At 47.7% G+C, this 1,153,433-nt stretch overlaps 2 protein-coding genes and 1 long non-coding RNA gene across 6 annotated transcripts; 1 reads left to right on the forward strand and 2 right to left on the reverse strand.

Moving 5' to 3' along the window:
• Positions 1-114,716: 114,716 nt before the first annotated feature.
• ANKRD28 (ankyrin repeat domain 28) lies at positions 114,717-898,062 on the reverse strand. 4 transcript variants are annotated; one of them, XM_085630427.1, is made up of 28 exons: positions 897,907-898,062; positions 716,518-716,601; positions 570,125-570,203; positions 511,169-511,239; positions 470,688-470,888; positions 432,117-432,204; positions 427,985-428,127; positions 393,207-393,419; positions 364,599-364,677; positions 360,046-360,160; positions 355,276-355,358; positions 353,827-353,890; positions 334,993-335,061; positions 312,732-312,872; positions 288,859-288,970; positions 271,748-271,774; positions 269,904-269,978; positions 232,106-232,307; positions 224,659-224,746; positions 208,286-208,403; positions 207,134-207,350; positions 205,075-205,162; positions 204,898-204,981; positions 187,174-187,319; positions 172,237-172,319; positions 159,088-159,170; positions 146,283-146,374; positions 114,717-117,754 (listed from the first exon to the last, which is right to left on the reverse strand). In XM_085630427.1, the coding sequence occupies exons 1-28, from the start codon at positions 897,931-897,933 to the stop codon at positions 117,468-117,470; spliced, it is 3,159 nt and encodes a 1,052-aa protein (XP_085486553.1). In that variant the 5' UTR covers positions 897,934-898,062; the 3' UTR covers positions 114,717-117,467. The 4 variants fall into 4 exon arrangements, with proteins under 4 accessions (XP_085486553.1, XP_085486552.1, XP_085486554.1 ...); XM_085630426.1 differs by having other exon boundaries at positions 271,742-271,774; XM_085630428.1 differs by lacking the exon at positions 897,907-898,062 and adding an exon at positions 742,165-742,394 and having other exon boundaries at positions 271,742-271,774.
• Positions 898,063-987,245: 89,183 nt separating this feature from the next.
• On the forward strand, positions 987,246-1,130,951 carry GALNT15 (polypeptide N-acetylgalactosaminyltransferase 15). The gene is made up of 7 exons (XM_085630980.1): positions 987,246-987,574; positions 991,935-992,101; positions 1,041,774-1,041,978; positions 1,059,657-1,059,824; positions 1,069,100-1,069,217; positions 1,118,490-1,118,684; positions 1,128,475-1,130,951. Exons 1-7 carry the CDS (start codon positions 987,246-987,248, stop codon positions 1,128,598-1,128,600), a joined length of 1,308 nt encoding a protein of 435 aa, XP_085487106.1. The 3' UTR covers positions 1,128,601-1,130,951.
• Positions 1,088,336-1,097,120, reverse strand: LOC146788841 (uncharacterized). The gene is made up of 3 exons (XR_014969994.1): positions 1,097,091-1,097,120; positions 1,089,785-1,090,000; positions 1,088,336-1,088,620 (listed from the first exon to the last, which is right to left on the reverse strand). It is a non-coding gene; the product is annotated as an uncharacterized LOC146788841 (long non-coding RNA).
• Positions 1,130,952-1,153,433: the final 22,482 nt, after the last annotated feature.

Below are 1,153,433 nucleotides of genomic sequence, written 5' to 3' on the forward strand. Positions count from 1 at the left end.
AGCAGACTGGACTACAGCAATGCCCTGTACACCGGAATCAACAGAACTCTTTTACACAAGCTCCAAACCATCCAGAACGCCGCAGCGAGACTCGTACTCGGGACACCGTGCCACGAACACATGACCTAACACCTACGAGACCTCCACTGTCTCCCCGTCGACAAGAGGGTCACCTTCAAACTTCTCACCCACACCAACAAATCCCTCAACAAAATCGGACCCAAATACCTCAACGAGAGAGTCTCCTTGCACATACCCAGGAGGAACCTCCGCTCCGCCGACCTTGCCCTGGCAGAAGTCCCCCGGGTAGGAAGGAGGAATCTGACTGCATGGTTACCCCCACTTTTTTCCTGGTGTTTTGACTTAGTCTGACTGGGATCCTGCTAATCAGGACCCCAGTCTATCTGCTTTCTCCCTAAATTGGTTGTTCATGTACTTTAGGTACACTCCAGATTGGATTCTGGGGTACCCTTATCAGTCTCTAGTATATGGTATACTATGTACTTAGGGCATAGGTACCACAGAGGCTTCTCAAGGGCTGCAGCATGTATTATGCCACCCCTGGGAGACCATTCAAAATGACACAACAGGTCTGCTACAGCAGCCTGTGTAAGGTGGTGCATGCACCCCTTACTTAGATATAGGTTCACTATATCTACTCCATATCACTGCACATATAAACCTATCAGTCACCCCTATGGCAGGCCTTATCAATCCTGAAGGCAGGGTGCTGGGTTTTATGCGAGAGGGTGCACCTGCATGAGCAGAGCCCCTCTGCAGCCTTTGGAACCTATATTCTGGGGTTGTTTGTGATGCAGCCAACCATATATACTTAAGTGCATTATAAACTCGCGGTAAATGCTAATTTTAAAACAGCTGCATGGAAACATGTCGTGTTTGGTGTCAAACCCCTTGGAAACATACCTCCACATCAGTAACTGGTGTGGGAGTATGATCTCACCCTTCTAGAGGGAGAGACATGACAGCACCGGTATACACAGTACCAGCTTACCAGACCCTGGCATCACAAAATGGATGCTGCCAGCCACAGACACGAGTCTGCCCTCCTGCTGCTGGACGAAACTCCGGCAGTGAAGGCCTGGACAATGGGTTTCCTGTCACAGGTAGGTGTCACCACCTCTCAGACAGGCTTTAGTGTATTGGGGCTGGGTGTGTGCACTCCAAGAGTGCTTTGATGTCTGCACTGGGGGCACATTTGGTGTCCCTGTGCATAGTCCAGCTCAAACCGGTTGCAGGAGCCATTTGCTCCTGCGCGAAACTGGACAAAGGACATGGGTGTAGCCACCCCTCTGTCCTGACCCTCCCATAGGTGGGTCCCCAGAGTTTGTCCCACCCCTTCCTTGGGTATAAAGTAGGAACCCCTGACTACAGGACTTTAGATTTACCTGGACGAAACTCTGCTACAGAAACCAAATACTTCAACTATCTACACTACGCTGGATGACTGAAGAATCTCCCTTGGAGTAAAGGAGTCACTCTCCTGCAAGGCAGGCACCTGAAACGCATCTGACCAGTTTGCATATACGCAGCTCCTGAAGGACTCCGAAGATTTATGCAACACAGGAGGTGGGTTCCCGTGGTCTCTGAGGTTGATCCGTGCTCTCAGCAATTCTGAGACCCTGGGCACCATGTACATTTGCAGCAGCATATGCTTTTTGGCAATCCCTGAGGCTGTGCTTTGGGCTACTTGTAGTCCAAACCCCGAGCAGTATTTCCACTGAAGATTTCCGGCCTACACTCCACGAGTGTTCCGTGGGCTGGTATTTTGTGATTCAGCTCGAGGTCCCTTCGCGATCCCTGGTCTATCGACCTGTGGGTCCCTGAGAAGGGAACTTTGACTTTAAGTGGGTTTTCCTGGTTACTCCAGACGTGCGCTGACCCTCCATCGCTTGGGAAGTACCCAGGACCTTGCTGGTCCTCACCGAAGCATCTTTTCTCCCCCGTGGGTTGCAGTTGCCAAGGCTTGTTGGTGTTCAATCCGGACACTGACCCCCCAGCACTGGACATCCTTCGTGGGACAGCTCACCTGCGGACTTTGGTCATCGTCGACGACTCCTGGTCCCCGTGGCTGCAGAGTCAAGCTTCACCTCTTCTCACCTCATCGGTGGGCATTCGTCTATTGTGCCCCTGGTTACTGTGAAGTGACCCAGACTCTGTCCCCTCTGCTTTCAGGTTTGACTCAGCTCAGTTCTGATCCAGGCTTGGATCACACCGGACACTTCTCATCTTCCCAGCAGCAGCACTTCTTCGCATCACGCCATTGAAATCAACGAGCATTTCCGACACCACTTGACCCCTATGCACCCAGCTCTCCTGGGATAGGTAACAAGGGTACCTTGGTACTCTCAAGGGTGCTGGCCTTAGAACCTTCTATGTCTCAAAGGATTTGCTTGAAGTCCTCTCCTAAGTGTCCTTAAACTTTAAAATTCCAACCGCGACTTTCCCATAGAGTTGTACGGAGCTCGCGGCTGTGTTCTCACACTGCACCCATCCTCCGTGGGTCCCCTGTGTCACTACCTTGGATGTTTCTTGGGGTCTCAGCGATTCTACGTGCTCTAGGCACTGTGTCTAGTCAAGTCATGGATGTTATACCCCTTTCTTAGTATATGGTTTGGTCTCCCCCTGGAGCCCACTGTGTATTGTGCTATTTACTGTCGTTCTAGTGCTTTAATATTGTATATCTTGTTCTCTAATCTCATAAAGAGGATAGTAGAGAGTGTTTAGTAATAAATACATATATTTTATATATAGCTTGTGTGGTTCTCCTTTCATTTGGTCATTCAGGAGGTTATAATCTGGTAAACCAAGCTGCCTTACAATCCTTCGAGACTTAGCCTGAAGGCTGCTCTCCATAGCTACCACTAGGTTAGCTTTCAATAAAGGTTGTCTTTAACCTAATCATCAATAAGTGTCGTTTGGACTGGTGCAAGGTGCCCACTATAACTAGTGAACAGCATATACCAGGCCAACTTCTCACACCCCGCATCCGCAGAAACAGAACTAGCGGGAGAGCTTTCTCCTACATCGCAGCCAAGACCTGGAACGAGCTTCCTGTGACCATCAGACGCTCCCCGAGCCTGCACACGTTCAGGAAGGACCTCAAGACCTGGTTCTTCAACTGATCCGGAGCTGCTCCCCACCCCCGCGCCTTGAGACCTTCACGGGTGAGTAGCACGCTCTACAAACCCCTGATTGATTGATTGATTGACTCATGGTCCTCTCCGCAGAGGCTTACTCCTTCACACTGAGGGTGCACGCAAGGCAGACCGCCTCTTGGACAAAGCCCCACTGCAGGGCGACCTGCCATAGATGTAAGGCCCACCAACACAGGGTGCAAGAACACATGGATGGGGGTTGTGTGTCTGACAGGATCTGAATGGTGCTATGGAAGGTGAAAAGGCCTTTGGGAGAAGACTGACTGCCCACAACTCAAGCAGACTCGTGTGCACCCATTGCTCTGACCTGTCCAAAGGACCCACACCATCATCTCATCCAGAGCGCTCCGGTCATCTCATCCAGAGCGCTCCGGTCATCTCATCCAGAGCGCTCCGGTCATCTCATCCAGAGCGCTCCGGTCATCTCATCCAGAGCGTTCCTGTCATCGCATCCAGAGCGTTCCTGTCACCTCATCCAGAGCGCTCTGGTCACCTCATCCAGAGCGCTCTGGTCACCTCATCCAGAGCGCTCCGGTCATCTCATCCAGAGCGCTCCGGTCATCTCATCCAGAGCGCTCCGGTCATCTCATCCAGAGCGTTCCTGTCATCGCATCCAGAGCGTTCCTGTCACCTCATCCAGAGCGCTCTGGTCACCTCATCCAGAGCGCTCCGGTCACCTCATCCAGAGCGCTCCGGTCACCTCATCCAGAGCGTTCCTGTCATCGCATCCAGAGCGTTCCTGTCACCTCATCCAGAGCGCTCCGGTCATCTCATCAAGAGCGCTCCGGTCATCTCATCCAGAGCGCTCCGGTCATCTCATCCAGTGCGTTCCGGTCATCTCATCCAGAGCGCTCCGGTCATCTCATCCAGAGCGCTCCGGTCATCTCATCCAGAGCGTTCCTGTCATCGCATCCAGAGTGTTCCTGTCACCTCATCCAGAGCGCTCCGGTCACCTCATCCAGAGCGCTCCGGTCACCTCATCCAGAGCGCTCCGGTCACCTCATCCAGAGCGCTCCGGTCATCTCATCCAGAGCGCTCCGGTCATCTCATCCAGAGCGCTCCGGTCATATCATCCAGAGCGTTCCTGTCATCGCATCCAGAGCGTTCCTGTTGTCGCAGTCCAACGTCCTCAGGGTCGCACGATGCTGTAAGGGGTCCACCTCCCGATAGCCCCTTGGTCTGATGTATATATCACAGACACAGAAGGGTGATCAGGCGAGGGAAGGAAAGGAAGGGAACTGCGGGGAGGGAGATCTGAAAGAGAAAGCACAAGCGTTTTGGTTAGGACAACCCCAAAACCCCCACTATTCCAGGTGATCCCTATTTTCCCCTGATGTACCTGTAAATTAAAGAGGGCACTCTTGCCTGGCGGACCCGAAGAGCCGAGGATCAGACTGTTCAGAACCACAAATCTGGAACCTCGGGTATCACAGGGGGAGGGGATGGACGTATGCCAGAAGTCTCCTCTCCGCCCCTGTTTATAAGATAAAGAAACAATTGAGGTGCAGCTAAGCGTCAGACCATAATGCTGCCTGTTGCTATTCCCACCGTTTCTGCACGCACTCAGAGCGCTAGTCCCATATTCCTGGGAGGCGCTAGCCAAAGACAAAATCCCTTCAGCTTTCTCGGGGAGGCACTTCCTCCGAAAATCCAGCGGGCGTGCCTTGCACGTTTCCCTTGGAAAGGTTCTCGCTGTTGCTTGAGCAATAAGCGACTCGGATCCTGCGAGTCACTACGTACAACAGAACATGATGTCGTACTTTGATATTCGGAACCGCGTAGGGGACAGGGCCCTACCTCTGTCTATCTTGGTATTAGCGAACCGCAAATGGTAAATGCGGCACGTACGAGTGTTTTATGTGCCGTTCTAGCTATGAATGCACTGTGTACACGTTATTCTGCTCAACTACGCGGGTTCCATTTTGGAAGCAGTGGCCATCTTGTCATTGCCCTCACATAGGCTATGATGGAGTTAATACGGGCCTCACAGTACATGGGTTTTCCCTCTGACTTCTCTGTGACCTGGGCAGCTGGCTCTGCTGCCCCGGGTCAAACCGGTCTCACGAGCTCCCCTTCCTCCGTCCACCTGTGATTCGTATCAGGGCTTGACCCGTCATAAAACCCTTTCATTCTACACAATCCCCCGGCTAATCTCTTCCACACCTGCTTGTTCTTGCTTTATGACTTGTTTCCCAAAACAGGAGATGCTCATGTTTATTGGGGGGTCTATTTACTTCAAACATGGGATCTGAACCTTCCTGTGTAAATCATTATGGGCTGGCCGAACTGGAATGTGGGATGGTCATCATGACTCTGCTTTTTCGTTTGTAATGTATGCCTTTATATGACCATATCGTAAACCAAGGAATGTGTGCCTGGAGCATGATATTTTGTACTTAAGGAGAAGTCCGTTCCTATGATTTTCAGCAGTCTCCTGAGAACATACACGCTGTTGTACTTCTAGGATACCTGTCATTGGTCTGCAGCCAATAAACGATTCTTTGACTTCACCCAGAAGACTCTGTGTTTCTGTAGGTCCGGAACAGGGTGAAACCCAGAAGTCATAGGGTGTGTGCCCCTGCACCGCTGGGACTAAAATACCCAGTACTTCAGTTTGGCGCCCAACTCGGGCCGATTTCAGCGGTACCAGTCCAAGCCAGAGGTTCGTGAGGAGCTTCGTGTGGAAATTCCGGAGGAAGGCCGCCACTTCATCGACCCCTGCATGTCGACGTGGTCCGAAAGTCTTTTCTGCGAGGTTCTCCGCGTCCCGACGGCTACGAAGGACTGCTGCCCTGATTAATCGACCTGTTTTGGACCCTTGACGAGTTTGAGAGAGCGAAACAATCGAGAGAGTCTTCTGGTGACGTCATCGATCAGCAATATTCAGTTAAGTATAAGTGGAGCGTCTCCCATTTGTTTTGGTATCCCTCGGGATCGTTTGGTTTGATTTGGTAATTGGTGATTTGGTGTTTGCAAACCCCAAAGCCAGAGGACTCGTGTATTCACGAGAATATCGTAATCGATAATCCTCTGACGTTTGGATCTAGACTAGTGAGCGAAGATGCCTGGTTCTGGACTATTTGGTAGATTATTCTGTTTGGGTTGTGGAAAAGATTTCCAGCTAGAGGAATCATGTCCGGTTCCTCCGGTTGGAACTCCAACTTATGAGCTCTATGTGAAACATGGCGTAGGCCCCATTGCATATAACGAAGTGTGGATCCACTACACCAGGAAAGACGGTGTTTTAAAATGGCCCCAAAATGGTAGTTTTGATACCGATATTTTAGATAATCTGGAAATTAAATTGTTTAAGAAGAAAGCCCGGCCGGCGATGTTTGACTCTTTCCGCTTATGGCGAAAGGAAGCCAAACAGAAGGAAATTAAGCTAGCGAAAAAGAATAAGAGAGAGAGAGGTATGTCAGTAATGCAAGCAGCTGTACAATTTAAAGACAATGAAGAGGAGCAAATGAATGAGCAATTGCACAGGCAGCGTAAGTTAGGGATTGACAAATGTTACCCAGCTTTGCCACATTCTAAGCAGGATGAGTCAGAAGAAAAGGAGAAAGATCCCCTGATGTCACATTTGTTGAGTTCGCCACCCCCGTATGCTCAAACTGCCACGGCGCCTCCCCAGCTTGTAAATATGCCACCTCCAGTGCATATACTGCAAGCCTTGCCGCAACCGCCAGTTGCTTTGCAACCAGTTCCTATTCCTGTAGCGCAGTCCTCTCAAGCGCCTCCGGTAGTGCTTCCAACTGCCCCCGCACTTCCTGCGACTTTGCTTAATCCAGTAACTGCCTCCCCTAACACTCTTCCTTCTACCACTCCAGTACCTGTCTCTACATCCTCTTTTCTTCCCTCTGTTTTTCCCCCTGTTCTCGCCTCAGCTTCTCCTTCAGCGCGACAGCGTTTAGCTAATGTGGTTACTACATTAATGTCGCCTCTCTTTGGGTCATCTGGTGCAACTCCTGGTGTACAGCGTAAGCAGTTGCGCAGCCAATTGCCTAACCCCGATGAGAAAAAGGTAATAGATCACATGGCGCGTAGATGGATCGTTTTTCCTTCACTGTATGATGTGGAATCGGTTGTTAACACTTTCCATCAATGGGATGCCCCGAAACAGAGATATGTATTTGAGAAAATGTGCGAAATTCTCTGTGAAGAATTGGAGGATAGTGGTAGAAATCCGAACCCGCAGGAATTGTGTAGAGTGAGGTTCGATTTTGGAACTGGTATAATTGTGGACCGCGAAGTAGATAAAGCAGTTGCGGTTGTATTGTCCTTAAGGAATGACGATTGCCAACAGTCATTGTTTGAACAAGAGGTCCTTGTGGGGAAAAAGGCAAAAGCGCGACAATACCCTATGAGAGAAGTTCCCCCGGTATGGAAGGAAGCAGTTGCAGCTGTCGGCAATAACCCCGCTGTGCCAGCGCATTTCCAACGTGTTTGGGTGCATGTTCCATGGAAGCGCTCTGAGGTGTTAGCACTTAAGCAGACATTGCCTGATCCCCGTAAAAACCCAGCAGGTTATTATAAAGAGTTGTCACAGACGGCAGGGTCATGCATTATGAATCTGGCCGACATAGACATGTTGTTTGGTAATGTTGTTCCACAGCCTCTATGGGGATCAATTCGTAATGTAGATCACAATGCAGAACTAGGGGATACATGGGCTAACATTGTCGCTGCTGATGCTAGACAAACGGGTGGTGCGAAACCAGAACCTTTAGTAGCTGAATTGCCTGGTAGAATCATCACGTATATGAAGACACTAATGCCTGCGATGCGCGTAAATTGGGACAAGTTATCTGCATGTAAGCAGAAGAAAGATGAGACAGTGTCAGACTTCTTTACTAGGTTTGAGGAAACGTTTATTGACCACAGTGGACAAGATATGAGTACTGAGGGTGGCCAACGGTTGTTTGTGGATAAGTTTGTGCAGAATTTACTTCCTGACCTGTGTAAAAAGTTGAAAGATTCAGAGAGTTCTTGGGCCGTTTCCTCTTCAGCGCAAATACTGGCTACTGCACAGTATTATGAAAACAGAGATAAAGACGAGAAAGATAGAACGGAGAAGAAAACGAAGGAACTAAAGACAAAGGTCCTTTTACAGCAGGCCTATCCGCCACGTGGAGGTGGTAATAATTATAGACAACCCCAAGGTGTCTATCACCAACCCCAACAATTTCAGAACAATCAGCAAATGAATGGGTATTATCACCCACGTGTCCCTGTAGGTCCCAACCAATGTTCATACTGCAAAGAGGAAGGTCATTTTAAATATAGTTGCCCTAAATTAATGCAACGGAACGGTAATACGTATGGCGCCAGAGGTAGAGGTGGTCAGCAAGCTCCTAGAGGCAGAGGGCGTGGAAGTGTTCCCCAAAACGCGCGTCCTCTTCCGCCCCAAAGCGCCATTAATAGTTTTGATCAGCAAGCTAACGCGACTGGTAATACGGCACAGTATTACAATAATGATTATTATGTGGAGGATGGCGATGCAGAAAATAATGGTTACTAGGACAGCCATAGACAGAGAGAGGGAGTTGTTTCAGTGCCAGTGGATCAGAGTGGACCGTATGTTGAGGTGACTACAGCAAATGTAACGGAGCCTTTTCTGCTAGACACTGGTGCTGCAAAGAGTTCAATCATGCATTCAAAACTCCCTGGCGCACCTTTGTCTGGCGATATAAATGTTTCAGTAGGTTTTTCTGGCGCCCCAGTTAGGAACCCGATTTCCAGTCCCATGTCACTTTCTGTTGGACCTTGCGAGCTGAAAGCGCCCCTGATCCTGACAACTGGTTGTGGTGAGAATTTGCTGGGATTAGATTTGTTGAAAAGATTGCACGCTACACTGTATTGTTCTCCTTCAGGAGTACAACTTACATTAGGCAAGAAAGTGGTTTCCCCAATGTATTTGTCTAAAAACACGATGCCACCTGAATTGTCATCCCTTCCGGATGCCCTTTGGGCTACTGGTCCCAATGATGTGGGCCTCTTGGAGATACCACCATATGTGGTGACTCTAAAGGCTAATGTCAGACTGCCACGTATTCCCCAGTACAAGATCTCTAATGAAGGGCAGAGAGCATTGTTAGACATTGTCAGCGACTTGATTAATAAGGGTGTGATTGAGGAGACAAGAGGCAACGTTTGCAATAGTCCGATTTTACCTGTCTTAAAACGAACGGACCCTTCACAGCCACCTGTTTACAGATTTGTGATTGATCTTAGAGAGGTTAATAAGATTGTTGTGCCTCAGTTTCCGGTTGTCCCCGATATAACTGCCTTGTTAACGATGATTCCAGCCTCTGCTGCATGGTTTTCAGTGATCGATTTAAAGAATGCTTTCTTTAGTATCCCAATTGCAGAAGAGAGCAGAGACATTTTTGGTTTTAGTCTGGGAGGCCGAAGCTTCCGCTTCAAACGCGCTCCCCAAGGCTACTGCGAGAGTCCATCCATATACAGTCAAGCTTTGAAAGCGCAGCTTGATGCACTTGTTTTACCTAGTGGCGCTATCCTGATCCAGTACGTGGACGATTTACTGATCGCCGCGGATACTGAGAAGATCTGTAAAGAAGCCACATTGTCACTGTTGCGCCATTTATCCGCATTCCATCACAAAGTGTCTCTCTCTAAGCTGCAATATTGTCGACAAGAAGTGACCTACTTAGGTCATCTCTTATCGAAGGAGGGAAGGAGACTGACCCCAGAAAGAATTCAAGCCATTGCACAGTTGAGTGTGCCAAAGACACAGAGAGAAGTGCGTGCTTTCTTGGGCATTACCTCATACTGTAGGCATTGGATCCCAAGTTTTTCTTTGTTGGCAAAACCTTTATTAGCATTAACATGCAAAGATACACCGAATCCTATCCCATGGTCTGAAGAGTGCCAGAAAAGTTTTGTGGAATTACGCAATGCGTTGTGTTCAGCTCCTGTGTTGGGCACTCCTGACTATAGCAAGCCTTTTACATTGTATGTTCACGAGAAAGATGGATGTGCGTTGTCAGTGTTAACACAGCCTTTTGGCGACAGACCGCGCCCATGCGCATATTTTTCATCCACCTTGGACCCTGTAGCGAGGGCATTGCCAAGCTGTCTGAGAGCGACAGCTGCTGCAGCGATGTCTATCCGACAATCTGCTGGTCTGGTAATGGACAACACATTGATTGTCATGGTTCCACACGCTGTAGACACATTATTAAATAGAACCAAGACACAACACTTGACTAGTGCGCGATTATCAGGGTATGAACTCACACTGTTAGCGAATCACATACACATAAAAAGATGCAATACGCTGAATCCAGCCACATTATTGCCGATTCCAGCAGACTCAGATGAGATTGAGCAACATGACTGTCTGTTCAGAACAGAAGAAGAGACGAAAGGGAGAGTAGATCTCAAAGATACTCCCCTGACTGAGTGTGATGGCACTTTATGGGTAGATGGGTCATGTTTCAAGCTCCCTAATGGTGACACGACTGCTGCATATGCTATCACGACTTTACACACGGTCGTGGAAACTGCACGAGTGCCACATAATTCGGCCCAAGCAGCGGAATTAATCGCCCTCACGAGAGCATGTGTGTTGTCTGAAGGAATGAGAGTGAACATATACACAGATAGCCAGTACGCCTTTGGCGTGGCTCATAATTTTGGGCGACTGTGGAAAGAGCGTGGGTTCCTGACGTCGCATGGAGCTAAAATTCAGAATGGCAAGTTGGTGAATGATCTCCTTGAGTCACTGACCCTACCTTTGCAAGTTGCGATCATGAAATGCAGTGCGCACAGGAAAGTCACAGATGATGTTGGACGTGGGAATGCGTTTGCTGATGAGACCGCGAGAGAAACCGCACAGAATGTGAAGACTAGAATGTATGTTGCAGGCCCCGCAAGATGGGTTAATGATGTGGGAATATGCGAGAACACAATAGAGAGTGTGAAGTCGCTTCAGGCTGAAGCTACGGAAGACGAGTTAAGCAAGTGGAGAGAGAGTATGGGTAAGTTGGATGAGAATGGTTGTTGGATTGACCTGACAGAACATAGGCGATGGTTGTTGCCTGATGCATATGTGCTTCCAGTGGTTACTATGGCGCATGGAATGGCACATATCAGTACGAAAGGTATCTGTAAGTTGTTGGCTCCAGTATGGCAGAATGTTGGGATTCCCAAGTGTGCAGAGAATGTGGTCAAGAATTGTATAGTATGCTTGAAGTACAACCCTGGTAGGGGAACCCCAACTCCAGCCGGTCACTTTGCACCCCCATCATGTCCATTCGAAGTTTTGCAGCTGGACTTTATTCACATGGACAGGTGCAACAACCTAAAATATGTATTGGTGGTTGTTTGTGCTTTTTCCAAATGGGTAGAGGCTTATCCTCTGAAAGATAACACTGCCCTATCCACAGCCAAAGCCCTTGTGAAGGAATTTTTCCCCAGGTTTGGAATGCCGAGAATGGTATGGTGTGATAATGGAAGTGAGTTCGTGGGTAAAGTGATGAAGAATGTATGTGAAGGTTTAGGCATAAGGCAGAAATTCCACGCTGCAAATCACCCCCAATCAGCTGGACTAGTTGAACGCTACAATGGAGCCTTAAAGCTCAAGTTAGCCAAAATTCAGGCGAGCACTGGTCTTAAATGGCCTGACGCTCTGCCTTTAGCACTCTTGTCCACCAGAATGACGATACACTCACGAGTGGGACTTAGTCCTTATGAAGTAGTCTTTGGCCGCCCGGCCAACGTATGGGGTGTACCAAGGCCTACGAAGTTCAGCGAAATAGAGCATCCAGTACTGCTCGATTACCTGTATGATTTGACTGTTAAACTGCGTGTTTTGCACCAACAGGTACATGATACTCTTCCCCAAGCCTCTGAACCTCCTGGACACCCCATCAACCCTGGCTCGTGGGTCCTGGTCCGGAATTTCCAGCGCAAGGGCAACGACGAGCCTCGCTGGATCGGCCCTCATCTTGTTCTTCTTTCGACAAGATAAGCAGTGCGAGTGAAAGGGAAGAAACACTGGATTCATGGTACTCACTGCAAGGTAGTTCCCTTGCCTCTGCCATATGACCAGTGGGTCAAGGAGGGTATCGCCGACTCAGAGACAGACATTGTACCTCGCTTTGTACCATTCAGTGACGCACGCTTAAGAGACACAGCTTCAGTCCAAGAGAGTGACAATATTCTGCAGGAAGCTGTGCCGCCATCAAATCGACTGGACACCACTGAGCCTGAACTTTTGTTTCAAGACCAAACAGCACCTGGCCGTCTCCGCTATAATTTGACACCTAGGCCCATAGACAAATAAAGATTTCCTCATTATTTCCCTTTTGACATTTTTTGCTCTCCCATCTGAAGGACTTTCTTGATTTTTGTTTTTCGAACCACCATCCGGGTTCTGCCGCAGGGTCGCGGTGCCAAGACTTTGGGGTACAGGCCGAAGACGCTAGGTCAACGGTTCTGGTTGGTCTAGGGCGTTTCCCTGGACTGACAGGCGTACTCCTTAGCAGAAGAAACTCATCCACCGCGAGCGGCCCGAGTAGAGGATGGAGTTTTGTAAGATGGAGAGACCGATTGAGGAAATGAACTTTCAAACAAGGATGTGTAGAATTGTAAAAAGTAAATGTTTTGTCTTTTTGTGCTTTTTTACACTGTGTAGTATCATGATGTTTATTGTAGGATGTGTGCTTTTCTCTGCTCAAAAACCCATTGCACCCACTCAACAGCCTATATCTCTTTCTACTACCTCCTCTCACTCTTTTCACCCTTTGCCTGAGCACGAACAGACCAGACGATCAGAGTTCGTAAATAACTCGTTTATCCAACTCTTGCACCAGCACCAACTGGTAATGAATACGACCAATTGCTGGGTCTGTGGGTTAATGCCACATACCATTAACAAGGGTATTCCCTACCTGGTGCTACCGTACAGTTACAATGGATCGTCATGGGCATTCCAAACCATGTTTCTCTACGCTCTAGATACATACTCCCCTCGCCCACCGCGTTCCATCAGACCCATCACCAATAATAAGGCTTTGATGAAAGGAGTTGCCGATATGAGTAGAGATATTGATGCATACTCATCCATTCCTAAAGAAGAGCTGAGACCTTATGTAGGATGGAACGCGACGGGGTATAGTATTAGTCTGGGTGAAAGACAGCGAAAAATCTCATCTCCAATCTGGGTCGTACCCCACATGGGTCGGTTCTGCTTACAGGGTAATGGTCAGAATCCAAGGGCTCAACTGGGAAGGAGTGACTGTACTGAAACGTACACTTTCCCGTCACAGTTTTCCCCTGCGTTTTTGGCTGCTAAGGGCACATATTTCATCTGTAATGATCGAGCATATACATGGTTGCCCCCTGATTTCTCGGGCACATGTTATATTGCGAACTTGCTACCGCCGACATTTACTGCCGCCTCTGACTATCACAAGACCAGAGTTGTGAGAGGTGTGATTAGTAAGGAGGACACTGCCGGTCAGGAAGCAGGAGACTTCTTCTTGGGTTTCCTGCCGTTTTGGGGACCTATGGTCAATAGTAGGAACCTGAGACAGCTGACTCGTGTGGTTGAATCCACCGTCAATGTAACGGCTGGTGCCCTTAGTAATTTGACAGCTGAGCTCCAAGCGGATCGCCTTATGACTTTGCAGAACCGCATGGTTCTAGACGTTATTCTTGCAGACCGCGGTGGGGTATGCAAGGTCATCCAATCCAGTTGCTGCATTTTCATACCAGATAATGCTCCAACAGTGTATCAAGCCATCTCCAAACTCCATAAAATATCTGAAGCCATACACGTGGATAAGGGAGATTGGTCACTGATGGGATGGTTCTGGGAAATGATATCTGCCTGGGGTTGGAAAGTTCTGATGGTCATTGGAATGATCTTAGCCATTCTTTTCCTGTTCTGTCTATGCATACAGTGTGCTCCTACGATATGTGGCCTCTGTGCTACCTTATGTGTAAGGAAACCTGTATCGAGGGACGAGCTAAGTAATAGGATGATGCTACAGCAACATCTCCATGACTTCGTGGACATTGACCTAGACTCGGATTAAGATGAGTATAGTGATTGCCTATGTAAGGGCAAAAGGAGGGTCTGTCGTACTTTGATATTCGGAACCGCGTAGGGGACAGGGCCCTACCTCTGTCTATCTTGGTATTAGCGAACCGCAAATGGTAAATGCGGCACGTACGAGTGTTTTATGTGCCGTTCTAGCTATGAATGCACTGTGTACACGTTATTCTGCTCAACTACGCGGGTTCCATTTTGGAAGCAGTGGCCATCTTGTCATTGCCCTCACATAGGCTATGATGGAGTTAATACGGGCCTCACAGTACATGGGTTTTCCCTCTGACTTCTCTGTGACCTGGGCAGCTGGCTCTGCTGCCCCGGGTCAAACCGGTCTCACGAGCTCCCCTTCCTCCGTCCACCTGTGATTCGTATCAGGGCTTGACCCGTCATAAAACCCTTTCATTCTACACAATCCCCCGGCTAATCTCTTCCACACCTGCTTGTTCTTGCTTTATGACTTGTTTCCCAAAACAGGAGATGCTCATGTTTATTGGGGGGTCTATTTACTTCAAACATGGGATCTGAACCTTCCTGTGTAAATCATTATGGGCTGGCCGAACTGGAATGTGGGATGGTCATCATGACTCTGCTTTTTCGTTTGTAATGTATGCCTTTATATGACCATATCGTAAACCAAGGAATGTGTGCCTGGAGCATGATATTTTGTACTTAAGGAGAAGTCCGTTCCTATGATTTTCAGCAGTCTCCTGAGAACATACACGCTGTTGTACTTCTAGGATACCTGTCATTGGTCTGCAGCCAATAAACGATTCTTTGACTTCACCCAGAAGACTCTGTGTTTCTGTAGGTCCGGAACAGGGTGAAACCCAGAAGTCATAGGGTGTGTGCCCCTGCACCGCTGGGACTAAAATACCCAGTACTTCAATGACCATGATCAAAGTTTACACCGCCACAGCGGTTCCGCAATGCCAAGGCAGGCGTCCAACGGAACCGTAGCGGTAAAGTCTCAACTTGCACTCGCAAGGACCGGAAACAATACTGTTCGTTAATAGGTAACACAATCAGCGCAAAAGCAAAGTGGTGCCGAGCACCCCTACCAGCACGCCAATCGTCCTCTCTCGAACACGTCCTCTCTGGAACTGGAACCAAAATAACCGGCACCCGCTCGATGCCGGAAGTTCCCTTTTCTGCTTCTTCGCTACGTGCGTGATGACGTTGGAGCGTCATCACGCAATGCGCACCGGGATTTGTAGTTCTTTCTCTCCCGTGTGCCTCGGACTGTCAGTGCTCTCCTGTGAGCTACAACAGTACATCCCTCCCCCGAAGAGCACTGACACAAACAAGGCTTTTTGGGATGTTTTTTGTGGAACAGGGCGACAAGCCTAGGTGCGTGGATCTGGGATGCAGGTTCCCAAGAGTTTTCTTCCTCACCGTATCCCTCCCAAGCCAGAAGATACCATAGCCTGTTGCGGTATATCTTGGAGTCAAGCACCTTTCGCACTTCATACTCTGCTTCGCCCTGCACTACCTCTGGGGCTGGTTTACGAGTGGGCCCCACAAGAGCAGGTTTCACCAGGGAGACATGGAATGCAGGATGTATGCGTAGCGTAGAGGGTAAAGATAGCTTCACCACCACCGGGTTCACCAGTTTAAGCACTCGATAGGGACCTATGAACTTGGGATTGAAAATGCTGAAACGTTTGAAACGTATGTACTTTGTGGACAGCCACACATAGTCCCCCACCTTATACCTAGGCCCTGACCTCCTGTGCTTGTCTGCGAATGACTTGTAGCTGTGTTTTGCGGCCCTTAGATTGCTCTTTGCTATTCGGAGATTTGTCTGTATGCGGTCTATCCTACTCTGCGCCTCAGGTACCTTTGCAACGTGTGCTGGGTTCAGGAAGGGGGAAAACCAAGGATGAAAGCCATAAGAGCAAAAATAAGGCGTAAGTTTGGTGGACGTGTGCGTAGCGCTGTTATATGCTACCTCCGCTAACCATAGGAAATCCACCCACTCGTTATCCGAAGCGTTGGAGTAACACCTCAGGTACTGCTTGAGGGTTTGGTTAACCCGCTCTGTTTGTCCATCCGTCTGCGGGTGGAAGCTGGTGGATACGTTGGATTCGATTCCCAAGGCTGAACACCAGGCCTTCCAGAAATGGGCCGTGAACTGCCCGCCTCTATCTGAGACAATCTTCCTTGGCAATCCGTGTAAGCGAACCACGTTCTCCAGGAGCAAGTGTGCCAACTGACCTGACGTGGGCAGCGTCTTACAAGCGACGAAGTGCGCCATTTTAGTTAAGTAATCCACCACCACCATGATCACGGTGTATCCTTTATCTCGAGGCATGCCCACTATAAAGTCTACTGAGATGTTCTCCCAAGGGAGGTCAGGCGTGGGGAGTGGTTGCAGTAAGCCAGCTTGTTTGGTATGGGTTGCCTTCATTTGATTGCATACTCCACATTCCTGGACCCATGTGGACACGTCTTTCCTTACCGACGGCCACCAGAACTGTCGTAGGATCCTGTCAAGGGTTTTGTCCCGGCCATTGTGTCCCGCGCAGGGCAGGTGATGGCACCATTTGAACGCTTGCAGCCTTAATCATCTGATGGGAAGGAGCAATTGCTTTCCTCGTAGCGGGAGTCCCTGTACCCGTTTCCACTCTGGATTGGCGTGCAGCCAGGTCTTCCATTTAGTTGTTCTACAGTTCAATGCTACACTCCGTAAGAACGGATCCGTGCACGTAGCCCCTATTACATGATCGGGGCTAATGATGGGCCCTGTTGTACCCGCTACGGTGCTGTCCTGGGATGCTTGTCGGGTTAACGCGTCTGCCTTCCTGTTATCCTTTCCGGGTCTGTAAGTGACAACAAAATTGTACCCTGCAAAAAAGAGGGTCCATCTCAGTTGACGGGGGGTGAGATGTCTGGCAGCCGTCATAAACTGTAAATTCCTGTGGTCGGTGTAAACTGTAACCACATGTCTGGCCCCCATCAAGTGATGCCTCCATTCACTGAAGGCGTTTTTGATGGCTAGCAACTCCTTTTCAGCAATGTTGTAGTTGCATTCAGCGGGGTTCAATTTGCGGGACATGTAAGCCACCGGATGTAATCGTCCTGTTTCGCAATGTCTTTGTGACAAGACGGCTCCCACCGCTGTATCGGACGCGTCTGCCTCCACTATGAATGGGTATTCTGGATGAGCATGAGCCAACACAGGGGCTGTCGCGACGGCTTCCTTTAGCTCTTCAAACCCCTTTTGAGCCTTGGCAGTCCACTGAAACGTCGCCTGTTTACGCAGGAGCAAGGTAAGAGGGGTTGCCAAGTCCGAGAAGTGATCAATAAACCGGCGATAAAAGTTAGCAAACCCCAGGAAACATTGCACATCCCTAAGGTTCCGGGGGATTGGCCATTCTCTTACCGCCAGCACCTTCCTTTCCGACATTTCCTGGCCCCAGGGGGTGAGGTTTACACCTAGGAACTCCACCGTTGTTACCCCAAATTCGCACTTGCTGATTTTGCAGAATAGGTGATGTCGTCTCAGGGCCTGGAGAATGGTCTTGACGTGTTGTGTATGATCTTGCGTATTCGTAGAGTAAATCAATATATCGTCTATGTAACAGATGACGAAATGGTCCAGGTATTCCCGTAGAACATCGTTCAAGAAGAACTGAAAGGCCGCGGGGGCGTTGCACAGCCCAAACGGCATCACTAAGTATTCATAGAGACCGAAGCGTGTTTTAAATGCGGTCTTCCACTCGTCTCCCCTCATACGGACCAGATGATAAGCCCCTTTTAGGTCAAGGCGCGTGTATATCACCGCCTCCTTTACCTGCTCCAGCAGAACATTGATTAAGGGAAGGGGGTACCGATTCTTCACTGTTACGGCGTTTAATGCCCGGTAGTCCACGCACGCGCGCAGTTCGCCGTTTGCCTTAGGGATAAAGAAAAGAGGTGACGCCGCGGGAGATTTTGACACGCGAATAAAGCCCAAGCTCAAGTATTTTTCCAGGTACTCCTTGAGATGTTTATGTTCGGGCTCCGTCAGGGCATAGACCCTTCCAGCGGGAATCACTGCTCCGGGAAGTAAATCGATTTGACAATCGTATGATCGATGCGGCGGTAAGACCTCGGCCTTGTCTTCATTAAAGACGTCCTCGTATTCCTTGTATGCCTGTGGCAAGGTAACAGCATGTTCCACTGCAGTGGCCACTTGATAACCGATAGCCAAGGAGGTGGCTGGATTCGAAGACGAGACGTAGCAATTGGATAAGCAATAGGCTGAGGAATATAACAAGGTCTTCTCCTGCCAGTTGATGATCGGGTTGTGAAGACATAGCCACGGCAATCCTAGAATTAATCCGTAATGGGGTGCGGGTATGACGTTGAAGGAAAGAAGTTCCTGATGCGCAGTCCCCTGTCTCATCGCTAAAGGTCCCGTATGGTATCTTACTGGACCGGAATCCAACATCTTCCCGTCCACTGCGAAAACCATCTCAGGCGTGTTTTTCTCCTGCAAAGTGATTCCAAGCCTTCCTACCTGGGCTTGGTCCATAAAACACCCCGTGGCCCCTGAATCCACCAGTGCCTTAACCGGGATCCACTCGTCGTCCACCAGGAGGTGCACTTGGACGAAGAGATGGTGTTTGTTGTGTGATTGTTCGTCGTCCAAAGAAGGGATATGCATGACGCTCAAAGGACTCCCTTCTTCTACCTTTAAGCCAAGTCGTTTCCCGCAGGGAAGCCTTGTGATCGGGTGACAGCGGCCTTTTGTTCTGGTCGGGAGACCTTAGGCCTTAGTCCACACTCCCGTATGAAGTGTCCTTTTCGCCCACAGTACAGGCACAGCCCTCTCTTCCTCCGGTAGTCTCTTTCTTCCGCTGAGAGTGGGGATCGCACCGCGCCTATTTCCATGGGCTCTGTTTTGTTCGGCATCGCAGAGTTTGTTGATCTGGAGTATTCTGCAATCTGCACGGGTTTCTCCCTCCTTCTGTTTTCCCCTTTTCTTTCGCTCATGCGATGATCCAATCTTAGGACTAAATTAATGAGGGCTTCACAGGAGGTGGGTTGTGGGTCGATCTGCGCCAACACATCCTTCATGTTCTCACTCAAACCCTGGTGAAAGATGACTGCATGTTTCTCTTCCGGCCACTCAGTTTCTGTGATCAGTCTCCGAAAGTCGTTGAGATAGGAGATGACATCCCTATTGCCCTGTCGCAACTCCAGGAGATCTCTATCGGCCGAGAGCGTGGCCGCTCGTCGATTAAAGGTTTTCTCGAATTCAAACAAGAAGGCATTCCAGTCATATAAAAGCTGGTCGTCTCTTCTCACCAAGGGAACAGCCCATTGTGCAGCGTCTCCGGACAAATAAGACAACAAGAAGGCGACTTTCGAATGGTTAGTGTTGAAGGTTCTGGCCTTGCAAGTGAAATGCAGCATCACCTGAGTGAGAAAGACCGGTAATTTCCCGCTGTCCCCACTATACCTTTCGGGGGTGGCTAGTGGAACAGGCGTGGGGATTTCAACTACCACAGGGGCGGCTGGAGATGAGCGGGGGGGGCCCACGTCAAAAGGATTACGCTCCAAGTGGTTAACCTGCGCCTGTAGTGTGGCAGTTTCTGTTCTCGAGGCGACTACCTCGGCCTGTACTAGGGCCAAAGAAGCCAACACGTCCTCTAAGGTGGCCATCCCACCGTGCGACTGGGAGGACTACTATTCGTGGGCCGGTTATTTTGTCGCAGTCCAACGTCCTCAGGGTCGCACGATGCTGTAAGGGGTCCACCTCCCGATAGCCCCTTGGTCTGATGTATATATCACAGACACAGAAGGGTGATCAGGCGAGGGAAGGAAAGGAAGGGAACTGCGGGGAGGGAGATCTGAAAGAGAAAGCACAAGCGTTTTGGTTAGGACAACCCCAAAACCCCCACTATTCCAGGTGATCCCTATTTTCCCCTGATGTACCTGTAAATTAAAGAGGGCACTCTTGCCTGGCGGACCCGAAGAGCCGAGGATCAGACTGTTCAGAACCACAAATCTGGAACCTCGGGTATCACAGGGGGAGGGGATGGACGTATGCCAGAAGTCTCCTCTCCGCCCCTGTTTATAAGATAAAGAAACAATTGAGGTGCAGCTAAGCGTCAGACCATAATGCTGCCTGTTGCTATTCCCAGCGTTTCTGCACGCACTCAGAGCGCTAGTCCCATATTCTTGGGAGGCGCTAGCCAAAGACAAAATCCCTTCAGCTTTCTCGGGGAGGCACTTCCTCCGAAAATCCAGCGGGCGTGCCTTGCACGTTTCCCCTGGAAAGGTTCTCGCTGTTGCTTGAGCAATAAGCGACTCGGATCCTGCGAGTCACTACGTACAACAGAACATGACCATGATCAAAGTTTACACCGCCACAGCGGTTCCGCAATGCCAAGGCAGGCGTCCAACGGAACCGTTGCGGTAAAGTCTCAACTTGAACTCGCAAGGACCGGAAACAATACTGTTCGTTAATAGGTAACACAATCAGCGCAAAAGCAAAGTGGTGCCGAGCACCCCTACCAGCACGCCAATCGTCCTCTCTCGAACACGTCCTCTCTGGAACTGGAACCAAAATAACCGGCACCCGCTCGATGCCGGAAGTTCCCTTTTCTGCTTCTTCGCTACGTGCGTGATGACGTTGGAGCGTCATCACGCAATGCGCACCGGGATTTGTAGGTCATCTCATCCAGAGCGCTCCGGTCATCTCATCCAGAGCGCTCCGGTCATCTCATCCAGAGCGCTCCGGTCATCTCATCCAGAGCGCTCCGGTCATCGCATCCAGAGCGTTCCTGTCCCCTCATCCAGAGCGCTCTGGTCACCTCATCCAGAGCGCTCCGGTCACCTCATCCAGAGCGCTCCGGTCACCTCATCCAGAGCGCTCCGGTCACCTCATCCAGAGCGCTCCGGTCACCTCATCCAGAGCGCTCCGGTCATCTCATCCAGAGCGTCCCGGTCATCTCATCCAGAGCGCTCCGGTCATCTCATCCAGAGCGCTCCGGTCATCTCATCCAGAGCGTTCCTGTCATCGCATCCAGAGGGTTCCTGTCATCTCATCCAGAGCGCTCTGGTCACCTCATCCAGAGCGCTCTGGTCACCTCATCCAGAGCGCTCCGGTCACCTCATCCAGAGCGCTCCGGTCATCTCATCCAGAGCGCTCCGGTCATCTCATCCCGAGCGCTCCGGTCACCTCATCCCGAGCGCTCCGGTCACCTCATCCAGAGCGCTCCGTTCACCTCATCCAGAGCGCTCCGGTCACCTCATCCAGAGCGCTCCGGTCATCTCATCCAGAGCGCTCCGGTCATCTCATCCAGAGCGCTCCGGTCATCTCATCCAGAGCGTTCCTGTCATCGCATCCAGAGCGCTCCGGTCACCTCATCCAGAGCGCTCCGGTCACCTCATCCAGAGCGCTCCGGTCACCTCATCCAGAGCGCTCCGGTCACCTCATCCAGAGCGCTCCGGTCACCTCATCCAGAGCGCTCCGGTCACCTCATCCAGAGCGCTCCGGTCATCTCATCCAGAGCGCTCCGGTCATCTCATCCAGAGCGCTCCGGTCATCTCATCCAGAGCGCTCCGGTCACCTCATCCCGAGCGCTCCGTTCACCTCATCCAGAGCGCTCCGTTCACCTCATCCAGAGCGCTCCGGTCACCTCATCCAGAGCGTTCCTGTCATCGCATCCCGAGCGCTCCGGTCACCTCATCCCGAGCGCTCCGTTCACCTCATCCAGAGCGCTCTGGTCACCTCATCCAGAGTGTTCCTGTCATCTCATCCAGAGCGTTCCTGTCACCTCATCCAGAGCGCTCTGGTCACCTCATCCAGAGCGCTCTGGTCACCTCATCCAGAGCGCTCTGGTCACCTCATCCAGAGCGCTCTGGTCACCTCATCCAGAGCGCTCTGGTCACCTCATCCAGAGCGCTCTGGTCACCTCATCCAGAGCGCTCTGGTCACCTCATCCAGAGCGCTCCGGTCATCTCATCCAGAGCGCTCCGGTCCATTGAAAAGGCATCCATAACAATGGAGCCCGGTGACCTTGGAGGAGCTAAAGGATGACTCTTCGCCCCCCCCCCCCCCTCGCCCCCCCCACCCCCCCGTGAGACTGCAGGGACACATCCACCACGGGGGGCCCAGGAGGACAAAGTGTAATATGTGCGTCCGAAAGACTGCTTGATGCTGCAGCGCGGTCACCTTAAACCAGACAAAATGCCGCTGCCCGCGTCCCAAGCAGTGGGACATCAGCAGGGCAGCACTCTAGTGGCCGTCCGTCGGAGCCTTCCCCCTTGCTGCCTCGCGCGCGAGGCTACGCCCACTAGGGTTATGACCCCCAATAGTGTGGAGCTGGAGGCGGGCCGTTGGGGGCGGGGGGCGCGGCTTGCCCCTCTACTTAGGAGGCCCTCTCGCCCAGTTCCTCCTCTGTTCCCTGCGCGCCACTCCAGCCTGGACACGCGTAATGCGAGTCCATTGTCTGGCGTCGGGTCTTCCGCTGTCGGGTTTTCCGCTGTCGGGTCTTCTGCTGTCGGGTCCTGGCGTCGACATTTTCCGGTGAGTGCAGGGGTGTTGTTGCCCCCTCCCACGTAGTCTTTTCCCGGCGGTGTGGGCTATGCGGGGGACAGTCGGGCGCCGTTGCAGTTGTCCCGGGACCCATATGTTGTGGGGGTCGGTTTTGTTGGCGGCAAGATAGCTGGGTGAGCTGAGCGCTCGATGCAGCATTGTGACCTGCACATTTAGAGTTTGAATCCAGGTAGGGTCACATCAGCCTTTTCAGTGAGTGGTTAATCAGCGGGGTTCAGGCGCGGCAGCAATGGCCAAGTGAAACTTGGTGGGGCGCGAGAGCAGGGCAGCTGTCGGCGCTTGTGGCTTCTGCTTGCTAGCGCCGTGCGGAGGGTTGATGTGCCTGCTGCAAAGCGCGTGTGTCTTGTGGTGCAGTTTGGCTTCGTGGGTCATCCCCGTTTAAACACCGCCTCCGGTTGGGTCGGTCCACGTGGGTCGATCGGATATTAGGGGGAGCCCCTTTAGAGCGCGAGCGATAGTGGCGGGCCTACTACCCCCCCCCCCTGGTATTGCACGCCCGCGCTTCGGGAGGTTTGCACCGCGCTGTATGGGTTTACTTACAATTCGATGTCGGGCGGTGTTCGCGTACAAAGGGTTGGGATGTCTGTTGACTTGGTTGTTTGTGAGGAGTATTCTGCCTGCTGCGAGGCGCGGGTGCCGATATTGATGCGATTTGGCCTCGTGGATCGCCCCTGTTGGGACAAGGTGGCGTCGCTGCGCTGATCCCCGGGCGGCAAAGAAGCACGTGGTTCAGCCCAGCAGGTGGGATGTTGACGAGGCAGAGTTCTATTTTTGGCAGTTATGCCAGTGTTCGATGCTGATCTTCTTGGGAGGAATGCACTTCATTTCTTCCAAATGCGTATCTGAATGTGCGTCATTACAGATTCACTCAAATAATAGATATCTTGTGCCGTCAAAATCCAGAACGTTCCTGCCGGGCTGACTCAATTAGTATGAGCAGCAGGCCCTCCAATAGCGTCCTCCTGCCCTCCTAGCAGCCCCGAGAAAATGGGTCTGAGGTTAAAAAAATGTAAGCATGCTCAATCCTGCAAGTCTACGGGACTGGGGATCACCACAACCTACCCACTGCAGCACACCACACGACCCCATACCCCACGCATGAAATCCATCTGTGGGCTCTCCAACAAGGACACTGGGCTTCTGTCACGGAGCGGTTTGGGGCCGTCTGCGAGGGGATTCGCTATGCACTTGTATCTACTATAATTTGGTCATAAAACATACACATATTCTTACCTGTGATACATTTTGTATGTTAATATATTCTGCTTGAGGGTAGTTTTCTCTCGCAGGCACCTGGCTTTGCAGATATTTGCATCTACAAAATATAACACTTAATAGGTTATGCAGCCACACCAGCAGGGACCTTGACAATTACACTTGGTTTAACTAAATGTCCCTTTAGTAGGAGTACATTACACTAAAGATATATAATGTATGCTTTGGTCTGCTCATTTGCACAGCATCTCAGTGCAACAACGTCTCCTGGAGCTTTAGATTGCACCAATCCCTATATCGCGATATTGCGGCCATGTTGCGAGGTTGCTGCGTGGCCGGGCCCGGGCGATGGTCTCAACCCCTCCTGCGAGGGTCATATGGCGCCCTGCGCGCAGGAATATGTCCGGGTCCTGGGCTAGGGCAGATGGTTATATGTGGGGATGATTGACAGAATGGTGATTGCAGCCGACCATGAGCTAAGTAGTCAGCTATTCTGGGCACGTCAAATAATCTCCCGATGTTGAACTGTATGGGGTTTCCCGGGGTTGCAGCCAATTGTTCACTGTGACCATCGCGGCACTAACTGTCATGAAGATATACGGGGCACGCATGACACAGCTCAGCGCGGGAGTATGTGTTAACAGTCAACCCCAGACATACGTCATGTTAGTTATGTGTGTGTACTACAGCTCCTGAAGTACGGTGATTATGCGACCGAACACAGCTGCCGACTTTCAAACTCGGCAACTAAGTTTGGATCCCAGCGTCTGGCACCACCCTGTTATTCTAGACATAATCTCTTATTCCTCGCGCCGAGTTACACAAAAGCTCAAAACGAAACTGACCCTATGTACAGTAATCCGGTGCTTATGCAAAGCGGTGTAAAAGACTTGATCGGAAGTATTTTATGACAATCATTTTATTAAGCATGCTACGTGTGAATGCATTTGCTTTGGGTTATTGGTGACTAGTTGACACAGATTAGAGGTATGCTTTTTATATACCGATGTGCTGACCCCGTGATAAAGGCAATAGGCCCACTTTTTTACATTGCACTGTTCTGACCCTATGACAAAGTCAGTAGGGCTACCATGAATAGAATGATATCCTTCATACTGTTACAGCTTAGTCAGACGGACGTGCATATCCATCCTCACGCTGTTCATAGCTGAAGGGTAGGGTGCCCAGAGGTGGAGAGGTGTGGCGCAGTGGTCAGAGCGGCTGACTCCAGAGCGCAGGGCTCACGGTTCGATCCCCGCGGGCAGATCATGTCAACACCCTGTGACCCTGGGCATAGCTCCCTTAATCTCCCCAACGGCCCACATTTCGCGATCTATAGATACCAGATACAGATACACAGGGTGTTTTGTGTGTGCGTGGGGTTGGGTCCGGGGCTGGGCCACACCATGTGCCCACGCCCTGCACGGCCCGGTGTCCAGCCGGGGTGTTGGGTGTAGGGCCAGTCCTCCATACTTCAGTACATCAGGGAGTGAGCGCGGGGCTCTCCAAGAGCGGGTGAATGATGTCACAGTCCTTGATTCTACACCTCCAGCACTCCGTGCAGGGAGTGTCTCGGCTGCAACCAGTTTCTTGAGTGCCAGGGAGGAAGCACCTTCTAATATCCCGGTTTCAGGCATGTAATATCCTGGGGCCAAGCTCGCGCCACATAATACTGCGAAATTAAAAGTATCTTCGGTCCTCGAATATCTCCGGCTGTCTGATTTCACACAAGCGCAATCACTTTGCGCTCAAAGCCCCCCCCCCCCCCCCTTTGAACCTATTCATTCTGCAGTCCCGAGGGGAGGAGGAGAGGGGGGCTGAAGGGTATGAGCTATGTCTATAGAGAACACTCGTAATGAGCCACTTTGAAATATCGCGACGAGTTTCCGTCTCTTTATGCAGGTTATGTTGTTGTAATTATACATTGTATATCTGTTGACAGCTATGTAGAGCGCCCTGACATGGGCAATGACGAAGGACACGCGTTTCAAATAATTGAATGAAGGTGTTTATTTCCGGAGTTTTTATCTTGTGTCCCGAAACAAGGGCCTTGAGTGGAGGTCTCCTTCGCCCACCACAGGCTGCTTCTGTGCGTGGGGAGCAGCTCGGCCCGGTTGCAAAAAACAAAAAAAAACAAAAACAAAAAAAAACAAAAACAAAAAAAAACAAAAAAAAAAAAAAGTTCGATCGCTCCAAGCGTTTGGTTCTCTACTTGGGTCATTGTCTGATAGCTACATGTTTTCATCGCCTTCTTTACTTGACTATGGTCACGGATAAGTGTCTCTCAAATCGGTGAATTATCAGTTGTTGCGCGGAAATTATGGAAATGTCACGTATAGCAATCCATTACCTTCGCAGCTATATTTTATGTTGGATCCCACCCCCTGCCATTCACAGTTGAATGACTGACTATGACGGGCACAGTTAACAGCAGTTTACACAATCTCGTGCGGTAAGAAGCGATTATACGAATGTTCAGCAGCAATGGCAGACCATTATTGGCCTTTTTTTAGTATGCAGATACTTCCACCAGGCGCATCCCTTTCCTCTCGCTGGTTTCTGATGGTGCTGTCACTCTTGCACAGGAAAGTTTGTGGCAGGGGGCACAAAGGAGCAAATGAATATGCTGCCGAATCCTGCAATTTCACTCAGCATGATTTGCCTATCTGGAATATGCGCTGCGAGTCTGTACTCATTACGGTTTATGGTAAGCGTTTGGAGAAACACATGGCATAGTTTTGCTAGTTTAGCTTTTGGCCAATGGTAGTTTTCGTCAGCCAGATTCGGAATAGCTGGTATTGCAGCACACTAGAGGCGGTTGTGTGCATGTCCGAGTTGAGGGATGGCATGCTTTGCTGATTAATTGATTAAATGCATAAAGTCGCATGTTCTAGCCCATACAGAGCAGGAGTTACCAATCGCAAGGACATGGGTTCACACGCACTCGAGAGCCCCCCCCCCCCCTTTTTTGCATTTATTCCCTGGTATCTTTGTCCCAAAGTGCTGCATTTATTAGGGTCATCCGGCACTAAGGGGGAGTCTCGTTGCATTAGTTCCTTGCCGGTGGGTACGAAGGGACGAGGTTGTGTCCCAAGTGGTGCAACAGGATAAGGGAAGGTGTATATATAAAGATATATGTTCCCTGGCAGCAGGTGTACAAATAGGTCAAGGTTCAGCCTAAAACCCAGTCTCAACCATGATGCAATGGTCAGCTTGTGGAAAGGTGTAACTCAGAAATGGAGCGCCAATGTTATTATTGTAAGTTCAACGCTTGAGTCAAGAGATGCTGCTGTCTCATCTTTGCCCGGCTATGAGAAAACAGCCGGGGTTAGGTTTCTCTCAAATTAGTCATAGTGACAGCTTAGTGTATATAGATATTCAGCAGCCTGTGCTGTTTGGAGGCAAGTTGTAGGCCTGGGTTTGTGTGTCATACATAACATCTTGAAGGTATTTGTGAGTTCCACGCTTAAGTCAAGAGATGCGGCTGCCTTTCATCTTTAGCCTTGCTATTCGGAAACAGCTGGTGTGATATTTTCTGCAATTCAGTCATAGGGGCAGCTTAGTCTATACAGGAAAGCCAGCAGCATGAGCTTTTTGAGACAGGCGGAAGGCCTGGGTTTGTCTATCATACTTACCATCTGGAGGTTATTCTCCCTGTTTCACAGGGAGGCCAGCGAAAGCTCAGAGTGACATGGTCTACCGAGACTTAGCCTGCCTTGCCGCTTCGGCGACCTTGTGAGGTTTGGTTTATGTATTGTATGAAGGTGACAGAGGCTGTCACTGCTGTTTGATAGGCACCAGGGCCGGATGACGTTTAAGTGTTTGTGTGCTGGAAACTAAGGAGCGGGTCCATTTAGTAAGTACAAGTAGCACGGGGGCGTTCCCAGCTCCAAAAGGAAAGTTGAGACAACCAAGTTAAGTTGCAGTGCAAGGCCGCATTTGGTGGGGCATTTCCAGGCGTAAAGCATTAAGCCAGACAGCCCTGGGAATTAGGCAGGCGTACGATTAGCTACGATTTTGTTCAAACTGGGGGAGAGCATATCGACCACAAATAATTGTGGAACCAGAAAAGCTTTACGAAGCAATGCTGTGATTTCCGGTAGAATGCGGTATGGATGGGCTTCAGGGATAAGGCCATGACCTTTCTGGAAGGGGCATTCTTCTTCGACCTGTGGCGAACTGGGACAGGAAGTAAGGAGGGCTGGATAACTCTTTATTCCACCTGCGTTGGCACATCTTGCCAGGAGTGATTGTCAAAAGTTTTTGCCTTCAGCCAACCTAGGTTAACACCCATCTACTCCAAGCTAATTGGGCATGGTGGTATTCGGCCGCATTTTCACAGCCCAGTACTTGGCCCCGGGGGTTGTCAGTGTCGGGAATTACGAAATTTCACTGAACTGGAGGTGGGCTTGGTGTTACACGAGCAGAAGTTTGGGAGTGCAAGCCTCCACCTAGGGGGTGGCTGGCTGATTCTGATGAACTACTTCAAACGGTTCACAGCACTGCACGTGGGAGAGTGTCAATGACCTGTGCATACTTCAACCAGACACCCGTGTATGGCATGCCCTCAGCTACATAGTAATAATTGAGAGAGCAGAGAGCGACCATGAGCATGACCAGAGACGTGCTGCTCTCCACAGGCATTTGACAGGTTAATGGGCAAGGCTAGCGGAAAAGCCAGATGTAATGTCATCATTTAAGGCAGACGTGCCCCAGGTATTGGCAAGATAGAGACACTGTCAACTATGAAGATATGAACGAAATCAGAACTGGGGCTCACAACAAATCATTTGATAAAATAAGACGTTTCATTTTCAAGCCACTATGGCGGCACCACAAATTACCTATAGCACAGCAACACCGGTATAACAAGGACTGTAGGCACACCTATTGACCCTCCAGCAGCAATAAAGTCCGAAGCTAGCTTCTATTTATCAAGCGAGGCAATTGATACGGTGCCCAGTGGAGAGCAAGAAAGGATTGGGATGGACAGCGGGACTAGTAAAAGACTCTATCGTCCAAGTTAATGTAACTTAATTTGCAAGTAGAAAGGCTAAAACGAGGAGATGTTGCTAAGATATGGGTCAGTTTGCAGTAAACAATAGGATAATACCATGTGAGAGGAAGCAAATTTATATACCCGTGATGTCAGCTTGTGTTTATATACGTAGGTAAAGTGGCTGACTCACACGCTACCTTCACCCTGCTGGTTGGGATGTAGCTGTTGGGAACACAATTACAAGCCGGGAAGGCACTTAATTTGGCCAATGGAAGAATCTCAATAGGATTGCAGGTCTATAGGGCCGAATTCACCCATGCCTTGTTACCAATGCCGTATCTCCCAGCCTGAGAAACAGATTTAGGTGTTGCTCTTCCCGCTCATGCCTTTCTTGGAGCCAGGGAGTTGGGAATCATTCACATATTTGGGTCCCCGAGCTGAGAGATGTATTCTTCGGCAGCTCAGTCAGTCATATTGGCTTTATCGGGAGTCATGACAAACGGCGTCCGATTAGCAGTGGCGTTATCAATGTTTTGCCCAGCCAAGAACTCATGCAATCCCCGCAGTAACAGCAGCAACTCAGGAACCATGACGCTATCCATACATCACCTTTGTAGATAGAGTGGAAATTAAACCTTCATGCCAGGATATGAAGGGAAGCGATGGATTGAGGAATTCAGCTATGGTTCAGTTCTGGCTCCATATGCAGGTGCTAGATCTTCAGAAATACGTTAGGATGATCTGCTGTGGCTTCGCTTAGAAGGTTAGGAAAACCAGGCACGTCTAAGCTTACGGCAGTGGGGCCAAAAGACATCCTTTGTTCGTCTGCCCTGGGCTTCTGAGTAATGTTGCAAATTAATGCAGTCTGTTACGGGTTACAGAACAGGTCCCCTAATTTAGCCCATTATAAGCTGGCTCGTAGGGGCAGGGCACAGATAACAGCAAAGGGAGGAAGGGGGACTCTGGCAGCGACGGTAGCCTCCCCAGAGCTGTGGCGGAGTTACAGGGTGATCTGGATGCAGACGGGTACAGTAAGGGTACCTCTGCGACAGGCGGTACAGTAAGGGTACCCCTGTCCGGCACAGTAAGGGTGCCCGAGCCAAGGTCCAGGAGCCGAAGGGGGTTCTGGGAAGACCGCGACGGCGCCCCGTTAGTCCTTCGGGCGGTTGGGGGGCCTGACCAACCGGGGGTGTGCCACAACACGCTCCGCCCCTGTCGGAAGGGGCGGGAGTAGGAGACAGATCACGTGACCCAGTGGATGATCTGTAAATAATTATGTGCCACACTGCCGGGCATCGACCCACCGTGTGTGCTGGCTCACCAGGCGGGCGGAGCAGCAAGGGGCTGCCTGCCCTGGATCGCCCGTAAGATAACCCAATTTTATTATCATACTGTGTTGTATGAAATAAACCTGCAGCAGTTCTTCACCCACAAATAAAGTGTCAGTGTAATCTTTGGGTGACGTCTGTGTATGCGTGTTGACTGAAGCGGATGACGGTGTGGTCACTATGCCGCTGCCCGCGTCCCAAGCAGTGGGACATCAGCAGGGCAGCACTCTAGTGGCCGCCCGTCGGAGCCTTCCCCCCCTTGCTGCCTCGCGCGCGAGGCTACGCCCACTAGGGTTATGACCCCCCCCCCCAATAGTGTGGAGTTGGGGCGGGGGGGGCGCGGCTTGCCCCTCTACTTAGGAGGCCCTCTCGCCCAGTTCCTCCTCTGTTCCCTGCGCGCCGCTCCAGCCTGGACACGCGTTATCCCACCCTTTCCACTTACCCCACGTGTCAGGCACTGCGCGTTATTGGAATGTTTTAATGTTTTCTTTTTGCGTTGCAGGCGGAGTTACAGGGCGATCTGGATGCAGACGGGTACAGTAAGGGTACCTCTGCGACAGGCGGTACAGTAAGGGTACCCCTGTCCGGCACAGTAAGGGTGCCCGAGCCAAGGTCCAGGAGCCGAAGGGGGTTCTGGGAAGACCGCGACGGCGCCCCGTTAGTCCTTCGGGCGGTTGGGGGGCCTGACCAACCGGGGGTGTGCCACAACACGCTCCGCCCCTGTCGGAAGGGGCGGGAGTAGGAGACAGATCACGTGACCCAGTGGATGATCTGTAAATAATTATGTGCCACACTGCCGGGCATCGACCCACCGTGTGTGCTGGCTCACCAGGCGGGCGGAGCAGCAAGGGGCTGCCTGCCCTGGATCGCCCGTAAGATAACCCAATTTTATTATCATACTGTGTTGTATGAAATAAACCTGCAGCAGTTCTTCACCCACAAATAAAGTGTCAGTGTAATCTTTGGGTGACGTCTGTGTATGCGTGTTGACTGAAGCGGATGACGGTGTGGTCACTACAGGAACTAGAAAACTCTGACCCCCAAGCAATGTGCGATGAACATGCAAACTAGGTTGTGTTGTTACAAATTTACTTATAAATATTTACTTTCTTGTACAGACACAACGGCTAATTCTAAAATAGTTTGTAAAGGACTTTTTTAAATTTCAACACATCAAATAATGTTTAATAAAGAGGGACCAGGACAACTAAACCTTAATACAACATCACCCTACAACCTCAGAACCAATGCATCAAAAAGTCTCTTGTTTGTATTACATTGTGTGTATGTGTTTACGTTGAGGCGTGGCTTGCGTACCCGGAAGGTGTTACGGACTGGAACATGTGGGACGGCTCATCGTCAGGACCACTGGGAGGAGGGGGGGGGTTTGCGCTCCCTTTGATTGCACAGGTAAGTTACGGGCATTTTAAAGAGGCTGTCCGTCTGGTGGCATGTTTACACATAGAGCAGGGGTCGCTGCTCGGCTGTGGAGAGGATGTGTTGTAGCTCAGCCGATGGTCTCTGTATGTAGGTAACGCTTTTGTGTCGGATGGGCAGCTTACAACCTCCTCATTTTAAGCGCTTTGCGTTGGAGGGTTTGAGCTTTTCTTTTGGTCCGGATCATGGCAGCATTTCCTGCAGGTTTAATTTGCTGCTGGAGAGACTCAAGGACAATTGTTACCAGAGGCCACTTGAGAAATATTCGTTTGAAGAGTTTCGCCTGCATCTGTGGGTCGTTTCCAGGTCGCTCGTTCTCTCATCTGTACTGCTGCTCAGCCACACACTCAGGGCTCAATCCTGCTGTTTCCAATTGTATTGTGTTTCATGCCTGATGTGCAGTTGTACACTGGCGATGCTCGGATGTCGTCAGAGGGGTTGACAGGGACTATGCGAGGCCAGGCTTGACTCTGCTATGGATTCATTCTTCTGTGTGACAGCTCGGACAGGCTCTCCTTCCTCCAGCGAGGCTTACAGTGTTCTTTGGATGCAGACAATGGTGGTTCATAGAGAAGAATGGAAAAGGCTGAGCGCTAATTAGCGCGCGCCGCCATTATGGCGGTCGGACCGGCCCCCGGGGAAAGGAGGAGGTGGGAGCACTCCCACCTCCCCATTATGCGTCCAATAGGGGCGTCTCAGAGGGGCGTGAACCAGTTCACGCGGGCATCCAGCATGGTGGTCCGGCCGGTTTAGACCAGCCTGGCCCGTGCACCCCACCCCCCCCATTTAAAAGGGGGTGTGGGGAGCAGAACAGTCTCTTCTTCTGCTCTCCCCACGGGCTCAGCACCCGGGCCACCAGCGGCCCGTAATGATATTGTTGGCCACCACATACACCACCTCTTTTGATGCAGTTGGCGATATGCTAGGCGCTCTCATTGAAAATCACATGCACTGTTCCTTATGTAAGCTATGCTAAGCGCTCAGAATTGAACGTCCGATTTCAATATTCCTCAAGTAAAGGCAACTGGTGCTATAATAGGTGCGCTTAGTTGTAATATGATTTTCAAAGTGCCTCACGTAATGCAAATGGCACTATGCTAAGCGGTCAGAAGTGAACTACTGATTGCAATTTTCCTCAAGTACATGCAACTGGTGCCATGCTAGGTGCTCTTAATTGTAATATGATTTTCTATCTTCCTTCCCTCAATGCAAATGGCGCGATGCTAGGCGCTTCCGTTGAAAGTCACAGGCAATGTTCCTTATGTAATGGAACTGAGGTTGTGCAAGGCGGTCAGAATTGAAAGTCCGATGCCAATTTAAAGTTGTAAAAACCCTGCTTCAGGTCAGCCAGCAAGGAGTGTATATACGGTATATTATCCGGTATTCTTGTAGTTCCATAAGTAAAGCCTTGCGAATGCGAACATAGCCCTGCTTGTTAAAGCATGAAGACGGCTTGGTTAGCTCGCCCGGATAACGAAATGATAGAAGCATGACTGCTTACTATGGGCATTACATAAAGGCGTTTCAAACCAGGGTGACGTCACGTCAATATTCTACAAGTCTTTTTGATGTCAGTCTCGAGAGGCACCTGCCTCTGTGTGGTCATTTACATGCATTATGGGTACTTATGTCACTACATCCCAGACCTCACGGTTACACCTTCGAGAGTCTCATAAGCAAGCTGGTGCGGTTAGAAATATGAATATGAATTAGGAGTCTGTTCTCAAATAACATCTATGCACCCATCTCAGGTACACGTATGCATTGGAAGCTAGTATGTCACCCTATAGCTCTGCACCTGTGTGCTGGTTCACGTACGCAAGACAGGCCTGCAATTTGTCACACATTACCTTTGCACCCTTTGTACGCATATACTTAGGATGAGTTCTGTATGGCATCAAGAAAAATCTCGGCACCCTGGTGCCTGAACGCGGAAGCATTGGGATGGCTATGTCACACGGTACCTGTGCACCCTTTGTGCTGGTGCAATCAAGATTTACATGCCTGGGGTTTCGTCACCCCCTTTTTGGGCTCGTACACTTACACTATTAATGTATTGTGTCACACCGCAACTCAGCGCCCTAGTGCCCGAACACTTATGCAACGGATGTCCATGCTTGTATCACGGTACCTATGCTTGGGCACTTTCCGGCATTAGATGCACAGGTCGTATCATACAATACCTACGCACCCTGTGTTTTCTACACTTTTCACAATAGATACTATGGGGTAGCCAATGGGCCCGGCATGGAAGCCGCATCTTTTACCCAAAGGCGAGGAGCACTAAGCATCTGTGTTTTTTAGGTATGGTAGATCCATGAGGGTGACATCTGTGAGGTACCCCACACCGCAATAACGGCAAGCTGTCAGGGCCACTTATACTACGTGGTGATGGGTCATGCCTCACCATCTTCCAGTTCAAGAGTCATGAGTTTTGCCATCCGCGACGCCGGGTTGGTTTCGGCTGATTCGCTGTAGCCCATCGGTTCTGTTCATATGAATTGCAATTCTATCCTGTGACTCAGGGAGAAGTTTGCATCGGTGCGCTGGTACATAGTGTCATGCACAGTAGTGTAAGTTTTAGCCTGGCAGTAGGGCAATACACGGACGGATGTGCTATTTTCATGTTTATCAGCAATGTATTGGTGGGGTTTCTTTTGATTGCATACAGTTTCACGAGGTCATGTGGCGCAAGTTGGGAACAGGAATAGAGTTAGCCCATTGGTTCTGTTTCACGTGAATGGCAAGCTTCTTTACCCTGTGACTCAGGGAGAAGTTTGCTTCAGTGCACTGGTACATAGTATCATGCACAGTAGTGTACGTTTGTAGCCTGTCAGTAGGGCGGTACACTGACGGATGCGCTAATTTTATGTTGGCTTGCAGTTTCCCAAGGCCATGGTGCGTAATGTGGGAACGAGAGTATAGTTACATGGGCGTGCACCTAGGGGGCAACGACCCGGCTCGCCTGGGGCGAAGGGTTGTAGTTGAGTCTCGGGGCAGGCGAGTTACAGGGCATGACCTTCCTAGTGGGGTGAGAACAGATAGTCGGGCAACTATGCTGTCCTGTGGCGGTAAGGTCATGATTGGTAAGCATAGTCTTCGGTCCTTAGCGGTCAGAACCATGTAACTCCAGGGGCAGTGACAGCCGGTAGGTAGGCTGTCGGGGTGCGGGGACCGGGGGAGTCATTCTTTCCAGTGGGCCTGTGGCCACCCCCGCACGCGCATCAGGGCACAAGTATGCAGAATTTCTGCAGCCCCCATTATGGAGTTTAAGGCACAGGGCGCAGGGGGGGCCCGGGGGAAAGTATCCGTCCGATAAGCTGTACCCCCTGCGCAAGCCAACTCCGGCGAAGTAATTTCGCGTAGTTTGCTGGGATCTGGAGGCTGCCAGTCATTGACCGTGCCGTAGGCTCTAGAGGGGACACGCAGAAAGTGAATATATGCATTGTTAGATTTACGGTAGGAGTGTCGTGTGTATTAGAAGTTAAGGATAGCCATGTGACATCATCTGTCTAACAATGTATTTGGCCTTTCTGCGTAATTGTACATAATTTTAATAAATAATGTTTTTTATTTTTGCAATAAATACGGCCGGGGGGGTTACTCTCCCCTAATCCAAAGAAATCCAAAAATTGGTGTGGTCTCAATACTTGCCTTGTAGGAGGGAGGGAGACCTAATCGGGACAAGGGCTGTGGGTACCAAAGGTAAAGAGGGGACTTGGGGGAGTACCAGGCCATACAGGTTTTATACATGTTTCCTAAAGTGTCCCAACTATGTGTGGAATCCTTGAGACACTCTGGTTTCCTCTCTTAAGCAAGCTTGGCAAACAGATCTGTCAACATGAATAATTCCACCTCTATAGCTAACAGGGATTTTCCCTCTTGATGTACTTTCCCACAAACAAGTTCATATAATGATTGTGGGATTAGCATAATGGAATTATATTGTACATATGTTTCATGAACTTTAAATGTAAGTAAATTAGCATATATGGTGAAACGAACAAGTTACTTACCTTCGGTAAGGTCTTATCTGGTAAAGACAGGACATAGCTGCAGATTCCTTATCTTTGAGTTCCCCTCAGGTGCCAGACTGGATCGTAAACATTTTCAGCAGTACCTCTGCGTACCGGTAGAGGGCTTTATGCAACTCCGTAGCAACGTCATCTACTGGATGTGACGTCGACGGAGTCCATATAAACCCCCCACCCCTCCCCAACACGCTTATGTCAGTTTCTCCCGTGGCTCTTTTCCCGCACCAAAAACGCAGACACACCTAAAGAAACTGCCCATGGAAACAGTGTGCCGAAAAGAGACATCTTTGTGCCAAAGAATACTAAGCCCTAATGAAAGGCATCACAATACAGAGAAAAGGATCTTTAGGTAAAAAGAAGCCAGTTTGCAGAATGAGGCAGGTAAGAGGGACAGTAAGGAATTTGCAGCTAGATCCTTTCTCTACCAGATAAGACATTACCAAAGGTAAGTTACTTGTTTATCTGATGAAGACATGTAGTCACGGATCCCTTACCTTTGAATTAGATGCCAGAGCAATACCATCCCCGGAGGAGGGTCTGCGAACTGGTCCTACTAATAGTCCCCGAATAAAAATAGACATTCTAGAATACGATGAAAGAGACTGGACAGTGGTGAGGAAGAGCATATACTGCACCATAAGAGCTGTGGTTAAACCACACATACCTGATGCCAGAAAGACATCGAAACCCATGGGAATAGCGTTACCAATGGCAGTGGAACAACAATGTCCTGGAAGACAACAGGCAATATACACAAATACTACGAAGCTCCATGATAGGATCTGAACCCGTGGTCGGCTGGTGTTTGGGGATCCAGGGTCAACCGTGACACCTCTGGGATCACCTAACCCTCAGAGGACGAAAAGAAAAACACTTGCATGTGGAACAACCATTTTAAGGTCACACCGCAATGAAAGTGCATTCAAATAAGCATATATGTAAGCCCTTGGAAGAAAGGGATCACAACAAAAGGCCTGTAAATGTAAATATATATATATTCACTGAAAAAAACCATAGATTTCAGGCCTGATATAGTTAGGAATTAGCATTTAAAAAAACCTTAGAAATTCACTGAAAAAACAATAGGTTTTAGGGGTGTTACAGCTAGCTGGACATTTCACTCTAACAAAACCATTGAAATTCCTCCAACTACATCTTGCGCGCCCCCAATCCACTGCTGATGATGTCACATATTACATCATTCATGACATGGTCAGTGACATCACTGATGACATCTCAAATGACATCACTGATGACATCATCCAGTGAATGTGGTTTGTTTTGTTATTTAAATATGTATTATATATATATATATAGCAATTTGCATTGAAGAATGAGCGGATATATAAAAATAAATATCTGGATGGAGGATTTAGTAGCAGTGTGATTGACTGTTTACTTGACTAATTTATAGTGTCTCACTAAATATATTGGAAAGTGACTAAACTGTGTGAATATCTGTATCACTTTGTCAGTTGTTGTGTAAACTGCTGCACTAGTTGGTTACTAGCTACGTGAAAGTCTATATTATTTATTGATTAGTTAACTGAGTATTTGTATGGGAGAGTGAATGTGTGTGTGTGGTTCGGTGGGGGGGGGGGGGGGTGTGACTGCCCAAAGATGTGTGAATAGTTGATTCAGTAGGTATATGAAGTTAAAACTACATGTTAGAACAGTTATTTGGGTGAGTGAATATCTTTATGGGTGTGGCGATGAGCAAATATATGTCTCAATGGTACATGTCCAACAAACTAGAAAAATAAAAGCCAGTGTATGTGTCAGTTGTTGTATATAAATAAGTGTACATAAGACTCAGTGATTGTATGAGTGACTGTATGGATAACTGTATACTTGTAATAGTGTTTTTATAACACACTAAGGGGCAGATTTACAAGCCCCTTGCGCCTCTTTTACGCCATCGTTGCATCACTTTTGTGACGTAGTGGCGGCGCAAAGCCAGCGCCATGGTGCGGGGTACTTACAACGTGACGCATCTGGGAGATGCGTCACGTTGTAAAGCCCTGCGCCACATGTAGGCGTTCCGGCGCAGGGGGGGTGGCGTTCCGGCGCAGGTACGCCTCCTAAAAGTGGCTGAGTGAAATCTACAAGATTTCACTCAGCCACTTTTAAGGCCATGCTGCGTCAAAACCCTGCGCCTGCTTGAAGCAGCCGTAAGGATTGACGCAGCATTTTAAAGATAGGGCACCCCCGAGCCTTGCTGGAGCTGCGTCGCGCTTGCGACGCAACTCCAGCAATGAGTCGCCTTTTAGGGCAGCAGATGCGTCACACATCTGTCCATTTTTGCCCCCTGGTGCGCCGAATTGTAAATGCGGCACATGCATGGTGGTGGAGCCGTGACACACAATAACTGGCGCATCCCTGCTGATATGCAGGGATGCGCCAGTTATTGTAAATCTGCCCCTTGGTATGAGTTATTATCTACATGAATAGATGAAGTGGTGTTTTTATAAGTGTATAGCTAAGTAAAAGTAAGTATGATCCATTGTTTGCATAAGTGAGTAGGCTGACTTCATAAGTGATTAGGATGTGTGCTGGTGTGTAATGTAGGTGTATAAGTATATTTGATAGTGTTCTATTGATCATTGACAGCATGTATGAGTGAATCTATAGGTAAGTGATTACATGTGTGTATAGATCTAGGAATCACTGAGTGGGTGTTTAGAAACTTGTATTGGTGTGTCAATGGTTTTAAATCTGGCACTCTGTATTTTAGAGTGAGTGATGAAAGCTTATACTAGTGTATGATGAGGTGTGGATGATGTCATCAGTGATGTCACTGACCATGTCATGAATGATGTAATATGTGACATCAGCAGTGGATTGCGGGCGCGCGAGATGTAGTTAGTACACTTAACTATATCGGAGGAATTTCAATGGTTTTGTTCGTGCGAAATGTGCAGCTAGCGATAACACCCCTAAAACCTATTGTTTTTTCAGTGAATTTCTAAGGTTATTTAAATGCTAATTCCTAACTATATCAGGCCTGAAACCTATGGTTTCTTCAGTGAATTTCAAAGGTTTTTTAAATGCCAATTCCTAACTATATCAGGCCTGAAACATGTTTTTTTCAGTAAATTTCAAAGGTTTTGTAAATGACAATTTTTTATGTATTAATTGTTATACTGATTATTTTGATACTGATTTACTACATTTTGTAAACTGTTTATTTTTAGATATTTTTTTTTTTTAATTACATTATACATTACAATACAAAATATACTTTCTCAGAATGAATTACTTTAGTTTAAATACTTTGCAAATAGACAATAGACTTTTAAGTACAGTAGTTACAGTTATTGCAATGGGCAACACAATTTCAAACAATGCAACATTGAGCTCAATGTGAATTTCTAGTCAAATGCAATTAGTTACTTTATGGATTACTTTTCTAACCAGAGGACTGGTTCCTAGATTCAGTCCATGGACATCTCCTGTAAATAGTTGAGTAAAAGCCTTTTGGTTACAGTAGTGATTTTTAAGGAATATTATTGTATTTTAAAAGTTGACACTTAGAATAATTTTCACATACAATCACCAATGTTATCCTATGGCAGAAAATTCACTTAGCAGGTAAGTAGTGTTATCGTTACTTTTTCTTACTCAGTGGTGGATCCTGGATCCAGCACTGGCCAATCTCCTGTAAACAGTTGAAAGAATGTGTTTAAGTCATACAGACGAGTTTTTAGGATTAGTTTTAGTTTGTGAAACTAGACACTTAGAAACTTTTCTGGTGAAAACCACACAATGGATTCCTATGGAAGGAAATACAAGTTACTGGTAAGTACGCTTAGAATTACTTTTCAGGGTCAGTGCTGGTCTAAAAGATGCAGCACTGGGTTCTCTCCTGATAACTGGTGAGTAAATTGGAATTCGTAGTTCGGCTGATTTTAGAGGAATATTTGTACGTTTCAAAAATGGACACTTAGAAACTTTTCTGGTGAAAACCACACAATGGATTCCTATGGAAGGAAATACAAGTTACTAGTAAGTACGCTTACAATTACTTTTCAGGGTCAGTGCTGGGCTAAAAGATGCAGCCCTGGGTTCTCTCCTGATAACAGGTGAGTAAATCGGAATTCGTAGTTCAACTGATTTTGGAGCAATATTTGTAAATTTAAAAAATGGACACTTAGAAACTTTTCTGGTGAAAACCACACAATGGATTCCTATGGAAGGAAATACAAGTTACTGGTAAGTACGCTTAGAATTACTTTTCAGGGTCAGTGCTAACGGATGCAGCCCTGGGTTCTCTACTGATAACAGGTGAGTAAATCAGAATTCGTAGTTCAGCTGATTTTAGAGGAATATTTGTACAATGGTGAAGACAGGGGGCGGGACCTGAGGTGACGTGTGCAAACACGCCCTGTGGCGCATTTTAAGTTGCGGAATTAATTCCTCTTCAAGCCAGAGGTCTCCTGGGGGCCAACTAGCCCACCAGGTACCTCCAGTATGTGCCAGGGAGCTGCGTTGCAGAGAGGTGTTCAGAGGCCACGCCCCTTTTTACAACGCAGCTCCGTGGCGCTTACTGGAAGTAGCTGGGGGCGCGTTTGCAGAGTGGTGTAAGGAGGGGGCGTGGCCTCTGAACACCTCTCTGCAACGCAGCTCCCTGGCACATACTGGAGGTACCTGGTGGGCTATACACACACACAAATATCGGCCATAGACCGAAGCAGTCACCACAAAGATGTCTCCAAAATATATTATTGCAGAGTTGAGAAACCAGCAACATGGTATTAATATAAGAAGATGGAGAGAGTAAAGGACATCACACGCCGCAGCAAAAAGGAATGACTGCCGGAGCATTTACACCAATGCTAACTGACTGAGTAGCCCACAATCGGGTCGCTGACATCAGAAGCCTGAAAGAATACAGCAGGTGTAAAAAAAAGAAAAAGAAAAAAAACCTCATTAGCACAGAAAAACCAAGGCCATAACTTGGACCTCCATGAAGGTCAAGGTGAAATAAAGGCCAACACACGGAAGGTCTAGATCAGACATTCAGCAACAACATCCAATAGGAAGTTATATCAGACAGAGCAGGAGCTGGCTGAAGAATCTGTCGAGATGTAAAATAAACAACAACAACTCATGAAAGTGGAAGAACTAAGACAACAGCAACAAGTGCTCGTTATAGGAAAATAAATTCCCACAGGAAACGGAGGATATGAAATGTACAGGAAGGTAGACGGCTACGCACACCTACAACTACCATTAATACATGTATATGGGGAAGGGGGTATTCCTTGAGAAAAAAGGAACCCCAAAAACAGTGCAAAAGCAGAATAACCAACCCCGGAGGGCCAGAAACATGACGAGACCCTGTAAAACAGAGTAAAAGGAACCGGCCAGGGAGACTGCGTCCAAGGGAAACAATCAATTCCAATTGCGAACTAATTCCAAGAAAAACTGGACTACAATGGGCAATAACATGCGCCAGCAGCAAAGAATCCACCGTAAGATGGAAGACAGCCAGCAGTATAAAAGGCGTCTTCATAGCGGCGCCAGAATAATTAGCGAGGCACCCTGACGCCATGGGTGGGGCATGAGCTCTTGTATAAGAGGTGCCAGGGCCATCGAAGAAAGAAGACTTTGTAAATGAGTTGCCAGGGTCATCGAAGGTAGAAGACCTTGTATAAGAGTTGCCAGGGCCATCGACGGTAGGAGACCCTGTATTGTAGGTGCCAGGGCCACCGAAGGCAGAACACCCTGTATAAGAGTTGCCATGGCCATCAAAGGTAGGAGACCCTGTATAAGAGGTGCCAGGGCCATCGACGGTAGGAGACCCTGTATAAGAGGTGCCAGGGCCATCGAAGGTAGAAGACCTTGTATAAGAGGTGCTAGGGCCACCGAAGGTAGAAGACCTTGTATAAGAGGTGCCAGGGCCATCGACGGTAGGAGACCCTGTATTGTAGGTGCCAGGGCCACCGAAGGCAGAACACCCTGTATAAGAGTTGCCATGGCCATCAAAGGTAGGAGACCCTGTATAAGAGGTGCCAGGGCCATCGACGGTAGGAGACCCTGTATAAGAGGTGCCAGGGCCATCGAAGGTAGAAGACCTTGTATAAGAGGTGCTAGGGCCACCGAAGGTAGAAGACCTTGTATAAGAGGTGCTAGGGCCACCAAAGGTAGGAGACCTTGTATAAGAGGTGCCAGGGCCATCGAAGGTAGAAGACCTTGTATAAGAGGTGCCAGGGCCATCGAAGGTAGAAGACCTTGTATAAGAGGTGCCAGGGCCATCGAAGGTAGAAGACCTTGTATAAGAGGTGCCAGGGCCATCGAAGGTAGAAGACCTTGTATTAGAGGTGCTAGGGCCATCGAAGGTAGAAGACCTTGTATTAGAGGTGCCAGGGCCATCGAAGGTAGAAGACCTTTTATAAGAGTTGCCAGGGCCATCGAAGGTAGAAGACCTTTTATAAGAGTTGCCAGGGCCATCGAAGGTAGAAGACCCTGTATAAGAGTTGCCAGGGCCACCAAAGGTAGGAGACCCTGTATAAAAGGTGCTAGAGCCACCAAAGGTAGGAGACCTTGTATAAGAGGTGCCAGTGCCATCAAAGGTAGAAGACCCTGTGTAAGAGGTGCCAGGGCCATCAAAGGTAGAAGTCCTTGTACAAGAGGTGCCAGTGCCATCGAAGGTAGAAGACCCTGTATAAGAGATGCAAGTGCCATCGAAGGTACGAGACCTTGTTTAAGAGGTGCCATGGCCATTGAAGGTAGAAGACCCTGTTTAAGAGATGCCAGGGACATAAAAGGTAGGAGACCCTGAATAAGAGGTGCCAGGGCCATCAAAGGTAGAAGTCCTTCTATAAAAGGTGCCAGTGCCATCGAAGGTAGAAGACCTTGTATAAGAGGTGCCAGGGCCAAAGAAGGTAGGAGACCTTGTTTAAGAGGCGCCAGGGCCATCGGAGGTAGGAGACCTTGTTTAAGAGGTGCCAGGGCCATCAAAGGTAGAAGACCTTGTATAAGAGTTGCCAGGGCCATTGAAGGTAGGAGACCTTGTGTAAGAGTTGCCAGGGCCACCGAAGGTAGAAGACCTTGTTTAAGAGGTGCCAGGGCCACCGAAGCTAAGAGACCTTGTTTAAGAGGTGCCAGGGCCATTGAAGGTAGGAGACCTTGTTTAAGAGGTGCCAGGGCCATCGAAGGTAGGAGACCTTGTTTAAGAGGTGCCGGGCCATCGAAGGTAGGAGACCCTGTATAAGAGGTGCCAGTGCCATCAAAGGTAGAAGACCCTGCGTAAAAGGTGCCGGGGCCATCAAAGGTAGACGTCCTTGTACAAGAGGTGCAGTGCCATCGAAGGTAGAAGACTCTATATAAGAGGTGCCAGGGCCATCAAAGGTAGAAGACCCGGTAAAGGAGTTGCCAGGGCCATCGAAGGTGGAAGACCATGTATAAGAGGTGCCAGGACCACCGAAGGTAGAAGACCTTATATAAGAGGTTGAGCCGAAGCTCGGGACGAGATTGCCTCGCGAACGCCTATATTGCAAAAGGGTTTTGAAATACAGGATCACTGCAAAGATGACAGTGCCTGTTTGACGCGGTGTCGAGCTGGTATGAGAAACCATGGCTGACAGCGGCCACAGATAGTTCGCCACAAGTGTGCTGATAAGGTGGATGAAGTCCTGGTGCCCTGAAGAAATTGCCATAAGAGTAAGGCAATGAAACATGTCGGCTTAATGGCATTGTGTCTGTCAAGATACAGCACATTTTATTTTTGAACTGACCCATGAGCTAAGAATAAAATTATGGTGGCCATGGCTCTTTATCAATTTTAACTTGGGACTATTGTGTGTGACGTTCACATATGTTCAGCTTTGTTGATTAATTTTTCTGGTACATTTGTCCAGTTTTTTTTTGCCCAAGGTAGTAACCTATGATGAGAAACGTGGCAGTACTGGTGATAATCTAACTAGTGTCAGCTCGCTATGGTGTTGCGCACGTGAGGTTCTACCTTGTTTTGCACACATTTTTCACTGACACTCACGGTGTGGGTTGTTTACCTCTGTGACTATACGTTTTTTTTTCACAAATTGATTTTTGAACACGGTGACAGCTACATTTGGATAAGGTTCTTGCAGATTTTATATCAGTACAGACTCTTGTGAACAGGGACCCCTCTTACAAATCTATATGGTGGGGAGTGGGTTAGAAGAAGTTAAGCTTATACTTCTCAATCCTCTTTCACATAGTGTTGAAAGTATCTCTGTACCAAGTAGATTGGGTCTTTTTGTTTGAATACTTATATAAGAGGTGCCAGGGCCAACAAAGGTAGAAGACCTTGTATAAGAGTTGCCAGAGCCATCAAAGGTAGACATACTTGTATAAGAGGTGCCAGGGCCATCAAAGTAAGAAGACCCTGTATTTGAGGAGCCAGTGCCATCAAAGGTAAGGGGCCCTGTATAAGTGGTGCCAGGGCCATCACAGGTAGAAGACCTTGAATAAGAGTTGCCAGGGCCATCAAAGGAAGGAGACTTTGTTTAAGAGGTGCCAGTGCCATCAAAGGTAGAAGACCTTGTATGAGAGGTGCCAGGGCCATCAAAGGTATAAGACCTTGTATAAGAGTTGCCAGAGCCATCGAAGGTAGAAGACCTTTTATAAGAGTTGCTAGGGCTATCAAAGGTAGGAGACCTTGTATATGAGGTGCCAGGGCCATCGACGGTAGAAGACCCTGTATAAGAGGTGCCAGGGCCATCGAAGGTTGGAGACCCTGTTTAAGAGGTGCCAGGGCCATCGACGGTAGGAGACCCTGTATAAGAGGTGCCAGGGCCATCGACGGTGGGAGACCCTGTATAAGAGGTGCCAGAGCCATCGAAGGTAGAAGACCTTGTATATAAATTGCCAGGGCCATCGAAGGTAAAAGACCTTGTATAAGAGGTGCCAGGGCGATCGAAGATGGAGACCTTGTATGAGAGGTGCCAATGCCATCAAAGCTAGGAGACCCTGTATAAGTGATGCCAGAGCCATCAAAGGTAGAAGACCCTGTATAAGAGTTGCCAGGACCATCAAAGGTAGAAGACCCTGTATACGAGGTGCAGGGCAATCAAAGTTAGAAGACCTTGTATGATAGGTGCCAGGGCCATCAAAGGTAGAAGAACCTGTATAAGAGGTGCCAGGGCCATCAAAGGTAGGAGACCCTGTATAAGAGGTGCCAGTGCCATCAAAGGTAGGAGACCCTGTATAAGAGGTGCCAGGGCCATCGAAGGTAGAAGACCTTGTATATAAGTTGCCAGGGCCACCGAAGGTAGAAGACCCTGTATAAGAGTTGCCAGGGCCATTGAAGGTAGAAGACACCGTAGAAGAGTTGCCAGGGCCATCGAAGGTAGAAGACCTTGTATAAGAGGTGCCAGGGCCATTGAAGGTAGAAGACCTTATATAAGAGGTGCCAGGGCCATCGAAGGTAGGAGACCCGGTACTATAGTTGCCAGGGCCGTCAAAGGTAGAAGACCCTGTATATGAGTTCCCAGGGCCATCAAAGGTAGAAGACCCGGTATAAGAGTTGCCCGGGCCATCAAAGGTGGAAGACCCTGTATAAGAGGTGCCAGGACCACCGAAGGTAGAAGACCTTATATAAGAGGTTGAGACGAAGCTCGGGACGCGATTGCCTCGCGAACGCCTATATTGCAAAAGGGTTTTGAAATACAGGATCACTGAAAAGATGACAGTGCCTGTTTGACGTGGTGTCGAGCTGGTATGAGAAACCTTGGCTGACAGCGGCCACAGATAGTTCGCCACAAGTGTGCTGATAAGGTGGATGAAGTCGTGGTGCCCTGAAGAAATTGCCATAAGAGTAAGGCAATGAAACATGTCGGCTTAATGGCATTGTGTCTGTCAAGATACAGCACTTTTTATTTTTGAACTGACCCATGAGCTAAGAATAAAATTATGGTGGCCATGGCTCTTTATCAATTTTAACTTGGGACTATTGTGTGTGACATTCACATATGTTCACCTTTGTTGATTAATTTTTCTGATACATTTGTCCAGTTTTTTTTGCCCAAGGTAGTAACCTATGATGAGAAACGTGGCAGTACTGGTGATAATCTAACTAGTGTCAGCCCGCTGTGGTGTTGCGCACGTGAGGTTCTACCTTGTTTTGCACACATTTTTCACTGACACTCACGGTGTGGGTTGTTTACCTCTGTGACTATACGTTTTTTTTTTTCACAAATTGATTTTTGAACACGGTGACAGCTACATTTGGATAAGGTTCTTGCAGATTTTATATCAGTACAGACTCTTGTGAATCAGGGACATCTCTTACAAATCTATATGGTGGGGAGTGGGTTAGAAGAAGTTAAGCTTATACTTCTCAATCCTCTTTCACATAGTGTTGAAAGAATCTCTGTACCAAGTAGATTGGTTCTTTTTGTTTGAATACTTATATAAGAGGTGCCAGGGCCAACAAAGGTAGAAGACCTTGTATAAGAGGTGCCAGGGCAATCGAAGGTAGAAGACCTTGAATAAGAGGTGCCAGGGCCATCAAAGGTAGTAGATCCTGTATAAGATTTGCCAGAGCCATCAAAGGAAGAAGACCTTGTATAAAAGGTGCCAGGGCCATCAAAGGTAGGAGACCCTGTATAAGAGGTGCCAGGGCCATCAAAGTTAGGAGACCCTGTATAAGAGGTGCCAGGGCCATCAAAGGTAGAAGACCTTCTATAAAAGGTGCCGGGGCCATCAAAGGTAGAAGACCTTGCCCTTAAGCAATAAGTAGCACCCATCCCTTGCAGGGCAGAGGCGGTGTAAGCACAAAGAGACAGCAGTTCAAGAGACCAGTCTCTTGGGCATGATCCTCACCAATTAAGAATGTAGGCAAGAAGCCACAAACTAGGAAGACCAGCAGGGTACAATAATGAAGGAAGATTCCTTTCTATAGAGAACACAAGAAGGAATCTGACTCTGGGTACCACAGATGCCCGAGAGACCAGTGGCAAGAGCCTACCCTGGTGAGGTAGAACGAAAGTAGCTTGCTAAAGAATGGAAAGACGCACCAATAAAGGCATGTCCTAGTTGAGAACGGTTGGCTAGACCAGTAATCGACGATATACCGCAGGTCACGGGCTTTACCACTGGTCCCACTGTTCATTTGGGAAAAGAAGAGCCTCTCAGGAGTAGAGAACACCAAAACCGAAGTTAAGTGACGCTCCATGGTTTGAGACAAGGGAAACAAGAGGCACCGTAAGGTTCAAATTGGAGAGTCATGTACGAGGTCTCACAGGAAGTTATAGTTATAAACTTCCTATAAGGAACACTAAAAGTAAGTAATTATTCCTAGTAATGCCTGCTAAGCATACCGAAGATGTTCTACCATGAGTAGGGAAAAAGTACCATACAGGTACCTATCTCTTGAGCATGAAGCCCATCTGCAGAGAAAAAGAAAAAAAATCAGGTGTAAACCTCATGCGATACACAAAGAAAATATCTCCCTGACAGCAAGAGCTAAAAGTTCTCTGCAACAGGCCTTAAAGAATAAGAGCACCTGCACAAGGCAGAAACACCGGGCTGGATGCCACCAGCAGGTGGGATGGTGCCTATGAACCAAAAAGGAAAAAACCCTAAAAAGGATTGCTTTAGGAGGGAGGTTTAAGCATGTATATAATAGGAAGAAGCTATACACCCAGACTATGATATGGCCTGAACTAGACGATACAGGAATAGACACATTCAAGAATCTGTTCCACCGCGACTGTCCCTACAACGCCAACATACCGGATCTGCAGACGTGCGAAACAGGCAGGTGCCATCGAAGGGCATATCCTTCAAAGTGGTTTTGACAACTACGGAAAATCCAGAGTTGCGCAGCCAGGTATGATGGCGAAGTGCCACCGAATGAGCCATGGCTCGACCCACCGAGTCTGTGGTATTTATAACACATCTCATTGTAACATTAGCAGCCTCATGCCCATCCTGAAGTGTCAGGGAGAGTTCTCTCCAGGTCTCCTCCAGAAGTGAAGGCAGCAGACGTGCCACAGAACCCCACAATGCATGGGAAAATCGGCCTAGAAAGGATGCAGTATTTATTGACCGCACTGCTGAGCTGGCTGAGGAGAATCAGTTTCTCCCACAAGTTTCCAACTTTCTGGACTCCCTGTCTGGTGAGACATTAGGGAAGACATGGTCAGAGGAGGTGGTAGCGACCTGCATCACAAAACCTCTTGGAGTTGGGTGCCGGAAGAGACCGGTCGGGTCCCAGGGGGCAGGCCGGTGTCTATGGACAATGGACCGGTGTAGGAAGCTGTCTCTATATAGTGCACCAAAATGAGGCACACTGTGGAGAGAGTCCCAACAAGCCCCAAAGGCATTACAGAGGCACAAATGACACCCCAAATGCTCTCTTTTGTGGTAGTGTGGGCGAGCAGTTAGGCATATCAGAAGGCAGTGCTATGCATTTATTACACACACAATGTCCGTAAATAAGTCACTCAAAGAAATCCAAAACCAATTTATAAAAACACTTTAATATAAATTTGGATAAGACGATCATCAGAATCTGGTAAGTACTTTGAGTAATGAATTTTCACAGTTTTCAGAAATGGTCTGCCTTTTCTGGACTGACAATGTTATCCTAAGGGGGAAAAACATGTATTGCATTCGGGCACTTCGCAGCGACTTATGGGACTGTTCTTCAGGACTAAAGGGGAGTATGGGACACGGTTCAAGGCCACACCATCAGGTCACCTCGGGAGGCTCTGGGGCATCTGGGTGCAGAGGTGTGTCACGGCATTGGGTGTCCCATTCACTTAAAAGAAGAACGGTCCGGTTAGAAAGAGGCAACAAGCAGGGACTGAGGCACTAGTCCGCCGGACCCACAGGGGGCTCGACCCTTGAAATCCTTGGGCGTACAAGGACACTCTTGGGCCTCTTCTCAGGCTGTGGGGCTCGGGCAGTGGTGTCTTTTGGTGTTGGATTCTGATGCAGGAGTCTCTCAAGGTTGGAAAGAGAAAGAGGCTACAGGCAGCCACCGGAAGTCCAGCCTGGGCAAACCCAAGCATGGGCTTGGATCTTGTGTGTCTGGGGACCCCATTGGAGCGTGAGTGCATAGGTTCTTTGAGGCGTCGGTCACAGATTCACTCTTCGTCTTGGTTTCTTCTCCAGAGGGGAAAACAGGACAGCTGGGTCACTTAAGATGTGGGTTTACACCGTTCCTCAGCATGCAGGTTGGTCTTCCTTGGCGTTGGTGTCCGGTGTGGGCACAACAAGCCTTGGCTGCTGGAAGGAGTCCAGTACCCCAGGGATTGGTAATGTGCAGCTCCCGTCGATCCTGGCATCCCCACACTAGGAGGGAAGACAGATCTGACCTGTTGGAGCTCTGCTACCTCTTCCTGGGTGGCTGCTGCGTCTGTTGTCTCCATAGGTAGCAGGTCAGTGTACCGGGTCTTGCTTCTTTGGTGTCTGCAGCTGTAGGAGAGTAGCTCCTCTACTCCAAGGGAGTTCCTTTGGCAATTTGCAAAGTACTGGCCGCCCCCCGGATTTTTTGAGGTCTGCACAGCGGCAGGATGAATCAATTGCTGCACGAGGGTCGGTGGAGCAGACAGGGCGGCAAGGTTGGTGCCAAGTCAGTCGTGCTCCTCGGTTCTCAGGTCAGAGGACTTTTTCCTCCACTCCTTTTGTGTCCAATGAAATCTGAAGATCTGGTATACAGAGGTCCCCTAAATACTCAATTTAGGAGCGTTAAGAGGCATGGGTGGTAGTAGCCAATGGGCTACGTACCCCAGAGTTCACTATGCCCCCTTAATGACCACTTCCTCTGGGAAGTGGGCATAACCCTGGCCCAGAAACCCTAACTTTGCCATCATCAAGATGCCTACCTCTGAAAAGTCGTGCCTACTTTAGGTAGCTCACCTTAGGGGTGGTACTAGCCTGGGGGTGGCAACCTGCATGTCCAGGTGCCAAACGGCTCTGGACAAAGGGAGTTGGCTTCCTCTCCTGTGAGGGCAGCCAGACTCTCATATTCAAGGAAGTGGCTTCTTTGAATCTGCCCTGCCTTGGAATATTAATCAGCAGGTCATCCTGTGGGAGGGGGTGTGAGCACCTTCCACCCAAGCAGACTTTGTTTCTAGCCTTGACCCTCACCCTTGGGGGTCAGAAACTGGTCTCTGCCGGCGTGAACCGGTCAGCTAGCACACTAAAGAGCTAGTAGGTTTCAGGGGGTACCTCCAAGGTACCCTCTGTGTGCATGTATTATTAAATCCATAACTGGCATCAGTGTGGGTTCATTAATATGAGGTGTTTGATACCAAACATCCCTATTTTCAGTGAAGCCATCCTGTAGTGGGGAACTCGTTACCAGTGTCCAGCAATGCTTTTAAAACGGCTTCCCTAATCACTCGCAATATCTAGTTATAGAGCTAGACAAGCCGGGGGCATATCTGCTCATGCAGATATGTCCTCGCATAAAATATAATGCACCCAGCCTTCGGGCTGAAAGGCCTTCTGTAGAGGCGACTTGCATATACTAGATGCAGTGACTTTGGTATGACACACCGGAGTGTATCATGTTGTGTTTTTACTCATTGTTTGCACCATGTCACACAGCCTGCAATGGCAGTCTGTATAGAATTTGTATGTAGGTCCCTTAGGGTGGCACAAGGTATTCTGCAGCCCTTAGAGACCCTCTTTAGTGCCCAGTTACCTCGGAGTACCATTTTCTAGGGGCTTACAGGGGTGCTAAAGTCCTTTGCCAATTGTAGCACAATTAGACAACACCTTGTTTTAGGGAAGGCACACTAGTACTGAGGTCTGGTTAGCAGGCTTCAGTGCACTGTCAGAGTCGAAAATCAGTATCCAGTATCTAAAAAGGGGGGGGGCAAAAGATGGGGGACAACTATAACGAAAGCTCATTTCCCTACAACAGGTCCACAGGAGCCCTGTAGTGAGCTTATCCAAAGACCCTAAGAAAAGATCATACGGTGCGTCACTGTAGGGAAGCACAGGCTCTAACCCAGTTTGGCGTTGATGAAGCACTTTAACCAAGGGGTCAGTGGTCACCTTCACAGAGGGGAGCTGCAAGTCTAGGACTGCAGCTGCCCCCTTCAGCGCCTCAGCGAGGGAGGAGCTCACCTCTGTAGCAAGTTTGGGGGGGGAGGGGAGAAGGTCCAATGTTGGCAAGGACTCAAGGCCACTAGCCTCACCCAGTTCTGTCAGTCAACTACCCCCTAGAAGAGGCTGGACAGTCTTGTCCATGGGGCACTCTTTCACCACCGCCTGTCCTTCCATAGGAAAAAAAGCAAGGGAGTGTTTAGAACAGGGGATGGGGGTGGCGTCTCAGCCAGACGGTACTACTAGCATCGTAGAACAAGTTACTTACCTTCGGTAACGATGTATCTGTAAGAAACATTAGTTAGTTAGATTCCTCACCTTAGAATATCCCCAGGCGTCAGACTGGATCCGGAAGATTTTTCGTCAGCAATACCCCTTGCGCGTCGCTAGGCGTCGTCTGCGGCTCCGTGTCCGTCGTCGGCGTCGTCGTGCGCCGGAATGACGGAGGAGTACTTAGACGCCGCCCTCGCGCGCTGACGTCAGTTCTTGTACATAGCTTTCCGCGCCAGGAACGCAAAGACCGACACTGGTGCCAAAAATAAAATCTAGGGGCCTGAAAAGGATAACCTTAACCCTAGATGTCAGTTCGCAGAACGGGGAGGATGGGTGGGTCGGTGAGGAATCTAACTAATGTTTCTTACAGATACATCGTTACCGAAGGTAAGTAACTTGTTCATCTGAAAGAAACACGTTAGTTAGATTCCTCACCTTAGAATAGATACCCAAGCAATACCATCCCCGGTGGTGGGTCTGCGAACCAAGATCACACCAGAAAGTCCTGGAGGACAGAACGGCCAAAGAAGCCATCCCTCCGGACTTGGCTGTCAAGGCAATAATGCCTGGCAAACGTGTGTAGCTAAGCCCACGTCGCCGCCTGACAGATGTCCTGCAAAGGGACACCCCGTCCCAAAGCAGTAGTAGCCGCTGTGGCCCGAGTAGAATGGGCGCGCAGCCCAGCAGGAGGGTCCTTTTTTTGCCAAGGAGTAACAGATTTTGATGCACAAAACGACCCACCGAGAGATGGTCCGTTTGTGCACAGCTTTCCCCTTCTTAGCACCCACGTATCCAACGAAAAGTTGGTCGTCCACCCGGAACTGCTTTGTGCGGTCCAAATAAAAGGAGAGCGCACGTTTTGGGTCCAGACGGTGGAGCCTCTCTTCCTCTTTGGAAGGATGCGGAGGCGGAAAGAAGGTGGGCAAGGTGACAGACTGCCCAAGATGAAATGGAGTCACCACTTTCGGAAGAAAGGAGGGACGAGGCCGAAGGACAACCTTGTCCGGATGAACAGAGAGAAAAGGAGGCTTTGAAGATAAAGCCTGGAGCTCACTCACCCGTCTAGCCGAGGTGATGGCTACCAGAAAAGCAGTCTTAAGCGTCAGCAGACGAAGAGGACAATTATGAAGAGGCTCAAAGGGAGCACACATTAGAAATGTGAGAACAAGATTCAAGTCCCACTGAGGCATTACAAAAGGGACAGGAGGGAACGTCTGAGTAATGCCTTTTAGAAAGCGTGTAACTACAGGGGACTTGAAAAGAGAAGGCTGATCAGGAAGCCGCAAGAAGGCAGAGATGGCAGCAAGATAACCTTTCAGGGTGCCCAGGGCAGAGCCCTGCCGGGCCAAAGAAAGAAGAAAGAGGAGAACCTCAGAAAGAGGGGCGGAAAGGGGATCCACAGCCTTTGCTGTGCACCATGCCACAAATTTGTTCCACCGGCAGGCGTATACCGTCTTTGTGGAGGGACGCCTGGCTGCCAGAATGATATCACAGACTTCAGGAGGCAAGTCAAATGGCATCAACTGCCGCCGCTCAATCTCCACGCATGGAGGTGGAGGCTGGACAGGTTCGGGTGGAGGACCGTCCCCTGCTGCTGCGACAGAAGATCCTCCCGAAGGGGCAGACGTATCGGAGGATCGGTCAACATACTGAGTAGCTCGGGATACCAGTACCTTCGTGCCCAATCCGGAGCCACCAAGATGACTTGGGCCCGGTCGCGCCTGATCTTCTTCAGCACTCTGGGCAGAAGTGGTATAGGCGGAAAGGCGTACAACAGACCGCAACTCCACTCGTGACGAAAAGCGTCGCCGAGCGAGTGCCGCCTTGGAAATTCCAACGCGCAGAACTGCTGACATTGCGCGTTCTCTTCGGTGGCGAATAGATCTAACCAAGGCTCTCCCCACTGCTGAAAGAGACCTTGCACCACTTCGGAGTTCAGACGCCATTCGTGATCCATCATGCACCGGCGGCTGAGTTAGTCTGCTCTGGCGTTCAGAGAGCCCGCCAGATGTTGAACCACCAGGGTGACGCCCTGGTGTTCCAGCCATGTCCAGAGGCGCAGAGCCTCCTGACAAAGGGTCCACGACCCCACCCCGCCCTGTTTGTTGCAATACCACATGGCGGTGTTGTCCGTGAACACCTGCACGACACTTCCCCTGACAGAGGGAAGGAAGGCTTTCAGTGCAAGTCGGATCGCTCTCAACTCCAACAGGTTGATGTGGAGACGAGACTCCGCCGGAGACCAGAGGCCTCTGATCTCCGCCTCTCCCATATGGCCACCCCATCCCAGGAGGGACGCATCCGTCACTACGACATGCTCCGGTTGGGGAAGGGAGAGGCTCTTGCCCTTGACCCAATCGCGGTCCGTGAGCCACCACTGCAACTGCTGTGCAGTGCCCTCAGAGATCAAGACATGGTCGGACAGGTTGCCGTGATGCTGGGCCCACTGAAACTTCAGGTCCCACTGCAGAGCCCACATGCGCCGCCTGGCGTGATGCACTAGTAGGATGCAGGAGGCCATCAGCCCCAGAAGCCGCAACACTAGCCTGACCGAAACCCAGGATAGAGGCCGAAAGATGGGAATCAGGGCCTGTATATCCCGGACCCGCTGTTCCGGTGGATGGATCCGGAACTGCGCCGAATCGAGAACCGCTCCGATGAAGAGGAGCTTCTGAGAGGGACTCAGGTGTGACTTCGGCACGTTGATGGAAAATCCCAGCAAATGCAGGAGATCCGCCGTAGTCTGGAGGTGGGAGACGACTGTCTGGGGCGAGCCCGCCTTCAACAACCAGTCGTCGAGATAGGGGAAGACTGGAACCCCTGATCTGCGCAGATGAGCTGCGACCACCGCCATCACTTTCGTGAACACCCGAGGGGCACTGGTGAGGCCGAAGGGGAGCACGGTAAACTGAAAGTGCTCTGGGCCCACCGTGAACCGCAGGTAACGCCGGTGGGCCGGCAGGACGGGGATGTGGAAATATGCGTCCTGCAAGTCCAACGCTACCATCCAGTCTCCGGGGTCTAGGGCAGCTAGAACCTGAGCCAAAGTCAACATCTTGAACCTTTCCTTCTGGAGGAAGGCATTGACGTTCCGGAGGTCCAAGATAGGGCGTAGGCCCCCTTTGCCCTTCTTGGGAACCAGAAAGTAGTGGGAATAACAACCACGACCTACTTCTGGGCTCGGAACGCGCTCGACAGCCCCCTTGGCCAAGAGGGCCGAAACTTCCTCGTGGAGAAGATTCAAATGATCCCCCGAGATACGGTGGTGCTGCGGTGGCATGGCTGGAGGGGTCGTCTCGAAGGGGAGGGAGTAGCCCCTTCGGACGATTTGCAGCACCCACCTGTCCGATGTGATGGACCGCCAGTGGAGCAGGTGATGGCGAACTCTGCCGCCCACTGGCGTGGAATGGGCCTGAAAGCTCGGACTAGGAAGGCTTTGAGGCGGATGCTGCCGGGGTGGATGTGGGCTGACCTTGTTGTCCTCCAGAACCGCCTCGGCGGAAACCACGTCCGCGCGCAGGTTGGTTCTGCGGCTGGTGGCTAGGCGCACGTGAGGAGGCACCCCTTCCTTGGCCAAGAAAGGGGCGAAAAGCGGAAGTTTGCGACCGCGGGGCCGAGAGGCCCAAGGACTTGGCCGTAGCCCGGGAGTCCTTAAAGCGATTCAGCGCACTGTCCGCTTTCTCGCCAAAAAGGCGAGTGCCATCAAAGGGCATGTCCATGAGAGTGCTCTGGACATCGCCCGAAAAGGACGTGGACCGCAGCCAGGCGTGACGTCTAAGCGCCACTGTGGTAGAAATGGCCCTACCCAGCGAGTCCGTGGTGTCAAGCCCACACCGTATAGCATGTCGCGCGGCATCCCTCCCATCGGCCAGAGCCTGGGTAAGTCGTGTCCGGACCTCCTCCGGACACAGGGGCAGCGCGTCCTCCACCGCATCCCACAGAGAGTGGGAATAACGGTCCAAGAGACAAGCGGTGTTCAAAGACCGCAGGCCCAAACTAAGGGAGGAGAACAGCTTCTTGCCGAACTGTTCCAGTCTCTTGGAATCCCGGTCCGGCGGGGCGGTCGGAAAAGAGGATTGGGAGGTAGAGGCCTGGATAACCAGGCTCTCAGGGGTAGGGTGTTGGGACAGAAAACTGGGGTCGCCCGGAGCAGGGCGGTGGCGCCTGGCGACGTTCCTGTCCACAGGAGGAACTGTGGAGGGCTTGGACCAGGTGCCCTGCAGAACGTCAATGAGGGCCTCATTGAATTGCAGCAGAGGCTCAGTGGAGCTTGCTGCAGACTGAAGCACCTCAGTAAGGACGTTAGTCCTCACAGCCACGGCAGGCAGCTCGAGCCCAAGGGCTGCGGCCGCCTTGCGCAGCACCACAGAGAAAGCAGCGCCCTCCTCCGAAGCCACAGTCGGAGGAGAGACAAATCCAGTGTCTGGAGAGGTATCCAGGCCACTGGCCTCCCCAGTTCATCTGCCCAGTCCTGGGACAGTTGAGCCTGAGCGGCCATAGGATCCTCGGATCCCTCCCAGTTGTCCCCATCATCCGATTCCTGGTATACAGGAGAAAGTAACGGAGCCGGGTGGTAGACATAGTGTGTCTCTAGCGGCGCCGATCGCGGCGTCCATCGACGCCGTACCGGCGCCGGGCCCGGAGAGGGACTGAACTGGGGCTCGACGTCGAGCGGAGTCGACGTCGGGGGTGGTACCGGTGTCGACGCCGGCGGAGGAGGCGTGACTAGGTCGACCGGCGTCGGCGGGGACTCGAGAACGGATCCCACGGGCGCTTGCGGCATCGAGGCCGGAGCCGTCAACGGCGCCGGGGCCGGAGCCACCGGCAGGCAAGGCAGCCCAGTCGGGTCCGCGGGGCCCGAAGGCGCACCAGCGGGCGCCGACGGCGGAGCCAGGTTCCTCATGGGCGAGAGGAAGGCACTGACTTCCGCCGGCGTCGCGTTAGTCCCAGGGACCGGAGGGTATGGGGACGGGCGCGGCGCCTGCGGCTCCGCCGGAGCCGCGGGGGTGGAACCACCCTGACCCTCGGCCGAGTCGCGCGACCGGCGAGGGGAGTCCGAAGAGCGATGTCGCCTCTTGGACTTCTTGGAATGCTTCGACTTACCCGAAGACTTGGATCCCGACGACCGATGGTGACGTCGGCTGCGGCTCCGCGACCGATCCTTGGACCTCCTCCTGGACCGGGATCGAGAGGCGCGCGGAGCCGAGTGGCGAATCTCGAGAAGCTTACGGGACCGCTCCCGTCTAGCCTTCGAGGTCAGGGCCTTACAGTCCGAGCACGACTCCGCGTCGTGGTCGAGGCCCAAGCAGTACAGGCACCGGCGGTGATGGTCCGTAACCGACATCAGGCGGCTACAGTCAGCACAGGCTTTAAAACCAGGCATCCTACCGGCACCGGAGTCGAGACAGGATCAAAAAGGATCAAAAACGTTAGTCAAAAATTGACTAAAGGGGTAGCTCTCCCGGATCTGCGCTTACTGGCGCGGAAAAAAGAACTGACGTCAGCGCGCGAGGGCGGCGTCTAAGTACTCCGACGACGTCATTCCGGCGCACGACGCCGACGACGGACGCGGAGCCGCAGACGACGCCTAGCGACGCGCAAGGGGTATTGCTGACGAAAAATCTTCCGGATCCAGTCTGACGCCTGGGGATATTCTAAGGTGAGGAATCTAACTAACGTGTGTCTTTCAGATCCAGACGCCACCTGGCATCAGAACAAGTGATCAGGACAGTGTCCAGCGGCGCCGTCGTTGTCGGTTGACCAAACTCCAGCGTCGCAGATGGGAACCCCGAAGGGCTGTGCACCTGAGCAGATACTGATCTACGGATTCCAAAGATGGCATGGAGGAAATGATAGTACTCCCGCATCTGGCATAGAGTCGCCTGGCTCCAGGGAGGCGCGGGGTAGACTCTTGCACGACTCCTCAGCCAGAGGCTGGGAGGGGTGTCGGAAACGCAGGCCCATGCGGCGAATGTCGCGCCTTTGACTGCTTGCATTCTGACGGCAATAAACACCTGTGGGAATGGCTCCTGGATCAGTCTCACGATTGCTCAAGGGTCCTGGAGTGAGACAGAATTTAACGCCGTGGGGCGTCCGCGCGGCACTGCCAGGATCTTCATGCACCGTTTCCGCAACACCTTTGGGCGATGACAGGAGCCGATATACAAAAAGTATGAGGGTCTGTGGCCAACAGCTGCTGTCTCCAGGAGTTGCAAGGTTTGAACCCTGAGACCATGAGAAACGAGCATTTGCAATGCAATAGGTCTCGCATTTACGAGAGTTTGAGCTATTGGCACTGTAAATGACAACGCCTTTAATTTATGTGTTGTTTTTAAACAGATACATTTAAGGCATTGTCTTTTACAATGCCAATAGCTTAAACTCTCGCAAATGCAAGACCTACTGCAATACAAATGCGTTCTGCGCCCGTTCTATAAATATTTTTTTGAAAAGGGTTAGGAGAGAGCGTGTCCTATCTGTAACAGCAGACAGGACAAAGCTATTTGAGAAAATAGTTCTTGAGGCTGTAATTAAAGCCTACAGAGTAACAACACACGTAACAGTGGGTGTCGCCCTGGGAGGTTACAAAATGAGACAAGGTGGTACTAAGGAGGGACTACTAAGCCTATTGACAATTAAACAGGCACAGTTTACAGAGGATAACATAAGCCAATGAAAATGTGGGCAGAGCTTCAAGTCCCTACCTGAATTCAGCATGTCTCGCATAGCAGTGCATGCGCTGCCTAGGCTCGGCCTAAAAAGGGCACACTGTTTCTTCGACAAAATATGGAGACAGGCCAAACACGGCCTGAGGAACTGTTCTGCATCCACGTTGGAAGTGCAGAACAGAAGGAAACTGACGTCAGCACGTCGGGGGGCTGGGGGGGTTCTTAAATGAACTCAGACGATGTCACATCCAGTGGACTACGTAGTTGCACATGACACCCTCTACCGACGCGCAGAGGTACTGCTGAAACATTTCTGGATCCATCTGGCACCTAGGGGGAATTCAAAGGTCAGAAATCTGCAGCTAGATGTGTCTATCAAATAATATAAATGAATTCTTTAGATTTAGATTGTACAAAAATGCTTTGGACAAAACAGTATGTAAGTTATGCTACAGATTTTGGTTGTTTTATAGCCCATTTGGATTTTCCTACAACAATATACATGATTCAATAGACAACACGCACTAACGGCGGACCTCAAAGGCCGCACCTCTTACTATGTTCCCGTTGGGTATAATTGGTGATATGATTGCAGTTGGTGTGCACAGAATGCTCCTGTGTCCGCCGTTAAGGGACACAAACTGCCAGGCAGACAAACCAGAATTTAGAAAAAATGGAGCAGGGCACTATCATATTGTTCCGTTTTAAATCACTCCAAGTGGTCAATTTTCTTCAATGGAAATGTTTTTTATTGTGATAATCCAAAATAGAGACTTTATTTTCCTCCGATGGTGCTGTGAGGAAGGAGTATGGACTCCTGTCGTTATTAGAACTAATCACCGTCTACCATAAAAGATTTGAATCTGTACAGCCCTGATGAAGTTGGTGCTGCACAAGGAATGTTCCACCGAAACGTATGTTGACGTTTTTTAAATGTACGCGTTTAAGAAGGATTCTGAAACCCGACTGATGCCTTCAGTTCGAAGATGAGTGTGAGACAACAGCCACCTTTTTTTTTTTTAATACAATGGACTTTCTGATATAATGATTTTGTGGTTGTAGGTTAATAGGGTTGTGTTGAGATTTTATTATCTTGGTACATTTTGATTTTACATTATTTCATGTGATTAAAAAAAAAATCTTTTCTGAACAATAATTTTAGAATGAGGTTTTGTGACTATATAAGAACGTAAGCATCTAGATGTACATTTGTATCAGCAGAGATGTTTTTTGTTATCGTATATTGCTTGAGAGTACGAGTTTTTCCATTTCTTTTGTCTGGCCTGAGAGTGAGGACTCTCCATTGAAGAGTCCTGCTACGGCATCTGGTATGTGATACCGCAGGTTGGCCCACTAAACTCTCCATTGATGGCGGGGTGAACAAGAGCAAGATCTGTAGGTGATGGCGCCATGCAATCTGAATATAAACTACCTGGCCAGAGAATGGAGATTCCTAAGCAGTCAATGAGGACCTCCTAGAAGTGCTTCCTTGAATGGCAGCAGTGTTCCCGAGCCACCAAAGACAGCTGCAGGATTTATGTCCACATGTTGGAATTCACCTCTGCAGTCAATGAAAGCAATTCCAGTGAGAATGCTCCTTTTTTATATACAGACAAAATGGTTCTCCTTCTTTAGAGAAGATTTGTTATAGGGATAAGAAATGTCCCCCCTCTGGAGATGTGTCAATGCCAACAGTGTTTTGTAGTTTAAGATAGAGGCCACCATTTGAAGATAAAGAGGGAAGACGCCTGCAAATCACCATTCGTGGTGCAGTCACTGCCCCTCTCAGGCATGTGTAAAGCTTCAGAGACTGAGCCAAATAACTCCTCCAGTGGACTGAACCTCTGTTCTCCAAGGAGAGGCTCTTTCAGGGGCTGGTCCTTGAGGGTGGCTCAGACTATCTCAGCACTGGAATAACTTCTGCAGACTTTGATGACAGAAGCAGTGTGCATGGCTGCTTCGAAGGTAATGCCGGCGAGTGCACCAAGGCCAGTACCGAAAGCAGGAGGGCAGACTTCCTCAAAGCCACGCACAGGCTGGAGCCTGTGATGTGCAAATTCTAGTGACGTCGGGGTAGGAGTCGTCAGAATCACCAAGCCTACAGCAACAGCATCCCCCCCCCCCTTAGGTAGTGGCCGAGAGGCCTCTGGGGGTTATCTTAGACGTGTACAACACAGCCTGCTCATTGGCCACAACTTGGGAAGTGCCAGTGAACGGAGTCTTTTTCCTGTTTTTCAGGATTGTGGCTGATAACGAGGAAGAGACCAGCATCAGGGAACGGCACTGCTAAGTCTCCACAGATTCAGGGGATTGTAGTTGAGTATTCCTTAGATGATCGCTTTCTCTCACAAGGACAGGGACCACTTTGGAATATCTTTACATGCCTGGCCAGGAATAATTTGGATTCCAATAGCCTCATTACCTTCCGAAGTATGAATGAGTAACAGATGCAGCGCCAGGGATCATGATCGGAACCCAAACACCACATCCTGATACCCTGTACATCAGAACGACACTCCTTGCCTGGTTTCAACCAGGAACCTTAGCATGTGATAATTAACCTATTGGCTGTCAAATGTGCAGAGACATTTTTTTAGTAAGACCCGAGCTTTGGATCCGTGTCGATGAGCCATTGAAAATCAGGAACCAACTCCAGCGCAACAGAGCCATGCTTTCAGATGTCATCCCAACTGGGTAGATGGATCCAGAGTTGTAATTGCATGCTTCACTTGTGGCGCTGGAGAGCTAGTTTTGGGGAATACGTTTTGCAGATCCAACTTGGCACCCTTAAGACATTCATATGGTAAGTATTCTACAGGAAGAAGCATCCAGCAGAATAGCTTGTTGGACAGCCTGTACTTGAGCTGCAGTTGACTCAGAAGAGGAGACATTGATAGCTATGGTGGTGTTTTTTTGATTGAAGTGTCCCAGATTGGGTTCTGAGGAGGAGTCTTATTGGACCCTGCACCTTTCTGTGCTTTGGGTCATTTCTCATGGGAACAGCCACAATTATTGGGACGGTTCTTATCGCTCCCCAGAACCTTTTCCAATCTTTTCTTTTCTCTCACTAGGAGGACCACTGACTGGCCTACATTGTTACTGGGTCCTCAGTGTCTTGCCACTCAAAGGCTTAAGATGCCTATCTTGTTATGACCTAGAATTTTGCTCACCAAATTACTAACAAAACACCGTATAACACTGGTGGCTCTAGATCCAATGCCTGTAGAGAGAGAAAATAAAGCAAGACGACAGACTCCGGCATCTTTTAAGATCACAAGAAATGTCTCCTGTGAAAGTCTTGTGAAGCCGCAGTCACCATATTGATGTGTCAGTAGAAAGGTGCAGAAATGAATAATAAATAAAAAAAATAAAAATCCAGACCCCGTCTTGAACCTGGGATAGGTTCATATAAGGAATCAGTCGGAATGAGTATCTGTTACAATTCTATATTCTGTTCCTCAGTTTATTATTCACAAATGTGGCCTATTGGTATCCCACTCTGTTTGATGGAAGAAAATCATCAGAGCCAAGTGGACGGCTCTTGAGGTCCAAAATCTTTACAGGGTATGTTTGCCCTGGAGTATCCACTTCCCATGGACCGTCAGGTGGGCTCAAAGGGTTTTCTACAACAGTGTGCCTACCATCATGCTATCTCTCTGGACTCACAGGTAACTGATTGCAGGTTGAAACAAACAACCTTGTCAAACAAGAACCCTTTATTCGGACACCACAGAGCCTCCAGACAGTCCTGTAACAGTTTTTAGTGGAGTATAGTATTTTGGGATTACTCCAGGTAATCTGGCAAAGGTATGGGATCAACTGACCAGGGGATAGTGGCGACTTCTCGTAATTATCCACGTTCGCATATTTTCAGCCTTGCTCTGGAGATCTTGCAGCACATTGTGGTGGGATGAGGCCTTAGGCAAGGATTCGGAGTGATGCATGGCTTAAAATCATTGGTGACTTGGGTACAGCGCCACTAGTTTAACACACTTGAAGAATGCCCAGGAGCTGACTTCAGGGGAAATGACATGGCCCTGAATAGGTAGTAACTGTTTCCTACTTTGACCTGAAGGATTCTATTTCTGTGTGTCTTAACTACCAGAAGACCAAGTTACGCACTGGGTAGGTACTTTGGCAACTCTTCCAATGCCCTTGAAACAGCTGGCACATTTGGGGAAAGTCATCCTAATAACCGAGCTCGCTTGATCCACTGGTTTGCTATTGTGAAAGTTCCTCACCTTTGGTAGGTACCTTTCTGGCGATATTCCACCTCACCGCTTTCATCGCCTCCAGACATCAGACTAAATCCAGAAAGCTGAAATAGCTTTCCTGTGTAAAAAGTTGACCCCAGGACCCAACCCGGATATGACATCACAGAACCCTATAAGATGCCACCCAGTGTACATGGATGCCAGTCCCCCTTTTTTTTGTCAACGCAGATACAACACTGATAACGATAATATTGGCAGAACTTGCAGTGTATCTAGAGATAACATGCCACCTTTTTAAGGGGTGACCACTCCTCCAATGGATGCAGATGGGATTGATGAAAAATCTGCACAGAGATAGTATTCACCACCAAAGGCAAGTAATGAACAAGTTACTTATCTTCGGTAATGATCTTACTGGAGGTTCCTTAACAGCAGATTCCTCACACATTGTGAGGTCCAGACTGGATCTGGAGATTGTTCTCAGCAATTCGATTGCGCACTCGTAGGTGGCATCACGCGGCTCCTCTTCAACTCTGTCCAGCCTCAAAAATGACTGTGGAGACATATAGCTGCCAGGTGGAGCAAAGAAACTCAGAAGGAGGACAGACTGTAGGATGTGAAATCTCGTCCCACTTGGTAGAAATGCCTCTAGTTCTGAGCACCAGTTTGTCTGGGAAGGCGGTGGGATACTGTTGCTGGATAGACAGGGCTTGACACTCATGCAGCAAGCTGACAATATCACTATGAAGGAAACTATCTTCAGGGTTAGGAGACCAAGAACAGCACAAATAAGATGCATCTCATGAATGTTAGAATCAAATTAAGGGTCCATAAACATAAACCTTAGGTGGAAACGTGGGCTAGCCCTTTAAAAAAACACATGACAACAGGCGATTTGAATAGCTATGGTGGATCAGGTAGCCATAAAAAGGACAAAAGGGTGGACAAATAACGTTTAACAGTTCTTGCTGTGCTAGAGATAGAATGAACAAACAAAAAAAAACACATTGGAAAGCTGGGCCTGCAAAGGCTGGATGTTCCAGGAGGTACACCAACCACCAATTTTTCGCAGTGTGCGGTATAAATGGTTTTGGGAGATGGCAGTCTAGGCCCAAAATGACACATACAACCTCGGGGAGGAGATCAAAAGCGATCAACTATCGTCCCTCTGCCTAGATGCATGGAGGTGTAGGTTGCACAGGACCGAATTCAGGACTTTTTCCCATTGTTGCAACAGAATATCCTCCCGAACAAGCAGCCACTTCGGAAGACAGATGCTCTTGGCGAGAAGTTTTAGTTACAACATTCACATCACACCACACGGAGCTTCACTGGCTCCCCATTCACAAACAAGCAAAATTCAGGCTTCTCACCCACACTTTCAAAGCACTACATAACACTGGCCCAGCACACCTCAACAATCGCATCTGCTTTCATAGTTCCCTTCGCTCATCCAGACTCCTACTTGCACAAATCCCACAGATATGGAAAACGAGATCCGGTGGTTAAGCCTTCTCCTAGATCACTCCTAAAGTGTGGAACAACCTGCCGACTTCTCACTTCTTGAATCCGCAAGACGCTGAAGACCTGTCTTTTTGTGTAGTTCCACTCCCTAAACTCACAGCTGCTCAGTGCTAGGACATCCTTCCGGGTGATAGTGCACTCTGCATAACATTCTAATGACCCAGTCCGGGGCCATTAAGATGACTTGATCCCAGTCCTTCCTGATCTTCTTAACCTTAGTCAGGACAGGTACACGCAGAAAGATGTATAGCAGCCCTGAGCTTCAGTCCACTTGGAAGACATCTCCGAGAGAGACCCACCTTGGGAACTCTAAAGCGCAAAAACTTGGACACTGAATGTTCTTGGCGGTGGTACTAAGATTGAGCCATGGTTCTTCCCATTGCTGGAAGATGTCCTGCGTCACCAATGAATATAATCACCATTCATAATCCACTAGGCAACACCGACTAAGTTCGACCACCCTGGCTTTTTAAGATCCTGCCACATGGTGTACAACCAGGAAATGCCCCGACGACAAGCTGCAACACCTCCAAGTACCGGGCCCACAACTCCATGCTATTTGTTGCAGTACCACATGACATTTGTGTTGTCCCTGAGAACCTGCACCCGTTCCTCCCTTGATACACAGGAGGAATGCTTTTACGGTCAACCAAATAACCCTCAACTCCAACAGATTAATGCGAAGCGGGGTCTCCACCAGAGACCAGAATCCGCTGATCACCACTCCCTGAGAGGTCTGAAACTGGTCCGATTGCAGCCTAGCAACCACCACTGCAAATGTGTTGCTGTTTCCTCAGGCACCTAAATGGAATCAGATAGGTTCCATTGGTGCTGAGCCACTAAGACTTCAGATCCCACTGCTAAACCCACAAGTGCCACCCGGCATGGTTGCTAGCAGGATGCTGGAGGCCAAGAAGTCTCTGAGCCACTCTCAAACAGGCCAAAGGCTGACACATGGGAATTACAGTCCCAAATGGCCAAAATCATTGAGGTGGAGGGAAGGTTTGAAACTGCACCATATCCAGAATGGCTTTGACTAAGGGAAGCCTCTGCGAAGGAGTCAGGCGTGACTTGGGCATATTGATCGAAAACCCAAAAGATGTCAGGAAGTGTGCAGTCATCTGGAGGCGGTCCACGACAGACGAAGGGAGCCAGTCATCATGGCATGAGAAGACTGGTATTCCCACCCTCTGAAGATGTGCAGCAGCCCCTACCACCACTTTCATACACACCTGAGCACCAATAAGGCTGAAGAAGAGCACAGAGAACTGAAAAACCTCAAGGCCCACTTGGAAGCGCAGGTACCTGCTTTGTGACTGCAGGACGGGGATGTGGAGATGAGGGTCCTGCAAGTCCAACCCCAGCATCCAGTCACCTGGATCCAGGGCAGACAGAACTCGGGCCGGAGCAAGTATCTTGAACCTGTCCTTTGAGGAAGAACAGGAGTAACATCCAGTCCCTATTTCTGATGCTGGCACCCAATCAATAGCTTCCTTGTATAAAAGAGCCGGTTATAAGATAGACAAGTGGGCCTCCAGGAGTCGATGTGGTGTAGGTGGCATATGAAGTGGGGTAAATAGGAAACATAAGGAGTAACCATCCAGGACAATTTAAAGTACCCATCTGCCAGATGTGATTCTTTACTACCCATGGAGGTAACTTATCCTGCCTCCATAGGTTGACAGTGTGCTGCTGAGGACAAGCTAAAGGGTTTGAGGGTGACAGCAAGGGTACATGGGAGATGGGATACTGCATTGCCCTTGTAAGCTTGGACGTTGGTGGCTAGATCCCCGACTTATCTCAAAAAGAATGGGCGGTCTCAAGATTTAAAATAGTAGCCACTACTCATACACAGTTCAGCAGTGCATATCTGTACTCCAATGTCTTGAATTGGTGTAAAGACTGTGGATCCAGCGACCAAAAGACTCAATCCTGTCTAAATAATAGAATATATTGAATTCATCGGATTATTGTGTGCACAGTGATATTGTAAACTATTCAATCAATTCTGCCTGACGATGACAGCAATCCAAGCAGTTTGAAGTGTGTTTAGTTCAAAAATTTTAGTTTCTTATTTAATAAAACAACATCCATAGCCAATGTGTTTGTCCTCCGATGAATAAAGATTGGGACATCTATTGTTGCGAAGGTGGGTCTTGGCATTGCCTCTGCTGAATGCCCTTTCCGAAGTCTCGAAAAGGGCAGTACGGTTGGGGATACTGCCTCACCGGCACTGAAAGGCGAAGGAAGCGTGCGGTGGCTCTGCGTTTTTTTTTTTTTAAGTGCTCAGGAGTGGAGTCCGCTTTATCTCTGAAGAGACAGCATGGCAAGTGGCATGTCAAATAATAACATACCGTGTATTTGTAAAGCGCACATTCACCCGTAGGCATCTTGGCGCTCAATAACAGATGTTCATTGTTACCCAACTCAATGGTACTCATTTTATTAACCTCAGAGGGATGAAAGGCTGAGTGGACCCGCCGGGATTTGAACCTGTGACCATGAGGTCGAACATAGGCCCACCGGACCTGGCTTTTACATGTGGACATCCCTGCAGAAGCTGTGGATCTCATCCAAGGGTTGCAGTGAAACACCACACTGGTACCAACTGCCCTAACCAAAAAACAAAGAAATCAATCTGTGCTCAGACCGAATACTCACTGCACTGCCCAAGCAATCTGTGCTCAGACCAGAGGACGTACTTCGCAGAATTTTGTTTGCCTTTTATAATTTGCTTTCTAAGAGGCAACTAGAGATGACTGATCAGACGATAAAATTCTCTTTGCAAAGGCCTCCATGCACTTGGATTCCCTATCTGGGGGCGTAGTAGGGAAAGAGTTAGGTTTCAACCTGCGCTTGGAAGCTTGCACCGCAGGGCTCTCTAGAGTAGGGTGCTGAAGGAGGAAATATGGGTCCGCCGGTGCAGGTCTGAGCTGTCCATCAATCTGCCTAGTGACAAGTGGGCAACATTGAGGTTTGGCACAAATGCCTAGTTGGGTGTCTGTTAGGGCCTCGTGGCTGTGAAGAAGTCTGGCCAGGCTTCAGGACTTCTGTGAAGAGGATTGTTGTCACCAGTACTATTAGCAGTTAAAGGTCAAGTGTTTCCACAGCTCTCCTAATGACCATAGCAAAACATGTGGATTTCTCTGCAGAAGGGCGTGGTGGAGAGTTCAGGCTAGTGTCAGACTACTGGCATCTTTATGATCCAAAAGGAAAAGTTACTTACCTTCACTAACGCTATATCTGGTAGAGACACAGTCTAGCCGCAGATTCCTTAACTTTGAATTTCTGGATCCGGAGATTTTTCAACAGTACCTCTGCGCGCTGGGGGGCAGCATCGTACGGCTCCGTAGTGAAGTTGTCTTCGGAGTGGACGTCAGTGGAGCCATACAAGTCCCCTCCGGCGCACGGATGTCCGTTTTCTACGCTGAAACTTTTCCACGCCAGAACGCGGACCCACTACAATAACTGGTTGTGAAAAGATCAAATAATCTTTGAAAGAACAATAAAAATAAACAAATGGTATGAAATTACCAGACATGGACTTTGGAAAAAATACCCAATAAAATAAATTTTAACAGATGGCCACAAGAACTGCGTGCCCTAAAGAATAACGCATATGAGGGGAGAGACCCTACCCTCTGTGAACTAATCATTAAAGTAATGAATGGTACAGTAGTAGTTAAACAGAAACTACAACAGCAACACGAACTGTTTGCTAAGTCACATCAGTACAAGATCTGTTGACATCACCAGTGTCAAAGTGAAATGGTACCAAGAAGAAATAAATTAAAACTGCTCACTGGTGTATAAACCAGGGTGTAAAAGAAGTACACACCTACTTTACCAACCCCACCCATTCAAAACAAAGGTGGTGAACGGAAATTTAAACAAAAGCTAAATGGCCTGGTCCTTGTGTTTGTTTAGACCAAACAGATTGAGATAGTGATCTCTGGCATATATAGCCAGCAATGAAAGGGTATAACCCCTATTTCAAAAATCCTTTGCAGAGCGGGGAGGAAGAGTGGGGCATTAGGCAATCTGCGGCTAGACTGTGTCTCTACCAGTTATAGCGTTACTGAAGGTAAGTAACTTTTACATCTGATAGAGACATCTAGCCGCAGATTCCTTAACTTCAAATTAAATACTATAGCTATACCCCACTGGAGGAGGGTCTGCGAACTAATCCCACAAAGGTTCTCAAGGAGAAGTCGCCGGTCGACTAATGACTGACCAAGTATATGTGGGAGTAGCAAAACGAGCCGGCTCTCAATAGAAACTATGACCTCTGTCATAAAGCATTACAAATAAAAGCAACCTTACGGGACCTAGAAAATCGGTCCTTGAAGGAAAGAGTTAAAAACCTTTCAGAGTCTCCCGTTAGAAGACGGGCATGAACCCTTAACCCTCAAAAAAAGGGAAAGACGACTGGATGTCCAAATGGATCAAATGCATGACAGAAGTCATATCATCAGTATTGCTGCTGAAGATAAAGAATCCTAAGCAGAGCTGCCTCCCGAAATCCTAATAGGACCCATGTCCCCAAGGGAAAGATGAATAATGCCCGTGTCATGATTAATTTGGTGTGGATACAAGTAGGATCCACAATCCTTCGATGCGACAAAAGATGTATATATAGACAAAAAAACTAAAAAATAAAAAATTAATATATATATGTATATATATATATATAAGTTCTTTGAATAAAAATAACGTGCCACAATCCTGTACCCACACTAAATTGCAGGAGTATGCAATCATGTGCGTCCACAGCACACAGGCCTCCAACATATACAGAAACATATCACCCGATACGCCTCACAGAATTCTACTGGCCAATGAATACTGTCAAGATGCAGGGACATGTACAGCTTGCCCACTTTCAGTATCAAAGTCCGAGAGACTGACCAGAACTTTGAGCCCCAATAAGCTCAAAATACCAGTGCAAGCAAGAAAGAAACGTATTTTTTGGGGGGGGATAATATAATAAATAAATATGTGAAACACATAAAAGATGTAGAAAAAATGGGGGGTGGGGCGCACATAAAAGTGCAGTTCAAGATATAAGTGCAGGCCTGCTAAATACAGGCACATACGACACCTGTGATACAGGACAATATAATAAGCACAGCAGCACGTATTAAAATGTATACCATCTCTGGAATGAGAGATTTGGTAAAAAAAAATATGATTCTGCTCCCAGCAACAAGTGGAAGGTACTACGACGCCGCCGCCGCCGCCGCCACCACCACCACCACCACCACCACCACCACAACACTGTAGGGGATGGTCATAAGAAAGTTGCTGTCTGTCAATTGGTATAACTGAAACAAGAAAAGGCAGTCATGAATCCCTACTAAGTGAGAAATTCTTAAAGAAAGACGTACATCCTCTTCAGAAGATAAGGAAAGTAAATCAGACAGTACTGCATATATCAAGAGCATCCAAAAAAAAAAAAAAGAATAGTTTGCAAAGCTGTATGGATGAATGCACCAAACTTGTGATAACTTTGGGCCAAGTTGGACCAATCGCAAACCTTCGGCTGCCAATATACTGCGTCACAACGTGGAGCATGAATAGGTATCACCTATATTTGAGGATGATAATCCAGTCTATAGCAGGCCCTGTTCCTTACCCTAAAGGAAGAACTCGCAAGAGAAAAGCATCGAAAGAATGCAAATGCACACTCTGAAGAAGAGCAACGATCCAACTCGCTCAACCGCTTCAAAGTTCTGATGCACTCAAAATACATACGCAAGACACTAAGAAGCAAAAGACTTATCGCCCGGAGTCCACTGGTTTGGAAAAAACCATAGGTGCATTAAAGAACAGAACCCTATGACAGGTTATCACAAGAAGAAAATATGGCTGTTAGCTCACTACAATAGTCCTTAGAAGAACATAACACCAAGTCAGAGTAGGACACGGCTGCAGAACTGAGAGATTCTATAGTAGAGAAATACATTACCAATACTCCACAGAGAGTAAGTCACATACCCATAAAAGGGGTATAATCTCGTGAGACTAGCTCTTCAGGAGCTTGAGGCTAGCTCTTTTTTATTTTTTTTAACACAAACTTTATTGATTTTGTAGATGTACATTGTCTCTTGCCACCACTGCGACGTAAGGCATACATTGATACTCTGAGATTATAATACCACAGTTCTACAGAGAGTATTTGCTGATAAGTGGAATAACAGCAGGGTCTGATTATGCAGTTACAAAATTCAGTACATAAAGCAGCGAGTTTACGGATATATGCAGTAATAAACAAATTCAAGATTCCCACCCTCCAGGCTCACCACTGTGTCTGTGAAGGAACCAGCTCTGGGGGGTTTGCGGTGGGCAAGCAAAGTTATCCTGATTTGTGTGTTATCGTTTGGCCGAATGCATGTGCTGGGCTGATGAGCATGGCCCATGATGCTAGTTATGCCAGTTGCTAGTAGCCAACATTATGTCCCATTCCATCGAGATCTGAATTTTACATAGGCCTCTGTACACCTCCCTACTTATAACTGCACTTTCCGCCCTCCCAATCTAATTACTTCCTCATGCCAGCTATGTGCCGCTGGAGGGAAAGCCAATTTCCATCTCATAGTGATGGAATGCTTTGCGAGAAGTAAGGCCAAGTCAGTGAATCTGTGCTGCACTTTCTGCTTCTTAGTTCGCCTGCGTATTCTTACTAAGCAGCTTTCTATTGTGTCCCCATTGGAGATCCCCATTACAGTACCTATTATATTCGTGACACAGGGCCAAAAGACGGAGATGAGTGGGCATGCCCACAGCATATGTATAAAATTGGCATCACGTGCATGACATCACGGACAGTGTTCTTGTGCCTCTAGGTACGTTTTATTCAGCCGGTGGGGCGTGAGGTAGGCCCTTTTAGGAGCAGCTTCCTGACGCTCAAGCACCAGCAGTCACCACTGTTGCGTTTTAACTAAAATGGAGATGAATCACCTTGCAAGCCTTTTTGTTTGATTTGTATTTCCTGATACCTGTGGCTATATGTCTCAACAATGATCAACTTAATCTACCGTTCTTTTCTACAGGTAGCACCAGACCTTGACAGGTATTTTAGAAATAAGTTTTTGTTCACATGATTCATTGTGACTAGGAGACCAATATCTTAGATAGTCCCCTCTTATCATTGTAGATAGTTTGATAGGTCCTGACGAATCGCGAGCGCACGAGCTCAGTGCGAGAAACATGTTGACCACCAATCTCATGCACTCTAATTAGAGACATTACACTCTACCGAGTGCTACATACACCTTTTTAATCAGGGAAGGAGACCTTTAGAATAAATTGATTTTCCATACTGGTACTTTCGACCCTGTTTTAACTCACTTTTTGTATCTACAATAATCAGGCCCACACACCCGCACTTCACCATACGGCTGTTGGATTAAAAGAACTCCGATAAAGTGCCCCTTTTAGGGAGCCCGTTAGGCATTGCACCGCCGGCCCGACGAGGAGCAGCCCAGATGATGAAGCATGACACCTGAAAGGGTGTGTGAGGGCATTAATATCCAACAAAAGGATTACCCACTTTACACATAATGTACATGTAGTCCTTACAGGCTCTCTTATCGATTCAACTCCACTCCTCTCTTTTCTCTGAGGAACTACTGGTAACCTTTCTCTTGAGAGTCTCATTGTCGGGGCACTTTACCAGTCTGGACCTCCCACTCACTTTTTGTGAGCGGAAAACGCCCCTCTGATCCCTCTGATTTGATACCTAGGCCCTATGCATCACCATGTATTGTATAACTTTGAATTAGGCGTTAGAGGATACCTTCTTGGGATATTCTAGGAGCCAGTCCCATTCTTTTTCCGACATGTCTTCGCCTAGGTCTATTCCATTTTTAGGTCTCGCCTGACCCAGCGCATGCGCTGGTCTAGCGAGACTTATTGAGAGGGCTCCAAAAAGTGCTACCAGGCCAGCCTAGAGCTACAGTGCATGTGCGCGGGCGACGCGCTTTACCGCGATTACTTTCACTTTTGCGGTCGCACGGCCGCTTTGATGTTTGATCGTGATCGTGATCACTTTCGCGGCCGCTTTGCATAGCCAATAGGTCTCGCTTTTGGGACCTTATAAGTATTTAGTTATGCAACTGTTGCATGGCTAAACACTTATAAGATCCCAAAGGCGAGACCTATTGGCTATGCCAATGCTTGTTCTGTGTTGTAAGTGGAATTGCTGCATGTGAACGTATGCTCCTATACAACCATCTGATCAGGTGACAACCCTTTCCCATCAAGTTTACAGTGTGAACAAGGTCATGTGTTGGAGGCTCAGTATTATCTGGCGCCCAGTGTTTCGTTATGAATTTAGTTATGTTGGCATGTAACATTGATGAGGGAGCTGGAGACTCCTTGGTCATGGGCGACGTCCACGTGATTTAGCAGCATACATCTGTAAATAACGTCCTTACCGTGTTCACTCCTTTGTTCCCATTTTTTGTATGCTCCGCTTACTTACTAACCATGCTGGAGTCGGAATCCCTAGCAGTGGGGTGTTGGAGGCTCCTATGGTCTGTGTATTGGAGTGTTCTTCGCTGATAAGTTATCGCTATTTTTAAGAGTAGGGGGGGCTGTTGATGGGATCTTACTTTGGGGCAGTAGTAAGGTATGTAGAGCGCCTTTGGTGATGGTTTGAGGTTTGTAACCCAGCTCGTGTAGGTTGAGTCCAGCAAGCCAATACGCAAGCCATTGTAATTGGCTTGTAAAGCAGTATGCACAGAAATCTGGTGCACCCAGGCCTCCTTTGTCCATACCTAGTTGCAGCTTTGGTAAGCCTACCCTTCGGTGGCCCTTCCCCCAGATCGGGTCCGATAGGAGTGTGTTCAGGGCTGTAACAAAAGGTGGCGAGAACGATTATGGGGAGGCTGGTGATAATACAGAGTAGACGTGGGAGCATGACCATTTTGGAAATAGCTACTCGGCTCACCACTGAAATGGGTAGTGATGTCCAAAAGGCTATTTGTGTAGGTAACGCGGTGAAGATTACCATCCAGAGGACTTGTGGAGTCCTGTATATTTGAATGCCTAGGTATCGGATGGTGTTTGGTGCTACCTGGAACATAGAGTGTCCTAAACGTATAGACTCCAGGTGCATTTCCGTCTGGAATGGAAAAGCGTAGGACTTGGCCTCATTTATGGCGAGTCCTGAGATTTGTTCGAATTGCTGGACTATGCAGGGTATAGGCTCTGAGCTGTCTTGTAAGTTGCTAATATAAACAATTGTATTGTCCGCATATAATGTATATGCGTGGTGTTATCAATGGGGATTGCCTTATTCCCGTGCCTGCTGCCAGTTTTATCGCTAGTGGCTCCAGCGCCAACACGTATAGAAATGGGGATAATGGGCAGCCCTGTCACGTGCCTCTGCACACAGGGTAGGGTTGAGATGTGTGCCCCAGTGAGGTCCCTAGCTTTCGGCTCTTTGTAGAGAAATTTAACCCATCGCAAATATTCAGGAGGGATGCCAAACTTGCTGAGCATCCTCAGCATGTAGTCCCAGCTGAGGGTGTCAAAAGCTTGATGCAGGTCTAGGGATATGCAGCTGGCTCCCACTTGGGCCCTGGGGGTTGCATCAAGCACATGATATAGGCGCCTGATGTTTAAGGAAGTACTGCGGCCAGGCATGATGCCGCATTGGTCTGTGTGGATGAGTTGTGGCAAGAAGGGGAGTAGGCGGTGAGCTAATATCTTACTCAAGATCTTGTATTCAGTGTTTAACTGTGATAGCGGGCAATAGCCTGAGATATCTGTGGGGTCTCTGCCTGGCTTTGGGAGGGAGGTAACAAGCACTTGCATTGTGGTACGGGGGAGGCCTCCGGTTTCCAGAGCGGATTTGTACAGTCGCTCTAGCTGGGGGATTCCTTTATCAGAGAAAGCGCCATAAAATTCAGCCAGGAGGCCGTCCAGCCCCAGCGTTTTGCTACAGGGGAGGTCCCGTATTGCTTCTTTTATCTTATTTTTTGAGATGGGGTCTGCTAGTTCTCTTTGGTCGGCCTGAAACAACTGGAGGGAGTTGAGGTTACCAAGAAAGCTTTCCAATGCTTCCTCACCCACCGCTATAGAGGCCTCATACAGTGTCTTATTGTATTCGCAGAATGCAGTTTATTTCCTTCTGTGTGTTTACCATTATGCCGTTGGGTGTGGTGACTTCGAGAATGGGAGTAGGGAGTGGAGCTTCGCGCAAGGAGGGTACCAGATTTATCAGCTTGTGCGTGCCATAATTGTGTGCAGGCTTGGTAATCTATAGTACAAAGGCATTCCAGTAGGTCTGCCTGTGATATAGATAGTTCTTGTAACTGTCACTTTTGCGGGGTCGCTCATGGTGTCCTGTTCTAGTTTATTCAACTTGTCCTCTACCACGTGTAAATCTTTGTGAACCGCTTGACGAGCCCCCACACTTGCGATAATAGCCGTTCCTCTCACGACTGTCTTGAATGCCTCCCATTCAATCAATCAAGAGGATAAAGTGTTGGTGTTATCAGTAAAATTGTTGGTGATGGTTCTAGCCATGGTGCTGCAGAACACTGCATCCTCCAGCAGCTGTGGTTGCAACTTCCAAGTTGGGACCAGTGTAGGGATCCTCTCCCATGACAGTGTTACTTCTAATGGATTGTGGCCTGGGAATGTCTTACCCAGGTATTCGGCCTGCACAACTTGGAGCACAAGGGAGAGGGAACAGAACACTCTCTAGTCTGGTATGGAGCATATGGGGCGGAGAATAGAATGAATACTCTCAGCTGTTTGCATTTTTAATACGCCAGGCATCCACCAGTGACCGCCTTCCACCCAGCCCCAGTGGGCATCCACCTGTTTAATGGGGGTCGCTCCCTGAAGCAGGGGATGTAAAGGGTCTAGGCTAATGTCCACAACTGCATTGTAGTCCCCACCTATTTTCCAGGGATAGTTTACCCATTCCATTAACAGCGTTTTTAGAGTCTCTAAGAATTTATTTTGGTCATAGTTTGGGATGTATATGCGGCTTATAACTACATGCGTGCCATCTAGGGTACCATGTAACAGGACATATCTCCCATTTGCATCTATTCTCTGGTCTAAGGTGACACATGGGGTCCCGTTTCGAATCCAAACTGCAGCCCCCCGTGCAAAAGCAGAGCATGGGTTAAACACTTGACCTCTCAATTTTCTATGTAATTTAATTGCCTCCAAATTAGTGAGGTGTGTCTCTTGGAGTAAGACAATCTGTGCTTTTCTTCGATTCAATTAGGCATATACTCTGTCATTTGTGCACTGAGCCCATACCCCTGACGTTCCATGTGATAATGTTGTATTTGCTTAATGTAGCCATGGGTGAGTGCATAATGTTTGATGACCTTCCACTACACAGGAGTGGGGGCGGTGAGGGGCAGTTGCTGGGGGTGAGCCAGGTAAACAGATTTACCCTTTCCAACCCCAATACAGGGTCTACCTGAAAAACTGTGGAGGACCAAACCATTAACCGAAACTGTAAACATTCCAACTATTGCTAGTTTGCATTCGCTAAGGGTGTATGGTTACTATGCCTTGCTGCTCTCGTATAAACTTGAATGGCATTCGTACAGGGCAGCAGATTGGACCTCGGCTGTGTACTACTAGTATATTCTTGCGAGGTGGGGAATACGTTAAAGTCTATTGCTCATATACTTCGGGACAGCAGAGACCAGGAGCGGTGCCTCTCCGGGGTGTTATCCAAAATAATCATTCACTATTTGCGGGTTGAAAGTAGGGAATAAAGCAAGACTGTTTTCAGACTGAGTGCATATTCGTGTCTTCAGAGGAGTCTGCTAAGGAGGTGGGGGGGGGAAGGATCTTGGTCCTTGAGTGTTGCCGCTGTGAGAAGCGCTGATTGTCAACTTTCCAACACTTGTCTGGACAGAGACTTGCGGCTGCAGTGTGGCGGCTCATCCTTTGTCGACGCACCCTCCCAGTCTGTCTTGGTTGCGAATCACGATGTGTACTTTGCGTTGACCTTTCTAATGCAGTAGCTGGAAATGTAATTTCTACCCATTCAGCCACCTCCTCAGGTTTTAAAAAAAAGTATGACTTCTGTTCATGTATGATCTTGAGGCAGGCTGGGTAAGATAGCGTGTATTTGAGATTTAGGGCACTGAGATTCTTTTTTACTGCTAGGTAGGAGGTCCTCTGGCGTTAGACGGATTGTGAAGTCCGGATATAGGGAGATCTGCTGATTTTCATACATTATACGGGACTTTCCTCTGGCATTATCGAGCAATGTGTCGCGGTATTTATAATTTAGTATCTTAACAATCATTGGGTGTGGTGGTGCTCCAGTCACTGGCAGTCTTTTGGGGATCCTGTGCACTCTTTCAACACAGAAAAGGTCTGACAGACCCTCTGGGGCCACCGTGTCTCGCAGCCATTGTTGGACACATTGTGTCATGTTGAATCCCTTAGCGTTCCAGTATGCCCACGATACGGACGTTATTCCTATGTGACCAACCCTCGGCATCCTCAACTCTACCCTGTAGGATGGACACCTGCTGTTGTAACTGCTATTTGGGCCATATGCTGTGGGTGCATTTCTGATAGTTGCAGTGTGTTGTTCTTCACAGTGTTCGCCAACTTGCTATGGTCTGCCCTCAGTAACATGAATCCAGTCGTTCGCGCCCCAATTTGCTGTTCAATTGGTTTCCTGGACTCACGGACCTCCTTCAGTATGAGGTCCAATTTATCCGGGACTGCTTCCATCTGGGTAGGTGGAATACACTCAGATACATGTCACGATTGGGTCTGCTGGCTTCACCTTGGTGCGTCTCATTTTAGTCTGTGCACTCGACCCATCGCTAGTTGCAGGGCGAATGCGCAACAGGGCAGCAGTAACAGTCCCTCTCGTAGGGCAGTTCTAGCCGCCATGGGTTGCACGTGGCACTGGGAGCAGGAGACAGCGCAGCTGATACATACTCAGCAACCCCCTCCGGTTCACTCCTCCGCACTCATACCAGCCGGCCCTGTCCAGTACGCAGTTGTTGGGGGGCGGGGGGGGGGGGGGGGGGAGGAGAGGACCCCAGTCCAGTGACATCCACGACAGAGCTCGTGGCAGGTAACTCGCAGCGGCCACCTTCTGGATCTCAGCACTCACAATCCCAGAATACAGCACTGCCCTGCCAGTTTTGAGGTCTTATTGTGGTCTGCCTCAATACGGCTGCAGCACTCTTACTGCATGCCTGCTGCACAGTGCGTCCTAGTCCTCTTTTGCAGTCTAGTCCCAAAGCACAGCTACGGTCCGTCCACCATGTTCAGGAGTTAGCCACGCCCCCTACCTAGAGACAAGCTCTTAATCAGAGAAAATTAAAAATAAAATTAAACCAGCTGCAAACACCATCCAGAAATTAAAGACTCAAACCCGAAGACTAATACTCTCATTAGAGGTCAAAAGCACCGCTTTACACTTCAACAGCACCAACTCAAAGAAGGCCATGAACATAGGGACCACAGCCGTGGACACCATAGAATAAATTAACAAGACCAGATGAGGTCCAATCACAAATTGCCAGCCATGAGGCACTGATTGTGGAATCAGCATGGCTATCAAATAAATTGATTCCGTCAAATGGTAAGTCCTTTAGACTCTCCCGAACTTTCTCGGGGAAAGTGGAATCAGACAACCAAGTGTGCCTCATCAGAGCCACTGATCTAGCTCTACCAACGGAATCCGTTGTGTTCATCACAGACCTGATAGGGAATTTAGCCATTTCACGATCAATCTGTATCAGCTGAAAAAGTACAGCCCTAACTCCCTTAGGAAGAGAATGATGTAGTCGGTCGACAGATTCCCATATGGCAAAAGAAGCCCTTCCAAAAACACAGGATGTGTTTAAATATCTGAGGGCCCAACTAGTGGACACAAACATATTTCGGCCACACATCTCCAACCACCGAGACTCCCTGCTCCCTGGAAGCAATCAAGGAGCTTCCAAATTCAATGAAACTTAAGCTGTCTGCACAACAAGCCCTGTAACCTTAGGATGTTGACAAAGACAAACAAGATCTGGAGCAGGTCGATGACGGTGTGCAATGGCAGGCTCAACTGACTTATGATGTTGGCCTTGCCCAAGTCCCCAAAAGAATGTCGTATTGTGACTCTCCAAAAGGAAGTAAAGGCTCAATCCCAGTGTTTCCTTGATGGAGCAGACCTGTAAGGGGGTCAGATGACAGAGACACCACAGTAAACTGCAACTTTAAAATTTTAGCAGCCTTTTTAATGACTCCAGCAAAAGCTGAACTAGCCTGTCGCTATTCTAGGTGATGAAAGTAAATCATAGGGAGGGGATGGTTGTAGACTAACGTCCCCACCATGGGGCTGGCCAAGAGCACCCATACGCTCAACTCCAACAGTATCTGCAGACTCTTCCTGTAACACTGGGGAAATGGCAACCAAAGTAGCCTCATCCTCAATTTGTAGAGGAGATGGTGCAGAAGCCTCACTGGCAATAAACTGCATCTCCAGGGCCGACCGACATCAACACAACATCGTATCAATGTCCACCACTAAAGATGCCTCTGGCGCCGCATCAACATCCATCACTAAAGGTGTCTTTGGTGTCGCACAGCGTCAAGATGGTGATAAATCCCTCTCTGAGGCCGCCACGACATAACAGGAAGCCACACCAGGTTGTTTCCTGATGTCGTGGCGACTCAAGCTACTAAGCCAGAGTCCTCAATCTGTGCTGAGGGCGAACCCACTGGCAAACTCCCAATCAGAGTCCCTTCAACCTCTTTGGGGCCCGAAGGCACACCAGGGAGAGGTGTTGACCCAAAAAAAAGACTTGTAACGCTCTGAAATATACTTCCATTTGGGCCACAGTCGTCCCTTCACCAGGATATGGTGGTAAGCTGGGGGTCGAATCCTGCGCAACTGCCTCCGGTAAGGACCGGGAGGTACTGGCACCGGCATCACAACCTCACGAGGCCAAAGGCCTCCGTTACTTTGATCCCTTCCGATAGAATTTACCTGATTTTGATGAGCGACGTCATGGGAACAGCTCCTAGACATGCCCCGAGCAGGAGCCTCAGAACGGGAAGGAGATCCGTTTGGAAGCCAAGCGCCGGACAGCTGAGCCAACAACTTCATCTGACGTTCCCGTAACGACTTGGGCTTTAGCCTTTTACAGGTGTCGCACTCCTCAGAGTCATGGTGCTCTCCCAAGCACCACATACAAATGGCATGTGGATCCGTCACCATCTGCCACGTACAGGTCCCGCACGATTTTAAGCCCGAAGGCATCGCCACACTGTTCCAGACGCAAAAGCATTGACTCGGCCACAAAACAAAAAGGGCTCGAGGAACCGCTTCACCTGGATCCGCGTTACAGACCGTAAAGGAAGAAAACTGACAGAGCGCCAGAGGGGACTTATATGGCTCCAAGGACCTCATATCCGAACACGACACAACTGAAGCGTACTGCGTACAACGACACCCCCCGTCACGCAGAGGTAACTGTTGAAAAATCTCTGGATCCAGACTGGCGCCTGGGGGAAATTCAAAGTTAAGGGATCTGCGGCTAGATGTCTATCAGATACAGATTTTCTTCCTCAAAGTTGGCAATTGTCATACCATTATCACCATCATGGGGTTCTGGATCTGAAAAATGTGTTGGATGGGGAAATGTCCCATTTTAGTCTGAATGGGGCTGCATGGCAGTGTTTGCAGTTGAAGTGAGAGTGACTTCTGTTGAGGTGGATTCGCTTCAAAGGCAGGGCAAATTGTGACCACCAGGGGAAAAACACCCATTTTTTTTTTTTTTTTAATATAGACTGCAAATGCCACGTCTATCATATGTAGATTATGTAGCAGATTGTACATTTATGTGGCATATGCAGTTTAATACTTAATGGGTACGGCAACATATGCACGCTGTTATCTGCCTTTTTTTCAATTCTGCTCATTACTCGTTCCCCTCGTTCTCCACCTCCCTGCTCCCGTTGCCGCTGCCCCCGCAGTCCCTCCCCCCTGTCCACACCCATTTTCCCACCTCCCAGCTGAGCACCCCTCCCCTCCCCTACAAAATGGGGACGGCTGAGCGGTTGCGCTTGCGCAGCGGATGCACGCAGCAGGCGCACCTAAGGCAAGCCCGTCTGCAACCCGACCGCGGCCAGCGCCAGGAACCCTGGATCTCTGCACCTCCAACGCTACAGCCCAACAGTATTCCACAAACTCAACCCATGCCGCAACAACAACTATAAGCTAGCCTCGCCAGCCGACACCAACGGACCCTTCAGCAGTCACTGCTGCCGACAAACCTACAGCACCGCCAGGAACACTGACCCAGCACAACCCGACCACAAGAATACAACCGACTCTAAGACTCTGCCATGCATCCTCCTCAATGTCCGATCTCTCCACAAACACGCCACCGAAATCTGGGACCTCCTCGAAAGCACCACCCCGGACGTAGTGTTCTTCACCGAAACCTGGACCAACACCACCTCGGGACCGGACATCGCCATTCCCCAAGATCTCCAGAACGTACCACTACACACGCCAGAAAGGGGGAATCGTCAACGTCCACAAATCCACCCTCTGCCTGAACACACTCCCCAAAAAGCCCACAAACATGATGGAACATCTGCACTTCAAGATACAGACCAATCCTACCCCCAACCCTCATCGACCAACCCCGCGGACCGTTCACCAACTCCATTACGGACATCTCCCCGCATGCCATCACATCCACCAACTACACCGTGCTGGGAGACCTCAACTTCCTCATCAACAACCGCCTTGTCATCAACACCACATCCCTCCTGGACAACCTTCACAACATTGGACTCCGCCAAATCGAGACCGAACCCACGCACTGAGCAGGACACACCCTAGACTCCCACTTCACGACAGGAAACTCCATCACCTTCAGCCACACCACCGAACTCCCATGGACTGACCACTTCACCTTCAGAACACCCACCACCCAAAGACACCGGCACCTGCTTCCACGGAGAAACTGGACCAGAATCACAGACGACCAGCTCACCTCCTCACTCGGCAACTCCACCCCAACCATCATGGAAAACGATGACCCCAACACAGCAGACCGAACCCTGCACAGATGGATCTCCGACAGCGCCAATACCATAGCCTCCCCCTCAAGAAAATTAACAACGCCACACCAAGAAAGCCAGATGGTTCACCACCAAGCTTCGAGAATCCAGACACACCTGTCGCCACCTCGAAAAAGCCTGGAGGAGCACTAAATCCACTGATTCTCACAACAACTTCAGAGCCGCTACCAACACCCACCACCAACTAATCAGAAAAACGAGAAAAAAAGCGATATAAGAAACTCCATGTACGCACACAACAGCAAAGAACTGTTCAACATCATCAAGGAGTTCGTCCAATCCACCAGCGAGTCGACTGACATCCCTCTCTCACAAGACCTCTGCCACATATTCAGAAACTTCTTTCACCACAAAATCAAGAGCATATACGACAACTTTGATGAAGCCAACCAACACACGGAACCCCCACCAATCACCCCTGAAACCAACGATGGACAGCCTTCACCACCAAAGACACACTGAAGACTAAGTCAATCCACTCCGGGGCCCCCACGGACTCCTGCCCCCACCACATCAACAGAGCCGCCGACACCATCGCACCCATGCTCCGCCAACACCATCAACCGCTCCCTGGCGACCTCCTCGTTCCCAGAGGACTGGAAACACGCCGATGTCAAACCCCTCCTAAAGAAACCCTCGGCGGACAACACCGACATCAAAAACTACAGACCCATCTCCCTGCTTCCGTTCCCAGCGAAAGTGATCAAGAAAGCCATCAACAGCCAACTTGCCACATTCATCGAAGAGCACAACATCCTCGACGCCTCCCTATCCGGCTTCAGGAAAAACCACAGCATGGAAACCAAACCTCCTCGCCACAACAGATAAGATCCGCACCCTACTGGACAAAGGAGAAACAGTAACCCTTATCCTCCTCGACCTCTCAGCAGCGTTCAACAGTCTCCCACCGCACTCTAATACGCAGACTTCACAACGCAGGGATCCAGGACAAGGCCCTCGGCTGGATCAGCTCCTTCCTCTCCGGCAGACCGCAGCGGGTCAGAACCCCCCCCCCCCTTTCCTCTTGGACCCTACATCAACCACCTGCGGAGTCCCTCATGATCCTCGCTCAGCCCGACGCTCTTCAACGTCTACATGGTGCCGCTCGCCCCCATCGTCAAAACCTACAGACTCAACATTGTGCCTTACGCAGACGACATCCAACTCATCATCTCCTTAGCCAACGAACCAGACACCGCCAGACAACTTTCGAGAAGGCATGGAAGCAGTCGCCAAATGGATGAAGAACAGCTGCCTTCAACTAAACACCAACAAGACGGAAGTACTCATCATACGCCTAAACCCCAACGCCTGGAACAACACCTGGTGGCCCCCCGCCCTCGGAAACCCGCCCACCCCCATGGACCACGCACGCAACCTGGGAATCATCCTGGACTCAGAGCTCAAAATGGACCACCAGATCTACTCAGTCTCGTCCTCCTGCTTCCACACCCTCCGCCTCCTACGCAAGACCTTTAAATGGATCCCCCTTGAACACAGAAAGGCAGTCACTCACGCCCTGGTCACCAGCAGGCTGGACTATGGAAACGCACTCTACGCCGGAACAAAAACAAACCTCACCCCCAAGCTACAGAACATCCAGAACGCCGCCGCAAGACTGGTCCTCAACCTGTCAAAACACTGCCACATCTCCCAGCACCTGCACACACTGCACTGGCTCCCCATCGAAGCAAGAGTCACCTTCAAGATGCTCACCCACGCACACAAGGCCCTCCACGACACCAGACCAGCATACGTGAAAAGCTGACTCAAATTCCAAGCACCCCAAAGTACCCTACGATCAGCCCAGCTCTCCTACGCCGTGGTCCCTCGCACCAGCAAACCAGATCGGGAGGCAGCTCCTTCTCCTTCCTCGCAGCCAAGGCCTGGAACACCCTTCCGCTCCACCTCCGACAGACAGCATCACTTCCAATCTTCGTAAGAAACCTCAAAAACTGGCTCTTCGACATACCCCCTCCCTGATGAACTGGAGCCTGCAACACCCCCCAACCCTCAGCACCCTTATGGGTGAGTAGTCGCGCTTAATAAACGCCTGATTGATTGATTGCAGTGGAACGGCCTGCACACAGATTTGCTAGTTCTTTCAGTTGCTTATTTCTGCATTTGGTTGATTGACAAATTACCTTTGGTAACGCCTTATCAGTAGAAACAGGACCTACCCGCAGATTCCTTATATTAGAATCCTCCCCAGGCACCAGCCTGGATCCGGAAATGTTTTCCAGCAATACCTCGGGGAGTCAGGAGAGGGCATTGAGCAACTCCGCAGCAACATCTCCCTAATAGGACATCAACGGAGTCCATATAAGCCCTCCCCTGACGTGCTAACATTTTAATTTTGTGACCATTTCTGCACCAACAACATGGAGTCCCTTAGAGAAATAGTCTCAGGAAACAGTGTGTCACAATTCTTGTATAAACAAGTTCAGATTGAAAGAATTGCAGTAGAAAGAAAGGATGTGATCTAGGAAACCACAGGGCCCTCAGTTCGCAAAGTGGGGACGATGGGTGGGTCGATAAGGACTGCAGCTAGATCCTGTATCTACCAGATAAGGCGTTACCGAAGGTAAGTAACTTGTCCATCTGATGGAGACATCTAGCTGCATATTCCTTATCTTAGAATCAGATACCCAAGCAATACCAACCCTGGATGGGCTGCAAACTGACCTCACCATAAGAACAAGTTACTTACCTGTGCTAGGTGGCGCGCGACCAAGATGGCCGCACACCAGTGAGGCTCCCGCCCAACCGGGCGAGATATTATCCTACACGCCCATCCTGTGTAAATGCCACAGCTCCTTCCTGACCTGTGGGGGACCGGAACCATTGCCGACACCGGCGGTCCCTCTGCGAGGCGCGGAGCGAGGACCCGGACGCTCGTGTGGCCGGAAGATTCCAGCGGCTGCAGGCCCCTTGGCTCTCTGGAGGGGGGCAGCGGCTGCGCGAGCCCGGTGCTTCGGAGGCCCTGCGGGAGGTGACTGAGGTGCGGCCTGGGGAGCGGCGGCTTCGTTGCGGCCCGCGGGGGCCCTGAGGGACGAGAGCCTGGATTTGGCGCTCCATTCACGACGGCAGGCATCGCCCCGGACACGGGAGCCAAGTGACCCGGGAGCCTGCGACCGCGGTTAGTGAGAGGCGGAGTGGCCCTGCGAGCATTGCACAGGAGACGTGCGGTAGACTCCCCCGGACACGGGACTGCTGAGGTGAGCCGGGTGGGGTCGCCCCCTACTAACGGTGTGCCCCTGTCCCTGAGACTGGACCTGTTGTCTGCTGCCGCCATTTTGTAGGCCGCTCGCTGCGGCTGCAGCAAGGCGCGTTTGTGCGCCCACCGCGCAGCGGGGGATCGGGCCCGGGAGCTCCTGAGACCCCCGACGTCACAATCCTCACCGGAGCGGCGGAGGTGAATATTCCCCTACGGTGGTACAGCGCTGGAGCCATTTTTAATGTGATATAGGGGGGGCCCTGAGGCGGTACCAGATGGGCTGAGGGGACCCCGCGGAGGAATGAGGCGCTGTCCCATAGACATAGCTGCACCATATGGGAGCTGCGAGGCGCTGACATTGCTGGAGCGGGTGCAGAGTGGGACTGTGTGAGGGGGCTGCGCCGATCTGGCCTGTGAGACCCTGGTGATTGTGCACTGCATTGGGAGGGACTGCCCTGAGGGAGGACTTATCATGGGTCGCACGGATGCAAAGCAAGCGAAGCTGCCCTTCGAGGCGCGCAAACCGCCTAACTCCACATCGACTGAACGGGCGCACTCCGAACATAAGGATGCGCAGGAGGAAGACTGGAAGACGCTCCTGCTGGGCATGAAACAAAGCCTAGCAACCATAGTGGAGAATATAGACACCATGAATACGCGCATTGATTCCGTGGTTCACAAACTGGACCATCATGAACAGAGAATCAAGGAGGCCGAAACTAGAGTGTCAGACTTAGAGGATGGGGCCACAGCGAGCAAGGAACAACTTGCGCAGATGGAACGGCTGCTTGAAATAATCGCGGATAAGAACGAAGATTTAGAAACCCGCTCTCGGAGGAACAATGTTTGTATCCTGGGTTTGGCAGAGACGACAAACACGTGCAACATGGAGGTCTTCATTGAGAAGCTGGTTGTGGAGCTGTTTGGGCGTGAACACTTCTCGGCCCACCTCATGGTGGAGAGAGCACATAGATCCCTGGCGGCTCGACCGCCCCCGGGGGCGCCGCCTCACCCGGTAATAGCACGGTTCCTAAACTACCGGGATAGAGATGCGGTGCTCCGGCTTGCCCGGGAAAAAAAGCAGGTACATTATGAAAATACTATCTTGTCATTCTTCCCGGACTTCACCCAAACGGTACAAGATGCACGTCGCAAATTCGCAGCCGTGAAGAAGAAGCTACATGCGCAATCGATCCCATATGCCATGATGTACCCAGCGAGGCTGAAAATCACGCACCGGGGAAAGCAAACATTTTTTCATAATCCTCAACAGGTGGAGGACTTTCTTAAGAAGAGACGCGGCAGCATGGCTTCTGGTCCGGGAACGGGGGCAGGCTCCGGATCCCAGTCTCCGCTATCGGCCCCGGACTAGGCTGAACAATTGCGATGACATGGGAGGGCATGCATGGTGTCCGGGTCCCGCGGCACAGCTGGACTTTGGTGATGTATAATGGTTTATATGGCAATTTTACTGATCTCGCCCGGACCCTTACCTCCTTCCTGCGATAGCTCTTCGTGGTAGTGGCGGAGTAGCGGGTAGGTGAAATAGTGGAGGAGAGGGGGTTACGGTGCGAGTAACTAGTGACTTCCCATAAGGGCGTTCCCCTAAACACCTCCCTTAAGGAGGGACTGTTCTAGTTGAAATGAAGTTTCTTCAGGGAGGGAGGATACACGTACCCGGCGGGTTGGGGATGCCGGAGTGGGAGGGGTCCTTTGGTCCACGGTAATGTTACCCACCCAGTCGGTCAGTAGAAGGACCACAATACCTAGATACATTTACACTAGACATGGGTACGACAGAGGGCACACGAGACCATAACACTATAAAGGTATTATCGTGGAATATACGGGGTCTGAATAACCCTAGGAAGAAGAGGCAAGTTCTCAACTATTTGGACAGGCATCACATTGCAATGGCACTGCTACAAGAAACGCACTTACGGGCAGACACTACTACTCAGTTTGCAGCGAAATGGGCCTCCTACCGGTATTTTGCTTCCTATTCTGGATACTCTAGGGGTGTGGCCATACTCATCAAGCGTGGGGTGGGGTTCATACCTGGTGGATCGGAAGTGGACGACAGTGGGAGGTATTGCTTGGTGTGGGGAAGGATTCACTCATATGATGTCACATTTGCAAATTACTATGGCCCCAACTCAGACGATCCACAATACTTGCTTGCACTGTGGGGTAAAATTCAGATGATAGGCTCCACATATGTTATCCGGGGGGGGGGGGGTTTAACAAGGTGCTACAGCCACTGATGGATATATCCCGAGCCACCCCAACGCACTTCACGAATACGCAGCGGGTATTCAAAGATATTGTAGATAATAACTTCCTTTTGGATGCTTGGAGGTATAGGCACCCGACACAACGGGAAGGCACCGATTGCTCTGCGGTACATGCATCCTGGGCGCGGATAGACTACCTAATTATATTGGTTGGGATGGCGCATTGGCTGGCGAATGCGACCCACCTCGCTCGTACATATTCAGCACGTCCTCCACCGTATCCCACAGAGTGGGAGTAACGGTCCAAGAGACAAGCAGTGTTAATCGACCGCAGCCCTAAACTAAACTGGTAGGCTCCAGCCCGAGGGCTTCAGCCGCCTTACGCAACGCCACAGAAAAGGTAGCACCTTTCTCCGAAGCCACAGTCGGAGGAGAGATGAAGCCAGTGTCAGGGGAGGTGTCAAGGCCACTGGCATTCCCCAGCTCATCTGCCCAGTCCTGTGATACCTGGCCCTGGCGGGCCAGAGGGTCATCAGATCCATCCCAGTTGCCACCGTCATCCGATTCCTGATAAACAGGGGGAATGATCGGAGCCGGGCGAAAGATGAAATGGTCACCCATCGGCTGAACTGGGGAACGGCGTCGTACGGAGACGGGGGCGGAACCGGTGTCTATGCCGGAGGAGGCGCCGTGAGGTTGACCGGCATCGACTGAGATCCAGGCCTGGATCCCACGGGGACCTACGGCGTCGGGATCGAAGTCGACGAAGGCCCCGGGGCCGGAGCCGCCGGCTCGCTAGGCCTCCCAGTCAAGCCTGCGGGGCCCGAAGGCGCACCGGCAGGCGTCGACGGCGGAGCCAGGCCCCTCATGGCCGAGAGCAAGGCACTGATCTCCGCCGGAGTCGCGTCAGTCTCAGGGACCGGCAGGTATGGGGACGGACGCGGAGCAGAGTGTCAGAGCTCGAGAAGCTTGCGGGAACGCTCCCGCCTAGCCTTCGAGGTCAAAGCCCGGCAGTAGAGGCACGACTCCGCGTCGTGGTCGGCCCCAAGGCAGTATAGGCACCGGCGATGGTGGTCCGTTACCGATATCAGTCGGTGACAGGAATCACAGGCTTTAAAACCAGGCATCCTACCAGCACCAGTTCGAGTCGACGAGTAGACAAAAGAGTCCAAAAGATTTTAGTCAAAAAGTGACTAAAGGGGTAAGCTCTTCCCGGATCAGCGCCATCTGGCGCAGAAAAAAGAAGAACTGACATCAGCGTGCGAGGGCGGCGTCTAAGTACTCAGACGACGTCATTCTGGCGCACGACGCCGACGATGGTCGCGGAGCCGCAGACGACGCCTAGTGACGCACAAGGGGTATTGCTGACGAAAAATCTTTCCGGATCCAGCCTGACGCCTGGGGATATTCTAAGGTGAGGAATCCAACGTGTTTCTTTCAGATATCCCCAAATAGTAGAGGCTGGTCCAAAAGATAGAAGGGACCAGACTATCCAAAAGATAATAGATTAAGCAAGAGGGTCACCAAAGGACTGATCTTCGGGTAGGACTACAGGAGCCTGCAGGGAGGAGAAAACTACAATACTGTGAAAAACACTATCGAGCCAGGAAGAGAGACAGTCCCAAAAAGGGATGCAACTTACGATCGGGAAATGCAAACGAACCAAGGACAATAGTTCATAGAGTCCAGGCTCAAAACCGATGGAAGGAGCATACATGGCGTGCTCAGCCGCAGCGAACACAACCAACGAATAAAGAGCACCACCAATCATAAGGGAATCCATCCTGAGAAACAGATTTAGAAAAAAGGGACATCCATCCATAAAATGAGGACGAGAAAAAGAACAATGAATGCTTAAGACCATCGCTAGAAAATCAAGAACTGTAAAAAGAAGCCACTTTCATACTAAGAACATAGAGAGATATACAAGTTATTCTCTGAAATACAGTAACGGAGACGCACATTGGAGAGAAGGAACGAAACAGACAAGCGCAACCAGGAAGGCTGAACCAGGTCACCAAGAAGGGTGTAGGTAAAATGCAGAAACGTACACTGTAGATGACCAGACGACCATATGTGCAAAACACACATTTACCTGAAGTAAAAGACAAACTAGATGCATTCAAGAGATAGGTATATACATATATATAAACCTAGAAATTTCCGTAGAGACAGGTCATACAGGATACAGCAATAGTATATCTGATCCTCTGAAGGTAACTCATGTCCTTCGCCAGAGGACGTGGAGCGAGGGACACTCCAAAAACAGAGGTACCCAAGGAAGGACAGAGATAATACAGCCTTCCGTCGTAAAAGAAGGGTTTACAACAGTAACAGGCAGAAACAAAGACCAAGCTGGGAAATTACAACACAATGCCACAGAGCAGTAAGTAGAATGCATCGCCCACCAGAGACGTTTTAATGCATGGGCAAAGTGGGCTCTGGCCCAGGGCCCCAGCCTTTCAGGGGGCCCCCTGACAGTCAGCTCCATTCTCCAGAGTTTTGCCCTAATGACCTTGAATATTTCCTAAACAGTTTGTATTAAATTCTGTTTTCCTTTCATTTATTTCTTATGTACCTGATGTGTGAGAGTCTAGTACAGCCATTTTGCAGAGAAATGTTGTGTTTAGGTTTCATGCAATATACATAAAAAACGTTTATTTTAGATCAAAACAAGGCCTAACATATAAGAAATGGGAGGGCGTCACAGAGATTATTTGCAGTAATATTGGTGAGCTGCTGCTGTGTTACAATATTGAAAACACACATAACTATCCCTGAATATTAGATGTAAACACATACAGGGCCTTATTTATGAGTAGTGATGCATCGCTGTGTGAAAACAGGGATGCGTCACTTCTTAGTGCGCCCTCGTTGCGACATGATGGATGTGTCATATTTACTGTATGACGCATCATGTCGCAAGGAGTTACAGATATGTCAGTATTTCTGATGAATCTGTATGCGCAAAAGTGATGCATTGCTGGGGTGTGTTTGAAAATAGACGCAACTCCAGCAATGTGTCCTTTCACATGGGGTAAGCCCCATGTGAAAGGGCCTGCATCAGTCTTATGCCTGCTGTGTGGCAGGTGTAAGATATTGACGCAATGGCGTCCTTGAAGTGGCGCACTTGAGTTCTCATAGATTTCAATGCGCCACTTCTACGAGGCATTTTGCGGGGCAACACCCACCCTGCATACATTATGCCTGGCGCAGGTATAATGTGGTGCAGGGGTTTACAAAGTGAAGCATCTGCCTAGATGCGTCACTTTGTAAATAGGGCGTAACATTGCACATATTTTATGCTGCCGGTGCTTCACAAAAAGTGACGCACCAGCGGTATAAAAGTGAAGCAAAGCCTCATAAATAAGGCGCTTAGAATTTGGACGAGTGTTCCTTTGCACTGTCAGGGACCTAATGAAATTAAATTGTGTATTTAATAAAGCGCGCAGCTACTCAGACTAGAGAGTCCTGGCGCATGACAGTGGGAGGAAAACATGCGTAAAAGACCCATCAGTTATCAAAAAGTCAGGTTTTTAAGTTCTTTCATGAAAGAGAGTAGGTCTGTGGTTAGTCTCAGAGACTCAGGGAGGCTATTCCACAATTTTGGGCCTAGAAAGCCGTGGGATCTGCCTCCAATGCGGGCACTGCATATTTTAGGCATGATGGCCAGGTTGGCATTGGAAGAATTTAGGGGTCTAGCTGTTGTGTAACGATTAACGCGCTTATTTCTGTTGCTGGCTCCTAAGCCATGGAAAGCTTTAAAGAAGATGGTCATCGCTTTGAAGCCGATCCGTTCTTTTATGCGGAGAGACTTAAGAATAGGGGTCATACTAGATCCGGGTTTAGGTCTCAGGATGGCTCTGGCCACTGCGTATTGTACCACTTGTAGGTGCTGGATAAGGGATTTGGGAAGACAGAGGTACAAGCTGTTGACATAGTCAAGCTTTGATGTCACCAGAGTCTGCACCACGATCTTTCTGCTCTCAAGCGGTAACAGTGGCAGGAGGTTTTTTTAGCATCCAGAGTATGCCAAAGCAAGTGCCATTTAGATTTTGAATTTGAAAGCACATGGAGAGTGTCTTGTCTATGACAATTCCTACGTTTTTGACTTTCTCCTTTTCAGCGGGCGGGGGCGGCAGATCTTTTGGCCACCAAGCGCTCCAGTCAGGCGTTTATGGATTACCAAAGAAAACAACTTCAGTTTTGTCAGGATTGCACTTCAGCTGATTGATCTTAAGCCAGTTAAAAACATTTGTGAGGCAAGACCTAATCATTGCCCCGTCAAAGTCGGTTCCTTTATCACACGTAAAAATCAGCTGAGTGTCATCAGCATAGGAAACAATTTTGGCGCCCTCGTCCTCTACCAGAAATGCAAGGGGCATAGATATATATTAAAAGGGTACTGAGAATGGAGCCCTGAGGGACACCTACATTCATGGCCGGAACTGGGGATGAGAAAGGGGGGAGCCAGATGTCCTGAGATCTATTTGCCAAGAAAGATGATATCCATTGTAAAGGCGGTCCCCCCCCAGACCGATGTTAGCAAGTCTCTCCGGAAGCCTCTCATGTGGGACCATATCGAAGGCCGCCGACGTATCGAGTAGTATCAGAACAGTCTTGCCTCCCTGGTCCAGCTTACCCTTGAGAAATTCAGTCACTTCCAGCAGAGCGGACTCCATACTGTAGTTAGCCCTAAAACCGGATTGGGACTCATGAAGGAGCTTCCCATCTTCAATGTGTTTTTGGAGGGCTTTGTTTACATGCTTCTCTAGTACTCTGGAGAGGGTCGGAAGAAGGGAGATTGGCCTGTAGTTGGCAGGGTCCGTCGGTTTGGCGTTAGCCTTTTTTATCAGTTGAAGAATCTTAGCATTCTTCCATAATTTCTGCATGTTGCCTGAGGAGAGAGAAGCATTAAAGAGCTGGTTTACTGTGGGGTTTATGGTGGGAGCTAATAGGTTCAAGATATTCCCTGGACATGGGTCAGTAGGAGAGCCAGACTTAATGCTTTGGAGAGGGGTCAGTGACTCTTCAAGCTGAAACTCAGGGAAAGCTAGTAAAGATGTAGGATCCAAGAGGTGAAATTTGCTATTAGAACTAATGTAGAAGGTCAGTTCTTCCTCTGAGATGTCAGTGAAGGCTTGTTGGATCATGGAGATCTTTTTGTGGAAGAATTCAACTATTTACTTAGACCATTCTTCAGTGCATGGCCCTTCCTTTGTGCCGGCTCTCAGGGCAGTAAAGGATTTAACTATGCTAAAGATTTCCTTACTCTTATTTTGGGCATTTTCTATCTTGGTTTGAAAGAGTTTTTCTTGGCTGCCTTCACGAGAATGTAATGAGCTTTTAAGGTGTCTTTATACACCTTCCTGTCCTCAGGTAGATAGGATTTACACCATTTCCGTTCAATTGTTCCACAATTTCTGTTGCGAGATCTAAGGGAATCGTTAAACCATGGAGCTGGTGGGGCTGACCTCTTTGAGGAGCAGCAAACATCCAGTACCACTGCATCAATGTTGGTTCGGAGCCATGAATCTATTGAGAGGGCGTCCGAGTCGGGGCAGCCAGACAGCTCTGGTGAGGAACGACCGAGGGCGTCTGCTAACATCGGGATGGATATTTTATGGAACTTCCTGTAATTAGAGACCCTCTGCCCTGTGTTAGCTCAAGGGGCTGTGGCAGAGTTGGGAATGACAAATTTTAATAGGAGGTGGTCAGACCAGGTAATGGGAAGAGGTAGGCTTACTGTTATGTAAAAGTTGTGAACGATTTGGTCTAGGGTATGGCCCTTCTCATGGGTGGCCAAAGAAACAGATGGAAACATGTTGCAGGCCTGCAGCGCCTCCAACAAGGAAATTGTTTGAGGGTCTTTTCCATTGTCCATATGTATATTGAAATATCCCAGAATGAGGCAGTTGTTGTATTTTAAGGCTAGGGAGGTGGTGGCTATATTAAGCGTAGTAATAACATTTCCAATAGCACTGGGAGGTCTGTAAATCAGAAATCCAGCTATGCAATGATGGGGGGATAAGGTACATCAGAAGCCTAAAGCAGTCTAGTTTTTTATTGTAAATTATGGCAACACCTCCCTCCTTCCCATTCGATCGGTCCCTCCTAAGAATGATATAACCCGTATGGGATAGCCGAGGTGATAGTAGGGTTGGAGGCTTCAGACAGCCAGGTCTCAGTGAGAAATAAAAGATCAGACTGTTAGTCTAAAAGTAGGCCATAAATGTATGGTTCATGCTTTTGTATTGAGCGACAATTTAAAAGGGTGGCCTTTAAGTCCTCTGTTTTCTTATTGTTTTTACACTTATTGTTGCGTGGGAGGAAATTGGGTGCGAGTTTACTGGGCTGGAGGAGAGTCCAGTTGCACTTATTGCATCGAAAGTCTACCTCCAACCTCGGATCAGAGGCTGTACAGTGACATAATGGTAGCCGCCTAAGGCTAAGCAGTTTTTCCATATTGCAATATAGTGGAAGAAACTCACCGGAGGGGAACTGGACAGCATGGCCGGCGCCGAACGCCTCCGGGCGCAGACAGGCTTACCTTCGGCGCCAGCGGCGCGCCCGCTGTGCACATCCACTTAGCGCGTCCGTTTGCATCGGGAATATATAGGCTAATGCCTATGATGCAAACTAGATCGCCAACGCAGCTGAGGAAGCGGAAACTACGTAGGCATAAGTGAGGAGCCCGATAGTAGCCCCAGCCCTCCGCACAATTGGCGTATCAGCCGCGGCGGACCAGGACTGGAGGAAAAGCGAGATGCGAATCGAAGCAGCTAAGGAGGTGTAGGCAAGCAGAATCAAGTAAAGTGCAAGTGCGCATAGGTAGGAGAAATTATTAAAAAGCACAGAGTAATTCAGCCAGGCATATACAATTTAAAAAGTAATAAAAACCTAGTAGCAGGGCAGGAAACACTAAATCCTACAGCTATCAGCTGCGCCCATCCGTTTGCATCGGGAATATATAGGCTGATGCCTATGATACAAACTGGATCGCTAGCACAGCTGAGGAAGTGGAAACTGCGTGGGCGGAAGTGAGTAGCCCGATAGTAGCCCCAGCCCTCCACACAATCGGCGTATCAGCAGCAGCGGACCAGGACTGGAGGAAAACCGAAATGCGAATCGAAGCAGCTAAGGAGGTGTTGGCAAGCAGAATCAAGTAAAGTGCAAGGGCGCATAGGTAGGAGAAATTGTTAAAAAGCACAGAGTAATTCAGCCACACATATACAATTCAAAAAGTAATAAAAATGTAGTAGCAGGGCAGGAAACCCTGAATCCTACACCTGTAAGCTGTACATGTCCATTTACATCGGGAATATATAGGCTAATGCCTATGATGCAAACTGGATCGCTAGCGCAGCTGAGGAAGTGGAAACTGCGTGGGAAACAGGGGCTCAAATTAGATCCTAAATTCAAAGGTGTCCTGAACAGGGGCCCCCAAAATATGTTTGGCCCAGGGCCCCCCAAATCCTTAAGATGTCCCTGTCGCCCACCACAAGAAATGGAGGGCAACCGCCCAAAAATCAACACAAACTGAGGAAGGATGCCAGCAGGCAGTAGCAGGAGAAGGAAAGAAAATAGCATGTGGAAAGTTCACTATGAAAGAAAAGAATAAGATCTCCATGGTAAACGGAGGGCCAGTGGAAACTAACTGCAACAGATAGCAGATTATGACTATCACACATTGCCCAACTTATGGAAGCAAGGGGGAAACGGGTAAGAAACCTGGCCAATGCATCATCGAAACTTAAGGAAAGATAGGTTAGAAAGGGAGACCCAGCCTCATTTGAAAGGACGCCAGACAAGGATCCAAACAATCAAGGGGACTGGTGACCCAGGTGAAGAGAACTGAAAGAACAGCAGACACAAAGGCTACCCCATGGGTGTGATGGCAGCAGTAAAAAAAAACCACAGGAGGCAACAGCAGGGACCGTCTCTCATATGGCAGGGAAAGAGAAAAGAAGAAATGTAGTCCCTATAAGGGATACTAAGTGTATAAACAGCTTATAAAACTAATAAGGTATACAAAATAAGGTCCCCAAAATCAGAGAACAAGGCTACAGTGCATCCGCACAATGTAACAGAAAACCCGCTACAGAATAAGCATTTGGGTAGGAAAAAATCATGCAGAAGAAACCGTAAGAACAGACTCCCAAGAGACAGCAAAGCAAGATGGTGTTCCAGATGGCTGGAAATGAAACTGGTCACTGACAGCATAAATGAGAAGAAAGCTTCCTGCAAAAAGCAGGAACACCAGGGTGTAAACTGCACTATGAAGGCGGACAAGAGTCAAAACAAGGGAAAATAAACTGTTCCAGACAACCTTAGCACGAATAGTCAAGACTCCGCACCACCATGACTATTTTTAATTTGGCATCGACTTCCTGGCCTCTCTCTCCAGAGAGACAATAGGGAGAAAATCAATATTTTGGGTGGCCAAAACAGTCTCAAGCAAAAAGATCCTAGTAGAGGGATGTCTAAGGAGACAGGAGCGATCCCCTGGGGCTGGCCGATGCTTCTGAGAAAGAGCAATCTACAGGGGGCCCCGTTTCAGGTTTAGCCCAAGCACCCATTAGGATATCGAAGACCGTCCCTATAAGAAAGCACAGGATCAACGTTAGATTGGTCAGGATGTAGAATGGCAAGTAAAGGGTCTATGAACAATTCCACAGAAGGAAGTTTTAAATCCAGTACGACAAACTTGATTGAGCATGTCTGCAAGAGCAGAACTCGCGTCAGTAGCCAAACCAGGAGGAGACAGGAGGCTGGAGAAGATTCCAAGCAACCGGTGTTCTACGAAGTCAAATAACCAGTTAGAATGCATAGGGGGGAGACATCTCATAAATGGGAGGGGGACACACCACACAGTCTGTAGTACTTACAAAACAATGGTCCTCAGAAATAAAAACCAGAGGAAGGGAGCCTGAGACGGTCGGCTCCACACCCGAAGCCGGTCGAAGTTGGAAGGAACATTGATCGGCCTCGACAGCACCACTATAGGGGCAGGCAGACCAGAGTCAGACATCGGGGTAGACAGCCCAGAAGCAAGAGCCGAAGGTGGGAGCCTCGACAGGCTGTGCAATGGCTTTGCTAAGGTGTCAGAAACAGTAGGTCGACATAATGTTGGGGGAGAACTCACCGGCGGAGACACAGGAACGACCTGACGCATATCTGTGGGGCCTGAAGGCGATCCAGAGGGAGGTGCCAATCCAATAATAGAATTAAAATGAAGAGTTTGAGAATATTGCCTCATCTTGGTCAAAGGCGCCCCGGCTTCAGGATAGGTGAGGAGACGTGTGGCAGGCTCATGCCCTGACACTTCAACAGAAGAGTGGAGACCAGCGGTTGGCGACGAAGGTGTGCAGTGCCACAACTTTGACCACCGGCACCGAGACTTACCTATGGACGTCAAAGGAGAATGATGCCCGCAGAAACAGCTCCTAGCACAGTCAGCCCGTCGAGGGCATAGGGGAGTGAGAACAATGATAAGTCTGATGACCAACATCCGCGCCGCAAGGAGCTTTGTGCGACGTTCCCTGTGTGCTTTTGGTCAGAGTTAGCGACAGGAGTCACACTCTGAGTCATGGTGCTCACCCATGCACCATATGCAAATCAAGTGAGGGTCCATTGCAGACATTCGTTGTCCACAGGACTCACAAGGCTTGAACCCTGAGGACATTGAAGGGAGAAAAAAGGAGACAGCTCAGTCGACGAAAAGAGGTCAAGCAGGCCAATAAACAGCCAGAGAAACTGCAGTGTGGATCAGTTTTGTTAGCGTGGAAAAGAAGAAACTGATGTCAGCGCGTTGGGGGGAGGGCTTAAATGGACTCCGTTGTTGTCACATTTGGGAGACAACATCGCTGCAGAGTCACTCATCACCCTATACTGAGACACATAGGTACTGCTGGATAAGATTTCTGGATCCAGTCTGCTGCTTAGGGAGGATACCAAGATAAGGAATCTGCAGCAAGATGTCTATCAGATAAACTGGTACTAATGGGGTGAAATGTTTCCACTGACAGTATTACCATGGTTGCAAATCATGAAATAATGAAGTTATACTATTAAAAAAACACATTATGCAGCATAGTCTGCCTTTATAGGGATTCGTTAGTTTGTAAGGTGCAGGACGGAGGGATGAGCGACTGCGAGAGTTGTCAGTTCTCTCTTTGACTGTCACCCACGGCGTCTCTGACAGGCCTTCTGATTTACCGTCCCCCTGGGCCCATGGGAAATTTTCTTAATTCCTTCTTGGAATCAGCTGCGCTTCTTGCCTCTTCTACTGGCAATTTTATCGCCTTGGGTGATTTTAACATCCACTTTGATGATCCTTACAACTCCTTGGGAGTAGATCTACAAAGTGATCTTCAAGCCTTGGGGATCAACTTGGCTAATTCCGGTGCTACACACAGGAAGGGCCACTTGTTGGATCCGATATTTTCGAACTCTGCCTGCCTTAAAGCTTTTCCAGCGCTGGCCTTGCCTTGGACTGACCATTTTATGGTGCCTGCCCAGTGGCAGTTTGATGTTCCAGTTACATCGGCTCCCAGGGTATACACGGTGGAAAGAGCCTGGTCGAGACTCTCAGTGGATACCTGGGCGGCCCATCTGGAGGCGTCCCGGCCTCCCCTTGGATCCAATCCGTTAGTCGCCGATGAGAGGCTAAACATCTGGCTGACCAACTCGCTTGATGCTCTCCTCCCCAAGAAGAAACAACTTTCTATGGGTAAGAGAGTGGGATCAGCGCCCTGGTACACATCAGAGTTGAGAACTTTGAGAAGGGGCTGCAAGAGATTGGAACGGTCTTGGAGGAAAGATTGGAGCGAAGCAACCCCGAGAGAATACCGGGCGGCTCTTAGCACTTACAAATCTGCTATTCGGGTAGCTAAATCTGTATTCTTTGAGGAGAGAATAGGCTCGGCGGCCAACTCCTCAAAAGAGTCGTTTAGGGTCAAAGAACTTTTAAAAGCTCCCGAACCTCAAGTCTTCCACGCTGACCCTCTTGGGAAATGCTCCGAACTTGCCTCCTTCTTTAAAACTAAAATAGATAACATCCTGTCATCACTCCCTCGGTTAGACGAGGAGATTTCCTCTGATGGTAAGTTGGAGTCTCTGCCCAGGGTGCGGACAGCGGAGTTGGCCTCTTTCGGATCTGTCACTGTGGAAGAAGTTCTCACAGTCTTGACGACCATGAAAAGTGGCTCGCCCAAAGACCCTGCACCAATGAAATATCTCTATCATCGGTGGTCCAGTGACGGATTTGATAAATTTATCCTTTGCCCAAGGAGTGGTGCCCCCGAGTTGGAAGGGAGCGGTTGTCAAGGCTCTCTTGAAGAAGCCTAACTTGGACCCCGCTGACCTTGCCAGCTTTAGGCCTATCTCTCTGCTCCCCGGCTTTAGCAAGGTAGCGGAGAAGTTGGTGAATCGGCGCCTCTCGGGCTTCCTGGAGTCCAATTCCCTTCTGGGTGACTCTCAAACGGGTTTTCGCCCCAGTCAGGGGACCGATACTGCCCTGTTGGCAGTCGTGGAGAATGCCAGGAGCATTCTGGACACAGGGGGATCAGTGGCAGTGATCCTCCTTGACCTCAGTGCGGCATTTGACACTGTGGACCATCAAGTGCTTCTCCAACGACTGTCGGGGGTGGGGGTCTCTGGGCTGGCCCTGAAGTGGTTTTCTTCCTTTTTGGCTGGCCGAACGTTTGAGGTGTGGGAAGGCCATATGAAATCTTCATCGGTTCCTCTCCAGTGTGGTGTGCCACAGGGCTCATCGCTGAGCCCTACCTTATTTAACATTTATATGGCCCCCCTGGAGAATGAGGTACTGCCCCTGGGTATCAAGATTATCAGCTATGCTGATGATACTCAGCTGGTGGTAGGCCTCCCCCAGTCATCTTACCATCCCGATCAGCTGCATACCTGCTTGGATAAGATCTTCACGTGGATGTGTAGCTCAGCACTCAAGCTTAACGGCTCCAAAACGGAATTGATGATATTGGGGAATTCCCCTCCTACCTTGTCTCCGAGTAGCTGGCCTAGTTGCCTGGGAGCGGCTCCCACCCCCAAACAGGAGATCAAGAGTTTGGGGGTGTGGTTGGAGCAGGACCTTACCTTTAAGACTCACGCTAAAAAGACCGCAGGCGTGTGTTTTGGTCTGCTCCGTTCAGCCCGGAAGATTTTACCTCTTCTCCCAGTGGTCTCTAGGAGGTTACTTATTCAGGGGCTTATCATCTCCCGGCTGGACTTTAGTAATGCGCTGTTTCTGGGGGCCCCAGAGTCCACCTTAAATAAATTACAGCAAGTGCAGAATGCGGCCGCCAGGCTCCTGATGGATCTCCCCAGGCGTCAGTCTGCTCGTCCTGCGCTGAAGGCGCTGCACTGGCTTCCCGTTAAGGAGAGGGTGAAATTTAAGGCACTCTGCATGGCCTATAAAATCTTGCAGGGGAAAGGCCCTCCTATCCTACGGGATATGGTGCAACCTTATAAGGCCTCTCGTTCCCTTCGTTCAGACCATCAACATCTGCTGCAGATCATGAGAGTAAGGAAGGTAAGAACTGGGGGCAGAAGATTCTCCATCAATGTGGCCATTCTGTGGAACTCCCTTCCACTGTACTTACGCTTGGAATCAAATTTCTTACGCTTCCGCAAGTTGTTAAAAACTCACCTGTTTCCTGCCTAATTCCGGTGCCTCATGTCATGGCGTCTTTCTGGATGAGCGCGGGGATGCCCAAGGGTAACCAGGCGCGTTATAAAACTCATTAATAATAATAATAATTTTCATGCTACATAATTCAGTCAACCCTATTGCATAATTTGGTGCTCCTCTGCCGCATAATTACATTGACTCTAGTGATGGCACTGAGTTTCACAAGGAGCATGCCTGGGCTTAAAGTTGTAGTAGACCCTATGTGGTTCTTGAGATCAAAGGGAGATTTGTAGCTTCAGGGAAATTACTTTTTACTGGCAGTGACCCAGCAGCTCCCCCAACAATAAAGTTTTGTATAAGCCATGACAAACGTATGAGGTGGTATTGGGTATGTGGCAAGTTGAAGTAATACTCTGTGGTTTTTAGTGTATTTGTAGAATCTGCAGATTCACTGAAAGAGAAGTGTTTTTTTTTGTTCATTTACTGTTGCACGCAGCTCACAGACCCACCGACTGATTTTGAATAATACTTCTGCCTTCTCCTTAGGACAGTTTTTAGAAGGAAGGTTTTAGCCAGTCAACAGAGATAGCGTCTCGGTGAATCACTGCTGCCTATGCCCTAACGCAGGTTATGGAGGACCACTATAAGGCAGGAACAGAGACAGACATATGATCCTGAGGCAGCATCTGAGAGAAGGAAATGGAGCAGAATCTGGAAGTGATTTTTCAGTTGGCGGAGTTTCATCTGATGACTTGTCTTCCAGCGATTCTGAGGGGGAATGATTATGGCAGTATTGCAGTCCCTTTGCAAGCATACTCTGTGCAGCAAAGCGACGATAGCAGGGCAGACCAACCCAGAGAGTGAGCATGTGCGGTGGCAAGCACAGAGTGCTCTCTTAGCAGTCCTCCAATTTAGGTCAGCCACAAATTCCACCGTTCACTGGCGACGCTGGATGTAAAGTTGCTACAGCTGATTTTTTGCCAGTTGACTACGTCCATCTCTTTTTGGATGTTGACTTCCTTAAGGAAATTGTGCATTAAACATTTTTGTACCAACCACTTTCAGAGGGAGCACAGAGACACTCTAGGGCCTCATTCTAGGGAACACCAGTGGATTTCCACTTCACTTGAGGAGCTGAAGATATTTTTGGGCCTTACGCTGAAAATGGGGTTAGTGCACAAACCAAGCTTGCAGTCCTACTGGTCTACTCGCACGGTTTGGGTAACACCCATCTGTGCACCATACATGAGCAGAAATAGTTTATCACTATTGCTGCGCATGCTGCATTTCATTGACAATTTTATGGTATTGCCCCGGGATCATCCAGACAATGACAGGTTCGAAATTCAGCCTGTTGTGGAACATTTGTCTGCCAGGTTTCCAGAGATTTATACTCCAGGAAAGAATGCATCCATTGATGAGATATTTTCATAAACTAGACACCAGTGGGACTCCAGGGTGGTGTGTCGTTGCATGGATTCCACAAGGTTTTCTTACCCAGAAGCCCTTACGATCCTCACACAGACTAAAAATAAACAATTTCTCCATATTTCTGCGACTCAAAGTACCTGAATCTGCAAATTTCCTGACCCCAAGAGTTCCAACGTCTCCTGATGAAAATGGTACTTCACCGGAGTAGGTAGGCCTAGCGCCCATAAAAGGGTGGCGTTCAAGATGCAATGTGGCAACATCAACAAAAGGGGTAGCTGTCGTTTTTGGGCCTGGGCTCAGTTGCCAACCAGGGAAACATATCAAACCCAGACATTTGTGAAAACTAAACACCCAGGGGAGTACAAGGTGGTGTGCCCCTCGTGGATCCCACAACGTTTTCACACCCAAGTCCTGCAAACTTCATAATTTGCCTAAAATGACAAGGATTTCTGCAACATTCTTGTAGAATCTACAAAATTCCTACCATCTAGCGCCCCCCCTCACTTGTCCCGATACAAATTCTGTCCCACATGTGTGCCTATGACAGGAACAGATCAAACCAAGGTCACTGGGAGTCCTTGTAAACGGACACACATTGACCTTGTTTTAATCTGTTTCTGTTGTAGGCACTAGGTCCAGCCACACAACTGAGGTACCATTTTTATCGTGAGTCTTGGGGGAATGAGGGGAGGTAGGAAATGTGTTGCTCCCTGCAAATTCCAGAAGTTTCCATCACTGAAATGTACGGAAAGGAAAATGCTGCTTATCCAGTACACATCTGTTCTTGGCATGTAGAGCTGTAGAGTCACATACTATGCATGAACCGCCATCTGGTGTTGGGCCCGGATGTTGGCACTTTGTTTTTGTTCGAAGTCGTCTTTCCAGTCACGAGGTAGGGGACTCCTCCTTTCGGCGACAGTGCGCATGGGCATCAACTCCATTGTTAGATTGTTTTCCCGCAGAGGGAGAATGGAGTAAGAGTAGAATAGAGATGTCCAAGTAAGATAGTACTGAAACAGATACAGGTAACCGGGGAGGTGGGTGGGCGCATGTAACTCTACAGCTCTACATGCCAAGAACAGATGCATACTGTGTAAGTAGCATTTTCCGTTCGAGGCATGTGAGCTGCAGATCATATGCTATGCATAGACTATACAGCAGTGATCTCCCAAATCGGTGGCTAACCTGTAGCTGTTGCAGTGATTTGAAATAGTGTATGTAAAACTGCCTGGCCTACATTAGCTTGTTGTCAGGCTAACACATCTACACAATAGTGTTTTGTGAATGTGTGTGGTGTAGACCATGTTGCAGGTTTACAGATGTCATCTATGGGAATATTTCCTAAGAAAGCCACAGAAGCCCCCAGTTCGCGAGTGGAATGCGCTCTAGGGGGACTTGGTAAAGTTCTCTTTGCTTTTGCACAACATATCTGAATACATTTGACTATCCACCGTGCAATACCCGATTTAGAAATGGGATTGCCTTTGTGTGGTGGAGCAAAAGCAACAAAAAGTTGTTTAAATGTTAAAAGAGCATTGATGTATTACATAGAAAGAACAAAATCTTTTCGTAAAACTAAAGTGTGTAGAGCACGTTCTGCCACAGAATCAGGTTGAGGAAAGAACACCGGCAACTCAACAGAATGGTTGACGTGGAAGGCAGAAACTACTTTAGGTAAGAATTTAGAATTAGTATGAAGAACCACTTTGGTTTGGTGTACTTAGTTCTTCTATGGTTAGTGCCTGAAGCTCACTCCCTCTCCTGAGTGATGTGATAGCAATGAGGAAAGCTACTTTCTAAGTGAGAAACTGTAGTTCACATTTATGTAAAAGCTCGAAGGGTGGACCCATTAGCCTGTTAAAGACAATATCAAGATTCCACACTGGGGAAGGTGGACGTCTTGAAGGAGTAACTCTGGAGTCCTTCCATGAAAGCTTTAATAGCGGGCACTCTGAAAAGGGACAGGTGTTGTCTATTTTAAAGATAAGCAGCTATTGCAGCGAGATGTAAGCGTATAGACGTGTACACTAAATGTGAACATTGTAAATGTAGCTGATAACAAATGATATTTTGAATAGAAGCATCAAGTGGATTGACATGGTTATTAAAAATAATTACAAACTGCTTCTATTTTGCTGCATAATAAGCTCTTGTAGTAGGTCTTCTAGCCTCTTTAATAATTTTCATACAGTCTGGTGAAAAATGTAGATAACCAAACTATGACTTCAGGTGCCAAATCACTAGATTGAGAGGTTTGGGATCTGGATGTCCTATCTCTCCATGGCTCTGTGTGAGGCGACTGGATGCAAGATGTAGCTTTTGATGAGGAACTACTGATAGTTCTAAAAGGGTAGTGAGCCAAGGTTGGCGAACACAAGTGGCATTTACTAGGATTAGTGTGAGGGACGTTTGCCGGAGCTTCAGAACCACTAGTGGAATGAGTGGGAAAGGCAGAAAAGCGTAATCAAATATCCCTGCCCAGTTCATCCACAGAGCATTGCCTTTGGATAACGTTGTGGACACCTGGAGGTGAAGTTTGGCCATTTTGGTGTGTGTCGAACAGATCTGTCTGGAAAGCCCCACATCTGAAAGAAGGGGAGGAGAACTGACGGGTGAAGTTCCCATTTGTAAATTTGTTGTCTCTGTCAGCTGAGATCTGCGATCTGATTGTTCAGGCCTGGGAGGTGTTCAGCTAGGAGATAAATCTTGTGATGAATGGCCCATCTCCAAATGTTTTGAGCAAGGTGAGACAGTTGGAGAGTGTGTGTTCCTCCCTGTTTCTGTATGCAATACATTGCTGTCACGTTGTCTGTGCGTATCAGGAAAGCTATGCCTACAAGGTGACTTTGGAAGGCTTTGAGCGCTAAGAAGACTGCTAACAGCTTCAGATGATTTATGTGGAGAAGCTTTTTCTTTTGACTCTACATTCCTTGAATTGTGCGAGTTAGGAGATAAGCTCCCCAACCAGTGAGCGATGCGTCTGCTGTTAGCAGAGTCTGTGGAATCAGGTCGATGAAAGACCGCCCCATTGTAAGGTTGTGTGGATTCCACCACTGCAGAGAACGAGGAGTGCGGCCATCCACCAACACCAGATCTGTCAATAGACCGCAAGACTGATTCCACTAATGTGCTAAACATTCTTGAAGGGGACGCATTTGCAGTCTTGCATAAGGAACTATCATGATGCAAGATGCCATCATTCCTAGTATTTGCATGAATATCCGAGCTGGTAATGAGTGAGTGGGTTGAAATTTGGAAATGAGAGCCTGAATATTGTGAATTCTGGTTGGATTGAGATAGGCCAGAGCTTTTTGTGTATCCAGAGTGGCCCCTAGATATGCTTGTGTATTGGAGGGCTGAAGATGGGATTTTGACAGATTGGCCTGTAAATCTGAGGTTGTGCAATAAGCGTATTGTTGTTGGAGTGTGCTGTAGGCACTTTGAGAGAGTGCTGGCTTTGATAAGCCTGTCGTCTAAATATGGGAAGACGTGGACATGTTGTCTTCGCAGATGCGCAGCGACTACTGCCAGGCATTTGGTAAATACTCTGGGAGCAGTAGTTACTCCGAATGACAGTACTTTGAATTGATAATTTTGCCCCGCTATTACAAACCTGAGGTATTGGAGATGAGCAGGATGTATTGGAATATGGAAGTTTTGCATCCTTTAAGTCTAGAGTGGACATAAAGTCGCCTTGTTGTAAAAGAGGAAGTACCCGTTGGAGAGTGACCATATGGAAGTGATCTGATGGAATGTAAAGGTTCAATTAGAACCGTCCTTTTTGGGAATTAGAAAATAAAGAGAATACCCCTGTCGCTTGATATTGTACTGGGACGGGTTCTATAGCTCCTTTTTCCAGAAGAGATTGTACCTCTTGTTTGAGTAGGTATAAATGTTCGGGAGATAGTTTGTGTGTCCGTGGTGGAATGTTTGGAGGGTTTCTTGTAAGCTCCAGGCAGTAACCACGTTGGATAATTTGTAAAACCCATTTGTCTGATGTGATTGAATTCCAGACTGGGAGAAATTGAGAGACGTCCCCCGACAGGTGTGGGATGATCGGGGGGGGGGGGGGGGGAAGGAAGGGGAAACAAGTCACTGCTTATTTGTGGGTGGAGAAGTAGGGAGTGTATTACCTTTCCCTCTTCCTTTGCCATTGTTTCCACGAAATCCACCTTGAAAATAACCTCTGGTAGAGGGTGATTGACTATTGCCTCTATATGAGGTAGAGGACCCATCAGTAGGGATGGACTTTGAGCCTCCCCTGTAAAAAGATAGGCAAAATGAGCCACGGTTGGATGGTGTTTGTGACGCTCCCATAGATTTGGCTACTTCACTGTCCTTCATTTTTTCTAATGATGTGTCCACTGTAGGACCAAATAAATGGTCTTTATCAAAAGGTGAATTTAAAATGGATGTTTGAACCTCTGGTTTAAAACCTGATACCTTATGCCATGCGTGGCGTCTGAGAAGAATGCTGGTGTTAATAGCACGTGAAGCAGTGTCTGCTGCATCTAGAGCACACCTGATTGATGTATTAAAAATAAGTTTCCCTTCCTGAATGAGGTCATGAGCCTTGGATTTATGTTCATCAGGCAGATGTTGCATCAGTTGTTCTAGCTCATCATAATGATCTGTCATATCTTGCCAAGAGTGCTTGTGTGATAGCTATGTGATAATGATTGGCTGCTTGTGCTGCTACTCTTGCCTGAGGCATCTATTAATTTAGATTCCTTATCAGGAGGCGGAGCGTCTCCCGTTGATTGAGAATTTGCTTGTTTCCAAGCGTTTTACACCACCAATGAATCTAGTGAACGCTGACCTCTAATAAAAATTGTGTCTGTAGGAGCCGCCTTGTATTTTTTTTCCACTCTAGGTGTGAGTATCCTAGCTCATACTGGATCTTTGAACACCTCATCTGCATGCTTTAAAATACCTTTGAGCATAGGTAGTGTATGTGTAGTTTTTAGTGATGCACCTAGTGTCTCAAAAAGGAAATCTTCCTCAAGTGGCTCCTTATGGAGTCGCACCCCATGATACTGTGCAGCTCTATTAAGCAATTTTATAAACCTCACATCATCTGGAGGAGAATGTCTAGATGGTTATAGATCTGGATCGTTGTCGTTATTGAACAAGTTACTTACCTTTGGTAACAATATATCTGTAAGAAACATAGGCTAGTTATAGATTCCTTACCTTAGAATTACCCTCCGGCGTCAAACTGGATCTAGAATGTTTTTGGTCAGCAGTACCCCTGCGCGTCGAAAGGTGGCGTCGGTCGGCTCCGTGTTAGTGTCGTGGTCGCCGGGATGACGTCGCGGTAGCTACATAGACACTGGCCTTGAGCGCTGACGACCCGTTTTGTACACGACTTTCCTTGCCAGAAGCGCAGAGCCATGCAAGACACTGACCACTGGTGTACAAAACTAGGGCCCTGAAAAGAAGTCATTAACCCTAGAAGTCGGTTTGCAGAACGGGGAGGACGGGTGGGACGGTAAGGAATCTATAACTAACATATGTTTCTTACAGATATATTGTTACCGAAGGTAAGTAACTTGTTCATCTGAAAGAAACAGTTATAGATTGCTTACCTTAGAATAGATACCCCAGCAATACCAACCCCGGAGGTGGGTGCGCCAACTAAGTTCACACCAGTAAGTCCTGGAGAACAGAACGGCCAAAGAAGTCGTCTCTCCGGACTTGGTGGTCCTGCAGTAGTGTCTTGTGAACATGTGCAGTGATGCCCACGTAGCTGCCTGACAGATGTCATTAAGGGGGACTACACGTCCCAAAGAAGTGGTAGCTACCGTTGCCCTGGTGAAATGGGCGCACAACCCCACTGGAGACTCCTTTGCCAAGGAATAACCAGCTTTGATGCACAAAACGACCCATCTGGAGATGGTCCGTTTGTGCACAGCTTGACCTTTTTTGGCGCCCACGTAGCCAACAAAGAGCTGGTCACACATCGGAATTGTTTTGTTTGATCCAAGTAAAAGGAAAGAGCAAGTTTTGGATCCAGACGGCGGAGCCTCTTCTTTGGAAGGATGCGGAGGCAGAAAGAAGGTAGGCAAAGGGACGGTTTGTCCAATATGGAAAGGGGTAACCACTTTGGAAAGGTAGGACGGACGAGTTCGAAGGACAACCTTGTCCAGATGAACAGTCCAAGAAGGAGGCTTAGAAGAAAGTGATTGGACCTCACGCACCCTGCGCGCAGAGGTGATGGCCACCAGAAAAGCAGTTTTCAAGGTCAGAAGCCTGAGAGGACAGTTATGTAGCGGCTCAAAGGGAGCGCACATTAGATATGTAAGAAGCAAGTTCAAGTGCCACTGCAGCATTACGAAGGGAACGGGAGGAAAAAGATGAGTAATGCCCTCGAGGAAGCGATTTACAAACTGGGGACTTGAAAAGAGAAGGCTGATTAGTTAGCCTAAAGAAGGCTGAAATGGCCGAGAGGTAGCCCTTAAGAGTGCCCAGAGCAGAGCCCTGCTGGGCCAAAGAAAGGAGGAACAAGAGAACCTCAGAAAGAGGGGCAGAAAGGGGATCCACAGCCTTTGCTGTGCACCATGCCACAAATTTGTTCCATCTGCAGGCGTAGACTGTCTTAGTGGAGGGACGCCTGGCTGCCAAGATATCACCACAGACTTGGGTAGGCAGGTCAAACGACGTCAACTGCCGCCACGCAATCTCCACGCAAGAAGGTGGAGGCTGGACAGGCTCGGTGTGGAGGACCATACCCTGCTGCTGCAACAGAAGATCCTCCTGAAGAGGCAGTCTGATCGGAGGATTGATGGCCATGTGTAGCAGCTCGGGAAACCAGACTTCGTGCCCAATCCACAAGAATGACTTGGGCTCGGTCGCGCTTGATCTTCAGCACTCTGAGCAGAAGTGGTATATGCGGAAAGGCATATAGAAGACCGCAACTCCACTAGCAATGAAAAGCGTCGCCTAGCAAGTGCCGCCTTGGAAAGTCCAACGTGCAGAATTGCGGATATTGCTCGTTCTCTTCGGTGGTGAATAGATCTAACCAAGGCTCTCCCCACTGTCGCAAGAGACCTTGCACCAGCTCAGAGTGAAGATGCCATTTGTGATTCATCATGCACCTGCGGCTGAGTTCGCCAGCTCTGGCGTTCAGGGAACCTGCCAGGTGTTGAACCCCCAGGGATATGCCCTGATGTTCCGCAAATGTCTAGAGGTGGAGGGCCTCCTGACAAAGTCCACGACCCCACCCCGCTTTGTTTATTGCAGTACCACATGGCGGTGGTGTTGTCTGTAAACACCTGCACTACTCTTTCCCGGGCAGAGGGAAGGAATGCTTTCAGTGCAAGATGAATCGCACGTAGCTCCAGAAGGTTGTTGTGGAGCCCCAACTCTGCCGGAGACCAGAGGCCTCTAATCTCCACCTCCCCCATGTGGCCACCCCATCCCAGAAGTGATGCATCGTTCACCACTGTGAACTCTGGTTGGGGCAGGGAGAGGGATCTGCTGTTGACCCAATCATGGTTCGTTAGCCACCACTGCAATTGGTGTGCAGTGTCCTACGAGATCTGGACGCAATAAGACAGGTTCCCCTAATGATGCGCCCAATGGAACTTCAGGTCCAGCTGCAAAGCCCGCATATGCCATCTGGCATGGTCCACCGGCAGGATGCAGGAGGCCATCAGACCCAGTAGCCTGAAGGGCAGCCTGAGAGGCTGAAAGATCGGAATCATAGTCTGGACACTCTGTACGGGAGGATAGACCCGAAACTGCATCGTGTCCAGAACCACTCCGATGAAAAGGAGCTTCTGAGAGGGAGTCAGATGTGACTTTGGCACGTTGATGGAGAAGCCCAGCGAATGCAGGAGATCGACTGTAGTCTAGAGGTGGGAAACGACAGCCTGGGGCGAGCCTGCCTTCAACAGCCAGTCGTCAAGATAGGGGAAGACTGGAACCCCTGATCTGTGTAAATGAGCTGCGACCACAGCCATCACTTTCGTGAAGCCCCGAGTGGCGCTGATAAGGCCAAAGGGGAGCACGGTAAACTGAAAATGCTCATGGCCTACCGGGAACTGCAGGTAACGCCAGCAGGACGGGGATGTGGAAATAAGCGTCCTGCAAGTCCAACGCTACCATCCAGTCTCCTGGGTCGAAGGCAGACAAGACCTGAGCAAGTGTCGACATTTTGAACTTCTCCTTCCGGAGGCCTTTGTCCTTTTTGGGCACCAGAAAGTATTGGGAATAGCAACCACGACCTACTTCTGGGGCAGGAACTCGCTTGATGGCTCCCTTGGCCAAAGGAGCTGCAACTTCCTGTTGGGGAAGGGCCAGATGATCCTTCGACATGCGATGGCACTGAGATGGCATGAATGGAGGGGGTAGTCTCGAAGGGGAGGGAGTAGCCCCATCGGACTATTTGCAAAACCCACCTGTCTGGCGTGATAGTGCACCAGTGGGGGAGGTGATGGCGAATCCTGACGTCCACTGGCATTTGGTGGCCCTGAAAGGTCGGACTAGGAGGGTTTGGAGGCTGTTCCAGCGGGCGGGACAGTCCACCATAGCCCCCTCTGCGTCCCAGAACCAAGACGGTGGTTCCCACGTCTCCAACTGCTCAGGGGCTAAACAGATTGCGCTGGCTTGTGGCTCTGGGCGGGACGTGGCAGGACACCCCGTCCGAAGGGTGCGAAAGGCAGAGTGCGCAGGGCGGGAGTTGGAGAGGCCCAATGACCTGGCTGTAGCCCAAGAGTACTTAAAGAGCTCCAGAGCATTGTCTGCCTTGTCGCTGAATAGACGACGGCCATCAAAGAGCATGTCCATAAGAGTGGATTGGACATCCCCTGAAAAACCAGTCGTCCTCAACCAGGCGTAGCGACAAAGGGCTACAGACGTTGAAATCGTCCTGCCTAGTGAGTCGGCGGTATCCAGCCCACAGTGGATGGTAAACTTGGTTGCGTCTCTCCCTTTAGCAACTGCACGGGAGAGCACGGCCCGGCCCCCTCCAGGCACTCGGACAGCACTTGCGCCACCGTATCCCATATGGAGTGGGTGTAATGGGCCAACAGACATGCAGCGTTTACTGACCACAGTCCAAGATGGAGGAAGAAAACATCTTCCCAAGATCTTCCAGCTTTTTGGATTCCCTATCAGGTGGTGGGTTAGGGAATGTGCCTTTGGATGTGGAGGCTTGCACCACCAAGCTCTCTGGGGTAGGGTGTTGGGAGAGGAAAGTGGGGTCGCCCGGAGCCCAGCAGTGGCATCGGGCAACCATCCTATCCACAGGAGCCTCTGTGTTGAGACTGGACCAGGTGCCCAAAAGGATGTTGGTGAGGGCTTAATTAAACGGTAGCAGGGGCTCAGAGGAGCTCGCTGCCGGTTGAACCTCCTCTGTCAGGAGGTTAGTCCCGACTGCCACCGTAGGTAGCTCGAGGTTGAGAGCCTCAGCCGCCCTACGCGAGACGCTCCCTCCTCCGTAGCCACCGTAGGAGGAGACAACATGCCAAGGTCTGGTGATGTATCCAGACCACTGGCTTCCCCCAGTCCCTCTCTCCAGTCGAGTTCATGCCCAACTGGTCAGTTAGAGTCTCCAGACCCCTCCCATTCCTCCTCACCCTCCTCTGGCTGCCAATCTGGTCTCAAAGAGCCAGGGTAGAACAGGGGCACAAAAGTACCTGTTGGCGCCAGATCGGTGTCTACCTCGAGGTGGAGGCCGGGGACATAACCGGCGTCGGGTGCGGACGTAGTGCAGGTGGATTTGGTGCCAGGGGCGGTGTACTGAGGCAGACTGGCGCCGATCTGGATCCAGGCCTGGATCCAAGGGGACCCTGCGGGGACAGAGCCACCGGTGTCGAAGGCCCAGGGCCCCTAGCAGAGTCCGTGGGGCCCGAAGGCGCGCTGACTGAGTCGGGCTGCCCAAAGATGGCATGCATTGCTTCGTAAAATTGGCGAAGCTGGGCAGGGGTCGCGGGAAGGGAGGGAAACCTGGAGTCGACCCTTCGGGCTCTGCACGCGGAGCCATGAGAGGGGCACCACCCACATCCCTCATAGCCTCGGCCGCAGACTGGAAGAAGTTGAAGAGAGACGATGCTTCTTCTACTTCTTCTTGTGCTTAGACTTACCTGACCCCAAGTGCGAAGACTTGGAAGAAGGATGATGATGATGACTCCGCGACCGGTCCCTGGCTGCCTGGCCTCGAGAAGCTTTCGGGTCCGCCCCCGCAAAGACTTTGGATTCATGGTAGTCGGAGCACGACTTGGGGTCATGGCCGCGCTCCAAGCAAAACAGGCACACACGGTGCGGATCAGTCACCGCATCAGTCAGCTTTAGGAACCACAAGCCTTGAAGCCGGGCATCCCTGACATGCACCAGGAGTCGAAGACTCAAAAACTGTCGACAAAAGTCAGCAAAAAGTGACTGAAGGTACAGCTCTCTCTGGATCTGTGCTGGCTGGCACGGAAAAAGAAAGAACTGACGTCAGCACACGAGGGCAGCGTCTATGTAGCTACCGCGACATCATCCCGGCGACCACAACGCCAACGATGAGCGCAGACCGATGCCACCTTTCGACTCGCAGGGTACTGCTGACGAAAAACTTTCCGGATCCAATCTGACGCCTGGGGGTAATTCTAAGGTAAGGAATCTATAACTAACTTTCTTTCAGATAGGATCCGTGTTATAATCTACCCAGGGGTCTGGAGCATAATCTTGTGGTACATCCCCATGTGCGTCATCTAGATCCCCATCCCCATCATCTTGCTGAATTGGCGATTGTGGCTGAGGGGAATTTGTGGGTGTTACAAGAAGGTTAGGGTCAATAGGTGGAGGAGGTAAGGAAGGTGGAACAGGTGAAGTAGAAGTATTAGGCCCATATTCTCTCTCTTTAGAGTGATATGATAAGATTTGTCAAATTCTGGTTTTCTTTTCCCTGGCAGCTTTGCATAAAGGTGTCCTGTTTTTCGGTTAATAACCAATTACTTTTGTTTGGGGGTTGTCAGCAGGCGGAACGTCCAAACCAATCTCATTGGGTGGAGGAGGAACATTCTTTTACTTTGGGGCCATAATTTTTGGAGCAGACGATTTTGGTGCAGAGGATTTCGGCTCCGATGATTTCAGATCCGGGGTGCGTTTCGGTGGCGAAGATTTGGAGGCATCAGATAGCTTATCTTTAGGGGTCGGGCCCCGAAGAAGGTAGACTCAGCCTGAGACGGAAGGCTTTACTAATTGTTTTGGTTCCGAGCCAGAAGGCGGGGCATTGGAAACTCTCGGTGCCGACCTTGGCCCGAAGGCAGAGGAAGGACTGGAGCCTTTTTAAAGGGTACTTTATTGGGCAGAGGAGTATCTTTACTCACAGTACGCTGACCGGGTGTGAGGTCTTCTTCGATGTCGGAGTCTTCCTCGGACACGTAAATTTGTCCTTCCTCTGCCTGGGCTCCATGTGCTTCGAGGATCTCTTCGTTGACATCTTCTCTGTACAGGTCTGGAGCAGAGTCCTTGTAGCCTTTATGTTGATACATCTCGTGACGTCAAGCCAGACGGTCACGGAGCGTCTTTTTCGATAAGAAGGATCGGCAGGCTTCGCAGTGGTCTTCGTTGTGTTCAGGCGATAAACACAAATTGCGCATGTCGTGAAGATCGGTGCTTGGAGTGGCATCTGGGGCAGAATTGGAATGGAGTCCGTTCCATCTACTGCAAATTCGGTCGACACGGCTAGGCCCAAGGGCCTCTCACGAGGTTTTCCGATCGAAGTTGTGAAATAGATACAATACGCTAAGGCAGGAAAACTATTTAACAATGGAGTCGATGCCCATGCGCACTATCACTGAAAGGAGTCGCCACCTACCTTGTGACTGGAAAGACTTCTTCGAACAAAAACAAAATGCAAATATCCAGGCCCAACACCAGATGGCTATCTATGCATAGCATATGATCTACAGCTCATATGCCTCGAACATGTGATTTTTCTAGACAAAGTTTGGGGTTTACAAGAGATTATGGGTAAGAACAGCGAGACCCATGCAAGCCACCCCACCCTGGATTCCCCCAGGTGTCTAGTTTACATTTTTTTTCATGTTTGCTAGGTTCCCCATGCTGAGCTGGAGTGCAAAATTCACAGCTACCCACTTTGTAAAAAGTAAAAAAAAAAAGGTCAGTTTGGAGTGAAAAATGTGACATTCACGTTGTGTTTTGGGCTATTATCTGCCGTGGGCACTAAGCCTACTCACACAAGTGAGGTACCATTTTTATCAGGAGACTTGGGGGAATGCAGGTGGAAGGAAGTTTGTGGGTCAACACAGATTCCAGAACCTTCCATCACAGAAATGTGAGGAAAATATGTTTTTTTTAAAGTCAAAGTTTGAGGTTTGCAAGGGATTATGGGTAAAAAATACCTGGTGGAAGCCACGCAAGCCATCCCACCCGGGATAACCCCTAGGTGCTGGCTGAGTTAGGGTCCAAAATATACAGCAACCCACATTGGCAAAAAAGGGGTCAGTTTTGAGTGGAAAGATGTGATGCATTTTATGTTGTGTTTTGGACCATAGCCTGTTGAAGGCACAAGACCTACCCACACAAATGAGGTACAATTTTTATCGGAAGACTTGTGGGAACAGATTAGTAGACCACTAGTTATTACCAATTGGATTTCACTGCATTTTTCCCTTTGAAACTTAAGCCAGTGTATAAGAAAGACATTTTTAAAAAGACCCTCTAAATCATACGCTAGTATGAGTACCCACAAATTCAGAGATGTACAAATAACCACCGCTCCTAAAATCCATATCTTGTGCCAATGTAAGAAATACATAGGTTTCATTGATACCCATTTTTCACTACATATTTTACTATATAAATTGGTTTATACTCCGTACTCCACGAAAAACCACTGTAGGGTGCAGCTCAGCTGTTGGCTCTGGGTACCTTGGAGAACCTACAACCCTATGTATCCCACAACCAGAAGGGTCTAGCCGACATAATGGTATATTGCTTTTGTAAAACAGCCACTATGACAAAGTTAGAGATGAGAATGTCACTAATTGACGTTTTTTCATACCCATTTTCAATATTTTATTTCAACAGTTATTTTCCTTGGGAAAACCTTGAAGGATCTACACATACGACCACTTGCTGAATTCAGAATTTTTTATACTAATCAGAAAGCTATAGCTTTCTTGAATCACCGATGCGTTGGGTTTCATACTGGTTTCCACCACAAACGAAGTAGGTTGAGAGCACAAAAAATAGAGAAAAGGGGGTACCTCTTTGAAAAATGCCAAAACTGTGGCACAAAAGTAGAGTTTTTCATTCAGCTCTGCATGTTTCTGGTAAGGTGGTGACTTTAGCAGAGCAATCCGTTAACTGATGCCATTTTAGGAAAATAAACAGTTATTAAGAAAAAAAATTCCTACGTTTCTAAAAAATAAACTCGAACATTTGCTATATTTTGCATATCTTCTTGGTATCCTCCAAGGGAATCCACAAACCCTGGGCACATTTAGAATCCCCAGGATATTGGGGAAAAAAGGACACACATTTGGTGTGGATACCTTATGCAGAAAAAGGTTGTGGAACCCCAAGAGCGAACTGCACCAAATAGCCAAAAAAGGGGCCAGCATCTAAGAGGTTAAGAACCAGTAGCAGAAGAATTATAAGTCTGACCGTGGATTTTATGCATTACTCATGACAACACTTATAATGCGATTTCTCCAAAAAGGAAACCATTCAACTTTGCAAGCATTCTTGGATTATAGTCTGCAAGTAAGCATGATCTGGATAAAAAAAACTAATCAGCATTGTCACAATACCTTGACTTTTCTCATGTGATGTTCAAAGTTGACCCTTGGGACCGAACACGGTGGCAGCAAATGAAATCTTAATATGTTGCTAACAAATGAGATGTTCTTAGTTCCAAGTGGATATCAGAGGATGGTTTAAAATCAGACAAAAAATTGCTATGGTGCCAGATCCAACCACTAGACTGAATATAGGCATGCAAATCGGGTAAGAGATTCACAATACAAAATGAACAATTCAGGCCATTGACTGCAGAATAAGCCTCTTTTAAACTGAAAATGTACGTGGAGACGGAGTGGATAAGAAGGCCTATCTCTGTTCCAGGTAATCTAAAATGTGTAAAGAAATGACAGCACGGTTCCCCTTCTGGGATCCTGTCAATGTCCGATGTGGACATAGTGGAATCTGCATCTGTCTGCTCCCTCTTGGTGACAGTTTCATAACTCTGCAACTTCTTGGTCAACCGTTCAAAATTCACTCAACTTCTCATGTTTCAGCTTTTGACAGGAATTCAAATCTACCAACGGATGTGAAAAAACACCCTTCATAGCCCAAGTTGGAGATAATTTAAAACCTTCCTTAGCCTTTTCCATCTATTCAACCTTTATCATTCCTCTTATGTTTGCCCATTTCTTTTATTGGCATCTAACGAAATGTGACTTTAGCTTTATATAAGGACAAGTAAAAAACAACTCCCAAATTACTGCTGTAGTGAAGCAAAAACAAGACATCACAACCACCACCACAAAAGTACTGTACATGAGGCAAGTGGATTGTTCATTAAATACAACTCACATCTCGGTTTTATTTATACTCCATAAAATATACAGGAATCTCCATGTCTGAAAGAGTGCAGAGAATGCAGTAGGTAAGCAGTCGCTATCCTATGTACATGCGTATATCAAGTCTTCAAAAAACTCACAAAAAATATCAAATAGATCAAAATACTGTCCGTTTTCACACTTTGTGTTCAGAAAACCAGCTGCTTAGTTACAGTTCTCTTAGTTTTCCAGTATCACAATACAATAAGGACTGGTGGTAATCGGGGTTGATTGGTTGCACTTCATTTGCACCTTACCTTTACACGCTGGAGCACCGGGCATGGGATAAGCAATTTCACTGGTAAAAGTAACAGGTTTAAACACGAACCAAACAAAGCTGAAAATCGTATTAACTAGACAAACGTAAGCTTCTGCTTGAGAACCAAGAAAATCATGTATCAGCAGGAATATATTTTGTAGTCATTTGGCCATTTATAAGAATTCTACGGTCAAGGCAGCGAATTCACCAGTAGTAAAGTCTTCTAAGTTTCTAAAGGCAAAGCATTTATTTTTTTACCCTTCCTTCCTACACCCAACTATCACATCCCAACCATAAGCTCGCACTCTTTTCACAGCAGGGACTTTATAAAAAAAAAATGATTCTTCAAAATTAATCAAAACCACACTAGAGGTACATAGTACATCCGGATCATAAAACACCAAGAGCTGTTGAGCCAGAGTGGTATGGAAGGGAAGCAGAGTGGTCCAATTGGATATTTGAGAGAGGAATGGGACTGCTTTTGTAAGTCAACAATATATACACAGAAAAGGGAAGGTGGGAATGTTGCTTCAAAAGTCCGCACCACGAGAACATAGCATGCATCTAAGAAAGCATGCTACACCTGCCATTGTCTAAAGCCTTTAGAATTCTTGGGGGAACTTAACTTGCACCCAAAACCGAACATGCAAGTATTGGCCAGACTTGCTTAAATTGTGGAAGCATCACACTATACAGACTGGCCAGGTGAAATGTAGAGTCCCTACAAAGCCCATCTAGACTGTTGAACATGACAAAGCCACCCACGGAGGCATAATAATTGAGATCGGGGTACAAAAGTAGCGTACACGCTAATGCGTGAACAATATTGCATTCGTTTTACGGTGGAACCCATTCATGTACCTTTTGAGCCAAACAATCATCACACAAGCCGAGGGCCCTTGATGGCCACCACTTTTGCATCCCCTTAACTGCTGCTCAGATACAGCTCTGCAAAGCTGGCCATGGCCGCTTGTATGCCATTACAGTGTATTATGCCATTACAGACTTGACCCCAGAGAATGTGGGCACAACACTGCAGGCAACTGATTCTTTTACTTTTGGGAGTGATCCTGTTCCAAAGGCAACCTAGCAGGAGTGGAAAGAGGGAAAGGAGAAAGTGGAAATGCCCCAACATTACCACAAATGTACTAGACCAGACAATCTTTACACAATGCGAGTACTCGATAGGTCCCCAATTGGGAGAAGTATACCAGTTCAATGTGGAGGGTTTCACCAAAGGTAAGCTAGTGCAAGGACCTAATGCAACGCTCTTCCCAGGTGAAAGGTCACACCATACTCTGGTGAAGAAAAACAAGAAATACAGCATTTCAAGAAGGAGCAATCCCTGCCTTTCAACTCTCCAGTCTGTGTTCTGCTGAATCCTACACACTTCTGCACTAAACTCAGAGTAGCTGTTAATATTCTTTATTGATTAGCAGATCTTGCAGCTAGACTGGTTTGTCCTGTTCCACAAAAACTCAACTGTATTACTGCTGGGCACCTCTGAATGAGTTAACATGGGCTCTTGTTCTTCCAGCCGGCACACCACCTGTCATTCTTAAAATAAACAATTCAACATAAAAACCAAATGTTAAAAGCTAAAACTAAGCAACCCCAAATGGTCCAAGTCCTTAAAAAAATACCCTGTACACAAATCTTAAACTGCAACTCGGCAGCTGGCTTAAATGTAAAGTTTTAGCATTATAAAATTATGTGAAGTTCATTTTGTCTCTTCCGCCCACCTGACACTTCTCCAAAACAGATCTTATTCATCCACTTTCTTATATTTGAATTGTCTTTGAAACTATAAGGAATAACTGAACACAACACCATGTCCTGCCACTGCGGTCAAGACCATAGAGGTTTGGCTGTTTCTCCACTTCCAGTTTTGACATGAAAAGTACTGAATCTCAATTTACAAAAAAACCTTAAATTATTTGGTCCTTTGGCAATTTGCTGCACACACAATGCCTATTGTACCACACTTGTTTATTGCCTTTAAATCATTTTGTCATCTAGAAAGATTTGTACAGCTGGTGTTGCTCTATTTACAGTAGTGTTATTGTAGACCAGCCTGGGGCACATGGCCGCACGTCGCTGCTCCGGGCACCACATTGTAGAAACAACAAAATAAAATTCTATGGACATTCATTGCTTTAGTTCTTGGTCGCCGACCTGGAAACTGTTGAGCTCCTATTCACAGATGCAACTTGCCCAAAGAATACAAATGGCGAAAAGCCCCAAGTCTTCAGGGGCCTCCACTGCAGCTTAGTTCCTCTTCGTCAAAGGCATGAGTGCTTAAAAATCGTATAAAACCATAGCGGTCATCCCTGTGGCCAAGAAATCAAGTGCATTTCTAGCACTTGAGCCTAATGAATGTGGGCGGTTCGCGTCCTTCCCACATGCCCGGGCTCCTCAGCATGACTGCTCTAAGTGACAACCTCAGTACGTCTCCGAATCCGAATCGTTTAACTCATCATCCTCTGGGTAGGGGTAGCCATCTTCCCGGCTGATGCTGTTGAAATTACAGTAGGAGCTGTGTTCGTTTCGCACAAGTGGCAGTGAGTCGAAGGTGACCGTCTTAGAGGTGTTTGTATAGTGGTTGATGGCACTCAGAGTCAGAGAGGGAAGCACACCGCTGGAGGAGACAGGCATCATGGTGGCCAGGATCAGAGCTAGACAGTCAGCCACATCCTTATTGGGGGCACAAGCCAATGCTGGAGTGTAACCTGAAATATGAAAGGAAAACTGTTAGCAGACCACATTGCAGTCTCAATTGGAGATCTGGCTCTAAAAATGCAATGTTCTGTTGACCATTTTCAAATTACTATTAAACCTTTATGGCCTTTTGTCAGCAACAATGGAGCAGACCAAGGATTGTGGCATAAATACCCCTCCAATGTTTCCTCTTGCCCTACTTCACGCCATAAAAGATGCCTCTCCATAACAGCATAGATAAGACCTGGAGAACAAGTTACTTCCGGTAGGGCCTTTTCTGTTATAGACTAACTGCAGATGCCTCACCTTGTTAACATCCCAAGGCATCAGACAGGATCTGGAAATTTCTGTAGCAATTACTTTGTGTGCCGGATCCGTCCCACCATGGATATTGCATTGGGGCCCCTATATAGGGACCACCGCCACACGCTGATGGCAGCATCTTTCTGAACTCTGTCAAGGTCAGCAGACGTGGAACCCCCAGAAATCAATAGGTGACAGTGTGCAGATGTGATCAACTGATAGAACCGTATCAATGGACAACATGAGTCCATTCAACAGAAAACAGCGAGGTCAGTGAGATAGAGTCTCTACCAGAAAAGGCATTACCAAAGGTAAGTAACTTGTTCTTCTGATAGAGACTAACCACAGATTCCTCGCCTGTGAATATATACCACAGCAATACCGCCACGGTGGTGGGTCTGTGGAATGGCGTAGACCAGAAAATCCTTCAGGAGAGATCGGACGAAGTGTCTATCCCACCAGACCTCATTATCCAGACAGTAAAGCTTCGTGAACATACAGAGCTACACCCACGTAGCAGCCTTCACTCTGGTGTTATGAGTTCACAAGCCGCCTGCGCGCTGCTTCTTTGCTAGCCCGTAGCAGATCTTGATGCATGGTATAATCCATATAGAATTTGAAGAATGGTCTGGAGCACAGATGGGAAGTAACAAATAAGTAAACGTGCAAACGTAAGCGCAGAAAGTTATAAAGATGGACCACGAGGACCAGTCTATTATGTACCTTAGGATGGGACTTGGTCTGGTGGTTTTCACACAGATTATACTAGAATCTCCTTAAGTGAAAGATTTCATATTAACAGTGTGCAATATACTGGTTTCAGTCCTTATGGGACTACAGCCAGCAGTATCAATTAACAGCCAAATAATGATTAAATGAGTTTCCAGATAAAACGGAATGGAAAATGAGACAGCCGACCTGTTTCATCGATAAGAATTTTTCAAGACAATCCTATTTGAAGAGAATGCAAGATGGATGTTAGAGATTGGTAAGCGAAATATGTAGCCAACTGAAGTGGCGGAAGTCTTTCTAGAGTAAAGAAATTAATAGTAATGGCCCCCAATGGATTGCCAAGGTAGTTTGGTCCGGTATTGTTGACTACATCCAGTTTACAGATGCTTTGTTTATTCCCACCACCACAGACCACAAACACAACCTTTCTCTAATAACACAGGACCAAACTACCTCCTCTGTCCATAGTCATGATAAATGGCACTTTGATCATCATGTTGTTGTGCATTGGTTCTGAGTGTCCGGGTGGATTCATTTTCAAAACCCAACAAAAATATTGGATTAGAGTATGGCATCTATAAGGTGAAGGGTGGAGTCTGCCTCGACACAGGAGATGGCACTGGGCTTAGCGGTGGTCTTTAAGCCAGTAGAGTTGGCACCGAAAGCAGAGTCCGAGCAGAATATGAGGCCAGTTCTTGAGAAGAGATCGGCATTGGGTCGAGGTTTAGTAGAGCAGTTGGTGCCAGGGAAGGATCTGCTGGGAGAAAACAGACTGTATTCCACCTCACATCTCTGGTGCCTGAAGGTGCTTCATGGGAACTCAGCAAGGCACCAAAAATGTTACCCATGGCCAGGCAAAGCTCATGGAACTGTTGTGGCATCACTGCCCGTTGGACACTGGGCAGGAATGGGACCGGGCATTGAGAATGACTTTGTTGCCTGGAGAACCCCGAATGATAGGAGTAGCACAACAAAGGGAACCTGTGCTTGGATCAGGTAATTTATTCGATTTTCTCAATTTACCCGAGCCCTTTAACTTAGATGATGGCAGGTCCCATGAACAGCGAGAGCAAGACTGCGGTCATGATTAACTGAGACCACTGCTTCTACTTACTGAGTTTGGGGATGACAAGTTAGCCTCTTGGTCCCAAATGGAATTCCTATTTATCTTGGCACAGCCGCTTGGAGTTAAGAGCCATGTTTTGTACCGAGGCACCAGAGACAGTCGCTGTCAGTAACAGACATTTGTTGATTACAGGCACGACACAGTTTGAACCGTGTTGTTTTAGGGGGGATGTCATGATGCAAACTGTAAACATTTGGAAGGAAAAGATCTGTGAGGTATGGTAGGATGTGGAAGCTCCAGATCCACATCAGCAGGTACGGAAAGAAAGGAACTGACGTCAGGGTGCAAAGGTGGAGCATATATAGTGGCACTGATGCCATAGCCAGGAGGGGAAGGGAATCACTACGAAAGTTTCTGGATCCGGTCTGAAACCTGTGGCTACTCACACTGCGAGGAATCTGCAGTTAGAAGTGTCTTTCAGAATAAGTGAATGTGGGGTTTTTATAGCGCCCCAAGTAAAACTATTTAACTACAAAATGCATATTCCCAGGAACTTATTGATGTCTGTGTGTGGTACCTGATCCTACAGGGATATTAATAAATTAATGTTCAAGAGAAAACCTCTCACCCACGAAATGGTGGCATGCTTCATCACTGTTGTTTTCTTTCACCCGGGTAGGAAGATGCCACCAGGGCGGGCTAAACCTAGTCCGAGAGCTCTTACATATTCAAATTTCTGGACAAATCTGGGAGTTCAGCCAATTGTAAAAATGGTTATAGGTATACCCTAAATACCTTTATTCAGTGGTGATCCATACCATGATTAAAAACCTATAATCTGGATACCAGGTGGAAATCCAATGGTTCTGGCATCCTCATTGTATCAACATGTTTCAGCCGATTTCATAATGCCTGATCAGTCACTCTGCCTTCTTCAAGGCACCTAGACCTTCTTGCCAACCTTTATCCAATTCTAAAGGAAACAAGCATTGGCATAGCCAATAGGTCTCGCCTTTGGGACCTTATAAGTATTTAGTTATGCAGCACAATATCCTTGGTGCAACAACATCAACTGTTGCATGGCTAAACACTTATAAGGTCCCAAAGGCGAGACCTATTGGCTATGCCAATGCTTGTTGTTAATTTGTACTTTGCATGTAAGTGCAATAGGGAAATTGAACGGAAGTTGGCAAAATTGTTGAGATCGATCATTGGTATTTTTCAATAGCGGGGTGACTATAGCAGCTTTCCAGTAAGGGTGTGCTATTAATGAGGAAAGTTGGGAGATACATAAAGTAGTCAAAAAAAGGAGTAAAGGTGTTGATGACTTTCTTCATTTGATGTACTGAACAGACATGCAACGAAGAAGCAGAAGTTAAGGATCCTGAGATGCTGGCCATCTGATCAATCGTCACTCGTGCAAATAAGGTCCAGGATCGAAAGTTAGATTCTCTGTCCGTTTGCCAGGAGTATTTGCAAAAAGTTGTTAGCCAAGCTAGTGATTTTTTTGTAAAAGAAATCCGACAATTACATAGTTCTTGAGAAGTTATAATATGATGAACCCCAGAACATGGACAGACCATATTTTTAAAATAAATTGTGAACACTTTTTGGTAGGATTTTTTTAGCTCGAAATGCACTCATAAAAATAGCCGGCTTTCATCCTTTAAAGCAGTGTGTAGCAGTGGTATAGTTCATCTTTATTCCGCCCGACCTTTTGGATTGTAATTTTGTTCTCAATTTTCTTTTAATTGTTTTACGAATCTGTTTGGACGATTTAAGTTCTGCTGTGTACCAGAGAGCCGTTGGTTAACTTTGCAGTGGAATGGTCTGTTTTAGGGTTTCAATATAGACTTAGACTCTCTGAACTAATATGCCCATGCCAAGAACCTTCTCTTAGGCTACTCAGAGCAAAGGCTTTTCAGTACCTGTGTGGATTGAATCACTCTGTACAGCAAGCAGGGCGCAAAGGGTGTGTGGACCACAATGTACGCAATCTCTCCATCTCTGCGTGCACGTTTTTACAAGACTTGCTCCAGGGATCTTCGGAATCTGTCCATTGTCAGGCACTCAGAGTGGACATACTGACACAACATGCAAGGTTTATACACCCACTTGAAAGTCCAATGTGTAGACAAACGCTGACAGGGAGGGAAAGAGACATGGAGGGGGAACGGGTGGTGCCACAAGGAACGAAAAAGAGTGTCAGGCAAGCGACAGAGGCTTATTATGGAGAGAAGGAGACGGTTGATTGAATGCGGAGATTAGGAGGGAAACTGAGGGCAGGATACGGAAAGAGGGAGGAACGTATGCAGAGGTATAGAAACAAAAAGCCAGAGAACAGATGCTGTATAAGAGAGGAAGGACAGGGACAGAGACGGAGAGATACATAGTAGGAGAAACAGGAGATAAGGGTCGGCAGAAAAAGACAAGAGACGCAGGGTGGTAAAGTGTTGTGGATTAAACAAACAAGAGAGTGGGGCGTGCGTGCATGTGCGCGCAGCCTGCTCTTTTTAGAAGCATATACTCGTGCTTGTGGCGCGCTCCCGCAAGGTGGATGCCGCCACAAGCACGAGTATGTGCTTCTAAAAAGAGCTGAACGACGGCTAAAGGTCGTAGTCGTAGGCGAGATCTAAAAGCACCACACAAAAAGATCCCACACTATATTAGAAAAATAGAGCCTAATTCAATAAATAAAACAAGACGAAAACAACAAAATTCCAATTAGCAGAACTGGAGATATTGAATTTCAAAGTTTATAGTGAAGAATATCACAAAGAAGCACTATTGGGGATAACTAGTCGTACCGGACCTGGACAGTGTAACTAGTTCAGGCCAACCGCGCTGTGTAGCGTGTGCCAGCTACAGGGACTCAGTTAGGCCCACTGAACGAAGTAACTTAAATCCTGGTTGCGAAGTATTGTGTGGATCCACATCAACAATGTGTCGAGCAGTAGAGGCAATGCATCTGTTCCACTGGCAAGCACCTTAGGCCCACTTCCAAGGGTCCAGGACTAGGGTGGCACCACTTGGCAGGGTAGACTCACAGATAGAGTCCAGGTGCAGGGGTTGGAAACCTATGTCCCTGATGCTTCAGATTAGGAGGCCAGCCAGCTAACCCTTGGGAGTCCCTATGGGTTCTGGGGTCAAGTGATTCAGGTCCAGTCCTTCTCATTCAGGCAAGATGGCAGCAAAGCAGGAGCTCAGCAAAACCGTCTAGAAGAGTGGCAGCCCTTCAGCAGCACAGCAGTTCTTCCTGGTAGGGTATCCACAATTCCAGAAGTGTACTGAAGTGGTGGTGTCTGAGGTCCAGTACTTATACCTAGTTGTACCTTTGAAGTTGAAGAGACTTCAGACATGCCTTTGAAGGACACAGGTCCTCCCACTTTCCTGCCCTGGCTCCAGACTCACTGCAGGGGGTATGCAGCCCTTTGTGTGGGGACAGGGCACAGCCTATTCAGGTGTAAGTAAGGCTGGGTCCAGCTCCTTACCCCCACCTTGCCAGGATGGCCTATCAAGTCACACCTAAGCTCTCATTGTGTGTGTGTGTGGCTGTCTAAGGGGACTATACAAAGCCCAGCTATTACCCATCTCAGACATGTGGTCATAGACAGGCAGCTGGCACCAAATGGCTAAAGTAAGAAAATGCCAACTTTCTAAAAGTGGCATTTTTAGAATTGTAATTTAAAATCTGACTTAAACATAAGTTAGGATTTTAAATTAGGAATCCAGAGACACCAAACTTGAATCCGTTATAGCTCCCATTTGGAAATGAGTCTTATAAAGTGTAATATGGTAATACCAATGTCATTCTATGGGCGAAATAGGCTGGCAGTAGTGAAAAACGACTTTTTTCACTAGCAGGACATGTAAAACTTTAGTGAATGTCCTGCCTTTTAAATACAGTGCACCCTACCCTCTGGGTTGTCCAGGGCCTACCTTAAGGGTGACTTACATTTATTTATAAATAGGATTGATTTAGGCCTGGCAAAAAGTTTCTTTTGCCAGGTCGAAATGGAAATGGCATTGTAAACTGCACACACATGCTCTGCAATGGCAGGGCTGGGGCATGGTTAGAGGGCTACTTAAGTGTGTGGCACAAGCAGTGCTGCAAGCCACATAGTCTCATTTAATTTACATGCCCCAGGCACCTGTAGTGCATTTTACTAGGGACTTATAAGTAAATTAAATATGCCAAATGGGTATGAGCGAGTATTATGTTTATAGGAGAGAGCACATGCAGTTTAGTACTGGTTAGTATTGGTTAAGTACTCCGAATCCTATGGCCAAAAAACAAGATCAGAAAAGGTGGAGGAGGAAGGCAAAAAGTTTGGGGGTGACCCTGCAGAAAGGGCCATTTTCCAGCACTACAGCATTCCGCACTGGCTCTAGGATTCTTTAAATTTGTCTGGCTAGCGCAAGTACATAGAATTGCTGAATTCAAGTCATAAGAATGCACCAAGGCCATGATTACTGAAATATGGTACACAATGTTGGGCAGACTTTTCCTTGAGTTAATTTGTCAGAATCAGGTGCGGACTACTCTAGAAATAGGAAACTCCAGGGAGACGTCTGTATCCAACATAAATGCCTAAAATTATAGACCACTTTTAGGAGAGCTACAGTTGGCCTATGATCTCAGACCAGCTCAGGGTTTTATTTTATTGATGGCATTTCTAGTTTTGAGGAGCTCCCTTTTAGCTAGATTACATTTTGAGAACGTGGAGGCAGTCCGTGAATGCACAGTTGTTAGGACTTCAGAATGTGTCTGGTGGAAAGGTAGAGGAAGGTACCCGAATGGTAAAAATAACTTGTGTATTGTATGCCTAAAAATAAATTTGAACTCCTGTGTTATGAAGGAGTAAGGCTAGAAGCAGCATATAGATACTGAACAGCAAAGTGAAGAGCCCAGATCCCTGAGCGACACAACAGTTGGTGGGTGTAGCTTCAGACATCGAGGAAGAAGAGTGGTCTGAGAAATAGGTGGTCAGAAATAAGATTATCTACTTGAGGCCAGAACTTTGAGGCATATGTCTTTTAATCTAAGAACAAGTAATTAATGTATGAAAATCTGCCACAATGAAAAGCTGTTGGAGAAAAGCCAAGCAGTAAATCCAACAAGCATTGGCAAAACCAATAGGTCTTGCTTTTCCTTTCAGTTAAAAAACCAGCGACTGGCTTTGCCAGTGCGTATCATCTTCAGCAGCAGTCAGTACATGGAGCTGCTGGGCATGCAGAAAGCTGGATGGCTGCCTGAAGGCTTGCAAGATTGACACTACTGTGACGCCATCTTGAATTGAGAGCATTAAACAGATGCCCGGTACCAGGATTGATGGAGTCTCTGGGTGCAGTTAAAAGCAGCAGCAGCCAGGCGGAGGGATTAAAAGGAGCCATCACATGTGCTGAAAAAGAGGACTAGCAGGATAGAGTAAACCCCTGGACACATTGATAGATTTAGATTTGTGCCGGATGTCTCGTAAGAGCCAAACTTGGGGCAGCCATCTACTCATTTAAAAAAAAAAAAATACATGCGACCATCTTGTGCTCGGGCATCTGACAAATCAAACATTAAAAAGAAAAAAATATTCTTTAAAAATCTAGAAATGTATTATGTGCTGGCATGAGGTAAACAACTGAATGTTATAATTGGATTGTCCACTTTTCCATTGCAGTGCGTGAGAGTATTTTACATCTTCAAAAATACAGTCAATAGATAAGGCGAGAGAATACTACTTCTCTGGGGTGGAGCCAAAGTTGTCTTTTGTGTATGTTAAAGTATTTGTAACAATATGTCTACGAGACATAGGGTTGTTGCCCCTGGTTGGTTTTTTTTCCCGGCCTGGCCTGTATTTTTATGTTCAGGTTGGTAAATATATTGAGATCACCACTGAAAGCCATTTTTTCACTCCAGAAACTTGAGGCTAAAACAGCACACACTTAAAGAAAGTTGTAACAACATATTTGAGAACTTTCTACATCGTTTCACCATTATTATTAGTGCAAACTGAACGGTAATTGTCATGTTACTAAATAATCCTGACCTTTTACACAAGTTCTTCTTTACCTACCAGTTCTTGGCTTTTCCAGAATACCAAAACGTAAACCAATGGCTGGTATTTTTTTTTCTATGAAAAGCGGCAACCCTAACCAGACAGATAAAACTGACTAACAAGACGATCAAAACTGTATTGAGCAAAAAGCCAAGCAGCACACTGAAATCTGCATATTCAGTGAAATTCATCCAGCACGAAAATAGTGGGAGAATGGACAAAAATCCAAGTAGCACATTTTTAAAAAGTTGCGCATTGAGGGAAAATCCTTACAGCACGTGGAAAAGGATGTCCATCTAGACTAGAGAAAAGCCAAGCAGCAGGTCCCCACAGTGGCGCCATTTCCAAGGACGCAGGGGGCCTTTCCCTTCTCGCAGACATTCCCGCGTGCTCCGTCTCCTGTTGCACTTTAATGAGTCTCATTTTTAGATCCGCCTGAGTCGCCTTGCTCTGAAATCGTATTGACCCTGCTGCTACATTTTTCAAACTTCAATATGCCGGGATTAGACGAAACCACTTAGTGGAGGCACTGAAAGGCGGGAGGAGGTGGGATGGGAGTGGCTGTCTCCTCACAGATTTACTGACAGGAGACGGCCGCAGGAGGCAGGCAGATACCTCTGACCTTGTGAGGGTTGGTCCAACAACCTTTTCTGTGGCGGGCCTCTACACATTCAGGTCTTTTTAAGATGGCAGGCTTGGGGAGGGAAGCGTGGAAAACTAAATTAGCTCCAGAAAGTTGATTATTACCCCACCCAGCTCCTTAGCGATTAAGGCATTCTTCTGTTGCCATGGTGTCGAAGGAAACACCGGGCATCGTTTAATGGAGGTTTCATCTAAATTTGGAAATAGAACCGTGGCATTAAAAAGGTTCAGATGCCTGGCCTCAGTGAGGGGCAGACCAGACAATGAAGTACAATATAGCATGAGACCGAAGTCGAGCGATTTAGGAAAGATGTCCTCATACTGGGCACACTTTTGAAAGAATTAGAGTCCCACTCTGTACTTGTTAGAAGCACTCGATTGGAAGACCAGCAGCAGTGCCTGTGCGAATCTAAGACCGAGCAGGCAGAGCAACAAGCGCTCGTCATGACGTTTTAGTTTTCCTTTTTCTGCCGTCCCACTTGGACGGCCTTGCCTGCTAAAAGGTTTCTTATCTTTATGGGGCCATGTGTTTGGCCCCATAAAGATAAGAAACCTTTTACTTCAGAAGGAAAGCAGGCGAGGCCGTCCAAGTGGGACGGCTCAAAAAGCCGAGAGAAAACGTCACAACAAGCTCTTTTCCAATGGCTGGCCACCGGTTTGCATAAACGGTGACGCCAGCCAATGGAAGAGAGGGGCAGGACTTCAAGCCCCTTACAGAAAATACCTATAAACATTAGATCTCTCCAGCGAGACTGCGCATGTGCGCAGCTTACGCTAGCGAGACCTAAAAATGAACAAAAGGAGGCACAAGGCTCTCCTACCAGAGTATTTTTGCAGAACCAGTAGGATGTCAAAATAGAGGTACTCATTACTTATAAAGTAGCATTATTTTTGGATAAACATGATCAACCAACTCAGGAGTCCCTGAGGTGAGAACGACTTGCCAATTCATTCTGTGTTCACAGCAAAGCATGCACTCTGTGTGTAGAAGTGAAATCTCACTTCAAGGTAACAGCACTCTGCATGCCATTAAGGCCATTTATTGTTCACATATACATCAGCATAACAACACAATAATGTGCTGTGATATATGGCTTAAGATGTGTCCATTTCAATCTAGCTCACCTAATTTAGGTTTCTAAGCTGGCCCGATCAGCTCAGAGGGAGGAGACTCTTCCAATGGACAGAACTACCCTTCTAACCATCTTCCTTTGTATCCCCCTTTTTAACCTCTCTCCAAGTCTCTCCTTTTTATTAACTACCGATATTGCTTTCACAGGTTACCGGTTTAATGCCTACTTACTTCTGAGCTAACAAATTCCACTGACTCAGATTGACTTCATCTTCTGGGTGAATGCCACAGACAGATATTAGTGGAATAGGTCCAAAGCAAAAACATTGCTGCTCCACTCTTATCTTCTACTTACACAAGCAGAGCAACAGTTCCGCCTGCGCTCCTAATCGCTTATGGGTAGACTTTATAAAGTGACTTCCTGGTGCTCATCAATACCTCGAGAGGTTGGCTATTTTTACACCACGATTGACTCATACCACAGCCACTTAGGGGAGCATCTTCCCTTGTGCTGACAAACAAATCTTGGAACTTAACCCCAAAAAGAACAATAGTCAAAGACAAAGCCTTGTGACACAGAAACTCAAGTGGCTCTGCTTTGCATAAACTGCCCGTGAAGCCATCCCTTATGCTTCTTACTGCGTACCGCTTCAAGCTTACAGTGCTGCAACAAATTTTAAGTGCACTCGATGGAAATTTACAAACAACAAAAACTCACCGCAACCAATACCATCCTCATCCGTGCAGAGTAAGACTCAGTCCCACCTAATCGCCCAACTGGAGTATATTGAGCCCTCGACAAGCGGTATTACATAATGACAAATTCTACAATTGAATACTTCTGGCTCATTCCAGAGTAATCCAGATTACATATGCATATGGGGGTGGGTGGGTGGGTGGGTGTGTGTGTGGGGGGGGGGGGGGCTAGAGATGCCAACAAGATGGCCGCACCTTAAAGATGCTCTGGCAGCTGATCAAAATAATGGCAGATTAAACATCAGCCAGAATGCCTTTAAAATGATGGCAGTGAAAAGCGTGTGGCCAAAAAGATTTGGGCGTGCCTGCAGGGCCAAGTGTAGCTGCAACACAGGATTGGAAGCCACAGGTGGATTGGAGGAAGTGAGGGCTGTGACCTGCAAGTAATCCAGAGACCTCACAGAGAACGGCTGGGTGCCCGCTAGTGCATGCAGTCATGCACAAGTGTTACAAATGTGAGGCTTGGGGCAGGCATGGCTGGTAACCTACCAATCTGCTTGCTGAAATGGTTGCGGTGATGTACTGCGCTGATATAAACGCCCCTGCAGGCAGCAGCTGATAGAACAAGTGGTAGTGCAGGAAAACAGGCGTCTGATCAGCCACCACAGACAGCATTGTAGAGTGTCTCTACCATACAGCGTATAAGAATTCACCTGAGGTCCGGGTGCGACCCGTGGGGATAAATAAACCACAGGGTGGGTGCTCGTGGCCACACCCAGATACACCAGTAATGAGCTTGTGTGTGTCCTGCTTCAGCGTAGCGACACTAGGCCTAGCAGTGTGTTTGTGCAGGGGCAAACACCACACTTGCGACCCAGGCGTGCTGCTGCCTCTATCCTGCCTGTGCAGAGAGCATGACTGCATGTGCTGCTGCGCATTGTGTTGCATCGCTCAGAAGTGTGGCCGACTGAGCCCAGGCCTAGCTGCGGACTGTGAGGGAGGATTTTGAAGGGGCAAGAGAGCTCCTTGCACATTTTGAAATAGTATTGGGACTATTTGTTAACTAGAGAAAATCCTGCCTGTTCCCTACTGCAGCTGGTAGAGATAGACCGGCTGCAGTGGGCGAAGTGATATGGTAACCTAGAGGCCTCCCATTCGTAGGGGTAAAAATTTACCACGATCAGACAGACCTTCTGGAGGGGAATATCAGGAGAGCCTTCCGTTATGTGAGGATGAATATGGAATTCTGGGCAGCCCTCGTCCTCTCTGTGATTGGCAGTAGTCCTATTGAAAATGGTTTCCTTGCCAAGGTTATTGTACTTCTTTGTAGAACTCCCGGTGTGGATTCCGGATGGAATATTTCACACCCTGCAATCATTGACCATGACCTTTATTTGGGGATCCGGCAGGCATAGAGCTGCAGGGGCTCACGCAGGGGGTGGCTGGGAGGATCCGCGGAACAGAACACTTGGACCCTTTTGTGCCAAGCCTGCATCTGTTATCCCGCATCGTGTTGCGATTGCCCACTCTGGGTGGGGGATGGCTCCAAATTTAGAGCACTTCGCAAGTGATGGGTCAGAAGTCTACAGAAGCTGAAGATTAGGCGCCCATATGCCCCAAAAATCCCGTTGGAATTTCTTTTGGAACTTCCCCATGAGGGAGACTGGAGCGGGTTGAGGGAAAGGATGGAGGCCAGACTAACAACTCTCGGAGTGCTTTATGAGGATGACTTCCTGCTACCATTCGAATACTTCCGAGAGCATTATAATTTACCTCAGCCACACTTTTTGTAAACATAGAGCCCTTGCCGCAGCCATTCACAAACACTGGGGGGGCAGGACTTACTGAACTTTCACTCTCGGGAGGGTGTTAATATCTAGTGGTTTCCTCTGGGACATATAAGGCAGTCACTTGTTTATACTGCTGGTTTCAGGGCAAGGCATTACCCGCACTTAATTTACGATTACGATGGGAGGAAAACCTGGGGGTTCCTATTGAAGAAAAAGTCTGGGATGAATTAGTGGAACGTTCCCCCTAAAGTGTCTAGAAATGCCCGGTTTCAATAGATAAACGTTTATATACTCCACAGGTCATATCTCACACCCGGACGGATAGATACTTTCTGACTGAAACTGCTAAATGACCCTTTTGTGAGGAGCTAGGGGCCAAATTCCTCCATATGTTTCAGAGTTGCCCAGAGCTGGGAAGCTTTGGGGGGGGATCAGTGCGGATACCTTGGCCGAGTTGACAGATGGACGTTCATTACACAAGGGGCATGGTTTGCTACATTGATTCCCACACACTTCCAAGACCAAAGTGACCAGCAGATTCCAGGACCTGGCACTCATATTAGCCAAGAGAGAGATTGCCAGGCATTGGAAATCACGGAAGGGGCCCTCAGTTGAGGGTTGGAAAAGAGTTCATACGTTGCGCAGATTGTGAAGGGGCTATATGACTGAGAAGAACCCAGAAGGGATCGAGGATTGCTGCCAGGGCATGGGAGGCATTGGTAACAGAACTGAAACACCCAGATTCCACCTCCCTTGAGGCACAAGATACCCCCTGAAATTGTATGTAACATCTATCTGCTATGAAGAATTTCGCTCTGATGACGTCAGATTGTCTTAGCATGAGACGGAGGGGAGTCTAAAAGTCTAGACAACATAAATCAGCATAGGTCGCTATCCCACACCAATACTATGTGATATTTCCTACGTTGACAATAAACGACTGACTCGGCCACGGCATGCCTAGAGTGAGGGGACGGGGGAGTAGTTTGTTTATCATAGTTTGATCTGCAACTTCTACCACGGAGAACTCTCACCTAGATATGGTTGGAAAGATGCATGCATTTGTGAATACATTTCTGAAATACTTATTCTCACCAAACCTGATCGAGGGAGAGATAGCCCGGATCATAAAATGACTAGTATAATATAGGTTTTATTGTACAATTGTGCATTGTTGTATGCGAGACCTGGTCTTATTTTGTAAGCAATAAAAATCAATTTAAATGTACCACGCCCTTCTCACCCCATATTCAGGCCTACGCATGATGGCTGGAAGTAAGGGGCGAGACTGTCAGGGGCCCCAGGGGTCGCAAGAGACACCCAATTCAGAGGGCAGGACCTAAGAAGAGGGGTGCAACGCCCAGAAGACCTCAGGCAAAGGCAGACAGCCAACGGGCGCAGCGCAAGCAGGTGAAAGACAACTGCCATGATGAAAGACCAGCAACAGAACCAGGCTCTACTGCGGCCCACTCCCTACGCCCACTCGTGTGTCACAGCACCTCCACCTTTCAGTGAGATGGACCCGGTCACGGCGGCACAGAGGTGGTGCTTCTGGATAGGATGGCTGCAACACTACTTCTGCACAACCCAGGAGGCTTACGGGGCGTGAAGATATCGCTCTTACTTCACTTCGGTGGGACAGAACTGTATGACTTATTTGAGAACTTGCCCAACACAGAGGTTTGGGGGTGGGGGGATGGAGACACTACTGCAGTAGCGACACTTCACCAGCATTTTGACCTGCAGCTCAACCCATACTACAAGAGGTTCAAATTGAGGCAGGCTCGACAGACGGAAGAGCAGCCAGTGGATGAGATCTACACACTTAAATTAGCGAGCACCTGCGTCAACATCAATCAGCCTGAAGAGATGTGCTCACACCACATGAGGCTCAGGGCCACTCAGAGGGCTGGCAGACTGTGGGTCGACACTACTCCAGCAGAAGTGCCTGTTCTATGAAAACTCCATTGAGCTCTTTGGGTACGTGTTATCAGGGGGGAAGCCTGAGCGTAGACTCAAAGCAGGTGTAAGCGATTCGAAAAATGCAGCGATCCCGTGGAACGCCACAGAGGTGGGAAGCTTCCTTAAAATGGCGACCTACTGTGGCCGGTTCATCCCGAACCTGGCCAACTTGTCCGCACCACTGACATCCTCTGGGAGTGGGACACACGCTGACATGGAGTTCCGCTGCTGAGTAAAGAAAGCGCTACTGGCTGATGCATACTTCAACCGTCCACATCGGACAGAGCTTGTGGTCGGTGCGAACCCGGTAGGACTAGGGGCAGCCCTAGTGCAGCTATATATGCGCACAAGTTATGTTATGTTATTTATTTGTTAAAGCGCAAACAGCTGCCCCAGCAACGGAGCGTCCCGGCGCTGACCTAACCAGTACCTGAGGGGAGGGGGGACCAACAGAGGAATTAGATGACAGAGAAGAGATGGGTTTTGAGTTCCTTTCGGAAAGCGATCAGATTGGTTTGGGTACGGATGTGCAGAGGTAGGGAGTTCCATAGCTTAGCCCCTAAGACTTTGAAGGAACGTCCACCCTGTCTGCAGAGCTTAGTTCGGGGGACCATCACGAGGTGTTGTCCCAGTGAGCGCAAGTTGCGCTGGGACGTGTATGGTACCAGAAGCGGGCGCAGGAGTTCAGGACAATCAGAGTTGAGAATTTTAAATGCCATGGTCAGGGTTTTAAAGTGGATCCGAGATTCAATTCGCAGCCAGTGCAAATTACGGATGGTGGCTCTGGCAGAGCACCTACGTGGGAGACCAACCACTGCTCTGGCGGCCGAGTTCTGGATACGTTGCAGTCTTGCTAGTTCAGCTTTGTTTGCCCCCAAGAGTAAGACATTGGCATAATCCAGCCGGGCAAGAATCATAGATTGTATGATGAGTTGGCGGGTTTTGGAGTCAAAGAATCCAAGTATGGGGTTGAGGCTCCTCATGAGACCCACACACGTAGCTGCCACTTTCTTCGTGTGGGACTGAAAGCTAAGTGAGGGGTCGAGCCAGACACCTAGGTTTTTGACGACATCTTTTGGCACGGGGGTGGGGCCAAGCACAGAGGGCCACCAATGATGGTTCCAAAGGGTAGGGTTTTTTCCCAGGAGGAGGACCTCCGTTTTCCCGGCATTTAGCTGCAAGCAGTTGAGTGTCATCCACCTAGCGACTGCTGCGAGGCCATCTCTGAATTTAGTTGCCGAAGGTGATGGACCTTCTGAGAGTGTGATGACCAGCTGTGTGTCGTCAGCGTACGACACCAGCGTAAGGTCCCACTCTTTTGCCACCACTGCGAGAGGCTGAACGTATAGATTAAATAGGGATGGGCTAAGCGCCGACCCCTGGGGGACCCCTTGCCCGATGGAGTGGGGTTGAGAGATGTAGGGTGGGGCTGAAACTTGAAAGGACCTGTCTTTTAAGAAGGACTGGAACCATTCAAGGGCTAATTCGCCAATCCCAATGGCCTCAAGTCGTTTCAGCAAGATGTTGTGTGAGACCGTGTCAAAGGCCGCGCTGAGATCCAACAGGATCAGCGCGGCACTTTGACCGGCGTCTAGGATACCTCGAAGGTGCTCCGTAGTGGTCAGCAGAGCCGACTCAGTGCTGTGACCTGGCCTGAAGCCGTTTTGGGAAGGGTCCAGGACATGGTTTTGCTGCATGTGATGGGATAGTATTTTGTTGACATGAGCTTCAGCCAGTTTTGACGTCCAGGGGAGCAGTGAAATAGGCCGGAAATTTTCTGGTTTATTGGGGTCCAATGTGGGTTTTTTGATGATGGGTGAAACCCAGGCAGATTTCCAACAGGTGGGGACCACCGCTGAGGAAAAGGAGAGATTGAGTAGTTTGGCAAGCGGGGGGAGGAAGAAGTCAAGTGATTCCAAGAATTTGGACGGTCGCATGGGGTCTGCTGGGGAACCAGACTTGACCTGTCTACATAGTTTAGAAAGGTCGTCGAGGGATATGTCGGGTATTCTTAGCAGTTTTGAAGTCTCTGCCGTCGGATGGGGGGTGTTAGTGGGCGTAGCATCGTCTTGTGGAAAGGACGCGTAGATCTTCCTCACCTTTTCAGTAAAAAAGGTGGCAAGGTCCTCGCATTGTTTCAGGGAGGTGATGCAAGAGCCTGGATTGGGGATTTTCTGGAGATTTTGGACTAAGTTGAAGATGGTTTTGGTGGGATTGGAGCTGCGTTCGATTTCCTTTGCGTAGAAGGAGGCTCGAGTAGTGCGAATCGCCTTGTGGTAGGTGCGAAGTTTAGATAGGTAAAGGGTTTTGTTAGAGTCTAAGTAGTCTTTCCTCCACTCGCGTTCGGCTTTTTTGCACTTTTTCCGTAATGTTTTGAGTGAGTCATTGTACCATGGGTTAGAGGGGGAACTGCGGGTTTTAGTCCATTTGGGCGGAATTAAGGCGTCAAGCCCTGTGACTATCCATTCGTGGAAGGCGGCGTATACTGTATTAATATCCCTATTCTCATCGGGGAGGTGGAATTCTCCTAGGTGGTTGATGAGGTCTCCGGAGACGAGTTTGTGCCATGGTCGTTTGTGGCTGGAGTTGGCCGCAACTTTGGGGGGCGTTTTTTTTGCCATAATGGTTAATTTAACAAGAAAGTGATCAGTCCAGCCCATAGGTTCAGGGGGATCAGCCGTGACTTCCGATAAATTAGAGAAAACGGGATCCAGTATGTGTCCAGCAATGTGGGTGGGGGAATGAACCAAGGAGCTTAACTGCAAGGCCGTGATGTCGGCTAGCAGGTTTTTGATAATGGGGTCAGTGGTGGAGTCGAAGTGGAGATTGAGATCACCCAAGATGGTGAAGTTGGGGGAAGAGACTGCCAAGGTGTGAGCAAGTTCCAAGAGTTCCTCAATGAATCTGGCGGAGGGGCCAGGAGGCCGATAGATGTAAAGGCCAGAGAGAGTGAATTGCGGGCAAGTGGCAATCTTGAAGCGTGCGCATTCGCAGCCCCAGATTTCTTCTTTGATGAAGGAGCAGTTGTATGTGGTTCGGTATACAACGGCTATTCCACCGCCCCTAGAGTCTCTGTTAACCAGTTTCACGGAGAAACCGTTAGGCAGCGTGAGATTTAAAATGCTGGTTTGGTCGTTATGGAGCCAGGTTTCACATATGAACAGAATATCTGGGTTTTCGTCCGTAATGAGAGTGTTGACTTCTGCATGGTGCTTTACGAGAGATCTGACATTCAATTGCAGAACCCGGAGGGAAGGCAGCTTAGGTATTGCTGCTGTACCACTTACCAGGCTGGGCAGGGGCGTAGCAAAATTGCAGGACTCACAATGAAGTGCAGTTTGTCCGAGGCGACCTTCGAGCTTGTTGCATCTAGTTTTGTCCTTTAATGAAAGGAGATGGTCTCTGTCATAGCTGAAACCAAGTGGGGGATTTTGTGCAGGGGGACTGGCGAGAGGCGATGTCTTGGCGATGACGGGCGCAGACGGGCTTGCCTTAGGCGCGCCTTCGGCGCGCAAACGGCGCTCCCGCTGCGCTCGTCCGCTGCGCTTTCTGTACGTGCACATTTATCCCTGAAAAGAGTGGGTGTGGCCTCACCGGGGGCGTGGTCAGCGCGCACGCCTGCCCAGATGGCGGCCGCTTTGTTTGTAGAATTGCGTGGGAGTAACAGCGCGACTACAGCTATATCGCCAGCTGTGCGCTCAAGGTCAGGTGACTGGTAGGATGCCAGCCGTGTTTAAAAACACAGTACGTGACACCACACCACACAAATAATCGGTCGTTTTTAAAAGCTTCTAGAGTAGTACCGCCAGCCCCGGCTTCCGCCTCAGGACTGGGAGGAAGTGCCAACATTAGATTAAATGGCCAAGTCTCTGACCCTATGGAAATAAAATGTAGCACAAGATAGGGATGCCCCAGTCTCCAATAATTTTCGCACTGGAATTGAATAGTACGCTTTGAGACTCTGATATAGGTATGCTCTCTTTTTCTACTTTAAAGAGCATAGGTGCCCTCTTACATTAATATGTTTGGCCTAGGGAAGTAAGGTGTTAATAGGGGGTGCTGGGAGGGATTTGATTAAAAATGGGAGTGAATAACCAGATTCCAATATGTGAAATACTCAATCATCTTAAACGACCTTGAACAACTGAGCCCACATGTACCCAGACCACAGAACCTAGTACAGCAAGTATTCAGTGGTCTAGTGTTGTTGGAGTGGAGGAAGCAGAGTGGAAGCAGATGGAGATTTAACTCCCTCTCTCAACCTGAACCTCTTGCTCATTATGTTTGTTGCTCAGAAGGCTGGCCATGCTGCTTCCACTTGTTAAATTGGGGACTATAGCCTTAATACTGCAGCGGGCCATATCTTTTTGAATCTTTGAAGCAAGCTTCCTCTAGCCACTTCAAAAGAAATATGAAATATTTTAGATCTTGGATGTCCTAGGAAAATCTATTCAATGTCTCACCGCCATGCCACGCTATGACTACCCAGTAGCCTAACATGCAGGCTGACCTAAACAAGATGGTCCAACAAGCACACATCTCTTACACAGCTTCTATGCCATCTTGAAGTAGCCCATTCATAAAACACTGTTTCCTGGAAGATTAAGCACTGAAAGAATTCAAGATTAGGCACTCCAGCTGCTTCATACATATCCTGAAACAGCTCATAGGACTACTTAGTATACAGCTGTCTGCTGCAAGTATCAAAGATGGTCTCTTATGCTTTTTGCACCTTTTCCTTTAGCTCTCTACTTAGCGTAAAAAAGTTCAACAGTGGTATCAGATGAAGGAAGCAGGGAGAGAAGCTGCATCGCTGCTCTCAAACATTTCATCTTGAATGCAGCCAAACAAAGCATAAATGCCAAAGCCCCAGTTGGTGCAGTGGTAGCAAACGTCTAGAATGTAGGTTTCTGGAAATAAGCCAGTTCTATTGGGCTGAAAACCACTAGGACTGTTATGTGAATCAGGCTCATGACTGCCTTCTATGTGGATGATTGAGGTGGCATGGAGGTAAAAAAAAAAAAAAAAAAGATGGACTGGATTGCAGCCCAGAGTAATTATCTGTGGCGGAGATTAATTCAAGCAATCCACCCATTGCTTTTAATACTTCCTTAGTGTGACGCCCAAAGATTTTTCAGTGCTCACTGTGCATCAGAACTCGAGCTACACCCTGACAAGGCCCAAATAGAATGATACCAGTGTGCGTTTCTTGTTTTTCTGTTCAGAGGGTGTCTGACCTTATAGTTGGGGCTGGACTTTTCCTACTGGAGCAGGGTCAAGGCTGATATGCATATAGCAGGTTCCTGTATGTGGTAGTGCGGACAAAAAAACATATGCGCTGGATTGTGGCCCAGAGTAATTACAAGTGGATAATATAAACTCAAGTAAGCCACCCATAAGGTTTATATTTTTATGAGCATGAGAGTGGCAGTGAAGTGTTATCTCAATATTGTCACATTTATGGGTGTAAACAGGAAGATGGCAATCTTGATGGTAACCGATGCAGCTTCCACCATCTTTGTGTTTCGCACAGGAACAGTGAACGATTCACGCGTCTTTCTTCCATTCCATTTCACAGTATGGGTAATTAAGAGCATGGCCTCCCAGTCTTTAGAACGTTAGGGTAACACTTGGCTGCATCAATAGTGACTAACGTCATGGCATCAAATAGATCTATTATAGGGTTCAGTCACTGATATACAACTAGTAAATTCTGCACAGGCCCTCACGCAATAGTATCACGGCGCTATTGAGTTAGAAAAATAATTGCCAAATTCCAGACTAAAACACTGAGGAGAACCCTTAAAAAGAGGGTGAAAGGTAGATCCTAGCTTCTGTGGTGTGTGGAAAAATGGAACTAACATTGTGGGTGCCAGGCTGCTCCTTCATGGTGTGATTGGCATACACAGTGACGCCATTTGCTCTCTGACTGGAGTTTTTCAGGTTTAATCGAGCGCAGTTTGCTTTAAGGAAAGGGTAGATGAGATGGGCAGAACAAAACAGAGTGCAAACTGAATTTGTCCAGATAACTCTTTTCACCACCTCTAACTGATGATCTCAATATAGCACAAATTCCTTGGCATATTAATTCCACAAGTGACTGCAAGCATCCAGGTCTCGATGCTCCACAATTAGAGAATCTGCTGTGTTTCAACGCTTCAAGATCCTAAAATGCTGACACCTCAATTGTTCAGGTGTCTTTGAGGTACCACTTGCAATTTATATTCTAAGCTGAAATTTTGGTGATTGAAATCTATGAGAGGACAGACTCTTCATTTGCAATTGTAATTGCATATCTATAACGCTTACTATCCCTGACGAGGCGTTGAAGTGCTTTTTCGGTGAGTAGCAAGCTACTCCAAAACTCAGAGGATTAGTAGTGAATTAGTATAGGAAGATATAAATTAATTTGAGCAGTGGACAAGTGAATTTGTTATTTGGATTGAAAAATGATAGTGGAGTGATAAAGGAGGGAACGATTTGCATTTATATAGTGCTTGCTACCCCTGATGAGATGTCAAACTGCTTTTTGGCAGGTAGCACGCTAACCGGAACTCAAATAGGATTAGTGGGGAATGAGTATAGGGAAATATGAAATTAATTTGAATGGTGGACACGTTAGTTGGATTGAAAAGGATAGTGGAGGGATAGAAGTGGGAAGGGAAAAGGGTCTAGAAAGTTTTTTTGAGGCACTCATAGCAGTAGGAGGTGGCCTGGGATCAGTAAAGGGGAGGGGGGAGCGTCGGAGGGGGGGGGGGGGAGCGTCGGAGGGGGGGGGGGGGGAGCGTCAGAGGGGGGGGGGGGGAGCGTCAGAGGGGGGGGGGAGCGTCAGAGGGGGGGGGGAGCGTCAGAGGGGGGGGGGGGGAGCGGAGCGTCAGAGGGGGGGGGAGCGGAGCGTCAGAGGGGGGGGGAGCGGAGCGTCAGAGGGGGGGGGAGCGGAGCGTCAGAGGGGGGGGAGCGGAGCGTCAGAGGGGGGGGAGCGGAGCGTCAGAGGGGGGGGGAGCGGAGCGTCAGAGGGGGGGGGGAGCGGAGCGTCAGAGGGGGGGGGGAGCGGAGCGTCAGAGGGGGGGGGGAGCGGAGCGTCAGAGGGGGGGGGGAGCGGAGCGTCAGAGGGGGGGGGGAGCGGAGCGTCAGAGGGGGGGGGAGCGGAGCGTCAGAGGGGGGGGGGAGCGGTGCGTCAGAGGGGGGGGGGAGCGGAGCGTCAGAGGGGGGGGGGGAGCGGAGCGTCAGAGGGGGGGGGGGAGCGGAGCGTCAGAGGGGGGGGGGGAGCGGAGCGTCAGAGGGGGGGGGGGAGCGGAGCGTCAGAGGGGGGGGGGAGCGGAGCGTCAGAGGGGGGGGGGGGGAGCGGAGCGTCAGAGGGGGGGGGGGGGGAGCGGAGCGTCAGAGGGGGGGGAGCGGAGCGTCAGAGGGGGGGGGGAGCGGAGCGTCAGAGGGGGGGGGGAGCGGAGCGTCAGAGGGGGGGGGGAGCGGAGCGTCAGAGGGGGGGGGAGCGGAGCGTCAGAGGGGGGGGGAGCGGAGCGTCAGAGGGGGGGGGGAGCGGAGCGTCAGAGGGGGGGGGAGCGGAGCGTCAGAGGGGGGGGAGCGGAGCGTCAGAGGGGGGGGGAGCGGAGCGTCAGAGGGGGGGGGAGCGGAGCGTCAGAGGGGGGGGAGCGGAGCGTCAGAGGGGGGGGGAGCGGAGCGTCAGAGGGGGGGGGAGCGGAGCGTCAGAGGGGGGGGGAGCGGAGCGTCAGAGGGGGGGGGAGCGGAGCGTCAGAGGGGGGGGGGAGCGGAGCGTCAGAGGGGGGGGGGAGCGGAGCGTCAGAGGGGGGGGGAGCGGAGCGTCAGAGGGGGGGGGAGCGGAGCGTCAGAGGGGGGGGGGAGCGGAGCGTCAGAGGGGGGGGGGAGCGGAGCGTCAGAGGGGGGGGGGAGCGGAGCGTCAGAGGGGGGGGGGAGCGGAGCGTCAGAGGGGGGGGGGAGCGGAGCGTCAGAGATGGGGGGGGGAGCGGAGCGTCAGAGATGGGGGGGGAGCGGAGCGTCAGAGATGGGGGGGGGAGCGGAGCGTCAGAGATGGGGGGGGAGCGGAGCGTCGGGAGCGGAGCGTCAGAGGGGGGGGAGCGGAGCGTCAGAGGGGGGGGGGAGCGGAGCGTCAGAGGGGGGGGGAGCGGAGCGTCAGAGGGGGGGGGAGCGGAGCGTCAGAGGGGGGGGAGCGGAGCGTCAGAGGGGGGGGGGGAGCGGAGCGTCAGAGGGGGGGGGGGAGCGGAGCGTCAGAGGGGGGGGGGGAGCGGAGCGTCAGAGGGGGGGGGGGAGCGGAGCGTCAGGGGGGGGGGGAGCGGAGCGTCAGGGGGGGGGGAGCGGAGCGTCAGGGGGGGGGGAGCGGAGCGTCAGAGGGGGGGGGGGGAGCGGAGCGTCAGGGGGGGGGGAGCGGAGCGTCAGAGGGGGGGGGGGGAGCGGAGCGTCAGAGGGGGGGGGGGGGAGCGGAGCGTCAGAGGGGGGGGGGAGCGGAGCGTCAGAGGGGGGGGGAGCGGAGCGTCAGAGGGGGGGGGAGCGGAGCGTCAGAGGGGGGGGGGGGGTGGGGAGCGTCGGGGGGGGGGGGGGGAGCGTCGGAGGGGGGGGGGGGGGAGCGTCAGAGGGGGGGGGGGGGGAGCGTCAGAGGGGGGGGGGGAGCGGAGCGTCAGGGGGGGGGGGGGGGGAGCGGAGCGTCAGAGGGGGGGGGGAGCGGAGCGTCAGAGGGGGGGGGAGCGGAGCGTCAGAGGGGGGGGGAGCGGAGCGTCAGAGGGGGGGGGAGCGGAGCGTCAGAGGGGGGGGGGAGCGGAGCGTCAGAGGGGGGGGGGAGCGGAGCGTCAGAGGGGGGGGGAGCGGAGCGTCAGAGGGGGGGAGCGGAGCGTCAGAGGGGGGGGGGAGCGGAGCGTCAGAGGGGGGGAGCGGAGCGTCAGAGGGGGGGGGGAGCGGAGCGTCAGAGGGGGGGGGGAGCGGAGCGTCAGAGGGGGGGGGGAGCGGAGCGTCAGAGGGGGGGGGGAGCGGAGCGTCAGAGGGGGGGGGGAGCGGAGCGTCAGAGGGGGGGGGGAGCGGAGCGTCAGAGGGGGGGGGGGAGCGGAGCGTCAGAGGGGGGGGGGGAGCGGAGCGTCAGAGGGGGGGGGAGCGGAGCGTCAGAGGGGGGGAGCGGAGCGTCAGAGGGGGGGGGAGGGGAGCGTCAGAGGGGGGGGGAGGGGAGCGTCAGAGGGGGGGGAGGGGAGCGTCAGAGGGGGGGAGGGGAGCGTCAGAGGGGGGGGAGGGGAGCGTGAGGGGGGGGAGCGTGAGAGGGGGGGGAGCGTCAGAGGGGGGGGGAGCGTCAGAGGGGGGGGGAGCGTCAGAGGGGGGGGGAGCGTCAGAGGGGGGGGGAGCGTCAGAGGGGGGGGGGAGCGTCAGAGGGGGGGGGAGCGTCAGAGGGGGGGGGAGCGTCAGAGGGGGGGGGGGGAGCGTCAGAGGGGGGGGGGGAGCGTCAGAGGGGGGGGGGAGCGTCAGAGGGGGGGGGGGAGCGTCAGAGGGGGGGGGGAGCGTCAGAGGGGGGGGGGGAGCGCGTCAGAGGGGGGGGGGGAGCGTCAGAGGGGGGGGGGAGCGTCAGAGGGGGGGGAGCGTCAGAGGGGGGGGGAGCGTCAGAGGGGGGGGGAGCGTCAGAGGGGGGGGGAGCGTCAGAGGGGGGGGGAGCGTCAGAGGGGGGGGGAGCGTCAGAGGGGGGGGGAGCGTCAGAGGGGGGGGGAGCGTCAGAGGGGGGGGGAGCGTCAGAGGGGGGGGGGAGCGTCAGGGGGGGGGGGGAGCGTCAGGGGGGGGGAGCGTCAGAGGGGGGGGGAGCGTCAGAGGGGGGGGGAGCGTCAGAGGGGGGGGGGAGCGTCAGAGGGGGGGGGAGCGTCAGAGGGGGGGGGAGCGTCAGAGGGGGGGGAGCGTCAGAGGGGGGGGAGCGTCAGAGGGGGGGGAGCGTCAGAGGGGGGGGAGCGTCGAGGGGGGGGAGCGTCGAGGGGGGGGAGCGTCGAGGGGGGGAGCGTCAGAGGGGGGGGAGCGTCAGAGGGGGGGAGCGTCAGAGGGGGGGGAGCGTCAGAGGGGGGGGGAGCGTCAGAGGGGGGGGGAGCGTCAGAGGGGGGGGGGAGCGTCAGAGGGGGGGGGAGCGTCAGAGGGGGGGGGAGCGTCAGAGGGGGGGGAGCGTCAGAGGGGGGGGAGCGTCAGAGGGGGGGGAGCGTCGAGGGGGGGGAGCGTCGAGGGGGGGGAGCGTCGAGGGGGGGAGCGTCAGAGGGGGGGGAGCGTCAGAGGGGGGAGCGTCAGAGGGGGGGGGAGCGTCAGAGGGGGGGGGAGCGTCAGAGGGGGGGGAGCGTCAGGGGGGGGAGCGTCAGAGGGGGGGAGCGTCAGAGGGGGGGGGGAGCGTCAGAGGGGGGGGGGAGCGTCAGAGGGGGGGGGGAGCGTCAGAGGGGGGGGAGCGTCAGAGGGGGGGGGGAGCGTCAGGGGGGGGGGAGCGTCAGGGGGGGGGGCGGAGCGTCGGGGGGGAGCGGAGCGTCGGGGGGGAGCGGAGCGTCAGAGGGGGGGGAGCGGAGCGTCAGAGGGGGGGGAGCGGAGCGTCAGAGGGGGGAGCGGAGCGTCAGAGGGGGGGAGCGGAGCGTCAGAGGGGGGGAGCGGAGCGTCAGAGGGGGGGAGCGGAGCGTCAGAGGGGGGGGAGCGGAGCGTCAGAGGGGGGGGGGAGCGGAGCGTCAGAGGGGGGGGGGAGCGGAGCGTCAGAGGGGGGGGGAGGGGAGCGTCAGAGGGGGGGAGCGTCAGAGGGGGGGGGAGCGTCAGAGGGGGGGGAGCGTCAGAGGGGGGGAGCGTCAGAGGGGGGGAGCGTCAGAGGGGGGGAGCGTCAGAGGGGGGGAGCGTCAGAGGGGGGGGAGCGTCAGAGGGGGGGGAGCGTCAGAGGGGGGGGAGCGTCAGAGGGGGGGGAGCGTCAGAGGGGGGGGGAGCGTCAGAGGGGGGGGGAGCGTCAGAGGGGGGGGAGCGTCAGAGGGGGGGGGGAGCGTCAGAGGGGGGGGGGGAGCGTCAGAGGGGGGGGGGAGCGTCAAAGGGGGGGGGAGCGTCAGAGGGGGGAGGGAGCGTCAGAGGGGGGAGGGAGCGGAGCGTCAGAGGGGGGAGGGAGCGGAGCGTCAGAGGGGGGAGGGAGCGGAGCGTCAGAGGGGGGAGGGAGCGAGCGTCAGAGGGGGGGGGAGCGAGCGTCAGAGGGGGGGGAGCGAGCGTCAGAGGGGGGGGAGCGAGCGTCAGAGGGGGGGGAGCGAGCGTCAGAGGGGGGGGAGCGAGCGTCAGAGGGGGGAGCGAGCGTCAGAGGGGGGGGAGCGAGCGTCAGAGGGGGGGAGCGAGCGTCAGAGGGGGGGGAGCGTCAGAGGGGGGGGAGCGTCAGAGGGGGGGGAGCGTCAGAGGGGGGGGGGAGCGTCAGAGGGGGGGGAGCGTCAGAGGGGGGGGGAGCGTCAGAGGGGGGGGGAGCGTCAGAGGGGGGGGAGCGTCAGAGGGGGGGGAGCGTCAGAGGGGGGGGGAGCGTCAGAGGGGGGGGAAGAGTCAGGGGGGGAAGAGTCAGGGGGGGAAGAGTCAGGGGGGGAAGAGTCAGGGGGGGAAGAGTCAGGGGGGGAAGAGTCAGGGGGGGAAGAGTCAGGGGGGGGAAGAGTCAGGGGGGAAGAGTCAGGGGGGAAGAGTCAGGGGGGGAAGAGTCAGGGGGGAAGAGTCAGGGGGGAAGGGGGGGAAGAGTCGGGGGGGGAAGGGTCAGGGGGGGAAGGGTCAGGGGGGAAGGGTCAGGGGGGGAAGGGTCAGGGGGGAAGAGTCAGGGGGGGGAAGAGTCAGGGGGGGGAAGAGTCAGGGGGGGAAGAGTCAGGGGGGGAAGAGTCAGGGGGGGGAAGAGTCAGGGGGGGAAGAGTCAGGGGGGGAAGAGTCAGGGGGGGAAGAGTCAGGGGGGGAAGAGTCAGGGGGGGAAGAGTCAGGGGGGGAAGAGTCAGGGGGGAAGAGTCAGGGGGGAAGAGTCAGGGGGGAAGAGTCAGGGGGGAAGAGTCAGGGGGGAAGAGTCAGGGGGGAAGAGTCAGGGGGGAAGAGTCAGGGGGGAAGAGTCAGGGGGGAAGAGTCAGGGGGGAAGAGTCAGGGGGGAAGAGTCAGGGGGGAAGAGTCAGGGGGGAAGAGTCAGGGGGGAAGAGTCAGGGGGGAAGAGTCAGGGGGGAAGAGTCAGGGGGGAAGAGTCAGGGGGGAAGAGTCAGGGGGGAAGAGTCAGGGGGGAAGAGTCAGGGGGGAAGAGTCAGGGGGGAAGAGTCAGGGGGGGAAGAGTCAGGGGGGGAAGAGTCAGGGGGGAAGAGTCAGGGGGGGAAGAGTCAGGGGGGGAAGAGTCAGGGGGGAAGAGTCAGGGGGGAAGAGTCAGGGGGGAAGAGTCAGGGGGGAAGAGTCAGGGGGGAAGAGTCAGGGGGGAAGAGTCAGGGGGGAAGAGTCAGGGGGGAAGAGTCAGGGGGGAAGAGTCAGGGGGGAAGAGTCAGGGGGGAAGAGTCAGGGGGGAAGAGTCAGGGGGGAAGAGTCAGGGGGGAAGAGTCAGGGGGGAAGAGTCAGGGGGGAGGGGGAAGAGTCAGAGGGGGAAGAGTCAGAGGGGGAAGAGTCAGAGGGGGAAGAGTCAGAGGGGGAAGAGTCAGAGGGGGAAGAGTCAGAGGGGGAAGAGTCAGAGGGGAGGGTTTTAGAAAGGCTTGTTTGGGATATCTGAATAGTAAAAGAGGTATGAGATGATGCAAGGTGGTAGAGGAGAGTCTATAAAGGGTTATTTTGTGGCTTATAGTAGCAGAATGGGGTTTGGGATGAGTCAGAGTGGAGATAGAGGACATAATGAGAGAGGGATAGGGTGAGAAATATGGTAGTGCATTGGAAATGCTAAATTAGAAGTAAAGTAATACATATAAAGATACACAAGTACATGGAAGGTATATATGTATAAGGAAGGTCATATATGTAGATCTGAGTTGTATTTAATAAACTCAGACTTTCAAGTGTTGCTGTATTTTAAGTTAATTTGTTTTTAAAATGTTTTCTTTTTTAGTAATTCAATAGTGAAACAATTGTAGATATTTATGGTCCGAATTTACTTATTTATGCAGTCACCTATATACATATTCAATATGGAATAATATAACCTTTAGAATGTTACACTATCATTCTTAACAATAACCTGTAAATAGCAAGACCAAATCACACACAGTGGGATCTTGGCACCACAAAGAGGCTAACTTTTAGCAGAATCACAGACAATATGGACTCAGGCATTCTGCATGTTTAGTTACTTCAGAAGCGCTATCCACTACACCCCCATCCTTTAGTTTGATTTTACACGTAGCTTTATTTATATGTAGTCACATGCAGCTTTTCAGAGAACAATTACATAAGAAAAGCCTAGGAGTTGACAAAAGCTGAGCACCACCAGGTTCTGCTCATATACCTGCTAGAGGCAGCTGTTGGTGACTACATTTGTACTTTGCTCTCACACTATTTCATGCATCCATACAGGCATTGTTGGACCCAGTTATGGAGTGTGCCCTCACCATCCATGCATTAAAGTGAATACATCCATTTACTGCTCTTACTGCAAAGTTGTTCTTTTCCATTTCTAGGAATAACCTCTTTTCACATTTTTGACAAACCATGTTTTGACCACCTATTCTAAAGTCCCACTTCCAATGCAACATCCTTCTAGGTTCTCACTTCTTCCCTGGAATATATTAGATCCCTATTTTTTTGAAATGTCTTGCATCACCACTCCTTCTCAACTTCTACACTGTAGGTATGGCTTCACCAATGCTTATGTGGTAACAAACCCCATTTTCAACCTCCCCAATGCATTAACATATTGCCTGAGTTTGTGACACTAGCTTGCGACAGTCACAAATCTTTGCAGTCACAGGACAAAGACATCTAGACCCCTTACAATGGCCTCCAACATCCTCTCCCCAGCCCAGTATCACAACATGTGTTGCTCATTCAGAAAGCTTTTAGACTGCCATCTTAAAGGCTTTCAAAAACAGACAGGTGCCACCTTACAGCAGATAGTGCTTTGAGAAAAAGTTCACCTGGTGCCGACCTGTTGCCCTGCTCCCATGGAGGCTGATACTCTGATGTGAAATTTACGGTTTATGGAACCTGTATTCCCAACTCAAAGAGCTCCCATCCTGCCTCAGTCAGAAAGCTTAAACTGTAGTTGCTGGATAGAAAAACAGGAAGCAAAAACAATGTGAATTCAGATCCTACCATTTTCATCTACAGCGAGAACGCTTGCTCCTTTTCCCAAGAGTTCTTGAACAACAACAGTTAATCCATTGCGAGCAGCAACATGCAGCGGTCTACAAGGAAAAAGAAAACAATGTAACCACCGAAAAAGACCTTAGTAGAGAGCTCATGTACCAAATTATTGGTGTGTGGGTCAGTGGGTAGTGAAGTCAAAACACAGGAATTGAGAGTTGGAGGTCTGATCCTGTTAATGGGGCACCATGATTATGGATGAAAACTCAGGGAGAACTATTTGTGCAGCTTGAAGAGTCCAGAAAAGCACCAAATACATCTCTTTAATCCTTTTTACTGCAGAACATGGCTCGACGTGACAGTCACACAAGTGCAACCTTTTTGTCCCGCTACTCCAGAACGTTTGGGAAGCTACTTCATAAACACTAGTATCTTTCCTTACACATGTTAAGCAAGCAGAGTAGTTGAATCCTCACCAAAAGCAGTACTTAACTTGGACCTTGGTAACCCTCACAGCTTTTGCTACTTTAATATTTTAATTATTTCCAAAATGTTCCAAATGTTTTCTTATTCAAGAAACCCCTATTTTGGAAAGCACAGAAATCTATTTTGTGCAAGTATCTGTGCATTGAAGTGTAATAAGAGGTAGGTACTGATGTCATAAAACGTGCCATACAGTTTTTGCCTTTAAGTAGTAAGAAAATACATATTATGGCCTAGATTAAGATTAGCTAACCAGACACTGCTGTAAAAATCGACTGTAACTTCCTATAAATGCATGTGAGAAAGATTAAGGCCTTTGTGGTTAGCAATTGCAACACAGACTGTCCAAATTAGAACTGGTGGGGTAAGGACGAGCGGTGTGATAAAATCAGTGTCCTAGTAAAGCAGTAGTGTAAATTAGTCCAGATATCCTACTGTGATTTGTGGAGGGGAGAAATGAAATGTAGATGGTCATGGACCCCTCCCCCCCCATAAAAAATAGTCATAACTGGACTTGTTGCAAACCTTTTAACAATAAAAAGGAAAATGTTACTTACCCTGTAAGCATCTGTTCTTGGCATGTAGTGCCATAGATTCACATGCTTGGTATACTCCAGCTGTCTAGTGTTGGGTGAGGCTGTGTGCAAGTTGTTTTTCTTCTAAGAAGTCTTGTGAGTCACGAGGAAGAGTGACTCCTCCCTTTGGTGATAATGTGCATGGGCATAGACCCCATTGTTAGATTGCTTTTTTCCCACATGGCAGGTGATGGAGTGTGAAACCAAGTGATAAGTAAGAGGTGTTTGTGCATAAGAGAAAAAAGGGATATATTAGGAGATGCTGCAACGGCCACAGGTGTCCGGGGAGCAGGGTGGACGCATGCAACGGCCACAGGTGTCCGAGGAGGAGGGTGGACGCATGTGAATCTAAAGCACTACATTCCACAAACAGATGCTTACAGGATAAGTAACATTTTCCGTTCGAGGCATGTGTGGCTGTAGATACACATGCTTTGCATAGACTTTAAAGCAGTCCTCCCCAAAAGCGGTGGCTAGTCTGTGGGTGTTTTAATTATTTAGAAAAGTGTACGTAGCACTGCCTGGCCAACATTAGCTTGTTGGCATGCTTTAACATCCACACAGCAGTGTTTAGTGAAAGTGTGTGTTGTAGATCAGGTCGCTGCTTTACATAGGTCAACTATTGGGATGTTCCCCAGGAAGGCATAGAGGCTCCTTTCTTCCAAGCAGAGTGTGCTCTAAGAGGAGCAGGCAAAGTCCTTTTAACTTTAGCATAAGATATCTGAATACATTTAAATATCCATCTGGCAATGCCTGATTTGTATATAGCCTTTACTTTAAGGGGTTGGGAGAAAACAAAAAGGTGTTGAGTTTTCTAAATGTTTTTGCCCTATCAATGTAGTTAGTACATGAGGCCTCTTTTGACATCTAAAGTAAGGACAGTCTACTCCAAACAGAGTATGGTGGTGGGAAAATGACAGGTAGGTCAATTGATTGATTGAGATGGAAGTGGCACTACGTTTGGCAGGAATTTGGAGTTGGTCCGGAGGATAACTCAGGACCCAGATCGCTATGTGGACGGACCTGGGATCCGGGTGCCTGATTTTTCCATGGTCCTGCATGAGAAGGTTCGTCCTGCTGGGGAGCCTTTGGTGAGGGACAAGAGAATGGTCGAGCAAAGTTGTGAACCAGGGCTGTCGAGCCCATGTGGAAGCTACCAGGATGAGTGAGAGCCATTGGCAGCCTCCGAACCACACATGCAAGAGGAGGGAGCAGAGGAAAAGCATAGGCAAACATCCCTGAACAACTCATACATAGTGCTTTGCCGCTGGCCTGTGGGTGTGGAAACATGGAGGCGCCGTTTGGGCATTTGGCGCTGTCCACAGTTGCGAAGAGGTCTATTTGAGGGAACCCTATTTGAAAAAGTAAGAGAGGAAGACTTGGAGGTGGACTTCGAGTTCCCACTTGTGGACTTGTTGCCACATCCTGCTGAGGAGGTCGGCAAAATTGTTGTTCATCCCCGGAAGGTACTCAGCTAACAGGTGAATGTTGTGACGGAGAGCCCAATGCCAAACCATTTCAGATAGCTGAGACAGTGGTGGAGAACGTGCTCCCCACCTATTTCAGAAGGTATACATGGCTGTCATTGTCCATCCGGACAAGGACAACCTTGCCTGTTAGGGGAGGCAGGAAGGCTTTCAATGCTATGTGAACAGCTGGAATCTCTGAGTAGTTGATGTGGATACCCAGGTATTTGGTCTCCCACAGGCAATGCACAATCAGATCCTGTAAGTGTGCACCCCACCATGAGAGTGATGCGCCTGTTGTAACAACTGTTTGCGGAACAGGGTCAAGGAAATGCCGCCCCTGCAAGAGACTGTTGGTGTTCCATCACTGCAGAGAGTGACGAGTGCGGCAGCCTATCAACAATAGATCGTCCGAATAACCCTCTGTCTGAAACCCCTGTCAAACTAAACATTCCAGCAAAGGATGCATGTGAAGCCTTGCATGAGGTACTATGGCTATGCAGGAAGCCATCATGCCTAAAAGATGCATGACTGTCCTTACTGAGCTGTTGATTTGGTTGGAACAAGGGAATCCGTGCTTTAAAGGACTATATCCTTGCAGAATTAGAATAGGCTAAGTCTACTGATGTGGGGAAATTAGGACCAAGGTAAGGCTGGATCTGTACGGGTTGGAGTTGGTATTTGGTTCGCGTTGATGGTGAACCCTAAGCAATAAAGCAGATCTATCGTGATTTGTGTGTGGTTTAGGCACAGTTAACGGGTGGCAGCTTTGAAGAGCCAATTTTCCCGATAAGGGAACAAGACATGGACGTCCTGTCTGAGTAGGTAAGCGGTTACCACTGCAAGGCACTTGATGAATACCCGAGGTACAGTAGTGACCATAAAGGGGAGGATTTTGAACAAGAAGTGCCTTCCGCCTACCACAAACAGATATCTGCGATGTGCTGGGTGTATTGGAATGTGGAAACAGGTGTCCTTTAGATCTAGCACAGCCATAGAGTTGCCAAGCTTGAGAAGCGGGAGACTGTTACCATGTAGAAGTGTTCTGAAAGGATGCATTAGTTTAGGGGCCAGAGGGACCTGTCCTTTTTTGCATATGAGGAAGTATAGCGAATACACTCCTGTACCCCTGCTGATGGATGGTGACTGGGTCTGTAGCCCCTTTGAGGAGGAGGGCTTTGAACTCATCTTTGAGTAGTGTCTGATGTTCCGCTGATGGTCTGTGTACTAGGTGGATGGTGGGAGGCGTGGAAGTGAGCGCCAGACAATACCTATGTTGGATAATATCCAATTCCCACTGGTCTGAGGGGACAGTATTCCATGTGGGTAAGTACTTTTTCGGGCATCCCCCGACAAGTGTTATGTGGTCGGGGAGGGTATAAGAGGAAAGTCAGGGTTTGGTGGCAGGCATAGCACCTTTTGGAGAACTACCCTAGCCTCTGGAGTGGTTGCCCCTGTCGGACCCTTTGAGAGGAATGTTGGCCCTGGGTGTGCTGATATGAGGTGGAATTATCGGAGGAGGTGGTCTCTGAACTTCCACGGTAGGAGGGGCGGCGAAAGGAGCTACGGGGAAATGGTATTTGCAGTGCCCCCATTGCTTTTGCCATCTGTGTGTCCTTAACTTTTTCTAAAGTTTGGCCCACTATGGGCCAAAAGAACAAGTTACTTACCTTCGGTAACGACGCTCAAAGGCTCGGTCTCCGGAGCCTACTTTTGAGATGGCTCCACGCCTCCGTCTCTTTCCGGGAGCCAGAGCATCTCCCGTCCAGATCCAGAAGTTCTTAGAAGCCTTGTACCTCATTTTTGGGCAGCCCGGCTCCGCCGGCGTGCCTTCGGGTCCCGCAAGTCGTCGGTGGCCTAGGGACTTAAACGTCAGCGTCTACGGCAGGTCCCTGTGGATCCAGATCGATGCCGGTCGATCTTACTCGACCATCCCAGATGTCGATCCAGATGATGCTCCCGGTGTCGACTGTGCCCCTGGTCAGCATCCTCATCCCCGAAGTGGACACAGAGCCATACTATCTGGAATACGGCCTCACAGGTGCTGCCTCTTGCTGAAGCAGTTGTAGACAGGAGAGAGACAACCCAATTCACCATACGATGTGGACTGGATACCACAAACTCACTGGGACGAACGATTACCACGTCTGTAGCTGTTAGATGCTACATGTGGTTGAGGACTTCTGGCTTCTCTGGGATGTCCAGTCTTCCTTGAAGGACATGCCCTTTGATGGCACTCACCTTTTTGTCGACAAGGCAGACTCAGCGCTACATGGATACTTGAGCTGCCAGATTCTTGGGCCTCGCGGCTACCTCACGTCCTCCTCAGTCTGCCTTAAGTGGCTACTGAAGGAGCGCCCAGCCACTTACTGTCCAGCCCAGCCACAGTCATGCAAGCTGTCCAGCTTCTGCGTGGCCGCGGACGTGGGACCCAGAGTCCTTGTGGGTCAGGGAGCCAGCGGGCGGGCCAGTTCACCCTCCCCTCCCCCAACTCGCCTCCAAACCTTTCTCGTCCAACGTTCAAGGCCCATCAACAACTAGTTGGAGGCATATCCACCATCACCTCCTCCACTGGCAATCACGTCGGACAGGTGGGTTGTCTAAATAGTCTGAAGGGGCTACTCCCTCCCCATTGAGACTACCCATCCCTCCATGCCACCTTCTTATGATCGCATGAAGGAGGCTCAATTAGCACTTCTCTGCCAGAAAATATCGGCTCTTGGCCAAGGGAGCTATAGAGAAGGTTCCTGTGCCAGAAGTAGGTTGTGGTGGTTTTTCCCACTACTTTTTGGTACCAAAGAAGGACAAAGGCCTGCGTCCTATCTTAGACCTCCAGGCCCTCAACTTCTTTCTACGGAAGAAGAAGTACAAAATGCTCACTGTAGCTCACGTCTGTCTCCACTCGACCCAGGAGACTGGCTGTTGGCGTTGGACTTGCAGGATGCTTATTTTCATATCCCCATCCTGTCGGCCCACAGATGTTACCTTCGGTTCACCGTGGGCCACGAGCACTTTCAGTTCACAGTGCTCCCCCCCCCTTAGGCCTTACCAGTGCCCCTTGGGTAGTCACAAAGGTGATGGCGGTGGTTGCAGTTCATCTGTGCAGATCAGGGGTTCTAGTCTTCCACCTCCAGACTACGGCGGATTCCTGCATTCGCTGGGGTTCACTATCAACATGCCAAAGTCACACCTGACTCCCTCTCAGACACTGCCATTCATCGGGCGGTTCTGGACAGAGCAGTTTCAGGCATATCCTCCCGAACAGCGAGTCCAAGATATTCAGGCTATGATACCGATGTTTGAGCCTCTATCCCTGATTTCGGTTAGAATGACTCAGGCTGCTGGTCCTCATGGCCTCCAGCATCCTGCTGGTGGATCATGCCAGATGGTATATACGTGCTCTGCAGTGGGATCTGAAGTTCCAGTAGGCGCAGCATCAGGGGAATCTCTCAGACTACGTCCGGGTCTCGGAGGAAACGGAGCACCAAATGCAGTATTGGCTAACAACCCAAGATTTGGTCAAAGGCAGACCCCTCTCCCATTCCCAACCTCCAACAGTGGTGACGGATGTGTCACTGCTGGGATGAGGCGGCCACCTGGGCGAGGCAGAGATCAGAGGAGACTGCTCTCTGGCAGCGTCTGGCCTCCATTTCAACCTTTAGGAGCTCTGGGCAATCAGATTGGCACTGAAAGCATTCCTTCCCTCTTCTAGGGAAGAGTTGGGCAGGTGTTCACCAACAACACCATCGCCATGTGGTACTGCAACAAACCGATCAGGGTGGGGTTGTGGACCCTTTGTCAAGAGGCTATCTGGCTCTGGACATGGCTGGAACATCAGGACAGGTTCAACTCCTGGCAGGCTCCCTGAACGCCAGGGCGGACGAACTTGGCTGTCGGTGTCTTGTTCATCACAAATTGTTTCTCCATCTGGTGGTGGTGCAAGGTCTCTTTCAGCGGTGGGGAGAACCTTGGTTAGATCTGTTTGCCTCCAAAGAGAACGTGCAATGCCAGCAGTTTTGCGGGTTGGAGTTTCCAAGGTGGCACTCGGCGACGCTTTTCGTCGCAGGTGGAGCTTTGGCCTTCTGTACACCTTTCAGCTTATACCATTTCTGCTCAGAGTGCTCAAGAAGATCAAGCGTGACTGGGCTCAAGTCATTCTTGTAGCTCCAGACTGGGCACGAAGAGTCTGGTACCCCGACATTCTGAACATGGTCATCAATCCTGGCCATCGATCCTCTGATCAGACTGCCCCTTCGGGAGGATCTTCTGTCGCAGCAGGAGGACAGGGTTCTTCACCCAAACCTGTCCAGTCTCCACGTCTTTGCGTGGAGAGTGAGCGGCAGCAGTTGAAAGCTTACGACCTTCCGCCCGAAGTCTGTGATGTTATCTTGGCAGCCAGGCATCCCTTCACCAAAACGGTACACACCTGTAGAGGGAACAAATTTGTGGCATGGTGCACAGCAAAGGCTGTCGATCCCTTTTCAGAGTTTCTCTTGTATATACTTTCATTGGCCCAACAGGGATCTGCCTTGGGCACTCTTAAAGGACATATTGCAGCCATCTCTGCTTTTCTTTGGCTACCAGATCAGTCTTCTTTATTCAAATCTATCTTTAACAGATACTTTAAGGGCCTTACTCATCTGTTCCCACCGTCCACTTTGTAATACCCCACTGGGACTTAAATCTGGTTCTCACCTTTCTTATGTGTGCTCCCTTTGAGCCTCTTCATACCTCCCCTCAGGTTTGCTGACTCTCAAAACTGCCTTTCTTGTTGCCATCACCTCTGCTCGCAGGGCGAGCGAGCTGCAGACTATCTCCTAAGCCCCTTTTCTGTCTATCTGGATAAAGGGGTGCTTCGGACAAACCTTCCTTCCTAAGGTTGTTATGCCTTTTCATGTGGGACAATCTATCACTCTGCCCACCTTTTATCCTCCCCTGCATCCCTCCAAGGAGGAGGGACTCCACTGTCTGGACCCAAAACATGCATTGTCTTTATCTTGATAGGACAAGAGACTTCTGGGTGGATGATCAACTCCTCATTGGCTATGTAGGTGCCAAGAAAGTTGGGCTGTTCAGAAACGGACCATCTCCCGATGGGTTGTACTTTGCCTCAAAATATGCTATGCTTTGACAAAGAAGGACCCTCGGTGGGGTGTGTGTTCACTCCACCAGAGCAACGGTGATCACCATGGCATTAGCATGTGGAGTTACAGTCATTGACATCTGTCAGGCAGAAAAGTGGGCATATTTGCACACGTTTACCAGACACTACTGCCTGGATAGCCAATTCTGGAGGGATGGGTACTTTGCCTGTTCGGTCCTGCAGGACTTTCTGGTTTTATCTTGGTTCACAGATTCTCCTATGGGGATGGTATTGCTGGAGTATCTATTCTAAGGTAAGGAATCTATAACTAAGTCTCTTACAAATGAACAAGTTACTTACCTTCCATAACAATGTATCTGGTAGAGACATGTTAGTTGCGACGCACCAGTGATCAGTTTCTTTCATGGCTCTGTGCATATGTCAAGGAAAGTTGTGTTAAGAGCCAACGGCCTGCATAGGCGGCATCTATGTAGGTCCCGCGACGTCATCCTAGCGCCCACAACGCAGACGACGGATGTAGACTCGACCAACGCCACCTAACGACGCACAGGGGTACTATTGCTGAAGAAAAAAATCTTCTGATCCAGACTGACGCCTGGTGGAAATTCTAAGGTAAGGAATCTACAACTAAGTCTATCAAATAGATGGTTGCCATCAAAAGGCATGCTCAGCTGACTTTTCTGGGCCTCTGGCTTAAAGCCAAAGATGAAGATCCATGCATGCCTTCAGAGGAGAATTCTGTTTTTCACGCCTCTAGCAGCAGTGCCAACTGAATCTAGGGGGGCAACAAATGGATGCGTTTGAAATGGGCTTGTCCTCGGATACAAGTTGCGGCCCAGTTTTCTGTGCTCCTCAGGACAGCATTGGGGACGATCCTCCATTCAGTCCCAGTGGGCATGATCATACCTTTCCAGGAGGCTCATAAAATTTGCAATGCGCCAGTGGCTGGCTGATTGCACTGCCACCCTTTTCCCCGCCGTATCAATATGTTTACTCTATCTGGCAGCAGGGTATCTCTGCTGGCCTGGGAGTTAGCTAGTTTATGGGCTGGGGTGATGGTCAGTGAGTCTGGTGGAAGCAGACTACAAATATAATCGCGTCAGATGGGGAGACCATAGATTTTTGGGCCACCTTGGGTGTTATAACCCTAGCTCTGACAGTCTTTAAAAATATCTGGGGTGACAAAGCATGCCCTTGAGCATTGGGATATATTGCCTGGAGCAGTTAGTGGAGGAAAGTGTTTAAATAAGGAAGTCCTCCTCTAAGGGCTCCTTGTGAAGTTCAACCTGATGAAAGGGGGTGGCCCTTCCAATGAGTTCTTGATATGATGTAGACTCACTGGGAGGGGAGAGGAGGGCGGACAGGGTAAAGATTAAGGTCTTTCTCCCTTAGTGGTTCTATGTCATAGAAGTCCCATGAGTCATATCCTGTGGAGGAATATCAAATGTGTCCTCCCTGCCACCATGCCCACCCATGTCAATGTGAAGATCCCTGGGGTGCGATCTCAAGTGGATCCCCTAGAGAATGAGGGGGGCAGGGCATAGGCATGGAAATAGGTGATGGTGGTGCAAGAGGTAAGAGGCAGGTGACCTTATTTGCCTTATGGCATATTTTCACAGGAACTGGAGTGTCCAAGGTTTCCTGAAATGAGAACTGTCTTTTGGATGCTGGAGCGGCAGAGCCCAAATGGTGAGGATGTATTACTTGATGTTTTTGCCTGGAATCAAGCTGTTATTGGAATTTATGAAGAATGGGCTGGACTCTTGTGCTAGAGTCAGACTTGAGCATCAACCTCGAAGTCTTCCGATATTAAAGAGTCTTTTGTTCAGGTGCCGATGGTCCGCTCGATGCGGAGACAGAGGAACTCAACAGCACAGGACAGCTTGACACCAAGTGTAGAAGTGGTGCTGAGGTGCTCGGAGCCTGTGCTCGGTGCCGAAGCACTTGCCATGGAAAGATTCTTCGGTGTTGAATCAGAGCTGGGCAGGGCGTCTGAAGCAAATGTTTGGTGCTGACCATGGCTGGAAGGTAGTGGCGTCCTAAGGCCTCTGTCTGATGTCCAGGAGGGACTGGAAGTAGGTGGGAGGCCATCTATCTCCAGTTCGAACCCCAAGTTTGAACCATGGCTGCCTTCAATTGAGAAGGCCTCTTCAGCTGCAGCAGATGGCTGTGGGTGTTCCCCTTCGACACTGCTGGGACCGAAAATGTTTGGTGTTTCTTCCATGCTCCTCCGCAACATCTTGAGCCGATGTGCGCAACGACCGTTAAGAGTTAACTTGGAGCGGAAGGAGTGTCGGGCGTCGCAGTCAGCCTCACTGTGGTCCAGTGACCGGCACAAATTACAGTCCTGATGCAAGTCTATCTGAGGATATTTTGCATGACAGTGAGGACAACAACAAAAAGGCGTTTGATACATTACCGTTGAGACATCCGAGAGACGCGATGGAGGCAGATGTAGGCCCCTATGGGAGAGTCCCACGAAGAGCCACGATCGATAAAGACCTGGCTCGATCGAAATATTCAAACACTGATACACAAGGGAAATAGAGGAACGTGATCAAAGATAATACCGACAGAGGGAAGATACAGTAGGAACTAAAAACTGCACCACTATAGAGTTAAACCAGAGTAGAGGAGCACACGTACGGACCAGATATTGGAAAGAAAACAATCTAACAATGGAGTCGATGCCCATGTGTATTAACAAAGGGAGGAGTCACTACCTTGTGAATCGAAAGACTTCTTAGAAGAAAAACAACTTCCACACATCCGGACCCAACACTAGATGGGAGGAGGTTGCACAGCATATGTATCTAAAGTCCCACATGCCTCGAACATTCTTTTCTGAAATGTTGTAAAAACTCTTTCATCAGGCGCTGGGATATTTTAATCTGAGGATCATAGGCTGAAGACTTCTACACGTTTCCTCCTTTTGATCAGATGTTGGTAGTGTACATGAAAGCACAACAGCACATTCAGACTGACGTAAGCCTTCCTAAATCTATTCAGAGAGCAACATAATTAAGATAAACACAGTAAATGCCTCTATCACCATCAGTCTGGGTACAGGCACCACTTGTCATTAAGAGGATGCACTTCAATTACCTAGAGTGGGCATTCATCATGCAGAGAGAAAACAAGGTGGAATGAGGGAAGACCAGAACATAGATGACAAAAAAGGGTGGTGGGCTGTAGCTAGCGAAAGAGGGTAACACAAAGAGGGGAACTGAAAAATGGAAGGGAAACCATTTGGAGAGGAAGAAGCAAAAGGATAATCACCAGACAAAGAAAATAAAAATACAAAGAAATAGAAAAAAAGACAAATGTAAGGGAAATAAAAACACCTGCAAATCACAGCACAAATGGCAAAAAAATACCCAGCATTTTAATGATAAAAGGATGAAAGAAAGAAGGGTTTCATAAGAAAGAGGAGAGAGAAGAAATCTAGAGCGGACGTGGGAGCAACAAAGCTACAGGAAATCTATTTTAAACACAGAGCCGGGAATGCTTAAGTTACGGACACGTTAGTTTAGTGGCAGAAGTGCATCTGCTAAGATGCAGGCTCTTAGGGCCACAGCCATGTATTTTTTTTTAATCTGTATCATTTATAGACCACTCACTGCAAACAGAATCACCTTAGCCTTCAGCATAGTCGTAACCAGGTCGTTCCCATGCTGCAGAAACCTGGCCGACACATTTTGACATGTCTGGTGCCTGCATGTTAAAAAAGACCGTCCTCACATTGGAGGCAAGAACAATGTGTAATCAAGTTTGGCAGAAAGGTTCTGTGTGTTGCTGTAGGAGGCTGGCTTAGTATATGGTGCACACTTAAGTGAAGCACCTTACACTAATCTAGACAACCATTATGGTGATTTTAGTGGCTTAGACAACCATAGAAAGCTCTGTAAGGGGTAGCTGTGGAGAGCAGCCATTAGGCTTAGTATAGGAGTGTTAAGCAGCTTGTTTTAGCTGAACTAATCATATAGTGTAAGTTAAATGAAAAAGAACCACACAGTGTAGTTATAAAAATACTTCTATTTATTATACTCATGAACAAATTGGTATATCTCTATATCCTGAGATATCAACACAATACACCCAATATTTCAACTGTAAAGCAGGTAAGTAAGCACAAATACACAGTGGTCTCTAGGGGGAGACCAAACTAAATACTAAAGAAGTGGAATACAATATTTGACCGAAGTCAGGACTTGGACTAGAAGACTCAGAAGAGCTGGGGCCCCTGGTGTACCTATGCCCAGTGTACCTTAGTACCATATACTAGGGAGTTACCTGGGTACACCAGTAGCCAATTGGAAAGGTACCAAAGTTCTTACCACTGTCAAATTTAGGGAGGAAGCACAGTGACTGGGGTCCTGATTAGCAGAATCCCAGTCAGACAAGTCAGAAAACAGAAAAAACACAAGCAAAAAGTGGGGGTAACCATGAAAGCAGATGCTACTTTCCTATAGTTGCATTAAAGATTATGCTCCATTGCAGAGCACAAACTTTGTGCCCGTGGGGTGGAATGTTTTGTGGGAGAAGTAGGAGTGTTACTGAGACAGGTGCTAAGCTTGAATAAGTGTGGGCTGCAGTGGTGTGTTTTTGAAGGCCTAGAGCTCAAGCCTCAGTTCTTCCTTGCTTCTCACTGGTCTCTGCCCCAGAAATAGTGATGTTCTTTACTATGTAAGTGGGAGTATTGAGGTGCATTGGCCCATGTGTAATGCATACTGTTTTTAGAGGTAGAAACGTTCGATGGGCAGTTTGTTTTGGGTCCACACAATTGGATGACAAGTCTGCCTGTAACATGTTATGTTAAAAGAATTTGTAAAGCGCACGTACACCAAACGGTTTCATGGCGCTAGAGTCGAGGGGGAGGCTGCAACAGAGGGGACATTGAACATGGAGCACAGTGATGAGGCACTAGTTAACTCTTGGAAGGTCTGTGAGGACAGTGATGCCCTAGTTCAATTGGGATATTACCAGCAATTAGAGAACTACATATGCGCTGCGCCACTTTGAAAAAGACAGCTGAGCAACACAACTGTAATGGCAATTTTAGGAAAATATACGCACTCAATACCACATACTTATCAAAAACCAGGATCAAAAATCTTTGAACACTTCTGCAATACATGTGTAGGAAAACTGAATGAACTGGTCTTTTAAACATGTGCAGTACTTACGTTTGCAATGCCGTATTTGTTGCATTGATGAGGTTTCGATCTGTTATTCGTTCCAGTATTAACAAGGCACTAGTTTCATGACCCTGCAGGAAACAACATTTGTTTTGTAAGGACATCTCTTGTGCACACAGAATATACTGAAAGCTAAAAACAAAACAAGTTAATGATATAGCACAGTGTACCAAAAACTACAATGCAATTCTTGTACACACGGGCTTGAATGCACACAAGATTTAGGAAACCACTATCAACAGTATCACAGTCCTCACAGCTAAAGTGTGGTACACATCAGAGATGAACGTCACACCACTTCCTGATATACAGTGGAGTTCCTACTCCTAGTATGGGGGAGGATCCACGATCCTGGACTCGCCAAATGACTTCAGCTGCTGTTAAAAATGTCGAGGAGCGTCGTCAGTGAAAAAATAAATACACTAACATATTTGTGATAAATCTCTAGCACTGATCTTGTGTAGATCCAAACACAGCAGGTGAAGGCCCAGAAAAACCTACTAACTCTTGCACAGCATACAACTTTAAGCTAAAGGAAGCAGTTATCCTCCTCTGCAGACAGGTAATTGAGCACTCATATCCTGGGAACAACTTCGGCATGTTAAAAATAAGGGGTTTCTTTCATATTTGAGTCACAACGGACTAGAAAATTACTGAAGATGTGTAAAAGAGCACTACCACCAGCTACATGTTTGGAAACCGTTGGCTAAGAAATCAAAATCCTACAATGACTTTGGTCTACCAATAACTTGTTTTCCTACAGTGTTGTGTGCCACACTTCTGCTGTTTCAAATAACAAAGTTTTAGTAAACTGTAAGCCAACAGCGGATCCGAACATCCTTAGCAATTAAAGGCTAATTTCCCTGCGTCTTTTTCCAGTGAAAATCCAAGAAAAGCATGTAAACTCTATTCTATTTGATGCTGATGACACCCTGCTCTACGTCACGGATCCAGAAGTGAATCTGTCCCCGGTAATCCGAGAGGTCCCTCGTTTTGGAGGCCTTTCCGGTTTATCGATTAATTGGGATAAGTCTCTCATTTTCCCTCTGACACCTACAACGCTGCAATTCATGTTAGATTACCCGCTGCAGTGGACTACGGAGCCCGTGTGGTATCTTGGCATCCAGATACACTCTGATGCGGATGTAATCTTGAAGGCCAACTACAGGACAACGATAGGGAAGCTCACAGATGACATCGATCGCTGGATAAGACTCCCCTTTTCTTTGACCGGCCGTGTCGCGCTGATGAAAATGGCTGTTCTCCCGCGCCTACTTTTCCTCTTTGTTAATATACCCATAGTCCTTCCGCAGCAAATGTTTCGTGACCTCCGATCATTAATGACAAAACTAGCATGGGCGGGTGGGACCCAGAGTGTGGCGCTGGACACACTAATGCTCCCGTATTCCTCTGGGGGATTAAATGCCCCCGAACCTGGAACTGCATTATAGAGCTGCTCGGGCCTCACATGCGTATAGCTGGGTACATGGGCCACGGGAGCTACCCCATCTTCAAGTGGAGAGGGTTGCAGCTGCCCCGCAATCACTGCCACGTTTTCTCACACAGGTCCCTTTGCGTAGATGTTGCATTCTTGACTCAATCAACTCAGTCGCCCATGCGTAGAATATAATGTAATGTAATGAGATTTCTAGAGCGCATGGCTGCCCTGGAGCGTCCCAGCGCTAAAAAATGCACCAGAGAGATCATCCGATTGCGGAGCAGAAGGTTATGGGAACAGCCATGTCTTTAGTAACTTTCGGAAAGGCAGCAGATTGTGTTGGGCCCGAAGGTCAAGCGGGAGAGTGTTCCACAGCATGGACGCGTGATAGGAAAAGCACCGGCCTCCGGAGCGAGCTTTCTTTATCCTGGGAATTTGGGTTAGATGGGCGTTCGAAGATCGGAGAGTTCTAGACGTGGTATGCGGGACAACAAGGTCCTTAAGGATTGACGGGGCCTATTCCCTGAAGGATTTTGTGGGTTAGGCACCAGGCCTTGAAATGCACCCTTTGCTCAGCGGGCAGCCAATGTAATGCTCTAATCGCTGGTTTAGCAGAGCAGCGGATCTTAGTGTTGGTAAGAATCCGAGCAGCAGCATTTTGCACCACCTGTAGCCTGGCTGTAACTTTCTTAGGTGCGCCGAGATATAGAGCATTACCGTAGTCCAGTCTGGACAAGAAGAGACCCTGTAAGAGAAGTTTTCTTGACTGAAAAGGGAGCAGGGGAAGGATCTTGCGGGTGGTACGTAGGAGACCCAGGCAGGTTCCAGCAGTTTTTCTTGCCTGGGTGTTTAGGGTAAGATTGTGATCGAGCCAAATCCCCAAGCTTTTGATTTCGGCTTTGGGGGTTGGGGGCGGGCCCATGCATGGGGGCCACAGAGACTCCGGGCGGAAATGGGACTGGTTGCCCATCACCATTATCTCCGATTTGTCGCCGTTGAGTTTTAGGTGGGATGAGTTCATCCAGCTGACTATGTCCCCCAGGCAGGAATAGAGATCGATGGTGGGATTATCCTGCCGGCTGAGGGAGACAACCAGCTGGGTGTCATCCGCGTAGGTCAGGAGTTTGATACCATAGGGGATGACAATCCCTTCCAGTGGCGACATATACACGTTGAAGAGCGTCGGGCTCAATGAGGAGCCCTGAGGCACTCCGCAGCGTATAGGCGTCTCCCTGGAGATGAAGTCGCCCTCCGCCACCTGGAAAGAGCGGTTGTGAAGATAAAAGTTTAGCCACGACAGGGCCGGCCCCGAGATACCAAGGTCACTGAGCCGCTGAGCCAAGATACTGTGGTTGACGGTGTCGAATGCCGCGCTGAGGTCCAGAAGGATCACTGCCACTGATCCTCCTGCGTCAATGATCTTCCTAGCCTCCTCGACAACCGCCACCATCGCTGTTTCCGTACCTTGGCCCGGGCGGAATCCTGTCTGTGATGCTGTTTCCGTACCTTGGCCCGGGCGGAATCCTGTCTGTGACGGTTTTAGCAATTCGTTGATTTCCAGGTAGTTTGATAGTTGGCTGTTGATAAACTTTTCAGCTATCTTGCTAACGCATGGGAGAAGGGAAATTGGCCTGAAGTTGGCAAGATTACTGGGGTCAAGATTGGGTTTTTTGATTAAGGCTTTGACTACCGCCTTCTTCCAGCTTGGCGGAACTAATCTGCTTTCTATAGAGGAATTTATCAGATTCACCATTGGTGCGAGAATGGTAGGAGCAACTTGTTTAAGGTGTCTGACTGGTGCTGGATCATGCGGGGACCCGCTTTTGAGGGATTGAAGGATGGACTTTAGGGTTTCCTCACAGATGGGAAAGAACATATCAAGTTCTGTGTTCGGGTTCTGGGTCTGCCATGAGTGGGTAAGTGGGGGGTCATCAGGAAGAAGGGGGGGGGAGATGTTGGAGGATGTTTTGTATTTTTTGATCAAAAAACGTGGCTAACTCATTGCAGTGGCTGTCCGAGAAATTAAATGAGCAGGATGGTTCTGGGGTTTTAAAAACTTTTTTCATAATTTGGAACGTTTCTCTGGACGAACAGGATGCCTTACTAATTTTATCATAAAAGAAGGCTGTTTGAGCCTTTTTGAGGGCTTTTTTGTAGTTAAGAATAGCCCGTTTATATTCACTTTTGCTGTTGGGATCGAAGTCTTTCCTCCATACTCTTTCCGCTCTCTTGCAGTTTTTCTTTAGGAGGCGGACCTCGTGTGAAAACCACGGGGAGGTGGCTTTTTCCTGGGTTTTAGATAAGGTTTTTTGGGCAGAACGGTATCAAGGGAGTTTTCAATCCAGGACGTGAACTGCGCGTCCGCAGAATGAGGGTTACTTTCAAGCTGTGGCCTGGTATGCTCTAGTGCATGTTTCCATTTATCAAGGTCAAGTTTCGGCCAGGAGCGAGAGAGTCTGCCCGAGCTTGGTTGGGAGGAAAGGAGGTCTGAATCCACCAGCTGAAAGGGATAAGCCGGTGGTCGGTCCAGGGCACTGGTATAGGTGTTCCCACCCTGAGGTCGGAAAAATTGCAAAATATTGGATCAAGCAAGTGCCCAAGATTATGCGTGGGAAGATTGTTTTATAAGTGAAGTTGGTGGGCTGCTAGGTCTAGGATCAGATCAGATGCAGTGTCATCATTGCTATTATCAAAATGAACGTTGAGATCTCCTAGAATTAGGAAGTTGGGCCGGGTGCCAGCCAGGGCCACGGAGCATTCCAAGAGTGAGTTATGGAACTGTCCCATGGCTCCTGGTGGACGGTAGATGAGAACTCCTGAAAGGGAGTTATAGGGGGAGATTTGGATAGTGAAGTGTGTGTTTTCACAATCCGTCATTGGGCTGTCGAGAAATCTACAAGAGAAGGATTCTTTAAAGATGACGGCTATTCCTCCTCCCCTACCCTTCGGACAGTTCAGATGTTGTATAAGGAAGCCTTGGGGCAGTGCCTGCACGATGTCGTCGTCTGAGTCTGGGGCAAGCCATGTTTCTGTGAGAAACCGGATTTCTAGATGGTGCTCCTCAATGAGTAGATGTATTTCGTGGGCGTGTTTGGGCAGTGACCTACAGTTAATCAGAGCCATATTTATGATCGTCTGAGGGTTATGCTCGTTTATAGAGGGGGTGAGTTTGAATGGACAGTGGGGACAATTAGTACAATGGGATTCGGCTCTAAGTGATTGGGAGCATAGGTGTAAGAGAGGCTGATTGAGATGGTGTAGGGATTCTCTGGAGTATGTAAGCCTCGACTGCTCGCTAGTGCCTGGCTTCTGGCTCGGTCTGGCGCGGACGGGCGCAGACAGGCTTACCTCTGGCGCACGTCCAGCGCGACAACGCGCCAGCTGCGCTCGTCCGCTGCGCTGCCGAAAAAAGCACATGATTTATAATTGCGGATGAGAAGGATAGGGGGGCGTGGCCTCAATGAACGCCGGAATGGCGGCAGCGCTGAACTCCGCTGCACAGCCTGACCAGATGAGCCTAATGCCCAGAATCAAAGTGCCAGGAGGGGGGATTGTGGAGGATAATAACACCAGAAATACGTGACTCTCAAAGTTTTAAAAGTTCCAAAACACACACACTCCCGGCTTCCGCCTCAGGAGACTCACATGCATCAACCGGCGCTTGTATTCAGCGCCTTATGTATGCTCGGCGGAGGGCGTGGCCTAGAGAGGGGCGTGGCCTCAAGAAGGGGGCGTGGCCTCAATGAACGCCGGAATGGCGGCAGCGCTGAACTCCGCTGCACAGCCTGACCAGGTGAGCCTAATGCCCAGAATCAAAGTGCCAGGAGGGGGGATTGTGGAGGATAATAACACCAGAAATACGTGAATCTCAAAGTTTTAAAAGTTCCAAAACACACACACTCCCGGCTTCTGCCTCAGGAGACTCACATGCACTCCTTGATATGTACGATGGCGCACAGCTTAATTCCCCCTGGTTGCAGGTCGAGTGGTGCCAATGGTTTATGCCCAGTTCGGACAGGGGGACTCGACTCTCTTTACAAGCTACATATACAGACTATGGGGGATCTCTTTTGGGGTGGGCGGGTGTGCACATGGGAGGAGGTGGCGGGCACTACTGACGAACACTCTGCACTGACTAAATTTCATTTTTTTAGAACTAGTCATGCCTTGCAGGCGGTCCTGGGTGAGGAGCTTCAGGAATCCTTAGACATTCCCCCTTTGACTCTACATTTATGGGCCCAGAGCCTGTGCAAATTGATCTCCAAATTGTACACCCCGGCTCTCGCCACGAAGGTACCCCGCCTGACAAGTCTCGTCAGGCATGGCAATCTGACATTGACACCCCCATCACGGACTATGTCTGGCTCTACTGTTGCACTGTAACTCGACCGATTTCTATAAACGGCCAGCACCGGCTTGCCCATTTTAAGTTCCTGAATAGAGTTCATCATTCTCCCTTGCGCCTGTTCCGGTTTGGATTACGGGATACTGACGACTGAGCGCTGTGGTGCCCCCCAAGCAGGTTTTTTCCATTTGGCTTGGCTCTGCCCCCCAGTAGCACAATATTGGGCTACGATCTTTCATAAACTTAGCGACATTGTAGGATCTCCTTTGTCCCTGGATCCATTGATGGCTCTGTTAGGATATACCAAACCTCTTAAGAAGGCTATGCGTAAACTGGTTGCCTTTGGCCTCCTCTTGGCTAAGCGTAGACTGGCGATGAGATGGATGAGAGGACCATTGCCCACCCTGGCAGAATGGGAGCGGGATATGTTATATTGTCATACTCAGAGGTGTACAATGAGATGAGGCCTCCGAGTCACCGCCCGAAGAGTTTCTGGGGTCTATTTGCTCAATACTGTACACTTCAAATGTCTAACCCTGACGCTTCTGATGATTAATGTTAGGGGTTGTTTTCAGTCCATGCATGCAATGTTGTGATATTGCTGTAGACCCTGATCCCCCCTTAGGCTGTTAACTTACAGTTAAGGTTCTATGCAGTAGACAGGCACCCTGCAAAACACTTTGTGAAATATTGCCTTCTCACCCCCGAGTTGCTTCCTCCCTTGAGAGGCTTCTCCTTGCCTGCCCTTTCATTGCCCCCCCCCCCCCCCAATGCCCTCTGTATCAGTATTGTTTATTTGATCCAATGATTGTGATACCAGTGATTTGCATTCTGTTTTTTTGTGTTGTCCATTCCTTTCCGATATGTATTGATTTTTGTTTTTATCTCTTTGTTATGTATTTGAAAACTCAAAATAAATGAAATAAAAAAACAAAACAAAAAACTATTCTATTTGACCATCTAGAGAACAAGCTGTTGAATTCCAGCCCAGTCTGGCTTTTACCCAATGCATGGTGTGGGCGTCCCACTGGTCTCACTTCTGAATAACTGGAGGTTGAAAAGAGGAATTTTGTAGCCCTGGTATTTTTAGATTTGTTGGTCGCATCCAACGCTGTCTCCCATGAGTTACTAATGCAAGCTAGAGGAAATTGGCATTTGGCTAATAGACCCCAGGCTATTCCTCTAGCCCTGTACCTGTTAGAATTTCAGTGTATGAAACGGGGGGGTTGGTGGTTGCCTCAGGGATCCACACTTAGCCCTACTCTTTTTGACCCGCTACTCTGCCAATAAAGGATAGCCTTTAGGAATTATGCTGATACCCAGCTGATAATATCTATTGACTTCAAGATGCCGGCACCATTTCAAGCTAAGTATGCGTAGGGACATGCAATTGTTGACTCTGAAATCTCTCAAATTTAATGAGGATAATACAGGGGTATTGTGTTGCTGCTAGAAAGGTCAGGAATCTTGGTGTCTTTTTTGACAATGATCTTTTGTTGACACCTCATGTTAATAGGCTGGCTTCAACTTGCTCTCCATTGCACAGAGGACTCCAAACGCTACTACCATTGCTCTCAATGCCTTGATTGTTCAAGCTGTAAAACTCAGCTGGTTAGATTAAGGCGCCTCTATTGTTGAGAGCTTGAAACTCCCCGGTTCAACGAATGGCACACATTCAGAATGCTGCAGCTTTTATGGCGTTGTCACTCCCTTGAAATTTATTGGTCTTTTTGGTATTAAAGTACCTACATTGCTACTGGTAGCCAAGAGGATTGTTGTCAGGGCTCTTTGGATGGCTCACAGAGCCCTACATGGGAGGGGCCTTATATTTCTTGCAGAAAAAGTGTATTGGGCACCCTCTGGGGTGGCAGTTGCATTCAGGAGAGGCAAGCCTTCTAACACAACATAAAGTCAGACTCTTCCGAATGGGGGTGGCGGAGCAGGGCTTTTTCAAAACTGGCCTTGGGTCTATGGGTTACTTTACCCATCTCCTTGCGGAAGACAGATCTAGGTTATTTTAGAAAGCTGCTCAAAACGCGGTTGCGGACACTGTAATAGAGGCGGGCAGGGGGGCTGTACCGCAGGTTTAGCACCAGAATGCCGGCTTAGTTATTTGTGTGCTTTGCAAATGAAAATAATAATTATAATCATAATAACAAGCAACAAGTGTGACTATTGGTAAAATTAATTACACCCCATTTTACAACCTCGAAAGTGTGAAAGGCTGAGCTGTTCTTGCTTAGATGTAAAAAATGAGTTCCCTGAAAGTGAGAAGTGGAAGGATAAATGTCAGCCAAACACAATGATGGCAAAGAGGACGAGAGTGTGAGAGAGAGCGAGCGAGACAAACACAAGAGGATGGCAAGCCATTGAATAAGCAACAAGCAAATGAGTGACAATAAAGACCACACTAACAGTAAGCAATGGGTGGGCTCTAATCCACACAGCTTCTGCAGTCTTAGGCAAGACCTAAAAAAGGGTCAGGCCAGCAGGAGGCTGTGCGGTTTGCAGAGACAATGGCATAAGTGCATTTGAAGACTAGAGTCTTTACGCTTCAGCTCAAGTGTCCTCAAGACTTAAAGCATCAAGTTCCAAGGCGGAGACAACTGTAAAGTGACTCCCAATGAAAAGAATACACCTTGCCCTAACACTCATGAGAAAGGCGCGCGCTACCAAGATTAAAATGCCTCAAAATACAAATAAGAACAGCACTGGGAAAGATGATTAAAAAGGAAAATACAAATCAGTAAGATAGCCAGGAGGCTACTGACCTTGCCAGAAAAACTAATGGTACAGATTAATTCTTTGTAGGGCCAACTCAGCCCCTACAATGGCATAGAAGTCTGAGGCTGGACTGTAGGGAAGAGACCTCATCTGTAAACAGATTAGAAATGTGACTTAACTTCCGCCAATATATCCCTCTGATAATCATCAGAGAATGAAGTCTGGTTCAGTGAACAAACGTTGAGCGTTGTCATGAGAAATGAGGTGCACTGTGGATGGTAGGCCTGAGCACAGCAAAACTGTAAAGACAGACATACACTGCCTAAAATCATTAGGAATTGATTAAATATATTTGCAATCTTCCACAGCACTACATCGGATTAGGCGGCTAAACACTCTTATCAACTGGAGATTTTAGATGTTGCGTTTATTCAGCTTCATAATGTAATGTGAATTAATAAAAAGAAAAACGTTACACCTATCCTTCAAGCACCAAGAGTCACTGCAAGCTCATTTGCAATTATTGCTCTTGCAAGCAAATTACGCTGTAAGAAGCTGTTGGCATTAATATAAGGAATTTAGAAGCTACAGTGCCAAACACAATTTGAAAACCAATATCTGGATTCATGCAAATTTCTGCATCACATCACATCACACACACATCACACACACCGATCTGTTTCTCTTAATTGGGGAAAAATCAGACATTGGACGTCTTCTACGCACTACAGTCGGCTACAAAGTGTACTCCTATTTTGAGTAAGAGTGTCTACTGCCATCTGGAGCGTGGGTATGTGGCGACAATGGTGATACTAGTCAAGGGCACAGAGTAAGAGTGCCTACTGCCATCTGGAGCTTGGGTATGTGGCGACTGCGGTGATACCAGTCAAGGGCACAGAGTAATAGTGCCTATTGCCATCTGGAACGTGGGTATGTGGCGATTACGGTGATACTAGTCAGGGGCATAGGTTATTTTTTTTTTTTATCAATAACAGGGTGTGGGACTCTTCTGGCGCTCCCCAATAAAGGATCTGCACAGTCCTATGAACAGGGAGCTATTCCTTCATTATGTCTGGCAAATGAAACAATGGTGTTTGGGAATATATCTATGAACTTGTATAAACACGCTGTTGTAGAAATTGCTCTATTTACGTTTGAGCATCTATGTCACTTGTCACAGTATTTTATTCAGACAGTGGATGCTGACTGGCCAGCCTTTTTGTTTAGCAATACAAATCTTGGAAATCTATTGTGCAGTTCTGTCCTTTTTACAGTGGGGTTCATGAATCAACAGGTGAACCCCATTGATGAGGTGGCAAGATCTCCATTCCATTTCCTCTGTTCGAAGAACAGATTTTTCCTTCATGTCTAAGACAAAGAACTCCAGAGTTGTGGCTCTCTCCCTTGGCCACAGGAGCAGGCTACGCCTCCATTTTGAAGTTAATTTTTTGCAGGCTAGTGGGGTCCCCTTTAACGGGTGTCAAGCCACTATGAAATCTCAAACACTACCAGTAGGTTCCTTACTAGTTGTACATTATTCTTCTAAGCACCTTTTAGGAGGCAGAGTGCTGTCCCCAACAAGCCAATGGTGCAATTTGTGCACTTAACTAGTCAATGGATGGTAATCACCAAAGACAGGGGAACCAAGAGGCCCCAAGACTTTGTGGGTAAGGATCTTATTGCTTGGGTGGGGAGGTTTTGGGGTTAGCTATTTTTGGATAAAGATGTTTATTCTTGGGCACACATTGAATAGCAAGTGGGTACCTCAATCAATTAAACAATACAGAAAACTCTAAAAAGAATACCGAGGGCCCATGGACCCGGAGCGGCGGTGTGACGAATGCCGGACCTCCAGCAACTTCCGACGCCACTCCCGCACATGGCTCGACAATCCCGGCAGTCCCGGGAGTCATGGGCAGTCTCCAGGCAGTAGAGGCAAACATCGTGGGGGTCCGCCACCGACATATTCCGGCGACAGGCCCCACAGAACTTAAAGCCGGGCATCCCTACGTGCACCAGGAGAAAAGAGAGGAGACAAAAAGTCTCAAAATAGTAGTCAAAAAGTGACTAAGGCACGTGCTCAATCCGGATCTGCGCTTGCTGGCGCAGAAAAAGAAAACTGACGTCAGCGCGCATGGGTGACGCCCAAGTACTCTCCGTGGCGTCATCTCGGCGCCCGTGACGGACGCGGAACCGCATGACGCCACCTGACGCGCAGGGGTACTGCTAAGCAAAACTTTCCGGATCCAGTCTGACGCCTGGGGATATTCTAAGGTAAGGAATCTATCACGAACGTGTCTTTCAGATCCCCTTTATTCTAGTGGTCATCATTGGAAACTGTTGAAAGGCTTGATGATCTGGGCCCTTCCATGATCCAATGGTAATGTGTCATCACGCGAAGGGTTGCCAAAAGGTTCCGGCACAGTGGTATCAGGGTACAGCCTCGGTCATAGCAGAGACAGTTCGGAGTTGGAGAGCACTACCGGTTGTGCTTCAATGCCCGGATTGGTGTCAAGAGGTCTGGCATGAGTTGGTGCGCCAAGATCAATGTCAGCACTGAAGCCAGTGAGGGTCCCGAAATGAGTCCAAAGGTTTCTGCTGATACTACAGAGGGCAGACCCACCGGCTGAGTGCCAGTTGGAGGACCCTACAGTTGCTTAGGGCCTGCAGGTATGCCAGAGGCAGCAGGCAGCGTACCGAACAGACAGCCTGGCTTCACAGACCTTGTGGATTTGATATGGCACCGCAAAAGAACCAAGTAAGTCTGGCTGCCCCAGTACAAGAGTCTGAATCGGGAGTTCAGGAGTAAGAGAGGGGCACTTTTACTCCCTCACACCTTTCCAGGAATTCTATTCTAGTGGGAAGGTGCAGAATCCCACTTGGACTCCTTGTGCTTCTTTTTTAACTTACTTCAACGAAGATCAGCCACGGAAACCATTTCAACGGCAGGAATGGGACAGTCCCTTCCAACGGTCATGGCACAGAGCCTTTAGGTGTTTGGTTTGGTGACATACAACTTTGCGTCACATCTCCATATGGCCGTTGGATTCATCAATGCACAGTTGCTACACTCCTTGGAGTCATGGGTCGACCCAAGGAACCAAAGACATCTAGTGGAGATCGTCACAGACATTTGCTTGTGATAGTCACAAGGCTTGATCCCTGTGGTTTTTGGGTGATATGTTTCCTTGCACACTGGTATTGTCTACATTTTGGAAAAGCAGTCTGGTGAAGAAATGAGGGGTTGCTCCGGATTCGCATCTCATAGTTCAGAAAGATGGGAACTAATAGAGTGCTTAGGTTGCACTTCCATGTACCTCTGCACATCACTTACTGAGCGGAATGATGTAGGCACAGAACCACACAACGCCATATACTGTGGCAGGAGTACCGCTTGAAGTTTGAGATTCAAAATGATGCCTGGGTAATATTCAAAAGGTGAGAAATCTGTAGCTGGAAGTATCCATCAGAAACTGATTACATAATGGGTAGAATTTAAATGGTGTATTCATACCTTCCTCTGAAATTAGTCATTCGTTATATGATCTGACATCAAGCTCTTCCTTCGGTTCGACTTCAAAGCAGTTTAATGTCTCTTGATTAATTTCAGAGTCCTTCTCCAACAAAGCTCCGACCCACCAGAGCTGAATCACAAACTTTCTGTGCTCAGAGGAGAGGTCAGAAACCTGGCCAAACCAGATGACGGAAAAAAACAATCTTATGGAAGTGTGTGTGTGTGTGTGTGTGTTCTGGGGCACTGTGTCTTTCAGGGGAGTTGTCACCAGTTACCTTGAAATCAAAAGACATTCTTCTAAGAAATACAAGTTAAAGTGTCCAAAGCCCAACACTAGATATAAATCATTCATAAAGCTACATGTGCTGCAAAAACAACTTTATTTGGCTTTGGCCAGAAGTGTCCATATCCAGGACATCTGTTGGACTGTAATATGTGCTTCAGATCACTCCTGTGCCAGGCATTACTTTGTCTCAGAGGGACGGGTGTTCTGATCAGTGTGGGGTCAAGGCTTCTTGACTGAATTATCTCCTCCGATCCAGCGGTGAGTAATCGGATGAATAAATTACTTACCTCCCATAACAATCTTTCTTGTGGAGACTACCTGCAAATTCGGGGAATGGTCTGACCCCTTTAATATGATTCCAGGTTTCTTTTTGCACTGTATTCCTGACAGTTTTGTCAGTTATGTGTTTCATTCTAAGGAAGTGGAATAAAATAACAGGAAACATCATAGCTCCATTGTGTCGCACCTGGGGACGGTACCAGAACAGAGTCAGAGGACTGGCGCCACCTACCCCAGCAGGAGAGCTGTATCAACTTTCCAGCTCCAGTCTGGTGGTTGGAGTTGAGTCAAGAGGTAAGGAATCTGCAGGAAGACAGAGTAGCTGCCTGTGATCGGTACCAAAGGTAAGTAACTCATTCTTCTCTAGGTTCTACCAGTTGTGGTACATTTATTTTGTTTGGAAAAAAAGTTTATTATTGGGATTCAGTTGTTATGTTCATTGTTATCAGCTTAAGGCAATGCCATTCACAATTTCTTTACATTAACTAATTAAAATATAATAATATTTTTAAACAAAGATGCACATGAAATAATGCCAAATGTATACATACCTTGCTGCATGCCAAATGCAATGCAGTATTTTTACTATTATCTTGTAATGTCAGATCAGCCTTTGCACTGCTCACCAGAACCTCTGTAAAGCAGATAAATTGCAATTAATGTGTGCGCAAGATATGCGGCCTGACCTGTATCCTCCTGCATCTATGCGTGTGGCTCACCTCTTCTTAGATGAGGCTTATGGGTATTCATGACAACTCAGTGGAAAGTAAAATAAGCATGAAACAGTGAAAGAAAAATCAAAAACACCAAAATGTAATGCACACACGTCATGCGAAAAAAAGGATTACAATTTAAACAAAACAAATTTTAAAAAACCAGGCAATATAACATGGGACAGGTAAAAAGGATTACCAGTAAAGCTCTTTAAGAGAGCTGCAATTATTTTGAACATCAAAGAAACCAAAGGACATTCAAGGAAACTGCATCTCATCAACCACATCCAAAGCAAGCAAAGCCTGGAACAGGCCAGAGTAGGATCATTCGCGAAGGCTTTGGAAGTATACAGGAAATCACTGGTTCTCTGGTGGATGGGATTTGCAAGCATGGCTGCTGCCCTAGCATCGAGAGAGGGACTTTGAATGCTTTACAGTTTAGCCAAACAAGCATCACAAGCTCAGCTGCTTGTCCTCCTAGGTTTACCCTCCCACCCCAAGGCGACACCCTGCTCTCTTGGACTGGTAATGTGAAAGCAGAATTGTGTATTAGGAAAGCAGCCGTTTGTGTAGGAAAGATTCAATTATGGAAGCCTGATAAATGGTACACATCTTGGAATCGTTTCAGGATAAAGGGTGCCAAATAGGGTCAAGGCAGGATGGAGGAATCTTGCAAATCATACTGAAAATCTCGATACCAGTGGCCCTTTTGGCTCAAATCGTAATCGGAGGTCTAAGAGGAGTACAGGATTGTGTTGCAAAAGGAGCACTGCCCTTTCCACTTCTATCATGTATGTAACGTAGGAGGACATGGACTAAATGCTACTCTAGTTCTTCAGCATTGGATCTTTTACTAATTCACATGCTTGAATCCTTCCCCGTCGTCAGGCTGGAAATCCCTGGTACATTAAAATAGCAGTATACAGTGTACAATATACATAACAAGCAGTATAGGCCTGAAACAACATAGGAGGATTATTAACACGTTCACCTCATTTGAAAGAACCCAAACTCCAGCCATGCACACACGTTAAGTCCATCTTAGTCCATTGAGCCCGTATGATCGCCCCTTTTGAATGTTCTAACTCTGCCAAGGGAACATCACATTAAAACAGTTTGCTATCCCTTAGACCGTTTTAATCCACTCTACGCGTTATTTTGCACCCACTCCACCTTACACATTTCACTGACTCACACATACCTACCTCATTAGACTAAAAACTAAAAAGAGCTCTGATAAAGGGCACCATGCAATAAGCACTAGGATCCCGGGGATTCTCCAGCCGAGCCCCTTTCCTTTTCTTCTCCTACAGGAACAGTACCTTCTTGATATTTGTTTTAGGAGCTTGGGTTCTGGGCCTTCAGTATCTTCCTTTCCCCTCCTTTTGCCTATATCTGAAAATAATGAAGACACCTGCTACAGTTCCAGTTGATACCTTGTCTGGAAAAGAAATGCAGAGCCCCGGATTCAACTCTGGCGGGTGTCACCGGTCAATCTAGACCTGATTCAGTGATTGAGTCAGTGGCTCAGAGAAGGACCAAGACCTCAATAATGTCATCTTCTCTCGTCCACAAGACGAGCATAGCAAACATATTGATAATCTAGGTCTGAGAATTTCAGCTATGGCAGTAACTTCAATTAAGACAGCCAATGCTCTGGCAATTCTAGGTCGTTACGATCGCCATATGTGGCATGACATAGCTCCATTACTGGATCTTATCCCCGGAGGATAAGACGGAAACGGTGGGAGCCATCCTAAAGAAAGAACTAACATCTGCTTTTATTATTAATGCAGTGATCGATGCTTCCAATACAGGTTGTCGCCAATTGGCAGGCGGGACTGTACTAAGGAAGCAATGCTGGTTAAAATTCACAGTTTTCCGTCCTATTGTCCAATGTAAATTCTTATACATGCCTGTTGATGGTCCAACCTTTTGGTAAACATGTTGATAAAGCTCTGCAAGGCCTTAAAACCAACAATGATAGAGCAAAGGCGTTAGGGCTGTTGCAGTAGCGCACATTTGGGACATCTACTTTTCATGGCTCACGGAGATCACAATATGTCAGAGCAGGATTCAACCAGTATGGAGGTCAAGGACACCCCTATTATCCTCAAATTTAGTGTAGGGAGCTGGTTCTGTATATGGTACACCACTAGGTGGTTAGACTGTGTACAGAGTCTAGAAATTCCCCAAAAGTGTACGGGGCTCAATGTAAACCCAACCAGGGGGAGGCTGCTTCACATGGGCCTGGTTGCCTGCCGGGCTCTGCTTCTGACTCGTCAATGTTGGGGGCTCAGATGTGAGGGTCTCTGTGGCAGGCTATGCACCCGGTTCCCTTGCCGGCCGCCTGTTTGCTGGGCTGCGGGCTTGAGCTTGTGCTCTCCACCTCATATTTTCTTTTCTGGGTGTGGGAGTGCGGTGACTCCCTCCCGTGGTCTGGAGATGTGTCCTGTTGCTAGGGTGCTGCTTTGGCAACTGCTTTTCTGTTGCTTTTTGCTCCTGCTTCCCCCATGGGTCTTGGGCTCTTCTCTGTGGCTGGTGTGCGGCCTTGGCTGGGAGCTGGTGCGTGTCCGTTACGATATTCTCTGCCTCTTTGGTGTTTGGTTTCTTGATGGGTGTTCATGCATCTCCTGGCGCCTCTGTTGTGCCCTCTGCCATGTTGGGCTATGTGTCTTCACAGTGCAGCTTTGGCCTGCTGCCACCCTTCTTCGTATGTTGGGTGTTCTGTTTCGGTGTGCTGTCACGGTTTTCTCTGGCCTGGTGCGTCTTTTCTGGCTCGCGGTGCGGAGGGATGTTGGTGGCTGGCTTTAGGCGCTCCCAGGGTGCAGGGCTCATGTGGTGGATGCTGGCAGTGTCTCGTGGCGGCCCTTCTGCGATTCTGCGCTTACGCTGTTCTTGGCTTGCGGTGGGTGTCTCCATGGGCAGCTGCGTTCCTGCCGGGGTCCCTGTTCGGTGCATAAGTGTCTGTTTGGGCTGTTGCACGTCACTGTGGTGGATTCTCAGTTGTGGGGGTTTCTCCCCCTTTGGTATGGCAGTGGTCTGTCTCTTCATCTTACCCCATGCACTGGTTGGTGGGGTGCTGTTGCCGCTTTCCAGCCTAATTATTCCTTCATGGACCTGCCTGTTGGCTGCTCCTCATTCTTTCCTGGGGCTTTTTGACTTTGGATCAGGTAGTTCGCCTGTGGGTAGTGGCCGATCAGTCTTTTTCCTGGCCTCTGGTTTTACGCCCAGTATGACTCGTGTGGGGTGTTGACTGCTTCCTTCTTGGGGCATGGGTGTCGAATGTCCATGTACGGTTGTCTTGACATGTTGTATTCCTGGATATTGTATCTTCAGTTCTTGATGGGGTTCTGCGACATCCTCCACTGCTGTCCTGGCCCGTCGCTTTCTGTTTGTGAGCTGTTGGACTACTCTGGCAGGCCGTCTTCGGTTGCCTATGCGGGTGCTGGGCTGTTCGGTGGTCTACGAGGTCCCAGTCTTCTTCAGCTGTCCTCTGCATTGGCAGTTGGGGTTGTGCTGTTGTCAACTTCCCTTGGGTTCTTTTTCTTTTGGCTCCTCTTTTTGGCTGGCCCTTGTTTTCTCCTGCGGGTTGTTTGCCTTAGGATCCTGTGGTTCGCCTGGTGGATGATGGTCTGCTACAGTCTGTCTCTCCGGTCTTCTCTGGTGCCTGGGCTGTCTCGTTCCTTGGTGCTGGGTTTTTTGGGCTTTGGCCTGGCGTGTGGTGTCCGGTAGTTGGCTGTCCTGGTATGTGCGGGCAGCTGCTTTCCCCATTGTGGTTTCTCAGGGCTGCAGTCCTGGATTAGCCTGTCCAGTGGGGCCCCTGCGACTGGCCTGGCGTCCCTTTCTGCCTCAACGTTTTCCATTGGCGTTTCTGCTCCTGCACCTTTGTCCTAGTCTTCAGTGGTTGTGTGCGTTTGCTGTGGTGTCGTGCTTTGCCGGTTCCTGGTCCAGCCGTACAACCTGTGTCCCGGTCTCCGGGTTGGTGCCCGAGTGTTGGCTTCTCTGCTGGCTGTTCTTTTGTGGTGGGTTCCTTCTGCCTTTTTGGCCAGCTGCTGGTCCACGGGGGCGTCTTCTACCCTGCACTATTCCTTATGCTGCCTGTGCTGGGGTTTCTGCCATGTCCTGGTGTGGTGTGCGCCATTGTTTGCGGTTCCGCTTTTTGTTTCTCTGCCTCTGGTGCTCGTTTCCTCTGGGAGGGGGCTTTTCTAGCTTTCTAGGGCCTGGTTCCAGGTCCGAGTTTTTCGGTTCTTTGTATTGTCCTTCTGATGCTGTGCTCGCTGGGATTTGCGGCCTCTCCGGTTCCCCAGGTTGCAGTTCCCCAGGTTGCACCTTTGGCCTCTGTGGTTCCTGTCTTGGCGTCCTGCTGGTGCTGTTTAGGTTGCAGTCTGCTCGCCGGTTGGCTGTTTTTTTCTTTTCTGTCTGCTGGTGTCTGTGGAGCAGTCTGTTCTTTGGTGGAGTCTAGGCTTTGTGCTGTCAGGGCCTCCTTTTGTTTGTGCTGTCAGGGCCTCCTTTTGCTTACTTTGGCTTCTTGCTGGCACTCGGTTGGAATGCCTTTTGGGATTGCATGTTTTCCCTTTGGCTCTCCCTCTCTGGAGGTTTCGTGTCCAACAGTTGAGGTTTGTGGAGTTCTGCGGTGCTAGCTTCCATCTTGTCCTTGGTTTTGCCTGCGGTTTGAGCTTGTGTTGCCTTTGCTGTGGTATAGTCCTGGCCGCTTTTTGGCTTTGTTACATCTCAATGAGCGAGTCATCAGGGTGAGAGGGATGAGGTGGTAATGCTGCGATTACTTATTATTAGTGGTAGCGTGGGTGAGCCGCCTTAGGCCTAACAGACTTTTATTGCACAACATTGATCACTAATGGACACAAGACTCAAAGAGGGAATCCACACCAAATTTATAAAAATAAGAGTTATTTTATGACCAAGATCTTCGCACTAAGGTAAGTATGTTTTTTAACTAAAAATACTTTTCACTTTAAAAAGTCGATACTGCAATTTCTGAACAGTTCAATGTTATTCTATGGAGGAAAATAATAATGCGGTTTAACAGGAAAGAACACTTACAAGTCCAGTCTTCGGGCCCAAAGGTCAGCAAGGGACAAGGGTCAGGTGAGTACCAAAACCTCACGACTAGAGGCACGGGGTGGCCGGGTGCAGAGGTCAAAATCAGAGTTCGGCCCAATGCTTTTCAATGGAGGCTGGGGTTGCTCGGAGCCACACTGCTTGTAGGTAAGTAAATCGGATGCAGTGGCCAAGATTTGGGGGTTAGGACAAGCACGGGAGGGGGCACAAAGCAGCACCAAACATACACCACCAGCAGCACTGGGGCAGTCAGGTGTAATTTCAGCTTTGGGTGCCCAAAGCGTTTCAAAGGAAACTCCTCTTTTGGGAAACAGGCTGCAAATCAGAGGATACAGGCAGAAAACCAGCGACAGCACATGCAAGTTGGGATATTGGGGGTCACAGGGGAACTGCTGGTCAAGGTCCTCAAAGCTCAGGGGCTGCAAGTGCAGGGGTGGCTTTAGACGTCGAATTTCTTCTTACTGGGTTGGTTGCGGTAGAGGGGACTGTTCAGGTACACACTGCAGGCTCCGTAATGAAGGTCAGAAGAGGTCGGCCCACACTGGATTCAGAGTCCAGATCGATGGGGTGACTTCACTGGTCAGGAGGCCCACTCGGACTCAGGCCATGGGTGTCAGGTGCAGAGTGGGCAGGCGATGCGAATCTGCCTGGTAATAGGTTTCTTCTGGACAGGGCTGCTGTCCTCTGAAGGCCTTTTCAAAGGCACCAGTCCTCCCAGGGATTTCAGAGGTTGGTGGCTGCAAGTAAGGTCACGGGGCCGTTGAAGCTGAAGCAGGCCAGTAGGGCTAGGGCAAAAGCAGTAGTCTTCTTTAATCTTGTCTGCAGGGATGTCTTCTTTCTTCTTAGGTAGTCGCAGATCTGTGGAGCAAGGTACAGGGGTGACCCTAAAAACGTAATTTAGGGGCGTTGCAGGTACTGGCAGGTAGTAGCCAATGGGCAACTTAAATTTTAGGGCGAGTACACCCCTTGTATGCCCCCTTCATTTGGGAAGGGGGCATCACCTAACCTGACTGGCTAAATCCCTTCCATGCAACAGAGGATTTTCGAAGGAAGGGGTAATTTCAGGAAAAACACCGTAGGGCGGGCCCTGGCTGAGAGGGGACACACCTCCGACTACTAATTTTCCCGCCGACCTTGCTGACAAAAGTGGGACTTGGTCAAGGGGCCAGGCACCCCCACTAGCTGGAGACGCCCTTGCTAGCATAACAAAGGGCAGGAAGCCTTTGAGGCTCACTACCCATGACTGCTGTTCATGCTAGGGGGTTGGTGTGAAGCAACTCCACCCAGAGCAGGCTTGGTTTCTGACCCCATGAGTGCACAAGGATGCCACCTCAGGCAGTCAGAAATATGTCTGGAAGTGGCAGGTTGGTGCAGACCAGTCAGCCACACACTACTGGTTTGGTTGTTTTTTTATGGGGCATGTCTAAGATGCCCTCTCAGTGCATTTTACAATAAATCCAGCACTGGCATCAGTGTAGGTTTATTGTGCTGAGAAGTTTGATAAACCTTTTAGCATTCAGTAAAGCCATCATGAAGCTGTGGAGTTCCCAACCCATGTACTCAATATGGCTTCTCTGCACTTATAATGTCTGAAAAGAAATAAGTTACTTACCTGTAACTATGGTTCTCCAGTAAATTAAGTAAACTCTGGCTGTTCCCTCCTGTGAGAGCATTCTTGCTCTCTGTGGAAACATTCTGAGAGTATTTCTTAGCACATTTAGCCTGGGGTTCTTTATCAGAGTGCAAGGAATCCCTTTCTCTTTTTAGAGAAATTATCGAGGAGGTAGACTGCTCACTCTCCGAGTGACACATGATCAGACCTGGTCTACAACTTCTGAAGCCAAATGAGAAGCCGTCCTTCACAGTCTCGGAGAGTCCTACTTGAAAAGGTGCGACAAATTCAAGCATGTGAATCTATGAAAGTTCCAATACTGGAGTAATGGACTCTGACACCGTAGGGGCATATTGATCATGCAGATATGCTCTCACCTGTGGTATAGTGCACCTTGCTTTAAGGTCTGTAAGGCCTGCATAGGGCTGACTCACCTATGCCACAGGCAGTGTTTTGTGGGCATGACACATTTGGGTGTTAGCCATGTTGACTTTTCAGTTTTAGCTGCACCAAAACCCAGTCTGTCATGGCAGTGTGTATGTGTTTAGTGAGGGGTCTCTGAGGGTGGCATAACACATGCTGCAGCCCTTAGAGACTCTCTGGTCACAAGGCCCTTGGTACCACTGGTACCTTTACAAGGGACTTTTATTCGGGCCAGAGGTGTGCCAATTATGGAAACAAATGTACAGTTTTGGGAAAGAACACAGGCACTGGGAACCTGATTAGCAGGAACCCTGTGCCCATTCAGTTAACGTTGCATCAGAGTCGGGCGGAAAGTATGGGGGTGGGAGGGTAGAGGAGGGGATACTGCAGCAGAAATACACTTTCCTACAGACAGTCTGGATACTGGATACAATCAAGGATATTACTTTATTCTAAGCCAAATGCAAACTTATGGGAGGTCAGCAGGAAGGAAGGGAGGTTCCTCACAAGTATGAACCAATAATAATCGGAAGAACCTGCCTCCCAGCTCGTTCCCCCTTTTCTGTCTGGTCCTCAGAGGGGGAGGGGAGGGGGGTGTCCCTTTTTTGCTCCCGAACATAGCAACAGAAAAATCGGTGTTGATTGTCCAGGCCATACACTGGAATTCATCCAGAGATGCCCAGTTTGTCCACCAAGGAATGAACATCATCTTCAGGAGATGCAAATGGAACTTCTAATGCTTCTTTCCAAGGGAGCCATAGAAATTGGCTCTAAGTCGCAATGGAATTAAGGCTTCTATTCCAGGATCTTCCTAATAAAAAAAACAGGTCAAGGGAGGTAGATACTGGACCTCACAGAGCTGAAAAACTTTCTAAAGAAATAGTCATTTTGGATACTTACTCTGCAAGAAGTCCTCCTGATGATGCAGGAAGGGGATTTTTTGACCTCTGGATGCTTACTTCCAAATACCATTTCACCACAAACACAAGAGGAACCTTTGATTCTCAGAAGTAGGCCAGCACTATCATTTCAAGGCACTCTTTTGTGCTCAAATCGGCGCTGAGACTATTCACCAAATGTCTCGCTCCAGTTGCCGCTTTCCTCAGGAGAGAAGGTCACCAGGTTTTCCTATACCTGGACGAACGGTTAGTCAAAGCCCCATCCAGAGAAAAAGCAAACGCTTCCACAAATGCTTGCAATCAATCTCTTCCGGAGACTAGGCCTCACTTTGAACAGGGTGAAAACTTGGTTGGTGTCCCAAACAAAGGTCCAATTTCTGCGAGCAATACTAGAAACTAAGATGGGAACAGCCTTTCTATCGGTAAGCAGAAAGAATAAAAAAGTTAGTGTCAAAAACTATTGCTAGAAAGCAATTAAAGTGAAGCAATACAAGTCCCTAATAGTTACAATGGCATCATGTCTCATTCCATTTGAAGGCCTCCTATAAGACCTGTTCAGCAAGAGCTATATTTTTAATGGAAACCTTGACATAAGCTTGTAAATGTATGTGTCTTGTAAAGCGCACTGCTGCCCTGAGGCGTCGTGGCACTGTAGACCGCTGGGGAACCCGTCCTGGCTATCCCTGTGAGATGGTCCCTCCAGGGTATCTCCAAGGTGAAACCAGGCATCCCCGGCGAATGTGGGGGGCCGTTGTGGAGATGAGGCAAGCTAATGGCCAGAGTTGCCGAGTGTGATCCCTGGTTAGAATAGGCACCGAAGCGAGAATTATCGAGTCCGCTGGCCCTGGTCCACGACCCTGCCGCGTCGGGAATTGAACCCTGGTCCCGGGCCGTCCTCTGCTTCCGGGTCTGCTGCCTCTAACCAGTGAGCCACACCACTCCACTGAAATAAGCTTGTATATGATAAAGAACTCCACAAAACCGCAGATCTCTTTTAGCTATCAATAGCAGAAAGGTGTTTTACTAACCACGAATGAGTCGATGGACGGATGGGGAGCCAACCTGCAAGAGGCCTTGGGTCTGATGCAGAGAATAAGCTCTACATCAATGTGTTGAGCTTCATGCCTTAAGACTGGGTTTACAAGGGTTCCTCCACAGATTGGCAGGTAAGCTGGTCCTAGTCAGAACAAACAATACATCCATGTTCTACACGGGAAACATCCTTTTTAACAAAGGCTTTTAATGAAAAGCCTTTACAACATAAGTGGCACCACAACGGCATCATTACCATGCCTGTCTTTATGCTAAATCTCTCACTCAATGCATGTCAGTACAGGGGCGGTTTTAGGGCTAAGGGTTTGGGCGGGAAGGGTTGCGAACTGTTGTCAAATTTGAGGCTTAGGGCTGGGCTTCATGGAAGACTGCACTACTCCTGGCAATGACATCCACTAGGAGCGAGAGAGAGATTCAGGCATTCCCCATAAACTACTTTTTCCGGATCACCAAGGACAAAGTGATTCTCAGAACCAATCCTAAATTAATTCCTAAGGTGCCTACTGACTTCCATCTGAATGAGCCAGTTATTCTTAAATCCTTCTTTCTTAATCCATCTTCACCAACAGAAAGAACATTACATTCTCTACACTTGCGTAGAGGTCTAATCTTATATAGACAAAACAAAGGACATTTACAAATCAGACCAGCTATTTGTATCATTTGCACAACGAAAAGTCCATGTTCTGAACAAACAAGAGATAGTGCTTTGGCTCTCAGCCTGTATTGCTTTCTCTTATGACCAAGCCAATCTTCTTCTCCAGGAAAGAGTGAGGGCGCTTCCCACCAGGTGCAAGGATTCAACTGAAGCACTCTGCTGAGGTGCGTAGGAAAGTGCCCCTTTTTGCCAAAAGGCGGATGTACTTTGAGTGCGCCCTGGGTTCCTGCTAACCAGGTACCCAGGGCCTATGTTCTTTCCCTAAACTGTACTGTTGCAAAAGCCGGTTGGCAAAACTCTGGCCACATGTAAGCCCTTTGTAAAAGGTACCATAGGTACCAAGGGCACTGTGACCACAGAAGGCCTCTAAGCGCTGCAGCACTTACTGTGCCACCCATAGAGGCCCTGTAATCTCCCTCAATCTCACCCACACTCTCCCTCCACCACCCACACTCTCCCTCCACCACCCACACTCTCCCTCCACCACTCACACTCTCTCTCTCTCTCTCACACTCTCTCTCTCTCTCACACTCTCTCTCTCTCTCTCTCACACTCTCTCTCTCACTCTCTCACACTCTCTCACTCTCTCCTCTCCTCTCTCTCACACTCTTCTCTCACTCTCTCTCACACTCTCTCTCACACTCTCTCTCACACTCTCTCTCACCTCTCTCTCACCTCTCTCACACACTCTCTCACACACACTCTCTCTCACACACTCTCTCTCACACACTCTCTCACACACTCTCTCACACACTCTCTCTCACACACTCTCTCTCACACACTCTCTCTCACACACTCTCTCTCACACACTCTCTCTCACACACTCTCTCTCACACACTCTCTCTCACACACTCTCTCTCACACACTCTCTCTCACACACACTCTCTCACACACACTCTCTCACACTCTCTCTCACACTCTCTCACACACTCTCTCACACACTCTCTCACACACACTCTCTCTCACACTCTCTCTCACACTCTCTCTCACACTCTCTCTCACACTCTCTCTCACACTCTCTCTCACACTCTCTCTCACACTCTCTCTCACACTCTCTCTCACACTCTCTCTCACACTCTCTCTCACACTCTCTCTCACACTCTCTCTCACACTCTCTCTCACACTCTCTCTCACACTCTCTCTCACACTCTCTCTCACACTCTCTCTCACACTCTCTCTCACACTCTCTCTCACACTCTCTCTCACACTCTCTCTCACACTCTCTCTCACACTCTCTCTCACACTCTCTCTCACACTCTCTCTCACACTCTCTCTCACACTCTCTCTCACACTCTCTCTCACACTCTCTCTCACACTCTCTCTCACACTCTCTCTCACACTCTCTCTCACACTCTCTCTCACACTCTCTCTCACACTCTCTCTCACACTCTCTCTCACACTCTCTCTCACACTCTCTCTCACACTCTCTCTCACACTCTCTCTCACACTCTCTCTCACACTCTCTCTCACACTCTCTCTCACACTCTCTCTCACACTCTCTCTCACACTCTCTCTCACACTCTCTCTCACACTCTCTCTCACACTCTCTCTCACACTCTCTCTCACGGCTGCGGGTCTTGGTACAGAAAAAAGAGAAGAGTCAACATTGCACACATCCCTGTGTGCCATGACTACAATCCACTGCCCTGGCATAAAGCCACCCCTCTAGCTGGGTGCACTATACTAGTGGTGAGGGTACAGGTGCATGAGCCCTGCACCCAGAGAGTGTCCAAGCCAATTCTTACACACGTAAGTGCAGTAATGCCATAAAGAGTATATGATGCTGGGAGTTTGTCATTACAAACTCCACAGCACCATAATAGCTTAACTGAAAACTGGGAAGTTTGGCTTCAAACGTCTCAGCACATGAAACCCACACGGATGCCTGTATGGGATTTAATGAAAAATGCACTCAGAGGTGCCCACTGAAAACCGACTGAACTCTAATGTCCTGGCTGAGTGGGTGCTCGTCAGCTGACACCACCGGACACGTTTCTGGATCCCTGGGTCGAGAGCCTGCTATTCTCGGGGTCCTGAAACAAAGCCCATCCTAGGATGATGTGCCAAGCCTCCTCCCCGAGGATGGGCAGAGTCCATGAAGGGAAAGCTTCAAAGGCTTGCTGCATTTGCTAGCTACCCCAGCCATTTGTAGCTCCCAGCAACTGGCCCGACAGATTCTGCCCCCTACTTAGGGCGGGAGAATCAGCGGAAAAACCAAGTTAGAAGAGGTGTGCCCGCTTTTGCCAACCCCGCCCCTCAGGTGGGGGAGGCGATGTGAAGCACAACTCAGTCACCGCCATCTTGCAGATGGGGGGACCCAGCCAACCAGAGTCCGGCGTATGCCCCATTCCCACCGCAGGGTGACATAATAGGGGGTGTACCCAACCAAAAGAAGGGACCCCTCGGTCCGGACCTGTACCTAAATGCAATACCCCTAAATTTAGTATTTAGGAGCAACCCTGAATCTTGCATCCTCAGACAAGTAGAAACAAGAAGGACTGAAGAGCTGTGAGGAAGGAGGACCCCAACTGATTTGGCTCCAGTCCTACCGGCCTGTCCTGCCCTCGACCGACTACAGCAAAATCCCGGTGTGTCCTGCAGCCCCCAAGAACCCAGAGGACCTGCCCTGCCTTCTCAAACCAGACTGTCTCTCGTGAGCACCGGATTTGCTCACCAACAAACTCTGGCAAAATCCGCGAGCCTGCACCACTGTGCACCCAATGCCTATGGCCTGAGTTTGAGTGGCCCAACACAACGAGGCGTTCTCTCCGACGAACCTGACCTGGGATCTGGTGATCCCTGATCTGCCTCAAGTCTCCAATTGACACCTGCGGCCCTTTTCTGGACGATCCCCCTGACCGCGACCGGAGCTGGTAGGAAAAGCCTGACACCAACAGACAACCCTGCACCCGACGTCCCACAGACTTTGGTGGCCCAACCGATGGTGTCCCGGCATCCCAAGACCTCCCATCTTACCTCTACAACTAGTGGTCGCCTCCAGAAAATCTTTGTCACGAGCCTGCAGTATTTGTTGCAACCAGAGAATCCCCATTGAAATAAATAGGACACCTGATGCCAAACCAGCACCCTGCACGTGGCCGCCTCGGTGCTGCTGTGGGTGCACCTTGTGCACTAAACCAGACCGCCCTTTGCCCCGAGCCTAACACCAGGAGCTTTGCTCCCACATCCTTGTGGCCAGCTCGTGAGCAGCCACCAACCGGAGGCCCCCTATCACCCATTGGATAACACTGGGCCTCCGCAATCTGCACCCGTTCGCCCTAGTGACGCGGAGGGTGCTTTGAGAGTGCATCCATTACCCTGGGGAAACCCTTGGTCAATCCTCAGAAAATCAACTCCTAAACCCAAGTACTTACCGTTAAGTCAATAACATTGTTTCCTCCTATAAGACTTTATTGAACTGCTTTCTTGTGAAAACTGTTCTAAGTGTGGAGTTGGTTTGTATGAAACTCTAAGAAACTGGAAATGCATAAAAACTGATTTACTTACCTTTCTTCTAAGAAATGTCCCAGTGTGATATCTAGGCATATCACAAAGAGTAGAGAAAGTAATTTAAAAAGTAACGTACAAAGTAATCTGAAAGTAACTGAAAAGCAATTGAAACTGCTTTACAACCAAATGACTTCCCTGTAACCAATCCAATTGCATTCAACTGCATACAAACTGTATGTTACTGCATTATTGTTGCAAAGTACAATTACACTTACCTGTACCAGTCCTGGCTTTGTAGGAAATAAAAGACAACTAAATAATATTTGTATACAGACAAACTGGTCTGAGTTCAGTCCGAGTGTGTGACATCATTCGTTGCCAGAGTGTGTACAATAAATGCTTAACACTACCCTCTGATAAAGCCTTACTGCTCGACCACACTACCACAAATAGAGAGCAAGGTATTAACTACTTTTACCTCTGCCTACCTTTGGGGTCCCACTGGAGTCTGTGCACGCTTTACCTTACTTTGGTATAGTATATAGAGAGGCAGCTTCCTACAAGGTGCCTTTGAAAGACATCTGCTGTGCAGCCACCTGGAGCTGGAAATATATGTTCACGAAGCATTAATGCCTAGAGGTGAATGCAGAAGTTGACAACAGCGCGCAAGCAGTCCTGAGGAAACCGTTTCATTTAAGGTGAGCCTGCTTTGTTGTATTTCATAATGTGTACAGCTTGCTATTCTGATTCTAACATGTGAATATATAAAAGTTCCAATGTTGGAGTAGAAATACTTACCGGTAACTCCAGTTCTCCAACATTGATTTTTTTAAATATATTCACTGGCAACCCTCTCTCCTCCCCGGGCAGAAGCTCGTTTTTTATTCTCACAATTGCGCTTTGAAATCTGAGCTATAGTGGCCTCTGGGGGGGATGGCAGGGGGTGCTCATGCTTCCAACTCATTGGCTGAATTTTGGGTTCTTTCAAATGAGGTGGATGTGTTACTAAACATACTATGTTGTTTTAGGACTATGACCATCTTACATTATATATGGTTTGTTATATATATATATTACACTGTATACTGTTATCTATTTTAATGTACCAGGAATTCACAGCCTGATGGCGGGAATGATTCAAGCATTTGAATACATAAAAGATACCAAGGTTGGAGAACTGGAGTTACAGGTAAGTAACTCATTTTCTATATCACATGCTTAGTGTAAACACTCCACTATGTACATCACATATTTAGTGAAGTCAGACAACCATACAGCCTTTCACACACTGTCCTGTGACAGGGTCTAGCCTACTAGTCAATACTCTTCATAGCCAGATTTTAAAAGTGGAGTTTGCGCTCTCCAGTGCAAGGGTAATAAGTGGCGCTTAGAGCATGTGGAGGGAGGAGTGGGATGAGGTGGAAGCGAATGCGTTTGAAGCACTTTGGATACAGGGGTTAGGGGAAGGTAAGAGGAACACACAGATTCTTCCTGAAAAACAAATTAATGAACAAGATGTATGTGTCATAATCTCCAAATCGTTATTCTTCACACTAGAAATTATGTCTTTTTAAAATAAAATAAAAAAAACTCTTTACCAACAGCATTGGTTTGCCCGTTTTCTGCAGCCATCATCAATGGTGTTCTCCCTGTAGCATCCGTAGCATTCACTTGTGCATTGTGGCTCAGCAGTAGCTGTAAACACTCCACATGATCCGTGAAAGCAGAGGCATGCAGGGGTGTCCTGGGGCAGGAGAGAACAGTTATTCAGGAAGACAGCCTACAGGTGTCACTGCAAAGGTCTACTGTGGCACAGAGCTGGAAAAAGACAGGTTGTAAGATCCTTTCTTGTATCCTTCGGTAAATTAGAGGTTACTGAATACTAGTGCCCTTAAAATGGAATACTCCAGAGTCTCTTTAGAAACTTGACTCTCAAGGTAAGAGCAGCCAAGGTTACTTCAGAAGGTGGAGGGGTTAAGAGACTCAGAATGCAATGTGATATCATACAACACTCCATAACTTCAATGTTTTGTCAAAGCATTACCTTATACAAAGCAAAATACTTCAATAGGTAGTAAGAAAAATACTTAAAATTGCCATAAAGAAAACCAGAAGGCCCTCTCACCTACAGAGCCCAAGTCACAAACCTATACATCTTCAAAGCTTCCCCGGTATAGGTTTCCAATCAACACTGAGCCCCAAGGCGAATGTTATCTACAGAATGATTCAGGTCAACTTCGGTTTCATCGAAGCATTGCATACAAGCATACTGGTTCTCCGGTTTTACTTTGAAGCAGACGCACGAGGTGCTCTAAATAAAAGGTGCCACTGCTAAAAACAGTCCAAGTCTTTGGATTAAACATTTGCTCTACTGCAAAAACCCACCACCCAAACATCAAGATCCAGATGTCTACCAACAGGAAACGTTTGGGATATCTTCATTGGTGTACGGTGACGAGTGTACCCGCAACTGTTAAAAACAATTAGCATTTTTCCTCCTCTCCCACTGGAGGATGCCATGTGGGATAAAGTATAGATTTGCTGCAGTAGAACCTAAACTATTTTATGTGTACATTAAACTTCTCCTTGAATTCAGTAGGTAAGGGAGGGCTAAGATTAATTTCCTGCGAAGATACACAAATTTACCATCGCGTAATCAGCTCAAAAGTTAGATTTACACAGGTTGCAGTCTTCTTAAGCAAGACTGCATGCTGCAATGGAGACCAGAGGTCCTTCAGTCAACTGAATGGGGCCATTACATTCTTCCATATTTAACGTGTTTATTGGTCTCTTGAAAACATGCTGATAATAAATTTCCTCTCAGATGCAAGATTAACACAAATTAAAATTAACCCAAGATATCCGACACTCCACTCGCAATTTACACCACTTTCACAGTACGAGACATGCTTGTTCCTATATAAAGCATTCCACATCATAAACATGGGAGATGCAACATTCGTAATACAAGTGGACACCTATGTTCTGCCACTGACAGAAGAAATGAGTTACTTACCTTTACATGCTTGATTCATTCCCCCTCGTAAGGTAAGGAATTCTCAGGAACTTTAAACAGCAGTAAGCCTGGTTAAGATGGCCACTGGCCTCAAACAGAGTTTGTTTATTTGTCCATACACCTCATTGGAAACTCCACAAACTTCAGCCCATTCAGGGAAGAGTATTGCAAAGTTCTCCTACTCCCCCCTAGAAGCCACCATAGCTCAGAATTCATAGCACAAAAGAAACATACCTATATATTTTAACACATTTCTATCTATGTCTATCTATCTATATCTATGGCACTCCCTGTATATCTCTATATTAAGGGTGCGAGTTTGTTACTTTAGGGTACAAGTTTATTGTTACTAGAGAACGATAAGTGGAGAATTTCAGCTTTTTTTGAGTTTAAAATGTTACGTTGTCACTGAAATTTTCAGCCAACTATAACATTACTTTAACCTTTGTTTTTTGTAGTGAATTTTTACGTTTTTTTATGTAAGGTAAGATATAAATACAGTTCTCATCTAGAATATCACTGACCTTTGATTTTTTAAAGTGAATTTTTCCGTAAAAAAAAAAAAAAAAAAGTAATATTTTATTACCATATGTAAAGCCAACTTCATGCTGCGCACAGTTGGCTTCAGGGCAGTCCAACCCCATTTGGGCAGCCAGCACCCCTCCTCTCAAAGCACAAAGCCTTTGGCTGCGCCTGGCATGGAATTGGCCACAGGGCCAGGCCTGTGGCCAGAGCCTGCATCCGACTCCTCGCAAGCATCCAAACCTACGTTAGTAGCCAACCCCACCCACTGCCTTCTCGCATGCGCAACATGCAGTTAGGCTCGTACAGCCTGGAAGCACCCAGGAAGAATTACTAAATTTGTCAAAGATTAATATCATCAAAATAGAAAACATGGGCCTATTGACCTTATCAAGGGTGTGAGAATATATATATATATATATATATATATTCACTGAAAAAACCATAGGTTTCACACATGTTATAGTTAGCTGGACATTTTACTGATAAAAAAACCAATGAAATTCCCCCGTTATAGTTAGTGCAGGCAACTATAACTCACGCGACCGCAATCCTCTGCTGATGACATATGTGTCTTTATGAAAAAAAAATATTTGCAATATATGTATATCTAAAATTTAATGGAAGGAGACATGGGCAAATAAGTGTCTAAATACAGTATTAGCATCAGCAGAAGATTGCGGTCGCGTGAGTTATAGTTGCCTGCACTAACTATAACGGGGGAATTTCATTGGTTTTTTATCAGTAAAATGTCCAGCCAACTATAACATGTGTGAAACCTATGGTTTTTTCAGTGAATTTGCAAGGTTTTTTAAATGCTAATTCCTAACTATAACGTGTGTGAAACCTATGGTTTTTTCAGTGAATTTGTACGGTTTTTTAAATGCCAAGTTACTTTACGCCATTCGTGGCGTGCGCGCCCACTTAACGCAGTTCGTTCCGTGCGCGCACGGTGCGCTTCGCGCACCGTGCGCGCACAGTGAGCACGCGGTGCGCTTCGCGCACCGCGCGCCCACTTTACGCAGTTAGTGCCGTGCACGCAGGGTGGGAACGCGGTGCGCTACGCGCACCGCGTGCCCACGTTACGCTCGATGGGCCATGTACGCACGATGCGCTTCGCGCACCGTGCGCACATGGAGGACATATTATGCGCTTCGTTGTGAAAGTTAATGTTTGATTTTTTATAGTGCAATGCATATTTAAATATATCATGCACAAATGGTGCCCTTCGGGCACCATTTGAACACGGGGTGTAGAGAAGGTGGATATTTTGTTATTTATTTATTTTACCGTACGCGTACGGTAAGCGTAATCGGCGATTTTTCGAAAAAAATTAAAATTGAATGTTTGCCCTTGGGGTATCTTTGAGGACACCTTCATCAAGGCTAAGATGTTGGGAGCAGTCTGAACAGCCCCTTTATATGTTTTTTGCCTTTGCTTTTCTTCCACCCCCTCAGAGTGCGAGATAGAAAATGGCGGACGCCGCTTCCTGGTTTCGACCGATTCGAATGTTTACTAAGATGTAACAGCCAATCAGAATCGCGCTCGCGCACGGCACCGTACGGTAAGCTTACCGTAAGCGCACGGTAAGCGCACCGTAAGCTGCCACAGATATATATATGGATTTAAAGGCTATTTTCTCAGGATCTACTTAACAGATTTACACAAAACCTACAAAAGGCACTTCCTTGACCTGTAGACTACCTCTCTGCCAAATTTCAAGTAACTCTGTTCAGCCGTTCGGTCTGTAGCTGTGTCTAAAGGTCCTATGGAAAAATGCATGGGAAAAACACGTTTTGGGACCCCCCTTTTATCTCAGCCCCCGCTTGACGAATCCCCCCGAGACTTTCAGGGTAGGAGCGGAGCATAGCGCCCCATTAGTTTTGAAAATTTTGTGAGGATTCGTCGACCGGCGCCAAAGTTATTCCAAATAGAATGTTGCGGATTTCCTATGGAAACGTGGTCCTAACTATAACTATCTACTGGCGACCGCCAGTAGATAATAGATGTATATATATATATACACATATATATATATATATATATATGTATATATATCTATATATCTATCTATCTATATATATATTCACTGAAAAAACCATAGGTTTCACACATGTTATAGTTAGCTGGACATTTTACTGATAAAAAAACCAATGAAATTCCCCCGTTATAGTTACTGTAGGCAACTATAACTCACGCGACCGCAATCCTCTGCTGATGCTAATACTGTATTTAGACACTTATTTGCCCATATCTTCTTCCATTAAATTTTAGCTATACATATATTACAAATATTTTTTTTTCATAAAGACACATGTCATCAGCAGAGGATTACGGTCGCGTGAGTTATAGTTGCCTACAGTAACTATAACGGGGGAATTTCATTGGTTTTTTATCAGTAAAATGTCCAGCTAACTATAACATGTGTGAAACCTATGGTTTTTTCAGTGAATTAGCAAGGTTTTTTAAATGCTATTTCCTAACTATAACGTGTGTGAAACCTATGGTTTTTTCAGTGAATTTGTACGGTTTTTTAAATGCTAAGTTACTTTACGCCATTTGTGGCGTGCGCGCCCACTTAACGCAGTTCGTTCCGTGCACGGTTTTTATCAACTTTAATAAGCCCTGTACATTTGGTGGCCTTCGGCCACCAAAAGCACAGGGGGTGAGGTCAATGTGGATAGTGTTTTTTTTATTTCGATTTTATAATTTCATGTTGCCAAAATTACGTTTTTTTTCTCTATTAATAAGCCCTGCACATTTGGTGGCCTGCGGCCACCAAAAGCACAGGGGGTGGGGTAAGTGTGGATAGTGTTTTTTTTATTTTTATTTTTTTACCGTAAGCGTACGGTAAGCGTACGGTAAGCGTACGGTAAGCGTACGGTAAGCGTACCCCGCGAAATTGCCGAAAAAAAAATAAAACCGTTTTTGCTCTTGGGGGATGTTTGGGGACTCCCTCAACATGACTATGTGGGAGGGAGTTGTCAAAACAGCCCCGTAACATGTTTTTGGCCATCATGTTTGATAAACAACACTCAGTGCGAGAGACAAAATGGCGGACGCCGCTTCCTGGTTTCGGCCGATTCGAATGTTTACTAAGATCTAAGAGCCAATCAGAATCGCGCTCGCGCACGCCACCGTAAGCTTACGGTAAGCGTACGGTAAGCGTACGGTAAGCGTACCGTAAGCGGGCTCAGATATATATATTGATTTAAAGGCTATTTTCTCAGAATCTACTGAACAGATTTACACCAAACCTACAAAAGGCACTTCCTTGACCTAGGGACTACCTCTCTGCCAAATTTCTAGTAATTCTGTTCAGCCGTTCGGGCTGTAGCTCGTTCTAAAGGTCCTATGGAAAAATGCATGGGAAAAACGCGTTTTGGGACCCCCCTTTTATCTCAGCCCCCGCTTGACGAATCCCCCCGAGACTTTCAGGGTAGGAGCGGAGCGTAGCGCCCCACCTATTTTGAGAAATTCGCGAGGATTCGTCGACCGGCGCCAAAGTTATCCAAAATAGAATGTTGAGGTTTTCCTATGGAAACGTGGTCCTAACTATAACTACCTACTGGCGACCGCCAGTCGGATATGGATATATATATATATATATATATATATATATATATATATATATATATATATATATATATATATATATATATATATATATATATATATATATATATATATATATATATATATATATATATATATATATATATATATATATATATATATATATATATATATATATATATATATATATATATATATATATATATATATATATATATATATATATATATATAAGATCTATCATCCTTCCTCTAAAATCACCAATAATTTTATCAATTGTGTATTTCATTAATTCACACAACTTCACGTTGAACAGTGATGCTTATTACTTTTTTTTTATAGAAAAATGAACGTGTATGAGTCTTAACATTGTTTTTATGATTGCAATTTATGGGCTGAATAATGGTAAGACTCAGGCATTTATATTTTTAAAAAGCCAACATGTCGGAGTCTCAACATTTTTCAGCATACAACATGCAGTCCTAAAAACAACAAGAGGGCCTTGCACTTCAGTTGAAAAGCATAGAGTTCCAGCTTGGAATGCTTTAAAAACACATGGAACGTTCTCCTGGGGACCTGGATTTAATAACTCGGGAGACTTTTTTTTAAAAATGTTGTTGGTGGCTGCTGCACTCCTTTACCCAACAACATTCAAAACAAGCATTGGCATAGCCAATAGGTCTCGCTTTTGGGACCTTATAAGTATTTAATTATGCAGCACAATATCTTTGGAGCAACAACATCAACCTTTGCATGGCTAAACACTTATAAGGTCCCAAAGGCGAGACCTATTGGCTAGTACAACCACTAGTAGCAGATACTGCTGGTACCACCATTACTTACAGCAGTACTAGGAGTGAAAGTAACTACACTGGAGTTATAATTTTAGTGAACACCTCTCCGTCCCACATGTTCAAGCAAGTGGCGCTAAGAAATGCTACTGCAACTCCGACACCACAAGAAGAAAAAAACCACAGCAGAACAGACACACCCACGTTTTAATTACAAGCTAAAATGAACAGAGAGTGAGCATGAATAACATACTTTGAACATATGTCATGTTGCTGGTGGCTGCTACACGTGAGATGAGCCAAGTCTTAATCATGATTGATTCAGCAGCGTGAGGACACCCGTAAGGAGAGCAGGGTTAAGAATGGCAGTTACTCACTGTTTGACCTGGCCCTTTTGGCAGGTTCACCCCTAAACGTTTTGCATTTATCCTGCCCTTTTTCCCTATGCAGTGTTAGAAGTTTTAGGCCTATAGGTACTTTAGCACTGTGTACCAGTGTAAAGTGCGTGCTCTCTGTGTTACATTTAGTGAGACTGGCCTGCCCTCCTATAGGAATGCATGGGGGATGTGTGTGTCCATGGTAGTTCCTGATGTGAGAGGAGTGCAGGGGCGAGTTTGGTATGTGCGAACTCGAGATAATAAATGCTGCACAATGGTGTGCGCAGATTTATTGTGACTGGTGGAGAAGTGCCACTTCTAGAAGTTGGCATGTCCGTGTGCTGTGTGATGTGAATTGCCTGTCTGGCTTATGATTGACAGGAGCTGAGATGGCTGGGGAATTCCAGGAGCCAGGATGAGTCTGCCCGGTGGTGAATGGAGAGATATGCATGTAGATGGGAGGGAGGAGTTGCACCTGGAACCTGAATGGGGCTGGGCCTTCCCTTCACAATGCTGGCTCCACCTCATGTGGTGCGTCTGATGTCCCTGGCCTGTCCTGTGAATAGAGAGGGGAGCTGAGCAAAACAAAGTGCTTCTGAACCAGTTGTATCTGGTTCTTCCATTGCCTACACTTTGAGACGAAGGAAAATGTAGTATAAAAGAAGGGGCTGTGACCCCATGAAAATGTTCTTGTTTTTGACTTTAAACTACCAGGGGCGTGCTGCTGCTGAGGCCCAGGGGAAGGCTTGCGCTTGCCTCCCTGGGCCCTGCCCAGCCCCTGGATGCCCGGAGGACTTTCCTTTGCTGGGAGCTGTTTTGCTCCATCTTGGATGCCCAGGACTTCTTGATTTCCCTTTACTTTGCAGAGGCTTTATGCTGTCCTAGCGCCCTGGGAGCGCTTTATTTCCCTTGCAGCGCTGGGCTGCGATTGCCTTCAGGGGAATCCAGACGTAAGGATTTCCCCGTTTGTTCTAAATGTCATTGCGGGTGCCCACCCAGCTTATTTGTACTTAATTACGGGTACCCACTACGCTTATTTATACTTAATTACGGGTGCCCACCCCGCTTATGGCCACTTATCATTTATTTTATAGCGGGTGCCCACCGCGCATTATTTGCTGTCCAAAGAAAAATCATCGCCGCGGCCCGAGCCGCTTTTGAAACGCTGCCGGGCCGCTGCAAATGTGTTGGGAGGAGAGAGGGCTTCATGTGAACTATACGTAAGATACCAGTGCTGAAGAACTGGAGTTACAGGTGAGTACATCATTTTGTCTCCTGTACGGGATCTTTGATACATTTGCATGCTTGAATCAGAATAGTTAGTAGCACATAACATTGTAATCAACTTGGTACACACTCTCCTTTGCAGCCTGCCCCTCTGCAAAGTCGGAAGTTGCCTTCACGTCTAGGCTGTAGTTCTTCATGAAAAAGTTTGTTCTCTGCCAGGTAGCTGCATAACAGATTTCCTGAAAAGACACCAGCATAGAGTGCAGACGTCACCATGCTCCAGGTGTAGAGAGTCCTCATTCTACCCTGGAGTGAACGCTTCACCTTGTGGCAGAAGAGGATGCAGGCTGACAGCCAACATACTATTCCCTGTTTCTACACAAACTGTTTGCCAGACAAACGAAGGACTGTTGTCTTGTTCATTTAAAATCCAATGCACCTGCAAGGAAATTATTTTGGGGGGATTTGAAGAAGAAAAAAGGGGAGAATGGCACAATGGAAATAAGTAGAGACCTTAGGCATACATTTAGTGTAAAATTACTTTGTCCCTTGTAAAAAAGAGAATATGTTCCTTCACAGTAAATGCTGCCTGAAAGTCTCCTACTCTCCTTGCTCGTGTCAGGGCCAGGAGACTTTTTTTCAGCAAATAATCCTCAGAACGGGTTTGTGGACTGGTCCAAAGGGAGGCAGCATAAACGGAATCAACAATGTTGAGCTCCTAGACCAGCACAGAGGGCTGTACAAGAGGAAATGCTTTGAAAAGTCCCTTCATAATCTGCTTCATGACCCTTCGTGAGAATAGAGTGGATGAGGTGTCTTTTACTCAACATTTCTGCCACTTGGACTTGTACTGATGAGGTCTTCAAGGTTGTGGCACGCTAGCCTGCACCAGGATTCACCCGTGTTCCGCTAGTCAATGCAAATAAGGAGTAGTTTCTTTTCTGTAACTCCAGTTCTGTAGTAGGGGTATCTCTGTTATAGTCATAATCTAGTGAATAGTTCCGCCCATGTGCGTGGACCCCGGAGCAATAAAAAATAATCTCTAAAAGGTGACAAATCATGCAGACCTGCATACACCTTTAAGAGAGAATTTAATTTAAAGACAGATAATGCAGCCTATACCCACAGGGGCTACACTGTCCAGTACTTCAACTAGAATTCCACCAACATCCACAAACAGCCCTGCCTGTCTAGTTTTTCTCCACAAAGGAAAAAACCCTGCCTCTACCAGCAAAAGCCTCTGGAATGATAGAGATGAAGGAGAGGACAGACAAGCCCCATAGGCTGCCATTATGTGGCTTGGAACAGGATACTGTGCCTTTAAGAAAACTTCCCAGTTTTCCAGAACTTTCCCCAGTATCCCAGAATGCCCAGCAGATCCCATTTACTTTCAGTTCTTTTTGAAGGCGTAGCACGCCAGACCTGTAGCATTCTACATATGAATAAGTATCTCTCCACCGGGGAGGAGGGCGGGCGCTTATGACTATAACAGAGATACCCCTACTACAGAACTGGAGTTACAGAAAAGAAACTACTCCTTCTGTAGTAGGGGATCTCTGTGTATAGTCATAATCTAGTGAATAGAATGGCAAGCCCATCCCCACAAAACAAAAGCGGTGGAGAACACACAAGACACTACCACTACTGTGCGAACAAATTTCGCAGCGAAGCCTGCCCAACCTGAGCATCTGCCCTGGCATCCGTGTCCAGACAGTAATGCGCAGCAAAAGTATGGACCGACTTCCAAGTGGCCGCCTTACAGATTTCCGCAATCGGAACATTACGCAGCAAAGCCGTCGTGGCAGCTTTGCCCCTGGTGGAATGAGCCTTAGGTTTACCCCCTAAGGTCTTATTAGCCTTTTGATAACACAATTGTATGCAGGACACAATCCACCGAGAAATGGACTGCTTAGAGGTCGCAAGACCCGTCCTGACTGAACCATAGTTAACAAACAATTGGTCAGACCTACGAATATCCTTGGTCTTATCCAGATAAAATTTCAACACCCTCCAAACATCCAGGGAATGGAGAGACCTTTCCGCTGGCGAAGAGGGATTCTGAAAGAACGTAGGTAAAGTTATGGTCTGGTTGACATGAAAATCAGAGATAACCTTAGGAAGAAATTTAGGGTGAGTACGCATCACAACCTTAGCAGCATGAAATACAGTATAAGGTTCTTGACAACATAATGCCTGAAGTTCACTCACCCTGCGGGCCGATGTAATGGCCACTAGGAACGCCGCCTTCCAGGATAGGTGCTGCAATGAAGCTTTGTGAATGGGTTCAAAAGGCTCCTTCATCAGTCTGGACAGCACCACATTCAAGTCCCAGGAAGGCGAGGGAAGTCTGACGGGAGGAAACACTTTCTTCAAGCCTTCCAAAAAATCCTTGACCACAGGGATCTGAAAGAAGGAAGTCTGTGAAGGGCATTTCCTGTAAGCAGTCAAAGCAGCCAGATGAACCTTAATGGAATGGAAATTAAGGCCAGACTGCGCCAGATGTAAAAGGTATGGAAGGATGACATCTTCCTTACATGTCGTCGGATCAAAGTTCTTGGACTTACACCAGATACAGAACCTCTTCCACTTGTAAGCATAGGATGTTCTAGTGGAAGGTCGCTTAGACTCCTTCAGAATGTCCATACAATCGTCTGGTAGATTCAGATGGCCATATTGCACTATTTCAGGAGCCATGCCGCCAAACTCAAAGACGAGAGGTTGGGGTGCACCATCCGCCCCCGGATGGTGCACGGCAACCGCATGTGAGGAAGGAGAGACCGGTGAAGAAGGTCCGTGAACCACCACTGCCTGGGCCACTCCGGGGCGATCAGGATCATCCGCGCCCTGGACTGGGACAACTTGATGAGCACCGCCGGAATCAGGGGAATGGGTGGAAAAGCGTACAGAAAGCTGTTCGACCAATCGATCCATAGCGCATTCCCCAGCGTCCCCCGCTAGTAGTACCTGGATGCGAAGTCTCGGCATTTGCTGTTTTCGGCGGTGGCGAACAGATCTACGTCTGGAGTCCCCCACCTTGCGAAGACTTCTCCTAGTACTTTGTCGTTTATGACCCATTCGTGGTTTTCCTGAATCAGCCTGCTCAAGGCGTCCGCCTGAGCATTCTGCACTCCTGGCAGATGCGTGGCCGTAATCGTCAGTCCTCTGGCCAGCAGCCAGCGCCAGATCGCCTGCGCCTCCTGCGACAGAGTGCGCGATCTCGACCCCCCCTGCTTGTTGAGCTAATACATCGTGGTTGTATTGTCCGTCTGTATCAGCAGCGAGTTGGTCTGGAAGGACGGAAGGAAGGCCTTCAGTGCCAGGAAGACAGATCTGAGTTCCAGGAAATTGATGTGGTACGTCGATTCCAAAGCAGACCACTTCCCCTGAATCTGCAAGTCCCCGGAATGCGCTCCCCAGCCCTGGAGAGACGCATCCGTCACGACACTCGTCGTGGGAATGTCCTTGTGGAAGGGAACCCCCTTGAGGAGGTTTTCCGCCGAACACCACCACTTCAGAGACTGAAGAGCATGCAGCGACAGGCGTATCTTGTCGTCCCAAGAGCCTGTCCTCTGATCCCACTGATCCTCCAAACACTCCTGCAGTGGTCTCATGTGTAGCCGAGCGTGAGGCGTGAGGAAGATACAGGAGGCCATCGATCCCAGTAGAGACGACACCTTCCGCACTGTTGTCGATGGAGCAGTCCTGAGGTCCTGAGCCTTCCGAAGGAGTGATAACCGTCTCTCCTCCGAAGGAGACACGCTTGCTGACCGCGTATCGATGGAGGCCCCCAGGTACTGTATGCACTGGACCGGAGTCGTGACCGACTTGGACATGTTGACGTGTAACCCCAGCTTGTGCAAGAGCTCGCACGTCCATCGGAAGTGTTCTTGCGCTTCCGCGAAGGATGATGCCTTGATCAGCCAATCGTCCAGATACGGGTAGACAAACACCTTGTTCCTCCGCAGGTGTGCCGCCACCACCGCCATGCACTTCGAAAAAGTCCTGGGCGCAGATTTTAGCCCGAATGGCAGTACTGTGTATTGATAGTGATTGGCGCCGACTTTGAATCGCAGGAACTTCCTGTGCTTCCTCGCTATGGGCACATGGAAGTACGCATCCTGTAGATCTATGGCACAGAGCCAGTCTCCCCGTTGCAGCTGAGGGTAAATCTGGTGCAACGAAAGCATGCGGAACTTCTCTCTGCGAATCCATTTGTTTGCCTGCCTCAAATCCAGAATGGGCCTGAACTCGTTCTTGTCCTTCTTGCGAACGAGGAAGAACCGAGAGTACAGACCTCTTCCCCTTTGAGACAGAGGTACCTCTTCTACCGCCTTTTTTCTCAACAAGATGTCTGCCTCCGCCTGGAGCTCTCTCAGCTGGAATCGAGAGCTGACCGGCGGGATCGCTGGAGGCGGGCTGATAAACCGAAGACTGTATCCATTGCAAACAATATTCAGCACCCACTTGTCCTGAGTAATTTTTCTCCACTCTGCCGGAAAAAATTGAATGCTTCCCCCCACTGGAGTGGGTAACGGTTGAGGGGGAAGTAACCGCTCAGGGCCGAGACCCGACTGGGCCCTTGGGTGTGGTAGTAGCCTGCTGGCCTCCTCTACCCCTCTGGCGTTTCTGGAAGGGCTTGCGGAACTGCTGCTGTTGTGGCTGCTGCTGTCCCGAGCCCTGCCCTCGCCCTCTGCCCGACGACCCGAACCTCCTTTGGAACGGGCGCTTCTTTTTCTCGGCCTTCTCCAACCCGACGGCCGTCAGGGTTTCCGCCTCAGCCTTCATGCGGGCCATCTCATCGTCCGCATGCTTCCCGAACAGGGTTTCCCCCGAGAAGGGCAGGTTGGCCACTCTTTGCTGCGCCTCTGGCTTGAGGGACGTCAGGCGCAACCACGAATGGCGCCGCTGGTGGACGCCGTGACAGTAGGCGTGGGCGGCCAATAAAGCTACGTCCGCCGCTGCGCTGATCGTTTGATTCGACACCAGCATGCCTTCGCGCACCGTCTCCAAGAAGTCCTCCTTCTTGTCCCGTGGCAGGAGGTCTGCATATTGCTGCAGGGACTCCCACAGGGCCCGGTCGTAACGGCCCAACAAAGCCCCTGCACTCGCCGCCTTCATGGTGGTGGCGGCGGTGCCACACACCTTCCTGCCCGCAGAATCCAGCCAGCGGCTTTCTTTGTCGGGTGGAACCGTGGAGGCCGGGGCGGTCGCATGTTGTTTTCTTGCCGCCGTCACGATCACCGAATCCGGCTTCGGGTCCACTCTCAGAAATGACGGATCCGACTCCGGGGCCCTGTACTTTTTCATGAGCCTGAAAGGCGCGGCCTTCGTCGTCGCGGGAGTAAGGAACAGCTCCAAGGCGGGTTCCACCAATCCTGGTACCAAAGGCAGCAGGGGGCGAGACAGGTGTTTTTTATGAAGCGTCTCGAATATCACGGACGTCGTGGGTGTTGGAACCGTCACCGTGATACCCAACTTTGCAGCCCCTCGCAACAGCACCTCTTGGAAAGACACCAAGTCGTCCACCGGAGACACCCTCGTCCCCGGGGAGTCCGACAGCGTCGGTGAAAGGTCTCTGTCCGAGGAGCGCGTGCGCAACCTGGACCTATACCTCCTACGGCGTCGTCTTGAGTCCGACGAAGACCGTCCACGGCTCCGTGATCTTCTCTTCCTGTGAGAGCGGGAGCGCGACCTCTTCGGCTTCGGCCTGTCCGCCGGTCTCGCTGGTCCAGGCGACCGTGGGCGTCGTGGTTTCGGGGTCCCCTGCGGCGGAGTCGGGTACCGTGGAAGGGAAACCGACCGCGGAGGAACCGGCGGCAGCCCCACAGGGGTGCGTGGCAGCGACAGAGGCTGGGGCGGCGGAGGCAGCGCCCGCGGACGAGGTGGCGGAGGTGGTGGAGGCGGCGTCGGCGGGAGAGGAGGAGGCGACGGAGGCATCCGAGGCGGCGTATACACCACCGAGTACACCGATCCCGGTGACTCTCTCTTCCTCGACGGCGACCTTCGCCTCGACGGCGACCTTCGCCTCGACGGCGACCTTCGCCTCGACGGCGACCTTCGCCTCGACGGCGACCTCAAGCGTCTCGACGGCGACCTCAAGCGTCTCGACGGCGACCTCAAGCGTCTCGACGGCGACCTCAAGCGTCTCGACGGCGACCTCAAGCGTCTCGACGGCGACCTCAAGCGTCTCGACGGCGACCTCAAGCGTCTCGACGGCGACCTCAAGCGTCTCGACGTCGATCTCCTTCTCCTCTTCATCGACGGCGAGCTGCGATCCCTCGACGGTGAAAGCCGACGCCGGGTCCCATCTCGACGACGACCGCTGGACGGGGCCGACGACGGCGTCGTCGCCGACGACGCTGATGTAGTCGACGGCGGCCTATTCAAGTCCCTCGACGGCGATAGTCGACGCCGCTTCTCCCCAGAGCCCTGGGGGGACGGCGAACAGACGGTGGTCATCCTCCTCGACGTCGACGCCGTCGACGGGGAGTGGGAGCGCTTACTGGTCTTCCTGCCCCTGGGGAGCCCCCCAGAGGCCTCAGTATGGGCCAATCAGCCCCTCCAGACCCACCTGGTGCCTTCAGTCTTCGTTCCTCCAGAACTTGAAGCCTGATCTTCATTCTGTCCCTCAGGGTCCTGGCAGAGAACGAGTGGCAGATGGTACAGCTTTCAGGCACGTGGGACTGGGGAAGGCAACCTATGCACACCTCGTGTGGATCAGTTTTAGCCTTCTTTCGACCACATTCCGGGCACTTGTCGAACAAGCCAGGCATGTTGACAGTACCAGCTACTAAACACAAGAAAAAGTGACAAAAATTGCCAAAATCTCAATTAAACCCTTGAAAAGGGGAGAGCTCAATGCTCCAGGGTCCTGCTAGCAGGAGCCGGAAAAAAGAACTGAAAGTAAAAGGGACCTGCTGGGCATTCTGGGATACTGGGGAAAGTTCTGGAAAACTGGGAAGTTTTCTTAAAGGCACAGTATCCTGTTCCAAGCCACATAATGGCAGCCTATGGGGCTTGTCTGTCCTCTCCATCTCTATCATTCCAGAGGCTTTTGCTGGTAGAGGCAGGGTTTTTTCCTTTGTGGAGAAAAACTAGACAGGCAGGGCTGTTTGTGGATGTTGGTGGAATTCTAGTTGAAGTACTGGACAGTGTAGCCCCTGTGGGTATAGGCTGCATTATCTGTCTTTAAATTAAATTCTCTCTTAAAGGTGTATGCAGGTCTGCATGATTTGTCACCTTTTAGAGATTATTTTTTATTGCTCCGGGGTCCACGCACATGGGCGGGACTATTCACTAGATTATGACTATACACAGAGATCCCCTACTACAGAACCGAATTTTAAGTGGTCAAGGACCAGGCTGCCAGGTTTAGAGACACAAGGGTGAGATGGAGTGTCTCGGTTGTGGCTTAAGAGGAACCTAGATCCAATTTTTATTGGCATTGCTGGAAGTGCAGATTGTCTCAGATGCTTGCTGTACCAGTACTGACATGGCCACACCAGGACAATGAGAAGCAGAGTATAGCAACCCACCTTTGACGTCCTTAGTACTATGGGGACCAGGGCAATTGGAAGAAAGGTGCATGCAAAGCCATTGGACCATTTGATCGAAAAGGTATTGCCTTTGTTTCCTGGTTGCTCAAACCTGCTGGCATAATGTCATTTCTTGTTGTTCACGGTGGCGAACAAGTCCACAGTGGGCAGGCGTGCTTGTGGAAGATGTTGTCCACTTGAAACTGACACGTGGTAGACCAATAGTACTACACTGAGTGTTTCCGTCTGATCGTTTTGGAGTACTGGATGGAGTTCCACAGCGATGTTGTCCTGTTAGGAGAGGGCTCAGCCCCATAGTAGCTGTGGTTCTCCCTATAGAGGGCAAGAGCTGGTTTCTCCCTAGTTAGTAAAGTAAAACATAGACGTTGTGCTATCCACCTTGATAAAAACTACTTGCTAATCGCTACTCTGTCTGATGAAGGATGGAATGAGTTGCCTGCATCGATATTTGTGGAAAGCCTCCACAAAAGCAAAACCTGTTAAAACATTCATATGTTGTCCCATGAGCCACAAATCTGCTTCCATTGATTATCCAGATGCCCTTTTCTATATATAGGCTTTTGTTTCTTAACATAATTAGAGGAGGAGAGGTCCCTGCATGCTGAAACTTTCGCCTAGCAGCTGACTGACACCTCCATGAGGCGTGTCCAGTTCGAGACCATGATGGAGTCCTACACTCTTACCCATTAGGTAAAGGATTTAGATCATTCAGAAGGGGGTTTCTTGGCAGATCATACATTCACACCGTAGACACATAGGTTAGGGTTAGCATCGTTGGAGTACGCTAGATTGGTATAATAGTTTATATATATGCATTTATAAGCTGTCTCAACAAGATGGTGGAACACTTCGTTTTATTCACTATGGTGACACTTATAACATTTGTCTACTTCGGTCTATTAATCATCGCAGCTCATATTTATTAGCAGTAATTACTACAGTTCAATAAATATTAAAAACGCCCCTTTGTGTATTCTTTGCATTTTCTCTGAGCAAAAGAAGGCATGAGTGACTGAGCGAAAAGTGCATAGTCCACCACCACGGTTCCTGAGGGAAGAGCATTATGTTCAGTGGTTGCCATAACTGTGGGCTCCCTGTCCAGGTTAGGGGGGCTAACAGTGGCACTGTGGGCTAGCTGGTCCAAGGGACAACATATCCTGCAAGGGTGCATGGAATCAGTCTGGCACCATCCAAAGTTTGTCACCCGCAAACATTCTGTTCCTACTGATTAGTGGAAATTACACTACAAATATATGAAAGACCCAATGATGTAGAAATAATCGATACACGGACTGATGCAGGGAGTGGTGAGATGCGCTGATGTTCAACATCTTGTGCTCAAATGTTAAACTTAATACAAAAAAAAAACCCACCTAAACAAAAAGAGGCATTATTGATTTCATTTTTCAGAGCTGTAAACCATTCATTAGTCAGCAACTGACTGCAATTTAAGTGAACTTTACAACCCAAGGTGAGACTTGGGGATAATAGGACATTGTATTGAAATACCTAAATAAGTACATTTCTTGAATGCGGCTTAACATAAGGGAACCTTTCACACTGCATTTACCGATGATGGAAAAGTTGGAGTTGCCACAATGCTGACAGGACTGGGTGGCACAGCAGTCCACACATAGTGATGACTTTATCACTATACGGTGGAATAGGAATGTCTGAAGTTAAATGAATGGCTGCAAAACTTTAAAGCCTGTTCCTTCAAACGGGTAGACTGCAAACATCAAGCAATTCCCTTGAAAATAGCAGCACTAAAGAAGCCTGACTAATGTCAACAAAAAGAAAACAGGAATTTGGGGAGGGGGCGCTTTCTTTAGAGACATCTCTCCAGTTGTATCTGCAGTGTAGGCAATGCCTTAATAGATCAGGAGGGAGATCAGGAGGGAGACCAGAATGAGAAAGTAAATAGTGTCTCCCCAGTACCAGTGATTCTTAAGCAGAGAGAATGCATTGATGTGGTGTGTAAGCATCACACCCATTTATGGGATAACTATATAAGACTCGTCTAGCATAGCGATGAGGATTGGTACTGAAGAGGCAGGATCGATTTTACAAACTCACCGTGTGTTTATGGTGGGCACGGGAACAACACAAAGTCCCTGACCTTAAACTATCGCTGCAGAATTCAAATGTTCGCTCATTACTTCAGCTTTGTACCACAAACGTGTATTCTACACTTACAAGTAGAAAGAAAACCCCAATGATTCCTTGGGAAACTTTCTTTGCATACGCCAAGACTCACCTTCCTTTTGTGTCCACCGAGTTGACGATGTTGGTGCCCAGCGTGTCTATCAACATTTCAGCAGCTCCTTCATTGTCATTTATCCTATTAAAAATGTTGTTAAAGACCAACAAATGTTAGCTTTCATAAATCTCTAGTGGGCGATTAGCTGGAGAATAAGTATCTTAATTCACTTACACGGCACAATGAAGAGGGCTGAAATGATTGCCATCAAGCTTCTGGAAAACCTCTTGTTCCAGGAGCATCTCAACGCAGGTGTCGTGACCTACAGACCATACAAAAATGAAAAATACTGACAACAACAGTAGTTCTATGGCCTATGTAAGACTCTTCCACAGATTCACAGGATGTAGTGAAGCATGCACTGGTGCAAGACAAGCCTGATACAGGGGAAGAACTCACCATACTCTCTGCATCCAAGCAAAATCCAACACTTCAGAAAGCCCAGTTGCAAAGGTAGGGAAGTGAAAGATGAGGAGGGCTAAAGCAAAGGCCCACATTACACTAAGTGTACAATTTTGAAAAAATCATGGTTTAAGTGAGGGCTACTACAGAAAGGACCTTGCACATTACATGGGTTAAAAGTGAGGACGAAGAATTCAATAGCCGAGGGAAGGCTAAGAGACAAACATGGTACACGAGTGTCGGAGAACGCAAAGTACCACCAGAGAGACAGTCTTTTGAATACGGCCTCTAAAAACCATGGTTTAGTAGGGTGCACAAACCTACTCCATTCTAGATACCCATCGAAAAAAGAGATGGTACCCCTCTAGGATTTTCTAGGGGCTCTTGCCCCCGTTCGTGGCATGCTTGGGCTCAATCTACATGAGGTAGCTAGTGATATTGCTGGGAATCTGGTGTAAAAACTAAAATTACTTGGCGAGGAATCTGCAAAGTACTTTATTCAAGGGCCTCCGTGGTAATAAAATAAAAAATGCTACTAAGTTAACCTTGGGGATGCAAGGAGTTAATTAGTACTGCTAGAAAGTTATAGCTGTACATTTTCCCAAAGGTTAGTCTCCTTTCATTTGGATCAGAAGATATCCCTATCAGTTTTATGAATCCAGTTGTGGTTCGTATTACGTGAAGTTGAAAAGGCGTATGCACACACTCATGCATAAATACTTTCCTTGCTAGGTAGCCAGGTCATATTTCCATGATTAAGAAGGCCTTATTCAACAGACTTGGAAATAGCTTGAAAAATGATAAGGTGTTTGTGAACTCATTCGTTTCAATTCCTAACCCACTTACAGGGCTGTAGGGCAGTCAGGAGAACTGAAATCGGGAAGTGAAACACACAAAAAAAGCTCAAAAATTACAAATGAAAATAAACAGGTTCAATATGGGTCAGAACCACTAACGTTTTTATTTTGGAGTCAATCGTATCTGGTAAAGGATGTACTGGCGTTTCTAGGAAGACCTGCAGTGTCTGCTTTGCTCTACACCATGCAGGAAGAGGTTACTCCGCCTTTTGGTCACATGTGGGGAACACAGGCATCAAGCTACTCATTGCTTACATGCAGCCAAGGCTGTATGTAGGGTACTGCAGTGAACTGTCTTTTTCACTGCGACAATAGCTAAAGATCTTTGTGTTGAGGATTTTATTCTATCCTTTTATGGGACTGGCATGTAGCTGTTTTTTAAGTAGCAGGCACTGTCTGTGAATCACTGCATAAATAACCTTCAACATCTATCACGGGAAGCATTCTTCTTAGTTGCCAATATAATGGGAGAAGGGTTAGTGAGATGCAGACTGTTTTCAGGACGCCTATTGAATAATCTGAAGTTGCTGAACACTCTCCCGTCTTTGCTTCGAAAGATTATAACATAAACCACACAGTGTTTATTTTCTTGTCTTTCCCTAATCCATTCTCTCAAGAAGAGATCAAATTTGCATGTGAAAGCAGACTTTTGATAATTCTCCATCAATTCCAAGCTTGTTTGGAAAGCAAAGTAACTTGTAGTTATAGAAGGACATTTCAAGTAAGATGTAATGGTCATTAGGCTTTAGTTGGTAAAGGAGAGGAGTATGTACCATCTCTTCTAGGCAAGTCAGAACATGCGTTTTTCTAAACACACGAGGATGCTTCCCTACATGTGGACATGCTCGGTTTTTAACCCTTCTGTTATATGTACATTGGATGATACATGAGCATTATCTGCACTTTCCCAGGTAAATGAATTCTACAAACAGAGCTATCACCTATTCAGGTGCACAGTGGTCCATTACACTTACCATTATAACAGGCCCAATGGAGTGCTGTATAACCAAGATTGTCCATTACTGCAGGAACGCTATCGGTCGAAGATGTCTGCAGAAGTGCTCCAAGCACACCTATATGTCCGCAGGCAGCTGCCAGGTGCATGGGCGTTCGCCCCCTACAGTCCCGCAGTAGGGTCTTGGCACCATGCTGAAGCAAGGCTTCCACACACTCCTCGTGTCCGGTCACAGCCTGTGAAAGAATCAATTTATTTAGGATGTGCATGGAGCTGCTTTCTACTTGGGGATTAGAGAACAGCTTGAGGCGTGGCTGCAAGAAATCTCTGGACCATACTCAAGTGAAGTCCTCCATCTCTGGGAAAATAAGGAACATCTCTACAGGTATTCAAAGATCACTGGACCCTTCGGGTGTGTGCCCATTCATCGCTGAGACTACAGAAGAAGTCAACTGATGTCCGCAGATCCCTGTACCCTCCCTAGTTACCTGGGTGATTGGAGACATGCTCTAGTGGTGCCTTAGGATCAAGGGACTTTGGCTCAGTGACCTTCTTTGGGAGACTAGGAAGAGCTCAAGGGATATCCATTAACACCCTGACCTAGCACTAGTGAGCCACTCCATCTCTGGGAGACTAAGGAAGGACGCAAGGAATGTCCAGATGTCTGGACTTATCCCAGGGCAACCATTCACCTCTGGGAGGATACGGAAAGGCTCCAAGGATGCCCATAGATCTCCAGATTACCTCCCGATGAGACTAGAGAATTACTTGTGAGATGTCTACAAACACACTGTGGAAACCAATATAGCAGATTGTTTTTTTAAACCATGTTCCTTGGAAAACACTGCCTCTAACAGTTAAAATATACACTCCGGAATAAAGTAGTTTCTATGGCATTCAACAAACCTCCTTTAACGTCTGATGTTTTGTTCATTAACATATATTATACACTTAATTCATAGTTTTCTTTCTGGTAGTGACTAATAACTAAGTGGCTAGTGACGCTGGAGTCACGGGATGCCAGAATGGAGGGCAACATTCAGCATATAGCGAGGGTTAAAATCCTTGATTGTGAACTGTGTCATAACTAGATTACGAAGGATTCTTAACCAATCAAATAATCAGACATTCAGAAGATGGTTAAGTGAAATCGAGAAACCATCCTGCTTACCCCTCTGTGCAATGCCGTCCTTCCCCATTTGTCTTTGGCATCGACGTTGGCGCCCTTGTTAAGCAGCGAGTACACGCAGTCTGTGTGTCCATTCAGAACGGACAGCATCAGTGGAGTCCTGTGAAGCACAAGACCCAGAGAAGTACATCAGGATTTTATAGAGGATCACAGGCTCACTGCAAAAGTGACTGACAGACCAGGACCAATACAGATCTCCAAATTAGAAGACTCATAAGAACAGCTCTGAAATTAAATAGCTGGTGGTAGCTACACCACTGCAGGCCTTTAAATGTAGGTAAAATTACATAGGTTTACATGACTCACAGTCACACTAAAAGATTAGAAACAAGATTGTTTAAAATTACGTGAAAGGTTTGTATTAGAAACATGATAAAAACCTGAAAGTTAAGAACACATTCTAGGTACATTGACTCAATACATATTACAGCAGGAATTGTAAGTAGGAAGTACTTGCAAAGCATTTTCACAAAGAGGAACATAGGCCAATCACAACTCTTGTTGCATTTATGGACTGGTTTGTTAGAAGACATGTCCTTTTAATGTGTGAAGAATAACAACAGGGCAGAGCTCGCTTTAAAAATATCCCCTATAATTATTTCACAAACATGGACTATTATTAAAGGGAACTTTTTACAATATTAAAAGGCTGAGCTGCCTCAGCACTGAAAGGAAGGGGGCAAAATAATCTTAAACTGGGAAGAAACCACCTAGTACCAAGTCACCTTTGCTCGACAATGGCACACATTAGAAATAGATCAAAACTACAGGACATCGTCCTCAACCTGAAAGGTGAATCCACGCACCCCAAACCACATTTATTCCTCCTCGTCTTCACGCACTCCACTCAACCATTGCCATATTTCTCTTCTCTGGAGTCTGGACGACAATCTAAAACTGCCTGAATAAACCAGCAAGGAAGCTGCAGATGCTTACAGTAAAATCTTACCATCTTGATGCTTCTTTCTAGCGTTTTAATGTTTCTGAAATTCAGTACATACCTTGGCTTAAAAGCACTCTAGTCAATGGGCTAAGCCTTTAAACCAAAAAATAGAACACACCTACCACCAGAAAAAACTATTAGGAAGAAAGACCAGCAGGTCCAGCCTCTCCTCTAGCTCTATTAAAGACCGGGTGATCAACAACGAAGCGTTTCTTCAGAGTAAGAAGGCAGAGGGACACCAGGCCAGACCTTGAAGAGCAGGGTGACAAGGAGGAGACTGAAAACCAGAGGATCACAAGGGAGAGCAAACAAACTCCACCACTTATGTAGGAAGCTGGCTCTGGATTTGGGATAGCCTAGGGGGTCATACCGTGCACAGAGTCCAGGAGTTCCCAAAAATTGTACAGAGCTCAATGTAAAACCCTAAGTGCTCTATTTATGGTAGAGTGGGGGAGCAGCCTTAGGCCTAACACAGAGGAATGTAAGACATTTATTGCACAACATTGATCAATAAGTGAAATAGAACTCAAAAAGGGAATCCACACCAATTTTATCAAAATAAGCTTGGTTTGTATTTTATTTGAAGACCAAGATCTTCGCAATAACGCAAGTACGTTTTTAACTAAAAATACTTTTCACTTTAAAAAGTCGACACTTTCTGAACAGTTCAATGTTCTCCTATGGAGGAAAACTATAATGCGGTTTAACAGGTAAGAACAACACTTACAATTCCAGTCTTTTGGCCCAAAGGTCAACAAGGGGCAAGGGTCAGGTGATTACCGAAACTGCACCACGGGCGGCCGGTGCAATGGTCAAATTTGGAGTTCTGCCCAATGCATTTCAACGCTACACTGCTTGCAGGTCAGTAAATTGTTTGAAGGGGCCAAGCTTTGGGGGTTAGAACAAGCATGGTGGGCAACAAAGCAGCACGAAACATACACCAGCAGCAGCACAGGGGCAGCCAATGTGATGCACATTTGATGTTGGGAGCCAAACTCATTTCAATGGAGATTCTTCTTTTGAGAAACAGGCTTCAGGTGTTGAACCAGGGGGCGCAGCCAGAAAACCTCTGACAGCAGAGTTAAGTTGGGGGGCACTAGTGGTCAGGCTCCTCAAAGCCCAGGGGCTGCAGGTGCAGGAGTGCCTTAAGACTGATTTCTTCTTACCGGGCTGGTCGCAGTGAGGGAGACCCTTCAGGTTTGCACTGCAGGCGCAGTCGGTAAGGTCAGGAGAGGTCTGCCAATGCAGGATTCGGGGTCCGGGTCGCCAGGGCGACTTCACTGGGCAGGAGGGCCACTCGCATTCAGGACCTGGTTGTCTGGTGCAGAGTGGGCGGGAGACGCAGATACGTCTGGATCCTCGGGAGATTGGAGTCTTTCGAGGGCAGCAGTCCTCCCAGGGTTTTTAGAGGTCGCTGGCTGAAAGGCAGGTCGCAGGGTCGTCAAAGCTGGAGACAGGCTGGAAGGGCTGGGACCAAGGCAGTCGTTTTATTCAGTCTTCTCTGCCGGGATGTCATCTTTCTTAGTTTGTCTCGCAGATCTGATTTCCACGTCTGTGGGCGCCACCTAAATACTAGATTGAGGGGCGTTTTAGGGGCTCAGCAGGTAGGGCCAATGGGCACCTTACCTGGGGTGACTACACCCTCAATTATGCCACCCTCTTGAGGGAGGGGGCATAGACCTAGCCTTGACTGGAAGAGTCTCCCCATCTTCAAGATGGCGGAGACTGAAAGATGGACTTCAACTTGCCTCCCCCACCATAAGGGGTGGAGTTGGCAGAGGTGGGCACATCTCCTAAGTTTTTCCCACGCAAAGTGGTGTTGTAAACTATGGGCTGCTATCTGCAGCTAGATGCAGAGGCTGGGGTCGCATTGCAAAGGCGGCAGGTCTTTGAAGCTTCTCCTTTGAGCACTGGCTCATCCTGGGGGAGGTGGTGAGACATCTCTGCCCAGGATGTGCATGGTTTCTGGCCCAGAGAGCGGAACCTCTCTACCCAGGGGTCCAGAAACTGGTCTTTGTGTGGCAGACTGCTAAAAGCCAGTCAGAGACCACACCAGGGTTGGTAGGTTTTCAGTGGGCACCTCCCTTCTGAGCATATTATTTAATAAATCTCACACTGGCAGAGTGTGGATTTATTCCAAGGAGTCATTTATTACCAAACACTCTTGGTTTCAGTAAGCAATCGGGATGTTGGGGAACTAGAGATGTCGAGTTTTCAGCCCATGTACTCTTCATGGCTTCCCTGGCACTTACAATATTTAAGAATCGACTTAAGTATTGTAGGGGCATATCAACTCTTTCAGATATGTCCTCTCCTGGGGTATAGTGTACCCTGCCTTAGGACTGGAAGGCCTGCTAGAGGGGTGATTTACCTATACCTACAGGCAGTGCTGGCTAGCATGACTCCCAGACAAGGTGCCATGTCAACTGTCGTTTTTCACCTCACAGGGGAATGCCAGCTGCAAGGCCAGTTGCATGGTCCTAGTGGGGGGGGGGGGGGGGGGTCCCCAGGGGACCCTCTTCAGCTCCCAGACCATAGGTCCATAGGGTACCACTTACTAGGTACTTACAGGGGGTAGAACTACCAATTGCAGATAGATTTTAGGGAAGAAGCACTGGCACAGGGGACCTGGTTGGCTGGGACCCTGTGCACTACGATTGAAACCACATCAAAACCAGGCAAAAAGTGGGGACTTATCAGTTGATCCAACAGAGGTGGTGATTTCGGCATAAAAGAGCAACATGCCCAGTGGCTGTACAGGAGGAGCGCTGCCAAGGAGACTGAAGATAGAAACAGCAAGGGGCAGAGTAACACCACAAGATGAAGGGCACTCAGTCGTAGAGTTGGATGTGAGGCATGGGTGAGAGAAGTCAACCATCAACACCCATCGAGAAAAGAAAAAAAACTGGAGGGAAAATGAAAGGTCGTATGCTAAATGACCTATAAATGCTGAGTTGTCTGAATTGGGCAGGTTACTAACTTCAATAATGCTCTTACTGGTGAATACTCTATTTAACTGCAGGTTCCTCACCTTAAGAATATCCCCTCCATGCACCAGACTGGATTCAGAGAAGTTTGTTGCAGTGCTTCTGCACGCAGCTAAGTTGGACTGTGCAGCTCTGCGTTGGCTCTATTCTGCCACAGAAGTAACAGCGGAGACACATTCAAGGGCCTGCCCTGAATGCTGGAAAGTTTTTGATCTCTTACATTTTGCAATCCTCAGACAGGGAACATAAACAATTGCAGGTTACAGTGTCCCGTGTACTAACTTGGGACCGCTTTGGATGTTAAAAGAGCTCACGTCACAAAACAGAAAATGGCAGTGTGGAATCTGTAGTTAGATAAGAGCATCCACCAGAATGAATATGCTACTTACCAGTATGCATCTGTTCTTGGCATGTAGGGCTGCTGACATTCATATCTGTGCATAGATCGCCGCCTAGTGTTGGGTCCGGATGTTTGCACGTTGTTGTCCTGGAAGAGTCTTCGAAGTATCCTGGGATAGGTGACTCCTCCCCTGGACTACAGTGCGCATGGGCATCCTCTCCATCCTCAGATTGTTTTTCGCCATTGTGGCAGTGATGGAGTAGATTTAGAAAGTGATGACCATGCTTACAGTAATTCTGAGAGCTGCAGCTGCTACAGGCGCCGGGGAGGAGGGAGGGCGATATGAATGTCAGCAGCCCTACATGCCAAGAACAGATGCATACTGGTAAGTAGCATATTCAGTTCGAGGCATGTGGGCTGCTGAATTCATATCTGTGCATAGAATATATAGCAGTGCCCTCTTATTAGCGGCGGCTACCAGTGCCAGCTGCAGCGGTCTGAAAAAGAGTTTTGAGAACAGCCTGTCCTACAGCTGCCTGCTGTTTTGATTGCACATCTACACAATAGTGTTTGGTAAATGTATGTGTAGTGGACCAGGTGGCTGCTCTACATATGTCATGCAAAGGAATGTTTCCTAGGAAAGCCATTGAGGCCCCTAACTTACGTGTTGAGTGGGCTCGTGGGGGAATCGTTAAAGTACGTTTAGCCTTTTGATAGCAAATTTGGATACATTTAACGATCCATCTGGCTATTCCTGCTTTGGAGATAGCGTTACCTTTGTGGTGTGGGGCAAAGGCAACGAAAAGTTGTTGTGTTTTCCTAAAGGGTTTGGTCCTGTCGATATAATACATGAGGGCCCTTTTGACATCTAGTGTGTGGAGTGCCCTTTCTGCGACAGTTTGTGGGTTTTGGAAGAAAACGGGCAGTTCAATGGTTTGATTCATGTGGAACTGCGATACCACCTTTGGCATGAATTTGGGGTTGGTACGTAGTACGACCCTGTTGGCGTGAACCTGTATAAATGGCTCTTGAACGGTTAGTGCCTGGAGTTCACTAACTCTCCTCAAAGAAGTGATCGATACTAGGAAAGCTACTTTCCAGGTAAGGAATTGAATCTCGCATGAGTGTAGAGGTTCAAAGGGTGGACCCATCAGGTGTGTGAGGACCAAGTTGAGGTTCCACATCGGAGCCGGTGGGTGGCTTGGTGGAATGACTCGTTTGAGTCCTTCCAAGAATGCTTTGATGGCAGGCACTCTGAATAGAGAGAGGTGCTGCCTGGTCTGCAGATAGGCTGATATTGCGGTCAAATGGACACGTATAGAGGTGTACGCCAGATTGCATCGGTATAGGTGTAATAGGTAATAAATAATGTTTTGGATGGATGCGTCTAGCGGGTTAATGTCATTATTATTGCAATAAATGAGGAACCTCTTCCATTTGGCTGCATAGCAAGCTCTGGTAGTGGGTCGCCTGGCCTCCTTAATGATGTCCATACAGTCAGGTGGCAGGTTGAGGTAGCCAAACTCTAGGACTTCAGGAGCCAGATTGCCAGGTTCAGCTGTTGCGGATCTGGGTGCTGAATCTCTCCATGGTTCTGCGTCAAATGCTCGGGTTTGATCCGCAGCCTTTGATGCGGCACCACGGAAAGTTCGAGAAAGGTGGTGTACCACGGCTGGCGTGCCCACGTTGGAGCAACCAGGACGAGCGTCAGTGAGTGTTGACGCAGTTTGCGTGCCACCAGCGGTATCAGTGGTGCTGGGGGAAAAGCGTACGCAAATCTGCCGGACCAGTTCATCCATATCGCATTGCCCTGCGACTGCGGATGTGGGAACCTGGCGGCAAAGCTTTGGCATTTTGCGTTTTCGCTTGTCGCGAATAGGTCTATCTCTGGATGACCCCACTGCTGGAAGTACGGTTGGAGTACTGATGGGTGTAACTCCCACTCGTGCATCTGGTGGCTGTGTCTGCTGAGCAGATCCGCCATCTGGTTGTCTTTGCCGGGGAGGTGTTCTGCCATGAGGAACATGTGCCTCTGAATGGCCCACTTCCACATGCTCTGAGCCAGATGAGACAACTGTGGAGAGTGTGTTCCTCCCTGCTTCTGTATGTAGTACATGGCAGTCATGTTGTCCGTCCGGATCAACACGACTTTGTTGCACAAGTGTACTTTGAATGCTTTCATAGCGAGGAAGATTGCCATCAGCTCTAGAAGGTTGATGTGCATCTTCTTTTGTTGTTGTGTCCATAGTCCCTGCACTGTGTAATGGAGTACATGAGCTCCCCATCCCTGGAGAGACGCGTCCGCCGTCAGTATTATCTGTGGGACAGGCTCTTGGAACGGTCGGCCCTTGCAAAGGTTTTGTGGATTCCACCAATGCAGAGAGTTGTATGCCCGACCGCTCACCAACACTAGGTCTTTCAACTGTCCTTGAGCCTGATTCCACTGACGTGCTAAGCACTCCTGAAGCGGGCGCATATGTAGTCTCGCGTGTGGGACTATGAAGATGCAGGAGGCCATCATGCCTATCAACTGCATGAACACTCGCGCGGGCAGGGAGTGTTGTGGTTTGAACTTGGAAATCAGCATTTGCATGCTGTTGATTCTCACTAAATTTGGCTGAGCTGTGGCTGCCAGAGTGTCTATAGTCGCACCTAGGTACTGCTGTACGTGTGCGGGCTGGAGATGGGATTTTGGGTAATTTAGTAAGAACCCCAGACTGTGAAGGAGGTGAATGGTGCGGGACATGTGGCTGGCACATTGCTGGGCTGACTTCGCTTGAACGAGCCAGTCGTCCAGGTAAGGGTAGAAGTGTATGTGCTGCCTCCGTAGATGTGCCGCCACAGTAGCTAGGCACTTTGTAAACACCCTTGGTGCCGTTGTCACGCCGAAGGGAAGGACTCTGAATTGGTAGTGCTGTCCTTGAACAGTGAACCTGAGGTATTTTTTGTGTGATGGGTGAATGGGTATGTGGAAATACGCATCCTTGAGGTCCAGTGTGGCTAGAAAGTCTCCCTGCTTGAGCAGCGGGAGGACTTGCTGGAGAGTGAGCATGTGAAAATGCTCGGAAAGAATGTATCTGTTTAGGGGTCTCAGGTCTAATATAGGTCTGAGTGACCCGTCCTTCTTCGGTATTAAAAAAGTACAGGGAGTACTCCCCCGTACCTTGCTCGTGGACGGGTACGACCTCTATTGCGCCTTTTAGAAGCATGCTTTGCACCTCCTGCTGTAAGAGCGTTAAGTGCTCTGAGGACATAGGACGGTTTTTTGGAGGTATTGTGGGTGGAGTGGAGGTTAGTTCTAGACAGTAACCGTATTTGACAATATCTTTGACCCACCTGCCCGTGGTGATGGAGTTCCACATGGACAGGAACCTTTGTAGCCTTCCCCCGACAGGTGTTATGTGGTCGGGAGGAAGGGAGAGGGCGTCACTGCTTGTTCTTGGGGGAGGACCTGGTGTTGCCGTAGCCGCGTCCTCTGCCCTTTGTACTGGAGCCACGATATCCACCCCGGGTGTTTTTATCGTAGGTGGTTTGTGTATTGCTCTTGTTGTATGTTTGCTGTTACCCCTGTCCTCTACCTGCTCCTCTATTTCCGGGGCGACGAAAGGAGCCGCTCCGAAAGGACTGAGTCTGGAGAGCCCCCATGGACTTTGCAGTGTCCGCGTCCTTCTTTATTTTCTCTAGGGTGGTGTCAACCTCCGGGCCGAATAAATAGTCGGGGTTGACAGGCTGGTTGAGTATGTTGTTTTGCACCTCAGGTTTGAATCCGGAGATTCGTAACCAGGCATGTCGTCGCAGCATGACGCTAGTGTTTATGGCCCTGGCAGCTGTGTCTGCGGCATCCAGCGCGCACTTGATGGATGCGTTTGTGAGGAGCTGTCCCTCCCTGATGAGGATCTCTGCACCTTCTCTGAATTGGTCAGGGAGATGTTGGATTAGCTGCTCTAATGTGTCGTAGTGCGCTCTATCGTAGCGAGCGAGGAGTGCTTGAGTATTGGCAATGCGCCATATGTTGGCTGCCTGGGCGGCAACCCGTTTGCCAGAGGTCTCTAACACCTTGGACTCTTTGTCCGGGAGAGGAGCGTCACCTGTTTGTGAGTGTGCCCTCTTGCGAGCATTCGCAACGACAATGGAATCCAGAGGTAATTGGCCTCTGATGTAAGTAGGGTCCCCAGGCGCTGATCTGTATTTTTTGTCGATCCTGGGGTTTATCACTCTTGCCCTGGTGGGTTCTTTGAAGATGTCCTTTGCTGGTTTGAGGACACCCTTCAACATGGGTAGAGTTTTTATATTTCTTTCTGAGGATGCAAAAGTATCCATAAGAAAGTCGTCCTCGACGGTGTCCGAGTGAAGTTGCACCCCATGATTGGTCGCAGCACGTTCAATTAAAGCGTTGAACGCTGCCGTGTCCTCTGTGGGAGATGTTTTTGCTCCATAGAGTTGCGGGTCTTGCGCATCCATAGGTGCACTTGGGTCCACAGGGTCATCCCAAGTTTGATCAGGGTCCTGTTGGCCGTCAGGGTCCATGTCTCCGGGGTAGGGGACTTGGTCACCCATGTAGTCCCCCAACGCATCCGTGTCGGAGTGTGTGGGAGAGAATGATTGTGGATCCTGGTAGGGTGAGTGGAAAGGTTCGTAAAGAACTGGTTCTGAAGCCACAGGCAGCTTTCTTTTGAGCGGAATCCTGAAGGAGTCCAAAGCCGGCTCCGAAGTTATTCTCCGTTTGTGGATAATCATCCTGCCGGTGTCGGCGTCGATTATATGCGATGGAGACGTCTCCGCAGAGTGTTCGGCAGGCGTGATCGTGGTATGGGTCACCCGTGTCCTGATTTGGAACATTTTCGGGGCCGTGGATGGTGGCAGGCCAAAAGTGATGTTGGCTGGTGTCGAAGAGGCTGCTGGAGCTTTAATTGGCTCGGAGCCCGACGTGTCCTGGGGGACCATTTTCTTTTTGGTGCTTTGCGCAGCAATGGGTCGCGTCTGGAGCGCCCTAGAGTCTTTCGCACCGACCGGTTCTGTTGAGGCGGTCGTGGATTTTTTCGGCGCCGGAGGGTCATCGAGTCGAGGGGCGGGAGTGGCCGTCGACTTCTTCGATGATTGTGGCTTAGATGTCGCCGTGGAAGCGGTGTGAGACGCAGCAGGCTGTTTGACCGTCGGAGTCGATTGCGTCGGTGCCGGGAGCCGAGCAGGTCTGGTGGAACCGAAGGCCTTCTTCCTTATGTAGACTCCGACGTCGGCCGCTTCGAGTTCGGCACCGAAGTCTCGTTTGGTGCGCTCGGTGCCGATGTGTTTTGCTGGCGTCGAAGGTGTGGAGGGCCTCGATCCGACCAGCGCCACTTTCGGTTTCGGTTTCAAGTGAACCAATACAGCTTTCGGTTTCGGTTTTAAAGAAGGGAAAACAGCCATTTTGGGCATTAATGGCTGCCGCTGAATGTCCGAGGCCGGGCCCGAGGGCGGGGCCGAAGAACTGCGGGATAGGTCTTGGGTAAGGCCCGAAGGCGATCCCTCGACCGGAGCCATAGACTGTTGCACTGGGCTTTCTTCAGTCTGAACTGGTAGGCCTTGCTCGTCACCGGAGCTACTCTCTTCGGCCCCTAAGGCCTCATTGTAGTCTCCTACCTCGGTGTCGTCTTCATCTTTGTGAAAGAGTGTTTCGTCGACGTCTTCCGATCCGGAGTCATGTTCGGAAACGGGACTGGAGGGTAGGTTCTCCACTTCTTCGACATCTTCGGTCTCGGCGTTGAAGATGTCGGCCGGGGCCGGTGCCGCTTGCTGCGCCTCGAGTCTCGCCGCTCGTCGATTCCGTAGAGTCTTCTTGGATCGAAATCTGGCACAGGCCATGCATGTAGATTCGTCGTGATCCGGTGAAAGGCATTTGTTGCACACCGGATGGACATCGACGTGGGGGTATTTCGCATTGCATACCGGACACCTCTTGAATGGCGTCCTCGATTCCATCGCTGATGTCGAATCGACGGTCGGGTAAGATGCGAAAGTTTGTTCTAGAAGTTAGTAAACTAACAAAGCTACTATCGATACCGATCGATAACAGTACCGACGCGAGCTAAAGGCCTTTTGGCCTGAAAACAGGTTTTCCTAACTTGAGTCAAGATAACACATCCGAACCCAATGGCGGAAAAAAACAATCTGAGGATGGAGAGGATGCCCATGCGCACTGTAGTCCAGGGGAGGAGTCACCTATCCCAGGATACTTCGAAGACTCTTCCAGGACAACAACGTGCAAACGTCCGGACCCAACACTAGGCGGCGATCTATGCACAGATATGAATTCAGCAGCCCACATGCCTCGAACAGATAGTTACAAAAGGTAAGTAAATTGATCTTCTGAAGGAAACTTCTTATCACAGATTTCTCAGCTTCGAATAGCTATCAAAGCAGTACCACCCCAATATTGAAGGTCTGCTGAGTGGGCTGACGCCAAAATGTCTTGCAGAACTGAGTGGGCAAAGTGGTCTTCCCACTGAATCTGGCTGTCAAGGCAGTGGTGGTTCGAGAACATATTCACTGACAACCAAGCTGATGCTTGGCAGATGTCAAGGAAAGGCACTCTGTGCAGGAACACAGTGGTAGCTGCCTTAGCACTTGTGAAATGGGTTCTCTGACACTCCAGAGGCAGCTTCTCGGCCAGTCGTAGTGGATCTTAATGCAGAGGATTATTCACTTCGAAAAGGTCCTCTTCTACACCACCTTCTGCTTCTTTCCTTCAGGGAACCCCACAAAGAGGTAATTGTCTATTCTAACGTCCTTGATATGATCTATGTAAAATTTTAAATCATTTGAGTCCAACCAATCGAGTGTCTACTTGTTCGAGGGGTGGTGGATAAACAACTCTGGTAGAGTGAGGGATTGCCCGATGTGGAAGGGAGTCACAACTTTGGTAAGAAGGCAGCACACATCCACAGCACCCATTTGTCTAGGAAAAAACATGGTGTAAGATGCGTGCACAGAATGCCTCCAGTTCACTCAAGTGAAAAACCGACATTAACAATGAGGAAAACAATCTTCAAGTTCAGAAGACACAGTAAACATCTAAGCATAGGCTCAAAGGGTGTACACATGAATGTTAAAACAGAGTTGAGGTCCCATTGTGGCATAACAAACCGATTGGGAGGGAACATGCGTCAAGCCTTTAATCTCATCACAATAGGTTATTTAAATAAAAATGATTGTTCCACAAATATGAAAGAAACAGCAGATAAATAACCTTCAACAGTGCCCCTTGCATGGCCTTCCTGGGATAAAGCCAAAACAAAAGAACGTTCAATGGCTTTGCCTGTAAACGGTTGGTGTTTGGGACGCGACACCAAGTTACAAATGTGCCCCAGCGTCCAGCATCAATGGATTTCATGGAGGGGCATCTGGCAGGGAGGATGACATCAGGCAGCAAATAGAACACAGACAATTGCCACCTCTCAACCTCCATGTATGGAAGTGTAAATTGCGTAGATTTGGGTGAAGGACCTAAAGCGGAGATAGGATATTCTCTCGAATTGTTAGCCTCAATGGAGGGATGTCAGACACCCACAACCTGAAGTTCCTGGTACAACACGTAACTAGCCCAATCTGGGGCCACCAGGATGACTTGGCAGGAGAGGTAGTGGCTGAAAAGTAGACGGGTGACCCTTGTTCCATTCCAGCTGGAACGCGGCACTTGGCCCATGCAGAAACTCCAAAGCACAGAATTGTTTACAGAGCCCATCTGGATGGTGGGGAAACTATCTAGCCAGAGTTCACCACCAATGGTGAAAGGTGCCCTGCGTCACCCCGGGATGCAGATACCACTCGTGGTCTGCCAGACTGCGCTTGCTCAGTTCATCAGCTCTCTCATTCGGGGACCGTGCCAGGTGGCTGGCATCCAGAAAGATGCCCTGGGGATCCAACTATTTCCAGCAATGAAAAGTCTCCTGATACAGGACCCAGCAATCCACATAGTTCGGCCTGTTGCAGTACCACATGGTGGTGGTGCTGTCTGTGAGAACATGTACCAGCTTCCTCTTGATGGATGGCAGGAAGGCCGTCGGAGCCAGACAAAAGGTCCACAGCTCCAGTTATAGGATGTGGGGACCAGAGTCCTCTTAATCTCCACCTTCCACAGGTGATCTCCCAATCTGGCAGTGATGTGTCCATCACCACTGTCTGCTTCGGGTGGGGAAAAATGTTGTGCCACAGAACAAACTGTTTGGTCAGCCACCACTGCAGATCTAAATAGCGTTGGCAAGGCCCTCTTCATCCTGGGCCCACTAGTATTTCAGGTTCTTCTGAGGGGCTTGCATGTGCCACCTTGAATAGTTGACAAGGAGGATGGACATGGCTAGGAGGCCGAGGAGGTCAGAGCCAGCCTCACCCGGATTAAGCCTGAAACAGCCTGAATGTCCAGGACTCGTTGCGGAGGAGGAAAGCCCTGAACTCCACTGTGTCCAAGATTACCCCAATGAATGAAAGCCTATGCAAGGGAATCAGGTGGAACTTTGGCAAATTTATGGTGGAATTGAATGATATCAAAGATCCACCATCACCCTGAAGTGGTACATGACTGACAGCAGGGCCAGACTGGCTGTACCACAAGGCTGGAACGGTGGTGGCCGGTTTTACCGGGGGCCGGTTTTGCAGCAATGCTGCAATATCTGTTTCCAGTAACAAAAGCAGTAAGGAAACATTTCCAGCCTTGCGGGGCCTGGCAGTGCTTCCCCAGGGGTCGGTCCGAGAAAATTGCCAGTTGCTTTTGGTTCCCAATCTGGCCCTGACTGACTGACAAGCTGCCTTCAGGAGCCAGTCATTAAGGTACAGGGATACATGGCCCCCTGACCTCCAAAGATGGGTAGAGATCACTGCCATCACTTTCGTGAACATGCAATGGACAAAGATGAGGCAGAAGTGAAGCACAGTAACCTGAAAATGCTTGTGGCCAACCTTAAACTGCAGGTAACTCCTCAGACTGCTGGACGGGGATGCGAAAATATGCGTCCCTCAAGTCCAAGGCCATTATCCAGTTTCCCAAGATCAGAGCGGATAGGATCAGGGCCAATATGAGCATTTTTAATTTGTTCCTCCACAGGAACACGTTTGGAGGTCCAAGATCGGATTGAGGCCAGCAATCATCGAGGCGAGGGGGTATCAACCCTCGTCTTTTTCAGAGTCTGATAACCTCTCTATGGCACATTTATAGAGCAACAGGCATACAAAGGATTGGCAAATGGTCTGCTGAAATTCATTATGGTGTGAGGAATATTTGGTGGGAAAGAGAAAAGGTAGAACGTAGCCCTATGAACACTTTGCCAGACCCTTCAATTGGATGTAATGGATTGCCAACCCAGGAAGGTGGTAGTCATGCGCCACTAAATACAAGCTCAAGCAGTTTGCTGGCTGTTGTAGCAGGGGAAGGAGAGTTTGAGGACTGACAAACCTGCAGAGTCCTCATCCCAAAAATGACAGCTGCATTATCAGCTGGGAAGGCTATGTCTGCTTACATGCTAGTGCCCTGGAAAAGCTTGTCAATTTCCTAAACTGGTGTGGAAATTGTTTGGCATGGGGTCAACAGTCTCAAGAATGTGCCGTCTTTAAAGAATTTCAAAGAGGAACCCACCTACTCTCCATAAAGGAGAGACCCATCAAATGGCATATTCATTAGCAAAGCCTGTCCATCGCTGGAGAAACTAGTGGATATCCTCCAGGTAGGTCTATGGAGGACAACACTGGTAGCACCCAGTCAGCCAACGCAGTCCATGGCATCCAAACTTGTGGGGATAACATACTCTGCTTTCTCATCCCAGTTTTGTATTGTCTGAGCCAAAGAGGCCTAAAGGTCCTTCAGGACTGCTTGCAAGATGTTACTGGCCATTTACAAAAAAGCATGCGTGTAGAGGCCCGACAAAAGACCTTGTTTATGAAGCGCAGTGCCATGCCAGCAGAGGAAAGAATGTGTTTACCAACAGCATCAATACTTTCGGATTCTATAGCTGGAGGATTGGTTGGAAAATATTCAAGTTCCACCTTACTTGGCAATGCTATACAATAAAACTCTTTGGAGTAGGGTGCTTGGTGAGAAAGTCTGGAGTGGACAGGAGGCTCACTTAAAACTTCAACATTTCCTCTTTGAAGGTCACGATCTGTCGAAGACCACCCGTGAAACTCTTGTACATAGGGTCTGATTGAGGAATTTATTCCGTAACAGATGACCTCGATGGAGAGTGAACTACATTTGGACACCATCTCTATGGTGTCTGAGTGGTGGAATAGGGTTGTGTCCTAGCTCCGCTGTCTTATGGTATTTGAACTTGGACTTACAACATGACTCAGAGCAGGAAGTGGAGCAGTTGAGATCGAGGAATAGGACCTCGGACTAGGACCTCGACTAGGAGCAGGATCTCCTCTTTGGCGACATACAACTTTGCCTGCCGGCATCCACTCGCCTTTGGGTGCATTACAAAACACTTGTCACAGGACTTCGGGTCATGCTGAAAGCCCAGGTAGCAAAGGCTCACCTCGTAGAGGGGTCCGAGACCGACACCCCCTTCCAGCATTTGTGGCATGGCTTTGATAAGACTCCAACAGAACATTGCTCTTTAGGACACTATGAAAAGTGTTAGGAGGAGTCTGAAGACAAAGTAGGAAGTGAAACTCCAGATCCACGACAAAGGTGCAGAAAGAATGGAACGGATATCATTGCATGGGGTATGGAAATCCTACAAAATACTCCAGATTCAGTATGGCACCTGGGGATATTAGCTGAAGAGTCTGGGGTTAGTTGTGTCCATCAGAAATACTTTAAGGTCTGGTTATTTAGACTAACAAACAGCAGGTGTTTTACTTTGCTATAGAGTACCTGGGTCTGAGAAGAGATTGAATCATCTGACAAAGGGCAGAGTTAAGGATGAACACAATGTAGGTCTGAAGGGTTGGTAATGAACAGACAGCTCTCCAGAGGTAAAAAAGGTAGCTTATTTTCAAAGTGTAGACGGTGTTGAAGAGTTTGCTTCAGCAATAGTTACTGAAGGGGGATCAGTTTGCTGGCTTTCATAAGAACATGTTTTACATTATTTAGGGACTGCATTAGATTTTCTTCATTGGCTCATTAACGTATCTGGAGTAAATGTGTTCGGCAGAATGTGAGCCTGGAAGCTGCTTTGTATAGGTTTAAGGGCGGCAGGGATTGTAGAGCACTCACTATTTTTTGTACCAAAATTAACCAGACCATATATTGATACTTTTATATTTGCGAGGAAAGGGTGGGAGGTAAGCAGAGGACTGTGCAAAGGAGCCAATGTCACTGGTGTGAGAAATTGGGCAGAGTGACATGATTCCACAAAGAGTCCATCAGAAGGCACTTCAATCATGACCATTTTATGCATTCATGGTTCTTGATGCTTAAAGAAATAACAATTTGTACAGAACAGACAATGCGTCAAAGAAAGTCTGAGCTTTTAGAACAGATTTAGAACACCAATACCTCAGGAAAGTTGTAGTGAATGTTGGACAAACTTTGGCAAGGGGCTGGGGAGGGTGTAGGGGAGGGCTAGGTGGAGGGTTAGGGTGAGGGGGTGTCTCAGGCGGAGGGCAAGACTTGGGCAGGTAGTGGAGACAAGACTGGTAGAGTCTTTGTTTATGACAGTAATACATAAGGTTTTCAAAGTTCTTGTGAAGCATGAGAAACTCATTTTTAAAGTGCTGCATTAAGAAACACTTTGAGGCACAAATACTTTATATCTTTAAAAACACAAAATTGTACCTTTAACTATATGTGCTAATCATAGAAGCATTAGAAGTAGATGTAAACGGCAATGGCAAACATATGCTATATGCACGACTAGGATCATCGGTCACTAACCGTATTTTTACTTTATAACTTTACATGGGTATATATTGCATGTTGAAACAAGTATTTAGAGTGAGAAGTATAGCAGAAATGTACACACAGCTGTCGCCTCACACACATAGGGAGCAGGAAGCTTAGGGGCACAGGTAATGCTCAGTAAAGGAGACTTTGTGGAGTAAACGGTGCTTCATAATTTTACTGCTGGGTTTACAAACAGTAGACACACAACAAGCAGTATTTTGATTCACTTACTGTCCATTTCCATCCTGAATGTCCACAGCTGTCTGAATGTCTGTATTTCCTATCAATAGCCGTAGGCACTCGGAGTGGCCATTTGTGGCTGATATAAAAAAAACAGAAGGCAGGGGTTTAGTGCGAGTAAGCGCTTGCTTTTTATGAAACAAAAAAAATATTTTCCGTCTGTAACGGTATTTCTGCTGGATGTTCAGTCTAATCGCAGATTCCTCGCCTTGTGAAAAGCCCCAACTGCCGGACTGGATCTGGATTTTTTTTTTTTATAGCAATTCCTTCGCGCACCCGTAAGTGGTGCTGTGAGGCTCTGCCTCGATCAGTCAGACCCTGGAAGTGATGCCTGAGCCACGTGTAACTGTCACCAGTGCACTGCTGTCAGTTTCTTTCTGAACGCTGTTCACACCGTCGGATGTGGAGCCATTGGTTGATCAGGCTTTACAGTGTGCAGATATCTAAATTGTGACCTTTTAAAGATGGAGACAAGAGTCCACTCTACAGAACAGGGAGGTGGGCAGGCCAGTTAGGAATCTGAGATTAGATTGAGTTTCCACCGGAAAGAGCATTACCAAAGGCAAGTAATTTCTTCTGTTGGATACTTCTAAAAATCAGATTCCTCAACTTGTGAAAAGATACCAAAGCAGTACCTTCCAGGGTGGTGTGTCCATGCAATAGCTCAGGTCATTTGGTCCTGCAAGGCCAAATGGGTAAAATATCCTTCCTGACATACGTGGCTATCAAGGCATGAGTGCTTGCTTTGTGAATGTGGAAACTGCCGCCCAGGTTGCAGCCGGACAGATGTCTAGGATTGGCACTGCATGTGCCAAAGCAGTGGAAGCTGCCTTCGCCCTGGTGGAATGGGCTCTCAAGCCATCCAAGAGCTGCTTCTTAGCCACCGCGTGGCAGAATGTGATGGAGAAGGACTATGCACTTTGAAATAGGTATTTTCTGCACTACCTTACCCGTCCTTGCTCATGCAAACCACACAAAGAGCTGAACATCCAACTCGTTGACACGGATTTAAAAGCTCAAAGTTCTTTTGGGATCCAAATGATGGACTTTCTTCCTCTTTTGTGGGATGAAATGGTCAAAGAATGCTAAAAGCGTGATTCCTTGTCAGACATGGAAAGGTGCCACAACCGTGGGCTTGAATGCCGCTTTAGTCTGTAGTACCAACGGAAAAAGGCAGCATATGCTTGCTGGACAGATAGCACTTGCAACTCACTCATGCGACAAGCTGATGCAATTGCAATGAGAAAGACTATTTCAGAGTTACATGACAGAGGGGAGCTGTACACAGGTTTAAATTAGGTGCACAAAGTATGAGGAATCAAATCAAGTTGCCAATCTGGTATCACAATAGGTTTGAGGGGGGAAGCGTGGAGTAACCTTCTCAGAAAACACATCACAGGCTATTTAAACGATGGTTGGTCTGGCAAACAAAAACCCCGACAAGGCTAATAAATAACCTTATACAGTGCTTATAGCAAGGCCTTGCTGGGACAAGGATGCCACAAAAAGCAATACATCCAACAATTTAGCCTGTAGTGGTTCTAACAACCAAAAGGTACACCAAGCAACAAACGTCACCCAATATCCAGTGTAAATAGGTTTTCTAGCTGCTAAGATGACATCCACTACCTCGGGATGGAGGTGTAAAGAAGTGAACTGTTGCCCCTCAGTCTTCACACATGGATGGGTAAGCTGTGCAGACTCTGCTGCAAGACACTGCCCTGTTGCTCTGACAGAAAATGCTCTTGAAGCCAGATCCGTGGACAGATGCTCACGGACAGATGTCCGGTGCACTACACTCTCCTGGTCCAACCCGAAACCATTAAGATGACTTGGGGCTCAATAGTTCATGATCTTAAGAACTTAGCGCAGGAGAGGCCGCAGCAGGAAGGCACACTGGAGTCCGAGACCCACTCTAGACAGAAAGTGTCTTCGAGGAAGTGTCACTTTGGGGACTCCAACAAGCAAAACTTTGGCCACTATGTTCTCCCATGGTGGTGAAAAGCTTGATCCAGGGTTCTTACCTTTGCTGGAAGATTCCCAGTGCCACCTTTGAGTGTAATTGCCATTCGTGATCCGCTAGTCAACGCCAGCTGAGTTTATCCACCCTGGTGTTCAAAGATTCTGCAAGGTGGTTGGTTACCAAGGTGATGCCCTGGCGGATCACTCAGTTCCAGATGTACAGAGCCCACTGGCAATGGACACAGGACACAGGACCATTTCACAAACCAGGGCTTGACTAGGTTTAAAGATCTGCAAAGGTTAGCTCCCCTACTTCATAAGTCAACACAAAAGTAAACCCTTCGGTCTGGAAACATTACTATCCTTGATGAAGGGACAACACCCAGGAGAATACCTTTCTAAGGACTGCTTCCCTCACCCACCAATGTTGGCATGCTTCATCATTGGGGAACCTCTTCGCATCGTGATGCCTAGTCAGGCTATGGGCTAGAACCCCCTCTCTGAGTGGGAGGAGCTCAGGGATGCTTTGTGTACTAAGGGAGGTATACTAAATTACCAAAAGTAGAGCTTGGGGTGGTGAGGGCAGCAGAGCAAATGGGGGAAAAAGTTATTCAAACTAAATACAGGGTTCACTACAAAATGATCCAACTGGTGCAGCAGCGTTCTTCAGGACCTATGGGTGCTGCTGCTCAAGTGTGCTCAAAAAAATCCACAAATCATCATAATGATATATACAAAAACATCCAGTGATGCTATGGAGCTTCTGGGGATGAAGGATTCACTGGCAGTAAGTCACCAGTTGGGTCATTAGCTGAAACACGTCGACTTCTGTGACACACAAGTGGGTTTAATTAGTCCCGCAGTGCCATGCTGTCTTTAATCCTAACACAGGATCGCCCTATTAAAGATTTTGTAGTGAATCATGTGGTTTTAATCACTTTTTCCTTCTTTGCTCTGCTGCCCTCAGCAACCAGAGCTCTACTACTAGGTGTTTAGGATGTACTTCCCTTAGAACAAGAACATCCTTGAGCTCCTCCCTCTCAGTAAGGGGTTGTAGCCCGTATTGCGACAAGGCCCCAGGATACGAGGAGGTTCCCCCAAGATGAAGCATGCCACCATTTGTGGGTAACGGAAACAGTCCTACGAAAGGAATTCTCCTGGGTGGTGGTCCCTTCATCAGCAAGGCTAGTAATGTTTTCAGACCCAAGGGTATAATTGTTTTGTGACTGGACACAGTACTCCATGTTGCCCTGGTTGTGGCAGTAGCTCATGGAGGTGGAGAAGTCTGTGAGAACCTGAGCTAGTCCCCATGATGAAGAGGATGGCCAACTGACTGATGTTGAGGCAGGTCTCGCCCAGAGACCAGACCCCTCTGATCTCCACCTCCCCCAGATTGCCTGCCCAACAAAGCAACGATGCACCCGCCACTCAGTTGTGTGGGTTAGTGAGAGGGTTCTGCCATAAATCCAGATGCAGATCTTTTGCAGTCTTTCGAAACCTGAACGGAATTAAATAGAACCAGTTTGCCTTGGTGCGGAGCCCACTGAGTTTTCAGATCCCTTTCATATGCTATCTGGCATGCTCCACAACTAGGATGCAAGAAGGCCAAGGAGCCTCAGAGCCACTCTCACGAGACAAAGGAGAGAGGCTGGAGCATGGCGATCATTGACCAAATGTCCTAGACTTGTTGAGCCACTGGAAAGGCTCGAAAGAGTTCGATATGCAGAACATTTCTGATGAACAGGAGCCTCTAGGAAGGTGCGACTTCAACACGTTTACTGAGAACCCCAAAGATTTGAGGAGATTCGCTGTCATCTGGAGATGGTCTATGACAGATTGTGACAAGCCTGCCTTCAGCAGCCAGTAGTCTAGGTATGGGAAGACTGGTATTCCCAACCTCCAAAGATTGACGGCAGCCACCACCATCAATTATGTGAACAACTGAGGGGTACTGGTGAGGCCAAAAGGGAGCACTGAAAATGCTCATGCCCCACTTTGAACCGCAGGCAACACCTATGGGTCTGCAACATTGGGATGTGGAAATCGGCATCGTGCAAATCCAATGCAACTGTTCAGTCACCTGGATCCAGGGCAGATAGAACTTGGACCAGCATGGGCTTCTTGAGAAAGAAGTTGAGACGGCGAAGGTCGAAGAGGCCGTCGTCCTCCTTCACCAGGAAATAACTGGAGTAACATACAGTCTCCATTTCTGGTACCAGAACCATCATCTCAATGTCTCCTTTGGCTAAAAGAGCCTGGGCTTCCTTCTGTAGGATTTAAAAGTGGGTGTTTGACAGCCACTCCGGAGTAGGTATATGCGGCGGTAAATAAAAAAATGGTAGTTCATATCCTTGTTGAAAGATTAAGCATCCAAATGTCGGATGAGATGCTCTGCCACCTGTGGAGGTCCTGCCTTACCCTGCCTCCAACGGATTGGCCATGAGGTACTGAGAGCAAGTTGATGTGGTTTGGAGGTGGGATACTAAGCAGTAAGTTTCCCCTGAGGGCCTGGGCGTTATCCCCTACAGTGTATCTTGGTGTGGTTGTTGCACCAAACCCCTACTGAAGCCTCAAAAGGGGAAAAACAACTAGGGATACTGCTGCTGGGTGAAGAAAGGCTGTAGGAGGGAACTGTGACTCTGCTCTCTTTGAAGCTTTCCAGGGCAGGGTCTGCCTGGTCACAAAATAGTCAAATGGCATATCCATCAGGGATGCCCGCAATTTACTAGAAACGCCTCTGGATCTCATCTACAGGTGGGCACAAAACAAGCACCACACTAGTACCGGCTGCCTTGCCCAAGCAGGCGTTTGTTTTGTTGCTGCATCTTGGCCATTCTATATAATCTGCCCAAGATTATTTCAGGACTGTGCACAGGATCTTACCAATCATGTTCCACAATGCATGCAAATAGCATCCCAGGAGGCAAATAACATTCATGGAGTGGAGTGTGAGACTGGCAGAAGAGAACATCCGCTTTCCGAATGCCTCCATTCTTTTGGATTCTCTATCAGGAAATGAAGTACGGAATGGATTTGAGTTGATTCTGCTTATTGACACCTGCAACACTAGGCTTTCAGGCACAGGATGTTGAAGGAGAAAATGTGGTTCTCCTGGAGCACATAGGTGTTGTCTATCAAACCTAACTAGCAGGCAAAGGCTAAACCTTTTCCAGGTGCCTATTAGTGTATCCGCAAGGGGGAGGAGTGGTTCTGTTGAAGTCTGTCTAGGTTACAGGAATGCAGTCAGAATATCTGCCTGGACTTTGACAGATGGAAGCTGGATGTATAAAAGTCCTGCAGCCCCCGTATCACCACAGCAAATGAAGCACATTCTTCTGTGGAGGGGCTTGGGTGAGGAATTAAATGCATTGTCTGGGGATGTGTCCAAACCACTGGCATCTCTATCATGTTGCTCCATAACTGGAACAAAGGGAACATTTAGAGTTCTGGGTAAGGGCATTGTCCCATCTGAATTAGAACGAGGCTGAACCGGTTGCACCAGAGAGTGCGGGGGGAACAACTTCCACAGAGTTGTATCAGATTTACTTCCACGTCCAAAAGAATTATCTGTTTTTCCTCTGGTCGCCAACGTGCAGGGGGCTGGCGAAACCTTGGGCACTAGGATTGATGTTGGGGTGGGCTCAGGCCAACAAAGCCAGGGTTGACTCCACATCTCAGTCAAGAGGCACAGACACTGAAAAAGGATCCACCAACGGTAATCTGAGTGGAGGACTTGTAGGATTCTTGGGGACCAGGGGGATGCCAGAGGGAGCTTAAAGGGCGTACAAAGGTGTGTACCATTGCCTCCTTGAAGGCCTCGACCTCTGACTGCGTCGCTGATATGACCTGGGAATTCATGTTAGTTTGGGATAGAGTGACGTATTGGTTCTGTGACCGAGATCAAGAGGCTTCCTGACATCCACATAACTTCTCCTGATGAGCAGGCGGAGGATGGAGTCACACTTGGACCTAGTGTGTTTTTTCGTTGACTTTGATTTATCTTACAACTGAATGTGAAGAGGACCTTTCCAGACAATGAACTGGCCAACGAAAATCAGGTTTACACCCTTGACTTCAACTGAGATCAGCCGTTATGTGCCTACTGACAATGTTTGCCAATGTAGAGTTCATCATTGCTGTCCAGAATCGCCTTCAGAGTCATCCTGACGCAGTCCTAGCAAGACTTGGAGTTATGTGATGAGCCCAAGCACGAGAGAAAACCTGGTGGGGGTCTCAAAGACATCTGTTTGTGACAGTCACTTTAGGGCATAAGTCCTGTAGCTTTTGGAGGCGACATACTTGCACACCGTGGGAGAATTTGGACGAAAAATCCCCTCAAACAGAAAAGTTGGATCCGTATCCGAAGACATGGAAAGAAAGGAACCTCAGCACACATGTGCCTCTGGTGTCACTTCAGAGTAGGTACAGACCCGCATGAAGCCACCTACATGTATGCAAGGGAAATGAAGAAAAATCCGGATCCAGTCTAGCGCGCCCAGGGGTACTCACAAGGTGAGGAATCTGTGGTTACAAGTATCCATCAGAAACAGTTTGATAGAAGCCTTATGTGTGATGGAGATTATACACAGCAGCATGTGCAAAGAGAAGAAAGGCGAGATTCATTCTTTGAAGGAGGTTGTGTATACTGCAGGGAGCCAGGGGAACATGCCTTTCTTTGGACAAAGGTGTGTCAGAGCCATTCACAGGATGTGGAGTGCTGGAAAGGGTGGGGTTGTGACACATGCCTGAAGCAGAAAGTGAGTGACTGATGTAGCCCATCATGGACCTAACTTCTTAGCAGAGTTATGAAGTGTGAGCAGGCTGAGGAGCTGTGACACAGGGATCAGCAGGTGGACTTATGAACAGGAAAAGAGCATGAAATAGGATTACAAGTCCTCTGCAGGCACCATAAGATGCCCTACGCATCATTAAATGTTAGAAATAACCGTGGCATACTGATTGTGAAAACTTGCAGGTCAGGTAAAGCTTCTTCAGCAAATATTTTTAAATATGTTGTTTATCAAGATCCTGTTCCCAAGGACTGGTTGTGGGATAGAAGTGCTAATGAGAGTAATGTCGCAGACACATTTAGATCAGCAGCAGGTTTTTTAATTGTAAAATGAATCTCTAAGGTATGCATGCAATCTCAAAGAGTGCGTAATTACAGAAGCTGCCAGTAAGATAAATGTCAGTAACAGTCTGCAATATTACAAACAGTAGCTTGCTACTATCTCAAATGTCACTAAAGAACAGCTCAGCACCCCCCTTACAAATTTCTCACACTCGCTCTAAATCCAACCCAAAACCTGGACCCCATGACATACTGTACATTCACATCCTAAGGTTATACTGGACACACCTGATAAGTGTCAACAGGCCAGTCCGAGGGTTAAAAAGGACGATTTTAAAAGAATTTAGACTAGGTCTCTTTCAGAGTAATGACATTTTACTACACAATGTATGTGCAGCAGCATACCTGCAGCATGAATGGGTGTTCTCTTTACCACGTAGTCTTTCACTAGGAGGGAGGCTCCTTGATTAATGAGGACATCCACACATTCAACGTGCCCCTTGAAAGCAGCAAGGTCCAGAGGTGTTCTTCCAGTGCTGTTCCTTACATCCAGGTCTAGCAACGACTGCACCAGAACTTCCAGCGCCTGGTGGTGACCGTGATAGGCCTACAGAAAACAAAGTTAGGTTAGAACAGGTCAATATACGGTTCACTGCTAAGTGCTTAACTACAGTCTCTTTGATATCAACAGGGCTCAATCAAGACAAAAATATTTTAAATGTAAGTAATGGAAAACATTATTAAACCGGAGAGTGCAAGCAATGTTGACAGCCATGGAACCTCAGCACTGTACCACTGCTTGCTTTCTTGCTCGGTGTAAATCATTTTTCACCATTCTAAGAGTCCAAATACTTGGCATGCTCGGTTTAGTGTACTTCAGAATACTATCTCACACCTGTTGTAATATGATCATAGGATTTTTAAGATGAGGTGTTCTACACCAGATGGAATAAAGGGGCAACATGGATATGAAGACAGCATGGTTTTCAGATCTAGAGGGAAGTGTTTCATGTGTAAATATAGGCTGACAAAAAGGGCAGGGACATTCCCTCTTATTATGATTGGTCATACAATTCACTACATATACATTTACTAGGGATACTGTGTATTAAGTGCTATTCCCGATAAACTCAGGCTACCATGACATAGAAAGGATCACTCACATTAACACCAGGCAGGACATTAAGAAATTCAAATAATCCCCTATCATCAGATGTGGTAGTATGGAATAAAGTCGACTTTTAAAATGTTGACATCAAAGTTGAGTTGAAACTGTAAAGGTAATGTCGTGTCCTTCATTATTACCCATGCCATTTAAAAAAATGCTGAACTTTAAAAGTCATTTTTTGGTCTGTGTGGCTGCAAAAGACCTACTGTGGGCATACCCAGAGCTTATATGGGCTTATAACCCACTGACTGCCTACCGCTCATTGGCTTTACCCCTCTTATGTGATTGCTTCTTGTTTGATAGCTTTCCTTGTCCCAGCTTATCCATCTTGTGTGTCATGGAGTACAGCCTCTGGACCATCTCTGCTTCTTCTCTTTGCAAAATCCCCTATGCTCTGTGTTGCTTCCTCCGTCGCATGTATATGTGTATACATAGTTCTTCCGATGATGGGAATCTAGCCAAAATGCAGCCGGCACTGTCCATGGTCAAAGGCACGCTTAGATTCAGCAAGTGATGGGAGAAAAGGCCGAGTTATGGATGTTTAATGCATTGTGATAGAGGTGAGTTTACAACTCTTAATTGGTGCAACGATAGGGCAGTCCTGATGGATACAGGTATGTTGATTCATATCCTGGGGCTTAAATGGAACACGCCTTTGTCTTGTTTTTTCTTTACTGTACTTCTTAGTCTGCGGCTGCATGTGTGCCGAGAACCACCAGAGATGGGGTGCTGGTGGTGACGGCTTTGTAAACTATGCAGCTTGTTTTGAAAATGCTGCAGGCTGGCAAGGGAAGCCAATGGAGTGCCATTGAGATTGAGGTGATATGGTCAAATTTCATCAGGCACTAGATGAGACGTGCTACCCGGTGTACGATGCCTCTACGAGGTGCTGGGTGGAGCCTGGGGAGTAGGGCATTAACATCATTCAAGAGTACAAGTTGCTCTCCGGAAGAAACAGTTTCACTTTGTTTAGAAGAGTGAGTTGGTACCATCAGTCTGTTTTTTTGGCAATGTGTTCCCTGAGGGAGAGGTAGGTGTACAGGGTGAATCCTTAGTGATTTGGCATTCGTCAAGAGTTAAGGTTCGAAGCGGTCATGGTTCAGGTCATTGAGCCAGATTTGTATTGTATCTTGTTATTCCTGGCAAATATTAGGAATTCTGTCATGATTGGGTTGAGCAAGTCGGAGCTAGATATCAAGGTCTGGATGATGTGCAGTGTCTGAGGCTTTGGATGTCTGAAGCAGAGGAGAATTTTAAAAGAAATTTGAAACCACTTGTGGGTTGAATTTGTGGTTAGTTCTCATCAATATCTTATCTTTATGCATCTGAAAGTATACTTTCTGTACAGTAAGTGGCTTGTACTTAACACAACCTATGTAGTGATATGATTGCTGCCAAAAAGGCTAAGGTGTTTTGGTGTGGCCGTATGCATTGGTTCAAAAAGAGGTTTAATAATTGCATTAGAGCAGTGCTTGGATTCTACACTATGCTGATGGTGGAATTAATTATAGTGGACACAATTTTCTTTGTTTCTTCCAGGAGCCTCTTAATAACTTGTGGTGTAGTGCTAACAGTTTGGTTTTTACATGTTCCTTGGAATACGTCACTACTGCCAACAAACATAGCCCGAGAGATGCTCACAATATAACAAATGCATTAAGTATTGAATGCCATTTGTCTCACTAATCATGCCATCTTCAGAATCATGAATTTGTCCAATGCAGGAGGAAGAAAGTTACTTGCCTTGAGTAACGATCTTTCAGGTGCATCTACCTGCAGCCTCCTCACCTTTCGAATATCCTAGGCCTAATATTGAATCCGTAAAAAAGCTTCCGGTTTTGAACTGACACCTTGGATATTCAAAAGGTGAGGAATCTACAGATAAATCATAACAGCCACTTTGCTGCATAGCATTTGCAAATATCTAGATTTCCGGCCTCTAACTACTGCTAAATATCTTTTAGGGAGGTTCAGGTGTTTTAATTTAATGTTCACAGGAGCCATGCGGCTACGGATGGTGGTACTGGTGCCAAATTACATTTCTTTCTTTGCATTGTGCATGTAAATAGCAAGGTTGTTGTTTCACAGTGAGAAGTTCTGCACTTGTTGGTTACCAGGGGTCTCGAGGTCAGTAGACAATGGGCTACTGACCTTGGGGTGACTACACCCTTGGTGTGCTCACCCCACGTGGGGGAGAAGGCACAATCCCCAACTCTGATTGGAGTGTCTGCCTTCGGCAAGATGGCGGGCACTGAAGAGTGGGCTTCACCTTCTGAGCTGTTCTAGTTTTTCCGGCTGGTCTTTCCACCGAAAAGGAGGGAAGACAGGAAGGGAGCCTGCTACTCAGAGCAGGAGAGGCTGGGTGTTGCATTACAAAGGCGACAAGGCCTTTGGAGCTCCCCTGCCACCGATGGCTCTTCCTGACCTGGGGAGGTGTGAACACCGCTCCCCCGGAAAGTCTTTGTTTCTGCGATCAGGGACCAAAGGCTCCCACCCCAGGGGCTCAGTAACTTGTCTTGTGGTGGCAGGCTGGTGTTTACCAGTCAGGGAACCCACCAGAGGCTGGTCGTTTTTCAGGGGGCATCTCTAAGATGCCCTCTGAATGCATTTTATAATAAATCCCACACTGGCATCAATGTGGGTTTATTATGTTGAAATGTTTGCTACCAAACTTCTGCAATTTCAGTAAAGCCATTATGGTGCTGTGGAGTTCGCAATGACAAACTCCCAGACCATATACTCTTTATGGCTTTACTGCACTTACAATGTTTAGGAATGGACTTCGACACTGTAGGGGTACAGTGCTCATGCAACTTTACCCTTACCAGTGGTATAGTGCACCCAGCTAGAGGGGTGTCTTACTTATACCATAGGCAGTGGGTTACAGGGATGTTACACAGGAATGTGTGCCATGTCGACTTCCCTTTTCTGCGCAACAAAACTCACGACCTGCAATGGCAATGTGTGTGTGTTAAGGTATAGGGCATCTAAGGGTGGCACAATATATGCTGCAGCCCTTAGAGGCCTTCCCTGGTCACAGTATCCTTGGTAACTATGGTACTTTTTACAAGGGACTTGCATGTGGCCAGAGAGATGCCACTTGGGGGTACAAAGTTACAGTTTTGGGAAAGAACACATGCCCTGGGAACCTGATTGGCAGGGACCCAGGGAACATCAGGTCAAAGTGAATCAGAATTCTGGGAAAAAGTGTGTGTATGTGTGTGTGGGGGGGGGGGGGGGGTACGGCAACAGAAACCAAACTTCCTACAAACGGCGACAGACGGAGGACATTCAAACACCTCAGGTCAAGAGAGGGGGGGGGGGGGGGGGGGGGGGAAGAGAAGGTGTGTGACATGGAAGAACATCGCCCACAATTATGCGAGAAGGATATTTAGAGATATGGACAAGGTGGAGGAAAATTGAGGAAGCGAGTGCTTCCCTTGGCGACATAACATTAGCAGAAATGTTTTTGTTTTTCCATTGTTTTAAAGTAATTCAGTGAATAATCTAATTTACAATCTGGTAGTCAAGCTAATGGCTCTCTACAAGAGCCTTCCATAAAAAATCAATTGCTCACTACTAATCGATCAATCTAGGAATAAATGATATCACCTCCCATGTAATTTCCTCAAAATAGATCTACAATTACTTAAGAATTTTCCATAATTTGTGTTCAGTAACAATCACAACTTTATGTTTAAATGCTTCTGTTAAGAAAATTATGGAAGAAATGAGCAGAGTTGTACATTAGAGATTGCTCAAATAGGGCATCAAACTCCGTGGATTACCAAACCTTGCCTCTTCTGCTGGAGGAGGCAGTATGAATCAAAGATTTGTATTTTGCAATCTTTTTCTCTTTCCAACAGCTTTGACAACGAGGTCACGTTTTCTTGCACTAGCTGCGTCCACAATCGCAGTCCATGCCCCAACACTGCACTTTGGCTGCTCATTGATATCAAGCACCATTATATCTTCAACAGGAAAAGGGTGTGTGAGGGAGGGTGGAAGGTTCGGTACACTTCATACGCTCCAGTGAGAATGATCACTTCATTCTCGATTCTACTGTGGTTTTCTGAATATCTTGTAATGAATAGAATTTATTCTTCTTTAGTAAAGGCTGCCTCTGCAAAGTCATGTTCATCGAAAATGGTCCTTGAAGTGTCTCCAGGACATGGAGACTGAAGGTAAGTATCCTGCCCCGATTCGTCCAGCTGTCCGTTCCAGTGCCCCTGCACAGTCTTAGAGAGGGAGATGTGCTGGAGAAAGAAAGGTTTCTTACCTGTAGTCCTAGTTCTCATTCATGGGAAACTCCGTTGAAATAAGCACAGATTAGTACCCACCCCCACAGGACCATGGAGCACTTGTAAATATTTCTACTTGTGTGTTTCATTTTTCCCTTAATTCATGTAGGTCAAATCTTTTAACGTGACAAATATTTTAGCAGCCAATAAAATAGGTTATATTCCATCTATTAACTTTTAAAAAGGCAAAAGTAGAAAGAGAACTGGAAAACATGCACCTTTTCCTAAAAACACCTCATTCACGAACCTTTTAAAGAAATAGAGCTGAAGAGGTCTGTACACTGCTAACCTTGTGTGCCGATATATTAGCTAAAAGGAAAGTGGCTTTCCAGGAAAGGTGTTGTAAGGAAGCTTTATGGATTAGTTTGCATGGTGTGCCCGGAAGACATGACAGTACGATGTCCCACTACCTGGGAGCAGATGGTCTACGTACCGGGGAAAAACTTTAATTCCCTCTAGTTTTAAACACCACAGAGATTTTGAATAAGACAAAATGGCTTTGAAGGACATTTTCTACTGGCAGTAAAGCTGCCAAATGAATTTTAATAGGAGTGAAGTGTACAATGTTTTCCCCAACAACTGGCATATAAACTGATTGTGTGGAAGGATGCCACTCTACCAAGATGACATCAATGACCTCTGGGGAAGGCAGAAGGAGATCAAATGTCGCCCCCCTCAATCTCCAAAGATGGTGCATGCAGAACAATTCGCTACTGCTGTGAAAGAAGATTCTCCCAAAGCAACATGATCGGAGGACTCCTGACAAAATCCGATGCCACTAGGATGACTTGGGCCTGGTAGTACCTGGTCATCTTCAGCACTTGACAGAAGAGACAGTGGCAGGAAGGCATACAGGAGGACTAAGCTCCACTCTGGACAGAAGGCATCTTCGAAAAAGCGGCTATGAAAACTCCAATGCACACAAAGTGCGGACATTGCACATTTTCAGCGGTGACGAAAAGATCAAGCAAGGGTTCTCCTTATTGCAGCAATAAGACCTGGGCCACCTTCAAGTGCACCTGCCATTTGTGATCTGCTAAGCAGCAGCCAAATTTGTCCACCCTGGTGTTAAAATGATCCCACCAGGTGGTTTACCTCCAGAGAAATTCCTTGGAAATCCAGCCCCCTTGCAGCAGTGCAAAGCCTCCTGACACAGGGCCAAAACCCTGCCCTGCTTGTTGCATTAGCCCGTAGAGGTAGTGTTCCACAATGCACCTGCACCAGCCTTCCTCTAATGGGCATGAAGAGCTTCAAAGCCACACAAATCATGTTTAACTCCAACAAATTGATGTGGAGGCGGGTTTTCTTCAGAAACCCGAGTCCTCTGATCTTCACCTCTCCCAGATGACTTCCCTAACGCAGCAGTAATGCATCCGTGACCTATATCGGCTCTGGGTTGGATAAGAAGATGGGTCTGCTACGGACTCAATTGGGTGTTATAAGCCACTGCTGCAGAACTTTTGCAGGCTCCTTCAAAAATCTAGATACAATCCGACAGGTTACCCTGATGTTGTGCCCAATGGGATTTGAGGTCACACTGCAGAGCCCACATCATACAACCTGGTATGTTTGGCATCCGAACCATCCGCCACCTGGTATGGCCAACTGGTATGAATGAGCCTCAGAGCCATCCGCTCGGAGATCCAGGACTGAAACATTGGAACCATAGGCTGAATGTCCTGGACTCTTAGTCCGGGGGAAAGGCACAAAGCCATACCAGATCAAGAACAACCCTAATGAACTAGTACATCTGTGAAGGAGTCCAGTATGACTTTGGCACGCTGAATTTGAACCCCACAATGTTAGGATCACCGTCCTGTGCCTTTAACAGCCAGTCGAAGTACGGGAAGGCTGGCATCCCGATCTCCGAATGTGTGCTGTGACCACTTCTGTGAACACCCAAGGGACACGGTGAGTCCAAAAGGAGCACTGTAAACTGAAAATGATCCGGTCCATCGTAAACCGCAAGTAGTGCCTGTGAGCCTGCAGGGCGGGGATATGGAAATAACGACATGCAGGTCCAACGCCACCATCCATTCTGCGTAGTCTACAAGAGACAGGACCTGGCCTACTGTGAGCATTTTTAAGGAAAACGATACTTAACAGTATGCATCTGTTCTTGGCATGTAGAGCTGCAGAGATTCACACTCTGTGCATAGATCGCCATCTGGTGTTGGGCTCGGATGCTTGCACCTTGTTGTTGTCTTGGAAGAAGTCTTTTGTAGTCACGAGATAGGCGACTCCTCCCTAGGACGATAGTGCGCATGGGCATCGACTCCATCCTCAGATTGTTTTTCGCCATGAATTGAAATGATGAAGTTTGTAAGAAACAGAAAGATGTCCATGAGAATGTATCCAAGTAAGATGACACTAGAACAGATACAGGTTCCGGGGAGGTGGGTGGGCGTGTGCATCTCTGCAGCTCTATATGCCAAGAACATGCATACTGGTAAGTAGCATTTTCCGTTCGAGGCATATAAGCTGCAGAATTCACACTCTGTGCATAGACTGTACGGCAGTGTCTCCCCTAGCGGTGGTCGCCTGTATCGGTGGTCGCCTGTATAGGTTGCAGTGGTTTGAAAAAGTGTCTTAAGAACAGCTTGGCCTACAGAAGCTTGTTGCTTTGCCTGCACATCTACACAATAGTGTTTTGTGAAGGTGTGTGTTGTAGGCCATGATGCTGCCTTACAAATGACTTCTAGGGGAATGTTCCCTAAGAAGGCCATGGAAGCCCCTAGTTTGCATGTTGAATGCGCTCTAGGGGGAATTATTAACATAAGTTTTGCTTTCTGATAGCATATTTCAATACATTTTACTATCCACCTGGCAATTCCGGCTTTGGAAATAGGATTGCCTTTATGAAGTGGAGAGAAAGCTACAAACAGTTGCTTTGTTTTCAAAGGTTTTAGTACCGTCTATGTAGTAAAGTTCTTTTGACGTCGAGCATGTGAAGAGCTCTTTCCGCTACGTAATCAGGATTTTCGAAAAATACTGGTAACTACTGATTGATTAAGGTGGAAAGCAGAGATTACTTTGGGAAGGAATTTAGGATTTGTCCTAAGAACCACCTTGTTACGATTTATTTGTAAGAATGGTTCTTGTATGGTTAAAGCCTGGATCTCACTTACTCTTCTGAGAGAGGTGATTGCGACAAGGAAAGCTACTTTCCATGTAAGGAATTGTAATTCGCTTTTGTGTAAAGGCTCAAGTAGGGGACCCATGAGTCTAGTAAGAACAATGTTTAGGTTCCACACTGGAGAGGGTGGCAGTCTGGGTGGAATTATCCTTTTAAGGCCTTCCATAAAGGCTTGGATAGCGGGTACTCTAAACAATGAAAAATGTTGTCTGTTATGTAGGTAGGCGGCCACGGCAGCCAGATGTAATCTTATTGAATAGTATGCCAGATTGCATCTTTGTAGATGTAGCAAATAGCAGATAATGTTCTGAATTAAAGCATCTAATGGGTCAATTTTATTATTGCAGCAAATGACGAATCTTTCATTTAGCTGCATAGCAAGCTCTAGTAGTGGGGCGTCTGGCTTTCTTAATAATGTTCATACAATCCGGTGGGAGGTTAAGGTAACCTAACTAAGATTTCAGAAGCCAGATCACTAGATTCAGTTGTGCTGGATCTGGGGTGCCTTATCTCTCCAAGGTTCTGCGTTAGCAGCTTTGGGGAGAGACGTAATTTTTGGTGTGGAACTACTGAGAGTTCGAGTAGTGTTGTGAACCATGGTTGCCATGCCCATGTTGGAGCAACTAGGATCATTTTGAGAGACTGTTTGAGCTTGCGTACTACTAGCGGAATGAGCAGGAGTGGCGGAAAAGCATACGCAAATCTGCCTGACCAGTTCATCCATATCTCATTGCCCTAGGACAACGGGTTTGGGAACCTGGCGCGAAGGTTGAGCATTTTACGTTTGCATGTGTGGCGAACAGATCTAGGTCTTGGTTGGCTCCACATGTGGAAGAAGGGTTAAAGAACATGCAGATGAAGTTCCCATTCGTGTATTTGTTGAGTCTCACGACTTAAAAGATCTGCCATCTGATTGTTCACCCCTGGAAGATGTTCTGGCAGAAGATACATGTTTTGTGGAATGGCCCATCTCCATATACTTTGCGCTAGGTGAGACAGAGGAATGTTTTCCTCCTTGTTTCTGTATGTAATACATTGCTGTCATATTGTCAGTGCGGACTATGACAGCTTTGTTGAGATGTGTTTGAAACGATTTTAACGCTAGAAAGATTGCCAGTAATTCTAGGTAATTGATGTGGAACAGTTTGTTGAGTGGTCCACCTGCCCTGAATTGTGTGGTATATGAGATGGGCTCCCCAGCCGGTGAGTGATGAGTCTGCGGTTAGCACTATCTGTGGAACCGGCTCTAGGAACAGCCGCCCTCTGGAAAGGTTTTTTGTGTTCCACCACTGCAGAGAGCGATGTGTGCAGCTGTCCACCAACACCAGATCTGTAAGTTGACCATGAGCCTGGTTCCACTGACGTGCTAAGAATTCCTGTAAAGGGCACATCTGAATTCTTGCGTGAGGTACAATGAAAATGCAAGAGGCCATCATTCCTATGAGCTGCATAAACACTTGTGCTGGGAGAGGGTGTTGGGGCTGAAACTTGGAGATGAGGGTTTGCATGCTGGCTATCCTTGCTGGACTGGGGTATGCTAGAGCTTTGGAAGTGTCTATTGTGGCTCCTAGATACTGATGTATGTAGGAGGGTTGAAGGTGTGACTTGGTGTAGTTTACTGTGAACCCCAAGTTGTGTAGCAGCTGAATGGTTTGATAAGTGTGGTGAACACACTGGTTGTATGAGTTGGCTTTTATCAGCCAGTCGTCGAGGTATGAAAATACATGGATTTGTTGTCTTCGCAAGTGTGCTGCTACTACTGCAAGGCACTTTGTGAACACTCTGGGTGCTATGGTCACCCCAAATGGAAAGACTGAACTGATAGTGTTGGCCGTCCACTGTGAACCTTCGGTATTTCCTGTGAGCAGGGTGTATGAGGATATGGAAGTAGGCGTCCTTGAGATCTAGTGTGGCAAGGAAGTCGCCTTGTTGAAGCAGTGGAAGAACCTGTTGGAAGAGTGATCATGCGAAAATGATCTGCCTGTATGTAGAGATTGAGAGGTCTGAGGTCCAATATTGGCCTTAGGGTACCGTCTTTTTGGGGGATTAGGAAATATAGAGAGTAAACTCCTGTTCCTTGATGTTGTATGGGGACTGGTTCTGTTGCATGCTTTTGAAGCAGCAAAAAAACTTCCTGTTTGAGGAGTGTCAGACATTCCGTGGACATTGGACATTGTTTGGGTGGTATGTTGGGTGGAGCTTTTGTAAGTTCCAGGCAGTAACCATACTGGATAATTTGTCTTACCCACTTGTCTGTAGTGATGGATTTCCAGACAGGTAGGAACTGTGAGAGTCTCCCTCCGACCAGAGTGGAATGGTCTGGAGGGAGTGGAGGGAAGTCACTGATAATTAGAGGGAGAGGCGTGAGCGTTGTGGTTACCTCGGCCTCTCCTTTGTTATTCCCTCTGTAGCCACCTCTAAAATAACCCCTGGATGTTTGTGTGGGGTTTTTGTAGGAGGAAGAAGCAGTGCCTGTACTGATGTTTTTGGATGCGCCTCTATAGAAGGAGCATCAAAAGGAACCTCGTGTGGATGGAGACTGTAATGCTCCCATGGATTTAGCAGTCTTCGTGTCCTTTTTCATTTTTTCTAAAGATGTATCCACAGCTGGGCCAAAAAGTTGTTTGTGATTGAGGATAGTTGTTTGTACCTCCTGTTTGAAGCCAGAAAATGCACAACCAGGCCTGTCTCCTTAGTAACACACTAGTGTTAATGGACCCAGATGCTGTGTCTGATGCATCAAGGGCACACTTGATTGATGCATTAGTTATTAGTTTGCCCTCTTGAATCAAATCATTGGCCTTGGTCTTATATTGATCAGGGAAATGCTGCAATAGGGTTTCCAGCTGGTCGTAATGAGCCCTATCATACCTGGCAAGAGATGCCTGCACATTGGCTATCCTCCAGTGATTAGCTGCTTGGGCACCAACTCGTTTGCCCGAAGCATCTAATAATTTGGACTCTTTGTCCAGAGGTGGAGAATCATCGGAGGTTTGAGAGTTGGCACGTTTTCTAGCGTTGGTCACCACTAGAGAATCTAAAGGTAATTGACGCTTGATTATTTTTTTTTAACACTATTTTATTAGTTTATTGAACATTCCCCGATCATATTAAGCGTTATAATAAACCAGGGGTTTTGGTTACATGCCCCAGTCAATCGCTAGTCGCCCAATATCAGTTAGATTAGTGAAGGTATATTCGTGGCAACAAAGGATGATTCAAACCAAGTTACTAACAGGCTTATTAGAAAAGAAACATAGTCCTGAGCATTTATGCTAACTCGAGGAGACCCTGCACCCTCCACATGCCACCCATCTCTGGTGACCGGGCAGAGCCCTGGAAAAGTCCAATACAAATAACGGGGATCAGCCTAATAGAATCATAAATCCCCCACCCTACCAACCCCCCCCCCCCCATGCATGTCAGGTAAGTACAGGCTTTGCAGGATCTAGGGGTGATAATCACGAGGGGAGCCATCAGTCGGAACAGTGGGACATGCAAAAGAAGAACAAATGTTACTTACCTGTAAACTGTGGTTCTCCAGTATTGGTGTCTTTCATAGATTCACATGCTTGAATATTCCCCGTCGTCGAAGTGGGAGTCCCACGGTATATATAAAAAGCAATAAGTATCATGTATATATACATATACACATACATAACCACATAAGAGTATATACATACCCAAATAAACTTATATATATATAGTTCAAATAACATATCAAGTTAAAATACCATAGGATAGCATTGAGACATAGGAAAGCATTGAGAAAAAGAATCACTTTGCTAACATATCACTGTCATTTTATAGTCCAAACTCCAGCCAATCAGGCGCTAGCACCCTCTAGAACCTTCTCCTCAGAGGCTCAGACCCTCAGATTTTCGAGCACGAGAGTGACCATAGAGCCGAAAGAGGAGAAGAGAGCCTCTGAGGGGAGGAGGGTGGGTCGCATGTGAATCTATGAAAGACACCAATACTGGAGAACCACAGTTTACAGGTAAGTAACATTTGTTCTTCTCCAGTATTTGGGGTGTCTTTCATAGATTCACATGCTTGAATAGAATAGTAAGCAGTAAACAGTATTCGGCTGACCAAGCCGTATTGATATTGCATGTAATACAATGACAATGTATTTAAAACGCAATCAATAATACCCCAGGAGGAGGGAAGTAGCAGAGGCTCACCTTATTTAAACAGATTTCGTAGAACTGCCTGTCCCACAGCCGTGTCTGCTTCGTTAATGGATTCCAGACAGTAGTGCTTCGTAAACGTGTGCCTGCTGGACCACGTAGCTGCCCGGCATATCTGATGGATGGGCACACCAGCGAACAGGGCAGTGGAAGATGACATAGCCCTCGTTGAATGGGCTCTCACTCCCGAAGACAGAGGCTTACCAGCCTTTTGATGGCAAAAAGAGATTGCTGATGAAACCCAACGGGCAATCGTAGGTTTGGTGACCGATTGTCCTTTGCAAGTACGCCCGTAGGCCACAAACAACTGGTCAGATTTGCGAAAGGATTGAGTTCTGCTAATGTAGAATTTAAGACATCTCTTCAAGTCCAGAGAGTGTAAGCTTTGCTCCGCCGGGGTTTGTGGATGCGGGAAAAAAGTCTTTAAAAGCACCGGTTCGTTAAGATGGAAATCGGATGGTACTTTAGGTATAAAAACCGGATTAGTGCGGAGGATGACACAGTCCGATCTGAATTGAAGGAACGGAGGCTTTATTGTAAAAGCGTGAATGTCACTGACTCTGCGGGAAGAGGTCAGAGCAAGGAGGAGAGCCACTTTCCAAGTTAAAAATTTGACATCCGCTGAGTGGATAGGTTCGAAGGGCGCCTTCATAAGCTGAGCCAGCACGATGTTCAGGCGCCACGTGGGTGGAGGACGCCGAATGGGCGGGAACATGCGGAAGAGACCCTTGAAAAATTGTTGTATGACTCTGGATGAATAGAGAGAGGACGAGCCATCTTGTCGGAAGCGAGATATTGCCGCTAGAAAGACCTTCAAGGTAGAGTGCGATAATCCAGACTGCGCTAGTTGTAGGAAGAACGGCAGAATGTGTTCTGGAGGAGCGTGCACAGGATGAATGTGGGCGGAAGCACACCAAAGACAAAATCGCTTCCATTTAAGCTTATACGTTTTCACTGTGGATGGAGCTCTTGCCTTAGCTAACACCTCCCTGCAGGCTGGAGGAATGTTCAAATGAGCAAATTCAAGGTGCTCAGGTTCCAAGCCGACAAGCTGAGAGAGCTGGGATTCGGATGGCATATCCGACCATCGTTCATTGTCAGCAGATCCGGCTTCAGGTGAAGAAGGATGGGCTCGCGTTGGGATAGGAGAAGCAACTCCGAAAACCATGCTTGCCGAGGCCACCGTGGAGCTATTAGAAGTACATGGCACGGTTGTTGTCTCATCTTCCGCAGCACTCGCGGAATCAAAGGAATCGGCGGAAAAGCATACGCAAATATCCCGTACCAATTGATCGAAAGGGCATTTCCGCACGACCCTTGGTGGGGAAACCAGCTTGCGTAGGACTGGCATTTTGCATTCTGCGGGGTTGCGAAGAGGTCGATTGTCGGGTGACCCCAAAGGTTGAAGACAAATTCCAAAGTCGGTTGATGTAACTCCCACTCGTGGGTTGATGATGCTGACCGACTGAGTGCATCCGCCAGAGTATTGGAAATGCCGGGCAGATGAATTGCTTGTAACGTCATCTGATGGAGTATGGTCCAACTCCAAATCCTCTGCGCCAGACGGGAGAGCAGTGGAGATCTTGTCCCGCCCTGTTTGTTCAGGTAGTGCATGCACGTGGTGTTGTCCGTCTGAATGAGGACTGACTTCCCTTGGAACTGCAGGCGGAAGGATTTCAACGCCAAGAAAATGGCCATCAGTTCCAGTCTGTTGATGTGCCAGCAACGCTGAGCCGCTGACCATTGGCCCTTGACGGATAGATCTTGAAAATGTGCGCCCCAACCCTCCATGGATGCGTCCGTGGTAAGGACGAGTTCTGGGGTTGTCGACAGAAAAGATGTTCCTGCTGCGATGTTGGCTGGATGGGTCCACCAATGCAGCGCTTGAGCCATGCGGGGTGACACCACGATCTGATCGTTGAAGGAACCGGAAACCTGGCGCCACTGCTTGTCTAACTCCTCTTGGATGATGCGACTCTTTAGTCTGCAGAGAGGGATCAAAGCGATGCATGAGGACGCCATTCCCAGAAAGGATTTCAATATGCGGACTGAAACGGACTGCTTTGCTGCGATGGAGCTCGCAAGCTGTTGAATCCGTTCTTGACGCTCTGCTGAAGCGAAAGCCATGGCTGTGCTCGTATTGATACAAGCGCCGAGAAAGGTCTTGCACGTAGTCGGCGTGAGTTGAGATTTTTGTACATTGATCGACAACCCCAGGGACTGGAAGAGATCGAGACAGCGCTGGGTATCGAGGGCCGCGTGGTGGGAGGATTGAGCTTTGATGAGGCAATCGTCCAGGTAGGGGTATATCTGAATACCCTCTTGTCGTAAGTGAGCCACCACCGGGGCCAGGAATTTTGTAAAGACCCGCGGGGCTGAGCAGAGTCCGAAGGGTAGGACTTTGAATTGGTAATCCTTGTGGCCCACTCGAAATCGTAGATATTTCCTGTGGCGTGGTAGAATGGGCACATGGAAATATGCGTCCTGCAGATCGATCGTTGTCATGTAATCCTCCTGAGAAAAGAATTGGAGGATGTCCTTCAATGTGAGCATCCGAAAGGACTGAGTCTTGAGAAATTTGTTGAGCAATCTGAGATCGAGGATGGGACGCCATTCCCCTGATTTCTTTAGTATGAGGAAAAAACGGGAATAGAATCCCAACCCTCTTTGATATTTCGGAACCACTTCGATGGCACCCTTGTTTAACATTATTTGGATCTGTTTGAAAAGTTCTTTGAGATGGGCGGGTGGTGGCCCGGATGGAGGTGTGCGTGGAGGAACCTTCACAAACTCTAGGGCGTGGCCCCTTGAAATAATATCCAGTACCCAGCGGTCCGAAGTGATTGAGGACCAGGTTGAAAAGAACTGGGAGATTTTTCCTCCAACAAGAACTAGAGGATAACTGGGAAAAGGAAGTTTTTTCCGTACACAGTCACTGCTTCTTGGTTGAATTCCCTCTGTAATTCGACTTTCCTCTATATGACTTGCTAGTTTGCTGTCTGTAGGACTGCTGCGGTTGTGAAAAGTACCGTTGTTGCCCTTGGTTGTACGAGCGGTATTGGTACGAGGAGCCACGAAAGGATGATGAGGAGGTGCCGCGGCCGCGCGCACCTCGAAAGGGCTGCTTCCTAAACTGTAGAGTGCCGAGGGAACGAGCCGTATCCGTGTCCTTTTTTATGGTTTGCAAGGCATCTTCCACATGCTGGCCGAATAATGACTCCCCGTCATATGGCATGTCCAAAATCTTAGCTTGGACCTCTTGCCGAAAAGAGGTTGATCGAAGCCAGCCCTGTCTTCTTAGGACGGCTGCTCCCGCCAATTGGCGGAAACCGGTGGATGCGATGTCAACAGAGCAGTCAATGATCTCGGATGACGCCCTCTCACCCTCTTGCAGGATCTTCTGAGCTTCCGCTCTAGAATCCTCCGGTATAAGCTTGACCAATGCAGCCATGTCCGACCACATCTGTCTATCATAACGGCCGAGGATTGCCAAAGAATTCGCAGCCCGGACCGTTGTTGACGCCATGGTTGAAAACTTCTTGCCTATGGCATCCAGGCGACGGCCGTCACGATCCGGAGGCGCCGACATTGGAGATGATGGATTCTTGGAGCGGCGCTGTGCCGCTTGTGTGATCACTGAGTCCGGCTTAGGTTGAGACACCAAGCAGGCTGGGGAAGAATCCGGAGCTTTATATTTTTTCTCCAGGCGTGGGAGCACCGCCGGAATAGAATTAGGTGTCTTCATTAACTTTATGCCTTCATTCCATATGAAGTCTATGATTGGCACAGCTCGTACTTGCTTCTGAGGCTGGGACTTCAAGTCGTACAAGAAACAGTCCTCTTCCCTAACCACCATGGGAAGGTGAAAGCGTTGCGCTGCTCTCTCCATCAGCTGATGGAACCCTGTTATGTCGACAGGTGGCGAGTTGACTGGTGACCTTGGCGGTGATGCGGGCGAATTGATTTGGTAATCATCCCAGTCCGCCATAGAGTCGTCCTCTGGGAGCTCACCCTCTTCCGTATCCAGATTGTCCATATTATCATCCTCTGCATTGGAAGGCTGTGGAGGGCGTGGGTATCGTTGGCAATATAGGATGAGGTGGAACCTCAGATGGCGCTTCACGTGGAGAATTTTGAGAGGATGCTGGAAAGCGACGATTATAATCTTCCAACATATATTGGAGGTTGGAAATAAGCCGCACAGGAAGCTGCACCATAGGAACCGGAGCAGAGGAATTTTGCTCTTCTTCCTGTTCATAGTATTCATCCTCCTCAGACTCTTGGCACTTTATATGTAGCTCAGAAGGACTATGAGCATCCCGAAAAAGAGACTGATCGCCCTCATCCGAATCGTCCTCATCCCCTTAGAGAAATAGTTGACGAGGTGGCCGTGGTCCAGGTGGTAACATAACTGGGTCTAGCATGGCCTTACGACGTAGCATTAAGGAGCTGTCCACAGACCCCGGTGCTGGCGTTGACATTGGCACCAATGGCATTGTCGCAAAATTTGACCCCACCGTCGTCGAGGCGACCGTCGACGAAGTAATCGTCGACGGAGCTGTCGTCGACGAGGAGGCTGCCGTCGACGGGGTGGCTGCCGTCGACGGGGTGGCTGCCGTCGACGGGACTGTCGTCGACGGTGTGGCTGTCGTCGACGAGGATGTCGTCGACGGGGCTGTCGTCGACTATGAAGATTTCCTCTTCTTCTTTTTATCCATCGTCGACGGAGTTGTAGACGTCGACGGAAGCGCCAGCTTCCCAGTCGTCGACGAAGAAGTGAGTGGTATCGTCGACGAGATAGTTCTAAGAGACACACATACTACCGTCGACGGAGAAGACGTCGACGAAGTCAGTGTCGTCGACGAAGGATATCTGCTCGATACCGTCGTCACCGTCGTCGACGAGGCTGATGAAGTAGCCGATCTCGTCGACGGAGGGGCCGTCGACGGGCCCGTCGACGGTTTTGACAGTTTCTGACTGGAAACATGTACTGACGGAGTCAAAGACGCCTGAGAGCTACGTCTCGGGGGCGCAGACGTGGTAACAGACTTTGCCTGTAGACACTTCCTCAAGGTGAATTCTCTTCTTTTTCAGAAAAGGAGATGGCAAGTCCTGGACACTTCCACGCTTTGAGGAGACTCCTGTTTTGACAGAGGCTACACTTTCCACCTCAGAAAGTGGGTTGTCTGTATCCTTTAGTTTTTGAAGCCATATTAAAAGGTGACCTTCTCTATCTTTCAAAGTTTTGTGAGAGAAAGTTCTGCAGATCTTACAGTTAGCCACCTTATGATCAGGATACAGACAATAAATACATTTCTCATGGGGATCCTCAGAGAAAAGTCTTGACTTTCCGCAAGATGAACAAGGACGGAAAAGAGATTTCTTACTTGCAGACATGATGAGAGACAAAAAACCTCAAACCAGATGAAGAACTGAGCAGAGCTCAGGGAGACTCCCTTCACACGACGTGCGGTAGAAAATCTGAGGGTCTGAGCCTCTGAGGAGAAGGTTCTAGAGGGTGCTAGCGCCTGATTGGCTGGAGTTTGGACTATAAAATGACAGTGATATGTTAGCAAAGTGATTCTTTTTCTCAATGCTTTCCTATGTCTCAATGCTATCCTATGGTATTTTAACTTGATATGTTATTTGAACTATATATATATATAAGTTTATTTGGGTATGTATATACTCTTATGTGGTTATGTATGTGTATATGTATATATACATGATACTTATTGCTTTTTATATATACCGTGGGACTCCCACTTCGACGACAGGGAATATTCAAGCATGTGAATCTATGAAAGACACCCCAAATACTGGAGAAAACAGGCATACACATGGCAGGCGCCAATACCCACCCCATGGTACCAGAAAGGGCAGGAATCCGGATCCTCCCAGGTTAATCTACTTCTGCCACCTGACTGTTCTGAGGCAGATCATCTTCCGCATCTTCAGGGGTGTTAAGCGCCGCTACCAGTAGTTCCCAAGCTCTCGCCCCCTCTAGCGCCTTATCACTCCCCATGCGATTTGCAATCTGCAATCTAGTCACCCCCTCACATTTAGCCCATTTCAGTAGGTCTGCCTTCCACTTAACGACACTAGGAGCCCTTTGATCCTTCCAATGTGTGGTGATGGTCCTCTTGGCCAGTAAGAATCCCAGATCCAAAAACTTACTGGTGACTTTGTTTTTGGAGGTATGAGGGAACCAGTGTAGGATGCAATGGGCCATAGAGGGGTCTAAATCTGTCTGTTATGTCTGTCAATACAGCTGTCACTTCCTGCCAATAGTTATCTAGGTTTCGGGCACTCCCATAGCATATGTTTAAAATCTGCGCTGTCGTACATCTTGGGCAAGTCGCTGGGTGGGCCGGAAAATAGGCATTCAGCTTCTGCAGGGTAAGGTATGCTCTATGGAGGATATAGAAGTGTATTAACTGGAACCTCGCATTCCTTGTGCTCTTCCAGGCTCGCTCTACTAGTTCAGCCCATGCTTTGTCGGGGATGGCAGTCCCTATATCTGTTTCCCACTTAAGTTTTAGAGCCAAAAAGGGGTGTAAGGATTCTAGTGTCATGCGTCTATTACGGCAAGTCACTTCGAGTGTGCCCGCTGCCATCACCACGTAATGGTAGCCCATAGAAGTAGGCGGTTCCGTCAAACCCGTTCCCCAATGTTTCCTAATGGCCGCCGTGAGGGCAATGTATTGCAAGAAGTTGCCACCAGGCAAGCCATAACGGGCTCGTAGTTCATCAAACGTTAGAAAAGTACCCCCTCATAAAGGTCCCCCATAGTAGTGATCCCTCGCTGTGCACACTCCAGCTTTCGCCAGGCACCCCCGTGCGGCAAGGCTCTACACATCTGCAAAGGTATCTCTGGCGCATAGGGGCATTTAATCAAGGCTCTCTGCAGGTACCTGTTCCAGCATTTCCTCGCTGTAGCAAACTCCAGGGTGAGATGCTGAGGGCCAATTAGGAGGCGCAGCACTATACGGGACAGGACCATCAGGGGCCCAAAGACCACATCCGGCTCCTCTCCCCCTCTAGCGGCTTGTGCGACCCATTGTGTGAGTCATTGGAATTGGGCCGCTAGATAGTAAGTTTCACAGTCCGGGACCGCCAAACCCCCCTAGGTGTATTAAGGGCTATCCTGTGCCTTCCTGCGCCCCAGAGGAAAGCGGTAATCATTGTATGGAGTTGTTGGAAGTAGGGAGCCAGGATCCATCTGTTCTCCCAGACCACTTCCTCTGTGCGCTCCGGACCTACCCTATTTCCTTGCACCGGAAAGAGGCATGATTTGGACCAATTCACCCTTAACCCTGCTACTCTACTGAGATCATGAAGCAGCTTCTTGGCTCCCAGTTAGGCCTCCCCAGAATCAGCAAGGAAGAGGAGGAGATAGTCTTCATAAAGTGCTATATGGTGCACCTGACCATGAGCGCAAAGTCCCTGGTATGCTCGTCTCAGTCTGGCACGCGCCGCCAGGGGCTCCACAGCCAGCGCCAACAGTGGGGAAAGAGGACACCACTGCCACATGCCCCTTCCCACCGGACACGCGTCTGAAATCACACCTACCATCCTCACTCTAGCTGTAGAGTCAGCATATAAAAGAGCTGTCCATTTCACAGACTCAGTGCCCAGACCCATGATGCCCATGACATGGAACAGGAACGCCCATTCCAAGCTATTGAAAGCTTTCTCCATGTCCACTGCGAATATCGCAGCAGTGTTGGTGTTATAGGAGTCTGCTTCTAAAATATGCAGCAGTCTTCGGACGTTCAGGGCTGTGTTTCTATGAGGGATGAAACCGTATTGGTCCACATGGATAAGGGTAGCCATGAGGGGGAGCAGTCGAGAGGCCAGGATCTTTCTTAGTATTTTATAATCGAGGTTGAGCATAGACAATGGGCGGTATGCAGATTTGTCCCATGCCTGTTTGCCTGGTTTCAGAAGGGGAATTATGATTGCCTCTAGTGGAGGCTGGCAATTTACCAAGTGCTTTGGCATCATTGGTAGTTGACCGTTGATGTAGGTGGCATCATTGGGAGTGGGTTTATATTTGTCAATTCTGGGATTAAGAATTCTAGCCCTTACAGGGTCTTTGAAAATGGCTGGGGCGTGTTTAATGACGCCTTTTAACATTGGTAAGGTTTGTACAGTCTTTTGTGACTGTGCAAAGGTGTCTATCAGGAAGTCCTCCTCTGTGGTATCCAAATGCATTTGAACACCATGGTACTGGGCAGCTCTGTCTATAAGCGGACTGAAACCAATATTGTTATCTGGGGTAGATGGCTTTGTTGGGTATGCATCTGGATCAGGAGCATCTAGAGGACCTACTGGGTCATCATAATCATCATAATCATCCCAATCGTCCTGTGGTACGTCTGTGTCGTCATCAGGGTCAGTGAAAGGGTCATTGTTCCCTCCCCCACCCCCTAAATCATCCTCATCTTGTGGTGGTTGTGTGTATGGTGGAATTATGGGATAATTTGGATGAGAGAAAGGCTTAGCAGGAAGAACAGGAGAAGAGGGTCATAAAGGTGAAGTGGCACAGTCTCCTTTATTTACAGGCACCTCAGGGATGTGTGGGGTGTCCAATTGCCTCTTCTTGTGTGAAACATTGACCACATGTCCTGTATTGGGGTGCACTTGGAGAGTTTTTTGTTTCGGATCGATGGGATCTGGTCGAAAAAGTTCTTCCTCTTCGGCAGTCGCTTTCGGCGCTGATTTTTTCGGGTCCAAGCGGGGTTTAGATTTCTGCTCTGGAGCCTTCAAAGGGGTTATTGGATCCTTCGGCTTAGATGTCGAAATCTTTTTCTGTTCCGAATGTTTTGGTTTCGGATCCGAGGCCTTTTCCTTCGGTTCCAAGGTGTTCGGTGCCGATGGCTTTTTTGCAAGAGTAGGATGAGCTCCCGGCTTCGGTGTCTGTGGGGCACTGATATGTGGCTTGCTCGGTCCCGAGCTGCCGGAAGGCTTCTCCTTTGTCTTCAGAGCCGGGCCAGGGGGCGGGGCTTTTGAAGCTTTCTTTCGGTCGCGACTGGGGCCAGCAGGCCAAGTCTTGACCGGAGCCGCCTTTTTTTCCAGGTGGGGCTGGGGTAGGGGCAGTTGTACTCACTTGTTGACCTGGAGGGATGTGGTCGTCTGAGTCAAAGTCGTCTGCCTCGGAAACGATTTCCAGATCATCCGAATTCTCCTCCAGGACATCGGGCCTTTGTTTAAGATGTCTTCCGGCACCGGAGCTGGTCGTTGCACCATAACGTGTCCTCGGGCCCGGCGATCACGGATAGTCTTTTTGGATCGAAAACAGGCGCAGGCCTGGCAATTACTCTCCTCGTGCACGGGCGAGAGACAGAGGTTACAGGCCTTGTGTTGGTCGTAGTGTGGGAATTTAGCTCCACACTGGGGCATTTTTTTTTAAATGGAGTCCTTTCCATTAGCCGTAGGCCAGAATGGCGTCGATAGGCCCAGCGGCCTACGGCGACGACTGGAATCGGGTATTTGAGGAGCGCGTCAAAGGGCACGCGAACGAAAACAATACCGTTGAGTTTGTTTGCGCGAAAAGATTTGGAGAATACGGTACCGAACCGGAGCGCAGAAGTTACATCCGAACCAGATGGCGGAAAAAAACAATTTGAGGATGGAGTCGATACCCATGCGCACTATCGTCCAAAGGAGGAGTCACCTATCTCGGGACTACAAAAGCCTTCTTCCAAGACAACAAGGTGCAAGCATACAAGCCCAACACCAGATGGCGATCTATGCACAGAGTATGAATTCTGCAGCTCATATGCCTCGAACATAATCTTTTTAGAGGAAGGCTTCGAGAGGGCTAAAATCCAAAATAGGATGAAAGCCTCAGTCAGCACACGGAAATAGCAGGAGTAACACCCAGCTCGTACTTCAGAAGCTGAAACTATAGCTATGGCCTATTTGGCCAAAAGGGCCTTAACTTCCCTGCTGCAAATCAGACAGTTGGTCATCTGTTAGAAGCACAGATGGCGGTGAAAGATGCAGTGGAGTAGAAAGAAAGGGGTAGGTGTAGCCCGATGGACAAATTTGGAGGACCAAAGTGAAGTGAAGTGAACGCTTACCACCCCGGTCTCCAAAAGGGTGCATCAAAACTGCATCCAAAGGGTATGAGTGTAGTGGCCTAGAAGGCAGCTGGTGTTCACAGACTTCAGGACAAGGCTAGTAGAGGTAAACAAATCTATTCTCCAAACGTCTTCATTCTTTTAGATTCACAATCAGGCGGAGTGGAAGGGAAAGCGTTGGGATTTACTTTGCTAGTGAACGCCTGCATCACCCAGCTCTCTGGCATCTGAGGTTGTGTTAAGAAATGCTGGATTGCCAAGTGGAGGACAGCAACAACAAATGATACGCGCATCAACAGGCTGACCTGAACATGGTTTCAACTGTATGACCTAAAGGGTATTCTTGTGTGCCTCATTAAATTGTAACCAGGGATCTGTAGGGGCCTGACCATGTTAAAGTACCTTAGTTAACACTTTAGACTTCAAATCCATAGTAGGTAGCAGTAGAACTTCTGCCGCCCATATCATAAATGTGAAGGAGGCGCTTTGCTCAGTGGCAGGACCAGAAGAGAATCTGGGATAAATATCCAGTCCAATGGTATCTTGAAATTCTTCATACCAGTTTTCCTCATCATAATGGGGAACATAGTTGCCCACTTCAACGTAATAGCCATTGTCGTAGTCAGTACCAGTATATAATTGGGGCCCTATACCGCGGGAAAGGCAAAGTATCAGATTCTGAAAGATTATCTCTTGGATGCATGCTGATGGGAGCCGGGCTCAATCTTGGTCGAGGGGATTCTGCTTGGAGTCAAATTCACTTTATTCAGGCACAAATGTGACCATAAAATCACACATAATATAAAAATCGATCGCTTTTAGGAAATATATCATATATATAATCTATATATATAAATAAATATATCTATATATTGGAGTTAAAATACAATTTAGATAAAAATAGCAATGAACAATACTCCGCAAATACATGAACTGGTTATGTAACAAATTACACACCGTTATCTTGCATAACGGGGGGATATAAAGGTGCAGAGCCATAGTGCGAAGATCACAAAATGAGTTCATTCAAGTGCATATGGCTTCCATCATTAAATAAGACTGTACTGTTAAAACATTAGTGATTTTCTTCTACTGACTGAACGTTTAAAAAACAGAACAAATGTTAACGCGGTAACATGGGGGGGGGGGGGGGGCTTGGGGTCTGGTTGTTGCGCATACATAAGGGGAGATTCTATTCCCAAGCTTTCGGATAATTGGAACGAAGAACTGTTTTGTAAGGTTGATAAATTTGCAAAAGAAAATAAAATGCAAAAGGCTTTGTGGGGAGCATTGAGTCGTCATATGCATAAAACAAGACTTTTGAGGGTTCAGATTGGCCAAGGGGAACACCAAGGAGCCACCTCACAAATCCCAATCTGAACCTAGTGAGCAGTAGCCTGTCCCAGGAGCCATCAATCCACTCTAGGTAAGGCTCCAGAGAGGGGAGAGAACGGTCTTTGACAGAGTGTTTATTGTATTCATGTCCTCCCTCAGATATCTCGACCTTTCCTGAAATATGGATTTAATCCACAATATATCAGTTTTTCGCATGTTGGGTTGGTGACAAGGGATGGGCTACCCAGCTTCATTCGTCCAGTTTTTATGTAATCAAACCAGGGGATTTTCATGCCTCTCACATGCAAGACAGTCATTATTGATCTCGATTTAAAGAAACGTGGATTAGCCAAAATAGAACACCACAAAAACAAGGGCGCCAAGTTCATGGCATCCTCTGCATACTCCATCCAAAGCGCCTGATGTGCAATAAAGTTAGAGCATGCAGGTGGGACACCAGGAGACGCCCAAACACCCTATTTTGCGCCTTAAAGTGGTCTACCCAAGCTCCCGGACACGTGGTGGTGACAACAGAGTCTGGGTTAGCACATATAGACCAAATCTTGTTTGCATCCATCCAGAAAGCCAGTATCAGTTTATCCCAAGATTCATTTTGCAGTTCCTTGTTCCGTAGTGCTGCCTTGCACTCTGTTCTACATCTTTGTATTTTAATGGATCCCTGGGTAACTCCTTTAGGGCCTCATGGAGCGATGTTGATGCCTTCCTACAGGGCTGATTAAACCATTTGGTTTCTAGTCACTAGGGTCTACTGGGCTTCAACAGCATTCTATTAACCACCAAATTCAGCTGGACAAATAAGCACGCCCTCTCACTGTAGGCCGAGGGAATAAGGCAGTTGGTCATCAGGGGCAAATGATTCAAACACAATTATCCAAAAGGGTGTTCATATCAGCATTTATCCACGCCACGCGCAGGCCCTGGGACTTAGTTAATGACTGATGCCATGTTCTGGACTCCCCACCCTCCTAGATAAGCAAATATCTAAACTTACGGGATTATTGTCACTATGTACTGGGAACAATTTAAGCCCCTGCAACACTAGCCAACAATTCTCAAGTAACACAAATGTAATTTATAAGAGAAGAATATTTGCCCCTCTCAAAGGTGGATTTGTGTAAGTAATTAGGGTTGCAGGCTTCATTCAAATTAACCAGATCAAATATCAAAATCAGATGGAGGGTGCTAGGCCTCTCCGGTCTCGTTGTAGGGAGTAGTGCCCTAGTCCAATGTTAGCACCCAAGTTGTGGTAGTCTTCCAGCTGTGTCCGCACCAATTTAGCATTAAAGTCCACACCTAAAGCACAAGTTACTACTTGTGTAACAATATATCTGTAAGAGACATTAGTTAGTGATAGATTCCTTACCTTAGAATATCCCCAGGCGTCAGACTGGATCTGGAAAGTTTTGCTAGCAGTACCCCTACGCATCAGTAGGTGGTGTCCCGCGGCTTCGCGTCAGTCGCTGGCGTCGTAAGCGCAGAGATGACGTCACAGACTACTTAGGTGCCACCATTGCGCGCGGACGTCAGTTCTGTACACGACTTTCCGCGCCAGGAACGCAGAGCCATGCAAGAAACTGATCACTGGTGCCATGAAACTAGGGCCCTGAAAGGGGATGACCTTAACCCAAGAAATCAGTTCACAGAACGGGGAGGATGGGTGGGGCGGTTAGGAATCTATCACTAACTAATGTGTCTTGCAGATATATTGTTACACAAGTAGTAACTTGCGCATCTGAAAGAGACATGTTAGTGATAGATTCCTTACCTTAGAATAGATACCCCAGCAATACTAACCCCGGGGGTGGGCCTGCGAACAGATTACACCAGAAAGTCACGGAGAACAGTACGGTCAAAGAAGCAGTCTCTCCGGACTTGACTGTCAAGGCAGTAATGGTTAGTAAACGTGAGCAGCGAGGCCCACGTGGCTGCCTGACAAATGTCCTGCAAGGGAACGCCACGTCCCATGGCAGTAGTGGCTGCAGTTGCCCTGGAAGAATGGGCACGCAGCCCCACAGGAGGTTCCTTCTTAACCAAGAAGTAACATACTTTGATGCACAGACTGACCCACCGAGAGATGGTGTGTTTGTGCACAGCCCGACCCTTTTAGGCGCCCACGTACCCAACAAAGAGCTGGTCATCCACCCGGAACTGCTGTGTACGCTTCAGATCGAATGCGAGCACACGTTTTGGGTCCAGACGGTGGAGGCTCTCCTTCCTTGAAGGACGCGGCGGCGGAAATAAGGTAGGCAACGTGATGGTCTGCCCGATGTGGAAGGGCGTGACAACCTTTGGCAAAAATGAAGGACGGGTCCTTAACACCACCTTGTCCGGATGAACAGAAAGGAAAGGCGGTTTGGAAGAAAGAGCCTGGAGCTCACTCACTCTTCTGGCAGAGGTGATAGCGACCAGGAAAGCAGTCTTAAGAGTAAGAAGACTCAAAGGACAGGTATGAAGGGGCTCGAAAGGAGCGCACATCAGATAGGTCAAATTAAAGATTCAAGTCCCATTGAGGCATGATGAACGGCACACGAGGAAACATGTGCGTAATGCCTTTCAGGAAACAGTTAACAACCAGGGACTTCAAGAGAGAAGGCTGACCTGGAAGCCTCAAAGGCGGAGATGGCCGAAAGATCACCTTTGATAGTGCCCAGAGAAGAGCCCTGCTGGGCATTTTTTTCACGCTTTTCGTTCCGCTTTTAATTAATCTTTTCACGACTGGTTCCCAGTGCACGTCATTTTCTTTGCTTTTCCTTCCTGCTATAAACTTCTTGAACCCTCTGTTCCAAACGGTTCTTACCACTCTTTTTGCTCACGTAATGACATCTAGTTGCTCTCACAGGTCCCACTGCAGAGTCCGCATATGCCATCTGGCACGTTGCACTAGCAGGAGGCCATCAGGCCCAGGAGCCAGAGGGTCATCCGGACTGAAACCCGGGACAGAGGCTGAAAGATCGGAATCATAGCCTGAATATCCCGGACTTGCTGCTCGAGAGGATAAACCCAAAACAGCGTTGAATCCAGAACCGCTCCGATGAAGGGTAGCTTCTGAGAGGGACTCAGGTGCGACTTCGGCACGTTGATTGAGAACCCCAGCAAATGCAGGAGATCGGCCGTAGTCTGAAGGTGGTTGACGACTGCCTGGGGCGAGCCCGCCTTCAACCACCAGTCGTCAAGGTAAGGGAAGCCTGATACCCCCGACCTGTGCATATGAGCTGCGACCCCCGCCATCACCTTCGTGAACAACCGAGGGGCGCTGGTAAGGCCGAAGGGGAGCACGGCAAACTGAAAATGCTACTGGCCTACCGTGAACCGTAGAAAACGCCGGTGGGCCGGCAGGACGGGGATGTGAAAATATGCGTCCTGCAAGTCCAACGCTACCATCCAGACTCCAGGGTCGAAGGAAGCCAGAACATGAGCCAGAGTCAGCATTTTGAACTTTTCCTTCCGGAGGAAGCGATTGACGTTCTGGAGGTCCAAGATGGGGCGCAGCCCCCTTTGTCCTTCTTGGGGACCAGAAAGTAGTGGGAACAACAACCACTCCCTACTTCCGGCCCACGAATGCACTAAATGGCCCCCTTGGCCAAGAGGGCCGTGACATCCTGCTGGAGAAGTACCAAGTGAGCCCCCAACATGCGGTGGCACAGAGGTGGCATGGCTGGAGGGAAGGCCTGAAAGGGAGGAGAGTAACCTCTGAGGATGATCTGCAACACCCACTTGTCCAATGTGATATCGCACCAGTGGGGGAGGTGGTGGCGGATCCTGCCACCCACCGGCGTGGGGTGCTCCCCAAAGCTTGGATTTGGAAGGTTTGGAGGTAGAAGCAGCGGGGGCTGAGGTGGACTGACCCCCACGCTGATTCCCAGACCCGTCCCTGCAGAAGCCGCATCCGTGCTGAGGCTGGTTCTGCACAGGCTTGCTTAAGGAACGGGCCTGGGCGCCTCTGCAGTGGCCATGAAAGGAACGAAACCCAGAAGTGGCCGGGCTTTTTGCAGAAAGACTCAAGTACTTGGCCAAGGCCTGCGAGTCCTTAAAACGCTCCATTGCAGTGCCATCAAAGGGCATGTCCATGAGCGAGCTCTGGACATCGGGCGAGAATCCAGTAGATCGCAACCAGGCGTGGCGACGCAGCGCCACAGTCGTAGATATCGTCCTTCCCAACGAGTCAGCGGTGTCCAAACCACACCGAATGGCAAACTTAGCCGCATCCTTACCCTCAGCAACCGCCTGGGAAAGCACAACATGGACCTCCTCAGGACACTGAGGCAACACCTGAGCAACCGTATCCCACACCGCGTGGGAATAGCAGCCCAATAAGCAGGCGGTGTTCACCAACAGAAGCCCCAAGCTGGCCGAAGAGAACAACCGCTTACCGAACTGTTCCAGCTTCTTAGAGTACTTATCCGGTGGAGTCATGTGAAAGGCACTCTGCGACGTCAAGGCTTGCATGACCAGACTCTCAGGCCTGGGATGAGTGGTCAGAAACGTGGGGTCACCAGGAGCCGGGCGGTGACGCCTGGCAACATTCTTATCCACAGGGGTCCCTGTGGCCGGCCTCGACCAAGTGCCCAACAAGACATCGGTGGGGGCGTCGTTGAAGGGAAGCAGGGGCTCCGATGAAGTAGACGCCGTCTGGAGCACCTCAGTGAGGAGATTAGTTTTGAGGGCCACCGTAGGAAGATAGAGGTTGAGGACCTCAGCAGCGCGACGGAGCACCATTGTGTAGGAAGCGCCATCCTCCACCATAGTAAGCGGGGGAGAGGCAAACCCCGGGTCAGACGAGACATCGAGGTCGCCGGCGTCCTCCAAGTTGTCCACCCAGTCCTGTTCGGAGTCACACTGCCAGGCAAGAGGGTCCTCGGACCCCTCCCAGTCATCCTCCACCTCCATTGCAGGAGGAACAGACCGTGGCGGCAGAGCCGAAGAAGAAACATACGGCGTCGGAAACGGCACCATGAATGGCGCCAGTCGGGGCCAAGCCGGCGCCGCCTCCCAATGCGGATCCCAAGCAGGAACTAAATGGTCCTGGAACCGGAGCAAGGGCGGAACAAACGGCACCCACTGCGGCACCAGAGGCGGAGCCGAGGGAGGCGCTGGGGCCAGAGCCGGCAGCGCTGGACCTCGTGGCACTGGGGCCGGAGCCAACGGCGCAGGATCCTGTGGCACCGAAGACGGCCCAACAGGATCTGGACACGGGACCGCAGGGCCCAAAGGCGCGCCGGCAGGAGCCCGAGGCCTAAAAAGGCGGCCCATGGTGGCAAGAAACTCTTACACCTGTTCGGGAGTCGCCGACGGACCCGGGTAAGGCGGGTAGGCTGCGGGACTCCCAGGCTCCATAGGAGCCGCAGGGGCAGAACCCCTGTCCCCCTCGTCTGCATCTGAGGACCGGCAGGGGGACGTCAGAGAGCGAACATGCTTCTTCGACTTTATGACTTCGCTTACCAGAATCCGAGGGCGAAGACTTGGAGCCCGAGGAGCGACGACTGCGGCCCCGCGAGCGATCCCGGGAACGGTCCCTGGATCTGGAACATCGCTGGGACGAGTGCCGGACCTCCAGCAGCTTCCTGCGCCGCTCCCTCAATGCCTTCGGGCCATGGCCCGAAAGTCCCGGCAGGACCGGGAGTCGTGGTCAGTCTGCAGGCAGTAGAGGCAAACATCGTGGGGGTCCGCCACCGACATTGTGACGGCAGGTCTCACAAGATTTCAATCCAGGCATCCCTATGTGCAACAGGAGAAAAGGGAAGACAAAAATCTCAAAAGTGTAGTCAAAAAGTGACTAAGGTACGTGGTCTAACCGGATCTGCGCTTGCTGGCGTGGAAGAAGAAAGAACCGAAGTCAGCGCGCATGGGTGGCGCCCAAGTAGTCTCCCGTGACGTCATCTCAGCACCAGCGACGGACACGGAGCCGCAGGACGCCACCTACTGACGCGCAGGGGTACTGCTAGTAAAACTTGCCGGATCCAGTCTGACGCCTGGGGATATTCTAAGGTAAGGAATCTATCACCAACGTGTCTCTTCAGATATATTGTAGTACTGTGAGAAAGTGCCCTCTTTCTTGCATGGTATGCCCCCACTTTTTGCTTTATTGCTGATGTGCTTTGACTGAGTGTGCCCTGGGCTCCTGCCAATCAGGTACCCTGGGCTCCTGCCAATCAGGTACCCAAGGCCTGTGTTCCTTCCCTAAAACTGCATTTAAACCTAAACACAATTGGCATCTCTGGCCACATGTCAGCCCCTGGTAAATGGTACCATAGGTACCCAGGGCACTGTGACCAGAGAAGGCCCCCAAGGACTGCAGCACTTAGTGCCACCCTCAGAAGCCCTGTACCCTGACACACACACACTGCCTTTGCAGGCTGAGTGTCTGGGTGCAGAACAAAACAAAGCCGAGATGGCACACATCCCTGTATGCCATTCCCACAAACCACTGCCCTGGAATACCTCAGTCACCCCTCTAGCTGGGTGCCCTATGCCAGTGGTGAGGGTACAGGTGCATGAGCCCTGTACCCCTACAGTGCCCAGGTCCATTCCTTGGCCCTGTAAGTGCAGTGCTGCCATTAAGAGTATATGGTGCTGGGCGGTTGTCATCACGAACTCCACAGAACCATAATGGCTGCACTGAAGGAGTTTGGTCTCAAACTTCTCAGCACATTAAACCCACACTGATGCCAGTGTGGGATTTAATGTAAAATGCACCACAGATGGCATCTTAGAGATGCCCCCTGAAAAACGACCAACTACCAGTGACCTGACTGAGTGGCTGCGCAGGCTGCCACCACCAGACATGTTTCTGGACCCCTGGGTCAAGAGCTTGCTGCTCTTGAGGGCCTGAAACAAAGCACATCCTGGGACGAGGTGCCAAGCCTCCTCCCCCACGATGGGCAGGGTTCACGAAGGAGAAGCTTCAAAGGCATGCCGCCTTTGTGAGCCTCTCCAGGCCACTTGCTGTACTCAGCAACTGGTTCCCACTGGTTCTGCCCCCCCTTTGGGCAGGAAAAACAAAGTGAGGAAGAGAAGTGTGCCCACCTCTGCCAACTCCACCCCTAAGGTGGGGGAGGCGAGGTGAAGCACAACCTCGAGTCCCCGCCATCTTGAGGATGGGGGGACCCAGCCAACCAGGAACAGGCTCTTGCCCCCCTCCCACAGGAGAGTGGCAGAATAGGGGGTGTACCCACCCCAAGGAAGGGACCCATTGGTCCCTGCCCTTTACCTATCTGTAACGCCCCTAAATTTAGTATTTAGGGGCACCCTGAACCTTCCTTCCTCAGATACAGATTCCGAAACTACAAGAAGAAAGAAGACCAGCCATGCAGTTGCTAACAAGAGGACGACACCAACTGACTTGGCCCCAGCCCTACCGGACGGTCAACCCTCGAACCTGCTCCTGCTAAACCCTGGCGTCTCCAGTGGTCAGCAACCTCAAAAACCCCAGAGGACCAGACTGCCTTGCTCAACTAAAGACTGGGACTCTCACGAGCAGTGGCTCTGCTCAAACATCTGCAACCCTAGGCCCTGGCCTGAAACGGCGGATCCTACCCACTCTGCACCAGCCGAGCCCGGCCTAAGCTAAAGTGGACAAAGACCACGAGGCCGTCCCCCCCCCCCCCCCTCCCCCCGGCGACTGTGACCAAGAATCCAGCACCCAAGGACTCACCTCGACACTCCTGACGACGCCTGTAGCCTCAACACCAGGGACCCCTCCAACCGCAACCAGCAGAGGGTAAGATTTCCCGACGCCTAAAGACACCCCTGCACCCAGCGCCCCACGGCCCCTTGTGCCCAACTCCTGGGTGTCTACCCAACCTACAGCTTCCCAACTTAACTCTCGAAGTGGTGGTCGCACCTGAAGAATCATCATCCCCGAGTTTGCAGCCTTTGTCTCGCAGCTTTCCCATTGAAACCCTTTGGGCGCCTGACAGCCCAGAAGCCCACTGCAGCCAGCTGCCCCAGTGCCGCTGAGGGTGCACCAACTACCCTGTTAGACTTCCCCACTTGCCCAGAGTAAGTGACCAGGAGCTCCTCTCCCACAGCCGTGTGGCCTGCCTGCTAGCAGCCACCAACCAAAGGCCCCCTGCCCGCCATAGGCTAACATTGGGCCTACACTCACTGAACCCAGCCGCCCCTGTGTCGCTGAGGGTGTGCCAGTACCATCCTGAACCTGGGAGACCCCTCGAGTCTTGCCCCAGAACCTTAACTCTGCCAGCAGAGTACTTACCTGAAAGCTGATAACTTACATTTTCTCCACAGAGTAACATTGACTGGTTTTCACTTGGAAATTCTTCTAAGTGTCGAGTTTTGAAACTTTGAAATATTCACTAAAAATCGTCCGATTAACGAAAACGAAATTACTCGCCTGTTCTCAGGAGAGATCCCATTGCTGGACGTAGGTGCCCAACACGGACCAGAAAAAGCTATTACAACTGTGATTTTCCTATAACCTGATTTTCCTCCGTAGGATAACATTGCCTGGTTTTTACCAGAAATTCTTCCAAGTGTCGATTTTTGCAACATACAAATATTCCTTAAAAATCGCCTGTTGAACACAAACTATTTCTTTCAACTGTTTACAGGAAATGCACCAGGGCTGAATCCAGGATCCAGCCCTGAGTAAGAAAAACGTTCGTAAAGTAATTCTATTGCAGTTTACTTAAAAATCCCATTGAGCTCAATGTTCTAGATATACAAAGTATTGTGTTGCCTATTGCAACCCCTGTACCTTATTGCATTCAAAGTCTATTTTGTTCATTGAAAGTATTCAACAACAGCATCTTATTTTGATAAAGTATTTTATGCAAACCTGTGGTTCTAAAATAAAACAGTATATTTTTGTATGCAAAACAATTGGCCTAGAGTTCTGTTCTTGAGTGTGTGAGACCATTTGCTGACTGAGTAAGAACATCAAATGCTTTACACTGTCCTCTGATTCTGCCTTACTGCTCGACCAAGCTACCACTTTAGAGAGTAAGGTTCTATATAACTTTAACCTCTGGAGACTCTATACACACTGTACCTCACTTTGGTGCAGTATATATAGAGCCAGTTTCTTACATGTACCCTTTGTGCAAATAAGCAAGTTTAACTTCCAAGTCTATAAAGAAATCATTTACCTTGTCGAACTCAAGGAACCCATTACAGAAATTTATAAAAACATTATTTATATCATTATGCCACATAAAAAGGAGTGTGCCTCAACAAATTGTTACGGGTGCTCTGTAGGGGCACGACCATGTTAAAGTACCTCAGTTACCACTTTAGACGTCAACTCCATAGTGGGTAGCTGAAGGTCTAGAACATATGCTGCCCTTCTTATAACTGTGAAGGAGGCGCTTTCCTCCGTGGCAGGACCAGAAGGAGAAGGAGATCCAAGTCTAGTGTCTGGAGAAGTATCCAGACCAATGGCATCTTGAAATTCTTCATACCAGTTTTCCTCATCATACTGGGGAACACAGTCACCCACTTCATTTTAATAGCCATTGTCTAAGTCAGGGTACATTTGGGCCCTACCACTCGGGAAGGGTAAAGTATTTGACTCTGAAAGATTATCTATTGGCTGCATGCCGGTGGGAGATCGACTCCATCTCAGTGGAGGTGGATTCTGCTTGGAGTCATATAGCACTATGGGCTGAACATCCCACTTCAGCATCAAGATCTGCGTCTCTACAAAGGGAATCTGTGTAGTGTCGGTTCTGAACCAGACATGAGATCAAGGAGCGCAAGGTGCAGAGAAAGGGAGTGCCAGCAGACGTCTGACTGGAGGCCTTGTGGATCCTTGGAGCCCTTAGGCACGCAAGCTGCTGAAAATGGACAGCATGGCCTCTCAGAAGGCTTCTATTTGCTGTGATGTCACAGATGGAGTTTGCAACACAGAGTCCAGGACAAGACTTGGACGGAGCTCTGAAGTGAGACAGGGAGGCGCATTGATGCCTTCTCTGGAGTCCGAATGTGATGGGAAGGAGACGATTCCTGCTTCCACTTATGTTTTCTTTTTGAGACTTACCCAAAGACTTCGACCAAGACTAGGATCTGCATCGGGAGAGGAACTATTCTTTTGACTACGACCAGTTGCATTGTGAAGTGTTCTAGTATTTGGTGATGTAAATTTTGTCCTCATGGTCCCGTATGGCCTTCGGGTTCATCTGGGAACAGTGGTCGCAGGTTATGGAGTCATAGTCCGACCACAGACAACATGAGCATACGCCATAAGCATACTTTGAGAGAGTCTGTTAGACATCTGCTTGCAACAGGGCCCTACACGGTTTGATCCTTTTTCCCTTAGGGTGGTGAACGTTTCCCTTGCACAGTGGTAGATCTTGATAAAATCAGTGGCCTGAAAGAGCAAGCAAAAGCTCTGGATTGGTCTCTGAATGTGTGGAAACATAAGAACAGCCATCAATGCGAATGGGTGGTGGTTATATGTGGCTCAGCTTATCACTTCCACCACAGAATGATACCCACACACAGCCACATGACACCACCCATCAGCGCGCAGGAGAACAGCTTCATCCATCTTAATGGAAGAACTTTGTACTCGTAGTGATTGCTGCTGACCACTAATCTCGGGAACTTGCAGTGCTTCTTGGCTTTTGGTATTTGGAAGTATGAAGATTGAAGATCTATGGAATATAGCCAATCCCCTTGATGGATGTGCAGGTAGACTTGATGAAATACTAGCATCCTGAACGTTTCCTTCATATCCATTTGTTTGCCAGTTTTAGATCCAGACTTGGTCTGAATTAGTTCAACGGGCCTTTCTTTTTTACCAACACAATAAATTCCCATTCCTTTCAGAGAAAGAGGTACAACCTCCAAAGCTTGATTTTGCAGGAGAAAATAAACCTTTTGTTGACGTCTCTCCAGATGTGTGGCTACTTCTTTGATGGTATAGCTGACGGAGGATGGGTGAAGCGGAGACAGTAGCCTTTCTGAACAATATTCAGTATCCATGTGTCTTTTGTGACGGAACTCCACTCTTCGAGGTAGTTGAAAATGCATCCATTCCACGCCCACCTCTTCCCCAGAGTGCGTACCGGAAGAGGGTGAACTAGAGAATCATTGTTTTCTCCCTGAAGGAAGTTTAAATGCTGCAGCCAACTGGTGACCACCTCTACCTTTTGGTTGGAGCCTTTGTTAGCGGAAAAGGCCTATGATGCTGTGGTTGGTGACCTTGAGGACACCAGGGTCGGAACCCACTGTGGGTAGTATCGCCTTTCATAAGGTCTGTAAGGTGGTTCCTTATGCTCTTTCTTTCCTCATGACCAACAGCTTTTAAACCTAAATTTTGGCTTTCATACGGGCCATTTCATCATCAGCATGACTTCCATATAAAGTTATGCTAGAGGAAAGCAAATTTAGGATCCGTTGTTGAGATTCTGGCTTGACGGCCATTGGTCAAGAATATCTTTTTAAAGCCAAAAAACGACAGCATCTCTGAACAGAAAACAGAGACAAGTCTGCAGCCACACTGATAGCTTGACTGAACAGCATCATGATATCATTCAAAATTTCAACAAAGTCTCCTCTACGATCTCATAAAAGATAAACAAATTCCTGAAGGGAGTCCGATATGATCAGTCTTCTCTGCCCAGAAGAGCAGTAGCACTTGCCGACTTTATGATGGTAGCCACTGTAGCTCGCATTTTCCATTCCGCAGAATCCAGTTTTCTGCTTTCCTTGACTGGTAGAAAGTAGACCAGGGAGCTGTGGCATGAAACCCTGTTCTGTTAAAAGTACTTCTAAAGTGCACATACACCAACCGGTTTCTTGGAGCTTGTGCTTTTGCTGCCAAGACCACTACAGATTCGGGAAGAGGATCCGAACGAAGAAAAAGAGGATCTGGATTAGGAGGCCTGTACACCTTTTTGTAGCCTCGATGGCACAGCCTTAGCTGCAATAGGTGTGTGGAAGAATTCCACTGCCACCTCCAACAGGCCTGGAAATAAATGGAGGTGGTGGCCTTGTGGATGAATGATGGTGATAGGTCTCAAAATCACAAATGTGGTAGCCTGTAAGTGCTGGCAGAGGGATATTAAGTTTGTTAGCTCCCGGATGAGCACCTCCTGAAAAGTAGTTTTGCTATCGTCAGCTGGGGAGTTAGTCAAGTGAGGCGAAAACCTTTTTGTGTCAGTGGATGTTGATAAATGCAGATGAGTGGGAACATGTTCTAGACCAATGTCTACGCCTAGATGGATCTCCGGAAGAGGAGATTTATCTTGAGCAACAAGAGTGATGTCTTGATCTTGCTGTTCATCTGTGAGGCGATATGGGTCTAGGCAAAGATTTATATCTCCCTGGTGCCATAGGTGATGGAGGGTTCGACCCCAAACGTTCTACCAGAGGAGGAGGGCGAGTAGCAGAAGGAAGAGGTGGAGAAGTCGCTAGAGAAACTAGGGATTGTGGAGGTGAAGACTGCAAAGCAGGAGCAGGAGAATCTGGTGTGACCAACCGGAATGATGACATAGATAGCAAATATTCTCTGTATTGAGTTCAATGTAGCAGGCAACCTTCTCAACCTCATCTTTCTTACCCAATTGGCAGATTTGCATATTGAAAAAGAAGAACCAGTGTGTCTCAACGTCTATGGGTGCTTCGACGTCATGGCGTGCCTCAACGTTGAACGTTTTTCAAGTCACACCGTTGAGTGTCTTCTCTTGCATGTTGGCCCAGTCCTCGATGCCAAATATTTTGACACAACCGTGACTCAATGATGAAGCCCTCGCTGTTGAATGGGAGTATTATTGTTTTTCAGGGTGATGTCTCTTTTTGGATCTCCCTTTCATGGAGTCCTCAGTGAAGGGGTAAAGCACTAGTAGTGAGCTGGCCCTTTTCTCACTCGTTCAATGATCCTGCGCCTTCAGATAGCGCCCCCATGCTGTTTTGTGCAGCAGAATCTTCTCCCAGTCACCAAAGCCAGAAAAATAGAACAGAGATAACTGCTACTGGCTAAGCATGATGGGATAATGGACGGCTGTGGGCCCTTGAAGATGCATTGTCAGTTTTCCACATTAAAATAACTGTAGCCTGTATGGCCACATTGTCCCGATTCCTTCAACGTCATTTTCTTTATAAAAGTTTTTTTTGGGGGAAACATTACTAATTTTCTAGTAACTTTTCTATGTACAGCCTATTTTACAGGCTGCAAAAATATTAACAGATTTGGCCTTCCGGAAGAACAGTGAAAATGGACCACAAAAGAGGATATATTTTAAAGAAATGCTTGGTGATCCGCATGTAGGTGGCACGATCGAGTGCATATCATCAACGGAGATCCCCTGAAAGAGAATGGTTATCTCCTTAGTGCATGGCAAGCTTTGCCTCACCTCAATTTTGAACATATTTTGTTATTCGTCCCACATGTTGACAGCATTATGTGCTATTCTCAGTTCTTTTTTAAAACAGTTGTTTGAAAGGAGAATGCAATGCTGCATTTTTCTTTGTAGTACTTCTTTTTCAATTGTAACATTGTCAATCTACACATTGTTTATAAAGGCATGCTTATTTTCCAAAATATTTGTTCCTAACTAAATGAATATCTATCTTTTTGCAAACAACTCATCTAAGTCCTTAAAACATATCACCAGGACAAGGTTCACATCTTTCATAAGCTTTATGGCTTGGTCCTAGCATCCCTATCCTGAAGTTTAATTTTGTTTTCATCTTTTCTATAGGACTAGGAGTCAGGCTGAGTGAAGGGAGGGATGATTTTGTTAATCCTTTACACGTACAGGTGTCACAAAGCAGAATCAAGAGCCTTTGTTGTTATGGAACATCGAAACAGTAGCAATTTCACAACTAGATAATGGTAAGCACATTACAGGGCTACCACAGGCGCATATCATGGAAGCCAAAATAATGCAACAGTACTGCCAAACAAAACCAGCAGATGCAGCCACAAGCTTCTAGCAGCACAGCCAGAAGCACACAGTGGTTCAACCAAGCAAACCGCAGTACAAGAATATACCACTACTTACAGCTAAGTGCAATGGGCTGAGGGGCGTTCTGGTGTCCGCTTCATTCAGCATGTCTGTCCCGGATGTCTCCATGAGCTGACAAACAGTCAAAACACAAAAAAGGTCATTGTTCCTTACAAGCTCAGTTAACCGATTTCTAACAGGGTGTAATCAGTGAGCCAAACGATGGTTTGCATTTCAAGGATTTACTGATTTCTTTGAAACAGGAGGGTCTATTCCCAAAGTCTAGTTCTTCAGAACACTTATACTGAATACATTTACAACAGGAATTATTCCAACATGTTTTAGCCTGATATTTATAACTAACCAGCTATCTTGGATCAGTGTAATCCCAGTTGACTGTTGATTAGGTCATGCAGTACCATGAAAGATTATTATTTCTGAGAGAAACAATTTTGATTATTATTATTAGTACAAACCAAATCACTCTGAATAGAGGGTCATCGCATTAATATTAAATCATCTTTGCTCAAACCGTAGGCATCTGGGTCACCACCCAGCTTCACATGTTTTTGAAGTTAAACTATTAGACATATTTGCAAACTGGTGGCAAGCTTTATGGGGTGGCCAGAATTTGCATAGTCGCGCTACGCAAAGCTCCGCGAAACGGTAAAAATTCTCAGCGAGCACGCAGAGTTCCGCGAACACGTGGAATTGCTTGTTCCGCCCGTTCACGATGCTTTTTTCCTGTTCGCTGACGCTGCTACAAGCTTTGCCATTTGACCAAGGGGCACCGTTTAAAAAACATCACTTTGAGACAGCAAATAAGGCAATCCCTAAACTGGCCACTGTTGTGAGTCTCAATGAGGATGCTAAGTGGCCTTAGTAGAAAAGTCTCTGAATACACCAGTTTTAGGATCTGCCCTTGATATTTCTAATTCCTTGATCAGTTATTAAACCAACACTAATTCTCAGCTATTTAGATTCACAGATTGGAACGTCACAGCACCATTATTGGACTCTGAGCCTGCCACGTGCGAAATGCACAGTCTTTGGTCTATGCAATGGGATTAGCAGGCCTACTAGGAACAGTCCTAGGAGCACTATAATTGGGCATGTCAGTGGACCTACTGTGAGGGGCTACAGAGAGCGAACCCTAGCCGCACCACTCTCTGGAGCCATCTTGTTTCCCTAGGACATCTGCAAGACAAAGATGGATGTGCACCTGTATGTTTAAGGTTTGAGAAGTACAACACCTGGACAGAGTTGCCAATGCCTATGTTACAGTTCCCATCCCACACAGGACTCTGGCAGATTTCAAGACGGGTAGTAGGAGACGGGTAGCACATAGGAGTTTGTGAGCTGGAAACTTAACATGGATGCAGACATGCTTGCCTCATCAAGAACTTAGCAAATAAAAACAAAGTGATTACCTCAAGCACAAAGTGAATGGCGGATCAACATGGGTTAAGGAGATTTTAAATAAGGTGCTAAAGGAAGATATACGCAAGGTTAAAACTGCTGGGTTTCAGCTGAACACGCCAAGGTGATGGAAATGCAAGCTGCGATCAGCATGTGCACTGATTTTTCTGAAGGATAAAAGCATTGTACCATGGAAGACAAAACACTTCTACTGCTTATATAGTGATCACAGTGAAGGGTGAACGGCTGTCGCAGAAAGCATTGTGATGTTTGTGTCCATGTAATGATATGGATAGTAAGTGATCAGAAAAGCCACTGACAAAAGGAGCAGCACAAAGATAAAACCTTATGCTCATTTGTTTGCATTGATAAGGCAAATCCAAATATTTCCGAGATCAAAACTGCATCTAAACTAATTAAACAGTAGCAGTACACAAGTACAGATATTTTTAACAAGCAGAAGTAAATGTACACACACTTACAACGTCCAGAGGAGTTTCCCTTGCAATCTGAAAGACAAAACCAAAGGATGAATGAACAAATAAATGTGTTTCCACGTCCACTGTCCTATATTATACACTTCTGCAGATACACACGGAGAATAAAGTCTAGGGAACAAGCAGCTCCGGCTGCTGCTCTGTTTCTCGTTAGCGTCAGGGCAGCTGGCATTAGCTTGTCATTCAAAGTGTTAACTCCAAACACTTACCACAGTCAGCTAGTAGGCCACGCAGTTACACAAGTAGAGACGTGGCTATGCCTCAGCATTCTATTTTGTCTTTTTAAATGGTTTGGGGAACTAATGGAAGAGAACTCAGTCAAAGCAATAGCTCAACATAACCCCCCTGTGCTTTTATTTGAAGCCAGAGGACTAGCAACAAACTAGGTGCTAGTGACCACAAATTAGGGAGAAGTCTGTGCGTGCACTTTCATTACAAAACAATGGGGTGTGCACATTCTTTTGGTATGTTAGGTATTTAACTTTACATGCGACATGACCACGGGACACTCGGCTACACGTGGGTGTTGCGGCAGCTAACCTTCGCATCATGAGGGAATGCGATATCAAGATGAACAAAACCCCACACTAACTCTTTAACCACCACCCTCTAGACATCCACTTAAGAAAGATGTCGCCAATATTAAAATCCAGGCCTCTTTCTTCAGCTGCGATCGTGCTATATGATTGAAGCAGCATCAGGAGCACATCGTGCTCTTTGAATCAATGGAAGAGGAGGTTTGTGAAAGGTAACAGCACACCGCTTTGAATGGGCTACACAACGGATATACTACATGGGTGTTTACTTTTTACCGTTTCATACAATCATTGGTTGTGGGAGAGGAGTTAATATTCTAAACTTGGCTGCTGCAGACTTTGTACGGGGTCAATATACTGCAACAACGCTGCGCTTGGATTTTTTTTTTTTTTTTAAATATGTTTATTAAATTTGTCCGTCAGCACATCAAAACCAACATATAAAAAAACTCATCCCTCAATGTACATGCCAGAAGAAATCCGTACTACCCACGCTTCCTCCCTAAGGCCCCAACCCTCCACCCTCTCTACCCCCACACCCCCCTGCCAGTGTGCCCGCGTCAACCCCTCCTTCACTTCTGCTGGGAGGGACCCGGGGTCCGAAAAATCCGAGCCCAAGGCAATCAAAAGAGCACGTCCACTGTTCTCAAGAGACCGGAGAACCCCCCCCCCCCCCCCCCCCCCCGCCGCCCATCGAGACCCCAGCCGCCAACCACGACTATTCGGCAGTTTCCAATACATTGTGCAAACGCTGAGTCCTCCACAGGTGTACCTAAGTGGCCCTATTCAGTGCGGTCTCCCCAGGCGTCTCAGAGGGCCCCACCCCGGGTTCCACACTCCTATCCCTGTCCACAGGATCCCTATCCTCCTCATTCAACTCCTCCAAGGATAACGCTGCGCTTTGATAACAGCATTCTTTCTACTTATTCAAACCACCAAAGTCCCCGCAGAAAGCTTCAGAGTTGTCCAATCACAAAGGGCCAACTAGGGGAGGATGCAAGAAAAAGGATATCCCAGCACAATGCACTCACAAAAAGCAAGGCATCAAGGGTTTCAAAGGTTATGACCATAGCAGGTTCACAGCGGACACAGGTTGTAAACACTGTAGATGAAGAAAAATGGCTTCGCTGTCACGTTCGATTCACAGTTTGTGGGTGAATATACAATCATACGCTTTGCATATTCCAGTTATGTAAAACAAACATGTGAGTGAGTAGTTTACAACATTTGAAAATCATTCTTCTAGGCACAGAGGTCAAACACATGTTTTTCTCAATGTACCCAAAAATTGTGTCTCAGAAATATTCTATACCCTGACAACAGTCAGGGGTAATATTCTATAACCTTACAACAGTCAGGGGTAATCAAACCCTTGTAACTTATGAGATCAGAGGCTTTTGTGCCAAGTCTATCATCCAGGAGGCAGCAAGTCTCTGCATGCAATCAGGAGCGTCACAGCCTCCGTGCGTGCGGATCACTGTGCTAGGCCCAACTAGTACAAAAGGAAGATGTATTCCATTTATAATTTATTCACCAGCAAGATGGCTTCGTAAGGTAAATGCGTTCGGATGACAACCGCAACTCCCAAATACAAATACCTACAATATCAACTTCACTTTCTATCCTTCTGTTGTCAGTCTGCACCATGGTTGAATCCATTACAACAGAACACCCAGAGACTTGCAACTAGAAAGCCCATCACACTATGCACCTTTCCTCGTTGATGCAGCTCAAACTATTATTGCTTCATTCTATTGCTCAGCTTCTTCCTGTCAGTGGAAACTCTTCGTCCACTGTACCAAGAGGTTGTGCCTCTTCAATCCAGTTCATGCAGCACTTCTGTGACCAGTTTACTGGTCCATCCATCACCATTCATTACCCTTTATCTTTATGTGCCTGTATGTCTGGAACCGGGTTTAAAAGTTTAGACAATGAATCCACAAGTTTGAAGGAGGTCCTCATGCTTTTTATACTATATTATTCCGAGGACATTCTTCTGTACCTTGTGTGAGCACTGGACACAGTGAATTTGAAAAGTCACCCCTTACCTACTAACCTCAGAGGGCAGAATTCTGCATCCACACCTTAAAATATCAAGCAATTTACTTGTTACAAGCTCCACATTCTCTTTAACAGCAGATGCCCCCACACCTAGGCACACAGGTGTGTACGAGATCTTGTAAAAAGGATCTCTGTTAATAGATTACCATCATCGATTATCTGGTTCTGTTGAACCTTCGGAGATAGATGGAGCCCAATAGCTTACCACCAATTTACCCCAATAGTAATGTCGAGGATGATCTACAATCCTTGCCCGTACAGACCACTCTAGTCTACTACGTCTCCATTAGCACCTTACGCTGGACGGAGTTACGTTCCTCTTTGCCGTACCTTCTTAATTTTAAACTGAAATGTAGCAAGCTTTACTACTAAAATGGCCTCTTTGGACTGCCAAATGCTTAATTACGAGACTATCTGTTTACAAGAAACATGCACAACTACTACTCTGCATTTTGATGGATTTCAATCCTTTTGAACTTCTGTTCTAGGCTCTGAAGGACCACCCTTCAAAGGGGCTACCAATGTGGGTCTCTATGATCTGCGCAATGACCTCAAACGAGAAAGGGTCTAGTAATCTCATAGTCCCTAAGAAAGCTGTGTTTATATGCATGTGATATATCACAAATCTAATATACCGTGTAAAGAATCCAGTGGTTCCCCTATGAATTGACAGGGGCTTGCTATGCAATCCTAAAGTGCGCTATTTGGGGGTAGTGTGGTCGAGCAGTCTTAGGCTTAAAACAGAGGAGAGCAAGACATTTGCAAATACACACAATGATTAATTAAGGGCACAACCCAAGGAGACAACCCACACCAAATTATAAAAATAGAAAGTATCTTTATATGTTTATACATCAGAAAAAAATCTTTCAGGTAAGTACTTTTTTAAATATAAATTCTTTTCACTGCAAAAAAGTGGGGACAGTGCAATTTTGTGATTGCTGCAATGTTATCCTGTGGAACAAATTCTCCAAACAGGTATAGTACAGCGACTTACAAGACCAATCTGCAGAAGTTAAGGTGATTGGTGGGCAAGGTCCAAGGCAGCACCAGCAGTACAAGGGCGGTCTGGTGCAGAGTGCAAAACGGCGTCGGGAGCCCAATCGGTTTCTATGGAGAGCAGTCACTGCGAAAAGAGGCTGCAGGCTCTGGCTGGAAGGCAAGTCGGCTTGAACCAAGTCTTGATATGCTTGGGGACATAGGGACACCTGGGGTTCTCTTCTCCACGGTCTGGGGGCGACTGATGCAGAGGTGACTTAAGGCATTGGGTTTTGTTAATGGGAGCAGTTGTGGTCAAGGGGGCCTGCGTAGAGGCTGCAGGCGACGTCTACAAGTCCATGAGGGGTGAAACCTCAATGGACTCGAGCTCTGATGGGCTAGGGACCTTGTTGATACAGATTACCCACTCCAACTCTGGCCGGAGGAGACTGGTACAGACGTGGCTTCAGTTGTCAGGTTTTGGAGGTTCCGGAGGCCTTAGTCTTTTCTTCTGGAGAGGATGCAAAGAACAGTTCCACTGTTCTTCTGGTGGTCTTGGTCTTTATTGAAGGCAGGCAGTCCTCCCAGGTTTAGGAGGTACACAGCTGCAGGAAGAGTAACCTTTGGCACAGGTTCGACAGAGGGTGGCAGACAGGACAGCAGGGCTAGGGCCAAGCCAGATACACTCTTCGGTCTTCTGCTTTTGAGGCTCTTCTTGTCCTTCGTAGGTCGCCAGGATCTCCTTATCTGGTGCCAGGGGCTCCCCTAAATACTCAATTTAAGGGTGTGTTGGGTAGAAGCCAATGGGCTACTGACCATTGGGTCACTACACTCAATATAGGACCACTGAACAAAAAAGATCAGGTTAACCAGTCATTCTGCAATGACATTGCTCTACACCTCAGGGGCAAAATAGACTATTTTTTACTCATTTGGTCACTATGGTAACTCTTTGCCAGTCACCGGTCAAGATAATGTAAACTATTTCCAAAAATGATTTGTCTACTAAAAGCTTTGAGTGTTTTTCCTGTTTTCTCTGTATCAATATAATACCTTATATTAACAACCAAGTCAGACTCTCCAGACGACCCATGTTTGCTATCAATCATAAAGCTAGTCCCGGACATTATTGCTACCCATCTCTCAGACATATTTAACATTATGTTTAGAACTGGTATTTTTCCTTCTCAATGGAAGCGAGCCTCCATCCTGCATCTCTTGAAAAAAGCTAACTTGGATCCCGGGACCCGGCCAACTATCGACCTATTTCCCAGCTCCCTTTCCCAACAAAAATTGTAGAGAAAGTTATGAACATCTAAATAAATCAGTTCAAGGATTCCAACTGTTTGTCCCTACTCAATTCGAACTCCGATCCAAACAGTACAGAGACTGCTCTGATTAAGGCCACCGACGAGCTCAAATCCATCTTAGACAATGGGGGATCAGCAGCACTTATCCTGCTGGACTTATCCGCGGCGTCAGACACGGTGGATCATTTCACCCTGATACAGTCTGGAAGCAAAAGATATATAAAAAAATTAATCTTGCCTTGAAATTACTTTCATCCTTCCTGTAACAGGGAAAACACAATGAATGTTGACACCTCATCAAGCTCATTTCGCTTGCCCTAGGGGGTTCCACAGGGATCCGCGCTTAGCCCGACTCTTTCAATATATACGTCACAGACCTTGCCCCCCTGGTTGAATCCTTTGTGTTTTCCCTCACCACTTAAGCGGACGACATGCAAATCATGTTATCAGCCTCCCATGACGTCAACAATACTGGTGCTCGCATACATGACTGCATGGAAAGCATCAATGGTTGGATGAACAAGCATGATCTTAAGCTTAATGCGGGAAAGACTGAGGTGATCTTACTCGGTAATAACCCTAACTTTTGGTCTGCCCGTGTTGGCCTGGGGAGATGGGTCCCCTTCCTGTACCCACCAGGATAGCCAAGAGTATTGGCGTCATGATTGATAACCACTTACTCTTGGGAAACCAAATTAACAGTGGTCTTCTCCTCATAGAACACCTTGGGAATACTTTTTAAAAATTCTAATATTTCTGGCAATATCAGTCAGGAAGTCTATTATTTCCACACTTCTATTATCCAAAATTGACTATTGTAACGCCCTCTATATCAGCCTGCAAGCTCAATATTTGAATAAGTTGCAGATTCTTCAGAATTTGGTGGCCAGACTCCTCCTTGACTTGCCTAGGCACCATTCGGTTTCCGCTGCTCTTAAGGAGCTCATTGGCTAAGAGTCAAAAACAGAATCAAATTTAAGGCCCTATGCCTGACGTACAAGGCCCTCCATGATTCAGGACCCTCGTTTCTCAAGGAAGCCTTATCATGGTACACTCCTTCAAGAAATCTAAAAACAGCAGGCTTTCTCAGAGTAAATACCATTAGATTAAAAAAATCTAAATGGGGTGGCAACAGCTTTGTGGTTAGAGCTGCTACAGCCTGGAATCGCCTTCCACTCAACCTTAGATCAGCTCCCTCCCCACCTCAATTTAGGAAGCTTCTAAACACTTGGCTTTTCAATCAATAGCTCATTCACACCCCTCCTGTTGCTTACTGCTTCAGCGCCAAGACACCCATGGGTATTCGTTGTGCTTTACAAATATTTAACATAAAATAACTTGCTGTGGGAAGTGGGCGTAACCCTGTCCCAGAATTCCTAAGTATGCCATCACAAAGATGGCTACTTCTGAAAAATTGTGTCCACCTCTCTATAGCCCACCTTAGGGGTGGTACTAGCCTGGAGGTGGCAAGCCTACCGGACTAGCTTATTTTCTTGCCTGTCCAGGTGCTAAGGGGGCTCTGGACAGGGGCAGTGGCTTCCTTTCCTGTGAGGGCGGCCAGATTTGCACTCCAAAGGCAGCAGCTCTTTGACGCTTAACGGCCAAGGGAGAATAATCAGCAGGTCATCCTGTGGGAGGGGGTGTTATACCCTCTTCCCGGACAGGCTATTGTTCTGGGTCTCCTGAGAGCAAAGGCGCTCACCCTAGGAGTAAACCACACAAAACAGGAGGTAGGGTGGAAGAACGGCCTCAATCAAATAGCAATTGCTGAATGTTTAAAGAAAGCACACGTGTTTTTTGAAAACTGCCCTCACCCACAACAAGTTGTGGCATGCTTCATCATCGGGCTGCTACTAACGCCTCTGCGCAAACCAACGCTAGAGGCGGAGCAATAGGGAGGGGTAGACAGTACAACAATGATACAGACACAAAAAAAGGCTGGGTCCTTTAGTGCAGAAAAGATGAGTCTTAAAACTGAACCAGGGATATCTCTATAATAATTTTATTCCTGGATTCCCCTGTCAGATTAAAATGGTATATATATATGTTAAGAGACTATATACCAAATGGATGGTGGTGGAGTGAGTTAAGTGCTCACCACCCCTCCATTCTGCACAGCAGTCGACATGTTTCTGCCGGTTCAAACTTAAATCTCCGGCATTCCTCAGGACAAGTTAGATCCCCATGCCCTTTTGCCAAACCCCTGTTATTACCCACTGTTGTGGGTTATACTCCACCTGTCAGTCTGGAGTTCCTCTTATAACTTACTCTTTCAATGATTAGAAACTGAAAGAAAAAATGCGAAAATGACTTCCACATAAAGCAAAAAACAAAATCTTAATCACGTGTGCTCTCAAACAAACAGAAATTGCCGCCCACCCATTTGGTGTAGCCAAAATTATAGTCTATGTGGTGCTCAATCCACCATCATAGTTCAACGGGCAAACAGTGGCCCTCCCAGTGGTATATTCAAAGCACACTCTTTTTTTGTGTTTAATACCCATTCAAATAAAATTCCATATATTTTTGTGCATCACACACAAGGAGTAACGTGCCGAAACACATGCGAAAGACACATTTCAACATCCCCACATGTATTCCGAGGGTATTCAGGTGTTACTACCCTCATCTTAGTAAAAAGGTCTTCAATACATTAGTATGGGATCATGCGATATCCAGATTCACTCATTGCTTACCAGAGTTTATTAAGCAATTTGCTTAAAAAGGCACTGGAGTAGAGAGCGACCCTCTGTAGTCACACACTGCGGGAGGGAAAACACAGTGTATTCAATTCCTAGGTTCGTAATTCATACCGGCTGACATACACCTTCACATAATGTTTCACTCGTGTTTAAACAATCCGTCAGTATCGTGTATATGCCAAACCTCATATCTTGTTCGTTATTAAAAATATACAACGCTACCCTATTTCACGTCCCCTTAGGACCCTGATGACTCTTATGTGTCCGGATAAACGTATATATCCCCCCCACATATAGTAAAGGAGCAGGACTTTGCTCTCCATAATGAGGCTTCTCTGTTATTACCGCATACTCGAGTGCCAAAGTTGTATCCTCGAGTGACTATGGCATGGATGTAATGCGCCCCCCTCAATTTCTGGCCAAATCCCCCCTTACTTCATCAAGAGTGGTGCGCTGCCTCCGGATTCCGTCTCTCCTGGTGCCGAGTAGATATTCTGGATACCGTGCCCTCCGTATTTACACTTCCGCTACCATGTCACGTGATGCGTGCGAGTGACTATGCACGTAATGCGTGACCTAGCGGTAAGGCACGTAATCACCTATTGGACTATACCGCTAACCTGCCTGGTACAACCCAATATAGCGGAAAAAGTCTTTGTATACATCAACCTGCTATCACGGAGTATTCGCAAAAGAGAAGAAAGCCTCGCCTTCGGGAATAAGCTCATAAATCGTCCAACCTAGCAATGCACGTATCACCTTAGAGATTAGAATGCTATCCTTCCTGGTGCAACCAAGTGTAATTAGAAGGTGCCTTTGTGTACATATACCTATTGTCACGGGATATTAACATAGACAGCAGCCTCACCTCCAGGAGTGAGCTCATTAATCAAGTTGTTTATTCCAGGGACAATCTTGCAAAGGCTCATATTCTCACAATATTTGATAGAATATTTTTAATAATATTGGTGCTTCTATTGAGACAAAGGCCCATCACCTACTATTCCAATTCATTATCACCGGCATGTTCTATACTAAACAATACCCAACAGGTTCACCAGATGCATTTTACCCCCAATACTGGGTTATTTTCTCCCTAGGGCAGACCACGGTATATCATCATTAAGTCCCGTTTCATGACTCTTAGTACGATATACCCACTTCTGCTCCCGTAGGAAGAGGAATTGTGAGGGATCCCTTACCGAAGGTCTGATAGTGGGTTTATCCAATACAGTCCAAGATATGTCCTTTGTTGTGTGCCCCTTCTCCGCATTATGCAGAGTGAGACGTGTGTTGGTCCTGGAGCACCTGATGTTGCTCCTATGCTCCATGATTCTCACCTTGACCTTTCTACAGGTCATCCCAATGTAAATGAGATTACACGGGCACCTGATCATGTAAATAACGTTGGATGAGTTACAGTTTGTATGTACTCCCTGTTGCCAAGGGTATTTTAAGCCCACATCCACCTCTTTAGTATTTCTGGTCAGGGGGCAGACATCACAAGACCCACATTGTGTATGCCCCGTGACCGGTGGTAGAAACCCACCTTCCCGGGGAGCCCCCCGGACACTGTTTTGTGGGCGAGAATGTACTAATTGATCCTTAAGATTTTGGCCCCTCCTAAAGGCAAAAAGGGGTTTCTCAAGTTTGAGGCCACTGGAGTTTAATATACCCCAGTGTTTCAGGACGATACGTTGGATAGCCGTGGAAGAGGTATTAAAAGTCGTCACACAAACTATCTTATCACTAGTTGGTTTTTCTACTTTAGTTAGCAGTGCCTCTCTAGGGCAGTTCCATGCTCGTTTACGAGCTCGACTGATAATCTGTTTTGGATATCCTCTCTCATCCAATTTACCTGCTAGGCGTGCTGCCTCTGTCTTAAATTCATTTGGTTCAGAACAGTTCCTGCGAAGTCGCAGGAACTGACCTACCGGAAGGTTTTCCCGTAGGGCTCTGGGATGAAAACTCCCAAAATGCAAAAGTCCGTTCTTATCCGTGATCTTATGCAATGGTTAAATGCACAAAGCCAGTTTTTACATTTCACCAAGACTATCACCAAGGAGAGTCTTTCTTTTTTGGATCTGGTCATTTCCCCTTTGGAGGGCAAATTGTCTACGAAAGTCCATCATAAGATCACGGATCAAGGATCCCAAAATGCAAAAGTCCGTTCTTATCCGTGATCTTATGATGGACATTCGTAGACAATTTGCCCTCCAAAGGGGAAATGACCAGATCCAAAAAAGGAAGACTCTCCTTGGTGATAGTCTTGGTGAAATGTAAAAAATGGTTTTGTGCATTTAACCATTGCATAAGATCACGGATAAGAACAGACTTTTGCATTTTGGGAGTTTTCATCCCAGAGCCCTACGGGAAAACCTTCCGGTAGGTCAGTTCCTGCGACTTCGCAGGAACTGTTCTGAACCAAATGAATTTAAGACAGAGGCAGCACGCCTAGCAGGTAAATTGGATGAGAGAGGATATCCAAAACAGATTATCAGTCGAGCTCGTAAACGAGCATGGAACTGCCCTAGAGAGGCACTGCTAACTAAAGTAGAAAAACCAACTAGTGATAAGATAGTTTGTGTGACGACTTTTAATACCTCTTCCACGGCTATCAAACGTATCGTCCTGAAACACTGGGGTATATTAAACTCCAGTGGCCTCAAACTTGAGAAACCCCTTTTTGCCTTTAGGAGGGGCCAAAATCTTAAGGATCAATTAGTACATTCTCGCCCACAAAACAGTGTCCGGGGGGCTCCCCGGGAAGGTGGGTTTCTACCACCGGTCACGGGTCATACACAATGTGGCTCTTGTGATGTCTGCCCCCTGACCAGAAATACTAAAGAGGTGGATGTGGGCTTAAAATACCCTTGGCAACAGCGAGTACATACCAACTGTAACTCATCCAACGTTATTTACATGATCAGGTGCCCGTGTAATCTCATTTACATTGGGATGACCTGTAGAAAGGTCAAGGTGAGAATCATGGAGCACAGGAGCAACATCAGGTGCTCCAGGACCAACACACGTCTCACTCTGCATTATGCGGAGAAGGGGCATACAACACAGGACATATCTTGGACTGTATTGGATAAACCCACTATCAGACTAAGGGATCCCTCACAATTCCTCTTCTTACGGGAGCAGAAGTGGGTATATCGTACTAAGAGTCATGAAACGGGACTTAATGATGATATACCGTGGTCTGCCCTAGGGAGAAAATAACCCTGTATTGGGGGTAAAATGCATCTGGTGAACCGGTTGGGTATTGTTTAGTATAGAACATGCCGGTGATAATGAATTGGAATAGTAGGTGATGGGCCTTTGTCTCAATAGAAGCACCAATATTATTAAAAATATTCTATCAAATATTGTGTGAGAATGAGCCTTTGCAAGATTGTCCCTGGAATAAACAACTTGATTAATGAGCTCACTCCTGGAGGTGAGGCTGCTGTCTATGTTAATATCCCGTGACAATAGGTATATGTACACAAAGGCACCTACTAATTACACTTGGTTGCACCAGGAAGGATAGCGTTCTAATCTCTAAGGTGATACGTGCATTGCTAGGTTGGACGATTTATGAGCTTATTCCCGAAGGCGAGGCTTTCTTCTCTTTTGCGAATACTCCGTGATAACAGGTCGATGTATACAAAGACTTTTTCCGCTATATTGGGTTGTACCAGGCAGGTTAGCGGTATAGTCCAATAGGTGATTACGTGCCTTGCCGCTAGGTCACGCATTACGTGCATCGTCACTCGCACGCATCACGTGACATGGTAGCGGAAGTGTAAATACGGAGGGCACGGTATCCAGAATATCTACTCGGCACCAGGAGAGACGGAATCCGGAGGCAGCGCACCACTCTTGATGAAGTAAGGGGGGGATTTGGCCAGAAATTGAGGGGGGCGCATTACATCCATGCCATAGTCACTCGAGGATACAACTTTGGCACTCGAGTATGCAGTAATAACAGAGAAGCCTCATTATGGAGAGCAAAGTCCTGCTCCTTTACTATATGTGGGGGGGATATATACGTTTATCCGGACACATAAGAGTCATCAGGGTCCTAAGGGGACGTGAAATAGGGTAGCGTTGTATATTTTTAATAATGAACAAGATATGAGGTTTGGCATATACACGATACTGACGGATTGTTTAAACACGAGTGAAAATTATGTGAAGGTGTATGTCAGCCGGTATGAATTACGAACCTAGGAATTGAATACACTGTGTTTTCCCTCCCGCAGTGTGTGACTACAGAGGGTCGCTCTCTACTCCAGTGCCTTTTTAAGCAAATTGCTTAATAAACTCTGGTAAGCAATGAGTGAATCTGGATATCGCATGATCCCATACTAATGTATTGAAGACCTTTTTACTAAGATGAGGGTAGTAACACCTGAATACCCTCGGAATACATGTGGGGATGTTGAAATGTGTCTTTCGCATGTGTTTCGGCACGTTACTCCTTGTGTGTGATGCACAAAAATATATGGAATTTTATTTGAATGGGTATTAAACACAAAAAAAGAGTGTGCTTTGAATATACCACTGGGAGGGCCACTGTTTGCCCGTTGAACTATGATGGTGGATTGAGCACCACATAGACTATAATTTTGGCTACACCAAATGGGTGGGCGGCAATTTGTTTGTTTGAGAGCACACGTGATTAAGATTTTGTTTTTTGCTTTATGTGGAAGTCATTTTCGCATTTTTTCTTTCAGTTTCTAATCTTTGAAAGAGTAAGTTATAAGAGGAACTCCAGACTGACAGGTGGAGTATAACCCACAACAGTGGGTAATAACAGGGGTTTGGCAAAAGGGCATGGGGATCTAACTTGTCCTGAGGAATGCCGGAGATTTAAATTTGAACCGGAAGAAACATGTCGACTGCTATGCAGAATGGAGGGGTGGTGAGCACTTAACTAACTCACTCCACCACCATCCATTTGGTATATAGTCTCTTCACATATATATATATATATACCATTTTAATCTGACAGGGGAATCCAGGAATAAAATTATTATAGAGATATCCCTGGTTCAGTTTTAAGAGTCATCTTTTCTGCACTAAAGGATCCAGCCTTTTTTTGTTTGTCTGTATCATTGTTGTACTGTCTACCCCTCCCTATTGCTCCGCCTCTAGCGTTGGTTTGCGCAGAGGCGTTAGTAGCAGCCCGATGATGAAGCATGCCACAACTTGTTGTGGGTGAGGGCAGCTTTAAAAAAACATGTGTGCTTTCTTTAAACATTCAGCAATTGCTATTTGATTGAGGCCGTTCTTCCACCCTACCTCCTGTTTTGTGTGGTTTACTTAATTCTTGAGGAGGATGAGGTAGGGTTTGTACCTTCTCCCCCTTTTCTTTATTGTGAGTAATAAAATAGCTTACCCTAGGAGGTCAGAACAGCATCTTGGGTGGCAGGCTGGCAGAAACCAGTCAGTAAGTACACCAGAGGCTGGTAGGTTTCCAGGGAGCACCTCTAAGGTGCCCTCTGGGTGCATGTATTTGTAAATGCAACACTGGCATCCGTTTAGGTTTACCAATACGAGAAGTTTTATTCCAAACATACCCATTTTTTTAGTGAAGCCATCATGTAGCTTGGAAACTTTTCACCAGTGTCCAGCACATGTTTTAAAATGGCTTCCCTGGTCACTTGCACTGACAGTAATGGGACTGACCAGCACAGGGGAATATCTGCTCATGCAGGTATGCCCTCACATTTAACATTCAGCACCCTCCCTTAGGGCTATCAGGTATGCTGTAGGAGTGACTTACAATTATTACATGCAGTGTTCGGGGACATGGCACAGGGATGTGTGATGTGTCATTTTTTCTGTACCAAGACACGAGGCTTGCAATAACAGCCCTGCATGGTCTTGGTGAGGGGTCCCTTAGGGTGGCACAAGTCATGCTGCAGCCCTGAGGGACCCCCTTTAGTATATCAGGCCCTAGCTACCAGTGGTATCATTTAATAGGGACTTACAGAGGGTTCTCAAGGTTTTGCCAATCGGGGGGAAACAATTGTACAGTTTTTTGGAAAGTACACTGGTTAGCAGGAACCCAGTGCACTTCAGTCAAAGTTGCATCAAATATGAGACAAAAAGTAGGAGGGAGCTGCAACAAAACCCCAGTTTCCTACAGTCCCATTGTCACATCTTTGAATGCTATGCACTATACCGAGGGAAATATACGTCTAAACTGTTCTTATTATTCCTTATGTGCACTTGCAAGAAAGCTGCTGCATAAGGCAGTGAAAATTATTTTCTCATATTCAAGAAGAAGTTTACTTAGAGCATGGAGGACACAGATTAGGTAAGTGGCTTTATAACATGAGCATGGGAGGCGTGGACAGAAGTGTGCAGCACAGCTTACATATGACCCTATGGAATCTGGTGGTAGGCAGAGGGAAAGCAAATAGTAGGATACACGAAGATCTGGAAGGGGCTATACTGGAGGAGACATGGCTTTTCCACTAGATCACATTGGGCAGGAACACCTGTTGTACTGAGAGGCTGTGTGTTTATGCATCTAAACATTGTAAGGATGTTCTTATGTAATACGAGCTATTTGTGAGGGTCTATCATATAAGCACCCTTACTCGGATGGATTTCCAATAGATGCACAAAGAAACGTGGGCCTATGTGCACTGCATCTTACATGAGCCCTAAAGGTCATCTGTCTTTTCTCTAGGTTCCAGAAATTTGGTGTGTTGCTGTGCTTAATCCAATTGTTTTTAAAGGGTAATCACAGTAACCCATGCAAATCACAGTGACCCATGGATGCAACACAACTGCTTTAAACCCAACACAGACAAATGGAAGTACTTATCTTTGGTAACACCACCTCTATGAGGAATGGCTCTTGGTGGCCTCCCGAACTAGGACCCTCATCCATTCAGACAGACTACGCTCGAAACCTCGGCATCATCCTGGACAGCAGGCCCACCATAAAAGCCACATCAACGCAGTTCCCTCTGCCTGCTTCTTCACTCTTCGCTAGCTCTGTAAGATCTTCAAATGGCTCCCCGTCAGCACCAGACAAACAGTCATTCAAGCTCTAGTCACCAGCCACGTGGACTAAGGCAATGTACTCTACGTAGATAAAAAAACTCTTTCCTTGAAATTACTTTCATCCTTCCTGTCTAACAGGGAAAACACAATCAACGTCGACACCTTCTCATCAAGCTCATTTCGCTTGCCCTGGGGGGTTTCACAGGGATCCGCGCTTAGCCCGACTCTTTTCAATATAAACTTCACCGACCTTGCCCCCCCTGGTCAAATTATGTCATCAGCCTCCTTAGTGATCTTACTCGGTAATAACCCTAACTTTTGGTCTGTCCCGTGTTGGCCTGGGAAGATGGGCCCCCTTCCTGTACCCACCAGGATAGCCAAGAGTATTGGCATCATGATTGATAACCACTTACTCTTGGGAAATCAAATTAACACAGTGGTCTCCTCCTCATAGAACAACTTGGGAGTACTTTAAAAAAATCCTAATATTTCTGGCAATGTCAGTCAGGAAGTCTGTTATTTCCACACTTCTATTATCCAAAATTGACCATTGTAACTGCCTCTACATCAGCCTGCAAGCTCAATATTTGAATAAGTTGCAGATACTTCAGAATTTGGTGGCCAGACTCCTCCTTGACATGCCTAGGCACCATTCGGTTTCCGCTGCTCTTAAGGATCTCCATTGGCCGAGAGTCAAAAACAGAATAACATTTAAAGGCCCTCTGCCTGACGTACAAGGCCCTTCAGGACCCTCGTTTCTCAAGGAAGCCTTATCGTACACTCCTTCGAGAAATCTAAGATCAGCAGGCTCTTTCAGAGTAAATACCATTAGATTAAAAAAATCTAAATGGAGTGGCAACAGTTTTGTGGTTAGAGCTGCTACAGCCTGGAATCTCCTTCCACTCAACCTTAGATCAGCGCCTCCTAAAGAGACTGCAGACCATACAGAACTCAGCTGCCAGACTCATCCTTGAGCTCCCTAAACAGAGCCACATCACTTCACAACTCAAGAAGCTCCACTGGCTACCCATTCAGAAGAGATGTCTGCTCAAGAGGCTGACCCATACGTACACAGCCCTTCAACAATCAAGGACCAGCATACATCAACCAGTGCATGAACTTTCACCAACCCTCCAGACACCTGCACTCGCCTCCCTCGCGCAACCCCTGCATCCAACAAAGCAACAGTGGAGGACGTTCCTTCGCCTACCATTTCCCATCTCTTGAACATACTACAGCAGTACTCCCTCTAAGGTTGTGGGTCTTAAAGAGGCACAGACGTTTTAAGGCATAGGCATAGTGCGCTCTGGCCCAGGGCCCCAGTCTTTCAGGAGGCCCTTGATAGAATTAGCTCTGTTCTGCAAAGTATTGCCCTGATAACCTTGAATGACACTTCAACAGATTGTTTTTTAATGCCTTTTGCCTTTAATTTATTTCTAATGTGGGTAATGTGTGAGTGTCTATTAGACATTTGCGGACAAATGTGTTTATATTTCATGCAACATCCATAAAACAGATTTGTAGATACAAACAGGATCTCACATATGAGAAATGGGAGGGTGAGAGATTATTTGCAGTAATATTAGTGAGCTGTTGCTGTGTTACAATTTTTAACACATGTCTATCCATAAATATTAGATGTAAACACATTAAGAATTTGGACCAGTGTGCCTGTGCACAGTTAGTGACCTGGCAAAAGAAGGCATGAAAGAGTTGGATCATAAATTCAAAGCTGCTCCTAACAGGGGCCCCAAAAATATGTTTGGCCCAAGGACCTAAAAATCCTTAAGATGTCCCTGCAAAGAGGTCAAACCAGGAATAAGGGAAACGGCCTTACATTCTCACATCTCAATCCAAGCAATAATGCTTCACAGATGTGTAAAGGGAAGTCCATGTCGTTCTGCAACACTTCTCTACTATGGGCACTGCCCTGGTCAAGGGAGAGGTCTTCTCTCTTGTGGAATAAGCCTAGGTTCCTCCTGGTGGTTCCTTTTTAACAAGGGCATAAGCAATGTAAGTGTAGGTGACAATCCATCGTGATGAAGTCCTTTTCTTGACTTCCTTGCTGTCTACATATCCAAGGACGAGCCGATCATCCGATCTTAATTCCTTCATCTGATCGATGTAGAAGCGGACTGCCATAAAAAGGTGTGGCAAAGGGAAAACTGTGGGAAGTGTGAATGACTGGCTCATATGCAATGGGGTAAACCCCTTAGACAGGATACCCGATTTAGTTCTTATTCAGTTTGTGTGGGTAGAAAAAGGTTAGGGTGGAAGACACAGTGCTTGCAACTCACTGCCACATCATGTTGAAGTGATGGGCCATCAAAAAAACAGTCTGAACTAAATGGTCACAACTAGAACGGTCTAAGGGGTCTAACTGAGTTCTCCTCAGTACAAAATTGAGATCCCGTTGGGGCACGTGAAAAGTATACAGTGGAAACATATAGTTTAGCTACAAGTACAAGTCGGCGTCGTAAAGCTGTTCTCCTTACCAGTTCAAGACACAGGCGGTGTCCATAGGCAGCAGAATAATGGACAGCGTTGTAACCTTGCTTGTCCCGTATCCCTGGGTTGGCATCATTTCGCAGCAAATATTCCAGGCACCTAGAACAGGCAACAATGAACATACTTTGAAACAAAATATTACCCAACATTCCTCTCTCTGAGATTATGATCTATATTTAAATAAAAGTTACTGGGGTATTAAAGTTAGGTTCAGATTTCACACACAAAACCATTGACAATCAGCAGTTATAGTTACCTCAAGTAACTAGGACTCGTGCCATCAGGTAACTAACTTGCACCCCTACCATGCACAGTTCTCATCAATCGTTTAACTGCAAATGTTGAGTGATTTTATCTATGATGTCATAAGTGATGCAATATGTGGGGTAATAAGCAGTGCATGGAGAGGGCAGGTGTTATAGTTACCCTAGGGCTTGCGTTATAGATACTTGAGATAGCTATAACTGCTGAATTTCTAAGGTTTTGTGTGTGTGTCAAATATGAATCTAAATTATAAAGACCCTGTAACCTTGGTTTCTTTCAGTGAATTTCTCAAGTTTTTTTAAATTCTATTTCCCAACAATAACGCCCCCAGTAACCTTTGGTTTTAAGTGAATTTTACAGTTTGATTTTAATATAAATTGTACTACAATTTCACCCATAAGTTCAATGTCCTAATATACATTTTCACAAGTTTATAAATACATTTTATTCACATATTCATTCTTATTTTAAAACTAAAAATGTTAAAATGAAGGCACGTGGGGGCGTGGTGGATGGGTGTGGGATGGATGGGTGTGTGTGTGTGTGTATGGGTGTGTGAGTATATATCTGAGTGGGTTTGTAAGTGGGTGGGTAAGTGTGAGTAGATGTGTGTGGGTGTGTGAGTGGGTGGGTGTGTGAGTGGGTGGGTGTGAGTGTGTGGGTGTGTAGGTAGGTGAGTGTGTATAGGTAGGTGAGTGTGTGTAGGTAGGTGTGTGTGTAGGTAGGTAGGTGTGTGTGTAGGTAGGTGTGTGTGTGGAGGTAGGTGTGTGTAGGTAGGTGTGAGAGTAAGTGTGCGAGTGTAAGTGTGTGGATCTGTGAGCGGATGTATGTTTTTTTTTTTTTTAAATTAGGGTCTGGATCTGCAAATCTACCTGAATCCGTGAGGATCCTCGCACTCAAAAAAAACGTTTTTGGACAATTTCTTGCCCATGAGTGGTCCCTCACAGACCCCTCAATCAGTCCCATGGGTTCAGAGTACCTCTAACACATCAGAGCCCAATTGGTTTCAATTGATGCAATATCTACATTCCAATTAATTGGTGAATTCCAGAAAAAAAAAAAAAACGTGACCGGTATTTCCATGAATTTATTAAATTATATAATATCTATCATATGGGGAATTGCAAGAAACTAATCAATGATAACAAAAATACAAAAATAGTGGTAATCTAAAACAGACATCACAGAGTGACAGTGAATATTCGTATGAATAGTGGACGAATAATCATTACATGACTTTTCTTTAGGAAGTACTTAACTAGTTTGTATTATTATAGATGAGAAACTGCTTCCAATGTAGCGTACTAAAATATCTGATGGGCACTATTCATACGAATGTTAACTGTCCGTATGATGTCAATCAAATGCTTCTTTTATGGAATTCATCAATAAATTGGCGTGTGGTCATTGCATTAATTAAAATCCATTGGACTCAAGTGATGACCTTATTTATAAACAAGATTACAAAGCATTCATCATGGGAATTGTACTTTAGGTGTCAATTGTGTATTATATCCTGAACTACATCTCCTAACATGCAGCCTCAGGAGCATGAGTGGGAGAGTATAAATAGTAATGGAAAACAAACTTATCAGTCGTGAAAAAGACCGAAAGGCTGAAACGAGATGGCGCCATGTTTTCCCCTAACACAAAAAACTCTGAGACAGCGTTCAGCATACTTCTGGTTTTAATCTACATCAGAGGGTTGGTTACCTGAACACCAGCACCGACAAGTGAGCGTGCCAGAGCAGTGTTTGACCAGTATTGATTACACTTGGCAGCAACCCGGGCATCGGATTGCAATCTACCTCTTACCAAGGCTTCACCGCCTTAATGTCAGAATTAAAGGATGCTGTTGTAGCAAGTCTCCTCAGGTAAGAGTGCTGTGTTTACTATTATTTATTAGCTGAAACATGTATGGGGCTCCACCATGGTCACATTTATATTTAGGCTGTGGGGTTTTAGGTTTAAACCTATAATAACTGATAAAATCCGACAGAAAGAGAAATAGCCCTCACCAGTGAAAACATATAAACACTGAAAAAACACCTGTACAACCACAAACTAAATGCCATTCAAAGAAAGGAAAAAGAGTGAAAGAGTCTTTTTTCTTCCTGAAGGGGCCAATACAATGTAACTTTGTTATACAAGCTAGCAGTAAGAAAGACTGGGCTAACATTCTGCTTGAGTTTTGTTGTTTAGGGATTCCCCTAAAATATTGGTTCTTCTTCCTTTTGCTTTTTTCAGTTCTGTGGTCTTTGGTCTAACGATGCAAGGTTTAGAAGCATGTTTTAGGTCTTGTTTAATTATTTTATAAACTTTAGAGAATCAGGAAATATCAAAATCATATTTGATATTTTGACTGCATTTGATTCTTTCACTGATAGGTAAAATGGCTTGTTTCATAAGAATCTTTCCTAAAATGTGTCATCACATTTACCAACAGAGAATGGGTAAAAACCCTTAATATATCAGCCCACAGTTTTTAGTCGGTCAGTATTGCTAGTAGGTGAATTGCCAACACCTCAGGCTTTAAACAGTCAATGCAAGGTATAGTGACAAGTATATGTATAAAGAGTGCTATCCCCAAGCATCTGGGATAGCAGTGAAAACATGACAACAGACTTTTGGAAAACATGGAACACAGTGTCACTTGGAATGCTCTGCAAAAAAGTTTCTTTCCAAGTTCAACAAAGATTGGAGTGATATTGTTTGTTTTTGCAGTGATTTAGCTACGTATATGAAAATGTGTGATGACCTGTCAAAATTGATACCCGAGCTGAAGTGATTCCCTGTAGGAGATCCTTGCTACTTGTTAGATGGTATGCTGAAAGCATCTTTACAAACTTCAGAGTTAATTAGGGATGCTATCAACTTTTTAGTCCATTCTGGTACACTGTTTTCTTATTCACAGGAACTAAAACGCAAATATTTATAATTTCGTGCTTTGTGTGGCATCAAAAAAAGAGTCATCCCAACTGTGTCCCTTAGCTGATGGTTCTCAGTCCAAGGGGCTATGAATGCTATATTATCCATGTGGCAACCATTTATCAGAATTTTTGCTGAGTGATGATGATGGAAATCTGTGTCAGTGGCTAAAGTTAACACATTTTGTACTGGCTGTTTTGCGTTGCCTGTTTCAAGTGCCAATGATGAGAGGACCTTTTCGCAGAAGTATATATGGGAAGGAAAGAGCGAGCACACCTGACCAAAGTCTCACTGAAGAAGTATTGTATCGTGTACTACAATAACTTCAGTTTGCAAAAATCTATTTGGACCTCATATACACTATAGGTACACTGTCTATATACCATGTTCTATCAGTGCAGAAAGCAAGCAATAATAAAAGCAAAACGTTCCATAAACACCGGAAAAACACTTTGTTCTTAGTGGCGCGAAAATGTGTAACCACTGATAACTGTTTTTTAAGGTATTGAAATCACTTGAAAACACTGAAAAAAAACCTCACCAGAATTTACCAAACATAGAAACTGAAAACAGGAAAGCCTATTTATATTGAACTGCCTTAGGCCGAATGCATTATAAAAAGTGTTTAGATGTCACAGAGTCCCATGAGCTGTATTTTGCAACCTGGTTTGGTTACATAAGGGGGGAGGGACTGATTTGACTCATTGTGACAGTGATTTAAGAGCAATAATGGAAGCAAAAGCTGCAAAGCATAAATGAGAGGCTGCAGCTATGTTTTCTAAGACAACACAATCGACGAAGTGGCACTGTAAGGGATAATACTGACAGGAACATTACGGCTAAAGATTTGAAACAATTGTTCACATACAACTTGGGGACCATCTACATATCTGTTTGGGGGTCACAACCAGATGGATGAGTTACTTACCTTCGGTAACGATGTATCTGGTAGAGACACAGTCTAGCCGCAGATTCCTTAACTTAGAATATCCCCAGGCATCAGACTGGATCCGGAAAACATTCTGCAGCAGCACCTCTGCGTGCCGGGGTGCGGCGCCGCACGGCTCTACCCTGACGTTTTCCACGGACGTGACATCAGCGGAGCCATATATGCCCCTTCAGGCGCGCTGTCAGTTTTCGTCTGAGAAACTTTTCCGCGTCCCAACGCGGAGCCACCACCAAAAACTGAGAATATGGGAACAGTGTGCGAAAAAGATGAAAAAGTAAGAAAATCAAATGGTGAAAAACAGCACCATAAAGGACAGTGCCAGGCTCTGTATATTGAAAAGCGCAGGCTAAACCTCCCGTGGAAGCAGAATAGGATGTGAAAAAACATTATTGCAGACAACAGTCTGCAACCACAATATATAACCATGAAGGACAAGTCCAGAACACATGACCAAAGACAATCCACCACAAGACGGCACCAGAAAGGGACGTCATAGCCCCAGTAAGAGACCTATAGACTGAGGCAGAGCCAATAGGCTTCAAACCAATGGACTGCAGAGGAGGTAAGAGACCCCAAGGCGATTGAGAAAGGGAGAGCGGGGGTTGGGGAAACATGAGTAGATCCCACACTGGACGACCCAGAGCATAGGGATGTAAAAGGACACATGAGCATGTCGCCCAATCACGAGAATGGGCTGGAGTAGAGCAAGTAAAACAGAATGAAGCATTCCGTCTAGGAGTAAAGTGAAAGATGTCTGTCGCGATCCTGAGCCAGAGAGGGGATCTGGATTGGTCTGCCCCCTCCTGGCTTTGTAACGCGTGCAAGTTTAATCCCAGAGAGAGTAGAACGCCACCGAAAATAGTGCAGACATCAAAGACGTACAAATCCCATAACGCCCTGGGACAGCGTCCCGCGCATCTCAGCAGGAGCCGCCTGCCAGTTGGGACGCCTATAAAGCCCCACCCTTTCCTAAACACAGGGTTTGACAAACTTCCTGTTTATCCTAGAGGACGCAGTGCGAGCGGATGGTATTCCCCGCTGGAGGACAAGCGCTGATTACTTCTAACGTTGCCGAGCCCGTGTTTTTCCCCACATCTCGATCTGAGCTGCGCCTGGACCCGTCGCAGGCATTGTGGTATTGCCTCCTCCCGCACTCCTGAACAAATTCGAACTAACAGTCTCCCGGACGCTGAGGGGACTGCTTGTGTGTTTTTTCCTTTGGGTTACGCTCTCGCTGTGACTGGAACAGCGATTGCGGCTTCTTTGAGTGTACAGGCGGAAACTGTTCAGTGTGTTGCACCTGCCCTTCTCTACTGATCTGTCAAGAATTCCTGTCATACAAGGGAAACACGCCCTTATGTAAACAGGAGAGCTGTTACATAACTCAAGGAAAACACGCCCTTATGTAAACAGGAGAGCTGTTACATAACTCAAGGGAAACACGCCCTTATGTAAACAGGAGAGCTGTTACATAACTCAAGGGAAACACGCCCTTATGTAAACAGGAGAGCTGTTACATAACTCAAGGAAACACGCCCTTATGTAAACAGGAGAGCTGTTACATAACTCAAGGAAAACACGCCCTATAAAGGGAGGAACCGGGAGGTACAACGCTGTCGGATATTGTGTTCACACCGACGTACCTGCTTCGTGAAGAGCAGTGTTCCGGAGTGGTGCTCCAGTAAGGCAAGAACGGAGGTAGGTCGAGTCGTTACTCCCTGGGCCGTGTCTTGCCCCATCGTCACCTGTGAAGGACCCGGAAGCTCTACCGGTCAACCATTGAGCTTCGCTTTTTGACTCGGCTGAGTCCAAGCGCAGTGGCGCTTTTGCTGGTTGGAGTCGTAACTCCCAGCCCGACCAGAGACACAGGGACTGCCAGCTGTAACGCACACCAGGAGGTGTTTGCCGCGTTACAGACTCGGAAGTCCACAGGATCGATCGAGCGGCTGCTCTCGGTTCAGTCTTCTTGCTCGTGATTGGGGTATCGGTGACGCATCACCAGGAGGTGACTCCGCGTCCCGGTGCAGTCTGAGGAAGAGGTTGAGCGGCTGCTCCCTTCAGGTAGAGACCCCGGCTGGGTGTTTCCCTGACTCCTCGATTCTCCCCAACACTCTTCGTGCCCCTCACAGCCTACCGATTGGCATTGTCGGCCATTTCATTTCTGCCCTCTGTTGGCATACGCTGGGACCGGCGTATATGCAGAGGACGGTTAGGACCATCCGTGCTGTGGGCTGGTAACGTACTTAGCCTGGAGGATTCCAGTGACTATAACTTGTTTATTCTTTGTATTATATTTGCCTTCATTAAAACAACTAACCCTTCACTAGTGGTTGCGTCCTCATTGTCGTGTCTGTTAAACGATCCTGAGACGTTCAGGGCGTTACAAAATATCCGACCGTAATAACACTAACTGTCTCCCGGTCGATAACAGACATGGCAACACTTGATGATGTGCTGGCTGCTTTAGCGGCCATGCAAGTTGAAGTGGCTGCCTCTAGGCAAGAAACAGCCGATGTAAAAGCCAGACTGGATGCTATCCAATTGGACCCGCTCACGCCCAGCACCTCCCTCACGAATCAGACCCCTGCGGTAGTAGTGGAAATGCCGGTAGCCATCCCCTTGGCGACACCAGAGAGGTACAGTGGGGATCCTAACACAGTGCAGGTATTCCTCGCACAAGTGGCGCTACATTTATCGTGCAAACCAAAGGCGTTCCCCACGAGTCAGGCTCGTGTGGCTTTCCTTATATCCTATTTGGCTGGAAACGCGGCACAATGGGCCGTACCTCTGGTGAGCAGGGACGACCCCCTCTTATGTGATTGGGGTGCTTTTCGCGAGGAATTCCTGAAGGTATTCGACAGAAGGGCTGACTCGTACACGGCGGACCGTGAAATGCTTGAGTTGAGACAGGGATCCAACGACCTGGTGCAGTATCTCAACGCGTTCCGAAGGCTGGTTGCGGAAACCAAGTGGCCTGTTGCTAAACAGACGGCGCTCTTCCATCAAGGGCTGTGCGATGAGCTCAAGGACGCCGTGGCTCATATTGACCCTCAACCCAAGACATGTGAGGGCTTTATCAACCTGGTATTACGGCTGGAACATAGGCTAAGTGAAAGAAAGGGGGATCATGGGAGAAAAGGAAAATCCCTTCCATCCTATGTGACGGTGGGAAGTCCTGAAACTTCCACCGCATCCAAGGGAGAACCCATGGACATCGGCGCAATACGAGCGAGCCTCACAGCCACGGAGAAAGAGTCACGCCGTAAACAAGGATTGTGCCTATATTGTGGCAAAAAAGGCCACTACGTACGTGAATGCCCTGCCAAACCGAAGACGTCACGTTATCGGGCCAACCGGTCGGTAACAGCCGTGGTGGACATACCGGCGGAAAACTAGAGGACTCCAAGACCAGAGAAGGGGCATCTCGGAGTCACTCATCCATCCCTTCACTTTCCAACTCGGTCACTAAGGGACAACGACACCTGTTTATCACGGTGCACGTGGGAGTGCATGACCAGTGGATACCCGTTGTGGCCATGGTGGATTCAGGGGCCACTGGCATGTTTATGGACCACAACGAGGCATGCAGGCTAGGGCTAGTGCTTCTTCCCAAAGCTGTACCCGAAGACGTCTATGCTGTAGACGGAAGGCGATTGGTGACGGGGCCCATCGGGCAGCACACGGGGGTCCTTCCGATGAGATATGGGTGGAACCATTTGGAACAAATCGATTTTAACATCATCCGAGCGCCCCAATATGGCGTCATATTGGGATTGCCGTGGCTACAGAAACACAACCCCTTTGTGGATTGGCCAACACATCGCATCGAAATGACGTCACCGTATTGCATCCTGCATTGTGGAATAAGAACGGAATCCCTTGACGCAGATGAGAGCGGGAGTCAGACGGTGGCTACAGCGGCAGAAAAAGATGTGGTTCTCCCCCAGGCTTATCACAGTTTTGAGGATGTATTTGATGAGGTGAAGGCGGAAGTGCTACCACCACATAGACCGTTTGACTGCCAGATCGACCTGGTGCCAGGGGCCAGCGTTCCCAGCGGCAGGCTGTATGCCCTGACTGAGCCTGAAAACGTGCATCTCCGGGGGTACCTGGATAAACTCCTCAAGCTAGGATTCATCCGCCCGTCCAAGTCTCCGGCCGCCTCGCCACTCTTCTTCATCCCGAAGGCTAATGGGGAGCTGAGAGCCTGTGTGGACTTTAGGGCATTGAATGCGATAACCATAAAAAATCGGTACCCCTTGCCTCTCAGTGTACTTCTGGAGCAGGTCAAGAAAGCTCGTATCTACACCAAGTTGGATTTGAAAGGGGCATACCATCTGGTGCGCATGAGGGACGGAGACGAGTGGAAGACCGCCTTTAAGACCAGGTTCGGCCTTTTTGAGTACCTCGTCATGCCGTTCGGTCTGTGCAACGCCCCGGCAGCCTTTCAGTACTTTTTGAATGAGGTATTCAGAGAGGAGTTGGATATCTACGTGGTCGTATATATCGACGACATCCTCATCTATTCGTCCAGTGTGGAGGAGCACGTACACCACGTCAAAGCTGTGCTCCAAAAGCTGAGGGAAAACATGCTGTTTTGTAAACTCAGCAAGTGTGACTTCGTCACATCCGTGGAATTCCTCGGAGTGATGCTGAGTCCAGAGGGACAGGAGATGGCAGAACGAAAGATCAAGGCGGTGAAAGAATGGCCGGTGCCCCAAAGCGTGAAGGACGTCCAAAGTTTCATTGGCTTCGCCAACTTTTACAGGCGGTTCATAGATGGATTTTCAGGAGTGGTGGCCCCAATCACACAGCTACTGAGGAAGTCCAAGGAGTTTGTCTGGTCCCCTGAAGCGAACAAAGCCTTTGAGGCCCTGAAAAGCGCCTTTGGGAAGGCGCCGGTGTTGGCTCACCCCGATCCGGATCTCCCCTACGTGGTGGAAGCGGACGCGTCGGATGTGGCGCTGGGGGCTATCTTGTCCCAACGCAACCACGACACAGGGGTGCTTCATCCCGTTGCGTACATGTCCCGCAAACTCAACGACGCCGAACGCAACTACCATATTGCGGAGAAGGAGCTTCTCGCAATCAAGGACGCCTTCACCGAATGGAGGCATTGGTTGATGGGGGCAAGACATGTGGTATCGGTGTACACGGACCATCGGAACCTACAGTTCATGACGGCCACTAGACACCTTTCTCCCAGGCAGCTGCGGTGGATGATCTTCTTTGCGGGGTTCAACTTCCGCATCACATATCGGCCGGGGACGGAAAACCGAAAGGCGGACGCCCTGTCCCGTCAATCTGCAGTTAAGGAACCATTGCCTGCGACCGAGCGTTCCATCATTTCCCCGAGGATGGTATTGGGGGTTATCCAACCGGATACTTTCCTGAGGGGAATAAAGAGAGGGATCAGGTCATTCGCATGGCGGAGGTGGCTCCTCAGTCACAGAGAATGGCAGCTGAAGGACGGGATACCCCTGAAGGGCAGGTGCCTATTGATACCCACGCCTAGGCTAAGGAAACAAGCATTCATCTGGTGCCATGACTCTCCATGCGCAGGTCATTTGGGCTTTGAAAAAACGGTGGCTAGCATGGGACGGCATTTCTGGTGGCCAACCATGAGAGTGGATGTCAGGAGGTGGGGACAGGAGTGTCCTACGTGTGCTACCATGAAGGCCGACCATGGCCGAACCCAAGGGCTCTTACATCCACTTCCAACCCCGGATAGACCATGGGATAGCATATCACTGGACTTCGTGGTGGGCCTACCGGTAGACCAGGGGATGACGGCAATACTGGTGGTGGTGGATTACTTGACGAAAATGGGGCACTTCATCCCCTGCAAGAGAGTCCCTACGGCCGGGGAATTGGCGTCACTACTCCTAAAGAATGTGGTACGACTGCATGGATTACCTGGGGTGATCGTGTCGGACCGGGGGTCGCAGTTTACTGCGCAATTCTGGAAGACTTGGTGCACTGCGCTGCATGTTAAGACCGCCCTGTCCACCAGCTACCACCCTCAAACGGACGGCCAAACCGAGCGCCTGAACCAAACGCTCAAACAGTATCTGCGATGTTTTGTGGACCAGGGCAGGGAAGAATGGGTCGACTTGCTATGGGTTGCAGAGATAGCCTATAACAATGCCACTCACAGCTCCACACAGTCATCTCCGTTCTATAGCAACTATGGCCAACATCCCAGGTTCTTGCCATTTCTACATCCGTTCAGAGAGGACAGGATTCCCGCCACAGCGGACAGGGTGGCACACATAAAAGACACATTGATGCGCTCAAGGGCTGTCCTAATAGAGGCCAAGAGAAGATACAAGGCTGCGGCAGATAGGAAGAGAAGGCCCGGGCCACTGTACCGCACTGGAGACTACGTCTGGATATCCACAAGAAACATGAGGTTTCGAAAGAACAGTGTGTTCCATCCCAAGTACATGGGCCCCTATCGAATTACCAAGTGTATGGGTCCCGTGAACGTGAAGGTGTGCTTGCCCCAGTCATTGCGGATACACCCTGTCTTTCATGTATCATTGCTCAAACCAGCACCCTCCAAGCCGTCTGGGACACCTCGGCCGGTATGCGTGGAGTCGGAGGTGGAGTATGAAGTGTCGGGCATACGGGCGTCCAAATGGCGCAGGGGGAAGCTGTGGTACCTGGTTGCGTGGAAAGGATATGGCCCGGAGGAGCATTCATGGGAACCGGCTGAAGGGGTTCATGCTCCGCGCTTGGTCTCCTTGTTCCATCGGCGTTTTCCTGCCAGCGCTGGACCCGTGGGGAGCCGCTGAGAGGGAGGATGTACTGTCAAGAATTCCTGTCATACAAGGGAAACACGCCCTTATGTAAACAGGAGAGCTGTTACATAACTCAAGGAAAACACGCCCTTATGTAAACAGGAGAGCTGTTACATAACTCAAGGGAAACACGCCCTTATGTAAACAGGAGAGCTGTTACATAACTCAAGGGAAACACGCCCTTATGTAAACAGGAGAGCTGTTACATAACTCAAGGAAACACGCCCTTATGTAAACAGGAGAGCTGTTACATAACTCAAGGAAAACACGCCCTATAAAGGGAGGAACCGGGAGGTACAACGCTGTCGGATATTGTGTTCACACCGACGTACCTGCTTCGTGAAGAGCAGTGTTCCGGAGTGGTGCTCCAGTAAGGCAAGAACGGAGGTAGGTCGAGTCGTTACTCCCTGGGCCGTGTCTTGCCCCATCGTCACCTGTGAAGGACCCGGAAGCTCTACCGGTCAACCATTGAGCTTCGCTTTTTGACTCGGCTGAGTCCAAGCGCAGTGGCGCTTTTGCTGGTTGGAGTCGTAACTCCCAGCTCGACCAGAGACACAGGGACTGCCAGCTATAACGCACACCAGGAGGTGTTTGCCGCGTTACAGACTCGGAAGTCCACAGGATCGATCGAGCGGCTGCTCTCGGTTCAGTCTTCTTGCTTGTGATTGGGGTATCGGTGACGCATCACCAGGAGGTGACTCCGCGTTCCGGTGCAGTCTGAGGAAGAGGTTGAGCGGCTGCTCCCTTCAGGTAGAGACCCCGGCTGGGTGTTTCCCTGACTCCTCGATTCTCCCCAACACTCTTCGTGCCCCTCACAGCCTACCGATTGGCATTGTCGGCCATTTCATTTCTGCCCTCTGTTGGCATACGCTGGGACCGGCGTATATGCAGAGGACGGTTAGGACCATCCGTGCTGTGGGCTGGTAACGTACTTAGCCTGGAGGATTCCAGTGACTATAACTTGTTTATTCTTTGTATTATATTTGCCTTCATTAAAACAACTAACCCTTCACTAGTGGTTGCGTCCTCATTGTCGTGTCTGTTAAACGATCCTGAGACGTTCAGGGCGTTACATGATCACTGCAGGAGGGCGCTGTGCTTTAAAAACCACCCCTTCGGCCAGGGAATACAGCAGCACAAGGTCCTTTTCTGATATGCTGTGGGCACCTAGAGTGATGTTCTTGGTCCTGGATTCTAATCACTTCAGTCATTTCGGTTTAATGAAGTGAGTGAGGGATCCCTGGGGTGTTTAGAAAGGGAGTGTGTAGTATGACTGAATGTATAGCCATGCCTCTACCTTACGAGTGATTACTTGTTATTTCTTCCTACTGCAGTTGTCCAAGAAGGATTGTGACAAAACGCTGGGCGGCTCTTTCTACCAAGCGCAGTCCAGAAGCTATACCTAAACCGCAGTGTTAATTGTTTTCTCCATTTCCGTTTTTCCCCGGGGTGCTCCCTTGCGCAGTGGTGATGGTTTTCCTCTGTGTGGGGTTGTTCCTAGGGGAGGAAGAGGACTCTCTCCATGCCATCGTCCCTGCTGGCCGATCTTTGAGGTTAGTGGCTTTCTTGGTTTTATGTCACTAACGGCATGACAGATTGTCAAGCCCAAGTACTTACCCAGTCTGGACACCAATGTGGTTTTGGCTTCATTGCTGGAGAGCATCGCGGCTCTGTAGCAGGAGGAACATACCGCACGTTTGGAGAATCAGGAGTTGAAAAAAGAAATGGGTACCGTGCAGAGGGAGGTCGCAGGTATTACTAGAAAATGCGCAGGGAAGGGGTCATACATCAAAGAATGGACACTTCCCCCTCCGGTCTCTACCACCACACCAGTCCCAGGGGGAGGTACACAAGGCCCTGGGTTCTTTGCGGTGCTAGCAGCAACCTCACCTCCTGAAGGGATCACTCCTACCGTCCACGTCATACAGACAGTCCTTATAGACTTCGGGTAGTGCGGTGGAACAGCAATACCCGGATTCGTCACATCCCTCTGCTAGGAGACCAGCTTGTGTACCAGAGGAGACGTCCGAGCGCGTGGGCTGCTTGAGGCACTGCTCCTTGCAATATCCGGAGGTCAAGGAAACAGTGCGGTCCGCCCACCGGATAATAGGGTCATGAATTGTCAGCCAGGGCATGCCCAGAATAAGGCGGAAGTTTGGTGCGTCTATTAGGTCGAACACAGGACCACAAACGATAATCTATTGTACCACTACCATGCCTTGTACATTCCCCAACCGGCACAACAACTACAAGTGTTGGCTTGAGTTCAAGACTCCGCGCTAGGAGGACACCTAGGGGAACACAAAACCATAGCTGGCATTTAGAGATCCTTTTGGTGGCCCTCACTGCAAAACGACACTAACTACTTAAAAAACGGTGCAGTTTGTGCTCAAAGCAAGGCCAGCCATTTCAAACCTGTGGGGTTGTTACCCCCGATACCCATACCTCCGCTCCCTTGGCATACCGTGTCAATGGACTTCATTGTTGAAATGCCACCTTGTGAAGGGTACACCACCATCCTAGTGGTAGTGGATCACTTGACAAAAATGGGACATTTTATCCCCCTAAAACGGCTGCCTACTTCTGCCGAACTGGCAGTTGTCTTCCTTCAGCATGTGGTTAAGGCTCACGGTCTACCCAGAGTGCTCATAACAGACCGGGGCTCCCAATTCACCTCTCGATTTTGTAGGACTTTATGTGATACCATGGGAATGGAGGCCTGGTTGTCCACCAGCTACCACCCCCAGTCGGACGGAAACAAGCAACGACTCAACCAAGCACTTGAACAATACCTGCGTTGTTTTACCCTCCAAAACACCATGGACTGGTACCCATTGATCTGGACGGCAGAGTTTACCTACAATAATGCTGAACATTCCACACTGGGGTGTTCTCCCTTTTTCTGTCTGTATCGGTTCCATCCGAACATGCTCCCTTTCGAATGGCCAGTGGTCTCAAGGCATCCCACCGTACAGGAACACCACACCCATCTCAGATCGCTGCTCATTAAAGCAAAAAATCAGTTAGCGGCCTCACAGACTGCACACAAACATCACGCCGATAAAAAGAGAACCCTTGAACCTGCTTATCAGGTGGGGGATAAGGTGTGGCTGGCAACAAAAAATCTACATCTAAAAGGGGTGGGTAAACTGGCTCCTAAGTACGCAGGTCCCTATGGCATCAAGCAAATCATTAATCCTGTGGCCGTGAGGCTGTCTTTGCCCCAGTCCTGGAACATTCACCCCGTGTTCCACGTGTCCCTGCTCCGACCTTGTCCACTCAGTACGAGGTTACCTTCTACGCTATTGCCAGTAGTAGTAGATGGGCAGGAGGAATACGAGGTTTGGGAACTGTTGGATTCTAGGCTCGTGAGGGGACGAGTGCAGTATCTAGTAGATTGGAAGGGGTATGGAGTGGAGGATAGGACCTGGGAACCGATCCACAACCTGCACTGCCCGAGGTTGTTAGAATGGTTCCATAACAAGCATCCAGGCAACCCAGGGCGACCGCCGAGACGAAGGTCCTCGAGAGAGGGTTCTGTCGCGATCCTGAGCCAGAGAGGGGATCTGGATTGGTCTGCCCCCTCCTGGCTTTGTAACGTGTGCAGGTTGAATCCCAGAACACCACAGAAAATAGCGCAGACATCAAAGAACTACAAATCCCAGAATGCACTGGGACAGCGTCACGCGCATCACAGCAGGAGCTGCCTGCCCGTTGAATGCCTATAAAGGCCCACCCTTTCCAAAACACGGGGCTTGACAAACTTCCTGTTTATCCTAGAGGACGCAGCGCAAGCGGATGGTATTCCCCGCTAGAGGACAAGTGCCGATTACTTATAACATTGCGTAGCCCGTGTTTTTTCCCCACATCTCGATCTGAGCTGCGCGCCTGGACCCGTCGCATGCATTGTGGTATTGCCTGGAGGGAGACATTTCAGGTCATCGTGATTTCTTCAGGGCGTGATCACCCTTTCAGGTATTTAGGAATTATAGTGAGGGTGCAGCGTGGATTACGCTCCTCCTGTAATCCTGAACAAATTCGAACTAACAGTCTCCCGGACGCTGAGGGGAGTGCTTGCTTGTTTTTTCCTTGTGGTTACGCATTGGCTGTGACTGGAACAGCGATTGCGGCTTCTTTGAGTTAACAGGCGGAAACTGTTCCGTGTATTGCACCTGCGTTTCTCTACTGGATCACTGTAGGAGGGCACTATGCTTTACAATCCACCCCATCGGCCAGGGACTACAGCAGCGCTGGGTTCTTTTCACATATGCTGTGGGCACCTGGAGTGATGTTCTTGGTCCTGGATTCTACTCACTTCAGAGTCATTTCGGTTTAATCAAGTGAGTGAAGGATCCCTGGGGTGTTTAGTAAGGGAGTGTGTAGTATGACTGAATGTATAGCCATGCCTCTACCTTACGAGTGATTACTTGTTATTTCTTCCTACTGCAGTTGTCCAAGAAGGATTGTGACAAAACGCTGGGCGGCTCTTTCTACCAAGCGCAGTCCAGAAGCTATACCTAAACCACAGTGTTTATTGTTTTCTCCATTTCCCTTTTTCCCCGGGGTGCTCCCTTGCGCAGTGGTGATGGTTTTCCCATAGACCCAAAGAGAGAACAAAACGGAATGACAGTCAGCGCATACCGGTCGAGTATGCACAACAGTGGAAAAAAGCACTGTTGAACCTGCACCAGCCAAGATACATGTGGCAGCAGTGGCAGGATGCCGACCCATGGCCAGAAAGTACCGGCATTACCAGAAACACAAGATACTCCAGAATGCAGTAGCTTCTTCGCAAAGACATGTGAGAGGGTGGACGGCAACAAGCAGAAGCACCCAGAACAGGACCAGAGTAAGAATGTAGTCATGTGGAAGACAGGAATAAGCATACAGTGTGGATGCCAAAACCACATTAAGTATAGGGAAATCCCCCTGTAGGGTAACGCGAGCAGCCCAGATGTAAGGGATGCATCACCAGGTAGGCAAACGGTAAAAGGGGTATCTGGCAATCCGGACACACACACAAGAGCTCGTACCATGAGCAGACCAGGGCGAAGACCACGGACACCGCAGGAAGCAACGTTGCCTGCGCAACCCCGCTGTGAGAAGAGCATAGAGCAGATATATATCAAGAAAGATACATCTAGAACTGATGTGTTTTATAATACAAGAATAAGGTACGCCAGAAGCACCAACAGTCATGTTGAAGTAGAATCGGATAGGACAAAGTCCAGATCCGTAAGCGACATTAGCCACCAGCCCAGGAGGAACACGGTCCCAAGCTAGACAGATGAGGAGATGGAGCCAGACATGATAATGGAAACCGTAAAGATCAACCTAATGGTCTAGGGACCCAAGAAGCGAGTATCCTGAAGAGAACACTTCCCCTGAGAGTGCTACAGCAGGAACCCAATGCAGAAGTGTGGAAAACACCTGTGCGGAAAGCAGCAGGGAAAGAGGAAAAAAGTTCCTGTTGGGAAAAGTGCCCAGAAATCGAGGGCACAAGGCAATGTACAGCATAGACGTACATTTTGAAGATGCCACCGCCTAAAGACAAGTCCAGACAGGGAGGAAGTGCCCCAAAAATCATTACCCATCCCGAAGAGGGGAGGGTAGAACCAGCACTGCAGAAGTGGAAAAAAAAACTCAAACACCCTATGATCGTGAAACAACCAGGGTGCATTACCGGTATGCACAACCACTAAGGAAGCATGTCGCACAACGGCTGTGCCCTGGCACTATAGCATGGCAGGGCGTCAGCCGTGGAAGAACTGTGCCTGAGCGGAACAGAATAAGGGGCCCCTAGGGACAGTGGCCGGCGAAAAGAAGCCCAGCGATGCTGAAGAACGTCCCTGTGAAAGGCAGGCGAGGCAGAAGCCTACCGGTAGGGAACCTAAACCGATGCTTCGAAGTACTACTGACAACCGTAGACCCCAATTGTAATTAAAAGTGCAATAGAGCGACTTAAACCTGTGGGTCGCATACAGCAAAAAGAGAAGAGAGTGATCCACAGAAGAACCTCCGTTAGGAATACTCCACAGGAGCATACCAAGCTTTCCATGTAGGAAGGCAGCTACACAATAGTCAGCAAATACCCAACATAGGTTAAGTCTTAACCCCGGCAAGGGGGCTTCCTCTGGAGCCAAGCTCACAGACAGAGGGCTGAAAAGAAGGCAGAACCAGCTGACCAGCTGTACTGACCAAAGGCAAACATGGCGGATCATCCGCCAAGATCGTCTGGGTATTACGTCATGAACCCAGGGTCCAAAACAAAAGTAGGCAACTCTGCCTATCAAGAAAAAGCAGGTAAAAACAACAAAAGAGTGATTGACACATAACTAGAAAAACTAGCCAATAAAACAGAGTTGGAAAATAAAATTATTTTATAAAAGAACCCTCACTCACCAACCTGGTTGGGGACATACTTCATCATAGGGTTCCCACCAGAGAGGCCGAGTGCCTCCCTGGTGTGCTTCAATGCATGAGTTACAGCGGAGCATGTTTTTGTTTGGGGGAGGGATTGTGAAAAAAGTGGTGCAAGTATTAAAAGGTGGCTGGTTTTAACCCAAAAATGATTTATTCCAGGCAAACCAACAACCGTTTAAAAACAAGTGGAACGGACCGTGACTGGCTGGTTAGGATAACCAGAGTTGTCCGATTTTAAAATAAGTGGAAAGATATGGTCAACATGTTTCAGCTTGTGTTGCGAATTTGCTAAGCATTCTTCAGGACCAGGTGAGATTCCACGGCGGTATGCCCACGCTAAGGCGCACCCTAACCTGTGGAACCTTGCTAGTGGTAAAACTTACGGTTCTACAAATGTGGCCTCCGGGATTTCCTAAGCCACTGAACTCTGCACGAAAAACAAACAGGACACACACAAAATTATAAATGTGAGGTCGATGGTCAACTGTTGTACACACATTCATTTGGTGCAGAATACATTTGATAATCCCTTGCTGGCCTCTCTGGTGGGAACCCTATGATAAAGCATGTCACCAACCAGGTTGGTGAGTGAGGGTTCTTTTATAAAATAATTTTGTTTTCCCACTGTTTTATTGGCTAGTTTTTCTAGTTATGTATCAATCACTCTTTTGTTGTTTCTACTAGTATTTCCAGGGGGAATAAGATTGATCCTCTCCCTCTCTGTTTCTTGATATCAAGAAAAAGCAACATAAAGTCACACAGCGTGTAACAAAGACAGGCCGCAAGGTCAAGAAAGCCAGGCCGCAAGGGCCAGCAAATCACGGGAGACCAGACATGAGGCGGGAGACCATTGAATCAGCGTGACAGTCAAAAAGGTCCACACCATTGAATGGCCGATCACAAACAGCGTCCTGAACGTTGTCTGGAAAACGACTATCGCGCAGCCATACATGGCGGCGCCATGCAACTAACCGGGCCATTGCTCTACCAACAGAGTCGGCAGCGTCCAGGGCCGATCGAATGGAAAATTGTGCCATCCATCGGCCATCTAGAATAAGACGATGCAAGTCAGCTCGGGGCGCTTCTGGGAGAGATGGAAGAAGGAGCTCAACCAAGTACCAAAGGGCAGAGGAAGCATGTGCGAACACGCCAGCCGTGTTTAAGGCACTGATGCCCACACTGGCGGAGGCAAAAATATGGCGTCCACATGTTTCCAGCCACCGAGACTCCTTAGTGGGAGGGAGCAATGGCAGAGCGAAAGAAGGCTGCAAGGCGAAAGCCGCCTGGACAACCAGACATTGAGCTCTAGGGTGAAGGGACAAGCAGACTGGATCGTCTGGGGCGGGGCGATGTCAGCGAGCAATGGCTCGATCAACAGGGTCACCAGAGGAGGGCCATGCCAAGGTACCAAGCATGATATCAAACAAAGACCCCACCAAGGGGCAACAAAGGCTCCACGTCCACAGACTCCATGTGGAGGAGATCCAGTAAAGGATCGGTGGGTAGGGCAACCCCAGGGGGCTGCAAGCTCTGTCGCCATTCTGGGAGGCGACAACAAACCGTCGGTAGGGGACAGATGAAGGTTAACTCGCCCACTAGAGAATAAAGGTGGAGCATCCTGGGGTTGACCCAAAGGCCAAGGAACACTAGGCACCTGCACCAAGGGGCTCTGAAACGACCCTGGTCACAGTGAGCCCGGAGGGAGCTCATCCTCCTGTAACATAGGAGCCGCCGGCACTGGCGTCGACCGACGCCGAGACGACGTGGACTCTACGTCGGGAACCTCGAGAGGGGAGTCGATCCGAGCACGGATGGACGGCGACTCGACCTCCACCTGCGGGGAGGAAGGAGATCAATAGGGCATCAAACTCTGCACCGCAGCAGATGTCAGCGCAGGAAGCCGCACCGGGCTATGCATTGACTGGATGGGCGGGCTGACGGACGACTGGGATGCCCCTCCGGGCAGTGACCAGTCTATGTCGTATCTAATCCGGAACTGGAGTTGACGCACGCAGCCAGCGCCGAGGATGAATCTGCTGGCGAGGATCGGACATGTGTGCCCTTCTCCTCTGTGGGACCCAAAGGCGCACCAGAGAGAGAGGTGACCCAAGAAAGCTTGGAGAGCCTTTGAATAGGCCTCCATTTGGGCCCTTGTCGCTCCGACACCAGGGAAGACTGGGTATGAGGGAGACGACTCCTGGGCACCTGTGCTCGGCAAAGACCGAGAGCAGCTGGCCCCAGCATCACATTCACGGGAGGACGACCTCCGTGACTTTCGTTTGGGTTTACCTGTCTCCGAAAGACGTCCGCAGGAACGACCCAGTGAGCGGGCCCAATCCAGAGAGGGAGAACAGCAGCATGAAGGTGCAGGACTGGACATCCGGGCGGCCAGCAGTTTCATACGACGCTCCCTCAGGGACTTTGGTTTCATCTGCACCGCCAGGCAGCACATACATATCGCGTGCAGATCCGTGACAGACATTTGCCGCTTGCAGGTATCACACGCCTTAAAGCCCAAAGGCATCGCACACTGTTCCGAGACGCCGAAGATGTCGAAAACGCCTGAAAAACAGGCAATGGAACCGCTGGTTTTCCAGGATCCGCGTTGGGACGCGGAAAAGAAGAAAATTGATGTCAGAGCACCAGGAGGGGAATATATGGCTCCGCTGACGCCACGTCGGTGGACAATGTCAGGGCGGAGCCGTGCACTGCCGCCCCCCCCGGCGCGCAGAGGTGCTTATGCGGAAGGTTTTCCGGATCCAGTCTGACGCCTGGGGATTTTCCAAGTTAAGGAATCTGCGGCTAGATGTCTATTAGATTAACCTTAAGACAGCCCTAAGAGGACAGTTACTAAAGACATCTGTATGAGGGCTGAAACCTGGGAGCCTCTAGAAATGTACAGAGGTTTAAAAGCTGGAGTGGATGAGGTTGTACAGTGCATAGAGCTACTCATCTGCTATAAAGCAGGGTGGAATTGGTGGACTGAAAATAAAGGAGTTTGAAGAAAGAGCAAAAACCATACTCAGAGTGAATGTGTGGGCCAGAGGTGCAGATGGTTTCTAGTCATGGCCGCAGTTTACCCAACAGCTCAGACCAAGAAGAGCTAGCCTGAAAGGGTGGCACAGAGAGGAGAGCAAAAGTAGAGCTGAAGTTTTGCACAGGGAGGCAATCTCGACACCGAAGTCCAGATAAAAAGGCATTTGCAGGTGCCACTAGTTCTGGGTCCTTCCAATCACCAGGAGTCCGCTGGAAAGGAGCAATCTGCATTTCCCTCAATGAATGAGCTGCAGAGGGAAGTAAAAGCCAACTCAATGCCTTCCTGTTTTCTTCCTCATTCAAGCACCCCACATACTGATGGAGGGTAACAAAAGAAGTTACAGGAAGAACAGCAAATACATAAGTGTGAACGGTGGCAGGGCAATGGAAAAATGCTGACACACAGTTGTGCTTTCAAGGATCAGCTCAAAAATATTACCTTTCCCGAAAGGCCGTTTCATATCGGAGAAGAAACATGGGAATTATGATTTTCAGGTTCTCTTAGCATTCACGATTTCCAAGGTAAAATCAGTGGCTTTAGGTAGATCAGGAGCACATACAGAGTTAAATTTGGCATCTTTTAAATCCAAAGGCTGATCCAAAATATATATTTGAATGCAGACCAGCAAATCTTAGATATAAACATGTCCATCCAAGAGGACCAGTGCAGCTTAATCAAGATAAGATTTATGTGATCAGCCTTTCTGGATTCACTTAAAAGCATGGTTCCACATGTAGGATGACTTACTGGTGTGTGGTATAAACTGAAATTCCTTCAAGAATAGCATTTACCCTGCTGAGGTGGGTCAAGTACAGAGCGTACACTAATAACCTGAAATTATCTTAGTATCATGAACTTTTTTTTCTCCAAGCAGATGTTTGTAGAGAGCCAGGTTAGTAACTCGGTCAAAATATGAACTCCAGGGATCTGACACAAGAAACGAGAGAAGATCTGAAACCTGCAAGTGAGATTTGCAACAAGTGATGGATTGTTTCCTGGAGACAGGACCAGTAATTTGGATTTTTTGAAGATGAAATAAGAAAGAGCACAGGGAAATCAATTTTTTCAAGATCGGCTAGATAGGATTTGACAGAACTGCTGACTACTGAAGAAGCAATGTGGAGTTGTCTGCAGACTGATGGATAGAGTTGCAGCAAGCAACCAAGTGATCAATGTGCACGTTTAACAAAGATGGGGCACCTTTGTGGACACAAGTCTGTTTTTTTTTGTGATATTTTACCTGTCATTTGTCAATAGTTTAGTAAAGAACACAAACCGTATAAAATAAAGAACAACAATTCCATTCTATTGTAACAACTCTTAACATGGACTAATTATTTCTTTTAACTTCATTAAACTTGAAAAGACAACCGTTAGAAAATATTTTCATTTAGCCTGCAGTGAATATTATGTTTAGTTTGATTTGTCAAAACCTATGAAAAGTTAACTTGATAAATAAAAGTGACAAAGTAAACAGCATGTCAAAATTCCTTCTCACTGTTCAGTGACATTACTACCGAGCATAATTTCCACTGAAAGTGATCACCATATAACTTAGGGTGGATAGTTCCAACTTCTATTAAATTGTAATTACTTAAATATGCTACATCATCGACTGACTAAACCAGAAATACTGCATGCAATCGAGGAAATAGGAAACCATGTTTAATTTGACACAGTCCAATAAGGATCGAAGATGAGAACATATTGTATCATAGATGCCAATCACTCTTCAATGTCAAATCAGTCATCCAGAAGTGGAAGGAGTAGTTGTATCCAAAATCTTTTAGAGACTATTGTTAAATGACAACGTTGCAGATTTGACTCATGTCGAATTTAGATAGTCTGCATAAAATCAAATGGCTAAAATATATCGAGGCTAACCTACAGGCAATCGAGTTACATAATTTATACGAGGACCTGGAGTCTTGTCTGACAACTTGTAAAAAATCATTGAAATTGCATTTATTCGAGTATTTTAATAGAAAGAGGTATGACCTCAACTGTAACTTGACCACAGTAAGGCATTATCTTTTAGCTCCAAGCATAAGTAATATTTTAACTACATATCCATCATTTGTAACGAATCTCCAGCATAGATACAGATTAGTGAGATTCCGATTAAAATACATCCCGCTTATACTAGGTTATCCTTCCAAAACGTATTTCATTGATGCACTCTCTTCATGCCCTTGTGGCAACCTTTCTCCTCAGGACGATTTGCATATTGTTTTTTTCTGCAAGCTGTACATCAACGAAAGGAATAAATACATCCTTCCGCTTATAGGTAAATTAAAGTTTAGACAATGCCGCCCAGCACTTTATTATCAGCAATTACCGGACCACATGGTATGTTTTTTGTCTTGCCTGGTTCTTATCTGCTGTAAAGGCAAGAAGGCGAATTTCTTAGTCTGAATTTTATAACTAAGATAAGGATCAATTTGATTCATTCCTGTTCTCCTATTGATGAATTATTTTTATTGATAATGTTTTTACATGTCTTAAATTATATTAACTCAGTTTTAATATTTTTTTTATTCTGTAATGTTTTTAATATTTGGAATGTATATTTTGTAGAATACTTTTTACGCCGGTATTTTATAGGCAACAAAGTTACTAAGAATAACTCTTGTTGCCATACACAGCCTGTAAGACCTATGCTATGCGATAGGATCACAGCTACATACCTAGAGTATCTACATGAAGTGGAGCTTACCAGGACATTAAACTGTGCTTCCCTCAACCCCATTATTTCCAAGATGAAGTTAACATCTCAAGTTTTACTGACTTTGTGGAGGACATAATATTTAGTTGGTTCCATCCTAACTAGAGACAAGATCGCAGGAACCGCAGAAGCCAACACAGTACTACAAGTTTAAATAACAGTTAGAGAATTGCTTCAAGTGGTACTGAACTCTGCTGGCCTAGCACCCTCCTCCAAGGGGGTGTTTCAATCTCATCAAGGTTCACCTTCTAGCTTGGAAACCATGCTTCCTCCACATAAGTTGCTGTTGGTAATTCTTTGATCAGGCAGCCCTTCCTATAAGAGGATCAACTACACTCATGTTCATAATTATATTTTGCAAGGCTTCCAGTCCCAATCGAATGAGTCTTACTGTTGAGCATGGGGCCACTCATTAACCAGTGGGTAAATTCCAGACCCATATATTTGTAGGGATTGACTATACACAGGTGTGTAAGGAGAGAATCTTGGTCTTTTCTAAGATAACCTTTATATTCTTAACTTTTGAGTAGCATCCTTTCAAAATGTTCAAATCTCAGTACAGGGACCTTTCCTATACGTGTGCCATGGCAACAAGGCCAAGTTACCCTCTCCCAGAGAATGCCACCCAGTTGACCCCTGGTGCACACATCTGATATATTTTTATGCACATGCACAGCTTACATTTTCCTTAGATCTCAATGTCCAGCCTCAAATGAAAGCAGCGCACTCACTTGCCATCGGTGTCAGATGCAGCAGCGTAGTGCAAAGGAGAGCAGCCCCGCTCATCGATGTCATTGACACTTGCTCCAGACCCCACAAGAGCGAACAGGCACTGGTAGTTACAATTCACAGCAGCGTAGTGCAGTGGAGATCTTTGCAGGCAATTTAGTAAGAGCAGGAAAAAACATAATGTATGTTAGAGCACAGATACAAACTAAAGTGCAAGCAAGAATGTGTGACGAACAATTCATGAGCAGAATTACTTTTGTATGTGAAATCTCCCTCCAAAAGGATTTAGTTCTTTTTTAGTTGATTCTCTTTAAATAAGCTATATGCTCCCCAAAGTGTTGGAGGTTGTCACCAGATGCACCACTCAGATCCCTGGTTAAAGATACTTCTCAAAATATGCATAAATTAAATGTACATGTTAGTGTGTTGAAATAGTTAAAAACTTACAGGAACTTATCAATGATTCCAATATCTAAGTAAAATTAGTAAAAATCTCACTGAGCAATTTTCAATTGTTGATAGCTACATTAGACAATCCTTTGAATATGAACTGGATCAATGATGAAAATATCCTATGACTCAAAACTATCTGCTGCAGAATGTTCACACCTACTGTGACCATTTTGTGTATCTAACTTGAAAATCCTGGCACATCTGTTTTGTGTGTGTGTTAAATACTAAAAATCTCAAAGACACCACCAACTTACTGAACTGTTTTAAAACAATTACTTATCCTCAGAATATCAAGTAATTTTGCACACCCTAAAGCACAAGCACCACACACTTCAAATCCTCTTCAGGATTTTATAGACTGTTAAATGGTTTTATTCTGAATAGTCAAACCCATAAAGTACACCAACATTTTCTTTTAACATTGCTACATTATGTTAAAGCTACTTTAAGTGCACAATTACCCGGGGTGTCTTGGTGCTAGTTACTGTGGAAGCCAATTAATGCATTTTTTACAATTACAAAATACACCAAAGGGCTCAGCAGTGGCTCCAGTGTATGTAAATTTGTTTACATCAAATTTAAGATTGATGATATTTACAGTCATTTAAATTGGACTGAGATTTAATTTTGTACCATCGAATCACTGATATTCTGATTACGTGGCGATATTTAGAACTGGAACTTCCTGATCTCCTACATAAACTACGATTCAAATATTCCAAAACAAAATTCACAGCTAGAGTCAGCTAATAATAAGCACCTTTTCTGGATGTCTTCTTGGATGTTCTGTCAAGTATCCATGACACATGAACAGAGGAATCGAGACTACACTATTTGCCAGACTTAATGATAGAAGGAAAATGTTACTAATCCAGTAAGCATCCGCTCTTGGCATGTAGAGCTGTAGATTCACATACTTTGCATACTCCTGTCATCTAGTGTTGGGTCTGGATGTTTGCAAGTTGTTTTTGCTCGTGCTTTCCAGTCACAAGGTAGGTGACTCCTCCTTTCGGTGATAGTGCACATGGGCATCGACTCCATTGTCCAATTGTTTTCCCGCAGAGGATGAGAAATTGAGTTAGGAAGTGTAGAACAGAGGTGTTCATACTTATGAATGTAAATGAAAAACTACAACCAGTACAGGAGACCGGGGAGGTGGCGCATCTGAATATACAGCTCTACATGCCAAAGAACAGATGCTTACTGGGTAACATTTTCCGTTCGAGGCATGAGAGCTGTAGATCACATGCTTTGCATAGACTATATTGCAGTAATCTCCCAAAGCGGGGCTAACCTGTAGTGGCTGTAGTGGTTTGAAATAGTGTTTTAAGTACTGCTTGGCCTACATTTGCCTGTTTTCTTGAGAACACATCTACACAGTAGTATTTGGTGAATGTGTGCGGTGTAGACCATGTTGCTGCCTTACAAATGTCAGCTATGGGGATATTTCCCAAGAAGGCAATAGTAGCCCCTATTTTGCGAGTGGAATGCACCCTAGGGGGTACTAACAAGGTTCTTTTTGTTTTAGTATAACATGTTTGGATACATTTTACAATCCATCAAGCAATACTTGATTTAGACCTAGGATTGCCCTTGTGAGGTGGAGAGAACTCTTTTGTTCTATGTAGTAAAGTATAGCTTGCCAAAGATCAAGTGTATGTAGAGCTCGTTATGCTACAGAATCAGGTTGAGGAAAGAAAGAACTTTTCGGCATTGTCAGAGAACTCTCCAACCCCGACGCCGAAAACAACGCCATCACACCCTCACAAGACCTCTGCGACTCCCTCGCAGCCTTCTTCCACCACAAAATCACCGACATCTACAACAGCTTCACCACAACAAATGCGAACCCACTACCAGAACCCACCCCCCACAGCACCACCATCCACGCCGATCACCACCGAGGAAACCACCCGCACGATGAACTCCATCCACTCAGGATCACCCGCCGACCCATGCCCCCACCACATCTTCAACAAAGCCGACCACATCATCGCCCCCCATCTCCGAGACGTCATCAACACATCCTTCACCACCGCCACCTTCCCCGAGAGCTGGAAACACGCCGAACTCAACGCCCTCCTCAAGAAGCCGACAGCAGACCCCACAGACCTCAAGAACTTCCGACCCATCTCTCTCCTCCCGTTCCCAGCAAAGGTTATTGAGAAAACCGTCATCACTCAACTGACTACCTTCCTCGAAACCAACGAATCACTCTACCCCTCGCAGTTCGGTTTCAGGGCCAACCACAGCACCGAGACCGCCCTCATCGCAGCCACGGACGACATCAGATTCCTGACCGACAAGGGAGAGACCGTGGCCCTCATACTCCTTGACCTCTCCGCAGCCTTCGACACGGTATGCCACCGCACCCTGATACAGCGCCTCAACAACGCCGGCATCCGAGGCAAGGCCTTGGACTGGATCATCTCGTTCCTGCCGGAAGAACTCAGAGTCCGCCTCCCCCCCTTCAGATCAACAGCGACCAAGGTCATCAGCGGCATCCCACAAGGATCCTCCCTCAGCCCTACCATCTTCAACATCTACATGACGCCCCTGGCAAACATCGCACGCAAACACGGACTCAACCTCATCTCCTACGCAGACGACACTCAACTCATCCTCTCCCTCACCAACGACCCTTCCTCTGCTAGAACCAGACTACACGAAGGAATGAAGGAAGTAGCGGACTGGATGACGGACAGCCGGCTTCAACTCAACACCGACAAGACGGTAGTCCTCATCCTAGGCCCTACTCCCACCGCATGGGACGACTCCTGGTGGCCCCGCACTCCCCAACCCACCGACCACGCCCGCAACCTGGGCTTCATCCTGGACTCCTCCCTCTCCATGACCAGACAAGTCGACGCAGTCACAACGGCATGCTTCAACACCCTTCGCATGCTCCGCAAGATCTTCCACTGGATCCCCACCGACACAAGGAAGACCGTCACCCACGCCCTCGTCACCAGCCGCCTGGACTACGGCAACACCCTCTACGCCGGCACCACGATCAAACTACAGAAGAAACTCCAACGTATCCAGAACGCCGCCGCACGCCTCATCCTGGACGTCCCGAGCCACCACCACATCTCCGGACACCTGGAAAAGCTTCACTGGCTCCCAGTCAGCAAGAGGATCACGTTCAGACTCCACACCCACGCACACAAAGCCCTTCACAACCAAGGACCCAAACTCATCAACCACCGCGTCTCCTTCTACATACCCACCCGCACCCTGCGATCGACCGGACAAGCCCTGGCAGCAGTTCCCCCGCATCCGCAAAGCCACCGCCGGAGGCAAATCTTTTTCCTACCTCGCAGCGAAGACCTGGAACTCTCTCCCCAGCCATCTCTGCTTAACACAGGACCACCTCTCCTTCAAAAGGCAGCTCAAGACCTGGCTGTACGAGCAATAACCCACTCCACTCCCCCCCCCCCCCCCCCCCCCCCCAGCGCCCTGAGACCCTTACGGGTGAGTAGCGCGCTTTATAAATGCCAATGATTGATTGATTGGTTGATATGAAAATCAGAAACTACTTGAAGGAGACATTTCAGATTAGTACGAAGAACCACTATCCCTGTGAAGCTGAAAGAAAGGCTCTTGTATAGTCAATGCCTGAAGCTCATCAACTCTCCTTACTGAAGTTATCGCTATGAGGGAAGCGGTTTTTCACAACAGGAATTGCAGAACAAGTTACTTACCTTCGGTAACGATGTATCTGTAAGAAACATTAGTTAGTTAGATTCCTCACCTTAGAATATCCCCAGGCGTCAGACTGGATCCGGAAGATTTTTCGTCAGCAATACCCCTTGCGCGTCGCTAGACGTCGTCTGCGGCTCCGCGTCCGTCGTCGGCGTCGTGCGCCGGAATGACGTCGGAGTACTTAGACGCCGCCCTCGCGCGCTGACGTCAGTTCTTGTACATAGCCTTCCGCGCCAGGAACGCAGAGCCATGCAAAGACCGACACTGGTGCCAAAAATAAAATCTAGGGGCCTGAAAAGGATAACCTTAACCCTAGATGTCGGTTCGCAGCACGGGGAGGATGGGTGGGTCGGTGAGGAATCTAACTAACTAATGTTTCTTACAGATACATCGTTACCGAAGGTAAGTAACTTGTTCATCTGAAAGAAACACGTTAGTTAGATTCCTCACCTTAGAATAGATACCAAAGCAATACCAACCCCGGTGGTGGGTCTGCGAACCAAGATCACACCAGAAAGTCCTGGAGGACAGAATGGCCAAAGAAGCCATCCCTCCGGACTTGGCTGTCAAGGCAATAATGCCTGGCAAACGTGTGTAGCAAAGCCCACGTCGCCGCCTGACAGATGTCCTGCAAAGGGACTCCCCGTCCCAAAGCAGTAGTAGCCGCTGTGGCCCGAGTAGAATGGGCGCGCAGCCCAACAGGAGGGTCTTTTTTTGCCAAAGAGTAACAAATTTTGATGCACAAAACGACCCACCGAGAGATGGTCCGTTTGTGCACAGCTTTCCCCTTCTTAGCACCCACGTATCCAACGAAAAGTTGGTCGTCCACCCGGAACTGCTTTGTGCGGTCCAAATAAAAGGAGAGCGCACGTTTTGGGTCCAGACGGTGGAGCCTCTCTTCCTCTTTGGAAGGATGCGGAGGCGGAAAGAAGGTGGGCAAGGTGACAGACTGCCCAAGATGAAGGGGGGTCACCACTTTCGGAAGAAAGGAGGGACGAGGCCGAAGGACAACCTTGTCCGGATGAACAGAGAGAAAAGGAGGCTTTGAGGATAAAGCCTGGAGCTCACTCACCCGTCTAGCCGAGGTGATGGCTACCAGAAAAGCAGTCTTAAGAGTCAGAAGACGAAGAGGACAATTGTGAAGAGGCTCGAAGGGAGCGCACATCAGGAATGTCAAGACCAGATTCAAGTCCCACTGAGGCATTACAAAAGGGACAGGAGGGAACGTGTGAGTAATGCCTTTTAGAAAGCGTGTAACCACAGGGGACTTGAAAAGAGAAGGCTGATCAGGAAGCCGCAAGAAGGCAGAGATGGCAGTAAGATAACCTTTCAGGGTGCCCAGGGCAGAGCCCTGCCGGGCCAAAGAAAGAAGAAAGAGGAGAACCTCAGAAAGAGGGGCGGAAAGGGGATCCACAGCCTTTGCTGTGCACCATGCCACAAATTTGTTCCACCGGCAGGCGTATACCGTCTTTGTGGAGGGACGCCTGGCTGCCAGAATGATATCACAGACTTCAGGAGGCAAGTCAAATGGCATCAACTGCCGCCGCTCAATCTCCACGCATGGAGGTGGAGGCTGGACAGGTTCGGGTGGAGGACCGTCCCCTGCTGCTGCGACAGAAGATCCTCCCGAAGGGGCAGACGTATCGGGGGATCGGTCAACATACTGAGTAGCTCCGGATACCAGTATCTTCGTGCCCAATCCGGAGCCACCAAGATGACTTGGGCCCGGTCGTGCCTGATCTTCTTCAGCACTCTGGGCAGAAGTGGTATAGGCGGAAAGGCGTACAACAGACCGCAACTCCACTCGTGACGAAAAGCGTCGCCGAGCGAGTGCCGCCTTGGAAATTCCAACGCGCAGAACTGCTGACATTGCGCGTTCTCTTCGGTGGCGAATAGATCTAACCAAGGCTCTCCCCACTGCTGAAAGAGACCTTGCGCCACTTCGGAGTTCAGACGCCATTCGTGATCCATCATGCACCGGCGGCTGAGTTCGTCTGCTCTGGCGTTCAGAGAGCCCGCCAGATGTTGAACCACTAGGGTGACGCCCTGGTGTTCCAGCCATGTCCAGAGGCGCAGAGCCTCCTGACAAAGGGTCCACGACCCCACCCCGCCCTGTTTGTTGCAATACCACATGGCGGTGGTGTTGTCCGTGAACACCTGCACGACACTGCCCCTGACAGAGGGAAGGAAGGCTTTCAGTGCAAGTCGGATCGCTCTCAACTCCAACAGGTTGATGTGGAGACGAGACTCCGCCGGAGACCAGAGGCCTCTGATCTCCGCCTCTCCCATATGGCCACCCCATCCCAGGAGGGACGCATCCGTCACTACGACATGCTCCGGTTGGGGAAGGGAGAGGCTCCTGCCCATGACCCAATCGCGGTCCGTGAGCCACCACCGCAACTGCTGTGCAGTGCCCTCCGAGATCAAGACATGGTCGGACAGGTTGCCGTGATGCTGGGCCCACTGAAACTTCAGGTCCCATTGCAGAGCCCGCATGCGCCGCCTGGCGTGATGCACTAGTAGGATGCAGGAGGCCATCAGCCCCAGAAGCCGCAACACTAGCCTGACCGAAACCCAGGATAGAGGCCGAAAGATAGGAATCCGGGCCTGAATTTCCTGGACCCGCTGTTCCGGTGGATAGACCCGGAACTGCGCCGAATCGAGAACCGCTCCGATGAAGAGGAGCTTCTGAGAGGGACTCAGGTGTGACTTCGGCACGTTGATGGAAAACCCCAGCAAATGCAGGAGATCCGCCGTAGTCTGGAGGTGGGAGACGACTGTCTGGGGCGAGCCCGCCTTCAACAACCAGTCGTCGAGATAGGGGAAGACTGGAACCCCTGATCTGCGCAGATGAGCTGCGACCACCGCCATCACTTTCGTGAACACCCGAGGGGCACTGGTGAGGCCGAAGGGGAGCACGGTAAACTGAAAGTGCTCTTGGCCCACCGTGAACCGCAGGTAACGCCGGCGGGCCGGCAGGACGGGGATGTGGAAATATGCGTCCTGCAAGTCCAACGCTACCATCCACTCTCCCGGGTCTAGGGCAGCTAGAACCTGAGCCAAAGTCAACATCTTGAACCGTTCCTTCCGGAGGAAGGCATTGACGTTCCGAAGGTCCAAGATAGGGCGTAGGCCCCCTTTGCCCTTCTTGGGAACCAGAAAGTAGTGGGAATAACAACCACGACCTACTTCTGGACTCGGAACGCGCTCGACGGCCCCCTTGGCCAAGAGGGCGGAAACTTCCTCGTGGAGAAGATGCAAATGATCCCCCGAGATACGGTGGTGCTGCGGTGGCATGGCTGGAGGGGTCGTCTCGAAGGGGAGGGAGTAGCCCCTTCGGACGATTTGCAGCACCCACCTGTCCGATGTGATGGACCGCCAGTGGAGCAGGTGATGGCGAACTCTGCCGCCCACTGGCGTGGAATGGGCCTGAAAGCTCGGACTAGGAAGGCTTTGAGGCGGATGCTGCCGGGGTGGATGTGGGCTGACCTCGTCGTCCTCCAGATCCGCCTCGGCGGAAACCACGTCCGCGCGCAGGTTGGTTCTGCGGCTGGTGGCTAGGCGCACGTGAGGAGGCACCCCTTCCTTGGCCACGAAAGGGGCGAAAAGCGGAAGATTGCGACCGCGGAGCCGAGAGGCCCAAGGACTTGGTCGTAGCCCGGGAGTCCTTAAAGCGGTTCAGCGCACTGTCCGCCTTCTCGCCAAACAGGCGAGTGCCATCAAACGGCATGTCCATGAGAGTGCTCTGGACATCGCCGGAAAACGACGTGGACCGCAGCCAGGCGTGACGTCGAAGCGCCACTGAGGTGGAAATGGCCCTACCCAGCGAGTCCGTGGTGTCAAGCCCACAACGTATAGCATGTCGCGCGGCATCCCTCCCATCGGCCAGAGCCTGGGTAAGTCGTGTCTGGACCTCCTCCGGACACAGGGGCAGCGCGTCCTCCACCGCATCCCACAGAGAGTGGGATTAACGGTCCAAGAGACAAGCGGTGTTCAAAGACCGCAGGCCCAAACTAAGGGAAGAGAACAGTTTCTTGCCAAACTGCTCCAGTCTCTTGGAATCCCGGTCCGGCGGGGCGGTCGGGAAAGAGGATTGGGAGGTGGAGGCCTGGATAACCAGGCTCTCAGGGGTAGGGTGTTGCGACAGAAAACTGGGGTCGCCCGGAGCAGGGCGGTGGCGCCTGGCAACGTTCCTGTCCACAGGAGGAACTGTGGAGGGCTTGGACCAGGTGCCCTGTAGAACGTCAGTGAGGGCCTCTTTGAATGGCAGCAGAGGCTCAGTGGAGCTTGCCGCAGACTGAAGCACCTCAGTGAGGACGTTCGTCCTCACAGCCACGGCAGGTAGCTCGAGCCCAAGGGCTGCGGCCGCCTTGCGCAGCACCACGGAGAAAGCAGCACCCTCCTCCAAAGCCACAGTCGGAGGAGAGATGAATCCAGTGTCTGGCGAGGTATCCAGACCACTGGCCTCCCCCAGTTCATCTGCCCAGTCCTGGGACAGTTGGGCCTGAGCGGCCATAGGATCCTCGGATCCCTCCCAGTAGTCCCCATCATCCGACTCCTGGTGTAGAGGAGAAAGTAACGGAGCCGGGCGGTAGACAAAATGTGTCTCTAGCGCCGTCGATCTCGGCGTCCATCGACGCCGGACCGGCGCCGGGCCCGGACCGGGACTAAACTGGGGCCCGGCGTCGAGCGGAGTCGGCGGTGGAACCGGAGTCGACGCCGGTGGAGGAGTGACAAGGTCGACCGGCGTCGACGGGGACTCGAGAACGGGTCCCTCGGGCGCTTGCGGCGTCGAGGCCGGAGCAGTCAACGGCGCCGGGGCCGGAGCCGCCGGCTGGCAAGGCAGCCCAGTCGGGTCCGCGGGGCCCGAAGGCGCACCAGCGGGCGCCGACGGCGGAGCCAGGTTCCTCATGGCCGAGAGGAAGGCACTGACTTCCGCCGGCGTCGCGTTAGTCCCAGGGACCGGAGGGTATGGGGACGGACGCGGCGCCTGCGGCTCCGCCGGAGCCGCGGGGGTGGAACCACCCTGACCCTCGACCGAGTCGCGCGACCGGTGAGGGGAGTCCGAAGAGCGATGTCGCCTCTTGGACTTCTTGGAATGCTTCGACTTACCCGAAGACTTGGATCCCGACGACCGATGGGGACGTCGGCTGCGGCTCCGCGACCGATCCTTGGACCTCCTCCTGGACCGGGATCGAGAGGCGCGCGGAGCCGAGTGGCGAATCTCGAGAAGCTTACGGGACCGCTCCAGTCTAGCCTTCGAGGTCAGGGCCTTACAGTCCGAACAAGACTCCGCGTCGTGATCGAGGCCCAAGCAGTAAAGTCACCGGCGGTGATGGTCCGTAACCGACATCAGTCGGCTACAGTCCGTACAGGCTTTAAACCCAGGCATCCTACCGGCACCGGTGTCTAGACTCGATCAAAAAGGATCAAAAAAGTTAGTCAAAAATTGACTAAAGGGGTAGCTCTCCCGGATCTGCGCTTACTGGCGCGGAAAAAAGAAGAACTGACGTCAGCGCGCGAGGGCGGCGTCTAAGTACTCCGACGACGTCATTCCGGCGCACAACGCCGACGACGGACGCGGAGCCGCAGAAGACGCCTAGCGACGCGCAAGGGGTATTGCGGACGAAAAATCTTCCGGATCCAGTCTGACGCCTGGGGATATTCTAAGGTGAGGAATCTAACTAACGTGTTTCTTTCAGATACTGACATTTGAGCATTGGTTCAAAAGGTGGACCCATTAGCCTTGTAAGAACTATGTTTAAGTTCCACTCTGGAGCAAGGGGAATTCTTGGTGGTATTACCCTTTTTAACCCTTCCATGAAGGCTTTAATCACTGGTACTATGAATACTGATAAGTGATGTCTGTTTTGCAAATATGCAGCTACTGCTTCTAGATGTATAGGCCAAGCCACATTGCTGTAAATGCAATAGATAACAAATAATGTTCTATACAGAAGCATCAAGTGGATTGATATGTTGTATCAAACAAACCATTTCCATTTAGCAGCATAACATGCTCTAGTAGTATGCTTTCTAGCCTCTAAGAACATTCATACAGCCTGGTGGTAACTGTAAATAACCAAACTCTGACTTCAGGAGCCAAATCCCTAAATTGAGTTCTTTGGGATTTGGACGTCGGATTTCTCCATGGCTCTGAGTGAGTAGAGAGGGTTTGTGATGTAACCTTTGATGTGGAACCACAGCGAGTTCTAACAGGGTAGTGTACCAAGGTTGGCGAGCCCAATTGGGCGCTATTAATATTCGTGTTAAGGACATTTGTCTGAGCTTCCAAACCAGTAACTGAATAAGTGGGAGAGGAGCAAAAGCGTACGCAAATATCCCTGACCATTTCATCCATATTTGCCTTTGGAAGCTTGGTGTGGGAACCTGGATGTGAAGTTTGGACATTTTACGTTGTGTACTGTAGCAAACAGATCTATTTGTGGAAATCCCAATTTTTGGGAGTAAGGAAAAATATCAATAGTAGCTAGCAGTTATTAGCACATTGTTGGTCCATAGATTCAGCTCTGCAGACGTCCTGGATGGGTACTCCATCAAATAGAGCAGTTGGGGCTGAGAGTGCCCTTGTAGAATGGGCACGCACAGGCACCCGGATAAGTTTTCCTGCAGATTGATGGCAGTACTGAATAGCACTTGAGATCCGACATGCAATACTCTGCTTGGATAGGAGATAGCCTTTTCCAGGGGCACTATAGGCCACAAAGCGCTGAGGTGATTTCCGGAAGGCTTTATTTCTTTGATGATAGAATTTAAGACAACGTTGTGTATCCAGTGAATGGAGAGCTATTTCTGCTGGCGTTGTAAGTTGCGGGAAGAAGGTTTTGAGAATAAGAGGCACTTTCAAGTAAAAGTCCAAAGGAACTTTGGAAATGAATATAGGGCTAATACACAGGACCACTCAGTCATCCCTGAATTGAAGAAATGGTTCCCGGATAGAAAGAGCCTGAATTTCACTGACTCTTCTAGCAGAAGTCCACGCTAGAAGCAGGTCCACTTTCCACGAAACCAACTTGAGATCAGCTTTATGGATAGGCTTCAAAGAGCGCTTCATCAGTTGCGACAAGACTACGTTAAGATGCCAGAGCGGAAGAAGAGGTCTGACTGGTGGGAAAACCCTAAAAAGCCCTTTCATAAATTGTTTAATGATCCTTGCTGACCATAAAGAGGGCCCTGAAGAGGTCCTCCTAAAATTAGATATTGCAGCTAGATGGACAATGCATGCGTGAGCCAATTCAGATTTTGACAAAGAAGGCTGTAAGGAAAAATTTCATGCAGTGAAGCAGAGAAAGGATGTACGTTTGATTACTGACATCACAGGCAAAATCACTTCCACTTCATTCTATATGTTTTGTTAGTGCTCTGTGCCCAGGCACTGGAGAGAATCTCAAAAATTATAGGAGAAGGAGCACCAAATGATTAACTAGTCCATCATAGAATTTTTTTTTAATAAATCACAATGGCCTCAATGGCTACAAGTAAATCATGACTTCTAATAGTTGAGTAGCAGCAAATTACCCCAAAGAAGAGTATCAAATTGTTGTGTATATTCTTTGTATTCTTTCTTTTAATTTTTTTTCATATTTGTAACCCATAAAGACACAGCCAAAACTTTGTCTCACAACATAACATGGGGACTTCTTCAGGGCAAGAGCTTTATCACGCAGTGTGTTGGTTGCTAAGTAATAATACACAAAGTATTCAAAGTATTATCGGAATTATAATTATGTGTCTGCTGTCAGGAGCAGAGACATCCTACATATATATACACACCCTATATATTTCACAAGGGTTTATCACAATGATTGTGTTCAAGTTCCTTAGGGTCACATTATTCCCGGCATCTTTCAAAAGAAAACTTTTTCTTTGCCGACTGTCATAGACGATGAATTCTTCGTTGACTGTAGAGTTTTTCATCTGCGGTTTATCCCCAGGGGGTACAAAGGAAGGCTTTTCAAAATCATGCCTGCCCTGAGGTGTTGTAGGTGGCTCAGAACTTGCCTTTTTTGTCTTACTGTGCCCAGAGTAATGTCCTTTTCTCTCGTTTTCACTTCTGTGAGGAGAATTAGATAGAATATGCCAGTAAGATTCATGAATGGTCTTTTTGGAGGCTTTATTAGGGTGTACAATGGATGAGGGAGATCTTTTCCGCCTGCAAGATCTTCTAGATGATGAAGACGCCTCATCACTGTCATTTGAAAGTAGTTCCTTCCTGGCTTTCAACTTTGAAAGCCAAATAAGAAGGCCCCCTCACTGTTTCTTAATGTCTTGGTAGAAAAGGTAAGACATACCTTGCAATCTTTCGCCTTATGGTTGGGATATAGGCAATAGATGCAGTTGATGTGAGGGTCATCAGTATGAAGTATTTTCTTGGAGAAGGTGGTACAGGCTCTGAAGAGGATATTCTTGTCAGATCTGATAAAGTCAGGAGAAAGGAACTGTATACTGAAGAAGTTGGTATATTTGGTACTAAATTGGTTAAAGAATAAAGTAATGGTTTATGTAGTAGAACTGTAGGAGAAAAACGTACCAGTGCTCAGTGGAGACTCCTCAGCACGATGTGCAGTAAAAAATCTGAAGGTCTGAAGTTCTCTCAGGAGTTTTCTAGAGGGTAGGGTGTTCTGATTGGCTGAAGCCTATGTTTGGCCTATTTTACAAAACAGTTGAGATGTTACAAAACTAAAATGGGCGTAGACCCGGTTTCTAATTTGTTAACTTTGCATTGCTATTTAGATATACCGGGGACTCCATATCGATGACGGGGAATTATCCAAGCATGTGAATCTACGAAAGTTCAATCCTGGAGTAAAGAAACTGTATGCAAAAAGTTCCAATATAACTCTAAATCTAAAACTAATTTGGAACGAGATACTAAACCATGCTACAACTGCAGCCACTGCAGTGCCATTGTACATGGACAAGTAGTACATCAATAATCAGGGAAAAGGGTCACAATATGAGAAACCCACAACTGATACTTTTAATTGTTGCCAATTATTAGCAAGTCCTTGTAGTAAAATATACTTGGTGAAAACTAGGAGGAAGATCAACATTTGCTTTAACAACAGAGTAATAAACAAGAAGACATTTTCCCTCGTAAGACTTTAAAAGACATAGGGCACAATGTCAGTCAACTTAAGTTTCACATTTTGGAACATTTCTTTAAGATCCATTTACAATAACAGAAAACATGCATTTCAAAGGGAAATGTGGTATTTGGCATCATATCTATTTTATTGGTATGTCCCTTATTCCCCTTTTGTTGTATTGAGTTATTCCATACCTATTCTCTTTTGGAATGTATCTTTTGAAATAAAACGCCTGGGAGATTGAGTTGGATGATGACCTATGTAACTGTGGCTGAAGTTTCCTCATGTGATAATAAAAGCTTTGTCTACCTTTACTATCTTTCAGCTAGATCATTGCCTTTGGATTACATTTCACATTTGGCGACGACTGGGTATTCTTACTGCTGTGCCGTTTCACTAAGGATCTTCAACACTGTCTATTTCAAGGATAAGGAACTGTTAAGTGAAAATTTGCTCTTTCACATTTATTTGATGCTGATCTACCTTTTAGAAAGGAAGTAGTTCAATCTTTCTTCGGTATGACAGAATATTATGCTAGATACATGCCAAATGTTGCTAAACATTTGTGTTGCATCAGAGAGCTACTCAAAAAAGGAACTCAGCTTGTATGGATGGAATCCTGTAGGAATGAGTAATGATATTAAATCTGCTTTGTCGTCAGCACAATCACTCAAAGGTCGCCAGCCTGTGTCATTACAGATGCTTGTGACAAGGGTTTGAGATGTGTCCTTAAGAAAATGCAACATGGAAAGGAAGCCACAATGGCTTTGGTCTCCCGAGCTCTCAGAGGAGCAGAAACTAGCATTCCACTATTGAGAAAAGGCTCTAGCTGTATTTTGGGGGGAGCGTTTTGTAGTGCAATCTGATCATAAACCATTGCAAGAGACTTTTGGAAAGAAAGCTTTGGACTCTCTCTTCATATTTGTAAATGGATTGTGGGTTTGGAAGCTTTCAATTTGAAGAGGAATATATTCCAGGAATAAATCAGCAGACTGTTTATCAAGATTAACAAGTGAAGTTCAGGAGGCAGGAGAAAATGATGGTTCTTGGTGGATTGAGGATGTTAATGTTTGTGTTGCAACCGGTGGTCGTGTGCTAGAAAACATGGCTGAAAGGATTAAATAATGATGAGAAGTAAGGATTAAACAATGATGAGAAGTTGAAGGCTCATAGAAAGTATGGTTTCAGGGAATAGTTTGTGTTCTCATGATGAAAGTATGATGGGTTACATCAAAGCTTCACAGGCATTGCCAGTCGACAATGATATTGTATTGAGGTTGCAAATTGCTACCTCTCAATAGCATTATTGAGCAGGGCTCGAAAAATCCGAAAAATTGTACTAGTCCTGCAGGTCTAGTACCTTCAAAAATCTTCTCGACCTAACTTCACCCTACTTGACCTCAGTCTCTGAAAGCGGAGCAAATGTGACAAGTTAACAAGATTTAAAGGCATCTTTATTACTCATTAGCTTGGTGAGCAATAAAAATGCCTTTAAATCTTGTTAACTTGTCACATTTGCTCCGTTTTTAAAGACAGAGGATAAAAGTTAGTTTGTTTTCCTACTCGCCAGAAAGGGAGAGTAGGACCTAAAAATAGCTCGTCCTCATTAATTCTACCTCGCATATGCGAGCGGGCGAGTGGATTTGTCGAGCCCTGTGGAGCATTGTGTATGCTTGGCTCATGAAGGACACCAAGGCAGGAGTAAAACAAAGGAAAGATGGAGCACAACTTATTGGTGGCCTGAGATGGATCTGATGCAAATTGTCTGATAAGGGTCTAAAACTTATGGTAAAAAGAGAGATTCCAAAAGAAGTGTGGGAAGATGTTTCCTTGGATATTATAGGATCGAGTAGCTGCGGCTCCACTTCCAAGTATGGGTTGTTCCTAATGTACACACTTTTACGATGGCAAGACGTCATGGTGAAATCTGAAATTAGTGAGAGAAGTGATTGCGTGTGAAGTAACCCCAAAAGCATTTTGACTGGCAATGGGGTGCAATTTACATCCAAGGCAATGCTAGCGTTTTCGGATTCTACAGCAATTTTACAAAACAAAAATGTGCATTGTACCACCCAGAAACAAATGGCATGGTTGAAAGTTTTAACAGGACCTTGAAGGAAGCGATTTAAATACCTAAACAGAGGAGTGAGTTGGACGGAGATTGGAAAACACAGAGTGGAAGAATATAGATACATGCCTCACTATCGCTGCAATTAGTCGATTTGCACAATTCAGGAAAGTGTTCACCATACCAAGTTGTGTCCACCTTAAGTGAGAGTGTATGGTAAAGAACTGTCTGAGTTGACTGAACAGATGGAGGGAAGGATGAGAGAACTTTGCATTCAAGAGCAAAGGAAGATGAGATTTAATAAACACCACGTCAGTCAAACATCTTTAGGTCAAGGTGGGAGATGTGGTAAAAATAAAATTACCCAGAAAAGTAGGAAATGCTTTCCACATTTCAGTAAACCATTAAATGTTATCAAGGTTTTCTGAGGAGCTATTAAGCTGGAGGATGGCTGCACCTGGAATCTTAACTGTGTTGTAAAACTATCTTAAAGTGCATTTATGTTGTTTTGTCCTAGTTGTTAGGTTTGGGGGCTACTGGGCATCGTATATCTATTTTATATTGTATTCGTATATGTCCCTTATTCCCCCTTTGGTTTATGTTGGATATTTCATAAGGATTCCCTTTTAGAATGTATATTTTGAAATCAGAGGTCTGGGAGTCTGTTAAGAGATGGAGTTGAATGATAACCTATGTAACAGTGGTTGGAGTTTCTTCATGTGATAATAAAAGCTTTGTCTAGATTAACCATCTTTTGTCTGTATCATTACCTTTGGATTACACTAGCAGCTTTCCTACCCATGCGATACTCCTCCTGGTGTTGGACACAACATTTCTTTCTTATTTCCTAAGTGTACACTTAAATAAGTGCTCAAACTGAGACCATGGACGGACAACCGTACCTATCATTTGTATCATCTTGATTATCTAGGTTTGATTATGTTCTTGTGACCACCAGTTCATTTTGTTTTTGTAACAGTTTACAGATGCTAACATTGTTTAATGTGTAGTAAGCTCTGCACCACGTTTAAGTAATCATGTTTTCTTCAAACGCACAGATTTACCCTGAAGAGTTGAAGATTCCACTCAATCTAAGTTCCATACTTTTAAAACGAGAGTCATGCAATACGGTATTAGATTCTACATGGTTGCTATAAACAACTTTAGCTCCAGTGAGACAGTTTTCTAAAACCTTTCTTATTTTGATGGTCCCGCAACGTTCAGCAAGTTTAAGCACAGACAGATTCATCTTAATACCACATGCCTGTGTATTCATGAAAAGGTTTTCTTTCAATTATTGTTGGATTCCAAAACTATCATGCTTAAAGTAATATATATTAGTGATGTATATATTGACTACTTGTTTTGAAACCTATCCATTCCACTATATGTGAATTGTTAGTTTCCTTCTTCTTCTAATTGCCTCACGATGGGAAATATTGCAAAATCTATTGGAATTGCAATCTAGAGTGTTTTGTTATCGAGATTCATTTCAACCATATAAACAAATGAACTAAAAAGTACCCAGAAACTATTTGACCATGCTGTGAAGTTCTACATTTAAATAATAACTTCTGGTTGAAGCTTCCCCAAACAGGAACCCTAGATATGTGCCTGGTGAGAACGTCTCATAAAATGGGTAGCGAAATATTGACACTTTGATCGTCACCGTTGAAAAAAGATACCAGACTGCACACTATGAATTGATTCAATGCAATATTTTGATTTATCAAAAGTGTGCTTTGCTTCGAGGTAAATACATTTGAAGATTTTATTTAAGGTACAGTCACACCAACCTGAGATCCAAAATGGTAAACCTTACTTGTGAGGAAATGGGGTATATTAAATGGTGTGGTTGTGGGACCTCACCGTGTAATACACTACCAATCCCCTTAGCTCCAATCAGGTTCCATTTGTTATACCTTAGCTCAACCATGAGTAGCTGTGTCTCTGAGCAGGCAGGCATACACAAAGGAACAATAGTAAAGCATTTAAACAGCACCAAAAACAATAGAAGAATGAAACAAGACAAGAAATTCCACACAAATGTATAAAATAGATTTGATTTATATGAATTTTCAGTCACCTAAATGAAAAGGATCCACCAGAGGGTTCCGCAGATAGGAATTTTACAAGGTACAGTAGATCACAACTTTTCACTTAACTGCAAACAAGCATGTTTCCAAGTTGTAATGAGGATACTTACACTGACCAACTCTGGCAGGAAGAACCAGAAAGGTCGACCAAACACAGTTACCTCCTTAACAAAAGCTTTCTTCAGTCCAGTTCCAGTGTCAGTAGCTCCTTGCCATAGACTTCTACGAAGTAGTCCTGTGCAAGGGATACAGAATGCTGAAGATGCTCTAAGATGCTGAAAATGTTGTGCAGTCGACAGGGGTCTTCATGGTGCTACTGCTTGGTCCACTGTCGAGGTGATTTCAGCCACAGGGGTCGATTTACCACAAAGTCTTCTCCAGGTCAGCAGAAGCCCACTTGCCCCTGGGGTACGTGTTGGGGATAAAGTAAATTCAGCAGTTTCATTCTTTTGGAAATAACTCTCCCTGTGGGTGACCAATCCACGCTCCGACAACTCCACCGGGTCCAGCTGACTCAGGTGCAACATTTGAGCGTTGGGCCTAGTCTCTTGGGCTGAATGGCTGTGAGGAGCAGTGATCCAGGCTACCAATTCATCCCAGCAGGCTCCTCCAGCTTTTGTGGCTCTATGCTGTGTGCATGAAGTCTGCCACCTGACTCTTAGAGTCAGTGTTTTAAGCTGGGCTCAGGGGACCTCTTCTCCACAAGCAGAACACAGCAGGGACAGTCCTTCACTTTGCTAGTCCAAGGAGCAGCAGGTGCAGTCCAACTTCAGTGCAGCCTCTTCCTCGCTGGTTTGAGGATCCTTCGGTCCTCTTTTTCCAGTTGAGCAAGATACGAGTTCTGAGTGGCAGAATTGCCCCTTTTATCAACAGAAAGTGCCCTTAGGGAGGTCCCAGTCACCAGCCAATGGGCTACCAGGATCCTTCCCGCCTGATGACAACTCAGTAGCTGAAATGAATTCAATCATTCCATCAATCACTGTTTTGTTGTCTTCAGTGTGGCAATTTAGTGGGATGGGTACACACACAGATGTGGGTCCTGTGCACATAGTGCCACTGGAGCCAAGCTATACCAGACTGATGAGCCCTAGTAGGGGCGAAACATGTCTTGGGTTGCTTGTGTTTTGGTTCATGGGGAACCCAACCTGGCAGCTCGGGAAGACCGTTCCTATTGGAGTAGGGTCGGGAATGAATTACATGTGTGAGTCAAACTAAGGTGACATGGTGTACAAAATAAGATGGACTGCGATGCAGCCCAGAGTAATTGCCAGTGGCTGAGATTAATTAAAGCATTCCATCCATCATTTTTTGTATACTTCAGTGTGCACAGATTGTGAAACAGCACTAACCTTGAAAAAAAGGATGTGGTGAAGTGCTTGTTTGGGGGCAAAAATATGCACAAATCACTGATGGAAACATTTCCTAGAAAAGCTGGAGTGGTCCCGTCCTTACAGGTGGAATGGGTGTTCGGTTGTTAGCAAGGGACTTTCCTCTAGGCTATAGCAAACTTTAATTGTTTGCACTATCTATATTGTAATGGTTGATTTTGACAGCAGGAGACCTTCATTCACTGGTGCATGAGCAACATAAAATGGGTCACTTTTTGTTATTTGTTTTGTTACTCTTAGGTAGTACATAATTGCACTCCATACATCTAGTATATGTAGTACTATTCTGCCTGTGTTTTAGGGTGTTGGAAGAAAACAGGAAGCACTTAGATTGTGATCAAGGCTGAGAGTTGAGGTCGATCTTATTCACTAAGATCAAATGTAGGTTTCAAGCGCTCTCCGAGTACCATTCAGGTTACCCATTGGTGAGGTAGCCAACTTTAGTGGTGAGATTCTCTTCAACCCACTCTACAAACCTTTTTATTACTGGTGTGGTGAAAAGATTCCTTCCCAATGTATATCTATTACATGCAACTATAACAGAGTTAATTGCATGGAAACATAAGAGTTTAGCTTCCAACAAACTTATGAAGTATCTGATAAAGGCAGTGTCCCCTATTAAATTATGCAGCAGTTCTTTACAGCACCAGTGTATGAATGAGATTCATTTAGCTGTTTAAAACATGTGGTATGTGGTCTTGCCTCCTTTAATACCTCCATGCACGTGGCTGGAAGGCCAAGGTAGTCAAACCAAGTCCTACGGAGCCAGGCTGCTATACTGAGGCTAGCTAGTTCTTGATAGCACAACTCCCACTGACTTTGTACTACTAACCGGGCTTGAAGCACTGGTTATCATTTTACTGCCCGTTGTCTCTTCCACGTCTGAGTACCATGTTTGTTTGGCTCAGTGGGGCTCTTCGAATCAAACTCATGTTTGCCCCCTTGCACACCCGAAATAGTTTTGGTGGTTGTGTTTTGTAGGGAAGTAGAAACAAGCTTCATTGAGGTAGATGGTCGGTATGCAGCACATTAAACAGCAGTGGGTCAACTTACTGTTGGGTGGTATAACTTGAATGTTTGTGTCCTGATGAACTTATTCAGGAATCAAAAGACTAGGATAGGTGTCAAAGTCAGATTCTGTTAGGGAATCAGGAAGTAATAAGTACACATTGTGATTTTTGCTCATTTCTAGGAGGTTCTACTGTTGCAACGGGTTTAGTTCTCCTTTGCAAGCTGGCCCTTTTGGCTTGATCCTTGGAGATATTTTTTCAAGTTCTAATAAATATAGGATTTATAATGTTCAGAAGCCACTTGTTGGAGGTGATTTTTCTTCACTCTAGAGGAAGCCTCCTACTCTGCCCCAACTTGCTGAGAAGGGAATCCCTTTGAGTCTCCTTTGCCTGGGAAACCAGATCCTCTTGTGCACTGGCTCATTCCTCTCTATTTAGCTTCAGAAGTGTATCTTTTTTGCACAGGGTGTTGCCCTTGTGGGGTTGTTCCTCAAGCACTTGCTGCCTAAATGGTCTGGGCTTGCGGTTGCATCTGCTGGAAGCCAGGGGTTTTCATTGGCCTCCTGGTAAGCGATTTTTTTCTTCCGGATGATCCTCTGCTGCCAACACCTTACAGGAGGTGTTCTTTTTCATTTGCTGCAAGTTGTTCATCCACCACAGCTCCACATAGGCTCAAAGGAATGCTGGATGATGCCTAGGCTTAATAGGTGAGACTCAACCAGTTATATTGCTAGTACACATCTACTTGCTGGTTGTGTCCGTGGCAACCAGCAAGGACTTGAGGCATGTATTTGGGATGGCTTTGTAGTTATGTATTACTTCTTTTGCCCTTTTTTTGCACCGCTCTGCACATGTTTTCTCTCGCCTCCCATTGCTGGTGTCCACATACACAGATTTAGAAATATGCGGCTAAGTGGCCGTAGACCTTGCAATCATTCAGCTTACTGCTTCTGGGCTTGGTCTCCTCATCCTGTGGTGGTTCTGTCAATAGTGGAGTATTCGAGCTCCTGGCTGTTGACCATGATTAAGTCAGCTGGCACATTACCCTTCTTGTGCACCCGAGCCTGCCTTGAAGGCTTGCATTTCTTTTCTATCTTTAGGGAAATGCCTTCGAAAAAGCAGATACTTTAAAAGCCTCTTAGCCCTGATCTAAAATGCTAGCTAGCATGTGCAGAACAGTTTTTTTCTTCTATGATGAGATGGCACAAGTGTCTGTTACAGAAAGTTTCTTCCTGTTCTCTTCAAGGTGAACACCACGTTTCTGCTGACCTTTTGACAAAGTGGTGTTGTAGGGTTATCTAAGGACGATTGCCTTGATGGCTAGAAGCCATGTTCCGCTCTCAGAAAAGCCAACCTCTAGATTCAGTTTTATGTCCTCCTTCCTATGCGAGCTCTCCCTACAGAATGGGTTGGCCATACTCCTCATCAAACTCATTCTGTTCTTCTTTGTTACACTCTAGTGTTACTGGTGGGGGGTCGTTGTTTGGGAGTTGTCTACATCTATGGCTATATTTACCATAGGTCTACTTTCTCCTGATTTCTCAACAGTCAACCTTCAGCCGTCAACTTTGCTTCCGAAGCAAATGGCGGGAAAAATAATGCGAAGATGGTGACCATGTGCTGGGGCATTGTGGCTTTAAATTAAATGTCCTCGGAGACTAGCACTGTCGCCCTCTGGGCAGAAAAGAAAAAGAAAAAAAAACACAATAGGGACTGTTATAGACCCAAACCACTAGATGGTGGAATATTGTAGAGCATGTGAACCCGGAAAAGATTCACATTGTGAAATCCTTTGGCAGCACACAGAGCTTGGCCCACACCTCCAGGATTCTGAATAAGCAAGTGCACCCATAACGCTGGTTACTGAAACCTCAATATGGCACAAGAAAGATGTAAGGAGTCACACATCAGTGGTGAGAAAACTTCCAAGATTTAGCACTTGGATAGGGAATTACGTTTATTTCAGCTAAAAACAAGCTGGGAACAGATGCTTTGGTAAAATAATGAACAGGGATAAATATTAGGAACACAAATTGTGGGAAGAGGAATCAAAGCGTGAGTGGTACAGTTTCAATTAAAGGAAAGGGAAGGAAAAACAAGAGTATATGAGATATAAGAGGATGCGGGGGAAGCTCACTTAATGAACAAAAACAAAAGGGGGACAAGGATAAGGTAGGGGTCTGTTCCCCTTAGAAGAAACGAAATAGTATCAAATTAAGCTCATTAATCAGATGTCAGTGTAAAAATCAGCACAATAACAGGATGACTAATATTTACTCCAGGATTGATATCCCAAGACTAATTTCAAAGTAATGAATGGGTTCAGCATACACAAACAGAGCTTGGCTGGGGAAGATGCTGGGCTAGATACTTTCGACTTGATGGTAAATGAGGGAAACAGAGACACAATTCAAAGCATAAATCATATCTGACCTTCCAAACTTGTCTTTCTTGTTAAAGTCGGCCCCCGAGTTCAATAAAAGATTTAGGCAATCCAAATTGCTAAATAGATAAAAAAAAAACAAAAAAAAGAAGCTGTTGATCTCATTCCACCATTGTCACAATATGAAAATGCTTGCATTTCGGAACAAACAAGCTACTTACCTACGGTTATCACTTATCTGGTAGAGACGGTTTAGCTGCAGAGTCCTCAACTTAGAATATTCCCCAGTACTTCTTCACTCCGGTAGTACGCGATTGGCTCCACGTCAGTGCTGAAAAGTGACATGCACAGTGCCTATAAAGGCACCACCCCAATACACTGACAATAGTTGCTTAACGTGACATTTCCTCGCCAGAAAGCTGATGGATGAGTGTGCAAACACTAGGGCACTACAAGGGCCACCCTTAATGGACACATCAGTTTGCAGAAGAGGGGAGGTTGGAGGGGTTAGTAAGGAATCTACAACAGATACAGTCTACCAAATAATGGGTTATCTAAGATAAGCAACTTGCTCATCTGCTGGGGACTTTTACTCACAATTTCCTTCCCTTATAACAGACACTTAAGCAATACCTCCCTGGAGGTGGGCCTGTGAACCGATTCAAACCAGGAAGTCCTGGAGGACTAAATGGGCAAAGTGCGGTCAAGACGGATCCGAAAGTCCAGTAAATATTGTTTGATAAACGTGTGCAGAGATTTCCACTTCGCAGCTTGACACATATCCAGGACAGGAAGTCCACAGGTTAACGCAGTGGTAGCAGCCTTGGTTCTGGTGGAAAGAGCCTGGAAGCTAGTGCATAGCAGATTTTAATGCAGAGTAAAATCCATCTGGAGATGGCATGTTTCTGTCCTGCTTTTCCTTTCTTTACCCCAAAGAACTCTACCAAGAGTTGCTCGTCCATTGGACTCTCTTATTGGGTCTAGACGTTGGTGTCTCCTTTTCTTTGGAAAGGTGAGGCAGAGCAAAGAAAGTCTGCAGAGTGATGGTCTGTCTGATATGGAAGGGTGTCACCACTTTTGCTGGGAAAGCGGCACGTATTCTGAAAAACAGTTAATCTGGAAAAAAGTTAGTATATGGAGGGTTCACAGAGAGGGCCTCCAGTTCGCTAATCCTCCTGACTGATGTAATAGGCACTAGAAAAGCCGTTTTGATGGTCAAGAGATGCAGAGGGCAGCTATACACAGGCTTGAATGCAGAGCACATTAAGAAGTTCAGAACCAAGTTGAGGTCCATTAGGGAATGATAAAGGGTCTTGGTGGAAACATATGTTGGAGGTCTTTTAAAAAAAAACGAGTCACAAGTGACTTGAACTGGGAGGGCGGATCTGGAAACACACAAAAAAACAGATATGTCCTAACCTATCAGTTGCTACCGTTAAATCGCCATGCATGAAGGCAGTGTGTGTACAGGTTCAGGTGCAGGACCCTGCCCTGCTGCTGTGACAGGAGATCCTCCTGAAAGGGCTGTCTGATCGAAGGATCAATGCACATGCTCAGAAGTTCAGGATACTAAACTCTCCATGCCCAATACGGAGCAACAAAAATGACTTGGGCCCGTCATTCTTGAGAACTCAGGGCATGAGTGGTACTGGCAGGAAGGCATACAGGAGGACTGCACTCCACTCAAGGCGAAAAGCCTTCTTGGGCGCCAGAAAGTAGTGGGAATAGCAGCCACAACCTATTTCTGATGCTGGCACCCTCTCGATGGCTCCTTTGCCATAAGAGACTGCACTTCCTGACAGATCAGGGTGAGGTGGTCTTCCGTCAGCTGGTATGAGAATGATGGCATTCTTAGACCAGCCACCATTGGTCTGTGGTGTTTCTGTAAATGGGAGGGTGCAACCCCCACGGACTAATTTGGAGCACATATTTGTCCGATGTTATGGACTGCCAGCGGAGCAGGTGGTCCCGGATACTGCTGCCCACTGGTTGCCCATGATTGGAAGAGGGCAAACTAAAGATGTTTGGAAACTGTGGCTGTCAGGGGCTGGAGTCTGGGTAGACCTCTGGCCGGCCTTGGGTCCCGTAGGGCTTGTGGGAGCAGTGGCCACAAAAGGACTGGGGAGCCCGTTGGCCTTAGTGGCTGGGTGGGAACGAACACTGCCAGAAGCCCCTATGGTAGCCACAGAAGGGGCGAAAGGCAGAATGGGGTTGGTGAGTGGCCATGGAGAGGCCCAACGACCAGGCAGTGTCCCTGCTGCCCTTAAAGAGCCCAGGCGATAAATCTGCCTAATGGCCGAAGAGTAGGGTACTATTGAAGGGCAAGTTCATAAGGGATGTCTGGACATCCACCCAAAAAACAGTAGTTCTCAACCAGGCGTGGCGTCCGAGTGACACCGATGACGCAATCACTCTGCCTAGAGTCTCTGTCCTATCCAGTCCACAGCGAATGGTTAACTTAGCTGCATCCCTGTCATTCGCAATAGCCTGGGTTAGGATGGCTCGGGCTTCCTCAGAGACCATAACTAGCACTTGCGCAACCAAATCCCAAACAGTGTGGGTATATCGGCCCAAGAGGTATGTGGTGTTCACCGACCGCAGCTCAAGGTCCACAAAAATCCTCTATCCAAAGGTATCCTGCCTCTTATATTCCCTATATGGTGGTGTGGTAGGAAAAGTGGCACGGTTGACTTAGGAGATGGATGCCTGGATGGCCAGGATCTCTGGGGTGGGGTGCTGGTTGAGAAAGTTGGATCCCCAGGAGTGGGGCATGGTGGCAGGCAATTGTCCTGTGCACAGGAGTCCCTGTGCACAGTTTGGCCCATGCCCCGAGCGGGACATCTGTGAGGGCTTCTTTCTAAGGGAGGAGAGGTTCTGTGGGGGTAATGACCTGCAGAAGTAACACTATAAAGGGGGTCTGTCTCAACTGCCACTGAGGGCAGTGCAAGGTACAGGATCTCAGCCACTTTCCTCACCACAATGATTAAGGAAGCCATTCCACCGTAGCCACAGTATCTGGGGAGGAATCCAAACCACTGCCATCTGTCAGTTTCTAAGACCAGTTGCCTTCAAGATATTCCCAGGGGTTGGGATAGCCATAATGATCTTCAGATTCTCCACAATTGTACTCCTCACAGGACCTGTTGAAACGAGAGAACCCTGGAGTGGAAGGTTGAGTTCTGGCCGGCAGCTGAGTGGATGTTGGGGATGCCGACCTGTCTTCAGAATGAAGTTGGGAATGATTGGGTCGGCGGAGCTGGGAACGACGTCACTTGAATGGATTCTGTGGAAGGTAGCGTTCGCCACCAGAGCCGACCCAGAACCAGATCCAGATCCAAGGGGCCCGGCTGGAGCAGAGGGCAGACCTGCCGGCAAAAATCCAGCAAGGGCACCTGCCGAACCTATGGACCCAAAGACACACCAGAGGGGTCGGCCTACCTAAATATACGTTGAAAGGCCTCATATAAATCCTTTTGTTTGGTGAGGGCAGCTTCAGTCCAGGGAAATTGTGGAGACCCAAGCTCAGCAGCTAATGCATGAGGGTCTAGATTTGTGGCATCTTTCCTGCGCTTTGTTCACATACTTGAACCAGTGCAGCGAGGCTGGAGAGCGTTTCACCTTCTTAGATTTTTTGTGGGACATATGACTAGCTCGATGACTAACACCAGGTACAGCTACGCAAGAGGGCCCAGGACCTTCTGCCCGACTGGGATCTGGAGCATCCCAGAGTCGACTCGTGTCTGGCAACCAGGAGATATAAGGACCACTCTCAAAGCACCTTGGGGTTTCTTGGAGCAACAGTCTTCACAGGTCTTGGAGTTGTTACCTGGCTCCAGGCAGCAAACGCAAACCAGGAGGAGGTCCGTTAGACATCCATCTGTCAGGAACCACAGGGGTTAAAACCCTCGGGTTTTTTTTTTTGTTTTTTTTAAGGGTCCATCCGTAGCATACTGGGAGACAGTTTCAAAAAAGGTCAGCAAAACGTGAAAAAGAAAATGCTCATAAAATGGACTGAGGTAGCGCTCTCTGGTTCTGCTTTGATAGCATAGAAAGAAAATAACTGATTTCAGCAACTGGGGTGGCACCTACATAGGCACTGCACAAGTCACATCCAGCATGGACAATGCAAGCAGATTGATGTCACCTACCAGCATGCCGAGGTACTGCTCAAGGTTTTACGGATCCAGTCTGATGCCTGGGGAATATTCGAAGGTAAGGAATCTGTGGCTAGAAGTCTATCAGATACAAGTGTTACATTCATCAGAATTAAACAAATTCTCAATTAGGACTGATTAGCTGATTGTCAAGCACGTAAAAAGAACCAATCACGGTATTACAATTTGTTTTTTAACAAACAGGTCGACTTGTGTTTGAAGGCTTAGGTCTCCAAGCAGGAGCTCGGTGGCTACTGTAGCTCTCCAACTACCTCTGAGTAGCTCACCTGTGTGCAGCCCAGCTTACTAACTTGGAAAGCTTTTACGCGATTGAAATAATATACATATAACACAAATGAGATTATACAACACTAATAATATTAGTAGCTCTCAATGCGTTTTATTTAGCATAAGTAGCTCTCAGTACAGAAAAGGTTGGAGACCCCTGGTAGGATATTATGACAACACTCAAGACATTACTTTTTGATTTTAATTTAAGAGATGGGTCCAAATCTAAGCATTATAATATAAACTTATGTCTTTTATATCAGAAGCGATTCAGTGGAAGTTGCTGCGGTGTTCTCAGTGGCAATCTGCATTGTTGGGTAGCGTAACGAATAATAGCAAAAGATTAAAATAACTTCATCTAAATGTAATGCACAGCATAGCAGGGGTGTGCAGCTTCTGCCTTCCGCTCTACCACTATCTCTTCACTCCGTTTAGACTGTTTCTGTAGAGGGACACCGTGGAGCATGCTTTGATGGTACTAGTTCGTATTAAGGCATAACTTGCACACCACTCGGGGACACAATAATAATGCATATGTAATATTTAATCTTTAAGATAAACCAATTTGAGAAACACTGTATACAGTATTGTGGCAGTACATTACAACATTGGTGGTGAGGATATAGGGGTGGAGGTAGGCAGATCTTTAACAGAAAGGTGTTGAAGAGGATTAGCAGTGACACTGCATTGCAAATTGTTACAAAATACTGAATTAAATAAAAGCTTAAGTAGGGTCTTGTGGACACACAGATTCAGCCCAAAGAGGCCAATCTAGTCGACAGGTACCCTAAAAACGTAGAGGCAGGTGGCCTGTCAAACGTGTTACCAGTAAATTAATGTCAACAGCACTCTAAATACATTGGTGGGACATCTGCCACTTTTTGGTTATGTCTGGCTCTGTCCAACTCTATGCAAAGCCCTTAGACTTGGGATGGGAATAAAGATGCTTGTGGATAGAAAGCTGGTTAAGATTTACATACTGCAGTGTGCTTATTGAGACATAACAGTAGCAGCCCTGGGGTGGCGTGGGAGAGTAATGTGCCATGCACACACAAAGAAAAACGTTAGACGGTTGGAGACTGCCCGGTGCTTTGTGAATAGCCAACTGATGTAGTGTGGTTGAAAAATGTTAACAGTGAGTGGTTGTGAAAGTCGATGACCGCGTTAAATAAGCCTTAGTATTGTGGGGGGTGTCTAATAGTAAGAGGGGGGCAGCATAGACATACAAAGAAGCACAGCTGGGGGTACAGGATATGGATAAATGAGTCAAAAAATGCAGAAAAGCCACTAGAAAATAGATGACTTTAAAAATGTTCACAATAGTTTTTCTTTCTTTTTTTTTTTAAAGAAAATGGAGTTGAATGAATAGAAGGCATTGAAGTAATCAGGAAAGTGAAGCCTTAGATGCTGCAGCCATGTTGGAAGGAAAACAAACTGACAGTACGCCTAAAGGGGGTCTCAGCCGGTCCAGTCATGCTATGGAGGTGTAAGTGCTTTCTTTTATGACGGAGAATACTACAGGGAATACATTAACCAAATTTGTTCCTTCTAATGGGGAGGAGGAAAGGTGGGATGCTGAGGATTCCAATAGAGATTCCTATGGCAGAGAACTAGAATTACAGGTAAGAAACTTTTCCTTCTTCAGGAGATCTCCATTGATAATCATAAGCACTGAATAGAATAGCAAACCCACACCCCAATAACCCCTTTGGAAGGTAAGAAAGACGAATCAATGAAAAATTAAGCAACCATTTCTCCATAAGGCTTGTGCTACTTGGGCATCTGTCCTTTAATCAAAATTGAGACAATGTCTTGTAAATGTGTGAACAGACCTCCAGGGGGCACTTTTGCAGATTTCAAGTTGGGAATATTTTTAATTTACGCAGTTGCAGCAGCTTTGCTTCTCATAGATCGGGCTTACGCTTGCGAGGTAAAGTTTTATTCGCTTTCTGACAGCATAACATTAAACAAGAAAGTGTTCCTCTGGACAGAGATTGCTTGGACGCTAACCCTACACATAAAGGGTCATAATTTACAAACTATTGTGTGGATTTACGCATTTCTTTAGTCTTATAAAGACTACATTTTAGAACTCTAACATAAGTGTGAAGAGATCTCTCTGCCAGAGAAGTATGGTTTTGAAAAAGCTTTGGTAAGATAATGGCTTAATTTACATGAAATTCTGGAACTATATTAAGTAGGAATTTCGAATGAGTCCTTACGACTACCCTGTTGCCATGAAACAGTTTATGGTTCTTGTGAACATAAGGGCTGTATCTCTCTAACTGTGTAAGCCGATATTACAACTACATGAAAAGCAGCTTCAGAGGAAAGATATTGTAAGGAAACTTGGGCATTGGTTAGAATGGTGAACCCATGAACGTAATCGTTAAATAGTCAATTCCTGGAGAAGGTCTACATACTGGAGAGGAGGAAACATTTTAATGCCCTGTAGGAATTTCGTATCCAGTGGGATCTTGCAAAAGGTGCTTGTGATGGACATTTTTTTATAGGCAGTAATAGGTACCAGGTGAACTTTTATAGGAGAGGACTGTAAACTAGATTAGGCCATATGAAGCAAATATGGGAGTAAAGATTACTTCCCGGCAAGTCTTCGGACCAACATTTTATCCAGAACACCACATTCATAAATATCTTCCATTTGAAGTGGGACACTCTTGTTGATAACCATTTAGTTTCTCTTGGAACTTCCATATAATCCTACGGAAGGCTCAAGTGTTCATATTTAGTTCGTTCAGTGGTGGGGCTGACAAACTCAAGGGTGGTAGGCTGTGGTATATCATCTAGCCTCTGAACTTGTCCAGTCGGCAAGGCAGCCTTTTATTGCGGTAGTTCTTATAGGCGAAGAAGGTCCATGAAGCCCCACTTACTTGGTCACTTCGGTGTTCGTAAACTCATTCTAGCTCTTGAGGAGTAAGACAGTTTGAAGGTTATTGCTGGAATTATGGGTAATTGGGGAGGGGGGGTGAGGGGGGGGGGGGAAATGGAGCATAGATCAATTGAAAGAACAGTCATTCAATAGAGCATTCCTCTATCTCCCTCATTGGTATAAACTCAAGTCACATTTTTTGTTCTCTGTGATGGCAAAGAGATCCAATAGCGAGAAACCTGAATCACTAAAGATGTTGTTAAGGACAGTATGGCTGAAGACTAACTTGTGGTTGACACGAATGGATTTGTTTAAAGGGTCCGCTTCATTGTTCTGGATACCTGGGAAAAGGGCTGCAGCCATCCTAAAGTGTCTGGTTCTTAACCAACTCCAGGCGGATTGTGCTTCTAGTGACAAGGCTCTGGACCTCACCCCTCTTCTTGCTAAGAGAGTACACTGTTGCATTGTCATTCTTAACAATGAGGGAGTAGGTCCTCTGAGTAGGAAGGAAGGTTTTCAGGGCAAAGTGTACAGCTCCCAGTTCCAGCAGACTGATGTGGCATGTAATTTACTTCGAGGACCAAATTCTCATAGTTTGAAGGTGACCACAACCTGAGAGACAGGCATCAGTCAATATTGTCTGGGACGGAACCTCTTGATGAAGTCATTCTGCTTAGGAGGGTAGGCTGCATTGGGAGAAAGAATGAGGCTGTTGTCCCATTTGTCTAAGGAATGACACCACTGAGCTTCCAGACATTCCAGGAACTATCATGCAGAGGCTGGAGCTTGGACAAAACATTAGCAGGACACCATGGAGGTCAGTAGTGACAAAACGGGCCTCGCTGTCGTACGGGCTCCATGCAGCAGATTTCAAATGGATAGACAACAGTTATTCCACCGAAGGATACACTTTTGCTTTTAAGATATTCAGGTATTTTAAATGCTTTCTCTCTACTGCAGTGGGTTACAAACGAGGGGAAGTAGAAACTCATTGTTTTGTCCCCGCAGGAGGTTTACCTTCTGAAGCCAATTGGTGACCTCCTCTACCTTTAGGTTTGCGCTTCTGTTGGTAGAAAGGTCTGTGTCGCTGCTGTTGACCTTGAGCCCTCTGTGGTTAGTATCGCTGATCATAAATTCTGAATGAGTGTTTTGTCTGTTTTTCTCATTTTCCAGAGCTACAACCTTTAAGGTTTCCGTTTCAGCTTGCATTGAGGTCATTTTATCATCTGTATGACTTCCAAATAAAGTGCCAGTGAAAGGCAAATTTAAGATTTGCTGCTGAGCTTCTGGGCCAGTTAATCTTAACCAAGAAGATCTCCTTAAAGCCAGACCATGATAGTATCCACGAGCAGCTAAAACAGAGGGGTCTGCAGCTGCACTGACTCGCAACCATCATGCCCTCAGTAGATAGTCGACAAATTGTCGAAGGGAGTCTTGTCGAAGGGAGTCCTATAACAATCATATCTGCCCAGAAAAAACGTAGAACTTCTTTCTTTATGGGGGTAGAGACCAGCCATACATTTTCAGCCCTACTGAATCAAGTTTTCTGCTTTCCTGATCTGATGGAACAATAGATGAACAAGCAGTGGCCTAAAACATTCACTGTGAACACCACTACAGAGTAAGTAGGAGAATCCAAACGAGGGAACAGACTATCCTGATGAGGTGGCCTGTACCATTTTGTAGTCGGGGTGGTGCATCTTTAGCAGATTCTGGAGTGAGGAATAATTCCTTAACCAATTCTAATAGCTCAGAGAGTAATGTAGCTGTAATGAGTAGCTGTCTTGTGATGTACGTTGGTTGAAGAAAAAAAATCAACTTCACTGACAAATCACTGACATAGCTACTGTTGGAGCAGGATTCAGACATTGCTTGTTAGCTCCTCGGGTAAGCACCTTCTTAAATATGTTGATCCTCTCAGCCAGGGAGATTTTTGCTGTCAGACTCTATAGAGGAAGGCGATAAATATCTTCTTAATTAAGAAGGTTATGACCAAGAAGAGAAAGAATGTGTTATAGAAGGACATCCTAGTCCGGAAGAGGTGGAATGTTTTGAACAGCGAGAGTGGGGTCTTGATCTCAATCTTGACCAGATCTGGATCCAGGAAAAGGAGTCATGGATCTCCTGGTGCCATATTTGGTCTTGTGTGGTCAAGACCTCAAATGCACTAATGGAGGTGGCGAGGAGGAGCAGGACGCAGTGGAGTTGCTGGAGAAACTGGGTGATGTAAAGGGAGAAGAACAATTGTTACTTACCTGTAAACAGGTGGTTCTCCAGTATTGGTGTCTTTCATAGATTCACATGCTTGAATATTCCCCGTCGTCGGAGTGGGAGTCCCACGGTAAATAAAATAGCAATATATATATATATATATATAATAAAATATATACATAAGTAATCATATAATTAGCGCATGTAGGTGTAAAACACACATAGTGTACCTATAAGAGAAAACTCCATAGGAATACAATGGAGAGAGACAAAAGACCTTTGTAGTCTATCTCGGTCATTATGTAAGTCCGAACTCCAGCCAATCAGGCGTCAGCCCCTCTCTAGAACCTTCTCCTCAGAGCTTCTCACCTCAGATTTTCGTAGCACAAGAGTGACTGTAAAGTGCATGAGGAGAAGAGAGCCTCTGAAGGGAGGATCGCATGTGAATCTATGAAAGACACCAATACTGGAGAACCACCTGTTTACAGGTAAGTAACAATTGTTCTTCTCCAGTATTAGGGTGTCTTTCATAGATTCACATGCTTGAATATAGAATAGCTAGCAGTAACAATCACCATTGTTTCCATGCCAAAATAGATTCAACATATATAGATTATCAATCTTCTTATGCATAAAAACAGTATTGAACAACTGTAACATTGTAAATGCATAAAATACATATATGGAAACAATATGGAGGCGGGAGGAAGAGGCTCACCTTACTTAAAAAGACTGCGCAGCACTGCCTGTCCCACTGCAGCATCCTCCTCGCTTAAAGTTGCCAAGCAGTAGTGCTTAGTAAACGTGTGTCTGGTCGACCACGTAGCTGCTCTGCAGATGTGTTGCAAAGATACTCCAGCAAATAAGGCAGTAGATGATGATACTGCCCTAGTGGAGTGTGCCCTCACTGGAGACTGCAGAGGCTTATTTGCCCTTTGGTGACAAAAGACAATAGCTGCCGAGATCCAGCGTGCAATCGTTGGTTTAGTAACCTGACGTCCTTTATGACAGCGTCCATATGCTATAAAAAGTTGATCGGATTTCCTGAAAGAAGCTGTCTTACTGATGTAGAACTTAAGACACCGCTTGACGTCCAAAGAATGTAATCTTTGTTCTGCAGGTGTCTGAGGATTGGCAAAAAAGGTCTTTAATATTACTGGCTCATTAATGTGAAAGTCAGTAGGCACCTTGGGTAGAAATGATGGATTGGTGCGTAACACTGCAGCATCTGGTTTGAACTGCAGGAACGGAGGTTTGATGGTAAAAGCATGGATGTCACTGACACGACGAGAAGACGTTAGTGCCAGAAGTAGAGCTACTTTCCAAGTGAGATATTTTAGGTCTGCCTTGTGAATGGGCTCAAACAGAGGTCTCATCAATTGTGCCAACACAACGTTGAGGTGCCACAACGGAGGAGGACGCCGAACTGGCGGAAATTTCCGGAATAGGCCCTTAAAGAATTAGCGGATTATTCTTGAGGAACAAAGGGAACTTGATCCATCTTGCCGGAAACGGGAAATGGCTGCTAGAAAAACCCTTAGGGTTGCATGCGACAGTCCAGAACTGGCTAGGTGCAAGAAGAATGGTAGCAATTGCTCTGCCGTGGAATGTATCGGATGAACTCCGTTAGCAGCACACCAATGGCAGAATCGTTTCCATTTAAACTTGTACGTCCTGATTGTAGAAGGTGCTCTTGCCTGGGCCAAAATATCCCTACAATCCTGGGGGATGTCTAGGTGGGCGAACTCATGGTGTTCAGGTTCCATGCTGATAAGCTCAGTGAGGAGGGATTTGGATGACAAATTCTCCCTTCGCTCATTGTAAGCAGATCCGTCCGATGTTGCAGGAGGATTGGCTGGCATTGGGACAGGAGGAGCAGTTCTGAGAACCACGCTTGCCGTGGCCAGCGCGGGGCTATTAGGATCAGGTGGCAAGGTTGTCTCCTCATCTTCCAAAGAACCCGAGGTATGAGGGGTATTGGAGGAAAGGCGTACGCAAATAGATTGCACCAGTTTATCAAAAGGGCATTCCCTTGTGATTGCTTGTGGGGATGCCAGCTTGCGTAATTTCGGCATTTCCGGTTCTCCGGCGTGGCAAAGAGATCGAGTTGCGGACGGCCCCATAGTTGGAATATCCTCTCTAGAGTGGGTTGGTGTAACTCCCACTCGTGGGTCGACGAGGAGGACCTGCTCAGGGAATCCGCTAGGACATTGGATACTCCTGGCAGGTGGACTGCCGTAAGCAAGATCTGATGACTGAGAGACCAGTCCCAAATTCTTTGAGCTAGCCTGGAGAGACTTGGGGATTTTGTTCCGCCCTGTTTGTTGACATAGTGCATACAGGTTGTGTTGTCTGTCTGTATTAGCACTGACTCTCCTTGGAGCAAAGGCAGAAACGATTTTAGAGCCAGAAAAATCGCCATGAGCTCCAACTTGTTGATGTGCCAAGATCTTTGATGTGTGGACCATCTTCCCTTCACAGAGAGATCCTCCAAATGAGCGCCCCATCCTTCCAATGAGGCATCTGTTGTGAGTGTTCTGTCCGGTGGCAGCGACAGAAAGGACATGCCTTCCGTCAAGTTGGCTGGAATTGCCCACCATGCGAGTGCTGACTTTATCTGATCTGTGACACATATCATGTCGTGGAAAGATCCCGTTACCTGACGCCACTGAGCATCCAGAGCTTCCTGGATAGGACGTGTCCTCAGCCGGCAATGAGGGATCAAGGCAATGGATGATGACGCCATCCCCAGAAATGATTTTAATAGTCTCACAGAAACTGACTCTCTTGATCTGATCAGAGCCACCAGTCGCAGCATCTTTTTGAAACGCTCCTGGGAGAGGAATGCCTTCGCTGACAGTCTCCAGAGTTGCGCCCAGGAAATCTCTTTGTTGGTACGGATGAAGTTGGGATTTTTCCACATTTACGGACAGGCCTAAAGAGCGAAACACGTTCTGGCACAGAAGAGTGTGTTGTCGCAGGTGAGTGCTTGACTGAGATTTCAGGAGAAAATCGTCCAGGTATGGAAATATTTGCACTCCCTGGAGGCGCAAATACGCTATTACTGGAGCCAGTACCTTCGTGAACACTCGAGGGGCTGAGCGCAGGCCAAAAGAACCGGGAATAAAAACCTTTTCCCTTCTGAGACACTGGTACCAGTTCTATAGTTCCTTTTTGCCTTAAAAGTCGGACTTGATGCAACAGTTCTTTCATGTGAGCTGGTGGCGGTCCGGAGGGTGGAGTGGGAGGAGGGAATTTGGTGTATTCTAAGGCGTGTCCCTTCTTCACAATGTCCAAAACCCAACGGTCCTTTGAGATGGAGGACCATTGGGAAAAGAACAGAGAGATTCGACCTCCAACCTTGTCTGTCCGGTAAGAGTCACTGTCTCTTTGATGCGGATCCTCTGTATGAGGATTTTCCTCTATATGACTTGGAGGTTTGCTGCCGTGATGTTTGCTGTTGCTGTCCATAAGAGTAACGGTTGGACCCTTGATTGTAAGGTTTGTATTGTTTATTGTCTCTTCGAAAACTTGAGGAGGTGCCGCGTCCGCGTGCACCACGAAAATTACTCCGCTGAAATTGAAGGTTTCCTAGTGATCTAGCTGTTTCAGTGTCTTTCTTTATGGACTGTAGAGCTTCATCGACGTGGCTCCCAAATAAAGACTCGCCGTCATATGCCATGTTTAGGATCATAGACTGAACCTCCTGACGAAAGGATGTAGATTTTAACCATCCTTGCCTACGCAGAACAGCCGCTCCGGCAAGCCGACGGAAACCCATGCAGGCGATGTCTACTGCACAATCGATTATTTCCGCCAATGCCGCTTCTCCCTCTTGGAGCAACTTCATTGCCTCCACTTTAGATGGCTCTGGTAACTCCTGAACCACATCCGAGATATCAGCCCAAACTTGTCTGTCATATCGTCCCAGGATGGCCAAGGCATTAGCTGCTCTAACCACCGTAGAGGCCATAGAAGAGAATTTACGCCCTATGGCATCCATCCGACGTCCGTCACGATCCGGAGGCGAGGTGATAGAAGATGCCGGATTTTTCGCCTTACGTTGCGCTGCCTGCGTAACGACCGACTCAGGTTTAGCCTGACCCGTGAGGCATGCTGGGGTTCCTATTGGTGCCTTATATTTCTTTTCTAATCGAGGCACCTGAGCTGGCAAGGTATTCGGTGTCTGCATTAATTTCTTGCCTTCTTCCCAAATAAACTCAACTATGGGAATAGCATGAGTCTGTTTGTAGGGTTGATTCTTGAAATCATAAAGGAAGCAATCTTCCTCCCTGCGCTCCGTTGTTAACTTAAAACGGTGTGATGCCCTTTCCATCAGTTGGTGAAAATTGGCTATGTCCACTGGAGGTGAATCCCCTGTTACTATCTGTGAGGGGGATGGTGTTTGTGCCTGGTAATTGTCCCACTCCGCCATATCATCATCATTGTCATCTACATCCCCATCATCATCTGGTATTTCACCCTCTTCTGGGTCCTGAGGGCCTTCCTCTACAGGCTCATAATGAGGCAACAACCTTTCCGGAACCTGTCGTGGAGGTACAGGCGGCATCTGAGGAGCAGGATTTACAATAGGTACCGGTGGAATAATTGCTGGAATCACCGGGGTTGACGGAACCTCTGAACGTTGAGGGGATAGAGGGAACCGTTGGTTGTAGTCGTCCAACATGCGTTGGAGATTAGTAATGAGCGACAGAGGAAGAGTCGCCGTTTTATGCTTCGGAGGGGCCTGGTGTATATATACCGGATCCTCATCCTCACTACTGACATCCTGGCACTTAATAACCAAGTCGGATGGACTTTGTGCCGTTCCGAAAGACTCCGGTAACCCCTCGGATTCCTGATCCGAATCTGTAGCGAATAATGGTGAGGGAGGCTGTGCAACTCCCAAAGGAATATTATGTTCCTGGCTCTCCGAGCCCACAGTAGGAGGTAATGGTGTCCAAGAAACTCCTTCCCTTCTTGTTTTCTGGGTAGCCGCCACACCGCGTATTCGTACCCTTACGAATGTCTGTGGGGATGTACTCGTCGACGGAGCCGTCGTCTAAGGAATGATGGTCGACGGAATTATCGTCGACGACGTCTGTGGCAACAAAATTGCCGTCGTCGGATTCGCCGTCGACGGGGCCATCGTCGACGGAGCCGCCGTCGACGGAGCCGCTGCCGACGGAGCCGTCGTCGAGGTCTTCGTAGACAAGGCTTTCGTCGACGGAACCACCGTCGACAGTGTCGTCGTCGGGATCTTCTTTTTCTTCGCCGACGGAATGGGCGTCGACGAGCTCGACGACGTCTTCGTCGACGACACAGTCTTCGTCGACGGAACCTTTACCTTCTTCGTCGACGTCGAAGTAATGGGCACAACAGAAGTCACCGCCCTTGAAGAACTGATGGTAATCGTCGACGAGGATAACGTCGACATAACGCTCGTCGACGACGAAGCAGCTGACGTCGTCGTCGGGGTCACCGTCGAGGTAGAAACAGCAGATCTCGTCGTCGGGAGCATCGTCGACGAGGCTGACAAGTTTTTCCCCGAGGAATGGGAAGTAGACGCCTCAGCAGCCTGAGAACAGTGTCCCTTAGGCGACAAAGCAGTAGGTGAAACCACAAAGGTGGCAGTTGTCAGAGGCAAAGCCAGCTTCTTTTTCTTCAGGAAAGGAGATGGTAACTCCTGCACACTACTGCGCTTAGAGGCTGGTTGAGAACGACCAGAAAAGAGACTTTCCACATCAGAGAGAGGGTTATCCTTGTCCTTCAGTCTCTGTAGCCATAATAGCAGGCGGCCTTCTCTGTCCTTTAGAGTTTTTGTAGAAAAAGTTCTACAAAACTTACATTTTGCTACCTCATGGTCAGGATATAAACAGTAAATACACTTACTGTGTGGGTCCTCAGAGAACAAACGCAGTTTTCCACATGAAGAACATGGTCTAAACAAAGATTTCTTACTAGAAGACATCCTCACTGACAAAAACTGAGCAGAGCTCAGGGAGACTCCCTGTCACACGACGTGCGGTAGAAAATCTAAGGTGAGAAGCTCTGAGGAGAAGGTTCTAGAGAGGGGCTGACGCCTGATTGGCTGGAGTTCGGACTTACATAATGACAGAGATAGACTACAAAGGTCTTTTGTCTCTCTCCATTGTATTCCTATGGAGTTTTCTCTTATAGGTACACTATGTGTGTTTTACACCTACATGCGCTAATTATATGATTACTTATGTATATATTTTATTATATATATATATATATATATATATATATATATTGCTATTTTATTTACCGTGGAACTCCCACTCCGACGACGGGGAATATTCAAGCATGTGAATCTATGAAAGACACCCTAATACTGGAGAAGAGGTAGTAAATGAAGAAGAGTTAGAGCAAGCGAAGATGGATGATGGCAGCTGCGGAGCAGGTTGACAAAAAAAGGCTGAGCTGCAGGAGCTGGAGAGTCTAGTGGGTCTACCAAGAATGTTGGTCTAGATGGCAAATACAACCTAGTATACTCCGTCTGATCTAGTGGGTCACCTCGCCTTCATCTTACTTAACCAGTTACAGATTGTTGGACTGAAAAGAAAGAGCCTCAACGGGTTCTCTCTGCATAGAGTGCCTTCTTTTCTTTGACGTCAACCCAGTCCTCGATGGCTAACAAGCTGGCATTGTACCTTGCCATCTTGTGAACCTCCTTGACATTGATGGGGGAACGTTGTTTTCTTCTAAAGTGGGGTCTCTTTTTGGATCTCCCTCTAGGGGAGTCCATCAGAGTTGGGGTACACCACTGGTAGAGGATGGATCCTCTCCTCGCTTGTGCAACATCCCTGCTCCTTCTATAAGCATCTCAGGCTGTCTTCGCAGCTCCTTTATTCCACGCAGGTGAATCTATTCCTGGAGTGTTAGGATGTGACCGGAAAAGGTATTGAGGTGCTTGCACCTTTCTGGGATGTCACGGTCAGAAGGCTAATGTACCCATAAATTTTAGGAATCCGATTTCTATTTTTATCTCACACATGCAGGATACTTTGCAAATAAAGATGACATTTGGTTAAGAAAAGAAATATATTTTTGGTCACAAAATGGCAGAAAAATATTCTAATGGTTGAGTGAAGCTGTTTTGAACACTATCTTCAGAGACACCCAAACTCAGTGCTTCAAGATCCTCTTAGCAGGAGCCAGAAAAAATGTGGTCAACAGGACACGGTGAGACACCGGAGTGCCAGTTTTTATTCCAACATAGCTGCAAACTATATGGCCACTCTGTCCTTAGTCCTTCAACTCCACTCCCTTTTAATGAAAGGTGTGTGAAAAAGGTTTTGTATATTAATCTATTTTCTAGTGACTTGTCTGTATTTTTGTTTTTTTTATGCAAATGGAAGGAATATGCCAATATAGCCTATTTTATAGGCTGTGAATTATTGCATGTCACCAGAGAAGACCTGGCCTTCGACGGAAAGGCACAAATGGAACACAGACAGATGTATTCAAAGAAACTTTAAGGCATCCTGCACGTGAGCATAACTATTCAGTGCTTATGATCATCAATAGAGCTCTCCTGATGGAGAAGTGAAGGTGCTCTTAATGGTGGACCTTTTGGAGGAGAAATAGGAAGAGTTGTATTTTGATTGGGTGAACTAGACTGGTGATGTGTGAGCAGGCATGGATGTGGTTTTGGGGGTTGGCCAACTTTGCAAAGTCGAGGGAAGTTAGGAGGGCTTGCCTATACATTTCAAGGAGTTATCGCAAAACTGGGTCTTGAGGGAACAAGAGCTGGGTGCATATCAAGGGTGTGGAGCAAAGGTGGGAAAGAAACGGCATGAATCAATGTTTGAGAAACAGTCTGAGCAATTTGGTATGAGAGAGGATCGGTCTATGATCATCTGGATTATGGCACGGTCAGAGAGTAAGTTAATGATAGGAGAGAATGTGAATGAGGCTCAGCGGTTTGTCGTAGGTGGGGATGGAGGGAGTGTTTGCAAGAGAGTGTTGAACATATAACTTAGCTAGGTGATCATGTCTGCGTATCTACATACTTCGATTAAGACACCCAAGACAATGAGGTGGAAGGCGCCAAGTTCATCGTTATATCTAGGTCATTAAAGGAGGTTATAGTGGCTCCAAAAGATAATACATTAGAACACTGTGTAGTCTGAATGGTGAGATGAAGCACATTCTAAAGTACTCTACGGCACAAGGTGGCGCAAATCCCAAGAATGCGGCAGAGGTAAGGCGTGTTGGGGAGGAGCCAGACTGCTCCATCATGGCAACTACTTCAAGTGTACATGAATGTGGCATTGTCAGTGTGCAGGGCACCAAGTATATCTGTCTGTGGAATCAAGCTACGTTTCTTCGTTGCAGTGCAGTTTAGAGATTGAGGAGGCAAAGGTGGATGCAATTAGGTAAGTGAGAACTCACAGTGGATTGGAATGAAGGTTACCTTATTGCAGCAGACCTGGCGGTCCTTAAAAATAATATTTACCTGAATAGGTGGAGTTGTGTGATGTTATATAATCAATCAAGCTTGAAGTCTAGGTGGAGTTATCAGATGGCTGACGGGGTTTTTGGAAGAGACTGTCAAGGAGAATGGCTAGTATGAGGGGAGTGAGGTTGACATGAATATGATTTTGGAAGCTGGGATCCCAGATGCTGCGAGTGGCCATGATGCCAGTAACTCTGGAAAGGGAGAGGTAAATGAAGAGGAGGAGAGTTGTAGTAGGAGGGGGTCTAATAAATTAGTAAAAAGAAACAGTGAGCACTTCATCCCTTCAGGTGGTAAAAGATAACAAAACATTTTTACCGTGAATATGGGTATATTAGCACACCTATATAACTTTGTGGGGGGAGTACATCACGATTATAGCATTGGGCAAGGTAATTAGTACAAACAAGTTAAGGATAAGTGTTAATAAAACAGCATAGCACAAACAAATGCATTGGAAAAAAGAAAAATGGAATTCCAAGTAGTGGGTGCAATACTTCCTCCAAAATGTAATGCCAACCGGATATAGCAAGTGTGTCTACCAGATGTTTGAAAGACCTTTATTTAGTATTGACACACAAACCCCACCATATATTGTCCAATATAAGATGACGACCATCATCGCTCCAGGTCCTGAAAATAAACTGCTGTACCTTCTGGTGGGCCTGGGCATCAGACAGTGATCATTCTACATTAACCAACATCACGCATCAACGTAAATCCATTTACATGAATATATACCCCAGGAAGCTATGTATGCTCTATTAATCATTGACAACATACCTCATCCCTCTGTGCCAACACTCACATTTCAACTGCAATGACAGAGCATGAAAAGGTACAAGTGTACACATACCCTCCAGCTGCAGCAGAGTGTAGACAGGTCCTGCCAAAATCATCAGGGGTGTCGATGTCAAAGCCTGTATGAAGCACAAAAACAAACACGCATGGAATAAACTCCTCTGAAGTACTGTCCGACAGCCATGCTGTGGCGCATACTTATCTACTACTTATGCCGCAAGATGAAATCAAATCAGAATTTTTAATGTGTAAGAGTTGCTTTAGAAAACTCGCATTCTTCTCAGACAAACAAAAGACAAAGCTACAAACATGAAAGGAGAAAAAATACAAACATTAATAGGGCCTGTCCTGATGATGGAAACTTGAAGAGCACTTCTAGGTTTTTGTTCCCACAGTACAATCATTTTTCATCCTGTGAAAAATGTACTTTTTCTTGCAGGCCGTGTCAGGGCCAGCAAACACTTAGGTTTTTTAAATTTGTTTTTTTTATTCATCCAATGGTGTGATTCTCAAATTGAGTCTGAACTCGATGGGTGAAGAATTCCACCTGGTAATACAAAGCGATCACTATGCTGCACTTTAAAGGTGTTGAGAGATCAGTAGCTTACCAACAGTTAGGGAAAAGGGGCAGACGAAGCCAGAGAGGTAATGAAAGAGTGCCTACAATGGCACACAAGTCATTTTTATTTTCTTTCTTTTTGTGAAGAGTGTGCAGGCTAATGGACATGGCCCCTCAGCGAGGAAAATGGAAAGACAGTCTTCAAGCATCTCTCCCCGAGGTTCAATCAATGTCATGTGTATTTGTGAAGTGCACTATCACCTGCGGGAGTATCCTCTAAACCAAACTCAGGGCAAGGCAGGCCTCACCGAGATACCATTTCACATGAAAGCCTCTTGCACTGACGGATTCTGCATTCTAAGCTGATGAGTAAGGAATCTCAATCGGAGTTGTTTTAAATGTGATTTGTTATTGCCCATGAAAGGGTTTATAATGTTCGAAGCAATGTCTTTGACTGAGCAAAGAGAAACGACCTAGTACATTAGAATGAGAGCATACACGATAGTTATTTTGATGGAAGAGATGCTCAAGTAAATCCAATGCAGCATCAGGCTATCATAATGGTATCACCACGTTTCAAATGTACTGCTCTCAGACAAGTTAACAGCAAGAACACCTAACAGCATGAACACCTCCACGGCTGCCTTCTGCTCTCAGACAGGTTAACAGCAAGAACACCTCCACTGCTGCATTCTGCTCTCCTGTAGCACCCCGCTCTGTAACTCCTCAAGCAGGATCGCCTGAGGCATGTACAAATCTTCTGGTCACTAAAGCCGCTCCAACTGGTGCCAAACATTCACGCCATTTTTATCTTGTGCAGTAATGCATACAACTCAATTGTTAGTACAAGACCATTGAACATGTTCTATAAAGTGGCATTGCAATCTCTTATTTCAAAAGCAATGAATTACCTGTCCAGGAAGTGATGAAAAACTGAGAACCTACCTGATGACAGTAGCTTTCGACAGCAGTCTGAAAAACCACTCAGTGCAGCCAAGTGCAGCGGGAACATTCCGTGGATGCCGCGCCTTGAAGAGAGCACAAGATGATCATGAGTACAGCCGGAGAGGGCAACAAAACCACAAGTTCGAGCTGGACTTCCCTTGTACCAGTAGCACAAGAGCAATAGAGCATATGCTACTGTACTGTGAGAACGCCAGTACGCGAGTCCTGTAGCACTGACTGCTGAATTACACAAGCAATTGCACACTGCCAGCTTGAGTATAGGAGCCAGAGCAGAGTGGGCAGGTGCAGAGCAGAGTGGGCAGGAGCAGAGCAGAGTGGGCAGGAGTGGTGTGGATGGGAGTGGTGTGGACTGGGGCAGAGTAGAGCTGCGCAGAGTAGAGCCGCGCAGAGTACAGTGACCTGGTGTAGTGTTGCAGAGTATACTGGCGTAGAGTGTAGCGGCATAGAATTCAGTGGTATACAATGCACTGTCGTAGATTAGAGTGCTTCATAGAGTGCAGTGGTGCAGAGTAAAGTTGCAGAGTGCAGTAGCCATGCGCTGCTAGATTACGTTTATCTCTGGGAAGATCATTCATAAATTGTTGAATGGAGTCCCAAAGAGACCCGTCATAGCGTCCTAGGAGAGCAGTGGCTCTAACAGCTCTCATGGAAACTGCAGAGGTTCTGCAGATCTTTCTGCCCACTGAATCCAGTTTCTTGCTGTTTTTAGCAGGAGGTACTAGAGAAGATGGAGCTGTGGCGTGAGGTTTGAGTTGCTGAAACAATGACCAAGTCTGGAAATGGATCTGTTGGAAGAAAGGCCAGATCTTGATCTGATAATCTTTATTTCTTTTGCACACGTAATACAGCAGCCGGACCAGGAAAAGTTTAATCGCTGGTTCTAAAAGGCCTGAAACCAAAGGGAGTAGTGGTCTAGCCGAGGACCGTGTAATGAAGGGCCTAAAAAATTACAAAAATGGATAATACAGTAGTCGGTAAATTATTCAATTTGTTAGCTCCCCTGAGAAGTACTTCCTGGAAAGTGTTAATGTCACCTATTACATATATATTAGTGATATTCTTGGGGGAGGGAAGTCTGTTAATGTAGGCGAATACAATTCTGAAGATGTATAACGAGATTGGGAGGATCTAGAGGTAGAGTATCTTCGTGGCCTTGAATAAGAGCGTCTGCAAGACCTTGAATGATGTTGACAGTAGGATCTTGAACTAGACCTATAGGTGGGAGGTCTGATGTGATGAGAACGAGATCTAGAGTTCCTTGGTGTATGCGTCACTGGCTCAGTAGGCTGTGGTGACGAGGAAACTAGTGAAATTGGCAATGGTTAGAATCGCTGGTGGAGGAGGAGCAGGAGGTGAAGGGTGAGCGTGGTGTGGAGGTGACAAATTCCATTGGAACTCGACGCCTAGGGGACATCTAGAGTGCAGGGATAATTGTTTCTTTCTCAGATTAGTCGAACAATATAAGCTACCTAAAAATGATTTCTTTAAATTTTTGCAAATTCGCGATTTTACTGTCAAACATTGTAGATACACGCCTATGATACCCAACGATTTAATAGAGGCCTTGATTAAACGAGCTAAGATTGGGGTACTGTATGATATACTGTTGGAGACTCAACGGGACGATATCGAGATGCATGAGGCAAAGTGGCGCGATTTGGGAATACTGGTTCTTATGTGCAACAAACAATAGATATGGCCACTAAAGTCATGTTGACCGCAAATTTACATACCCAACATTATAAAACTTTGTTTAATTTATATTATACCCCTGTGAAAATGATGAAGTGGGGTAGGCTCCATGATGGGAAATGTTTTAGGTGTTCGGCGGAGAACGCTGATATTGTACATATATTTTTCGATTGTATAGTCTTAAAACAGCTCATAAGGAGTATCTCGGAATTCTTATCACAAATTACAGGGGTTAATGTGTGTATCTCTAGAGATATAATGTTAGTAGGTGTGGGTGAGGGTTTAGAACCCACTCAGAGTTGTTATCCTTTTCGTTATCTTTTATTTGTGGCTTCTGCCGTTGCCCGACTGTGTGTCGCTTCCATGTGGCTCCAATCAGAGGCGCCATCATATGAAATGTGATGTGCGAAGTTTTACAATGTATTTAATTTGGAATTCAACTTGTATCGTATAAAATCGCTGAGGAAGAAACAATTAGGGATGAAAATTTGGCAGCCTATGCTCCAACATATGGAGATGTCGATTTGAAATTCATTGGTTTTTTGCTCATTTGTGTTCCCCTTTTTTTTTTGTTTGCTGTTTTATACTATCTACGTTTTGGTGCTAACTACTTGCAATTGTGTGATATTCCTACATTATTGATTAAGAGGATTGATGTATTAATCTTATATGCTATGTACTGAATAATAAAATATCAAAAACAAAAAGGAACTCAAGGCGGTGCTGACAAATCCGAAATGGTCCTTGGAGAGGTGGGCCTAGATGGTGAATAGGTACTAGAGTACTGTGAATCAGACTTTGAAGTTCGCACTCTTCACTTCAATCTGGAGTGGGACCAGAATGGAGTTTTGTGGGGATGCGACAATTGGAGCTCTGTGCGCTCAGATGGGTTTGGGATTCGACATGAATCATGCGTCGAACACAAGCACCAGAGACAGCCCTGTCGCAGACATCTATTTGTGAGAGTCCCTTCAAGGTTTAAACCCCGTAGGTTTTAGGGGGTGACATTTGCGCACTGGAATATTTAAGAAGAAAATTTCATTTTACAAAAGATAAGGAGGGGAGCTCCGGAATTACATCTGAAGGCATGGAAAGAAAGGAACTGGCGTCCACATGCCGAACTTGTGCTTAAATGCAGATCTGGTCTTCACTTCCGGAGCAAAGCTGAGTCACTGCAAAGACAAAGGGCACCCCATACTAGCGCGCAGGAGCACTGCTTTTAAACTTTCAGATCCAGTCATGTCTGTTGATGTTCCCAAGGTGAGGAATCTGCAGTTAGAATTATCCACCAGAACTTCCAGATCTAGTCTGGCACCCGGGGATATTCAAAAGGTGAGGAACCTGCAGGTAGCTGTAGCTACCAGAATTTTACAATTCTAATAATGGAACGTTTGTGTAGTTAATCCAGTTCTAGGTGTAGATTCTACCACAGTTTTGTGTTAACTGTGGTTAAAGACTTAAGAGCAAACTGCTCTCCTTGCCTCCCTGAACAAAATGTCAGTATTCATGTTCCTCTAATTTCCAATGCTAGAATTGTATGCACATTTTAACATATCAAGATTCCTATGTTTCTTTCAGTTCGGTTTTCTCAAGTTCTGTATTTGTTTGCTAGTTATCGATTACACTTTATCCTGCACAATAATATCAGCATCAATGTTATCACTGAAAGGTATTAAAACAGCATTTAGCACATACTTTGCTCTATTACCATTAAAATGGGGGGAAAGCAAGCGCTGTCTTTGCATTCCACAATAAAATATTTCTATTGTCACACCAGTCCCAGCAGCATGTAGAGTGCCATTTCTTCTGTCTCTGATCTGTCCTTATCCTATCACGTTTTCCATGTGAACTCGCGGTGTCACAGATCCTTTAGCCGATTTGTTTTCCAATGGATAATGCCGGGCTATTCTTCTATTGGAGGACATTTCCAAAAGACCCCATCACTGGTATCAGTTTATCTGTTTTCTAGTTGGAAGACTGATCACTACTCCATCTTTAAAATTCGAGAAACTAGAGGCAAGTTTTTCCAGGTGTCCAGAATCGCTTGCGCTCCCTACAGTGATATAACTGGTCTGGTAGAGTTGCTGCTACCATCCAAGTTTCTTCCATAATTTAGGATGCATCACTGCAATCCCTTGCATTCTAAACAAAGCCAACCCGTTTCAAGGTGCCATTTCCATAGTAAACTGCATGGTATCCATCACATCCTCTACAACTACTTCTTCTGCATCTTATCTTGCTGTGCATCATATTGTCCAGCTACAAAAAAAGATCATCCCACTGGAGGTAATTGAAAATGTACCCCTAATAGGATGATATTTTTTAAACAAGATTTAAGAAACACTATTCACATGAGACTATTTCTGAACACCATATTCTGACCTACAAACATCTTCTCAGCTCACCTAGCAAACTGAAAACAGTTTTTGTCTCAGAGCTTCAGTAATTGGCCATATATTCCTCTGTACTTTTGTACTTCTGGCAGCCCTCACTTTTGCACCACCTTCCCAAAAATACTTCCACTAGTTGCTGGGATTCCCTTTTATAATGAAATTACTGCTTTTTCACATCCATCTGTAGTGCCTCTTCAGCATGGAGCAGAGGCTGCACATGCTGCAACAGCGGTCTTTATTTTATAACCATTACAACTTGCATTATCGTGATTCTCCCGCCCCAACTAGGCCACCTTAAGACTTTCATTCACCTTTGCAAAGTGGGCTCTAAAATGCGAACTGAATGCCTGCCTAACGGTTCTTAGTTTGATGCACGTTTGGTATCCCCTAATCCACTTGATCCCCGACCTGTAGGTCTTATTGATCCACTTACAAAACTCAAGGTTTTAATGTTAGGTTTTAACGCTGCGTCTTCCTAAAGTGCCAAGCAGCAGCTGTGCGCGAGCACGCTACCACTAAATGAGTGCTGATAAATACGGCACTGCACCCCTGGCCCTTCGTTAACTTCTCTCCAAGGACAGTATGCACCACAAAGGGAGCACGAAGGGGGCACATTCACCACATTGCTCACTTGAGTAGCACACTAGAATAAAGATATGCTTACTTTGCGGTGTCGGCTCCACTTGTGATGAGTGTGTTAATGAGCAGCTCGTGGCCATATCGAGCTGCTATGTGCAGAGCCGTGTTCCTGTTCTTATCTTCACAGTCTATTTCAGCTCCTGTAATGGACGACAGTAATCAAGTGGCAGTGCAAGCGAGGAAAGTAGGAATAACCTACAGGAGGTCACACAGTCAAAAGTAGGCCTCATGCACAATAATCAGACTAACATGGAGCAATGGATTCATTCACTACTATTGCAAATAAATACCAGTCACTCCACAGTCACTTTCCGGCTGCCGATTTAACTTTCTCTTCCCCATAACAAAAGGGGGGGGGGGGTCCTCCTCAGCAAGGCGATACGTAGGGAGCACTTAGAGAAATGATTAGAGAAACAAAGGTGGTCATGCTACCCCTTCAATGTGCAACAGAGCAGGGCACTGCTTTTACCCCCCTCCACCACAGACCAGCTCTTTACATCTCTACCAACAAATGGTAACACCCTTTGCAATAACAAACATTAAAACACATGTGTAAGTCTGCAGATTGATACAAGGATTTACTCCAGTGTGCACATTTTTCACCGACTCAAGTGTTGCACACATTAGAGAAGGAATGGAGAGTGGATTGCGAAGGTGGTGTTAGGAGGCCATTTGAAACGGATTGTAAAGTTCAATATAATGAGATAACTGTAGCTCCTTCTACATCCACAGACAGCTTTTTATCCAACCTACGTTGAACATTTGAACACAGAGGATGGATTGTGGGATGGAAGTGTAAGGAGGACAACTATCAAAATCGCACCGGGGGAATGCAATGGGCCAGGAGGATGACCAGAGGGTACTGCTAAAAATATTCCTCACCATGATCTGCACATGCAGACCAACTGAAAGACATGATGTTTATCACACAAGTGTGTGTGTCGACTAACAGAAGTTTTGCAGATAACAGTGCGGAACACAAAATTATAATTTAACTTGTGCTGTTTGGCCCCAGGTGCCACCTGCAGAACTTCTTTGGGAGGAGTAAGACGTTTGTAGATCCACAGGACTACAATGCAAGGAAGATCGAGAAACCTGACTAACCAATATAATGGAAAGTTTTTTTAATACCTGAAGAGGGGTTTGAGGACGAAAATTGGAAGTGTTTCTGAATGACAAGATTGTGAGCACATTCGAAGGGGCCTGAACAAGCAAGGGCCACTAAAGGTGTTTTAAGGTATTTAAATATACAGGGCAGTGGGAGACTAAGTTGTCATTTAGTGCGTTTCAACCATGTCCGATTAGCAATAAAAATATGATTTAATCATAAATGGTTAAAACAATGATAGGTTTGTGTCTAGGGAACATTTTTTCAATATTTGTCTAGGTACTCCTTTTCTACATTGCGTCGTTTATACTTTCTCAGTTCTTTTGCAGTTTTCTCCAAAACCTGGATAGAGTCCAACAGATTCCCTTAGTGCTGGGCCCTCAGACTTCAGATCTCCCACCACCGGGCATGGATGCTGTGCAGTGTGCAGGAGGCCAGTAGACCAAGAAGCCTCAGAGCCATCCTCACTGAGACTCAGGTGGACATATTGGGATCATAGACCAATGTCATGGACTCCTGGTTTCAGAGTGAAGGCGCAAAAGTGCATCGTATCCATGATGGCTTCGATAAAAGGATGAGACTTCGGCAAGGTGGATTGTAAGCGCAAATAATGTATGGAGGTTCCCCATTGTCTGGAGGGAGACCACGACTGACTGTGGTGACCCCACTTTCAATAGCCAGTCGTAGAGGCACAGGAAGACTAGTACATCCCCACCTCCAAAGGTATGCTGCAACCCCTGCCATCATCTTCGTGAACACAAGAGAAGCACTGGTGAGGCTAAAATTTAGCAAAGCAAACTGAAAATACTTGTATCTCACCTTGAACCACAGGTAGCACCCGAGAGCCTGCAGGATGGGGTATGGAAACCGGTGTCCTGCAGGTCCTACAGTCTGTTGTAGTCCATCTCCAAATGATGGCAAACTCCCATACATCACTGGGCATCACAATCAACGTGCCGAAGTAACAGATGACTCCTTTGCAGATGCTACCTTTTATACGAGTCATTCTGGATATGGATCAGTCGGGTAGTACCTCCAGAATGACAAGTCCAGGACATTCGGGCTATGACGGAATGGTGCCTTCCTGTAATCCTAGTTCTCTCTCAGGGTAATCTCCAATGAAATCTTGAGCACTAAATAGTCCCACCCATGTGCAGGGACCCGGTAGCAGTTTTCTTCAGAAAGGCAAGGAAACAGTGAAAAAGTATACATTTTGCTGCCTTAAAACAGGCTATATTGCCAATCTTAATGCATTACTTTAAAAACTAGAAGGAAAAAGCGGTACAATCCTTAAAAGCCAAATTAGTAAAATGAAAAGAGACCTTACAAAAACGTCCTCCTCAAACGCTCTAATTCTTTTTAAAGTAAGAGATAGCATATTATAAAGCCATGTAGCTGTATAGAGTGCAGCACTGGAAACAACGCAGGTGGCAGTTTACTCAGTTCTTTTTGACGAGTGAATTAGCAGTATAGAATTATTTTTTACTTTTCTCTCTTCATTCGGGGAGAAGAGAGGGTTGCTTATGATTTCAATGGAAAATCCCCTCAGACAACTAGGATTACAGGTAAGAAACCATGCTTTCTTTCTCAGGAGATCACCAAGCAATGAAAAGACTAGCAAGTTCATCCCCAAGAAATCCACAAGGAAGGACATAAAAAAAAAAAAAGAAAAAAGAATAGTACAATCAAGCAAATAAGTTCCTCAGAGCGGCTTTCCCAACTTGAGCATCAGCCTTAGCATCCAAATCAACACACTGTCATGTCAATGTGTGAACCGACAAGTCGCAGCTTTGCAAATCTCAGCGAGCAGAATGTTTGAGTGAAACAGCAGTAGCTGAATTGCTCCTGGTAGAATGGGCTTTAGGTCTACCAATTAAGGTTTCTGTAGCTTTCTGATAACAAAGGGTTATGTAGGAGACAATACTTCTAGACAGGGACTGTTTAGAAGTGAGTGGCAAATCAAGTCCATAAAGGACCAAAGTTTACTTTAAGTTGTTTTGACATTCTAAAAGACTTTGTTCTATCAAGACAGAACTTCAAAACTCTCCTAACACAGAGAGCATGGAGAGATCTCAGCAGAAGGAGGATTCTGAAGTGATGACTACCAAGAAGGATGCTTTGCATGAAAAGTGCTGGAGAGAAGCCTTATAAATGGGTTTAAAGAATTTCAAAGATCCAATGAATTGTCCACTCTAAGAGTGGGTCTGCAATGTTTTGGTCAAGTCTCAATGAGAAATCAGTGTCCGGAATAATAGAGACTTGTGTGTGAATGTTTTCTTCACATCATATGATAAAGTCTCCCAAAAGTATAAATTTGAAGGCTTTGGCCGCAAGACCGGACATCAGCATATAATAAAACCAAAGGGGGATGATGGACGGAGTGTTGAACATTGTAAGCACTCACCCCCAGTCAACTGATCTGGGTTTAATTCATCATCATTCTTTAGCTCACTCCGCCACCCCATTAATGTATGACATTGTTCTGCATTCTGTCCATCAACTGTTGTTTTTGCATTTGTCACCACGAGTGGGACGGGTATGCTCAGGATGTGGGTCCCGTGCTCTCCATGCCACTGGAATCAAGATATCCTGGCTGAAGAGGGGTGTTACGCAGAAACTGGTCCCAGGATGCTTGTTTCCGGTACAGGGAAGACCTGGCCTGGCAGTTTGGTCTGGACTGTTCCCATGAGGCACATGGTTAAGACTAATTTGCATAGGGCTAGGTTCAAACTGGAATGACATGGTGAGCAAACAAACGATGGATTTAGGCCCAGATCTCTGTACTGGGGTGAATGTATGGCATTGTTCTGCACTCTGTCCATCAACTGTTGTTTTTGCATCAGCATATAATAGGCACCAACCTTCACGCAGATGTCTTACCGATACCGTTTCAGCTTCCCAGCAAGGTGTGCAGCTAGGAACTGAGAAAGCATCCATGACAGCGGCAATAACAGTGCATAAAATGTAGCATGCATCGGGATCGTATTCTATACAGCGTTGACTCATGAGGGGTGAAAGGGGGGAAAAAGTATACTGCCAGAAGACACTGTATCCACCACAAAATCTCTACTGAATGCAAGTACATTTCCCTTCTGATGGATGCATCTTCCTGTATATTCCTAACCTAAAGAATGAGTCCCAAAATCACACACTCTGAAGTGAGATTGAGTAGTGCCCATTAACCAAGGAAGCCATGTGTCACTGCACTGTCAAAGTTCCTGTCAATCCATGCTTTGGCTGTGAGGCAGTAATGTATAGCAAACATATGCAGAGGTGACATGTGCACCCCCCCCATGCTGGATAGCATCAAAAGAGTCAGTGACCTCAAAATGCAAAATCGGTCCCACCCATTGGGCTGAGATGTCCCAACTATTACTTAGTTTACTGTTAAACAGTATAAGAAAAGAAAGATGCAAGGAAGAGGCAACATCAGCATTACATTATGAATAGCACTATTCCCTTGTGGTTACCATTTTGAATGATGGTTTGCGATCTGCTGAACCTGCCATGGATCGCGGTCATGTGCAATGGCGTCTTTCCATCTTTGCTCTGAAATAAAAAATAAAAATGAGAATTCGATTAATCGCATATGGCCCTAAAATAAGTGTCAGACTCCACCGCTTCCTAGTTCAGGAGAGAATTTATGGGTTTAAAACAGGTTTCGCTGAGAGAAATATCTTTTCAGCACTGAGAAGTTAAAGTTATATTTCGACGCTTTTAATGCCCCAAATGCAAATGTTTTTCTGAAACTGAAACAAATGCTCCCAAATGTAACAACTTCAATTTGTAAAAATATATTTTTGAAGAGTGTCTAAAAAAGAAGATTAAGGGGCCTCTTAAGTTAGTGTTTTGTTTCACTAGTAAATTTTATTTAAACTTCGCTCAATTCTTGTTGAGAACGCTTTTCGGTTGACTTGGCGACTGAGGTGTAGCAAGCACCACCACCCTCATGGATATTTAAATAACACTTTAGTAGCAATCTATCCTGTAAACTCCGATGGGATGACATTGGCTTTTCCAAAGGGATGGAAACAAAAGACCAACACAGTCTTTACATGAGGAAGGTCAGGAAAGAGCTGTGATGGTGACAGACTCCGGGCTTACAGAGCATGCAAGCCGCTCAGTCACTTTCTCGAGTTCCAAGTGTGACGAAGCTCCCCAAGAATGATCAGTAGCTATCCCAGACCTTAGACCGGTTACACTCTGCCCATTCCAAGATGACTGACTCCATGTATTCTGCGAATAATGCAGGGAAATGTCAGTGGCCAGCCAGCGAACATCAGTGCTGTGAACAGACCATAGCAAACACAAGGAGATGGCCGGAGCGGTGAAACTTTTTCAGACACTCACCCCTAGTCACAGATCTGGGTTGAATCCATCATTATTCTTTAGCTCACTTTGGCACCTCAGTTCAGACCCAGCTATATGCAAATCAGCCTTGAACCTGTGCCTCATGGGAATATTCCAGCCCGAACTGCCAAGCCAGGTCTTCCCTTTTCCGGAAACAAACATCCGGGGACAAGTTTCTGCATAACCCTTCATCACCCTGGCTAGCTTGAATCTAGTGGCAAAGTGGGCAAGGCACCCACGTCTGGTCATACCCTGCCAACTTAGTGCGAACGCGGCAAACACAAGGAGATGTTGGACCGAAAGCTGAAACTTTTCAAACGCTCACCCCCAGTCACAGATCTGGGTTGAATCCATCATCATTATTAAGCTCACTTCACCACCCCAGCTATATGCAAATCAGTTTTGACCCTGTGCCTCATGGGAACAGTCCAGCCCGAACTGCCAAGCCAGGTATTCCCTGAACCGGAAACAAGCATTCTGGGACTGGTCCTAGGATGCTTGTTACCAGTCCAGGGAGGACCTGGCCTGGCAGTTCGTGCTGGACTGTTCCCATAGGGCACAGGGTCAAGACTGATTTGAATATGGCTTGGTTCAAACTCGAATGGCATGGTGAGCAAACAAACGATGGATTTAGGCCCAGATCTCTGTACTGGGGTGAATGTATGACATTGTTCTGCATTCTGTCCATCAATTGTTCTCTGTGAGCAGACCATGACCTGCTATTGCCAGAGCTGGACTGAGTTCAGTCCCTAGTGATACTCCGCCATGTTATCTTCAGCAATGAACAAATTAATACATGCAGGCGGATAAAAGGGCCTTGACTGGGTGGTATTTAAGAGGCAAAAGATAATCTTAGATACTAGAAGCATTAGCTGCATGCAATGAACAGCTCTTCATGGCATCACTAGCAGATCAAAATAATGGGTGTAGCACATCTGCAAGACCTGTACGTTCACTGAGAGCGAGTGAAAGTCAGAAGGAACAGTACAGATGCAGAGAAACACTTTCCTTGAACTCACGGTCAAGAAAAGCATGGAGCCAGTGCCAACTATATATGAAGCCTAAAGGCCGAACTCCTCAAATGCCTATTGATGTGATGTAGACCCCTAAAGGAAATCAAACTAAAACCCAGAACCCTTTGCGACAAGTACAATTCATAAACAGCAGACTTGTTAGTCAAATACTATACTGGAGTAATCACCAATAACAGAGTGACTCCTGGCCAACACTCCTCGTGCAGTGCTCTATTCCTGCCTGCTGCCAATCAATCCATTCCGATTTGTAGAGCACAGCTGCATCACCCGTGGGGGTCTCGAAGCACTGGGAGAACATGCTGCCTCTTCTCCAGTTGAACAGCCAGGTCTTGAGGTCCTTCCTGAACTGCTGGAGCGATGGTGAGGCTCTGAGGTGTGGGGAGGTTGTTCCAGGTCTTAGCTGGCAGGTGGGAGAAAGAGCAGCCTCCACTGTTCATCCGGTGGATGCGTCGGGTGGCTGCTAGGGAGAAGGATTCGGAACCAGGGCCGGACTGGGAACCCGGGGGTTAGGGGCGCCGCCGAGCTCTTTGCCAGGGCCGGTTTTTGGCCGATTTTGTTACAGTGCCAATTATGCAGCTATACTGCAAAAACGGCTCTAACAAAAACGGCCCCAAGGGGCCCAAAAACGGCCCCCACCCGTGCGGCCCACCGGGGGATTGCCTGGTGCCCGCTACGGCCAGTCCAGCCCTGTTCGGAACAGATTTCTTGGTAGGTTGGTGGAAATTCATTAGATTGTTCAGGTATGCTTATAGTTCAGGTATGCTGATCGTTCGTTGAGTAGTGCCTTGTAAGTGAGGGTGAGCAGCTTGAACGGTCATCTCTTCGCATCTGGTATCCAGTGTAGTTTCCCAAGGTGAGGGATAACATGATAGGAGTCCGTCTGGGGAGGACGAGGATTAATCTGGCTGTTGTGTCCTAGATAGTATGGAGTTTCGTCATGAGTTGGGCGGTTATTCCAACGTAAAGGGAGTTGCTGTAGTTTAGTCTGCTGGTGACGAGGGCTTGAATGACTGTTCGTCTGGTGTTGGGTTGGAGCCATGGGAAGACCTTCCTGAGAATTTAGAGGGTGAGGAAGCAATTGGAGGAGATGGCGCTGACCTGCTTCTTCATGGATAGCTGGCTTTTGAGGATGATGCTGAGGTTGCGTGCGTGTTCAATGGGTTTGGGGGTTTGGCCCAGCTCAGATGGCCTCCATTCGGTGTTGCAGAAATTGTCCTTGCCTATCCTGAAGAGGAGTACTACTTCTGTCTTGTCGATGTTGAGTTTGAGACAGTTGCTGTTAATCCAGGCAGCCACGTCTTTTATGCATTTCTTTATTTGATTTTATATATTATCGTTAATTAGGACAAAAAAAAAAAAATAGAGCAATGCATCATCATGATTGATACAGTCATTGGCTAACATCACATACCTCGCGCTATCCATGTACATTCCAAGGTGTAAATAGAAATATGTTCAGATCAGCTCTCTTATAATACAAGTCGCACAAGGGACCCCCAATGGGTATCACATCGTAAACTCTAGTCACTCAAGTCCGGTTCGGAGTGCTCGGGTGGTGGGGCACATATGTTTCCCCGAAAGGTGTTCCAGTTTCCCCATACACTTGTCCATTTTCGGGGGCATCCCCTATTAATAAAAACTGCCTTTTCCGCCACCATGGCGCTATCAAGGTCTCGGCACCATTGCTGATGGGTGGGGACCGTCGGTGCTCCCCAGTGTTGTGCGATTTTTCGCTTGGCTAACGCGATGGTCAGTGTCACCCATTCCTGCGCTGTGTGGCCGAGATCCGTTGGCTCCCACACATTAAGTATACATCCCCGTGGCTCAGGAGGGACATCAACCCCGCAGACCTGGGTCACCGTGGCCAACATCGCCCTCCAATATTGTTGAATGCTGGGACAGTCCCAGATGGGGTGGTAGAATGTACCTATAGACCCACAATCCCTAAGGCAAAGTGGCGTGTCTGCCTTCCCTATTTTGTGAAGTGTCGATCTTGTGAAGTATGTTCTGTGCAGTATTTTTAGCTGCACAAGCTTCAGTCTGGAGGGGGTCGCAACCTCTCGTGGGGACGCAAGCGCCTCCTGCCAATCTTGCTCGTCCATCTCACCTATCTCCGCCTGCCATCTCTCCCTAAGGGTTTGTGTAGGGTCTTTCTGGTTATTAACCAGTTTCCAATATGTTAATGAGATCGCTTTTTTGGTTAGAGAATCAGTTAGCAAATGGTCCTCCACTTTTATGCATCTTTGGAACTTGTCCTTGATTGTCGTTTGTCAGTGAGAGGATGAGTTGGTGTCATCAGCCTAGGAGATGATGTTGAGTCCGTGGCTCCTGACAAGGATTGTTAGGGGTGTAATGTATAAGTTGAAGAGGGTTGGCTGAGTGATGAGCCTTGAGGTACACTGCTGGTGATTTTCTTCAGGAGAGAGTAGGGCAGGAGGATGACCTTCTGCGTTCTTACTGTGAGGTAGGATGCGATCCACTCGAGGGCTGCTCCTTGGATTCCGATGTGGCGAGTGTTTTAACAGTGTATGGTGGGATACGGTGTTGTAAGCTGATGAAAGGTCGAGGACGATTAGTGCTGCTGTTTCTCTGTGGTCTAACAGCATTCTGATGCAGTACGTGGCTGTTACTAGGGTTGCCTCTGTGCTGTGGTTAGCTCTGAAGTATGATTGGGAGGGGTCCAGAAGGTTATGTCCTCTAAATGTCCAGTGAGCTGGATGTTGATGCGTTTTTCGACCTATACTGGGAAAGGGAGCAGGGAGATAGGTCGATAGTTCTTAGATTCCCTGGCCCTCGGACGGCTTATTCAGCAGCAGCTTCATGTCAGCATGTTTCCATTTCTGGGGGAAGTAGGCTGTGGTGATGAGGACTTGGGCAAGTTCTTTGCTGATGGGTTGACTGCCGAAGGTGAAAGTGTGGTGTGGGCAGAGGTCTACTGGGGCTCGGGAGTGGATGGATCTAATGATCGACACAGTTTCCTTCTCAGAGAGGATGTTCCATGAGGTGAGCAGGTGTGGGTGTACGTTGGTCGGCGTGATGTGGCTGATGCTCTCCTTGGTGGGGGATAGGGGTTTGAAGTCTTTCTTGGTAGATGGTGTTGATTTTGTTGTGAAAAGTCTGCAAGGGTGTTGCAGAGAGCTTGCGAGGGTGTGATTATGTTTTTGGTTGCGGAGGGGTCGGTGAACTTCTAGACTGTGTTGAAAGGTTCCTTGCTGTTGTCGGAGTTGTCCTTGATGTGGGTGGCTAGGGCAGTCTTCTTGGTGTTCCTCAGGAGGTGGTGGTATCGGTTGAGGATGGGGGTGCTGGGTGGCTGCAAGATGACAAAGTGGACGCAGTGGTGGTAGGGCAGGCCAGATGAACTCCTCGTGGGGTGTACTTTACTGTTGCTGGCTGAGAAGATAGGGTCGAGCGTGAGCCCTGCGTTGTACGTAGGGTCAGCGACCAGCTGTTTGAGTCAGAGGTTGTCCTTACTTTCTAGGAGGTTAGGCATGTTAGCTTTTTCGGTGTTCTCAAGGTAGAAGTTGAGGTCTCTAGGAAGATGTACAGATTAGAATCGATGACAAAAGGGGCAATTAAGTCGGGGATGGCGTTGCAGAAGGCAGTGCGGGGTCTTGGTGGTCTGTAAGCGAGGGTGCCTCGGACGTTGGTTTTGCTGTTGGTTCAGAGTTGGAAATTGAAGTGCTCTATGAAGGGGATCGAGTCATCTATGGTGGTAGAGCATTTGAGGTTCTCTTTGTAGATCATGGAGATGCCAACGCCGTTTCTGTTGGATCAGTCCCAGTGTGTGATCTTGTTTTTGTCATGACTCGCTGTAGTAATGTCTGGTGCAGACTCAGGGTCAGCCAGGTCTCTGTGATGAAGGCGTCCGGGTCGTGAAGGTGTCCCAGATTTCCAGGAGTTTTCTGAGTGAGTGCGCGTCGATTAGCAGGCAGATATCGTTCCGGAGGTGTTGTATTTGTCCTTGTTGGTCAGTGTGTGTGTGAGACGTGGACCAGCTGATGGGCGTGGCCTGGGTGGTATCCTCGGTGAAGCAGTCCTGGTAGGGGCATGGGCACTTTTGTCCTGGTGTCTGGGGGAACCGAAATTCGTCTGAGGGAAAGATGTGGCAGGTCGTGGGGGTTGGTGCACGCGCCACGAGCCCTCTGTGTGTGTGTCCACTATGTGGTCGCGCTGCGGTCCCCATGCCATAGGGATTAGGGGCAAGGGCAGTGGGCTTCCACGGGGGGGGGGGGGGGAGGGGCCTGGCACGACGGAGAGAGGAGCATATGGAGGAAGTGGGGGGAGGGAGTACAGACTCTAGGAGTGAGATGGAGGGGGCCACGGAGTTTCTGCGGGGCAAGCAGGATAGGAGGCCCAGAGGGAGGGCAGGGGAGATGGAGAGGGCAGGCGTTACGGGCCAAGGCTGCCCAGGCCGGGGGAGCGATACAGGGCAGCTAGCTGCTGAGCAAAAGCCAGTGGGGTAGAAGCAGAGTGAGGGTGCAGGAGAGGCAACTTATCTGGAAGCTATGGGGAAAGAGGGGTGGCCCAGCCTGTTTGGGGCGTGGACAGGCCCGCCTTTGGCCCTGGTGCAGCCCACACGTGTCCCGCGTTGTGGTAGTTGGCGTCAGATGAATAAGTTAGTTACCTTAAGTAACGATGTATCTGGTGGAGGCATATGTTAGTTTTAGATTCTTCACCGCCCCACCCATCCTCCCCACTCGCTGAACTGATATCTAGGGACAGGGACTCCCTTACAAGGCACTAGTTTTGCAGCACCAGTGGACAGTGTTGCTCATGGCTCTGCACTTCCGGCGTGGAAAGTCGTGTCAGAACAGACATTTGTGGGTAGGGGCGGTGTCTAAGTATGCAAGCAATGCCATCCCTGTGACCACGACGACCGACGCAAAGTCGACCGACGCTACCTACTGACGCGCAGGGGTGTTGCTAAAAAAATCTTCAGATCTAGACTGACACCTGGGGGAAATTCTAAGGTAAGGAATCTGCAACTATCAGATGTAGGGCTTTAGCCCATTCCCTTTGAAATAAAATGGTGCATGTGAACATCAGCAGAGTGTATGGTATTATCTGTGCCCTTTTCTATGTTTGACACAATGAGGCATTAGGCACACACACCAGCACTGCTCAAATGGTGTTGGCGAAGACCAGTGGAATGTGTGGTACCATCTGCAAAAGGCAGGTAACACACCCTGGTAAGAGGCCCCCAAGCCCACTGAACTCTCTCACCAGCATCTTCCAGTTTTTAGAACTAGTCCCAGATTAACAGTTCTTAACAATATATTAGAACCCCATAGTCTCAAAGTAGCACTAAAGAGGTCTGTCAAAATCTACATGAATTGCTAAGAGATTGCTCAATTCTTGAATCCTTGGTTAAGATTTTAGAAATACTAACACATGCAAAACATGAACAAAATGATGCATCACAGGTTTACTGTTTAAATGAAATGTCACAGCATAAATCGTGCATTTGTTTCTCTTTTCAGAAAAACGATGTTTTAACTTTTAAGTCATCCCAATTTTAAATCGATTAGGATTATTTATTTGAAAGAAAAAGGTTAATGTCCTTCTGGAACGATATTGTTATTGTATCTACATTATATACACACACCTATACACATCTTTAGACATATAGATAATATATTCTTTTCTTTAGAAAAAGAAGATACAGAACTGTGTTTGTTTTTTCCGACAAACTTTGGTTTGTCATGAATAGGCGGCTCCATTTTGTGAGACCTCAAACAAAAACAAGAGATAAGATGAATGCCATTGAAGTTCATGTAAGGTGCACCACTGCATTTCAGATCTGGATACTTTCATTTCCACCAACATTTGCAACATTGCATTTAATCGTAGAGTTGCAGCACACAACATTCCTCACTCACTCCAGAACCACCTGGCCAACTGTCAGGTAGGTTTCCTGCATCAAGGCTGACCACATCGCAGGGCTGCTAAAGTGAAGGATCCGGGTCACCTGGTTCTCAGTGCCAAGTCTGCAGGACAAGAAGTCCAGTCATAGGATCTCCAAAGAAAAGAAACTGGTTGACACGAGCACCAGTTTTTCAGTCCTAGTAATTTGGTTTCCAATGCGAAGAAACACAATTACTGTGTTCCCTACCTCCACTGTGAGCACCTGTTTTAGTCCCAGGACTCCTGCCCACTTGGCTTCCAATGCAAAGAACCCTGATTCTAGTGTCCCCTCCCTCCACCCCAAAAGCCACTTGCCTAGCCCCAGAAGTCAAGTCACTGGGTTTACAATAAAAAAGAATCCAGATTTCTGTTTCAGTCCCCTCTCCCCCTCGAGCACCAGTTTAACAGTCCAAGGACTCGAGTCACCAGGTTCACACTAACAGGAAACCGGTGCCATGCCATTCTCCACATACTGGGGGCTGAGTGTTACTGTACAATAATTGGAATATCTGTCACCACCAGTAAGCTTGATGTATACAGTGCAGCTCACCGATTGTGATGAGGGTTGACTCTCAGAAAGGATGAGCAGTCAAGGCTTTACGTTGAAGGGTGCTGTTACTTTAGGGACTCCTACAGCGGCAACAGTTGAGTAACACTGGATTCAATGTGGGTTCTTTTTTAAACACGAAACACTCTTAGCTCTGCAGCCACTTCCCTAACTGAGAGCTTTCATGGTACCTCCAACTCCTGCTTGTTAGGCGAGTGTCATGCCAGATTGCTGTGAGCACAGTGAGGTTAACAGATCTGAGCTCCAATAAGAAGAGCTTGCCTGTCCCCGAGTGCAATCGCTAACCTTAGTAACACAATGTGAACGTTTGCAAGTGTTTATCAGGGTTCGTCATTTAGCCATCTTTTTGCAGCAGAAACCTGGATAAAAGCTATTGTGCTCCCTGAAATACACTAAGCAGTTCTCCTAGCTCATGTGATACAACATCTCAAACATTGATGAACTGGTGGGCATCTTTTTTGACCAATGTACCCTAAGGCCTTTGGAGTATGAGGGAATCCTGAGGGCTGAACGTCTACCGCTTCATGTTCACAGAATCACATTTACCCGCTTTCGGGGTCATTGATGGACCGCTCATCAATAATGGAGTCTGAGTTTGGGACAGACTTTGCCTGTCTTGTCATCCCTTTTATCCCCCTAAGTGTATTGCACAAGTGGATTTCTATACTTGAGTAGAGACCCCACCAAAGGTCTTACTCAAAAGATACCCTCATCTATACATTCAGCTGGTCACTCATTAGATCTTTATGTCCAATGATTTTATATCCTATTTTCAAATTCCCGGGTTACATAATAATGGCATTTTGTTTTCATTGAATTACACTAACTTTGGAATGCACATTTCTAGCAGGACTGTTGCAACTTTTTTTTCTTCAAAGAAGTCTTGAGTGAGGAGATCTCAAAGACTCTAGGGCCAATGACTAACCTCTTTTCAGCTCAAAACACTTTCTGGTATCCCACTTCAGGTCCATTTGAGCAAGTCACTTTCGTTTATAGCTTGCTTGTGCGCTTATCCATGAGAAGGAATAAGTTGTGTATTGTGCTCAGCGTCTGCCGCTTGATGTACCAGCTGACTGTCGAAATCCAAATGAGTTTGCAAGATGCTGAAGTGCACCTGGTGCCAAAATTGTTCTATAGTGTTAAAAGTCACGTTCAGAAGCCTAGAAAGATCAGTAGTTAAGACTTGCTCAGGCACAGTTCTACTCGTTAGGCCTAACAATTGATGGCTTGCATGCCCACTCAAGACACCTTCAAAATAGTCCTTAGGTTGCCTATCCCCAGAGTGCCCAAAATATGCTTTTCGTTTGTGAATCCTTGGACACTTTCTTCAAGGAGAAATTCCATTCTATCTACGAAGCTTTGTATCATTGTTCCTTCAAGCCCGCCGGGTCAGACTGCTGATGTTCAGAGCACTTCTTTGGGCTTGTAGAACTTGCTAACATGATATAGTCCTCCATATTGTGCAATTAATTCAGACAATCATCTGTTCTCTGGACAACCCTTGCCCTTCTGGGATTCTCCAACTGGTGGACAGCTATCTGGAACGTGAGGAGTTCTCCATTTACTTTAGCTTTAGTTCTCTACGACTGATAAAGTCAGTGTGACCCCCATCGTCCCTTTCAAATCCACCCTCGTAAGTACAGACCTATTTCTTTTCTTCCATTTACTGACAAAATAGGAGAGAGGGTAATCTTTACTCAGGTGTCTGCTTTTCTCTCAGATAATGTTGTACTGGGCCCGGATGAAGCCAGATTTAAACCATTTCACTGCACAGAGGGTGCCCTGGCATCTGTTCAGAATGAGCTCAATGTGATCTAGGATCAGAGTGGGATGGCAGTGCTGGCTGACTCTCCTCTACCTCTCTGCGGCCCTTGAGACTGTGTCCTATTCACTTCTATAGACAGGCCGGCTGAGATCAGAAGAAAGACACTGAGCTGGGTTTTCCACTTCCCATCAGACCTGAGCCAGGTGGTCATTATGCTTCCTTTTTGATCCACTCCTAAAATGCTGTCCTGTTCTCAGAGCAATTCTTTAAGACCCACATTGTTAAGAGCCTTATGTTGTTCCACTGGCCAAGTGAATAAAATCTTTCAAGTCCAACTGGAATGTGTTGCGGTGACAATACCCAAGTCCTATTCAAACAAAATAGGAACAAGCAGTTGCCACACAGCTATTTCGGAACCGATTTTTGGCCCTTGCTTACTGAATGAGTTCTACAGGTCTGAAACTAAAATAGACAAAGCTGAGGTGGTGGTAGGTGGGGGTATCCACTTGGTCGCCAGATGCCCTAGACTCTTGCCCTATCCCTGCGATAAATCTGGGAGTTTATTCCTATGACACACAGTCATCTTAACATGTAGGTAATTGCTCTCCCTGCTTTCTTCGACTAAACATCCTGAAGAAAAAACTCCTGGTTTCTTGCTTAAGCACACCCATGGCCTTCTTCAGAATGCTATCTGTTCTTATCTTGGTTACTCCAAAGCACTCAATCAGTGCTCCCCTCCCTTCCAACATGAATTCTCTTCAGGTGGACAGCCAGCCTCCAATTCGGACCTCCTTGCAGGGCCCTCCATCTCCCTTCCTTAACTGGTTCAAGTCATTATGCCCCCTATACTCTGCCGTAGCCAGTCTTTTAGCATTACCCAAAAACAGGACGGCACGGCGGTTACAACTTCACAGGAACTAAACTTCTCTCTACCTGTGGCTCCTCGTTTTATACTCAAGGGTTCCACTTGTTAATCTTAAAGCTTTAATTACTCTGGGATTGAGCTTTTGGGATACCCTCGGGGTCATAAACTAAAGCTCCCTATATTTTATTGTTATTTGTATACACAACGGATGCATTTATTTTTCTTCCGATGTTTTTCGTTTCAGTCTCTAGAGGCCAGTGCTGAGCCAGCTAAAAGCTTTGTTTCACTTATTTTGTTGTCCCCCGTTTTATGCTTTCCCTGTATTTTTAGGTCTCATCTACACAATGCATGCGGTCAGAGCAGGCAAAGTCATATCACTTTATTGTGTTAGAAGGGGCAGGACAATAAACAACAGGGTGGGCATAGGCTGTGTCGACTCAACATCCTGTGATTCTGGGCTTTCTGCAACTTTTAGTCATTCTGAACAGTAGAGGTGCTGCTAGACAACATGGCTAAAAGACATTCAGAAGGCCATAGCTCAAGCATTGCCGAGATCTATTGGCTGTGCTAATGCTTGTTTTATTCAAGGGTTCCCTTTTTAGGTCTCGTTTACCAGACAGCACAAACTATCTGGTTGTGAAATACCTTTTGTAGGCTTACAGCCCTCCTAATTCTTTACCACTAGTTGGCTTTATTTTCATTCATTTGCTTGCCTCCTATACAATGGCTGGTCTTAACTCTTATTGTGTTTGTTTCTACCCTGGAAGGAGGAACATTAGCCGACGCGTATCCTTCAACAGTTCATTTCTTCTCCCTTTAAGGTCAAGAACTCCATGAGAGTGCACGTTTTCCAGCTTTCTACCACGTGTGCTTCTGCCCCTGCATTCAGCATTCTCTCTTCCTCATATGCTGCTCTCTCTCTCTAGTATGCATCCACCCCCCAAACTCCCTAACCCTGCAGACCGTGCTGCCTGTAGTGAGCCATCTGGACTATTCCAGGGTAGCTCACTGTCCCGGAAGTACAGGTCCTACATCCTCTGGCCAGAGGCTATATAACAAAGGAGTGGTAGAGCACTCGGGGTCTTCGTCCATACTGTCATACTGTGTGGTTTATTGCCATCAGTGTGTGATTGTGGTGCGACACAGGCCGCGGGTGTAACCCGGTCACCCCCACACAATGGCGACAAGGATTAACCATGTGTGCTCTTGGCACAGTCTGCACGAAGCAGACAGCGGTGCTCTGTTGACCATCTCTGCGTCCGAGTGCTGCTGATGATGCGGCTTCCCCTTCACTCACGGTGCAGTAGTCTCGTGGTGCCATCTGCGTTGTACCCCTGGCGCAGCGTGGCAAGCAGCTGACCGTCCACGCTGCAGAGGTATCGCTCCTGGTGTACCGGCTACTGGCACTGACAACACCGTGCTGCCGTGAAGTCCTGCCCATTGAAGCTCAACCACGCCTCGGTCACCCACCATCACCACCGGCACCGCGCTCAGTGACCCAGATGAGGAGGGCGAGGGCCTGAAATACACGCTGGCCAAGTAATTTGGACCACTCCATAATAGTGAAGCAGCTGCCCGGCTGGGGCAGTGTGTAGGACTCCCAGGTAAAAAACAAAAGGGAACAAAAGAGCTGTGAATTACTCTGCATACCTGAAAAGGGGTACAGAAGAAAAGAACCGTGAATCACACTCTGCATACCTGAAAAGGGGTACAAAAGAAAAGAACTGTGAATCACACTGCGTACCTGAAAAGGGGTACAAAAGAAAAGAGCAGTGAATCACACTCTGCGTACCTGAAAAGGGGTACAAAAGAAAAGAACCGTGAATCACTCTGCATACCTGAAGTGGGCAATGAATATTGAACAACCCTGGCGTGGCTGAAAGTTACAGGAAGCCCAGATTCACAGGATGTTGAGCCGATGCAGTCTCTTTGCCCCATGTTGAGTTTACTGTGCTGCCCCTCCCAACACAAACAAGCATTTACAATGCAATAGGTCTCGCAATTACATTGTGTTGAGCTATTGGCATTGTAAATGTTATTTTTTTTCCACTTCATGAAGCATTAATCAAATGGTGTAATGCAAAATGGCAATAGCTCACTTTGTTGTAATTGTGAAATCTATTGCATTTGTACTGTAGTACATTCTCTCTCGAAACTCCATATTCTTTTTTAACACATCAGCCAATATACCTATAGCCGGGGTATCAGTTACACTTGGAGGCAGAATTGCAATGTCTTATTAGGTGTAGCCTTGAAAAATTAGGAAATACAGGTGGAATCAGTAATTCTGTACCTAATTCCACAAGCCATTTCTCATTTTACTGGGACAATTTCACTTGAATCAGCGTAAAAATCTGGTCAATTGCACAGGATCTGCGGTGATCCCACCGAGCTTGTTATTTCAATGGGGCAGGTAACTAATGAAGTAAGAGGGCACTGGCAATAAAGAGTCACTGCATCATTTTTGGTAGTACATTTTTCTAAATTTGAAACAAGAGGGGGGCGGAGTTAATGTATTCACCTTTTCACTACTCAAAAAGGTCCACTCCCATGGCAGTGCCAATCTCTGAATAAAGCCCAGTTGGCCGGACTACTTTCTTTGGAATCTCTTTTTTGCACACTGGTAAAAACCTGAACCGCTGTAGTTTACACGGAAAATATAGTTAAAACACACAAGGAAACCTAAACAAAATGATGAAAGAGAAATTGAAATAAAAATGGCATTGACCCAGCAGCAAGACGTGCACAGGTGAGCATGCAAATGCCATTACCCACAGTGTAGAGAACCAATGGTTGAGGTTAACTAACTCATTACCCCATTTAATATGCAATGTACGGAGGTAAAATGTGACCCAAAGCCCATGTATATACATTTTAATTTTCTTTTTTCAAGCGAGGCTGGCAACTGACAAAGCTGTGTCTAAGCCAGTCCTAACAAGGTGCATCAGCACCGTCAACGTATAAACGTCCTAGATCAGCATAGAGAAACCAGATCTCTTGAAGTCACCCTGGCATATGTAGATCTCTGGGGCAAAAGCAGCAACTGGGCGGCACAAAAGTACCGGGGGGAGGGGGCATAAAATCACAACAAATGATGCAGTCTCCAAAGGCTGTCCGCCCAACCTGGAAATCACAGCTGAAAACAGGTCATCAGAGGAGCCCTGACGAAACACGCAGACCAGCACATGCAAGTATGCCACTTTGGAGCACAGGTAACTGATCTCATCAGCTTCAGCCCTTCAATCTTTGAGGTCAGGAGATTTGAGTATCGTGAAGGTAGGTAAGATAAACATTATATAACAAACAAGTTACGACTATAAATATTAAAGGTAGCCGGAGCGAAGCTGAGACATGAGGTAAGGCCACTGGAATAATAACACAAGAGCCAATCAGAAGAGTCTCAAAATCAATGTGAAATACAAGGGCCAGCACGTGCTGCATATCAGCATACAGAGAGGAAACGGAACTCTCAAAGTTCTAGATGAGACAATTCCGATGATCCTAAATGCAGCATCACAGCCTATTAAAGTTAACAGCTTTTCTTTTTGTGGGGCTGTGTACCAACATTTATAATCAAGTAACTATCGTTCTGGTGAAAAACATATGCAAGCTTGTTCTCGAACTAAGAGTGCAGAGGACACAGTGAAGGTCACTAAACATCTATCAAAGGTAGTAATCCAGGCACACGGCAGACAAAGCTCGTTCCGCGCCTTCGCAGCCCTACCAGGGTTCTTGCACACTTTCTCCCAGTTCTAGGATGAACTCCTCATTGTTTGCAGCAGTAGCGTGGACGGCTCAACTACCCCCTTGCGTGCTGCTCCGATTAGTGACCATCACAGTTAACACCTTCTATTCATACAGAAAGAGCAATCCAGCCCTAAAGGTCAGACACGGAGTAAAGCTGGACAATAGACAATGCCACCAGACCGCGAGGGGACGAGACACCGTCCTCTGCAAGGTTCCACGGGAGCCCAATGATTACTGATAATGATTACTGATTACTCGGAAGGTTTAAAAAACCAGACAACATCCAATACAATAGGCGAGGATTTCCTGATCCCAGGACACAGATTTTTACCCCAGCCCCTCCGTTCTCTGAACGCTAGCTTCTAGTGGCCATGCCTCATGGTAGGCTGACTGGAGACATTCATTCCCAATTCACTGAGAAACACCAGGTCAAGGCTCACGGAGAACAGAGGGCTTTGGAAGGACAGCACTACCTTACCCAGAGCAGTTGCTTCACGAGAGCAGTGCCTTACTCTGCACAGTGCCCCAAGGCCGTCAAGAAAGGGGCGGATTGGAGCCAAGTCCGCACCATGTACTCAGCGAGACAAACCAAAAACAAAGCAAGTAGTATGAGCAAGCCCTCAACTGCACAGCAGACAGGCAACGGCAAACTTCCAGGCGGAGGAGGGCAGACCCTGGACTCCGCAGCCCTGCCGCACTTCACAGACCCCCCCCCCCCCGTGCTCCCCACACGCACCATACAAAGCATCCAGAACCCCTTCCAGCTTGCAGCCTTAGTCTGGCGCACACACCGCAAAGAAATATGCCAGGAAACAAATATAAGCTTCAGCAAACCGCTACAACCCTTTTCACCGAACTGAACTATGGAAGAACAGCCAATGAATTAGATGAACAAACAAACCCAAAACTGATCAGAATGACCCTTTATCTTTCTGGCACTAGGGTCTACCTGTATGGAAGAGTCGGTGCAACTCAAACAGTAGGAAAAATAAATACATAAAAGAGCCAGTATTGGGGGAAAGAAGGGCAGCGAAGATCAGAGACCTTTAGAAAAAGTATAGATGATAACGTAACTGATGACTGACTAATGATGGCAACGACTGCTATATACCTGCACCAACTTGTATTGGCTCTCAATCCAACCAGGGGAACGCTACACAACCCAAATAGCTGAGGTGACACCTAACAGATTACACCAATAACCTCCTTTTCCAGACCCATGATGGTTACCCTCATTCACACTTTATTTTCACCCATATCAGGGCAGTGGCAGCTGTTCACACGGTCTGCCAGAGCACAACAAGTGCTGCACATCAACACCCACCGCAGCCCAACGACCACTACTTCCTAAGCAAATGATGGCTGCTGTCTCACTAATGCCAACAACAGCATAAGTCTATGGCTTCCATTTAGCACATCATACTGCACCAATCGCACCGTGGATAACGAGTTTCCTGCACCTGGATTCAAACTATGTTGATATCAGCCCAACAACTGATGCCCCAAACCCCTCAGTTCTGTATGCTGCTAGTGGCCACTTCCTTCTAACGGCTGTTGCATTTAACTGTCATTATCAATCTAACAATTATATCAAACCATCCACCTAATTCCCAACAACTTACATCTCATCTGCACACCCGTCCTACAGACCCCGTGTGTTGTCACGCCTCAAGCTTTATGAATGCTTCCCAAAACAAGTGCCCTAACCACTCCCAGGACCTATGCCTAATCTAGGTACTACAACTATAGTGCAGATTGCCCTACCAACCCCACTACTGCCCCCCTAAAAACCTTGTTGTGTGCTCCTTCCCATCTTTCATGGCATCATGCGCTCCTTTTGCCCTTGCCTCTACTTCATTTTTCATGTTTGTTACCAATTTATTTATACTACTCTCAAGACTGCTGCAATCTGGTTATACCTTCACCCTCCTTTCCCACACCTGTACCTATTAGAACACTCTGCCCCTGGCCCACATCGTTTTAGTAAATCGCTGATGTTGTACCATACTTTCCTCATAGACCCTCTTCCCTATTTTGGCATCCTTTCCACGTGGTTACCGATACTTGTTCCCCCAAATCGTTACTTCTCCCTCACCCATTATTATTAACACCTCCCAGCCTATTACTACCTCCTTCGCCTCACTGTGCACTCCCCAGCTTATGTCATCAGTTTTTCCCTCCTACTGTTGCCACCTGACAATCAGGCCATTGGTTCAGTCCTACCCGGCTCTGCCCCTTATGTCTCCTCGTCCGGATGAAGTGTTGTCTCTACTCACTTTGCCTGATGCCCACGTTTGCTTCTTCCTTGCACCTCCACCCCAGTTAGCTTGCGTCTTCTCTGCCCCTCCTCAACATCTTGTCGTTATACCCTCATTCCCTGTTGCAGCCCCTCCCAACCTTCCTGTCATCGCTTTATGACCATGGCCACTTACCTTCCCCGCAGGCTGAGCTCCGACTTTCTGGTTCCACGGTCTGCTTCTCAGCCCAGAGTCCTGGTGAGTCGCTGCCCCTTTATGGCTGGGCCACCGTGGCCCGGAACAAACGACGGGATTTCGACTCAACATTCGGGCCGCGGGGGGTGTGCTCTGGACTGGGGCGGCGGCGCACTCATGGTAGAACAGGCAGCGCGCATGTACTGAGGGGACGTACGGAGGCGATCATGCATGCGCCGAGATGAGCTTGCCCCTCTGGCTGAATGTTTTGTTCACTACGTAAGTGAAGAGAATAGCGTTAACCTCAGCAGCCGTGTTGAAGTCAGGCACGACGTCATTGCTTTACTTTCCAAAAATGTTGTGATACAAAAAGGTACAGCCCATTCTTAACTCTCCTCTCACCCAAAGACAGAACAGAAACAAACCAGTAACATTTGTCCTGAGCTCAACATACTTGTTGAGTCACATAAGTGCACACTTGTCGTTTATATAATTGTAAATTAACAGTGCTTCTTTGTTAACCGCCCTGTCTTCTTTTGGGATCACCCATCCGGACTGGATCCTTTGCTTCACGGCTTGTTTATATAACACGCCTCCTTTAGATAAGAAATTGCTTCACGACAGCCATGAAGCAAACAATCCAGTCCGATGGGCCATCCCAAAAGGAGAAAGGGCGGTAACAAAGAAGCCTCATTTTCAATCGGAGGCCACCGTTTACCATAAACGATGACACCATCCAATGAAATTGAGGGGCGGGACTTCAAGCCCCCTTCTGAAATCTCCTCTCACAATATGTCTCGCAGAGCGAGCACCGCATGCACGCTGAAACGCTAGGCAAGACCGAAAAAGTGCTATGACGTGCACTCAAGACTCAGTGCATGTATCTTCAAGACCCATGGACCCTGAGGGAGTGGGGAGCCCATGCAGTTTGCTGACAAGGCAATGGAAGACTATGCCAACACAGTCCACACAAGGGCTGCGACCAGAGCAAATTACTCAACAGCATGCACTGGAAGGTGTGTTGCAACCTTTCAGTGAGCTAGTTGGCCCTGCTAGGGCTGCACCTCGATGCAAAACAGGGGTGGGGAGGGCTGGACAACTATTTAATTTCCACCTGAGAACTGATGGAGCAGTCAAACACTGCCTGTTGCTGCACTACACAGGGAAAGAAATCTAGAAGTTAACTGAGCACCTCCCCAACACTGGCGCAGCGAGCCACTAAGAAGCAGTGGTGAGGGCCCTCAACACGCATAGTGACGCGCAAATAAATCCAGATTTCGAATGATTTAAACTTCACCGAGCTCGCCAGAGAGCGGGTGAGATCATACATGCTTTTTATGCATCACTCCATGAATTAGCCAGTACGTGCACGGCGGATGACCTGCTGAAAGAGATAAGACACATCGATGTCTAATCCGGAGACAACTGAACACTAGCTTAGAGGATATCCTCATAATGTCTAGATCTCATGACCTGTGCGCGGCCAGGGCCACTGAAATGAACATTGCAATAACTCAGACACCAGAAAAGGCCGCCAACGTGAAGCTAGAACACGCTGATGCAGTGTACAAACGAGGGAAGACAAACGGACCCAGAGTGCCAGCTCCCCCGCTGACCAGAACAAACTGCAAATACTGTGGCCGTGATGAACACCCACAAGAGGCCTGTCCAGCCCAAGGATGCACCTGTTTAAACTGCAGTAAGATCAACCACCATGCAACGGTGTGTCAAGGTGGTCAAAAGGGAAGAAGTACCCACGAGAGAAGGATCCCAACAAGAGCTGCGTGGCAGCTGTCTCCAACTGACCCAGAGCATCAAGGAGCTACCAGGGCAACCGCAGCAGAGCAGGCACTGGCTAGAACACTCGCAGTTGGAGAACAAAGAGGAAGTCCTACTCATCTCATTTACAGGGGATCTGAAAAGACATTGGAGGCTATAGCCCATATGTCTAGTAGATATTGCTGAATCAGAGGTCAAGGCCCTCATCGGCACAGGGGCGTCAGTAAAAGTGATTGACATACAGAAATATGGATGCCGCAGGCCAAAGCCTACATTATACACGTCCCACACCAAAATATTCACATATGGAGGTCAGTCCCCGCTGCCCCTCGAAGGATGCATGACTGTATGCATAAGATCCAATGATCAAGAGATTCTGGCAACATTTAAAGTGGTTGACAGAGAAGCAGACACCTTACTAGGAAGATACACCGCAGAGGATTTAGGGCTAGTGTCATCCGCCCGAAATGTCAGCCTACCAAGTCGACAAACTCTTAAGCCAACTTCCCAAACTATTGAGTGGCCTGGGATGCCAGGGAGGCCCGCCCGTCAAACTACACATCGATAGGTCAGTCAAGCCTATAGCACTCTGCCATCGCCATGTCTCGTTCCACCTGAAGCCATTGGTTGAGCAAGAACTGGACCAGCTCGAAAGCATAGGCGTAATCGAAAAAGTAGCTGGACCAAACACCCTGTGTCCCCCATGGTTTTAGCTAAAAGCCAAAACAGCATGGCAAAGTGAGTGTGCATTGAAATGCGCCTCCCAAATAAGGCCATAAAAAGGGAGCAGCACATCAAGCACACAATGGAAGATATTAGCGCCGATCTAAACGGAGCCAGGTGGTTCTCAAAATGTTATCTCAACGCAGGTTACCACCAACTGCAACCATCTGAGTAAAGCCAGTACATAAGGTTTTCCAACACACCTTGGTTTACCCAGATACAAAACATTGAATTTCGGCATCTCCTCAGCAGCGGAAGTGTTCCAGGATGCCATAAGAGACACCATCAGAGCTGCAAGGCATCATGAATGTGAGCTATGACATTCTAATTTATTCTGCAACCACAAAGGAACATCACAGGCACCTGTGAGCCACTCTGAAGTGCCTGGGAGAATGCCATATCAACCTTCAGAAAGAAAAAAGCTCCCCTTCCAAACTTCAACAGAGTTCTTTGGATAAGTCTTCACTCAGAGAGGAGTGCAGGCCAACCCCAGGAATTCACAAGCCATCAAAAAGGCTCCAGCACCGACCAATGCCTCAGTAGTGCATAGCTTCCTAGGCATGATCACATATTGTGGATAATTTATACCCAACTCAGTGACCATCGCTGAAGCCTTGAGGAACCTAACAATGGTAGACACCTCTTGGGTGTGGGGCCTGGGCAAGGAAGAAGCCTTCCAGAAGGTAAAGGCAGCCCTCCTAAGCAAAACAACAATGGCGAACTTTGAGCAGAAGAAGAGAACTGAGCTGCTCGTCAATGCAAGTCCAGTAGGACTGGGAGCTATACTCACCCAGGAGGTAGTAACGGGAGATGGGTGCTGCTAGCATTTGCCAGCAAAGCATTCATGCCAACTGAAGCAAGGTATGCCCAAATTGAAAGAGAAACCCTAGCTATCAAATGGGCATGCAGCCATTTTCACCTATACCTCTGTGGGAGACCATTCAGGATAGTCACAGACTACCAGTTACTAGTCCCACTGTTCAGAGGCAGAGAACCTCATCCATCGCATTGAATGCTGGGCCCTCCAGTTACAGCATCACTGCTTTGAAGAGGTTCATCGACAATGGTCCAAAAACTTGGCAGACTTCCTTTCACGTCTCCCACCCCAAGCTGCAGGAGACACAGAAGAGGCAAGGCCGACAGAGGAGTAAATCCATATGGTGTCCAAAGGGGCTTGCACGAGAGCCTTGAGTCTAGGTGAAATCGAGGAAACTACTGCTGGTGATGCAGCGCTAACAAAGGTGAAAGAAGCTCTACAGCTAAGCTTGTGGCATAACTTCCTATGCGATGCCAATAGTTGGCATAGCCTGGATAAAGACTCACCCAAATGTGGAGGGTTCGGGATGAACTCAGTGCCACCCAATAGGGCCTCATATTGCCAGACTGAAAGTTGGTGATCCCTGAAAGTCTACATGACCAAATAGCAACATTAGCCCTTTGGGGGCATCAGGGAACATCAAAGATAACGCCGCGGATGCACAAGAAAGTGTAGTTCCCAAATCTAGAGGCTGTGGTGGATGACTTCAACAACGCCTCCAATGCCACCTTACTAGCTGCCCTGAAGCTCCAGCACCAATTATCACTAAAGAACCCTGCACCACCCCATGGTCCAAGGTGAGCATGGACTTCGGGAGCTTCCCAGATGGTTGAATAACCTTGGTCCTCATGGACAGCTATTTCAAATGCCCAGTAGTCAAAGTGATTGAATCCACCACGTTCCCTAAGGTAACGCCAGTGCTGGAGAAAGTTTTCCTTGTGGCGGCCCTACCAGAAGAAATTAAAACAGAAAATGGGACACGGTTTCAAGGACCAGAGTTGAAAGATCTACTTGAATGCCTGGGAATCAGACATTGTTGTATCATGCCCCAATGGCTGTAAGCAAATGGGGAGGTTGAACGTCTCATGCGGACCCTGAACAAGTCTCCCAGGATTGCCACAGTTGAAGGGATCAACCCAAAGTCAGCCTTCAAAGGCTCTTAAATGAATATAGAGGAAGGCCACGGACTCCCTTGGTCTGTAATACTAAATGGGCCAAGAAGAGACATGATCGCTACCCAGGCATGGCATACACAGACTAATGAAGGAGCAAGCCTGAAGAGGAGAGCGACCCTATGGCAAGTAACGCTCAGCAACAATGTGCTCATCAGGGACCAAAGACAAGGATGGAAGTTCAGAACTCCTTTTGAACCTTGAGTGTGGACAATGCTCAGCGTGGATGGCACCACAACAGCCCGAAAGAGTGGAGAGACTTGTCAGTAGGAACATTTTGTAGTTCCAGAATGTGAAGAAGCCGGCTCAGCTAGAGTCAGAAGAAGAAACCACCGAGGTTGATGCCCCGCCTAAGGATGAGAGTCCTCATGACCAAACCTTCAGCGAAGTACCCCAAAGATAACCAGCGCTGGAGAGAGAAATGGTATCGACGCTTAGTGACCAGAACACAGAAGAGAGGCCAGAACGTCCCATCATCCATGGTATGGTCTCAGGCCAAACCCCCGGCCGAACCAAAGGTTCAAGGACTTTGTGAGCCAGGTCCAAGAATAGTGTTTCTATGCTAAGTTGGAAAGGGATGTAGTGAGCCATCCGGACTCTTCTGTGGTAGCTCACTGCCACAATTGTACAGTTTCTACATCCTCTGGCCACAGCTATATAATAAAGGGTTTGTAGAACGCTTGGGTCTTTGCCCATATGATCATACTGTGTGGTTCATTGCCATCAGTGCACGACTGTGGTGACACATGGGCCGCAAGTCTAACCAGGACACCTCCACACATTGTCCTCTCCCACTTGTGCTTCTCCCCATTCCCGCTACATGTTGCTTGCATTCCTGTCCTGCTTATTTCTTCTCTCCCCACCGGGATTTACTTTTATTCTTATCCCCCCCACCCCTGTCTTCTATTCTTGCTGCTTTTCCTATCTCTGATTTCTTCCTCAGACACTTATGGTCCTTTTTTTCTAATATTTAATGTCTTTTTGGAATGCAAAGGAGCAAATTGGTGCATGACCTCTAAGCTTTCTCCACATTTTTAAACAAGCTTGTGAACGACATTGTGTGAATTCAAGCTATACAAATCATTGCCAAAGACTTTAAATGATACACAAAAGCAGAAATGTTTATTCCTCACTTTAGATCATGATGTTAGGCAAGCGATACAATCACTCAGCCTAGGGATGTTAACACTCAATGCCTACAAAAGTCTTTGGTCTAATTCTACATTTAAGACAGGTTTGGGCGAACTGTGCCATGGATGGGTCTAAGATTCAAGACCTGCATTTTATGCCTGTCCTGCAGTCTCAGCAGTAACATAACAAACATAACGTGCATTTGTAAAGCCCAAGTTCATCCAAAAGGGTATCCTGGTGCTGAATATCAAATGTTTGTTACCAAACTCAATGGAAATCATTGCTCAGTACACCACTGCTATTTACTTCCTTTATATTTTAATTTTAGGTTACCAAGAACCGATGAATAGACGATTTCAATATGGTCTTCCTCAAATGAATATGCAAGTTATGTTTTTTCTTGAAACGGTTTTAAATATTTTATCTATGTGTAGTAATGGACTTAAGTCATGGATGGGTTTATACTGTTTTATATTGCTGATCCTAGCTGTGGTCTTAATAAATAATCTTTCAATTAAAGAGCTTTTGAGCTAGTAAAATGTATTTTTAGGTCTCGCCTACACAGCACACATGCGCTGCATATGAGATAGTTAGCCGTCGTGCAGCTCTTTTTCAAAGCACATACTCGTGCTTGTGGCGGCATACACCTTGCGGGAGTGCGCAGCGGCGCGCCACAAGCACGAGTATGTGCTTTGAAAATTAGCAGACTGCTCTCCCCAGCGCACGCTTCTCTCCCGGCCACTCACTTTTTACTTGCGCTTCTTGTTTAACTTTAAGAAACAATGTTGACAAGGAACTCATTTTATAAACCATTATCAATAGAACAAGCAGAGTTTACTCTCAATTGGTTAAGTCAAAATAACCTAGAATATTTTGAATCACGGCAACAATTGATTACCAAATCTAATAATTCTAATATAATATACAGTTGAAGCCCAGAAAGAAGATCTTTTTTTACTTCAGCCAAAGTAAATAAGATTAATTTCTTATTCATCAGATACAACATTTACATTTATTATTATACTACAGGCACATATAGTGAAAGGGGGTGAAAAAGTGAGTCCCAGTGAAGTGATCTTAGCCTAAAAGGTGAATATCAGAGAGGAGCTTCCAGTAATATGATTAATCTTTCTCGCCCTCTCTTTGTAATGTCGACGACGTTTCGACCCACTCTGGTTATGGGGTCTCTTCAGGATAACGTATCTAGGGACTATAGTTTGTGTATATGGCTTTAAATGTTGTGCCCACAGCTGGGAACAGGAACCTCTAGGAACCTCACCCTACAAACATCGAGCCGCCCGTGTTGCACTCTCTCCTCTGCCTCTTGTTCCATCTCGCTATCTCGTGTCCTTCAAGTCTTTGGTAGAAAGTATTAAAATGCGTGCGTGCTGTCCGAATGTGCTGAAGTGAGTTGGCGATAAATGCACTCTTCTTGCTCACTAAGATAAGTAGAGCAGAGTGAAGGATTTAAGTTTTGTTTTCAAATTCTACTGTCATGTTTACCTTTTTCGGAAGTCTTTAGTTTTTAACATAAGAATGCTGCTGTTACAAAGTATGTTACACTTGGTGGTAGGATTACAGACAAGACATGCTAACAAAACATCTGTCAGTATGATTTGTTCAGCCTGCAAGTTCTCGCTCGAGTTTAACTAGTTCAGATTTTACACACAAAAAATTCTCACCAAAAGTAGTGCTTCCAAAACTGTACATTTTGCGGATTGGTTTTGGTGCATATCACATGTGCTCCTGTTCAGGCACGCACTTCGTTATTCGTGCTTTGTTTTCTTGTACACCAATCTTCAGACCGGGTTGTAAGCCAGTCTGGCTGCACTAAGGTGTGTATCTGTCGTATACAGAAACCGCTTACGTTGATAGTTCGCGTTATTTTTACAGTTCACACCGGTGTGACTGCACTATGTTTTGAGGGCATCCCATTTTCTCATTTTATATGGTCACTCATTTCATATTCATGGCATCAGGATGGGCAGGAATTTGGCACCTACTGCGCCAGAGGTAAAAAAACAAGCATTGGCAAAACCAAGAGGTCTCGCCTTTGGGACCTTATAAGTGTTTAGCCATGCAACAGTTGATGTTGTTGCACCAAGGATATTGTGCTGGATAACTAAACACTTATAAGGTACCAAAGGCGAGACCTATTGGCTATGCCAATGCTTGTTTTTTTAATTTACTGCTCCATCTTGCATAAGTAAATTAAACACAATGGTGCCAGCACCATTTCATGGGCACGCACACGAATACTGTTGCATGTTCGCACCTGTGTCAACAACACGTGTGCGCGTGCCTACAAAATGATGCAGCCTGAGACTCCATCATGGCACCTTTGTTTTCCTTTTGGCCAGAGCCGCACAGCATCGGCAGACAGAACTGGCTATGGCAGTAGCTCCAAAAGGCGAGATCTACTGGCATTGTCCCAAGTCTTCCCTGTCCCATAAACTCATGCTTTTATATTATGGACTGTTTCTCCTATTCCACTTTAGCTAACAGTGATTTTTGTCTCCTGATATTTATTATTCTGTTATAATTATCCAAGATATTTTTATACCGAGTAATTAAGTGGATATTAACATCACCATGTCGAGGCTCCATATATGTGGAGAAATTGTAAAATATGGTTCTTGTAACTCCATCCATTACTGCAGGATATAGCTCTCTTTTAAATCGGGCTCCAGAGACAGGAGGCCTTTGAACAATCGTACTAGATAAATAATAAAAACAAAGCTGGTACACTGCAGAGGCACGCAGAACATGCCATCTGGATGTACAAGCTGACAGTGTAGGCTCTTCAGTTCAGCCTGTGTCTTACATGCAGTATTTAATTTGTACAAGAATAAGTGCTGGGGCACAAAGATTTCCTCTCACGCCATGGGCTTGTTAAAGATGAAGGCTAACTAGTCCTGTATCTACCTCACCCCTTTCATCCACAACATTACACTCCCTGTACCTTTATTTCAATACTGCAGGCTACTTTTAATCGCTGCTTTCTTCCTCTGTCCCTGTTCTACCCATTTCTTCACCCTTCAGTCCCTCTTGTTCTGTGGCAAAGTCCGATGATGGAAATGAGGCCTGTTGGAAAGTGGATTATCGGTAGGGGCAAATGTAGGTCTGCCACTGGCAATAAGGCCACCAACACATGATAGGACTCAGCATAGGTCTTAGAAAATTATTCCCATGCTCAACCATTGGTAGCTTGGCTGCGAGCAGGCAGGCTTAACTTCAAAGACAGGGATGTAAAGCATTTAAAAACACCAATTTAGTAAATAATTAAGACAACACAAAATTTAAAAAATCCACTAGAGGGAACCTCTGTTTATGGATTTTACGGGGGAATAAACTCAAGGCTCTTGAGAGGCCAAATCCAAGTCTGAAATCGGCTATCTGCCAATAAGCTGCTCTGCGTGTGCTGTACAAGAGCCTCTGAAGGCCCACTTCCGCCCACTTACTGTGTACCTATCCTTATGCAAGCTACTTGCTATGTCAAAGCTTCATGCACAGGGCTGCAATGTATTACTAATCTGGTCTATCCCAGTATTGTGCTGAATGCTGGCTAGTACAAGATCCTGCAGGCATATTACTTGATGTAGCCCAAAAGTCCGAGTGTGAAACAGGCAGGCTTCTGTGCCCTGTATCTTACTGAACACATCACAAACACGAGCTGCAGCCCTAACTTAGCAACAAGCACAGAATGGAATGCAGGTGCAGGCAGTTTGCTAACCTAGGGTAAGGTCTTCAACACTACTCTAGGCAAGTTCTAGGATTAAGCTTCAGCACCCAGAGGAAGACTCAGTCTCATACCCTACCCTTTTTGTCCTCCCAGCAGCTCCTCTACTTCCTGTCCTTCCACACCCAAAGTTACACACCAGGCACTCTGCAGCTGAAGAGGTAACAAGAGGTCAAAGACGTGAAGGAAGTCAGTCTCCAGCTTTCCATTAGTTGTCTTAGGCTTGCCCTAGTGTAACGCGACAGTGTACCATGGGTTCAAACCCTCGGCCGTTGTGTAAAATGTCATCCCACTTCTGATACTTTCTCGCTACCAAACCTCTAGCACGGTTGCCTACAGCCAGCTAGCCACATTGCACCACTGCATGACAACGCGAGATACTACTAGCACATATAAGACCACTCCATCAAATAGTTTAATCCTAAATTTGCTGTGTCTTGTCCACTCCTTTCCTCTCACCCAGTCCCAGTTTCCAAGCTGCGGGACCACCGGGCAAGCTGCGGGACCACCGGGCAAGCTGCGGGACCACCGGGCAAGCTGCGGGACCACCGGGCAAGCTGCGGGACCACCGGGCAAGCTGCGGGACCACCGGGCAAGCTGCGGGACCACCGGGCAAGCTGCGGGACCACCGGGCAAGCTGCGGGACCACCGGGCAAGCTGCGGGACCACCGGGCAAGCTGCGGGACCACCGGGCAAGCTGCGGGACCACCGGGCAAGCTGCGGGACCACCGGGCAAGCTGCGGGACCACCGGGCAAGCTGCGGGACCACCGGGCAAGCTGCGGGACCACCGGGCAAGCTGCGGGACCACCGGGCAAGCTGCGGGACCACCGGGCAAGCTGCGGGACCACCGGGCAAGCTGCGGGACCACCGGGCAAGCTGCGGGACCACCGGGCAAGCTGCGGGACCACCGGGCAAGCTGCGGGACCACCGGGCAAGCTGCGGGACCACCGGGCAAGCTGCGGGACCACCGGGCAAGCTGCGGGACCACCGGGCAAGCTGCAGGACCACCGGGCAAGCTGCAGGACCACCGGGCAAGCTGCAGGACCACCGGGCAAGCTGCAGGACCACCGGGCAAGCTGCAGGACCACCGGGCAAGCTGGGCACTCCAAGTTACTTGTCCAGCTCAGGCTTGGGGGTTTTAAGGGCCCAACCTTGTCCTCTGTTATCAGATGCCCCAGCGGGGACACGTGCAGCTCCAACTTTAAACCGAAGGAGCAGGCCCAACCCTGTCCTCTGTTATCAGATGCCCCAGCGGGGACACGTGCGGCTCCAACTTTAAACCGAAGGAGCAGGAAAGCTTTTCCAAAAGGTTATCTTACAATGCTCGCAGTTCACCCACAAACCCCAGGAAGGTTTACTCAGGCAACGTCATACTCTTCAGCATATTACACAATAGCTAAACTGGCCAGTCACTCTTCAGAGGGCCGATCAAGGGAACACATGCAGTACAATGGCGCACAAACAGCACAACATGAACAGCGTAAAGCAGCAGCAGGATGAACAACGATAACTTGTTACACCAGCAAGAAGGCAGCTGAGGTCCACTGCATCAGCCAATGATAATGGCAGCAACAGATCTACATCGACAAAATAGAAACCCAGTCCTTAGGAGGCACCTACAGTCCAATCAATCTTCAATACACAATTGAAAAAAGCCACAGTATGCACAGGGTGGGGACTTGAAGTTCTCAAAGTGCCCAAAATCAAAGGGCCAACACGTGGTTTCGCCAACACTAAACTGTTAACACTATGTTAGAAAAGGCCAAGAAATAAAAGCACACAAAGTAAGGTGCTCAAAAGACACGCAAGGCTCTCTGCACAGAGGGGACACTGAGCCACAGGTAAGGTAGGGTGTGCTACGGGCAAGGCAGGGTGTGCAACAGGCAAGGCCCTTTTACCAGGAAGGCTCTTCATGTTCAGGAATGGAGGGCTCGCTGTACACAGATTTAACTTTTTCACATCAACATAAATAGAGGAAGAAACTAAAAGAGCATTGTTTGAGCTTTAACAAACCCAACATGGTTGGCCAGACATGGCCTGGGGCTTCTTACCTTGATATTCACATCGGCTCCATTGCAAACCAGAAGCTCAAGACACAGTGCACCATGAGTTGAGGCTGCAGCAAAGTGCAGAGGAGTGAAGCCCTTCTCGTTGACCTGATTGACATTAGCACCAGAGTCTATGAGTTCATTCACCACAACATCCTGTCCGTTGTAGCAGGCAACATGCAGGGGGGTGTTTCCATAGGCGTTTGGTTCATTCATCTGTCCATACAAAAATTAAAAATAAAAATTGGTAAACCTATTACAGTGAGGTCTTGTAAAGGTTAGTCAGAGCACAGTAGCATTGTGAAAGAGAAGCTGTTTGACAATGAAGTGAAGAAATCATGAAGGGTGGGTCAGATGCAACACAAATGTTCAATTATCTAAAAAATTCCACCAAAAATACCTCAAGAGTCTGCATACACTGACATACTGCAGACAGACTAACAATATAATTATTTTTGGACTGCCAGAGAGCAGACATACTGAATGGGGCACACCTGTAAGCTGCCTCAGTATGGAGGTGTAGGATGTCATAAGTGTTTCCTGACCTCACCGATGGGGCGTTTGAGTCCTGGAGGCTCTGGCAAAATGGGGACCAACACAGAATAAGTACATTGGTGTTTTGGTCCAACTCTCTTTCCGGTGCCAAACTGGGAGGAACTGTTGCTTGGAGCTGAAATGGCACTCCGCAACAGAGGTTTTCATCACAACATCCAGAAACAAGACAGGCCTCTCAGGACAGGCGGAGGACTGGCAATCATATTCAAGGACCCTATTAAAGTAGCAATTATTGAACAACATTGTACTGACATGATGGAGATATTAATTTTCAGAGCAGACATACATCCACAATTATGCTGGAATGGTGCCTTGGTCTATCGACCTCCGGGGCCCTTATCCAACTTTTCATGTCGTCTACTGGAAATGATTTCTCCTCATGTGATTTCTACCAATAATTTCCTACTACTTGGAGACTTTAACGTTCAGGGAGAAAACCTTGACAACAAGGACACTTTCTCCTTGTTAACCGACTTAGCTTCTCTAAATTTAAGGAAAATAAACACTGATTCGACACATCAGGCTGGGCATATGCTTGACATTATTTTAACCAATTCCCCGAACATCCTCTATAATACAACGACCCCTCTCGAGTGGTCAGATCATCATTTGGTGGATTTCTCGGTTCACGGTAATCAAGAATTGGGAGGTTTTAAAACCAGACCCACCAGAGAATTTAGGCAGTGGCACAAAATCACACCTCAGTCCTTACAGGATTCCTTCATCCCCCCCCTGCTATGAAGAATCTGATGGTATAGAGGAACAATTAGCATCCTTGAATACCAACCTTATGGCAGCCATTGATCATTTAGCTCCTTCCAAATCACAATTAAACCCCCTCAAACGTGCGCAGGCCCCGTGGTACTCACCAGTTCTGAAAACAGAAAAATGTCGATGCAGAAAGCTAGAACGTACCTGGCGCCTCTCACATAATTAAGCTGATAAAGATCAATTCAGGAAAACTTTGGCAGCCTATCATAAAAATCTGAAGCTCGCTCGAAAACTATATAATCGCCACCCAGATTGATAATGCCAAAAATTCCTCCCTCACGCTTTACCAAATATTAAACACATTTACTAACCCCAAAGCATGCAATACCGATACTGCCCCCTCACAAGTTCTCTGATAATATTGCAAATTATCTAGTTCAGAAAATTGAAAAAATATATATAAAAAAAAAACACCTCAACTACTGCTCCCTGCTCTAGTCCGCTCATAAAACTAACTCCCGTTAAGGCGACCTTACAAACCCTAGACACCTTCCCTGCCTGTACCAATTTAGAAGTAGCCGATCTTTTAAAGAGCACTAAATCAGGCTCGCCTTTAGACCCTATACCGGCAAAAAACGCAGCCACTTTGTCTACTACTCTAGCTAGTCCTATTTGTTCTATCCTTAATAGATCCTTGGATGAAGGTGTCCTCACAGCTGAGTGGAAGGCAGCCCAGGTTGTTCCTATAAGGAAAAACCTGAGGCTGTCACGAGAGGACATCAACTACCGACCCATTTCTTTGCTTTCCCTTAACAGTAAACGTCTCGAAAAACATATTAACAAACATCTATCCGAGGTTATTGAATCCACCCACTGTCTAGATCAATCACAGTCTGGATTTCGCCCGAAACACAGCACTGAAGCAACATTAGTGGAAGTTACAGACAACATCCTGTAGTGAGTTCTCTCTGAATACGTACAGGCATTGTTAAGTTAGCATAACCACGTTAGATGTTAGAAAGCCATCTTTTTGCTTTTGCACACGGCACTGCGTTTACATGTTATTTCTTAAAACAGACTGTTGACTCGAGACTTGCTTCACACAAGCGCGATCTGTTGTTACTATCCCAAGCTCTGCGCAGCGACCTTGGTCTGTACATGGTGTGACAAACAGTCTGGGGTATTACACAATGCATGTTTTTCACTCTAGGTTGATCGGCCCACTATTTAGCCATAACACACGCGCAGCTGCAAATGCCTGAAAATTAGTGCTTTTAGTATCACAGACATCATGTTTATTATTCAGACCGAAGACGAGCCTTCCTGCGAGAAGTCTCCTGATGCTCCTGTGATGTGATTTCACTAAGCTGATCTTTGAGGTATGGGGTCCCCTATTCAAGCCTAAGAGACCTTCTATTAGCATAATAATAATATTAGCTTCTTAGTAAAGGGAAGGTGGTAGTATCCACTGTCATTATAATATGATCACCCCTTTTATATTCTATGGTATTGTAACTATGTTGCTGGTTTTGATATTAATCATTTGTCTGCTTGTATTAGCCAAAGTACTGCATCTTAGGACACGTGGTCTATAAAAATAAACCCCTTTTATTTACAACGTGTCTCTGTTGATTATTGTTGTGGACTGATGTGAGAATAATATACGAACAGGTATTTCCGATTCCCACCATTCCTGAGTATGTACTGAGTCGCTTGTTCTGGGTTGTCTACACATTGGGACCGCCGAGCTAAATCTCGGATAACGAATGGGACACTTATGCTAGCCGGATACTGGGTTCTGGGTTCTGAGGTGAGTTTCTGGTACACCACAATTCACTGAGGTCCTGGGGTTCTTCGCATAGTTCTGTGTATCAGCAGAATCCCTGCAACATGGCGCACCTAACGTTTGGTCTATGAGTTGAAACGCCTTAGTAGTGCTTACATTTAGTCCACAGCACCCTCATTCTTGTTTCCGGATAACAAGTCTGACGGATTTCAAACCTACCTAGTTCTATTGATATAGGTTCCTTCAAGCTTGATTATTAAAAAGGTTATTGAACCCTTGTGCTACTGAATACTTGAAGTGTAGCTTGTCCTTATGGCAATTAATATTGCGGCGCATAGCCGTGCGGCCCTGAAACGTCACTTGACGCAGTATGGGGTGCCGGACGCGGGCATGGACGTCATCTTTGTGGTGGGAGCCGATGCGGCTCACCCCTTTGAGTTGTTCTACTCTTGGGTGACGATTCCGGCAGTCAGTGGTGATAATACATTTCATTCTTACACTGCCACTGCCGTGCCTGCCGCCTATGCGCCTTATAGGACACAGGAGATACCAATATCTGCTTGGCAACATCAGATTTGGTTTAATGGCGCCCTCCCCCATGTGGTTATACCGCCGAGAATGGGCCCTTTATCAATTGCGGGGGCCACTTGGCCGGTACTAGCCGGATTTACGCCTCATCCCCGTTACCTCACGGTGACGGTGGATGAATTGCGTGTACTACACACTGCCCTTATAACAGTATATAGGGCGTTAGTGCAGTATGTGTCGCGCACTGTACAGGCGGGGGCGCCTGTTAGTGCGGGACAACCTAGTGATCGTCACGCGGTGGTCATTAGTCCTGTTATGGTCAATTCTGTTGTGGGCAAGCGCCCCCTCACAAGGGATGATTATCCTTTTTGGCTTGCTGAAAAATTTGACCAAATAGAGGCGGTTTATCCGCATACAACTCCTGTGGAAAAACACAGGATCCTCACCATTAGTTTGCCTAAAGACTTAGTTCCCCATATAGATGACTGTGTATCCTGGGGTAAGATTTTTGCTGCGACGTACGCGCAGTGCTTCGGCACTCCGTCTATGTTACAGCTGCCCTCCATCATTAAACAGGTTCAAGAGGACCATGGAGCGGAGTCTGCGATAGAATTGGGGATGCGGCTCCTCGGAGATTTTGGCCTGGTGGCTACCATGATAATGGGAAACCTTAAGGGTGATGCGTTGCACTTTCAGGTTCGTAATGAACTGAAGAAGGTTGCTGAAGAGGACAAGCCGCAGGAATTTGCTAAAATAATCGCAGAAGCATATCGTGATTTGGGTCGTAGCTCTTTAGGAGTTAAGCCTGTGATCAAGAATCCCGATTCTAAGCAGCAGGGTAAGGCAGGAACTTCTGGTAAGGATGAACGTCCCTTTTTTCCAAAACAAAAGTGGCCGTTTAAACAACAGGGCAAGCAGCAGCAGAAACAGGGCTCTCGGCATGCCTCTCCCGTACAGTCAAGTAGTGAACGCACTTATGATCTGCGAGATCGTGCTACTATTAAGTCTCCTGATAGATTTCAGGTTTCTGAACCGCGTTCTCCTCGTTCTTCACAGGAAACATCGGCTACACAGTCTGGTGGCGGAGGCGGTGGCAAAGGTCGGGGTGCTCCACAACAGCGTGACCAACCCCGACAGACTGAGGGTAAAGGCAAGCAGGACGAGTTTGCTCGACAAAGACCCCCGTTTCAGAAGAAGAAAGTGGCGGCTCTGACGGCAACATATGCCTCAGATAGTGCGGACACAGCTTCAGAACCGGACATGGGCGCTGACGCTACTAGACAGCGCAGCGGAAATTACCATAGTCCGTCAAGCTCTGCGTCCATTTCTGGCGGCGACAGCAACTGATGTATTGGTTACTGTTGAAACAGCTGACACCAGAGTGGCTCCCCCTGATAGACTTTATGAAATAGTCTTATTAATAGAGGGTGACATACAACGTACTATAAAAGGGATTTTTTGGGATAATCTGACCACCACCTATGATATCCTCCTAGCGGAGGCAGATTGGCCCCCGGCCTTCATTTTGGAAGCTCCTAGAGGGGAGGAGAAAATCCTCCCGTCCTTTGCGCACACGGTGCCTAAGGACCAAGCTGAAATGTACGCTGGTGAGTGGGCGCTGGCGCTTGCGCCAGCGGTATATCGTACTCAGGTGGGTTGGGACCGGTTGTCCCCCTGCCATGAGATTCCATTGCGGTCTATGCCCCAGCCTCAGCCCCAATATCCCATGCGTCGTGAGGCTAGACCTCACGTCGCGGCGATCCTTGAACAATTGGAATATCAGGGTGTAATTGAAACATGTGTGTCCCCTATGAATAACCCTTTATTCACTGTGACGAAGCCTGACGGCTCGTACCGTTTAGTTTTGGATTACCGGCACCTAAACTCCCATTGCCGGACCTGCGCGGTACAAAATACACATAGCTCGGCTCTAGTCGACAGTCTCGTGCGTAAACGATTTAAAACGACACTTGACATTTCCAATGGCTTTTTTAGCCATAACCTGTCCACACTGAGTAGCCAGTGGACAGCGTTTACTTCGGGCGGTAAACAAAAACAGTTTACGAGATTAGCCATGGGCTACAAAAATAGCCCTGGCGTCTTTTCCGCTCGCGTGGTTTCCCTCTTAGAAAGAATAGACCCCGAGGCATACTCCTATGTTGACGATATCTACCTCACGGATGACGAGCTGTTGCCGCATCTGTCTCGAGTCGACAATATTGTAGTGAGTTTTGCTGACTATGGCTACAAATTCAATTTTGCGAAGTCTCACATCGCGGAATATACAGTGTTGTTTTTGGGCTACGAGCTCAATAATGAAGGAAAGGGGTTAGCTCCCCACTTTCTGGAGAAGTGCGCATGCTTGAGTGCGCCAACGACACTAAAGAAATTACAATCTCTACTGGGCTTTCTGAATTTCGGCCGTACGTACATTCCTGATTATGCCCAGCGTATCAAGCCGCTTTACGCCTTGGTACAACCCACATTTTCGAAGTCTAGCTGGCAGCTGGAACATTCTAAAATTTTACAGTCTTTACAGGCTGACCTTCTTGCTTCACAATATTTGCTGACACGTGATAACCGCACCAACCTGGTAATAAGAATAGTGCCAGGCGCCGTGGGTTTCACGTATTTGACGTTTAATGAGGGCGATACAGTCCCCATTGCGTACAAATCCCACTTGTACACCTCTGCTGAATTACGTTTTTCCGCGGTCGAAAAAGTTCTGACTGCTGTACAGATGGCGATCCTTAAAGAACGCGCACTGTCACATGGGAAACAGATTCTGGTTGTAACACCCTATCCCGCCTTAGAAGCGGTGACAAAGGCAAGTGTACCAAATTCTAAAGCTTTGCATCCTCGGTGGATACAATGGGCCACAACACTGACGTCGCCAGACGTCACCTACATCTTTGATGCCTCATTACAGACTCAAGAGTTCTTGCAGTATGAATTCGTTCATCCGGCTCCTCTGTCTTTGCGCCCGCTCGAAGAATACCATTGTGTCATATACACTGACGGGTCTGCGCAGCCCGCAATTGGATCAAAGCACGCCTACTCAGCGGCTTGCGCAATTGTCGTAGGTACTTTCGTAAATGGTGAATTCCAATCTGATGCAGTGCATACGCAGTCATTGGGCGATTGTACCGCGCAATTGGCGGAGCTTCGGGCTCTAGTGCTTGCACTGGAGTTTGCCGATCCCCGAGTCACTACTCTAATTGTGAGTGATTCTTTCTACTGTGTCCAGTCCTATAATGACAATTTACACTTCTGGTCTCAGAATGATTATCGAGACACAAAAGGTGGCACAATTAAGCATAAAACGCTTTGGGTTCGAGTGGCAGACTTTAAAGAACGTCTCCCACTCGTGAATGTAATTCACACTCTTGGTCACCAACGACTTGGTGTCCATGCTGTCGGCAACGGCTTGGCTGACGAGGCAGCAAAAACAGCAGTGGCTACATACTTAGTGGCAGCAGTAACCAGATCAAAGAGTAAGATTGATGATGACATCTTGGCAGCTATTGCTGCTACAGAAAAGGGAGGCGATTACCCGAAGGGTTTTCCTTCTCGTTACATTTACCATTTAAGTCCTGACAATGTCCCATTAGTGAGGATTAACGACGTTGGTGACAGAATTATTCCCAACGCGGACTGCAGACCCGCACTGATTCTGGCTGCTCATGAGGGGTTGGCGTCAGCCCACGCCGGAGTGTCAGCCACTATATCTCTGCTACAACAACGTTACTGGTGGTTCGGTTTATATAAACAAGCGCGCGCTTATGTTCTCGATTGTGACATTTGCCAACAGATTAAACCTTCTACTGTTGCGCGCCCATCACAAACACAGTTGTACATATCCAATAAACCATTTGGTTGTGTTTATTTGGATCACTGCGGTCCTTTTTCTTCTGATACTGCGTACAAGTACATCTTGGTTGCAGTGGATTCGTGCACACGTTTTCTGTGGGTATGGCCACAAAGGAGTGCTGACTCGCGGACTGTCATCAGAGATTTGCGTGTCTTTGTGGGAACTTTTGCGTGTGGTACCTTCCATTCTGATCAGGGCCCTGCGTTTGCCTCTAAGGCTTACAAGGAGGCTATGAGAAATTTGGGGGTCCTAGTCAAATTTTCGTCCCCCTACCGACCTGAGGGTAATAGTGTGGTGGAGCGAATGAACCGTGACTTAAAGCAATCATTGACAGCCCGTGTTTTAGGCACAGGCCGGAACTGGCTAGCCCATTTGTATAACGTTCAACGTGCACTTAATAATCTCCCTAGAAGGTCTCTGGGTGGGCGGACCCCGTACATGATGCTCTTCGGACCTTGATGGTCTAGACATGGCGGCGTCGACCGCACCCTTTGACGTAGATGATCACTGTGCTGTTTTACAGACTCTGCAAGAAGCCAGAGACACTCTATCGAAGGAACACATGCCCTCCACATCTGAAGCTGAAGTTCAGATTCCGGTAGTCGGCTGGCTACCCCGAGTTGGTGATCTGGTCCGTGAGAAGGTGGAGAACAAGAAGGAGTTCGGCCCCTCTTATCGTGCACCAGTTCCAGTGCTTGGAGTGCAGGGTACAAGAACAGTCATTTTACCTCCACTTCCTGGTCGCAAAGAAAACAGGTACATCTCTATTGACAATGTCAAACTTCAGCGAGTGGCAGATACTTCTTAGTGTGACTCCAGCAGTTTCATGCCAGACGATGCAAAGAAATTCAATGTTGACTCTTGCTTCTAACACCTTGCCTGATGTTGCCATCGAGATGCAATCGGTTACTGATCCCTTGTTGATACCATCGGCTGGTGGTTTGCCCGAAGAGACTGAGTATGCTTATCCTACACGTGGTCCCTCACCTGTTTTACAATCTACGGCGCTTGGACAGTCCCGTTTCTCCTTTGACACTAACTCATTGCCCTCAAGCCCCCCATCGAACATTGCAGTTTTTTTCAGCTGGTTTAAGAGACATTTTTTGATTGCCCCTTGGACATACATTTGGCTGTTGCTTTTCAGTGTTTTTTTGTTTATGTCCATTGGATTTGTAATAGTTTTTTTCCGTCTTGTGGATGGCCACTATCTGAGTGAGAGATCGACAATTAGACTTATCAATGGAACTTTGGCCCCCCACTCCTCGTCCCACATCATGAAGAGGGACCAGACTTTTGTGAATATTACTGCCTGGCCCGTCTTGGATGGAATCGCATGGGATGCTGTTAAATTCCAAATTCATGGGCCTACAGAGGTCATTAATGTACCTAATGTATTTCGTGTTTCTATGGGTGATGTGGTTAGGCAGAACATACGTTCTGATGATTGGGATGTACACGCCATTGAATCACTGTTTTCTGATTTGAAATATTATGCCGCTTTTGATGCTGAAGATTTATACGAAAATGCGGCTAATTATGCGGAACAGTATTGTTTTCAACATTATGGCAATCATTTCCTGCATAAAGCAAATACGTTTAGAAATTTTGTAAATTTTACCCAATGGGAACACTGTCCTACTCCCGAATTCGGAAGTTCACAAACACTGGTTAACAAGTATTCATATTTTACCGATTTCAGTGTTTCCAACCCGGCAGCGTTTTATTTTAAGGTGCTGCCTGAGTCTGCCGCAAAGGTTAGACTGACACACACGAAGCTACTTTATTCTAAGTCCTTTATGGACGAGTTGTCAATCAAAGGTTATGATGTATGGAAGGCTACTATTGATCTAAAGTCGGTTTGGGGTTCCAAGCCGTGGCAGGTACAGGGTACAGAGGCTTTACATCGTGCCTGTCTTATACCAAATCATATTTTATTTTTAAATTCATCCATCTTCCAAACCACCTGTTTCGGATTGGCTACTTCTAAACAATTAAAGTCACCTTCTGTGCCAGATCTGGGCGCTTATCCCAATTGGGATAACCACACAGATCTGTCCCGCGCTGCTTTGCAATCCTTAGTTTCAAATACATCTTTCAATATTTCGAAAGTTAATAGTGAGGGTTGGTTAATTTGGCAAAGCAGTTCAGATATCTGTCAACGACGTTTTCTGGGACTGAAACCGGGGTATACTCAAGAACGTGTAGACCCTCGGTTTGAGTCGTCACATACTGTCACTACATACTCTGTGGGCAAGTTATGTCAATCTTGGCTGCGACATTCCACTTTGGCGTCTGTCAAGGATCACTTATCACAATTACATGACAGAATAGATTTGAATGATTTTGTTAAGGGTCCTGTGGGCGGCAGAACCAAAAGGTGGGCGTATGCTATTTACAACGAAGTCTGGAAGTTGTCACAGATTGAGGCGGCTTCCAGATTGAGAGCTATTGACCAAGCAAACATGGAGAAGGTTTTAGCCGTTATAGATAATAGCATTAGCACTCTCTCTTCTAGGATTTATACATTAGATAATATTGTTTCGTCAGTTGTTGATATTGTGCATGATGATATGTCTGTGTTATATCATGGTCAAAACCAGTTGCGTTCTGTTATGCAGTTTGCGTGGACATTGCAGACGTTAAAGGCAGGGAGGGTCCCTTGGGACTATTTGAACACTACATCGTTATTCCTTCCCTTTAACCTTACTGACAAGCAGCGCTTTATGTCCATGAAGGATGCTACATATTCATTGTTACATATTGAAAAATTAGAGCCATTGCCCTTCTCAGTAGCGGAGATCAATTCGGCTACGTGGCTAGCACACGGATTGATAACTCTCCCTTTTGCGCTTTTTAAGTTTACGTCTTGTATGAAACATTATGCTTTAGGTAGATATGAACCGCTAGGCACCGCTTTCATACACGAGGTTTGGTCCCTCCCCTTTACGTATAGATGTACTAGGGACGGAACTGAGGTTTATTTGAAAGGCGAGGAATGCACCACGTCACCAGACCATTCCTTGGTTTGTAGGCACATTCAATTACACGGCGCGTGCAATGTACAAGCCCCGAATTTGGCCTGCGTTCTGCGAGGTATCCCAGTGCCTGTGATTACCCCTTCTTTCACGCTGCTTGCTAACGGTAGTTATTTAATTTTGAATAATGAAGCTTGCTGTGGGATGTTAGTGGGAATCCCATACATAGTAACTGTCTCGCAGAAAGTTGTCTGCTGCAATAATGTTCTCTTTCCACCCCCGCATGGGCGGCTGGATGTTTCTATCTGGCCTTCGATTCCAACCTTGAAAGCAGAGTTCAACAAGTTGAGCAGAATAAGAGCCTTATTGTCCCAAAAAGAGGTGTCTTTGACTTCCTCTCGTGAAACATTCGACCTTCACGTTGCTAATACGCGCACAGAGGTACAGGCGCTTCTGAATACTGACCTCCCCCTACATTTCGGCTCTTTGATCCAAACTATTTTCAATGCCTCGTCCACGACCGGCCTGGCTCATTTTTTTAAACTTGTGGGCTCGGGTCTCGTGACCTCTTTCCAAACTATTTTTGGTGTGGTTCCGGGCTTTTTTCATTCCCTTTTCTCGAGCATCTTTGGAGGTGTTCCGCTACTTCTGGCGCTAGTGGCAGGTGTGCTGCTTTTCCTTTTCATACTACGAAATGGCTGCTCCATCTGTGCCACTCGTGCACCTGTCCCGCCTGCAGCTTCTTCGGGATAGGATGCTTGACTTTTATGGAACTCTGCCATTGGCGACATTAAGCCTGGCGTATGGATTGTCCTTCCGGTATTGCTACTTCACCTGCGTACAGCCTGTGCTACACTGCCTGGATTGCCCCTTTGAATGGCCTTTGGATTTGTGCTTGACCAGCCTGGTGTCTCCGGTGCCGGATTTCGATCGACTAATGAGGCCCTTAGTGTCTCACGAGTTGACCTGTTCTGGTGTCCGGATAATGGCTTGTGGAGCAGCACATGGGATCCTGGGTAATTGGGACATCTCTACAGCTGCCTACAACTTCTTGGCTATGAGCTATTTGGAGGAACATTCCGGGTGCCCTCTGATCGTGCTGGAAGCTCCGCTGATTGAAGAACACGTGTGTTCCTTCTCGTTGATGGATTGGATGGCTGAGACTTTCGCTGGCCCTGCAAATGATTTTTTGTTGGAAGCGGTTGCCACATATGCTGCCTATACATTCATGGATTGACTGAACTATCGTCCTTGGCGCCTGTCGCTCCTGGACAGCACCCTGCCGCGGCATATACACTTTTTTACTTTCTCCCTGATGGTTGTTTTGAGTTTTTTTTTTAATTGATTATATTTTTTTTTCCGGACTCCACAGTTTCCCCTGTTGCTTTTCAATTTTTTTCGTTTCAGACTTTAACTCATTCTGAACCTTTGAATTGGTTACGCCTTGTTCTGCTCTGACGAAACTGAACTCTGCGTTCTCTCTTTTCTTGCCTACTAAATAGTGCTTCGATCAAGGGGGCGTGTAGTGAGTTCTCTCTGAATACGTACAGGCATTGTTAAGTTAGCATAACCACGTTAGATGTTAGAAAGCCATCTTTTTGCTTTTGCACACGGCACTGCGTTTACATGTTATTTCTTAAAACAGACTGTTGACTCGAGACTTGCTTCACACAAGCGCGATCTGTTGTTACTATCCCAAGCTCTGCGCAGCGACCTTGGTCTGTACATGGTGTGACAAACAGTCTGGGGTATTACACAATGCATGTTTTTCACTCTAGGTTGATCGGCCCACTATTTAGCCATAACACACGCGCAGCTGCAAATGCCTGAAAATTAGTGCTTTTAGTATCACAGACATCATGTTTATTATTCAGACCGAAGACGAGCCTTCCTGCGAGAAGTCTCCTGATGCTCCTGTGATGTGATTTCACTAAGCTGATCTTTGAGGTATGGGGTCCCCTATTCAAGCCTAAGAGACCTTCTATTAGCATAATAATAATATTAGCTTCTTAGTAAAGGGAAGGTGGTAGTATCCACTGTCATTATAATATGATCACCCCTTTTATATTCTATGGTATTGTAACTATGTTGCTGGTTTTGATATTAATCATTTGTCTGCTTGTATTAGCCAAAGTACTGCATCTTAGGACACGTGGTCTATAAAAATAAACCCCTTTTATTTACAACGTGTCTCTGTTGATTATTGTTGTGGACTGATGTGAGAATAATATACGAACAGGTATTTCCGATTCCCACCATTCCTGAGTATGTACTGAGTCGCTTGTTCTGGGTTGTCTACACATTGGGACCGCCGAGCTAAATCTCGGATAACGAATGGGACACTTATGCTAGCCGGATACTGGGTTCTGGGTTCTGAGGTGAGTTTCTGGTACACCACAATTCACTGAGGTCCTGGGGTTCTTCGCATAGTTCTGTGTATCAGCAGAATCCCTGCAACAATCCGGATGGCAGCTGACAATGGTCAGGCAGTGATGCTGGTCCTGCTTGACCCGTCTGCTGCCTTCGACACCATATCCCACCAGGTTCTTACCACTCGCCTCAAGGAGATAGGTGTTAGGGGCAAAACACTGAGTTGGTTAATTGACTTCCTAACTAATAGGACGCAAACTATTAATCTTGGCCCCTACCGTTCTCAAACTACCTGCATCAACAAGGGGGTTCCACAGGGCTCCTGTTTAAGCCCCACATTATTGAACATCTACGTGACCCCTTTGGCAGGACTCCTCAGAAGGCTCGGATTTACCCCTATATCCTATGCTGATGACACGCAACTTCTGCTGTCATTTGACAAATCGAATCCACTCATCCAAGATATCTTTTCTGAAGGAATGAAGGGTATCGCGCAATGGATGAGGGAGAACTTCCTACAGTTGAACACTGATAAATCAGAAATAAGGCTGTTTGGAGAGGCAAAACTTGGATGGTCCCCTTGCTGGTTGCCAGAGGAATTAGGCTCTGCCCCGTCCCCTAAAGATATAGTAAAGGATTTAGGAGGACGTATTGATCAGGGTCTAACTCTAGAAGAACATGTAAACATCACCGCCAGAACCTGTTTTCACACTCTCGGCATCTTGCAAAGGGTCTGTCCCTTCCTTCCCCTAACCACCCGTAAAACCCTTGTTCAAGCACTGATTATCAGTAGATTAGATTACTGTAATGCCCTTTTGATTGCAGCCAAAGAAAAATCTCTAAATAAATTACAGGTTGTTCAGAACACTGCAGCCCGTTTAGTAAACAATGCTCCTCCAAAGACCCCTTCAGCCCCTCTTCTCCTCGAACTTCATTGGCTCCCCATAAAAAAGAGAGTCAGGTTTAAAATCTGTTGTATGGTCTTTAAATCCCTACAAAACCTGGGTCCTGGCTATCTGGCTCATAAATTAGTCAGATATACTCCTACTAGATTGTTGAGATACAGTCAACTAGCATACCTGTGTACCCCTCGAATCAAATTGGCGCGGATGGGAGGGAAGGCTTTCTCTCACCTTGCACCTCGATACTGGAATCTCCTCCTCTTAAAACTACGGCAATGCACCAACTTATTAGTTTTTAGGAAACTGTTGAAAACAGAGCTTTTCTAAATCTCATTCTCTTGATGGTCAGCAGGTTGTCCCAGCACAGAGATACCCTGTATGGGGTGATTCAGGCGCTATATAAAACCCATAAATAAATAAACATGGCTCTGGAAGAGTATGGATCACATCTAACGCAACATGCACTATACCCAGGGTCTGTACGTTAAAAGGTCACAAGTGGATTGTAGCACCTATTGTGCAAACACTAACGTGATGGTGCAAAGCAAATATTTGAAAACTGCAATTTGATATGGTAAAATACGCTTTTTAATACTGGTAAATCACCCCTAAGGTAGAACAAGGGTGCACATTGTTCAAGGTGCATGGTATTTAAGAAATTGGACATGTGTACCTACGTTTTACATGTCCAGGGAGTGAAAAATCTCCAAAGTTGTTTTTTTAACTCTGGAAAGGCTCGCTCTCCGATAGCAAAGCACTGGGTAACATTATAAAATCTTGTAATGTAGAACCTGGGTTTGAAAGTAGCTAGAACCAAGATTCAAGGACTCAAATTAATAGGAATTATTAATCCACTCTAATGGTAAAACCGGATTTTAAACTATTTAGAAAACACCACTTTTGGAAAGTCCACATTTTCCTACCTAAATAGTGCCCATTCCCAAGATCATGCCCAACTGTCACCTGGCAGACTGCTGGGAGGTCTGACCTGTTAAAAAAAAAAAAAAAAAAGAACAAAAAAAGGGTCTTGGCTTGGAGAAGATGAGAACTCTCCTGAAAGGATGAACTGGGGTGTTGAGGCCACCAACTGTACAAGCTTTAAAGGGCAGCCCCTGTCACAGGTAGATGTAAACTCACACCTAGGCCTGCCCCCGACATTGCCCAAGTAGCCCAGTGGACAAGGGGAACCCGTTCCAGAACTGGCTTTGCACAGTTCCTCATATAGGACATACCTCAGGGGTGTGCCCATAGCTATGACCAAGGGAAGAAAGAAATATTTGTCATGCTGGTTTTTGTCAGAGCTGTGCACTGTGAGATTGTTTAGGGCCTCACTCATGAAATGTCAAAGTAGATAGGGTTACCTCTGGGACCTTTTTCCTCATCAGTTACCGAGTCACCCCCACCCACAAGTAGGCATAAAAGTGGCACCATTGGCTACCTTCCTCAGAACACTGCTCAACCTGAAGAAAATCGAAGGTCTGCACCTGCTGGACTAAAGAACTGGAACCCAGATGAAGGACTGAGCCTGCTGATTTACCCATAGAGACAACCCCCAAGGGTGGGACCTACTCCCATATAAATACTACAAGGTGTGCTGACTAACCTCCTGTTAAGCGTCAGGAACGCAAGCTGCAAGAAGCCTGCAACAAAGAACCCAGCTGACCAGTTCCAACTGGATTTATCCTTGACCCTACTGGTGGCTTCTGGGACATTAGGTCCTAACTCACCAACAGGTGCCCAAAAGGTCCTGGACCCTTGGCTGGCGTTAAGAGTGTACTCTCTCCCCCTCAAGATTGTAAAAGTAGACACCTTGGTTCGTTTATGAAAAAGTTCAGAAAAAGTTTGAGGATACCACGGAACCACCATTAAACTGCAGCTGCCGTCGGCGCACTGTCGTTCGGATTTAACTTGCTGGTTTTCATGCTGAAAGCAGCTCGACTTCCAGAAAAGTTTGTAAGTCCTCAACATGGGAGATTTTGTTAGGACCAACACTGAGCAGCTCAATCCGCCATCAAGCCTTATGTCAGATTCAGCTGCCCTGCCGATAAGAAAAATCCTCCAGAAATAAGATTAAGTCAGCAGGTAAACTTTTCACTGGGCCAAACCTGGTTCCCATATAGACCTGCGCAGCATCGCAGCTGGCCTTAACTTTTAACTTTGACCCAGCCTACTGTGACCAGATAACCACAGTTGATGCTAGAAAACGCTAAAAATGCTAACCGTTCTCTCCGGTTCCCCTAATCCAATTGGTCCCTTTGGTGTCTATTTGCTCAGTAAAAGTTAGATTATTTTTATGAACTGGAGTGGGATTTTTATTGTATTTACAAGTAATTAATGGTGTTGGTAATAAATGGTTTGCACTGGGTTTCCTTTGAATTAAACCTCACTGCTCTGTGTCACATCTATCCACGACTGAGATAAGGTTTAAATTAAAGTAACCTAACTGTACCCGATACAGAACAGTGAAATCATTACTTGGTGAGGTCTAACAAACACCCCTTCTCAAAGGTACATAGTAAAATGCAACTGCCGAATGAGAAGATAGTCAAACCGAGCCCAAACCAAAAAGGTCAAAACAAGATCCAGATCTCATTAGGGCATCACAAACGACACAGGTGGAAACATGCGAGTCCCTTTAAAATCTGGATGACAATCTGGTATTCAAAGAGGAAAGGCTAATCTGGAATGCAGATACATTTCACCATGCGCCCAAAGTACAACCCTGCAGGGCGCACAACAGAGAAATGAAGGACCTCGGCTAGATGAGCTTTCAGCAGATTAAAGTTCTGATCTTTACACCATGTGATGAACCAAGTCATTCTCCGGAATAAACAGATGTCATAGCAGGGCGATGAGCTGGCAGTATTACGCCAACCACCTCAGGCAGCAGTTGGAAGGAGCTCAAGTATACCCGTTCAGTCTCCAGGCATGGAGGTAGAACTCTGGGAGTTGGGGGTGCAGCATCTATGTTGCCGACTGCAGGTGGTAAATGAAGCAGGGGGTACGGCAAGGGCTGGAGGAGTTTGTATTCCAAACCCTCCTTTGCCAGTCTGGGGCAATCAGGATATCTTGGTCCAGGTCCTAGCGTAGCTTCCTCAAGAACCAAGTAATCAATGGAAGAAAACAAAAGTAGAAAATTCCACCTCAACCAAAATGCATCCTGAAGGCTCCCCGCAACAGATACTAGCCGGCACAGAACTGTTGGCAGTGTACGTTTTCATGAGCGGCAAAGAGCTTTACCTGAAGAGCACGCCTCAAGGCAAAGATTTTTTTGGGAGCACCTCTGGTTGGAGGCGTCACTTGTGGTCAGCAAGATAATGTTAACTCAGACTGGGCTGTTCAGAGAACCTGCAAGATGGATGGCAATCAACCAGAATTTACGAATGTGTTGCCAAGGTATAGAGTCTCTGTGCTTCCCAGCAGAGAACGTGAGACCCCAATTCCACCCTGCATGCGGACCTACCACATCACAGTCATATTGTCCGTTAAGTTCTGGGCAGACTAGCTGCAAGGGAGGGGAGAACGTCTTGTAAAGCCATGCTGATTGGCTGCTGTTCAAGCAGGCTGTGACGAACAAGCTTCCGTGGAGATCAAAGGCCACTGATCTCAGATGTGCATTTCACCCTAGGATGGATGCATCTGTCATTGCTGAGGTCACTCCTGATGGAGGAATTAAGAAAAAAATCCCATAAACAAGGTGTTACCAGTGTCCCAAAAGATCAGGAGGCTCTCTGACAAAGTCCTCTGTGCTAGAACCATTGTAGACAAAAGGCACCACTTGAGAGCCCTCATATGCCAGCATATGTACATGACTAGCAGGATGCAGGAAATCAGCAGACCTGAAAGGCAATGAACCATCGGGTCTGAAACAAGAGATCTCTCCCAAAAAATCCAAATCACACCCGAATTGTAATGGATCCTCTGGGAAGGGAAGGTTCTCAAGGATGGTAGCCCAGTACTGCCCCTCTAAACAGGAGGTGTTGAGAGGGCATTAGGTGATCCTGGATTATGCTAATAGAAAACCACAGGTCTAACAGGGATGCTGGTGCCCGTAAATAGCTAGACACTAGAGCTGTAGCAAACTTGCCTAGAGCAGCCAATAGCCAAGTTACAGGACCATTGACATCCCTCACCTTCACAGATGTGCTGCAAACTCTACCATAACCTTGGTGAAGATTCCAGGTACCAATGTTGGCCCAAACAGGAATGCTGAACTGGTAGTGTGTGAAAACGGAAAATGTTACTTACCCAGTAAGCATCTGTTCTTGGCATGTAGAGCTGTAGATTTTGCTGGAAGAAGTCCCTTCCAGTCACGAGGTAGGCGACTCCTCCTTTCGGTGATAGTGTGCATGGCATCAACTCCATTGTTAGATTGTTTTCCCGCAGAGGGTGAGAAATGGAGTTAGAAAGTGTAAAATAGAGATGGCCATGCGTATGAATGTAAAATAAGCACTACAACCACTACAGGAAACCGGGGAGGTGGGTGGGCACATGTGAATCTACAGCTTTACATGCCAAGGACAGATGCTTACTGGGTAAGTAACATTTTCCGTGCAAGGCATGTGAGCTGTAGATCACATGCTTTGCAAAGACAATGTAGCAGTAATCTCCCAAAGCGATGGCTAACCTGTAGTGGCTGTAGTAGTTTGAAATAGTGTTTTAAGTACTGCTTGGCCTACATTTGCCTGTTGTCTTGAGGACACATCTATACAATAGTGTTTGGTGAATGTGAGCGGTGTAGGCCATGTTGTTGCCTTACAAATGTCAGCTATGGAGATATTTCCCAGGAAGGCCATAGTTGCCCCTATTTTGCGAGTAGAATGCGGCCTAGGAGGTACTAACAAGGTTCTATTTGCTTTAGTAGAACATGTCTGGATACATTTTACATTCCATCTAGCAATACCCGATTTAGAAATAGGATTGCCCTTGTGAGGTGGAGAAAAAGCAACAAATAGTGGTTTTGTTTTTCCTGAACTCTTTGGTTCTTTTTATGTAGTAAAGTATAGATCAAGTGTATGTAGAGCTCATTCCGATACAGAATCAGGTTGAGGAAAGAAAAGAGGTAGCTTAACTGATTGAATGATATGAAAAGCAGAAACTACTTAAGGGACAAATTTAGGATTAGTACGAAGAACCACTCTATCCTTGTGAAGCTGAAAGAAAGGCCTTTGTATAGTTAATGCCTTAAACTCACCAACTCTCCTTAGTGAAGTTATCGCTATGAGAAAACCGATTTTCCATATCAAGAATTGCAACTGACATTTATGCATGGGCTTAAAGGGTGGCACCATTAGCCTTGTAAGAACTATGTTTAATTCCACTCTGAAGCAGGGGGAATTCTTGGTGGTATTACTCTTTTTACTCCTTCCATGAATGCTTTAATTGCTGGTACTCTGAATAGGGATAAGTGTCTGTTTTGCAAATATGCAGGTACTGCTGCTAGATGTAAGCGAATGGATGCATAGGCTAATCCATATTGCTGTAAATGCAACAGATGACAAATTATGTTTTGTACAGAAGTATCAAGTGGATTGATACAGTTGTTGTTAGAATAAACAAACCGTTTCCATTTAGCAGCATAACATGCTTAGTGGTAGGCTTTTATAGACTCTATTCATACATATTGGTGGTAATTGAAAATAACCAAACTATGACTTCAGGAGCCAAATCGCTAGGTTGAGTTAATTGGCATTTGGACGTCTGATTTCTCTATAACTCTGAGTGAGTAGAGAGGGTGTCCGATGCAACCTTTAACGTGGAACCATAGAGAGTTCTAACAGGGTAGTGTGCCAAGGTTGGCAAGCCCAAGTGGGGGCTATCGATATCGGTGTTAGGGACATTTGTCTGAGCTTCCAACCAGCAACGGAAGTAGTGGGAGAGGCGGAAAAGCATAAGCAAATATCCCCGACCAATCCCTCCATAGAGCATTGCCTTTGGAAGCTGGGTGTGGGAACCCCGATGCGAAGTTTGGGCATTTTGCGTTGTGTACAGTAGCAAACAGATCTATTTGTGGAAATCCCCATTTTTGGAAGTAAGGAAGAAGAACTTGGGGATGAAGTTCCCACTTGTGGATTTGCTGCCTGTGTCTGCTGAGCAGTTCTCCAACTTGATTGTCTACTCCTGGAAGGTGTTCTGCTAGGCGATAGATTTTGTGGTGAATCATCCAATTCCAAATGCTTTGCGCAAGACACGACAGCTGGAGTGTGTTTCTCCCTGTTTTTGTAGATAATACATTGCTGTCATGTTGTCTATGCGGATTAGGACACTCTTGCCTAGAAGTTGGGTGAGAAACTGAGTGCTAGAAACCCTGCTAGCAATTATAGGTATTTGATGTGGAGACGTTTGTGACTGTGTAACCACAACCCTTGTACCGTGTGATATTAAAGGGGAGCACCCCAACCAGTTAGAGATGCGTCCACTGTCAAAATGATATGTGGAAATGGGTCTATGAAGGGCCTCCCCTTTCCTAAGTTTTGAGGGTCCCACGACTGCAAAGAGCGATGGGTGCGGCTGTCTACCAACACTAGATCGGTTAATAGACCCTTTGATTGATTCCATTCGCAGGCGAGGAATTGGTGACCTGTTTGCTGTTCTGGAGCTCTCTGATCCCTCGAGGAGCTGTGGGGATATCGGGACTTTTAGCGCTTCCTTATCTGAAAGGCTGTCACCCGACGCTGGGACTGCGAGGCCCAGGGTGCTCTCGGACATCGCACCTGGCGCCTCTTCCCGGCCCCTCCCCTCATTAACTCTCTTTGAAAGCGCCTCACGGCCCCCGCTTCGCGGGAGCCGTTCGCAGGCGAGGAATTGGTGACCTGTTTGCTGTTCTGGAGCTCTCTGATCCCTCGAGGAGCTGTGGGGATATCGGGACTTTTAGCGCTTCCTTATCTGAAAGGCTGTCACCCGACGCTGGGACTGCGAGGCCCAGGGTGCTCTCGGACATCGCACCTGGCGCCTCTTCCCGGCCCCTCCCCTCATTAACTCTCTTTGAAAGCGCCTCACGGCCCCCGCTTCGCGGGAGCCGTTCGCAGGCGAGGAATTGGTGACCTGTTTGCTGTTCTGGAGCTCTCTGATCCCTCGAGGAGCTGTGGGGATATCGGGACTTTTAGCGCTTCCTTATCTGAAAGGCTGTCACCCGACGCTGGGACTGCGAGGCCCAGGGTGCTCTCGGACATCGCACCTGGCGCCTCTTCCCGGCCCCTCCCCTCATTAACTCTCTTTGAAAGCGCCTCACGGCCCCCGCTTCGCGGGAGCCGTTCGCAGGCGAGGAATTGGTGACCTGTTTGCTGTTCTGGAGCTCTCTGATCCCTCGAGGAGCTGTGGGGATATCGGGACTTTTAGCGCTTCCTTATCTGAAAGGCTGTCACCCGACGCTGGGACTGCGAGGCCCAGGGTGCTCTCGGACATCGCACCTGGCGCCTCTTCCCGGCCCCTCCTTCTCCTCCTACTAAAGCCACGCCCTCCATCGCGTGAGCGGGTCCGTGCGGGTCGCAGTCCGGGGCGAAGACCGGGCAAAGAGCGGGCCGTTTGAGGCCGTTCGAGTACGGACGAGGGAGGGCGTGGGGCACCTCAGTCTGTCTGCAATCTACTACATACCAGGTGCTGACGGTGACATCATGACCACGAGAGAAACCAGGAGCAAGAGTGCTATGGCGACGGGACGGCCGACAGGTACATTGGATACGTACTTTGCTAAAGCTGGGTCCCTTCTCGTGGATGAGATTTCCATTCTTGAAAGACGTATCTCCCAAGAAATAGACTGGGTGAGGAGATCCTCCCTGGGACCCATCGCACATGTTGCCACCCCCGCCAAGCCACCAAGTCTCATAACACTTCCGGCAGGGGGTGAAGCGGGGCTGCCTGCTCCTCTAGACCTATCTGTTACCAACTGCTCCATTACCTCCTCCATTGACTGTGAAAATTCTGAGCACGCAGAGCTTAGCATCCTACCTCTCCCAAACTGTAAGGGCCCCTTAACACACACCACTGCTGAGTTAGCTGTCATTGAGCAGTCTATAAGCAATACCAAGGTTCAGACCCAGCCCACACAGCGGGAGAAGGAGGGAGCAATCCCGAAAACGGATAAAAGGGCCCACAAAACTAGGGGGGGTATTTCTAAAGCTACTAAACCTAACCCTAGAGTCAGGGGAACTAAACAGGACTTAGCTAGCAAAGGGCCTGTCTTATCCCGCAAACACGAAGCCATCCACCAACACACCCCGGAAAAAAATCCTCCTAGCAAACAAAACGCTGCCGGGATGTATGATAGCATGTTCTCTGATTTACGCACTCTACTGAGGGAACTGCTCAATCCCCTAGAAGACCGTTTGGCCAATATTGAAATCTGCCTAATAGATTTGCGTAAGGGACTACTAGGTTTAGCATCAGACCAAAGAGCAGGTATGCATGCAGTAGGCGGGCACTCCAGAGGGGTTCCCAATGTACCTAACTTACCTTCAGATTCCATCATCGTGTCCCCCCTACCTCCGACAGCCACCTTATTGGAAAATGTGCAGCCGGCTCCTTTGCCAAAACCCGCCTCTGCACTACCCGTCACAGGATCTTCCAGTAGGCTGAACTTATCTGGTACGGCCTCTGGTATTAATCAGGGAAAATCATCAAATGACGTAAGGAACCCCACAGATAGGCAAGACATTTTACAAGATCGGCGCAAAGTGGTTAATTTGCCTCCCGAGGCTGCTGCCTATTCTGTTGTCTTGAAGGGAGTACCCCCGCTTGAGGGAACCGCGGAGGAACCATACGATGCTTTACATAACAAGGTTACTAGTTGGCTTAATACTCACAGGCCACTACCACCCAATATTAGGGGAGAAATTCTCATGGTCAGAAGAGTCCCTTGGATCGGCCACACCGATAAGAAATGTGTTGGTGACTGTATAATTGTAAATTTTAGGAACCCCAAAATTGTGTCCTATATTTGCAATTGGACCGGGAACAAAGGGTCTACATCTATTGAAGTGGTCCACCTGTCATATTTTTATCCCAATACTTTTAAGCCAATTTTGATCATTGACAATGGTTGGACCAGGGTTGGACCGTCCACGGATGGCTGCAGAGTCAGGCCCACCCGTAATGCTTCATGCACAAACTTTGGTAACCTTTTTCATCCCAATAGATACAGCTGTCTTGAACAGACGGATTGACTCTCTAAGGGTCAGGGGCATGGCGCATGTGAAATAGATATCGCCATTCAAGAATATGGCGCCCCCCAACGGGTGAATTTGACATCTATTAACCCCCACGGTGAAGAAACTGAATTATCTAAAACTAAAATTGTCTTGGGTGGTACTAACAATAAGTTAAAATTGCCAGTTCCAACGCATCATAGACCAGACCCGAAGGAACCATTTACTGTGGAAACATTCCTGCCCAGTCTCACGACTGTATTTTTGGATGCTGCTCCGCTTAAAAGTGCTGGAAGTGTCCCTGACCCGCTTGACATCGCCTTAAAGGTTCTCTCCTGGAATGTCGCTGGCATTGCAAATAAACTTGACACGAGCGACTGGGAGTCCCTGATAGCTAACAGCGACATTTGCCTCTTTCAAGAGACATGGGCAAGGGAGCCACTATCTAGAGTGGGGTATGCTGTGTTCGAAATCAACGCGACTTGGTCAGGAAGAGGGAGGCCCTCCGGAGGGTTGGCGATCTGGGTGGCTAGTCACATTGGGTGTAATGCGGAGTGTTTACCGACGCGTTCGCAGGACATCCAGTGCGTTCTACTCAGGTGGCCTAACGCTTCGAGTCTAGCAATAATCAATGTATACTCCCGTCCCACCAAGCTGGCCATGGAATCTCCCACACTTGACGATCTTACCAGCTTCCTGGCCACCCTCCCTAATGACTCTAAGATAGTCTTGGGAGGTGACTTGAATTGCCACTTTGAGCCCTTAGAAGGCCTTAAGGAAGGAGCCCTCGTTGCGGAAGACGACCTCTGGGGCGTACCGCGTTGTCAATCGCCATATGTCAAAATCTGGTCGCCCCTAGTAGTACAAATTCTGTCTCTAACGCTAAATTTTTCACTAAGGGCATGCAATGGCCGCAGTACCTCTGATACACCCTCTGCATGTACTTTTAACAGGGTGAACCAAGAATCCAGGTTAGATTACATCTTTGTAGATATTAGTCTCTGGCCTATGGTTCAGGATTTTAGAATAATACCAAGAACGGACAGTGATCATAACGCACTTGTAATGTTTATGGCGCACCCTAAAGGTGCTGACCGATCACTTGCCGCTAAGCCCAGCAAAGACCCCGGGAATTTGACAATTAGCTCCAATAGACGCAGGATCAAATGGGGGAAATTGGCAAGCTCCGAAGAGTCCCTAAGCAAGATTTTTCGGCTAGCACTCCCGAAGCTAATAGAAACGGACAATCTAATTTCACAGCCAAGAAACTTGGAATTCAATAAGAAATTAGCCCACATACATGAGGAACTGGTGGCCCTTTTAGGTGAGGTCTTTTACCCAGTGTTACCCCCAAGGAAAAATACAACTCGAACTCCAACCTGGTATAATGCATCTTGTAAAAAGGCTAAGTCCGAACTCCTGAAGGGCGTCAAAAAAGGATCGGATAAGAGCAAACTTGCTGAGCTAAGACGAATCTACAAGAAAACAATGGCAGCGGCACGAGCCGAATGGGATTGGAATAAATGGCAGGATTTAACATCAGCACTGGAAGCGAAAGATCTGAGGAAATTTTGGTCCCTGGTAAATACTGGTATGCCAGACCCCAAAGCTGCAATTGAGCCAAATATCGCAGCATCTGTATGGGAGGCCCATTTTGGCCAACTATACCAGGAACCACCGCAAACTGATGGTGGGAGGGACATGGTCTCTACTGTTGCTCCTGCCTTAGTATCAGCCCTAGAATTTACTCTTTCCGAGGTGGTCAATGTCATTCTAGCCCTTTTGAGGGGGAAGGCCCCTGGTCTTGACAGGTTGCCTGGCGATCTTTTTCGCTCATACGCAGACATATGGGGTCCTTATCTCCTTACACTCTTTAATGCTATTTTGGGTGGGATGGAGATTCCTTGTACTTGGCTGGGGGCTGAGATAGTGCCCATCTTCAAAAAGGGTTCGCCTCTGCTCCCAGCCAACTACAGGCCAATAAGCCTCATAGATGTCCCCCAGAAAATTTACTCGCGCCTACTCCTAAACCACCTTATGGAGTGGATGGAGGAAAATAAAATTCTCAGCCCTCTACAAGCTGGCTTCCGGAAAAACACGTCCACCATGGATCAGATCTTCCGCCTCGTACTCCTATATTGGAAAACTGTGACCATTGAGAGGGGAAGACTGTATATGGTGTTCGTGGACCTGAGGTCAGCTTTTGACTTGGTCCCCAGGAAGAAACTATGGGAGACACTAACGGGGCTGGGAGTTCCACCCCATCTTTTAAATGCCATTATCAGGCTCCATGAAAACAACTTTGCACAGGTTAGGTATGGAAGGACGGGTGCGCTGACATCTAAATTCCCAGTTCGTAGAGGGGTCAGACAGGGTTGTGTCCTTGCCCCGACCCTGTTCTGCCTCTACGTTAACAATGTAATTGCATATCTTGACAAGGTCCATGATAATGACGCCCCGTCTTTGGCCGGCAGGAGGGTACCGGCCATTATGTTCGCGGACGATACCCTCCTGCTGTCCAAATCCCCGATGGGGATACAACGGATTTTAGATGGCTTTGGCCTTTTCTGTAGCCAACATGGCCTGGAAATAAACACAGGGAAGACCAAATTTATGATATTCAACCCCTCAGCCAAAACTAGACCAAACCCATCCCTGAGTTCAGTTACACTGGAGAGAGTAAAAACCTTCCAGTACCTAGGGGTAACGCTGCATGAGAACCTATCATGGGAACCTCACGTAGCAATCAGTCGTATGAAACTTGCACAACTGTCCGGGGGTATTCTGAAGGTAGCAAATTCCTCCACCTACAAACCAATTAGCCCGGCAGTTGTAATGTACAAGTCACAAGCTAAAGCAGCCGCATCCTATGGTGGAGAACTCTGGGGTTACAAGGCGGGTTCAGGAATTATTAAAGCAGAAAACAATTTTTTAAGGTGTCTCCTGGCCCTCCCCCGAGGCACACCCCTTCTTCCCCTAAGAATGGATATGGGTTTACCCTCTATAAAAGAGGACCTGGAACTTATGCCATTAAGGTTCTGGCATAGGCTCTGGTCCACTGTTGAGCTTCTACACTATAGGCAAGAGCTTGTACATGTTATGAATCTGAACTCCTGCGACAAAATTACCTGGCTAGCCTCGATAAAGAAAGAACTCTATAGGCTGGGACTCCCCGAACTATGGGATTCGCCAGAGCAAGGTTGCCTTGGGGTCTCCCGCAAACGCCTTGTGGGTATATATAGGGAACAACGTTATGCCTCCCTGGTCTCGGCATCTAACAAAGGGTCCTTGACTGACCGATTTTTGACTTTCAAGGACCATTATCAGTTTGAGGGATTTATGGACATTATTTTTCCCATCCTATCTAGAAAATTGTTTATACAATGGAGGCTAGGGACTCTCCCTATTAAAACTTTTACCCACAACTGGACAATAAAGAATGACAAAATGTGTCCAGGGTGTTGCAACCATGATGAGGAAGAAACCCACATTTTGTTCTTTTGCCCAGCTTACAATAGACCAAGAAGATACTGGCTAGTCCCACTATGCAGAAATCTGGGCATTAGGAGTCATCAGCAGGTGTACAGAATACTGAAAACGAACACTGATCCGCATATAGTGTTTGCAGTTGCAAAATTTTTAACGGCTATGTGGCACATAAGGTCTAACATAAATAAGAACTGTGTTGTTTAATGAATTCCATTGTCTAGATGTCCGTAACACTTGTACATTGATTTTACTGCTTTTATCATGCTTGTATTTTTAGTGATGCTTTAAATGTATTGTGTGATTTTATCTTTTATGGCCTAATCGGCCGAAATAAAGAAATTTTGGATTGGATTGGATTCCATTGATGTGCTAAACATTCTTGCAGAGGACACATGTGAAGCCTTGCATGAGGTACGCCCGCAATGCAGGATGCCATCATTCCCAGCAGCTGCATGAAGACTCTGGCTGGGAATGATGGATTGGGTTCAAACTGTAGTATTGGGGCGTGATTATTGCAAATCCTGGCTACATTGGGAGTAGCTACAGCTGTGAGTGTATTGAGGGAAGCTCCTAGATCAGACTACACCTGTGCTGGATACAGGTGAGATTTGTGTACATTTATTGTGAAAGACCACCGGTGAAGCAGATGTACTGTTTTCTGAGTGTGTAGCATGCATGTTTGGTAAGTGCTTGCTTTGATAAGCCAGTTGTCCAGGTAAGGAAAGGCATTTATACCTGGTCTTCTGAGATGAGCGGCTGCTGCTGCGAGACATTTGGTGAACACTCTGGGGACTGTGGTGACACCAAATGGAACTACCTTGAACTGGAAATGTTTGCCTGCTATTACAAATTTGAGCTATTTGCGATGAGTGGGGTGAATTTGAATATGAAAGTAGGCGTCCTTTAGATCTAGCCTAGACAAAGTCACCCTGCTGCAACAGGGGAAATACTTGTTGAAGAGTGACCATGTGAAAATGCTGACAGTATGTATTTGTTTAACTCTCTGAGATCTAGAATAAGTCTCAAAGATCCGTCTTTTTTTAGGGATGAGGAAGTAGAGGGAATAAACCCCTGACCCATGATATAGGAGTGGGACTTGTTCTATACCCCCTTTGAGTAATAGCTGGTGCACTTCTTGTTGAATCAAGTGCTGGTGGTCTAGCGACATTTTGTGTGGTCAAGGAGGAATGTTTGAAGGATTGTTGGTAAGCTCCAGGCAATAGCCATGTTGGATAATTCCAAGCACCCATTTGTCGGTTGTTATTGATTTGCAAATGGGGAAAAAGTTTTGAAGTCTTCCGGTGACCGCTAAGGAATAGTCGGCAGAAAGTGTTGGGAAGTCGCTGTTTGCTTGAGGAAGGGGAAGTGCGAGGTGTGGTGTTTTTACCTCTGCCCCTGGAACTATTACCCCTGTAACCCACTCTGAAAAACCCTTTTGTAAAGGAGGTTTGGGAATTTCCTTTAAATGAGGAAGTGTTCTGGTCCGTGCCTGTAGACTTGGACACTCCTCTATAAAAAGAGCACAATAAGGAAAATCTATTTGAGTGAGATTGGAGCGCTCCCATCAATTTTGCCACATCAATTTCTTTTTTCATTTTTTCTAATGTTAAATCGACTTTAGGGCCAAAAAGGTGATATTTGTGAAAAGGTAGATTCAGTATAGTTTGTTGGACCTCCCACTTGAATCCTGAAATATGTAGCCAAGCAGGACGCCTAACTAAGATGCTGGTATTCACTTCTCTAGCAGCGGTGTCAGCTGCATCCAGAGCGCATCTGATAGAAGCATTAGAAATTAATTTCCCTTCTTGGACTAAGTCCTGGGCTTTTGCCCTATGTTCATCTGGGAGAAACTGCAGTAAATGTTCCATTTCGTCCCAATGGGCTCTATCATAACTTGCCAGCAGGCCCTGCGTATTAGCCATGCGCCATTGATTAGCTGCTTGTGCCACTACACGCTTGCCTGAAGCATCAATCAGCTTTAACTCTTTATCGGGGGAGGGGCATCCCCAGATGCTTGAGAATTCACTCTCTTTCTGGCAATTATCACCACTAAGGAGTCAAGTGTTAACTGACCCTTAGTAAAAATGGGATCTGTGGGCGAAGATTTATATGTTTTGTCTACTCTCAGAGTAAGAATCCTAGCACGGATGGGGTCTTTTAAAAATATAGCCCGTGTGCCTTAACATACCCATGAGCATAGGGAGTGTTTGATTAGATTTATGTGAGCCTAATGTGTCAGAGAAAATCTTCTACAGCCTCCTTATGCAACTCCACCCTATGGTATTGTGCTGGCCTGGCAATAAGATGTTGGTATGAAAGGTTGTCATCAGTTGGAGATGGCCTGGCAGGATAAAGATCTGGGTCTGTATCCTGTGGAGGATCAGTGGTGTGATCTGTTCAAGGATCTGGAAGTTGTGCCTCATCTTAGTCAGTGTCACCCGTGTCAAGTTGAGGTGGAAGAGACTGATTTGGTGTAATGTTTAATGGATCCTGCTGTGGTGAAGAGGGAAGAGGCGGGGATGGAAAAGTGTGAAAGGGGCTAGTGTCTACACTTTTCTTTTTTAAAAGAATTTTATGTGGCTCCTCATCTTCGGGAAGCTTGTGCTTAGATGGTGGTTTAGAATGAATGTGTCCTGTGTATCTGGATGAATATTTATTTTTCGGATCCAATTTAATATCAATGTCTTTATTAGGATCCGTTGAAATTGTAGGCAAGTCTTTGGTTTTCGGCACCGAAGTTTTCGGAGTCAAGCCGGGAAGTCCTTTTGATGACTAAGGTTTTGACTCCGTGTTTCTTGAGTTTCAGCGTCGAGGGTTTCGGATCTGAATATTTTGGTTCAGATCCAATTTCGGAGGTCAAAGGTTTTGGCACGGAGGCAGGCTTTGGGTGACTTAGTCCCGAGCCGGGAGGCTTTTTGGAGGGTTTCGGTGTCGAGCCCGAAGGCGGACCGTGAGAAAGCTGATTGATCTGCAATTCCAAATAAGAGTCGTACATCGCCGAATCCAATTCCTCTTCTGCTGCACCATTTTGTTTATAGTCGTCACTGAACAGATCCAATCAATCAATCAGTGAAACTTGTAGAGCGCGCTACATACCCGTAGGGTCTCAAGGCGCTGGGGGGGGGGTGCCGCTACTGCTCGAACAGCCAGGTCTTCAGCTTCTTCCTGAAGGAGAGGTGGTCTTGGGTCAGGCGCAGGTCGGTCGGGAGGGAGTTCCAGGTCTTGGCGGCCAGGTAGGAGAAGGACCTTCCTCCTGTAGTCGCTCTTCGGATGTGGGGGACGGCGGCGAGGGCGTGGTTGGCTGATCGGAGGTGGCGTTTGGGAGCGTGTGACATCCAACCACTGACGCTGCATCTCTCGACGTCAAGCCCGACGATCACAGAGTTTTCTTTGATCTAAAGGAACAGCATGCCTCGCAGTCTTGCTCTTTGTGCAGGGGATAAGCACAAATTACACACCTGATGAGTGTGTGCTGATATTTCACGAGGCACAGAGTACAGAATTTAAATGGGGTCCGTTCCCTCGTCAAGGAGGAAGTGGATGGGCCGGAAGGCCGCCTGCAGATTTTCAGACCGAGATATCGAGGTCTTGAGTTTAAATTTGAATTGCGTTAAGAGAAGCGCGTTCAAGAACAATACCGTCTAGGTAGAGAGAAGTACGCATCGAGGGGGAACCCGAGGATCAATTCCGAAGCAGAGCGCAACACAACCCGTCCGAACCCTACGGAGGCAAAAAAGGATCAATGGAGTCAATGCCCATGCGCACTATCACCGAAAGGAGTCACCTACCTTGTGACTGGAAAGGCTTCTACGAACAAAAACAACTTGCAACCATCCGGACACAACACTAGATGGCAGGAGTATGAAAAGCATGTGATCTACAGCCCACATGCCTCGTACTACCATAAATGCCGGTACTTACAGTGCGACTGAAGGATTTGTCTACGAAAGTAAGGTTCTCCAAATGTAGGGACACATGCAGTCTTTTGCTTCTAGCACAAAAACACCCGAGCCAGAGACAGCATCTTGAACCTTTCCTAGCATAGGTAAAAGTTAAAGAGGTCCAGGATCAGACACAGACCCCATATTTCTTTGAGACCAGGAACAGCGAGCAATAAGACCCATGGCCCAGTTCCTGCTCTGGGACCAACTCCACCGCTACTTTCTGCAGCAGATCCACCACCACCTGCCGCAGTATCTTTATATGATCCTCCAACTGAAAGGACAGAGGGGATGGATGTGGGGAGGAGCCCGTTGGAAGAGTATAGCATTTCCCCTATCTATTATTTGCAAGATTCATTGGTCTGAAGTTATGGCCTTCCAGGCATTGCATTAGTCCTATCAAGACAAGACTATTGCAATGAACTATACCAAAGTCTGCTGAAAGGTTCTTTAAACAGACTTCAAACTCTACAAAATGCGGCAGCCCGCATGCATTTGAATGTCTCCAGATTCCATTCTGCATCCTCAGCCATTCCCAGGCTTCACTGGCTGCCTGTGTAGCAGCGTATAGCCTTTAAAGCTTCATGCATTGCCTACAAGGCTCTTCATGGACAAGGCCCTGTCTATCTGAAGGAGAGATTAATATGGCACAAGCCTGGTAGGACTCTCCGTTCCAGCTTCGCCAGTAATCTGGTTGTTACTGCCTTTAAACGTTCCTCCTCAGGAGGCAGGAGCTTTGTTGCCTGCACAGCCATGAACTATATTCAACTGCCTTGGGGAACTCAAAGCCACTAGTTCCCTCTCCGGTTTTAGAAAGTCCTTATAAACCTGCCTATTTCAACAATCAGTGTCTTCTGGGTCTCATTGATCCTGTAATTTTTTAGAACCAATACGCCTCTGGGCATTCGTCCCGCTTAACAAGTTACTTCATTATTTCAAGATGCTTTCTATTAAACCTGTTGCATGTATTTCTTGGAAGGGAAGCTAAAGCAGCTTTCCAGAGGGTGCTGAGGAGGAGCGGGAGGGGAGGGGAGGGGAGGGGAGGGAGGCTGCTGCGCTTGCAAGCCTTTTCCCTTGCCTCTGTCCAGAGTAAATATGGCTGCTGGACCGGCTTGAATGGCTGACACTAGGAAAACGAGAATTGTTTATAAAAGCCACAACGTTTTCGGTACTGTCACAAAGTTTTCGGTACTGTCACTAGCCCCTGGGCAAGGATTGAAAACCCAAAGATCAGGCTGTTGATCTCGCTGCCTTGAGCCTTTCCATGGCCAAACAGGTCTGTCCCATCAAAAGGCATGTCTGTTAGCGTCACATTAGCAGAACACATGGTATATCTTACCCATGCATGCCTTCTCATGGCTACCGATGATGCCATGGTTCTGGCGACCCAGACTGCTGTATCCAGACCTTCCCTTATGATTTGCCTAGAAGGATCTTGTCAGTCTTTCACTACATCTGCAAAACAATTCTTGAGGTGTTCCTGAAGATTCAGCACCTAGCCATGCCCGACAACGAGTGTGCATATGTAGCAGCGAAGAGAAGAGGAATTGTCAACCGAAGGACGTAACTACATGCTGGGAATACATCCTTACATACTGCTTACAGTTTTTGGGATTCTAGGTCTGGAGAATCTGTAGGGAAAGGACCCACGCTTTGTTGCATACTCGAGGCCTGCTCTGCAAACCTTTCTGATGTTGTGTGGACAGAGAGAAAGGGTAATGAAGTTTCTGATGCCACCTACGCAGGTTGAGGACCTCCATCAGTTGTATTTGTTTTATTTATTTTATTTTCAATGTTTTATATAGCGCTGGCTAGACCTGTAGGTATCGGAGTGCTTTACATGAGGATCAGCAAGTTAAAGATTACATAATTACTTGAGTTACAGATTACAAGTATAGACATCAGAGAAAGATAGTGGGAAGGAAACATAACAGGGAGGCGAGGAAAAACAACGTCAGATGTCCAGCTGGGTAGGTGACGGCCGAGGGTGTGAACCAGGGTCAAACTCCTCGATAGCTGCATAGGACAGTGCCACCGGGCATCGGCCAAGGTTGTTCGGACTCCACGGTGAAAACAGGCAGTCGAAAAAACATGCTATCCCACGATAACAGAAGTTATTTTCGCGTTACGTAGCAAAGACAAAACGTCTCACGTGGAATGGAAGGAAGAGGGGGAAAGGTAAACAGGGGAAAAAGGAATGCTAGATAGCGTCAGGCAGACGTGAGGGGGAAGGGACTTCAGGAGAAACAGGCAGTGATAGAGACAAGACCGTTAAGCACTTTTAAGAACAATGTCCAATGTCCGGCTGGGTAGGTGACCACCGAGGGGGTGAACCCTAGCCAGACTCCTCTATAGCTGCATAGGACAGCTCCACCGGGCATCGGCCAATGGTACTTGGGTTCAGCGGTAATTACAAACCGATTCGGTTTTTCGCCCATGGTATAACAAGGATAACAGATTTGCATGGTTAAGTTAGTTAAGTATTAAGTTCGTTATCAGTATACCGGACTTCATTTACACAGCCAGTAAGGTTGGATACAATACTTCTGCTGCCTTCCTTAAGGTGACATCAAAAGAGGCCACGTCTGAGGTGGGTGGGCCCGAGACGGACTCCATTTCAGTCATGGGCAGCAAGTGAGCTGCTCACTGCGGTCATCGCCAGCGTCTGGAAGACGGCCGGAACCAGAACTGAAGAGGTCGTCAAGGGTTTGCCAGAAGTGCTGGTTGTGAAGAGAGGTCAGGCAGGCGCTCCTTACTGTATCCGGCCACTTTGACCATCATGGATGCCTCCCTTCTGGGCCTCACTAGGGCTGTTTGGGTTTTTGAAAGCTGTGTCTGTGGGTTCACTGCTGGGGTGTCAGAGACGTTGAAAGGACCGCGGGCCACTGAGCGCGAAAGGCTCCGGTAAGCACCGGAGGCATTTTCCATGAGGGAAATGTGGGATTGAATGATGCAAACGGAGGATCCACAGGCAGAGCCCCAAACGGACCCAGGAGCCCGAAGGCACAGCACAGGGAACCGCGGCTCAGTGAACAGTACCAGGATGGCGTAGAGGAGCTGAGCCAGGTCCGTCACAAGCAACGGACATCCAGATCCACTGGCATCAGCGCTGCATATGGTAGAGGCTCGTCGCACTCGGACATCTGCTCTGGAGTCTATGTCTAGGCAAGAATGCCAAATGAAAGTATTACGGGCCGCCGAGTGGCCGCTTTATTTATGTCAGTGACGGAAATGTGGTGTCTTAATAGTACCACAGGAGCAGCTTTACCAGTCATGAAGTGTTTGCGAGCAGCGCTCTATGATCCTGTCAGGAGGAGATGTAAACAAGAACTGCCCATCTATCACCCAAAGGGATGATGGGATGCTGAGGCCATGCTGTGCCTCCAGGAGAAGCGCACGTGTCCAGCCTCACTTACCCTTCCTGTAAAAATGGTTCCCAGAACTGTTTTTCAGGTCACTACTATTGTTCTAATTACTTTATTTCTATTTTAAACATAGCTGCGTTTTAAAACAAATACCTGAAAATGGGCCAATACAATATGTTCTGAAACATTTCTATTGCTCAGAAAACATGGACTTTTTTAAAAATAAAACAGTTTATTATTTGTAAATACATATGCTGTGTAAATAGTACTCTGGGATATGATGGGTGGGCCAAATCAGTGCTTAGGACTGGTAGTGAAGATCCACTGGAAGAGAATTCATGGCTATACGATCGCTGCAGCCTCCAGGAACAAGGAACTAAGACCTCAGTCAAGTATTGGGCAAAAGACCGGAAGACAAGCCAGGGACTGCCTTACCACTTCCCCTTCAGTGTGCATTTGATAGTTCGCACACTGCACGTCACCATCATACAGTGCATTCGGCAAGCTTTTACATGGAGTAGTTTTGTTTTTCAGTCTGTTAAGCCCAGTGTGCCAGAGCCCTTGCCAGGAGGCCACTGCAGCTCTCACCACCCACTGCCCCTGGCAGCACAGTAAACAGTGCCTGAGTGCAAGGGTGACAATTCAGACCATTCGAGGTCCCCAAAACTATAAAAATGTCTTGACAGGTTTTAGTTGTTTATATTGTACACTCAATTAATAAATACCTGCTGTTCTGCTCATCTCTAAATAAAACAAACAGTGCCACCATGTGGCAGCTGAGGTAAGTGCTGGTGTTGAGAATTAAGTGCCAAGCAACGGAAACCACCGGCTCAAATTAAGCTCTGGTTACCACGGCTGAGGTAGATAGGCCCAGCCTTCTGCCATGTCCGAGCAGACAAGTGAAGCATGAAAAAGGACCTCATGTAAAGCAAGCATGTTAACCAACACCATTGCTCATCAGTGGTTCCTTGCACTTCTAACACCCCACTACACCGCAGAAGGCTGAAAGCATCAGAGGAACAAAGTCCACAAGAGGTTCACGGCGTTACACTCTACAGCACCCCATTATAAACACTTTTTCTAAAGCCACATGTATTTCAACGCCAACACAAAGCAGTGCAGTTCCCAGTTTGACGTTCACTTACATCAACGCCTAGGTCTAACAGGTACTTGACGACGCTGATCATTCCACTCGAGGCTGCGGCATGCAGAGGCGTGTAGGACTTCTTGTCTTTGCAGCTCACTTCAGCAGAGTGGGAGATGAGCAGCTTCACAACATCAATATGACCTGAACACGGACACAAGCAAAGCACAAACCAGGACCAGTTAGTTGACACTGCATGACTTGGCATGAACGTTAAAGTCCATCCTCTCTTCAGACCTTACTGAGGGGCCCTCCTTTAGGCCTGCCACACCATCTCTCCTCCACACCACTTTCTTGGCCTTTGCGGGCACTTTTTTTTTGGGGGGCGTTTCTCTCTCAACGATTCTGACTACCGGTTCACTTACCCTTCTTTCGTCACACTGGACCTTGCCCTGTCATTCACTCACTCACCATATTTCCCACATCATTTTTATTTTTTCATCCTGAAAAGACCTCATAACTTGCAATCCACCAACTTAAACGCACAATGACAATCTTCTTCACACTTTCTACTCGTTCTCTGGCAAACAACTTCATGCCATTCTAAACAAAAAAAACTGTTCTGTGTTAATCTTCTCCTGCCATAAGCAACAGCAATCCTTGGTCAGTGCCACATCCAAGTCAACTCTTGTCCGTTACATTTCCCAGTTTGTCACAATCTGGGAATTCTCAGTACTGGAGGTCAGGCAAACTGGCCACTCAGAGCGTACTGGGAGTGCTTGTATTTTCACATCTCGTCAGTACGAAGCTGGCTCTTTATACAATATATCAAAATGAAGTATGGAGTCCAGGGGGTTCCCCTATAAGTGGACTTTCAATGGCGATCCCAACGTGCTCCGTTAGGGGGTAGTGTGGTCGAGCAGCCTTAGGCTTATCACAGAAGAGTGCAAGACGTCTGAAAATACACAATGGCCAATAAATGAGAACTCAAGAAGGAGATGCACACCAATTTATAAAACTAACAAGTATCCTTATATATGTATATAATTCAGGTAAGTTTTAGATAGGAATTCTTTTCAGTTCAAAAAGTTGCCAGTGCAATTTTTAGAAGCTGCAATGTTATCCCATGGGAGGAAAAAGTCAATGCCGCATTCAGGTACAGTGCATCGACTTACAGGACCAATCTCCAAGAGTGAAGCTGAGTGGTGGACAAATAAGGCAGCGCTAGCAGAACACCACCAGCGGGACTAGGGCGGTCTGATGCAGAGATGCAAAACAGCATCGGGTGCCCAATGTTACTCTAGGGGTATCAGTCTTCCCGTAAAGAGGTTGTAGACCGTGAGGTCAGTCAGGCTGAACCAACAAGGGGGGTCAGGTCTCAAAGCTCGGAGATGTAGCAACACCTTTGGTCCTCTTCTCCACGGCCCAAGGGCAACGGGTGCAGAGGTGTCTTTAGGCGTCTGGTTTTCTAACCTAGAGCAGTTGCAGTAGAGGGGGCCTGCGTGTAGAGGCTGAAGGGGATGTCAGAGTTCACTGGGGGCGAAACCACAGTGGACTGTCTCTAGAGGACCACGTTGACACAGTTGGCCCACTTCAACTTGGGCTTGGAACGACAGGTTGTGTCTTCACGCATCTGGTTTCTGCGGTCAAAGTCCTCACAAGAGGCTTTGGATGCCTGAAGATTGTAGGAAAGGAGATCTGCTACTTTGAGAAATCTTGGCTCCTGGGCTAAGTGCTGGTAGGTCTCCCAGGCATTGGGGTCTCAGCAGCTGCAGGACAAGAAGTAGACTTTTGGTGCAATTGTCGAAGTCAGCAGACAGGCTGGCAGGGTTGGCGCCACGTCAGTTGCTGGTTCTTCAGTTCTTGCAGGATGCAACTCTTCATGTCATGTCCGTCTTGGTCTTTCGGGTCTGCAGGATCTGATTTTCTGGTGCCAGGGGCTGGCCTACATACTGAATTTAGGGGTGTTAAGGGAGTGTAAGCCAATGAGCTACTTACCCTTGGGGTCACTACGACCCCTATATGAACACTTCCTGTGGGAAGTGGGCATAATTCTGTCGAGGAATTCTTAAGATTGCCATTATAAAGATAGCCACCTCAGAAAAGTTGTGTCCACTTCAGTTAGTCCACCTTAGGGGTGGTATAAGCCTGGCGGGCGGCACGTCTACCTGACTAGCAAAATGTCCTGCTTGTCCAGGTCCCAAAGGCCTCTGGACAAAGGTGGTCAGCTTCCTCTTCCATGAGGGGAGCAAGATTTGCATGTCAAATGCTGCAGCTCTTTGAAGCTTGCCGACCCAGGAGTGCTAATCAGTAGGTCATCTTGAGGGAGGGGGTGAAAAACACCCTCCTCCTGTGCAGCCTTTGTTTCGGACCTCATGAGCGCATAGGTCCTAACCCTGGGAAGGCAGAAATCTATCTCGGTTAGCAGGCTGGCAGAGACCAGTCAGCCAACATACCAGAGGTTAATAGGTTTTCAGGGGGCACCTCTAAGGTGCCCTCTGTGTCCACGTATTCACAAATCCACCACTGGAATCAGGGTGGGTTTGTGAATACAAGATGTTTGATACCAAACATTCCTATTTTCAGTAAAACCATAATGTAGCTGGTGGAACTCACTTTCACTAGTGTCCAGCACATGGGTTAAAATGGCTTCCCTGATCAGTTATACTGGCAGCAATGGAACTGACCAGCACAGGGGCATATCGGCTCATGCAGGTATGTCCTCATGTAATACAAGGCCTTGGGGCTGTGAGGCCTGCTGTAGGGGTGAGTTACACATATGAAATGCAGTGCTAGGGGACATGGGACACAGGGATGTGTGTCATGTTGTGTTTTCACTTTTGTCTGCACCAAAACACGCAGCCTGCGATGGCAGTCCTACACGAGTTTGGTGAGGGGTCCCCTAAGGTGGCACAATTCGTGCTGCAGCCCTTGGGGACCCTCTTTAGTGCCTCAGGTCCTAGGTACCCGGGGTCCTATTTATTAGGGACTTACAAAGGGTGCTAAAGGTATTACCAATTGGAGGATACAATTGTACAGTTTTAGGGAAAGAACACTGGCACTAGAGATCTGATTTAAAGGAACCCAGTACACGTCAACATTCTGTATCTGGGCCTGTCACAGAAGCTGATGAGGAAGTTGCAAGTCGTGCAAAACGACGCTGCCAGACTGGTCTTTTCTCTCTCTAGAAGTGCACATGCATCCACTCTCCTTCGCAAACTGCATTGGCTTCCTGTGAAGCTTAGGGTCCATTTCAAAGGCCTCTGTATGGCTCATAAAGCACTATTTGGTAATGCCCCGGAATATATTAAACAGCGATTAAGGAAGTATGTTCCCGGTAGGTCACTGCGTTCTGGCTCTGTCCCAAATCTGGCTCAACCTAGATTCAATTTAAAAACCAAAGGAGGTAGGGCTTTCTCAGTGCTCATTCCTCAACTCTGGAATGACCTTCCGCCGAGCCTGAAGGAAGAATTCAACCTTCTTTCCTTCAGAAAAAAATTGAAGACATTTTTGTTTGGCACGGTAACATCTTCGGCCTAATTGGGTACTGGCGGATGGTTGGGAGGGGCATGATGTTTGGGGGGCGCCTGTTTAGCGCTTAGAGACCAGTGGTGATAAGCGCTCTATAAGAGCCATATAACATAACATAACATAACGTCAGTCAAAGTTGCCAAATACCAGGCAAAAAGTGTGTGTCTGTGGAGGAGTGGTACTGCCACAGAAAAAAAACAGTTTACTACATCTTCAAACAGAACATACAATTATCACACACTTTTCCTCCTTCTTTCATTGCCCAATCAGATCTTGGTGAGAGACCAACAGGGGCTCTGCCTCGAACACAATTTTAAATATGCTTATCGGTAACTTAAAGTACTAACAATTCAATTAAGAAATGTCGCAATATACATGAACTCACTGACAGCGCCATTTAAGAAAATGTTATTTGATTATCTTGGGGCTTAAGACTGGCAAAATAAGGGACTGGAATTGGATAATTGGTGACAGGCCTTGCCTTAGAGCTTGTTGAGACTAAATTTCAAGGAGCATACACTCAAAAGACTGATTGAGAAATGTCTCAAGTCCTGACATTTGGAACGTGGTTTGCCAAAGAGTTAAGCAGCAGGACAGCCAAACTCTGTTCTACGTACATATCAGCATTTTGCTCTGGAGGTAGGATCTGGAAAAGTACATACCCATGTAAGCAGCCCAGTGTAATGCTCGCCGGTCCTTCTTGTCAAAAGCATTGATATTGGAGCCTCGTGACAACAGCAAATTGATCATCTAGAAAAGAAACAAGAGATGAATATAAACCAATCCACCAGCTTATGGTCCATTTTATGTTTAAATATGCGTTTTATTGTTGCATAGTTAAATTAAAACAAGAGTGTACATTTCGAGAGGACTGCGCTCTAATTTGCGTTATAAGAATACAACTTTAAAATCCCAATGAGAGTCAAAAAGAAAGCATAAACAAACACCCTCCCACCCAACCCCCCCAAACGCCTACCACCACCCAAACCCAGTACCATCAACTAAGTGAACTGTGATGTCAGGTAAGTTGTATGATTCATTTTGTGTTTGTTGCAACTCAAGGTGCGTCAGGTTCAGCTAAGCGAAGTTGCCACAGGCAACGAGGAAGAGTCAAAGAAGTGGCCTATCGCCCTGCAGGGTGACACCCGCCAGACCCGAAAAGAGGCTCCCGGGCCCAGGGTAAAATCTGGGATATGAGCGATTAGAATCAAGCGGGAGGGTAAAGAGGTCAGTTTCCCCTTGCGGATACACCCGTCCCAAACTCACAGCAGAAAGCCTGTTATGGGAGAGAGATATGAAGTTGGGGCTCAATATATTCGGGGCAGAAACCGAACTTTTGCTAGCGACGTTCTGACCAGAGCCCTGTCCATGAACAGCCACCTCTTTTTGGATTCGGGTCTAGACCATTCAACTAAGTAACGGAGCTGGGCTGCCTGGTAGTATCTGGTGAAACAGGGAACCCCCCCCCCCCCCCCACCCCCCTCCCCAATCCTCCTTGCTCGTTCTTGGCCTTTTGCCCGCCCAAACAAAGTGACTCGGTGCCGCCTGGCGGCCGGCAGTGACAGCATTAATGCCTGGAAAAAGAAAAGTACCCTAGGCAAAATGGTCATTTTCGTAGCTGCAATGCGGCACAGAAGAGAAAGCGGGTAATGGAGCCATCTATCTAGCTCAGTACGGACACAAGTCAATAATGTTCCATAGTTTAGAATGTCCGTCTTTTCAATTGTCCTACAAAGCTGAACTCCTAGATAAGGGACAGAGTCTGTAGCCCAGCAAATTGGGTGTGTTCGCCTTAGCTCCTCTAGCTCCAGAGGGCGAACTGTGGGATTGAGAGCCTGGGACTTGGAGATTCATGTGCAATCCAGACACCGCCCCGAACCCTCCAACTCAGCCAGAAAGGGAGGCAAGCTCCTGACCGGGTCATTCAGCATTACCCCGACATCATCTGCATACAGACTGATGTGGTGTTCCTCCCCCCCAGGGGGGGTCCCCTTAATGAGTCTATGGTCGCGGACCAGATGTGCCAAGGGCACCATGTATAGGGCGAATAGTAGGTGGGGGGGGGGGGGGGGGGGGGGAAGAGAGCGGGCAGCACAGTCTTGTGCCTAATCGGGAAGTTCTTTGAGACTACCCCATTGACCCTCACTCCCCAAACCCGAAGTGCTCCATTGTCGCTCTGAGAAAAGGCCAATGGACCCAATCGAAAGCCTTTTTGGCATCTACTGAGAACATATTGGAACCTTGCCTTCAGTGTACCTTATCTATGATGTGTAATAGTCTCTTAGAGTTGTCTGCACAGAACCTCAGCAGGACGAATCCCGCTTGGTCGGGGTGGATAAGTCCCTGCATCAAGGGGTTTAGGCAAACCGCCAGAATGCCAGTAAAAGATTTAGAGTCTGCGTTAAACAGTGATATAGGGCGGTAATTAGCACAGGATTTTAGATCTTTCCCCAGACTTGGGGATAACTTTGATGGTTGCTTCTAGCATGGAGGTTGGGAGTGTGCCCGAATCTGCAATCAAATTGAAGAGTCGGTGAGAATTGGGGCTAGTTCTGGGCAGAAAGCACCTGAAGAATCCGACGGAAAAGCCATCCGGGTCAGGAGACTTCAGTGGTACCTGCCTAGAAATGGCAGAGGTAACCTCGTCCAGCCAGATGGGTTCGTCTAGGGAAGACGCCTGGACGTCATTCAGTTTGGTCACGGGGGAGTTACGAAGGTAGTCTGCTATGTCTTCAGGGGAGGAGAGTTGTCTTAAGAGTATAGTGTAGCGTAAAATTCCCTAAACTGGTCCACTATAGAGGTGTCGCTCGTCAATTCTATCCCACTCTCCGTCTGAAGAGAGCAGCCTGTGTTCGCTTGACGTTGGGCTCTTAGCTTTGCAGCCAAGAGTCTACCACTCTTATTGCTGTTAAGGTAATACAAGTGCTTAAGACTTAAAAGTGCGAATTCCACCCTGTCTAGGTCCAGTCCGGCTAGTTGTTTTCGGGCAGCCTCTACCTGGCGCCACACCCTGGGGGCTCCAGTACGATGATGAATTCCCCCTAGCTCCCTAACCCTCTCCTAAAGTAGACCTCTTTTGAGTTTCCTCTGCCTGTTCTCAGCAGCAGTGAGGGATAAGCTCACCCCGGACTACTGCCTTCTACGCATCCCAGACTATCGGGCGAGATCCCTCCTCGTTGTCGTTAGCTGCCAGGTAATCAGTGATTACTTTATAAATTTTTGATTGTGTTTCTGGTTTCCGCAATAAGGTCTCCTTTAGCCGCCATTGCCCCTGTGCCTGTTGTAGGGGAGAATGTATTTCTAAAACTAGGGCTGACTGGTCCGAGAGGTTTCTTGGCTCTATCTCGATTGAGCAGAGGAGCTGGTGTAGGTCCTTGGAGCACCGAAAGTAATCTAGTCGGGTGTTAGACTTATGGGCGTGAGAATAAAATGTGAAGTCCCTGGTGTTTGGCCCTCCACAAGTCCACCAGCCCGGCCTCTTTCAGCCATGCAATGCCCTCTCCCGATAGGGACCTGGACCCTCCCTCTCTGTGGACAGAGCAATCTAGGTTTTTATCCAGGGCTATGTTAAAGTTGCCCCCTATCAGAACGAGATGGTCCTGCAATGTGAGTATCTCATCTTGGGCTTCCTGAATAAAGTGCTCCTGACCCTCATTTGGCACATACAGGGTGCCCAGTGTTATTGTTTGCGTACCCAGCCGTATTTGGTGAACCAGGAGACGACCCTTCAGTACTGCTAATTTAGGGCAGACAGTGCCTCTGAATGCGCGTGAAAATAAGATAGCCAGCCCTCCCGCCTGCCCCCATTGAGAATATCTGCTGTGGGAAGGATCTGAATTGCAGTTGCTGGGAGTCTCCGTCCAAGAGAGGAGTCCCCTGGAGGAGGCAAATATCTGTTCAACCCTTTAACGTTCAGCGAGATAATCTTTAGAGTGTCACCCTTATTAATAGTGAATGCGTAGGGGCTTGCTGTGTTGGGAGTGGCTTGTCCCGTCGTCCCCCCTTCCAAGGTGGCTCGCAGAGTAGAGTTCTGAAGCATTTGAGGTGATATCTTAACTACCCCTGCTTGCGTTACACATTGGTACTTAATAAGGAATATGCTACTTACCAGTGTGCATCTGTTCTTGGCATGTAGAGCTGCAGATCTATACACTGTGCATAGATCGCCATCTGGTGTTGGGCCCGGATGTTTGCAGTTTGTTTTTCCTCTTGGAAAGTCTTTGGAAGTCACGAGGTCGGTGACTCCTCCTTTGGTTCGTATTGCGCATGGGCTTCGGCTCCATCCTCAGATTGTTTTTTCGCCAGCAGGGAAAGATGGAGCGTAGTAATAACAGTAAAGAAACCCATGTGTTGTTGTATCTAAATAAGATAGACTGGAACGGATACAGGTAGCCGGGGTGGCGGGTGGGCGTGTATAGATCTGCAGCTCTACATGCCAAGAACAGATGCACACTGGTAAGTAGCATATTCCGTTCGAGGCATATGAGCTGCAGATTATACACTGTGCATAGACTATATAGCAGTACCCAAGCCTAGCGGCGACCACCGGCATCCGTTGCAGTTGTTTGGAACAGTGTTTTTAGTACAGCCTGGCCCACACTAGCTTGTTGCTTGGTTTGCACATCTACACAGTAATGTTTTGTGAAAGTGTGCGGTGTTGACCATGTCGCTGCTTTGCAGATGTCATCTAGTGGTATGTTTCCTAGAAAAGCCATAGAAGCCCCTATCTTCCTTGTAGAGTGGGCTTTAGGGGGAACAGATAGCGTTCGTTTTGCTTTGTGGTAGCAAATCTGTATGCATTTTACAAATCCACCTAGCTATCCCTGATTTAGAAATAGGGTTGCCTTTATGTGGTGGAGAGAAAGAGACAAATAGCTGCTTGGTTTTTCTGAAAGGTTGTGTTCTTTGGATGTAGTAAAGTAAGGCCCTTTTAACATCCAGTGTGTGTAAAGCCCTTTCCGCAACGGTTTGAGGTTGTGAGAAAAAGACTGGTAATTCTACCGACTGGTATAGATGGAAGGGAGAAATGACTTTGGGTAGAAATTTTGGGTTGGTGCGGAGTACAACCTTGTTCTGATGCATAAAAGGTTCCTGTATAGTGAGTGCTTGTATTTCACTAACCCTTCTAAGGGAAGTGATGGCCACTAGAAATGCTGTTTTCCATGTGAGAAATTGCAGCTCACATTTATGTAATGGTTCGAAAGAGGGTCCCATTAGCCTTGTGAGAACTATATTCAAGTTCCAGACAGCTGAGGGTGGTACTCTGGGTGGAATTACTCTTTTGAGGCCTTCCATAAAGGCCTTGATGGCAGGCACCCTGAAAAGTGATAGGTGCTGCCTGTTCTGTAAGTAAGCAGCAATTGCTGCGAGGTGTAACCGAATGGATGTATATGCTAGGTTACACCTTTATAGATGGAGCAAGTAACATATGATGTGCTGTATGGACACATTTAGAGGGTTGATTGTGTTGTTGTGGCAGTAAACAACAAATCTTTTCCACTTTGCAGCATAGCATGCCCTAGTAGTAGGGCATCTAGCTTCCCTGATAATATTCATGCAATCAGGGGGAAGGTTAAGGTATCCGAATTCTAGGACCTCAGGAGCCAGATCGCAAGGTTGAGCTGAGCTGGGTCCGGGTGCCTGATCTCTCCATGGTTCTGGGTTAGGAGGCATGGTGAGAGGTGCAGCTTTTGGTGTGGTACTACCGAGAGTTCCAGCAGTGTGGTGTACCACGGTTGTCTGGCCCATGTTGGAGCTACTAGGATCAGTGTTAGGGAATGCTGTTGTAGCTTTCGCACCACTAATGAAATTAGTGGGAGAGGTGGAAAAGCGTATGCAAATTTGTTTGACCAGTTCATCCATATCGCATTGCCTTTGGACAATGGGTGTGGATATCTGGCGGCGAAGCTTGGGCATTTTTTGTTTTCGTGGGTGGCGAATAGGTCTATGTGTGGATGCCCCCACTTCTGAAAGAACGGGTGAAGAACCTGTGGGTGAAGTTCCCATTCGTGAATCTGTTGCGTTTGTCTGCTGAGCAGATCTGCCACGGTGTTTTGGACTCCTGGGACGTGTTGGGCCAGGAGAAAAAATTTCTGTGGAATTGCCCATCTCCATATGCTCTGTGCTAATTGAGAGAGCTGTGGAGAGTGTGTGCCCCCCTGTTTTTGAATGTAGTACATGGCAGTCATGTTGTCTGTGCGAATGAGGACTGCCTTGCCTGAAATCTGCATCTGGAAGGATTTTAGGGCTAGGAAGATTGTCAGTAACTCCAGATGGTTGATGTGGAGTAACTTCTGTTGCGGCGTCCATGTGCCCTGTACTGTGAGATGTAACAGATGAGCTCCCCAGCCAGAGAGCGATGCATCTGTTAGGATTATTTGTGGAAACCGGGTCCAGGAACGGTCGACCTCTGGAAAGGTTTGTAGTGTTCCACCACTGCAGAGAGCGATGGGTGCGACCGTCTACCAACACCAGATCTGTCAGTTGTCCCTGGGCCTGGTTCCACTGGCGCGCTAAACACTCTTGGAGTGGACGCATCTGGAGTCTTGCATGGGGCACTATGAAAATTCAAGAGGCCATCATCCCTATCAGTTGCATAAACACCCTTGCTGGGAGAGTGTTGAAATATGAATTTTTGACGCAGAGCCTGTATATTTGCAATTCTGGCAGGATTGGGATAAGCTATGGCTTTTGAGGTGTCTATGGTGGCACCGAGGTATTGTTTTGTGTGTGATGGTACCAGGTGGGACTTTTGGTGGTTCACCGTGAAACCTAGCTGGTGAAGTAGTTGGATTGTATCGGCGGTGTGTTGCACACATTGTTCGTAGGACGTGGCTTTTATTAGCCGGTCGTCCAAATACGGGAAGACGTGAATGTGCTGTATTCTGAGGTGTGCCGCCACTACTGCTGTGCACTTGGTGAATACCCTTGGTGCTGTTACCCCGAACGGGAGCACCTTGAACTGGTAGTGTTGCCCGTCCACTACAAATCTGAGGTACTCTGTGAGCATGGTGTATTGGGATGTGAAAGTATGCGTCTCAAGTCCAGAGTGATGAGAAAGTCGTTCTGGGAGAGGAGTGGAAGAACCTGTTGAAGGGTTACCATGTGAAAGTGGTCTGAATGTATGTAAGTATTTAGAGGTCTGAGATCTAGGATAGGTCGTAGAGTCTCGTCTCTCTTTGGAATTAGAAAGTACAGGGAGTGGACCCCTACATTTTGTTGATTGATGGGGACCTGCTCTATGGCTTGTTTTTGCAGGAGGGAGATTACCTCCCGTTTTAGTAAAGTGGCATGTTCTTGAGACATTGGGCGTTGCCTGGGTGGAATGTTTGGGGGGGGTAGATGTTAATTCTAGGCAATACCCTGAATGAATAATTTGGGTCACCCATCTGTCTGAGGTGATTGTGTCCCAGACGTGAAGGAAATGTTGTATTCTGCCCCCGACCGGAGTGGAATGGTCTGGAGGGAGCGAGGGAAAGTCATTGGGTAGGCGGCGTGGCAGAGCGGGCGGTATTTGTCTTGCCTCTGCCTTTATTATTATTGCCTCTGTATCCGCCTCTTTGATAACCCTTTGTGAAGGTAGATTGAGGAGGGGATTTGTAGGACGTGGATGCACTATCCGAGGAGTAGCCTCTGCCCATGCCCCGAAAGGAAGAGCGGCGAAAGGAGAGCCTGGGAGTGTGTGACTGTAGGGCTCCCATGGATTTCGCCGTATCAGTATCTTTCTTCATCTTCGAGGGCTTCATCAACTTTTGGGCCAAATAAATGTTGTTGGTCGAATGGGTGATTCAATATGGAGGCTTGTACCTCAGGTTTAAAACCTAAAACTCTTAGCCAGGCGTGGCGACTGAGAAGGACACTGGTGTTTATGGCCCTGGAGGCTTTATCTGCTGCATCTAGGGCACAGCATATAGAGGTATTAGTTATAGTTTTTCCCTCTTGGATCAATTCATTAGCCCTATTTCTGTATTTTTCAGGGAGATGGTGCATGATGGTCTCTAACTCATCATAATGCACCCTGTCGTATCTGGCCAATAGCGCTTGCGCGTTGGCGATACGCCATATATTGGCGGCTTGTGACGCAGTGCGCTTCCCTGACGCGTCTAGGAGCTTGGACTCTGTCAGGTGGTGGTGCTTTGTTTGACGCCTGAGAATTTGAACGCTTCCTAGCTGTAGATATCACTAAGGAATCCAGTGGTGCAGGGCCTTTAATATATGAAGGATCTGTGGGGACGGCTTTGTTTTTTTTCTCTATACGGGGGTTTAGGACCCTAGCCCTGACTGGGTCTTTAAAAACCTCCGGTGCATGTTTGATTACTCCTTTTCACATAGGTAGAATGGCAGTAGACCTATGTGCATTATCGAAGGTAGCTAGGAGAAAATCTTCCTCCACGGGGTCAGTATGTAACTCCACCCCGTGATAATGTGTCGCCCTCTGTAGTAGGTGGTCTGGTGGGGATGGCCTGGATGGGTAAAGGTCATCCTGTGGGACATCTGGGATGTCCGGATTGTTATAGTCATTCCATGGGTCTGGAGATCCAGTAGGGGTGGGGTCTTGTGGCACATCTGCTGGATCATAGTAAGGGTCCCCTAGATCATCTTGGTCTGGAGACAGGGTTGGGGAGCGATGTGGCAGGGGTGAGGGTGGAGGAGGTGGGGAAGGTACTCTGAAAGGGGAGGTAGCAGTGTCCTTCCTCTTTGGAGGTGGAGGTGGAGGTGGAGCTGGTTTGTCCAAGTGTCTCTTTTTTGAAGACAGTGACAAATGTCCAGTTTTTGGATCCTTGGTAAGTGTCTTTTGCAGAGGATCCGGTGTGAAAAGTTCTTGCGACACTGGTTGTTCGGTCGGCGCCGAGGTTTTCTGGGCCGATGGCTTTTTAGGCTTGTCTAAGCCATGCTTCTTCGGGACCTCCGATTTTTTGTTCGGTGCCGAAAGAGGCTTCGGCACGGGAGTGTCGGTGCCGAGGGCCTTATGATGTTTGGTCGGCACCGAGAGGGCAGGTTTCGACACCGAGGGCTTTGGTGCTGGGCTCGGTGTGGAGGTGGAGGCCGATTTTTTATTCGGTGCCGAAAGGTGTCTTTCGGTACCGCTGGTAGGCTGGCTCGAGTCCGAGCTGCCGGAAGGCTCAACAGGCTTCTTTACCGGGCCCGAAGGTGGGGTATGAGAAGCAGTATCCTTGGTCTTGCCTAGGCTCGAAGGCGAAGGCGTGACCGAAGCCTTTTTGGGTATCGGCGTGGGTGTGGGAGGGGGTATAGTACTCACGACCCTCTGCGCTGGGGTGATGTCCTCCACATCTGAGTCGTCGGCCTCGGAAGCACTGACGAGGTAGTCGTCCTCTTCTTGGATGTTCTGCTGTCCCGGATCATCGACGTCGTCCCCGAAGATGTCGACTGGAGCTGAGATCGAGGAGTGCGCCATGTTGCGTCTGGCCCTTCGATCTCGAATAGTCTTTTTAGATCTAAAAGACTTGCAGGCGGGACAGTCTCGGGCCTCGTGTTCAGGGGAGAGGCAGAGGTTGCACACCTCATGAAGATCGGTGTGGGGGAATTTGGACCCACATCGAGAGCACTTCTTGAAGGGAGTTCTTTCCATCAGCCGAGACCGGAGCCGGAATAGGCCCGAAGCCCGCCGTCGACAACCGGAATCGAAGAAGTGCCGAAGAGAAGGTGATTAAGATGATTTTTGCGTCGATCGCTGAACTGGAAAAGTTCGGAACCGGAGCGCGAAGTATTACATCCGAGCCCGAGGGCGGAAAAAAACAATCTGAGGATGGAGCTGAAGCCCATGCGCAATACGAACCAAAGGAGGAGTCACCGACCTCGTGACTTCCAAAGACTTTCCAAGAGGAAAAACAAACTGCAAACATCCGGGCCCAACACCAGATGGCGATCTATGCACAGTGTATAATCTGCAGCTCATATGCCTCGAACACAAACATTCAAAACAAAAACACCAAATAACAAAACGTATGGCAGTCTTGAACAATGTCTCTATGGGGGCCAGGGCCGCACGAAGGGTCCATGCCCTCCAATGAGAACATTTCCTGATGGGGTTCATCGTGGTCTGAGGACATCATTAAAACCCTATGACAATTGTGCCATGGCCTCAGAACCTGGTTTCACGGCCTTCTTGCCTCTCTGCCTCCGTCGCTCCAACCGGCCCAGCCCGCCCCGCCCCGGCCCCTGCCTCTTCCGCTCTCTCTACCTGGGCCTCTGGTTTCTCAGTCTGAAGCAGGTCTCATGCTGCACTAAGGGAGTGTACCTTTCAGGTCTTCCCCTCCCACTCAAAGATCAGGCGAAAGGGGTGGCCCCAAGCATACGAGTTGTCGTGGTTTCTTAGAAAAGAGGTCACAGTATGAAACACTCGCCTCTTCAGGAGTGTTATTGCTGGCAAGCCTTGGAACTGTTGCAACGAATGTCCTCTAAAAAGAGTTTGGTTGGATTTTCATATGGTTTGTAGTATACGCTCTTTCAAGGGGAAGCTGTGTACACAGGCAAGTATGTACAGGGGTGGCATGTTTGGGGCTCTTGGGGGGCCCCACCCGGTGAACTATCTAGACGGATATATGATCCAGGCAGGTCACCTAGGATCTGGGTGTAAAGGGCCTAGACAAATTCCTGCTTCCGCCGAGGAGGGTGCATTCCGTATACTGATAATATTTCGCTTCAACCTGTTTTCTAGGTCCTCAGCATGAGCTTGGAGGTGGATTTGTCTGCCCGAGAGGCGTATTTCTTGACGTAGTTGCTCTAGTTCCTCTCCCCTGGTCATGTTTGTTTCTAACGTGTTAACTCTGTCCCCCATGTCTGAGATTTCTCGTCTGACTCCTTGCAAGTCACAGTTTGAGTACTCTTTAATCTGTTGCAGGTCCTCTTTGAGCGGTGAAAATAGGGACTCCACGTAGGAGTGAGCAATGGGGCCCTCACCGTCATTTCCACCCTCTGGGGTAAAGAACCCGCTGGGGAGTCCGAGTGGTCCTGCGGTGGGAGCTTAACCAACATGTCTTTCAGGGTGCGGTCTTTTTTAACCTGGAATGCCGCTATCCTCTTTTCGACGGTTGTAGGCAGTGGGATAGCACAAGGGGTGGGAGAGAATATTCGATATTTTCAGCTGCACCAGGCGGTCCAGCATCCAGGTTAAATGGGGCAGTTGAGGGGGCAGGTTGCGCAAGTAAGTTGAGTGCTGTTGGGTGGCGGGGTCAATACAATCACTTCCTGCCACCCCAGACGCTGCCGGGTTCACTCAGCCTGCCTCCCGTAGAGACCAGGGTGTTGATGGGCCTGCGCCCACACAGAGGGCCCAGGCTTCTTCTTCATCCGTGTGGGGGGGGGGGGGGGGGAGGGCACCCCTCCAGGCCTTTATTGCTGCTTCGCTGTATCGCTCCTCCTGCCCGATCCAGATGGGCCTCCCAGGCCTGCCGCGCTTCTTGGATGGCAGACTAGGGTGGAGCCGGCCTCGCAGGGATCCAAGTTCATACCTCCGCCCGCTTCGACTCCGATCTGCCGCCCCAAGCTGTACATGGCCCACTACCGGCTGCGTGGGCCCCAACGTCCTGGCGAGGCTCGGGTAGCCTCCTCTTCCACGCCTCTCGAAGCTTCAGAGACCGCGCCTATGGGCACTGTGGCCCACAGACTCCGGGCGCGGGGTCTGCCGCAGCGCAGCGGCTAGAGGATCGGCCCTCTCGTCTGGTTCTCGGGCTGCCACAGGTCTCGACGGCAGGGAGGCAGATTCTTTGCACCCCAGGTTCGATGTAGGCCCACTGCAAAGCCTCTGGGCACCGCTGTAGTAAGCTTATGATCTGGCACAGAGCGGAGGGGTGGGAGAGCACATTCGCTCACTCGCCATCTTGGCCACGCCCCTTATGGTCCATTTTAAAAACTAAATATGATAGATGAATTCATGGACGTCTCTGGGCGCCTCAAAGAGAAACACCAGAAATTAAAGTTTATTGATAGACAATAGATTGAAGCAGAACACAAGCTGCAATTCGTTTTTTAGTGCATTCAGTTCACCCTTCACAGCTAAAGGATCTACCCCAAGACCAAAGATGTAAATAAACGAGAATGAGAGCAATTAACGACAAGACTAGGGCAATTACAAAGAGCTTAGAAATCTTCCACGCAATCTCCAAAGGATGCCCAGAATATAGTCATAAGAGCCAGGAGGGCACGTGGGAAAGGAAGCAGAACATACTACCATATACAACTCACAGGTGCCTAGTAGGTAGACCCACTAGCAAAAAGGTTATTGCCAATAGTTGAGATGCAACAAAAGCGCAACAAATTGCAAAACTGAAGATGCAAAAGTGAGGTATTAGATGAGAGGTGGATGCCCTATAACAGCTCCTTAGAACAAGGCCACGACTCCAAGTGAGACACTGCATTCATGATACAGATGCTAATGGGATGCTCAATGTTATGGAGAAGCTGTGACCTAAAAGATGCCGAGCAACGAATCCCCCCTACTCTGGCAGCAGCTCAAATGCCCAAGGTCATGCAGAACTGCTCAAAGGAGATGTGAAAAGATGTCCTGGAGGCAGCTTTTCACATTAGCATTTCAAGAACACGTCTGATGGCCACAGTGGATGTTGTTTCTCTTTGTAGTAAAGTCTCACAGGCATTGACTCTGCTGCCATACTGAAGCAGATGCCCCAGTGGTGGCAGCATATACTTGCACCTCAACCATAGGCCACAATTCTGAACTAAAGGACTTCTTCCTTCAGAGGTACGATTGATGGTGCATTTTTTCCAAATTGCATGCGTGAATAGAAAAACGGAAATAAGTCAGTGACTGGTAATCTTCACTCACCATCACTGTATCTTCATAATTTCATAGAACTGAACGTCTGTCTATGTGCAGATCACAGAACACTTCATTTATTTTTTAAATATGAGTAATGAATATGCTACTTACCAGTATGCATCTGTTCTTGGCATGTAGGGCTGCTGACATTCATATCTGTGCATAGATCGCCGCCTAGTGTTGGGTCCGGATGTTTGCACGTTGTTGTCCTGGAAGAGTCTTCGAAGTATCCTGGGATAGGTGACTCCTCCCCTGGACTACAGTGCGCATGGGAATCCTCTCCATCCTCAGATTGTTTTTCGCCATTGTGGCAGTGATGGAGTAGATACAGAAAGTGATGACCATGCTTTACAGTAATTCTGAGAGCTGCAGCTGCTACAGGCGCCGGGGAGGAGGGAGGGCGATATGAATGTCAGCAGCCCTACATGCCAAGAACAGATGCATACTGGTAAGTAGCATATTCAGTTCGAGGCATGTGGGCTGCTGAATTCATATCTGTGCATAGAATACATAGCAGTGCCCTCTATTAGCGGCGGCTACCAGTGCCAGCTGCAGCGGTCTGAAAAAGAGTTTTGAGAACAGCCTGTCCTACAGCTGCCTGCTGTTTTGATTGCACATCTACACAATAGTGTTTGGTAAATGTATGTGTAGTGGACCAGGTGGCTGCTCTACATATATCATGCAGGGGAATGTTTCCTAGGAAAGCCATGGAGGCCCCTAACTTACGTGTTGAGTGGGCTCGTGGGGGAATCGTTAATGTGCGTTTAGCCTTTTGATAGCAAATTTGAATACATTTAACGATCCATCTGGCTATACCTGCTTTGGAGATAGCGTTACCTTTGTGGTGTGGGGCAAAGGCAACGAAAAGTTGTTTTGTCTTCCTAAAGACTTTAGTCCTGTCGATATAGTACATGAGGGCCCTCTTTACATCTAGTGTATGGAGTGCTCTTTCTGCGACAGTTTGTGGGTTTTGGAAGAAAACAGGCTGTTCAATAGTTTGATTCATGTGGAACTGCGACACTACCTTGGGCATGAATTTGGGGTTGGTACGTAGTACGACCCTGTTGGCGTGAACCTGTATAAATGGCTCTTGAACGGTTAGTGCCTGGAGTTCACTAACTCTTCTTAAAGAAGTGATCGCTACTAGGAAAGCTACTTTCCAGGTAAGGAATTGAAGCTCGCATGAGTGTAGAGGTTCAAAGGGTGGACCCATCAGGCGTGTGAGGACCAAGTTGAGGTTCCACATTGGAGCCGGTGGGTGGCTTGGAGGAATGACTCGTTTGAGTCCTTCCAAGAATGCTTTGATGGCAGGCACTCTGAATAGAGAGAGGTGCTGCCTGGTCTGCAGATAGGCTGATATGGCGGTCAAATGGACACGTATAGAGGTGTACGCCAGATTGCATCGGTATAGGTGTAAGAGGTAACAAATTATGTTTTGTATGGATGCGTCTAGCGGGTTAATGTCATTATTATTGCAATAAATGACGAACCTCTTCCATTTGGCTGCATAGCAAGCTCTGGTAGTGGGTCTCCTGGCCTCCTTAATGATGTCCATACAGTCAGGTGGCAGGTTTAGGTAGCCAAACTCTAGGACCTCAGGAGCCAGATTGCCAGGTTCAGCTGCTGCGGGTCTGGGTGCTGAATCTCTCCATGGTTCTGCGTTAAATGCGCGGGTTTGATCCGCAGCCTTTGATGCGGCACCACGGAAAGTTCGAGAAAGGTGGTGTACCACGGCTGGCGTGCCCACGTTGGAGCAACCAGGACGAGTGTCAGTGAGTGTTGTCTGAGTTTGCGTGCCACCAGCGGTATCAGTGGTGCTGGGGGAAAAGCGTACGCAAATCTGCCGGACCAGTTCATCCATATCACATTGCCCTGCGACTGCGGATGTGGGAACCTGGCGGCAAAGCTTTGGCATTTTGCGTTTTCGCTTGTGGCGAATAGGTCTATCTCTGGATGACCCCATTGCTGGAAGTACGGTTGGAGTACTGATGGGTGTAACTCCCACTCGTGCATCTGGTGGCTGTGTCTGCTGAGCAGATCCGCCATCTGGTTGTCCTTGCCGGGGAGGTGTTCTGCCATGAGGAACATGTTCCTCTGAATGGCCCACTTCCACATGCTCTGAGCCAGATGAGACAACTGTGGAGAGTGTGTTCCTCCTTGCTTCTGTATGTAGTACATGGCGGTCATGTTGTCCGTCCGGATCAACACGACTTTGTTGCACAAGTGTACTTTGAATGCCTTCATTGCCAGGAAGATTGCCATCAGTTCCAGAAGGTTGATGTGCATCTTCTTCTGTTGTGTTGTCCATAGTCCCTGCACTGTGTAGTGGAGTACATGAGCTCTCCATCCCTGGAGAGACGCGTCCGCTGTCAGTATTATCTGTGGAACAGGCTCTTGGAACGGTCGGCCCTTGCAAAGGTTTTGTGGATTCCACCAATGCAGAGAGTTGTATGCCCGACCGCTCACCAACACTAGGTCTTTCAGCTGTCCTTGAGCTTGATTCCACTGACGTGCTAAGCACTCCTGAAGCGGGCGCATATGTAATCTCGCGTGCGGGACTATGAAAATGCAGGAGGCCATCATGCCTATCAACTGCATGAACACTCGCGCAGGAAGGGAGTGTTGGGGTTTGAATTTGGAAATCAGCATTTGCATGCTGTTGATCCTCACTAAATTTGGCTGAGCTGTGGCCGCCAGAGTGTCTATAGTCGCACCTAGGTACTGCTGTACGTGTGCGGGCTGGAGATGGGATTTTGGGTAATTTAGTGAGAATCCCAGACTGTGAAGGAGGTGAATGGTGCGGGACATGTGGCTGGCACATTGCTGGGCTGACTTTGCTTGAACGAGCCAGTCGTCCAGGTAAGGGTAGACGTGTATGTGCTGCCTCCGTAGATGTGCCCCCACAGTAGCTAGGCACTTTGTGAAGACCCTGGGTGCTGTTGTCACGCCGAAGGGAAGGACTTTGAATTGGTAGTGCTGCCCCTGAACAGTGAACCGGAGGTATTTTTTGTGTGAGGGGTGAATGGGTATGTGGAAATACGCATCTTTGAGGTCCAGTGTGGCCAGGAAGTCTCCCTGCTTGAGCAGCGGGAGGACTTGCTGTAAAGTGAGCATGTGAAAATGCTCGGAAAGAATGTACCGGTTCAGGGGTCTCAGGTCTAATATAGGTCTGAGTGACCCGTCCTTTTTTGGTATTAAAAAGTACAGGGAGTACACCCCCGTACCTTGCTCGTGGACGGGTACGACCTCTATTGCGCCTTTTAGTAGCATACTTTGCACCTCCTGCTGTAAGAGCGTTAAGTGCTCTGAGGACATAGGACGGTTTTTTGGAGGTATTGTGGGTGGGGTGGAGGTTAATTCTAGGCAGTAACCGTATTTGACAATATTTTTGACCCACCTGTCCGTGGTGATGGAGTTCCACGTGGACAGGAACCTTTGTAGCCTTCCCCCGACAGGCGTTGTGGTCGGGAGGAAGGGAGAGGGCGTCACTGCTTGTTCTTGGGGGAGGACCTGGTGTTGCCGTAGCCGCGTCCTCTGCCCTTTGTGCTGGAGCCCCGATAACCACCCCGGGTGTTTTAATCGTAGGTGGTTTGTGTGTTGCCCTTGTTGTATGTTTGCTGTGACCCCTGTCCTCTACCTGCTCCTCTATTTCCGGGGCGACGAAAGGAGCCACTCCGAAAGGACTGCGTTTGTAGAGCCCCCATGGACTTTGCAGTGTCTGTGTCCTTTTTTATTTTCTCTAGGGTGGTGTCAACCTCCGGCCCGAATAAGTAGTCGGGGTTGACAGGTTGGTTGAGGATGTTATTTTGTACCTCAGGTTTGAATCCGGAGATTCGCAACCAGGAGTGTCGTCGCAACATGACGCTAGTGTTTATGGCTCTGGCAGCTGTATCCGCGGCATCCAGTGCACACTTAATGGATGCATTTGTGAGGAGTTGTCCCTCCCTGATGAGGAACTCTGCACCTTCTTTGAATTGGTCAGGGAGATGTTGGAGTAGTTCTAATGTGTCGTAGTGTGCTCGATCGTAGCGAGCGAGGAGCGCCTGAGTATTGGCAATGCGCCATATGTTAGCTGCCTGGGCGGCAACTCGTTTGCCGGCGGTCTCTAGCACCTTGGACTCTTTGTCCGGGGGAGGAGCATCACCTGTTTGCGAGTGTGCCCTCTTGCGAGCATTCGCCACTACAATGGAATCCAGAGGTAACTGGCCTCTAATGTAGGTAGGGTCCCCAGGCGCCGATCTGTATTTTTTGTCGATCCTGGGGTTTATTACTCTTGCCCTGGTGGGCTCCTTGAAGATGACCTTTGCTGGTTTGAGGACACCCTTCAACATGGGTAGAGTTTTTATATTCCTTTCTGAGGATGCGAAAGTATCCATGAGAAAGTCGTCCTCTACGGTGTCAGAGTGGAGTTGCACCCCATGATTGGCCGCAGCACGTTCAATTAGGGCGTTGAACGCGGCAGTGTCCTCTGTGGGAGATGTTTTTGCTCCATAGAGTTGCGGGTCCTGTGCATCCATAGGTGCACCTGAGTCTACAGGGTCATCCCAAGCTTGATCAGGGTCCTGTTGGCCTTCAGGGTCCATCTCCCCGGGGTAGGGGACGTGGTCACCCATGTAGTCCTCCAAAACATCTGTGTCTGAGTGTGTCGGAGAGAAGGACTGTGGATCCTGGTAGGGGGAATGGAGAGGTTCGTAAAGAACTGGTTCCAAAGCCACTGGCAGCTTTCTCTTAAGTGGGATCCGGAAGGAGTCCAAAGCTGGCTCAGAAGTTATTTTCCTTTTGTGGAGCATCATCTTGCCGGTGTCGGCGTCGATGAGATGTGATGGAGACGTCTCCGCAGGAGAGCGTTCGGCAGGCGTGATCGTGGTGTGGGTGACCCGTGTCCTGATCTGGAACAGTTTCGGGGCCGTGGATGGCGGCAGGCCAAAAGTAATGTTGGCCGGTGCCGAAGAGGCTGTTGGAGCTTTAATCGGCTCGGAGCCCGACGTGTCCTGGAGGACTGTTTTGTGTTTGGTGCGTTGCGCAGCAACGGGCCGCACCTGGAGCGCCATCGATTCCTTGGCGCCGACCAGTTCCGTAGAGGCGGGCGTGGACTTCTTCGGCGCCGGTGAGTCATCGAGTCGAGGGGCGGTATTGGCCGTCGACGTCTTCGATGAGTGAGCCTTTGGTGGTGCTGTCGAAGCGGTGTGAGACGCAGCAGGCAGTTTGACCTTTGGGGTCGGAGCCGATGGTGTCGGTGCCGGGAGCCGAGTAGGTTTGTTGGCACCGAAGGTCTTTTTCCTTATATCGACGCCGACGTCGGCCGCTGCAAGCTCGGCACCGAAGTCTCTTTTGGTGCGCTCGGTGCTGACTGGTTTTGCTGGCGTCGAAGGTGTGGTGGGCCTCGATCCGACCAGCGTCACTTTCGGTTTCGGTTTCAGTTGAACCAATACAGCTTTCGGTTTCGGTTTCGAAGAAGGGAAACCAGCCGTTTTGGGTATTAATGGCTGCCGCTGAATGTCCGAGGCCGGGTCAGAGGGCGGGGCCGAAGAACTGCGGGATAGGTCTTGGGTAAGGCCCGAAGGCGATCCCTCGACCGGAGCCATAGACTGGCGCACTGGGATATCCTCAGTCTGTACGGGTAGGCCTTGCTCGTCACCGGAGCTACTCCCTTCGGCCCCTAAGGCCTCATTGTAGTCTCCTACCTCGGTGTCGTCTTCATCTCTGCGAAAGAGTCTTTCTTCGACGTCTTCCGATCCGGAGTCGTGTTCGGAAGCGGGGCTGGAGGGTAGGTTCTCCACGTCTTCGACATCTTCGGTTTCAGCGCTGAAGATGTCGGCCGGGGCCGGTGCCGCTTGCTGCGCTTCGAGCCTCGCCGCTCGTCGATTCCGGAGAGTCTTCTTGGATCGGAATCGGGCACAGGCCATACATGTCGATTCGTCGTGATCCGGTGAAAGGCATTTGTTGCACACCGGATGGACGTCGATGTGGGGATATTTCGCATTACATACAGGACACCGCTTGAATGGTGTCCTCGATTCCATCGTCGATGTTACGGGTCGATGGTCGGGTAAGAAGCGAAAAAGTTGGTTCTGGAAGTTAGTAAACTAACAAGATACTATCGATACCGATCGGGAACAGTACCGACGCGAACTAAAGGCCTTTTGGCCTGTAAAAAGTTTTTCCTAACTGGAGTCAAGATAAGCACATCCGAACCCAATTGCGGAAAAAAACAATCTGAGGATGGAGAGGATGCCCATGCGCACTGTAGTCCAGGGGAGGAGTCACCTATCCCAGGATACTTCGAAGACTCTTCCAGGACAACAACGTGCAAACATCCGGACCCAACACTAGGCGGCGATCTATGCACAGATATGAATTCAGCAGCCCACATGCCTCGAACTGTGTTTTCTTTTCTGAAACTTAATTACAGATCAGTGAAAAACGTACATAACCCTTACAAGCTTGCTTGTAAAGTGTATGTTCACACCCCTGAGGAGGCTTGTGGTGCTACTGACAGACCACAAATGTTTAATTCAGTGGAACTCATTTTATCAACCTCAGAACGATGAAATGTCGAACAGAAAAGCCAGGATTTGAAACTGCGATCATGAGGTAAAACAGATCACTGGATTTGATGTATTAGAACCAGCATGTGCGCCATCTATCCTATTCTCCAGGTCTACATTTAAAATATGGGAAAAAGCACATGGGCAGGTAAGTTAGAGTACAGAAATATGGCTTTACCACTTTAAGGCACCCAGGCGGCCCCAAACAATACAACGGGCCATGGTGAATGGTAGCTGTAATAGGATTTCAAGCTGAGGAGCTATAGTGGTTCATTTAGCCCCAAGCTTCACGCTCAGATCATCAAAGAAATCTGATTAGAGGACAACATGGAGGCCAAACCTGCAACAGAATCGGAGGAGAGCTGCGGAGCTCCTAATTCACACATCTCATGGCTGAAATGATCTAAAGTGTGGTACCCATCAGAAGAGCAAATCAATGAGTATGCAGGAGTAGGATTTACTGAGAACCCTGCAGAGCCAAGAGAGCCTGAAAGTAACACAAAGAGGGCTCCATACTCCTTGGAGCAGTGATCACCATAAACCGCTGATTTCAGCAACAGTAGAGGTCAGCACGTTGTAAGATGGCCGGTGTGGCTGCCTGGGCTGTGGCTTGTGACTATCGTGTTTCATGGGGTCCTGAAGGTGTCTCCCCACACTGGGGAAGGCATGCCTTGTGTGCTTCCCTGGTTCCAAGGCTCTCTGCTTGGTTTTTGGTTGGCATCCTTCTTTGCAACTGCAACCTGGGAAGCAAGGCTCAACTGCAAGAGTGGAAGAGTAGTCTGGTAATGGGTCTACTTAAAAAGCTTAGGACTGTAGGACATGTCTCCTCCCCCCCCCCCCCCCCCCCAATAAAGAGCCTTGGCTCACAATCTCTGTGCAAACACAACTGAAAAGATATGTTCCCCCGAGCACAACCTTCACTGTTCCTCCCAAACCCCCAATGAAGGAAGACCTGTTCACCTCTTGGTGAAAAGGGTCTGCTGCACTGCACCCAGAAGTAGAGACTGGATCAACCCTCCCATCCAGCAGTGGGCTTGGGACTTCCACATCCAGAAGTAGAGACTGGCTCACCCCTCCCGTCCAGCAGTGGGCTTGGGACTTCCACATCCAGAAGTAAAGATTGGCTCACCCCTCCCATCCAGCAGTAGGCTTGGGACTTCCACATCCAGAAGTAGAGACTGGCTCACCCCTCCCGTCCAGCAGTGGGCTTGGGACTTCCACATCCAGAAGTAGAGATTGGCTCAACCCTCCCATCCAGCAGTAGGCGTGGAACTTCCACGTCCAGATGGGAGAGCTTGGCCTAAGTCAAAAGTGCTATGGAGTCTTAAAGCAAGGAGAACTTCTGGACCTTGAAGAGCCCAAGGCTTCTGGGTGCCTCACACACATTCAATAGACAGTCACAGGGTAACAGAGATCATGTGTTTCAGATGCTTCATAAAACCACTGGCATGGCATGCAGGGCCTAGAGCTGGAGCATTGATGCATGAGCTACAGGAGCTCATGGAATAAGAAATGTGTGGGAAAGATCCACAAAGACTCACGAGCACTGCAGCAAAAGTCCACATTCAAATGTTGCTGAGTATAAGAGAAGCAGGCTTCAATCCACACAGTGGAATAAAGGAGCAGGCCAAGGTGTGCATAAGGCCAGTAAAAGTGGACGGATATGTGGAAATCGTTTTTATCTGCAGTTTACGATACCACCAGTAGGTAGCAGGATACGTGCAATGTATAAAAGGGGAAGGAGCCTCACTATACAACAATAAGCGTAATTGAGGCCTTGTTAGGCAATGCTGGGTAACTGCTATTCTTGTGGAGTCTGTCAATGAGTTTTTTAATGTCCATTGCTCAATCTGATGTAATCAATTTCTTTCTGGGTCTCAGCCAACCCAGTTTTAAAAACTAAGTAGGAGTTCACCTCTTCTTTTACTTCCTTCACTAAAACTACCCGTTTCTTGTCTGAACCTGGGCACTTGGTCCAAGGTTCGATAATGCTGTGTTCTTCCCAGGATCTGTGGAGGTGACATAAGAGCACTACATCTCGGTGGAGGATGCATTAACAGCTCCTTCATGGACCTAAGCGTGGTTCCAAAGAATGTCAGTGGATTAAAAAGGCTTGCTTAATTGGATCTATGGTGCACATCTTGAAGCTTCTCACCACCAAGGGGTCCTAACAGAATTTCCTTTGATAGCCTATTTAGATGCTACTTTTTGCATCATGCTGAGGGATAGACCCTACAGAACTACGTGCATTTTACGCTCATGGAGGTGACATGCTCTCATCACTGTTCTCGCTTTGTCCGTTCAGAGTCCAGTCTCTACATCTACATGAAACGTCACTAGCTAATGACTTTTCCCATAAAAAGCTTAATCTCTTATCCTTTTAGGCATGCTACTGATCTCCTTGGGGCGAGGGCGTGGAGAGGGGGTGTTACGATTTGCAGCCCCACTGTGCCTCTGCTGGGTCCTGGGTGCTCAAACCTAAAGAGCAGGCTACCTTTCTGCTTGTGGCACATACATCCAGTGTGAGAATACGACATGGGTCTAGTTAATGTGCCACTTGGGAGCTCAAGTCAAGTGCTTAAGTCTTCAGACTTTCTCCACTAGCAGATGTGTGTGCCTGCTTCCGTTTCTCAAACTGCAGTTTAGATATTAACTCCCCAGAACTGAGGACCCTGCTCTCACCAGCTCAATGTGAACAAATCCATCCTCCCAATCCATGTGCCACATTAAGGAAGACCATGTCCCTGTGTGCGGGGGGCTTTTGCCCAGCATTCGGCACAGCTCCTCAGGTCCCACTTGTCAGAAGTCTATCTCTCAGTGATTGCAGCCAACTTGTCTCAAAGCTTTCATCCCCCTAAAGCTTTGCCATCACTGGTTTTCCCTCTACAACTTACAATTTCAGCAGCAGGGCCACAGTGTATACACTGTGAACTCTGCTCGGTTTGCTCTGCGCGGAAGGGTAACTTCCTGTGATGGACTCAGAATCAGGAATGGCTGCAAACATATGCAGCCCGTCTTACTGGACCCTGGTGTGTCCATAAGGTCCCAAGTTCAGGCAACCCTGTCCTTGGCTCCAGCATTTCTAAAGGCTCTATTACACCGCCTCTGCGTAGTTTTGCTCCTCCACAGCCTACATTACTTATTATAACTTTGGGCTGCCACTGATATTTGTAAAGAAAAAAACTGCGGATGGACAGTCATTAAACGCACTGCCACCAATGCGTTATCACAATGGCAGGGAATGTACCCGGAGTAATGACCAGTGCTTCCAGTTAGCGCAAGGATTTGTACTGTGCACTTTTTTTATGGATTATATAAATGTGTTCTGACATGCGCTCCATTACATTAGTAAACACTGAATATATTTGTCTACATGGGGTTTCTTATATAGACACCCATTTAGATCTCATTCCTTTGTCAGTTAAATAAAGAACCAGCAATGCAGAGCCCTGGAGGGCCAGTACTTTCTTTAACTGACAAAGCAATGATGGATTATGAGCACCGAAGAGGCAGCGCGCCACAAAGCACAGCCGACGGTTTGGTGGCCGCAGGCACCTGCTGGAGACGGGGAAATATTCACAGAGTTAGAGTTTTTATATAGTGCTAGCTAGACCCGAAGAAGTTTACAAGAGGTATATGAGGTGATTCAGAAGCGTCAAAGTTGAATACAGCACCACTGGATATATATATATATATATATATATATATATATATATATATATATATATATATATATATATATATATATATATATATATATATATTTATCTACTGGCGGTCGCCAGTAGATAGTTATAGTTAGGACCGTGTTTCCATAGGAAATCTGAAAATTCTATTTTGAATAACTTTGGCACCGGTTGACGAATCCTCGCAAAATTTTCAAAACTAATGGGGCGCTCCGCGCAGCTCCTACCCTGAAAGTCTCGGGGCGATTCGTCAAGCGGGGGTCGAGAAAAAAGGGGGGTCCCAAAACACGTTTTCCCCCATGCATTTTCCCATAGGACCTTTAGTCGAAGGTACAGCCCGAACGGCTGAACAGAATTACTTGAAATTTGGCAGAGAGGTAGTCCTCAGGTCAAGGAAGTGCCTTTTGCATATATGGAGTCAATCTGTTCAGTAGTTCCTGAGAAAATTGCATTTAAAAGCACATACATATCTATAGCCGCGCACTGTGCGCGGACCGTGCGTGCACCCTAACGTGCGCGAGCGTAATTCTGATTGGTGGATTCATGACAGTCAACATTCGAATCGGTCGAAATCAGGAAGCGTCGGCCGCCATTTTGTTTGTTGTGGGTGCGAGAGTGAAAAAGGTGGCGAACGTGAGAAAGGGGCAGGGTAGAGAGTTCCTGACCCCCTAGCCTTTGTCAGGGGGTCCCTAAAGCCCCCGAAGGGTAATAAAACATTGTATTTTTTTTAAAATAAAATCGCAGGGTGCGCGCACCGTGCGCGCACGATGAAAAACCATAAAATAAATAAAATTAGCATTTAAAAAACCGTACAAATTCACTTAAAAAACCATAGGTTTCACACACGTTATAGTTAGGAATTAGCATTTAAAAAACCTTGCAAATTCACTTAAAAAACCATAGGTTTCACACGTTATAGGTAGGTGGACATTTCACTCGTAAAAAACCAATGAAATTCCACCGTTATAGTTAGTTCAGATAACTATAACTCGCGCGACCGCCACTCTATCACAAGGATGATGTCATGAGTGATGCTACTGACCATGTCATGAGTGATGAAATATGTGACGTCATAAGCACTGGATTGCGGGTGCGCGAGTTATAGTTATCTGAACTAACAATAACGGTGGAATTTCATTGGTTTTTTACGAGTGAAATGTCCACCTAACTAGAACATGTGTGAAACCGATGGTTTTTTAAGTGAATATATATATATATATATATATATATATATATATATATATATATATATATATATATATATATATATATATATATATATATATATATATACATACACACACACACACATACACACACACACACACACACACACACACACACACACATATATCTGCGTGCTGCAGACTACTGGTCACACAATACACTATCAGCTTTTCACAATGACGCTCACGAAGAGCAAGATGGACACTATGTAATAATAAACCAGTAAGCATGGCACGTTTGAACTGCTAACCAGCTGCCTGTGACCAAAGACGTGATTAGTCTGAAACACGATAGGTTTCAAATTATCATAATTATCCTGATTGTCTATTAATGCGTAATAAAAAGATACTTTGAAGGGGGAGTGTGAACATCAGGTTAGAAATGTACTCCTGACAAAAAAAAGAGTAAACTTCTTCAAGGTGAAGAAAAAGGAGCGGTGTAGAGGAAGTGATTTTGCAAATCGCTCAGATTTTTGCATGGATTCAAAACTGAATTTCACAATGGTTTGTTAGGAGTACGGTTTCCAGGCTTGCTTCTGTAAAAGCTGGTGGCTATCCAAAGTCAAAGCAAGGACATGTACATGCAGGTGCACTTCCGTGACTTATTTTGTTAAGAATCAGAAAATGGATTTTCCTGTTGACTAACATGGTTTCACACAGATTCTCTATTATTCATCTTTTTCTAACATTGGCAGCATAAAACGGGTTTTACAATAGGACTCAGAAATTTCATTTGAAGCTGCATAGTCGTACTTTGGCAAACTGTTTTGCCCTCAACTACTGGTGCTTTGTCAACAAAGCCCTCACACACAAATGATACTGTAGTCAACAAAACCAGAGGTGCTTTCTCAAATTTTAGAAGTTTCAGAGGTACATCTATTGGTCGCGGCAGAATTGTATGTTTTAGGTGCGGTTCAAATTCCCATGTTTCAAGTTTTAAAAATTGTCCAGCTGCAGTACAAGAGTGCTGGAAATGTAAGAAAATTGGTCACTTTGGCAATGTTTGTAGAGGAGGTAAACGCCATCCTATCAGACTTGTTCAAGATTCTGATGTTGACACTGAGGTTATTGAAAACAAATTTGAAGAATTAATGTTAGCAGTAGATTGCATTGACATTAATAATGTACATTCCAAGAACACAATTTCAGATCCTTTGGTCCAGATTTTCATTGATAGTATCAACATTCCACTATTTATAGATTCTGGCGCAAGAATTACTATCATTTCTATTGACAAATATAAACAAAGCTGGTCTCACAAAGTGTTATTGCCCCCTGATGTTGTCACTACTGCTTTTGAAGGCAGCAGGATTGACTTAGCAGGATACTTCTGTGGCAACATCACCTTTGAAACTAAAACCATTCATGGTAAGATTTATGTAGCATACAAAAGGTATTCATGTTCTAGGGTGGTGGCATCAAGCAGAATTTGGGATGATCATTAAACCTGGTCATAAACATCCTGTTTCTCTTACCAATTCAGTTTGACCATTCAACTTGGAAAGAGAAATTTAAAAATGTTTTTTCTGACAAAATTGGCTTGATTAAAAATTTCAAGCATAGACTAGGCAATGTTCCTCACAGTGTTAGAGGTGAACTGTCTGCAATGTTAAACAACATGCTAAAGGATGGCATTATAGAGAAGGTAGATGCCACTCTATGGCTTTCTCCGATCGTTTTGGCCAAGAAGAAAAATGGCGAACTTAGTCTATGCATTGACTTGCGCACTATTAACAACGCATTTTGGGTAGAAAACTATCCTTTACCCCGCATTGAGGCTCTAATCACTGCTGTCGGCCAATCCAGATGGTTTTCCAAACTAGATTTATGAGCTGCGTACCATCAGGTGGAACTGGATGTATCCTCTAGGCACCTCACCGCTTTCGTTACACCTGATGGTACCTTCCAGTTTCGTAGGATGCCATTTGGCTTGGCGTCAGCTGCTTCTGTGTTTCAGAAAGTCATGAGTAACCTATACAAAGATATTTCCAATGTAGTTGTGTTTCAAGATGACATTTTGGTGCACACTATTTCAAAAGAAGAACACAACATGGTACTTGAAAAAGTACTTACCGTATTGCAAAACAATCATGTTACTGTCAGAGAAGATAAATGCATCTTTCTAGTAAATGAGATTGAATACTTAGGACACGTTCTTTCCAAGGATGGTGTTAAACCTAAACCCAGCATTGTGGATGGCATTGTCAATGCACCTCATCCTATTGACAAAGATCAACTTCGATCGTTCATTGGGCTTTGTGAATTTTATTCCAAGTTCATAAAGAACTTTGCAAGTCTCACTGAATGTTTCAGAAGTCTTTTAAAGAAAAACTCTGATTTCATATGGACTGCTACTTGTCAAGACCATTTTCAGCGCATCAAAGAGCATCCTTTCTGCACCTGCTCTTCAAGCATACGTGGAAGGGCGAGACATTTGTTACTGTGGATGCCAGTTCTTATGGCATGGGTGCTGTTTTATCGCAAATGTCTGGCAACAATGAGCTTACGATTGGCTTCGCATCCAGACGCATGAAAGATGTTGAACTGAGATATTCAGTTATTGAAAAAGAATTGCTTGCTTGTGTATGGGGAATTGAGAAGTTTAAACCATACTTGTGGGGGAGAAAATTCAGTTTGAGAACCGATCACAAACCTTTAGTGGATATTCTTTCTGGCAACAAAATCAAAAAAGCAACTGCTAGGTTAGCCAAGTTATCCACCAAGCTTTTAGAATTCAATTTTATTGTACAATACATAGCTGGAGGAAAAAATATTAAAGCTGATTTTTTATCCAGACATCCTGTGTAGGTGGACAGGTCTAATGCTTCGGAAGAGGACGTTGAAGAATGCATTATTGCTAACATTGACGACACCGTAATCTGTTCTGACATGGTAGAGTGGCATAAAGCATTAGAAAGTGATTACTTAAACAAGTTATGGAATTTGTAGTGAAAGGTTGGCCTAAGGAAAGATCTGTTGAACCGGAGTTACAACCATTTTGTAAGGTTGCAAATGAGTTATCTCTTGAGGGTAACCTTTTAGTCAGAGAAGGTAAATTGATTCCTCCATTTTATTTTCGACAAAGAATCCTAGAAACGGCGCATTCAGGTCATTTGGGTATGACTGCTACCAAGCGTAGAGTTCGTAATGATTTTTGGTGGCCGTCAGTTGATCGAGATGTGGAAGCACTTGTTAATTGCACACAGTGTTCATACAGCGACAAACATTTGGTCACAAATTCTCCATCTCCCAAACCTTCAATTTCTCCCAACAGAGTGTGGCAAAAGGGTGCAGTAGACTTTCTTGGACCGTTTCATGTACTACCCAATTGTATGAAATATTTCATAGTTTTAATCGATCACTTATCCAGGTGGGTAGAAGTCAGAGGTGTTTCTGAACCAAATACCAATTCTGTCATTCGTTTTCTTCAAGATGTATTCAGCATTTCCAAGGAGAACACACTTCATGTACCTCAATTAAAGCTGTTTTTAAAGCCAGACCAGTGGATGATGGGGTCAATTTCCATGCCTGGGTTAGCGTCCAGGTCATCCGTGCAATGCCACTGCAAAGAAGAGGGTGGGGAGAATAGCAGGAAGGAATCACAGCCTATACGTTTAGTAAGAAGGCAAGAATACTGGCCCATACATCTGGCAAAAAAGACTACCTAACAAAGCCAGCCTAAATATAAAAAAGCACGCAACTGCTCCTGTTCCACCGAAGCTCATTTGATTGCTTTTCAGGTGGTATACATAGGAACATTCTTAAGCCATACATGAAGTCTTATGTAGAGGTGTCCTGTCCTAAACAAGAAGTAATCAACCCTTTAATGACGTGTGAATAACTGCAGACTTCTTCACCCAATCAACTGTTCAGACATTGTCAAACCTGTTAAAAAGGGGTCAATAAAATAGCATCCTTGTCTGGATGTATCCGTCATCTGTTGTCTACTGGACAATCCAAAATACCTTCCCACAGTAAATGTGAGCAAAACAATCAGCCACTGAGGCATTTCAGGTACGGTGCTCCAACATTCACCATACCATGGTCCTCTGGGAGCCCCAATGTCTGCCCATTCGCTTTCTTGTGGCCCAGTGATCGGAGACATGGATGATCATGCCCTTTTCGTTTCGGCACCTCCCTCTGTCATCACGATTAGGTCCAAGAATGGTAAGGCAGCCATCAACCACCACCCCCTCCCCTCCCCTGGGTCCTCATACGCCTGCGGTGCTATAGTGCAAGACGAGTCTGAAATGATGGCTGGTTTCCAGGACCCCTCTCAACATTCTCGAAATCATGAGCTCGTCCTCAAAGTTGAGGCTTGACATTAAAGGCCCTGAACACACGGAGGGCACCCACCTGACATCAATGCTTGCTAGATGCCAGAGGCTTACTTCCAAAGCACTTTCTTGATGCGGAGCATCAGGAGGACGCAGTGCGGAACCTCTGTGGAACCTTCTGAAACTATCAGAAATAAGCACAGAACCTCGATAGGTGATGGGCGATTTTCTGAGCTGGCCCTCAAACCTGCATGGCATTCAGAGGCACTCTGAAGGGATTCCAAGAACTAAAACAGCAGGGGACATTTGTTTTCTCACAGCCCTCTGTGTCAGGACAGAAGAAAAATGTTACTTGCACAGGCCCGTCTTTTAATTGAGTGTCTGGGACATTGCAAGTCATTGTTTCCAAGTCTTATTTCTGCTTCATGCTTGAAAAGAATGATTTATGTTCGACAGCACGCTGAAGACCGCAATGTACTGGGACAATACTCCAACCTCAGTTTATTTCCCTCCATAGGGTTCAGAAAAAAACCAGGTGAGAAAGATCTGCAATAAATACAGACTAAGTCCCTACCAATTCTCACTCTGCCACCTGCCTATCACAAGCAGGTTTTTATTTCACAAATTAACAAATAGAGGGGAAAATGGAGATAAAGAAATATGTTACTTGCCCAGTAAGCATGCATTCGTAGCGTACAGTGCAGTATATTCATATGCTTAGCAATCCTGCCATCTAGTGTTGGGCTCGGACAATTACAAGTTGTTTTTCTTCGAAGAAGTCTTTGAGCCACGAGGTATTATGATCCCTCTCCAGTGTGTATGGTGCATATTCAAGATGTACTGCCCATACAGTTATAGTGAATGAGAGGCTTTTTACAAATTAAAGACCCTGGTCTATTCTCTCTTGATTGTGGTCATTACCCATGGAAGCCGAATGGATCCACGCTTCTATCTCCCTCTAGATGATATTGGAGTAAAACTGCTTGCCCCACAGAAGCATTACTTTTGTGGGTCGATTCCGAGCAGTGCTACTGAGTAAACGTATAAGGGTCTTTTCATGTTGCTGCTCTGGAACTTTTATCCAGTGGAACACCGGCAAACAGGGTTGCTGAAGTTGAAACTACCCTTGTAGAGTGCACACTTGGTTCAGCTGAGAGGGGTTTCCCAGCTTTGTATTGACAGAATTGAATCGTGGCAGCTACCAATCTGGCAATGGCAGCTTTGGTGACTGCAGACCCTTATTGGTGGAGAGGTGTGGCTCACTGGTTAGAGGCGGCAGACCCGTAAGCAGAGAATCGGCCAGGGACCAGGGTTCAATTCCCGACGCGGCAGGGTCGTGGACCAGGGTCAAAACGGACTCGATAATTATCGCCTCGGTACCTACTCTAACCAGGAACACACTCGGCAACTCTGGGCATTAAGCTTGCCTCATCTCTACAACGGCCCCCCACAGACGCCGGGGATGCCTGGTTTCACCTTGGAGATACCCAGAAAGGGACCATCTCACAGAGATAGCCAGGACGGGTTCCCCAGCGGTCTACAGCGCCGGGACGCCCCGTTGCTGGGGCAGCTGTGCGCTTTACAAGTCTACAACATTTACATAAGAGTGAACAGCTGATCAGACTGTCCGAATTGCATAGTTCTTTCGAGATAGAATTTGAGACACCTCTTGATGTCCAAGGAGTGAAGAGACTGCTCAGCTGGCGATTTCAGAAGTGGAAAAAAGGTACACAAAAGGATAGGTTCATTTAGATGAAACTGTGATGGCACCTTGGGGATAAACTTAGAACGTAGCATAACAGGTTAATCAGTCAAATGGAGGAAAGGCTACTGAATAGCGAAGGCCTGAAGTTCACTAACTCTTCTGGCTGACGTGCCGGCCCATAAGAGAGTAACTTTCCAAGTCAAGAACTTGAGATCCGCCCTGTGAATGGGTTCAAAGGGCGAATTCATGAGTTGAGAGAATCACATTGAGGTGCTGTTCTGATGGAGGAGCCTTAACTGGAGGGAAGGTTCTAAATAAACCCTTCATGAATTTTTGATTATTCTGGAAGAACAGACAGAAAGCAAATTAGAGTTCCGCCTGAATCTAGCTATTGCTGCGAGATGAACCTTAATTTGATGAATGCACCAAGCCTCACCGAGCAAGATATAATCGGTATGAAAGAACTTGTTCTGGTGGCTTTTTCAAGGGATGGATATTGGAAGCTTCGCACCACAAGCAGAAACTCTTCAGCTTCAGTTTGTATGCCTTGCTCGTGGAGTTGGCTCTTGCTTTGGCCAGAATGTTTCAACAGTCTTGAGATATATTTACAATGCAGAACTCATGGTATTCAGGAGCCACGCATGCAATTGAAGAGATGCTGGCTCGAGATTGAGAATTTGGCCTTTGTTGTTTGTGAGAAGGTTGCGCTTCTTGGCAAGCCCTTGATCGCTTGGCCTTCAGAGAGGTTCGCTGAACCAGTGTTGTCTGAGCCACTGGGGAGCTATGAGGATGAGGCGATATCCCTCCAGCTTCAACTTGGTAAGATTCCTAAGAATGAGAGGGAAAGGGGGGACTGTAGGCATAAATCCCTGACCATTTCATTGAAAGGGCTTTTCCGCATAACCCTGGGAGTGGGTACTGACTGGAGTAAAGTCTGCATTTTGCGTTCCTGTTGGTTGCAAAAAGGTTGAGTGATGACTTGACTCAACATGCAAAATTCACATCAAGCACTTGTTGATCCAGTTCCCACTCGTGGCAACTGTCTGGTCTTGCGGAGCATGTCTTCTGATGTGTTGTTGATTCCTGGAACATGTATTGCTTTCAGGGTTATTTGTGTGCCTCTAACCATTTCCAGAGGGCTTGAGCCTCTTGAGAAAGATCTTGTGCCACCCTGTTTGTTGATATAGAACATGCTGGTCGTGTTGTCTGTCTGAACCACCACAGACGCTCCTGCAATACGTGGGAGGAAGGCTTGGCGAGTGAGGAAAATCACCTTCACTTCCAAGAGGTTGCTGTGGAGTGATTTCTGGGATTGAGACTACCTTCCTTGAATCCTGAGGTCTTGTAAATGGCCTCCCAAGCCCTCTAGAGGATACCCCTGGAAGAGAACTAGGATTACAGGTAAGTAACTAATCCTTCTCTTCCAGGGGATCCTCATCAATAGTCATAAGCACTACAATAGAATAGCAAGCGCCATCCCTTCCACCTGCGGGGAAAAGGAACTATCAATCAAGCTCAGATAACCAAACTTGAACACAGATACCTTATGATCTGAACAGATCTCTCAAGTAGGCTTGGCCTACTTGGGTATCTGCCCTGGAATTGAGACAGTAATGCCTCGTGAACGTGTGCACCGATTTCCAGGTTGCTGCCTTGCAAATCTCCGCCACAGGCACATCATGCAAGAAAGCTACTGTAGCCGCTTTCCCCCTAGTGGAATGTGCTTTAGGAGACAATAGGGGTTTGTTTGCCGACTGGTAGGCCAATCTAATACAGGCCACTATCCATCTTGAAATGGACCGTTTGGAAGCTGGAAAGCCCGTCCTCATGGCACCATAATTTAAAAACAATTGGTCCGATTTTCTTATGGCCTTCGTTCCCTCCAAATAGAACTTGAGCATCCTCTTAAGGTCTAAGGAGTGGAGAGACCTTTCCGCAGGAGTAGCCGGATTGGGAAAGAAGGAAGGGAGAGAAATCGTTTGGTTGACATGAAAATCAGACACAACCTTTGGCAAAAAGGAAGGATGAGTTCTTAACACCACCCTGTTATGGTGAAACACAGTATATGGTTCCTTGGCAGATAGCGCTTGGTTCTCGCTTACTCTGTGTGCTGATGTTATTGCCACTAAAAAAGCGGTCTTCCATGTCAAGTGCTGCAGCGTGGCCTTATGAATGGGCTCAAAAGGAGGACCCGTCAATCTTGAAAGGACTAGATTCAACTCCCAAGGAGGAGGAGGAGGTCGAACATGGGGATACACCTTCTTCAAACCCTGTAGGAAAATCCTTAACCACCAGCAGTTGAAAAAAGGAAGGTTGGTTGGGAGACCTTCTGTAGGCCATGATGGCAGCCAAGTGCACCCTAATCGAGGAGTACTTCAAACCTGCCTTGGCTAAGTAAAGGAGGTAAGGAAGAATTACCTCTTCCTGCCCCGGATTTAAATGATTACCTGCACACAAGTAGAATCTCTTCCACTTAAAGGCGTATGACACCCTCGTGGACAGTCTCTTTGCCTCTTTCAGGATGTGCATGCAGTCCTCGGGTAGATTCAAGTGTCCATATTGCAGGACCTCAGGAGCCATGCTGCAAAGTTCAACGAGGTAAGGTTGGGATGGAGAATCTTCCCGTCCATCTTGGTCAGAAGGTCTGATCTGTAAGGCAGCCTCTTGTGGGGGGGGGGGGGGGGGGGGGGGGGGGGGTGTAACAAAATCTGCAATAGGTCTGGATACCACCACTGGCGAGGCCAGTCTGGATCTATCAAGATCATTGTCATGTCGGATGAGTTTGGACACCACCTTCGAGATGAGAGGCAGGGGAGAAGAGGTGTAAGCAAATGCTCCGGACCAGTCCATCAAAAGTGTATTCCCCCTAGTCCCTGGACGCGAAGGCATGGCATTTTTTGTTTTGGTCTGCAAACAGATCTATTGAAGGTCGACCCCACTGCTGAAAAATGTCCGCCACCACCTCGTTGTTTAGCACCCAGTCTGGCTGATCTTCGAAGTGTCGACTGAGTGCGTCTGCTCGCACGTTTTGCTCCCCTGGAAGGTGCACTGCTGTGATGGAGAGATCTCGGGCTAGAAGCCAGTGACAAATTGCTTGAGCTTCCAGGGAGAGTGGGCGAGAGCGTGTACCACCCTGTTTGTTGAGGTAATACATGGTGGTCGTGTTGTCTGTTTGAACCAGAATCGAGCTGGATTTGATCGAAGGCTGAAAAGCTTTTAGAGCAAGGTGGACTGCTCACAGCGCTAACATGTTTATATGGTAGGACTACTCCTTGTTGGACCATTGGCCCTGCATCTGTAGGCAATCCATGTGAGCCCCCCATCCTTGCAGGGATGCATCCGTGATCAGGGACTGTGTCGGAACTGGATGATGGAAGGGAACTGCCACCAAGAGGTTCTTCAGCGGAGTCCACCAAAGGATGGAAGACTTTGCCTCTCGAGAGAGCACAATCCGGTCTTCCCAGCGACCTGATGCTTGATCCCACTTGTTCTCCAGATCCTGCTGCAAAGGTCTCATCCTCAGCCTGGCGTTGGGAATGAGAAAGACGCAAGAAGCCATCGACCCTACTAGAGATGCTACTTGCCGGACCGTTGGCTGAGCTGCATGGAGGAGAACATCACATTTCTGCTTCATCGAAAAAAGTCTCTCCTCCGAAGGAAACGCTCTTCCTATGTTTGAATTTAGAGTGGAGCCCAAATAATGGATCGTCTGAGTAGGCTGGTGAACTGACTTTTCCATGTTCACATGGAGGCCCAATCGTCGGAGCAGACTCAAACAAACTTGAAAATCCTTCTTTACCGCTCGAGGGGATGGCCCTTTCAACAGCCAATCGTCTGAATATGGGTAAACCGACCCTTTTGATGTAGGGCTGCCGCCACCACTGCCATGCACTTGGTAAAGACTTGTGGGGCAGATTTCAGTTCGAAGGGCAAGACTGAACTGGTAATGCTTGCTGCCGATCACGAATCGTAGGTACTTATGATGGCGTGGAACGACTGGTATGTGGAAGTACGCATCTTGGAGATCCATCGAACACATCCAATCTCCTTTTTTTAGATGTGGACATATTTGATGAAGCGGCAACATGCGAAACTTCTCCTTCAAGATGACTTTGTTCAGTGATCGAAGGTCCAGGATAGGCTTGAATTTGTGCTCTTGATCTTTCTTCGGCACAAGGAAGTACCTGGAATATACTCCCTTCCCCTCGTTGAGCAGGAGGTACCTCTTCTATGGCCTTTTTTCGCAGAAGGGTTGCCACTTCCTGACAAAGCAACTTTAGCTGGTGAGGACGAGATCTTTTTGGAGGAATGTCCTTTGGAAGCACACGAAAACGTAGTGCGTATCCATTGCGCAGTATACTGAGCACCCACCGATCTTTAGTTATGTTGCACCACTCTGAGGATTTGAAACACTTCCTCCCAATGGAGTGGAAAACGGTGCTAGAGGAAGCTCATGTTCATTGCTTCCCTGCTGATCTGCCGTTGTTGGAAGATTCTTGCTGATGACCTCCTCTACCCCGGTTTGATTTTCGGCCTTGGAACTGCGACTTGCCTTGGTTCTTATTTTGCGACCACTGAGGAGTTTGAACCCTCTGTTGGTACTCTTGCGATGGTGGGGCCCGTATCGTCGCTTGAATTCTTTTTTCTTTTCCAATCCCACAGCCTTGAGAGTGTCTAACTCGGATTTCATCATTGCCATCTCATCAGTGTGGGAGCCAAATAGAGAGGAGCCAGAGAAGGGCAAATTAAGGATCCGTTGTTGTGCATCAGGTTTAAGTGCCGTTAACCTCAACCAAGCAGATCTTCTAGCACAAACCCATGCGCATAGGAAGGTGCAGACAGCGTAGCACCATCCGCTGCTGTGCTAATGATTTGATTGGCTACGAGGGATCCTTCCGTGATCACTTCTTCAAAGTCCCTTTGGTCCGCCTTCGGAAGCTTTTCCTTGAAACGGCCCAAGGAGTCCCATAAAGCCCTGTCATAGCGGCCTAATAAAGCTGCTGCGCTAGACACTTTCAGAGACTATGCTGCCGATCCGCAAACCTTCTGCCCCCAGGAATCTTGGGATCTACTTCCTTAGCCGGTGGGACTGACGAAGATGCCGTTGCTGCATGCGTTTTTGTTGCCGCCGTAACGATCACAGAGTCCGCAGGTGGCTCAGATTTCAAGAAATAAGGGTCTGACTCTGCCAGCTTGTATTTCTTTTGTATTCTAGCCGGCTTAGCTTTAATTGAAGATGAAGAAAAATGTCCATCACAGGTTCCAAAAGACCAGGAACCAGAGGGAGCAAAGGTCGAGACGCTGATCTCTGAAGGAGTGTCTCAAAAATAACCGTTGTAGCGACTTGGAGTCGACATCTCGATGTTTAACGTCTGTGCTCCCTTTTGAAGAACATCATGGTAAGTATTGATGTCGCTGATCGGAGATACCCTCGATTGAGGGCTATCCAACAGAGTGGGAGAGTAGTCTCTCTTAGATGAACGAGTAGATGAGTAAGACCATGTAGGGGATCTTCTCCTCTTATGCCGAGAACCAGAAGGTTTGCGCTCCCGTGACCTGCCTGCGCGGTCCCTACGTCTGGTCGATGGACTTATCCACTTCTTGCACCAATCTTTGCAGAGGCGACCTGTGGAGCAGACTGGTGTACTCCTCTTGCCTTGCAGCTCCTGTCGGGTTTTTACTCCAGTGATGGACCGGGAGAAGCCATCTCAGAGACAAATGAACAGAAGGGGAAGCACCCCTGCGCTGAGAAGGAGACCTTCATCGCGACCTATCCGAATGTTGCTCTGGAGATGCAGAGGATGAATGCTCTGGTGAATGACGTCTCAAGGAGTGATTGGATGAGTGCCGTGAAGCTGATTCCGTCACCAACACTACAGAACCCTCTCTAGATCTCACTGAAGCAGGTCTCTACGTCGAGTGTATGACCTGCTCAGACAGAGCCTCCCTCTATGGCGTATGAGATGTCCTTCTCGACGTCGATCTTCGGCCAGCTGCTAGATCGGGCCTAGACGTCGATTGAATCAACGACGTAGATTTTCTATTCTTCGACGCCAAACGCCTTGCTGACGACGCCAAAGTACCTCGATGCCTCTCGCCGTCGAGCAGACGGAGGGCTTCCACTCTTTGTCGCCGAGATGACGGCAGAGGGCTGTTGCACCGACCCCGATCGTCGCCTGGTTGACGACGGTGGAGGGCTTTTGTGCCTCGACGCTGATCGTTGCCGGGTTGACGACAGTGGAGGACTCCTGCTCCTCGACACCGATCGTCACCAGGTTGACTACGGCGGGGGATCACGATTTCTCGACGCCGAATTGACGACGGTGAATGAAGTAACACACCTGAATGCTGGTGTTCTTTCAACGGCGAGCCCGCTGTCGAAGGTCTTCTCATGGAAGTATGTCCTACCAGTGGATGTTTTTTCAGCGCCGAGCCCGACGCTGAAGAAGAGCAGAGTGGAATCTTGCTTCTGGAAGAGGATCTGGCTCTCTTAGAGCCCTTTCTCACCGGTGACCTGACTCTGGAAGATGTTCCATCCTTTTCTGCCAGTCCATAGAGACGGATTCTTTCTCTGTCTTTCAATGTTCTTTTTGATAAAGACTGGCAATGAGGGCAAGTCTTGGGGACATGATCCTTAGGAAGACAAAGTATACAGACTGCATGAGAGTCTGTACTGGCCTCCTTTCTTCCACAAGAAGGGCAGGGGTCGAAAAGAGATGGAATTTCTGAGTGGAAAAAATGCCAAATTCTGTCAAAAAAAGACAGCACCTTACTTGTAAAGCTGTTAGAAGTCGAAGTAAGAAGAGATTTTTCCAAAAACTGGAGATTATTTCTGACAAAAAAGTCAGAAAAGGTAGAGCTGTGTAACCAAGGTCCTGTCAGAAGGAGCCGGAAAGAACAACTGACCTAACTGTCACCCCTGAGGCATGGTGGGAAGCTAGGGGTCATGGCTGCCTTAAAGGCACGGTGCCGGTTTATTTCTATGTTGCTGAGGGTTAGCTTTTCTATGCTATGATTCTACAATGCAGCCTGTGAGCTGTCAATGCTTTCAGTCCTATCTGAGGGATTGTGCTAAGTGCTAAGCATTAAAACAATTTTCAAACATACTTTGCTGTTTGTTTTACCCTGTTTCTAGGGTATTATTTATAACATACAAGGGAGTCCTTACAGCATTACTCAGCTCTTAGTGTATGGAAGGCGATATATATATATATATATATATATTTTTTTTTTTTCCCACAAATAGGATTGTGTTTCCGGGGTCCCACGCATGGGTGGGAATATTCTAGTTCTTATGACTATTGATGAGGATCCTCTGGAAGAGAACTGTCTTTATCGCCAACAGCGCTTCGACAACTTGTTTCCCAAATAGGGACTCACCATTGTTGGCCATATTGAGGGTACAGGCAGTCTTTATGTGGATCATCCACATGAAGTCTTTTACCCGCAGGATGAGCAGGATCTGAAGAGACCCGTTTTTGAAGAGTCCGATATGGTAAATATATACCAAATAGAGATAAATCTGAGCAGAGCTAATGGAGACTCCCTTCCCTTGACGTGCTGTAGAAAATCTGTGGATTTCAGTCTGTTTGGAGTGTTCTAGAAGGTGCTGTCGCCTGACTGGCTATATGTCAAGTTTGGTTCATTTTTAAAAAGGACCTAGATAGGCTGCAAAGGTGACTTCTGTTGCAATTACAGCCTAAGGAACATGTCTTACTGCTTACTATTGTACCGTCAGACTCCCACTTTGACGGGCAATAATTCAAGCATGCGAATCTATGAAAGATACCCCAATACTGGATAATATAAAATAATGTGTGAACATTATAATGGTTTACAAAAATAGTTTATGGAAAAAACAGATGTGGGCATAGCTCTGGGATTGAGGGATCTTAAACACTAAGGAAAGGGCACACATGGCACTGCGCTTCATTTCATGGCTGTGGAGTGGTTAAAGGGACTACGAGAATGTAGACTTCAATTTTCATTGTCTAACAGGGAGAAATTAAAAAGGCTTGGGCAGCAAAACTGCTCTAAGTATTTGTGAACTAGGTTTTCTCTATTGTATTGTGTGACTTGTATTTGCATTTGCTGCACTGAGATCCCACACACAGGCAAGTACTTTGGGTGTTATGAATATAGAAACATTTCCCATGGCGGAGTGCAATTTATGACATAAAAGGTAGTCAGTGGGCTATGTTTGTATTACTTTACCCCTCTCGATAAGAAGATGCAGTCTGGGTTCTAATGGCGCTTTGATTAGTGTTGCTGTGTTAAACAGGAGGAACGTGTTTTTCTTGTATTTTATAAACCTAATGGAATAAAAGAAGAATATGGCAAAGTGTTTTGGTGATTATGCTCTATTTGAGTTTCAGAAACCACATTCATTTCATAATACCGTTGTATATGGGGGACTAGGTCTCGTCTATTTCAAGAAAATCTCACTGCCTTATTTTCCCTGTACATAACTTCACATGAGCTGCAGCTCGTTGAGACGTGTTTTAAGTTAGGCTGAAATCAAAGTTATTTACATCTTTAATTAAACCAAATCCCCAGGGGCAGCACTTCTGAAGAGATTCTCTTCAAAGGAATTCACAATCTCCCAAGTAAATTGAAATTACTTGTTGCCCTGGTAACAGTTATATCAAGCGATTCCAGAATACCCACCTGGAAATCAGGCAACAGCACCCTCTAGAACACTCCAGACAGAGGCTGAAACCCTCACATTTTCAAGCACAAGTGGGACTAAAACATCCCAAGCTATGAGGGGAGGCTCTATGGGGAGGAGGGTGGGTTGTATGTGAATCTATGAAAGATACCAATACTGGAAAACTGCAGCTGTAATACAAGAGTGGAAGCTGTACCTCCACGAGGCCACTGAATGCACAGTGATGTAGCTACCAGCTACTCATCCGGGAAGCACAGAGTGTTGAGGAGCACAAGGGTGGGAAGAAGGTAATCAGTGAATGCTGTAATGCAAGAATAAAAGCCGTACCTCCACATGGCCACTGAAAGCAGCGTGATGCAGCGCAGTCCGGCCTGCACGGTCGGATACACTGATGTTGCTCAGCAGTGGTAGCAGGGCTTCTGCGCACTTCACAGCTTTGTTGGCAGCAGCAATGTGCAGGGGTGTCTGCCAATTCTTGTCGCGGGCATTGACGTCGGCTGAGTGCTTTAACAGTACCTGGACGGCTTCCTGAAAGACACAAGCACTGACTGTTACGGCATGAAGTGTAATAAGATCAGTTCAGTATTTCTAAAGCTCCTAAGGGTATGTATTTCTTCAAAGTAGTCAGATGACAACCAGCTCTGCATCTGAAGCTTTGCCAACAGTGGGAACATTAGTTTGACTCAGAGGTACAATGCAATGTGTGCCGGGTGGCTGTTCTCATTACTTGCTAAAGTGTGTGTCAGTCTCCGATTTGTTCTGGTTGTTACTTCTAGATATAATAGCAGAAATGTCATCAACATACTTTTTTAATTAAAAAAAACTTTAATGAAGGAATGGTCGAAGCACAGAGGCTTTTAAAGGGGAATGAACATTACATGACAGTGCAGTGCAGGAATGCTGCTTCAATGTCTCTAAAGACTGGCAGCCCAGTGAGTACCTTAGCACCAAGTGAGGACTTTTAAGCGTGGTAGCTAAATTAATGCAGTACAATGCAAAGGTCTTTCTCAGGTCCATACTAGGCTTCAAGAAGCAACAGGCTTTGAAGACCTACAAAGTACTGCTCAACTACATATTATGATAGTGATGTTTGGGCATTCTTCCAATTACCCATTCCAGTGGCATGTTTTTACCCTGTTAGAAAGATTATTAGGTGGAAATGGAAAGTAGGAAGCATTCACTTACGAGAGTGCACTTCGTTTGGAAGTTCCACATATATTTACCATGCAAGAAGGCGCAGAAGTACCTCATGCACTCCATTACCTATAGGTTAGCAGTAGAAACTGCTGGGACTCTACACATTACAGAGAGGGTGCCCTTACTATGGCTTGAGAACTCAGGACTATGTTTTGCAACTATTTATAACAAGAAATCAAGTGGCAGATTAATAGATCGTTCAGTCGGTACCAGAAAACTATAGAACATCACTGGCAAGTTCTTGAACCAAACAGTAAAGTGCAGGAACAGAAGGTTATCAGCTCTGTACCTGGGTGTCTTACCTTGGTCCGTGCCGGATTCCTGACATGTGAGGAAAAGGTTGCTGTAACCACATACAAGTGCTGATACAAGACAAACCAGAGATGTCCACGTTTGGGACATAACTGCAGCTAGTCTTCTACATAGCTCCAAAAACCCAACATGGAGGAGTTGGGGACTCTGTTGTCGCCAGAGCACCAACACCATTAAGTGCACCAGCCAGTCTCCTTGCATAACACTCATTGATACAATACTGGTGGCAGCTGCATGCAATGACTCAAATCGACCCACATTCCTTTTAGACACTATGAGGCAATCTGTAACTCAGACTAGAATAGACAGCGTTTGTAGACTGTGGAGTGTGTTCAGAGCTTACACAAGGCCATGCTTTTCCATGGGCAATTCAGTTTTCATATGTAGAGTAAATCCTCCACAGTTCACCTTGTAAATGCCGCATTATGGTGTGTGAGTTCAGACTGGCGACATTAATCTATTAAATTGTCCCATGATGAATTTTCACCTGAGAATGAAAAAACTACCACCTACATCTTAGGGAACTATGTTTATCTACAGCTATGAAGCTCCACTCAGGGCTTTGAGGAATAATGGGCTACACAACTAAACATCACAACATAAGGGATTCTATGTGGCTGCAAGCTTTACCAGCAGTCTCTAGATTATGCTGTAAAGGTGAAGTGAGTGCCAGGAGTAAGACCCGTCCTAACTCAATCTATATTTAAGAGAAAAGTAACATCCACCTCGAAGAGGGTCCATTTACACCAGCTGTATCATATTGGTATAAGAGGTATATACGGTGAAAAAACTAATGTACCACCAAAGATCACATATGTGGAAGAGACATTCACAGAGAAGGAAGGCACTCTACATCACCGAAGGTTCTGTATGTGAAAGGGTCCTTTGTGGTGAACAAAGTCTTAATGCATAACCAACTTATGGTAGCTCCATGTTGAAACATGTCCCTGTGCACAAATCACATCTGTCCAAATCACTTTTGTAGTCAAAGCGATTGCGCACTATCCTGAATTATATAATGTAAGGAAGTCTTAGTGTACTATATTTAATCATATACATGGAAGGGACCTTTGCTGGAAAGAAAGCCATTGTACACCATAGGAGAGGTGAAGGGAAGAAAGCCATATAGTTGAAAACCCATTATCATATCTGGATCAGGGAACTCTGTGCTTCAGAAAATCCTAGTACACCACCTAGGTGCCTTCATATCTCTGAAAGGGATCTCCGGGGTAAAAAAGCTTTAGTACACCACAAAGAATCACAAACTTTAACAGGATTACTCTTGCACTCAACACAACTACCCACCACAAAGATAAGCCATATAAAGGCATCAGGCATGTGTCACTTTGGCAAACATTCAAGCTGGTCTTAGCTGCACGCAGGTTTATACTGAAGCATTTAGAATTACGATGTTAAAAAGACACTGGCAACCATATGCTCGGGCCTTCCTTTAAAACCTATACATGACTCAAATTCCTTTCTCAAATAACTTACTATAAAATCACAAACTCTAACCACACACAACTAAAAGAGCCACGGGGGAAGCTAGGTGGCACACGACCAAGATGGCCGCACTGTAGAGAGGCTCTGGCTGCTCGGGAGTAATATCCGAACATTTATCCTGCTTACACATTTAAAAAAATCGGAGAGCTGAACGCAGCGAAAGGAGAGGCTACATGCTCAGCCTCACAATTGCATTATTTTCTGAGATGAAGGGTGCCTAGCGTTGCTGGAATATCGACTGACAAACTACGGCTCGGGCAGGGCTACACATCGCTGGTACTGGAGTCGGCGGTACAAAAGGGGGTGGTGATGGACGGAGCATCAGAGCCAATCAAACACTCACACCCAGTCAACAGATCAGACCGGAAGACGGCTGAAATGCCAGAAACCGGTCCTAGGAAGCTTGTTTCCGGTCCAGGGAAGGCATGGCTTGGCAGTTCGGGCTGGACTGTTCCCATGAGGCACAGGGTCAGACTGATTTGCATATGGCCATGTCTGAACTGGGGTGGCAGAGTGGGCTAAAGAATGGTGATGGATCAAACCCAGATCTGTTGACTGGGTGTGAGTGTTTGATTGGTTCTGATGCTCCGTCCATCACCACCCCCTTTTGTAATAGTACTGGAGTCGGCGGCGCACACTATGCGACACCCGCAGCACACACGTGGAAACAAGGCCGCACTATCTGATATTCGGGAGTTGCGGCACATGGGAATACCCGCCAGTAGCAGCTATTTAGACACCGTCCGCAAGACTATTTACTTACGTTGTTGGAGGAGGAGGTAGGTGTGAGAAAGTGGGTTTCTGTTGCAGTAAACCTCCCCCCCCCCCTTTTTTTTTTGTTGCCAGACTACTGATGCTCTTTGACTATGTGCTCTGGGGACCTGCCAATCAGGACCCCAGAGCCTGTGTTCTTTCCCCTAAACAAAACCCAATTGGCATCTCTGGCCACATGTCAGCCCCTGGTAAATGGTACCCAGGGCACTGTGACCAGAGAAGGCCCCTAAGGACTGCAGCACTTATTGTGCCACCCTTAGAGGCCCTGTACCCTGACACACGCACACTGCCTTTGCAGGCTGGGTGTCTAGGTGCAGAACCAAACAAAGAGTCGACATGGCACACATCCCTGTGTGCCATGCCCACAAACCACTGCCCTGGCATACATCAGTCACCCCTCTAGCTGGGTGCCCTACGCCAGTGGTGAGGGTACAGGTGCATGAGCCCTGTACCCCTACAGTACCCAGGTCCATTCCTGGGCCCTGTAAGTGCAGTGCTGCCATTAAGAGTACATGGTGCTGGGAGGTTGTCATTACGAACTCCACAGCACCATAATGGCTACACTGAAGACTGGGAAGTTTGGTATCACACTTCTCAGCACATTAAACCCACACTGATGCCAGTGTGGGACTTAATGTAAAATGCACCACAGAGGGCATCTTAGAGATGCCTCCTGAAAAACGACCAACCACCAGTGACCTGACTGAGTGGCTGCGCAGGCTGCCACCACCAGACATGTTTCTGAACCCCTGGGTCGAGAGCCTGCTGCTCTCTGGGGCCTGAAACAATGCACATCCTGGGACGAGGTGCCAAGCCTCCTCCCGCAGGATGGGCAGGGTTCACGAAGGAGAAGCTTCAAAGGCATGCTGCCTTTGTGAGCCTCTACAGACAATTTGCTGCTTTAAGCAATTGGTCCCCACTGGTTCTACCCCCCATTTTGGGCGGCAGAACCAGTGGGAAAAACAAGTGAGGAAGAGAGGTGTGCCCACCTCTGTCAACTCCACCCCCAAGGTGGGAGAGGCGAGGTGAAGCACAACCTCGAGTTCCCGCCATTTTGAGGATGGGGGGACCCAGCCAACCAGGGACGGGCTCCTGCCCCCCTCCCACTGGACAGTAGCAGAATAGGGGGTGTAACCACCCCAGGGAAGGGGCCCATTGGTCCCTGCCCTTTACCTACCTGTAACGCCCCTAAATTTAGTATTTAGGGGCACCCTGAACCTTCCTTCCGCAGATTCCGAAACTACAAAGAACAAGAAGAAAGAAGACCTGCTGTGCAGCTGCTCACAAGAGGATGACACCAACTGACTTGGTCCCAGCCCTACAGGCCTGTCGACCCTCGAACCTGCTCCTGCTAAACCCCGGCGTCTCCAGTGGTCAGCAACCTCAAAAACCCCGGAGGACCTGACTGCCTTGCTCACCTAAAGACTGGGACTCTAGCGAGCAGTGCTTCTGCTCAAACAGCAACAACCCCTGGTGCCAGCCAAGAACCGAGAATCCAGCACACACTGCACCCGGCGAGCCCGGCCTGTGCCTGAGTGAACCAAAGACCACGAGGACGTCCCCCCGGTGACTATGACCAAGAATCCAGCACCCAAGGACCCTCCTCGATGCTCCTGATGACGGCTGCAGCCTCAATACTAGGGACCTCCCCAACCGCGACCAGCAGAGGGTAAGATTTCCCGACGCCAAAAGAGACCCCTGCACCCGGCACCCTGCGGCCCCCTGTGCCCAATTCCTGGGTGCCTACCTAACCTACAGCTTCCCAACTTACCTCTCGAAGTGGTGGTCGCACCTGAAGAATCTCCGTCCCCGAGCCTGCAGCCTTTGTTCGTCTGGCAGCTTGCCCATTGAAATCCATTGGGCGCCCGAAGGCCCAAAAGCACCCTTCACCCAGCCGCCCGAGTGCCCCTGGAAGTGCAGCATCTGTTCTAATCTACTGCTCCACTTGCCCTGTATAAGTGACCAGGAGCCCAGCTCCCACAGCCGCGTGGCCGGCCTGCTAGCAGCCACCAACCAAAGGCCCTCTACTCGCCATAGACTTACATTGGGCCTACTGTCTCTGCACCCGGCTGCCCCTGTGCCGCTGAGGGTGTAACGATTGTACCAACCTGAACCTGGGAGCCCCCCCCCCCCACCCCCCCCCCCTGGAAAAGAGGAGAGTGAGCTCCATAACCTTACTGACATTTGGAATTCGATCTCCAGCTCCAGAGAGCCGTGCTGCAAGCAGCCGGCTGAGGAGGGAGAGAGGGCCATATAAAGGCGCATATACGAAGGTGATCTTTGCAGTGACATTTTACTACAAATTTGGGCACATCCTGCCCTGCGAAGAACACAAGAGTACTGAAAGAGTAAAACAGCACTGTGGCGGCCGACTCGGGCAATAGTCGTCGTGGTCAATTGCAAGCACCGCTGGTTGAAGCCTATAATTTATTGGGTGACGACTTGGAGACACTGTGCTGGAGTCCTGAGTTCCACTGTAATTATTTCTGCCGAGTCCTGTGTTCGGTTTGTTACACAGGGGGATTGAAGCAGGGTGCCTTACGCCCCTCGTAGGAAGGAACGCACTTAAGGCCCATAACTTACACTGTGCTGTGCAGACAAGAGCAGTCATTGCCTCTCTCATGGGGAAGACAGACAGTAAACAGTTGAAGCTACCTTTCGAAGTTAAGAAGGTAACTCACTCGCATCAAGGTGAATGTGAACATGCGAGTATGGAATGTACACAAGAGACGACGCACGCTGCAGACGAAGTTAAGGATTGCTATGCAGCACAGTCTCACTTCCATAGAAAACAAAATGGACTCAATGAACTTGTATGCATTCTACAGTACACAAATTAGACAAACATGAAGAGTACATTAAGGATACAGAATGGCGAATTTCTGACGCTGAAGATGCTATGTCAAAAATGCAGAAACACATGGCACTGATGGACAAAGTTCTCAAGGTCATCGCCGCGATGAATGAAGATTTAGAAGCGTGCAGCAGACGAAACATACGCTTCATTGGAATACCGGAGAGCACGAATACTGGAAGAAATCATTGAGTGTCTATTGTGCGAAACCAAAGGAGCGGACTCCTCTTTGCAGTTGGTGGTAGAAAGAGCACACTGCTCATTGGGCCCTAGATCACCTCCGGGAGCCCACCTCACCCGATCATCGCATGGTTGCTTAATTATCGAGATCGGTACATGGCTCTGAGAATTGCTCGAGAGAAGAGACCTCTCATGTTTGAAGGCAACGAGTTTACAATCTACCCCGACTTCACAGCTACTGTACAAGAAGCGAGGCGAAAAGTTATCCCAGCTAAGCGCAAACTACGACAGGCGCAAATAGACTATGCGTTACTGTACCCAGAGCGCCTTCGAGCCACACATCAAGTTAAACAGTACTTTTTCATCAACACGCACCAAGTGGAGGACCTCCTGAAACGCATCAAACAAGATTCACCTCGTAATACAACAGGCCATCCTTCAAGATCACCATCCCTAACATTAGAGTAAGTAAAAACTTGTTGGTCTTTTATGAGTTCCGGTGATCAGCACCCCCTCCTCCTTTTCGAATGCTTCAGGCGCAAGAGGCTGAACTGTTGTGGGGAGCTACTGGAGCTGGACTGACAGGATGAGATCGTGAAGGGACACAACAAGCAGATAAGTGCACAGCTGGGACCGTTTTAACAAATTTGTACCAGGCACCCCCTCCACCTCCCCATTCTAGACACTCCATCTAATGGAGGGTAAGGGAGGAATCGTGAAAGCCCCCTGGCGTGCCCCCCCTGAGGGTGTTTCCCATACTTTGGGCTACAATGACTCGTTTTTTCCAGTTTGGGAGGGGGTGGGAATAGAGATACCGGCATGATTGGGATGCGGTTGTGGGAGGGGGTGGGGGTGGGGCGGGAAATTCTGTTTAGAACTCAGATCATGGTTCGGGTGTGGCCAAAAGGTCCTATAATAAAGTGATCCTAAGGAGAGCACTTATGGTTATAGTTGAAGATTAATTATTTTAAGGAGCAACAAAATTAATTATGTACATAGGGACATAAGTCAGTTCATGTGAACCATTCATTTCCACAACAATAGAATTCAGGTGCTCACACAACAAGTGAAAGAGGCGTGACGTGCAGAGTGATGGTGAAGTTTAAAATAACGACATCGCGTTGACAACAATAGTGTAAAACTCCTCAAGCAACTTTATAGAATAGGAAGAGTTTGGTTGTAAAGGGTCAACGGCGTTTCGATCTCAACTGTTCGAGATCATCATCAGGACATATAACGGGTGAGCAAGCTGAATTGATGCAATTATTTGTAGCGCAAGGAAGAGCAATTGAGGGCTTCAGAAAACAGCTGAGGGTAGACAAGTTCACCCAGATTAATTCGCTGAAGGTACGAGCGTGAGAATATCACGTGTGTGTAAACTTGAAAGGCATGGTCAGCTGTATAAATTGCGCTTAATGATTTGCTGCCAATAAGTTTAGTTAAAGTCACCCCCAGTTCATATTTGGAAAGTCTTAGGAGAGGAGTTCAGCGCGTCGTGCGATGCCGTTATTTTAAACTTCACCCTAAGCTACAGTTATTAACATGGAATGTCAGGGGACTGGGAGATCCACGCAAACGTAGACGGATACTTGCGTAGCTGGACCGGCATGTATAAATTGCAATGCTTCAAGAGACCAGTCTAGATCCTCGGAGCCCTCCATCTTCCGCTTGCAAATGGGCAGAGTTTAGTGTACTCTCCTCTTAGTCCAGAGGGACAGTGATATTGATCAAGAAAAATACCCCATACACTTCAATTGGCATGTCTCACGACCATTTAGGGAGGTACTGTATCATGTGGGGCAGATTGGGTTCTGACTCACACTGGTGAGTTGTTACGGCCCTAATATAGAAGACTCAAACTTCTATGCTGCACTATGGGCAAAAATTCTTGAGATGGGATCTACACATCTAATTTGGGGAGGGGATTTTAATACAGCTCTAAACCTAGTCGCTTGACAGGTCCAATCCACTCCCGCAACATTACACCAATACAATTGCAAGGTATACTTTCTGATAACGGCCTTAGCAACGCATGGAGACATGGGCACCCAGGGATGAAGGAAGGCACACACTACTCAGAAATGCATTTGACATGGGCTAGGTTAGATTGGGTGGTATCAAGGGGCATGGACCCAAGGATTGATACAGTGGAGCACCTAGCAAGAACGTACTCGGACCACTCACCGGTCCAACTGACGCTATCCTTACCAGCAATCAACTCGATCCATAGACACTGGAGGCTCTTGTCGCTCACACTGCTAGACACAATGCTCCACACTGAGCTAGGACAGGAAATCAGATTTCTTTCAGCAAAACATAGGTTCAGTTACATGTACTGCAACAGTATGGGAGACCTTTAAGGTTACAATCCGTGGATTTTGCATTGCTAAGAGCTCTGGTGTCCTCCGGGACATACGCCAGACCCTGTAGAAACTAGTGCGGAATTGAAACGTTTAGACAAAGACATCAATGCCAGTACAAATGGAGCACCTTAAAAAGAACTCTGGGACAAACTCGTGGAATACAAAGATTGCAGAAAGAGAGGTCCACTTCAGGGGTAAATATTTCATGGCACGTAAATATGGGTAAGGCACTGGCGGAGGAGATTCGCAAGCCCTGCTTCCCTAGCTATGTGTTGCAAGTCTCAGACACTGAAGGTACGAGACAGAGATAGTGCAAACCTACTCAAAGCATTTACTACACATTATACCACACTTTATAGTGCTAGCCAACAGCAACCGCTTGATCTAACTAGCTATTTGGATGATGTGGCACTATGTTGGCTATGGAATTCACAAAGAGTTTTTAGCTGTTCCCCTTGAGGAGGATGAAATTCGGGCCGCAATAATGCAGATGAAGCCTGGTAAAGCTCCGGGCTTGGATGGCCTCCGGATAGATTTTTATAAAGCATATCGATCAGCTCACACCGGTCTGTTGATGGAAAAACTAGTATTACCGGAGCAAGCACGGTTTATCCCAGGAAGAGCAACAACTCATAATGTATGCACCTTGTTTTCCATTTTGCAGAATGAAGACCGCGAATTGGCACTGGTGGCAGTTTTTTTTTTTTTTTTTTAGACGCCGCCACAAACGCCTTTGACCCGTTAAGAGTGGTACTATTGGTTAGTGACTGCCAGAGGGGTTTATGACCTGTATAAGGCTTTTGTATAATTCCCCAGTAGCCACAGTCCTAATTAACGGGCTGACTGTCACCTTTTTCTATTACGAGGGGCACAAGACCGGACTGTCCGCTCTCCCCCTTACTTTACTTTTTGCGTAGGCAATTGAGCCCCTTGTGGCCAGATTGCGGCATCACCAGGAAAAAGCACTACGTTGCCACATGCGACATCCTCAACTCTGGTTTATGCGGATGATATTCCCATGTACCTCAGAGACCCGCAACACAACTTAAATCCCATTCTGGGAGAACTCATGATCTTTGGGATACTCTCGGGGATTCATTTTAACTGGGGGAAGTCGCAACTATTCCATCTCACAGCGGATGCGACACTGTTTTCCTCTTGATTTTCCTACAGAACGGTGTGAATCCGAAGTAAAATACTTGTGGATAAGGGTTACGTCGGATTGCGCGGAGTTGATGCGTCTCAATTATGGAAGCGCCTTGGAGATTATCACAGGATATGTTACACGGTGGATCTCATTGCCCCCATCTTTAGCAGGGAGAACTTCTCATAAAAATTGTGATTGTCCCCATGTTATTATATTTAAGACTATACCATACTACCCTGGCAGACATTGTTATGCTGCCCTGCGCAGAGAATGGATTAGATTGACCTGGGGTGAAAAAAAATCTAGATTAAGCTGAGAAACAATGACTAGGCCCTACTCTCAGGGAGGCTTTTATGTTCCTAAATCAGAACTGTAATATTTATGTGCCCGGGCTCACTATGTACACTGTTGGTTTCAGCCACCTCAATATATGCCACAGCAGGCAGTGGAACATTGGCTCGCAGACCCAATGCCTTTGACGGGAGTAATATACAGCACTCTCAAACCTTGTGATAAAGATCCGACAACGGTCACGTGTACTGTGAATGCGTGGCGATGCATAGCTAAATTGTTGCAAGCTCCAATGATATACTCACCTTTGCTCCCCTTAGTTTATCAACCACATATACAAGTGATCCAAGAAATATCCTTAAACAAAACGTCAAGCAAAAGACAGATATAAAATGTTGGGGAGACCTATACCTAGATGGGACAGATGAACAGAGGGAATTGTATTGTACACAAACGGAGCAGTTATCTGCCAGCAGCAGATTACGCATTATTCATTGTAAATTTCTCCATTGTACCTACTACACGCCAGTAAATTGTAAAAGTATAAACTGAGAGATGATGACCAATGCGACAGGTGTGAAATGGAGGGTGCGGATTTTCTACACCTTGCCTGGAATTGCAGCAGAATTAATTAATACTGGGAACAAGTGTTACAGCAATGGCACAAATGACTTCATTGACAAAAGCAACATCCCCGGCAACAGCACTATTAGGGTACACTAACCATATTGATGCAGAATATAGAAAATGTATGTCGCTTGGATTCCTACTTGCTAACCACAGCGTGGCATGCAGATGGGTACGAGCCCGGGCCCCTAAATTTAAGGAACGGATCAGGAATTTCCTATTCTGGCAGGAACAAACGCTCACTTATGCCGAACTGCTCCAGCTTGCCTCACGTCCAAGGGACATATGGGAACCGCCTAAAACATTCTTAATGAACCATCCAGAAGAGGTTGCTGATAATGGGTCAGGATAACAGCTACTACCCAGGGAAGGACTTTACCAGTTATCCTCTCCTCTCTAGAGCTACACAAGTAAATAAGGGACTACCAGTAGACAGCGCACGTCAGGGTTGGGTTCACTCCTGGGACACACAAGGCTTAAATTATAGATCCTTTTGAGGTCGAATAATGATAAGCATCTTTTTTTTTTACATATGTAAATGCCAGAATTGAAATATGTGTATGACTTACGGTATATTATAAATGAATGGGTGGAAGACCTACGAAATATTGGACGTCATTTATATTGAATGCATACATGTAATTGATATTTAAAGATCTGCCTCTGTACCACTGGATCCTTACTATGCTTCAAGTTATGCTTAAGGTAAGTTAAAAGTGCTTTACAATATGACTGGATCACTTCTTTGAACCTCCTCTACCACCATAATTCTCCACTCCTCTACCACATATACTCCTCAAACCCACATCCTACCCACTACACACAAGGAACAGTGTAGCCTCCATCTACAGGTTTGCCTTGACAACTCTGAAGCACCCCGAACCTCACAGCCAACACCAAAACTCTTCCTTTGTAGACTACTAAATAAACCCATTCCCAGGCAAGAAAATTAGTAGCACATACTCTCCTGCGTAGAAGCGACTTAGGGGCTCAGCAGGGGTATATGGCACTATGTAAATGCTAAAATACAAGTGTCAGGCAGACATCACTCAAATTAGTAGGTCTGATATGGATTGTAACCCTCAAATAAAGTACAGGCAGGGGCTATTGCGTCAATGAGTAGAAACATCCTCTGGTCTACTTGGCATGAAAAAGGGGATGTAAAGGGGGTCACTTAATTGAGTAATACTTTTATGTAGTGATAATAGGCATATAGCCTTTTGTAGAGGAAGAGCTACTACCTTTCCTGTTGGCAAAGGGATGATATAAGGACTGTGTTTTCTTTGGCTCAATTGTTCGTCTTGTGTATTAAATCTGTGTGTTTCATCTTGGAAGAAAATGGGACTAATATTCTAACAGTGGAGATTGTTAAAGATCAAATATTGTGTTTTGTGGATGACAGTGTAGTCACTGCTTGGACTAGTAATGCCCAACAAAGATTATTTAATGTATCTGAGAAGTATACCACAGAAAGATTCTAAACAGCATGGGGACATATAAATTAAGGAAAGTAGGACTCAGGAAACTATTAACTAAACAATGCATTGGGGCTATCACACCTAACTTGGATATTAACGCTGCTTTTGCAGAGTCTTAGACATGTTTCTAGGAGGAAAATTTAAACCCTGTGAAAGATCATTTAGAAAATGTTTTGCTAATGTCAACCTTTCAAATTGAGTTGAAGAAGCCTTAGTGATAGACAGTGGATTAACCGTTAGTGAAGAGAATCATTCGGATAAACCAAATGTAATAAAGCCCTTGATTTAGATAGGTTCACACCTGTGTTTCTGCCTGGACATTCTGACCTATGGCGGGAGGGGGCTGCCTCACTATATCAAACATTCCATGCGTTGGATATACTAACCTTCGAATATTGGCCACGAGATTTTGGTCTTCGGGACACAGAGTAACTTACTTCAACCAGAGATGAATCTAGCAGGCAGTAGGGAACATTCACCAATACAAATGTTTGTAAGAAAGGCAGGTGGGCCACAGGGCTGTATTTCATTTCAATATTTGTTACTAATTACCACTATATACAACCAGGCCTTGCCTTATGACCTTCCGGGAACTAACCCTTGGAGAGACCATTACCGATGAGCAGTGGCATGAGATTTGGAGGGATATCTCTAGATTCAACTACTCTATGGGCATGAGGGATGCGCAATACAAAGTGCTTTTTAATGGTACCTTTACCCTACCAAACTTAAAAAGATCTACCTGTCCACATCTGATTTGTGTTGGAGGGGCTGCGGGCTACTCTAGACTATATACACATTTGGTGGAATTGTCCTGTTATTCGGCCCTTCTGGTCTGAAATATTGGCTCAGATGAAGAACATTCTAGGATACCCAATACCGATCACTCCTGGTTTTGCCCTACTGCAGCTACAGGATGGGACCCTCAAATATTAGACCTCTGGAGATCGCTCAATCTTGTAGTTATGCCTTGAAGAGGCCAAAATAGTTTGGACTACATCCTGGAAGAGGACTGACGCTCCCTTGATGTCCCAGTGGCATGCACAGCTTTGGCAAGCCATGAGCATGTAAAGGATAGCAGATGTACTTTCAGGAAACTACAAAAATTTCTAATATACTTGGGGCCCCTTTGTGTGGTTTCTCTCAACTGGCCTTCCACTATTTACATGCCCCACCCATACTAGAGCTCTCTGCCTTTTCCAGTTGTAAAGCCAGGAGAGGACATCGACCACCTTCTGGAGACTCAGTCCTCTACTCCAATGACCTTCCCACTATTAGAGGCCAATGTTCCTCCCACTCCATCCGATGCTCCAGCACACACACTCATGTTAGTTCATTCTGGGTTATTGGGGGTGGGGATTAAGTTGAATAATGAGTCCAATAAACTCAAATGCAGAATTTGACAGTGTTGGTTCACCTATGCTGCTTTTTTGTTAGTAAGAGACTAGTATCTTGATGAAACAGTTATACTAGCATTCTCCGTGATTATTAAGGTCTCCGCCAATTGAACTGCTGCCATTGTACTGGTACATGCCTTGTTAAAACACAAAGAAAGTTTGGGGGGAAAAACACTTTACTTTAAAAAAATCCCTGTAATTTCACTCCTCTGAAAAAGCTTTCAATAGGTCTAAATGGTACCAGTTGGACGTTTCCTTGCATACATTTGCCAATTACTTTCTGAAGTTTATATATATATATATATATATATATATATATATATATATATATATATATATATATATATATATATATATATATATATATATATATATATATATATATATATATATATATATATATATATATATATATATATATATATATATAAAAATAGATTGATAGAAAGTGCAGTCCACTATATATGTCAAATGTCTGTTTGTAAAACTAGATTGAGAATCATGTGTAAAGGCTATCTGGCAGATGCTTTGGAAGGGAAGAAAGTAGTTACATGTAACTGTAGTTCTCCAATATTGGAAGCTTTCATAGATTCACATACCTGAATCCTTCCCAGTTGCCATGATGGGAGTCCCCGGTACCTTTTACATAGTAGTACCATGATAAGTATAGACTAGAAAAAGCCTAGGCCTCTTAGTTTAGTTACCCATCAGTCATTATTAAAAAAATAAAATAAAAAGGAGACCAAGTTATGTACTAACCAATCGGCATGAATCACCCTCTAGAATACTCCTGTGGAAGAGGTGTGGCGCAGCGGCCAGGGTGACTGACTCCGGAACCCAGGGGCTCACGGTTCGATCTCCGACGCCAGATCAGCCCAGCACCATGTGACTCTGGGCAATGGCTCGCTTAAGCTTCCTGATGGCACCCTGCGCCTTGACACCTTTGGCTAATTGTTTGTGCTTCACAAATACTGGACATTTAAATTTTACATGAGTAGCCCAGAACCTCAGATTTTCGAGCACTAGTGTTAGCATAAGTATACTGAGATAGGAGGTGAGCTTCTCCAGGGGAGGAGGGTGGGTCATGAGAATCTATGAAAGCTTCTAATACTGGAGAACTACAGGTAAGTAACTAATTTCTTACTCCAGCATTGGAACTTTCATCGACTCATATGCTTGAATCAGGATAGCTAGCATTTTACTAGCCAATTTACAATAACATTGAATTTTAATAAGTATATACCAATTTATCATTACAACATGCAATCGATAGCAAGTGTATTTATAGCAATAACAGGAATACTACTTAGGCAATATATTCCTCTAAGCATTAAAATAGAAAACCATATTGAACTATGTAAATGTGCATACAGCAATAGTTGTAGGAGGGTAGACCGGGGTGGCACAGCTTAATGAAAAAGATGTCGGAGCACTTCTTTGCCCACCGCCGTATTGTTGAGAATGGCTGAATCCAAGTAGTAGTGTCGAGTAAATATGTGTCTATTCTTCCACATTGCTGCACAGCAAATCTCAGGAAGCGGCACTCCCGCAAATAAAGCTGCAGAAGAAGATACAGCTCTAGTGGAATGAGCTCGGACTTTTGAAGACAAAGGTCTGCCTGCCTTCTGATGGCAATATTGAATGGCATTCGAAATCCACCTAGAAATACTTTGCTTGGAGAGTGGGAAACCTTTACTTGTAGCACTGTATGCGACAAACAGCAGAGAAGTCTTGCGAAAAGCTTGTATCTTTTGCAGGTAATACTTGAGGCAATGCTTGCGAATTAGGAGTCCTCTCTGCTGCTGTCAAAGAATTTGGGAAGAAAGTTTTAAGTACCACAGGCTCATTAGGATGGACGTCAGAAGGGAGCTTGGGTATGAAGTTTGGATTCATGCGGAGAAGGACTCAGTCAGTTCTGAATTGCAGAAATGCTTCCTGTATAACTAAAGCCTGAATTTCAGGGACTCTTCTGGATGAGGTTAAAGCAAGGAGTAAAGCCAGCTTCCATGACAGGAACTTGATCTCCACTTCGTGAAATGGTTCAAAGGGAGGCCTCATTAATTGCGAGAGAACAGTGTTCAACTACCACGACGGAGGTGGAGGCTTTATAGGGGGAAAAGTACAATAAAGTCTTTTGAGGAACTCTGATTATTCTAGAAGACCATAACGGGGGAGAAGAAAGATCTTCTAAAACGGGAAATGGCTGCCAAGTGAACCTTTATCGAACTATACGCTAAACCGGACTGCGCCAGATTTAAAAGATATGGTAAGACTTCCTCCGGAGAGGAGGAAATCGGATGCATCTCTGCTTGATGACACCAGATCCAGAAACGTTTCCACTTGAGGTGGTAAGACTTGTGTGTACCGTCAGCCAGGGCTCTGGCTAATATCTCTCTACTCACTTGGTATCTTCAAATGCTGGAACGTATCGAAATCAGGAGCCATGCCGATAAGTGGAGGTGCCTGAGATCCTGTGTAGGATTTGTCCTTGGTTCATTGTCAGAAGATTGGGAAAGACTGGAAGCTGGATGTGTGGAACCTGGGATAGGAGAAGTAATTATGTGCACCAGTGTTGACATGGCCAGGCTGGAGCAATGAGAATCTGGTTTGTACCTTCATCTTCCCGAGGACTCTTGGGAGGAGAGGAATGGGAGGAAAAGCTTAAGCAAAGATGACGGACAATGAAATTGAAAAAGCATTCCCCCTGCCCCAGTTGGGGATGCCAGCTTGCATTATACCAGCATTTGCGGTTCTGGAGAGTTGTGAATAGATCAAAGTCTGGTCTGCCCCAGCAAAGGAAGATCTTGTGTAGGGTCTGTTGGTGTAGTTCCCACTCATGGCATGATGTGAGCCTGCAGAGCGTGTTCGCAACAGTATTGTTTTCCAGGAACATGTCCGCTCGGAGGCAGGTTTTGTGTTATAGCCCATTCCCAGATCTTCTGTGCTTTCCTGGAAAGAGGGGGAGATCTTGTGCCGCCCTGCATGTTGATGCAGTGCATTGTCATGTTATTGTCCGTACAGACAAGCACTGTTGAATGTTGTATTCTGGGAAGAAAAGCTTGGAGGGCCAGATGTACTGCTTTAATTTCCAGTAAATTTATGTGGGATTGACTGCGAGTTCGAAGTCACTTGCCACTTACTTGGAGCTCTTGGAGGTAAGCTTCCCATCCTTCCAGGGACGCATCCGTAGTAATCACTAAAGGTGCTGTTATTTGTTGTAGGGATAGCCCGACTGACAAAGGATTTCTGTCTGTCCACCACTTTAAGGCTTTTATCTAGCGGGGAGTAACCTTTATGTCGAAGGAGCCAGCGGACTGTTCCCACTGCCTGTCCAACTCCACCTGAATGAGTGGCATTTTGAGGCAACAGAATGGGAAGAGCAGTATGCACGATGACATCATTCCAAAGAGTGATTTGTAAAGTCAGACCTTAAGAGACTTTTCTCTTCTAATGGAATTTTTTTAGCATGACAAGCCGTTGTTGTCGTTCTTCCACAGGATATGCCTTTAAGCATACTGTGTCTAACTTGGCTCCTTGAAAGACAATTGTTTGCGATGGGTTCCGTTTGGATTTTTGTAAGTTGAGATTAAGAACCAGTCACCGAAGAGAGCTGTGGAGGCATTTGTGGATGCTCGCGCTGCGGTCTTGAAAGGCGCCTTGATGCCCAAATTACTTACCTTGGGTAACGATATATCTGTAAGAAACATTAGTTAGTTATAGATTCCTTACCTTAGAATTACCCCCAGGCATCAGAGTGGATCCGGAAAGTTTGTCAGCAGTACCTCTGCATGTCGGAAAGTGGCGTCGGTCGTCTCCGCATCAGTCGTCGTGGTCACCGGGATGACGTCACGGCAGCTACTTAGACGCAGACGTCATGCGCTGTCAGTTCTGTACAAGACTTTCCGCGTCACAGAAGCAGAGCCATGCAAGACACTGACCACTGGTGCACAAAACTAGGGCCCTTAAAGGATGTCCTTAAGCCTAGAAATCAGTTCGCAGAACAAGGATGGGTGGGGCGGTAAGGAATCTATAACTAACTAATGTTTCTTACAGATATATTGTTACCGAAGGTAAGTAACTTGTGCATCTGAAAGAAACACGCGAGTTATAAATTCCTTACCTTAGAATAGATACCCCAGCAATACCAACCCCGGTGGTGGGTTTGCGAACCAAGATCACACCAGAAAGTCCTAGAGAACAGAACGGCCAAATAAGCAATCTCTCCAGACGTGGCTGTTCAGGCAGTATAGTTTGGTGAAGGTGTGCAGCGATGCCCATGAGGCTGCCTGACAGATGTCATTCAGAGGAACTCCTCTTCCCAAGGCAGTAGTGGCTGCCGTCGCCCTGGTGGAGTGAGCGCGTAGCCAGACTGGAATCTCCTTTTTAGCCAGAGAGTAACAAGCCTTAATACACAACACTGCCCATTGAGAAATGGTGCATTTGTGTACGGCCCGACCCTTCTTTGCGCCCTCGTAGCCAACAAAAAGTTGATCATTCACCCAGAACTGTTTTGGCCGATCCAGACAGAAGGAGAGCGTACGTTTTGGGTCCAGACGGTGGATCCTCTCTTCCTCCTTCGAAGGATGCGGAGCAGGAAAGAAGGTGGGCAAAGTAATGGTCTGCCCGATGTGAAAGGCAGTGACCACCTTAGGAAGGAAGGATGGACGGGTCAGGAGAACCACCTTGTCCAGATGAACAAACAGGAAAGGATGTTTTGAAGAAAGAGCCTGGAGCTCACTCACCTTTCTAGCAGAAGAGATGGCTACAAGGAAAGCAGTCTTAAGAGTCAAGAGACGTAAGGGATGAAGCGGCTCAAAGGAAGCGCACATTAAATAAGTTAGAACAAGATTCAAGTCCAACTGAGGCATAACAAAGGGGATTGGAGGAAAAAGTTGTGTTAAACATTTTAAGAAACGGTTAACTACCGGGGACTTGAAAAGAGAAGGCTGATCTAGCAGCCGAAGGAAGGCAGAGATGGCTGAAAGATAGCCCTTGACAGTGCCCAGAGCAGATTCCTGCTAGGCCAAAGAGAGAAGGAACAAGAGAACTTCAGAAAGAGGGGCAGAAAGGGGATCCACAGCCTTTGCTGTGCACCATGCCACAAATTTGTTCCACCTGCAGGCGTATACAGTCTTAGTGGAGGGACACCTGGCTGCCAAGATTACGTTACAGACGTCAACTGCCGCCGCCCAATCTCCACGCAAGGAGGTTGAGACTGGACAGGTTCGGGTGGAGGACCGTCCGCTGCTGCTGTGACAGCAGATCCTCCTAAAGAAGCAGTCTGATCGGAGGATTGATGGTCATGTTGAGCAGCTCGGGATACCAGACTCTTTGTGCCCAATCCAGAATTGAATTGAATTGAATGTGGATTTGTAAAGCGCGATTGCTGCCCCAGGGGCGTCCAAGCGCTAGGTGTACAGATGTGATCGTTGAGGAGGTGGTCAGGATCAGGGAGACTGTGTGAACAATAAGGTCTTCAGTTGTTTACGAAATGATAGCAGGTCAGGGTCGGAGCGAAGTTGTAGAGGGAGAGAATTCCATAGCTTGGAGGCATTTAGGGAGAACATCCTTCCTCCGGTTCTGGCTCTTTTAACTTTGGGCATTGAGGCCAAGAAGGCCTCCGTAGATCGGAGGTTCCTGCTAGGGTGGTAGTGGGTAACTAGACTGTCGCTAATTGCTGGGCTCTTGTTCCAGAAGACTTAGTGGGAGATACATAATGCCTTAAATGCAACTCTCTGTTTCACCGGGAGCCAATGTAGTTTTTTAATCCGAGCCTGATTTACTGTCTGCGTGGGGTCTGAAGCAGGATTCTAGCTGCACAGTTCTGTACCAGTTGAAGCTTCCGCAAGGTAGATTCGGGGGAACCCAGGTAAAGTGCGTTATTGAAGTCTAACCGGGATTGAATTAGACCCTGTATTGCTATTTGTTTCGCTTCCATCGGCAGGAGGGGCAGGACTTTCCTCACTGTTCTAAGTAAGCCAAAGTACGTGGCAGACAGCTTGGTGGCTTGGGTGGTGAACGAGAGATTTTTGTCTAACCAGACTCCCAAGCTTTTTACACTTTCCTTCGGGGTTGGTGGAGGACCTAGACAGGACGGCCAGAGGGAGATGAAAGGCACTGGTGAAGGTGGGCCCAAGAGCATAAGCTCCGTTTTGTCTCCGTTGAGCTTTAAGGAGGAGGCTGTCATCCATTCCTTAACATTCTGTAGGCATTTCATAAGGCCTGTTGTTATGTGCCTGTTACCCTCCTGCGCCAGAGACACCACTAGCTGCGTATGATATGATCTTGATACCGAACGGTTGGACGACCCCAGCCAGTGGTTTCATATATATGTTGAACAACGCAGGGCTCAGAGAGGACCCTTGTGGCACCCCGCAGCTCAGTGGTTTGCTGGTTGACACTGTCACCATCAAAGATTTGGAATGTTCTGTTGCTCAAGAAGGAATTGAGCCACTTAAGTGCATTTCCTGTTATTCCGATCTTCGATAAACGGTTCAGCAGAGTGGAATAGCTGACCGCGTCGAAGGCCGCACTTAGGTCGAGGAGGATCACTGCCACTGAACCACCTTGATCCAGTATCCTCCGTGACTCTTCGGTGACCGCTAACAGTGCGGTTTCGGTTCCGTGCCTAGGTCTAAACCCTGTCTGAGAAACATCCAGTAACGAGTGGTTTTCAAGAAATTTTATTAACTGGATGTTTATGTGTTTCTCAAGAATTTTGCTTGCCCAGGGGAGCAGTGAGATTGGGCGGTAGTTGGCGTGGTCTTCCGGGTCTAAATTGGGCTTTTTAAGCAAAGCCCGTACCATGGCTCTCTTCCATCCTGTGGGCACAGTACATGATGAAATGGAGGAGTTTAACAGCTCCAGTACCACGGGTAGGGTAACCTGACTAGCCTGCATCATAACATCTGGTGGTGCTGGGTCGAGTGGGGAGCCAGATTTGATTTGCCGGGCCAGAAGGTTAAGGGTATCCAGATCTAAGGGGAGAAAATGTTCTAGGGTAGGTTGGTCTGGGAGAGTTCTGTGTTTCAGTGGTGCCTGGACAGTTGTTATTGGGGTTACATCTACTGTTGGAAAGGAGGAGTAGATCTTGGTAACCTTTTTATGGAAGAAGTCCGCTAGCTCATTACATTGTGCTTGTGTTTTAGCTAAGGATGGAGCTGAGTTATTCACTTTTGTCAGGCTTTTTACCAAGTGAAAAATTTCCTTTGGTTTGGATTCCATAATTTTAGCCGAAAAATAAGCGGTTTGCGCCGTCCTAATCTCGTCTTTATAAGCCTTGATTGCCTCCTTGTATTGGGACTTTTTCTCAGGTAGAAAGTCTAGGCGCCATGCTCTCTCATGTTTCCTACATAAACGTTTTTTTGCTCTTAAGATATCTGAAAACCAAGGGGCTGATTTGTGCAGTCTTTTCGATTTGGATTTCTGAAAGGGTAAGGTGGCGTCCAAAGATTTTGCGATCCAACCCTCATATTCCTGGTTTGCTATGTTGGGGTCTGTAGAGTGGGGTAGGCAAGTGGATTCTAAGTTACTTATCCAAACCTTGGTGGGTAATTTCGCCCAGTTCCTTGTGAATTTGGGTTGGGGGGTGGACCGGGGGGCTTTATCGGTAAACCAGGTGAAAGGTATTAAGGAGTGATCAGTCCAGGGAAGGGCAATGGGTTGACTGACCAGCAGCTCCGTGCAATTGCTAAAAATCGGGTCTAGTAGATGGCCCTTTTCATGAGTGGGGGCTGAGACATGCTGAATTAATTGCAATGCTGCTAGGTCATCTGTTAGTTCCAAAGCAGTGTGGTCTGTGGGGCTATTAAAGTGAAAATTAAGATCTCCCAGAAGAGTATGGTTGGCTGTTGACATGATGCGTTCGGCTATAATGTTCGGGAGAAGTCTATGGAACCTTTTTGCCGGCTCTGGGGGACGATATATCAGGGTGCCTGAGAAAGAAATATTTGAGGAGCAGTCGATAGTGAATGCTAGACTTTCACACTCTGGGATTGCTTCAGAGGTAGTACGACAACGATACTGACCCTTTAGTATGATAGCCAGGCCTCCTCCTCTCCCTTCCGACCGGTCTAGCCTGTGGATTTGATAGCCAGGGGGTAAAGCTGTGACTAGGTACGGCTCAGAGTGGGAGGTGAGCCATGTCTCCGTCAGGAAGATGGCATCCGGTTTCCGTTCTTCTAACAGCAGGGCAATTTCCGTGCTGTGTTTCGGAAGGGACCTACAGTTCAACAGGTACATACAATATTTCTGGATTGTGTCTGCCGGGATTTTGGTGTTGAGGGGATGTTTACAGGCCGGGCAGCGGGGAGGAAGTTTATCTGGTGGGAATCTGTGGGTGCAGCGTGCCACAGCTGCGGTTCCAATGCTGTGGATGTTCGCTGGACTATAGGTCCTTAGCTGGGTGGTATGGAGACCAGGGTTTATGGCCCCGGGTCCCGTATGGCCGCGGACGGGCGCAGACGGGCTTGCCTCTGGCGCGCCTTCGGCGCGCCAGCGGCGCGCCCGCTGCGCGCGTCCGCTGAGTCACAAGAGTCCAGAGTCACAAGAATGACCTGGGCCCAGTCATGCCTGATCTTCTTTAGCACTCTGGGCAGAAGTGGTATAGGCGGAAAGGCGTACAACAGACCGCAACTCCACTCACTACACAAAGCGTCGTCTAGCGAGTGCCGCCTTGGAAATTCCAATGCGGAGAATTGCTGACATTGCGCGTGCTCTTCGATGGCGAGCAGATCTAACCAAGGCTCTCCCCACTGACGAAAGAGACCTTGCACCATCTCAGAGTGAAGACGGCATTCGTGATCCATCCTTCACCTGCGGCTGAGTTTGCCCGCCCTGGCGTTCAGTGAACTTGCCAGGTGTTGAACCACCAGGGATACGCCCCTCATGTTCCAGCCATGTCCAGAGGCGGAGGGCCTCCAGAGACATGGTCTACAACACCACCCGCCTTGTTTGTTGCAGTACCACATGGCAGTGGTGTTGTCCGTAAACACCTGCAAAACTCTTCCCCGGAAAGAGGGAAGGAATGCTTTAAACGCAAGAAGAATCGCCTGGAGCTCCAGAAGGTTGATGTGAAGCACGGACTCCGCTGGAGACCAGAGGCCTCTGATCTCTGCCTCTCCCATGTGGCTGCCCCATCCCAGAAGGGATGCGTCCGTCACCACAGTCGGGTATGGTGGGGGAAAGGAGAGGGATCTGCCACTGACCCAATTCTGGTTTGTGAGCCAACACGGCAGTTGTCGTGCAGTGCCCTTCGAGATCTGGACGCAATCGGAAAGAAAGATTCACCTGATGCTGCAGCCACTGGAACTTCAGGTCTCACTGCAGAGCCCACATAAGCCACCTGGCATGATCTACCAGCAGGATGCAGGAGGCCATGAGCCCAGCAGCCTCAGTGTCATTCTGACCGAAACCCTGGATTGAGGCTGAAAGATCGGCATCATAGCCCGAATATCCCGGACACGCTGTTCGGGAGGATAGACCCGAAACTGCGTAGTGTCCAGAACCTCTCCGATGAAGAGGAGCTTCTGAGAGGGAATCTGGTGCAACTTCGGCACACTGATGGAGAACTTCAGCGAATGCAGGAAGTCGGCCATAGTCTGGAGGTGGGGGACGACTGCCTAGGGCGAACCCGCCTTCAACAGCCAGTCGTCGAGATAGGGGGAAGACTGAAACCCTATATCTGCTCGGATGAGCTGCGACCACCGCCATCACTTTCGTGAACACCCGAGGGGCGCTGGTAAGGCCAAAGGGGAGCACGGCAAAACAAAGTGCTCGTGGCCTACCGTGAACCGTAGGTAACACCGGTGGGTCGGCAGGATGGGAATGTGAAAATAGGCATCCTGCAAGTCCAACGCTATCATCCAGTCTTCTGGGTCTAGTGCAGACAAGACCTGAGCAAGCGTCAACATCTTCAACTTCTCCTTCCGGAGGAAGCGATTGACGTCCCTTAGGTCCAAGATAGGACGCAGGCCCTTGTCCTTCTTGGGGACCAGAAAGTAGTGGAAGTAACAACCACGACCTACTTCTGGGACAGGAATGTGCTCGATGGCTCCCTTGTCCAAGAGCCATGAATTCCTGTTGGAGAAGGGCCAGGTGATCCTCCGACATGCGGTGGTATCTCGGTGGCATGGCTGGAGGGGTAGTCTCGAAGGGGAGGGAGTACCCCTTCGGACCATTTGCAAAACCCACCTGTCCGACGTGATGGTGCGCCAGTGGGGGAGGTGATGGCGAATACGGATACCCACTGGCGTTTGATGGGCCTGAAAGGTCTGACTAGGAGGGTCTGGAGGCTGCTGCAGTGGGGGATTGGTGGACTGGCCCGCCGGCCCCCTGAACCACAGTGTTGGTTCCCACGTCCCCTGCGCAAAGGTCAGATAGCTTGTGCGCCGGATGAGTGGAGAGGCCCAAGGGCTCGGTTGTAACCTGTGAGTCCTTGAAGTGCTCTAGGGCGTTATCTGCTTTGTTGCCAAAAAGGCGACGGCCATCAAGGGCATGTTCATCAAGGTGTTCTGGACATCCCCCGAAAAGCCAGTGGACCTCATCCAGGCGTAGCGACGAAGCACTACAGACTTTGAAATGGTCCTGCCCAGAGAGTTGGCGGTGTCCAGCCCACAACTTATCGTAAACTTTGCTGCATTCCTCCCGGTGGCAACAGCCTGGGAGAGCACTGCCCGGGCCTCCTGCTGACACTGAGGCAGCACTTGCACCACCGTATCCCACAATGAGTGGGAATAACGGCCCAAGCCACATGCGGTGTTTACGGACCGCAGTCCTAAGCTGGCGGAAGAGAATTTTTTTTTTTTGCTAAGGTGGTCCAGCTTTTTGGATTCCCTTTCCGGTGGAGCGGTAGGGAAGGCTCTCTTGGAAGTGGAAGCTTGGACTATGTGATAGCGCGAATGATGGCCTACCGGGTTACGGCGTCCAACCCAACATGGCCGCCGCGATGTCCCAGCCCGGAAATGAAGGCGGCGGTCCATATGTCGTGTTTCGCTGGGAGGACGTGCCGTTTGAAACAGAATGGTGGTGGGCGAGTCGGTGTTCGGGACTGCAAGGAAGGAGCAGAGGAGAGGACGAAACGCCAGGTGATGAGGAGAAGGAGGAGCGGGGAGTGAACAACAGCGATCAGGAGGACGGCGTTGGGACCGAAGACCCAGAGAAGACACCAGACTACCACGGCCGCTGTAAGAGAGAAGGTGAAGATTGGGACAGCTCAAGGAGCGCTGCCTACCAGACCGAAGCTTCCGCAGGAGACGTGGAGGCTGGGTCTTCCCTCACCACGGCCCCGGAGGGTCGTGGAGCCAGGCAAGTGACTGGTGACTGGTGCATGTACTTTTTCAGTTAAAGGGCTGTGGGCACGATTAAAAGGCCACTAAAAAGTGCACACACATGTCCCTCACACTAATCACTTTCATGGAGTAGAACACTGGTGGCGGAGCACTTTTCAGTACCCTATGACTTAGCATCACGGCAGTACCCTGAGCCTGTTATTTCTTTTCTCTCTGGGTCATCACACGCCTGACACTCCGTTGGAGGAAGACCAGGAACAAGGAGAGCCCAACGAAAAGAAAAGACCCTCACTATATAAGAAGAATGGTGGTAGGTCCAGGTTGGGATCCCACGGGGACAGTGGTGTCAGAACAGGGATAGCTGCCTGAATAAGGACAGAACCCCCATCATGGAGGCAATTATCATCCAGATGGCAGAAGGTCAACGACCTCTGCAGCTTGTCTTTGAGGAGCAGACTAAACAGGCACAGAAAGAAAGGGAAGCCATGCAGACTGCCCTAAGAGACCAAGCGGCCATCCTAACTGCAAATCAGAAGGTGCAAGACACCGCGATTTTGCACCTTACAGACGCTATATCAAGCGCCCGAGTTCATCCCAACGTACCGGGTTCGGTCCTCCAGAAATTCCAACCGGGGGATGACCCGGACTACTACTTTGTGAATTTCGAAAGTGTGGCGACCACAGCCACCTGGCCACCACAGAGGTGGGGACAGTATATAGCCCCACTACTGTCAGGGGAATTACAGGCTGCCTATCAAGCCGCTAACCCGGCAGGAGACAATAGCTATGCGGACATAAAGAGGGCTATCCTGGAACGCCTGGGTTATGACCAGGAGTATTACCATGCTCGTTTTCGGAAGGAGAAATGGACTGTGGGGGACAATCCCAGAGCACTGTACTATCTGATACGGGACTTAGGAAACCGATGGTTGCAACCTGCTTCCTCATCCATTGACTAGCTCACCGAAAAGGTTTACCTAGAACAGTATTTGGAGGCACTAAGCTTTAACACAAGGACATGGGTTAAATAGCACCCTAATCTGACGGTTACAACGGCAGTGGACCTCGCCTGTGCCTACCATCGGTCCCCCGAGTTCAAAGCCCCTTCCCACAGAGCCCCAATGGGTCCTCCAAAAACCCTAGGCAAACCACTCAAACCCCACAGAATACAAAGATCCAATCTTCCCACGGCCCCCACTCAAACCGCTTCCCCTGCTCCCTCCCCACAAGGTCTTCAGTGTTTCCGCTGTGCGGAGTGGGGACATATAGCCCGCCACTGTCATTCCAGTCTTCCCCCGCAAGAACCCATGGAGGTAGGTTACACCCGTGGGCGAGTGTTGGTAACAGGAATACCCCTAGAAAGGTACAAAAAGAGAACATATGTAAATGGGAAACCAGTTGTAGCGTTTCTAGACACAGGGCGTCATCATACGGCTGTTGATATGGCTCTCATACGCGACTCCCAGATCAGAGAGGAAATGCATCCAGGTAACATGTGTTCACGGGGAGATGAAGTTGTATCCCCTGGCAGAGGGGTTGTTTGACATTGATGGGGAGTCACTATTGAGGCGAGTGGGGGTGGTTCCATCCCTGAGTCCGTATTGTTGGGGACCGAACTTCCTAAGTTCCCCCAATATTTGCAGACACATCCCATCTCCCCAGTCCGTAGCCTGGCTAGATATTGCCCCTTTCCATGGCGAGGAAATAGAGGAAATACCCAAACCACCTAAAACACGCCGAGAGAAAAGGAAAGAGCGGGCTATGTATCAGCAGACTGAGCCCGCCTTATCTACTCGTGTCTTTGCTTCCTCAGAGATGCAGCAAACACCAGGTCGGAGTTTCCGAGCAGCCCAAAGAGGCAATGCCACCCTACAACACGCCTGGGAGCAAGCACAGGATGACCAACCAGAAAAGGTAGGCCCCTTCTTTTGTATTAAGAACGGTCTTCTTATAGGGTAACCCAAGAAGGGGGCAACCGGAAGGACAGCTGTTGGTTCCCCAAGCCTTTAGGGAACATGTCCTGTGTCTAGCACATAGCCAAACAGGGGGTGGGCATTACGGCAAAGAGCTCACCCTAAAATACCTCCTAAACAGGTTCTACTGGCCAGGAGTGTACCAAGAAACAGCCAGGTTTTGTGCCTCCTGCTCCAGTTGTGAATTAGTGGCACCCCTACCCATCATAGATGTACCGTTTAAAAGAGTGGGGATGGACATAGTGGGACCTCTTATTCCTTCTGCCCGAGGGCACCAGTACATACTAGTTCTCGTAGACTATGCCACACAGTATCCAGAAGCTATAACCCTATCCTCTACAACAACCACAGCAGTGGCACACGCAATGATCGCCTTCTTCTTCCATGCTGGGTTCCCTCATGAGTGAACAGATCAGGGCACCCCGTTTATGTCAAAACTAATGAGGCAGATATGTGACCTACTCAAGGTCAAACAAATACGCACCTCGTACTACCAACCCCAAACGGACGGGTTAGTTGAACGGTATAACCGTACAATAAAGAACATCCTAAGACAGAGCATAGACAAATCAGGTAGAGACTGGGATCGACAACTACCCCATGTCATGTTTGCAATCAGAACGCACGAACAGTCATCTACAGGTCTTTCATCTTTCGAGTTACTATTCGGAAGGAAGCCCCATACGCTCCTAGATATGGTGGTAGAGCAATGGACAGAGGAGGAAGACGAAGGAAAAACCCTACTACAATATGTTGCTTCCCTGAGAAACACCCTATCTTCTTTGTGGGAGGAAGTGCATGCCAATATGGAGAATTCACAACAGAAACAGAAAAACATATACGACCGTCACACCAAATTGAGGGAATTCACCGTAGGGGATCAAGTACTTACATTTCTACAAAGTACTGAGAAAAAACTCCTAGCAACCTGGCAAGGTCCCTATACGGTCCTGAGTAAGGTAACGCCAGTGACTTATAGAATAGACATCCCCCATAAACGAGACACCGGGCAGATATATCATATAAACCTGCTTAAAGCCTGGGAGGGACCCATACCTACAGCCCCGGGGGTGGGGACTTCCATACATTCCATCACAGCAACAAAACCTATAGAAGTATCCTTAACACCACAAACCCACAAAGAGATGAACATCCAGTTAGGTCCCCAAGTAACTGAAGAACAGAGGAGACAAATGCTGTCCCTCTGTGAATCCTATTCTTCTGTCAAATCAAGAACACCAGTAAGGACTACACTAGTAGAGCATGATATCATCACAAAAACGGCTCAACCTATCAAACTCTAAACACACCGTATCCCAGAGGCCAGAAGACAGGCAGTAGACCGGGAAGTACGAGCCATGTTAGAAGCAGACATAATCGAACCATCCCAAAGTGCCTGGTCATCGCCGGTTGTCCTGGTGCCAAGACCAGATGGAAGCTTAAGGTTTTTGTATAGACTTCCGCCAGGTAAAAGCTGTGTCAAAATGTTATGCCTATCCTATGCCAAGGGTGGACGAATCGATTGAGCGTTTAGGAGAAGCTAGAGTCATGTCCACAACTGATTTAACAAAAGGCTATTGGCAAATCCAGTTATCCCAGGCAGTCAAAGAAAAAAAGGCCTTTTCAAAGCCATCAGGTCTTTATCAAAAATTCAAATTCAATGAAACTTTATTCGGATCGTTGAGAATCCATAAAAGTACAAAAAGACAATTATAAAATCGTACAATAAAATAAAATACTATTTGCACATGAGAAATAATCCATCTAAACTTTAAGACATAATAGACCGGGCACGAACCGCAGTTTTTAAAAAAAGAGCTCACACGAAAAACAAGTTCATCATCGTCCAAGGCCAAAATCATTGAAAATGCAAGTTCCAGGCTAATAGGTTTTGTTTTTTTAAAATACGGAGTTAAAAACCATTTAATATACTTCATATAAAATTTACAGAAGAATAAAAAATGTAGAGTTGTTTGCCTGCTCTGGGAATCACAAGGGCATGGCTCAACACATTGGTCATTAAAATTCCATAGAGGGAAGCTAAGTGCATGCTTAATGGTGCCTGCCCTAAGGCGAAATATAAGGCCTCGCTCCCAATGACTCAACGGCAGGGTTAAATATCTGGGTGTGGGATGTATTATAAAATTGCAAGCTAAATAACCAGAAACACTAGATTTCAAGGACTCCCTTACTACCCTTTCGACATCAAATAACTTATAAAGTACTTTTTTAAATTCACATTTAGTGGGGTGCTTAGTGGTAGAGGGTTTAAGAAAAATGTCTTCAGAGTTCACGCTGTGAAAAATGCTATGCACTCCTGATAGCCAGGGAATGGTCATACCCCTGTCGCAGCGGAGGCAATCCTCAATGATGTCCCTAGTCAGTTTGGCGGCGGGGTTTTTCCAGATCGACAGCCAAAAAAGGGCTGGACGAGCACGGATAAAATCCCCTATAAAATGCAAACCCAATTCCCTATGGCATATAAAATGTGGGGAAGTAATGGGAACACAGAGAAGTTTCCTACAAAATCTATGTTCCTCAATAATTATGTCTGAGCAACTGGCAGTACCCCAAACCTCAGCGCCATAAGTGGCAACCGGGACGCATTGAGTTTTGTATATTTTTAGGATAGCAGGCAATGCCCCGGTCAGTTTTGGACGGGGGAGGCTCAAAATTGAGTTAATGGACTTTGAGAACTTACTCCTGGCGTGGGCAATATGCCCACTCCAGGAGTTGTTCGCAGCAAAGACCACTCCCAAATACGGGAAACTGCCAGGTCTTTATCAATTTAAAGTCCTGCCCTTGGGTCTCCACGGGGCTCCCGCCACATTCCAGCGGTTAATGGATGTCCTGCTAACTAAACACCAGAAGCTCGCAGTTGCATATTTAGACGACATAGTTGTGTACACTCCTAACTGGGACACCCACATGACCCATCTAGAAGCAGTCTTAAAAACCTTACAGCAAGCAGGCCTTATGATCAATCCAAAAAAGACTACCTTTGGAACCCATCACATTGAGTATCTGGGATATGATATTCAGGGAGGGGTCATTAAGCCACAAGTCAGCCAAATAGACGCCATCTCTAAAATACCCCAACCCACCTGCAGGAAGGACATTCGTTCCTTCCTAGGGTTGGCTGGCTACTACAGACGATTCATTCCTCGCTTCTCCAACATTGCCAGCCCCCTCACAGATCTGCTCACAAAAACACACAGGAAATTACCTCCACTGGTTTGCCCCTCAGGAAGAGAGCTTCCAACTGTTAAAAAGAGCCTTGTGCACTGCCCCCGTCCTAACCTGTCCAGACTAAGACCTTTGTCCTCCAGACCGATGCCTCAGGTAAAGGCCTTGGAGCGGTCCTGTCTCAGCCCGATGAGTCGGGGAACCTGCGGCCCATACTATATCTCAGTAGAAAACTCTACCCCAGGGAAACTAAATATGCCACAATCGAGAAAGAATGCCTAGCCCTCAAATGGGCAATGGAAGCCCTTCAATACTTCTTTCTGGGACGATCCTTCCTCCTGCTGACTGATCATGCTCCTATCACGTGGCTCTCCTTACGCAAGGACTCCAACCCCAAGGTCTTACGATGGTTTCTTGCTTTACAGCCCTTTGCCTTCAAGACCATCCATGTTCCAGGGAAGCTGCAAACGAATGTAACTACCGCTCCCGATTTCCTGCTTCCGAATGGCCCACTCATCCATTCCAAAGGGGAAGGCAGTGTGATAGCGCGAATGTTGCCTACTGGGTTATGGCGACCAATCCAACATGGCCACCGCGCTGTCCCAACCCAGAAATAAAGAAAGCGATCCAGATGACGCGGTACGCAGGGAGGACGTGCCGTTTGAAACAGAATGGTGACGGGCGAGTCGGCGTTCGAGACTGCAAGGAAGGAGCAGAGGAGAGGACGAAACGCCAGGCGATATGGAGAAGGAGGAGCGGGGAGTGAACGACAGATCAGGAGGACGGCGTCGGGACCGAAGACCCGGAGAAGACACCAGACTACCCCGGGCGCTGTAAGAGAGAAGGTGAAGACTGGGACAGCTCAAGGAACACTGCCTATCGGACCGAAGCTTCCGCAGGAGACGAGGAGGCTGGGTCTTCCCTCACCTCGGTCCCGGAGGGTCGTGGAGCCAGGCAAGTGACTGTGGCATGTACTTTTTCGGTTAAAGGGCTGTGGTCACGATTAAAAGGCTACTGAGAAGTGCACGCACATGTCCCTCACACTAATCACTTTCACAGAGTAGAACACTGGTGGCGGAGCACTTTTCCCTACCCTTATTACTTAGTATTACGGCAGTAGCCTGACCCTATCTGTTATTTCTTTTCTCTCTAGGTTATCGCACGCCTGACACTCCGTGGGAGGAAGACCAGGAACAAGGAGAGCCCAGCGAAAAGAAAAGACCCACACTAATCATCAACTGCATTTCCCCCGCCAGAGACTTGATTCATTTACTTAGGAGATTGTGCTGTTAACAAACCTTCCCCACAATAAAAGAGAGGAGAAAGAGAACAATCCCTGTGCTTGTTTTGTATAAGGGTGGGAGGTCCAGGTTGGGATCCCACAGGGACAGACTAGCAAGCTCTCCGTGGTGGGTAGTTGGGAGAGGGTCGTGGGGTCACCCGGAGCCGGGCGGTGGCGTCTGGCATTCATCCTGTCCACGGGAGCCCCAAAGTTTGGCCTGGACCACGTGCCCAAAAGGGAGTCTGTGAGGACCTCATTAAACGGCAGCAGGGGCTCCGAAAAGCATACAGCCGGTTGAAGCACCTCAGTCAGGAGGTTAGTCCTGACCGCCACCGTAGGAATCTCGAGGTTGAGAGCCTCGGCTGCCCTACGCAACACCACTGTGTATGACGCTCCCTCCTCCATAGCCACGGTAGGAGGAGACAACATGCCAAGGTCAGGGGAGGTATCCAAACCACTGGCATCCCCCAGTTCCTCTCTCTAGTCCTGTTCACTGTCCAACTGGTCAGTTAAAGGGTCACCTGACCCCTCCCAGTCCTCATCATCCTCTTCTGGATGCCATTGTGGTTGAAAAGGGACACCAGGAGTGAACAGGGGCACAAAAACAGACGTCAGACGCCGGTCTGGCTCCATGTCCACGTCGGGATGGAGGCTGGGGTCGACACCGGACGGGGGTCAGACCGGCGTCAAGCACAGTAGTAGTGCTGTTGGAAGCGGCGCCGGTGGAGGCGTAACTAGGTCAACCGGAGCTGCCGGCAGCAAAAACCTACTCCCCCCCCCCCGCAAAGCCTTCAGTGCCATCGACCGGCAGTCGGAGCACGATTGGGGTCGCGCTCCAAGCAAAAAACACATGCGACATCATGCGATGACAGGAACCGCAGGCCTCGTGCACTCGAAAAAAGAAGTCGACAAAAGTAGAGAAAAAGTTTGTCAAAAAATGACTGCAGTACCGCTCTTCCCGGATCTGCACTGGCTGGTGCAAAAAAAAGAAAGAATTGACGTCAGCGCGCCAGGGCGGCTTCTAAGTAGCTGCAGCGACATCATCCTGGCGACCACGACGCAGACGACGGATGCGGAGCCGACAGACACCACCTTTCGAAGCGCGGAGGTACTGCTGATGTAAAAACTTTCCAGATCCAGTCTGACGCCTGGGGGTAATTCTAAGGTAAGGAATCTATAACTGAGGTGTTTCTTTCAGATTAGTCAGTCGTCCAGATATGTAAAGACTTAATGTTGGCGTTGTCTACGAAATGCTGCAACCAGTGCAATGCCCTTTGTAAAACTTCTGGGTGAGGACTGGGTAGTGGCGTCCTGCAACCATAAACCTCAGATACTTCCTGTGCTTTGTGTGAATGGGCATGTGGAAATAGGCGTCTTGGAGGTCTCAGGCGGTCATGAAGTCACACTGGTTTAGGAGCTTTAGTACTTTCTGCAATGTGACCATCTGAAACAATTGTTTTTTCAAGTAGATGTTGAGGTTTGAGGTCTAAAATTGGTCGCCGCTGCCTTAACTTCTTTCTGATCGAAAAGAAAGGGAGTAGAAACCTTTGCCCCTGTGGGAGACTGGGAACTTTTTGATCACTTCTTTGTGAAGCATGACTTTGACCTCTTGTTGAAGAGCCTTTAGATGCCTCTGGAGGGAGTGTTGTGGTGGGGTTATAGGTAGTTTTTGGAGAAACTCCAGGGTGTGTCCCAATTGTTCCAGGCACAGAACCCACCGATTAGTAGTAATGGTTTAGCAGTGGTGGAGGTAGTTGGAAATGTTGCCTCCAAGGAAGGGGGGGGGGGGGGGGGGGGGTGGTCCTGAGAAAGATGAGGAGACGGAGGAGTTGGAGCCGAAGCCTGTAAAATATAATTCGCGACGGCTGGTATCCCTTGCCAGCACGTGGTGTTTTTCCTCTATTTGATCTTACATAAGATGCCTGAGGGGGTTGTCTTTGCTGGAACGGAGGACGGTAAAACTGAGTATTTGAGGAATAGGAATGGTAACAGTATTGTTGATACCTCCCCCCTCTATAGGAAGGCTGTCCTCTTCCTCAGGATCCGCCAAAAAGGAGATTTGCGGAACTGCAGCGTCCCCAAAGACTTGGCAGTATCGGTGTCCACCTTGATAGTTTGGAGGACTCCTCTACATGATTTCCAAAAACGCCTCTCCGTCATACAGCAGGTCCAAGATCTTATTTTTTGCGTCAAGACGGAATGAAGTGGCTTTGAGCCATCCTCGTCTTGTAAGAACTGCCATCCCTGCCAACTGCCTGAAACCTGTGATGGCGACATCTATTGCCGAAAATATAATTTCACTGGATGCTCTCTTACCCCCATGCAAGATCTTTTTTGCCTCCTCCTTGGCATCTTCATGCAACTGATTAATGTAGGGGGCATTGTCTGACCACATCTGATCATAGTGCCCTAAGATGGCCAGAGAATTTGCCACCCTCACTGTAAGTGCTGATATGGCAGAGAAATGCTTGCCGATAGAATCTAGGTGTCTGCTGTCCTTAGCAAGAGGAGCGGAAAAAGGTGCCGCAGGAATTTGAGCGGCGCTGAGCAGCTTGCATGACGACAGCATCAGTTTTAGGGTGCCCCGTGAGACACACTGGCACACCCTCTGGAGTTTTGCATTTTTTTCATGGCGTGGAAGTACCACCAGTATAAAGGCTGGGGTATTCATAATCTCAATACCTCCTACCCAGATGTATTCAAATATGGGTATAGCCCTGACTAACTTATGGAACAGTTCCTTAAAATCATATGAGAAATAGACTGTTTTGAAGGCATTGGAAAATATATTAGCAAATATTTTCGCTGCACGCTCTAACAGATTATGGAATCCTCCTATGCCCTCTGGAGGAGAATCTACTGGAGGCGGTGTTGGTGATGCAGGTAAAGACATCATATAACTGTCCCCTTCGGAAACCGTATCATGAAGTTCTTCTTCCTCCCTCTTCATTCGAAGAGATCACTTCCTGGCGTGGGACAGACTGTAAAGTATTTAGAACTACATTGGATCGTTGGATTAGTTGGTTGTACTGGTGATTCCAGTGGTGGAGGTGCAGTCTTGGCACCAGGCACTGAAGGTGGGTAGCCCCTGAGGTAATCTAACAAATTGAAGATCTGAGAGTAACGCAGATGGCATTGCCAGCATCTCTTGTTGATACAGCTGATGGCACGGCTCAGGTTGGGCAAACTTGGCTTGACCATAGTATTGTTGATCATCCACTTCGCCATCATCCTGCTGACACTTCTCGCGCAAGTCAGACGGACAATAATCATCCCCAAAAAGACCTTCTTCCAGGAGATGAGTGGGTGAAAGAGGTGTAATTTTACAGGGGGAAGTATGTTCTAGGGTAATCTCTTGTCTTCCCAGGAGTGTAGCAGTATTAGTCATCGGCGAAAAGCTGTGTTCTCCATCGACGGCAATGCCATTTGACAGCAGCTTCATCTTCAAAGACTACAAGGAGGGCTTCGCCGACAATGAGGGGTCCACTGGCTTTGAAGACAAGACAGTGAAATGGTCAATGAAATAGGAGCCTAAGTCGACAACAATAGAGATGTCGACGGTGAGAGTGCAGTAGAGAAAGTAGTAGACATCGACATCCCTGAAGTATAGCCTTTCGCCGTCGACTTAGCTGATCAACCTTTCATGAGTCTTGGACGTTTTTTCTTTTTTGAGAGATATTTTTTGCGCTCTGTAGAAGAGTTGTGAGAGGACTTCTCTGTGCATTTATCTGAGTGTGATGATTCCCTCTCCCTTTTGAGGGAAATCTTTTTGAAGAAGTAGACTGCTCACTTTCAGAGTTCAACACAGGATCAGACCTGGTTTTCATTTTTTTGGAGCCAAATGAGAAGCCGCCCTTCACAGTCAGAGTCTCTAATTTGAAGTAGTGAAACATATTTTGCAGTCTGACGCCTTATTGGATGGTAGAAGTAATAAATGTACTCTTTGTGATGGTCTTCTACATATAATCTCTTCAAGCAAGTGGCACACTCTGAAGAGAGCCTTTTTTGCCTCGTCTGACATAGCACCGTCAAACTTGGTGGCAAATGAACAGGTATAAAGACTGGAATATATACCTGTCTAAAAGTATATATCAAATGGAATTACTTTCCCGAAGAATGAAGTCCAGAAAACTTCTGTCAGAAGTTGTAGATGTGAAAAGCTGAGCAGAGCTCCGAGGAGACTCCAAAGTACAACGTGCGGTAGAAAATCTGAGATACTGGGCCTCTCTCAAGAGTGTTCTAGAGGGCGATTCATGCTGATTGGTTAAGACATAACTTTAGTCTCTTTTTAATAATGACTGGCAGGTTACTAAACTAAGAGGCCTAGGCCTTTTCTAGTCTATACTCATCATGACCGGGAAGGATTCAAGCCTGTGAATCTATGAAAGTTCCAATACTGGAGTAAGTGGGCAATAATTAACGATCCTTAATTTGGCATTGCAATATGTATACAAGCAGGGTTGTTTCTCGTTAAAAGATCCTTGTTGCTCTGCTCTTACCCAAGTGGTTTTGCCTCAGTCCATGGGCTTAGTGTTTTCTTGATCAAAAATGGAGTTAAGCTATAATGGAATTATGTGGCTGTCACTTTAATTACTGAAACTGTGAATTTTGGCAGAACAAATTTAAATAGAATTTTAATGACAATATTGTATTCTCTAAAAATTCTGAGCTGAATGTAAAAAAGTATGGTGATAATATAGCTTGATGGTAGTCGCAGCACACTAAAACTGCACAGGCGTGAAGACTAATTTTTGTGGTAAAAATAGATATTAATAAAGGAGTGCTTTAGGCTCAAGTATATACATGCAGCATTAGCTTGATAAACAGCACAATTACAGCTGAAGTCAGTGAAAATATCTTTATTTCAATAACGTAGCAGCACAAACATAGCACTCAATACTACTTTCTGAGAACATGTGGCAGTCACAGCAAACTAAATGGGCTCATGAACAGAATGCTGGAAAATAAATTAATCCAATACAAATACGCGGCAACACAGCAATCATATTGGAAAGGATAATCTGGTCTGTACATCCATTTAAGGGAGTACCGTGTGATTTGGGGGCTGGAATGGGTTTTACTTGGCTAAGGGATGGACTATTATACCAGACCGTACAACCTAAAGCCCCAGTGCTGAAAATCCTTGTACAATTCTCCTTACTCTCACTAAATGGTACCAAGTACCATGGGAGACATATTGGAAAAGAATACAAAATGTACTGGGGCTTCTGATGTTACAATGCTTTCTTGGACACGAATAAAACTTACTACGGTTTGACTTTAAGAATGGGCTGCTAGGTCCCCACACCGGTCGCTGTTATGCCATTACTGACTTTGCAAGCCTACATAAGTGGGACTGAAATTGTGCTGGGATCAATCCCACTGTCCCAACATGATGTCAACCGTACTACCCCTTCCTGCAGGATAAGCTGACAAACGCTATTCATAGACCTTAACAATAATTCTGGTTGGTGAGACCAAAATCTACACACACAATCAGTCATCAATACAAAAGATAGCATTGATGTTTACACAATTTATCTACCAAAAAAAGAAATTCATTCTGAGCACAGGTTAAAAATTCTTTGTAAAAAATGGCCCCACCACAAGCGTCAAATGAAACAGCTGCTGTCCAATAGTCTGCATTACGACTGGGCACACATGCCTTATCCAGAGAGCCATAAATAGTGAACTGATTAAGACAGATTAGACCGGTTACCAGTAACACCTAATTTGCAATTCTATTCCCAACTGCTGCTGTTTGGGTAGGTTTACACTTCAAACTATTCCTAAATGGTCTTTCATGCCCCTTTCACCATGCTCAGGAGTACTTTCCCCTCATCTTTGTTGATCCTTTTTCAATGAAAATTTCAATCTCATCCGGAGAGGAAGCAGATGGGTGCAGGGGTACAGAAGCAAAATGTAAGTATCTCAAAAGTTCAAGGTAAGATTTAACAGCACAGAACGATCAAAGATCTTCTTCCTTCAATATTTAAACAGTCAGTCTCAGCTGAACGAGCCACCTTAAGTCTCATTACACCACATTAACTTATCTCTGATCGCTAGAGAGATTCATATCAGTTATATTGAACTTCTTAAAATCCCAAATGGATGCACATCGCCTGCTTATGAGCATTCACTCAAAGTTCATGCCATGGAGAGATAGCCTCTGGCTCCTCAATGGTCTTAGCGAGCATGAAGTGACATTTTGGGCACGGCTTGGGCCCCAGGCACCAGAAACAGATGTCAATGAGGTCTGAGAGAGACATCTTGTTCTGACAAGAGTGATCAGTTTAAACTTTAAAATCTTCAGATAAGACATCTCTAAAACACTACAACTAGCAATAATGTGAAAAAAATGTTCCAAGGACAGCAAATCCAGATGAACGTCGAAGGGTGACGAAAACAAGGAACGGATGTCAGTGCACGAGGGTGGCACCTTATACCACTTCATTATCTCAGATCCAAGCTAGATCCCGGAATGTTGGTATCACTTAGATGCAGGAGAGCTATTTCATGCTTCTTGATTATGTCTGGCACCTGGAGAAGGAATCTGCAGGCAGAAGCATCCACCAGGCATTGCTACATCAAGGCAATCGCTCAGCAATACACTAAACCTCCTACCACAGCTTCAGCCTCTATTATCAATAAGAAGACACCCAGTTCTATTCGTATAGCTGTCAAAGTGCTGCTGTGTGGAAGTGCCAGCGCCATGATCCGGTGCTTACCTTCCAAGGCTGTGATACAGATTGGGGCCGTTCATCTCGGACCAAACTCTTGAATTCTGAGTTTTTTGGTACACATTGCACCCCCATTATTTTACTCTGACAAATTTCAGTGCAAGACAATTGTCGACATTTTCCAAGGAAAATAAGTAAGAAAACTCGGATTCATGTGGTATTTGATGCAGTGAACACATAGCTAATTCTTATTCTCCAAAATAAATCTCTGAAAAGCAGATTTGTACAGCACCCAGTAAATGCAGAACACACCCCACATCTGTATTTATACGGTGAGGGAAATACATCAATTTTCACTGGCCCATCCAATTCTTTCCCAGTTCCTGCCTTCTCACTGGGACTTGTGCTGCCACTTTCTTTGAATTTTCCATGGCAGAGCTAATGTTACAGATTATGGGATGCCACGATAAACACTGGGTGGTACCTTTCACCCTAGCAGAAGAGAGCATTGTGATACAGTAAGAGTCTCATTCAGGAGTTCTGAAAAACAGGACCAGTTTGGATCCAAGGCCTCTTCCCTGGAAGTGAGCGCAAACTGGAGAGAAAGTGAGGGGGATTTGTGGAAACCTTTCTGGCTCATAATAAACATGAGCCCTTCCGAATCTATGTCAAGTGTATGTCCTAGTCCAAGTACTGGAAGCAGGGGAAGTTTCCTTTCAACACATTGCTTCTTTTTTACCCTGAAAGGTCGTACCCAACTAATGAAAATCATAACTCTGTGAGGGAATGCTAGAAGCATAGGACGGTGCCTCCTTAGATAAGCTGGTCAGGTTCTCTAGGGTCGAAAAGAAGGTGAACACTGCACCTCGCAGACACATGCACCGCAAGATGCATTTTGCAATTGAAACTTTTTTCTGTCCGCAAAGACTGTTTTTGCGAATCATATGCTATGTGAGTACAAAATCCTTTAGAATTGTAGGTCCTATGTATACTATACATATCTATATGCACATAATGTATATTCAGCTTGTACCTTGGTGATGCCTGAAAAACCAACCCATTCCCATTAAGAGTTTGATAAGATTAAGACATCTGCTCCTATGACAAAGTAATCTCATTGCACATAGTCTACGCTAATAGGTCTCACAAATACTTTCAGTGGGCTTGTTCTCTTCTGTCTGGACTCAAAGGAGAACTGTTTGGGTGTCCAACGATGGCTGGTCAGTGCTAGGCCAAAGTCATGAATGAGTCGCTTATGCCTGGTCCACCGCTCTGGAAGAGCAGACCCATTCAGATCATTACCATAGCACATCGGACCCGTGGGCTCGGCCATCTCACTGAAGAAACTTGGCCTCAATGGATAAGCAGGACTAGGCTATGTGTATTTGCACACTCACCCGCAAAGGTATCTTAGCGCTTAGCAGGTGTGTGCACCTAGGCCTGCCAATGGTAGATTAGTTAAAAGCAAGGGACTCCGCTTCTTGCAACATGCAAAGGGAGAGGAATAGGCACTGATGTGGAGTGGAAGACTGTTCTGGTTGCACGGGCACGTCCAGTTTGCGGTTGATAATTATTCAGAGGTTACTGGCGTTGGGTCCTGGTCCAAGCTCAGTCACCCGCCCTTTGGAGTCCCATGATGAGGTGCTCTTGCCAAGGATCACTACTTCCATCGTGTGGGTTTTGAGGTTGAGACAGTTGGCTTTCATCCAGTTAGTGTCTTCAGTAATGCAGGCGGTGAACTTGTTTCTTGTGTTGGAGATTTTGTCTGAATGGGACTTGTGATGGACCTCACTAATACGTTCATAAACCTCACTCCCGAAACACCGCTTTACAGTAATCAACAGTGTACTCGTTTTCACTTAATGTGCACAAAGATCCGATGCTACAGAGCTCGGCTTGCACAAAGTAGCCAGAAGGGCATGCGGACCCTGAAGTGGAACACTGAGGCAGTGTCATGAGTCTACCTTTCTCCATTACTGCCAGTGCTCTCCAGCAAACTGATAGATTGTGCACCTTCCAAGGTGTCTTTGATGCCCGATGCACAGCCTCATCCTATTGGCATTGTGAGAGGCGTTAAGATGGAAGCGTGCTATCCAAGGAATTATTTTCCCAGGTAGCCTCTAATTTGGGGGAATATATTCTTAATCTTCCAAGAAGGATGGGTCAACCTTTTCTGACTCAAGCCACTCCCTAGTAACCTCATGTAATGGACTGACAGGTACATCAATCAGCCGCAAAGGGACTATGGACGTCACAAAGTAGAAGACCTGTCTTACCTCGCTGCAGGAGGCCACGGCTCTGTGCAACGGCGTCAACCATTTGTTGTCTTTGGCGTTAACTCTAGCTCCTGCAAAACAAACAAAAAAACAGACTGTGATACAGGCAGATACGAGACTAGGGATGCTCCTGTACTATACGACTGATTGAAACCAAGCTGGTGTTACTCACAGAGGTGTTAACTAGGGTTTCTGCATATTTAAAGAGGTGTCAGGCTGCGGACAGCAGAAGCTGCCGAACAACTGCATGAACTCTGAGGAGGAGGTGCAATAAATGTTAGCGCTGGGCTGCACCCATGGGAAAGCTGACATTTCAATTTCCTTCAGGTTATTACTTCTCATTGGAAGGAACATGTGTACACAGAGAAGAAGGGCCATGGCCTGCAAGAGATTGTATTTGGAAACCAAGGGCAGATCAAACACAAATACAAGTTTTAAAAAACTTAACATATCCCACATTCTGCACCCCACCATCAAATGTGCATATTCAATATACAGCCATGCTGTGATACCGGCCAAAAAAGCGAAGGGATATCCCTGTAAAGACTTTTATACATAAACCACTCAAGATTACCAGCAAAGATAATCACAAGTACTGATGTGTCACGTGACTCCTGTAATTACCGGAGAAGGGGCCGGTGTAGGTGTGAAACCTGTGGGCTAGGAGGAATGAAAATATCAAAGGGGTGGTAAAATAATTTCATAAGTGAATAAAGGTGAACTTTAAAATCCACATTGAGCGATACGGATACTAAACGGCAGCTGTGTGGAGAAATGTGTAGGCGGTAAACCGCCTGGCATTCGTGTGGGAATATACAGAGGTTTAGTTTAAGCATTACATTTCTGCAAGATCCGTAGTGAAATACACTACTTTATAACAATGAATACAAACAAAAAGTAAAATTCAACTGTCAAAGAGTTCCAATCTTGAATCAGGAGAGAGCAATAACGGGGAAGAAAGAATGCATGCGACTGCTTCACCCACACAGATGCCAATAACCAACCCACAACATACCCATCCAGGTACCCTAATCCTGTCCCCCGCACATTACCCGCACTCACATTGGAGTGACTTTCTCCGCCATCATACGAGTTCAATTCCTCCCACAATTGGACTCCCCTCGAATACCTAGAGCTGGCAAGATGAGCAGACTTCGAAGTTGTGCTCTTGGCTTCAGATACAGTATGGCCAATCTGGCCCACTCCTCCCAGTACCCCCTGCTAGACATGCGGCATCCCAGAAAGGTCCATGTCGGTCACCACAGAAGATCCAAGCAGGGGTTGCAGATAGAGCTATCCTGATTGGCGGACTCTCTATTTTTCCATTCCAAAGCGAACCCCCGCCTCCTCTTTGCTCCGGAAGCATGGCCCTGCGCACTGAAGTTGGAGTAAAAGTCCCCAGTGAACGTTTTCTGCCACTGCTCTGGAACGGATTGCATTGAAGTAGCATGACCTGGCCTCAAAATCTGCCTTTCTGATGCATGGTCCTAGTCTTTGCATCATACCACCAAAAATGAAAGAAAGTAATGAAAAGGGATCTATGAAAAAACGAAAGGGAGGACTAAAGGACTGGCCCATCACTTGGCCCGAATGACACATTTTTGAGCAGATGTGCGCATGTGGTCAGGAAAAATGTGCAGTCAATCTAGGACAAGATAGCTAATCACTAGATTGGTCTGATCCATTCCCACATGTCATGGGTGAAAGTAGAATGATCACTCAAAGTCAATGGGTGAGGAGGTCCCTCTCCGTATTTATACACGCATGTACTTTATGATTTATGTTAGTTACAAAAGCCTGTAGACCGCTAAAGCTGCAAGGTGAGATTTAAAAATCACTTTATTATTCACACAGTTAAATTAATACTGCACAGTTACACAAATTTACAAAATCTCAGTTGTCAAAACACAATGCAAGGCTTCCCTAAAAATGTAACAAGGGCTGTCACGGTGTAAAATCTTTTGCCCCAAAATTCGTCAAAGGGGTAAAACTACATCAAACGTCTTGCTGCTACAGTACTCTGGTAAACTCCATGTAACATAATATCCGTAGAATTTAACACTGTGGGTAAACCCACACGTAAAAGGATATTGTCTTTACCATAGGAATTTACAAGAAATGTGTCAGGCCTACTGACCTGGTCATCACTTTATCGTAAAAAGATCAGACGTGCAATCGGACATAGCTTGTCCGGATGAAGCAATCGGGCCTCTAGATTTTAGGTGTGACCATAGCAGAGGAAGCCTGAAAAACATATAGCAATGCAAAGAAGAAAGCACCTGGCAAGACATTTATCAAAAAAGAAACCAGGCCAACCATAATACTTAAGCAAAATTACCAATAAAACATGCATGCAATAAATCCTGATTTCGCAAAAGAAAAAGGGAATTTTGGGCATGTAAGAGGCTGCAGTGCGATCAAACTGTAGGAAGGGAAGGACATGGCACAGAAGTTAGTTTCCATTTAACCTGGAGTCCTTAAGCTCACTCGTTACGAGCAGAAGTGATCACAACAAGGAAGACTTATGAGAGTCAGAAGACCCAAAGGACAGATGTGCATTAGCTCACAGAAGGTACACAAAGGGAATGTGATAACCAAATGAAGGTCCCACAGCGGCATCACAAAAGGCTAGTATGGACGCATATGAACCAGACTTTTAAAAAAATGCATCACAACAAGTGATTTATTAAGGAAGGCTTGTCTGGTAAACACAAAAAATAAGGGCTAGCAGTGCCCACAGCCAACCCTTGCTAGGCTAATGGCAGCACGAAAAGCAAAGCACCCAATAACTTTGCATGTGATGGATCCGTATGACAGAATGTACACAAAAGGCGGGAGCACATCCCTGGATCGCTGATGAGCCGGTATCTGTGCAGTAGTTCTTATCTGAGGGATGTCAGCCCAAGCTGAGCAACTATGGTAGACTTAGTGAGGCACAATCCGGATACCTCGGATTCAAAGGAGGTAAACCCACCGAAGAGGACCGCCTCCGGAAACCCATGCCTCTAACTGTGGCTGAGTTATGGCATGTCCGTTTTTAGGTCTCGCCTGACCCAGTGCATGTGCTGGTCTAGGAAGACTTATTGAGAGGGCTCCAAAAAGTGCTACCAGGCCAGCCTAGAGCTACAGTGCATGTGCGCGGGCGCCGCGCATTTCCGCGATTACTTTCACTTTCGCTGCCGCACGGCCGCTTGGCATAGCCAATAGGTCTCGCTTTTGGGACCTTATAACTATTTTGTTATGCAACTGTTGCATGACTAAACACTTATAGGGTCCCAAAGGCGAGACCTATTGGCTATGCCAATGCTGGTTATAGATCTGCCGCATTGCTGCAGCCCTCTTAGCAGAGAAGGTGATTCATCCCTGAGCAATCCTCGCCTGCATGCACCGTGACCTTATGAACTTGGCTTGACCCTCTTCCTCTGCATGTCTGCTTCTATCCATTTTTACAGCCACAACCAATTCCCCTACCGAAATGCGATGATACATTTCTTTTCTTTGCTCACATCATCCACTTGCTAAAACGGAGAAAGTGGCAATTTTAAATTTGGCATCTTTAAAGGGAAAGGGTGTGATTTCTGTCCCCCATACCTGCATATGGCTTCAACTCTTGTGCCTCAGGAAAATTTAAGATTAATTAAGCAATCCTTTTATAGAATATGCCAAACTCTTTAGGGGAAAAAAAACTGGGCACCAGGTATAACAGAACTATGCACCAGGATACTCTCGTGGGGGATAATGCACTTTACAAATACAGATAACATACCCAATCCTGTGCAAACAGTTTGTGGATGAATGTCACACTGTTATGATGACATCCATTACTTCGAAAGCAGTCAACTGAAGCTGCTGAAGTTCCACGCAGAGGTGGAGATTGTGCAGGCGTACATGCAGGACCCTGCCCTGATGCTGCAGCAGGAGATCCTCCTGAAGCAGCAACTTGATTGGAGGACAGATATTTATGCCCCCTCATATCAAATCCACTAGGATGGGTTTGGCCCAGTTGATCCTGATCTTCAGAACTCTGGGCAGGAGAGGCAGTGACAGAAAGGCATATAGGAGTCGTGCGCTCCACTGTAAGTGGAATGAATGTCTAAGAGTGAGGCATTTTGGGAACTCCAGTGTACCAAAGTGTTGACATTGCATGCATGTTCTTAGGGGTAGCAAACAAATGAGACAGGGTCAGTGCTTAATTTGCAAAATATTAAGTGCCAGGGCTCTGACCAGAAGGCCACTGCAGCTTGCACCACCCATCGCCCTGGTCATCGCTGCCAAAACAACTACTAACCATCTCTCTGGCACGTAAATGCGCCAGTTCAGATTATTCCAGGACCCAAAAGCTAAAGGAACGGTTGGGGAGGCAGGTATTAGCATTATTTTAATGTATATTGTATCTCTAAACAACCGTTGTTCTGATCATCTTTAAATTAGATGAGCAGCGCCACCATGTGGTAGACTGTTCTCGGTATGGAGTGGAAAATTAGGTGCCGACCACCGTAAACCAATTAAGTGCCGGTGCTGAACACCAGAAAGCACCGGCTCAAATTAAGCAGTAGAGGGGTTGGCCCAACGGCTAGGGCACTCGACCTCGGACCTGGGGAACTGGGTTCGAGTCTCTGTAATGACGCTGAACATCCTGCGATTCTGGGCAAATAACTTAGTCTCCCTGTGCCTAACAAAAAAAAAAAAATAATGAATGTGTGTCCTCATGTAACGTAACTGGTGCCATGTAAAGCGCTCCGATACCCGATTGGATTCGGGTCAAGTTTGCGCTATATAAAACTCTGCACAAAAAAAAAAAAAGCACTGGACAGGGTTCTCCTTATTGCTGGAAGAATCTTTGTGCCACCTCCACGTGAAGCTGCCATTCATGATCCACTAGGAATTGGTAGGCGAGTTAGTCTGCCCTGGCATTGAAAGATCCCGCCAGGTGGTTTACAACAAGGGAGACGTCTTGCTGACTCTGCCAGATCCAGAGGTGCAGGGCCTCCTGGCACAGTCCCCAAAACCACACTCCACCTTGCTTCTTGCAGTACCACAGGGCAGTGATGTTGTCCATGAAGTTCTGAACCAGACTCCCTTTGATGGAAGGTAAGGTGGCCTTCACAAACAGGTAAATAGCCCTCAATACCAACAGACTGGTCGCTGGTGGAGACCAGCATCCACATCGGAGTCCTCTTATCTTCAGTTCTCTGATGACCTCCGAAACCCAACAAGGATGCATTGGTCACCACCATCAGCTCTGGGTGGGGTACGGAGACGGGTATGCAGTCTGTCGAATTGCGGATAAGCAGCCACAAATGCAGGTCTTGTGCAGTCTCCTCTGAAACCTGGATGGAATCTGACAAGTTCCATTGATGTAGAGCCCACTGAGACTTCAGATCCCACTACAGAAGGCCAAGAAGTCAGAGTCCCAGGACCAAGGCTGAACCACTGGGATCAAACTCAATGTTCTGGACTAACTGAACTGGAAGGAAGGCTTCAAAACTGCACTGTATCCAGGATGGCTCTGATGAACAGAAGCCTCCGCAAAGGAGTCCGGTGTGGCTTCAACACATTGATTGAGAATTCCAAAGATGTTAGAAGGCTCATCATCGTCTGGAGATAGTGTACAAATGATTGTGGTGATCACGCCTTCAACAGCCAGTCGTTAACGAAGGGGGAAGACTGGTATCCCCCAACGTCTGAAGATGTATTGCAATCACCACAACCACTTTTTTCAACATCCAACGGCCACTGGTAAGTCCGAAGGGGAGAGCTGAAAATTGAAAATTCACCTGGCACACCTTGAACCACAGGTTACACCGGTGGGACAGCAGCATGGAAATGTTTAAATAGGCATCCTATAGGTCCAACGCTACTAACCAGTCTCCTGGATCCAGGGCAGACAGAAGTAGGGCCAACCTGAGCATACTGAATTTGTCCTTTTACAGGAAGAAATTGAAAGACGAACATCTAAAATATGAGGAAGCCCTTTGGTACCAGGAAATAATAATAGTAAAAACCAGTCTCTATTTCCTATGTCTGAACCCTCTCTGCTGCTCCTTTGAGCCTGGCCCTCAGAAGTCATGTCTGATGTGGGTGGGATATGGTGCGGGTCGGATAAGGATAGCCCCGTTGAATGATTTGGAGTACTCACTGGTTGGATGTTATGCTCTGCCACCCCTGGAGGTAATAACTGGCCCTGCTTCCTCTAGAGTGGCCATCAGCTTTAGAGGGCAAACTAAAGGGGCTTGGAAGTGAAGGATGAGGGGGGCAGGGGTACTGGGAAGTAGGTTGCCCCTGCTGGCCTGTCCACTCTCAGCCTAATCATCAACTGGAGCCTCAGAAAGGCAGAGGAAATCAGATCTGTTGCTGGAGTGCTGTGCATAGATGTCTTTACTCTGAACCCCGTCCGAAAACTCTAAAGAGTGAAATCACTGGAGATACTACCGCCCAGCATAGAAAGGCCCAGGTAGTGCGCTGTGGCTCTGCTTTCCTCGAAGTACTCCAATGCAGATACTAAAAATGAACGACAGCAGTGGTTATCTCAACAGAATAATCAGTACCTCTGTTATAGTTTGCACAAAAGTCGGTTATAACATGTCTTGGTGTGCTCTATGTCAACACTGTGCCGTCTCCAGTGCTACTCAGTGCAGTGAGGAAGAATTCCCTCAATGCACTTTACATTAAACCAAAACGAAGACAGAGCACAAACCAATAGTAAGGACTGATCACAAAAAGTCCGTAGTTTTTTTTTTAACAGACAAAAGTGTAGTATACACAAAAACAAATTGGCAAGAGCATTAGAATGCTTGATAATATTTCGCAATGTTGACACGTAGTTGTCGTAAGCTAACAGCCGACACGTGTTTCGACGCAGATCGACTTTCTCAAGGGTGTTGATGGAGTAAAGTACAACAATTTATGTTGATAGACGGTGGCAACAAGAAATAGCATTCAGTATATCTGCGTTGCATTAATACTAGAAATGAATTGTATAACTGTAATGCAGGAACCAAGCCATAACCGCGTGCTCGAAAGCTGGAATGTGTGATCCAGAGTGTTCCCAAAGAAATTTAAAGAGAATTAGACCAGAATAAGTTCAAAAGCCAGAAGTTCACCCGCAATTAGTCAGCATTTCATGATTCGAGTGAAAAAAAAAAGACGAACACAACAAAGTATTGATGCAACACAGATATACTGAATGCTATTTCTTGTTTCCACCACCATCCAACATAAATTGAAGCAAGTACCGTGAGGCCTGAGTCATCTTTCCATCGTTTGATGACTTAGGCGAAAATTTACTGTTAGAATGGGAGGACTTTTAAGTTCTTTCTATGGCATGATGTCAATTTTGATTAAACATGCAGAGAGCAGAAGAGAGCAGCTTTTATTAGAGAGCGTTACATTGGAAGATGAGATCAGCCAACTAAATTTGAAGGAAGCAGCAGACAAGAATTATAAAATCTTGGAAGAAGTGATAGCTAAACACCAAGTGTATTTAAAAGATAAAAAGTCTCGTAAGCTCAAAAGAGAAGACAATGATTACAGGTCAGGGCGTGTACTCACCTTTGCACGCAAATTTGACAACATACAGCTTAACACCAATAAGATCACTCCCAATCTAGGTGACCAGGCAAGTGGGGTATCCAACAGTGAGTCAGATATCTCAAGTATCAGAAGTGACACTAACGATGGGCCAAGTACAAGCTCTGATATGGGCAAAATGAGGGAAGACCTAACCTCCAACTCTTTTTTTAAGGGAGGTAGAAAGAGGGGGTATAACAGATCAGGTAGAAACAGGAAAAGACGGTTATCAGAAAAGGTCCAAGACCATGAGCAAGTGAGCAGCACACATGTGGGGCACAATAATAATGTTGATATGAACTTGCCGTGTAATGGATATACTGATGAAATTACTATTGTGAATTTATCGGAGTATTTACTGAATACTGATTAAATAAAATTGCTTTCCAAGGGCCTCAGTTTCTGTCCAGCCTCCAAACCAGATAAAATGCATATTGATGTCTTCAAATTTGTGCGTAATCTAAAGCTAAAGAAATTTTTTGCCATGAATCCTAGAGTGAGAATGGACTATACCACTACACATCCTACATCTGGTGATAGAACCATTCAAGAAATACTCAAAATTCAAACTCTTATCTATTAATGAAGAGGAACATGACATACTAACCATACCACAGATTTTGACCTCAATACCCCTACTGACCTAAGCACAGATAGTGGTTTCAAGCCCAAATCTATTTTCAACCAACATTGGGCAATGTTAATTTGATGGAAACCTTTTTAGGTCTCGCTGAGTCAGCGCGCATGCACTGCTCGGAGAGACATTTAGTAGGTGAATTTTCAAAGTGCTGCTGGCTGGCGACAAGCTTGCGTTCACGTGCGCAGCCGGCAGCTTTCAGCGCCCGAGGCCCCATCTGGAGCATTCACTTTTTACGCTGGTAAATGCTTTACTGCAGCACTCTTAGCGGCCGCTTCTTCAAAAGTACTTATAAAGCTCTCCCCAAATAATACATTTTCAGTCGACATACAACACGATGTCAGTTCTTTTCCCTCGCAGGAAAATAATATGGACACTATTTGTAACATAACACCGAATGCTTCCGGAGGGATCATCAAACGTAGAGCATGATCAAGGTGTGTTTCCGAGTAAGCATGTACAGACAGGCAAGTAGCAACGTAACAAAGCAAACGTTGTATTTATCGCATGGTAGATATGTTTGAAAATGAGTTGCACGGTTATTTTACTAACACCATCTCCTGACCTACAGGGCTATGCCTGTTGTCAGGGGCAATTTGGGATGGGGTCAAACATTAACACTGGTCCCTTCAATGCAAAAAAATTTAATGTTCTCTATGAACGCAGCTCATTGTTTTTGCTGGTCCCGCTCTACTACTACAAACCATACCTCCATGAATCTATGCACAGATTACGCACCACGCCACTTTTCCTTTATTTGTTTATTTTTTTCAGGTCCTTGATGTGATCTAAAGTTGAAGTTGACTATTTATTCCGTTTTTAAGTCCCCAAACCCTACACAGGGAGGTGACAGTGGTTATATTCATGAACTTGCACTGTGTTAAAAAAGTATCTCTTTAACGTTACAGACCTAATAAACAGATGCTAAATAAAAGTTCCACGTGTTACATACAGCTCATGTGGGTTTTTTTTAAGCTCGTGTACCAACATGCGTTTCGTCGAAAATTACTGTTTCAAGGCTGTATCGCACTTAGCTTAGCAATTCACAGTATAGAAAATGGTGAAAGGATGGACACCCTTCTCTCTTGAAATAGTTTCCATTTTCGTACTAAATAATCAGATGTTCCATGTACGTTATCTTAAAATGCATGATGTTCCACTGTAATATATGTACCTTAATGAGGACATGTTAGCACAACTATGTACCTACTAGCATTAGGACTGTAAAACAACAATTACATTGGAATTCTGTGGCAGGGTGTGTGATTGTTTTAGGAGTCTTAATGAGCTAGTATCTTGCTTCCCAATGTTAAATCCTACATACATTTAAATCCGATTGTTGAACTTGGTATGTTTCATAGTATCGTATATATTTCTTCTATAGGTCCGTATGTCGACGTGTAATTAAATCATTTTGTAAATCATTTGCAAAATGTATTCAAATCCACATTTGTCGGGCATGTTACTTTATTTCCGTGTTGTTGCAGATACAGTGACAAACCTTTTAAGCACATGCTCACATTCTCGTGGAACTACACTGAAGCCAAATCTTTTGTCGGAAATGAGTATGCCCTCTCAATTCATAAATTCAGCTCACCGGTTCAGCAGTTGAAAACAAGAGCTGGATGCAACAGGATTTGCATGTGTGCTTCCTGGGCAGTCTCCTCCCCCACCACATTGATGTTTTGTGAATGGCGAGGAATTTGCACACAGGCTCAGGTTGCAGCGCTTCTTGGTCAGAGCAGGGAGCAAAGGGTTAGATGAGTCCAGCCACTGCCTGTCATTTCCTGAGCATGCCGGCTATAGCCCCGCCTCCGTAATAAAGTTAACGATTTGATGAAAAGCTGCGCAAATCCTATTTTATCCTCCGTTCTCCAAAACTGAATGAAGCAAGACATTAAGAAGGAAGCTTCTCCGTGTTTTAGATTCTTAAATAGGCAATGGCTCGCCTCTAGACCAAGATTTGGTATTTTCGATGCTGCTGCTTTTATCCGCCTTCTGCCAGTCTAGGACCTTTAGTTTTGTTGTGGACAACACGTGAACGTTTAATCATTTGCCCTCACCGGGCTTGAACACGAAATACTAGCATCATTTGCTCAAGAAAAATAAAACTATAAAAAAGCTGCTGTTTTAGGCTTTGTTTTCTTTACCTATGCTGCGCTGTTTAAACAGATAATCTACAGAGTGTTGTAAAAGCGCATGGGGCTTTGTTTGTATTAATGGATTAATTAATCAGAGGAGGGTCAATTCGTGTTCATCAGTGGTGTAGTGTGTTTATAGCAAGTGCTATTAAAGATGTAAACACTAAGTACAGGTTCAGCGTTTATACAAACAGACAAGACTTTCTCATCTGCAGGTCCCAAAACCAAGCCCAGACAAAGCCCTGGAGACCACCCATGTCTCTGTACATTGGATCCGAGTAGATCGGCGTAGTGCTCTGAAAGAAGGGTGGGGTTTGTAATCAAATAAGACTGCATTGCGAGAGCCCCATTTTTTAGGTCGAGCCTAGAGCAGCGTATGCGCTGCTTGCTCGACTTTTAGTAAGGGGGAAAAAAAGTGCTACCATATGCTACTATAGCCGGCCTAGTGCATGTGTGCGGGCTTTGCGTGCCTCTCTCCGCGCTGGTCTTTCACGGGTTATTAGCACCACTCGGCTGCACGTTTCGCAGCCGCCATCTGCCTTTCTGATCTCTTCAAAGCGCTTCTCACCTATTTTGCCTGCGTTTGAAATCTAAAAGATTAAGTCTTACACCTATTCAAGCATTCAAACATGCCTTACAGTTGTTTTGCAATTGGAAATCCTTCCTGATATCCTGGCATTAGACCGTATTGCTTCGAAATATCACTAGTGCAGATGAACAAGTTACTTACCTTCGGTAACGATGTATCTGTAATAAACATTAGTTAGTTAGATTCCTCACCTTAGAACATCCCCAGGCGTCATTCTGGATCCGGAAAGATTTTTCGTCAGCAATACCCCTTGCGCGTCGCTAGGCATCGTCTGCAGCTCCACGTCAGTCGTCGGCGTTGTGCGCCGGAATGACGGAGTACTTAGACGCCGCCCTCGCGCGCTGACGTCAGTACTTGTACATAGCTTTCCGCGCCAGGAACGCAGAGCCATGCAAGAGACCGACACTGGTGCCAAAAAAGTCTAGGGCCCTGAAAAGGATAACCTTAACCCTAGATGTTACCGAAGGTAAGTAACTTGTTCATCTGAAAGAAACACGTTAGTTAGATTCCTCACCTTAGAATAGATACCCCAGCAATACCAACCCCGGTGGTGGGTCTGCGAACCAAGATCACACCAGAGAGTCCTGGAGAACAGAACGGCCAAAGAAGCCGTCTCTCCAGACTTGGCAGTCCAGGCAATAATGCTTGGCAAACGTGTGCAGCGAGGCCCACGTTGCTGCCTGACAAATGTCCTGCAAGGGGACTCCCCGACCCAGGGCAGTCGTCGCCGCCGTGGCCCGAGTGGAATGGGCCCTCAGCCCAATAGGAGGTTCCTTTTTAGCTAAGGAGTAGCAAGCTTTGATGCACAAAACGACCCACTGAGAGATGGTCCGCTTGTGCACCGCCCGCCCCTTCTTAGCGCCCACGTAGCCAACCAAGGGTTGGTCATCCACCCGGAACTGTTTTGTGCGGTCCAGATAGGAGAGCGCACGTTTTAGGTCCAGACGGTGGAGCCTCTCTTCCTCTTTCGAGGGATGCTGAGGCGGAAAGAAGGTGGGCAGCGTAACAGACTGCCCGATGTGAAAGGCAGTCACAACCTTAGGAAGGAAGGAAGGGCGAGTGCGGAGCACAACCTTGTCCGGATGGATAGAAAGGAAAGGAGGCTTAGAAGAGAGAGCCTGGAGCTCACTCACCCTTCTGGCAGAGGTGATGTATACCAGGAAAGCAGTCTTAAGCGTCAACAGACGAAGAGGACAATTAAGTGGCTCAAAGGGAGCGCACATCAGATATGTCAAAACAAGATTCAAATCCCACTGAGGCATTACAAAAGGGACAGGAGGAAACATGTGAGTAATGCCCTTAGGGAATCGAGAAACAACAGGGGATTTGAAGAGAGAAGGCTGATCAGGAAGCCGAAGGAAGGCAGAGATAGCAGAAAGATAACCTTTAAGAGTGCCCAGAGCAGAGCTTTGCTGGGCCAAAGAAAGAAGGGAGAGAACAACCTCAGAGAGAGGGGTGGAAAGGGGATCCACAGCCTTTGCTGTGCACCATGCCACAAATTTGTTCCACCTACAGGCGTATACCGTTTTAGTGGAGGGACGCCTGACTGCCAGAATCATATCGCAGACTTCAGGAGGCAAGTCACATGGCATCAACTGTCGCCGCTCAATCTCCACGCATGGAGGTGGAGACTGGACAGGTTCGGGTGGAGGACCGTCCCCTGCTGCTGCGACAGAAGGTCCTCCTGAAGAGGCAGTCGTATCGGGGGATCGATTGACAGACTGAGTAGCTCGGGATACCAGTACCTTCGTGCCCAATCCGGAGCCACCAAGATGACTTGGGCCCGGTCGCGCCTGATCTTCTTCAGCACTCTGGGCAGAAGTAGTATAGGCAGAAAGGCGTACAAAAGACCGCAACTCCACTCGCGACGAAAAGCGGCCCGAGCGAGTGCCGCCTTGGAAACTCTAACGCGCAGAACTGCTTACATTGCGCGTTCTCTTCGGTGGCGAATAGATCTAACCAAGGCTCTCCCCACTGCTGAAAGTGGCCTTGCGTCACGTCAGAGTTAAGACGCCATTTGTGATCCATCATGCGCCGGCGGCTGAGTTAGTCTGCTCTGGCGTTCAGAGAGCCCGCCAGATGTTGAACCACCAAGGTGATGCCCTGATATTCCAGCCATGTCCAGACGCGCAGAGCCTCCTGACAAAGGGTCCACGACCCCGCCCTGTTTGTTGCAATACCACATGGCGGCGGTGTTGTCCATTAACACCTGCACCACACTTCCCCGGACAACGGGAAGGAATGATTTCAGTGCAAGTCGGATCGCCCTCAGCTCCAAAAGGTTGATATGGGACCGAGACTCCGCCGGAGACCAGAGTCCTCTGATCTCCCCCTCACCCACATGGCCCCCCCCCCCATCCCAGGAGGGACGCATCCGTCACCACTACGTCTCCGGGTGGGGTAGGGAGAGGGATCTGCCGCTGACCCAATCGCGGTTCGTGAGCCGCCACTGCAACTGTTTTGCAGTGCCCTCCGAGATCAAGACATGGTCGGACAGGTTGCCCCGATGCTGGGCCCACTGAAACTTCAGGTCCCACTGCAGAGCCTGCATTCGCCACCTGGCGTGATGCACTAACAGGATGCAGGAGGCCATCAGAACCCAGAAGCCGCAGCACCAACCTGACCGAAACCCAGGATAGAGGCTGAAAGATGGGAATCCGAGCCTGAATATCCCGGACCCACTGCTCCGGAGGATAAGCCCGGAACTGCGCCGGGTCCAGAACCGCACCGATGAAAAGGAGCTTCTGGGAGGGACTCAGATGCGACTTCGGCACGTTGATGGAGAACCCCAGCAAATGCAGGAGGTCGGCCGTAGTCTGGAGGTGGGAGACGACTTGCTGGGGCGAGCTCACCTTCAACAGCCAGTCGTCGAGATAGGGGAAGACTGGAACCCCTGATCTGCGCAGATGAGCTGCGACCACCGCCATCACTTTCGCGAACACCCGAGGGGCACTGGTGAGGCCGAAGGGGAGCACCGTGAACTGAAAATGCTCCTGACCCACCGTGAACCACAGGTAATGTCGGTGGGGCAGCAGGACGGGAAAGTGAAAATAAGCGTCCTGCAAGTCCAACGTGCAACCATCCAGTCTCCTGGATCCAGGGCAGCCAGAACCTGAGCTAGGGTAAGCATCTTGAACCTCTCCTTCTGGAGGAAGGCGTTTACGCTCCTGAGGTCCAAGATAGGGCATAGGCCCCCTTTGCCCTTCTTAGGAACCAGAAAGTAGTGGGAATAGCAACCACGACCTACTTCTGGACCAGGAACGCGCTCGAAGGCCCCCTTGGCCAAGAGGGCTGCAACTTCCTCCCGTAGAAGATTCAAGTGACCCCCCGACATGCGGTGGCATGGCTGGAGGGGCCGCCTCGAAGGGGAGGGAGTAGCCCCTTCGGACGATTTGCAGCACCCACCTGTCCGACGTGATGGAACGCCAGTTGGCGAACTCTGCCTCCCACTGGCGTGGAATGGGCCTGAAAGCACAGACTAGGAGGGCTTTGAGGCGGGTGCTGCCGGGGTTGATGTGGACTGACCAGCAGGTTGACCCCCGGTACCGTCTCGGCAGAATCCACGTCCGCGTGCAGATTGGTTCTGCGGCCGGTGGCTAGGCGGACGTGAGGGGGCGCCCCTTCCTTGGCCACGAAAGGCAGAAGTTTGCGGTCGCAGCCCCGAGAGGCCCAAGGACTTGGCCGTAGCCCGGGAGTCCTTGAAGCGCACCAGTGCACTATCCGCCTTTTCGACAAAAAGGCAAGTGCCATCAAAGGGCAGATCCATGAGGGTGCTCTGGACATCCCCTGAGAAAGACGTGGACCGCAGCCAGGCGTGGCGGCGGAGCGCCACCGTGGATGACATCGCCCTACCCAGCGAGTCCGTAGTGTCTTGTCCACATCGAATAGCAGGTCATGCTGCATCCCACCCGTCGGCAAGAGCCTGGGCAAGCCGCGCCCGGGCCTCCTCCGGACACTGGGGCAGCACGTCCTCCACCGTATCCCACAGAGAGTGAGAATAACGGTCCAAGAGGCAAGCGGTGTTCAGGGAATAGAACAGCTTCTTACTGAACTGTTCCAGCCTCTTGGATTCCCAATCCGGGGGAGCGGACGGGAAGGAGGATTGGGAAGTAGAGGCCTGGATAACCAGGCTCTTGGGCGTGGGGTGTTGGGACAGAAAACTGGGGCCGCCCGGAGCAGGGCGGTGGCGCCGTGCCATGTTCCGATCCACAGGAGGTACTGTGGAGGGCTTGGACCAGGTGCCCTTCAGAACGTCCACTAGTGCCTCATTGAAATGCAGCAGAGGCTCCGAGGAGCTTGCTGACGGTTGAAGCACTTCAGTGAGGAGGTTAGTCCTCACAGCCACAGCAGGCAGCTCCAGCCCAAGGGCTTCGGCCGCCTTGCACAGCACCACGGAAAATGCAGCACCGGACGGCGCCGCACCGGAACCGGGCCCTGACCGGTGCTGAACCGGGGAACGGCGTCGTCCGGAGACGGCGCCGGGGGTGGAACCGGTGTCGGCACCGGCGGAGGAGGCGTCGTGAGGTCGACCGGCACCAACTGAGATCCAGGCCTGGATCCCACGGGGACCTACGGCGTCGGGACCGAAGTCGACGACAGCGCCGGGGCCGGAGCCGCCGACTCGCTAGGTCACCCTGTCGAGCCCGCGGGGCCCGAAGGAGCGCCGGTAGGCGTCGACGGCGGAGCCAGGCCCCTCATGGCCGAGAGGAAGGCACTGATCTCCGCCGGAGTCGCGTCACTCCCAGGGACCGGTGGGTATGGGGACGGACGCGGCTCCTGCGGGTCCGGCAGAACCGCAGGGGTGGTGCCACCTGTACCCTCGACCGAGTCACGCGACCAGCGAGGGGAGTCCGAAGAGCGGTGTCGTCTCTTGGACTTACCATGCTTCGACTTACACGAAGACTTGGAACCCGACGAGCGGTGATGGAGGCTGCGGCTCCGCGACCGGCCCTTCGACCTCCTCCTGGACCGGGACCGTGAACGGCACGGAGCAGAGTGTCTGAGCTCGAGAAGCTTGCGGGACCGCCCCCGCCTAGCCTTCGAGGTCAAGGCCTGGCAGTCGAGGCACAACTCCGCATCGTGGTCGGCCCCAGGCAGTAAAGGCACCGGCGGTGGTGGTCCGTCATAGACATCAGTCGGTGACAGGAGTCACAGGCTTTAAACCCAGGCATCCTACCGGCACCTGTTCGAGTCGAGTAGACAAAAGAGTCCAAAACGTTTTAGTCAAAAAGTGACTAAGGGGTAAGCTCTTCCCGGATCGGCGCTTACTGGCGCGGAAAAAAAGAAAAGAACTGACGTCAGCACGCGAGGGCGGCGTCTAAGCACTCCCACGTCGTCATTCCGGCGCATGACGCAGACGACGGACGCGGAGCTGCAGACGACGCCTAGTGACGCGCAAGGGGTATTGCTGATGAAAAATCTTTCCGGATCCAGCCTGACGCCTGGGGATATTCTAAGGTGAGGAATCTAACTAACCTGTTTCTTTCTGATAGTTAACATGTAAAGTGGGAGTCTAAGTGAGTATTTAATTTCCTGTCTCCACTCTGGAAAGGGATGGGGGGGGGGGGGAATTACGGTGAATACGAATTCTAATATGCTATCAATTTTCTGGCACCCTTACAGCGCGCGATATTACTTTCACGGCCTCAGCTCTACAGGTCAGAGCCGTAAAAAGGAAATTCCAGTGCACCGCTTAAGGTTCATGAGTTCATAAGAATAACACGCTGACGCCCAAATCTACAGTTTGCTCTTCTTCAGGTGAAGAGAAAAGCTTTTTCCCCTCGATACACACTTGGTCTGCAGGTAAAGAACAACAAATTAAGAGATCTGCCTTGGGCATTCAATTTCGACGCCTGGTCAGCGGTACCAAACGCCACAGAAATACAAATACAAGTCCAGCTAAAAGAACAAGTGAGCGTTTTCCTGGTATTTGCATGTGTGAAAAAACATAGAAGTACTCGCCGCCTACACACGTTATCGAGTAACAAACATGCTCCCAGGCGAGTTTCGCATTACTAAGAGATTGAGCCATGAATTAGAGTTTCACCTTCAATTAAAATAAGAGGCTAGAGGTCCCTGGTGTGCCCTTGCTAAGCGCCCGCAGTCCATGTTGCTAGACATTTACAGCCTGGATTACAAACACCTGGAGCTGTAAACACTGCTTCCTCTGACTGCTCCGATTATCCAGTGCAACCGTTCAAAGAGTCTCAACAAGCATTAGCAAAGCATTTTCTGGTCCAGTTTTTGGCTTGTTTAGCACTTGTGCCCTGGGTGGTAGTATGTTTTCGGGGAGGGACCGGGACTCCACAGGGCCAGAGGGGTGGTGAGCTTGCTGGTATCCTGCCATCTGTTAGTGCAAGAGTGTCTTCTCTCTCACTCCTGGTTCTGTCCCCCTCCCCTCCAGCCCCCCTGCCCCCGTGGATCTCTCCTTCCAAGCGTGTGCCTCGGTCTTGTCTATCCAGTGTCAGCTAAGGGTGCTCTACTGCCTGCCCTTTAACTATTAAGTATAAGCAAAGCTTGCACTACGCTTGCGTTTTTAATGTTAAGTGTAAGCAAACTTACTGCATCGCCTCATCAGAGTACCCCACGCCGACCATAACTGCAGACACTGTCTTGGGGGCAATGTACTCTATTCGACTCACTCCATTGTTATCTGCAAAAACCTCCTTCCGCGCCGCCTGGATCCCCCGCCTAACCCTTGTAATTAAACCCTTTGCTGCCCCTCTCTAAGCCACCGAAACGAGGGCCCCATGCCCCTCCACCGCTCCCACTCACACCCCCTTTCCCCCCCCCCCCGGCCAATTTCTCTTTGTGAGTACTCTGACATTAATAATCCGCCCAGGATCACAAGATGTTGGGCCACGCTGAGATCAACAAGCTTTTTAGGTCTCGCCTGAGCCAGAGCTGTAGCGCTGCTCTCGCGAGAGCTTTTGTAAAAGGGGGATCTGGAAGTGCAAACCAGTGCTTTCAGGCCGCCAACTACAGTGCATGTGCGCCGGGCGCGCGCACCATTTGGCAGCCTGCGTGATCATTTCGCGGCCGCTTTGATGTTCTCAATGAGCCGCGCGGCCACTGAGAACATCAAAGCGGCCGCAAAATGATTACTTTCACTTTGTGTGCGTTCTTTCGTTGTTCTGCTGTGGCTGCCTGATAAGCACTTGTTAATATAGTTTTTTTTCTGTTTGTATGCGCTGTACTTTCGGGCAGTGTTGGCAAACACTTCCAGCGCCGCACACCAGGCGTCAAGGCTCCTCTGGTGCGCGTTTCACAAGAGAGACGTTTCTTTTCAATGAGAGGCACCTCACCTTCCATTTCAGCAGAGGGCTTGTTTTGAAGACTCTGCCTTTTCTCGGTGACTACCCGCCTCCGGCAGTGATATGGGGCTGTCCGGCAAGATAAGGCGCTTGAGACAGCTTGCCGTGCACGGGAACAGATGGTAAATGCCACGTTGCTGGACACCGGATTGTTTTTACTACTGCGGTTCAAGTCCGAAGACTATCTGCCCTCGGGTCAGCATTTGCGCATCAGCCAGAACTGGCTTTATAATTTGGAAGAGACTGTAGCACTGAGCTGTTAACACATTTAATTGATTTTATTCCTTTTACAGTACCCTCCAGCAGAACCCCATTAGCTCTAGTGCACTAAAAACACAGTTTGCCGACAGTTACAAAACTGTCCAGCTTGCCTCCGGTTGCAAAATTATATTTGTATATTCAGCGCGGCTTAAAAAAAAAAAAAATCGGAAGGCAGTGAATGCTTGGTTTGCATGAATAATGCGTTTTTCACATCAGAAATCCCACATTGTTTCAAAGCTTACGCCCATCCCTACCGTCCCCGCATGTTTAAAAAGTAGACTCTATTATGTTTTTCAATACATTGTCACCACATCCTGCTGAAATGTGTGTCATTTCCCCCACCACCCCCCTCCCCCACGCACGCTTTGTCCTACTTCATCAAAAAGCCTTAACTGACGAAATGTAGTGAGGAGAGTCAATTGATGGAGGCCGGAAACCCTTTCTACTTTACTAAATGGGAAGGTTAATCAGTCCGGCCTGTATACTTATGCACGCTAGCTTCATTAATATTAGACAACCAGGCCTTGCTAATGCACTCCCTGGTTTCTCGCTGGAACGGCCGTTAAACATGACAAAGATGCTCATCACTACGACCTCTTTCTTATCTGCTAAGGTGCCTCTTCTTAAAACCCCAAAAGAAAGAACATTAGCGTCAGGACGCTGAACATGGATCCGTCGTGAAAACACCAGATGCTGCTCTTATCTGATGTAAATGTAAATGTAAAATCCACTTTTATAGCGCAACTATCACTCCAAGGAGTATCTTGGCGCTTACCCAACTCAGATGTACGAGACAGGGGGAGAAAGTAGACCTCATTTGCACAGAACACCACTTCTCAAACCATAGCTATGCAGGCTGACTCCGTCATAGCGTATACCCAGGTTTTTAATGCTTTCCTGTATTGGGTTTCATCCGACATGGAACGCAAGGGGAGAGGGAGCTTGTTCCAAGCCTTGGCGCCCAACACGAAGAGGGATTTGCCCCCTTTGGTCGTCAGCCTAAATTTAGGAATCACTAGCAGATTCTGGGCCATAGATCTTAAGCAGCGTACCGGGAAGTAGCGTTTAAAGCCTTGGGTTAGATATTTAGGGCCACGATGATGGAAGGCCCTAAAGGTAATCAAGAGAACCTTAAAGAGAATTCTTTTTGCAATTGACAACCAGTGTAAAATATCTATTGCTGCAGAGGCTGAGGATCTGCGGGGCCAGCCCAAAACCAAGCGGGCTGCTGCATTTTGGACCAATTGCAGTCTGTGAAGGACTGCTCTGTTGGTACCCGCGTATAGGCTGTTGCAGTAGTCCAGCCTAGAGGTAATTAGGGCTACTGCAACAGTCTTCCTAGCTGACAACGGCAAGAGATCGAAAAACTTTCTCAAAGTCTTGGATAGGTGGAAACAGGTGCCAGCTACCGCAACAGCTTGTTGTTTGAAGGACAGCTGATTGTCAAATTTAATGCCTAGGTTCCTGACGGATGTGATGGTATTGGGAGGAGTTGCCTCACCGTCAGGCCAGCAATCTTTTGGAGAGAATAGATTTGTCTTCCCAACCGGCAGAATTTCCGTCTTATCGGCATTACATTTAAGATGATTGTCTGTCATCCATTTAAATGTTGCTGCTAGGCACTCTTTGAGATTTTCTTCGGCATCAGCTTGTTCCTCATCCAATACCAAAATAAGCTGAGTATCGTCAGCGTATGAGATGGTACTGATCTGGAAAGAAGCAATCAGTTTTATCAGGGGAGCCAAGTACAAATTAAAGAGTATAGGACTTAAGCTTGACCCCTGAGGAACTCCAGAACTAAGAGTCTTTGCTTCAGATTGATACTGGCCCAATACCGTAATTTGGTGTCTGTCGCTAAGAAAATTTCTCAGCCAAGACAGGGCTATCCCATCTACCCCTGCGGCAGCGAGACGGTCCACTAAGATGTGATGTGAGACCGTGTCGAAGGCTGCCGACAGGTCAAGTAGAATTAAGACCGCCTTCTTTCCCTGGTCAATGGCCATGCGGAGAGTCTCATTTGTGAACAATAAGGCAGACTCGGTAGAATGTTGTGACCGAAAACCTGACTGATTGGGATGTAAGATATCATTAGTTTCTAAAAAGTTTGTAAGTTGGATGTTCACAAATTTTTCCGTCAGTTTGGACATCACCGGGAGCAGGGAGATTGGACGAAGGTTGGAAAGGATGGTAGGGTCGGTGAGAGTCTTTTTCTGAAGTGGTTTGACCGCTGCAAGTTTCCAATCACAAGGGACATCTGCTGTCGCCATAGATGTGTTTATGATACTGTTTACGATGGGATTAATGGTTTCTGCCAATGTTTGTAACACAGAAGGAGGGCAGGGATCAAAGGGGGATCCAGATTTGCTCGCAGCAATGGCATTGAAGGAGTCCTCAAGGGAGACCGTCCTTCCCATTGTAAATATCCGCTCGCAATCCGAAGATTACAATTTTGCATTTGGGGGGGCAAATCAGCTCTTCACCCTTTTAAGATCGATACAATCATTTGAGTTGGGGGGACATTAATACCTGTTTTCAGAGAGAAGGGTACATTGTAGTGTACGTTATACACATGTAGTACTTGTACCTGTCACCACTCTCCATGAATGATGGTCGAAGATGGAGTTAGTGGCTATTTGTTTTGTCACCATGTCACTACATAGCACACTAGTTTTCTTTGCGCTGGCGTTTTCTATTGTGAAACAAGTTGTTCTCAAATATAAAGCGCTAGATTACTGTTTGCCACAAAAGCACGGTGTAAAAATACCATATCTAAAGTAGGATATATTGTTATGTAGTGTACGTTATACACATGTAGTACTTGTACCTGTCACCACTCTCCATGAATGATGGTCGAAGATGGAGTTAGTGGCTATTTGTTTTGTCACCATGTCACTACATAGCACACTAGTTTTCTTTGCGCTGGCGTTTTCTATTGTGAAACAAGTTGTTCTCAAATATAAAGCGCTAGATTACTGTTTGCCACAAAAGCACGGTGTAAAAATACCATATCTAAAGTAGGATATATTGTTATGTGTGCTCAGCGCGGTTAATCATTAGACTGGAATTAGCTTTAATGGGAGCAACCACAGCTGCTCTCTGGGATGATTTCGGTATCTTATGCATGCTGCTGGTCCACCTCTTGGGCTATTGGCCTTTGTTGAATGGACAAACCTAATGGGACAATATCTGTCAATATGGTTATCCTGGCGCATGGCCAGTGACGAATAATGCAAACCTGATGAGGCAGTATGATACTTGCATTTTCAAAATGATGTACATCGAAGCCATCGCTGTTGCATATTTACCAGTGGGGCGACACACAATGCCGAGCATGGATTTTCAGTTTGGGTTTTAAAGTCACGCCCTTCATTACATCGACCACGCCCCTCTGAGAGCCCCCACAAGTTTCTTCATTCCACTTTTTGCCCTTCCTCCAGTATAGTGACTTCCTGCTTAACAGGGAGAACAAGTTCACTCAGGCCATCATACCTGCCAACTTGCTAATCGGTTTCGCCAAAATAAAATCTATTGGGTTTGGCAATTTTTTTATTTTTACATATTGCATCGCAGTTGGGTTTCTGTGAAACATGGCTTAATGTAAAAAAAAAAAAACATAAGCTATGTTGCACAGCAGCTCTAGTGCTGTGTAATATGTAAAACAATTGACAGAGCCAATAGATTTTGTAAAAGCGTAGCCTGCTGGCTTTGCCAGTGCTTGTTGTAGGTGGTTGGAAGGGGGCAAGAGTGTCTTGAGCAGCCTGGTCAGGACGCAGCTGCAGCTCATTTAAAATAAGCATTTGCTTTGCAACAGGTCTCCCATCACTGAAAGTTTGAGTTCTTGGTGTTGCATTATTATTTGCAACGCCAATAGCTCAAACCTTCATTAATGTGAGACCTATTGCATTGCAAATGCTTGTTTTATTTTATTTTGCAGAGGTGGGTTTCGGTGTGTCTGTTAGCCCCCATGCATGAAATTAAAGAGTACAGGGAATAGTGAGTGAGTTCAAAGCAGATCACAGGGAAGGATTTTTTTTTAGGAAAGGGGGCGCAGAAGGGAATTTGGGCTACCAAAATTGTTTGCTTACGATGAGCCGTGTCTGTCCCAGCGCATGTTGTCACCTCCTGCAAATGGCGATTCATTACAAGGAATTAGAAAGGGACTGCCCTTTGATGGGAGAGCGGATCCCCCCTGCCTCCAGCAGTCCACTGAGAGCCCCCCTCACTCTTCCCTTAAAAACACAGCTACACCGTGAATGGCAAAATAAGTGTGACCTCAGCGGCGAATCCTTGCTTCAGCCAATTAAGCAATTACCAGTTTTGCAATAAGTTAAAAGGGTCTAAGAATTGCGCCTTGAAGAGGACCTCAAGTGGCGCTCTATAAATCTGAGTAATAAGTGACCACAAGCTCTTGCGGTGCTTTTCCAAGAAAGAGTAACAATTTCTAAATGTTTTGTCAGAATCACTTTACACTTTTAAAATTAAGTGTTATGCCCAAGTTCACGATTTCTTGTCAGTATTTGTGTACTCTTGTTAAGGGTTTTTGTGTGAAAGACTGAACTAAGGCTCGGTGAGTTACAAAATTCGTCTCTGCAGTATACACAATTAAAACGTAGGAAATACGTATGGGCTTCCAGAGAAAACAAACTATAAAGAAAGCGTGTCAAAACAATGGCTTTACATCTCTAGCGCTTGGGGCTGAACTAATCGCCTCTATGCTCTATAAGCAAACCTAATCGGTCGGTCCTTGTGTTTCTCAGGCTTGGTGTGGACAGTGACCCCCTCCCATCTTTAAGTGCGTCGCCAACCGACTGAGCACATACAATGCACTCCATTCTCATCTGGGCATACTATGGAAACCTCCCCATGCCTACAAAAAATATATACCGTGCAGGGGACCTAAGTAGCTCATGTGAACACCCCTTTCATATGTCGTCGTCCCCCCCTCCCCCCACACACACACCTTATCTCTAATTCTGACGTCCCGTGTAGTTGCATTAAACTCTCGCAGCGCTCTGGGCTCCATGCAGCGAGAAGCCGCCAGCGCATTTAGCCCATTTGGTAGCTTCGTTTCACTTTGAAAACAAGCATTGGCATAGCCAATAGGTCTCGCATTTGGGACTTTATAAGTGCTTAGCCATGCAACAGTTGATGTTGTTGCACCAAGGATATTGTGCTGCACAACTACACACTTATAAGGTCCCAAAGATGAGACCTATTGGCTATGCCAATGCTTGAGATTAGTAACCATGGATCTATATGCATGGGAGGACTGTTAATCCCAAGAGTCACATTATAAATGATAATATTACGAGTGGCGAAAGACATACTATGCGAGGCCTTTACCAACTGACAGACGTGACCCATAAAGAGGCTGATAAAGGGGGCAACCTAGTCCTTATGACCACCTAGGACTATCTTGGTGAAATTGGCAGACAACTGTCTGATAATTATGCATACGTAGCACTTACGGCGAACCCGCTGAAATTGATTACTTTTTTAGTGGAGTGCAATTTGAATAGATGGTGAGATCTTGATCTCATCAATGAGCAAGAGTTCAAATATCTATTTACCCCGAAACCAGTAGCGTCATGCATGTACACCCTACCGAAGATTCTCAAAGCAGGAGGATTTCCCCCTGGTAGACTGATAATTTCGGGTATTGGCTCCCCAACAGAGTACATCGACTAATTCTTACAACCATTTGTCAGGAACTTGCCATTGTTTATTTTGGACACAAAAGATCTACTCAACCAACTAGATGACTTCACTTGGACGAAGGACTGCTGCTTTGTGACACTGGACATTAGTTCTCTCTATACCTCTATTCATATTAGTATGGGCATGGAAGCAGTTAAAAACTTTCTGGCCAAAAGGGACGCTTCCCTGTGGGAGCATACAACAATACTATTGGATATGATGACCTTGGTCCTTGAGAATAATGTCTTTACACAATGGCACCTGGTACCGACAACATCGAGGGGTTGCCATGGACTCAAAAATTTCTCTCTTTTGCCAACCTGTTCGTAGGCTGGATGAAGAAATTTTACATATGGGCCAAATGTACAGAAGCACTTATGAATCAAGTGATTTATTGGGGTCGTTACATAGACGATGTGCTATTAATTTGGACAGGGGATATTGTCGCGCTGCAGGAGTTCTGTGCGTTTCTCAATGCCAATACACAACATTCAATTTACGTATCACCCACATAAGGATGAAATCAGCTTCCTTGACCTGAAACCATATATCAAAGATGGGTCCATCCCGTCTACACTATATAGGAAACCAACTGCATATCCAAGATCGCAGATAAACTCCATACCATTTGGAGAATTTACAAGGTTAAGGCGTAACTGTAGTGAAGATACTATTTATGATAAAGAACTACAGGCATCATTGACTAGATCCAAAACGAGGGGCTATAATGAGAAAATACTGGCCGAAGCAAAGAAAAAAAGCACTTGGTCTGAATCGAGGTCATGTACTGACTTATAAATCAAAGGCGAAAAATAATAGTAGGTATAAAGAGAAAGTCTCTGTGGTCACCACTTTTAATTCAAGTAGTAACATCTTTTACAAGATTCTACTCAAACATTGGCATGTCTTGCGTTTGGATTCGGACATTAACAAGCTTATCAATGAGAAGTCTAATGTCATCTATAAGCGAGGTCACACTCTATTTTCAGTCAGAGTTTTTATAATCCGAGGCACCATGGAAGGGGTCCAGCTTGGTTGGGGACACCTCCAGTTGGCTTTTACAAATGTGGTTTTTGTTCCATTTGTCCTCATGCACTTGATAAGATTAAAACTTTCAGGTACAATACACAGACAGAACACAAAATCAAGTGTTTCATGAACTGCAACACTAAATTTACGGTATATTGTATTGTCTACGTATGTAAAGAAGCTTACGTGGGAAGCACAATTAGACCTGTAAAGGAAAGGATACAGGAGCACTTACGAGCTATAAAAAATGCTAACTTGAATTATCCATTGGCAGTACACTTTAACGCTACACACGGTCCAGCAGAAACGTACGAGATCAAATTTCATGGACTTAAGAGTATTAGACAATCCAAGAGGGGGAGATAAGGTTCAACAACTGCGCAAATTAGAGGCCTCTTGGATATGCAAATTGAGAACTGTTGACCAGGTATTGAACACTGCTAGGGAAATGTACGTTTTCCTTAGGGACTGATTTCAATGTCCTAGTCAATTTAATGTCTTTTGGATGTACCGCTTAACATATGTTCTGATGAGTAGAACTTATCTGTCAATTTAATTGTGCTTATGACCTTCTCTGAATTCTGATACGAGTGATCAAATGGGAATGTTTTCCTTTGTAACACATATGGTCTAGTAACCGCTATTTAATCATCATAGTGGGCTGGATGATATTATGTGATTGGAATGTATAATGTACAGCTGGACTGAAGAGAAAACTATTAGGATATCATGTTGTAACTTTCTGCATCACTTTTCTTTTCTGATCTTTGCCCTTAAGACTGGTTACGATACATGTATGCATCATCTGCTTTTTTTCACATCTTTGCCTTTAAGATGGGCTATGATGTTTGGCTGTGATTTATTGTCTAACTTGGGGCCAAATTTTATTATATTTCAGAATTTTACTATCTTGATGGCATGATTGGATCGAAGTATACCAGGGACAGACGTGTGATATACCGTGATATCTAAATGATGCATTTTGTTCAGAACTTTTCTAGCCACCAATTACACTGTTTTCTCCCTAAAAGGATTTCTCACATGGGTGTGGGTAGTTGGCCTTATTCTCTGCATCTTTAATGCCTCCCGCTTGAAACGCGCTTTCTTCTGATTTTATGAAGGGTTGCACTACTATTTGAGATCTCAAGACATTATTGGGTATGACTTACCCCTTTGTTGCAGTTGCTAACCAACCTGTGGTGTTTTATACCATCGGGGACAATATATCCCATTGGCTTATTATTATTATATTAACTGCACAATTATCTTGTTTCCCCGTATTGTCGTTAGAGCGTACTCGTGATCAGGTGGAAACAATTATGGTACTTTTATACTGACTATATGCACAATTTGCGAATAGTAAGGGAGCTACTATTTCCCTTATTTTCAGATTAGCGTATTATTCGCCAAGAAACTACAATTATGGTGGTAGTTGTCTTTTTTCACTTGCTACTAATTACGTATTACACGGCGACACCGTACTGACGTTTTAATCAAGTTCATGCTTGTTTATAAATCTGGCGCGTTTATGGGAGTGTGTTGAGACGTACTACCTTACTATGGGAGACGGACCTTACACGCATGCAGGTAAGCGGAGAGAGAGAACACCATTAATCCTAATGTCTGTATACACGGGCGGACTTGGAGAGAGACTGCTCGTATATTTGATGTGTACGGAGGGCTGTGTTCTAATGACTACTTAGTTTCTTGTCCCGCTAGATGTCGGGATGGGTCGGAGAATAAATAGTGGAACGCTGAACGGGGGTTGGATATTCCATTTACCACAACAGAGATCCCACTACGTTAACCACGTCCAGTAAGACTTCTCCTTTTTAGGTCTCGGCTGGCGTGGGCTGCGCACATGTGCAGTCTCGCTGGCGAGATTTTATGTTTATGAGGAGCTTTCTGTAAAGGGCTTTAAGCTCCGCCCCTCTTTCCCATTGGCCGGCATCACAGTTTATGCTAAACGGTGGCCGGCCATTGGAAAAGAGCCCTTTGTGACGTTCACTTTAGGCTTTTTGAGCCGTCCCACTTGGACAGACTCGTCTGCCTTCAGTGCGTCGTGAAATGTTTCTTATCTTTATGGGGCCATGTGTTTCAAACACATGGCCCCATAAAGACAAGAAAGTTTTCACAAGGACGAAAGTGAAAGCGGACCGTGCTTGTTGCTGAAGACTGCCGTAAAGCGGGTGGCATCCGGCTTGTTTCTAGAGCTGCTAATCAGATGACAAAACTACTATATGTGCCCATATGAATCACAAATCTGCTTGGCGAATGTTTCTGGCATGTCTAATTAAATCAAATTATTTCTGCGCGCTGACATGTCGTACCACTTCACCTGTGCCATCTGAGGGCGCGACACCCCCCGCGTTGGCCTCTTTCATCCCCCTCTGCCGTCTGTCGGTAGTGACCAAGCCATGTTCGCTGCTGTAACAGAAGCAAGGAAGTATTATGAAAGAGCACAGGAAGTGAGGGAAGACAGCGTTCTGGGCAGGCCTGGCAAGAAGTCTGTGTGAACTTGAGCAAACAAGCATAGCTCGCTCACAGAGGCCAAACGGAGCAGGACACGTTCCCAGCGATGCCACGGATGAGGTTGCCTGCATCCGCCGCTGCCAGGGGCCACGCTCCAGGACTTCGTGCACCTGATTGAAAGCAGATAACCAACAGGCCGATTTTTCCGCTTGTGTCGGATCTTACGTTTTTATAATGACCGTGTTTAGGGTTAGCATAATTAGGAAATAATAAGCGCGGTGGTGCACGTTGTCAGCTTAACTTCTAGAACTGACAGGAACTGAGCCATTAATGAGCGAGTTATTGGTAGACGTGCGCAAACAGCGTAGCAAGTAAGCCATGGTGGCTCTGGTGCAGGCACGCGCTTCGATGCTGTTGAGCTAGTAACATTTTGCAATTGTTAGGGTTCAATTATCCCATTAGTATTCTGGGCCCCGGTGCCACTGCACCTGCTGTACAGACAGTAGCCACGCCCCTAGTTGGGAGTTTGACGGGACTGGTTGCTCGTTTCTCTTTTTACCACTGCATTTGGCAAGTACCAGTTTAGAGCAGATATGCGCCAATGAGCGAGGGTGAAACTTCAGCTTCGATCTGTTAATGGCTCTCGGAAGGAATGCGCCTTTATTTTGCATTCAAAGTGCCATCGGACAAGCCATTTCGTTGATTCCATCTCGTTACTCGACTCAACACTGGGGACCTATGTTTGACACCCTAAGTCCACATTTCAAACCACCCCCCCTTCAAATGGCGGATGAAAAACACAAAGCTAGGTTGTTCCTAGGGGCGCTGTGGCCTGAGTTTAAAGTCTCCAAGGATATCAAACACATTTATCCCACTGGCATAGGGAACCCCCACCGAAGGGGCCTAGGGTAGGCCTGGCCCCCAATGTGTTATTTATGGGCCTCTTCTGTCTGCAGACAAAATACTTATAAATTACACTGTTAAAGAATAGCGTGAACGAGGGCGGTGGGCTGGGGTGCACAGGGAAGGAAACAGAGGAAGAGAAAAACATTATAAATGGGGAAAACCGGGAGAAGAGACAGGATAAACGAGCATTTTCAAAGCAATAGCTCTACCATTTGCGAATGTTTCAGCTATTGGCATTGTAAATGACCATGCCTTTTATTTATGTTTTGAAAACTTCTTTAGTTTCCAGATACGGGACACTGAATTCATTCGATTATTTACATATTACTTTCTACAATCGTAAGTAGCTTGTAAGCTTGTGGTGTTAAATGTTGGATATAATTTTTGTGTAGGAGAGTGGAATCTGACTAATGGTTGCCCCCAACTTTTTGCCTGGTATTTAAGTGGTTTTTGACTAGTCTGGCTGGGATCCTGCTATCCAGGACCCCAGCCTATCTGCTTTCTCCCTAAAACTGTTGTGAGTACTCTAGGTACAAACATAATTGGATGCTGGGCATGCCCATCCAGTCCCTTGTAGATGGTACCCTAGGTACCCAGGGCATGGGTCCCCCAGTAGGCCTACCAGGTCTGCAGCACTTATTGTGCCACCCTGGGACAGCCACCCAAACTGACACCACCAGGCCACTACTGTAGCCTGGGTAAGGTGGTGCTAACACCCCTTACAGGGACGTAGGTACCCTATGTCCCATACCATACAACACATATACTCTCATAGGTCACCCCTATGGCAGGCCCTGGTAATCCTACAGGGCTGGGTGCTGAGGTATGTGTGAGGGGGGGACCCCTACATGAGTAGGACCTCTCTGCAACCTTCGTAAAATCGTTACTGGGTTGTTTGTAGTGTAGCCATACCATATACTCTTAACCGCATTATAAGTTATTGCGTCATCGCTGTAACTTGGGACTGGCTACACAGAACCATATCGTGTTTGGTGTCAAACATGAAGGAATCATACCCCCAGTCCAGCCATGGGCATGGGGGCACGATTCCCCCTTGCTAGGAGGGTGATATGGGAAAAGCGGTAGAATTTGGAAACCAATTTAAAAGTGCACATGTACCACAAAATGGCTACTGTTCGCCACCTACACGACTCTGGCTGGCTGTTGCTGGGGAAAACCCCAGCCTCGCCATCTGGACAATAGGGCTCCTGTGGCAGGGAGGTGCCAGCACCTCCCCAGACAGGATATGTGGATTGGAACAGGGTGGGTGCACCAAAAGTCCATTCAGAGTTGCACGTAGGCAGCTGCAGAGCCCCAATTCTGCATACACCGCCTGGAACCGGTTCAGGGGCATCCTGCCCCTCGCCCAGGCGGGAAACACACAAAGGGGAGTGGGTGTAGCCACCCTTTCCCGCCTCTACTCTGATTGGTAGGCTCTATTTTGGACCATCCCCTAATCTTGGGGATATATGGGAATAACTTTGCCCTAGAGCCTTAGATTCGTACAGGACTTCACAGAACTGACCTTCGACGAGCTGCTGCCCAGCTGACTGAAGAAATCTCCCTTGGGATAAAGGAGTTATCCCCCTGCTTGGCAGGCACCTAAAAGACTACAAGATACCCGGTTGGAACTTCGTTGCTCTCACGACCTTCGACGCCTTCCAGCAACCTCGAGGTGGGTCTCCAGTGCATCCCAGCGTCCTGTGAGTGTGCCCAGCAAGTCTGAGCACCCTGGACCACGTGGGTGTCGAGATCCCCGCATACCCCGAGACACCGGCCACCTCTTGTCCAGCACACGACCCCGACCAGTGGGGAAGTTGTGCTTTGGCCCATTCTTGAGCCAACCTTCAAGCAGCATTTGTGCCGACTCTCAGCTCCCTGGCCCGCTCCGGTGGCCCGTGGGAGCACTTTTACGCACTCCATTTTGCTGCCTTCCGCGGTCCCTTGTCTCTCGACTTGTGGGCCCTGACGGAGGACAATCTTCCTTTCTAAGAGTTCCCCTGGTTGCTCCAGGCCTGCTCTACGCTCCCTGCAAAGGAGAGCACCCTCAGACCTCGTGGGTCTGCACCAGCAGCTGCTTTGTTCATCTTGCGTGGGTTGCGGTTGCCAATGCTTAGTGGATCCAATCGGGACACTAACACCGCAGCGACCCTCAGCCGACGTGGGACAGTCGCCCTCCAGAAGCTGGCCTTCCTTGAAGCCTCCCGGAGCCCGTGACTGCAGAGCCCAGCTGTACCTTCCACACCTGAAGCACCCGACATCCACGAGCTCCTTCCTGTGAGCTCCCTGGTCACTGTGCTGTGACCCAGACTCTGTCCCCTCTGCTTTCAGGTTCATCTTTGTCTTTTCTTCAACTTTAATCTTCACGACTTCAGCGACACTTCCAGCTAGCAGCAGTTTGGACTCCTTTTCCATAGAAAATCAGCCCGCGACCCGACACCAGAATCGACCTATGCACCCGGCTTCCCTGGGGCAGGTAACAGTGGTACTTCGGTACTCCCGTGGTGGTGGGCTCTCCAAAGCCTTAAGTCTCAAGCCTTAACTTTGTACTGTTGTTAGAAGTGTCCTTAAACCTTAATTATTCAACCGCGACATTCTCCATAGGCTAACATTGCGATCCCGACAGCAGCTTCTCGCACTGCACACGCCTCCCGTGGGTCCCCTTCCTCTTAACTGTGGGTGGATTCTTAAGGGGCCAGCGATCCTGAATGCCCTAGGCATTGCCTGTAGAATTGTCGTGGTTCTTATACCACTATTTTAGTATATGGTTTGGTCCCCCCCTGGGGCCCATTGCTTTCTGTGCTATTTATTGTGTTTAGAAATGCTTGTTTGAATTGTAACTTTGCCACTAGCCACATAAAGTGACTGTGGGATTCTGTCTAGAATAAATACATATATTTTATATATATACCTGTGTGGGCTACTCTTTCATTTGGTTATTCAAGAGGTTATTATGGTAAAACAATAAGCTTAACACTCCTTCAAGACTTAGCCTGAAGGCTGCTCTCCACAGCTACCACTAGGATAGCTTTCTTTAAAGGTTGTCTTAAACCTACCATCGATAAGAGTCGAATTGGACTGGTGCAAGGTGTCCCTATAACTAGGAACAGCATATGCCAGGCCAACTTCTCACATTTTGCGTTCTATTATATTTACCTCTTGGTGACATTCGGGTGATACTTTGGCTCACTATATCATGACTCACATATGTCTTTATCACCTTCCACCTCAAACGTTTTATCGTTTCACTGTGGGCGGTTTCACTGCACTCCTATTAGCTGTATTATTCCATGATAGGAGGTTTGGATATTTCCCTAATACTTATACACTCCTTCTCAGCAACGCGGGTCCCCTCATGACAAGTGTACTGATTGGGATTTCCCATTTTTTATGTTCACTCAAGAGCATGCCTCGGTACAATTTCACCAGCTTCACTTGTATCACACAATTACTAATTATTATTGCGTTTTGTACATGCTACTAGAATGCTTATATTTATTTTCCAGCCCTGAGGAAGTCGTGGGTACTCCCGGGCGACGAAACACGTGTTGGCTGGACCAACGAATGAAAGAATAAAAGAGAAGATATTCACATATGTGTTACTTGCAATCATTGTATTGTTTACCATATTTTCACATTGTGACTGACTCAACTTAGTGTGCTCGGGTGCTGAATTATTCATGAATGTGACCTGCTGGGATCACTATTGAGAAGGGTGGATGACCCCTCTCCCTTTGAGCACCTATAAGATATTTTCACTGGAATATATACGGATAAGGGTGGGCGCCTTTATTCACCAGGGTCTTTCATCCGCTTCATCCTTTCATAAGACACAGACAGTGTAGAGGAAGGATGCATCTAGTGTAAAGTGTGTGGAGGTCTCCTTAGATCCAGTGCACCAGAGCGAGCCAGACGGATGTCAAATATGCAGAGCATGGCTTCTCTGCTGAGACGTTACCAAAGGACAAGAAAACTCTAGGTGGATTGGGGCAAGTTGAGGGATCAGTTCCTTGATAGGAGACAGAGAGACACCCTGGTGACTGTATGACTTCGAGATGATAAATCAATCAGGTTTCTTAAAAAGCGTGACTACTCGCCCATAAGGGTCTCAAGTGCTGTGACGGGAAGGAATCCTGCTTTAACTCTCTTCTCTTTTGCCTGGACTTTTCTGAAGACTTTGAAGGGGATGGGAACCTGTCGTGAGATGGCCTTAAGAGCGGTATTGTGCCCTCAACTTAGCCCAACAGAGAAATTTAAGCAACGTTTGCCAGTGATCAGCAACAAAATGTGGCTTCAGAGTCCCGGATCGTCTTGGGATTCGTTCTGGGGAAGTGTTTGAAAGCTTTAGAGTCGTGCAACGAGGGCGAGAAATCGGAGGCATCCCCTGTGGAGAGCTGCATTACATTTGATTTTATTTCACTACCCTGCAAGGCACATCTTCGATAAAGGCCCAGTCACTGGCAATGGCTCTTTAATGCAATCTACGTTTCGTTTTAAAAGCACCACTCTCCACACCTTTCCTGCGATCCTAATATGCTTTGGCCTCAGTCTACTTCTTTAACGTTGGTATCCAGTGCGTGTAGCCCCATTCCTCATGTACGTCAGATAACACTATGCTAGCAGATTGTTACAGCAGGTGGTGCAATAGGACACATCACCCTTATATCACAAAAATATTGGTGAAAGACATGACCAGATAACAATTCTCTGACTCTCCCAACAAGCTCACCTCAGTCCATCTAAAATAACAGACTATAAACTGTTTCTGAATTGACAAGGTGAGATGTGCCCAAAAAAACAAAAGAAAATCAACAACCACCCTCTCGAAGAGTTATCTGGTACAAGCACCACTAGCAAAGGACTTCGCATTACACACCTCCTGGGAATCAGCACAACACATGGCAAAGAGTAAATTCACTGATTATTTTGTTTGACAAGTAATTCCTTTTGCAACGTTCAAATCAATAGGACTGAAGTAGGCTCTGTCAGATAGTTGGACACATACTCCATCCAGAAGCACAATATGCATCTTGGAATACACTAGCGTGCACTTGACAATACTCAGGGCTAATCTTTATTTGCTACAGCTAGGATAATTTAGTGTCATCCCCATTAATCTGCCTTTTCACACATAGTGGAACTCCAACAACTTGGTGGCCTATTTTGTGATTCCAGCCACAGACCCCACAGTAGTTTATCCACTCACAATGTACACAAAGGGTTTTTAATTGGTATCAGGGAGGAGAACAAGTTGCTTCCCTCACAAAGAAAGATGTGAGTGGTTCCAAAACACACAAGCGGGCCAGCAGTCTCGGACGAAGGGTAATGCCACTTTGCAGCATGTATAATGTGCGGAAGCAAATCCCAGGAACTCTATTTGGAAAAGAACTAACCCACCACCGCTTATATAAAGTGTTAACACAATGCTTTATATCTCAATCGTTGAGGATTCAACACTTGCTGTTTTAGAGACCCCAAAGTACTACCGCATTCTCTGTCCAGGTAAACATAAGCACCCTTCTTTAAAAGATCAGTCCCACTGACAATATTTTCAATTAATTTTGACAGATCTGTAATAACCAGTGGCAAGATGCGACTCATCTTTGGTCAGGACTTTCTCCCGATACTCAATTTATGGCTTCGCAACATACACATCCTTTATAATGGTCATACCTTTCTCACTCAAAATGCCCTAAACCATATACAAGACAGCATCTGTAGTTGTCAGAATTCTGAAAACAATCCTCTAAATTCACAACTGTTTAAAGCTTTAAAGAAATAGTTACTGAACTGTGCAACATGGACAATGGTGATGCTAGCTTGAAAGGTATTCTACAGAACAGTAACACTTTCAGAGGGGCAAGCGTGGCGAGAGGCGGGCACGAATGTTTATTTCACTCTACTTCAGGATACCCTGAGATCCAGTTTTCTTGTTTATCCTAGGAGGGAGATGCGAGTCTATACATATATTTTATGGATATTGCACAAGTAAATACACAGTAGCATTGCTTATTACACTTGTAGGTGATGACAATCAGCAGAAGCCAAATTGAAGACTAGAATAGTTCCAGGATCCTTCTTTAGGCATGCTTACTCAAGAAAGAAGCTATCACTGCAGTTTCTCGAAAGGCATTTTTCATAGGTTTAAAATCTCTCACCACCTTTATTGTGTGCAAAACGTCCATAAGCATGTCAAATACATAAGCATGCACACCAGGGTCGGTACCCCTAATCACAGTCAACCCCCGGGCTCTCCACCAGAATGGCCATAACATGCTGCCAACAATAAGGCCCGAGAAGCATCTTGAATTCTCCGATGTCTCCAATCCATGTTGTCTACGCTCTTCCCTGAAATCTACTTCGGGCGGATGTATGACGTTACAACGCATACATTTACATCGCGGTACATTACATCGCGGTTTTGACAACGCAAGTCGTTACAACGACTTGCGTTGGAGGGCGCTGGACTTAGGATTAGTATAATTTACTATTCCAACTCCAGTCTACGTACAGTAGGGAAGGTGTTGGATAGTAAATTATACTATTCCTTGCCCTAGAGCGCCATCTAGCGCAAGTCGTCGTAACGACTTGCGTTGTAAAAACCGCGATGTAATGGCATCGCGATGTAATCCCCGCGTTGTAAACGATGTTTCCCACTTCGGGCTCATTATGCTGCGCCACACGCAGGACATGGTCTGTCGACACAAAGCATGCATAGTTCCTGATCCGCAATATGTCCAAGATAACATCACCAGTGTAGAAATTATCCTCCTCAGTATCCTAAATTTGTCAGAGACATTGATAAGCCAAACCTAGGAGCCATTAGTAATTTGGCAGCACGATCCCGTGACCTCCTCTTCAGACTAGGAATCCACACACCTGCTGTCCCCTTGGCTCAAGCTTTACATGCTCTTGAATTTAGAATGTCCTGCACACCTCAGAGAAATGGCTACTTCTGTCAATTCCTGGCCACTGTCGCAAAGCAGGGCTTTTCTTGGCATTTGCCATTGGCACAATGACCTGCACTAAAAATCCTTATTTACCCTATATATTATTTACTGCTTTGACAGAGGCTCTTCTTAAGGTGGATTTTTTGAAGGTGGATTTACTCCTCTCTGCTTTACAATTTGAAACTTCATTCTGAGCAAGTCATAGTGGGCAGTCCAGATTTCGACCTCTGTAGCAGATTCCTGCCTTTAGCGAGACTGTGGTTGCACAAAAAGATGGGATCTTGATTCATGGCGGTGTGAAATCTTTACATGTAGGTTCTGCTGAAAATACATGCAAGGCTCCTAGACAGCTGCCAAGGATTCACTGGCACGTTGGTCCACAGTGAGAAATATAAGAATGAGAGTGAGAGTGACCCCTTGTCACAACCAAGGGAAATAGGGTACTTGTAGCAAGTATAGAGAGGGATTCCCAGGCGAAAAACTTGAAGACACTATGATAATAATGGCGCATATGAATAACAGCCCATATGTTAGAACATGTACAAAATCAGATTCAGCAGAAAACCATATTAAAATGATTGAAATTTTTTTTTAATTTTATAAAAAACACAATAAAAATACTTTAGTTATAAAGTATACAGAAACACATCAAAGTACACAGTTACAGCCCACAAATTGCAATCCTATGTATTTGGGAGAATTTCATGCCAAACCCTACCAATGAAATTATACAGTGACCTCAATGGAAGATGATTTTATCTAGGTCCTATTGTGGTCTAATATACTTGAACAGAGAGACAAAAACAGACAGTTCATTTTGTCATTATTCTAACACACCTGTTTTTAAAATCTCAAAAAGCTATTCTTTGGAACAATTGGATCATAATGTATCTCAAGGAAAAGCTGTTAATATGGATTGTGTAAATTGATAGAGTCGACGCGTTTCAATGGTTTTAGCAATGATCCATCTTTATCAAGACAATAATAACGTCCCTCTTGTTACAGGCACTGGTTGGTTGCCGTAGTTGCTCACTCCTGTTGACAATAGATCAGGATAGACAGATCAGTTCACAGATTTTGGCTGCATACATCATCTGTTACATGACTTGCTATTCATATATTGCATCTGAATAAACCAGTCTTTTATTTTTATCAGATCTCATGCTTACATCTATATAGCTTTTGTTTTCAAGAACCATATCGTTTCCATTTATATTTCACCATCTTCCTGTTATGTTCTATCAGATGGGCTTCAAATTTTTTTTAACTCAATGGACAGGACCACAACCCTTTATTTTAAATGGCCCCCAAGGCTAAGGGATTACCTTATGTATTCACGTTCTGTTTCCACATGTGTAATAGGGTCGATCGATCTTTGCCATTTAAAAAGGTGAAATCTAGAAAGATGTAAGGGCGAAAAAATGTGTCCGGTTAACCCTCCTTCTCGTGTGGTGTTATATGGCGATTGGGAGAAAGGACTAAGAGGATCACAGTTCTTACCTCTATCTACACATGCAGTAGTCTAATAAAGATAAAAAGCACTTCATCAAATTTGTGCTTGCATCTGTGGTTAAACCTGGACGTAGGAGAAAAAAAAAAATTTCAGGCTTAAATTTTATAATTTAGGGGGAGTATCATTTGTATTTATCATTAAAATCTTCTAGTTTGCTCAAACTATTTCATGGTATTATTCATCACCATATGTTATTTTCTATGCCAGATTGTATAAGGCTATGGAGCATGCTTATTATACTCATTACCCCTCCTCTTTTCTTCTGTATATTCGTGTACACATTTGTTATATAATTATATATTATTATTTGGCACAGATTCACGAGAGGGGTTTAAGGCCTCCCCTATTTATAAAAAAAGTCCACTGGTCTCAGGTTATCTATACACGCTGATGCAGTAAAATTGGGAAATGCGTTATTCTCCCAAACATGGCCCATTCTTGGTTGCTGATAAAATCACAAACCGCCTGTCAAACACAAAGGGATACAAATTGTTTTAGGATTTTGCCCTTTGTTTTTTTTTATTTTGCTGATAGAGAGAAAGAAAATGTATTCTGTGAATCTAACGGGGTCTCTAAATTGGAGTTATTACCTATAGTAACATACCGTATAGTTGTCTTTAGCAAGGGGCTTCCCACTTCCTCACGTATTTGGTATAAATACTGCAAAGCGCCTCTCCGGATTAGCCCTGGTCTTGGAGGTTGAAGTAGAGTCAATGGTGCATCGTGGGCTAAATGCACTGATACTCCCCCTAAATTATAAAATTTAAGCCTGAAAAAAAAAAAATTCTCCTACGTCCAGGTTTAACCACGGATGCAAGCACAAATTTGATGAAGTGCTTTTTATTTTTATTAGACTACTGCATGTGTAGATAGAGGTAAGAACTGTGATCCTCTTAGTCCTTTCTCCCAATCGCCATATAACACCACACGAGAAGGAGGGTTAACCGGACACATTTTTTCGCCCTTACATCTTTCTAGATTTCACCTTTTTAAATGGCAAAGATCGATCGACCCCATTACACATGTGGAAACAGAACGTGATGACATAAGGTAATCCCTTAGCCTTGGGGGCCATTTAAAATAAAGGGTTGTGGTCCTGTCCATTGAGTTAAAAAAAATTTGAAGCCCATCTGATAGAACATAACAGGAAGATGGTGAAATATAAATGGAAACGATATGGTTCTTGAAAACAAAAGCTATATAGATGCAAGCATGAGATCTGATAAAAATAAAAAAGACTGGTTTATTCAGATGCAATATATGAATAGCAAGTCATGTAACAGATGATGTATGCAGCCAAAATCTGTGAACTGATCTGTCTATCCTGATCTATTGTCAACAGGAGTGAGCAACTACGGCAACCAACCAGTGCCTGTAACAAGAGGGACGTTATTATTGTCTTGATAAAGATGGATCATTGCTAAAACCATCGAAACGCGTCGACGCTATCAATTTACACAATCCGTCTTAACAGCTTTTCCTTGAGATACATTATGATCTAATTGTTCCAAAGAATAGATTTTTGAGATTTTAAAAACAGGTGTGTTAGAATAATGACAAAATGAACTGTCTGTTTTTGTCTCTCTGTTCAAGTATATTAGACCACAATAGGACCTAGATAAAATCATCTACTATTGAGGTCACTGTATAATTTCATTGGTAGGGTTTGGCATGAAATTCTCCCAAATACATAGGATTGCAATTTGTGGGCTGTAACTGTGTACTTTGATGTGTTTCTGTATACTTTATAACTAATGTATTTTTATTGTGTTTTTTATAAAATTAAAAACTTTTTAAAATCATTTTAATATGGTTTTCTGCTGAATCTGATTTTGTACATGTTCTAACATATGGGCTGTTATTCATATGCGCCATTATTATCATAGTGTCTTTTCAAGTTTTTCGCCTGGGAATCCCACAGTGAGAAAGACATACAAGTAATGCACAATGAAGCTTTGACAGCATTATGGCGGTTCCAGGTATCTATTCATCCAGCAGCTTCTGCACCCCGATAGATTAAAGCTTCAAATACACTATAACCCCAGGAAGCTCAAAGAGTGCACTAATAATCATCGCTACGAGTCGGGCTTTAAATGATAAATAAATGCCTTGAACTAGGGAGTACACTTCGCTATTAATCACAAGCACTAACCAAATGCAGGCACCCCCACTCCCACAACCCCAACCACTGAATTTGAAAGGAAAAGCGATAATGGATAGTAGCAGGCTATCACTCACAGTACGCGACACGGTGGCTGACTGGAAAAGGGACCACAAACTTGGTAAATATGGAAATAATGTAGCAAACCATACTGTCATATATGTGGAAGAGGTGTGGCGGAACGGCCAGGGTGCCTGACTCCGGACCACGGTTCGATCCCCGGAGCCAGCGGCAGGTAAGCCCCGCACCAATGGCTCGCTTAATCTTCCAGACGGCCCCCAGCGCCGGGACACCTTTCCGGAGGTAGCTGTGTGCGTTACAAATGCTGGTATTATTTTATCATTTATTATTATTCTTATTATTATCAAGAGGGAAGGGTGAGAGCGCAATATAGACCACCACCTACTAGGAGGCAAAGGAGGAACTTGGGCTGCTTGAGTGTCCCATAGCTTTTAAAGAAACAACTTTCAGGGCAGTTCCAGCAAAGACCAATGAGAAAACTGGCATCAGGCAAACCATGAACTACAGATGCAGGCAAATCAAGCACTCCCCATTCAAACGAGGAAGGGGATGAGCGTCGCTCTAGTGAACACCAACAGCACTGGACAATCCATCCTCTCATGGTGAAGACATGGGGTCAATTCAGTGCTAATATGAACGTCGAACAAGCCGACATGGGATAAAAACTGCTGATGATGCAGTATGAGAGAAGCGGGAGGGAAAGGAGGCGGCCTTATCAGCTGTATTGTCACACGCAAGGCAGCACACTTACCACTTGCTGCACAAGCACTTCAGATTCTGCTGATCAAGCGTGATAACATACAAAAAGCATCTCTGAGAACCCCATGACACACAGGGTATGTGTGAGGAGCTATCAAACCCAATGATCATCTGTGGGCACACCAAAATAACATAGGGAGTGAGGGCAACCTTTAACTGTATTACATATGAGTACAGCCCCTATACCCACAGGGTGGGTGGGTATCCCCTGTAACACAAAGGATATCCGAGTATCTCCATAACACCCAGGGGGTTTGCGAGCCCCTCTAATACACAAAGATCTCAGAGCGCTCTACAGCGCAGTCTTTGAGCAGGTCGATTATACATGGGGGTTGTGAGCAGAACATACGGGGTGGGAATATAGGGTGTACTTTATTCTGTTTTTGTTAGTAAGGGGTGAGAGACAGCAGTCTGTGCAAGCTTGCACATGCGCACTCCACATTAAATATCCATTCCTGTACTAAACAGCAGCAGGCCTGTGCTGCTGAAGAACAAGACTGCAGCCTGGGCCTGAGGGGCTACTTAAGTATGTGCAGAGTAAAACAAGCAGCAAGTGAAAGAAGCGATCTGCAGCCGACAGTCCCAGGAGGAGCGCATGTGACCTACAAAATTTGCATCGCCGCACACGAGAGGGAAGCGGTCTGGATAAGTCAGAGAAGCGGATCCCCTTTAGGACTGACTTTACAACGCAGTTGGCGTCAAACCTTGTGTGGAACTGAAAAAGAACCTGAAGAAGCATGAGTGACAGAGGGGCTTTGACTGCACACACGCTGACTTCCTACAAGTTGACTGTGCAGTAGCTGTGGGCATTTGATGAAAAGATGGTACCTCGCGGAAAGACTTCTGCTCAATACAGCAGGACTTCATTGGTTACGGTGAGAAGTCAATAACTACGGCTATAAGACTGGTCTGTGTATTTAGAAACGTTACGACAAAGGTAGCAGGTCTGACATTCATTTTGAAAAACAAACGTTAAAGTTGATGGGCATTCAAGGGTGGATTGTTGTTACATTGTGCTAAAGCCTGTCAACATGTATTTTGTGACATGAACTCAGATTACCCTGGTAGGCAACAGTTTTGGTGTTAATGTCTCCCTCCAACACCCCCTTGGGTAGAGGATCTACATTAAGATACTCATTCTCAGCCCTATTAGGAGGGGGTCTATATGGTTTTTTTAAGTCCAACTTTATTAATCTTTGTAATTTTTATGGCTTTACACTCAATGGTTCCCTTGTGGGGAATCTTATGTTCAAGCCAAGGATATGGCAGAAAAGAGCTTATAGATTCAATGGGAAAGGTTACGTCAGAGCCGTAGCTCAGATACGTTTATATGGTACGCTATGGCAAAGGCAGGATTCTCGACTTATTGGGAAAAACATATGTTGTAATACGCCTTATAGGCTGGCATGGTATTATTCTGCGTTAAAGCCTGGACAATGGTATTTTGTTACATTGAATCTCACAGAAAACGATCGTAGGCAAGAGTTGTGGTTTCTTCTTCTGACAAAGTGTTCTTGACTGCTGTCCTAGAAGGGGATATTTTTTGCCATTTGTGATCTTGTACATATTTAGATTTTTTTTTTACTGCATGCTGGATGGTTGCCTTGTGCAAAACTTATGCTTAGAGGCTGTATATAGTTTGGCTAACTAATCTTGTACATGTTTGTAATTTCATTGTTATGTGCCCGATAGTTGTTCACCTGTGTTAGAAACGGTAGGCCTGGGTTGGTTATGTGGACAAGACAATAAAGAAGGCTATACACTTGATTGTTTAACTGAGAAAAATGATGGCAGGTGTCATAGGTCTAATCGGTCTACTGAGAAAAGTTACAGGAAAGGCAGTGGGACGGACATGCTTATTGTGAAAAAGCATGTGTTACAGCCAACAGACTTTTAAGCATATATTGCTGTTACACGGTGTCAAGAAAGCCTGTAGACCGGTATTTTACTGCAATTAAATCTCTCAGACTCTTAGAATATAAGGGTGTTGGTAACCCCATTTGACAAACCCTTGTGGCAGAAGATTTGTGCTGTGATCATCCTTGCTAGACCCTTTTAGAAAAACCTGACACATACAGTGGTCTGCCAGAGTCTTGTAATGAAAAAAACCATAACACACAATACAACATATACATACCCAGAGGGTCAGCCCTCTTCTGCCACTGGGCTGGTCATTCATTAGGAGTCTGCCCACGAAGGCATGCAGCGTGGGGCAGCCAACTTCAGTCACTGTGTACTGCGAGTGATGACATTTTGCCTAATCCCGTGTGCATCCCCCTGAAATGGAGTATGTGTCAGGGCCCAGTCAGTCCTTTAGTTTTCCATTTTCGCATTTTACAGGACCTCTCATTTCTGGAGTCTCATGCAGCTTCCTAAACAATGCTACCGTGCCGGCTGTTATCTGCTCACGTCTTCAGAAATGTACTGCATTTCAAGAGGTCACTGCTCCTAAACTGGGCTGACAGCGTGGAATATTTTTCCTTAGCGTATTACTGTTTTACCAATCAAAGGTGGCCACCACATGGAAAAATATTATGTCAGCCATCTGAAATAGGAATGATTAGAACACTATGAATAATACCATTCCAAGATGGCCACCCAGTACAATGTTTACTGAAGGCATGGTTTTATGAATATTATCCAACAGTTCCACTGATCAAAGATGCCCAAATGTTGCTTATAAATGCGTCAGCCAGGTTGGAAAAGAAGGTACAGTAGAATTGCAAAACGGCTCTCAGCTGCTATGCCTACATTTTTTTAAGGTGAACAAAGCAAACGTTTCAGGCACTCACCCCCAGTCACAGATCTGGGTTGAATCCATCATCGTTCTTTATCTCACTTCATCACCCCAGTTCAGACCCAGCCATAAGCATGTCAGTCTTGACCCTGTGCCTCATGGGAACAGTTCAGCCAGGCAAAATAAGCAAGGGATTCAACCCAGATCTGTGACTGGGGGCGAGTGTCTGAAAAGCTTCAGCGCTCCGTCCATCACCTTGTGTTTACATTTTTTATTGCCAGGGTATGCCCACAATGTTGGGGCGTTGCCATGATTTTGGTTTTCTACTTTTATTTTTGTCATTTATCTTGCACACGCTTGCTGAATTTGTGTACGTGTTTACTCTGGACACATAAGCAAGTGAATGCAAGAATCTGACAGTGGGAGGATGAATGGATGCACAAGTGCAAAGATGAGTGACAGAGTGCATATAGAAGGACTTCAGTACCTGAACTCCTCCGTGGCCACAAGGCACACTCAGTTACAAGACAAACCTACTGGAACAGCCAATGCTTTTTCAAAAATGTGAAGAAAACCCGAGTTCAATGTTGATCTTGCAGCAGGAGCATCTGGAATGGTGAAAATAGGTGTTCCCTAAGACACCATATCAAATGCTCACTTGGTCCCACCCGACTACTTGTCACTTCACTTTGCGAATGCTAGCAGGCGTGAGGAGTAAGCACCTTCTTGTTACCCAAGGTCCCACATCAGAGGGTTTCACGTGTGGATGCTTTCCAAGTACCAGAAGAAGGTGCAGCTGGATTCCCCAGGGTCTGGATAAACTGCACAGTATAACAGACACTATCTGAAAGGGCTTTTAGGATTTCGAAATAGCCACAGAAGTGCCCTGAAAGTATAGCAGATCTGTTGTGTAACCGTTGTTCACTCCCCAGGGCCAGGAAATGATGCAAGCTGGCAAAGACCTCTACAGACACACACTCTGGACCCAAGGATTGGCTGCCTGCCTGCGCCCACCCAAGGACACATTGAGACACTTCCGGTTCAGACGTTTTCTAACCAGATCCTGTGTTTACATGAGACACACAGATCAGACCAAAGATTAAACTTCACCTCAGGGTCAGGAAGATGTCTCACTCAGGGCAGTTGATCGGCTGCCATCCAAATAAAGTTATTTTAATATGGCATGGGAAGAAGCGACTAACCATATTAGAAGGATTGTCTCCTGAACCAAATCGTGACCAAAAATCTCAAATGTGTTGTGATTCTCTTGGCAAGTTTATCAGTGCCTGTATTTCACGCAACATGCAAGTGTGCATGACTGGTGCGCCCCTGCGGCACGGTTTACAGAAGCATGCCGCGGATGCTGGTGCAGCCCCTTCAATAATACTGATAACACTGGAACAGATCTAGAGCCAGCGCAAGGGTGAGAGGGTGTTCCCTCCTTTGCATGGTGGTGTAGCCCAATACAAACGAGGTAATCATTTATCTGAGACTCAACTCTGGTAAAACTGCGGTCATTGTTTGGGAACCAACCTACCTTCTGGTCACTGTCATGGTTGCAGGAGAAGTTAAGCTCCCTGCCGTTCCAGTAAATAAAGCCAACAATCTAGTAGTCATTATGGGCAATAAACTTACTTTTAGAGAACAGGCGAATGCGGTGTTCTCACTTGCCTTCTACATACGGAGGATGATGAAGAAAGTCCTCCATTTTATTGCATAAGAGGCTAAGAACATTGCAGTCACAGCTTCGATTTTATCAAAGATGGACTACTGCAATGGCTTGTACCTTAGCAAGCAGAACCAACACCTGAATAAATTCAGACTCCTTCGGAACGCCGCAGCCCGATTGCTCACCAGAATCCCCAATGCTCTCTGCATTGCTTACAATGCACTGCATGGAGGTGGGCCACACTACTATAGGGATAGTTTAAAAATCATAAGAGCCATCCATATGTCTGCGCTCCTCCAGAGCCAAAAATCTTACTATTCCCAGGATCAAAAGGACTAACTGGGGAGGCAGAAGCTTAGCACTTACCCCTGCCAGACTGTGGAATGACCTGCCCCCCCCCCCAATATCAGAGCCATGCCTAGCTTTTTAGCTTTCAGTGAAGCACTCAAAACAGGGCTTATTGTTTAAATGAGTTGCTGAATCCTACCCTACTTTTCTTGAGCTAGCGCCAAGACACCTCCGGGTATTAGTGCGCTCAAAAAGTTCCATTAACGTAACTTAGCACTTACATTTGTGGCATATTACAGAAGTGGGCGCAGAGGCAAACAGGTCCTTAGTGGTTGCACGGACAGTATGCCACAAAAACTAGGTACAGTACCAGAGTGCCTCCTGAGGGCAGCCCTCTGGAATTAACACGAGGGGGGGGAACCCGTAGAGACCCCAGAGATCCCCTTGCAGGTGGGCGCAGTCAGTCACTGCACCCGCCGGCAGGGGGATTTCTGTCCCCACTTTAAAGTGTATGTGGCTGCTGCCTGCACTGTGAAATGGAGCAGCTTGTAAGCAGCCATTCAATCCATAACTGAATGCGCTGCCCTGAGGGCATCACACTCCTACTGGGATTCACAATCAGTCTGCCTAAACCACACCTTCTGAAAGGTGTGCGGTGACGCAAACAGGGGCAGTGCAACGTATGTTTATTCCAGGACCAGGAGTCTGCTTATTTTACAAAACCTGGGTGCAGGAGGGAAATTCCTGATTCACACGCCAACGCGTATGGCCTAAACAAAAAACATCAAACAAACAAAAGGCGATGGAAGGAAAGCTTGCAATAAGTCTAGCCACTGGAAATTACTCAGGAAAGCATTCTCACTCATTATTTGCTGGATCAAGACTGATTTGCACAAGGCTGGGTCCAAATTGAGACGGCATGGTGGGTGAAAAACAATGGACTGGGATGCGGCCCACGTAATTACCAGTGACTGAGATTAATTTGTATACTAAACACAAATCGACACGTTCTAAGCCATGTGGGTTCAATTAATCCTGGCAAGGGTTCTGACAGGCTAACCTCATGGAATCAGAACACCACTGGACAATCACGAGTTCCCTAAACATGATAACATACGAAGGTTCCTTGAGACTGACCTAGCATACCACTTTGGAGGCGCTGAAGAAGGCCTCCCATCCATTAGGGATACAGAGTACCACTATGGAGGGTCTGCCCCAGGGCTACCATGCATTCGCAAAGGGTTTGACGTGGGGCTACCATTCATTAGGGATACAGAGTACCACTGTGGAGTGTCTGACGTGGGGCTACCATCCATTAGTGATGGAGTAGTTTCTTACCTGTAACTCCAGTTCTGTAGTAGGGGTATCTCTGTTATAGTCATAATCTATGAATAGTCCCGCCCATGTGCGGGGACCCCGGAGCAATCAAAATATCTCTTAAGCTGTCCTGCATTTGCAAACCTGCAAAGACACTTAAGAGACAGACAAAAATAATACAGCCTAATAACACGGCTGCACTGGCCAGCACTTCCTCTGAAGTGAACACAAAAGCCAAAATAAAGTTTAAATGTCATTTTTATTCACATCTGACATGTTCCTTTATTGTATCACACTCCCTTCACCAAAATCCCTTTAAACAATAGAGAGGAAGGGGTGGACAGACAAGCCCTATAGGCTGTCATTATGTGTCTGCTAAAGGGATACCGTGCCTTTAAGAAACTCTCCAGAGACCCCCGGTATCCCAGGATGCACAGCCCAAGCAAGTTACTTTCAGTTCTTTTTGAAGGTGTATAATAACAGGCCTGATACAGTCAGAATTACTCCACCGGGGAGGAGGGAGGGTCGCTTATGACTATAACAGAGATACCCCTACTACAGAACTGGAGTTACAGGTAAGAAACTACTCCTTCTGTAGTAGGGGATCTCTGTGTATAGTCATAATCTATGAATAGAATGGCAAGCCCATCCCAACCAAACAGCGGTGGAGTAAGCACCAAACACCAACAATCACTGTGCAAACAAATTCCTCAGCGAAGCCTGTCCAACCTGCGCATCTGCCCTAGCATCAGAGTCCAGGCAGTAATGCTTTGTAAACGTATGGACCGACTTCCAGGTGGCAGCCTTACAAATGTCAGCAATTGGAACATTCCTAAGCAAAGCTGTAGTAGCTGCTTTGCCCCTAGTCGAATGCGCTGTAGGCTTACCCCCTAACGTCTTATTAGCTTTCTGATAACAAAGCTGAATACAGGACACAATCCATCTAGAGATGGACTGTTTTGAGGTAGCTAGACCTGTTCTTACTGAACCATAATTTACAAACAGTTGATCCGACCTGGGGATGTCTTTTGTCTTATCTAGATAGAATTTCAACACCCTACGCACATCTAGGGAATGCAGAGACCTCTCCGCCGGAGAGGAGGGATGCTGAAAAAATGTAGGCAAAGTTATCATTTGATTTACATGGAAATCAGATATCACCTTAGGCAAAAACTTAGGATGAGTACGCATCACTACTTTAGACGCATGGAATACAGTATACGGCTCTTGACAACACAGAGCCTGAATCTCACTTACCCTCCTGGCCGATGTAATGGCCACAAGGAAGGCAGCCTTCCAGGACAAATGCTGCAAAGAAGCCTTATGAATAGGCTCAAAAGGCTCCCTCATCAATCTGGACAACACCACGTTCAATTCCCATGGTGGAGAAGGTCGTCTAACAGGGGGAAACACCTTACGCAAACCCTCCAAAAAATCTTTAATCCCAGGGATTTGAAAAAATGAGGTTTGGGAAGGGCCCTTTCTATACGCAGTCAAAGCTGCGAGATGAACTTTAATAGACTGAAAATTAAGCCCAGATTGAGCTAACTGCAGCAGATAAGGCAAAATAACCTCTTCTTTACAGGATGTAGGGTCAATGTCCTTTGCCTGGCACCATAAGCAGAATCTCTTCCACTTATAGGCGTAAGAAGTCCTCGTAGACGGTCTCTTCGCCTCTTTCAAGATATCCATACAGTCCTGAGGCAGGTTCAAGTGTCCATACTGTACTAGCTCAGGAGCCATGCTGCCAAACTCAAGGACGAGAGATTGGGGTGGACCATCTGTCCCCCGAACTTCGTGAGAAGGTCCGGCCGACACGGCAGGCGCCGGTGTGGCAGCACAGACCGGTGAAGAAGGTCGGTGAACCACCATTGCCTCGGCCACTCCGGAGCAATCGGGATCATCCTGGCTCTGGATTGCGACAGCTTGATCAGCACCGCCGGAATCAGGGGAATGGGTGGAAAGGCGTAGAGAAAGCTGTTGGACCAGCTGATCCATAGGGCATTCCCCAGTGTCCCTGGTTGGTAGTACCTGGACGCGAAGTCGCGGCATTTGCTGTTTTCTGCCGTGGCGAACAGATCGATATCCGGAGTGCCCCACTCTGCGAAGAAGTCTCTTAGCACATCGTCGTTTAGCACCCACTCGTGATTTTCTTGAACGAGCCTGCTGAGTGCATCGGCTTGGGCATTCTGCACTCCCGGCAGATGGGTTGCCGTGATCGTCAGGTTCCTGGCCACCAGCCAATTCCAGATCGTCTGTGCCTCCCGAGACAGTGTGCGTGACCGGGAGCCCCCCTGCTTGTTGAGGTAGTACATGGTAGTAGTATTGTCAGTCTGAACAAGCAGGGAGGTCGACGTGAAGGAGGGATGGAACGCCTTCAGGGCCAAGTGTACTGCTCTGAGTTCCAAAAAGTTGATGTGGTAAGTCATCTCCGTCTGCGACCATATCCCCTGAATCTGAAGAGGGCCCGAATGCGCTCCCCAGCCCTGGAGAGACGCATCGGTCACTATGGTCTGGACCGGAATATCCTTGTGGAAAGGAGTCCCCTTGCAAACATTCTCTGAGGAGCACCACCATTTCAGAGATTGGAGAGCGTGTTGGGACAGATGAATCTTGTCCTCCCAACGCCTCCGCCTCTGGTCCCATCGATCCTCCAGACATTCCTGCAGCGGCCTCATATGCAGACGTGCATTTGGGGTGAGAAAGATGCATGAAGCCATCGACCCCAGCAAGGAAGACACCGTCCTCACTGTAGGAGAGGGGGCTGAGAGGAGGTGCAGGGCCTTCCCACGGATCGATAAGCGTCTCTCCTCCGAAGGACACACGCTTGCGTTCAAGGTATTGACTGAGGCCCCCAAGTACTGGAGACACTGCACAGGGATCGGCACTGACTTCGACAAGTTGATGTGCAGTCCCAGGCAATGCAGCAAGGCAGCTGTCCTGTTGAAGTGACACTGGGCTTCCCGGTACGTGGAGGCTTTGATCAGCCAGTCGTCCAGGTATGGATACACAAACACCTTGCTCTTCCGCAAGTGTGCCGCCACCACTGCCATGCACTTGGAGAACGTCCGTGGGGCAGACTTCAGACCAAACGGGAGTACTGTATACTGGTAATGGTTGTTTCCTATCAGAAACCTCAGGAACTTGCGATGCTTTAGTGCGATCGGCACATGGAAGTAAGCGTCCTGCAGATCTATGGCGCACAGCCAGTCTCCTCGATGCAACTGAGGGTAAATCTGATGCAGGGACAACATACAGAACTTCTCTCTGCGGATCCACTTGTTTGCTTGACGCAGATCCAGAATAGGCCTGAACTCGTTTTTGTCCTTTTTTCTGACGAGAAAGAACCTGGAGTAAAGACCTTTTCCTTTTTGCCTCAAAGGAACAGCTTCTATGGCCTTCTTTTCCAACAGAACGTCCGCCTCCCGCTGGAGCTCCCGCACCATGTAGGGAGAGCGCACTGGTGGAATCTGTGGAGGCGGGCTGGTGAAACGAAGACTGTATCCATTGCAAACAATATTCAGCACCCACTTGTCCTGAGTTATTGTCCTCCACTCTGCCAGGTAGTGTTGAATACTTCCCCCCACCGGAGCGGGTAACGGATGAGGGGGAAGTAACTTTTCAGGGCTTCGACCCGGCCGGGCCTTTGTTCCCCGACGAGGACTGATGCTGTCCTCTGCCCCTCTGGCGCTTCTGACAGGAACTGTTGTTGTTGTTGCTGGGGCTGTAGTTGGTGACCTGACTGACGCCCTTGACCCCTTTGCTTGGAATAGCGCCTGCCAGAGGAGTGGAAGGACCTCCTCTGCTCCCTGGGCCTCTCCAGCCCCACTGCCTTCAGGGTTTCCGCCTCGGCCTTCATGCGGGCCATCTAGTCATCCGCATGAGACCCGAACAGCGTCGTGCCGGAGAACGGCAAATTGGCGATCTTCTGCTGCGCTTCAGGCTTGAGCGGTGTCAGCCGCAGCCAGGAATGCCTCCTCATGTGTATGCCGTGGCAGTACCCATGGGCCGCCAGCAACGATATATCCCCCGCCGCACTGATGATCTGGTTAGAGACCATCATGCCCTCGTTCAGCACCTCCTGAAAGTCCTCCCTCTTCTCTCTAGGCAGGGAGGCAGCGAACTGTTGCAGGGAGTCCCAAAGAGACCTGTCATAGCGACCCAACAGAGCGGAGGCGCTAGCGGCCTTCATCGTAGTGGCAGACGTGGAGCACATCCTCCTCCAAGGAGTTCATCTTGCGACTCTCCTTATCCGGAGGAGCCGTGGACGAAGGTGTCGTAGAGTGTTGTTTACGAGCCGCCGACACAATGACAGAGTCCGGGGGAGGATCCACCCTGAGGAACGCCGGGTCCGAGTCCGGGGCCCTGTACTTTTTCAGCAGTCTCGAGGGCGCCGGTTTCACCACGGCCGGCGTCAAGAACACCTCCATTGCAGGTTCCTCCAACCCCGGAACCAATGGGAGGAGGGGGCGCGACAGATGAGCCTTATGCAAAGTCTCAAAGATCACAGAGGTGGTGGGAATAGGGGTTGTTACTGATATTCCCAACTTCGCCGCCCCCCTCATCAGCACCTCCTGGAAAGTGGCAATGTCATCCACTGGCGAGACGCGGGTAGGAGGCGTCTCCGACAGTGAGGGAGAAAACCGTCCAGCCCCAGAAGAGTCCGTGCCCCTCGAGCCTCTGGAACGGGACCGATATCTCCGTCGTCCATGTCCAGAGCGAGTGGACGATCTGCGCCTACTCCGTGATCACCTGCGAGGACGAGAGCGAGATCTCTGCCTGTGGGGAGCCCTCGGGGGCAGAGGCAGTGGCTGCGGTGGAGATGCAGGCCGCTGAGGCGCGGGCAGAGGGAGCGGAGGAGGGGGAGGAGGAGGAGGAGGAAGAACCGGCGCCGGTAGAGAAGCCGGCGGAAGAGCAGGCGCAGGAGGCAGCGGCGGCTGCTGAGGGCACAGCGGGGACAGATGTTCCAAAGCCCCATCACTCCTTGCAGGAGAGCCCGCACCAGCACTGTCCGGGCTCTCGGCCACCCTTCTCTTCTTGGCGGGCCTGTCCCGTGTTGAAGCAAACGACGGGGAACGTCCTAGTCTCCCCGATCCCCGACTGGAGATCGTAATCACTGAGGACGTGTTCCCCGATGTCCTTGACGTTTAACTGTACGTCGACCTCGTCCGGCGTCTCTTTGCCGGTCGAGCGCCCTCTCGACGTCGAACCATGCCTCCTCGACGTCGAACCATGCCTCCTCGACGTCGAACCATGCCTCCTCGACGTCGAACCATGCCTCCTCGACGTCGAACCATGCCTCCTCGACGTCGAACCATGCCTCCTCGACGTCGAACCATGCCTCCTCGACGTCGACTGCCGGTGCTTCGACGGCGACCTGTGGCGCCTCGACGTCGACTTCCTGTGCCTCGACGGCGACCTGTGCCTCGACGGCGATCTTCTCCGCCTGGACGGCGGGCGCCGGGGTCTCGGCGTCGACTCAGTCAGCGTCGAGCCATGGGTCGAAGGCGAAGGTGGCGAGTGAAGTCTGCCATGGGGCTCGGTACAACGTCGATGGGGTGTCGACGTCGACCGCGACACCTGCGACGGCGACCCGGTCCCGGGTCTCGCCGGCCCCTCTCTCGACGTCGAACGCCGAGGCTGCCGCGACCCAGAGCCCTGGATCGACGGTGAACATACCGGTGCCTTCTCTCTCGCCGTCGTCGCCTTCGATGCTGAACGCGACCTACCAGCCGGTAGGCGCCGTTTCTGCTCCCTGCTCTGCCCGGAGGTCCCTCCAGAGGCTGAAGCATGGGCGGAGGAGGGGGAATGAGACCCTCCATGCCCCGAAGTCCCACCGGTCCTCTGCTGCTCCTGTCCCTGAAGGCGAATCTTCTCCCTGTCCCTCAGGGTCCTTTTTGAAAAGGTTTTACAGATGGCACATGTAGCTGGGACATGTGAGGACGACAAGCAGAGGATACAAACATCATGTGGGTCCGTCTTTGCCTTTTTCCTCCCACACTCAGGGCATTTATCGAACAAAGCCATGCTAAGAGTGGGCCAAAACTGCTCCAGATTGCAGGCAGTAGTAGACAAAGGCTCTAGACGTCGAATGAAAACACTATTTATCCAAAAAATCCAATTTTAATCAAATAAACCACCCAAAAGGGTAGAGCTCCAGCTCCAGGGTCCTGCTAGCAGGAGCCGGAAAAAAGAACTGAAAGTAACTTGCTTGGGCTGTGCATCCTGGGATACCGGGGGTCTCTGGAGAGTTTCTTAAAGGCACGGTATCCCTTTAGCAGACACATAATGACAGCCTATAGGGCTTGTCTGTCCACCCCTTCCTCTCTATTGTTTAAAGGGATTTTGGTGAAGGGAGTGTGATACAATAAAGGAACATGTCAGATGTGAATAAAAATGACATTTAAACTTTATTTTGGCTTTTGTGTTCACTTCAGAGGAAGTGCTGGCCAGTGCAGCCGTGTTATTAGGCTGTATTATTTTTGTCTGTCTCTTAAGTGTCTTTGCAGGTTTGCAAATGCAGGACAGCTTAAGAGATATTTTGATTGCTCCGGGGTCCCCGCACATGGGCGGGACTATTCATAGATTAGGACTATACACAGAGATCCCCTACTACAGAAACATAGTACCACTGTGGAGGGTCTGACGTGGAGCTACCATCCATTAGTGATGAATAGTACCACTGTGGAGGGTCTGACGTGGGGCTACCATCCATTAGTGATGCATAGTATCACTGTGGAGGGTCTGACGTGGGGCTACCATCCATTAGTGATGCATAGTACCACTGTGGAGGGTCTGAAGTAGAGCAACCCTCCATTAGTGATACATAGTACCACAGTGGAGGGTCTGGCGTGGAGCTACCATCCATTAGTGATGCATACTACCACTGTGGAGGGTCTGAAGTAGAGCAACCCTCCATTAGGGATACATAGTACCACTGTGGAGGGTCTGGCGTGGACCTACCATCCATTAGTGATGCATAGTACTACCACTGTGGAGGGTCTGACGTGGGGCTACCATCCATTAGGGATACAGAGTACCACTGTGGAGGGTCTGCCCCAGGGCTACCATGCATCCGCAAAGGGTTTGACGTGTGGCTACCATCCATTAGGGATACAGAGTCCCACTGTGGAGGGTCTGAATTGGGGCTACCACATCCATTAGTGATACAGCATACCACTGAGGGGAGACAGAGTGGCGTCCATCCCTTAGGGATGTATTGTACCACTGTTGGGAGGGTGGAGGCTGCAGAGGGGGTAAAACCCAATAAAGAATCAGGAATGGCAAAGACGCCTTCCATCTCAGCACAGCAAGCAGCTGCTCATCCTAGGCTCCGCACACTCTGAAACTGCTGCAGATTTCCATCAGTCTTCCAACGATCGCTTGCCACAATGAAAAGCAGATGAAGCTTTGCCAAATACACGTCAATGTCCAGTTCTACTTAAACGTGCGGCCTGACTAGTGTGAAGAATAGAATCCCCAGTATGGGAGCGCTCGAGCCCTCACAGGCGTTCACCAAGGCCCCATTCAAGTGACTTGCAGATACCTTTACAAGCACTGGGAGGACACCGCTCTGTGCACAACCACACTCTTATTCCCCTGTGCTTCCATCCTCTGGACGACTTGCAGATACCTTTACAAGCACTGGGAGGACACCGCTCTGTGCACAAACCAACAGGACAACCACACTTATTCCCCTGTGCTTCCATCCTCTGGACGACTTGCAGATACCTTTACAAGCACTGGGAGGACACCGCTCTGTGCACAAACCAACAGGACAACCACACTTATTCCCCTGTGCTTCCATCCTCTGGACGGCTTGCAGAACCTTTACAAGCACTGGGAGGACATAGCTCTGTGCACAAACCAACAGGACAACCACACTCTTATTCCCCTGTGCTTCCATCCTCTGGACGGCTTGCAGATACCTTTACAAGCACTGGGAGGACACCGCTCTGTGCACAAACCAACAGGACAACCACACTTATTCCCCTGTGCTTCCATCCTCTGGACGGCTTGCAGAACCTTTACAAGCACTGGGAGGACACCGCTCTATGCACAAACCAACAGGACAACCACACTCTTATTCCCCCGTGCTTCCATCCTCTGGACGGGTTGCAGATACCTTTACAAGCACTGGGAGGACACCGCTCTGTGCACAAACCAACAGGACAACCACACTTATTCCCCTGTGCTTCCATCCTCTGGACGACTTGCAGATACCTTTACAAGCACTGGGAGGACACCGCTCTATGCACAAACCAACAGGACAACCACACTTATTCCCCTGTGCTTCCATCCTCTGGACGACTTGCAGATACCTTTACAAGCACTGGGAGGACACCGCTCTATGCACAAACCAACAAGGACAGCCACACTTATTCCCCCGTGCTTCCATCCTCTGGACGGCTTGCAGATACCGTTACAAGCACTGGGAGGACACCGCTCTGTGCACAAACCAACAAGGACAGCCACACTTATTCCCCTGTGCTTCCATCCTCTGGACGGCTTGCAGATACCGTTACAAGCACTGGGAGGACACCGCTCTGTGCACAAACCAACAAGCACAACCACACTCTTATTCCCCTGTGCTTCCATCCTCTGGACGGCTTGCAGATACCTTTACAAGCACTGGGAGGACACCGCTCTGTGCACAACCACGCTCTTATTCCCCTGTGCTTACATCCTCTGGACGGCTTGCAGATACCTTTACAAGTACTGGGAGGTCACCGCTCTGTGCACAAACCAACAAGGACAACCACACTCTTATTCCCCCGTGCTTCCATCCTCTGGACGGCTTGCAGATACCTTTACAAGTACTGGGAGGTCACCGCTCTGTGCACAAACCAACAGGACAACCACACTTATTCCCCTGTGCTTCCATCCTCTGGACGGCTTGCAGATACCTTTACAAGCACTGGGAGGACACCGCTCTGTGCACAAACCAACAAGGACAACCACACTCTTATTCCCCCGTGCTTCCATCCTCTGGACGACTTGCAGATACCTTTACAAGCACTGGAAGGACACCGCTCTGTGCACAACCACGCTCTTATTCCCCTGTGCTTCCATCCTCTGGACGGCTTGCAGATACCTTTACAAGCACTGGGAGGACACCGCTCTGTGCACAAACCAACAAGGACAACCACACTCTTATTCCCCCGTGCTTCCATCCTCTGGACGACTTGCAGATACCTTTACAAGCACTGGGAGGACACCGCTCTGTGCACAACCACGCTCTTATTCCCCTGTGCTTCCATCCTCTGGATGGCTTGCAGATACCGTTACAAGCACTGGGAGGACACCGCTCTGTGCACAAACCAACAGGACAACCACACTTATTCCCCTGTGCTTCCATCCTCTGGACGGCTTGCAGAACCTTTACAAGCACTGGGAGGACACCGCTCTGTGCACAACCACGCTCTTATTCCCCTGTGCTTCCATCCTCTGGACGGCTTGCAGATACCTTTACAAGCACTGGGAGGACACCGCTCTGTGCACAAACCAACAAGGACAACCACACTCTTATTCCCCCGTGCTTCCATCCTCTGGACGACTTGCAGATACCTTTACAAGCACTGGGAGGACACCGCTCTGTGCACAACCACGCTCTTATTCCCCTGTGCTTCCATCCTCTGGACGACTTGCAGATACCTTTACAAGCACTGGGAGGACACCGCTCTGTGCACAAACCAACAGGACAACCACACTCATTCCCCTGTGCTTCCATCCTCTGGACGACTTGCAGATACCTTTACAAGCACTGGGAGGACACCGCTCTGTGCACAACCACGCTCTTATTCCCCTGTGCTTCCATCCTCTGGACGGCTTGCAGATACCGTTACAAGCACTGGGAGGACACCGCTCTGTACACAAACCAACAGGACAACCACACTTCTTCCCCTGTGCTTCCATCCTCTGGACGACTTGCAGATACCTTTACAAGCACTGGGAGGACACCGCTCTATGCACAAACCAACAAGGACAGCCACACTTATTCCCCCGTGCTTCCATCCTCTGGACGGCTTGCAGATACCGTTACAAGCACTGGGAGGACACCGCTCTGTGCACAAACCAACAAGGACAGCCACACTTATTCCCCTGTGCTTCCATCCTCTGGACGGCTTGCAGATACCGTTACAAGCACTGGGAGGACACCGCTCTGTGCACAAACCAACAAGCACAACCACACTCTTATTCCCCTGTGCTTCCATCCTCTGGACGGCTTGCAGATACCTTTACAAGCACTGGGAGGACACCGCTCTGTGCACAACCACGCTCTTATTCCCCTGTGCTTACATCCTCTGGACGGCTTGCAGATACCTTTACAAGTACTGGGAGGTCACCGCTCTGTGCACAAACCAACAAGGACAACCACACTCTTATTCCCCCGTGCTTCCATCCTCTGGACGGCTTGCAGATACCTTTACAAGTACTGGGAGGTCACCGCTCTGTGCACAAACCAACAGGACAACCACACTTATTCCCCTGTGCTTCCATCCTCTGGACGGCTTGCAGATACCTTTACAAGCACTGGGAGGACACCGCTCTGTGCACAAACCAACAAGGACAACCACACTCTTATTCCCCCGTGCTTCCATCCTCTGGACGACTTGCAGATACCTTTACAAGCACTGGAAGGACACCGCTCTGTGCACAACCACGCTCTTATTCCCCTGTGCTTCCATCCTCTGGACGGCTTGCAGATACCTTTACAAGCACTGGGAGGACACCGCTCTGTGCACAAACCAACAAGGACAACCACACTCTTATTCCCCCGTGCTTCCATCCTCTGGACGACTTGCAGATACCTTTACAAGCACTGGGAGGACACCGCTCTGTGCACAACCACGCTCTTATTCCCCTGTGCTTCCATCCTCTGGATGGCTTGCAGATACCGTTACAAGCACTGGGAGGACACCGCTCTGTGCACAAACCAACAGGACAACCACACTTATTCCCCTGTGCTTCCATCCTCTGGACGGCTTGCAGAACCTTTACAAGCACTGGGAGGACACCGCTCTGTGCACAACCACGCTCTTATTCCCCTGTGCTTCCATCCTCTGGACGGCTTGCAGATACCTTTACAAGCACTGGGAGGACACCGCTCTGTGCACAAACCAACAAGGACAACCACACTCTTATTCCCCCGTGCTTCCATCCTCTGGACGACTTGCAGATACCTTTACAAGCACTGGGAGGACACCGCTCTGTGCACAACCACGCTCTTATTCCCCTGTGCTTCCATCCTCTGGACGACTTGCAGATACCTTTACAAGCACTGGGAGGACACCGCTCTGTGCACAAACCAACAGGACAACCACACTCATTCCCCTGTGCTTCCATCCTCTGGACGACTTGCAGATACCTTTACAAGCACTGGGAGGACACCGCTCTGTGCACAACCACGCTCTTATTCCCCTGTGCTTCCATCCTCTGGACGGCTTGCAGATACCGTTACAAGCACTGGGAGGACACCGCTCTGTACACAAACCAACAGGACAACCACACTTATTCCCCTGTGCTTCCATCCTCTGGACGGCTTGCAGAACCTTTACAAGCACTGGGAGGACACCGCTCTGTGCACAAACCAACAGGACAACCACACTCTTATTCCCCTGTGCTTCCATCCTCTGGACGGCTTGCAGATACCTTTACAAGCACTGGGAGGACACCGCTCTGTGCACAAACCAAAAGGACAACCACACTCTTATTCCCCTGTGCTTCCATCCTCTGGACGGCATGCAGATACCTTTACAAGCACTGGGAGGACACCGCTCTATGCACAAACCAACAAGGACAACCGCACTTATTCCCCTGTGCTTCTATCCTCTGGACGACTTGCAGATACCTTTACAAGCACTGGGAGGACACCGCTCTATGCACAAACCAACAAGGACAACCACACTCTTATTCCCCCGTGCTTCCATCCTCTGGACGGCTTGCAGATACCTTTACAAGCACTGGGAGGACACCGCTCTGTGCACAAACCAACAGGACAACCACACTTATTCCCCTGTGCTTCCATCCTCTGGACGGCTTGCAGATACCTTTACAAGCACTGGGAGGACACCGCTCTATGCACAAACCACGCTCTTATTCCCCTGTGCTTCCATCTTCTGGACGACTTGCAGATACCTTTACAAGCACTGGGAGGACACCGCTCTGTGCACAAACCAACAAGGACAACCACACTCTTATTCCCCCGTGCTTCCATCCTCTGGACGACTTGCAGATACCTTTACAAGTACTGGGAGGTCACCGCTCTATGTACAAACCAACAAGGACAACCACACTCTTATTCCCCTGTGCTTCCATCCTCTGGACGGCTTGCAGATACCTTTACAAGTACTGGGAGGACACCGCTCTATGTACAAACCAACAAGGACAACCACACTCTTATTCCCCTGTGCTTCCATCCTCTGGACGGCTTGCAGATACCTTTACAAGTACTGGGAGGTCACCGCTCTATGTACAAACCAACAAGGACAACCACACTCTTATTCCCCTGTGCTTCCATCCTCTGGACGGTTCTCAAACTAGGCCTGCAACAAACTTGTGATTAGTCGTTTTTGCCTCTTCAAATTGTAAATTTAGAGTTATCCGATGATGCACATCTCTAGACATTAAAACAGAAGTTCCTTCCAAGTGCTGGCTTGTGAGCTGCGCAGACACCCAGGACTGCTTGGAGTCCACCCTGCGGAGTCGCTCGGAATGCTGTCCTTTGTGGTCGTTCGCGATGGCTGAATAATATGGCACAGACGTGATCATGAAGTCCTGCTCACCGCCTCCCGAAGACCTAGGAGGCCTTGCTAGCGCCATCCTTGACCTTTCGCTGGTACATTTTTAACCATCACAATATAGAGAATCATTTCTGAGACAGGTGAGGCAGCAAACAATATTTTAACAAATAAAGTTGAAACCTACCAGACAAAATGAGGAGTTCAATGATTTCGGCGTCCCCCAGGTGGGCAGCCGCATGCAAGGGGGTCCTCTTTTCATTATCCTGGGGAGAAAACATGGAGAAGTCAAATACCTGGTGCAGGAACCCGCGCCACAAAACTTCCTTTCAATAAACAGCAATTATGAACCCATACATAAAATGAACATGCGAGGCGCATAATGAATGCAACAGCGAGGGAAGGAGCACACAGCACTTCCGCCAATCGGCGATGAGAACAACTAAAGAAATAACAGCAACGGATCACTGAACACAGCACTGACTCCAGCCAATCCACCGCAAGGCCAAGTAAAGCGATATATTCGATGTCAGGGGCACAGGCTTCGGATTATGCTCCTCTTTCTTTACTAATAAAAACACAGCAGCCAATCACATTCAACAGAAAAAACAAACTACACATCCCATGAGCCATTGCTCATTCATCTGTACGGCTCCACCAATCAGGACCCACAAGCCCCTATAATACCTGGACAGCAGGCAGTCCATCCTCTTTCTTTGCTGCTGCACAGCACCAGATCAGTGAGAGCTGCTTTATAGATGCAATGAAGTCCCTGTTTCTGCCTTTGCGCATTATGCGCCAGTTGCTTAGGTCTTTGGTGCGTGTTGCTTTGCTCTGTTCTTGCTTTGCCTTATAAGTTTACTTCGAGAGCGCGGTCTCTTCGTGCCTCCTCCAGGGCGTGAGGCGTAGTCCTCCCCCTATGGAGAGCACGTGCATGCACGTGACAGCGTGGTCCTATCACCTCGGGGGCACGTCTCCGGCCCCCGACTGATTTGCATTCCTCTTACCCCTACGCCCGACGGGGGGCACTGGCACGTGGCTCCCTCCACAGGCAGCAAGAGAAGCTCTGCTCGAATCAACCCACTTTCTCTGCGCTGGATAAGGCCCGGTTTACAGCTGCCTTTTTGCCAGGGCGCGTCAAGGGTCGTGCCCCAGGCCGAAGTTTCCACCAGGCCTCTGACCGAGGTTGCACCTACAAAGGAAGAGGAACCGGTTCATTCTCTGGCTCGGGTACCTTCTACCCCTCCGGAGCTCATGGGGGCCGTGGGCGGTTCAAATGGAGGTAACAACCCTCGGAACCCTCCTATTCAGGTATCAATCATACCATGCTCAGCAGGCATTTTTGCCACAATTAGGAAGTGATCACACACGATGCATGGGTTTTGAAGACAGTGGAGGGATACAAACTGGAATTCTATGGGACTCCCCAACAAGTACCGTTTCCCCTCTCTCTTTCCCCAGACAAAGTAGTTTCATAGACTCCGAACTCCAAGAACTGGTCAGAAAAGAAGCGGTGGTTCCCGCTCTCCAGCATCCCAGGGCTTTGTCAGCACTATTTTTCTCATACGGAAGGGCGGAGGCTGGGCCTAGCTCTAAACCTCACACAATTCAATGCTTGGGTGGCCTATCAACACTTCAAATTGGAGGGAAATAAAGAAATGCATTGCAGATGCAGATTTACTGAAGCCATTTGACCCACAGAACCAGTCGATTGTTCTAACCCATGTCAGTACATACGGTTTGGGTGCAGTCTTTATGGAGGCCCACGATGGTTGGCGGGGTAGTGGCAGTCGCATCATGTACACTGAGGGCAGCCAAGAGCACGTGTTCCATCATAGGGAAGGAGTTGGTGGGGCATACACCATTTTAGTGCCAATGTTTGCGGCGCTTTGTACAGCTCACCAGCCGTCAGAGGGTTTGTTTTCAGCATCAGGTGCATGTGAACAGACACCCCGAACTGCCAAGTGGATATTCAGGCTTCAAGACTGCTCTTAACATCAATGATGAGCCGGACGCAAAGAATGTGAACGTGGATGGTCTGTCGCGGCTTCCTTCGGACGCAGAGCATCCACTGGAGGAAAAATGACATGTTTTTGCACTTTGAACCTCTAAGAACCTCCCCCTCTCACCCTCACAGGGGCAGAGAGGCAGGGCACACCCACCCTGCTCCCTTATATGTTGTTCTATTTTGTGTTTAGGACACAGGAACAGAGTTCTTGTGCCCTAAAATGGCCCCTCCTATTGCAACCAGCCAATCAAAGCGCTGGGTCCCAACGGACCGGTACCAGTCCCGCGGGTCCATCCAATCAGAAGGCGTCGCTTGCCATTGTTACACCCCCCCCCCCCCCCCCCCTAGTACAGTGCTGTTAGATATCTATACCTTTTTGAGCTTGATTGTCTCATCCGGCTCAATGGATTTTCACCAAATCACAAAAAGCCTCCTTTCTGGGGAAAGATCTGGCTCTGTTATTGATCCTTTGATCACATGTCTTACTGCTTATTGATAAAGCAGAGAGCAAAAATGCCCTTCAAGAAGCTAGACCGCATGGCACCCCTTAGCACAAAGGTGATAAGCTGAAAATAATAGCCATAAAAGAGGTTTGTTGGCGGCTTTAAAGGTTTCATTACCAATGAACTCCTCAAGTTTAAACTCCAGACGATGGGATACACGAAACCAGCTTTGAGCGCTCTTGGGATGGTCCGGAGAGAATGGGAACTAAAGATGGCACAGAGGCCTTTACTTGCAGAAAAACGAACATTTCTAGAAAGCCGCAGGCGCATTTATTCCCTAGCAGAGCGGGAATGGTGTTCTAGGCTCTGGCATGAGTTAGGAGTAGAAAATGGAGTCCATGATCTAATGCAGGCTTCTCCAACTACATTGAAAAGTGTGCATTCGAGACAAAACGTGTGCATTCGAGACAAAACGTGTGCATTTTCAGAACTCAAACGGAGGCTTGGACAAAAATGGCTGAATTTCCAAAAACAATTTAAAGTTGATATTCGAGTGATAAATCATGTACTGTTGGGGAGACTTTGTAATATTTCGGTCTTGGTGCCAGGGGCTCTGCAGCAGTGGCTTCTGTGCATTACACACACGGTGGCACACCACACTGAGGGAGCACGGTTTACATTCCATGTGGCAACCGCGCCAGTTGCCCTGAGAAGATGACTACTGGTAATCTTGCCAAGGGTGGCGCCTCAAATCTTCCCAAGAGACGAGGAAGAGCTTCCCTGAAACCGCTAAATACATCTTTCATTGACGGTTAGATGACCTCACGAGGTGGGCTATAGAATGAAGAACGTATAGAGCTCCCTGAGAACCTTGACGAGGGGTGTAGGAGAGATGGATATTAGGGAGGGGTGATTTTTATGCACTATTTGGCTAATGCAATCAAACTGACAAACACTGTAAGCAGAAAGTTAAACTCGAGGTGGAAGAGGGTTCTGTAATGATGTAAAGCTTTCAAACCTTGGTATGCAGACATGCCAAGTAGACATGCCATACCATGTACTGTTGGTGCCAGGGGCGCTGCGTCTATGGCCTCTGTGCATTGCACACATGGAGGCACTCCACACAGATGGAAGAGGGTTCTGTAATGATTTTGTACATAAGTCAATCCCGGCACTCTAAAGTCATATATTGTTCTTGTTGGTTAATAGCCAAAAAGAGAGAAGGACACAGTAATAATGAAAGTAACTGACTACGGAACAGAATAGGTCCTCACAAAAGTATATATCAGAAAGCAATTTAATACATAAGTTTCACAAAAAGGAAAAACACATTCATGAGTAAAAAATCAGAACTCCCTAGTTATTGAATGACAGGGAGACTTCAATTTTCTGAATCTTGATAAAGAAGGATGACAGCCGACACGTGTTTCGTCACGTATAGTGACTTCCTCAGGGCTGTAAGAAGAATGTCAAGATCTTAGTTTGTACAAAGTAACAACAGTGTGTCGATTTGCACATTAGCAATCTGGTTCAGTCCGTTATTATCAGTTCCATTTTGAAAAATAGACAAGGTATGAGGATTTTTTGAGTGAAGGGAATGGGAGAGAAGAGAAAGAGGGAAGAAAACGTGAATTAGTTAGGGATATAAACGATAAGAGAACGAAAAAAAGGGGTAGTGATGTGACCAGTAAGGTAATTGGATTGGAAAATGGATTGTCCCCACCACCACATCCGGTGTGAAGAGAGTAGAGTGTTGTGTCCCAAGGTAGAATATAAGCACTAACCTTTGGAAAGAGTCTTTGAACGCTTTAAATGTCAGACATATAATTATGCTACTGTTAGCACGCAGTAATACGTGTGGATAATTTCAAGCGAAGACTCCGATGTACGAGGTGGTTCTGTAGGAGTGTATGATAGAGAGCAGAGATTAGAAAATAGACAATGAACAGACACACCACACTGAGGGAGCACGGTTTACATTCCATGTGGCAACCGCGCCAGTTGCCCTGAGAAGATGACTACTGGTAATCTTGCCAAGGGTGGCGCCTCAAATCTTCCCAAGAGACGAGGAAGAGCTTCCCTGAAACCGCTAAATACATCTTTCATTGACGGTTAGATGACCTCACGAGGTGGGCTATAGAATGAAGAACGTATAGAGCTCCCTGAGAACCTTGACGAGGGGTGTAGGAGAGATGGATATTAGGGAGGGGTGATTTTTATGCACTATTTGGCTAATGCAATCAAACTGACAAACACTAAGCAGAAAGTTAAACTCGAGGTGGAAGAGGGTTCTGTAATGATGTAAAGCTTTCAAACCTTGGTATGCAGACATGCCAAGTAGACATGCCATACCATGTACTGTTGGTGCCAGGGGCGCTGCGTCTATGGCCTCTGTGCATTGCACACACGGAGGCACTCCACACAGATGGAAGAGGGTTCTGTAATGATGTAAATCTTTCAAACCTTGGTATGCAGACATGCCAAGTAGACATGCCATACCATGTACTGTTGGTGCCAGGGGCACTGCGTCTATGGCCTCTGTGCATTGCACACAGATGGAAGAGGGTTCTGTAATGATGCAAAGCTTTCAAACCTTGGTATGCAGACATGCCAAGTAGACCTGCCATACCATGTACTGTTGGTGCCAGGGGCGCTGCTTCTATGGCCTCTGTGCATTGCACACACGGAGGCACTCCACACAGATGGAAGAGGGTTCTGTAATGATGCAAAGCTTTCAAACCTTGGTATGCAGACATGGCATACCATGTACTGTTGGTGCCAGGGGCACTGCGTCTTTGGCCTCTGTGCATTGCACACACGGAGGCATTCCACACAGATGGAAGAGGGTTCTGTAATGATGCAAAGCTTTCAAACCTTGGTATGCAGACATGCCAAGTAGACATGGCATACCATGTACTGTTGGTGCCAGGGGCACTGCGTCTATGGCCTCTGTGCATTACACACACAGAGGCACTCCACACAGATGGAAGAGGGTTCTGTAATGATGCAAAGCTTTCAAACCTTGGTATGCAGACATGCCAAGTAGACATGGCATACCATGTACTGTTGGTGCCAGGGGCACTGCGTCTATGGCCTCTGTGCATTACACACACGGAGGCACTCCACACAGATGAAAGAGGGTTCTGTAATGATGTAAAGCTTTCAAACCTTGGTATGCAGACATGCCAAGTAGACATGACATACCATCTACTGTTGGTGCCAGGGGCACTGCGTCTATGGCCTCTGTGCATTACACACACAGAGGCACTCCACACAGATGGAAGAGGGTTCTGTAATGATGCAAAGCTTTCAAACCTTGGTATGCAGACATGCCAAGTAGACATGGCATACCATGTACTGTTGGTGCTAGGGGCACTGCGTCTATGGCCTCTGTGCATTAAACACATGGAGGCACTCCACACAGATGGAAGAGGGTTCTGTAATGATGCAAAGCTTTCAAACCTTGGTATGCAGACATGCCATACCATGTACTGTTGGTGCCAGGGGCACTGCGTCTATGGCCTCTGTGCATTACACACACGGAGGCACTCCACACAGATGGAAGAGGGTTCTGTAATGATGTAAAGCTTTCAAACCTTGGTATGCAGATATGTCAATCATTCCCTTTAGTCGTGGCAAAAAAGGTTGACAATGGCCTGCTCGGCAGAGGCAGTATTTCAAAATGATTTCTGAAGGATCTAGACATCTCTGGGGACCTCCGGCCGCAGCTTGCCGGGTAGAAGGTACAGACCTCCATGAAGAACCTTCACTCCAAGCCTTCATTGGAAAGACCTTGTTCTCACCCTGCCCGGTGATGGACATCATTTGAGAAAACGTAATCCAGACATTGGACGGGACAGAAGATTCTGGCAAACTAAAACCTCGATTTCAAGAACTAGATAAAACACTTAAGTTCAGAGAACCAAATGGGCGCACACACTGACCACAACGGCTACCCTGGCGACCAAACCTGCTGGGCACGCATCTCTTGAAAAATAATAAAAATGACAAGGGGGGGGTGGGTGGGGGCTTGTACCGGACTACCAGTCTGTCTGATGGCCTGGATGGAGTAGGCACTCTACGTTCTATTGCTGGCCCAACCTTCACATGTGTGCTGTTACTAGAGGACGGGGGATGCGCATGCCCAGTGGGACACTGCCTGCGCCGGTGTACCTCATTGCTGGCCCAACCTTCACATGTGTGCTGGTACCAGGAGGTGGGTGCGTATGCCCAGTGGCACCCTGTCTGCACCGGTGTACCTCATTGCTGGCCCATCCTTCACATGTGTGCTGGTACCGGAGGACAGGGGGGTGCCTATGCCCAGAGGGACCCTGCCTGCGCCGGTGTACCTCATTGCTGGCCCATCCTTCACGTGTGCTGGTACCGGAGGACAGGGGGGTGCCTATGCCCAGTGGGACCCTGCCTGCGCCGGTGTACCTCATTGCTGGCCCCAACCTTCACATGTCTGCTGGTACCGGTGGACAGGGGGGTGCCTATGCCCAGTGGGACCCTGCCTGCGCCGGTGTACCTCATTGCTGGCCCAACCTTCACATGTGAGCTGTTACTAGAGGACGGGGGATGCGCATGCCCAGTGGGACCCTGTCTGCGCTGGTGTACCTCATTGCTGGCCCATCCTTCACATGTGTGCTGGTACCGGAGGACAGGGGGGTGCCTATGCCCAGTGGGACCCTGTCTGCGCCGGTGTACCTCATTGCTGGCCCCAACCTTCACATGTCTGCTGGTACCGGAGGACAGGGGGGTGGCTATGCCCAGTGGGACCCTGTCTGCGCCGGTGTACCTCATTGCTGGCCCAACCTTCACATGTCTGCTGGTACCGGAGGACAGGGGGGTGCCTATGCCCAGTGGGACACTGCCTGCGCCGGTGTACCTCATTGCTGGCCCAACCTTCACATGTGTGCTGGTACCGGAGGACAGAGGGGGTGCCTATGCCCAGTGGGACCGTGCCTGCGCCGGTGTACCTCATTGCTGGCCCAACCTTCACATGTGTGCTGGTACCGGAGGACAGGGGGGTGCCTATGCCCAGTGGGACCCTGCCTGCGCCGGTGTACCTCATTACTGGCCCAACCTTCACATGTGAGCTGTTACTAGAGGACGGGGGATGCGCATGCCCAGTGGGACCCTGTCTGCGCTGGTGTACCTCATTGCTGGCCCAACCTTCACATGTGTGCCGGTACCGGAGGACAGGGGGGGCCCTATGCCCAGTGGGACCCTGTCTGCGCCGGTGTACCTCATTGCTGGCCCAACCTTCACATGTGTGCTGGTACCGGAGGACAGGGGGGTGCCTATGCCCAGTGGGACTCTGCCTGCGCCGGAGTACCTAATTGCTGGACCAGCCTTCACATGTGTGCTGGTACCGGAGGACGGGGGGGGGGGGGGGGGGAGATGCGTATGCCCAGTGGGACCCTGTCTGCGCCTGTGTACCTCATTGCTGGCCCAACCTTCACATGTGTGCTGGTACCGAAGGACAGGGGATGCGCATGCTCAGTGGGACCCTGCCTGTGTACCACGCAGCCATCAGCCTGTGCCCTTCGTCGGGTTATCGAATGGGGAGGGGAAACCAGCACGCCTTGCCAACTACAGGGTGCTGCTCTGGTCAGCCTCGTGCAGGCGGCTTGACACTCTGCTGTAGTGTCTGAAACCGTCCATCGCACCTACACCACGGGGCTCCTCGCATCAGAGACTGCGCCTGAGAATTTTGTCCTCGTCCCGGGTCTTGATTCGCTCCCCTGCCTCTGGCCGCTCACTACTGTAACATGAACGACAACAAACGAGGGCTTAACTACAGGCAGGATGCTCGGCGAGTCTGACGCGGTGGAATGCAAGCAGAAACGCAGGGCGCAGGCCACAGGCAGGCAGTCCTTCTCGCTCGCTCTGTGTACATACATGTACATGCCCCCACTGCCGTCGGACAATTCACTGAGGCAGTGAGGGGTCTTTAAAGGGACACTGCCATCTACTGAATGTAGTTCTGGTGCCTCATTACATCTGTTGCGGGAGCAGACGTGTGATTAACCTACTCCGTGAACAATATGTTACGTGTGTTCAGTAGAATGAAAGTGCAGCAGCATCCTCGGTGAAAAACCGGAAATAAATACTCCAGAGGCAGCAGAGATGGTTAGAAGCGGCCACTGAACGCCGGCGCCGCAGCAGCGGCTGATGAATGAACACGAGTGACACCAGCAATGGCTGATGAACGAACCGCATGGCTGATGAATGAACGCCGTGGCCGCTAGGTGGCAGCGAGTGCACACGAGAGACCGCAGCAACGGCTGATGAATGAACGCCGTGGCCGCTAGGTGGCAGCGAGTGCACACGAGTGACAGCAGCAACGGCGATGAATGAACGCCGTGGCCGCTAGGTGGCAGCGAGTGCACACGAGTGACCGCAGCAATGGCTGATGCATGAACGCCGTGGCCGCTAGGTGGCAGCGAGTGCACACGAGTGACCGCAGCAATGGCGGAAGAATGAACGACAGGGGCGATGGAAATCCATCGCACGAGAAGTGACTGAGCGCCGAGCATGCGTGGCAGAAGGCAGTGTGCGCTGGGGCAGGACTGGTGGAAGGTCGCAGGGCAGCGTGCGCTCTGTGCCAAGCGCTACCCCGGGTGAACCCTTTAACTTAAGGAGTTAGTGGCACCGATGGCCTTTCCTGAGGGACCATCAAAGCACCGCCTAAAAGAAAGCAGGTGACCCCTGGCTTCGCCCCTCATAAACCTGTATCCTTGCCAGAGGCGCAACTAGAGCCAAATTTCGGGGGGGCTGAGCAAAAATTTCGGGGGGGGGGGCTGAGCAAAAATTTCGGGGGGGGCTGAACTTTAAGCAATAGGCAGAGTGGAGCTGCAGGGGCTCTTAGAAGGGCTGAAACAACAGCAGGGCCTCATTAACATGCAAATGGTCTTTTAAAGACCTGTGAAGTGCTCGGGTGCGGCTTCTTTTTTGCCCGGGAAGGTGTCTCATCCCGGGCTGCCACACACGACGGGGGGGGCTGAAGCCCCGTGAGTCCAATGGGTGTTGCGCGCCTGATCCTTGCTAACACTGCACACATTCTGGGTGCTCCCGGAGTACTTTGGTTTTGCGATCGAAGGGCCCCGATCGTTTCACATCTAAACAAACGTCAAACAGCACCCTACAAAGTAATGTCTTCACAACGCAGGTCAGCACCCCACAACGTAATGCCTTCACAGTGCAGATCAACATCACAAAATAAAATGGACGGAGTGTTGAAACTTTTCAAACACTTCCCCCTAGTCACCGATCTGGGATTTATCCATCGTTCGTTTACTCCCTTTGCCACCCCAGTTCAGACACAGCTATATGAATGCCAGTCTTGACCCTGTGCCTCATGGGAACAGTCCAGTCCGAACTGCCAAGCCAGGTTCTCCCTTGACCCGAAACAAGCATCCGGGGACAGGTTTCGGGTATTACCCCTCATGGAGCCAGGCTAGCTTGAATCCAGTGGCACAGCGAGCAAGAGACCCACGTCTGGCATACCCTTGGCCACTTAGGGCCAACACAGCAAACAACAAGATGATGGACTGAGTGCTGAAGCCTTTCAACCACTCACCCACAGTCACAGATCTGGGTTTAAACAATTGTTGTTTTTGTCATTATGCCACCCAGGTTTGGACCCAGCCATATGCAAATCAGTCTTGACCCTGTGCCTCATGGGAACAGTCCAGCACGAACTGCCAGGGCAGGTCCTCCCTGGACCGGAATCAAGCATCCTGAGACCACCCCGTATCAGCCAGGTTGGCTTGAATCCAATGGCGAAGTGAGCAAGGGACCCACATCTGGGCATACCCTTGGCCACTTAGGGCACACATAGTAACATCACAAAATAAAACATGCTTGTTTCCAGTCCAGGGAGGACCTGGCCTGGCAGTTCGAGCTGTACTGTTCACATGGGGAGCAGGGTCAAGATCAATTTGCATATGGCGATGTCTGAACTGGAATTTCTGTACCGGGAGTCAATGTTGGACATTGTTTCAGCAATCCGCCTTTCAACTGTTCAATCAATCAATCAATCCAGACTTTATTTCGGTATTATTTCACACCATAAAAGTACACATTAACAACACATTAGATATTAACATTAATCATACTTCAAAACATTCATAGTACGTGAGGCAAATAACAGATTAAGAGTAAAGTGCAAATAATGTCAGATTTGGTAGGTGTTAAAAAGATCTTCCAGAGGATAGACTGATCATAAGCTACACAGTGCAACGTCATTGATCCAGACAATTTCTCATTTTGACAGTTAATTTTAAAAATTCTATTACATGTAAAACACTATCACTATACAGGAGCTGAAGATACACAAGGGCTGGTCTAATTTGATTAAAATTAAGTTTTTTTTAAAAGGGCAACAAGATAACGTCTACGCGGGTATTCATAAAATTTAGATAAAAATATAAAATGCAGCATATCCTGTGGAGACATTCCGTCGCAGCCACAGGGAGCAGCAGTCTTATTAAAAATATCTTGTTTTGGTCTGATTAAAAGGTGATGAAAGGTATTGAGCCTAAACCTTGTCAGTAAAAATTTTTCATGCGAAGTAAAACTGCCCGATAAATACGGTTCCATTGTATCGCAGGTTTTAAGGATCACGTATTTTCTGATACTGGGTTTCATAAGCTCCACCCCTTCTCTTTGGGCCACCCTATCCATTAAGAAAGCTTGCTTAATTGCTGCCACGTCCCCCTTTACAATCACGCCTGGGTTTTCAAACAGATTCAGACGGCCAAGCATGAAAAAGCAAGATTTCAAATATTTTAACCAGGGGACGCACATCGAGTTATCCTGGGATACAAGGTCTTTCACAATTAAATGGGTAAGCGGTATATCTTTGTTTAACCACAAATTTACCCAACAGATCAGTGGCCTTAGGGCAAATATATCACAAATATTTTATCCCCAATTCTTCATGAACTGCCATGTTCGGTGTACTACTGGGAACACAGAGTAGACGTTTAAGAAAATTATTTTCTGCGACCTGTAAGTGTTCTCCATTTACGTAGCCCCATAGTTCGCTACCGTAAACAGCGGTAGCTACTGATTTAGCATTATAAAGTTTAGTCATTGCATTAGTTGGCTTCTTCCCCAGTTTTGTCGCAAAATTAAAAATAGAGGCATTTGCCCTCAACAATTCCCCCTTTTTTTTTGGCCAGGTGAGGGCCCCAACTAAGCTTGGAGTCAAATAAGACACCAAGATATGAGAATGATTGTGTAGTGGGGATTAAGGCGTCATCTAGTTTAAAAAAAAATTCTTTTTTGGTTGACGGCCAACATGCATAATGAATGATTTGGCATTATTGACCATTAAATCTCTATCAGACATAAAAATATTAAAAGCGTTTAGGAGAGCCTGGAGCCCCTTCTCTGTTCTAGAGATTAAAACCGCGTCATCTGCGTATAAAATAACTGGAATACTCCGCCTGCCAACTCTAGGGCAGTCTGCCTGAACCTCCTGTAAAACAACATCTAGATCATGAATATAAAAATTAAAAAGAAATGGGGCGAGAATACAGCCCTGCCGTACTTCCTTCTTAATGTCAAAGTTCCCAGTAGTATCCCCATTTGCAGAGTACCGAACGTTTGCACTGGTATTATTGTGCAGATCCACCAGGAAATCAACAATCCCCCTGTCCACCCCCTTCTCCCTCATGGTCTGCCACAGCCTTCCCCTGTTTACACAGTCGAAGGCTGATGACAGATCCACGAAGGCAAGGTGGACGGTCCCCTTCTGAACAACCGTATATTTACTCAAAACCAGAAAGAGATTGAGGCACTGAGTTATGGTAGAGCGACCACTGCAGAATCCATACTGAGAGATTGACATAATATCATTGTCATTCGCCCAACATGACAACCTCTGCAGCAGGATTCTCCCCATGATCTTGACCATAGAATCGATCAGTGAAATTGGTCGGTAGCAAAGAGGGCTGCCCTTATCTCCTTTCTTGAACACAGGAACAATCGTTGATAACCCCCATGCCAAAGGACAACCCAATTTGGCAGCTGCATTAGAAACTGCAACCAAGATGGGACCCCAGAAACTCTGGTCAGACTTATACAGGTCTGGGGGGATCCCATCAGGTCCTGGAGCTTTCCTAGCTGTCAATCCCTCTATGGCCTCCATAACCTCTCTACTATTGAACTTGATAATATCTCCCCTAACACACAATTTTAGATTAGTTTTTACAGGGAGAGCGGAGTAATATAGTTGTTTAAAATGGTGTTCACACTCCTCTTTGGTTATGCAACAAACCAAACCATCACCAGGATCTTCTACCAAAAAGGGTTTTTTAACTAGCGCCCAGAATCTAGAGCTACTTTTTAGGGTGGCAGGGTCAAGTATCTCACTCCAAGCCTCCTCTCTTAAAGTCTCCTTATGAGATGCAATAACAGATTTATATTCTCTCCTACATAGTTTTACATCCTCCTGGATTCTCAGTTTAACTGCCAGGGCTCTCCTGAGATTGCAAGCAGCTTTGGAGCAGTCATGATTAAACCATCTTGGGCCACCTTTCTCCGTATTATTTGCGGGGACCAGCAACAGCTTAGACACCTTCTCCGTCAGGTTATGATATGCAATAAGCACCTGCCTTGGGTCTCCCCCCTCATATGTACAGGTCTTTATATCTTCAGTGCATTGGTCTATAATATTGTTATATAGTTGATCTTGTGTGACCATTGACCATTTAAGTCGCCTCCTCCAATCAGTTGTACCCAGCCTGCCTGAACTACAGTTCTGTTTTTCCATATTAATCCAGGGGCCCTTTAGGCGAATTGTCAAGGGGTTATGATCACTAAATTCACTACGAACTATTTTGAATGAATCCAAGAAAGTCTGCATTGGTACTGACAAAAGCATATTGTCGATAAAAGTGCCCCTTTCTTGCCCTTTGAAAGTAGGGATATCAAAACATTTTAAAGGATCCCTAAGTGACATTGCTAAAACAAGATCTACATTGTTCAATAAGTTATTACAAAGTTCCCCGTCTGCCGTATGTTCCAGATGTAAACCACCCAGGCGCTCACACTGCAGATCTGTTAGACATTTCCTCAAAGGATCACCACACGGGTGTACATTAAAGTCACCCATGATCATAAGATTATGAGTAAAATCCTTCATAGAAGTAGTAATAAACACATGCAACGCAGTAATTGGTCTAGACGTTAAGCCAACATTAGGGGCATTTTAGAAATTCACCAGGCCAGCCGAACAGTTTCCACTAGTTAAAACTAGCCTCGTCATTCCAAAATGATGTGTTCCAATTCTACGAATGTTACAGGGCAATGTAACAGACAAAAGTCACCAGTCCTCCCCTTGATCTACCTCTAAATGATGGTGAAGCTGGCACATAAAACGCCTTATATCCTTTTATGAACAGGTCGCACTCTACCGACCAGGTCTCTTGTAGACAAATTACCTTGAATTGTTTAATATAATTAACCCAGTTAGCATCCGCCATCTTAGCAGCCAGTCCCGCGATGTTCCACGAGACAACATTACTGGTCATTACTTTCCCCTGTAAGTTTACAGCAGGTGCTAAGTCGCCTATTACTTCAGTACCCTGTCCCGTTGGTGCTTTATGTCAATCGCACATCTCGAGACCGGATAGCACTTCATACCTATTCTGTATATTAACATTAGACCCATGGTGATAGTGGCCAACAGAATTAATCCCGTTCTGAGCCTTGACAACATTACCAAGCCCACATGATTTTACAGTGTTAAATACAAATTGAGTATTCGTCATTGGGGTCTGAAATTCAACCGGAGGGCTGATTAACATTTGCGGAGGTGATTTTATACACAAATGCGTATAAAAATACCCCAGTGGACGAACACATATGCTATTCTCGTTGTATATGAGTGTGGATGCTCTTAGAAGTACAGTTGCCACATGTTGGGGATGTTTAAAGTTCACAACAACACAATCCCCATTACCTTGCTTTTTAGACGGGCCAACCCAGTCCACCCTCCTCATTGCCATTATCTGATCACGGTATGGAATTGGGAAGCCACAGTTTTTATTGAGCCATGCGACTGTCTTATTTTTAAGTGAATCATGTGATTCGCCGTACGGTAAGGCAGGATGGGAGCCGCAATGTGGAACATTAGTTAAGACTACCACGTACGGTGCACAGTCAGGTGGCAAGTTGAGATAGCGATTGGTCCTGGGAGTTCTATAGTCTAATCTAGACCTCAGGGCTATGCTAGGGGCTATATTATGTTGCGCCAACGGGGTAGGTACTACTAACGTATCTGGGGTAATTAGTGTCTTGTTCACTGAAGTGGCTCCTTCAACAGTGTTGGCAATATTACAGGTATTCTGATAGCCTCTACCACTCGTCACGTCTCAGCCCTTCTGCCGTAACCTTGTCCTTGGCCCTTTCGCTCGTGGCCGCTGCCAAGTGTGTAGATACAAGACCACCAAGCCTAGCCACCTCCGTCGTCAGGGTGTCTATCTTGGTGGTCAGAGGTCTAATCATCTCCTCTAACCTCTCCTCTAGCTTTGCCTCTAGGTTTTTGATAAGAATGGCAAACTGATCAATGTTCATAATCGGACCACTATCAGTATTTCCAGCAAAAACGACAGGGTTTAGGGTTGGACCAGTACAAGTTAGCTGCTCCGGCTCACATCTTTTTTTATTATGTTTTGCCCCCCGTTTAGGCAGCGCTTTCCTGCAGTTTCGCACTGGTCTAAAAACTATTGGCATTTCCTCTATCACCTCATCTGCCATATTATGTTGATCTGAGTGAACCTCAACATTCACTACCATTGGCATCGTTACGTTTTCAGTAACTGTGTTATTCGTTGAAGCCTCACACTCCGTATCCACCGCTGGAGAGGGCAACTCCACCAGAGCCGGTGCTGGGCTCTCCCTCCCTAGCGAAGCACGCCGGTCACTATTAATCTGGCTTACTCTCTTCACCAGATAGTTATCAATAGTTCCCTGACCGGTAGCATATATTTCATTATTGGAACGCGGCATACTAGACAGATATGGATAGCAGTAAATTAAGAGGAAAGACTGACTATAATCAGACTCACAAAATATATGCACCACAAAAATCTAATATCAGCGGACTACAACAGATAATCCACTCTCAATTGATTTAAGCCCGCAATACGTCACTCAATGTCTCGCAAAGGTTACTTGCCGCATCGAATTGTTCCTCAAGGCTTAGGGGGGTGGCCCGACCTCTTCCGGCCCCCTAACGGCCACACAACGGCCCGCCCTTTGCCCAGGCTTATCCCGGCGCTGCCCGCGCGCTGTCCCGCGATGCGGGAGGAAGGCAGTCTTTTGTAGCGCCTCCAGGCGCGTAGGCGTCGTTTTCCTGGTGCAGCCCCCTGAGCGCTAGGCAGTCTGGATAGTGGAGTCCCTCCGCACTGCGGCCGCTATGGATTGGCCCTGCGGCGGGAGGGACACCCAAAGAGGTCTGATGTACCCTGCACGGCAGCCACACGGACGAGCTTCTCCGCGATAGCCACAATATTTTGCACGACTTGTTAGGACCCCCCCCCCAACTGTTCTTTTTGAATTCACAATGCGGATCACCACCCCACAAAGTAATGTGGATCAGTACCCACACAACGCAATGCCTTCACAATGGAGATCAGCGCCCCACAACTACTGCCTTCACAAGGCGGATCAGCGCCCCACAACTACTGCCTTCACAAGGCGGATCAGCGCCCCCACAACTACTGCCTTCACAAGGCAGATCAGCGCCCCCACAACTACTGCCTTCACAAGGCAGATCAGCGCCCCACAACTACTGCCTTCACAAGGCGGATCAGCGCCCCACAACTACTGCCTTCACAAGGCGGATCAGCGCCCCACAACTACTGCCTTCACAAGGCGGATCAGCGCCCCACAACTACTGCCTTCACAAGGCGGATCAGCGCCCCACAACTACTGCCTTCACAAGGCGGATCAGCGCCCCACAACTAATGCCTTCACAAAGCGGATCCCATTCTGGCCCAGAGGCATTTCAATCAATCAGTACTTGTTAAGCGAGACTACTCGTCTGTGAGGGTCTCAAGGCGCTGGGGCGTGGGGGGGATGCAGATCAGACTGGGCACTGCAGTTCAGTCGGAGAGCTGGGTCTTGAGATCCTTCCTGAATTGGGTATGCAACAAGGTTTGCCTGAAGAGGAGAGGCAGGGTGTTCCAGGTTTTGGGTGCGAGGTAGGAAAAGGATCTTCCTCCAGTCCAGGTCTTGTGGATCCGAGGGACGGTGGCAAGGGCCAGATGGGCAGGGCGGAGGTGTCTCGTGGGTACGTGGAATGAGAGGCAGTGGTTCAGGTATTCAGGTCCAACTTCAGAGAAGTCACAAATGGGAAACACGTCTTCCATGGTGATGGGGAATGCCCCGCTCTAATGCAGTGTGTGGTATTCCACAATACTCTACCCCGTGGAGGGGCCGAGCTCCCTGGAAGGGCAGCCACTGCTTTCCCTTCAGTACTGCCCAGTGCCATCCGCCACAACAAGGAACAAGGCTGCCAACACACTGGTTTCAGGAACATTAGATGCTTCAGATTTCGCAGCAGGAGGCACCCAAGCATTTCTTTCCTCGAGGGAGGAAAAGCATGAAGAGCCCAAATGGTAAAACTCTTCGCACCCCTAACTGCACTTCCAAGGCCAGAGTCCTGTCTGTCATTCAAGGAATCAGACATGGCATGAACTGTCCCCATAATAGGGTCACCTCCCGTTAATTCCTCCAGATATTGGAGCCTCCACGCAGGGTCATCTGCAATCGGAGCAGGATTGCAGGTCTTCTGTGAAGTTTGCAAACACTAACGATCTGGCAAGTGAGTGTGTTCACTTAACTTTGCAGCTAGTTTCTCAACCTCGACGGCACATACACTTGAGCCCACGTTTGACAAATGCCTGGGAGGGAGTCCCTCAGGGATAGAGCGGTGTGGTGGAAGGGTCAAATCTCAAAGGCACTCGCGTCCCATTCTCTCATGTGGACATCCGCGCCAGTATGAGTCCATTTGCGTAGATGGTTGCGCATGCGCGCAGTGGGACCCCGCTACAGGTATGCCCACAAGCGCTCCTGTAATTCTTGGAGGTCTCGATAAAAGTCAAAAAGATTCCCATAACGTAGGTGAAAGCAAACAAAGCTACGACTTTTAAGTCCAGGAGTTTCAAGACAAAGTCATTAGTCCAGCCCAGGGCTTCAAAAAGGTGAATTATGGAGAGTTACACACAGTGAGAGCACAAGACACAGACTAGCAGGTTCAGAGGATAACAGAAGGTTTCGGTGGGTGAAACCAAAAGCCGAGTTGAACACGTGTTGGAGCAGCAGCCCCGACAGCAATATGGGGTTCACCCTGAAGAGGGATGAGCCTGGCAGGCCCATGCTGGAATGCAAACAAAGCTACAGCGGCCGAGAAGACCTTTCAAAGGGCCGAGGGCTCAGCACAGAGATCTGAAAGGAAACAATTCAAATCCCAGACGAGCCACAACGACTCCGCCGTTCAGCCTTCAGAGGTCTAGAAATCAAAGTGACCAAGGGGGGCGACAATGACACCAGGCATTAGTGGTGCGCGCCAGGGCAATGGTTAATCGGTTCTTGAGAAGCTATGCCTTCTCCTTGATGTCCTGGGAGCTGATGTCTTGCCGACCACCTTCCCACCTTTCTTCACAGCTGGATTACTGGCTGTGCGAGGATGTGATGTAGAATTTCACAAATGTGCTGAAAATAGAACAGATGCATGACTCAGCCCTTCGCACCATGACACTGCGATGGGCTGCAGCTGGGAGGGACGTGCTAGAAGGGTGGGGACCAGATGGGGTGCTGATGCAAATGTCAGATGCATCTAATGCATGTATGTCCCACCCTGGCATTTGCAAAATCTCACTAGCTTCATTACACTGTGGCTGGGTGGTCCCTGCCTCGGCAACTGCTCATTAATCCCAGGGGACACCATAACTCATGTGTAATGCTCCCCTCAGAACTCCCTGGCATAAAGTACGAGGACATCACAAGGAAAGGCCATTAGCTGCTAGAGTTTTGGCTTCAAATTCAGGCATCTTAAGTCTAGATTGTCTCTGCGACCAGCTCTTGGTGGCTTAGCTTTCAATAAAAAAAACGTGATGAAAAACATCAAAGCAGGTGTAAGCAAAACAAATAAATTGCATGTGCCTTGGGAGATACACACTTGCATTCTAGTGACCAATCTGGGTAAACATTCTATAATTTCAAAGAACTGTACATTGAAGCTTGGCAGTAGACAACACATTTATGTAGAGTATATCTCCATGGTAACTATATGGCAGCATCAAATATGAAGGATAGGATGTAGGTATCCCGGACGGGGGGGGGGGGGGGGGGGGGGGGGAATTCTGAACACCAACCAAGCTTGTACTTTGGTTAGCCCTAGTTTCCTGCCTGTTCCTCCAAAGGAGGATAAATATTGGATCCCTCAAACCCATAGCTGGTACTTTGAGGAGACTGCGTACTCTTACAGAGACAACGCTTGCCAGAGAAAGCCCCCGTGCATCTGGCGGAGGACTAGCCTGGACTCTAGAGCACCATGTTGAAGTGACTGGCCAAAAGTAGGGAAGCTGAACTGTGCAAAGAGAAGAGCTAACCCTGCCTTTCAGGAAGATCTGCACGCCCGACTAACAGGAAGACCTGCACATGGCCTAAGTGACTGATGATCTGCAGGAGGTCGTCTCAAAGAAGCCAGTCTCCAAACAGCCACCAGATCCATGCAGTCCTGCTGGGCAGGATCAAAGAAGGCATTGCTTGAGGTCAAGGAGCGACATCTATACCAAGCATAACAGCTCTCTGTGGCGAGACGAACGTCCTCAGCCACCAGATCCATGCAGTCCTGCTGGGCATGATCAAAGAAGGCATTGCTTGAGGTCAAGGAGCAACATCTATACCAAGCATAACGGCTCTGTGGCGAGACGAACGTCCTCAGCCACCAGATCCATGCAGTCCTGCTGGGCATGATCAAAGAAGGCATTGCTTGAGGTCAAGGAGCGACATCTATACCAAGCACAATGGCTCTCTATGGCGAGACGAACGTCCTCAGCCACCAGATCCATGCAGTCCTGCTGGGCATGATCAAAGAAGGCATTGCTTGAGGTCAAGGAGCAACATCTATACCAAGCATAACGGCTCTGTGGCGAGACGAACGTCCTCAGCCACCAGATCCATGCAGTCCTGCTGGGCACGATCAAAGAAGGCGTTGCTTGAGGTCAAGGAGCGACATATATACCAAGCACAACAGCTCTCTGTAGCGAGACGAACGTCCTCAGCCACCAGTAGTAAGTCCTAATAAGGTCACCCCAATTCGCCAGAAGAATGAAGCTTCTCTGGCAAAAATAAGTTGGATCACAGTGCTAAACTCCAGTTCCGTGTTGTAAGTGTTCAAGCTTTTGTTTTCAGTAAGTGTTCCGGTAGATTATAACCGAGAGACCAGCTGGTTAAGCATTATGGACTCCTAATAGATTAAAACCCCTGGGGAATCTACAGTGGGCAATGACACATTTCAGCAATCATGGTAATATTTGAAGGGATTGCTGCTGGAAACTCAGCAGCAAGGTCTCAGTCACTGAATATCTCAGTTCTGTACTCGGGGCTAGGGCATACATACAATATCCGAATGGAATGGTCATTTGTCTCTGGAAATTCTGCCCCATTGGTAAGGATCACTTTACAAACACTAAGCAAACTGAGTCCCAAAACTGAATGAAAACACCCAAATCCTGCTCCATGGGATGATAGGGACCACAGGTCTGAATATCATTTGCATATCTAGATCTTAATTCCCCACCATAAACCTAATTTACATAGGATTCATATAGGTCTGGCGGGGAACTCCACTCGCTGAGTTTTACGCAATCTGCGGAGCACGTGTAGTTCCTAAAAACTCCACTATGCAGAGTTTTTTCCTCAAGCAAGGAAAATCCAATGCTAGACCACCGCCCAGTGAGATTTCTCAATGCGGGCGGTTGTGGATGATCACGACCACTCATGTTGAGAAACCATCAGGAAGCGCTGAGGTAGCTGCAACTCGAGTAGTAAATCTACTCAAGTGGCAGAAAGAAGCAGCGCATGGGGCCATTTGCGCTGGACAAACGCCTGATGCTAAAAACTAACGCACTCTGCCACTCATGGAACTTCATGCAGCTTGGCAGAGTTTTTGGGTCACTTCGCGGCGTTCCGTTTAGCGGAACTCCGCAAACTCCACCCAGGGCTCGATTCATATTGGTTCCTGGGACTTGGACAGTAATGTTTATGGATTTGTAAAGCGCATAGCTGCCCGCGGGTTTCCCAGAGCTGAGAGGGTTGACAGTCTGCATAGAGGATTAGAGTATTATGGGAAGAGCCACGTTTTGAGCTTTTTTCTGAATGCCAATTCATCAGTTAGCATGCGTGTTTCCTTCGGTAGGGAGTTCCATAGTCCCGGGACCAGATGCAAGAAGGCTCTCCCTCCCCATCTGGCTCTCTTTATCCTGTTATGCTTCATGAGTAGATTTGAGAATGATCTAAGGTGTCTACCTGGGTTGTATGGAGGGATACGTTTTTTTATTGTAGTTGGGCCTTTATTATTCATAGCTCTATGAGCGATGCAGAGTGATTTGAACTCTATTCTGGCCTTTATTGGGAGCCAGTGAAGTGTCTTCAGTGCTGCCTTAGCTGACTGCTGTCTGGGGATGCGGAGTAGAATCCTTGCTGCTGCGTTTTGTGCCACTTGTAGTCTGTTTATGACGTATTTAGGTGCGCCGAGATACATAGAGTTGCCATAATCCAATCGTGACAGTAGAAGGGCCTGTACAACTATTCTACGCGTAGTTTCTGGAATAAGCAGTAGTATCTTCCGAAGCATTTGCAGTGCTCCGAAGCATGACCCTTCTATTTTTCTGGCCCAAGTCTCCATGGACAAGTTTTTGTCCAGCCAAATGCCAAGATTCTTTACCTCTCTTCGGGATAGGGGGATCCCCTAGTTCTGGAGGCCATCTAATCGTGTTTCGTGGGACTTCCTTGTTGACCAGGAACATAAACTCTGTTTTGCCTCCGTTAAGTTTTAGGCATCCCTTATTCAACCAATCTGCCACTTGCATCATGTATGGTCCAGGGTTGTGGTGCCTTGATAGGGGGTCCTCCGACACAGATAAAATCAGCTGGGTGTCATCTACGTATGACACTATTGACAATCCAAATTGCTGCACTATCTCGGATAGTGGTAACATAGATAGATTAAAGAGTGTCGGGCTTAGTGCGGAGCCCTCTGGGACTCCGCATGAAAGCTGGAGTGCATCCGAAAGGTGGTCCCCTTCCATTAGCTGGAATGATCTGTTTTCTAGGAAGGACGTTATCCATTTTAAGGCAGAGCCTGTGACCCCGTTTTCCTTTAGTCTGCGTATCATAGTCCTATGTTTCACCGTATCAATGGCGGCGCTGAGGTCGAGGAGCAGGATAGCTGCAGAACTTCCCTGGTCTAGGATTCCCTTCAGTTCCTCTGTTGCCACCAACAGCGCTGATTCTATGCTATGATGGGGTCGAAAACCCATTTGGGTGGCATGCAGTATCAGATTATCCTCCATGTATTGGGACAGGGCTTGATTAACATTTTTCGGTAATTTTACCTAGTAGTGGCAGGAGTGAGATGGGTCGATAGTTCCCTAGATCTGCTGGGTCCAGTTGGGGCTTTTTTAGTAGTGGTCGTATAATAGCATGTTTCCAGGATTGGGGGACAATCCCTTGTGTCAGGGAGAGTGATATCAGTGCTGTGGTTGTAAATGTGTTGTTTTTTTTTGGCCCCCTTGTTTCAGGATGTCTGGGGGCATTGGGTCAAGGGGGGAGCCAGATTGTATCTTTTGCAAGATGGAGGTCATAGCCTCCTCGCTTATGTCTGAAGTGGTCTAATCTCAATCCTGTTTTACTTTCCACGTCCTCTATGTTGCTCGGTTGACTCTTCCCCTAATTTTGGAAGTTATTTCCCAGCAGGGAATTGGTAAATGATTTCTACTTTATTCTTAAAGAAGTTTGCCATTCTATTACATCGCTCCTTGGATGTGGTGGGAGTGTTTGTTTCCTGCTAAGGGGAAGTGAGTGAGCGCACTATCTTGAAGAGCTCTCTGGCCGAGTTACCAGCTGAGTTAATTTTTCCTTTCGAAAAATTTGGCTGGCGCATTTTATTATGATACTGCCGGATTGCTGACTTGTATTGGCTTTTTATAGCGGGATCATATATTTTTTTTCTCCAGTCTTTCCAGCTTTTTGCAGGCCTTTTTTGATTGTAGTAGGTTGTTTAACCAGGCCACTTTTTTCCTCGGTGGTGGTTGGTTGTGTGGTCTGGTTTTTTGTGGGTATTGGGCTGCTACTTTATTAATCCATCCCGTCCATCTCTTATCAGACTCTTCCATGTTGTCTGTTAGGTCTAGGGCCTGGTCTTCTAGCTCATTTACCATGATATCATTTAACAGTCTAGGTCAGTTTTTCTCCCTTAAAAGCTGTGCCTGGGGGCTATCTATTGTGAAAGGGATGAAATAGTGATCGCTTCCATATCTTGGATAAATCTGTTTGAGGAGTGACTGTCCGGTGACTCTAGATGTAGATTGAAATCCCCAAGTACGGTTGTGAACCCTTTACTGGCCACCGTTGTGTCTATAGTACTTGGAAATAGGTTGAGGGTACCCGGAGGTCTGTAGATTAGTGTCCGTGAGAAGGTGATATTAGGTGAGAATTTTATGCTGAAGAGTGATGCATCACAGTTAGTGATGGACACGGGAGTTGTCATGCATCCATAATTATTTTTTATATATGATCGCCACACCCCCCTCCTGTTTTCTCCCTTCTATCTTGCCTCCTAATTGCAAAGCCTGGAGGGATTGCTTGTACTGTATCAGGAGAGGAGCACTCTTTCAGCCAGGTTTCTGTTAGAAATAGGATGTCAGGCTCCTCATTCTCAATGAGTAACCTGATCTCTGTGGTATGTGCTGGCAGCGATCTGCTGTTAATCAGCCCCATTTTCCAACTAGTATTCCTGCTGGTCCTATCTATTAGTGGTGTGTAGTTGATAACCCTTCTGCTAATCTTGGTGAGGCATTTTGGGTAGGATGTGTCCTTACCCATCAAGCTGACTATCGGGAGGACGTGTTCACACCACCTGGTCCCAGAGTACCTCAGTGCTAGTAGGTCTTCCATAGAATACGAGATCCAAGTCTGCCTCTCGGACACCACACGGGCAGGCTCCCTTGGCCGAGTCCGGACGGGCGCAGACAGGCTTGCCTTAGGCGTGCCCACTGCGCGCGTCCGTGCTGCGGGCGCCATAAGTAGGTGTTTGCTGGCGATGCCTGGAGCGCTGACCTGGCCCTTCCTCCAACCAAGAGGGGGGGGGGTCTTAGCTAAAGTCTCGCGTTCCTGCCCCGCCTGGCCGGCCAATCAGCGGCTGAGCCCGAGGGCAGGATTACTTTACTGAGATCGTAGGTTTCAAAGCCCCAATTAGACTTTACTTTTAGAGTTTTTTTAAAAATTCTAAAAGCCACAGATTCAGTACAGTCTAAAAACAGTTAGTAAAATCATTCAGTATACTTCAATTTTTAAAAGATCTTGCAAACAGTGCAAATAGTACAACTCTACCGATAGCCTTCTCGTACCGACTAGCTGACTGTCAGTTTCTCTCTAGCGTGTCCGTAATAACTCATTGATTTTCAAAATGTATTTATTTATTTAATGCGATTTTATATAGCGCGAACATTACCCAAAGGTGTCAGAGCGCTTTACAAAAGAACCAGTTGCGTTACATAAGGACTTTGGATTACATGAGTTACATAGGATATACAAACAGAAAAAATTGCAAATGTACAAGTTGTAAAGTGACACAAGGAAGAGATACAAACGGATAAACTCTAAAATCACATAGGAATAGTAGTAAGTACAAAGGTCTACTACATATACTAGCGATTAGAGTTCTAAATATACAAATAGTAAAATCACTCCGGATTGCATTTTAACAGCACTTACGCTTGGACAATTATATATTACATATATATATATATATATATATATATTCACTTAAAAAACCATAGGTTTCACACGTCTTATAGTTAGGTGGATATTTCACTCGTAAAAAACCAATGAAATTCCCCCGTTATAGTTACTTCAGATAACTATAACTCGCGCGCCCGCAATACTCTGCTCATGATGTCACATATTACATCACTCATGACATGGTCAGTGGCATCACTCTTGACATCACTGATGACATCATCCTTGTGATAGAGTGGCGGTCGCGCGAGTTATAGTTATCTGAAGTAACTATAACGGGGGAATTTCATTGGTTTTTTACGAGTGAAATATCCACCTAACTATAACATGTGTGAAACCTATGGTTTTTTAAGTGAATTTGCAAGGTTTTTTAAATGCTAATTCCTAACTATAACGTGTGTGAAACCTATGGTTTTTTCAGTGAATTTGTATGTTTTTTTAAATGCTAAGTTATGTATGTATTATTTTTGTTATATATTTATTTTTCAATAAACTACGTATTAAAAATGTTTTGTTTTTTTAATGGTTTTTAACCGTGAGCGCACGGTGCGCGCACCCCCGCGATTTAAAAAAAAAAAGATGTAAATGTTTTTTTCTGCCTTCGGGGTCCTTCAGGGACCCCCTGACAAAGGCTAGGGGGTCAGGAACTCTCTACCCTGCCCCCTTTTCACGTTCGCCACCTTCCTTTTCCACTCTCGCACTGAAAACAAACAAAATGGCGGCCGACACTCACTTCCGGATTTCAACCGATTCGAACGTTGACTGACATGTAACAACCAATCAGAATTACGCTCGCGCACGTTGGGGTGCGCGCACGGTGCGCGGCTATAGATATGTATGTGCTTTTTACTGCAATTTTCTCTGGAACTACTGAACAGATTGACTCCATATATGCAAAAGGCACTTCCCTGACCTGAGGACTACCTCTCTGCCAAATTTCAAGTAATTCTGTTCAGCCGTTCGGGCTGTACCTTCGACTAAAGGTCCTATGGGAAAATGCATGGGGAAAACGAGTTTTGGGGACCCCCCTTTTTTCCTCGGCCCACGCTCGACGAATTCCCCCGAGACTTTCAGGGTAGGAGCTGAGCGCCCCGCCCCATTAGTTTTAAAAATTTCGCGAAGATTCGTCAACCCGCGCCAAAGTTATTCAAAATAGAATTTTTAGATTTCCTATGGAAACACGGTCCTAACTATAACTATCTACTGGCGACCGCCAGTAGATAATATATATATACATATATTTATGAGTTACAGAAGCATAGCTCAGGCATATGGAAAAAGCAGGCAAGGGGAGAGAAATTCAGGGGAGAGAGGAAAGGACTAGGGGAGATAGAGAGTGAGGGAGGGAAGAGGGTTATGAGTGACCAGATTAGGGGCTTCAGCATTATTCACAAAGGATGAGTAGTTGCCGATGTGTGAAACTGTGAGGCTTTATGCCCCAGTTTATCCGTAGTGCGACAGGGCTTTTGGACTGCTGAAAGCTCGGATGGAACGCCCACCGGGAAATAGGGGACGCCTCCCGCCGCTAATGTAGAGGGACTGTTGCGATGGCACGGAGTTATCACGAGGCATTATGTCCTCCATAGGTGCCATTTTGAAGTCAGGCAGCGCCGATTCCAGTTTGACTCGGCGTTTGGGGGAGTTGGTATATAAACATGGCCCTGCATGTCTCGCCCGTTTTTGTGCCTCCCGCCGCCCCCAGATAGCAGTTTCAATGTCTTCCTGGGTGGTCTGCACTTCTCACCACACTGTGCGGCATCGAGGGGAAATGGCGGCCGCGTCTTCACTCGTTTCGCGCTTCGGTATCGCAGGTCGCCTTCACCGCCGGCACCGCTCACCAGTCCACGGCGCCTGCATGCATCAACTCGGGCGCATACGGGAGCGGCAATCCACTCACTCCCCCCCCCAGCACCGCTCAACTCGTCTAATTCTAATTTCCCCATGTTACTTTGCACTTGTAGTGAGTTATCGCCCCCAACCACCACAAGAGAAAACACGGATTATAGATTGGAAACTAACAATTAAGACTTTATAAACTATAAACACTTTCTTTACTAAGATCTCCATGCTGACATGAGACAGAAGGTTTTAGATTTTCTCCGCTCCATGGAATCGCTGGGGCTAATTCGATTGGTTAGTGACCCCTCTCGCTGTGCTAGCGATCCAAATGGTTTAATTTCTGGTCAGCCGAAATTCATTACTATTACTGGGTAGAAATGGAATGGGTCATTGCCTAATTCAGTTATGGATAAAATATCCAGCAGGACCAAGTCAGATGTCACATCCTAAATGCTATTATAATACGATGAAAACAAAAATGTGATCAAGGACCATGAAACTTAACTTCATTATCAATTTAAGATTTAAATTTTGGCGAGGGCAAACTTAATTTCATGCCAGCTTCACTACATCGCAATGCAGCACAGACATATTTTAAACCTCAACCAACACATCCTGGCAACAGCAGGTTTACAGAGCAAGTCAACATTGGAAAATAAAAGAATATGCAAAAAGAACGTTGTTGGCACAGACAATCCCTTGGGGCAGAAATCTTAACCTCTAAAGAACAGTATAAGAACTAAAAATCTCAACCATAAAGGCCAATTCCTGCTTTCTAATGCAGACAAGGCCTCAACAAGTGATTTGATGTTTTGAATACTTTTATTAGACCAGATTGCCTGTCACAGCTTCCTTCATACTCGCAAGAATCAAAAATGCAATCCATGCCAACAATTACGGTAGCTTCCCCTACTCTAGAACCTGCTCAGAAGCAACGTCTCATCAGAGACACTCACTTGTTGGTCCTCCTTTATCACTACAGTTTTAAAGTTAAGCTAATGTTGAATTTTTAGCTACACAAGTTATATTAGGGCTCGCTGTCAGATCTGTGCACTATTGGTATTTGGAACTCTCTCGTTCAATCACGAATTACAACCGTCTAAATTTTTTTTTAGGTCTCGCCTGGGCACCACATGAACTATCTTGTCTCTTCAAGACATGCTGTATCTTGTATATGGGCTTGAAAAAACACCCCTATTTTTCATTGGTTCCTGTGGCTGTCCTTTAGAAATGCTGGCTTTTCATTGGTGAATCATCGCCTTGAAAGCTTATTTTAGGCATTTAAATTATACCATGGCTGGAGCTTATGCTCTACAGCTGGGAGGGTGATTTTAATTAGGGTTAATATGTATTGGTTAACACAACATAGTTGATTCCGTTTTTATTATCCTTCAGAAAATAATCTAAATCTTGCATGCAACTTATGTATGTCACGGACTATACATAGAAACTTAAGTCCTGCCATCCGAAATCTAGTGGAAAACTGAACACCATAACGCACAGCAGCTCACTTATTTCAAGTGTGGCTAAATATAATGGGTTGTGTTGTTTAGAATTCCAACTGTATTAATCAAAGGGTTATTTTTCATAGTAATGTTTGTTTTGCTTTGAACCTTTGCTTTATTTCTGTTTTAAACACGTACAAATACTTTCTATAGAGTATTTATGAAATGCAAGTCAAGTCATCGCTTCCTACAGGGGATTAGAATGGTTTATTGTAGATTTTTTTTCCAGCCAGCATATTACTCTTGTCTCCTCTCCTTCATACCCTGTTTCCCATTTTCTGGTTCTCCAGCCCCGCAAGGTTATGCAAATAACATCACTCCACTGAATTAAAAAAAAAAAAAAAAGTAAACATTGCCATTTTCAATTTCAAGGGCTCCAACTTTTACTCTTTGCAATAGGTATTCACGGCTACCCACTACAAAAAAAAATCCCATTAGAAATACGTCTCGCGTTACACACAAACCGACACGTTGTCACTTCTCACTGTATGGTGACAACGAGGAGCATTTAATCAAGCGCTGAATCTCTCCTACAGTCTCCTCCACCATTCAGAAACACCACTCTTTCAATGGCTGCGATCCCAAAATGTGGAACACATAGCCCGCCTTCACGGTCTCATTCGTTGCTACAGTTCTTTTATTTAACCTCAGTCGATCTTTCCCCACTATAAAACCGCTGTAGTTCATTTCCTGAAATTTAACATTTTATTTTTTTCTCTCATTTAAAGAATGTTCTAGTGTAGCACGAATGACAGAGGACACTGCAGTAGAGTGCGTCTTTGTTATTCCCTTTTGATTCCCACCTTAATGTTATTAGATTTGCCCATTGTTCCCGTGTAAAGCCAGAACATCCTTGTTCACAAACATAGCATTTAAATAAGTTGTGCAACAGGAGGAATGAGGGAGAGTTTACTTAGGACTCTTCCATCTTGGATTTACTCAGGCTCTTGGGTATGTTGGGACATGGCCAGCTGCAGGAGGCCACAATGGTGGATACTACAGCTCTGGGTTTAAAGCTCCTTATTTCTCCTCTGGATATGGGTGGTTTCCCTAGAAAACACCTACACTTTCTGCTGGACTGTTTTGTTCTTAGTTGATTAAAGGCTGCTACAGGCGGCCGATCCCTTCCATCAAAACAATTTTGCTATCAACAAATTAGCCTTTAATCAGGACCACAGGAATGATCGGATTCTGCGACTACAGCGAGTCTGCATAGTTACGGATTTGCCACGAATCATAATTTGGAGCAAATTCTGCACATTTAACATACAATAGTTTCTACCTCACATGGATTAAACGTTACTAAAATCAAGGCGATCTGTATAGCCACTCAGTGGACGGGCGTATGCAAGGGTGGACTGGACACATTTCAGTTGCTTATTACTGTAATTGGATGTTAAACACCGGTAGCAAGGAAGTGAAACCTTTTGTCCAGTGTTAACATGTGAAGTAATGACAAAATTATGATGTAATACTGTCGCAAAATGTGCCATATTAGGTTGCATAATTTGCCTTTTCCTGCTACATTATTCAGTCAACCTTGCCGCATGATCCTCTCCTCCATTGCCGCAGAATTCTAGCGACCCTGCCTTTAAGGCATTTAAGTACTTTTTCTGAACGTAGACATCTCGTGCTCACTGACCAGAGCATCTGGCCTTCCAGAAGAAACTCTCCAAGAGAGAAGCTGGTGGTTCCCTCACTGTCCCTACAAGCGACCACCTAGCAGACTTTTATATATATATATATATATATATATATATATATATATATATATATATATATATATATATATATATATATATATATATATATATATATATATATATATATATATATATATATATACACACACACACACACACACACATATATATATATATATACACACACGCAAGTATACACACATACTCTCTCATACACATACATATATATATATACACACACGCATACATACACAGATACATATACATACACAGATCTAAATAAAATTGAAAATGTTCTAAATTAAAACAAAAGATTCCAAACGTTTTCCAGAAATATAAACAGCGCGATTTGGGCTGCACGAGCTCAAGACATTTTCCATATCCCTGTTAGACACGTAATGCTCACATTTGCCATGTCCTGGAGACAGTTTATCTGGGAAAGCAGCCAAAAGGCTGACTTTGGGCGCTTTTGCAACAACCGAGAACAGTACACACGCTTTAGGAGGGAAAACAAACTGAAGCCGCTGGTGCTGGAAAGCTTTCTGTCAGAAAACTAGCAACTCAATGCCCTCTCTTTAACATCTTTTACCTACTGAATATGGACCAGAGTCTAAAGGTTAACGTTACTACTCAAGGATACGGACCGGAGCCTAAAGCTTACCTTTACTACTTAAGAATACAAACCGGCGTCTAAAGCTTACCTTTACTACTTAAGAATATGACCGGAGTCTAGAGCTTACCTTTACTACTTAAGAATACGGACCAGCATCTAAAGCTTACCTTTACTACTGAAGGAAGTTTACCTTTACTACTTAAGGATACAACCGGAGCCTAAAGCTTACCTTTACTACTGAAGGAAGTTTACCTTTACTACTTAAGGATACAACCGGAGCCTAGAGCTTGCCTTTACTACTGAAGAATATGACCGAGTCTTGAGCTTACCGTTACTACTTAAGAATACGGACCAGAGCCTAAAGCTTACCTTTACTACTTAAGAATACGGACCGGCATCTAAAGCTTACCATTACTACTTAAGAATACAGACCAGAGTCTAAAGCTTACCATTACTACTTAAGAATACAGACTGGCATCTAAATCTTACCTTTACTACTTAAGAATACGGACCGGAGTATAGAGCTTACCTTTACTACTTAAGAATACGGACCGGCATCCAAAGCTTACCTTTACTACTTAAGAATATGACCGGAGTCTAGAGCTTACCTTTACTACTTAAGAATACGGACCAGCATCTAAAGCTTACCTTTACTACTTAAGGAAGTTTACCTTTACTACTTAAGGATACAACCGGAGCCTAAAGCTTACCTTTACTACTGAAGGAAGTTTACCTTTACTACTTAAGGATACAACCGGAGCCTAGAGCTTGCCTTTACTACTGAAGAATATGACCGAGTCTTGAGCTTACCGTTACTACTTAAGAATACGGACCAGAGCCTAAAGCTTACCTTTACTACTTAAGAATACGGACCGGCATCTAAAGCTTACCATTACTACTTAAGAATACAGACCAGAGTCTAAAGCTTACCATTACTACTTAAGAATACAGACTGGCATCTAAATCTTACCTTTACTACTTAAGAATACGGACCGGAGTATAGAGCTTACCTTTACTACTTAAGAATACGGACCGGCATCCAAAGCTTACCTTTACTACTTAAGAATATGACTGGAGTATAGAGCTTACCTTTACAACTTAAGAATACGACCGGAGTATAGAGCTTACCTTTACTACTTAAGAATACGGACCGGCATCCAAAGCTTACCTTTACAACTTAAGAATACGAACCGGCGTCTAAAGCTTACCTTTACTACTGAAGGAAGTTTACCGTTACTACTTAAGGATACAACCGGAGCCTAGAGCTTGCCTTTACTACTTAAGAATACGGACCGGCGTCTAAAGCTTACCTTTACTACTTAAGAATATGACCGGAGTCTAGAGCTTACCTTTACTACTTAAGAATACGGACCAGCATCTAAAGCTTACCTTTACTACTGAAGGAAGTTTACCTTTACTACTTAAGGATACAACCGGAGCCTAAAGCTTACCTTTACTACTGAAGGAAGTTTACCTTTACTACTTAAGGATACAACCGGAGCCTAAAGCTTACCTTTACTACTGAAGGAAGTTTACCTTTACTACTTAAGGATACAACCGGAGCCTAGAGCTTGCCTTTACTACTGAAGAATATGACCGAGTCTTGAGCTTACCGTTACTACTTAAGAATACGGACCAGAGCCTAAAGCTTACCTTTACTACTTAAGAATACGGACCGGCATCTAAAGCTTACCATTACTACTTAAGAATACAGACCAGAGTCTAAAGCTTACCATTACTACTTAAGAATACAGACTGGCATCTAAATCTTACCTTTACTACTTAAGAATACGGACCGGAGTATAGAGCTTACCTTTACTACTTAAGAATACGGACCGGCATCCAAAGCTTACCTTTACTACTTAAGAATATGACTGGAGTATAGAGCTTACCTTTACAACTTAAGAATACGACCGGAGTATAGAGCTTACCTTTACTACTTAAGAATACGGACCGGCATCCAAAGCTTACCTTTACAACTTAAGAATACGAACCGGCGTCTAAAGCTTACCTTTACTACTGAAGGAAGTTTACCGTTACTACTTAAGGATACAACCGGAGCCTAGAGCTTGCCTTTACTACTTAAGAATATGACCGGAGTCTAGCGCTTACCTTTACTACTTAAGAATACAGACCAGAGTCTAAAGCTTACCTTTACTACTTATGAATACGGAACAGTCTAAAGCTTACCTTTACTGCTACAGCCTTATAGCCCGCCGTAGCAGGCTATTAAAGTCCCGCTCCAGCGTTAAAGGCCAGAGCCGAAGGCGATTGCCTTTTACAAGGGAGCAGGACTTTATTAGCCGGTATAGACCTGCTACGAAGGGCTAGAGGCTATTAGAACATTCTGTCACTAGAGGGCAGAATGTTCTAACAAATAAAACAAAGGCTTCAGGGAGCCCGAGGGTATTTAAATCCCCTCAGGCTCCATGAAGCCTTTGTTCACGGCCACAGCTGAGAACAAAGAAAAATATTGGAATGTTGGAGCTCCGGGCTTATACCAGCCATTAGAAGCCCGGAGCTACTCCATTGTTTTCAATGGAGCTCCCAACATTCCAATGTTCTAATTAAGAATACAGACCTGAGTCTAAAGCTTACCTTTATTACTTAAGAACTCGGACCGGAGTCTAAAGCTTACCTTCACTACTATAGCCTTATAGCCCGCCGTAGCAGGCTTTACCGGCTATTAAAGGCCCGCTCCAGCGTTAAAGGCCCGAGCCGAAGGCGATTGCCTTTTACAAGGGAGCGGGACTTTATTAGCCGGTATAGACCAGCTACGAACGGCTATAAGAACATTCTGCCACTAAGGGCAGAATGTTCTAACAAATAAAACAAAGGCATCTCAAAGCCCGAGGGGATTTAAATCCCCTCGAGCTCCGAGAGGCCTTTGTTAAAACATTGGAATGTTGCTTTGCGGGCCTTTACCGGCCCATAGAAGCACGGAGCACTCCATTGTCTTCAATGGAGTGCTCCACATTCCAATGTTCTAATTAAGAATACGGACCGGAGTCTAAAGCTTACCTTTCCTACTTAAGAAATCGGACCGGAGTCTAAAGCTTACCATCACTCCTTAAGAATACAGACAGGAGTCTAAAGCTTACCATCACTAAAGAATACGGACCACAGTCTAAAGTTTAATATTACTACTTAAGGTAAACTTTAGACTTTGGTCCATATTCTTTACTACATAAGTCAAATGGACATATTACTATAATTTTCATTTGCTTAAGTAGGACTACGACTTGCTGATTTCTTTGTTAATTTCATCAAATGCTAAATGCAAAAGCAATGTTTGGTAAATGTCTCCTATCAATCAGAATATTGAAAAAACACTTCCAAGCCTTGAAAAAGCATGGTAGTCTGGTCTGCCACTCAGGAATGTTGTAAGGCATGCACAGAAGTCATACGCCTTTCACCACCTTGTCTTTTTACCCTAAAAATACTTTACGGCTAATAATGAAAGTGCGCGTGGTCTAGAAGGAAATTCAAGAAGGGCAGAAAATGCCTCCTTGCGTAAATAACAAAAAGCAAGTATTGTGTCGGAATAAAGGGATGAGGATGGAAGGGTAGTGGGTAGGCCACATCATTGCCTAGTCTTTCATCCTCACATGCAAGCCTGGCCAGGGACTGAGCACTGACTGAACTAGGGCCCGCCCTACATGACTTCATGTGAGTTTGCTGGAGAAGATGGAATCGAAGCCTCTTAAAGGTTGTGCGGCTTCTGCTCAGGCTGCCAACCTTACGTGCTCTTCCACTCTCTTCCTGGTCTCGATGTGTTTTTGTATGGCTGCAGGCAGTATCCTTGCCTTAAAGAAGTGCACAGCTGCGGCCACCTCCTAGTCTTCCCCATTTGAAAGTCATCTTCGCCTTCACTGCTGCAGGGTCTTCTCGATGATACGCCTACAGCAGCCGCTGCCCCTCTACGAGACTGGTGCTGTGAGGCTGCCAGTGTGTTTTATAGTCCTAACGATAAGTATAAGGGGTGCCTCTCTCACACCTCTTCCATTACAATGATAGAACCTGCCCCCCTGAAAATATTAACTCTGGTCATTCAGGGCCTACATCAAAGCACTTCCGGCCAAGGATCACAACGCATGCGCGACAACCATGCACCCCCTTATGGGTTAGGATGCTGCTCTTCCGAAAATGTGCTTCAGTGCCCAGCCAAGAGCTTTAAAGCGCTATGTAAATGCAGCAATAAATATGGGTATAAATACTGCTAGAGTCAAAGATGAGCGATAATCAAAGGACGGCGTAAAACTGAGATCCATGGAGCTTCTAAGAGCCGCCACTACTTGTACTGACCAAGGGGTACCAATCCTTTAAAGTAAGATCTTAAATGTTCCCACCACTCGGTGATCGAGTTTGTTCCCAATGCCCTAAAGGGTTTTACAATACACTAAAAACTAATTACACTGAAAATATATTAAATAAAGAGTTACTTCACTGTGTAGCTGAGCATTCTGTCACCTTTGGGGCCCAGAAAGTAATTGCCATGAGTGGGAGCTAAACGGAGACCCCACTGCTCCTAAACATATTCCCCCGACATATTAAGCCTCAAAGTGCCGGGGGGTCTCACTGCCTATATTGACATTCACTGCACTTCATAAAGTGCTGTTTGCGGTCTTTACTTCATACTCTGGTGTACAGCATGGAGCACGTGTACAGCTTCATGAACTAAACATACCAGCCAGGTCAGTCGCAGGGTGGCAGACCCGATAACGCAGAGACATGCACCGGCGTCAGAAGTCACGTAGACTCCTCCTGCTCACCTTACAAACGCAACAGTTTGTTTGAAAAGTTTTATAAAGCGCGAACAAGACCCACAGGGGTATCACAGCGCTGTACAAAGTGGGCGCCAACAAGTGAACAAACATAATGAAAGTAGTTAAGTTACAACCTAAGGAAAAACATTAAAAGTTAAAGAGTAGGGGGTATCAACGATGCCTTAGAGCATGTAGAGTAAAACTTCATATAATAGAACGAACCAAGAGGTGCAATGTGAATCAAGGAATTTTAACAAAAAAAACAAGAGCAAGATCATCAGTTAATGTAGTCTCACAGCGTCATCAACAATGTGCGTTCGTGCCGTTTCCGTACTGTGCCCTGATCTGAATCCTGACTGATGAGGGTCCAGGAGTTGATATTTCTCAATGTGTTTGCAGAGCTGCGAATGCACGCATTTTTCAAGCAATTTAGCTAGAGTCATACTGCTGGTGATAGGTCGAAAGTTGTTTGGATCAGATAGGTCCGCACTGGGCTTCTTAGGAATGGGAGTAACTTGCCCAATTTTTAGGCAGTCCGGAATCTTTCCCTGTAAAAGGGATTCATGAATGATCCTGGACCAAAGAGGGAGAACGGCTGAGATTAAATCTTTATAGAGCTTGGTACGTAGAGGATCACAAAAACCGTCATGCCAGGATCCATTGGACGAAGGCTGAAGTCATTTTACAAGACGGGAACTGTAGAGATGAAGAAAATCTTTAAATACTAGTCTACCTCATAGAACTAACTTTCAACTTAGTGAAGCAAAAAAGAATAAGAGGGACTTCAGTCTCAGCTGCTCGCCCAGGCCCAGATTTGGGGTGGGGAGAGTGGGGGACAGGAGAGCCGGATCCACCCACGGACCCCCCTGGCTCACTCGCAAGTGGAAGGGCATCCATTTGTGATGTCGTTTCATAGTTTACGTTTGCTTCTGTTCCTGCCTTTCCCCCACCACCCCTTGCATGAGAACAGGAAGGACTTAGCCGCTGCAAAGTGTTCCTTCCTTAAAAGCAGGGACACTGGAATTATGAGATTGTGTGGCCCCAGAGATTTTCGCATAATTATAGAATTGCTGCATTTGCCACATAATCCATTATCTGCTGCGCAATATGCAGACTAACAAAAAATGGTTATGTTTCGAGCTCACGCGGTTTAAAACTTACTAAAAATGCAGCAACACGCGTTTCTGCGCAGTGGAAGGCCCTTTGCAAAGCTGGACTTATAACCTTCCTGTTGCTTATTGATATATTTGGGTCTTAAACTAGTTCTATTGAGGTGCAACCAATGCACAGGCAGTGTTCGCAAGTTACAAACTGCCGAAATAATCAAGTAACACTATAACAAAATGTCCTGCATTATGCATCACAATTAGCATTTATTTTCTTGACGCATAATTTACTCAACCCCGACGCATAATTCGGCCCTTTCTTACCGCATATTACCAGCGGCCATGCTTATCAGGGTGGGGCACTGCTAACACCAGAGCGGGCAAGGCTTCAGTTTACAGAGTTTTCTCCTGGACATTTCTTGCCTTTATGAGATTCCGGAAGGGCCTGGAGCTAGCGCCTGAACAGAAATCTGGGTGAAATTCTCTGCATTAGTTTCACCCTGCCAGGACTCCCCCTTTTCACTTAAAGATCCTTTATGAAGAGTTTGGACAGCGCTAAAGAACTTTTGAAGCGATTTCTTTATCGGTTATAACTTTATATATCAAAGTTGAAAAATGACAGTTTTTTTGCCCATTTGTTTGACTTGTCTTGAAATGTAAATCCACCCCAGGTGGTTAGTGAGGAGACAGATGGCGTCTCCGAAAGGCTGACAGGCCTCAATCACTGTCAGGGAATACCGGATAGGGTTGTCCTGTATGTGACAGAATCTGTCCCAGCTCTTCCTCCTTTCATGAAACCCCCAGTTTATAAAACCCTCCAAATTTCATAGGACACGTAAAAATAACTTTCGTGCTTTTTTCCATGCAAAACCCTACCATGTTCAGATTACTGCAACCGCCCCAGTTGCATCAGGTGTTTTATAAATAATCACTAGAAAAACAAGTGCAATGCAAAATGGTGCTTGAATCCATTCTATAATACTGCTGGCCCAGAATGCATTAAAAAAAATCATTCCCTAGTTTTATAACTTTATTTGCTTCTACCTCCCAGTTTTAAAAACATTCTATAGCAGGAGTAAATGTGGTCATTAGTGACTTTCTGACCCTTAAGGTGATGATGGAGGAAGACAAATTCAGAGAGGCTGTGAAAGGTGAGATGGCGGAAGAAAGCTACAACAGTGGTGAAAACTGGCTCTAGTGATGTTTGACTCAATAAGAAACTTGTTTTTATTGGTTAAAGCAAAGACACCCAGGGATAGATAATGGACCTAGACACTCAGAGGAAGGAATCTGTTAACTTGGCGCAGAGGCAGCCCTGTAGAAGCCAGCAAGACTCAAATTAACAGAGCGCATGGGTCTGTGAAAGCAGACAATACCCAGGACTTGGTGGGACTACAAGAGATGGTGCAATGAAGGATTCTGCGATAGAAGCACTGTGTGTGGCTCGGACTTTTGAGTTATGCTCATCATCCTTTGGAAGGGTACTGTCTAGATTGCGCTGCCGGGTGGATGATTGAACAAAAGCGTTTTTCAGTGGTTATCTTATTAACGGAGTTGTTGATTAGACCCATGTTTACTGCTCACACCCAATCCCTATTTGTCCTTTCTGTAGCAGTGGTGGCCAGATGGAGACAAGTAATTCCATATTGAATTGGATTCTGAAGTATTCGTCAATAGCAGAGTACCTCCAAACAATATACTGAGGAGGGGTGTTGCTGAGTTTTTTTGAGGCATGGGGTTCCTTTCACTGTATGCATTTTTGTGTATTTTATTTAAAAGTTTTTGATGAAAAAAAGATTGTCAATTTGTTTCCAAAATCCCCGAAGGAGAACTCCAAGCCCCGTGTAAATGTTTCTTTAAATACTCTGCACTAGTGCCCAGTCACAGTATGTGCACAGATGTCAGCCCACCCATACACAACTGAACAGCAGTGTATATCACGACACTCCCATGGCAGCAAAAGGCAGACCACGCAATATCTCATTAGAATATAGCAAAGCGTCGAAGACAGTAAAATGGGCACTGGGCATGGACAGCCACTTGCATTATATTTAGAAATAGAAATGTCACTTCATAGACATGTCCATATTGGACAGATGTCGCCAGTGCCTCAATAGCAGATCTCTTAGAAACTTGTTGATTTTTGCCTCCCTGCCACATGCATCTTCATGGCTTGCCACAGCCCTCCCAGATCAAGAATCATGGAGCAGGGCCTGTGTCACCTTTGAACAAACATATAGAAAATTGGTTAAGGCGCTCATCGAAGCACTCTGATCAGAGTGTGAAAGCTTTGCAGGATCAAAAGTATCATAACCAGGTGCTAATTAGCGCCAGTCTCCATTTCAAAAGAATTATCATACCAAAATAGGCAAGTATTTAAATTCCTGCCTCCAAGAGATGCTTTCAAGACCAGCTATTATTCTCCCTAATTCAGGCAAATGTTTCTTTTCGAAAAAAATTCACAGGAATAGATCCACTGTAATCTATCTTCACCCTTATCAGCAGGGCCCTTGTGGAATGTCCAGATGAGAACTCGCAGAAATTAATGTGTATTTTTCATTCCCTAAGGAAGTGTTTTACACCCAGCTTCCAAAAGTAGGGATCAAAGTACCCCACTACAGAAACTTCATCCCAAGTCTCGCCAACATTCAAAGCCTAAAGTGGTGGCATCTACTTTAAGCAGAGTATTACGCATTATGGATTTGCCCCTCAGAAGTTTGATATCTTGCTGGCGAAGAGAGTTGGAGCCTGATTTAGAGGCTGGTGGGCTGTAATCTGCTCCACACAGCAGCTGACCTAAGTACTCCACTGCCCGGCAGACTACAGTCCATCATATTTAGAGATCCCCACTGATCTTCAGGGGACCCGCCACCACAGCAGGCCCCGTTGAAGGCGCTGCTGCTTTCCTGTGCGGGCGCCATGTTACACGCACTAAGCTGCTTTTCTGTTTTACAAATACAAACCCCCAAAGCAGTAGTTTGTTTTTGTCAAAAAGAAAACAAACAAAAAAATTCCCTGACACACCGAGTTTTCTCCCAGTGTGTGGGGGTTCAGTTCTATGCTTTCCTGTTCGGGACTGCCAGGCTTTCCCTGGAGGTCATGAACAGGAGAAAAGTGTAGGTGGTTGCCCTCAGGCACTTACAGTCCGCTGTCCCTGGCGCCGTCAGTGTAAGGTTTCTGCAAGCAGAACACAACAGTTCACCCAACTCTAAATACAGCGGCAGAACTAAGAGCTTTGCACTAAATAAAATACAGCTAAATGCTATATTTGTATAACTATGCAATATGTTCCAGAACTTTTATTTAATTACATGAAAGCAAATAAGGCGGACACCATTTCAAAGGACAATGTAATGGCAAACCCTAAAATCAGATCCTTAGTCCTCTCCTGTGACAGGGTCCAATACATTTTACTTCTGTGAGTGACAGTTTCCTGCATACATGGACTGCAAACAGTGCATCGTCTCCTCAGAGTAACTGATATGTAGGCATACCATCCATGATCGCCCTCATGGTGCGACGTCAAATACTGCAAAGGATACCTGAAGAGGTTTTAGGTCAAGCCTGGGTAGCGCATGCGCTGCTCTTAGGCATGCTGTATTCGAGTATGGACTTGAAGCTCTGCCCACACTCCGCCCATATTTTTCATTGGCTTGTATCATTGTCCTTTGTAAATGCTGGCTTCTGATTCGGTAATAGACCTGTTAGTGCCTCCTTAGTACCGCCTTGTAATCTCCATGACGACTGGCCCTTTTACTTCTGTTGTTACACTGTATGTCTTATTTAGTCTGTAAACACTATTTTCTTTCATGAGTTTTTTCTACTGCAGGCGCAACATGCTTTCCTTAAAAAACATCAGTGCGCCATTGGCTTTGTAAATGACAATGCCTTTTATTTATCTGTTCATTATCAAAACAGACTGTACATAAAAGGCATGGCCACCAATAGCTTAAACTCTCGCAAATGTGAGACCTAATGTATAACAATGCTTGACACACAAAGCTGCCCATGGCTTTTTGGTAACTGTGGGTTTCTGTCCTATAACAATTAGGGACCTGTTCAGCAGTTTTACATTTTCCACATGCCTGAGACCAGCACCGATTGTAGGACACAATTTTCTTTTTTTTTTTAAAGGCCTTATTATAGCAACACATTCCCATAGGAGCTACCATTGCTCAGTGTTTAATTTTACTAATTTTAAATAAATCCAATATAAGGCAAACATTCTTAAAATTCAGGTTTATGACCGATGCGCTATTGATTAGTTCAAGAGCATGCAGACAGATCAATAAAAACTTAAATGTCAGGCTGCTGCTTGCAAGTACCAACTGTTGCTCCAGTGGAGGACGAACACCCACTGGGTGAATTTTCGCATCTCGGGTCATTGAAGTTTGTCTTTATTGATGATATGTATAGCATTGTAAAGTACAACTGTAAAACATTTATTAAAAGATAATCAAAAAAAGGTGTTCCCATTATCATTTAGCAGTGATTAATTTGTAAAACAGTACGTGCCGGAAGCCCAAGTTTTGCTCAGAAGCCCTTGGCCAGTGATACAAATGTCAGTGGTGATAAGTACCAAGGCTGCTAGTAGAGACTTGATTCCATCCATTGCCTCTTTCATCCAACACCAGACACTCACTACATACCACTATTATAATCCCCAAAATAACCCTTTCTAGACTCTTCCCTCTGACTCTTCCCCCTCGACCTCCCTTGTACTCATCACAAGCCTCCTCTTACATACTCCAAAACATCCTTTAACTATCCTTTTCAATCCAAATAACAGACTAACATATCCACCACTCAAATGAATTTCCTATTTCACTACACTAATTCACCACTAATCCTTAAAGAGTTCCGGAGTAGCATGCTTCTCGCTGAAAAAGCGCTTCAACATCTCATCAGGGGAATGCAAACCTTTTTCCTCTCTCCCTCCACTATCCTTCTCAATCCAAATAACTGACTAACCTATCCACCACTCAAATTACTTTTATTTTTCACTATAGTAATTAACCACTAATCCTTTATGGGTTCCGGAGTACCGTGCTACTCACCGAAAAAGCGCTTCAGACGCCTCGTCAGGGGTAGTGTGCGCTATATAAATGCAATTACAATACAATACTTCTTGATTTCACAGTTCTAGGTTCTTTTTCATCCCCGCTTCTCCTTTAGTTACTGTTTTTCCATCTTCCTCGTTCTTTCCCCCTCGTGTTTTTTACTGTCTTCTTCTGGAGGCAGGTTTGATTGGGAAAAATAAGTGCCAGCCCTCAAAAATCTGTGTCGGTGGCCCCCCATCTGCAACCACCAGCTCAAATTAAGCAGTTCCATTTACCAAAATGGGGTAAAATGTCCGAATCCATACGTAAACAGAGGTTACAGATTTGGAGCTCAGATATTACTTTTCAATCTACATTACCATCAAAGCTAACACAGAAGTGAGTACAAGATGGTCCCTCACTTAGGAAGTATTGGTGTGTAGCAGTTACGTTTGCAGTGGTGGGCAGAAAATTGTTTGCACAGCTCTGAGTTGGGAGGAAGGAATTTCTTATAAATGAGGTGTATTAAGTATTTAAAGTTACCTTAATTCCGCCACCTCATTTTCCCAGATAACACAAATCTCATGTTCAACTGAAACTAGTCAAATGTAAACAATTTTAAGTGCAATTCTCTTTTCTTATTTTTACGGAGAGTATAGCCTGTTTTTAGGCACCACCATTGTCCACAAATGAGGCAATGGAGGCGTTCAAAGCTACTCTGTCCAGGATCACACATATGGTTAAGAATTGAAGAATATAACCCATGCCAGACAGTACCACAGCAAGTATTCAGCACCACTACAGCAAACCTCTGTAGCTTATTATTAAAAGGACTTTAGGATCACATCATAGGGTCAACAATAGAGGTAGGTGAGACACTGAAGGCTTGAGCATGAACCTAGCTCCAGATTCTCTTGGACACTCGAGCTCAATAGTAGCTGAGCCTTCATGTAGCTTCTCCCTACCACCTACACTCATCCGCCAAGAATTTAAGGCAACAAACTCATCTTTGGTGGAAAACCTGAGAAATAAATTACCCATTTAGTGACTAAATTCCACAATGGGAAACCAAAAAACCTGGGATCAATGACGTTTTTTTTACACTTGGCAAACTGTGTGATCTTAAGCAAATTCAACAAAACCTCCTTTTCCTAGATGATATTTAAATGCTTATGTTTAAGATGTGCCGTGGTCTGTTTGATTCCACAACCTACAGTGTTGCTTCAGCTAGCCTAACAGCCTAGCTCTCATATAGGGTGCACACACCATCTTGTGTCTTAAATAACTAATGGCTGTTATGTACTGGGCCCTAGGCCCACATAGTGTATGGATGAAGACACAGACACTGGAATGCTGTACTAGGAACTAGCCGCGAGCACGTGCACCCGGGCCCTTTTATTAGCGGGGTCACCTGACTGGTGACACCCGTGTTGGATGGGTGAGGGGGTGTGTGTGGGCCAGCCCTCGGGGGAGTGGCTGGCAGAAACACTAGACTGTGTCCAGCAGGACACAACATTCCTCCCAAATTTTAATAAAACGAAAAGACAACAAACAAAAACGTCCAACCTATGGAAAGAAAATGAAGAAAAAAAACAAACTAAAAAGAAATGGAAAAGCCTCACAGTTCAGAGATGTAGTTCGCAGGACAGCGGTGGACAGGTGCAGCTGTGAGCATCAAGACATCGTTGCACATGTCCATACTTTAACCAGGTATATCTGGGGACGAACACAGTGCTCATGATATCCGGACCTTTCGGCTTCGCTTCAGTTGAGGAATGGTCCACCTACGAGATGTTCATCAGTCCAGCATACTCTTGCTGTGAGGCGATTAGTGTTTATTGTTCAACATGGGTGCATCAGGAGCGTATAGATGAGTCCACTGCCACACCGGACGATTGCGTCGCTTGACCCTTTGACGACAGACTTGGCATTCTGTGACCTGTTGAAATTCTCGGTTAGATGGCCTGGCTACTTCCTGGAATCCATTGGTGGGGCACAGTAAAGTCCATCTCTCACGCTCTGGGAGGCCCCTTGGATGAGTTGCCCTGGGACTGCATATGGGCTCTGACTCTGGAGCCACTGCCTCGTCACTCGTGCAAACTTCAGGGGTGGATGTGTCTTGGTCAGAAACATGCCCTCGCTACCAGGATCAGAACATGCGCCGGTTAAACGGATGGTCACTGCATTTTCGGATCGTCGATTGTTCTGGCAAGTGGTGTGGGACTCCAGGTGTTGTACTTGAAGCTCCAAGGATGGTAGTGATGCACATGACAGATATGGAGTGGATGCCATGAGACGACTCGCACCACATCTGGTGATAACTAGCAGTGAGTAGGGATGACTGGCGAATCTTGGCAGTCATGATACTCGTCGGACACTTGGTGCAGTTCTTCTGATTTGGCATTTGTGTAAGTAGAACAGGGATGCCCTTTCCTTTAGGCAGCCGGCGACAGGTGGATGACGGTCACTATGAAGAATGATGTCACCCCACCCCAGTGGCTGTCATATCTTAGATGGTGCACTCAGGTGATCGTGCGAGTACTTGTTCTAGTCCCCCTTTCGTTGATTCCCACTGCTCACTTGTTGTCGTCCGTTTTCCTGGAATAGGACTTTCACTGTCCTATATCTCGCCACTCCTTATCTTCTCTAAAATGTGTCAACAGACTTGTAATGCAGGTCGCTTCTTGCTGCAGTGGCATCTTGCTGCAATGACATCGTGTTGCAGTGGCATCGTGCTGCAATGGCATTGTGTTGCAGTGGCATCATGCTGCAATGGCATCGTGTTGCAGTGACATCGTGCTGCAATGGCATCATGTTGCAGTGGCATCGTGCTGCAATGGCATAGTGTTGCAGTGGCATCGTGTTGCAGTGGCCGCGCAATGCAAGTCGCTTCTACACCTGCTCTGAAATGTGGCGATAGGGCCACGAAATCTCACAGGGACCTCCTGCTCGCTCCGTTGTGTTCTCTGGGCTATACATTTGCTCCCGCCACCGATCTCTCACCGGTCCGGTCAGGTAGGATAGGGCGTCTTCTCAGGTGCGCCCGCCAATTTCAGGGATGGTAGTGGAAGTAGGCGTGCTTTGAGGGATCCGTATAGTCCGGCTGTGATTTAGGGTTGCTGGGGGAGGTAATTATCTCCCTGTTCTTGCGTCAGTAGTGGTGACGCGCCACTCGGAGTGCTGGATTCTCCTCCTGCCTGCAAATGGACCGTTGCACACCACAGTCTTTAAGGCAATAGCGGGGGCACTGATGCAGGTTGGGTGATTACAAACTCTCTTCCTCCTGCTTTCGGACCACACAGGGCCCCTCTCCCTTCTGGGCATTTCCTTGGTGCTTTGCAGATGGCGGGTAATCGCCCTTCCGTCTCCTCTTTTCCTTGCCTCTGCTCTGGCAGCAGTGGTGCTGTCTACTTGCTTTTCCTTTCTGTGGTGGTCACTTGCCACACCTAGTGTATATGCTTGTCTCTTACTTTTCTGAGAAATATCAGCCAGGTTCTCTTTACTGCGACGGGATGCATTGGTAGTGGCATTAGGGTGGCTCTGTGTGCATGGCAGCAGGGTGTCTCTCTCCCTCCTGGTCGGGGGTCTCTCTCTCTCCACCAGCCTGGGGGTCTCTTCGTCTCTCTCCACCGGCCTGGGGGGTCTCTTCTTCTCTCCACCAGCCTGGGGGTCTCTTCTTCTCTCTCCACCAGCCTGGGGGGGGTCTCTCACTCACTCCACTGGCCTGGGGGGGTCTCTCACTCTCTCCACCGGCCTGGGGGATCTCTTCTTCTCCCTCCACCAGCCTGGGGGGTCTCTTCTTCTCTCTCCACCAGCCTGGGGGGTCTCTTCTTCTCTCTCCACCAGCCTGGGGGGTCTCTCACTCTCTCCACCCGCCTGGGGGTCTCTTCTTCTCTCCACCGGCCTGGGAGGGTCTCCCTCTCTCTCCACCGGCCTGGGATCTCTTCTTCTCTTCACCGGCCTGGGGGTCTTTTCCTGTGTGCCGTGTCTTCATGGTCTTTATTGTTTCTCAGCTCAAACAGTAATGGGGCTGGTAGCTAGTCCTCATGGGTGCTGTCTGCTTATGCCCTGTGCGTTTGCACTGTCTTGTAGTGATGACGTCCTGCTACCAAGAGCGTGAATGCTCTCTTTTCCTCTTTTAGGAGAAATTCCGTACGTTTTCTCTTCACTGCCAGGATAGAGTTCTTGGCTGGTGCAGCTTTAGCCTCAGGAGTCCTTCGTGAGAGTTAGCAGTCTCTGTGTGCACTATAAGTGAGCTCATTTGCACTGCCTCTTATCACAGTCTGGGCTCTCTCACTCTCTTTGTCAAAAACAGGCTCTTCCCCTCTAGGGGACAAACTGCAATCTTTATCTTCCTCCTACATGGTGCCTCTGCTCTTGGCAGGGGTTGCAGTGCAGCGCTGGGTGCAATTACCATAGACAGTATCTTCTGGCAAGCTTGTGACTCAGGCAGTCCTCTCCTTATCTCTCCTTGCGTGGCAGCAGACGCGTCGCTACAGGCACCTATGCAGCGCTGGTGTACCACAGGCCTGGTGCCATGTTTGGCTTTCAATGTCCTAAACAAGTACTGTGATTTGGTTTTCTACTCCTTTCGCGGGTGCGATACCGCTAAATGGCCACTAGGTGGCGCTGTATTCACTCACCAGTGCCGAGGCAGCTTTTCGAACGCTGGCGGGGTTGTAGAGATGGTTGCAGATTAGGGTGCAGCCACGACCTTCTCTCCTGCCAGCGGGTGATCAGGACGCCGCTTGTCAGTTTTCAGCATATCACGTCCGGTGAGCAGCTCCTGTTTGCGATGCCTCTGTTCTTTTTTACTGAGCCTGGTTTGCTCAGAGCAGTCTTTCTATGTACAGCGGGCCGGCCATTCATGTTCTGATTCCTAAGGCAGTCCTTTCAGGGGCAGGACCATCATGTTATGCCTTCAACCTGATCCGCTGTGTAGGGTCAAAATCGCAGGGGCAGTGGCAGCCAGTTTTCTTTAAATCCAATATGCTAGGCTGCGTCCAGCAATTTCGCACCAGTTACCAGGGGGCGTTTCACTAAGGTCGTGGAATGTTTATTTTGTGCTGCGGAGCCTTCACCTTATGCCCGCGCTGATTAGGCATCAATAGATAGGTGGGAGGGACGCCTAATTCTGGCTTCAAAAAATGCCTGGCCGCCCTCCTTTACAGTCACATTCGGGGCCGTAGATCGGTGCATTTATTTATAGCCATGCGGGTCCTCTCCTCACAGGCCACGGCAAAGGCTTTAAGTGTGGACCTTCTACGCTCACAGGGGACGCCGGCACAGGGCTTCCGTATATACTGATGCAGGGCTGTAGGCTAACTCGCACACTCCGTGTGGGGCATCCGGGCACTCTCTGCTTGCGATATAGACCGCCTGGGCCTAACGGCGGCACAAACTCGTTACAGGCGTAACGGGGGCTCTCGATCTTACCGGTGTTAGGCAGCTGCTGCAACGTGCCTCGGGGTTGCCGTTCGGGGTGTTTATCCTCTCCTCCTTTTCTGCGTCACTTAGGCACTGCGGGGGCAGGTGAGGCTTCATGCAGAAAAAAAAAAGTCGGCAGCAATGAGGCGCCTTGAGGCTGAGCGTGGCGCTACCTACAACGCTTCCCATTTTGTCACCGCTCTTTGCCGGGCAGAAGGTGCAGGGTGCCCTTGCCATGGGCTACACTTCTCCTTATCCTCGACGGTCTCTCGGCCGGCAGGACTCAGCTCGCTCGCTCCAGTTTAACTCTGGGGGATAATGTCCGGTCTGCAGCTGCGTTCTTGCCACTGGTGGGGGTTGCCCTCTCCATGGGCTAGCCTCCTCCCCTCTACCACCTTCAACAAGGCGGCAGCACACGCAGGCAAAATCCCGCTCGTCGCCAGTGTTATGTACTGGGCCCTAGGCCCACATAGTGTATGGATGAAGACACAGACACTGGAATGCTGTACTAGGAACTAGCCGCGAGCACGTGCACCCGGGCCCTTTTATTAGCGGGGTCACCTGACTGGTGACACACGTGTTGGATGGGTGAGGGGGTGTGTGTGGGCCAGCCCTCGGGGGAGTGGCTGGCAGAAACACTAGACTGTGTCCAGCAGGACACAACAATGGCATTGTCGTCAGGGCGAGGGGGATAGAATATTTCTAAATTCACGTTTGATCACTTCATAAAAACCTCTCAGCGCGGTAATGGATTGGAGGTGTAACGCTTCAGCATTTTAATGGTGTTCATTGTTGAAGGGAGGGTATATTTGTATATGACGTTTGTTTTCAGATTTAAGTGTAAAGTGTGGTCATGGCCCTGGCTCCGCTCTCCGTTAATGAGACGGGATGAGGCTCCCACGGCGCCTGCCCGGGAGCCACGCATTCCTAAGGGTTTGTAAACAGGAGTGAAGTCTGGCTCCCTTCACTGTGGGTGTGCCGGATGAGGCGAGCCCTTCTGACCGGCCGTGAAGTCTGGCTCCCTTCACTGTGGGTGTGCGGGGTGAGGCGAGCCCTCGTGGCCGGCCGTGAAGTCTGGCTCCCTTCACAGTGGGTGTGCGGGGTGAGGCGAGCCCTCGTGGCGGGGCTTGCCGCCTTCGCAAGGCCGGGCAGCCTATGGGACGCACCGTACACACACTGCGGGCCTCCAGCCGCGGAGCGCGAGGGGCTAACACTGGGCAGTGACGTAGCCACCACTCGCTGGCACGCGGCCAGTCGCGCTTCGCGGGATTCCCGAGAGGTCTGGAACGTTCCCACGACAGCGCGGCAAGCGGAAATGCTTCCGTATCGTGTGACTGGAGGTCCTCCTCCCGCGTGACCAGCGCGCGTGCTTCTGGTGTCACGGCTCAGTCACGCGGACACCCCAGCAATGCACAACACTACAGAGGGACGCGCGCGCCTGTGACTCACACGGTACATACAGGCTACAAACAAACACACACCGGAGAAGCAGCCGTGGAAACCCCTAACAAATACACTTACAACCAACATCTGGCCCGCTGGTTGTCCTGAAGGAAGAGCTGAACCAAAGGTTGGGTGCTTCCCAGCGAAAAATACGGACCATCTGTTAACGTTTTGACATTCCGTGACCGCCTGAACGTGGTTCTGCAGCAGAACTTGTATATACATCTTCTGTATTCGTTTTAACATGGCCTTTGCCTCTTTAATTCACAGTTGGGGTAGTAGTCCATACATGCCAATCCTCCCGGTTCTGGCGGGAGTCTACCGATTTCAAGGTCAGTCTCCCGATTCCTGCATGGAGAAACAGATTCAGAGTTTTATGAAACTATCAAAAAAAAATATAATGATGTTGTTGCACAGACTCCAATCTCCCCTCCAAGATTTACTTCCGACATCAAAGTTTTTAACCAGTGCTTGACATGGAAAAATGGCAGTGCTGGGACTCTGAACCAGAGTACCCGCTTATGTCTGAGAAGTGCCGGTACTCCAATTAAAAGTATTACTTTTTCTTGAAAAGTGCAAATACTCTCCCTCTCAAAAAAAAAGTGCCGGTACTCAGTACCGGACAGAACAGGCCCATTTAAAGCACCGAGTTAAAAACTTTGTTCTCAATTCTTGGAGGTGTTATTTAGAGAATGTGACAGGTCTCAACATTTTATTTTTGGCAGTTTTACATAGCAAAACTCTGTTTACGCTACATTATTAAACTGCCAAAATAAAATGCAGATTGTCTCTCTAAACAAAGACTACATTCGAGCAGATTTCTTCTGCTTCAATAGGTCAGTGGGAAAAATGCATTCTCCCAACTATTTCTTAGAATCTCCAACTTGCCTGCTCTAATACGTTGGCAAATATGGATTAGGTTATCATGAAGCTTTATACTTACATTTACTGTTTATTTACTGAAAAGGGGGGAAAAATACCAGGCGATTTTTATAATTTTAGTACCAGTCATGCCAGTAAAAAACCAGACCGGTTGCAACACTAGCTGGAATTGAAATAACTCCGGTAACCCATAACGCCTGACACTTTATTTTCGGCTGCTGGAGATCAAAAATGAGGAGTTTGTAAGGCCAGTATCGTAAAAGTTAGGGCTTACAATGAATTCACATTTTGAGCCGTAGGTGTAGCTGTTTGTCATCAATCAAGAATACATGCTGCAAGTACATCAACCTGTCCAGGCAGCCTTTTCAGAGCGCAGCATCTGACCTGTCACAAGAGCGGGGCTGTGTGCAGACCACGAATGCCACATAGACTGCACTAAAAATGAAGCCACCAGAGGGGCTCAACTTACACGCTGAACAAGGACTAGTCACCCAGAGGAGAGATGTAAACTTCAACGTGCGGCTCCAAGGCCTTCTGTGGCCAACTAGAGGTGATATGCCAGAGACGTGAAAGTCAGCAGGTACGGGAAAGTATCAGGGGGAGGGGTACAGTCATCTACCGCTGGTACCCCCAGTGCCTTGGATACTAATTTCTGCATCCAACAGAAACAACCAAGTAATCCGGTCTCGCCAAAGGCAGCTCGAGCGAGCAGTGAAATGCGTACTCCAAGAGTGAGCAGTAGGTTTGGAACCAGAATAGAGAAGAGAGTAATCAGATACACGAAAGGTACATCTAGCAAGGGCTACACCGTTTTAAAATAATGGAATGCAATTATCTACGTTAGGGGATTGAAGTAAGATGCAAAACAAACATGAAAGTCCTAGCCCCTTTGGTGGAGTCGGGACCCTAGATCTTAAATGTGCTTATAGCACTGAAGAAACACCCTATAGCAGAATGAACAATGGAGCCTACGGGTAAGGGTTTCCGCTGTGATGACAAGGCCTTTGTAATCACTAGATCTTACGGTACGTTTTTGGTCAATAGTCTTGTTAAATGAAACCTGGGTGCCAGATGGATCTTGCTAGCTATGATCTGTCTGCCTACGTCCTAATCTGGTCTGGGTAGGGTCTCTGTCCAAGCTAACAGGGTGGGCCCAATGATGCAGCGGCACCTATACACAACTCAAAAACACCACGTAAAAGTTCACCTGAGATCCTAAAGCAAAGAAGGGTTGTTACTGAATGCATGAGGAAACCGGAAAAAGTCTGAAGGCAACAGAGGCTACAGCGACCTTAAGCCTCAGATGTCGGGACTGGGCAAATGAGATAAAATATCCGAGAGAGAAATATACTGACTTATTTAATGGTGCACACCCCTTCCATCTCTGGGACACAGGCCCAGGCCCCCACTACTGAACTGTAGGGTAGCCTGAACAGAAGGCACAGTCCATCGGTGTCTCACTGCTCCTATGATTTTTCATTCTCCAGTTGGTTGCAATTTTTTCTTTCTTGTGTCAAACTCTGGAATTCCTATCTACTTTCAATCAGTCTGATTGATGGCCACCTCCTTCCACAAAGCACTCAGAACTCAACTTCTAACACCTTTTCTTGGATCAGCAGTGCTCAGTGTTTCATTGATGTAAAGCCCCTAAGGATCAACACCGTTCTATGAAGGCTAACTCCATCTTGGATAATGGAAGTCACCATCTTCAAAATCTTAAACAATGGGAGTCGCTATCTTTCCCGATTTATGCACTCGTCATGTCTGCCATTTAACGCAGATGTCATCTGACTTGGCTTTCTAAGAACTATGAAAACGTCAAGTCATTCAACTAATGACATACATGGAAAAACCTGATGCAACATTCATCTTGGTCAAATGTCTATTTTTCACCATGTCAAAGTTAAATAATAAATTTAGACATAGTCGAAATAGTGTTGTCTGAATTGATTTCCTTTTACCTTATATGTTCATAAGGAAACTTCTGGGATGCCCAACTTGCACAAAATCTGTGAGGTACAAAAAGAAACCGGTCCCAGGATGCTTGTTTTCCAGTCCAGGGAGGACCTTGCATGGCAGTTCGAGTTGGGCTGTTCCCATGGGGAGCAGATTCAAGGCTGATTTGCATATGGCTGGGTACAATCTGGGGTGGCATGTTGAGCAAAGAAATACCAAAACAATGGGTTTAACTTAGATCTGTGACTTGGGGTGAATGTTTGACAATGTTCAGTATTCGGTCGATCATCTTTTTGTGTTGCCATAACCTGTGTGAGACATTCCTAAATTTATCAGTAAGATTTACTATACAAGGACTGCCACTTGACCACTTTTGAGGAGTGGTCCTTGACCCAGATTACTGCATTATGCCAGAGACTGTCTCACCTACTGCCAGCACCCTTCCCAGATGCTACATCTCGCCTGAAGTCTAAAGCCGATAAAGCTGAGTCCCGGAGGAAGACCGCAGCACGAGTTTGCCCTTTGCAGGGAACATGGTCTTCACATCTTCACTGATCAAGAAAGCCTTTGCTGTCAACAAGGTATGCAGTGCGTTTATTATCCCTAAGAAACTCCAGACTGCAAGTTGCTCTGCCTTCCATGCTCAGTGACATTAGGGTGTTGGGTTTAGATGACATCTTAACTATGTTAGAAATGTTTATTTTATTCTCGTTATGAATAACGTGTCTTGTTGCTGTTTTATTGAGTGTAGTTTCATATGTACTGAGAAACAGATTGTTCTTGCGGTAATAAATATTTTTAATTTGAGTGTCCATTCTTCTTAGTGCAGAGAGGGAGTGTGAATCGGAGTGTGTTTTATTTTGAATAACGAAATAGGTTTGTTGCTGTTACCACGCTGCCTGATCCCTTCCCAGGAATTGTTAGTAACAGAAAAGCAATACCTCCATTTTCAATTACACATGAAGTAGAGTTTTGCCTTTCACATTGATCGTTTGTGCACTGAACCAAGTTCACTCGTGTCTCCCATGGGTGGAAAAGCACACCCTGCAAATCTACGCCAAAGTCACAGTTTATGCAACATCATGAGCTAGTCCTTCAGAAGCAGGATGCCCTGCTAGGTGATAGTTGCACTCTATAAAAAGCTGATTACCATCACAAAGTCCACTGTATCATGATAGGATGATGGATAATGCTGGTCTAGGAAGCTTCGCTAGAGCGCCTGAGCAGGTTCGGTCCTGAAGTCCATCCTTCACACAGCAGGGCCTTGGCTCTCATCCTCTCATTCAGCACTGGTCCTCTCGTCACCAGCAGACAAAGGCATTTCTCAAACAGGGGAACAGCTTCAGGCTAAGTACCAGCCTCAAACAAACCAGCAATGAAATGTCCTGTGTTTAGCGAGTTCCCTCTCTCAAGGGAACTCAAGGGTTATTACATAACTGCCACACTATCCTGCCTGACAGTCAGCCAGCACCATCGGTCTCAAAATCAACAAGATAAGCAAGCAATGGCAAAGTCAATAGGTCTTGCCTTGGAGACCATTGGCTATGTCAATGCTTTTTCTAATGCTGCGGCAGCATCAGCAAAACAAGCATTGGCATGGTGAATAGGTCTCGCATTTGGCTTTTGGCATAACAGTACAGCATTGGGACACACTGGGCAGCAGCTTTACTAGGATCACGAGCACCTAAAGGTCATTTTTTTTTAGACAGGCGCTAAAGAAATTTATGGACTATCCCGCTCAATGCAAATGCTATTTGTTGGAAACCGGGCAACCGGGTTAGCAGTCACCAGGTTCCCAGCACAATGGTAGCTTGGCTCGAGCGGTCGGGGGTCAGGCACCGTGCTAAGCGTACGTCACACCCTCACAATAACCATGCGTTCATCCGTTCCAAAAACGACACTACACCGTAAAAATTATGAAAGAAAGTAGTTTGTCTTTATCTTTTTCTCTAAGTTGCAGGTTTCATAAAATAAATACAATACAATAAGATTTCCTTGAAAATAGCAGGTCAAACAAATAATACCACAGTGGGGTTTCAATAAATAGGATCAGATCATAAATAAGCAAGGAATAAATATAGGTGCAATAAATAGAGGGCAAATAAATACTGTCAGACAATAAATACAACACCTTCAATAAATAATATAAGCAATCAATAACAATTGCAAATCAGATCACATTTATGAGGTAGTTTGGTTTTACTATGCCCAAGTACAGCTTGTGGTCATTTGGATGACATGGGGGGTGTCCCACCTAGATTGGTCAAGGCTGGGCCTGAACTGAGGTAGAATAAGGGTAACCTATGAATCTGGCTCCCCCACAATACACAACCCCTCACAGAGGTCACTACACCAGTCTCAGTTCACCCCTGGCACTCCCAGGCTGGTTCTAACACCCCTCTAGCCCCTAGAATGGTCTTTTAGGGCTCCACAGGGCTTCAGATGCCCTTTCTACCACTTACTGCCCTTTTCACGATGATTGGCTCCGCTCGGCGCCGGGTCGACGTCGCTGGACGGCTCCGGTTCGATGTCGCGTCGATCTGTTCCACTTGGCGCCGTGTCGATACAGTCTGGCGGTTACGGTTCGATTCGCTGGGCGGCCTCGGTTCCATGTCGCGTCGATCTGCTTTACTTGGCGCCGGGTCGGAGCCGTGAGGCGGCTCCGGATCGATGTCGCTGGGCGGCCTTGGCTCGATGTCGTGTTCCGGCGTCACAGGGTCACGGTCTCCCCGCTTCCGGGTGTCTCCGGAGTGCGACCTCCACTCCCGACCTCCGTCGGCTCCACCTCGACCTCAGGCGACTCCGGAGTGCGATCTCCACTCCCGACCTCCTGCGCGCTTCACCTTGGTTTCCGGCGACTCCGGAGGGCGGACTTCACTCCCCCGTCGACGCCTCACCTCGACCTCAGGTGACTTCCTACTCGACCTCCGGTGACTCTCCACGACCTCCGTCGGCGCCCTCTATCGACCTCTGGCGGCTCCGGGTACGACGTCTGCTTTCTGTCAGCGCCGCTTCTCCACCTCGGGCTCCAGGTCTCCAGGCTTCTCGACGTCAGGACTCCAGGAGGACACTGCTGTACAGGTCAGGAACTTGCTGTTCTTCCTTTGTAAGGCCTGTTCACAATATTTAGGTCCTTAAGATGGTTTTTCCGGTCTTGGTCCCACACAGGGCTCTAGGCTGGGCTTGGTCAGTAGGGACTAGCATCAAGGGTGGGTTTCTGGACCCCACTCCAAGCACTGGTTTCCACCCCTGCTGCCTCACTCCTTCCTCCTTCTGAATCTCTGTCCTCTCTCCTCTCCAGTCAAGTGCCAACTGCCACCCTGAGATAGCTTCTCAACATTCTAAACTGCCTCCCTCTATCCCAGGGTTCTAGAATGTTGCAGAACGTTCTAGAAACCTCTAGTGTGTTCTGGTGATGTCACAGGTGACAATGGGTGGCCACCATTTTGTGTCTCAGGCCCTCAGACAGAAGTTCCAGGGGTAGGGAAAATGGCTCCCTGACCCTGCATCAACACTAAAAAGTCTGGTGGTTCCCAAAAAGGAAAAATTATAACAGGGTTTGAGGCAAAAGTGGGACAAAATAATTAATGATGAGGAGGGACCACCCAAAGGGCTGACAGGTCTAACACGCGTCCCCCCCAGCTGAAAGTGGGGAGAGCTACCCAACCCCTTGGGAGTTCTCATCACTAAGGCGGAAATACCTTGAGACCGTCTGCATTGGCGTGGTCCACTCCAGGCCGATGTTCCACCTGAAAGTCCATTCCCTGTAGGGAGATAGACCACCTTAGCAACTTGGGATTCTCCCCCTTCATCTGCATCAGCCAACGAAGGGGTCGGTCTGAACTAGGAAGTGCGAGCCAAACAGGTATGGCCGCAACTTCTTCAGAGCCCATACCACGGCAAAGGCTTCACGCTCTATTGCACTCCACTTCTGTTCCCTGGGAAGTAGTCTCCGGGATAGGAAGACCACGGGTTGATCCTGACCTTCTTCATTGAGTTGCGATAACACTGCCCCAATGCCATGTTCCGATGCATCCGTCTGGACAATGAACTCCTTGGAAAAATCTGGGGCCCTTAAGACCGGGGCCTCGCACATGGCTTGCTTCAGTTTCACAAAGGCCTGCTGACAAGCCTCCGTCCAGACTACCCGTCGAGGTTGTTTCTTGGACGTAAGCTCCGTGAGGGGGGCCACAATGGTACCGTACCCCTTCACGAAGCGGCGGTAATATCCGGTGAGGCCCAGAAAAGCTCGGACCTCAGTCTGTGTCTTGGGGGGTTCCCAGGCCATGATCGCCTCGATTTTCGCCTGGAGGGGTTGCACCGCTCCCCTACCCACCAAGTGTCCAAGGTACACTACCGACCCCTGCCCGATCTGGCATTTACTGGCCTTGATCGTTAAACCAGCGTGTTTCAGGGCCTGGAGAACAGCTTGCAGGTGACGCAAGTGATCCTCCCAGCTGTTACTGAAGACGCCAATGTCGTCCAGATAAGCAGCAGAGAAACTCTCCATTCCAGTGAGGATCTGGTTCACCAGACGCTGAAACGTGGCAGGTGCGTTCTTGAGCCCAAAGGGCATCACGCAGAACTGGTAGTGGCCCTTGGGCGTGGAGAAGGCTGACCTTTCCTTAGCTCCATCAGTCAAAGAGATCTGCCAGTACCCGGAAGTAAGGTCAAAGGTACTCAGATATTGGGCAGCTCCCAGCCGGTCAATCAGTTCATCCGCCCTCGGGATCGGATGAGCATCAGTCTTGGTCACTGAGTTCAGTCCCCGGTAGTCCACACAGAACCTCAGTTCCGGTTGGGCCCCCGGTGGTGCAGCTTTTGGTACTAGTACCACCGGACTGGACCAGGGGCTGCTGGAAGGTTCAATTACTCCTAGCTCCAGCATCTTAGTGACTTCACTGTGAATGCTGGCCTTCACCATGTCTGTCATCCGGTAGATCTTTGACTTCACAGGTGGGCTGTCTCCTGTGTCCACGTCATGGACGCACAGGTGAGTCCTACCCGGAACAAGGGAGAACAACGAAGAGTACTGCCCCAGGACCTGGCGGCAGTCCTCCTGCTGTTCAGGAGTTAGGGACGGGTAGAGAATCACTCCCTCCACCAACCCATCCTTCTCTTGAGACGCAAATAAGTCGGGGAGAGGCTCGCTTTCCACGTCCTCTGCTCCGTCAGTCACCATTAACAATATGACTTCGGGCCTCTCATGGTGGGGTTTGAGGCGGTTGGCATGCAGCACCCGTAGGGGCTGACGAGGGGTCTTTAGGTCCACCAAGTAGGTAGCCTTACCCTTCTTCTCCAACACCTCAAAGGGTCCTGACCAGCGATCCTGGAGGGCGCTAAGCTCTCCTGGTTCGATCACCCACACCTTCTGGCCAGGTTCCAACTCCACCGGGTGAGCATTGTGTCGTACCACGCCTTCATCACTGCTTGGCTGGCTTCCAAGTTGTCAGAAGCTTGCTTCCACAACTTAGCCATTTGGCTCCGGAAGGCCAGCATGTAGCTCACCACGTCCTGGGGAAGCTTTCTGGGAGTTCTTTCCCATCCGTCTCTCACCAGGCTGAGAGGTCCACGTACAGGGTGCCCATACAAAAGCTCGAAGGGGCTGAAGCCCACCCCCTTCTGTGGCACTTCCCTGTAAGAAAACAGTAGACAGGGTAGGAGGACGTCCCATTTCCTCCGCAGGCTTTCAGGCAGACTTCTGATCATGCCTTTCAAGGTTTTATTGAACCTCTCCACCAGACCATTGGTCTGGGGGTGGTAAGGAGTGGTGAACCGGTAGGTCACTCCACACTCCTTCCACATCGCCCGCATGTATGCTGACATGAAGTTGGTCCCCCTATCGGACACAACTTCCTTGGGAAAACCCACTCGGGTAAAGATTCCCATCAGGGCCCTAGCCACAACAGGTGCAGTAATGGTCCTCAGAGGTATAGCCTCTGGGTACCGTGTGGCATGATCCACCAGAACCAGGATAAACCTGTGAACAGCTGTAGTAGGTGGATCTAACGGACCCACAATGTCGATGCCCACCCTTTCAAAGGGGGTGCTAACGACAGGAAGTGGTTCCAGGGGAGCTTTCAGCTTCACCCCTGTTTTCCCACTGGCTTGACAAGACACACACGTCCGGCAGTAGGTGTCGGACGACACTTTCATCTGAGGCCAATAAAAGTGTGGGACAAGACGGGCAAAGGTCTTGTCTTGCCCCAGGTGTCCTGCCAAGGGAATTTCATGAGCCAATTCCAGAAGGAAGGCTCGGTAACGTTGAGGGACAACCAAGGCCCGTGACGATCCGTGCATGGGCGCCTTGGGTTCACTGTAGAGGAGGCCATCCTCCCAGTAAATATTATAGTTCCCCTCAACGTTCCCTGCTGCCTGGGCTTCGGCCTGTCGCCTCAGTCCCTCAAGGGTAGGACACTCCTTCTGGCCCTTGCAGAATTCCTCCCTGGTCGGCCCTCCCTCCACATGCCACTCGGCCGGGATGGGTAGGTTCTCCAGTTTGGTAACATCCCCCTCCGCGGACTCCTGGTCCACCACCTCCGGTGGCCTATCCGTCACACGGGGCGCGGATGCCGAGGCAGGCTCCTCCTGCCCTCGGTTCTTCCCTTGATTGGCAGCCGGCGGTGCCTTGGTTCCAGGCTCCCGCCTAAACGAACTCCCCCTCCGGGTAGTCGCAGACCTTGTGCTGACACAGGCCCAGTCAGGTGTACCCAGCATCTCAGCATGAGTCCGGTTTTCCACCTCCTTCCAAGAATTATGCTCCATTTCATTCCCCAGCAGACAATCGACTGGCACGGCAGGGCTTACGGCAACTCGAAGTAACCCTGCAACCCCTTCCCATTCAAATGGAACCTCGGCCACCGGATAGTGGCCCATTCTGCCGTCAGCCATCGCGGCAGGGTGGAGTGCATGGGGAATCACCTGCTCTGGAGACACCAGCTGGCTACGTACCATAGTCATACTGGCTCCTGTGTCTCTCAGAGCCTCCCCTCTTTGGCCGTTGATGGTGACCCACTGCCCATACTTTGTGGTATTTGCGGGCACCTGGATCTTAGGAACCATCTCCCGTTCTCCCAGGGACACTAAAGTGACGCCCACCCACTCCCTTCCCTTATCTAAAGGCATCTCCTCCCCGAGCACTACACTAGCTACTCCGGGGGTCTTTCCTCCGATGGGAGGGGGTGGTCTCTTCGGGCACTTCACATCTCCCTTATAGTGTCCTACACCACCGCACTCGTAGCAATGGACAACCCTTGGCTGCTGACTCTGGCCAGGATTAGGGTTTCTGGGTGGGTTAGCCCTAGGGGTGAATCCTGTTCCCTTCCCTTGGGAACTATTTTGGGGGCCTTTAGAGAACTCAGTTTTCTTTTCCCCTCCCTCTTTCTTCTGGGGGGCGCCCTGTCCGGTCTTTTGAGAGTCCCCTCCAGTCCCCCTAGTGGACACCCGGGTACTAGCCCAAATGTCCGCCTCCTCAGCAAGCTTCCGGGGATTGGTCAGCTTGCTATCCACCAGGTGTTGACGCAGTTCAGGGAAACATTTTTCGAGCAGGTGTTCCTTCAACATTAAATCAAACAACTCCTCGTAGTTCCTCACCTCACTGCCCTGTATCCAACCCTCTAATGCCTTCTTTGCATAGTCCAGGAAATCCACCCAATTCTGTGTGCCCAGTTTGTGGCTACCCCGGAACTTCTGTCTGTACTTCTCGGGTGTTAGTCCAAACTTTCTCACGAGCACCACTTTCATGGTGGGGTAGTGGGTCTGCTCATCCTGCTCTAGGGCCAATAATGTATCCCTACCAGCTGGAGGCATGTATCTATACAATCCCCCTCCCCAATATTTCTCTGGAACCCCATGGACCCTCAAAGAGACCTCATAGGCTGCTAGCCACCTGGCGATATCATCACCCGCACTATAGCTAGCTACTATGTCTTTTGGCAAATAGGGTTTGGATTCGCTGGTGACTTCCCTTTCTTCGCTGCCACCACTAGGAACAGGGTGTGCCCCGACCCGTAGGATCTGGAGATCTATCTCCCTGAGCCTCAACTCGTGAGCCATCCTCCGTTCCTCCTTTTCCTTTTCCTTCTCCAGCTTCGCCAATTCCCATGTGAGCTGTCTTTTCTCCCTCCGGTCAGTGAATTCTGCTTCTAGTAAGCCGTGGCTAGAGACACTGCTGCCCTTCCTTGAAGGTGTTCTGGGCCCCGCTACTAGGTCCCCCACCTCAGGTTGGTACAAACCAGCCCCCTCGCTGTCAGGCTCTCCATCCCTGTCCTCCTTCTCAACCTTACTTTCTCGCCGTGCCTCCCCCCAAGCCCTCAAGCTGGTCTGGAGTTCACCCTTCTTTGCACCTTGGGGACAAAACACCCCCTCTCGCTCACAAAACTCTGAGTTGGGCCACAGTGTAGGTTTCGACATCCTCCAATACAAACTCCATTTTGCCCACTCAGGTTAGAAGACAGTTGCTTACAGAAGCTATGCAGGGGGGTACCTTTTGTAATACCTCCTCCCACCACCAGAAGTAAATTTGAAAAAAACAAAACTCAAAATTAGGAAGTCCGCTTGGAGAAAACTCCCGGTGTAGGCCTATGGACTACCCACAGTTATTGTCGAGTGGACGCAAGCACAGCTCAATCCCACCACTGAACACCAATTTTATGTTGGAAACCGGGCAACCGGGTTATCAGTCACCAGGTTCCCAGCACAATGGTAGCTTGGCTCGAGCGGTCGGGGGTCAGGCACCGTGCTAAGCGTACGTCACACCCTCACAATAACCATGCGTTCCAAAAACGACACTACACTGTAAAAATTATTAAAGAAAGTAGTTTGTCTTTATCTTTTTCTCTTAGTTGCAGGTTTCATAAAATAAATACAATACGATACAATAAGATTTCCTTGAAAATAGCAGGTCAAACAAATAATACCACAGTGGGGTTTCAATAAATAGGATCAGATCATAAATAAGCAAGGAATAAATATAGGTGCAATAAATACAGAGGGCAAATAAATACTGTCAGACAAATACAACACCTTCAATAAATAATATAAGCAATCAATAACAATTGCAAATCAGATCACATTTATGAGGTAGTTTGGTTTTACTATGCCCAAGTACAGCTTGTGGTCATTTGGATGACATGGGGGGTGTCCCACCTAGATTGGTCAAGGCTGGGCCTGAACTGAGGTAGGATAAGGGTAACCTATGAATCTGGCTCCCCCACAATACACAACCCCTCACAGAGGTCACTACACCAGTCTCAGTTCACCCCTGGCACTCCCAGGCTGGTTCTAACACCCCTCTAGCCCCTAGAATGGTCTTTTAGGGCTCCACGGGGCTTCAGATGCCCTTTCTACCACTTACTGCCCTTTTCACGATGATTGGCTCCGCTCGGCGCCGGGTCGACGTCGCTGGACGGCTCCAGTTCGATGTCGCGTCGATCTGTTCCACTTGACGCCGTGTCGATGCCGTCTGGCGGTTCCGGTTCGATGTCGCTGGGCGGCCTCGGTTCGATGTCGCGTCGATCTGCTTTACTTGACGCCGGGTCGGTGCCGTGAGGCGGCTCCGGATCGAGGTCGCTGGGCGGCCTTGGCTCGATGTCGTGTTCCGGCGTCACAGGGTCACGGTCTCCCCGCTTCCGGGTGTCACCGGAGTGCGATCTCCACTCCCGACCTCCTGCGCGCTTCACCTCGACCTCAGGCGACTCCGGAGTGCGATCTCCACTCCCGACCTCCTGCGTGCTTCACCTTGGTTTCCGGCGACTCCGGAGGGCGGACTTCACTCCCCCGTCGACGCCTCACCTCGACCTCAGGTGACTTCCTACTCGACCTCCGGTGACTCTCCACGACCTCCGTCGGCGCCCTCTATCGACCTCTGGCGGCTCCGGGTACGACGTCTGCTTTCTGTCAGCGTCGCTTCTCCACCTCGGGCTCCAGGTCTCCAGACTTCTCGACGTCAGGACTCCAGGAGGACACTGCTGTACAGGTCAGGAACTTGCTGTTCTTCCTTTGTAAGGCCTGTTCACAATATTTAGGTCCTTAAGATGGTTTTTCTGGTCTTGGTCCCACACAGGGCTCTAGGCTGGGCTTGGTCAGTAGGGACTAGCATCAAGGGTGGGTTTCTGGACCCCACTCCAAGCACTGGTTTCCACCCCTGCTGCCTCACTCCTTCCTCCTTCTGAATCTCTGTCCTCTCTCCTCTCCAGTCAAGTGCCAACTGCCAACTGCCACCCTGAGATAGCTTCTCAACATTCTAAACTGCCTCCCTCTATCCCAGGGTTCTAGAATGTCGCAGAAGGTTCTAGAAACCTCTAATGTGTTCTGGTGATGTCACAGGTGACAATGGGTGGCCACCATTTTGTGTCTCAGGCCCTCAGACAGAAGTTCCAGGGGTAGGGAAAATGGCTCCCTGACCCTGCATCAACACTAAAAAGTCTGGTGGTTCCCAAAAAGGAAAAATTATAACAGGGTTTGAGGCAAAAGTGGGACAAAATAAATAATGATGAGGAGGGACCACCCAAAGGGCTGACAGGTCTAACACTATTTAAAAAAAACAAAAAAACAATATGAGCATTTAGAGACATTCGGTCAGTTACAGATCATAAAGTAATTAACAAGTGTGCGTGCGTGATGGTTTGGAGCTATATTTAGTGCATATGGTTTAGTGGCAGTGGGTGGCAGCATCTTAACTTTAGTTCGGGCCTATATTTATGGCCAACCAGCAGGGTGGGTGGCTAATTTTGTCTGCTTGCACCAGGGCGCCTGGCACCCTTACTGCCATACCAACGACAGAGTGCATTAAAACAAGGCTTACTGAATGTCGTGACTGGCTCGGGGAACTGTGTCCTAACGTGCGTTTACTATTTCCATGTGGAATTGCTTCAGTTATAAGGCATGACATATTATCTCAAAGACAGTTGTGTCTGAAAGTTAAAAAAAAACTAAAGAAAAACTAAAGAAAAGCATGACAAGGTATGTGAGGATTTGCATGAAGTTTTTATTAGCACTAAAGCAGCGTCTTGATTTTGTGAGTGCCATACAATCGCAACACAATATATAAGATATCACACAAAGAGGGTAAAACAATCCTTATATTTGTTCTAATTTTTGTAAATTTCATGCAACTGAAATTAAAACTGGCTCCGATATTTGAAAGCTCACAGGTGGCACGTTTCTCGGTTACAAGTGTGCTGCTGACACTACGTTTTTTAAAGAGACATTCATTTAGTGTTGATGGTCAGATAAGCGCGAGATTGGCTATTGATCCGGCTTACACACGCTCACGTGCAGCCTTTAACCTCGCTAATGGCCACTCAAGCAGCTCCTCTTAGCAGTTTTATATGACACATCAGTGCCATGAAAAATTGTTCTGCTTAAAGTGTGCTGTTTAATGACGTGCTGCTGAGACAGGTTTTTTAAAAATACATTTATTTAGTGTTAATGCTCAGATAAGTGAGATTGGGGATTGATCCTTCTTAGACACGCCCACGTGCAGCCTTTAACCTCACTAATAGCCCAGTTAAGCAGCTTCTTTTTGCAGTTTTATATTGCGTGATCTCGACCAGAAGGTATTGGAGCACTTTACACGAGCACCAGTTACATCACACAAAAGACACAAGCTTACATCACACAGCTTTAAGAGTCCAGTTTTTTTCAAGAGTCCAGTTTTTTTCAGAAGTAAAGCAGGATACAGCAGTTTCCTTGGTTGGAGCTAGAAGAATGTTGGCGATTGCAGGGAGTATAAAATCAACTCAACAAGCATTGGCATAGCCAATAGATCTCGCTTTGGGACCTTATAAGGGTTTAGCCATGCAACACTTGATGTTGCACCAAGGATATTGTGCTGGATGACTAAACACTTATAAAGTCACAAAGGCAAATGCTTGTTTACATTTCTTCTGGCAACCCTGCCTGATTCACTGAGGTGTCTGCAGCTTGTATTCTTGCAGAAAACAGTAAAAATCAGTTTGACATAATTAAGATGTAAATAGGAGGGCTGCATCCGATCTCCATAAACCAGCAAATCGCTGCTTCGAGTCTCAGCTAAGCATTTTATCTGGTAGAGCTTCATATGTTCAGTACCATGAAGATGGGTAATATATTTGTCAAGTGTCTCATTAAAACATTGGGTGTCCCAGAAAGGCATCTGCATCAACGAGTTTTGTTCCAGCTAGGGAATGCATCATTAAATAAATAAACTTTCCCATCTATGGCGGGGCGTCTACAAAGTAAGAATGATGGTCATTTATTTGGCCTGCCCTAAATAGTTGGACTGAAAGCTGTGGAACCGTGAGACCCTATTTCTGCCCCTGCATCCTCTCTCGAACCGGCACCACACATGTCAAAGTTGGAAGCACATATTCTCAAAACAATAGTATAGCGCTACACAGGGCACTCTGCGCCTCGAAGCATGGAGGACTGAGCGCTTTACAAATACCCACCTCGGGCACTCCCGGTTTTACAATAGTTAAGCACTGCATGCTATGGGAAATATCCCTCTTCTCCGGTGATGCTAAGTGGTTTGAAGAAGGGAGTTGTGGGGGCAGGTTGGAGTTAGGGAGAAGAGGGAGATAAGAGATTGTAGGGAAAGGAGATGAACCGAAGAGACAGAGTGTGGACAATGCAGAGACAATGGAAGGATGGAGGGAAAAAGATGCCAGATAGATATGGGAGAAGTGACGGAGACAGGGGAGGAGGGGCCAATGAACAGGAGACAGCAGATGGAAGAGGCACCTGGTCAGAGTGGGAGAAACAAAGAAAACGATACAGAAGGTGCATGAGAGAGAGCGGAAGGAGAAGTAACAAGTGGGCTAGACAGAGAGGTGGCAATGCAGAGGGATATGGAGAAGAGGCAGACGGAGCAGAATCCAAAGAGAAAGGGATAGAGAAGGTGCGAAGACACTGCGAAGAGCGGTGGACAGGGTGAAAGGGGCAAAAGAACAGGGGGGAGGGCAAAGCCACGGAGATATTAAGGCGGAGCACGATATGGGGAGAGTGGGAAGACATTGACAGAGAATAAGGAAGAAAAAAGAGGGAGCAACGCAGGTGAAATAAGCGAGACACACGGATGAGAAGCACAGGAGCAAGCAAAATAAAAGAGGCAGGAAGAGACAGACGGCGAGTGATGGGTGGACATCGGTACGAGAAGAGATGAATATACAGAACTAGCAGGAAGGACAGCCAGAAGAGAGGACGCGAAGGAGGGAAGCAAAGATAGAGAGAGCACGGACAGAGGAGCAGCACAGAGATAAAGAGACGCCGAGAGCAATAAAGAAGGTGTCTAAGGGAGAGATGAAAGAGGGGAAACTTGGCGAGATGGACAAACGCAGAGGAAGGAGACAAGTGGAAGACAAATGCCCGGCCCGAAAGTGGTGCGCGCGCAAGCGCCCGCCGCGGCAAAAGTGAAAGCAGCGCGTTTGCACATATGGTTACAAATAACGCGATACCCGGCTGGGGAGGGGCGGAGGAGCGTTGAGAGCAAGCGTGAGTAAAGCCAGATGGCACCTGATCGGGCAGTGAAAGCTGGCGGCTGCACGTGCGCGTAACCGCAAGCGCTAGGCCAGCAAAAGCGTGTGGTAGCACTTTTAAAAGCCCACTTACTAAATGTCTCGCAGAGCAGCGCATGCGCTGGCTCAGGCGCGACCTAAAAAGGTGGGGGCGGACAGAATGGTTCTAAGCTAATGTTTAAAAACTATCATTTTTAATAAATCTCTCAGTGCAGCGCTATAATGGTCATATTAATGCCAGAGATTCCGCATGTGAAAGAACTACACTTGTCTGACTCAGGATTTGTTGTCCTCATATTTCACATAATGTTTGTTGTTTGATTTACATGGCAAACATTTTCAGGGCTCAACTCGTGCATTTGCTCCAAGAGCCAAGCCAGACCCTTGGTTCGGTTCACCCGGTTATTTTTACGCTTAGCCCATCTCTACCTAGGCCTCTCTAATAAGTAAGGTGCAAGCCAGCACCTCTAAGCCACAAATTAAAGGAGAGAATTCTATTCCTCCACCAGATGTGGAGCCTCGGTGTCCAAAACACAGAACCGGCACCGCTCCATGGTGTTGTCCCGAGTACAGTATTTACTTGCGCGTCTGACAATGGAGCCTGTCACCGCAAAAGCCTAGATAGATATCCGTTCTCCAAAACGACGTAATAACTGTGGCAGTCAGGTCGAACCGGTCTCGGTTTCCTTGCAGACATCACAGGTGTCCCCCTTGATTTTTTTTTTGAAGCAAATTCCTAACAGGCACCAAATTGGGGATGGTAGCAAATGTTAAGGCGGGCGCTGACACCTGGACGAGCACCGCAGGCCGATTAGCTCATCAGCATGAAGGGCAGTGACCGCCTCCAAAGGGACATAAAAGGGCTTCCAGTCTCACGCGCACCCTCCCGGGCTGTTCGACTGTCGTGCTATCGCGCCCTGCAGAGGGATACCATGTTAGCTTTGCGCAGACAGTGGGAAGGGGAAACAGCGGTTGATGTGCCATATTGCACGGCTAAGTGCGTGCTGCGGTCACATTTTAAAAGCAAATCCACCTTTTAACAAAAAAAATACCTCTGGGGTCTCTGAGTTCATAAGTGGCGGGCACACCTTGATGCATACGTATTAATTTGACAATGCCCTTCAGTTTAGTAGCGTAGCAAAGGTACCACGAGTACCAATTTAATGCGTTCACTAACGTTGCTCCGCTAGAATAAGGCAACCATTGTTTGTGCAGTGGCCTTGGTTTCACTGCAACTGCTGCATGAATCTGGAGCATATATTTTTAAAAACGGTATTTAATAACAAGCATTGGCATAGCCAATAGGTCTCGCCTTTGGGACCTTATAAGTGTTTAGCCATGCAACAGTTGCATAACTAAATACTTATAAGGTCCCAAAAGCGAGACCTATTGGCTATGCAAAGCGGCCGTGCAGCCACGAAAGTGAAAGTGATCGCAATCGCGATCAAACATCAAAGCGGCCCTGCGGCCGCGAAAGTAATCGCGGTGCAGCGCACGCACCCGCGCATATGCACTTTAGCTCTAGGCTGGCCTGGTAGCACTTTTTGGAGCCCTCTCAATAAGTCTCGCCAGACCAGCGCATGCGCTGGGTCAGGCGAGACCTAAAAAGCACACATCTGGCTCAGGAAAAGTACTCATTGGCCATGTCCCTCTTAAATACAACCCAGGGGCGTCGTGTTTTAATACAGCCGCATGTCAGTGGTGCCAAGGGCCCTAATGAAAACACAGCAAACGGCCTCCTTGTCCCCAGTTTATAATAAAACCTAATAATAGGTGTGTATCAGGCCACGGTGGCACTGTACTTGCTGCAGCAAAGAAACGAACACCCCTGGAATAATGAGAGTTCGTTGAAAAGACAAGAGGTGGACTGAAAAAGTCTCCCACTGCATCCCAAGACCTTACCGCAGCCTCTGACATCACAATGCAACGCACCTTCACTCATATTGTGTATCAGAACGGTGACACTGCGTGAAGGACCGCGCAATACAATGGCCGATGACATCAGTGTACATTGTGGCACGTGATCAAGTTCAGTTCTTATTCAGCACACGTCCGCGATAGTGACCAGTCAGTCACTATTTATGTAACGCATACTCCACTAAAGGATTTGCATATATGACTGAGGTTAGAAGAGAACTTCCGTCGCACATCTGAGGGAGAAAATTGCTAATTAGTACTATAGCGGTAGCACATGTAATCCGTTTCATTTCCCCGTATTAGAGTGCTCTCCTTTAACAAAGTACAGTTCAGTTGGGCTGTACAGCACCACGATTTCCCACAAGCAATTGGCTGTCTGAGGAGAGGTAAAGGACACCTATCACACATTTAGAAAAGAACGGGGGGAAGAAAAAGAAGGAAAGAAAACGAAAAATAACAATACGTGCAGCCGCGACCGGGAGTTGTGTGTGCGCACGCGCATGAAAGTGATCCACAGCAGAAGTGAAAGCGATCTCGCTCCAAATGGCGCCTCGGGCGCTAGGCCAGCAAAAGCGTGTGGTAGCACTTTGAAAACCCCACTTACTAAATCTCTCGCAGAGCAGCGCATGCACTGGCTCAGGCGAGACCTAAAAAGTAAAAAGGTAATTGGAATTCCCTCCCCTCCCCAAAAAAAGCTCCCATTGGAGGTTTGTGTTTTGGGCTGAATGTAAAAGGGAAATGCTACTTACCAGTATGCATCTGTTCTTGGCATGTAGAGCTGCAGATCCACACACTTAGCATAGATCGCCATCTGGTGTTGGGCCCGGATGTTTGCACTTGTTTTTGTCTTGGAAAAGTATTTGGAAGTCACGGGACAGGTGGTGACTCCTTTGGACTATAGTGCGCATGGGCATCGGCTCCATCCCCAGATTTTCTCCAGCAGGGAAATTATGGAGTTTTGTAAGAGACAGAAAGATGCCTGTGTATGCTGTATCTAAATAAAATAGTACTGGAACAGATAAAGGTAGGCGGGTGGGTGTGTGTGGATCTGCAGCTCTACATGCCAAGAACAGATGCATACTGGTAAGTAGCATTTCCCGTTCGGGGCATATGAGCTGCAGATCACACACTTAGCATAGATTGTATAGCAGTACCCTTCGTTAGCTGCGACCACCAGTACCTGTTGCAGTAGTTTGAAATAGTGTTTTGAGTACAGCCTGGCCCACACTAGCTTGTTATTTTGTTTGCACATCCACAGAATGTTTTGTGAATGTGGGCGGTGTAGACCATGTAGCTGCTTTGCAGGTGTCATCTAAGGGAATGTTCCCTAAAAATGCCATTGAAGCTCCTATCTTTCGTGTTGAGTGGGCTTACATTTGTATGCATTTAACAATCCATCTAGCTATCCCAGATGTGGGGTTGTCTTTGAGTGGTGGTGAAAATGACACAAAAAGTTGTTTGGTCTTACGAAAAGGTTGTGTTCTTTCAATGTAATAGAGCAATGCTCTTTTGACATCTAGGGTATGAAGAGCTCTTTCCGCGACTGTCTGTGGCTGTAAGAAGAACACTGGCAACTCTACAGACTAATTGAGGTGGAAAGGAGAAATGACTTTAGTGAGGAGTTTTGGATTGGTTCTGAGAAGAACCTTATTGTGATGGATTTGTAGGAAAGGTTCCTGAATAGTTAACGCTTGCAGTTCACTAACTCTTCGAAGAGAAGTGATAGCTACGAGGAAAGCAACTTTCCATGTTAGAAATTGGAGCTCACATTTATGCAGAGGTTCAAAGGGAGGACCCATTAGTCTTGTGAGAACAATGTTTAAATTCCACACAGGAGAGGGTGGTACTCTAGGTGGAATTATCCTTTTGAGGCCTTCCATAAAGGCTTTGATGGCGGGCACTCTGAAAAGTGATAGGTGTTGTCTATTTTGTAAATAGGTTGCTATGGCAGCGAGGTGTAGCCTAATAGATGTGTAGGCTAAATTACACCTTTGGTGATGCAGTAGGTAACCTATGATGTGTCGTCTAGGGGGATTGATGTTGTCGGTATGACAGTATATTACAAATCTTTTCCACTTGTCTGCATAGCAGGCTCTAGTGGTGGGGCGTCTAGCTTCCTTAATGACGTTCATGCATTCAGGGGGTAGATTAAGGTAACCGAATTCTAAGACCTCAGGAGCCAGATCGCCAGGTTGAGCTGAGCTGGGTCCGGGTGTCTGATCTCTCCACGGTTCTGGGTTAGGAGGCGTGGGGAGAGGTTTAGCCTTTGGTGCGGAACTATAGACAGTTCCAGTAGTGTGGTGTACCACGGTTGTCTGGCCCAAGTTGGAGCAACTAGGATGAGAGTCAGTGCATGTTGCTGTAGTTTGAGCACCACCATTGGAATGAGTGGGAGAGGTGGAAAGGCGTATGCAAATCTGCCTGACCAATTCATCCATATCACATTGCCTTTGGACAATGGGTGTGGATACCTGGCGGCGAAGCTTTTGCATTTGGCGTTTTTGTGGGTGGCAAAGAGGTCTATTTCTGGTTGCCCCCACATTTGAAAGAATGGCTGAAGAACTTGTGGATCAAGTTCCCACTCGTGAATCTGTTGTGTTTGACAGCTTAACAGATCTGCAATGGTGTTTTGGACTCCTGGGACATGTTGAGCTAGGAGAAAGATGTTTTGGGGTATAGCCCATCTCCATATGCTCTGTGCCAGTTGAGAGAGCTGCAGAGAGTGTGTCCCTCTTGTTTCTGTATGTAGTACATGGCTGTCATGTCTGTGCAGACTAAGACAGCTTTGCCTGATATTTGTTTTTAGAAAGCCTTTAAGGCTAGGAAAATGGCTAGTAGCTCCAGGTGGTTGATGTGGAGTAACTTTCTTTGAGGAGTCCACCTGCCTTGCATGGTGTGATGTAAGTAGTGCGCTCCCCAGCTGGAGAGCGATGCATCCGCTGTCATGACTATCTGTGGAACTGGCTCTAGGAACGGTCGCCCTTTGGAAAGGGTCTTGGTGTTCCACCATTGCAAAGATCGATAAGTGCGACAGTCTACCAACACCAGATCTGTCAGATGACCTTGAGCCTGGTTCCATTGGCGTGCTAAGCACTCCTGGAGAGGATGCATGTGGAGTCTTGCATGAGGTACTATGGGTATGCAAGAGGCCATCATCCCTATTAGCTGCATGAACACTTGCTGGGAGAGAGTGTTGAGACTGAAATTTGTTTATGAGAGCTTGCATGTTTGCTATCCTGGTGGAGTTGGGATAGTCTAATGCTTTTGAGGTGTATATTGTGGCACAGAGGTATTGTTGTATGTGGGACGGTTGTAGATAAGACTTTGGGTAGTTTATTGTGAACCCCAAGCTGTGGAGTAGTTGGATAGTTGTGGGAGTGTGATAAACACACGGATTGTATGAGCTGGCTTTTATGAGCCAGTCGTCCAGATATGGGAAGACGTGAATGTGTTGTCTTCTTAAGTGGGCTTCCACTACCGCTAGGCACTTGGTGAATACCCTTGGTGCGGTTGTGACTCCGAAAGAGAGTACTTTGAATTGATAGGGTTGGCCGTCCACTACAAACCTTAGATATATCCTGTGAGCAGTGTGAATGGGAATATGGAAAGAGGCGTCCTTGAGATCTAGAGTAGCAAGGAAGTTGCCATGTGAAAGAAGAGGAAGGACCTGTTGGAGTGTAACCATGTGAAAGTGGTGCGATTGTATGTACAGATTTAGAGGTCTGAGGTCTACAATAGGCCCGAGAGATCCATCCTTCTTTGGTATGAGAAAATGCAGGGAGTAAACTCCTATTTGTTGTTGTTGAAGGGGTACCGGTTCTATTACACCCTTCTGTAGAAGGGAGAACACCTTCTGTTTTAGCAGAGCTAAGTGTTGTGAGGACATTGAGCATTATTTGGGTGGTATGTGTGTGGGGGGGGGGGGGGGTAGAAGTAAGTTCCAGACAGTAACCTCATTGAACTATTTGTTGCACCCACCTGTCTGTAGTGATGTTGGTCCAGACAGACAGGAACTGTTGTAGTCTTCCCCCGACAGGAGTGGAATGGTCTGGGGGAGGTGGAGGGAAGTCATTGGGTAGGGGTGGAGGCAGAGCGGGTGTTGTTGGTCTTGCCACTGCTATTGTTGCCTCTGTAGCCTCCTCTCTGGTAACCCCTGGTAAATGTAGACTGGGCAGGAGCCTTGTAAGAGCTGGAGGGGTTGTCTGAGGAGTAGCTTCTGGGGGTGCCCTTGTAAGGTGAGCGACGAAATGAACGTCTGGGATCTTGCTGCTGCAAGGCTCCCATTGATTTAGCAGTGTCTGTATCATTTTTCAAGGGTTGAATCCACATTTGGGACAAATAGGTGCTCCTGATCAAAAGGTTGGTTGAGGATGGATCTCTGAACTTCAGGTTTAAAACCAGAGATAAAGGACACTCGTGTTTACTGCTCTGGAGGCGGTGTCTGCCACGTATGGAGGTGTTGGTGATAAGCTTACCTTTCTGTATGAGTTCATCAGCCCTATTTTTGTATTTATCTGGGAGGTGCTGCATTATGGACTCTAGTTCATCATAATGTGCCCTATCGTACCTGGCTAACAGTGCCTGAGTGTTGGCGATGCGCCATACGTTAGCCGCTTGTGAGGCTGTTCTTTTGCCACAGGCGTCCAAGAGTTTAGACTCCTTGTCGGGTGGTGGAGCGTCACCTGATGTCTGAGAATTGGCCCTTTTCCTAGCATTGGAAACTACCAGGGAGTCTAAGGGTACTGGGCCTTTAATGTAAGCTAGGTCGTGAGCGGCAGCTTTATATTTTTTTAATCGATCCTGGGGTTAATAACTCGAGCCCTAACAGGATCTTTAAAGACTTCAGGTGCATGCTTAACGCCTTTAAGTATAGGTAGTGTTGAGGTGGATCTTTGAGGGGTGTCAAATGTATCCATTAGGAAGTCCTGCTCTATGGGGTCTGTATGCAGGGCAACCCCGTGGTATTGGGCAGCTCTGTGGATGAGCGGATTAAAGTTCATGGTGTCCTCTGGAGGGGTAAAAGTCATCCTGTGGGACATCTGGCGTGTTATAGTCATCCCAGGGGTCTGGAGAAGAAGGTGGAGGAAGATGGACGAAGAAGAAGATGGACGAAGAAGAAGAAGGACGAAGAAGAAGAAGGACGAAGATGGACGAAGAAGAAGAAGGACGAAGATGGACGAAGAAGAAGAAGGACGAAGATGGACGAAGAGGAAGAAGGACGAAGATGGACGAAGAGGAAGATGGACGAAGATGGACGAAGATGGACGAAGATGGACGAAGAAGAAGATGGACGAAGATGGACGAAGAAGAAGATGGACGAAGAGGAAGAAGAAGAAGATGGACGAAGAGGAAGAAGAGGAAGATGGACGAAGAGGAAGAAGAGGAAGATGGACGAAGAGGAAGAAGAGGAAGATGGACGAAGAGGAAGAAGAGGAAGATGGACGAAGAGGAAGAAGAGGAAGATGGACGAAGAGGAAGATGGACGAAGAGGAAGATGGACGAAGAGGAAGATGGACGAAGAGGAAGATGGACGAAGAGGAAGATGGACGAAGAGGAAGATGGACGAAGAGGAAGATGGACGAAGAGGAAGATGGACGAAGAGGAAGATGGACGAAGAGGAAGATGGACGAAGAGGAAGATGGACGAAGAGGAAGATGGACGAAGAGGAAGATGGACGAAGAGGAAGATGGACGAAGAGGAAGATGGACGAAGAGGAAGATGGACGAAGAGGAAGATGGACGAAGAGGAAGATGGACGAAGAGGAAGATGGACGAAGAAAAAGATGGACGAAGAAAAAGATGGACGAAGAAGAAGATGGACGAAGAAGAAGATGGACGAAGAAGAAGATGGACGAAGAAGAAGATGGACGAAGAAGAAGATGGACGAAGAAGAAGATGGACGAAGAAGAAGATGGACGAAGAAGAAGATGGACGAAGAAGAAGATGGACGAAGAAGAAGATGGACGAAGAAGAAGATGGACGAAGAAGAAGATGGACGAAGAAGAAGATGGACGAAGAAGAAGATGGACGAAGAAGAAGATGGACGAAGAAGAAGAACGAAGAAGAACGAAGAAGAACGAAGAAGAAGAACGAAGAAGAAGGACGAAGAAGAAGGACGAAGAAGAAGAAGGAAGAAGAAGGACGAAGAAGATGTACGAAGAAGAAGGACGAAGAAGAAGATGTACGAAGAAGAAGAAGGAAGAAGAAGGACGAAGAAGATGTACGAAGAAGAAGGACGAAGAAGAAGATGTACGAAGAAGAAGAAGGACGAAGAAGAAGAAGTACGAAGAAGAAGATGTACGAAGAAGAAGAAGTACGAAGAAGAAGGACGAAGAAGAAGAAGGACGAAGAAGAAGATGGACGAAGAAGAAGATGGACGAAGAAGAAGATGGACGAAGAAGAAGATGGACGAAGAAGAAGATGGACGAAGAAGAAGATGGACGAAGAAGAAGATGGACGAAGAAGAAGATGGACGAAGAAGAAGATGGACGAAGAAGAAGATGGACGAAGAAGAAGATGGACGAAGAAGAAGATGGACGAAGAAGAAGATGGACGAAGAAGAAGGAGGGAGTCTTAGAGGAGATGTAGCAATGTCCCTCTTTTTAGGTGGTGGAGCCGGTGCAGGCGCCTCTAGTGGTCTTTTCCTAGAACTCCGAGTCAATTGACCAGTTATAGGATCCCTTATGAGAGTCTTTTGAGCAGGGTCTGGTGTGAACAGCTCTTCTGCTGGAGGTTGGTCTTTCGATGCCAAGCGTTTCGGTTCCATAGGCTTCTTCGGCACTGACTCTGTAGTGGTTCTATGTTGTTTTGGTTTGGAACCGTGTGTCTTTACAGTCTCTGTGGCCTGTGGAACTTGTTGTTTTTTCGGTTCCGAGGCTTTCCTTGGCTCCGAATCAGAGCCCTTCGGGAGTGATCTTTTGTTCGGCTCCGAATGTTTTTTCGGTGTCGATGAGTCGGTGCTTGTGGGTTTTGGTGTCTTATGCTTGGATGTGGAAGCAACTGTCGGCACGGAGGAGGAGGGGGGCGGTTTCTTTTTCGGTGCCGGTAATTGTGTTTTGGTACCGACGGCAGGCTGACTCGAACCAGAGTTGCCTGAAGGCTTAGTAGGCTTCTTTGCTGGGCCCGAGGGCGGGGCATGGGAAGCAGTCTCTCGGTGTGCACCTGGGCCTGAAGGTGTGACCGAAGCCTGTTTCGAGGGTGCAGGGAGGGGATCGGGGTCGACGTTCTTACTTACGACCCCGCTGCGCTGGAGTGATCTCTTTGACGTCGGAGACGTCTGCTTCTGAGGCGCTGACGAGGCCTTCTTCGACCTGCTCTCTCCCCGGCACGCCAACGCCCTCTTGGAAGATGTCGTCTGGGATTGGTGTCGACGAGCGAGCCATGGTTCTTTGCGCGCGTCGGTCCCGAATGGTCTTCGAGCGGAAAGAGGCACAAGCTGGACAGTCTCTGGCCTCGTGCTCTGGTGAAAGGCAGAGGTTGCACACCTCAAGCAGATCGGTGTGGGGAAACTTCGACCCAGATTGAGGGCACTTTTTGAATGGCGTCCTTTCCATGAGCCAGAAGCCAAGGCAGGCCCGAAGGCCTTAGTCGACGATCAGAATCGAGGACTTCGATTTGGAGAGATGCGCGACGATTAGGGTTCGCAATCGAGACAATACCGTCGAAAGGGTGAAGGATTGCACGTCGAAAGTGGAATCAGTAACGGTTACGAACTGGAGCGTGACAAACACATCCGAGCCCGATGGCAGAAAAAAAAACAATCTGGGCATGGAGCAGATGCCCGTGCGCACTATAGTCCAAAGGAGGAGTCACCTGCCCCGTGACTTCCAAAGGCTTTTCCTGGACAAAAACAAGTGCAAACATCCGGGCCCAACACCAGATGGTGATCTATGCTAAGTGTGTGATCTGCAGCTCATATGTCTCGAACACAAGATTTACTATACTGCAGATAACCCAAAGAGCACACGATAAACGCCTGTAGGCAATTATGGAGCAGGGTGTCTGGAAGAACTATCGGGCGGAGAGTGCCCAGTAAGATGTGTGATGGCAAGCGGAACTATAAAAGGTTCTAGCACTCACCCAAACGCCCTGCAATTGAGCAGCTCCGATACAAGTCTTTTTTTTTATGGCCCGCAAATCAGTTTGCTTTAACTGCATGGTCGGAGCGATCCAGTCTGCGCAGTTTTCTTGCATGGCGCTAGAAGAATGTTGGCGATTTCTGGGAAATGTGATAATACACAATTTACAGGAAACCGCAAACACAGGCAGGAAACTAAGTACAAACTCCACCCGTAGGTATTGGAGCGCATTACATGAGCCCAGTTACATTACACAAGAACACATTCAAATTTGCTGGCACAAAGTTTAAGCGTTTCGCACAGGCACAAGCAGCAGCAATGGGAAAAGCAGGGTCGGGGGAAGGAGGGGAATTTAGAGGAAGAGACATTAAGTGAGCTATGGGAGATGAAATGCAATGCAAGCCGTGACGGGCACCAAAGCTGAACACGTACCGAAGACAGGCAAACAATGTAAGACTAGCAAGAAACAGAGAAAAAAAAAATAGTCCCACAGAATGAAGAAACACCGAAGAGTAAAGATATCAGTACTTGGGCGCTGCTCTGTGGGAGGAAACAAAACACAAAAAGGAGTGACAAAGAGGGAGGATTCACCACTGGCAAGTAAGCGTTTTTTTAAAAGGAATCGAAGGGACATATAAACAAGCAATGTGGAAATTTGATGAGTGAAGCCAGGGTTGGGACACATCTTGGAAATGTGATGAGTCTTAACTTTTGCAAAGATGTTGTCTGCGGCCAGGTCATACACACCCTTCTGGGTCAGAAAAGCTGCATAACTTCAGTTTTTGTCGAGGGGTGGTGCAGCTTCAGAAGTCCGAATATGTGGCCCTCCTGCCCAAGTTTCAACACTACAGTTTGGGGATTTCTGAAGATGGAGGTACCCAAATCAAGACTATCAGCAAATGGCAATTTGGAGTTACAGGTAGTGTTCATTCAATAAACCAGTATTGAGTTAGGAGGAGGGGCAGCATTTGAGTTGAGACCTAGGATTAGGTTTGTAGAGACCATGGACACTGGACATAATGTAAAATGTAAATTTGATACTTGTATAGTGCACTACTCACCCGCAAGAGTCTCAAGGCGCTTGTACGAATACCGCTGTGGAACCCATCCTGGCTTTCCCTGTGAGGCGTCCACTCCTGGGCACCCCCAAGGTGGAGGCCAGGCATCCTTAGCGTTGTGGGGGCCGTTGTGGAGATTAAGCAAGCTATTGCCCAGAGTTGCAGAGTGGGACTCCATGTTGGAATAGGCACCGAGGCGAGAATTATCAGGCCCGTGGAATTTGAGCCCAAGACCCGCCGAGGAGGGGAATTGAACCCTGGTCCCGGGCTAGACCTCTGCATCAGGGTCTGCCGCTCTAATCATTGAGCCACACTTCTCCACCCAGAATAATCAGGGTGAGAAGAAGCCACAGGACACCGAACAGTAGCTGAGAACTTAGAAGGTTGTGGGGATGCAAAGACAGTCTCCTTCTAGCTAGGATACAGCTGTATGACAAAGCTTCATCGCGACAACTAACATGACTGTAGAAAAAGTGGTTAATGGGTGATGCTGCATAAGAGGCGCTGAGGTGATGCAGAAGCGAAGAATGGGGTGTTCACAAGAGGGCAAGAGCTGCAGAAGATCTGGATTATGGCCTGCAGTTCATTGTGGAGAGTATCAGTATAACCACTCAGAGCGGTAACGAAACTGAATGATTCGCTACTCATGTAGGAGAAGTAAAATAATTATCTAGATAAGTACAAGTCCCCGTAAGACACTACAGACTCGAGATCATACCCACACACTACTATTACACAAGATACATCTGAACCCGGTCTTCTCAAATTACCCAAATGGCAACCACTCCTCCACATAATACTGCTATCCATCTTTACTTGTTTTAGTCTCCTGTTCATCCGAATATTGGTTGCTTTCCTCATTTTATTTTTCATTTCTCACTTCCCTTTTTCTGTCCCTAAACTGACCTACTTTTGTGCCTACAATGCCATCTATGATTATATATATATATATATATATATATATATATATATATATATATATATATATATATATATATATATATATATATATATATATATATATATATATATATATATATATATATATATATATATATATACACAGAACAAAAGAGTACGCTAGCAGTCTAGAAAATCTCTCGTGTAATGACAGTCTATGGTTGTGAATACTTAATAATTTTGTCTCCCTTGATTTAATCTAGTCATACACTCCTGTTTCGGTACACTGTTTTATACTGCAACTGCTTCTTTATTCAGTAAACAAGTTTGAGCAAAAAAGGTGATTTAAAAAAGAGAACATGGCGCCATCGCTTGTAGGGAGAGTTTTGAAAGCTTGCAAATAAATTATTCAAGTCACCCAATTACAATATCCTGGCAAAGCATATCTTTCAAGTGTTATCTGCCCCTCTGCCCCACCACCCCTATTTCATCCCTGGAGAAAAGGGATGCCTTTAACCATCTCTGAACAGCATCAAACACAGAAGGGTGTAAGCAGACAAGAGGGGAAACGGGAACCAGCTTCACCAAGCAGACCAGGAAGCCTGCATTGTAACATACCCTCGGAAACCCTTCAACGCAAGCACTGAAATGAAAATGAGATTTGTAAAGCGCTCTAATACCCTGAGGTGTCTAGGCGCGGAGCTCATTGCTGGAGGCAGAAGGATTTGCTTTAACAGAATAAGGTGCGGGAGGAGCCAACACTGACAGAAACTGGTCAATAAAAGCCAATGGCTGGAAGTGGCAGACCCAAATATCACTTTATATATATTGGAGTGACAGGTGTGTTTGACACCTACGCTGAGAATACCCACACCAAAAATGGGAGGGTCTTCCTTTAGAAACCTGTTCCGGTATTGCCTGCAGTGGCAGTAATTCCCAGCTAGCTGGTAAGGAGAGAGTACGAATGGTCAAGTACAGGACAGAGGCTGCCTGCCACTCGGGCAGTGCTCCAACGCGGCAAGCGGCCTGGTTTTTGCAACCTGTTTACATTTATCAACTGGATACATGCCACACTGGCCAAGAGAAATGCTCTGGAATCCACTTCCTGGACCACTAACATGATAGGGCCCCCCCTAAAATAAAGGATGCAACAGCCAACCCGGCCACTAACCAGGGAAGACACCAGCAATGTACTGCGCCAACATCCTGACCCAACAAGAATCAAATTCAAGGCCCCGAACATCCTGCATGAAATATTTGACAGACTCTGCTGCGCCGGCCCACCCCTCCGCCACTGCAAGATCACCAAATCTATCCGCAGCAGAAATTTGCTGCAAACCTCCCGCAGTTGACAGCCACCACTATGTCGACGTAGGCACCAATGGGTTCACATGGAGCAAATCAAGGAAGAGCCCTCACAAGCACACCAGGACCATAAAACACCATGCCCAGCCTTCTCTCCTCCCCAAACTAAAGAAAACTACAAATATGTCCCTTGTCAAAGACCAAAAACACCCAGAGCCGGCAGCCAACTGTACAACGAGTATAATGCAGCAACATTGTACTTCTTCAGCTACAGAAACTGGATATCAACTGTCTCTCCAGATCTATTGCGTCTGTAGGTAGCCAGCTACAGTGATAAATATACTGATACACACTTCTCACCGCCTCCTCTCAGAAAAGGACCGTTTCAAAATATGGAATCTGCAAAAATGTAGGGGAAAGTCAAAAATAGGGGCCTACTTTGTATAAACTCTCCCGGATGCACCGAGGCTCCCGGTTGAGCTGCTGAGAGGGATTATGAAAGAAGCCTTGAAGAGCCTTCCTTCACCCAGGTCGCCCACGAAGGAGGCTAGGAAGTGCCCTCGAGAGACGAGGATTAATGTTTCTTCTGCAGACATATGTAAACATTTCCTCCCAGAGTCCCCATCTGCTGCCAAGGATGCCCTGTCCTCCGGAGACCGCCCATGCACAGGCCCTGGGACAAAGAGCCGTTTGTTGGGATGACACAGCAGTGCTGTCTTTCTCATGGGTGCCCTAGGCTTGGAGAAAGGCAGGCTCAGTACTGGAGCCCTCGAGTGCAGCCAGTGTCTGATCTGCATCTCAGACCATGTGATGCGCTTCATCAAGAGAGCTGGGGGCTCCGCCTTATACAGCCTCTGAGCTACACTAACCCTTCAAGTCTCAACTGTCCAGATATTGGCATTTGACAAGAAACAAATGCATTAACTTTTTCATGGATTCTTCACAATCAACATATAAAGTAATTGCAAAACATTAAAATAGAAATATGGCAAAGGCTCACAATTACAAAAACCACTATAACCAAATAAGTAGCCTTACACAAAAAAGCATAACAAAACCACCGCCTTAAAAACATTGAGAGGTCACGAGTGTTAAGGAATACCACAAAAAGTGTCACTACATGGAAAAAAACGTAAAACAAAAATGACGGGCGATAAAAACAGAACCGGGGTGGACGGTGGAAGTGCATCCTAACAGCATTAAGAAACATGACCCACTGGGTAGCTGCAAGGTATGGGAAGCGGTGTAGATGGGGTGAGAGAGCATGGTGGAAGTACATTCGAAAGACAGTAACCTATCTTATTACAACTTCACACAGAAATAGCAGTTCCTTATTTGTCAATAAGGCAGCCAGGGAGAGAGTCAAACCAAAGTCAAGAAGCGTGACCATTATAGGGTGCCATCAGGGCACATTTCCTGCTGATCAATAACTCCCAAGTCTCCGTCCACCAATCCATCGAACAGCCATTAACTAAGAGCTACCTTGGAGCACCAGTTGTGGCCACAGTATAGTGTTGCCCAGTATGACTGCAGTAAGACTGAAGAACACTAGAAAAATAATGTGATGAAGAGAACGTCCTTGGAGGGCAAGTCTAAGCTGACGGAGTAGAAAGATGTGCATGATTGAACCTCGGTGTTGGAATCTATACCCCTCTTTCCTCCCATATACTCACCAATATATGTGTGCGGCAGGAACCCACCTGGTGATTGCCCAATTAACTAAACAGCAACATCAACAGCTCATTATTCATTCAATGAAAAAGGTGTTAACGCGCATGACCTTGCAGTGGTCCGGGAAATGTACAACAATGCTCGTGTATGAAGGGAATTTGGGCCGCTCAGGGGAGATCGAAAATAGACAGTCCAGATTCAATGGGATGCCAGGACATGTTTCGATGAGCAGCCTTCTGATACTGAGTCGAGAGGGCTGGCAGATGGTGTGCCTGTATCTGAAGAATTTTACGCTCCCAGAAGACTTGCTTGCAGTAGGCAACAAAACAAGTATCCTCTTGCCTTGGTCTGTCATATCTACCAGGTAGACAGGAGTCAACAGTTGAAAGGTGTGAGGTTAATACATTGAGGTTAAATAAACTCCGCTTTTATGAGAAGCCAGTGATTCCTCTCAAGAAGCCTGAAGTCTGGATATTCCACTCTGGTAGCAGGCTTTACTTACAACACTTATCCTGGGAGAAGGGTTTAAGGTACACCTACTAACACGAAAGTGATTAACTCTGATTTTAACACAAGCAGTCACTGGGCAGACTTACTCCACAGGGACAGCTGATGCAAATACCAAGCTCTCCCAAAGGAAAGGAGGTTGAGAGTCTGCTGTCACCGTCTGTGACAGAACTGCAAGCCAACAGATCTGGTTAAAAGGAAGCAATGATCGAATGGTTGAGATTAATGCTGATGTTTCCACAAAGTATTGAATTATTAAGTATCTAGTCCCTGTGGAGCTTTGCTTCAGGAAATGCTCTGCGTCATGTTCCAGAGATCCATGACATTTTCAGGCACAGATCAGACTTTACTTCAGCAAATCATCAGCACCTTCATAGGTGACAATATAGAGCGTTGATTCCATGGAAGCTGTAGGTGTGACCGCCACCATAGGTCAGAGATATAAAGGGTGAGTACCTCTGGGGACCAAGAGCTCCTAATGACCGGACTGAAGTCAAACAGCTTGGCTCCTTTCTAGACTAGTGCATGGTAGCGGGCAGATGTATTGGGACGGCCTGCCCTTCGAGGACAACCTGCTGTATCTAAAGCGAAGTCACGGATACAACCTTACACAGACCAGGCCACCCAGGCAACTAGTAATCCTGGCTCTGGACTTGTAGGAGGTGGAAGATCATGGAGTGCATCAGAAAGTAATCAAATCCAGAGGCTGGCCCACGCTCACGCCTGCCTCCCAGCCACAGAAGTGCAGGTCCAAAATGCAAATAAATGCAAAGAGACTAAAAAGAAATACACTCACGGTGTGAAGGTCTGGACATTAAACATGTCGCTGCTCTTCTCCACCATCTTCTCCTTTCACCACATCTTTTGCTACCTATCTCTGAATGTACAAGGACACTGGTATAGCTCAGAAATAGTCCGCCATTATATTCTTCTCAGGTCAGGGTTGTGACAACGCAGATCAAGATAACCCAGTGGGAGATGAGGGGTTCTTTGCTCTGTTCTGCGGCAGACACCCTGGCATTCTGCAACCATGCAGTAATTTGAAGATGAAAAACAAAATTTGAATAATTTCTCGCTCTGCTTCCGACTGCACCTCTTGCATTTAATGCCAACAGCAGAAAGTGAATATGTACCGTAGCAGAATCTGCAGGGCTGCTCTGCATTGATCTTGGTTTCTAAGTTCACAGAGAAGTGCTAGTGAAGATCTGCAGAAAGGCAGACAGCTTCCCACCCCAGAGGTGAGCTGGAGAAAGCAGCTGGGACATGGGATTTCCATGGCACAGTCGGCCCCTGCCGCACAGATTTCTTCCCAACCCCACAGGCATTCTATGAAGTCAAGAATTTTTTGTGTGTGAGAGAAATTACACACTTTTTCGGTGAAATTTAGTGGGAAATTTGCGAAAAATACACTTACAGCCTGTCACGTGGGTTGCAGATATCCCATTATAGTCACATAAGACTCCAGCATCAATTGGTTCTTTAACTATGTCGGAATTTCAAGGAACGGGAACGTACGAATAAGAAGAACCTGCAAAACTAGAAACCAGTTCCAAGGAGACAGGGGCCCATGACTAATCACAAACTGCGAGCAGTGAAGCCACAACCTTCTAGTGCCTGGAGGAAGCACCCTGCTGTACTCCAGGAGCTTCTATCACTCGAGTAGGAAGGTGCAGGCAGTACAAGTCTATCCACATACTGCGAGCAGTGAAGACGTCTCAACCTTCTCGTGCCTGGAGGAAGCACCCTGCTGTACTCTAGGAGCTTCTATCACTCGAGCAGGTGCAGGCAGTACAAGTCTATCCACATACTGCAAGCAGTGAAGACGTCTCAACCTTCTCGTGCCTGGAGGAAGCACCCTGCTGTACTCTAGGAGCTTCGATCACTCGAGTAGGTGCAGGCAGTACAAGTCTATCCACATACTGCTAGCAGTGAAGACGTCTCAACCTTCTAGTGCCTGGAGGAAGCACACGGCTGTACTCCAGGAGCTTCTATCACTCGAGTAGGAAGGTGCAGGCAGTACAAGTCTATCCACATACTGCGAGCAGTGAAGACGTCTCAACCTTCTCGTGCCTGGAGGAAGCACCCTGCTGTACTCTAGGAGCTTCTATCACTGGAGTAGGAAGGTGCAGGCAGTACAAGTCTATCCACATACTGCGAGCAGTGAAGCCACAACCTTCTCGTACCGAGAGGAAGCACCCTGCTGTACTCTAGGAGCTTCTATCACTGGAGTAGGAAGGTGCAGGCAGTACAAGTCTATCCACAAACTGCAAGCAGTGAAGACGTCTCAACCTTCTCGTACCTAGAGGAAGCACCCAGCTGTACTCCAGGAGCTTCTATCACTCGAGTAGGTGCAGGCAGTACAAGTCTATCCACATACTGCGAGCAGTGAAGCCACAACCTTCTAGTGCCTGGAGGAAGCACCCGGCTGTACTCCAGGAGCTTCTATCACTCGAGTAGGAAGGTGCAGGCAGTACAAGTCTATCCACATACTGCGAGCAGTGAAGACGTCTCAACCTTCTCGTGCCTGGAGGAAGCACCCTGCTGTACTCTAGGAGCTTCTATCACTCGAGTAGGTGCAGGCAGTACAAGTCTATCCACATACTGCAAGCAGTGAAGACGTCTCAACCTTCTCGTGCCTGGAGGAAGCACCCTGCTGTACTCTAGGAGACTAGAACACTTGAGTGGGAAGGTGCAGGCAGTACAAGTCTATCCACAAACTGAAAGCAGTGAAGACGTCTCAACCTTCTCGTGCCTGGAGGAAGCACCCTGCTGTACTCCAGGAGCTTCTATCACTCGAGTAGGAAGGTGCAGGCAGTACAAGTCTATCCACATACTGCGAGCAGTGAAGACGTCTCAACCTTCTCGTGCCTGGAGGAAGCACCCTGCTGTACTCTAGGAGCTTCTATCACTCGAGTAGGTGCAGGCAGTACAAGTCTATCCACATACTGCAAGCAGTGAAGACGTCTCAACCTTCTCGTGCCTGGAGGAAGCACCCTGCTGTACTCCAGGAGCTTCTATCACTCGAGTAGGAAGGTGCAGGCAGTACAAGTCTATCCACATACTGCGAGCAGTGAAGACGTCTCAACCTTCTCGTGCCTGGAGGAAGCACCCTGCTGTACTCTAGGAGCTTCGATCACTCGAGTAGGTGCAGGCAGTACAAGTATATCCACAAACTGAAAGCAGTGAAGACGTCTCAACCTTCTCGTACCTAGAGGAAGCACCCTGCTGTACTCTAGGAGCTTCTATCACTCGAGTAGGAAGGTGCAGGCAGTACAAGTCTATCCACATACTGCTAGCAGTGAAGACGTCTCAACCTTCTCGTGCCTGGAGGAAGCACCCGGCTGTACTCCAGGAGCTTCTATCACTCGAGTAGGAAGGTGCAGGCAGTACAAGTCTATCCACATACTGCGAGCAGTGAAGACGTCTCAACCTTCTCGTGCCTGGAGGAAGCACCCTGCTGTACTCTAGGAGACTAGAACACTTGAGTGGGAAGGTGCAGGCAGTACAAGTCTATCCACATACTGCGAGCAGTGAAGACGTCTCAACCTTCTCGTGCCTGGAGGAAGCACCCTGCTGTACTCCAGGAGCTTCTATCACTCGAGTAGGAAGGTGCAGGCAGTACAAGAAACACGCACAATCTACCAAAACCAAGTCTCCAACCCCAAACAGAACATTTCATACGTTCAACGGTTCTTAACCTGCTGAACAGATCAAACACAACGATCATTTAAATAAATGCTGTGGAATTGTATTTTCTAATACAGTCTGGTAGGGTGAACCAATGAAAAGGACAGCACAGACCTTTCAAGACTCGTCTGTGGGATGGTGGTCGAGTAAGGAAACACCTCGACAGGTTGGGACTTTGATTGGGGGTTTCAAAGGTTTGCAGAAACCGGAGGACCCCAAACTGAAATAGAAAATCACTGTCTCAGCTTCTACTTTCCATTTGGGGTGCGTACAACTTAAATACAGGAGCTGGTGCGGACCATAAAAGTTCCAAGATCGTGGTACGGCCGAAAGCAATGCACTCCAACTTCGCTGGTTAAAACACAAGCATCTAGTTTATTTATAATTCAGGTAAGGCTAATATTCTCATTGCCAAATCACATCAGCTTGCTAAAAGCCAGCCAACAAGCTTTTTGAATGAATTAAGTCTTTTTCAAATTTTCCTTCCTGGGTGGTACAATTTTGAGGAAACATTCATTATGCCACATCACAATTCAAAATTCGTTTTTCCACACAATTGTGATAAAGCATCGTCGATAACCGATTTACTCAATGCCTATCTTTCTGCTAAAAGTTAATCCAGAACATATCAAAGAGTCAAAGAGTGGTCACTGTGCTTATGTAGATAAAACTTAAATGGGGGCGCGGGGGGGGGGGCACCCTCCCACAATCACATAAAAACTCAGCAATTTTCAGGTATAGCACAATAGAAAATTAATAAAATAGCCGAAAGGTTGGAACGGGAGAGAGCTACCAATTCTTTACATTAATATTCATGCATTACATTTTAAAAATGCTGAGTGCACTTGCGCTCTAGGAGGGAAGCATTTAGAAAATCCGAGTGCCTGCTATACTGAAATAACCGGCCTTCACCGGGTGCCATTTCCTAATTGTGACAAAATGCAAACGGCAGCAGCGGATATGAAAAAAAACAAAATACTAAAGCACCAAGAGCTTCTTGGAAAAAGGTGCATTCAATTAGTTAAAAATCAATAATGGATTTTGTCGCCAAAAGTTCAATTCATTTACTTCTGCAAAAGCAGGACTTGGTCAAAAGAAAGGCGCAGAATGCTACTGCAGTACTTCCACATCTGTGAGGGAGTACATTAAAAGGAGGCTTTTTCCAAAGGTCCATTGTGACCCCTGCTCCCCTTCCAACTTCAAAAGGAATCTGCTCTTCAAGGTTCAGGGATGGGCTAGCAGGAGGGATGCTGACAGCACTCACTCCCTGTATCCCAAGGCTGAGAAGGACTCCTCAGTCAGGCTTGATGAGAAACTCCATTTCCATCTGAAGGACTCCGCCAAAGCTTCAAACATGGAGAGAAGTGTCACCAGGGAGGTTCTTGGCCCCATTGTGATTTATTAGGTCACCTTCTTTAGTGACAAGCCGACAGTGGTTTATTCCCATTACTGCTACCCTGGGCTCTAGGCCATCAGTCGTATGACACTCCAGATGGACACGTTCCTTCAATGCCAACAGTCAGAAGGGGACAGGCAACCCAACAGCGGCTTCCAACACCTAGCCCTTAAGCTCCCGGCAACCTGAGGATCAGGACATGCTGCAGCTGGTGGAAGCACATCCACGGCCTCCCTACCAGCATTCACAGCGTACACAAGTTAAAGTTTGTAAATACTTGCTTCAGCGCAGTAGGTTCTAGTGCTGAGAGTAGAAACAGCAGGGCTGGTAGCAGGCCAATCAAGTGGCCGATCAGCTTCAACAAGAGAAGGCCTAGAAACAACCCCAATAAATACTCTCCAAAGGGCTACAAAGTACTAAGTGACAGCTTGATCAGCGAATGAGGTCAGGATTACTTCCTGCTCCCACAGAAGGTAGCTACGGATATCTGCTCCATCTGTACCACCGACTCCGGTAAGCTGCGGTCCAGATTATTGCTTTACACTGGTATCAAGGAGACCGCTCAGTGACACCTGGAACCCCTGCTAGGTTGGTGAGCAAAACAGAGTGCCATCGCAATGCAAGAGCGGAAGACCTCAGTTTGCAGGCGGCAATTGTTCAGAGTTGCATATCCAATGTGGATATATCCCTGGGCAGAATTACACACCATCAGAGGCAAGCGGCCGTAGAATAAATGGGACGGTCACACTGAGTACAGCATCATATTCTGGTATACTCCACAGGTCCCTTGTCAAATATGAAGCCCACTTGGACTAAGGGGAGGGGGAAGATGGCACTGCCAACCTAAGAGTCACACAATCACTAGCAAATAGGGTATCAGGTAAAGGTAAGATACCTCACAAATTACAATTTCTCATGTAGTACCTATGCTTTAGGAATTAAATACAGATCGTGTTTTGTACAGTTTATATACGTTTTTGGAAGTCTACATTTTGGACTCTGTTTCTGCAGCCTAGGGTTTCCCATGGAACGGCTCACAAGTAGTCCAGTATGCCACACGATCAGCCTTGGACTCGGAAACCTAACATTAATGTTAGCGGACGGTGTGGACAGGACCAAAGGAAGCAGATGGGCAAATCTCTGCTAAGACGGCAACACTCAGACCTGCTGATGTGGCAACCATCGCCCTTGTCAGAGGAATCCAGTCAGAACAGCGCATATACTGAAGCTCTGCTTGGACAGCACAATCTATCCTTTCACAGGAGAGCCATACACAACTGCCTGGTCCATGTGACCTCTTTCATTCATCAAATACAATATAACCTTTTTATGCAGCTGTGAAAAGCGAGATACACACATAGGCACAAGACAACAATCCGGTACAAGGTAATCACTGGGGACAATCTACTACTCCACTACTGATAAAGCATCCGATATCCAGAGACTCTGTAGAGGGACCTGGGGTAGACTGAACCTCAATATCCAACAACGAAAATCATCTGCAGCCACTGTTCTCACTGGCCTTGCCAGGTTATCAAAGTATCAGAAAAGGTCTTTCACACAAAAAGCACAAAGTCATCCCCTCTCCGTAGCAACAGCGCCACCATATATATACGGCACACTACGAGCACAACACTGCCCTCTACACACTGCACCAGTAGCGAAACACCACCCTCGAAACACCTCTCTACAAATGCCCCATCCAAAAGCAGTAAACAACTTCACCGTTCAGTTTCCCTTCAGCATGTTCAGCGACTTCACTATGGCAGTCTGATAAAATCGTCCACTCTTGTCCTGTGTAGTATTCTAGGGCTGAAGACCAAGAGTTCAATGCTCAGCAACTCTATGCACGGTCATTTTATCTCGTGCCTCTTAATGCCTGGACTCAATGCGGAAAGCAGAAGCAACACCTTTGGTCTTCAAATACCACATGATTTTTTAACAGGAGCACAGAGGAGAGCCATCTCATTTGAGCATATTCATCTAGATTTTAAGTTAACTTTTGACACCTAGGTTTCTGACTTACTGTATATTTGACAGTTCTGCTTGAGGCCCACAAAATAGGCCTCAAAGACTGGTGCACTACTTTACGTCTGCTTTGCAGCACAGCTCTAGTAAGATGGCCATCGCTTTCTCAGTACAAGCCGCCAGGCTCTGGAACTCGCTACCATCCAACATTAGAAGTACCCAGGTGGGTACACACTACTGAAGGTAGTTGAAAACACTGCCCTTTCCTAGATAGCTGCATCACCCACATCCCAGAAGAACAACCCAGAAAACTGTTGCACTCAAGCGCAATTCTCAGCTTACAACCCTCGATTTGCAATTAACGAGCAGCAAACTGGTTTTGATATGCAGGAAAACTAAGATGGGCTGACCTGTGGTTCGCTGTGGCATTATATAGTAATGTGTCTGCATTTGCAAGTGTCATGGCCCACAATAATACAACAAGCATTTACAATGCAACGGTCTCGGCATTGTTAAAGTTAGAGCTATTGGCATTGCTCATGACAATACCGTTTCTTTAAATGTTTTAAAAACATAAACAAAAATAATGTCATGAGCAATGCCAATAGCTCTAACTTTACCAATGCCGAGACCGTTGCATTGTAAATGCTTGTTTAAAGGAGGCCTCGAAACGGGTCTCTATCGGGCTCTGATGTGCCTTTGCACAGGCGGTCCGTTCTTTTCCAATCTGCAGTGACAGCGGGCACATCGATGTGCGCGTGCTCACACTGCGCACTTCTCACTAGTGGACAAGTTACGTCATGCCAGGTGAGCGTTGTAGGGGAAGGGAAATCCTTTGAAGAGAGTCTCTCTCTCTCGGGATTCCCCTTCTCCGTTTGAAACTCCAGGAGCAGCAACATTGTCCTGGTGTCACCAGGGCTTTAAGTGGAAGTTTGTTCAATATTATACACAACAAGCCATAGTTGCTGCTTATTTATCTTATGCAACTAACAACCATTGACAAAGCCAACAGCCCTGACTTGTTGTTGGTATGATGTTACTTGTATCATATCTGGATGCAATGACAGAAACAGCAAAATACAAGTCGGGTGGCACACTATGCTAAGAACAGATTTTTAGCTTATGTTGTTTTAAGCCACGCCCCAACTACATTGGCCACACCCCTTTGAGAGACCCCCCAGTTTTTTTTACTCATGAGATAGCTTTCTGTTTTTTGATTGGTCTGACAGTTATTTAATCTTTCTGTACTTTTGGAAACATTTTAATAAAGAATTGTGAAACAAAATTGGACATACACACATACATACGGAAATATACTTATTGTAAAAGACAGGTCAGAGGAAGTCAGGGAGGAACGGGGATATCTAACAGACTTAATAAGAGACTGCCTGCACCCGTCGCACAGCGTCGCCAGGACACGCGATTGAAGGGTATGCACAGGTATCGCGACACTTTCCTCTATTGTGCAACACGATACGGGTTGGCACCCCTCTGCTTTTACAACACGCACACGTTGAAATGGGACACCCGCATGGCCCAATAAGTGCTGAAGTGTCCGCGTAGTTGACCCTTCACGCCCCCCTTGCACCCTGGTGCTTGGATTCGCGTGTATGTGACATCTGCGCAAGGAGCGGAAACAGCCTCAGTGGAGGAGGGGGGCCGTCCACGTCGCCCCCACCTCCTCCTCAGTGACTAAAGGACCCGCACAGAACGCACCCCCTACAGGGACCTCCCAAGCAGGTGAGACTGGGCGCAGTGGCGTAATGAAAGTTGAGGGGGGCCCCCTGCCACGCACACAGAGGGGCCCCGCTCCGGATTTAATCCGGGCTATTGGCCCCGAGTACTGTGCTGAGGGGGCTCCCCTGCAGCTCGTGGGCTCCCCCGCACCGCAGGGGACTGTGTTACACCCCTGGCTGGGCGCCAAGAAGCCCTCTTCCCCGGACCCACCGCAGCACTTGCAGATTCTCACGCCTAAACTATTGTCTGTAAATATCTAAGAATGAAGCTTGACTGCACATGTACAAACCCACACCAAGAAACTGGCCAAAGGGCCGCTTGTCCAACTCAAACTACTACAAAAATGCAACCCTTCCAAAACCAAATATCCTAAAAGTGCCACCCAATCCCATGTTTTCTAGTGCCTCGACCCTGACCATTAAATTTAAACCAGGCCATCGACGGCATCGGTTCGGTAATAAGTCAACCTCTGACTATTGACATTAAAGTTGCTCGCTGTGCCAGAAAGAGCACGGTGTCTTGATGCCACGTCTGAACCCTCTTGCGGAGTTCAAACACTTCCTGTAAAGGTGCTCAGCGCCGGGTGACCGATGCACTGAAACAGCAGCTCTGGGCTCATGGAGTGAAATATTGGTGAACCACGCGGATCTCAGCCTCCGAAGAAGGTCATGTTCTCACGGTCACTCGACTGCGGCGCACTGGGCGCCCCTTCTCTGCCCACATCTAGAGGCTTTCACCCAGAACTGAGCTAATGATTATCGACTCACCAAACACAGGTCAACAATCACTTGAGTGAGGCTCGAATTCATAAAAAATGCCAGATTTCCTAAAAAAAATGTTTTACTAAGAGACCCTATCTTTCCTTCGGAGGATGAAACCAGCGTCAGGGCTCTGGTGCGCAGGAGCGGGGAGGGAGGAAAGGGTAGAGCGGGGATCACATGGGGGAAAGAAACGCAGCGGCGGTTTTCAGATTCGGGGGCGTGGCTAAAAAGTGGAAAGAACACCAAAAACACGCCCCCGAATCTGAAAAAGATGGAGCCTATTTGGAGGGACGGCTCTCTCCTCCAATGGCTGGCCTCCGTTTAGGAAGCCAGCCAATGGAGGAGAAGCAAAAAGAGAGGCGGGCTAAATAGCCACTCTGGAAAACATTAAATCTCCGACTTCCGGTTCTGCCTTCGGCAGACCGGTAGTCCTCGACCTAAAAACATAGAAGTCTTAAATTCACATAATACAGATCTGGTATGAGAGCTGTTAGAAATGGGATTTCTGGTTGGCTAGGGCCTGCGCCCAAGCCAGACAGAAAAAAACTCTAGTCAGTGCAAGGGAGTTACACGCTGAAGATAACCCCTGCTCACCCCCTTGGTAGCTTGGAACGAGCAGTCAGGCTTATCCCAGAGGCCATGCGTAAAGCGTTTGCGCAAACCACACACACAGTAGCAACACACTAGTCACACCACAAAAGAAACTCCAAACACTGTTATATGAAAATAGCCTTTCTATTATTCAAAACACATTAGAATCACAATCACAACTATACACTGTGCCAACGGGCACCAGTTCATAATTTACAGGGGATTATATACATGACAGAGCCAATCGGGCCACTGTCAGAACCATCACAAAGCACAAGTAGTAACAATAACACAACCAGTTACTACTGGTACAATACTGTACTTAGCATTATCACCAGCTACATAAACGCATTATGTCTGCATCACATTAGGCATAAAGCACATTATGCATAAACATCATTAGCACAGATCACATTTAGGTATGCACCATAGTAACACTCCCCAGGTGCATACATGACCCTTAGCATAAACACATTATGCAATCCTTGTAGAACCTCACACCCTACCAATATCACCAAAGCGACCCAGGGCCAACTGGCCTTCTCTGGGGCTCAAAATGCCCTCTGTACCAAATGTCAGGGCTTGCAAGCACAGGGCATCCCAAGTAGCCCTCTGGCTGCCTTGCATCAAAAGCAATGTGGGTCATGCACTGGGGGCAGAGGGGTGCATCTCACCCCTTCCTTCTCAAGAACAGAAAACGCCCCCATGATGCAGCTGCCCGAGCTCTCGCGGTGCAGCTGGAAAAGACAAAATGAGCACTGGCACCGACTGTGCCACTTAGGTCCCACTCCGGGACGCAGGGAACCGAAGTTGCCCAAAAATGAAATCCGACCTGGCACCACAGTGCCTCAGGGAGGGCCAACACTGCTTCACTCAGCCCCCACTCACAGGGGCTTCTCCTGGTGCCTTTGCAGCACCCGCCAACACTTCTCGTTCTGGCCCCCACTCGCCGGGGCCTCTTCTGGTGCCGCTCTCAGCACCACAAAAAAACAAAGAAAGGCTCCTGTACAGCCCCACTCACGGGGCTCTCTGGTGGGCTTCGCTCCTCGTCTGGCAACAACTTCCCCGGCGGTCCACCCTAAGGCGGAGAGCTGTCACAAGGCTCCGTCTCCCTCAGATTGGCGTGCAGGACCTCCTCTGTGCACGGAAGCCCACGCCCACTCAGGCAGAAGACACGTGACTTCCGGGTCCCCGCTCACGAGGGCGGCTGCCTCTTCGAGCAATGCGGCGATGCGGGGTGGGCCCCCGCTCAGTTTACTTTGGCACAAACGCAGCATACAGGAGCCCCGCCCGGAACTCGGCAATCAGGGGCGATGACTCCACTGCTACTTCGGCACCTTCCAGCGCAGGGGAGGCTCCCCCGCCTGGATTCTCCTTTCGGTTCAGGGCAACTCAGGCCACGCCCCCAACAAGGCACAGCTGCCTGGCTTCTTCTCTGGCCACGCTTCTCCCGGGTCGCGGCTCATGAAGCGGCGGCCCCTCAGCAGGGCACAAAATGCGGGGTAGGCTCCAGCTTGCCTTCCCAGCAGCACGGGGGAGTTCCCACGACGGGATTCCCCCTGCAGGCCTCGCAGTACTGCGCTGCAGGGCACCAGCACTCCTCCTACTGGCAGGGCTGGAGTCCCCCTCTCTGGGTCTCCAGCAGTAAAGATGCAGCGCTTCACGATGCGCTGGGGACCCAAGAGCTTCAAAAGGGGCAAAGCTGGGCCCAGGCAGGCCAGCACACAGGGCCCTCCAGCAGAGAGGCAGTCCCTCGTGGCGGTTCCTCCTGGGGCCCAGCAAGTGCATCCAAGCACCCACAACAGCACAAGGAAGCACACCTACATGGGGTTACAGACCCAATATTTATACCACATTTCTTCTTTTTTCTGCCCTGGCACATGGCTTGGGGGAGGGGGGGGGGGGTAATGGAGCACTCTGTTTACCGTGCTCCTCTTCCCCTTTGTCAGGTGGGGGCTCGATCATCTGACACCACAGGAGGCGGAGCCAGCATTCACCTAGGCAGGTACAGACATTCAGGGTCAGGGGACGACTACTCCTACTACTCCAAATGAAGATCTCCTATTCAGCCTAGCGCTGACTCACCCTGCCCTCACTGGAGCCACACACACCTCACCAGCCCCTGTCACTCCAAAGCCAGACATGCAATACACATCAGGCAGGCAGACACATAGCACACAGAAATGCCAACTTTTAAAAGTTTCTAAAATAGAGATAATAAATCTGCGCACACCATTACGCAGCTTTTATTATTACTATTCCAACTATACCAAACTTGACCACGCTGCTCCTCTCATATCAGGAATTACAATTGAAACACTTATCAGGGAATCCCCAATGCATTCCTATGAGAGGGCAGCCTCACAGCAGTGAGAAACCAAAATGGCTGTCACTACCAGGACATGTCACGCACTTAAGGTACATGTCCTACCTTTTACCTACAATGCACCCTGCCCATAGGGACAGCTAGGGCCTAACTTAGGGGTGACTGACATGCAGTAAAAGGGGGGTCACATACGTGGCACACACTTTAGGTGCCACGTCACAGCGGCAGTAACACTGCGCACACAGGGCCTGCAATTGCAGAGGCCCGAGACAGGTTTGAAAGTCTACTTTGGTGGGTGGCGCAATCAGCGCTGCAAGCCCACCAGTAGCATTTAATTGACTGGCCCTGGGTATCTGAGATACAACTTAACAAGGGACTGACAGGTAAATTAAATACGCCAAACCGGTGTAGACCAATCTTACCATGTTTACCACAGAGAGCAAACGCACTTTACACTGGACAGCAGTGCTAAAGTGCCCCGAGTCCTAAAACCACCAACACCATGTCATAAAAAAGACTAGGAGGAAGGGAAAAAGTTCAGGGATGACCCTGCAAAAATGGCCAAGTTCAACAGCTGTTCATCACCGGCACTGTACAGCCCCCAAAAAAAACAGACATCACCAAATGATCAGGCATGGAGTAACTGAAGAGATCAGTCACATATTGCTGGACAATGCGGAGGACTTTTACAGTCCACCGTTGCAGGACAACATTTTATACAACCTGACCGCTTCTTTACATCTCACAAAACAATTCCGATATGGGATGACAATAAAAATGTCCATCCCAGCAAATCTCTCCACACCTCTCTCTCTCCAACCATGCCAGCTCAGGACCACAACCACACACAAATTCTCACAATGGACAATCCAGTGCAGTAACCAGTTAAGCAGGCTACATCATGAAATAACAAAGAAACCTACAGAGCTGTTCAATGTTACCAGAATACTGAGAATTATAGAGGGACTCTGCCCTGCATCCCCCTGGATATCTTCCCATATTATCGACTACGATCCAGTTGCAGAACCTCACCGTTGGAATTCCAGATTAAGCCTGCTACATTTCCTGCCTGTGGAACGCCTTTTAGATACTTCCACCAAACACCTATTCACTATAACATACAATGCTTTCTCTGGGGGTAAATCTACACATACTCCGACGTCATGTTCCCACTGGGAGGGGGAGCTGGGACAGGAGATCCCTGATGAAACGTGGAGTTCTGTCTGCACAAAGAAAGGTATGGTATCCTCCAGCAGTAGGATCCGCATCATTCACTATATTTCTTGAGAGAGCATACATCTTTATGTGTTCGCACACGTTTGACCTAAGAGATGACACCAATTGTTATTCATCTGGCATGGTCCTGTGACACGGCAGTCGGTTATTGGGACATGGCACCGACAGACCTATTTACCATGGTAGAACATTTTATGCCTATTGGCCGAGTCATTGCAATGCGGTTATGGGCAAGGGGCCTATACACAGCACACAAGCAATTCTTGGCAATGGCCCTTCTACTGACCAAGAGACGGGCAGCATGTCGATGGGGCAGGGCACCAGAGTTTAAGCACTGGATACATGATGGGGTATACTGCAATGAGGAGCTGGAGCACTATGCGGACCTGCTTCTCAAGACATTTTTACCCAGAGACATCTTTGTCCCTTTAGGTTATATTTACAGCTTCATGCCATAGACATTGATGCTTCTACATGTGCAAACATTTGATTGGATATATGGACTACAAACACAGAAGCACTTCTGGAACTGTATTACCAATTCACGCTTGGGTTTTGTACAGCCTTGAATGGTGAGCGACACCACTGCCATCCCAGTGTTGTCTCATTTGGCTCTTCTGTGAGTACTGTGTTTTTTTCACGTACATGTCCCCCTCTCGTTAGTCTGGGAGGGTAATTCAATAGCTGTCCTCTAGCGTATATATATAACTGATAGTTCACTGTCCTAAGTATTGTGCATTTTTTGTGTGCTGTACTTGTTTATCCGATGGAATGTAACAAGAAAAACTTAATGAAAAGAAAACTACAAGCATACTGCAAACATAAAACTGCGCATCGGTCTCACACCAATGTGGAGTACGTCCCATAACTCGATAAACGCACCTCGGTGGCCCTCACGCACTATATTGGAACACTTGCCACAAAGGATCAAAACAAAGACAGCCTTCCACTGTGCAGCGTGCTACTCATTTAAGCAAGCGTTTCAGTGCCCCACACAGGGGTAGTAAGCACTATTTAAACGCAATACAATACAATGGGGCTGCCCTGCCAGGTTTTGAAAGGGCAGGCAGTTACCAACCGTACGTTGTAGCCAATCTGGAGCCCCATATGCAGCTATCAGTCCAAAAAAGTAATGTTATATCCTACTGCGACTTCTTTTTTAACCCTCTGGTACAGAAATCCTCCACTTACTTAAAATACACTAAACACCTACTCAACCTTCTTAAGGACATGCCTTTTAACCCAGTAAACACACGGTCGGGCTAGATATAGAAAGCTTATACACTAGCCTCCCCCAGATGAAACGCTAACAGTGATCAACAAAACCTTGGATGACAACCTGAGATTTCAACACTCCAAGGGAATTTGTGATGAAGTGTGCATCTCTGGCCCTTAAAGACAACTACTTCGAGTTTGAAGGTGAGTTTTTCCTTCAAACCAACGGGACACCCATGGGCAGCACTTCTGCCCCTAGTGTGGCAGGAATCTACGTCTATACCTTTGAGGAAACCAATATTTCGGACAACAACTCCCCTTAAAAAAACACATCAAATTCTGACGACGTTTCATGGATGACATTATGATATGGGGAGGCCAAGAGGAGACCCTAGAAACATTTATAACATGGCTTAATAGTCGTGACCCATACTTAAACTTCATGGGCATAGCAGATAAGGGAAAACTGACATTCCTGGATTTAACCATTGAGGCAAAATATGGCTACCTAAAAACAACTACTTTTTACAATCCTACATCAAGAAACACTCCTCAAATTCGACAGCTTCCATCCGCGATCCTTGAGGGAGAATTTACAATTTGGCCAATTCCTGCGTGTTAGAAGGAACTGCAGTAACCTAGAGGACTACCGGGACCAATCAGAAGATTTATCTGAGAAACTGATACATCGGGGTTACCCCAACAGAATAATAGAGAGCCAGGAACCAGAACAGGGACGTACTGTTGGAAGAAAACCATAGGACAGACACAACAATCCCCTTAACTTGTGTGACCACCTACAACACTATTTCCAACATAATACCCAAAATCATTAACAAGCATTGAACAATTCTAAATACGGGCAAACTGAAGTGGGAAAAGCCTTTGTTTTCATTTAAACGAGCAGACAGTCTAAAAGACCGCCTGATCGCGACACGCCCTAGACGGACTACAAAACCAAAAGATACATCAGTGCTTAAAGCTTGGGGCCAACCCAGTGTCACAGGCCACTTTCCCTGTGGGGGCTGCTGCGTATGCCACCTAACTACAACCACTAACACTCTAAAACTTGAACCAGGCAAGACCTGGTGCTTGAGGAAACACACCAATTGCAACTGTACACACGTGGTATACATGATGAAATGCCCATGTGACCTAAGATGCATCGGCATGGCCAGCAGGAAAATAAAAACACAAATTGGCGAACACAGGAACAATATTTGTTGCAACAGGAGCACCACCAGAAGGACTGAACACATCCTCAAATCAGGACACACACCGAATGACATGAAATGGGTCGTCATAGAACAGATCGATGTTACATCTGGAACAGCAGAGAACTTGTTACTAAACCAGGAACAACGTTGGATCTACCGTCTCTCGACCCCCAAAAAGGGAATGAATGACAACATCCCTTGGAACTCACTTCACGATACATAAAACTACGAAGATTGGCAAGAGACACAAGTCCTCCTATGAGTTCCTGGCCTTCTAGTTATCTAAATGCACCTCCTTCACATTTTCGGACAAAAAACATCTGAGTAACGTACAACATAAATTTAGCATACAATTTCCACCATGCACAATTCAATAGGGTTCCACTACCCATAAATAAATAACAAGCAAACTACTTGTCTAGTTACAAGTTAGGCTTCTAGCAGAAAATATGGGTAATTGTTTATTATACGACTATGTATTTCTGGGGCACCATACATCTAATCCCCACACATGAGAACATGTACCTGCTCACCCAGGCATGTACCTGCTCACCCAGGTGTGCACCATAAAGAAACATCGTATTCGAATCTATTTCTTAATGTATAGAATTCACGCTTTGCTCCCCTTATTTAGTCATTTTTTGTCATTTTTTACTCCACATTAGCCAGCATTTATAACCACTCACTTGACATTAAAAATAGTCGATAGAATCCTTACAGTACAGACATACGTAAGACGGCCCCCGATGGAGTCTTCGGTCCCACAATAAAACCACACCCCCACGTGATGACATCACGACGCAGGCACAGAGGAAGGGCCCTGGGAAACTCAGCGTTAAAGGCCAGGTCTCCCAAGCAGCCACACATCCTCGGGATCCAGAATGAAGGCCACAACACGTATAAGTGGAGGGCAGTGGACTTTGATGATCGTGTGACTACAGGCACTGCCCCCTGGTGGGATCCATGTCGTAAACTTGAACAACGGCAGTTGCAATCCTATAGCTACGTTTTTAAGCCAATCACACCACTCTGCTGTAGGCACAGGGTTCAGTCCTCATGGATAACGATACCAAAGCTTCCTTCTCCCCACATATTGCGATGCACGCTTGGGTGTACATTTTGTCACCACCTCATAAATAAAACATAGATCGTGCCTGACCCTGCGTGACACACGAGTGCATGCTCGTCTCTTGTTTTTTATAGTATTTGTTCCATGTGTGTCATGACGATTATGGTTTGTGTTTTTGTCCCTTTTCCTTTACAGAATTCATAAAATAAACAGTAGGAGGAAATAAATGTTTCTCTCCAGATTATTGCACCATAGCGCGTACACACTTTTCTCACCCCTGTATTGGAAACCTCCCACTGACTGAGTTAGGGACTTTCTTTACCCCGGGTTCTGACGAAAGGCTGCACAGGATACAGTCTTGCTGAAATATGCAGACCCGTATTTAGGATACTTCAGACAAAACATAATACTCTACACTTATCCACCGATATTTGTAACCCTGTCATAGGGCCCCACTGTTAAACTACTTCCACTATCTGAAGGGTACCCTAGGGATAGTTTTAACATCACTAATCACTGCACAAATCACAACACACCCAAAAAAAAAATGCTCTGCTGTAGTTCAGGCGTTGAAGCACACCCAGTGTGCACTCAGCATCTTGGGTGGGACCTGATGATGAAGCATGCCACAAACTAGGTTGGTGGGTGAGGGTTTTCTTAAGAAACCTGTCGGTTTCCCAAACACAAACTATAGGCTTTAACTATGAGCCAGTTCTTCTTGATTATACATATCCTAGAATTAAGAATCCTATAACGAGAGTAGCTGATAAACTGCACACAAACTGGCATATTCTACACAGAGAATAACTATATGTACACAAACGTAGAGCCTGAATCAAGAGCAAGACTTAATATAAACTGATGTCCAAGACAGGAGAAAATGTCTCCTTTTCTGCATGGGGTGTATGGAGTGAGCCACAGCTGTCTAGGATATGAAACTTGGAGAACGCAAAACTTCACTGTGGGCCATTTGGCCTCCCAAGAACCGACATTAGGACAGAAGATCTGTCAAGGAATGAGGGAGTGCGCCCAGTTAAATGCTCATTGTACACTACACATTAGATTCCATTTACCTGCATTTTTTTTTAATTCACGATTAAAACCCAACCCAGTCTTCAAGAGTTCACCTCTACAAAGCGACTGGGAGCCATGGATAGGTAAGCGTGCAGCTTTCTGTTTTCCAGGGGCTGGGATTGGCAAACATGGTAAAGCTTGGAGGCCGGGAAAGAGCTCCCACCTAGGGACCCTGCCCTTCACCATGGAAAATATTTCCTGTAGAAAGCAATCTGGTAGTCGGGGCCCTCCTGCTCTTAACCCTAATGGATAGATTAACCCAAATAACTCAACTAGAATGAGGGAGACTTAGAGCCCTGTAAATTTTAAACTCAAAATGTATCAGATTTAGATAATCTGAAATCTCATTCAGATCAGAATTGTATACACCTACGTCGAGGCTTTTGAAACTGCAGTAGTTTTTCACTCCTTCAGTGACAGTTTTGGGGTTGGTTTTGCTGCAGCCTGAATTCTTGACTGTTAGCCTCTTTTGGTGTTGAAGACAGTTTTGAGAGCTGTGGGCTGTACTCAATCCGCTTTCTTTAAAATGACTTTTTGGCGAGACTTTAATGGTGTGTGTACTAGCTAAAACTTCCAAGGATATATTTATGTCAGCAAGAGAGTTCCTCTGGTTGATAAAACAGTAGCTGATAAAACCAGGCTGTACCTAGGATCGGTCAATTTGCACACACTGTATGACAATCTGGAGTGTCTGGGCTGCAATGCAGACACACTGCATGACAATCTGGAGTGTCTGGGCTGCAATGCAGACACACTGCATGACAATCTGGAGTGTCCGGGCTGCAATGCAGACACATTGCATGACAATCTGGAGTGTCTGGGCTGCAATGCAGACACATTGCATGACAATCTGGAGTGTCTGGGCTGCAATGCAGACACATTGCATGACAATCTGGAGTGTCTGGGCTGCAATGCAGACACACTGTATGACAATCTGGAGTGTCTGGGCTGCAATGCAGACACACTGCATGACAATCTGGAGTGTCTGGGCTGCAATGCAGACACATTGCATGACAATCTGGAGTGTCTGGGCTGCAATGCAGACACATTGCATGACAATCTGGAGTGTCTGGGCTGCAATGCAGACACATTGCATGACAATCTGGGGTGTCTGGGCTGCAATGCAGGAGTGATAATCTCAAAGTGATGAGTTTGTGAGCCGACCACTCTGTTGGTAAAAGTGCAAAATATGGAAATGACTGGATTCAAGGATTACCTAGGGAATTTCAAGGAGGGGATAAATAAATCTCTGAACTCCTGAAGCAAAATACTGTTGCAGTGAAAGGGGAGGTTATTTGTGATTGTGTGGCAATAGTTCCAAGAATGAAACCTCTCAGGCTTAAAGATTCCTCAGTCTGTTGGAGAGCAGTCACTGTATTACGTTTACTTTCTGAAGTGTTTTGCATTTATTAGGAGGATCTGTAGATACTGAGCAACGAGTATCTTTGCCAGGATGAGACTGAAATCTACAACATACAAGTGTAGGTGACTTGGTACACCAGAGATCGGGATTAAAGGAACAGAAAAGGGGACTTGTTCTCAGTACACTGCCTGCACCTTCGACAGTCAGAGAACCCTTTCAGAGCTCAGATACAAGAAGAAATCAGAGCTAAAGGGACTAGGCTGGCACAGTGTGGTATTGCTCAGCTTTCTACGAAGTCTCCCCTTGTGCCCAAGATCCGTTCCTGATCCCACACATTGAGGTAAGCGTTCTCTCCCAGAGAAATGTATTACTCCATCAGCCTCCACTGCTTCGGTTTGATATTTATCATATATGCACAAGGCCGTTGTAATTCACATTTCCCCCAGAGATGTTTTGGTCCCTTCTTCGGATTCGAGGTGTGTGGATGTAGGGTGCTAGGTAATAAATATTGAACCTACTAGCCTCACATTACCGTTTATTCCTCCAATAGTATATTTATCGGACCTAACTATAAACTCCTTCCTTAACACTGAGGCCTTCAATGTTTATCATGTGATGAAGGCTATGAACTCCTATATATATATATATATATATATATATATATATATATATATATATATATATATATATATATATATATATATATATACATATACACATATATATATACATATACATATATATACACACATATATATATATATATATATATATATGTGTATATATATATATAAGTGTATCAAAAACACCCGTCCCGATAAAGACAAAGGCTGTCTGCTGGGCGGTCCGTGTGGGGGTAATCGGCAACCCCAATTATGCAACACCATACACTTCTCCTCCAGGAAGTATACACGGACACCAAGGATATTTGCAGTTATCAAAATTGGTTTAATGGACTGCAGTTTGTGCAGTCCATTAAACCAATTTTGATAACTGCAAATATCCTTGGTGTCCGTGTATACTTCCTGGAGGAGAAGTGTATGGTGTTATATATATATATATATATATATATACATACATATACATTCACTGAAAAAAACCATAGGTTTCACACATGTTATAGTTAGCGGAAATTTTACTGATAAAAAACCAATGAAATTACCCCGTTATAGTTAGTGCAGGCAACTATAACTCACGCGACCGCAATCCTCTGCTGATGCTAATACTGTATTTAGACACTTATTTAGCCTCCCGAATCCATCACCACACCGTCCAAATCCCAATGTCGACCTGTGCACACCGCTTAAGTGCGCAGCGTGTCCCCCGCAAAGTTGATGTCCATCGATGACGGCCAGGTTATACCAGGGAGAGCGGCGTTCCGGTGTTACCACAATGTCTGTAGTGCCTCCAAACTTGCCACCAAATCCAACGGACACTTCAGGGGTTGGTGCTCACAAAGGAGCTCGTGGCTTGCACCTAAAACATCCAACCAAACCTCCCCTCCGTTCCGAAGGGAGAAGAGCACGCGCAGGATTTCAAAGAGAGCGGCTCTTTATTAATATATATATATATATCAAACCGAAGAGTCGCCCCTATAGAAGAGTCTGCTAGTAGGTGTGAATACATCTCTTTATTGTGAGGCAGCTGCATACAGGTAACCGCACGAAACAGCCATCTAATCCTGCCGCCAGACGCGTTCCGGGAGGGGGGTGTGGGTGTGTGTGTGTGTGTGTGTGTGTGTGTGTGTGTATATATATATATATATATATACACCCCCCTCCCGGAACGAGTCTGGCGGCAGGATTAGATGGCTGTTTCCTGCGGTTACCTGTATGCAGCTGCCTCACAATAAAGAGATGTATTCACACCTACTAGCAGACTCTTCCATAGGGGCGACTCTTCAGGGAGATATATATATATATATATATATATATATATTTATATTACCTACTGGCGGTCGCCAGTAGGTAGTTATAGTTAGGACCCCTTTTCCATAGGAAAACCTCAACATTCTATTTTGAATAACTTTGGCGCCGGTCGATGAATCCTCGCGAATTTCTCAAAATAGGTGGGGCGCTACGCTCCGCTCCTACCCTGAAAGTCTCGGGGGGATTCGTCAAGCGGGGGCTGAGATAAAAGGGGGGTCCCAAAACGCGTTTTTCCCATGCATTTTTCCATAGGACCTTTAGAACGAGCTACAGCCCGAACGGCTGAACAGAATTACTAGAAATTTGGCAGAGAGGTAGTCCCTAGGTCAAGGAAGTGCCTTTTGTAGGTTTGGTGTAAATCTGTTCAGTAGATTCTGAGAAAATAGCCTTTAAATCAATATATATATCTGAGCCCGCTTACGGTACGCTTACCGTACGCTTGCCGTAAGCGTACGGTGGCGTGCGCGAGCGCGATTCTGATTGGCTCTTAGATCTTAGTAAACATTCGAATCGGCCGAAACCAGGAAGCGGCGGCCGCCATTTTGTCTCTCGCACTGAGTGTTGTTTATCAAACAAGATGGCCAAAAACATGTTACGGGGCTGTTTTGACAACTCCCTCCCACATAGTCCTGTTGAGGGAGTCCCCAAACATCCCCCAAGAGCAAAAACGGTTTTATTTTTTTTTCGGCAATTTCGCCGAGTACGCTTACCGTACGCTTACCGTAAGCGTACGGTTAAAAAAAAAAAAAAAAAAAAAAAAAAAAAACACTATCCACACTTACCCCACCCCCTGTGCTTTTGGTGGCCGTAGGCCACCAAATGTACAGGGCTTATTAATAGGTTAAAAAAACTAAATTTTGGCAACATGAAATTATAAAATCGAAATAAAAAAAACACTATCCACATTGACCCCACCCCCTGTGCTTTTGGTGGCCGAAGGCCACCAAATGTACAGGGCTTATTAAAGTTGATAAAAACCGTGCACGGAACGAACTGCGTTAAGTGGGCGCGCACGCCTCGAATGGCGTAAAGTAACTTAGCATTTAAAAAACCGTACAAATTCACTGAAAAAACCATAGGTTTCACACACGTTATAGTTAGGAATTAGCATTTAAAAAACCTTGCAAATTCACTGAAAAAACCATAGGTTTCACACATGTTATAGTTAGCGGAAATTTTACTGATAAAAAAACCAGTGAAATTGCCCCGTTATAGTTAGTGCTGGCAACTATAACTCACGCGACCGCAATCTTCTGCTGATGACATATGTGTCTTTATGAAAAAAAAATATTTGTAATATATGTATAGCTAAAAATGTATGGAAGAAGACATGGGCAAATAAGTGTCTAAATACAGTATTAGCATCAGCAGAGGATTGCGGTCGCGTGAGTTATAGTTGCCAGCACTAACTATAACGGGGCAATTTCACTGGTTTTTTATCAGTAAAATTTCCGCTAACTATAACATGTGTGAAACCTATGGTTTTTTCAGTGAATTTGCAAGGTTTTTTTAAATGCTAATTCCTAACTATAACGTGTGTGAAACCTATGGTTTTTTCAGTATATATATATATATATATATATATATATATATATATATATATATATATATATATATATATATATATATATATATATATATCCCCCCAACACAAGAGATGGCGAAGGATCTATATATCCAAACGAAAGTCGCCTTTACCACATCACGAAGACAATGCCTTAGCCCATATCTGCTTCAAACGTGAGTTTATTATCACGGAAAAATAATCACCCAACGCGTTTCGAAGCGTCCGCTTCTTGTTCACGGGTAGTGGGCAAATGAAAACAATAAAGTTAAATACAAATCATGTGACACTCAAAATCATAAAAAGTGAAAACAGATTGCATCCATCCTTGCTGAACATGTCGTATTGTATATGATTTTTTGCCCGGAATGAAATAAGATGTTACAAATGACAAATTATTATTAGCCTTATTTACTAAGAATCTCCGAGACATCGTGGATGCAATCGGTTTTCACTTTTTATGATTTTGAGTGTCACATGATTTGTATTTAACTTTGTTTTCATTTGCCCACTACCCGTGAACAAGAAGCGGACGCTTCGAAACGCGTTGGGTAATTCTTTTTCCGTGATAATAAACTCACGTTCGAAGCAGATATGGGCTAAGGCGTGGTCTTTGTGATGTGGTAAAGGCGACTTTCGTTTGGATATAGAGATAAAGATATATATTCTTGACTCAGTCTGAGGCGCTTATTAACTGCTCAGCTTTGACAGTGTGCAGATATCCCATCTGGAAACTTTTGATGCATGGTGAAGAGAGCCCATTCCAAAGAATGGGAAGGAGGGAAAGCAGTGAGGAATCTGCATTTAGATATAGAATCCACCAGAAAGAGCGTTACCAAAAGGTAAGTAACTTGTTCTTAAGATGAGGAATCTACAATTCAGTGTATCCATCAGGTCAACAGATACCAAGGCAGTACCTCCCCAGGTGGTGTGTCTATGGAATGGCTCAAACCACCAAATCCTGCAGGACTGATTAGGGAAAGTGCCTATCCCTCTGAACTTGGCTATCAAAGTAGTAGTGCCTTGTGACCATATGGAGTGACGCCCATGTTGCAGCCTGACAGATGGCCAGAACAGATATTATATGTTCCAGCGCAGTGGTAGCAGCGACTGCTTTGGTCAAATGAGCTCTTAAGACCCTTCGGGGCCTGCTTCTGAGCCAGTGTAGAATAGATCTTTATATACAGGACTATCCTCCTTCATCTGGTCCTTTTTGTGGCAGTGCCTTGCCCCCCTTCACCCCAGTGAACCCCACAAAGAGCTGACCATCCACCGGATGGTGTCTGGTACCACTGATGTAAAGGCTTAAAGCTTATTTAGGGTCCAAGCAGTGGAGTCTCTCTTCCTCTTTCGAGGAGTGAGGCAGAGCGAAGAACGCCAGAAAGGGGACATTGTCAGACATGAAAGGAAGTCACAACTCTTTGGCAAAAACACTGCTTTAGTCCTCAACACAAGTTTGTCTGGAAAAAACGTGGTGTACAGCCAGAGAACAGAAAGCTTATAGCTCATTAAGGCAACAGGCTAAGGATATTGCTATGAGGAAGACGGTTTTGAGAGTCAGGCGACACAAAGGAAAGCCTAGCATCAGCTCAAATGGAGTACACTTCAGGAAGTGGAGGACCAAATTAAGGCCCTACTGCTGAATTACAAAATGTTCAGGTGGGAAGTTATGGGCCAGACCTTTAAGGAAACGCAGCACAACAGGTGATTTAACAAGGACAGTTGGTTCGGTACATGCAAAAAGGGCAAACAAGTAACCTATAATTGTGCCAATGACAAGTCTTTGATGGGCTTAAGACCACATAAAAAGCAGAACATCCAACAACTTTGCCTGTAATGGGCCTGTGTGGCAGCAATTGCACAAAGCCAAAAACGTGTCCAAGCATCCATCACAAACCGATTTCGTAGATGATTGTCTGGCAGCTAGAGTGCCACCCACTACTTTGGGTGGGAGATTGAAGGCAGTCAACTGTCGCTGCTCAATGATCCATGCATGATGGTATAGATTGTACAGGCCTGGGGGCAGGACCATGCCCTGCTGCTACAGAAGATTCTCCCAAAGGGGCAGCCTGACCAAAGGGCAGATGCTCATGGCCAAACATTCTAGATACCACACTCAACTGGCCCAACCTGGAGCCTTTAAGAGGACTCGGGTATGGTTGTTCCTGATCTTCAGAAATTGTGGCAGGAGAGGCAGCAGCTGGAGTCCCACATCCCACTCCAAACGTAATGACTCCGAGAGAGCCTTGTTGGGAACTCAAATGTGCAAAAGTGTTGACACAGCAAGTTGTCTGCAAAGACAAAGATCTAGCCAGGGCTTTCCCCACTGTTCGAAGATACATACACCAACTAGACTGGATACCCAGTCCATGTTTTCCGACTAGCCGAGTCCGCGGAGTAGAGCAGAGGAGCAGCGGGCTGAGAACGCAAGCAGAGAACGCAGCCAAGTTGTGGATTGGGTTGCCCTCCCCCCCCCCCCCCCCCCCGGTTCCCGATCCCGTTCCTACTCCCCCTAAGTCCGCAAAAACCTGCGAAGCCCGTGTAGCCCTGCCAGGACAGTCCTGCTCGGGTTGGCTCTGGTTCCTGCTCGACAGTCCCGCTCACCTGGTTACCCTGCTTGCCCCGCTGCCTTGCTCATCCCGCTGGTCCCTCTCCATCTAGCAGCAAGCAGGCAATCCGTGTTGTAGCTGGGGGAGGGCCAAGCGGGCAAAGTGTGGTACGGCTGTGGGGGCCATGCTGAGGCTGTGCTTCAAGAGTCCCCTCCCACGGCTTCACGAGCTTTCCTGCCCGCGGCTTCACGGACCCTGAACTCGAAAAACAGTCTGCGGTCTCCCCGCTGGACGACTGGACCCTGAGGATCTCAAGGAGCAGAGGAGCATGATTCAGCCAGGAGTACGGTTTCCACCATCCAGTAACACCAGCAAATCCAGTAACACCAGCAAATCCAGTAACACCAGCAAATCCAGTAACACCAGCAAATCCAGTAACACCAGCAAATCCAGTAACACCAGCAAATCCAGTAACACCAGCAAATCCAGTAACACCAGCAAATCCAGTAACACCAGCAAATCCAGTAACACCAGCAAATCCAGTAACACCAGCAAATCCAGTAACACCAGCAAATCCAGTAACACCAGCAAATCCAGTAACACCAGCAAATCCAGTAACACCAGCAAATCCAGTAACACCAGCAAATCCAGTAACACCAGCAAATCCAGTAACACCAGCAAATCCAGTAACACCAGCAAATCCAGTAACACCAGCAAATCCAGTAACACCAGCAAATCCAGTAACACCAGCAAATCCAGTAACACCAGCAAATCCAGTAACAGAGTGCGCAACAGGTGAGCGTGTGGGCGAAAGTGTGAGAGCAGCTCTCCATTAGGGAGGCTGCTAAGTGAGAGCTCGGCGACCCCGCAGAGGCAGCCCAGCTAGGTACGGGTGCTGCTTGATTGAGTCCCGTTCACCTTTCATCCCGCTGCCCGCTTGCTCTGCTGCCTTGCTTATACTGCTCCTGACCTTCGACCCTTAATTCATAAAACCTCTCATATCCCTCATCTCTGCAACTCTGGCAGCCTAATTTCTGCTATAGTCTAAGCACCCGTAAACTTCCCTTGGCAATCACTCTGCAAGCGTCATGACAGAATAATCTTAGTCGGCAACATCCTGCTATGTGCACCTTGAGGCTGTGTAGCTCTAATAAGTTATTCACTGGTCGCAAATTGGTTGGAAAGCCGGCACGACAAAATGACATAACGATATAATCACAAACCACAGCCACAATGACAAACACATAACTACCAGAAGGCCATGAGGTCCGGCAGAATGAGATAGACTCCAATAAATTCAAGACCACAATCAAAAGCTACAAAAACAACAAAAAGAAACAAGCATTTGACAATGCAATAGGTCTCGCATTTACTAGAGTTTGAGCAATTGGCATTGTAAATGGCAATGCGTTTTAATATATCTATGTATGTAATCACTATGGCTACAGAAATAAACATAGACATTGTTTTAGGAAATAACGGACTAAGGTTTAAACGTGTCAGGCATACGCAATTAATAAGCGTCATACATTAAAGCGCTTAAGCTAAACATTAATGCTCAGCATAGTATAACGCCTAAGTGGCATTTTACGAATCCTGCTACTGCACCCAAACAGGTTACAGTAATAGCCGACCTACCAAAACGACGTAAACTTTATGTTTCTGTACTATGACTAGTGGCTATATACAACAATGCTATACTTTAGGACTAATTTAGCGCTATAGAAAATGGCCCAAAAAGCAAATACATTTTTAAACCATAAAATGCTACAAAGGTAACATAAATTTCCCCCCTACAACTACGGTACAAACTGTGAGCCCTATCGGCACCTCTTCCAAGAACCTGCCTGGACCCGGCCAACTTAAGGTCCAAACTAAAGTGTAGTAATAATAGCAGTTTAGCATATATAAAGCATAGGCAAATATTTTTCTCCCTAAAGTAACCACTGCTTAAAGTTTGCCCTTCTGTATCATTTTTATTTTCAAAAGCTTACTCGCCCGCTTGGAGCAGATTCAGTCTCCAACAGCCACTTAGTAAAACAAGCAAACCTGTTTTTAGAACACTCATGTTCCAAATTACCGGACCTCTTGTTAACATGCATCTCCCTCTCGTCTATCTAATAAGACACTTGTACATAATGTGGACGGCACTGATACTTACACAAATTAATAATCCAATGCCAGGCAAATTACAAAATACAGAAGGCCTCTCAGTGGCTCTGCATCGCTGCAGCTCATATGACAGCCGAGTCAAGTAAAATAGTCACCTATTATAATAGTAAAAAAAATGCACAGCCCCATTAGACCCCGTTGCAGTACCTGCTTGGACCCGGCCCACTTAAAGCAGTAAGTAAAGTGTAATGCTAACAACAATTAAACATATAGAAAGCAAACGCAAATTAGAGTAGCTGTTTCCACATAAATAATTAACTGCCAAATAAAGCGTTACTGTATTAATAATAAAAACGGGCTAGTCATTACGGGCAAATTTCTAGCATAAGACAAACGTTTCCGCCTTTGAAGTTTGCAGAAAGCTGGTTCTAGTCACAGCGCTACACGTAAGCTCAAAATCAGTGTTTAGCATATCGTACCGCACAAGTGACATTTTGCTGCTACTGTTAGTACCGAACATCTAACTAAACTAAAATTACATCTACAAAAAGCCATAACTATTGCCTTTATAAACGTTTATGAGCACACATATATGTGGTAAAAATACATTGGCCTAAAAGTAAATTAATAGTTACAGTGCTTTGTGTATATGCTAAATGTCGCTGGGCAAAAGACAAACAAAATACCAAACTAAAACAATGTGTAGTGTACCTCAAGTTAACTTACAAATTATTTCCTAGGCGTAGAAAAGCCTATAGTGTTCCGTCTGAAAACGTGGTTTTGGGGGGCCAAAAGCAGACCGAAAGTCTGCGATAGTGTGATGTTTTCGATTGAAAATCGACACTTTAGAAAGGAAACAAGGGCAGGCTAATGAAGCGCTAACAAGCAGAGAATGGCAGATTAAAATCTACTCGCAGGCAGCATCTGTAGGATGCAAAACAAGCTGGTAAAGTTGTGTTCACACCAAAGCACGCCGGAAACAATCTAAACAATAGGTCTCGCTTTTGGGACCTTATAAGTATTTAGTTATGCAACTGTTGCATGGCTAAACACTTATAAGGTCCCAAAAGCGAGACCTATTGGCTATGCCAATGCTTGTTGTATAAGGTTCAGTGGCTGCACGTGGCTATAAGTCAGTGGTCTCATGCTTAAGCCTAGAGAGTTGCCTGCTATGGGGGACCTTAAGGCTCAACTAGGGGGACTCGTCAATGACCCCAGGCATTGTAAGTGCGCACCGTGTTACAGAGCTCCTTCAATGTTCAATGCGCCGGCATACCATATATTACACTCGAAAGGGTCATCTGCAGTGCAGTGGCATGACTGACTCGGGCATGCCATCGCTGCCGCTCCACGGGACGATCAGATGAATGACAACAAATTACATTTTCATTTACGACCAAATGCCCTCGAACCCTGCGCGTGCGGGCTCCAGATTACACACGCCTTTTTAATGGGGGGGGGGGGGGGGGGGGAAATCGCTCAGGAGGTGTTTACACGAACAGAAGTAATCAAGGGAAGTGCTCCCTATCTCCCCACATCTCATTTTAATTACCCCACAGATCTGTCTGTGCATGAGTGTGATTGACACGTGCATGCTCGCTCCCTAATAGGTATTATATGGAGAGTGAAGACGCGCAGCATCCCGAGTTCAGAAAACGATTTTAGTACTATCGGCTTTTTGCATTAAATAAGGCCAATCAGCTATTGAATATATCAGTTCGGGGGTGGTTTAACGGCGGTATTGTGTATTTTCCCACTGGGGAAAGGTATATTACCAAGAAATTGCTGAACTTCTTCCGCTTCACCATCAAGGCTACTCCAGTGCTTGAGATGGAAACATGAAACTGAGATGGAAACGACGGAACACCGGTACTCGCCCTCTCAAAATAACAAGTTTAAAGTAAACAAGCGCGCACTGAAGCTGACGGAGTGGGAGGGGGAGTGGGGGCGGGCACGCAGGCTGCCAAATGGTGCGATGAATCACGGCTAAAGTGAAAGCAAACAAGTGGTTGCAGGACTCCAAATGGTGCGCGCGCCCGGACGGGTCACATGCACTGTAGTTGGAGGCCTGCAAAGCCACTGTTTGCACTTCCAAAACGCGCTTACTATAAGTCTCGCCAGAGCCAGCGCTAAAGCGCTGGTCAGGCGAGACCTAAAAACTAGAGTTGGAGCAAGGACAATGGCCCTCTTGGCTTTGACCTAGATACACAAAAAATAAAACACAGAAAACTCGAAGGAACAAACGACATACAGATAGCTAACACGATCTCCAACCTCCCTAAAAGTATCCCCGTTAACACTTCAATTCATATAAGCTCTTTTAATCATGATAGGACATCACCAAAAGAATCAGAAACAAAACCTACAGTTAACTCGAGGCCAGGATTGGTCGCTCAAGATCCAATATGTATAGAGGGATCACTCCAATGGAGAAATCCCTGCTCCTTCCAGCCCAAGATATATACAAAATGTTCCTTTCTGAAAGATCCCTGTACAGTAATATTCTCCAAAACCGGCGAAGTTAAAGGGCTGCAAACTCCTCTGCAACCAAGAAGTTTCGACTTAACCCTACAACCCTTAATAAAACCCCAAACAAATCAAACAGTTGTATTAATTCACTCAAATGAATCCCCTCATCCAAAACCGAATGGAAACTTTAGCAGGAACCTGAATACTACTCTGCAAAATCAAGAAGCACAGGAAAAAGCTGAAGAGAATAGAGGGTCAAACACAAATGTGGAGCATGGCAGTCTCTGTCACGAAGTCCAACCAAGGGTCATTGATGATGAGCAAATACAAGAACTACAGGACGGCCCAGTCTCGCTCATCGCATACAACCCCCAACAATCTTCTGAATCCCCCAAGCCTGTCGCTGAGAGAAAGCTAGTGTCAGTCACTCCAAAATCACTCCAGCAAGGGGGGCCAAAAAACGGGATCAGACCCTAAGTCTCATCAGTTTTTCTTTCAGACAGTGGAGCATCATCCTGCCATTGATAATCAAAATACAGCACAACTAGGTTCGACCACTGCGCTCTACTCCAGGCTCCACCAAGTTACCCTCAATAAAATAGTTTAGCGGGCAGAACAAAAACCACAGGAACAAAAATTGCAATCTACAAATTCTTCCCCTCAACATTTGCCAACTATCCAACTGGAAGATTCAATGGCCTCGGCGGCCCCCGGCAAATCCGCAGAAAGCACATCGCCAGGGCACAGTCAGGAGATTCCCCAAGAAGATCACCATAACTCTAATGGCGATATGTTCTTCTTAGCATCTCAAGAGTGGGAGGAATTAGTTGCCTCGTATAGTATGACCCTAAAAATTTAACTAACAGTACGTGCTCAGACAGCAGTGACAAAAGCCATACGATTAAAGACTCGAGCTGGGTAACAATATGAAGTACGATGCAGTATTCAACCGCGGCGTTACAATATAAATCCCATAAATTGGATCTTCCACTCACAGTGCTTCACACCATGGCAGACTTCACTTCAGGGATTGACAGGAAGCTAGCCAATCTGAACAGACTAATAAAGAGAGGGCAAGAAGCTGCCCTTAATGATTATCACAACAAGAATGTACTTGTGATCCAATAGTGGATAAATTACATATGCTACCATCATTACTGTGTGACTTTCAAAGTCAAAGATAGCTTTATTCGATTTCAATGTAAAAAATCATAAAAGCACAATAAAAATAGTAATAGAAATCGACAGATAATTCGAATTAAATACATCGTAAAGGGACAGTCTAGATCAAAACAGAATTAAAAATTAATCCATAGAAGATCTGCACCGAATTGCATATTTTTAAAACTTAGATACAGCGTAAATAGTCATTTAATCTTCTAACAAAAGCAGTTTTAAATAGGCAGGTCTACACTGCCTCAGACCCCAGATCTTTAATAAGGGAATCAAATATCTCTTCCTCCCCCACGCATAAAATTTACAGAACAAGAGACTATGTATTGTTGATTGCGTGGAAAGTTCATCACAAGGACATTTAATTAAGTTCAGCGACCAATTATTTGTATCTGGGAAGGTTAGCAACCTATAATAGCTATCAGTTCTCAAATGGGCTAATTACATTCTAATATAGCTAGATTGCTCAGGTGATAAATAAAGCTGTAGACCAAAGCCCTGCAAGAGTAAATGGTGTTGCATTACAGATATTTTGCTCCTCTCCTCAAGCCACCGTTGATTCTCCAGGAAAACAAGGCAACAATCCTTAAATGCCTTTCTGGATATCATGGATAACGAGGAGGGAGTACTATAATATCCTGGGTATCCCATGTTGGTCATAAAGTCCTTTATGTATGCGAACCACTGAATATTTTTTGCTCTCTCAAGTTTGATGCAGTCTAACAGAATAGCTCTATTTAAGGCAGTAGCTGTCGAGGTCCATATCTTATGCCATAATAATAATGGACTAATTTTAATCAGATCGGATATATATACCAAATCTAATTCCTTATGGCAAACGTATGTGGAGGTGGACTTGGGGACAGCTAACAGATACCGCAGGAAAAGGTTCTCTTTTACTTGAATTTCCCGGCAGTCTGCAATGCCCCAAATCCCAGCCCCATATGTAGCAGTTGACACACATTTAGCCTTGTAAATATCCAATAGGATACGGACAGGTCTACCTCCCAGTTTATTAGCGAACTGTTTTACTACGCCTATTGTGCGAGCAAAAGCGAGGTTCCTAGTATTAACTGCTGATGTCCATGTACTTCTTTTATTAAAAAGAATCCCTAAATAAGAGAAGGTATTTGTTAATCCTATCTTAGACTGGTCTAAAAGAATGTTACAAGAAATCTTATTCTTTGATGTGCAGCACATGGTAAAAGTCTTCCCAATATTAATTTTTAGGCCCCTAGATACCATGAAAGCTGAAAAACTAGTCATCGCCTTTTGAAGGCCTAATTGGTTTCTGGCCATGATAACCGCATCATCTGCGTATAATAAGATGGGAACCGCCTCACCATTAATTTGGGGATAATCTACTTCAAGGTTTATTAAAAATTCCGCCACACCCTTTATATAGAAGTTAAAAAGGAAAGGTGCCAGAATACATCCCTGCCGAACGCCTTTCATTATTGGGAATTTATTTGTACATTCTCCGCTTTTTCCAAAACGTACCTTTGCCCCTGCCCCTCTATATAACTCTTTAATAAAATTAAGGATATTAAAATCAATGCCAAGTACAATTAAAGTACCCCACAAAACCTCATGGCTCAAGCAATCGAAAGCTGAGCTGAGATCGACAAAAGTCATGAAAAGATTGGCCTTTTTTGCCACCATGTATTTCGCAGTTATTATGGCTAAGTTAAGTCCTTGTTCAACTGTGCCTAATCCTTCCTTAAAACCATACTGAAATTTGGAGAGAATATTACTGTCCTTAGCCCATATTTGTAATCTATTTAAGATGATTCTACCTGCTACTTTCATCAAAGAATCGAGTAGCGAAATGGGCCTATAACATTTAGGATCATTGTGATCTCCCTTTTTGAAAATAGGGACAACTATCGCTTCCTGCCAAGTCAAAGGAAATCCCTTTTTGTTGTAACTATTTAGCACATTGGTCAGGAGCGGGGCCCATAAAGAGGTATTTTCCTTAAATAAATCTATAGGGATCCCATCGGGTCCTGGGGCTTTATTTTTTGAGCTTTCAGATAAAGCTAACTCCACCTCGGAGACAGAGAAGAAAATCTCCAAAGGAAACCAGACAGGGGGGGGATAAACTCGCTAGTAGCCGACTGATTTTGACAAATATTTTCTAGGCTAAGCAAGTCATCTTTCTTGTAGAGTTCAGTGAAATGATCTACCCAGACTGATTCTTCTATAGCCAATTCTACCAGATTAGATTTCCTGTAGACGAAAAAGGGAGCATTTACTGCTTTCCAGAAAGCAGTAATCTCTCAAGGAGGACGCCTTTACTAAAGTAGCCCATGCATTCTCCTTTATCTTCAATTTCCGTTTATGTAATCTAAGTTTGTACGCTGTTCTGGCGGCTCTAATATCTTGTTGAATTTTAGGTGTTTTTTTTTTTAGAGTCTGCTTCAAATTAGCATGTGCTTTACTGCATTCTGAGTTAAACCATCCCTCTACTTTATATCTCTCCCCTTCCCTCAATGTTCCTGTCAATTTGTTGCCAATTTGTATTGCGATCTTTTGAAAAGCATTAATGACCGCACTTGGATCAGGGAATTCTTCTAGGCAAGTCATAATATTACTATATTGATCTATAATTAGGCTTTGCAGAAAGTTGGAGGGATCAACCTTATTCCATTTTATTGCATATCCGTTTATTTTCGCCAGCGAAATTGCATGGCGATATAAGTTTAACTGTATTTGGTATTGTTCTAATGCTCATTCCGATATCAAAAATTTTACTAATCGGAAAGTGGTCGCTCATAGCAATGTCCTCTGTATTAAACGAGAGCACATTATGACAATGGCTAGTAGTAATTAATGTAAAATCTATTACAGATCGCGATCCACGTCCGTTAAAGGCGGGTTGAAAACTGACCTGTGGGTTACACAATTCGTTCACAAAACCCAGATTCCAATCATGAGTTAAGCCATTAAGGAGGTTTCCCAGCGTGGAATGCTCAAAGTGAGTGCAAGGATCTCCAATTAAATTGACCATTCCACATGTACCCATGTTACTATGGGGGCATAAGTTGCAGTTAAAATCACCTGTCAATATAATGCACATATCTTTATGCTCCGAACCTATCCCGAAACGTAACGAGTTATTTAAATCTTCCAGGACTCGTTTCTGATCTTCCTTTGGGATGTTATTATGCAGATTTACTAAAATAATGTGTAGTTTTCCTCCCATTAGGAGAGAGAGAATCTGATAAAAATTGTGTCCCTCAGTGGTCTGGAGCTTTATGGTCGCATTTACAATATTGGAAATATATGTGCAAAGCCCACCAGAGCATCTACCCCTCCTTGACTGGGATGCAGTCGTAAAGTATGTGCGATACCCTTCAAGATGAATCTCCTCTTGTTCCCAGCACTCTTGTAGACCGATGACATCAAATTTATCAATGAAATCTCAGAAGATGGGGTCCTTTATCTTGTTTGATAGACCCGCTATATTCCATGATAACAGACCCAGCTTACCCCATTGGGCATCTGTCAACTCCGCAGCAGAAAAATTATCATTACGAATACCTGTTTCTATCGGTAGGGGATTTACTCCGACCTCCCTCCCTGGGGTGATTTGAGGTTGTTGGCAGACTAGTACGCGTTCAGCGTCAATATTTTTAAATTGTGTGTTCTGGTCTATCTAGACCTTCTACTGGGGATCGTAAGGCGATTGGGGTCGCTTCTGTCTCAATTTCCCGTCCCTCATATATAGCCCCTGAGTTGTCATTTGCTAGATAAATTGCTCTTTTATTTAGCTCACTAGGGCCTCCACTGGGACCATGCTTAACGTCAGTAGTCAAAGGGAGTCAATCGACCATCTCCAAACAACTAAACCTATCGAGAGTCGGTATTCCTCTCCAGGTATCCATGAAACGTACTTCCCTACTTTTTTGCCATCCCCCCTCCCGTCTACTCCTCTTTCTTGAGGGCCTACTCTTCCCCAGCTTCGGCCAGGGACTGGTTCGTAGCGAGTTCTGGGAGGATAAAAAAAGGCAAGTCGCTTGGTTGCAATACCTTCGTTGTTATACTAGTTGTCCCATGAGCAGATATAATCGACCGTACCCGGGTCCTCAAAATTTACCAATACGCAGTCGCCCTGGATGGTTTTTCTTCCATGCCCTACCCAGGGCACCCTGCGCACCATTAGGATCTTGCTCATCCTATTAGGGGGCAATGGCCGTTTTAAATTGAGCCAATGCTGAACCTTATTCTTTTGTGACCCAATAGGCTCCTCTACATCCTCCCTCAGCTCTGGTACCCCAGTCAGGATCACCAAGTAAGGGGTTACTTCCGGTGGCAAATTAATAGGTAGTTTCCCCAATGGAGATCCCCCAGTGCGATTCCCCATAGAATCGCAGACAGTATTCCTAGATATGTTGGTCTCCTGTCGAATATTCTCAGTGGGGGTGTTAGCATTTTCCAGTGACTTTTTCTCTAAAACAGTGAGATCGATTGTTTTTGTAGACTCTGCTAAGGCAGAACGTTTATTTAACAAACCCCCTGATGTATTATTTTTAAGGGTTGACTTCCTGTCTCCACCCTTTAATACCCCAGGATTACTCGGAGGCTTAGAAAGAACAATCAGTTCAGTTAACTGCTTTTCAATGCACCTCATTCTATTTTCTAATTGGGAAAGGTGTATTTTAAAGAGTTCACTCATATAATTAAAAAGTTTGTTCTCAGCCTCAACATCCTTAGTGCTTATGGGCATACTGGGGGAGACATCTACACTCCCTAGACCCAAAATAACATTATTCATGTCTGGCGGGGTAATAGTACGATCATCCTTTGTTTGTTGTTGGATCCCCTCCTGCGAGCTTGGGGGTAGCTCGCAAGTCACCTTTTCCACGGGCGCGATAGATTTCTGATTTTTCTTAGTTTTCTTTACTCTCTTTTCTTTTCTTTGAATTTTTTTTAATGATTTTGGTATAGCACCCTCTCTTGTTCCCCTCGGCTGTCTAGTGATTAAATCTTCTGGCAATGGGTCTGGTTCTGAGATCGAAGACCTCTCTAGTTGTGAAACTGATATGTATTCGGAAGCTGACACTGACAAGTCCACCACATTTGGCAGGCTATGTAGGTCCGCCTGAATTAAAATAGGGACTATTTCTTTATTTTGTTGGTCTGGAGTTTTAGCTGTTGCAAAATGACCCATAGAGGAACGTTTTGCTGATACTAAGTCCTGTGATACTCTTCGTTCCATAAGTGCAATCCCTTGGTCAATGACAGAGTTAGATCTTACGATAAAATTGTCCAATGGGCCAATTATACTAGATGCGTCCATGGCCGTTTTGCTCCTACTTCCTCTTGTGGTCGCCATTAATAGGTTAAATAGCAAAGCAGGCAATTGCTAATATCATACAGGGGGGGGATACAATATTATACTTCCTGGATTAGCAAATGTTAGGGGGGTGCCCGGTCCGGTCTTACTCGGTCTTTAACGGGCTTAAACGGGCCCGTCCTTGGCCCGGGCTTCGCCCGGCGCGCGTCCCGCGTTGCGTCACGTTGCTGAATATTTATAGGTAGAAAACGCCAAAGAAGGGGAGTGTCCGGGAAGAGGCCTCAGCTGATGTAGATATTGCCGCTATAAGGCCTCGCAGTCCCTCACACCCAGGCGCAAGCACTGAAAATGTTCAATTTCGCTGGCAGAGCAATTCCCAAACACAAGCGGCTACCGCGAAGTGGGGGCCGCGAGTCGTTTTTAAAACAGGCAGGCAAGAAGGGGAGTTTCCGGGATGAGGCCTCAGCTGATGTAGATATTGCCGCTGTAAGGCCTCGCAGTCCCTCACACCCAGGAGCAAGCACTGAAAATGTTCAATTTCGCTGGCAGAGCAATTCCCAAACACGAGCGGCTGTGTGACTTATTATCCGTCATGAAACCAAAAATTTGAACCTGGACCACAGTAAGCAGGGATCCATCTACAGAGGGGGAAATTACATCAGAACCCCAACCCAAGGAGACAATATTAACAAACTGATCACCTCCCAGGAGGGAGAGGGCCCTTGCAAAACGTCAAAGTGGCATCACTCGATAAGGTGGAATTACCTGATAAAAATACACCACCAGTGAATATCCGTCACAAGCAAAAAAGGAAAGTAAGGAATAGGAAAATAACCTTTCAGGTCCAACACCCGACAACCAGCTTCAGCTAAGATTATCTTCAGTGGACACAAGCATTAAAAATACCTTGAGCTCCCCAGCTCTATCAATGGAAGAAGGCACAAAGGACTATTATAGAAACAAAAAAAAACAGACACAGTCAGGGGATCCCCCTCCTTTCATTAAAAACCAAAACAAGTGAGGCCTGGTCCCATGAATCAACGAAGAGACCACCCGTTAGCGAAAAAACAAAAAGCTCCTCATCTCAGAGCAATACCAAGGAGAAGGCACACCTGACGCGCATCAGCCATGTCATCCCAAGTCTGTAGTGAACCCACTGAAGTTCAATCCGCAAAATTGAAACAGGGAAGGGGGTCGCAGGACACTCATAATGAGCCCCAGCAACCACCAAGGATAACTCTCAAGCAAAACATTGATGTGCAAGACAAAACTTGGATACAAAATGACCTACTGCCCCAATGGTAAAACATTACATGGAAGCTCAGTACACCACCCAAGAAATAAGATGGCTCATTCTGGAAAAAATACGTATCAATATAGGAAGTCTAAGCACTAAAATCCGTAAACGTAGAGAAGTGTATTGGATCTTCACACTGGATACATACAAAAATTGGATGAATAACGAAATCCCATGGGATCAAGTCATTAGATATAATATTTGAAGCAGTTAATAACATACTGAAATCTGATCTTTTTAGTCCCCACTACCCAGAGGGTACACACACATCTAGATGGCTGCCATTATAACACGCTTTTTTCACCGAGTAGATTACATCTTCTTCACTATATTTGTTCTTTCTAAAATAGTTCTTTCTACTATTTACAATGTCAGTCTAAAGTCTTAAGATTCTTGTAATGTCATACTATCCACAAAATATAACTCTTCTATCATCAACATAGTACGGCTCAACTATTAATATGTTTTTTCATTTTTACTGGATGGGCCTAGGATACCGCAAGTTATTTCTTATGCAGCATTTATGTCTTAGTCACAAGACCGTGATGTTTACGTATTGTACTTCGATATTAACTGTGACTAGACTAAGAAGGCCGCCGTAGTTTCTTTTCCATTTGAGTTCATGGCCAGGACAGCAATGGTCCGCCCACGTGATTTTTTCTATCTATCATGGCAGTCAATCAATCAATCATGGCACTTGTAAAGCGCACTACATACCCGCGAGGGTCTCAAGGCGCGGGGGTGGGGGAGCTGCTACTGTTCGAAGAGCTAGGTCTTGAGAAGTCTTCTGAAGGTCAGAAGGTCTACCGTAAGCGGATGGGGAGGGTGTTCCATGTCTTGGCGGCGAGGTGGGAGAAAGATATGCCGCTGGCGGTCACTCTTCGGATGCGGGGGGACGGTGGCGAGGGCGAGGTCCGTGGAGCGGAGCTGGCGGGTGGGGGTGTAGAGGCTGAGTCGGCTGTTGAGGTACGTTGGTCCGGTGTTGGAGTGCCTTGTGTGCGTGGGTGAGGAGTTTGAAGGTTATCCTCTTGTTGACAGGGAGCCAGTGTAGGTCTTTCAGGTGGGGTGTGATGTGGCTGCGGCAAGGGATGTCGAGGATCAGGCATGCGGAGGAGTTCTGGATGCGTTGAAGCCATTTCAGGAGTTTGGCTGGGGCTCCTGCATAGAGTGCGCTTCCGTAGTCCAGTCTACTGCCGACGAGGGCCTGGATGACCGTCCTTGTTTCGGTGGGGAGCCACTTTAAGATCCTGCGAAACGTGCGGAGGGTGATGAAGCAGGAGGAGGAGACTGTGTTGACCTGGTGCGTCATGGAGAGGGTAGAGTCGAGGATGACCCCTAGGTTGCGTGCGTGGTCGGTGGGAGTTAGGGGTGTTCCTAATGCAGTCGGCCACCAGGAGTCGTCCCAGGCCGAGGGGGTGGATCCGAGGATGAGGACCTCCGTCTTGTCAGAGTTCAGCTTCAGTCGGCTGATTCTCATCCAGTCCGCGACGGCCTTCATTCCTTCATGGAGGTTGGTTTTGGCGGTGTGGGGGTCCAGGTTTGCGTCAAGCCTGGTTTGCCTCAAGCCAGCACTCATGTTTTGGCGTGCTGTTTTCTGCTTTAAATCTTAAAACATAGGGCCATATGGAGACTTCCCACACGCATGCATGGTGTGCGTAGTAGTGAATGCCTTTGGGAATTCAGATGAGGACCCTAGGAGGGTGGCACATTCACCTTTTTCCCTCTAAACTACCACGGCGGCTTGTTATCAGATCACCACAACCTTCAATCACATAGGTAAGAGCACCGGGGAGGCATACGTGGTGTTTTATTTGTGATGCGCCATAGATGACAATCGTCCGACTCATTTTAGGGACACTAATATTAACAGTCCCATTGTCTCCCTCTTTAGTGCAGCACTTTGCTCTGTTTCCCAGCATCCCCGATTAAGATACATGCATGTGTACCCGCATACATCCACAACATAGTGCGCTGAATTACGGCCCCAATTGATGAGTGCATACAGATACTCCATCTACCGGTAAGGTATTCAAACGTAGTCCGCGTTCCGTGACATATGAGAAGATCTTATAATTTATCAGTTCTTGAATTTCACCCGTTCTATTCATTACATACTTCTGTTTTTTTTGTTTTTTTTTAAAGGTATTGATTATCCCAATACCAGAAATCACCGCTACTTATTTTTATAAAAAGGTCAGATGAGTCCCCGCATCTGACCAGGTAAACCAATTTATGTATTCAGTAGCATGCACCATTGGTTCTTTTGGGTTATGCTGGTTGTGACCTTTGGCACCCATATATATGCATGGTTTAAGCGGCCACCCTTCACTAGCAACTTGAGCTTTACACATAAGGGCTCTTTTCATAGGTGTTCCTTTACTAGAAAGGCTTCCATCATTCTAATAAAGCACGATATTCGGTGATTGAAGGGACTTTTACTATATTCGGACTCAGTCCACAATAGGACTCGCTATACATTCCCTCTTTTTCTGTATTATTTTTCATTCTTTTTGCACTTCCTGTGATTATAAAAATCCTTGTTTTAAAATATCCTATTTGACTCTTTATGGAGCAGAAACTTTGAGTAGGACCCCCAATATGTAATTCAAACTGTTTCTCAACATATATTTTTCTTAGGTTTCATTATCTACATGGCTACCTGATGAAGGCGTAACGTCGAAACACGCGTAGGACACGAATTTCTGCAGCCATGGCAAACATGATTATTCTTTCATACGGAAACCATGTATTCGAAGATGAATTGAAGTGACCCCATTGTATATTCCATATGTTGCCAAAAACCACATATAAAATGTGTATGTTATCTTCACTCAACACATTTTGTAGAAACACACACTATGAATGAGTGAGCATGCCTGAACATTTAGAGAGCATCTTGGACTTACAATATGGTGGATATAGTCACAAGCAGAATTACAATGCTTATATTGTGAAAATAGTTTTTATAATATTTTTGTATTTAAACATGAACACAAAGATATAAAATAATGATAAATAAAAAAAATTCTGTACTAATAATAAAAAATATATATTCTTTATACTCAATAACATCCGCTTGTTTACATATTGTTCTTGTATGTTTGAAGGTCCACTCTTTATTGAATTTCCTAAGTGTTTTGTTCATACTTGAAATTCAGACCCTGGTTTAGGAAATTTAGTCTGGGGTACCCCTATTTTTGCAAATAAATACCAAATGACCTACTGTCAACTCCTCAAAATAGTATGGATTGTAGTTCAAATAAATAACTAAGCCTTTTTCACACATAGGCATCAACAGTGATCGCCTTCAGCCTTCGAACAAGGAACCTTTCAAGGAAGAGGAGACAGATACCATCATTTTTTTCCCCTCACTATAAATCACAAGATCGAGTAGATATTTTAAACAGAGGGAATGTGCTACAGCTTCTGCAATCTGTCCCAAACCTAGCTACTATCAATACACCCGACCTACTTTCTATAGAATTCCTGCCAAACAACAGTCTGCCAAGCTCCGAAGCTTCCACAACTAGATGGAAAACGCCAGAGACAGCAAGCAGAATCATAAAAGAAAAAGATAGATTCCAAAGATGGGGGATCATTTTGAAACCAGTGCCAAAACCACCTTATCCAGCACCTTTTTTTAAGCACAGAAACCAATAGTCAAAACAAAGTCCACCTCAGTGCTAAAGGGCGCAAGGTACTGCTCTCCAAGGCCATTCACTCTTGACGCATTCTCCACTAATGAGCAACTGGCCGTGCACACAGCGTACAACAACATCAGAGCAACCAAATTGACACCGGATGCCCAACTCACCGAATCCCCAATCGCCTCACGACGAAATTAACATATGTATTTGGAATAATAACGGTTGAGCCTCCAAATCAAGCGATAACGAGGTTTTAAACTATCTAAAATCCTTTGATATGATCCTGGCTCAGGAGACTTAGGAAGACAAACCCTTTGAGCTACAAGGCTACACCTCTAGTTTTATCCCGGCTACTAAGGGATCTGACTTCGGTCGCCGTTCAGGGGGTCTACTGTTCCTATCCACAATAACACAAATTGGCTAACTTTTTCCTCTGAAGATCCACATTGCTCCTCCAAGTTGCACCCAGGCCTCAATAGTAAAGCTGAACCTTAATCAGACCGTTCAAAAGGTAATAATAATAAATATCTACATACACCTCAAACATAAATTAAAAGCAGCTAAGGAGCTGATCAAGGAACTAAAAAGAGTAATGAAGAAGAGGACACAGACCACATCATCTTGGCTGGTGATTTTAATATGCACCTCATAGGGCGTGACCAGGACAATGACTCTACACAAGCTCTTACAGGTGCATGGGGAATTCCAGCTCAAGGTCCCTCAAAATAAGCCAAACTAGCTAGATGCTCAAGGAACCTCCTCTTGAAACTAGAGCATCTAAACTTGAGAGCAGTAAATGGTCGTTTAAAGGGGGACAAGCCACCAGCACCCACATACCATTCAGCCAAAATATCCTCACTGAAGACTACTTTTACTACTTTAACTCTATTTAATAAAATAGCCTCTTTTAAAATAGGCAATAATGAATTTAGTGACCATATGCCACAAGAACTGAAACTTAAAGCAAATCCAACCTGGTCACAGGAGGCTGACAAAACCATCATCTCTGCTGAAACAATAAACCTCAAACGATTAAAGTGCAATTCCACAAACATAGAAGTAGTATCAACTACTGCAAAGGATTTATTTAATCAAGCACAGGGCAACTTAATTCAGCCGCTGGAAAGTTGGGATAAATGTTACGCCCCTCGGCGATAAACTCACAACTAAGACAGGTTTGAAACAAAGGAACAGAGCAGTTACCCCAATAACGATGGCAAGGAGCCCAGTCTCTAAAAAACTGAAACAAACTATAAACCACACCCTAAGGCAACTCCGCAAATCACCCAAAAAAAAATACAGTTTGCAGCACGCCCTTCGCAAATCGAAGGCTCTTTTAAAGCGAAGGAGATGGGACAGCAAAAGAACCAAGAACAATGAATTATGGGCTAAACTTCACGATGCAAACCAGAAAAATAGCGCCAAGTTTTGGCAATCTGTTAATAGACTACAGCGGCCTAGCCATCCCGGCATGAATTCCAATATTACCGATGCGGCTTGGGTTGATTTTCTTTTTAACCACTTTAACGATGGAGAGAAAATAGCAGCTTCCCCCGCTCACTTGGGAAATGCAAGCATCAGCAGGCCGGTAAAGGAAGCAACATATCAAAGCCCTGTCTCTTTAGAGGAAAGTGGCTACCTAGTGCCAATCCAACAGCAACAGGAGGCGGGGTTGAGATCAGGCCAAAGCTGCTCACTTAGAACAATAGAGGAGCTCAAAAGCCCCGTAGCACCACAGATAAGGAATCGAATAGCAAGGGGGAGACTGGCAGGAGCTCCTGGCCTCAACGGAATTCCGCCAATGTTGTACAAATACGATCTGGAATTTTGGGGCAATGCATTAGCACCAGTTTTTAAACATGCACTTAGAACGTCTACAATTCCAGAGTCATGGAAAGGCTCAATCATTAGCCCAATTTACAAACAAGGCGAGAAGTCCCGCCGAAAAACTATCGCCTGATAGCCTTCATAGGCACTGAGGCTAAATATTATGCAGGGCTCATCTCAAACGACCTAGCTACTTGGGCTTCCGTGAATCATATAATCCCGCCAACAGGGTTACGGCAAGGACAAGGTACAATAACAAACATTATGGCCTTCACCTTGCTTATGGACGCAGCGAAACAGGGAAAATACCCCCCATTCCTCTGTTTTATAGACTTTACAGCCGCCTTTGACCATGTAGACCGAATAAAACTCTGCCGAAAACTGGACGGCTGGGGGATAACTTTCCCCCCCCCCCTCTTAGACCAACTCAGGAACCTGCATACTAACACCTGGATCAGGATAAAGGTAGGCGCTGGGACACACATCGAAAAAAATATCCACCTCTAAAGAGCTGAAACAAGGGTGCATCCTAGCCCCGTTGCTTTTTAACCTTTTCTTAGCGGATCTCCCGGGGGAACTGGATAGATGTACAGCCCATGCCCCGAAACTAGGAAACGTTTCGTTGTCGAAATTGTTATACACCGATGATTTAGTTTTGATAAGCCGGACCCCTATCGGACTCCAACACCTCCTGAATGTGACCCACAGCTTCTCACAACAGAATGCCTTAAAAATAAATTTCAACAAAACAAAAATTATGGCAGTAGACTACCATAAGAAGAAAACCCCTAATTGGTTCCTGGACGGTCATCCATTAGATCAAGCAACAAGATATAAATACTGGGGATTAATTCTAGATCAAAACAACTCCTTAAAACCACAGATGGAATCTCTGCGGAGAAAGGGGATAATGACTTACTTAGCTATTAAACCCTTGAAGAAGTTGTTGCTGGATCTAAAGCTTGACCCTCTAAGGGTCCTGCGAGCTAAACTGCAGCCCACAATAACAGAGGGAAGCGAATCGATGAAAGGAAAAGCTGCAACAGTCCTTGACAACATAACAACAAATTCTTATCAAGCTAGATTCCAAGTCCCCAAATAGGTTTGCCCGGCCCAAATACGGTTTGAGTTTGGGCTCCAAAAAACAGTCAATTGAAAGAAGGGGAGCATATGTAAAATGCTGGCATAACATTAAAGGAGTTGAGCTAAGATCCTTGAATAACCATCTCTGAATGGAGCTGTTTCGCCCTGGAAAATTGCCAGCCAGAGAATATCTGCAGGAATCCATGAAATTTTAAGGTCTGACAGACCTTTGGAACATTTCAATGAATCATTCCGCATTCAAAAAAGCGGTGGGTAAAGATGCCATTTATGATCCACAAGGCATCACCAACTGAGTTCATCTGACCTGACATTTAAAGATCCAACTCTGTGGCTCACGAACAAGGAGAAGTCCTGCCGACTCTGCCTGTTCTTGAGGCGCAGGATATCCTGGCACACCACCCAAGACCCCACTCTGTCTTGCTTGTTCAAGCAATTTATGATGGTGGTGTCATCCAGGAGGATCTGGATCAGCAGCCTATCTTTGATGGGCAGTAGGAAGGCTTTCAATGCCGAGCAAATGGTTGGCATTTCCAGAGTCTTCTAATCTTCACCTCTCCCAGATGGCCTCCCCAACTTAAAAGCAATGAGTCTGTTACAAAAGTCCGCTCTGGGTGGAGTGCGGTCTACTGCTGGGCTAACTGACATCAAGCAGCCATCACTGCAGTGCTTTTGCAGGCTTGTCTAACATCTGGATGGAACCAGCCAGGCTCCTTTGGTGCGGAGCCCACGAAGACTTAAGGTCTCACTGCATAGCCACAAATGCAGCCTGGAGTAATCCACTAGCAGGTTGCAGGAGGCCAAGACACTAAGTCTTGCAGCCACTCCCCCTGAGACCTAGGATCAAGGCTGAAACATTGGGATCATAGCCCAAATGCTGTGGACTATCTGGAGGGAAGGCTCAAAATTGCAGCATACCCAGACTGGCTCAGATGAATAGAAGCCTATGCAAAGGAGTCATGTGTGACTTCAGCATATTGAGTGAGAATCTAAAAATAAAACCCTGCCTTTACCTAGAATGCTTCATATTCTTTGTGCTTCAGATTCAGAACACACTCAACATGGTGATGGAGTTGACTGGGATGATGCATCCAATTAGAAGGACAACCTTTCCACGGACTTTCAGGGTGCCGGTGGGTTAGACGGCTTCCCTGATACTCTGTTATACTCTCCCCCTGGGTCCTCCCTAGAGGAATATGCTTCCTTTGTTGTAATCAAACTGGCTGCTGAAGGTTTAGACCTCCAGCTTCCACCTGTTGGAAGTTAAGACTAATGTCCTGATGCAGTCCTGCAATCTAGACAAACTCCCACAGAACCACTTCTTCCATTTAATGAAGCCTTGACGGAAACAAGGAGTACTTGAACCAAGCCTGGTGTTTGCCCCATCAGGCCAGTTTTTAGGTGACAGATCTGCACCTGGCGATCCTTTCTTCCTTAGGATACACCCGACGACTGACAGCTTGGTGGTGCAGGCATCACCGAATAGACTCAACCCAAACTCTTTCCATACTACGCATCCTGATCCGGAATCAAAATGTATGAAGGCATTTGGGAAGAGTGTTTCTTCAGCTAGCTTTCATGGAGGCTAGCTGACGAATTGCTAGGATGCTACTTAAACCGTAGAAAAGGCTAGTTATCTCCTCTGGAGTCTCTGAATATCCTGCCACCCCTCCTCCATCAAGCTTTCAGTGCTGAACATTTTGTATGGCTCTTCCTCGCCCTGTATAGGCCTGTAGATTCTCTCCTGTGCCGGCTCAGGGGTAAACGGCAGGTATAAGTCTGCTTGTTCCGGCTCTGTCAAAGGGAGGGGTTGGGAGGGCGCGGAGTCTTGGCAACGCAGAGATGATTCTGGGAGGTATGTCGGGTATCAAGGTGGGCCAAATGACCAGAGTAAAAAGAAAAAGAGAACATTTTGGACCCAACCATTAAATGGCAGAATAATGCAGAGCATGTGAATCCAGAAAAGATTCACTCTGCAAAAACAATGTTGCTCTATTCAATAAAGTGCCTCAAAAATAGAGTGTACTACTGTGCACAAACGGCATGAATCTATATCATAAATATCATGACATATAGTATCTATGTTTGACGATATCACTAACAGAATAAAGCATGCCGCTAACCTGAGCGCATGAAATGCACGTTTCATAAAGAATCTGCACAAGTCTGCAACAGGTATGAGATTAATATCGGAAGCTGCATCGTAACGAGCAGAATATTATAATAATGGCAGCGTTTATGTTCGATCACATCACTAACACGGGTCTACCACAGAGCAGTGATACCAGTCTGAAAGCGTCTCTGCAACTCATCAGGGGTAGTAAGCGCTAGCTTAATACCCATATCACACCCAGTAGCATCCTCTCGAGAGCCTCACCCTGTAGTAAGGGGCCTACCAGTTCCACCAGGTAGCCACAGCTGCCCCAGGACCTCACAGATCACTTCTAGGGATTACCGCTCCTGGGTTTTACTCACCGCCAGGTTCTCTGGGATTACCACTCATCCACAATCTTGGACTACAGGTTCATGCTAGTGAATACGCATAACTAGGTAGGCAGTTACTCCTGCCAGAGTTGTACGTGTGGGCTGGTGAAATGGGGCACTCGGGACTACCTTCCCAGTCCATTCCAGCGGATTTAGACCCATTCCGAGCCTACCAATGGATAGAAAAACTGACCGTAATTAGAGTTCGTCAGGCAGATCTCCAACCTTTCCTGCCTCTTTTGGGGGTTCATCAGAGTACACCAGTTATAACTTAAGAGGACACACTCCAGCTGCAACTGATATAGAAAGGGATCGGATGAAAAATCACAGCTTTTAAAGATGGGCAGAAGTAATGGGTGAACTCCAGGAGAAAGTTGTAACCTGTGTGTATCTTTTACACTCATCATCCATGACAACATTACGAACTGGGTCTCAAGACCAGAGCTCTTCTCTGGTCAATCACTCAAGACCAAACACTTCTCATATAGGCTCAAAACAAACAGCATTCTTCCAAATGCAGACGCGGCATGGTACAGCACGCTACCTGTGGGTAGGTGCTTCAGCGCACCAGAAAGAGGCTCTAGACATCCTACAATACAACAGAATAATGTGCCACTTACAATTCACTCAAACACACATCCATGTAGCTGCGGTCACTGCTCTAAATCTACCACCACTTGGCATTAGCACAACATGAGAACGAACTTCCAATATATCTGCGTCCATCCCACTGGTGTGGGAGTTTAACTGGGGAAAAGATCAATGTGGTTTAGATAAAGTGTTTCTTCTCTAAAAGCTAGTGAAGTTGCTAAAAAATAACGAATGAGTGGTCTGAAACCAAAACCCTGCCCAGCACTCCACCAACCGCAGAATCCATCCGAAGTGGGGGTTGGATTGGGGAGCTCGTGCAATTTGCTTTCGTGGAATTATTCAAAAATTCTAGAAAAAGTAACATAACTATGTGAAATGTAAACCCACCATTTGGCACTATTATAGCGCGAAGTGCATTCTGTTGCTTTTTGCCGCAAAGCGCTTTTCGCACAAAAAAAAAAAAACATACATTCGAGCAAAACGAACAGCCTCTCGCGTTCTGCTTGTTTGTTATTACCGTAATGTCTTTTTACCAAGAATTGTTATGTAATCACGCAACCGACGTAATGACGGGATTCCTGGAATTACGCTCAAAGTGTGTAAGGTGCCGCACAAAATCCCCTAAAGTAAGCAAACCATGCAGCGTCATTAGAGCGTCCCCACGGTATGATTGGGAGGGGCAGATTCAGCTGCAGCCCCCCCCCCCCCCCCCCTGCTCGCACTGTAGGCGCAGGGGCAGCACAGGGCTTCCAATTACAGGCAGGATGGCAGCCCTGGAGTGCACAAAACACCCAAGAGCTGATGCAGCACCACACAGCCAGGAGGCCCATGACTGGCGTCACGACGACACAGAGGAGCTGCAGAGAAAGATACGGGAGGAATTCCTGGAGAAAAACCAAGCATTGGCATAGCCATTAGGTCTTGCCTTTGGGACCTTATAAGTGTTTAGCCATGCAACAGTTGCGTAACTAAATACTTATGAGGTCCCAAAAGCGAGACCTTTTGGCTATGCAAAGTGGCCGTGCGGCCACGAAAGTTAAAGTGATTGCGATCACAATCAAACATCAAAGCGGCAGTGCGGCCGAAAGTGAAAGTAATCGCGGTAAAACGCGGCGTGCGCGCACATGCACTGTAGCTCTAAGCTGGCCTGGTAGCACTTTTTGGAGCCCTCTCAATAAGTCTCGCCAGACCAGCGCATGCGCTGGGTCAGGCGAGACCTAACAAGCCAAAGCCAGAACTGCCTGCTAAAGAAGGATAGCTCGGGGTCAGTCTGCTTGAGCAGTGTAGTCGATGAGCAGTGACGGTGGGAGCTGCTGAATAGAGAAGCGGCCTCGGGCAGATGGATAGAAAGGAACCCTCTGATGAAGACGCCAGCGCCGCGCGTCACGGCTCTGGGGGTTCTTCGTCTGGCCTCTCATCAGCTGTGACTGAGGGTCGAGTTACCCCGGACTTCCCTGCCCTGAGGAATGCGCCTCCACAGCTGGCAGCAGAAACCATCAGTCCTGAAGTGACCAGAGCAGCCTGGCGCAGCGCCCATCCAGCGGTAACAACTCTGGCCTACTGCCCAGAACCGACGCACCTCGCCAGAACCCGCAGGTGAGAGGAGGCGCCCGCTGCACACCCGCAGCACCGCCCGTAGACCTCATCCACCCTGGGAAGAGCAGCTCCCAGGAGCTCGAGGCTGGTGTCCGAGTGCAGCCGACCATAAGCATGCAACTCCAAGTCGAAACAAGGAGTAGTGTTTGGGCCAACGGCAAAACACACGATGGACAGAATGTTGCACATTGGCAAAACATTCACCCCCCAGTCACAAATCTGGGTTTAATCCATCGTTATTTTGCTCAACACGCCACCCCAGTTCAGACATGGCCATATGCAAATCAGTCTTGACCCTGTGCCTCATGGGAACAGTCCAGCCTGAACTGCCAAGCCAGGTCTTCCCTGGACCGGAATCAAGCATCCTAGGACCGGTTTCGGGGTTTCACCCCTCTTCAGCCAGGATAGCTTGACTCCAGTGACGTAGTGAGCATGAAACCCACGTCTGGGCATACCCTTCCCACATAGGGCGAACAGCAAAACACACAAGATGATGGACGGAATGTTGCACATTGGCAAAACATTCACCCCCAGTCACAGATCTGGGTTTAATCCATCGTTAGTGTTTGGGTCTCCTGGGCACTAAACCAGTGTGGGTCGAAACATCAGCATCGCTCTCCTGTAGTCAAAACAACTCATTCGCATAACACAATTAAAAGAAACATCTCTCTCCATCGGCCTTTTAGTGATGGTGTAATTCAATACACAGGGAAGATTACTTTTAACGCGCACACACAGGCCCCTGGCTTCAATAGCTCATGCATTCCTTACAGCACTTGCTGGAGCGCAGACAGGCGCCTGGTGGCCATTCCCATGTATGGTGGACGCGGGGCATGCGGGGAGTCCAGGACAATGGTGGTCACTGTAATGTATTTACCACCGCACTCGATGCCAGCTGAGTGCGGGGTATTCTTAATTGGGCCGCGATGCCGGGCCGGGTGCAAGCGCGCGCGTAGGCCGCATCAATTAACAGGCAGGACAAGGGGGTTGCTGTTTACTGGCGTCAGCGCGTGGGCGGCTATCGCCGTCACGCACGCGTACACCGCTTTTATTAAGCGCGCTCGCGCACCGTGGGTAGTACCACATCAATCACGTCACCGGGGTTCGCATAACACCCGGGACGTGCACCTTCGGCAAACATAGGCTCTCCCAGCTTCATCGCGCGATATTACATTCCTCCCAAAAACAAAAAATTTCAAACTTTATTAACAACCACGTTAGTTGGGAACTTCAAACCTGTCACTGACGACCCCAAACCTTGGATCAGTCCCTCTAGCAGTGGAAGTCCTTCAGCCTGCAGGATGGTTCTGGATTACCCCGCAGACCATATCGACCGCCACCTCTTTACACCAATAACAGGCTCAGGGACAGCAGTGGCATCCCCAACACCTCAATCTTGGCCCGGCCCAGGAGATTCTGGACTGGCAGTCACCGACCGGCCAGGAGAGCTGTTCGCTTCTGACATTGTCCCAGTCGGACTCTTTCAGCATCATGAGATGGACTCGGTCCTCTTTCCTGGACACCATGGAACTTCCTAAAGGCAGATACGTTGTAAGTTATCGTTTCCGAACCTTTCACAGCTGTTATTTTGGTCCCATGGATCTGAGTGATGCACCAGGGGTCTGTCTCAAAAATGAGTCGAAACTTGCTTCCTGGGTGACTGTCTTGGATCAACACCCAGTCTCCCATTTGTAGCTGGGAGTGGGCTGCACGCTGGTGTGCTCTGACTTGGTCATTGGCCCTCTGTCGCTTTTGGTGGACCTCACACTCATCCACCTCCCTTGGGGTCCACTGTGGCTAGTGGGGAATTGAGTCTCTCACAATTCTTCCCATGGTAGGTGTCCCGGGGCCCTTCCAGTGGTGACATGCGGGGTTTGGCGGTAGTCTCGGAGAAAAGAGTAGATGGACTGCTCCACTGGCTCTTCATTGGCGACGGCAATCCGGATCACCTTATTCAGAGTCCTCATAAAGCGTTCAGCTTCCCCGTTGGCCTAGGGCCATTTACGAGTGATCTTCCTGTGACAGATTCCTTGGGATGACAACTGCAGTGCAAACTCTTGCCCATGAAAGGGGGCTCATTATCCGGCTTGATCTCCTGAATTAACCCGTGGGTCGCCAGTACCTTTTCCAACTTAGTGATAACCTTACCAGCACTCAGACGAAAGGATCTCCACCCCAGGGTACTTCGAGTAGTCGTCAATGACTACCATTGCGTGTTTCGCCATCAGGAAGGCTTCCGAAGTCCATACTAACATTCAGAAATGGACCCTCTGGCCGTCGCTCGGTGATGATGGGCACTGGAGGATTTGGCTAGCTGGTGGTCTAGCACCATTGCCATGATCGTACCGTGGCTTCGACTGTTTCATCTATCAAAAGGAAACCACACCTTTGTCCTCAGACTCTTGGTTTTCACCATGCCCTGATGGCCTGGCATGGGTGAGTCCCACCACCCTGCTCTCTAGGGTAGAGGGAATGACCAATCTGTGTCCTCTGAGTAGACATCCATGTGGATCAACACTCAATTCATGCCTGACCAGATAGAGGCTGTCAAGGATCCTTCGAGCTTCCTGCGTAGACTTGACCCCCGGACCTCGGAGGTGATGCCATTGGTAGTTTTGCACCGCTTCCACCACCTTCTACAGGCATTCATCCTGTGCCGTAGCTTGGCAAATCTCCGTCGGGAGAGAGGTAGTGGGCATGACCTATCAGTGATGTACCGTACATACTCTTCAGTCTCCTCGGCTTCTTCCATTTCACTGATCGTGGCACTTCTGGAATGTCACAACAGATAGTCTGCTGGGTTACTTGCCCCAGGCTGATATTCAACCTTACAGTTATACTCCTGCGACTGCAACATCCACTTTTCGATGCGTGGCAGAGGCTTCAAAGCTGTACCTGTGAATAGAGGGATCAAAGGTTTGTGATCCATCGTGATGAGAAACGGTTTGCCGTCAACATACAAGTGGAAGTGCCTGCACCACTAGTGAACAGCTATGGCCTCCTTTTCGATCTGAGAGTATCTTTGCTCAGTCTGTTAGTGATCGGCTGGCGAATGCTACAGGGACCCCCTCATCCTCCTTGGATCTTTGAAGAACCACCGCCCGAGTCCTTGGGGACCAGCGTCAACCGCCACTTGGGTGTATTGGCGCTGATCAAAGTATCGCAGAGTAGTACTACTGGAGTGCGCACCCTTCGTGGCTTGAAAAGCAGTTTCTTGCTCTGGCCCCCATGACCACGGAACAGAGGCCTTGGCGAGTTCTCTCAGAGGGATGGTGAGCGATGAGAAGTCCTTGATAAGCCTCCCGCAGTGGTTTACCATCCCCAGAAACTGTGCATTTCTGTGATGTTGGTGGGAGCTGGGGCATCTTTGATGTCTCAGACTTTGCTTGGGTCAGGAGCGACTCCTTCCGCGGAGAAGATGTACCCAAAGAATTGCAGTTTCCTCTGCAAGAACTCGCACTTCTTTGTGCAAGGCAAGTCCTGACTCTTGAATTCTGCGGAGCACCTATCTGAGCCAGTCATTATGTTCACCCACTGACTTGGCATGGACCAAATTGTCGTCCCTCACGGTGTCAACCCCGGGGAGATCTGCCAGGAGTTCTCGGATCGTGTTCTGAAACACTTCAGCGGCACTGGAAATTCCGAAACTCAAACGCTTGTAGCGCCTCAGTCTAACGTGAGTGGAAAAAGAGGTTATATATCGGGACTGTTCATCAAGTACCAGCTGGTGATACCCTGCTCTTAGATCAAGTTTGGAGAACCAGCTGGGGCTCTGCTGAGTTCCCCAATTCGATCATCGATGGTGGGTGTCTAATGTCTTTCCTGCTTGATGGCAGTGTTCGGGATCCTCATATCTACACATATTCTGACTTCTCCTGGCTTCTTCGGTTTTCTGGTGACCACTATCAGAGAGAGACCCACAGTGTCGGACCATGCACCTTCTCGATGATTCCAGCTTTTTCCAGCTTGCTCAGCTCCTTAGACGACGGTCTTAAATGGAATGCGACCCTCCTGTGCCTCAGAGCCACCGGCTTTACGGTGGGGTCAATGTGTAAGTGTATTTGCTTGTCCCGCAGGCATCTGATGCCGTCAAACACTTTGGGAAACTCATCTAGTATCTGGCTCACGCCCTCTTGATGGATACAAAAAATACAAAGGTGACAAACCCTAACGCTTCCACTGACTTGCACCCCAGGAGCATGCCATGCCCTTCTTCTGTTACGACCACTTGCGCATCCACTTCATGCTGTTCGTATGTTATTCGGGTTTGGGTTTTAAGCTTTCCTTTTATGATTAAAGGCTTGCTTTGACCATATGCAAACACCTTCACCTTCGCTGACCTCAATGCCTGGGGAAACGGCAACTCTCGGTATGCTTCCCATGACATGATGTTTATGGTGGCACCTGTGTCAATTATTGCGGTTGCTGGGCGCCCAGCTATCGGGATTTGACATCGCGGTAGGCTCGTCTGGGTCTCAGCTGCAGACCCCACTGTGAATAATGAGTGCACAACGTGTTCCTCTTGGGCATCGTCGTCCATGTCGCTGCCCTGTTCCTGAGCTTCAGGAATCATGTTGACTTGAGACCTTGCTGCCCGTCCCAGAGTGGATCTGCATACCTTCATGAAGTGATTAAACTTCCCACAGGCCGTGCACTACTTCCCTCGTGCTGGACAGTCCGACGGTCTGTGTGATGGCCCTCCGCAATACCCACATGACTTGACCCTGACGTTCCGCGTGCGGGCCATCGACTCAGTGGTGGTAGGGCTCCTTGTGCGAGCCACTGTTCCCGTGGCCGTACTGATAGCTGAGTTGACTGGTTCCGTCATGATGGGCATTTGAAGTGCAGCCTCCATGTGTGCTGCCCTAGCTCTGGAGAGCTCTTTTGTTCTCCCCAGGGTGAGTATGTCCGCTAAAGGTTTTCTGGATTCTTCCAGTATTCTTTCCCTTAGCTTCGCCGACGCACACCCTTGAATAATCTGACCGGTTATTTCCGCGGTCTCATCCTGAAAGTCACAGGTCCCTTCCAGTTCTTTTAGACATGCGTGGAAGATATCTAGGGATTCATCAGGCTTCTGCCTTGCCTGTCTGAAAATGAAGCGCTCGTAGTCCCGGTTTGCCATTGTCTCAAAATGGGCATTTAGGGCCACAATGAGTAAGATAAGTCTTTGGCGCTGCCTCGGTCACCGTCTTCGCTATCTTCTGAATATCTTTCCCTCCCAAATGTAGCAGCATGGCGCGCTTTTGGGCGTTGTCCACCTTGGTCGCCTCAAAGAAGAGCACTCCCTCCACCCGCTCCTTCCACCTCGGTGCCTGCGCAGAGGTAGCCCCCACCACTACAAATGGTTCAACCACCAGGATGTGGGCCATGGTGCTAGCTTACGCCGTGTTAATGAGGTGCAGCTGCCACAGAGCAAGGTATTCGCTAGGCCAGCTGCCAGCCTACCCTGGTCACTCACTGTAGGGCCCACCGGGGGCACATGCACACCTCCTGCCTCTGAGCACCCCTGTTGGTGTCTTCTGCAATGTCCAGCCGTCTGCACTCCTGCAGGGTAATTTGCACAGTCCCCCCAAGCCTCAGGCCAACACACTCCGCATGTGGGGATAGGTGATCGGTAGCACGAGTACTGCGCACAAAGAAGCATGTGCGTAGCCGCTACCGCTGTCTCGCTGGAGTCCAGACACCTTCGTCTCCAATGTAATGTATTTACCACTGCACTTTATGTCAGCTGAGTGCGCGGTATTCTTAATTGGCCTGCGATGCGGAGCCGGGTGCAGGCGCACGCGGAGGCGGCGTCAATAAACCTGCAGGACACGGAGGTTGCGGTTAACTGGTGTCAGCGCGTGGGCGGCTATTCCCGTCACGCACGCGTACACCGCTTTTATTAAGCACGCTCACGCAGCGTGGGTCGTACCACATCAATCAGGTCACCGGGGTTCGCAGAACACCCGGGACGGGCACCTTCAGCAAACATAGGCTCGCCCAGCCTCATTGCGCGATATTACAGTCACTACCAGTTTGGCTCCAAGGACCTACCGTGTACAGACGCCCGGCGAAGAACGCATGCCTGGCAAACCCAGCCGGCCAGTCCCATGAGGGCAGCAATCAATGCCAGGTCCGCCCTGCGCCTCTGGGCTCGATCATGAAGGGCAGGCTGAAGAGGAGTTGAGCTGGACAAGGGACCCACTGAAGGCTTACCTTACTATGAGAAGTTTCCAAGGATTCCCTTACTTTGAGAAGCTTCCAAGGGTTACCTTACTATGAGAAGCTTCCAAGGGTTACCTTACTATGAGAAGCTTCCAAGGGTTACCTTACTATGAGAAGCTTCCAAGGGTTACCTTACTATGAGAAGCTTCCAAGGGTTACCTTACTATGAGAAGCTTCCAAGGGTTACCTTACTATGAGAAGTTTCCAATGACTTCCTGATTTCAAGGTAGCTCGGCTGAACCTTCAGCATCAGGTCAGGGGCTCGACAGCACGAGGTTGTGTATTCTTGATGTTCTGGATGCACCTTTCTTTGCGCTTGTTCCATTTAGCCAGTCTAGACACCATCTGTGGGTGAACTTTGATCAGCGCTTCTTGGCTGCGGTGTACTGTGGATCCATGTTCTGTAACCACCTCATGTGCACACAACACTTTGCCTCAATGGAGGATGTTGTCTTTGTTCTACAGGAGCTCAGGCACATTCTGAGGTTGAACTTGGATCAGCGCTTTTTGACAGCGGTGTACTGTGGATCCATGTTCTGTAACCACCTCATGTGTGCTACAGAGGCTTCACCTCAGTGTAGGACGTCTTCTTTGTTCCACAGGAGTCAGGAGTTAAGGCACATTCTGGAGGCCTGGTTAATAATAATGTACAGTTTCTAGTCCCATTTACAAAGTAAACCAGCTTAAAGGATATTTGAAAAGACCATCAGGATAACACCAGCCAGTCTCGCACAGTGGCAGGTACAGAGGGTTTTGGGACTTCAACACCTCCCAGAAACTACAGTAGGAGTAAGCTGAAATCCTCACAAGCCGGGGGCTGATCAGAGGCACTAGCTGCCGTACAGCTGCAGCGGTAGAGTTGGGGCAGTGTCCAAGCACCATGGAGCCCTCCCAGGTTACTTTAACAAGGGTAGCCACTTGCTACTTGATCATTAGTTCCTCTGATCAACATGGCAGCTGCGTTACCGAAAGGATCATTTTAACTATATTCCCAGGATTGTAACTTGTATCCAGCAATGGATCAAGGAGCTGCTTTTCATTTTTTCAACCAACCGATCTTGGATGCCAGAATGTGGCCACTGGTTCCAATGGTACTCAAGCCATCAGAAGCTAAAGAACAAGTTACTTACCTTCGGTAACTATATATCTGTAAGAAACATATGCTAGTTATAGATTCCTTACTTTAGAATTACCCCCAGGCGTCAGACTGGATATGGAAAGGTTTTTCGTCAACAGTACCTCTGCACGTCGAAAGGTGGAGTTGGATGGCTCCACGTCAGTCGTTGGCGTCGTGGTCGCTGGGATGACCACACGGCAGCTACTTAGACGCCGCCCTCGCGCAGACGTCAGTTCTGTACATGACTTAACGCACCAGAAACGCAGACCCATGCAAGACACTGACCACTGGTGCACAAAACTAGGGCCCTGAAAGGATGTCCTTAACCCTAGATATCAGTCAAAGAACGGGGAGGGTGGGTGGGGCGGTAATGAATCTATAACTAACCTATGATTCTTACAGATGTATCATTACCAAAGATAAGTAACTTGTTCACCTGAAAGAAACATGTTAGTTATAAATTCCTAACGTTAGAATAGATACCCAGCAATACCAAGCCCGGAGGTGGGTCTGCGAAGCAAGATCACACCAGAAAGTCCTGGAGAACAGAACAGCCAAAGAAGCAGTCTCTCCAGACTTGACTGTCAAGGCAGTAGTGTATTGTAAATGGGTGCACCAAAGCCCACGTAGCTGCCCGTCAGATGTCATTAGAGGAACTCCTCATCCCAAAGCAGTAGTTGCTGCCGTCGCCCTGGTGGAATGGGCGTGCAGCCCCACTGGAGGCACCTTCTTTGCCAGAGAATAGCAGACTTTGATACACAAAACGACCCATCAGGAGACAGTCCGCTTGTGTATGGCCTGACCTTTCTTGGCACCCACGTAGCCAACAAAGAGCTGGTCATCAACCCAGAACTGTTTGGTGCGATCCAGATAAAAGGAAAGCGCCCGTTTTGGGTTCAGACGGCGGAGCCTCTCTTCCTCTTTCGAAGGAGGCGGAAAGAAGGTGGGCAAAGTGATGGTGTGCCCGATGTGAAAGGCAATGACAACCTTGGGAAGGAAGGATGGACGAGTTGTGAGAACCAACTTGTCCGGATGGGCAGACAGGAAAGCAGGCTTGGAGGAAAAAGCCTGGAGCTCAGTCACTTCTGGCAGATGTGATGGCTACCAGGAATGCAGTTTTAAGTGTAAGAAGCCTCTAAGGACAGTTGTGAAGCGGCTCAAAGGGAGCACACATTAAATCGGTTAAGACTAGATTCAAGTCCCACTGAGGCATAATGAAGGGAATAGGAGGAAAGAGATGAGTTATGCCTTTCAAGAAACGATTAACAACCTGGGACTTGAAAAGAGAAGGCTGATCTGGAAGCCGAAGGAAGGTAGAGATGGCCGAGAGATCGCCCTCGATTGTGCCCAGAGCAGAGTCCAGCTGGGCGAAAGAAAGGAGAAACAAGAAAATCTCAGAAAGAGGGGCAGAAAGGGGATCCACAGCCTTTGCTGTGCACCTTGCCACAAATTTGTTCCACCGGCAGGCATATACAGTCTTAGTGGAGGAACGCCTGGCAGCCAAGATTACATTACAAACTTTGGGAGGCTGGTCAAAAGACGTCAACTGCTGCCGCTCAATCCCCACGCAGGGGGTGGAGGCTGGACAAGTTCGGTGGAGGACCATCCCCTTTTTCTGCGACAGAAGATCCTCCCGAAGAGGCAGACGGTCGGAGGATCAATGGCCATGTTGAGCAGCTCGGGATACCAGACTCTTCGTGCCCAATCTGGAGCCACCAGGACAACTTGGGCCCGATCGCGCCTGATCTGCAGCACTCTGGGCAGAAGTGGTATAGGCGGAAAGGTGTACAACAGACCGCAACTCAACTCGCGACGAAAAGCGTCACCCAGCGAGTGCCGCCTTGGAAATTCCAACGTGCAGAATTGCTGACATTGCGCATTCTCTTCAGTGGCGAATAGATCTAACCAAGGCTCTCCACACTGTCGAAAGAGACCTTGCACCACCTCAGAGTGAAGACGCCATTTGTGATCCATCATGCACCTGCAGCTGAGTTCTCCGCCCCGGCGTTCAGGGAACCTGCCAGGTGTTGAACCACCAGGGATATGCCCTGATGTTCCAGCCATGTCAGAGGCGGTGGGCCTCCTGACATAGGGTACACAACCACACCCGCCCTGTTTGTTGTAGTAGCACATGGCAGTAGTGTTGTCCGTGAACACCTGCACTACTCTACCCTGGACAGAGGGAAGGAATGCCTTGAGTGCAAGACGGATCGCCCAGAACTCTAGAAGGTTGATATGGAGCCCGGACTCGACCAGAGGCCTCTGATCTCCGCCTCTCCCATGTGGCCACCGCATCCCAGAAAGGATGCGTATGTCACCACTGTGTGCTCTGGGTGGGGAAGGGAAGAGGGATCTACCGTTGACCCAATCCTGGTTTGTGAGCCACCACTGCAATTGTCGTGCAGTGTCCTCAGAGATCTGGACGCAATCGGACAGATTCCCCGGACGCTGCGCTCACTGGAACTTCAGGTCCCACTGCAGAGCCCGCATATGCCACCTGGATCAACCAGCAGAATGCAGGAGGCCATGAGGCCCAGCAACCTCAGAGTCATCCTGACCACAACCCGGGATAGAGGCTGAAAGATCAGAATCATAGCCCGAATATCCTGGACTTGCTGTTGGGGTGGAATAACCCGAAACTGCGTTGTGTCCAGAACCGCTCCAATGAAGAGGAGCTTCTGAGAGGGAATCTGGTGCAACTTCAGCACATTGATGGAGAAACCCAGCGAATGCAGTAGGTTGGCCGTAGTCTGGGGATGGAAAACAACGGCCTGGGGCGAGCCCGCCTTCAACAGCCAGTCGTCGAGATCTGTGCAGATGAGCTGCGACCACCACCATCACTTTCGTGAACACCCAAGGGGCGCTGGTAAGCCCAAAGGGGAGCACAGTAAACAAAGTGCTCGTGGCCTACCGTGAACTGCAAGTAACGTAGGTGGGCCGGCAGGACAAGGATGTGAAAATAAGCGTCCTGCATGTCCAACGCTACCATCCAGTATCCGAGGGCAGACAAGACCTGAGCGAGCATCAACATAGTGTTCTCCTTCCGGAGGAAGAGGTTGACGTTCCTAAGATCCAAGATAGGACGCAGGCCCTTGTCCTTCTTGGGTACCAGAAAGCAGTGGGTGTAACCACCATGACCTACTTCTGGGACAAGAACGAGCTCGATGGCTCTCTTAGCCAAGAGAGCCATAACTTCCTGTTGGAGAAGGCCCAGGTGATCCTCCGACATGCGGTGGTACTGAGGTGGCATGGTTGGAGGAGTAGTCTAAGGGGAGGGACCAGCCCCTTCGGACTATGTGCAAAACCAACTGTCCGATGTGATGGTGCGTCAGTGGGGGAGGCTATGGCAGATCCTGCCGCCCACTAGCATTTGATGGGCCTGAAAAGCCGGACTAGGAAGGCTTGGAGGCTGCTGCAGAGGGGGGGTTGGTGGACTGGCCTGTCCGATGGCCCCCTGATCCATGGCGGTGGTTCCCCCGGCCGCGCTAAGATTGGGAAACTTGCTGCGGCTGTGGCTCTGGGCGGGACATAGTGGGGCACCCCTTCCGTAGCCACGAAAGGGGCGAAAAGCAGACTGCACAGGGCGGCTGGAGAGGCCGAAGGACTTGCCCATAGCCCGTGAGTACTTGAAACACTCTACATCGTTGTCCGCTTTGTCGCCAAGAAGTCGACTGCCATCAAAAGGCATGTCCATGAGGGTATTCTGGACATCCCCCAAAAAGTCAGTCGGTCTCATACAAACGTAGAGACGAGCAGCTACTGATGTGGAAATCGTCCTGCCTAGAGAGTCGGTGGTATCCAGCCCACAACGGATGGTACACTTAGCTGCATCCCTCCCGGCAGCAACAGGCTGGGAGAGCACTGTCCGGGCCTCTTCTGGACACCGAGGCAGCACCTGCGCAACCGTGTCCCACACAGAGTGGGAATAACGTCCCAACAGACATGCGGTGTTTACCGACCGCAGTCCCAAGCTGGCGGAAGAGAAAATCTTTCCAAGATGATCAAGCTTCTTGGATTCCCTTTCCGCTGGAGCGGTAGGGAATGTGCTCTTGGAAGTGGGTGGGGTGTTGGGGGAGGAAAGAGGGGTCGCCCGGAGCCGGGCAGTGGCGTCGGGCAATCATCCTATCCACGGGAGCACCTGTGTTAGGTCTGGACCAGGTGCCCAAAAGGACGTCGCTAAGGGCCTCATTAAACGGCAGCAGGGGCCCCGAAGAGCTTAAAGCCGGCTGAAGCACCTCTGTCAAGAGTTTAGTTCTGACTGCCATTGTAGGAAGCTCTAGGTTGAGGGCCTCGACCGCCCTGCACACCACCACTGCGTACGACGCTCCCACCTCTGAAGCCACGGTAGGAGACAATATGCCAAAATCAGGGGAGGTGTGTCCCCCAGTTCCGCTCTCCAGTCCTGCTCAGCCTAGCTGATCAGTCAGAGGGTAACCTGACCCCTCCCAGTCCTCCTCATCCTCTGGGTGCCTATCTGGCCGAAAAGGGACCCCAGGAGTGAACAGGGGCACAAAAACCCAGCTTGGTATCAGATCGGGCGATGCCGGTCCGGCTCCGGGTCCACATCAGGATGGAGGCCAGGGTCGAGGCCGGGGGCACGACCAGAGTCTGCTGCGGTAGCAGTGCCGGAGGATGCGGCGCCAGTGGAGGTGTTATAAGGTCAACCGGCGCCAACTCGGATCCAGGCCTGAATCCAAGTGGGGCCTGCGGCGCCGGAGAAGGCCTTGGCCCCCCAACAGAGTCCTCAGGGCCCAAAGGTGCGCCGGCGGGCTTGGGCTGCCCAAAGATGGCATGCATCGCCTTGTAAAATTTACAAAGTTGGGCAGGAGTCGCTCCGGGTCCCATGAAGGGAGGGAAGCCCGGAGTCGATTCTTCGGGCTCTGTGCGCAGAGCCGCGGGAAGGGCACCCCCGCATCCCTCGACCGACACGGAAAAGTCAAAGAGCGACGATGCTGCTTCTTCTTACCCGATCCAGAGTGTAAAGACTTGGAGTGATGATGGCTCCGCGACCAGTCCCTCGACCTACTTTGTAACTGGGACCTTGAACGGCGCAGAGCCGACTGCCGGCGCTCAAGAAGCTTTCGGGACCGCTCCCGCAAATCCTTCGGAGCCATGGACCGGCAGTCGGCGCACGACTTTGGGTTGTGGTCGCGCTCCAGCTGATCAACGCCACCTTTCGACACGCAGAGGTACAGCTGACGAAAAAACTTTATGGATCCAGTCTGACGCCTGGGGTAATTCTAAGGTTAGGAATCTATAACTAACATGTTTATTTCAGATACAGTGTCTGGATGTCAATCTGTGACCTGCACCCCAACCTAGTGAGCTTTCCACCATCTTAACATCCATATACACACATACATGGGCCAGAGTAGGCTCAACCTGTCCCTGTATGGTCTTTTTAGTTTCAGTGTTTACAAAATTCTCAATTACCATATTTAGTACTGACAGCCATAACATAATTTTGTCTGTGACAGCCAGCCATTCAGAACACAGTGGATTTGTCAATCTGTTAAGGATGATGGGAGAAAAAGCTCCCTAGTCCAATGGTGTCTTTCATCTGTGGATTACTGGTCCAGGTATCTAGTTACCCTCTTCATGGCTAGAACGTTTCAAACAAAACAAGGGGACACCCAGAGTAAAGCTCAATGTGCAGGCCACGTTTAATGTAATATTAAGAGTAAAAATGGGAAATTCACTTTTGGGAACCTATCTCCCCTCCACCTTTTTGGCACCCACTTAACAGATCTGCACAAAAAGTGCCAAGAAGTACCCAAAGTGGATTCACTTTTTTTGTTAAATTTCTTGTAGATTTGTCAAATATCAAAGTTGTTAGCAAAACAAAATATGCTTTATCAAAAACTGAAACTTGCCAGCACACTATTCCACTTTTCAATGGAAAGTCTGACTCAACCCTACCTGCACAGGAGCTATTGTGTCCTGAGTAATGTAATATATACACACCCACACACACACTTGATAATGGGGGCAAGGCTGTTGTGATGGTTGGATTTATCAGCGGCCCTGGATACCATCCCCCATGAAAGACTATTGGTTTGGCTACATTCCATTGGGTTTGGAGATTTGGCACTGAATTAGATGACTTCATTCTTAGACAACAGAAGACAATGAGTATAGATCCCCCCCGTTTGCATCTCCAATTCAGGACCTAAAAATGGTAGTACCTCAGGGCTCTGTATTTAGCCCTTCGTAATTTAATGCCTATCTTACTAGTCTAGCCGTTCTTGCTGAAGCAGGTGGTGCTAAAGTAATATCGTGTGCTGATGATACTCAGCTTCTCTTTACTTGTGAAAAGGGGGAAGAATTTGATGGAGGAATTATTAAATCTGTTCTTACTAAAGGGGTTAAACTGGTTGTCCATTACCCAACTAAAATGCAATCCAGATAAAACGGAGATGGTCTTTTTTGGCGCGACTCCTTTGGTGTTCTGGAGATCTTGGTGGCCTCAGGATGTCCCTCCTCCCGCCACTCTTCAGAGCTTGGTAAAAACTTGGGAATCAAAATTGACGTCCAGGCTCGGCTATGAAAATATACTTTTAGGTCTGCCTTACTATCTCCTGAGCCATCTGCAAGTGGTTCAGAATACAGCAGCCAGAATAGTCCTCAATCTCGCTCCTAGAACTCATATGTCCCCACCCACACATCTGAAATTACTCCACCGGCTACCCATTAAAAATAGGATTGTTTTAAGATACTGGTCCTGGCTTATAAAGCCATGCATGAAAAAGGAGCAGTGTACCTTAGGAGGTGGATTTGTACTTAAGCCACTCCCAGGACACTACAGTCAACTTTTGACCATCATTCCTAAACTTCACCGGGCCAGAATAGGTGGAAGATCCTTTTGCTATCTCAGTGCTAGGGCCTGGAACTTTGTGCTAACACTGAACTTTGGGTTTTCAGGATGAAGCTGAAAACTGGCTTCTCTCAGCAAGTGATGTAATAGTCCATCCTCTAGTATGCAGGAAACCATTCTCCAGCACCGGGACTCTGAGTAGGCATGCGCTTTACAAATGCCTTTTCATTACATAAATTTTATTTAGTGTTTTATATAGTGCAAACGTGAGCCGGAAGGGTGTCACAGCGCTTAACAGAGAAATAGGGATCCAAATCTATATCTATATCTATATCTATATATCTATATCTATATATCTATATATCTATATATCTATATATCTATATATCTATATATCTATATATCTATATATCTATATATCTATATATCTATATATCTATATATCTATATATCTATATATCTATATATCTATATATCTATATATCTATATATCTATATATCTATATATCTATATATCTATATATCTATATATCTATATATCTATCTATATCTATATCTATATATCTATATATCTATATATCTATATCTATATCTATATCTATATATATATATATATATATATATATCCCGATTACCGCGTTTGCCAGCCTCGGTAATCCTCCGGACGCTCGCAAAGTAGGTACACGAACCAAAGTGAAGTGCAAAATCAATTTTATTTGCCCAGAGCGGCGGCCATAACGTTTCGGCTCCTCAGAGCCTTGCTCACATGACAGCATCTTTCACAATGTGCCGGATTTTTAAAGTGCCAGTGAAGATTTCAAATTACATCACGTGGGGGAGACATCGTTACCACTGAAAAAATACTACCACAACAAAACATAGTTGGACCACATAAATACGTAAATGACCCCACGTAGTACATTTCACACGGTTATATCATATACAGTACCGAAATACAATAAAGGCATGAATGCCCATTCAGTCAACATAGAGTAAGTGTAAAATAACAATATGTACAATAACTGATTGCTGCTGACTAGTAATGCTGCCATCTATATGGCAATGTACACAGCATAAAATCAATAACTAGTGGTAAAAATAGTCCTCCCCCTATTAGATGAAAAAAAGTTACCGTGCAGATTTAAAGTGTACTAGTGCTTGTACTGATGGTTGAAAGAACAAAAATATCAGAAATGTGCATCAAGTAAATCTTGTATTAAGGTGCATCACATAAAATCTATATTACTAAAAACATTCATATTCATAAATTCAATAGAGTGTATGGAGTCAGAGTTAGGTAGGGAGTCACCAATTCTCATAATGGAATTAAATTTGGTATGCTACTAGGCTGGTAAAGTCAGAATCATCACAGTATATCCCAAGATCTAATCCAGAGTATAAGGGCGGATACGAATGTGCAAATGTGCAAACTTCCTACATACAGTACAATTTATCTGCAATCAATAGTAAAATAAATAAATAAATAACCATAGAAGAGAGGAATAAATAGAATAAGACCAATGTCTAAGAGAATATAAATTGCTATATACACATCTGATCCTACTTCCTTATTGCAAATCTTTGGATTAAATCTTGTATGGAATACAATCATGGGCCTCATATAGCTGTTCTTCACGTAATGTAGCTGATACAGTGTTTTGGACATGTAATTAGCCTAAACACGTGTGTAGGTCTTCTGTAATGTTAAGACCAGATGGGGACTTTGTATCAAGTTGTAGAATATAACGTGTCTCAAGTCTACGTAAGCAAGACTCTCTGTCCCCACCCCTCCTGCTGGGCACAATGGTGTCAATGACATAATATCTGAGACCCCTGATGTCACTTTTGTGGGCTTCTCTGAAGTGTCTGGCAACAGGGTAGGTGTTATCCTGATTGGAAATTGCACGTAAATGTTGCAGTATACGCTTGTGTGCAGCTAATTTCGTACTGCCTACATAACTGAGATTGCAAGGACAGGTGAGGACGTACACAGCATATTCGGTTTTACACGTCAACAATTTAGTAATGTTGTGCTGGTTACTGCTAAAAGGATCAGTATATGTTTTAGGCGAATGAGATAGATATATATATATTAAATTTTTACTGAAAGTGGACAAAAAACAGCTGTTGCTCCTCATCGGACTACAGCTTTGACCTCGCTGAATTGCTGCAAGTTCAAACTTTGTATGAAGCGCAAAAATGTCTTTTGGGAGGCCTGTGCACTCAGAATGCTTAAAAGAGGGCAAGATGCAAACTATGTTCTTTGGTGATGTTTAAAGTGCTCATGCCTTGGTCAAGCTGAGACGGATACCTACATTCATCTTTCTAAAGCCCTTGGGGACTCCAACAGGGTGAAGCATCCTAATGTCTGCATCCAGGGTCTCAGAGGCCTTTGCTTAAATGGTTAAAGTGCCTCCCCTTGAGAGGTGGACCAAAAGGCAACCCTTCTCCTCAAAGTCTACTGTTGCCAACTAAAGACTCCTATCAAAGGGCCCTCAGATGCCACTGGTTTGCCACCCACTGGTATGCTGGTGGCACAGGTCATCTGTGGACTAGCTACAAAGGAGCACTCCTTGGTGGTTTTGTGCCACAAAGGAGCACTCCTTGGTGGTTTTGTGCCACAAAGGAGCACTCCTTGGTGGTTTTGTGCCACAAAGGAGCACTCCTTGGTGGTTTTGTGCCACAAAGGAGCCCTTCTGGGTGGTTTTGTGCCACAAAGGAGCCCTTCTGGGTGGTTTTGTGCCACAAAGGAGCCCTTCTGGGTGGTTTTGTGCCACAAAGGAGCCCTTCTGGGTGGTGTTGTGCCACAAAGGAGCACTTCTCCATGCTGTTGGATGGCTACTGGATGAGAAACAGCAGCCTCAAACTCAATGGCAGAAGGAATAACAGTCCCTTTTCTTGGTCCTTGACACTTGCAGAGAACCTTCACTCAGCCCTGGCTTCTTCATTCATCTGTCTGATGACCACTGGCAAACAGTGTATAATGTGAAAATGCAGGTGGGAGAAGTGACAAGAGCCTAGCTCTACCTCCACAAACCCCCATACATTTCAACAGGACATAATTCAGCAGTGGGCAGAACCCTGATCAACTGAAGACTAGAACTTGCCAGCTGACTGTTCCAGGCAGTGCCATCTGGACCTGCTGCAGAAACTTCAACCTGCTACACGTCACCATATTATAGGTCTAGCGAGAAAAAAACTATCAGCCCCCAAGTTGGCCTTTGTTACCTTACAGGACCAGGATTCGGGGACCTCCCCTACAATATCATTTGTTACCCCAAGGTCTGTTACTCCACCGGCCATGACATTTAATATATATGCATTTAGGTTTACTCTGGCCAGTAAGGAGAGTTTTCTACAGATTAATCAGAATACACTGTCACTTAATCATACTAAATGCAGTCCTCATTGCCCACTTACAGAATGAGGTAAAACCGCAATAAACACCCAAACTCACCTGAAAGTTGACATCCTCCTTCTTAAATATAAGTGCCCGGATTTCATCAGGGTCCCCACTGAATATGGCCTGCACCAGCGGAGGCTGCAATAGAAAAGGTTAAAAAATAAAGAAATGCCGTGAACTGCCAACAGTCACATGGACACAGTAAATAATAGGCCACAGGACACCTGATTTGGCATTGCTTTAGTGTTAAAGTGACAGTGCGCAGGACAAAAGGCCCCTTCATCACAGCAACACCTCACAATCGATTATTCAGTTCACAGCGCATCACTCGGCGTTTCAATACTTGTGTGTTTTGGATAAATACAAATAATTTTCAAGAAAAAAAACTGTTAAAAAGGGTGGCGTAATCACTTTCACGTTAGCAATCTACAAATACAACGAACAGAGACAAGACAGACATGCAACCAAAAAAATAAAAGGACAGCCCACGGGAAAACACACAAAACAGAAGGAAAGAGCTGAAAACGGGAAACCCCATAAAAAAAACAACACAGAAAATGCCAACAAATGGAACAACCATCCATTATAAACGAGAAAAAAAATTAAAATCACCCAAGAGTGGAGGTGGTCTCACCATTCATAAGTCCTGCATCAAGGTAGGCAGGAACACTCAACTCATACGTCACTTAACTCTCCACAAATAGGCGGTCGCCTTCCAATTCCTCTTCAGGCCTCCGGCACGGAACAAGACCTTCTCCAACAAACTCTCAGACTTCACCACCTCATCTGACTCACCCATAGCACCTTCCTCAGCAATCTACACCACCCAAACTGCGCAAGCATGATTAAAAAACAGACCTCAGCCTCACTGACGTACTCAACATTGTTATTTTATTTATAACCCACTTACTACCCTCTAGGCAATAAGCACTTTTCGGCAAGTAGCACGCTATTCAAGAACCCAAAGTGGATTAGTGGTGGATTACTATAGGGGAATTCAAGTTGTAAATTCAAGCCGTGGACATGTGAGTCAGTTTGATAGAATGAATATGATAAAGGAGTGAGAGAGAAAGGAAGTCTATGTTACTGTTAATGTTACTGGGTATTTGTAGAGTGCACGGCTACTCCCAGGAGTGTCCCGGCGCTAACAGGGGGGACCAGTGACAGAAACACCTCTGTAGTAACTCCGCACCGCCGATCATGCAAACAGCCACGTTTTTAACTTATGACGGAAGCACAAGAGATCTTCTTCACAAAGCAGCTCAAGGGGTAATTTGTTCCACAGCCCAGAGGCCACTACCTGAAAGGAGCGACCTCCCAAACGAGAGCGTAAAAACTTTGGGGTCTGTGACAAACAAGAAGTCGAGGACCGTAGATTACGAGAAGGAACATACTGCTGACATCCGTTTCTCAGATACGGAGCGCCGATATTGTGAAATGCCTTAAAGGCCAATACCAATGCCTTAAAAAACACCCTCTTATGCACTGGGAGCCAATGTAAAGCTCTATGGTGTGGGGTCATACGAGTCCTGCGGTTGACCATAAAAATGGCTCGGGCGGCAGCGTTCTGAGTCACTTGAAGACGGTTAATCAGATACTCAGGTAGGCCTAAATATAGGACGTTCACATAATCAAGACGTGACAATATTAGGGCTTGCACAACTATCTTCCTATGCGACACAGAGTAAAGGAAGAAAGTTGCGCATCATCCTCAGGAGGCCAAAACAAGTGCCCACCACCGTTTGAACCTGGGATTTCATGGACAAGTCATTATCCAGTTTGACCCCAAGATTTTTGACCGTGGTAGCCAAAGTGGTCGGGGAGACATGTTAGATGGCCACCATTCTCGCCATTCTTCCCCCGGATTACAGCCGAAGAAGATCATTTCCGATTTTTCCGAATTACAACAGTTGGTTCTGATTAAACCATCTAAATACTGCGGATAGGCATAGGTTAAGCCTCTTCCCATCAAGGACTTCACCCTTACCGCATGTAAACAGTGGTTGCGTGTCATCGGCGTAGGAGACGATCCTAGCGCCGAAAGATTGAACCAGCAATGCCAAGGGAGCCATGAACACAATAAACAAGGTTGGGCTCAAAATAGATCCCGGAGGGACACCCACATTCATACATTGAATGGGTGCCGCTAAAGGGGGAGACCAAACTGTTTGCTGACGGTTTGTTAAATAGGACCGGAACCACTGCAGGAGAGTACCTCCAATACCGTATTCCCAAAGGCGATCAAGAAGAAGGTCATGTGGTACGGTATCGAAGGGTCGAGCAGTATCAGAACTGCTTTCCCACCTTTATCCAATGTAGATATAATGGATTCAGATATCTCAAGGAGCGCTGTTTCAGTGCTATAGTTAGCAAGGAACCCAGATTGGCTTGGATGTAAAATGCCACTGGATTCAACAAACTCCCCGAGAACCTGATTCACATATTTCTCCAAAGCCTTAGAGAGGGCCGGAAACAGTGATGTGGGTCTATAGTTACTTGCTGTCAGAGGGTGAGCAGATGGTTTCTTCAAAAGTGGGAGAATTTTACCCCGTTTCCATCTATCCGGTACCATCCCTTCAGTTAGTGAAAGGTTCAGCACCCTATTTACCGCCGTATTAATCACCTCAGCTATAGATGCAAGAATCTTTGCCGGGCATGGGTCCACCGGAGAACCTGATTTAAGAGAGCGAAGGATATTTAAGGAGTGATCTAGAGCGATCGTCGGGAACTGCAGCAGACATTTCTCGGTCTTAGGAGTCTGAGAGAGAAACCTCTCCGAGTTCACCTGGGAATCAGAACATACCTCTCCAAAAGAGGCTTGTATAGAAGAAATTTTTGTGAAGTATTGCGCTACTCACTGTCCATTCTTCTGTAGGAGTAAAAGGATTCTTAGTAGCGCAGGGGGCCATAAAATCTTTCACAATTTTAAAAAGTTCTTTACTTTTGTTGCCAGCTTTCTCAACTTTTCCGTTGAGAAAGTTATTTTTTTCCAGGCGAACTTTACTGTAATAGGATTTTAGTGTCGCCCTGTACGTTTGTTTAGCCATAGGGTTAAAATCCTTCCTCCAGATCCTCTCTAAGCGTTTGCAAAGGCTCTTGCTCTTCCTGAGAGCTTCCGTAAACCAGGGAGCAGATGCTCTGCCTCCATTTGCCACCCGGAGCTTAAGGGGGGCAAACTCATTTACGCATGATTACAGCCAGCTCTCTAAGGCGGGAGCATCATGTGTAAGGCTGTCCTTAAGGCAAAACGGGTGTGCTTCAAGAAACTGCTTGTATGCTCCAAGTACCGCTTAGGAGACTGGACAAGTGTTTTCTTAATTTCAAAAGAAAGTAGATAATGATCAGACCAAACCAGAGGATGAGGTGGGGCCATTTCAATCTTGTCAGAGAAAAAAACTTGATCAAGATTGTAGCCCCTTTCCTGGGTAGGAAGGGAGACATAAGGAGTAAGATGTAGCATATTCAAGGATTCATACAACTTCATAGAGTCGAGATCATGGCACAAATCCATATGAATGTTAAAATCTCCTAAAATTAAACACTGTTTGTATTTAGCAACCAGAGGGGCAATGACCGAGTTAAGCACATCAAGAAAGCTTTTTGCCTGACCAGGAGGTCGATAAACTAATACTCCTGCAATTGACTGGTGAGGTGACATCTTTAACAGGAAACCTAGGCTTTCAGCGTCTTCCAGGACAAAGTTAGGTAAGATAGTACAGGTAAAAGTACTTTTATAAATAACCGCAACTCCTCCGTCTCGTCCCCCTAAACGATCTTTCCTTAAAATAAGGGAGTTAGGAGGGATGGCGTTTGCAATGGTTGGATTAGATCCTTCATGAAGCCATGTTTCTGTCAGAAACAGCACATCGGGCTTAGACTCGGAAAGAAGATGAAAGATTTGAAATTCATGCTGCCTCATGGAGCGAGTGTTGAAAAGCATAAACGTTAAGTCTCTGTTGGCCCGCTGATTGGTTAAAATTGACTGGCCAAGGGTGTGTTCTCCCAGTAATGATGTTTTAGCTGTAGTAGTGGGGAGGGGGAGAGTCCAGTGGCACCTCTCACAACTCAATACCCTCATATAACCTACAGAAAACGAGTGAGGGCAACAGTTTACACAGCTACCCAAATCTTTGCGAGCGCTACTATGATAGCTAATACGTTGTTCATCTAAGCAACCAGTCCTCTTACCCGGGATTCCGGCTCCGGAGCAATCCGTCACATCCGGGACACGGACGGGCGCAGACTGGCGCAGACTGGCTTGCCTTAGGCGCGCCAGCGGCGCGCCACCTGCGCACGTCCGCTGCGCGCTAGCGCAGTGTCCCGTTTTACCATGTCCGTACTTGAAAGACTAGACGGCGCCTTGCCCAAGATGGCGGGTTGCAACCAAAGATTTTTGCCCACTTCCTGATTCCCTCGAATCCCTGGTTCAATTCCCACACCCTCCTTTAAGTTTGTTCACAGAATCGGATCGTTTGAATTTTTAAAATAAATACATGGTATCACAGCAATGTTTTAAAAATAGTGCCATAAGCATTCTCCTACAGTACTACGATAGGTGCAAAAGTGCAAAAATGCTAAGAGAGCAGGATCGGCGTCAACAAAGCTTGAACAGAAAGTGTTATTTGGGAGATCATATTAGTAAAATGAAGTTTGAGGTTTGGGACTAGTCAAAGGAGGACAGATGAGGTAAGTAATAACGGGTCATTAGGGAGATCATAATAGTACAATGAGATTTAGGAAAAGTCAGAGTGGGGGTAGAGGATATACTGAAAGGTATAGAAGGAGATAGTTAATTGGAGAGCTGAATGTATTTTTTTACATTTATTTTGCATTCTATTTTTTCTACAGTAGGAGTAAAGTAATAAATCTATTAGCTACATAACTACGTAGAAAGTTATACATGTATTAGGAAAATAATAACGAGATGTAAAATTTTATTAAGTAAAGTCCCATACGTGCAAGTATGGATAAATAGAAACTCTGATTTTAAAGTGTTGCTATACATGAAGCTAATTTATGTATTTTGTAAAATTTTCTATTTTTTGTGGGAGGGGGGATTTTATATATTTTTTAATTAGTTAATATTTACATTTTATTTCCCCCCAATATTTCAATAGTAAAGAACTTAGATACAACTTCTATGATCATATTTACACATTGCGATAGATAAAATATAAGCATATGATCAATTAACTTCTATGTAAAGTATGCAGTGACCTAAATACAAGTTAAGTATAAAATGATATACATATGTCTAAGACCTTGCACTTAAGTTCAGAAACGAGCCACTCCAGCCGATATGTTTTAATATATATATATATATATATATATATATATATATATATATATATATATATATATATTTATATTTATTCTCTTTGGTGGATGTGTGGCACGCAATGCTCCAGGCGCGCTAGAGGGACCAGTCTCACCTGTGGCCAGAGTGAGAAGGGCACCAGCTTTCTAGCTTTTTGGACTCCAAGTTATTGGAAAAGCCCTGGCCCCCGCATCTAGGAACAGAATAAAACATCGCTGTGAAACAGTTTGTGATTACACGGAGAGGCTTGTACATTGCTGCAAAGCCTCAGAGACTGCCTGGACCTACACATTGCGGCGAGACGTCTAAGGGGGCCCGGGAGAGGACTTTGTGCGGCAAGGACACTTGCGATTTTGATCTGCAACCACACACGCTTGTTCATGCATCAACAGCACTCACTTTGGGTTACAAGGGGTCAACAGGCCAAAGCACGTACCTGCAAGCCAAAATGGTGCTTTCTGGGAGTAATGGTCCACCAGAGGGACTGCGAAGAAGTGCTACTGCAATTGGTTGGCTCTGCTGGGCTCTCACCAATGGGAGTAAAAGGGATAATTTGAAAGGCGACAGGGAGCAGTTTCAGGTGTTTGGCACTTGATAAAGGGACTCAACCAGAAACGCGTCATGCCCTCCATGCAGCAATAAAGTGTTCTCCAAAGGCTCCCCGTTGTGTCCCTCTGGTTCTTTTCTCTCGCAGGAGAGGAATATTTGATGGAGTGTGTATATGTGTGTGTGTGTATATATATATATATATATATATATATATATATATATATATATATATATATATATATATATATATATATATATATATATATATATATATATATATATATATATATTTATTTCTACTGGCGGTCGCCAGTAGATAGTTATAGTTAGGATCGTGTTTCCATAGGAAATCCGCAACATTCTATTTGGAATAACTTTGGCGCCGATTGACGAATCCTCACGAAATTTTCAAAATAGGTGGGGCACTCCGCTCCTTCCCTGAAAGTCTCGGGGGGATTCGTCAAGCGGGGGCTGAGAAAAAGGGGGGGGGGTCAGGGATGTGCCTTTTGCAGGTCTGGTGTAAATCTGTTCAGTATTTCCTGAGAAAATAGCATTTAAAAGCATATATATATATATATATATATATAAGCGCGCACCGTGCGCGATTCAGATTGGTTGTTAGATCTTAGTAAACATTCGAATCGGTCGAAACCAGGAAGTGTCGGCCGCCATTTTGTCTCTCGCAGTCTGAGGGGGTGAAAAACAAAGGTGGAGAACGTGGAAAGGGGGCAGGGTGGACAATTCCTGACCCCCTAGCCTTTGTCAGGGTGTCCCAAAAGGACCCCCAAGGGCCAAAATTTCTTTTAATTTTGTTTCGAAAAATCGCGGAGTGCGCGTAGCGTGCGCGTACGGTAGAAACGGAAGAATTTTGTGAACTGCGTAACGTGGGCGTGCGGTGCGCGAAGCGCACGCACGGTGAAAAACCTTTAAAAAATTTTTTTACATAACTTAGCATTTAAAAAAACGTACAAATTCACTGAAAAAAACCATAGGTTTCACACACACGCTCTGCTGATGACGTCAGATATTACATCACTGATGACATGTGTCTTTCTGAAAAAAAAATATTTGTAATATATGTATAGCTAAAAATTAATGGAAGAAGACATGGGTAAATAAGTGTCTAAATACAGTGATCAGCAGAGGATTGCGGTCGCGTGAGTTATAGTTGCCTGCACTAACTATACCGGGGGAATTTCAATGGTTTTTCACGAGTGAAATGTCCAGCCAACGATAACATGTGTGAAACGTATGGTTTTTTAAGTGAATTTGCAAGGTTTTTTAAATGCTAATTCCTAACTATAACGTGTGTGAAACCTATGGTTTTTTAAGTGAATATATATATATATATATATATATATATATATATATATATATATATATTTTTTTTTTACACAGAGTTTTATATAGTGCGAACTTGACCCGAAGATAGAGCTTTACATAGCACCAGTTGCTTTACATGAGGACACATTCATTTTTGTTAGGCACGCGGAGATTAAGTAATTTGCCAAGAATCACAGGATGTTCTGCGTCATTGCAGAGACTCGAACCCAGTTCCCCAGTTTCAAGGTCTAACGCCCTAGCCGTTAGGCCAACACCTCTATAATAATATATATCATGTGATCAAGGCAGGGATCTGCCGAAACGTGTCATGGCGACGGGTGGTGTGTTTCAATAAAATAAACTGCACCAAACCTGGGTCTACGCTAGTTTTGTTTGGAAGAAACGGTTCAACGAGGCTCACGATTGAGATATATATATATATATATATATATATATTTTATGCAGACCAGTAAGAATTTGTATTTTTTAACCATAAGTAGTATATATTTGTACAAAGAAAGATATCTAAATATATACTCACAATCAAATTACACACACACAGGCATATGTTGTACATATGTATTGAGTATGGTGTTCATGTACGAAAGAGCAAACTCTTGATTAGTCTTCTGAAAATAAGACAGTCATCCATGTATCTTCTGTTTGGGAGTAGAGAATTTCATAATTTGGCTGATGAAGAACGATTAAGAATGTCATCCAACAGTAACACTCCAAAAGTCAACCTTTTCTATTCTTGACCTCACAAGTCATCCAAAGTAAACCTCCCATACACCTGGCTGGACCAGGCTCATCGTTTTCTATATCAGCCTTCTCAGCAGCCAACTAACGCATCAAGGCAAACTCAGGAGGAAAAAATAATACACCTCACTCAAAGACATCTCCATCGACAATTTCAATCTCAAAATCATCTTGTACCCGGCCATTCTGACATCCAACATCGACACCCTTCTAAATGACTTCAGTGTATGTCTGGAAAACCATGTGAACACCCATGCATCAACTAAACATGCAGTTGAAAGCCGAATCTTTTAGCATCCTGGCACCCTAAAGAGGTCATGGACAAAAAACACTTCATAAGCACACAGGAAACAAATGAAAGAATAACAGAACTTGATGGAATTGAAATCTACCCATGCAACAGGCAGACAATCACCCATAGCCAAGTCCTGCTCCGAAAGGATCATTGAAGCTGCCAACGAAAGCAGGATGCTGTTGAAGATAATCAGGCACTTCATTAACCTCCTGCTGACTCTATCCCATATTCACAGACTACTGCAATGCCACATATCCTCACTTTCCTTAATGCCATCACCAATGAAGCGGCATTTCACTAGTCCTTCATCAAAACCCCTCTGTTGAAGCTTTCATTCCTACTCACCTTTGTTCATGAATTTCTCACATAAGGCCTCTTCCTAGAAGCTTTCAAGGCAGGCGGGAAACCCCGACTATCTTGATCACCTTGCCAACTACAGGGCAACTATTTACCTACCATTCATCGTCAAGTCGTCACAAAAAAAAAAAAAGTCTATGCACAACTCAAAGGCGACATGAGCAACATGGATAAAGCTACCTTACAGATCCCAGACAACATCTGCTTAACCCACAAAAGAATGGCAGGGTCTGCCTTCTAAAAGGCATCCATACGCTGATGTCTCAAATGGGATTAACTCAACTCTTTCCCTGGTTCTCCCCCTACTTGTACAAATGACCGTGTTCACGTTTCCACCTCCCTCATGCCTGCAGAGCGCCTCAGGTTTCCATCACGTCTGCTGCAATCATCAACCTCTACACAGCTCTACCTTGGATTCTACTCTGGCAGAATCATCAGATTACACTAATGTGCTGACAATTCACAACCCTTCTCGAAAGCTTCCTCCGCTTCAAACATCATGCACCTCAAACGCTGCCTGCAACCTTTCTAGACCATGTCCAGTGTCAACTTGAAGCCCAAACCCTCAAAAAAAGAATTCTGGCTATTCAAAAACAGCAAAAAGTAAAAACTACTGGAAAGTTTCAAACCAATTTCAAGTCACTTTGTTTCACATGGGTACCTGCCTCATCCTCAAAAAACAGTGCCAACAAAATCAAGATGGTCTGGTACGACCGCTCACTACGGAAGAGAGCAACTGCTCATGATAGACCGCAACTTTAGAAACTGGAAAGACGTCCGCCATATCCAGATTTCATGAACGCTGCTCCAATGTAAGAAACAGCTGAAGACGGCGCTTTAAAGAACACTACATCACAATGCAGTAAGAGTCCACCTCCATTCTCAGAGCATAGCTATCCTTACCATCACTCACTGACCGCATCTGTGCCTTCGACGCAGCAACACTGCGGCTTTTCGGCAAGGCTTGCACTCTACAAACAAAACATAAATAACACAGATGAATCCATCATTGGAATGGTCATGGGATTCTCTCAGATTTCCAGAGAATTGAGCGTTATTGTTATGACTTCAGGGACAGCAGTAAATGGACTTAGGCTGAAGAGCTGAGTGACAATGTAGGTTGGCACAGAGTCACCTCACCAAGGAAGTCTCTAGGTGCCTTGATTTCAGGCACAAAAAAAAAAACCTGAGCACCAGAAATTCTTTGTTCCTCCGGCTTAGACTCTCCATAATCCCATAAAAATGAGCAACTCTTAGACATGAAGCAAGGCTCGTGGCCCGACACCGGACATGATAGGTGCAAGGGAAATGTTATGAACCCTGTAAACACCTGTTTGCAGCATGTAGTCCTATACATTCACATGCTCTGCATACTTCTGCTAGCTAGTTTTGGGCTTGGACATCTGCACGTTGATTTTCTTCTAAGAAGTCTTTTGAGTGCTGTGACTCACAATGCATTTGGGCACAGACTTCATCGTATGCACCATGCATATTGTGCAGTGTGAACCGGGTAATAAAGGAAGAGAGCTGCCATCACCACAAGCTTCCGCGGAGGTGGGTGGGCATGTGAACCTTCAGCACTGCATGCTATGAACAGATCCTTGGGGGTCAGTAGCATTTCCCGTTCAGTGTGTGCAGCTGTAGATCAAAGATGCTGTGCATCGATTGTACAGCAGTGCTCTTCAGAGGCAGAGGTTAACAAGTGGATGACGCAGAAGTCCGGAACAAAGTCCTTAAAACTGTCTGGCCAACCACAGCCTGCTGGCAACTGAGATGTCCACTGAGGAGTGATTGGTAAAAATGTGTGGGGTTGATCAGGTGATCACTTTACAGATGTCAGCGGGAGAGATTTTCCTTAAAAGTCATGGCTGACCCTTTCTTAGGGGTGGAGTACTCCCTGGGTGGAACAGGTAGTCAGACTCTCGGCTTTGTGGTAGCAGTTTTGATGCAACTGACTAAGTCAAAGGAAAATCTTTGCCTGGGATGAACCTGCTTGGTGTATCCGACCTGTGCTCCTTTGCAATCAGTCTGAATTGCCACCTAGGTCTCAGTCTAATGCGACTAGACTATTTTTGCTATTCTCACTTAAACTTTATATCTACAGTTTCCCAAACTGGAACTTCTTGTTTTAGTGTCACTTTGTTTATTAAATTTTACGCTATTTTTCTTATTTAGTTTGGGGATTTTTATTGTTCGATCTTTTGACTTTATTGCGGCTTTAGTACTACATAAACACTGCTCTGTGCCATAGCTACCATGAGGTGGAGTTCAGGTTAATTAAGTGACTTTGGAGTGAACATTGGCAAGTAAGTGTTATTTCTTGAGGTGGCAGAGGGCAGACCATCCCCAAATAATAAGCCATTGTTTTACAAGCACTATATAAATATACGCACAGAACAATAAGTTGTGCGAAGTTACTCAACATTTTAATACTACTAAAGTTGGGCAACATTTGCAGCAGCAAGAAGCAATTTAAGAACCTATCTAACCTTGTGAGGGTTTAGTCCTTGAATACTTTCAAAAATCAGGAATAGCACACTACATATACCTAGTTGGGATAGACCAGGTGTAGAAAAACTGCGGTCTTTGTGTTTTTTTTCTTATTCAACTATGATACTATGAAGATGTTGTATATATGTGCTTGTGGAGAGTGTATTCATTTAATTCTAGCACAGGTACACAGCTGTCCAAGAAAAAGCAGGTGGGGCTGTGGAAATTTAGCGTGCAAACTGAACATTATCTGCGCCATCTTGCCTCTCCCCAGCGCCACGCATAGCGAATGCACGGCCGCCATTTTAGGCACCCCACTCTCTCTCCCCGCTCACTCTCGATCGCCAGCGCTTTCCCCTGGCGCTGCGAGCATCCCCCGCGCGCTGGCCACCCCCGCTCTCTCATACAGGCCATAAACCCTCTCCTTCTGCGCGACCCTGCTACGGAACCACATCCGACCGACATCCCATACATGGTCATGCCTCTCCTTTGATAACCCCCTTCCTCTGCGCCCCATTGTCTGAACTGGTCCCAGGCCATCACCTAGCCCTGCGGATGCAGTTTATTGCCCCTACTGTAAGGGAAACACCCCACATCAAAGGGATTACAGTAGATCAAAGCCCCTACTCCCTGAGACCCGACCGGTCACACACACCCCCCAGGAATTGGCGGAATACCCTGCTGCGCAATAGCCATCTCCTACTGTGGGTGGGGTGGGAACTTCTACTGTATCTATGTGTGGGATCGGATCTGAACCGGGGCTTCAGGGGATATTCCCCCATACATCAAGGGAATCTCAAGAATGTACTACGTGTAATAAAGCAATAAACCTGTGTATAAGAGACCAGGTCTCAGAGATGCAGTTAGAGCACCTCGTGACGATACCTTGCTGTCTGATCTGATGTGTTCTGCTCCGACGGAATAAAACTTTGTTTCCTGCCTTCCAGTCTCCGGCGCCTGCCTCTTTCATTGGTAAATTATCGAGTGGTATGAGAGGCGATTACCGCCGGGCAAATACTTGAAAGGTTATCGACTGAAACTGCCGCTACCATTTAACAATTGGCGTCCCAAACGTGGGGCCCATCAGCGACACGTGGATCCAGTGGGAGAGGTCCCGACGACAGAGTGAACGACTGCAACGATCGGGAGAGCTCCTGCCCAATAGACCCTCGTCTGGCAGCCGATCATCCGAACTTCACTGGTTCCGAGCAGACCTCTCTCGAGTGATCTACGGTCCTGACTGGGAACCATCAGGAGTGCCACGGCAAATACGGAGAGTAGAGGACAATCGGGCGCTGGAGGCGGAAGACGAGAAACTGTCCACGCGGTCCGGGTAAGGTCGTGATACACGACAAAATGCGAAATAATTGATTGATTGTTTAAAGCTTTGGAAATACTAGTATTGCTCATTGATTGTGCTCATTGATTGTTCTCTTTGAGATATTCGCTGTCTACAAACGGGGAGGAGTAGAAATACTCTCTCTCTCTCTCTCCCTTTGCAGATAGTGAAGGGTAGGTAACGCAGACTTTTGTCCCCGTTGAAACCCGTCGTGCCTATCTTTATCTCCCCATTGATTGATTGTCCGAACATTGATTGTTTTGGAGAATAGTGCTTTTTGAGATATTCTCTGTTTGCAAATAACGTAGAATAGGAATATTCTGTCTAGTCTTTGCAAATAGTGAAGGGTAGGTAATGCTGACTTTTGTCCCCGTTGAAACCCGTCATGCCTATCTTCTCCCCACTGATTGGTAGTTGGTTCTGCCCGGACCGCTTATTAGAGGTGAACCATCCGGCTCCACTGGAGGGCACCCCTAATAAGGACATGTTCACTAAATATGGACTAGTCGCCGTAGCTTATACCAAGCTATGGCATAAATATACAAAGAAGGACCCCGAGAGTCAGTGGCCACTGATGGGATCCTTCGACGACCATAAGATAGAAGCGCTAGAAGTAGCTCTGCGTAGCAATAAGACGACGCCTACTATGCTTGACAGTATCGGCATGTGGCGCAAAGAAGCAACGCAACGGAAAAAGAGGGAAGAAGTAAAAGCAGAAAAGGAATTACGAAAGGCAGCTCACCTTGCCGCTAGAAGGTTAGAAGAAGACATAAAGGAGAGAAGGGAGACTAAACTAAGACAGGAGCCCGAAACCTCAGGCCAGTATGCTGTTAGGACCCCTTCGTTGCTCTACCCTGAGTTGTCCTCCAAGCAGCGAACGAATGATGAATTACTGTTAGGTCCCCCGATCATTTACATGCCCCCCTCCATATGCACCCTCCCAGTCAGTAGTGCAACATCTACAACCCCCGAACACGAGCGAAAGCAGTACAGGGGCCTCGGTCCTCACGGCCTCCGCGCCGGCTGAGCCTCTTGTACTGAACCCAATGTCGGTTACAACGCTAGATGACCATGAGATGGGAAAGAAAGAGTCCACCAGAATGAATCGATTAACAAAGGATGAACGAGCAGGAATTGATAAGATAGTAGGGACACTGGTGGAGCGAAAAGAAAGTGAGGAGTATATAACAGACGTGTATAACTCGTATGCCGACAGCCGCAGACGACACTTCGTCGTACGGCTCTGTTATCACGCCCTGAATGCGTATGAGGAAAGATACCACGATAAAGGTCCCGAAGGCTTAGCAGCCCTATATAGGAAGGTAGACATCGGAGAGGAAAGAGAGGGCGACGTTACGAACCTCTTCACTCGTACACTCGAGGTCTACCGACACCTTAAAGAACATGGACAGACCACCAAAGCAGAAACCCCCATAGCGACTAAGCCCCAGGAAGGAAGGGCTAATGCCATGATGCCCATTAAAGAAGCTGCCCCCTACTGGGTCCCCCCACGAGGTCTGGGAACACATGACGACATCAACCACCAAGATGCGAAGGGAAGGGTTGTATATAACTGGGTCTACCAGCCGTGGGACCGGCAAGACATTTTGACCTTTAGAAAAACTCTACCCGACTTAAGAAAGAACCCGACTGCCTTCTACACTGAACTGGGTACAGCCTTAGGTTCTACGATTATGACTTTAGCAGATATCGACTTGTTCTTTGGGCTATGTCTGCCGGCTGATGTGTGGAAACAAATCCGGAAAGTTGACCACGCTGAGCCGTTCGGATATACCTGGGTACAACTCGATACCATAGATAAGCAGCGAGAACCAGGACAGAAACCCCCAAAAGCCATATTAGAGCTCCCAGACAAGATTGTACTAAAACTGAAGACTCTAATCCCAGAAAGAAAGGTAGACTGGTCGATAGTGACGGCTTGCCGCCAGAAACCCCAGGAGGATGTGTCTGAATACTTCTCCCGATTCGAGACTGTGTTTTCCGATTACAGTGGCCAAGACATGACCACCGCAACCGGACATCACCTCTTTGTCCAGAATTATGTGAAGGGTCTGACACAAGAAATTTCCCAGAAACTACAGACCAGCGAGAGTAGCTGGGCAGCCTCCAAACCCGCAGCGATTCTCCAGATGGCCCAATACTACGAAAATCAGAAAAACGAGAACGATAGGGCATCAGAGAAGAAGAAAAAGGAACTGAAGGAGAGGGTAATGATAGCACAGTTGCAAGGGGTGACCATAGGAAGGGAACCCCCGAAAGAGAATTACCACCCAACCGCCCCTAGAAAGCTACCCCCTAGAGACCATACACCTGCACCCTACAACGGACGGAGAGACTTAGATGGGAACCAATGTGCGTTCTGTAGAGGGTTCGGACACTGGAAATCCCAGTGCCCGGTCCTTCTGGAACTAAACAAAAATAGGGATCCCAGAGACACAGCATATGACCCCAGAAACAGAGGACAGGGACGAGGGCACACGAACGACGCAACCAACGCCAGGCCAAGCAAACCAAACACCTTTGACCGCCCCCGACAAAACCAGTGTCAGCAGTCAGACTATGAAAGCACCCATGACTTCGCATAGGACCGCCAGGGGCAAGGGAGGGATCCAGTCGAACTCCGTGTTGACCAGCAAGGCCCTTACGTCACTGCTAAGGTCTTGGGCACAAAATCCCCATTCTTGGTAGACACTGGGGCGACACGTAGTGCGCTATCCAAACGACTGATCCCTAGGGCACCCTTGTCTGGCTCACATGTAACCTCAATAGGCTTCGATGGAACGCCCTCCACTAACCCCTTATCAGCACCAATCTCCTTTGACTTAGAAGATAACACCACTGACACGACCTTTCTGCTCTCCTCCAACACCCCCGATGCTATTATGGGACTTGATTTGCTAAAACATTTTCGAGCTACCATCAGATGCTCCCCAGACGGAGTTCGAGTCATCCTACACGATAACCCAGATCTGTCCAGACACTGTCACACACGGCGTATGCTCTCTATAACCGATGCGGACATGTCCCTACTCGACACATTACCTTCACATCTATGGGCTAAAACCGACTCAGATGTAGGGCGCATGGTGATCGACCCGGTACACATAACCGTCCGACCGGACGCAGTGCTCCCAAAGCTTCCACAGTATCGGATATCACCCGAAGGCGAGAAGGCATTGGTGGAAATCATCGAGTCCCTAGTCGAGGCAGGAGTGGTAGAAGAAGTAGTGAGTAATGTTTGCAACAGCCCTATCCTACCCATTGTAAAGAAGCACGGCGAGGGGGATGAGAAAGCCTACCGTTTCATTGTTGACTTGCGAGAGGTTAACAAAGTAGTCATACCCCAGTACCCCGTGGTCTCAGACATCACCACCATCCTCACCCTGATTCCATCCACTGCCACCATCTTTACTGTTATTGTGCTCAAGAACGCATTCTTTTCCATCCCCATCCACCCAGACAGCCGCTACCTGTTCGGATTCACTTTAAAAGCCCGTTCATACAGATTCTGCAGGGCACCCCAAGGCTACACTGAGAGTCCCAGTATTTACAGCCAAGCCCTCAAGAGGCAACTGGATGCAGTCCAACTACCCGATGGAGTGGTGTTGATACAGTACGTCGATGACATTCTTTTGGCGGCCGACACCACTCCACTTGCCGTCACAGCCACCATTCACCTCCTCCGCTTCCTTGCGGAGAACGGTCACAAGGTCTCCAGAAAGAAATTGCAATTCTGCCAGCCCCAAGTAACGTATCTAGGCCACCTACTATCCAAAGACGGGAGGAAACTTACCCCTGACCGAATTCAAACCATTCTAGAAACCCCTGTTCCCAAAACTCAGAAGCAAGTGCGGTCCCTAGTGGGCCTCACCTCCTTTTGTCGACAGTGGTTGCCAAATTTCAGTCTTATCGTAAAACCTCTGCTTTCCCTGCTGGCTAAAGATACCCCCTTCCCCCTCCCCTGGACACCCGAATGTCAATCCTCCTTCAAAGAATTACGAGACGCCCTCTGCTCGGCCCCAGTCCTAGGAACCCCAGACTACACTAAACCTTTCTCTCTCTACACCCACGAAAGGGAGGGATGTGCGTTGTCTGTCCTAACCCAGTCCATAGGCCCTAAGCAACGCCCTTGTGCCTACTTCTCTGCCACTCTTGACCCCGTAGCCAGAGCTTTGCCCGCCTGCCTTCGAGCAGTAGCCGCCGCTGCTTTCTCTATCCGGCAAAGTGAGGGGATCGTGCTCTCGAACCCCCTCACAGTATTGGTACCCCATGCTGTTGATACCCTCCTGAACCAAACCAAGACTCAACACCTGACTAGCGCACGACTGACTGGTTATGAACTGACTCTGCTTGCACCCCACATCACATTGAAACGATGCACCACTCTGAATCCAGCTACTCTACTACCTCTCCCTGACGCTGACCCCAATGCATCCCCTATACATGATTGCGTGACCCTCACCGACGAACAAACCAAGAGTAGGGTTGACCTCCGGGATACTGCCTTCCCGGACCCTGACGGAGAACTGTGGGTAGATGGCTCATGCATCAAGCTCCCCGATGGCACCACCTCAGCTGCCTATGCAGTCACCACAGCTCGAACAGTTGTTGAGACAGCCCGCATCACACAGCGATCCGCACAGGCGGCGGAACTAATTGCCCTCACACGAGCCTGCATCCTGGCAGCAGGGACAACCGCAAACATTTACACAGACAGTCAGTATGCCTTTGGGGTAGTTCACCACTTTGGGCTCTTATGGAAAGAGAGGGGATTCTTGACTTCTCATGGCACACCCATCCTGCATGGAGATCTAGTCTCTGCCCTGACCGAAGCAGTCCTCCTCCCCACACGGTTAGCCGTGATCAAATGCCAGGCACACAAGAAGGTGACAGACATTATAGGACAGGGAAATGCACTAGCTGACATTACTGCCCGAACCACAGCCGAGAACAAGTCCACGACCCGCATGTACGTGACCAGGTCACAAACTGAGAAATGGAAGGATGCTAGGGAAACGATTAGGGATATCCAACTAGCCAGCACACCACACGAATTAACTGAATGGGCCCGGGTGGGGTTGAAGGATGATGACGGTTGTTGGCGGACTAAAGACTCAAACAAATGGTTGCTACCCGACTCATACCTGATCCCCATGCTGACCATGGCACACTCCCCCGCACACATAGGGTCTGCCCCCATGATCGAACTCATCTCCAAAGTCTGGCACAACGACAGAATACCAGACTCAGCCAAACGTCTGGTCCAACATTGCCTAGTATGCCTCCAACACAACCCTGGGAAAGGAACTGCTGTACCCCGGGGAGGGTTTGGGGTCCCCAATCACCCCTTTGAAGTCCTACAAATGGACTATGTCCAGCTAGAAAAGTGCCAAGGTTTAAAGTATGTACTTGTCGTTGTGTGTGCCTTCAGCAAGTGGGTGGAAGCCTACCCAACCCATGACAACACCACTATGACTACCGCAAAAGTACTACTGAAGGAATTCTTCCCCCAATACGGCCTTTGTCGAATTTTGTGGAGCGACAACGGCCCCCACTTCGTAGCCGAAGTTATCCAACTCATCTTAAAAGGGTTGGGTATAAAACAGAAATTCCATGCGGTCTTCCACCCCCAATCTGCAGGCCTGGTTGAGCGACACAATGCCACATTGAAGCTTAAGATAGCAAAAATAGTCGCCACCACAGGACTAAGATGGCCAGACGCTCTCCCACTAGCATTGCTATCAATGCGTTCCACCCCCACCAAGCACCACTTAACCCCCTACGAGGTCGTCTTTGGGCGGCCCATGAACCTTTGGACTGCACCAAAACCAACATCCATCCACGACGTCCCGGACGTCCTCATGTCTGACTATTTGTATAACCTAACTAAGACGTTGTCTGTTATCCATCAGCAGGTGCTGCACGCCATTCCCGATGTTTCCAGGGGCCCCGGACACGACATCCAACCCGGTGACTTCGTCTTAGTGCGTAACTTCCAGCGTACCAAGAGTCTGGAGCCCCGGTGGACGGGCCCCCTGCAAGTCCTGATCACCACCCGAACAGCTCTTCGAGTGGAGGGGAAACGCAATTGGCTGCATGCACACCACTGCAAGAAGGTATCACCGACCCTGACAACCACGGACAACATCACCGCCCAAGAGGAACTTCTGGACAAAGACCGACCATCCCTGAGCCGCTGCCCGGATACAGAGACACTTGAATTGATTGAATATCCCGATCCCACTGTGCCATCCAAAGAAGGGTATAACTTGCGACGAAAGGAGAGAACTTCGGCTAAGCAGACCACAGGCTAAGTGGAAATCTCAGAACGGTAGCCTAGTCACCTCAAAGGCCACCAGGAGAGAAACTAAAACAAAGTCTGTGGTTCTGCCCGCTACCGAGCCTCTTGAAGGTGATGGAAGCGCCCGACATGAAGATGATGGAAGCAACCGGACGTCCGAAGATCCACTTCAAAAACCCAAAGACTGACCGAATGCACAGCTTTAAGACAATAGCACTTTTCATTTCCCTTCTCTTTTGCCTTCTCCTCGTGGTCACCTTCTGGATCATGGAGGAGAGCACACCCGCTCATAAGACATTGCTGACCACCGTTCAACCTACCACCACGAAAGAACACCATCTGATCTCACTTTCACCCCAACTCCGAGAAAGGCGTAAGGAGTTCTGGAATAACTCTTTTGTGCAGTTGCTCCACCAACACAATCTTGCCACCAACGCCACTAACTGCTGGATCTGTGGATTGCTACCCCATGCCACTGGGCACTCAATCCCTTTCATCCCTTCACCTTTTTCTGTCCATGGTTCCTGCCTCGCCTGGCTGATCCTCCTGCAGGAGAGCTACAAGGACAATGCCACTTCCGGCAGAACCATGTCACACTTCTACCATGGGTTCTGGCTGAACAAAACTGGTAGAACTTCCGCCCTCTTCTGCCCTCTGAGATCGAACACTTCCTTTCGCATGGACATCCCCGCCAAAGAACGAGTTGAAATGCAAGTGTTCAACAATCCAGCCAGACCCACCTTCTCTTACCTCCGAAAACGGACGGCCGCCACCCTAACAGTGGCCCTGTCCGTCATCAACATCACTGGATCTGTATGCCTCGAAGGCCTGGGGGCACAGCTGGTGGGCCACAGCTCCTGCCTCATCACCCGAACATTGGACTCAGTTGACCCACCCTCCTTTGTTGCCTCCCCGAATATGTACTTCGTCTGTGGTACTAAGGCCTACACCTGGCTCCCGAAAGGTTGGGGAGGCACCTGCTACATCGCCTTCGTCCTTCCCCCGACATATGTGGCTCCAGCAAACCATCACCGACAGAAACGTGCCAAAGACATTGCACAAGCAGACTCCACCGGAGCACAGTTCATGGACGCAGTAAAGGGTCTTGTTCCGCTCTGGGGTGCGATGGCAAACAGCCGTGCCATCCGCCACTTAACCCAGGCAGTCGAAACAGCAATGAACATTACAGCTGGCGCCCTCGCCAACAACACCGCTGAGCTTCAGGCCGTCCGCCTGGTGGCTCTTCAGAACCGCCTTGTTCTAGATGTGGTTCTGGCTGATCGTGGAGGAGCATGCCGCATCATTGGGTCCAGCTGTTGTACCTACGTACCAGATAACTCACCCTCAGTCTACAAAGCAATTGAACACCTCCACAGACTGTCCACAGAGGTCCATCAAGAGCAAGAAGAATGGTCGCTGGGGAGTTGGTTTTGGGACACTATTAAAAGTTGGGGATGGAGGCTGTTTTCATTTATCCTAATACCGATTGTGATACTATGTGGATGTTGTTTGGGGATTCAGTGTCTGCCACCTTTATGTTCGCTTTTTATGAACTACATCTGCCCTAAGACTTTGAACTTTGAAACAGAGCGGATGAAAGCCCTCTATGAGGTGGAAGTCCGCAGTATTATGGGGATAAATCCGAACTAGACAAGCTGGCGAGATATGTTAAAAGGGAGGACTGTGGAAATTTAGCGTGCAAACTGAACATTATCTGCGCCATCTTGCCTCTCCCCAGCGCCACGCATAGCGAATGCACGGCCGCCATTTTAGGCACCCCACTCTCTCTCCCCGCTCACTCTCGATCGCCAGCGCTTTCCCCTGGCGCTGCGAGCATCCCCCGCGCGCTGGCCACCCCCGCTCTCTCATACAGGCCATAAACCCTCTCCTTCTGCGCGACCCTGCTACGGAACCACATCCGACCGACATCCCATACATGGTCATGCCTCTCCTTTGATAACCCCCTTCCTCTGCGCCCCATTGTCTGAACTGGTCCCAGGCCATCACCTAGCCCTGCGGATGCAGTTTATTGCCCCTACTGTAAGGGAAACACCCCACATCAAAGGGATTACAGTAGATCAAAGCCCCTACTCCCTGAGACCCGACCGGTCACACACACCCCCCCAGGAATTGGCGGAATACCCTGCTGCGCAATAGCCATCTCCTACTGTGGGTGGGGTGGGAACTTCTACTGTATCTATGTGTGGGATCGGATCTGAACCGGGGCTTCAGGGGATATTCCCCCATACATCAAGGGAATCTCAAGAATGTACTATGTGTAATAAAGCAATAAACCTGTGTATAAGAGACCAGGTCTCAGAGATGCAGTTAGAGCACCTCGTGACGATACCTTGCTGTCTGATCTGATGTGTTCTGCTCCGACGGAATAAAACTTTGTTTCCTGCCTTCCAGTCTCCGGCGCCTGCCTCTTTCATTGGTAAATTATCGAGTGGTATGAGAGGCGATTACCGCCAGGCAAATACTTGAAAGGTTATCGACTGAAACTGCCGCTACCATTTAACAGGGCAGATGGAAGAAGGAAAAAAAAAAGATAGACTTAAAGTCATAAGAAAACATGCCATCTTTCAACAAGTATTGAAGTTGTGTAATTTTTAAGAGTTGAAATGCAAATGGAAAATTGCAAAGTAAATGAAAGTTGGTTTGAAAGACTGTATTTTCACGAGATGAAACATCCTAAATGAGAGAACTAAAGTTCCAACCTATCTAGCGGGAGACAACAGATGTCATAAAATCAGTACCGGGATAGGAAAAGAAAGGGGAATGTGTCCTTTGACCAGGAGTGTTCACGACCTAGAGTTGTGACAAGAGTTCCAGTACCACGAGACAAAATCGTGACATGGAGGTTCTTTCTACCGGTACAAATGTTCCGCGACTAGAGCCGGGCTTTTTAGCCCTTAGTACTGAGACAGTTTGTCAACAAAGAAATTTAATTTTAAGTTTTATGTAGAGGCCCGAACTACATCGTGAGGCCTTTAACCCAAGAAAAGAACCAGAACGTCATTTTTGGACTGTAAGAACTCTGGCTAAAATTTTTCTTAGGGAGCATTCTTCCAGAACGGTTGAGCATTAGAGGCGTTTGTTGAGCTTTTATATCTTCAACTGTGTGCAGTAAGCCGCGACAGACGGAAAACTGATTGGACTACGTAAGCTGTCTCTTCCCGTTTTTGATGGCCACAAAGACGGATTGTAGATAGTAGACTGTTTCTTTTTCGTCAATCGAAGGGAAGAAGGTGGTCAGGTCATCGTGATTTTCATTATGATTCTCATTGTGATCCTCTTCTTATCCTGCCCTTTGCTTTCGTCATCTGGAAGTCCAAGAGGTCGTTGACCTCCTACATGTTTATGTTTTCTTGCTTTTCCTTTTCATGCTTTGAGCTTTTGTTGGGTGTTTGAAGCATTTATTGTGTTTTCTGTAAAGGAAGAAGATATGTTGTATATATGTGCTTGCTTTGTTATGGCTACTTGGGGTCAGTAGTCCATTCTTTGTGTTTATGTCTCCTCAACCTCCCTCACTACCTATGAGTGTTCTATCTGGTATGTGAATGTTCTAGTCTTGGCAGTTGATGGTCTGGTCAGCTAGCGAAGTGCTTTATCTCTGCTGTGCTATCTTAATAAATCTATCTTACAACCTGAAGACGTGTCTTGATGCCTACTTAAACAACTTACAACAGAAGACTCGATCTTTGGCTCTTCTGAGGTGGATAAAGAGAGCACCAAAAACCGGGCAATGACATTTGTTGGTGTTTAGAAACTTGAGAAGTGTAGCATTTAGCAATATGTAGGATACAAGATGTAGTATAGACCAAGGACTAGGGCGGATTGTTTGGAGTTAAGGCCAACAAGTGTTCACGTTTATTTCTGCCACTCTACAAGTAGCTCGAATCCCTGGCAGCGCCCACTTTAGCGGACTCCTTACAGTGCCACAGTAGGGTGGAGGGAAAGAGGACCGCTGCAGCCAAGGCAAGATGTACAGTTTTAACATCGTATACGTATGGATACATATGGGGTCTACTGAAGTAAATCCTTTTATTGCTGGGTCGAATGCACAAGAAGTACAGTGAATTGTAAACTCAGCTTGCCATAATGATAGTGCTTTTAATTTTTTTTTATGGAGGGAGCATAGCCCACCTCACAAAAGGTTACATTCCTAATCCTCACAAATACATTGTTGACTTTTTTTAGGGTGTTGGAAGTTAAACATTTAAGTTTGCGGAGTGCACATACTCAGAGGGCCTGTGAGTAATTCTGCTCACACCAGAAGTTTGGTGCGAGTAAATCCTTCTTACAGGTGGAAGACCAGCTTCTACACGTGTGTGCCAAACGTACATGCATGAACAGCTTTGCAACTCAGGCAGAGGCCGTCTGATTGTAAAATGTAAACCAGCCATTAATCTAATGTGCGCTCACAATCATGGCGAAAAAGGAAACTGAGGCACGGTGAGGTGATTTACACAGATCGTCAAGTGTAAACAGTGAGGCTGTGGGCAGCCTTGGTGAGCCCTCCAATCTAGGCATCAGACACAAATATAGTCAAGGTTTATTTAAGAAACATTCTCTGAACTCGACCCACTTATTAAGCTGTCCCAGACGGAGTCCATTCATAAACAGAGCCTGTGAAAATTCATTCATGAAAAGAGTACAACACCACAAGCCGGGTATAAATGTGGCATCAACTGGGCCTTACCAAGACCCGGAGCCTCGCATAACCAGAGAGGGCATTATCAGAGCTCGGACAGGAGGAGAACGTTGCCCCGATTGGTCACATTATTGTACGTCACCGAATGGACCAGTGCATTTCTAGAGAAGGCGAGTATATGTTCGAGGTAAACGTCCTGTCGAACAGTATTTGACAGAATTCCACCCCTGCCTCGTGCTAGTCCTGATGAATGAAACAATCTTACATCTTCCTGTTAAAACCACTTCTGTGGCATCACTTCCGCTCCATGTCACATGAGCCAATGATGTGGTTTCACCCCACCCAACCCTACCACTTCCGCTCTGCTACAAACTCAGAATTCGCTGGAGTGACATTTTAATCATGCCGTGAAATGTGCGCTGCCAAACTTGATTTACCCAACGTCATATCATTTTCACCGGCAGGAAACTCGTTCTTGCAGATAAAGAAAATGTACTTTGACTTTTTCTGCACACACCAGTGGTTTGGTACGGCAGGTCACTTTTTACGCACAGCACGCCCTTGCAAAACACCCAATTGTGTACAGCTCTTCTGAGAACGAGGACCCTCCGTCCTCTTACCCTACAGAGGAGAGAGGTCCCCACTGACCAGACTTTTCACAGAGTGGATGACCGCAAGAGTGAGTGTGAGTCTAAGTGCTTCCTGCAAAGTGCGAGTGAGTGTGCGTGCAAGTGCTTAACAGTAATTTAGAGAATGAGGGCGCGAATTTGTATGTGTTAAAAGAGCGAAGGCCTGAATTTGAATGTGAACGAGTGAGAATGAATGAGTGGCCACTCATTCATTAGGAGTGGCCACGAATGAAAACGATGGCTCAATTACATTATGCATGCAGAAGCATGTAAACATAATCGAGTGTACCTCAGCTCTAAACGGGGCGCGAGCTTGAATGAGGAGACGCCAATGTATTATTAGTGCAAACGTCTGTAATGGGCGTCAATGTTGTCATTTGTGAAAAGGAGTGTGAATGTATCACTAGAAGTGACGAAGCGTGTGAATGTGCGTGAGAGTCGGAAACTGCGAGTGTCAATGAACAGGTGCAAGTCACTGTGTGAGAGTATGTGAAGGAGTGCGAAAGAGTATGTAGAAAAGGTTATTGAATAGAGACAGATGACATAGAAACGGAAAATAGTCCAGAGGCTGTGGCCCCACCGAGCCTCCCATGCCCCTGACGACCTTGACTTGGGATCTGCCCTCGCACAATGAGCCATCTAACCCAGTCCATGGTCCTACCACAAACTGCTCCTGTCCTCGTTCGCCTGCCACAGACCCTGCTCGGATTACCCTACTAGTGACACACCTGGCACAGAGTCTGCTCCGACTACCTTACTATTATCACACCTCGCTGAACTGGCACAGTCTGCCCTCGCTCACCCTGCACAGACCCTGCCCGGCCTGGCCTACTCTTCGCACACCCGGCACTGACCCGGCCCGGCCTACTCGTCACACACCCGGCACTGACCCGGCCCGGCCTACTCGTCACACACCCGGCACAGACCCGGCCCGGCCTACTCGTCACACACCCGCCACAGACCCGGTCCGGCCTACTCGTCACACACCCGGCACAGACGCCTGCCCAGCCGGGCCTGGCACAAACCCCTGGCCAGCCGGGCCTGGCACAGACCCCTGGCCAGCCTGGCCTGGCACAGACCCCTGGCCAGCCTGGCCTACTCTTCACACACCCAGCACAGACCAAGCCCAGCCTGGCCAACTCTGCACACACCCGGCACAGACCAAGCCCAGCCTGGCCAACTCTGCACACACCCGGCACAGACCAAGCCCAGCCTGGCCAACTCTGCACACACCCGGCACAGACCAACCCCAGCCTGGCCAACTCTGCACACACCCGGCACAGACCAACCCCAGCCTGGCCAACTCTGCACACACCCGGCACAGACCAAGCCCAGCCTGGCCAACTCTGCACACACCCGGCACAGACCAAGCCCAGCCTGGCCAACTCTGCACACACCCGGCACAGACCAAGCCCAGCCTGGCCTACTCGTCACACACCCGGCACAGACGCCTACCCGGCCTGGCCTACTCTGCACACACCCGGCCTGACCTACTCTTCACATACCCGGCACAGACCAAGCCTGGCCTACTCTTCACACACCCGGCACAGACGCCTGCCCAGGCACAGACCCTGCTCAGCCTGCCCTGGCACAGACCCTGCTCAAACGTTTCACAACGTGCGCAGACCATGCTCAGCGCCCCACCTGCCCTGCGCACCCCTTACCATCAAGTCTCCCGCCAGGGGCGGCGGGGGGCGACGGCACACGCTCTCCCGGGGCGGCCTGGGCGCGAGGGCTGCGGAGGGGTCGTCCTCTTCCACATCCTCCAGCACCACGATGCACACTCTGCTCATTCGCGGGCCTCACTGCCGCTCATCGCTGGCCATGGGCAGCCATGGTCACCTCTGGCGGGCGCCTGACTTCCAGGCCTGTGGCCCTGGCAGGCAGCGGTGCCAGCCCCCACAGGGGTGGGTGGACTCCACGAGGAAGGGCTCCAGCCCTCACAGGTGTGGACTCCACGAGGAAGGGCTCCAGGCACAGGCAGGCAGCGGTGCCAGCCGTCACAGGGGTGGACTCCAGGCACAGGCAGGCAGCGGTGCCAGCGTTCACAGGGGTCGACTCCACCAGGGAGGGCTCCAGGCACAGGCAGGCAGCGGTGCCAGCCCTCACAGGGGTGGACTCCACGAGGAAGGCCTCCAGGCACAGGCAGGCAGCGGTGCCAGCCTTCACAGGGGTGGACTCCACGAGGAAGGACTCCAGGCACAGGCAGGCAGCGGTGCCAGCCCTCACAGGGGTGGACTCCACGAGGGAGGGCTCCAGGCACAGGCAGGCAGCGGTGCCAGCCCTCACAGAGGTGGACTCCACGAGGGAGGGCTCCAGGCACAGGCAGGCAGCGGTGCCAGCGTTCACAGGGGTCGACTCCACCAGGAAGGGCTCCAGGCACAGGCAGGCAGCGGTGCCAGCCCTCACAGGGGTGGACTCCACGAGGGAGGGCTCCAGGCACAGGCCGCAGCGCGGCAAACACTCAGCGAGGGCCTCGCGGCGACCTTCCCTGCACCCGGCTAAAATTAACGCTCACTTCAAGGGCTGCTTTTGTCTCCAGACGCTATTTTTAGGGCGCCAAATTGAGTGCACGCTGCTCCTTTCGACTTCCGACTAGAATCAATTTACGAGGCACAGGTGACTCTTGACGCCAGTGGCAACTCCAAAGACAGCACCTAGAGACTGCGGGCCATAGTGAGAAACAAACTTGGCGCTTTAATGTGGTGGTGGAAGATCAGTGGCTGGGCAGGATGGTTAAAGTGCAGCCCAGCGCTGGGGGCGGTGGGGAAACCATGCTTGCCATTCACGGATAGTGACCAGTCAGCGGTGGTGATGGTGAACAGTGCCCACTGGTGGTCGTCAAACACTTCGTGCGAGCTCAGCAGCTGTCACTATTCAAGGGCAGCTCAGGGGGCCTCGGTGATGGCTGTGAAGGCAGAGGCCATGGGGCGTAGGATGAAGGCAAGCTCAGGGTCAGTACCTGGTCGAAAACAAGCCAACCAGCGCTTGGTGCAAAGTGTAAACTGCGACTTGAAGGGGCTGCAGAGTCCCAGCTTCGCCGATGGTGGTAGAAGACGAGATCAGATGGGGAGAGGTGGACGAAGCCCAGCAGCAGGCTATGGTGGTCGACGACAAGCTCAGCTCAGGGTCAACAGTGGTCGAGAAACCTCTCCGTGCTGGTCAGCGGTGGAGAAAGACACGGCAGGAGGACTGCTGTAGGGGCTACTCTACCACAAACTCTGCTGCTTGTGGTGGGAGAAGGTCGGCAAATGGCAATGGAAGACAAGCCCGGTGGCGCGGACACTCCTCCGCAGAAGAGATGTTGGATCAAGAGCAGGTCAGCGGCTTGTGGCGTGGACACTCCTCCGCAGAAGAGATGTTGGATCAAGAGCAGGTCAGTGGCTTGTGGTGTGGACACTCCTCCTCAGAAGAGATGTTGGATCAAGAGCAGGTCAGCGGCTTGTGGCGTGGACACTCCTCCGCAGAAGAGATGTTGGATCAAGAGCAGGTCAGCGGCTTGTGGCGTGGACACTCCTCCGCAGAAGAGATGTTGGATAAAGAGCAGGTCAGCGGCTTGTGGCGTGGACACTCCTCCGCAGAAGAGATGTTGGATCAAGAGCAGGTCAGCGGCTTGTGGCGTGGACACGCCTCCTCAGAAAAGATGTTGGATCAAGAGCAGGTCAGCGGCTTGTGGCCTGGACACTCCTCCGCAGAAGAGATGTTGGATTAAGAGTAGGTCAGCGGCTTGTAGTGAACACTGAGACATGAAGACATCCAAAGGTCGTCCCTTGACCAAAGCTAGGTAGGCCAGACAGCACCCCAGTGGTATGACAGAAGATTACCTTCACAGGCCCCACCACCAACTGAAACATGTCCACTCATCCACGAAAAGAGCAAGGGCCAGGATCCATTCACCCAGCAAGATATGGATTTCTTCTCCTAGTTGACAAGCTGTAGGCTCTCCTCCCGCAGGAAAGTTTAACGCTAGTTCTCTCTGCAGAACATACAGGACACTTCAAGATACAGGTTAGTTCTCCTCTTCCAAGAGGAATCATTTCCTCACCTACAGAAGATGCAGGACATTTCTCCAGGTCACACGTCCACTCGTCCTCCAGAAGAGAGAGTTCTCCCGCCAGAAGATACAGGTTAGTTCTCCAGAAAGCAGAATAGTACCCCTCTTCTATAGACTAATGCAGACTAGTTATGCAGATGCAGGCTAGCGCCCCTTGCAGGAGATGAAAGCTCCCCCACCTTCAGAGGATGCAGACTAGTCCGCCAGATGCAGGCTGGCGCCCCCTTGCAGGAGATGCCAGCTTCCCACCTTCAGAGGATGCAGACTAGTCCGCCAGATGCAGGCTAGCACCCCAATGCCCCCCGCAGGAGATGCCAGCTTGTTCTCTCGCCTTCAGAAGATGCGGTTTTCTTCACCAGGCTTCAGATGTACAGGATGCCGGATTACTTCTCCAACCTCGGGGAGGCGCGGGCTGGCCCCCTCCTCCTGAAGGTGCCAGATCCGGAAGGTAAGCGAGGAGCGCTCCGGTGTGGGCAGGATGCGCCCGCCGCCTGCAGGAGGCACGGGGCTGGCTCTCCTTGGAGCGGCTGCGGCGAGGAAAACTGGGGACAGACCCCTGAGGCGGGAGCGCAGGGCACCGGTCGCCCCTGCAGAAGGGTGCAGTGCGGATCAGAGAGCAGCCGCGGACTCGCTGCACCCAAGGCTGGCACCCCGGGGCAGATGGGTGCCCAGGGCTGCGGGGAGTCAGCGGAGGCGCCGTGTGGATCCCGGGAACCCGCGGCACAGTGCGCACTCTGCAGCACGGACAGCCTGGTAGCAGATCCCGCCTGAGCTCAGGCAGAGCAGGGGGCGGGGAAGGGGCGGCAGGCTGCACTGTTCAAGCGGCCCTGCGACTGGGTGACGAATCAGCAGCTCTGCCAAGCTTCCCTCCACTGGAGGCCGCAGGCAAACCTGCGCTCTGCGGAGGCGCCGGGACTGGGGTAACCCGCCAGGAGGGAGGAGGGGGGGGACGCCGAGGGTCTGCGGTGTGCCCAGCCAGAGTGGGTCTGAGGAGGCGCCCAGCAAACCTGCACTCTGCGGAGGCGCCGGGACTGGGGGTAACCCGCCGGGAGAGGGGGGGGGGGGGGGGGGGGGAGAGAGCGAGGGTCTGAGGGGTGCACAGCCAGAGAGGGACCTGAGGAGGTGCCCAGCACTCCTCCACTGGAGGCCGCAGGCAAACTTGCGCTCTGCGGAGGCGCGGGGACTGGGGTAACCCGGCAGGAGGGGGGCAGGGGGGGACGCCGAGGGTCTGCGGTGTGCCCAGCCAGAGTGGGTCTGAGGAGGCGCCCAGCAAACCTGCAATCTGCGGAGGCGCCGGGACTGGGGGTAACCCGCCGGGAGAGGGGGGGGGGGGGGGGGGAGGGGGAGAGCGAGGGTCTGAGGGGTGCACAGCCAGAGAGGGACCTGAGGAGGTGCCCAGCACTCCTCCACTGGAGGCCGCAGGCAAACTTGCGCTCTGCGGAGGCGCGGGGACTGGGGTAACCCGGCAGGAGGGGGGCAGGGGGGCAGGGGGGGGACGCCGAGGGTCTGCGGTGTGCCCAGCCAGAGTGGGTCTGAGGAGGCGCCCAGCAAACCTGCACTCTGCGGAGGCGCCGGGACTGGGGGTAACCCGCCGGGAGAGGGGGGGGGGGGGGGGGGGAGAGAGCGAGGGTCTGAGGGGTGCACAGCCAGAGAGGGACCTGAGGAGGTGCCCAGCACTCCTCCACTGGAGGCCGCAGGCAAACTTGCGCTCTGCGGAGGCGCGGGGACTGGGGTAACCCGGCAGGAGGGGGGCAGGGGGGGACGCCGAGGGTCTGCGGTGTGCCCAGCCAGAGTGGGTCTGAGGAGGCGCCCAGCAAACCTGCAATCTGCGGAGGCGCCGGGACTGGGGGTAACCCGCCGGGAGAGGTGGGGGGGGGGGGGGGGGGGAGGGGGAGAGCGAGGGTCTGAGGGGTGCACAGCCAGAGAGGGACCTGAGGAGGTGCCCAGCACTCCTCCACTGGAGGCCGCAGGCAAACTTGCGCTCTGCGGAGGCGCGGGGACTGGGGTAACCCGGCAGGAGGGGGGCAGGGGGGCAGGGGGGGGACGCCGAGGGTCTGCGGTGTGCCCAGCCAGAGTGGGTCTGAGGAGGCGCCCAGCAAACCTGCACTCTGCGGAGGCGCCGGGACTGGGGGTAACCCGCCGGGAGGGGGGGGGAGCGAGGGTCTGAGGGGTGCACAGCCAGAGAGGGACCTGAGGAGGTGCCCAGCACTACTCCACTGGAGGCCGCAGGCAAACCTGCGCTCTGCGGAGGCGCCGGGACTGGGGTAACCCGCCAGAGGGGGAGGGGCGCCGTGGGTCTCAGGGATTAAGCCAGCCAGAGGGGGTCTGAGGAGGTGCCCAGCATCCCTCCACTGGAGGCCGCAGGGTCACCCGCCAGCGGTGGGGTGGGGCGCTCCTAGGGGGTGCCCAGACAGAGCGGGGCCCGAGGGGTCTGAGCGGGAGCTCTGTGTGGGGGTCCCGGCCTGAGCAGGGGCTCTGAGGGGCCTAAGCCTGAGCTGGGCCGTGTCTGCATGGGCGAGCACACCCCCTAGACAGGGAGGGATACCCTGCGTCTCCATCAGCAGAAAGGGTGCCTGTTACCCTGTGTGCAGAGAGGAAAGCGCACCATACCCTGCGGCTCGGTCATAATCCGAAAGGGTGCCTGTTACCCTGTGTGCAGAGAGGAAAGCGCACCATACTCTGGGTCTCAATCATGAGCAGCAGCAGAAAGGGTGCCTGTTACCCTGTGTGCAGAGAGGAAAGCGCATCATACCCTGGGTCTCAATCATGAGCAGCAGCAGAAAGGGTGCCGGTTACCCTCTGTACAGAAAAAAGCGCACCATACCCTGCGTCTCGGTCATCATCCGAAAGGGTGCCTGTTACCCTGTGTGCAGAGAGGAAAGCGCACCATACCCTGGGTCTCAATCATGAGCAGCAGAAAGGGTGCCGGTTACCCTGTGTGCAGAGAGGAAAGTGCACCATACCCTGCATCTCTGTTATTAGAAAGGGTGCTTGCTACCCTCGATACAGAGGAAAGCACACCATACCCTGCGTCTCAGTCATCATCCGAAAGGGTGCCTGTTACCCTGTGTGCAGAGAGGAAAGCGCACCATACCCTGCGGCTCGGTCATCATCCGAAAGGGTGCCTGCTACCCTCTGTACAGAGGAAAGAGCACTATACCCTGCGTCTCGGTCATCATCCGAAAGGGTGCCTGTTACCCTGTGTGCAGAGAGGAAAGCGCACCATACCCTGCGGCTCGGTCATCATCCGAAAGGGTGCCTGTTACCCTGTGTGCAGAGAGGAAAGCGCACCATACCCTGGGTCTCAATCATGAGCAGCAGCAGAAAGGGTGCCTGTTACCCTGTGTGCAGAGAGGAAAGCGCATCATACCCTGGGTCTCAATCATGAGCAGCAGCAGAAAGGGTGCCGGTTACCCTCTGTACAGAAAAAAGCGCACCATACCCTGCGTCTCGGTCATCATCCGAAAGGGTGCCTGTTATCCTGTGTGCAGAGAGGAAAGCGCACCATACCCTGGGTCTCAATCATGAGCAGCAGCACAAAGGGTGCCTGCTACCCTCTGTACAGAAAAAAGCGCACCATACCCTGGGTCTCAATCATGAAAGAAAGGGTGCCTGCTACCCTCTGTACAGAGGAAAGAGCACCATACCCTACGTCTCGGTCATCATCATCAGAAAGGGTACCTGTTACCCTGTGTGCAGCGAGGAAAGCGCACTATACCCTGGGTCTCAATCATGAGCAGCAGCAGAAAGGGTGCCGGTTACCCGGTGTGCAGAGAGGAAAGTGCACCATACCCTGCATCTCGGTTATTAGAAAGGGTGCTTGCTACCCTCTGTACAGAGGAAAGAGCACCATACCCTGGGTCTCAATCATGAGCAGCAGCACAAAGGGTGCCTGCTACCCTCTGTACAGAAAAAAGCGCACCATACCCTGGGTCCCAATCATGAAAGAAAGGGTGCCTGCTACCCTCTGTACAGAGGAAAGAGCACCATACCCTGGGTCTCAATCATGAAAGAAAGGGTGCCTGCTACCCTCTGTACAGAGGAAAGAGCACCATACCCTGCATCTCGGTCATCATCCGAAAGGGTGCCTGTTACCCTGTGCGCAGAGAGGAAAGCGCACCATACCCTGGGTCTCAATCATGAGCAGCAGCAGAAAGGGGGCCTGTTACCCTGTGTGCAGAGAGGAAAGCGCACCATACCCTGGGTCTCAATCATGAGCAGCAGCACAAAGGGTGCCTGCTACCCTCTATACAGAAAAAAGCGCACCATACCCTGCGTCTCAATCATGAAAGAAAGGGTGCCTGCTACCCTCTGTACAGAAAAAAGCGCACCATACCCTGGGTCTCAATCATGAGCTGCAGCAGCAGAAAGGGTCCGTGGGTCTGAGGAGATCTACCTACCGATGAAACCTCACCACTCGGCACATCCAGGAAGGAGGCCCGGGGTAGCGACGGACAGAGCGTTGCCTCACGCCCTGAGTTGTGACCAGGAGTGTGGGACGTTCCCCGATCTCTTGACGGGTGACCTGAATACCCCCAGATGGTGCCGTAGATCAATGACAAGCAGGTACCACTGTTGGTTGTATCGTTCCCCTTTTTTATCCCTTAGCACACTATCACATTGCAGTAGTGTATTACTTTGGTCCTGAAGAAAGCCACGGTCATCTCTCAGAGACGCTAGTTGGCTGAAACATGTAGACCTACACTCAGAGTACGTGTTCCGTATTGTTTGGTGTACACGCCTTACTCTATTATTTCTGCGTCTTTTTACTGTTGATATCACTGGATATTTAATAAAACAGTTGTCCCGTGGTAATCAATTTTAACTCACATTTTTCACACACTGCACTTTATTTCACCACACCATAGGCAGCTTCCTTCTATTTGGGTAGTGTTTTCCCCCCCTGTTGGATAGTTAAAAACATCCCTGAGCTCCTCCTTTTTTAAGTAATTAAAGGAGTAGTAGCTCTTTAACCACACCAGGTGTGGTTAACGGGAGGTCCCAGATGATGAAGCATGCCACCTCGGTGGGTGATGGGACTTGGTCCTTGTAGATAGGATCCTCTACTGGGGTATGCAAACTGGTTTCTAGGTTTCATCGGTAGGTAGATCTCCTCAGACCCACGGGCTCTTTTGCTGTTCTAGTTCTGATATTTGGGGATTTGCCCGTGCTGGTCTTTAAATTCCCTTAGACCCTCCATCCATTGTGTATTTACCGCAGCAGAAAGGGTGCCTGTTACCCTGTGTACAGAGAGGAAAGCACACCATACCCTGCGTCTCGGTCATCATCCGAAAGGGTGCCGGTTACCCTGTGTGCAGAGAGGAAAGCCACTATACCCTGCGGCTCGGTCATCATCCGAAAGGGTGCCTGTTACCCAATATACAGTGAGGAAAGCGTGCTATACCTTGAGCTTCAATCATCAGATGAAAGGGTGTCTGAGACCATGTGTACAGAGAGACAAGAGTGCCATACTCGGAGTCTTAATTAGCAGGAGGTATGGTGTCTCCGACCCTGTGTACACAGAGGAGGGCGGCCTTGGCCTGCGTGTCAGTCAGCAGATGAAGGGATGCCTGCAAGCAGACCTCTCAAGTTTACATAAGGCAAAGCACGTCTCCACAGCGCTCAAGTAAAACCGTTCTGTTGTAAGAAGGAAATCACGGCCACGGGCTTCTCAGAGAGGAGATTGACAGTGTGCACCTTAACAGTATGCAAATTACCTCTGTACAAGGGGAAGGGCTCCTCCTACTGCAAGTCGCCCATTTGAGCAGGAACAAAACACGCCCCCCATTATGTGTGGTATATTTGCAGGGGTGGACTTCCGATGCAAGACCCCGGACCTAGGGCAGGAGCAAGGAGTTCAGAGTGGCTGGAAATCAATCCAGACCACCCAAAGACCGTCTATGGGACCCCCCATACCCAGCTCTAACTGTGGTAGTAATGGCAGATTAGGCAAGGGGCTTGGCTACGTTCTAAACCATGGGCAAAGAGGAAAAAGCCTGGAACCCTCAAGCAAGAAATTGCACTCCTTGGGAGGGGTGTCTCGGTAGACCAGAGTCCTCGTGGCGAGCCATGGCAGAGGGTTGACAGGCGCACACACCTTCCTGCTTCCAGACTAGGAGCCATGGCAGAGGGTTGACAGGCGCACACACCTTCCTACTTCCAGACTAGGAGCCATGGCAGAGGGTTGACAGGCGCACACACCTTCCTACTTCCAGACTAGGAGCCATGGCAGAGGGTTGACGGGCGCACACTATAAACTAGAGAAACCTCTATACTGACCTATTTAATTTTAGGGATGACCCTTAAGGGTTCTACATAACCAACCAAACCTCCTACATATCATACAACATAACATGTATTTTAAACATCAATTTATTAATCTTTTAGTAAACATTTTTTTGGTTTGATACAACTTCATGTGCATATATACATAAATTATATATCACAATCGATATGATTGATTTTCGCACTATATCTTTTTGTTAATGCTTAATACACTAATTTTACAAAAGACATCCTATACATATAAAAAAAAAGCTATCTAATAACCCTTCATTCAAAGCTGCTTTCATACTCGCGCATACTTCCATTCATATCTAACATTTTCAAAACGTGCTGTTTAAAAAGAGAAAGTTAAAGAAATTTTAGAAAAAAAGGGGGGGGCCCTAAGTTTGGTCTCAAAGATATCATTCATTTCTCATAACCATCATTACTAGGGATACAGATCTCCAACGCCACTTTTTCTTGAAACAATTCGCGGTCTACGCGCGTTTCAGTGGAAGACCACCTTCTTCAGGACCAAAGAAAACATGTTGACATACATTTAACAAGCATTTACAATGTAATGGTCTCGGCATTGGTAAAGTTAAAGCTATTGGCATTGCTCATGACATTATTTTTGTTTATGTTTTTGTTTTTAAAACATTTAAAGAAACGGCATTGTTATTTACAATGTCAATAGCTTAATCACTCTCAAATGCAAGACCTATTGCATTTGCACCCACACACAGAGCCACCTACACACACACTGATTAAGCTATTGACCTTGTAAATAACAATGCCGTTTCTCTACATGTTTTAAAAACAAAAACAAACAAAAATAATGTCATGAGCAATGCCAATAGCTCTAACTTTAACAATGCCGAGACCGTTGCATTGACCATACAGTGATTTGGTCATGTATTCTATATGGAGGACAATTGGTTACTATCAGTATGTTGCTTAGATAACAAACATCGAAAGCAGCAGGGTGGATGTGTGAGATTTGGTGGATGAATGGATACGTTGATAGATGGTTGCATGGATGGTAATCGGAAGTATGAGTGTGGAGATGAATGTATCGAGGGATGAATGGATGGATGGATTGACAGAACGATCACTGGATTCATCCGTGAATGAAGGGGCTGGCTGAGGAAGCGTGCGGATTTAAAATGCTAAGATTACATGAAATATACAGCTGACATGCACGGAGAAAAATGATCCGGTGTGTCAATGACGTAATTTCACCTGCAGTGCTGTGCAACCTGCTGGCACTGATACACCAACATCCAAATACTGGCGTTTCATAGGAGGAACATGTTCATTTGTAGCGCCTAGTGACATCAACCCACACAGTGCTCAATATAAACGCTGGAACCACACAGGCTGCCGCACGAAGATTTTCTTCAGTTCCACCTACAGTATCAATGAAGCCCTGTGCACTTCGGTGGTACTCTGAGGGCCCCCACTATGTCTGCCCGCATGAACAGCAGTGCACACAGACCCACTACAGATGCACTACAGACCCACCTACGCCTCCCTCTCGGCAGCCATCCTCCGGGCTCACTGCGATCTCAGATTCCTTAAGCCAGGTCCAGCTTTACATCCCCAAAAAAATAAATAAATAAATAAAAAAAAAAAAACACAAAAAGTCCAATACAAATTAGGTCATCTACAAGCTGGAAAATACAAACATATGGATTTAGTAATCAACACATATACTGCACAGGTTCAAGAATATTTAGGATGGAATCTACCTAGTTATATAAAAGGGAAATTTCTAAGATTTAGGCAATTTTACATACAGATTGGGGAGTTTGAAGGGAAATGGAACCAGGCACTTAAAGGTATACAAGTATGTCGGCTTTGTGGAACTTTTGAGGAAACACTTGACCATCTAATATGTATCTGCCCTAAGCTGCTGCCCATACGAAGGACATATTTACGCCCCTTGTTTAACAAATGCTAAAATAACAATAACGGCAGAGGGCGTTCGATACTGTTTCAGGCTCAAAGTGGACAGTGCAATAACAAGGATGGTAATGTTTTTAGATCATGCCTATAAAGCATTAATTGCTTAGACAGCTTTTATAACGGGAAATTATGTTGGATTTTTTCATTTTGAGATCATACCGAAAATGTTTAGGACGAAATAGCATGAGCAACTCTTGTAGGTAAAGGACTAAAAATTCCCAATATTCCCAATATTCAACTGACCTGCCACCCAAGGAGGCCACTCGCTACTCGCCATTACCACCGCGCACCCTGGGCTTTGCTGTGCTCTGCTGCAGTCTCCCGCCACCGCTATCTACATCGGCGGTCGCAGAGCGGGGACGGGGAAGGACTACATCCCCCAGGACTGTGCGCCAGCTGACGCTGTGGTCGCGCCGGGAGGCGCCTACAAGAACGTCGTTGACTCGACGGAGCGGGTTCCCAATATTCAACTGACCTGCCACCCAAGGAGGCCACTCGCCATAACCACCGCGCACCCTGGGCTTTGCTGTGCTCTGCTGCAGTCCCCCGCCACCGCTATCTACATCGGCGGTCGCAGAGCGGGGACGGGGAAGGACTACATCCCCCCAGGACTCTGTGCGCCAGCTGACGCTGTGGTCGCGCCGGGAGGCGCCTACAAGAACGTCGTTGACTCCGCATCGTGGGCTGCACCGGGCTGAGCCCGGGCAGAGGGCGGGCAGTCTGTGGCCGTCAGGGGCAGACAGAGGCAGGGCTGGGCCACCCTCCTGATCAGGTCCTTCGGGGGCCCTACATGTGAGTAACGCCTTGAGTGTCCTTGGGGTAAAAGAGGACAGACATTAATTCACTCTCCTGTGCCTGCACCTGTGGACTTGCAATTGTTGCTGGGACAATTTGTCTGAAATTTGTAATTAGAGGTGTAGAGGCCCTGTACGCCATCATCTTGTATTTGCTTGTGTGGTATAGTGATAGTGTGATAGTGGGGGGGTGAACTAAACAGACTAAGATAGTGGCATAAACAGTGATCTGTAAAGGGGGGGGGGGGGGGGGGGGAAGTATGACAGGTAAAACACTGACACGCTCGGTGAGAGCGAAGCGTAATTTTGTTGAGGCCTCTCTGACACACAAAGAGGACACTAGCTCTGTATTTCCCGTTATCATGCAGCCCACTGCTATTGATCGCATGTTAAAAAGAGCGCTAGGGGTTGTGTCAAGTGAAATTGAGCGCACTGAGCGGCGCTTGTCTTTAACCCCTGACCTTGACCCTATCTTAACAATACAAGACCAAGAGCAGGAAGTCATGTTAATCTCACCCCCCAACTCCTCAGGAATTAGTGAGAAGGATATATCATGTGCCCAACTGATTCCCATTAGTAACAAGGAGGAACGAGGCCTCACCAAACGTGTTACTACAAATAAAAAGAAGAAATGCGTTCAAAGAAAGCGCAAGAATATAAGTAGTGTAACTACGCACACAAACTCACCCAGAAGAAACTTTACTGGGGTCGACCGAGCCATACAGACGCCTTCTCAAGTAGACCCCCCAATTTGGATAAACAAGATCATCTCAGACCTACAGGCTCAGCTAGAAATACTGGTAATTAACCAGCTGAAGCCGGTGACAAGCAGGCTGGACAATATCTTAAGTGAATTAAAGAATAGAGTGACAAAAGACAGCGTAATAGGTCCTTTAAGTAACCCCATTAGTACCCTAGAGTCTAACCCAGTAACTCAAATGCCGAATAATTCTCGGGATAGTAGGAATGTACAAATAATATCTGCACAAATTCATAACGCACCTGCTCCCCATGAACACGCACCTAGCAAAGACACTTGTAGTGTGAGTGAATTGCGCCCCAATAACAGAGTAGGCAACCAGAAGCCGGACATACAGCCTCAACCCCCTGTTGGCCCCTCAAGTGACGCAGCTATCCAAGAAGATAGGTCCACCCCAATAGACAACAGGCTCCCCACTATAAATCTCCCCCCGGAAGCGTGCCCGTTGGTTGTTGTTTTTGCCGGGGTTCCAGAATTAAAAGAGGCACAGAAAGAATCCAATCAGGAGTTAAAAAACAAACTTACCTTTTGGCTTAACCAAAATAGACCAATATCCAATAACCAGGATGGGGAAATCCTCCTGGTTAGAAGAGTGAATTGGATAGGGAGTGGGCCAAAAAATATCGAGGGAAACTGTATTATTGCCAACTTCAGGGACAGGAGGGTGGTCGAGCACATCTTGAGCTATGGACCATCTGGACGCATGACAGCCATAAGGCCACTACCTTTGAGTTATTTTTATGCAAGTCAGCAGGTATCAAAAGAGGGACAATATAATGAAGGGAGTGGTGTGACGGGATGGAATTTTGGTGTAAATGGAGGTTTAAATTTTCCCCGTCAAATGACAGGCTCCTGGGAAGGAAGGCACCCACGCTGGGCAAATAGGTTTGCCCCATTAAGGTCACTAGAGGAGATTGACTGACTACCCAACCCCCACTCATGCCTAGAACAGGTCGACATAGAACAGAATACATCCGATCAGGCACACCCGATAGAAGGAATCTCTCCCCGACATGGCTTGATCAATCAAATTGGGCAGACACCACCAGGGGGAGGTGGGTGTAGGACTTTATTAAACACTGTAGGAGCCCCAGACCCTCTGGAGGGGGGTTGTGCACATATACCCTCTGGGGCATGCACCACATCCATGGAACTAAGATACCAGGATAGTGATATGCATAAATCACTCTATAGAAAGAAAGGGGGTTGGGTTAATTCTACTCAAGAAATGGTAGCGGTAGGGCCCGTTACCGCAGAGAAAGAGGGCCTGAAAATTATTTCATAGAACATAGCAGGGATTGCAGGGAAATTTTATAACAAGGAATGGCGACAGTATATGGCCCATTTCCAGATTATTTGCCTACAAGAAACCTGGGCTTTGGATAACACCCATCTTCATATGGCGGGCTACAAATGTTTTTTCACGCCGGCTCAAAATACCCCCTCAGGTAGGGCTAAGGGAGGTTTGATTACATACATTGATTTAAATATAGAAGGTAAATGGTCCAAGGTGGACTGGTTCGCATGGAACATTCAGGCCCTGAGATTTAGTAATAAAAGGCTGGGTCTCGTTTTGTTCAATGTGTATAATGCGACTCTGTCGGAAAATGATTTTACCACTATGAGGGAACTGGATGTTAGACTGAAATTTGAACTTGCTCCCATCCATGGGGTTGTGGCACCCCGGATATTAGTTATGGGGGACCTGAACTGTCATTTATGCCCAGGGCTGTTCCTGATCAGTATCAACTGGTCAAAATGCCCAGTAGAAAAAGGCCCCCACCTTAGCCACTCCTTAAGGGGTACTAAATGGGGTAAGTTGATTCACTCCTACGACCTCGAGCATACAGTGGATATGATGCCCTTGGGTCCGGATGGAAGACTCCCCCCTACTTTTAAAGGGAGAGGGTGCTCGTCTTACATAGACTACATTTTAGTTTCAAGAGGCCTAAAAAAAATCAGATTATAAAAGTAGAAATAGAGTGGTGCCCGTTCAGCGACCATAACCCTTTGGTTATGGAGCTCCTGCATCTGGGTAAGCATAAGACTAAGCCAGTGGATGGTATTACTGAATGTGTAACGGCCCAGGGCAGAAGACTTAAGTGAGCAAAAATAGACGGGGCTAGATTTTACAAATCCCTGATGGATAGAGGCAAGTCTCTTATTGACGAGTCCTTAGATCCCTTGGTGACAGAGGTTCGCCTTATAAAAGTGTTTGGACAAATAACGAGTCTTGTCGATGAGTTATTGTCGGTCAAGGCCCCCAAGAAAATTTACTCTAACGCACCAAAATGGTTTGACAGGAGTTGTACACTCGCATTAAAAAACTTAAAAATGGCCCTTAGTTGCACACTAAGGGATCAAGCAGAAGTCAAAACATGCAGGTCCATATACAGGAAGGAATTAAAAAGACGGAAAGCTACTCTGCAGGGGGAAGCATGGGCGGCCCTGAGGGAGGCTTCTGAAAATAGGGACATCACAGAATTTTGGAGATTAATAAACTCCCCTTGTTTTCAAGATAATAATGCCCCGGAGGTCGCATCAAACATTCTCCCAGAACAGTGGATTGCTCACTTCGAGGGTTTGTAAAATCACGGGGAGGTGGATTCTCCAAGAGAGAGGGCGACGCATCTAGTGTGCAATCAAGTTGCATTTTCCCTGCAAGAGATTAGAATGGGCATTGAGGGACTCATTAAAAATAAAGCTCCGGGCCCAGATGGGATCCCCCCAGACCTGTTTCTGAGTCAGGTAGATCTTTGGGCGCCTATCATTACTCGAGTATTAAATGCAACTATAATGGTCGGTTTACGACGGTCTTGGTCAACGGCCATCATAGTACCCATTTTTAAAAAGGGCAATAAAGATGACCCCCAATGTTACCGCCCCATTTCTTTAATAGACGTTACTGCTAAAATCCTGGGAAGAGTGATTCTGAACCGATTGTCCGACTGGGCGGAGGATAAAAATATCATTTCAGACGCCCAGTATGGTTTTCGGACCGGCAGGTCTATAGCGACCAATGCCTGAACCTATACATGCTGATAGCAAAATATACCAAAACCAGCAATGAAACTATGTATCTGGGGTTCATGGACCTGGCCGCTGCGTTTGACCACGTTAACAGGAATAAGTTATGGGTAATGATGACCCAACTCGGAATCGACCCTGGGATAATCCACATATTGAGGGAACTGCATAGAGAAACCTCTGCACGGGTACGTTATAACAAAGATGGGAGACTGACAGAATCTTTCAGCTGCACAAGTGGGGTGAGGCAGGGATGTATTTTAGCTCCTTTTTTGTTCTCGTTGTATATTAACAGCTTGGAACAATCCCTTATTAATTTAAATGCAGATTGCCCAAGGGTAGGCTTACGCAACATCCCAGTGTTATTGTACGCAGATTATGCGGTGCTTCTGGCACGGACCCAGAAAAGCTTGCAGATTCTCATTGATGGGTTCGTCAAATTTATGGAGGCAATAGACTTGTCTGTCAACTTAAAAAAAATCATATGTAATGACAGCAGGCAACAAGCCACGGACTGGTTTCACCTACAGAATTGGCTCCCATATCCTCGAAAGGGTGCAAACATTCTCTTATCTAGGGGTGCTCTTCGACGAGTCTTTAAAATTTACACCCCTTCTACAAGAAAGATCTGGGAAATTGGTGGCATCCTTTGGTGCAATTTCTGGTTATGGGAGAAAAGCCGGCCGTTGGGCCCCAGAACAAACTATGAATTTGTACGGCTCAATGTGTTGCCCAAAAACTATGTATGGCTCAGAAGTATGGGGATTTACAAATTTGGACGGCTTGCAAATTGAAGAAAATAAAATATTTCGTTCAATATTGAAAGTCCCCAACTGCACATCAGCCTTCATTGTCCATAAAGAACTTGGAAGACCCTACCTAGAGGATTTGATTAATTTTCGACCAATCCTAGCCTGGATCAGAATCTGGTCGAACCCTGATGCTGCATTGAGCAGGCTGATCATACAAGACTGTTTGGGCAGAGACAAACATTTGAAAATCCCATGGATCCATTATGTAAAGACTACTTTAGAAAGTTTGGGTCACCAAGAGTTGTATTTAAATCCCTTACTGATCAATGCCCAGGATAAGTTTAAATTAAAGAGAATCTTTTTGGAATCAAGAGCATTGGCCAGGAGTACTCTAGAAGGAAGTAAACCCACTGTGAGCATATATAGTAGGCTTGAAACCACCGTTGGGATGGAACCGTACCTTTGTGTTCTTTTTAATGCTCAAGAGAGGTTTTTAATGTCACGTTTTAGGCTCAATTTTTTACCATATTTATTAGCTGAACCAGCAGGTTTTAGTAAATCAATTGAGCAGAAGGGTGCCTGCGGCTGCGACAATAAGTCTCCGCAGGACACCCTTCATTTTGTACTCTTATGTCCCCTTTATACCATCCCTAGACGCAGATTTTTAAAAGATCTTGAAAAAGGCAAGATTTACTCAAGCCACGGAGGCATTGACCTTTTTACAAAGGGCTAGCGACCCGTTAACATTATGTGCGGTGATCAGCTTCTTGAAATTTGCACTTAGACTCAGAGTTTCTAGAGGCCGGTATTAATTATGTAGACTGTAGAACTGTTAAATTGTCAGACCCAGGAAGTAACCCACGAGTATGGGAACAATGAATTATTTGTATGCACATAGACTCATTCAATGTGCTGTATATTGATTTAATATTGTCTTAACTGTATATATGTGTACTCTTTTATGATGATTTTTAACCATCGAATAAAGAACTATTGAATTGACTAAAAATTGTATTTACATCAGGCAAACGCATGTATAGAGTCGCCTATGACAAATCGGATGGATACATCTCAACAAATAGCAAATTAGCACTTTAACAGTTGTAGATGGACAGACAATGAATGGAAACCATGATGTGATGTTGTGTAAATACTGTATTACGTAGCGTGTATGACCTTTTATAGTACGTTTTAATTATTGAAATTGTCTTTTAAACGCTCGCATTTTTGTTGTAATCATATGATTAATACAATAAAGTATTTTACTACTACATACCAACGTGTACGAGAGAAGGGACCCCACACTTAACTCCTTCCCCACCAGCTGCACGCTTTGTGATCCACAGGATACATTGATGTCCGCCACCCCTTGTCTCCCCGGTACTCACTGCGCAGCAGAGGGGACGTCTCCTTCACATACTTTCCATGCAGTTCGGCGGGTTTGGACACCTCCTTCTTGGTCTTCTTGCGGGACAGCATCCCTGGGATAGCCTCGGGACCTGAGCGACGGTGTCCAGCTCAGGGAGCGCCTTCCCTCGCTCCGCACCCTAATCGCCGCTACTCCTAGTGTGCGGACAAGTGCCCTCACAGGGCCCATACCACTCTCTGTCGCTCATCCTAGGGCCACGGAGTAGGGTCACCGGGGGAAGCGAAGCAGCGGCACAGCCCCCCTGGGCCATATTGTGCCACGCAGCCGCCGCCACTTGGTAACCGTCTCGCGCCGCGCTGACCGTTGATGTGACCCGACGTTAGCCGTTTTCCCGGTCTTGTCCTGCTGCTTCTAGAGGGGTTACTCCCTCGCCTGTCCGCGCGCCCCCACTTGGCCAACACTTGGAACAAACTTTCCCTAGAGCCCTAAGACTTCCAGTAGCATATTTTTTTGGCAAGTACCTAATAAATTGTGAAAAGAGGCATGACGGGCTCTAAAGAGAGCCAGAAAACAAGCACCGCCTACACAACGAAGAGGGTAGCTACACACAGTTTTTAAAACGTTGCTTCACGGTACAACCACTAAAGAAAACAAGACCGCTTACCATAAAATGCGCAGTTCACGTTCATCTGAAGAAGTCCTTTGAAGATAGACGTTGAAATCTGCCCCGGTTTGACCAACTTGAGTGTACACCACTAACATGACTAAAACAAGCAGTCCCTTTTTCGTTCATCATTGATAGCCATCTTGAAATGTCAGGCACGTTCGGTGGATGTAGGGGCAGCAACTTAAAAACAAGGGGGAATCTACATACGAGGGGGAAGTGCGAGAGGTGTAGCGGTAGGAGACATCCTGCTAACAAACACACCACCGCCTTTCTCCGAGGCAGAGCAGAAATGCCTCGGAGAAAGGTAGCGTCGTTTTCGGATTCGGGGGCGTGTTTTGCTGTTGTCTCCTCCTTGAGACTTCTTGCAAAAAACACGCCCCCGATCCGAAAAGGACGGGGCCTGTTTGGAATGACTGACCTCTTCTCCATTGGCTGGCCAGCATTCAAGAGGCCAGCCAATGGAGAACAGGGGAGAAGAGGGGCGGGTTCAAGCCCCTCTTCTCCAAGTCATTAAATCTCGGAGCGAGACTGCGCAAGCGCAGCCTTCGCAGCCGAGACCTAAAAATTCCAGGATGTCTGTGAAAAAAAGGGGGGAATAGTGACATTAGCAGGAGGTATGGTAACGTATTTCATTTACAAGAGGAGATACTTCCTAATATTTGCATACAACGTCATTTAACTTAACTCTTTACTGTTTATGGTGCCCTGTTGTCAGTAGGCGTGACCAATTGCTAGGGTGGATTTATTGTCCAATAGAAAGTGTATTTGGAGGATAAGAAAAACAACAGGTTCCCACTTTGGGTGGAAATAAAAAGATCGAAAGTGAGTGCTAAAGATTACAACCTTCCCCCAGAATATTAGTTTAGTTTAGAAGTAAGACCTGCTGCAGTGGATGAAAATTCATTTTTGCTAACCTTAGAGAGAGATGGAAGACCACAAATAGTCTTTCCAGGTAGAACTTCTATGTTATATCTAAGAAGTGTAGGGTTCTGTAAGAAAAAGACATGATTCCGTAGGAAGAGTTATATTAGTACTCAAAATGGCAAGGTCTAATTAGAGAGATTTTTTATATATATATATATATATATATATATATATATATATATATATATATATATATATATAAGGACTGTACCAAGTTTGTGAGTCAATAGGCAGACAGCTGCAAACATAAGATGGATTTATGTATCATAGAAGCATAAGTATTATCTGTCAGAAAAAATAGTAGTCTTCTTTCATTTTATTTACTCCTGGTAGGCAGAAAGCCTCCTTCATTAAAGCAGATCTAAATTGCTGGGTCTCTCAGTAGTGTTCTTAATTTCAAACAGTGGTGCTGTATAAAATAGTCTTTTATATTTTTTCGTTATTCCAGCTTGTACTGTTTAATGAATAAAGAGAACAATTATATAATGAATTTGAGATACATACAAGTCTCACTCTGTTGGCATTTTCCAATGCTATATGCTATTTACGATGTTTAATGAATCCCAAAGAGAATTATTCATTTTGATAAGTTTATAATATGAGAATGGAATGTGACAAATTATTGCATTGACCCCCACACCAGAAGACTACTATTTTTTCTGACAGATAATACTTATGCTTCTATGATACAGCTATCTTATGTTTGCAGCTGTCTGCCTATTGACTCACTGAAACTTGGCCTGGCAATCATCTAATCAGACTTCCTCCGTATAGCTGTTGGGAGGTACAGTCCTTATATATATATATATTATCTACTGGCGGTCGCCAGTAGATAGTTATAGTTAGGACCATGTTTCCATAGGAAATCTGAAAATTCTATTTTGAATAACTTTGGCACCGGTTGACGAATCCTCGCAAAATTTTCAAAACTAATGGGGTGCTACGCTCCGCTCCTACCCTGAAAGTCTCGGGGTGATTCGTCAAGCGGGGCTGAGAAAAAAGGGGGGTCCCAAAACGCGTTTTCCCCATGCATTTTTCCATAGGACCTTTCGACACAGCTACAGCCCGAACGGCTGAACAGAATTACTTGTAATTTGGCAGAGAGGTAGCCATAAGGTCAAGGAAGTGCCTTTTGTAGGTCTGGTGTAAATCTGTTCAGTAGTTCCTGAGAAAATAGCATTTAAATCAATATATATATATATATATATATCTGTGGCAGCGCTCCGTGCGCTTACGGTAAGCTTACCGTACGCGTACGGTGCCGTGCGCGAGCGCGTTTCTGATTGGTTGTTAGATCAAAGTAAACATTCGAATCGGTCGAAACCAGGAAGTATCGGCCGCCATTTTCTGTCTGTCGCACTGAAAAAAAAAGGTAGATAACATGAAAAGGGGGCAACGAAGAGAGTTGCAGACCCCCTAGCGTTCGTCAGGGGGTTCACGAAGGGCCAAAAAGTATGAAAAATAAATTTAATAATTTTAAAAAAAAAATCGCGGGGTGCGCGTACGGTAAAAAAAAAAAGATTAACAATCACATTTAATATATAAATCTAAGGACCCCCAAGGGAGAAAAAAACAATTGATATTTTGAAAAAAATGGCGAGGCGTGCACGGTACGAAATGCGCAATGTGGGCGCTCGGTGCGCGCAAAAATGAAAAATAAATACATAACTTAACATTTAAAAAACCGTACAAATTCACTGAAAAAACCATAGGTTTCACACGTTATAGTTAGGAATTAGCATTTAAAAAACCTTGCAAATTCACTGAAAAAACCATAGGTTTCACACATGTTATAGTTAGCTGTACATTTCACTCGTAAAAAACCAATGAAATTCCACGTTATAGTTAGTGCAGGCAACTATAACTCACGCGACCGCAATCCTCTGTTGATGCTAATACTGTATCTTTAGCTATACATATATTACAAATATTTATTTTTCATAAAGACACATATGTCATCAGTGATGTAATATCTGACATCATCAGCAGAGGATTGCGGTCGCGTGAGTTATAGTTGCCTGCACTAACTATAACGTGGAATTTCATTGGTTTTTTACGAGTGAAATGTACAGCTAACTATAACGTGTGAAACCTATGGTTTTTTCAGTGAATTTGCAAGGTTTTTTAAATGCTAATTCCTAACTATAACGTGTGTGAAACCTATGTTTTTTTCAGTGAATATATATATAAAAAAAAATCTCTCTAATTAGACCTTGCCATTTTGGGTACTAATATAACTGTTCCTACGGAAATATGTATTTTTCTTACAGAACCCTACACTTCTTAGATACAACATAGAAGTTCTACCTGGAAAGACTATTTGTGGTCTTACATCTCTCTCTCTAAGGTTAGCAAAAATGAATTTTCATCCACTGCAGCAGGTCTTACTTCTAAACTTAACTAAAATTCTGGGTGAAGGTTGTAATCTTTAGCACTCACTTTCTTTCGATCTTTTTATTTCCACCCAAAGTGGGAACCTGTTTTTCTTATCCTCCAAATACACTTTCTATTGGGAAATAAATCCACCCTAGCAATTGGTCACGCCTACTGACAACAGGGCACCATAAGCAGTAAAGAGTTAAGTCAAATGACGTTGTATGCAAATATTAGGAAGTATCTCCTCTTGTAAATGAAATACGTTACCATACCTCCTGCTAATGTCACTATTCCCCCCTTTTTTTCCAGACATCCTGGAATTTTTAAATGTAGGTCAACATGTTTTCTTTGGTCCTGAAGAAGGTGGTCTTCCACTATAAACGCGCGTAGACCGCGAATTGTTTCAAGAAAAAATGGCGTTGGAGATCTGTATCCCTAGTAATGATGGTTATGAGAAATGAATGATTAAGTCCACCGGATGATATCTTTGAGACCAAACTTAGCCCCCCCCCCCCCTTTTCTAAAATGTCTTTAATTTTCTCTTTTTAAACAGCACGTTTTGAAAATGTTAGATATGAATGGAAGTATGTGCGAGTATGAAAGCAGCTTTGAATGAAGGGTTATTAGATAGCATTTTTTTATATGTATAGGATGTCTTTTGTAAAATTAGTGTATTAGGCATTAACAAAAAGATATAGTGCGAAAATCAATCATATCGATTGTGATATATAATGTATATATGCACATGAAGTTATATCAAACCAAAAAAATGTTTACTAAAAGATTAATAAATTGATGTTTAAAAATACATGTTATGTTGTACATGTAGGAGGTTTGGTTGGTAATTTAGAACCCTTAAGGGTCATCCCTAAAATTAAATAGGTCAGTATAGAGGTTTCTCTAGTTTATATTTTGTTTCAACTCCCTCCTCTGAGGCCTGAAATTATTCCAGGGAGTACCTTTTTGTCTTTTCTTGACAGGCGCACACACACCTTCCTGCTTCCAGACTAGGAACCATGGCAGAGGGTTGACAGGCGCACACACCTTCTTGCTTCCAGGCTAGGAGCCATGGCAGAGGGTTGACAGGCGCGCACCCCCCCCCCCCCCGACTAGGAGCCATGGCAGAGGTTTGACAGGCGCACACACCTTCCTGCTTCCAGACTAGGACCAGGAAGGCTCCACGCGCATGCCCAGGCCTCAGACTTCGCCCATCCATGCTTTGCAGGCGCGCACAGGGTGCCAGGTCCAATATCCTCCTGCACATGAGATTGCTGGCATGCCTTTTCTCCACAAAGATTGATTGACAGTACTTTCATCCATACAGAACAGGGGACATGAGTGATCCCTGTTTACAGGATGGAAGAGGTGTAATAAATGGGGGCGCCCTTCTCCTTGCGGTGTTCGAGATCCCTAGTTCCCGCTCTGTCCTGGTGTTTGTCACTTACCAGTCAACAGGGTAGACTGACAACGGCAATGCCTTACAGATCCTAGGAATGTCTTGTGCCTAGGGGAGAGGGAGGTGCCAACCAAGCACTGGAGAGAGCTGTACCTCTCTCACTGCCTTCTCCCTCTGAAAAACCAGCTTCACCAGGCAGAAGTTGGGATCGAGCACATGGCAGGGGGGAGCCTGGAGCTGGACAGGCCTTGCCCAGCTGAGGGGCCAGCAGAGGATTCATATATGCAGGGCTTGGCTGCTCCCTGGTGCCACCCCTGGAATCACCAGGGTACACAGAGACTGCGCACCCCAAGACGCACACAAGGAGTGAGGTGCGCTAGAGAGCAGGCGAGGCTGGCTCGGTTCCACGATGAACAGCAGCTTTAGACCTCAGTCCACGGACCAGTAGGATTTTGGACTCCGCAGTTCCACAGTGTCTGGAGCCATAGCAGGGAGGGTTTCATCCTGGTGGGACTAGAAAAATCTTGGAAGCTTCAGCCCCATTTCCCTAGACTTTAAAAACACACACCAGGCTCTAACATGTTCGGTTCTGGACTAAACCACTGGCAAAGCCAATAGGTCGCACCCTTCAGCTTTTCCAGTGCTTTTTGCCAATATTGTTTAGCATAACAATGCCCCTGAGCTATGATGTACACGCACATTCATCGTCGGGCATGTGGACGTATGCATCAGGACTCTGTGGTTGCCATTATTTTTAATTTACCATTCCAAGACACCAGATGCCCGCCATGGAGTGAGAAATTAAAAATATAAAAAGCGAGTGGCAGTGCATTATTATTTACAAAGTAGCGGGTCGGGCAGCAAATTGCAGCTACAAGGCCCAACGCAAAAAATAAATAATTAAATGCAATGGAGAGGGACTTGGGAGCAACCGGGTTGGGGCAAGGGGGAGATGGGGCAAGGAAGTTGAAGGGTAACAGAACATCGCATAGCACCACAGTGTGGAGGGACAAGAAACAGTGAGGGGACGACAGTGGAGCATGGGTGGGGCGGGATAAATGAAAAGAGGGATGGGAAGAGGAGAAGAAACAGGCAAGCTGGGGGGCAGTAACAGTATAGAGGCGGCGCTGAAAAACACGAACTCCAAAGGCATGCTAAACGCAAAAGAAAAACAAGCATTGGCATAGCCAATAGGTCTCGCCTTTGGGGCCTTATAAGTGTTTAACCAGAGCTATTGACTTTGCCAATGTCTTCAAGCTGTGCTGTAGAGAAGTGGGACTGCTGTGCAGCATGCTGAAAAGTTATAATAAAGTGTCAAAAGCTTTGTTACCTTATATATGACCAAGAAGGTATTATGTACAACTGAACGACCATATTAAAAAAAGTATTTACAATAAAAAAAAATGTCCTCAGTTTTCTTTTGTTCTTGCAATCCTGTCAACTTGTTTCTGCCTATTCCAATGGTTGTTTGTTAAAGCTTTTTTTTTTTTTAAGGGGGCATAAACAATCGGAGGGTGAAGGTTAGGAACTAGTACCTGTATTATAACACTAGCAGCGGCCAGACGCTAGGGGAGAATCAACAGATGCCAGATTCCGAGAGCAGGCTGAGGTGATGCTGAATGATACTCAGGTCTTGCTGAGTGATGATGATGTGTGTACTAGTGCAGTAGCGGCGCCGAGTGAGGCTGTGTGATAGCAGGGCAGGGCCGCTTTACTCCACGCCCCGCGTACGCATTGTCCTCCTTTCCAAGCGTAGGTCAGTAGATATTTAAAAGCAGATTTGTTTCTCCTAAAATATACTTCAAACCATCCGCCAGCTGGGGGCATTCGCAGACAAAGAACGGGCCCTCGTGGAGAACGAACTGCAAGCATGAGACTGCGGCCGAGAGATACGCCATCCGCCGGCCTCTGCCGTGCATGTAGGTGTGCGTGCGCCCGCAGCCACACACGGCAAACTACGTGCACAGCAGGAAGCAAACGTGGCACGCATAGATAGGTAAATACACAGCAACTTACCCCTCGTCAACACGAAAACCACATCACACAAAGCAAACGTGGAATGCACAAGTACACAAACACGCACATCCTGACAGACCCCACACAGAGACAAACCCCACTGACTATATGCCACATGAAGAAAAAGTGACAGTGAGACAGGCCTACCTTACATCGAGAGACAACATCGACTAAACGAAGCAAATGTGCCATGCACAACTACACAAAGACGCACCCTACACAGACACAAACCCCCACATACGGTACATCACGCAAAGCAAAAGTGACACACAAAAACGGCCTACCCCACATCCAGACAAAATGCAGACTACACAACGCAAATGTGGCATGCACATAAATACCAACATTACCCACATACGAACTACACACACAGCACAGAAGGCAAATGCAACATCGCATACCAAACACGAAAATCACACCACACTCACTGCAGATATCAAAAATTATACACGGAGTGAATGCGACATACTTTAACAGACGCCACATACAAGGACAACAGGCCATATGAAGTTCATTCCACAAAGGCACACTTTACATAGGTCACACTAAATCCATCGCACATACTACACAGACTTATTTGTAAGCATGCCACATAGCATAGATGTTACACACAGCAAGCAGCGCACGCTTCACATACCTCTCCCCACATCTGACACTAATCAAACTAATACAATATGGGCATAACACAAAAACACAGCGTGCAGCACCTACGCACACCACATATACCACACACAAACACACCGCTCTTCCCAGCCAGAGACAGACCAAACAACACGCCCCCAGAATACACACGAGCATCAGATATGCAGCATAAACACATAACATGCATCATGCGCACCTACCCTCAAGTAGTCCACGCACGCTTAGGGCCCCCCAGAATGCGCATCACATACAGTGCTCAAACAGCACAAGGCACAGTACTCGCGTAAGCCTCGAAGAGACACAAACATAAATACGAGATATGTTTGCAAATACAAACTTTTTGTTTGAATTCATCATTTCAAGGTAGGAGTTGTACACCACTTCTAGGTTTATTAGTCACTCTCAGACGGACCCACCAATTTGAGGAAAACTATTTCTGCGCATGAAGGAAGCTTTCTGGTATTGTTTTAGGAGCCTTTGGCGGAACGCGATTCTTTCCGGTACTATTGATTGAAACACGAGCATCACTGGTCCGACCAAGCTTAGAAAGAGGCGGAAGGGGCTGCGTTGTGCCAGAAGCCGAGGCAACGGGCGCACGCCTGTGCTTACTTACCACAGCCCTGAGGACAAAGGCCTTTCCTATCTCCACTCTTCCGACAGCTCCTACCTGCTAGGTTTATGTCCAGGCACCAAATATCAGTGTCAACCTTTGACTAATACGAACCACGCGACTGAGCGTCAGTATCTAATTTGGAATGGAAATATTTGTTTATTGGCTAATAATTAGTATTCTGCAATATGCCCGGTATTATTGTTACTATAATAAGAATAATAGTTATTATTTTTATTATTAGCAAAATAGTCATGCTAATAACCACAATAATTAATGAGAGCATGTACTATATAGCATAACAAGAGGAGTGACAATATTCTGAGAATAGCAGCGCTATACTAACACCATCATGCACTTCTTATTGCTACATTACTATCCTTCTTGGCACATATTAGCACTGCCATTCTCATCATTACTTGAATAATAGACCTCAACTGCCTTGCGATTTCCCTAGCGCAACAAGAGGGTCACTGGTGCCTGCGTGTTTATCTATAAAGCAAATAAACATCATTTGTTTGTGAAAAACTAGTAGCGCACAAACTGAGGAACATATGAAAACGGTACTCAGCACCAAGACCTAATCTACCGATGTCTGAGCGCCAGTGAGCGCTGGAGCAGTTTATGTCAGCCTTAGGAGCGAGGCTGAGCCTGTCCTGCAGAATATCACAGACACGATAGTGTCTCCGACTCTGCCCCCGACCTAGCGGCGCGAACAGAAGCTGCAGTCCATCTGCCTGTTTATCACAAGCCGCACGTACGTACAGAGGGGGGAAGAAACAGAGAAAGGGAGAGAGGAGGGGACGAGAAAGAGAGTAGAACGGCTGTGGGAGAGAGAAACAAGGAGAGTGAGGCGAGAGGGTAATAGAGCAAAAACAAGAGCGACAGAGAATGGAAGCAACAGAACACAGGAGAAAAGACAAAAAGGGAAAGGCAGAGGGAAGCGTGCAAAGACGGGTAAAACAAGCATTGGCCGCGCAGCCGTCAAAGTGACGCGGCTGCACAGCTGTCAAAGTGAAAGTGATCGGGATCGCAGGCTGTAAGGGTGCCCGCGAGCGATGCACTTAATGAGCCATGACGAGAGAGGAAAGCCAGATGGCGCCTCTGCTCTTAACTGTGCACGTAACCGCACGCTCTAGGCCACACAAAAAGCTGTGGTTAGCTTTTTAAAGCCCACTCACTAAATGTCTTGCCAGAGCAACTCATGCGCTGGGTCAGGCAAGACCTAACAAGCATTTGTAATGCAATAGGTCCCGCATTTAGGAGAGTTTGAGCTATTGGCACTATAAGTTACAATGCCTTTCATTTATGTGGTGTTTTTAAAACAGATAAATAAAATGCAAAAAAGACAACTGATGGATGGAATGCAGAACAAATCAAAACATTCACCCCCCAGTCAAAAGATCAGGGTTAAATCCATCGTTCTTCTGCCGACCATGCCACCCCAGTTTAGACCTGACCATATGAAAATCAGTCTTGACCCTGTTTCTCATGGGTCCAGCTCGGTAAAGCCAGGTCTTCCCTGGACCGGAAACAAGCATCCTGGGCCAGTTTCAGGGTTTCACCCCTCATCAGCCAGGCTAGCGTGAATCCAGTGGCACAGTGAGCCAGGGACCCACGTCCGGTGATTGAGTTCTCCACTCGTCGATCTAGGACGTAGTAGAGTGTTGTAGGAGCATCACAAACATGGAAGCTCTTGCAATATGTCACAGGCTTGTGCAAGAAACCCAAGAATACGAAAAGGAGGCATTCTGGGAGTCTGTCTTAGACAAAGGTAGGACAGAATTTCTTCTCAGCGATCTAAAAAAAGACTACCACAATCCAATTCAAATCTCTGAATGTCGCGCCCCACCCACTTGTGGGAAAAAAAAAAACCAGCTCAATAACAAACCGATTTCCCCATAATCACTCGACCTCTGAACAAGTTCAACATTACAATTATGTTCAGTTATCCCTTTTAAAAATTCAAATTTGATGGCCAAAATTCTATAAGCAGCCAGATCTCCCTCGAAGTCCGCAGTATGATCATATATCAGAAAGAGTGGAGGGACTTGAAGGATCATTTGGGCCATTCACAACTGTCACTTGTGTCCTGGCTCAGAGTAGGTGTTCGAGTGCATTGCTGATGGACAAATACAGGCTGGCTCATCGCCACATGGGGCATCAAAGTGACATCATATTTGCAGTGCGTCCCTGGAGGGAGACCACTCCTAACCCAGGTGCCAGTATGGTACACACGATGCCCACGAGCATGTAAAGGACCCCTTACCCCTCAACTCCATCCTTCAATCTCCAGCCAGTACAGGCACTCCAGCCACCCCCAGACAATAGAAGGGCAGAGTGTTAAGGTATTTAAATTCCTGCCGCCCACCGGAACCTAGCAAACACAATGAGATGGAGAGAGCGCTGAGACTTTTCAGGCACTCACCCCCAGTCACAGATCAGAGTTGAATCAATCATCGTTCTTTATTTAGCTCCCCTCACCACCCCAGTTCAGAGCCAGGGTCCAGTCCGAACTGCCAAGCCAGGTCTTCCCTGGACCAGAAACAAGCATCCTGGGACCCACCCAAAGGCACCATTGTCCAGTCGAATCTGACAGCTGGAGAATAACAGACTGGCGCTGCCACTGTGAACCAGTTCACCTGTGCCAATGTGTCACAGATCAACAAGAAAAAAACGGATTTTAAACAATTCAAAGTGAAGCTGGAGGAATGAGGCGCACGCCTCGGTATACAACACCACTGCCGAAGCCTCGGTATACAACACCCCTGTCAGATCGAATCTGAGAACCAAGGAAGAGGTACCGACCCTCTCGGCTCCGGGGATGCGGGATTCGTCCCGTAGGCACCCCTCACCGGTTCAGCTGCTGACTGCTCGCAAGGGGCACAGGATACACCTCGGGACACTGAGCGACACCGGCTTTCAAGGGCATGCCTCGACGGGCAGGTGAAGTAAGGGGTTAAATGCCTCTACACACCATCTGACACTGGGGACGTAGGATTCACTCTGCAGCTTTGCTGCCACTAACCTTGCTGCAGGGCATTAAATACATTAATATTAGTAATACTGATAACAGACTCCATCTTGAACCATGCTAGTGCTCGAGGTGGCCCATTGGTGACCTTTGCAGGCGCCGGCAGGAGCAGACACTGATGGCACTGCCATGGACTCAGTAATACTGACGACAGACTCCATCTTGAACCATGCTAGTGCTCGAGGTGACCCATTGGTGACCTTTGCAGGCGCTGGGCTCACCACTGCAGGCAGACGCTGATGGCACTGCCATGGACTCAGTAATACTGACGACAGACTCCATCTTGAACCATGCTAGTGCTCGAGGTGACCCATTGGTGATCTTTGCAGGCGCTGGGCTCAGCACTGCAGGCAGACGCTGATGGCACTGCCATGGACTCAGTAATACTGACGACAGACTCCATCTTGAACCATGCTAGTGCTCGAGGTGGCCCATTGGTGACCTTTGCAGGCGCCGGCAGGAGCAGACACTGATGGCACTGCCATGGACTCAGTAATACTGACGACAGACTCCATCTTGAACCATGCTAGTGCTCGAGGTGACCCATTGGTGACCTTTGCAGGCGCTGGGCTCAGCACTGCAGGCAGACGCTGATGGCACTGCCATGGACTCAGTAATACTGACGACAGACTCCATCTTGAACCATGCTAGTGCTCGAGGTGACCCATTGGTGATCTTTGCAGGCGCTGGGCTCAGCACTGCAGGCAGACGCTGATGGCACTGCCATGGACTCAGTAATACTGACGACAGACTCCATCTTGAACCATGCTAGTGCTCGAGGTGGCCCATTGGTGATCTTTGCAGGCGCTGGGCTCAGCACTGAAGGCAGGAGCAGACACGGATGGCACTGCCATGGACTCGGCCTTACGACCAGGAACCTCAGCAGAAGGTGCAGCTTCCAAGGTGGAGTAGTCGCATTGTTGATGCACGCTGCTCACACAGCTACAGTCCCTCACACTGGGGCAGAATTATCACAGAAAGACAGCAATGACGGCCTTTAGGGCAAACCGAACGGCACTATCACTACTAAAGGGAGTTCACCAACAGTGGTTGTGCCATGATGTCGACACTACAGCACGGGCCTGAGGTCACCCAAGGAGACTATTTAAATGAAGGTTTGCACAAAAGTGGCGTTTGAGGGCACATTAGCCGTCACTGAGTTTCATCTGCCTGGTGTCATGTCAGAGAGGGGCTACCAGAACTGACACCTACGGCGATTACAAACCGATACTTTGGTGCCACAGCAATAACCGGAAGAGGATTCCCAGGCACGGGGTCAGGGTACAAGAAGTCCAAAAGGAAGTTAAAAGGAGCTCCATTCAGATTTGGAAACAGTATGAGCGCCGGATATGGGGAGATTGTTTGACATACAGACCCCTCCCGACCGTGGCCCTGATGGATACATCTCTACGAGGAAGGGGTGGGTGTATTCAGCCAGAATGGACACCAAGCTCGAGGCACAAGAGGTTGTAAGTAGAGTTTACGGGGCCTTCTGGTACACGGGGGCCTCGCCGGTAACTTCAGCAACCACAAGAAACCTACAAGGTGAGCCGCTAGCCAAGGCGAGCCGTCAGCCAAGGCGAGCCACCAGCCACGGCGAGCCACTAGCCAAAGAAACTAAAGCCGCCAGCCACGGCGAGCCGCTAGCCAAAGAAGCTACAGCCGTGCAATATGTCTCGACGACATGGTCACAGGGAAAACCTAGAAATGATGGAGGGACGGATCAAGTACAAATTCTGTCGGAAGGGCGTGTTATGGCCATGTGGTAGGCCTGAACCAAGTGAAGGGGAGTGAAGTGAAGCACAGCCACTGGAGGGGGTGGTCCACCCAGAGCGCGGAATGGACTGAGTCACGGCTACCGCATGGACTCATTCAAAGAGAATTCAACATGGCTGCCGTATGATTGGGACTATGGAGGCACGGCCACTGAAGTGAACGGCCCCCAGTGTGCAAGCCTGACAGTCATGGCTACAAACTGTGACAGCCACCCATCATGCCCGATTAATTGACTGTGACGCTGGTGAACGATAAGCGGACAGGGAACAATATCCAACTGTTGCTCTCAATGTAGAACACAAACCAAAGTATGGCTGACCACTTGTAAGTGAAAGCAGCCAATAAACTGCGAGCATATCTGTTCCAAACTAAGGAGAGTGGTCTCTTTCAGGGATTAGGGGGTGGGGCTACCTGTTACAAGCATAATAAACACTCCTTTCAGCCACAGCCTGGTGCACCTTTGAGATCCATTAACTTAACTCTTCACCACCCCCCCACTCACGAGTCCCCAACAAACTGAAGACCTCTGCTCGGCAATATACTAAAATAAACATTACAACCTAAATGCTTTCACTGGAGCGGGGGCAGCACTTCAAACCAATACAGGCATACAATGGTACAAGTAAGAGGATTTCTTGCAGTGAAGAGATCTGAATGATGCCACAGTGATAGTCACTGCTTCGACAATCTGCAAGCATCCCTCCCAGCCCTCTGATGGTATTCGTGGATGCCAACGCAGACAGGGAATGTTGGAATCCAAGGGATGACTCAGCCATCACTCCATGCACGAGCTGGGAAACACATAGGATACTACATCGGACTGCAGGCAGGAGGGGTAGGGGACCTTCTTGGAAAGGACAGCTGCCATGGAACACAGCGACTCCGGAACTCCGAGGAGTAATAGCTCCCTCACTGCAAGCAGGGGTATGGGAACCCCTTGAGGTACCACAGCTGTCACTACAGAGAGGCTGGGGAAACCCCAGGGAAGACAGCTGTCGCTGCAGGCAAGAGCTAGTGAACCCCCAGGGAAACCACAGCTGTCACTGCAGGAAAGGGCTAGGGAACCCCCAGGAAAACCACAGCTGTCACTGCAGGCCATTAGGGTATGGGAACCCCCAGGGAAACCACGGCTGTCACTGCAGGCAAGGGTATGGGAACCCCCAGGGAAACCACAGCTGTCACTACAGAGAGAGGCAGGGGAAACCCCAGGGAAGCCACAGCTATCACCACAGGCAAGGGCTAAGGAACTCAGAGGGAAACCACAGCTGTCACTGCAGGCAAGGGAACCCCCAAGGACACCACAGCTGCCACTGCAGCCAAGAGCGTGGGAAACCACAGCTGTCACTGCAGGCAAGGGTACCCCCAGGGACACCACAGCAGGCAAGAGCATGGGAAACCACAGCTGTCACTGCAGGCAAGGGAACCCCCCCAAGGACACCACAGCTGACTCTGCACGCAAGGGCTAGGGAACCTCCAGGAAAACACCACCTGACACTGCAGGCAAGGGAACCCCCAGGGACACCATTAGCTGTCACTGCATGAAAGGGAAGCCCCAGCAGCACCACAGCTGTCACTGCAGGCAAGAGCATGGGAACCTCCCCAGTCAGTATGACGCAACCTCTTTACACCATCCTTCCCCTGCCAGAGCTTGTCTAACACCTGAGGAACTCCTCTGGTTTAACCTACCGGGTACTGATGAAGCCTGGTTAACTTAAGACATTGGGTGAGTGCTATTGCAATATACCTGCTGCTTTGCTTATGTGCCACAAGAGTTCTCACTAGTTCACTATGGGCACTCACCGTGTGCTACTGTTTCTACACCTTTTTAAATTCATTCACAATTTCACAGATAAGCCAAGTTAGAGTCACAAGGGAAATTAAATTGCATACATCTTATTATGTGTACCTCATTGATATGAATAATGTCAATCCTTTTTCTCACCCACAGGTAGTTCCAGGTTTGACAGGTACACAAATAGGTATTTGTTTGGCTGATGCGAGTGTGTTGCCATGTTGCCAACCCTTTAGTGTAGATATTGTTCACGAGGTCCTGAAGAATCACATGTAGACATTCACGTTGAGCGAGAAACATGTTGACCACATTGCAATAATAGAGCTGCTTTGGCCTGAGACATTATACTTAGCTAAGCGCCGCACTGTTTATTTTAGCTAGGGTAGGAGACTCATTGATTAAAAATAGTTTGAAGGGGTACTTCGAGCCCGCTTTTAAACCACACTATTAAACCATAAATCTACACAGTCCTGGCCCCTCACCCGCACTTCACCATACGGCTATTGGAAAAAGATCTCCGCCAAAGGGCCCCTACTATAGGGAGCCCGTTGGGTATTGCACCGCCGACCCGACGAGGAGCAGCCCAGATGATGAAGCATGACACCTAGTTGGGTGTGTGAGGGCATTACAATCCAATAAATGGACTTCTAACTTTAAACCCAACTGGTCGAGTTGATGTCATCTCCCTTTCACTGACACCGTTCACTGAGGAACAGCATTACCTTTTTTCGAGACTCCAACCGGGCATTTATGCTGGACCTCCCTCTTAATAGAGGGGGGAAAAAGCCCCCCAGTCCCTTCTTTGTATATTGATTATTGAACCCCCAGGGAAACTACAGCTGTCACTGCAAAGACAGGCTGGAGAAAACCCAGGGAACCCACAGCAGTCACTGCAGGCAAGGGAACCCACAGCAGTCACTGCGGGCAAGGGAACCCACAGCAGTCACTGCGGGCAAGGGAACCCACAGCAGTCACTGCGGGCAAGGGAACCCACAGCAGTCACTGCGGGCAAGGGAACCCACAGCAGTCACTGCGGGCAAGGGAACCCACAGCAGTCACTGCGGGCAAGGGAACCCACAGCAGTCACTGCAGGCAAGGGAACCCACAGCAGTCACTGCAGGCAAGGGAACCCACAGAAGTCACCGCAGGCAAGGGAACCCACAGAAGTCACCGCAGTCAAGGGAACCCACAGCAGTCACCGCAGGCAAGGGAACCCACAGCAGTCACCGCAGGCAAGGGAACCCACAGCAGTCACCGCAGGCAAGGGAACCCACAGCAGTCACCGCAGGCAAGGGAACCCACAGCAGTCACCGCAGGCAAGGGAACCCACAGCAGTCACCGCAGGCAAGGGAACCCACAGCAGTCACCGCAGGCAAGGGAACCCACAGCAGTCACCGCAGGCAAGGGAACCCACAGCAGTCACCGCAGGCAAGGGAACCCACAGCAGTCACCGCAGGCAAGGGAACCCACAGCAGTCACCGCAGGCAAGGGAACCCACAGCAGTCACCGCAGGCAAGGGAACCCCCCCATGGACACCACAGCTGTCACTACAGGCACGGGTATGGGAACCCCCAAGGAAACCACACCTGTCACTGCAGGCAAGGGAACACCCAGCGACGCCACAGCTGCCACTGCAGGCAAGAGCGGGGGAAACCACAGCTGTCACTGCAGGCAAGGGAACCCCCAACACCACCACAGCTGACACTGCACGCAAGGGCTAGGGAGCCACCAGGAAAACAACACCCGACACTGCAGGCAAGGGAACCCCCAGTGACACCACAACTGTCACTGCAGGCTAGGGATTCCCCTAAGGACACCACAGCTGTCACTGCGACAAGGGTTAGAGAACCCCCAGGGAAACCACAACTGTCACTGCGGGCAAGGGAAACCCCAGTGACACCACCGCTGTCACTGCAGGCAAGGGAACCCCCACTGACACCACAGCTGTCACTGCAGAGAGGCTGATGAAAACCAATGGAAACCACAGTGGTCACTGCAGGTCCTAAGTCCATGGAGGGAGGAGCCTTGTAACCCACAGGGATACCACAGCCATCACTGCGGACAAGGGTAGAGAACCTCACAAGGTACCACAGATGTCACCGCAGGCAGGGGCCAGGGACACCACCGCTGTCGCCGCAGGCAGGGGCCAGGGACACCACCGCTGTCGCCGCAGGCAGGGGCCAGGGACACCACCGCTGTCGCCGCAGGCAGGGGCCAGGGACACCACCGCTGTCGCCGAAGGCAGGGGCCAGGGACACCACCGCTGTCGCCGCAGGCAGGGGCCAGGGACACCATGTAGGAGAATGGAATCTGACTGCATGTTACCCCCACTTTTGTCCTGGTGTTTTGCTGGTTTCGGATTTTGTCTGACTGGGATCCTGCTAATCAGGACCCCAGTCTATCTGCATTCTCCCTAAATTGGTTGTTCGTGTACTTTAGGTACACTCCAGATTGGATTCTGGGGTACCCTTATCAGTCCCTACTATATGGTATACTATGTACCCAGGCCATAGGTACCTCAGAGGCCTCTTCGGGGATGCATCATGTATTATGCCACCCCTGGGAGACCATTCAAAATGACACAACTGGTCTGCTACAGCAGCCTGTGTAAGGTGGTGCATGCACCCCTTACTTAGATATAGGTTCACTAGATCTATACTTATCACTGCACATATAAACCTATCAGTCACCCCTATGGCAGGCCTTAACAATCCTGAAGGCAGGCTGCTGGGTTTTATGTGAGAGGGTGCCCATGCATGAGCAGAGTCTCTCTGCAGCCTTCAGTACCTATATTCCAGGGTTGTTTGTGATGCAGCCAAACCATATACACTTAAGTGCATTATAACCTTGCGGTAAATGCTAACTTTAAAACGGCTGCATAGAAACATGTCGTGTTTGGTGTCAAACACCTTGGAATCATACCTCCACACCAGTAACTGGTGTGGGAGGTATGATTCCACCCTCCTAGAGGGAGAAATATGACAACACCGGTACACCCGGTACCAGCTTCACAGAACCCTGGCATCACAAAATGGATGCTGCCAACCACAGATACAAGTCTGTCCTCCTGCTGCTGGACGAAACTCCGGCAGGGGAGGCTGGACAATAGGTTTCCTGTCACAGGGAGGTGTGATCACCTCCCAGACAGGCTTTAGTGTATTGGGGCTGGGTGGGTGCACTCCAAGAGTGCTTTGAAGTCTGTACTGGGGGCACATTTGGTGTCCCTGTGCATAGTCCACCTCAAACCGTTTGCAGGAGCCATTTGCTCCTGCTCTGGCACAAAACTGGACAAAGGACATGGGTGTAGCCACCCCTCTGTTCTGACCCTCCCATAGGTGGGTTCCCAGAGTTTGTCCTACCCCTTTCTTGGGTATAAAGTAGGAACCCCTGGCTACAGGACTTTAAATTTACCTGGACGAAACTCTGCTATAGAAACCAAGTACTTCAAATATCTACACTATGTTGGATGACTGAAGAATCTCCCTTGGAGTGAAGGAGTTACTCCCCTGCAAGGCAGGCACCTGAAACGCATCTGACCGGTTTGAATCTATGCAGCTCCTGAAGGACCCCGAAAATGTTTGCAACACAGGAGGGGGGTTCTCGTGGTCTCCGAGGTTGATCCGTGCTTTTTGGCAATCCCCGAGGCTGTACTTTGGGCAACTTGTAGTCCAGACCCCGAGCAGTGTTTCCACCGAAGATTACCGGCCTACACTCAGAGTGTTACGTGGGCTGGTTTTTTTTTTTTTGTTCCGTGGGCTGGTATTTTGTGATCCCTGGTCCGTCGATCTGTGGGTCTCTGAGAAGGGAACTTAAAGTTTCAGTCAGCTTTCCTGGTTGCTCCAGACGTGCCCCGACTCTCCATCACTTGGGGAGTCCTCAGGACCTTGCTGGTCCACACTGAAGCATCTTTTCTCTGACCGCGTGGGTTGCAGTTTCCAAGGCTTGTTGGTCTCCAATCCAGAAACTACTCCCCTCCCCCTCTCCCCCCCCCCCCAGCACTCGACATCCTTCGTGGGACAGCTCGCCTGCAGACTTTGGTCATAGTCGACGTCTCTTGGTCCCCGTGGCTACAGAGTCAAGCTTCACCTTTTCTCACCTGAAACGCCCGACATCGGTGGGCATTTGTCTATCGTGCCCCTGGTCACTGAAGTGACCCAGACTCTGTCCCCTCTGCTTTCAGGTTCTTCTCCGCTCCGATCCAGGCTTGGATCACATCGGACACTTCTCATCTTCCAGGCAGCAGCACTTCTTCGCATCACGCCATTGAAATCAACGAGAGTTTCCGACACCACTTGACCCCTATGCAACGGCTCTCCTGGGATAAGTAACACGGGTACCTCGGTACTCTCAAGGGTGCTGGCCTTAGAACCTTCTATGTTCCAAATGGTTTGCTTGAAGTCCTCTCCTAAGTGTCCTTAATCTTTAAAGTTCCAACCGCGACTTTCCCATAGGATTGTACGGAGCTCGCGGCTGTGTTCTCACACTGCACGCGTCCCACATGGGTCCCCTGTGACACTACCCTGGGTGGTTCCTTGGGGTCCCAGCGATTCTTTGTGCTCTAGGCACTGTGCTTAGTCAAATCGTGGTTGTTATACCACTTTTAGTATAAGGTCTGGTCTCCCCCAGGAGCCCACTGTGTATTGTGCTATTTACTGTTGTCTAGTGTTTTAATATTTTGTAACTTATTCTCTAATCTCATAAAAAGGTTAGTAGAGCGCGTTTAGTAATAAATACATATATTTTATATATACCTTGTGTGGTTCTCCTTTCATTTGGTCATTCAGGAGGTTATAATCTGGTAAACCAAGCTGCTTCGAGACTTAGCCTGAAGGCTGCTCTCCATAGCTACCACTAGGATAGCTTTCAATAAAGGTTGTCTTTAATCTAATCATCAATAAGGGTCGTTTTGACTGGTGCAAGGTGCCCACTATAACTAGTGGACAGCATATACCAGGCCAACTTCTTACACACCACCGATGTCGCCGCAGGCAGCGGCCAGGGGCCCCACAGCTGTCGCCGCAGGCAGCGGCCAGGGGCCCCACAGCTGTCGCCGCAGGCAGCGGCCAGGGGCCCCACAGCTGTCGCCGCAGGCAGCGGCCCCACCGCTGTCGCCGCAGGCAGGGGCCCCACCGCTGTCGCCGCAGGCAGGGGCCCCACCGCTGTCGCCGCAGGCAGGGGCCCCACCGCTGTCGCCGCAGGCAGGGGCCCCACCGCTGTCGCCGCAGGCAGGGGCCCCACCGCTGTCGCCGCAGGCAGGGGCCCCACCGCTGTCGCCGCAGGCAGGGGCCCCACCGCTGTCGCCGCAGGCAGGGACCAGGCTCTGGACACTCTACAAGGGAACTACTTACTAACAGAAATTCCTTAAACACCTACAGCTCCATGTCGGTCTGTCCAATGACTGCACAAACCTCTGGAGACACTACAAGAGAACTACTCACTAACAGAGATACCTCGCAGAGGTACATCTCCAGGCTTCAGACTAAGTGAAGCCTCAGAGGACTCTCTTCTAGGCACCACCTATCAGTAGCTTCAAAACAGCTGCAGCTCCATGGCTGTCTGTCCAATGACTATGCAAACCTAGGGACTCTCTGATAACTACCTCAACCAGGGATACCTTGCATATATCCTGCCTCAGGGCTGTCCGCTGACTGTGCAGCTTAGGAGCTTGAAGGGGACGTAAGGGCGGCCAAAGAGGATGGGCAGGGAACCCCCACGAATTCGAGAAGATTCCGAAAGCAGAAACGTGTCCAAGACCGACCTGCGACTCATAACGGCAGAAGAAAGTTACCAAGGAAACGACATGTTTACCCTGAAAAACCACCGGCCTTACCCCAGCGATAGCTCCATTTCCGACACCGTTGAAAGCCGCGAATGACAGCACACGGCCGGAGTTTTGACAACTGGGAACAAAAAAATGCGGCTTCCGTTTGACAGATGAAAGCCATCTGGGGAATCCGACGACAGCTATGATTCACGGGTGGGGGCCCCGAGGGGTGGGTTTAGCTGATGAGTCACTGGACATTCCCCACCGCATGAGGGACCCACTCACAGAGCAGCAGAGGCCATGCCTTTCATTAAACACATTCCCACAGCACAGGGATGGCAGCCAAGCGCCAAACCTGCTCCAAGGCTCAGGAGCGATGGCAGCGAGGGACATCTCGGGCCCACCCGTGGAACAGCACGGAGAGAGCGTGACCTCCAGATGTACAAGATGGACGCTTCAGGCATTCCCCAACATGAGGACGGACTGACTCATAGGGCAAAGCTTGGAAATCCCAGCAGAACTTTGCTCCTGCATCGAACAAGAGATGGCGGTGAGGGAGATCTCAGGCCCACCAATGAAAACAGGGTGGAGAGCATTCCCTCCAGATGTCTGGATGGACGCTGGGCCTTCAGGCAACATGTGGACGGACTGACTCATAGGGCAAAGCTTGGAAATCGCAGAACTTCGCTGCTGCATCGAGCGAGAGAGGACAGTGAGGGACATCTCGGGCCCCCCAATGTAAACCACATGGAGAGCGTTACCTCCAGATGTTCAATATGGAAGCTGGGCCTTCAGGCAACATGTGGACGGACTGACTCGTGGGACTAAGCTTGGAAATCTCAGCAGAACTTTGCTCCTGCATCGAACGAGAGATGGCGGTGAGGGACATCTCAGGCCCCCCAATGGAAACCGCATGGAGAGAGCGTTACCTCCAGATGTTCATGACATAAGCTGATCCTTCAGGCAATCACCAACATGTGGACGGACTGAATATAGGGCAAAGCTTGGTCAGTTTTGAAATCACAGCATTACTTTGCTCCTGCATCGAGCTAGAGATGGCGGTGAGGTACATCTCAGGCCCACCAATGGAAACAGGATGGAGAGAACGTTTCTCCAGATGTACAAGATGGATGTTGTGCCTTCAGGCAACATGTGGATGGACTGACTCATAGGGCAAATTTTGGAAAGCATGGAAATCGCAGTAGAACATCGCTCCTGCATCGAGCGATAGATAGCGGTGACGGACATCTAAGGAACACCACTGGCAACAGCATGGAGAGAGTTTTACCTCCAGATGTACAAGATAGACGCTGGGCCTTCAGGCAACATGTGGAAGGACTGACTCCTAGGGCAAAGCTTGGAAGTCTCAGAACTTCACTCCTGCATCGAACAAGAGAGGGACATCTCAGGTCCACCAGAGGGAACAGCAGGATGTTCCAAGATGAAAGCTGGGACTCCAGGCATTCCTCATCATATGGACGGACTGACTCGTAGGGCAAAGATTGGAAAGCTTGGTAATCTGTAGTATTTCGCTGCTGCATCGAGTGAAAGAGGACTGTGAGGGACATCTCAGGTCCACCAGTGGAAACAGCACGGAGAGCACGTTACCACCAGATGCTCAAGATGGAAGCTGGGCCTTCAGGCAACATGTGGATGGACGGATCGACTCATGGGACAAAGCTTGGAAATCTATTCTGCAAGATGCCAAGCGCCTTCTTCAGAGACGCAACCAAGATCCTCTCGGATCCAGAGGAATGCTCTTTAGAGCAGCCGGTTTCAGTATCAGGGGCAGAATCTTCTCCACATAAACACCATCACTGCCTTAACCCTTCCATCCACAAACATGTGGCCGTATATCCGCAGTTGGATTCAAAGTTAACTTTCACAACTCAATTGCTTCTTTTCTAAGTTACGATGATCGTTGGTCGGTACAATGTCAGGAAAGGCACCGATATTGGATACGTACTGTTCTAATCCCCTACCTAACATTCACTGCAAAACTGTACTCCACTCAAATCTAGAAATTTACATTCCTGGTCTGGCACGAACCAGAGGGCTGAGTGGGAATGACATAACTCAGAAGGGACTACATCCTATCACCAGCACATGCAAACTATTCATTCACACACAACCACCAAACATAGCAGAACATCTTCAATACTTCTACACATTCTAGAAGTCATAGGCACTGGGATTTCTGCTTCTCTGAGTTGGACTTATCTTCTACCGGTGAGTGACTAAGGCTCAGAGCCGGTCAGTTACCCAATGATGCACTTCTAACCCTGTCCCTGCAGCCAGTCCTGCCTGGCCCCAGAGCCACGGATGAACCAGAAGCATGGAGATTTTTGGACAAAAGCCACAGAACGCATGGAACAGCAACAACTAGCATCGCAGGAAGAGCTACCAGCATCCCTCGGAATGTGGAGGGATGTCAGCAGAACCCTGCACTCCACATGGTAGCCGGAGGCAAGGCAATCTGTCCTTAGAACCTGCACTCCAAAAGGCAGCAAGATTTAAAGCAGTCTCTTTCCGTAGAACCCTTCATCCTACAAAGAGGGAGGGCGGTTTCTGACAGTAGAAACCTGCACTCCACAAGGCAGGCCAGAGGTAGGGAGGTCTTGGTTAGAAGAACCCTGCAGTTTACAAGGCAGCCAGAAATAGGGCGGTCCGTCAATAGTACCCTATGAGGCAGCCAGACGCAGGGCTGTCTGAGACTAGAACCCTACGAAGTAGTCAGAGCAGTCTGTCACTAGAACCCTGCAAGGCAGCCAGAGGCAGGGCAGTTCGTCAGCAGAACCCTGCACTTCACAAGGTAGCCAGGGGCAGGGCAGTCTCCGTGATTGGAACCCTACGAAGTAGCCAGAGGCAGGGCAGTCTGATTAGAACCCTGCAAGGCTGCCAGAGGCAGGTCGGTCTCGTCACTAGAACCCTACAAGGCTGGCAGAGCGGTCGGTCACTAGAACCCTACGAGGCAGCCAGAGGTAGGGCAGTTTCTGTCACTAGAACCCTACAAAGCAGCCAGAGGCAGGGCGGTCTATCACTAGAACCCTCGAGGCAGGGCGGTCTGTCACTAGCACCCTAGGAGGAAGCCAGAAGCATTGGCGGTCTGTCACAAGCACCCTACGAGGCAGCCAGAAGCAGGGCGGTCTGTGACTAGAAACCTACGAGGCAGCCAGAAGCAGGGCGGCCTGTCACTAGCACCCTACAAGGCAACTAGAGGCAGGAGAGCGTCTCAGACACCAATGCACATACATGCACCGCTTTGTAGGTACAAGCACTTGGCTTTGTGGAATCAAGGCATGACCAACACATTCATGGCTCCAGACGTCCTATGAAATAAATACATAAACACCTCTGCAACTGATTTTTGAGAGGACGAGCAAGAGGCATCGGCCCCATAAGGAGGCTCTCTCACAACTAACAAGGTGATACGTCGTTTTAATCACTGCACTGGGAATTTGTTTGACAGTCAGGTTTTTCATTTTATCAGCATGCTTCGGATTGTGGGTTGAGTGGGTAACGCATGGAAAACAGAGCATTGGGATTGTGACCTTAGGCTTGCCAATCTGGTAGTATATCTCTTCATTTGTTTGCTAATAAAAACTATGTTTAAAACCACAAAAAAAAAAAAAAAAGGCAGCGGCCCCATCAACCCCCGGCAGCAAACTGTGCATTTCACTCCTCAGCCTGACTTCAGTTTGTCGCTCAAATCCAGAAAAGGTGTTAATACCTTTAATGAAGGGACGTAGAAGGGAGGCAGGACAGGGGACAGACGTCACTACCGCTGCCGAGTCCTCTCTACTTCCAGCAGCAACACCCTGCTAGGAGACGTCTAGACTGGACCATGTGGGGTGGGTGGAGGGGTGACAGCAGTGCAGAGGTGAGAGTAGGTAGCAGTGCTGTGATCTCTAGACTGGACCGATCTGGTGAGGGGGGGGGGCGCAGAGAAGAGAGTAGGGAGTACAACCCCCAAATTCAGGAATGGACTAAAACGATCAATGCCTTAAACTGCACTCCGACCATAGTGGACTCTGCCAAATCCCTTGGAATAACCCTAGATTGCCAGATTTCACCTGAGCTATCTAAAAAAGCTGAAAACCTTCAACGCCCCAAACATCAAAATGGAAGTCCTGGCACTAGTCATCTCCAGACTCGAATATGGCTGCTCTACTCTCTCAGGTCTCCCCAAGATCTCCCTGGCCCCCTTAAAAGCCTGCCTCAACGCTGCCGCCAGACTCCTCCTAACAGGCTCAAAGAAATTCAACCACATTTCACCACACCTGAAAGCTTTTAACTGGCTTACTCTGGAGGCCAAAATCCAGCTTAAACTCGCTTGTATCACTCACAAAGCTCTATATTCTAATTCCCCGGCATTTCTCGCCCAGAAACTTGTGATATCCGGAGGAACCAGAAACTCCTGGTCCACCAGAGACCACCTGCTCCAGCCTCCGCGCTTTGCGAAAGAAAAAAACCGTACAATCAGGCTCTCTCAGGGGCTGCACCAAGAATATGGAACTCACTGCCGGATGCCATCAGAAAAATTCCGTCTCAGGCACGCTTTAAAAAGGAGGCAAAAAGCTTCCTAAAGGGCAAATTCCTTGCTAAAGTCGTGCACTGCGCTCACCTGAGCGACTTGTTCTATACCCTACTACTGCCACACCTTGGATTTACCGGATAGTATCCACCGTCACCTCCGGGCATCCTCCCTTAGACTCTTGGACCTCTGGCTGTTGTAAAAAGTATATATTTGTTTTCTTTTCACAAATGTTTCACCCCCTTACTAAGTTTTTTTGTATACAAGTTTTAATTCTGTAAAGCGCTCCGATACCCTTAAGGGTCAAGTTCGCACTCTATAAAAACATAAAAATAAAATAAACAGACGTCACTACCGCTGCCGAGTCCTCCTGCTTCCAGCAGCAACACCCTGCTAGGAGACCTCTAGACTGGACCAGTGTGGGGGTGACAGCGGGGCAGAGGTGAGAGGAGGGGGCGAGCGTGTGAACCGAGTGTTATGATAGGGCTTGGGGCAGCGGGGTGGTGAGGTGGGGGGCCAGGGCGTGAGGTGGGGCCGGCCAAGAGAGGGGGGGAGGGGGGGCAGCCAGTGGGGTGAGGTGGGAGATGCTGAGAGCAGGAGAGGCCAAGCACTTGAGTTACTCTGCTGAGAGTTCAACCTCCGACACCAGAGTACCAACCTCTCTCTCTCATGCTCCAAGAGACGCACATGGAAAGAGTGCGTCATTATGGGAGAGGATGTGGCCTAATGGCCCGAGCTACCAACTTTGAAACTGGGGAACAAGATCCGAACCTCGGCGTCTGTTAAAGTCCTATGATTCTGGGAAAATCACAATCTCCAGCGCCTACCAAAAATGAAGGTGTCCTTGTGTAATATAACTGGTGCTCATGTAAAGCGGTCAAATACCTTTGGGTCGGTGCACGCTATATAAATCTGCAACAACAAAAACTGCACACTGACGTCTAATGAAACTTGAACATGCTGGGTGCACGCAGATGGTCCCACCAGGCGCACTGGCCTGCTGAGCTGTGCTTATTATGCATTTCAAGCTGCAAACACGGGCAGTGCATTTCTGTCTGCTAATTAAAACGAAAAAATAAACAACGATGTTTCTAAAACACAATTGTACAATTAGTGGCTCAGATGCTGGTGCTTTACTGTCTGAAGCCCCACACCACCACCGTGGGAGTTACACTGGCTGTGCCCGCTACACGTATACTGTGTGCAGCAACAATTCATACAAAGGACACTCGGTAACACGATGCACTGGTGACCTGGTGCAATAAGGAATGCAGCTTTAAAGCAGAACCAAGAAAAGGACACAGCACAAGGTTTGGATGGGGCTAGCATGAAAAGGAGGTCACACGTTACATGTATGTACACAACTGTGGTCTACCACAAACTACATTATTTGGTGTATGGATGGGCAGTGCCTTGAATTCTGATAAACACTAGGCCTTCAAGTTCAAACACATACAACATTTACAAGCAAAATATACCATACATGCAGAGAAAACAAGCAGTGTAATGTGCCCCCAAGAAAATGGCAAACACATCCACATTAGAGTGACTGGTGGCCCAGAAGCTAGAAGGGGGAGAAGCAGAGACGAGAAAAGCCAATGTCCCTTGATACACCACTCCGACTGGACTGCTGGATGGCATGAATAGATAATCACACCGATGAGACATGGCGTGACTACACAAGATGGCTGCCAATTGACCCCACAAGACGACCAGAGAAATCCCAAAAGAAAGATTGGTGGAGCAACAAAATGAATCCTTTGCAATCGGATTAAAGAAACTTGTTTGAGGGTCGTCTTTTCATCTGGCAGGCAGTGTTCTGCAGCAAGAGTAAGATGGGAGGCTGGCTGGCCTTGCTTCTTCCTAGCTAGTGAACCCCACAGCTTCACTCTTCCTTTTACCTTGACTTCAGTGGCTTCAAAGTGCCTGAAGGGGCTGGGGGCTTCCTCAGTTTCAAACACTGCTGTACTGTAAGGAGATGGGAGCAGGACCCAGATGGACAGAGTGGAAGCGAGAATTCCAGTAAGAGAGGAAAGCGAAGCAAGCGTTGAGTCGAGGCATCAGCTAACATGCAAACAGTCTGGCTGACAACAGTAAGTCTGCCTTTTCCACCAAAACAACTGATGCAGATTGCTGGGGTGGACGAATCCACGAATATACTGCTACTAACTACAAACCTGTCCTTCACCAAACCAACCACCACTAATGAGGCCCGTCTGAAAACATGTGACACTTCACACTGAAAGCCAGTGCTTTGAGCCGGATGGGACTCACTCCGTGTGAAAAGGATGGCTTCAAGAGATATGGAGAACATCAAAAAGCAGTCACGCGAAGAGCTGGTGGCCTTAATCAGATTGAAACACTTTGAACGTATGCATAATATTAGGGTCTTGTGGGAAAGGGCACGTTCTGAACCTGCAGACAGAGCAGAAGCCCTACTAACCTGATAAGAAATGGTAGACCATAAAAAACAAGCATTTGCAATGCAATAGGTCTCGCATTTACGCGAGTTTGAGCTATTGACATTGCAAATAACAATGCCTTTTATTTTTGTTTTTAAAACATAAAAGGCATTGTCATTTACAATACCAATAGCTTAAACTCGCATAAATGCAAGACCCATTGCATTACAAATGCTTGTTTATACTACTTCCCAGGGTTGGCATACAAACGAGCGCATCCTAGAAGGACCTGAAACGCACGTTTGTTGCTCTGAATAAAGACCATTTCCATAATCCAGCTTTGCCCCCATTAAAATAGTGGCAACGATGCCGCCTGACTTTGAAGGGGAGAAGAATTACTTTTCAAAGCTGTAGTTGACAGAAAAACAACAGCATGACAAAATCGGAAGGCCAAAATCAACTCCAGAAAATTGGAACCTCTTGTTACTCAGTCCACTAAGGCTAGAGGGCTATTTCCTCATGATTGCGAACTTTATTAAAGTCTCAAAATTATTAAAAATAGAGTTTGGAACCCTGTGGGACATTATTAACTGTCTAGTAACCTGAGGTAACCCGTCGTTGTGGGCATAGGCTAAAAACTACGACAAGGAAGAGAGCCACATCACAAAAGATGACGAAGGACGATAACTACGCTGTTATGGAGCAGCATGCGCTCCGTAGCCTGAGGCGATGCAGGTGTGGTCATGTGGTACACCCCTCTGTCACTGAAGCAGCAGCTGTATGAAGTAAGACACTATGCCCTTCCTGGCTGCGACCTAGAACTGCGAACACTAGTATCGATGCATCTGCCACTCTTCCCACACAGCATTCACTCCTCAACCAACTTGTTGCTTACCGCTCAAGGACTCAACTAATCTCTTCAGCGTTATTTAAAGACACCGCAGTGGTCTCATCGCAATCTTCAGGCCGCAAAAGTAAAGTGCCCGCAACATGATTAAAGTGCCAAATCAAAGCCAAAGACCAATCGGCAAGTTTGTAAACGGCAGAGGCTGAACAAGTGGATTATGTTATTAAGCAGTCATGTCCACATACGAGACTTCGGTCATTACGATGGGAAAACAGATGTAACATCTAACTGAAGATTGCCTGCTTGGTATGCGGGTTCATAAACTAATGAAATATATAGAAATCCTTGCCTGAACCCTGGAGTGGCAGGCCATTTAGATGCAATTACCATCCGTAACAATCAATATGAATCCGCATTGATTTAAGTCACATCATTGAAGGAAGACAGACCCTTTGTCCTGTTTCAAACTATCACTTCTGCTGCTCAGAACCATCTAGAATAGCAGGGGCTGCTTATCATTAACAGTCAATGACGGTCAGTCACCTAATACAACTTTTTCTCACCCGGCACCAGCACCGCTCTAAATTGGGTATTTAACTACCTCTCACCTCAACTTTACTGTCTACTGGTGCTAATTAAATCATTTAATTTCCCACAAAGTGTTCGTTTATCCAAGTTCTGGGACAAACCTCCTGGCATACGCACTTCGTGACTGAGGAATTTGTGAACACTCATAACAAATTTCAAAACAAGCATTGGCATAGCCAATAGGTCTCGCCTTTGGGACCTTATAAGTGTTTAGCCATGCAACAGTTGCGTAACTAAATACTTATAAGGTCCCAAAAGCGAGACCTATTTGCGAAAGTGAAAGTGATTGCAATCACGATCAAACATCAAAGCGGCCGTGGGGCCGAAAGTGAAAGTAATCGCGGTAAAACGCGGCGCGCGCGCCCGCGCACATGCACTGCAGCTCTAGGCTGGCCTGGTAGCACTTTTTGGAGCCCTCTCAATAAGTCTCGCCAGACCAGCGCATGCGCTGGGTCAGGCGAGACCTAAAAAATTAGTGGATGAGTTTATATTGACATGCTAGCATGCGGACACCTGTTTTTTTCTGAAATAATGCCCCTTACCGCATTTTCTGTTGCACTTCAGGTGACTGTGTTCCAGATACACTACAGAAAGGGCCTAAGATTATTCTGCAAATATCGCGTTCGAGCGCACCCTTCAAATCGCGAGGGTGAGGAAATCTCTCACTAATCACATTATCCCAGAGATTCCCGCAACAACATGGGGACCCCGGGGGAGGAGGAAGGTCGCACTCCTTGTGTGTACTTCGGCTGGATTTTAGAATTCAGTGAGGCGGGGGATTGAATGTGTCACAGATGGGCCGACCGCCGAAAACCGAAATATATTGTAGTAGCGTAACAAGGCCACAAATGCACGAGACATGCTCACAAAGAATAGAGTTGTTAGTACCAAGGGGGCGCAGCACTTGTGTTGAGGCCTTGGGCAGCCTGCCACAATATACATGGGCAGGTTTTATTATTTAGAAATAAAAAAAGACAACACTAATTAATGGTCAGATTTAAATCACGCTTTCCTTTGTAATGACTCAATGAATTCTAGGAAGCATTCACGCTTAGTGGAACAGATTAAAGCGTGGAAAAGCGAAAATCACCAGCAATAACTTCGGCTCTAACTGGGAGAAGTGGCATTCTTTGCATTAGGATTACGTCAAGAACCGCTCGTGTTCTCCTGGCAACTACCAGTCATCGGTTAAATAAATACTTCCCGTGAGATATCGCCGTGTTAGTTGTTTGAAACTGAGGGCGCATAAGGTGCTCATTACAAATGCACACTCGTGTGTCTTGGAGCACGGGTGGGTGGGCAGTCTTTTCTCACACAGGGTGGAGTGTGCACTGTTTGTGTTTGAAGGCCGGTGCGTGATACCCATGTGGTTCAGAGTGCAACAGCTTCTTGTCGTGAACCTGCATTGGAGAGTGAAGACAGACGCTATATTTTAGCAACTCGGGCACCACAGATTGTAGGGGCCGCATTGTTTGTACTGCCTTAGTTAAACCCTGCCTGCTGGCTGATGCGCGCACACGTAGCGAGCTTTCTCTGGAGCCCTGAGAGGTCTGCCTTCCGCTCTGTTTACTATGTAAAGTGCCTCTAAGTGACTCACCCACTTAAGGTTCCCTGGCATCTCTAACCCAGATTCGCGAGCAGCGCGCCTTAAAAAAAAAAGAAAAAAAAAAGATCATTGTTTGGGGTTATTCCTCAACTTTGCTGTCGGCCTCTGGTGCTGCCACTGTGTTTACCAAGCGGTGCCAACTGTCTCGCAGGTGTTAGACGATGTCAGCAGCAATGAGCGTGAGATGCACACCCGTTGCCATCCCTCAATCCCTGCACTGTAGCGCACATGTTCACATAAGTGTCTAAAGCGGGTGTGGACCCTGCTTGTGTGGCACCCCTTGTGTACACCACCATGCTTCAGGCACCACTCTAGCACACTGGAGACGAGGGCCCGTGTTCTAGGGTTTCCCTTTCAAAGAAACAATAGCTGTCAAAACATACACATGGTGCACTGGAGGCGATCCAATTAGGAGTCAGTTAAAGAGAAACAGCCGAGGCACCGCCCGCCGCTTTGTTTTCGGAATCCTCTCTTGATCAATCATTTCCTGGCAGCGGGGATGGGAAAGGGCAGCAGGGATACAAGGCTGGAGCTAAACCCACACTCATGCCACACACCCTCGGCAGCCCCATCCGATGAAAATAGCCTTTCTGTAAAGGAGGGGCACAAGGAAACTTTACTCCAAGCAGCTCCGAACAGCTGAGGTATATTTAGAGCCATTGAGTAGTTTCCCAGCACGCCGCGCTCCTGACTGAACAAGCGCTCGCCATCTGTTTTCACTCAGCTGCTTGTTTATATTTGCATCGTACTTTCACTTTCACTGAAAGCACCATCCAAAAATAAACACAGGGCTGAGTGAAAACAGATGGCCCGACAAAGATAAGAAAATACTTTGCGACAGCCGCAAAGCAGACGAGACAGTCCGGATGGGCCAGACAAAAAGGCGAAAGGGCGGAAACAAAAATACCTCATTTCCAATGGCAGGCCACCCTTTAGCATAAACGGTGACGCCAGCCAATGGAAATGAGGGGTGGGGCTTCAAGTCCCCTTCTGAAATCTGCTCTCTTACAATAGCTCTCGCCCAGCGAGCAGCGCTTTGCACTGCAACACCAGGCGAGACATAAAAACTCACATATCTACTCTTCGGAGTGGAAACACACGACTCCCTCACACCTTTGACCCTGCCCCGATTATGATCTAAAGACAGACTACAGAAAATCATGAACGCTCATAAAATGGCTATTATGAGAAAAGCTGCATGGCAATGGCATGTTCCTTTCTGGAGTCCTTGCAGGGAGCAGGCCAGAGAGCGGCATCTGAAGATAGCCATCAGCACTGGGGGAGTTGCATCAACAGGTCTTAAGCAGAAGTACTATTGGGGACAGTCGGAGGCCTAAGCAGAAGCTGAAGCAGGATGAACAAAAGGGCTGCCCTCGGTGATGCAGACAGGATGACACGGTACATATGTATGATGAATTACTCAATGAAGTCAGTTGCTTAAAGCGTACTGTTGACCTAGGAGCTACCCCTTCATAACAGAGAATTGGGTGTGCTCGAGTCATGAACGGCTTCTACCTCCGTTATTAACAAGCATTTGCAATGCAATTGGTCTCGCATTTACGCGACTTTAAGCTACTGGCATTGTAAATGACAATGCCTTTTATTTCTGTTTTAAAAACCTAAACACAAAAGGCAGTGTCATTCACAATTCCAATAGCTGAAACTTGCGTAAATGCGAGACCTAGTTCATTGTACAGCACGCATTACCCATAGTAGTGAAATCTGACTCAGTGGCAACCAGCAGCTGCGGGCAGATGCATTCATCCGGTTCCGACCTCTAATGGGGATGGGGGGGTAGGGGTGTTGAAAAACAGCTTGGGGGGGCATTGGCTGCTTCACCAGGGGACATAAAGTGGGCGGCCGCTATAATAAAAGTGTGCCATGCTTGTAAAATAGATAAGTGAATAATACATTTTTAAAAGGAGCAAGCTCTGTCTGCGCCGTAAAATAAATAAGCGCTCGACACCCCTAACCCCCCTCAAAGGAACATGTGTTGTAGAACTGGATGCTACGTAAGGGTGTCTGGGACTGCTATAGTACACAAGCTGAAGTAGACATTTCTAAACAAGCCACTTAAATAAAATAGTGAGAAGTGAGAAACCCATACAAGTAATCTGTGACACACCCAGTGGCGCATGAGAACTGCCACACACACGCTGCTCTGAAAGAGTTAAATCCTCTCCTCACATGCGTATTGCCACCAACGAGCGCAAGCGTGGTGGCTATGGTCATGACAAACAGCCCTGATAGTCTTTGAAGTGAAAAACGAAATTCCCAGTTATTGATGCGAGGATGTGAAAATATCGGAGCTGGATTAGCAGACATGAACACCCGCCCTCCCCAGCAAAGCAGTCCCATGCCTGCCCCTTCTTGAGGAGTGCCTTTCGCACCAGCGTGTTGCAGGATACCAAACTGGATTGCAAATAGAGTCTAAGACCACGGGAAGCAAAACTCTTGCACAACCACAACTCTCCACAGAACGGATCCGAATGGAAACTCGAGGCCGCTACAGTGAAAGCAGACCGCACCACAAATTGACTGACTTAGAGGGCCCAACTGAGTATTTTATGTGCTGTTTTTAGGTCTCGGGACCATCAAGACCGGAAGTCCGGAGATTTAATGTCATCGAGAAGAGGGGCTTGCACCCGCCCCTCTTCTATCCTGTTCTCCATTGGCTGGCCTCTTAAATGCTGGCCAGCCACTGGAGAAGAGGTCCAGTCACTCCGTTGAAGCCCCGTCTTTTTCGGATCGGGGGGCGTGTTTTTTGCGAGAAGTCTCAGGGAGGAGACAACAGCAAAACACGCCCCCAAATCCGAAAATGAGGCTCCCTTTCTCCGAGGCATTTCTGCTCTGCCTGCCTCGGAGAAAGGCGGTGGTGTCTTCCGGTGCCCTCTTTACTTGTTGTTCTGCTCGTTGCACGTGTTCAGATGTATGTTTCTTTAATTGTAGACTATTCTCGTAAGCATAGCATTCCGTTGTGGAGCATATGGAGCGCTTTTTGTGCTGTGCTGAGATTGGTTGGGAAGGTTCAAGTTTATTTGCTCTGGAACCAGCTTTCATCTTTTAACAGCCAGGCAGAGCGATGAGTCGGGTGTCCTGCAGTAAAGGTAAGAGTACGTTTATTTATTGCAGTACTCCCTTCTTTTAACGGACTGTAAATGCTCTTTAAATAGTCGCCCGGTCACCTTTGTATTATGAATTCCATGTAGCAGCTGTGCTGTGCCACACCACTTTCTAAGGTCATCGGCCGCCACTGTCTGCTAAACAGTTTTAGTAGGATTCGAAGCTGTGGCATTCAGGTTACACAGAGTTATCGACAACACGTGTTTGAACCCACACAATTATGCTACTCCCTGGGGCTGCAGGCCGTGCACCGCAAGCTAAGCATAGAAAAGGGCACCTTGGACGTCACGTTATCCCACTGAACAATGCGTTCGGGAATGCAATTCGTGACCTCAGTTACACCTAGATCGTTGCTTTATCAAGCGAAGTCATCTTGTGGGTATGGAGCCTGCGACTTTCGTTCTACTCACGGATACTGAAAGTTTAAGTGAAACTGAAAGTGGCTGAAAATAAACAGACGATGCTGGCCGCGCATTCAGCGGGCTGGTGTCTGGCTGCATCCAATGCCTCTCTCCGTGCATTGACACACACTGTGCCATGTAGATGAGAGGGCACTGCTGCATATGTGCCACTTGGGCGCTCAGTACATGCACACTCTGCCCCCCCCCCCCCTCCCCGGTTTATAAATAAGCCAGGCTCCCCTTCCCGTATGTGAATGTAAAGGTCTCCGGACACGAGACCGTTTTTTTAATTACGTCTTGACATCCTTCGAATCCTTAGATTGCATTTTCCTCCTCTGCCTTTTTGTGAAGACATGTAATGATGTAATGATTGGGGGGGGCTCCGATTAGATAACTGTGAGCAGCGGGGACAGAGATCCGTGCCTTGTGCAGTCTGCAGGTTACAACACGTGTGAGTGTCGAGGGCCGAGCAGAGCTGGTGGGGGTGCTGCAATAGGTTATGGTTGGGGTGCCCCCTCCCCCTTAGAATCCGTGGACAGCGGGGGGTGGGGGGGGGGTTGAATCGTTTGAAGGGAGGTTTTCATTTTCGTCGGTTTCTTTGGCGCGGGCTCTAGAGGGAGATTGCATTCAGCCTGTCTTCGGGACAGATTCCCACTGACAAGAGGATGATGGATGACACAGCCCTGCAGCCCCCTCCTCCCCCCTCCCCCCTCCCCCACCCCTGCTCTCTCAGAGCGACTTTACAGGCAGAGCCGGGAGGAGCAGAGTGTGTGTGTGTGGGGGGGGGGGGGGGGGGTTAAAATAAACACACCAAACGACGGCCCCTGAGCCCCGGACATCGACTGAGCCGCTATCAGAAAATAACCAGCATATCAATGTATCCAATATCGCCTAAAAACAATATCTGTGGGCTGTTGGGCGCTAAACTGCTCACTTCCTACAAACACGCATTAAAAATCCCCACCACCCGTTTTCCAATAAATAAACAACACGCAAACACTTCATCTGCTCTTCAAGTATTGTGTAAGTACAAGAGCAGCGAGAAGTGACGCCGGAAAAACAGTTTCATACAGCGCTTAAGAAAGGCGCTGTGAGATGATTTGATGCTAGGTTGCTATGGATTCATAAGCACACGGTCAGCCTTTGGCCTCCAGGCGCTACTGTTGTTGACATCTGAACTTCTCCTACTTAGGAACAGCACATCCACGACTGCTTGAAAAGCGCTTCAGCGCTAGAAACAGCGCTATCCTCAGACACGGGCTGCCGGCCGGGTCCACGACATATTTTTTTATCTCTGCTTTCGTCTGGTTTTCCATCACACTCTTCTTCTCTCTTGTATCACACCTCATTGCTTTGAGGTGTGTGGAAAGAGATATCTCGGGCGGGATAAGCTTGCAAGGCCTGGACCCTTCACATGTATAAATATCGGCCGAGTGGGACGATGAAAGAGAGATGCAAACACTTTTATAAATGCAATATAGATGTCCCAGCTAAAAAGTCGGAGAAATCCGAAATAAACTGTCTCGAATACCTGCCATCACACCGCGCGGAAGAGGTGTCGCCCCCACTTTGAGGGTTATTTTCAACTTGAGGAAGGAGGGTCGCGAGCCACCCACCCCCGACTTCTGTTTGGGCTCCCTTGGAGTCAGTCTTTGTAGAGTGAGAGCCGCTTACGTTGTGATCACCTGAAAGTGGACAATGCCATGGAATGGCCTTAGGGCAGGGGGAGATTAACCCACGGGGGTCGGACACTTATCAAGGCACCGCGGGGGGACTGAGAGGGAAGACCCCTTCGGAGATTGAACACAATGACTTTCAGGTAACCCCACCTTCCTATGGAGGTAGGAGAGGGTGCAGTGTGTAAATACTGAAAAGGCCGTAGGGTGGGAGCACTGTGACCAGACGCTGCACTTACGAGGGTCTTCCGACATGAATTTCACCTTGAGAGGGTGATAGCTCAGCCCGCGTGAGAAGGTCTGGCGGGCCCGGAACGTCCTCTAAGAGACCTCATCCTGTCGCGGAGGCCGCGCGACCGAGGAGTGCTGGGACCGTCCGTCACTGAGGCAGGACCTCCGAGCAGAGCCCCCTCTCCACGGTGAGTTGTCTTCCAGACTGCCCTTCTCCATGAGGCTTTCCACAACCCCTCGGGTGGGGAGTGAGGGGCGCAGGTGGGTGCTGTGGCAGCAGAGCGCATTAGAAACACAGTTGATAGTTGTATCTACACTTTTCCTATTCCAGTGGTTTACAGGAGGCCCAGAGGTCAGCGCACCATCGTGACAGCTTAATTATTGAAATGCCCTACACCCAGGGAGCCACTCGTCGGACATTGAGTTCCTATCAAGTACCATGCATTTTGCTGCTGGTATTGTCTCCTTACGAAGGGGTGAGATCCAAACTACAGGTGCCAGAATGCAAAGCTAAACGGGACGAAGTGATCCGCTCCAGCTGCACTGAGTTAACAAGCATTTACAAGGCAATGGTCTCGGCATTGGTAAAGTTAGAGCTATTGGCATTGCTCATGGCAATGCCGTTTCTTTACATGTTTTAAAAACAAAAACAAAAACATAAACAAAAATGTCATGAGCAATGCCAATAGCTCTAACTTTACCAATGCCGAGACCATTGCATTGTAAATGCTTGTTTAATTTTGGCCCTAGTCTCACACTACTCTGCTGGGTGTCCGTAGGCCTAGGCTTCTCTTGGACATAGGTGATGTCCTGGACCTCAAGGGATGCAAAAAGCAAGCACTCATTTGACAGTGGACTACCATCACTTCCATGAGTTCAGCATGTATAGCGGTGGAGGCAGCGCACCATGGTTGGTGAATCCATAGCTCTGACCAGACCATGTTTTTGTCACTGGACTGGAGACCTCCAGGCCCACACATGTAAAGTTCTGCATCTATGAACCAAGCCAGATCCTAGCATCAACATACTAGCACAAGGTATGCATGAGCATATTTGTGTAGCGCATGTAGTGTGTATATGAGTAAACCAGAGTATAGGAGGCCTTTATTTCCATTTTGGAAGCCCCTGGCTGTGCACAAGATGGAGGCAATACTGTTTTTCAGAGACCGAATAAGTGTGTTGCGGACACTCCAGAAACTGGTGGGATGAAACCTAGATAGACAATGAGGTGAAAAAGGGCACAGGGCTTGCTTTAGAAATTGAATTAGGTCATTTGGAAGCTGGTGGCATAAAGGTTGGGACTGCAGTCTATGTTGTCCAGAGTGTGAAGGGTCCTTTAAGTTCTTTTTGTTTCTGTCCTGTTCACGGTGGCTCGAGCCTCTTTGTGCCTCAGTTGTGGGTGCTTCAAGCTGGTGAATCATTGCTGCGAGGAGCATCATTCTACACAAATTCTGTAACAGCAGAATGGCCTGGAGAGGACCTATGAAAGAAGAACCACCGCAAACCAGTGCAGAGAACCCACATCCCTCTTCTGCTTTCACTGTATAAAAGTAGAAGCCACTGACCAACTTTTTGTTCCAGTTCCAAGTTCTCTTTGGCCAAGAAAGAGTGCTTCGCGGAGCACTATGGGGACTGCTGTGCAAGCAGAGCTCATGTCTGCCTGAGAGCCAGCTTCCCAGAGGGAAGGGGACATCCCCTGTGATCTCACCAGGAAGGAAGATATGTCTTCCTATCCTGAAGGGCCTGGATGGTAACCTACGTGTGGAGAGGGGGAAGGAGTGGACGAACCCTGCAGGAAGTGAAATATTCTAGGGCAAGCCAGGAGCAGATGACCCCAGAGCCAAGTGGCTGTCAACCCAGCGAAACTAAAAATCAAGAAGGACCTACGTGCTCCTTGATTGAAGCACAGTCTCTCCTTCCGAGAGGCTTGCACTGTGGTATTGCCATGAAGTTGTGCGCAAGTGGAATTTGCTGCTGCAAAACTGAAGTTGTGTCCAAGCAGCTTGCAGCACTGTCCTGAAACTGTACTGCTGCAATTCTGAACACGAGAGCACTAGACACTCTGAAGCTGTGCTTAAGCAGACTATGCTGCTGCGACAGCCTGTAGTGTGTCCAAGCACACTGGGATGCTGTGACTACAACCAGAACAGGCTGCGCTGCTAACCCAGCACCATGAATAAACCCAGGATTTGGTCGTCTGCCTCCTGCAGGTCCTGGGACTTATGGCCCATGGCTTATCGCTCAACTTACCGAAGCGACCAACCAGAGACGAGCCCCGAATCTGGAGAATGCACGGACTCTGAGGAGGGGCATTCGCTGCTGCTCCCTGTGAACCTGGCCCAAGTGTCAGCCAGTGTGTCTCCTCCGAGAACAGAGAGGGAGAGCCAGATGAATGCGGAGGGTTCCTGCCATGGGCGGTGCTGGAGGTTTCTGCCATGGGCGGTGCTGCAGTAGAGGGGGTAGGGCCACACCTGTGACTGATACATATTACCTGCCTACAGACAGGCTCAAACCCAGTAATAGGGGCAAGAGTGAGGGGAGGATGGAAAGTGGGGAGGAGGAAAAGGGGGAATTACCAATCCCTCTCTAAAGTTTACCCACGCCAAGGCAATGCTGGTATCTGGCACGAAGTTGAAGATTCTCATTATTGCGCTGCTGGGATACTGTATAGTACTGAGCTTGGAACACACCAGAGCTACCTACCTGAGAGTCTGTTACTGCTTGCCTTCTGTACCACTAAGAGTCAAGAGCTGAAAGGACTGTACTTAGACCAGTCTGCAAAGCAGTAGAAGGATGGACCCCGGGACGGAGGCAAACGCACCCAGTAGCCCCATATGCAAGAGACCCAGTAGCGCCATCATGCAAGAGACCCAGTAGCGCCATCATGCAAGAGACCCAGTAGCGCCATCATGCAAGAGACCCAGTAGCGCCATCATGCAAGAGACCCAGTAGCGCCATCATGCAAGAGACCCAGTAGCGCCATCATGCAAGAGACCCAGTAGCGCCATCATGCAAGAGACCCAGTAGCCTCCATGCAAGAGACCCAGTAGCCACCATGCAAGAGACCCAGTAACCGCTGGCACCTAAAAAGCCCTTCCTTGACTCACGCCGCTTTCTCCCTCCACTCCCCCCAAAGCGGGGTCATAGAGGGTCAAGTAATCCGCACCTGTAAAACGTTCCTGGAGACATTGACCCGTCGCACACATCTGGCAGCTCGATATACTCGCATGCCAGATGCCTGCAATCATTCATAAAAACTCGGAGATGATCCACTCTCTTTGGAGTGCATTTCAGACTCTTGATCGTTTTCCAAAGGAAACATTGGCAAGGAAAGACCAATATAACAGTTCTGCGACAAACAGCTATGTTCCCACTACAGCTTAGCTGCTCTGCTGCCAGATTCCGGATGTTTGCAACATTATAAAATGGGAATAGCAACAAACAGCTGGCCATTTAACTCTCCAAAAAGACAGCAGAGGCCACCAGGTTCCAGGAGTATAGCATAGGAAATCTACCAAGCTGGGAAATAAAGCTGCAGGCGTGGACTTCAGTGGGGCCCCAAAATTAGATGCGGAAAAGAAGACTGCAGTCTGAGCACCGAGGAGAGAGGCCCTGGACATACATTAAAACATCTCCTCTGCAAGGAGATCTACCCAGAGCAGGTTCTAGAATATGAAATGTGGCCTTGAGGAAAGCATTTACTTGCCGGGATCAGCGACTCCTACACGAACTTGGGAGGTCTGAGCTTGAGAGGAGATGGACAGACTAGAGGCCTGGCCATGGGTCTTTGCTGATGCCTGCCTTTGTTGGAAGACGCTGGAACCAACCAAAAGTTATAGAGTGGTGGAATGAGATCATGGGTTATAAAGTGTCAGCCTCACACTGGGCCCAATATCCCCATGGTGGTCGTGGCTTCAAATTAATGTTTCTTGTGTAGTCCTCCTGACCCACATCATGTGTGTCAGACGAGAGCAGAGCTCTATTATGTTAGCACACTCTGGTACAGTACAGAAAATGCCACAGAGCGCTCGCCATAAGGAATATGCTACTTACCAGTATGCATCTGTTCTTGGCATGTAGAGCTGCAGATCTATACACTGTGCATAGATCACCATCTGGTGTTGGGCCCGGATGTTTGCAGTTTGTTTTTCTTCTTGGACAATGTTTGGAAGTCACGAGTTCGGTGACTCCTCCTTCGGTCCGTACTGCGCATGGGCTTCGGCTCCATCCTCAGATTGTTTTACGCCAGCAGGGAAAAGATGGAGCGTAGTGATAATAGTAAAGAAACCCATGTGTGTTGTATCTAAATAAGATAGACTGGAACGGATACAGGTAGCCGGGGAGGCGGGTGGGCATGTATAGATCTGCAGCTCTACATGCCAAGAACAGATGCATACTGGTAAGTAGCATATTCCGTTCGAGGCATATGAGCTGCAGATTGTACACTGTGCATAGATTATATAGCAGTACCCAACCCTAGCGGCGACCACCGGTATCCGTTGCAGTGGTTTGAAACCGTGTCTTTAATACAGCCTGGCCCACACTAGCTTGTTGTTTGGCGTGCACATCTACACAGTAATGTTTTGTGAAGGTGTGCGGTGTTGACCATGTGGCTGCTTTGCAGATGTCATCTAAGGGTATGTTCCCTAGAAACGCCATAGAAGCCCCTATCTTTCTTGTAGAGTGGGCTTTAGGTGGAACAGAGAATGTTCTTTTTGCTTTGTGATAGCAAATTTGTATGCACTTTACAATCCACCTAGCTATCCCTGATTTTGAGATGGGGTTGCCTTTATGTGGTGGAGAGAACGAGACAAACAGCTGTTTAGTCTTTCTAAAAGATTGCGTTCTTTGTATATAGTAAAGTAAAGCCCTTTTAACATCAAGTGCATGTAGAGCCCTTTCGGCAACAGATTGAGGTTGCGAGAAAAAAACCGGTAATTCCACCGATTGATTGATATGGAAGGGGGAAATGACCTTGGGCAGAAATTTTGGATTTGTGTGAAGTATCACCTTATTGTGATGTATCTGTAGAAAAGGTTCTTGTGTCGTGAACGCTTGTATTTCACTAACCCTTCTAAGGGAAGTGATAGCTACAAGGAAAGCTGTTTTCCAAGTAAGGAACTGTAGCTCACATTTATGCATAGGTTCGAAAGGCGGTCCCATCAGCCTTGTAAGAACTACGTTTAGATTCCACACGGGTGAAGGTGGTGCTCTGGGTGGAATTATTCTTTTAAGGCCTTCCATGAAAGCTTCAAAAGTGATAAATGCTGTCTGTTTTGCAGGTAAGCAGCAATTGCTGCTAGGTGTAAACGGATGGATGTGTATGCCAGGTTACACCTTTGTAGATGGAGCAGGTAACATATGATGTGCTGTATGGATACATCTAAAGGGTTGATTGTATCGTTACAGCAGTAAACAACAAATCTTTTCCACTTTGCGGCATAGCATGCTCGAGTGGTAGGACGTCTGGCTTCCCTGATAATGTTCATGCAATCAGGGGGAAGGTTAAGGTATCCAAATTCCAAGATTTCAGGAGCCAGATCGCAAGGTTGAGCTGAGCTGGGTCTTGGTGCCTGATTTCTCCATGGTTCTGGGTTAGGAGGCATGGGGACAGGTGTAGTTTTTGGTGTGGTACCACTGAGAGCTGTAGTAGTGTGGTGTACCACGGTTGCCTGGCCCATGTTGGAGCTACCAGAATGAGTGTGAGGGAGTGCTGTTGTAGCTTCCTTACCACTAATGGAATTAGCGGGAGAGGTGGAAAGGCGTATGCAAAATTTGCCTGACCAGTTCATCCATATCGCATTGCCTTTGGACAATGGGTGTGGGTATCTGGCGGCGAAGCTTGGGCATTTTTTGTTTTCGTGGGTGGCGAAGAGGTCTATCTGAGGATGCCCCCACTTGTGAAAGAATGGGTGAAGAACTTGTGGGTGCAGTTCCCATTCGTGCATTTGCTGCGTTTGTCTGCTGAGCAGATCTGCCATGGTGTTTGTATCCCTGGGACGTGTTGTGCCAGGAGAAAGACTTTTTGCGGGATTGCCCATCTCCATATGCTCTGTGCTAACCGAGAGAGCTGTGGAGAGTGTGTCCCCCCCCCTGTTTTTGAATGTAGTACATTGCAGTCATATTGTCTGTGCGAATGAGGACTGCTTTTGCTGAGACTTGTTTCTGAAATGATGATTTCAGGGCTAGAAAGATCGCCAATAACTCCAGATGGTTTATGTGGAGTAACTTTTGTTGTGGCGTCCATATACCTTGCACAGTGAGGTGTAATAGATGCGCTCCCCAACCGGAGAGCGATGCGTCCGTTGTTAGAATTACCTGAGGAACCGGGTCCAGGAACGGTCACCCTTTGGAAAGATTTGTGGTGTTCCACCACTGCAGAGAGCAATGGGTGCGACCGTCCACCAACACCAGATCCGTCAGTTGCCCCTGGGCCTGGTTCCACTGGCGTGCTAGGCACTCTTGGAGTGGACGCATGTGGAGTCTTGCATGAGGCACTATGAAGATGCAAGATGCCATCATCCCTATTAGCTTCATAAACACTCTTGCTGGGAGAGAGTGCTGAGGAATGAATCTTTGACGCAAGCCTTGTATGCCTGCGATTCTGGCTGAATTGGGATAGGCTATAGCTTTTGAGGTGTCTATAGTGGCACCGAGGTATTGCTTTGTGTGAGACGGTATCAGCTGGGACTTTTGGTGGTTCACCGTGAAGCCTAGCTGGTGAAGCAGTTGGATGGTAGTGTTTGTATGTTGCAGACATTGGTTGTAGGGCGTGGCTTTTATTAGCCAGTCGTCCAAGTAAGGGAAGACGTGAATGTTTTGTCTTCTGAGGTGTGCCGCCACTACTGCTAGGCATTTGATGAACACTCTTGGTGCGGTTGTGACCCCGAAGGGGAGAAACTTGAACTGATTATGTTGGCCGTCCACTACAAATCTGAGGTACTTTCTGTGAGAAGGGTGTATTGGAATATGAAAGTATGCGTCTTTCAAGTCCAGTGTGGTGAGAAAATCGTTCTGGCAGAGGAGTGGGAGAACTTGTTGGAGAGTTACCATGTGAAAATGGTGTGAATTTATGTATGCATTTAGAGGCCGGAGGTCTAGAATGGGTCGTAAGGTCTTGTCTCTTTTTGGTATCAGAAAGTACAGAGAGTAGACCCCTAAATTTTGTTGATTGGTGGGGACCTGCTCTATAGCCTGTTTTTGCAGGAGGGAGATAACCTCTTGTTTCAGCAATGTGGTATGTTCTTGCGACATTGTACGGTGCCTGGGTGGAATATTTGGGGGGGGTGGATGTTAATTCGAGACAGAACCCTGACCGAATAATTTGGGTCACCCATTTGTCTGATGGTCTCCCAGGTTTGAAAGAAGTTTTGTAGTCTGCCCCCGACTGGAGTGGAATGGTCTGGGGGGAGCGGGGGAAAGTCATTGTGTGGGCGGTGTGGCAGAACGGGCGGTGTTGGTTTTGCCCCTGCCTTTATTATTGTTTCCTCTATATCCACCTTTTTGATAGCCCTTTGTAAAGGTAGTTTGAGGAGGGGACTTGTAGGATGTGGAAGCGTTATCGGCAGAGTAGCCCCTGCCAGTGCCTCGAAAGGAGGAGCGGCGAAAAGATCGTCTAGGAGGGTGGGACTGTAATGCTCCCATAGACTTCGCCGTATCTGTTTTCATTTTTTCCAGGGCTTCGTCTACTTTCGGGCCAAATAAGTGTTGGTCAAAAGGGTGGTTTAGTATAGATGCTTGTACCTCTGGCTTAAAGCCGGAGATTCTGAGCCAGGCGTGGCGGCGAAGCAGAACACTGGTGTTTATAGCCCTGGAAGCTGTGTCTGCTGCGTCAAGTGCACATTTAATAGAGGTGTTGGTAATAGTCTTTCCCTCTTGTATTAGTTCATGAGCCCTATTTTTATATTTTTCTGGGAGATGTTGCATGATAGTCTCCAGCTCATCATAGTGCGCTCTGTCGTACCTTGCCAACAGCGCTTGCGTGTTGGCGATACGCCACATATTGGCAGCTTGCGAGGCAGTGCGTTTGCCCGACACATCTAAGAGCTTGGACTCCTTATCGGGTGGTGGAGCCTCACCCGATGACTGAGAATTGGACCGCTTCCTTGCTGTAGATACCACTAATGAGTCTAAGGGTGCAGGTCCTTTAATATAGGCAGGATCTGTGGGGGCGGCCTTATATTTTTTCTCTATTCTGGGGTTTAAGACCCTAGCCCTGACTGGGTCTTTGAAAACGTCTGCTGCATATTTGGTCACCCCTTTAAGCATGGGTAGTATGGCAGTAGATTTATCTGTGATGTCAAAGGTATCAAGTAGGAAGTCTTCCTCAACTGGATCTCTGTGTAACTCCACCCCATGATAATGTGCCGCCCGTTGTAACAAGTGGTGGAACCCCAATGAGTTCTCTGGTGGAGATGGCCTGGATGGATAAAGATCATCCTGAGGCACATCTGGATTATGATAATCCTCCCATGGGTCTGGTGTTCCCGGAGGGGTGGGGTCTTGTGGGGCATCTGTTGGATCATAGTATGGATCCCATTGGTCATCAGGGTCTGGAGACTGGGTTGGAGAGCGATGAGGCAAGGGTGGAGAAGGTGGAGGGGGCGGAGATGGGGGAGGTGGAGGAGGGGGAGGCGGTGGGGAGGGTACTCTGAAAGGGGATGTGGCAGATTCCTTCCGTTTTGGCGGTGGAGGAGGAGCTGGCTTGTCTAAATGTCTTTTCTTTGAAGACAAAGTCAAATGTCCAGTCTTTGGATCCTTTGTTAAGGTCTTTTGTCGAGGATCTGGCGTGAATAGTTCCTCCGGCACCGATTGATCTGTTGGCGCCGATGTTTTCGGGGCCGACGGCTTCTTTGGTTTATCTGTGCCATGCTTTTTCGGGGCCTCCGATTTTTTGTGCGGTGCCGAGAGTCCAGGTTTCGACACCGATGGCTTCGGAACGGAGCTTGGTGTGGTTTTCTTCGGTGCCGAAGGGTGTTTTTCGGCGCCGCTAGTAGGCTGGCTCGAGCCAGAGCCGCCGGGAGACTTATGATGCCTCTTCCCCGGGCCCGAAGGTGGGGTGATGGAAACGGTATGTTTGGTTTTGCCTAGGCCCGGAGACGAAGGTGTAACCGGAGTCTTTCGGTATGGGAGCGGGAGGGGGTAGAGTACTCACGACCCTCTGCGCCGGTGTGATCTCCTCCACGTCGGAGTCGGAAGCGCTGACGAGGTCGTCTTCCTGTTCGGTGTGCTGCTGTCCCGAAGCTCCGATGTCTTCTCCGAAGATGTCAGGTGGAGCCGAGGTCGATGAGTGCGCCATGGTGCGTCTAGCTCTTCGATCCCGAATAGTCTTTTTCGATCGAAAAGACTTGCAGGCGGGGCAGTCTTGGGCCTCGTGTTCGGGAGAGAGGCAGAGGTTGCACACCTGATGTAAATCTGTGTGGGGAAATTTAGACCCACATTTAGGGCACTTCTTAAAGGGAGTCCTTTCCATCGGCCGAGACCGGAGTCGAGATAGGCCCGAAGGCCGCCGCCTGGAATCGAAGAAGTGCAGAAGAGAGAGATAAAGAAGATTATTTTGTCTGAAGAATCTCGATGGACGAGGATTTTTCGTCGAATGTCTAACTGGAGAGGTTCGAAGCCGGAGCACGAAGTATTACATCCGAGCCCGATGGCAGAAAAAAACAATCTGAGGATGGAGCCGAAGCCCATGCGTAGTACGGACCGAAGGAGGAGTCACCGAACTCGTGACTTCCAAACATTGTCCAAGAAGAAAAACAAACTGCAAACATCCGGGCCCAACACCAGATGGTGATCTATGCACAGTGTATAATCTGCAGCTCATATGCCTCGAACAGAGGCTTACAGGCAGTGCTACAGCCCAGAGTACTTGCCATAAAGATGGTTACAGGCAGTGCTACAGCCCAGATCGTGCCGCAGAGCGCTCACCATAAAGAGGCTTACAGGCAGTGCTACAGCCCAGAGTGCTTGCCATAAAGAGGCTTACAGGCAGTGCTACAGCCCAGAGCGCTCGCCATAAAGAGGCTTACAGGCAGTGCTACAGCCCAGAGCGCCCGCCATAAAGAGGCTTACAGGCAGTGCTACAGCCCAGAGCGCTCGCCATAAAGAGGCTTACAGGCAGTGCTACAGCCCAGAGCGCCTGCCATAAAGAGGCTTACAGGCAGTGCTACAGCCCAGAGCGTGACGCAGAGCGCTCGCCATAAAGCGGCTTACTGGCCGTGCATAAAGGATAGTAAACTGACCACTCTACAATAACTTAAGTTAACATAACGTGCATTAGTAAAGCGCAGGTGCTGAACAGACGTTTATTGTTACACAATTAGATGGCACTCATTTTATTGACCTCAGTATGGTCTGTTTACCATTTTCTCGCAGTTAACTCGCTGAGCCATCCTGTGGACTTTATCACTATTCATATGTCTGCTCTTCCTTTTAAGATAATTCTGTTACAAAGCTAGTGACACAGTGGCAAATTACCCAGTGTGTGCAGCTGTGGTCCCATTCTGCTTTCCCCTGAACTGTTAAATAACACATATAAACTGGATACAGTTTTCTGCTGCAGCAGTTTCAATACAAAAACGAGAAATTATGTAGTTTCTTGCTTCCTTCTCAAATTAAAGTGGAATCTCTCCAAGCTCATGGAGTGAAGGTTGTGCTTGAAGGGGCCACGCTGGGGGTACACATTCACCACTGAAGGTTTCACAGAGCTGCTGAGTTATCCATACTATGGCCCTTGTCTCAGAGACAGCTTGCACTCCCCTGGCCCTATGGCTCACTGAAACAGCCTGTGCCTTCCACCTGGCTGCTGCCTCAGCTGCTGCGTTCTATGCACACCATTCCCCTGTGTCTCGCACACCATTCCCCTGTGTCTCAGATATAGTTAGTGCTCTCTGCACATAGCTGCTCCTAGTTCAGTTAGATCCTGGCCCTGTGCCACAGAGGGCCAAGTCTGAGTCCCCATGAAGGTGACTGCCAGCCCTAGGTTATGCCCAACCCCTCTGCCTCACACGGACAGTCTATGCCTCTTGCAGATGGCTTCCCCCAGCTCCCTGGTTAAACCCAAGTCGTCTCGTTTGAGATAGTATGCACTTCCCTGAAGACTGCTGCCCCAGCTGCAGTGTTCTATATACACCTTGTCCTCCTGTCTTACCATGTACCTCCTGCAGATGGCTGCCTCTGGGCCCTGGTCTCACAGGATCAGCCGAGCCTCCGTGTAGAGGTCCAGCTTGCCTTTGTAGATGGCGGCCGCTGGCTCCTGGTCTCACAGGGTCAGCCAGGCTTCGGTGTAGAGGTCCAGCGTGCCTTTTTAGATGGCGGCCGCTGGCTCCTGGTCTCACAGGGTCAGCCAGGCCTCTGTGTAGAGGTCCAGAATGCCTTTGTAGATGGCGGCGGCTGGCTCCTGGTCTCACAGGGTCAGCCAGGACTCTGTGATGAGGTCCAGCATAGGCACCTGGTCTCACAGGGTCACCTAGGCCACCGTGTAGAGGTCCAGCGTGGGCTCCTGGTCTCACAGGGTCAGCCATGCCTCCATGTAGAGGCCCAACGTTGGCTCCTGGTCTCACAGGGTCAGACAGGCCTCCATGTAGAGGTCTAACGTTGGCTCCTGGTCTCACAGGGTCAGCCAGACCTCCATGTAGAGGTCCAGCGTTCGCTCCTGGTCTCAGGGTCAGTCAGGCCTCAGTGGAGAGGTCCAGCGCATCTTTGTAGATGGCGGCTGCTGGCTCCTGGTTTATTCCTCGACCTCCCACCCAGTCGTTTTACAAACACATAAAAAGCACCCCGGCTCCAGCAGTGGTCTGCTAGGCGCATGTGGGACCTGCATGCAGCACATACAAGATTACAGCCATTCTCTTTGCTGCTGCTTAAAACATTAGTCGACTAACAAACTTCAAAGCATTACTCGAGTCTAAGCTCTCGGAACCCAGGCTCCATGTGCAGAGCACAAGCCCCGAGATGCAGCCAAACTAAAAGGACAAGATGCCAAAGGACTGAGCTGAACAGAATACTTTAAGAGGACCCTAAAGACTGAACCCAGAAACCAGGCTCCAGAAAAGACTCATCTGCCCAAAGAGCAGAGTCCTAGAGGCTGACCAACAGAAAAGTAATGGCAAAGCTACTCTAAGGCATGGCGATCTCTGTAGCAGGATCCAGAAAGTACATGGGCGAAGAAATGGTCTCTTGTACATGGAGCGGGCAAGACCTGCTCTCAGCACTACTGTTAGAAATGGAAACCATGTATGATTGGAGGAGAAAGAGCCAGATGCTATAGTGAGTACGAGCCCTAGTAACACCAACTAAAATGTAATGTATTGTCCAATATAGGTATAGCAAAATGTCCTAAGTAAGGAGTCATTAATTTATACGAGACCAAAGTCCATTTCCAACCAAGCATACGATTTCAAACTCACGTCTTTAAAAAAAAGAAAAAAAAAAAAAGCCGTTTGAGCAGGGCCTGTTATAGGCACCATATGCAGAATCTTTTCCTCTTCAATAGAGAGTCGGCCCTGGTTGCCAGACTACAAGCTTCTCACGAAATGCACGTGCAGGACTAAAGTTCAAATAAAAGCATGGTTCCAGAGTTTGTACGGAAGTTAAATTCAAAATCAGAATAGTTTGGAATATTTGGCCTATCAATCTGGTCCCGGTTTTCTTTTGAAATGTCAACTGTTGGGAACTGAATGGATTTATAAGACTTCTATTGTATAGCTCTAGAAACAGTGGCACCGTCTGCTTTTAACGACACAGTTGCTGTACTGCACATCTCTTATTACTATTAAGTCTTTCAATTAGGGATTTATTTTTCCTGACATTAAAATCTCAGAAAACATGCCCTGGTCTAACTGCAGAGACAGAGTTCGGTTTGGATTAGTTCTAAGAAACCTTAGCTCCTGCTGAAGTGGTTTGTAATGGTTTTTTTTTTAAGCAGGCTCGGAACGTCCAATTGGGTTACGCGAGAGGTCTACACATTTTCTTCTGGGGGTTGCAGGATTAAAAGTACGAAAGGCAGCATGGGCATATTCTAGTTGGTCACCTTTGTTGCAACAACACCATAATGCCTGCAAATGTTGAGAGTTTGATGAAATGCTGAGTTTTGTAGCTCCTCTGGCCTACATATTGTGAAATGTGGTAAATGTTATTCACTGGTGACATCACTGATGGCATGTAGGATATGAAAGTGACAAGTCGCTCATTCTATACTTATGGATGAAGGTGTTCTTTTTCTCTTCCTCCTCTTCTCATGAGCTCAATCCATCACCTTTGGTGCCCAACATCTGATGCCGATTTGCATAGAGGTTGATCAGGCAGAGGCAGAAAAAGGCACCAAGGGAGGGGATGGTGTTGAATTGTGAGGAATCGCAGAAGTCTCAATGAAGAACACAGACTTACAGAAACCTGGGTGGCTTCTATAGCAGCTGAAGTAGCTGCTATGGTGTCCGAATCGCATCAAGTCAGTATTATAATCAGAGGTAGTACTTTGAGCAAGAAAGACCCCGCTTGACACGGCGAAAACAACCATCTCAGTCATGAAATTCCTTGGCATCAATGCGGAGAGGTTATGTCAAGTGATGTTTGGAATGATCCGAGGGCGGATGAAGAGACTGGCGGGGGTCCCTCCTTTTCAGCATGGACTTCGCACCAGGGCAATATTCGCCAGCGAACACATAGTCTTTGTGCCTCTGATCAACATGAGGGCAAATCAACATTAATGGATAATGTCATGAGTGTTGAGAACGCAGGTGATTTTCATGCGCTTTTCTCGCCCTGGATCTCCGGTCAGAAGAGTCAAGGTGGCCACAGAATGGGAACATTTCAAGGTGTCTATTCAGCTCCTTTTGTGCCTCCTTGTTTTCAGATCCTCCAACTCTCCTTTGCTGTAGATGCCCAGGCGGTCTTTCAAGGTAGGGTTTTGTCTGAGAGAATATCTATGTGAAATATATTGTGTAGACAGTGCCAAAAATTTCGAGCATCAAAATATGAAGGTAAGTGCAAATAGGCAAGTGTGGGTTTACCATTATTGACTCCACATCTACACACCTTGAAGGGATATATATGTGGATTTAAGTAGAGTAAAACTTGGTTTTCCCGTAGAAGCTTACCTTTACAATATTTGTCTTCGATATTCTTGAAAGGATATTTTGTCGAAACACCCAATGTACTTCAATAGTTGGTTATGAAATTCACATTCTTCAGTCGAATGGGACGACAGAAGCACATCCACCAAGTCTGCGCAGTAAGGAGCTTTCTTCCTTCCAAAGAAGGGCATTTATAAAAAAGAAGTGTCCAAGGGAAACATTCAGTAGAATTGATGGCACACATTACAAGATCAAGTGGAGAGAAAAAAGCCAGAAAATCCTATTAGTGTTCTGAGCCGATTCTCACAGGAGACTGAAAAAACTGAGACGATGGCGACACATTCAGTGCATGCCGTGAGGGGCTACGGAAGCTGCCGAGCGAAGGAGCACAGTCCCTTTCAGATTTCGGTTGAATGTTGCATATCTTTATGCATTTTTGTTCTGGAATCATTTGAAAAGACATTGGTACAGGACTTCCTAAGTACTTCCTTTACCTGCCACGAAAGACCCTAGTGAACATTGTAGCTCATTTGCCTAGTGTACTAGTCTGAAAGAAAACTAATCTGTGGTACTGACGTCTGAAACACTGAAGGTGGCTTGCTCCCAGAGCCTGCTGTGAAGGTTTCAGCAGTTATGGTTTGCAATCCTGGAATATTGCAGAAAGTAGCAAATAGACTCCTGAATCTGCTAAGTGCTAACCAGTGTACTTTGTAGGCTTAAACGACTACTGAATAGTGCATACCAGAAGCACAGGCTGCAGAGCAAGGCGACATACTGCGTTTTATACTACAGCCATAGCAGTCTATCGAGAATCTCTGCACGGAAGGTGTCCCCAAATACAAAATGTGAGACCAAGTAATGATCCCAGGAAAGGCAAGGTTTCCACCATCAAGGAAAAAACTTGCACTTCCATGTGAAAAATCCAGAGTATGTGCACACTATGTAGCGGCCCGTCGCATGTAGCGTGGATGCACCACGGATGTGGCAACAGTCAAGACACCAAGCAACTTTTGATTGGGAGACGCTTTCACACTATGGTCAGTGCAGTGTCCAAAGCCCTAAAACGAGCACAAGAAACAGCAAAAGAGTTCCTACAACCCTAGCAAACAATCTTACTGGATTGGGTCATAAAAATAAAAATGGCAGAACAACCCTAGACCAGGTCTCGATGAAGGACTCAGGCCCTATCCTTTGAACATGAAACAGCCCAATAATAGGATAGACGGCAGTGCAGGAAGTGAAGTGGCTTGGACACTTGAGCTTGTGGCAGAGGTACACCATGATAGCTCAACAACAGGCCTCGATCGCATTACCTTCAACAGCAATGATGGGGGTTCATTCCACTGAGCAGATCACACATGAGGCCTGCCGTTTCAACGCTCAGTGATGAAGGTACAAGATCCTGAATGACTCCATGGGAGCTGGCAGTGATGTTGAATCTGCAAAGCAGACTACAATTTAGCAAATCAAGGAAAGGAGATGCCCGTGGGTCCACTGCGCCGCCGCCTCCGCCGTCCCCCCCCCCCCCGACCAACCCCCCACCATTTAGAGGTGGTTGGCGGAATGCTTTATTAAAGCCCATGGAATTGGTTTAATTTGGCAATTGAACGTTACTCTTGTAACACAGCTTTCCTACCAAATTCCACCCATCTCCATGTGGCAGAATTTCTTGGGGTTTTTATGTGACTGAGGAATTCCGCAGAGTGAAAATCAATGAGTTCCGCCCACCCCTACTTTAGCACACCGTGGAAGAGAGAAGGCCAAAGCTACGCTGCAGAACTCACACACCTCTTTACTTACCAGTGCTGGCCTGGAGATGGCAGAGGAGCTGGAGGCCCCAGATGCCAGCTCTTTGGAAGATACTGCAGTGCATACTGGGTGTAGGAAAGAACTGAAGTACCCAGCAGCGGTGCAGAGATCAGAGTTATTTCAGATATTTCGAGGCAAGACACAGGATTTTGAGAAAGCCGAGACTGCACACTCATTCTCTTGGCTTCTTTTCTTTCTTGCTTAATAGCTCGAGCTGACCTTTACACAGCCAAAAGGCACCACATGCCTCACTGCAATGGGAAAGGCTGGGCTCTCCACGTTCATTATTGTGCTGGCAGAGCACCCTGTTCTGCTGCTTTCCCAGCCTCATTAGAGAGGGCGAAGGGTCGTCACAAGCCGGAGGCTCATCACGCCGCAGGCTGGGACTACTGTCTAGAGAGGGAGGCGAAGGAAATGGACAGAAGCTGGATTTATACCGAAAATCTTCTGCACTGGCAGAAAGAAGTGTCCCAGCCAGCACGGTTAAAAAGAATGCATCCCAGCCATGGGCGGAGCAGGACCATGGCACACACTCTTAAGTTTCTACACTCTTGAGCGCTTTCGGAACGGCTCAAGGAAATGGGTCTCATCTTTCGTTCAGCTGAGACACATTTGAGAATTGTAACGAACACAATAGTGTTTTTTAGCCCGATCACATTTTAACAGGGAAATAGTTAAGACGAGGATTCTCGACTATAGGGTTCCACCCTGCAGGAATAGGGGTGTCTACTGAGCACAATATTCATTGGTTTACAGGGGCTCCAGAGGAGTATTTCTCGATCACCACATCCCATTGGCTGCTAGCTCTAGCCATCTGCTGGAGGGTTTCCATTGCAGCACACGAAGAGTAAAGTAAGGCCATTTTACACCGCAAAGCTGCACGGACATCACATTTACCACCAAGATTACCAACCCCACCGCCGCATTACCAGCCTAGCACTGCACTACCAACAAAAAGCACTGCCAGCTCATGCACCTCAACACAAGTGCCACCGCCTTGGTCTCTCCACCCTCCCACAACAGCACTGCACAGCCATCCCACCAGCACCCAATGACCCAGCCCAAAACTGCAGTACTACTCTGTATGCTTACAATACCACATGAAAATACCGCTCACAACCCTCACACTACAACACCCCAGCGAATACTGTCGCGCCTCACAGCATCAAGCATCTGCCTCAGCGCCACTCTGCCCCCACAAACTGCGGTAGGTTCATAACTGCAGTCTGTGAAGCGCTGCATAAATTAACACAGTCCTAGTCTTCCATTGAAATATTAATAAAGAGATATCATTGGTAATGCTCGATAAGCTAAACCTCTCTTTCGCCAGCCCATGAACTACAAGGAAAACAGAAACTAAATGAGCCAGGCCAACACAGGACACCACAAGAGTTCTATGAAACTTAAACAAAAAGAAAAACAGTGGCCTCATTCCAAAAACACCAGCATGCAGTAAATCATAACCGGTCACAGAAATAGAAACGGGAGGAAGCAGCAGCTTATGTAGGCAACATAAGGAAAACAAATGTTCAACAGGGAGCTCCAGGTACAGAAGAAACCTGGCAAAGGAAATGAAGAAAAAAAAAAAGAAAGGACGTGTAAACCCCCAGGGAAGGGAAAAAAGACTTGCAGACCTCGTGGTTGTTTTCCCCCTGTGCCTTGCCCGCCCCGCTCCCCGCTTCCCGCCGCCGTTCACGCGGCCACGCCCCCTTTTGTTCTGTGTCCTCCCCGCTCCCGCCTCCCAGCTGCTCCTCCCTCCCACTTGTCCTTAAATGGCGACCGCGCGGCGCAGGTGAGTGTGACCTGCTCTCAGGACACCCCCGCACCGCACGGCCACCAGCTGTGTGTGTGCCCCTCGCTGCTGCTCGCAGCCTCGTTGTGCCCTCTGCCTTGCCGCCCTAGCTGCCTGCCTCGCTGTCCCTTGCACCTGCAGTTCCGCCGTATTTTTGTTATAATTCGCTGTATTGTTGTATTCTGACTGCCTTATTGTATCAACGTGGTTGTTTTCCCCCTGTGCCTTGCCCGCCCCTCTCCCTGCTTCCCGCTGCCGTTCACGTGGCCACGCCCCCTTTTTTTCTGTGTCCTCCCCGCTCCCACCTCCCAGCTGCTCCTCCCTCCCACTTAGCCTTAAATGGCGACCACGCGGACGCGCAGCGGGCGCGCCGATTGTGCGCCGAAGGCGCGCCAAAGGCAAGCCCGTCTGCGCCCGTCCGCGCCTGGACCACGCCCAGTGCCAGGACCCCTGGCCCCCACCGTTGCAAGACGACCCGACAGACCTACGACGCCGCTGCCCTCAACGCACTCAATGCCGGCCGGAACCCCACCTGCTGCCGGGCCGCCCCGAAACGCATTCACAGGCCCTTCACCTGCAGAACCTGCAAGTTCACCTGCCTCCGAACCTGCACCGTGCCCGCCAAGCCAAGCTCCAGCAGCGACCTCAAGTGCATCCTGCTCAACACCCGCTCCGTCCACAGACACGCCGTGGAACTCTGGAACTTCCTCAACACAACATCACCAGACATCGCCTTCCTCACAGAAACATGGATGAACGCCTCCTCAGCCCCCGACATCGCCATCCCGGACGGGTACAAGATCATCAGGAGGGACCGCGTCAACCAGACCGGAGGAGGTATCGCCATCGTCCACAAGAACACCATCCGCATCATGACCGACTCCAACGACACCTTCGCCGCCGCCGAGCACCTCAACTTCCAGATTCACACCGACCCAAAGACGACCCTCAGAGGCACCCTCATCTACAGACACCCGGGACCACGCACACAATTCAGCGAAGACATCACGGACTTCATCAGCCCACACGCCCTCCCCTCCACCGACTACATCCTCCTAGGGGACCTCAACTTCCACCTGGAGAACAACAAGGACCGCAACACCGTCACCCTTCTGGACAACCTCGGACTCAAGCAACTGGTCAACACCCCCACCCACTCCGCCGGCCACACGCTTGATCCCGTCTTCTCATCCAGCAAGCACATCACCTTCAGCCACTCCACCGGACTCCACTGGACCGACCACAGCTGCGTCCACTTCAGCTTCAGAAAAACCACAACCCACCACCACCCTCAACAGGTTCCTCACAGGAGCTGGAGCAAGATCACCGCCAACCAGCTCACCACCTCCCTCAGCCAGAACCCACCTGCAAGCACAACGGACCCCAACAAAGCAGCCCACAACTTCACGCAGTGGCTGACCGCCTGCGCCGACGAGCTCGCACCACTGAAGAACCCTCCCAGCAGACCCAGAAGCAAGAAGGCCCCCTGGTTCACCGACGAACTCAAGGACTCCAAGAAGACCTGCCGCACCCTCGAGACAGCCTGGCTCCTCGACCAGACCACTGACAACATGACCGCCCTCAAACACGCCACCCGCAAGCACCACCAGCTCATCCGCACCACCAAGAAGAAATCACTGAAGGAGCGACTGGACAACAACGCCCTCGACAGCAAGGAACTCTTCAGCATCATCAAGGAGTTCTCCAACCCTAGCACCTGGAACAACGACATCACCCCTTCACAAGATCTCTGCGACTCCCTCGCCTCATTCTTCCACCGCAAGATTGCAGACATCCACAACAGTTTCGGCACACCATCCACGCACCCAACCGTCGAACCAACACACCCCACCACCACCCTCTGCACCTGGACCACGGTGACCACCGAAGACAGCCCGCACGATGAACACCATCCACTCCGGATCTCCAACCAACCCCTGCCCCCACCAAGTCTTCAACAAGGCCGACTCCACCATCGCACCCCAACTCCGGGACGTCATCAACACCTCCTTCAACACTGCCACCTTCCCAGAGAGCTGGAAGCATGCTGAGCTCAGCGCCCTACTGAAGAAACCAACAGCGGACCCCACCGACCTCAAGAACTTCCGACCCATCTCGCTCCTCCCTTTTCCTGCCAAAGTCATCGAGAAGATCGCCAACAGACAGCTTGCTGACTTCCTCGAGACGAACGGATCCCTCGACCCCTCGCAGTCCGGTTTCAGAGCCAACCACAGCACCGAGACCGCCCTCATCGCAGCCACAGACGACATCAGAGCCCTGCTCGACAACGGGGATACAGCGGCACTCATCCTCCTGGACCTCTCCGCAGCGTTCGACACTGTCTGCCACCGCACCCTAGTCCAACGCCTCAGCAACACCGGCATTCAAGAAAAAGGCACTGGAGTGGATCATCTCGTTCCTCGCCGGAAGAACACAGAGTCCGCCTCCCCCAGTTTCGATCCGAGGCCACCGAAGTCATCTGCGGCATCCCGCAAGGATCATCACTCAGCCCCACCCTCTTCAACGTCTACATGAGACCTCTTGCTGCCATCGCACGCCAACACAACCTCAACATCATCTCCTACGCCGACGACACCCAGCTGATCCTCTCCCTCACCAGAGACCCCGACACCGCCAGAACCAGCCTACACGAAGGGATGAAAGAAGTCGCCGAGTGGATGAAGAACAGCCGCCTGAAACTGAACTCAGACAAGACGGAAGTCCTCATCCTGGGACCATCACCCTCCGCCTGGGACGACTCCTGGTGGCCCCCAGCCCTGGGCACCGCCCCCAAGCCAACAGACCACGCACGCAACCTGGGCTTCATCCTGGACTCCTCCCTCTCGATGACCAGACAAGTAAACGCCGTCTCCTCATCATGCTTTCGCATGCTTCGCAAGATCTTCCGATGGATCCCGACCGAAACCAGGAAGACGGTCACCCAGGCCCTCGTCACCAGCCGACTGGACTACGGAAACACCCTCTACGCCGGAACCACAGCCAAGCTACAGAAAAGACTCCAACGCATCCAGAACGCCTCCGCCCGACTCATCCTGGACATCCCCTGACGCAGCCACATCTCCGGCCACCTGAGGGACCTGCACTGGCTCCCCGTCAACAAGAGGATCACGTTCAGACTCCTCACCCACGCACACAAGTCTCTCCACGACCTGGGCCCCAAGTACCTCAACGACTGCCTGACCTTCAACACACCCACCCGCCAGCTACGGTCTACTAGCCTCGCCGCCGTACCACGCATCCGAAGAGCCACCGCCAGAGGCAGATCCTTCTCCTACGTGGCAGCCAAGACATGGAACTCCCTCCCCATCCACCTTCGGCTGACCCAGGACCACCTCGCCTTCAGGAGACCACTCAAGACCTGGCTGTTCGAGCAGTAGTGGACCCCCCAAGCGCCTTGAGACCCTTCCGGGTGAGTAGCGCGCTATACAAGTGATATGATTGATTGATTGATATGGCCATAGGTTTGTGGATAATTATGCTTTGTGGCTGAGAGACTTAGGTAAAGGCTCCTGATCCAGAAAAGATGCCAGTTCAAGATGCTAACCCATGCTTTCACAGCCCTTCACAATGAAGGACCGGCATACATCAACAAATGCCTGGCCTTCCACCAACAGACCGTCCAGACCCCTTCGATCTGCCTCCCTCTTCATCAGAGAGCCCTTCCCATCCTCCACCCCCAAATCTGCCGCACCAATAGCGGAGGATACGCTTTCTTGCACCTGGTGGCTAAGGCATGGAACGACATTTCCCTGCACCTCAGGACCGCCCCCTCACTCCAGCATTTCAGGAAAGAACTCAAGACCTGGATGTTCAAATGAATAAACCGAACACACAGCAGTCATCGGGGCAGGTTACTTGCTATGCTTAATACATTTTTGACTAATTGATAGAAAGAACACTTACTTTGGAAGCATGGGCAATGCGTCAAATGTAAACATCAAAGTAGTAAGGAAAAAAATGCTAAAAAATATTTTTTTAAAATAGTTTTAGCCCCAGTATATGGTTCATTTAAAACAATAAAAAAAAATAAAAAATAAAAGACACCATTAGCCCCAGGATAATTCTTAAAAGTTTTCATTTTGCATGTAGGAAAAATAGGGCACTATCAATTTTCTTTTAATATAGTTATTCATTGGCATGTATTTCTTGGTTTAAACCTTAATTACCCATGTAAAATAGTTTTTAAAAGGTGACCAATACAAGTATGGTTTTTAAGGTTTCCCGGTTTCATTTCTACATGTTGCCCCTGCTGCAAACCACAGCATTAATACTGACCACAGCAGCACGAGTTTGTTCCATTCAGTCGGACACACGCATCAACGCAGAACAAAGCGCATGTGTGGAAGGAGGCCTTCTGCACCACTGCAAGTTTATGTAACGTGGGCCCTGGTTGGCTCTCCACAAAACAGCAAATGATGAATCTAGTGAGGGGAGCCAGTCAAAAACTACTACACCACCACCATCTAGTGGCCAGCTCGCAAACCTGCTCTTAAATCTTATCCAAGGCAACAATGTTTTTTCTCCAAAGGACAGTCTAGTCATTTTCAATTTTATTCTGGTGTGCAGCATATAATTAATAAGCACTGGCAAATCCATTAGGTTTGCCCTTGAAACCTTCCGGCTTCGCAATTTTTTTTGCTAGATGGCTCCCACCGCAAAGGTGTCAAAGTTTGCATCTGTGGCATTTGGACTGTCGGTGTTTCATTTTTATGCATAACTGGTCACTCTTTAGTAAGTCAAAAACTTCAGTGAGGTGATTTAATCATCGATAACTCCCAGTGTCCACTTTCTACTCCCGTGATTTGTAGTATTTATGATGCATTTACAGCTTAAACAATCAAATCACTGCAAAGAGAGGGTTCAAAAGTAGAAAGCCGACGTACATATCAAGATTCTGCTTTCCTATGTATTTCACAACATACATGTCAGCAAGCATATGCCTCGCCTGAGATGGTGACGTCACGTGTCTTTGCATTCAAGTACATTTCTTAGTGGGTTATAAAATAAATTAATGTTCCAGAACAATTATAAAAACTACACTTTACTCCCCTATAATGTGCAAGAAATTGCGAAATAGTACAAGCTAAAAATATAAATTTCTTTTAGAACGCACTAAGCTAAAAATATGCCTTCAAGTATCCATCTCCTGAAACCCTGGCGTGAAGCGGAGCAGAGCGAAGCGGAGCAGAGCAGAGCGAAGCGGAGCAGAGCAGAGCGAAGCGGAGCAGAGCAGAGCGAAGCGGAGCAGAGCAGAGCGAAGCGGAGCAGAGCAGAGCGAAGCGGAGCAGAGCAGAGCGAAGCGGAGCAGAGCAGAGCGAAGCGGAGCAGAGCAGAGCGAAGCGGAGCAGAGCAGAGCGGAGCAGAGCAGAGCGAAGCGAAGCGGAGCAGAGCGAAGCGGAGCAGAGCAGAGCGAAGCGGAGCAGAGCGAAGCGGAGCAGAGCGAAGCGGAGCAGAGCGAAGCGGAGCAGAGCGGAGCAGAGCAGAGCGGAGCAGAGCAGAGCGAAGCGGAGCAGAGCGAAGCGGAGCAGAGCGAAGCGGAGCAGAGCGAAGCGGAGCAGAGCGAAGCGGAGCAGAGCGAAGCGGAGCAGAGCGAAGCGGAGCAGAGCGAAGCGGAGCAGAGCGAAGCGGAGCAGAGCGAAGCGGAGCAGAGCGAAGCGGAGCAGAGCGAAGCGGAGCAGAGCGAAGCGGAGCAGAGCGAAGCGGAGCAGAGCGAAGCGGAGCAGAGCGAAGCGGAGCAGAGCGAAGCGGAGCAGAGCGAAGCGGAGCAGAGCGAAGCGGAGCAGAGCGAAGCGGAGCAGAGCGAAGCGGAGCAGAGCGAAGCGGAGCAGAGCGAAGCGGAGCAGAGCGAAGCGGAGCGGCGTAAAGCGGAGCGGCGTAAAGCGGAGCGGCGTAAAGCGGAGTGGCACTAGAATCCTCCTCTTCATTGGGTCATCACACTAGCTGAAGGGAGTATGCTGCACAGGTCCTAGGCCCCGTAGAGCTGGGGAAGAGAGGCCCAGAAAGAGGAGGAGAGCAGCCCCAGCCCTAGTGAACGTCAACAAAATGACTCTGCGGAGAGGACTAGACAGAGCATGTAGAACAGGGATGCACAGGCTGCAGGATGAACGAGGGGCACAAATAGTCGGGTGGTCAACGAAGCATGGGAAAGCAGGTGGAAATAAAATTGTTCTCCATGAACTGCAAAACACGTTCGGACGTCAGCGGTGAAAGGACACATCAGCCACTCAGAACATTGTGATCCCAAAATGCCCTGGGTGGGACAAAGGCAAGAATAGGAAGAAAGCTGTTCAATCAGGCAAGTGAGATAGGCAACAAAGCCATCTAATCACGAAGAAGGGGCTGACCCAAAGCCCACTCTACGTATATGTAAGGTATTGGAAACAATAAGTTATGACAAACAGAAACAACTGCCAGCAGCACAGACCAAGCAGAATATCCTAAATATTGAGATCTTCACAATGTATACACTTCGATACCAATGTCCAAATAAAATGTCATGTTTTTCTATTATTGTGTATGACACAACGAATGCCAGGGGGCTAGCTTATAAGTATCAAAGAGTACCCATGGAAGCAATGTTCCCCACATTTCAATTCTCACTAAAGCCAGGAAAAAAGCCCGTTTGCATAATGGCACAGGAAAGTCGTTTTCACCCCTGAAACTTGGACAGGACAACACAGAACAAAACAATCTCGAGCACACAAATACTTTATTTTTATGCGATCTGAAAGAAAAATGTTTTACAGAAGTAACATGGGCCTGCTCCATTAACCAATATTTAAACCATGATGGGAGACAACAATGTTCTCTTTGCAGAACAGCGTAGAGAGACTTCCATCCATAATACAAGATAAGCAACCTTTTACGAAAGACAACACGCCAGTAACGTGGTGGTCCTTGAGGGACGGGCTGAACTGCAGCCATCGTGATTAAAATTTTTAGGTGCTTTTTATGTTTCGCCTGAGCCAGCACAAGCGCTGCTCTGGCGAGACATTTAGTATGCGGGTTTTCGAAGTGCTACCCACATGCTTTTTCCAGCCACCTGTTATGCACACAATCGCGTGCGACGTGCACAGCTGCCATCTGGCTTTATCATGAATCCAATCGTGATCACTTTCGCGGCGCACGCACACAACTCCCGGGCTTCTTTTCACGCACACGCACTAATATTTCTTCAATTAAATGAATATTCTTTGGGATCAAGCATTTTTTTAAAGTTATTTGACCTTTGGTCAGTATTTGGACGGTTACAATCAGTGAGAATGTATTTTACGGTTTCGCACACCAGTCTTCGTGGGCTATAGTAATTGCTTTAAGTGGGATGAAGAGGTGGTGGCAGTGGCGTGGCCAAAGATGCGCAATTAGGAATCCTGGCCAAGAGGCGTGGCATATGTAATGGAGGGCGTGCGATAAAATATGTAAACTAAAAACCTGTCCTTCACATTACATATGCCCCCTGACTGGTATTGGTGTGCCTGTTTTAATTTTTTGTTACCGCATCCAGACATGTTACAGCACTCAGCACATATACCTCAAACAAGCCAGCCCTGTTTATTGGCTTTGCCGATGCTTGCTTGGTAGCTGTATCAGGCAAATTAATATCAACAAGTTTGTACTGAAAAATTAGAATTGAAAACGTTTCAATTCTGAACATACTAGATTGTTAATTATGTTATTAAGGTCTGTGGAAGGTGTAGTGTACTTTGAAGTGTTTAGGACACATTCTCACCACTTTCTTCTGCCGTCTCTCTGTTAGACACTTGCACCCTTTTCTCCACACATCTTTCAGAAATTTCCACTCTGCATATCTCGCACTTTCCACCTTGTACATATGGACCTTTGCTCGGTTTTCTCTGCAGAGAGGCCAACGGCTGGATGTGCATGTTAACTACACACCTTAATGACCCTCTGACGCGTGCCTTGAGAAAGTGCAATGCCTTTAACCTCAACTCCAGAGCTCTCAATCCCTAACCGTCACAAAAACCCACTTAAAACCTGAACTCGGACACTTCGTGGGGACTCAGCTCAAAGTATGCAATATACACAAGCCCTCTCTTGCATGAATGCAGCAATAGAAACAGAACATCTTGTAAGAAGCAAATACTCTTAGGAAATGCAAGATGAAGTAAAACGTGAACTGTAAATGGAAATTGAATCACTGCCAGGAAATATGATATGGTCAGGGCATCTGGAACTATGCAACATGAGCAGACAAATATGCAGCAGGGTTGACTAAATTATGCGTCAAGAAAAGGCAATTTTGTCTTTTTTTTTTTTACTTTACAGATGTTAACTGTCTAGGCAAAGATTCTACCTCATTAGTAACAATTGTACAGTAAAATGCAGGAATAGAAAATTAAAAGGTGACAACTTCTGTCGTCACGTTTTCCATTACTTTATTTCCGTTTGGGCTGAAAACAACTTTTTGGTAAAATCTTCAAATTATGCATCATATATGAAGAATTATGCAACAAATCCATTACTGTAAAACCAGTCAATTATAATTTGCAACCCTTTCTTGAATGTGTTCTTTCGAAATCCTAACCTACTTCACTTCCTGTCAGTGCAGAGGTAACCCCGCAGAAGCATTCAGTGCCAGGGCAGCTCGAGTTTGTCGGCTGTCTACGATCCCGCTGCCGACATACATCTTTAATATATGTGCACATTACTGAAATGATTGCACGCACACCCAGCCTGGTAAACATATTAATGCTAATGAAAGCATGCAGACCTATGCACATTACGGAGTAATGATACAACAAGCGTGGCATGCATTGCTATAGAAATATGTGCATATGTTCTGCTTTGTGCAGTTGCCTAGCGCCTACTTCTCATGTATAAGGCCTCGACGGGCATTTGGATTTTTAGCGCTCCTCGGCGTTCTGATAATTGTTATTGTGAAACATAAGTAACAAGCAGTGGCATAGCCAATAGGTCTCGCCTTTGGGACCTTATAAGTGTTTAGCCATGCAGCAGGTGATGTTGTTGCACCAAGGATATTGTGCTGCATAACTAAATACTTATAAGGTACCAAAAGCGAGACCTATTTGCTATGCCACTGCTCGTTGAAGATGTTACTATGATGGGATGGCAGGAGAAATACATGGATTAGCTGGGAGGTGCAAAGGATAGAGTGGCTGCAACACAGAGTTGAGGTCTCAAGCTAAGGTGGGCATGCAGACTACAAGAGGATGTTCTAGGTAAGATGGGGAAGAAAGAGGAAAAGCCATGTATAGATTTATACATTAATCAAAGAGCCCGCAAGGGCACCTCACTATAAAATGTGCCTAGAGAATATTCCTTGGTTATGAGAAGACAATCACGCAAAAGCTCAAGAAAAGGAACCTACATGGTGCTAAAACAACCACGCCAATTCCCACCAGTAGAAAATCACATCTGTGCTAATCCCCCTAGCTCTCATTTGTAGCACACCACAGGTCCGAGAACACCGCTCTTGGCCTCACACACAGGGCACTATAGTACCACTGCAGGCCAGGAAAAAACAGAAACATCTTACTAGACCTACAGGTCTATGACTAATAATTTACCTGGATTAACTGTAATACCTTAACCATAAACTTGCCTCAAATTGTGTGATCCTAGGCAAATATTTTATTTTAGAGTCACCTTTTTCTTCATCACCACACATAAGGGCACCTTCAAATGTGAGTTGATCATGTCTGCTCTACAAAAACCTATTTTATTTAATAGACTAATCGTTTGATCCATGTATAGTAAAAATCTGCATATATGGTACCCATGACTTCCTTCTTTGTTCACTAATAGCACGGTCATCAAGGCGGGACAGGAATGTTTCTCAATTCATACCAACTGTATCTTGACTTACCTGGATTGACGCTGGATTGCTATTTCTTACTTCTCCCGTCCTCCAAGCCAGCAACTCGCCGGACCCGCTTCGCGGGTCCCGCAGCGCGACAGAACACCGCAGGAGTTGCCAGAGGGGCCTGCTTGTTAACAGGGGCGAGTGTATCTTGATCAGGGCTGCGAGCAGGGGACTCCATTGCCCAGGAGTCCCAGCGAGCCCAACCAGTTACACCTGGGCTGCTCTCCCTGATCGCCACGCCCCCACCGCCCATTATTCCCACTATTTCAGGATCATAGTTCCCGGGTGCGCCCGGGGCTAAGCCCGGGCAAAGGGCAGGCCGTTTGAGGCCGTTCGAGGACCGGAGAGACCGGACCGGGCCATCCCTCCATTTTCAATTTGTTTCGGGACTCATAGTAAATTTGCACTTATTGATTCTCTATTGTTATTAGACTTATGTGATTTTAAATACATAGCCCTACTGTTTGCTTGATAAGTCCTTAAATCTCTGCATTGATTTAATAGGAATTATGGTGCTAACTAGAGGAAACAAATCTAAAACTAAAGTATTGGGGGGTGGGGGCAAGCTTCTAGGTCCCATGGACGACTTTATTACCAAGGCTAACACATTCATTGACCAAACCATCAGTCTGATGGACGGTAGGGTGTCCCTGGATTTAGCACTTGCTAAAAGATCCTCAATGGGTAAACTAGCAGATGCAAGATCCCCCGTAAAAGAAAATAATTTTGGGCGAAGGGCGCTTTGTGAGGGTAGGCGTAGTCTACCAAACAACGTGGACCTGTCAGCCTCCCAGCTTTCCGATCTCCAGATAAGTTCAAACTTAGAAAGGTCGCCAGAACTGGTTCCCCAAACTACACCGGATGAAACAAGGCAAGCAATGGGGAGGAGGGAGGGCGCTATAAAGAAAAGAAAGAAAAAAGGCGAAAAATTCCATCCCCAATGAGAGTAGCGACACGCATAGTAGGAAAGAGAACGCACCTTCTGGAGACGAACAGGCTGTAGATTCTACGTTCATTAATCATTCTGTACATCACACCTCCGACTTAATTTGCCTGGAATCTCCCTCTCAATTACATTCTACAAAGGAAATTACCAATAGCAATAACTGGCAATTATTAAATAATATCGCAGATCTACTGAAAACTTCTCTCGCTCCAGTAGAAGCTAGATTATTACAGATAGAGATCCAGCTAACTAAGTGTATAAACCTCACAAAGTTGAAGCAAGTGTCGGGGGCCCAAAAAAACAGGGGGTAAGAAACAGACTTTTTTTAAGCCCGCAGCTTTACAAATGAATGCACCTACACCCCTAGATGTAACACCTAAATCAATACCCTGTGAAATATTAAATACCAACAGGGCAGCAAAATCTTCCACTAGCGTTGCCATAACCTTATCCCAGGGTAATCTTCCGTTAGAAACAACACCAGTGCCCACAACCCTGGAACCTAAAAAATCTGTGCCCAACACTCGGGTTTCAAAAACACCTGTTCTAAAACTCCGGCCCCAGTATCCAACAGGGGGGCCCCGGGGGACCTTCTGAAGCTAGACTTACTGTCGATATGCCACCGGAAGCATGCCCTTTTGTAGTTGTAATGACAGGCGTGCCCGAGCTGGTGGAACATAACGTAGAACCTACGTGGTCTCTGATAAATAAAGTACGACACTGGCTAAACATTAATCGTCCTATTCCACCAACTCGGTCATGTAAGATCTTGATGGCACGTAGGATCCCCTGGGTAGGAAATGGCAAAAAATTAATATCAGGAGATTGCATTGTGATTACATTGGATGACCCTCGAGTGGTAGACCATATTTGCTCATGGGAGCTCTCGAGCCCAAAAAGAGGTATAGGCACCAAGCGACTCCTTTTTTTATCCTTCTCAACATCGTAATAATCCTTTTAATGACTATGATAGCCCCCGAGAAGTAGTAGCTTCTCGTTATAGTGAATATGGCAACCCAAGACAAATAGCGGGCCCTCGTCACCACGACCATGACAGTCCTTGGTATACAGTGGGGACATGTCATCAGGGAGGAGGTTGGGATGAATGGGGTCAGAACATACAGAGGAGGGCTTATAGAGAGCTGCCTCGTAGGGATCCTTGGTTCACTATCCCGACGATGAACAGGTTTAGCGGCCTTGAAATGGTCGATTGACCATCAACGGCGACCGAACCTATTAACCCTAAGCCACCCCATTAAGCGCCCAAAGTAAAAATCATTGACGCGGCAGACGAATCTCTGGCGATTAATACAGAACTACAGCCCTTATCTATCCTATCCTGGAATGTTGCGGGCCTTCGCCCCAAAATTGAGGACGGGACTGCTTTGAACTTCTTGGAGCTGGGTAATATCATCTGTCTACAGGAGATGTGGTCTACCACGGAGCTCCACCTTTTGGGTTATAAAACTTATTTTGTCCCAGCTCTGGGCAGTGGTGTAGGTAGACCCAAGGGAGGGCTGACTACGTATATTGCAAATACCTTGAACCATCTAAAAGCTTCTATGGTTGATTATGATTCGAATTTTCAATTACTTTCTCTCTCTTTTAAAAAGAAAGAGTTATCCTTGTGCTTAATCTCTACAATAACCTAGAGGATCAATTTTTGACTCTTCTCCTTAACATTTAGGCGAAATTAATCCATCATCTTCAAACTAAGGCAAGAAAAGGGGTGGTTCATCTTCTATGGGGAGGAGATTTTAATCTGCATCCATGCCCACAAAATGGAAAAAATTGTTGTGGGATAGTCGACGAATATGATGCTCCCCTCATGCATTTCGCCCACACTAAGGTTGGGATTGCTATGAATAATGTGCTATCCGTTCTGGAACTTTCAATAGCAAATGAGCCAAGTGTAGGCTCACATTTTTTGCAACCAACCTATGTGGGAAGGGGTTGCAAAACTACAGTCGACTTTATCCTTCTGTCGCCTGGATTGTTGTGCAGAGCCAGTTCCTTTGAGGTCCTGACTAACACATTAAGCAATCACTCTGCCTTGAGGACGGATCTTCATTTAATTAACTCTCAACCCCTAACAGCCGTCATGGCTAAAACTCTTGCCCAGAATAAACTGGAGCTAGGCAAGCAAAATGGATATACCTTAAAGTGGGAGAAGATTAATCCTGTTGTAATTACTGACAAATTGGTAAAGGAGGCATATTTAAACATAACTAAATGCCTGGACCTATCAGTAACCTAAAGTCCTAAAAAACTTCTCACAAATACTAGAGAAAATTAAGGGACTTCTAGCAGTAAAATTACCGAATTCGACTACCAGAGGGTGGTTCAATCATAGCTGTACAGTGGCCCTAACTAAATTAAAGGTGGCCCTAAATAAACCCGACAGATTCGGAACAGATCCATCTCCTTAGACAGCAATACGGATAAGCACGTAAAAAAATAATAAAAGAACCAAAACAGAAATTATGGGATGATCTGCACACTAGTGCTGTCTCTAAAAACAGTGAGGCCTTCTGGCGAACAGTTAAATCCCCCTATCTATTAGACAATAACAGTCCCAAGTTAGAAGTGGCCATAGAGGAAGACATGTGGGTCTCCCACTTTGCCAAAATTTTTAAAAACACAGCAAATCCAGTTGGAACAGATATTACTTATCCAACAGTTGAATATCCAATATCATTGTACTTTGACATCTGAGGTATTAGTGGCACTGTTAAGTAAAAACTGTAAAGCCCCAGGCCCAGATGGGGTCCCAGTGGATCTTTTTAAATTTAATCAGGATCTCTGGGCCCCCATTTTTACCAGAGTGTGTACCGCAGCCGCAAAAGTGGGTCTGATAAAATCCTGGACCAAGTCTATTATGGTCCCAATTTTTAAAAAGGGGGACCGTCAAGACCTCAAATGCTATCGCCCCATCTCATTACTGGATTCTCTGGGCAAAATCGTTGGCAGGGTTGTGCTTGAGCGACTACGGCAGTGGGCTGAAAAGGGAGGCATTATTTCTGATCTCCAATTTGGCTTTCGGGAGGGTTTTGGAACAGTGGAGCAGGCCCTTAATCTTAGTTTAATAATGGGTAAATGTATCCAAGCAAAGAAGGACACGGTCTACATGGTGTATGTAGACCTGTCCGCTGCCTTTGACTGCGTGTCACATGCTAAACTCTGGATGGTCTTAAGACAAATGGGCGTGGAGCCCCCCCTCTTAGACTTTCTAAGAGAGCTCTATTCCAAAGCCTCGGCGAGGGTGCGCTATGGCGTTAAGGGGGAGCTGACAGTCTTTTGGAGTGGAGCGTGGAGTCGGGCAAGGGTGTGTCCTGGCCCCCTTTCTTCTTTGTACACTAATGGTCTGGAAGAAGCGATGTTGAGGGGGGGCTTGGATCTCCCACGGGTAAAACAGTGCCTGATTCCAGCTCTGCTTTATGCAGATGACGCGGTCATTTTGGCGCGTACCCCACGCGAATTACAGACCTCCCTGAACAAGTACGTGGATTTTATGGGTGGTCTGGACCTACTTGTGAACGTGAAAAAAACGTTTGTCATGGTAGCAGGCAGTGGGAAAAAACGAGCAAAGGATATTTATCTCAAAAACCAAAAACTTGAGGTAACTGCCCAGTACCCGTATTTGGGTATCATGATCGACGAAAGGCTGAATTGGCGGCCAGCTGTAGAAGCTAGGTGTCATCTTTTTTAAAGAGCCACAGTGGCCCTGATGGGCTTCTCTCAGAGACTGGGGAGTAGGGCACCGATGGAGCTTTTAAAAATTTATAGCGCAAAGTGTCAGGCTATAGCGCTATATGGGGCAGGTGTCTGGGGACATGTAGATGTTAGCGCTCTTCAGGTGGCAGAAAATACTTTCCTCAGATTCCTTCTAGCAACACCAAGACACACATCAATTTACGCATCCCACTTGGAATTGGGAATTCCGTATTTAAAGGACCTAATAATGATCCAACCACTATTGCTTTGGCGCCGCATTTGGACCTCTGACAAGAATGCGTTGACACAGGCAATCGTGGCGGATTCAATGGCTCTTGATCAATCAAAAAAGATCTTGGTATGGAGAAATATTATATTGAACCTGAAGATATTATTGATCTACCAAAGAGAGAGTTGAAACTACTGGCTCTGAGTCATCTAGAGTCCTTGAGGCTGATCTCTGATTCAACAAAATTCTCGGTCCTCCATGCTAACAGTATCCAGACCACCTCCTCCATTCACCCTTATCTAACACTTCAAATCAGTACATACGATAGAATGCTACTGACAAGATTCAGATTAGACCTTTTACAGATTAGTAGCTTTTCCTGAGAGAAATAGGTGGGACTTAAGTCTCACTGTTTGTCCTTGTGATGAGGAATCAATACAGTCCAATTTACACACAATATTGTTTTGTAAATTCCATCATCCACACCGGAAAATATGGCTACTACCACTATTAAGGCGTTGGGGTCTCAGACAACGTCGCCCTGCAATGTTACGCCTTCAACTGTTGGAATCTGAATCGGTTTGCTATCATGTTCTTAATTTTTCTAAAATTTATTATGAAGCACAGGAAAAATTTGTAAAAACTATACTGATTCTAGAATGAAATAATTTGATTCTATGATTTTAGAATATTAATTCTTGTGTGTTTTGAAACTCTATTTTATAAGTTGATTTTTCTGTGTGAAAATGTATTATTAATTGTTGCTTTTATGGTTTCCAATGTGCAAAGCCGAATAAATAAATGAATATATATATATATATATATATATATATATATATATATATATAATCTCACTCTTAATAAATATATTATTAAAGTATGATGTGGTAGCACACTCATTTTACAACACACATTTTCAATTTAAACCGTCACGAACATTCCCACTCACGTGCAGTTTCACTGATAAAACTACACAGCGTAGAAACAATGTGTGGAAATTGGATTTCAGCAAATATTCATCACCTGCATATCACCAATAAAAGAATTATGGTTTGTTTTGATCCGATGAAAATAGGTTTCCCTCTCACTTCAGAAATACAAAAAAGCGACTTTCTAGATACTGAAATATATTTTGAAATGTGTACAACTCATAAGCTATTTAAATGTTGTGCGCCCAGCACGATTGTCAGAGTTCACTTAACAAAATCCTGTAACTTTACATCAGAGAAAAAAAAAAAAACACCATTGTCCAAAATAAAATAAGCAGTAACTTGTAAGAAGACATAAGCTGATATATGACCTCTGTCTTTGAAAACACAGCACATTTGACAAGATAAAAACAAGATTTAAAAGCATCTTTATTGCTCATTTGCTTTTTGAATGCACAAAAAAAAAAAACTTCTTTGCCAGCTCGAGTTCTCCAGAAGGCGGAGAAGGCCCGAAAAGTAGCTCGCCCCGATAAAATCTGACTCACCATAGCAAGAGGGTAACTCATTTCTCGAGGTCTGCACTAAATGATGAGAAGGGACACCAAGGCAAAACAAGCAATCGTAAATCCAATACTTCTCACCTTTAAATGCCTACAGCATTGACAGTAGTAGTGGAGTGGCAGTTCTTTGAATAAAAAAAATGTACAACAAAGGCTAGGTCTTACACAAGACAAAGAGGTGGAAGGCAGCCAGTCTGAGGTAAACTGCACAGGTTTTAATAACCCATGCCCTAAAGTAACTAACAACTCGTATCAAGGGCGTGAGTTAGTTACTTTGGGGCACCAGTTATAGACGTTCATTTATTATTTACTGTTACATGCAAAGAGCACACCATAATGCCCTGCAAGGGATTTAACAAAATATAGATTTCTACCCGTGTGTGGTGCCCCAAACATTTTAAGGTTTTGAAGGGCTGCAGGGAGCGCAGAGTCCCCCAGCAACAAGAGTACGTTTTCTGGGCCACTGAATCCTTGACCACTGGGGAGCATGCCATAGTATTTTTGAAAAGCATTCCGAGCTATAACTGGGAAGACCTTCAACGATGTTTAATAGGTCTACTCTGTAAATGGCACAACAGGTGCTGCAGTCTCCAGGTGGCATGTTTAAATTGACTTACCTATGATTGACACATGTGTCTGTAAGTCCATAGTGTAAGAAATGCACCCTGGACCTGGAAGTTAAATGTCAACAATGGTCTGGGAAGGTGTTGGACCATAGCTTGCATGAAGGCCAATTAGAGGGAACAAAGGAACTTCATTAACGTGGACGGAGAACTACACTTTCACAAGTAAATTTAACAAGAGAACTGGAGGACGCAGCCTTTGACCCCTAGTCAGGTCTGCATCAAACCCTGTGAGAGGGAAACTACATCCAAAAGTGATGTAGGATATAGACAGGGGAGATTTGCTAATTTTCCTGGCCGCACCTCTCGGTGAACACACAGGCTACGCACAAGGGAAAAAGGGTTTCTCAATCTTGAACTTTCAGAGTGAGTGGCATTTTGGGATTAGTTGCAGTAGGTCAAACAGGTCCTGTTGAAATCAGTAAGTATGCCCCTGTGAACTTTTACCACAGTGGAGTCACACCCCCACCCACCAGCTTGTGCCAACCATTAAAGTGGCACCCAAGGCACTTTCCTCAGAACACTTTCTTGACATGCAGAATATCAGAAGAGAACTAGACTGGCTGTCTCTGACCCGAGTGAAGCCCTTCAAGAGTTAATCTGCTCCCTCTTGTAGCAAGGACAAAAGTGGATTTCAAGAGAAGGTTGGCTTTCCTCCTGGGTGGCTATAAAAAGGCCTTTTCTCTTATGTGCTCTGCTGACCAGGGGCAACTGGACCTGGATTGGGCTTTGCTGCCTGCCTCTGCCTGACATCCTGTAAGTCTATAGGTGCCTTCCCCTGATGTCCTTGGAGCCTTAGAACAATAGTGCTGCATTTGTTTGGACACCAGTAAAATGTCTGGACACTTTTGAAAACTTTTCTTCCAGAGCATTAGCAGGGCCTGCTGGAATAAGTATCACACTAGCAGTTCCACACGGCCAGATTGGATTTCCATTTAGTCTCACTCAAAGGTCTCCGCCCCTCAGAAAAAACAACAAAATACTATTCGGTGTTGGGACTTAGGTCTTCTATTACCATTGGCACTTTGCCCTTTTTGGTGCTATTTTTATTTAAAACATTTTTAGTGTTTGGTGTTTTGACTTTATTACTGTTTTGATACTGCATAAATACATTACACATTGGCCGGAGTTAAGCATCTCTCTCTGACACAGCCACCAGGGGGTTGAAGTCAAGTATCTTTAATGATTTTGAGGTTTAACTCTGGCAAGGAGTGTTATTATTCCATAAGGGGGGGCCGTTGCCCACCCCAAACAATGTCTCTGACGCAGACTTTGTGATCTACTGAGCGGGAGGCATTGTGTCCACATAATTGTGTGACCAGTACAGATTTGGACTGCACCAGTACTGTGAGCTTCGACTTAAAGTTTATTGAGATGATGCACTGAAAACAGATGCCAGATGCTACAGGTTTGATCTGTTTATTAAAAACAATTATGACAAAGGCAGTATGCCTGACCATTAATTGTCAAAAGCATTTGTTAAAGTCAATAGAAACTTAAGGGTTGATTGCAATTACACTGTGTTAAATACAGTAGACCAATATTGTCACAAGGAATCTCACAGATTACCAGAGTAGGCAAAGGTGTGGCTGGTGGCTACTCAGTCTGAAACCCTTGGCGTTCAAGATTTCAAACTAGGTCAACCTGGCTAGGCAGAGGGGTTGTATACTGTTTTGCCAAGTGTAATTTTGTATAGGTTTGCAATTTCAGGAGTACATGCCTGACTATTACCATTTTATGAGCAATACCTTAGTTGGTTATGGTGACACCATTGATAAAGTTTGCTTGCCTGGTTTCTTCTGAAAAAGCTGTGCCAGATGCCACAGCACCTGTTTGTTATGAAAAGTTACAACAAAGATAGCAGGCCTGGCTTAATGTGAAATGCATTAAATAAAGACAATGGGCCTTTAAGGGTGAATTACTGCTGCACTGTGCTGAAGGCTGTAGAATGGCACAAAAGCCCACACATTTACTTAGTAAGTAAGGGTGTTGGTCAACTCCTCAGATAGACCCTTAGACTAGAAGATCGGTACTGCGATAATCCTGCTAAGACTTTAAGAGGGGCTGTAAATTGTATTGCCAATAGCAATTTCATCCAGGTTTGCAATTTTGCACTGGGAAGACCTCCCAGTGAGTAAGCTTATGAACAATGTGGCCAGGCTGAGTTGCTTATGGCGGTGAGCCAAGGATAAAGGCTACAGGCCAGAGTCATTCACATTCGGTTTCTCCCCATGATGACCTACTGCATAGGGGAATGGGTAAGCCCATCTCCGTGCTTGGCGCTATTGCCCAGTGAGTAATGGCATTTTACCCAATCTTGTGCATCTGCCTGAATAGGCGTGTGCTTCAGTGCCTGCTCCAGGGCCAGTCATTTAGTTTGCAGCAGCTCCCCTTACAGTTCTACCAGCCTGCTTGCTTTGATTTGAATTTATCCTGCATATGCTTGTTGAGATTTGGAGTCGGTTCTACTGCAGATGGATAAGCAGGTGAACGCAGAAATAAGGTGTATGAACGGAGGTAGAAGGAGAGCAAGGACGAGTGAAAGTGTTTGTATGACAACTTGAGTGCCTAAACACATGGGTGACTGAAGAGGCACTTTCAGCTACAAGCCAGGCCCACTGGCATTGCCGATGGCTGCTTATTTATACTGGGGAAGAGTAGCTTTGGTACAGGGCTGAAAGGGGAAAACCACAACCCAAAACTGAAGCCATGATTGGCTTCTGGCGAGCAGCTCCATTTTCTTTTGTTTTTAGGACAGGCTCTGCCACCCCACCCCCACTCCCCACACACACCATTTCGCTTTTTTTTAGCCACGTTGCAGGCCTTCATTTTCCAGCCTGCACTACAGCAGTATGTTATTTCATACCTCAGTGTAGACTGTAAAAAACATAAGGTGGCAAGTTGTCAGCATCAATAAGTGAACAATGGCTTCCAAAACTACTCAAGAGCCAGTAATCAAAACTGTTGGTAGTGCATAGTTAAGACAGGTTCTTTAAAACACTAACAGTGCTGATCCCATATTAACAAAACCATTTGTGAATTTGCCAGCAGGAGGTTAATGGCTCTGCAGAGTCCTAGTTTTGCACAGCCCCATCAGAAGTGGCTATTGCAGCCTGAAGAACACACAACTTGACTGTTCACTAGCCCATCGCCTCCAATGCACTCCTCCCACATGAAACAGCAGACCTACCTTCATATTCATTTTGTTTTTGCAGAAAGTGTAAGCAAATGAACTAAAACTGCAATGAACAAGCCTCTTCCCCTGGTGTTACTCTCTACCACACTGTGTACATCGAAAGAGAATGTACCTTCCTCAAACAAATCACCAAGACTGAAGTTCCCAGATTGCTGTGACATCAAAAGTGAAGAAAATAACTTCACCCTGAACTGCTTCAATCCACTTCAGTGCCTCTCACACCACGGTCCACTACAGGGTATTCCCACCATTTCTCCTGCCCCTTGCTGTGAGGTCAGTGTGCCTCCTCTGAACACTTAATAATCGAAGCCTGTTCTCCCTCGACGGTCAAACCCTCCTCCCCTTTATCCTCCAACTTGACACTACCCAGCAGCTTCTTCAGACTATAGCTAGCTGCACAAGACAAGATAATGGCTATAAGAAATGCTAACCTCTAAATTCAGACTCATTCCCTTCCCAAGCACTATACTTCCCGCATAGGTAATACGTAAATAGAGCTGGTCAACAGACGTTTTCAAGGATAATCCTAGTTGTATGCTAGAAATATGGTATGGATCTTCCGTAACTGCACAATGCCTTGTAGATCCCACTCGTTTCTTCTTGAAATGTCCACAAAAATATGAACTACAAAAATGACTGGTCCTACCAAAAAAAAGAAGTTTTTGAATGATTCCAATTTAAATAGTATCGAGATCACACTGCAGGCATGCAAGTCTTGAGGAAAATGTAATTTTATGATGGAGTATCAGAACGCTGTGACATGTCTGAAGCATACGGGGAGCCCTCATTTATAGGTAAAGGAATAGATCTCCCTTATTACAGCGAACTGGAAAAATCCTCCAAAAAGAGAACTCTATTCTGAAGTCAATACTTTCCCAATTAGGTGAGAAGCTCTTGAAATTCTCATTTAATCATCAAAGTTGGACATTTGTTTTTTCTGGGAACGTGAGAAGTGGCATTAGGAGCAAAAGCCACAAGCAAGACATTTAGGAAAAACCCAGGATCTTCACAAAGGGTATGTACTTTTGTAGGATCAGAAATGTGCCACACCAAACACAATTTTAATATAGGGAAAAATATTGGATACATTTTGTTCTGCAGATCAGGTGTCTGTAAAGGGAGTGGATTATTAGGTAAATATTTTATAAAAGTTGCAACGCAATGGGTCCATCCTAATACATTTTAGACAATGTAAAAAACTTTTGTTAGGGAGGAGATTTCTAGGTTTTGTTAAGAAAAACTAAGAGCAACAAATCCCGTTTTGCCAGAGGGCAATACAACATGCGTGAATACGTAGCTTTCAGAAGTTTTAATACAATTAGGGCACTGTTGCCAATATGTGTGCATCATAGTCAAAGAAATGAATCGAGGTCACTGCTTAAAAATGAAACTGCACTGTAGAAAGGCATTTTATTCACTGAATCACCCAAGGGAACTCTTCCTATGAGCACTAATAATAATTTTTAAAATGTAATCGGCGAAGAAAGAGAACAGTAGCTCTTAGAGAAGGAATTCAAAGCTCAAACTGACCTATAGTAAAAAAAAAAAAAAATTGAATTTTGAAGAAAACAAGAACACACAATATAAAAGGTCTGGTGAGGAAGCACAGAAAGAAACCCCAAATAAGAAAAGTCAACTGGAATATTTACGCTCTCAGCCAATAAAGCTGCACATACAGTCCAAGAAGGGAAGAAACATAAATAAGTGATAACAATGAGACCATAAATGAAGACGGCAAGGCGAAAAGAAGATCTAAACTCATCTGAACAAAGCACTCGGGCAGAAGCCACATTTATGAACTCAGACTTAACTAGTGTCAGAGAGAAGGGGCGATTTATACTTCGCTTGCTGAAAGGCAAGAGGGTAGAGCGTACAGATAAGATGTGCAGCAGTGTCTGGCAGGCAGCAAAGGGCCTGTCCTACCAGGCCAGTACAGTGCTGGCTCCACAGCAATAGGACAGAGACAAAGCTACAGAGAGATCCTTCAGACATGGCTGAGCTCTCAAATAGAGATCACTGGAAGGAGCAGACCAGTCACACCCATGTCTGCTACCATCTGAAGCAGAAGAGGGATGTATTCAGGACAGCGCAGAAGCATTAGAAAAGAAACGGAAAGGGGAGACTGATAAGAGCCTGAAGAGATAAAAAGCCGAAAAATAAGCGGTTATTGCAAGTGGTGCCAAGGAACATTCACCTGGAGCGAAAGTGCTTTGAAGATCAGAAATAGCAGTGATTAGAAGGAAGCAGACACCACGAAGGCTGTGGAAAGGAAAGGGAACACGTGGTGCTGTATAATCCGCTCCTGTCTGTCTCCTTCCTACAGATCTCGCTGAAGACACTTGCTCTTCCACTGGTCTTCAGGACAGACAAATGTAATCAATCCCAACTTTCAATTACATTTAGCAACCAACAAGATGCTAGGCACAGCTAACCAACATGTATTTGGCAGAAAATCTTTAAGGCAAGGAATCACCAATGAAACACTGACACGTCACACAATTGTTCCGACAAGCAGCTCAAAGATACAGAAACTAAATGGAAACCTAAACCTAGATGGGAAATGGTCTGTTTTTATCCCAGAGGCATGGTGGGAAGGTTAGGGCCAGGGCTCAATGCTACGCAATGCTAATGACCGCACCACAAACAGGCGTCAATCTGTGCTCATGTCCATGAATGTAGGTTAGAAACGTTAACCTTATAATATGGATCCCTCATCAGCAAGGTAATTAACCCACAGAAGCGCCGCAAAGCATCGAGTGGAGGCTCCGCTGTAGACTTTTGCTGTGTTGCATCCTCCCTGTATTCTTCCGACACCCCCACCTCACCAATATCTGAACTCGCTGATTTTAATTAGAGGAAAGGAAAAGAATAGGAAGTTAGATCACAACTTCAAATAAATGAAGACACTGAACTGGACAGGTTTCTCAAATACACTTTCAACATCTGGACAAACGCGAAGACTTTCAGCATTCAGGAAAGAGCAAGCTCTGGGTACCAGCAGCTTCTTGGATATCTTTGTCCGATCCTGGAAATCTGGGAAATGACACTACATAAGGAGGAACAATCACACTGTACATTTACAGAGTGCATGGCCATTGGGATCTTGAGCCTAGAATAACAACGATGGCATAAAAATAGAATTATAAACAATGCTCAGAGTTAGGATGTCATTATGTTCTCTTTTGGATTCAGAAGTAAGAATGGAGTTCTAAAGGTTTTGACACCATAGCTGTGTGAGCCCTTCAGCTAAGGGCAACGTCTGGTTACAAATACTACAGTGAGCACCAGCATTAAATAACAATCAGTCCAAAATAAGACAATCTGAAACAATGTTGGGAAGTTTGGGAAACCCAAGCCGGCTGCACAAGGCAGCACCAGATTGTGAACAGCCTCCTGACTCCATTAAACTGTTCACGGATGTTGAAGCGTTGGCAGGTATCCAATCCATTTCCAAACAGTGGCACCACCTCAAAGTGCTGCTGCTGGAAATCCTCTCAATGAAGTCCTTTCATCACTGGAGCTTTCCTGTAGGCGAGCCTTCAACCGACGCCAGAACACGAGCGGTCTATCAGCGATATTAAAGGAGAAGTTTGAAATGGTATTTATACAACGTCTGTATAGCCGATAAGCAATAGAGCACTGAAGAGCGAGCGAGCGCTGAAGTGCAACTGCAATAATTCCTCACCACTGTGAGTACAAGTGACTTAAAACCACATTATCTACTAGGGAAGTGTCACAATAGAGAAAACCTGAGGACTTGAACCTGCCTCCTGGGCTCGGTGCGATACTACCTTCCATGCGCATGCTATGCGCTCTATGCTTTCAGCTCCCAAGAGTTCATACAACTCCCCAGACTGCGGTTATAGCGGTGATCACTGAGTGCTGCTGAGGAGGTTGTCTCGTCCAAGCCTACCTTAGGGCCTGGCATGAGTAAAGTGAATCACAGTGACTTTGGGACAGACCTGGAATGCTTGAAGGTGCCACGATTCAACAAGTTCTGTTTTACAGCTCTGCACTGAGCCAGTTTCAGCAGTCTCTTTGCATCCTCATGAGATGAGGACCTTGTGCCTATTGATGTTCGTTAACTTATGCTGACAGCAGCAGATGGCCAGGTTTTCAGTCCCAGCCTCTCTCATGTGAACGGTCTCTGCACAGTGTGTGCTGGTAGACAGTGTCCTTATGAAGCACCCACTATAACAAACTCCAGCGTAGACACTGCCAACAACAGGACTGACTCTCAATATGCAAATCAAAAAGGGGGGGGGGGGGGGGTTACTGTTCATGACAGAGAAAGAAGGAGTAGTATCTTGTTCTTGGACAGTACGTGGAGGACAGTCAACAAGACTTTCTTGTTGCCCTCACACACCCCCAAGGGATGTCATGCTTCATCATTAAGCGAGTGCTCCCCGTCAGGCTGGTGCAGCAATGCCCTACGGGTCACCCGAAGGGTCGCCATGGTGGAGATCATTTTGTTATTTACACCATTTGACGAGTGCGAGGGATGTCCTGGTGGGGTGGCGTGAAGTGTTAGTGATAGAGAGTTAAAAATGACTAGGGGATATCACTTCAATCTTTAATATATTGATTCCCCTGTCAGGTTAAAAAACCTTGATAAATTGGTACTACTAGAGGCATTACAATGTGCCCTCGTAGCTTAGTTTGTTTTCTTTGCTAGGACCAAACATGGGTCACCATGTTTCGTGCCCCTATTGGTCAAAATGATCCGTGGCTCTTATTCAGGACCTCAAACATGGGTGGGTTGCCTAAACCACACTATGTTCATTAGAAAGTAGTCCCCTGAGTGGTGGTACCTACTTGTCTTGTCATTCGATTGGCTGTCCGACCTAGAAAGAGACAAAGGGACAGTGCACATAGCAATAAAAAAAAAAGGGGGGCCAGTGTGTTCATCTGGAGCTAGAGTAGACACCAGACGTAGACAAATATACAGATACATATAGATACACAGAAAACACAACAGAGATGTAGTTATCAGCAAGTAATATATCCTGAGCCGGTTTATTAATCACATTCTATCATGATGTATGGTTGAAACCAGTGCAGGTCTGTATTTTGGAAAGACCAAAGTGTATTATCATGCACACTAACAAAATAAATTGTAAAAAGACAAAATGTTAGAAAAATAGAACATTCTTTAATAAAAACTGTAGTGTTCATCCTACCATGTTATTATTGGAATGCTTCTTGCATGCTTTCCTCTGTGTTCCACTTCAGCCGGTTGGCAGATCTTCTCTGACAACCGACTGGAGTGGTTGTTGAAGCGGTCTTCTCTACACAATAAACTTACCTGCAAGCTACTGTTGCGCCTGTGAATGATTACTTCAGAAATGAATACCAAAACAACAAAAATCCAATCAGCAGAACCAGAGATCGGCAATTTTAAAGCGTTTAGAGAAAGTAGTGCCAAAAAGCACAAAGCGCCAACTGTGGCTAACTGGTTGCGCCAGGCTGGGAAAAAGTCGCAAGTTCAAGCCGACCGCGATGGAGCGCTGACTGGCTACCGGGACCCGGTTAGGCCGGATGAACAAAGTACCTTATAACTGGTTTACAGAACGTTGTGAGGATCCGCTAATATGCATCATACAGTCAAAGGGATGTTTCAGTTACAAGATGCGGCAAGGCTGAGGAGCGGGGTTCCACTCCCAGAGCTGGGGCTTCCATGGGTGTCAGATACGTTGCGCTATCTCGGGATCTGGATCAGTAGGGACAGAGAAGTTTTTTACCAACATAATATGGGCAGCATTGCCTTCTGGAACACACTCAGTCTCTAGCTGATGGGGAAGATTGCCTTGATTAAAATGGTGGTGTTGCCTCGATGTCTCTTCACAATGCAGGGCTCCTTCTTTGAACTACCACACCAGGTCTTCAGGGATCTCGATGCAATGCTTATACAACTATTGTGGAATGGAAAACGTTGTCGGGTGAGCCTAGAAGTCATGAAACGTACTTGGGGTAGGGGCGGTTTAGAAATCTCGGACCTTGAACTTTATTATTTTGCGTCCCAATTACAGCATGCATATGGGGATCGACAGCTGGGTCCGCTTCTCTGGCAGACGAAAGGGCGACGGGACCGATGTCCTCCACTGGGCAGATTGATGGTTGCCATCTGGGCCAGGGTGGTTCGACGACTTATACAGGCGCGACCGTTTGCCCCAGAGGCGGACTTTTGGCTGATGCCGCCTTTCGCGCACATTGACCGGGTCATGTCTACTGACAAATGGAAGGCGGGAGGGTGTCTTATGCTGTCAGACCTCTACCCTGACCAACGGTTCATAACATACCAAGATGCTGTGGACTCTTGAGCTGGGTCCGGGGCAATTCTTGCAATACGCCAAAATAGCGGCAACAGCACGACATCTATGGCCTACATTCCCGGAAGCCCCGGAACACACGCATACTCTGGTCAAGATGATAGCCATGGCGGGATGGCGGAAACTTGTCACTCACCTGTACAGGGCGTTACGGGAAGACAGAAAATGTGCACCACTCAAAATTGAAGGTAGATGGCAGGAAGTGAGCCCACAGGAGATCACACCACGGGAGTGGGAAAAAATTCACAAGGGTGTATGTAAGGTGGCGGTGTCCAATAGATTTAAGCAGATACAATACAATATGGTCCACATGACATACCTCTCACCCAAGCGCCTACACACTATTGATAGCTTGAGGGATCCAAGGTGCCCCAGATGCCACTATGCACACATGGTTTGGTCGTGCCCATTGATCCAGATATACTGGACAGCTATCCTAGAGGACCTGCACAGAATAACAGGATGGAGAGTTGCCATGGAGCTGCGTACTTGTCACCTTGGCCTGATTCCCCGGGACCCTAAACGTAAGACCAGCAGGAAGTTCTTGGTGTTGGGACTTGTGATAGCTCGGCGGCGAATAGCAATCCACTGGCTGCAACCGAGTGGGCCGCTGGTTGCAAACTGGAAGACGGACCTGAAGGAATGGGCATTAGCGGAGGAGGGGCATTTGCGCAGCACTAGGAGGGATGCCAAACTCCCGGAAGTATTGCAGGCGTGGGGGCTAATGGTCCAGGAGATAGGGAGGAGCTCCCCGAATTCTACACAGACAGTGTTGACAGATGTTAGTCATATGGGGATTGAATCCCCCAGGCAGGGGGAGAGACGGGAGGATACCCCCGAGTGAGATGTTGTTAGACGAACCTCTAGGTGGGTGGGCCCGGAGAGGGGGGGTGGGGTGAGGGTGGGATGTTCACTTACAAGTTCATATGATTGTTAATGACAGTGTTCATGCTTATTGCTGGTTCGGTACACACTTCAAAGGCAACCCTAATTGGACTAACTGTTGCTGGATAGAGAATGTGAGGCTTCTAATTCGGAATTTTTTGTAAAATAATACTGTTTTACTATGTACTGTGAACCTTAAAACCGCAATAAAGAAATTAATTTTAAAAAAAAGATGCGGCAAGGCTGAGATGCGGGGGGTCTGCGTTGTCAAGCATTTCACAGGCAGAGCTTGTGATGCAAAGGCCGGCGTCAACAATGTGGGGAGCAGTCGGGGCGAGATGTCGGTTTCTAGGAACTGCAAGGCTGCTATGTAGAGTCAGGTGTCCCAGTCCAGGCTGCTATTGACAAGTGATGCGAAGACCTGCGCCGAGGATGCATTGCGCAGCAGCTCTTACAATGGGCTGCGATGCTATGAGGAACTTTACGACATGTCAAATCCATGCAGCAGAGGAGATGCGTCAGTTCTGCTGGACACAGAGGCTGGCAGAGTACTTAAGCCCACTTCTAAGGGTGCAGGACTGGTGTAGCACCACTTGGCAAGGTAAACTCTCAGATGGCAGAATCTAAGTGCAGGTGCAAGTTGTTGGAAGCCTATTGAGTCCTGGAGGCTTCAGATCAGGAGGCCAGCCAACTAGCCCTTGGATTTACTTTGTTTATTGTGCTCAAGAGATGCAGTTCCCGCCATCATCCAAGCAAGACAACAGCAGGACAGAAGTCCTTCAGAGCAGCAGCCCTTCCAGGCAGAGTATCTATAGGTCAAAAAGTGTACTTAAGAGATTTGTGTCTGAGGTCCAGTATTTATACCCAGCTGTGCCTCTGGAGTGGGGAGAAGTTTCTACAGGCATGCCTTTGAAGTGCACAGGTGCCCTGTGTTTCTGGCATTGGCTCCAGACTAACTACAGGGGGGCATGCAGCCCTTTGTGTGGAGACACAGCATATTCAAGTGCAAGTGGTGCTGGGTCCAGCTCCTCCCTCCCATCCTGCAAATGATGGCCCATCCAGTCACACATAAGTTCCCTATTGAGTATGGTTGCCTAGGAGGAATACACAAAGACCAACTGTCAACTACAACCCAGTCATGAGACCCAGACACAGGCTGTAGACACAAATGGTTAAGGCAAGAAAACACCAACTGTCTAAAAGCGGCATATTCAAAATTGTAATTTGAAATGCGACTTCAACACGAGTTAGGATTTTTCATTACAATTCCAGAGACACCAAACATGAAATGGTTCCCTGGTCCCATTTAGAAATTACACTTCTAAAATGTTATAAAGGTTACTCCAATGCTCTCCTATGGGAGAGGTAGAACTTGCAGCAGTGAAAAGAGTTTTTCGCAACTAGGACATGCAAACCTCAAAAGAGCATGTCCAACTTTTTAAGTACACTGCACACTGCCCTTGGGTCTGCTAACAGCCTACCTGAGGGGTGACCTATGTATTAAAAGGGAAGGTTTGGGCCTGGCAGATTGTTTATTTGGCCAGGTCAAAGTGTCAGTTTAAAACTGCACACAAGCAGGCTGCAATGGCAGGTCTGAGACCTGTTTAAGGTGCTACTTAAGTGGCTGGCACAATCATTGCTGCAGGCCCACTAGTAGCATTTAATTTACATGCCAGGGCACAGGCAGTGCTACTTTACTAGGGACTTAAAGGTAAATTAAGTATGCCAACTGGGTATCAGCCATTCTAACAGATCCTTTTCATTCACAACCTTGGTTGATACCTTTTTTGCCACTTGTATCTTTCAGTAATTGATGCCCCCATTTACAGGCATATTCATGCAGAGCTTCACCTACACGGTACTCCAGCAGCTCTAGGCTGGTTCCTTTTGTGAGAAAGTGCCATCTTTCTTGCATGGTATGCCCCCACTTTTTGCTGAATTGCTGAATGTACTTTGACTGAGTGTGTCCTGGACTACTGCCAATCAGGTGCCCAGGGCCTATGTTCTTTCCCTAAAACCTAAATCCCAAATTGACAAAACCTGGCCACATGTCAGCCCCTGGTAAATGGTACCCTAGGTACCCAGGGCCTTGTGACCAGGGAAGGCCTCTAAGGGCTGCAGCACTTATTGTGCCACCCTTAGAGGCCATGTACCCTAACACAAACACACTGCCCTTGCAGGCTGAGTGTCTGGGTACAAGACAAAACAGAGTCGACATGGCACACATCCCTGTGTGCCATGCCCACAACCTACACTGCCCTGGCCTACCTCAGCCACCCCTCTTGCTGGGTGCCCTATGCCAGTGGTGTGGGCACAGGAGCATGAGCCCTGTGCCCCTACAGTACCCAGGTCCATTCCTGGGCACTAAGTGCAGAGCTTCCATTTAAGACGTATATGTTGCTGGGAGCTCCTCAAACACGAACTCCACAGCACCATGATGGCAACACTGAAGACTGAGAAGTTTGGCATCAAACTTCTCAGCACATTAAACCCGCACTGATGCGAGTGTGGGATTTAATGTACAATGCACAACAGAGGGCATCTTAGAGATGCCCCCTGAACCTAACCTACAATCCACGTCTTGTCTGAGGGGCTGCCTAGGCTGCCACACAGCAGACATGTTGCTGGACCCCTGGGTAGAGAGCCATCCGCTCTCCTGGGCCTGAAACAATGCACATCCTGGGCGAGGTGCAAGGTATCCTCCCCCAGGATGGGCAGGGGAAGCTTCAAAGGCATGCCGCCTTTGTGAGCCTCTCCAGGCCACTTGCTGTATTCCGCAAATGGCCCCTACCGGTTCTAAACTCCCACTCTGGCGGGAAGACTGGCCGGAAACTCCAAGTAAGGACAGGGGATGTGTCAGCCCTGCCAGGTGGGGGACGCGAGGTGAAGCACATCTCCTGGCCCTCGCCAGCTTGAAGACGGGGAGCCCTACCCAATCAGGACTAGGCCACTGCCACCCTCCCACAGGAGAGTGGCAGGATAGGGGGTGTACCCACCCCAGAACAGGGACCCAGTGGTCCCTGCCCTTTACCTACCTGTAACGCCCCTAAATTTAGTATTTAGGGGCACCCTGAACCTTCCTTCCTTCCTTAGATTCCAGATTCCGAAACAGCAAAGAAGATCAAGAAGAAAGAAGACCTGCTGTGCAGCTACTAAGAAGAGGAAGACACCTTTGGCCCCAGCCCTACCGGCCTGTCGACCCTTGAACCGGCTCCTGCTAACTCCCGGCACCTCCTGTGGCCAGCAACCTCACAAACCCCGGAGGACCTGGCTACCTTGTGACTGAGCATCTGGGACTCCCACGAGCAGTGGCTCTGCTCAAAGCAATTATACCTAACCCCTGGCATCAGCCAGGAACCGCGAACCCTGCACTCTGCACCCGCCTAGCCTGGCCTGTGCTGGAGTGGGCAAAGACCACAAGGACATCCCCCCCAGCGACTGTGACCCCGAATCCGGCACCCAAGGACCCACCTCGACGCTCCGGACGCCTGCAGCCTCAGAACCAGGGACCCCCCCCAACCAACAGAGAGTAAGATTTCCCGACACCAAAAGGCATCCCTGCACCCGGCGCCCTGCAGCCCCCTGTTCCCGACTCCTGGGTACCTACCTATCCTCCAACTACCCAACTAACCTCTCGAAGTGGTGGGCACACCTGAAGAATCTTCGTCCCAGAGTTTGCAGCCTTTGTTCGTCCTTGAGCTTTCCCATTGCAATCCATTGAGCGCCGGAAGACTCAAAAGCACCCTGCACCCAGCGCCCGAGTGGCCCTGGCAGTGCAACTTCTATTCCTATCTACTTTCCCATTAGCCCTGAGCAAGTGACCAGGAGCCCAGCTCCTACAGCTGCATGGCCTGCTAGTCAGCAGCCACCAACCATGGCCCCCCTGCCTCCCATAGGATAACATTGGGCCTAACTCACTCTGCACCTGGCTGCCCCTGTACCGCTGAGGGTGTAACAACTGTACCAACCTGACCCTGGGAGACCCCCGAGTCTGTGCCCAGAACCTTAACTCTGCCAGTCGAGTACTTACCCAAAAGCTGATAACTCACTTTTTTTCCATAGGGTAACATTGACTGGTTTCTTCTGAAATTTCTTCTAAGTGTGGAGTTTCTAAATCTTAAAATATTTACCTAAAATCAACCAAGTAACGAAAACGGAAATACTCACCTGCTATTAGGAGAGATCCCAGTGATGGATCTTGGTGCCCAGCACTGACCCTGAAAAGTACTCCCAACAGTACTTACCACCAACTCAATTTTCTCCCATAGGAAACCATTGACTGTTTTTCTGTGAAATTTCTGTCGATTTTTGCAAACTACAAATATTCTTTATAAATCGTACCAACTGTGAAAACGTTATTACTTACCTGTTTTAGATAGATGTTCCAGTACTGAGCCTAGGAGCCCAGCACTGGATTACAAAAGTAACGAGAACATACTTTACCCGTAACTTGAATTTTCTTCCATAGGAAACCATTGACTGTTTTTCTGTGAAATTTCTTCTAAGTGTCGATTTTGCAAACTTATAAATATTCAAAAAAAATTGCCTGTATAACAAACGCAGTTTCTCAACTGCTTACAGGTGGTACACTAGTGCTGGATCCAGGATCCAACACTGACCTAGAAAAAGTAACCATAACCTCACTTACCTGCTAAGTGTATTTCCTTCCATAGGATAACATTGGTAATTTGATCAGAAAAAGCTTCCAAGTGTCAACTTTTAAAATAGCAAAATATTGCTTAAAAATCACAACATTAACTAAAAAGTATTTACTCACCTGTTTCCAAGAACTGTCCCAGGACTGAATCAAGGATCCAGTCCTGGAGTTAGAAAAGTAATCCTGAAAGTAGTCAACTGCATATAACTTAAAATTTCCATTGAGCTCAATGTATTATTGTGTTTGAAATTGTGTTGCCTATTGCAACAAACTGCAACTATTGCATTCCATGTCAATTGTCTTTTGCAAATTATTTAACTAAAGCATCTCCTTCTGAGAAAATATATTTTGATACCTCTTGTTGGTTCTAAAATAAAACAACCATATATTTGTATATACAAACCATTGGCCTAGAGTTCAGTTCTTGAGTGTGTGAGATCATTTGCTGACTGAGTGTGTACAACAAATACTTTACACTGTTCTCTGATACTGCCTTACTGCCACTTTAGAGAGTAAGGTTATATCTAACTTTAGCCTCTGCCAAACCTCTGGGGACTGTGGACTCTATACACACTGTACCTATTTGGGAACAGTATATATAGAGCCACTTTCCTACACCTTTGGCCTAAGCCCCTACTCGCTCCGGGCTTCCACTGCCATCCAGCTCTTTACTATAAATAGGTAAGCTTCTTCAATCATTATAAAAGCCTCTACCGCGTCATCTGCGCACCCAGCATGATTCATTCATTTTTACTGCAATTTAGGGCTGACTTGGATGCCCTTTACTTCTAATTCCAGAAGGCAGCAACCTCCTGAATAACCTCCAAGGGCAGTATAATTTATTTCAATACTTAGCTCTTCTGGCCCAGACTCGCCCTCCTAAGATTTATACGTATGTTTTTTAATTTCCAGATACCGTGTGCGGAAGCCTTGTCCTGATGACCACCTCACATTGCCTTAGGTCGAAATGTTGACGACTGACCTATATAGACTCCTATATGTTGTATAAAGTAATTTTAAGGAGTCATAGGTCTTTTGATGCAGGTTCTTTCTTGCTGCTTTATCACTGCACCCCTCTTTACCAAATTGTGAGCACTGGATCTTCATTAAAACACCAAAAGAATGATAAAAGTATGCAATGAAATAATAAACTCTGATACAGTATTCATTCCCTGCCTGTTTATTCTTTGCCTTGGACAATTGTTAGTGTTCTATCTTGAATTATAGAAGATAAATTGTTTTTCCTACTGGTCCTGAGGCCCAGTAGTAGCATTTAATTTATAGGCCCTCGGCACACGTAGTGCAACTTTACTAGGGACTTAAAAGTAAATATACCAATTGGGTGTAAGCCAATATAAGGTGTCTGAAGGCGAGAGCACAAGCACTTTAGCACTGATTACCAGTGTTAAAGTGCACGGAGTCGTAAGGCCAGCAAAAACAGGAGGCCTGAAGGCAAAATACCACGCCAAGGATGTCCGGTCTAACAAGATGGAAATTTGAAATTCAAGGCTAACAAGTTGATATCCTTAGCTTGATTTGTAGTAGTGCAAGCACAAAAAACAGTAGTATGGACGACTGGTGGCAACAATGAAGCAATAGCATGCCCCTACAAAAGGGTATGCATTAGGAGCACTACAGACAAAGCGAAATGCTAGAATCTAGCAAATCGCTTTGCCTTATACAAATAAGTTGTGAAAACCTCCAAATTCTCCATTAAAATGTATAAAGTCTTTGTATATTTTGCAATTGTGAATTTAAAGAAAACATTTCAGAATGTGTTTATTTATACTTGTTGCTGTAGTTTTGTGCATTTTTGGGAGGATCACATTGTAGAAATTGATTTGGCTGGGGGTCTCTAGCTTCTAGTGGGATCCACAGAACAGCTATTCAAGCCACAGACTCAGTGTGGCTGCAAAACTGGCTGTACGTTAACCATGATTCTACACCCCGCCACCTTCTGCCCCCAAAATTACAAATTTAAAAAGGGATTCTTTGGTATGAGCGATAACAAATAGAGGTAGGGGTACAGAATAATTAGTATCATGAAGTTTACTGAGAAAGGTCGTGGAGTGAAACAAAAAGCTCAGAAAAGTACAAGTAACAGAACGTATGCTTAGACAACACCTTTGCTACAGAATATCTTGTATGGAGGCCTTGGCTCTTCTTTAAAGTCTGGTAAAGTGAAGAAAATCAATAGTGAAAGGAATCCATGGAGCTTGCCTGGGCTGGGGGCTTGTAGAAGCTTCAATTTAGAGTTTGGTGCTGAAGAATCCACATGAAGCTCAAAGACCTCTTATACGCTCATTAAAGCAGTCATTTTACACTCTTTGTGGGTATCCTGCTTCCGCGAAGCTGTGCCTTGTGACTTAGGCTCTTACGTATCACAGCACTTCCCAAGGCATACAGGAAGGATAAAACCCTTTGATACATAAGGTTCTTATTTCCTAAAGGCAAAAGAGGTTGGCGAGGATAGGAGGAAGAAAGCTGATCCTCAAATTGACCATCTCCCTCGTCACTCAGCTATGGTGTAACTCTCCTCACTCAAAGAACAAGTGAAGCCAACCTGTCCGGGACAAATGGACATTGAAAGGCCACAGCAAAGGAAAGAGACCATAGAATAAGAGGTGATGGTCACCATATCAAGCAGTTACGTCAAATAAATGGTCAAAGTGACAACAAATGCTTAGAGGTGTGAAGACAAACTAAATGCCCTTTCAAGTCACAATGCTATGGCTTTCCTAAGCTGCAAAGATCAGAGCCACTGAAAATATCTTAAGATTTCAGAAGGAGGTTTAAGACCTGCTTATTACCACCCTGATCCAACTAAGAATTCACATCATCCCATTTTCTGCCTACATACTGCCTGAAGGACCTCTGAGAGCAAGGCAGCACTATATCAGCAGAATCCCTTTATCAACAACCTCTAATATCTGGGAGAAACTTACCAGCCGCGGTAATGTCCCAAACAAACTCAAAGGAATGATCAATGCAGACCACAGGGATTGCCCACCCTTATAAACGCACCAGACTAACCTAAACACTCTGCTATCCAGACATACCACACAACTCAGCACCCCGTATTTAAAAAAACAAGTACAGAGTCAAACAATATAAACCCGGTTTAACATTCAAGCAACTGTATTAACACCATAAACAGCCAAACGGAACAATGTAAGACACAAGAACTTCTATTTCCTGCTCCCATGTAAATCAACTTTCTGGCCGTCTTTGCTACCATCTATAACTCCCCAGGCTGCAGCTATTTATCTCAATATTTCCAAAAAACCCGACAGAAAATGAGCCTGATTTACAGAGGGATTTTCTCCATCCGACCTCTCTATTTGAATGATGCTCTCCTTACACTGTGTATCCTCTGTCAATGCCTCCGAGCGTACCTTACTGTTACTAGCCTGCCACCAGCCTCTACGAGTCAGAAGTAAATTAAACGCACACCTCTTTTTAGGACTCAAACTATTCTTCCAAGTCACCATCCCTGCAAGCCTAGCCTTCCTCACCGGTCTACGCATCCTGCTCCCATACATCACAACTTCTCCCTATGTGTAACCTCTCCTTGTAGTCTCACAATGTTTAACATCCCCCCACCCCATTTATTTATCCTACTTGAATGAAGCCAGTCCAATAATCTCACCTAACTCCTATTAATGTATCCCCCCCCCCACCTCCCCCCCCAAAAAAAACAGAAACTCATGAAAATGGGTTGGTTTCAGGAGAGCACAGGACTAACAAATAACCAACGCATTTACACCAATAATTAGTAATCATTGGATTAACTACAAACTTTGGGAAACTAGGTAGCATTCTACCTGCCAGAGAGCGCTTTAATACCTCATAAGGGTTGTAAGCGCTATATAAATGCAGTTCCAATCCCATACCCAGTGGCGCTGCAACTTCTGATGAGAAATTCCTAGTCAGGTTGTATGCAGCTCCCATTACAGTGAAATAGAGGCCCGGCTGCGTGTGAGGTCGTTTTCCGTGAGGAGACGCACATTTGCCTCGCTTCAGGAGATGCAGAACGGTCTAGGGATGCCTTCCCGCTCCCTACTCCCTCGAAGCTGCTTTTAAGACCTGTGAGAAAGGTTGGCTGGGGATGCAAGTGCTGAACGAGAAAGCCTCAACAGCCCACCGAGGCAGCCTGCTTTTACTGTGTGGAGAAGACCGAGTTCACATTTCTGCTCGCCTCCTCCTGAGGAGACACACGCCCTCTTCGACTAAGGAACCTCTGCAGCCACCGTGACAAAAGATCTCCGTGCTACCCAAGGAGGCAAAAATAAAATAAAATGCAGGCAGGAAATATGTGGACCCTGCTGGGCTCAGAAGGCAGGGTGTCCAGGCAGGAGAAGGCATAGCTTCAGGATGGGAGGTCTCAAGCGAGTGAGGCGCTGACCGTCCCACAGACAACACTGCTCTTCACTAGGAGGGCCGCAACTTGGAAAACACTTTGAATGTTTCCTTCTGCGTTTATTTTAAACTTTTAAAATGTACATTTAGTTTGAGACGTTTGTCGTCTATTTAACATGCATTTGTAAAGCGCACATTCACCCAGAAGGGTATCTTGGAGCTGAACAAGAGATATTTATTGTTACCCAAATCAATGGTACTCATTTTATCGACCTCAGAAGGATGAAAGGCTGAGCGGTCCAGCTTGGATTTGAACCTTGCAGCAAAGAGATCAAACACAGGCCTCTACAGTGGACACATTAGTCCACTAAACCATCAGACCGACCTTTGTGGTATCATCAGTGATGTCACTGGCCAGGTCATGAGTGATGTAATATGAGAGGTCATAAGCAGTGCATTGCCATACATTAGCTAACTCGGATAATTAAAACTGCTGACTTGTAACCTCTTTTTTTTCCAGAAAAAAAAAAATTATATATATATATATATATATATATTATATATATATATATATATATATTACCTACTGGCGATAGCCAGTAGGTAGTTATAGTTAGGACCACGTTTCCATAGGAAAACCTCAACATTCTATTTTGAATAACTTTGGCGCCGGTCGACGAATCCTCGCAAATTTTTCAAAATAGGTGGGGCGCTACGCTCCGCTCCTACCCTGAAAGTCTCGGGGGGATCCGTCAAGCGGGGGCTGAGATAAAAGGGGGGTCCCAAAACGCGTTTTTCCCATGCATTTTTCCATAGGACCTTTAGAACGAGCTACAGCCCGAACGGCTGAACAGAATTACTCAAAATTTGGCAGAGAGGTAGTCCCTAGGTCAAGGAAGTGCCTTTTGTAGGTTTGGTGTAAATCTGTTCAGTAGATTCTGAGAAAATAGCCTTTAAATCAATATATATATCTGAGCCAGCTTACGGTACGCTTACCGTACGCTTACAGTAAGCGTACGGTGGCGTGCGCGAGCGCGATTCTGATTGGCTCTTAGATCTTAGTAAACATTCGAATCGGCCGAAACCAGGAAGCGGCGGCCGCCATTTTGTCTCTCGCACTGAGAGTGATTTTTAAAATATCAAGCCCAAAAACATGTAAAGGGGCTGTTTTGAGAACTCCCTCCCACAGTCATGTTGAGGGAGTCCACAAACATCCCCCAAGTGCAAAAACGGTTTTATTTTTTTTTCGGCAATTTCGCGGGGTACGCTTACCGTACGCTTACCGTAAGCGTACGGTAAAAAAATAAAAATAAAAAAAACACTATCCACACTTACCCCACCCCCTGTGCTTTTGGTGGCCGAAGGCCACCAAAAGCACAGGGCTTATGTTAAGGGCAAAAAACACTATCCACACTTACCCCACCCCCTGTGCTTTTGGTGGCCGAAGGCCACCAAATGTACAGGGCTTATTATAAGGGAAAAAAACTTAGCATTTAAAAAACCGTACTAATTCACTGAAAAAACCATAGGTTTCACACACGTTATAGTTAGGAATTAGCATTTAAAAAACCTTGCTAATTCAATGAAAAAACCATAGGTTTCACACATGTTATAGTTAGCGGAAATTTTACTGATAAAAAACCAGTGAAATTCCCCCGTTATAGTTAGCGCAGGCAACTATAACTCACGCGACTGCAATCTTCTGCTGATGACATATGTGTCTTTATGAAAAAAAAATATTTGTAATATATGTATAGCTAAAAATGTATGGAAGAAGTGTCTAAATACAGTATTAGCATCAGCAGAGGATTGCAGTCGCGTGAGTTATAGTTGCCTGCGCTAACTATAACGGGGGAATTTCACTGGTTTTTTATCAGTAAAATTTCCGCTAACTATAACATGTGTGAAACCTATGGTTTTTTCATTGAATTAGCAAGGTTTTTTAAATGCTAATTCCTAACTATAACGTGTGTGAAACCTATGGTTTTTTCAGTGAATATATATATATATATATATATATATATATATATGTATGTATGTATGTATTCTGTTCTCCAATACAGAAAGACTCGCACACCAACGGCAAGGCGTTCCTACCTCAAGGGTCTTCACAATCTTGTGAAGATCCTCGTGGTCGAAACGCTTTGCCGTTGACTTTAATACACTAATCTTCTGAAATACGACCTTGGTGAGCGAGTCTTTCTGTTTTGAAGAACAAGACACGGCATTTTTAGGTCTCGCCTGACCCAGCGCATGCGCTGGTCTGGCGAGACTTATTGAGAGGGCTCCAAAAAGTGCTACCAGGCCAGCCTAGAGCTACAGTGCATGTGCGCGGGCGCGCGCGCTGCGTATGACCGCAATTACTTTCACTTTCGCGGCCGCAAGGCCGCTTTGATGTTGATCACGATCGCAATCACGATCACTTTAACTTTCGCGGCCGCAAGGCCGCTTTGCATAGCCAATAGGTCTCGATTTTGGGACCTTATAAGTATTTAGTTACGCAACTGTTGCATGGCTAAACACTTATAAGGTCCCAAAGGCGAGACCTATTGGCTATGCCAATGCTTGTTTAAATTTGCAATCGGGTTCCGGCACCCGTAACTTGCACCAACTCGGAGACAGGACAGACAGACAGGACAGATAGATCGATACACACACACACACACACACACACACACACACACATTTCCAAAAACACCTCCCGTATCTTTACAAAGAGAACGCACACGAAGACTGAAGTATTCACTTCTCTTTAATGCGTTGGGTCTCCCGCGAACCTGCAGTTAAAAGAACATCAGGAGACGCGGTTCGGCCGTCTCACAGCCTTTCTCAATCTGAACAACTCTGACTGGAAGGTGCCTTTTCAAATCCCACACACCAGTAAACAGAGCAAACACTTCCGTAAACAGGAACCGAGGTCACAGATGCATTTTGTTCATCTTGTAACGTGCAACAGCATTATGATTATTGAAGAACATCACATGAACATATTATGCACATTAAAAGCAGCAAAATAGCAACAAGACTATTATGGGCACCGACAATTAATATTGGGAAACTTTTGCTGAAGCTGCCTGAAAACACTATTAATCCGTTCACTGAATCCCACATTGTTAATCGGACGCTGTGTGCGCATTCGTGCGAGGACAACGTTTGTTTGAAAAGTGTAACAGCCCGTCCAGCCGTGAGGGCCACACCACCACGAGAGAGCGGGTCTGTTGTGACCAGGATTTCAGTCACAGGCGGAAATGGCAGGTAAAAGGATCACTGCAGCGAGCTGATCAAATGGGGCCCGAGAGAGCCCACTGCAGGGTATTGAACTTTGTTTATGGACATGCTGTGCGCAACTAACCCACTTGGGGGTGAAGTAAAGTTGCTGGGATATACTTACCAAAATGCACCGAGACTCACAGGAGGCCCCTTGGGGGCGGACCCTATTTAAATGATGTAATTAGTACCTTGCAACCTTCGCTGTTCATCATGTTGGCCAGTGATCAAGGGCTGGGAAGCCCGAAACGCGTTTGGCCGGATGTTTCTGGTGGCCATTGGATGCGCTTGCTGCAGTCCTTATTAAAATATTTACATCTGACGCTGTGTGCGCCTCCTTGCGAGGACAACGTTTTTTCAACTGGCAGCACCCATTATTAGGAACGCGTTCCAGCTGTCCTTGCAGCCTTTATCAACCTTAAAGTGCACCATTTTTCCCCCCTCACATTTAAATCCTCTCCACGGGTGTTGCTTAATTACATCAACATAGAAGAAATACTCCCGTTTTCATGATCTTTTCAGTTTTTAAATGTCACAATGATATTGTTGAGCAATCACCCGTGGTAAAGCATATTTAAAAATCATACTTAGCACTTCATACAATACAACATTTAAAACGTGAATGCCATGTTTTCAATTCCATTGCTGGCAACGTGTGCGCTGCACTTTCTGTAAAAACCATCAGCACCTTCAACTTTGTTCACTTTGCTGCTTATTAAGGTGCTGGCTATTATATTCATTTTTCATGCTAAAAACATTTAGCGGTGGTGTGTGGTCAGCAGTAGAAGCAGAGAGATCAGGACCCTTCGATGGAGCCATGGTAGGACCTACCTGCTGCTTCTGTAACCTAAGGACTTAACCTCTACTATAGAACTTACATCCTACTTGAATAGCTTCAGACTCGTGTGAAGAGTCTACGCTCCAGCTTCAACAAACGTGATCTCTGCTGCTCACCATTAGACAGGACACTGCTGCATTGCACACGTCTTTTGAATCTTCACCAAAGTGTTTCTATGGCCTTTACTCATCTTTTTTTCCCCAAATATTTGTTTGTCCAGCATGGACAAACACACATTTGGATGCTACCAAGACCACACTGGGAGCGGCCATCAGGGGAGATTTGCAGGACAGCAACTGCAGCGATTGCACATTCCAAATAAGTCGTAAGAAAAAGTTCCAAAACATGGTTCCCAGAGACTAAAACCTAGAGTGACATTGCGACTTACATTTGGATGAAGGAACCACAGGCTGGGAAAGGTATGCTAAAAACACTAAACCACTGGCTCAGTGTCCGGGAATCTTCCGTCTTTTCTGTAGCAAGAAACACTACCCCATTCCATAGAGACACTTAAAAATCAGCGTCAAACTCACTATTTGACTAAGCAGGTAGCCAATGGCCAGATCCTTTCTGCAGGTGGACAAGCACCCGAAGGATCCAGACAGATATATCACTCTGGCTCAGTACAAGGTCTTATTAGACCCTCAAACCCAAAATGAACAAATCCTTCATGTGGGTTCTGCCTGCCACCCACAAACTACCCTCGTGTGTTGAGAACTAAAGCATTAACTTCTGACATCAAGAAGGAGAGAGAAAGATGCACATCCAGTGGCTGAATTGCACAAAGTGAAACCAGAAAAACTGGGATCAATCCCAGCCTCTCCTCACTGTACCAAACTATGTGATGCTAGGCTAATATTTCATTAGACAGCTCCTCCGTTGTCTTCATTATTGCCAATGAGAGCAGATTCAAGCATGTGATAACAGGATGTTTTCTGTACAAAAGCCTCCAGTATTTTAATAATTATAATGCTGTTTACGTATATTAAGAATTAGGCCTGGGCGAAAATTTCGTTCCGTTCGCGGAAATTGCGTTAATTTGACATTTTCGCGTTCCGCGGAAAGCGCGAAAATGTCAAAATTTCCGCATTCCGCAGCTTAGCGATAATTTGGTTCTTGCTCGCGCTGTAAAATAATACATTCTCGCGCGCGCGATCGCCTTACCTGAATCCCTGCGTTCGCCAACAAGTTTTCTTGATCCGGTCGCGTTCTCCATGAGATGTTGTATTGTTTATAGGCATTTGCGCTGTCTCGCGACAGTTCGCGCCCGCAGTGACGTCATGCGTCGCGCGATCACGTCTTTCTTCTCGCGATCATGCACCGCGAGACAACTCAAAACAAGATGGCCGCACCCGCGAGCAACCACATGGGTAAGTTGGCGAGCCGCAACCATGCAGAAAATCTCGCGAACATGCGGGAAAAAAACTTCCGCATCTTTGCGATATTTCCGCATGTTTGCGATAATTTTTAAAATTTTCGCGATAATTTGCAAAAGTGGATTTCGCAAATTCCGCCCACCCCATTAAGAATCGAGACAGGGCTACTGGAATTATCCAGCAGTGGACAACCAAATTATGTGGCAGGGTTGACTACAGTATGCAGTAAGAAGAGGCTAATTATGCAGCGTAATACAGCACATGTGATAGTATTACCTTTTTTGGAGTTTTTTTTCACATCTTAACCCTATTTGGGCGAACGTTTCACCTTATTGGTACCAGTTTGACAATTAAATACAGCAATTAGCAACAGAAAGGTGACCAGTCAACCTTTGCGAAGAGCCAACACGTTGCAGCATTTTTTGTAACTTTTCATTTTGAGCTAGAAAATGTTTCTTTTATTGTAAATCGGCAGATTATGCAGCAGATGATGGATTATGTGCAAATTGATAATTATGTACAACACACCACGGCCACAAAATCAAATTTTTCCAGTGGCCTGCTCTAATGTCACTATAGCAAAAAGAAAAATTGATGGACAGAATGTTGAAAAATGTCAAACATTCACCCCAGAACAGAGATCTGGGCCTAAATCCATTGTTTTCTTGCTTCCCACGCCATTCCAGTTTAAATACAGCCACATGCAAAGTCTTGACCGTGCTCCCCATGGAAATAGTCCAGCCCAAACTGCCAGGCCAGGTCCTCCCTGGACCGGAGACAAGCATCCTGGGACCGGTTTTGGGTTTTCACCCCTTATAAGTCAGGCTAGCTTGACTCTAAGGGCATGGAGAGCACGGGACCCACGTCGGGGCATACCCGGCCCACTCTGGGTGGCAAATGCAACAAGCATTGGCATAGCCAATAGGTCTCGCCTTTGGGACCTTATAAGTGTTTAGCCATGCAACACTTGTTGTTGCACCAAAGATATTGTGCTGGATAACTAAACACTTATAAAGTCCCAATGGCGAGGCCTATTGGCTATGCCAATGCTTGTTTTTCAGAGAAGTACCACGACGTGGCAGGGAACCCAGTGGCAGCCGTCTTGTGGTCAGGCAAGGGATTAACAGGTAGTAATAGGGAGGGCCTAAAAACTTGCATTGCCAAAGATCATGGTGGCCCCCATGCCCCTCATTACAGACCTGGCCTTGGGGAGCATTCATAGAAAACCAAAAAAAATCTGCATGCAGGCCAGATCAATCGTTACTAGCACTGAGGTGCAGCGGTAGCTCGGTAGCTCGGCAGCCCCCACGCCCGCCTCTCCCCTCCCTAACTCTGGGAGAATGAAGCAGAAACATGCGGGAGCATCCGGGACCCTAGGAATTGCGTCTTGGGAATGTGCAACACACAGCAGCCTTCGCCGGCAGTATGGGATGACGAATAATTAAGCCTTGAATGGCAGAGCGCCAATGACTAGAAAACAGAGTTGTGATGAGTAGGGTTCAGGGCTCTGTTCAAATGAAGGGGGAAGGGCATTGCATCTTTGGTCATGGGACCAGACAGGAGGTGCCTGACATGACATACCACCTCTCAACATTCTGAAGTAGGTTGGGCGTTTGGGGAGAGACACTCAATTTAGTCAGGAGACTCCATTTTTTTTTACCTTACTATGACATTATTTTCACTTTCAGCAGCGTGGGTTTAAAACACCCTGGATAAACCGAGTGACAGGGTATTCAAACACGCAATCATATTAACATACATGTGATTCATCACGCGGACCCTTCTCTCTGCTGTGTAACTATCTAGAGGGCTGTCGGGCCCATACAGTGTGTACGCTACTTGAATAAAGTGATGAACGAAGTGACGCCAAGAAAGTTTAACACATTAAACTGGGTGATAGTTGCAATATACAGCCTGAACGGAAAAAAGAAATTATTGTCCAAGTAAAATTATTCGCAGGCGCGGCTGCCATAGCGGCGAGTGAGTGCAAACCCAGTCTCCTAGGACCCCCCCATATTCTCTCGAAGTGTTCTCAACATAGGACATTACCAAGACCCTGGGCACTGTGGAAGTAAACCCGCTCGGATAATGGCGCGTGCAGTGGCTGTTGGAATTAAATAGCGGATATCTTTATTTCGACTAAAGAGGGCTCTCTCCTTTCACTTGGAAACCATCTCCATTCCCTCTTCATTCCTTACTCAGGTCTTCGTGGTAGCACTTTTTACACCGACACACAATAGGCTGTATTTCATTAGCGTGGTTTCTTGTTTACCGAAAATAAAAAACCTTAGAGCTAATAACTACGGAGAGGCGCTTCCGCCGAAGATCACACGTTTCGTACAGAAATGATTAACTGGCAAGATGGCTGCATGTACCTTCTTTGATCCACCTGTCAAGAGTCCCATCAAGACTAGGGAAATTGGCCTCCTATTCATCCAAGGTCTGTAACTAGACTACCATTACATACATTGGATGACGGTAACATCAGCTACTTACAGACCTCAAAGAAGCCAAAACGGAGATATAAAGATAAATTCTTATTTTCCTCACCAGCAGGTCGTACAACACCCTCAAATCTTTGCCTGCATAGTCAAAACCAGATTGGCTATAGTCCGGGACGCCCTGAATAAATTCATCCAGAATCACGGCCGCCAGCCTTGGTGAAATCTTGCTTCATGATGCTAGCGGCTGCATGCGACTCGCTCTGAATTCATTTCATAAACAGCTCAATTTGCATTCTCAGTGCAAGCAGCAGCTTTGCAGAAACTTCAGCAAGAGAGTGTTATTAAGGAGAAGGGACGAAAGGCACGAAGAACAAGCATTGGCCGCGCAAAGCTTGTAGTAATGTAAAAAAAAAAAAAAAAAAGATTTTAAACACGCTAGTGATACGCGCACACCAGCATGAAAAAGTGAAAGTGATCGCGCTGGAAGGAAGGCAGATGGCAGCTGCACAGTTGCGTGCACGCAAGCGCTAGGCCACCAAAAGCCTGTGGCAGCACTTTGAAAACCCCGATACTAAAAATGTCTCGCAGAGCAGCACATGCGCTGGCTCAGCGAGACCTAAAGAGGAAGAGTTGATGGACAGAATGTTGAACAATATCAAACATTCATCCAGTACAGTACAGTATGCTGGGGTAGCGTATAGAGCACAAGAACAATGGATTATCCCAGATCTCTTGACTGGTGCTGAATGTTTGATTTACTCAGCATTCAGTCCATCATTTGTTGCTGTAGAGCTAAGGTCACAACTGGCATTGCGGTCAGGGCAAGAAGAGGCATGTTTGTTTCTAGGTTCTTGTTTAACAAGCATTTGCAACTAAATAGGTCTCGCATTTCTTAAAGTTAGAGCTGATGGCGTTGAAAATAAGGTTTTCCCTTTTTTTTTTATTTGCAGTGGAGTTATTATATAAAATTAAAGGAGATGGCCTCAACAAGGAATGAGCACTTCTGAAAAAGATGAAATAAAGAAGGGCTTAAAAACCACATCTGAGGCTGAGCCAAAAACATGACTGGAGCCAGGTCCGAATCAGGTGGAAAGAGTCAGTCTGTTAAGGACGGGCGCGCATTTCAGCCATAGAAATGGAGGATTGGTAACAAAAGGAACAGGACATAAAAGTAACGACAAGGAACCAGGTGCTGGCATAAAACAAAGCTCCTGTGCCAAGTAATGACTATGGGCACATTCTGAAAGTCTGTGCACACAAGTGGCGTTTCAGGGACTTTACTCATGTATGCGGGTGAGTGATTTCACAGCATGGCTAGGGTTTAACAGCACGGCTCTACTACTCCTACTACCCTTCGGTTCAGAAATGTTCGAGAGGGGTCTGAAGGTCAATCGAACCCAGGAGAGGAGCATCCAGTCCTTCAGTCCATCTTCACTTGGCTTCCACAGAAGGGGGTACTTCACCCTAGGTGGGTAGGACTTCTACTACAGGCTCTTGACTGAGGAAGGCAAGGACAGAGGGTAGGGACCATAGAGAGTGTCAACAGGCAAAACTGCAGCCTGGGTGGGGAGGAGAAAGATTAACACTGCTCGAGCATCTCACAATACACAGGAACTGGCCCACCTGCAGCTGGGTGCCCAGGGAAAGAGGGCACACAGTGGCCTGTTCACGGTTTCCATCCCTGGGGAGAAACGATGCTCCTCTTCAACTCACTGCAGGGACCGCAGAAGTACTTACACACCAGCCTTAACTTTAAATCATTTGAACAGGCAAGAGTTGGGCACTTCCTGGCCGGCGAGGGCACTCACCACAGTTGTACAAATTCCTCGGTTTCAAAGCAGATCGCAGGAAAGCTGGTTGTTAGAGCACATAAAAGATACGATTGGGGTTGAATTAGTGTAACCAGAAGACCGTTTCAACACACAATGTTCACACACACACAAAAAAAATACTGGCTCAGAGCAGTCTTGGCTCACCAGCCCATTCACTGAAGTACACGATTTTAGACGCTGGTGTAAGAACAAAACCCGGTGCAAGGGAGACAATGGCTGAAGTGAGCTGACCCAGTGCCCATGCTGGAGTGGGTGGACCCAACATGAAAATGACAGCTGAACAGACCAATGGACGAAGAAGGCTGACAAAGTCCCTCTATGCATGCATGTATGTATGTATATTTTAGGTTTTATTATTGTAGGAGGCCGATATTAAAGTTAAAAATGCTGCCTACGCCCGACTGAAGGCTGCAAGGGACCCATCTAATGGACGCATGAGTAAACCGTGTAAACAGCGTTCACTGTGTTCCATGTCACATTTGGGCTTCTCAGCGTTTGCTTTTATGAAACCTCCAAAAAGACAGTCAACCACAAACTGAGGCAGGAAACGCAAAAGGAAAGCCGCCACGCGATATCAGCCCCCACATAAGAGCGCTTGGGGAAGCACATGGACACCCAAGCTCGCAGCGCTACGTTCCGGCAAGGGACCTGGTTTGAAACCGTGATGAAACTGCTAGAGGCGTCATCAGCGACAGAAAAGCATACGAGGCACGGTCGAGATGCACTCTGCATCACATATGAAAAAGCACATGAAAGGAAAGGGCCGCGCTGAGAATAGGCCGAAGTGTGCCCATGAGGCGCTGCGGCCACTCCAGGAAGGAAGCGGCTGGGAGCTTCGGACAAAGGCTCGGGCCGGAGAGTTATTAATAAAAGAGAAGCTCTGAGGCTGCACCAGGCTTCGGATCTGAGGCAGGGTCCTGGAACAACTGCCTTCAGGCCCCGGGGCTACCAATGCAGTGCAGTAACCAGCGCCACGAACCCAAAACAAGCGCTACATGTCAAGCTATCTGGACTTGGCAGGCTGATGACAGTTATATTAAAAAAAAATATATGAATACAAAAAAAAAGCGTACTGCAAGCATAGAATACAAAGATAAAGAGAGGCGTGCCACCATCCAAACATTACCGCTGTAAGCGTGCCATTCAACGAAAAAGTAAGTTTGCCTTTGCATTACGGTAACCCGAAGACCTTGTTTAAACGCAAAAGGATCACTTCCAAAAACACACACACACACACACACACACACACAGTATTTTCCCAGCGTGGACACTGAAGTGCACTTTCTAAGCTAAAGAGCGCGAGCTCATGTAAAATGTCCATCAGCCGCCGAAGATTATTCTAGGGAGCCAATGGCTGAAGAGTGCCCCCCGCTGTGTGCAGAGGTGGGCAGAAGCCACCGCCCCTCAGGCCACTGAACGAAAAGGGCCGAGTCAAAACCACTCTGTGGGCACTTGTGTATGTGCTTAGAAGACGCTGGTGAAACACAAAGCCATCTCTCGGGCAGAGCTAACGAGGCTAGTTGTGCAGATTTCAAAGTCTCCTCGTCCACTGTGTCCACTCAAGAAGGCATTGCCATGGCTCTTCTTACAACAGGAGGCAAGCTCTCCACCACACTGCACCCTCGGCCAGCTGACCTGTGCCTTGTTCTCCAGGAGTTTCTGCTCTAGCCCTTTTTTGTAGCCCCTGAAAGGTAGGATGCATTTTACAAAAGAAAAATAACCTTAAACTTTGATAGTGTCTATATCACACTTGTTATTTACAGCGCTTAGATACAGCAGATGACGCTTTTACCCAATTTAATGGCACTACTGACCTTGGAAGGATGTAAGGTTTAGCCTCACCTGCTGGATTCGACCTCATGACCCCCAGGTCACTGCAGGTAGCCATGCTGAGCATTAGCTCGCTGAGACATCTTACTAGCGTTGTCTATGTGCAGAGGCATTTCGCGGAGCGCAGGAAGGTTCATAGCTCAGAAGAGGTGAAGCTTCGAGTGGGTCATGATACAAAACCAATGGTGATAAGTAGCCCATCACCCTCTGTGCCTCTGCTAATGTGGTCCAGGTCACTCCAGTGTGTCATGCGCAGTACTAATAAACAAGGTTACTGCAGCTCAGCATTGCAATGCTTGATGAAGGGGGTCTGGGTGGGTTAACCCTTTGTTGTCATACAACAACCCACTTAGGGCCTACAAAGTGGACCGAATACAATGTCAAACACAGGGGCCCTCACTTGTCTAGCATCAAATACTGGGCACTTTGGCAGAGCGGACAAATAGGTAAATAGAAATAAAACCACCCTGCAATACACAGTGGCAAGGGTGCACTGCACTGCATCAACACACGACTGCATGAACATACCACCACAGCGTTTCGACCACTGCAGCGATAGGGCCAGAACCTCAACATGGATGAAGCAGACTCATCAATATGACTGCAGGCAGAATACTCCATCTGGCAGGTCGACCTACCCGCCATCCCAATGTGGCAGCTGATGGATAAGACCCATGCAACTGGGCCAAGGCCGGCGAGTGTTCTACTTGCCCTGCCTAGAGCCCCCAAGCAGCACCCTCCCTTCCCCAACCCGCTTAGCTCTATAGTGCTTGCGGATGTACATACTAGACCCAAGGCGCGGCATGAAGGGTGTCCCACCACTACACTGACTCCACTGCTTTGTTCCATCCCTGCATAGAGGGCTGCTACGGCACAGACCCCACTGCCAAAGGACATTACCTTACTTGCAAGCACACATCTTGTTCCATGTTTTGGAAGGCGTGTTCAGTTGAAACCCTTCATGACAGATGGAAATCTATTTTTCATAGCATTCTGCTGATAGTGGACCACTGAGGAGGCTGATGTACAAGGTTTATACTTAAAAATAAAGTGCATGTTTGACACAGATATGAAGATTATTCAATGCATGACATTTTATATGAATGCAACATTTCCACCACCTCCATTATGAGGTATTAACATGTCCCTGTTGCCGGACTACACCAGACAGGAGTGTCCAGCTCACTCGAATGGTACCTGCTTACCATAGGCAGCCTCTAGAAAGCCAAGAGGTTTGGCGTGTGCCAAAACGGGAGAGATGCTACTTGCACTTTTCTTTGTTACACTTGCCCTTGAATTTACTTTTTTACAAGAAATAATACATGCTGTCCCTCTACCATGGGGTGACTGAAAATCTTGGTGGAGGAGCGCCCGAGCACACTCAGCGCACCCAAGATGGATGGTGTCATTGCAGAACTTCTGGTATAACTATATTTGTAGATTATATAGTACAAAAACAAACATACATTAAGAAGCTTGGAATGAGAAGAGGACTGCGACTCATACCCCGGCCTCTGCCAAGCTGTGAAAATGTGAGTAAGTGGGGCGAAAATGGAGACGGCAGGTGTCTGCAAAGAGGAAGAAGCGTTTCAGGGCGAGACAAGAGACGGCAGGTTTCTGCAAAGAGGAAGAAGCGTTTCAGGGCGAGACAAGAGCCCGGTAGGTTTATGCAGAGGAAGACACGTTTCAGGGGGGAGATGGGAGCCCGCAAGGTTTCTGCAAAGAGGAAGACACGTTTCAGGGGGAGACGGGAGCCCGCAAGGTTTCTGCAAAGAGGACGACACGTTTCAGGGGGAGACGGGAGCCCGCAAGGTTTCTGCAAAGAGGAAGACACGTTTCAGGGCAAGACAGGAGCCCGGTAGGTTTCTGCAAAGAGGAAGAAGCGTTTCAGGGGGAGACGGGAGCCCGCAAGGTTTCTGCAAAGAGGAAGACACGTTTCAGGGCAAGACAGGAGCCCGGTAGGTTTCTGCAAAGAGGAAGAAGCGTTTCAGGGCAAGACAGGAGCCCGGTAGGTTTCTGCAAAGAGGAAGAAGCGTTTCAGGGCAAGACAGGAGCCCGGTAGGTTTCTGCAGAGGAAGACACGTTTCAGGGGGGAGACGGGAGCTGCCACGTTTCTGCAAAGAGGAAGACACGTTTCAGGGAGATACAGGAGCCCGGCAGGTTTTTGCAAAGAGGAAGATGCGTTTCAGGGCAAGACAGGAGCCCGGCAGGTTTCTGCAAAGAGGAAGATGCGTTTCAGGGCGAGACAGGAGCCCGGCAGGTTTCTGCAAAGAGGAAGATGCGTTTCAGGGCGAGACAGGAGCCCGGCAGGTTTCTGCAAAGAGGAAGACGCGTTTCAGAGCGAGACAGGAGCCCATCAGGATTCTGCAAAGCGGATGATGCGTTTCAGGGCGAGACAGTAGCCTGGCAGGTTTCTGAAAATAGGAAGATGCGTTTCAGGGCGAGACAGGTGCCCGGTAGGTTTCTGCAAAGAGAAGACTATTTCAGGGCGAGACAGGAGCCCGCTGTGTTTCTGCAAACAGGAAGATGCGTTTCAGGGCAAGACAGGAGCCCGGCAGGTTTTGCAAAGAGGGAGACGAGTTTCAATGCCAATGACCATCACATAGGCACCTTTGACCAGATTTTCAGTTTGGTAAATCTAGTGAAATTTTGTTGATTACACGCATACTCCAACAAAGTCTGTAAAAATAAAAATTGATAGGCAGAATCAAATCTGAGCTTCACCACTCTGAATCCAGCCAACGAACAACCGCTCCCTGATTTAACGCACAGTGCATCGGTGGATTTACAATACAGGAGCTAGTTTCCCCCCAAAATTAAATAAATAAACAAAATCACAATAAAAACGCTTGATACAGCCATATTCCCGAAACTTTCACGTCCCTTTCTGGAAAAAGCTGTGAAATAGGAGGGAGTATATTAACCCTGTGTTTAGGACTTGGAAGGCAAGCCACCTAGATTTAGCCAATTTAACCAGTTCACTTGTGACCTTATAGATCTAAAAGCGGTTATGGTCAAGAGGCCACCACAACGCAGCCCAGAGATGGGACTTGCGCTGCTCCATAAATCAGTTTCACTGCACAGGACAGGCCCAGAGATGACTTGTGCAGCACCGCTCACAGATCAGTTTCATTGCAGAGAGTGGGCCCAGAGAAGAGACTTGTACAGCACCGCTCACAGATAAGTTTCACCGCACAGAGGGGGGGGGGGGGGGGGGGGGGGGGGGGGGTCAGTGAAGAGACTTGTGCAGCACCGCTCCATAGATCAGTTTAACTGCACAGAGGGGTCCAGAGATTAGACTTGTCCAGCACCACTCACACATCAGTTTCACGGCACAGAGGGGGCCCAGATATGAGACTGATGCAGCACCACTCACTAATCCGTTTCACTGCACAGAGTGTTGCGTTTCGATTTAGATGCCCGTACATAGGTTTCCCTGAATCATGTTCTTATATAGGCACAATTCGCATTGCCCTTATTTAGGCATAGAATCCCAGTCCTTATTTAGGCATTAGCATGCTATCCAAATACAGGCATGGGCACCTACATCCGTCCATTCCAACGTCACGAGTTCTTAGAAACCAGACCCTTTAGCCTTTGGGACTTTCCCTAGCTAGGATTATTGATTTCTCCAAGAACTCTTCTATTATGCATGAACTACTATTCCTTGGGGGTTAATTCATGACGTCTCCTCTGCCCGACTTTACGTCAATGCTAACATTCCTAAGCACCTTCCAGGTATAAATATACCTTCTCTTACCATGGCAAACCACGGCTCGGCTGCACAACTCGATACGGATCGCCACGGAAAGTTCGGAAGAATTGGAGTCCCTGCCTGCCGCACTGACCAGACGCTGTCATCCCTGCTCGCAGAGAATCCAGCTTCCAGTGTTCTGACTCCCTTCGCGGGGTGTTAGAGTTTGAGACCCGGAAAGAGATTCCCACCTCTCTCAGTCTAAGGTATGGAGCTGACTAGAACCTAGAGGGACTCTTGACATATGCAAAACTATAGCATACCATACTATAGAATACAGCACCTACTTCTTACCTTGTACTACACTTCGGTTAGGTACACTGGGGTAGAACGATTTAGAAAGTATCAAACGAGTATCTACTTTTTAGCCTATGTTATTTATGTATGCGTTTATGAATATATGTCATAGCTAGAAGACAATGCTGTGGCAGTATTATTTCTTACTGCTTACGCTGTACGTATTATATCTCGCATACTGTCTTGCGATTGTAACAGCTTAGATCTCTTACACGAGAAACAAGACTGTTCAATAAATGCTTTTATTGAAATGCCAGTCTATCTATTTCTGTGTAACTCTGAAGAAACTAAGCATGCACGATTGACTGAGTGAAACTGTTCTGTTTCCATGATTCCGAGACATTTTCCGATTCTAAGGGAAACAAAGTTGTCATGTTTATGCGGTTGCCAGAAACTACTCCCTTCATGTTTATTCAAGGGGTTTCTAGTGGCCTCTGAGTTAGCTGGCACACAAAGTAATTAAGTTACATGTACTCTATAGAGGCATACTGACCTCTGTCCTATGCCACAACTATAGTGTATATTATTCCAATGCGCAGAGCCTATAAGGGAAATAGGAACTACACTACAAGAGGGGGCCCAGAGATGAGACTTGTGCAGCACCACTCACAGATCAGTTTCACGGCACAGAGAGGGTCCAGAGATGGGACTTGTGCAGCACCACTCACAGATTAGTTTCTCGGCACAGAGGGGGGGGGGGTACAGAGATGAAACTTGTGCAGCACCACTTACAGTCAGTTTCACTGCACAGGACGGGACCAGAGATGGGACTTGTGCAGCACCACTCACAGATCAGTTTCGCTGCACAGAGTGGGCGATATAGGAGACTTGTACAGCACCGCTCCACAGATCAGTTTCACGGCACAGAGGGGGTCCAGATATGGGACTTGTGCAGCACCACACAGTCCGTTTCACTGCACAGAGGGGGCCCAGAGATGAGACTTGTGCAGCACCACCCACAGATCAGTTCACTGCACAGAGAGGGCACAGAGAGGAGACTTGTGCAGCACCACCCACAGATCAGTTCACTGCACAGAGAGGGCACAGAGAGGAGACTTGTGCAGCACCACTCACAGATTAGTTTCTCGGCACGGGGGGGGGGTACAGAGATGAAACTTGTGCAGCCCCACTCTCAGTCAGTTTCACTGCACAGGACGGGCCATTGATGAGACTTGTGCAGCACCGCTCCACAGATCAGTTTCACTGCACAGAGTGGTCCAGAGATGAGACTTGTGCAGCACCGCTCCACAGATCAGTTACACAGCACAGAGGGGGTCCAGATATGGGACTTGTGCAGCACCACTCACAGATCAGTTTCACTGCAGAGAGAGGGGGACCAGAGATGAGACTTGTGCAGCACCACTCGCAGATCAGTTTCGCTGCACAGAGTGGGCGATTTATGAGACTTGTACAGCACCGCTCCACAGATCAGTTTCACGGCACAGAGGGGGTCCAGATATGGGACTTGTGCAGCACCACTCACAGATCAGTTCACTGCACAGAGAGGGCCCAGAGATGAGACTTGTGCAGCACCGCTCCACAGATCAGTTTCACAGAGTGGGCGAGAGATGAGACTTGTGCAGCACCACTCACAGTTTCACTGCAGAGAGGGGGCAGCAGACCCACTTCATTGAAATGTGGACACAAGGGCATCCTGGCTATTTGCCTTTAACAACGGCCACACTCAGGCCACTTGATGTTCTGATGTGCAGCAAGGAGGCCTCGAGCTGCCCTGTAAGGACTGCATCTGTTAACATAGGCCATCCACTCACACTGATTGGTTCTACATGTGTGCAAATAATATGTAAATGCGAAAACTATAGATCCTCTGATCGAGGGTTGGTGACTGCTCCTAAGCCAACAGTGCTTGTGTGCGTTTAAAGCTGTGTGGAAGAGGGCAGGAGCCTTTGGCGATCACCGGCATGTCTGGACGAACAACCGCCTGACATACATTCACGAAATCTGGTCCTAAACCACGGACACCTGTGTCATGGGTGTTCAGCCTGATGGAGCCTACCTCTGGATGAGGTCAGCTCGGGAGTCAGCACTTGCTCCTTCCAGCTGAAGGACCTCCGTCTAACTGCTGCCCATCCTCGGCTGTCGAACAAGTGCATGTCTTGGACATCTCGATTAAGTGTATAATAACAGAAGAGAAGGGATTTGTGGAGCGCAACTTCCCGTCGAGGAGTTTCAAGGTGGTGTGGAAAGAAAAAGAAAACAAACGTTTACTGTTATCCCACTAGATGGTACTCATTTCATTGAACTTAGGAGGATGAAAGGCTGAGTGGACCCGCTGTGAACTGAACCTGTGATCATGAAGTCAAGCACAGATCCTTGCAGTGGATGCATGAGACCATGGGCCCCTACCCCAGCAGAATGCAGCAGTACACCACCTGCTCAGATTCACAGGGAGAAGGTACCTGCTCCACTTAGGCTACAAGAGGCCTCGGTTCTACTCCCTGCACATCATCGACGGAGCTTTCCAAACCCGGAGCTCAATCCTTTCTGGTCCAATCTAAGAACAGTTTTGTTGCAGCTCCCTGGTCCTTCGTCTCTGGGTTCCATCCATTTACTTTCACCAAGGAGGTAAAGTTTGATGCACAAGCTTACTGTCGAATTCTTCGCCCAGTCGAGATGGTGCCTCCGAGATCTTATAAATGAAAGGCAGTCCGTTCAACCATCAACCCACCGTAGGTCACTCACTGACAGTTCAGATGGTAAGGGTGCTCTGGAGCCGGAGGCAACCAGCCGAAGGTGTACTTTAGACTTCCTAAAAGTTATTTTCTCTCTAAATGGTAAATGAATGCCCACCCTTCCTGGAGAGGGCAGTTGCGCCAGCTTATGTTACCAGATGTGGTGGCTACAAACCAAACATGTGAATGTGCGAGCAGAGAGAAGCACGGACAGAGCAGATGCTGCTGGCCAGACCTGCGCCCTACTCCATGTTGCAGCGGTTGCCAAGCAACGATGTAAATGCAAGTAGTAGCAGCAGGGGTTGCCAGGCAACAGCATCAGATTCAGGAAGGAGGCAAGCGCCGCTGCACGTCACTGTGAATTAGAGAACCCAGAGAACCATGCATGCCAGGGGCAAAGCCTGCCACCGTGCATATGGTTCAAGTGGCATCATGTCACTGCGCACGCCTGGAAGCCTCTGCGGTGCTCATTACTTACTACAGGTGCCCACTCGCTTCTTCCTTTGGCACGGTCATCTCCTACAAAGAACTGGGCCAACTGGCACACTGGACGTCCATCTCTACATCCCTCAGATGTGTTTAACATACGTGACTTGTAAAAGTGAAATCCATCGTGGGCACAACCAAGGAGGGAAATGGAGGTCAGTGCAAAGGGAGGGCCGGCGGCTCGACGGGTGCCTGGTAAAGCATCTCTGAAAGAGGGAAGATGGAAGGACTCTCGTACCGGCAAAAGCAGCCCCGTAAGGAGTAACGAACCGGAAGTGGTACTCCTCTCAACCCAAACATGGAAATAAGAAGAGAGAGGAGCCCTGTGAGGTGGGGGGCGCACATCCCTCAAGCCTACCACTGTCTGCGTCCATAGACGCGTCCACCGCACTTGATCGTATGAGTGCCAGCGAGAGGGCACTGCGCCAAGGACTGGCACTGGAGTTTAGGAGCAGCGTAAGAGGGGTCAGGCTTCATACTGCAGGGTGTGCATGTCCTTGTTAACAAACTGTATCAACAATAAAATGAAGATGTCCGCCATGCTTCAAGCGCATTAAATAGCAAACATGTTATCAACCGCAAGACATGTGCCTGGCGACAGTAGCATCCTACTGCCGAAGTAACTTCGCATCTTAAAGTGTCCGTAGCACGGAAACAGGAGTCAGAAAGCCAAGTTGTTTCGCTTGGAACGGATGCATTATCAAAAATATGTTGCTGACCAATTCTTTCAGCACCAAGTTCCAGAACCTTTATTCTTAGAAACCATTATCTGTTGTTCACATGTGCAAAGGTCACCCTCAAAACACTGTTCCACAGGAAACAAAGATGCAACGAAATCAGGGGCCAATCTTAAAAACAAGTCAAACTTGTGTTTTCAGTCCAGTTCTCGCGCAAATGCTTAGCCATATTTAAGTTGGTCCGCGGCTGCACCTCAAACTAAAGCTACAATTAACCTCCACTGAGTAGTCACACATGAGAAGAATTTACATAAATACAAGTGGAGTAAACACTAAGAGGGGATGCAGCGCGGGACATCAGCTTACATTTCCTCACCTTGGCAGGTTGGGACCATAAAGAAAGAAGGAGCAACAATATATTTATAAATACTAGAACAGCATGGCATGAGGTCGGACACCAGAAGGCTTTGAATATTCTTGCAAGAGGCCCGGGCTAACCAGGGTGCAATAGGGGCGGACATTCCTCTGCCCGGCACAGAGCCCATACAACAGAGGCTCACGAGGGTCTCTTAACAGACACGAATCAGACTCCTGAGCAAGAGAGTGGACTCAACACAATCAACGTGGCTAATGCACAAACATCACTAATAATAAAGCAGCTAACCTACAGATCCACTGTTCCCACGCCACACACAGAGAAAAGACAAACAGGTGCTCGGCATCCCAACAGACACACATGTAGACAACGACAGGAAAAAGTGTGAGCACGTACGTATCCATCATATTGCCAAGACCCTCCATCAATGAGCATAAAAAACTGTCTGGTTTACTGTTGACATTTGAACACGGACAGTGATGGTTGTGCTGTCTGTATTGGGGTTTCTGAATTGGAGAAATACAGATTTGCTGAGCCTCTTTCCCCAGCGATAAGACCGATTCAATGTTAATCCTGTCCCCTCAGTGAGAGGGGGTCTACAGACTTGCTGGGAAAGGTCTCAGGCCTGAAACAGAGGAGGATGGACCCTAATGGTGTGTTATAGGCTCTACACTGGGAAAAAGATCACTACCTTTGGAGTTCCACGAGTCTTTAAGTTCGGGACTGGGCAGTGCATGCTGCTCTGAGACATGCTTTATTCAGGCAGGAACTTGAAGCTCCGCCCACACTTTTCATTGACTTGTGTCATTGTCCATTGTAAACTGTGGCCGTAATTGGTCAATAGGCTTAGTAGTCCCTCCTTAGTACCACCATGCCTCCGATCACTATTTTCTCAAAAGCCCAAACGCATTTGCAATGCAATAGGTCTCGTATTTGCGAGGGTATAAGCTATTGGCATTGCAAATGACAATGCCTTTTATTTAACAGTTTTAAAAACAAAATATAAATAAAAGGCATTGTCATTTACAATGCCAATAGCTCAAACTCTCGTAAATGCGAGACCTACTGCATTGAAAATGCTTGTTTGTGTGTAGACTATGGCCAGAACAGAACACTGCTTTCCTCGCTGTAACAAGAGAACTGTCCGATCGGCTATACATGCCTATCTTGGGTCTTGGAGTTGCTTGTTGTATGACTGGTTGATTGTAGACTGTTTCTCTGGGACTCGCTGCTTTCTCCCGCCATTCTTTCAAGTAATCAAACAGACTCCTGTGATCTACTGTTGAGCACGTTTACAATATTTGATCGTAAAGTTATGTTGTGGATTTGTCCCTGCGAGCCCATCTGGGTAGGCTGGCACATGACTGGGTACGGCTTGTCAACGCCACTGGTACTGACTGCATTTTAAAGTGCAATGAAGGAGAACCCCAGACTGACAACGCTTACAATTAGAAATCACAAATACCACAAACAAAAGGTCATATAAAGAAGACCAAAATGCAAGTACGTACACCACTGGATGATCCTCCACAATCGTAGTTATGCAAACGGTACCCACATCAAACGTTTATTAGTAATATAGTAAGTTTGTGAAACGACCAATTCTGCTGCGTGTTGAAATCAATGCCCAGTTCAAGTAGCCAGTCCCAAATCCACTGGTCAATTCCTTTTTGCAGAGGAAGAGCTCAATGAACAATAAAGGCAACATAAGCATCTCCAAGACCATACGCTAACAATGCCTAACCACAATCAATAAACAAAACTATTCACAGCAATTCCACAAACCAGACCGTCTTTCCGAGTTAAATAATGCATCTTACCATTAGCATTCCCAACAAGTAGTATGGTATAAACCCCAAGAGGATGAAGGACACATTCTGGCCTGCTGGAATTCAAATCGTGTGTCCTGGGGGATGGGCACACCTCAACCAACGACCAACCTTAACAGAAAACTCACACTTTATGGATTTATAAAAAGTGCAAACTGATGGCCGAAGAGGATCAGGCAGCCTGCCGAGCCCACCTCTTTCCTGTATACATGTAAGACCCCACCTATCTTATCAAGTGCTAAGAACCAGTCTTTCAATTCAATCACTTGTTATTTTCTCTACGTTTCTATGAATACTTTTAGATGTTACTCATGAACTCAGTTCCAGTCCCATTCCTTCACATCTAATTGAAAAAGCATTGGTCGTTTCAAATAACTTTTTCGTACTGCACTTGCCTTTCAGGCCACTCATGGATCTTGGTCTGCCTGACCTAACCTAGCATCACCAGCAGAAACAAACTGCATAAAGTGGTTATTAATAATTTACAAGCTTACACAACTTGAATGCATTCAGGAACAAAATGCTCCAGGGAAAGAGGAAAACTGGATATGGGCCAATGACAGGAGCAGTGGCTTGGTGAATGTACAACCTGAGGGTACAGGACCTGTCCTTAATCACCGCTTCCTTATTAGGCTTAAAGTGACAGACTGTCCTAACATTGTTAGAAAAGGGAAAGCAATAGCATGTTGCGATACTGAAGACAGAGCAGGGGACCTTCTAGTTTCACCGCACCATGATCTACATGTAGAATGTAAGTTGGTAATGATGCAGACGGTGTGATGTAATTTATCGATAGAACGCAGGTGTCTACACTGCCTTCAAGGCATGGGATGCATGTTAAAGGGGTTGTTTCAAACTGAACCAATGAAAAACGTTACGTGGATTACAATAAAAAGGGAATTATTTTAACATGAAAAAGTGCAAAATCAAAAAAAACCTGCAGCGGAATATTATAAACCTTAGTACAATTCTTTCAAAATGTGGAATTACACCATGAACGTTTGCAATCACTCAATGTCCTGTGGGAGGGGAGGGGGCGGGGGGGGGGGGGTTAAGATGTGCGTTGGTGGAGTGGGGTTAACAATTTAAGATTTTAAATAAAAACCAATTAGGTTTGCAATAAAGTATTAGACATTCAATGGTTGCATGTAAAAAAAAGTTGACAAAACGCACCAAGTCAAGGCCCTTCTTTCCACTCAATCCCTAAGGTAGCATTACGTGTCACGCAATACCATGCTCGATTGGAGCTCTAACCGGATCCACGATTGTGTGAATGGTGACTGATCTCCACTGTGAACCCAAACCCAATGTGAATGTACTCCCTTCTTTTATGAAATGTTTAATTGAAAAGCGTCATAACATCAATTGTGTGACTGTAGTGTATAAAAATGCTTCAAGTAAATAGAAATAGAAAATGCTGTGTAAATAAATTAACTTAGGAAAGAGGACCACCTTGACAAAGAAAGGAAGGAGGAGCCTAAAGGGAAGGACGCCACAGGTGAAAAGGAAGTGGGTGGGGAGGAACACCCGAGCGGTGGAGCGCCTCATCAGAACGAAAGAACCGGAAGGAGTGCCGGTGTCTGTGGTTTGCCAGATAAGGGAGAAATAGGAGGGCACCCCCTGTGAAGAAGAAGAAAAAAAGGAGGACCTGGCATGGGAAATGTAGGTGGGTGAAAATAAGAGTGGGTATGACTGAAGAGGACAAAGAACAGAGGTTGCAAAAAAATTACATGGAAGCAGGGGCAAAAGAGGACAATGTAGGAGAAAGATTAAATTTAGGGTGAATTATCCCCCTTGCAAATATTTAATTAATTGAAATATTTTTTTTAAACCCCCCCACCCCAAAAAAAAAAAAAAAAACAGCCTTAAAAAATGTAACTGTACATAATTATTACCTCTGCATTTTTGACACACAGATATGCCTGATGGCCGTGACTTTTTGGACACAACTTGTTTTGCAACTACATTTTTAAAGTCTACTTTTTTTGAAGGGGCTTTTTCATAAATCAAGAATACACCTATAAATATACAAATGTCTAACCATGGAATAGAACCGAATATATGAAAATCCCCCCTGGAACACAAATACTTCATTCCCTCGAATGGCTTTCCGAGATACTGGTCTGAAACGCTGATCTGGGTCCTGGCTCCAAGGGATCCCCTAGACAGACTGCATGCCACCAGTCCACTGAGAAATAAGCAGTACATGAAATATCGCACACCCAGTGACCAGGGGCACGTGCAACGAATCCTTCAAGTCTAGACTCAACAGAAAAAGCATGTGCTAAAACATGCACGTTAGCATGGATGGACACAGGGCTGTTTCAGCGTTGTGTGTGATGGTGGGGGCTGAATGTCATAGCTGCATGTGTTTGTATGGGGAGCACAGTATGCTATCAGAGCGGTTTGTTTAAGACGTGTTCGGCTGTGTGTGTGAGAGGAGTTGAAGGGATACTAGCACACAAGTGTGTGAGCCAGGGATGCAAGGCATGCCAATGGAGTTGAGCAAAGTAAGTTAAAGATGCTGCATGTGAGCAAGAAAAAGGAAGCAGGTTAGCAAGGAGGTGTGCATGTGAAGCATACAGGTATTTGTGCAAAGAGAAAGGTAAACCACAGCTTTTAGTCCAATGACCAGACGTGTTGCCATCAGTGCTTAATTTGTAAAATATTAGGTGCAGGTGCTAAAATCTTTTGGGGGAGGCAACACCCACTTTCCTGACTCCGCCCACTTCTTCCAGAGGCTCCACCCACTTCCTTTTTTTGGTTCCACCCACATCCACAAGCCTCAATACATTATAGCCACCTCCTCGCATCTTGAGTTCCGCAAGAAGCTGAAGACCTGGCTCTTAACATAAGCACCGCCGGGACCTCAAGCCTACACAGCTGCCCAAGTGCCTGGATACCCTCTTGGGTGATTAGTGTGATACATAAATCAATTTGTCATAACATAGTGTAACATATGGGGAGGCACTTTCACACTTGTAGAATCCCTTTCACAAATTGTGAAAGCATTTGTGTGATTTGTCATTCCCGGAAGATGACACAAGGGCACAATCCACCTAGCTCTAGAATATTTTGGGCAAATGAATAGAAACTGTTACTTGGCCTTAAAGAAAAACATGTATGTCAGACACAAGGTAGAACCGGACTGCACAGGATCCCATGTTAATGTAAAAACAACAATCAGCAAAGTCCTGGACCTAAACAGCAAAGAATGTGTGTGTGTACACACCAGTCGGATACAATTTAGGAATTTCTCTGCCTTGGACACAGTCTTATGCAATAGAAAAAGCCTTGTGCAGCTGCTGATGGAACTAGGCAATTCATTTGGAGCAGCAACTCTCTACCAGTATTTTGATTTGGCAACAGTAACCACAGTAGGCGTGACAGAGGAGGGCTCTTTCCAAAAATTACCTAGGCCCAGGTCATACAATTACTTTTGACATAGGCCAACCACTTGATCTTCTTGGAGTTGTTTATACTGAGAATATCAGCAAAGCCTTCTCTAAAGGGTCGCCATTCCTTAATGGCCGATAAGCGAACTCAATAAAGTACCGGCGTTAGGGTGGCAAACACAGGTATAGGCTTAAGTTCAAGGTCCAATGTAAAGGGAACTAAGGGGGTGCATCCTTCCATTACTGTTAGAGCTCTTATGAAGTTGTTCTCACTAGTTCCCAGTTGACCTGCGCGGCAGTGGACCATAGTCTGTGCCATATAATACAGCACCCTCTTGGTTGGCCCTTCTCTATCTCCACTGCTGGAAGACTGATACCAGGGAGCCTTTTTAGCAAATCTAAGAATAGCCCCAGCTCTATGGGTTAACAAAAGTGAGCTTTCAAAAATCTGTGGTGCCCATGATCCAGAATCAGTCAGATGAATCCCTAAATAGGCAATTCCTTGACCCTTTCCAAAATGCCCCTTCCCAAGCTTACGGTACCCCTCGACCCCCTGAAATAAGTTATATGCTTGGTTTTGGATGCATTAATTTTAAGACCATATAACGTACAAAACAGATTCAAATCTGCCAACAAGTGTTAGTAAACCAGCCCTGATTTTAGCTAGCAGAAATGGATCATAAGCAAAGAAAAGGGCCAGAACTTTATGGCCTGCAAGCAGGGGGGGGAATCATCGGCACAGTTATCCATTGATCCTTTCGGTGTGAGATCTGGACTTCTGGTTAACACGGAAGGATAGTTACCCTTTTGTACTCAGAATATATAGTGATAAAGAACTATATTCATGTTTGTATATTGCCTCACTATTTCACCACATCTCTTTAATACCTGCCAAATTGCTCTTTTAAAAATTTCAAAACTCAAAGGCGCTCGTTCTGGCAGTTAGGTCATATCCATTTCTGCTGGTAACAAATATAGCAGTCGAATAGGGAATGACAAGTAATGCAGCAAGTACTGAATTCCCAATGTCTTCTACTCTGGAATCTCACCGGTTTAAATCTGGTGAAATGTTCAATTGGGAAGCAGCTGACAAATAAGGAATTAGCCTGGAAATTGGTTGTGGTTACTGATTCCTGCAGTAAGTCCCTCAATTTCTAAGGTCACTCTCTGGATCCCAGTGCGGGACATTGGGATATTCCTGCATCCAAGAAATGCTGATACCAATGGTATCCAGCTCAAACCCCATTCATTACTATGAGCAACAAAAGTGCTGTTTGCTATGAACGGGAAAAAATATGGAGGGAAGATCTACATAAATGTATGGATTAGTGCACCTTTTTAATAATACATTGCATTTGCAGAACACCTGATATCCACAATGCTTATCTGTCTATGCAAACCTCTGCTTCCACTACCAATAAATTCAGAAAAATGCAAAAATATATGAATTCTAGCTTTGCACATATGATTTACCTACAATTCCATATTTTTGGAGTTACAAAATTACACATAAACCTTTCTGGCAAGTTTACTCATTATGCATAACAAGAGTAACTGTAAGGCAATAACAAGCGAAAGTCTGGCAGAAGTCAGCATCTTTTGCAAAAATCACTTGTTTCTCCTTTTTGTTCTTATGCAAAATAATCTACGTAGAGTAAAGGCTTCTTCTATACATTCTAAAAATAGGAAGGGGATTGAGTCTTTCACAAACCCAATTTGAAAACTATGTCAGCACTCTTTTTAGATCAGTAAGTACATAAATTAGAAATGATAGCAGATAATGGAAAACATTTTGGCTTTTCCGTTATTTACCCCATTCCATTATTTACCCCATGACAGTCCAGTTGCCTTATTGTGAAAACACTCTTATTTCCACTCCAATGCAAAGCAACAGAGGAAAATCCACCCATAAAGTGGATTTTTCCAGATCATACGTAGAATTAGGGTGTGAAAAATCCTAAAATTCAGCTTCTGTAAATAAGGATGTTGAAAAATTATTCTGTAATCCAACGTTTTGCAACCACAATTTTTGGGAGGATTTAGTACCCAAGTGACTGGGCAGAGTTCAGCATCAGTCTCTGACCAGGAACAGTGCTTGTTACAATATTCCAGCAGTGATAAGTATGCTGTCAGTACAAGTGACTTTTCTAAGAAGCATCGACATAGCCAATAGGTCTCGCTTTTGGGACTTTATAAGTATTTAGTTATGCAGCACAATATCCTTGATGCAAGAACATCACCTGTTGCATGGCTAAACACTTATAAGCTCCCAAAAGCGAGACCTATTGGCTAAGCCAATGCTTGTTGTAAGTAGTACTTGGTGGTCATGTTGTCTGTGTGAATGCACACAGTCTTGTTACGAGGGGTGCGATAGGCACGCAATGGTAGCTGAACTGGCATTAGTCCCAGTATGTTGCTGCAGAGACCTCTGACCCTGAATTGTGAGCTTCGCCATGTGAGCACCTCACCCAATGGGCGAGGTATCGGTGTTGATTGTCACTTTAAATAACTTGCCCAGTAGGTTTTTATTGTTCCACCGTTGCAGTTCTGAAATACTGAAAACTATACTCCACTAATACTAGATTGTCCCACTGTTCGGTCCCATGAGGCCACTATCTTGCAAGGCACTCTTGCAGAGAGTACATGTGCAACTGCATGTTTGGGACTAGCGTAATGCAAGATGCCAAATTCCTAAAAGTTTCATTTTCTTGATCCTAAAGGACGGGGAGTCTGGTAAAGGGGGAGCAGTGATGGACGTGTAATCACTCTCTCGTTGCTGATCGGAGATAAGGTACGTGACACCAGCTCAGTTAAAATAATACACGTCAGAACGAAGATTCAACAAACGTTTAATTCTAAGCAGAAGCAGCAACATTACTGATCGGAGCAAAAATGTGACACCACACGATGTGAAAGACAATTTAACAAAGGAGTGAAATTGAAAAAAAGGAAGTGAAATTAAAAAAATGTGACCGCAGGGTTCGCAAAACATAAATTCAGGAGCAGTCATAATCGCGTTTGTGCAATGTCCTCCACAATTACATATTAAATGCATGAAAAGGTAGGCAGCATTTAGGAATAGTATACAAGCAACAAAAAGACGCGCGGCCGCGAGACGCGCTCTGTGGTGTGGGAGGCACAAAAGTGAAAGCAGGCTGGCGAGTGGTGTGCGATGTGCGCGCACCATGACGAGAGAGGAAAGCCAAATGGCGCCTCTGCTCGTCATTGTGCGCGTAACCGTGCACGCGCCAGTGGGCTGAAGCGCTTCCCCAAACGGATTGCATGGCGGCACGATGAACGTGATTGTGCGCGTGCGCGCCATGCAAACCACTTTTGGGTGCCCCTTACTAGAATCTCGCATAGCGATTGCTACGCAATAGCTAGGCGAGACCTAAAAATGGTTTCAAGCTTGCTTGGTTTTCAAATTCTTTACATAGAAAAATCTCTTTGTTAGAGTTCCGCTATATCTCATACCAGGTTCTTGATAGTAATTTAGAGTTTCCTAATCACATTGTTTCTTTGCAGGTTTTGCATTGATGTTTCCCCCTTATCTCAAATTTAAGATTATCTACTTATGAGGTCTTTTAAATTCCAAGGGTCATATCATTAATTCCGAACAAGTCAAGCAATAACCTGCACACTCTACCTACACAAGTGGAGCCGAAAATTTGCAAAGATGCTAAAGTTAAAAAAAGCAAATGGGAAATCCTGCAGAGTATTTACGTGAAAATTCTAATTTCTTTCAACTTAAAAAAAGTACTACCTCCTCCGAACTCATCAGTTTGTCACTACACTGTTACAAAACCATGCCAGACAGAATTATCATTTCGTGTAGACAAAGATTTTGGCAGGCTTAGTGCGAGCAGAATGCAATCTGCTTTAACATGTTACTTCACAAAAACACAAACTGACCTAGACTGAGTGCAGAGCAGCAGGTGCACTATGAGACTCAAGCGCAGCCTGCCCTCTGGCAACCATCGCCTGATTTTACAAGGCAATAAATCTGAAGGGCAGGCCGAGCCCTCAGCACAGGAGACACGAGAGTAAAAGAACATGCCTAAATACTGGAAAGTTATTTATTTTTTGAGCGTGCAGTACATTTAATATACCAAATTGATACCTGTATTGATAGCGGGCGCAGGCGCTCATATTTATTCAGTATTTCACTCATGCTGGACAGGACGTTGTATATTTTAAACGTTTATTGGCACTTTGGCAGTCCTGCACACTTCCAGTGTGACGTGCCCAGCTCAGCCAAAATCCCGCCCTCAGCCATTTTTCAACGAAAATGAAACATTCTGAAAGGCAGGCAGGATCGACGTGACCTCACTAACGTGATGACGACGCTCTTCAAGTATGCATGGACAAGGGTGGGCCTTCCTATGAGACACCGCAGGCAGCAGCCTCAGAAGGAGGGGAGAGCAGCGCAGGAAATTATTTTAATAATTACCGGGCCATCGATCTGCCGGAGGAAAAAAATCGTATAGACCCGGCCCGGTAAAATAAGTGCTGAGCACCGGAAAGCTCCGGCACAAATTAAGCACTGGTTGCCATCGTGTGTGCGGGGGAAGGGGGAGCAGATATATCCACATGGGCTGGGTGTATGTGTGCGCAATGAGCAGCAGACATTCTAGCAGGACTGTCTGCGTAAATACAGGATGGTATGCTAATTGGGGATTGAGTGTGTGCTGCAGAAATTATTTATATGGCAGCCATTGGAAGAGTGTTTTTTGTTTGCTAATAACTTTGGCACCGTTTGTTTTTGGAAAGCTTTGTTATGATTTGTCAAAGTCATCTACTTCAGCTACTAACTGGAAAGTTTCAGAGTGATCCATCAAGCAGGGGCTGAGAAAAATTGCGCTCTCAAACACAATTTTCTGACACAAGTGCCACAGGCCACAGTGCTACAGCCAGAGCGGCTGTATGGAATTGCACCACATTTGGGCGCAGGCTAGATCTTTACCCAGAAAGCATGCTTTTAGTGAATCTGTATAAATGTGTTACGTAGTTAGCTTGAATTTGTTTTAATTCATCCCTTCTGATTGGCTGAAGAGGCTTTTTGGTTTGATGGAAGTGCTCTAATTGGGTGGTCAAAATCTGAACAGAACTTTTGAGGTAGCAATTACAGGACTGACCCCCGGCCCTTGTGGAGGCGGGGAGGGGGTCCCAGAGAGATCCGCCCTGGTCCCAAAATGAAAAAAAATGCTTTGCTTATGACCTTGCAAATTACATCACTCATGACCTGTTAAATTACATCACTCATGACCTGTTCAATTACATCACTGATGACCATGCTGGGTTGCCAGGAGGCCCAAAAGCTAGTAAGCTCAGTAGATTAACTCGTGAATTTGTCGTTTGTTTAAAATGTTATGTATTAACTGACATTTTCACCTAACTAAAACTGACATTTCAACTCTTACGGCTCTTGGTCACATGAATCAATGCGCCAATCAAATCTATTTAAGTGCAAAACAGTGAAGACGGACAGACAATCTAACCCCATACAAAAAACGAACGTGCAAAATAATGATGAATTGGATTTTTTGAGTTTGCTCTAGTCCACTTTACAATTCATTAACTTCATAACAGTTTGAACTATAGAATTCATAGCATTTATTTTTAGCAATGAACTTTTAAATTGAAATTCATTTAATACAGACCATATTATATGATTACTACCGCACTGTTTCTGTCCACAATCAATATAGAAAAAAAGACTTTACCATCCAGCATTGTGAACTTTGCACCCAAAATAGCTCAATTATCGTAGATCTACACCGTGTGATGCTGTTATTGCATGACTTACATTGCATTCAATGTGTGTTCCTAATACAATGAAACCCCCTAGATTTGCATCCTTTATTCCATTACAATTTCGAATTCACCTACATTGACATTATTATATACGTAATGGGGGCGAGTGGTCGGAGATAGGGTATCTCTAGATTCACCCTGGAATCTAAATACATTATCAAAATGCAGACAAAGGCACCAAGCGGGTTGAACAACGAAGAAGAGATGTGGGTACATATAGGGTAAAACAAAGATGATAGAATCCGATAGGCAATCATGAACAACTGAAGGCTGTCTGTAGTTAGTAAAGTACACATAAATAACCCAGATAACCAAAAGAGCCCCCTTAGGGCATGATCCAAAGTAACCTCAATAGGAGGATAGCTGATTGTGTAAATATTGAGAATTGGTATATGGTTGATACACATGAAAGGAGTGTACTTAACAAAAACAGTAAGCTCATACAGGGCATACTTTTGACTAAGATGGGGCAGAACATCTAAACGATTAGAAATCATAAGGAGACTAAACAAAGTGAATTAATTTTAAAAAATGGTGTCAGAGGAGGTTATTTAACAATGTAACCAAGAACAGGCTGAGTTCACTCTGTCGCCGTGGTCTCCTGAATCAATTGAAAAATAACATAGCAACAGAGACCACGTTGGAATGAATGTAAATATATATACATTATCGGAGTTCACTGTTGAAAGTGTGATATTGACACAAGATATAGTAAAGCACATATATATGAAACACAATTGACAGTTTAACACTGCATATCATGTTGAACCCAAGATGTCTGCAGCATGACAAACTAATTTGTTTATGTTGATTCACTAGCACAAAGACACTTTCTATGTCACTGATATATATACACACACACACATATATATATATATAAATAACTTTTTATTTTTTTTATTAGAGCAAGAGAGAAAAACAGACTGGCTGGGTTAGGTCAGTGAGCTAAGGGATGGGTGCATGCAAACAGGTATTTATGTTCAAAGGGTGGAAGCCTTACTAAAGATTTAAGTATTGCAGGAAGTTGAAGACAATGTACAGGGTTGTGCACGCAGCAGTGCAGCCATGCAAGCATGGATGGATGGATGGATGGATGGATGTGTGCACACAAGGGAACATAAGGTATGCTACCAAGACTATGTTTAAAAGTACAGAGCACTGCATACTAGCAAAGCAATGTATCTGTACAAAAAGAGGAAGGCATGCTAGCAGGGTTGCATGAGCAAGGGGGGCAGGCTAGCTACCATGGATGTATTTATGCAAATAGGAACATAAGGCATGTTACCAAAGACACTTTCTGTGCACAGAAGTCTACTGAATGGCGACTGATATTTCTAATAAAAGGGTAACAATTTAACATTCGAGAGTATGATCTGTCACATGGGGTTAGAAACATCCATGGTTAGGCCTTGGTGAGAACTAGATGAAGGACAGATAATCATTAAAATGTGAAAACACTGAATATTAAGGTGGTGAGCTTTCTTTTTCTCATCAGTGCATAAATATGTAGGATGCAAGCTAACAGAACTTTGTGAAAATGTGAAATAGAAGGTAAGCTATGACAGCCACCTAAAGATATAGGGTTAGGCATTCAACGAAGACTGTGAATGCATGATGTGGAAGACATTTATGAAAGGAGTCTGCCTGTCGACTAGGAGAAAACATAGGTTTTTCAGGCTCCATGCATGCATAAAAGAACATGCCAGAAGGGTTCTAAGGAATATACAAAGGAGGCATGCTAGCAAGGCTGCGACAATGAGGCTAGGAAGGCACGCTAGCAGGATTAGTACACAAGACAAGGGGGCACGGCAGCAGGGCTGCACACAAGACATGTGGTCACGCCAGCAGGGCTGCACACAAGCCCAGGGGGCACGCAAGCAGGGCTGCACAAATAGGAATGTAAGGCATGTTAGCACGGCTGTGTAAATGGGAAAGTAGGGCATACCAGAAGGGCTTAGTAACAAGGGAAGAAGACCTACTACTAAAGCCGTAAATAATTGGAGGGAAAGAAAGGAGGATTATGTGAATAGGAAAGCAAGGCCCATAAAGGTTGTAGAAATAATAGAGGATGGTATGTTTGCATTGCTGTCTGAGTAAATAGAGGGAGGCTCTTTGGCAAAGCTCTGTAAATAGAGGGAGGCTCTTTGGCAAGGCTCTGTAAATAGAGGGAGGCCAGTCGGCAAGGTTCTGTAAATAGAGGGAGGCCAGTCGGCAAGATTCTGTAAAATAGAGGGAGGCCAGTCGGCAAGATTCTGTAAATAGAGGGAGGCCAGTCGGCAAGGTTCTGTAAATAGAGGGAGGCCCGTCGGCAAGGTTCTGTAAATAGAGGGAGGCCCGTTGGCAAGGTTCTGTAAATAGAGGGAGGCCCGTTGGCAAGGTTCTGTAAATAGAGGGAGGCCAGTCGGCAAGGTTCTGTAAATAGAGGGAGGCCAGTCGGCAAGGTTCTGTAAATAGAGGGAGGCCAGTCGGCAAGGTTCTGTAAATAGAGGGAGGCCAGTCGGCAAGGTTCTGTAAATAGAGGGAGGCCAGTCGGCAAGGTTCTGTAAATAGAGGGAGGCCAGTCGGCAAGGTTCTGTAAATAGAGGGAGGCCAGTCGGCAAGGTTCTGTAAATAGAGGGAGGCCAGTCGGCAAGGTTCTGTAAATAGAGGGAGGCCCGTCGGCAAGGTTCTGTAAATAGAGGGAGGCCCGTCGGCAAGGTTCTGTAAATAGAGGGAGGCCCGTTGGCAAGGTTCTGTAAATAGAGGGAGGCCAGTCGGCAAGGTTCTGTAAATAGAGGGAGGCCCGTTGGCAAGGTTCTGTAAATGGAGGGAGGCCCGTTGGCAAGGTTCTGTAAATGGAGGGAGGCCCGTCGGCAAGGTTCTGTAAATGGAGGGAGGCCCGTTGGCAAAGTTCTGTAAATAGAGTGAGGCTGTCTAAGTGACTGCACCAAACACATTGAACCTTCTGAAAAAGTTTATTTCAAGGACACCAGACGTGGCGTGATTCTTCCCTCGCCAACCACGGAGCAACTGTCCCGGGCAGAATCCCACACGCCATACATTCGAAACAAGAGGTAATGACCTCACAATGCGACGTGAAACCCAGTACTACATACCTACCTCCCTTCTACCCAACAGGAACCCCACAAAACCAAAATGAAGTAAAACAGGGGACACAAGATACAGAAAGACTACATACAGGATCTCTAGAAATCTCAGAGAGAAAGAAATATAGTTTACAACTGCCGTACGACATACGGTTTCCCAACGAAGAAGAAGAAAAAGCCCAGGACATTGAACCCCTTTTCTAAAGGCACCCTTTTCTAAAGGCACCCTCACTCAGTTTGTACATAGTCTTCCATATACTGTGGGGGCCTACGAAGTCTGGAAGAGCTTAATGCTCTGACACTATTATGAACAACAAAGCCCTCAGTGTTTTGGGAAGAACAGTTGCCCGAACCAAGAAGATGAGCATCACCTGCCCCAAATTCTCTGAGATCACTCCTGTTGGGGGCTCTCCTGCTAGTCAACTCATCATCAGCATTAAACTGTTCAAGACCTCTTGCAGACTGGTAGAGTCAGGACCAACACCTTTATTTGCCTGCCTTCCAGCTTTCGGATATAACGCGACTCTGCGTTTGTTCCATTTGTTGCCATTGGTCAAGATCACATAGTTGTCAAATGCTTGTGTAACTTTGAACGGGCCCCAAAACTTAAAAAAGCCCTTGCAAACTAGGCCATGCTTAATCTTGACCAAGTCCTCTGCACACAGACCCTTGTCATCTGCTCTGTTGTCCTCCACAGTAAGCTTCTCCTGACATGAACCAGTAAGCCATGCAGGATTAAGCTTTGTACCTGGCTTCCTGCCATGCATTTTTTCAAAAGGAGAAACGCCAGTAACCCAATGAGCAGTGGTAGGATGAGCCCACACCACATCATTCACCATTGCTGTAACATCCTTCCCACTTTGGAGAGCCAGCCATGCAGGATTAAGCTTTGTACCTGGCTTCCTGCCATGCATTTTTTCAAAAGGAGAAACGCCAGTAACCCAATGCACAGTGGTAGGATGAGCCCACACCACATCATTCACCATTGCTGTAACATCCTTCCCACTTTGGAGAGCCATTGAGATGGTCCCTTTGACCAAGCGGTTGGCACGCTCAACCATGCCATTGGCCTGGGTATTGTAAAGTGCAGCACGATGGTGAGCAATGCCACACTTGACCGAGAAAGATTTAATTTCAAGAGAGACCAATTGCATTCCATTGTCAGTGGCAAGAATAGGAGGCATGCCCTCCTCCATAAACACTTCCTTAAAAATCTCCACCGTACTCTTAGTGGTCACATCCCACATAAATTTGACACCAACTACTTTGAGTGTACATCCACTGACACCATGGCATTCTTCATGCCTTCATGCCTTCCTCCAACACCTGCATGTGCCCTATGAAAACTAAGCAAACAGTGCTCCAAGGTCCATCAGGGTCCTCAATATGTTCTTGTGCTGTAAGCACCCCGGTCTATAGCCTCTTTTCACTCTCCTTACACACTGCACCCTCCACCACCCAGGTCGCAATCTGCTCATCCATACAGGGCCACCAAAAGTTCTCCCTCACCCTTTTCTTCATCATGGTTTGACCTAAGTGCCCCTCATGGGCTAATTTAATGATTTTGCATCTCAAACCCTCTGGTGGTACAAACTTGCTATTTCTCATCAAAACATTGGCATCACTTAAGGTTAATTCCTCCAGAACCCTAACAAAAGGTCTCACAGAAAGGGAAACAGTGCTCTCCCTACGCTCTTCATGCATCACCATTTCTTTGACCTTCTTCAAGACCACATCGCAATCCATGCACAAACGCAATTCATCAGCAGAGAAAGAGCCTCCCCCACACTCTTCCACATCACCTAATGAAGCCACAGCCCTTCCTGATCCACAGCAAACCCACAGTGATCTTTTACAACAGAGCGCTCCACAGACAAACGGGAAAGGCAGTCGGCTTGAGCATTCTACCATCCTGGAATGTGGCAACGTTGTAGCGATACTCTTGAAGTCTGGACGCCAGTCTAGCTGAACCCTTACCAGTGCCACATGTACTCAGAACTTTTACCAAGGATTTGTTATCAGTGCATATGCAAAAATGTATACCCCATAAAAAAGTCCAAAAATGTTCCACAGAACAGGCCGCCGCTAGGGCCTCACGCTCTATGACAGAATAGTTGGTTTCGCAATCCGCCAGAGCGCGAAGCAAATGCCTCCGTCTATTCTGAACCTGCACGCACCTGGGACAAAACAGCCCCCAAACCATGCGCGCTGGCATCAACAATTATGAATGTCTTAAGTTGTGTCAAAAGGTGCACATCCCCACATGAAAGTGCACCCCTTTCTCAATAACATTTCTAAGACCTTCAGTTGTTAGCAAAATTGGGTACACATTTGGCATAGTATTTATTTAAGCCCATAAATGACAGTAACTGATCATCACATAGTATGGGTGCCAACTAGATCGCTTCTAAAAGATCAATTTTAGGTAGGACAGCATGACCTGAAATGGTGTGGCCAAGCTATTCAATTTCCTCTACAAGGAACTTGCATTTCTCCTTCGTTAAGGTAAGAGCGGCCCCCTTTATGCCTGCCCAACACCGACCTCAAGATGTTATGTTCTTGAATGAATTCACCGAAGACGAAAATATTTTCTAGGAAAAACTTTACATTTTCCACCCCCCTGAAAACCCCCATGATCCTTTGGAATTAGCTGGCGGCCAAGGATAACCCAAATGGCACTCTCTTAAATCGAGAAGTCCCTTCCAAGGTGATAAATGCGGTAAGGTCCCTGGAATCCTCATGCAGCCTAATCTGGTGATAAGCATTTTTTAGATCGAGTTTAGAAAAGTACTGCCCACCCACCCCCCCGGCTCTTAAGCAAGAACAATACATTTATGTTAGGGAGAGGAAATGTATCAGTTACAACGTGCTGGTTCAAACTGCGGCGGTCTACACAAAGCCTGAGCTTACCATCGCACTTCTTGGCAAATACTACTGGGGAAATCCATTTGGACACTTCCACGGGCTCTATGACCCCATCTTTCAGCATATTTTTCGAGCATCTCCTACACTTCCCCTCTCACGACCAATGGTACTCTCCTTAATTTGTGTTTGACCGTAATGGCCCCCTTTTCCACCACAATTCTAGGCGTTTACCCTCTCATTTCTCCCAGCTTTTCATCACTGAACACATCCCTCATTTCACTCAACTCTTCATCAAGGGAAATATCCGTCACAGACAACACCTGCCCGGGAGCATGTAGACCAATAATACGCAAGTCAAATTGATCCCCCGCCTCAAAATGGGTGGACGATCTTCGGCCACATAGATTTTTCTTACAATGCGTTGGTATTTAAACACAATGAGAAACGAAAAGTATCCCAACACTTCTATTTTTTCCCCCTGGTACCTCTTAGGAGTAATATCCTTTGAAAGAAGAGCAACATGAAGCCACTCTCTTTCCCATATCTTCTTGGGTACAATGGCATATAAACAGCCAGAGTCCACCATCAGTTCCACCCATTTGTCCAAAAGCTGGAACGGTGCCATAGGTCGATGCCTCCTAACATTTTCTTCAGAGCCAGAAAGCACCACCTATACCAGATCTTTATTCTCATCTTCCCAACTAAAGTAATCAGGGACAGCTACAAGAGATTTGGCAGGCTCTTTACAAACCTGAGCATAATGTCCTCTAGGCCCACATTTCCTACAGTCCTTGTTTGAAGCTAAACACCACTTGGAGTCACTTTAATGATATGTACTTCCACACCTGGAGCAGCCTCTAGATCTAGACCCCCTCTGTGCCTTATTATTAAATTTACTGGTAGTAGCTTTACAGTCTCTTCCTTCATCCAGACTGCAGCAATCTCTCCTTCCACAGTCTTTTTCCCACTAATTTCCTTCACGTACTGCTCCGACTCGTCCACTAACTTGACAATGGAGATTGCATCCTTCAGAGAAGGATTCTTCGCTGCCCACAGACGCTCGCGTTTTCTTACTTAAACACTGGACTACAAGTTGATCTCGGATTAACTCATCGGTCATTTGCGCGAATGTACATTTTAAAGACAGCTCTCGTAATCCTGACAAACTCATCCAGAAAATCACCTGGCTTTTGCAGTTTAGTGTAAAATTTGTATCGTGTCATAACAAATATTTTCCTCCTTGGCAAACCTTTTTTACAATCGCAATATGGCGTCTTGGAACACAGCCTCAACAGGCTGATTGACATTGCCTAACATCTGGGGTAAATATTTGAAAATATGATGCGCTTCCAAGCCAATAGTGAGCAACAAAAATGGTTTCTTACACTCAGGAGTGAATTCCAACCCATCAGTAGCAATGTAGTTATCAAAAAGGTCAATCCAGTCTTGCCACTGCATGGAAGTTTGACTGTTGTGCCAGAAAAGGGGATGGAATCACTATTGAGGAATTTGCCAGAACTTAAGAGTGGAGGGCAATGAGAGGGTAAACTTCAGGTAGCACTGATGTACCAAAGAGCTTTCCTCGGAAACAAATTAAGCCTAATCCTATTAAAGACGGCCTCACAAGTTTTCCTCTAAAGTGTCGTCATGTGATCAGTGACACTCCTTCCTCACAGCAGAGCCATCCCCCAAACACCAGGAAGCCTCCTCCACATGAGCGTGAAGAAAAAAAGCACAGGTAGGCACTCAGAAGAGCTGCACAATTGAGCAGGACAGTCTCGGAGCAGGGCACGTTACTGATTTGTTCGCTTCTCTAAAAGTGGGCAGGCGTTACAAGACAGTGACATGCCCACCGCACACATCAAAAAACAAACTCTTCTAAGCTGGTACACGCCGGCCGCGTTCCCAGCACAGCAGTTACTCAGCTGCATCCGAACCACAGGTGGCCCCGGGAATACTCTCATTCCAGTCAGGCGCACATATCTGAACAAGACGTGCTGGCATCTGTTGCCTCTAAAACACAAACGGCCCCGGGAATTCCCTCACTCCAGTCAAGCACACTTATCTGTTATAGTTGCACTGACCTCCGATGCCTCCAGACGCCCCACTGACTCAAAGGGAGCGCTCTAAGTTCTTGCTCCACAGACCGTAGCCGCCTGGGCCGTGGAGCTCCTTGCTCAAACTCCTTTCCACGACGTGATCGGATGTCACAGTCACAATTTACGGTTGGCGATTGTCGCCATAATGTCGAAGTGACTACACCACACATGTTGAACCTGCTCAACACGTTTATTTCAATGACACGTGATTCTTCCCTCGCCAGCCAGGGAGTAACTGACTGGCTAAATCCTGCACACCATACATCCAAAATAACAAGCGGTAATGACCTCACAATGCGATGTGAAACAGAGCACTACAGAGGTCCATTGATAAGGCCTTGCAAACAGAGGGAGGCGCGCCGCAAACAGAGGGAGGCCCGCTGGAAAGGCGCCGCAAAAAGGGGGGGGGGGGGGGGGCGGCGCTGGAAAGGCGCCGCAAAAAGGGGGGGGGGGGGGGGGGGAGGCCCGCTGGAAAGGCGCCCTAAACAGGGGGAGGCCCGCTGGAAAGGCGCCCTAAACAGGGGGAGGCCCGCTGGAAAGGCGCCCTAAACAGGGGGAGGCCCGCTGGAAAGGCGCCCTAAACAGGGGGAGGCCCGCTGGAAAGGCTCCGTAAACAGGGGGAGGCCCGCTGGAAAGGCTCCGTAAACAAAGGGAGGCCCGTTGGAAAGGCTCCGTAAACAAAGGGAGGCCCGTTGGAAAGGCTCCGTAAACAAAGGGAGGCCCGTTGGAAAGGCTCCATAAACAAAGGGAGGCCCGTTGGAAAGGCTCCATAAACAAAGGGAGGCCCGTTGGAAAGGCTCCCGTAAACAAAGGGAGGCCCGTTGGAAAGGCGCCCGTAAACAAAGGGAGGCCCGCTGGAAAGGCGCCGCAAAAAGGGGGGGGGGGGGGGGAAGGCCCGCTGGAAAGGCGCCCTAAACAGGGGGAGGCCCGCTGGAAAGGCGCCCGTAAACAAAGGGAGGCCCGCTGGAAAGGCTCCGTAAACAGGGGGAGGCCCGCTGGAAAGGCTCCCGTAAACAAAGGGAGGCCCGCTGGAAAGGCTCCGTAAACAGAGGGAGGCCCGCTGGAAAGGCTCCGTAAACAGGGGGAGGCCCGCTGGAAAGGCTCCGTAAACAGGGGGAGGCCCGCTGGAAAGGCTCCGTAAACAGGGGGAGGCCCGCTGGAAAGGCTCCGTAAACAGGGGGAGGCCCGCTGGAAAGGCTCCGTAAACAGGGGGAGGCCCGCTGGAAAGGCTCCGTAAACAGGGGGAGGCCCGCTGGAAAGGCTCCGTAAACAGGGGGAGGCCCGCTGGAAAGGCTCCGTAAACAGGGGGAGGCCCGCTGGAAAGGCTCCGTAAACAGGGGGAGGCCCGCTGGAAAGGCTCCGTAAACAGGGGGAGGCCCGCTGGAAAGGCTCCGTAAACAGGGGGGAGGCCCGCTGGAAAGGCTCCGTAAACAGGGGGAGGCCCGCTGGAAAGGCTCCGTAAACAGGGGGAGGCCCGTTGGAAAGGCTCCGTAAACAAAGGGAGGCCCGTTGGAAAGGCTCCATAAACAAAGGGAGGCCCGTTGGAAAGGCTCCATAAACAAAGGGAGGCCCGTTGGAAAGGCTCCATAAATAGAGAAAGGCACGGCTGTGTAAACAGAGGAAGGCAAGTTGGCATGGAGAGGAGTACATCTTAGGAAAGCTGTGTAAACAGTAGCTATGCATACTAGCAGAGCTGTGAAAACGGGTGAAGGGTATGGCATTGGGTCTTTGTAAATATAAGGCACGCAGGCCTGCAGTGCAAATAGCAGGAAAAGAGTTATCCTAACAGGCTGTACAAACATCAGGATAAAGGGAAACTACTAGGAGGGTTGTGTAAATAAAAGGAGATGAAGAAATGGTAGCAGGGCTGTGTACATAGAAGGCACTTCTGTAATGCTATCAGCGCTGTGCTGAAGTCTGAGACTGGCTCAGCTCAGCGTCATGCTGGTCTAGGTCGAGCTTTCATGTGGCTCCTGCCAGTCACTTACCTTCTACCCAGGATGTGGTGTTAGGACCAGAGATGCTGACTTTGGAACTGGGGAGCCAGGTTCGAGTCTTGGAGTCAGTTCAACATTCTGTAATTCAGGGCAAATTACTTAATGCGTCTGTGCCTAAAACCAGTGAATGAGACTTTGAGTAACGTAACCGGTGCTCATATCAAACGCTCCAATACCTTTGAGTTGAATTGGCACTATATGAAAATGAAAACCAGTATTTGTAAAGCGCACAATTACCCGAGGGTGTCAAGGCGCTGGGGGCCGTCGGGAAAATTAGGCCAGCTATTGCCCAGAGTCACATGGTACTGGGCTAACCTGCTGCCGCCGATTAAACCGTGAACCCCGTGGTCAGGAGTCAGGCACCCTGGCCGCTGCCCCACACCTCTTCCACAATATACAAGATCTGCAGTAAACGTGAGGCAAAAGCAAAACCTTAACATAAGGAAAGACAAATGGTTACCAATTTAATGGCTGGTCTGTACAAAGTGAAGCCAGAACACCTGGATAGATTGCAAATGCCCTGCTTAAATTGAGCGATCTTTGAAATATTTTTGATTTTACCAAAACTCCTTGTTCTTCATTAGTCATTAATAATACTAGAGCATCGTAGACTGTGTGTGCATGGAGAGAGCAGTGTAGATGCCTGTGGATAGGACTGGACCTCAAGAACACTACAGCCGAGTGTCAAAGAGCAGTGTGGCTTGGGCTGGAGTTCCAGAACAATGCAGCATCACACAGACAAGTGTGCAGGAAGAGAAGAGTGTGGATGCCTCTGCGTGGGATTGGACCCCAACAACACTACAGCATCACACAGCTGGGTGTGCATGGAGAGAGCCGTGTGGATGGATGCCTGCGGATGGGACTGGACATCAAGAACACTACGGCCGAGTGAGCAAGGAGAGAGCAGTGTGGATGTCTGCACATGGGGCTGGAGTTCAAAAATACTGCAGCACCACACAGCCAGTGTGCAGGAAGAGAAACATATAGATGCGTGAGGAAAGGTCTGGAGTTAAATGACACTACACCATGCCAAAACTGAGCGGGGTGGGGGGGGGAGGGGGCGCGAGTGGCTGGGATGGTGCGTGAATTTTAAGAACCTTTAAGTTTCAAAAGTCTGAGTGTGAAGGGGGAGAGCTGTGTGGAAGTCTGGACGCGGGCTGATGTTCCCAGATACAACAGCATCAGAGAGCTGAGTGTGCAGTCGCAGAGCGGAGTGCGGCCTTTTATTTTGGGAACTGCATCCTAGCAAGTCCGAATCTGGAGAGGTAGAGCTGTGCATGTGGTGTGGGCAGGGTGAGTTTCGAGAACAGCACATTATGATCACAAAGATAGTAGGAGGGTGTGCGTGCTTGCAAAGCTTCGCCGCTGTCTGAAGAGGGGGATACTACAAGGCAGGCAGGCCGGTTTATAAATAACCCCATGGGAACAGCTGGCAGATGAATCTGTACAACAGCTAGAGGCCCACACGCCACTGAGAGCGCAATGCACTGAGATCACAGGACACACGCCATCACCAAGCCTTTCATAGAACGGCCATAAGGATATACATCACATCAAGACTGGCACAGGATGCCCTCACAAAGGTTACATCGCCCCCTCTCAGCCATCAGTGAGAACCCCCCTCTCCCCCCCCCCCCACACCACCATTCCTCGCCTGCTTGCACTGGAGCTTTGAACGGCGCATGTCACCCAAAGCCACTTTCCAGACCGTGTTCACTTGTGGTTCCAGGTGCCACATCTCCAATTCCAAGCAGTCCGATACAACGGAGTAAAATGTACATTATTTTGCTACATGAACTACTTCCATACACTAGTTTGGCACTACAGCGCCCCATCCGGCACCTCTCATGTTACCAACCATCTATTTAACCACATCAACGGCAAATGACAAAGTACACTTTATCAATAATTACTGGCATTCAACAATAAATACAGCTAAATAAAGGTGTTATCACCCAGGAGACTCCGAGGATAAAGTGTAACAAACAGGAATGTCTTTCAGCTGGAATCTGGGGGAGAAGGGAGGTGTATGCCCGTATCCGTGTCCCAGGGGGCGAGATCTGTTTCACCAACAGCGTTTAAATGAGGTTCTTGAAAGCGACTGAGGTTGGTTTTGGGATGAACGGGAGTATATGGATTTCCACAAGTGACCTCCGCTACCCTGAATGATCTACTTCTGGCGGTGTTTAAGCAGCACACCGAGATCCCGTTTCTGTCCACAGATCATAACGCGAATAGTGAAATGACAACAGCCACTATAAGGGAGAATGTATAGGCGTGTGACAGGCTTAATACATAAAGTCACAAAACTACACCGACAATACATAAAAAATACATACGGTGATACTGTCCTATTCTGCCCTGGGCATCATGTAGTATGCCATCCGCCTGGATATCCCGTTAGTTTACTGTGTGTGCCGCATGCCACATCCCCCAAGTATAGTGTCCCTTCTCGCCATCTGTACACTAGATACTAGATTCCTGACCAGTCTTGGTTATGGTTACAACACGTTTGCCCTGTGCATCCTACCCCGGTCCACTGCAGCAGCCCTGGTCGTCTCCATGGATACTGCCCTCCCTTTACCCGCTGGTACCCTGCTTGTACCATCCTCAGCAGCATGCCCTTCATGGGCAATGAGCCACGTCTCCTCTAAAAGATCCGGCACCCAGATGTCCATATTTTGTTCTTTGTAATGGGCACCATGACCCCGTATGTCGGATATTTTTAACCATAATCCTGGGTACTGCACATACCCTCGCCCCGCGGAGCCCACACATTCTTGCCCTGAACACCCCACCCCTGCTCAATCCGGGCACTTTAGAGGTCCCAATGAACACTACATTCTCGCCCCATGCTTGTCCTAGCCCAGACCGGTGTGCCCTCCTACCAAACTGCCCTCTACCTGCCTGCTCCCCCACAATGCCCTCTAACTGCCCAGTGGGCCCCCTCCCGCACTGCCCTCAACCCGCCCGGTGTGCCCCCCTACCACACTGCCCTATCCCTGCCTGGTGTGCCTCCGCCCACAGTGCCCTCGTCCGGTGTGCCTCCTCCCCAGGCCCGGTTCTAGAGGGTGGGCCGGGTGGGCCAGGCCCACCCAAACTTGAGCCTGGCCCACCCAAACATGAGCCTTGGCCCTGGCAGTGACATCAGCAAGGCCAACAGAAAATGGCCACTGCAATTTAAAACGTTCTCTGAACGTTATTTTACGTCTTTCTTTAGGAGTTGCGTGATTGGGCCTGGGCTCGCTCCCCCAATCACGCATCTGCATCTCCTATTAGAAAGGTGGGCTATGTTCCCGCCCACTCGTGCAGGTACAATAGGGGCATGGCGAAGGTGACAAATCCTTTCGTTGGCCCTGGATTTGGGTACCGTCCTGCTGCGTGGATATTTAATTCTTTTCAGTGCTGGTGAAGAGGAGTTTGTTTATGCGGGTTCATTTTCCTGACCCCTTGGGCTGCTTATCAGATGGGGCTGTGACAGAGTTTGTAAGGAGCAGGTAAGGGAATGTGTGACTATTGTTGCGTTTTTTTCATCTGTGTGCAAGACACATACTTTGTGTGCCGTGTATATTTTATTTAAACCGTTTGTTTAAATCATTAGTATCATTATCATGACTTGTTCTGCCAAGGAGGCACGACAACTATTAAAATGTCCAGATAACCTGGGGATTAACCTCTTCGACGCCGATGACGGAACGGTTCCGTCATGCACGTCGGTTGGGCTGTGCTTATGACGGAACCGTTCCGTCATGGCCCCGCCCGCGCTCAGAACTTTCAGCACCGCGCGGGAATCCGCGCAGCGCTGAAGAGGTTAATGATCCTGCTTGAGAGCAATCTTTTGTCTGTTTGTAGTTTTTAAATGCAGATAAACTGTAGTTAACGTAGATAGCTCAGTGGGTTACTGCCTTTGTCACAGAGATGGTTTGATTACTTGCAGTTCAGAAGTTACAATCCTAACAGAGGACAATGACCTATGGACTGTCATCAAAGACCTGCATTCAAACCAGAATGGTATAATTAGATTTTTTTTTATTGCTAGTTAGTTCAAATTTTCCCAGTCTTTCATAATTCTAATGTTGCAATAAAGAGTTTGTTTGGGCAGATATACATTCTAATCAGTAAAGCCAACTGCCCAACCATTGGGGTATGCTTTAAATCCTGGGTTAGTGCTTCTCCAGACCTAACCCTCTCAAAACATATTGCCCAGCAGTATGGATGACATGCAATTCCTACACCTGGTAACCCTCATTAGCTTATGTGACAATCCCTATAGGCTGATTTACATGTATGATTCATTGTCTCTGCATAATGTGTGCATGATGTAAAGTACTGTGACACCCTACACCATGAGTAGCGCTATACAACAAATAAAATGCATACGAGAGAGGGGCCACGGAGAGATGATGGGCACTGGTGGAGGGTGGAAATGAGGGAATCTGAGGGGGAGCTCATGGGGGAGGGGCTATGAAGCGCTGAGGGGTACTGGTGGAGGGTGGCAATGAGGGAATCTGGGGAGGAGGTCATGGGGTGGAGCTATGGAGAGATAAGGGGCACTGGTGGAGGTTGTTTGTGAGGGAGTCTGAGGAGGTGGTCATGGGGAAGGGGCTTTGGAGTAATGAGGGGCTCTGGTGGAGGGTGGTAGGGAGGGAGTCTGAGAAAGAGGTCATGAGGGAGGGGCTCTGGAGCGATGAGGGGCACTGGTGGAGGGTGGCAATGAGGAAATGCAAGGAGGAGGCCATGTGGGGTAGGGGCTTTGGAGCGATGAGGGGCACTGTTGGAGGGTGGTAGGGAGGGAGTCTGAGGAGGTCATGGGGAGGCGCTACAGAGCACCGAGGGGCACTGGTGTAGGGAGGGAGTCTGAGGAGGAGGTCATGAGGGGAAGAGGCTACAGAGAGATGAAGGGCAGTGTTGGAGGATGGCAATGAGGGAATCCGAGGAGGAGGTCATGAGGGGGAGGTCATGGGGGGGGGAGCTACAGAGAGATGAGGGACACTGGTGGAGGGTGGTAGGGAGGGAGTATGAGGAGAAGGTCATGGGAGGGGCTATGGAGCAATGAGGGGCACTGGTGGAGGGAGGTAGTCTGAGGAGGAGGTCATGAGGGGAAGAGGCTACGGAGAGATGAAGGGCAGTGTTGGAGGATGGCAATGAGGGAATCCAAGGAGGAGGTCATGAGGGGGAGGTGCTTTGGAGCGATGAGTGGCACTGGTTTCAAGGCTTTCGTTTAGTAATAGGGACTTCCTTAATCTTGAACGCTTTATAATATGCTTAGCATTCAAGTACTTGTGTGAATTCGAGGGTTTGCAGTTGGGTCCAAACCTTGGTCTTACTTTTAAATAACTCTCCACATGCTCTGTGTACACACAGAAGCAATCCATTGTATTATGCTGCCTGTTTGCAAGTAGATATGATGTAATCAGGGATTGTAGGCTACCTCCAGAAACGACAAATTGGGCCTGCAGTGGCCCACCCAAATAAAAATTCCTGGAGCCGGGCCTGCTCCTCCCACACTGCCCTCTACCAGCCCAGTGTGCCTCTTCCCACACTGCCCTCGCCCTGTGTGCCTCCTCCCACCCTGTGTGCCTCCTCCCACACTGCCCACGCCCTGTGTGCCTCCTGCCACACTGCCCACACCCTGTGTGCCTCCTGCCACACTGCCCACACCCTGTGTGCCTCCTGCCACACTGCCCACACCCTGTGTGCCTCCTGCCACACTGCTCTACCTGCCCAGTGTGCCCCCTCTCACATTTCCCTCTAATTGCCAAGTGTGGCCCCCTCCCACACTGCCCACGCTGCCCTTTAACTGCCCAGTGTACCCACACTGTCCTCTACCTGCACACTGCCCTCTACCTGCTCAGTGTGCATTCTCCTACACAGCCCTCAACCTGCCAAGTGTGCATCCTCCTACACGGGCCTCTACCTGGCCTGTGTGCCCCATCCCACACTGCCCAAGCTGCCCTCTACCTGCCCAGTGTGCCCCATCCCACACTGCTACCTGCCCCTGCCCACACTGCCCTCTTCATGCCCAGTGTGCCTCCTCCCACACTGCCCTCGCCCTGTGTGCCCCCTCCCACATTGCCCTATACCTGCCCAGTGTGCCTCCTCCCACATTACCCTCAACCTACCCAGTGTGCCTCCTCCCACACTGCCCTCTACCTGTCCGGTGTGTGACCTCCGGCACAGTCCTCTACCTGTCCGGTGTGTCTTCTCCCACACTGTCTTCTACCTGTCCGGTGTGTCTTCTCCCACACTGTCTTCTACCTGTCCGGTGTGTCTTCTCCCACACTGTCCTCTACCTGTCCGGTGTGTCTTCTCCCACACGGTCCTCTACCTGTCCGGTGTGTCTTCTCCCACACGGTCCTCTACCTGTCCGGTGTGTCTTCTCCCACACGGTCCTCTACCTGTCCGGTGTGTCTTCTCCCACACGGTCCTCTACCTGCCCGGTGTGCCTCCTCCCACACGGTCCTCTACCTGCCCGGTGTGCCTCCTCCCACACTGCCCTCTACCTGCCCGGTGTGCCTCCTTCCACACTGCCCTCTACCTGTCCGGTGTGCCTCCTCCCACACTGCCCTCTACCTGCCCGGTGTGCCTCCTCCCACACGGCCCTCTACCTTCCCTGTGTGCCTCCTCCCACCCTGCCCTCTACCTGTCCGGTGTCTTCTCCCACACAGTCCTCTACCTGTCCGGTGTGTCTTCTTCCACACTGTTCTCTACCTGTCCGGTGTGTCTCCTCCCACACTGCCCGGTGTGCCTCCCTCGGACAACATAACACTCTGTTATCCCAGTTTGCCCCGAGGCTCACCGGTGTCCTGGATATCTCGTGCCCTCTGTACCGTGCTGGACACTATGGCCCCTCTAGCCGCAAGTACTCCAGGACCGGCACCACGTCACCCTCCAGCTAATGCAACCCCTCGCACTGTCATTCATCTCCCAGTGCCCCCAGCCTTCACCGCCCTCTTCTCTCCCCCTGTCCTGCCCCAACACCTCCCGTCACTTCCCCTCACCTGCCCCTCCTCCCTCACCTGCCCATGGACCTGGCAGGTTGGTACGACCTCCACCCCGTCCCCTCACCCCTCTGGCTGCCCTCGCCTCTCACCTGATCTCGGATCTTCAGGAACACCATGGCCGCTCGTGTGGCCGTTCCCTCCTCCTCAACGACCCCGCGCTCCCTCCATTCCCCGGTCCCGCTGCGCTCCCCGCCTCTCTGCGAGCGAGCAGTCTTTCTTTCCTTTCTACCACAAGCGCCACAACAGCCACCGCCCCCTCGTCGCTCCACTCTCAGCCCGCCGCCCATTGGCCTACACTGGAGCTCGTTCTCATTGGCCCGCTACAAAACCGCTGCTCATTGCTTAGCACTGAGACAACCGTCTCCTTGGAAAAGGGGCAACGACTAAGTGAAGGCACCGCTGAGTAAAACATCCTGTGATTGGTCAACTAGCTGTCAAGAACGACGCCTGCCAAGACCTGGCAATGTCATAGAAATAAAAGAAATAATTCTCCCGAGGCTGTAACCTGCTCTTTCGGTTACAGCTCATTTTAGAATGGTTGCATTGTATTATGGCTTTTTTTTAATGTAGTGCTTTACAATTTCTAGAAGTGAAACCCATGTTAGTGGTGAAGCCATATGCTTCTTTTATCCTACCTTTGCATATACACATTTCACATGTATATAAAATATTATTATACTTCAAATCACGGTTTTAACAGAATTGACACTCTCCCATCCAGCTACTGTTTATTTTGATTGAATAAATGAGAATCCCTAATTCAGAGTTACCAAATTTCCCAGGTCTATGCGTAATGTGTTGCTCCAGTCCAGTTTTTTTTTTTAGAACCCTGGAAGTTGTAGTTTGTTTTATACTTACTAAACCAGACTACAAGTCTCAGAATTCAAAGAAAAAACCTAGACTGGAGCAAGATATCACGCGTGGCGCTGGGGAATTTGTCAGGGCTGCCTTATTAACGAAACTATTAATTATTGAGCTGGATCTGGAGCTACCCTGTGAAATGTGCTTAAGTTGTTCTGGTGCAATTAGCTGACACATTCAGTGACCCCGCGCTTTGTGTGTTTTCTGTTCGGAGCACTAACCTGCAGGCACGAGGGAGGCTGTTGCTTCACGTCATTGGAGCATGACAGCCCTGCCAAGTACCACGCATCAGGCGTTCAAATAACGCATTTTAATGTGGTGGTCCACATCACCGCATTAAAATGCATTTTCACGCATTTTAGTGCCTCTTGTCCACTTGCGGGCGCGTCGCTGAGCCAGTAGAACTAAGCAATTAGGGACCGCAAGCGCTGGCGTCGGATTCCCTAGTAGGAGCGCTCTACACAGCTTGCCTATGCCACTAACTCTGATGCACTTCTGTGGTGTGTATTAACTCAGTACCTGAAGGGGCATGTTAAGCCTGTGTTCATTAGCTGATGAGACCCCGCCACCGCTGCCTGTTGTCTTGTGGCATGTAGTTCCTTCAGTGATGTGATTTTTATGGGGTGGCACCTTCCCTATTGCTTTTATTCCAGCAAAAGGCGTCACCCCTATGCCACTGACAGTGACCTTTCCTTTTGGTGGTTTAAGGCATGATTCTGAATACTGACGAAGTCGAAGTATCATGAACACCGGCATGATGATCACCACTGTAATACTCTACGCACAATGCTTTTCTATCTTCCAAGCCTGGAGCCAGAGTGGAGACGCTAGCGCCTCTTAAGTCTGTCAGCTCTTCACTTTTCAAGGTAGGATTACAAGGCTTTAAAAACAAAATACTGTCTATTAACATTTGTACATGTCCACATCAAGCCATCTGTATTTCATAACTGTTTTCGTTATTTTACACATCAGTCAGAGATCAAGTGCAGCTCTAAAGCATGTTTAAAGAGCTTTCTTCATTATACCTTGCGTTTGTAGTATGTTTTAATGAGGGAGAAAATACTGTCTTTTTGTGATTTTTTTCTAATGATCTTCAGGCTGGTACAGTAAACGGAGAGTTTCTGGTTGCTCAAATGGATTTATTTATGATATTTATATGTTTGCCTGGTCTTCGTTGCTTGATTTTGCTCACGAGAAAGTGTCACTCAGAGTTGCTGAATGTCACTCATCAGTAGAGTGAAAAAATTAAAATGTCACACATAAGCAATCTGAAACCTTGGCAGCTATGGCATGAAGAGAATTAAAATGACATGATATACTGTGGAACCTTTATGACATAAGATGGGACACAGAGAGTGATCAGCAAGAGAAGAGTAGACACAGGAGGAGAATGCAATGACATATTAGTCGAGTGTACACATTAAAGCTTGGATTTAAATTCATCTTGCTTGTGCCCCTGTTGGGATGAATGTCACCTGCTTGGTATACAGGCATGACTGTGCCCCAGCGGAAAGGGCAAATTTACATATTCTCCCTATGTCACAGACTCGTCACCATACTAACCAGTGCTTAATTTGTAAAATATTAAGTGCCAGGGCTCTGACCAGGAGGCCACTGCAGCTTTTACCACCCATCGCCCCTGTCATCACTGCCAAAACAACTACTAACCATCTCTCTCGCATGTAAATGGAACAGTACAGATTATTCCAAGTCCCCAAAGCTAAAGCAATGGCTGGGGAGGCAGGTATTAGTCATTTTTTATGTCTATTGTGTTCCTAAACAACTGTTATACTGCTCATCTCTAAATTACATGAGCAGCGCCACCTTGTGACAGACTGCCCTAAGCGTGTTATTGACAATAAGGTGCCGGTGCCGAGCACTGGAAACCAATTAAGTGCCGGTGCTCAGCACCGGAAAGCTTCAGCTCAAATTAAGCACTGATACTAACTCATCCATACACTCATTAATTGGTGGGGTCCATAACACAAACACGCACTCGGCTTACACAAATCTGTACACAGGAGAAAAAGCGCTGGACATGTGGGTACCTTATTACCTATCAAGATTATATTTCTTTACATTATATACATCTGCACCTATGGAATCCTGACCTTAACATCAAGGCACTCCGCCATTTGGTCGACGGACCAATTAGTTGGACTGGTTGATGGTGATTTAGAACCAGCTAAAACACAATTTAAAGCCTAAGAAACATTTGATTAATTTTCAGTACTCAATTAAAGAATCGTAAACTCATTTCTTATTAATCCAAATTTTTGTTTATCTAATATTAGTTTGCTCTGCATCAGCATTCAGGCGCTACAGAATTTAACATAATTCGATTTATTTCAAGAAGACAATCAAATCTTTAGAAAACAAGCATAAATTTCACATGGCATTATATTGACCAAATCTCGAAATTGGCAACCCTCCGACCAAACAGAAGATTATTCAAGCCTCTGCGACAATCTCCAGGATAACTGTCCAACCTACGGCAATAATCAAATCATCAGATGGAATCGCTCTCTCGAATTTAAAGAAACCCACGGTAAACCATGGAAATCTTCATCAGCTCAACGTAGACTCAGCGCCACGGAAGATCATCCCAGTGAACCACCCCCCTTTGGCAGATCAGTCTTTTATACCCTTTTCCAGCTTACTCAGATCAATATGCAACAACTTTAGGGGTAGAAACTGTTCCGATTGGCTAATCCAATTCAATTTGCAAGTTCTCCGAGTTTTCTCATGTCCGTCTGGTTTCCCATGAGACCTGGCATGGCAGAGGGCAAGTGTATATCCTTTTCTGCGGTTCACAGGCAAAGTTCCGGAGTTATAATAATTTATTGTCTTCTTGGTAGTTCACACCGTTCATCACTTGGCAACCCTCCATGTTCCTATCCTTGACAAGGGACATGCCGGTACAGGAGCTAAGGTCATTTGGAGATCTCCAGAGCCACCCGATTCTGCGCAGTAGTCATCGCGCTCACATGACGGCGGCACCCTCGGAGCTCCATCTTAGGTACTGCGGCCTAGCAGGCCCGAATGCCAACTTAAGTAAAAATAGACATAACAGTAAATAGAATATATAAATGAAGATTCTAATGTTTAATCCCACGCTAATCCCAAGATATATTAGTATTTTCCTAGCTTGTGGCAACATTTAAAGCAATAATACTCACCATTTTGCAGCAATGGAAGCACAAACCATCACAAAAGCAACATGAACCATGCAATTCTCTATTTCACCACATTCTAGAGTTAGTTTGCGTACCACAGTTAATTAATTTAGCTGTTCTGCCATGCAATTAGCATTTTAGTCCCACGTATATCTTGTGTTTATCAAGGTGTAAAGTGTAAAGGTTGGTTAGTTGTCTCACTTCAAACTAATTAGTACGAGTTAATTCTTAGAATGATTGAGTAATTAATTTTCATGCAAATAGAGGAGGTATACAAAATGTTGTGTTTACCTGCTACATCAATTGTTCCACAGCCCTGAATGCCCAACTGCATATGTAGCTGGTACCCTGAGTTTTATTTGGCCCAACTGTCACCCTAATTTAGTGTGTCTCCATAATCCTAGGCCTGTCCCTTACTATGTGAATTCCTGGAGCTCTCCAGTGCCCTGGAGAAGTACACCAAGTATGCCCTCATTGTGAGCAGAGGACTATTGTTCCTGCACTGGGTATATCACATAAAAGCAGTGCTGGCAGCGCACTGTCTTTTGGAAGGATCATTGGTGTTACCAGACCTTTTTCACAGTAGGAAATAAATTCCTAGGCAACTAACGTGTTAAAACCAAACAGATTGATATATTAAAAATGGTAGTAAACTCAGTGTAAAACATAAAAATGCACAGATATATTTATATGAAATTATTTATTCTCCAGTTCTCAAATTCAATGTTAATATGACAACATTCATTATTCTACAGTGCAAATACAGTGATATTAAAAACAATATTTTAATATTTATTCAGTACATAATTGCTAGTCATAAAATTACAATAAAAACTCAAAAAGTGGCAGAGATAAAGTCTTCGACGCGCGTTTCGGCGCGATATGCGCTTTCGTCAGGAATTGCCACAAAATGATCTGAAAACAATAAAAATATACTGAGAAACAATGATACATGTTATAACAAAACAATTTTAGATTGTAACTGTTGGAAGATTACACTGAGATACATATTCTTAATCATAATTTATTCCATAGTTTTTGTATGTGCCTTCACTTTAACGAACCAATTCCAAAGAGACATGATTAAAGAAGTTTATAGACAAGATATAACATAGAGAGTAGAGAAGATGAGATCAGAAAATTCCAATAATCGACATGTATTACCTAAGTGTTTAATTCCTATATTAATGCTTACATTATGCTTTAGGTTGATGGCACGGTACTGGATTGAGGTGGTGTGCCGCGTTTCTTATCTTTTATATATTAAAATCTGTAACAATTTTAATTGCACCTCGATGTTAATTCATTATAACTTTAACACATTTTGAAGATTTACCTTCTTCAAAATAAAGTTCTCCGTTGTTTACTAAGAGGAGTGTGTATATATTTGATTTATCTACAGAATAAAAAGGCTTTAATTAGTCATAATTGCCCCACGATATTTTATGCTTGTAGGATGGACATATGTTTTATAGAATTACCTGATTCAAGATAAAATTGCAATCAATTTGGATCGGGGTTGTCCACATGAATGGCGAACACCCATGAAGTGGGATAGAACTCCCTAGATCAAGAAAATGAGAAAGTACAGCTAAAATTATTATCAGTCCCTATTTTTAGGTGTGGGATATTCTAGTGTAACTTTTAATTAAATCTTTAATCTTTTCTAAGCATCTTCTTACCTCTTTAGTAGTATTTCATCACCAGACCTTACCAGACCTTTTTACCTGGGTGACCAGGCGTAAGCTTACCAGCTACACTCATGTAAAGTTCTGCTGCTATGCATATGCCCAGAACCTTGCTCTGGAATCACATGTGTAGGTCGAGTGCATGCACACATGTAGTGAGTATAGCACATGGACAGTAGTTGGGCTGTGTGTGTTAGCAAGTGGAATAATGAAGTCAGTGGAATCCATTTTTGGATGCCCATGGCCTCGCACAATACAAGATGGAGGGCAGAGACTTTGTTGTGATAGAGTAACCCATCCGCTGATATTTAAATAAGGCCCTTAGTCAGTCCCAGAGTCTATTCATGTGACATGATTTGTTACATAGTATGTTATTCAGTTTGTGATAGTTAAGTTAACCTTGAATAGAAACATATTGTTCAAGGTGACGGGGAACATTTTAGTCTTTCATTGCAAAGCCTACAATTCTTTATTGCAGAGAAAATAACAACAGTCAACAGTAATCACGTGATACGGTGCAATGTCTCATCGAAGGTGGAAGAAAGCATAACATTGTTGTATGTTAGCATAAGCTTGTTTTCTCGTATGTTAAACACTACGATTAAAAAAACAGATCCCACAGATTCACTTCCCCTGTCTAGAAAAATTAGTACAAAAAAGTGGGACCTAAACCACTCTGCTTCACTCTAGTTCCAAGTTCTTCCTGACCAGGGAAGGGAGAGCTGTGCGGAGTATTCAAAGGACTGCTGTGCAGACAGGGCTGGTGCCGCCTGACAACCAGTCTCCCAGAGGTGATGGGATCCTCCTCCTGCTGTAGCTGCAAAAGGTGTTAGACTTCCTCCGACCAGGATGGGGATTCTTCTTGAGCCACATGCTAGGTTGAGGTTGGGCTTTTTCACCGACATTAGCGGGAACCACCTGTGAATCCACCATACTAAGACGAGCTTACAGGATCACTGGATGATTTTGTATATTTGATATATCTTTTCTTCAGACTAGAAATTTTAATCACATAAATTTAGCAGCATCACTAACAAGTTGGTCTTGAAGAAAGCCGCTATACCTCGACGTGAAGGTGACTAGGCTGAAACATGTCAACCACATTTTGACACTAACTGCGAGTATAGGTTTTTCCCTCCAGTGCCTTTTTTTTAATCCTGGCCCAGGGACACACAAATAAAGGGTGTTGCGTATGTTCGAGCTAATTTTATCCACACCTTTTTCATTTGCTCTGCTATCCCGACTACTTTGAGCTCATCGCTGTGGTATTTAGTATACCTTCCTCTATACAAAACATCCCTGAGCTCCTCCCTCTCAGAGAGGGAGTTGTATTCCGTGCCGTGACTGGGCATCACAGCCCAATGATAAAGCGTGCCACCACTAGTCGGTGAGGGATTTCGTCCTTTTAAAGGGATATCCCTTTGTGGCTTGGTCTCTCCTTTGACAGTAGTTTTGCTTTTCAGACCCAAAGGTTGCTTGAGTGTGATTCAAGTTAGGAGCAACCCACGCTGCAGAGGGTCACTCTCTGCTGTCTTCTGGAGTGAACCACTTAAAGTCCACGTACCACTGGCTTAGTCAGGGTGCATCTGCCAAGATGACCACATTGACCCCAGCAGGGCTGCAGCTGTCATCAGCAAAGTCAAGGCTGCATCTGCCATGACCATCATCTTGGCCTGATCAGGACTGCAAGTCTCATTTGCCCAGTTGGGTTGTATCTGCCATCAGCCGGATTACAGCTGCATCTGTTGTGACATTTGCAGCGGGTCAGGCAGGGCCGCAATGACCATCATGGGTCTCGACATGGCTCACATAGTACTCGCTGCCAGCATCAACCACAGCAGCCACGATAGCACCTGTGCCAACGTTGCTGCATCGCAGGACTAGGCTGGGCTCCCACTTGACTTGAGACATGGTCTACGCTTGGCTGACCTGGCAGCCTTGGACTATCTTCACTCTTTGAAAAGGAGCGGTCCAGTCTGCACTGAAGGTGCGGAAAAAAGACTATTGCCTGCCTGCTACACTACCAGGATGTAAGAAATGAGACAACCAGGAACTGAGTGTCTATTTGACTCCTGGGGGAAAATGAAGCCTGCACTTGATCATGATTCAGCTGTTATCTGACTACTCGAGGTGGGACCAACATCAACGGGTCATCCAGGTGGGACTAGCAAGGAAACCCGCTGGGTGGAGAACCACAAGGGAGGTACAGGCCCAGGATCGCTACCCTGTACAGTAAGCCAGGTTGTGTGGTGCTTAGTACAGCTGTACGATTAAAAGTACTTTCATTTTCTAAAACGAGAAGCACTGTGCTGGGCATTGAAATCATTACCAGCCCGATTTAAAGTTTGGCGGCCAGGATACTCCATATCAAATGCAATGGAGCACCCTTTTTGCTAAAAACGCGGTCCAACTGCCTCATTTGCAGAAGGGAGGACCATTATGTCTTTTTAGGTCTCGCCTGACCCAGCGCATGCGCTGGTCTGGCGAGACTTATTGAGAGGGCTTCAAAACGTGCTACCAGGCCAGCCTAGAGCTACAGTGCATGTGGTGGGCGCGCGCGCCGCCATTACTTTCACTTTCGCGTCCGCTTTGATGTTTGATCGCGATCACTTTCGCGGCCGCTTTGCATAGCCAATAGGTCTCCCTTTTGGGACCTTATGAGTATTTAGTTATGCAACTGTTGCATGGCTAAACACTTATAAGGTCCCAAAGGCGAGACCTATTGGCTATGCCAGTGCTTGTTTTTTTCTGTCAGTCACCGCCTTAAAGTAGTGAGAGACAGAAAAAGAACAATAATGACCCCCACACCCTGGAAGACAACTTTCAGGGTGTAGTGAACGTTTTGTTTTAGTTTTTCAGAAACATCCCCCGCTTTGGGAGTTTATTTAAGAAAAACTGACATTTTTGGAAATGTTTAGCGAATGGCTGTCAAAACCAACAGCGGCCCTTCACCAAATGTTTTGTTCTCTGGGCCAGCAGTCCTCTCTAAAGTTGGCAGGCAGTAGCCAGTCAGGGAGGTGGAATTAATGTTCTCTGCCACCCTGACAGATGGAGTATCGCCCACCTAACCGTATATCTATTTAAACATAACATGCAGAATGTCACTGCATGTCCATTAATTTTGTTTTCACCAAGTGAATGTAATATAAAGTGGAGGAAATGGAAGAAGGTGTTTGTATATTAAGCTAGAGTGTGTGGGACTTAATTGCTCAAAAGAAAACATTGCTTTTATCAAACTGTTTTGGTTCAGAAGGAACTGAGGTGTTTGACCACCTCCCAGAGCTCTCACCTAAAGATGCCAATGCTCTAGATGAAATAAGATTTCACAATTTTGAAGAGCTACCACTTTGCGAAATAGAATGTGGAGTCTGTGGAAAATGATGCGTCAGATCTAAGAAAGCTGACATCCACTTGCAAGATTTGGGGTAATCTGTAAAAGAGAGGAGACCCGTTTATATTGTAATGCATCATTAAAAAACGGAGAGGAAATTCATGGCTAAATTATGAGCCAACTTTAACTGAAGTGCTTGAAACTTGAACATTGTATGATGCGTATACAAAAAAATAAAGGACATGGTGCCTAAAAAAACTGTGCAATTGGTCAAGTCCAAGGAAAATGAGCCATGCACAGAAATTCCAAGGTAGATGCTATAGATGAGGGGCAGTAAGGCACAAGGCTCACAGAAAGAACTGACCTGCTTAGAGAGAAATGTGGACATACGAGGCACTTCACAAACATGTAGGAGCAATAACACGACAAATAAACTATTAGGTACAGATTAAAGAAGAATAAACTGGTGTCATAGGTAATAGATAAACGGGAAACAGATCCCTGAATGAAGTGTGCATTCAGACAACTAAGTGCAGAATGGTATTTGATTCAGACACAAAGCGTTTTGTTGAGAGTAAGTTGAAAGACAGAATGATGTTACTCAAGCCAGACATAAAACCAGTGGGCTGTGGGGGTGAGACAATCAAATATATGGGATACACAGTGAGAAGTGTAGAATACCGACGAATTTATATCACATGGAAAATCTACATTGCATCATAAGGTGGTTTCAAAAGAAGAAAATGCAATTTATTTTGGACTCAAATTCCACCCATATTTTTGAAAGAGCAGGCAGAAATTAGAGAAATGTCATGGAATTTGGAGGAGGAAGATAATTTTGTGGCTAAATTTCCTGAAGTATTTTGAAACTGGCTAGGTTGTTTACAAAGGTATGAGCACACAACTAAGCTAAGAGGGGGGCACATCCCAAGTACGCAAGGTGAGAAGTACTGATCCTGGTGAAGCATGAAATATAACCTCAGAGACTCTAATGGATCGTTCTTCTCTACATTGGGCAAGCTACGCTGCCCACCAGACGCCCGCAGCCTACCTCCTTCAGCACCCCTTATCTGGCAACCCGGTCATGAAGATGATCCTGATTAAATAGGATCGAAACGCCGTCGACCATTCAGTGCAAAACACGCCGCAATTTCAAGTATGGTTCATATCAAGTGCTGTTCCAACCCGTGTCCGAATTCAGTAAATAGTTTCTACTGAACCATACATTCCTGTGTATATATATTCTTTTTCACCTTGTCACATTGCACCTTCGCTGCTCCTTCACTTGTCACTTGCGCCGTCACCTTCATGCGTCACGAGCACAGTAGTGCACCAAGTACGTTTTGGCTCGCCCTTGTATTTAAACATACAGTGCTGATACAACTGTTCTAATTTCTATTAATTTAAATATATGATGCCATGAGCACTTTCTAAAAAACACCACGAGTCTCCTTCTTCCTTCTTGCAATGTTTTGTGCATGCAGATATATATTTGTCCTTGCTCCAGCGGAAAGGGCAAATTTACATACTCTCCCTATGTCACAGACTCGTCATCAAACTAACTCATTCATACATTCATTCATTGGTGGGGCCCATAACATCAACACTCATACGTCTCACTCAAATCTGTGCAGGGGAGAAAAAGCGCTGGACATGTGGGGGTACCGTGTTACCTGTCGGAAGTAATTCCTTTACATTATATACATTATATACATTATATAATCCTGACTTTGACATCAAGGCACTCCACCACTTGGTCGATGGACCAATTAGTTGGACTGGTTGATGGTGATTTAGAACCCGCTAAAACACAATTAAAGCCTAGGAAACATTTGATTAATTTTCAGTACTCAATTAAAGAATCACAAACTCATTTCTTATTAATCCAAGTGTGTTTATCTAATTTAGTTCACTTGGCATTAGCATTTAAGATCTACAGGTTATCATATAATTTGTTTTATTTCAAGAAGACATCAATCTTTAGAGTATCAGCATAAGTTTCACATAGTTTATATTTACCAAGTCTCCACAGAGAATTATTCTAGTCTCTGCGACAATCTCCAGGATAACTGTTCAGTCCGCAGCAATAGTCAAACCCCTTCAGATAAAAACGCTCTCTTCATATCCAAAGAAACCCAAGTAAATCATGGAAATCTCCGTCGGTTCAACGCAGACCCGCCATCAAAAATGATCATCCCAACGAACCTACCCACTTCTTTACAGAGGCTTTTTATACCCTTTTCCCCCCTTGCTTTAGCTCCATATGCAAAAAATTTAGGGTTAGAACTGTTCTGATTGGCTAATCCATTTCAATTTGAAATTTTAGCGAAAGTTCTCAGGTTCGTCTTGTTTCCCATGAGACCTGACATGATCGAATACATTTTGTAATTTTCTCCTTCACCGGTCGCAGGCAAGGTTCCGGAGTTATAATGGACCACTGTCCCCTCGCGAGTTCACTCTTGCTCGTCACTTGGCATCTTCCCATACTCTTATCCTTGACTAGGGACATTTTGTTCTCGGGGTTTTGAGATCACTTGGAGGTCTCCAGGCCCGTCCGCTTCTGCGCAGTAGTCATCGCGCTCACATGACGGTGGCTTCAATGGAGTTCCATTTTAAGTGCTGCGGCCTAGCAGGCCCGAATGCCAACTTAAGCAAAAACAAACATACCAGTAATTAGAATATAGAAATGAAGATTTTAAGGTTTAAACCCACACTAATCCCAATGTATATTAGTATTTCCTAGCGTATAGCAACATTTAAAGCAATAATACGCTCCATTCTGCATCACTGGAAGCGCAAACCATCACACAAGCAACAGGAATCATACAATTCTCTAATTTATCACGTTCTAAAGTTAGTTTGCGTACCACAGTTAATAAGTTTAATTGTTTTGCCATGCAATTTAGTCCCACGTGTATCTTGTGTTTATCAAGGTGCAAAGTTGGTTAGTCATTCCACTCTACACTAGTTAGTACAAGTTAATACTTAATGTGGTTACGTAATTATTTTCATGCAAAATAGAGGAGGTATTCAAAACCTTGTTTTACCTGCTCCATCATCCTCCTTTATGATACCGGTTGAGGCATTGTTGTTATTTTTCATTTACCTACGCAGATCTCATCCTGGTCTATGGGTTATACTCCTGTGGGTTTTTACTACATTATAGAGGTGAGTGTAAAGGTAAAGGTGTGCTGACAGTTAGCCACCTAAAACATGGCACATTGTCAGAGCGCCCCTGATGGCACCCCTCTGGAGGGGGTGGAGGGGGTCCTGTGGACTCCTCAGACATCCCCTTGCAGGCAGGTGCAGTCACTCACAGCACCCACAAGCAAGGAGATCTCTCACCCCTCTTAAAAGTGCAGGTGGTTGCCACCTGCACAATTAAACATGAAGCAGCTTTGAAGCAGCCACTTAAATGCGCTGCCCCCATGGCAGCAAGACTTTGCAGCTGCCCGGGGGCAGGGCATTCAATCTAATACAGCGCACTCTCCTTGTTAGTGCCGAGCGCACCTTTGGAAAGGTGCGGACGGCATTAACAAGGAAAATGTGCTGCATTGTATAATATGACCCCAGGAGTCTTCTTGTAAGAGATCCTGTCTGTCTCAAGACAGGCACACTAGCCCTGCTGCTGGTGCTTTCCTCCTCCTCACTGGTGGCGGAAACTATTCGTGCCCAATTCCTAGTCGAGGATCTCCTCTCTTGTTCTGGGTTCTGCTGGCACGCACCTTGGTTAGCCCGCTCTGCTGAAAAGAAATGTGAGAAAAAGAGAGATATTTTTAATTCTAATGTTCAATAATGCATATCTGCACAGCCTTAGATAAACTGGATAATTTACCCTGAAATACAAGAGCTGACATTGTGGAGTCTTTAACAAACTTGCTGCTATCCTAAGCTGTGATACTAATACTTATGCCCTTCAAAAGAGTTAGAAAACGAATTTGCTAAAATATCTTTTGAATGAGCATTGAAAGAAGGGGAAACGTATGTGAACCGTGGTCCGCTAGACTGCGCGCATGCGCAGGCACGCAGCCTTGCTACTTCCAGCGCCCAGACTCTCTCTATGAGGCACTCGCCGCTCCCAAGACCAAAATACATAGCAAGAGGGAGGCGTGTAAACCCCTTTGAATCTCTTCTCGTGTGGCAGGCAGCACTCCAGGAGGCAGAGCACGACCGTTAAAGACAAAGGGGCTACTGCTTTCGTTTAAGACTGGAGTCTGTCACGAGGCCGACACCGGTCGCTATGACTGTATTTCACACCGCAAAGAGAGGGTGAAGAGGAGGCTTTGGGGCCAGAGCTGCTGACTCTGGAACTGGAGAATCAGGTTCCAGTCTCGGTGCTCACGCAAAGTGCTCCAATTCTTTCAGGTCGAATATGCGCTATATCAACTACAAAAAAAATAAACTTTCAGCATAAAAAATGGGTAAATACTTTTCAGTGATCCACCTTTTTGTTCATCACATATGAGGGCACTTTCAAATGCGTTACTTTAGGCAATGCACAGTGTGAAACATCTTGTGTCTGATTCAATCGCCTATAAAGTTGCTTCATCTAAAATTAGAATCTAGGCCACACATAGGGCTCACATGATCCCTGACTTGCCTTTTAGTTGACTACTAGCATTGTAATCAGAGTGGGGGCAGGAATGTTTCTCAGTTCATGTTTAAAAACTCTCACTTTTATTTAATACTTCTCAATGCAGAGATATAATCTAATGTACTAAGGTGAAACCCTTCCGTATTTTAGTTTTTTCAAATTTTGAGACACCATACCATATTCTAACATGATCTTTGCTGCATGATTGGGATGCCGCATATTTCCAAGTGTCAGCTCGTGCGAGGGCTCTTAAGAGCCAGAGCCGACCCATGGCTCAGCTGTACCTGTTAATTTGCTGGCTTGCCCACCTCTACCTTGCTCCATATTTATGGCCACTGGAATTATACAGCAGGGGCCATTGGAATTATGTGGCAGGAGAGGACCAAAGTATGCGGCACGGTTGAATTCTGCATCAAGAAATGGCAAATGATGCTGCCTAAAGTGCCAGATGTTGTGATAGTATGATTTTGTCATTTTTACAGATGGTAACACTGTCTGGGCAAATGTCTCACCTCATTAGTACCAATTTAACACTCAAAGACAACAATTACCAAAAGAAAGGTGACCACTCAACCTTTGTAAAGGCTCTTTCACTTAGCAGCAATACGGGTAATTATACTTTTAGTAACTTTTGATCCATTCAAGCTACAAACCATTTCTTGGGGTTAACATCGGCAGATTATACAGCAGATGATGGATTATGTGGCACATGCAGCAAATTGGTAGTTATGTGGAAAATGCTTGAACTATAAAATTGCATAATTTCAGTGGCCCTGACCTTAGCTCAAAGGCATGCTGCCAAACATAGGGTTTGAATTGGAAGGAAATCTTTCCAGTACAAACCCTATCCTTTAAGACTATTCACACTGTTTTGTGCTGTACAATGCATCACACATGCACAGTTTGAAAAATATGTTTGGCATGTTCATCCGTGTTGCCGCAGAGACAGAGCTGCCACTGCGAGAGTGGCGCGTGGTGTTAGGTGCGGACCCCGGTTCCGTACATCCAACAGTCTCCAGCAAAAAGAATGAATGGGCACTCAAAGTAGTTTAAGGCACTTTATTGTACAAAATCCAGCCCTGGCAGGGCTGGATTTTATCCAATAAACCAACTTAAACTACTCTGAGTGCACGTGCATTCTCATGGCCAGAGACTGTTGAGTTTGAAAAATATGGAGACTTTTAAATGTTTCTCACCCGTTACGCCTGCCTCAAGGAGATGTCATTTTTGGGCTCAACTTTCTGTCTATAAATGTTAATAGATAGGGATTTACTTCAAAACCCATGAGTGGTTGCATGGAAATGCCAATGTACAGGCCATGTTATGCCCCCTTGATGCAAAGTAGTGCAGTGTAGGGCACACTGCTACTTTGTGTTACTGTAGGCAACTTTCCCACGCAAATCATGATTCGCATTTGGAAATAAATCCTACCCAACACTGTGTGCTGACTTTGTATCACTTTTGTGATTAAAACTCAGCCAAAGTGTAGGTAATTCTTGGCCAGAATCTCTAAGGAGTTACTTGTCTTTATTATTAGAACGATTTGTTTTCTTAAACGAATGCAAGGATTCTAGATGACCAATGCAGACCAAATGTTGCTGTGCTATGTAAAATCAGACGGCAATAAAGAAGCCAAAGGCAAGAGGTCCCTGAAGCATAAGAGAAGAATGGTTTGCACCTGGCATTGAGCATGCCAACTTATGCAGACATGTTCCCGATTGTAAAGAAGATATTAACTCACTCTAACAGCTATTATTTATTTATTGCTCTTACAGAGTGCTAAATCATTGAATTTGCAAACATTTAACATTTCAGGGGGGACTAAAATGTAGCTGTGCCAATTCACTTAACTATACATTTTAGCTAAATGGTTGGTCAATTTTCACTCTCTATGTGTCACCTCATATTTATCTGCAGCGATGTTCACAGAAGCATGTTTGACTCATGTCTTTGAACTTCATGCCCCTCACCCAACACCTCCTGTATAGGCCACACTACATGCAACATCCTTATCAACCATGTAGTCCAAAAGAGTGCCCAGAATCACAATGTAAATTAGAATACATCACAGCTTTTTCCAGAGTATTAAACATGTAATTACAAGGAGACCAAACACCACAGTTCCTGTTCTAAAACTATCACAAGTGGTGAGGTGTGGAGCTGGGCTCTTGGTGCAGCAAGGGTGGGGGCACCTGGCCTGGCCAAGGCCGCCTCCCCCATTACCTTATTACAAACATTTTAAAGGATACAATAGAGGAATTTTAATTGCAGAAGCATAAATCATTGCCATGAAGGGTGTCAGTGATAGGGTAATATAGAACAACAGGAAAAATAAAAAATAATCGAAGTTTCAAAGGAGCAGAAAAATCAGTATTAAACGGGGAAGCATTTCTAATAGCATCAACAGCCATCTGGTTCACCCCCAAACTTGAGGGTTTAGTTAGGAAATGTTCACATAAACTAACACTGAAAACTGCAGAGTCATCATGGTGTGAGCAGAAGAATAGAGTTTTAGCAAATCATAGCACAGAAAACTAGATTGCCAAACCGCCTTACCACCTAAGCATTATCTCACTACCTGAACATTGATTCAGCCCCCCACCCCCTTGCTAATACTATCCGGAAATGGCAGAACGAACTAATTGTAAAACAGCAGTGAACTATTGTGAATGAATATAATGCAGCGGGCAAGCAGAAGAAATCTTGAAGGTTGAAACATTACTGAGCCCATGTTAGAGAGACTTCTTCAAGACAATATCCTTTGGAAATAAACAAACATGACTTTGCTTGATTGTGCGCAACAGAAATAATAAACAGTGAACACGCAGGGTGAAACATCCATATTAAACAATATGGCGTAGAGGCCTCGTTGGCATAAGCAGTGAAAATGCACTTTAACAGGTCATAGCAAAATTGTTTCAAAGGCAATAACATCAAATAAGTGTACACATGTAATTTTGAGTGTAGATCTATATTCTGCACATTTTTAACAATGCACAATTTATTAAATGCACAAAAACATTTACAAACTCCCCCCTCTGATTATTGTATAAGCACAAAAAACCCACAATAAACTATATTACAGTCTGCATCACTTTCCGCTTCTTGAGCTTTGACCCCTCCAACATCTTCAGTTGATTATACACTCGGTCTTGGGTTTTTTCTATTTCAATGTCATCCCACTTTCTCTTAGACTATCTCTCTTTCTTTTTATGCCCACAATTTAGAAACAGTAACTCAGAAATGTTTTACAGGCGAAACCGAATAATTGCACAAATCAACACAATATTTACTGGAGATAGTATGGTATAAACATACGTCCACCCAAACTATCAATCCACTTGCCAACCTTTCTAAAACCATTTCGAATCTCACTACCCCAAATCCTTCAGGTTCCCAAAAGCTATACTCTTCTAATGCTTGGATCTCACAAAAAATATTAGTTATATATTCGAGACTTAGGCATTAATAACCATACTATTATTTGGGGTGAAGGTACAGCACTCTCTCACCTTCAAAACCCCACAAACACCACCTTCCTTTGCAAGAAGGATATCTAGGGCTAGGGGTTTTGCAAAATCATTCCAGACATAATAATTAATTCTGTAATTATTTGTCTAAGTACGCCCGCTGTGTTAGAAGCGAGCTGATCCACAAGAGTAGATAATCTGCTAATTTTCACATCACTCATAGCCACTCCAGTAGATGGACTAATAGCTCCTAATACATCTAGTACATTCTTTGCCCAAAACCATGATTCACCCTCTTCCAACTAACAGCATCACTCACCTCATTCATAATGATAAACTCTAGAAAATACTAAAGCCAGATATCTAGAAACCACCCAATTACGTTGTAGGCTAAAATTGGCACACATAATTAATTCCTGTAAGAACTGGTTCTTCATCATCCAAGGAAATCACAACTGATAACATAGCTCCTTTCACTCTCACTTTTTCCCACAAACTCTGTTGATTTGCCTCCTGTAGGTTCATGATGCACCATATGCAATTCACCATTATCTCATGCTCCAGTCTCAACCATGTTTGCAAATTTGAAAATCCAAATTTCTCTTTAGCCTTAATCTGTTCTCTAATGTTCTTCTCATCCTTCCAGTCTCTCAAAATCCTTATTCTCCTTTTATGATATTCTTTAACAAAGTCTTGCTCCTCTTTACTCAAACTACACACATATTCCCTTTTAGTCTGCTAAGTGTTCGGGTTAGGTTGCGCAACTGTAATCAAATATTTACCATAAGTTACCCTGTCCCTAATATCATCAAAAACAGGAAGGCCCTCCAGCGAATCAAGGAAGTCTGATAAGTACCACAATAGAAACTCTTACTTATTAAATACTAACATTAACATTACAAGAAAGGCTACATAAAATCGGTAGTTGCAGATACGTTGCACCCTCACCTGCAGAAGAAGGGTGAAAGGTACAACAAACCATACAATTAATAATGCAAGCACACTTTGAAAGAGGAAGTAGCAAGGAGGAATAAAGATATTTCTCCTTGTTACGCCTCACCTGGGAAGGCATAGCATTTTCACGCAGTACCAGGTCTACCAGTAATGGTAAATCTGGGAACGCGTCAGAATCCATGGGTGTTGCATGCACCCACGAAACACCTACGGAACACCTCCTTGGGGCAGAAAAACGCAATGCAGTGATTTGCGCTGTGTTCCATTACTCCAGATTTATCAAGCCACGCAGGGCCACGCAAGGGGGCCTTGCGTGGCTCGATAAATCGCTTCTTAGGGATTGCGTTGCTTTTGCACCATGTTGCGTGGTGCAAAAGCAACGCAACCCCTTGATAAATAGGGCCCTCGGTTTTTAACATTTGTTGTAAAGGCATAAAGATCACCTCTTGTCCATGTCAGATGCACATAGTCCCCTCCATACACTTCTCTCAAAGGAAATTGCGACACTGTCTCTGGTTACGATTCGCTAATGAACAACTTATCTTTCTTCTCTGTATTATTTTTTTTCAGAAGTAACTTTCTTTTTTTCTGTATTCCTTTAAGTCTCTGCAGTCTTTAGTTTCCTCGAATAGATCTTTAGTGTAAGCTCGCAAAGTCACTAAACCAATTCCTATCATCTGTTTTTCACATGAATCCATTTGATAATCCCTCCATAAATTTCTCATTCTACTGACATCAACCTCATATTCACCCACTAATTCCTCAAGTTTATTATGTGCTTCATTCACACGCCTTGATGCTTCTTTGATCAGGTATCTCATTTCATCTACGTTACATGACGTTAGTCTATTTAGATCATTAGTTTCCAGAAGAATTCCTCCCAATTCAATCTTTAAAAGACCAATATAAATCTCCCTCTCTTTAGGGAGTATAGTGGGTTCAGGAGACACAGGAGCAGTGAAAGGAATAGTCATAGAAATCGGAACAATAGCGGTATTCTCAGGAGCACTTACAGTCGATGTTACATTCGTATTTCTACTTGTTACTGCAAGTGCCGTACATCCCTGTGCACTAGAACTCAGTTCATCCGATGCACCCATGTCAGGTAAAAACATAAACAAGCACTGGCATAGCCAATAGGTCTCGCTTTTGGGACCTTATAAGTATTTAGTTATGCAGCACAATATCCTTGGTGCAACAACATCAACTGTTGCATGGCTAAACACTTACAAGGTCCCAAAGGCAAGATCTATTGGCTGTGCCAATGCTTGTCTCCACTTCCCATGGAATAAGGTGTCCAAATCTACATTCATTTGCCCCCTTCTTTGAACAGGTGGTACATGGGCGTGGGGGCTTCCTTGAGGTCATTTGCCAAGGTGTGGGGAGGAAGGAGAGAGCTTCAGATGTCATTTGCAGCTCCCCCATTGTGCAGGAACAGGGTGGGCAGTGGCTGGGTGCAGCAGCTGTCTGATGCATGCCACACAGTTCTGGGACCAGGGTGTCTATTTGCAGACTATATAATTCAACGCCCATGGACACCATGCAAGTTGGAAAGGCATCCCCACCTTCTCAAAGGAAACCACACAAAGACACTGGTAAGACCAGCAGGCGATTGTATTCCCACCTGCCCCCGGACTGTGCCCAGTGCCAGGACCCCAGTTTTTAACTTTTCTTTAGTGGTATGCAAGCATTTAACACTGCTGGGCAAGCTTCTTAAATCGTTTTGAAGCTTATGACCGACATGGAATGTTGACAAACATTTACTTCTGTGCTCGGAGAGGTGGTAGTGGGGGCTGGCAAGGAGTGTTGTGAGAGGGGTGAAGGGCTGGGCGGGATGGGATGGCATGGCATGGGGCGAGTAACTCCCAAGTTTCCTTGAGGGATGTTGTGTAAAGAAATAAAAGTCCCTAGGAAACCAACAAGGTATCCTAATATGTATGTTTGCAATGACTTTTGCTCTGAAAGTGTTTGTGCACTGAGGAAGGAGGGGGGTAATGCTCCCAGCTCCTGCTGCTTGAATGTTAATTACTTGATGCAGCTGCTGGGGGAGAAAATGGGTGATGTGAGGAAGACAGACAATGCATAGGGATCTGCACAGCAATAAACGTGTGCGAGAACAGAGGGGTTTGAGAGGAGTGAGGGTACTGATGCAAGATATACAGAGACAATTCTGGCAGGCATTGGCGCTTGCACCAAACTCTTTTCACGTGCACGGACGGACACTTGTTAAACTTCTTCATTCGAACAATAAGGGGAGCGCCCCCTAAACAAGGCTGCATGAAAGCTGTTCACTACACAAATATCTGGGTAAACTGCCTGAGCGGTGCAGGCCGTTACTGTACGTCTCAGAATTACAAAGAAGAAATAAGCACAAAAGATGTGATGCAAAAGGCAGCTGTTCACTGGCATTTCGCTCCTTGTGAATGCCCTTAAAACAGAGCAATCCAGCGAAAGACACATAACAAGCAGCCAACAGTTCGGAAACTAGCAGCTGCTGCCCATCAGACGTGTGCAATTAGTAGAAGGGGTTAACGGCTTCCCAAGCGGCTGCCGTGTGTTCTCGTTCATCTGCCTGTCCCGCAGTCGCATCTCAGTATTGTGATAGAGCTCAGCCAGAACTATTGCTGAGCCTAAGTATGTCTCGTGCAGGCAGTCGCCTATACAAGGATCTGCCAGTGGTGAGCTCCCCGACTCCGCCAGCCTCCAGAGAGCTGGAGCTGCCTTGAAGTTTTAGGGAAGGAGCCTGCTTCAAGATTTCCACACAGGTGTCTTTTAAATATTGAAGAAATTAAGGCAGAAACTGCATTTCTAGGCACAGCCACTGCTATCCACATTATCGCTTTTCTGGACTTTTTCGTCATGTGCTCTTAAATAGGAGCGCATCTTGGCGGATATGTGTGTGAGTGCAAATAATTAGTATTAAAAGAAAGATTTACGTCCATTGGAGAAGCAGCAACGTGCAGGAATTGTCGGGGGACAGCATGGGGAGAGAAGGTAATTTCCGCAATACATGTAGCGCGGCGGGCACCGTGCTGATAAAAAAACACGCGGCAGCACACCAGAAAATAGAAGTGCTCTTTGTAAATAATAAATTACAATACCTGAATGAAAATTGGGGGCCGCTGGAGCATCAGCGACGTACCAGTACCTCACACTGAATGGTGCAAAACTAGAGTTGGGCGAGCCACGAACAAAACAAGCAAAGGGGTCGGGGGTGGCGACGGCGGCAAGCACATGAGTGGTGCGCGCGCACGCCGAAAGTTAAAAAAACATGCGCTAAAACACATTCGTGACCCCGCAACTGCGATAGTTAACTGTAAACTGAGAGGGGGAGCAGGAGGTGAGCCTGCGAGTGGTGCGCGTGGCAAAAGTGAAGGTGATCACGCTGTAATAGTGCCGCGGGTGATGTACTTAATGAGCCATGACGGAAAGCCAGATGGCGCCTGTGCGCGTACCCGCAAGCTTTAGGCCACAAGCAAAAGCGTGTGGTCGGACTTTCAAAGCCCACTTACTAAATGTCTCGCCAGACCAGCGCATGCGCTGGCTCAGGCGAGACCTAAAAACCACATGTGCTTGTGTGTACGAAAGAGGTCTAGAATTAAAAGATGATTTAAAAAGTTATCCTCATCATCTGAATCCTGTGCTTTGCTTTGTTTCTCTCTGTCACCCTCATCAGCTCAGTTATGTTATTAACTATTGCAGGACAAACTCTCGCTCCTTCCACCGCATGCTCTCTCCAGAATCTCTCCTGATTATCCCACTTGTTTTCTAATCACTGCAACTTACACTGATCATTTTCTTTCTCTCCTACTCTGTGGCTATTTGACCTCATTTATTCGGTGCCTCAAATTGTGTAGGTCTCTGTAGCGGCTTCCTATCACTCATTATCTGTCTCAGGAAATCTAGCTTTCTGATGTTAAAGGTGCTCTGCAAGGTAACCTGCAAGTCTGCTTGTCACCAGAAGTATATTCAAGCCAATCTCGAATCCACGTACATGTATAGAGCCCAACGCCCGTCAACATTTCACGCACAGGTGAGTCGTCTTGAGGGATATTCTGTCCCTCTGTAACAGGTACTCTGTAGCAGCTTTTACAACACCAGCTTTTTCAAAACAGTACCCATTATTTTCACTCAAAATAATCCAAAAACTGCACCAAACAAGTAAATGAACATCAACACAATTGCAGTGTTGCTGTGCCAAAGGTCAACCAATCACAGTGTGACTTTGACAGCAACCAGCCAATGACTGAGCAACTCTCTGGTGATGTCTCACGAATCCCAGTGTGACTCCTTGGCTGACTAACCAATTGCAGCGCAGCTTGTCAGTGAATGGAAACAGAATACAGAGCCTTCTTTTCACTGAACATACAACATTACACAAACTAGATCTTGTCTGCTCAATCCAAGTAAGACAAAATCAGCAGGTTAAACAAAAGAAAGTCTTGCACTCAATAAAAACGAGACTGGTACCTTCATGGCACTTATCAATCGCAATCCATACTGAAACATGGAAGCCGGCTGGGGGGCCAGGTGGGGAGCATGTCTGCAGGGCTTGGATTACAGCGTGATTTTACTGACCCTCTCAGCTTAGACTTAGTGTGGAAATGGTTATTATATTTGAAATGTCAAATTATGGAGTAATTAGACATAGCGAACAGCTCCTTTGCAGGATGTTTGGTACGTGTGGGTCACAAGGCTGTACTCTTGCTGCTCGAGAGGTTAGATGAGGGTGGACTGCGGCACAACGCACCACTCCAAGGAACAAAGCAAACAGCGTCAGAACAGTCCAGGAAGCCCGCAGTGCATGGGAGGCAACGATGGTGAGGACGCTGGAGAAAGCACCCACCTGAATGTCGGTTTCTGAGTCAGCATTGGCCCCCACCACCCTTGGAACTACCTCCACCATTGATGGTTCTGGTTTTGGCGAAGGAGACAGGCAGGGGAGAACAAGAAAGTCTGTGTATTTATATGTAGTACAGTAAGGGACAAAGGAAGCTTGCTTGTCTGTTTTTCAGGCTCTCTCAAATATGATTTTTTTAAATGTGGGAGGTGCACAATAACCGTGGGTAAGACTGCTGGCTATAGTTTGAGATCAGGGGAATTGTTTGGCGCGGTCAGAGAGAGTGGCTGCTCTTCTGGGGATCAGTCTACCTCAACAAACCTGGGGGGCCTAATAAAACTGATAAAACACCTCCGCAGCAGACTCGTCCATTCACCATGCTCCACAAGCTGCAAGCGACTCGTGCAAGACCAACTCCTTCCCTGCTGAAGGGCGTGTGGGCCCTAGGAGCAGCGGATCGCGCTTGCTTCTTCCACAGATCGCCATGAATTGTTCTACGAAGGTGACATAATTAGAAATCGAAGGACTCTGATTTAATATTAAGCGAGTGGCCCAAGCCACACCAAGGCACGCTTGCTTAGCTATGGGAACATAACTGTGACCTTGGCTTGGCAGAGACAGTCTATGGCAGAGGTCTCCAACCTTTTCTGTAGTGAGAGCTACTTCTGCTCAAGGAAAGTCTTCCCAAGCTACTAGCAAATTTTATACCTGTAAAATAGTGACTACACTATGACCACCCAAAGCAAGATTTTCAGCAGTTACCACCCAAGTATATCAAGTGCGGCTACCAACAAAAATGCTGGGTAAAAGGTCTTCCATATTAAATGCCTCCCCTTGACTTACGAAGTAACATTCAAATCTTGACATGCCCAGCGGCACAAAGGACATAAGCACAGCAGTACGTCTCCCCAGCTCAGATTGAATTATCATTAACCAGTTTCTGAAAATGCAAATGTTTCTATCTAATACTGCTTTCCACTGTGGGCAAACAAACTCAATTTTCCAGAGGAAATCCCATTTTTGAAAACTAAAACTGCCTTTGAGAAATGCACAGTCTCAAAACATCAGCTTGTCATTTTCATCATGTACTGCTATGTACAAATGCCTCATATGGACAGACTACTTTGAATTCCCAGGTATTACAGTCATATGCCATGGATGCTCACCATTGGCATAGGAAACAATGGTCCTAGACTTCTTTAAAGCTACAATTCAGTTATAAAAAACATTCATTAGTCAAAGGGCATCCGGTACATATAGATTTAGCATTGTATCATTAATGTACCACCATTTTCTTTACATTTCATGATTTTCTGATGACGCACGGAGAACATTCATCTGTGAAAAGGCAGGGCTGGGATGATATCAGGTACAGGCCCACTGGGGAAGAGTGTTGACGTTTCGACCCTGGTGCAATGAGGGTCATTTATATCCTCTGTAGGCGGGACTTCCTCAGGACGGGGGAGGGGAGGCAACCTAGGATGAGGTACAGTCAGGATACAGCCCCTGAGGAAGACCCGCCTGCAGAGGATATAAATTACCCTCATTGCACCAGGGTCGAAACGTCGACACTCTCCCCCAGTGGGTCTGTACCTGATATCATCCCAGCCTGCCTTTTCGCCGATGAATGTTCACTGTGCATCATCAGAAAATGATGAAATGAATATTTGTAAACCCATAAGGTACTGGCCTATCTGTAAAACTGGTGCCTATATGAACCACGACCAGTTTTACTAAGGATACCAGAATGTGTAATTGATTGGTTATTGAATTTGCCTTTTGGATTCCCCTCCTTTACATCTGTCCTACTTCACAAGCACTTTCCTTTTTCACACTCCCCTTGGAGCAACCTCTTTCTCTATTTGGAGCATTGAATATGGTGATCTGTTATAAAAGTAACTAAATAATAAACAGTCACTATTGGAGCGATATTTTGTTTCTTTTGAGGATATACTTAATTGCATTGTAAAGAAAATGGTGGTACATTAATGATACAATGCTAATTCTATATGTACCTGATGTCCTTTGACTAATGAATGTTTTCATAACTGAATTGTAGCTTTAAAGAAGTCTAGGACCGTTGATTCCTGTACCAATCGTTACCCAGGTCCGTAGACAATTGTGGATTACCCCTTTATATCATAATGGATGCTCACCTTGGCACCACGGATGCCTGGATTATGCCAGTAATGCCCACCATTATACTAGGGCCACAGTTGTGCCAAGGCTGGAAACCAGAAGGATCAGGGATAAGACCACATATCAGTCATGACCATTAATATGCCAGGAATAGGTACATATAGGCCAGTCATGCTCACAGTAGGTCTATGATGGCTGCCAGTATACCACAACTAGACCACGAATACTAAAATAGTCAAGGATGACCATAATTATGCCATTGGCACTATTATGTCAGGAATGGACACAATTATGCCAAATATAAAACTCTTATGATGTGGCTAGCATATATATTTGGCGGTTCTTGGCACCAGGCATAGTTTCAGGAAGCAATAGTGTTTATTATGGGCACACACATAAATGTTGATGAGTCTCTTAATTTTCTCTGGTCTGGATCATACCCTGTTCTCCTCAGGTCTTGAGCTGATCATGCATCTAACTGACACATTTTCGCTCTGACTCCTGCAGTCCCGCATTTTGGTGGGTCAGCACTGATTACAGCTCAGGCTACTGCTGCCATACTTTTTTGATGGTGCAATGTTCACACACATGTTGTGACTGATAAAGGAGGGACTGCAACATGGTCAATCTTCTTGTGGCTTAATTATATTGAGATTGGATACAGACTGTCATGAAGCAGATCCTATAGGCTGGCACAATGTGTGTTTGAGTGTTAGTATGAGTTACTGTGATAGGTTTGGCTGGCTGTCACTCTTAGGGTCTTGAGATGATCGGTGCTGCCTTCTTTAATAGGCACCTACTCTGAAATTGATAATGGGCTTGACTTCACCCCAGAGAGCTACTTTGAAGATACTGGCGAGCTACCAGTAGCTCCCGAGCTACTCGTTGGAGACCCCTGGTCTATGATATCGCCAGGACATGCAGATGGCACGGTGTCATGGCTTGAAAAGGGTTTGGATGGCCAGGAAACCTTTCCAGAGGTGCCAGAATAAGTGGGGCTGGAAGTGACGTGGATGGAAGACACTACAAGGAATTCCTGGAACGACTTCCTCCTGCCCCCTAGGACATTGCAAGGACACTGCGGAGACTGTCTGGGCAACAGACTAGTAGTTCCTCCCATCTGGGAGGTATTGGAGAGATTTAATCTCTCAAGTAGGAGGGAAGTTCTTGTTGAGCGGCTTCAAGATCCTTGCAAACCTTGGTGATGGTTTGGACTCCTGCCTGCAGGGCATTGGCCTCAGACTCCATCATCTGGGTCATGGCCACGGGCGCTCATGTGTGGAAGACCAGGCCGGTCCCTCCTTCTCCATCGCAGGAGTCCACCTACGCCTCTGGGGTCAAAGGAGGTACCTAGGTGAGGGGGGAAGGGGGTTAGTACAGTGAAGGGTGAGATACATTCTTGCAGGTGAGTTGTGGAAACATTCAGACTGGATGTCACATAACACCAGGACCTGACCCCGGGGTCAACAGCAGCCCTGGCAAAACGCTCAATCCAGCCCGCTCCCTTCTTCGCCTTGCGCAATCTCTCTCTAAACAGCCATCCAGTCATACAGTCAGTCTCTTCTCCCTCTCTCGCTCTCTGTCTCTCTCTCACTCTCAATCTCCATCTCTGATCTCTCTCTCCACCTCTCTCCATCTCGGATCTCTCTCTCTCTCTCTCTCTGTCTCTCTCTCTGTCTCTCTCTCGCTCTCCATCTCTGATCTCTCTCTCTCTCTCTCTCTCCTCTCTCTTCCGCTCTCCATCTCGGATCTATCTCTCTCTCTCTCTCTCTCTCACTCTCTCTCTCTCTCTGTCTCTTTCTCGCAATCCATCTCTGATCTCTCTCTCTCTCTCTCTGTCTCTCTTCCGCTCTCCATCTCTGATCTCTCTCTCTCTCTCTCTCTCTCCTCTCTCTTCCGCTCTCCATCTCGGATCTATCTCTCTCTCTCTCTCTCTCTCTCTCTCTCTCTGTCTCTTTCTCGCAATCCATTTCTGATCTCTCTCTCTCTCTCCTCCTCTCTCCATCTCTGATCTCTCTCTCTCTCTCCCTCTCTCTCCCTCTCTTCCGCTCTCCATCTCGGATCCCTCTCTCTCTCGCCTTCTCTCTTCTCCTCTCTCCATCTTGGATCTCTCCCTCTCTCTCTCTCTCTCTCCTCTCTCTTCTGCTCTCCATCTCTGATCTCTCTCTCTCTCCTCCTCTCTCCATCTCTCTCTCTCTCTCTCTCTCTCTCTCTCTCTCTCTCTCCCTCTCTTCTGCTCTCTCTCGCTCTGTCTTGCTCTCCATCTCGGATCTCTCTCTCTCTCTCTCTCCTCCTCTCTCCATCTCTGATCTCTCTCTCTCTCTCTCTCTGTGTGTCTCTCTCTGTCTGTCTCTGTCTCTCTCTCGCTCTCCATCTCTCTCTCTCTCTCTCTCTGTGTGTCTCTCTCTGTCTGTCTCTGTCTCTCTCTCGCTCTCCATCTCTCTCTCTCTCTCTCTCTCTGTGTCTCTCTCTGTCTGTCTCTGTCTCTCTCTCGCTCTCCATCTCTCTCTCTCTCTCTCTCTCTGTGTGTCTCTCTCTGTCTGTCTCTGTCTCTCTCTCTCTCCATCTCTCTCTGTGTCTCTCTCTGTCTCTCTCTCGCTCTCCATCTCTCTCTCTCTCTCTCTCCCTCTCTCCCTCCCTCCCCATGGCTGCTGCAGTTACCCTGGGGGGCTGAGGAGTGACAGAGGCCGCAGGAGCTGCCCTGGGCTCCCAGAGCCAGCCTCCAGGGGCTCCTGCCCTCACGGGAAGCGCCCGGTGGGACGAAAGGCCAGTCCGGGTCGTGCTTTACTCTTGTTTGGGTGTTATCACCAAATTGTAAAGAATACACCATCACCGAATGAAACAGAAATTGAGGCTTAAACAATTTGAGTGATTACCCAGTCCAATGACTCTCCTTTTATCGACATCAGAAAGATGAAGGACTGGTGGCAATAAGACGTGTCACCCACAGCATACACATACATCTCTGCAAAGGAAGCTCAACCTACTGACGTATTTTAAGAAACTATATGGAAATTCCTTGAGGCGAGCTTCAAACTCTACCACACTCAAAGACACCCCAAAATGTCAAAGGCTCCCTGTCCTGGACCGTGGGGGGTAGAATGGACCGGCGCAGGCGGTGTCCATCGATTCCCCGTTAGAGTCCTGGAGACGCGCATGCGTAGGGGGCGGCTGCCCCCCTTCCCCGGATCATCTGATGTGATTAATACGTGTAATTAAATGTGCGCACTGCTGATGCCAACATGAAGAGATCTCGGTGTGACCCCCGCCCCCGGGGCCTTTTAGCTAAATGTAAATCGATGCACCGCGGTTTGATGATTAACGCAGGGTCCGGTCGCGTGCGGAAGAGGCTTTCTGCTGTGTTCGGGAGGAGGTGGGGGGAGGGGGGTGGGGCGGTGTGTCTGTGTGTGTCTGAGGGTTAGATGTGTGTAGGTTGTGTTGGAGTTAGATGTGCATGTGTGCTTGAGGATTAGATTTTGTGTGTGTTGGTGTTGAGGGTTTGATGTGTGTATGTTTTGAGGGCTCTATGAATCTGTGTGTGTGTGCTTGGGGGTTGGGCGTGTATGCTTTGAGGGCTGCCTGTGTATGTTTCGAGGGCTCTGTGAATGTGTGTGTGTGCTTGGGGGTTGGGCGTGTATGCTATGAGGGCTGTGTGTGTATGTTTCGAGGGCTCTGTGAATGTGTGTGTGTGCTTGGGGGTTGGGCGTGTATACTTTGAGGGCTGTCTGTGTATGTTTCGAGGGCTCTGTGAATGAGTGTGTGTGTGCTTGGGGGTTGGGCGTGTATGCTTTGAGGGCTGTGTGTGTATGTTTTGAGGGCTCTATGAATCTGTGTGTGTGTGTGGGGGTTGGGTGTGTATGCTTTGAGGGCTGTGTGTGTATGTTTTGAGGGCTCTGTGAATGAGTGTGTGTGTGCTTGGGGGTTGGGTGTGTATACTTTGAGGGCTGTCAGTGTATGTTTCGAGGGCTCTGTGAATGAGTGTGTGTGTGCTTGGGGGTTGGGCGTGTATGCTTTGAGGGCTGTGTGTGTATGTTTTGAGGGCTCTATGAATCTGTGTGTGTGTGTGGGGGTTGGGTGTGTATGCTTTGAGGGCTGTGTGTGTATGTTTCGAGGGCTTTGTGAATGTGTGTGTGTGCTTGGGGGTTGGGCGTGTATGCTTTGAGGGCTGTGTGTGTATGTTTCGAGGGCTCTGTGAATGTGTGTGTGTGCTTGGGGGTTGGGCGTGTATACTTTGAGGGCTGTCTGTGTATGTTTTGAGGGCTCTGTGAATGAGTGTGTGTGTGCTTGGGGGTTGGGCGTGTATACTTTGAGGGCTGTCTGTGTATGTTTTGAGGGCTCTGTGAATGAGTGTGTGTGTGGGGGTTGGGTGTTGGGTGTGTATACTTTGAGGGCTGTCTGTGTATGTTTCGAGGGCTCTGTGAATGAGTGTGTGTGTGCTTGGGGGTTGGGCGTGTATGCTTTGAGGGCTGTGTGTGTATGTTTTGAGGGCTCTATGAATCTGTGTGTGTGTGTGGGGGTTGGGTGTGTATGCTTTGAGGGCTGTGTGTGTATGTTTCGAGGGCTTTGTGAATGTGTGTGTGTGCTTGGGGGTTGGGCGTGTATGCTTTGAGGGCTGTGTGTGTATGTTTCGAGGGCTTTGTGAATGTGTGTGTGTGCTTGGGTGTTGGGTGTGTATGCTTTGAGGGCTGCCTGTGTATGTTTTGAGGGCTCTGTGAATGAGTGTGTGTGTGCTTGGGGGTTGGGCGTGTATGCTTTGAGGGCTGTGTGTGTATGTTTCGAGGGCTCTGTGAATGTGTGTGTGTGCTTGGGGGTTGGGTGTGTATACTTTGAGGGCTGTCTGTGTATGTTTCGAGGGCTCTGTGAATGAGTGTGTGTGTGCTTGGGGGTTGGGTGTGTATACTTTGAGGGCTGTCTGTGTATGTTTCGAGGGCTCTGTGAATGAGTGTGTGTGTGCTTGGGGGTTGGGCGTGTATGCTTTGAGGGCTGTGTGTGTATGTTTTGAGGGCTCTGTGAATGTGTGTGTGTGTGCTTGGGGGTTGGGTGTGTATGCGTTGAGGGCTGTGTGTGTATGTTTCGAGGGCTCTGTGAATGTGTGTGGTTGTGTGCTTGGGGGTTGGTGTGTATGCTTTGGGGGCTGTGTGTGTGTATGTTTCGAGGGATGTGTGTGGGAACGTGTTGAGCATTACGGTGATATCTCACAGTGTCCTTCGCCCTGACGTCCATCACCAGCTGCCATCAGGACCCCTTACTCTTCTCAGCCATGACCGTGTCTGCACCCACATTTACACAAACACACAGCTCTAGACAGGCATGGACTGCACTCTTATGCACTGCACAAGACGGGGTTCTGGGCAGCCATCTGTCTGCCTACACATGACACAATAAGGGGCTTATGCAGCTGTAACCCACAGTGGCTGCTTACGTAGTGAGCAACCACAGGCTTTTATGCAGCTGTAATCCAGGGTTCTTGCTTACATACTGTACAACCACATGGCTCTATGCAGATGTAACCCACAGTGCTTGCTTACATAGTGTACAACCACATGGCTCTATGCAGCTGTAACACACAGTGCTTGCTTACATAGTGTACAACCACATGGCTCTATGCAGATGTAACCCACAGTGCTTGCTTAGATAGTGTACAACCACAGGGCTCTATGCAGCTGTAACCCACAGTGCTTTCTTACACAGTGTACAACCACAGGGCTCCATTCGTCTGTAATCCAGCCTGCTTGCTTACATAGGGGCAGATTTATAAGACCCTTGCGCCACTTTTCCGTCACTTTTCCCATGTTAAAAGTAACGCAAAAGTGGCACAAGGGGCTTGCAAACCTGCCCCATAGTGTTTGACCACAGGGCTCTATGCAGCTGTAACCCAGAGTGCCTGCTTGCATAATGTACAGCCACCGGGCTCTATGCAGCTGTAACCTAGAGTGCCTGCTTACATAGTGTGCAAGCACAGGGCTCTTTGCATCTGTAACCCGCACTGCGTGCTTACATAGTGTACAGCCACCGTGCTCCATGCAGCTGTAGCCTAGGGTGCTTGCTTACATGCACAGGGATCTATGCAGCTGTAACCCAGAATGCCTGTTTGCATAGTGTACAGCCACCGTGCTCTATGCAGCTGTAACCCAGGGTGCTTGCTTACATGCACAGGGATCTATGCAGCTGTAACCCAGAATGCCTGTTTGCATAGTGTACAGCCACTGTGCTCTATGCAGCTGTAACCCAGGGTGCTTGCTTACAATCACAGGGATCTATGCAGCTGTAACCCAGAATGCCTGTTTGCATAGTGTACAGCCACCGTGCTCTATGCAGCTGTAACCCAGGGAGCTTGCTTACAAGCACAGGTATCTATGCAGCTGTAACCCAGAATGCCTGCTTGCATAGTGTACAGCCACAGGCTTTTATGCATCTGTAACCAGAGTGCAGAATGGCTGCTTTCGTAGTGAGCAGTCACAGACTTTTATGCAGCTGTAACCCAGAATGCCTGCATACATAGTTAATAACACCAGTGCACTATGCATCTGTAACCCAGGGGGCTTTTACATACTGTAAGATCACAGGGCTCTATGCATCTGTAACCCACACTGGTAGCTTACATAGTGTTCAAGCATAGTGCTCCACGCACCCATAATCCTGACTGCGCTCCTACATACTGCACAATGATAGTGATCTCGGCACCCATAATGCACCTGGGAAATCCGAATAACATGTCTATATCCCTGTAATCCAGCCAGACCAGTACATCCTTTATGCTGCCGGTGGCTGCAGGTAGGGGCATCAACATTCATTTTTGGGGACCAGGACTTATTTTTCAGCATCAGACTTTGACCCCGAGCAAGACAGAGAAACACATTAAAAGGGGAAAGAAGGAAGAAGAAAAAGATAGGAAAGAGCAACAAAGGAAACAAGCAGGGATGAAAAAACAACAACATAATAGAGAGACATGAAATGTAGGGTGGTGGAAGAAAGAGGCATGAGGTGGAAAGAAGATGAGGTGCCACATGTATCAAAGTTCCATTTTGCATTCCCTAAATAGCGAATTTTAGCTCATCGCTATTTAGTGAATGCAAAATGGTGTGTAAGAAATGTTCCTCCATTCGTTGCAATGGGCCTAAAGGCCTTTGGGTGTGAATGGTTTGGCATTACCTAGTTTGCGCTTGCCTAATTGGTAATTCCAAATTAGGAAATGCAAAACCAAGGCTGCCCAGGGCCTTAAGGCCGCACCACATGGCACTTTGAAAAATGCATTTTTAAAAATTACACATTCTTAACATCAACTTGGAGACCATGGTAGTAGCATTTCCTAAATGGCCAGTTTGCATTTAGGAAATGCTTGATACATGTGCTTAGGGAATTGCAAATTGCGATTCCCTATTTGGAGTTGCAATTTTAGGAAATTGCAAGAAATTGCGATTCCCTAAAATGCACTGCCAGAGCCTTTCATACATCTTGAAAGGCTATTTTGCATTCGCAAACGCTCACATTCAGTCATTTGCACCGTTTGCGAATGCAAAATAGGTTGATGCATGTGGCCCTAGCCTCTATAGAACTCAATAAAGAAACATAGTCCAGTCCAGGTTTTTGTCTTTGGATTCTGGGTCTTGTGGTCTTGTGGTCTTGTTTATTCCATTATGAAATGGGACTACAAGTCCCAGAATTGTTGTCACTTCTAGCAGTACATCACGCACGGATGTGGAAAACTCGGCAGCTACGTATGGGCTCTTCAGTTTGGTAGGCAGCTTATTACAGTTTAAAGCCAAGTTGCAGTTTCTGATAAATTGTAAATAAATGGTGACCCGGTGAGAACCAGTTATCTTATGGCTCAGGCTGCTCATCTAACTGTGACTCCTTCCCCTAAAGCACTCACATTCCGCTCTTACCCAAGACCACTGGAAAAATGTGATTGTGCGGCTGCTGTGTTTTCTGCATAATTATAGATTTGCCGCATTTGCCACATAATCTATCATCTGCTGCATAATCTCCAGATTTTAACAAAAATAAAATTTGCTTCTGGCTTAAGGGGTGAAAAGTTTCTAAAAACTCAGTGACAGGTGCTTGTCTTGCAGGGAAAGGCCCTGTGAAGGCCTTCTTGTGCCCCTGCCGATCCCATTGAAGACAGATGTCTGTTTGTGATTGGGCTTACAGGAGGGGTCTCAAAAATCCTAGAACCGGCACTGGCCCCGTGCCAAGGTTGGCTGGCCATCTTTCTGTTGCGTATTGTTACATTTGGGAGTTAAACTGATACTAAGGAGGTGCAAACAAAGTCCAGGCAGTGTTCACAAGTGTAAACAAGCATTGGCATAGCCAATAGGTCTCGCCTTTGGGACCTTATAACTGTTTAGCCATGCAACAGTTGCATAACTAAATACCTATAAGGTCCCAAAAGCGAGACCTATTGGCTATGCAAAGCAGCCGTGTGGCCGCGAAAGTGAAAGTGATCGCAATCAAGATCAAACATCAAAGCGGCCGTGCGGCCGCGAAAGTGGAAGTAATCGCGGTCAAGCGCGGCGCGTGCCCCCGCGCACATGCACTGTAGGTCTAGGTTGGCCTGGTAGCACTTTTTGGAGCCCTCTCAATAAGTCTCACCAGACCAGCGCATGCGCTGGGTCATGCGAGACCTAAAAAATGACACAAAATGAAGCAATACTAGCGCAAAATGTGCCGCATCACGCCGCATAATCGGAAAGCCTCAGCATCCAGGGGGCTCCTAAGGAGATCTCTAGGACCTGCATTTATGTTTATTACAATTTAAGCATCGGTGCAGCAGCTCCGTACTGTAGCTACCGCAAAGGCTGTCCAGGTTGTAATTCTGGTGGGGGAGGGAGCGTTTTCTTATTTCGACACAGAATGGTGTTTTCGCAACCTTGAATAAACCCAAGGGTTAATTTGTTGCTCCACTAAGAGATTATTATCGGTTATAAAGCATAAACTTTATTGATTTATGCTAATAATGACGCCTAAGATTTGGTCATTACTCATACCTACTCTTGCGTCTACTTTGACCCCATTTAACGATCTTACTCCATACACAGGTGGAACTTGTGAAATACATGTACGATAAATGATTAGATGTTGCCACCTAGTGACCAGTGGCAGTACAACAGCTCTTCCCTGTCTTTCCCTTTGTTGTACTGTTCGACCTGGCTCCGATTTAAACCAAATACCCTGCGACGTCACATGTAGGCTAGAAAGAAGCAGTAGCTGCTATCCAGGACCTGTCTCTTAATAATAACATGTTTATTGTTTGATTAATAAAAGTCGTTACAATATTACAAAGTACAGTTGAACCAAAGAATTAAAGAAAACTTTAGGGACTGCATCTTCTCAGAGAAAGAGCTTTCATTTCTAAAATTAACCACAAGCTTGGATCTACAAGAAGGAGGTGAGCAGCACAGAGGGGGTTGAACATCGTAATTAATACACTTTGGTCCTGATTAACAGTATAGGTGCTACTTATCACACCTGGGAAATAACCGATACCACTGGCAAGGGCAATATCGCTGCTTTAGCGGCACTTTTTGCCGCTAAAGCGGCGATATTTTTATCGCCCTATCAGCAAGCTGTCGCTAACAGCTGTTAGCGACGGCTTGCTGGCAATAGCGCCCGTGTCAATGCCGCTTTGCATGACACCGAAAATAATCGCTAATGTCATGCAAAGTAGGCGTTCCCTCTGGAAACAACCCTGGAAAAGTCGCTAACCACACATCGCGGTATCATCAAGCCGGACCCTGATTCCCATAGCGACATAAAAAATGGAGCTAACCGCGGTTATCGCCATCAGCTAACGTCTGCTAAATGTCAGACTTAGCTATATTTATAATGGGAGGTGGATTCTAAGCCTAAATCCACATCTCCCAATAACTGTAAATGTACTGGCAGAAGGTCATAGAGTTTCATGCTCTCTTCGGTGGGCGGTTCCTGAAGATGGGATACAGAGTCTGCCCTGCGATGTCTTAGACATTCGTGGTGATATTACATGATAGTCTTTCTACTACCTTAAGTATCTGGTGAATTGTCATCCATGGGCATAAACAATCTGCATTTTCATTACATCATCATTCACCTAAAGCAGCTCCATCATTTGTGGTATGTAAGAACGAAAGCAATTCTTGTGAGGCTTTACACTTCCCTCAAATAAAAATACCAAATATTTTTTGGAGGTTTTGAAGGTGACTGGTGCAGGTTCTTGAGCAAAAACGTATGTAAACTTTTCTGTATTTCTGTGTTCTTTTTGAATGTGTCATTACTGACTCTTTTTGCTTTTGCAGGTCTCATCTTGCATTTTGCTTTTTGAGTTTGTATTTTTTAGGAGAAAAATACTGTTTTAGGCTGATTTTCCCACTTTTTTTAAAGAAACTTGAGATAAAAATACTGTCCAAGTAGCTAACTGAAGTACTGGCTGATGGCAAAACCTACTTCTTACATATACTATAAGGGGTGCGAGCGAGAGATGTTTGCTCTTCAGTGTTGACTGATGCTTCAGGTGAAGGTTAGTCTGTTATCAGAATGTGAAGGAAGGACATCTGGGGGTCGCAACAGAAAAAGGGTCCCTGAGTTAAAAGTATTGTGGAAGGTGAGTGGATTCTGCAGGGACATTATTTTAGGCTGAGAGGCATACAAGTGCTGCTACAATCCTTCTGGACTGCCTTTCTACAAACAAGATTTAGCCCAATCAGACTGCTGATCTTCTAAAGGCAAATCTGTCTTTAGTATCTATGATTTTAGTGAACTGGTTGCACCAGTTCTCTGTGACGCTGAAACACACAGGGGCAGATTTACAAGCCCCCTGCGCCACCACTACGTCACTTTTCGTGACGTACTGGTGGCGCAGGGGGCTCCTCCATATTTACAAGGAGAGGAAAAGCCACCCTGCGTGACTTTTCCTCTCCTCGTAAATATGGCCCCTTCACACGCAGCACTGTGCGTTGAAGGGGCATTCCATGGGTGTTGCTGTGGGTGCTCCCACGTAGCACCCATAGAACCAGACACATCTCCAGATTTACGAGAAATCGTAAATCTGGAGATGTGTGTGAATGCTACACCACCCTAGAGGTGGCGTAGAGAGGCGCAACGAGGAGAAATGTTTTCATTTGTCCTCATTTTTTCCTCTTTCAATGTGTGCTGCATGCTACAGCACGCACTGAAAGAGGAAAAAGCCTCTTGTGATTGTTTTTGTGCAGGAAGGTGTCCCTTCCTGCACGAAACAATCTCCCCACGATGCAGTCATCCTTGCACCATGGTGCAAGGGTGCCTGCGCCAGCGCACGTCTGCAGTTTGTGCGCCAGCGCAGGGGAAGCACAGAGATGCGTCATATTCTTGTAAATATGTTGCCTCTCTGTGCTTTCCAAACTAACGCAGCACGGCGCAGCAAAATGACTTGCTGCACCGTGCTGTGTTACTTTGTTGTAAATCTGCCCCACAGTTTGCAAGAAGTGATTTTTCTCATCCAAATTCTACTAGAGCCCCTTCAAGACTCCAAAGAGTCATGGACCCAGGAAAAGATTGTGTGAACCGTAGAATGTTCTGGTATCGGGAGACCTCAGTGGAAGGCAAGAGACAGAAAAGGACTCCATTCACCCGAAGAGAAAGAAGCGACTGTTGGTAAACAATATCACCGCCTGAAGAACCGCCTGCGAATTAAGAAGCAGCTCTCACCCCAGAGGAAGCAGCCCTGGGGGAATGACTATCTCTATACAAAGCCTTGGAGCTTTCAATCAATCAGTAGATTTGTAGAGCGCTACTTGTCACCCATGAGGGTATCCAGGCACTAGAACTTCATATGTCAAACAAGAAAAAACTCACTGGGACAAGTCCCCAAAGGGTCAAAACTGCGCAGCGGTGTGAGAGCCGAGGCCCCCACCAACAAACGTAGCACTGGCTGCAACAAAACACCTAGAACAATCTTGAGCAGAAAGCACTGGGCACCATGTATCTAAGATCCAACACACAGCCCCACCCAAGGACAAGTGAGGAACCGACAGCAGAAGAAAACAAGAACTCCCCCTCAACAGGGGGAAGGCAAAGGGCGAGCTGAGCTCCTCCGAAGGAAACAAGGCAGTCAGACCTCAGAGCTGCAACAGCATCTCAGACATCTGAAAGAAAGGGCTCAGCGACAGCACTAACTACAGCACGACCACATGGACACCTGGTCTGACCACAAACCTCTCCAAACCAAGCTCTAACAGAAACACAGAGAACTGAGTAATCAGGCAAACAGGACATAAGAGATTTCCGGGAAGACACCCTCAAAACTTCAAACCACTTCACTGGAAAAACACTCAAGGCCTAGAAAAGTCCAGGAGGTTGAGGGAAACTGTGTGTAGAAAGCTTCAGTGAGGAAACTGCAGGGTCTAACAGTGGAAGCCCACACTTCTATTCCTTGAGGCTTCACAAAGTCTGCATGGGTAAAGCCTCCTGGGCATTACTCCTTCCTCAGCTGGTGCTTCGGAGAATACCAGACACAGGAGGCGCTTCCATCAGGGGCAGCTTCTGTAGGGGAAGGGAGAGCTTGAGGTTGGGGCTGTCCATCTCAGCCGCTGCAAACATCTGAGTTACAGGGAGCTCCAGAGCTCCTCCTCACACCTCACGTGGACTCCAGAGCACTGGTTCACCCATGAGTCATCGAGGACAGGCAGCTGGGGTCTTTGTAAGACAAGGGCAGTTTTTCTCCCTCATTCCTAACCAGGTGACTCCTGTTGGACTGCTGTGGAGCGCTGCCGGGGGCGCTTGGGCACTGTCTGGGTAGCTCCTGTTTGGCACTCGTGGCGCTCTCCTTGGAGTGCGGGCACTGTCCAGGTGACTCCAGTTGGAATGCTGTGGCACTCTGCCTGGTGCGCGTGGGCACTGCCCGGGTGACTCCAGTTGGAATGCTGTGGCACTCTGCCTGGTGCGCGTGGGCACTGCCCGGGTGACTCCAGTTGGAATGCTGTGGCGCTCTGCCTGGTGCGCGTGGGCACTTTCCAGGTGTCTCAGTTTGGAATGCTGTGGCACTCTGCCTGGTGCGTGTGGGCACTTTCCAGGTGTCTCCGTTTGGAATGCTGTGGCACTCTGCCTGGTGCGTGTGGGCACTGCCCGGTGATTCCAGTTGGAATGCTGTGGCACTCTGCCTGGTGCGTGTGGGCACTGCCCAGTGATTCCAGCTGGAATGCTGTGGCACTCTGCCTGGTGCGCGTGGCCCTGCCCGGGTGACTCCAGTTGGAATGCTGTGGCACTCTGCCTGGTGCGCGTGGCACTGCCCGGGTGACTCCAGTTGGAATGCTGTGGCACTCTGCCTGGTGCGCGTGGCACTGCCCGGGTGACTCCTGTTGGAATGCTGTGGCACTCTGCCTGGTGCGCGTGGGCACTGCCCAGGTGACTCCAGTTGGAATGCTGTGGCACTCTGCCTGGTGCGCGTGGCACTGCCCGGGTGACTCCAGTTGGAATGCTGTGGCACTCTGCCTGGTGCGCGTGGGCACTGCCCAGGTGACTCCAGTTTGAATGCTGTGGCGCTCTGCCTGGTGCACGTGGGCACTTTCCAGGTGTCTCAGTTTGGAATGCTGTGGCACTCTGCCTGGTGCGTGTGGGCACTTTCCAGGTGTCTCCGTTTGGAATGCTGTGGCACTCTGCCTGGTGCGTGTGGGCACTGCCCGGTGATTCCAGTTGGAATGCTGTGGCACTCTGCCTGGTGCGTGTGGGCACTGCCCGGTGATTCCAGTTGGAATGCTGTGGCACTCTGCCTGGTGCGCGTGGCCCTGCCCGGGTGACTCCAGTTGGAATGCTGTGGCACTCTGCCTGGTGCGCGTGGCACTGCCCGGGTGACTCCAGTTGGAATGCTGTGGCACTCTGCCTGGTGCGCGTGGCACTGCCCGGGTGACTCCTGTTGGAATGCTGTGGCACTCTGCCTGGTGCGCGTGGGCACTGCCCAGGTGACTCCAGTTGGAATACTGTGGCGCTCTGCCTGGTGCGTGTGGGCACTGCCCGGGTGACTCCAGTTGGACTGCTGTGGAGCGCTGCCTGTTTGGCACTCGTCCCGCTCTCCTTGGAGCGTGGGCACTGCCCGGGTGACTCCAGTTGGACTGCTGCGGGTGCGTGGGTTTCTTCTGCTCAGCACCCAGAGCTGGGATGCCCGAGAAGCTGGGGTTCATGGTGCCCAGAATGGAATTATTTGCTAAATAGAAGTTTAGGATTTGGGAAACGATGCCATCTTTCCACCAAAATCGTACTCTGAGCTGCTGACAGGTGCAGCAATTTGTTCCTTTGAGTTCCAATCCTGGAAACTACTCCTTGATGAAGTTCGAGACAGACACAACTCTCGATAGATTTCAGAGACCCAAACAAATGACAGTTCCTTATTTGGTCTCTGCACCTTGTCTTAACTTCAAGTCCCTTTTTAGCGCTCACTTGTTGCAATCTGGCGCCCTCTTGTGACATTTTGTGGTGGTGCCTTCAGTGACCGGTATGTTACATTGCTCCCGTATAATTTACTTGACATTATTGCAGCTCTCTTTTGAAATGGCTACCAGCTCCTTTTCCTGATGAGATTTGGCTGCAAGATGTCCAGAGGTGCCATGTTAATCTATCTCTCGAGGATGCACCGCACACAGCCCTGGGCTTTCCTTCAACAAATCAGTGAATTCTGGGAGTTGCAGCCTCGGTTCACTTCAACTGAATCCATTGGACTAACACACTTTAGCACAACAGCTTGTTAAAGGAAACTCCAGGATTGGAAAATCCTCTTGCTAACTCTAACCATATCTTTATGCTCCCTGTCCTCCAGTGCTTCATTTGAGGTGGGGCTCATCGTCACTCATTGTTGGAGACCCGCATGTATTTTTCCTCAACAGACTTCCATACAAAGGAAGAGCGAGAACAACACAAAAAGCAGAGAGAAGGAGGAAGATGGAAAAACAGTGACAAAGAAAGAAAGCAAGAACGAGAAAGTCATGCCAGAGTGGGGTCAAGGGTCAGGGAGTGTCTGTTGATGGATTGAAGAGGCATGAGGTGGAATCAAGGCCACGCCACCTTGGTATCTGGCGACCCAGACCCTTTCTCAGCGCCGGCTGTGGGATTCCCAGCACGCCTGGGCTCTGGCACTTAGGGCCACATATACGAAGACATTTTCCCATAGACACAGAATGGGTGAATCGCTTTGGTACCTCTGGCCCTTATTCTTTACAAAGTGAGCCCTCCTCTCGTGGCATACTGTGGTCTCCCACAGATGTCGAGCACCTATCGCGATGTAGGGCATCCCAGGTAAGGTGTGAAGGTCGGGCAGGGTGGCACGCTTCCATGCTTGTGATGGGGAAAAAGATGAGCGTTTGCACAAGGGCAAGCTGCACTGACCATATTTAAAACAGACAATCTACCTTCATATACCTGCCAAGTGGCTCCATGCCATGTGCGACAACTGACACCAGTGCCAGCTTTGTCTAGCAGCAGTGCGAGGCATGCTGGGACTTTTGGATAAAGATCTATACTTCTGAAAGGTAAATATCGGTTGTTAGAGTGCTGTTGGCTGAACAGTGAGCAGTGTCCCAAAGGCCGCATGTGACGCGTTCTCTTGGTAGCTGGAACGTCAGAGGCGCAATCTTTTCTACCCACTGCATTGAAACAAAGATGTGGCATTTATTACTGTGGTAAGTTCTCCAGTTACATATGTTTCCTCTGGAGTGAGTTGAGGCAAATGGGTTTTGAACATCTCCAGAAAAATAACACTGCAAACTGTGCTCGTTTAACAGGGACTCAGAGGTCCATGAATAAGGAACACGTTTAGTTTGTTGTTGTTTTGTTGACTTCTGAGCCATGTTCGACAAGGTGAATAGACAAACCATGGGCAGCTATTGGAGAGCTGAATCTGGGGTCTGGGCCAACCCCAGAGGAATGTGCTGTCTGTGTCACTGGGGCCCTGTGCAATCTGCTGACACAGGACACATTCAGAGGCACCCACGCTGTGTGTGCTTTATCTTCAGAGCAGCACGCAGCAGGGGGGGAAGGAGGTCTCTTATATTCAGGTCCGGGTGGACCCAGCACACGTGCCTCACCTAAAGGGCCATCAGCACTCTTTTTATTTGAATATCCTCCTGGCTTGGAGCCAGCTGGAGCCAAACACCTTCATACCAAGACCATCGAGCAAACAGAGATTCTCAGATTGTCTATTCACATATGCTTAATATACAAACTATTTGGAGGCACGTGTTTGAGTAGCCCAAACTCTGAATATATGAGATATACATCTTCTGTAAGAGCGGGAGACGTGTCTGTATATGTGCATAATAACACACATTATATAAAATCTACGGCACTTGCTAATAACTACTTATTACTAACAATCAGACATTATCCCTATAGTATGGTACACAGCAGTAACATTCTGCACCGACAGATGCCACCAGCCCCGCCCCCGCACAATGACAAGCCGACCCTTTCTAACGCATCAAGCCCCACCAGCACTCGAACATGAAGTAAAACTTTGGAATTCACCAAACAGCAGTCATTTGAACCCAGACACGGTCGGGGTGGTACTCACACCGAGATATTACGTCAAGTGCAACCATGACATCTTGAACAGGGGCAATATCCTCCGCTTAATTGCTCATATTCCATCACTGGCGCATGTAAGCTCGGCTGACCTTGCCTGGGTCAAAGCGCAGAGTCTGCCCGAGGCCTCCCACGCTGTATCCACCGTGGTCGGGCTATATCAGCAGTCGCATCAGTCGGCAATCCTTCGTGAAGCAAACCTGCTGGAGGACTGGGGCACTGAGATCAAGTACCAGCCAGAAGACAGATATCCTAACGTCCTAAATACCAACCTCCCAACACCACCAACCTATTCCATCCTAAAATGTGCAGGTGGCATCCGCCCACACCACAATCTCCCAGGACTGCCTGCTCAACATGAAGTCCTGAGAATTGTATGTTCTACAAACCAAACAACAGTCCTTTCTGGTAAACTGGATACCAACAATCAAGCCGGATCTCAGGCCCAACCGGGTTACCATCCTGCTCGACGGCACCTTCAAGCTCCCCAGATGATTCTGGACAGCACTGCGGACAGGCCAAATAATCATTTAGCCCCTTCGCTGCAGGGGTAATTCCCCCGCAGCGCGGGGTGGCGGCAGCGGCGCTGTGCTCGTGACGAGCCCAGCTCGTCATGAGGCACAGTGGAGCTGTGCTCATGATGAGCTGAGCTCGTCACGACCCCGCCCACTGATTGATTCTCCTGCACAGGCGGGGAATCAATCGCGCGTGGGTGGGCCGCGACCGTTATGACGAGCCCAGCTCATCATGAGCAGAGCTCCACTGTGACTCATGACGAGCTGGGCTCGTCATGAGCACCGAAGCAGTTAACCATCATTTCATGGAATGTGGCAGGTCTCCGGAAACTCAAGACTAAACCCGCCGTAGAGTATCTCCATAGCAGTGATATCATTTGCCTTCAGGAGACATGAGCAATGTCTACCACAACTCTTCCTGGGCACTTTGAAATCCACCCCTCAGCCACTAGACGTAATATTTTTGGGCGGCCAACTGGCAGCCTCTCAGTCGACATCAAACACGCTCGTAGGATGGATGCCACCACACTCGTATTCCCCTCACTTGGAATACAAGCCCTGCTCATCAGTGGAATAAAAAAGCCAATGCCAACCGCTCCGCCTGCGTCAACTCAGCTGCTATGTCAATCCTGCACTGCATCAGAAAAGCTCAGCACCAGAAGAGTTGGCGGCCATCTTAGGGGACCTGCACATCAAATATCCCCATCATGATGCACTCATAGCTGGGGACTTCAACAGTAGATTGCTTGGTAAGCCGGCTAAGGACAACAAACCATCTAAAGAGGGCACCCTATTGCAAACTCTATTTGATAATTGCTACATATTTTCTGCCTACAATCTCAAAAAAGCAATGGATTAAACATGGCTTCCGCTCCCACCATACAGGAACCTTTCTGCAATTGATTACATATGCGTCAACAACCCGCTAGCCCTACAGCTGAGCGACTTTGACACAGATGATCGGGCAGAGTGCGAGCACAGGCCCCTCAGAGCATCCTTCAGACTCTCTACTGCAGCGTTCTATAAACCCACGTCAGTCGGTGTACCCGCAGCTGAAGAACTTGACAAAGTCCTCCGCAGGATAAAATGGGCCGCCAAGCTTAGCTCAAAACTGACTATCTGGATAGCCAAAAATGACAATCCAGAAAACTCATGTAGCCTGCGGCTGTCTTAGATCACTGGCCCACCCTCCTTACTGAGGTACACCTGGCGCTGGGTGGAACATCGGACGCTTGGCCAAAGCAGGGGTCACATCATCCATATCGGCACCTGGATAAGGAAGAACAGGAGTTGTTGGCAAGTAAGCGGAAGCTCTGAAAGGCCTTAAAATTAAAACAGAAAGGAGACAAAGTTCTGCAGGGGGAAGCTATTGGACCCCTTCGAGCTGCCTATAAGAAATGCGTAACGGACAGAAGCTGCTTGGTTCAAAATCTTTTCACTTCTTAAAGGGGAAAAACCCTGCCCCATTCTGGTAATAAATTAATCAAAGAAGCAATCATGTCGAAATTGTCAACATGAAGGTACGTTTACACATATTTTGTGGGCCTGCCCCCCTATACAGCACTATTGGATAGAAGTCACCCGTCAGATGGCACGGGCCATCAGTAAAGCAGTCACCCCTTCCCCTCAGCTATGCCTTCTAAACGTGTGGGATGATAAGGACCTTACCCAGGCGGAGCAGGAGTGGGCGGCGTTAGGTTGGGTCATAGCTAAAAGCAATATTGCCCAGAAGTGGGGGGTAGCCGCCGTTCCATCGCTGCGCGCATGGGCCAATGATATGGATCTATCGACGGTGGCGGAGAAAACGGTCTATAAAAGTCGAGGCTGCCCTAAAAAGTGGGACCACAAATGGGGACGATGGAATAAATATCGGGGGGACATTTGCATTTCTCCCACAATAGAACTCAGACGAGAGAGACAGGCCATACTGGACAATTTGGGAGTAGGTGCGCTGACCGGAACTCTTGGCGAAACCTAGCCTGGATGGCGTGTGAGGGGGGCCCCCCTGGTCCTAAAATGTTCCGGGATTCACCTCTATCATGTTTCAATGCCTGTTTTGTCTCTGTGCTACATGTCCTTGATGTACTGCTTATCGTCTCTAATGCCCAACGTGTATTTCGTCTATGTAGGTGCTATTTGAGCGTCATAACTGCTGTTATGCTGCGGATTTTGCTGTTAATAAAAAGTTATTTAAAAAAAACAAAAAAGCAATCATGGCCAGTCCAAGGAGAACGGCGTGCCTGAGAGTGTGTGGGTTAATAACAGCTCTACGGCAAAGAGCTGAGTGCAACACAATCTTCCATTCCACCCAGATATCAAATCCTGAAGGCATCCCAGGCCGAGACATCGCAGAAGTCGAAGTAATTAAAATCATCAAACAAATGAGGAATTACGGGGCGCCGGGGCCTAATGGAATACCTGCAGCAGTTTTTAAAGCAAACCAATCCTTATGAGCAGGGCTTCTCTTGCCGCTTTTTAAACATGTTTTTCCTACAGCCCCTACTCCACCAACATGGCAGGGCTCAATACTGCACCGTATCCATAAAAAGGGCAATCGCTCAAATCCGGCCAATTAGCGGCTCATAGCGTTACGGGACGTTGACGCTAAGGCCTATGCCTGCGTCCTACTGGCCGAATTAGAAACCTGGGTCACAGAAAAAACTGTTCTTCCGTACCCCCAGTCAGGATTCAAATCGGGCTGTTCAACAATAGACAATGTAACAGCGCTGGCATATTTATCGCGGCGGGCCGCTCAGGACAAACACCTCCCTTTATTCTGCTGCTTTGTGGACTATAGTGCGGCGTTCGACAGAGTCGACCGGGGAACTTTATGGTACAAACGAAAATTCCTGGGGGATCTCACCCACACTCCTCTCTGCACGAATGTCACTTCACTAGGAGACCTGGGAGAGGATCGAAACCAGCGCCACAACAGTATCCGCTCAGATTCCATCAACAGGGCCGGCTTTAGGGCGGTGCGACCGGTGCCGGCGCACCGGGTGCTGGCTTCCTGGGGGCGCCCTGTTTGAAAGTTTATTATACTTTTGAAGTACCTGCTGCAGCATTTCTGTCCCCCGCAATTACCAGGCCTCACATAAATGTCAAGAAAACTGGTGTGATTAATTATCTTCCTGGAGAGAGATCAGTGTTTTGTAAAGTTGAGGTTTTGACCTCTGAAGTTAGTGCAGAGGGTTAATATGCCTGCTGCAAAGAACGTGTACCAAGCAGATTACAGAGTGAGTATGATGTAAACAGATCAGCAGGTTACTGCTTTCAAGAGAGGCATCCTTTTGTTACTTGCAATTTATAACTTAAAGTCCTAATATAGAATAGTGAACTATTAACTTTCATCCCAGAACTGCATACACACTGCAAAGTATACATAATTAGAATATTGATTAATGTTGCAAAAAGGGTTAATTTGGCTAGAAATCAATTCTTATTATTAAAGAAAACTCCCAACTATGCTGTTTCTTTTTCTGCTCTGAGTTTGTGCTTCTCCACACCAAGAACTCTTAAACTATACTGCCTACCAGTATGGATGACATGTGACTCCTACACTTTTAGTCCTTTGGCTTATGTAATATTTCCTATACACTGATTTACACACGTATGATTGATTGTCTCTGTGTAATGTGCAAGTGACGCAAAGTGCTCGGACACCCTACACTGGTATGAGTGGTGCTATATAACTAATTCAATGCATCTGAGAGAGTGTGGCTATGGAGACTTGGTCACTGTTAAAGGGTGCTAGTGAGAGAATCCGTGGTGGAGGTGGTCATTGGGGGGCGCCAACAAACATTGTCACACAGGGCGCCACCAGCACTAAAGCCGGCCCTGTCCATCAAAGAATGGCTTAAAACAAGGCTGTGTATTAGCCCCACTGCTCTTTAACCTTTACACCGCCGATCTGCCCAAATCAATGGCAGACGCAAGCCTGGTCGCTTCAAAACTCGGGGGTGTACGTCCCCAGATCATGCAATACGCAGATGACATTGTTATCATGGACCAATCAAGAGCAGGCCTACAAGAGCCCTTAACACCCTCAATACTTATAACATACTGAACAAACTCTTGGCGAATCAGTCAAAAACCAAAGTTACTGTCTTTGGGAGCCATCCAAGAAAGAAAACCCTGCTCTGGTGAATTGGCAGATCGCAAATTGTAACCTGCACCAGCTGCAAACATCCGGGCGTCTGGTTCAACGAAAGGGCAAACCTGAAACATCTCAGGTGGAAGGGAGCCGGGTGATATGCAGCCTCTGAGACGCCTAAATCATCAGCTGCGCAGCCCTAGCACTGAGCCTTACGTGCCACACTGCGCCAGCTTTGTCCTTCCCAGGTGACATGGGCCCATGTTTAGCCAACTTTCAAATAACGGCTTAGAAGGAAATATTCTCCTTTCCAACATACAAGGAGGGCGAGGTTGAGGCTGGAGCTGGGCTTGGCGTGCGCAGACTTCCAATGCCTAGGTGACTTAATGAAATATTACATCTGCACCTTGTGTGCCCCTCCCATTCACTGTGGCACAACTACAATCGATGTTCGAGGACGACCTTCCCCTGGCATTCACAGCTGCACTTTGCAATTGGAACACTAATGATTGAACCCACAAATGTGTCTAACTACTTATTACTACCCGAAGGACCCCCGTTTAGCAGCCGTAAAATTATGAAAGATTGAAAAAGAAGCAATCAAGTTCTAAACGTCTACCTTGCACTTTGCATGCAGCTCCTTGAAGCCTGTTGATAACTCTTTACATTTCAAGCATCGTAACCTGTGACCGGGAGGCAACACGAGGATCTCCGCAACAAACGCAGTAACCCACTGTCGTACATTGAGTTAGCGGACTAGTTCCGCGGCGCCCGACGCAGTCTTTCTTCGCTGTTTGCCTGCCCTCCTGACGTCATGGCCAATCGCATTTCGAGGTCGGCCGTGACGTCAGCGGGGCGCGGCGGATCGGCAGACGGGAGCGCGAATTCTTCTCGAGCGGTTGTCTTTCCGCTCGCTCCCCGTGGGCCATTGTTACCAGCGTACTTGCTTATCTTTATATATATAATAAAGTGTTTGTTACATCATCCCTACGTCTCGCCTCCCTCACTCTGCCACTACAAATGGCGACGAGGGTTAATTGATGCTGCTGTGCTGGCCCACGTGGGTAATCCGGTGCCTTGAGCCCCTCGTGCTCCTCCATTGATGTGGTGCTGCCCCCTGCTGGTCCTCTTGCAGCCACGTGGGAAGTCTTGCGACGCTCGCTCCGTCCTGGTGCCGGCTGGAGTGCTGGATCTTGCTGTCTCCTCTGGTCAGGTGGTGTGCCGTGGGGGTCATCCTTCCCTGTCCCACCCAGTGTTCTCCGGTGGGTGTGGGGCCCTACGTGCTGATGCTTCTGCTGGCGTGGTCCAGGTCTGTGTGCTGAGGATCCAGGTCGTGCTGCCTGCTGTGCCTGTCCGGTGGCTGTCCTCGTGGTCGTCGTCCTCCTGCTGAGTTCCCTGTCCTCCAGTGATGGCCCAGCCGATCAACATCTGCGTGCCTCCCTTGTTCCTTGATTCTCCTGGTAAGCCATGCATGAAATGGAAGGGATGGCTACGTGCGTTTGAGAACTATATCGTTTCCATAGACGGCGTGGGATATAGCCCCGAGCGCAAGAAGGCGCTTTTGTTCGGACTGCTGGGGAAGGCCGGCCAGGAAGTTTTTGACAGTCTGCCGGTGTTCGTGGACCCTCCTGGGGCTTCCGCCCCTCTGAATGTCTACCAAGAGGCGGTCAAGCGGCTCGAACTGCAGTATTCCGAGGAAGGTAACATCATGGTGGGGCGCCATAAGTTTGCTCTGCGGCGACAGGAGGAGGGAGAGACTATTGAGGAGTACATTGCCTGCTTACGCGTTTTGGCGCAAGACTGTGAATTTGGGGAGATGACTGACACTTACATCAGAGATCAGGTGGTGTTCTATTGCCACTCTAAGAAGGTGCAGGAGAGATTGCTTTCTTGTAGGAACCCTCCCCTGAAGGATGTGGTGGCCATTGCGAAGGCTGTTGAGCGCTCCATGGTATCGACCAGGGAGCTTGCATGCACGAGTCAGGTTTCGACGGTGTGCTACGTGCAGGACAAGAGCAAAAGTGTGTCACGGACTCCCGACAAAGCAGCAAGTGATAGAGGGGGTGGCAGGAGGCCGTTCGCCTGCTTTAGGTGTGGGGCGCGGGACCATTTGGCTGATAGTAAATCTTGCCCGGCCCTGACCAAGAGCTGCACGAAATGTAGGAAGGTGGGCCACTTTGCGGCCGTTTGCAAGACAAGGAAACTGGGAGGGAGTGTGAAAGTGAGCTCGGTGAGTGATAGTGATGCGGAGGCGAGTGCGGACATAGTGTTGTCCATTGATGCCGAGGACGGCAGGGTGAAAGGGCCTATTGGCTCAGTTATGATTGGTTCTGTAGAGCTGCAGTTTACGGTGGATTCTGGTTCCCCGATAACCCTGATATCCGACACCACGTTTGATGCGAAATGGCAGGGTGTGCGGTTGCGTGAGACTGATGTGAATCCCAAGGCCTTTGGGGAACAGGATATAGTGATGAAGGGGTTTTTCTGCGATACACTCACCTTTCGAGGGCGCACTGTGATGACAAAGGTCTATGTGGCTGAGAAAGGGAGAAGCCTTGTGGGGTGGAAGGACCTGGCGAAGCTGGGTGTGATGCTAGTCCCGGGGGCCGACGATCCCATAGTTCTGCGTGATGACTGGGTCGGCTATATACAACCAAGTGCTGTGCATGGGGGATTGGCTGAGGTCATTGGTGAATTTGAGTCCGTTTTCAAGAATGAGGTGGGGCGTGTGAGAGGGTTTGTACACGCCATACAGCTGAAAGAAGGGGCAATTCCGATAAAGCATAAGGTCAGAACTGTCCCTCTCTCTGTCAGAGGGGAACTGAAGATGGTTCTGGATAAACTGAAGCAGGATGGCGTGATAGAGGAGGCAGGCGCGTCAGAATGGGTGTCCGCGATAGTGGTGTCCAAGAAGAAGAGGACAGGGGACATTCGTCTATGTGTGGACCTGCGGTCCTTGAACAAAAATATCTTAGTGAACTGCCATCCGCTGCCCAACATCCAAGAAATCCTATCGTCCACGTCAGGGTCCAAGTTCTTCACCCTGATAGACCTGAAGTCAGCGTACCACCAAGTGTGTCTCACGGAGGAGTCCAAAAAACTGACCACCTTCATTACCCCGTTCGGAGCGTACAGGTACGTTCGTCTTCCTTTCGGCCTTGCATCGGCGTCAGGTGTCTTCCAGAAATTGATGGACTTGCTTTTCTGCGACATGAAGGGCGTCGAAGCTTTCCAGGATGACATCCTGATCCACACGAAGGACGAGGAAGAACACCTGGAGCTGCTGGGCACGGTGCTAGGGATCTTGCGAGAGAAAGGGATGACGGTCTCCAAAGACAAATGCAAGTTCATGGAGGCCAGGATAGACTACCTGGGGCACGTTCTGACTCCGGATGGTATTGCGCCCAAGGAGGATCTGGTGAAGGCCATTCGAGATGCCCCATGCCCTGGAGATAAGGATGCCTTGCGGTCGTTCCTGGGGCTCAGCGAGTACTACGCAAAGTTCATGCAGGGGTACGCACTCACAGTGGAGCCTTTTCGGAAACTGCTGCGGAAGAACGAAAAGTACGTGTGGGCACAGGAACAACAAGCTGCGTTCGAAGCTGTTAAGATGGCCATTGTCGCGGCTCCAGTGTTACAGCCCTACAACAAGGATCACCGGAATGTCATCACCGTCGATGCCAGCGCCAAAGGGATCGGCGCAGTGTTCTGCCAATTACAAGGGAAGAAGGAGAGCACTATTGCGTTCATATCCCGTTCGTTGAGCGACGCGGAGAAACACTATAGCACCATCGAGCGGGAGACGCTCGCCTGCGTCTGGGCAGTGGAGAAATTAAAGAATTATTTGTGGGGCAAAGAATTCGAGCTAGTCACGGACCACAAACCATTGATTTATATGATGGACGGCGAAGGCCGCGGTAATGGGAAAGCCAGCTCGAGACTCCTGCGGTTGCTGTCCAAATTGCAGGAATACCACTTCACTATCAGACACATCAAGGGTGGCCTCAACAGCAGGGCGGACTGCCTATCGCGCCTGCCCATCACCGGCGAGGAAGAAGGTTCCCTGGACGACACGGAGTGTGTGGTGGCGTTGGTAGACGCAACGGTGATTTGTGAGGGGTCTATCTCTGAAGCAGAATGGCTGGCTGCCCAGGAAAAAGACATGACCCTCCGAAGGGTAGTGGAACACATGACGACTCGTTGGCCTCCGGTCAGGAACTTGCACGGGGCACTCAGATGTTTCCAGCAGATTAGTGCGGAGCTTACGATCGAAGACGGCTTTCTGAAAAGACATGAGTTGTTTGTGCCCCCGGAAGGTCTGAGGGACAAGCTGATCAGGATTGCCCACAGGGGTCACCCGGGGAGCACAGCCACAAAAAATCTCCTCAAGCAGTACTACTGGTGGCCGGGGATGTGCAGCGATGTCTGCGGTTTCATTGATAGATGCGGGCCGTGTTTGAGAGCCGACAAACATTGGAAGACGTCAAAAGGGGAACTGCAGATGGTGGACATTCCTGTCGGCCCATGGTGCAAGATTGCCATAGATTTCGCAGGCCCGTTTACCATACTGCCGGAGGACTGCAGGCATCTCATCGTCCTCACGGACTACTTCTCCAAATGGATCCACTACAAGTTCGTTAGGGAGGTCACTACGGACCGGGTGATCTCGGTACTGAAGAAAATCTTCGCGATGGAGGGGCAGCCGAAGATCATGGTTTCCGACAACGGTACCCAGTTGGTGTCCCGGCAGATGACGGATTTCCTGGCCAGGCTGGGAATCAGGCAGGAGAAGACCCCACTATACAGTCCAAAGAGCAATGGGCAGGTCGAGCGGATGAACAGGTTCCTCAAAGAAGGTATCCAACAGGCTGTTGCGTCTCAAATGAACGTGAAGGCGTTTTTGGCCGAGAAGGTGCACACTTTCCATAACACGCCTAACGAAGTCACAGGACATACGCCGTTCTATTTGATGAGAGGGAGACGGTGCATGAGCGAGCTTACCCCCAAATTCAATAAGTGGTATGACATGAGGGATGGAACGGAGGATGTACAGGAAGAAGGGTTGAGAGTCAAGGAACGCATAGTGGCCAAGCAGGAGAGCAACAAACTGTATGCCGACGTGGTCAACAGAGCCAAACCAAAAGACATTGCGCAGGGAGATTGGGTACTGGTGAAGAAGCCCTACAAAGTACTGAAAGGGGAATCCGTATTCCAAACCCCATTGCGAGCACACGATGCAACCAGAGGGGCAGTGTGTCTGGAAGGTGGGGGATGGCGTAGCAAGGATGACATAGTCAAGCTCAAAGCTGGACAAGAGGAAATCATTAGGAGGAGTGGTCGCATGCATGATTCCGAGAGCGATGATAGTGTGCTTGAGTGGCAAGACAGTGAGATCACCGGGGAAAGTTTGTGCGATGATGAGGTTGGGGGCAAATCCCCTGCACAAGGTTGGGCCGGAGGCAGAAGCGCACTTACGTGTGGGAGCACAGAGCATGGTACGGGAGGTGCTGAGAGGCAGATGGGCCCAGCCTCCAGACCAGGGAGGTATGGCAGTCACAGCACATGGAGCCCGGTCCAAAGCGACACAAGTGTTGGTGGGGTGGCACAAAACCCGTATGTTACTCCTAGCAGGCCGGCACGGCATGTTAGGGCACCTAAGAGATTTGAGGACTTCGTTATGAGATGATAATATGTTTCACATGTTTTTTGTTGGTAAGGGAGATGTCGTACATTGAGTTAGCGGACTAGTTCCGCGGCGCCCGACGCAGTCTTTCTTCGCTGTTTGCCTGCCCTCCTGACGTCATGGCCAATCGCATTTCGAGGTCGGCCGTGACGTCAGCGGGGCGCGGCGGATCGGCAGACGGGAGCGCGAATTCTTCTCGAGCGGTTGTCTTTCCGCTCGCTCCCCGTGGGCCATTGTTACCAGCGTACTTGCTTATCTTTATATATATAATAAAGTGTTTGTTACATCATCCCTACGTCTCGCCTCCCTCACTCTGCCACTACACCCACTAAGCTGTCTCCATGAAACCAATCCGTGACCTGCATCTTACACACTGCTAGTTCCTGATAAGCCAACACCATGTGTAGACTGCACACACCTCTCCAGCAGGTGCATTAACCACCAGAGGTATCTTGCTGCTGTTACAACCTGGAACGTGCTGAGTGCACAAAGATTTCTGCAGCAGTTGCCTTAATCTGGAAAGATATTTAAAAATGTGGTCGGTTTGAGACCAATTAAATAAGTCACAACAGATTTACTGCCACATTCGTCCTTTTTGGCAGTTTCTTTGGGACAGTATTCTTAAATGGAAATTTTAGGATTGAGCGGATTTATTTTTGTGTTTATGACGTAGGTTCAGATTGATGTAGTTGTAATTTGTCTCAGCGCCAAGAAACCTTTTCTGTATTTCTGCTCTTATAAACACATAACATAACATAAAATAACATGAGATAACATTGTATCGCATCACAAAACACCACATAGGCCAAATGAAAACATTAATCCCATGCTCAAAAGCTCGCCTTTATATTAGTGCCAAGTCTCTTTAAAGCTAATATATATATGTGTGTATATGTGTGTGTGTGTATTTATATATATGAATGTATGTATGTGTGAATATATTATGTTTTTTAACAGCCATGTTTCCGCCCTGACTTGTCTTGATTGGCCTTTTTACAAGCGGCTCCTCCTTCTGCCATTGTTTCTCATAAATTGCTAACGCAGGCTTCTCCAGCGGGTGGCCAGTGGTAGCTCACGAGCCATCCCTCCACTATCCTTTTCAATCAAAATAACAGACTAACAAGTCCATTTCTCAAATTTCATATTTCACTACACTAATTACCACTAATCCTTTATGGGTTCCAGAGTAGCGTGCTACTCACTGAAAAAGTGCTTCAACACCTCATCAGGGGTAGCAAGCGCTATATAAATGCAAACCTTTTTCCCTCTTCTATCCTTCTGAATCCAATTCACTGACCAACCTATCCACCACTCAAATTTATGGGTTCCGGAATAGCATGCTACTCGCCGAAAAAGTACCTTGACGCCTCTTCAGGGGTACTAAGCGCTATATAAATGCAATTACAATACAATACAATACAATGCATCACATCACAAAACATAACACCACAGCGCAAGCATCACATCACATCGCACCACGTCACATCACATCACATCACAGCAGTTTTAAAATAAATCAATATATAAGCTGACTGTTGCACTTTGCTCCTCAGGACTTTGCCCCTTTCTGGTGCCACGTGGTGTCCCGTCCCCACAGGATCCAGAAGCCACGTCTTCCGTTCCCAGCACTGGTTACTGCTGAGAGTAGTGCTGAGTTTGCCTGCTGAGCTGGTAGCGGTGACCCAGTGCTCGCGTACAATGAACCCGGCGCAGATTGTGCGGAAGGGCTCTACTTACAAGGAGCACCACTGCACAATGCTCTAAAGAGGGGGACCCAGCTGCCTGTGCTTGCATCACTTTAAAACCGCGGGCTACTGACTTATGTTTGTTAATTAATCTCCCTTCACTTCCTCACATTTGTACGATCTATCAAACGTCATTTTTGCACTGTCCCTAGTGTGATGGGCAGTAGATGTTTGGTAAGCCGTGCCATTCCCTAGTCTGTTTACCTTTTTCCCTTTGGTTAGGAGTTGACTTAGACATCTGTTCCGACCGCTGTTTCATTTTAAAGTTGCGCCGTGTTTTTGTTATAAGGCACTTGAGGGTTCCATATGTGCCATTATTGACCTCCATCTTGGGTCAGTCAGCGGTCTAGTTGTCCATTTGTAGGCTTGCCATCGTCTATTTAAGCATTGCTTATTGCAGCTGTGTACCTCAGCCGTGGAAAAACCCTGTTACCATCACTTTAAAGCAAAAACCAAAGGAAATGATGGACGGAGTGTTGAACATTGCAAGCACTCACCCCCAGTCAACTGATCTGGGTTTAATCCATCACCGTTCGGGCTGGACTGTTCCCATGAGGCACAGGGTCAGACTGATTTGTATATGGCCATGTCAGAACTGGGGTGGCAAAGTGATCTAAGTTCGCGCTACTTTGCACTACCCTAACTGCACGTAGCACAGTGCGAACACGCGTAGCGTAGTGTTGCGTAGTGCTGCGGTCATTTTTTGCTTGCTCGCGGTCCTCAACGTCAAGTTGGCGACCGCGAGCAAGCAAAATGACATCCCGGCGAGACTTTTTCCTTGTTCGCGATCAGCAACATCAAGTTGGCGATCGCGAGCATGGAAAATAAACCTCCCGGCGAGATTCCCAACACGAGAAGGTCAGGTTTCTCATTGCGAGTGGTCGCGAATGCTTTGGTTTTTACCATCAATTTAAAACCATTGTTTTAATGAGAACTGTTTGTAAATTGAACATCTAGCGTGCCGACCAGTACTTTTTTGATAAACGGTTCCCCCAACTAGTCTTTGTACCTTTTTCCTTTGGTTAGTGGTTACTTTAGACATCTGCTTCGAATTGCGGCTCAATTTAAAGCTGAGCTGTGTTTTTCATGACAGTCACTATGTGGGCACCCCGATGTGACATTATTGACTGCCATCTTGGGTCAGTCAGCGGTCTAGTTGTCCATGTGTAGGCTTGCCATCGTCTATTTAAGCATTGTTTATTGCAGCTGTGTACCTCAGCCGTGGAAAGACCCTGTTACCATCACTTTAAAACCATTGTGATAATGAGTACTGTTTGTAAATTGAACATCTAGCGTGCCGACCAGTACTTTTTTGGATAAACGGTTCCCCCAACTAGTCTTTGTACCTTTTTCCTTTGGTTAGTGGTTACTTTAGACATCTGCTTCGAATTGCAGCTCAATTTAAAGCTGAGCTGTGTTTTTCATGACAGTCACTATTTGGGCACCCCGATGTGACATTATTGACTGCCATCTTGGGTCAGTCATTTGTCTATTTGTCCACAATTCATGATGTACAGGCCTGCCGTATTTACTCACTCTTTAATGGTGGCCACCACGCAGCGAATGTGTGCAGTCACTGCGCAGCCGGTGCACCAAAGGCAAGTCCGTCTGACCCTATCCGTGCCTGGACGCTATCAGTCTTGGAACCAAATGTGCTGAGACGGTGAGATCAAACACAGAAGTTATTCCTCAGGGTTCTTACTGTGTTTGTTTCTCACCTTAGTGACAAGGACTTCAGCCACCTTGCCAATCTTAGGGCAAATAATCCTTACCAGTCAATTCCCTGACAAAGAGCGTCCTCTAATGTCTATTTAAAACTCTATTCACACCATGATATTAATGCTGTGCTATTTAATGCACATTCAGCATTTTAACAAGATACCGAATCACTGTCCTTATGGATCTGCATCGAATTGACCTGTTTTTCACAGAAGCCTGGCTCACCGATCACTGCTTTCCTTTCTACGAAGGGCGTGTTCCTTTTAATTTTAATTTTCTAAGAAAGGACAGGAATCAGAGGTGGTTTAGTGATTATTGGGCATGTGTCACTGGAGATCAAAACACTTACTGAACAACTGAATTCAGAAGAAGAAACTCTTCTCATTAGCATTTAATGGAGGGCTAACTCATGCTGAATTTCTGCCTTACTATATGCAGACGATGCTGTCATTATGGCCAGGACAGCTATCGGCCTACAAATTTTGCTTTATACCTGTAATGTTGTTATGAATAATTTAGGACTTAAGACCAATCGCTCCAAATCATTCATAATGAAATGTGGACCAAAAAAGTCTAAAACAAGGAAATTTTCATAAGGAGGTGAAGAAATTAAGAAAGTCCCGCATTTCACCTACCTGGGGCTCCCATTTGATGTCGATTTTAACTGGAAATTCTTATTAAATGTCAGAGCCAATCAATTCTAAAAGTCAATTGACGCAAAAAGTCTAAAACAAGGAAATTTTTATAAGGAGGTGAAGAAATTAGGAAAGTCCCGCATTTCACCTACCCGGGGCTCCCATTTGATGTCGATTTTAACTGGAAATTCTTATTAAATGTCAGAGCCAATCAATTCTAAAAGTCAATTGACGCAAAAAGTCTAAAACAAGGACATTTTTATAAGGAGGTGAAGAAATTAAGAAAGTCCCGCATTTCACCTACCTGGGGCTCCCATTTGATGTCGATTTTAACTGGAAATTCTTATTAAATGTCAGAGCCAATCAATTCTAAAAGTCAATTGACGCAAAAAGTCTAAAACAAGGACATTTTTATAAGGAGGTGAAGAAATTAAGAAAGTCCCGCATTTCACCTACCTGGGGCTCCCATTTGACGTCGATTTTAACTGGAAATTCTTATTAAATGTCAGTGCCATGTAATTCTAAAAGTCAATTGACGCCGTCTTTAGATTTGTCAAGAGATTAGGCCACAAGCCAATTAAAGACATTTTATGTGTTTATAAGAGTAAAAGCTTTTCAGTAGTAACTTTTGGGGCCGGTGAATGGGGATCCATACATTGTAATTTACTCCAAGAAGCAGAAAACAAGTTTATAAGGCGACTGCTCGCAGTTCCTCTACCTCCTTCTATCATGAGGAGTTGGATTGAGTTTTCCAAAAGATTGTATTACACTGCAGCCATTATTGCTCCGGGTAAAAATCTGGAATAAGCCAGAGGTATATTTCTGTAGAACAATATTAACAGACTGTATGAATTTAGACAACTACTTAGATAAACCCTGGTTAAGATTCATCAAAAAGAGTTTTGACAGGATGGGCTTTTGGGAATATTATACAAATCCCGACACCTTGAGGAATGTCTCATCTGCTACAATTAAATCACTTTTTTATCAATGCCTTGAGTGGCCAAGTACAGTGTGCAATATCCCTGGACAATCAGAGCTTTTTCGTCAGCCCCAAATACAACCTGCCCTTTATTTGCAAATAAATCTGAATGAAAGGGAAAAATGTAATTTGACCGCGTACCGATTAAAAACCATACACTTTCTGGCTGCTTTTCCTACCCAGGGTACATGGTTTTCCTCACTCCATCTGTCCCTCACATCTCAAAGCACTAAGCACTTTATTTTATTCTGTAAATTTTACACTCCGCAGAGGAGGCAGTTTATTTGTTTGTTATTATTAGCATCAGGGATTGGAGCTCATGAGTTGGCGATGGTTCACTTGCTCTCTTTAGGAACTACAGATATTATAAATGGAGTTTTAAACTACATTTGTACTGTGTTTAAGATTCGTAGTAAATATTAGGTAGTGTTTTGTTTTTTAAGCCTTCTATCAATTTGTATTTTACTGTTTTTTATGCTTATTTGTTTTTAATGAAAATGTGTATGATATATGTAAACTTTTATGGCTCTTTTGAGTCGAATAAAGTATTTTGATTTAATGGAGTCATCCACCCTGAATTTCATGTATCTGTACAAGCCACGTGACCCCCTCTTTGTCCACTCTCACTTCCCACATGAGGAACTTTCAGCCTTAAGTACTGATAGACAAAATATGGGGCTCTTTGGTGAGTTACACCTATGGTTCGAGTCCTTCTTAAATAATCCCACAATTTTCAGAAACAACATGGCCACCCTTTAATTACTAAACCAGGAGCCCACTCACATTGCAGGCCTCATGTTGGAAGTCATTTTACTTCTACACACTATACTCCGGTGCGGCCATTTTGGAATCACATTTGGCTCAAAATGTTCAAAACCGGTCGGTATCCAATGAGCAGGTTCACCTCAGACAAAGTTCCCGCAGATTTAATAAAACTATGGGTGCCACAAGGTGCACCATCCATCAATTCCTACCCTAATTCTGCTTCATTATTTCAGCACCAGGCTCCTTGGTACCATGGATGACAGAGTGCCAACCCTGAAACAAACCTTGGCGCACACAAAGGCTTTCAGGTGACGCGAGCCAAAAACTGTTAAACTAGAAGTTGGGCGAGCTAGAAGGAAATGAAGAAGAGATAATGAGGCGGGACACTCTAAAATGCTCTTTATAGAAAGCAGCATTTAAAGCTGAAAAAATGTACTTCTTCTCTGAAAGGATTCATAATTGCTCCAACCTTTCCAAGTAACCGTGTTGCTTTGCCTCTTAACTTGTACACCATATGGCCATAAAAGTCTAAACACCACCTTCACAAGTTCATTACAGCAATATTTCCATTTTTTCTCAGAGAAAATTTCTACTATCAGAGTCTCAATCATTAATGATCCAATTCCTGTGCTGTGCCACCGTAAATAATCTATCTTGCACACAAGCTGCAAGAGAGGAACTCTTGAACACTATGACTAACAGTCACCCTACAAATTCCCCAACTGATACTGTTCCAGAACAGTACCTAAAGCCAATCCTTTTAGCTACAGGTGACATCCTTCTGCCTGTCTTTAATAGCTCTTTGATTAGGACCCTTTTCTACAGCTCTGGAAGGTAGCCATAGTGAAACCTCTGCTAAAGCAGCGTGCCGTGGGAGTCAAGGACATGAACAGTTTCTGCCAACTGTCCTAAGATTGGTGACAGATCTCCCTCTGTCCTATTGTATGCGGACAATGCGGTCCCGATGGCTCGGACTGCTCAGGGGTTGGACCAGCTGTTGGCCAAGTACGAGTCTTTTATGGGGCTCGTAGACTTGTCCGTTAACTGCTCGAAGTCCCACATACTGGCAGTTGGCCCCAAAGCAACAAGGAGCAAGACCTTTAAGGCATCTAATTTTACACCAAACAAAGTCAAGGCCTTCCCTTGCTTGGGTGTGTTATTTGATGTTAATAATTCTTGTAAACCCTTGATTGCTGTCAAAAGATCAGAGTCTGTAAAAACTATGGGGGTGGTTTCTAGTTTTTCGCTCGCCTGGGTCTACGGTACAGCGGGATCTCTTAAACATGTATCAGGCCACGTGTATTGCAGAGCTGCGGTTTGGAAGTGAAGTCTGGCGGTATGATAAGTTGGATCAGATCCTAACAATGGAGAATAATTTCTTGCGTAAGTTGAGTCAGGTCCCCCACTCAACCCCAGCGTTTTCTGTACATCAGGAACTGGGTCTTGATTATGTCTCGGATCTGATAGCTTTAAGCCCGCTCATGTGCTGGATCAAGATTTGGAGCAGGGCAGAGCTGAAGCTAAGCCGTTTAATTCTTGAGAACCCCCTGTCGTTGGACCGTGTATCTAGCATACCTTGGAATGTGCATCTTAAGGTGGCCTTGTTTTCTATAGGGAGGCCAGACATTTTTACCAACCCTGCCTCACTCTCTGTTCGGTAATTGGGGAGTGTCAAAAGGTTGTTCTCGGAACTCTCCCGCTTGGAGAGAGAAGGTTTAGAACTACAGAAGCCTTCTGTCAGGGGTCACATGCTTTTAAAAACTGTGCAGGGGATAGAACAGGATCTGGGTTTAGCTCGCTCACAGCATGATAGATTTTTATTGGCCAGGTTTATGTTTAATCAATTGCATCAAATGCTGGCGTCCCGATGTGGGTGGGTTCAAGTAGAGGGAAGGGCACCCTGCGGCTGCGACAATCTGTCTCTGCAGGATACGCTCCCTTTCATGATGCTTTGCCCTTACTTCAGCTGGCCTGGGAAGCGTTTTTTAATCCCCTTGCTGAAATCATTGAATTTTAAACAAGTTAGGCCTGCCCTGATGTACCTTCAGATGCTCCCCTCCGACCGGGAGACTGTTTTGGTCTTATCCTTTTTAAAAGCTGTCTGGGTGTCCAGAAAGTTGAGACCAGATTTACTGTATTAATTGGGAAACAACCTTTACAACGCAGTCATTACATCGCACTACATTTACAGCGCAGTCATTACATCGCAACATCCTTTACAACGCATGTCACGACAACGCAGTCATTACATTGCATGTCACTACAACGCATGACACTACAACGCATGTCACTACAATGCAGGCATTACATCGCATGTCATTACAACGCATATGATTACAACGCATAGTAACCGTACACTATCCAACACTTACCCTACTGTTGCACGCCCTGGAGTTAGAATAGTAATTTTTACCCCTACACTATCCAACACTTACCCTACTGTTGCACCCCCTGGAGTTAGAATAGTAATTTTTACCCATATACTATCCAACACTTACCCTACTGTTGCACCCCCTGGAGTTAGAATAGTAATTTTTACCCCTATACTATCCAACACTTACCCTACTGTTGCACCCCCTGGAGTTAGAATAGTAATTTTTACCCCTATACTATCCAACAATTACCCTACTGTTGCACCCCCTGGAGTTAGAATAGTAATTTTTACCCCTATACTATCCAACACTTACCCTACTGTTGCACCCCCTGGAGTTAGAATAGTAATTTTTACCCCTATACTATCCAACAATTACCCTACTGTTGCACCCCCTGGAGTTAGAATAGTAATTTTTACCCCTATACTATCCAACAATTACCCTACTGTTGCACCCCCTGGAGTTAGAATAGTAATTGTTACCCCTATACTATCCAACAATTACCCTACTGTTGCACCCCCTGGAGTTAGAATAGTAATTTTTACCCCTATACTATCCAACACTTACCCTACTGTTGCACCCCCTGGAGTTAGAATAGTAATTTTTACCCCTACGCAATCCAATATTTACCTTAAATGCCATGTAATGGAATGCGTTGTAACTGTAGTTTTAAAAAATTTGTTGTAGTGCCATGCGATGTAAATGTATGTGTTGTAAAGGATGTTGCAATGTAGAAACTGCGTTGTGAAGGCATGCGTTGCGAATGTATGCGTTGTAACATCATACATTCATATTAATTGTTTTAATGCTCTTGTTTTTAAGAGTAATTTTATAGTCTATTTTTATGTATGAAATTAATATTACTGACCTTCGACTTCGATTCTTTTATGGTGATTTTGTTTACTGAATAAAGATGTATTGATGGATGAGACATGAACAAACGTAGACCCATCTCGCTGTTCCTTTACATGGCCAAACGTCTGGAAAGGGGGCCCAGTTCAGCTTAAGGACTTTGCAGAATCTAACTACCTAATGGACCAGTAGCAAGAGGGCTTCCTTCCTGGTCACAGCACTGACCTGGTGGTCCTATCTGCCCTCAGTGGTCTTCGCCAGGTCGTTATTGAAGGAGAAGCCAGCATACTGTCCTCTAAGACTTGCTGACTGCATTTCATACCATCAAACACAACATCCTGCTTAAAACCCTGGAAAAGGGTGATATCACCTGTACGGTCTTGAAGTGGATAAAATCTTTCATTTCAGGGAGATCATAAGTGGTCAGTTGTCCCCCGTACTCTTTGAAGGCGTCCAACACTGACCGCAAGGTCCTGCAAAGGTCAAATCTTTCACTTTTTTCTTTAATGTGTACATACGGGTCCCCTTGCTAATTGCTCCATCAAACAAGGGGTACGCTTTCAGTGTATGCCGATGATACTGAGTTTATCTTTAACCAATCCAGCATGCAGGAGTCTTCAAATCAAAAGGCAAGACCATTACCGAAGGCCGTGACCATGGCCAGGGGGTGGATGGCCAACAACTACCTGAAGCTCAACCTGGCTAAAGCTCAATTCTTCATTAGCCGCAGAATTGGACATGATCTTATGATCATATATAATGGGCAGCACCCGGATCCTTTGACTGTGGTGTGGAATGTAGGAGCTCTCCTGGACAGCAATCCCACTGGAAACCTGTGGCAAACCACAAAATGAGCAGTGGGGTAACATTATCCCCCGCAGCCCCCGTGGTTTGAGGGGCCCCCAAGCTCCAAGGGCCCACCTCCAGCATTGTGCATGAGCGGAGCTCATGGCTGGGTCTGGAGCCTGGGGAGCCCCCTCAATGTCCTTTGCCACAGGGCCCCCTCAAGTTTTGTTATGCCACTGAAAATGAGTGGGACTTCTGCTGACTGGAGGTGGGCCCCTCAAAGTTGAGCGCAAAGGACCTGTAGCAGCTTGTGTTACACCCCTACTAGCAGCCCAATCCATGGTGTGGCCCTCACCTGTTTCACCCACCATCGCCTTCTAAAATAGATTCTCCTCTTCATCGATCCTTGACTAAGTTAATCCAATCCGCTTTGACTCTCGAGACACAATCTTGTATCAGCTACAGCTTGCTCAGAATGCTATGGAGCAAGTGCTTACAAAAACTGCAAGTAGATCTCATGATTCACCAGTGCGGAGATCTCTAAAATGGCTACCCATTCGATCTTCAGTAGCCTTTGAGGCCCTAACAATTGCCGATAAAGGCCTAAACCTTAGCTCACCCTCCTTTCAGGCCAATACATTTTCTTCTATCAGCCATTATGTTCTCTCGGATTGTAATACTACAAAACAACGAAGTCAGTGTGATATGAACAAGGCACTTTTCGTCAAAAAGGCATGGGTCTACAAGCTCGGAACCAACCAATATGTTGTTGAGAGGGACGCAGACCTATGTAGATAATACAAGTTATGTATAAAGCCCTCACTCACCAACCTGGTTGGTGACATGCTTCATCATCGGGCTCCACTGGGTATGGCCGAGTGCCATCCCTGTGTGCTACAACGCCAGGTTACTGCGGAGCGGGGTTCATGTGAAGTGACAGTGAATTTAAAATTTCCAATTGAGTCAAAAAGGTAAATTTAATAATTTCGCTAATTGGAAGAATTAAAAAGGAGTGGAGGTCAAAAAATAAAAGACCTGATTCACTCCATGGCGGTCAACATGTTTCTGCCTTAATGTGTGTTCAACAGGCTTTCGTCAGGACCAGAGTGGGAGTGCAAAAACCCCGGTGGTATGAACGCGCTAAGGTTCACCATACCGTGGGCTACTGTGTGAAAAATATATACAGTGAAAAATCCGCCAAGTAATACCGTGGTGGAGAGAAACGAGTTTATTCTAGAGTTAGGAAGACACACAAACAACAAGAATTGTAAATGTTGATGGTCAACTCGTAATGTAGCGCTAAAAGGTCAGGCTAAAACATAGTGCTCAAATGAGGAAGTGCCAATAACAAGTACCTCAGGTGCAGTAATTGTGAAGACTGTGCACCTAAGATTAGCCGGATAACGGTGTCAGGTAAGTAACTTAGGACTTAACCTGAATAGCGTGTCTAGTAATGTATCTCGGAACACACGTGGAACATAAACTCAATGTGAGATACGCAAGCACATATGGGCTGGGACACGACATAGCGTATCCCTGCGTAAGTCCTCAAAGACCAATGATGCAGGGAGAATGGAGAATATATCTTACTACGAGGCATAACCATTCGAAGCCTCAGGGATCCCGGGGTGGGGGTGAGAGCAATATGGCACAACCTACGGAGGAGAGAGAGAGAGATAAACAAAGGAAACGGTCTCGAGCGGCTGAGCATCACAGAACGCTTACCGTCAGGGACAGAAATAACAAAGGCGGGGGGAGGAAAAGTGTATTAACTCACGCCCTCGCTGCTCGGCACCCGTTCGGAACCTGAAGCGCCTCAAGCCACCGGGTCCAGAGTGTGAGGAGCCGTGGTACGGGGCACGTATATGAGAAGTTGAGAAATTGGCCCGATAGGCAGGCAGTGAAAAGCAAGAAACGAGGTGATTGGGCAGACCGTCCCGTGCTATGATGTGATTGGCTCAAGAAGCCGATCACCAGCCAATACTATTGAGGAAGAGGAAAGTCGTCCAGGGATAGTGAACGACTAGTATTTGGAAAGAGTTGTTGCAAAAAACTTTATTAAGCGTGGGAAAACAGACTCGAGGCTCACAGGGGTCACTAGGACAGTGAACCTACATACAGGGGAAACACAGGGGAAACACAGACAGGAAGACTATAAACAATGGAACATGCGCTGTGTGTTACATTGTAAATGAGGAGCCAGCAGGAAAAGGAGAGGATAAATGCATGTCTCTCGTCAGGAAGATCTGATGTACCGAGAAAAACAGACATCAGTAAATGGGATTTAGCAACCGAGCTCCACCCGATACGCAGGTATATGGGACGTATACACAGTGGATACACAATGGAGCCAATCCATGTGACCGATATATAGTCAACCTAAACTCAGGAAAAAGGTTGGAGGGAGCACGAAAGGTAAAAGCTCGCTATGACTGACACACTTAACAGCAGGTACTTATAGTATGGTGGTCCAGGGTATATTATCATTTAGGCCCACGAGGTTGGTTCCCAAACGGTACACCCATCTTTGTTCCTTTTCGAAAAGGATTTTTTGAGTGTTTTTGCGTGCTGTGATCTCCTCAATGACCGTCCAGTTTAGGTCATTCGTGGTGTGGTTGGCAGCCAGGAAATGCTCGCTCAGTTTTGTGGTGATACGCTTACACCTAATATTACTCCGATGTTCACAAATTCGGAGTTTGACTTTCCTAGTGGTCATCCCTACGTATCGTAGACCACACGGACAAGTAATTAGGTAGATGACATTAGGCGTGTTACAGTTGGTGTGTCCTCTTTGAGTCCAGATCCTGCCTGGTTCCAGATTCAAACTGTTGGTATGTGAGGTCAGGTGACATATGCTGCAATCCGAGCAAGGGAAATGTCCAGTAATGTTTGGTAGGCCCCAAGCTTCTGTAATAGACCTTTGAATAGTGTTAGGTTGTGCGGTGGGGCGTGTCTGTACCAGGCTATTGCGCAGGCTCTGAGCTCGTTTGAAGGAGAACAATGGTTTATCCCATCTGCGATTATTGCTGTTGATAATGCGCCAATGTTTAGTGATAGCTTTTTTCATTACATTGGATAGGGTACTGTAAGTGGTGACGCATGTAAGGGGTATGGGCGTAGCATCTTTAACAAAGTCCACCAGAAGTACTTCTCTGGGTTGGTTTCTTGCCCGTTTGTAGCTTCTAGAAAGGAGAGGGAGGGGATATCCTCTGGTTGTCAGTTTGGAAGTCAAATCACTGGATTGGTTTTTGAAGTCAACCAGGGAGGTGCAATTCCGCCGGAGACGGAGAAATTGCCAATAAGGTAGATTCTCCCTCAGTGTACGGGGATGGAAGCTCGTGAAATCGAGAAGGTTATTTCTGGAGGTAGGTTTGTAGTATGTCTTAGTGTGAAGAACTCCGAGTTTCTTTGTGATTACGACATCAAGAAATACTACTTCAGAATGGTCGTAAGTATGGATGAATCTCAAGTTGGGATCCAAGGTATTTATCCAACTCTCGGATTGTAAACCAATTCTTTCTTTCCGTTACTAGGATCAAAGTGGCCATCTATGGAGTCTGCGCTTCTTCTACAGCGGCAGACAAGCTATTCTTCTCTCTCCCTTTGAGTTGGTTGGCAGAAACAAAACTACTCTGTTTTAGATGCCAGCTGAAAAACTGACTTTTTAGTATTTAAGGGTCCAATTTAGAGTTTGGTGGACAGAGTACTGAGTTTCAAACACAACGTATTACCCTGCCCACCAAACCCTCAGTCCACTCGCCTCATTTAGAGATGGGAGGAGCTTAAGTAGGCTAGGAAATGCCTGTCGGCAGTTTTTAAATGGCTTTCCGCAGCACAACTGAAGTGCAATGAAGGAAAGTCTGAAATTCTCCTTTACGGAAGGTTTCCCGACCAGTTCAGGGAAGCCCTCTGGTCAACAGAATTCCCTATGCCGACCTCTACAGGACAACCTGCAAAGAATCTAGGAATATAGTTTGAGGAGGATCTTTCCTTCTCCACTCAGATCAAGAAGCTGGCAGGTCACTGCTTCGGTATACTTAAATCTCTCCGGAAGTTTCTCCCACTTCTCCCTAGAACAGCTAAGGAGACTGCCACCCGGGCATTGATACTCTCGCGGATCGACTACGCTAACGCCTTGTACATCGGTCTGCCGAGGTATCTTCTAAACAAACTGCAGGCTGTCCAGTATGCCGCTGTCAGACTCATCTTCAACATCCCCACGAGGTGCAGCGCCAGGCCGCAGGTGCGGTCACTCCACTGGCTGCCTGTGCTTGAACGAGTCAAGTTCAAAGCGCTGGCTCTGATCCTCCGTGCTTTACATGCCAGTGGCCCCATCTATTTACAGAAGCGTTTCCGCTTCTATTCTCCGGTCAGACCTCTCCCATCAGCATCTCAGAGGTTGGCTTGCATTCCCCGCTTCCGGCTCCCTAGTTCAGGAGGCGAGTGTCTTGCTGGTAAAGCTGCCTCTATGTGGAATCTGCTTCCCCTAGATCTGCGCAGCATTCATGACTTTGGCCGATTTAAGAAAAAGCTGAAGACATATCTGTTTGTATAAGCTCTCTCCTCCCCCCTCCCCCCGTCGAGCTCACGCCGGGACGCTCCACGGAATAGCCGCGTGCGTTACAAGACTTAATAACATAACATAAGTATTCCTTCCAAGCAGCCAATGGGAGCTCTTTCGACATAATACCTAAGGTCCGTCTACCTCTAAATGCTTCCTTCAGCAGCCCTACTTAGTTGGGGCTGTCGGAAGAAGGCATCACACTAGCTGCCGTATTTAGGGCAGGTGGTGAAACGTCTTTTTTTTCCCTGTCTGTCACCACCTGGAAAAACCTACCTGCGAGGGACAGGTAAAAACTAAAATGACTCTCACTTTCTGGGAGAAACCTGCCGGGTTGTGAGAATCATTAGTTTTGTTTTTCACAAAACAAACTCCCGCTTCCAGAGTTTGTTTGTGAAAAACAAAACATTGTTAAAAGTTTGGTGAACAGCAGTCAATAACTGGTGGCAGCCATTCACCAAACTTTTACTACACTGAAAGGAACTGCTGTGACAGAGGCTCCTTTCAATGTACAGAGATGATGATGGGGCAGCAGTCAATAACTGGTGGCAGCCATTCACCAAACCTTTACTACAGTGAAAGGAACTGCTGTGACAGAGGTTCCTTTCAATGTACAGAGATGGTGATGGGGCAGCAGTCAATAACTGGTGGCAGCCATTCACCAAACTTTTACTACAGTGAAAGGAACTGCTGTGAAAGGTTCCTTTCAATGTACAGAGATGATGATGGGGGCAGCAGTCAATAACTGGTGGCAGCCATTCACCAAACCTTTACTACAGTGAAAGGAACTGCTGTGAAAGGTTCCTTTCAATGTACAGAGATGATGATGGGGGCAGCAGTCAATAACTGGTGGCAGCCATTCACCAAACCTTTACTACAGTGAAAGGAACTGCTGTGAAAGGTTCCTTTCAATGTACAGAGATGATGATGGGGGCAGCAGTCAATAACTGGTGGCAGCCATTCACCAAACCTTTACTACAGTGAAAGGAACTGCTGTGACAGAGGCTCCTTTCAATGTACAGAGATGATGATGGGGCAGCAGTCAATAACTGGTGGCAGCCATTCACCAAACCTTTACTACAGTGAAAGGAACTGCTGTGACAGAGGTTCCTTTCAATGTACAGAGATGATGATGGGGCAGCAGTCAATAACTGGTGGCAGCCATTCACCAAACCTTTACTACAGTGAAAGGAACTGCTGTGACAGAGGTTCCTTTCAATGTACAGAGATGGTGATGGGGCAGCAGTCAATAACTGGTGGCAGCCATTCACCAAACCTTTACTACAGTGAAAGGAGCTGCTGTGACAGAGGCTCCTTTCAATGTACAGAGATGATGAGGGGGCAGCAGTCAATAACTGGTGGCAGCCATTCACCAAACCTTTACTACAGTGAAAGGAACTGCTGTGAAAGGTTCCTTTCAATGTACAGAGATGATGATGGGGGCAGCAGTCAATAACTGGTGGCAGCCATTCACCAAACCTTTACTACAGTGAAAGGAACTGCTGTGACAGAGGCTCCTTTCAATGTACAGAGATGGTGATGGGGCAGCAGTCATCTCTAAATCTGGCAGACGGTACTCAGTTAGGGTGGTGGAGGTCATGTCTTCCGTCATCCTGATGGTCACAGTACTGCCCAGCAAACCTGAAATCAGGCCCTTTGTCTGATGATTGATTATTGAGCGCTGAGTTCAAGCAACTTACACTGCCTCCCTGAGAAGCCTGCGACTGCTCGCCCTCGCTACCCAGTGAATCACGTGCAGAAGGGGTTGTACTTGGTCCAGTTTGCAGAACCATAGTAGGACAGACACCAGGACACTAGTGGCAAACACCCTATCCCCCACGTTTGGGACCCCGCTGTCTGCCCTGTGGCCTCCCGCACACAGTGTTACAGTCTCTCTCCTGGATTTGTACAATTTCACAATGGCGACGAGTGGGCAACTTACCTGTGTGCACCGTTGCATTGGACCAGGCACCTCAACACTGGATAGATGGGAGCATTTAAAAATGGATCACCAGGAAGCACCGGCATGCATGGGCTATACCAATAAATTATAGTGTAACATAACGTAGCATAACACAACACAATGGAACCGCAACATAACATCACATCACATCCTTGATGCACCATGCACAACACTAGCTAAAGATCCTGCTTATACCCGGCTCCACATATGTTTATATTCCATATACTTTACACACAGATTTATTTTGCACTGTGTCGTGTCTCAAAGAGTCGCCCTGCTGTCGCCTCATGTATTGAGAGTGCGGCAGGTACCATTTGAGAGACCGCTCTGATCTATGTACAGAGACAGAGCATCCCTGGCTCAGGTTGGGGGTTGGAGTCTAAACACTCCCCTGGTTGACTAGAAAAGGCAGGTGACCGTGAACCAGGCATTACCAGGTGTGTGTGGAAGGCCATGTCATTGAGGGGAAGGTTGTCACCGTTTCCAAAAGCTCTTGGGGACTGATATTGAAAGATTGAGGTGACTAAAGCCACCGTAATGGCAGGTGTTATGACAGAGCTTGTGTAGAGCCTGGTATTTATTCAGGAGAGGAATGAGTAAAGCGCCTCATTCCTACATTTTATTAGGTCTGGCCTAGACTCAGCTTTATCTGAATAATCAACTAATGTAATTTAAAAAACTAAACTCACAAATAAACTTTACATAGATATATACATACAGAGAGGGACTTTGGGTCAGCCCTCTACATCCATTGATCCGGCCAAGTGTCATTCACATTTTGCGTTCTCCCACCACAGCGAACAACATGGGCAGGGGGTCAGTCCACTTGATCCACTGGTCAGTTGAAGTCAGCGGTGGCTGGATATTTTACCAGGGTGGGACGTGGGGGGGGCACACACGCATACATACATACTCACTCACACCCCTGCATTCACACACGCACACACACACCCATTCATAACACTCACTCACAAATACACATACAGTCATACATACATGCACGCACCAAACACAGAAAACTTACCTTCACTGCAGCTCTCCAAGAGCGATGCCTTGTAGGTCCCAGGTGGGTTGGGACTGCTGCCTTGCAATGAGGGAAGGCAGCCGTCCCAACCACGTCACAGAGTGGGATGGGGTCAGTGAGACTACTGACCCCACCCCACTCTGTGATGATGTCACACTGATTGACACTCGGCCCTGGGCAGTAAAAGGCTTAAAACTGAAGCGCCCACATCTGAGGCAATCAGGTGACTCTCCCCCTTGTCACGAGGGGGGACCTCGAGACACTTTTACCAGGCTGAGGAGGTCCCGCCCACCCGGCTGTGAAATCCTCCGCTTAGCAAAGCTCCGCTCAGTCAGCCATTAGCAAGTGCATTTAGTGCATGTCTAGCTCCTCGCTGCCTGACGTGAACAAGAAGATTGTTTGTCAGATTGACCTTTGTTCAGCCCGACAGACACTCTTCTTGCCTGAAAAAAGGTGGGGAGTGTGGCCCCTCAGCTTCCGCCCACCACAACATATGACATGGGGAAGTGGGTCAGCCCACTTCATCCACTGGATGCCTGAACTGTGAATGAGAGCATTTTCTTTGATTACATGTGAAAAGCCTCTGGAAATAAGTTCGCTTCAGTACCACGGCTGGTGAGCTAACAATTTATTTTGTAAATGTTTCTGTTTCTTTCCATTTTATATCCTTTTTTCTTTTAGATATATTTGTGTGATTTAACTATGTCTCAAGGTTACAGTAATTCAAAACCAGTAGCACCCTTCTCTTTCCGCTAACAATGATCATATTTTCCTGTAATGTACATTAACCCCTTGTGTGCCCATGACGAGCTGGACTCGTCATGGGCCGCGGTTGCGAGTCCAGCTCGTCATGAACCCCGCCCGCTAATGCAACGCCCGGCACAGGGCGGGGAAAGGGCGTGGCACACAAGGGGTTAAAACTAAAAGGTGTTTCTATCAGTTTTGTGGCGTATGCTTCAATCATTTATTTGAATTCGTATCCCTCAGCTTCTAAAGCCAGGCCTCTTGGCTTTGCTAGTGGTTCTATGAATTGAGGGCATATTTATTTGAGACTATGAGAGGCAAATGTGTGACTGAAATGTTGAAAAGTGGCCACGGATCAGGTAAGCAACGCCTATAGGGCTAAACGGGCTTCAGCCCCCCCCCCCCCCCCCCGTCGTGTTTGTCAGCCAGGGCTGCTGCAGCTTGAGCTGGGGGCTCGGCTGGGCAGTGTCTGGAGTCTTATCTCCTCTCGCCTGAGTTTTTCACAGGTCTTTAAAAGACCATTTACATGTTTACATGCCTTTGTGAACTCATTAGCGAGGCTTTGTGTGTTTTCACTGGTTCCAGTACTCCCTAGGTCCCCACTCTGACTATTCCTTACATTTGTATTTTATTTTTACTGCCACAGTGGGGGAAGGCATTTTCTGAAAAGGCATCGCAGGAGTAGGGCTGCCACCTTTCCAAGAGGAAAATACCATTCCAGTTTTTGTTGTGTAAAGAACCCGCAAAGGCCTTGACACTAAAGGGGGCTGTAAATAAAATGGTATGTATTCATTTGTAACATGACTTTTCTGTCTTTGTTTCCTTTAATTATCAGTCGTAGATCATTAATGCAGCCCCAGAACACATTTAAAAGTGCTATTTACATTTGCTGCTTGCAGCTTGCACAAATAAGTGCTGAAAATACCGGCTTTAGGTGATTTTGCTTATTTTTGTACTGGCCGCGACATCAAAATACCGGTGGTGCCGGTAGAAATCCGATCAGCTGGCAACCCTAATCAGGAGACTGAAAGTTTGTTGCAGGATCAGCACATTATTTATTTCCTCCACCCTCCATCCCTGATTGATGCCATAATAGCAATAGTTTAACTTATATCTGAAACCCTACGCCAACCGTCAATACAATGCTGAGTTACTCCTGTGAATACATCCTGCATTGAGACAACTCCCTCTTCATTCTCACCGCTCACCCTTCACTTTAATGTACACATTGCACTCACAGTGATCACACTGCACTCACACTGTTTACTATGCATTCACGCCATTCACCTTCCTCTTACCCAGCACTCATACGGGCACACCGCTCACCCTGCACAACATGACACTCCACTCAGTTGTCATTTGTCACTTACACTTCTCACCCTACACTCACAGTGATCAGACTGTACTCATGCTGTGACCCTGCACTAACACCGTTCATCCTCCTCTTACGCTGCCCTCACATGTGCACACCACACACCCTGCACTCACAGCGACCACACTGCACTTATGCCCCTAACCATGAACTTACACCATTCTCCCTCCACTTACCCTGGGGTCACATGAGCACACTGCTCACCCTGTACTCACAGTGATCACACTGCACTCACACTACTCACCATGCACTCACGCTTTTCACCCTACACTTACATGAGCACACTGCTCACCCTGCACTCATGTGATACTTCACTCACCTGTCACTCTCACTGCTCACTCTGCAATCTCACTCAAACAAGCACATCACTCACCATGAATTCATTCCTCCCACTCTGCACTTTCACTCGCAACCAAACTCTTATGTCACATCACTCACCCTGCAGTCAATCCTCTCACCCAACTCTCACACTGTCACATCGCTCACTGTGCACTCAAAAGGGACTCCTGTCATTCACACAGCTCACCCTTCACTCACATGGGCACGGCACTCACCCTGCACTCACACCACGCAAGCAAGCACAGCACTCACCCTGGAGTTACACCACTAACCCTGCACTTCCTCCTCTCACCCTGCACTCACATGGACAAACCTCTCAGCCTGTGTTCATAAAGGAACTCTGTTCATCCTGCCTGCTCACAGGGACAATAGTCTGCCGGAACTCATAGGGACACACCGCTCACTCTGCACTAACTCCTTTCACCATACACTCACCAGTCACTCTCACAGATCACCCTTCACTCTCGCCGCACATCCTGCACCACACACAGGCACACCACTCATCCTGCATTTACACTGCTCACACCACCCTGCACTAACTCCTCTCACTCTTCAGACACTCCTTTTAACCGACACTCACATGGGCCCTCCTCTCACATTACATTCATGCAGCTCAACCAACACTCACATCAGCACATTTTCACCCTACACTAGCACCACTCATGCTGCACTCCCACTATTCACCATCACCCAGCACTTACACGAGGACACCTCTTACTCTGCAAAATAAATTACAAAACTCTCATGAATAAACTCATATTTCTACAAAGCCACGCAAAGAATACCTGCTCATTCTATAGTACTAGATGCCTACTTAATTTCATCTTCAACACGGGGCTGGTGCAGGAGGAGAGATTGGACTGAGAATGTGGGATGGTGTGAGGAGGAAGACTGGGGCTGAGGAGTTGGAGAATGGTGCTGGATTGAGGAGCGTGTGACACCTTCAGCCAACCCTGGCTTTTCATTCACAGAAAAAGTCAAGCATTTCATAAGATTATTATTATTATTATTAAGCATTTGTAGAGCGCAACAGCTACCTCCAACGGAGGTGTCCCGGCGCTAGCATCCAAGGAGGGGCGGGAGGAGGACGGGAGAGAGATCGAGGCGTTAGAAGGAGGAGGATAGGTCAAACAGCCAAGTTTTGATGGCCTTTCTAAATGGCATTTCCGCTTTGATCTGACGCAGGGGGTTTGGCATCATATTCCACAGCGTAGCCGTTTTTACTGCAAAGGCTCTCCCTCCTAGCCTTGCTTTCCTATAGTGTGGAATGGCTAGGAGGTTCAAGTTGCTAGATCGTAGAGTTCTGGCATTCTGATATTTTTGGAGCCTATGTCTCAGATAGCGGGGGCCAACCTCTCTGAGCGCTTTGTGGGCTAGGACCAGAGCCTTAAACATCACTCTTTTTTTTACTGGCAGCCAGTGTAAGCTTTGCAGATGGGGAGTAATGTGATATCTTAGTGGCACATTTCTAATCAATCTAGCAGCAGCATTTTGAATTCTTTGAAGTCTCTTCAAGAGATAGTCAGGGAGACCAATGAAAAGGCTGTTGGCATAGTCTAACTGGGAGGTGATAAGCGCATGAACCACCATCTTTCTGCATTCCATAGGAAGGAAATGAAGACACCTGCGTAGAGCCTTCATTTTCCAGAAACATTGTGAGGATATATAGGCTATTTGGGCCTTGCCTGTTAGTTGGGTATCCATTCTAAAACCCAGGTTCCTTGCTGAGTTGACCGGAATTGGTGGGGGGTTAAGTTCTAATGGCCACCAGAGCTCGGATTGAAGGGGGATCGGCTGATTAAAAAACAATATCTCGGTCTTGTCAGTATTTAATTTCAGGCAGTTATCAGTCATCCAAGAGGAAATATCAAGGAGACACTGCCTGAACTTAGTGAAAGCATTCTCATTTTGCTCTTTGAAGGAGAAGATAAGTTGGGTATCGTCAGCGTATGAAACAACACGTACACCCAAACCTTCAGCAATGGATGCCAGGGGGGCCAGATATACGTTGAACAGGGATGGACTCAGGGCGGATCCCTGAGGGACCCCCTGCAATAGTGTCCTAGAGCTCGAAACGTGCGGGTGAAGGAAAACTTGTTGAGATCTATCTCCCAAAAACGACTTGAACCAACGTAAGACGGTCCCTGTAACACCTAGTTAGTGGAGCCTATTGAGCAGAATCTTATGGGAGACCGTGTCGAAGGCTGCCGACAGATCAAGCAGTACCAGCATGGCACAGCTTCCATTATCCATTGTCTCCCGAATTGATTCTGTCACCTCCAGCAGTGCCGTCTCAGTGCTATAGCCCGCCCTAAAACCTGATTGTGAGTCATGTAGGCAGCTATTGGATTCGAGAAAGTCTGACAGCTGCCTTTGGACCTCCTTTTCCAGAATCTTTGCGGGGGCGGGGAGCAGGGAGATAGGCCTAAAATTCTTCAATTCCGTAGGATCAGAGTCTTCTTTTTTTAGAATAGGACGGACAAAGGCTTTCTTCCATTCTGTAGGGAAAATTCCTGTGTCGAGTGAGGTGTTCCAGACATTGTTCAATGTGTTGTTCACTGCGGGGGCTAGGAGTTTGAGAATTCTAGCCGGGCAGGGATCAGAAGGGCAGCCAGACTTGACTTTCATAAGATCCCTGAGGGAAGCGTCCTTTTCATACCGATGGAAATCTGACCATTTACCTGAATGACCAGTCAAGGGCATCTCCTGCTCATCCGTAATCGGGAAGGCAGAGTAAATGGCCGCAATTTTGTCATGAAAAAAAGAGGCTAATTCCTCACACAGCGGAGGGGATGTCGGAATGATACTTTTAAGGGGTTGAGGTTTCAGGAAACTCTCTACTATCTTAAATATCTCCCTAGGGGAGTTCTCTGCCTCCATAATTTGTTTGGCCAAAAAATCTTTCATGGTTTTACGTTTGAGGGTATGGAATTTTCTCAGTGCTTCCTTATAAGTCTCCTTAGCTGAGATTTCATATTTTTTTCTCCAAATGCGTTCCAGTTTTTTACAATGACTTTTTGCCATTTGGAGTTCGGTATTAAACCACGGCGCTGAAGGCCTGCTCCTAGCTACTTTACAGGATCTGATCGGAGCAATCTTGTCTAGGGCAGAGGTTAGCCATGTATTGAAAAGGGAGAAGTCTCTGTTGGGCTTACCGGAAGGAATAGGAGTGGTATTAGCTAATTCATTTCTCATTGAGTCAAGAGTAACTTTCCTCCAGTTTCTTCTATTTTCTACAGTGGGTCCATAGTATTTAGCAGGGCATATTAGTCCTAGCTTAAATGTGACTAGCATGTGGTCTGACCAGGTTACTGGTAGCGGTTTTTCCACAATGATGGCCCTGTCATTAGAGAAAATGAGATCTAGTGTGTGTCCCGCTGAGTGGGTGGGGGAATGAACTAATTGCACAAGATTTAAACTTTTTAGTGCATCGTCTACTAAGGAGGTTTGAGGGCACGTAGCAAGGTCCATATGCACGTTAAAATCTCCTAGTACAGTGTAGCTGGAGTAGCGTAATGATAGATTGGCGATGCAATCGAATAGTGGCGACCAGTAAGAAGTCGGAGTACTAGGGGGTCTATAGATCAGAAGTCCTGCCATTGACTGGTTTTTGTTGAGCTTAATTTGGAAGGACAGGGCCTCAATAGGACCCAGTTCAGTTATTTTTTTATATGAAATTTCCCATTCTTCTTTCAAAATTATTGCCAGACCTCCTCCAAGTCTGTTGTCGGCTCTATTGGCAATAACCATTCTATAGCCTGTGGGAACAGTCAGGCAAATGTCTGGGTTAGATCCTTCTCGCAGCCAAGTTTCGGTCAAAAATAGCAGATCCAGATCTGAGGTTTTTAGGAGCAGCCACAGATCAGCTGCATGCTTAGGCAGCGATCTGCAGTTTATCAGGGCTGCTTTGATGGATTGTTTCTCCTGAGAAATGTCCAATCTGTTAGCCCTTGGTATTATAGAAATATCAAGCGACTTTATAGGTGTCGGTCTAGGCAAAAAGAACTTACAAGATTTGCACTGTGACTCGCAGGGGTTTCTACCCTTTATCAGCATCCTGTCTAGCGAAAAACAGGTCGGAATTGCACAATTCGGTTTTGACAAATCAAGCAGTTGTTTCCTAGACCAAATTTTTCTCCCCCCGGGAGGATGATACGCAGAGTGTCCGGCCCCGGGCGCGGGACGAGCGCGGACGGGCGCAGACGGGCTTGCCTTTGGCGCGACCGCTGCGCGCTCGCGCCATTCTGCCGTTAAATGCCTCTTAGTGTGCTGCGATTGGCCTAGGCCCCACACACCCCCTCAGCTCACCGTGTCAGCGCGCATGCGCCAAGCGCAGGCACTGAATCTTCACAGCTGCGCTGTCAACAGGGATAATATCGGGACGCCAAGAATAAAAACACAATATACACTTAAAAGTAGGCAGTCAAAATAAGAATAAAACAGTTGTTTTTAAAAGAATGCTGTGCAAAATATGCTAAACGACCAATCAGTCGCGTCTCTCCCGGCTGAGCATCAGGAGGATGCAGCTGGATCAGTTGGATGCTGTGATATTACATGTTAGAACGCGGATTAGTTCATTTCCAATACTGTAACTGCTTGATCCACACATGAAACCAAATATAAGCCCCAAACAGCTATTTTAAAGCAGTGCACTTTTCAGTCACATCATACTTGTAACAAACATTGACAGGGCAATATATTATTATTTTTGAAAAGCGTATCGAGAATATGTTTATATTAAGCTTCACTAAAAGGCAAGGCAGGCAAAGCAGAAGCAGCCGGGCGAGCTTTTCTAACCCAATAGAAGCAGATTGACGAACGGCAGTGTGAGTGGCAGTGTGTCTGTGTGTGAGTGTGGCAGCATAAATGTGCGAACAAGGGCAAGAGATACAGTGAGAATGCGTGTGTGAGAGAATGTGTGTGTGCAAGTGTGCTGCTGGTCTGGCATACTGGAGGTTATTCTTGCCTTATGGACAAGGGACTAACAGGGGGGTGTTACTTATGGTAAACTGCGGGCCCGGACATGCTTCCATTAAGGCACCATCATTGGCTGTGGGGACTCGAACTATCTAACTGAAAAAGTTGTTAGACCAGTCATACCCAGCGACAGGGAAACAGAACACGTGCCACCACACCTGGACGATGAGCTTGACATGATGCATGTAATCTTTAGGATACTGTGTGGATCTATAGGTAAACGTTGAAACTGATATTTGAGGTCATTCGTGTTATAATATTACCTGTAATTATTTTATAGGGGTGTCAATGGCAAAATGCTGACCCTTGTATACTGGAGGGAATTTTTAGAGGTACCCGTGGCTGTGGTAAATTTCTGGCACGGTCATATTGAATATACACCTTGGCATAAGTGGCTCACAAAACAAATGATGGCATTGGCATAGTGGAAGTAATTTCAGACTTAAAACATTTGAAAAAACTGAGATCTACTCTTAGGAAAGGCCAGGCTTCCCTGGTGCACCATGAAAGTACTGGAATATTTTATGAATGCCCATAAGGGTCTGCGGCGTTGCCGTTCTAGCAAATTTGATCCGAAAAGTTAAAACAAATCCTCATGGGAGAAGTCTATTCTCCCTTAAATCATCTACAAGAAATCTGTTAACTTGTTTTGGTTGCTGGAATTAGGGGGAAGTATCACACCCCACCACTTACATAGGTCTTTTAACTCATATTATGGATATGAGGTTAGCTCTCTCCCCATTTCTAGAAATGCGGGAGAGAGCTAATGTGTCCTGCTTATTGCTGGGAGCAGGACCGGCTTTAGGGCGGTGCAACTGGTGCAGCCGCACCTGGCATGGTCTTTGGTGGGGGGGCGCTGTGTTTAAAAATAATTTTTGGTTTAAAAGCACATGAACTTCCTTGTGAATCAGGCAGTTTTCAAGCAACAATAAAAATGTCATGATAACTCTCGTGATGAATGTTCCTTCTAGTGAGAGTTCAGAATTTTGTCCAGTGGCAGTTTTGGCTCATCGTAAAGTAGCACGGAGGGTGTATGTGCCTGCTGCAAAGAACGTGCACCGTGCAGATCACAGAACTGAGTGTGAGTGAACGGTGAGTAGCCTATACAAAATGAAATGTACATCAGACAGAGGCTAGGGAGGGATGGGGTGCACTGTTGGAGAGTGGTAGTGAGGGAATTCACAGAGCAGGAGGATATGGGGAGGAGAGCGTCCAAAAAGGCTGTTGTTTCAGCCGCCACCAGCACTCTAGCCGGCCCTGGCTGGGAGTCTTAGCCCCCCAGAGGACCAGAAGGGGTGTGGACTGGTATGGTGCGTATGTGACAGGGCACCTCTTGCCTATGTGTCCCTTGTAATGATAACGTGCCCTCTATGTGGCCATCTAAGGACAGCATGTCTGTGACCCACACTGTGAGCCATGAATGTGCGCGAGGCCTGGAGCCCTCTACGCAGAGTCACGCGCCTCCTGTGTCCTAAGGAAGGGAAGCGAGGGCTGAGGAAGTTGCTAAACTCCTGTGTTCCAATGGAGCCAGCACTGCATGCAGGGGGGGGCGAAGGGGCCCATTGAAACTAGAACTCAGAGCACTGCATGCAGGGGGGGCGAGGGGGCCCATTGAAACTAGAACTCAGAGCACTGCATGCAGGGGGGCGAAGGGGCCCATTGAAACTAGAACTCAGAGCACTGCATGCAGGGGGGCGAGGGGGCCCATTGAAACTAGAACTCAGAGCACTGCATGCAGGGGGGGCGAGGGGGCCCATTGAAACTAGAACTCAGAGCACTGCATGCAGGGGGGGCGAGGGGGCCCATTGAAACTAGAACTCAGAGCACTGCATGCAGGGGGGGCGAGGGGGCCCATTGAAACTAGAACTCAGAGCACTGCATGCAGGGGGGCGAAGGGGCCCATTGAAACTAGAACTCAGAGCACTGCATGCAGGGGGGCGAGGGGGCCCATTGAAACTAGAACTCAGAGCACTGCATGCAGGGGGGGCGAGGGGGCCCATTGAAACTAGAACTCAGAGCACTGCATGCAGGGGTCGAGGGGGCCCATTGAAACTAGAACTCAGAGCACTGCATGCAGGGGGGGCGAGGGGGCCCATTGAAACTAGAACTCAGAGCACTGCATGCAGGGGGGCGAGGGGGCCCATTGAAACTAGAACTCAGAGCACTGCATGCAGGGGGGGCGAGGGGGCCCATTGAAACTAGAACTCAGAGCACTGCATGCAGGGGGGGCGAGGGGGCCCATTGAAACTAGAACTCAGAGCACTGCATGCAGGGGGGGCGGAGGGGCCCATTGAAACTAGAACTCAGAGCACTGCATGCAGGGGGGGGCGGAGGGGCCCATTGAAACTAGAACTCAGAGCACTGCATGCATGGGGGCGAAGGGGCCCATTGAAACTAGAACTCAGAGCACTGCATGCAGGGGGGGCGAGGGGGCCCATTGAAACTAGAACTCAGAGCACTGCATGCAGGGGGGGGCGAGGGGGCCCATTGAAACTAGAACTCAGAGTGAGAGACCAATGCAGGGAGCTGTAAGAACTCCATTCTACAGATATCTTTATTGTGTTGTAATAATTGAAGTAGGTTTCATATGTAGTGAGATGTTATATGTACGTGGAGTGTGTAACGTTCAAATACATAAAAATGACTACAACGAGCAGTGCCAAGAGGCAACTGGCATCAAACACAACGTTTCCTTTGGCAGTTCAGTGCATGTTTGGAAACAAATATACCAATAACTGGATCCTTTAAAAATCATTTGTAACTGGGCAAATGTAATGGGCACCAGAGAGTCCCAAAACCACCAACAACATGCATGCCTGCAACAAGTGAATGTTCAAGGGCAACTATGTATGCAGGCCAGTGCTGCACTTCTTGGCATGTGGGAGTCGCAGTTTAGCACTTTTTGGTGTATGGATGTGGTATTGTTGTATTCTTGGCATGTGGAAAAGCAGTGTTGTACTGCTTGGTATTTGGGAGTGGCAGTGTTCTACTTCTTAGCATGTGGCAGTGTTGCACTTCTTGGCATGTGGCAGTGTTGCACTTCTTGGCATGTGGCAGTGTTGCACTTCTCGACATGTAGCAGTGTTGCACTTCTTGGCATGTGGCAGTGTTGCACTTCTTGGCATGTGGCAGTGTTGCACTTCTTCGCATGTGGCAGTGTTGCACTTCTCGACATGTGAGAGTGACAGTGTTGTACTTCTTTGTATGCAGGAGTGGCAGTGTTGCACTTCTTGGCATGTGGCAGTGTTGCACTTCTCGACATGTCAGAGTGACAGTGTTGTACTTCTCGGCATGTGGGAGTGGCAGTGTTGTACTTATCGGCATGTCAGAGTGGCAGTGTTGTACTTCTTGGTATTTGGGAGTGGCAGTGTTCTACTTCTTAGCATGTGGCAGTGTTGCACTTCTTGGCATGTGGCAGTGTTGCACTTCTTGGCATGTGGCAGTGTTGCACTTCTCGACATGTGAGAGTGACAGTGTTGTACTTCTTTGTATGCAGGAGTGGCAGTGTTGCACTTCTTGGCATGTGGCAGTGTTGCACTTCTCGACATGTAGCAGTGTTGCACTTCTTGGCATGTGGCAGTGTTGCACTTCTTGGCATGTGGCAGTGTTGCACTTCTTGGCATGTGGCAGTGTTGCACTTCTCGACATGTGAGAGTGACAGTGTTGTACTTCTTTGTATGCAGGAGTGGCAGTGTTGCACTTCTTGGCATGTGGCAGTGTTGCACTTCTCGACATGTCAGAGTGGCAGTGTTGTACTTATCGGCATGTGAGAGTGGCAGTGTTGTACTTCTTGGTATTTGGGAGTGGCAGTGTTCTACTTCTTAGCATGTGGCAGTGTTGCACTTCTTGGCATGTGGCAGTGTTGCACTTCTTGGCATGTGGCAGTGTTGCACTTCTCGACATGTGAGAGTGGCAGTGTTGTACTTCTTTGTATGCAGGAGTGGCAGTGTTGCACTTCTTGGCATGTGGGATTAGCAGTGTTGTACTTCTCAGCATGTGAAAGTGGCAGTGTTGTACTTCTCAGCATGTGGGAGTGGCAGTGTTGTACCTCTTGGCATGTGGGAGTGGCAGTGTTTTACTTCTCGGCGTCTGGGAGTGGCAGTGTTTTACTTCTCGGCGTGTGGGAGTGGCAGTGTTTTACTTCTCAGCGTGTAGGAGTGGCAGTGTTTTACTTCTCGGTGTGTGGGAGTGGCAGTGTTTTACTCCTCAGCGTGTGGGAGTGGCAGTGTTTTACTTCTCAGTGTATTGGAGTGGCAGTGTTTTCCTTCTCGGCATGCAGGAGTGGCAGTGTTTTACTTCTCGGCGTGTGGGAGTGGCAGTGTTTTACTTCTCGACGTGCAGGAGTGGCAGTGTTTTACTTCTCGGTGTGCGGGAGTGGCAGTGTTTTACCTCTCGGCTTGCGGGAGTGGCAGTGTTTTACTTCTCAGCGTGTGGGAGTGGCAGTGTTTTACTTCTCGGCGTGTGGGAGTGGCAGTGTTTTACTTCTCGGCGTGTGGGAGTGACAGTGTTTTACTTCTCGGCATGTGGGAGTGGCAGTGTTTTACTTCTTGGCTTCTGGGAGTGGCAGTGTTTTACTTCTCGGCGTATGGGAGTGGCAGTGTTTTACTTCTCGGCGTGTGGGAGTGACAGTGTTTTACTTCTCGGCATGTGGGAGTGGCAGTGTTTTACTTCTTGGCGTCTGGGAGTGGCAGTGTTTTACTTCTCGGCGTCTGGGAGTGGAAGTGTTTTACTTCTTGTTGTGTGGGAGTGGCAGTGTTTTACTTCTCGCCGTGTGGGAGTGGCAGTGTTTTACTTCTCGGTGTGTGGGAGTGACAGTGTTTTACTTCTCGGCATGTGGGAGTGGCAGTGTTTTACTTCTTGGCGTCTGGGAGTGACAGTGTTTTACTTCTCGGCATGTGGGAGTGGCAGTGTTTTACTTCTTGGCGTCTGGGAGTGGCAGTGTTTTACTTCTCGGCGTCTGGGAGTGGCAGTGTTTTACTTCTTGGCGTCTGGGAGTGGCAGTGTTTTACTTCTCGGCATCTGGGAGTGGCAGTCTTCTACTTCTCGGCGTGTGGGAGTGGCAGTGTTCTACTTCTCGACGTGTGGGAGTGGCAGTGTTTTACTTCTCGGCATGTGGGAGTGGCAGTGTTCTACTTCTCGGCGTGTGGGAGTGGCAGTGTTCTACTTCTCGGCGTGTGGGAGTGGCAGTGTTTTACTTCTCGGCATGTGGGAGTGGCAGTGTTCTACTTCTCGGCGTGTGGGAGTGGCAGTGTTCTACTTCTCGGCGTGTGGGAGTGGCAGTGTTGCTTTGCCCATTGAGAGTACATAACATCAAGTACCAGAAAGTAATAAAACACAGAAGAGGTAAACTACTCACACTTGACTCAGTAATACCAGTCAAGTGTTCCCATCATGCCTTGTGCAACACTGGCTTCCAGCCAACAGCCTTGCATTCTGGAATGTTTAAGACAATGCTTATAAAGATGAAAAGAAAACAACAAATCCCAGAATGCACAGTGCAACCTGGCGGTGATGAGGGTGTCACACATGCCATGGGCCCACATCGCTTTCATGCTTGGGAGAACCTGAGATGTTTAATCTGTGTGTGCTTTGGAACAGTTGTCTTCTCTGTTGTGTGTTTTGAAGAGCTTTGAGAGAGCGCAAGTCTGTGCAGAAATGTTATCATTCCGTTCATGATGTGATCAGACCTCAGGTGCTCACCCGATGGGGCTTTCCAGGGACCTCCCTCGCTCGGATCTTTTCCCCTCTGACCTTTCTCTCCACTTCTCTGCGGCTTGACCAATGGGGCAGGTTTTTCAACCTTGGCACAGGAGCAAGGTCTCAAAAAGGGATCCTAACCAAAGGAAAGTATTTATGAAGTATGTGTTTCCCCTCCTCCATGAAGGCAGAGGTGAGAGAGACTTGCATTCCTGTGCCTTGCGAGCTCTCCCACCTGGCCTTCCACCGGGAGGGAAGGGTCACCCCCCCCCCCCCACCCCCAGACCCTGCTTCTGAGTTTGAGCCCTCCTCTAGTACTAAGATGCCCCTCCTTCTCCTGCCCCACACCAGGCCCTCGATGATCAGGTAAGGCTCCGCCGGTCCATCCAGGGAGCCCCTGGGGAGGCGCGGCTCGGCGACCACCGGAAGCATCCTGCCGACAGTGGTCTCCTCCCCGGGGTACTCGCTCACAAGGTAAGGCTCTCCACGACCGGGCCTCCTGCAGAGTGAAGGCTACTCTCCCCTCAAGCCCCCCCTAAAAGGCAAGGCTTCTAACAACTGGGCACTTATGCAAAAGATAAGACTGTGGCACTTGGCACTTATGCAGACAATACGACTGTGACATCTGGGCATTTATGCGGACGATAACGCTGAGGCTGGGGCACCTGGGACTTATGCCGAAGATGAGTCAGTGGCAACTGGGCACTTGTGCAGACGTAAGGTTGTCACACCTGGCACTTAAGCAGACAATAAGACTGTGACTTCTGGGCAGTTATGCAGACGATAAGCAGGGGCGGCTCTAGGCTCATGGTGGCCCTGTGCAGGGAGCGTAGGTAGGGGGCCCTGGAAGAGGGGGTCCGGGTGGGGCAGAAGCCGGAGCCCGCCAAATCCCTGCCAGGGGCCGCCACGAATATGTATTGTATCCGATTCCTCGTGGCCAGGCGGCCCCTGGGGTTTGGCGGCCCTGTGCAGGTGCACAGCTTGCACATGCCTAAGGCCGCCCCTGCGATAAGGCTGTGACACCTGGGCACGTGTGCAGAAGGTAAGGCTGTGACACCTGACACTTTTGCCGAAGACGAGACTGTGACAGCGGGGTACCTGTGCTGATGATGAGGTTGTGACATCTGTGCCCTTGCCCAGAAGATGAGGCTGTGACACCAGGGCACTTGTGCAGAAGATGAAGCTATGACACCAGGGCACTTGTACAGAAGATGAGGCTGTGACACCAGGGCACTTGTGCAGAAGATGGTATCATAACACATGGTCACTTGTGCAGAAGATGAAGCTATGACACCAGGGCACTTGTGCAGAAGATGAGGCTGTGACACCAGGGCTCGTGTGCAGAAGATGGTGCCGTGACACATGGTCACATGTGCGGAAGGTGAAGCTGTGACACCAGGGCTCGTGTGCAGAAGATGGTGCCGTGACACATGGTCACTTGTGCAGAAGGTGTGGCTGTGACACCAGGGCTCGAGTGCAGAAGATGGTGCTGTGACACATGGGCTCTTGTGCAGAAGATGAAGCTGTGACACCAGGGCACTGGTGCAAAAGATGAAGATGTGAGACCGGGGCTCTTGTGCAGAAGATGAAGCTGGGACACCAGGGCTCGTATACAGAAGATGAAGCTGTGACACCAGGGAACTTGTGCAGAAGATGAAGCTGTGACACCAGGGCACTTGTGCAGAAGATGAAGCTGGGACACCAGGGCACTTGTGCAGAAGATGAGGCTGTGGCACCAGGGCACTTGTGCAGAAGATGAAGCTGGAAAACCAGGGCACTTGTGCAGAAGATGAAGCTGGGACACCAGGGCACTTGTGCAGAAGATGAAGCTATGACACCAGGGCTCTTGTGCAGAAGATGAACCTGGGACACCAGGGCACTTGTGCAGAAGGTGAAGCTGGGACACCTGGGCACTTGTGCAGAAGATGAAGCTGGGACACCAGGGCTCTTGTGCAGAAGATGAAGCTGGGACACCAGGGCACTTGTGCAGAAGATGAGGCTGTGACACCAGGGTTCTTGTGCAGAAGATGAGGCTATGACACCAGGGCTCTTGTGCAGAAGATGAAACTGGGACACCAGGGCACTTGTGCAGAGGATGAAGCTGGGACACCAGGGCACTTGTGCAGAAGATGAGGCTGGGACACCAGGGCTCTTGTGCAGAAGATGAAGCTATGACACCAGGGCACTTGTGCAGAAGATGAATCTGGGACACCAGGGCTCTTGTGCAGAAGATGAAGCTATGACATCAGGGCACTTGTGCAGAAGATGAAGCTGGGGCACCAGGGCACTTGTGCAGAAGATGAAGGTGTGACACCAGGGCTATTGTGCAGAAGATGAAGCAATGACACCAGGGCTCTTGTGCAGAAGATGAAGCTATGACACCAGGGTTCTTGTGCAGAAGATGAAACTGGGACACCAGGGCTCCTGTGCAAAAGATGAAGCTGGGACACCAGGGCTCTTGTGCAGAAGATGAGGCTGGGACACCAGGGCTCTTGTGCAGAAGATGAAGCTATGACACCAGGGCACTTGTGCAGAAGATGAAGCTGGGACACCAGGGCACTTGTACAGAAGATGAAGCTGGGACACCAGGGCACTTGTGCAAAAGATGAAGCTATGACACCAGGGCACTTGTGCAGAAGATGAATTTGGGACACCAGGGCTCTTGTGCAGAAGATGAATCTGGGACACCAGGGCACTTGTGCAGAAGATTAAGCTATGACACTAGGGCACTTGTGCAGATGATGAAGCTGGGACACCAGGGCTCTTGCGCAGAAGATGAAGCTGGGACACCAGGGCACTTGTGTAGAAGATTAAGCTATGACACTGGGGCACTTGTGCAGAAGATGAAGCTGGGACACCAGGGCACTTGTGCAGAAGATGAATCTGGGACACCAGGGCTCTTGTGCAGAAGATGAATCTGGGACACCAGGGCTCTTGTGCAGAAGATGAAGCTGGGAGACCAGGGCGCTTGTGCAGAAGATTAAGCTATGACACTAGGGCACTTGTGCAGAAGATAAAGCTGGGACACCAGGGCTATTGTGCAGAAGATGAATCTGGGACACCAGGGCTCTTGTGCAGAAGATGAATCTGGGACACCAGGGCTCTTGTGCAGAAGATGAAGCTGGGACACCAGGGCACTTGTGCAGAAGATTAAGCTATGACACTAGGGCACTTGTGCAGAAGATGAAGCTGCGACACCAGGGCACTTGTGCAGAAGATGGTGCTGTGACACATGGTCACTTGTGCAGAAGATGAAGCTGGGACACCAGGGCACTTGGACACCAGGGCTATTGTGCAGAAGATGAAGTTGGGACACCAGGGCACTTGTGCAGAAGATGGTGCTGTGACACGTGGTCACTTGTGCAGAAGATGAAGCTGGGACACCAGGGCTCTTGTGCAGAAGATGAATCTGGGACACCAGGGCACTTGTGCAGAAGATGAAGCTGGGACACCAGGGCTCTTGTGCAGAAGATGAATCTGGGACACCAGGGCTCTTGTGCAGAAGATGAAGCTGGGACACCAGGGCACTTGTGCAGAAGATTAAGCTATGACACTAGGGCACTTGTGCAGAAGATGAAGCTGGGACACCAGGGCACTTGTGCAGAAGATGAAGCTGGGACACCAGGGCACTTGTGCAGAAGATGAAGCTGGGACACCAGGGCTCTTGTGTAGAAGATGAATCTGGGACACCAGGGCTCTTGTGCAGAAGATTAAGCTATGACACTAGGGAACTTGTGCAGAAGATGAAGCTGGGACACCAGGGCACTTGTGCAGAAGAGGGTGCTGTGACACATGGTCACTTGTGCAGAAGATGAAGCTGGGACACCAGGGCACTTGGACACCAGGGCTCTTGTGCAGAAGATGAAGTTGGGACACCAGGGCTCTTGTGCAGAAGATGGTGCAGTAACAAATGGTCACTTGTGATGAAGATGAAGCTGTGACACCAGGGCACTTGTGCACTTGAGCCTGGACCGTGACACCAGAGCCCCGACCGAGCATTGCTATTAAGACACTGAGAGGTGATCGGGCTGCAGGCCTCAGACCTGTTCCCTTCCCTCGCAGGTGTTTGCCCATCAGCCCCTTCCCAGCACCATGTTTGTGATACCCGTAGACCGCCTCTCTTACACTGCTCCTGAACCAGGAGCGTCCCCCCTGTCTCATCACCTCTGAGCTCTGCCTGTAGGGCACCGCCGCAGCTGAGTGGTGATACGGAAGAGATCTCAGTCTCCAGGTCAGTGGATGGAACCCAGGCCTGACAGACTCCGCCTTTCATCCTTCTTAAGTGCGCAGACACTCACGAAGGTGCTTGGGGTGTGACTGACTCTGGCCCTACTGTCACCTCTGAGCTCTGCCTGTAGGGCAGCGCCGCAGCTGAGTGGTGATACGGGCGACATCTCAGCCTCCAGGTCAGTGGATGGAACCCAGGCCTGGCAGACTCCGCCTTTCATCCTTCTTAAGTACGCAGACACTCACGAAGGTGCTTGGGGTGTGACTGACTCTGGCCCTACTGTCACCTCTGAGCTCTGCCTGTAGGGCACCGCCGCAGCTGAGTGGTGATACGGAAGAGATCTCAGTCTCCAGGTCAGTGGATGGAACCCAGGCCTGGCAGACTCCGCCTTTCATCCTTCTTAAGTGCGCAGACACTCACGAAGGTGCTTGGGGTGTGGCTGACTCTGGCCCTACTGTCACCTCTGAGCTCTGCCTGTAGGACACCGCCGCAGCTGAGTGGTGATACGGGCGACATCTCAGCCTCCAGGTCAGTGGATGGAACCAAGGCCTGGCAGACTCCGCCTTTCATCCTTCTTAAGTGCGCAGACACTCACGAAGGTGCTTGGGTGTGACTGACTCTGGCCCTACTGTCACCTCTGAGCTCTGCCTGTAGGGCACCGCCGCAGCTGAGTGGTGATACGGGCGACATCTCAGCCTCCAGGTCAGTGGATGGAACCAAGGCCTGGCAGACTCCGCCTTTCATCCTTCTTAAGTGCGCAGACACTCACGAAGGTGATTGGGGTGTGACTGACACTGGCCCTACTGTCACCTCTATGTGACTAGCTCTGCCCCAGCCCTGCCAGCCTGTCTGAAGCACTGGTATGTTAGCTAGTTTCTCATGGTCCTGGCCGCCTTTGCCTGGAGACTGCGGGCTCCCACATCCCAGCGGGTACCAGCATCGCTGCTCCGGTCCAGTGACAGAGCCTGAGGTCTGAGACAGATAGCATCACCCCTATCTGTCTGGAGCAGGGGCCTCCCCCCAGTGGGATCAGATCTTTGAGGCGGGGGCATCTCTAGGGCGTGCTCTTCCTCCCCTACCGCAAAGAGCCGCAGTGTGCAGGAGGGGGGACCAGGGGCCCAGGGCTGCTGGCACAGACATCAAGCCAGCTGGTCGTGAATAGAATACAACCCAAGGACTTTCTCTGCAACAGCTACACTCTGGAGTCTCCATTGAATTCAGGGTAGTGCTTGGAAGGTCCGTGTGAGCAGAGTGGGCGCTTGATTGTGCATCATTCAATGCAAGAAATCTTTCTTAGACTCAGCTGTGCACGGCATGGGGGACGCACCTGAGCCGAGCTGCCTGATGGAACATGGGCACTTCGAGGGGGAGCGTCTGATTGGGTGACAGCGCTGTCGGGTCTTCGGATCCCGTCTGAGCCGTATCTAGTTTGGTTGCTCAGTACTGCTATTTAAACATGGATAGTTCAACAGACCGTGTATTATTGGCTGACAGCGCTGTTGTGTCTTCTTTGGATCCAGTGTGATGGCTGTCAAGTCTGGTTGACCCGTGCTGTCACTTAGACATGCATAATTCGATAGACCGCATTCCATTGGATGATGGGGCTGTTGTATCTCCTGATCGAGTATGAGGGTTGTCAGGTCTGGCCAGCCCATACACCCAGTTGAACAAGGGTAGTTTTCTTGTAAAACAGCGCCGTTGTGTCTTCTCCAGATCCACTGTGAGGGTTCTCTGGTCCGGTTGTCCCTTCCTGTTATTTGCACATGGACAACTCAATGGGCCGCATGTTAATGGATGACAGATCTGTCCATGTTGTCTGGGCCGGGTGACCCCTTCAGATGGTTGCAACCTTCGATGGACAGTATATTCTTGCGTAACAGGAAATTGCGTCTTCGGATCCAGCATGAGGGGCTTCATGTCTGGCTTACTTCTTCGGACACTTGAACTTAGGTTTATTGATGGACAGTATATTCTTGGATGACGGGGCTATTGTGTCTTCAGATTCAGAAGGAGAGGCCTCAGGTCTGGTTGGCTTCTTAGGAAAATAGAACATGGATCATTAGGTGGACAGCGTATCTTTGCAGATCCAGCATGAGGGTCCTCAGGTCTCGTTTGCGTCTTTGAACACTTGAACATGGATCTTTTGATGGACAGTATATTCTTGGATGACAGGACTATTGCGTCTTTACATCCAGCGTGAGGGTCCCCAGGTCTGGTTGACTTCTTTGCATGCTTGCTGATGGATCGTTCGATGGACCGCCTTATCTTGGATAAGTGGGATGTTGTGTCCCTTCATATCATGTATGAGGGTTTTTGCGTCTGGCCTGCCTCTTCGCCCAATTGGACATGGACAATTTGATGAACTATAATTTCTCAAGGAATTCTTTGCTGTATCTCCAGGATGATGGGTGGCTTCAGCTGTATATTGATTTTGATCTGGAAATTTGGGTACCACAATGTTTTTTGAACAATGTCTAATATGCGGGTTGTTGGGTCTGTGGTCCTCTCTTTCTGCTGACCTGCAGACAGTCATGAGAAAGAGACAATCAAAGGGGTGCAGGGGGTGTCTTGTGCCCAGGAGCTCCTTTTGATGTCCTTGGCTGTGGCACCCCTGAAGACTGGTCCACAAGCAGCATGTTGCTAAGGAGCAGGTGTGGGTGCCCGTGGGTGAGGATCAGGGGGCTGCTTCTCACCCCCCCTCTGGTGGCGCTGGGGTTCCTCCTGTACACTGTGGTAATACCGGAACCACTTCTCTCAACGGAGGAAGAACACCATGTGAGGACCCACCCAGACGAGGGTGCCATGGACTCGGTGGTGCCCAGGACACTCACCATCTGGGTCAGAACATTTGAGGCCCAGCGGGACCGGTTAGACCCACTGCTGCCTGGCAGTGCCCTACCACTCAGCGAGGATGGTCTGTTAGCCATTTCTTGGCCCAGGATGGGTCCAGGCCGAGGCAAGAGAACCAGGAGGGGCCACTACAGGGTGGTGAAGCCACTCCAGAGACAAGGGCGTCCAACATCACCACCAGTCCAACCGAAAAACATGCCATTGACCCCGTGGAAGGAGGCGTCAGCACTGAGTGTTGAAACCTCAGTCCCGGGGGAGGTGCCGGAGTCGAGACATCCTCTGTAAGTACCACGAGCGACAGCTGAACTAGAGCCCTGGGTCCACCTAGGGGGCCTTCCTCCCGCCAACTCCCTCCTCGTGGTGTCAGATGGGTCGTCCTTTGGGAGTCTCATCCTCCTCCTTCCCCTCAGCAGTCCAGTCCTCCGCTTCCTCCACGGTGGTCTCATCCTCCCTTTTCCTTGTGCTGGTCCACCTTTCATCCATCTCCTCCTTTCATCCGTCTCCTCCTTTCATCTGGCTCCTTCTTACATGCTCCTTCCTTTTGGGGGTTTCATTCTCAGCTTCTACCACGGTGGTCTCATGTCTCTCCTCTGCCGCTGCAGATTTTGAGGCTCTGGCAGCCAGTACAGTAGTGGGGGAGGCGGAGGCTTCACATGGCACCCTCAACAGCTCAATTCGGTAGTTGACACATTGAGGGAGCCCAATGGACGTCTAGATGCACCCACGGCTCACCTCCAAGTGGCACAGACGGAGCTCCAGTCTTAGCACCTGGAGGAGCGAGAATCAAGATGGTCCACGGTCCCATCCAATCAAGAGATAAAGGGCCAAAGATCCACAGGTGGCAGAGATATGGGAACACTCCTACAGAAAGAGGGCGGGAGCACGCCGCCTCACATCCAGCTTGCCCCAGTGCATCATGGTAAATGCAGTGCATGAAAACACTTACTTCAGTGACAGTAGGAACACTCCTACATGAGGAGGGTGGGAGCACGCTGCCTCAAATCCGGCATTCAGCTGGCCCCAGCGCATCATGGTAAATGCAGTGCATGATAACACTTACTTCAGTGACAGTAGGAACACTCCTACAGGAGGAGGGTGGGAGCACGCTGCCTCACATCCAGCACTCAGCTGGCCCTGGTGCATCATGGTAAATGTAGTGCATGATAACACTTGCTTCAGTGACAGTAGGAACACTCCTACATGAGGAGGGTGGGAGCACGCTGCCTCACATCCGGCACTCAGCTGGCCCCGGTGCATCATGGTAAATGCAGTCCATGATAACACTTGGTTCAGTGACAGTAGGAACACTCCTACAGGAGGAGGGTGGGAGCACGCTGCCTCACATCCAGCACTCAGCTGGCCCCGGTGCATCATGGTAAATGCAGTGCATGATAACAGTTGCTTCAGTGACAGTAGGAACACTCCTACATGAGGAGGGTGGGAGCACGCTGCCTCACATCCGTCACTCAGCTGGCTCCGGTGCATCATGGTAAATGCAGTGCATGATAACACTTGCGTCAGTGACAGTAGGAACACTCCTACCTGGCCAGAGCCTCTGGTCCTCAGGGGTGGAGGGGTCACCGGTTGGTGTGAATGTTGGCGATAGTGAACAGTGACTGCCCTGAGTATGGTGAGCAGGTTTGGGGGTCTCTGCATAATCTTCATAAAAGGGACCATATCCCTGCCTTCATGGTTCCTCCAGCACCGGTCAGAGAGCTGCTACAGCACCTTGTGTTTATGGGGCCCATATATGCTGATATATTTGCACCCGTGGTGGGGTGGAGCGGGGCTCTGTTTTCGACGGTCGTGGATGCTGGTTCATCTCACAGATCTGAGGGTTCTTCCTGGCATGCCCTCAGCTTTGGCCTTGCACGCGTGTTGCCCCCACATTGCTTCGCTGGGATATTCATCATTTTCTGTCCCAGACCTTACAGGAGGAGGCCTTTGCGGCCCAGGGGACAGTGCCAGCTGTGCCCTGCCGCCCCCCGTAGGGGAGTCACGTGGGACTAGAAACTAGAACGTCTATTGAATTTATCGTACGTTTGTTTGTATGCCAGAATATTGTGGCGAAAATATGGATGTGTTGAAATATCATCGCCTCCCAAGGTATCGTGAGGGTGACTGCATAGATAAGTATACATGGAATATTCGTAACTTCACAGCCATGTGCTTTGAAGATATATAAATTGCCAACATACATTCCGAAAGAGTTAAGTACAGTAGATCCATACTTCCTTGTGTATACTGAAACGACATTTTGCCCCCCAAATCTAAGCTGCAGTATTTTAGCACATAGACATCCCCCCTCGACCTTCAGGGAGAGCTCATAACATTCCACCTGCTGCACGCACAGCTGTTAAAGTGGGTTTGGGCTCCTTGGTTCTGCACCGGTGCAGCATTCAGTCTTTTTCGGTTTCATTTCATTTTACATTTAAGTTTCCAGAACATTCCACCTGCTGCTGCGTGTGCATGTGATGGGCTGCTGGCGGGTGTTCCCTGGTTCTGCGCTGGTCCATTATTATTCAGTCTTTTTTCAGGTTCAGGTCATCTTACATTTACGTTTTGTAAAACGCTTTGGATAACAGCTGTAGAGTCAAACCGATATATGAGCAGCTCACATTAATTAACTACTAGAAGCCGCTAAAAAGGTCAGGGCTGGAGATACGAGCAGTCAGACCTGGATGAGACCGAACCGTAATTTAAAAAAGATGAACTGTATAAGAGTAGACAGGCTTTAAAAAACTTTAATTGGCAGAAGGGGGACTGTTTATCCCAAGCCTGGGCTGTAAAATGTCTGTGTCCGCGCGGATGGCTCAGCGAGCTGTCCCAGGCGTGGGGGAGGGGGAGGGGGGGGGCGGACTGGGGCCCTGGTTACAGTGAAATTCGGATTCCTGTGCGAACAGGAGTTTGTACAGGGATTGGAATCACGCATTGTGTGATGGTGTCCTGGTGAAATTTACGGAGCGAAAAAGCTCTGAAAACAGGCAAAACCTGCCTTGGTGAGCTCAAATCCATTCAACGCCTCATTTCAAAGGGGCATATTATCAAGAAAGGCGATAAAATTATCGCCGCTTTAGCCGCAGAAAACTGCCGCTAAAACGGCGATAATGGGCTTGATAATATGCCCTTGAGAATTCCAATAGAAGCCCAGGTTAGATGTGAAGGTCGCCTGAGCTTAAATTGGAATTCCATAGAGCATATTATCAAGCCCATTATTGCCGTTTTAGCGGCAGTTTTCAGCCGCTAAAGCGGCGATAATTTTATCACCTGTCTTGATAATATGCCCCTAAATTCGAAGATTACAACCGTGTATCGAGCGAGGGGCACGGATGACTTGTACGTCGACGCTGACCAAAATGACAAACACGGAGGGGAATTGCACACAGCAGCATCGATTGCTTCCCGATAAGGGCTGCGAACTACCCCTGGCCTGGAAAGCAGGAAGGCTGGACTCCTTCCATGGTCAGCTGACCCCCTGAAACCCTGCCCAGGGGGTCAATGTACTGACCTTTGCCAGACAGGGGGTGCAGAACCAGGACTGTCGAGGGAAATTCCAGGCTCCCGTTACCAGATTGGATCCCTACCCTGGGTGCTCACATTGTGCTGGTCAAAGATGTGTTTTTTATCCGGTCTTTTACAATATTTCTTCATTGTAAAGTTGTTATAACTTTTTATTGACAGTCGCATGTCGGATAGTGAATGTGCCATCTTTACATGCGCTGGCCCTGCTGCTGCTCAGACCCTGGGGTGGACTTGGGTGAGCACAGACTGCCCACCCTGCCCACTGGCTGCCCCATGGCGCCCAGGCCCCCAGCGGGGCGTGCGCTGATGGGCAGACACAGAGGACAGTGGGTGGAGTGAGAGGTGGTGCACAGAGATGCTCTTTGTGGTGGATAAACAGAGAAACAAAAAAGACTCACACAACTTCCATTATAGTTTGACGATAGATATGTTTACAATGTGGCTGTGATCTGTGAGTCTGCCCCACATTAACCTCTCTAGTCACTTCTTATGTGAAGTTTAAAAATAAAGTTAGAGTGTATAGCAGGCCCCTGAGAGCCTCGTTCACGTTATCAGGGGGCCCGCACCCCCACTGGAACAGAAATAAATCAACATTGAGATCAAACACAGGCTTCTCAGCTCAATACAGACCGAAAACCCGAGGCTTGAGATGAGGACAGATGGCTTCCTGCAGGGCTTGCAATCCTTCCTTACGCTGCCTTCCATTCTTCGCTGCTGGGAGCTGGGTTTTAAGAGTGGTTTGTAAGCGCCAAGAGGCGGCTCAGTTTGTGGCGAGCACTATTCCTATAGCCTATCATATAACTGATGTATGTCGACCATGCCAACATCTGACCTCTGCCCTCGACAGGTGCCTCCAGCAGTGGTATGGGACCCCCCTGCCCACCGCCAGTGTGGTCATCTCTTTTGGCGACGAGGCTTGAGATGAGGACAGATGGCTTCCTGCAGGGCTTGCAATCCTTCCTTACGCTGCCTTCCATTCTTCGCTGCTGGGAGCTGGGTTTTAAGAGTGGTTTGTAAGCGCCAAGAGGCGGCTCAGTTTGTGGCGAGCACTATTCCTATAGCCTATCATATAACTGATGTATGTCCACCATGCCAACATCTGACCTCTGCCCTCGACAGGTGCCTCCAGCAGTGGTATGGGACCGTCCTGCCCACCGCCAGTGTGGTCATCTCTTTTGGCGACGAGGCTTGGCCGGTGCTTCGAAGGACCATCCGCAGCGTGCTGGACACCGCGCCGCGACACCTTCTGCAAGAGCTCGTGCTGGTCGATGACCTCAGCCAACCAGGTACACATGGAGGCCCTGTGACTAACAAGCATGCTTAAACGTGTGCTACGTGTACATGTAGAGCGCGCATGCGTACAAACACACTCACAGAGCTCCATTGTAACATGGTCCATCTCTCATGCAGGCGCCAATGCATACAATCCAGCATTACTGCGACAGATCAACAGTCATGCACAACCCATAACGCAGAGGACAGAATGACGTGCATTGACGCAAGCACGTGGCTTAGATCAAGAGGCACAGGCTGACGTGTGGCCAGGGCGGTCACCTGCGTCCAGGCCATAAGCGACACTGTTTTCAGTCCTGGACTTTCATGTGATAGCCTAAAGCACTGCGGATGATGAGAGCTTCTTTCGCTTCCACTGACCTAGTCAGACTAAAACACCTGAAAATAAGATTTAGTAGGTTAAAATGTCTGGACTGCACACAATCAATCAATCAATCAATCATACATTTGTAAAGCGCACTTCATACCGTGAGGGTCTCAAGACGCTGGGGGGGGGGGGGGGGATGCTGCTACTGTTCGAAGAGCCAGGTCTTGAGGAGTCTCCTGAAGGTTAGGAGGTCTTCGGTCTGCCGTAGGCGGATGGGGAGGGTGTTCCACGTCTTGGCAGCGAGGTGGGAGAATGATCTGCCGCCGGCCGTCACTCTTCCGAAACGGGGGACGGTGAAGAGGGCGTGGTCTGCGTGCGGAGCTGGCGGGCGGGGGTGTAGAGGCTGTTGAGGTATGCTGGTCCGGTGTCGTAGAGTGCCTTGTGTGCGTGGGTGAGGAGCTTGAAGGTTATCCTCTTGTTGATGGGGAGCCAGTGCAGGTCTTTCAGGTGGGGTGTGATGTGGCTGTGGCGGGGGATGTCCAGGATCAGGCATGCGGAGGCGTTCTGGATGCATTGGAGTCATTTCAGGAGTTTGGCCGGGGCTCCTGCGTTGAGTGCGTTGCCGTAGTCCAGTCTGCTGCTGACGAGGGCCTGGGTGACCGTCCTTCTCGTTTCGGTGGGGATCCACTTGATGATCCTGCGAAGCATGCGAAGGGTGTTGAAGCAGGAGGAGGAGACGGCATTGACCTGCTTTGTCATGGAGAGTGTGGAGTCGAGGATGACCCCCAGGTTTTGTGCGTGGTTGGTGGGTGTAGGGGGTGCTCCAAGTGATGTGGGCCACCAGGAGTCGTCCCAGGCCAAGGGGGTGGAACCGAGGATGAGGACCTCCGTCTTGTCCGAGTTCAGCTTCAGACCGCTGTTCCTCATCCAGTCGGCCATGGCCTTCATTCCTTCATGGAGGTTGGTTTTGGCGGTGTGGGGGTCCTTGGTGAGCGAGAGGATCAGCTGGGTGTCGTCGGCGTAGGAGATAATGTTGAGGTCGTGCTGTCGTGGGCGAGTGGTGCCATGTAGACGTTGAACAGCGTTGGGCTGAGGGATGAGCCTTGGGGTACGCCGCAGATGATCTCGGTGGCTTCGGAGCGGAAGGGGGGAGGCGGACGCTCTGGGTCCCCCCGCAGAGGAAGGAGGTGGTCAAGTCCAGGGCCTTCTCTTGGATTCCGGTGTCGTGGAGGCGTGCTCTTAGTGTGCGGTGGCAGACTGTGTCGAATGCGGCTGACAGGTCCAGGAGGGCGAGGGCCGCGGTTTCTCCATTGTCGAGCAGGATCCTGATGTCGTTGGTGGCAGCGATGAGGGCAGTTTCGGTTCTGTGGTTGCTGCGGAACCCGGACTGGGAACGGATCCAGGATGTTGTTCTCTTCAAGGAAGCTGGTCAGTTGTTTGTTGACGGCCTTTTCGATGATCTTCGCCGGGAACGGGAGCAGGGAGATGGGCCGGAAGTTCTTGAGGTCCTTGGGGTCTGCCTTGGGTTTCTTTAGTAAGGCATTGATCTCTGCATGCTTCCAGCTCTCCGGGAAGGTCGCTGTCTCGAATGAGATGTTGATGGTTTTCCAGAGGTGGGGTGCGATGATGCTGCTGGCTTTGTTGAAGATGTGGTTTGGGCAGGGGTCTTCCGGGGATCCGGTGTGAACGGTGTTCATGATCTTGATGGTGTTGTCGTCATTGATGTTGGTCCAGGCGAGCAGGCGGTTGGTGCGGGTGGTGGTCGTGGGGGCGGGGGTGTCGGTGGTTGCCGGGGTGGTGATGGCATCAAAGCTGTCGTGGATATCTGCGATCTTGCGATGGAAGAAGGTGGCCAGCGAGTCGCACAGGTCGTGTGATGGTGGGATGTCGTTGGTGTTGGAGCTGGGGTTGGAGAGTTCCTTCACGATACTGAAGAGCTCTTTGCTTTTGTGTGTGTTGTTGTCTGTGCGGTCTCTGAAGGCGGTCCTTTTCGCGGATCTGATGAGTTGGTGGTGTTGGCGGGTGGCGATCCTGTGGGCTGAGTAGCATTCCAGTGTTCTTTCGCGGGTCCAGTTTTTTTCTAGTTTTCGGCAGGTTCGCATGGAGGCCTGGAGGTCTTCAGTGAACCAGCTGGCTCTCTTGCTGGTGTGGGTGTTGGGGGGCTTCTTGAGCGGGGCGAGGATGTTGGTGCAGTCGGTGATCCATTGTCTGAGGCTGCGGCGTCGGGGTCAGTCGGGTCCGCGGGGGCTCTGGGCGAGGGTGGAGGTTAGCTGGTCCTTGGTGATCTTGCCCCAGCTGCGACTAGGCATCTGCTGGGTGTGGTGGTGGGTTTCCGGAAGGTGAAGTGGATGCATCGGTGGTCGGTCCAGTGGAGTTCGGTGGTGTGGTCGAAGAAGACGTGAGTGCTCGCTGAGAAGATGAGGTCAAGCGTGTGGCCGGCGGAGTGAGTGGGTGTTGTGACGAGTTGTCTGAGTCCGAGGTTGTCGATCAGTGTGGAGGAGTTGGCGTCGTTGTTGTTCTTGAGGTGGAATGTCAGGTCCCCGAGGAGGATGTAGTCCATGAAGGCGAGGGCATGTGTGCTGATGAAGTCGGTGATGGAGTCGCTGAACTGCGGTCAGGGTCCAGGGGGTCTGTAGATGAGGGTGCCTCTGAGGGTGGTGTTGGGGTCAGTGTGGATCTGGAAGTGCAGGTGTTCGGCGGTGCTGAGGGTGTCGTCCTTCCGGGTGATCTTGTAGCCTTCCGGGATGGCTATGACGATGTCAGGTGCCGAGGAGGGGGTCAGCTAGGTCTCTGTCTGGAAGGCGACGTCTGGGGCGTTGGTGTTGAGTAGGTCCCAGAGTTCGACGGCGTGTTTGTGGTCGGAGCGAGTGTTGAGCAGGATACATCTGAGGAAGTTGGGTTCCTTTTTGGGTGGGTTGGCGGGCCGGATGCTGGTGAAGCTGCAGTTCCAGCAGGAGAAGGGTCCTTGGGTGCGTTTAGTGGAGGCCTGACAGCAGGTGCAAGATCGTCCGGCGTTGAGTGCGTGGAGAGTGCTGGAGTTGTAGCGGAGGCGGGCGTCGTGGTGTGTGCGGGGGCCAGGGATCCTGGTGCTGGGCGCGGTCCAGGCGCGGACGGGCGCAGACGGGCTTGCCTTAGGCGCGTCTTTGGCGCGCCTTTGGCGTGCCCGCTGTGTGCGTCTGCTGCGCGGCCTCCATATGAGGGGCTGTGGGAGGGAAGAGCAGCTGGGAGGCGGGAGCGGGGTGGCACATGGGTTTAGAGGGGGCGGGCCGCAGGGGACGTAGCGGCGGGAAACTTAAGGGGGGGAGTGGGTAGAGGTCACAGAAGGCAAAAGGGACAACAAGAGAAGGGGACACAAGAGAGAAAACAGACACACAAAAAAAAAAAATACAGTGGGGGCACAGAGATATAGGCAGAAGCAATACGAGGCAGGCAGTACAGAGGCAAAAACGAAGTAAAAAGCAAAGAGCAGGCGGGATACCGGTCAACGGGCGGCAGCAGCAGCCGTGCTCAAGTCACACAGGGGGCTGCGTGGCGGTGAATGGAGCGACCTGCCTGGTGACCGGGTCAAGGGTCGCTCTCTCTACCGCTGCGCGGCCTCCATATGAGGGGCTATGGGAGGGAGGAGCAGCTGGGAGGCGGGAGCGGGTGGCGAATGAGTTTGGAGGGGGGCGGGGCCGCAGGGGACGCAGTGGCGGGAAACTTAAGGGGGAGAGCGGGTGGGGGTCACAGAAGGCAAAAGGGACAACAAGAGAAGGGGGCACAAGGGAGATAACGGACACACAAAAAAAACCAACAGTGGGGGCACAGAGATATAGGCAGAAGCAATACGAGGCAGGCAGTACAGAGGCAAAACGAAGTAAAAAGCAAAGAGCAGGCGGGATACCGATCAACGGGCGGCAGCAGCAGTGTCACAGTGTCACAGTGACACAGTGTCCTTGAGGTGGTCACCCTCCTTGTGGCAGGGGGCACAGGGAGATTAGAATCAGAGGAGCACCTATTCAAGTGCACCAGGGCAGAAGAGATGCCCCCATCAGAGAACTGTGTGATGCACCTCACAGAAGGACTAGATTAGCGCTTCCCAAACTGTGGCTTGCCACCCACTGCTGGGTGGCCAGCCGATTTTTGGAGGTCGCATAAGTCAGCAATAAATAAAGATGGCTAAAATTCTGTGTTTATTTTTCACATTTGGTGCCTTAAAGACAGAGGTCGAATGACAAATCACTGCCTGTGGGACTGGTGTTTACTTTTCTTTCACCGACTGCAATGCCAAAGGAGTTTTTAAAGTGAATTATGTGACAATCTTGCTGGAGTACGGGATAGAGTGATGTTGTGTTTTTGTGACACAACTAAATATAGCTGCTTGTAAATGAACTGTATTCATTCAGCAGTTAGGAAAAGCAAAAAGGAAGTGCTTTGTTTTGTAATTCTGAACTGTGCTAGGCCTGATTCACAGAGGGCCCCCACACTCGTGACAGGCCCGCAGTCGTGGCACTGGCGTAACGAAAATTGAGGGGGCCTCCCTGCAAGGTAAGTAGAGGGCCCCCCTCCGGGCTCAATCAGGAGCTCTCCGGCCAGAGTGCAGTGCCGAGGGGGGCCCCCTGGAGCTTGGGGCCCCCCCGAACCGCGGGGGCTGCGGGGGCCTGTGTTACGCCCCAGAGTCGTGGGGGAGTCTCTGCCCTAGTGGTGGAGGCCCCATAGTCGTGGTGGAGTCTCTTCCCTCATGGTGGAGGCCCCGCATTCGTGGGAGAGTCTCTGCCCTCGTGGCAGAGGCCCCGTAGTCATGGTGGAGTCTCTGCTCTCGTGGTGGAGGCCCCGCACTCGTGGGAGAGTCTCTGCCCTCGTGGCGTAGGCCTCGCAGTCATGATGGAGTCTCGGCACTCAGGGCAGAGGCCCCTCAGTCATGGGGGAGTCTCTGCCCTTGTGGCAGAGGCCCGCAGTCGTGGGGGAGTTTCTGTCCTTGTGGTAGAGGCCCGCACCCGTGGGGGAGTCTCTGCCCTTGTAGCGGAGGCCCCGCAGTCATGGGGGAGTCTCTGCCCTCGTGGTGGAGGCCCGTAGTCGTGGTGGAGTCTCTGCCCTCGTGGTGGAGGACCCGCACTCGTGGGAGAGTCTCTGCCCTCGTGGAAGAGGCCCCGTAGTCATGGTGGAGTCTCTGCCCTTGTGGTAGAGGTCCGCACTTGTGGGGGAGTCTCTGCTCTTGTGGCGGAGGCCCCACAGTCGCGGGGGAGTCTCTGCCCTTGTGGCGGAGGCCCCTCAGTGATGGGTGAGTCTCTGCCCTCATGGTGGAGGTCCTGCAGTGATGGGTGAGTCTTCGCACATGCGGCGGAGGCCCCGCAGTGATGGGTGAGTCTCCGCACTCGTGGCGGAGGCCCCGCAGTGATGGGTGAGTCTCCGCACTCGTGGCAGAGGCCCCACAGTCATGGAGGAGTCTCTGCCCTCGTGGCGGAGGCCCGCAGTCATGGGGGAGTCTCTGTGCTCAGGGCAGAATCTCCACAATGAGATTAATATTACCTGATTTTCTGCATGGACGGGGTCGTGTGTGTACTAACTGGTTTCTTAAGCTGGTTGTTCTTTTGAATGCAAATCTAGGTTTTGCAATGTTTAGTGAATCTATATTCAGGATCCTCCAATTCCATAGAATGATATTCTTTATCTGGTTAGAGAGTGGTGTATCACTTTAAGATGGCGCCCGCGCATGTGCAGTAGTTTCTAGAAACATGTACTCAAGTGAAGTCCTAGATTCACCACTTTAAGATGGCGTCCGTGCATGTGCAGTGGTATCAAGAAACACGCCCACCGGAAGTCAAGCACTCCGGAGAGAAAGAGCCTCGCTATATGTGGGAGACCGTGCTAGCAGCCCGTCAATATGCAGGCACGCGTGTAAGGGGTAGGTGTTGGAAGGCAGTGTACCCAACGACAACCGTGAGTACTATTGTGTTGGTCATCTGTGACCGCGACCGGATTTTCACGACACCCGTTTCATGCTGAGCTGCCATTACATCGTATGTTCTGCTTTCTCCCCATTTTTTGATTCCACAGTGCGGGCGAACACGCGCTAGCCTGTGGAGTGACCCACAACTTACTAAGAGGTAAGAACGCATGACATGCCATGTTCTACTTCACCGCAACCTATACCATGCTTTTGTGCTGGAAGTTTTTGTATTCTTTATGGCACAATATCTTGGCAGCTGTGCCAGATTATTATTACATCCTGCAAGCTAACCGCCCCCCAGGGAAAGCGGGCGGTGGGGTTGCAGCCATCATCCTTAAGGATCAATCGTTTTAAGATATTAGAGAGCAAGGGTTTGCCCTCTGTCGACAGTTTGGTTTTTAAACTGGAATCTCCCCACTCATCTTTCACCTGTGCTCTTTTCTACAGACTCCCTTGCTATATGCCTACCTTCCCCCAGCCTCTGGGTGAAATGATGTCTCACTTGGCCATCATTCACGCTCGACTTCTCATCATTGGTGATTTTAATTATTGGCCTCAAGATGAACTGGAGAGGGCCAGCTCTATTGAGTTGACAGATCTTCTGTCCGGAATGAACTGCACTTTAGATCAGGTCTGGACAGCTAATTTGATGATTCCGACTACTTTGATTTCCCCGTGTACTTGGTCGGATCACCACTTCATTTCTCTTACCCTCCATGACGTTCACCCCACTAAATCCCAACTGATTAAAAACTGCAAGTCTAGAAATTGGAGAAGTGCCAATATTGACCATGTCTGTTCTCTTTTAACCACTACGGCTCCGTCTGTCTGAGAGTCGACTCACACACAGGCTGTAAACTTCAAGTTATGGCTTGAGTCCGCATGTGATCGCGTTGCCCCTCTTAAGCTTACAAAAACTATCAGACCTCATGAGGCACAGCGATGGTTCTCTGCTGATCTTAAGACTAAGAAGCTGGCACTGAGACAAGCAGAACGCAGATGGAGCCTTCACTACCATATAGCTGATAAGAACATCTACACCAACCTGCTGAAAGAATACAAAAACTTTATTCTTCAAACCAAAACTGATTATTTCTCTAATAAAGTCTTAAATTCAGCTAATAAATCTAAAGATCTCTTCTCAATGGTCAATGAGCTTGCCAAACCTGGCAGAATTGTACCAGAACCAATCCCTTCACAACTTCTTTGTGATTCTCTCAATTCATATTTTATGGAGAAAATCACTGCCATTAAGGCTAGTATTCCGACCTCTGCTACTCCCGTAAACGTTCTCAATATCTGTGGTTTGTCGCCTCAGCTGACTCTGATTCCCACTATTCCTTTGGAGACCTTTCTGGATTTACTTAAAAGAGTCGGCTCTGTCTCCCCGACGGACTGTTGTCCTCCTCATGTCCTTTTTCAAGTGCCCAGAGCCTCCACTCTCTCTTCTTAATAAATCACTTGAGTCGGGCATAGTTCCTGACCTCTTTAAAAGTGCGAAAAACATTCCCATTCTGAAAAAGCCAGGTGCGGACCCTTCTATTCTTGGCAATTACCGCCCAATCTCATTATTACCTTACCTTGGTAAGGTTCTAGAGGCATATGTCTCAACCCAATTAAGTACCTTTGTTGAACAGTTTCATGTTTTGGACCCCCACCAGGTCGCTTTTTGACCCTCACACTCCACAGAATCAGTCATCAGTTATGGACGACCTCAGAGGGAGCGTAGATCGAGGGCTCACCCAGGCCCTGGTTCTCCTGGATCTGTCAGCATCTTTTGACACGGTTGATCATAACATCCTGATTGACCGTGTCAGCAATGCCGGGATCCAGGGCCTGGCCCTAAAGTGGCCCTCCTCTTTTCTTAGTAACCGGTTTCAATCAGTACGTCTTGCTGACTTCTCCTCAAAGATGATGGAACTACCTTGTGGAGTACCCCAGGGCTCCTCCCTCTCCCCACTTCTCTTTAATCTGTACCTCCTTCCTTTAATTTCCTCTCTTCGGGAAAGGAAAGTTGTGACATATAACTATGCGGATGACCTTCAATTAGTCTTTGACATTAATCTCCATCCATATTCTGTGTCTCATTTCCAAGACACCATGATTTTCATAAGTGAGTGGATGAATGAAAATCAACTGAAGCTCAACCCCGATAAAACTGAGCTGATCCTTACTGGTGGACTTGTTAACCCATGGAACTCCAACTTTTGGCCATCTATCTTAGGCAACCCTCCTCTCCCGGCTAGCTCAGCCAAGAGTTTGGGTATAGTGGTAAGCAATGATCTATCAATGAAAGCTCAGATCAGCTCGGTGGTTTCTGCTGGGTTTTTTCAACTACGCAGAATTGAGAAGATTAGCAGATTTCTGTATCAGGAAGCTCTGACCTTAGTGATCTTGGCCTTGGTCATCTCCCGACTGGACTATTCCAACTCTCTCTATGTAGGCATCCCGGCTTACCAACTTAGACGCCTCCAGCTAGTCCAGAATCAGGCTGCCAGATTGATCTCCCATCAACCTAAATGGCACCGAATCCGGCCCCTGATGAAAAGCCTTCACTGGATCCCTGTGGCTATGCGTGGCCTTTTCAAGGTGGGATGCATGATTTTTAAAGCTCTTCATGGTAATAGCCCAGCTTTTATTTTGTCTAAGATCTTACGTTATGTCCACGCTCGTAATTTACGATCTTCTCATTTGAATCTGCTAGTTACCCCCACCTTTAAACGCAAGAAACATGGAGGTTCTCAATTTGCAGTTTTAGCTCCTCAGTTTTGGAACTCGCTCCCGATGGAGCTGAGGACGGCCACCTCCTATGCACCGTTCAGAAAACAGCTGAAGACATGGCTGTTCTCCCAGGCATATGATAACTAGGTCTCTTTCCTCTATTGCTGCTTCACGTCTCCCTCAGCGCCAAGAAGCCATTTGGTGAACGAGCGCTTGATAAGTTCCTTATAACATAACATAACACAATATAAAGGTCTCGCTAAACTGTGATGAATGTATTGCGATACCACAATTTCGACCCATGAGCCCTGTATGTATACTGGTGTGTGAGTAGCGCCATCTGCTCAAATTCTACTAAGGCACTACTGGCACTTTTTCATTTGCCTGATAATCGAGTGTATCAATGAGGTGAAGTGCAATCAATTGTCTCAACGCTGAGCATGATTCTACATTTATGTTGTATGTCTCGTTTGTATTTTCCTGTGTTCATCATGTGAATACACTACTGGGATGAGGCACAATCAATCATCTCACTGCTGAGAGACTTATAATAATTTCACCCTTTGTGTTTCGTTTTCTATTCTTCTTTCCCCATCTAGGTCGCAAAAAAAAGCGGCCAATAATTGAGCTTAGGCCAGCTTGTCACAAGGGGAACCGCCTATTTCTCTTTAGTCGGGTTCTTTACCCATTCACGGTTTTATTCACTTCTTGGTCCTGAGGAAGCGCCAGGGATCGTTACGACCATATTAGGGTGCGAAACATGTTGACCGAAGAGTTACTGAGGCACATTATTGCCTAGTCAGTAAACGCACAAACTACGGGGTTTTTAACCTGTCAGGGGAACCCCCACATTAAACTAATTTCGCTTTGGTATCCCCTAGCCAGTTTTAATCATTCACTCACTCAATCACCCTTTCTTACGAACCCTCAATCTCACACCCTCACTCATCATTCAGCATTATCAAAAGATCTCCGCTAAAGCGACCCTTTGGGGGACCCGTAGGGCATTGCAGCACCAGCCCAACGAGGAGCAATGTCCGATGATGAAGCATGACATCCCTTGGGATGTGTGGGGGCAACAAGAGACAAGACTTGGTCTTGCCCCTATCCTGTGGGGTTTAGACCTAGTTCTTTCTGGTATTAAATAACAGTATCATATACTTTTATTCACTATTCTCCTCTGAAACGTGTTTATAGGCACTTTTTAATTACAGAGAAACACAGTGTCCAATACCTTCAGGACACAGACTTCCAGTACCCCTTGTAACATCAGGAATTCTTTGACTGTCTCGACACTTGGAGACAGACCCCCTGTCCCTCCATGTCACACCATGAGTCCCTTGACTGTCTGGCCTGTATGAGACACACTCCTTGTCCCTAACTGTCACATCAGGAGTTCTCTGAATGTTTAATTCCCATGTTTCGTATGAGACAGACTCCTTGTCACACTATGAGTCCTTGACTGTCAAGTCCTGTATGTGACAGACTCCTGCCCCTGCCCCCAGGTCCTGTATGAGACACACTCCCTGTCCCCAGGTCCTGTATGAGACACGCCCCTTGCCCCCAAGTCCTGTATGAGACACAATCCCTGCCCCCAGGTGCTGTGTGAGACAGACCCCCTGATCCCAGGTCCTGAGTGTGACAGACCCCTGCCCCCAGATAATGTATGAAACACACTCCCTTCCCCTAGGTCCTGTATGAGACACCCCCCCCTGCCCCCAGGTCCTTTATGAGACAGACCGCTGCCCCCAGATCCTCTATGACACACACTCCCTGCCCCCAGGTTCTGTATGAGATGGACCCCTGCCCCCAGGTCCTGTATGAGACAGACTCCTGCCCCCAGGTCGTGTATGAGACAGACTCCCTGCCCCCAGGTCCTTTATGAGACAGACCCCTGCCCCCAGGTCCTGTAAGAGACACACCCCATGCCCCCAGGTCCTGTACGAGACACACCCCTTGCTCCCATGTCCTGCATGAGGCAGACCCCCTGCCTTCAGGTCCTGTATGAGACTGGCCCTCAGCCCTCAGGTCCTGTATGAGACAGACTCCTGCCCCTAGTTCTTGTCTGAGACAGACCCCTGCCCCCAGGTCCTTTATGAGACACACTCCCTGCCCCCAGGTCCTGTATAAGACACACACCCTGTCCCCAGATCATGTATGAGACACACTCCCTGCCCCCAGGTCCTCCATGTGACAGACCACCTGCTTTCAGGTCCTGTATGAGACACACTCCCTGCCCCCAGGTCCTGTATGTGACAGACCCCCTGCCTTCAGGTCCTGTATGAGAGTGGCCCTCAGGTCCTGTATGAGACAGACTCCTGCCCCTAGTTCTTGTCTGAGACAGACCCCTGCCCCCAGGTCCTTTATGAGACACACTCCCTGCCCCCAGGTCCTGTATAAGACACACACCCTGTCCCCAGATCATGTATGAGACACACTCCCTGCCCCCAGGTCCTCCATGTGACAGACCACCTGCTTTCAGGTCCTTTATGAGACACACTCTGTTAGACGCGACCTCAGAGGAGCCCGGAAAGGGGTCCTGACTACCCTGAGACCCACCCTCGAAGTATCGTAGCCGGGCACTGGCGGGAGACTCCTCAGGGGGAGGAACCTCGTATCTAGAATCGTACCCCTGGCACCACACGACACAGAGACACCACACCGTGCGTTCTTAGGAATCAATCTTTATCAATCAGATTAGCACTGTAATTATGTACAAGGAGAGCGTGGGCTCAATGAGTCTCGGAAGGGATAGGGGCTAGCGGGACAGTCTTTGACAAGGGTTCAAGGCAGGGGCGTACCCAGCGCACAGCTCACAATCCTCGAGCTGGGGGATACGCTTGTTGTAGTTGGGGTCCGGCGGGACCGTGAGAGTCTGTGGGAGCCGCGAGTCACTCAGCAGGGCTCAGGTAGAAGTTCGGAGGTCTTACGATCTTCAGGGAGCCGCGAGTCACTCAGCAGGGCTCAGGTGCAAGTTCGGAGTTCTTACGATCTTCAGGGAGCCGCGAGTCACTCAGCAGGGCTCAGGTACAAGTTCGGAGGTTTTACGATCTTCAGGGAGCCGCGAGTCACTCAGCAGGGCTCAGGGGGTTCCAAGGTCCAGGAGCCGTGACCACGTCAGCAGGGCTCTCGTTGTTCCAGCGTCGAATCTGTCGGACAGTCCCAGAGCACCCCTTGTTATAGGTCGACCCCTCTTTGATGTCCGGAGTCGGTGCAGGCAGGGGTCTTGTCACCTGGGGGTCGCTTGTCGGGGTTTCCTGCCATTGTCTTTTGATCCCTTCAGGGCCGGGTCGGGAGGAGTCCCAGACACCCAGCAGGCGTGGAGCCAGCCCTCAGGGAGGCCGGAGGGCCGATCGAAACCCATCGTCCCAGGGGAGTTCAGAGGTGCGACAGAAACTGCTCCTCCCTCTCTCATCCCCTGGAAGCGTGATGTCCTCCAGCCGGAGTGGCGCCTCTAGGCCAGGGTCGCGCTGGGGCCGGGCAGCCATCTTGGTGCATGAAGTGAGCACGCGGGCCCGGGGTGGCCGAAAGGAGAGAGGCCATGGATGAGGATGTCCGGGTCGGGTGCGTGTGTTTTGGTGGGAAGGACCGGCTAGGCCGTGTGCTGGGGGCTGCAGGTACCAGGTTAGGTGGTGCGGGGACAAGTAGAGCCATGCTACGAGGCCGGGTCCAACACGCGTCCCCCCCAGCTGAAAGCCGGAGAGAACTGCCCATCATCTTGGGGGGTTCTCTTCGCTGAGGCGGAAGAACCGGGAGAGGCCGTCAGCGTTGGCGTGGTCCGTACCAGGGCGATGCTCTACGGTGAAATCCATCCCCTGGAGGGAGATTGACCACCGCAGTAGCTTAGGGTTTTCTCCTCGCATCTGCATGAGCCATCGCAAGGGCCGATGGTCAGTTTGGACTTTGAAATGGGTGCCGAACAGGTAGGGGCGTAGCTTCTTGAGTGCCCAGACCACGGCAAAGGCTTCGCGCTCAATGGTGCTCCATCTCTGTTCTCTGGGCAACAGCCGCCGGCTGAGGAAGGCGATGGGCTGGTCTAGGCCTTGGTCATTCACCTGGGACAGGACGGCCCCAATGCCATGCTCGGAGGCATCGGTTTGGACTACAAACTCCTTGGAGTAGTCGGGAGCCTGGAGGACGGGGGCAGTACACATGGCCTTCTTTAGGGCATCGAACGCCTCCTGGCAGGCAGTTGTCCACTGCACCTTCTTTGGCTGTTTTTTGGATGTGAGTTCTGTGAGGGGGCCGACCAGGCTGCCATACCCCCGGATGAATCTTCGGTAGTAGCCAGTGAGGCCCAGAAAGGCTCGCACCTCCGTTTGGGTGGTGGGTGGTTCCCAGGCTAAGATGGCGTCGATCTTCGGCTGTAGAGGGGCGACCTGGCCGCTCCCGACCTGGTGCCCCAGGTAGACTACTGATCCTTGCCCAATCTGGCACTTGCTGGCTTTTACTGTGAGGCCTGCCTGGCGCAGGGCGGTTAGCACCCTCCGGCTGTGCTGGAGGTGCTCACTCCATTCGGAACTGAAAACGGCGATGTCGTCTAGATAGGCCGCGCTGAACTGTTCCAGCCCGGCCAGGACTCTATTCACCAGTCGCTGGAAGGTGGCCGGGGCATTTTTCATTCCGAAGGGCACTACGCGGAAGCGGTAGTGCCCATCTGGGGTGGAGAAGGCGGACCGCTCCTTGGCTCCCTCGGTGAGCGCAATCTGCCAGTATCCGCAGGTGAGGTCGAATGTGCTGAGGAACCGGGCTGCCCCGAGGCGGTCAATGAGCTCGTCGGCTCGCGGAATGGGGTCGGCATCGGCTCGAGTGACGTCATTGAGCCCCCGGTAGTCCACGCAGAATCGGAGCTCGGGGGCGACACCGGGGGCCGCGGCCTTCGGGACGAGGACCACGGGGCTGGCCCAGGGACTGTCAGATGGCTCGATCACCCCCAGGGTCAGCATCTTCGAGACTTCCGCTTGAATGCAGGACCGGACCCGGTCAGGGACTCGGTATGCTCGGTGTCTCACCTGCGGGCTGTCCCCGGTGTCCACGTCATGGACACACCAGTCGGTGACTCGGGGGATCAGGGAGAAGAGGTCGGAAAATTCTCCTAGGAGCTGGCGGCAGTCCCCTTGTTGCTGGGCAGTGAGGGCTGGGGAGAGGTTCACTCCTTCCACGGAGCCATCCTGCTCCTTGACACACAGGAGGTCCGGGAGGGGATCGGACTCATCTTCGGCCCCGTCATCGGTGGCCAGCAGGAGGCTTAGTTCTGTCCGCACGAAGTGAGGCTTGAGGCGGTTCACGTGAAGGACCCGAAGGGGATCCCGAGGCGACTGGACGTCCACCAAGTATGTGACTTGACTCTTCCGCTCAATCACTTTGTAGGGCCCGGTCCACCTGTCCTGGAGGGCGCCAGGCTTCACGGGGGCCATGACCCATACCTGCTGGCCCGGCTGGAACTCGACCAGAGTGGCATTCTGGTCGTACCAGCACTTCATCTCTTCTTGGCTTGCCTCCAGGTTGGCCTCGGCCAGTTCTCGGAACTTCCTGGTCTGGTTCCGGAGGGTCAGAACGTATTGGAACACATCTCGTGGGGTGGTCTGGGGTGCCGCCTCCCACCCTTCCTTGACCAAACTGAGGGGACCTCTGACGGGGTGTCCATAGAGTAATTCAAACGGGCTGAACCCTAGGGACTTCTGGGGGACTTCCCAGTAAGCGAACAAGAGGCAGGGGAGCAGGACGTCCCACTTACGCCGGAGGGGCTCTTCTAGGCCGGTGATCATCCCTTTCAGAGTCCTGTTAAACCTCTCTACTAGGCCGTTCCCTTGGGGATGGTACGGGGTGGTGAACTTATAGGACACCCCACATTGTTGCCACAGGGACGTCATGTATTTCGAGATAAAATTAGTGCCGCGATCGCTCACGACCTCGCGGGGGAACCCCACCCGGGAAAAGATCCCCATCAGGGCCCGGCCCACCACGGGGGCCGTGACGGTGCGTAGGGGGATAGCCTCAGGGTATCGGGTGGCGTGATCCACTAGGACCAGGATAAAACGGTGACCTTGGGAGGTGGGGGGATCCAGGGGCCCCACGATGTCGATCCCGACTCGTTCGAATGGGGTACTGACGACCGGGAAGGGTTGGAGGGGAGCCTTGCGCTTCCCCCCACTCTTCCCACTAGCTTGGCACGTGGGACAGGACTTGCAGTGGGCTTCTACAGCTGCTCTCATTCTAGGCCAGTAAAAGTGGGTCACGAGACGGCTGTAGGTCTTGTCCTGACCCAGGTGGCCGGCGAGGGGGACGTCGTGGGCTAAGCCCAGGAGGAAGTCTCGGAAGCGTAGAGGTACTACCAGCACCCGGCCGGATCCCAGCTCCACCGACTTCTGCTCACTGTACAAAATGTTATTCTCCCAATAAACTCGGTGCGTTCCGGTTTGGTCGCCTGCGGCTTGGCCCTCGGCCTGGCGCCGCAGTCCGACCAGGGAAGGACAGGTGGCTTGCTCCCGGCAAAATTCCTCCCCTGTTTCCTCAACCTCCTCCCCCAGGGCTACGTTGGCTATCTGTCTCGCAGGGGTTGCCGCAGGGGGGACTTGGGTGGCCATGGGGCACTCCGGGTCGTTGGCGTAGTGCCCGGGCCTCTGGCAACGGAAACAAGTGACGGTTACCCGGTGTCCCCGTCTCCCGGGGGGTCCGGTTACTGGTGGGGGGGGCGCTGGGAAAGGTGGAGGTTGGGTCTTTGGGGGGCTAGGCTGGGACTCTCTCTGCCCTCCCTGGTTCCCCCCTCCTCTCTGGCGGGTGGTCCCTGACTGGCTCGGGGGTATTCTCCTACCATGCCCCGGGGGACCCGGGTGTTGGTCCAGCGGTCTGCTTCCACAGCCAGCTTCCTGGGATCGGTGAGTTTGCTGTCGAGCAGATGCTGGCGTAGTTCCACAAAGCAGTTCGCCGCCAGGTGTTCCCACAACATGAGGTCGGTGAGTTCCTCAAGGGTGGTGACCTTGCTGCCCTTGATCCACCCATCGAAGGCCCGACTGAAAAAGATTACATACTCCACCCAGGTGGTGCCCGGGATCTTCCTGCAGTCCCGGAATCGCTGACGGTACATCTCGGGGGTGAGGCCGTACCTTGTGAGTAGAGCCTCTTTCATGTGGCTGTAGGAGGTCTGCAGGGAGATGGGTAAGTCGAGCAGGGTGTCTCTCCCTTCGCTCAGAAATCGTCCCCACAACCCTGCCCCCCAGTCCTTCTGCGGGACCCGATGGGAGGTCATGGCGACCTCGTAGGCCCTGAACCATTGTTGAATGTCATCGTTTTTATAATATTCTTTGACCACGTCCTTGGGGATGTGGACCTTCTGCTCCGCTGGGGAGGCCGCCTCTCGGTTTCCCGTGGGCCTCCCTTCCTCGTTTCTGGCCTTGAGCTCGAGTTCCTTCAAGCTGCGTTCGTGCTCTAGTTGGAGCTTCCTTCCTTCGTGTTCCCGTTGGAGCTTCTTCTCTTCCAGTTCGCCTTGTACGCGCATTTGCTCTACTGCTAGCTTTTTTTCCGCTAACTTCAATTCGCCCTCGATTTTGAGTTTGGCTAACTCGAGTTCGTGATTGCGACTTCTCTCTCTGTCCGCGAGTTCTTCCGGGGATAGGCCCCCGTCTGGTACGATGCCTCGCACCTGATTGCTGCTGCTTTCGCCTTGGGGGGGTTCGGCTCCGTCGGGGCGCTCCCCCGTGCCTTCTGGGCGGGAGGCCCCGGCATCCACCCAGGCTTTCAGTGCTTTCTGCAAATCTTCTTTGGTGTTGAGACCGGTGATAGCGATTTTAAGTTCTTTGCAGAATTGCTTTAGTTCTTTATGCGTGTATTCTTCTAGTTGTTCCACCTGGAACACCCTGTTGGCGTTGGTTTCTGCGGGGCTCATGGCGCTTCCTTCTGCCATCTTTGTCGGTAGTGCGTCCGTCGTTCACAGTACGATCTCTAGGTTATGGGCCCGAATCCCGTCGCTTGCCACCAATGTTAGACGGCGACCTCAGAGGAGCCCGGAAAGGGGTCCTGACTACCCTGAGACCCACCCTCGAAGTATCGTAGCCGGGCACTGGTGGGAGACTCCTCAGGGGGAGGAACCTCGTATCTAGGATCGTACCCCTGGCACCACACGACACAGAGACACCACACCGTGCGTTCTTAGGAATCAATCTTTATCAATCAGATTAGCACTGTAAAGATGTACAAGGAGAGCGTGGGCTCAATGAGTCTCGGAAGGGATAGGGGGTAGCGGGACAGTCTTTGACAAGGGTTCAAGGCAGGGGCGTACCCGGCGCACAGCTCACAATCCTCGAGCTGGGGGATACGCTTGTTGTAGTTGGGGTCCGGCGGGACCGTGAGAGTCTGTGGGAGCCGCGAGTCACTCAGCAGGGCTCAGGTACAAGTTCGGAGGTCTTACGATCTTCAGGGAGCCGCGAGTCACTCAGCAGGGCTCAGGTGCAAGTTCGGAGTTCTTACGATCTTCAGGGAGCCGCGAGTCACTCAGCAGGGCTCAGGTACAAGTTCGGAGGTTTTACGATCTTCAGGGAGCCGCGAGTCACTCAGCAGGGCTCAGGGGGTTCCAAGGTCCAGGAGCCGCGACCACGTCAGCAGGGCTCTCGTTGTTCCAGCGTCGAATCTGTCGGACAGTCCCAGAGCACCCCTTGTTATAGGTCGACCCCTCTTTGATGTCCGGAGTCGGTGCAGGCAGGGGTCTTGTCACCTGGGGGTCGCTTGTCGGGGTTTCCTGCCATTGTCTTTTGATCCCTTCAGGGCCGGGTCGGGAGGAGTCCCAGACACCCAGCAGGCATGGAGCCAGCCCTCAGGGAGGCCGGAGGGCCGATCGAAACCCATCGTCCCAGGGGAGTTCAGAGGTGCGACAGAAACTGCTCCTCCCTCTCTCATCCCCTGGAAGCGTGATGTCCTCCAGCCGGAGTGGCGCCTCTAGGCCAGGGTCGTGCTGGGGCCGGGCAGCCATCTTGGTGCATGAAGTGGGCACGCGGGCCCGGGGTGGCCGAAAGGAGAGAGGCCATGGATGAGGATGTCCGGGTCGGGTGCGTGTGTTTTGGTGGGAAGGACCGGCTAGGCCGTGTGCTGGGGGCTGCAGGTACCAGGTTAGGTGGTGCGGGGACAAGTAGAGCCATGCTACGAGGCCGGGTCCAACACACTCCCTGCCCCCAGGTCCTGTATAAGACACACACCCTGCCCCCAGGTGCTGTATGAGACACACTCCCTACTCCCAGGCCCTGTATGAGACAGACCCCTTCCCCCAGGTGCAGTATGAGACACACTCCCAGCATCTAGGTCCTGTATGAGACAGACCCCCTGCCTTCAGATCCTGTATGAGACACAGTCCCTGTCCCCAGGTCCTGTATGTGACAGACCCCCTGCCTTCAGGTCCTGTACGGGACAGACCCTCTGCCCCCAGGTGCTGTATGAAACACACTCCGTGTCCCCAGGCCCTGTAAAAGACACACTCCCTGCCCCCAGGTGATGTATGAGACACACTCCCTCCCCCCAGGTGCTGTATGAGACAGACCCCTGCCCCCGGTCCTGTATGAGACAGACCCCTTGCCCCCGGTCCTGTATGAGACAGACCCCTGCCACCAGGTCCTGTAGGAGACACACTTCCTGCCACCAGGTTCTGTATGAGACACACTCCCTGCCCCCAGGTGCTGTATGAGACACACTCCATGCCCCCAGATCCTGTATGAGACAGACCCACTGCCCCCAGGTCCTGTATGAGACACACTCCCTGTCCCCAGGTCCTGTATGTGACACACTCCCTGCCCCCAGGTCCTGTATGAGACACACCCCTTGCCCCCAGGTCCTATATGAGACACAATCCCTGCCCCCAGGTGCTATGTGAGACAGACTCCCTGCACCCAGGTCCTGTGTGTGACAGACCCCTGACCCCCAGATCCTGTATGAAACACACTCTCTTCCCCCAGGTCCTGTATGAGACACACCCCCTGCCCCCAGGTCCTTTATGACACTGACCCATATTCCCAGGTCCTCTACGAGACACACTCCCTGCCCCCAGGTCCTGTATGAGACAGACCCCTATCCCCAGGTCCTGTATGAGACAGACCCCCTGCCCCCCAGGTCGTGTATGAGACAGACTTCCTGCCCCCAGGTCCTTTATGAGACAGACCCCTGCCCCAAGGTCCTGAATGAGACAAAACCCATGCCCCCAGGTCCTGTAAGAGACACACCGCTTGCCCCCAGGTCCTGTATGAGACACACTCCCTGCCCCCAGGTCCTGTATGTGACAGACCCCCTGCATTTAAGTCCTGTATAAGACAGACCCTCTGCCCCCAGGTGCTGTATGAGAGACACTCCGTGCCCCCAGGTCCTTTATGAGACAGAGCACTGCCGCCGGTCCTGATGAGACACATCCCATGCCCCCAGGTCCTGTAAGAGACACACCCCTTGCCTCCAGGTCCTGTATGAGAAACACTCCCTGCCCCCAGGTCCTGTATGAGACAGACCCCCTACCCACAGGTGCTGTATGAGACACACTCCCAGCGCCTAGGCCATGTATGAGACAGACCCACTGCCCCCAGTTCTTGTCTGAGATAGACCCCTGCCCCCAGGTCATGTATGAGACACACTCCCTGTCCCCAGGTCCTGTATGAGACACGCCCCTTGCCCCCAAGTCCTGTATGAGACACAATCCCTGCCCCCAGGTGCTGTGTGAGACAGACCCCCTGATCCCAGGTCCTGAGTGTGACAGACCCCTGCCCCCAGATCATGTATGAAACACACTCCCTTCCCCTAGGTCCTGTATGAGACAGACCGCTGCCCCCAGATCCTCTATGACACACACTCCCTGCCCCCAGGTTCTGTATGAGATAGACCCCTGCCCCCAGGTCCTGTATGAGACAGACTCCTGCCCCCAGGTCGTGTATGAGACAGACTCCCTGCCCCCAGGTCCTTTATGAGACAGACCCCTGCCCCCAGGTCCTGTAAGAGACACACCCCATGCCCCCAGGTCCTGTAAGAGACACACCACTTGCTCCCATGTCCTGCATGAGGCAGACCCCCTGCCTTCAGGTCCTGTATGAGACTGGCCCTCAGCCCTCAGGTCCTGTATGAGACTGGCCCTCAGCCCTCAGGTCCTGTATGAGACAGACTCCTGCCCCTAGTTCTTGTCTGAGACAGACTCCTGCCCCCAGGTCCTTTATGAGACACACTCCCTGCCCCCAGGTCCTGTATAAGACACACACCCTGTCCCCAGATCATGTATGAGACACACTCCCTGCCCCCAGGTCCTCCATGTGACAGACCCCCTGCCTTCAGGTCCTGTATGAGACTGGCCCTCAGGTCCTGTATGAGACAGACTCCTGCCCCTAGTTCTTGTCTGAGACAGACCCCTGCCCCCAGGTGCTGTATGAGACACACTCTCAGCATCTAGGTCCTGTATGAGACAGACCCCCTGCCCCCAGGTCCTGTATGAGACACACTCCCTGCTTCCAGGTGCTGTATGAGACACACTCCCTGCCCCCAGGTGCTGTATGAGACAGACCCCTGCCCCGGTCCTGTATGAGACAGACCCCTTGACCCCTGTCCTGTATGAGACAGACCCCATGCTACCAGGTCCTGTATGAGACAAACCCCTTGCCTCCAGGTCCTGTATGAGACAGACCCCTGCCACCAGGTCATGTATGAGACACACTCCCTGCCACCAGGTCCTGTATGAGACACACTCCCTGCCCCCAGGTGCTGTATGAGACACACTCCATGCCCCCAGATCCTGTATGAGACAGACCCACTGCCCCCAGGTCCTGTATGAGACACAATCCCTGTCCCCAGGTCCTGTGTGTGACACACTCCCTGCCCCCAGGTCATGTATGAGACACACCCCTTGCCTCCAGGTCCTGTATGAGACACAATCCCTGCCCCCAGGTGCTATGTGAAACAGACCCCCTGCCCCCAGGTCCTGTGTGTGACAGACCCCTGCCCCCAGATCCTGTATGAAACACACTCCCTGCCCCCAGGTCCTGTATGAGACCCCCCCCCCCCTGCCCCCAGGTTCTTTATGACACAGAACCCTGCTCCCAGGTCCTCTACGAGACACACTCCCTGCCCCCAGGTCCTGTATGAGACAGGCCCCTATCCCCAGGTCCTGTATGAGACAGACCCCCTGCCCCCCAGGTCGTGTATGAGACAGACTTCCTGCCCCCAGGTCCTTTATGAGACAGACCCCTGCCCCCAGGTCCTGAATGAGACAAAGCCCATGCCCCCAGGTCCTGTAAGAGACACACCGCTTGCCCCCAGGTCCTGTATGAGACACACTCCCTGCCCCCAGGTCCTGTATGTGACAGACCCCCTGCATTTAAGTCCTGTATAAGACAGACCCTCTGCCCCCAGGTACTGTATGAGACACACTCCGTGCCCCCAGGCCCTTTATGAGACAGACCCCTGCCCCAGGTCCTGATGAGACACATCCCATGCCCCCAGGTCCTGTAAGAGACACAACCCTTGCCCCCAGGTCCTGTATGAGACAGACCCCCTGCCCACAGGTGCTGTATGAGACACACTCCCAGCGTCTAGGCCCTGTATGAGACAGACCCACTGCCCCCAGTTCTTGTCTGAGATAGACCCCTGCCCCCAGGTCCTGTATAAGACACACTCCCTGCCCACAGGTCCTCCATGTGACAGACCACCTGCCTTCAGGTACTGTATGAAGACAGACCCTCTGCCCCCAGGTGTTGTATGAGAAACACTCCGTGCCCCCAGGTGCTGTATGAGACACACTCCCCACTCCCAGGCCCTGTATGAGACAGACCCCTGCTCCCAGGTCCTCTACGAGACACACTCCCTGCCCCCAGGTCCTCGATGAGACAGACCCCTATCCCCAGGTCCTGTATGAGACAGACCCCCTGCCCCCCAGGTCGTGTATGAGACAGACTTCCTGCCCCCAGGTTCTTTATGAGACAGACCCTTGCCCCCAGGTCCTGAATGAGACAAAACCCATGCCCCCAGGTCCTGTAAGAGACACACCGCTTGACCCCAGGTCCTGTATGAGACACACTCCCTGCCCCCAGGTCCTGTATGTGACAGACCCCCTGCATTTAAGTCCTGTATAAGACAGACCCTCTGCCCCCAGGTCCTTTATGATACAGAGCCCTGCCCCAGGTCCTGATGAGACACATCCCATGCCCCCAGGTCCTGTAAGAGACACACCCCTTGCCTCCAGGTCCTGTATGAGAAACACTCCCTGCCCCCAGGTCCTGTATGAGACAGACCCACTGCCCCCAGTTCTTGTCTGAGATAGACCCCTGCCCCCAGGTCCTGTATGTGACAGACCCCTGCCCCCAGGTCCTGTATGAGACACACTTCCTGCCCCCAGGTCCTGTATGTGACAGACCCCTGCCCCCAGGTCCTGTATATGACACACTCCCTACCCCCAGGTCCTGTATGTGACAGACCCCTTCCCCCAGGTCCAGTATGTGACTGACACCTGCCCCCAGGTCCTGTATGAGACACACCCCCTGCCCCCAGGTCCAGTATGTGACAGACCCCCTGACTTCAGGTCCTGAATGATACACACTTGATACCCCCAGGTCAAGTATGTGACAGACCCCCTGCCCCCAGGTCCTGTATGTGACAGGCCCCCTGCCTTCAGGTCCTGTATGAGACAGACCCTCTGCCCCAGGTGCTGTATGAGACACACTCCTTGCCCCCGGGACCTGTATGAGACACACTCCCTGCCCCCAGGTCCTGTATGAGACAGACCCCCTGCCCACATGTGCTGTATGAGACACACTCCCAGCGTCTTGGCCCTGTATGAGACAGACCCACTGCCCCCAGTTCTTGTCTGAGATAGAGCCCTGCCCCCAGGTCCTGTATGAGACACACTCCCTGCCCCCAGGTCCTGTATAAGACACACTCCCTGCCCACAGGTCCTCCATGTGACAGACCACCTGCCTTCAGGTACTGTATATAGACAGACCCTCTGCCCCCAGGTGTTGTATGAGACACACTCTGTGCCCCCAGGTGCTGTATGAGACACACTCCCCACTCCCAGGCCCTGTATGAGACAGACCCCTGCCCCCAGGTCCTCTATGAGACTCACTCCCTACTCCCAGTTCCTGTATGAGACACACTCCCTGGCCCCAGGTCCTGTATGAGACAGACCCCCTGCCCGCAGATGCTGTGTGAGACCCACTCCCGGCATCTAGGTCCTGTATGAGACAGACCCCCCTGCCTTCAGGTCCTGTATGAGACACACCCCCTGCCCCCAGGTCCAGTATGTGACAGACCCCCTGACTTCAGGTCCTGAATGATACACACTTGATACCCCCAGGTCAAGTATGTGACAGACCCCCTGCCCCCAGGTCCTGTATGTGACAGGCCCCCTGCCTTCAGGTCCTGTATGAGACAGACCCTCTGCCCCAGGTGCTGTATGAGACACACTCCTTGCCCCCGGGACCTGTATGAGACACACTCCCTGCCCCCAGGTCCTGTATGAGACAGACCCCCTGCCCACATGTGCTGTATGAGACACACTCCCAGCGTCTTGGCCCTGTATGAGACAGACCCACTGCCCCCAGTTCTTGTCTGAGATAGAGCCCTGCCCCCAGGTCCTGTATGAGACACACTCCCTGCCCCCAGGTCCTGTATAAGACACACTCCCTGCCCACAGGTCCTCCATGTGACAGACCACCTGCCTTCAGGTACTGTATATAGACAGACCCTCTGCCCCCAGGTGTTGTATGAGACACACTCTGTGCCCCCAGGTGCTGTATGAGACACACTCCCCACTCCCAGGCCCTGTATGAGACAGACTCCTTGCCCCCAGGTCCTGTATGAGACAGACCCCTGCTCCCAGGTCCTCTACGAGACCCACTCCCTGCCCCAGGTCCTGTATGAGACAGACCCCTATCCCCAGGTCCTGTATGAGACAGACCCCCTGCCCCCCAGGTCGTGTATGAGACAGATTTCCTGCCCCCAGGTCCTTTATGAGACAGACCCCTGCCCCCAGGTCCTGAATGAGACAAAGCCCATGCCCCCAGGTCCTGTAAGAGACACACTGCTTGCCCCCAGGTCCTGTATGAGACACACTCCCTGCCCCTGGTCTTGTATGCGACAGACCCCCTGCATTTAAGTCCTGTATAAGACAGACCCTCTGCCCCCAGGTGCTGTATGAGACACACTCCATGCCCCCAGGTACTTTATGAGACAGACCCCTGCCCCAGGTCCTGATGAGACACATCCCATGCCCCCAGGTCCTGTAAGAGACACACCCCTTGCCTCCAGGTCCTGGATGAGACAGACCCACTGCCCCCAGTTCTTGTCTGAGATAGACCCCTGCCCCCAGGTCCTGTATGAGACACACTTCCTGCCCCCAGGTCCTGTATGTGACAGACCCCTGCCCCCAGGTCCTGTATGAGACACACTTCCTGCCCCCAGGTCCTGTATGTGACAGACCCCTGCCCCCAGGTCCTGTATATGACACACTCCCTACCCCCAGGTCCTGTAAGTGACAGACCCCTTCCCCCAGGTCCTGTATGTGACACACCCCCTGCCTTCAGGTCCTGTATGAGACACACTCCCTGCCCCCAGGTCCAGTATGTGACAGACCCCCTGACTTCAGGTCCTGTATGATACACACTCGATACCCCCAGGTCATGTATGTGACAGACCCCCTGCCCCCAGGTCCTGTATGTGACAGGCCCCCTGCCTTCCGGTCCTGTATGAGACAGACCCTCTGCCCCCAGGTGCTGTATGAGACACACTCCGTTCCCCCGGGACCTGTATGAGACAGACTCTATGCCCCCAGGTCCTATAAAAGACACACTCCCTGCCCCCAGGTCCTGTATGAGACAGACCCCCTGCCCACAGGTGCTGTATGAGACACACTCCCAGCATCTAGGCCCTGTATGAGACAGACCCACTGCCCCCAGTTCTTGTCTGAGATAGACCCCTGCCCCCAGGTCCTGTATAAGACACACTCCCTGCCCCCAGGTCCTCCATGTGACAGACCACCTGCCTTCAGGTCCTGTATGAAGACAGACCCTCTGCCCCCAGGTGTTGTATGAGACACACTCTGTGCCCCCAGGTGCTGTATGAGACACACTCCCCACTCCCAGGCCCTGTATGAGACAGACCCCTGCCCCCAGGTCCTCTATGAGACTCACTCCCTACTCCCAGTTCCTGTATGAGACACACTCCCTGCCCCCTGGTCCTGTATGAGACAGACCCCTGCTCCCAGGTCCTGTATGAGACACACTTCCTGCCCCCAGGTCCTGTATGTGACAGACCCCTGCCCCCAGGTCCTGTATGAGACACACTTCCTGCCCCCAGGTCCTGTATGTGACAGACCCCTGCCCCCAAGTCCTGTATATGACACACTCCCTACCCCCAGGTCCTGTATGTGACAGACCCCTTCCCCCAGGTCCTGTATGTGACAGACACCTGCCCCCAGGTCCTGTATGTGACACACCCCCTGCCTTCAGGTCCTGTATGAGACACACTCCCTGCCCCTAGGTCCAGTATGTGACAGACCCCCTGACTTCAGGTCCTGTATGATACACACTCGATACCCCCAGGTCATGTATGTGACAGACCCCCTGCCCCCAGGTCCTGTATGTGACAGGCCCCCTGCCTTCAGGTCATGTATGAGACAGACCCTCTGCCCCCAGGTGCTGTATGAGACACACTCCATGCCCTCGGGACCTGTATGAGACAGACTCTATGCCCCCAGGTCCTGTAAAAGACACACTCCCTGCCCCCAGGTCCTGTATGAGACAGACCCCCTGCCCACAGGTGCTGTATGAGACACACTCCCAGCATCTAGGCCGTGTATGAGACAGACCCACTGCCCCCAGTTCGTGTCTGAGATAGAGCCCTGCCCCCAGGTCCTGTATGAGACACACTCTCTGCCCCCAGGTCCTCCATGTGACAGACCACCTGCCTTCAGGTCCTGTATGAAGACAGACCCTCTGCCCCCAGGTGTTGTATGAGACACACTCCCCACTCCCAGGCCCTGTATGAGACAGACCCCTGCCCCCAGGTCCTCTATGAGACTCACTCCCTACTCCCAGTTCCTGTATGAGACAGACCCCTATCCCCAGGTCCTGTATGAGACAGACCCCCTGCCCCCCAGGTCGTGTATGAGACAGACTTCCTGCCCCCAGTTCCTTTATGAGACAGACCCCTGCCCCCAGGTCCTGAATGAGACAAAACCCATGCACCCAGGTCCTGTAAGAGACACACCGCTTGCCCCCAGGTCCTGTATGAGACACACTCCCTGTCCCCAGGTCCTGTATGTGACAGACCCCCTGCATTTAAGTCCTGTATAAGACAGACCCTCTGCCCCCAGGTGCTGTATGAGACACACTCCGTGCACCCAGGTCCTTTATGAGACAGACCCTCTGCCCCCAGGTCCTGTAAGAGACACACCCCTTGCCTTCAGGTCCTGTATGAGACAGACCCACTGCCCCCCGTTCTTGTCTGAGATAGACCCCTGCCCCCAGGTCCTGTATGAGACACACTTCCTGCCCCCAGGTCCTGTATGTGACAGACCCCTGCCCCCAGGTCCTGTATATGACACACTCCTTACCCCCAGGTCCTGTATGTGACAGACCCCTTCCCCAGGTCCTGTATGTGACAGACACCTGCCCCCAGGTCCTGTATGTGATACACCCCCTGCCTTCAGGTCCTGTATGAGACAGACCCCTGCCCCCGGTCCTGTATGAGACAGACCCCTTGCCCCCGGTCCTGTATGAGACAGACCCCCTGCTTCCACGCCCTGTATGAGACAAACCCCTTGCCTCCAGGTCCTGTATGAGACAGACCCCTGCCACCAGGTCATGTATGAGACACACTCCCTGCCACCAGGTCCTGTATGAGACACACTCCCTGCTCCCAGGTGCTGTATGAGACACACTCCATGCCCCCAGATCCTGTATGAGACAGACCCACTGCCCCCAGGTCCTGTGTGTGACACACTCCCTGCCTCCAGGTCCTGTATGAGACACAATCCCTGCCCCCAGGTCCTGTGTGTGACACACTCCCTGCCTCCAGGTCCTGTATGAGACACAATCCCTGCCCCCAGGTCCTGTGTGTGACAGACCCCTGCCCCCAGATCCTGTATGAAACACACTCCCTGCCCCCAGGTCCTGTATGAGACAGACCCCTATCCCCAGGTCCTGTATGAGACCAACCCCCTGCCCCCAGGTGCTGTATGAGACACACTCCGTGCCCCCGGGACCTGTATGAGACAGACTCTATGCCCCCAGATCCTGTAAAAGACACACTCCCTGCCCCCAGGTCCTGTATGAGACATACCCCCTGCCCATAGGTGTTGTATGAGACACACTCCCAGCATCTAGGCCCTGTATGAAGACAGACCCTCTGCCCCCAGGTGTTGTATGAGACACACTCTGTGCCCCCAGGTGCTGTATGAGACACACTCCCCACTCCCAGGCCCTGTATGAGACAGGCCCCTGCCCCCAGGTCCTCTATGAGACTCACTCCCTACTCCCAGTTCCTGTATGAGACACACTGCCTGCCCCCAGGTCCTGTATGAGACGGGCCCCTGCCCGCAGGTGCTGTATGAGACCCACTCCCGGCATCTAGGTTCTGTATGAGACAGACCCCCCTGCCTTCAGGTCCTGTATGAGACACACTCCCTGCCCCCAGGTGCTGTATGAGACACACTCCCTGCCCCCAGGTGCTGTATGAGACAGACCCCTACCCCCAGTCCTGTATGAGACAGACCCCTTGACCCCGGTCCTGTATGAGACAGACCCCCTGCTTTCAGGTCCTGTATGAGACAAACCCCCTGCCACCAGGTCATATATGAGACACACTCCCTGCCACCAGGTCATATATGAGACACACTCCCTGCCACCAGGTCATATATGAGACACACTCCCTGCCACCAGGTCCTGTATGAGACACACTCCCTGCCCCCAGGTGCTGTATGAGACACACTCCATGCCCCCAGATCCTGTATGAGACAGACCCACTGCCCCCAGGTCCTGTATGAGACACAATCCCTGTCCCCAGGTCCTGTGTGTGACACACTCCCTGCCCCCAGGTCATGTATGAGACACACCCCTTGCCTCCAGGTCCTGTATGAGACACAATCCCTGCCCCTAGGTACTGTGTGTGACAGACCCATGCCCCCAGATCCTGTATGAAACACACTCCCTGCCCCCAGGTCCTGTATGAGACCCCCCCCCTGCCCCCAGGTCCTTTATGACACAGAACCCGGCTCCCAGGTCCTCTACGAGACACACTCCCTGCCCCCCAGGTCGTGTATGAGACAGACTTCCTGCCCCCAGGTCCTTTATGAAACAGACCCCTGCCCCCAGGTCCTGAATGAGACAAAGCCCATGCCCCCAGGTCCTGTAAGAGACACACCGCTTGCCCCCAGGTCCTGTATGAGACACACTCCCTGCCCCCAGGTCCTGTATGTGACAGACCCCCTGCATTTAAGTCCTGTATAAGACAGACCCTCTGCCCCCAGGTACTGTATGAGACACACTCCGTGCCCCCAGGTCCTTTATGAGACAGACCCCTGCCCCAGGTCCTGATGAGACACATCCCATGCCCCCAGGTCCTGTAAGAGACACAACCCTTGCCTCCAGGTCCTGTATGAGAAACACTCCCTGCCCCCAGGTCCTGTATGAGACAGACCCCCTGCCCACAGGTGCTGTATGAGACACACTCCCAGCGTCTAGGCCCTGTATGAGACAGACCCACTGTCCCCAGTTCTTGTCTGAAATAGACCCCTGCCCCCAGGTCCTGTATGAGACACACTCCCTGCCCCCAGGTCCTGTATAAGACACACTCCCTGCCCACAGGTCCTCCATGTGACAGACCACCTGCCTTCAGGTACTGTATATAGACAGACCCTCTGCCCCCAGGTGTTGTATGAGACACACTCTGTGCCCCCAGGTGCTGTATGAGACACACTCCCCACTCCCAGGCCCTGTATGAGACAGACCCCTGCCCACAGGTCCTCTATGAGACTCACTCCCTACTCCCAGTTCCTGTATGAGATACACTCCCTGCCCCCAGGTCCTGTATGAGACAGACCCCCTGCCCGCAGATGCTGTATGAGACCCACTCCCGGCATCTAGGTCCTGTATGAGACAGACCCCCCTGCCTTCAGGTCCAGTATGAGACACACTCCCTGCCCCCAGGTGCTGTATGAGACACACTCCCTGCCCCCAGGTGCTGTATGAGACAGACCCCTGCCCCCGGTCCTGTATGAGACAGACCCCTTGCCCCTGTCGTACTTTGAAATTTGGGACCGCGTAGGAGACAGGGCCCTACCCCTGTCTATTCCGGTATTAGCGAACCGCGAATGGTCAATACGGTATGTACAAGTGCTTTGTGTAACGTTTTAGCTATAAATGCACTATGTATACGTTATTATACATTGATTTCGTGGGTTCCATTTTAGAGCGGTGGCCATCTTATGGTTGCCCTCACATAGGCTACCTATTACGAGCAAATACGGGCCTTTTAGAGCACATGTGCCTTCCTTTGACTTCTCTGTGACCTGGGCAGCTTGGCTCCGCTGGCCCAGGTCAGTCCGGTCCCACGAGCTCCCCGTCCTACGGCCACCTGTGATTAGCATCAGGGCTTGACACACCATAAAGCCTTTTCATCCCACACGAGCCTCCAGCTAATCTCTTTCACACCTGACTGTTCCTGCTTTATGGCTTGTTTTCCAAACAGGAGATGCCCGTGTTTATTGGGGCCTGTTGATATCTGATGTGGGATCTGAGCCTCGCTGGGTAAATAATTGTGGGCTGGCTTAACTGGAATGTGGGATGGTCATCATGACTCTGCCTTTTCGTTTGTAATGTATACATTTATATGGCCATATCATAAAACAAGGAATGTGTGCCTGAAGCATGATATTGTGTATTTAAGGAGAAGCCCGTTTCTGTAACTTTTAGCAGTCTCCTGAGAACAAACACGCTGTTGTACTTCTAGGATACCTGCAATTGGCCTGCAGCTAATAAATTGATCTTTGACTTCACCCAGAAGACTCTGTGTTTCTGTAGGTCTGGAACAGGAAGAACCCGAAGTCATTGGGTGTGTTCCCCTGCACCGCTGGGCTTAAAATTCCCAGTACTTCAGTTGGCGCCCAACTCGGGACGATTTCAGAGGTACCGGTCCAAGCCAGAGGTTCGTGAGGAGCTTCGTGTGGAAATTCTGGAGGAAGGCCGCCACTTCATCGACCCCTGCATGTCGACGTGGTCCAAAAGTCTTTTCTGCGAGGTTCTCCGTATCCCGATGGCTACGAAGGACTGCTGCCCTGATTAATCGCCCTGTTTTGGACCCTTGACGATTTTGGTAGAGCGAAACAATCGAGAGAGTCTTCTGGTGACGCCATTGATCATCGATATTCAGTTAAGTATAAGTGGAGCGTCTCCCAGTTTGAATTTGGTATCCTTCGGGATCATTTCGATTTGGAGCTTGCAAGCGCCAAAGCCAGAGGACTCGTGTATTCACGAGACAATCGTAATCGATAATCCTTTGAAGTTTTGCAACTAGACTAGTGAGCGAGGATGCCTGGTTCTAGTGTATTTGGTAATTGGTTTTGTTTGAGTTGTAGAAGGGATTTCCAGTTGGAGGATTCATGTCCGGTTCCTCCAACTGGAACTCCAACTTATGAGCTTTATGTAAAACATGGCGTGGGCCCCATTGCATATAATGAAGTATGGATCCGATACACCAGAAAGGACGGTGTTTTAAAATGGCCCCAAAATGGTAGTTTCGATACAGATATCTTAGATAATTTGGAAGTGAAATTGTTTAAAAAGAAAGCCCGGCCGGCGATGTTTGATTCTTTCCGCCTATGGCGAAAGGAAGCCAAACAGAAGGAAATTAAGCTAGCGAAAAGGAATAAGAGAGAAGGAGGTATGTCAGTGATGCAAGCAGCTGTGCAATTTAAAGATAATGAGGAGGAACAAATGAATGAACAGTTACATAGACAGCGCAAACTAGGGATCGATAAATGTTACCCTGTTTTGTCACCCCTTGTGCAAGATGAGACAAAAGAGAAAGAGAAAGATTCCCTAATGTCCCATTTGCTAAGTTCGCCACCCCCGTATGCGCAAAATGCCACAGCACCTCCACAGCTTGTAAATGTGCAGCCTCCAGTAAATATACCACAAGCCTTCCCACAACCGCCAACTCCTCCTCAGCTGGCTCCTATCCCTGCAGTGCAGCCCTCTCAAGGGTCGCCAGTTTTGCTACCTATTGCCCCTGCGCTTCCTGCGACTTTGCCTAGCACGCCAGCGGCCTCCTCTGGCGCTCCTTCTTACACTACCCAGGTACCTGTATCTGAATCCGCTTTTCTCCCCTCTGTCTATCCCCCCGTTTACGCCTCAACTTCTCCTTCAGCACGACAACGACTAGCTAATGTAGTCACTAGTTTAATGTCGCCTCTCTTTGGGTCATCTAGTGTGACTCCTGGTTTACAGCGTAAGCAATTGCGTAGTCAGCTGCCTGGTCCCGACGAGAAAGAGGTGTTAGATCATCTGGCGCGTAGGTGGATTGGTTTCCCTTCACTCTATAATGTGGAATCAGTTGTTAACGTTTTTCACCAATGGGATGCCCCAAAACAGAGGTATGTCTTTGATAAAATGTGTGAATTCCTCTGTGAGGAATTGGAGGATAATGGTTCAAACCCAAACCCACAGGAATTGTGTCGAGTGCGATTTGATTTTAAAACAGGTACAATTGTGGGCCCCAATGTAGATAAAGCAGTTGCGACTTTATTGTCCCTCAGAAATGGTGATTGTCAGCAATCATTGTTCGAACAGGAATTCCCTGTGGGGAAAAAGGGAAAAGCGCGACAATACCCTATGAGAGAAGTCCCTCCGGTATGGAAGGAAGCTGTTGCGGCTGATGCCGCTAATGGTATTGCTGCTATGCCAGCTCATTTTCAGCGTGTTTGGGTGCATGTCCCTTGGAAGCGATCTGAAGTAATAGCGCTCAAGCAGACATTGCCTGACCCCCGTAAAAACCCTACAGGATATTACAAGGAGTTATCACAAACTGCAGAATCATGTGTAATGAATCTGGCTGACATAGATATGTTATTTGGGAATGTTGTTCCACAGCCTTTATGGGGATCCATCCGTAATACGGATCATGCGGCAGAACTAGGGGGTACATGGGCTAATATCGTTGCTGCAGACGCTAGACAAGTTGGTGGTGCGAAGCCTGACCCTTTAGTAGCAGACCTCCCTGGTAGAATTATTACATACATGAAAACTATAATGCCTGCGATGCGCGTAAATTGGGATAAACTATCCGCATGTAAGCAGAAGAAAGATGAGACAGTGTCCGATTTCTTTACCAGGTTTGAAGAAACGTTTATCGACCACAGTGGTCAGGACATGAGTACTGAAGGTGGCCAACGGTTATTTGTGGATAAATTTGTACAGAATCTACTTCCAGAGTTGTGTAAGAAATTAAAAGATTCAGAAAGTTCTTGGGCTGTTTCCTCTTCAGCGCAAATACTGGCTACTGCACAGTATTATGAAAATAGAGACAAAGATGAGAAGGATAGAACAGATAAGAAAACGAAAGAACTGAAAACGAAGGTCCTTTTGCAGCAGGCTTATCCGTCACGTGGAGGACAGAATAATTATAGGCAAACCCAAGGTATCTATCAGCAACCCCAACAGTTTCAGAATAATCAGCAAATGAATGGGTATTATCAACCACGCATCCCTGTAGGTCCCAACCAATGTTCATATTGCAAAGAGGAAGGTCATTTTAAATATAGTTGCCCTAAATTAATACAGCGTAACAGTAATGCGTATGGCGCAAGAGGTAGAGGTGGTCAGCAAGCTCCTAGAGGCAGAGGGTGTGGAAATGTTCCCCAGAACGCGCGTCCTCTTCTGCCTCAAAATACCATAAATAGCTTTGATCAGCAAGCCAACGCGACTGGTAATACAGCTCAGTACTATAATAATGATTATTATGCAGAAGACGACAATGTGGAAGGTAATGATTACTAGGACAGCCATAGACAGAGAGAGGGAGTTGCTTCAGTACCAGTGGATCAGAGTGGTCCGTATGTTAAGGTGACGACAGCGGGTGTAACAGAGCTCTTTCTGCTGGACACTGGTGCTGCAAAGAGTTCAATCATGCATCCAAAACTCCCTGGCGCGCCTTTGTCTGGCGAAATGAATGTTTCAGTAGGTCTTTCTGGCGCCCCAGTTAGGAACCCGATTTCTAGTCCTATGTCACTTTCTGTTGAACCTTATGAGCTAAAGGCACCCCTCATCCTAACGACAGGTTGTGGTAAAAATCTATTAGGATTGGATCTGTTAAAAAGATTGCATGCAACACTATATTGTTCTCCCTCAGGAGTACAACTTACATTAGGCAAGAAAGTGATTTCCCCGATGTATTTGTCTAAAAATGCAATGCCACCTGAATTGTCATCCCTTCCAGATGTCCTTTGGGCTACTGGTCCCAATGATGTGGGTCTCTTGGAAATACCGCCCTACGTGGTAACTTTAAAAGCCAATGTTAGATTGCCACGCATTCCCCAGTACAAGATCTCCAATGAAGGTCAGAAAGCTTTGTTAGCAATTGTCAGCGATTTGGTTAAAAAGGGTGTAATTGAAGAGACAAGAAGCAACGTTTGCAAAAGTCCTGTTTTACCTGTCTTAAAACGAACGGACCCTTCACAGCCACCTGTTTACAGATTTGTGATTGATCTTAGAGAGGTTAATAAGATTGTTGTGCCACAGTTTCCAGTTGTCCCTGATATAACTGCCTTGTTAACTATGATTCCAGCCTCCGCTGCATGGTTCTCAGTGATCGATCTGAAGAATGCTTTCTTTAGCATCCCAATTGCAGAGGAGAGTAGAGACATTTTTGGCTTCAGTTTAGGAGGTCGCAGCTTTCGCTTTAAGCGCGCTCCCCAGGGCTATTGTGAAAGTCCATCAATATATAGTCAGGCTTTAAAAGCGCAGCTTGATGCACTGGTTTTACCCAGTGGCGCTATCCTTATTCAGTACGTTGACGATTTGCTAATCGCCACGGATACCGAAAAGATTTGTAAAGAAGCTACATTGTCATTGTTGCGTCATTTGTCTGCCTTTCATCACAAAGTGTCTCTCTCAAAACTGCAATATTGTCGACAAGAAGTGACGTACTTAGGTCATCTCTTATCGAAGGAGGGAAGGAAACTGACCCCAGAGAGAATTCAAGCCATTGCACAATTAAGTGTGCCAAGAACACAGAGAGAAGTGCGTGCTTTCTTGGGCATTACTTCATACTGTAGGCATTGGATTCCCAATTTTTCCTTGTTGGCAAAACCTTTGTTAGCATTAACATGCAAAGACACACCGAATCCTATCCCATGGTTTGAAGAGTGTCAGAAAAGTTTTTTGGAATTGCGCAATGCATTGTGTTCAGCTCCTGTGTTGGGTACCCCTGACTACAGCAAGCCTTTTACATTGTATGTTCACGAAAAGAACGGTTGCGCATTATCAGTGTTAACACAGCCTTTTGGCGACAGACCGCGTCCATGCGCATATTTTTCATCAACCTTGGACCCGGTAGCGAGGGCATTGCCAAGTTGTCTGAGAGCTACAGCCGCCGCAGCTATGTCTATTCGACAATCTGCTGGACTAGTAATGGATAATACATTGATGGTTATGGTACCACATGCTGTGGACACATTGTTAAACAGGACCAAGACACAGCACTTAACTAGTGCGCGATTATCCGGATATGAGCTGACACTGTTAGCAAATCATATACACATAAAGAGATGCAACACGTTGAATCCAGCTACATTATTACCAATCCCAGCAGACCTAGATGAGATTGAGCAACATGATTGTCTGTTCAGAACAGAAGAAGAGACGAAAGGGAGAGTAGATCTTAAAGATACTCCCCTGACTGAGTGTGAGGGTACCTTATGGGTGGATGGTTCGTGTTTCAAGCTTCCGAATGGTGATACGACTGCTGCATATGCTATCACTACTTTGCACACGATTGTTGAAACTGCACGTGTGCCACAAAATTCGGCTCAAGCAGCAGAATTGATTGCCCTTACAAGAGCATGTGTGTTGTCTGAAGGAATGAAAGTGAACATATATACGGATAGCCAGTACGCCTTTGGCGTGGCGCACAGTTTTGGGCGATTGTGGAAAGAACGTGGGTTCCTGACTTCGCATGGAGCTAAGATTCAAAATGGCAAGTTGGTGAATGATCTCCTTGAGTCACTGACCCTACCGTTGCAAGTTGCGATTATGAAATGCAGTGCGCACAAGAAAATCACTGATGATGTTGGCCGTGGTAATGCGTTTGCTGATGAAGTCGCGAAAGAAACAGCAAAAGATGTGAAGACTCGAATGTATGTTGCAGGCCCTGCCAGATGGGCTGGTGATGTTGGAATGTGTGAAAACACAATAGAGAGTGTGAAGTCCCTTCAAGCTGAAGCCACAGAGAAATAGTTGAGCAAGTGGAGAGAAAGTATGGGTAAGTTGGATGAGAATGGTTGTTGGATTGATCTGTCAGAACATAGGCGATGGTTGTTACCTGATGCATATGTGCTTCCAGTGGTTACTATAGCATATGGAATGGCACATATCAGTATGAAAGGAATCTGTAAGTTGTTGGCTCCTGTATGGCAGAATGCTGGAATTCCCAAGTGTGCAGAGAATGTGGTCAAGAATTGTATGGTATGCTTGAAATACAACCCTGGTAGGGGAACCCCAACTCCAGCTGGTCATTTTGCGCCTCCATCATATCCATTCGAAGTTTTGCAGCTAGATTTTATCCACATGGAAAGGTGCAACAACCTGAAATATGTATTGGTGGTTGTTTGCGCTTTTTCAAAATGGATAGAAGCGTATCCCCTAAAAGACAACACTGCTCTATCCACAGCCAAAGCCCTTGTTCTGGAATTTTTCCCTAGGTTTGGAATGCCAAGAATGGTGTGGAGTGATAATGGGAGTGAATTTGTGGGTCAAGTGATTAAGAATGTGTGTGAAGGATTAGGGATTAAGCAGAAGTTTCACGCTGCAAATCACCCCCAATCAGCTGGATTAGTAGAGCGCTACAATGGCGCTCTAAAACTCAAGCTGGCCAAAATCCAGGCGAGCTCCGGTCTTAAATGGCCTGACGCTCTGCCTCTAGCACTCCTGTCCACCAGAATGACTGTTAATTCACGAGTGGGACTTAGCCCATATGAAACAATTTTTGGCCGCCCGGCCAATGTATGGGGTGTGCCAAGACCGACGAAATTCAGCGAAATCGAACATCCAGTACTACTTGATTACATGTATGAATTGACGGCTAAATTGCGTGTTTTACACCAACAGGTGCATGATACTCTCCCCCAGGCCTCTGAGGCTCCAGGACACCCTATCGACCCTGGCACGTGGGTTCTGGTGAAGAATTTCCAGCGCAAAAGCAACGATGAGACCCGTTGGATTGGCCCTCATCTCGTATTTCTGTCGACAAGATCAGCTGTTCGAGTAAAGGGGAAAAAGAACTGGATCCACGGCGCCCACATCAAAAGGATCCCTTTGCCTCTGCCGTATGACCAGTGGGTCCAGGAGGGTATCGCCGACTCTGAAACAGACACTGTACCTCGTTTTGTGCCGTTCAGTGATGCATGCGTAAAAGGCACAACTTCAGCACAACAGAGTGACGATATTTTGCAAGAAGCTGTGCCACCGTCAATTCGATTGGACACTACAGAGCCTGAACTCTTGTTTCAAGATCAGACAGTACCTGGCCGTTTTCATTATAACTTAAGACCAAGGCCTATGGACAAATAAATATTCTTTTCCTTACCTTTTTGGTTTTTGATAGCCATAGCTCTCCCATCTGAAGGACTTTCTTGATTTTTGTTTTTCGAACCACCATCCGGGTTCAGCCGCAGGGTCGCGGTGCCAAGACTTTGGGGTACAGGCCGAAGACGTTAGGTTAACGGTTCTGGTTGGTCTAGGGCGTTCCCTGGACTGACAGGCGTACTCCTTAGCAGAAGATACTCACCCGCCGCGGGCGGCACGATTAGAGGATGGAGTTTTTCAAGATGGAGAGACTCGTTGAGGAAAAGAACTTTAAAGCAAGAATGTGTAAAATAATGAAGAGCAAACGTTTTGTATTTTTATGTCTGTTTATATTATGTAGTATGGTAGTGTTTACTGTAGGATTTGTATTCTTCTCCTCTCAAGAGCCCATTACACCCACTGTACAGCCTATACCTCCTCCTACTGTCTCCTCGCACTCTTTTCACCCTCTGCCTGAACATGAACAAGCTAGACGATCAGAGTTTGTAAACAACTCGTTTATTCAGCTCCTGCACCAGCACCAACTAGTCATGAATACAACCAATTGCTGGGTGTGTGGTTTAATGCCACATACCATTTATAAGGGTATTCCTTATCTAGTGCTGCCGTTTAGCTATAATGGATCGTCATGGGCATTCCAGACCATGTTCCTCTTTGCACTAGATGCCTACTCCCCGCGACAACCGCGTTCCATCAAACCTAGCACAAATAATAAGGCCTTAATGAAAGGAGTTGCCGATATGAGCAGAGATATCGACGCATACTCATCTATACCCAAGGAAGAATTGAGAGCTTATGTAGGGTGGAACGCGACGGGGTATAGTATTAGTCTGGGTGAAAGGCAGCGAAAGATCTCATCCCCAATCTGGGTCGTACCCCACATAGGTCGGTTCTGTTTACAAGGTAATGGTCAGAATCCAAGAGCTCAACTGGGGAAAAGTGACTGTACCGAAACGTACACTTTTCCATCGCAGTTTTCCCCTGCGTTTTTGGCTGCCAAGGGTACATATTTTGTCTGCAATGACCGAGCATATACATGGTTGCCTCCTGATTTCTCGGGCACATGTTATATTGCAAATCTGCTACCGCCAACATTTACTGCTGCCTCCGACTATCACAAGACCAGAGTTGTGAGAGGCGTGATTAGTAAGGAGGTTACTGCCGGTCAGGAAGCGGGAGACTTCTTTTTGGGTTTCCTGCCGTTTTGGGGACCTATGGTCAATAGTAGGAACCTGAGACAACTGACTTGTGTGGTTGAATCCACCGTTAATGTTACGGCTGGTGCCCTTGGTAATTTAACAGCTGAGCTCCAAGCGGATCGCCTCATGACTTTGCAGAACCGCATGGTTCTAGACGTTATACTTGCAGACCGCGGTGGGATATGTAAGGTTATCCAATCTAGTTGTTGCATTTTCATACCAGATAACGCTCCAACAGTTTATCAAGCCATCTCCAAACTGCATAAAATATCTTAATCCATACACGTGGATAAAGGAGATTGGTCACTGGTGGGGTGGTTCTGGGAACTGATATCTGCCTGGGGTTGGAAAGTTCTGATGGTCATTGGAATGATCTTAGCCATTCTTTTCCTGTTCTGTCTGTGCATACAGTGTGCTCCTGCGATATGTGGCCTCTGTGCTACATTATGTGTAAGGAAACCTGTATCGAGGGACGAGCTAAGCAATAGGATGATGCTACAGCAACATCTCCATAACTTCGTGAATATTGACCTAGACTCAGATTGATGTGAGTATAGTTATTGCCTATGTAAGGGCAAAAGGAGGGTCTGTCGTACTTTGAAATTTGGGACCGCGTAGGAGAAAGGGCCCTACCCCTGTCTATTCCGGTATTAGCGAACCGCGAATGGTCAATACGGTATGTACAAGTGCTTTGTGTAACGTTTTAGCTATAAATGCACTATGTATACGTTATTATACATTGACTCCGTGGGTTCCATTTTAGAGCGGTGGCCATCTAATGGTTGCCCTCACATAGGCTACCTATTACGAGCAAATACGGGCCTTTTAGAGCACATGTGCCTTCCTTTGACTTCTCTGTGACCTGGGCAGCTTGGCTCCGCTGGCCCAGGTCAGTCTGGTCCCACGAGCTCCCCGTCCTACGGCCACCTGTGATTAGCATCAGGGCTTGACACACCATAAAGCCTTTTCATCCCACACGAGCCTCCAGCTAATCTCTTTCACACCTGACTGTTCCTGCTTTATGGCTTGTTTTCCAAACAGGAGATGCCCGTGTTTATTGGGGCCTGTTGATATCTGATGTGGGATCTGAGCTTCGCTGGGTAAATAATTGTGGGCTGGCTTAACTGGAATGTGGGATGGTCATCATGACTCTGCCTTTTCGTTTGTAATGTATACATTTATATGGCCATATCATAAAACAAGGAATGTGTGCCTGAAGCATGATATTTTGTATTTAAGGAGAAGCCCGTTTCTGTAACTTTTAGCAGTCTCCTGAGAGCATACACGCTGTTGTACTTCTAGGATACCTGCAATTGGTCTGCAGCCAATAAACTGATCTTTGACTTCACCCAGAAGACTCTGTGTTTCTGTAGGTCTGAAACAGGAAGAACCCGAAGTCATAGGGTGTGTTCCCCTGCACCGCTGGGCTTAAAATTCCCAGTACTTCACCCCGGTCCTGTATGAGACAGACCCCCTGCTTCCAGGTCCTGTATGAGACAAACCCCTTGCCTCCAGGTCCTGTATGAGACAGACTCCTGCCACCAGGTCATGTATGAGACACACTCCCTGCCACCAGGTCCTGTATGAGACACACTCCCTGCCCCCAGGTGCTGTATGAGACACACTCCATGCCCCCAGATCCTGTATGAGACAGACCCACTGCCCCCAGGTCCTGTATGAGACACAATCCCTGCCCCCAGGTCCTGTGTGTGACACACTCCCTGCCCCCAGGTCATGTATGAGACACACCCCTTGCCTCCAGGTCCTGTATGAGACACAATCCCTGCCCCCAGGTGCTATGTGAGACAGACCCCCTGCCCCCAGGTCCTGTGTGTGACAGAACCCTGCCCCCAGATCCTGTATGAAACACACTCCCTGCCCCCAGGTCCTGTATGAGACCCCCCCCCCTGCCCCCAGGTTCTTTATGACAAAGAACCCGGCTCCCAGGTCCTCTACGAGACACACTCCCTGCCCCCAGGTCCTGTATGAGACAGGCCCCTATCCCCAGGTCCTGTATGAGACAGACCCCCTGCCCCCCAGGTCGTGTATGAGACAGACTTCCTGACCCCAGGTCCTTTATGAGACAGACCCCTGCCCCCAGGTCCTGAATGAGACAAAGCCCATGCCCCCAGGTCCTGTAAGAGACACACCGCTTGCCCCCAGGTCCTGTATGAGACACACTCCCTGCCCCCAGGTCCTGTATGTGACAGACCCCCTGCATTTAAGTCCTGTATAAGACAGACCCTCTGCCCCAGGTACTGTATGAGACACACTCCGTGCCCCCAGGTCCTTTATGAGACAGACCACTGCCGCAGGTCCTGATGAGACACATCCCATGCCCCCAGGTCCTGTAAGAGACACAACCCTTGCCTCCAGGTCCTGTATGAGAAACACTCCCTGCCCCCAGGTCCTGTATGAGACAGACCCCCTACCCACAGGTCCTGTATGAGACACACTCCCAGCGTCTAGGCCCTGTATGAGACAGACCCACTGCCCCCAGTTCTTGTCTGAGATAGATCCCTGCCCCCAGGTCCTGTATGAGACACACTCCCTGCCCCCAGGTCCTGTATAAGACACACTCCCTGCCCACAGGTCCTCCATGTGACAGACCACCTGCCTTCAGGTACTGTATGAAGACAGACCCTCTGCCCCCAGGTGTTGTATGAGACACACTCTGTGCCCCCAGGTGCTGTATGAGACACACTCCCCACTCCCAGGCCCTGTATGAGACAGACCCCTGTCCCCAGGTCCTCTATGAGACTCACTCCCTACTCCCAGTTCCTGTATGAGACACACTCCCTGCCCCCAGGTCCTGTATGAGACAGACCCCTGCCCCCAGGTGCTGTATGAGACAGACCCCTGCCCCCGGTCCTGTATGAGACAGACCCCTTGCCCCGGTCCTGTATGAGACAGACCCCCTGCTTCCAGGTCCTGTATGAGACAAACCCCTTGCCTCCAGGTCCTGTATGAGACAGGCCCCTATCCCCAGGTCCTGTGTGAGACAGACCCCTGCCCCCCCCAGGTCGTGAATGAGACAGACTTCCTGCCCCCAGGTCCTTTATGAGACAGACCCCTGCCCCCAGGTCCTGAATGAGACAAAGCCCATGCCCCCAGGTCCTGTAAGAGACACACCGCTTGCCCCCAGGTCCTGTATGAGACACACTCCCTGCCCCCAGGTTCTGTATGTGACAGACCCCCTGCTTTTAAGTCCTGTATAAGACAGACCCTCTGCCCCCAGGGGCTGTATGAGACACACTCCGTGCCCCCAGGTCCTTTATGAGACAGACCCCTGCCCCAGGTCCTGATGAGACACATCCCATGCCCCCAGGTCCTGTAAGAGACACACCCCTTGCCTCCAGGTCCTGTATGAGAAACACTCTCTGCCCCCACGTCCTGTATAAGACAGACCCCCTGCCCCCAGGTCCTCTATGAGACAGACTCCTGCCCCCAGGTCCTGAATGAGACTGACCCCTGCCCGCAGGTCCTGTATGAGACAGACCCCTGCCCCCAGGTCCTGTATGAGACACCTCCCTACCCTCATGTTCTGTGTGAGACACACCCCCTACCCCCAGGTCCTGTGTGTGACACACTCCCTGCCCCCAGGTTCTGTATGTGACAGACCCCCTGCCTTCAGGTCCTGTATGATACACACTCTGAGCCCCAGGTCCTGTATGAGACAGACCCTCTGCCCCCAGGTGCTGTATGAGACACACTCCCTACCCCAAGGTCCTGCATGTGACAGACCCCCTGCCTTCAGGTCCTGTATGACACACACACCCTGCCCCCAGGTCCTGTATGTGACAGACCCCATGCCTTCAGGTCCTGTAGGAGACAGACCCTCTGCCCCAGGTGCTGTATGAGACAGACCTCCTGCCCGCAGGTGCTGTATGAGGCACACTCCCTGCATCTAAGTCCTGTATGAGACAGACCCTCTGCCCCCAGGTGCTGTATGAGACACCCTCCCTGCCCCCAGGTCCTGTATGTGACAGACACCCTGCCTTCAGGTCCTGTATGAGACACACACCCTGCCCCCAGGTCCTGTATGTGACAGACCCCCTGCCCCCAGATCCTGTATGAGACACACTCCCTACCCCCAGGTCCTGTATGCGACAGACATCTGTCCCCAGGTCCTGTATGAGACACACTCCCTGCCCCCAGGTCCTGTAAGAGGCACACCCCTTGCCCCCAGGTCCTGTATGAGACACACTCCCTGCCCCCAGGTGCTGTATGAGACAGACTCCCTGCCTCCAGGTCCTGTATGAGACAGACCCCCTGCCCCCAGGTCCTGTATGAGACCGACCCCTGCCCCCAGGTCCTGTATGAGACAGACCCTTGTCCCCAGTTCCTCTATGAGACACACCGCCTGCCCCCAGGTCCTGTGTGAGACACCCCCCTGCCCCCAGGTACTGTATGTGACAGACCCCTGCCCCCAGGTCCTGTATGAGACAGACCCTCTGCCCCCAGGTCCTGTATGAGAGACACTCCCTGCCCCCAGGACCTGTATATGACACACTCCTTACCCCCAGGTCCTGTATGTGACAGACAACTGCCCCCAGGTCCTATATGAGACACACCCCCTGCCTTTTTTTAAAATTCTTTTTATTTGAATTTTCAACAATAAAACAAATACAATTCTCTGCAGTGTGAGTAGGATATGTTATCGACAACACAGCTCCCCACCAATACAATAGTCTCAATATGATAACCAGGTGCCAACCCGTCATTACTCAGTAAGTCTCGCATGGTCCCCTCACCTCCGCCCCCCCATCCCATACACCTCCTACAGCATAGTCGTTGACCTCAGCACCCCATGATCCACCCGGCTCTCGTCCCTGTCCGGCTGCCACCAGTGTATAGCACTGTGTTATAATGCCTGAATCGTAGTTTGAGCCAACCAGTGTGTGAATGGTTCCCATATATCATTTGGCCGGGAGCGCACTGGCAAGAGTTCCCAATACAGAGCGAGTTGTGTCTGGCTGTAGACAGCGCTTTTAATCCATTCCCTAACGTTCGGCGATGTAGTCCCTCCCCAGTGCATCGCAACCTGTCTTTTGGCAAGCAAAATGAGAATGGCCGGCAGTTTACGGTGTTTAGGCTTGACCATGTGCAAGATCCCTAGTAGTGTAGTCTGCGGAGTGCAGGGGATCAGTAGGCCAGTGATTGCACGCACCAGCCCAGAAGGAGGCCAATGTGGGACACTCCCACGCCATATGTAAAAACGTCGCTCCGTGTGCACTACAACGCCAGCAGTTGTCTGTGTCCCTCAAGCCCATGAGACAAAGCCGGCTAGGCGTGCGGTATATCATGTGTATGTATTTAAAATGTATCAGTCGGAGTCGATAGTTAGGGGAAAGGGTCTCAAGCAGTCTACAGCAAATATCCCAGTGTTTGTCAGTGAGTTCAGTACCCAGTTCCGCATCCCACATACAGCATGCCGATGGGACAACAATTGGATGATTGCTTTGCATGCTTCCGTACAATCGGGATATTAGTTTACGCCCTGAGCCCACTCTGAGCACGTTCTCCAGGGCCAACAAGTCCGGCGGCGGCGCCGCAAATGTGGGAAACAGCTTTTGACATGTGTGGCGAAGCTGATAATAGAGCAGTGTGTCGAGTATCGTCGGGGCCTCCGCGCCGCACATCTGTCCTGGCGTGATGAAGGTATCGCCCGGAAAGAGGTCCCCCCCAGTCTTAAGGCCGTGTGACGCTGCGCGCTCCCCGGTTTTCATATTTGGCAGCGGGGGCCACATGGGGTTCCCGCGCAGGGGCAACGATTTGGTATAGAGAAGGTCCAGCCGGGCTCGACGACGCAACCCGTCCCAGGCCCACTTTAGTGAGTGCACAGTGTCAATTTCTTTGCACCTCCTCTTGCGTGGTGCATATAGAGCCGTGTCGAGCGGTGATGGGGCAACCCTATCCTGCTCTATCGCTACATGCGGCTGAAACGGCGTGGGGTGCACCCAGTAGTGCAAGAACTGCGCCAGCGCGCAGTAAGCATATAGCGTGAAATCCGGGGCTGCCATACCTCCCTGTCTCTGTGGGAGAGTAAGGGTCTCCCAGGCCACCCTCGGCTGCCGTCCACCCCACGCCAGCTCTATCATCTGCGAGCGCACTTGGTTCAGAAAATGTGTAGTCAGGGGCAGCGGGATGTTGACAAATAAATATAGTAGCTTGGGTAGGATGACCATTTTGGCCACAGCAATTCGCCCCGCCAGCGAAAGGGGCAAATGCTTCCAGCGGTTAACCCTCTCCATCGCAGCGTACGGCCATAGTTTTCTGTCCACAATTCCTGCATATCCGTGCTAATCCATATCCCCAGGTAGCGCACCGCCACAGCTTTTACTTGCGGGGCCAGATAATGCAGTACCCCAAAAAGGGTACGGAGGATGTGAGACGTGGAGCGGCCCGGTACAAATCCCGACTGATCAGGGCGTATCATGAGCGGCAACACCAGCTGTAGCCGCGTGGCGAGCATCTTAGCGAATATTTCCGCATCTGTGTTGATTAAGGACAGTGGCCGATATGAGTCGCACTTCTGGGCATCCTTATCTTGTTTTAAGAGGGCAATGACGATAGCCTCTCTCATTGACGCTGGGAGTATACCCGCCTCCACTGCCTCGGCGTATACGGCCAAAAGCCTGGGGGCTAGAAGATCAGTGTATTCCTTGTAGAACTGCGCTGGCAGGCCATCCGGTCCCGGCGCTTTTCCGGCTGCCAGGGACCCTATTGCCTCCTTGACATCCTCTACCGCAAAGGGGCGATCGAAATATCCCTGTTGGTGCGCATTGAACCAGATCAACTGTACCGTGTCTAGGTAATGGGACAGGTCCTCCAACGGAGGCGCTCCCCGTGATCGGTACAAATCTTTATAGAATGTTCGAAATGTATCCAGGATTTCTGGAGGAGTGCATGCAAGGTCACCTTGCGGCGTTTCAACTGAGGGGATGTAGGAGGAATTTCTTTGCGATCGTAACAAATGGGCGAGCGTTTTGCCCGGACGATCACCCTCACCATATCGGCGGGCCGTCGCGTGTTTATGTAAAAACTTAAGCTCCCTGTCTGCCTCAGTTTGGTATTCTGTAAGTTTGGTGCGCGTCTCCGCTAGCGCTGTTGCTGTGGGGTCAGAGCAGTACTGCACCTCCAGGTTATGCAGTCGGTCCTCGAGCCTCTTGAGCGTATTTCTTATGTCCTTCAGTACTCTAGTGTAGGAGAGTAGGGTCTGCTTTCTATGTTCACCCCCACTTTTTGCTTTTGCTTTACTGGTTTTCGACTTAGATGTGGCTGTGGGCCTGCTAATCAGACCCACAGCCCTGCTGTTCTCTCTCTAAATTAATACTATGTACTTTAGGTGCATAACCCATTTGGATAGGATCACCTTATTGGCCCCTGTACAGTGTACCCTAGGTACCCAGGGCATAGGTGTACCCTAGGCCTACCAGGGGCTGCAGCATGTATTATGCCACCCCTGGCCTGGCCTTCCATTTTGACACAACTGGCTGATCACTCAGCTGGGGCAAGGTCGTGTAATCACCCCTTGCTTAGGTGTAGTATTCCTATACCTAACTTACATATAGACACATGTGTACCTATCAGTCACTCCTATGGCAGGCCTTAACAATCCTGGAGGCAGAGTGCTTGGTAACATGTGAGATGGTGCTCTAGCATGAGCTGAGCCTGTCTGCAGCTTTCGGAACCTTGTCCTTATAGCTGTTTTATGATATAGCCTACCATATACTCTTAAAGTGCCTTATAATCTTAGACGGTTATGGTAACTATGGTTTGGCTTTATCGAAACATGTCGTGTAAGGTGTCTAACACTGTGGAATAATACCCCCATGCCATTTCTGGACATGAGAATATTATTCCCCCCTTGTAGAGGGAAAGACATGTTAAAATCATACTTCAACTGTTAGCCTCTGACCAAAGCCTCAGCATCACAAAATGGATGCTGCTGCCACAACACAAGTCTGACCTCCTGCAGCTGGGAGTGATCCCAGCCAGGGAGGCCTGGACAATAGGTTTCCTGCTTGGGGAGGTGCTAGCACCTCCCCAGACAGCCTTTAGTGTATTGGGGCAGGGTGGGCTGAAAGGAATGAGACATGCCTGGGGCACACAAGGTGTTCCTTGCATAGTCCAGTTCAAACCGGCGCTGGGGCACTCCAGCCCTAGCTCTGGCGCGAAACTGGACAAAGGGAAGTGGGTGTAACCACCCCCTCCCAGGTCCCACCCATAAGGCGTGACCTAGCAGGTATCCCAGCCCCCCAGATTAGTATAAGAGTGGGAGTTGGGCCTCAAGAGATTAGATTATCCTGAACCTGCAAAACTGAACAGAAACTCTGGACCTTCGACATTCGACGAAAGAAGAAGACTGAAGAATCTCCCTTGTAGCCAAGGAGTGGCTACCCTGTGCAAACAGGCACCATCAAGAGACTACCCTATTATATAGAGACAATGACTCATAAATGTGAAATTCAATGTATAGGAAATGTTACTTAAGACATAGAGGGCTACCAGGTGTCCTCCATACTGGTAGGCAGTGGGTGGGGCCACAGGGGCCTTTGCTTCAGGCGCAATATTCTTAGGGGTGCAACATTTTAAAAAGAAAACAATTTTGGGGTGGAAGGAACTCGAGTCACGTCGGTGCTGTTGTCTGCAAGTGCAGGTTATGTTGTCTTGCCCACCTTTTCCTACAGAAGGGCTGCACGGAGCTGTGCCCTCATGCATCTCTCATGGCCTTGGGGCAGGTGGAGGGCTGCCCGTGCTGTTTCCTGGTGGCATGGGAGCAGTGCCGCCCAGCGGCACAAGAGCGGAATGTCTCTTGTGGTACCACATCGCTGTACAAGGGATTAGTTTCTGCTTTTTGGCAGGCAGAAGGAGCATTCAAGCCCGAGTTCTGTGCTTGCTGCCTGACGTTGTGTGTTGGTTTGAAAGGGCTGGATGAGTCACCAAGGGGTGTGGCACCCATTCATTCTTTCATCCATCCTTCAGTCTTTCACAGTTCATTCAGTCCTTCAATCTGTGTGCCCATCCATATTCAAACCTATTCAGCCATATCCAAACCTATCCATCATCTAGCCCTCCAAACACTCTTTCACTGATCCAGCCATCATCCAACCATCCACAATTCCACCTATCCATCTGTTCACTCATCCACCCAATCATTTACCCTTTCACCCATCCAGCCATCCTTTTACTTACTCATCCATCCATCCATTCACCCAATCACTCATCCATCTATCCATTCACCATTTCACTCATCCATCCATCCTTTCTTCCAGCTCCTCACCCTCCCTTTCACTCATCTATGCATTCTTTCACTCATACATCCTTGCATACTCAACCATACACCCATTCACCCATCCATCCTGTCAATTATCCATCCATACTTTCACTCATCCATCTATCCTCCATTTCTCTCGCCATCCTCCTTTCACTTAGCCATCCCTTCACCCATCCATTCACCCATCCATCCACCCACCCATCCATCCACTCATGAATCCATCCATTGACCCTATCACTCATCCATCCTTTCACTCATCCATCCATCCTTTCCCTTCCATCCATCCACCCTCTCACGCATCCATCCTTTGGCCCATCTACCCTCCCTTTGACTCACTCATCCATCCGTACATCCACCCTTTCACTCATCCATCCTTACATCCACCCTTGCACTCACCCATCCATCCATTCACCCTTTCACTTATCAATTAATCAATCCATCCATCATTTCACTCCTCTATCCACCCATTCACTCACCCATTATCCACCCTTTCACTCATCTATCCATCCTTTCACTCATCCATCCACCCTTTTACCCATTGATCCACCCTTTAACCCATACATCCACCATTTCACCAATACATCCAGCATTCCACCCATACATCTATTTATTTACTCTTTCTTTCATCCATTCTTCTACTCATTCACTCATACATCCATCCTTTCTCTCATTATCCATCCATTCACCCTTTCACTCATCCATTCATCCTTTCACTAATCCATCCAGCCATCACGATTACTTACTTCACTTACTTACTCACCCACCTTTTCACATTAATTATGAGCTGAGCCTCTGTCTGCACAGTTGCAAGCAGAAGAGGGTCCTCAAGAACTTCACCCCTGTTATAGCTCCTAAAGCAAGGGGTGAGGCGGGGGAGAGTTCACTATGCCCCTGCACATAGGCAATCTGAAAACTTGGAAGTCATGAGTCATGCATGATGCACTGTGCCAGGACATGAGGCGACTGTGACATGGTGCTTTTTCCAGGGCTATAAGTGGGTTGAAAAAACTTGGGGGTCTCTCCAAATGGCGTGTCCGGTGTAATTAAGGGTTTGACTTAAAACACATAAGCTAAAAATCTGTGCTTCGCATAGTGTGCTGTCCGACAGGTACTCTGCTACTTCTGTTATTGCATCCAGATATTGAATTCATTACACCTACAACAAGCCAGGACTAAAGGCTTTGCCAATGGTTGTTAGCTGCATTAAATAGAAAAGCAGCAACCATGGCTTTGTTGTATATAATATTGAAAATGCTTTAGTTCTAAAATAATGAGACTGTGAAAGACCCATAACTCCTTCTTCCTAACTTCTTTCGCTGGCTTCTTTTTATGAACTGGATTCTGAACATTTCTTCCATCTGGTGAGGTGCAACATTTTTCTTTATGTACTGTTAAAACAAAATGCCCTGCCCTTGACCGAGGCAGAGGGAGGCCCACCATATGGTGCAAGAGCCTAGACTGGCCCTTTGTCATTCTGTATGTGGCCATCAGCCGCATACAGCATGACAGTGGGCGGGGCGGGCTGCTTTTGTGCTCAGAGGAGGAGTGCGAGGCGGCCCCATCAGGGATCTGAGGCTTCTCGCAGGGGAACAGTGCTGTTCTCCAATGCCCAAAATTACGGACAAAAGGTGTCCATAAAAGGGATCATCCCAGACAATGGATGTGAGATCCAAGTCACGGACGGTCCGTGAAATTTACGGACAGTTGGTCACCCTAGTGGGGGGCATCATTCGACCAGAAGGACCTCCATGAGTCTGGTGAAATGGGACCAAAGAATAGAATCTGTCCGGGTTACATTTGAAGTGATTGATGGACATCCAATGGAACACACGTGAAAGACAATTTCTAATAGGCTCTCCAGCTATTCTCCTCACGCCTCTCTAAAGGTAAACAGGAGCTGAGTGCCGTCAGCATAAGACATTACTTTAGCCTCTAATGTCTCGGGGAACAGCGCTAACGCCGTAAAATAGACATCGAATAATGTAGGGCTCAGATCCCAGCCTTGGGGCACGCCAACTGACAACCCTTGTACTTTGGAGGAGAAAGGGGGCATCCAGACTTTCTGAGTTCTTTGTTCCACAAACGAAGTGAGCCAATTCAGAGCTGTACCGAAATCCCTTTTGATTGGAGTCGAGCTAAAAGTCAAGAATGAGGGACAGTATCAACAGCCGCCAATAAATCCAGCATAATCAGGATGGCCATTGGCCATGAAATCCAAGATGTCTTTGTCTCGAAAGTCTCGGGCTGAAAGCCGACCTATCCAACCTTCCACTCGTTGCTCTTTGGGACACATTCATGTTTTTATGGTCATGGATAAACCATGGTTATTTACTGTTCATCAACAACCAAACCTCCATCAACCTTTGACTAGCATTGACCAGGTTTGGTTCATGCTTTTGGTTCTGATATTGGGTGTCTTTCTCCTGTAGGTCCTCTGAAGCTGGCCCTGAGCAGGTACGTCTCCAGAGTAGAAGGTGTGAGACTCATCAGAAGCAACAGGAGACTTGGGGTCCTTGGGGGACGCATGCTGGGAGCGGCAAGGTCTACGGGCCAGGTCCTCGTCTTCATGGACTCTGCCTGCCGATGCCACCCGGGCTGGCTGGAGCCTCTGCTCAGCAGAATCGCCCAGGACAGGTGACGCTACCTCCAGTATACTACCTTCTTATTAACTTGAATGTGCTTTAATTTTACTGAATATAATATGTGAAAAGCCCAAAGTAGGCATGGCGTCATCTCTTTTCTGCTCCACTTTAACCTCTCGTCCAGGATTGGATACTGAGTCATGCAGTGTGAAAATATTTCTAAGGTTGGGAGGTCTCTTAGCAGTTGCTTTTCCCTTCTCAGCAGTCTCCTTCCTGCTACACAAGAGCCTGAGACAGGACAGGGGAGATGATGGGCTGCCCCCCCCCCCCCCCACTACCACCAGGTCACACTGTCTTACTGATGGAAAGAAGGCAAGAGTGGGAGATCGAAGCTGCAATGTGTGTCTCCAGGCCATGAGGCGCCTAGACTGGAAGCCTTTCAGCTTCGAGGCGCTCCCGCTGCCTCCCAAGACCATGTTCCCATGGTCCTTGCATCGATCATCATTTTGTCTACGGCATAGTGCCCTTAATCCTTCAGAAAACTCCAGCCCTCCAGACCGGCCAGCTCTCCCACTCCTCCAGTCTGCTTCTCTTAGGGTGCTCCATGTTAGAGGTAACAGAGGTTAATCTGCTTAGATTTATAATATACTCATCTATGTGATATTGGAAAAGATCCTAGCGAGCTACTAAAAGATGAGCTTGTGAATCCAGAAGAGATTTGTGGTGGCGCGAGGCTCTTGAGAGAGAAAATTCAAGCCTAGGCTGTCAGGACAGAGATGGCAGAATCGCCGAATGGACTAGGGATTATGGGTAGATGTGTATGATGCAATCTTAAGGTGCTTGTAGGGCAATATAACTTGAACTAAAAGCAGTAGATATCCTTACGGCAAAGGCATGAAGCCTTAAAGAGGTGCCACTTTTATAGGGAGCTGCTATAGCAGCAGGAGCCCAGGACCTGTCATAGCAGCAGGAGCCCGGGGCCTACCATACTGGTCGGAGCCCAGGACCTTTGGTACCAGCAGGAGCCCAGGACCTGACATTCCAGCAGGAGCCCAGGACCTTCCATACTAGCAGGAGCCCAGAACCTTCCATACGAGCAGGAGCTAAGGACCTCCCATACCAGCAGGAGCCCAGGACATCCTATACCAGCAGGAGCCCAGGACCTGTCATACCAGCAGGAGCCCAGGGCCTACCATACTAGCAGGAGCCCAGAACCTTCCATACTAGCAGGAGACTGGGACCTCCCATACTAGCAGGAGACCGGGGCCTGCCATACCAGCAGGAGCCCAGGCCCTCCCATACCAGCAGGAGCCCAGGACCTTCCATACTAGCAGGAGCCCAGAACCTTCCATACTAGCAGGAGCCTGGAACCTCCCATACCAGCAGGAGCCCGGGCCTGCCATACCAGCAGGAGCCCAGGACCTGCCATACCGGTCGCAGCCCAGGCCCTTTCATACCAGCAGGAGCCCAGAACCTTCCATACCAGCAGGAGCCCAGGACCTGCCATACCAGCAGGAGCCCAGAACCTCCCTTACCAGCAGGAGCCCGGGACCTTCCATACCAGCAGGAGCCCAGGACCTTACATACCAGCAGGAGCCCAGGACCTTCCATACCAGCGGGAGCTCAGAACCTTCCATGCCAGCAGGAGTCCATGACCTGCCATACAAGCAGGAGCCCAGGACCTTCCACACCAGCAGGAGCCCAGGGCCTGCATACCAGCAGGAGCCCAATACCTGCCATAGCAGCAGGAGCCCAGGGCCTGCCATACCAGCAGGATCCCAGGACGTGCCACATCAGCAGGAGTCCAGGCTCTCCTGTACCAGCAGGAGCCCAGGACATCTCATACCAGCAGGAACCCAGGCCCTTTCATACCATCAGGAGTCCAGGACCTTCCACACCAGCAGGAGCCAAGGGTCTGCCATACCGGTCGGAGCCCAGGCCCTTTCATACCAGCAGGAGCCCAGGACCTTCCATGCCAGCAGGAGCCCAGGACCTGCCATACCAGCAGGAGCCCAGGACCTGCCATACCAGCAGGAGCCTATGACCTTCCATACCAGCGGGAGCCCAGAACCTTCCATACCAGCAAGAGCTCAGAAGCTTCCATACCAGCAGTTGCCCAGGACTTGCATACCAGCAGGAGCCCATGACCTACCATACCAGCAGGAGCCCAGGACCTTCCATACCAGCAGGAGCCCAGAACCTTCCATACTAGCAGGAGCCAAGGACCTCCCATACCAGCAGGAGCATAGGACCTCCCATACCAGCAGCAGCCCAGGACCTTCCATACCAGCAGGAGCCCAGGACCTCCCATACCAGCAGCAGCCCGGGGCCTGCCATACCAGCAGGATCCCAGGACCTTCCATACCAGCAGGAGCCCAGAACCTTCCATACTAGCAGGAGCTAAGGACCTCCCATACCAGCAGGAGCCCAGAACCTTCCATACTAGCAGGAGACTGGGACCTCCCATACTAGCAGGAGACCGGGGCCTGCCATACCAGCAGGAGCCCAGGCCCTCCCATACCAGCAGGAGCCCAGAACCTTCCATACTAGCAGGAGCCTGGAACCTCCCATACCAGCAGGAGCCCGGGCCTGCCATACCAGCAGGAGCCCAGGACCTGCCATACCGGTCGCAGCCCAGGCCCTTTCATACCAGCAGGAGCCCAGAACCTTCCATACCAGCAGGAGCCCAGGACCTGCCATACCGGCGGGAGCTCAGAACCTTCCTTACCAGCAGGAGCCCGGGACCTTCCATACCAGCAGGAGCCCAGGACCTCCCATACCAGCAGCAGCCCGGGGCCTGCCATACCAGCAGGATCCCAGGACCTTCCATACCAGCAGGAGCCCAGAACCTTCCATACTAGCAGGAGCTAAGGACCTCCCATACCAGCAGGAGCCCAGAACCTTCCATACTAGCAGGAGACTGGGACCTCCCATACTAGCAGGAGACCGGGGCCTGCCATACCAGCAGGAGCCCAGGCCCTCCCATACTAGCAGGAGCCCAGAACCTTCCATACTAGCAGGAGCCTGGAACCTCCCATACCAGCAGGAGCCCGGGCCTGCCATACCAGCAGGAGCCCAGGACCTGCCATACCGGTCGCAGCCCAGGCCCTTTCATACCAGCAGGAGCCCAGAACCTTCCATACCAGCAGGAGCCCAGGACCTGCCATACCAGCAGGAGCCCAGAACCTTCCTTACCAGCAGGAGCCCGGGACCTTCCATACCAGCAGGAGCCCAGGACCTTCCATACCAGCAGGAGCCCAGGACCTTCCATACCGGCGGGAGCTCAGAACCTTCCATGCCAGCAGGAGTCCATGACCTGCCATACAAGCAGGAGCCCAGGACCTTCCACTCCAGCAGGAGCCCAGGGCCTGCATACCAGCAGGAGCCCAATACCTGCCATAGCAGCAGGAGCCCAGGGCCTGCCATACCGGCAGTATCCCAGGACGTGCCACATCAGCAGGAGTCCAGGCTCTCCTGTACCAGCAGGAGCCCAGGACATCTCATACCAGCAGGAACCCAGGCCCTTTCATACCACCAGGAGTCCAGGACCTTCCACACCAGCAGGAGCCAAGGTTCTGCCATACCGGTCGGAGCTCAGGCCCTTTCATACCAGCAGGAGCCCAGGACCTTCCATGCCAGCAGGAGCCCAGGACCTGCCATACCAGCAGGAGCCCAGGACCTTCCATACCAGCAGGAGCCTATGACCTTCCATACCAGCGGGAGCCCAGAACCTTCCATACCAGCAAGAGCTCAGAAGCTTCCATACCAGCAGTTGCCCAGGACTTGCATACCAGCAGGAGCCCATGACCTACCATACCAGCAGGAGCCCAGGACCTTCCATACCAGCAGGAGCCCAGAACCTTCCATACTAGCAGGAGCCAAGGACCTCCCATACCAGCAGGAGCCCAGGACCTCCCATACCAGCAGCAGCCCAGGACCTTCCATACCAGCAGGAGCCCAGGACCTCCCATACCAGCAGCAGCCCGGGGCCTGCCATACCAGCAGGATCCCAGGACATTCCATACCAGCAGGAGCCCAGAACCTTCCATACTAGCAGGAGCTAAGGACCTCCCATACCAGCAGGAGCCCAGGACCTCCCATACCAGCAGGAGCCCGGGGCCTGCCATACCAGCAGGAGCCCAGGACCTTCCATACTAGCAGGAGCCCAGAACCTTCCATACTAGCATGAGCTAAGGACCTCCCATACCAGCAGGAGCCCAGGACCTCCCATACCAGCAGGAGCCCATGAACTGTCATACCAGCAGGAGCCCAGGGCCTACCATACTAGCAGGAGCCCAGAACCTTCCATACTAGCAGGAGACTGGGACCTCCCATACTAGCAGGAGACCGGGGCCTGCCATACCAGCAGGAGCCCAGGACCTCCCATACCAGCAGGAGCCCGGGGCCTGCCATACCAGCAGGAGCCCAGGACCTTCCATACCAGCGGGAGCCCAGAACCTTCCATACTAGCAGGAGCTAAGGACCTCCCATACCAGCAGGGGCCCAGGACCTCCCATACCAGCAGGAGCCGTGGACATGTCATACCAGCAGGAGCCCAGGGCCTACCATACTAGCAGGAGACTGGGACCTCCCATACTAGCAGGAGACCGGGGTCTGCCATACCAGCAGGAGCCCAGGACCTCCCATACCAGCAGGAGCCCAGGACCTTCCATACTAGCAGGAGCCCAGAACCTTCCATACTAGCTGGAGTCTGGGACCTCCCATACCAGCAGGAGCCCGGGCCTGCCATACCAGCAGGAGCCCAGGACCTTCCATACTAGCAGGAGCCAAGGACCTCCCATACCAGCAGGAGCCCAGAACCTTCCACACCAGAAGGAGCCCAGGACCTTACATACTAGCAGGAGCCAAGGACCTCCCATACCAGCAGGAGCCCAGAACCTTCCACACCAGAAGGAGCCCAGGACCTACCATACCAGCAGGAAACCAGAACCTTCCATACCGGAGGGAGCCCAGGCCCTTTCGTACCAGCAGGAGCCTAGGGCCTGCATACCAGCAGGATCCCAGGGCCTGCATACCAGCAGGAGCCCAGGGCCTGCATACCAGCAGAAGGCCAGGACCTTCCGTACTAGCAGGAGCCCAAGACCTGCCATAGTAGCAGCAGGAGCCCTTAACCTTCCGTACCAGCAGGAGCCCGGGACTTGCCACACCAGCAGGCACCCAGGACCTACATACTATGCCCAGGACCTTCCATACTAGCAGGAACCGAGAACCTTCCATAGCAGCAGGAGCCCAGGACCTGCCATAGTAGCAGCAGGAGCCCTTAACGTTCCATACTAGCAGGAGCCCAGTACCTCCCATACCAGCAGGAGCCCAGGACCTCCCATACCAGCAGGAGCCCAGGACATGTCATACCAGCAGGAGCCCAGGACCTGTCATAGTAGCAGGAGCCCAGGACCTCCCATACCAGCAGGAGCCCAGGACCTCCCATACCAGCAGGAACCCAGGACCTCCCATACCAGCAGGAGTCCAGGACGTATTATACCAGCAGGAGCCTGGGACCTACCATAGCAGCAGGAGCCCAGGATGTGTCATACCAGCAGGAGCCCAGGCTCTCCTAAAGCAGCGGGAGCCCAGGACCTTCCATACCAACAGGAGCCCAGACTCTCCTATAGCAACAGGAGCAAGTATGCTGGGCTTTTCCATCACTGCACAGAGGGCACACAGGGTGCCACACTCCGCCCCAAAAGACTAGGCCAAGGAAAGGTAAACCAGTAAGCAAGATCTCCCCAAGCGGGGCAATACAATGCCATGAGAGGAGGACGGTTCTAGTTTGTTCCATGCAGTAGGAATGAAGAGTCTGATTCACAAAGGTAAAGTTACACTTTTGGAAGCTCCTCCTTAGAAGGAAGGAATCGTATCCGAACCAGTGGGGTCGCCCCTCTGTCTTGAATGGTTTATGCACAACAGCTAGTTACATGCAGCAGGTTACACCCCTAGTTTAACGAATATCCCTGACTCTTGGATGGCAAGACCAGGAAACACGTGCCAGGGGATGTCCAGCTCAGGCTGAAGAAGTGCTTGACTGATAAAGCCAAGTGAATGTGGGAAAAATGAACTGATGAAACTTCATCGACCATAATGCATTGCGGAAAGGCTGATGCTACATGGTGGGTGTGCATTCCACACCTGTGCAACGCTCCACAAAGGTTTAATCACCTTTGATCTGAATGTGCACCTCCTCTAACCCACAGCACCCTGCCCTCCTTGGAGACTCAGAGGGGTGAGGGGTGCCAGGGAGGAGTCTGATGAGAGAGCGCGGCTCTCTGTCGTGACTAGGTCTCGACTCTCTCATCAGGGGCTAGGACTGCTGTCTCCCTCTCCCCAGGCATGAATGAGGGCGGCAGATGGAAGGATAAAACCCAGACGAGCCTTACTGCCGGAGGCGTGGAAGTGAAAAGATTCAAAATAAGACATCTTGCATGTGAAACACATACACAAAGACTGACACCACCCCAGCCCTGCCCGACACACTACCAACAACTTCACATGTGACTGACTCCGTTCCAGCCCCATTGGCTCTATCAAAGGCCTGGTCCTGATACATGTCTGGCACCCACGCTTTTTCAGAAGATGCAGCACACATGGAAAGAGGAACAAAACGAGGAGACCGTGGTGCAAGGCTGTCTGTGTTGTTGGCACAATTGTTTTTGTGCAGGAAGGGGCACCTTCCTGCACAAAAACAATCCCGAAAAGCGCTTTCCTCAGTCGGTGTGCTGCAGAATGCACACATGGAGAGAGGAAAACACAGGGAGAGAAGTAAACATTTCTCTTTATTGCACCTGCTCTAGGGAGGCGCAAGGTTTTGGCACGGCCCCAGGTTTGGTTTGCCTGATGTGGTTAATCTGGGGCAGAGTCAAATCCCATGGGTGTTGAGTGGGAACCCCCGCAGCAACATCCACGGAACACTCCTTCCACGCAGACGAAGGCGAGGCAGTGGCTTGTGCTGCTTTGCCTTACTCCATCTCTACAAGGCCACGGAAACCCACGCAGGGTGGTTGTATGGCCCTGTGCGCCATCAGAACATCACAATAAGTACCGTTCCGGTGGCACACAGGGCTTGTAAATAAGCCCCTCGGTTTAAGGAATGCAAATTAGGCGCTAGCTGGAGCTTTTCTTGAAGATGAGAAAGAAGGAGACACGTCACCTGGGTGAGAAGACAGTCACATGTTTGGTTGTGTGTCCAGAGAAGGATTGTTTCAGGGTGCACTTCTTTTAGAACCCAGGTAACCCAAGACACAAGGGGGATTTACTTCCCAGTTCTGGAGTGTCCTCTAAAATGTTTGAGTTTGTGTGTGAGGTGTTTCAGGGTGGACATGTGACGCGCTTTATAGGCAGTAGATTATGTCTTGTAAAGACTGCCATAGTCCAGGCACTTCAAAGAGGCGTTTCAAGGAGCCGCGGGCAGGGGTGATGTGTGCCAAATACTTACCTAACACCTTCGCGCAGACTGGTGAACACACAGTCAATCCATCCCACGGTCTGATCCACTCACAGTCAAACCTTCTCCTCAACTGGTGCAGTTGTGGGCGTGGGGGACCCCGCAACATTGACACCCCAAAATGTACCTACAGAGTATACCCACAATATTGATGAATCAGAAATGGGGTTAAACTTTCATGAGGCGAAGTGTCCCTGAGGTAAGGCACCTCCCAACTCATCAAAAATATCAGAAATACAATAAATTAAGAAATAAGAAAAAGGGTGCGTGAATAACTGAGTTCTAGATCAATGGAATAAGTAAAGGGTTTTATTACAAAATTAAAAAGTGAGGCAATAAAGAGTCAGTGCCATGAAAATAGGGCAATTCAGAGAAATGCATCAGTGCATACTGTGAGAAATAGATATTTTTAATAGATTAATGTCCTTTCACAGTCAGGGTTACTGGAATTATGCAGCACGGGAGGATTGTATAATGCTGAAAGGTTGACAAAATCATGTAGCAAGAAAAGGCAAATTATGCATCACAATGTGCCACATTTTGTTACAGTATTGTTTCGTTATTTTGTCATGTTTACACTTGTTAACATTGTCTGGGCAAAGGTTTTACCTTATTAGTACCTGTTTAACACCCAAATATAGCAATAAGCCGCAGAAAGTTGAGCAGTCAACCTTTGCGAGGGGCTTCCACTGCACGGCAACACATTGCCTCATTTTTAGTGACTTTTGATCGATTTGAGCTAGAAACAAACTTTTTTTGGCTAAAATCTACAGATTATGCATCAGATGATGAATTATGTGGCAAATGCAGCAATCCAAAATTATGCAGGAACAGCCATACATTTAGATATTTTCAGTGGCATTGCTAAAGGTCCATGATCTACTTAAAGTAAAGTGCAGCTCTGCCAAACACCACGCATTTTGGGTTATTCTAACACATTTTAGAAACATTCTCGCATCCCCACGAGGCCAGACATTCGTCACACTATGCAGCTGTGAGCTGACCGCATGTCCTTGGCTTTCACAGACCTGATGGTCCCAGAATCTATCCTCCGCTCCCTGACTACACGGGGTTCATTGGAAGAGTAAATAGGAATCATAGATGATGTACACAATGCCGCAGGTGCCACTCTGAGCGGGTGGAAATACGTGTCCTCACATTGGATTGGGTCATCTGTTTTGCAGTAACTGGTTACTGCTGCAAGGGGGCGCTCTACCTGCATGGGCAGAGTGTCTGCCTTGATTTGTAAAACCTGTGTGTGGGCTGCAAAGTACTGGAAACTGTCAGCTAGGCAGTGCTTAATCTGAGCTGGTGGTTGCCAGTGGGGGCCACCGGCACTTGTTTTTGGGGACCGGGATTTATGTTTCTGCATCATACATTTACCGAGAGCAAGAGAGGGAAATACACACAGATCGGAAAGACAGAGGAAGAGAAAAACGGAAAACCCGTCACAGAGGGAGGAATTAGGAACCCACAAGAGTGAGATAAAGGGGCAGGGAGTGTGTGGCAGTGGATTAAGAAGGCATGAGGTGGGTTCAAGCAGCCGCGGCTCGTGTCGTGTGTGTGTGTGTGGGGGGGGGGGGGTGTCGCACGGGGGTGGGGACGTTTTTTCAAATTAAATCCTACCTGTCCTGAGCAGGTCCGGGTCCACCGCCCGCGCCGCCTCGGGTCCGTTTCCGTTACTTCTGGCGCCTACTCACTGGAACAGCCCATCAGTGCTGGCATTGCAAGACCCCTCTCAGCCAATCCTGGTGCTGGAGCAGCACCAGGATTGGCTTAGAGCAGGCTTACGCTCTGCCCGCCTACCCATTGGAGACCGAGGTTTGAGCCTTGGCTCAACCCTCGCTCTCCTAACGGGCATGCGCCAGCCTTTGGAAACACTAGTGCGCATGACTGGGCACGGTGCAAAAATCGCCCTCCGTCCCCACTCATGCGCACTTGTCTGCTGCTGGCTGCCTGTCAGTCAACATGACGCCAGACCGCCCACCCCTTCAGACTCTGAAGGGGGTGGGCGGTCCAACGTCATACTGACTGACAGTTCTCCCTCAGCGTCTCTGAAGGTAAGTAAACTGAGAGTTTACTTAAATTCAGAGACGCCGAGGAAGCTGCGGGCACGGGGAGCGGGCGGGGGGGCAATGCCCCAACGCCCCCAATGGACGGACCGCCACTGGGTTCAAGACTACCTGCCTTGGTATGCGGCACTCTGACGTTTAATTGCACTAGCCGGGGGCTTCTGAGCAAAGTTTCAGGCTCCGGCACTCCTTCATTTACAAATTAAGCACTGCAGCTCGGTATTCCGGAGGTGACTACCACGGCCAGGTGGGTTAGATACTCCTCGTCCCTATCGCTCTGCCACACTGCGCCTGATTTGGGAGCTCTTCACCACTGTAGACAACTGTTGACGACGTGTGGCGGTAAATAGAGCTGAGTGTACTCAACCTCAGGCTCCGAGTGTATATGCCAGACAGTGGCGGCTGATCATTTTGGGAGGGATGGGGAGGACAGGACACAAACGCACACATATACACCCACTCACACCCATGCATTCACACATGCACACACATCTGTTCACAACACTCACTAACAAATAAATTCACACTTGCCTGCAATTCTGCCTTGCAGGTCCCAGAAGTGTTGGGACTGTTCCCTTCTCTCAGAGGGGAGGCAGCAGTACCGACCCGTCACAAGCTGACCCCACCACACTCTGTGACCAGGTGTCACTGATTGACACTCGGCTCTGGACATTTCAGGGCTTAAAACCGAAGCGCAGTGGTGACATCCACTTTGTGACAAGGGGGGAGGCCTCAAGGACCTTTTCTGAGCTGAGGAAGTCCCGTCGACAGGGCTGTGACATCCTCAGCCCAGCAGAGTTCAGCTCAGGCAGCCGGGAGTCTGCGCATTCAGAGCATGTCTAGCTCCTGGCTGCCTGACCTGAAAATAAAGAGTGTCTGTCAGGCTGGCCTTTGTTCAGCCTCACAGATGCTTTTCGTGATGGGCAAAGGGTGAGGGGGCGTGGCCTCTCAGCCCATATGGACTGGCCACGGCTGACGTCGGATGGCGAAGACATGTTACCACCTGTGCAGCCCTGTGTTCCTCAGGAACACAGACACTGTGTAGTAAAGGAGCATCTCTGATAGCGCCTCAGACTGTCTCTCAACGAGGCACTAGAAGAGCAGCTCGCTGTTTTGTGAATGAACGGCCTCTAATGCACATCTGCATTTCATGACACACAGCACAAAAAGTGAGTGCGCGGTGGCTTGATGCAGAGTAACATTTACATAGCAAAGGACAACTTGGAGGCGTCCTTTCTGAGCAAAGGCGTCAGCACGTTTCCAAGGGCCACAAAAGAAGACACACTCAAACTTTGAGTCCAGTGCGAACGGAATGTCACTCAGATGTAGGGCACTGGGTGGAAGGCATGGGGGACCTGTCACCAGACAATGGTGCAGAGAAAGTATGGACCAGACAGAGGGAGAATAACCAAGGGGCTGAAAGGGGGCATACAAGCACAGGGCGTGCTTTGGTATGTGAAGCACAGAGGGTTGGGGAGCTCCCTGCGGAAGGGGGGGGGCTGGGGAAACTCATACCTAAATTAACAACTCAAAGTTGAAATGAGGATTGACTGAAGTTGAAATGCTGATCCAACGCAAATATATCACTGAAAAGTATTGCCAGTGGCATGGAAGGGGCACCGGGACCCACAAAACAACCAACCCAACTGGACCTCCGAGTGCTGCTTGGGGGGCAAAAACCAGCACTATTCCAGGGGAACCCTCAAGCTTCTGGGCCTCGACTGCACCATTCATAGCAGCACCTCTGAGCATTGCCCTCAGCAGTAATGCTGGAATATGAGGGAAAGGATTTGGTTATTTTGCGATACAATTAGGATTAAGGGCCACATGTACAAAGGTTTTTTTCGTTATCAAACGACCTGATTCGCAGAATTTGGCCGTTTGCAAATGAAAAAAGGCCTTTTTCAATGTACAAAGGCAAATTTGCAATCTGGTAACCTATTACTGAATTGCAATTTGGGTTTGCGATTCGTTATTTGGAAGGAGCGAGCTAAGGACATCCCTTCCTAATAGCGAATCGCAGTGGTATGTATGCGTGAATGGTTTGAGACTGAAATGTGAATGCAAAACATTCACATTTTACCACCTCTTTCAAGTAGGTGGGAACCCATTCGCAAAGGAAAGGAGTTCCCTAAGGGACCCCTTTCCCCTTTGCAAATGATTGTAAAAACTTTTTTTTCAATGTAAAGTAAACTTTTCATTTTTCTTTTTGAAATGCATCCCGTTTTCCTCGAAGGAAAACCGACTGCATTTAAAACAAGCATTGGCATAGCCAATAGGTCTCGCTTTTGGGACCTTATAAGTTTTTAGTTTTGCAGCACAATATCCTTGGTGCACCAACAGTAAATGTTGCATGGCTAAACACTTATAAGATCCCAAAGGCGAGTCCTATTGGCAATGCCAATGCTTGTTGCTCTTTCTTAGCCCAACAGCAGCAAATAGGAAGCGAGACATGGCAATGACAATCTTTCCCAATGGATTTCCCCAGCTGCTGCTCCACAAAAGAAGGTAATAACTGAGCACAAAATCGATAACCATTTCTCAATAGACATTACATATTGATATAAGATGATTGATTTTTAATTTAAAAATGTGTTGACATGATGTAGGAAGGTGGATATCTGACTATGGTTACCCCCAACTTTTTGCCTAGTGTCTAGCTGGTTTTTCGACTTAGTTGGCCTGAGATCCTGCCATTCAGGGTCTCAGGCTGTCTGCTCTCTCTGTAAAATGGACTCCATGTACCCTAGGTACATACACAATTGGTAAGGATCACCTTATTGGACCCTGTACAGTGTACCCTAGGTACCCAGGGCATAGGTGTACCCTAGGCCTCCCAGGGGCTGCAGCATGTATTATGCCACCCCTGGTCTAGCCTTCCAATCAGACACAACTGGCTGATCACTCAGCTGGGGCAAGGTCGTGTAATCACCCCTTGCTTAGGTATAGTATACCTATATCTACCCTTATATATAGACACATGTGTACCTATCAGTCACTCCTATGGCAGGCCTTAACAATCCTGGAGGCAGAGTGCTTGGTAACATGTGAGATGGTGCTCTAGCATGAGCTGAGCCTGTCTGCAGCTTTCGGAACCATGTCCTTATAGCTGTTCTATGATATAGCCTACCATATACTCTTAAAGTGCCTTATAATCTTAAACGGTTATGGTAACTATGGTTTGGCTTTATCAAAACATGTCGTGTAAGGTGTCTAACACTTTGGAATAATACCCCCATACCATTTCTGGTGATGAGGATATTATTCCTCCCTTCTAGAGGGAGAGACATGTTAAAATCCTACTTTGCTGTTTAACTCTAACCAAAGCCTCAGCATCACAAAATGGATGCTGCTGCCACGACACAAGTCTGACCTCCTGCAGCTGGGAGTGATCCCAGCCAGGGAGGCCTGGACAATAGGTTTCCTGCTTGGGGAGGTGCTAGCACCTCCCCAGACAGCCTTTAGTGTATTGGGGCAGGGTGGGCTGAAAGGAATGAGACATGCCTGGGGCACACAAGGTGTTCCTTGCATAGTCCAGTTCAAACCGGCGCTGGGGCACTCCAGCCCCAGCTCTGGCGCGAAACTGGACAAAGGGAAGTGGGTGTAACCACCCCCTCCCAGGTCCCACCCATAAGGCGTGACCTAGCAGGTATCCCAGCCCCCCAGATTAGTATAAGAGTGGGAGTTGGGCCTCAAGACTTTAGATTATCCTGAACCTGCAAAACTGAACAGAAACTCTGGACCTTCGACATTCGACGAAAGAAGAAGACTGAAGAATCTCCCTTGTAGCCAAGGAGTGGCTACCCTGTGCAAACAGGCACCATCAAGAGACTACCCTTTGCTTTGCGACCGTTCTACGAGGAACCGACTGCAGAGCCCGACCAGAGCCTTGACTTCCAGACTTCTCCGACCCTCATCCACATCTGCAGCAGAGCTGAGATCCGTGGAGGCGACGAGCGACGTGGGACCGGCTACCTGGAAAAAGTGGCTAGTAACTTACAGCGCAGCTTCTGAGGTACCCTCGAAGTTGTGCACCGGGGATTGAGAAGCCCCAACCCCAAGCACCATCTGCACCGAAGATCAGCCCCCCACACTCCATGAGTCCTGCGTGGGGCCCTTCAGCATTTTCCTGCTTGCCGCGTCTGTCCGGTTGCTTGCCCGCTGGCTAGTGGCCTCTGTGACGACGCACCCTGAAATCTTCTGCGCTGGTTTGGCTCCTCCAGACTGGCTCCCGCTTCTCTGCAAAGAAGAAGCACCCCAGACCTTCCTGGTCTGCACCAGAAGCAAGTCCTTTGTTCTTCGTGGGTTCCGCTTGCCAAGGCTTGGTGAGTCCTAGTCCAACTTCGACGCCGCCGACAGCAAGAGCCTTCGTGGGACAGCTCGCCTCCTGGTCCTGGTCGTCCTCGACGCTTCCTGGTCCTCCTGGCTGCAGCGACAAGCTTCACCTTCACCTGCAAATCTTCACGACATCGCCTGGTTCCTTCCTGGTTCCACGTGGTCACTGGCTAGTGACCTTGACTCTGTCCCTTCTGCTTGCAGGTTTCCTTTCTTCTTGATCCCAGCCTTGGGATCCACCGGACACTCTTCACTGACTGCCTGTCAGCATCTTTCTTCAGGCATCCATAGGAGTCGACGACGAAAACGACGCATCTTCACCCCTATGCACCCGCAGCCTGTGGGCTAGGTAACTTGGGTACTCCGGTGCTCATCAGGATAGTGACTATCCTAGGGTCTAGTTTTCAAGGCTCAACTTCCTAGCTACTCCGGAAGTGTCCTAAATCTACCGTTTTCTAAACTGTACTATTGCTATTGACTTTTACGCATTACGCGTGAGTGTTTCCACTCTGCACACGAATCCCGTGGGCCTCCCACTTCCTAACTAACGCTAGTGTAGTGTAGCCCCAGCGATTCCCTAGGCCTAGGCCTATTCTATTTCCGTGACAGTGGTTCTTATACCACTTACTTAGTATATGGTTTGCGTGGCCCCTAGGGCCTAACTGTATTACTTACCTGTGTGACTTAATGTATGCATAAATAAGACTGTGTTGTACTTACCTCTAATCTCATAAAGAGTGCTGAGGGTTTGCTTAGAATAAATACACTTTATTTTATATATATATCTGTTGTGGTGTCCTTTCATTTGGTATTCAAGGGATTATATATGGTATCACAGCTGGCTTCACATGCCATTCAGAGTTTAGCCTAAGACTGCTCTTGTCCATGCTACCACTAGGATAGCTGGTCTATAAGGTTGACTTTACAACCAATCACCATAAGGGTATTTGGACTGATATAAGGTGTACACTAGAACTAGTGACATCATACATCAGGCCAACTTCTCACACATGACAACAGCAGCAAGGGAAAATCTGTGCGTGCTAATGTTCATTATGTTCCCCAATATCTGCGATCCGTGAGCTCTAGCAGGAAATATCAGACAATTTCCTTGTTGAATGTGTAATGATGTGTTCCAGGTTAGGTGCTCGGTTTCACATCCAATCAGCCCACGAGTTAGTCTCCATCATCCAATGGGAAACACTGAATCGAGGTAAAAAAAAACACCGCGCGTAATACTGCTACCATCCATCAACAGTATTTTCAAAGACAATTTTTGCACCCAGTAAAAGTGCACCTCTGAGAATTAAGCATTCAGAGTCCACGAATATTTCAAACCAAATGTTCATCTAACTGGTGCCTCTCATGGGCCAATGATTTATTGAGAAAATCAGAAATTGCCTAGGGTTATTTATTTTATACTATATGCTAAATCACCTCTGAACCAATATCTTTTTTTGTAGTAAAGCCTCATTAAAATTCTACACTTGCTATTTAATAGCAAAGTAATTGCACTTCGAGTGATTAAAAAAAAAATAAGGACATGGGCAAATAAAAACCTTTAAAACTCTGAAAAGATAGCAGGAGAGGTTTTTTTTAAATGTTGCCTACTTCCTATAGCAAGCATGTGGCCACAGTAGGGAACCCGCCGCAGTGGCGGCGTTTCGAGGCGTCAGTCCAGCTCTCTCAGCCCGCTGGACTGTGACATCGTTTCCAACAGAACGGAGTTCTGGCTTCGACCCGCTGGAAACCAACCAGTGTGGAATAAGACGCGGTGCGCTGTCCCTCCTCCCAGAGGGATAGAAAGGCTGATGACAAAGCCAAGGCTGCAGGTATAAATAAAAATAAAACGCAATTATCTTCAATTGCAAGCTGCTAGAGATGGGTGGGAGCGTGTGACGCAGCGAGAGAGGTAGGGGAGACAGCAGAGGGATCAGCAGGAGCAGTGGCACCGGAGCCGCGGTTTTGAGGGAACCCATAGAGCCCTTTTTGTGGTTTTCTTTTAATAAGCAATTTTGGGCAGGGAGGCTATAATCCCTGCTTGCATTAGAGCCCAGGGAACCCTGTGTACAACCCAGGAGTGAGGGGGAATGGGGTGTAGACGCAAGGGTGAGATGAGAGGGAAGCAAGAGTTGGGAGGGACAGGGTTGAGATGAAGAGATGGATTGGACAGAAGAGTTAGGGCAAGTGGGGATGGGTCGAGAGTGAGGGAAGGCGAGAGAGGGACGGCTGAGGTGATAACGTCGTCAACGGGTAAAGATGACATATAAAGAAGACATGCATAGGAGGACGAGAAATGGGATAAGAAGTGTGGGTGTCTGGGAGGAGGCGGGAGAGAGGAATGGAATTGAAAAACAGGTGCGAGAGAAAAAGATGGAGTGACGGGGAGAGATGGGGTGAAAGGGAGAGAACAATAGAAGCAGATGAGAGGGAACAAGGGTGTAAGAGGAAGGAAGGAGGTGACAGCTCGGGGTGAGCTGTGAAGGAGCGATGGTCTGGGAGGGTGAAATAGAGACGAGGCAGAGGGCAGGGGTTCATGGGCATGAAAAAGAATATGCGTGTGTTCATCGCACTCAATGGTGATTTCATACTCTCATGGGGTGATGTCATAATGTCGCGGTTTATGAGAGCCTGAAAAATAAAACAGAGTCAGACTACAGTGTAAAGTAACAGTAATTTAATACAGGTGCACCTGAACCGAGGAAGATGAAACCAGCGGAATTCCCAAAATGTAGTGACGCTGTTTGTTCCCTTAACACCCACGGGCAGGACTGATCGTCAGCCAAGCTTCACCTCTTGCAGTCAGTGTTGGTTATCTCACTGGGAAAGTACTAGCAAGGCTACTCGAATTGAGTGATTTAGCAGCCCGCAGCGATTTCCACATACTTAGGGTTTGAAGCATTCTGAACTTGGCCTCGGCTGGTCGAGGAAAGAGGTGAAAATGAAGGGGGTTTACGGGTGCAAAGCAACCATTTGAAAGAAGCGCGCGCGCCTCACAGCTTGGGGAGCCACTAGAAGCCCTGCCTTCATCCGGAGCGATTCTGGCGGGCTGCGATTGGGGGGTTTCAGCGCTGCTGAAGTTTCGCTGGGATGTCACAAGCATTGGTCGCAAGCAAAAAGAAAACGTGCGGCCGCGACCGGAAGTTGAAAAACACGCGAGTGGTGCGCGCAGCGGCAAAAGTAGGCTGGCGAGTGGTGTGCGATGTGCACGCACCATGACGAGAGAGGAATGCCAGATGGCGCCTCTGCTCGTCATTGTGCACGTAACCGCACGCTCTATGCCAGCCAAAAGCGTGTGGTAGCTCTTTGAAAACCCACAAACTAAATGTCTCGCTGGGCAGCGCATGCAGTGGCTCAGGTGAGACCTAAAAAAATTGCTTTATTGTAAAGCAATCACAGACATGGTGGTCTGCGGACCCCGGCAGGCCACCAATCCTGTGATTCCCATTGGGTCGCAAAGGTAGACCTACCTCATGAATATTAATGAGGTAGGTCTATTTGGGAACCCATTAGGAATCTCAAAATGTTGTACATGGGTGTTTTCGATTACCAAATAGCGAATTCGCTATTTGGTAATCGCAAACCATTCCCTACGTACATCTGGCTCTAAATAAGGCATTAGTTTTTGTTCGAGAGCTGTTAAATGAGAGAATGCAGTTGTTTATACTATCATATGGGGAAGGCACACTTGGAAGCAATTGGTGGGTGGGTAACCAATGTCATTCACGACTGTTCAGAGAGCAGAAATAAACTGTCATGCACATCACATGGGAATGTCATGCATAAACACACCTCAAACATGGCAATGTAACACAAAAGCAAAATGAAAACTAGCTAGCCCTGAAACTACGGTTCCTTTTTCAGAAGCTGTGTTGTGTCCCCCGCCTTGGACGTCGTGAATCCGAGGACAGGGGACTACCGTCGAACCAGCGCCCTCCAGCGCGGCGTCTTCGACTGGAACCTCGATGTTCATTGGGGAGCAGTTCCGGAGGATAGGGAGACCGCTGCCAGGCACCCCACTAGTCCTGTCAGGTACATACGGTGAATCTTACAACATTCTTTGCTAACAGGAAGCCCTATTCATAGCTGATGTCACAACTTTAAAGCCACGCTAAGGCTTTATGGTGGCCATCGCATCTGTGTATGCTAACTCTCTTATTGTACAAATCATGAGCCAGATTTATGAGGCTTTTTTCAGCTCGTAAATGGCCCGATTCGTGGAATAAAGCTGTTTGCAGCTGAAAAAAGCATATTTAAATGTACAACGCCCTATTTGCGATTTGGTAAGCTATTGCCAAATCACAAATTGGATTTGCGAGTCGCTATTAGGAAGTGTTATTTCAAGGACCTCCCTTTCTAACAGCGAGTCGCAGTGGTATGTAAGAATGTTTTGCGACCAGAATGCGGTCGTAAAACATTTGCAGTTACCACCAACTTCAAGCTGGTGGTAAGCCGTTCGCAAACAGACCCCTTCCCCTTTGTGAATGGCGGTGCTAAAAAAAATTCTGCCTGCCCTTAAAAAATGAAAAGAAAACTTTTCGTTTTTTTCTTTTAAACGCATCCCTTTAAGGAAAACGGGCTGCATTTGGGGGAAAAAAGTAGCTTTATTTAAAAAGCAAACACAGACATGGTGATCTACTGTCCCAAGCAGGCCACCATTCTTGTAATTGTAGCCATTCACAATGGGTTGCAAATTGTGACCTGCCTGATGAATGTTGATGAGGCAGGTCCATTTCTGATCCACTGCGAACAGTGGCGGCTGGCAGGGAACAGGGGTGGCGGGCAGGGGGATAGGGGGACAAAAGTTGCACTTACCTTTCCTCAGCTTCAGACCCGGAAGCAGGAAGCACACAGGCTCCCCTAAGCTTATCACAATGCTACAATGCAGCGTTGTAATTGGTCACGGTGCTCAGATGGGGACAGGGGACCTGGGCATGTTCCCCATCAGGCTGTGTATTACAGCCTGGTGGGGAACATGCAAAGTGCGCAAGACGACCGGCCAAACAGTCATCGGCACTTAGAGTGTTCAAACCACTCCTCCCCCTGCTCTGGCCAGCACCGCCCCACCCTAACCTAGCCCCGCAGCGCAGAAAAGTAAAATGATAATTACGATGTTATTATAATTCTATTTTTCCTTTGTTCTGCTCTGAGAGCAGGGGGGCGACGCTCCCCCGCCTTAGCGGAGGAGCCGCCCCTGACTGCGAATCGCTAACAATGTCAAACACACTGCTGTACATCGCAGTTTGCGTTTTCTTAATAGCGAATCGCTAAAATTCGCTATTAGGAAATCTTAAACGCAAAATTTCGTACATCTAGCCCCATATTTGCAATTTGAAATGTATGAACAGCACCTTTACCCGAGGTATCAAGGCGCTCTCTCTATCCGTATTAAGACTCGAGCAGAAACAAAACCGTCAAACTACTGGAAAGGAAAGAACCAGCTATTTACGACTTTTTAAAATGTCAATATGTGTAAGTTCTGACGAGCAGATAGTGGAAGCCGAATCCGAGAAAGAGAAAAAGATGACAAATTAGCCTTTAGCACCATCTTGTGGAATGAGCCATTTTATCTGCCCTGTCATTAATAACATGGCAGCTTTATAAATATATATGTTACATCACGAGAGCAGGACTGGGCAGAAAGTGGGCTCTCTCACATACCCCCAGGAGTGGCTCCTCCGTTATGGTGGAGGAGCGTTGCCCCACTAGGTGGCAGCAGAGGTAAGCACTTGAAAAATAAAATGATAATAAACCAATTTCATTATCATTTTAATTTTCTTCTTACCTGCGGCTGACAGCGAGCACGTCATAGGGCGGGCCCATGCACTCTGTGTACAACAGCAGTGGGGAAGAGGCGTCTTAGGCCAGTTAAACCGTCATGCGCACTTAGCATTTCTCTGCCCGGTTGTGTTGCACAACCGGGTGGAGAAAAGCCACAAGCTCCTAGTCCCTGTCTGAGCACCAAACCACGGCGATCAGACCAATCCCAGTGCCGCTTTCATGCTGGGAATAGCATTCGCACCATGAGAGCAGCACCAGGAATTGGCATCTGGGAGCCTGTGCAGTGTGATCAGCCCAAGACTGGACCAGCATCAGGGTCGGGAGAGGAGCAATTTGGCAGGTAAGTTCTATTTTTGTTTTATTTTGTCTGCCCCCGCACCACTGCTTCTGATCCCGTGCCGCCGCCACTGCATACCCCTTCTCTCCCTCTTCTGCTGGACCTGCAAATTATCCTATTTTGTTATTAACACATGCAGGGGACTTCAATGGAAACCTGTCAGGCAGGTGCAGTGTTTCAGAAGCACCTGCAACTGCTTTGCCTGCATTTTCCACAAGTTTAAAATCAGGGGAACAATAGTGCTGGCACTGCAGGCGATCTGTGTTATATTCTCATGTTGTTTCCCCAAGTTTTCCCTTTGTGCTACCAATCCCTCCCCCCCCCCCCCCCGTTTCATCTCCTGCGGACCCTCCCAGAATGCTGATGAGTCAGAGGAACCAGATACTTCAGTTAAGTACGTCTCAGAGTTGTTGCTGGATGAGTCAAAAACATCATGATTGAGGCATGTAATATGTCATCATAACTATCATCAGACAATCCTTTACTTGTTTTATTCTGAAAACTTGGTACATCACTTTTCTGAGTTGCAGTTGGCTGTCTGCCTCAGACTCGCACTGGATCTGCAGCACAATGGATCAGTGTGATTTGCAGACATTTCTGATCCTTCCATCCTAAAATGTTAGCTCCTCTGAGAGCTATGTAGATTTTGATTATTGCTGAGCTGTCTTTGAATGTCATGTGAGCAGTAAACTACCCCAAGAAGTGAATTCTGCGCCCATTGAAAGTCAAAGCCTTTTGTCCGGATCTATCATGGCTTTCGCAGATGCAGCTAGCTTAGAGTGAAACATATGGTTTTCAGATGCAAAAAACACAATTTGGAGGTTTGAGGGATTCATATGCCTACTGCTCCCCCTAAACACAAACCATTAGAATGATATCCTTCCTTTCAGAGTTGTCTTCTTAGTCATTTTTGGCATTATATGGCATTGTTTCTACCATTTGACCAATTCTTCTTTCCGATGACTTCTTAGAATTGCAGAAAACTTTAGCGAAATGACCATTTTCCTTGCAAATGCTGCATTCTTTGTTGGACAGTTCCCTAAGGTGGCCATATGAAGTGGGATATTTTATTTCCAACACCACATTCAGAGGCTGGTCAGCATCAATGAAAATCTACATAGCTCTCAGAGGAGCTAATGTTTTAGGATGGAGGGTTCAGAAACATCTACAAATCCCATTGAAACATTGTGGTACAGATCCAGCACTAGTAGTTAAGGATGTGTGCATGAAAGAACATATTATTAATACTTATTTAGAGGTGTTTTGCGATAAAATGGGCATGCCTAAAGAATTTTAACATTGCATCAAACAAATGAACACAGCTATGCCCAAAAGACAAGAAATGAGAGGTGTGACATTCAGCGTATGGAAAGACATGTAAAAGTTATTGGACAAACTTTAGTCAAATTATATTATCGAGAAAACTGAATCCTCTAAATGGATTTCTTCAAGACTCCCAACAAAGAAGACTAACGGAGACCTCAGGTTATGTGTGGACCTCAGGACACTAAATGATAACATCACCATTGACAGGCATCTCTCGCCCCAAAAAGTGACTTACTCTCACTTTCAGATGGAGCAACATCCTTTTCTACACTGGATATATACAGTGCTTACCACCAAGTAGAATTATCAAAGGACTTAAACACTTAATGGCCTTTATTACTCCATTTGGAGTGTTTCAATACAAGAAGATGCTGTTCAGGTTTGCATTGGCTGCATATTTATGTCATGGCATAAAGCACCACATATTCAAGGACATGGAAGACCAAGCAACATAAGTAGGTAAGGTAAAAACGAACATTTCAAACTCTTAAAGAAGTACGCAGAAGATTATAGACAGAGGGGCACGTTCTCTGTGCTTAAAAATGCAAATTCTGTGAGTCAGAAGATGATTACCTGGGGCACACAATTTCTGCCAAAAATGTTGTCCCTAAAGGTTTATTAGTGGATGCCATAAAGAATGCTCCATCTCCAGACGACAGAGAGAAATTAATGTCATTTGCAGGACTGCATGAAAATTATGGGAAATTTGTGAGGAATTGTGCTTCAGAAATGGAACCTCTACATACCCTCTTACACAAGGGGGCAGACTCTGAATGGGGGCAAGAACAAGAAAAAGAAAAAGCTTTCAAGTACATAAAAGAACAAATCGTCAGTGCACAATCCTTTCAAACATTTTCTATTGGAAAACACTGCATCATTTCTGTTGATGCCAGTAGATATGGCCTGGTGAGCAGTGCATTTACAGAAACCTTGATCTGCAGAGTAGATTGTAGCCTTTGTATCAAATACCTTAAATGAAACAATGAGAAAGGACTCAGTCATTGAAAGGAAGGTTCTTGCTTGAGTTTAGGCTGCCAACAATTTCAGACACTTTGAAGGTCATTATGGTGACGGACGGAGCGCCACCGCCAGCCATGCGGTGGTGATCCGTCCGTCACCAAACGTGGAGTGACGGCCCGCCAGATCATGATGGCGGGCGGATCCACACTGTGGTGGATGGAAAGACCGTCCGTCACGGCCTCACCACAGGCAATCGGACCGATTGCCTGGTGGAGGGGACTGCAGGCATGAAATGGTGATGGTGCCTAGCAGGCACCACCCACCATATCATGATGCAGCCTTTGAGCCAGACTTTCCATGATGGCGATACGGTCATGAAAAGGCTGGCGGAGGTTTTGTTTGGGGGCCTGTTGCGGGCCTCCAAAGTGTTGGGGTGGTGTATGTGCACAGAGGATATCCATGTTAACTCCCTACATTTCAGTGCACCAAGTGGCAGGCACTGTGTGGTGCCTGCCACGTAGTGCAGTGAAATGTAGAACCTGCATTTTTGACATCGTGGAGGGTGCTGCTGTCAGCAGTAGCCGCCGCAATGTTAAATATGCAAGATGCGTCTGCCATGGGGGCAGTCGCATCCTGATTTGCAGTGCAGGACCGCTGCATGTATGGGGGAGGGTCCCGGTTTACACAAGGATGGTGGACAGACTCCAGACCGTTTGCCATTCTAATGAGCCCCTTTATTTGGGGCAACCAATTTACTTTGCATACAGACCACAAACCCTCAGTTCAAATGTTGTTACATGGAGGTGGTATGAATGTTACTGCTATATCATGAGACTGAGTTCAAAATTTCAAGAGTACTGTTTTCACATTTTGTATGTTCCAGGGAATAAGAATCAGACAACAGACTATTTATCCAGGTCACGTTACTAAGTGAAGAATCAAAAACTTTTGACGAGAGTGAAATTGATGTTGCTTGTCTAAAAGATGTGTGTGTAGAATGAGAAGGAAATGTTAATGAGGATTTTTGGGTAGTGGAAGATTTCAGAGATGATTAACTCAGTCTTGCTAAAAAGTATACTTGTGAAGGATGGCCATCTTCCAAGGGGATGGCAGAGTCTCCTCATCCATTTTGACAGGTAGCCTCCGAATTGAGTGTGCAAGGTACTCTTTTGAAACGACAAGTGTGTACCTCCAGAAGGAATTTGTAAGATCTTATTATATCCACATCATAAAGAACACATGGGAATGTCTGCTTTAAAGAACTTGCTGCACTCTCATTTTTGGTGGCCAGGCAGGAGTGAATGCTGCTGCAGACCCCTTGGTGAGGGAATGTGCTGTGTGTGCCAAAGCAGATTAAAGCTGTAAGATAGTTACTAGCCCTTTGCATCCTTTTCAGTGGCCAGAGTTTGCCTGACATAAACGTGGGTTAGACATAGCTGGTGCATTTAAGAATGTACCATCTAATGTGCCATATGCAATTGTCCACATTCATTACAGTTCCTGGGGGCCTGAGGTCATGTTTTTGGAAAGGGTGATGACATCCATAGTTCTGGACTTTCTGATTGAAGTTTTTAATAGGGAAGATTTTCCAGAATACGTTTATAACGATAATAGAGTTCAGTTTTTATCTACAGAACTGTTGTGTTCATGCAAACTGATAGGACGTGTGAGCCAGAGCTCTTTGTAATTTGACTACGCGCTATTCCAATTGACATGTAAAGCATTGCCAATAGATTGATGCGGTTACGCAAATTTACTTTGGGGTTATCATTCCTGGAAAATATAGACTAAATTCTCCAGCTACACCCCGCTCTTTTGGGGGTTTGTGATTTGTTTGCCTAACCCCAGGAAATGTTTCCAGACACAATCAATCATGTTGCAATCTATGGACCTTGGATGACCCCTGTCCCTTTAAATCTTCCAATATTCGTAGGGAACTTGACTTAACCCCTCTAGATTTTAATACCTATGATTTTTGGATCCAATCCTGAATGTACTGTTTATCATTTGCTGCAAGAGTGCTACCTAATGAGTGTTTCTCATTCCTTGTCCTGATGATGACCCTGTACAAATAACCTCAAGGAGTCGAAACATTGACACAATAATAGTGTACTGTACTGTTTATGTAATTCAGGAGCCTGCAACTCTGTGTTAGAGGTTACATCAAACAACTGCGCATCCTCCACAGTCACTATTTATGTAGATATTGTATAGCACAAGCGCACCTTTTACTCACCTACCTCACTTTCACTGCGCCGTTGCATCGTTTGGGAATGCCTCTTTAATTCTGAATGTATATGTTTACAGAGTTGAATGAGTTTGTTTTACTAAGATTCCAAGTGTTGATTAATCATTTATAATCTGTTCTTCTAGTAAAACCAATCTATTGATGGTTATTCACTAGGTCACCGTGGAAGTTGAGGTTCACACTTCCCCCTTAAGGGACCATTGTCTCCTATTATATTGAACTACCCAGGTCCCAGGGTTACTGGGTTCCCCCTTGTTTTACATATATATGTTTTCTACAGCTGCACAATATCAGACATATTTAAACTGCTGTGTATGATCCATAGAGCAATGGCCAGGTGGATCGCTTCAACATTTGCAGAAAAGCATCCACCTTGCCATTGTTAGCACAATGCCCACTTTATTGCATACACACGCTAGATTGTGGGCGTATAGAATCATCCCCGATACTATCAAGGGACTAATGTTATGTTATGTTATGTTATTCATGATTTATACAGCGCACGGCTACTCCGAAGAGTGTCCGGCCGCTACAGAAAACCACAGACAACCAACCAAAACGAAAGACGCCCCTAGTCGCTGTCCTAGAGAACAAAAAAGGAGACCTAAAGCTGAAAAAGCCACGTCTTCAGGTTTCGTCTAAAGGTCAGAAGGTTGGAGCTTTGACGTAGTGAGAGAGGGAGGCCATTCCAGAGACGAGAGGCCATAACCTGAAATGATCTTCCTCCAACCCGCGAAAGCCTGAATCTTGGAATTAAGGTCAGGGACTTGGAGGAGGATCTTAAAGAGCACTGAGGCGCGTAGGGCTGAACTCTTTCCCGTAAATACGGGGCCCCGATCCCATGGAGAGCCTTAAAGACCAGAACCAGGGCTTTAAAATAAATTCTTTTTTTCACTGGAAGCCAGTGGAGTGACGACAGCAGATGTGAGGTATGCTTTCTGGGCTTAGTTAAAAAAATAGCCCTGGCAGCCACATTCTGGATGATTTGTAGCCGACTCAGTAGATACTCGGGAAGACCCAAATAATTAACATAATCAAGTCTTGACAACACCAAGGCCTGGACAACTGTTTTACGATGTGATACTGGGAGAAGTGGAAGAACATTTTTCAACATCTTCAAAATCCCAAAGCAGGTGCCAGCCACAGATTGCACTTGCGTCTTCATAGAAAGAGTAGAGTCCAATTTGACCCCCAGATTCTTCACAATCGTCACTTCCGAGAGTGGGGGAGACATGTCCTGTGGCCACCAGGAAAGCCAAGCTTCATGGGTTTGGGAGCCAAAAAAGATGATCTCCGATTTATCGGAGTTACACTTTAATTGGTTGTCATTAAACCATGCAAAAATCTCCCCGAGGCAGTTTTTTATACAGTCCCCATCAAACTCCGAGCCCTTCTCACTAGCGAACAACAACTGAGTGTCGTCCAGATATGACACTATTTTATCACCATGCTTTTCAGCGAGAAGGGCGAGAGGGGCGATGTACAAATTAAATAGCGTGGGACTAAGGATAGATCCCTGCGGAACCCCCACATTCAAGGAGGGAATTTCAGCTGAAAAGGGGGGTGTCCACACTGTTTGAGAGCGATTACGTAGCAAGGATCTCATCAATTTCAGAACCAGGCCTCCAAGCCCGCCACTCTCCAGTCTTTGCAATAAAAGCTTGTGAGGGACGGTATCGAAGGCCGCGGAGAAATCAAGCAGCACTAGAACTGCGCTCCCACCCCTATCCAGCGTGGTTTTGACCATCTCGGCCATCTCCAGCAAGGCAGTTTCTGTGCTGAAGTTGGCTCTAAAACCTGACTGGCTAATGCCTTTCCAGTTGTTGAAAGGTAGGCCACACTCATCCTTGATATGTCCCTGGTGGCTCAAAGCCAAGTTCTCCAAATCTAAGCAGAGTGTCCCTGGGTTTAACCACAATGTAGGTCAATTCCAAAGTGTTGGCCAAACAAGCTGTGCAAAAAGCTGTTAGTATTCACTGCAAAAAGTAGCTGATGCACATATTTCTGTAGGTGACTTGGTGAGAATTTGTTCGTCTAGGTATGTGGATAAGGGCAAGAGTGAATTTTCTAAACCCATCAAAGTACTAAGGGTCAATAAAGGTAGAGTGATCACTCAGGGTGGTAAGAGTTGGAGTCTGAGGAGGACGTAAAGTAATGCACCATGTTTCCAAGACAAAGCAAGTGAAGTATTCTCTGATGATATGTGCCTCTCACATGGATGCTCCTGAAGTTACCAGCACCAGTTCTGAGATGTATTTGCCTCCAACCAAAGTATCTGGTTTCTCTGACTCTACTCTTAGTTCTCCCAACCTTAGCACTGTTGCTGACCTTGTCAAGACCTTCCCAGAGCTCAGATTCCCTCCAGAACAATGTTACCTGATGATTGGCTGTCCGCAGCAGTCTATTTGTGTGGTCTCGAACTTTGAAAGAAGGAAGGTGTGTTATATGTTCTTCTTGTTTCCCCAAGGGGGGTCTTTGAGAGGCGGTTCATGGCATTCTGCTGATGCCGACCCCCACTTATGGCTCCACTGTGGGGCATCTTTCCTCCATCTGTCAGTCTGGGTACCAGAATCTAGGCTGCTGTTCTAGAGACAATGCCCCTTTGATTCCTTTAACACTGAAAGGCTGACTGCTTGTAATTTCTCCTCTGCCTAGGAGCCCCGTGGCACCCGGGGGTGTCCTAGCAGTGGACAGACACTACTTTCAGAACCTTGGAGGCTACAATACTGGTCTATCCACATGGGGGGCAGAAAACCTGGAGCTGTCACTCAGGGTAAGTTTCTGAGCTGAGGTCACAAGATTACAAACAACAGCAATGCATGCAGGATAAACAAGCATAGCCTTGTCGTTATACTGATGAATGATCTGACATATTAAGACTACATTCTGTGTGGCCTTTGGTGACATAAATGTCAAAGAGCGATAGCTAGGGTATCCCGTCTCTCTTCTGCTGCACTGAACTTACAGGCTGGTCCAGTGGTTTCCAAACTTCTTTGACCCACGGCTCCCTTGACCTATTGGCCATGGCTCCCCACTATGTTACTTTTTTTTGGGGGGGGGGGGGGGGGTATGTAGCCCGGCTTCGGGAGTACTTCCATTTTTCTCCCTGAAAATAATTGGAATGAAGCTGATGAAAGTATTATACATCATACATCATACAATCATACACACAGGGTGTTTCATATTATTCAGGCGGCACTCTAATAAAATATTACTAGTTACACTTCTTTGCCCATGCATTTTTTAGAGAACCCTCTCATTATCCCACTTACAGTGCTAGATAGCACCCCTATACATGTAGGCCCCACTGCCCAAAGTGTTTCTGCGCTTGAAGAATATTTGCATGCACTTCCATTTCTACCCATGTCATGCGTGCCGACACACCTGTCTCAGCAGGGTGACGCACTATTTCGTAAACCAAATGCAGCTTTTTTTTGAGCTGTCTCCTCCCTAAAATTGCCTCCAATTCAATGCAAGCCAAATACATTCCTCAGATTTTCTTTTTTTTAACGTCCCTCTTTCTTGCTTCCAAATGTTGGCATTATGCCATATATGGTGTTTTACTTCCCTGTGCTTATGGAGAGAGCAGGCCTATCTGGAAATGTGTGTATACTGGAAGAAATGTGTGCTGGAAGTACCTATGGTTCAAGTACACATGTCAATACTTAATAACACTTAGTGTGTTTGAGAGACAGGACAACTTTACTTTCCAGATAACTTGCATTGGTTTAAAATGCATTTGGAAAAAACTAAACTATCAACACGTCTTTAAAAATAAATCAGGCGTCTTGTGCTTACTTTGGGAGTGATGGAATGTGGGGATCCAGTGAAATATGGAGATCATCTCCCTCGACATGCCATCAGTTAAGCACTACGTTTCCAGCTTTAGGCATGCCACTTACAAATCATCGATATCATGCATGTAAGTCTAATGTGTTTAACTGAGGCCAACAAGCCCTTCAACTTTAAAGTGCTTGGTGCGCGGCTCCCCTCGCTAGTTTTGACTGTGCACCAGGGAGCTGCGGTGCACAGATTGGGAATCACTGGGCTGGTCCATTTAACAGGAGAGCGATCCCTCATTATCCACTGAGCTTACAACCAATGCACTCAACAGAAGAAATCCTTCTTATGGTCTGGCGGGTGGAAAAGGGATGCATAGACAGCAGACCCACCCTGCAGCACACACAGCTCTGGCAGCCATGCTCGACATAGCAGAGACGTCACATATGGTATAGTGACTCCCACAGGCTGGTGTATGCACAGCAGAGGGTATCAGCACCTTAGTACTCCACTGGAAGCAGGCAGGTACATGTATGGATATTTATTGACACTTTTCAGGGTGCACAGAATAGGATGAGGGGTAGGTAGAATAGTGCACCACCCATCGGATGATGTCAGCGGCTGATCCCCTGGGCAGCTTCCGCACGTAACCACTGACCCACTCAGGGGCATAGGTATGAGCGGATATGAATACGCGCTACTACCTTGTTTATTTTGTTATCGTAGTTGCTGATCTTTCTGAACTTTTTATGCGTGCTCCTGGGGCGGCGTTTTCATTCAAAGTGTTGTCAATACAATTGGTTGCTGCACTTCGTTCATAGATGTGTCCCCCTGTGTACAGCGTTAATCGAATCGAAGTTTTGAAATATTTGAGGCGACTCGTAGTTGATTGGATTTCAATTCATGTATTTATTCATACATTGTGAATTTCCGCAATAAATGGTTAATCTTTGTTATTGTATTTTGTGGACTTTCTTATCCAATGCATTCCGGGTATAAATACCCTTCGTCAGGGATTAGTCCTATGGTAAGAATGTAAGTATCATGAACAACTGTGCACAGTGGTATTTTTGTATAATATTCTGTTGGTTCTTTCGTACTAAACAACTCAAATCAACAGTGGCTCAACACTTTCACGAAAACCAACATAACATTTGTCAACTCCGATTCCTGATCCTCGAAGTGGTACAAAAAAAAGGACGCGACAACAAAAAATTCCTGTTACAGCGAGAAAATTTCTGGATAAAAAAATAACAAAGATTAACCATTTATTGCGGAAATTCACAATGTATGAATAAATACATGAATTGAAATCCAATCAACCACGAGTCGCCTCAAATATTTCAAAACTTTGATTCGATTAACGCTGTGCCCAGGGGGACACATCTATGAACGAAGTGCAGCAACCATTTGCATATGTATGAGCTCCATGTGCCTCCAGAGCATCACTTTTTGTGACGCTTCTGCAGCCAAACCTTGAAATCATATTTATGAGACGAGGCAAAGCCACTTTGCATGGCTTTGAGTGGCCTCACAGAAACGGAGTAAGGGAAGCCAGCGCAAGTCGCTGCGTCACCTTTCTCTGCATTCGGGATGCGATTCATGGCCATTGCAGTGGGTGTTCCCACACAACAACCATGCATTTCACACGTTCCCAGATTTACAAAACCATGTAAACCTGGGGATGCGTCAAAACCTTACATCTCCCAAGGTGAGGTGCAATGGATAATTACGGTGCATTCCTGCCTTTTCACTTTGGTGTAGGGCAGTGCAGCCAGGTGACTTGCTGCGCTGCCCTACGCCAAATCCCCATAAATGAAGGCTTCCGAATTCAAAGGTGTGACCTTGTGACATCACAGGACGCAGCATCAGGACCAGAGAAGGACAACAGTGGCCATCAGACAGACACAGGGCGCTCTTTAGGCTGGATTCATGGCTTGTGTCCTACCCCCCTGGAGGTCTGTACAGAGCCCTAACCCACCTTGTAAGTGGATTATAGAATTTGGAGGTCTGTACAGAGCCCTACCCCCCTTGTGAGGGGATTCCAGAGTTTGGTGGTCTGTAGAGAGCCCTACCCCCCTTGCCAAGGGGATTCTAGGGTTTGGCTGTCTGTGCAGAGCCCTACCCCCTTGCGAGGGGATTCTAGAGTTTGGAGGTCTGTACAGATCCCTACCCCACCTCGTGAGGAGATTCTAGGGTTTGGTGGTCTGTAAAGAGCCCTACCCTCCTTGTGATGGTATTCTAGAGTTTGAAGGTCTGTACAGAGCCCTACACCCCTTGCGAGGGGATTCTGGAGTTTTGTGGTCTGTACAGAGCCTTACAATCCTTGTGAAGGGATTCCAGAGTTTGGAGGTCTGTACAGAGCCCTACACCCCTTTTGAGGGTATTCTAGAGTTTGGTGGTCTGTACAGAGCCCTACCCCCCTTGTGAGGTGATTCCAGAGTTTGGAGGTCTGTACAGAGCCCTACACCCCTTTTGAGGGTATTCTAGAGTTTGGTGGTCTGTACAGAGCACTAACCTTCGTGAGGGATTCTAGAGTTTGGAGGTCTGGACAGAGCCCTACCCCACCTTGTGAGGGGATTCCAGTGTCTGGAGGTCTGTACAGAGGCCTACACCCCTTGTGAGGGTATTCTAGAGTTTGAAGGTATGTACAGAGCCCTAAGACCCTTGTGAGGGGATTCTAGACTTTGGAGGTATGTACAGAGCCCTTCCCCTTGTGAGGTGATTTTAGATTTTGGTTGTCTGTACAGAACCCTAAGCCCCATGTGAGGGGATTCTGGAGTTTGGAGGTCTGGACAGAGCCCTACCCTATTGTGAGGTGATTCGAGATTTTGGTAGTCTGTACAGAGCCCTACCCCCCTTGTGTAAGGATTCTAGAGTTTGGTGGTCTGTATAGAGCCCTAACCCACCTTGTAAGTAGATTATAGAATTTGGAGGTCTGGACAGAGCCCTACCCCCCCTTGTGAGGGGATTCCAGAGTTTGGTGGTCTGTAGAGAGCCCTACCCCCCTTGCCAAGGGGATTCTAGAGTTTGGCTGTCTGTACAGAGCCCTACCCCCTTGCGAGGGGATTCTAGAGTTTGGAGGTCTGTACAGAGCCCTACCCCCATTGTGAGGGGATTCTAGAGTTTGGATGTCTGTACAGAGCCCTACCCCCCTTGTGTGTGGATTCTAGAGTTTGGATGTCTGTACAGAGCCCTACCCCCCTTGTGTGTGGATTCTAGAGTTTGGTGGTCTGTACAGAGCCCTACCCCAGCTTGTATGGGGATTCTAGAGTTTGGAGGTCTGTACAGAGCCCTACCCGCATTCTGAGGTGATTCTAGAGTTTGGAGTTCTGGACAGAAACATACCACCCTTGTGAGGCCATTCTAGAGTTTGGAGGTCTGTACAGAGCCCTTCCCCCCTTGTGTGAGGATTCTAGAGTTTGGTGGTCTGTATAGATCTCTACCCTCCTTGTGAGGGGATTCTAGAGTTTGGTGGTCTGTACAGAGCCTTACCCCATTATGAGGTGACTCTGGAATTTGGAGGTCTCTACAGAGCCCTACCCTACCTTCTGCGATGATTCCAGAGTTTGGTGTCTGTAGAGAGCCCTACCCCCCTTGCCAAGGGGATTCTAGAGTTTGGAGTTCTGGACAGAAACATACCCCCCTTGTGAGGGGATTCTAGAGTATGGTGGTCTGTACAGAGCTGTAACTCCCTTGTGTGAGGTTTCTAGAGTTTGATGGTCTGTACAGAGCCTTACCCCCTTATGAGGGGATTCTAGAGTTTGATGGTCTGTACAGAGCCCTAACTCCCTTGAGAGGTGATTCTAGAGTTTGGAGGTCTGGACAGAGCCCTACTCCCTTGTGAGGGGATTCCAGAGTTTGGTGGTCTGTAGAGAGCCCTACCCCACCTCGTGAGGGGATTCTACGGTTTGGCTGTCTGTACAGAGCCCTACCCCCTTGCGAGGGGATTCTAGAGTTTGGAGGTCTGTACAGATCCCTACCCCACCTCGTGAGGGGATTCTAGGGTTTGGTGGTCTGTAAAGAGCCCTACCCTCCTTGTGATGGTATTCTAGAGTTTGGAGGTCTGTACAGAGCCCTACAATCCTTGTGAAGGGATTCCAGAGTTTGGAGGTCTGTACAGAGCCCTACACCCCTTTCGAGGGTATTCTAGAGTTTGGTGGTCTGCACAGAGCACTAACCTTCGTGAGGGATTCTAGAGTTTGGAGGTCTGGACAGAGCCCTACCCCACCTTGTGAGGGGATTCCAGTGTCTGGAGGTCTGTACAGAGGCCTACACCCCTTGTGAGGGTATTCTAGAGTTTGAAGGTATGTACAGAGCCCTAAGACCCTTGTGAGGGGATTCTAGACTTTGGAGGTATGTACAGAGCCCTTCCCCTTGTGAGGTGATTCTAGATTTTGGTTGTCTGTACAGAACCCTAAGCCCCATGTGAGGGGATTCTGGAGTTTGGAGGTCTGGACAGAGCCCTACCCTATTGTGAGGTGATTCGAGATTTTGGTAGTCTGTACAGAGCCCTACCCCCCTTGTGTAAGGATTCTAGAGTTTGGTGGTCTGTATAGAGCCCTAACCCACCTTGTAAGTAGATTATAGAATTTGGAGGTCTGGACAGAGCCCTACCCCCATTGTGAGGGGATTCCAGAGTTTGGAGGTCTGTACAGAGCCCTACCCCCATTGTGAGGGGATTCTAGAGTTTGGAGTTCTGGACAGAAATATACCCCCTTGTGAGGTCATTCTAGAGTTTGGTGGTCTGTACAGAGCCCTTCCCCATTGTGAGGGGATTCTAGAGTGTGTTGGTCTGTACAGAGCCCTACCCCCCTTGTGTGTGGATTCTAGAGTTTGGTGGTCTGTACAGAGCCCTACCCCAGCTTGTATGGGGAATCTAGAGTTTGGAGGTCTGTACAGAGCCATTCCCCATTGTGAGTGGATTCTAGAGTTTGGAGGTCTGTACAGAGCCCTACCCCCATTCTGAGGTGATTCTAGAGTTTGGAGGTCTGGACAGAGCCCTACTCCCTTGTGAGGGGTTTCTGGAGTTTGGAGGTCAGTACAGAACCCTATCCCCATTGTGAGTGGATCCTAGAGTTTGGAGTTCTGGACAGAAACATACCACCCTTGTGAGGCCATTCTAGAGTTTGGAGGTCTGTACAGAGCCCTTCCCCCCTTGTGTGAGGATTCTAAAGTTTGGTGGTCTGTATAGATCTCTACCCTCCTTGTGAGGGGATTCTGGAGTTTGGTGGTCTGTACAGAGCCTTACCCCATTATGAGGTGACTCTGGAATTTGGAGGTCTCTACAGAGCCCTACCCTACCTTCTGCGATGATTCCAGAGTTTGGTGTCTGTAGAGAGCCCTACCCCCCTAGCCAAGGGGATTCTAGAGTTTGGCTGTCTTTACAGAGCCCTACCCCCTTGTGAGGGGATTCTAGAGTTTGGAGGTCTGTACAGAGCCCTACCCCCATTGTGAGGGGATTCTAGAGTTTGGAGTTCTGGACAGAAACATACCACCCTTGTGAGGTCATTCTAGAGTTTGGAGGTCTGAGCAGAGCCATTCCCCATTGTGAGGGGATTCTAGAGTTTGGAGGTCTGTACAGAGTCCTAAGCCCCTTGTGAGGGGATTCTAGAGTTTGGTGGTCTGTACAGAGCTGTAACTCCCTTGTGTGAGGTTTCTAGAGTTTGATGGTCTGTACAGAGCCTTACCCCACCCTGTATGGGGATTCTAGAGTTTGGTGGTCTGTACAGAGCCCTAACTCCCTTGTGTGAGGATTCTAGAGTTTGGAGGTCTGTACAGAGCCCTACCCCCTTGAGAGGTGATTCTAGAGTTTGGAGGTCTGGACAGAGCCCTACTCCCTTGTGAGGGGTTTCTGGAGTTTGAAGGTCTGTACAGAGCCCTACCCCCATTGTGAGGGGATTCTAGAATTTGGAGTTCTGGACAGAAACATACCCCCCTTGTGAGGTCATTCTAGAGTTTGGAGGTCTGTACAGAGCCCTTCCCCATTGTGAGGGGATTCTAGAGTTTGAAGGTCTGTACAGAGTCCTAAGCCCCTTGTGTGAGGATTCTAGAGTTTGGTGGTCTGTACAGAGCCCTACCCCATCTTGTATGGGGATTCTAGAGTTTGGTGGTCTGTACAGAGCCCTTCCCCATTGTGAGTGGATTCTAGAGTTTGGAGGTCTGTACAGAGCCCTACCCCCCTTGTGAGGTGCTTCTAGAGTTTGGAGGTCTGGACAGAGCCCTACTCCCTTGTGAGGGGTTTCTGGAGTTTGGAGGTCTGTACAGAGCCTTACCCCCATTGTGAGTGGATTCTAGAGTTTGGATCCCTGGACAGAAACATACCCCCCTTGTGAGGTCATTCTAGAGTTTGGAGGTCTGTACAGAGCCCTTCCCCCCTTGTGTGAGGATTCTAGAGTTTGGTGGTCTGTATAGAGCTCTACCCTCCTTGTGAGGGGATTCTAGAGTTTGGTGGTCTGTACAGAGCCTTACCCCATTGTGAGGTGACTCTGGAATTTGGAGGTCTCTACAGAGCCCTGCCCTACCTTCTGCGATGATTCCAGAGTTTGGAGTCTGTAGAGAGCCCTACCCCCCTTGCCAAGGGGATTCTAGAGTTTGGCTGTCTTTACAGAGCCCTACCCCCTTGCGAGGGGATTCTAGAGTTTGAAGGTCTGTATAGAGCCCTAACTCCCTTGTGTGAGGATTCTAGAATTTGGAGGTCTGTAGAGAGCCCTACCCCCCTTGTGAGGTGATTCTAGAGTTTGGAGTTCTGGACAATGCCCTACTCCCTTGTGAAGGGTTTCTGAAGTTTGGAGGTCTGTACAGAGCCCTACCCCCATTGTGAGGGGATTCTAGAGTTTGGAGTTCTGGACAGAAACATTCCCCCCTTGTGAGGTCATTCTAGAGTTTGGAGGTCTGTACAGAGCCCTTCCCCATTGTGAGGGGATTCTAAAGTTTGAAGGTCTGTACAGAGTCCTAAGCCCCTTGTGAGGGGATTCTAGAGTTTGGTGGTCTGTACAGAGCTCTACCTCCCTTGTGTGAGGATTCTAGAGTTTGGTGGTCTGTACAGAGCCCTACCCCACCTTGTATAGGGATTCTAGAGTTTGATGGTCTGTACAGAGCCATACCCCCCCTGTGAGGTGATTCTAGAGTTTGGAGGTCTGTACAGAGCCCTACCCCACCTTGTGAGGGGATTCTAGAGTTTGGAGGTCTGTACAGAGCCCAACCATTCTGGGAGGGTATTCTAGAGTTTGGAGGCCTGTACAGAGCCCTACCCCCATTCTGAGGGGATTCTAGAGTTTGGAGGTCTGTACAGAGCCCTACCCCCACTGTGAGGGGATTCTAGAGTTTGGAGTTCTGGACAGAAACATACCCTCCTTGTAAGGTCATTCTAGAGTCTGGAGGTCTGTACAGAGCCCTTCCCCATTGTGAGGGGATTCTAGAGTTTGGAGGTCTGTACAGAGTCCTAAGCCCCTTGTGAGGGGATTCTAGAGTTTGGTGGTCTGTACAGAGCCGTAACTCCCTTGTGTGAGGATTCTAGAGTTTGTGGTCTGTACAGAGCCTTACCCCACCTTGTATGGGGTTTCTAGAGTTTGGTGGTCTGTACAGAGCCCTAACTCCCTTGTGTGAGGATTCTAGAGTTTGGAGGTCGGTACAGAGCCCTACCCCCCTTGTGAGGTGATTCTAGAGTTTGGAGGTCTGAACAGAGCCCTACTCCCTTGTGAAGGGTTTCTGGAGTTTGGAGGTCTGTACAGAGCCCTACCCCCATTGTGAGGGGATTCTAGAGTTTGGAGTTCTGGACAAAAACATACCCCCCTTGTGAGGTAATTCTAGAGTTTGGAGGTCTGTACAGAGCCCTTCCCCATTGTGAGGGGATTCTAGAGTTTGAAGGTCTGTACAGAGTCCTAAGCTCCTTGTGAGGGGATTCTAGAGTTTGGTGGTCTGTACAGAGCTCTACCTCCCTTGTGTGAGGATTCTAGAGTTTGGTGGTCTGTACAGAGCCCTACCCCACCTTGTATGGGGATTCTAGAGTTTGGTGGTCTGTACAGAGCCCTACCCCCCTTGTGAGGTGATTCTAGAGTTTGGAGGTCTGTACAGAGCCCTACCATTCTTGTGAGGGGATTCTAGAGTTTGGAGGTCTGAACAGAGCCCTACCCCTTGCGAGGGGATTCTAGAGTTTGGTGGTCTGTACAGAGCCTTACCCCCTTATTAGGGGATCCCAGTGTTTGGAGGTCTGTACAGAGCCGTACCCCCTCATGAAGGGATTCTGGAGTTTGGAGGTCTGTACATAGCCCTACTGCCCTTGTGAGGCGAATCTAGAGTTTGGAGGTCTGTACAGAGCCCTTTCCCCTTGTGAGGGGATTCTAGAGTTTGGAGGTCTGTACAGAGCCCTACCCCACCTTGTGAGGGGATTGTAGAGTTGGGTGGTCTGCACAGAGCCCTACCCCACCTTGTATGGGGATTCTAGAATTTGGTGGTCTGGACAGAGCCCTACCCCACCTTGTAAAAGGATTCTTGAGTTGTGTGGTCGGTACAGAGCCCTACCCCCCTTGTGAGGTGATTCTAGAGTTTGGAGGTCTGTACAGAGCCCTACCCCATTGGGAGGTGATACTAGAGTTTGGAGGTCTGTACACAGCCCTACCCCATTGTGAGGTGATTCTAGAGTTTGGATGTGTGTACAGAGCCCTAAGTCTTCTGTGAGGGGAGTCCAGAGTTTGGAGGTCTGTACAGAGCCCTACTCCCCTTGCAAGGGTATTCTAGAGTTTGGTGGTCTCTACAGAGCACTGCCCCTTGCGAGGGGATTCAAGGTTTTGGAGGTCTGTACAGAGCCCTACCCCACCTTGTGAGGGGATTGCAGAGTCTGGAGGTCTGTACAGAGGTCTAAACCCTTTGTGAGGGGATTCTAGAGTTTGGTGGTCTGTACAGAGCCCTACCCCATTGTGAGGTTATTCTGGAATTTGGAGGGTCTGAACAGAACCCTACCCCACCTTCTGAGGGGATTCTAAAGGTTGGTGGTCTGTATAGAGCCCTACCCCACCTTGTAAGGGGATTCTAGAGTTTGGCGGTCTGTACAGAGCCCTAAGCCCCTTGTGAGGTGATTCTAGAGTTTGGAGGTCTGGACAGAGCCCTACTCCCCTTGTGAGGTGATTCTAGAGTTTGGAGGTCTGGTCAGAGCCCTACTCTCTTGTGAAGGGTTTCTGGGGTTTGGAGGTCTGTACAGAGCCCTTCCCCATTGTGAGGGGATTCTAGAGTTTGGTGGTCTGTACATAGCTCTAACTCCCATGTGTGAGGATTCTAGAGTTTGGTGGTCTGTACAGAGCCCTACCCCACCTTGTATGGGAATTCTAGAGTTTGGTGGTCTGTACGGAGCCCTACCACCCTTTGTGAGGTGATTCTAGAGTTTGGAGGTTTGTACAGAGCCCTACCATTCTTGTGAGGGGATTCTAGCGTTTGGAGGTCTGAACAGAGCCCTACCCTTGCGAGGGGATTCTAGAGTTTGGTGGTCTGTACAGAGCCTTACCCCCTTATGAGGGGATCCCAGTGTTTGGAGGTCTGTACAGAGCCGTACCCCCTCATGAAGGGATTCTGGAGTTTGGAGGTCTGTACATAGCCATACTGCCCTTGTGAGGCGAATCTAGAGTTTGGAGGTCTGTACAGAGCCCTTTCCCCTTGTGAGGGGATTCTGGAGTTTTGAGGTCTGTACAGAGCCCTACCCCACCTTGTGAGGGGATTGTAGAGTTGGGTGGTCTGCACAGAGCCCTACCCCACCTTGTATGGGGATTCTAGAATTTGGTGGTCTGGACAGAGCCCTACCCCACCTTGTAAAAGGATTCTTGAGTTGTGTGGTCTGTACAGAGCCCTACCCTATTGGGAGGTGATACTAGAGTTTGGAGGTCTGTCCAGAGCCCTACCCGTTGTGAGGTGATTCTAGAGTTTGGAGGTGTGTACAGAGCCCTAAGTCTTCTGTGAGGGGAGTCCAGAGTTTGGAGGTCTGTACAGAGCCCTACTCCCCTTGCAAGGGTATTCTAGAGTTTGGTGGTCTCTACAGAGCACTGCCCCTTGCGAGGGGATTCTAGGGTTTGGAGGTCTGTACAGAGCCCTACCCCACCTTGTGAGGGGATTGCAGAGTCTGGAGGTCTGTACAGAGGTCTAAACCCTTTGTGAGGGGATTTTAGAGTTTGGTGGTCTGTACAGAGCCCTACCCCATTGTGAGGTTATTCTGGAAATTGGAGGTCTGAACAGAACCCTACCCCACCTTCTGAGGGGATTCTAGAGGTTGGTGGTCTGTATAGAGCCCTACCCCACCTTGTAAGGGGATTCTAGAGTTTGGCGGTCTGTACAGAGCCCTAGGCCCTTATGAGGGGATTCTAGAGTTTGGTTGTCTATACAGAGCCCTACCCATTGTGAGGGGATTCTAGAGTTTGGAGGTCTGTACAGAGCCCTCATGTTCTTGTGAGGGGTTTCTAGATTTTGGAGGTCTGGGCAAAGTCCTTCCCCCCTTGTGTGAGGATTCTAGAGTTTGGAGGTCTGGACAGAGCCCTACTCCCTTGTGTGAGGATTCTAGAATTTGGAGGTCTGTACAGAGCCCTACCCCCATTGTGAGGGGATTCTAGAGTTTGGAGGTCTGTACAGAGCCGTAACTCCCTTGTGTGAGGATTCTAGAGTTTGGTGGTCTGTACAGAGCCTTACCCCACCTTGTATGGGGATTCTAGAGTTTGGTGGTCTGTACAGAGCCCTAACTCCCTTGTGTGAGGATTCTAGAGTTTGGAGGTCTGTACAGAGCCCTACCCCCCTTGTGAGGTGATTCTAGAGTTTGGAGGTCTGGACAGAGCCCTACTCCCTTGTGAGGGGTTTCAGGAGTTTGGAGGTGTGTACAGAGCCCTACCCCCATTGTGAGGGGATTCTAGAGTTTGGAGTTCTGGACAGAAACATACCCCCCTTGTGAGGTCATTCTAGAGTTTGGAGGTATGTACAGAGCTCTTCCCCATTGTGAGGGGATTCTAGAGTTTGGAGGTCTGTACAGAGCAGTAACTCCCTTGTGTGAGGATTCTAGAGTTTGGTGGTCTGTACAGAGCCTTACCCCACCTTGTATGGGGATTCTAGAGTTTGGTGGTCTGTACAGAGCCCTACCCCCCTTGTGAGGTGATTCTAGAGTTTGGAGGTCTGTACAGAGCCCTACCCCACCTTTTGAGGGGGTTCTAGAGTTTGGAGGTCTGTACAGAGCCCTACCATTCTTGTGAGGGGATTCTAGAGTTTGGAGGTCTGAACAGAGCCCTACCCCTTGCGAGGGGATTCTAGAGTTTGGTGGTCTGTACAGAGCCTTACCCCCTTATGAGGGGATCCCAGTGTTTGGAGGTCTGTACAGAACCATACACCCATTGTGAAGGGATTCTAGAGTTTGGAGTTCTGGACAGAAATATACACCCCTTGTGAGGGAATTCTAGAGTTTGGATTTCTGTACAGAGTCCTAAGCCCCTTGTGAGGGGATTCTAGAGTTTGGTGGTCTGTACAGAGCCCTACCTCCCTTGTGTGAGGATTCTAGAGTTTGGTGGTCTGTACAGAGCCCTACCCCACCTTGTATGGGGATTCTAGAGTTTGGTGGTCTGTACAGAGTCCTCCCCCATTGTGAGTGGATTCTAGAGTTTGGTGGTCTGTACAGAGCCTTACCCTATTGTGAGGTGACTCTGGAATTTGGAGGTCTCTATAGACCCCTACCCTACCTTCTGCGATGATTCCAGAGTTTGGTGTCTGTAGAGAGCCCTACCCCCCTTGCCAAGGGGATTCTAGAGTTCGGCTGTCTTTACAGAGCCCTACCCCCTTTCGAGGGGATTCTAGAATTTGGAGGTCTGTACAGAGCCCTACCCCCATTCTGAGTGGATTCTAGAGTTTGGAGGTCTGTACAGAGCCCTACCCCCATTGTGAGGGGATTCTAGAGTTTAGAGCTCTGGACAGAAACATACCCCCCTTGTGAGGTCATTCTAGAGTCTGGAGGTCTGTAGAGAGCCCTTCCCCATTGTGAGGGGATTCTAGAGTTTGGAGGTCTGTACAGAGTCCTAAGCCCCTTGTGTGAGGATTCTAGAGTTTGGTGGTCTGTACAGAGCCGTAACTCCCTTGTGTGAGGATTCTAGAGTTTGGTGCTCTGTACAGAGCCCTAACTCCCTTGTGTGAGGATTCTAGAGTTTGGAGGTCTGTACAGAGCCCTGCCCCCCTTGTGAGGTGATTCTAGAGTTTGGAGGTCGGGACAGAGCCCTACTCCCTTGTGAAGGGTTTCTGGAGTTTGGAGGTCTGTACAGAGCCCTACCCCCATTGTGAGGGGATTCTAGAGTTTGGAGTTCTGGACAGAAACATACCCCCCTTGTGAGGTCATTCTAGAGTTTGGAGGTCTGTACAGAGCCCTTCCCCATTGTGAGGGGATTCTAGAGTTTGAAGGTCTGTACAGAGCCCTACCCCACCTTGTATGGGGATTCTAGAGTTTGGTGGTCTGTACAGAGCCCTACCCCCCTTGTGAGGTGATTCTAGAGTTTGGAGGTGTGTTCAGAGCCCTACCCCACCTTGTGAAGGTATTCTAGAGTTTGGAGGTCTGTACAAAGCCCTACCATTCTTGTGAGGGGATTCTAGAGTTTGGAGGTCTGAACAGAGCCCTACCCCTTGCAAGGGGATTCTAGAGTTTGGTTGTCTGTACAGAGCCTTACCCCCTTATGAGGGGATCCCAGTGTTTTGAGGTCTGTACAGAGCCCTACCCCCACATGAAGGGATTCTGGAGTATGGAGGTCTGTACATAGCCCTACTGCCCTTGTGAGGCGAATCTAGAGTTTGGAGGTCTGTACAGAGCCCTTTCCCCTTGTGAGGGGATTCTGGAGTTTGGAGGTTTGTACAGAGCCCTACCCCACCTCGTGAGGGGATTTTAGAGTTGGGTGGTCTGCACAGAGCCCTACCCCACCTTGTATGGGGATTCTAGAATTTGGTGGTCTGTACAGAGCCCTACCCCACCTTGTAAAAGGATTCTTGAGTTGTGTTGTCTGTACAGAGCCCTACCCCCCTAGTGAGGTGATTCTAGAGTTTGGAGGTCTGTACAGAGCCCTACCCCATTGTGAGGTGATTCTAGAGTTTGGAGGTCTGTACAGAGCCCTACTCCATTGTGAGGTGATTCTAGAGTTTGGAGGTGTGTACAGAGCCCTAAGTCGTCTGTGAGGGAGTCCAGAGTTTGGAGGTCTGTACAGAGCCCTACTCCCCTTGCAAGGGTATACTAGAGCTTGGTGGTCTCTACAGAGCACTGCCCCTTGCGAGGGGATTCTAGGGTTTGGAGGTCTGTACAGAGCCCCACCCCACCTTGTGAGGGGATTGCAGAGTCTGGAGGTCTGTACAGAGGTCTGAACCCTTTGTGAGGGGATTATAGAGTTTGGTGGTCTGTACAGAGCCCTTCCCCATTGTGAGGTTATTCTGGAATTTGAAGGTCTGAACAGAACCCTACCCGACCTTCAGAGGGGATTCTAGAGGTTGGTGGTCTGTATAGAGCCCTACCCCACCTTGTACGGGGATTCTAGAGTTTGGCGGTCTGTACAGAGCCCTAAGCCCCTTGTGAGGGGATTCTAGAGTTTGGTGGTCTATACAGAGCCCTACCCATTGTGAGGGGATTCTAGAGTTTGAAGGTCTGTACAGAGCCCTCATGTTCTTGTGAGGGGTTTCTAGATTTTGGAGGTCTGGACAAAGCCCTTCCCCCCTTGTGTGAGGATTCTAGAGTTTGGTGGTCTGTATAGAGCTCTACCCCCTTATGAGGGGATCCCAGTGTTTTGAGGTCTGTACAGAGCCCTACCCCCTCATGAAGGGATTCTGGAGTATGGAGGTCTGTACATAGCCCTACTGCCCTTGTGAGGCGAATCTAGAGTTTGGAGGTCTGTACAGAGCCCTTTCCCCTTGTGAGGGGATTCTGGAGTTTGGAGGTTTGTACAGAGCCCTACCCCACCTTGTGAGGGGATTTTAGAGTTGGGTGGCCTGCACAGAGCCCTACCCCACCTTGTATGGGGATTCTAGAATTTGGTGGTCTGTACAGAGCCCTACCCCACCTTGTAAAAGGATTCTTGAGTTGTGTTGTCTGTACAGAGCCCTACCCCCCTAGTGAGGTGATTCTAGAGTTTGGAGGTCTGTTCAGAGCCCTACCCCACTGTGAGGTGATTCTAGAGTTTGGAGGTCTGTACAGAGCCCTACCCCATTGTGAGGTGATTCTAGAGTTTGGAGGTGTGTACAGAGCCCTAAGTCGTCTGTGAGGGAGTCCAGAGTTTGGAGGTCTGTACAGAGCCCTACTCCCCTTGCAAGGGTATACTAGAGCTTGGTGGTCTCTACAGAGCACTGCCCCTTGCGAGGGGATTCTAGGGTTTGGAGGTCTGTACAGAGCCCTACCCCACCTTGTGAGGGGATTGCAGAGTCTGGAGGTCTGTACAGAGGTCTAAACCCTTTGTGAGGGGATTATAGAGTTTGATGGTCTGTACAGAGCCCTACCCCATTGTGAGGTTATTCTGGAATTTGAAGGTCTGAACAGAACCCTACCCGACCTTCAGAGGGGATTCTAGAGGTTGGTGGTCTGTATAGAGCCCTACCCCACCTTGTGCGGGGATTCTAGAGTTTGGCGGTCTGTACAGAGCCCTAAGCCCCTTGTGAGGGGATTCTAGAGTTTGGTGGTCTATACAGAGCCCTACCCATTGTGAGGGGATTCTAGAGTTTGGAGGTCTGTACAGAGCCCTCATGTTCTTGTGAGGGGTTTCTAGATTTTGGAGGTCTGGGCAAAGCCCTTCCCCCCTTGTGTGAGGATTCTAGAGTTTGGTGGTCTGTATAGAGCTCTACCCTCCTTGTGAGGGGATTCTAGAGTTTGGTGGTCTGTACAGAGCCTTACCCCATTGTGAGATGACTCTGGAATTTGGAGGTCTCTACAGAGCCCTACCCTACCTTCTGCGATGATTCCAGAGTTTGGTGTCTGTAGAGAGCCCTACCACCCTTGCCAAGGGGATTCTAGATTTTGGCTGTCTTTACAGAGCCCAACCCCCTTGCAAGGGGATTCTAGAGTTTGGAGGTCTGTACAGAGCCCTACCCCCATTCAGAGGGGATTCTAGAGTTTGGAGGTCTGTACAGAGCCGTACCCCCATTGTGAGGGGATTCTAGAGTTTGGAGTTCTGGACAGAAACATACCCCCCTTGTGAGGGGGATTCTAGAGTTTGGTGGTCTGTACAGAGCCGTAACTCCCTTGTGTGTTGATTCTAGAGTTTGGTGGTCTGTACAGAGCCTTACCCCACCTTCTATGGGGATTCTAGAGTTTGGTGGTCTGTACAGAGCCCTAAGTCCCTTGTGTGAGGATTCTAGAGTTTGGAGGCCTGTACAGAGCCCTACCCCCCTTGTGAGGTGATTCTAGAGTTTGGAGGTCTGTACAGAGCCCTACCCCCACTGTGAGGGGATTTTAGAATTTGGAGTTCTGGACAGAAACACCCCCCCCCCCCTTATGAGGTCATTCTAGAGTTTGGAGGTCTGTACAGAGCCCTTCCCCATTGTGAGGGGATTCTAGAGTTTGAAGGTCTGTACAGAGTCCTAAGCCCCTTGTGAGGGGATTCTAGAGTTTGGTGGTCTGTACAGAGCTCTACCTCCCTTGTGTGAGGATTCTAGAGTTTGGTGGTCTGTACAGAGCCTTACCCCCTTATGAGGGGATCCCAGTGTTTGGAAGTCTGTACAGTGCCCTACCCCCTCATGAAGGGATTCTGGCGTTTGGAGGTCTGTACATAGGTCTACTGCCCTTGTGAGGCGAATCTAGAGTTTGGAGGTCTGTACAGAGCCCTTTCCCCTTGTGAGGGGATTCTGGAGTTTGGAGGTCTGTACAGAGTCCTACCCCACCTTGTGAGGGGATTGTAGAGTTGGGTGGTCTGCACATAGCACTACCCCACCTTGTATGGGGATTCTAGTATTTGGTGGTCTGTACAGAGCCCTACCCCACCTTGTAAAAGGATTCTTGAGTTGTGTGGTCTGTACAGAGCCCTGCCCTCCTTGTGAGGTGATTCTAGAGTTTGGAGGTCTGTACAGAGCCCTACCCCATTGTGAGGTGATTCTAGAGTTTGGATGTGTGTACAGAGCCCTAAGTCTTCTGCGAGGGGAGTCCAGAGTTTGGAGGTCTGTACAGAGCCCTACTCCCCTTGCAAGGGTATTCTAGAGTTTGGTGGTCTCTACAGAGCACTGCACCTTGTGAGGGGATTCTAGGGTTTGGAGGTCTGTACAGAGCCCTACCCCATTGTGAGGTTATTCTGGAATTTGGAGGTCTGAACAGAACCCTACCCCACCTTCTGAGGGGATTCTAGAGGTTGGTGGTCTGTATAGAGCCCTACCCCACCTTGTAAGGGGATTCTAGAGTTTGGCGGTCTGTACAGAGCCCTAAGCCCCTTGTGAGGGGATTCTAGAGTTTGGAGGTCTGTACAGAGCCCTCATGTTCTTGTGAGGGCTTTCTAGATTTTGGAGGTCTGGACAGAGCCCTACCCCACCTTGTTAGGGGATTCTAGAATCTGGTTGTCTGTAGAGCCCTACCCCTTTATTGAGGGGATCCTAGAGTTTGGAGGTCTGTACATAGCCCTACCCCACCTTGTGAGGGGATTCTAGAGTTTGGTGGTCTATACAGAGCCCTATCCCACCTTGTAAGGGGATTCTAGAGTTTGGTGGTCTGTACAGAGTCCTACCCCCCTTGTGAGGTGATTCTAGAGTTTGGAGGTCTGTACAGAGCTCTACCCCCTTGTGAGGGGATTCTGGAGTTTGGAGGTCTGTACAGAGCCGTATCCCACCCTGTGAGGGGATTCTAGAGTTTGGTGGTCTGTACAGAGCCCTACCCCACCTTGTAAGGGGATTCTAGAGTTTGGTGGTTTGTACAGAGCCCTACCCCAACTTGTAAGGGGATTCTAGATTTTGGTGGTCTGTACTGAGCCCTACCCCCCTTGTGAGGTGATTCTAGAGTTTGGAGGTCTGTACCTAGCCCTACCCCATGGTGAGGTGATTCTAGAGTTTGGAGGTCTGTACAGAGCCCTACCCCATTGTGAGGTGATTCTAGAGTTTGGAGGTCTGTACAGAGCCGTACCCCCGTGAGGGCAGTCCAGAGTTTGGCAGTCTGTACAGAGCCCTTTGCCCTACAGAAAACAAGCATTTGCAATGCATTAGGTCTCGCATTAGGAAAGTGTGAGCAGTTGGCATTGCTATTAATAATGCAACACCAGCTATTGGCATTGTAAATGATAATGGCATGACTTTATGTCTTTGTTTTATAAAATAGATTAAAAAGGCATTGTCATGAACACTGGCAATATTTTAAAATTTAGCAAAAGCGAGAACTATTGCATTGCAAATGCTTGTTTCAGTACTGCAGGTTTTTTTAAAGTTGTAGTCAGTATTCACAATAAAATCCATTTTATCAGCGTTGCCAGTGCTCCTTTATGTTTAATGCCATAACTGAAACACAATCTTCTAAGCAGATTACTAAATAGCATCTCCAGCCCCGATCACAATGTCTCACTTCATGCTGGACAGTGGTCATCCTGTTTTCATGCAGCGTCAAGACGGGGTGAACTAATGCACTGACAGTGTGTGAGTGCAGTGTGTGAATGCAGTGTGTGAGTGTAGTGTGTGAGTGCAGTGTGTGTAAGAAAGAGCAGTGTGTGTAAGACAAGTGTGTGTGTGTGAGACAGCAGTGTGTGTGTGAGACAGCAGTGTGTGTGTGAGAGACAGCAGTGTGTGTGTGAGAGAGACTGCAGTGTGTGTGTCGTCCTGAGAGCATGGTGTGTGAGAGAGAGCAGAGATAAAACAAGCATTGGCTACGACAGTCATCGCGATCACGATCACTGCAAAAGCAAAAGTGATCGCGATGACGCAGTGCTGCTGGCTGGCCTAGTGCATGCACGCGTGCAAGCTCACGTGTAATGAGATACTTATTGCTGTTGTGCTATAAAGTGTAACATACAACAATATAATTGTTTTTCAAAAGAAAATGTTACAAACGAAAAAAAGTTTTAATGCAAAGTTTATTTATTGCAGTACAATATTTCACAATGATTAACATATATTAAATATTTACATATTGAAAATGCGTTGTTTATTACTAAGATTTGTTGTCCTTGGCAATTTAGGCATGGTTAATTGTAATCATTTCCTCGGTTGTAATATCTTTTATTATTTCAATAATGTTTCCATTGCAAAAAACTGCTTCACATGGTGTATAAGAGCATCTGCTAAGTCTTCTATATCTTCATTAAGCATAAACCAATTGATGAGAAGTGTATTGCTTATATCCATTGATTGGAACGTGTCCGTGTTTTTAACTTGGGTAGTAATAGTACTTATTGTTCCTTCCATTTTTTCTATGCCATAGATTTGAATTTCGATGGTTTCCGGTGGTGGTTCTGTTACCTGTGAATAGAATGTAAAGAAGTATTACTAATCTTGTTAATGTTATTTTTTTTCCAGTAAGTTAGTAAAAGAGTTGTAGAGGGGTAGCATAGTGTTATAGGGGTAGTAGAGTGGTAGCAGGGGTGTAGTATAGCGTTATTTGAGTGATAGTGGGGTAGTAGAGGATTTGAAGGGTATTAGATATGTTGAAAAGGGTTTGATGTTTATAATAGAAGTAGCATATAATTATAGGGTTGGAATGAATGTTCAGTGTACAAGAGTGTTAGACATGTTGAAGAACATTAAAAGAGTGTAATATTGTTAATTTTGTAAATTAGAGACAGAGATGTTGAAAGTAGTAGAGGTAGTGGGGTATAATGGAGGTTGATTTGTGTATGCGAGTCAGTGTAGTGGTAAAGGGATATAAGATAGTTTGAGGACTAGAGGGTTGGTAGAGTGGTAGTGGTGCAAAAGAGGGATATAAGTTTGTTAGAAGAAGGGTATTGGATTAGCTGAGGGGTAGAGTTGTAAAACTGTGTATACGGTGGTATAAGAAGTGTATAGGCTTTTAATTTTTTTTTACTGGCAGTAGAGGGGTCAAAAAGTGGCTAAAATTGTAAGTGGAGTACTATAGGGGTTGAGAGGGGGTATTGTAGTGTTATAGGGGCAGTAAAGGGGTTAGGGGTTAGAATATTGGTTTAATATTAGAATCTATTTGATGTCTAGAGGGCTAAAAGGTTAGAAGAGGGATCTAAAAGTCTTATTGGGATAGAGGTGTAGAAGAGGTTCAAGTGGCAGTATAATTTAAAGGGGTATAGTAAAAGTATATTACAGGGTTAGAATGCTTTTTGCGTTGTAACTGATGTGTGGAAGAGGTGTATCTGTTCTGAAGAGTGGCATAAGATGTTTAGAAGAGTGTTATTGTCGGTGTAGTAGTGTCTAGTGTTATTAGAGGTGTTTAGCGTTATAAGAGTGGTATAGGGCTGGAGGGGTAGTAGAGGTGTAGAGGGGTATTAAAACTGTAGATGGTTGTAAGAGAGTTAGAATATGTTGTGATGTGCATCAGCGATGCCGATGTTTATAAGGTTAGACGAGGAATTGAATCTTGCTACAAGCAACCGAAGTTATATTTATTGAAGCACTCCTGGAAATTGTCTTGCCACTGTTTGAAATGGTTTTACTCACTTGTATTTTGCTGTGCCTTGTTGAATTTAATATTTTCTCTCCATTGAATTCATGTACAGTGACATGTATTAATGTAACCTATTCTCCGATGTTGGTTTCAAAAGTTGTAGCCTCTCTCCATAATGTCACCTTTACGAAATCCGTAGAGTCTTTAATGGTGATTGATTTAATGTTACCTCTTTGCCCGTTGATGAAGACTGTCTTAATTTGTTCCTCCTTTGAAAAAAAAACATAATCAAAATTGCCTTTGTATTCATATCGAGTGTTAGTGAGGGAGTTTGTGAGTTATTAACGTTAATAGTTCATTATTTATGCAATGTACAAATTTGTTAGTAGTTGTTCCTAATGATTGATTTAATGTTAGAGTCTTAGCTGTAGAGAAGTTTTTGATTGATAGAGTTAGTTCTTGCTAGTGACCGATAGTTTGTGTATTTGAGTGAAAGATATATAGCATGTAAAGAAATTGTGGTAGAGAGTGAGCATTAGAGAGCGAAACTTTGAATTAGATGTATTTGTATCTAGTTATTAGAATAGTTATACATAGTGAGTGGTATAGTCTAACTTTTGAAGGGATTGGCTTTTGGATATCTATGATGATGATGTATGGCTTGATGATTTAGGGTTAACTGTTAGTAGAGGAATATTGAGTTAGAGGCATATTAATGTAAGGTGTGTTTTATATTTACTTCTGCAATAGTTCCTCAAACAGTCATAAGGCTTTTTAAGCGTGCTTCTTTTACCGCCTTTATAGGTGATGGTGGTGGTGCTGGCGGTTGCAAGATTTGTTCTGCTTGTTTGACTATAAAGTCTGATATTGGCATTGCATTAAATTTTGTTATTTTAGTTTGTTTGGTTATGAGTATCGAATTGTTTTTGATTAAGAAATTGCGTATTAGGAGTCCATTGTTTTCTTTAATTTGACTGTGCATTTCTCCTTGATAACATGTAGCTTTGATCTGTCCAGTTGCATCAGCTAATGCCAAATGAAACAGGACTTTGTTTTCTTGTTTAGCATTTTTGTAATATGTTTTTTCAGAGCACTTTATAACGTTGACTCTGATTGGTTTCTGATAAGGTTTGTTGTCTTCTGCTGGCTTATTAATAATTTGTTGAATAGTCAGCATCTGAAATGATAGAAAAGTTAGTAGCATATCAAATTGATACCCATAAAGCCTTATGATCGCTGTAATAAGATTCTAATGTCCCATAGTCTTGCAGTATATCACTTGTGTATATGTGGTCTAATAAAGTTTGGTAGTTCGTTGTGTAACTGTCTATGACTTGTATGCATCCTAATTTTTTGTTAAAGAACTGAAGAAGTTCATTAGTGGCAGTATTGTTATTTTTCAAATCGACGTTAAAATCCCCCATAATGATGTATTTGTAGTTTTGGTAAAATTTTGTTATGTTTATAATTGTTTGCAATAGTGATTGTATTAATACATGTGGTGGTTTGTATATGATTACCAGTAGGTAATCGTTATTATTTATATGTAATGTGAAATGTATAATGTCAATCCCTTGTTGTGTTTCATAAATAGGCAGAATAAAAATATCCCGTTTGTAGTAAAGCATCATACCATGGTTTGTATTTTGTGCATGGAACTTATCAAATATCATATGCTGATAATGTTCTATTAAAAAATCTAAGTGTGTTGCCTTTTTTGTAGTGTTTATTTCAGCCAAACAAATGATGTCTGCTCGTAACATGTTTCTATCGGATAACATAGATCTAAAAAATTTCTGAAGTGACCGTATATTGTGTGGGATAATATTAATATGTGCATTGTATTTTTGTAATTGTGGTACAGAAATTTCTAGTGGCATCTGTGTTCTTAATCTTTCCATTTCTAAATTAACTTTGGGATGCACTATAATTTTGTCCTCCTTAAAGTTCAGAATATATATGTTTTCTATTTATTTTGCTCTGGTTAAAGCTACATAATGCAGATGATGAATTTTACTGTTACTAAAGTGTATATACAGTGGTTCTATAGTTTCTCCTTGTGTCCTATGGATAGTTCTTGCCGATGCTTGTCGTAATGGAAATTGTTTGCGTATAATAGTAATAAACTTTTTAGTATATTGGAAATGTCTTGCTATAGGATGTACTGGTGTCCATGTATCCAATATTTGTGAATGATATAAGTGTTTATTAGCTTCGCGTGTCATTTTACCAACACTGTTATTATCAAATGCTACCCATACAAGAAATGGAGTATTATTAATGACTTCAACTAACTCTACTAAACCTGAAGCTCCATTTGTTAAGCCGTCATTAACATCAACATTACAAGTTAAATCATAGCGTAGCTTTAAAGCTATGTGTAATGTGTGTGCAAGTCCCATTGTTTTGCTAGGATCTTTTGGTAATTGTTTAAGTATAGTTTCTTTCACTTTCTCTGCAAGATCTGAAATGACGGTATCTTTAGCTATTGTTGTGAAAACTGGATATAGCTGGCTATGTTGTTCTAAAATGTTTTTGTTGATCTCATTCACTTCTAGATTAGTTGACATTATATATGGTATTATTTTGCTAAGGCTGGGATTTGGTTGTATTTCTCGCAGCTTTATATCAGAAATATCTTTTTCAGTATGTTTCCCCTCTCTTAATCTGTTTAGTAATTCTGCAAATTGAATGTCATTCTTCTGCCGCATTATTTTTGTCAGTTCAAATAATTTAAAATGTTCTACCCATAAGTTAGTACTTAAAGGACCATATGAATGTTTCCCTTCCTCAAAAATATAGCTGTCGAAAACTGGTTTTAGTTGATAAAAGTCTCCAATAGCTAAAACTGAAATACCTCCAAACGGTTGAGTAGAAGATTTTATTTCTTGTAGCCTGTTATGCACAAAATTGAACATATTTCTTCCTACCATAGAAATTTAATCTATAATTAGTACTTTAGCATGCATCATTTGATTTTGCAGAGCAGATCTATGTTCATGAGTTAGTGGTTTATAATTCATACTTTGTGAGACAGGTATTTTAAAAGTGCTATGTAGTGTTTTCCCATTAATATTATGTGCTGCTTTGCCTGTTGGAGCTGTAAGCAATATATAAATATTGTCTGGATTCTCACCAGCTTTTGTATTATAATAACGTACTAATGTTTGATATAATGCAGTGATAAAAAAGCATTTCCCAACTCCTGCTCCTCCTGTGCGAAAAGTATAGCATGGAGTGTCACTAGTTTTCAACAAGTGCAAATGATGGTAAACAAAATGTAATTGTTCCTCGGGTAAATTATGCATAAGATCATAGTAATTTTCATCTGGTAAAATAGAATTTGTTAGGCTTTGTTCTTCAATAATGCTTCTAATACCTAAATCTAATGACATGTCATATATGATTGCCTGTTCGTTAATGTTAGCATCAGTGTAATATTTGGGCGAAGGTTTTCTAAATGGTGAGAGAGGAGGTGATAATAGTATTTCATTAGTGCTTTCAGCATTAATGTTTGCAATCTCCCCATGATTACTAGTATAATTTCTTAGTTGCATATCTACAATGTTTTTAACTTGTACATACCTTTCATAGTATGTGTTGCTATTTAATATTATTTTACTTTCGTCCCTCCAGGGATAGTGAAGCATTAATATTTCTCTATAACAATTTTCAGGGTCATTGTTTTTGTTAAATCTGCAGTAACGTATAATTTTACTACGTGGGCGCTTCTTCAAGGTATATTTTGTGTCTATGTGTATATTTTCATCTTCATATTTTCTGCTTTCTATTTCTTCATCATCTGAACTGTAAAAATCTGTTTCGATGAGCAAATTTTCACTGTCATTTTTCTCTCTTAGAAATTTCCTTGTAGGAGTATAATTATAATGTGACGCATAGTCAGCTAATGTACATTTCTCTAAAATGTTAGGCCGTTTGCAGTATCTCACTATAATATTCTCACATTGGATGTCAATGGATGTATCTGGCAAAGCATTGATAGTCTCGATATCTCTCATTAAATAAGTTCTTTTCTTAGGAGGGCTAGTATTAATAAATACAAATGAGCGTGAACATTTCCTTAATGGATTTGAAGAATGAGGTAAGCGGCTTCCTGCGCACTTATTTCTGTACAGTTTAGAAATGTGTTCCTTATGTGTTTAAGTTGTTCCTTTACATTAGTATTGCAATTTACTTCTTTAGCAGCTTGTGCAATGAGTTTGCTTATTCCTCTTTGTGATTTATTGATATATGAAATAATGTAGACAGCACAAGCATAAGCATCTAATATAAATTGTAAGTCAATGTTTGCTCCCCAAGACTCCAAAATAGTACAGTTATAGTTATTTATAAAACATTCTCCTGGTGTTCTCTTTAAAAAAATTGTTGTCTTTTCCAGTATTGACCTTATACTATTCATATATTGCTTATTATCCATTTTTATCGCGTCTAAGAAGTCATTAAAAGTTAACGCATTAAAATTAGGACTAATCATAGCTTCATGGATAACTTGGATATTTTCTTCCCATTGTTTATCTGTTTCGTTATGTGGTAAAGATTCTAGTACTATTGTGTCTGACATTGGATATTTAGGATATTGATATTTGCATGTTCTTTTGTTTTTCCTTCTACAGTTTTTGGTGTGCCCATGCATTTGTAGAGAAATTAAATCCTGTAATTGTGGCTTTTGTGACTTACTACATGTGACATGCTGATCAATAAAGCTAATTACTTCCTCTACGTTTGCCACACCGTATATTGGAGCATTTTCAATCCATAGTAATGCATGTATATGTGGTGAACCTCTTTGTTGAAATTCTACTCTGTAGAAGTAATCAACTACTTTCCCAATGGGATTACTTTTATGCATTAAAACACAATTAAATAATTTCCGAACTTGATAGTCAAAATGCCTTGCACATGTAATTGGATCTTTTTGTATTAATTTACACTTAGTTTCCCAAGGCATCTTTATAAACTCTTCTTCTGTGCATTCTTGTAGTTTTTCAACTCTTAATAGTATATTTATTAAATGGTGCCATTTAGTTTCTGCTGCAGATAACGTTAGAAAAAAAGTTGGTATCCCAAGTTGCCTGATCATGGCAAACAGATCCTTTTTGCAACTTTCCCAATATGGTGGAGAACTGCGTATAGTCTTTAATATTTTGTAACCTTCATTATACTGTAGGATATCCCCCAAATTATATTTAATGTCTTTTGCAGTAATCCTTTTTCCACCGGTAAAATGTTTCCGCAATGAAATGTTAATTTTACCTTGGATTTGTTTAATATGTAATTTTTTTAGTTTAAATAAAACATTCGTTATCGATTTATCTACTCTTCTATCACAACTTCTTAATTCCCATTGACAAATGGTACTATAATGTACAGGTACATGTCTATCTTTATTGCTAGGTCTTCGTTCACCACAAAAAATTGATGGAAAAGCTAAAAATTCTGAATCTTTGTCTTCATATAAACCTCTTGGTGTGTTATGTTCTGCTGGTGCTAAACTTAAGATATTAACAAGATCAGTGGTAATTGCTTCGTTTTCTAACATAGTATCTAAATTTCCTGCTTCTCTGTTGTCTGAAGTATCTGAACAATTATCTGTTTCAGATGTTTCACTATCCGTGTTTCTGGTGGTATATACTCCCAATCTGGATTAATAATGACTCCATAGTCATTAAACATGGCACTATTGTTTGCTAGCCATATAGCTGCTTGTTTTACAATATTTGGTCTAACATTTTCAAAATGTGTGTATGATTTGTTAGCTAACTTCCTTTTTAATTTGACCGGAATTGTCATGGTGTCATTAATTTGCCTTGGTAAAACAGTAATGGTTGTCATAACATCGGCAGGGACATTCACAACTGCACCTGATAATGATTTTTGAAATCCCCTTGCTAAAGATCGAATTTGAAGGAAAGGAATTCTAGGAGAAACTAATCTTTCTTCTAAATTATGCAAGTGTAATTGCGTTGGTACATTTGGGAACTTCATCCTGTTTAAGAAAGAACTTGGTGGTATTTTATCTTTAAGAATGTAAGTATAGCAAGTTCTACAAATATAGTTTATTTTGTTGCTACTAACATTACATTGGACAAATATTTCCCGTGTGCAAATAGTTTGTGTATTTAATAAAGACTGTTTATGCCATAATTGATTGCAAATAGTACAAATGTACTCTGGTCCATCGACTATAACTTTATGGAAATTAGTAATTATTCCCCTAATAGTTTGTGCGTTTTTTTTCCTTGTTTTATCGATCCTGACTACAACACACCTTCTTTTGCTTGTCCCGAAATGTTCTGCAGAATTAATAGGACCTTTTTTTTGCTTGTTTTGACACTAATTGTACCTCTACATTTATAACATGTTCCGTTTGGTGATTTGCTTGTACTGTGGAAACTGAATTGGCCGAAAGTTGTGAATACTCAAAGCAATTGGCATTACTTTCATTTGGCATTATTGCTATATCTGGCGAAGAAGTGATAAATGTATCTTTACTTTGGTATAAATTTTTTTCTGTCTTATGTACATAAAGTCTTTCTTTTTTGTCTAAATCGGTCTTTTTGCTGTTTTCCTAACTGCCTTTTGTAGTGATCTCTTCATAATGGAACATATATCTATTGGAGTTAATTCAAATGCAACACATTCCTCAGACGGAACTTTAATGCAGTGTGCAAGTTTTATAATGTAGTCAATTACTCCTTCCAAGCTTTGTATTTCAATAGTAATGCACGTCCCATTCGGTTGTGGCATTCCTTGGTTGTCCCTGCTATGTGAATCAAATACAAAGTATGTTTGCGTATATTTAAAAATTGCAACAACATATCCACTTATACAAAGTAGTATGCCACAATGCCTATTGATTGTTAATCCTAATGCTGTTCTAAAATCAGGATATAAACGTTGAAGAATGTTACCATAATAAGGTTTCCTTAGCGTGATTGAATAGATGTTGTTGTTGTGTTCTATATATTTAGGTAAATCATCAGGATACATAAGTGTTTCTTTGTTAATGGAATGCATTTCTCTATATAAAGCATCTCCAAGGTCCATAATATAATGTAGATCATTCGAATTCCATGTAATAACCAGTTTATAAACACTATGTAAAATTGCAAAAGTACTATTTGGTAGACATTGTTTGCCTTGTGACTTGCTATCAAATTTCTCATTACCTTGATGATAACCAGCCTGTAAAATCTTATGCATATTATATGTATTGGTGTTATGTAGTAAGTGGTATAGATCAAATCTGGTTATTACCCCTGTGATGAAATAGATGTGTTCCACGCAAATACTAAAAAAAATGTTAAGCGTTTGATAAGTATTAATGAATTTGCCTACCTTTTTGTTTGGTTGCGTATTCTCACAGCAAAGCCTCTGTTAAAGAAATGTGAAGAAAAACATTAAGAAGATGCAACTTTGTTGTTGATACCTAATAAAAAACCATTAGTTATGAATTGCATTTTTTTGGGGGGGTGTTGCTACGTGTAAGTGTTTTTGTACAAAAAAAGCTTTAGTTTTTGGGTGAATTGTTCATGCTGCTGAGTGATGCTGTGTTGGCGCTGAGTTATGCTGTGGCATCACTTGGTGATGTTGTGGTAGCCCTTAGTGATGCTGTGGTAGTGCTGAGTAATGCTGTTATGGTGCAGACTGATGCTGTGGCGGTGCAGAGTGTGACATACTGTGTTTGCTAGTTACAGTGGCACAGGGGTAGAAGAGGGGTAAAGGGGTAGAAGAGTGGTAGAGAGAAGTAGTGGAGTAGTAGAGGTTCATAAGAGGTTTAGAAGAGGTGTAGAATAGAGGTGGTAGAGGAGTGCTATAGTGTTAGAGTGGTAGAAGAGGGCTACTACAGGGGTTGTAGTAGTGTAGAGGGGTAGTAGAGTGGTAGAGGTGTAGAAGAGGGGTAGTAGAGGGATAGTCGAGGGGTCTAGGGTTATTAGAGGTGCTGCTGGATAGTAGAGCGGTAGAGGGTGAGAAGAGAGTTGGTGTAGTGGTAGTAGAGTTTTTGAGGGCTAAAAGAGTTGTAGTGTGTTAGAAGAGGGGTAGTAAATGTGTACAGGGGTAGTCTATTGTTTTTTTTATTTTTGGACCTTATAATTAGTTGTCTATTGTGCACAATCTCCTTGGTGCAACCCCATCAACATAGTAAGTTCCCCCTAACAAGGCTTTATCCCTCTGTGAATGCTTTTGATGCCCAAAATAATATGGTGCTAATTGTTGGGACCAAAATGTAGGAGAGGCATAGAGGAGAGCCAAACAGCCAACCAAAGGCACCCACAGCACAATATTAGAAGCAATGAAGGGGCGCAAAAGAATGTTGTAAACATGTCAAACGATGACGGTAGTGGGCTTCAGGAAGTATCGAGTTTGCTTGTTGACAATATGTAGACCATACTAAGAATCCTAGGGCAATTTTGTTCCAAAGTAGAAAGTCCACAATGCACTGTGACAGTTAAGTTTGAATAGGAACAGCCCATTATTCACCTATTTTACACTTGTGAATTCCATAGCTGTAAATAGCATGTTATTGAGAATTATCTTAAACATTATCCCTAGGGATAAGCCAGCTTTAAGACCACTTGTGATGAGATTATCAGTGGTGATATGTTGTGTACTGCAAGTGTGACAGCTTTGAACCCTTCTGAGTTACAGGACATATATATGTCCAATAAATGTAATGTTATTGTGAGGTAAGGAAATGTCTGTAATGCCAAAAATCTAAATGGTATTTTTAAACGTGAGAGAATTCTCCCCTTTCCCCTGTTATAAAATGTGTTAATGGTGCGCGATTTCTATTAAAAGTAAAAAGTAACTTTTTGCTAACAACGAAATATCACGCATTATTGCAATTAACAGAGGATCAGCCCTGCTGCACGTGTTAGTTCAAAGACAATTGAAAGAGAGGTGAATTCTAGATTGCACTTACGCGCTTTCCCCAGTTTGGCTCTTAGCGACAGACGTGAAAAAATTAACCACGCTTCAAGAGGCACGCACGCGCCACGTTACGGACGTTTGTAGTAGGGAATGGGGAACGCCCACTGTTGTATCAGCTGCCGGATCGTGCTGTGTTCTAAAAACGTCTAACGATGGAGGAGAATGGTGTGGACTTCGCAACGGGAGAGGTATGTGTGGAGTATGTTTTCCGGCACGGAGAGTGTTTTATTTTCTCAGAAATGGAAGTTATATCGGTAAAGGGGAGCTGTGTGCGTGTGTTTATGCGATGTGAATAGTGTTAAATTATTTTCGGGCTGAAAAGTTTCGGGCACTTTTGAGGAGTGTAAGGGCTGTTTGTTTTATTGCTGTGTAGGTGTGGTTTTGGGTTCTGTACCCAGCGTTTGGAGGCTAGTGGTATGTGCAATGTGTGAGGAGCTTGGTAAGTAAATGTTGTACTGTTAACTTGCAATGAATTATGTGTAGTGGCGAATTGGATGAAGTAAGAGCCTGAAGGTTGAAAGAGCGTGTAAGCAGGGAGGGTGAGCTTTTAGCGTGATTAGATGTGTCTAAAGCGGTTTGTGTAAGTGTTTTAGTCGCGGACCGTTGTAGGCTAAGCAGCTGTGGCCCTTGCATTGTTGCCTAAACATAACGAAAGTAATGGAGGTGCGTCGGAGTGAATGAAGTAAGTGAAGTTGTATCAAATACGCCTTGGAGCGAGTTAACTGTGTCCCTTGAACTAGCGCATTGAGGGTGGACAGTTGTGAAGTTAATGTGGAGAGTGTGTTTAAAGTGTGAAATTTGTAGAATATTTTGAGGAGTGTTGCATGGGACTTATAGGAAGGCAAGGTGTTAGATAGTGAAGTTAAGAGTGAGCGTGAACGTGGCAAAGCTAAGAAGTGTACGCGGAAAAGGCATTTGGAGTCTAGCGGTATGTGCAAGGGGTGAGGAGCGTTAAAGGTGATGATACAGCGCAAAGAAAGTAAATGGTATTATGCTAGCGTAAAATGTATTGAGTAGCGGCGAATCCGATGAGGTAAGGCAGTGTATTTTCCAAGGGAGGGTAACCAGTGAGGGTGTGCATTTTGTGTGTGGTAGTGTGTAGAAACTGGTTTTTTAAAGTGTTTACGACGCGTTTAAAGCGAGTTAACTGGCCATTAAAGTAGTGCGTTGAGGGAGGGCAGTTGTAAGTAAAGTGGGAGAATGTGGGTTACAGTCAAAAATGTGCAAAGTGGCCTTGGGCAAGGTAGTTTGAGGGCAACGGGATGTGCAGCGCATGTAAAGGTGAGGAGCGTTCGTCCCGATGCAGCGTCCGTAAGTAGTGAAATGTAACCCGAATTTTTAATGTATGAAAGATGTAATGTAAATGTATTACGTGGAGTTGAGGAGGGTATGAGGTAAATGTGTAATTTTTTAAGTGATTGTAAATGATAGTTTGAGCTAATTTTTGGATTAGTTGAGTTTGATGGGGCAGTGATGTGAAGAAATTACGAGGACTGTTGCATGCGACTTCAAGGAAGGTAAGGGCTTCGATAGTGAAGTTAAGAGTGTCCCTGAACATGGCAAAGCAAATACGTGGACGCGTGCAAGGTAGGTGGAGTGTAGCGGTATGTGCAAGTGCTGCGGATCGTTAAAGGCGATGAGGCTGCGCAAAGTAAGTAAATGGTGTACTTCTAGCGTAAAAGGTATTGTGCAGCGTCGAATCAGATGAGGTAAGGGAGTGAATGTTTTAACGGAGAGTAAGCATGGAGGGTGATCAATTTCCGTGTTGTAGTGTGTAGTAAGCGGTTTGTGAAAGTGTTTTACGACACGTTTAAAGCGAGTTAACTGTGTCTTAAAGTAGTGCGTTGAGGGAGGACAGTTGTCTCAAGTTTAGCGGGAGAGTGTGGCGAAAGGTGTAAAGACTTCGAAGTGGAGTCGTGCAAGGTAGGTTGGGTAAAACGCGATGTACAACAGACGTAAAGGTGAGGATCGTTATTTGTGAGCCAGCGGCTCCGAACAGTTAATGTGTTATGTGAAATGTGTTTTTGAAATGTATAATGTGTAATTGACGAGGGTAGAAGGTAAGTGTCTAAATTTTGAATGTGATTGTAAAACATAGTTTGTGTATCGTTCTGTGCAACATTTGGAGATTGTTAAACGATGAGTACTGTGTGCTAAGTAAGTAAATGTTGCACCTCGATCCTCTAATGTATCATGTTTTGCGTGTTAGTGAATGAGGTAAGGGTCTTATTTTGGCACTGGAGTGGAAGCATTGAGGGTGAGCCTTTTTCTTTTTTGTTTGTGTGTAGTCAGCGAGTGAACGGCATGCATTTAAGTTGGCCATGGCGCGATGTTAGTGCGGGAAAGTTTTGCGTGAGAGTGAACGGGAAAAGATAAGAAATGGACGCGGGAAAGTCAGTTGGAGTGAAGTTGTTGGTGAACCTTTAGCGGAGTTTGAAATGCGAAATGGTCTTGTATGTAAAAGCATTGTGTGTAGCAGAGGAGGGTACGAGTTAATTAAGTTAATGTTTCAAGAGAGTCCCAAAGTTTGTTAGTTTGATGATGTTTGGAATCGGTTTGTTTGATGGTGCCGTGATGTGATGAAATGACGAGGAGTGTTGCATGCGTTTTAGAGTAAGTGAAGGGGTTAGGTAGTGAAGCTAAGAAGAAAGAGCGAGCAAGTTACGAAGAGGTTCGGTATGTCGTGTAGTTCTGTTTTATTTTGCGCTGTAGTCAAATTCCCCGTTTGGCGTGTTTTTTTTTCCCAGATAAAGTAATGCATCATTTTACTGTAGCCATGCCTTGCGTGTTTGAGGTGCGTGAAGCACAGTAGGACAACTGTTATTAAAAGTCGTAAAAAATGTATACTTTCAACAGAACTTACCAGATGTGTTGTGTTTTTCTGATTCACCCCTGGTGCGAATTCGTTGTCGTAAAATCTCGCCTCGGCCAATCTGAATTTTTCAAAGTATAAATAAATCAGTATTAATGTTTTTGTTGATTTAGTAGTCTGTATGTTTCCAAGGTACGTACGGAGTTAAATAATGGCATTTTGTTGCATAATTAAGTACCTGTACATACTGTCGGAGCAAATAGTTGCATTGTCCCTTTGAATAACTACCTTGTACTAAAAATATTTCGATGCGCCCTACAAAGCATGGGGCCTATTATCAAGAGACCGCGTTAAAAGTATCACCGCTTTAGCGGCCGTTAAATGCCGCTAAAGCGGCGCAAATGTGTTTGATGATAGGCCCTGCAGTACACAGTGAATGTGTCTGAAAAAATCTATGGAAGGTGTGCAATTCATTCCCCCCAACGTAACTAGAAATTTCCCATTAAAATCGCCTGAAAGAAAGTTTGTTCTCCTTAGCAGCTAAATGTAGAAGCAAGTTAAATTGGAATGTAACAGCATTGGTTTTTTTTTGTCCGCCAATGTGTACCCAAAATGGCCTTTAAATAACAGATCCAGCAGTACAGTAATAGAGATAGGTTACATTGAAAATTAACATTAAGAACATGTAGGTTGTTTAAGTTGGAATGGCCGAGAAGTGCACTTACTTAAAATGTAGTTGACCGCTGTATCTCCTGCGAATGTTGTCTCTCTGTGCAGCAAGGAAGTAACATTTGTAAGCATATGTGCGCAGAGTTTAAATAGATCCAAAGGTTATAAAATGGAGTCAAGGTGTTTGACAGTGAACAAAGAATCAAGGCGAAAGTGGGGCTGGATGTACAGATAAGATGGAGCCATGAATAGTGTGAACTTTCTTGTAGTGTGAAAGCTTGCGTTGAAATGTAAATGCCCTTCCCCTTTCACATGTAAGTGCAGGCATTTGGCTTTGTTTGAGTTTGTCCACGGTCTTTTAAAAAAAAAAAAATTTCATATGGTGCTTTATGTTGCTTCAAAAGTGTAAAGTCTTTCCCCCTATCTTTTTTTTTGTTGTTGTATAAAGTCTGTTGCTGTTTTGTCCTTTGTGTATGTGAGTTTATAGTGTACAATGTAACCATCACCAAATAGGTGCACTCAACATGTGAGTTACAGACATTTCAAGAAACGTTGAAAAGTGTTTCCTCCTCCCCTGTTGCACCACGTCTATGTGTCTTTTTGCAAGGCCATGTTTGACCTGGCGTAACAAACAACTCACTCGAGGGTATTTCTTACTGTGATTTTTTGGTTTGCCTTTCTGAGTTATATGACCAATGTTGCACGCTAACACGCCTGCATTTTTGTAAAACTGTCCAAAGCGTAATCATTCCCGTGCATATGTGAGAATGTTTAGCTGGCGTTCTGTTGTTGGAGGACAGGAACATAACCCTTATTTTTTCATTAGAATTAAGTAGTAGTGGTAGTAGTGTGTGAAAGAAGAGCTATATTGAAAGTATGCGTTTTATTGAAGATTAGTGCAGCTGAAGTAGTGAACAGAGGCCAATGTTCTAAAATTCCTGTTTCAGACTCCCACAAAGTGGCTAACCATTGTGCGTTGTGGAAACAGTAGTGTTTGTGTTTGTAAGGCTTCTGAAGCAAAAATTTAAATAATATGTTCCCAATGCTCAAATTGTCACAGCTAAGTCTGTCCACGTTAACATTCCATCTTGTGAAACTAATTCTTTCCGAGTTGCTACTTATATTAAGGAGGATGTCTCGATACGGCTTGTGCGGTACTGTCGCTCGTGATTTGTTTCGTTGCAACACGTGCAAACGCGAATCTCATAATAAAGGTGGATAGCTCTGTCAGGCTTCCATGCCCATTGTGCCAGTTGTCTGTTCCCTCTTTATTAATAGTAAAAGCAGTATTTGCACAGCATATATTGGATGTCCTAGTAAATGCTCTTTATTTAATTAGTAATCGTTCTGTTTGTAAAGTGTGAAGTGACCATGGCTCGGAATGTTATTTCAAAGCAAGTACACGTTTTGAAATAGCGTGTCGCACCGTAATTAGCTGCCAAACCAAAATTTTGTTTGGAAAAACGTCTAATTGTAGGTTTATATAAGACGACATTAATGGCTCATTTATGTATAATTGTCAGAGTGGCAAGTTTCGTACAGACAGAAGCAGGCCTTGCTTGACTCCCATTAGAGCAGGCCCTCTAAGAAAGGTGGTGGTTTGGATGACACCATGTAACCTTATTAATTTCTAAGGAACTCAACATTTTCCTGCACCTTCAATGCCTGCTGATGTGCATAATAATGCTCTGTGTGTGAGCAAAAATTGCTTCCCTTAACCCAGCTCCCGAATTTACATCCAATGTCGAAGCACTCTGTATGAGGCTTGGACTGCCGTGGCCAGTGGCAGCAGTTTGTCCATCCTTTGATCTTCATTAACTCACTGATTCTCCCTGTCACTCACAAAAAGATCAGTCCTGTGTAAAGTAAGGGTTGTTCATATAAAGCCCTCTAATAATATCCCCAGGCAGTGTTCATGCTTGATAAAACGGCATAAAATAAATAGAGCTGGAGGATGGAGCATGTAAACGTAAAACACGAGGACTGTCTGGAGTGTTCCAAGACAAAGTTACTACAAAGTTATTAGTGCGTGTTTTAAAGTTCCTAAATTGTTCTCTGCATGTATTTCGTTAGCAAAACCCTACAATCTACGACTCTAATGTGTGTTTAAAACCTGAACAGGAACCGGTTTTGCAACTTGAATTCGTAAGGATGTCTGGTATTGCTTGTTTCTGTCCTGTTGCCCGTGTTTACTGTATTTGTAACACTTGCGAATGCCCCCATTAACCAAGATGGATGGCTCTTTCTGGTTTCAACTCAGTGGCGCCTGTTGTCTGTTCTGTCACGGAAGTCTCCCGTGCAGTAAGGGAGGTGGAGGAGCGGGTGAGAGAGGGGGAGCAAAGCCTGACATGCGAGTGGCGTGCTCTAAAAAATATCCTTAGAGCTGCCCATCTAAGCAAGCTGGTGGCTTGGATTACATTATGTAATTCAACAGATGTCTAATAAAAACAAATACAGCCTCCGCTTTCAGTGCCTGCTGACGTTAAATGTATAGGTAGTGAATAGAATTCCTACAACTCCTCCTTAATAAAGGTGTGTGTGGCACTTACTAATGCTTTCCTTCCCCCATGTTCGAGAAAAGACGAACAGTGTATGAAGTGTACCAAGACAAAGAAATAGTAAATAAAGTTAATTGTGTGCCCACGAGCACTGTATGAAGTGCTGCAAGGGAAATGAACTAAATGTATTAGTGTTTTTGAATCTCATTAATGAATCCGGATGGCTCTGTGTGGCTTCGCTGTAAGGGAGGGGGAGAAGTGGCTTCGATTGTGTCACACCATAATTAGCAGACAACCCACGAATTTCTTTTGTAAAAACGTCTAATTGCAGGTTTATTTGGCAAAACGTCTAATTGCAGGTTTATATAAGACAACATTAATGGCTCTATTATGTATAATTGTCATATCGCTTGTTTCTGTCCTGGCGCGAAAGGGGGAACAAAGCCTGACATGCGAGTGGCATGCTCTAAAAAATACCCTTAGAGCTGCTCATCTAAGCAAGCTGGTGGCTTGGATTACATTATGTAATGGAACTGATTTAAAAAAAAAATCATGCCACAACATCTTGTGATCTTTAGCAACGCACGTATTGTGCCTTTTGCTCCCAAACAGAACAGTACAGTGTAAAGTAAGCGCTGCTCATGTAAAGCACTGTAATAATACTTTCAGGTAGTGTCCATGCTTTATAATCCAGCTTATAAAAAAGAATTACGGTGGAAGGCACGTTATTCCACTGTACTGAAAAGTACTTTTGCAAAGTGTTAGTTTACAATCATGTTTGTAAATTAGAAAAGAGCACTTGCAGTTGCTATTTAATGTGCCGTTGGACCAGAGCAGTTCCAGCTTCTAAAAAATAATTACGGCGGAAGGCACGTTATTCCACTGTACTGAAAAGTACTTTTGCAAAGTGTCAGTTTACAATCATGTTTGTAAATTAGAAAAGAGCACTTGCAGTCGCTATTTAATGTGCCGTTGGACCAGAGCAGTTCCAGCTTCTAAAAAAAAGAATTACTTCGAGCTCAGTTGTGTCGTGGGAGTGGGGGAGGAAAGCCTGCCATGTAAGGGAGGGGGAGGAGCGGTGTCTTCGAGCTCAGTTGTGTCGTGGGAGAGGGGGAGGAAAGCCTGCCATGTAAGGGAGGGGGAGGAGAGGGTGGGAGAGGGGGAGGAAAGCCTGCCATGCGAGAGCTATAGTTTACAATCATGTTTGTAAATTAGAAAAGAGCACTTGCAGTTGCTATTTAATGTGCCGTTGGACCAGAGCAGTTCCAGCTTCTAAAAAAGAATTACGGCGTAAGGCACGTTATTCCACTGTACTGAAAAGTACTTTTGCAAAGTGTTAGTTTACAATCATGTTTGTAAATTAGAAAAGAGCACTTGCAGTCACTATTTAATGTGCCGTTGGACCAGAGAAGTTCCAGCTTCTAAAAAAAAGAATTACTTCGAGCTCAGCTGTGTCGTGGGAGAGGGGGAGGAAAGCCTGCCATGTAAGGGAGGGGGAGGAGAGGGTGGGAGAGGGGGAGGAAAGCCTGCCATGCGAGAGCTACAGGATAGCAGCTGTGCGCGTGCACAACATCGCGAACGCAAGCTGGAGGCCTGAAAAGCCACTAGTTTGCACTTCCAAAACCAGCTTACTAAAAGTCTTGCCAGAGCAGCGCTAAAGCGCTGGCTCAGGCGAGACCTAAAAAGGACTTTCTGAACCTGGGGAAGGTAGGAAGAGGCACTGGTCTTCATCTGAGGTTGGTAAGAGGCAGTGTTTAATTTGTAAATAACAAATACCAGGGCCCACGTCAGAAGGCCACTGCAGCTTGCGCCACCCATTGCCCCTAACAGTGCTGCCAGTGTCAGAACCAATACAACTACTAACCATCACACTTCTACAAATGTGAGATTTTAGACTATTCCAGGGCTCCAAATGTATAAGAATGTCTTGGGTGGCACTGCAGGCATTAGTCATTTTTAGAGTATATTGCATAAATAAACAGCTGTTGTTGTGCAGATTTCTAAATTAGACAAAAGGTGCCACCAAGTGGCAGACTGTCATAAGTGCCAGTGCTGACAATTAAGTGCCGGTAATGAGCACCGGAAACCACTGCCTCAAATTATGCCCTGATAAGAGGGAAGCTTGTGATTTAGGAAGACTGTGCATCATGCATGGCTCCGTGTGCAATGAGAGGACATTCGAGGAGCTAGGTCTGGCTACCGGAAGTGAGTAAAGAGCTTGAAGTGCTGGAGTAATATGGCGTGTAGTCCGAAGATGAAGCAGTAGTCTGGCAGCAGATTTCAGGATCTTTTGCAGTCTGCGAAGGTGAGAAACCGGGGTCCCCAGATCTAACCATTTGGCATCAACTACTGGGTGTGAACTAGAGCCAAGGTAGCCTGGATCCGAGGGGGAACCCCAAGTTTCAAAAGAAACATCTGAATGTCCTGCAGGTGATTAGCGGGTGCACCTAAGCAGTGTAATTTTATGGATTTTGGGGGCCCAGAGAAACACATATTTTGGCCCTCTTTGGAACAACTTTGACTTCTATTGCTAATTGAAGCACTATTTTGATTAACAATATTGAATTTTACACCATACATTGAAATACAAAAATTCACAAATGTGAGCTAGAGTGAAAGATCACTTTTGCTGGTGGCCTCCTGGAAGGTGGGAGCCCTGGGCAGTTGCCCATTTTGCCCAAGCCATAATACATCTTTATGGTATTAGGGAGATATCAGAATCCATTGTCACTCACGGTACCCTTTCTGGTGGGAGCGGTCGACTGAGCGTCCAAGGTATTAGGGAGAGTTCAGAGTCCAGGATCACTCCACGATACCTTACCTGGTGGTAGTGGCTGACTGAGCGCCCAAAGTATTAGAGAAATATAAGCATCCATGGTCACTTACGGTACCTTATCCGGTGGGAGCAGTCAACTGAGCGCCCAAGGTATTAGGGAGATATCAGCATTCATGGTCACTCAAGGTATCTTATCTGGTGGGAGCAGTCGACTGAGCACCCAAGGTATTAGAGAGAGATCAGAGTCCATGGTCACTCCACAGTACCCTAGCTGGTGGGAGTGGTTTACTGAGCACTCACAGTATCAGGGAGCGATCAGAGTCCATGGTCACTCATGGTCCCCTATCTGGAGGGAGCCGTTGACTTAGCATCCAAGGTATTAGGGAGGGATCAGAGTCCATGATCACTCCACGGTACCTCGTCTGGTGGGAACCGTTGACTGAGCACCCAAGGTATTAGGGAGGGATCAGAGTCCCTGATCACTCCACGGTACCTCGTCTGGTGGGAGCCGTTGTGAGGAAAATAAAAATCTATGAGGCCTATGTGTCCCCATGTGCCCCCCCCCCAACGCTTATGTGCACATACATGTAACCTATGTATTTCCCCTCCATGGCCTTTCTATCATGATGCTTATGCTATAACGTGGCCTGCCATCATCCAGTCTCCCATGAGAGAAACGACAAATCTGTATTGAGGCCTACACGTTTTTCATCATGTTTTCCTGCATTTTCATGAAGCCCATGTTTATGGCTCAGCCAGAGCCGAAAAGAGGTTTCATGCCTCAGAACGCTCTGAAAGCTGCAGCTACGTATCCTTGGCCTTGCACACTTGGGCCTCAGCCAAAGGGGCCCCGACCGAGGTGCCGAGACAGTATTGAGCACGGTTATCTGCTTACTCTTACTGAAACCACATTCTTGCCTGGTGAAGGAGGAATGAACGCGACCCATCTGCAAGGAGGGAGCCCAGCCCTACTGTCTCTCTTTGTGAGATTGCAAAGCTCACGTCAGTAAAAAGCCCATAGCCCCCATGTAAGGCCTCTGCAGTAAATGAAGTAAATGAAGAAATAGATGCCACATCGGCTCTTGGTGATGAGCAACCTATGTCACAAATCAGTCCCTGCTCCAGACATCGGATATCAGATAATACAAGATGTGCTGGTCGTCCTGACACTGAAGGCCTCACTCACTGAAGGCCTCACTTCCAGACTTGTCCGGTTGCATAGCAACCCTCCCCACGTCAGTTACACGTCATGCTCGAGTTGAGCACAAGTAAGGCAAAGTTCCAGTACAATTCCAGCAGATCACGCAACCCCCTCCAGGTATCCACCCACACATGACAAATTACCCATTATCATCAAGTGGACGCCCACATGGACGCCCACCTTCACGCCTACTTACATGCCCACATGCTCTTATCTCATTCTCTCTTGCTCTTTTGCTTATGTACAATTGAGAAATGTATATATACTGTACTCTGTGAATAATGTTTTGAGAATATTGAGAATACTTTTGAGTCCCTTTCCAGATCCTTTTTGGTGATGGTAATATTCTCCCTTTGACTCGAGTTATTGGAATAAAGCCCTTTATGAACCTGATACCACAGACTCAGCCTCTTGCTTTATGCATGATCTTATTTATATTTTAAAATTCTGAGAGCGTAATATTTTATTTACCACATAATGGCGCCCGAATAGGGACATCTCTTTCCCCACACGCCGGAGATGAAGGTCCAGTTTTGCCCCCTTCCATAGCCGTGACGGACTTCAAGCGCGCACGTCGCGGGTCTTCCCGCCAACTCCCTCAGGCCAACGAAGGGGACAGACTGCGACCAGGCATCCATACGAGGCGGTGAGGAACGCAGATTGTCCTACCCAGAGCCCACCTGCGAGAGAGCTGTGTCCGAGGTATACAGAGGCCCACCAGGTTCCAAAGTTCCGAAGTACCTACGTCACCAGTCCGGTCCAGTCCAGTCCAGAGTTTCCGAGGCCTTCTGTTCCGTTCCGTGCTACCCGGTGAGTACCGTTGCTGGGGAGGCGTTTAGACGTGCACATTAGTTTGTGCCGGTCAAGACGGGTTTGGGTACACAGATCCGGTCTGCACTGTTTCAGCAGTGTATCTGTACTGTTTAGCAGTATATCTAGTAAGTCTTGTGTATAATACAGTATTCTCTAGTATTAGTGTTATGTCAGTAACTAGTTTTTTCTAATTATCATTGTTCGTTAAATGTTAAATGTTAAATGTTTTAATATGTTTTAAAAATTGTGGTATGAATGAGTGTTCATTATTGTGTTTATTGTAATTTATTGTGTTCAAAATCAAGTAGCAAAGTTTAAAGATGCCGTTCTTTTCAAAATTAAGACAGATCAAAACTAGAAAAGGGGTACTCGAGGAAGCTGTTCCCATTCCACCTAGGGACACCCCAGGGTACTTTATGTACCATAAGCATGGCCTAGATGCCGTATTATTTCTTGATTTATGGGTGGACTACACCAAGGATCTAGCCGAAAGTCAGAGGTGGCCCGCAGTTGGGACATGGGATGCAGATTGCATCATGAGAGTAGAAGAAGAATTATGGAAAAAGAAAGCCAGACAGTCACAGAAAGATGCCATTGATTTATGGCGTAAAGAATGGCATAGACGCACAGAGAAAGCGCTCAGAAAAGAAGAGAAAAGTAGGGAGGATTCAGACAAAGTCCGAGAAAACGTATTAGTTGAGGAAGGTATCCGAGTAAAAGCAGAACAAGTAGACAGACAACGAAACACTCTTATGAAAGAGAAAATGTAGACCAGCTCGGAAGGATGCCATTGAGTTTTGGCGCAAGGAGTCACATAGGAGGACAGAGTAAGTGTTTCACGAAGCAGAGAGAAGTAGACTGGAGTCTGGAAAAGCCAAGGAAAAGATGTTACAGGAGGAAGTGGAGCAGGTAAAATGAGCGCAGGCTGACAGAGGAAGAAATACTGACGTTGCTGGTATTTATCCCGTCCTTTCAGAGGACCTAGCAAGACCAGTTAGAGTGCCACCGCAAGTACCACGATACATATAATAATGATATAGTAGCCCAAAGGTTCTTGAGCCTCCCACCAAACGAACAGCGCATAGCCGGTGTTTACATGGTCCAACATTTGACTACGTTGTCAATAGGAAATTGAGAGGGGTGTAGCTAGAGAAGGAGCAACACCTGTGATTTGATGACACCCCTAATGTACAAAGTGTTAACGAAAAAATAATTAGTGAAAAGTTTAGCTTGAAAAAAGAATTGTGGGTATTTCGAATTTGCAAATTGTTCAAGAATACAGGTTTGTGTTCTTGGTGGTCCAGTGAGCCAATGTGCTGGGTCAAGTCGGTAAGATTATGACCCCCTGAGTGCAAATTGTATGTAAAAATAATTTTTCAATTGGGCGAATTATTGCAGTTTTTATGGAATTGAGTAGTCTTTTTGTCTTTGACAGCTTCAGAGTGAGGAGAAGGTGGGGGCTGTGTAGAGCAGTATGTGATACAGAAATCGGAGACAGATTCTGACCTTGTAACCAGTGTAGGTGGGGGCCGGTGAGAGGAGCAGAACAGAGGCACTGCTTAGAAAGCTTCTCTGACATCGCATCTGTGTAATGCCTGCAGCCGGAGAGCCTTGGGGGCCAGGAGTAGGAACAACAAAAAAGTTGGCTGGCAGCCCAGGCTCAGGCCGCGCTGAGGGGCTATTTTTAGCTTCTCTGATAAGACAGGGCAGCTGAGAAATGTAAGTCGAGAAAGATTCCCTTGTTCTATTCTGTGCAAAACCAGTGCCCCGAGGAAATGTCTATGGAGAAGATTTGTTTTATTTTTTAGCAATTGTTATATTGCTTCTGGCCAGAAAGTAAAATGTTGCTCTTGCTTGGAATTTTAAGGGCTATGTGCCTATATAAAAACGATTTTCAAATTCAGACATTTTTGAATTGTGGCCACAAGCTGCCACCAGTTGCATTGGATAAATGATCCAGTGGTTAAAAGTCTGTGAGGAGAGATGAGAGGTGCGTCTTCGTCTGGGACATTAGGGTACATTGTGTTGACGAAGATGCATAGCTCATTTTTATAAAAAAAAAAAAACCAGGTTCGTGTGTTCTTCGTTTTTGATTATTCGTGCTGATTCTGTGTGTCAGACTTGACACGGTGATTTCAGATGGGGGTGTATAGGGCAGGTAAATCAGTTATTGATTATAAGCCTGACAAATTAAGCAGGCCAGAATGTTCGCCTCTGAGCTGTAGGTACTGTAATTGCGCATCGCTGCTCATTTATATATGTTAGTGTAATTGTCTATGCTTTCTGTGCTTGGTATACTGATGGCTTGGCATATGTATTTTATATATGTTTTGTTTTTGTGTTGTATTGACCAGTATGTTTGGCATTAATACAAGTTCTCCTGGGCGTTACAGAGATGGACGTGACGACGTAAATCTTTGCGCTGCGCTTGGCTGGAACTTGTTCACAATTACTAAATTTCACAGACATGATATTTCCTTTATCATGCTGTCAAAATAGCAGACAACACGTTATCAGTGTATGTCTAATTGGTATTGGAGATGAATAAAAGAAGAAAAAAGTTATGCAAGACTACAATATGTATCACATGACTGCCTTTCTCTTATAGACAGGCAGCCTCGGTCATATGTTTCCAGATTGGACATTAAGGAACCATTATGATCTGTGCACTCGCATCTTAACTCTTGAAAGGCCTGTTTTAAATAAGGACTGCCACCCCAGAGTGACAAGTGAGGCTCGGTATTTAGGGTAATGAGAACATATCTGACGGGATTTCCTTTTTAAAGTTTGCTTTAGTAAGCTCATTCTTGTAAGTGGTGGCCCCAAAAGTTGACTTGTTTTTAAATTAGGCTGTTTATTGTGTAGGTGGAAATTATTGCAAAATGACGGATTTCTTTAGCAGATGAATTATTAATTATCAACATTAACAACTGTTCTCAAACTTGGTTTTCCGAATATTTAGGTAATTTAGCATTCCTATTAGGCTGTGTATCTCCTATAATTTTGCTTACGCCCAGTAGCTACACACAGGGATTAATAGTGTTGACAAGACACAAGGTTTGATAGTGTTTGACAGCAGTGAAATCTGTTTCAGATTTCCTCCTGTCAAAAAGGGGGGGAAGGAGGAGAATATTGGCTTTCTGCTGGCCCCTGAGGAGGTTCGCTTCCCGCTAGCCCCTTAAGAAATTAAGCCCCTTAGAAATTAGCCCCCTTAGAAATTAAGCCGAGGAAATAGGTATGGTGCTTTCCCCTTTTTCTCATGTTTTATTGTGATCTTTCAGGGGAATTAGTCCAAGCCCCTAATACAGCTTCTACTAAAGTCCTCCCTTGGACACAAGAACACACTGTGGCATTTGAAGAATTAAAGAGAGCTTTATGTCAAGCACCAGTTTTAGCAAACCCTGATTACAACAAATCGTTTATGCTTTTTGTGACAGAGCGGGATGGAACAGCACTATCTGTCCTAACACAAGATCATGCAGGAAAACACGAGCCCTGTGCTTATTTTTCTAGTACATTAGACCCAGTAGCACAGGCTTTGCCTGCGTGCCTAAAATCAGTTGCAGCAACGGCCTTAGCCATAAGACAAAGTGACTCGATAGTGCTGGGCCACCCTCTGACAGTACAAGTACCACACGCAGTAGAGGTTCTCTTGAACCGGACACAAACACAACACCTGACTGTAGCTAGACTGACAGGCTATGAGCCAACGTTATTTCAACCACACATAGAGATCAGACGATGCAACATACTGAATCCTGCTACCCTTTTGCCCTCCAGTACAGAAAGCGTTTCACCACACGACTGTGTTGAAGTAATACATACCGTGACTAAACCAAGACAAGACTTGACAGACGTTGCACTCCCAGACCCCGACCTAACACTATAAGTTGACGGCTCATGCATGAGGACAGGGGCGGGAGAATTAGTGGCAGCATATGCAGTGACTACTGATACTGTAATAATAGAGACTAAAAGAATAGACATATTGTCAGCACAAGCAGCAGAGCTCATCGCCCTGACACAAGCGTGCATAAGAGCTAAGCACCTGAGAGTAAACATTTACACCGATTCTGTGGCGAGAAAGAGGTTTCTTGACCTCTCATGGGGCCAAGATACAGCATGGCCCCCTTATTCAAGCCCTACTGGAAGCAATACATTTACCAACAGCCATAGCTATCCTAAAATGTAAAGCACATACTAGAGCCACAGATACCATTTCCCAAGGCAATGATCTGGCAGACCGAACAGCTAAACAGACAGCTCAGACCCCACTAGACATGACAAAATCACAGATACTATCACTGTCCAAAGCCATGACAGTTAGGGATCCTTCCAAGGATGTACAAGACATACAGACACATGCTACTATGGACGAATTAAAGAAATGGTCGGAACAAGGAGGGGTACTGACTGATCAGGGTTGGATGAATAAGGGCAAATCCACATGGTTTCTTCCTGATTCGATGGTACAAGTGATTATAAATACCGCACATAGTCCTGCACACTTAGGAGAGAAAGCAATGATAGATAGCTTACAGAATATATGGTTCAACAAGCACCTGCGTGCAGCAGCGAAACAAAAGGTCAGAACATGTATGATCTGTTGCCAATTCAATCCAGGTAAAGGCATTCCGATGGAACAAGGTGGATTCCATCCACCTGACCACCCTTTTGAAGTGCTCCAAATGGATTATATCCAAATAAACAGATGTAGAGGTTACAAATATGTCCTGGTACTAATGAAGCAGGTGTCCCTTCTGTTAGGGTATACCTGGAAATTCCATTGTGTGCGACATCCTGAAGCAGCAGGCCTTGTAGAAAGACATAATCGGACATTAAAAATTTGCGCAGACAAAGGTGTAGATTGGATGGTAGCCCTGCCGGTTGCCCTCTTTTACATGCGAATGGTAGCTCATTCTAGAACAGGCTTATCTCCCTATGAAGTGGTCTTTGGTAGACCACCAAATATGTGGGGCACTCCAATGCCTAAAAGATTACTGATGTTGATAGTAACATGCTGACAGATTACCTGGCTTCCTTGATGTCTGCACTACTCTCTTGTTGTTCGCAGGTTGCTGCCGCTTTCCCTGACAACACCCAGGTCAAAGAATACTCCATCGCTCCTGGATGGAAGGCGCCAAAGTCAGTGCTCTGGACCACGGGGACGGCCGTTAAAGTCAAAGGGCGGAAAGGATGGTTGCACCTTCACCACTCTTTTACAAAGGAAAATACCTTTTTCAGACTTTGAACACCATTTTCTAAGAGGAGACTCCCCAGCAGTTTCCACAAAGCTAAACTTAGATCTAAAAAGTCAGAACCCGTTTGATCAATTAAGTCCACTAGGTGGTGAAGCGGTTGAACATGTATTCTGGCTTGCATAAGATCTTGGACAATAACATTGATAAAAAGAGCAAGATAAAAAACAAATACTGTAAAATATTACGTGGTAGATGTATAGTGACTGTAATTTTTCTATCTCTTCTGTGCATCACGATAATATGTATCAGCTTAATACTACATGCTATTTTTCCTCCTATTGCCTCACTCTTATACTCCTCCACTAATGATACCATAAAGCACACATTTAGTGATCTGCCATCCTATGAGCTATCATATCGACTTGCCTTACGCAACAATACCTTTATTCAGATGCTGCACCATTCACATCAGACTAGCAATGCTACAGACTGCTGGGTCTGTGGCCGATTTCCCCCGTATCAGAAGGTAAAGGGAGTGTTGCCTCTTTTTCCTTTTCCGTTCTCCCATGATGGTTCTTGCGGAGCATGGTTTGCCTTAATGACATCCATCAACGGTGATGCCAAAGAATACAAAGCAATAACAAGGCTCCACAAGATTGCCCAAAACATACATCAAGACCCAGGCACGTGGACATGGTCCGGTTGGCTCTGGGGATTAATATCGGCTTGGGGATGGAAAGTGTTGACCGTCTGTGGGTTGATACTATTAATGATATTCAGTTGTTGCCTATGTCTGCAGTGTGGCCCGGCCATTTGTGGCCTGTGTGCTACTGCATGTGTTCCACATCCCCATTTACAAAGCATTGAAAATGGAAAAATAATGCTGCAAGAACAGATCGACTGTCTCATGAAAATAGACGTTACATAGGGGGTTCACTAGGGTACAAGGAGGGAATGAGGAAAATAAAAATCTATGAGGCCTATGTGTCCCCATGTGCCCCCCCCAACGCTTATGTGCACATACATGTAACCTATGTATTTCCCCTCCATGGCCTTTCTATCATGATGCTTATGCTATAACGTGGCCTGCCATCATCCAGTCTCCCATGAGAGAAACGACAAATCTGTATTGAGGCCTACACGTTTTTCATCATGTTTTCCTGCATTTTCATGAAGCCCATGTTTATGGCTCAGCCAGAGCCGAAAAGAGGTTTCATGCCTCAGAACGCTCTGAAAGCTGCAGCTACGTATCCTTGGCCTTGCACACTTGGGCCTCAGCCAATGGGGCCCCGACCGAGGTGCCGAGACAGTATTGAGCACGGTTATCTGCTTACTCTTACTGAAACCACATTCTTGCCTGGTGAAGGAGGAATGAACGCGACCCATCTGCAAGGAGGGAGCCCAGCCCTACTGTCTCTCTTTGTGAGATTGCAAAGCTCACGTCAGTAAAAAGCCCATAGCCCCCATGTAAGGCCTCTGCAGTAAATGAAGTAAATGAAGAAATAGATGCCACATCGGCTCTTGGTGATGAGCAACCTATGTCACAAATCAGTCCCTGCTCCAGACATCGGATATCAGATAATACAAGATGTGCTGGTCGTCCTGACACTGAAGGCCTCACTCACTGAAGGCCTCACTTCCAGACTTGTCCGGTTGCATAGCAACCCTCCCCACGTCAGTTACACGTCATGCTCGAGTTGAGCACAAGTAAGGCAAAGTTCCAGTACAATTCCAGCAGATCACGCAACCCCCTCCAGGTATCCACCCACACATGACAAATTACCCATTATCATCAAGTGGACGCCCACATGGACGCCCACCTTCACGCCTACTTACATGCCCACATGCTCTTATCTCATTCTCTCTTGCTCTTTTGCTTACGTACAATTGAGAAATGTATATATACTGTACTCTGTGAATAATGTTTTGAGAATATTGAGAATACTTTTGAGTCCCTTTCCAGATCCTTTTTGGTGATGGTAATATTCTCCCTTTGACTCGAGTTATTGGAATAAAGCCCTTTATGAACCTGATACCACAGACTCAGCCTCTTGCTTTATGCATGATCTTATTTATATTTTAAAATTCTGAGAGCGTAATATTTTATTTACCACAGTTGACTGAGCACCCAAGGTATTAGGGAGGGATCAGAGTCCATGATCACTCCACGGTACCTCGTCTGGTGGGAACCGTTGACTGAGCATCCAAGGTATTAGGGGGGATCAGAGTCCATGGTCACTCCACGGTACCTCGTCTGGTGGGAGCCGTTGACTGAGCACCCAAGGTATTAGGGAGGGATCAGAGTCCCTGATCACTCCACGGTACCTCGTCTGGTGGGAGCCGTTGACTGAGCACCCAAGATATTAGGGAGGGATCAGAGTCCCTGATCACTCCACGGTACCTCGTCTGTTGGGAGCCGTTGACTGAGCACCCAAGGTATTAGGGAGGGATCAGAGTCCCTGATCACTCCACGGTACCTCGTCTGGTGGGAGCCGTTGACTGAGCACCCAAGGTATTAGGGAGGGATCAGAGTCCCTTATCACTCCACGGTACCTCGTCTGGTGGGAGCCGTTGACTGAGCACCAAAGGTATTAGGGAGGGATCAGAGTCCATGATTACTCCACGGTAACTTATTTGGGGGGAGCGGTTGACTGACCATGTAAGGTATTAGGGAGAGATCAGAGTCCCTGATCACTCCACAGGACCCTACCTGGTGTGAGTGCTTGACTGAGCGCCCAAGCCCTCTTAGCTCCCTGGAGAGATCAGAGTCCATGGTCAGTCTACGGTACCCTAGCTGGTAGGAGCCGTCAAAGGAGCGCCATGTCCTCTAGGGCACTGAGTGCATGAGTCGAAGGCAGACCTTTCTGACTCTTCTGCTGTCAGTAGTCCCCTGGTAACTGGGTCACTATCTGTGGGTGCCCTTCCTGTACCCCTGGCACCTACACTCACCTTTAGTGTGTACATAAAGCATTGTTACTTGCGGTGCGCCAGATGCTTGTGTGTCAGAATAGTGACAGAAATATATCATCTAATACCCAAGTCTGATTATTGATTAGAAAAATATCATTACACTGGGTGTAATATTTTCTATTAACTCCAATGGGGCGATATTATTGTAAACATTATTTGGGACTCTCTATTTTCGACAGAGAAATATTTTTGTCAGTCTGATATTGAAGCCACGACAGCCTGGTACCACACTGCACCAAATACAATATCATAGCTTTATGCTGCATACCAAAGAGATCGAGGGATCAAATGTAGGACCAGGAGGGCCGAGTCCAGGCCAGATTTTCAACAAATCCATGAAAAATATATTTATTTAAATGGAAGTCAGTAATTACCCAGAAAATATGGCATATATCGAGCCCTCCTGGACAAATGTTAAATTCCCCTGTAATAGATCGTCAAATGTTCAATCAAAGTTGAATTGCTGCTTTTAATAATTACATTTCCAACATGATATAGACTGTCAATTAAAAGCACAACTTGCCCATAAAAGTGTGTTCCCTTTCATCAGCACGTTGGTGTAAATGAAACAGAAAATCACAGAAAAGAGCACATTATTCTTAGGCAAATATTTGACTTCCATTTACAACATAAACTTTTCTAAGTTAAGTGATGTTTTTTCTTGAGAATCAGCATTAACAAACACAAACTTTCTTGAAATAAATACATACAAATATATTTTACTTCTGATGGGTTCACTTTAAAGCATTCAGCTGAAGTCAGACATATTCATTTTGGCCAGCCTTTGACCCCATAGATTCTGAGATGGGACACTGTTGCACCCCTACTTACCCCATCACCCTTTCCCTCCATGGATGTGCTTCCAGGTCTGGTTGTGCGGCGGGTCGGTGGAGATCCTACCCTGCTCACGAGTGGGGCGAGTTCCCCAGGACCCCGAACCCCAAACCTTCTCTGACCACCAGACAGACTTGAGGAGCAAGATGTGGGTCGCGGAGACCTGGCTGGGCACCTACAGGGAGATCTTCTACAAGCAAAACAGCGAGGCCTCCCTCCTGCGCAAGGTAAGAAGGGAAACACCGTCTGCTTTTCTTTTTTTTACTTTTTGACTAATTTTGAACACTGTATATCACTTTACTATTTAAACTGCACAATTTTATCTGTGAATGTCAACATCTTTGGGTGCAAGATAGTAACATAATTGTATGGTCTTACTCCTTGCTGGTCACAAGACGTGCACATGGTAATGTTGTCTTTGCTAGGGAGCCTCTCCTGCACTGTACCGCTTCCCATCGCCTTGTCCCGCTCTGCTGGTGTCAAGAATTCCTGTCATACAAGGGAAACACGCCCTTATGTAAACAGGAGAGCTGTTACATAACTCAAGGAAAACACGCCCTTATGTAAACAGGAGAGCTGTTACATAACTCAAGGGAAACACGCCCTTATGTAAACAGGAGAGCTGTTACATAACTCAAGGAAACACGCCCTTATGTAAACAGGAGAGCTGTTACATAACTCAAGGAAAACACGCCCTATAAAGGGAGGAACCGGGAGGTACAACGCTGTCGGATATTGTGTTCACACCGACGTACCTGCTTCGTGAAGAGCAGTGTTCCGGAGTGGTGCTCCAGTAAGGCAAGAACGGAGGTAGGTCGAGTCGTTACTCCCTGGGCCGTGTCTTGCCCCGTCGTCACCTGTGAAGGACCCGGAAGCTCTACCGGTCAACCATTGAGCTTCGCTTTTTGACTCGGCTGAGTACAAGCGCAGTGGCGCTTTTGCTGGTTGGAGTCGTAACTCCCAGCCCGACCAGAGACACAGGGACTGCCAGCTGTAACGCACACCAGGAGGTGTTTGCCGCGTTACAGACTCGGAAGTCCACAGGATCGATCGAGCGGCTGCTCTCGGTTCAGTCTTCTTGCTTGTGATTGGGGTATCGGTGACGCATCACCAGGAGGTGACTCCGCGTCCCGGTGCAGTCTGAGGAAGAGGTTGAGCGGCTGCTCCCTTCAGGTAGAGACCCCGGCTGGGTGTTTCCCTGACTCCTCGATTCTCCCCAACACTCTTCGTGCCCCTCACAGCCTACCGATTGGCATTGTCGGCCATTTCATTTCTGCCCTCTGTTGGCATACGCCGGGACTGGCGTATATGCAGAGGACGGTTAGGACCATCCGTGCTGTGGGCTGGTAACGTACTTAGCCTGGAGGATTCCAGTGACTATAACTTTTGTTTATTCTTTGTATTATATTTGCCTTCATTAAAACAACTAACCCTTCACTAGTGGTTGCGTCCTCATTGTCGTGTCTGTTAAACGATCCTGAGACGTTCAGGGCGTTACAAAATATCCGACCTTAATAACACTAACTGTCTCCCGGTCGATAACAGACATGGCAACACTTGATGATGTGCTGGCTGCTTTAGCGGCCATGCAAGTTGAAGTGGCTGCCTCTAGGCAAGAAACAGCCGATGTAAAAGCCAGACTGGATGCTATCCAATTGGACCCGCTCACGCCCAGCACCTCCCTCACGAATCAGACCCCTGCGGTAGTAGTGGAAATGCCGGTAGCCATCCCCTTGGCGACACCAGAGAGGTACAGTGGGGATCCTAACACAGTGCAGGTATTCCTCACACAAGTGGCGCTACATTTATCGTGCAAACCAAAGGCGTTCCCCACGAGTCAGGCTCGTGTGGCTTTCCTTATATCCTATTTGGCTGGAAACGCGGCACAATGGGCCGTACCTCTGGTGAGCAGGGACGACCCCCTCTTATGTGATTGGGGTGCTTTTCGCGAGGAATTCCTGAAGGTATTCGACAGAAGGGCTGACTCGTACACGGCGGACCGTGAAATGCTTGAGTTGAGACAGGGATCCAACGACCTGGTGCAGTATCTCAACGCGTTCCGAAGGCTGGTTGCGGAAACCAAGTGGCCTGTTGCTAAACAGACGGCGCTCTTCCATCAAGGGCTGTGCGATGAGCTCAAGGACGCCGTGGCTCATATTGACCCTCAACCCAAGACATGTGAGGGCCTTATCAACCTGGTATTACGGCTGGAACATAGGCTAAGTGAAAGAAAGGGGGATCATGGGAGAAAAGGAAAATCCCTTCCATCCTATGTGACGGTGGGAAGTCCTGCAACTTCCACCGCATCCAAGGGAGAACCCATGGACATCGGCGCAATACGAGCGAGCCTCACAGCCACGGAGAAAGAGTCACGCCGTAAACAAGGATTGTGCCTATATTGTGGCAAAAAAGGCCACTACGTACGTGAATGCCCTGCCAAACCGAAGACGTCACGTTATCGGGCCAACCGGTCGGTAACAGCCGTGGTGGACATACCGGCGGAAAACTAGAGGACTCCAAGACCAGAGAAGGGGCATCTCGGAGTCACTCATCCATCCCTTCACTTTCCAACTCGGTCACTAAGGGACAACGACACCTGTTTATCACGGTGCACGTGGGAGTGCATGACCAGTGGATACCCGTTGTGGCCATGGTGGATTCAGGGGCCACTGGCATGTTTATGGACCACAACGAGGCATGCAGGCTAGGGCTAGTGCTTCTTCCCAAAGCTGTACCCGAAGACGTCTATGCTGTAGACGGAAGGCGATTGGTGACGGGGCCCATCGGGCAGCACACGGGGGTCCTTCCGATGAGATATGGGTGGAACCATTTGGAACAAATCGATTTTAACATCATCCGAGCGCCCCAATATGGCGTCATATTGGGATTGCCGTGGCTACAGAAACACAACCCCTTTGTGGATTGGCCAACACATCGCATCGAAATGACGTCACCGTATTGCATCCTGCATTGTGGAATAAGAACGGAATCCCTTGACGCAGATGAGAGCGGGAGTCAGACGGTGGCTACAGCGGCAGAAAAAGATGTGGCTCTCCCCCAGGCTTATCACAGTTTTGAGGATGTATTTGATGAGGTGAAGGCGGAAGTGCTACCACCACATAGACAGTTTGACTGCCAGATCGACCTGGTGCCAGGGGCCAGCGTTCCCAGCGGCAGGCTGTATGCCCTGACGGAGCCTGAAAACGTGCATCTCCGGGGGTACCTGGATAAACTCCTCAAGCTAGGATTCATCCGCCCGTCCAAGTCTCCGGCCGCCTCGCCACTCTTCTTCATCCCGAAGGCTAATGGGGAGCTGAGAGCCTGTGTGGACTTTAGGGCATTGAATGCGATAACCATAAAAAATCGGTACCCCTTGCCTCTCATCAGTGTACTTCTGGAACAGGTCAAGAAAGCTCGTATCTACACCAAGTTGGATTTGAAAGGGGCATACCATCTGGTGCGCATGAGGGACGGAGACGAGTGGAAGACCGCCTTTAAGACCAGGTTCGGCCTTTTTGAGTACCTCGTCATGCCGTTCGGTCTGTGCAACGCCCCGGCAGCCTTTCAGTACTTTTTGAATGAGGTATTCAGAGAGGAGTTGGATATCTACGTGGTCGTATATATCGACGACATCCTCATCTATTCGTCCAGTGAGGAGGAGCACGTACACCACGTCAAAGCTGTGCTCCAAAAGCTGAGGGAAAACATGCTGTTTTGTAAACTCAGCAAGTGTGACTTCCACGTCACATCCGTGGAATTCCTCGGAGTGATGCTGAGTCCAGAGGGACAGGAGATGGCAGAACGAAAGATCAAGGCGGTGAAAGAATGGCCGGTGCCCCAAAGCGTGAAGGACGTCCAAAGTTTCATTGGCTTCGCCAACTTTTACAGGCGGTTCATAGATGGATTTTCAGGAGTGGTGGCCCCAATCACACAGCTACTGAGGAAGTCCAAGGAGTTTGTCTGGTCCCCTGAAGCGAACAAAGCCTTTGAGGCCCTGAAAAACGCCTTTGGTAAGGCGCCGGTGTTGGCTCACCCCGATCCGGATCTCCCCTACGTGGTGGAAGCGGATGCGTCGGATGTGGCGCTGGGGGCTATCTTGTCCCAACGCAACCACGACACAGGGGTGCTTCATCCCGTTGCGTACATGTCCCGCAAACTCAACGACGCCGAACGCAACTACCATATTGCGGAGAAGGAGCTTCTCGCAATCAAGGACGCCTTCACCGAATGGAGGCATTGGTTGATGGGGGCAAGACATGTGGTATCGGTGTACACGGACCATCGGAACCTACAGTTCATGACGGCCACTAGACACCTTTCTCCCAGGCAGCTGCGGTGGATGATCTTCTTTGCGGGGTTCAACTTCCGCATCACATATCGGCCGGGGACGGAAAACCGAAAGGCGGACGCCCTGTCCCGTCAATCTGCAGTTAAGGAACCATTGCCTGCGACCAAGCGTTCCATCATTTCCCCGAGGATGGTATTGGGGGTTATCCAACCGGATACTTTCCTGAGGGGAATAAAGAGAGGGATCAGGTCATTCGCATGGCGGAGGTGGCTCCTCAGTCACAGAGAATGGCAGCTGAAGGACGGGATACCCCTGAAGGGCAGGTGCCTATTGATACCCACGCCTAGGCTAAGGAAACAAGCATTCATCTGGTGCCATGACTCTCCATGCGCAGGTCATTTGGGCTTTGAAAAAACGGTGGCTAGCATGGGACGGCATTTCTGGTGGCCAACCATGAGAGTGGATGTCAGGAGGTGGGGACAGGAGTGTCCTACGTGTGCTACCATGAAGGCCGACCATGGCCGAACCCGAGGGCTCTTACATCCACTTCCAACCCCGGATAGACCATGGGATAGCATATCACTGGACTTCGTGGTGGGCCTACCGGTAGACCAGGGGATGACGGCAATACTGGTGGTGGTGGATTACTTGACGAAAATGGGGCACTTCATCCCCTGCAAGAGAGTCCCTACGGCCGGGGAATTGGCGTCACTACTCCTAAAGAATGTGGTACGACTGCATGGATTACCTGGGGTGATCGTGTCGGACCGGGGGTCGCAGTTTACTGCGCAATTCTGGAAGACTTGGTGCACTGCGCTGCATGTTAAGACCGCCCTGTCCACCAGCTACCACCCTCAAACGGACGGCCAAACCGAGCGCCTGAACCAAACGCTCAAACAGTATCTGCGATGTTTTGTGGACCAGGGCAGGGAAGAATGGGTCGACTTGCTATGGGTTGCAGAGATAGCCTATAACAACGCCACTCACAGCTCCACACAGTCATCTCCGTTCTATAGTAACTATGGCCAACATCCCAGGTTCTTGCCATTTCTACATCCGTTCAGAGAGGACAGGATTCCCGCCACAGCGGACAGGGTGGCACACATAAAAGACACATTGATGCGCTCAAGGGCTGTCCTAATAGAGGCCAAGAGAAGATACAAGGCTGCGGCAGATAGGAAGAGAAGGCCCGGGCCACTGTACCGCACTGGAGACTACGTCTGGATATCCACAAGAAACATGAGGTTTCGAAAGAACAGTGTGTTCCATCCCAAGTACATGGGCCCCTATCGAATTACCAAGTGTATGGGTCCCGTGAACGTGAAGGTGTGCTTGCCCCAGTCATTGCGGATACACCCTGTCTTTCATGTATCATTGCTCAAACCAGCACCCTCCAAGCCGTCTGGGACACCTCTGCCGGTATGCGTGGAGTCGGAGGTGGAGTATGAAGTGTCGGGCATACGGGCGTCCAAATGGCGCAGGGGGAAGCTGTGGTACCTGGTTGCGTGGAAAGGCTATGGCCCGGAGGAGCATTCATGGGAACCGGCTGAAGGGGTTCATGCTCCGCGCTTGGTCTCCTTGTTTCATCGGCGTTTTCCTGCCAGCGCTGGACCCGTGGGGAGCCGCTGAGAGGGAGGATGTACTGTCAAGAATTCCTGTCATACAAGGGAAACACGCCCTTATGTAAACAGGAGAGCTGTTACATAACTCAAGGAAAACACGCCCTTATGTAAACAGGAGAGCTGTTACATAACTCAAGGGAAACACGCCCTTATGTAAACAGGAGAGCTGTTACATAACTCAAGGAAACACGCCCTTATGTAAACAGGAGAGCTGTTACATAACTCAAGGAAAACACGCCCTATAAAGGGAGGAACCGGGAGGTACAACGCTGTCGGATATTGTGTTCACACCGACGTACCTGCTTCGTGAAGAGCAGTGTTCCGGAGTGGTGCTCCAGTAAGGCAAGAACGGAGGTAGGTCGAGTCGTTACTCCCTGGGCCGTGTCTTGCCCCGTCGTCACCTGTGAAGGACCCGGAAGCTCTACCGGTCAACCATTGAGCTTCGCTTTTTGACTCGGCTGAGTCCAAGCGCAGTGGCGCTTTTGCTGGTTGGAGTCGTAACTCCCAGCCCGACCAGAGACACAGGGACTGCCAGCTGTAACGCACACCAGGAGGTGTTTGCCGCGTTACAGACTCGGAAGTCCACAGGATCGATCGAGCGGCTGCTCTCGGTTCAGTCTTCTTGCTTGTGATTGGGGTATCGGTGACGCATCACCAGGAGGTGACTCCGCGTCCCGGTGCAGTCTGAGGAAGAGGTTGAGCGGCTGCTCCCTTCAGGTAGAGACCCCGGCTGGGTGTTTCCCTGACTCCTCGATTCTCCCCAACACTCTTCGTGCCCCTCACAGCCTACCGATTGGCATTGTCGGCCATTTCATTTCTGCCCTCTGTTGGCATACGCCGGGACTGGCGTATATGCAGAGGACGGTTAGGACCATCCGTGCTGTGGGCTGGTAACGTACTTAGCCTGGAGGATTCCAGTGACTATAACTTTTGTTTATTCTTTGTATTATATTTGCCTTCATTAAAACAACTAACCCTTCACTAGTGGTTGCGTCCTCATTGTCGTGTCTGTTAAACGATCCTGAGACGTTCAGGGCGTTACAGCTGGACGTGGTGTCCTGGGAGCTGACTTTATACCTGGTTACCTTTGAGACTTATTGGAGACACATAGGGGATCCCTGTACCTTTACCAATACTTCTTGACCACCTCTTGGTAGCTCCAATTCTTTCGGCTACCGTAACATCCCAAAAGTTGCTCCCTCTGGCTGAAGAGCTTTCTGACTGAGACCACTAGTTTCCTCAACAGACCATGTCAACTTCTTCCAGTCAATCATATAACCTTATTGCCAGCTGCAGAGGGCTATACCGGTTGTTAAAGGCCCTGAATCAGATGTATAGGCCTGAGTGGCAGGAGAGGCGTATCACAAAGGAGAGGGCATTTAACAACTGAAGGACTCTGTAGCTATTAGAACATCTCACCCACTGAGGGTCGGATGTTATACATCAAAAAAGGAGAAACAGAAAGACATGCATTGGAATGTTAGAGGAGAAGGCTCTTATACCAGTCATTATAACCCCTGACCCACTTCATTAATGCCAGTGGAGCTGCAAACTTTCCAGTGTTCTAATGATCCTTAAACACCCTGGAGATTTACCTTCTACCATGAGCTGCCGGCTTCAAGGTAAAGGTCCAGTGCCTTGGGAGAACAAGTAAAGGGAAAGCGCAACTAACCTGTTTTAAAATACCGGGTGCAAAGTCCATATGGTGGCCCTATGGCACCTGGGAGCCTAGGGAGGTACTCAAGGTACTGGTGGACCTTTAGGAAATGTTACTCTGCAGCTGTTGAGAAGAACCTCTGCCAGTTCTGATTTTCCCAGTTGTGCACCACACATGTCTTTTCCCAAGCCGCATGAGCATCAGTCTTCTGAAGGACTCCGACGTATCCGAAGAGGAGGTCATGACGTGTCCACGATTTACAAGTTACTCAGCAGTACATCGAACCAATTCAAAGCTTTCCTCGCAGTAAATGGTCCGCCTCTTGTTCTGGTAAGGGCATATCACCACCCAGAGATGAATCCTGGGACAAACTCTGGTCCTATTTACTCAAAGATAAACCTTGTGACGGAGTAACCCTGTCCGCCAAGATCGTGATCGGGCCCTACGTTTTCATGATCTCGGCTGGTAGAAACACGCATGGATTGCCGCCTCTTTATTTACTTTCAATGCATTCTGAGCGTTGCAGTGAGCTGGTACCATATTAGTCCTGGTTCGAATTCATGGCAATGTTAAACCATTTTTTCCTACTTGCTTTTCTTGTGATTTCACTATATACACCACTACCACTTCCCATTATCTTATCCTCGAACACCGGTCATTACCTCACTTGGTTTATGTTCTTTATTGTATGTTGCTAAAAACTCAATAACATATTTGGAACAAAAGAAAAAGTCTTCTTAACTACTTTAAACTAAAATGAGTTCAGGCTGGGCTGATGCATCTTTCTAAAGTGTATCCTTGACCTGACTGACCTGACATCTGACCTTTGTGATCTGTCAAGTGATCACCCACACACAACATACCACGAAGATGCACCTAAACAGACCCATCCCACTGAATCAACATGATGTACCTCCATTGCTTAATTTGAGCCGGTGCTCTCCAGTGGTGGGCGCCAGCACTCCTTTCACGACCTGAGAAAGATTTTGCCTTATCAACCTTCGACCCAGTGCAAGAGAGTGAAAGGAGGCAAAGTGCAATAGAATGGAAAAGTACAAAAAAATATAACAAAGAGAGAGAGCAGGATAAAAAAAACTACAGGAGTGATGTAGACATGAAGCGTAGAGTGGTAGAAGAATGAGACATGAGGTGGAATCAGGACTCGGCCACCAACCCCGGGGGCCCAGGCAGGAGTTTTTTGCAAATCAAGCCCTGTCCTGCACGGCAGTGTGGCTGCTGTGAGAACGAGTGGTACCATTTGTAATCCTAGGGTGAAATGTGTTTTTAATTCAAAACAAAAAGGTATTTTTAACCACAAAGACACAATATTCGTATTATTATTATTTACAAATCCAGCTCTTCTCTGCTTCGTGTTTGGTGTTTGTTCATTTACAGTTTGTTCAGGTGGGGTATAACTGCTTTCTCCTAATAATCATTGTTTGCTATGTCTGCATCATCTAAACACTTGCTACTTCCTGCTTAGTTCTTGCCATCTCCAATGGTCGCCTGTATTTGCTGTTGGAGTATCACTGGCTTGTATTCGCATTTAGTTTTCTGAATTGATCCCTCTTTGTTATATCTGCAGTTTGACACTTGCTGCCTTGTGTTTGGTTTTTGCTCCTTCTAATAACGCCTTCTTGCTATGCCTATAGTTGGACGGTTGGTGCCTTGCATGTCACTTTTACTCTCTCTCAATAATCCCTCTTTTCCATGTCTGCAGTTTGGTTTTTGCTGCTTTGTGCGTGTCTTTTAGCTCTCTCTACTAATCCCTCTTTGTGCACCTGCAACTGAACTGTTGCGAATTGCTTTGTTTTTTGCTCACTAATAGTTCCTCTTTGCTATGTCTGTGTTTGTACAACTGCTGCCTTGTGTTTGGTTTCTGCTCTCTCGAATAACCCCCCTTTGCAATGCCTGCAGTTGGAGGGTTGTCTCCTTGTGTTCGGATGTTGCTCTCTCTAATAATCCCTCTTTACTATACCTGCAGTTGGACGGTTGCTGAATTGTTTGTTTTGAGCTCTCTCTTCTTATCCCTCTTTGTGTACCTGCAACTGAACTGTAGATGATTGGTATGGTTCTTGTTCTCTCTAATAACTCTTCTTTGCTGTGCATGTTTTGGGATGGTAACTGGCTTGTGTTTGCCTTTGATCTCTCTTATCATGCCTCTTTGCTATGTCTACAGTTGGATGGTTCCAGCCGTGCGTTTGGTTGTTGCTCTCTGTAATCACGAATCCTCGCAATGTATGCAGTTCCTGCCTTGCGTTTGGTGTTTGCTCTCTCATGTAATGTCTCTTTTCTTTCTGCAAGTCGAAAGTTTCTGCTTTCTTTCTGGATTTTACTCTCTCTAATGACGCCTCTTTGTGATACCTGCAGGAGAATTACTGCTTTCTGTTTAATTTTTGGTTTTCCTTCAATGGCTTGACATCTTATCTGAACCATTTTCTCTCCTCCAGGCGGACCCACAGGCTGCGGACTGGGCCCAGCACCAGCAGCTCCTGAAGAGGCCGGGCTGCAGGCCCTTTAGGTGGTTTCTGTCCACCATTCTCCCTGAGCTGAGGCCTCCTGAGAACAGGATCTGACCTCTGCAAGGTGAGGCAGGACCCTGCCAGCTGCTCCACCCTATAGATGCTGGGCCAGCTCCAGCACCACATGCCTGCGGTGTATACTTTTACTCAGACCTACAGGTCGTATGCTCGCACCTCTTCTAGGGTATGTGGTCTGAATGGTAGGTTGGCACCAAAAGATGCAAGTCCTGTTTTGGCATCCTATTCTTCCTCCTGCTGTGAAGTCCTCGGTTATCATCGAGTCTAATTGTTGACCTGTGTTCGTGTACGAAAGAGCCGGCTCTTGGCCAGTCTTCGGAAGGTCATATGGTCTCAGTAGCCCTTGTCTTTGCTAAAAAAGAGTTCCACAGTTTGGCTACTTGTACCAAGAAGGACATACTGCCAATGTTTGTTTTCTTGCACGCTGGGATTATAAAACTAGAGGCTAGCTTGGAGCAAAGGATCCTGGGTTGGGAGTGTTTGCTGGTTTTCCTCCTGAGGATGACAAGGACTTTACCATTTAATGCCTCAGCGGTGATACAAAGCAGCTTGACGGTCTATCTTCTAGCAGCTGGTAGCCAGTGGTTAGCGTTCATGTGAAATTTGGGATAAATCCTTTACATATAGGAGTAGTACAACATAAGCAGGTTCAGCCCTTTTCAGTCATTGGCTTCAGGTACTGTCAATCACATCTTAGATCAGGCCATATTAGAGTTTCTCACTCACCCTCATGCTATTGGGTGCTTGGTGTAACACTCCACCTCCTAAAAAGTTATTGTTCTTTAATGCTTAAGGGACTATTTTACATCTATAAAGTACTCTGACCATCATACTTCTGTCACAGACAATTCTGTATCGCATACATGCTTTGCATACATATCTCAATGCAGACAACCCTCAACTGATCCTCTCACTCACCGAGAACCCCTCCAGTGTCAAAACCAACTTCTGCGACTCCATGACCACCGTAGCGTAATGGATGAGAGACAACTGCCTCAAACTCTACTCCGACAAAACGGAAGTACTGATCTTCAGAAGAACACCTCCGCATGGGACCACAGCTGGGGTCTACAGGACTCGGACCCACACCGACCGACATGCAGGCAACCTCGGCATCATCCTCGACAGCCAACTGACCATGAAATGACAAGTTAATTCAGTCGTCTCTTCCTGCTTCCACTCACTTCACATGCTCCGCAGAATCTTCAGATGGATTCCAATCAACACCAGAAAGACCATCACCCATGCCCTCGTCACCAGCCGCCTCGACTACAGCAACGCCCTCTGCGTCGGCATTTTCACACAGCTCCTCGCAAGACTCCAAGCCATACATAACGCTGCAGCCAAACTCATCCTGGACCTCCCCAAACGAAACCACATCGCCCCACCTGAGAGACCTCCAGTGGCTCCCCATGCAGAAGAGATGGCAGTTCAAGATCCTCACACATGCCTACAAAGCCCTCCACAACCAAGGACCTGCCTACATCAGCCATCGACTGAACTTCTACCAACCCTCTAGACTCCTGTGCTCCTCTTCACTCGCGCTCGCTAGGAGAAAGAGCAGCGGTGGCTGCGCCTTCTCCTACATCACTGCTAATACCTGTAACGACTTTCCCCTCCAGCTTCGTACAGCCCCATCACAGGCAGACTTCAGAATGAGACTCAAGACCTGGCTCTTCAACTGACAGACAGTGCTCAGATACCCCTAGGGGTGACAGTGTTGCACTTTACAAATGATGTTTGATTGATTGAAAACAATTTTTTCTTTTACTGCAGCAAGCATTTTTTTAATACTTCTGCCATGACTTGAGTATGTGCCTGACTGTAACATGGCCTTCTAGTTGCTTTTTATCATACGGTCAATACTACACCACCATAACCAATTCCACAACCACCAATGCTACCAATACCACAGCATCACCAATACCCACTAAGACCACCACTAGACATCTCTAACTATACTGCCACCATATGACTCATACCACCGATACTCCCAATGCCAATATAACCACCACCAATATCACCACCACAAGTACAGAAGGACACACTACCATCATAAAAACAACCACCACCAATCACACGCCACCATCAATACCACCAACCACTACCAATGCCACACCACCACCAATATCACAACCGCCAGTAGAGACAGCAGCAGTACCATCACAATTACCACCAACACCACCAGCTACCAAAACCACCACCAATACCACAACAAAACCACAATACACCATCCCAAATAACACTACCACTACCAGCAACACTAGGCCAGGTTTTAATGTGCTATTACATGGAAACGCCATTTCTGCATGCCTGTGTTTGCATGTGTTTCTACATTAAACCCAGGCCTGTTGACTTTGCCATTGCTTGTTTTAAATGTTTCTACACCTATCTGCCATGTCCCCTGCACATCCAACTCAGCCATAGACCGGCGGTTCAAGAAACAAATGTGGCTGTTTGTCGAGCATGGATGCTGATAATGTCTATTGAATCACTTTTTTTATTTTCTAAGGAAAGGTTGACTCCTCTCGGTAGCCGTGGTGCCATCCTGCACTTAATAGTACACAGGAAGTGTCTTATTAACACACCCCCAGATGGATGGATAAAACACAAATAACATATAATGGGGCGTTGCAATGTTCTCTGACCTCTTGAGTCAGTGTGTATTACTCTATTCGGATAGCGTTCTTCTGTTTTCAAAGACTATTTCTAAATATCAAGACGTATGTTTGGTTGTGGCAAGGCATCGGTGACATCATTTGTACACGTGAAGTGTGGGCTTGAGAAAAAAGACACTGAATGGGTTGGATTAACATTGAATGCTTCTGGCGTTTTCATGGATTCCAAGATGGTTTCCGCCATTTTGGATTGGACTTCGCCTTCGAATTCTCCATGTGCAGTGTGTAATCTTTTCCTTCCCAAGGATGTGCCAAGGTTTAGCATCCCATTCATATATGCTTGGGTGGCCGGGCCAAAATACCCTTCCTCACCAAGAGCAGACGCTTTGCACAGTCACTGGGATGACCAAGGAGGACAGTCCCTTGCATCAACCCCATTTCATGGTTTTTGATCTTTTGTAGCTGGAGATTCTGCTGGATTACTCCTGGATTTGACTTGCGTGACTCTTCCTCCTCCGTAGCGCCAGGGGAGGCTTGGTGCCTTTATATTCATCTCTGCCAGTGGTCGAAGTGGGGGAAACAAAGTAGGGGAACTGTGGGCGGAGAATCAGAGGGCGGGAATAGCCCAAGGATTGGCTCAGTGGGCGGAGCCAGAGGTGTGGCCAGAATGCGCAAACATCCCAATTTTTAGGTCTCGGCTAGCGAAGGCTGCGCTTGCGCAGTCTCGCTCGCGAGATTTAATGACTTGGAGAAGAGGGGCTTGAACCCGCCCCTCTTCTCCCCTCTTCTCCATTGGCTGGCCTCTTGAATGCTGGCCAGCCATTGGAGAAGAGGTTTGTCTCTCCGAACAGGCCCCGTCCTTTTCGGATTCGGGGGTGTGTTTTTTGCTACTTTTCTCATTATCTCCTCCAGCCAATGGCAAGAGGAGAGAAAAGAAAAACACGCCCCCGAATCCGAAACCGCCGCTGCCTTTCTCCGAGGCATTTCTGCTTCGCCTCGGAGAAAGGTGGCGGTGTTCCTGGCATCCTCTCCACCTATACTTTTGCCCAGGAGTTCGCATCGGAGCCGCAGGGTGGGTGCAGCAATCATCAGGTAAGGTTGAAGCGCACCAAGTCTGGCGCCGAACCCCCCCTTCTCTGGGGGCAATCCGCTGTGAGGGTAGCTGTCTGCCGTATTTGGTAGTGCGCATTTACCGCACTCAGCACGACCTGTTGGAGGGGAATGTGGGGAGGGCAATCGCTGGCCTGGCGGGCAGTATCGGATTCTGGAGCACTCTCCCACTCTCGGTAGCGGGGCGGGTGGCGCTACTGAAGATGGTGGCGCTCCCGCGCCTGTTGTATTTTTTCCGCACGCTTCCTATCTGGGTGCCGATGTCGCTCTTCCGCAAACTTACAGCCATGATTACGGGCTTTATTTGGGGGGCCGGCAGACGGCGGGTGGCGCTGGCTACGCTGCGACGGCCCAGAGCAGAGGGAGGGCTCGCGGTACCCGACTTCGAGTGGTATTATTTGGCTGCCCAGCTACAATGGCTCACACAGGCAGTGGGTCGGGAATTTAGAGGCCCTGAAGGCCCGCAGGGCAGAATGATCCCGCGGCACGTGCTTTCCTTTATCGTTTTCCAACAGTGACTCGAGCTGTCGCAGCTAACGCTCGAGGAGCGAACGCTCTGGCTGTGTTGGAACCGAAGCCTGCGAAGGGTCGGCACTGCTCACCCCTACGCCCTGGAGATCCCATTGGGTATGTGCACAGCCCTCCCCCATGGCAGGGACTGGTCGGGGCTGGCCCGCTGGGAAGACCTAGGGATACAGATGGTGGGGGACCTGTACCTCAATGGAGAGCTTCAGCCGTTCCAGGGGCTGCAGGACTCTTTCGGGATCCCGAGGGGCGACTATCTACTCCACGCGGCCTTGGTGGCAGCCCTACGAAAGCACTGGAACGCGGGGCTCTCGGAACCGCAGACGGCGGCCGGCTGTCAATATGTGGTCATGGCGGCGGGCACAGTCAAGGCCATTACATGCCTCTATCAGAGAATGGCGACGGAACATCTAGCCCCTTTGACTGCGTTGAAGGTCAAATGGGAAACAGACATCGGGAAACCCATCCCGGATTTGACGTGGCCCAAGCTTCAGAGACGGGCCTGGAAGAGCACGCGGACTGCCCGGTTTCAACTGGTGCAGTACTTCACCCTGCATAGGGCATACTTGACGCCAGCTAAATTATTTCAGTATTTTGGGGGCCCCACACCGCAATGCCCTCGTTGTGGGGAGGAGGGGGCTGACTTTAAACACATGTTTTGGTCCTGTGACGCGTTAGGCTGCTATTGGGGGGAGGTCATCGATTGCTTGACCCAAGTGACAGGGCGGGAACTGAGGGTGGAAATGGGAGTTTGTCTGCTGCTCTGGTTTCCCCACACGCCGCGCACGAAATCCACGACCAAGTTTTGCGACCTGGGGCTGGTGGTGGCCAAAAGGGAAATTACTCTACACTGGAAGTCGAGGACTGGTCCCAGCTTCGCGAGGTGGAGAGCGACCTTCACCAAATGGGCGGGTAGCGAGGGCATGCTCCGGCTGCAGCTTGCGCTACGGGGAAACGATGAAAAGGCGCTGGCCATGGCACGTGCATGGGAAGCACTAGTGGTTGACCTCCAGGGGTGGGGAACAGAAGGGGAGGAGGGCATTGAAGCACTGGAACAACCGGTGGAAACCTAGAGGGGGAGAGGCCCTTGCTGGCGTGCTCATGAGGGCGGGAGGGCTTTTTTTTTCCTCTCTGCTTTGAGCCTGTCTATGGGGGTGGGGAATAGCCCGCGGCCACTAACACGGCTACTTACAAGAGAGACTTATCCTGGTACCTGACAGTATGGCACACTGACATGTGGGTGGGGGGGGCGCATTTGTTTAGGGGGGTGTTAGGGGACAGCGCATTGGTAGTTGGGAGTGGTTTAGATTGTGCTCTGCAACGGTTTCTATAAGCGGGAGACGGCCACTGCTATGATGAACATTGTTGATGACAATTGTAATTGAGTAATGCAATAAAAATTGTTTTTGCAAAAAAAAAAAAAAAAGTCTGGCACCGAAGTTGGTCGTGTAAACAGGGCCCAGTCACAGCACCTTTGCAGCTAGCAGCATCAATTGTAGAGGGGCCCCTACCAGTCCCCACAGCAACGCCCTCTTTTAATACAGCCTCGTACCTCAGTGTTACGGGAGCAGTCCTGTGCACTTCGTGCTGCCTCTCCTCCCAGGCCTCTGTGCGGCCCCAATGGTGCTTAAATGTCGCACCGTTTAGGCATTATATGCAGTCCCCGCTTCAGCGCTGTATGGCGGCTCCATCACCAATCTCCAGCGGGGGGGGAGCGCCCCAGTGGCCCACTCTTCAGCAGGCACCGTCCATCCACGCCGTGAGCCTCAGCGATCACCGCCCCTGCACCGGCGGAACCAGGCCGCCAAATCTCAGCGGCGATCACAGCAACAGGCAGCCGAATGTCGAAGCACCAATCACATCTCTGCATGCCGCTTTGTTTTCAGCGTGAGTGCCCCGTACTTGGGAGCCAGGATGGGGCAATTTTCAACAGGATAATTGCCGGATAGTGTGCTAGGCCAGCAGAGCCACTTTACCAATCGCCCATCTTGCTGCACGGCTCGGCCACGCACCCCCCAAGTAATTGTAATACGACGTTGCCGGCATCATATTGTCTGTCTGACCAGATTTCAAAATCTTTCATGTTCCGAAGAAGCCAGTAAATATGCAAATTGTGACAATAGGGCTACAATGGCAGCATCTGACGCAAGCCTATTCTTACAAGGAGTGCACAAGACATGATTAATATATATACTTCACTTTTAGGACTAACAGAGGTAAGCGCTCTACAGTTGGGGAGAGGGTGTAGCCTTACGTCTAGAACTGCCGATTTTGAGCTGGGAAACGGGGCTCGAGCCTTGGCGTCGACTCAGCATTCTGTGATTCTGGTCAAATAAATAATCTCCCCTTGCCTATCCAATAATAAACGTGTCCTTGAGTAACGTAACTGGTGATCATAGGGTAAAGTGCTCCAATACCTTCGGGTGGACAACTGGGTACATATTAGTATTAATCACACAGGAAATATGAAATACGAATTTTCTTATCAGTTTGCATTTTTTGGCACATACATGCAACCGAGCTCCCAAGTTTCTCGGTTCCACGCGCGAGTGCCTCATTCATTCTTCCAGGATTTCATTTTAATTGTAGGATTTGTAGTCCTGCTTTTATGATGGAGTAAGTACTACAAATCCCATCATGCAACATTAGTGACTGGCCTGGATTAGCTATCTACGCACGGAACTGAGAAGTACGCTGATGAACGTCCGGTTGAGCGGTCAAGTCAAGTGCAGCATCACGCATTTCCGCATATCGTAGCAAATACCAGAGATTGTCACGCAATTCGTTTGCCGTCTCAGAGAGCGATGTGCCAGTCCGGTGACTGACATTATTTTTAAGGCCGTTAGCCTGGCGACCCATTTCTGGTATTGATAATGCAGTTCTTTAACGGTAGCCCTCGCTGTATCACTGTGTTGACATTCCCTTTGTGGAGGTCTGGGCTTTTTCCTCTGCGCCCTCGTTGCTGCCACTGATTGGATACTCAGAGCAGAGGCTTGGCTAATCCCACGCGCACTGCTAATCCCAGTTTGGCATGCCCATCCAGCCAGGATCCTCGAGATGAAAGAAAGAGCTAAGGGGGTGATGGGGGTGTTGAGTGTGGTCTGAGGGGCTTGCGTCACTGATGGGAAGCCCCCCCCCCCCCCATTTGAGTAACATTCTTCCTCCCCTCATCGCCATTCCCGACGGTAGGTAATAGGTATTTTTCGAATACGGACAGAGTATAATAGGTATTTTTCGAATGGGGTCAGAGCTCTGGCGGATGTCTGCTGATTCTAGGGGAAAGCAACCGATGGGGGCAGTAGTAGATAGCTGAAGCGTTCAGCTTCTGGGAGTGCAAGTTCCTCTTTTGAGCTGCTCAAATGGCTTCTAGTGTCATGGTTAAACACACTTTGAGGTCCTATGCAGGTCCGGGTATATTCCACATTTTCCCAGAGCGGAATGAATGGGGACGGGGAAGAGCTCAGCCTGTACCTGATTGCTGTCATATGCCGAATTTCCAAGGCGGCCCTTGTGTCTGGGTAATTATAGAGTGTATTGGTTCGCTGAGTTTTGTGTCGCCTTTGTAATTCATAGAGTGGCCTTGCAGCCAACGTGTGATCAACCATACACCGGCCTGTGCATTCTCCCTTTGTGGGAGTGCAAATGCAATAGGTCTCGCATTTGAGAGTGATTAAGCTATTGACATTGTAAATAACAATGCCGTTTCTTTAAATGTTTTAAAAACATAAACAAAAATAATGTCATGAGCAATATCATTAGCTTTAACTTTACCAATGCCGAGACCATAGGATAGGATAGGATGGTCATTTATAAAGCACAAACGTATGCCGGAGCGTCTTGGCGCTGGTAGAGAGAGAGGGAGAAAGGTTGTCTTCATCCGCGAGTCTCGTTAAAATGCTTGTTAGTATTTGTTTGGCATTTCACTGCCCAATTTAATCAACCAATGGATACACATAATTATTTAAGTTTATAATGAGTTATTGACATTAAAACACATTCACAAAGTGGGATATGCTTCTAATCACAGAATGTCCCAAATATGATAAAATGTGGAAGCACAAGCCATTTGTCGCCGAGCCATGGAGTTTGTCATCAGCACTTCTCCCTTTTTCCACAACAGCAGGTCAAACATGGATGGCAAAATATCCTAGTTTGCAAATGTTTTCTATATAATTATGGCTCTGCCATATTTGCCTCCTAATGCAAGATCTGCTGCATGATCTGACCATTTAAACTAATATATTGTTTATAGCTCAAACGTTAATACAAAATGTGACTTGTTTTGCTGCGGAGTGGATGGCTTATTACAAAGCTTGACTGATAGCCTGTCTCACTGTTGCATTTGTATGTTACGCTGGTACTAATAAGGCAAAATCTTTCCAAAGACTGTTAGCATGTGTACACATGTCAAAATAATAAAATATCAGAAAATATACTGCATCACGCGGCAGCCTTTTTTTTAATGCATAATTTAGTCAACACTGCAGCATAATTTTGTCCTCCTTTGCTGCATATTTTAATTACAGTGGCCCCACAGCAAGCAGCACATGCTAAAAGTGCTTGTGAATGAAGCAGAGAGACTGTGAAGTTTGCGAACTTAGTTTGGTGTGCTTGCAAATTCTGCATGGCCAATCCCTGGTGAGTTGCAGCTACTACTTCTGAAACAAGGCCAATGGAGCTAACTATGGGTGAGGCAGACTGGCCTCAAGGGCAAGGCCGGCCTTAGCACTGGTGGTGCCCTGTGCATTAAAGTTTGTTATTGCCCCCTTATGACCTCCTCTACCATGGATTCCCTCACTACCACCCTTTAACAGTGCCCCTCAAGTCTCCATAACCACACTCTCTCTCAGATGCATTTAATTTGATTTACGGTGCCACTCATACCAGTGTAGGGTGTCGGAGCACTTTACATCACACACATTACTCAGAGACAATCAATATGTGTGTAAATCACTGTATAGAAAATGTTACATAAGACTAAGGACTACAAGGTGTAGGAGTCACATGACAACCATACTACTAGGCCGTATAGTTTAATAGTGATTGGTCTGGAGAACCATAAACTCAGAATTTAAAACGTAATACCATGGTTGGGGGTTCTCTTTAGTAATCAGAATTGATTTCTGTCCAAAATAACACTTTTTGCAACATTAGGATAATCAAAGACCGGGGGGAGGAGAGGGGGGAGGGGGAAACATAACGCTCTAATTTATACCTTGTGGTTTGTATGCAGCTCTTAGATGAAAGTTAATAGCTCACTGTTGTATGTTAGGATTTTAACTTATAAACTGCAAGTAACAAAAGGACCTCTCTGACAAAAGCAGTAGCTCACTGACCTATTTACATTATGTGCACTTTGTGATCTGTGTAGGATGGTGGAATCTGACTGCATGGTTGCCTCAGTTTTATTCCTGGTGGTTTGCTGGTTTTCGACTTAGTCTGGCTGGGATCCTGCTATTCAGGACCCCAGCCTATTTGCTTTCTCCCTTAAATTGATTACAAGTACTATAGGTACATTCCAGATTGGATTCTGGGGTACACCTATAAGTCCTTAGGATATGGTATACTATGTACCCAGGGCCTAGGTTCCCCAGAGGCCTACCAGGAGCTGCAGCATGTATTGTGCCACCCCTGGCAAGCCTTCCAATATGACACCACAGGTCTGCTACAGCAGCCTGGGAAAGGTGGTGCATGCACCCCTTACTGAGATATAGGTTCACTATATCTCTCCATATCACTGCACATATAAACCTATCAGTCACCCCTATGGCAGGCCTTAACAATCCTGAAGGCAGGGTGCTGGGTTTTATTTGAGAAGGTGCCCATGCATGAGCAGAACCCCTCTGCAGCCTTTGTAACCTTTATTCCGGGGTTTTTTGTGATGCAGCCAAACCATACACTCTTAAGTGCATTATAACCAAACGGTAAATGCTAACGTTGGGATGGCTACATGGAAACATGTGGTGTTTGGTGTCAACCACTTTGGAATCATACCCCCCCCACCAGTATATAGTGGGGGAGTATGATCCCACCCATCTAGAGGGAGAGACATGACAGCACCGGTATACCTGGTACCAGCTAACAGAGCACTTGCGTCACAAAATGGATGCTGCCAGCCATAGACACGAGTCTGCCCTCCTGCTGCTGGACGAAACTACGGCATGAGAGGCCTGGACAATAGGTTTCCTGTCACAGGGAGGTGTCACCACCTCCCAGACAGGCTTTAGTGTATTGGGGCTGGGTGGGTGCACTCCAAGAGTGCTTTGAAGTTCAGCACTGGGAGCACATTTAGTGTCCTGTGCACAGTCCAGCTCAAACCGGTTGCAGGGGCTACCAGCCCCTGCTCTGGTGCGAAACTGGACAAAGGAAATGGATGTAGCCACCCCTCTTTCCTGACCCTCCCATAGGTGGGTCCCTAGAGTTTGCCCCACCCCTTCCTTGGGTATAAGAAAGGAACCCCTGGCTACAGGACTTTAGATTACACCTGGACGAAACTCTGATACGGAATCCTGGAACTTCGACGATCTACATTGAACTAGATGAGTGAAGAATCTCCATTGGAGTAAAGGAGTTACTCCCCTGCAAGGCAGTCACCAAAGATGCATCTGACCGGTTTGCATCTCCGAAGCTCCCGCCGGACTCCGAATAATTTTGCAATGCAGGAGGTGGGTTTCTGTGGTCTTAGAGGTTGATCAGTGCCCACAGAAAGTCTTCGGCCCGTATTTCTCGTGGCGACCGTGCAACCCGAACCCCTGGACACCGCGTCACTTTGCAGAAGCATCAGCTTTCCAACGACTCCTGCAGCTGAACTTTGGGTTACTTGTAGCTCTGACCCCGAGCAGCATTTGCACAGAAGATTGCCTGCCTACACTCCACGAGTGTTCCGTGAGCTGGCCCTTTGTGTTTTCTCTCGAGGTCCCTTCGCGATCCCTGGTCCGTCGACTGGTGGGTCCCTGTGAAGGCAACTTTACTTCTAAATGGGCTTACCTGGTTGCTCCAGATGTGCCCTGACTCTCCATTGCATGGGGAATCCCCAGGACCTTGCTGGTCCGCACCGAAGCATCTTTTCACTTCCTGCATGGGTTGCTGTTGCCAAGGCTTGCTGTGGTCAATCCGAGCACCGACACCGCAGCACTCGACATCCTTTGTGGGACAGTTCGACTGCAGCTCCTGGTTGTCGTTGACACCTCCTGGTCCTCATGGCTGCAGAGTCAAGATTCACCTCTTCGCACCTGAATCACCCGACATCGGTGGGCATTCGTCTATCATGCCCCTGGTCACTGGCAAGTGACCCAGACTCTGTCCCCTCTGCTTTCCGGTTCTTCTGATCTTCGATCAGGCTTGGATCACACTGGACACTTTTCTCTTTCCCGGCAGCAGCACTTTGCAGCCGATCGCCATTGAAATCAACGACGATTCCCGACACCATTTGACAACAATGCACCCGGCTTTCCTGGGTGAGGTAACTCGAGTACTCCGGTGCGCCGGTGGGTGCTGGCCCTAGAGCCCCCCCAAGTCTAAAGGGGTTTGCTCAAAGTCCTCTCCTAAGTGTCCTTAACTTCTAAAATTCCAACCACGACTTTCCCATAGAATAGAACAGGGCTCGTGTCTGTGTGCTCACACTGCACGCATCCCCCGTGGGTCCCCTGTGTCACTACCTTGGGTGGTTCCTTGGGTTCCCAGCAATTCTACGTGCTCTAGGCACTGTGTCTAGTCAAGTTGTGGTTCTTATACCACTTTCTTAATATATGGTTTGTTCTGCCCCTAGGGCCCATTGTAGATTGTGCTATTTACTGTCATTTTAGAACTGTATTATTGTGTATCTTGGACTCTAATCTCATAAAGATATTCGTAGTGAGTGTTTAGAAATAAATACATATATTTTATATATACCTTGTGTGGATCTCCTTTCATTTAGTAATTCAAGAGGTTATAATCTGGTAAACCAAGCTGCTTTACACTCCTTCAAGACTTAGCCTGAAGGCTGCTCTCCATAGCTACCACTAGGATAGCTTTCAATAAAGGTCGTCTTTAAACCTATCATCAATAAGGGTTGTTTGTACTGGTACAAGGTGCCCACTATAACTAGTGGGCAGCATAAACCAGGCCAACTTCTCACAATCTGCATGGTACATGTTCTTTGCAGCAGGCACATTAACCCTCTGAGCTACCTTTCCATGAATCAAAACTTCCACTAGACAAAATGATCTCTCTCTAGGAAGAACATTAAACACCAGAGTCATCATGATATTTTTATTGTTGCCGAAAATTGCTGGAGGCCAGGCAGGAGGCAGCAAGCGCTTTTAAAACCTTAATATACTTGCAAACATAATGCCTCCACCGAAAGTCAGCACCCGGTGCGGTCACACCGGTTGCACTGCCCTAGAGCTGGTCCCTCTAAAGGGTCCTGTGACCACAGTGACAGAGTCACTGTTGTTCATGGCTGTGCTGCTTCATAGGCCTGCCCACAAGACTGGAGGTGAACTTTAGTATGGATTGTGGTGGACAAGCCTCGAAGGTTAAACTACACTTGTCATGCTAGAGTCCACCTGCTGGTGCTACGACACCGGGTCTTCTAATGTCTTGCAAAGCCTTCTAAGGTCTAGCATGAGATAGTGCTCCCTCAGGGGAGTGGTCTGGTGGACTGGTTATTAAGGCTGAACCTGGTTCTCCAGTTCCAAATTCCATAGCTCTGGCCATAGTGCCACATCCTCTCCCCCACTGAACACCATACTGCCCCACTGAGAAAAACTCACACTGCCTTCAACTACAACCCAATTGTTGCTGGCACATGGATGCGGATGAATTTAAATTACGCACTAGACAAGAGCAATATGCGGCCTACAAAAAAAAGTAACAACATCCTGGAATAAGCAAACACTCATAGGGAATGCAAAATTTAGCAAACCATGTGAAATGTAAGCAGGAACAACATGGTTACCGTAACGCGTTTACACTCACTATTCAGAAATCAGTGAGTGCTTTTGCCTGAAAAGTTATGGACATGCCTACAGGGCCCTGAATGGACCCATTTCAATGTCCGTTGCTTATATCCTTACAAAACGTAAGCAGTATGGTAAAAAGACCACATTCCTGGACGCAGAGCCGCAGTACACATTTTGTTTTCGAATCCACACAACCAGTACCTCCAGGATTGGTGCACTAGATGCAAGCCCAGGGAAAACAAAGACACGAAAACAACAATAGCGCTTCACTGACAAACTCTGTAAAAGTGGCGCTAATGTGTTTGGGTGTGAATAAAATCAATCTGGCCAGTTTACTACCACTCTGTCTTAATTTATTTAGTTATTTTTCATATCTTTAACCTTTTATTCCAGATGCTGCACTTTGGAATTAAAATACGACATTTCCAGCAAAAATGTTTTTCTTTCATGGATCCATTTCACAGGGGAGCAAATAAAAGAAAGGAGAGGAAAGAGAGTGAAAACTCCCTCTTGAAGACTCGGTTTTCAGTAAGAGAAGAACTGCTAGACAGAAAGAGAGGGAAGAAGGAAAGAGTGGGGGGGGGCAGCTGAAGCGGCAGAGCGGAAGTGGACACTGTATTTTCTTCTCTGGGCAAGAAGGAAAAGACAGAGTCCTGTTACTTCTGTGCCTTCCCGCCCGTCACGAACGCCAGGAACGCTGAGCTTTATTTATAGGCGGTGGCGAATTCTTGCGTCCTGGGACGCATTTTCAAAATAAAAAAGTAGGGGAACGGACTCCTTGGAATTGAAGAAGTAGGGGTACGCCGTGCCCTGCCGTTCCCGCCCACTTCAACCACTGATCTCTGCATTAATGTTCACCTACAGTCAAGAGCTGCAAGATGGCCAAGGAGGCTTTTGACCCATTGTGCTTTTCCCTCCGAACTAGGATCCTGCTTAGGTACAAAGAACAAAGTTGCAGGAGCAGGTGATGAAGATGGTGTAATAAGTCTATTCCCCAAATTCTCCTGCAACTAAGCCAAGGGCACCTCCTCTTCCTTTTTTGTTAAAGGGTTAATATGCCCAAAAGGTACAATAGCCTTGAATTCGATTGATGTAGCATAATCCCCTCCGCCTGTAATTCCATAGGTAGGGAATGAGAGCAAATTTTAGCCTGAGAAGCAACTGCAGGATACTCCTGGGACTAGAGTAGCATTGCTGAAAGAGACTTGTAATGGCAAAGAGGCTTCAAGAATTGGACCTGAAATTAATGGTGAACCATCAACTGTTCAGTTCATTTCAGAAGGCTCCTTCAGTCTGGGGGTATATTATTCTGAAGTGCCCTCAGCTCCTTCCGTCTGGGGGTATATTATTCTGAAGTGCCCTCAGCTCCTTCCGTCTGGGGGTATATTATTCTGAAGTGCCCTCAGCTCCTTCAGTCTGGGGGTATATTATTCTGAAGTGCCCTCAGCTCCTTCAGTCTGGGGGTATATTATTCTGAAGTGCCCACTCTGCATTAATGAACTTTCCACAGGTGCCACTATAGAGCAATACAAACGTATTAACAATGTTTCCGTCTTTTGTTTTTATAGCAATTGATCTGAGATACAAAGGTGCTATTCTGTAAATAGTGTTAAATACATAATTACACAGAAGACAGGGCACTCCTGTTGGGTTTTCTTTTTCAGGAAATGACTGAGTTCTTCCTACCTTCTTCTGAGGCTGTTTAATACAAGTTTCATTCATATGTCCAGCATTACCACAATACAGACACAGACCGGCTTTTGTTGCTTTTCCTTTTCACTTCAGTTAAAGGTCTCTAGACTGTCCCAACTTACATTGTTTCTGCCTGGGCCTCTGAGCGAGCAGCTGAACCCCCTGGACGCAGTAGAAGAGGCCTTCCTTGTGCTTTCCGTCTCTTGGAATATATGATCAATTGGCAGTATTAGATCAATAGCTTCAGAACATGACGTAGGACGTTAAAAATGAAGCAACTCGTCCTTAATGTCGCCCCAAACCTGAAAAAGAGATATTGAAGTTATTTCCGTAGGTTCAGCTGCCAAGTGACAAAGCACCCATCCTCCGTGGCATATCACCCGAGGTTTCCTCAGCTGAATACTGCCAGCCAGGACATGTCTACACCTCATACGTGCTTATAGGCAAAGCATCATATGTCTGCGGACCAGCGCCTCAATGAATGGCTAAAGGGCTCGCCCAGGCCAATGCTGATCAGCGAGGAACCACTGAAGGAACTCACGCTTGCTCAATCTTGACTACACTCTGCGAAATGCACCGTAAGAGAATCTGAAACTTCTCTTGAGTGGACCCTCAGAACTGGCAGGGACTGGTGGGGTATCTGGAAAGAGTAATACAGAGTTCAATAGTTACAACAATTACTCCTGGAGAATTTGACGCCAAGAGTGCGCACTGACAGCTGTGTTTACCTACCTAGGCGCCTAGGTGCCTCTTACTTCTGACAAGCTCTTAACACTCTCTGCATTTTCGCACGCATGTAACACCGTCACGGCCAAACCCCAGGTGTGGCTTTGGAAGTGATAATGTTTGAATGAATGGGGGAGGAAGGCTGGCGCTACAGCACAGCACCACTTACAGAACTTACTATATGTGCATTGAAGCTGCCTTAAACCATCTCAGATTAATTCTGCCTCTTACTAACACTTTTCACTTTTCCGGAGCCCCCTTACATCCTCACAGATTAATTCGTCCTCTAATTAACACTTTCCACTTTACTGGAGCCGCATTACACCATCACAGATTGATTCGGCCTCTAACACTTTCCACTTTTCTGGAACCCCCTTAAACCATCACAGATCGATTCCACCTCTAACTAACACTTTTCACTTTTGTGAGCCCTCTTACACCATCACAGATTGATTCGGCCTCTAACTAACACTTTGCGCTTTTCTGGAGCCCCCTTACATTATTACAGATTGATTTCACCTCTAACACTTCACACTTTCCTGAAGGTGCCTTACATTATCACAGATTGATTCCACCTCTAATAAACACTTTCCACTTTTCTGAAGCCGCCTTACTTCATCACAGATTGATTCGGCCTAACACTTTCCACTTTTCTGGAGCCCCCTTAAATCATCACAGATTGATTCCACCTCTAACTTACACTTTGCACTTTTCTGGAGCCCCTTACATTATTACAGATTGATTCCACCTCTAACACTTCACACTTTCCCGGAGGTGCCTTACATTATCACAGATTGATTCCACCTCTAATGAACACTTTCCACTTTTCTGGAGCCCCCGTAAATCATCACAGATTGATTCCACCTCTAATACTTTACACTTTCCTGGAGGTGCCTTACATTATCACAGATTGATTCCACCTATAATAAACACTTTCCACTTTTATGGAGCCCCCTTAAATCATCACAGATTGATTCCACCTCTAACACTTTCTACTTATCTGGAGCCGCCTTACACCATCACAGATCGATTCCACCTCTAACTAACACTTTTCACCTTTGTGAGCCCCCTTACACCATCACAGATTGATTCGGCCTCTAACTAACACTTTCCGCTCTCTGGAGCCCCGTACACCATCACAGATCGATTCCAACTCTAACTTACACTTTGCACTTTTCTGGAGCCCCTTACATTATCACAGATTGATTCCACTTTTCTGGAGCCCCCTTAAATCATCGCAGATTGAGTCCACCTCTAACAAACACTTTGCACTTTTCTGGAGCCCCTTACATTATTACAGCTGATTCCACCTCTAACACTTCACACTTTCCTGGAGGTGCCTTACATTATCACAGATTGATTCCACCTCTAATGAACACTTTCTACTTTTCTGGAGCCGCCTTACACCATCACAGATCGATTCCACCTCTAACTTACACTTTGCACTTTTCTGGAGCCCCCTTAAATTATCACAGATTGATTCCACCTCTAACACTTTCTACTTTTCTGGAGCCGCCTTACACCATCACAGATCGATTCCACCTCTAATTTACACTTTGCACTTTTCTGGAGCCCCCTTAAATCATCACAGATTGATTCCACCTCTAACACTTTCCACCTTTCTGGAGCATCCTTAAATCATCACAGATTGATTCAACCTCTAACTAACACTTTCCACTTTTCTGGAACCCCCTTACATCATCACAGATTGATTCAACCTCTAACACTTTCCACTTTTCTGGAGCGTCCTTAAATCATCACAGATTGATTCCACCTCTAACACTTTCCACTTTTCTGGATCCCCGTTACATCATCACAGATTGATTCAGCCTCTAACACTTTTCACTTTTCTGCAGCTCCCTTAAATCATCACAGATCGATTCCATCTCTAACCAACACTTTCCACTTTTCTGGACCCGCCTTACATCACCACAGATTGATTCAGTCTCTAACACTTTCCACTTTTCTGGAGCCCCCTTACATTATCACAGATCGATTCCACCTCTAACTAATACTTTGCGCTTTTCTGGAGCTCCCTTAAATCATCACAGATTGATTCGGCCTCTAATTAACACTTGTCACTTTTTTCCCTTAAATCATCACAGATTGATTTGTCCTCTAATTAACTTTTTCTACTTTTCTGGAGCCTCCTCACATCAACACAAATTGATTTACCTCTAACTAACACTTTTCTGGAGCTGCCTTACACCATCACAGATTGATTCCGCCTCTAATAAACACTTTCCACTTTTTTGGAGCTGCCTTACACCATCACAGATTGATTCCGCCTCTAATAAACACTTTCCACTTTTTTGGAGGTGCCTTACACCATCACATATTGATTCAGCACCTAATTATCACTTTTCACTTTTCTGGAGGCCAATTACATCATCACAGATTGCTTCAGCGTCTAACACTTTGTATACCTCTCCTCTTGCCTGCAGTCCTCTTTCCTTCCTGCCCTCTCCAGGAAGGCGCTTTGCAGTGCTTTGCAGTGTTAAGAGTTTATGAAACCCCCTTCTGGAGTGTAGGTTGATACATATCAGCAGAAGAGAAGCACCAAGTGTAGGCTCCTCCTCTAAGGCGGAGGAGCATCGCCCCACTGCTTTTGAGCCGTGTAAAGGAAAGGAAATATAAAATAAGAATAACTTTCAATTATTATCATTTTATGTTTCCTGTGTGGGCGAGTGGGCGGGGCTGCTCTGCTCTCGGAGCAGGGCAGGGGAGGAGTGGTTTGCCCACTCCTAAGTGCGCAATGACTGTTTGGTCGGGCCTCTCGGGCCGCTAAACCAGTCATGCACACTTCCCATATTCTCCATTCAGGCTGCATTACAGCCTACATGGAGAACAAGCCGAGGCCCCCATTCCCAGGTTGAGCGTTGAAACAGGATACTCAAAACCAATAGCAACACTGCATTGCAGCATTGTGATTGGTCAGGGGAGCCAGGCTGTTCTTCCTGGCTTCCTGTTCCACGAGGAGAGCAGGAGCAAGGAGCAGAGACGCAGCGGCGGGACCCGATGGCAAGATAAGTGAATAATTAAAAAAAAAATTATTTACCTCATGCCCTTCCGCCTCCGTGACCCTTCTTAACCCCCCCGGCACCCGCCCTGGCACCCGCCAGTCATGCGGGCTGCCACTGAAAGCACCCACATGTTGATCTTTGCTTCTGCGCTTCAGGGGGGGCTGAACTCCTCTTAGAGGGGCCATGTCCCTTGGAACAGTGGTCATGAGACAGGCCGCGCCTTCATTCGTGGTATACCTGTCACATGAGTTCCAGGCCTGGTTGAATGACAGTCTCTGGAGGGCTCGCAGGACCCTGGGCCCATCTCCAGGTCGGCCATGTTGTAATGTGTGTCCCTAGAGACAAAGGTATTCATCTGTCTTCACAAGGTGGCCATGTCGCAGAGACGCGAGATGTAGGGGAAAACTGTCTGAAGGACTGAGAGGAAGAGGCAGTCAGGAAGCGCCACCATCATTCCCTCCAACCCGGCAGGGTGGGTTTGGGAACCAAGAGCAGTCCTGGCAAATGTTGTCATACCCGCCCTCACACTGCACAGAGCGCATGAGCGCATCCAGTGAGAATGAACACCGGAAGTGGGGTGGGGGGGGCAGGACTTCTTCGACCAAGAAATCTGTGATGGAGGGAGATTGGAGACATGGCTGCATGACTCAATGAATGAATGAATGAACAGTTGGAAGGGGCAGGAGTGAGTGACTGAAGTAATTCAAGAATGGATGACAATCATTAAAGACTTTTAACTGCAGAACAAATGGTCTCAGAGCACTGACCGTGGGTGGGTGCTGCGGTTTCCATTTTAGTTTCCACATTAAGACATAAACCCTCCCCAAACAGGCTTGTAAAAGATGCATAGCTCTGATGCATTTAAATCTGTGCACTGATTTAGTGCATCAAATAACTAAACACAAAACATTAAGATTTGATCTAAAACAGGAGAGAAAGATAACCATGTAATGGCTGAATTGCACCATGTGAAACCAGGAAACCGGCATCAATCCCGGCTTCCACTTCACCACATTGTCTAATCCTAGGCAATTACTTTTTTTTATAGTGCCTCCTTTTGTTTCCTCATCACATGAGAGAGCACCGTGAACTATATCAGATCGGGGTGTGTGCACACTAAGTGGCGGCTGCTGCCAACAGAAAGTAGTGAGGCAGCGCCAGAGGAAATAATGATAATGAAAAAAAACCATTAACTAGCCGATCCCGGTCCTGCTGCCAGCCGCCTCAGTGCTACTCTGCTCCCGGCGGCCACACAGCACAGATTCCCAGACTCCCCACCCAATCCCGACGCTGCTCTCATACTACTACCCAGCATGAGAGTAGCGCCAGGATTGGCCTGTGCAGGCTGGTGTAACACTTGCTCAGGCACAGTGCCTTTTCTCCACCCGGCTGTGCAACACAGAGAAATCTAAGTGTGCATGTCGGTTTGGCGGGCCGAACCGACACGCGTACTTACAGTGCCTACCATCCTCCTCCCTGCTGTCCATGTCTGTATCTGGAGTGAAATACCTGATATAAGGGAAAGGGGGGTCTTAGGGTTCAGGACTGGGCAGGGTTGTCTCAGGGGCGGTTTTTGGATTCAGGGCTGGGCAGGGGTTGTTGCAGAGGGCGGTTTAAGGATTAGGAAAGGGGGCGCTTTTATAGTTCACGTCAGGGCAGCGTTTGTGCAAGAGAATGGTTTTAGGGTTGGCAAAGGGAGGGCTGTATGGTTCAGGGCTGGGCCAGGCTTGTGCAAGAGGGTGGTTTTAGGAGTAGGGGCGCTTTTAGAGTTCAGGGCTGGGCATTACTTGTGCAAGAGGGTGGTTTTAGGTATGGTGAAGGGGCGTTTAAAGTTCAGGGCTGGGCAGGGGTTGTACAAGAGAGTGGTTTAAGGGCTGACGAAGGGGGGCTTTAGGGTTCAGGGCTGGGCCTCAACCCACTTCCTGCTGAAGCCCTTCAGGTCAGGTCTGCTCCTAGTGGGCCTGCAGGAGAAAGAAACCAATCAAATGCAAAAATAGATGATTTTGTACTGAGTGTGGTCCAACAGGGCAAGCTTTAAAACCATTTGTTTGCATTGTTTTTTTTTAGTTTCAGTGTGTTTTTTTAGAGTAAAAAAACAACATATAGAGGTGTAGAGTACTGTTATGTGCCCGGGTTAGACCCAAGTAACGGAGCTACACATTTTTCTTACATTGTCCTAATTTTGCACAAATACATTTCTACTGTGACCTTTTTGACATATTTGCATTCAAGACAATGTTCGATTTGTTTCTCTGAAACTACTTTGTTTACACAGCTAGTTTGGCATATCATTATCACAATGCCTCGAAGACCATGTGCAAGGCCTCTTGACGCACTATGTACAAATAACATCCTATCTTCATCCACGGGGCGACATAGCTATCTTCATATGCATAGCAGCACTAATCTGTACGCACATCACAAGGGTGCTTTTTATTATAAATAATTCCAAAAGATTAGCAGAGGAAGCACTTCATCTGACACTAAGGGTCCCTGCATGCTGAGACTTAACCACGCAGCGGTCTGACATCTCAAGAGGGGTGCCCAGTTTGTAACCAAGACGGGGTCCTTCATTCTCTCCCACCAGGTAATGGGGTTGGATCGTTACACCTTTTTTATAAGTAATACGAGGAGGTTTGTTGTTCCATAAAAACTGTGACAAAAGTTTATCAACATCTTTATAAAACTTTAATGGAAATTGAGCAGGAACGATGGCAAGGGTATAGAATATTTTAGGAGCTATAGTCATTTTAAGAGAATCCATCCTACCCCACCATGAAAGATGTAATGCTGACCATTTAGACGTTTTGTCTTTAATATAGTTTAGGATAAAATCACAATTTAGATTGATTGTCGATTTTATGGAAGAGGAAAATAAAATTCCAAGATATTTTAACTTATTCTTTTGCCAAATAATTTCCTGCATGGGAAGCATATCAGGAGTGCCATAAACATTTTAGGGAAAGAATTCAGTTTTGTTAGTATTTAAAGTATATCCAGAAACTGCAGAATACTTTGTTATAATATCCATTAATGAGGGAAAAGAAGATATAGGGTCACTAACAAATAAGAGTGTTGCAGGGATTCTGCTTTTGCACAGAACTATGCGCAGGAGACCAGGACCTCAGAGAATTGTGGTGTACCAGAGAACTCCCCTCAGAACCCAGAACCCCTTATCCGACTAGCTTAGTATCCCATTCGTTAACCTAGATCTAGCTAGGTGGTCCCAATGTATAGACAAACCAGAACAAGTGACTTAGATATTTCTCAGGAGTGGTGGGAATCCAAAATACCTGTTCGTAACTATTTGTTAGTCCACAACATAATAATACAGACACGGTAAAGTTTAAAGAGTTTATTTTATAAACCTCGCGTCCTAAGATGCAGTACTTTGGCTAACACTAGCAGACTAACAGTACAGATCAAAACCATAAGCATTATTACAATACCATACAAAATGAAAGGAGCAATCATACTAATAATGACAGTGGTATTCAGCCACACTCCTTTCACTAGAATCTAATACATTATTATTATTAGACTATTAGAAGGTCTCTTAGGCTAACGGGGGGACCCCATACCGTATAGATCAGCTTAGTAGAATCACATCAAAGGATCAGCTCTCGCATGCATCAGCTCTTCTGTTCGAATGAATGTAAAACCAAATTGTTCTGCAATATTAAAGACGCTTGTCCTTCAGATATTGGCAGCTGTATGCATGATATGTCTAACAAGTGGTACGATCAATCTAAACACAACACTCTGTACCTTCTAGTGACCCAGACGCGTTCTTTGCATGATGTACAGACCAAGGGCACATTTCACGGTTAAGAATGTGAAACAACAGTTTGTTATCCTGTAAGGCAAAGTCGAGTCAGCATTTCTAAAATGAATAACACATAACAACAGTGTTGTGTGCAGCGCAGCAGAAACGACAAGCTTGCTTGCTAAAAATGATCTTGTTTATGCTAACTTAGTGTTGTAAATAGGGCGTGGCTCAATCCATCTCACAAGAGCACATCATCCGCATAGGCAAGGGTTTTAACAGTAACATCCTTAATAATGATTCCTTTAATATGGTCACAATTTCTGATTAGGTTAAGAAAAGGTTCAATGCCAATTAAAAATAAGAGAGGAGAAAGAGGACATCCTTGTCTTGTACCTCTAAAAAGCGAAAATTGAGTTGAAACTTGGCCATTAATAAATAGACGAGCAGCAGGGGCAAAATATAAAGCTAAAATCATGCGAATAAAGGTATCTCAAAAATTAAATGAGGACAACGTATGGAATAAAAATTGCCAATGGAGTTTATCGAATGCCTTTTCAGCATCTAAGGCTAAAATTCCAGATGGCACCGATAAAGTAGGACTTTGTTCAATAATATGTAGCAAAGTTCTCGTATTATTAGCAGAGTATCTATTCTTCATAAAACCAGATTGGTCAGGGTGTATAATAGAATCTAATATAGGGCCCAATCTAGTAGCATGTATTTTAGCATATAATTTACAGTCTTGGTTAATTAAAGATATAGGACGATAATTAGACACTCTGGTGGGATCTTTATCTGGTTTTGGAAGTACTATAATTAAAGCTTCTGTAAAAGAACCAGAAGTAGTTCCAGTGGATCTAAAAAACGTAAAAAGTTGGTGCAAAAATGGTAAAAGGTGTGACTGAAATTCTTTGTAGAATTCCGCAGGGATCCCATCAGGACCCGGAGATTTGTTCTTTTTAAGAGATTTTATAGCTGATAATATTTCATCTTTGGTAATAGGTGCATCAAGTCCAATTTTATTAGATTGTGAAATCTTGGGTAATTTACATGGTTTTAAAAAGGAGTCCATTAAGGAAACCTCCCGAAAATCTGGTTTATTATATAATGCCGAATAGAAATTCATAAATTAATTTACAATTTCATTGTGAGAGAGAGCAATATTACCATGAGGACCAAGAATTGAGTTGATTTGAGTTTTATCTTTTTTTATGCGCAAATAATTAGCTAATAGTTTACCGAATCTATTGGCATTAATAGAATACCTGCTCTTTTACTAAGGATTTAATTAAATTCATAACGCAATTTTTGTAGTTTAAATTTATATTGAGGATTGTTGGATGTAATAAAAAGTCGTTCAAATTTCGCAATTTGTTTTTGTAAGTTTTTCACAGTAGCATGAAAGGTTTTATTTTCATGAGCCATAATAGATATTGTTACGCCCCTAATATAAGCTTTGAAAGCATCCCATCTATTTATCATAGAAGTAGACCCTTCAGGATTAAGTATAAAATATTCTTGAATAGCAGCTAAAAGTTTGGGCTTGTTATACTCATTCAGAATTATACCAGTGTTCATTCGCCATCTAGATTGTTTAGTATAAGTTGACTCTAAGTTCAAAACCAAAGAAATCATCGCATGGTCTGCAATATCAATGTTACCAATATTAGGAGCAGTTATTGAACTAATTAGGTGCCTGGAAACCAATAAACAATCAATTCTAGAATGGGAATTATGAGGATTTGAAAAGAATGTGTAACATTTTTCTGTAGGAAAATGCAACCTCCAAATGTCAACTAATTTAGTGGCTTGAATAAATGATTTGAAAGCAAAATATACCTTTGAAGGGCGAAACTTAGTAAGAGATGATCTATCTAATAAAGGGTCAAATATAATATTAAAATCACCTCCGCCAATTAAAGGGACATTACCAATCTTTAGAACCTCTGTTGTGAGATTAGACCAAAAAATATGATCATCTGCGGTAGGACCATAAACATTTAATAAAAATAGAACTGAGTCATGAACTTTAATTTTAATGAGTATATATCTACCATCCTTATCAGAAGATTTACTCAAAATTTGACAGTGTAGCTTTTTTGCAAAGAGAATAGCTACACCATTTTTTTTACCATTGGCAGGAGAAGAGACAATAGCATCTACCCATTTCTTCTGCATATAATCTAAAATTGTATCATCTATATGAGTCTCTTGTATAAAACAAACATTAGCTTTGCAACTACCTAGGTAATCTAAACTTTTTGTACGTTTAACTGGATGGCGCAATCCTTTAACATTTAATGAAATTACTTTAATATCATGGATATTAGCCATAACAGAAGAAAGGAGAAAAGGGTACAAGAAGTGAAAGATAAAAGAGGATCAAGAAAATGAGAAACAGGTAGCTCCATAGAAAGAAGAAGGAAAGGAAAAAATGAAAAACATGGAAAAAACGACAAAC

Source organism: Triturus cristatus, chromosome 10 (assembly GCF_964204655.1).
Source record: "Triturus cristatus chromosome 10, aTriCri1.1, whole genome shotgun sequence".
Classification (NCBI taxonomy): domain Eukaryota; kingdom Metazoa; phylum Chordata; class Amphibia; order Caudata; family Salamandridae; genus Triturus; species Triturus cristatus.

What these genes read in the sequence shown, in the direction of transcription:
- GALNT15 (XM_085630980.1), top strand. Translation starts at nt 987,246, where the DNA reads ATGGACTCGGTGGTGCCCAGGACACTCACCATCTGGGTCAGAACATTT. An exon ending in CGATGACCTCAGCCAACCAG is followed by an intron (nt 992,102 to 1,041,773) that starts GTACACATGGAG and finishes TTTCTCCTGTAG; the next exon opens with GTCCTCTGAAGCTGGCCCTG. An exon ending in CACCCCACTAGTCCTGTCAG is followed by an intron (nt 1,059,825 to 1,069,099) that starts GTACATACGGTG and finishes TCCTCTGCCTAG; the next exon opens with GAGCCCCGTGGCACCCGGGG.
- ANKRD28 (XM_085630428.1), bottom strand. Translation starts at nt 742,293, where the DNA reads ATGAGCAGAGTGTGCATCGTGGTGCTGGAGGATGTGGAAGAGGACGAC. An exon ending in ACACTGGGCTGCTTACATGG is followed by an intron (nt 428,128 to 432,116) that starts GTATGTACTTTT and finishes GTCCGTGTTCAG; the next exon opens with GTCATATTGATGTTGTGAAG. An exon ending in GGACGGCATTGCACAGAGGG is followed by an intron (nt 207,351 to 208,285) that starts GTAAGCAGGATG and finishes ATTCTTTCACAG; the next exon opens with GCTGTGACCGGACACGAGGA.